Source organism: Caretta caretta, chromosome 1 (genome assembly GCF_965140235.1).
Source record: "Caretta caretta isolate rCarCar2 chromosome 1, rCarCar1.hap1, whole genome shotgun sequence".
Lineage (NCBI taxonomy): Eukaryota > Metazoa > Chordata > Testudines > Cheloniidae > Caretta > Caretta caretta.
This window is the reverse complement of record NC_134206.1, coordinates 276027270-277180702: the sequence shown is the minus strand read 5'-3', so window position 1 is coordinate 277180702 and position 1153433 is coordinate 276027270. Positions and strand designations below refer to the sequence as shown.

General features: G+C 41.0%; 4 protein-coding genes and 1 long non-coding RNA gene across 16 annotated transcripts; 2 read left to right on the top strand and 3 right to left on the bottom strand.

Annotated features, from left to right (window-relative positions):
- Window positions 1-163927: 163927 nt before the first annotated feature.
- LOC142070576 (uncharacterized) lies at window positions 163928-169746 on the top strand. The gene is made up of 2 exons (XR_012666449.1): window positions 163928-164942; window positions 165361-169746. It is a non-coding gene; the product is annotated as an uncharacterized LOC142070576 (long non-coding RNA).
- Window positions 169747-297012: 127266 nt separating this feature from the next.
- RASSF9 (Ras association domain family member 9) lies at window positions 297013-344097 on the bottom strand. Of its 3 annotated transcripts, none has more exons than XM_075124307.1 (2): window positions 344012-344097; window positions 297013-302318 (listed from the first exon to the last, which is right to left on the bottom strand). In XM_075124307.1, exons 1-2 carry the CDS (start codon window positions 344041-344043, stop codon window positions 301043-301045), a joined length of 1308 nt encoding a protein of 435 aa, XP_074980408.1. In that variant the 5' UTR covers window positions 344044-344097; the 3' UTR covers window positions 297013-301042. The 3 variants fall into 3 exon arrangements, with proteins under 3 accessions (XP_074980408.1, XP_048691624.2, XP_048691625.2); XM_048835667.2 differs by lacking the exon at window positions 344012-344097 and adding an exon at window positions 330405-330810; XM_048835668.2 differs by lacking the exon at window positions 344012-344097 and adding an exon at window positions 329684-329862.
- Window positions 344098-346660: 2563 nt separating this feature from the next.
- Window positions 346661-363480, top strand: NTS (neurotensin). Its single transcript, XM_048835672.2, has 4 exons — window positions 346661-346903; window positions 351069-351130; window positions 360599-360823; window positions 363119-363480. Exons 1-4 carry the CDS (start codon window positions 346843-346845, stop codon window positions 363257-363259), a joined length of 489 nt encoding a protein of 162 aa, XP_048691629.1. The 5' UTR covers window positions 346661-346842; the 3' UTR covers window positions 363260-363480.
- A 46114-nt stretch (window positions 363481-409594) lies between these two features.
- Window positions 409595-1096703, bottom strand: MGAT4C (MGAT4 family member C). 10 transcript variants are annotated; one of them, XM_075124304.1, is made up of 9 exons: window positions 1096335-1096703; window positions 1086698-1086799; window positions 1074360-1074439; window positions 903115-903214; window positions 748076-748158; window positions 425085-425250; window positions 421536-421688; window positions 416377-416524; window positions 409595-414427 (listed from the first exon to the last, which is right to left on the bottom strand). In XM_075124304.1, exons 7-9 carry the CDS (start codon window positions 421662-421664, stop codon window positions 413271-413273), a joined length of 1434 nt encoding a protein of 477 aa, XP_074980405.1. In that variant the 5' UTR covers window positions 421665-421688; window positions 425085-425250; window positions 748076-748158; window positions 903115-903214; window positions 1074360-1074439; window positions 1086698-1086799; window positions 1096335-1096703; the 3' UTR covers window positions 409595-413270. The 10 variants fall into 10 exon arrangements, with proteins under 10 accessions (XP_074980405.1, XP_048691618.1, XP_074980406.1 ...); XM_048835661.2 differs by lacking the exons at window positions 1074360-1074439; window positions 1086698-1086799 and adding exons at window positions 578468-578512; window positions 587116-587163 and having other exon boundaries at window positions 1096377-1096703; XM_075124305.1 differs by lacking the exons at window positions 1074360-1074439; window positions 1086698-1086799 and adding an exon at window positions 763115-763208 and having other exon boundaries at window positions 1096377-1096703.
- LOC125630133 (uncharacterized) lies at window positions 885744-887468 on the bottom strand. The gene is made up of 2 exons (XM_048835670.2): window positions 886718-887468; window positions 885744-886233 (listed from the first exon to the last, which is right to left on the bottom strand). The coding sequence occupies exons 1-2, from the start codon at window positions 887298-887300 to the stop codon at window positions 885995-885997; spliced, it is 822 nt and encodes a 273-aa protein (XP_048691627.2). The 5' UTR covers window positions 887301-887468; the 3' UTR covers window positions 885744-885994.
- Window positions 1096704-1153433: the final 56730 nt, after the last annotated feature.

Sequence of the window (1153433 nt, the reverse complement as noted above, 5' to 3'; positions counted from 1 at the left end):
ACTCTCTATTCCCCCGTAACAATTAAAAGTCACAATAACATACGTTTTTGCTTTCTGAAAATTATGCCTTTTTTAAATGTCCTTGGCAGGCAAGAAGGTGCCGAGTAACATTACATGTGTCACATCCTTGCTGTAACCTAACATAGAAGGTAATCATATGTGACAAATGGTGGCATGGCAGGTGTTGCTAGGACTGGATAAGCTCTGTATGAATATGTCTATGAAGCTTTTCACTATAAGCATTCACTGACACAATGATTTGCCATAAACTCAAACTCTGCACTGAATTTACTTGGAAAGAGAAAAGGGGCAGCTTGTATGGAAATTTTGGATTCCCCGCTTCTTAACTCTCCTCTGGTAAAATCATATGGAGTATTACACTGAGGGGAGTCAGAATGTAGGTTTCTCTCTTAAGGTTTTTTGTTGTCACCCCTTCCATGCACAATCAATAGGAATAGTGAAATCCCTAGTAGGTTTCATACTTTCTGATATTTTCCTTCTTTCGGGAGGAAGACTCTGTTTCGGGTAGATTTTTTGTTCTAGTTTATTGGTTTTGGTGGATTATTAAATTTCCTTTGCTCTGGGTATGGATTGGGGGGGGTGAGTGTTGGTCCAAGATAGAGTGTCATTCTTATAGTGGAGAAGATTTTTCAAAGAGGAAGGTTTTGCAGCATTTCTTAAAGATATAAAAGAGAGAAGCATTTAAATTAACTCTGTACTTTCCTCTGCTCATTTTCAATATGTCATTCAGCATGACCCTTATGTCTCTCATCCTATTGTTGCTTCCCAGGTGTCCTGCTCATTCCACTGAGCATGTATAAATTAATTTCCATTTTTCCAAATCATTCTGTTATTTGCTGCTTCAGGACAGATTGCCAAGTTATTGACCCAGATACTGCACCACTTGTGCAAGCAACAGAGAGGGGAACTGAAGATTTTTTTTTTAAATTGCACTTTAAAAACAAAGAAATCTTTGTTCCCCCTTTAGAGTGGTAAATTTCAGATTGTCAGCTTTCCTGTCATTGCTCTGTAATTTTCCTGAAGTTGGAGAAGCTTTCAAAAGTTAGAGTGGAAAGAAAAAAATAGGTTTTCAAGAAACCAACCAAACAAATTCAAAGTACAACTAAACTTTTAAATTTAATTTTATAATTAATTTTCCCATTAAAGAAAGAAAAATGTTTATCTGAAAGTGACATTTTCCTATGAGTTATTTTTATTTCACTGAAACTCCATTTTCAAGCATGAAACTTTTCAGCACAATAATTTCTTATAGATAGCTACTGTAGTTAGTCAAATAGACTGACATTCTACTTCAGACAATAGAAGTACTCCATGGAGTAACCACCTGAGTATCTGGCTAGTAATGAACATCCATGCTTCTATCTCAGTCTCTCTTACCTCTGGATAGTAACTCCATCTTTCTCCTTAGGACAGTCTTATCTTCCCAGCTTCTGGTGTCTTACCACCTCTAAAAGATCCTTCCCATGAATTAGGAGGCCTTCTACCCAAGATAGAAGGTAAGATAAACCAGTTTCTTCTTAATAGTTACAGAGACTAAGGGGGAAGGCCACCAAACTCCATTAAACAAGGATTCCAGGTAGGAGTCAGTAAAGTCAATGGAACCATGCTGATTTATGTCTGCTGAGGATCTGGACCTGTATTCTTAAACTCTGTCAGGCAATGTTGAGATTCTAATTGAACAAAAGTCAGAAAATTCATAATTCAGGTACCATGATGCTAAAACAGCATAGGAGGCAATGGCCTGCATTGCTTCATCCATACATTGTATTATGTCTTTTGCTTAGTTAAACTCTTACTGTGTTCTTCAACAGTACTTGAATGTATAGGCCTAGATGGTTACCAGTGAAGATCAGAGACAAAACTTGGCACAGGAGGATACGATTCCTATACTTTCCTTTGGATCTTCTCTGTGCTTTACATACATAGGGTCTGAGCCAGTGCTCAATATCATCAACAGAAAGACTCCCATTGGTTTTAACAGGCTTTGATTCAGGCTCATACATTGCAGGATAACCATAGAATTCAGCCACAAGCCTATGGAACTCCCTATGGCTCTAAGCCTTGGCTCTTCTTGGCACCCCTTGGGTCCCTGGCAGAATGGATCCAATAGGGCTATATTTCCATAACATTCTTCATTGCCTTCTGTCCTGGACCCCTTTCTGAAGAATCTTCACATCAGAGACAGAATGTGTCAGTTAAAAGATGTAATACTGACTGTCAGTATTAATGCAGACAGGGATCCTTGGAGATTCAATGAAGGGGTGTGAGGATAGTTTCCCAGCTGTGCCCCTTCTCATGCCTTCTCCACAATATCTAGCGCCAGCCTCACAGAGGTATTCCACAGGGTGCAATTTGATCCATAGACTCATTTAAAATTGTGAAGAATTGGGTTTTGTTTGTTTATATTCCTCTGCAAGCCTTAGGCATTAGTCTTCTGAGTCTCGTATACAGACAGACAGACACACATAAAAGCGTTCCTTACATAGACCTCAGCACTTAACTTTTTACTCGCCCGTCTCTTCTTTCCTATTCAACGTCTTTTCTTTCTCAGGTGTCTGAAATCTAAGCCATTTTCTTACTGACTGCCATAACTCTAAGACCACTCTCATGGACCTCAGAGTCCAGGGCTCAGTTCTATACCTGCTCTAGACTTCCTCTATGATCTTGAGCAAGTCACATGGGCCAGACTGTGCAGATGTGAGTCTTGTGAGCATATCCTTGCAGAAAGGTAAAGCTGGTGCAGAAGGTGAGGTACCTGGGGTCTCCTAGAGGCATTGTACCTGTCTGAGGAGGAGCATGGTGTCTCCAGGAGCTCTAGATGGAGTAGTACACATCCACATGGCTTCCCATTGTCGGGGCTGTTACAATGCAACAATTGGGCACTCAGCTGCTCTGTTCCCTAATCTATAAAATGGGGATAATACTTTGCTCTCTTGTGATGCTAAATTCATTAACCTTTGGAAAGTTCTGTGAGACCTTTGGATGGAAAATGCTATATTAATACAAAGTAGTATTGTTCTTGGGTTGGAATTAATTTAGTTAATGGATCAAGTCATTTATTGAAACAAGAGGGATATAGGATGTAGTAGAGTCTACTTTTTGCTACCCTCAAATTCTTTTGGATTTAGAGAGGGATATTTTCTGACATTAATTCATCAACAGGTATTATTTTATAGAGCCAGAAAACCACAGTTGGTGATAACAGGAAATTTGCTTGCAAGCCTTTTGCCAAGAAACTCAGCACATTTGTTGCCATGTTGTGTTTTGTTTTACATTCCAAAAGATGTGATTAAAATCATAATTCATTTCATTGTGCTGTGCTGAATTTAGCTTCATGAGATACAGTTTCAAATATCTCAGCTAGCACCATTTACCAACCTGTCCATGCTACCTATTAATCTTTGTAATACATATATATATTAAAAGTTACTAGAAGCAAAGAGTCAAACAAAGGTATAAGAAAACAGTCATTTCTGATCACCAGACACGGCTGCTGCTATTTCAAGAGAAAAATTATATAAAAATGTTTTATTTATCACATTCAAAAGTGTTTTCCTAAGAATTATTTCCACTCTAAGCACCCATATGGAAGCAGAAAATCATTATAAAAATGAAAATAAGATGGTTTGTATCACCTGCATAACTTGTTTTGGTCTCTGCCTTCAGGCTTCAAAATCCACTTCCCATATTTTTCCTTTCTTTAAAAATAATGTACATCAGTTTAATTTAACCCAGGTCCTGACAGAAGGATCAGATTATAAGTATTTAATACTGTGGTTTCAAATCCAATTTCACAGTGTTCATTGTTTCAGAAGTGGCAGAGTCCAGTTTTTTTTTTTTTTTTTAAAGGTCGAATTGCTTAAAGAATTGTTCTAAAGACATATCTTTAGTTAAAAGCTGAAACCCTATGAACTTTTCTATGAACAGTGCCACAAAATCCTAACCCCAGGGCTCCATCTAGCAAGATTCCCCCATATTTACTGTTGATAGGGCCCTACCAAATTCATGGTCAATTTTGGTCAATTTCACAGTCATAGCATTTTAAAAATCATTCATTTCACAGTTTTGTATATTTAAATCTGAAATTTCATGGTGTAGAACACATGGGGGTCCTGACCCAAAAGGGTATCATGGTGGGCACGGATGCAGGCTATTGTACGGAGGTCATGATATTACCACCTTTACTTCTGGCTCTGAAGGCAGCGCTGCCATCCGCAGCAGCACAGAGGTGAGAGTTGCATGGTATGGGGGAAGGGGTCATCACTTTTGGGGACAGCAGGGCTGGCTCTATGGGTGGGCGACATGGGCAACCACTCAGGGCTGCATGGTCAAGGGGGTGCTGTGGTCTCCCCCCCAGTCAGCCCAAGGCCTTTTTAACCCTTTTTAACCCAAGTGCTGTGCCTGGAGCCGGGGGTGGGGGGAGCAGAGCTCGAGCACCCCAGCCACGGGTTCCTACTGTGTGCTAGGCTCCAGCTGCTAGTCCTGGCTGGGCTGCTGCTGGCAGTGGTGCTGCCTTCAGAGCTGGGCTCTGCAACCACAGAGCTTTCTGCAGGCAGGAATGGCCCCTGCAGGTAAAATTGCCAACTTTCCAATCACACACACCTGAACAGCCTTGCCCTGTTCCCTGCCCGCCCCTTTTCCGAGGCCCCTCCTCCACTCACTCCATCCCCCCTCCCTCCATCATTCATGCTCCCTCACCCTCCCTCACTTTCACTAGGCTGGAGCAGGAGGTTGGAGTGCGGGAGGGGATGAGGGCTCCAGTTGGGGGTGAAGGCTTTGGGGTGGGGCCAGAAATTAGGGGTTCAGGGTGTGGGAGGGGCCTCTGGATGGGGATATGGGCTCTGGGGTATGGCCAGGGATGAGCGGCTTGGGGTGCAGGAGGGGGCTCCGGGCTGGGGCCGAGGGGTTTTGAATACAGGAGGGGGCTCAGGGCTGGGGCAGGGGGCTGTGGTGCGGGAGGGGGTGAGGGATGTGGGCTCCGTCCAGGCAGCGCTTACCTCAGGTGGCTCCAGAAAGCGGCCAGCATGTCCGGCTCTTAGGCTTAGGGGTGGCCAGGTGGCTCCGTGCGCTGCCCCTGTCTGCAGGCACAACCCCGGCAGCTCCCATTGGCCATGGTTCACGGAGAATGGGAGCTGCAGAGTTGGCGCTTGGAGTGGCGCCTGGGGGCAGCTCACGGAGACCCCCTGGCCATCTCTGCGCCTAGGACCCGGACATGCCGGCTGCTTCTTGGAGCTGTGCGAAGCCAGGGCAGATAAGGAGCCTGCCTTAGCCCCTCTGTGCTGCTGACCATAATTTTGGCTTATTAAAATCTCCCAGATTGCTTTTAATAGTCCCTGGGAGATTGAGGCCGATCCTGGTAGACTGCAGGCCAATGTGGGAGGATAAGCAACCCTACCTGCAGATGAAGAGAAAGTCCCAGTCATAGAATCATAGAATATCAGGGTTGGAAGGGACCTCAGGAGGTCATCTAGTCCAACCCCCTGCTCAAAAGCAGGACCAATCCCCAATTAAATCATCCCAGCCAGGGCTTTGTCAAGCCTGACCTTAAAAACTTCTAAGGAAGGAGATTCCACCACCTCCCTAGGCCACGCATTCCAGTGTTTCACCACCCTCCTAGTGAAAAAGTTTTTCCTAATATCCAACCTAAACCTCCCCCACTGCAACTTGAGACCATTACTGCTTGTCCTGTCCTCTTTCACCACTTAGAATAGTCTAGAACCATCCTCTCTGGAACCACCTCTCAGGTAGTTGAAAGCAGCTATCAAATCCCCCCTCATTCTTCTCTTCTGCAGACTAAACAATCCCAGTTCCCTCAGCCTCTCCTCATAAGTCATGTGTTCCAGACCCCTAATCATTTTTGTTGCCCTTCGCTGGACTCTTTCCAATTTATCCACATCCTTCTTGTAGTGTGGGGCCCAAAACTGGACACAGTACTCCAGATGAGGCCTCACCAATGTTGAATAGAGGGGGACGATCACGTCCCTCGATCTGCTCGTTATGCCCCTACTTATACATCCCAAAATGCCATTGGCCTTCTTGGCAACAAGGGCACACTGCTGACTCATATCCAGCTTCTCGTCCACTGTCACCCCTAGGTCCTTTTCCGCAGAACTGCTGCCTAGCCATTCGGTCCCTAGTCTGTAGCGGTGCATTGGGTTCTTCTGTCCTAAGTGCAGGACCCTGCACTTATCCTTATTGAACCTCATCAGATTTCTTTTGGCCCAATCCTCCAATTTGTCTAGGTCCCTCTGTATCCTATCTCTGCCCTCCAGCATATCTACCACTCCTCCCAGTTTAGTATCATCCGCAAATTTGCTGAGAGTGCAATCCACACCATCCTCCAGATCATTTATGAAGATATTGAACAAAACCGGGCCCAGGACCGACCCTGGGGCACTCCACTTGACACCGGCTGCCAACTAGACATGGAGCCATTGATCACTACCCGTTGAGCCCGACAATCTAGCCAACTTTCTACCCACCTTATAGTGCATTCATGCAGCCCATACTTCTTTAACTTCCTGACAAGAATATTGTGGGAGACCGTGTCAAAAGCTTTGCTAAAGTCAAGAAACAATACATCCACTGCTTTCCCTTCCAGTCCTTTCCAACTTGGCCAGGATTAGCAGCGGGAGCCCGGCACAGGGTTGGAGCCCCTGGATGTGGTGCCCCCAGCCCTGCCCCTTCCCAGCTCCAGGCCCAGAATTTGGGAGCTATAGGGGCCTTGGGCTGGATGTGTGTGTGGTAGCGGGGCTGACCAGAGTGCCCCACCAACCACAGGGTTCTGGGCAGTTGCCCACCAGTAAGGCCAGCCCTACCCTCCCCAAAAAGTGATGACACTCCCCTTATCATGCCATCCTCACTTCTGTGCTGCTGCTTGTGGCCGTGCGGCCTTCAGAGCTGGGCTCCCAGCCAGCAGCCACAGAGCTTCCTGCAGCAGTGGGGGAGGATCCCGGAGGTGGGTCTGACCCGGCCCCTCCCATCTGCAGCCCAGTCAGGACTAACATCTGGAGTCCAACACATGGTAGGAGCCCCCAGCCAGGGTACCCCCAGCCCTGCCTCTCCCCTACAATGGCCAGATTTTACAGAGGAGACCAGATTTCACAGGGGAGATTAGATTTCACAGTCTATGGCACATTTTTCATGGTCGTGAATTTGGTAGGGCCCTAATTATTTATAATGTATGAGGTTTTAGAGGTAAACCCTTGTCCCTTCACTGAGTCCAAGAAAACAAGCTGTGCAGAGAGGTTCTCTGTTCAGGTTAGCAGAGACTAAATAATTTTCCCTGAACTTTAGAGTGGTGTACAGCCACTCTAAGTCTTAGGCTATGGTAGTGCTCAGAATGTGTCCTGCTGATCCTCCATGTGGAGGCAGTGTCGCCATGGATATTTCCAGGGCTTGATTACAACTGGTACATGGTGGTACAGTGTATATGTACCTCTTTCCTGCTGCCTTCTTATTTTTCAGCATCAAAGTTTAGAGTCTCTGGCTGTTTGCTGAGAAAGCCTCCGAAACGTGAACTGAGTCATCACTGATGCAGCAATATCTGCTTGTATTTGCAGAATCTAAAACACTAGCTCTGAGAGGTGTGAAATGCTCCTGTTAGGTCATGTACTCATCATCTGTTGCACCCCCTTGTGTCAGAGTGTGATGCTGGAAGGAGCCTTTGTCTCCAGCACCTCCTGCAGCTTTCTGATTCTCATATGACATTCTATGGCTTGACCCTCCAGCCAAGACACAAAGTTCAGTCCCCCTCTGGAGTAACAAAATATTCAACTGAAAGGCCAAGATAAACAGCCAAATAGTAACTCTTCTGCCCTCTTGGGCTGAAGTGTTTTTATTTGGTCCTCCCTCAGGGCCTCTGCCATAGGAGCTTAATCTGCTCATGCATTTGGACTTACATACTTTTCCCTAAAGGGCTGGTAGGGGAACCCAGGCCCACCCTCTACTCTGGGTTACAGTCCAGGAACCCTGTGTTAGACAGCTAGGTCTGTTTCTCTGGGCCACTTCTTACCGGTAAGCCACCTGATATTGCTTCCCCACAACCTGTGCTTCTCCCTTTGAGTTTCAGGCCCCAGGCTTCTCCCTGGTCTGCTGAACTTATAAGTATTCTGCCCCTGTCAGGCTTCATTGAAATGCTTTTGCTAACCCTACCTCAGAGTATCCCCCAGAGGACCCCTCCAACTCCTCTAGTTTTTTGTATCTGCAGGAGAACTCTACCTTTTCTGGGGTCTCTGCCCAACTTTGGGGCTAAATTCTCAGCTCTATTTAAGTAGTCTTTCCTGGTTCCCTGCAGCTGGGGTTATTAATTATCATTAAGTTGCCATATCACCATCAGCTGAGGGCTAGCTAAGCCCCGCTTGCCTTAAAGGGATAGCTGGCCTTCATCTCAGGGGGTTTTAATGGAAACACTCAATGACAACAATATTGACATTTAAAATATTAACTATTTCACAGTTCAAAGCACAGAAGAAAGGAGAACATATGTCATATTATGAAGAAGATCTGCACACTCTATTATGAGTGACAGCTCATTTTGGCACACTGATTGAGCATACTTGGGAGACACTGCCACCTGTCCCCACAATCAGTTATTAAAGAGCCAAATCTAGGCAGAGCCCAACAGAACATCTGATGACATCCTATGATGGGGTGTACCTGGCCCTTTGAGGCCCCCTTTGGATGCCCAAAGTCCTATCAAACACTGCCCCAGGAAGGAGCAGCAAAGGTGGATGCTCCAGGCCTGCCTAGAGACACTGCATAGATGCAGCCAATCAGAGCCCAGCAGGCTAAAATAAAATGAGCGGCAAGGCCTCAGCATGTCAGTTCCTGGCTGCAACCTGAGGAACAAGGAAGGGTGCTTCTTGCTGGTCACAGGAGCCTGAGTGAAAACCAGACAATGGGTTCTGGTGACACTGACATTCAGTGAGGAGGTAGAAGATCTGAAATTTTCAGCCCTGAGCTAATAGGTGAAGAGAAAGAGGCTCTGTGGGAAACAGCCCAGGGAATACCAGCAGTGAATTGGAAGCAGCAGTAAGTGGCTGCTATTTATAGAGTCCCTGTTTTGGGATCCGGAGTACTGGGCTGAACCTGGGTTCCCCCACCAGCCACTGGCAAAGTGGCCTAAGCCCTGAGAACAGGGCAAGGCTCCTTTAGAAGCCTGAGCAAAGGTCTAGATTGAAAAGGGTCCAGAGATGAGGCCAAAGATCCTGGTGAAGGCAGATAGTTCTGTTGGAGTTTTGCGGCCCCTGAAGGGGTTCATCCATTTGATTGTGTGACTTGGCCAGAGGGGTGAGCCACCGAAGACCTGCCTAGCAAGGTTGAAAACCTACAGGGCTTGGCAGGAGCAGGAAAAGTTTCCAGTACTAAACCCAGCATCTGGGAGGCCCTCAAGAGTTGAGTATTCTCTTTACATACCCTAAAGCAGGACCCAAGACCAAGAAGCCCAGCAAGTGTCACTGCAGGAAAATCAAGCACAAGAAGGCCATCAGAGCCCATGGGTGTGTTTGGACCCCAGTGAGAGGAATTCACAACCAGTAAGCCCAGACAGTGTGCAAGATCATATTTTGAATACCTGCACAAACTGCTGTAAGTTGTCTTGTGGGTGGAGCTTATTTTCTGGGCAGTGCTTGGAAGAGTTCCACACTGATCTGGTCCCTGACTATTTTTTTCTCCTGTTCTTTACCTGTTCCCCAGAGATCCCATAATGCCCTGCTGCAGAGGCATGGAAGCAGTGCCCATGGAGTGCAGCTCTATGGCATGCTGTGATGCAGATCTTCTGCAGACTTCTATCTCCCCTTACACAGCAAGACTGTATCTGCTCCACTGTGCTTAAAGCCCTTTGATCCCAGAGAGAGTAGATGAGAGGATTTGCCCTTATTTAATTCATAAGCATGAGGAAAGAGAAAGAAGCAATATAAAAGGCTTTATAAAATAAGAATTGGCCATCAAGGTTTTCAATAGAATGTGGGCATCTGTATTCTTAACTGTATGTAGATCCATTTCCCTCTCATGTCTTCATTAGCAATAAGTGACTCTTGGAAGATTCACACAGGTTCAATTCTGGGTATATATCTGAAACTCAGAAGGAATCTCTTTGGTCTGAAAATTAAGCTGAAAATCTCACAAGGAGAATGTGTGAACTGAAAAAAAAAAAAAAAAAAACCCTGAATGCTATGCTTGATGGAGACCAGGATGAAACTCTTAGCTGTCAAGGGGAAAATTCCTCTTGATTAAAGGGCTCCCAGATGTGTAATCCTGAGTGTCAAAGATTAGGATGAATTTATGTCTCATTTTGAAGAGAGTAATACACGACATACCTCTTAATATAGGCTTTCTTCCAGTTTCAGTGTGGCCAGAAAGAACTTCTTTCCACAAGGATACCTTCCCCTAGTGGAAGCATGCAGCTGATGACAAATCAAATATCCATTTGGTGAATGGAATGGTTCAGAGGATTGGGAATCTGACAGAGATTTTCATTCCAAGGAGCTGTCTTGAATCCCAGCTCAAGTTGGTAGAGAAATAGAGGCCTTATCTTGAACTGGGGTAAATCAGGTTGGTGCTGTTGAGGTCAATAGATCTATGACCATTAGCATGGGCTGAAGACCTAGTCCTAAAAGTCATTACTTCCTGATTTGGTGTGGCCTCAGTCCACTTTTCAATGTTTGTGTCATAAAAGACTGCCACACTTGGTTCCAAGTAGCAGTGTTTGGAAAGAAGCCAAGGATTTAATGGACATGGAAAGTGAATTACACTCTTCACCTTGGCAATGGCCCCTCCAGGTCAGGGGTCAGACAGATTACCTCACTAATGTGGGGAAACTACACTTGTACACTACTTGTTCTAGGGATGCTGTCAATCAGGCATCATAGTCATCTACCACTCTAACTTCAAAATAAATTAAGTGCATCTCATCCATTTATAACAGGCTGATCTATCTCAAAACACTAGGTAATAACAGAAGACATAGGATTAACAGTTATAGTGTATTACATTGTATGCAGCATCTCCATTATATTGTCTTCCTGTCGGAAGGTATGTGCAATGTTAAAATCCAACCTCCTTTTACAGAGGGTAGCCAAAAATAGCCTGGACATATGATACTGAAGCTGCTCTTGTGCTACCCATTTAAGTTATGTATCAACTCTAAATTTAATCAAGGCCACATTTTATTTATACATTTCATGCATTAAACTCATTTAAACTTTTAGTCAGATTTCATTAGGGGAAATACTACCGTGCACATGATGCAGTAGTAAAGCTAATGTGCTTCAGGAATTTGAAAGGATTTAGAGATCGGCGGGTCTGATTTCTAAATTTCTTTTTCTTTTTTGGTTTAGTGCTTGGAGCAGGTCTGTTGCTGCACACGGTTTGTTTCCTAGGACACTAATACAGTCAGCATGCTCTGTACAAATGTGTAAACACAGACATTCCCTGTAATCAGTGAGTTTGGTGTCTTAAGGCAAGATTATGTGTTTTTTTTAGGAAATGCAATTTATGTTCAGGATTAAATTTCTTCTGCAGACTGATACTGTCTGAGCTTGAGTGGGATGATAAATATTGTGTCCTAACTCCTTGTCTTCTATCTTAAGACTTGATCCAATCTTTGGGGCATGTGTGTGTGTGATGATTTCCCCTTTTCCCATGTAAACATTTTAGTGTCTGCAATGTGCAAAAATAATGCATACATGGGTGGAAACTCAGCAGTAAAATAAAACAATGTGAAAACTTTAACCAACTGGCAACATTCAGAGCATTCAGAATTAAAGCTGGCATTATGTTCTTTACTTCTGCTATTGTGAAAAAAAGAGGGAGAAAGGTACAACAGTGTTGCCTTCTCTTGGGATTTCATGGCTTCAGTCAAGCTGGGTCTGATTTTGTGACGTGCCTACTTAAACAATTGTGGCAAATTTGGCCAAGGGGTGCACTTCCCACACCGGCTGAGACCCAAACTCAATTGGATACATGCTTTATATGTGGAAATGATGTTTTGATTCTCTAAATAATTTTATTTGAAACTGGGAAAAAATATGGTGGATTCAAGATGTGAAAAAAATGGCTTTTGTTGAGTTATTTGGAAAACAAATGGAAGTTTGCTGTTCACGCAGAGAAATGTGATTTGACGGCAAATGTCAGGATTTTTTTTTTTTGCCTATGGCAAAAGTCAATTTTTTTCCCCAAGAATGGAATCTTGTCATTTTCACCTGCAGTGATATCATTTTCTCATATGGGCGTTGAAGAGCCAGCAGATGGCAAAAACTGTATTGATCCAGGACACAATTGAATGTGTGATCTAGAAATGAAAGGCTTCATATTCAGTCTAAGGCTCATGAGCCATCAAGTCCCCAAGCACAGTTTTGATTTGGGAAAAGTGTGTATAAAGCCTTCTGATACAGGGTATAGTTTTAAAACAGAATGGCCTGGCTTATGGGCATGCTGAACACCCACAGCTCTCATTGAAGAATGGATGCTACATAATTCTGAAATGTATGTCAGTAAGACTTAGCACTTTTCTTCAAAGTTTTGTATAAGAGGTAACAGCTGTATCATCCTGTCCACTTCCATGGGTAGCGAGGATGGGAACCCAACAGATTCTGGTCAGGGGAAGGACATAGAAAGAAAGCTTCTATAAAACCATCCCGCAGACTCTGTGGAAGTCACTGTGAGGGAGCTCCCTAAAGTTCCAGATGTGTGGTGTGTACCTGAGAAGAAAAGGGGCTTGGGGAAAACAGCTTCTGATTTCATACACCACAGAAACCTGCAAGACTTTGAGGGTAAGTTATTTCTCACTCTATTAACATAAGCTTTATCTCCATGATGTGGACTTCCATTCTTCCAGACATAGTTCCAGACACAGAGGGCTTTTCCTGGCAATGTGGATCCTGTAGAAGCTGTGCTGTCAGGGAACCAGAGAGGCAGAAGGGCAACCCAGAACCACGGCAGAGGGACAGAGACTCTGGATCCTGGAGAATCTACTAGGACTGAACTCTCCTGAGGGTTCTGCAGGCAAACTAACCCCTCCCAACTAGCCCAAGAATTCCTTGGAAACTCTGAATGAAAATGTCGTGAGTTTATTAAAATTAAATGAGAACCATAGGAAGAAAGAGAGATTTTTATGAGGGGAAAGATGGAGGCAGAGTGGTAAAGTGACTTGTGCAAGGCCCCTCAGTAACTCTGTTGCAGTGTCAGGGCTGACACAAAACTTGTGAGCTCCCACCTCCAAGTCCCAAGCACAATTCACAGTGCCTTTCAAACTGCTCCAAAAAGTTTTCATACTTGATTAAAAGACAAATTTCTGCTGTCCAGAGACATGTTAAGTTGTACACTTCATCATGTAATTCTCAGTGTGGCTAAGCACTATAATCCTATAAATGGCAGGTTATGATGCAAGCCAGGACAGAACCTTAACTACAGTATAGCTGCATAAACAGCCACAGTTACTAAGTCTAGTCTATCCTACGCATAAGGCATACAGTGAGCCATGTAGAAAAGATAAATAGGAAATACAGAAGTGCTTGTTACTAGTCTGCCCTTATAAGATGGCACAAGGTGATCATGTTAGACACAGTCTATCCTTTTGTTACAGAAGCAAAGGGCGGCACTGCACTGAGGAAAGGGCTGGGAATTTCTAATGATATGGATTATCCTTAGTGGAAGTGGATGTGCAAATTTCAAACAGATATAAGCTAAAGCAGTGTGACAGTAGATGGTTTCTACATACAAAACATTTGATCAACTGGTGTGGGAATTCACCCCGGGCCAAATTGCCTACTGTTGTAAGTAGGCACAACTCCATTGAGTTGCTTTGGGGCTGTAGAGTTGCCCTACGGAGAATTAGGCCCACTGAATTTGAGTCCTAAAACTCAAAGCAAAACTTGGGCAAAGCAACTAAGTTTTGCCTGGTTTCAGGTCAAAAGCAAATAATATTGATGTTTAGCTTGGTTTCAAACAAAACCATCATTCCTTCCTTGTGCCCTTAGGTGAGGGAAATAGCTTATTTGAAATTCAACCCAGATTAAACCTAAAAGATTGCCAGCTTTAGCAAAACCTTTTGGTGAACCTGGGTTGAGTTTTGGGTTTGTAATGAAACCCAAAACCAGCTGAGCCTTTTATGGTTTCATATTTAATACTAAAGGGTTTACATAGTTGTAACTCACTTTAGATTTCAGAAGCAAGAAATGGCAATAAGGAAACTAACATGTTTGTGTCTTTTCCCCCACTAGGTGTCACCATAAGGCAATGACATTGAATATGAAAACCTTAGGAAAAGGATTGCTACAAGGAAATAAATTCAGTTAAGATGGCCACAGACTACATGCCTGCCAATCAGGGCTCCATCTAGTTCCCACTGAAGTCAGTTGAAAAACTATTGACCTCAGTGGGAGTTAGATCGGGCACCAGGTTCCTTGCCAGCCGTAATACACATTGCTACGGTGAAAGAATATAAGGGTATGTCTACACAGCCACTGGACGTGTGCCTCCCAGCCTGGCTAGATAGAGTTACACTAGTTCACTAAAAATAGAACTGTGGACATTACAGTGTAGGCGGTGGGTCGGGCTAGCTACCCAAGCTCAGATCCAGGGAGCTGGGTGGGTTTGGATGGATAGCCTGATCTGCCACCTATGCCACCATGTCTACACTGCTAGCCTGAGCAGAGCTAGCATGAGTAGTCTGTCTGCCCAGGCTGTGAGGCTTACGCTTATATTCTTTCTACCCTAGGTGAATTTAGGATACTCGTAATGGAGGGTCAGGAAGGCTAGGATGTTTCATTTAAATGCTTGGTTTGGAAGTAGGAAGTGTGACCCAGCCATTCATAGAACAAATCCTGCTAGCTGATATAGGGAAGGGCATTGTGCCTGGCTTCAGAGAATTATCTCATTTTCCCCTATCTGCATCATCTCAGCCCTCACTACAGCAATCTGCCTCCAGGCTGTCAATCATGTGTCATGAAGTTAAAACCCTAGAGGAGTCCCAGCTGACTCATACAGAAATCATGGTGTAATTCTAGTCACCTGTGACAGTCACAGCTGGATCTGATTCCCTCCTAAATGGGCTGTGGCTGTAGCTGTACTCCTGAGATAGAAAATATTTGAATGGAAAAGCAGCTGATATGCAGGAATTTACTTGTTTAAATAAAATATTTTGGCACAAATCACACTTGGTAAGAGACTTTTCTGCTGTGCTCAGTTAATCCGGCTTTCCTTGTATTCTTCTTGCCTCTATGTATAGCAAGACTTAATGCCACGATCAACAGCATAGATAATAAAGTGATGGGTGAGCCTTATAGAGCTTAATGATTTGATTTCCTTTGGTTAAGTACCTGTAATTTGGGTGGCTTATCCGAACCTCTTGGGTCTTCAAAATCAGGCGGGAGATCTAGTGAGAACTTGGATTTGTTGTGAGACTTTTTATACATCCTGTTTCTGGTCAGGTTGGAATGACCATGAACACAGCTCACCTTCAATGGCTTGGCATGTCCCTGTTGAGTCCCTGCCAGAAGTGGGAAGTTCAGAAGTGCACATATTTGTTTTAAAAAGTTAGATGAACATATTAAAATACAATGTTGATGTTTAATTTGGAGGGTAGTGGAAAGGTTTGGGTAAGTTTAGCCAGTCCATCCAGCACATATTCTAACTACACAATAGACACCACAGTTCACCATTCATAATGGAGGTGAATGAACTCTTCAGGGCTCAGGTCATGTAAGTAACATGAATTGCACCCCAAGGGTCTGTTCACATGGGCTGGGCATGAACCAGCCCAGGGTTGCTTTGCCATTTGCAATTTACAGAGCCCCCTTAAGGAGAAATCTATGACCCTCTTGCCCAGAGTCCTCTTCCCCGAGGCCTGAGGACTCCCTTAGACTTACCATTGCAACCTTCCTGGGGGCGAGTACCTTGGCTACCCAAGGTGGCCCAATATCTGGGGTTTTGAAGGCCCTCTGTGGCTAGTCCACAGCTTATCTCAGAGGATGTGGCCAGGTTGGATCAAAGGCGTCAAACTCCACCAGGGTGTTTAAAGGGTTTAAAGGAAATATCCTGCCCCTCTCCCCTGTATGTTTCCTAGCTACTATGGTAAGGCTTATGTGGCACATCTGGTTTAATAGTACTGTGAGCTGCAGGAGTAAGAGTTCCCCTCCCCCATTTCTACTGCTTTGATGGGGGTATCAAAAACTGGTAGATTGGAGTACTATTCACTTGTCTTCTTTGGCAGCTGGACCCCTACAGGGGACTAGTAGAGACCTTGAAATTCCTTGAAGGGGTTTCACCCATTCCCACAAAATAGTGGGGGATGGGCATCAGACTACTGCCACTTCCCTGAAAGCAGTTTTTTATAATTTTGGGGAGTGAGGGCCCTGGGGATCATCTTGTATTTGTGGGAACCCTGAGTGCCGTACAAACTACATGAGAACAGTTTGCCTGGAGCCCTGAGCACAGCTTGATTTTGGGTGGGTTCTGGGTGAACTGTTCACACAGCCCTAGAAATAAATTCAGCATCAGGAATGTAATACAAAAGACTTTTAGCTCAGAAGCCATGCCACTACTATTGATGTGTACAGGCTCTGACATTTAGATCCAGATGGCTGATGGTTTTAGTTATTCATATTTGGATATGCAATGACCTTAAAAGTAGTATAACATCTATGAAAATGCCGGTGAATAGGATGGCAATGCAGCATGACATTCCCATTCATATTGAACGGTCATAAATTTAAAGGAAAGGGTAAACACCTTTAAATCCCTCCTGGCCAGAGGAAAAACCCTTTCACCTGTAACGGGTTAAGAAGCTAGGATAACCTCGCTGGCACCTGACCAAAATGACCAATGAGGAGACAAGATACTTTCAAAGCTGGAGCGGCGGGGGGGGAGAAACAAAGGTTCCCTGTGTCTGTGTGTTGCTTTTGCTGGGAACAGAAAAGGAATGAAGTCTTAGAACTTAGTAAGTAATCTAGCTAGATATGCGTTAGATTCTGTTTTGTTTAAATGGCTGATAAAATAAGCTGTGCTGAATGGAATGTATATTCCTGTTTTTGTGTCTTTTTGTAACTTAAGGTTTTGCCTAGAGGATTCTCTGTGTTTTGAATCTGATTACCCTGTAAGGTATTTACCATCCTGATTATACAGAGGTGATTCTTTTACTTTTTCTTCAATTAAAATTCTTCTTTTAAGAACCTGATTGCTTTTTCATTGTTCTTAAGATCCAAGAGTTTGGGTCTGTGTTCACCTGTACCAATTGGTGAGGATATTATTATCAAGCCTTCCCCAGGAAAGGGGGTGTAGGGTTTGGGAGGATTTTGGGGGGAAAAGACGTTTCCAAGCAGGCTCTTTCCCTGTTATACATCTGTTAGATGCTTGGTGGTGGCAGCAATAAAGTCCCAGGGCAAAAGGCAAAATAGTTTGTACCTTGGGGAAGTTTTAACCTAAGCTGGTAAGAATAAGCTTAAGGGGTTTTTCATGCAGGTCCCCACATCTGTACCCTAGAGTTCAGAGTGGGGAAGGAACCTTGACATGAACTAAATCCTGGGATTGTGGAAACAGCAATTTCCATTAGCTACATCAAGTTTGAGGCTGAAATGTTAGACTACAACTGTGAGCAGACTGTTCAGGAAAAAACAGGGAGAGGAGACAGAGGCTGAAAGGAAGGTATCAGGAGTACTGGCATAGGGACACCCACCTACAGAGTTAGATTACCAAACTCAATTTTTTATGACTGGCTGGTGGCACAATTTTCCCTTCTAGGACGTTTTCTTTGTACATTAAGTGACATGATTGATGACCAGTAGAGATATATACAGGGTGAGAGATAGTTCAAGTTATATGGGTGTAACATCTATATTCAGTTTTCTTTGGCTTCAACTAGTTTTTGCTGGGAGAGAAAACCTCTGTTTTTCTTCTTAAATAAGCCTTTCTTTCTTAAACAAATCTGCCTACCTTAAACGCGTGTCTCCCCTGGAGTCTTCATGTCCAATGCCCAGCCCCCACCTCAAAATTCCCTTTTATTTGGCCTTTTACATAAAGTTTGTCAGGGGTTTCAGTATTTCTATAGCTAAGCCATTAAACTAATTCATAAACATTTTGGGATAAGTATATTATGGACACTGTCATCACAACAGCTTGCAGAGGCAAACAAAGTAAGTACTTACTTTCAAAATGCACAACGGTAAGATTTCCCACACCTCTCATTTAGTATACTTTGAAATCTGGTCAGAAGTGCATAGATAGGAATTTGCATAAGATTATTCTGTGGCTTGCCTTGAAAACGTTTGCCACATGACAGTTCAGAAGTGCAGGAACACAGCAACTAAGAGCAATAAAAATGAAACCCTGGCTCCATTGAAGTCAATGGCAAAAGCCCAATCAGCTTCAGCAGATCTAGGATTTCCCCCAGATCTCCTGGTGGCGATCCGTCAGCCAGTAAGCTAATGTTTCCTTACATTTGGTGTTGAGTGGGAGTGGCTTTTCCTGGCTATGCCCCTGCTCACTAGCAGCAATCTTTTATGCTCAGAGGTAAGAATTAGTCTCTTTATCACTGTGTAAACTGAAAGTAGCCTCTACTTTGAATTCCTGTGGTATCTGAAGTTTGGTGTAACTCCCCTTGTTCTTCTCCAAATACACTATCTATTCACAAACCCTTCCTTAAAACCCACCTCTTCAACGAAACACTTCTGCTAATCAAGTATCCACATCATCCCCTACTCAAACTATTGTAATGTTGAACTTGTCTAGCTTACATTAAGCTTTTTTGGGTAAGGATTATTTCTTAAAGTGTGTGACAAGCACCACGTAAGTTTTGAGAAATAATTAAAAATAAAATATGAATTCACACAACGCACAGTCAACCCGTAGAACTCTTTGCCGGAGGATGTTGTGAAGGCCAAAACTATAAAAGGGCTCAAAAAATAACTAGATAAGTTCGTGGAGGGTAGGTCCATCAATAGCTATTAGCCAGGCTGGGCAGGGATGGTGTCCCTAGCCTCTGTTTGCCAGAAGCTGGCAATGGGCAACAGGGGATGGATCAGTTGATGATTACCTGTTCTGTTCATTCTCTCTGGGGCACCTAGCATTGGCCAATGTAGGAGGACAGAATACTGGGGGATTTTTAGTCTGACCCAGTGTAGGTGTTCTTAAGTTATGGAATTGTGATTGTGTAAAAACTTAAAATGCAGGCACCTGAAGATCAGCACTGCAGCAAATGAGCCCATTCCTCACTCCAAGCTGAAGGTAAAACAAAGAGGGAAAAGCTGAACACAAGCTCTACAACCTCTAACTTTCATTGTTGAATAGTCAGGCTTGGTGCATCCTTTTACAGGATGCAACCACTCAAATACAGCATGACACTGCTGAGTAGGTCAAGTATTCCTTTCAGTAGAAGACAGTTGTACCTATGAAAGGACAGTGATGCCAAGAGTTCAGTAGGACTCATAAAAGGATAAGATATTTACTATTATAAAGTCAATGGGAGGCTTTCCATTGGCATTGGATCAAGCCCTTTGTGAGTGGTTTCTGGGCTTTCACAAGCAGACAGCTGTTCTGAAATGAGCAGAGGCTTTGAACACTACAGTACCCACCCAAAGATGGCCAAGGGAATGAGGGAGTGAGCGAGACTGCTCTCTTGCTTTTCAGAAAGCAGTTAGGACTGGTAGTCTTGATAAAGTGATTAAATCAAATAGGAGACAGCTTAACAAAGAGCAAAATATGAGCCCAAACCTGCAACTTTTGTCACTGTGTTTTCTTTATTCAAGTGAGCAATCCCTTATCCAAGCTCTAGGTGTTACATTAACGGTAAACAATAAGACTGAAGAATAAATATCCTGTACACAGAGACTAGCCCTTACTCTCAAAGGGAACTCCATCTCAGAATGGAAATAGCCCCTTTAGCCAACTTTCAGTAAATAATAGTCTCTATAGTAACAGTCCCATGCCCTTATAGCCACCCATTCTGGAAAAAAAAACACTGGGGGGTAGAACAGCTTTTCAGGGTGTTCTGAAGATCAACAAATCTGGGCCCAGATGAAGGCTGGGAAGTGTTGGGGGGAGAAACTTAACTATTTCAGGCTTTATACATTAAAAACATCTTCAATTAAACTCAAACTAATTAGAAGCCAGTGCAAACTATGGGTAAGGGGACTGTTGCCCCCTTACTAACATTCAGTAGGGCTGTTTTAGTTGCTAGCTCCCAGTACTAAAGAGGGGGAAGGGTCGATGGGGAATCAGGACCTGAGACTGACAGTCCCCAGGAAAAATGGGGAGAGGCCAGTGCTCCAGGTCACCCTGAATGACAGGGTGGGCAGGCTAATCAGGGAGTCAGGAGGCCATGGAGGTCCCGTCCTCCATATGAGCTGGAATTGCCTGGGTCAGACAGAGTGGGGCGGAGCTAAGGAGAAAGCAGGGGCCAGATCCAGAGAGAGCAGACCTTGTCCTGGGAGCAGAGCTGCAGCCCCAAAGCCAGAGGCACAGCCCAGAGAGAGCAGACTTGCCCTGGGAGCAGAGCTGCAGCAACCAGAGCCAGAGGGGCCAGAAAAGCAGCCCAGGGAGCTGGAGGCAGAGCAGCAGCCGTGCTGAGGTAGAGTGGAGCTGGAGCTGAGACAGAGTGGAGCTGGAGCTGGAGCAGTCTGGAGCCTGGTGTCGTGAGCAGCTGGGGAGACCGAGGGGGGACCCTGGGCAGTGGGCCCAGCACAGGGAGATGCCTCAGCCAGGAGGCTCTGCAGGCCAGAATCGAAAGGGTATTGGTAACCCCGACAGGGCAGGGGCAATGCTGGGAAGAAGGGCCCTGCTACCTAGAGCCTGAGAGCGTGTGGCCACCACCGGAGCGATGTCCAACCCACAGCATCCCTGCAGCACAGCCAGGGCCTGAGAAGAAGGCCTGGGACTTACAAGGAACAGGCTGTGAACTTCCCTGACATTCCAGAGGCACTGTTTGTGATGTTCCCTGCCCCAGAGCGGGGTGATGTGTTTCCTTTAACCTTTCCCATTTCCCCTTATTCTCTTTAAAATTAATTGTTGATTAAATAACTTGCATTTACTTCAAATTGTATCAGTGGGTCAGAGAAGTGCCCAGTGCAGAGAGAGTATCCCACAGAGTGGGAACACCCTAGCCCCTGTCCTAGGTGAGCGCAGCAGGGTTGGGGGTCGAGCCCCCCAGGAATCCTGGGTCCAGCCTTGTTGGGACTACGAGGACTCTGCCAGACAGGAGAGTGGAAGGGGAATCCTCAAGGGCAGGGAGGCCACTGGGTAAAGGAAGTGGGAGCGCGGACTCAGATCCTTTCGCTAGCCCACTTCACTGGGGTAGTGCAGAAGCCAGGAAAGTTCCCCACAATAGCGGGACTATTCCCCTGCTTACATATGGAGTGCTGGTATGAGCTACTCTCTCTTTAGGTTAGGTTTAATAAGAGGTTAGCCACATTCTGCACTACATTATACTTCTGAATGGCCTGATGGCATAGCTCCAAGAACATCATGTTTTGGTGCTTAATCCTGAGATGCCAAAGACAGTCTGCATCTGAAAGAATTTCACCATTTCACCAAGCACAGAGAAAATGGCCAAACTATCAGTACATGGGTATTTGGCAGTAACCAAGGATCTAACACAACCGGAAGACTGAGATCCTGAATAAATGGCAGGCACATTGCAAACTTCATCACTCCTGCCAACCTGCAAGAGCTTCCCACAGTATTGCTTCAGATGAGCCTTGGCCAGTTAGACTTATTCTAGTCCCTCGATCAGACAGACATTGGAAAAAGGTCACACAACTACATAAACTAGGTTAAAGAAGACAGAGGTGGTATTATCAGCATAATCCTGGCCCCAAAGCCTACACTTCCTCATGGCTTCATATACACATTAAGCAGGAGAGGTTGACAAAGAAGAATCCTTATGGAGCCTTACATGAGACAGCCCTCAGGACAGATAAACAATGATTTAGTGCTACCCTCCTGGACCTTCCAGAAAGAATGGAATCACTCAGAGTGACTACACATACCCTTGCTAGGTAGGAATCACAGACATGCCAGCAATACTTCATTAATAACATGGAATGAAAGCAGTTGACAGAGTTAAAAAATAACCTCCAGGAAGTCAAAGACCACATTTTTGTAGTACAAATAGGCCTCAAACCACCCAGGCTGGAATCAAGGGAGTTTGAGGACTCCAAATATAGTTAGGGTTGTCACAACCCTGTCAACAATCATTCCCCAAAAACTGGAAGTTTGAACATCTCAAACATCAACCTGTTTCCATGTTAGGAGATGGTTTCTTGTCCAGAGGTCTAGTAATTGTCTTAAGGAGAGATTGTATATTCAGTCCCTTCGTAGTGACATGTCACTAACATCAATCAATAGTGGGCTCAGTGCTTCTCCTCTGGCCTTCACAAACTAAGGAGGACATGAGTTCAGATCACAGTTTATAGCTGGAATCTGCATAATACCTCTTCAACATTAATGAGATACATTGGTTGAAACTTAAGTAGAGAAAACTGCATTTGTCCCCTGCAAATCTGTTGTACCATCATAGGCAGACAACTGGGTCTACATGCAGGGTGTCTTCTCAGCAAGATTCATAACAGCAAAACAAAACCAAACCAGCTCCATGATTGAGTGGAGTCAGCCCTGATTAAGCAAGCAGTCTGCCATCCAGAATAGCTTTGCTATTAGCAACTTTGCTATTAGCTTTGCTATTAGGGGAAACCTATAGGAACATCTATATACACATGCTTTTGTGAAGAGGCACTCGTGGCTTGTTCCTTAAATGGATTTACCTGTCAGTTTTCCCTATTTCCAGGCAGATAGATAGTTATAAAGATCACAGAAGACTGTCACCTCAAGGTTGGAAATAAGTAAAAGCACATGCAATAAGTAATCCATAGAAAAACTTGGTTTTGATTCCCATTAACCTAGCTTTTCTTCTTTTCTATGGTCTTGATTCTTGAAGCAAGGTACTTGGGCACATGGGTCGGGGATTTCCTGAATCCAATCTGATGATATAAACACTACCAACAAACACCCCATGCAGAAGGAAATAATTTCTCTAACTCCATTCAGGCTAGCACTTGGAGAAGCTTAGATTTTTCAGCAGGATTATTTTTGGCCAATGCAGTTTCCATCATTATCAACTTAAGTCTAGTGGGAAATTGACAGTTTTGTGTGCTCATGGTGAAAAGTGAGCTCTGTGAGCAAGCAACCCTGAGCAGCTTATGTGCTAAAACTTAAAAGAGCTTTTACATCTTAATGATAAACCTGAAATGCAACAGTCAAAAAAAGACCTAAACATTTCCATTCAAAAAGCTTTTGAAACTAGCACGATTTCTTTCCCCTGAGTTACTGTTTGTTGCAGGCATGTTCTAAATTGAGGCCCGTATTTTAAAAACTTGGATGCCTAAATTTAGGCACCTAAATCTACATTTGGGTACCCAATAAAAACTGTACTTGTTGAATATGAATATCAAGCTTCTTGGCACCTATTTTAACATACTGGCCTCACATAATTCTTGCTAGTGTGAAAACAGCACCACCTAGTGGGCAGCAACAAACTGAACACCTATATCAACTAAGGTCCAAAAATCTCACGGGCTCACCATAGAACTCCCTTTGGAACAAAAGTCATTTAACCCCACTGATTTTGGCATGCCTGCACTTTATTTTTTTCTGCTTCGGTTTGAGGTCTGCAGTTAAGTGTTTTAAACACTGTTATTAACAATATATCATGTTTTATCAGTTTAAAATAAAACATAATTGGCAGACTGTCTCATCAGTAGTTTAGTCGTGCATTGTCAAAAGCATCTAGTGCCTATTAGAGCAGTAATAAAATCTTAGTTGAGTCTTTAAAATACTTTTCCTTGATGGAGAAAATAAGCTGATTTGGCAGTCATGAAAATAAAAGGGTAATTAATCTGGCCTGAGCTAGGTACTATTCACTGATGCTATTTCTAATTCAAATCAGTGTAAGAAAGATAAGAATCAGGCCCCAAATTCCATGCATTATTTTTCTCTAATGCTTAGCTAGCATTCACCATATTTCCCTGTGCAATGTACTCTTCTTTAAAGCTTGTCACCTGAAAGGCCCTGCCCATCTCCAGTCCAACTCTCATTTCTGCCTCCTGCTATCTTTGCTGCTCCTAAGAGATCTGGCTAAATAATCCTGTTGTATTTTTCCTACTTACTCTTTTTTTTGTGCCTTCTTCCCTGTTACTTTTTCCCTCTGCATGAAAAATTGAACAGCCTATACTTCTCTTCCTTCAAACAGCTCTTTAAAGCACACTCCTCTTGGGACGCCTTTTAACAATAAAACAATACTAGAAACAACACAATGTCATTCAGCTTTGAGACTGGCCATCAAAATTAGTGATGCATTCTGCATGGTCTATTCTGAAGACAAGTAACTTTTGTTTAAAAGTGATAGGCAATATTTTTTAATGGGAAACAAAGCAATGGAAAAGTGGAAACCCTTGTTCAGGCTGTTTACTCATGGGTAGCTGATACTGTTCAGAATTAACAATACTCCTTTTAGCAAACTTATCCTGCTATATACCTTAGAATCATAGAATATCAGGATTAGAAGGGAGCTCAGGAGGTCATCTAGTTCAACCCCCTGCTCAAAGCAGGACCAATCCCCAATTTTTGTCCTAGATCCCTAAATGGCCCCCTCAAGGATTGAACTCACAGCCCTGGGTTTAGCAGGCCAATGCTCAAACTACTGACCTATTCTTCCCCTCCCCAACAATGGAGGTGAGATGCGTGTTTCTGCCTTCCTCTGTCAGTTTTGCCTTTACATCACTGACTGAGCTAACTTGTGCATGAGAAGAATTTAGAGACTGCATTTCATGATGGGAAAACTGTAGTTCAAATATGAAGCTAGACTGCGATAGGTGCAGTCTGTTTAAATAATAACAGGACATGAAACGTGACTGAGAACCTCTCCTGTCAGGACAATTAATTTTGCAAGGCTATCTAGTAGCAGAGGTAGTAGAGCATCACAGAATTGATTAGAGGGAGGTTCTAATTTCAATAAAACCACCACCGCCACCCAGCGCTTATTTTGTAGTGAAAGAGGTGCCGGGGCTCAAGCAATTAGATGCTTGGGCTCAAGACATTTTTTTTATTTTCATAACTCATGTGGCAAGCCCAGAGGTGCAGGGGCTATGAACTGCCGAGCCTAGAGGTGCCAGGGCTCAGCCCCGGCACAAATTAAGCACTGATACCACCACATCCTTATTGAACTTTGCATTCTCAGCTGCTGTGGCATTCAGAGTTTCCTTCCATCTCCTTGTAAAAGAAATGCTGCCTATGTCAGGGATCCAAATGACACTTGTGCTGTTCATACTGCCTCTCTTGTCCATTAGAATAGATGCAGTTAATCCAGGTCTAGTGATACAGGAGGGAGTGCAGCATTTAGAGAGCACCCTGCAGTTCAGCCTTCAAGCAGAGCAAAGAAACTTCTGCCCCTTGATAAAAAGTGGACCTGCTACAGGAGAAATGGAAGTTAAAAGTAGCACCTTTTTACAGGAAAGGGGATTATAGCTTTATTCAAAGCCAAATATCTTAGATTTTTACATAAATGTCTTTTGTATTAACAGGAACAAAAGATGTGAAAATTCACCAAAAAGCATAAGCCAAATATAGCAGAATCTAATTACAAAAGTGACAACAAGACCAACTTTGTGAGTTACTAAACAAACAAGTACAATAAATAAAAAAGGCTTCTACATTTTGACAAGTGTAGTTTAATTTTATTTGTGTTTCATAATACTTTAAAGTACACTAGTAACTGTAATGTAAAAGTAATGGTCTGAAAATTTACATGCTTGCTAAATAATAAGCAGAGAAGGACACTTATTTTATGAGAATGATTGGACATGTGGATTAGCAAAACAAGGTTTTGCCATACAGTGAAACTATCTGGCAGATGTGCTGTTCACAGAATCAGAACATAGAGCAGAAAAAAAAACCCCAAACAAAACCCCCAACAAACCCCAACTGCTATTAGGCATCTGCTGCACGCTCTGCAAATGCAGAGTTATCCTCTAAAGTATTTCTTTATGGCTAGGCAGGAGGCCTGTTAATGATTTATTAATATCTCCTGTTCATTTACCATAGCGTTTCCTATCACTGTGACCCTTGCCTCTTCCAGTGTACACCTATTTGTCACATCTTGTCCTTATTTAGGTTGAACATCTTTGTGGCAGGGACTGTCCTATTTTATTCGGTACTCAGCACAATGGGCATTCCACTCTTCTAACTGCTATTATAATAATAAAATAATTTTGCAGTGCCTTGCCCATATCTTGGGGGTTTTGAGTGACTAGATAGCCGTGAGTACTAGCTAAAGGACTTTCTCAAAATTGTTTTCCTATACAGTACATATAGACATAGTAATTTTGTTGTGGATACTTAGTCATGTCTGAGGTGGTGAATGCAATAACTAAAACCAAAATTATATCACATGGATATTTGCACAGTCGTTCTAGCCATGTTAGTCCCAGGATATCAGAGAGACAAGGTGGGTGAGGTAATATCTTTTATTGGACCAAATTCTGTTGGTGAAAGAGACAAGCTTTGATTTTTGTGGTCCTATTCACTACTATAAATGTCTTTTCTATTGTCTGATTACTTGATACCATTTGTTGCAGGGATATTTTGTTATCCTAAATTCACTTACCTTTTTAATTGGACATTTTGCTTTTTCCAGTATATCTTACAGTATTACAGTATATCTCTGGAGTCCAGACCATGTGGACAGTGTTGACCATTGCAAAACCAACATTTAGCCACCACAGTTACTTCACATTGACATACTGCAGTTATTCCTCACTTTAAGCATATGGAGAATGTGCAATAACTCAGATACACATGTGGTAACTGTTGGCAAATGACCTTTCAAATGGCAGCTGCTGAATCCTGTAGCACACTCGGCCTAAGTTTTCTGTCTGTGCCACCCCTTTCAATTCTAGACTCCATCGAGAGTAATATTACTTGATTATTCATTCCAGAATGTGTTTTAATTTGAGAGGGTCTTGAGTTACTGAATTCGTCTCTGGAGTCAGGAAAGACAGTCTCCTGCAGCTGATGAGTGATTTTTGCAGGAACTGGGTTAAGGAGTAATTAGTCAATCATTTTGCAACTGAAGAATCGGAATAAGTACAGGGTAGGCTTTCAAGTACAGTGCGTACATTGCTATATGGTGTAACACTTAACAGAACCCCAAAGTTTGCTAGTCACAGCGGTCTAAAACTAAGGATCATATTTATTGGAATTCATTCTGCTTCCCCTATTCCATTTGCAATCAGAAAGAAAAGTTAAGGTTATTGAGTTCACTTAAACATTCATACCATTCACAGGGTTAGCTATACCTCTAAGTTATTTCTGCCCATTGTTTTAAGGACCTAGATTTCAAGAAGATGTTAATGAGAGTGTCATTTTTCCATTTTAAGGGAGTTTACTTTAGATCATTTTCTTTGCAATTGACATATCTCACCATCATCTAACCACTGAATGCTACCACACATGCAGAGAGGATTACTACTAAACAGGGGTTATGTTCAGAAGAGCGTCTCAATTTTTACATTCCATATTTAGTCCATATGGAATCTGCTTTGTGTACAGGTCAAAAGGAAGCTGTAATTGCCAGCACTGCAAACTCAACCTGCTGATTGGAAAACAGCTTGATTTTATTTGGTACATCACCCTTGCCTATTGGCCATACTCAATATGCTGGGGGTGTTGATGTCACAGACAGAAGAAAATGGAGCTTATTCTTCCACAGAGAGACTGCTTGTAAACAGTAGAGTGAGCAGGTACAATCTAATGATGCATTTCTGTACTTGACTGAACAAAGTGCCATTTTTATGGTCCCTTTTTGTGTCTTATGCACACAGTGCAACTAAGTGATTTAGTGAGCAAAATTAGGATTAGGCACAGCTTTCCTGGATTCTAGCACAAAGCCATTTCCACTGGTTTTAACTATTTTCTACTGACGGAGAAACACCCATAATGGTAGTTGGTGAAATACGATGGTTCATCACCAAAATCCTACGAAGATAGTCTTTTTTGAAACTGGCTTTGGACAAATAAATTTACCAACAATAGCTTCTCTGTTTACATGCACCATTAGGACTGTATGACACAGTAACTCGGTGTTAGGAACTGCACTAGCTACTGGCCAGCCAAGGAGCACATACTATTGTACATAGGTGGCCCTCTTCCTCCCCACCACACTTTGGGCCAATCTTGCTTGCCTTATTCACTGACGTCAAGAGAGTGCCTCATGTCAGTAAAGCAATCAAAATTCAGCCCTTACTTATTATTTTGTTAGTTTCTCAGGAACATAGTGGCAATTTGTTTTTTTAAAAGGAGACATTTTCATTGGGGGAGGAGGTTTCCTATCTGATAATGATAATTTTTAAATAAAATAACTTGGACTAAGTCATTGACACTATACCTTTTAGGATATTTGACAGAATGTGTTACTAGCTAGTTCATGGAAGCATTTCTATACCCTTTCTCTGTCTACAGTAGGCAAAAAGTCACATTTGATCAGGGAAAGAAATTCTGAGAGCTTTCACCTTGTTTTTGTTGCTAAGGAAACCACTTCCTTGGCATCAGTGCATTCATCAGGTCTGTCTTACTTTCCACCCAGCTTTAACAGAGGCAGCATTGTGGAATGGCATTGGGAAAAAAAGCAGAGATAAACAAGGGGGAAAAGATCAACAAAAGTAACTGAAAGTTAATACAAGGATATCTGCTTGTTAAATTGAATTAACTCTTGTTTCTGTGAGAGCAGACTAGAGAGCTGTGTGTATGGGTGAGGATTTAAGGCTCCAACCAGACTAAGGCTAAGTGCCAAAGAAGAGCATCAGAAAGGTCAGCTCTGCCCCCAGCACACACAACACACAAAATCCTGGAGGAGGAAGGTAGAGCTATGTGATCAGTAGACAAAATCTGAAGACAAATGTTGGATTTCCACTCCTCTACTATACTTAAATAACATTACCACTTTAAGACGAGTCCTTTATGCCACCCCCCGCCACCACAGGATTTGTACAGTGCCATATCAGATGGGGTGTTCCATGAGAATTGGTAATTATGTGTACTTAGCACTGTAAATGCACTTTTTTGTTGGGGTTTTAGCAAGGGTAACTCAGTTCTTATTCCATGTTTGCACTGTATCAGAAATCTAAATGGTGACACCAAGGAGATAAGTGGTACCGGTAACTGCTGTTGCTGGCTGCCCATACAATGCCTCAGCTGTTTCCTTTGCCAAATTTATCCCTCACAAATAACTTAGATTTCTCTAAAAATGAAGTGAGCAACAAACAGGATACACCAAACATCACATTTGGCAGAAATCTGGGTGATAGATGCAAACTTGTCAAGCAAGCTATACTAGTAAAACTAATGGAAAACATGAAAGGTAGCCTGGCTGGATCGGGGGGCAGAGAGAAGTGATGGGATACAACCCCTTTTACTTCTAAGTTGCTTGCATGAATCCAGCCCGGGGCAATAGTGACCAAAAACCATTATCATCCTATAGTTTCCCAATGGACACAAGAACAATTTCACATTAAAAAAATAGAAAATATTGATTAACTTGTATGTTCTGCCAGCACAGGGAGAAGAGAATAGATTCTGAGCATCAGTTTCTATTAATACTTAGTATGAAATACCTTTTACTTAGTTTCCCATATTTTCATGGTTCATCACAGTGTCATTTATCCAGCATGATTCCTGAGCAAGTCTACTTCAAGAGTGTCTCTTTCTGTCCCCGCCTGTACAGGGTAGACAGGCAAGCGTAACAAGCGTGTCAAGAGTAACAAGAAGGGTTTCTTCAGGTATGTTGGCAACAAGAAGAAAGCCAAGGAAAGTGTGGGCCCCTTACTGAATGAGGGAGGCAACCTAGTGACAGAGGATGTGGAAAAAGCTAATGTACTCAATGCTTTTTTTGCCTCTGTTTTCACTAACAAGGTCAGCTCCCAGACTGCTGTGCTGGGCATCGCAAAATGGGGAAGAGATGGCCAGCCCTCTGTGGAGATAGAGGTGGTTAGGGACTATTTAGAAAAGCTGGACGTGCACAAGTCCATGGGGCCGGACGAGTTGCATCCGAGAGTGCTGAAGGAATTGGCGGCTGTGATTGCAGAGCCATTGGCCATTATCTTTGAAAACTCGTGGCGAACGGGGGAAGTCCCGGATGACTGGAAAAAGGCTAATGTAGTGCCAATCTTTAAAAAAGGGAAGAAGGAGGATCCTGGGAACTACAGGCCAGTCAGCCTCACCTCAGTCCCTGGAAAAATCATGGAGCAGGTCCTCAAAGAATCAATCCTGAAGCACTTGCATGAGAGGAAAGTGATCAGGAACAGCCAGCATGGATTCACCAAGGGAAGGTCATGCCTGACTAATCTAATCGCCTTTTATGATGAGATTACTGGTTCTGTGGATGAAGGGAAAGCAGTGGATGTATTGTTTCTTGACTTTAGCAAAGCTTTTGACACGGTCTCCCACAGTATTCTTCTCAGCAAGTTAAGGAAGTATGGGCTGGATGAATGCACTATAAGGTGGGTAGAAAGCTGGCTAGATTGTCGGGCTCAACGGGTAGTGATCAATGGCTCCATGTCTAGTTGGCAGCCGGTATCAAGTGGAGTGCCCCAAGGGTCAGTCCTGGGGCCGGTTTTGTTCAATATCTTCATAAATGATCTGGAGGATGGTGTGGATTGCACTCTCAGCAAATTTGCGGATGATACTAAACTGGGAGGAGTGGTAGATACGCTGGAGGGGAGGGATAGGATACAGAAGGACCTAGACAAATTGGAGGATTGGGCCAAAAGAAATCTGATGAGGTTCAATAAGGATAAGTACAGGGTCCTGCACTTAGGACGGAAGAACCCAATGCACAGCTACAGACTAGGGACCGAATGGCTAGGCAGCAGTTCTGCGGAAAAGGACCTAGGGGTGACAGTGGACGAGAAGCTGGATATGAGTCAGCAGTGTGCCCTTGTTGCCAAGAAGGCCAATGGCATTTTGGGATGTATAAGTAGGGGCATAGCAAGCAGATCGAGGGACGTGATCGTTCCCCTCTATTCGACATTGGTGAGGCCTCATCTGGAGTACTGTGTCCAGTTTTGGGCCCCACACTTCAAGAAGGATGTGGATAAATTGGAGAGAGTCCAGCGAAGGGCAACAAAAATGATTAGGGGTCTGGAACACATGAGTTATGAGGAGAGGCTGAGGGAGCTGGGATTGTTTAGCCTGCAGAAGAGAAGAATGAGGGGGGATTTGATAGCTGCTTTCAACTACTGAAAGGCGGTTCCAAAGAGGATGGCTCTAGACTGTTCTCAATGGTAGCAGATAACAGAACGAGGAGTAATGGTCTCAAGTTGCAGTGGGGGAGGTTTAGATTGGATATTAGGAAAAACTTTTTCACTAAGAGGGTGGTGAAACACTGGAATGCGTTACCTAGGGAGGTGGTAGAATCTCCTTCCTTAGAGGTTTTTAAGGTCAGGCTTGACAAAGCCCTGGCTGGGATGATTTAACTGGGAATTGGTCCTGCTTCGAGCAGGGGTTTGGACTAGATGACCTTCTGGGGTCCCTTCCAACCCTGATATTCTATGATTCTATGCCTCATACGGGGACAGCAATCGATTTGCAGAGTCTTCACTTTGCTGTTTTTATATCTTTTAATCTGTAATCAGTTGTACTGATGATCTCCAATTTCTACAGCTTTGTCCTCTTCATTTTCAAGGTCAAGCACTTAGCAACCTGATCCCTAAAGCTTTTTACTTGATAAAACTATTGTATCATGACATGTACCCAAATATTTCGGAACAACTTCAACATTCCATGAAAACATAGAATCATAGAATATCAGGTTGGAAGGGACCTAGTCCAAGCCCCTGCTCAAAGCAGGACCAATACCCAACTAAATCATCCCAGCCAGGGCTTTGTCAAGCCTGACCTTAAAAACCTCTCAGGAAGGAAATTCCACCACCTCCCTAGGTAACCCATTCCAGTGCTTCACCACCCTCTACATGTTGAAAGTCTTCTTAAGTAGGTCTTCAGAACGGAGGACTGAATAATTTAAGCATCTTTGTTTTTATGCAGAGTGTTGTGCCTTCTTGTCAAAGACTCTCAAAGCATGTTGAAAATTCAATATATTAAATATTAATAGTTCATAAAATTGGGCTAACAAGTGACTGGCTCAAGATCTTACACAGATCCTTGATTCCTGATTTCTCTACTCAGTTATACCACTATACCTGGGTGTGTACATACAGTATATTCAAAATATTTTAATTATTTTATAGATATATAAGCAAATATTTTATATGCACAAGAGATGCATAAGGCTCTAAGGGATTAATGTATTATACTACCATTATTGGACACCCAAGCCATCACTTTATTAGCTGACTTTGACATGTGGCTTATCGGCTATAGGCCAATTTCATGTCTAGTGTAACTCCACTGAACTCAGTGTTTTAATTTGTCCTCACTGAAGGAGAGCACATTGAGCCTCTGGAGACAACCATAATTCTCCTTTCCAGATGTAACCTGAAAGGAGGACAGCAACAGAAACATCACCTAAATTCTAGAGCACCAATCACTCTTACTGACACAAAGAGGTATAATTTGCACCCTTTCGCAAGCCAGGAAGAATCTGTCCTGAATTTCTAAATTCTGTGGGATCCTACTGAAGTTAATCCCACTGAGAAATGTTTAGTAAGGCTGGGTACATAGATTGGATAAAATATGAACAGACCTTCAAAACCCACACACAAAGTGAACCCTTTTCAATAGCTCAGAGTGCCCCTACTTCTTTATTATCTTCAACGTCCATGACTACCAAAACTGGTAGTGCCAATATATCATGAGAAGTGCTGTTACAATATTCCCTGCGCAACAATAAATTGAAAAACTGAAATTGCGTGAAGAATTTGTGTTGTGAGACTGAGTCCGGTTTTTTGTAGCCCAGATATTCAAAGAGGGATTCCAAAGACAAGGTTAGGATGCTTATCCGAACGCATCAGAACAAATATCCAAATAACAGGTTTGCCCATCATTAGTTTGTAGCCACTGCAGTCTGCTGGCTGAGAATAATCTTTCAGCCTTAGTTCAACTCCAAATTTAACTCACTGTTTGTTACAAATACTGTTAATTTTTAGTCATGGGTCTTATTTTTGACAGGTGGTGCTTTTTCTTAGATAAGTAAGGAGACCCATTGATCTATGCAGTGGGGGAGTATCATATGAGTTGATTTAACAAGCAGAAGATGGATACAGACTAAGTGATTTCATCTAGATACTCTTAGTTTTAAAGAAAGAGAAAATTGAAAGAAACAACCAAGACAGCATGAAATAAGCTTGATTGTTATTTAAAATCCTCATAATGTCAGAATACAAAGTGTACAAAACACATGCAGTGAAGGGGAAAAAATCCCTTCTTTTTGATGGAAATTACACTCTGTGGGTGACTAATGTTTACTGTGTAATTAGGCAGCACGGAGCCCTTATTGACTAGTGGAGAGATGATCAATTTTGCCTTCTTTTGGAGAAGCATTAGAGCTTATATAAAATACCACCTGAAATGATACATATTAAGGAAACTTAATCTCATTGTTGCTTGAATTTGTAGCGCTTTATTGTCTTTGTGATAACCAGTGGGCTCTGATTCAGTAGAAAAAAAAAATCTTGACTTTTTGTTTTGAGGATTTTTTATTTAAATGCAAATTAAAAGCAAAATATAAAGTTAACTTACTAGAGTCTGAGGTCTGTGTCTTGCAAATGAATTATGTTTTATACTTTGGGGGTATGTTTTCAATAACTAGAACCCTTTTTCATCTCATATTTCATCACATTTTAAAGAAAAATATTTTTGACTTAAAACCAAATATCTAAGAGAAACTTAAGACATAATTCAGCAAAAGAAGCACCCAGCTTCTATGCAAACAGGACATCCATGAAAGATCATATAAGCTGATCTTCTAAGAGCTTCTTCAGTCATACATCCTGATTCTAATCTCACTTAAATATATTTAATTCTCATTGATTTATGTAGGCACTACACGCAGTTAACTCAATAAAAGAGAGCCAGTCCAATGTTCTAGGCAACTGAGAATTTTGGAAGTATGAACATTTACAAATGGAACCATCAATGACTCCAGGATCAAATCGAAGAATGCCCTCAAAAACATAAGAATGACAAAAATCCCCAGTCCCACACCACTACTACCTGTCACCCACCTCCTCACAGGCAAAGGAGGAAAGATGAGCCTTGAAGTGAGCCCTGAAGGCTAACGAACAGGCTGCTTTGAACCAAAGGGAAGTTTAATATGCTCTTCCTGATAAAGGACAACATGTTGTATTTTAGTTAGTCAGGCCCAATGTTTTTCTGAGGAAAAGATGTTCTCCAAGGGATTCATCACATTTAAGGGCTACCCTAAAAAAAAAAAAAAAAAAAAGCAGGAGGGTGTAAGATAAAACAAAGAGGGCCTATTTTATCTCACATTTTCCCAATAGTTGCTTTTCCTGCTACGTCTCTTTTCACTCTCTTGATCTGCATGTTATGCTCAGTTTGCTCATCAGCTGAATGGTGCAAGACTTATCCCCAGGTTTTGACCAACTTCTTCCTGATGTGTCTCTTTCAATCTCTTACTTTTGGCCCTTCATTTACAACAGCCTCCTTGCTCAGGCACCTGCTATGAAGCAACCAGGGGCTAAATTCTGCACCTGTGCAACCCCATTGAGCCAAATTTACATCACTATTTTTGTTTTGCATATGAAGATTTGTAACAAAAGAGAAGGAAGACAGCCCTTTCCTTGCTCCATAAAATCATCCCATTAGCCAGCTTTTTCATAGAAATGTACAGAGCTAAACACTGGAGCTTTGAGCCTGACATGTGGTACTATTACTGGAAGAGGTGGGAAAATAGGCTTTTCTAAATGAAAACTAAAACTAATCTGATAGATTAAGAATGATTTGAATGAGAGATAAACATCTTTATTAGTACCATTCATTGGTTACAATAACTCAGAATATGAATTTAGAAATAAGAGGCATTGAGTGTAAAGAAAATCCAATGTCTTCCACATCTCTGCAACACTGAACATTAAGGAAACTGTTTTTCATCAAATCTGCTGTTTACTAGCAATTAGCCTACATTCCTGCTCTCTGGTGTAGTTATTAATGCCAGAGCATGGTGCATTCATCACATAACAGACAATGGAACAATTATCTTCATAATACAATTTTTGTGTGAAAATTAAAATGTGAGAGGCAGTCACATATTCATCCTTACCTGTCACATGAGAATGGGACTTGATTTATCAGGAAGAAGCAAAAGTCTTTCTACAGAATCCATTCTGTGCTGTCACACAAAAACAGTATCCCGAAATGGTTCTAGTAATCTCTTTCATGGCACCAACCTTCAAGAAGCAGAGGGAGTTTTAAGAGGCATAAATTAAAGATCTCCTTGGCCATAGATGGATTTGCTGAGAGGATTTTTTGCTTCAGTTCCAGCACCTATTCTATATTCTAAAGCACTTCAATAAGCTCTGAAAGTCTGCATTAGATGTAGGCAGTGACAGTATCTCATTTTGTGGGAGCAGACTTTAACTTTAAAAAAAAACAAAACAGGATTCAGGAAAGCCTGAGATAAATAAAAGTTTAAATTCTTACTGTTGAAGCTCTTTTACTAAAACTTTATCTGCAGTCTTCATGAGGAGAATTGTAAAGCATTCCAGAGTCTCTTGTGAAAATATCACCCTCTCCAATACATAGCACTTCCACAGTTCTTTCAAACCGAATGTATGGATGTTTGTTCTGGTAAATATATGATACTAAAAAAAAATGTTGCTATGTGCTGTGTGTGAATATATTAAGAAATTAAGATGCCTAGGTTACAGAGACTGGTTAGGAAAATTGCTGCATTTGTAGAGCAGATCATGGATAGAGCCACCTTGATATATCGGGAAAAAGAATACAGTAGGAAAAAAGTAAGTTTGACTAAGTGGTGTTCCCATTTTATAATTTCATTCATTGAATCAGAAAGAAGAAAAAATATATAGTATGGCTTTAGTGACCAAACACACACCATGATTATTAGATTTGAATAAATTGTTAACTATCAATTTACCTGCATATGCTATTTATACCTGCATATGCTAGCATATTTGTACCTGCCTCTGGAAATTTCCACTACATGCATCTGACAAAGTGGGTATTCACCCACGAAAGCTTATGCTCCAGTACATCTGTTAGTCTATAAGGTGCCACAGGACTCTTTGCCGCTTTTATCAATTTACAAATAACCCATAGGCTGCACAGTGTTCATAAGCTGGTCACACAATTATGAATAATGACTAAATTTGTGAAAATCGGAGTCTATTTGGAAATAGTTTGTGAACAAGAAAAAGAACAAAGAAACGTTTTCCCAGAAGTAGTTATAGGGTGAAGCCAGTGCGAGCTTTGCCATTTTCTGTGGATTCAGAATTTCCACCCATGGCTATTCCATTCCCCCATTCTCGGCTTATTTCCCGGATAAGCAGAAGGAAGGAATTAATCTCTACAGAGGTGACATATATTACCTGTGATGTTAAAGCAGAATCTTTAGTACATCTTAGAGAGACTTTACCACTGTAACACAAGGAAACAAACTTCATTCCAGGACACGTTATTCCAAAACTACTAATAGGAACTTGCATGTAGTTAGCACAATTAACTCAATTGTTCACAAATCGGTACCTAGGTCCATAAATGCCCAATTGTCCTACCTAAAAGCCAATGTGAGAATCTATATGGTGGATTTGGCCATCCTGCTGAAGATCTATATACTTGACAATTAGGTCCACTATATTGGACAAGGGATTTCCAAGGAATTACAGCAGTGTGATTCAGAACCATATGAACTTGAAATATTTGTTACATGTTTCTACCTGTTTTTTAAGTCTGCTTTAATAGGTGCAGCATGAGCCCACTTTTTTCAATCTGCACATTTTGTATTATGCTTTGCATGAGTTAACAACAATATTTACTGAGGTAAATATCAACTTCAAACAAAGTAAGAAAACACAGCACAGAACCCTTTCTATACACCTTGCTTACAGGATTACCTTTGATACAATCACTGCATCCAAGTCTCCCACTCCATGTTTTTTACTGTAAGTGCAAAACTGCTCTTCCACCATACTATCCACCATCTTCTATATTAGCTTATCTTCTTTAATAATGGCCTTAAAGTGGTGCACTTTATTTTAGGTTATCAATTCTGATTCATTTTGAGCTCTGGAAGCATATTACCAAATGGTGCCACCGTGCCAAGATATCAAAGGAGGAAAAAAACATGGTGTACTTTATGCAAAAACTATTCTCATCTAAGAAAAGCTTAGGATAGCTTCTGATACTTCTAAGGGGAGACTTCCCTTTAACTTACACATTACAGGTTGTGATTCCTGACTATGAGAGCCCCAATTAGATATTGCAAACATGTCAAGCATACAGCAAGTATGGCCACTAGCAGGGGGACTCTGCTGAACTGAGTGTGTGGCTGCCAGTTGGCAAAAATGGCTAATGAAGAAGTGGAGATTAGCACCATCATGTTACCACAGAAAGGGGAAGAAAATCCAAATGAAGTTGGCTTCAAAATGAAGTGTTCAATGTGGCTCCTAGTGATTTGATTATGAGAAGCTACACTGTAGATCACCTGGCTGCCTATGTGCAGCAAAGATCCCCCAGTACCAGTTTGTATCTTAGCTGCCACATGATCTGAAGCCACACAACTGAAACTAGCAATAGGAGTGGAGGGGAGGTTGTTAGACAAACTCAGGAGTCAGAATCTCACTCCCACTCTGGCCACTTTATATCAGGTAAGAGGGTCAGGGCAGTGTAAAAGGGCTGTAAAAATCTTTGATCTTTCTGGGAGACAATTTGTCCTCAGTACAGGAAGTGGGGGAGACAGCTGCAAGCTGTTCTCCAAGGACCTCCTCACAAGTCCCAACATAAGGGACATGCGAGGTATGGGGCCACAGCAGATAGAATCTCTTCAATGTTGGCTGCCCATAGAAATCCAGGCACAAGCTGCCATAATGTAGCCCTAGGGACCCCTCTAAGCTACACTACAAGCCATTCTAGCCCTCCCCCTGCCCAAAAAAGCTCAGAATCAGGAGGTGCAAAGATGGTTGAAAGCCACCTCAGGCCCTTCACCTTGCCCTGGTCTCAGAGTTCTTTGCTGTGCCTGTTAGACAACACAAAATCTCATGCCACAGAGGTAAAGACATATATGTGACTGGAATTTGGTATGGTATAAAAACCGAATCAACAGGAGTGTACTGAAACTAGACTAAACGTAACTTCTAGGGATACTTTATCTATGTATAACAAACAACCACAGAGATACCACAAAGATACGATAAGCCTGCCTGAAACAGAAGAATGTGTTTGGCAACTTCTTTGTTTGTTTGTTTTTAATATTGCATTGAAGTGGGTATGTACCCATAAAACAACAATTATATAGACAGGAAGTTATTATGTCCTTGCTTCATTGAGCTAATGCACAGGTTGGTAAATTCTGCTGGAGGGAACATAGTAGGGCAGGGATTGGCAACCTTTGGCCCACGGCCTGCCAGGGTAAGCCCCCTGGTGGGCAGGGCTGGTTTGTTTACCTGCTACATCCACAGGTTCAGCCGATCACAGCTCCCACTAGCTGCGGTTATCCGCTCCAGGCCAACAGGGGCTGCAGGAATCAGGGGCCAGTAAGTCCTTTGGCCCGCGCCGCTTCCCAAAGCCCCCATTGCCCTGGAGCGGTGAACCACGGCCAGTGGGAGCAACGATCGGCCGAACCTGCGGATGCGGCAGGTAAACACACCGTCCCAGCCCGCCAGGGGGCTTACCCTGGCGGGCTGCGTGCCAAAAATTGCCAATCCCCGCACTAGGGTGACCAGACGTCCCAATTTTAATAGGGACAGTTCCGATTTTGGGGGCTTTTTCTTAGATAGGCATGTATTACCCCCTCACCCCATGTCCCGATTTTTTACACTTGCTATCTGGTCACCCTAGAACACACTGACGTCACAGCCTCACCACAACTACAGGGAGCCCAATAATCAAAAGAAAGAGGATGAAGAAAATGAGGAGGAGAAGAGCAGCTGCTGTTGAAAATGTTGTGCGGTAAGCACATGACTGAGCCATAAAACACACTACACGAAGGGAGAACAGGTCTCAGCGTACGGAAGTCTTAGAGTGAATGGCCCTTTCACAACTGGGTGGTCCCTCTGGGATAAGCCGTTAGTAATCTAAACTATACCTTACTATTAAAATGGCTCATAAGTTGTTGTCTTAGTCATTAATTAAATCATAAGACCACTAAATAAACTAACTGACAGCTTTGTCAAATAGGGATTTAATTATAAAGCTTTAATCTTGGCAATGCCACTTGAAAAGAAACTTTAAACTGTGCCCGTAAGTGTATAGACTCAATAAAACTCAGCCTTTCCACTTATTAATAACACTTCCCTTACTTAAGGGGTTTCCTTTTCTTAAGCTGTTTGCACATTTGAGCCATTATCCATTTTTTATGTACTTAGGAGAAATATGCACTCCCCAGGGCCAGATCCAAAGCCCCATTGGAGTCAATCTGAGTTTTTCCATTAACTTCAGTGAGCTTTGGATCAGGCTCTAAATAAAGTTGTGCAATATCACTTGTTTTCTAATGGGGGGAAATAAAGAACAGTAGTGTGAATGCTTTTCAGGGAACAACACTGTATGTATGATTGACCACAAAGTCTTCATATCCATCTAAAAAGTATGCTTGTTTTGTGGAACGGATGAAACAGCAAGTTAGTAAAATGCCTCCAACTCTTCCCCCTTTACCTTTGCTTCCTGACTCTTTTCTTTTAATTTGTTCTTCTCTTAGATTTATATTTCCAACCTTATTTTGTATGTGAGACAGAGTGAGACAGAATCTTTAATAGAAGCTGATAGCTTGATCTTTTAAATATTGTTTTGATCTTTTTAATGCCATTCTAATTTATTATTTTCAGCTTCAAAGAAGAAGAGTTGTTCGAAAGGCAATTAAACACGAGTCTGATCATGTTTTGCTCTACAGATGTTCCATTGGATGTAAAAAGATTTGACGATGCTGAACTTTTTTATTCTATGTATTTATTGTTGAGTGTAATTAGCCTACAGGCTAGAAATTATACGACTACCTAGGTTTTTATCCAAGTTCTCTGAAAGGCTCTATAGCTATATCTTGGCTGAGTGTTTATTGATTTAGTTAACAGGACAACTGTCAAAACAGAGTGGAGATTCTTTTTCAGCTCAATTGGTGGGGATATTCTATTTTAGAGGTCCCTATTCAATCCTTAGATATGGCCTCAGAACGCAAATTCAAACCAGGTATGCTATGGAAATATGATCCTGAAAAGAGCAGTTGGGCAGCAGGTCATGAGACTTAGAATGAGATAAGGACTGGGCACTGGGGCTTTTGCCCTCTCTGGTACATTTGGATAAAAAGAGCCTGCCACAGAAGCAGTCAAGGTGTGGGGTAGGGCACGGCTGCACACCTTGTTATTTCCTTTTTTCTTCTCACTGATGTAGTAACTTGAAATGTGGTCATTCATATAGCTAATAAGAATATCCTGAGCTATTATTGCTATTTCTATTTTTTTTAAACCTCATGTTTCAGGGCTTAAGCCAGTAGGTGCTAGAGCTCAGGATGAGCTCTACTATGAATAGCTGATGAACCCACATTTGCCTACTGCAGGGTTCTTACATCTTGCTCTGAAGCATCTGGTGTTGGTCACTGACAGAGACATGCTACTGGACTAGATGGACCTCTGAGTTGGACCTGATCCAGTCTGGCAATTTGTATAATACTGGGATACTGAAGCCTCGTTCATTCTTATGGGGGGGAAGTGTGAGAAACTGGCTATTGGTATCTGCAAAGACAGATGCTGCTTCAGAAGATAGGCCATAAAGCCCTGCAGACAAACATACTGGAGGGCTGGAGGAAAAGAAAAGGCCAAGAAACCTGAATGGAAAGAGGGCCCCCCAATGGAACCTCTCTGCCTTACAGAGGCAGAAGGCTAGGTTCTAAATGAGGATAAATATATGCATGTGTGCCAGCAGGAGGAGCTAGCCAGTGACCCAAGGTGAAGCAAACCCAAGAGGCTTCTCCACTTACAAGTCATGGAATCAAGCTCAGGGCTCCATTGTGTTAGGTGTTATTGAGACACAGAGCTGCTTAAGAAATTAACCTTTCCAACCTAAAATTCAATATCTGAAAGAAAATTAAATTTTGGAAAAATGATTTAAGGATCTTCAGACAACTGTAGACAGTTCCACACATCCGCATATTTGTATGATATATGAAACAAAAGTGATATATTAACAAAATTCTGCAATACCTTTCCCCACACTGACAGACTGGTTTACACAAACAGGAAAAAAAAAACCACAGACTCTTTGAAACTCTAAAAGGATGGAGATCTGAAAAGTACTTTGATTTTTCCCCTCCTTTCTTTGAAGTTTTTGGCAATGACTGGGTGGCCAACTCAGATTGATGCATGACGACCTTGACCTGACTCTGAGGCTCTAGATAGACATCATTTTTTCTGCAGCCCTTTGGCATAGATTTATGAAAAGTTATGCTCTTCAGTCGTTAATTTATCATCCACAGTTGGATATCTAGGAAACCCCTTGCAGAACCTTTCTACTTGAGATCTACAGATTTCCTCTGCAGTGAGTCACTTCCTAAGCAAGTCTGAATTTTGCTGACATTGAAGCTGGCTTTAGCATGTTAAAACAGTTGAAGTGCCTTGCCTGGAGTATCATAGTTGTAAAAGTAATCACATCATGTTTGTTGAAATATTTATTAACTGCCTACTGATAATGGCTGGGCTGGAGGCATGATAGAGATCAACATCTAAATATCTTGCTTGTTTAACCCCTGATCTTGCAACTGGTGGAGCATGGGAACCCCTCTTCTTGTTCACAGATCTTCATTGACAACAGTGGGTCTCTGCAATGGTTCAGGAACCCCTGGCAGTCATTTGCGGGACTGGAATGGTAATTTGTTCGTTGTCTGTTTAGTCTACTTCGAGTAGTTGCAAACCAGAGCTGGCTGGAAAATGGAAATCCCTGTCTGCAAAAAATTTTACTTTTTAAAATAAATAATAATAATAAATAATAATAATAATAATAGCAGCAACGACAACAACAACAATCCCAAATCATGACAAGAAGTCAGAACATGAAATTGTTCTCAGGAAGGGATTTCTAGAAAAATTCAATTTTCAGAAAACCAAAGCCATATTTTTTTCAGCTTTCCAGCTGCCTGTCTGGAAGGCTCTTCTCAGTTTCAGTCTGTCCTGCAAGAAAATTTCAATTTAGCAAAAGTGGCATTTTTGTCAGAAAATCATTCTTATGGAAAATTCCCAACCAGCTCTAGCTTCTTTTGGAAGACTGTGCTACAATCTACTAGTTACTATAAGAAAAGAGGGTTTTTTCCCTGATGTTCAGCCTTTTTCCTCCTTTTAGATTATTCTAGTTGCAACTTCCTAAACAATTCCACTTTCTTCTTGGTATTTACACTCTTCAAATACCTGTACCTAATTATAGCCTTGATATGTCTTAGTTATAGCTTCTGTGAATCATATATATTTTGTTTCATCTCACAGGTCCCCGGAATCCTTTCTTTTTTCCTCCGGAACTCTAGTATGCCTTTTTTTCCTCTCTATTTTTTTAAAGGATAAACAGAATTGTTTCCTCCCATAGATATTAAAAAAGAGAACAGTAGATATAAAGACTAAGGGGGTGTAGAAGCAATGAGGCAGTATAGGTTATGAATTTCAGTAAGTAAACATACTGGTTGAGATTTTCAAAGAGGAATTACTTAACTGGGAGACACGTAGCTAAATCCCATGCACCACTTTGGAAATCTAAACCATTGTTATTACTAAAGTTATATCAGTTATTTCTAAAATCTATTCACCCCTCTTTGTCCAGCATTTCTCCAGTAGTTCAGTTCTTAACTATACGCTGTAAGTTGGTCCATTATTTTAATGGAACATTATTTCTTTAGATAGTATTTTTGTGATCATAGTAAAGACATACCTTTCTACATGGCAGTCACAACAATTTAAAACAGGTATCAATATTTGTTTAATTTCAGCTAATGAGGATATTTTTCTAACAACAACATGAATTTGGGGATGTGAAAGGGAACACTCACTACCAGTGCTGCCCCATGGTCAGGCAGGAATGTGGCAGTTTGGGGAATGCCTGGGAGAAAGTCATTCTTACACACTTGGCCCTGTCGTGTTCTGTCCTTTCAGGGACTCAGCCCAATATAAAGAAACCAATAAAAAGGAGGTCTTCAGGGTAAGCAATAGATTCAGGGCTCCCCATCTTGTATTTTAAGACTCTTCCTCAGGTAGGTTCCCCACAATGGGATAGACTTCTGGTTGATATGGGAGCTCAGGCCCACCCTCTCCACCTGGCTCCAATTCAGGGCCCAATGATAGGCAGCTAAGTCCTGCACCCTCAGGTGCTATGCAGCTGCCTCCCTGGATCACTTCCTACCAGATCCCTTTCTTCTCACAGAGCAAAGTAAATAACTGAACACAAAGATAAAGTGTCTAACCTTCAGAGAGTTGCAGGTCCCTTCTTTACAGGCTTGGTCAGATGACTATAGACAGGCCACTAGCAGCAAGAGCTCCTGTGGTGTTCCTTTCCAGGAGTACAGATCAGCTCACCTCCATCTTCTGCCAGCCAGTGAGCTACTCAGCTCCCCTTTTAGAGCTCCTCCTTCAGCCTGTGCAGGCTTTGCAGGTGCAGTGGGATGGGGTGGCCTGACCCCAGATCATCGCCTTAACCCCTTCCTCTCAAGCATGCTTTTGTACATCCCATCACAGGAAAATAGGGTGCTTGTAGTAGTTCTTGCATTTATTTATTTGTTTTAAATATTTACTCAGGGGCCTTTCAATTTAGGACAGTGTAAGAAAACGAGAAGTATTCCCCATACCACGGCAATTTAAACACTTATCCTACTTCTCCACTTGTTTTTTTCCATGAGAAGGAGCTTGTGGTCTAGTGCCTGATTTTACACCACTGGAGTCAATGGAAGTTTTGCCATTCAATAAGAGTAGGGCTGTGATCTAGGGGCAGATTTTGAAATATATTTAAGTGTCTAAAAATACAGATAGGCACCCAGTAGGATTTCAAAAGTGCCTAAGCACCACACCTAGATGCTTTTGTAAAGTAAAGTTGGTTGGGAACTTTCTGATGAAACCTTTTTGTCAAAATGGAAACTTGTTGGAGAATGCACCTGGTTTGACTAAGTTTCAGTCAGAAAAGATTTCTCAGTCAAATTTCTGGTCAGAGAGAGGGAAAGACTCCAGAGTAGCCAATAGCCAGGGCTGTTTGGGAGACTTAGGTTATAATCCACACCAGAGCCTCAAACCCACGTTTCCTGCTAGCTAGCTGTGTGCCCTGACCACCAGGCTATTGGTTGTTCTGGAGTGAGGGCTCACTTTCATCCCTTTGAAAAATATTTCTGAAATGACTAACATTTTCATGGGATGGTGTGATGGCTCCGTGGGGACTGGGAGTCACTTTGTTACCCCCTGCCTCCAGATTGAGGGAGACTTACTTGTACTTAACTAGGTATCAGCTCCCTCTGCCCATGTCTGTGCTATACCAGTCCTTATTTGATTTGCAGGTTAATAATAGGTATACCCTAGTCCCCAAGTTCTTTTGAAGCATTCCCCTCTTGTGTCTAGCTCCTTATCCACTGAACACTCACAGAATTAATAAGTCCACTATCCACCAGGGAACAATGTACATACCAGCTTGCATTATTCAAATCAGGATCAACCCCTTGCTTAATATCACAGCACTTAGATAGATGCATAGTGAAAACAAGGATAAGCTTTCTACCGAAGATTCAAGATTCAAGTGACAGTGAGTAATAATGGAAACAAGTAATAATGGAAACATAAACAAAACAAAACAATAACACACTTTCTAGATACTAAATTTAACTTAACAGACTAATGTCCTGTCTAACGAAGTTTATCTCACCCAAAGCCTTTTGCAGCATCCTCCACCAAGATAAGCAGAGATCCCGTTTTCTTGAATGTAAATGCACTGCCCATTTACTTCCTAGGTGCAGGATGAGGGGGTGTCTTTTTTGCATTCTACTTATATTCCCAAAGTTCATTGTCTATGCTCAGAGACGGTGTAACTCCCACTGCTTGTTTTTCCTATATCTTTTTCCCTGTTGACTTTACATCTCCTTGATACTTCATATGTAAATGGGCATCCATTGTGTTAGCTTACAATGCTTAATTAACATCTGGCAGAGAAATAGGTGAATTAATATATTTTGTCTGACAGAAAACCTGTGTCTCCACCTCTACTGTGATACAGAATTTAAGAACATATTTTCACTATATATATATATATATATATATATATATATATATATATATACACATAACTTCTTACATAATATTTGTGTGTGTATATGTCACAATGATATCAATGACCATTGTGACCCTAGCTTTCATTTAAAACCTCACGTGACATTCTTTGGTGAATCAGAATGTATATATCAGAATCAGGATGTTCTTGCAACCTCCTTGCCAGTTGGTATTAAGGGGTTTTCTGGTCACAGGTGGGAAAACTGTTTCCCACCCAGCTCTAATGTAAAACCCACTAGGCATCTATCTACATCTTTAGTTGCCTGGATATCTTTAAAAATCTGGCCCATAGTGACGAGCATTATATCCTACCAATTCTCTGGAGAGATTTCCTGGATATTTCCCTTTCACAACCTCATATCACATTGCCAATATTTCCCCAAAATGCTGTGGACAAAAGTACAAATGCCTTTTAGAACAAGGAAGGTGCTATTATCTTGTAATTGCCTTATACACACCTCTTTTGGGGATTTAAGCCATCTCTAGATCACATGATTTTGCAAATAACAATAAGAAGATACCAAAGTCTTGGCTTTATACCTTATAATGCTCTTACCATTGTGTGAAAGGTTTTAGTTCTATTTTGTCAAATACATTTTCCATATTTTAACCAGTTCTGCCCTGTTCCCCTTGTATCTTTTATGAAATCAGACGTAGACATCTGGAACATTATAAATAGGAGACAGCTTTGAAAACTCCCCTGAAATTCTGGTGCTTGAGCGTATGCTCTTTAAAGTCAATGACAAAACTGCTATTGACTTTACTGGTGCAGGATCAGGACCTACGTTCCCAGAACTGAATGCTGTATTATAAATTCAGCCTCAGCAGAGCTTTGTTAAGAGAAACTATCACCTTTCTGCTCCCTGGTTGAATACGCTTTTTTACATACCTGAGAGTGGCACTGGCTATTTTTTCTGCTATACAAGTTTGCAGACTTTTATCTAATTTGCTGTTGTTATCATGTGGGTCTGCCAATTTTGTTTCCCATTAAATTTATTTCCCCTTTCCCCCATATTTAATTAACTGATATTTCAAATCTCATTTTGTTACTTTCTGTCCTATTTCTGAGCTCTCTGTGTCCCTTTGTGTTAATTTCACTGCCCTCACTAATGTGTCAAACACCTCCCAGTTTCGTATAATCTGGGAATCTAATTAGTGTGCTGTTTATTCCTTCTTCGAGATAATTAATGAAGATGTTAAATAATTTGGGTTCTAACACAGATTTCTGTGATACCCCACAAGAGACCTCCCTTGCAACTCAATACACTGTTGAGTATTATTAGTCTTTCTTTGTGGCCCTTCTGGTGGTTTTCATTTCATGTGACAGTGTTTATATTCAAGCTCAGATGAATTAATTGGGCAGGTAAGAGTTTATGAGCCAATGCATCAAATGTTTTATTAAAATCCAGGATGGAGGAAACTGATTATCCCAACATTAACTAATCTATAAAAAAGTGATTCAAAACAATGAAGTGATAATTGGTTGGAGAACAGTAACCTTTAGAATGACATTGTTTAATTATGTAAGAACACAAAAGTAAAGTTTTGCTAAGTCTATGTTCTTTTGAAAACTCTGTTGCCACTCAGCAGAACCAAATTCAAACATACTGGATCACTTCTTTAATCTTGGCAATACATAGCACCCCAAAATATTCTTAATTTAACTGCATATGAATCTTTAGAGAATTACATGATGTCTTCTTCTGTTCTCTTGCTGTTCATAGTGCTAGCTTCTGATTATGTTTTTGGAGGAATGGACTACACAAGAGGAAATAGAGTCTTAAAGTTAACAGCAGATACAGTCTATATGGCTCTCACCATCACATGACTTCAGCAGCTTTTAAAAGAATGTATAGATGAAAAAGCCTTTTATATAGTTTTTGGTACACACTATTTCAAGTAACATATGATTCACCAAGTAATCATGTTTTCTACCTGTTGTGACCACAATTAAGACAAATGCTTTTAGCCAAAATAATTTCTTGCTAGGAGTGTCTTGTGCAACAAGACAATGGTGTAAATTCAAAATGATGTCTGATTATACCACTAGATGGAGCTATCTGTTTGATATTAATCCGCCCTGTTGGAAACTCAAATAATTTTTCACTTAAGCCAGGCCCTTACTTGTTACATTTGAGATATCAAAAAACAAAAAGGAAAAATAGGGGTGGGAGAGAAAACTAATGTAAAGATTTAAACTGCAATGCAGCAATGTTCACATTGAACTGGAGTGAATAGGCTATAGTGTGCATTAATATAAAATGAGAACTTTTTCCAGTGATAATTCATTAGGCCTATTTGAACTTTAAAGCCTGCGGAGACTTTCCTAGCCTACAAATAAAACACAACAAATTAATGCCCTGCTGATTCACTAGGATAGTGGATGGATAGTGCTTCTTTTCCATCCTTCCTCCACAGCTTGCAGATACCTCCGCAAGGATTTTGAGGGTTAGTAAAGTGCTCTCGTGACTTTTTGATATAGCTGATCCCTTGATCTTCACAGCAAGTGTAGTTCTTTACTGCAGCTATCACTTCTGGGAATATATATTATCACCTCCATCATGCAGGTACTTGGCTTTCAAAGGAAAAAGTTATATGGAAACACATCATCTGAAGGTCTCTGCAGCAAGGGCTAGGAAATAAGCATTAGTGGTTTGAATTTGTAATGAAAGAGGTTCCAAACAGCTGCTAATTCAAAAATAATTAAGTAGTCATTTTTTGTGTTGAGATTTGAACCCAATCTTTGGGACTAAGGAGCTCTTGGCAGGAGTGGATTTTAGGCAGTCTTATGAGGTTATGAAGGATTTTCTGTCGGATGCTTGGGCTTTTTGCAGGTTTAAGGATACAAACAGACTGACTGATTCAAGAACAATAAGAACCATATGAAGTCGGATTAGCTTTCTCACAAACTGAACCCAAGTCATTTTTCAGACTTGGATCAATTCACAAAAGAATTCCTCAACCTTCTTTCTGGGACAGATTGTGCCTGGGCCTGCATGGGTGTGCAAGAAGTCTCCCTCTTCCCCGAACTACATGCCTCTACACATGGCCAGGCATTATAGCAGTCCTTGAGCCCAAGTAGTAGAAAGACTGCTCCTGGCTATCACAGACGTGGTGCTAGCCTTCCTGCTGTAAGCTGGGGAGATGGGGATATCTTCGGCTCTTTCCTCTACATTCTGGCTAGACCAGCAGTTCTGGGAGATATTGTTTGCGTGGCACCCCTTCACATGTGACACAATCCATATCACAGGGCTATGCTATTAACAGACACTCCACTGTTCTGTCTCCCAGCAAGGTCATAGTCTCTGCCTGCAACTTTCAAATAAGGCTCTTGCCATTCTCCCACAACTCCTCAATAGGCCCTAACTCACGATCACCAATTCTATCCCACAATGGCCCCTCTACCTTTGAGAACCCTGTTAGGCTAACAGGAGACCTTTTTTTTTTTTTGATGGGCACAGAAGTAACACTGAATTCCAATTTCATAAGTCTCAAGGATAAACGTCACAGAATGTGCAAGATTTGAAATCAGCTGCAATTGGAACCCATCACAGAGGTATGTTTCATAGCTACCGGGGTCTGGTGATGGGATTTTTAAATGTGTGGGAAAGAGGTCTGAGGAAGAGAATGCTGGAAGAAAGACAACAGCTGAGGCCCATTCAGCTGCAGGGAATAAGAGGACTTGGTTTTTGCAATCCATCTTAGTCCATCCGCACAGTACAATACCTAGCTGAAGAACACTTAGGAATAGGCTAAGGATAGATTTGAACAGTTGGCTTCCTTTTTACTGGACATACACAGAAAACAAGCATTATATCTGAGCCTGGGTCAATGCATCTGAAGATGATTTTCATGCACAATCTGAAAAGAAGAAACCAAATAATAACAATAAAAAAAGATTCCATCGCCTGTTTAATGCACAACACCTTATTTATGTGCACTCTTTTTAAGTTCCCAGAAATGTATGGAGGCAGCATGTAGCACAACATACCTAGATATCATTTTTACTACTGTAGTCCAAGAGTGTTCCTACTAGTACTGCAAGCGCCTGAGAAGTTTCATTTCCTGTGTTTCTGTATAAACAAAAAGATGATAAAAATATTTATGAACAAAACCCTCCACAGCGTTCTATGGCTATAGCTCTGAACACTCCAAGGCTTGGTTGCTATGGAAGTTAACAAGTCACAACTGGAATAGACTACTGGCTCTAACTACACCCATTGACACACTACTGTGGAACATCAAGATATGCGTCCCTTCAGGCGTACACATGGACGATAACCAACGTAGCTCTCAGAAGGCCTCAACAGGACAAGTTCCAAGAAAACTTTACTGTTTCTGAGTATGATTCAGGGGGGTCAGGGAGGTTTGAAAGACAGGAAAGTGAGATTTAAAGTTTCACAAACAATCTGAATCCTAACCTTGTATCCCCTCTGCCCGGTTCACCTAACCGGACATTCATGATGAAAATTACTAAGTATTAAAACAATTTTAAAAGCTTTTCACATAAGTGAAATTAATGACATATTGAAATTATAATATAGTCTATGCACAACTCAGCATGTGTAGAATGATTAGATTAATGTCCCATAGTTTGGGCAGGGTAGATGAAGTAAAGATACATATAAGACTGGTTTCTGGAGAGCTGGGTTTCAGAATTATATGAGATGCACACAATAAGGTTTCTAGATTATATGGTGGTTGAAGCAGAACAGATTACACAGAATTGCACCAAGGAGGTTGTTTTTACAGGGTATATGGAGAAGAGAAGAGAATGGTGTGGTTTGCCATTAGCTAGAGTTGTGTCTGTGGGTGGTATGAGGTAGGTGTATGAAATTGTTCTTATTTCTATAGGGGAAATGAAGATGAAGTATGATAATTGGCATTAAGATGTAGAAAGGCAGAGTTTGGGTGTTAATATAAGATTAGAGTTTATGAAATCATTATTGAGTTGTCTGGCTTTCAAATGTTTATTATTGTTATAAATAAAATGATCTAATAATGTATTAAATTAAGAATTTAAGGCCTTAACTCTAAATTTACCTACATTTTTTGTCTAGAATTGCCTTTGTTTTTGTTTGTTTTTCTAGAGAAAACTATCAATAGATGAAAACTAAGAGGCTGCAAATGCTTTTAAAGCAACCAGTTCTGCTAGTGTAACTTATAGATTTTTCATAGTCTTCATGGATGGGATGCAGGAGAATATAGTTCTTGTGCTCTGGTACTGACAGAGTTACAGTAGGTGCAGAGTGAATTGGGAGGTAGTGCCTGGGATCTGGGACTAAGGGGGTTACAGGCTTGGGGGATGGAGAAGGAAAATGTGAAGAGGGATAGTGGTACTTCCACTATGACAATGACAGAGTTACATCCGACTGGGGAGGAAGTACAGGTGCCGCCTTCATTTCTGTGTTGAAAGGCTTGTGCCACATGGAAATGAATTGAATGGTGGTGTGATGGTCTGGCAATGAAATCTATTAAAGGTATTAAAGGTAGAGGTGGATCATGGGATCTGCCATTCCTTAGCTTGTCCCAAGGCTATAATTAGTGGAGTACAGGATCACCTCCCTCTTCCCAATGCAAGCCTTGCAATTCTCTGCTTACCTTCCCTCCACATTTCTCTGCCTCTTTTCTCCACAAACAACCTCATTCCCTTCCTTCAGGTAAGTAGAAGCCCAGGTGCCCATGGTAGATTTCAGTGATGGCAGAGACGGCACCATGCCACACAAGTAAACATACATGTGGTAGTGGATTCTAAATCCTGAATTACTTTAGTACTCAAATGGGACAGAGGTAAGTTTATTATGGTGCACACAGAAGTCACAGCTATATCTTCAGTGAACACTGTGACTTTTATTTCCCTTTTAAAAACACTTTCAGATATGCTCCTGGCTCACAGAATTTTTGCTAAGGAGAAAGATGTATCCCACATGCAATATGTGAACATTTTGTCGCAGCCTGACCACAGTTTCAGGGGTAGGAAGAGTGAACTGCTGAAAGAGTACAGTGATATCCAAGCTCTCTCTCCTGAGAGAAGTGGCAGTTGTTCAGTGATGGTTGTGAGCACTGAATTTCTCCTAGGCCTTGTCAGCATGAGAAAATCACACCAGCTTGACTTAATTTGGTTCAGACCTTTGTGGGGACATTCTTATTTCAGTTTAGTTTAAACTGGTTCCTAATTGACTTAAACTAAAGCAAAATACGCCTGGTTTAAACTGAAATGAGAGCGTACACACAACCTTGTGTATTAGTTTACCTAAATCCATTTAAATCACACCTTGAGTTAAATTGGTGTAAATTTCTCCTATAGACAAGGCCCTAATGATATCACTAGCTAGAAGAGCAGGAATTCCCTAATGTAAGTTCATGGAAACATTGATGATTCAGCGAGCACCTGTTTTTTTCTGGCAGGCAGTCATGTATCTGAGAACATTCCTCCAGCCTGGAATACCTAGATCGTAGCATGGTGTATGCTTTGGCAATAATCAATTAGAACTACTCACAATGGTGTCTATAAAATAAGATCCCAAATTTGCTGTTCTGCTCAGAGAATGGACTCCTGTAACCAGGCACACTGTTAGCTTCCATATTGATTTGCTTTGTATTTTTTCAGTCTAATTTGCTCAATATACCAGTTTTGATTTTATGAACAAACTACATACTCATCTGGAACTGGACAGCAAGTTGCATTCTTTCTACCCTGTATATCACCATCAACAAATATTCTGCAGGCCATATTTATTTATTTCCAGACACTTTGGTAAGCGGTAATATATTCTCTCAAGATGTCACAGTCCACACTCAAGAGACTGCAATCATTTGTACCGCCGCAATCCAATTATTTTAATGTAGAGTTTTGCCTTGCTTCTGGACCTTAGTACAAAATTAAATAGGTGATGCATCACTAGGAACAGAATCCACTTCACTCTTTGAGATGTGTTTGCTCTACCGTGTTAACAGCAGAAGGAGAAGAGTGAACGCTCACAGTGTCTAAATTTATCATATCTCATTTGGAACACACATGAGAACAAAGGCTGCGGATTGATTTGTTTTCTGTTTGTTTGGGTTTTTTTACATAATCAATTCTCAGAGTAGAATTGCACTTAACTCTGGAGTCAGTCCTTCTCAAATAAGTAAATAAAAATCTTGATTAAGGGCAGAAATATTTCTCAGTAGGATCATTCTGTTAAGACTTCAAGCTGGCAAGGATTCAAGAGATTCCCCTCTTTGCTCCAGAGCTTGCTAGCAGTTTCCAGGAGGGTAGCCCATTATAGGTTACAAGAAGAAAAGAGAGAGAGAGAGGTTTTTATTACTGAGCTTAAATAGATACAGATGAAAATAACTTTCAATTTTGCAAATACATTGAACCCTCCAGCGACAAGAGAATAGCCTTCTGTGGAATGAAATATTTATGAAAGTGGAGGGAGAGGGGCTTTTTTATTGCTATTACATTAATGTAACATAACAAGCTTCAAACACTGGAAGTAGGTTAATAGGATTAATGTTTAGTTTTAGGTGATTAACACATACTTGCAGTGCAGACTTCTCTCTGTTGAGTGAGAAAAATGAAATTATGAAGGTTCGTCTCAAACTGAGTTTCTTGTCAAGGAAATGACGTTTCATAAACCATGTAAGTAGTAAATGGCTATTGAAATATTGAGCAATTCAGTGGAGCTTTCCTTTACATTTCAGCGACCAAATTCACCCTGGTGTAACTCCCATTGACTTCATTACATTAGGTTAACACTAGAGATTAAATTGGCCCCAGATGTTACCACTTAGGTCCCAATCTGCAAAGGTATTTAGGTGCCTGGGGTATCTTTGTATATATCTCTGGGCCTTAGATATTAGATATTATAGTGATTGGCACCATATAAAGACATAAGATACATGAAAGCCTGAAATCTAAAGTATTAGCAAGAGTTTCCTAAGAGTTACTTAACAGGGAAAAATTCAGACACGCTGTGAGTGGGCACAGCTCCCAAGGAAATGTGAGCCAAGTCCTGTTTCAGTTCCATAAATTGGCATGTGTTACATGCTCAGGATAAAATCTGCTTTCTGTGATCCTAGTGCAAATGTGAGGTACCACCACTGATTTAATGAAATCACTTGAGAGTTACACACAGGTAACCAAGAGGAGATTTTGGCCATTTGTGCAAGTAGATGAGAAAATAGGTGTAAGGGGTAAAATAGTGACACTTTCACCAGTCTGGAATTCAGCTGACACACAAATGGTTGTGTCTTAAATATAAAGGGAAGGGTAACCACCTTTGTGTATACAGTGCTATAAAATCCCTCCTAGCCAGAGGCAAAATCCTTTAATCTGTAAAGGGTTAAGAAGCTAAGGTAACCACGCTGGCATCTGACTCAAAATGACCAATGAGGGGACAAGATACTTTCAAATCTGGAGGGAGGGGAAAAGGCTTTTGTCTGTCTGGGTGATATCTTTGCCAGGAACAGATCAAGGATGCAAGCCCTCCAACTCCTGTAAAAAATTAGTAAATAATCCAGCTAGCAAATGCGTTACCATTCTCCTGCTGGTAATAGCTCACCTTATCTGATCACTCTTGTTACAGTGTGTATGTAACACCCTTTGATTCATGTTCTCTGTGTATAAAAATCTCCCCACTGTATTTTCCACTGAATGCATCCGATGAAGTGAGCTGTAGCTCACGAAAGCTTATGCTCAAATAAATGTGTTAGTCTCTAAGGTGCCACAAGTCCTCCTTTTCTTTTCATTTTATCTTACACTTCTCTATTAGTTACATTTCCTTCAATGTTGTATCCCCCATTTCTGCACCTATAGCATGTCAGTTACACTCATTTTGCTTCATTTTAAAATAGCCATTATTGCAGTTACTTCCAAAAGGGGCTTAGCCCTCTGGATCATACCAATTATTTGCTCCTCTGTGTCTCCACACTGTGTGTTGAAAACCTCCTCGGTGTGACAGAATCCACAATAATGTTTTGAAGACTGACTTTCAGCTCTGTTTTCTTTTTTTCCATGAGTTCAGTCTATGGGTTTAAATAAAGAAGGATTCCCTTTTTCCTTATCCCATCAATTTTGTAAAATTCAATCCATATCCCCTCTTCATATTGTACTATTTGTTTCTAGATAGTCTGCACCAGCCCCTGCTGCTTCGTTTGGGGAATGTAGTGCTTCAATCTGTCCTCCAAGCCCTTTTCCCTTACAGTGTTGGATAACTTTCAGTTTGTGCAAACAAATAGTACTCAATACACTCCAAATTATTCTCTCCTTACCTCTTCAAACAGTGCTTTGTAATTTTATCCTTAGAGTCATCTTTCTGCCTGTTTGTGGTTCTCTAGATCTACTGAAAGAACCAAAGCCGCATAGAATCCTCAGACGTCCTAAAGTCTGGCACTCTTCAAACTTGGGCTAAATGAAGTCTTTATTCTGTGCTTCAAATTCTTCCACACAAGGAGGATTTTCAAAAAGCTGTACAAACATCAAATGAGCAGCACTGTCTTGTTCTAGTCCTTCCACATTTCAGGATGTTGTATAGAACTCATTGACAGAACCAACTTTACAAATGAAAACTGTTTTGTTCATTAATGCACACTTTCTTCTCATTCATCTTTTATCGTGCCCCATAAGCCAGATGTCCTGACCTAGATTTACAGTGCCTCACTGTTTTTTTTATTCCAATTTGACATGTGTTAGACTGAAATATTTATGAAAGCTATAAATATAAGATGTATTACAAATATTCACAAATCCAGTTTTAATTACCATCTGTTTAATAATGCATAACCCTAACAAAATATAAAACATTTGATTTTGACAAACCTTATAATTTTTAAGATTAGGTATAAAAACCAAATCAAGGTTAACTATTAGAGAGCAGTATAAATAAACCAAACCAAACAAGAGAAAAATCTAAGTAAACTTCAGTCCTGCAAAGACTGATACACATGTTTAACCTGATGGAATGAAAGTAATACCATTGCAGCCAAAGGAACTACTCACAATGTTATTTCATTCCTTTCTTTCACTATGATTTCTCTCAACTTTCTCTCTCTACTGCAAAAGATGTCTCCCCGGAAAATAATATAACTATTTTCCTATTTTTACTTTTTAATATATATTTAGTAGAGAGCTTACTATGAATTTAAGATAAATACAAATATTTGATTTATAACTTCTATTACAGTTAGTAGCTACATCAATACAAAAAAAATTACTCTTAGTATTCAGTGAGTTTTCTCAGGAAATCTGTAGGTCACAATTGAGCTAAACTATGCATTTAATTCAGAAATTAGACTTTCTAGAGCAAGAATCTTTGTATGAGCATGGAAGATGTTATTCTTGCATATGCTGCATGCATAAATTGAGCATGAGAATGGCAGACAAGTATGGATCTTTATGGAAGCTGATTGTAGTGTATCTGTAGCAATCTGGTTTTTGTGGGCCTTGTGATGTAAGCCATCCATTTAGAAAAATGTTATCACTCCCCTTTTAAGTAAATGACATGAGTTTCAGGTCTAACAATTTATTTACTGGAATGTCAGCTTCACAGTAGATTTTTTTTTCTCTTGGGGATAGTCAAAAGACAACAGATGCACCAACAAACAACTCTATTTTGATAGTTCATCCACCCAAATGTTGATTTAGCAATGGCACCCTCCCTTGACTACAATGAAAAATATTTGCACTTCTCCACTGAGAGTCTTGTTATCAAATATACCAGTGTCCATCTGTCAGGGTGATAATGTACCCACTCTCAAGCTACTCAGACAATCTTACTATGGCACAGATGACTACTGCTGGTATGTACTTGTGAAGAAAGATTAAATGGTGGAGGAAAGGAAGAGGCCGTTCATATTATAGCTGCCAGTGAAGCAGGTTGTATTACAGCTTAAGAAACACATGAAGACAATCCGTTCAACTGCACGTAACAGAAGAACACGACCTGTAGCTAGGTTTGTATAGAGACAGACAAATGCATTGAGGAATGAGCGGAACAATAAAGAAGCATTGCCCCAAATACAAATTCTGTGCTCATACCAAGTCTACAACAGCAGCCACTGGTATAATATAATTAGTGACATGTGAATTCACACATTTATGTTGGCTCTTGATAAAGTCGATACGTATGTTTTGGAGAAAATATAAAACCAAAAGCCTGATCTCCTGTTGTCTGTGAAGTTTTCAGGTCAGTTTTCCTAAAAGTAGGGTTGTGTTTGTCATTTATCCAGTTACCCCAGTAAAATTACAAGTGTGTAATTAGATTCTGCCCACTTGTTGGGGAGTGGTGAAATGATCCTTACATAGGGTGTATTCGTATAATTAACGTCCTTATTTATTTTCTGGCTTTGGAATGGCCCCTCTAATCACCATCTCAATCAATTATCTACCCTTTTTCATCTTTGAAAACAATACCCCTACTCTCTTTTCTTTCTCATCTCTCTCTCATGTCTCTCTCTGGTTTCCTACTATTATTATGATTTAAGAGTTGTCTTACAGTAATTCCCGGAGGCCTCAACCAAGTCAGGCCCCATTTTGGTAGGCACTGTGCAAATGTATAGTACATGTCACTTTAATGTTTCTCATTTCCCACCTCCATCCTAACACTGACTTCAGTCCTGAGGCCAGAATCTCTGCTCTGGCTAAGTCATGGTGGCACATGATTGGTTGGCGGGTGCAGGAGGAGGAGAAGGGTAAAGATAACAAACAACTTTTATGCTCCGGCAATCTAAGGACCTAGTTTCTTCCCTTTAGATATGTATAGGGCCTGATTCTACTCACTTACACAACTTTCTAGTTATTTAACTTAATTGGGGTTTCTCCTAATTTACACTGCTGCAAAATCAGGTCCATTTGTCGAACACTTTTCATATATATAGGTATAGATATAGATAGATATAATGATGTGAAGCTGTATGGCAGATTAATCGTAGAGTGACAGCTTCTTAAATTACTCCTTGCGGTGCAGTTAATTATCTATGAATACTGCCATCCCAAGCTGGGATATGATATTATGCATCTTTATAATCATCTATATATATTATTTTCTTAGTATCACTATTTCACCTAAGAAAATTGATTATAGATTGCTGCTGTTGCATTTTAATTGAAAACTGCCAATGTGAGCTGTTAAAACACAGACTTGTCCGTGTTTATGCATCCTCAGACTATCATGGCACTCATTTGTTATTCTGCACTAATGTAGCAGGTTCATATAAGGCTGCTGAAAACATGTCATTATTTGTGAACTTGTTGGTTTAAACAGATGTTTGACAACAAAGGTTTTTATTAGCAGTGACCTTACCTGGCTGAGATATGAAATTTACTGGCTATGGAATCATTCTTCAAGTTTAATTAAAAAAAGAGAGTTTAATTAAAAAAAAATAAAGGAAAAGGTTCTCTTTTCTGGGTAATGCTATTTTGAGAACCAAAACAGTTAGAGGGAGAAATGACACCAAGATTAAAATATTACACACATAAAAAGCTACTGAGCAGAAACATAACTTTATCATAGAAGGGAGAAGGCCAGAGGCTGTATGACAGGGGCCAAACATAAAATAAATGTTATTTAAGTTAGTCTGAGTTGATTCAGTGATATGGATTTGGAAAATTGGAATAACGGAGCGGCTATTGTTTTTCAAGACATCAAGATGGGAAACTTCACTATGACAGCAGAGAGTAGGGTCCTGATTCATAAAAGGACTTGTGCTGAAAGTCCACTGAAGTCAGATACATAGATGAAGATGAAAAATATGACAGAACTCACCTATGTAACTTCCTCTGTGCCATTAGTATGAAGAGTTAATTCTCTTGACAGATTCTCAGTTGGTGTAAAGTAGACTTCAGTGAAGCTACCTGAGTGTACACCAGCTGAAGGTCTGGTCCTGGATTTTTTTGTCATTCACTTCCACAGAATTCTACTAAACAAACATAGTCGTAGTCTAAGCATAGGCCCCTGGGTCAAGAGGTCTGATTACTTAATACCAACAGAACTTTCCACTTGAAGAATGAGTAGAGTCATGTATAAATAAGTAAAATTTTGGAATTTTTTTTATTTATAAAATCTAAGCAAATCCAAACAAAACGTTTGCCTGTTAACTATACGAACATCATAACTACTTTGTCATAGCAAGGTCTTAGGTCAAACCCAACAGCCCAACGTTGCCCTCAGTTGCACTGGGATTGCATGAATGTAGTCATATGAGTTTGTGGGCTTTATTTCGCATCTCTGGAAATCTACCTGAAATGGCATGACCTTCAACCCATTAAGTATCTAGAAGAATTTGTGTTTGAGCACATATTCTGACTATACATGTTATATTTCTATTGTTTCCATTAGGCAGTGTTTTCCAAACTTTTAAAAGATGGATGCTTCCCTCCCGCCCCAGAAAATGAAACCAACTGTGTCCTTCTTCAAATTTCATGTGTTGATAAAGGTCTGCCCAAAATGAGAGGTCACTCAGAGTAGCATAGATTCTTCCTCATCTTTCTTGCATGTTTTGATGCACTGAGAAACAGTTAAAGTATTCAGAGTAGCAGCCATGTTAGTCTGTATCCACAAAAAGAAAAGGCGGACTTGTGGCACCTTAGAGACTAACAAATTTATTTGAGCATAAGCTTTTGTGAGCTACATCTCACTTCATCGGATGCATTCGATGAACTGAGCTGTAGCTCACAAAAGCTTATGCTCAAATAAATTTGTTAGTCTCTAAGGTGCCACAAGTCCGCCTTTTCTTTTTGTAGTTAAAGTATTGTAATTGGCATCTAAATTAGCACCTACTGAAATGAGTGTGGCAGTTCACACCTCAGAGCTTTTGCTTCAGGGTCTTTGCAAATTTAGGCTAATGTCTCTGCCTGGGTTACAAAGGCCTCCTGTTTTGAAGGCTCTCTCTGTGGCCATAACAGGTAGAGACTTACTATTTTTAAAAAGTTGAGATTCTGGAAAACATCTGAGATATCTGTTCTTGCTCCCTTCCCGCTGTAGGGGGCTCATGCCACATTTTGAGAAATATTCAAAACCACCACTCTCAGCAGCAACCAAACAGGTGAGAGGGAATCATTTTAAGACTCAGCCCTAGTCTACACTACAAATTTATGTCAGTATAACTATGTTGCCCCTGAGTGACATAGTTAAACTGACCTAACACCTTGTATAGACAGCGCTATGTTGATGGAAGGGCTTCTCCCATCGACATAGCTACCACATTTCAAGGAGGTAGAGTACATGTGCCGACAGGAGAAGCTCTCCCGTTGACGTAGGTAGCATCTTCACTACGTGCTACGGTGGCACAGCTGCACCAGTGCAGCTGTGTGACTGCAGCATTGTAAGTGTAGACAAGCTCTTAGTTCAGGTGCTTCAAAGCAAGAAAACACAGTTGGCTGCACTATGTGCTTGTCCCATCCCTTGTGGAGATGCCAAATGGTTTATTTTCTCCTATGAGAGATTAAATTCACTACAATAATTGTTGCTTTTTGATTGAAGTTGTACAAGCACATAAAACGTTAATGTCTTGTATGGATTGGAGACGGGAGGAGACGCGCATTCCCCAGAAGCTGCTAAACCTACATACAATATTTTTGAATGTAACCCTTCTGCCCGTCAGAGTTGGCAGCAACAAGGGCCGGGTTCAATATCTAGGGGATCCATTCCAATAACACAATGCAAACCGGCTCGAGCCCCCACCCAGTGACCTGGGACAAATATATACCACCCCCGCTGGGCGCCTCCAAGAGGCAATACTTCCCCTCTCGCAAGCACATAGTCTGAGTGTAGCAAAAGCCTTTTAATAACAGAGAGAAACAATGTGGCATTATGTTTGGGAAACACCACCAACAGGATTCATAACAAAACCCATGAGCAAAAACCCACCCCAAGCAAATTGGGGCATGCCCTTTTCCCTTTGGTTCTTGAGTCCAGCAACCCCAAATCACCCAAAGTCCCAAAAGTCCAATGCCCCAAAAGTCTCTGTCCCTGGTCAGGGCAGCCCCAGAGTTCGAAAGTTTATCTGCGGAGCTTTACCTCCCAACCTGGGTGGAAATGGGACGGGGGTAAGAGGCACCTTACATGATCTGAAGCTGACCGCCCCACGAACTCCTTCGCTCAGCTGCGCTCCGCTCCGCCAGACGCCCCACGAACTCCTTCGCTCAGCTGCGCTCCGCTCCGCCAGCCGCCCCACGAACTCCTTCGCTCAGCTCCACGGCCCACAAGCAGCTCCTGCCATCCGCCAACTGCTCCACAATATATCTTCCGGCTCCCCCACTACTTAACACAACACTCAGTGATTTCAGCTCTTAGGTGAATTCAGCTTGTAGTAGGGGAGCCCCAGTGCTGGTGCACTGTCAGCCCAAAATGAGCTCAGCAGCCTATAACTAGACTTCTAATGAAATCAAAATTAGCTCTGATATTCCACAGTGGAGAGAGGAGGAAGTGCAATTAGCATGTAAGGCCCTCACCAAGGGGCCCATACCACCAAGTATTAATACTTGTCCCCAGCCTCTCTCCATTCACAGTTTTGGAACCCATGACCCTTGCCTAGCGAGTGCTACTTAGTTGATGGTGAATCCCTCCATCATAACAAAAGGCCACGTACAGTTCCAAGCACAGTTCCCATAATCAGGGTAATAACAATTTATTCTTCCTGCCCCAATAACAGAGACACTGGGGATCCCACAGCAGCCAAAGTGACCATTTGGGCAGCTATGGTCTCATTCTAGGCGTGGTGGGTGTGCCTATGCAAATGAGATCGGCCCCTGAAGTTCTTTTCCACAACTTGCCACCTCTCACCACCAGATGTCAGGGTGGAGCTCATCCTGACACTGCTTACATGAAATAAAAGTGAAAAATTCTCTTTTGTCTTCTTGCCGTAGTGAGGCAGTCACATAATGCTGTCTCCGGGGAAATAACAATACAAAATTAAACCTGAAAGTTCTTCCTCTCACTCCTCCCTGTTTCTGGAAGGCACTGACCGATGAATAGCTCAAACTTCCACTACACAAGCAGTTGTTTTAATAATAAATTATTTTTCTTTACTGTAAGGAGGGAGGGGACGCAATCACTAAGATCCTGTATAGGAATGCAGTGTTCATTCATTGAGTCCCTCAGGGCTCAGGGACTGAAAAACGGAGTCAGTGTAATTATTGTTGAATCATACTGGCAGGTGGGGCTAATTAGCTCTGATTAGGATATAAAGGGGGTGGGGAGTGTCTCATTGGCCTGATAGAGCTTTAAGGCAGGAGGAGGTTGTGGTGAAATACCCCAGAAACAACAATTTAACTGACATGTTGTCGTTATTTCTGAACTCTCTGAATAAAGCTGATTTCGAGGAAAGGCTTTGGACATTAACTGCGGAGGTACATCTGCACTGCAGCTGGAAGCGTGCTTCCCCTCTGTACCTCAGAGTAGCACCCTGGAAACCCCATATTCACCATGGTGGCATGATTGTGATATGTTTTGTACAAAGTATGCCTTGCGAGGTATCACTTTAAAAGTTGTGATCTGTTGAATGTTAATATCCTCTTGGAATGTATGTACTGTAATTGTATGTGAAGTTATGAAGTATTGCTATGTGTGTTACTGAAATATGTTATGAGGTTGGGAACACCCACAACCAGCCTTTCAGTTACAACAAAGGAGTAGCCATTGATAGCCAGACAGTGTTAATGGCTTATCAACACACAATCAACTATTTTAGAGACTTCTCAGAGGAGGCACACATGCCATGGGGGCAGAATTAGGGCTTGTCTACACTGGCACTTTACAGTGCTGCAACTGAGTGTTCTCAGTTGAGTGTGCTGAGTGTTCTCACTCAGGGGTATGAAAAAACTGAGCGCTGCATGTTTCAGCACTGTAAAGCACCAGTGTAGACAGTGCCCCAGCACTGGGAGCCGCGGAGCTCGTGGAGGTGTTTTTTTATGTGCTCTCTCCCAGCGCTATGACGCAACTACACAAGCCACGTTAAAGCGCTGCCAGGGTAGTGCTTTGATGTTGCTAGTGAAGACATGCCCTAAGTCACAGCAAATATCTTTCCAGAAAGCTGGAAGAAAATATAAAAAAGAGAGACAGTGACATCATAACTTGGCCTCTCCACCCCACTCCACCGCCCATCTCAACACCTGGAATAACATCTGGAAAATAAAGACTGAACTGGGGAGGGGTGGTCGCAGGATGGAAGGTAGTACCAGCCTGTGTATTGAGAAACTGTAACTTTTTGTACCATCTGTCAGAGTGAGACATTGTTTGATTCAGCTCTTGCTTAGACTAAAAGTTTAGGATTTAGAATGTGTGTTTACTTTTCATTTTCTTAAGGTAACTATCTCTGACCTTTATACCTTTCACTTATAATCACTTAAAATCTATCTTTCCATAGCTAATGAATGTGTTTTATATTTTATCTAAAACAGCATTTTTTGGCTGAAGGACTTGGGAAATCTCAGATCAGGTTAATAAGGACTGTTGCATGCAACTGCCCAGGCTTCTGACCAGTCCAAGATAGTACAGTTCTGGGGTGCAAGGCTGGGGAGCTGGTGGGAATTGGCTGGAGTCTCTCTGTTGATGGTTCATGAGTGACTGGGAAATCATTCATGTCACTCAGTTGGGTATGTCCCTGCCTGTGGATGTCCGTGTGAGTGCAGTGCCCATTTGTAGCTTGATGTCAGCATTACAGTGTGAGAGGCAACCCAGATTGGTAGCTTCAGAGGGCTCAGTGGTCCCATAGTCCAGGTTGCCCCCTGGGGCCCCCATCACACTGCAGGGGTATGTCTACACTGCAGCTGGGAGCATGTTTCCCAGCTTGGGTAGATTGACATGCACCAGCTCTGCTCAGGCTAGTGCATTAAAAACAGTGGTGTAGCTGGGGATGACAGTTTCAGCTAGCCACCTGAGTAAAACCTGCCCAGAGCCCTGAGTACATACTCGAGCAGCTAGCTTCAAACTTCTACCCATGCTACCCTCACTTACACTGCTATTTTAGTGCACTAGCTTGAGCAGACCTAGCATGTGTCTATCTGTCCAAGCTCGGAAGCACGCTCCCAGCTGCAGTGTAGACATACCCAGGGTCTGTGTGCTCAGTTGAGGACCAGGTTGGAACCCTGACCATTTGCACTCACTTGCATCTCTCAGACAGTAAACATCTAAAAGCCCCTACAGTTTTGCTATACTAAGTGTAAGGGGCCCACACCTGCACCCAGACTCTGCTCTTTGCCCTCAGCTGACTCAATTAATGAACATAGCATCCTGGTTGGCTGAAGACTCAATCAGGCACATTCTTAAACTCTGCAGCATGTCTTTGTCCCTGGCTGCTCAATAGTGTTCCACACCTGCATCTGTGATTCTGGTCCTGCTTCCTGTTCCCCACTCCCTTCTTGACAATAGGTTAAAAGGCTAATGGTGATAGAGCAAAAAAAAAAATCTTTCCACTAATTTTAGTTTTTAAACAACTATGGTGGATTTCTGGGTGTGTACATTTGGAATGTATACTCCTTAGAATCAATATGTAATTGTCAAATGTGAAATGTCAGTAATTTCCATTGAAATACCAATATGTCAGAATTGCAGGGCAGCTGGCTGAGGCAGGAGCAGATGCAGGCATGATGGGGGTGCAATCCAGACCAGTGAGAGACTGAATCATCACTTGCCCTGCAACCCTGAGTGCCTCAGAATGCTATGTGAGCATCCCAGGTTGGGAGCTACATCAGCAGCCATCCTACCAGCATGCAGGTCACACCTTGATTCTCTGTGTGCTAGACAGCCCTAGTTCAGCAGCTCGGAACCCAGAAGTCTGTCTGCAGCCCCACTCTGGCTACCACCAGCCTGGGTTACTACTTGCAGGGTGACCACAACACACTCCCAGTCCTGGATACGGCATCTGAAACCATATTGTCTTTCCTCTTTACATAGAAGAAATCTGTCTTGTCACCTCTGTCTGTGTACAGTCCTCAGGACATAATATCAGAGTATACATAATTTCACCTACAGAGTTGTTACTAACATTCCACAGTGGCATTAGTGACCAGTGTGTTCTTATATTTCAAACAACATATTACATGCTACCCTTTAAATAAATATCATAGCACCAGTGTGTGAGGTGTAATGAGTACATCGGATCTGACAAGAGTTGCTGACATAGAGCAGTGAACCAAAAATGGGTCTCTGTGTTACAACAGACTGGAGCAGGGGCTCCCTTAAATGGAAAAAGGCACAGGGTAGAGCAGAAGCAAAAGCAAGCTGGAGCAGGGAGAGACACAATCTTGTCAGAACTGCTAGGTAACAGGAGTGCCCCCAACCAGATGGTGACATTGAGCAGAGTGGAGAGACTGCTTCCATTAGGAACCTAATATATGCATTGGGATCAATTGGCTGAACCATGGTTAAATGCTGTGGGGCCTATCACCAGACCTTAGACAATTGCTGCTGATGACTCATCACACTCTCTAGGTCAGGGATGACTCACCAGGCTTAAAAAGGCTCCAGGCTCAGAGGTAACTCAGGGATGACTACTTACAAGATGACAGATCTTCCCCTTATGGAAAGGTCTTGTAGAGGCCAGATCCTCAATTTATATACATTGATGTAGTTCCTGCATTGAAGTCACCAGCAGAGAATCTGACCCAGAGAAAGAAACCAAAAGGTGTCTGTAGAAATTTAGCAGAGTCCTACAGACTTACTGTCAAGGTTCCTCCCCCACTCTGAACTCTAGGGTACAGATGTGGGGACCTGCATGAAAAACCTCCTAAGCTTATCTTTACCAGCTTAGGTCAAAACTTCCCCAAGGTACAAAATATTCCACCCTTTGTCCTTCAATTGGCCCCTACCACCACCAAACTAATACTGGTTACTGGGGAAGAGCTGTTTGGACACGTCTTTCCCCCCAAAATACTTCCCAAAACCTTGCACCCCACTTCCTGGACAAGGTTTGGTAAAAAGCCTCACCAATTTGCCTAGGTGACTACAGACCCAGACCCTTGGATCTTAAGAACAATGAACAATCCTCCCAACACTTGCACCCCCCCTTTTCTGGGAAATGTTGAATAAAAAAGCCTCACCAATTTGCATAGGTGACCACAGACCCAAACCCTTGGATCTGAGAACAATGAAAAAGCATTCAGTTTTCTTACAAGAAGACTTTTAATAAAAAATAGAAGTAAATAGAAATAAAGAAACCCCCCTGTAAAATCAGGATGGTAGATACCTTCCAGGGTAATTAGATTCAAAACAGAGAACCCCTCTAGGCAAAACCTTAAGTTACAAAAAAGATACACAGACAGAAATAGTTATTCTATTCAGCACAGTTCTTTTCTCAGCCATTTAAAGAAATCATAATCTAACACGTACCTAGCTAGATTACTTACTAAAAGTTCTAAGACTCCATTCCTGGGCTATCCCCGGCAGAAACCAGCATATAGACAGACACACAGACCCTTTGTTTCTCTCCCTCCTCCCAGCTTTTGAAAGTATCTTGTCTCCTCATTGGTCATTTTGGTCAGGTGCCAGCGAGGTTACCTTTAGCTTCTTAACCCTTTACAGGTGAGAGGAGCTTTCCCCTGGCCAGGAGGGATTTCAAAGGGGTTTACCCTTCCCTTTATATTTATGACACGCCCCCCGAATCTCAGCTAGGGTGAAACACTGGCTGGGATTTCTTCCTGGAGCTCTAGGAAAAACAGAGTTAATAAGACACATGCATCTCTAATTATACTACCAAGTACATAAAGACTAACAATATTTTCTACATCTCAAGGACGATTTTAACCAGTTGATTCTGGGAAACTTTCACGGGAGAGTGCATCAGCCACTTTGTTAGAAGCTCCTGAGATGTGTTGGATGTCGAAATCAAAATCTTGGAGAGCTAAACTCCACCGAAGAAGTTTTTTGTTAGTTTCTTTGATGGTGTGAAGCCACTTCAGTGCAGCATGGTCGGTTTGCAGGTGGAAACGCCGTCCCCAAAAATATGGGTGTAGCTTTTCCAGAGCGTAGACAATGGCGTAACATTCTTTTTCAGTGACTGACCAGTTGCTTTCCCTCTCAGACAGTTTTTTGCTGAGAAACACTACAGGGTGGAATTCTTGATCAGGTCCTTTCTGTATTAAAACTGCTCCCACACCACACTCAGATGCATCTGTGGTTACTAGGAATGGTTTGTCAAAGTCTGGGGCCCTTAGTACAGGGTCAGACATGAGTGTCGCTTTAAGTTTGTTAAAGGCCTTCTGATACTTTTCGGTCCACTGAACAGCATCTGGCTGTTTCTTTTTGGTTAGGTCTGTCAGTGGGGCGGCGATTTGGCTGTAGTGTGGTACAAATCGTCTGTAATAACCGGCCAAGCCGATTGAACCTGTTTCTTTGACTTTGGGACAGGCCACTTTTGGATGGCATCCACTTTGGCCTGTAAGGGGCTGATAGTTCCTTGACCGACCTGGTGTCCAAGGTAAGTCACTCTGTTTAGGCCTATTTGACACTTCTTAGCCTTAACAGTTAGTCCTGCCTCCCTTATGCGCTCAAGGACTTTTTGTAGATGTTCCAGGTGGTCTGCCCAGGAATCCAAAAATATGGCCACATCGTCAAGGTAGGCAACTGCATATTCTCCTAATCCCGCTAGGAGACCATCTACAAGTCTTTGGAAAGTGGCGGGTGCATTTCGCAGCCCGAAAGGGAGTACATTAAATTCATACAGCCCGAGATGTGTGGTGAAGGCTAACCTTTCCTTGGCAGATTCATCTAGCGGTACCTGCCAGTACCCCTTGGTTAAGTCTAAGGTAGAGATGAACTGGGCCCGTCCCAGTTTCTCTAATAGTTCATCTGTGCGTGGCATTGGATAGTTGTCTGGGCGAGTTACAGCATTTAGCTTATGGTAGTCCACGCAAAAACGTATTTCCCCATCTGGTTTGGGAACTAGAACCACTGGAGATGCCCACGCACTTTCAGAGGGGCGGATTACACCCATCTGTAACATATCCTGGATCTCCCGTTCTATAGCAGTTTTAGCTTGAGGAGACACCCGGTAAGGTTGGACCCTAATTGGGTGAGCATTACCTGTGTCAATGAAGTGGTATGCCCATTCAGTCAGTCCTGGGGGTGGCTGAGAACGTTGGCGCGTAGCTAGTGCACAGCTCCTGGATCTACTGTCGCTGCATACGCCCAAGGGTCATGGAGAGGTTCACCTCTTCCACACCACCAGCACATTTCCCTTCGTAGTAGACACCTTCAGGCCACTCAGCGTCATCTCCTCCCTGGGCTGTAAACTGACAAACCTTTAATTCTCTGAAATAAAAGGGCTTTAGAGAATTAATATGGTACACCTTAGGCTTTCGGTTGGAGGTGGGGAATGCTATGAGATAATTAACAGCTCCCAGGCGCTCCTGGACCATGAATGGCCCTTCCCATGATGCTTCCATTTTATGGGCCTGGAGCGCCTTTAAGACCATGACCTGGTCCCCTACTTTGAAGGAACGCTCTCTGGCATGTTTATCATACCAGGCTTTTTGCTCTTTTTGAGCATCCTGTAAGTTTTCTCTAGCAAGGGCTAAAGAGGTTTGGAGGGTGTTTTGTAGGTTGGTTACAAAGTCCAGAATGTTAGTTCCTGGAGCAGGTGTAAATCCCTCCCATTGCTGCTTCACCAACTGCAATGGCCCCTTAACCTCACGGCCATATACAAGTTCAAATGGGGAAAACCCTAAACTGGGGTGTGGTACAGCTCTGTAGGCAAAGAGCAACTGCTGCAACACTAGGTCCCAATCATTGGAGTGCTCATTTACAAATTTACGTATCATGGCCCCCAAAGTTCCATTAAACTTCTCCACCATGCCATTTGTTTGATGGTGGTAAGGAGTGGCAACCAAGTGATTGACCCCATGAGCTTCCCAAAGGTTTTTCATAGTTCCTGCCAGGAAATTAGTCCCTGCATCTGTGAGGATGTCGGCGGGCCAACCTACCCTGGCAAAATGTCTGCTAGTGCCTGGCACACACTTTTAGCCCTGGTGTTGCTTAGAGCTACTGCTTCCAGCCATCGGGTGGCAAAATTCATGAAAGTCAGTATGTACTGCTTTCCTCTGGGTGTCTTTTTTGGAAAAGGACCCAGAATATCCACAGCTACTCGCTGAAATGGAACTTCAATGATGGGGAGTGGCTGGAGAGGGGCTTTGACCTGGTCTTGGGGTTTTCCCACTCTTTGGCACACCTCACAAGACTGGACATAGGTAGAAACATCCTTGCCCATTCCCTCCCAGTGGAATGACCCCCCCAAACGGTCTTTGGTCCTGTTCACCCCAGCATGGCCACTAGGTTGATCATGGGCTAAGCTCAAGAGCTTGGCCCGGTATTTAGTTGGAACTACCAACTGTCTCTGAGGATGCCAGTCTTCCTGGTGTCCCCCAGAAAGAGTTTCCTTGTATAAAATTCCTCTTTCTACAACAAACCTGGATCGATTAGAAGAGCTGAGAGGCGGTGGGTTGCTCCGTGCCGCCGTCCAAGCTCTCTGGAGGCTTTCATCTGCTTCCTGTTTGGTCTGTAACTGTTCCCTTGATGTTGGAGACATCAGTCCTCATGGGATTGTGGACCTAGGCTTGGTCCCTCTGGAAGCGATATAGGGGATGGAGCTGTTTCTGTTGACTGTGAACCGCTCTCCACTAGTGCACTATGTTGGGATTCAGGCTCCGGCTGAGCCTCTTGTGTAGGGTTATCGGCTGCTGCCAGTTCAGGTTCGGTGGGGCCCTCTGGTGTTGAGGTTGCAAGTACTGGATTCAGTGCTGACACTGGGTCTGGTGTTGGTTGTTCGGCTGGTTCCGGTTCTGGGACTGGTTCCGTCTGGGTCTCTGGGACTGGATCCACTCCTGCTGTTGCAGACATTGGCCTGGGGTCCGGGTCCATCACCTCTGACTGGGTCCTGATAGAAGTTTCCGGAACAGAGCTAGGCCTCACGGCTTGTTTAACCTGGCTGCGGGTGACCGTTCCCACCCTCTTGGCCTGCTTCACATGACTGGCCAAGTCTTCCCCCAACAGCATGGGGATGGGATAATCATCATAGACTGCAAAAGTCCACGTTCCTAACCAGCCCTGGTACTGACAGGCAACTTGGCTGTAGGCAAATTGAAAGAGTTGGACTTGAAGGGTTGAATCGTCACTTGGATCTCTGGGTTGATTAAATTGGGGTCCACTAAGGAAGCATGGATAGCTGACACTTGTGCTCCGGTGTCCCTCCACGCGGTGTCCTTCTTCCCACCCACACTCACAGTTTCCCTCCACTCCAAGGGTATCTGGGAGGTATCTGGGCCTGCGGACCTCTGGTGTGATTCCGGTGCAATGAACTGTAATCTGTTGGGGTTCTTGGGGCAATTGGCCTTTACCTGCCCCAGCTCGTTATGTTTAAAACATCGTCCAGCTGACGGGTCACTGGGGCGAGGTGGATTGCTGGAGAATGGGGTGGTGGGACGATAAGGGGTCTGGAGGGTTCTTTGGGAGGTAGGTGGGGCCTTGGGCAGCCCCCAGTAATAGGGTGTGGTCTGGGGTTGTCCCTTCTGGTCTCCGCTCCAACTGCGACCAGTTTTCTTCTTCTCTGCCACCTCCACCCATCTGGCTCCAATCTCTCCTGCCTCGATTACAGTTTTGGGCTTCCCATCTAGGATGTATCTTTCTATTTCCTCAGGAAAACCCTCTAAGAATTGTTCCATTTGCATTAGGAAGGGCAAATTTTCTGGAGATTCAACACTTGCTCCTGATATCCAGGCATCCCAATGTTTCACAATGTGGTAGGCATGTCGGGTAAATGACACGTCTGGTTTCCACCTTAGGGCTCTGAACCTCTGACGAGACTGCTCGGGTGTTATCCCCATTCTGACTCTCGCCTTGGATTTAAACAGTTCATACTTGTTCATGTGTTCTTTAGGCATTTCAGCTGCCACCTCAGCTAAGGGTCCACTGAGCTGCGGCCTCAGCTCTACCATGTATTGGTCAGTAGAGATGTTGTACCCAAGGCAGGCCCTTTCGAAGTTTTCTAGGAAGGCCTCAGTGTCATCGCCTGCCTTGTAGGTGGGGAACTTTCTGGGATGGGAAGTGGTACTTGGAGAAGGATTGCTAGGGTTTGTTGGGATATTCTGCTGAGCCTTTATCTTCTCTATCTCTTCCACATACTTCCTCTCTTTTTCCTTCTCCTCCAGTTCTTTGTCCCTTGCTTCCATAGCTCTCCTGTGAGCAGCCGCTTGGTGTTGTTCTGCCTCTCTCGCTGCCTCCCTTTCTTGTTCCTTCTCCTCCTTCTTCAGCCGCATGAGTTCTATCTGTCTTTTATGTTCCCTTTGTCTTTCCTCAGCCTGAAATCTGGCTAATTCCAGCTTTTGTCGAGCCGTGGATTTTGTCATTCTAACCTCTCTGTTTTTAACTAACTTTACACCCAAGGTTTAGAAATAAACAAAACTTGGCTCTAAAATTTTGCTGTGCTCGAATAGAATACCTATTCTCTGATAGTGATTGTCAGCCTACAGAAAAAGACAATTCCCTTGTCTCTGCTCTGGGCCTAAATCAAAGCAAAAAACCTCCAACTACTTGGAAACCTGCTTACCAGCAGCCCAAAGGAAAAAAAAAGTTTCCTTTTTAAACTTGTGCTCCTTGTAAAAAATCAAAATCCAAAAAAAAAAAAAAAAAAACCCTGCCACTTTTGTCTCCAGGCAAATGGGTAGAACACTCCCCCCCCCCCCCATTTACTTTTAGGGAAAAAAAAAACTCTGGGTTGGAAGACTGAATTTCCCTGCAGGAGTTAAGTACCCTGCCTCCAGGCAAAGAAAACCTGCAATTCACAAAGATAATCCCCCTTTGTCTCTGCTTGGCCACAAAGCAGAGAAAAAACAAGCTGCTTTCAGTTTCAGCTGACTTCCTTTCCAAAGGAAAAAAAATTCCTTTTTAAAATTTGTATTTCTAGTTCAAAAAGTCTCAACTAGATCTCAAAATGATTTCAGGTTAATCCCACCATTATGCCACCATGTCAAGGTTCCTCCCCACTCTGAACTCTAGGGTACAGATGTGGGGACCTGCATGAAAAACCTCCTAAGCTTATCTTTACCAGCTTAGGTCAAAACTTCCCCAAGGTACAAAATATTCCACCCTTTGTCCTTCGATTGGCCCCTACCACCACCAAACTAATACTGGTTACTGGGGAAGAGCTGTTTGGACACGTCTTTCCCCCCAAAATACTTCCCAAAACCTTGCACCCCACTTCCTGGACAAGGTTTGGTAAAAAGCCTCACCAATTTGCCTAGGTGACTACAGACCCAGACCCTTGGATCTTAAGAACAATGAACAATCCTCCCAACACTTGCACCCCCCCTTTTCTGGGAAATGTTGAATAAAAAAGCCTCACCAATTTGCATAGGTGACCACAGACCCAAACCCTTGGATCTGAGAACAATGAAAAAGCATTCAGTTTTCTTACAAGAAGACTTTTAATAAAAATAGAAGTAAATAGAAATAAAGAAATCCCCCCTGTAAAATCAGGATGGTAGATACCTTCCAGGGTAATTAGATTCAAAACATAGAGAACCCCTCTAGGCAAAACCTTAAGTTACAAAAAAGATACACAGACAGAAATAGTTATTCTATTCAGCACAGTTCTTTTCTCAGCCATTTAAAGAAATCATAATCTAACACATACCTAGCTAGATTACTTACTAAATTCTAAGACTCCATTCCTGGTCTATCCCCGGGAAAGACAGAATATAGACAGACCCACAGACCCTTTGTTTCTCTCTCTCCTCCCAGCTTTTGAAAGTATCTTGTCTCCTCATTGGTCATTTTGGTCAGGTGCCAGCGAGGTTACCTTTAGCTTCTTAACCCTTTACAGGTGAGAGGAGCTTTCCCCTGGCCAGGAGGGATTTCAAAGGGGTTTACCCTTCCCTTTATATTTATGACACTTACTCTAAAAATGTATAAAAAGTAATGGGTAATAAGACCATTTTTATAGGTTTACTATAGTTTTTAAAAGGGTCTTGCAGCAGAATGGTTATGGTTGCACTGTGCAAGGGGCAGAATCTGAGGACGAGGCATGAGGCCTGCCTCTAATGGATTTCCTGTATAATCAAGCTTGGGAGTAGACACCGAAAGATCTGCTACTACAAGGATCCTTGCAGTCCTTCAAATCCCTTACAGCCATGGCTGTGTGACTAGAGCTGCTTAACAAAGTGAGATTTACGTTTTCAAACGATATCAAAAAGGGTGTGTGTGGGGGAAATCACAGGACCTTTTTACTAATTTTCTGATCACCTCTAGGTGTGAAAGTTGTACTCTCTCCAGATAGTCAGAAGCAGAAGAAGTACTGTCCCTCTTTAGTCAGTATGTAATGATGACTGAATATCTGTTCATAGATTATGATCTTCAATAAAACTTTTAAATAGTTGCCTCTTTGCTTTAATTTTACTTTAGTTTAAATCCAATTTGGAGTTTATATAAAGTCAATTAAACTAGAAAGAATAGAATGTACCAGATGATGTTTGAAGTTTGTAATTAGGAATATTCTTGAAGCTGTTATTTATCATTACCTATAATTTAGAGACTGTTTATTATAAAATGATCGTTCAAAAATTAAGCGCTTTGCTGCTTTGGCGCATTTCTAGACAATATTTACAAATGTGATTGGGCTGCTATAGAAAACTGAACAGAAGGTGCATCTCTGATTCTGAGGCCACAGAATTTGGTCACAGAACTCACTCTTGCCATGTTACCTGTAAAAGATATTACAAAAACATAAACAATCAAGATGTGTACAGGCCTAAGTCCATGATTCTGCAATGAGCTCCAGGCATGATCCAAAGCCCACTGAAGTGAATGTAAAGACTCCCACTGACTTCAATGGGCTCTGGATCAGACACTATGAAGGCAGCCCCCTGTGCCCATGCTAAGCTGCATTCAAAGTGATAGGGAGCTGCATGGGCATAGAGGTCTGCCTGTGTGGAGCTAATGCCAAGATTATGGCCCTTCTTTGTAACCAAGATATTTTATTATTCTAACTCTGGCCCTTCCTTTCCCCTTTGTTGGTTGTTTTTGTTCCTCACCAGACCAGAACTGGATTTTAAGTAGGTTGGGGCAGGGACTCTTTCATTTTGGGCATGTGCCTAACACACTTTTGTACACTTGAAATTTAATAGTAATAACAATACAGTCCCTATTCATGCATCTGATGAAGTGAGCTGAAGCTCACGAAAGCTTATGCTCAAATAAATTTGTTAATCTCTAAGGTGCCACAAGTACTCCTGTTCTTTTTGCGGATACAGACTAACACGGCTGCTACTCTGAAAACTATTCATGGGCAGTAATCTGCATCAGCAATGACCACGGAGCAGTTGGTAGGCACTGCAGACTACCCCCTCCCACAGAGGATAACTGCCTCTACTCAGCCATATTCCCATATTGGGCAATCAGCTTCATGGAAATCACAATACCAGAGGGACTCACTAATTACTATAATATTTCTACTCTGTTTGTGAGCCTTGACCTTCTCCCTCTGCAGAGCCAGGGGAGCTCATGAAAACACAGATCCACTTGCAACATTGATTCAGGACAAAAACTGCCCTCAAAGCATTCTGATTGGAGCACCAGTTTTGATTCCAATTGCCATAACAAGATCTCACCTTCTCAGAAAGGAGCCAACGGAGTCTGGGAAAGATGCCTGGAAAACTTTTAAATGATTAAAAGTTTATGTCACCTCCCCTTCATCCCAAATGGACAGTAAAAAGCTGAGAGACTTAAGTTTTGTTTCAATGTACATATAGTGCTAATATGAAGTGCCAGATTAACACTGGAAATTGTGTGTCCTTTATTTATGTACACATTGCTGGCAGCAGCATAAGCTCCCCCACTATTAACATGGGTGACTATGCTTTTCTATCTGAGGCTTTATACCACTTCTGTCTGCACTGTATCTGAGGGGACGTGTACACTGGCGCTGGAAGTGTAACTTCCAGCTCAGACAGACACACGGACACTAGGTCTGACTGAATGAGCATGCTAAACATGGAAGCATAGATGCAGTGGCACAAGTGGCAGGACGGGCTAGCAGCCCCTAGAACATATCTAGGGTTTCAGGCGGAATTGTACTCAGGCTGCTTGTGCTGCCATAGCTACACTGCTATTTTTAGTGCTCTAGCTTCATCTGAGCTAGTGAGGATAGGTCTACTTGAGCTGGAAATTACACCCCCAGCTTCAATTTAGACATACAAAAGGGCTAATAAAGTTGGAAGAGTAACTGCAGACAGATCATCATGTGATGAATCCTCTTTGGTTTCCCACATTTATAATCTTGCCACCCCATCTTTGATATGGAAGAACTGTTGCCGGTCGTATATCTAGCTACCTATTCATGGTTTTACTATGGCACCTATCTACATTGTATCTAAGCACTGCAAAGTAAGAGTAGTTCTGTTTCCTTGCCCATTTGTCCTGGGTGTCTGCTCTGAGTGCCAACTGAGATACCAGATGGTGTGTGTGAGGATAGTAGCTTTTATTTTTTATGTAGATATCCATTTACTCTAAAGTATATTGATTTTAGTTATTGGCCAGACAGACAACCAAACAGCAGCCCGAAGATAGCAGGACTTGCTGAACTGGAGTCTGAACTGTATTAAAAGAGTGACCTAAAAGCTCCCTCTACCCCAAGATTTCAATGAGATGGTCTGCATCATTTCTCTTTATTTATATTGAATCTACTTAATCAATTTTTGAATTAAAAAACACAGGAGATACGAGATCTGCATTCAAGAAGCATATGTAAGGGAAACTGCACTCAGTCTTATGTCTCACAATGCACCCAGAGAGAGTGTATATTGTATTTGTTATTGCCTACATACGGCGTAAGAGCACATCATCTTCGTATTCTCCTGGGAATGCCATTGAATCTGGAGTATCTGGAGGTTTTTTTAGTTTTCCTATTAGAGATTATACTACTCTTATTATTAAAATCATTATATCAAATCATTTTTCAGAAGAGATTATCTTTCAAAGAATGTACCATAATTCCTCCCATGAAATATACATCACATAGTTTAAACAGAAGCACCCCCAAGCAGTCACCTATAATACTTTCATTTATTTAGCACTCTATTAAGATTTTTTTAAAGAGCCAATGGGAGTTTTGGCTGAATAAGAGCCAAAGGTCCACAAGTCATTAATCATGTTAAAAACAAAATGTCTCCTGATTGTGTTATAATGACACTTTCTCACTGCATCCAACTGTTAATTACGACACGACCAAGAGACACTTTGATCTAGAAAATATCATATATTTTAATCAGTGCTAAGTAGCAACTGCCCTTAATGATTTTTAAAATAAAAATTGAGCATTAACTATTTTATTGTCATATGATGACATGTCTGTAGCTGTAGTGCATAGCCCACTATTATCCACTAACACTGACATATCATGAAATAAGACTAAAAGGCCCCTTAAAATTTCCCCAAGTTTCCCAAAACAAATACTTCTTGAATTAAAAATTTCCCAAGATTTCCATTTTGCAGGAAACTTCAGAAATTTGTGTTTTAATTTGGAATAAAAACAAATATTTTTTTCAATGTCAAAATTTCTCATGAAATGGAAATTCTGACTTTCAACCAGCTCTAGTAATGGGCACTTACTGAGAATAGTCCTTTCTCAAGAAGATGACCAAATGCTTCAGTGAGGCTACTTAGAATCAAACACATTGAGATGCAAGTACATAGCCAGTATTCATAACTTCAAATACAAAAATGAAACACACATACAGACAGCAAAATCATAACCAGCAAATCATAACCTTGTCTTAGACACCTCACATGGCAATCTTTGTACAACATTTTATACAAATATATGAGTGGTTGCAACAATGATCTATATGGTCACAGTTTATTTCAATAACGTCACAGGCTATCATTCCTATTGTTGCTAAAAAGTGTTCAAGATTTCAGCAGTCAAACCCATGTGATCACATAGGAAGCATCTTATTTCCTTCATAATTATTATGGATCTTTAATGACTACTAATGGTCAGGACTTTGCATTCTATCTCCTGCTCCTTAAAACAATGCTGGGATGTTCAGAGCTCATGAAGAAAAGTGCCATCTGTTGAATCACTAACAACACTTCCTCTTTGCAGCCCGCCAGTCTTGATTTTCTACTTCCTTGAATGCTGTTTAGAGACACAAGGTGGGTGAAGTAATGTATTTTATTGGACCAACTTCTGCTGGTGAGAGAGAGAGAGACAAGCTTTTGAGACACACAGAGCTCGTCTTTAGGTCTGGGAAAAGTACTACTCTCTGTGTCACAGCAAAAGTGGGGGTTAGCTGGTTACCATTATCTAATCCCCTCTTGTTTGTTCTATCATTGCTGAGGTGTTAACAGACCACTCTCCCGATGAAGTGAGCTGTAGCTCACAAAAGCTTATGCTCAAATAAATTTGTTAGTCTCTAAGGTGCCACAAGTACTCCTTTTCTTTTTTCTCCCTTACAGTATGTGCTATCTACTTATGCTAAACAATCTGTTCCACTTTGCCTTTTGCTGTGAGGGTGGGAGTACTTTTCCCAGAGTCTGTGTTGCTTGAAAGCTTGTCTCTCTCTCATCAACAGAAGTTGGACCAATAAAACATATTACCTCACCCAGCTTGTCTCTCTAATATCATGGGACCAACATAGTTACAACAACACTAAATTGCAAACTTTTTAGTCATTTACACCTGTGCAAAGCCTAGGAAAACACTACCACCAGTATGAGAAATGAATTTTGATTAGGTAGCATTTTGCCCATGTATAACTGACTGCAACAGGTACAGGACAATGGAGACCAGCTATGTTTTCTTTGCAACTCTCCCATCCAGATATTAATCATTCCAGCCATACTTAACTTGGAGTTTTGGCAAGATCACACAGTCTGAATGTCTCTTTAGCCTTGATTACAGTAAACTAATGAATTGGTAAAAGTAGCATTTGAGACTAGGCTTGTCAGGGAGTACAGTGCAAAACTCCTATGAAAGTCTTAGAGCAGTTAGGTTACAGGCAGAGGCGTGGAGTAGTACCTTCCATTTTAATGTAATGCTGATTCTTGATGTATATTTTCGTATAGCCAGGATTAAAGCTTCTGCTGAAAAGACCTGCCATCTAGAATCTAATAATTACCATTTTGAAATATATGAAAGCATCACAATTAGGATTGACATCATCTGACACCATTTCATTCTTTAACTGTTATTGGAAAAGTAATCATGCCCACCTTATGTAACTTGCACACATCTGAATGATTGCAAGACAAGCAATCATTTGTATACTTAGCAATTCTGATACATTTCTAAGATTTTTTTCCCTTTTTCTCTTGGTTAGTTATAAATAGTTCTTTTAGAGCAATCTGTAATAGCTATTCAAAAATCTGAAATGGAGAATTAATTTGCTAACAAACAGAAATCCTCTCTTGCTTCTTTTATATCACACTCCAGCCAAATTGGAATAATGTAGATTAAAATCCCCCCTTATCTTTTAATCTTCTCTATAAAATTTGAGTCAGTAATTGCAAAGAAAGAATAAGACAATATTAAGAAACTTTAAATAACCAAAGGACATGAAGAAAAGAAAATCTTTAAATGCTTATACACAAGTGTTCGGAGCTTGGGTAATGAACAAGAGGAATAATGGGGTGATTCATGTGATTTAAATGTTAAAATCAAAGGTGATTTCCTATTTAGGAAGGATTGAGTGGGAAAGGGGGGCAGTGGAGTGACAAGATATAATGCACAAGATGGAGTAGTAGTTAATGTCTGCTATAGACCTTCAAATTACACTACAGAACAGGATGACCAGCTACTTACACACCTATCTCTAATATGTAGGGGGGAAAGCTGCATGGTCATGGGGGACATCAATTTGAATCACATATATTGAAGATCTCATTCTGTCAGTACTGAAATATCCTTGGAATTTCTAAACATTACAGGATAACAATTTCCTAACTTAAAAAGTGTTGCATCCAACATGAGGGAATTCTATGTTAGATCTCATCTTGACAGGAAAAGAGGAATTGGTTACAGAACTAAAAAAAAAATAATGGTAGCTTAGGTACAACTGATCATGACTTGATCATATCTATAATGTGCAAATACAATAAAGTCCACACCAGTGATAAATATGCACACCCACACACTGATTTAAAAGTTCTAATTTCACTAAGCTGAAAACAACTTATGAGCCAGATCAGCTGGGAGGAAAAAAATAATCAGGAAAATGTGAAAGATAAGTGGGAATTGTTTAATAACACTTTGCTAGGACTCCAAAATTTCACAATTAAAGAAGAAGGCTATATTGGTTTAAAAACCCCATCAACTTGGTTTGAGTGGGAGTGAAGGCAGCTATAAAATATAAACAAATGGAAGAAAGAGAAATTTGACAAATGGAAGAAAGAGAAAATGACTATAACTCAGAAGATAGGAAATGTGGAAAATTGATAAGGGAAGCAAAGAGACAAAAGGAGAAATCTCTGTCCAGCAGAGTGAAGGAAAATAAGGAGGGTTTTTATTAAGTATAGTGGGAGCAAAAAGAATTCTAACAATGGTACTGGTCCATTACTAGGTAGAAAATGCTCTAGTCCTCATCTCTGTCTAGCAGTGAAATTGAAAGAAAACTAGGTCCACAATAAAAACTTTGCCTTTCTTCTACCCTTTCTGAACTTCCACTTTGTGTTTATATCACTTCCATCTAAACATGGCACACACACTATTCCCGTTTCTGAAAAGAATGTGGACCCTTCTGGGGGCGTCACTGCTTTCCTGAAGACAAGAAATATGACATCTACAATGCTCCTATGGTAGTATCCAATAGCTCGTGAGGTTAGTTTCTTAAAATTCACCTAGTACATTACACAGTATCGTCAAGTGAACCGTCAAGAAACCTTCAACCAAATATACAGTTGACAGCTTATAGTTATACTATCAATAGCAGGAATATAAAGTTACCTTGGTTGCACAGCATCAATAGATTCTGGGTCAGTTGCTGGCCCCCCAATAATGCTGCCTTGTAGTAAGTATGGCTCAGTGGTCTTATCTAAACAGGTAGATTAACTCTCAATTACCATCTGCTTGCCATTACTTGATAATTGAGCAATTGTTGTGTATGTGATGCTAAAAAGGCATGAATATTTTGTTTGAGGAAAAGTAAACATTAAGGATAATATGGTTGCTAAGGAAATTCAGGGTAGGCTCGGAGACTATTGTTGATATTATTGCCCTTTCTGGAGTACTATATTTTTTTCATATACATATTTTTGTCTTAGATTCAGCAGATTATCTCAGCAAAGCATTATTTATTTTGTTTTTTACATTTAAACCATTCATGACCTTACCTGCTATGACACATAATTAGTCCTGCCTTATATGTTGGCAACATGAATGTATGTGTGTGTGAGAAGACACAAAGGATAGCCAAGATCCTTATTCACTAATCAGGATTTTCATCTGGTCAGCTTTCTCTTATTATGTGTCCGTACAGCACCTAGCACATGGGACTCTGATCTTGATTTGAGCCTATAGGCAGCACCACAATATAAACAATTATTACCAATACAAGTAATAATAAAGCCTGATCTTATAAGATAACCAGATCAATTTTGAGACTGATCTGGAGGAGAGTGGATTTTATTTGAAAAGAAATTCTCAAACTTTTGAGGTCTGTCAATAATCAGTTGGCATGGCAGCATATTGGGAAGAGTTTTAGTGCTGAATATAGAAAGCAACAAAGAAATCATTTTCAGTTTTTCATAAATCAATGAAGAACTAAAGCTCCTTAACACTAACTGGATACTGCATTCTTCTTCACAATTTGTGTTTAAGCTGTTATGTAGTGGTATGGTGACTGATAGTCCTGTTCCATTAGGGCTCAGCCCTGAACACAAGTAAGCATATAAATTGTACTTTTAGCAATAGAAGTGTAATGGAATGAGTGAAGTTATTCATGTTCATGTTTGCAGGATTGGGACCGTACGCCCTAAGCCTGTAAAGTACATAGAAACTCACAAAAAGGGCATGCTTACACTATGAAATTAGGTCGAATTTATTTAAGTCAACATTTAGCTTCTGATTTTACAAAATTGATGCTGCATGTCCGCACTATGCACATTGTGTTGGCGGAGCACAACTCCCCTGCCATGGCTAGTATTGACTCACAGAGCGATACACTTTGGGCAGTAATCCCACAGAATCCCGGAATTCTGGGTTGGGCTCCTGATGGGCCAAAATATTTTTGCGAGTTGTTCTGGGTACATATCGTCAGGCTCCAATGATGCACTTGCCTCCTCGCTCCTTCTACCCCTGAAAGCAGTGGCAAACAGTCATGTTAGCGCCTAAGCCTGGGTTACTTGTGCAGATGCCATCACATAGCAAACATGGACTCTGCTCAACTGTACAAGTTTGTGAGTGTCGCAAACACCTCACACATCGTCCTGTGGTATTTACAGAGCCTAGCCAGGAGCTGCCACGCGGAAGAATGTGATCCCATGCTGATAGCCATGCTGGAAACCATGGAATGGAGCAATTTGCACATGCTGGCGGCAGCAGCCGGGCTTGTTGACATGGTGGAATGCCGTTTCTGGTGGGACCGCATAGTTATGCAGGTATGGGATGAGGAGCAGTGGATGCATAACTTTCAAATGCGTAAGGCCACTTTCATGGAACTTTGGAAATTGCTTTCCCCAGCCCTGAAGTGTATAAATACCAAAATGAGACCTGCTCTGAGAGTTGAGAAGTGAATGGCAATAGCCTTGTGGAAACTTGCAACACCAGATTGCTACCGGACAATTGGGAATCAGTTTGGAGAGGGTAAATTTACCATGGGGGCTGTTCTGATCCAAGTAGCCAGGGCAATCAATTCACTTCTGCTAAGAAGGGTAGTGACTCTAGGCAACCTGCAGGACATAGTGGATGGCTTTGCCGCGATGGAATTCCCTAACTAAGGTGGGCTGATAGACGGAATGCACATCCCTATCTTTGCACCAGACCACCTTGCGAAAGACTACGTAAACCACAAGGGGTATTTCTCAATGGTGTTGCAAGCGCGAGTGGATCACAAGGGCCATTTCATCAACATCAACGTGGGATGGCCGGGAAAGGTACATGACGCGCACCTTTAGGAACTCCGGTCTGTTCAGAAAGCTGCAAGAAGGAACTTTCTTTCCAGACCTGAAAATTACCATTGGTGATGTTGAAATGCCAATAGTTACCCCTTGCTCCCATGGCTCATGAAGTTGTACACAGGCAGCCTGGACAGCAGTAAGGAGCAGTTCAACCATAGGCTGAGCAAGTTCAGAATGGTGGTAGAATGTGCCTTTGGATGTTTAAAGAGGCACTGGCGCAGTTTACTCACTAGTTTAGACCTCAGTGAAAGCAATATTCCCATTTTTGTTGCTGCTTGCTGTGTGCTCCATAATATCTGTGAAAGTAAGGGGGAAATGTTTCTGGCAGGGTGGGAGGTTGAGGTAGATTGCCTGGCAGTCCATTTTGAGCAGCCAGATAGCAGAGCAATAAGAAGAGCACATCGAGGCGCACTGCATCTCCAAGAGGCTTTGAAAACCAGTTTCATGAATGATCTAACACTGATGTGACAGATCTGTGTGTTGTTCCTTACCAGGCTGCCCCGTTTTTTGCATGTACTGCCCTGTAAACTAACCCCCCACCAACTACAGTGTGCACAGTGAATAAAGAGCCTCTTGTCCTCAGTTCATGCATTTTTATTATGCTAACAAACACTGACCAGAGACAGCAATGAATAGCAACTCAGGTCTAAGGGCCTGATAACACAGGGCAGGAGGGGCAGGGACATATACCTTACTACAATTGCACTGTGTGGCAGTCAAAGCTTTGGGAATGAGAGCCTTCTGCTGCATGAACCATCCCCTGGAGTTTAGTTCAAGGGATAATGGAGCTTCTCCCTTCCCCCCACATTCTAGGACATCTGGGAGAGGAGGATATGGGACTTGGTGAGGAGGGCAGCTGGTCCATCTTTGGGTGTAGCGGGACTCTAAGGTCTAGCTGCCTGTCCTGCATCTCAACCTGACGCCTCAACATGTCTATTTGCTCCCCGATAAGCCACAACATCTCCTCTTGCATGTTACACTCTTGTTCCCTGTATGCTTTTCTGCCCTCTAGGTCGGTGTGCATGCTCTCTGATGGTGTAAGCCTCCATGCTTTCAGCTCGGCCCTGTCAGTCTTGGAGGAATGCATCAAATCACAGAACATGTCTTCCCTTGTTCCGCTTTTTTTGCCTTTTAATCTGGGACAGCCTTTGTGCTAGTGTGGAGGAAGCACCCACAGACAAGGTTGCAGCTGCAGGGAAAAACATATATTGTTGAAAACAGAAGGTTAACTCTTGCAATGAATGAAATACTTCGCAGCAGTAAATACATTCCCTGCGGTACACGGCCACATTATGTCATTCAAAAGACGCTCCTACCATAAGGTACAACACATGGCAGAGTGCTGGGCAGCAGGCACTTTGGTTTGCTGGCAGGCACAGTGAGCACACAAGAAAAGGTAGACGGTGTCAGGGCACACCCAGGGACATTTTTTGGTGGGGAAACTATTGGCACATAAACAGGCTTTTCCAGGGAGCACCCTTTGCGAAGCTAGGCTGGCCGCCAACTGTATCCCAATTGTTTACCTCAGATTAAACATTAACCACAATTGCATTTAACCCCTGTAGTGTGATTATAACTGTGCACTCACCAGAGGTGCCTTCCCCGCCATCACAGTCCTGCACCAGTGGGTCGTAGGAGGGGACTGGCTCCAGAGTTAGGAAAAGGTCCTGGCTGTTGGGGAGAATGGATCCTCTACTTTCCTGCTGTGCATTCTACTCCTCCTCCTCTTCCTCATCAACAATGTCCTCCTCGTTGTTGTCTGTGGCTGCCTGAGGCCCCTGGGAGGTATCCCTGGAGAGTGTTGGGGTACTGGTGGGGTCCCCGCCTGGAATGGCATGCAGCTGCTCATAGAAGCGGCATGTCTGCAGCTCAGAATCAGAGCGACCGTTCGCTTCCCTTGTCTTCTGGTACGGTTGCCTGAGCTCTTTTATTTTCACACAGCACTGCTATGTGTCCCTGGTGTAGCCTCTGTCCCCCATGTCCTGTGCAATTTTTGCATAGATGTCAGCATTTCTTCTGCCTGCACAGACTCTTCTCCCCACACAGCAATCATATCCAGGGTCTCCTGTATGCGCCATGCTGGAGTGCTTTTGCAGCCCTGGGCAGGCATGGTCAGCTGTGCTGGTGAGCTCTCCATGCTGATCAAACAGTAAATGAAATTCAAAAGTTCCTGGGGCTTTTCCTGTGTACCTGGCTGAAATGCAGTGGAGTTGAAACTGCTGTCTAGAGCGGCTATATTGGAGCACTCTGGGACACCTCCCAGAGGCCAAACCCATCAAATCACACAGTATTGTGTCTACACTACCCCTAATTCAACCCAGGAAGGTTGATTCTAGCGTTACTCCTCTCGCCAAGGTGGAGTACAGGCATCGATTTTACAAGGCCTTTAGGTCAGAGGAAAGGGCTCGGTAGTGTAGACACAAACATTTTAAATTTGACCTAACGTGGCATATGTTGATCTAACGCGGTAGTGTAGACCAGGCCAAAGTGTTCTAAGATTTAAAATAGCTTCCCACTTTTATAATACCAGACTTTAACATTTTTTGGATGCTGAATGAGTTAAATGCTAATAGATACTGCTATAAAGTATACCTTTATTGTTTCAAAGCTGACATAGAACAGGGCTGAGTTGAAATATCTTTAGGGAGCGTTCGTTGATGTTCATAGGTTGTTAACTTTCTTTGTCATTCAAAATTTTTCCAAGACATTAATAGCCTCTGGAAATTAAAATATTTAATATAACTTGTAAATCACATTTTCCAGTTTTTGCACATAATACATCTTTTCAGTTGGACTTTGTTTCTAAATCATTTGCTTATTGTGGAGTTTTAGCTAACTGAGTCTGGGCTAAAGCCAGTATCTGATGATGTATTTTTAGCTATGAGAAAAGGCAAATAATAAATGTCATTGTCACTAACATAATCGGAAATATGATGTCACTAATGGTCATAAATTAGACCCTTACTATTGACTAGTGAACCCCCCTTGTCAAAGGAACAAGAAGTGGGCAGTCCTGTTCTAACAAGCTTTTAGAAAACTCTTCCCAGTAGCTAACAGGAAAAATATAGTCTCACAATTTGTCTTGCAAGCTTGTCATCTCTTGGTATAGAACATAATGATAATTTGAAAATTTTGCAACATTTCATTTTTGTGATGCCTTTTAATAGGACTATTTAAAATAATTACAAAATCTAAAATTTGTTTGCTTTCAAAACAAGGGGTAGGTGTTGCTTTCAGATCACATCTGGAAATGAGATGAGGTATTTCAAAAAGACAGAAAATGGTCTCTTATTTTCAGGCAAAAGACAGCTTAGTTTATGAAAATTTTTCAGCTGATCCTGTAGAAAAACATCACAAAAAATAAAAAAAAAATCAAAAAAATCATATTTTAAAATGTGCATATTGATCAGAACAGCTCAGATCTCTGTGAATCTTAACCGAGCAAGAAGTGTCTCATTAAAGTGTCCAAACCTATTTATCTTCTATGAAGCTTCCAATGGAGGATTCTAGAGGTAGACCCAAACAAAACCCTGGCTCCAAACAACACAGAACATTAGCAAAGTTTGTATTCAGATCTGAATTTTGTGGTTCAGACACACTTTAAATATTTTCCAATGCGGTAGCCAGTTTAGTTATTTTCAAATGTCTGAAGTGATTGGACATCTCTTGGAGATCACCACATCTATTTCATCTTATTAAATAGATTCATTTATGCTAATATTATTCAGAGGAACAGCCGTGTTAGTCTGTATTCGCAAAAAGAAAAGGAGTACTTGTGGCACCTTAGAGACTAACCAATTTATTTGAGCATGAGCTTTCGTGAGCCACAGCTCACTTCATCAGATGTGTACCGTGGAAAGTGCAGCAGACTTTATATACACACAGAGAATATGAAACAATACCTCCTCCCACCCCACTGTCCTGCTGGTAATAGCTTATCTAAAGTGATCAACAGGTGGGCCATTTCCAGCACAAATCCAGGTTTTCTCACCCTCCACCCCCCCACACAAATTCACTCTCCTGCTGGTGCTAGCCCATCCAAAGTGACAACTCTTTACATAATCAAGTCGGGCTATTTCCTGCATAGATCCAGGTTTTCTCACTTCCCCCCCACCCCCATACACACACAAACTCACTCTCCTGCTGGTAATAGCTCATCTAAACTGACCACTCTCCAAGTTTAAATCCAAGTTAAACCAGAATATCTGGGGGGAGGGGGGGGTAGGAAAAAACAAGAGGAAACAGGCTACCTTGCATAATGACTTAGCCACTCCCAGTCTCTATTTAAGCCTAAATTAATAGTATCCAATTTGCAAATGAATTCCAATTCAGCAGTTTCTCGCTGGAGTCTGGATTTGAAGTTTTTTTGTTTTAAGATAGCGACCTTCATGTCTGTGATTGCGTGACCAGAGAGATTGAAGTGTTCTCCGACTGGTTTATGAATGTTAGAATTCTTGACATCTGATTTGTGTCCATTTATTCTTTTACGTAGAGACTGTCCAGTTTGACCAATGTACATGGCAGAGGGGCATTGCTGGCACATGATGGCATATATCACATTGGTGGATGTGCAGGTGAAGGAGCCTCTGATAGTGTGGCTGATGTTATTAGGCCCTGTGATGGTGTCCCCTGAATAGATATGTGGGCACAATTGGCAACGGGCTTTGTTGCAAGGATAAGTTCCTGGGTTAGTGGTTCTGTTGTGTGGTATGTGGTTGTTGGTGAGTATTTGCTTCAGGGCCTCACCAATTTGCCTAGGTGACTACAGACCCAGACCCTTGGATCTTAAGAACAATGAACAATCCTCCCAACACTTGCACCCCCCCCTCTCCTGGGAAATGTTGGATAAAAAGCCTCACCAATTTGCATAGGTGACCACAGACCCAAACCCTTGGATCTGAGACAATGAAAAAGCATTCAGTTTTTTAAAAGACGACTTTTAATAAAAAATAGCAGTAAATAGAAATAAAGAAATCCCCCCTGTAAAATCAGGATGGTAGATATCTTACAGGGTAATTAGATTCAAAACATAGAGAACCCCTCTAGGCAAAACCTTAAGTTACAAAAAAAGTACACAGACAGAAATAGTTATTCTATTCAGCACAATTCTTTTCTCAGCCATTTAAAGAAATCATAATCTAACACATACCTAGCTAGATTACTTACTAAAAGTTCTAAGACTCCATTCCTGTTCTGTCCCTGGCAAGAGCAGCCTAACAAAGACAATAACAGAACGCCACTAGCGGTCACCTTCAGCCCCCAACTAAAACCCCTCCAACGCATTATTAAGGATCTACAACCTATCCTAAAGGATGATCCAACACTCTCACAAGTCTTGGGAGACAGGCCAGTCCTTGCCTACAGACAGTCCCGCAACCTGAAGCAAATACTCACCAACAACCACATACCACACAACAGAACCACTAACCCAGGAACTTATCCTTGCAACAAAGCCCGTTGCCAATTGTGCCCACATATCTATTCAGGGGACACCATCACAGGGCCTAATAACATCAGCCACACTATCAGAGGCTCCTTCACCTGCACATCCACCAATGTGATATATGCCATCATGTGCCAGCAATGCCCCTCTGCCATGTACATTGGTCAAACTGGACAGTCTCTACGTAAAAGAATAAATGGACACAAATCAGATGTCAAGAATTCTAACATTCATAAACCAGTCGGAGAACACTTCAATCTCTCTGGTCACGCAATCACAGACATGAAGGTCGCTATCTTAAAACAAAAAAACTTCAAATCCAGACTCCAGCGAGAAACTGCTGAATTGGAATTCATTTGCAAATTGGATACTATTAATTTAGGCTTAAATAGAGACTGGGAGTGGCTAAGTCATTATGCAAGGTAGCCTGTTTCCTCTTGTTTTTTCCTACCCCCCCCTCCCCCCAGATATTCTGGTTTAACTTGGATTTAAACTTGGAGAGTGGTCAGTTTAGATGAGCTATTACCAGCAGGAGAGTGAGTTTGTGTGTGTATGGGGGTGGGGGGGAAGTGAGAAAACCTGGATCTATGCAGGAAATAGCCCGACTTGATTATGTAAAGAGTTGTCACTTTGGATGGGCTAGCACCAGCAGGAGAGTGAATTTGTGTGGGGGGGTGGAGGGTGAGAAAACCTGGATTTGTGCTGGAAATGGCCCACCTGTTGATCACTTTAGATAAGCTATTACCAGCAGGACAGTGGGGTGGGAGGAGGTATTGTTTCATATTCTCTGTGTGTATATAAAGTCTGCTGCACTTTCCACGGTACACATCTGATGAAGTGAGCTGTGGCTCACGAAAGCTCATGCTCAAATAAATTGGTTAGTCTCTAAGGTGCCACAAGTACTCCTTTTCTTTTTGCTAATATTATTGTATTTGGGCAAAAATAATTTGATGTATTCTGAATATTGCTAGGTGGATCAAATGTAGCCCTTCTGTAAGCAGACAAGTCTATTGAAGCCAGTTGATTTACACCAGTGATTTAAAATACTTTTCAAGAATACAATGAGACTTCATTCTTATAAGAAAATGTTTACTATTAGGGATAAAATAGACATGATATAAGTTGCATCACATTCCCTCAACCATGACTTGTTATTTCCATTGGGAATAGTAACTGGAACTGTGACAATATCGTCATCATCATCAGTGATGGACTACTAATATATATATATATAGTAACTGGAAAAGTCCATGAAATTTTGCGATGGGCATCAAAAATGGTAATTTATTTCTGTTGATAAAACTCAATGTATTCACACATCTAACTCAAACGTGTGTTCCCACCACTGGATTAAATGACAGAGAGCTCCTGCATCAGTGAAGCCAATGAGAATTTGCACAACATCTTAGGATCAGGCCCGGAAATCGAGACTGACCTCCAAATTAAAAGTGCAGTGGTCACACACTATTTCATCCATTTGGAAAGATTTTACCAGTTGGATAGAGATTTCCTATACCTGCTGAGGGAGATGGTGGAACTAATACTTTGTCAAAATGGAAGAAAATTTCAGTGCAACTATTGTATTTGATAGTAAATCCTGTATTCATGCAATAACTCTTTGGGAATTTTCCATTGGCAAATGGGGGCTGTTTCTTAGCTATCTGTTACTTTCACTCTTAGTCAGCAAACTACATCAGTAAAATATTTAGGAAACGAACAGCCTACAGATATGATAGCAAATATTACCAACACATTCATTCGATTGCTGTAGGGCATGATGCATCACACACTATTGTGTACTTCACTCTTATTTATAGCTCATTTCATCCTCATATGTCAACATGATCACTTTACCCATGGAAAAGAAGTTATGTTAGATTTTTAAAAGCCTGATATTAGAACTACTTCAAGAAAAAATAAGGAACCAAAACCTGGAGCACTTGCACATGTCAATGATACTAGCATTTGTGCTTAGCACAGTTAAGCTCTAATCAGGATTGTGGCCTTTGAGCACTACTGTAATACAAATAAGTATTAATAATAATAGTACAAGTCAGGCCTATTCAGGTAAAAGAGTCAGGGCTAGGCCCAAGGAAAGTCATCACTTGGTTGTATTGGAATTGGTTTAAATCAGGGATATACCTTGCCTGTTCTCTTTGAAAGTCATTTGGCCAAATACATATTAAGGGATAATGAAGCAAGCTTCTCATTAACTATGATGTGACTACTGCTGCTCCATAATAAGAGCTATGCTGACTATTTTCTACTTTTGTAAAGGCTCACGTGAGTTTTTAGGGCAATACCAAGAAACAAGAACTGCACGGAAGTGAATCTTGGCTTTTCAACAAAAAAAACAGGAGCATTCTATAATTTTAGAAAGAGACTGGACTGGATTTTGAGGCGCTATCCGTGAAGGAAGACATGGATCCTTAGGAATGTATCCATAAACTACATGGCACATCTGAGGATGGGAGCATATGACAGCTATGCAGATCAGGGAGATTTAGCAGTAGGGGCATCTGGGAAAGTTTTAGCAAATGCAGGATGGTTATTTAGTCGTCCCCCACATTTCCCTCACTTCTATAGCTGGGAAATGATAATAGTTTAATTGACTAGAAAGGGGACAGATAAAATTGTGGCAGTTGAGAGCGTGGTTTTGGTACCCCATAATTTATCCTTCTAGGTGGTGATGAAGAGGCAAAATAGCTACCAAATAGTTGATATCTACTTGAAAGTCCTGTCGACAACTAGAGGTTCCCAAAAGTACAGACTCCACTCCTCTGTAACTATCCACAACTAGAGCAGACACTTGGCTAGGGATACCTTGTAAATATGCATTAAAGTATTGGTTGGTTTTAAAACCTTGCCAGTGTTCAAGGGGAGTATGATGCCTGCTGTTAGAAGAAGCTGGACCTGATTCTGTTGGCCACAGCACAGTGAAAGATGAGCAAACAGCAACAGAATACAAGCACCACAATGGAAAATTCCACCGGATGTACCATAGTATGAGCAACCAGCTCTTCTGGAATCAAAACAAATAGACACATTCAGCCAATCTGGAGAGAAGGATGATCTTCAAGGTTAAGGTACTGGACCCGGGACTCAAAAAACCTGATTTCTAGTTTTGGCTCTGTGTAGAAGATGCACAAGCACCAATAGTGCTGCCTAGTGGTCAAGCAGTTGTTGGCAAGATGTCTTACCGTTGAAGGACAGTCTTGTCCCTCAGCATCCTCCTACCCAGGGGTTTCCAGTCCTCCCCTTTAGCACAGGGACTTTGAGGGCAGGGCCCTTGAACAGTCATAATCTTTTCCAGAAGGCCTCTCCGAAGAGGAGAGGGCTCTTGTTGTTGTACTGTTCTCTAAGAGTGGGTAGGGTAACCCTTTCCCCCCCCCATCAGGATCCGCTCCAGGGCCCAATGGTGGGTAGCTACACCCAATGCCTTGAGTTCCTGGGCAGAACTTCCTCTCAGAGAAGCTGTCTGCTCTCTTCTACTGCCTGCCTCTGAACTGCTTGCTCCCCTTTCTAAAGCCCTGCCTCCCACTTGTGCAAGCTCTGCAGGTGTGTCTGCAGTGAGGCAGCCTGGTGCCAGAACTGTTCCTTAACTCCTTGCTGTCCAGTGTGGGATCTGTATACCTCATCACACTCTGCCACGGACTTCTTTGAGCAAGCCACTTCATACCTCTGTGGGTCAGTTCCCCGCCTTGTGGTTGCAGACTGCATTCTGTTCTCCTGCATTTTGTCTGGCTTAAATAATTAGAATGTAAGCTCTTCATGTAGGGCTGTCTCTTAATGCATTTGCACAGCAGCTAATACAACAAGAGCCAAATATTGGTTGGGGCCTTTAGGAGCTACAATAATAAAAATTATAATCTGATTGGTTGAACATTTGCAGGGGCAGAATTTTAAATTTCATTTCTAGTTTGCCAATGTCACCATCAAGTTCTTTGGCAGGTAGTGTAATCACTTTGACCTTTAGTACAGTGCATGACCTAAGGCAATTAAATGTTAACAGCATCACAGACCCAATGTCTTAATGTGTTTGAATATTATCTACCTTAAACAACCGGCTACCTTGAATTTGTATCAAGCTGGCATTGATTTATTTAGACATTTAAACTCCTGACATTAATAGCATTGCTCCCTTCATTCCTGCCAGCTTAATCATTGTATCAAGTGTTGTCATAGCCAGGTTGGTCCCAGGATTTTAGAGAGACAAGGTGGGCGAGGTAATATCTTTTATTGGACCAACTTCTGTTGGTGAGAGAGAGACAAGCTTTTGAGCTGATAGAGCTCTTTAGCATGTGAGAGAAAGTTGGTCCAATAAAAAAATACCTCATGGCCACCTTGCCAGCTTAATCATTGTTGAGCAAATGGATGAGCTGTCTTGATTGGTCAGTTTGATTTGTCTCTTGTTGTCATTGGTTACATTTCCTGTAAAACTACTAATTGTAATCCCACATATATTAACATAAATATGAATTTTGCCTATGACTTCAGTGGGAGCAGGAAAATATAGATATGAATGTTATATGATGTTATGTACATTTCTCTAAAAAAACGTTTTAATCTATTTAATATTAGACATTGATTGTGGCAAGCCAACCTCTTCCTCCACACTGGAGAAAGAAACCTGCAGAGTTCCTCCAGATCATTTTGTCAAGGGTAAGGGCAAGGTATGCTCGTCCAATGGAAGAAGGAGGCAGCCACATAAACTTTGAACCTGCCTCCTTATATAAGTTCCACAGGGATCTGCTGGTGAAAACAGAGAAGGGAGCTCCGTGCTTTTGCACCAGATCCACTGTCCTCCTGCCTATATCGGCCCCCAGACACCTCCTGGGAGGGGTTCACTCTGCAGAGGGGACAAGCTAACACAGACTTAGGCTGTATTAACTTTCCTGCTTATTCCTCCATTGGTTGCTGAGGTAAAAAGAGAATTAAGTGACTAGTGGCCCCATTCCTAGTCCAGGAATGGTGTCAGTGAGCTTGGATCATGGACCTATGGAGCTCCAAAAAGGGAAGTCATCTCTTTGTACAGAGCTACAAATGTAGTAAAGAATAAAATTGCCAGACATAGTAAAGAATAAAATTGTCAGACACATAGAAGAACATAAATTGTTGTGCATTAGTCAACATGGTTTCTGTAAAGGGAGATCATGTTTTACTAATCTATTAGAGTTCTTTGAGGGGGATCAACAAACATGTGGACAAGAGGGATCCAGTGGACATAGTGTACCTAGATTTCCAGAAAGCCGTTGACAAGGTCCCTCACCAAAGGCTCTTATGAAAATTAAGTTGTCATGGGATAAGAGGGAAGATGCTTTCATGGACTGAGAACTGGTTAAAAGACAGGGAACAAAGGGTAGGAATAAATGGTAAATTTTCAGAATTGAGAGGGGTAACTAGTGGTGTTCCCCAAGGGACAATCCTAGAACAAATCCTATTCAACTTATTCATAAATGATCTGGAGAAAGGGGTAAACAGTGAGGTGGCAACGTTTGCAGATGATACTAAACTGCTCAAGATAGTTAAGACCAAAGCAGACTGTGAAGAACTTCAAAACCCCAGCTATACATACAATATGATGGGGGCTAATTTAGCTACAACTAATCAGGAGAAAGATCTTGGAGTCATCGTGGATAGTTCTCTGAAGACATCCACGCGGTGTGCAGCGGCAGTCAAAAAAGCAAACGGGATGTTAGGAATAATTAAAAAAGGGATAGAGAATATAAGACAGAGAATATCTTATTGCCCTTATATAAATCCATGGTATGCTCACATCTTGAATACTGTGTACAGATGTGGTCCCCTCATTTCAAAAAAGATATACTGGCATTGGAAAAGGTTCAGAAAAGGGCAACTATAATGATTAGGGGGTTGGAACGGATCCCATATGAGGAGAGATTAAAGAGGCTAGGACTTTTCAGCTTGGAAAAGAGGAGACTAAGGGGGATATAAAGGGGGATAGAGGTATATAAAATCATGAGTGGTGTGGAGAAAGTGAATAAGGAAAAGTTATTTACTTGTTCCCATAATATAAGAACTAGGGGCCACCAAATGAAATTAATGGGCAGCAGATTTAACACAAATAAAAGGAAGTTCTTCTTCACACACCACATATTCAACTTGTGGAACTCCTTGCCTGAGGAGGTTGTGAAGGCTAGGACTATAACAAGGTTTAAAAGAGAACTGGATAAATTCATGGAGGTTAAGTCCATTAATGGCTATTAGCCAGGATGGGTAAGAAATGGCATCCCTAGCCTCTGTTTGTCAGAGGGTGGAGATGGATGGCAGGAGAGAGATCACTTGATCATTATCTGTTAGGTTCACTCCCTCTGGGGCACCTGGCATTGGCCACTGTTGGAAGACAGGATACTGGGCTGGATGGACTTTTGGTCTGACCCAGTATGGCCGCTCTTATGTTCTTACTTGGATAATTATGAGTAAATTGCTGCTGATGGGGTCACACACTTGTTATGCTCAATTTCATGCTCATAGAAGATAGTTCTTCATCCATGCAGAACCTACATTTCATTTATTACACTAAATCTGTACACAGGCATCATAAAACAAACGACACTGAATGCTTTCTGGCCACTGCATCATACAGCAAGATATATGCTCAGACGAATCTTGTGGATTTTCAGAAAAATTGGAAAGCATTTAAAGAATGACTGCTCCAGATCCCTACACCACCTCAGATTTATATTGGTACCTATCAAACTGCATGTAACTGAAGTGAGGCATTTTTTTTTAAAAGGGTTAAAGCCCAATGCCATTCATTCCATGTGCAATTTGCATTCAAAATTTGTTTCTTTAAGATGAACTATAGGTAGAAATCAGAGTAATTTCAAGACTTGATTTCCCTCTATGGTCAGGTAATTAGAGACACAGGTTTACAGGTTTGTTCCTGCAAGGCACAAAAATTACAGGTGTATATTTTTCAGATGCAAACAGTGCTAACAAACGGAACCTCACCTTGGCAAACATGTCCCATTATGGTAATGTACCTTTATAAAACCTCTTTTTCATTACATCTCAAGTCTTAGCATTTCTGATAGGGACTAAGAGGTTAAGAGATCCTTCAGAGCTAGCACTGATTAGCGGGAGGGGAGCCTTTAGAAAGTACCAGTGCTTTTGTTAAGAAAGTGACAATATTTGAACTTTTCTCTCTTTTCCCCCCCTTGATGGTTGCTAACAAAAAAAAAAAAAAAAAGATTTCAGGCCTATAAGCTATGCCATACAAAGATACTAAATTGTTCATCCTACTTTGTGTCAGCATCTGCCTATGAAAATTGTCTCAGAAGTGTTTTTATTGGCATCAAGATATGTTAGAGAGACGTTAAGTATTGACCCTGTCTGTCTCTTTGCACTTGGTCATTGACTGACCTCCCAGACCAGCCAGACCGTTTCTACACTTGTTTATACTGGAATCGCTTTCCATAACAAGGTACAGCTTGACATCCGGGATCACCTCCACACTTGCAAGATACAGAGGACATTTGGATAACTGAGAATAGCTAAACATTAATAAATGGAAAATAGGGTGCTGTACTACAGTCCACAGGAGTGAAAATCACATGTATCTAATGGCTTATCATTTCAGAATGCTTCCCTGGAATATAAAGCAAAAGTTGTACAGAAAACAAGAATTGTACAAGAGGTATGTAGTTTCAGTTTCAGATTTTGGTTAATCAAGGAGTTTACCCATCCAAAAAATTAAAACTATTTAGTAGCATCACAAAACTGCTCATATATCTTTAAGCGAAATTATATTTTGTTTCTAAAGCACAATCTGTGTAAATAGTGCTGGGCATCAAGGAAGCTGTACCTCTTTAACTATAGATAAAGCAGTACAACTCCCATAATATGGGCACAGTTTTAATGGCTTAAAGGTATTTTACACAGGTATTGCTTGCTCCTCTTTCCATACAGCAATTTTCTACACAGCAGAAGTGTAGAAGGTTGCCTTGCAGTTGTGTGCTTAATTAGTGAGGCCTGCACAACTCCTGTCAGTGCTAGCCAGAGCTCAGCTCTGTCAAGGAGGCAAGGTCAAAGCAGGAGCCAGCCAAGGAAGAATGGACATGGTAGATAGATCCACATAGCAATCACTATCCACCTTCCACCTCCACACAGCTGGTGAACTCACGCTCCTTTCCATGCATTCTGAGAACCCAAGTGACTTGGATTATGTCCTAGAATCCAGGATTTGGATGTTAGTTTATATGTTACCCGTAACAGTCCTGTCTGTTCTGTATATAAAAACAAAGATACTATTTTTTATTTAGATAACATTTTTCAACTCAAGGTACATACAACATCACTGAAACACAGCAATCTCTGGAGCAGGGCTGGTAGCTAGCACTACAGAGTAGTTTGGGGAAGAGAAATAGCGCTCAGAAATACCAGGGACAATACTTACTTTACAAAGAAAAAAATATATCCAATGTCTATGCAAATCATAGCAACTTTGAAGAGAAAGGATGGCTTAGTGGTTTCTGTGCTACCTGGGACTCAGGATACAGGGGGGGTCAATTCTCTGCTCTGTTACAAATGTCCTGTGTGACCTTGCACAAGTCACTTATGGTAGGTCTACACTGCAGCTGAGAGCAAACCTCCCATTCTGGGTAGACAGACTCATGCTAGCAGGACTTGAGCTTTCACCCATGAGGTGCTAAAAGCTCGCAAGCCCATCTGACCCCCTAGGCTTGAAAGCCTCAGCCCTGGCCTGAGCCACAATGTCTGCACTGGTATTTTTTGCATGCTAGCTCTAGCCCTGCTAGGACAAGTCTGTCTACTGGTAGATACGAGGCATGCTCCCAGCTGCAGTATAGATATAACTTTAGGACCAGATTTTCAAAGGTATTTAGGCTCCTAAAGATGCAGACAAACAGCTAATGGGGTTTTCAAAAGCACCTAGGAGCCTAACTCTCATTGAAAATCCCACTGATGCCTGTCTGTATCTTTAGGCCCCTTTAAAAATCTGGTCCTTTATCTCTGTGTCTCATTTTTCTGTGCTGGGGTTTACAAATCCCACAGTGGACAACAAGGGGTTAAGAAGCTGCTCTGGGCACAGCCAGCACCACCCTAGGACACCTGAAAGACATGCACAGGTTGGAGGAGAAGTTTAAAAGGGAAACAGAACCGCTCAGGTACTATGGAAGCAGGGACCATATGAGTACCATAGGTATTCCATCTTTCATCCAAAAGACATCTCCATGCAAGAAAATGCACGATACTCAATAATCTATATGGAAAACAATGAAGAGCTGAGTCAACCTGGCTAGGCTATGAATTTGTAGTCATAGGGAGTCTACAAAGATCAGACTTGATATTTATGGAATAGAATGCTGAACCATCCCGTCTCGGATGGGATCAGGGAAACATTGCATATATGCTTCCAGGATGGATTAAAAATACAAAGACAAACAGAAATGGCTGCAATAAAAGCACTTCATTATGCTGATAAGAAAAGGGATGCTGTTTTCCTCTGCTTGTTGTTGCCGAGACTACATTTTTGTCTTCTTATCAGCAGAGCATAATAGATAGGAGGTTTTTCTCCTGTTCCCCAATTAGTGACATATATGTTCTTCCGGTGGACAACTCTAAGAAGAGCACCCTTCCCCTTGACATCACTGCAGTAGTACAACATAAGTGCAGTCTAAGTGAATGTCTGCACCCTGGAGACTATACTGGCATAGCTATGCCAGATGCAGTCTAGATGTAGGTGTAGACATAGGCACAGGAAGTAGGGGTGCGGTGGGGTGCTGCAGCACCCTCAGGTTTTATGCCTGGCATCCCGGCCACCAATCCCACACCCCTGCTGTCCAGGTCCTGGCTGCCGGCGCTGCGTCCCTGCCACCTGGGGTCCCGGCTGCCAGCCAGCTGCTGCCCGGGGGCTCCGTTGCCGGCTGCAGGGTCCTGGCAGCTGGCTCCGCTGCTACTGGCATTCTGAAGCAGCCTGGGCCCTTGTGTTGCTGTTTATTGCAACGCTGCCCACAGAACTCCTAGCAGAGTTGTGTTGGAAAAACCTCCCATTGCAGGGAAAGAAACAAGGCCACCTGCCATCCCTAGAAATGTTTGGGAGAGGATTGCAAAGTTTCTCCATGAAAGTTTTGAGATTGCTCAAGCAGATAAAAGGGACATCCTCGTCAGATGAGCAAAGCATTCTGCATTGGGAGAATTGTGGTTCCTCCCCTGTTTAGCCCCACAAGCCAAAGAATGGAAAAGCAGATGTTGCTTCTTCCTCTTTCTTCTACCTCTCTCTGAGTGCAGGACTCTATTCTGGTGTGAACTGTAATTCAGACTGCCAAACTATTTTTTTAAATTGCATAAGCAATCAAAAATTACTGCCATTGTTATCTAAACACAGAGACGGGATGGGAATTGTTTTTAAATGGGGAAGAAGGGTGGGGAGGAGGGGAAGGTTTGGGGCAACAAAAAGGTAAAACATTCGTACAAGGATAATGCATGTACACACATGAACTCCCTTCACCTTCATTAGCAGACTCATCTGGGCTCACCTGGCAGGACTGGTTTGACTCTGCTGGAGTTTCAAAAAGCTCCTGGCTTGCTGAATGGTTTGCATCTCCCTCCATTCCCCTTACCCACAGTGTACTGCAGGGGTCTCCACATCAGGCTTGTAGAAATGCCCACAGTCATATACAAGATGTTGGTGGAGTCCACACCAAGTATGGCAGGTAGTTCATTGTAGAAGTGGCCAGTCTGTGGGGTGGGCCAGATTTGTTTTTGGCTTCCCTTTGCCTTCTGTCAAAGTTCCTTTGCTTTCATGCGGCACTGCTGCTCCTCCCTGTCATACCCCCTTTCAACATCCCCTGTGCCCTCTGCACGTAGATGCAGGCTTCTTTCCTGCTCCAGGCAGGTGTAGCTCTCTGTGTGTGGAGCTAGCACAATCAATTCCTCACAAAGGTGGGTTGGTCGGTGTGCACTCCAAGGTGGGCAATCATGAAGAGGCATTTCAAAAACACACTGCTGATTTTAAGGGAGGTGGGCTTTCAGTTTCTGTGACCTCCGGGAAGTGGAATTTGAAAGTGTGGCTGGAGCAGCCAGTGTTGCAGGGACAAGGGCATTGTGGGACAGCTGCAAGAGGACTTTTAGGGATGACACAGGTAATTCCATGTTTATACTTGCACTGCATAGACTGATGTAGGTTGCCCGTGGCTCTGAGGAGGTGGTGTTATTGCATCACTGTAACAAGGTGCTTATCTTGGTGAGAGACAAAATGAGGAGTAGATACATGCACAATGGTTGAAACAAGTCAACTTAGATCAACTGAACTTTGTAGTGTTGACCAGGCCTAGGTTATGTTATGTTATGTTATGATTCCTGATGTCAGATTTGTGTCCATTTATTCTTTTCCATAGAGACTGTCCAGTTTGGCCAATGTACATGGCAAAGGGGCATTGCAGGCACATGATGGCATATATCACATTGGTAGATGTGCAGGTGAATGAGCCCCGGATGGCGTGGCTAATGTGATTAGGCTCTATGATGGTGTCACTTGAATAAACATGTGGACAGAGTTGGCATCGGGCTTTGTTGCAAGCATAGGGTTAGTGGTTTTGTTGTGTGGTGTTGTGTTGCTGGAGAGCATTTGCTTCAGGTTGGGGGGCTGTCTGTAAGCAAGGACTGGTCTGTCTCCCAAGATCTGTGAGAGTGAGGGATCATTTTTCAGGATAGGTTGTAGATCTTTGATGATGCGCTGGAGAGGTTTTAGTTGGGGGCTGAAGGTGATGGCTGGTGGCGTTCTGTTATTTTCTTTGTTGGGCCTGTCCTGTAGTAGGTGACTTCTGGGTACTCTTCTGGCTCTGTCAATCTGTTTCTTCACTTCACCAGGTGGGTATTGTAGTTTTAAGAATGCTTGATAGAGATCTTGTAGGTGTTTGTCTCTGTCTGAGGGATTGAACAAATTATGATTGTATCGTAGAGCTTGGCTGTAGACAATGGATTGTGTGGTATGTCCTGGATGGAAGCTGGAGACATGTAGGTAAGTATAGCAGTGAGTAGGTTTCCAGTATAGGGTGGTGCTTATGTGACCATCGCTTATTAGCACAGTAGTGTCCAGGAAATAGATCTCTTGTGTGGATTGGTGTAGGCTGAGGTTGATGGTGGGATGGAAATTGTTGAAATCGTGGTAGAATTCCTCAAGGGCTTCTTTTCCATGGGTCCAGATGATGAAGATGTCATCAATGTAGTGTAAGTTGAATAGGGGTGTTAGGAGGCGAGAGCTAAGGAAGTGTTGTTCTAAGTCAGCCATAAAAATGTTGGCATACTGTGGGGCCATGCGGGTACCCATAGCAGTGCCGCTGATTTGAAGGTATATATCCTCACACCTTTTTGTCAACTGTCTAAATGGGCCATCTTGATTATCACTACAAAAGTTTTTTTTTCTCCTGCTGATAATAGTTCATCTTAATTAATTAGCCTCTTGCTCCACTTTTTCATGTTCTCGGTATGTGTATATATATATCTTCTTACTATATGTTCCATTCTATGCATCCGATGAAGTGGGCTGTAGCCCATGAAAGCTTATGCTCAAATAAATCTGTTAGTCTTTAAGGTGCCACAAGTACTCTTGTTCTTTTTGTGGATATAGACTAACACAGCTGCTACTCTGAATACTATATACAGTGTTGCAATACAATGTAAATAAAAAAAAAGTTACACCAAGAAAATACCCAGACTCTATCACTGATTTCTTCTCTGCCAGGAGAAGAGACCGACCTTCAGGGCCCTGATATCTGCTCACCATTCAGAGGGTCAATATTATATTAGTAACTGTTGACTTGTAGAAGTATTAAAGTTATAGTAGGAATGTATAGCTGATGCTGCATGTAAAAACACACAATCAGAGCAATTTTGGCACCAGAGGGACTTAGGCAAGTGCCTGCTGAGACCAAATTAAACAAACAAAGAAACAAAAAACACAGGAAGATGACAAATGCATGATCTGAAGTTTGAAAGAATTACATGATATCTGATGGCACCAGACAGAACGATACTTCTTCCAGTTATTCTTCCCAGCTAGTGTCAGCTTTTCCATGGTTCTTCCTTGGAGAGTTTATATAAATTAATCAGGAAAAGTGGGCGTGGTTTCCAACCTGTAAATGCATGGAACTCCTTTGCTGTACTCATTCACAAGCCCACACCCCTTTCCTCCTTCAAATCTCTCCACAAGACCCATCTCCATTAAAAAAAAAAATAAGCCTATTAATGGTGGCTCAGTTGAGGAACAGTTGGGGACTCTTGGTGCTTGATCCATTTATAATAAACAATTGGCAAATGTATATAAAATTGTATATATTTTGGTGTATTTTTCTCTCCACCTTGTCACATGTTTTCTTAATTCCTGCTCCAGTAAGAAACAATGCAATAGTAGACTGTATAGAGTTCCTGGCAGCATCAGGACCTTTGACTGCAGTCTCTTAGAGGGAAGCATCATATCTTTATATGTTTGCACAGTACCTATAGTAGCAAAATGTGCCCTCTGTACATTGCTATGTTTATAATAAATAATAATAAATAACAACAACAATAATAATAATGCTTTGACACTAGCACAGCTATCGAGAACTATTTTCCTATTCAGATGAATCAGTACTTCCAAGTATCTATTAAAGCACACATTAAAAATAAAATAAGCTTCCTTAGGCATGAGTACATTGTAATGGTTATTTGGCAGATGTTCATGCCACCTTCCTGAAATATAACCCTAAAAACGCCATAGTAAATTATACTCTTACAGCAGAAGGTTAATTCAGGAGTTAGCTATTAATACCCAGGCCCTGCAGAAAACTCCTAATCCACATCAGTGAAACAAGAACAAAAAAATTAGACACAGTTAGATACCTCGTTAGGACCCCTGTGTGCAGCATCAATCTATCGAGCGTTCTTACAACTACAATACTCACTAAAGTGAAGAAACAGATTGACAGAGCCAGAAGAGTACCCAGAAGTCACCTACTACAGGACAGGCCCAACAAAGAAAATAACAGAACGCCACCAGCCATCACCTTCAGCCCCCAACTAAAACCTCTCCAGCGCATCATCAAAGATCTACAACCTATCCTGAAGGATGACCCATCACTCTCACAGATCTTGGGAGACAGGCCAGTCCTTACTTACAGACAACCCCCCAACCTGAAGCAAATACTCACCAGCAACCACACACCACACAACAAAACCACTAGCCCAGGAACCTATCCTTGCAACAAAGCCTGCTGCCAACTGTGTCCACATATCTATTCAGGGGACACCATCATAGGGCCTAATCACATCAGCCACACTATCAGAGGCTCGTTCACCTGCACATCTACCAATATGATATATGCCATCATGTGCCAGCAATGCCCCTCTGCCATGTACATTGGCCAAACCGGACAGTCTCTATGGAAAAGAATAAATGGACACAAATCAGATGTCAAGAATTATAACATTCAAAAACCAGTCAGAGAACACTTCAATCTCTTTGGTCACTTGATTACAGACCTAAAAGTTGCAATTCTTCAACAAAAAAACTTCAAAAACAGACTCCAACAAGACACTGCTGAATTGGAATTAATTTGCAAACTGGATACAATTAACTTAGGCTTGAATAAAGACTGGGAATGGATGTGTCATTACACAAAGTAAAACTATTTCCCCATGTTTATTTTCCGCACTACTGTTCCTCACACGTTCTTGTCAACTGCTGGAAATGGCCCACCTTGATTATCACTACAAAAGGTTTTTTCACCCACTCTCCTGCTGGTAATAGCTCACCTTACCTGATCACTCTCGTTACAGTGTGTATGGTAACACCCATTGTTTCATGTTTTCTGTGTATATAAATCTCCCCAGTGCATTTTCCACTGCATGCATCCAATGATGTGAGCTGTAGCTCACGAAAGCTTATGCTCAAATAAATTTGTTAGTCTCTAAGGTGCCACAAGTCCTCCTTTTCTTTTTGTGGATACAGACGAACACAGCTGCTACTCTGAAACTCATCAATAACTGTATTTTATTACTATTGTTGCTAAAGCAAATACTCTCTAAAGTTTATTTAGGTGTTATGGTCAATGTTGAACTCAGATTTGTGTAAGAGTTCATCAAGTATTCACTTATCGCTATGTGGCATTAACACTTCAGGAGCTGAATCAACAGCAAGAAAGTTTACTTCCATTTACTCCCCCTCGACTCCCCACCTTAAAGACAAGTTCTTGTTTAACTGGTACCAGGGTTCATCTTTTGCCTTTTTAATGGGGTTGAATAGCTCTTCTCACCTTCACATTATGGTTCAGTTCTTTGGTTACATTCAGTTTCCTCTTTGTCCCTCAGTCTCCATCAAGGCCCTAATGCAGCAAAACACTTCAGCTTATGCCCTCTGTTAAATAGGGGTCCAAATGAGGAACAGAAGTTTTGCAAAGTGGATGCTCTGTGAAAGGAATGACACAGTGCTTAATTTGTGCTGGGGCTTGCCAGGGCTGAGCCCCGGCACCTTTAAGCTTGGCAGTTCATAGCCACAGCACCTCTGGGCTTGCTGCATCAGTTATGAAAGTAAAAAAAAAAATGTCTTGAGCCATAGCACCTAATTGCTTGAGCCCCGGCACCTCTTTCATTACAAATTAGGCACTGGATGACTCCCTGTCAAAGGAATACTCTTCTTCAGCCCAGGCCCAAAAGCTATATTTTTCTAGCTATATCTTCTACTCGAGACACTAAAGTTCAAGTTTTGCCCTTAATTACATATTAACCAGAGGATTACAAAATGTAGCTGAGAGCAGAATATAGCTCACTGATCTGACCCGTTACCATAGTATCTGAGCACCACACAATCTTTAATATATTTATCCTGGCACATCCACTGTTAGTTAGGAAAGTATTTATGGAAGTATTGTAATCCCCATTTTACAGTTGGGGAACTGAGGCACAGGGAGGTTAAGTGATTTGCCCGAGGTCACACAGTCAAAGAAGCTCCCTAACTTCTGAACCATTCTTCTTAGTATCAGGGGTGGCTCTACCAATTTTGCAGCCCCAAGCAGCTGCCGCCGAATTGCCGCCGTGCCCGGAAGAGCGGCCGCCCAAAAGCCACCGCGGGGGAAGAGCGGCGGAGCTGCTGCCGAATTGTCGCCGTGGGACACAGACTGCCGCCCCATTCTGAATGCCGCCCTAAGCACCTACTTAGTATAGTTATAAATAATTCTATCCTGTCATCCCAGAACAGGTGATGCTGGGGTAGCAGGGGATTCTTTACACCCAACTGGAAGGAAGAGCCATTGTTAATATTTTGCTGAAATACCTCTAAGACGTTATGCCCTACTCCTGCTGTTTTACAGAGGAGAAACTCCCACTGGACAGCCACAGAGTCCTTATTCCCACAAGCAATTTAGAGAATGGCTCCCTCCCAGAGAAGTTAACATAGCGCCCCAGCTGTCACATCTCCAAGGAACAATAGTTGAATAATCATGCTGCTAGTAGGTTTTACAAATGCGCACCAATGATTTAACTGAAAACAAACATGTCTGACATTTAATGATTACTTTCCATGAACATGACCAGTATTTTGGCTGCACAGGCCAATTTTGTTAAATATTTTCAGATAGCAGCATATTTGTCTACAAAAATGTTAGTAACTCCCAAAAATGTGATAAATATTATACATGCTTATTCGCTCAATAACTCATTCTAGAAAAAGTGTTCTTTCGTTGTTATTTCCCTGTGTAAAAATCACTGATCCTGTCAGGGAGCAGATATAATACCACACAACATAAGTGACCAACCATTCCATCCATAGTTTATGAAAACAAATGTTAACCTATTTCCAAATAACAATCACATTCACAAATCAGGAACAGTCATTAACCATTCGTGAAAAGAAAAAAAAGGGGGGGGGTAATTATTTTGTATAGCTTATTCGAAATGAATAGTTAACCTAGCTTTTGATATTATTTGATTTTTAGGTTGCTACTTAATTTCTGTTGTAAAGAATAGAGGAGAAAATTTGTCTAACAATTTGTTCACAAAATTCTGATCTATTCTCTTTTAAGCAGCATACGTACACTAATTAAGGCTTTTTACAGATATGGAGCACCAGCACTTCTAACTGAAGTCATGGGAGCTGTCAGTGCTCCGCACTCCTGCAAGGACCAAACCCTGCCCCTCATTCCTTGGAAGATCCTGAATTCACTTTAACTGAAGTCTGTGCGTAGGGCTCTGTGTCTGTGGCACATCACAGTTCTGTAAGTACTCTTTTCATCCCAGTAGAGAGGAGGCTTCCCATGAGTGAGCGGCAAGGCTGGTGAAGCTGTAACTATGCAGATCCACCAGCGAGGTGCTACTTTGTGACCTCAGGAAAGGATTCAATTTCCCCACACCTGTGAACCTTCCCAACACATAGGCCATATACCCGAGCAGTTTTTGGGGTCCAGCATTTGGCTGTAATAGTCTTGAACAAGCATGGTGATTTTGTTTACTAATAAAGAATTTTTTTTTAATAAAAGAAATGTTAAATTTAAGAGATGGATACTAAGATGGTGAAAAACACAGAAATATAACTGAAAGAAACAGTGCATATGTAATACTAACTTCAATCGGTTAAGCAGCTGGACATACCATGATAGATGTTTATCATGCTGATCACAGTATCTTCATTACTTTGTGCTTCCTCCAGTCTTTGTCATATCCACCTTTTGTGTCTCTCATTTTCTATGTGAGTTAAAACAGATGAGAGACAGTGCCTAGCACAAGGGTCCTGGGGCCTCTAGGTGCTACACAACACAAATAATAATAATAGCTTATACATATCATGCTTCAATTTTCATTGTCCGGTTGGTCCACAGTTACCTTTGGACAACAAAAGTGGATTCCAGTATAAGGAGTGGTCCACAGTACCATAGTGATGAGCCTATATATAATACATAAAGTAGTAACTAAGAGTGATACAGAGAGAGAAGAAATGCCACCATTTAATGGTTATTTCTGCACAAGAAGTTCCACTGGGTGGGCAAAAAATATGGGTTTACTAATTCACCCCATGTACTATCATGACAGATGGCTTTGTCCAAATAGTTGGCTATGTAATAATCTGATTGTTGGGTTTTCTGGATAGCTCCTCATAGGATGTCTCCTATGTACCTCAAAAGAATAGATAGGTAGGAAAAACTGCAGTTGATGGCCTGAATCTCAGCTGAGGCTCTCACTACTCTTTGTCTTGTCAGCTCGTGAGTGACTTTTTACAGTTCCTGAAATCTCTGCCCTGTGGAAAAGAAATGTACTTAAATGGTATTGCTGCTATATCCATGACCTGTTTAGTACAAAACCCATAATAATGAACCTTGCCGTGCACCAAGTTATATATACCAATATTGTATAGCCAGCCTTTAATCCCCCAACTTTATTTCCCCATCACTTGATGGGCAGTCAGCTCAAAGAAGGACCATCAGTGACTTTCCATGAATTGTTAGGTGTCATTCTCCTCCTAGAGTAAATCCCTTCTGAAATTCAGTCTTAATGAGCTCTCTCTCTGAGAGAGTCTTTCATATCAAATGAGCACTGAAGGAAATACTTTAAAAACTCAATAAAAGCAAATGACCTTTTTATTTCCCTATAAATAGAGCCATTTCTCTCTTCATTTGTAAGTGCACGCCATTGACTACTTTCCGTATTGTATGACATTTGATACCGAGGGACACTTAACATGTTTACTTCCTGCCATTCTCATTGTTCAGCTGGTGAAAAAAGTAAAGTTCACTTCTCCCCTGCAGTCACTTTACTGTTTATGTAGTTTAACAATTCAATTTTATATTGTAGTGCCTTTCCTTAAATCTTTTTCATACTTATAGCTAGCCCATCTGGAAGGCATATGTGTCCTGTGACTGTGTCTGTAAGGTATATGTGTAGTGGACCTGGAGGCACGTATCAAACTGCTGCATGCTGTGCCAAATCCTGAAGTACTTTATTCAGTCAAAACTCCCTTTGAAGTCAACAGGAGTCTTGGCTAAGGACTTCAAAACTGGGCCCTTTTACATGAGTCAGGTACTTCATTGGATGGTGAAGACTTTTTGCTCTATGAAATTTTCTGCTTTTAAATTATTCTGGGGCAGGAACACGCATGTCTCTATACAAAAGTACTGCAAACCTGGAAGTTAAATGGAACAGCTCACTAGATGTCTTTCCTAAACTGTTTCTGAAGATAAACACCTTTCAGTTTTGCTGTATTTTAGAAAGAATGGAATAAACTTCCTGTCAAGCTTACACGGGGAGTTGAGTCAAAAAGGGAAATAGAGATGGGAGTGACTAAAGGGTGCTTCTCTCACCCAAGAAAAGAACATTTATGGAAGTATTGTATGGAAGTATTTATGGAAGTATTTAGCTGAAGCTAAACAAGAAAAACAGAATAAAAATGGACCTTTTCCCTCTTCACCATCCAGCTTTCTCCCTAATTGGAATACACTGACATTCTTAGATAGACTTTTCTCACTGATGCCCTTTTTTAGTACCTTTGGAAATTAAAGTGAAATATCACATAAGTTCCAGCTTCCTGTTTATCAGTTTTGGTGTGATTTCTGCAATGGCAGTCAGAGTGCCCTTGTGGCATTGCAACTGGAAGTCCCCACTGGCTACCAAGTGAGGCAGACATATTTTCTACGAGGTAATGAAATGCCCAAAGTTTAAAAAAAGTCAGCACCCATTTATTTCCAGCACTTCTGGATTACCAGACTCCCTGGGACTTCATAGCCGCAAAAATTCATATGGGAAGCAAAACACTGATGTGTCTGCAAAATAGCTAAAACCCCAGGTAATGTTCAGACCCATAACTCAGACAATTTCCCCAGTGAGAGGGGAATTATCCTCCAGATGTTAAAGGGGAAAATTGACAGTCCTCTCACCTACATTGCTCCACCACCGTAGCTAACTGAACTTCCCCTAACAGATTTCACAAGTGTGGAAGAATCGCCTGACTCTGCAGTAAAGCGGGGTGAAATGTTTCATTTGAACAGTGTATTTGCAGAAAAATGCCATTTCAGTCAACCTGCAAGTATTCATGAATTGGACACAAATTCGCAAAGTAATTACAGCCAGAAACAGATATTCAGGCTAGATTCACAGAGTGGCCGGAAGAGAAGAAGATGGTGGTTAGTTGTCACAGTTCATGGGTTAACTGCACCTCTTACTCATCCATGGTCACCCTGGTACCCCTTTATGTCTCAGGCCCCCTTAGGTCTCCTCTGTATCAGTGGGGACCCTAGTCTTTTCTCCCTTTAGTCTCGGGATTTAGGCTTGCAGTCCCACTGAAATTCACAGTTCTTAACCCAGCCGTCTAACCCTACTCCTTAGTCCAGAGACTGCAGTTCTGCTTCCTCCTAGGGGCTATGACAATGGTTACCAGTTTGTTTCATTCAACCTGAAATGGTATTTTTCACTTCACTGAAATTTTTCGAGTTCAGTTTGACCAGTTTTTTCCCCATTATTTTTCATAACTGCTAGCGAACCGAAAAAATCAGTTCTTCACCCAGCTCTACTCTGCACCCAGCTTCCTTCTCCAGTCTTTTCTCCGATTCCTTTCGTACCCTGCTTTTCTCAGATTCCTTTTGCACCTGGGGAAGGCTACCAAGTCTTCCACAAAGTGCCTTATATTAATCAGATGCACAAATAAACTTCAAGGAAATAAAACTTTAATAACCCCATAGATTGCAACCAGAGGAAAAAAAAGGATAGCCAGAGTATATACCTGCTAAGTGGCTTTTACCTTTTTTTGTGAAAGATTGTGAAAAATGCCTGCTCACAGCTTGGTTCTAAGAGAATGTTCCGTTCCATTAAAGGCATTTTTGAAAACCAAAAACTGAAATAGGTGCAACTAAGCTACAACCTAAAAGCCACCAAATGGTTGCTCTAGAAGCTTCTAATTAGCTCTTAGACTGTAAATCACTAGGTAGTACAATACTTTTACTTGCAATATGGCTTTGCCATCATGAGACACCTTACTTAAATGTTCTTCCAAATTCTGAATGGCTTATCAATGTATCACTGTCCTCTTTGTCCCAGCTCCTTCCCATTTCATTTAAAGGCATAATTAGAGCATGCTACTCCCTAAAGGTGTTTTGTTTTCCTCACAGATAGCTAACTGAAAAACATGTAAAGATTTCAGTTAGTAAAGAATTCATGGACTACAGGTTTCTGCATGAGCTAGTTCAAAGCTTTCAAGTCTGGTATACAACAGCACAGAAATTGAAAAACACAGGATACAGAAAATGTTTAGAAGATATTATTGGATTCCTTTTCATAACCAACACAAAACAAGCAGAAAACTAGTAGTTCAAATTGCAAAGTAAATATTTGGTGGAAATAATAGTGCTGAAAGGTGTTCAGATCAGAGTACTTTGAAGTGGTAATCAATGTAAATGATTAGTTTTAAATCATCAGGAGGATTAAAAGAATATCAAGATTTTTTTCAGGAAAGATTGAATGCACCATTAGAAATCAATCTGCAATTGAAAAATATTGGAAAGAAAAATACAGACCATATTCATTATTTCTTAGTACCTTGAACATCATAAGATATTTACATTAACTGATTATGCACATTGTCCCACTAAATCAACAATCAGGCAATCCCTACACTATTCTAAAATAATTCTTTAGTAATGAAAAGTAAAAAGGACTAAATTAATCCTAATGTAATTTTACTGACCACAGTGGAGTTGTGCCCACCTACACCAGGGCTGAACTTAGCCCCAAGTGTTCCCTTCTTTCAGTGTAACTTTGTGGCTTCTCTGAGCCAACTGTAGAATTTTTAACACTTTGGGGTTTATTACCCAATTAGGCTCCAGTCCAGCGAAGAATTGAAGAATTGAAGCCTAACTTTAAAAATATGATTGGCCCCACATTTGAGTGTGTCTATTTGCAAAGGTTTACTAGTCCTGCCTCAGTGCAGCAGGCTGGACTCAATGACTTTGAGGTCTCGTCCAGCCTTACATTTCTATCTATGACTCTATAACCTTTATGCACACAATGCCAGTTAAAATCACATTATATAGAGGAGCACTGTTAACTATTTTGCTGGTTTACGCTTAGGTGCACCAGGAGGTTTGTGGTTTGGGATTATTTTTGAGCAATGAGGTCTGTTTGAAAGTGGCCGAGTGTTCGTCCTCTAAGCAAATGCAGCTCTTGAAATGCAGTAAGATTTTATAGCATGTACCCCACCAGAGAGCACTACTATAAACCTGTGTCTTTTGGGGAGCATTATTTGGTTACACCAACATTATTATCTTTATTATGTACTGATATGTGAATGTTTTTCCTCCCATTCTGTTCATGTCTCATTCTGAATCCTCAGTTATTTCACTGAGGTATGCATAGAGAACTCTTAAATAAAGAGTTTTTATTAAATACAGAATTATATTAAAAATACACTAAAAGGAAGTTAAGGTCATGAAGTCAAGCATTCAAAAGTTAAATGCCAGAACTAAGATAGCTCATGCAGCCTTTTCCCCTTGTGTATATACCTCATGTTACAGTCTTTAATAACATGATTACATACTGGTTTTTTTCCCCCACAGGATAAAGTCTTCAGAGATCTTAAGTTGCCAAATTCTAACAAATGTCTACTGAGCATGTATGAAGTGAGATTTTTCAGAAGTTCATAACTTGGTCAAATTTGGGCAGATTTTTTAGGGATAGTACATCCCTCGTACCAGGGCAACCAACTTCCCAAATTTTAAATCCTTACTCCAAAGCATGGAGGGGAGACAGCTTCTCAACTAAAAATGTTAGCACAAATTAACATGGTCAAAAGAAGGTATTTTTGACCAACCTTATTCTGAGAAACAGCTAAACTGTTTTTGCTGAAATTTTTTTCAGAAAACCTCAGCCAAAGGCAGATCTCTGGCATGGAAAATTTCAGCCCAAACAAAAAATTAAGAGTTTGATAAAGTTATAAACAACTAAAAAGTAATATGGGGAAAGTATCAGGCTACCTTAACTAGAGGATCATCTATCTGCCCCACCTATAGTACAGTAAAATGAAAGAAATAGATCCAGCAGAGAGTAACAAATTTTGCACCTCATCTATTGTGTTTGACCCTTTCCTAATAATTATATTTAGACAGAAAACAAAGCATCAAGGAGAAATATAGCTCTAATTTATTACACTTGGAAATATCTTTTAAAACTGAAAATCAGGCATATTCATATAACTTTTCAATAACCACCCAGATTTTCCAGGCTTGATGGAGCTTAAATCTGTGTGCCAATCAAACCAAAAGTGTTTTCTCAACTACTTGCATTGTGGACATAACATAAACCTGAAAAAAACAAATAGGGTACACGTTGTGAAGGTTCTCTTTTTATTGATCTGATTTTCTAAGTAACAGAGCCCTGGAACATAGATTTTAAAGGGCTCTGAGTTTTGTTTGATTTTCTGTCAAGACTCAGTGATCAGACAGCTGTTGTGCTGCATGTCTTATTCACATGATCACATCCTTAAATTCTGGGAATATAATAGTTGAATGAAAATATTAAGGGTGTAGTCCAGTGGGCTAGCTTGCCTTTATTATATTCACTGCTTTGCATTATATTCTGCTTTGCATTATATTCAGCAGCAATGCAAAAAACCTACAGGCCTGTGTCCTGTAAGACATTAGCTTCAGCAAGTTAGCATAAGGCTTGAGGCCTATGAACTCTGAACAGATAAACGTTGCACAGATAAATGGCCCAATGGAAACCCCCAAGTATTTGGTAAGCTGAAAATAGAGTTTAAGGGGAAGTTCTGACCATAGGTACATGATTCAACCACAGAAGTGTTCTGGCAATGAACTGATGTACATAACAGGTACATGAGATACATTTAAGGGTAGCCTGCTTGCTTGCCTATATATATCTTTTCTTGTAAGTTTCCTATTTTCTTATGGGTTTGATTATTTGTTTTATTATAATAGGTTTATATTAGAGTATATTTTGGCTGTAATGCAAAAGAACTACAGACCACATCCTATACGTTGAGCTAAGTCAAAGTTAGCATACAAATGTTTGGGACCTTTCACCTAGACAGAGGGTGATGAGCTAAAGCATAAGGTCCATATATGGCTGCGGCATTTAACATGGAGGATGCATTGAAGTCGGTTGGCATAGGGGGCTTCCTAAGTTCATACCCTTTTAAACTTAAGAGGTACACCAAAACTTGGAACTTGGAAAGAAACAAAATAACTGGTTAGGACCGAAATAACAAATGTGATACCTAACCACAAAAGGGCCATGGTAACAAATTGACGTATATGAGAATAAGTTGAGATAATTAATATACTAACCTATAGAAATAAAAAAGACACTCCAACATTAGTAAGGTGAAGAAATACAAATAAAGAAAAGGGGGAAAATCCCCTATTGAATATGCATCGAACATAATGGTGGCAGCATAACATATTATAAAAGTTGCATCCCAGCCTAGGGGTGGTAGGAGAGAGAGATGTAGTCCTCGGGAGATGCCAGAATGATGGCCACTGGTGATGATGGGGAAGGTGATGGTGATGAGGAAGAGGGTGGCTGACACTTCAGGTTGCTCTATAAGGAATGGTCTGAGTATATGGATATGCAGATATAAATTCCGTAGTATCTCTATCTACCTTACTAAGTTGGGGTGTTTGTGACTGTGCTAAATGTATTAATAAACTATATTTGTAAATATAAAAGTTCCTATAGTGTGAGTTGCAACTGTGCACATCAGGGTTCCCATCTATATAACAATTTCAATACTGGGCCTGATCTTGGGACAAGAACCTATCAACCCTCAAAATAATAACTGGGATTCTTAAGTATTCAGTATAATTAATATGTAATCTAAACATTGGCAACAAGGCTGAAATCCTGACTCCACTGAAATCAGTGACAAAACTCCCACTGAGTTCAATAAAGTGAGGGTTTTACCTTAAATGTTTTATTATTCTTAGAGGTTACTGATAAGTTAATAACACATACTTCTGACTATTTTAAAGTAAAAGTTTTAGGGTCTGATTCAAAGCCCACTGAAGTCAATGGAACAGTTCCCATTCATTTCAGTGGGCTTTGGATCAGGTTCTCAAGGGGACACAGAGAAGGGAGGAGCACAGAGTGAAGAACAGGGACACAGGTCCATAAATACACAGAAAGTAGAGAGAATTCAAGAAATAGAATTCAGAGCTTGGCTTCTGATGTTTCTTCCTATGCTAATGGTACTATTTCCCATCGAGAAATGGTTTCTCATAAACACGAGACACAAAAGGAAGGAGAAACGTCAGTTTGGACATTGAAGACCAGCAAGGATATTAAAAAAAAAAAAGCCCAAAGAGCTCAGCACATGGGTCAGCCTTATGATGATGACAATCACCATTCTCAGTGGCTCCCAAGCTGAAAAATAATGTGACTGGCCAGTTGTGCCATGCTATGCACTGGGGAGCACTTTTCTTTTCCTGGCAGCAATCATCTGAAGCACATGACTGGATTTCAAAACTCAAACAGATAGAATGGTAGCAAATGCATAGCAGGGAATATACTTACTTTGGCAGGAAGATGGGTCAAATGACTTAACCGGCCTTTTTCAATCTCGAGGGCATATGACATTCCATTTTCTGCAGTCCTAAATGAAATGTTGGGCTTAATTCTTAGTTGAAGTATGGTCCCTCTGTGCCTCTCCAGCAGTGCCAAGAACTATAAAATCCAATCAGATATTTTCCCATTATAGGGGGAATGTTCAAGTTCCAATAAAAAAAGCCAGTATAGCCAGTTCTACATCATGTTCTTTCTTGGCCCCAGTGTAATTGCCACGGTTATAAGGGCCAAACTAATTCCTGATCTAACTCCAGTGACTTCAGTGAAGCTACATACCAACGAGGAATCTGCCCCTGTGAATCTGAGGGTTTAGTAACAAAATGTTCTATATACCTAAACTTATAATATAAGCTTCTGCTGCTATCATTATTGGATGGAACAATTCACTATTTAATTGACTGGACTAATTAAATCCCTACTCTAATCTAGAGAACAAAACACCACAGTGCCAGTAATGAAAGAGAGGGGGAATGCCAGCTAAAATAATATATACAGCATTACTGCTACATTTATTTCTCTAGATTAGCACTATTGCTGTAATGAAGTCAATAGGTCATGTTCTGCCATTAGTTGTGCCCAGGACCCTTGCAACCCCAGGTGACAGCCAAAGTTATCCCTGATTTTGAATAGAGAAAATGTTTCTAAAATGAAGAAAGGTACAGCAGCCACAGACCACTAAAGGGATCATTTGCTGACATGGCGCTCATAGTGACTGTCTCACCCCAAATTAACTTGGCGGCTAGCCATTCCTTTCCGTAATAACAATGGAATGTAATAGTGCAAGTGTCAAGAGAGCGTGCTTGCACTTTAAATCGAGGTGTGACTGCACCATGGGCAGACATACCTGTGTTAGCTTTACCCAGGCCAGAATGACTAAAAGCAGCAGCGTCCATGAGATAGCATGTGCTTCAACGTGGGCCAGTTTACTGCCATGCCACAGGTTTAATTCAGAAACTTTTCATTTACATTGAAACACCTTGGTGCTAGACTGTGTTGATGCTCTTCTACTTACAGTAATACAATCAGGCACTTAATCAGATGTTTATGCAACATATGGTGATTAGTAATTGACCCGCTTTCATTAGTTAACTTGCTTATGTGCTGCACAGTACTTTTCCGAGCCAATCTTTTCAGGCAATAATAATGGGTCGTTGTCCTTTCATTTCCCAGGAGTTTAACTCCTAATTTTAATTTCATAGTTTTAACAGAATTAATATGAATAACATTGCACAAGATTTATATAATTATTTGTTTTCAAGATTTTGTTGGACTATATTCAACCACCATCCTTAACCTTTTATTTGGAGATAAATAAATAAAAGTTGGCATAGCACTTTGGTCCCAGACAGTGCCCTTTGGTCGGCCAAGATTTGGACATTACCTTATCTGGCTCACCAGCAAATGTAATTGAATACCACGGCTATAGATAGCTAGATAATTAAATCTATAGCCTCACTACGTGTATTACTACCAGTTATGTGCCAACATTAAAATGGCTTTGTTCGTTTTAACTTTCATTCCATTTTAAAGTGGTAGATCACATTTTAAAAACTAGAACTGAAATAACCAAGGTCATTTAACAATAGAAGGTTTGGTGTCAGGCCTGGGTGGTGGTAAAACATTAAAGGGAAGGAACTGACTATGCAAAGGGGGGTCCCCAAAACTATAACAGACCTAGGTCCCCATCAAACTTAATCTGGCCCTGTATACAAGCCCATCTGGAGCCAGGGTTACCCACTCATGTTACTGAAGCGTGTGTTCCTGCTGCTATTTTTATCCGTACTACTTAGATTAAAGGTAGTATGGATGTATCTGCTGAAATTGCAATTACATCTTATATTGTCCCCTGAGATTACCTGAATGGGGTGCTGCTCTGCCTAACATCCCTGAATATGCAAGGCAATACAAAAACATTTGCAGTTTCATGAAGACATTTGTAAAGTAGCCATTCAATTTTATGGGAAACACCATGGCCCAGCGACCAGCAATACCACCCATATTTAGTTACTTAGTGGGAGATTAACATTCCATGGGATTTGGGTGCTTTTGAAAAATCTCACCCCTAAATGAAAACAGCCTTTCAGCTGTGCAGAGCACCTACAGCTCCCAATGACTTCAGCACCTCTGCTAACAGCACTTCTATTCTGGTGCCTATATGTGCATTTAGGGGTTTATCTATAGACACTCTAGTTTGAAAATGCTGGCGTAAGCTTACTAATGGGACAACTAGTGGAGTTGCTTGCTGTCATTCATTACAGTGAATCCCCATGACTACTTTTCAGGGACTGTTTTCATTTGAGACTCAGTCATACTGTTGCACCCTGAAGATGAAGCTTTCTAAAGCACAAAAGCACTAGCAAGGACTCAATCCTTAGAATGAATCCAAAATTGTGATCTCAAGCAGATGGAGCACGATTTTACAGCTGTCATGATGTAGGTTCCCACTTGTGTCCTAGATCTACCACATTTTCATTAAATTAATGCTTTCCAGTGAGCTAAGGACTTCTGATATGATTCCTTCTTTTTGCTACACCTGGAAAGCTCAGTTCTAATAACAATGCCCTTTATAGTCTGTGATTTAATATTTTTAATTCCAGTGCTAGCTCCTTTTCACCTGCCAATAATTAACAAGATGACAAAACAGTCGACCTCGGAATAGTTGAAGTTTATTTTTTCATCCTGATTTGAATGAAACAAGATCACTGGACAAATGAAGCGTCGAGAGATCAAAAGGAGATGAATGTGGAATACAGAACCTTTTCTGTTTAAGAGATATATTTCTCTTTCCCCTCTTTGTTAAAATCTTTACTTGACCACAGATGGACGTTCCCAATCCACATACTATTGAACTGTCTAGCACAAAGACCCGTATGGTACCGTACAATCATATGTAACGTGTGTTTGATCTCCTCAAACAGCTACAAAGGTAGCAATCTGAATAGGAAACTTTTACATAAAACCTTGATGTTCATTTCATTCATTGCTCTCCTTTTTTGTAAAAAAAAAAAAAAAAAAGAAAGAAAAAAGTGTGCGCCTTGGATTTTAAAGTGACAGTTAAAAATAACTGACAAGAAAAGATGCTTAACTATAATTCAGATGTTGAGGACTTTAAATATAAGCCACTATTTAGAACATCCAATAGCATAAAAGGTGAAGATATATTCAAATTGTGGCACTAATTTGAAATTCTGAAAAGTCACTATAATTTAACAACATTTTTAAAAAAGGCAGATTGCAATCAAATATCCAGAATTTGCTACTGCCCCCCACCCCCGGCCCCATAAGACTCAATAGGGCTGTATTTGACTTCTACTCTGATTATTATGCAAATCAAGAATGTAACACAAAGAAAATACCTTAAGTAAGATATGTGGCACCAGACAGGGCATTTATACAGTCGTTTCCAAATTATTTCTTAAATGAGAGTAGTTTTTTCAGTCATTTAGTGGGTGATTATCAGACTAGAGTGAGGAGAGGAAAATAATGTCCTAGTTCAGTGAGTTTATCCCACTGAATAAAGCACACTTTACTATCTGAAGTACTGAAGGAGGTTGGGAGAATAATTCCCTCACTTGAAATGATCTGCCACTCACAAGAATACCTCTTTTTTAACTGACACATCAGACTATGTCTCAACAAATCTTCATGGGATTTAATAGTCTAAAGGTTAATTAGGCTGGGGGGAAATAAATTGCTTTCATATTGCTTTCAGGAACTTGGATTCAATCCTCTCATGGACATGACTGTACAGTTGTATCAAGGAACATTTGAATTCAAAACATTTTTTCTTATTCCACTTACTTTCTGTAAGGGTAATTAGCAATATAAATATTCTAATGTTTACATGATTAATGGTGACAACACGTATATCAAAGATTCTGTGGGGGCAGATGAAAAGGCTGAAGTAGAGGAGGCAATTTGCTATAATTTTCTAAGTCTCTCACTTATTGTACATTGCTGTTTAATAACTAGAATGCATGGCAGATTGTGGGGGTTTACAGTCTGTAGATTTGAAGCTGTAATCACAATGCAAGATTCAGATCTAAGTGAGGGGGAATTGGGTTCTGATTACAGGGAAAAGTAACATTTATAAAATAAGGAAAGGTTCATCACAAAAGTCTCTTCTCTGCTTTTTAAAATATTCTTCTGACTTTCTTTAAGAATAGAAGAATGCCATAGTGGATCAGATGAATGGTCCATCTACCCAAGTATCCTGTCTTCCAATAGTGGCTGGTGCCAGGTGTTTCAGAGGGAATGTACAGAACAGGACAATTTATCATGCGATTCATCCTGTCATTCAGTCCCAGCTTCCTGCAGTCAGAGATTTAGGGACACTCAGAGGATGGCATTGCATCCCTATCTTGGCTAATAGCCATTGATGGACCTTCCTCCATGAACTTATCAAATGCTTTTTTTGAACCCAGTTATATTTTTGGCCTTCACAACATTTCTGGAAACCATTCAAAAGATGGCACCCTCATGTTACAGAGATCTGGTTCACTGATGATATCAACACAAGCAAGACGAATATATGCTTTTGACATTACCACTCACCAAAGCTATGCCTGCAAGAGAAAATTCCAAACAAAAACCAAAAGGGAGTAAAAGTTGAGTCTGTTGAGATCTCCAAACAAAGAACCCAAATAGCCAACAAAACTGATAACTGGCACCTTTAAAGTGCCACAGAACAAAATTAGTTCTTTAATTGTAAACTAAGGAAAATGTGCAACATCAATTAAATCTTCCAGCAACGGACATTTCCCATCAGCTTCCACAAAAAAATTGGAGGCCAAATTTTAAGGTGGAATATTCTAACCTCTGTTAGTTGCTTTTGTATTAATGAATAGCATTAATAAGTATAAATACTACTCCTCAGACCTCTGGTCAGTTGGCTGCTCACTGACTGGTCATCTCCCTCCATCTTCCCTCCCTGCTTCTTGTGTTTTCTGAGCCATTAATGGAATGTCTCCCATGCAATTTAAAGTCTGGACATTCTTAGTCTTTCATAACAGCAGCAAAGGAAACAAAGGGCTAGACTGGGAAGGTGGTGCCTAGGCCCTCTTATACCTAATAACCCAGTGGGAGACCCAGGATTGAATTCCCCACTCTGCCGGATGTGCAATAGGGGCTTGAACGTGGTTCTCCCACAGGGGTGCCCTAACCACCACACTATTGTTATTTTCCCTCTCACACTTGCTCAATGAATAGTTAAGTATATATAAATAGAACGGCTTCAACAGGAGAGACTAGGGAGACCCACCTCAGAATACCCCATAGCTTAGTGGTTATGGCCCTCACCTCGGAGTGGGGAGACCTGACTAAGTTCCTGCCCCAGCGCTGGGATTTGAACCTAGGTCTCCCCTCTCCCAAGTGAGTGCCCAAATACAGCCTATAAAAGGGGGGACTGGGCATTACAAAACCATCTAAGGAGTGGGTGAATACCGCCTAAGCCCCAATCCCCTTGTGAATCTAACCCAAATAATTTTGGGGCAGAAACTATTTGGTAAATTTGTGTCCAATTTGTGTCCAAGTCACTAATAATTTTGGTTGACCTGAAACTGCATAATCAACAATTTGTCCAAAATAGGTTGCCCAGCTCTACTCAACAATCAAGCACTCTTTTAACATGTTTGGTTTTTAATGAGAAAGCTGGTGGGATGGAAATGGTAAATTTATCAGCGTCTTTTCTTTTAGTACAAGCTTTGTTGTTATAAATATCAATAACAAAAGACTTAGTGTTGATGGCAATTTGGTTAATTAGGAAACAACTGTGGAAAGTCATCATTCTCTTTTAAATTAATTGGTGCCATGTGTGAAATGGAAGGTTGCAGTCTCAAATATAATCAAAACTTTATTATTAGCAAAGGTTTATGGATGTATTATTATGACTTATAAGATCATCAACTAAATGAATATGAAGATAGATAAGAATGAGCACCTGTATTTCCCCAGGTTTCAGAGGAACAGCCGTGTTAGTCTGTATTCGCAAAAAGAAAAGGAGGACTTGTGGCACCTTAGAGACTAACCAATTTATTTGAGCATGAGCTTTCGTGAGCTACAGCTCACTTCATCAGATGTATACCGTGGAAACTGCAGCAGACTTTATATACACACAGAGAATATGAAACAATACCTCCTCCCACCCCACTGTCCTGCTGGTAATAGCTTATCTAAAGTGATCAACAGGTGGGCCATTTCCAGCACAAATCCAGGTTTTCTCACCCTCCACCCAGCAGGAGAGTGAATTTGTGTGGGAGGGTGGAGGGTGAGAAAACCTGGATTTGTGCTGGAAATGGCCCACCTGTTGATCACTTTAGATAAGCTATTACCAGCAGGACAGTGGGGTGGGAGGAGGTATTGTTTCATATTCTCTGTGTGTATATAAAGTCTGCTGCAGTTTCCACGGTATACATCTGATGAAGTGAGCTGTAGCTCACGAAAGCTCATGCTCAAATAAATTGGTTAGTCTCTAAGGTGCCACAAGTCCTCCTTTTCTTTTTGTATTTCCCCAGTTGTTCCGAGGGCCTTTTTTCATGTAACATGGTTTGGACAGTGTAGAAGAGGGAACAGAAGCATCCTGATATACATTAGAGACTCAGAGTATGGTTAATGCTGTTGTAACCTGTAAACACATTGGCAGTAGGGATTGAACATGGGACCTCTGGATCTTAGAGCACTAGCATCTACCTGAGTTAAGAGGTGTGTTACCCAAGGCTGTAGCAGGCTCATCAACTTCTAAACATGGCCCAGTCACTAGGAGAGAGCAACAGAGTGCCACATTGAAAGGGTGTCAGTTACACTTATATCATTCCCAAGAGTCAGATGAAAAAGTATTCAATGACTATTTCTGGGGCCTAGTAGAAGCCAATAACACCATGAACTTGAAAAGCAAAGCTGACATTTTAACTAGGGGATTGGGAGAGATCAATGACTTTATATATATCCCTGTGATTCATTTAACTATATTTTATCTGTAAGCACTTCTTTTCAAAATTTGTAGATATGACATGACCCAAGGGTTAACATGTCTGGAGAGGCATCCACTACAAACAGAAAGTAATAAAAGAAAAAAATGTAAAAGGTGCATTTCGAAAAGAAAAGGAAGTGAAAAGGGGAATTATGTGATACTCCCATACAAAATGTAACTAAACAATAAAGAACACTAAACACTAAAGAAATGAATACACATGTCTTCTCTTCTATGGACATTGGCCCATAGCCTCCCCTGTATTAGGACAGGGTGCACAGCCACCATGAAGCTGCCTTACCCAGTCACAGGATGGTACCCTAGTGCAGGGAGAATCTCCTACACCTTCTTCGCCTTTCCCTGCAGCCACGTGGCATGATCACGAGGAAGGGGGCAAGACTAGGTTCCCTTGCACCTTGGCAATCCCCAGTTGTCATAAGAGCTCCAGGAGGATGTTGACAGATGGAACAATAAACAGCCTGAAATGGCTCTGATTTGTACTCTGGGATCAGTTCCTGGATGGGAAAAAGAGGACTTTAAAGATGCCTTAAAATACCCCTTGACTGCAAGTCAGGATCGAGGATATTTTTCTTCTAAAGCTTTGTTCTGTTTTGATCCCCTTCACTTTCATTCTGTGTTTTGTTTCTTCTTCCTAACCCTCTCCTCCTTCCTCATTTTGAGCTTCCTACCTACCTATTGTTTACCTAAAATCCTTCTTTTTCCCTCCAGCTCTCCTTCCTTATCAGTATGAACAACAACTATTTGTTGAGAGTAGGATCTCAAGGCTCTAACTGAGATGGGGCCTCCAAAGTGCTGGAAACTGTACTGTTTCATATTTTAAGAGAGAGCCCTTGCCCTGACTACAATCTAAATAGATAAGACAGACAAAGAGTGAGGAGAAAAGTATAATGCTGCCCTTTTTACAGAAGAGAAACGGAGACACAGACAGATAAAGGCTCTGATTCAGCAAAGATTTAAAACACATTATTAATCCTAAACTCTGTTGAATCCAGTGCTCAGCAATTTCTCAGGCCTCACAGGAAGTCTGTAAACCTGGGAATCATCCTTCCTCTCTCCCTACAGAGAAATAGTTTTCATGCAGTTGATCAAAACAGCTGCAGTCTGTGTGTGCACAAAAGGAAGGCAGGTGAGCTAGCACTCGATTATATCTGTTCACAATAACTGGTAAAAGCAAACATGATATCTGGTTTACAATAAAGATTAAGCTTGCCCAAGGAATTGGATTTTCTTGTTTTGCACTTATCCTCCTGTAATTTTATGCATAGCCATATTTATAACACCACTAGTGATAAACCCAGATTACCAAAACCATTTTTTCTTACTGTCTTAAGTGTTGAGTTAATCCCTTTTCACAAAAAGTGGCAGGGAAGATAAAAACTGTCTCATATCTGTTCTTGTCCTCTGCATTACATCAGGAAAGAATTAAGTAGAAAAAGGTTGCTCAAGTTTTCTAAGCAGCAAAGTTTGTAGAGCAGTCTGCCAGAGAGCTGCAGCAAAAGGTTATTGAACAGTCGTAAAGAGATTTCAGTGCTAAAAAGGAGGCAAAAGGTTTGCTTTTAAGTACTTATATTGTCAATATGCTAACGGTGAGCTCAAAGAAAGCCTGATCTTTCTGCTTTCAAGTACATGATTCAAACTGGCTCAAGCTGGCATGCACTTCTGGCAATGCCATCCTTAAATATTAATATGCTAGGTATTATATCTGCTACACAAGTGGAGAGCAGAAAAAGTTGTACAGGAGCACAAAGGTTAGCATTGTTACACAGAGTGATGTGGGATCTTTTGCTCACGTTGATAGCCTGCGGGGGCCCTTAGGAGAGCCTGGAGTGGTGCAGACACTCTCTGTTTGGAGAGAGGCTGTCAAAATATTCCTTGCTTCCCCATGTCCCCTGTGCATTTTGTATCTACAGAAAATGAGCATGTTATGCTTCTGAGTTAATTGGATCCAATCTCTCTGATAGATAATTATTTAAACATTATGGTTTGGCTCTGTGTAAATTAAGAGAGGTGAAGAACAACTTCCAGATGAGACATGCTTAGTTCAATCCCTAATGGTTTAGCTAGGGCAGGGGTTCCCAAACTTGGTTTGTGGCTTGTTCAGGGTAAGCCCCTGGCAGGCAGCGAGACTCTTTGTTTACCTAAGCGTCCGCAGGTACGGCAGCTCGCAGCTCCTAGTGGTTGCGGTTCGCCGTTCCCGGCCAATGGGACCTGCAGGAAGCGGCATGGGCCAGGCCACCACTTCCCGCTACTCCCATTGGCCAGGAACGGGGAACCGTGGCCACTGGGAGCTACGAGCGGCCATACCTGCGGATGCTCAGGTAAACGAAGTGTCTTGCTGCCTGCCAGGGGTTTACCCTGAACAAGCCACAAACCAAGTTTCAGAACCCCTGAGCTAGGGGAAGATCTCAGTAGTTCACAGTGCTACCTAGAAGTAATGCTGCAAGTTATATTGGTGGTAGCATGCAGGATTCTCATGCATCAGTTCTATCCAACAAATAAGGGACTCTACAAATTGCTTGAGTGCACTCTTGTTTATGGCTCATTGGTTATTGCAACACAACGTTAGTCTGTGTACAGTATCACCGCTTAATCGTTTTGATGAGTGAGTAATATATTCAATTGCTTTCATCACATCACATTACTGCCCCCTCACTTTGCCCATAAAAACATACTGAAAGGGCATTTTTTTAAAAAATGAGATGAGATAATAAGCAGCCCCACCTCCCTTCTTTGTCCTGTAGCACTTAAGTACTTTACACAGCACAAATATAAATATTATAAAAACAACCGTTTCCAGGCTTGAGAACAGATAATGTAAATATCATTAGTTATAGTCCATGCTATTATCCTGGCTGTAAAGAACTTAGCCACACAGACTGCCCATAAAGAAAGCCTCATTACCAGACAACATTACTGAGCTATAATCTTTAAACAAACCTGACATGACTGAATAAACACATAATTTTTCTAAGGAGAAGCAAGTATGTATACACAACACTGCTTAAAAACACATTTTCCTTATTTCTTTTTTGTTGTTGTTGGTCAGTTATAAGAAAAGCACCAATATGTATATGCTTTAAGGGCCTTTCTGTTGATAAAATCACATCATCAAGAGTCACTTAGAAAAACAAAGCTATAACTAGTTTGTATACAAATTCCATTCTCTTAAAATACAGTTCTATCCTGAGATCTATCCTCTAAAATGACACTGTGTCGTCCCATATTGAGTTTCCACACAAAAAAACATTCTCTTTATCAACCCTGTACTCTCCAACTTTGAGATCTAAAAGCTAAAGTGTTTTCCCGCCCCTATCTCACACACATTATGCCCAATAACAAGAGTTCTGCAGGACAAATGGTACCCTCAGCACTCCCTGAGTGGGCTTGCACAGATGTAGCTGACTGAAAGGTAATAAATAATTCTTAGGTAGTTCCACTGATTATGTATAGGAAGACGCAAAATCCATCCCTCTCCTATTGCAAAAGGAGTTGAGTGAGCTCAGGGCAGTTTGGATTGTGATGGGAGTTTGATGATGAGAGGGATAGGCTGCTTAATTACTCTTTAGTAAGCTAAAGCAAAGAAAATCCATTGAATACATAGATAAAAGCCCTTAGCTTCTAACAACAATAAAAGCTGTCACACAGGTCAACATAAAATCCAGTCACAGAGCAGAAATCACAGTATAACCAATGGATTTAGCAGTTCAGCAACAGATTAGTGCACAGATTATAGAACCACTTCCCTTGTAGCCATGGGCACATAGGTGTACGTGGTGCAAGCAGCTCTTAGCACTCACAGGCCAAGTACAGAAAGGCCAGAGTAGCTATAGAGGACAAAGTTTAGAAAAAGCAGGTTTCTCACTTTAAATATTGCATCTTGGACTTGGCACAGCTAGTTTTATAATACAAGGAGAGGTAGCTCTAGTCTTGACCTCATCCTAAATAATATGCAGTAGTTAGTTCAAGTAATAAGTATAGTTGAGCCATTAAGTAATCCTTACCATTGCATTAGTTTGTAGTGTAGAGATCCTACCAAATGCTTTCATTTCAGAAGGAGAGAGAGAGGAGTAGGGGGTTGAAAGCAAATTAGGAAGTTAGGCAAAAAGACCTTAAACTCAAAATGTAAATCCTTAGATTCAGTATGGAGTCTACTTGAGCATACCATGATTTGCCCACAAAAGACATCTAGGGTACCAGAGAGGAAGAAAAAGCAGCATGGTCAAATGACAAGGTACATGAGTACATGTAGGAAATGGAAATCCATCCTTAGCAGGGCTAGACTATTCTCAAACAGATCTGAATATGGTCCAAAAACTGAACAAACAATTTCTACCCCACTGAAGCAACTGGAGAAGAACGCAAAAGCTTCTAAAATGAAGGCGACATTACCACAGATTAGACTGAATCCCCTTCCTTTACCATGATTAATAATTTTAAAAAATGTTTTCCATTTACACAACAGAGTAATTTAAAGCCACATCAAGGTCTGCTCCAAAGTACACACAGATTTCTTAATTGCTATCCTTTTGCTTTCATCCATTTTGTCTGTTATAGTTTTGTCAAGTATAAAACAGCTATAAGGAATGACCGGAAACCTGAGAAAGGTTCAAAGTTGGAATTTGGTTCAGATAAACATCCAAGAGTTTTGGATTCTTCTTGAAGCTTATTGGAACTCTCTGGGCATTTTAAGTCTACAAAACTGGGGCTGGAAATCTCACAAGAACCATTTTTTCTTGCAAAAGTTCTGGCACAAACATAGCTGGAAATATCCTAGCCAAGATTTTCATTTTCAAAAGTGAATTTTTGGATGCAAGACACTCTTAAGGGACCTAATTTTCACAGGGAAAATAATCAGCACTTTCTGAAAAACAGGCTCCTTTAAAATGGCTCATGGGACCCCCGAAACTGAGACACCTAAAAGTTATTTTGAAAATCTTGATCCACGAGAGAAACCTCTTCTCCTGGTACAACAGCACTTTTGGCCCCATGTTTGGAATCTGGAAGGGGACAGGCCTGCATACATTTCACAACCACAGAAAAACTTTGGTTTTAATTATTTTTTTTAAAATGGACTAGAGTTTATTTGAATCAATTCACCCATCTCTAAACTGCAGGGAAATTTCTGTCCAAACTAATGTACCTACTGTGACCTCCTTTCTTACTATTTTTTTTTTAATCTCAACAGCACCGAAACCATTAACTTTTTAAAATGCTGCATCCAGAAGGACCAGCAGTGGTGGAGACACAGAAAAGCAGATAATGTAAGGTTTATTTATTAGAGATGGATCCAAGGTGGAATGTTTGGACCTGAATCTGAATTTCAAAATTATGGGTTTGTTGGTTCAGTTCAGGTAGAGAAATACTTGAAAATTAGAATCCAGAAATGGAGCCACACTTATCAGTACACGTATCTTCAGTGTATATAAAAACTATAAAATAAATCTCATCTAGAATTTCACTTCAGTTTTATATCTAATACTACAATTATAGACAAGAACACACATTAAAAATATAAAATCCAAAGGGCTGACCATTCCTCTATGTCTTTTTAGGGCTAATATCCAGCTGCTTTGTGCTGCTTCAGCCATGCAAACCAGTCAGAACAAGGGTGGAGGATCTTCCCCAAAAAGGAAAAGGAAAGGCTGACATCTTCAAAGTGCTTTAGAAACATCAATCTTTTCAACACTAGTGTGAAGAATGTAAGTATCACTACTTCACATTTTATGGATGGGGAAATGGAGGTGGTGGGTTAAGGGACTGCTCTTCTTAGTGGGAGATATGTTATGAAATTCAAATGGGAATAGGGGGTTGGGCCCCAGGTGACTTTCCTAACACTTTGCAGAGCAATCAAGTCAGAATCTAGGAGTTTCTGTCTTTGGGTTTTATACTGTCAACCTATCACCATAATTTCTCAGCAGGAGTAATGACGATTGTTTTTTTTTTCTCCATTATGTACTCCATGTATTCGTTCATCTATGGTCATCTCATTTTTCCAATAAAATCTTCCTATTTTCTTTAAGTAGCCATTGCATATTCTCAAAAAGAGAATCAACCCCTTGTGTTTTTGTTGCTTCATTTTCCTTCCTGTTAATAACTGAACCTGTATTGAAACCACGTGATGAGAAATAATCCATGGGGGAACAATTAATCAGTGACAAATAATTAAATTAATTATATTAGAATTGCTCATAAGGAAGTAACTGAGCCATCTCACTAAAGGATGAGAGCAATACATTAAGTGGAGCTGTCAAAGTTTCATGTAGCATTCTTCTTATGCAGCTGATATCCAGCCATACTTTCAAATCATAGCAACATTATACTTCATATAGATTTTTTTTTCAGTGCAACAGACCTGTTTACCTAGTTGGCAGGTTAAATTCCCTTTTAACTATCCTGAAGAATTCCATGGAATTAGCCCTCCGTGTGTCTCATCACTTTTATCTCATCCACACAGCTACCGCAACAATTCATGCCAGAAACAGTGAACTAAACTCCACCTCTACATTACATACATTGATGCCAATAAGTACTCCAGATTGCCCAGTAGCGTGTGATAACATAATAGTGTTTCTAAACAGGAGCACACCCTTAAGGACTTCATTCATTCTCCTAGTGCCAGCTGCTTTAAGAACAGATCTTGAGTAGGCATTTTGAAGTTCATCTGTTTTTCTAAATAAAGATTTTTAACCTCAATTTGGCAAGTGTTAGGAGGTGAATTGAATTCATTTATTACAGGTAGAATATATAGAACCCACTGTATAAGTATTCAACCACTTTAATACTAGTTGATCTTATGAATTTTTTTTAATATGACTTTCAGTATTTAGTACAGTCCCTCTTAGAAGCCCATCTTTGTTCTTTCGTTAACAGGTATATACATTGAATTTTTGGTTTCCCCTCTCTGACCACTTTCTACCTGTCTGTAGTCTGTACATCTGCCTTAGCCTGTAAGGTCCTCAAGACAGGAATTTTCCTCTTGTATGTCTTGAAAGCAGTTAGCACATCATGGAAACTACTGAATACAAATAATATATGATCATCGATTCTCAGTGAGCACCTTGTGGTTACATGTGGAGGTGTTATTTAAAAGTTGTGCATGGTTTTCAGAACCTAGTTTCAAGCTTTTCATTTCTGATGTTCTTTCTTCTTTATTCCTAGTTTATACTAGGGAATACAAAAAAGACAACACAGGATGAGAATCAATACAGAATCACTATGACTTCCATATACCATAAGCATTACCTAACAAACCCAGCATATATTATAGCTCAGTATCCCTTATGTTAGACTACAGCATTGTGCAGGTATAAAGATTCAGGAATCCTATTAAAGATCTTTTAAGGAGTGGTAGATTTCACAAAATTGCTTTGGAGAATTTATAATACAGCATTACATTTTTCCATAATTATTTCAGTCTCTTTGCTATAAAATATAAAGCTGTTGCTAGGGTACAATCCAGCTCTATAATGTGTTTAGAAATTCAACCTGAATCCTTCTATAATTTTGAGCATTATTTTAATTTACTGTATGCACATTGTTTCCCTGAAAGGACTATCATAAGCATTAATAAGTGAAACATTCTCTATCAGCATCACTGAAATCTGGAAAGTCCCAACCTGTGCCCTACACCAGGAGCTCAGACGTCACTTTCCGTGGAACTTACAGCAAGTTGGTGGAAAACTTTAGCCATATTATTGCTGTTAAATCAAGGGAAAAATTATCACTGCCAAAAACAATTCCCTTTGCAATTTGTTACCTCAGTTATCTGCAGCATTCTGGCCGTAATCTGTTTTCTCTGTTCATTGTTATGACTGGTAAAGGAAGTACAGGTCACTCAGCAATGACACCAGAACACAGCTGCACAGACTGTTCCTTGTAATGAAGACATTATTACACAATAGTGAGAAGTAAAAAATGCACATTTCCTGCCCTAAGCAAACGGCATCCCTCTGAAAAGGATACCTGCTGTAAAGGGGGAAAAGAGAACCCTTCACATTCATATCTCTTTTCATAAGTCTTGTACAAAGCACGGTGTTTTTTATAAGACAACTGACAGTGAGTGGAGAAATCTCTGTTGGATAAAAAAAGTGTTCTGATCAAATGAAACACAAGCCCCATTAATAATAGTTTGAAAGGGGCTTTCTGCGTCTTCCACACCCGTAATGTGCTATATGATATTGACTATGGAAAGAAAAGAAAAGCTACATCCCTCAGACACATCATGCTACAGTCTTCAGTGTCTGACACATTATAATGTAGATTGTATAACCAAGTACGCAACATACTGTGGTGAGGGTTATTCATTACCCGGATATGATTAGCTGCATATGAATTTTAAGTCATTCACAGCAAGGAATCACAGACCAGAGCAGCCAAAAAGCTCTCTTTTCATATTTTAAATGATCAAGTGTCACTTGTCTTTTACTAAATTATGTCAAATTCAAATCACTGCTGATTAATGCTGTAGTTAAATAATTGAGGTATATTGTTTACTCATTGGTTTTGCATATCTCACCTGGAAGCCCACATTTTTTGGCTAATTCACTTACACTGTGTATACAGATTGCTGATTGAATGGCTGGATTTGACTTCATTCTGCATAGGTCAACAGCTGACTGGCAGAGAGGAATATACTGGAAAAGAAAGCCTACAAAAATGCCCAAGGTCAGGCTTAGAAGCCTAGACTGAATGAATCCATTTCAAATTAACAATGAAAACAGTTAAGTACTGAGGTACCATTTTGTGTGGTCAGCTTGGAGAATTTAGTTCTTAAATAGGTTCAGAATAAAAATATTTAATTAGTTGTGATTATGAGGATTATGTATTAATTATTACATTATTTGGGGACCCCCAGTCCCACTTTAATTCCTCCCCTCAAAGGATTCATTGTGTTCCTCCCTTAGGATAAGAATCCAGAATCCTTTGAGGCTCATCTGCATTGCTTCATGCTTTCAGTAGACAGTGTCATTCACAGGGATGAGCAAACTGGGGAAGATGAAGAGGAACTCAAGCCCTCCCAGGGTTTCACCCATTTTTTTTTTCCAGAAATGAATTCCAAGTGAGCCTTCTTTGAGCTCCTGAAATCCCTGGATGTATTTTTGTTTCTTTGTTAAACATCTTTCCACCTCTCAACATCACAGTTTTGCATAGCAGGCATTGGGCAAAAGTGTTCAAATACCGTGAGAAAGGGTATTTGCACCCAAGATCAAGAACGGGAAGCGTTGAAAACTCTTAAGATTTTGCAGACTTAGTGGTTCACACAAACAACAGAAACTTATCTGAGCCAAACCAAACCCAAACTCCAAACCTTTAGAGATTCATCTCTGTCCTCCCCTCAAGTTAATTTACTTAAATAGTGTGAGAGGGAAATCTGGCATGAAGGACTAGATTCAGTTCAGTGAAGTCAGTGGAAAGGCTCCCATTTACTTGGTGAATATCCCCACCTCAGCCAGTCCATTTCCTCCTATTGGCTTGTGTGGAGGGAAGAATGTTAGGATGCTTGTATGGCAGCACACTGCACTGCTTCTGTAAGGAAGTTATTTTATGGGCATCTTATCACTTAATCCCGGCTTTCTTCCCTCCTTCTCTTACTCTCTTTCTACTCAGCCTGACAATTTTTGAGAAAAAAAGCAGAATGCTTCAGTGTTATTTCTTCTTACATGTGCTTTATTTGTCTCTCTTCACTTCCTCTCAGTGTCTTTCATCCTTAGTGGGTAGAGGGAAAAAAGTACACTTAAAAGTGTTATATATAGCTTATGCTAAATACATTTTCCTCCATTTCTCCACTCTCTTTCTTGTCACTTCTCTCACAGATATGCATAAGGCTTGTTTCATGCACACTGTTATGTTTGCAAGGAAATTTTAACAGCCTGATGAGAAGGGATTTGAATAGTCTCCCATCTCTCAGGTGAGTGCCCTAATCACTGGCCTGTAGTGTCATCCTGAGTCTCTTTGGCCCAATGCAGATTTGTGTATTTATACATAGAGGAACAACTTCAACAGGAGACACAAAGATACCCACATCAGAATATCCCTGTGCACCTGTGTTTAGAAAATTCACTTGAGAGGTGGAAAACCCATGTATAAATCCCTTCTCAGCAGGCAGATAGGGGAATTAAACTGAGACCTCCCATGTCCTAACTGAGTACTTTAATCACTGGGCTAAAGGTTATAAGGGAGGGCTCCTCCTCCTTCATTTTGTGTGGAGTTAGACACGTGTTGCCGCAATTATGCAGCAGAACAACTTATTCCCCTGATTCCAGGAGAGAGTTCTTAGCTGTGGATCCCAAGCAGAGGTAGGTTCCTTCCTCCAGCTTGGAGTTAAGTGTTTAACTCCCTGAGAGGGGCAGGGCTTAGGTCCCATCTCTCTCCTCAGTATCTGCTATTGACTAACTTAAGTGGCTCCCTTCCTAGCTTGCTGGCTTTTGTGGAGCCTATTGTTAGGAACTTATTCCTCTCCACAAATTGTATAGAGAGCCTGGGAACCTACCTCAAGAGTTGTGGATTCCATTGGTTAGCTAGGCACCTAAAAGTTCCACGCTGAAACTTTCAGAATTGCAATCCCTTGTGGATCTGGCCCCAAATGCAAAACCCTGCATATAATCTTAAAAGCATTCTGACTTCTACTAAGGATTTTTCTCATTCATAGTATTAAAAATTAAGTTGGTCAACATTTAAAAAATGTTAACATTTCAACCAAATTTTCCCACACAATTTTTAAGAGTTTAGAGTGCTGATGTAAATTTTTAAAAAATTAAAATGTCAGTGATTTTCCCCAAAAATGTTTAATATTTTCCAAAAAGTTTTTACCATTTTTGCTAGTTCAAATAAAATAAATAAATAAATATGAATAAGAATTAGTGTGTGTAATATGATTAAAGTTATTTTTCCCACTGTGACGAATGACCAGAAAGGATTAAGCATCCTGCAGGATAAATGACTCAAATTCAACCCTTAAAAACATATGGGGAGATCCTGTTTGTGTTTTTGTGTATTTACATATATATTGGTAGAGGTCAACAATGTAATCAAACAGTCCCTGTGTATGCCGTATTCTGTTAATTCAGAGATCAAAGAAACATCTTAACATTGAAATGAACGGTAAACGTAGGACATCCCTGTACTCATCTCTCTTTGAAATGTACAGCATATCATCTGTGAATGGTGGAAAAACAGGCAATTGCTATATGTTAATTCATGTAGCTAATTACTAGTGATGCTTAGGAAATAGACCTACTTCAAAGTCCACATGTTCAGCTAAGGACTCTGACCTGTCAAAGAAGGCCTGGAATAGCATAAAATACATTTGGGTCCCAATCTTTTTTCATCTCAGATCTGCTTGAGGTTTCATGCAGGGGAAGCCTAAGCCACAAGGACTAAGACTCCAGTTCTGACTGGACCGCCTTGAAATATAAACATTGGACTATAACCTTTGAACTATTTCTGAAAGAACTCATTGCGTCTACAAAGCTTACCATCTCTGCTATGAATCTGAATCTCAAGATTGACTCATGTCTGTATGTATACTGTTCTTTTAACCAATTCTCTCTCCCTTTTCTTTTTTACTAAATTTTAGTTTAATTAATAAGAATTGGCTGTAAGCCAATTTGGGAAAGGTATTTGGGAAAGGTCTGGACTATTCATTAACCTGGGAGGTAATATGTCCAATCCTTTAGGATTGGAAGAACCTTTTTTATATGTTAAAATAAAATTTTCACAAATCTTCATCATACCTGACCCGGTTGTCTAGGTGAAGGCCTGAAGCTGGGTTACCCAAAGGGAACTGTGTTGTTGACTTCTGAGAAACCAGTGAGGTATAATAGAAGCTGTTTTGTGCTGGCTTGGTAAATTTAAGTATTGGAATATCCACCAGTTTGGGGAATTGCCTGCCCCATTCTTTGCAGTTCACCCTAGTTCGGTGACCTCAGCTGGCTCACCTGGGATTCCAATCACGCCCAAACACTAAATTGATCAATTTAATCCTCAAAAATACAGTGTGCTTACTGAGGTGTACATAACTGCATTTATCAAGGTTGAAGCTTGATTAGGTGAGCATTCAAATCAGAAAAATATTCAGGCTGACTCTCTAAAATCTACAGTGCATACAATATCTTGTTTCAGAGCATCTCCCAGCATCTACACTAACAGAAGTGTAGTGGATTGAGAGCCAAGCAAGAGGAATTTAACTTTACCAAGTTTCTGAAATGCTTTCCACCAAGTTCAACCTAGAGATAAAGCAGACTCAGAAGCTAGCATGAGCATAAGATAGTTTCAGATGGTCTGACTGGACATTGAGTTAATTGGGAGTGATGAAGCAACCTAGATTTATTATCCCCAAGTTACAATCCAGTTTGAGAAAGGGTCTGGAGAGGGAAGATAATTTGATCTGATCATTTCATTGACAATAAGACTATAACTCAAAATGAATATTCTGCCCAGAGTCTCATTTGTATTTCACATTAGGCTTATATCAGTTGTGCAGAAGGTCTGTATTGTGTTAAACCCCATTCCTACATCTGCTCAATGTAATTCTCTAATAAGTAATAATTCTCTAATAAATCCAAATCTAATATTAGCAAACACCACTGCTCAGGCTGATTGGACTAGTCAGAGTTAGCAAACTTCTCATCTTCTCATGATTGTTAATGGTATATACTTTCCCAGTTGCTTAAGCACACAATTACTGACTGAACAAATTTAAACATCCCTCGAGGGGTACTCTTGAAGTATAAAGAGAGATGTGACTCACTTTGTCATGAGGCCTCTCTGATTTTAAATGCCACTAATCCATTGGTTCCTGTTCCTCTGGCTTCATCAGAATGGATATTTCTTCTTTGTCTGTCATATAATCTGCGGCACTTGCTATATCCTTCCTCATCACATAGTACCATAGTGTTCTCAACATACACTTCTCCCCCAATTTCCTCATTCTCTTCAACACCATATAGTCTCTTCAGGTGACTTACTTCCATGATTACTTGGGACTTCTAACTGGTTTTAGCATCTAGCTAACATACTGACATAATGCTCCCAAAGTTTCTTGCTAGTTGACTAATATTCCCCCAGTTTCTACCAGCTAGCATCCTTGTAAACACCCCACTACCTGCCTCTCATCCAGAAATGCATAACCTCAGGCTTATGAAGAATTTTTCAAACCCTCAGGATTTCCTCTAAAAATCTCAGGAATTTTGGCAGTTCTGTAGCCATTGGACCTGTGGACATAAACAAGGCCGCTATGAAAGTAAATTAATAGACTGAAGGAGGAATATGAAAATGGGGCCTAAACATACAAGCCATTCAGATGATAGTTCTTGAGTGCTAGTGTGGTTCAAATTCACTTAGGGTAGTGATATATTATGACTTTCAAATAACAAATCTACTTTGTATCAGTTATTTTCAAATAGAAAATATCAGATGAATTTAGCAAAGGGGAAAATCTAACACTTTTCAGTTTTTCCTTACCTGAGCTACCCTGGCTGTTGCTCACACAAATCATGCAGTCATGACCCTACCTATCTGCCTCTTGTACTAATTGCAGAGCTACAATTGGCTGAGCTACTGTTTATGAATATTAGTTAAGAAATTAACTCTTGTTTTAGCATCCACAATGCACCAGGTGATTTTAAGACAGAGAAGCATGCCCAGGCCCTGGCCTGAGAAGCTCACAGTCTAAATGCAGACAAATAGAGAGTGGACAGGGAGATTGGGAACAACATACACATGGAGTGCTCCACAGCTGCCACTGATTTCATAGGAGTTGGTTGCTGTCCTTTTTTGCAGTAGCAGATTAATACATACTGTACAAGTACCACTACAAGGCTCTTACACTAACATTCTTGGCAGCTCCTAAAATAGAGGAAATACTTGTTTATCCTCTTTGGGACAGCTTGCACAGGCCTTGCATTACAGAGCAATTTTTATTTTTTGTATAGCACCCTGAAGTTCTTTTGGAAACAGTTTATGTAGATGTAACTGTATCCAAAACCACATTATGAAGTTAACTTATAATATGATGGAGTGAAAAATAAAGAGTTATAGCCAAGGACTTGGCAATTTGGAGAGAGATGAAAAATGGGAGCCCAGACCAACTCTCAGTGGGAGTTTTTACATTGACATAAATGAGAGCTGGACTGGACTCTTAAGGTGGGGAGTGACAGGAATGATAGTCTTCAGCAGATGCTGCAGTACAGATGGGTACCATACCAACAGAGAGAAGATAGGTGTGAAGCACCAGTGCTAAAAAAAGGGAGGGAGCAGAAAAAAGGGAAGGTAAGAAAAATAAGTTCTATGAGTCAGAGGGGGAGCAAGTCTATCAATGACACAATAAGTAAGGAGTTAAATTTCTGAACCTTGATCGTTAAATGAAGTGTGGAATCTGGAGATCTAGGACCTAAGGAGGCCACAAGAAAGGATAAAAGTAACAGTCAATGTAGTATCAAGGTAATCATCAATCTCAACTACTTGGGATATAGCTTCTCAAATAGTAAGTAGCAACCACAAATAACCAACTGGTGCAACACTAACTAACTAAATAAATGTCATAGAAGTACATTCAAGAGTTTCTCAAACTTATGGTATCAAAGTGAGGTGTGCATACAATAGCTGGTTTCAGAGTAACAGCCGTGTTAGTCTGTATTCGCAAAAAGAAAAGGAGTACTTGTGGCACCTTAGAGACTAACCAATTTATTTGAGCATGAGCTTTCGTGAGCTACAGCTCACTTAGCTCACGAAAGCTCATGCTCAAATAAATTGGTTAGTCTCTAAGGTGCCACAAGTACTCCTTTTCTTTTTTCATACAATAGCTGGTGACTTTGCAGATAAGACTCAGGATAGCTCTAAACTGATGAGGTGAGTATAGGAGAGGGCGATCACCATAAAAAGCACAGTCAGTGAGTTAAATAGGTGAGAATTCAAAACAGCAAGTATAGTGCAGCAAGAAATAAAAAGGTATAGAACCCATGAGCTGACACACTTCAGGACAGCAAAAACAAGGGTAGGGTAGGTAGACAATGAGAGAAGAGATGTAAACGGTCATGAGACCACTATTAGAATTTTAAATATGTGATTGCATCAACTCTGAGAAAGAAGAAAATTGTATTATCATGAGGAGTACTGTAATTGGCCTCTGACTATATCAATCTCACACTCTTCTCAAGTACAAAAGTAATGAAAAACTCCATTAAAAAGTAGAGGATCAAAAAAAAAAAAACTGAGGAGCTTCTGCAAGGCCTAATAATTTATGACTCTTAATACATTACACTTAGGGCCAAATCCCGTCTTCATGTTACCTCAATGCAGGCCAATACATTTCACCCTTAATGTGCCACATTCTGTGGCTCAAGTAATGCATTATATGGCTTGTTTTATTCAGGAGATCAGATTAGATAATCACAATGGTCCCTTCTGGCCTTAGAAGCTATGACTATGAAACTTTTCCTCTATAGATTCACGCAACTAGTATTCAGTTAAAAATACTGCACTATAACAACACCTAATTAGAAACAGACTCATAAATCATTCATATGAAAGTGAGATGAAAGCTAAATTAACTCTTTGTTAAGTGAGGTCATGAGCAATTGTTTACATAAATTAAATTTCTTTGCAATTTCAGAAGATGTATTTACTGCTTCAAAAATTACAGGTTTTCTTTCTAATGCCTCATTTATGAAGATCTTTGATATATAACCACATTTCATAAGGACCATTTTAATGGCATTCGAATCTTGGAGCACAAGGATTTAGCACAGCCATTTAAATGTGAGGGGCAACAAATTTATTGTGGAAACATATTGTGGAAATGCAAAAGTGGATAATTTATTATAATAAACTAAGATGACCAATTGATATGTCTTTGGTGACTAGAGTCATAAATGAACCCAGATAATAATCTCAACCACTTTGGTGTGGCACTGTTTAAGAACAGGGACTCTTGTGATGTTATCCATTGCTTCTCCATTTCATTCGAGTCCATTGATTTTATAGTTTCCAAATACACAGTGATGCCCCTCTGCCCCCATAGTTCAAATCTCTGAGAGGCCTTAGATGTGTCTTTGTTTTGGGAGTGACAAGACCTTGTGTTTCAGTTTGTAGACTGCTGTTATTTCATAAATGAATGTAACTGTTTCTACTGTTTTAAATGACAGGTGACAGTTATATCCAGCAGTTTCAATTAGGTTTAATCAGGCCTATAACAATACACAGGGCTTGTCTTCACTGCAGCATTTGCTTGAGCTGTAACTGGACTGCCTTGCACACACAAATCTCTAAGTAGCTGGGGTATGTGTTGAAGCTCGAGTAGTAAGTGGAGTGAGGATGCAGGTACAGTCCACCCGAATGCTGGGAGTCTTCTACTGCCTTCCCAAAATTCCTGCAGGGGTATTTTTTGCATCTGTCTTCCTCCTGCCTCCACACCAGAAGTTATCCCCAGCCAGTTATAAATACACCATTTTGACTTCTGGACCTATCTTCAGCATGTGGCGCTCCGCATTTCCACTATCTGCCCTAACTCTAATATTACACCTGTTCAGTAAGATGCATCCAGGGCAGGTCGTGCGGGAGATGATGCTCCCAGAATGCCACAAACTGCCCTGAAAGTGACACTCAACAGCTCGTGCAATTGTGATGCCAGCAGGACTTAGGAATTTGGGTCCTGGACCCAAAATCAACAAACTTATGACATCTCTGGTAAATGTTTTGAGAAAGGGATCCACTGGACTGGCCAGCAGTACTGGAGATGATAATATCCCTGAAAATTCTCCTGCCAGGCAGAGAGACTGGTGAAATCCCTAAGGGCGCTCTGCATTATGAGCATTTTGATCTGGTGCTCTGCAGCATCCTAAGTTGGGAGCCCATCTACATTCTGGATAGCTTAAGAGCCCCTGGGAACTGAGCATGGAAGACCACGAGGGCACCCCAGAACTGGGGCTAGTGCTGGCTGCAGTGATCTTGGCTGAAGCAGAGCCAGCACTCACCACTTGGGCCCACAGCCCCTTTGAGCTCAACCAGGACCTTTTCGGGTAGCAGATGAAGAAATAGGACAGGGAGGAAGCAGCAGCTAAATCAGCATCTCTTCAGCCAGGCACTATTGTTGTATGATTAGGGGGAGGGATAGCTCAGTGGTTTGAGCATTGGCCTGCTAATAGTTGTGAGGGTTGTGAGTTCAATCCTTGAGAGGGCCATTTAGGGATCTGGGGCAAAAATTGGGGATTGGCCCTGCTTTGACAAGGGGGTTGGACTAGATGACCTCCTGAGGTCCCTTCCAACTCTGATATTCTGTGATATATGACTAAGGGGGATATGACAACATAAGAGGACTGTCATTTACTCTGTGGGACCAATCTATTATTGTAGTGGGGTATATTCATGGTGGAGGGTGATTTTCTTACACTATTACTGGCATTTCAGCATTTTCAGAGGCAGTCTGAACTTTTAAAAATAATCCTGGCTCAGGAAATAAGCCCTGAATAGCCTGTGGTGGCATAAAATCCAGAGCAGTTGAGAAGTCTCTCAGAAATACAGAACCAAGTTCCAAGTGCCACGTTATACTGTTAAAAGCATTGCTAGCACTGTTCTGCTGTGCCAGGCATGCCCCCTGACACCCCAAACCATGTTTTAGGGGTCTTTTTTTAAAGTAACCAATGTAAAACACCTGACATTCTTTGGATGGGCAGGAACCCTGGAATCCAGCAGGTACAGAGCACAGAGTTTCAGAGATGGAGGAGAGTTTGTGCCACCGAGATAAAAGTTGCAATCAGCAAATGCACATTCCATCGTCATTCTGCATTGGTCAGGGTGCAAAGGAACCTTCTTCTGTCAGGGTTTCTAGTGTCAGGGCACGGCTTCATGAGCCACGACAGTAGAGGGTAGTCTAGGCTTCCCAAAATAACAGTAACACAGAAACCCCCTTGACATCCTTCTCATTAGAAGGGAATACAGTTCCAGCTGAAAAGAAGCTTCAGCATGGTGTAGTTTCCCCAAAGGTGTGGCTCAGACTCCTGCAGTAATAAGACCAAGGGATATGCCCCGAGCAGGCAAGCACCTCACTCAAGTCAATGTTGTGACAAATGTTCATGCAGTAACTTGCATATGGTTCAAGTTACCATTTGCAGGGCAGATGATCTCATTTGCGCTCCACTACCTGAAGTGGAGGATCTTAAGTTAAACAGTGTGGTTAAAACAAGCCCACGGTGCTTTACATTTGCAAAACAGGGGATGGCTACATAAACAGCCAAATGCATTGACTTTTAAAATACAGCAGTTCTCACATGCAGGCCAGTGCCCTAGGAATTATAACAACAAGAAACAACCCAATGAGTCAATAGGACACCTTTCACAAACACTCCACACACTTTAAAAAATAAGTGATGAGAGTCTTATTTTTCAACTTCATGAATATTTCCCTCTACATAGTTTTCCTAAATAGGCAAACTAAAGCATTGGCTAAAAGAGGAAAGGAAATAAACTGAGCCCTGGTCTACACTAGGACTTTAGATCGAATTTAGCAGCGTTAAATCGATTTAAACCTGCACCCGTCCACACAATGAAGCCCTTTATTTCGACTTAAAGGGCTCTTAAAATCGATTTCCTTACTCCACCCCTGACAAGTGGATTAGCGCTTAAATCGACGTTGCCGGCTCGAATTTGGGGTACTGTGGACACAATTCGATGGTATTGGCCTCCGGGAGCTATCCCAGAGTGCTCCATTCTGACCGCTCTGGACAGCGCTCTCAACTCAGATGCACTGGCCAGGTAGACAGGAAAAGAACCGCGAACTTTTGAATCTCATTTCCTGTTTGGCCAGCGTGGCAAGCTGCAGGTGACCATGCAGAGCTCATCAGCAGAGGTGACCATGATGGAGTCCCAGAATCGCAAAAGAGCTCCAGCATGGACTGAACGGGAGGTACGGGATCTGATCGCTGTTTGGGGAGAGGAATCCGTGCTATCAGAACTCCGTTCCAGTTTTCGAAATGCCAAAACCTTTCTGAAAATCTCCCAGGGCATGAAGGACAGAGGCCATAACAGGGACCCGAAGCAGTGCCGCGTGAAACTGAAGGAGCTGAGGCAAGCCTACCAGAAAACCAGAGAGGCGAACGGCCGCTCTGGGTCAGAGCCCCAAACATGCCGCTTCTATGATGAGCTGCATGCCATTTTAGGGGGTTCAGCCACCACTACCCCAGCCGTGTTGTTTGACTCCTTCAATGGAGATGGAGGCAATACAGAAGTAGGTTTTGGGGACGAAGAAGATGATGATGAGGAGGTTGTAGATAGCTCACAGCAAGCAAGCGGAGAAACCGGTTTTCCCGACAGCCAGGAACTGTTTCTCACCCTAGACCTGGAGCCAGTACCCCCCGAACCCACCCAAGGCTGCCTCCTGGACTCAGCAGGCGGAGAAGGGACCTCTGGTGAGTGTACCTTTTAAAATGCTATACATGGTTTAAAAGCAAGCATGTGAAAGGATTACTTTGCCCTGGCATTTGCGGTTCTGCCTTTGCAAAAGGTTTCTGGGGAGGGCAGCCTTATTTCGTCCTTCATGGTAGGACACTTTACCACTCCAGGCCAGCAACACGTACTGGGGAATCACTGTAGAACAAAGCATTGCAGTGTATGTTTGCTGGCATTCAACCAAAATCCGTTCACGCGGTGGGAGGAGGCAAAATGCGACCTTGTAACGAAAGCACATGTGCTATGTATGTAATGTTAACTTTCAAGGTTTACCCTGAAAGAGTGTAGCCACTGTTTTATAAAATGTGTCTTTTTAAATACCGCTGTCCCTTTTTTTTTCTCCACCAGCTGCATGTGTTTCAATGATCACAGGATCTTCTCCTTCCCAGAGGCTAGTGAAGCTTAGAAAGAAAAAAAAACGCACTCGCGATGAAATGTTCTCCGAGCTCATGCTGTCCTCCCACACTGACAGAGCACAGACGAATGCGTGGAGGCAAATAATGTCAGAGTGCAGGAAAGCACAAAATGACCGGGAGGAGAGGTGGAGGGCTGAAGAGAGTAAGTGGCGGGCTGAAGAGAGTAAGTGGCGGGCTGAAGACAGGGCTGAAGCTCAAATGTGGCGGCAGCGTGATGAGAGGAGGCAGGATTCAATGCTGAGGCTGCTGCAGGACCAAACCAGTATGCTCCAGTGTATGGTTGAGCTGCAGCAAAGGCAGCTGGAGCACAGACTGCCACTGCAGCCCCTCTGTAACCAACCGCCCTCCTCCCCAAGTTCCATAGCCTCCACACCCAGACGCCCAAGAACACGGTGGGGAGGCCTCCGGCCAACCAGCCATTCCCCCACAGAGGATTGCCCAAAAAAAAGAAGGCTGTCATTCAATAAATTTTAAAGTTGTAAACTTTTAAAGTGCTGTGCTTAAAGTGCTGTGTGGCATTTTCCTTCCCTCCTCCACCACCCCTCCTGGGATACCTTGGTAGTCATCCCCCTATTTGTGTGATGAATGAATAACGAATGCATGACTGTGAAGCAGCAATGACTTTATTGGCTCTGCAAGCAATGATTAAAGGGAGGAGGGGAGGGTGGTTAGCTTACAGGGAAGTAGAGTGAACCAAGGGGCGGGGGGGTTCATCAAGGAGAAACAAACAGAACTTTCACACTGTAGCCTGGCCAGTCATGAAACTGTTTTTCAAAGCTTCTCTGATGCGTACCGCGCCCTCCTGTGCTCTTCTAACCGCCCTGGTGTCTGGCTGCGCGTAACCAGCAGCCAGGCGATTTGCCTCAACCTCCCACCCCGCCATAAACGTCTCCCCCTTACTCTCACAGATATTGTGGAGCACACAGCAAGCAGTAATAACAGTGGGAATATTGGTTTCGCTGAGGTCTAAGCGAGTCAATAAACTGCGCCAGCGCGCCTTTAAACGTCCAAATGCACATTCTACCACCATTCTGCACTTGCTCAGCCTGTAGTTGAACAGCTCCTGACCACTGTCCAGGCTGCCTGTGTACGGCTTCATGAGCCATGGCATTAAGGGGTAGGCTGGGTCCCCAAGGATACATATAGGCATTTCAACATCCCCAACAGTTATTTTCTGGTCTGGGAATAAAGTCCCTTCCTGCAGCTTTTGAAACAGACCAGAGTTCCTGAAGATGCGAGCATCATGCACCTTTCCCGGCCATCCCACGTTGATGTTGGTGAAACGTCCCTTGTGATCCACCAGAGCTTGCAGCACTATCGAAAAGTACCCCTTGCGGTTTATGTACTCGGCGGCTTGGTGCTCCGGTGCCAAGATAGGGATATGGGTTCCATCTATAGCCCCACCACAGTTAGGGAATCCCATTGCAGCAAAGCCATCCACTATGACCTGCACATTTCCCAGGGTCACTACCCTTGATATCAGCAGATCTTTGATTGCGTGGGCTACTTGCATCACAGCAGCCCCCACAGTAGATTTGCCCACTCCAAATTGATTCCCAACTGACCGGTAGCTGTCTGGCGTTGCAAGCTTCCACAGGGCTATCGCCACTCGCTTCTCAACTGTGAGGGCTGCTCTCATCTTGGTATTCATGCGCTTCAGGACAGGGGAAAGCAAGTCACAAAGTTCCATGAAAGTGCCCTTACGCATGCGAAAGTTTCGTAGCCACTGGGAATCGTCCCAGACCTGCAACACTATGCGGTCCCACCAGTCTGTGCTTGTTTCCCGAGCCCAGAATCGGCGTTCCACAGCATGAACCTGCCCCATTAGCACCATGATGCATGCATTGTCAGGGCCCATGCTTTCAGAGAAATCTGTGTCCATGTCCTGATCACTCACGGGACCGCGCTGACGTCGCCTCCTCGCCCGGTATCGCGTTGCCATGTTCTGGTGCTGCATATACTGCTGAATAATGCGTGTGGTGGTTAATGTGCTCCTAATTGCCAAAGTGAGCTGAGCGGGCTCCATGCTTGCCGTGGTATGGCGTCCGCACAGAAAAAAGGCGCGGAACGATTGTCTGCCGTTGCTCTGACGGAGGGAGGGGCGACTGACGACACGGCTTACAGGGTTGGCTTCAGGGAGCTAAAATCAACAAAGGGGGTGCCTGTACATCAAGGAGTATTTCAGGCAGGACTGCACGGAGGGTTCCAATAAGAAATGGTGCACCTAAGTTATCGTTGTTATTGGAACAAGGAGGTTAGCCTGGCCTCTGATTGATACATGGCTAGATTTACCTCGCTGCACCTTCTCTGTGAGTGACTGCAGTGTGACCTAGAGGAATGAGTCCCCTAGACAGGGGAGGAGGCAAATGAGTACAAAACAAATCTGGTCTATTTCTTGTTTTGACCCACTCCATCTATCTTTTACATCTTTGGCTGGCAGCAGACGGTGCAGAAGGACTGCATGCCATCCACATCTCATGGCTGCTCGGCAGAAGATGGTACAGTACGCCTGCTAGCCATCCCCATCTCTTGCCTGCCTGGCAGAAGATGGTGCAATACGACTGCTAGCAATCCTCATCTCTTGCCTGCCTGGCAGAAGATGGTACAGTACGACTGCTAGCAGTCCGTATCGCCTGCCTGCTCACCATAAGACGGTTCAATAGGACTGACTGCAGGACTAAAGAGAATGACCTGGTCAAGTCACTCCAAATGTAGTCCCTGCGCCCATGTCTGCCCAGGCGCTCCCAGCCGACGCGGCCAGGAGCACCTCGGACACGATGAGGACGACTACCAGTCGTATTGCACCGTCTGCTGCCAGAAGGCAAGGGGTTACTGCTACTGTGCAGCAAAGCCGTACCGCGTCTGCCAGCACCCAGGAGACATAGGGTGACGGTTACCTGAGCGGGCTCCATGCTTGCTGTGGTATGGCGTCTGCACAGGTAACTCAGGAAAAAAGGCGCGAAATGATTGTCTGCCCTTGCTTTCACGGGGGGAGGGAGGGAACGGGAGGCTGACGATATGTACCCAGAACCACCCGCGACAATGTTTTAGCCCCATCAGGCATTGGGATCTCAACCCAGAATTCCAATGGGCAGCGGAGACTGCGGGAACTGTGGGATAGCTACCCACAGTGCAACGCTCCGGAAGTCGACGCTTGCCTCGGTACTGTGGAAGCGCTCCGCCGAGTTAATGCACTTAATGCACTTAGAGCATTTTCTGTGGGGACACACACACTCGAATTTATAAAACCGATTTCTAAAAAACCGACTTCTATAAATTCGACCTTATTCCGTAGTGTAGACATACCCTGAGAACAAAGGAAAGGAAAAGCAGAGAGAAAACTGCCTGCTTCATATTAAAATGATCTCATTGCCACATAGCATATGAATACCAACATAATCCCCTGCCCAGTCGGCTCAATGTTTCTTTTGACAAGAATGAAGGATTTCTCAGAAGTTAGCAAACCTAATGCCATCAGAATGAATAGGCAGGCCCCTTTCAAGCATACAGCCATATTAGAGATTAGTATAATGAAGAAAAGTTGCCAGCCACATCATTTACAAATACAAATGTGGCAAAAAGATGGAATGTGACCTGTGACATGCTGAAAGTTCATTAGCATGGGTAATGCATGTTTTGTGTATGGAAGCACCTGATAGGAAACTTCTGCCTCTCTCTCGGTCCCATTGAGAACTGCAGAATATCTTCACACAGACCTCTTGGAGAAAGGTCATTTTTCGCATTAGCTTTACCAAGTTCAGCTCAGAGTGATCTTTAAATAAATGTGATATGGTGTCACTTGCTGTCATAAATATAAACGGAAGGGTAAACCCCTTTGAAATCCCTCCTGGCCAGGGGAAAGCTCCTCTCACCTGTAAAGGGTTAAGAAGCTAAAGGTAACCTCGCTGGCACCTGACCAAAATGACCAATGAGGAGACAAGATACTTTCAAAAGCTGGGAGGAGGGAGAGAAACAAAGGGTCTGTGTCTGTCTGTAGTCGTCTTGGCCGGGGATAGACCAGGAATGGAGTCTTAGAACTTTTAGTAAGTAATCTAGCTAGGTATGTGTTAGATTATGATTTCTTTAAATGGCTGAGAAAAGCATTGTGCTGAATAGAATAACTATTTCTGTCTGTGTATCTTTTTTGTAACTTAAGGTTTTGCCTAGAGGGGTTCTCTATGTTTTGGAATCTAATTACCCTGTAAGATATCTACCATCCTGATTTTACAGGGGGGAAATTTCTTTATTTCTATTTACTTCTATTTTTTATTAGAAGTCTTCTTGTAAAAAACTGAATGCTTTTTCATTGTTCTCAGATCCAAGGGTTTGGGTCTGTGGTCACCTATGCAAATTGGTGAGGCTTTTTATCCAACATTTCCCAGGAAAGGGGGGGTGCAAGTGTTGGGAGGATTGTTCATTGTTCTTAAGATCCAAGGGTCTGGGTCTGTAGTCACCTAGGCAAATTGGTGAGGCTTTTTACCAAACCTTGTCCAGGAAGTGGGGTGCAGGGTTTTGGGAAGTATTTTGGGGGGAAAGACGCGTCCAAACAGCTCTTCCCCAGTAACCAGTATTAGTTTGGTGGTGGTAGCGGCCAGTCCAAGGACAACGGGGGGAATATTTTGTACCTTGGGGAAGTTTTGACCTACGCTGGTAAAGATAAGCTTAGGAGGTTTTTTTCATGCAGGTCCCCACATCTGTACCCTAGAGTTCAGAGTGGGGGAGGAACCTTGACATGGTGGCATAGTGGTGGGATTAACCTGAAATCATTTTGAGATCCAGTTGAGATTTTTTTGAACTAGAAATACAGATTTTAAAAAGGAAATTTTTTTTTCCTTTGGAAAGGAAGTCCAGAAAGCTTTGAAACTGAAAGCAGCTTGGTTTTTCTCTGCTTTGTGGCCAAGCAGAGACAAAAGGGGATTATCTTTGTGAATTGCAGGTTTTCTTTGCCTGGAGGCAGGATACTTAACTCCTGCAGGGAAATTCACAGTCTTCCAACCCAGAGGTTTTTTTTCTTTTCTTCCTAAAAGTAAATAGGGGGGGGTGTGCTCTACCCATTTGCCTGGAGACAAAAGTGGCAGGGTTTTTTTTTTTTAGGATTTTGATTTTTTTGTTTTATAAGGAGCACAGGTTTGAAAAGGAATTTTTTTTCTTTGGGCTGGGTAAGCAGGTTTCCAAGTAGTTGGAGGTTTTTTGCTTTAATTTGGGCCCAGAGCAGAGACAAGGGAATTGTCTTTTTCTGTAGGCTGACAGTCACTATCAGAGAATAGGTATTCTATTCCAGCACAGCAAAATTTTACAGCCACGTTTTGTTTGTTTATTTCTAAACCTCGGGTGTAAAGTTAGTTAAAAACAGAGAGGTTAGAATGACCAAATCCTCAGCTCGACTACAGCTGGAATTAGCCAAATTTCAGGCTGAGGAAAAACAAAGGGAACATGAAAGACAGATAGAACTCATGCGGCTGAAAATGGAAGCAAGGGCCAAAGAACTGGAGGAGAAGGAAAAAGAGAGGAAGCATGTGGAGGAGGAGAAGGAAAAAGAAAGGAAGCATGTGGAGGAGGTGGAGAGGATAAAGGCCCAGCAGAATATACCAACAAACCCTAGCAATCCTTCTCCAGGTACCACTTCCCATCCCAGAAAGTTCCCCACCTACAAGGCAGGTGATGATACTGAGGCCTTCTTAGAAAACTTCGAAAGGGCCTGCCTTGTGTACAACATCTATACTGACCAATACATGGTAGAGCTGAGGCCGCAGCTCAGTGGACCCTTAGCTGAGGTGGCAGCTGAAATGCCTAAAGAACACATGAACAAGTATGAACTGTTTAAATCCAAGGCGAGAGTCAGAATGGGGATAACACCCAAGCAGTCTCGTCGGAGGTTCAGAGCCCTAAGGTGGAAACCAGACATGTCATTTACCCGACATGCCTACCACATTGTGAAACATTGGGATGCCTGGATATCAGGAACAAGTGTTGAATCTCCAGAAAATTTGCCCTTCCTAATGCAAATGGAACAATTCTTAGAGGGTGTTCCTGAGGAAATAGAAAGATACATCCTAGATGGGAAACCCAAAACTGTAATCGAGGCAGGAGAGATTGGAGCCAGATGGGTGGAGGTGGCAGAGAAGAAGAAAACTGGTCGCAGTTGGAGCGGAGACCAGAAGGGACCACCCCAGACCACACCCTATTACCGGGGGCCGCCCAAAGCCCCACCTACCTCCCAAAGAACCCTCCAGACCCCTTATCGTCCCACCACCCCGTTCTCCAGCAACCCTCCTTGCCCCAGTGACCCGTCAGCTGGACGATGTTTTAAGTGTAACGAGCTGGGGCATGTAAAGGCCAACTGCCCCAAGAACCCCAACAGATTACAGTTCATTGCACCGGAATCACACCAGAGGTCCACAGGCCCAGATACCTCCCAGATACCCTTGGAGCGGAGGGAAACTGTGAGTGTGGGCGGGAAGAAGGTCACCGCGTGGAGGGACACCGGAGCACAAGTGTCAGCTATCCATGCTTCCTTAGTGGACCCCAATTTAATCAACCCAGAGATCCAAGTGACGATTCAACCCTTCAAGTCCAACTCTTTCAATTTGCCTACAGCCAAGTTGCCGGTCCAGTACAAGGGCTGGTCAGGAATGTGGACTTTTGCAGTCTATGATGATTATCCCATCCCCATGCTGTTGGGGGAAGACTTGGCCAAGCATGTGAAGCAGGCCAAGAGGGTGGGAACGGTCACCCGCAGCCAGGCTAAACAAGCCGTGAGGCCTAGCTCTGTTCCGGAAACTTCTATCAGGACCCGGTCAGAGGTGATGGACCTGGACCCCAGGCCAATGTCTGCAACAGCAGTAGTGGATCCAGTCCCAGAGACCCAGACGGAACCAGTCCCAGAACCAGAACCAGCCGAACAACCAACACCAGACCCCGTGTCAGCACTGAATCCAGTACTTGCAACCTCAACACCAGAGGGCCCCACCAAACCTGAACTGGCAGCAGCCGATAACCCTACACAAGAGGCTCAGCCGGAGCCTGAATCCCAACATAGTGCACCAGCGGAGAGCGGTTCACAGTCAACAGAAACAGCTCCATCCCCTATATCGCTTCCAGAGGGACCAAGCCTAGGTCCACAATCCAATGAGGAACTGATGTCCCCAGCATCAAGGGAACAGTTCCAGACCGAACAGGAAGCAGATGAAAGCCTCCAGAGAGCTTGGACGGCGGCACGGAGCAACCCACCGCCTCTCAGCTCTTCTAATCGATCCAGGTTTGTTGTAGAAAGAGGAATTTTATACAAGGAAACTCTTTCTGGTGGACACCAGGAAGACTGGCATCCTCAGAGACAGTTGGTAGTTCCAACTAAATACCGGGCCAAGCTCTTGAGCTTAGCCCACGATCACCCTAGTGGCCATGCTGGGGTGAACAGGACCAAAGACCGTTTGGGGGAGTCATTCCACTGGGAGGGAATGGGCAAGGATGTTTCTACCTATGTCCAGTCTTGTGAGGTGTGCCAAAGAGTGGGAAAACCCCAAGACCAGGTCAAAGCCCCTCTCCAGCCACTCCCCATCATTGAAGTTCCATTTCAGCGAGTAGCTGTGGATATTCTGGGTCCTTTTCCGAAAAAGACACCCAGAGGAAAGCAGTACATACTGACTTTCATGGATTTTGCCACCCGATGGCCGGAAGCAGTAGCTCTAAGCAACACCAGGGCTAAAAGTGTGTGCCAGGCACTAGCAGACATTTTTGCCAGGGTAGGTTGGCCCTCCGACAGCCTCACAGATGCAGGGACTAATTTCCTGGCAGGAACTATGAAAAACCTTTGGGAAGCTCATGGGGTAAATCACTTGGTTGCCACTCCTTACCACCATCAAACAAATGGCATGGTGGAGAAGTTTAATGGAACTTTGGGGGCCATGATACGTAAATTTGTAAATGAGCACTCCAATGATTGGGACCTAGTGTTGCAGCAGTTGCTCTTTGCCTACAGAGCTGTACCACATCCCAGTTTAGGGTTTTCCCCATTTGAACTTGTATATGGCCGTGAGGTTAAGGGGCCATTGCAGTTGGTGAAGCAGCAATGGGAGGGATTTACACCTTCTCCAGGAACTAACATTCTGGACTTTGTAACCAACCTACAAAACACCCTCCGAACCTCTTTAGCCCTTGCTAGAGAAAACTTACAGGATGCTCAAAAAGAGCAAAAAGCCTGGTATGATAAACATGCCAGAGAGCGTTCCTTCAAAGTAGGAGACCAGGTCATGGTCTTAAGGGCGCTCCAGGCCCATAAAATGGAAGCATCGTGGGAAGGGCCATTCACGGTCCAGGAGCGCCTGGGAGCTGTTAATTATCTCATAGCATTCCCCACCTCCAACCGGAAGCCTAAGGTGTACCATATTAATTCTCTAAAGCCCTTTTATTCCAGAGAATTAAAGGTTTGTCAGTTTACAGCCCAGGGAGGAGACGACGCTGAGTGGCCTGAAGGTGTCTACTACGAAGGGAAAAGTGCTGGTGGTGTGGAAGAGGTGAACCTCTCCATGACCCTTGGGCGTATGCAGCGACAGCAGATCCAGGAGCTGTGCACTAGCTACGCGCCAACGTTCTCAGCCACCCCAGGACTGACTGAACAGGCATACCACTCCATTGACACAGGTAATGCTCACCCAATTAGGGTCCAACCTTACCGGGTGTCTCCTCAAGCTAAAACTGCTATAGAACGGGAGATCCAGGATATGTTACAGATGGGTGTAATCCGCCCCTCTGAAAGTGCATGGGAATCTCCAGTGGTTCTAGTTCCCAAACCAGATGGGGAAATACGTTTTTGCGTGGACTACCGTAAGATAAATGCTGTAACTCGCCCAGACAACTATCCAATGCCACGCACAGATGAACTATTAGAGAAACTGGGACGGGCCCAGTTCATCTCTACCTTGGACTTAACCAAGGGGTACTGGCAGGTACCGCTAGATGAATCTGCCAAGGAAAGGTCAGCCTTCATCACACATCTCGGGCTGTATGAATTTAATGTACTCCCTTTCGGGCTGCGAAATGCACCCGCCACTTTCCAAAGACTTGTAGATGGTCTCCTAGCGGGATTAGGAGAATATGCAGTCGCCTACCTTGACGATGTGGCCATATTTTCGGATTCCTGGGCAGACCACCTGGAACATCTACAAAAAGTCCTTGAGCGCATAAGGGAGGCAGGACTAACTGTTAAGGCTAAGAAGTGTCAAATAGGCCTAAACAGAGTGACTTACCTTGGACACCAGGTGGGTCAAGGAACTATCAGCCCCCTACAGGCCAAAGTGGATGCTATCCAAAAGTGGCCTGTCCCAAAGTCAAAGAAACAGGTTCAATCCTTCTTAGGCTTGGCTGGTTATTACAGACTATTTGTACCGCACTACAGCCAAATCGCTGCCCCACTGACAGACCTAACCAAAAAGAAACAGCCAAATGCTGTTCAGTGGACCGGAAAGTGTCAGAAGGCCTTTAACAAGCTTAAAGCGACACTCATGTCTGACCCTGTACTAAGGGCCCCAGACTTTGACAAACCGTTCCTAGTAACCACAGATGCGTCCGAGCGTGGTGTGGGAGCAGTTTTAATGCAGAAAGGACCTGATCAAGAATTCCACCCTGTAGTGTTTCTCAGCAAAAAACTGTCTGAGAGGGAAAGCAACTGGTCAGTCACTGAAAAAGAATGTTACGCCATTGTCTACGCTCTGGAAAAGCTACGCCCATATGTTTGGGGACGGCGTTTCCACCCGCAAACCGACCATGCTGCACTGAAGTGGCTTCACACCGTCAAGGAAACTAACAAAAAACTTCGGTGGAGTTTAGCTCTCCAAGATTTTGATTTCGACGTCCAACACATCTCAGGAGCTTCTAACAAAGTGGCTGATGCACTCTCCTGTGAAAGTTTCCCAGAATCAACTGGTTAAAATCGTCCTTGAGATGTGGAAAATATTGTTAGTCTTTATGTACTTGGTAGTATATTTAGAGATGCATGTGTCTTATTAACTCTGTTTTTCCTAGAGCTCCAGGAAGAAATCCCAGCCAGTGTTTCACCCTAACTGAGATTTGGGGGGCGTGTCATAAATATAAAGGGAAGGGTAAACCCCTTTGAAATCCCTCCTGGCCAGGGGAAAGCTCCTCTCACCTGTAAAGGGTTAAGAAGCTAAAGGTAACCTCGCTGGCACCTGACCAAAATGACCAATGAGGAGACAAGATACTTTCAAAAGCTGGGAGGAAGGAGAGAAACAAAGGGTCTGTGTCTGTCTGTATGCTGGTTTCTGCCAGGGATAGACCAGGAATGGAGTCTTAGAACTTTTAGTAAGTAATCTAGCTAGGTATGTGTTAGATTATGATTTCTTTAAATGGCTGAGAAAAGCATTGTGCTGAATAGAATAACTATTTCTGTCTGTGTATCTTTTTTGTAACTTAAGGTTTTGCCTAGAGGGGTTCTCTATGTTTTGGAATCTAATTACCCTGTAAGATATCTACCATCCTGATTTTACAGGGGGGAAATTTCTTTATTTCTATTTACTTCTATTTTTTATTAGAAGTCTTCTTGTAAAAAACTGAATGCTTTTTCATTGTTCTCAGATCCAAGGGTTTGGGTCTGTGGTCACCTATGCAAATTGGTGAGGCTTTTTATCCAACATTTCCCAGGAAAGGGAGGGTGCAAGTGTTGGGAGGATTGTTCATTGTTCTTAAGATCCAAGGGTCTGGGTCTGTAGTCACCTAGGCAAATTGGTGAGGCTTTTTACCAAACCTTGTCCAGGAAGTGGGGTGCAGGGTTTTGGGAAGTATTTTGGGGGGAAAGACGCGTCCAAACAGCTCTTCCCCAGTAACCAGTATTAGTTTGGTGGTGGTAGCGGCCAGTCCAAGGACAACGGGGGGAATATTTTGTACCTTGGGGAAGTTTTGACCTACGCTGGTAAAGATAAGCTTAGGAGGTTTTTTTCATGCAGGTCCCCACATCTGTACCCTAGAGTTCAGAGTGGGGGAGGAACCTTGACACTTGCTTAAAATAGAAAAAAAAATAAAAAACAGGATTTTAGTGAATGGTTCAGTATAGGGAGGACATCAACCTCTTTAAACCTTAACTTTAAAGCTTTGGAAATGTCATCACATCTAATTAAAATCAATGGATATGTATTCCTGTTAGAGAAATATAGTTGGAAAGCTTCTCAATTTCACTTTCTGTCAGAATGTGAAATTGACAAGAGCCTTCCAAGCCGCCACCAGGGGTCCTTCATTTTGATTTAGCCAATAGAAAAAAAAAATGAAGTTTTTCAGCAAACCTGAAATTTTCCTGTGGAAAATTAAAGTTGTTCAAAAAAGACCTTCTTTAAGTGGAAAAATCATTCTGACAAAACGTTTCTGACTAGCCCTATATGGGACATTCATTCAGTGCTGACTAAAGCTATTCAAATAGACCAGCCTAATCAGGGCAGGTTCAAGTTCTAGTCAAACCCATGAAAAATTTTCCCAGGCATATGAGCTGTAGCAGACGTGGCCAATGCAGTTTTGTGTCACCCTCCCTTTCTCCACTATTAATTCCCCCTCACTTCTGGGGACACTGTTCGAATTTACCATTGCTCTCTTCCTGAGCCACAGGCCCAACTCACCACCCTTTTATGAAGCTGGATGTAGAATGTAGAATCAAATGAAATAAAAATCTTAAATGAATCTACATGTTCCATAGAATCTCTATGGATAGTAATTCCATGCTCTAATAAGAATATAACAGTAGGGATCTATTATCGACCACCTGATCAGGACAGCGATAGTGATGATGAAATGCTGAGGGAGATTAGAGAGGCTATCAAAGTAAAAAAACTCAGTAGTAGTGGGGGATTTCAATTATCCCCATACTGACTGGGTACATGTCACCTCAGGATGAAATGCAGAGACAAAATTTCTCGATACTTTAAATGACTGCTTCTTGGAGCAGCTGGTACAGGAACCCACAAAGGGAGAGGCAACTCTCAATCTAGTCCTGAGTTGAGTGCAGGATCTGTTCCAAGAAGTAACTATAACAGGACCACTTGGAAATAGTGACCATAATATAATAACATTTAACATTCCTGTGGTGGGAAGAACACCTCAACAAGTCAACACTGTGGCATTTAATTTCAGAAAGGGGAACTAAGCAAAAATGAGGAGGTTAGTTAAACAGAAATTAAAAGGTACAGTGACTAGAGCGAAATCCCTACAAGCTGCATAGACACTTTTCAAAAACACCATAATAGAGGCTCAACTTAAATGTATACCCCAAATTAAAAAAAACACAGTAAAAGAACTAAAAAAGAGCCACTGTGACTTAACAACCATATAAAAGAAGCAGTGAGAGATAAAAAGGCATCTTTTAAAAAGTGGAAGTCAAATCCTAGTGAGGTAAATAGAAAAGAGCATAAACACAGCCAAATTAAATGTAAAAATGTAATAAGAAAAGCCAAAAAGGAGTTTGAAGAACAGGTAGCCAAAAACTCCAAAGGTAATAACAAAATGTTTTTTAAGTTTTTTAAGAAGCAGGAAGCCTGCTAAACAACCAGTGGGGCCCCTGGACGATCGAGATACAAAAGGAGCATTTAAAGATGATAAAGTCATTGCGGAGAAACTAAATGAAACCTTTGCTTCAGTCTTCACGGATGAGGATATTAGAGTAATTCCAAAACCTGAGCTGTCTTTTGTAGGTGACAAATCTGAGGAATTGTCACAGATTGAAGTGACACTAGAGGAGGTTTTGGAATTAATTGAGAAACTGAGCAGTAACAAGTCACCGGGACCAGATGGCATTCACTCAAGAGTTCTGAAAGAATTCAAATGTGAAATTGCAGAACTATTAACTATGGTTTGTAACCTGTCCTTTAAATCAGCTTCTGTACCCAACGACTGGAAGATAGCTAATGTAACACCAAGATTTAAGAAGGGCTCTAGAAGTGATCCTGGCAATTACAGACCGGTAAGTCTAACGTCAGTACTGGGCAAATTAGTTGAAACAATAGTAAAGAATAAAATTGTCAGACACATAGAAGAACATAAATCGTTGCACAAAGGTCAACATGGTTTTCTAAAGGGAGATCATGTTTTCCTAATCTATTAGAGTTCTTTGAGGGGGTCAACAAACACGTGGACAAGGGGGATCCAGTGGACATAGTATACTTAGATTTCCAGAAAGCCTTTGACAAGGTCCCTCACCAAAGGCTCTTACATAAATTAAGTTGTCATGGGATAAGAGGGAAGATCCTTTCATGGACTGAGAACTGGTTAAAAGACAGGGAACAAAGGATAGGAATAAATGGTAAATTTTCAGAATTGAGAGGGGTAACTAGTGGTGTTCCAAGGGTCAGTCCTAGGACCAATCCTATTCAATCTATTCATAAATGATCTGGAGAAAGCAAGGTGGCAAAGTTTGCAGATGACACTAAACTGCTCAAGATAGTTAAGACCAAAGCAGACTGTGAAGAGCTTCAAAAAGATCTCACAAAACTAAGTGATTGGGCAACAAAATGGCAAATGAAATTTAATGTGGATAAATGTAAAGTAATGCACAGTGGAAAAAATAACCCCAATTATACATACAATATGATGGGGGCTAATTTAATGACAACTATTCAGGAGAAAGATCTTGGAGTCATTGTGGACAGTTCTCTGAACACATCCACGGAGTGTGCAGCGGCAGTCAAAAATGAAAATGGGATGTTAGGAATCATTAACAAAGGTGTTAGGATATAGATATTCAGGCCTGTACTTTAAGAATTTAGGTGTATTCTTATCACTTGGCTAGTTAGAGGTATAAAAGAAAGAATCAAAATCACTGTCTGCCAGTGTAAGGTCCTTCTCTTACTGTGACTGTCTGAGGCCCTGTTCTTAGATTAAGGCCTTTGGCTAAGCAACAGAGGCAGCCATAAACTGGGAAGCGACTGGTCACATCCTCCCATTCCAAACTAGTCACATTGAAATCAGGTGCTATTGGGCTGTTAGGAATACAATCTTGTCCTGATAGTGCCTATCACCTCCCGAGAAAGGGAAGTGCCTAGAAGATGTAAAAGGAAACTTAGTTTGATAGCATCCTGTCTGGCAAGAACTCACTTATCAATACTGGGATGTGAAATCCTCACTTCTGTATTGTTTTGTCATTACAGTTCCCACTTTGCTATTGTTTGTCTGTATAATCTCTGTCTGATTCTATAATTGTTCCTGTCTGCTGTATAATTAATTTTGCTGGGTGTAAACTAATTAAGGTGGTGGGATATGATTGGTTACATAATCATGTTACAATATGTTAGGATTGGTTAGTTAAATTTCAGGAAAACGATTGGTTAAGGTATAGCTAAGCCGAACTCAAGTTTTACTATATAGTCTGCAGTCAATCAGGAAGTGAAGGGGTGGGTGTGTGGGTGAGGGAGATGAGAACAGGGAATGGGGGTGGGGAAATTGGAATCATGTTTTGCTAAAGAGAGGAAATGGGAACAGGGAATGGGGGTAAGGAAATTTGAATAATGTTTTGCTAAGGGCAGGAATAGGAACAGGGACACAGGTGTAAGGCTCTGTGGTGTCAGAGCTGGGAAGGAGGATACTAAGGAAGGAAACTGGAATCATGCTTGCTGGAAGTTCACCCCAATAAACATCGAATTGTTTGCACCTTTGGACTTCGGGTATTGCTGCTTTCTGTTCATGCGAGAAGGACCAGGGAAGTAAGTGGGTAAAGGAATAAGCCCCCTAACAAAAGGGATAGGGAATAAGACGGAGAATATCTTATTGCCCTTCTATAAATCCATGGGACACCCACATCTTGAATACTGCATACAGATGTGGTCTCCGCATCTCAAAAATGATATACTGGCATTAGAAAAGGTTCAGAAAAGGACAACTAAAATGATTAGGGGTTTGGAACGGGTCCAATATGAGGAGAAATTAAAGAGGCTAGGACTTTTCAGCTTGGAAAAGAGGAGACTAAGGGGGGATATGATAGAGGTATATAAAATCATGAGTGGTGTGGAGAAAGTGAAAGAGGAAAAGTTATTTACTTGTTCCCATAATACACGAACTAGGGGCCACCAAATGAAATTAATGGGTAGCAGGTTTAAAACAAATAAAAAGAAGTTCTTCTTCACTCAGCACACAGTCAATCTGTGGGACTCCTTGTCTGAGGAGGTTGTGAAGGCTAGGACTATAACAGGGTTTAAAAGAGAACTGGATAAATTCATGAAGTTTAAGTCCATTAATTGCTATTAGACAGGATGGGTAAAGAATGGTGTCCCTAGCCTCTGTTTGTCAGAGGGTGGAGATGGATGGCAGGAGAGAGATCACTAGATCATTACCTGTTGGGTTCACTTCCTCTGGGGCACCTGGTAATGGCCACTGTCGGCAGACAGGATACTGGGCTGGATGGACCTTTGGTCTGACCCAGTATGGCCATTCTTATCTTCTTATGGATGCTGCCTCTTCACTATTGTCAAGGATTGTTGGGTGACAATACTCCAACCCCCTGGGTGTGTATGGGTGGGGGATACTACTTCTAGTCTTCAAGGGCAGCAAGAGCGGAGACACTCACTTGTGTATCCAGTGTTTGTAAATGAGATGGCAGAAGTAGACATCATACCATAAAGCTTGACAGGGGAGTTAGAGAACCAGTTGGGATCTCTAGCACTTAGCTCACCTACATACTCTTTGGTGACCACACTGTGGCCAGAAGCTTTAGACAACAAGCAACTGCTTCCTGAAAAATAGGTATCTGAAGCATGAGAATTATGTCTATGACCCAAGCCTTTTCATAACAATTGCTTACATGGATTTTTTTTCCCTGTACACTGTCTCTCATACTTCAAATTAAACTTTCCCCAGGCCGCCAACAATGAGTTACTTATTAAATAGGTATCAAAAGGGCCACCAATGAGGAAAACAGAAGAAAGCAATTATAAAAGTACAATAATTTAGACTGGTGTTTAAATGCAATTATATCAACTCATTGGTGAGCACCACAGAGAAAGGAAATATATACGTATACTGCAAGAAACCATGATGAAGCCATTCTAAAAAGGGTATAACTAATGTAAGGCAAAAATGTCTTATCTTCTTAAATCTTACATAGGCAGAGAAATATTTTCTACTTAGATGTTCTTCCATAATTACTAGAGCTGCCATTGGTACTCCTGTGAAGATTTATGTATGGTACCTACAAAGATGTATATCAAAGATTTGAGTACCCATGAGCCTACTGGTAGGCAGCCATATTTCTGGGAGAGATGTCACAGTCTGAAGGAGCTCTGATTAACTGACACTATGTTCTTAGTCCCAGAAGAACTGTACAGGGAGAAAAGTCATATTCCAAAACAAACATCTTCATTAAGGTAAAGTTAAGGTTGCAAGCACAGATCTGTGATTTGAGCTCTTGTTACCTTTCAAGAATGTTAGAATTCAAATTTTAAAACCAGCCAACCAAGAACTGCAGCACTAAGGTTGCACATCTTAAACAAGTCACTGACATAGCTTGACTCTGAACCCATAGAGATGCCAATCCACCAACTTCCTTTGCTAAAGCGTAGAAAATATTGGGTTTATGGTTGATTCCACACATCTATTTCTCCAGTGTTAAGTTGGATGCTTTGTCAGCACACTGACTTTCTTTTTTCTTGTATGTGCTCAAATTGTATGATCCAAGCAGCATACAAAGGAGCTATCCCAGCTCTATGTCTAATGACACTTGAAGAATTGTCTGTTACATGGAATGATAGGCCTCACCCTCCAAAGTGCTGAGCATTAGGTGTATGATATGGAGAATCCTTAATGGGGAGTGGGGACTGATTGCCTTCAACATGTTATTTCTCTAATCAGAAATTTGTAAAGTTATTTGTCTGTATATTGGTTATGACAGTACATAAAGTAGTAAAGCAGTACAAACACCAGCAGGTAGGATTGAGGCATTCTAGTTTTGCGATCATTGATAAAAATGAAATTCTTCATTACAGATGGATAGGTAGTCAGATTATAGTTAATTTATGTTTTGTTTGATAAGTTACATTTCAGTCTTAAAAAGTGTAGAATAGAGTTAAGTTAATTCAAAATAGCCTACTTCTTACCTTAGAACAGCTGTTATATTAGTTTTTCTGGGAGGGAGTTTGGGTGTAGGAGGGGGCTCCAGGCTGAGGCAGAGTGTTGGAGTGCAGGAGAGGGTGAGGGGTGCGGGTTCTGGAAGGGAGTTTGGTGCAGGAGGGGATTCTGACCTGGGGCAGAGGGTTGGGTTGCAGGAGGGAGTTTGGGTGCAGAAGGGGATTCTGACCTGGGGTAGGGGGTTGTGGTGCAGAAAGAGGTGCGAGGGGCAGGCTCCGAATTGGAGGTGCTTACCACAGGTGGCTCCTGGCCGGTGCACAGCAGGGTTCAGGAAGGCTGCCTGCATGCTGTGGCCTTATGCCACTCCCGGAAGCGGATGGCTGCTGGCATGCCCCTGGAGGGAGGGGGACAGCGTGTCTCCATGCGCTGCCTGCGCCTGCAAGCGCAGCCCACACAGCTCCCATTGGCCAGTTTCTGGCCAATGGGAGCTGTAGGGACATGCTGGGACAGTGCATGGAGCATCCTTCCCTCCCTGCCTCAGGCCCGCTGTGTTAATGCAGCCCTGCCCCTAACCCTCAACATCTGAGGGTTTTTTTAACTTACGAAGTTGATATGTACAACTGTACAGGTCTAGGCATATTGGTGTCTCTTCCTGGCTACAGTCCATATTGCTTACATATTGTGCAAGCACACAGACACCTTCACTTGTCGAGTACCAGAATCAAAATGAAAAAAAAAGCTACAGTGTAACTTCCTTTGTGGAGAAGGAAACAAAAATTATGCCATGTGTACAAGAGGATACATTGCCAAGGTTAATAAGCCAAAAGAGTGAGTGCACTGCCTTTTTACTGAATTATTTACTGGTGATTAAGGTTGTAAATTATAGAAACAAAAGGGAGTGCACTGCTGAAGTAATTGCAGAAGCCGTGGGATTTAACCCTGTTGCATCTTGCTATCTTCATGGCACAATTCTTATATTTCAGAACTAACAAAAAACTTAGTCGTAAAATAAAAAGCAAAACTTTCCACTGAGAACTCATCACTCATTTCACAAAAGACTTGGTGGACTACGTAATAAGAAACTTCAAGCACATTTATTTGTCCAGATTTTGCAACCTGTTTACTCACTACATACCAGAATTGTACAACTGTACTGGCACATTATACAGGTCAGTTGAAAGGGCAAATGCTTCTATTTATACAAGAGTGACTATTAAAATAACTTGTGCAGTCTTCCATAGAGAGGGCCTTTCATTGGCAATTATTACAAAATCAGGGTATCTTCATAGTGAAGCAAAACCCTTTGATGTTCTAACCATTGGACTGATTAATAGCCTCCTATTACATAAAAACTGCAGGCTCTCAGAAGTTCTACCCCTTCAGTTTTAAATCATGAACTAACAACAATATATCCCTTCGGCATTTTGAAATGCCAGCAAATTATTACTGCAGTTTGATTTGAGTAAGTGAGGTCTCTGAGGCACCCAGAGCAAATCTGTGCATGTAAGTGTAACACTAGCTACCTTTCTCTGTCATTGCTTGTCCAATTGAAATGTCTTCTGGACAGTACAGATCTGCACTTGAAGTGCAGTTTAATAATTATATTTTCTTCTGTTTGTGAACAAATATCCAAGATTTTTTTGTAGTACTGTGTCAGGTGTCGGTCGGTCCTCCGAGCCCCTAGGGGCGATGGAGAGCTATGGTCTCCGTGGCCGGCCTCGGTCACACCTTCTGGGCGTTGGGGAATTAGCAGGAAGGTGCGCCGGCCGGAGTCCGTAGCGCGCCCCTCAGGCGGGGGAGCGCCGGCCGGAGTCCGTAGCGCGCCCCTCAGGCGGGGGAGCGCCGGCCGGAGTCCGTAGCGCGCCCCTCAGGCGGGGGAGCGCCGGCCGGAGTCCGTAGCGCGCCCCTCAGGCGGGGGAGCGCCGGCCGGAGTCCGTAGCGCGCCCCTCAGGCGGGGGAGCGCCGGCCGGAGTCCGTAGCGCGCCCCTCAGGCGGGGGAGCGCCGGCCGGAGTCCGTAGCGCGCCCCTCAGGCGGGGGAGCGCCGGCCGGAGTCCGTAGCGCGCCCCTCAGGCGGGGGAGCGCCGGCCGGAGTCCGTAGCGCGCCCCTCAGGCGGGGGAGCGCCGGCCAGAGTCCGTAGCGCGCCCCTCAGGCGGGGGAGCGCCGGCCGGAGTCCGTAGCGCGCCCCTCAGGCGGGGGAGCGCCGGCCGGAGTCCGTAGCGCGCCCCTCAGGCGGGGGAGCGCCGGCCGGAGTCCGTAGCGCGCCCCTCAGGCGGGGGAGCGCCGGCCGGAGTCCGTAGCGCGCCCCTCAGGCGGGGGAGCGCCGGCCGGAGTCCGTAGCGCGCCCCTCAGGCGGGGGAGCCCCGGCCGGAGTCCGTAGCGCGCCCCTCAGGCGGGGGAGCGCCGGGGTAGGGGAACGCAGGCCCACCCAACTCCACTGCATTCCAGCCCAGGGCCCTGACAGTGGCGGGAGGTGAAAGTCCCGCCGCTGGGTCAGTGGGGCCGTCCGCACGCGCTGACCAAACACACCCCCACCCCACGGTGTAGTTGGGCCCCTGGGCTACTTCCTACCCGGTCTCTCTCAGGCGGGTCACTCCGGTCCCTCCATCTCCTCTGGGTGTTCCACTGCGGACAGCTCCGGTCCCTCCATCTCATCCGAGTATTCCGCTGCGGCCCACTCCCGCTCCCCCTCAGTATTGGACTCACTCTGGCCCGGGCTGCAGTCAGGCCCCTCCAGATCCTCTGGGTATTCAGCGGCCGGCAGCCCTGGTTGCCACAGGCCTTCCTCCCGGTCAGGCTCCTCCTTGCCCAGGGCTTCACCTGGGTCAGCAGCAGGATCATGAGGGAGCAGCCTGTGTCTGTCTCCCTCCCTGGTGCTCCCTTCACTGGGCAGAGGGCCCCGCCCTTTGTACTTCCTGTCCCACCCTTCCCCTTCCAGGGATTGGCGGAAGCTTGGCCTGGCCCCGCCCACTCAGGCCCAGAGGGTGGCTCTTTACCCTCTGGTTCAGAGGGGAGCCACCCTGGCTCCCTACAAGTACAAAAAATGGCCAAATCACCTTGGATGGTGATCTTCTCATATCTCAAACTAGTTGGGATTGATACTTGATAATATATAGATAGAACATCTTCAAGGAAAATGATGATACTGTTACCCTTTCAATAGGTAGCACTCTCATTATTACTTTTAAGCACTAGAAGTGTGCCTAGGCCTACACAGGAGATAAATATGAAGACTTCACAGACTCTGCAGGCCTGGGCCCCTCCCCACCATCCTTCTTTAAAAGAAAATGCCTGTGGTAATCCTGCATCCCCCTTCCTACCTCATGTTCAAGGAACTTGAAATTTCCTGGCATCTTATGTACCCAGTGCTGTGAACCAAAGTGTTAATCTGGCTCAGGAAGAGACAATTCTCTCATTAGCCTCTGGAGGACATTTTAGTTTCACCCAGTTTCAATTAAACAAAAATTCTTTTGACAGCTGATTCCACTTAGTAAGCAGAACTTCCCAGCATTCTTATGCTAATATCAGTACTGTATCAAAGTCCATGGCTGACTCTGAAAATATAATTATAATTATTGTAATTCTTTAATAGGATTTAGAATTGACAGGATGTTATATATTAAAAATTCAGAGAGGGTAGTAGCAAAGCATTCATGTTGAAATTTAATAGAGTGTGGAACAAATAATTAACTCATCAAATAGTTGTTAAACCTCAATAAATATGGATTTACAAATCAATGGCCATTTGAAATGTACTCATTGTCTTCTTAAATGCCATTATTCCTCATTAGGGACACCTATTTAATTAAATAACTGATTTAAAATAATACTCCCAATACTAACATAAAAGTAATATATTACAAGTTTAAAAGAATCTGATATAATGATAGATCTATATTATTTTGTTCTCTCTGACTGTCATTTATGAAAAGGCAAAGAAATCTCAGAATGAATTATTTCACAAAGTCCCTCACAATGTTCTTTGGTTTCCGAAGTGATATTCTCTGTTTTAGTTCTGCTTGCCAGTAGGACAGTGTGCTGAGAGAGAGAAAAAGATGAAGAACATTATTTTTAGAACCAATTTCTTTGCCCAGGAAAATGCAACACCAGGCACAGAGGTACCATTGTTAGTTTTGTCTGTGTTGACTTTTTAGATAAATAGTTTAAAACAGAAAGGCCTTGAGAAAATAAACCTTTTTAATTTGATTTGAAACATTAAGTTGTTCCCTTTTTGAAGAAAAGCAGCTGGTCTAGATCAATTTACAATATTGAAAGCCAAATTTTACCTGAAGTAATTAAAATGATGATCGGCCTTAATTCTTTCATGAATTTATTCCTAAATAAAATTTGGTAATACAGAGTTATAAATCTCCAACTTTCTTGACCATTTAAGTGCCTGCAAGGTTCACCTTATGAAGTAGAGGTGCACTATTAAGAGCACCAAAAAGTAACTGAATCTGAGCACTTAATGTAGGTGCAAGTGTTATGGTGAACAAGACAGTGTACCAATAGCAGCAGTGAACACTGCCAGTAAATTTAGAATTTACAACAATTCTACAATAACATTAACAAAACACTTTAAATTACTCTAGACAATACAATTTGACTGAAACATACTTTCAACAACAACAACAGAAAACAAACTTAATTTGTAGGACTAGATTAGAATGAAGAGACAAAAGGAAAATGTAAGATTCATCACTATAATAGCCATATACTGGCTCCAGCTCTGTCCCCTTTGCTCCACTCTGACAGCACATCCTGTTACAGAATGTGTCATTGTTTGGCTTGAAATTCCATCTTCAGACAAGAGCAGTGTCTCATGCCTACATATATTGACTTTTAAACTGCCAATTATAAAACATCATTCTTATCTGGTTAATAATTCCCAAAGAAGATGAAATAGGACTTAATTTACATAAGTAAGTTATATATGATTGTAGTTAAACCTTCTAAAACCCACTTATCTTGCCTTAGGTCAAATAGCAACTTTGCTTAATCCGCACAAGTTCAAAAACCCATTTAAACCAGACAGCTTGGTTGACAGAGCAATCCATTAACTTGTAAGAAACCCATTTCTAATCCAACCTTTTGAAGAAAAGGTCTGAAAATATGACAGTTATATTCTCTGTCTCTAGTATATGATGCAGACATTTGGCTGTCTGTGTGACAGCTCCCTTTTGACACTATTTTCTGCTATAATATCTACACCGAGTAACATTACTTTCCCAATAACACGAACATCCAGTTTATTCTTCTGACATTGTCTGAAATTTTTTGCCCAGATCTAACGGTGAGTGAAACTATGTAGAGTGAATAACAAAAAAAGGCCGATTTGGGTCAGGTATTTTGTAAATTCATCAAATTTATCAAATTGTTTTGGTCAAACAAAGGGAAAAAATCCAAAAAAGTCACAACATTCCATTTAGAAATCTTCAAAAATTAAACATTTTTACTTGGACTGGAAATGACTTTTTGTCTCAAATTTCACTTCAATTTAATTAAAATAATTTTCCAATGGTAAATATTTCAAAAGTGAAATGAAATATGTTGTTTTGGGTCAAATAACATGTTTTGTTCAACCCTTTTTTTTTTTTACTCAGCAACTCAACCAAAAAAATCAGTTCTTTGCACAACTCCACTCACCTTACCATAATCATATACATCCCTATGTTTTTGCTGGAGATTATAAATTCCCTGGGGCAGCAATTATGTTTTATTCTGTTTCTGTATTTATACATTGTAGCAAATTGTACAGAGACCCCACGCTGCTTTCCGCAGCTCCCATTGGCTGGGAACGGCAAACTGTGGCCACTGGAAACTGCGGGCAGCCATGCCTCCGGATGGTCAATGTAATCTATTGCTGTAAATCAGTGGTTCCCAAACTAGAGGCACTAGTTGCTCAGGGAAAGCCCCTGGAGGGCCAGGCTGGTTTGTTACCTGCCACGTCAGCAAGTTTGGCCGATTGCAGCTCCCAATGGCCAATGTGGGCTGCAGAAAGCGGCCCGGGCTGAGTGCTGGTCGCCCTTCCTGCAGCCCCCATTGGCCTGGAGTGGCAAACCACTGCCAGTGGGAGCCGTGATCGGCCGAACCTGTGGACGCAGCAGGTAAACAAACCGGCCCGGCACACCAGGGGCTTTCCCTGAACAAGCAGCACCCCTAGTTTGGGAACCATTGCTGTAAATGTTGCAGAGTAAGGGCCTGATGCATGTAATTAGCACATCAGATCTCCCCTGGTGTTAGAGACGACCTTTGCGCCCTGATGCAGATTCACAATAAAAGAGGGTGATGATACTGTAGCCATCACTTTCTGTTAGGATTTTCTTCTGGGGGCAATTTTAAATTGCTTTAAGGAGTCTTGCCAGGAGAAACTGCTGAGCAAGTGCACTGAATTGGTAAACAGAGCTACCCAGTTAATTGTCTCAGAACCTGGCCCATTGTATTTAGACCATCATCATGAAATCTGACAATGCAATGTCCAAAAAAAGATATGGCCCTTCTTTTGACCTCACCTGCACTTCTCGGAGAACAGAGAGAGAGAGAGACCTTCTCTTTAAAACACATTAGATTTCAAAATCAAGACCTAATTCACTCCACTATAGGTCATAAATTTTGAAAGATTTCTGGCAGACCAGAGGCCTGATCCAGACCCCACTGAACTAATTGGCAAGCCCTTTAATGAGCTGTGGATCAGGCTCCACATGAATGATGAGAAATTCTACAGGTGTCCATGGAGGGAGAGACATCACTGCTATAACTGATAATTGTTTTCTTAGCATTTTGTTTCTTTTGTGTATGTAAGAGGACACAGTTGAAGGGTTAAAATCCATTGCTGATGTAATAACCTGGTACATGGATTTGTGTACAGGCCCAAAGTCCAGAGTTTGGTCAGGAGGTCAGAGGCCTAGCAATAGCTAAGAGAAAGCAGAATAACCAAAGATAACCTTGCTTTTGCTAAGATATGCCTAGTCAGCAAAATGCCAGATGTTGGGGGCAATAATTGTGTCTTATTCAAAGTTGCAAATAGAACAAAGAAGCCCTGTTTCTGTTGTGTTAGTTTCTTCTGTAGGGAGATGTTCTTCCCACACATCCAACCTTGAGTTTATGAAAGGTTCAAGCATGTCAGTATAAGATATGGCCTCCTCCCACCTCCCTTTCCCAGGGACCAATGCCTGCCTTAAAACACAAATGAACAACTTGAAAGACAATCTTTATTGCCATATACTTTCACTGTTTCTTTGCTTTTACCCCTAGATATGTATCTGTTGGACAATCAAAGGATCTACTTCATTCCTATGGACCCCAAATCAGAATTCAACATATATATCTTATACTAATACATTAATTAAAGTACTAATTAAATGTTAAATGTTAATTTGTCAACTTGAGAACATGGGCGGAGACATTATGTAATCTTTGACCATTGGCTACTGTGCTATCATGTCTTGCAGCTAAACCTATCCGGGGGTGTGGGACTGCCTACCCTGTCACTTTCCCCCACCCTTGGAAAATCCATATATTCCATTGTAATCAATTGATTGACAGTGTCTCTGAGCCTAACAAGCGAGGTGACACTCCGTCAGTGCTGTACGTAATAAACTTCTGTGCTTGACCTCTACACAGTGTGGATTTATGTTCTTCACAGTACAACATCTGTAATTCATAATGTGCCTGCTGCGTCTTTGATTACTTCTACAAGGAATGCAATTTTTGTAAATGTGAACAAAGGACGGAAAAAAAGGGGATAACTAGCCCCTTTCAGCTGAGCTTTGACTAGAAGGCTATGTGCTTTTAAATTACTTTTAAATACTTTATACTCTGGATTCACAAAGTCAACTATGGATGATACCATGACTTTGAACATCTTCTTTCTGAACAGTCACTGGAATCTGTCACTGATGTCATACAATGAAGGTGATCTTTCATTTTAAAAACTTTGAGAGGGGAAGGAAGGGGACAGCAATGAAAAAGAAAGAGAAATCATTGCCTAATTCTTAAAAACTAACACCCAGAATAAGATGTGACTTTGAACAAAAGTTAAAGGTGTTCATTCACTACACAGTAGTAACCTGATTTTTGCATTTGAATTTAACAGGAAGAGTGTTGTCTAAAGAGGAATGAACATGGGAACAGGATCGCCTAAATTCAAATCCTGGCTCTTTGAATGAATCATTGGGCTGCCTTGGGATATGCCACGTGACCTCCCTATCTGTGTCTACACTAGAACATGGAACTTATATTTGAAATGGCAGGATAGAAATGATTGAAGCATAGACAGTTCAGTGCAGTAATACTAGCCATATGGAATCCATTAAGGAACACTCGCATGTTTGCCTCATGTCCATGATAGCAGTGTTCTAAACTGTTTCAGTTGCAAAGCTCTCTGGATATCCAATGCACAGTTACTGGCACAGCTTCCAGGAGCAGTGGATTCTGGGGTACTTTAAAAGGCCACAGTACAGGAGCAGTACAGGTAAACACTAGTTGAACCATGTCTACTTTTCTTTGTCTACACTGGAAGTAAATCAGTTCAAACTGAACCATTCTAGAACTGTTGAAAGCACACTATGCTTTCCAAACAATTCTTAGAACACAGGTAAAATGGGTGGGGCACTTGTGTGTTTATCTAGGTGGCTTATAACTATTCTTGGGGTTCAAATGATACATTTCTATAGACATGGTTTTTCTGAGTTTCAGTTTTCCCCTCTATAAAAAAAGAGGTAAAACTTACCTCAAAGGTAATTGTGGGGATGAATTTCAATGCCAACTAACAGGTAACATTCCAGACCATAAAACTTATGAACATGAGTTCAAGATATTTTGCTTTTTGTTTTTAAATTTTTAATTAAGTTATCTCTACTACATCAGTGTTTTCTTTATTTTCTTGCCAGAAGCTTCACTCCTCTATTGTGCATACCCTGCAAACATTCCCAAATGATGCTTTCCCATCTTGGCTGGCAGTATTCCAAACTTCAGGACATCTTATTAACAGCTTTCTGTTCAAAGTGAAACAAAATACCACCATAAAATCTAGCACAAATTTGTTATTTGTCAGTGGGTGTTATTGTAATTTGGAGAATATTGATGTGACAGTGGCTGAGAATATTTACTTTGGGGACCTAGACATTGAATATATAACAGCTTTGGAAATAAATAAAATAAAGCAATTGTGAAAGGTCAACCTGATTAGAGTGGAGATATCCTGGAGTGCATCAAGCTTGGTGTTTGTTGTAATTAATGAAGATTCATTCATAATGCTGGAGTGTTTCACTGTTAATCCATTATACACAATGATAGATGATCAGGAATATGCATAGTGGTTGTTGTGATGTCTTTTGTAACATGATGTAAGGCAGAAGGAGTCATCAGTTCAGCATTGAACTCTGGGAGCCAATACACTGAAGACCTTGGAAAAGGCCCACAGCAGAAGGCCGGGGAGAGGGGGGGAGGAAATGGGGAAGCAGAAGGCACCTGCCACCTCTTCTCTACCAGGAGCTCCAGAAAGCCAGCATATCTCCAGAAGTGGGTAGAGCTGTCCAGGTAGGGAAATAAGGTGACTAGAGACTGCACTGATTCAATACAACCCTTCACTTGTGGTGGAGATTAAAGTTCCATTTAAGGTAGTTGTGCAGTCACCTTCCTCAGGTGAATGACCCTGGGAACAGCAAACCAGATGGGCACAATGTGCATTTCTCTGCACCATCAGGCATGAACACAGCCAGGGCTTCGGTGAGCAGCCAGGAGAGAGGGGACTTAGAAGTAGAGCTGAACTTTCATACACAAAAAATCCTCAAAACTTTTACATTTCATTATAAATCAAACCAAAGCTTGGGACAGATTTGTAAAAAGGTTCACAAAACTCCTCCAGCAAGCTTTGGCCCAGTTTTGAGCACCCCTTAATTAGTTATGGTAATGCTTCAAAAACCAAATTAATCTTTCATATAGTCAAGACACAAGACTAGCAAGACCCAGCTGGCTGTTGACTTTCACTCTGAATTCCTGAGTTCATTTTAACCCTCAAACTCAAAGCCCAGGCCAGGGACTGAAACTGAATAAGGATTTGCATGAACTTGCAAATTGCACTTGCTCTAGTTATAGCAGGATAGTATTCCAAGGCAGTCTGTAAATTAAAAAAAAATAATTGGTTTCTCTGAGCATACCTCACTTAAACAATTCTAAATTTGAATTGTCTACTTCAAAAACGGAACCTTCTTTTTTATGTTACTAAACAAAAATTCTGCAGTATATATTATGATGAGCTATAGTGTTTTAGGCCCTTATTGTAGAATATTTTGGTACTTAATTTTTTTTTTTTAAAAAAAAGAAAAGAATGAGCATAGAATTCCCAGTACAGAGCAGACTTGGGGTGCAATCCAGCTCCCATTGAACTCAACTGGAATTTTTCCACTGAACTTAATTGAAGCTGAGTCTTTCTCTACACGTAAGTGGTCTTGAGTTCAGGACTGAAAATGCAGATGGAGAGAGTGTTGACTGACTCCCTAAACTGGCTCACTTATAGCAGGTTTCTGAGGAAGCCATTCATAGTTTGGAGAAACATCCCAGGCTGAAACTGAAGCTTTTTGACGGTATAAATTAGTTTACATAAGTAACCTCAGATCTATGTACCCCAAACACACTTTTCTCCATCCTTTGCTTGCACTTAATCCATTGCCTGAACAATATCATCTGGGCTAGCTGCTACCGCTACACACTGTCACTTGTATGTTTGGAGAAGTTCATGGAACTAATTCTGGATTCTGCATGTATAAGATCAGGGGAAACTTCAGACGACACAACAGATCATGATATCATGTAAAATAGTCAATTTTCTCCAAAGAATTCATATTGTGAACTGCCTAAGGGCTGACAGTATCTGATAAGCAACGATCAGAGGAGCTTGCTTTCTAGAGTGTTTTTGAACCTGGTTCTGATGGTCTTGGATAGATCTAGGTCTTTCTCTCTCATTGTACTTTTAATAGAGGCCCAAGACTCCTTATCATGAATATAAACTTCACGGTACAAAGTTACAACTGAAAGAATGTTGCTCCTTTGCCATTTAAAATGTATTTAGTGTCACCATGAAAAACTCCAATAGAAATCAATTGAACAATCCAAGGTAAAATGGCCCCTAATTAAAATTGAGCTCTGTGAAATTATTATAGTACCTTTAAAAGAATAGGAACTTGCAAATTTGATCAAGGGCAAAATGTTATCACCACCACAATTCAAAAAAGATTATCCTGTACCAAGATAATGATATTTCATCATGCAAATTTGTGATTTGACTAAGAAACATCAATAGTCAGATAAAAATGGTGATGCTTGTCAATCTTTTGTTTTCATGGAAGGCAGCAAGAGTGCAAAATGATTCATGAAACAATAGTTGACAGCAGGCTCTGCAACTAAGTGAAAACATAGAGGCATATAAATAGGCTTGCTGACTTCATATGGTTCCAAGCCTTTTTATTTATTTATTTATTTTAAAAGGGATAGCTTGTCTGCTGTAGTCACTGCCATTAAATCCCTCACATTTGTTGTTAGTGTGTAATTAATGTTATCATGGTAATAACTATACTACTGGGCAAATTTTAACTCTAAAAAAAATCAGAAGTTAAAATGTGAAAGTAGAACATAGTTCCAGATAGTGAGTTTTATAGGGGTTATTTTGTCTGCCAGATGGTGCTCAGACACTACAGCAGACTGGCAATTAACTACAGCTAGTGGGGATTTTTTTTTCTATTATTGTTTTTATTCGAAAATGATGATTTCATTTCACAACCAAAACTTTCTCTGGAAACTTATCAGTTTCAACACGAACATTTCTCAGGTCAATGGTGGAATTTCCAGCCAAAACCAGGGAGAGAACATGCACATTCCCCCCTAAAAGTAGCCAACAGCCAAGGGGTTAGGATGTTCATCTAAAATATAGGAGACCCAGGTTCAAGTCCTGTCAGATTTCTAGTGGGATCTCCCAAGCAAGTGCACTAAGCGCTGAACTCTTGGCTATTCTGAGGCAGGCCTCTCTCACATTTTTTGTGAACAATTTTGAAATGTCTCTGTTTAATGCTGATGAGGAATAAAACCCAATACCAAAGCTTCAAAAGTTTTCATGAACTTGGAATTCTTGTTTTTTGGCCCACGCTACAGTTAACCAAGACTGCTTCCCTTTAGTCAAGTGTATCAGATCTGAACTGTGCTGAGGTTATCTGAGGTGGAAATAGCTTTTTACATCACAGCAGTTGTATACTCCTGATGAAATAAGATGGCTGAAATTACAATGCAAAAAAAGTAATGGACAAAAACCTCAGACAATTTTAAAAGGCACTATGTAATTTGCTTGAAAAGTACATCTTGTTATTCAGAATGCACTTTTATTTTATAATGTATCAGAGCAGAATTGTCACCTTCAAACTGATAACTAGTTGAAATGTATAAATGCTTTTCCTTCCTTACAGTTTTCCCTTTGGATATATTTAAAACACATTTTTTAAAAAGCCCCCTTGATATTACATTTGATTTAAAAAAAGTGTTCTTATAAGATAGCACATAGCCAATGACATAAGGTCCATATCCTGCACCCACGAGAGTCAACTGGACTTTTGTATTGACTTTAATTAAATACAACTGGGGCCCAGTTGAATAGGAATGTGCTAGCAGCACGTAGAAGATATTATTTTGAATTGATATTTTCAGAGGATTTTAAAACTTAAAAAAAATATTACAAGCCATGCTGCTAGTTTGAGAATATCTTTCTGGAATACCAGATCAATCATCAACATTTTATTTTGCTTGAAACAATTTATTTCAATGTCTCTTTTGCTCAGGGATTACTGATCCCGTGTGTGGTTAGCATTTTAGATGAAAATGTGTTCCAGGCTATTGTACATTGTTACATTATAGCAATATAATGGTTTAGTAAAACACAATTTAATTCTTTGTGAAGTGTTAATAGATTAACTTGAAAATTCTTGGCTGAATCAGCTCTATACTATGTGGCAAATCTGTAACCATAGAAACAAAATTGATATTTTAATCCTTACACTATGGAAATCATTAAGGTACACACCAAACAGTCATTTCACAACACTGGGGTAATGGGTGTGTGTATATAGTCAAGCCATAAAATCGACCATAAAATGCACAAGAGTCTCCCAGATATTAGTGAGCCATAAGGAATATTTTAAGTAAGTAGAAATGCTAAGCATGTCTGGTAATTGTACTAAAGCTGATCCTTACAACCTGTTGTATGTTTAATAATAATCCTTTCAGTATGATAAGACTTACACTGTTTGCCTTTGTTATCGTTCAATAGCTTTATATTGCTTTATATTGCTTCTTGTAAGTTGAAATGGACTCCTTGGTTTCTTTGACAAATAAAGAGACGTTCTGTCTGTTTGTGATTTATGCTAGTTTTCAGGTCAATGAATCAGAAAAGATTTGTTCTACTAAAATGAACAATTAACAATAGAATTTCAAAAGAAGGAACATGTTCCCCTTGCTTGGGTGCACTTTGAAAGGGCTCTGGTCTAAAATTTGCATTACTTGTAATCTGCTTATCAGAGGTTTGAGCACAGTTTGATAGAGAATAGGTGCTATGTCCTTCTCATGTTCAAATTACTATTTTGCATTTTGGTATCTTTCCAGGGACACAAGGGAGAGATGTCTCTTATTGACCATGGGGGGCAAGAGAAGGCAGAGAAGGAAAGACTCAGATGGTAAATTGCAGATATTACCTTTAAATTGCTTGGAAATTTTGAATAGAAATGAGTTGATACATGAAAGTTCCCTCTCGCCCCACAAAACCCAGAAGCATTAGCTTGTTCACTAGCAGTTGTACAAGGAAGCACCTTGCTTCTCTCTGATTTTGGCAGAGTAAGAGGGATCACATTTTCACACAGATAATCTGATTTTGGACAATTTCTCCAGTATTTTATAGAGCAACAAGCTTTTCTTCATAATTTAAATACTCTTGTCTTCTATTTCTACCTTCCCTAACAAAAAAGGGTTTTGGCCAATGCCCTTCAGTCTTTGTATTTCCTGAGGATCTCTGTAAAATATGCAGGGGTTATAATGCAGCAAGACTACACATTGTTCCATATTCAAGCCCCTTTTGGTGTGTAAACCAGTGCTCCAGCTCAACTGGTAGCAACATTGTTGGGGCAACTGTAAGTAATGTGAACTGATATTAATTGTGCTCATAATGGCTTGTGAAGATGAATACATCTCCCCCCACTTGCCCCCATCTGTGAAGAATTTATAAGGCTACCACCAACCAAGTCAACAGATTTCTGTGCAGCAGAATTAGCAGCAGCAGAATGGTTATACTGTACTGATGGGGTGTTTTTACTGACCAAGAATTGAAGCAATTCTTGTACAAATGATAGAATCTACCATAGTAGTAGATTACTGTGAGAAGGGTATTGCATGTCAAGGGCTTATTTATTTACAGAAGAGGTTCCTAATTTGGACACCTTGCTTCCAATTCTTGATCATGAAGGCCACTTTCTATTCACAAATACATGCAATACCTGAGGTAATTACAGCAATTGCTCATTTGGAAAAAAGTAAATTTTAGCTGATGTGTAATGCAATTAGTCAACTGGAAAAAGCAGGAGGCAGACGCATGTAACCAGCCTGGCAATCTCTGTGGGGAGGGTAAAGTTGAGGTTGAGAGATGTGTACAGCCATGCACAGCCCCAGAAGCAGACATAAACAAATTAGGTTGAATAAAGCAAAAGCTAGAGAGGCAGTATACAGCTGCCATGTAAATGGGGCACTGGGGCAAAAAATTGCAATAAAATAAAAAATTCAGATCAGTTGGACCATTAGCTAGAAATACCAGCAAGTATCTTTACAGTTGCCAAGGCAACAAGAGGCCTCAGCCTGAGCCTTAGAAAGGGTCATTTATAACTGCATAGTCAGGCAGATGAAAGATTAACCTCTTGATAGATTCAGCCCCAGGGTTGCTATCATGGTGCTGAAAATCTTCTAAATAATAAACAGAAGCTACAGCTAGTTATGGAACATAGTCTCAAACAAAGCTCTAACCAAATCCATACATCCCATTAGAGGTTCTAACAAGGTGAAACTCATTACAAGGGTTGAAGTGCTCAGATATTGTGATAAGCACGGCATAACAATCCTGACAGACAGCAAAACAAGCTCACAGACACTCAGCTCTCAGGATTCAAGCAAAGCAAAGAGACTAGTCCCTCCAAGTCACTGGATGGATGCAGGTTGCATAACAAGATGGCAAAGTGTTGTGCTGCAACAATGACTGATAGATACAGCAACACAGTAGCTATGAAACGAAGACAAGGACAGCAGTGCCACATCAGAAATCTTTCCAGTTTTCCCTGGCTAGTGAAAACAGCCCATCCAGAGAATTTTATTTCTGCTGAGATTTTTTGAGGCACTGATAATGTCCTTACTACTACATGTAGACCCTTCAAAGTCTTCTTAAAGTAGAGCAGAGATACAATATGGTATCCCTGTTTAAACTGACTTTTTGAGATTTACTCATGTTTCAAGCACGTGGCAGAATCATTCTCATACTAATATTCCCTCTAGTCCTTAAAATCAAAAGCCTTACTCTCAAAGATTGGGCTCTTGTCTGCTTTTAATACACTTATAGATGAGAACTAATTTAAGCAAAGTGTCCCTTGATTATGCTGCAAATAACCATATAGCAGAAGAATGCATCAGCATACAATCTTGTCTCTATATTCTGTACGGTAACACAACGTGAAATACACTTCATCAGGAGGTTAAATATGGGCTATTAATGTACAAAACCTGCCATAATGAAAATAATCTTTCCAGGGTCAAGTCAACATCTCTGGTATTAAACCACAACATACCTATACCCACCCTCCACACAGTAGGTTTAGAAAGATGACAATATACTGCAAGGGTTCCAAGTTAGATTCTTTTTTCAGGTTGCAGTAGATAGCACTGTGTATATTGGCACTTTTGGTCATTTCAAAGTGGCCCTAGCCCCTGCATGTGTAGCACAACCCTTTACCCAACAGCCCATGAGAAGTGTTTCTGGACAGGTGCCACTATCTGCACAGTGACATTGCCCAGGATCAGTGAAAAGTGCAAATCCAAATGAAGCAAACCCCAAGAAGTACGAGAAAACCCTGGTGCATGCTCAATGAACAAGGAGAAGCCACTTCCTTTTATTAAGGCCTTAATGATGGGACTCACCACTCCAAAGTGAAGCATATAGGAACCATAAAAGAGGCCTTCTATACTGACTGGGCAACTATACATCTATATTTGCTAAGAATACAATTTGCAGGAAAGGCATGGTAAATGGACTTTGTAACCAAGGGAAGTGCTTATGTATTACACCACATATCCTGGATAACATAGCTGATATCCTGCCACTCATCTGTTTAGGCCACAGGTGGGCAAACTATGGCCCGTGGCACCGTCCTGCCCAACCCCTGAGCTCCCAGCCAGGGAGGCTAGCCCCCGGACCCTCCCCTGCTGTCCCCCATCCCCCGCAGCCTCAGCTCGCCTTACGGGCAGTGCTCTGAGCAGCATGGTGGCACGGCTGGCTGCGGCTGGGTGGCGTGGCTGCCATCCTGCCACTATGAGTGGCATGGTAAAGGTGCGGGGAGGTTGGATAAGGGGAAGGGACTCCCGGGGGGCAGTGAGGGGACAGGGGCAGTTGGATAGGGGGTGGGGCCCAGGGGGCAGTTAGGGATAGGGGGTCCTGGGAGGGGGCGGTCAGGGTACAGGAGCAGTGGGGGGTTGGATGGGTCAGGAGTCCTGAGGGGAGCAGTCAGTGGGCGGAAAGTGGGAGGGGGCAGGGGCCAGGCTGTTTGGGGATGCACAGCCTTCCCTTACCTGGCCCTCCATACAGTTTCGCAACCCCAATGTGGTCCTTGGGCCAAAAAGTTTGCCCACCCCTGGTTTAGGCTGATATTTTGGTTAGTATGGCACTCAAACTCAAAATAGCACCCTAACCCGCATATTCACTACTGTGATATGATTATGATATGTTTTGTACAAAATATGCATTATGAAATATCATTTAAAAAGTCTTGACCTGCTAAACATTATTATCCTGTTGGATTGTAGATACTATAATTGTATGTGAAGTTATGAAGTATTGCTCTATGTTTGTTACTGAAATATGTGATAAGTGGGAAATGCCAACAGCTAGCCTTTCAGTGATAAGAAAGGAACAACGAACACTGACAAGACAGATTTACATCAGGATGAGCCAGACATGTATTGATGGTCATCAAGAAGAATCCACTCTCCCAGAGACTCCTCGGAGATGGCATGTACACAGTGCGAGCTACCTAACCCCCTTCATCACAGCAGGGATCTTTCTAGCACCTGGAGAGAAAGTATAAATGAAGGTTGATGACATCATCATTTGACCTCTCTCCTCCCCCATCTCAACACCTGGAAGATTGTCTGGAAGGCAAAGACTTTGAACTGGGGAGATAGGTCCCAGGGTGACAAGAGAATTCAGCCTGTGTATTAAAATCTGTAAACTGCCTGTAAGATTCAATGGGGTGAGAAAAACTGGTTGATTCAAATCTTGCATAGTCTATTAAAGTTAGAATTTGGACTGTGATTCTGTTTTTATTTTTTATGTAACTAACTTTGACTTCTGTGCCTAACACTTATAATTACTTAAAATCTATCTTCCTGTAGTTAATAAAAACTTATTTTCATGTTTTATCCTTACCAGTGAGTTTGTCTAAAGTGTTTGGGGAATCTGCTCAGATTACAAAGGCTGATGCATGTCCACTTTCTTTAGATGAAGTGGCAAATTAATTAATAAGCTTGCACTGTTCAAGAGAGGGTCTTGAGCAGTGTAAAATGGGACAACACTGGGGTGCAAGACTTGAAGGCTGAGGAAATTGGCTGGAGTCTCCGTATATAATTCATGAGTGCCTTAAAGAACATTCATGCCACTCAGCTGGGTGTGTGCCTCCACATGTTGATGGCTGAGTGGTCAGAGCATCTGGAGGGGGTTGCTGCTTGTCACTGGCATAGTATTGTGAAAGACAGATGAGGCTGAAGCGAGGGACTCAGTGGTCCCATAGTTCCAGGTTATACCCCAGGGGTATGTCACAGTCAGAACAATGTGCCCAAGGGTAAACAACCTAATTGCCCACATAGCCTAAACAATATAAGTCTCTAAGGAATTATGAATGCTTTCAATCACCAATGTTCAACTCCAAGGGCTCTCCCAGGACCAAGGCAGACAGATGGTATTGTGCAAGTCAGCCAACAGGCAGCCATCTTGCAGCTGAAAACAAATCTATAGCTGTGAACATGGCCACCCAAACCCTTCATGATTCTGTAATTGAGAGGCCATAGAGCAACTCAGATTCACATAGGGGATTGTACTATGGAGCAGACTTCATCAAGGCTGAGTACTTTAGCCAATAGCCCTTTTCCTTGGCCAGTTAACATACTGCATGAAGCTGTATTTATAGCTGGTAATTATGATAGTGTCATATTTATGCTCTCATCATTCACAGGTAATGCAAGTGTTTAATGTGAGTGACATGTAGATGTCATAGTCCATATGAGAACTCCATACTCCCTCATTATGGGACAGAAATCTGATCCACCCAGAAGAGGGTATAGGACCACCAAAACCTTTAACTGCACCTCTGCAGTTGGGCAATAGTGGCAGATATGGTGGAGCTAGATTTTATACCATCTCCTCTGTTCCATGAAGAAGGAGATGAGCTGCTGTGACCAAACCACACCCACACCAGAGACTGTGCAGGAGCCCTGTGATTTCAAAGTTCCCTGGAATTCTAAGTGCCATAGGACACATGGCTGCTGAGCTCATGAAGAAAAGTATGGCAGATACTATAGCTGGGACTGGTGAAAAATATGATAGGTTTATGAGGTGTAAATCCTGTCTTCACTTGTGTGTATTAGGGAGAAATGTGTGTAATGGAGAGAGGTGTGGAAAGGAAGAGGAGATTAAACGGAAGTACCTATTTGTCCTAGAGATGCCACAAATTATGTGTGGCTATATAATCAAGTTAAGAAAGTGAAGATAAAAGAAAAAACAAATAGAACCCAAACTTAAGAATTTGATTTTAAAGTGGCAAATGAAAACAAGTAGGCCAAGTAGGTTCTTGGGAACGCTACAGTAACTAATGCTCTGTCATGATACAGAGCATTGCATTTTCCTGGAAAATTCAATTAAAATAAATATTGCTTAGTTTTAACTTTAAGTTCTTCAGTTAATTTAATTTTAGAAGTGTTTGCCTTACAAATTAATAAAAATAATGCCTAGCTCTTATATAGGGCTTTTCATCAGTAGATCTCAAAGGATACATCTGCACCGCAGTGAGTCTCAAAGCCCAGGCTTACAGACTTGGACTCACGCTATGGAGCTCAAAACACGCATGGGTTGGGCTCTAAAGCCTATTCCTCTCCCTTCGCTTCAGAACTTGAACCCAACCCTGAATGTCTACACAGCTATTTTTAGTGCCATAGCATGGGCTGAACCCATAGACCTGAGCTCTGATACTCACTGTCCCAAGCTGATGCTTGTTGTGTAGACATATCCAAAGTGTTTTACCAAGGACATTGGTATCATTATGCCAGTATTACAGATGGGGAAACTGAGGAACAGAAGTGCTGCATTCATGGAATGTATAAATTGCATATATTATTGTGAACATTTTAACAGGGCATCAACTGTGTTTCATTCTATTCCTTTATCATGATAATTGACACATTCATATTGGAAAGCACAATGAGAACAAACAATTGAGGAAGTGTATAATTTAATCCAAACCATACTAATCCTGAAGGCCAAATTCTGGGACCTTCATTAACAGAATTTATTGTCGAAAAAAAGGCTATTCAAAATGCAACACTCCCCCTCCCCACAATTATACAGTTAAAAGTTATATACAATTCCTTATTTTTCATGCAACAGGAAATATTTAGTCTACCCCACTGGGGACAGCGGGGGCAGGGGGAAGTACACATAAATGGAGATTATATAGCCAGTGCTGTACATGTAATTAGAAAAGGTTAATTACTTTTACTACTCCATAATTTACAGCTTCAAGAAGTGCTGCCTGTTCAAAGCACTTACTTAAAAGATTTCAGTTCCATAAAACTAACCTTTTCTTTAAAACATCCCTATAGTACCAGGCAAAGTGAATTATTGCCCAAATCATTATGTATTTTCTCTATTATTCTTTTGTTTCAATTTCCTTTTTCTTCTTCCCCCTCCCTCACTTTGCCTGATAGAAAGACCCTGTGTCTCTTCAATCACCATACAAATTGAATGTGTTGCGTGGGAAATAAAGAAATAAATCAGTAACATTATGTAATACAGGTTTTAAAATTTCCCCAATTGTGTTCAGCTCAGAAAAGAAATATCTTTCAAAATCAAAGTGTTAAAGGAAAATTACATTTACTGGGGGTTGGGGTTGGGAATATATTTTTATATGAAATCCACATTCATATAATTGCTTTAATTTCTAATTTTTGTATCATGAAAGTAAATCTAGATTGCATTGCAGCTTTCTCCTAGAACTGGTCTGTGCATACATAATGTAAAGAGAATAGATTAAACACACACACTAGCTAGCTAGCTAGCTGGCTAGACAGACAGCTATAGCTAAATCTATCTCCTGGACCCCAATCAGTTTGTATTCTATCCAAGAATCTCTTTATGCTTCCTCATAGAGATTAAGTTTCTCTTTGGCTAATGAAGGATATAATCTCATTTAACAGCAACAGAAACTGCATTTAGGGATAAGTGAGCATTGAGTTGGTATGATGGGCAAGACTCAGATGTCAGTGTCATTAATTGAGCAGCTCCCTAAATAAAATACAGTTTTGTCCCCTTTCTTTTATTGAGAAAACAGGTGCAAAGTTTAGAGCCCGGAGTCTATGTATGTAAAGGCTAGGATCTGCTCTGAATTATGTCATGGAACCTCAGCATTGGTTCAACAAAGTAGAATTTGGCTTAGGGGTTGTCAGTGAACATACATATGTTTTCGGTGTGATTACATGGCTTTCTATACCCTGGACCCCACTGCTACTGCAGCATGGGTGTCAAGGCTGATTCCCCACTCTGGCACTTCGAGTGCAGAAGGTGGGGGTCTGCAAGGATTCTAAAAATTAATACTGGCCACTCCAGGCTGGTATTAAACTCCCAAGGTTACAGCTTCTCTCTGACCTTGGATGAGTAGATGCTGCCACCACCCAAGTGCAAAAAACCCCTTTTGACCCAGGAAGGCGCACTTGGGAATTCCTCCCTGTGGGGTATCCTCAAGCCCTTTCACCCACCACCACTCTGGGAAAGAGCTGAGAAAGAAAACAAAGGAAATCAGCTGTTGCCACCAGCTAATTAAACAACATATGCACAAACCTCTTAGGACACAAACAACAAGAAAATACATCTGGAACTTAGGCTATTGCTAGATTTAAAAAGAGTAAATATAATAATTAAGCATCAAGAATAGTTTTCTCGAGGTCCAGCTTAATGGTTACAAGCGAAACAAAAGCATCTGGTGGGTGAGCACACAGGAGTCCACAAGACTTACAGAAATAAAAGTGATTAAACCTAATCACATCTTCCTAGACATTCGCTGATCTACTTACATATCTGGGGTTTCAGATAAGTAGTTTCTAGATATGATTTGATGATTTTTCATACCTGGGTTAAAGCTTCTTATTAGGGCATCCACTATGGGCTTAGTTCCCTGAGATAGTTAAAACAAAAGGGTAAAATTAGAACTTTTCAAACATTCAGCTCTATTTTTTATTATAAAATTGCTTGAATTTTAAAAAGCTGCTTCAAATAAAAAATAAGTATACAAAAATCTAACAGTTAGCCAATCCTCTTGATAAAAGTTTATAATTATTCAACAGTAATAGTATAATGCTTTTTATGTTTTGCATCTAGTTAGTTATTAGAAATAGACTTTGTAGTATCTGGAGAACTGGCACAATTATCTCTTATTGTTAATATGATTTGTTTAGCAAAAAGCACAGAAGTTCCAACATATTTATTGAGTTCCAGAATAATCTATTTCAGCTATGATTGTGGCAAATTCTTCCTAAAGGAAAACTTCTGAAAATTAACAATGTTGCTCAGAAAGCAAATTTCATCATGATTTGTTGTTACTACTAGTGTTTGTGGGTGGAAATGGTAAGATTTAATTGTTGATCAATTTTGCAAATGCTTATGACTTTTTCTTAAGCTACTAACAATTTACAGAGACAGCATTCTGGAAAGACTGGTTCTTTCCTGTTGGAACATTACTATTATGAAATTTCTTCTCTGTAATTTTCCCCTTCTATTCCTTGTACATTTTCTTGGTTGAAACAGAAAGCCTGACAGAGTATCATTCACCAGCCCAAATGCCTGGAAGTATTTTTCTCAATTTAAAGCAGCCTCTTACATAACGTGTGCCTGCATGAGAGTGGACGATCCCCTGAGACAAAGAATGAAACTGTGATGCTTTTTATCTTTTTTGGGTGGGTAAAGAATTTACCAGAAAACAAAACAAAAACAATCACAAGTTATATAAATCTGAACTAATTACCTAAGAGTATATCATCTCTCCACTTTTTTCCCCACAGAGAAGCTGTAAGGATTGGAAAACCTATTTCTTGATGCTGAAATCTGTTGGAAATGAGGGAGGAGGGATTGATGTAATCTATAATCATCCCTCACTCTCTGTCATGGAAACTGCCTTATGTGAATAGCTTCCTTTCCATGGGTTTGAGGAAGGTTGTCTGTGTGATAAGGGGTTAGACTTGGGGGAAGGGATGCCCTATCCTCTCAGTAACTCTCTGCAAACCAAAAGGCCTATTTTTCTTGCATCAGCAAGAATTTAAATTAGAGCTGTCAAAAAATTTTAAAAAATAATTGTGATTAATCAGTTTTAATTGCACTTTTAAACAATAGAATACCAATTTAAATTTACTATAAATATTTTGGATGTTTTTCTACATTTTCAAAATATATTGATTTTAGTTACAATGCTGACTGCAAAGAGTACAGTGCTCACTTTATATTATTTTTTTTATTACAAATCTTTGCAATCCGCAAGTCAAAACATGAATGGGCATATGAATGTTTAGCATATCTGGCATGTAGCTGGCATTGCAAGGTATTTACAACAGTGTCATGTGAATGTCTGTTCTCACTTTCAGGTGACATTGTAAATAAGAAGCGGGCAGCATTATCTCCTGTAAATGTAAACAAATGTGTTTGTCTTAGCAATTGGCTGAACAAGAACCTCCAACAGATTTCACTAATTTTTGAGAAAACAGTGGAATTTGCACTTGGGTACTGATGGTTTCTGCTTACCTACACACTTTCATGGCCATCCTCACTACTCCACACTGGGAGCTCATGTTCAGTTGGTTATTCACCAATACCCTAAACCTCTTTCAGAGTTACTGCTTTCCAGGACACAGCCCACCATCCCATAAGCAAAACCTAGCTTATTTTTTCATAGCATATGTCTATATTAAAATGCGTCTTTAAATGAGACCAGCTTACTATTCAATCCAAAACACTGCATAGAACTGACCTATCATTATTAACCGTTTCACCAATTTGTCTCATCTGTACACTTTAGTAGCAATGATTTTATAATTTCCTTTCAGATCACTGCTGAAAGTGTTGAGTAGCATTGGGCCAAGAACAGATACCTGCAGGACACCACTGGAAACACCCCCAATGGTTAAAGAGTCCTTATTTACAATGACTAAGGTTACCATATTTCAAGTTCCCAAATAGAGGACTCTGCTGCAGCAGGGGGAGTGGCAGGGGAAGGGGTAGGGGGTGGGCATAGCTCTCTGGCTGCACAGTTCTGAAGGCAGGGCTGCCACCAGCAGCAGCACAGAAGTAAGGGTGGCGATACCTTACCATTTCTTCTTTGCTGCTGCTGACGGCAGCACGGCCTTCCGAGCTGGGTGGTTGGCCAGCACCCACCGCTCTCTGCCTGTCAAGCTGAAAATCACAGACACTTGTGCATATTTCAAAAATCCACCCAGATGGAGATTTCAGGACCAAAAGAGAGGCCATGTCTGGGAAAAGTCAGACGTATGGTATTCTTAACAATACTTTTTGAGATATTACTAATTAGGACTATATTCTGATTACACATAAATGTAATTAGGCCATGAGCACCATGCAACCACTAATTTTTAGTTCAATGATCAGTTCCTGTTCATCCATCAAAATGAGGTCCAATATAGAATTTCCCCAAATTGAGAGCAATACTTAAGAAAACTGAAATGGTAGAAAATTTTCTAAACACAGCTGAAAAATTGTACGGATTTTACCTCTGTTTATTAGAAAAAACAAAGTAAAAAAGCTGCTTAAATTAAGACTTCTGTTTGGTTTTGGTTTTTACAGAGAAGTAAAAAAGCAGCTGTTGGTATTCTAATATTTGGACAGATGCGTTTCCACATGATTTTAAGTTCAGAGAGCCCAGATGCTCCCCATTGTTGCTTTAACCCACATTTTCTCTATCTTCTGAGCTTTGCTTTGAAATATGGCTTTACTTTTTTCATGAATTCTCTCTCTTTTCTATTGCACAACAGAGACATGTCAGGCAAGGATTATTGCTGAGGTCAGAATCAGAGTAACCTTGACAATGCACAGCTTTTTGGAAGTATGTGACTTTTGAAGTACATTACTTTTGAACTCATGGGCTAAATACTACAAATAGTTTGAGAGTGTTGCCTTTAGAACTGCTTTTTCCCCTACATGTGCACGCCAATTAAAGGGGTTAAAAACAGGAAAAAAATAATTAAAAAGAAGCATTTGTTCAAATTAGTAATGAATTTGCTTTGGTCATCATTGGGTTCCTATTGTTTTCATTTTGAGTGAACATTTGAGTGGTCATATTCTACTCACACGAGTACCTGGCGGCTTGAGTATTCACACCAGAGTTGGTATGTTTTATTATGATGGGATACTCCTTTATAAACAAGGAAACAGGGTTCCCAAATCTCCTGGGCTGTGTCTTGACCCAGAGGCAATTAAAATTAAACCTGCTGAGCACTCTGGCCCTGATCCAACAAAGCACTTACATCCTGATTCCGTAAAACCATTAAGCACATTCTTAACTTCCAAGCACAAAAGTGGTTCAATTGAATTAAATTGGACTACTCAGATGCTTAAATTTAAGTCCACACTTAATTGCTCTGTGGGCTCAGGGCCAGAGTGCTCAGCACCTTACATAATGGAGTCTAAATAAGCCAAATAACCACCTGACTGCATAGTCCTAGCTGAGAGGGATGCAAGCAATTAGTTATAATGGACTGTCATGATGACAATTACACACAGGTAACTGCAATGCACTTGGTATATTTCATATGAGATGGGACAGAAGAGGGAGCAGGGTTCCCAAAGCCTCTTTCCAGAGCCTTTGCACAGCCGCAGTTAAGCAAGGATCTGACCGCACCCTTCAAAATGAGTACCATCCATGTCCACACAATCACTTTGTGTGACTGTGCTGAGAAAAGATTAAATGTGCATTCAGCACCCAGCCAATAAATCTTTCACTAGCCCATTTTTTCTAGGAATGACACCTCATGAAGGGCCTGTGTGGCAAGGAAAATACAAGCTTTAACATTTTAGAAAATTCCCCAAGACTGTTTTTATATTTCCCTGAACTGCTCCCTTTCCCCAAGAGATCAGTGTCTTCTAATCTGCCCCTCCCTGGATGAATGAACATTATGTTCATTCATCCAGGGAACAGAAAACATACCAGTTATAACAGCTCAAATTTCAAGTATCAATCAGTGAAACTTATAAACTGGACTGATTGAGGACAGTTCATTACAACAGATTTTGCAAAAGAAATGCATCAGTGACATTTGAATAGCAGACACATTTGATGAATTATGCCTTTAAGAGGAAAAATTTTACAAGGGAATTATTTGCTCAGCTCTAGTAACTACACACACACACGTATTCCTCAATTATTGAAACAGGGTCATGTTATTTAGAACTATAGCATATGCAACTATATGTCTGCTAGCTCTGTTTCCTACATACTGAACCTGGAAATTTATAGTAGTCTGCTCTCTGTTAGAGGTGGCTGACATTCTGTGTTCAGTTCAAAAGAAGCTTGTAGCAGTGGAGAAACACACTGTGCTCTTTCATGGAGGCTTAATTTTGTTCTTTGTTTTGTGGACTTTGTGATTGTGAAGACATAATATTGCATTTTCCTTCCTAAGTGGTCAATAAAGTGTTCACCTACCAGCTATTAACTAAAATATTGCTAAAGAAATGTGTGTTTAAAATATAGAGTTTCTGCATATTAATATCTGATTTTTCTAGCATTTAGTGATAAAATCCAGTGCACTGTAACCCAGGTTAGCCAACTGCAATGAGGTCAGCCACCTCTTGGGCACCCCCTCATGGTCAGAGGTCACTCTGCTGCGCCCTGGACCATTTCTTCCCTTTCCAGGGCCCCTTAACTTTACAGTCCACAGTCCACATTCTGTGCCAGGGGTCCAATTTAACCACTCCTTACATACTGGCCCTCTAGGCTCTAACCCTAGTTCAGTCATTCTGTCACTTTATAGCAGGAGTTCCCATCCCTTCTTTCCAGAGCTAGGTTCCCATTTCAAAGTCTCTCAGCCTTTTCCTTTCTTCAGCCCTCTGGCTTCCAGGCTCCTTCTCCGATTTAGTGTCTATGGTAGGAGCTCGGCATGGTACTCTGACTTTACCTTACCTGGAAGCTTAGCCTTCCTCAGCCCTCTGACCTGGCTTCCTGGCCCAAAATCCTTCTCTCAATCAGGGTTTCTTGCAGGGGCCTCCTGCTCACTGCAGCTCCTCTGTTACAACTCCCTGGCTCTCAGGGTCTTCCCTGAACTCTGTCTTCACTTGCACACCCTCTGCAGTCTCTCTACCATTTCTTGAGCGTTCCCATTTTATTTTATTTTTTCTTTGCATTTTTTATGGCTAAGCAGACTGGACTGAATAGTCTATAGCTGCCTCTAACAATAATTCCTCAACACTTAGTGGTTTATATTCTCTTGCTCTGCCCTGTGTCTTTCAGGTAATGTAAGAATGCCTTTTGAATAATACACTATTTCTTCAGTGTTTTAGTTAAAACATGTCATTTCTGTTACCTTAGTGTTTGAATTCCTCAGAAAGTTTTCTCCTTCCTTTAATAATAGCCTTACCTATCCAAAAAGGTGATCAGTTGTTTCTTCTACCCTACACATTAGACACAAAGATAGATTATGTGCTATTTATTCAAAAAAGATTTTTCTTTAAGCCAAATGGCCAGTCAGTACTCTAAATAAACATACTTATTAGTCCTATCCAGACCCTGAAGAATGTTGCTACCCCCAACTCTAGGGAGCAATTCAAAAAAGTTTTCCTCTTTTTTCATTAATTGACATTTTTTGTCATTCCTCTGAAAATTTTCTGTACTAGACTTTTGAATTCCTATTTATTCAAAGGTATTTCTTTGTCAATCCTTCAATTTCTTACAGCATTTTTAGCTGCTTTGTCCACCATTTAATTCCCTGTTATCCCAATATACACCGAGATCCAAGCTAATGCTACACGTATCCCCATCTATACTAACCTGCTATTAGAAATATAATTGCATTGATTAAATCATTTACATACCGAGAATCCCTTAGCCATCATCATAAGGTCTGAGACTGAATCTGAAAAAGCAACCAGTGCTGTTGGCTCACTAGATTGCTTAGAGCTCAATGATGAACAGTGTCATGTGTATCATTTGTTTTACTTCCCCACAATGTATTATGACTATTTAGGTCACCACATATAATATGTGGTCTTTTAGCATTCTTCACTGTTTTTGTAGGTCTGAGCTTTCTAATTTCCCACGTGGGTTATAGATATCAGAAATCCTTAAAGAAATATTTCTCTTCTGCACTGGAATCTCAACAGCATTAAACTCTAGGCTTACTTTTTCATTCTCAGATACTATGCAGTTTAATCTTTCCCTTATGAAAGTGCATATGACTCCTCCTCTTTCTAGTTTTTGGTCTTGCCTAAAGGCAACATACTCTGGAATTTTAAAAGCAAGCTTTTCAACCAGTCATGTTTCCTGGATGCATATGATATCTGGCTTAGTTTTCATTTCCAGGATGTTTTCTTTTAGTTTTTGACCATATGCTATCAAACCATATGCTATGGGTGCATTCCAGCAAAAAGACTGATCTCTATACTACTCATATTTCACTATTAATATAATTCAAAATTGCATGACTACAGTTCATTGACAAACTGCCACCATACAAGTATTTTCCCTTCGCCCTTGCTATAATTTTCATTTTTTTCTGAGTTTCCCTGTTTATCACTTCTATCCTAAATGCAATAAACCCTTCTTTTCTCACTATTGGTATATCATTGACAATTCTTCCACAGTGTTTATCACACTTTTTATAGAATGAGGCTGTGTCTGTAGTTCCTTTCTTCCTGTGCCAATTGTCTCTTCCTTCTCTGCCCGATGCTTTGAGAGTCTCCTTATAAAATTGTTAATAAAATCTCTCAGGCAGAAGCTGTCTTTTATATCTCTTTAGCTCATCTTGCCACAGTACACCCTCTATATGCTGGACTGTGATTACCACTGCAGTTACTATATTTGACCTCCCTTCTATTCAATTTTCATATGAATGTTCTTCCCCACATTTATTTCATCTCATTTTCCCTTTACAAACAGTTGCTATATGCCCATACCATCAGCACTTATATTCCCCACTCTCCTGAAGTGGTATATGACTTGGTTCTGAATATCTGAGACCTTAGTGTTACTTTCTCAGGTAGAGTCCATCCCTTAAATGTAATCAGCAATGTTGTTGCTGGCTGGCTAGGTTGCTCCTCCTCTTTTATTAATTATCTACTAACCCTTTATCTTATCTTATGCTTTAGGTTCTCATCATTGTCCCCTTCATTGCAACTTCCTGCTGCTCTTTATAGGGAACTTGCCCTGATCTCTCCCAGGTGTAGTTCATTTTAGTCATCAGGTTGCTAGCCCCAGCCCTCCAACCTGTAAAGGGTGAGCTACCCTTTTATACCAGCCTTGGGTTAACCAAACTCCCAGTTAAATAAAGATGTCACAGTGCCTTGACCCAGAGGAGACCTCCCCTGCTTAGTGAAGCCTCCCCTTGTTCCAAAGGAGACTATAAATCATTTCCAGTTTGGGAGACAGGAGTGTCCCCTGAATCTTGCTAAATGCTTGGCCTCTGTGATCGTGTATCAACAAGTTCCATGGTCTATGTATGCATTGTGTGGACAAAATATTTTATTAGCTTTGAATTTGCCACCTTTGGTTTCATTTAATGTCCTTTTGTTTCTGTTTCAGGGAGAACAGAAGTTCCCAATTATCGTCTCTAAACCATTCATTATATTTAGATATTTTTCTCATATCCCAGTCTTTTCAATCTCTCTTTATATGAATGTATCCATACTTTTGGTCATCCTCATCCCCATTCTATGAACTCCCTCTAGTTTTGCAAGATCCTTTTTGAGATGGAGTGACTAGTACTGCACACAGGATTCCAGAGAATGATGGACTATTGAGAGCAAGGCAGCCAAGCTCCCATATTTGAGATATCCAGGGAAAGTGGTAAAAAGTGTTTTATTTCCTTACATGGAAAAAATTACTTAGAAGCAAAATATTGAAAACTGAAAAATTTCAGCAGAAAACTCATCTGAAACAAAAATATTTATTAAAAAATGCCATTATGTTGCCTAATGGGAGTTGTAATTCAGGTGCCCCATATCCCCATTCTCTCCATATGCTGGACTCCCTGGCCCCACATATTTCCCATGATATGTCATGGCCTTCCTTCCCGAAGAGCCTTCACCATGTGCCATGGAAAATGTAGTCTGGCAGTGAACCTAACTCAAGGAGGAGAACTGGGGCATGGATCATCCAAACTACAACTCACACAAAGCACCATGGTGCCATTTCCAAATCAGAGTTTCAGTTTTGTGTTTTGGGGTGTTTTTTTTTTAAAATATGAAAAGATGAAGTTTTTCATGGGAAGTTGACACTTTTGGTGGGGAAAAAAAATCATTTAGCCAAAAACCTAGTTTTGATGTATAATCTTCAACCATCTCTAATATCCAGCACCAAAAGCTAAGTTTCATCTTACAGCATTTAGCTAAGCTACTAAGAATAATATTCTACAATATGGGCATAACTGGATTCCAGGAATTTTGAGGGAGTAATTTTGAGGGATAAATACTCTACTCATTTATCCAGTAGAGTAAAACTGGAATTGTTTTTCCGACCCTAGTAACATAGAAACTGGAAAGAGACTTCTACTCAAAAAATGTATGGTACCTAGGAAATATATTTACACTGTCATTTTCTCTCTCTGCCAGTGAGCCCTACACCATCTTGGGAAATTATTCAACCAGGAGTTGCAACCACTGTGTATTGTTAATATTTATTTTATAGTAGAGCTAGGGATAACTGAAAACTAGTATCTCAGAAGGTGACATGTTTCATTCTCCAATGAATTTTACCTTAAAAATGCATTCTGATTTCACCAAGTATTTTGTCATCTGTACTAAGTGCCATTGCCAAGTCAAGAAGGGGAGAAATAGATAACTTCAAATGAGTTTTGTGTTTTTTCTTCATTTCATTTATATTTCTTCTCTTACCTCTCAGGTAGATATTTAACATTTCAGTATTCTTTTTTGAAGAGGAAGTGTGGTGACTGAAGAGCTCCATTATTTCACAGACTCACAATAGTGTAATTCTAATATATTTACTTACAAATAATGAGGCTAGTTCTCACCATAAACCTAAGAGAATTTCCCAGGAACACTGAATATCCTTTAACTGATGTAGAACCATCAAATAAAAAAAAATCTCCAGTTTTGCATGCTCAGACAGCTGTGCGTGCAGAAATTGGGCAAAATTGCTAGAGCTGTACAAAGTGTTCGACTCAAACTGCAAAAGTAATCAAAATCTGCTAATTTGTTCTGCATGTGACAAGCAGCCTGATTCATTAGTGAGTTGTTAGTTCCTAGACACAATCTGTAGAAGCTTTTTGCAAAGTTGTTTGTTCTGTCTACATATCTGTAAACTTTATCCAGGGTCCAGGATGCATCTCTAGTTTGAATCAGTTTTATTAGGATAGATCACATGGAGGAACTCTTCTATAACTGGGCCTATCCCATGTGATCAAAAGAGAATATATGCAGGGATTTTTTTCTTCAATTATTAAATTCTCTCTGGAAATCATCCTTCTCTTCAGCTAAAATATAGCTAAAAATCTGAAAGACGGCCACTAACTGCACTTTAAGCTGGAAAGAGCTCTTATGAATTCACAGGCATGGAGTAGACATTTGTAATAAATCACAAACACAGGAGTTTGCCCATTCATGTGAACATGAGATTTTTATATTTGTTTTGATAAGAAATATTTGGACATGTACAACTTTCTGTTCAAATGCAATCTGGACAAAGTGAAAAAAAGTTTGCAGGATGCTGTACAAAACCTGAATCTGGTGAGGTTACACAGTTCTAGTAGTTAGGCGCGATAAGTGCACTCAAATTCCACCAATTTGCAAACAGTTGTGACTATAAAATGTTAGTGTACAAAAGCAGGTGCAAGACTAAAGCTGGATTAAGTTTTAATCGATTAATTTTCATGGATATTCTACCTAACTTTGGCTAATAGGATTACATGACATTGAAATGCTCTGAAGCACTCAGTTAACCCTGCTGCTGGCACATGAATGGAAGAAAATCAATTATTTACTATTTGTCTTCTGTTACAGCTAGAGGATTCTGAAAGTCCATTTATACAGTCCATTTTCACTATGATGCATATGAAACTCCCAAAGGCATTAAATGCTAGTCCTTGAGCATTCCTTCCCTCTCCTAAACTAGGTATTTCTGTGGAAACCTGATCATATTTACATTGCAACCAAAGGAAAAAAATTAATTGCATGATACTGATTATATTAGCACAAAATTAAAAATGTATACATATGGATTGATGCTATGTAGTTGGCCTGGAAATGGGTGAAAGAGTAGCTGGAGGAAGAAAAGTGCAAAAGCGTTCAAACAAGACGGCCTGTCCAAACATACAGAATCTTTATCCCTAAAGAGACACTCCAAGCCTGGTCAGTAATATTTAAAATACAGTTAGACTCTCTTGCCTCCCAGATTTTCACCATGATCTCCCTACAATCAGTCCAGAAAGCTGAAGATAAATCCATCCTCTCTTGCTTGCCATTCAGAGAGCATCATTGTAACCAGGGTCCCAGTGGGGGCAATCTATGGTCACTCAATTAGGGTGAACTGCAAAGAATGGGGCAGACAATCCGCAAAAAGCTAGTGGATATTCCAAAACTTAGATTTGCCAAGCCATCATAAAACAGCTTCTTTCATACCTTACTGGTTATTTAGAAGTCCAAACAACAGAATTCCCTTGAAGTAACCCAGCCTCAGGCTTCCATCCAGGTACCCAAGTCAAATATGATGCAGATTTCTGAAAATCTTATTTCATCATATAAAAGAAAAGGTTCTACAAATCCCAAAGGATTGGACACATTACCTCCCAGGTTATTGAATATTCCAGATCTTACCCAAATACACAGTACAGTCAATTCTTATTAACTAAACTAAAATTTATTAAAAAACGACACACAGAGAGGATGGTTAAAACACCAATATACATACAGACATGAGTTCAATTCACTGAGGTTCAGATTCATAGCAGAGATGGTGAGCTTTGTAGTTCCAAAGTGTTCTTTCAGAAATAGTTCATAGGTTATAGTCCAATGTCTAAATATCATATTCAGGGCATACCAGCATAACTGAGACGTCAGTCTTATGACTCAAACTTCCCCCAATGAAGCTTAAGCAGATCTGAGATGACAGAATCAGAATCCAAGGATCTTTTATACAATTTCATGTCTTTTGACAGGTTGGAATTCCTCAGGGGACAAAAGGTAACTTAGGATGACTTTGAAGGAGGTCCATCACTGGTACTTAGCTATAGAATTAACATAAGGCAATTTGCTTGTTCCTCCACTATTTATAGTACATTTAAAAGAGAGATAAATACAGAGATACCCCATGTTTACAATTCGTTTAAATGCTAGGATGTTCTTTTGATCTCTGAATGATCAGAACAACAGTCCCTGTCTATGCTGTAATTACATTGTCCACCCTACTCATACATATGTAAATACACAGAAACACAACAGTTACCTACCTACATGTCATTTGCGGGTTATTTATTTTGCAGGATGTTTAACCCTTTCCGGCCATGCATCACAATCACTTCCTTCACTGGCTTCCATTTGCCTTTTATATCAAATTCAAAATTCTCATTGGATGCCTTAGGGCTCAGCATGACTTTGCTGCTCACTTACAATCCCTTAATGAGGAGCTACTGAGACCTTGGTGAGACTGTTAATAAGACAGCTGACCTTTGGGTCCCAGGAAGGAAAATCTAAATTCACATTTAAAACCATAATTTTCCAGCCCTTTTCCTTGCAAAATTAGCCTTAAAGTGTAAGCACATTTAAAGCAGCAAGAACAGATGGTCAGAATGGAAAGAAAAAGACTAAATCACTCCACTTTTTCTGCAGGAGCTGATGAGATATAATACATGTTTTATGTATAATGAGTCCTTCCTGTTGTATCCATCTGTCTCATCTTACACTTAGAGTATGTCTATGGAACCTTTGGGTGGGCTACAGTTTACTTCACTGCTCCTCCCCCTAGTGCTTAAGAACAACTCCTACAGAAAAGCACATGGAGACCCAGCCCAGAATTCAGTCATTAAGGATTTTCAGCAAGGATTTCACAGGATCAGCCGCCCCACAATCATGTTCAAACATAACAATAGAATTAAGTTCATTCCTTGTGTACCAACTTTATAAAAATCTTATGATAAACATAAATAAATAATAATAACTTAATTTCTACTGCATACCAAGGCTACTTAATAATCAACATATTATCTTCAGTTAGACATAAACACAAGACAAGTTAAATCTAAGAGGTCACTCCCCACAGAAATATTGAATATTAACTCAAAGTTCCCCAAAGCTTAGGCTGAGTTCACCTGAGTCTCAGATAGAGTTTTTGATCACCAAATCTGTCATCTGCAGAGTCAAAAGAATTGCAATAATATCTACCCTCCTCTTGCTTGCAAAAATCTTCAGTGGGACCCAACACACACACGCACACACACACAGTAGTACCTAAGGGAGCATTTGGGGGAAGTGCCATACCCTGCCAGCACAGCTCTCCATCTAGGGCTTGGTCTACACCAGGGGGTGCGGGGAGATCGATCTAAGATACTCAACTTCAGCTACGAAAATAGCGTAGCTGAAGTCGACGTATCTTAGATCAACTTAGAATCACTTACTTCGCATCCTCACGGCGCGGGATCAACGGCCGCCGCTCCCCCGTCGACTCCACTTCCGCCTCTTGCCATGGTGGAGTTCCGGAGTCGACAGCAGAGCAATCGGGGATCGATTTATCACATCTACACTAGAAGCGATAAATCGATCCCCGATAGATCAGTCACTACCCGCTGATCCGGTGGGCAGTGTAGACATGGCCATACCTAGCAGTGTATGAGGATGAGGAGGCTGAGTGAAGATACTGCTACACTGACCGATAGTCATTCAACCACTGCAGCCCACCAATATCAGCTTGTCCAGCCCCAGAATAAGATGTTGAAGAGTCAAAGCTGGGAGGTGTCAAGGTTCCTCCCCCACTCTGAACTCTAGGGTACAGATGTGGGGACCTGCATGAAAAACCTCCTAAGCTTATCTTTACCAGCTTAGGTCAAAACTTCCCCAAGGTACAAAATATTACACCCGTTATCCTTGGAATGGCCGCTACCACCACCAAACTAATACTGGTTACTGGGGAAGAGCTGTTTGGACGCGTCCTTCCCCCCAAAATACTTCCCAAAACCTTGCACCCCACTTCCTGGACAAGGTTTGGTAAAAAGCCTCACCAATTTGCCTAGGTGACTACAGACCCAGACCCTTGGATCTTAAGGGCAATGAACAATCCTCCCAACACTTGCACCCCCCCTTTCCTGGGAAATGTTGGATAAAAAGCCTCACCAATTTGCATAGGTGACCACAGACCCAAACCCTTGGATCTGAGAACAATGAAAAAGCATTCAGTTTTTACAAGAAGACTTTTAATAAAAAATAGAAGTAAATAGAAATAAAGAAATCCCCCCTGTAAAATCAGGATGGTAGATATCTTACAGGGTAATTAGATTCAAAAAACATAGAGAACCCCTCTAGGCAAAACCTTAAGTTACAACAAAGATACACAGACAGAAATAGTTATTCTATTCAGCACAATGCTTTTCTCAGCCATTTAAAGAAATCATAATCTAACACATACCTAGCTAGATTACTTACTAAAAGTTCTAAGACTCCATTCCTGTTCTGTCCCTGGCAAGAAGCAGCATACAGACAGACACAGACCCTTTGTTCCTCTCCCTCCTCCCAGCTTTTGAAAGTATCTTGTCTCCTCATTGGTCATTTTGGTCAGGTGCCAGCGAGGTTACCTTTAGCTTCTTAACCCTTTACAGGTGAGAGGAGCTTTCCCCTGGCCAGGAGGGATTTCAAAGGGGTTTACCCTTCCCTTTATATTTATGACAGGAGGGAACCCTCATTCCTAAACCCCCACATCCAGCCAGGGAAACTGTGCCCTTTACCTGGCCTCACCAACACCACTGGGGAAGATCTACCTCAAGCACCAAATGACTTTACCATAGGAATAATAATATTTATGACTGTGACTCACCTTAACTATGCACATTAATTTTAAAAGTGGAAATGATTACAGGGGAAAAATGCAAGAATATGTTTCTGATGAACAGTGTGTTTTAGAGTCCTTGTTGGAGTTATGTAATTTGCTGTGTAAAATCAGTAAAGATGTAATATGATAATGCAGTGTGATGTGCATAATACACATACTTAAATGGACATCTTCCAGTTACTTTCATGCTCAAATTGCATCTTTACTGATTTTTTACAGAAGATTAAACAACTCAGACAAAGACTGCATTCTATTTTACATTATAAAATAGAATGCAGTCTGGTAATGTTTGTTTTTCAGTCTCTGTTCTCTAATATTATTAGACCTATTGAGAGTTATTTACTGGCAGGACCACTGAGACATTGTTGGTACTCTAAGCAGAGGGATTTTATGAAAGCCATTATTGACAATCTAACAACAAACACTGACCCCTGTTTATCTTGCAAGATTTGCAGACAAGTAGAAAGCTTTCAGTTGAAGGTCAAACAAAATATGTCAGCTTCCCCAGTGCTAAAATGATGAATCTAATATGGCATGCAATTTGGAGGAAATTTGCAGAATTGTATTTTCCAGGAAAGACTTTTTTCCATCAAATCATGTGTTATCTAAATAATTGCAATGTAAAATACAGGTCCATTGCATAGAAATTCTAAATACATAAGCATAGCCTACAATGTTCTTGCTGCTCAATTTTATTTTTTTATATGTTCTAGTTAATAATGTACAGCTGTTTCTAACAGGAGAACATTGCCTCATAAGGCAAGTTCTGTCATACTTGTTTGGTACCATATTAGGAGCAGCTTTACAGAACTGGTGAACTAGGATTTTATTGAATCCCTCCAGCCTGTTGTAAAGTACATTATATGGGGGTGGGGGGGGGTGATCTGTTGCAACATGTTCTGGTTCCCACATGAAACCCGGGATGGATTCTTTGTAGGTTCTCTCTACTTTCATTATTTCAAACTTAAGTCAGGAATACGGATACAATCTTCATTAAGAAATACAATACCAAAACCTCTGACAGTGTCAGTTGTGGATCCAGGCAAGCGAATCATAGAAGTGAGAATCAGTGAATTTGTTTGTTCAGTCTCTCCCCCAACCAGGCATGATTGTTCTCTGTTGTATTTATGTCTGTTCTAGAGTTAGGTATGACAAACTATTGAGCTTCCATTATTGTCTGAGACTGCTTCAGACCTAATACATATAAATGCCAGGAGATTTTCCTTGATAGTTTGGTTAAGTTTTCCCTTTCTCAGCTTCAGATCAATACTCATTTATGCATATAAGACATCCTATTTATGCTCATAAGCACAGGCAACTGGGGATTTAGCCTCTCACCACCACCATCCTCCACCCCCAATTGTAGGGTTTGCATTATAAGCAAACGAAATATGGCATTTGGAACAGAAGTTTATCTTCATTAAGGGGACAAATTTAGTTAGGGTTCAAAAGTACTAACTGAAGTGATATTTGGCAGCTATTTTAACTCTACATCCCCACCCCCTTCTAAAATAATTTGTCCACACACCTGACCCTGATTGTCCTAAATAATTCTTCTGCCTACAAGATGTTTACAACCATAAAAATATCCAGAGATTTATCACATATGCCTCTTAGCTAAACAAGTGGCTCTGTATGTATGTGGCAGGACTCTCCTGGGAAAAGAAATAGCATAGGATCATATATTTCACGACTGTATCATAATGTGTAAGGATGCAAAATTAAGGTTGCACAGGAAACCTTAATTCAGGCATTTCCTAACTTTTGTATGCTTGACTTTACAACTTTAGTAGTGTTCTTTTAACATACAGGATTATGGGTTTGTTGTTTTTTAAAATTTATTTTATTTTTGTAACCTGTCTGCAGATTATGTGGGTATGTATAAACACCCCCCTCCCCCAGGAGTATTATGAGGATAAAGATTTTGAGGTGCTCAGATATTATGATAATGGGGGGCATGAAAGATTAAAAGTGCTATGATACAGTACAAACAAAAATGGAAGGACTGTATTTAAGTCTGCTTGTTCAATATGGTCTTAATTTCAGACTGTCTTGGATTCACATGGAGTTCAACAGTTATTACCATAGCAACTTGTTTAAATAAACTTCCCATCCACAAAATTCATCAGAATTAGGGTAATTCTGTGTTTTTGCATTGTACATATCATGCAACTGCCTTACTCCCCAGGGAGACTTTGAAGGTCACACATTCTTTCTAACAGGAACTAAATCAGCAGTCCAAAGGCACCATGCCTGCTCACAGAAGGGAAATACTTTTGCAAAATGCCATTATTATCTACTGTACTTATTTTGAATTAAATATTATTTAATTCAATACAATATTGCACACACTATTGTTTATACAAAGTCTACAAACTGAGCACAATGTCCTGTATATTAATTTTGCCTCAGTGCAGAAAAGGATTGGGATTTACTACTGCATTACATCACTGCTTTCCAGGATGCAGTCCCTATTTTGTAGGCATGGACTGCATTACTCATTCCTAGATTACTATTTTTGCATTTGTCTGCATTAAAATGCATTTTGTTTGAGTGGGCCCATCTTACCAAGAGATCCAGATCCCTCTGTATGACTGCCTGTCCCTCATCATTTCTCATTCCACCAATCTTCGTCTCATCTGCAAATTTGATCAACAGTGATTTTATGTTTGCTTCCAGATCATTCATGAACGTGTTGAATAGTGTTGGACCTAATACCCATCGCTGTAGAATTCCACAGAAACACACCCATCCGATGACAATTCCCATTAACCACTTGTTAAGCTCTGTCAGTGAGCCAGTTCTTAATCTATTTAAAATTAGCATTATTGACTGTGCTAATTTTTAAATCAGAAAGTTGTGTGATAGTAAGTCAAATGCCTTACAATAATCGAAATTAACCTATGCAGTCTTCTTTATCAACCAAATTTGTAATCTCCTCAAAGAATGAGATCAAGTTTGACAAGATTAGTTGTGCAAAAACACAAAACACACACACCATACAAGAACATTAATGCCAGTCAAAGTTATATTCTTATCCTTTAATTTTTTATCAGTTTAATCCCAAACAAAATAATGGAAAACTGATACAGGATTCATGTCAGGCTAACCAGCCTAGAGTTACCCTTTTTGAATATTGGTACAACATTAGCCCTGTTCCACTCTACTGGAGTTTCCTTGGTATTCAAAGATTTATGAAAATTATCAGCAGTCCAGAGATCTCTTCAGCCAGCTCTTTTAGGACTCTTGAAACAAGTGATCTGGGCCTGCTGATTTAAAAATGTGTATCCCATCCCTAGTGTATGTTGTTTAACATCCTTGTTGGTTATTAATGGACTGTAAAATACTTCATCATCCTCCTTCTTTGCAAATACAGAACACCAATATTTATTGAATATTTTATCTTTTCTGCATTGTTGAAGTGAATCACTATTGAATAATGCTGAAGGCCTCACATTTCTGTGTATGTTATTTTATATCTGAGGTGGTGTTGTAGCCATGTTGGTCCCAGGATACTAGAAAGACAAGGTGGGTGAGGTAATCTCTTTTATTGGACTAACTTCTGATGGTGAAAGAGATGACCTGTCAAGCTATACAGAGCTCTTCTTCAGGTCCATCCCCATTCATTAAACTTGGGCTGTGTTAGCAATTTCCAGATATAAGTATAGCCATGATTTTTCCCTTATAGCATTTTAATGGCGATGAACCTGAACAAGGTTTTCATGAATACATAAGCCAAAATAATAAGTATTTTCCTGAGCCAGTGCACCACCTACTGTGACTATTGCTGTGCATCTGAATCAGTCATGAGATAGTATCTAGCTGAATTGTTTAGAGGGGGATAACACTGCATAACAAAGTAAAGCTTATTGTTTTCAGTAACTGTAGAATGAAAATCCAATATTTAAGATCCTGCTTCATTGACTTTTCTCTCTGTTTTGTCTCCAGAGTCTTGAGGAGGATCAGATGTCCATGAAGATTATTTTTTATTCCTATCTTCAGCCTTTCATTCCATTGACCCTGGAGTTTTGTTGACTCAACTGCAGGCCCAGGCAGGTGTGGACTGGAATATTCAAGTACTTCTATTCTTACCTTTCAAAAAGATCCCAGCAGGTGGCATTGGGCAGCTGCTCAGACTTTATTTGAAGGGTTCTACAAGAGCTCTATTTCACCATCCTCACCTGTTCAAAGTGGATGTGAGGCATCTAGGAGAGACAATGAGATGTTCTAGGTTGTAATTTACTCAATATGTAGATGACATACTGCTTTGTTTCACTATTCCTGTCTATGCTTTGACCAGTGTCTAGCTAAGAAAGGAGCTTGGTGAAAGCAAGCTGATTGAGAGTCATCCAGAAGAGATGCCAGTGGGGGAAACAAACAAAACAAACAAACACCAACCAGAGAATGGGGCAGGGTTAGTGTCAACCCTTAGCTAAAGAGCTCTGTCCACTCTAGAAGAATTTGAAAACCTGAGAGCAGCATGCTATCCTCCCTCTTCTTCTATAGGGACAGAAAGCTTGGCTTCATTTTGAACCAGAACCAAGAAGTCCAGCAAGATTTTGCTCAGTATTTCCCTTTAAATGAAATTGAATCACCGCCATTACATTACAAGGCCACTACTATCATTGTCATTCACATGTTGAGTCAATACCTATTAAGTTAAAGATAAAAATCAAATACTTTTCTGCAATTTCTCTTAAAGTAGCAATAACTACCACAGAGCTGGACATCTGAGATATTATGAGTTTGTTTGATTTAATGCCTTGTCATTGTCCTTAATTGTTGTGGTCTAAATCTGAGACACCACCATTTTGACTATATTATTATGTTGCCCATCACTTAGTATGCTAACCATTAAACAGTTTGTATATTTGTCCATACCTTTTAAGCTTGGAAATTAGATGCACAGTTTTACAAAAGCAGGCTCAGTTTGACCCAGTCCCTTTTACGAGGTTGCACTAAATCGCACCAGTGCCAAACCAGACTCCAGGGCCATTTCCACACCCATTCTTTGGGTGCGGCACTGTTTAGTTCAGCTGCATCCTAGTATTAGGCCATTAGGTTTCCAGTATATCCTGTTCAGATGGGTCATAAAGAAAGGCCTCTCTTGATATTTTGGAACTATGTCTCCAGGAAAAGACTAGAAGGCACAAGGGTATTTGAAGATAAAACAAAAACGTTAATTGAACTATTTGAGTCTTAATAAAAAGCTTTGCTGTATTCCATGGTAGAAGGTAAACATCCAGATTGGTTATTGCATTGGAACTTGTTTGCCAGTCACTCTTCTCAATACCAGCCACTACTGCCAAAGTTTTCAGATGAGGCCTCTGATTTTGGGTGCCTCCGTGTGTATGTCCAACTTGAGAGCCCTTGGATCTAACATTCAGAGGAGGAGCGCATCCACAACTCCAGCAGAAGTCAGTGGGAGACTCAAGCTCTAGGTGTCTCCAGGTTTGCCTACTCAAATAGCAGCACCCAGCATCAAAGCTGATTTTTGAATAATGGGCCTAATACTTCATGCTTTGCAACAAATATGGACACTGTTCCTACAAGGCACTGGACACTTTCTATCCAAAAATGGGGAATGAGAGAAACACAAAATGTAGAGAATATGCTGTGCAGAGAAAGTTTCATCTACATTGATACACCATCAGTGCCTTGATAAAGGGGCAATATAGTATTCTACAAGAATAGTCCTAAACATTACAGGTCAGATTCTCCTCTACTTAGTTCAGTAGAGAAAGGTGGCTGTCAGAAAGCTAGTTACAGCTCCCTAATTCTTCTGCTAGCTCCAGGCTGGTTAGAGAAGCTCAGGGGCCACACTAGCCATTCTTCTTCCTATCATCACTATCAGACTTTTGCACTAGCAGGTTATAGGGATGGAGGCAAAGTAATCAGTTCCATTGACCCTGTACCTGCTGGAGATTCCACTACACAGGAGAATTCTCACAAAAGGTCTGAGGATAGTTTTTGTTCCCTAACCATTAGCAACACACAGAGATATTTGGGAAAGAATGTGATACAATAGAGACACTGCATTAGTATGACATTGCTGTAGTATTTTTATAAGGGCAATGGGATCATAGCTGACAAGTTTAGTGAGGCTTCGCGTGAGTTATGCAAGTTATTTTATGAGCTATTTGCATGTTTATAAGTAGCAATAACTTCCTTTTATGGTCAATGTATTCTGTCTGTTCTGGAATAGTCAAGGCAACACAGAAGATATCAGTTGGTGTGCGTGGGGCTGCTGAAGTGTCATGGGTGGCTGACTACTGGAGCATGTCTAAGGCTTGATGGAGGTGAGAAACTAAGAGAGCCTGGGGTCATTACTAGGCCTCTTTCATCTTCCATCCCAGATACTGTTCCAGCCTCCTCAGCAGCAGGTCTTTCTATACTGGAATATAGCTGAGGGACCAGTGAAGGGGGAGGCTGAGTGGTTGCATTCAATAGGAAAAAGGGGCTAAAACTGAGGGCAAAATTAGAACTGGAAAACTTGGGAAAGTTTTCATTTTTGAAAAAGGCCATTTTTAAACAAACAGCCTCAAATGAAAAACGATGAGCAGCTCTATATTTGCTCAATCTTATTTTTTTAAAAAAAAGAGATCTGAAAGGATCCCCCTTAATTGTGGAATCCTTTTGCTCTTAATATATTGTTATTTTACCCAGATCTCTCAAAGCACTTTCTAAACCGGTGTTCAGCCCCAACATCCCAGTGAGGCAAGACAGTATATGTTGATTACATCAGTTACTAAGGACTAAGCTGGAGCAGAGAGGTTATGTAACTTTGCCAGTGTTGGACAATTAGTCAGTGTTGTAGTCAGGAATAGAAACCAACAGCCCTGATTCTATGTTTGCTGCTCCAACCACAGAAAATTGCCCTTGTAATGAGTAATGTACCATTCTGAATAAATGCTAGGAGAAATAAGGAGGAAGGAAGGAAGACACGGTGGAATTTAAGTAATGGATCATTCAAGAGTGACAAGACTTAATACAACAGGATACAAGTTATATATTGTTATCTACATAACCTGACAAGACTCCCACCGTCTGGAGATTTAACAGGAATTCTATGAGTACAGATTAAAAGAGTTTACCAGTAGACAAGGAGGAGTACAACAGAAATGTTATAGCTGAACTCCATTATAATCCATCCTCTTTTAGAAGTCCTTGGAAAATGTAGGGGTAATAAAAATACCAAGAGAGAATCTTGTAGGATTATCAGCCAGTGCCTTTATCTAATACAGACTAGGCCTTCCCCCAATTCTTTGCAGATACAATTAAGGATGGAAAATGCATTATATCAGACGCTACAGGCATCTAACCAGTTCATCAGCTACACTCCCTCATTAGTCTGCTCCCATCTTCTACTGCCATCATGCATGCACATTAGCAAAACCCATTACCATTCATTAAAGAACCAGACTGTACAGCAAAAGCAGCATGTTCAGTCCCCTGAGGTAGGGAGCACCTCATATTTTTCTGGAGATGTTGGCCAGCATTCAGAGCAGTGTTGATTGGCTTAAGGAAGATGCATGGTTTCCGCAACTTGAGAGGTTGTTACTATTTGGTGCAAATGGGCCACATGACAGGGGTTTCTGAAGACTCTCCCCCAACTCAAAGAAAAAAAAGCAATTTTTAACTGGTGAAAAATAGAGCATGCTAATTCTAACAGATGAACAAATAATGCATAAATTGTCAGGATCCCAACAAGGGCAGTCAGGACCAATGGTTAAAGCAGGGGCAAAGCTGAGGTTAGGAGTAGCCAAGGAGTTTGTAGACAGTTCCAGGCCAGGGTTGATAGCCAGGGTCCAAATCAGAAGGCAAAGGCCAAAACAAGCCAATGTCAAAGAACAAGAACAATCACAGCAGTAACAGAAAATCCACACTCTTACCTAAACACTTTCTGGAATGCCCCTTGGGTTTATATAGGGCAGGGAGCCAATTAGGAGCCATAGGGCTGCTGCCAAACCCTTGAGATGGAACATCCCCTAGCCTCAGAGTGGTAGCCATGTTAGTCTGTATCAGCAAAAACAACGAGGAGTCCCTGTGGCACCTTAGAGACTAACAAATTTATTTGGGTATAAGCTTTCGTGGGCTACAACCCACTTCATCAAATACATGGAGTGGAAAATACAGGAGCAGGTATAAATACATGAAAAGATGGGAGTTGCCTTACCAAGTGTGCGGTCAATCTAATGAGACAATTCAATTAACAGTAGGATACCAAGGGAGGAAAAATAACTTTTGTAGTGGTAATGAGAGTGGCCTATTTCAAACAGTTGACAAGAAGGTGTGAGTAACAGTAGGGGGAAATTAGTATGGGAGAAATTAGGTTTAGGTTTTGTAATGACCCAACCACTCCCAGTCTTTATTCTGGCCTAATGTGATGGTGTCCAGTTTGCAAATTAATTCCAGTTCTGCAGTTTCAGATTGGAGTCTGTTTGTGAAGTATTTTTGTTGAAGAATTGCTACTTTTAGGTCTGTTATTGAGTGACCAGGGAGACTGAAGTTTTCTCGTACTGGTTTTTGAATGTTATAATTCCTGATGTCAGATTTGTGTCCATTTATTCTTTTGCGTAGAGACTGTCCGGTTTAGCCAATGTACATAGCAGAGGGGCACATTGTACATAGCATTGCTGGCACATGATGGCATATATCACATTGGAAGATGTGCAGGTGAACGAGCCTCTGATAGTGTGGCTGATGTGGTTAGGTCCTATGATGGTGTCCCTTGAATCGATATGTGGACAGAGTTGGTATCACGGTTTGGTTCCTGGGTTGGTGTTTTTGTTGTGTAGTTGCTGGTGAGTATTTGCTTTAGGTTGGGGGGCTGTCTGTAGGCGAGGACTGGCCTATCTCCCAAGGTCTGTGAGAGTGAGGGATCATCCTTGAGGAAAGGTTGTAGATCCCTGATGATGTGCTGGAGAGGTTTTCATTGGGGGCTGTAGGTGATGGCTAGTGGTGTTTCCCTAGTCTGTGTCCATAGTGGGTCATGGGAAGTGGAGTGCAAGCTGATGACAGTTGATGCTAGGTGGCAGTCTGGAGCTGTTAACTATCTAATAATACTACAAGCCTAGGATCTAGACCAATGAGACCTCACATGAGTAACATATCGGAACAATGCCTACAAAATAGCACCTTGAGAAATATTATGTCAGTGAACCTCTGGGGACAAATAGCATGAGCAGTAGTACACTCAATTTGCTACTACTAGTTTCTTTTTCAAAGCCCATGACAGGAGTGAGATATTGTAGTTATTCATAAACTGATAATCACTTAGTAATACATGTCCCCTGAAATATATGTCATGGTTGGAAATTCCTTCTAAAGATAAGTAACTTTTTATGCATACCTACCAACCTGAACTACAAAGGATTCAAAACTCTATTTTTCCATTGAATGGAGTGGAAATGGGGAAGATAAGCACACAGCCCATGAACTAATTGCCCCTATTGTTACCCAGGGTTTTCAGACCCCAAAGCAGTGGTAACTTAACTGTTTGTCTCCAGGAGGTTTCAGGAATAAATCAATGGGAACACAGATTTCCATCTGATAAATGATTGATACAAGCAAGTGTGCTCTTATCTAAAACTACTATTTGTTAGATATTAAACACATATGCACACACACACATGAGTTTAGGAGATCCCAGATATAGTTATCCACAGTCTGAGATGGTTTCAAGTGATCACCAGCCAGGCTTCCGGGGACCCTCTTTCCATTTGGCTGATGGGGAGTTTAGATGTCTGCTCCTTGCCCGAAGAAAAGCTTCCTGGGACTGCTCTGAAGTATTTACTTTTACCTGATCTTTTATAGCTAACTCTAACAAAGCACATAACCTATAGTGACTCATAGCAGGTCGGAATAGTAACCTCTACTGGATCACCAATTCTCCTAATGTCAACAAACTACTCATTATCTCAAAACATTTCTAGTATTTCTAGCCACAACAACAATATATCAGGGGCACCTGAAACCAAGGTCCCTATTCACTCACTCTCTTCCATAACTTTCTGTCCCATTCTGATCAACAAACTGCAAGTATGTAGCTGTCTGACCTTGTCTCACAAAGGCCTAAGATAATATCTAGTTATGTGATGTTTGGTTTTCAGCTGGCAGTGGCTGAACATACAAAATGGCTGACTGCAGTACTGTCAAGTTCTGGGATACAGTCAGGAATGTCAAATTCCGGGGTAACACTATTTGCCATGGAGCTAAGCTCTGCTGGAACATTCTTTGGTAGCGAAAGTGAGGTTCCTTCTTCACAAAACCCTGTGTATTTCTTTCAGGCAAAGCCTTTTGACTGAGGCAGTACATGTGACCAAGATATCAGAATTTTTGAGGGTGGGGATTTTGAAAAGCATTCAGGATTAGCCTAACTCTGCTCCTGATGAAATCATCCCATTGACTTTAGGCCAACTTTGGATACTTTTGAAAATCCTACCCTGAGATTCTGTATACAGTGGCAGGCTTTCATTCTAAGCAAAATATTCATGGCTGTATAGCCTGTAATGGAAGGGCTAAGAGAAATGCCAGGCACTAGAATCCTTCTGTAAAGGAAGTATACCTTCTGCAATCAAGTGCCTCACAAACTCTAGACAAGTAGATCACAAGCCCTTGGATTTACTTGATTATTTAGTTTAAATAAGGTTAAGTGTTGTTTTCTGGGGTTTCTGAGCAACATGCTGTATAATCTACCTATTTAGGTTTTCATTGTGCTACAATATAGCTTCTAAGCAATGCACAAATGGCTACCTGTGCCTCATTGCCTATGTATCAGTTTTCACTGGTACAGAAGGTTTCTTTCAGATCTATTTTTATGATATTTGCTGATTGATTAATATCTCACTTCTCAGCAGCAACTGAAGGCAAGCATGGGATGTTTAAACAATTTACAGTGAATCTGTAGCACACTTGGATACATGCCAAAGGCTTATATAAGCACAACAAATGATCAACATTTCTGACATGGACTTCAGCAACACAATTTTGCTAGGTAGCTCTACCGCTGACAGAATGGAATTTCAAAACGTTGTAGGATTTTATTTAATAAGCACACAAAATCCAGCAATTTTCTCCAGTTTTGAAAAATGTTAAATATCTATATTAATGATCAAGCATATAATATTTAGTTCACTAAGATGAAACTCTTTTTTAAAATATAGTGGTTCTCTATATTTTCTGTTGCACCATAATTAAGGGCCACAGTGAACTTCACAAGTATCAGCCATTCAGAACTTCATAATGCCAGAAGGGACCAAATTCAGAGCCCTCTGCTCCAAAATCTTAGAGCCCTACCACCTGAGTCAAAGATTTTCCTTTTAGTGAATGAAGTATAGGGCATATCAGACACTGAGTAGTTCCAATTCCATCCATTAGAGGGCAGTGGTCCAGTTCAATACAATATGGTGGAATGGTGCCAAACCCTTTTTGATAATTGGAGGCATTAAACCACAATAAAAATTAACTTTAAGGTTGAATAATAGAATAGATATTAAAAGGATCAAAATGTAAATACTTTCTAACAGTAACCTTTTGGAGTTATATTTTCCCTCTCACATCAACAAAAGACTATGTTCACAGGAAGAACAAAAGAGATATTGGAGTATATGTAGAGCATATTGTGTTGTGCCATGTGTTTTTTATCTCATCACAATTGGCCTATTTTGTAAGATTGTAAATGCAATGTATATCTGTATTTTCACAACTATTTTACATAGACAGTAGGCCACATTCCACACTGGCATACCTGTTTCTCAGTGTGTTAGAAGCAAGATATTCTGAACTGGTGTAAATTCTAAGAGAACTAAGTTAGATGCCATTAGACTCACATCCACTAACCAATAAGCAACTTTCTCCCCCTACACATCATCTGTGACTTTGGCCCACTGAATCTAAAATTAGTGTAAATGACATGGTGAGACCTGGTAGAAGGTATAAATTACACCTTTAGGTTTGCTTAAAGAAGGATGTGTCAGGTAAAACACCTAATACAAGATCATAAGAAGGTGTAAAGTAAAGTAGACGGTGGTATTTAAATAATGGAAGAGACCTGTTAGACCATCTCTGCCATCCTGCCAATGTGAGACTGAACCCGGCAGTATCCAACCAAACGATTTCACCACTTCTCTTGGGAGACAATTTCATAGTCTAATATATCTCACCAGCCAGATATTTTTCCTTTATTTAACCTTTTGTTCCTTAAATGGACCTTGAACCCATAACATTCTGACTCTGAAGAGGAATAGTGCTACTCATTGAGCAATATGATATTCTGTATTGTGCTAAAATGGATGGCTAATAAATTATAGACTAGAAAATCCTGTCTAGTTTGATTTATTAGGAAGTTGGTGTATTCTGACTAGACAGGTTTTGGGAACAGTTATGGGAAGATTACATGACCCCATGCTGGACAGCATTGCTTATGATAACTTTAAATATGGTCCTTATAAGGCAGTGCAACTGCTGAAGTGTGAGAAGTCAATTCTTGACTCTGTTGGACAGACTGAAACTGGGATTTGTAATGATCCAGATTTTGGGGTGTTATTCTGTGCCTCAGGGTCCTTCAGCAGAATTACATGCCTTTAGTGAGCACAAAATAAATGAGGAGTGATATTCTTAGTGACTGAGCACTTCTGAGGCAGCACACTAATTAATGATAATGAGAGGCACCAACAGGGCTCAGCTCTAGGGAACACCCACCACTAGCTAGAAGCATCCAGAAGAGAGAATTGATTGAAAATATAGGAGGATTAAATTGACAAAAACCTACTTTGTTAAAATCCTGTTTAATAAAAATATAATTTTATGTAACTGATTGGTAAATTCTACACCACATTTTTGAAAAAAGAAATAATTTATTTGCAGCTATCGAACACCTTTATCAGAAGCTTTATTTTATATATATATATATATATATATATATATATATATATATTAGGTTAACTTTGTTGCAAGATGAAGTGGGTCCCTTGGGAAGTCAATGGGAATTTTACCTGAGTGAACACTAAAGGAACAGGCTAGAAATAAGCTTGGACTAGAACCTCAGCTGGTGCCAACTGGCCTACTTTATAGATTTCAATACATCAGCTTAGGTTTATGTGTACAGAATTTTACTAATGAGTTTTTTTTATAGCCTGGCATTTTCAGCGTTAAATCCACCCCATCTATCGAATCAAACCTCAGTGAGAAAAAAGGTGGAAAAGGAGGAAGTCTTCCTATTATGTCGCTTCTACATCAGTATTAAGATTGCTGCTGCTGTCCCCATGTTCTAGGGGGAGGTAATGACCTATAATTTCATAGATTTTGAGGCAGAAAGGCCCATTATGATAATCTAGTCTGACCTACCATATAACACAGCCCATACAACTATACAAAGTGAAATGTAATGACGGAGCCCTTGGCCTGCCCTGTTCACGTAAAGCTTGCTACATTTAATGCACCAGAGCCCTCCCTCCACGTGCTGACCCTAAGGGCAGAGATGGGGTGTGGATGCTTTGTGTTGTTTATCTGAATCTTGTCCTTCTATCACTGCTGCGCAGCAGAATTACAGTGGTTCCACTGCAGGCAGGGCTCTCCATGGGCCCAGAGAGGGCATGCTTTCCCAAGAGTCTTTATTAAGAACAGTATTTGTAAAAGGTTGCGTTATGAAAGGATCCATAATGGTGGAAGAGTTTCAAACATTATTTTTTATTATCCCAATATCATGGATGGCCTTATATTATCTTAGTCACTCTTTATGGTCTCGTTTTGTCATTTTACATACTTATATGGCAGTGACAGTGTTTCTCGTTGGAGAGATTTTGACAATTTATTGAAAAACATTTGTCAATATGGAGCTACTGTGTGGGGATGCAGCAAAGTGATGATGTGTTTTTGAAGCTTGAATCTCACCAAGATTCCCTTTCCCCTCAAGAGACTAAGCCTGCATATGTTGTACAGTGGCAAAGCTAATAGACGGACAGTGTGGTGAAGGCCCCCCCAGCAGCCTTTAGGGGTATGTGTGGTGTCTTTTCAAGCACCCACCACTTGCAGCAGCACCCTCCACCCCGCACTGAAACTACCCCAGTGTTGTGGCATGGCAAAAAGGATCGCATAGTCAGAATACATAGGCATGATAATGTATGAAATTAGCAAACCAATAGATATAATTGAAATGGCACCATACATGACCCATTGTCCCCACCCCCATATGCAAAATCTGGCTTTGCCACTGATGCTGAAGGCTTATATATAATTCTAATTTTCTACTTTGGGTCATGCTGCCAGTGGAATTGGGCCATAAAATTGGTATAGCCTCTGGAGATCACTCCAAAGTAGGGTGTGGAGAAGGGAAAGGGTGCATGGTCAGGTCTATGCTTTACTGAGCTGATTAATAACTGCAGTTCCTTGAGCCCATTGCCAGCTAGGGTAATTTACAGCATCTTTTGGAGCAGTCTTGCATAAATCAGGCCCAGGATTTAGGGATGGAGGGTTGGCTGCAAAGGTAAGCATTACAATACTTTTACATTGCTGACCTTTGCTGCATGCTCCTCTCTTTATTTATAAATGTGGGGCCTGATATAATGAAAGTGCTTTGAATAAAATCAGAACAGAAAACAAGAGTTCTGCTTCAAAATGATTTATTTACAAAAGAGGCAATACATAAAAGAACATTTTCAAACATACTGTACCACATCAGAACATCCCAGGCAGTGCAAACTCAACCTTAGGTGTTCTGTCTCTGCAAAAAACCTTCTAATCTTCAGTCCTTATCTTCCTGCAGGTGGGCTTACCTCTTCTCGCTTTAATGAGCTACTTCCTAATTGATCCCTATGGGAATAGTGTTTGCCTCTGTTGTACAACTTCTCGCCCAATAATTCCATACATCATACTCTTAGTTTCTTGGGTAAAAGACATCTCATTACATAATGGCCATTGGATTTCAATAAGATTTTGCATATTGTTATTATGATGGTTCTGTAGTAAAGTTGTACATGAATAGCATGAAAGGAATTATGGTGTATGCCATCAATGAGTAGAGTAGCACGGAAAACCCATCTGACATTTAACATTTTCATTAATTCTTTGGAAAAACTCTTTTGAGCTAGTACATCTGGTCTTAAGATGCCTAATGCTGCTTATACATCTCGGTAAAAGGAAAAATTGTGGTGGAACCTATCAACACTAGTGCAAATTAAAATCCAAAATCCATGACCAGAGCTGGCTGAGGAGCTTGCTGTCCCAATAATGTTGATTTTCAATAAGTCTTGGCATACTGGGGAAGTTCTAGAAATAAGAACGAAAGCTATTGTTGTGCCAATATTTAATAAGGATAAACAGGATGACCTGGATAACATCGATTCTGGGCAAGATAATGGACCAACTGATACAGGACATAATTCATAAAGAATTAAAGGAGGGTAATATAATTAATGCCAATAAACATGGGTTTATGGAAAATAGATCCTGTCAAAGTAACTTGATATTTTTTTTGTTGAGATTATAAATTTGGTTGATATTGATGTAATATACTTCGATGTCTGAAATGCATTTGACTCAGTACTGCATGAAACATAGAAAAATATAAAATTAACATGGCACAGTTTAAATAGATTAAAAGCTGGCTGACTGATCGGTCTCAAAATGTAATTGTCAATAGGGAATCACCATCGAACAGGTGGGCTTCTAGTGGGGTCCCACAGGGACTGGTTCTTGGCCCTATGCTATTTAACATTTTTATCGATGACCTAGAAGAAAACATAAAATCATCATGTTTGTAGATGACCCAAAATTGGGAGAGAGGTAAATAATGAAGAGAACAGGTCACTGATACCGAGCAGTACGGATTGCTTAGTAAGTGGGTGCAAGTAAACAATATGCACTTTATTATGGCTAAATATAAATGTATACATCTAGGAACAAAGAATTTAGGCCATACTTACAAGATTGTGGGACTTTTTCCTGTGAAGCAGTGACTCCTTGAATTAATATGGTTAAGTGATAAATCAATATTTTGTTTTATAATAATAGGCCCTCAGATAATGGGCTAATGATTTATTTATTTATTTTTGCTGAATGATCACAGGAAAAACATTCTGATTATGTCTGTCCTTCCATACAAACACACAGGATTATCAATTATTTTTTCATAGAAATCACTGTGATGTTATTGACATGAACTGTGACTGAAAGATTATTGTTGCAACCAGGGTCCTATGGTTGCACCAGGTCAGGAGCTATCTGAAAGAAACTGGAACAGAGGACAGTAACTACGGGGATGTGAGTGATTGCTGGACCCAGAGTAAGTAATTAGTACCTGGGGGAGTAAACAGCTGTGCATATCTCTCCATCAGTGTTATAGAGGGAGGACAATTTTTGAGTTTACCCTGTATAAGCTTTATACAGAGTAAAATGGATTGGTTTGGATCCCATTGGGAGCTGGGTGTCTGGGTGCTAGAGACAGGAGCACTTCTTAAGCTGTTTTCAATTAAGTCTGCAGCTTTGGGGCACGTGGTTCAGACCCTGGGTCTGTGTTGGAGCAGACTGGCATGTCTGGCTTGACAAGGCAGGGTTCTGGACGCCCAAATTAGCAGAGAAAATGGGCTCAGAAGTAGTCTCTGTACATCAGGTGGCAGTCCCAAGAGGGTCTCTGTGACCTAACCCATCACAATCACAATAGCACACTTTATCAAGAGTTGTGGGGAAATGCCAGTTACTTTAAAATAGTCAGAGAGTAGATATAATCTATTTGGGCTTCTGAAGAGTATTGATAACAGGTTTCTTTTCTTATAAGAGCCCTTTAAAAAAGTCTACATATTTTCAATGTGAAAGAACTGGAAATGGACATAAAACCAAGTTAAAGAGAGATGGAACAATAGTTTAATGCATTTAAAAGCTATCATATAGATGAGATTAACATTTATATCCCCTGATATTTATTTTTAAATTATAATAAAAACTGTCAGTCTGAGGCCCAAGATGTTACTCATTTTAAATGGATATCAATAGAGCCCAGTCTGATCATGGATCTGCACACACTGGCTATGGAGAATAATGGAGATAATACCATTTTGTATGTACAGAATATGATATGTTTCTCAGTTTACTTTCTTGATATTAGTCTGACTAACTACACAGAGTTAAATCAAAGGGGCTGTTAGGAATAGCAAAGAGGAAACAAAACTCTAGTAGAGCTCAGACACCTGGAATCAACAGCTTTGAAGAGGTTAAGATAAAATGGCTAGGCTACTAACTTGGAAGAGACTGTTTTCCAGGCACCCACAAAATTATACATATGTTTTGACAAGGCCTTTTGGCACGGCCAGAGCCTAGAGATCAAAAAGGACCATAAACAGTTAAGAACCTTGTCCTAGAGAGGAGGGTTGGGGTGAGTAGGCACCAGCTACTGGGAGGAATTCTGACAGGGAGACACAGGCGCTGACTTCATGGGTGCTCCAGGGCTCAAGCACGCCCCTGGGGGAAGGGGAGGGGGAGGGGAATAGTGGGTGCTTAGCACCCAGGAGTCGGAACTTGAGTGTGGAATGTGATGAGTTCTGTGCTGCTAACAACTTCTGCCCTTTGGGCAGGGAGTTTGTTTATAAACGGAGGCAGGGTGATTAAGATAACAAAAGTCATGTCATTAAATTAAATTAAGGATGGTTAGATGATCCTGAAAGCATTCCCAGGAACTCCAGTTAAAATATATAGAAGTAAATAGTGGTGTCCTCTGATGGGCTTATACTGGTCTGGAACCAGTGCTGTTCAACATATTCATAAATGATCTGCAAAAAGGGGTAAACAGCGAGGTGGCAAATGTGATGTTGCACACATAATGCTTTATAGAAATATGCTTATGAATGTAAATATGACATAACTGGAATATGTTTTATGCTAGATATGCCATGTAACATATCTGTGCAAAAGTTATGTACTTCTGCATGTATTCATCCTATTTGTATAAATGTATCACTCTTGTATCTGAAACTAGAAATATGAAATATAACTAAGAGGTCCTATTGTAATTATGCAAAGTGTGGGCCATTAATGGTGGCTTGGAATCTTGATAGCTCCCATTAACCAGGACAACTGGTTGTAGATGGCTTTGTTTACTTGTAAGTCTTCCTGTATACCTGTGTGCTGGCAAGTGGGTAATGAAGTCTTACAGTGACATGTGATCATGTCACCTGAACTGCAATCCATCTTTAACCTGGTGCTTTTCCATTTAGAAGGAGGGGTGGGAACCCAGAAATGGACAAAGGATTCCCGCCTTGTGCAAAAGCTATATAAGGGAGTGGAACAAAACAAAGGGGGCTGCCGTCATGAGAAATCCCCTAGCTACCACCTGAGCTGGAACAACGACTGTACCAGGGGAAGGGATTGGGCCCAGACTAGGAAGGCATCCAGTCTGTGAAAAATAGCCTATTGAAACATCTCTGAGGGTGAAATTTACCTGTATTCAGTTTTCTTACTGTATTAGGCTTAGACTTGCGTGTTTTATTTTATTTTGCTTGGTAATTCACTTTGTTCTGTCTGTTATTACTTGGAGCCACTTAAATCCTACTTTTTATTTACTAAAATCACTTTTTACTTATTTATTAATCCAGAGTATGTATTAATACCTGGTGGGGGAAAACAGCTGTGCATTTCTCTCCATCAGTGTTTTAGAGGGTGAACAATTTATGAGTTTATCTTGTATAAGCCTTATACAGGGTAAAACAGATTTATTTGGGGTTTGGACCCCATTAGAAGTTGGGTATCTGACTGCTGGAGACAGGAGCACTTCTTAAGCTGTTTTCAGTTAAGCCTGCAGCTTGTGGGGGACGTGGTTCAGACTTGGCTCTGTGTTTGCAGCAGACAAGCATGTCTGGCTCAAACCAGGCAAGGGACTGAAGTCCGAAACTGGCAGGGAAAACAGGCTCAGAGGTAGTCTAGGCACATCAGGTGGCAGTCCCAAAGGGGATTCTGTGATCCAACCCATCACAACAAAGTTTGCAGATAATACAAAATTACTCAAGCTACTTAAGTCCGAAGTAGACTGCAAAGAGTTACAACGGGATATCACAAAACTGGGTGACTTGGCAACAAAATGGCAGATGAAATTCAATGTTAAATGCAAAGTAATGCACATGGCAAAATATAATCCCAACTATACATACAAAATGATGGTGCCTAAATTAGCTGTTACCCATCAAGAATGAGATCTTGGAGTCATTTGCAGTATTCTGGAAGCACTATGTTTCCAGAGTACTACAAATTCATAAGACTCCTTCTCACCGTGCCTGTATCATCCTGAATTCATTCTCCAGCTTCAGAAGACTTAAAAATTATCTCTAGTCATCAACAGTGCAGAGATAAAGGAAGAAGGAGGCAAGCGTCGGTGCCCTATTTCACCCCGGGGTATTCGCTACTTCCAACTACCCAACACAGATGTAATGAGGTTAAGTGGTGTCATATAAAATAAGTAAGAACTACTAATACTGTAGCTGTCCTTAACGTGAATCAAAACAATACCAGGGAACTGAGATGTAAATAAGATTGCTGATAGTTTCATCCAGAAAGCTACAGTGAGACATAATGTCTTTAAACTGGGACATTAGTGAAGACAGCTTGTAGGTGATTGCAATGATTTTAATACACTATAGTTCATGATCATGTAATTACGTAGTTCATAACAATTTGGAGTAGTGACAACAGTACTGTCCATTCATGTTATAGATTACCCTTACTGCTGGTTGTTACCCTTTGGTAAGCTTCACTGTGCAGGAAATAGGAACTGCTGGCTTCTTTGTTCCATTGATTGCATTGCCCGTGATACACCAGTAGTTGCCATAGATCCAGTGGTTTTTAAGAAAACCCACTGAATGGACAGTAACCAATTTTTCAAATATTGTTGTGTCAGGATTAGTATTGGTACCCAGACACTGAACAAAATTGATAGGGCAGACACTGAACATGTTGTTTTGAATAACATGTGCCTTCGTTAGGATGCAGTGTTAGTAACCCAAATTATGAATGGTATTAACAAGGAATTTGTTTACCCAATTTGTAGTTGCTGCGTAACTTAATTTCTTTACTAATTTGTTTTTTCCTTGCCTTTATGTTGTTTGCTGCCATTTATTTGTTGTTTTTTACTTGTGTGTTGGTTGAACAGTTTAACAAGGCTATGCACATTGTAAATGTTGTACAGCAATAACACAGTTGTTTTTACAGAGTAACCAAAGTTGAAATTAAATGACCATTTATCCTGGTTCAGCTAGTGGTTTTTAGCTGATTGTTAACTTAATTGTCCATATATGGTAGACAGAGGTGTATTTGACCAGTCTTTTATTTATAAAGCATTTCATTTTTCTTTTCTTGATGTTTGGGGGTTTCTTTACTGTATATTGATATCATCCAGTATTTTTGTGGTGTGATATCTTCAGGTGTCTTTAGTCTGTGGGATGCAACTTAAATAGCTATTTAGTTAACATAATCAAGTTTGGGATTTTTTGTTTTTTTGCATTTCATTTGTTTTTAGTGACCCAAATTTAATACACAGATTAATTTAATGTGTTTACAATGTAATAGGAACCAAGTCTTTTATAACACAAGATATACTTTTTGCAATTGTTGTATAGCCATTCATTTTTATTTGAGGTGCATTACTAATATTTTATACTAAATGTAATGCTTAACGGCTAAAATAAATGCTCACAATCTTCCATGAGAAGGTGTATTGCTTTCCCTTGCTGAACATTTTGTTTCAGCAAAAGAGTCAGTAACATAATTTTAACAAGCCTTTTAGAGTTAATTTTCTGGTGATACTAACTTCACTTTTATTAACTGTTTAGAAGCACAAGCTTTAACAACCATTGCTTCCCATTAACATAACAAAATAAAAGCATATAAAATTAAACCAAAATAAATTTTAAATATAGGTGCATGCAAATACTTTGAGGGTATTAAACTTTCATGATGCTTTGTTATGTTTGGGAGCCAAAGGTGGAAACCTGTTGAAATTGTTTGGTTAGCTTTATACATAAATTGTTATTTTAAAACATTTTTGCTATTACATTCTTATAACTATATTCAAAAGTGCAAATAAGTTTATAAAAAGCCCACACAGGAAATTGACATTTTGTTAATATTATCTTTACCTTAATGTTGAGGTTTTCCCTTGTATTTTTTCTTTGAATAACAATTTTTTAAAAAATTAAAAAACAAAACAAACTGTGGTTGATAAAAGAGAATTCTTTTCTTTGCAATTGCATTATTTGTTGAGGCAGAAATATATGTACATATATTTGTAACTGAAAACTTTTTGAACTTTGCACAAAAAATTGGTGCTAATAATACTATGATTATACCCCAACCATGATCTTAAAATAGTATGGTACCGCATATACATATATTTTTAAAAGGGTATAAAATTGACTTTTGTTGCAACAAAATAAAAATAATAAAAAATAGTCAAGTGACACACAACATACAACACACATGAGATAGAGGACAAACGTACAATTAAAAAACAAATGGTGCCAGAATTCTATTTATAGCTATACAAAATAAGGCAAACAAAAATACAAAATAAACAAAAGGGTTAAACATCTAAATAAGGAAGTTATTACCTTGTTATTTAAAACTTTTAATAAAAATTGATAAAATTAATAGAATTACTTGCAAAATTTGCTGTATTAATTTAGTAACTTAAGGCATTTTTATTACTTCATATTTAACATTATTTTAAAACTTTGCTATTTTAAATAAGAAAAGAGTGTGCATTTTTGCTGCTTGGCAACCATATCTTTAAGAAAATTAGAAATAATTCCAGCTGTTGCATTCCTGAAGGGTTAAAATAATTAATTTAGTGGATGTATGTCAAGTTTTTACCCTGTTTTCTCTTTGTTTGTTGTTTTGTTCTGTTTTTAATTGCTTTATCCTTTGGAGGTTTCTGTAAAAACTATAACTTTTAACTTTTAAAACAAAGAGAGAGAGAGCCAAAGGTGAGGAGAGGCGGGGGAAATGGGGGTGAAGAGCAACCTAGGAAGGTAGTGAGATGAAAGTACAGGCAGCAGCAGCAAGTTTAGCAAACTGAGAAAGCATATAAAGGACAAAACTTAACCAGTATGTAAAAATATTTGAGAAAGAAGGTTATATTTTTAGATATGAGCGCGGAGTGTGGTTCCGTGGGTCAAAATAGTTGGGAACCTGCACAGTTGGGAACTGCACCCCTGGTTTTTATCCTGTCTTTGCGAGGAGAGTGGGGATAGTTACATACTCTTGTAAAACCTGAATTTGTTCCCCCAGTGACTGTTGCTTTTGTGTGCATGCCAAATGGATGGCAGGAGTGGTTTTTTTGGCTGTAGTTAACTGTTTTGGGGCAACTCATTGTCTTAATTGACCAATTTTAGGTGTTAACCCACTTAATTTTGGTTTTTTGCTTTGAAATTCTTTTCTATTCACTTCCCTGCGATTGAGTCATAACTCCTGTCTCCTAATGTGCTCTGTGAACTGTTTCATTTTTTGCTTCATTTGATTTACCAATTCAGTGAAAGTATTGTGTGCTACTTTTTCCATTTGTGCACTTACTTGTCCCGTTTTGACAGCCACCAATCTAGGTCTCAGTTTAAGTGTAACCAGAACCTGGCTTTTATTATAAGGTGGTGGTTGCAATGCAGTGGACCCAGTTTCATCTTTTAATTTTGCTAGGGCCACCTTTTTCCATTTCTGTCCCCATTTTTCAGGCACAGGGTAGCTACCTGAAGCTTGCTGTTTACCAAAAATATTTATAATAGGGGACGACATATGTATTTTTTGTAGGTTCCTTGCAGCTGTTTTCAATGTTTTATTCTTTTTCTGTGATGGCTGTCTTTGGGCTGCTTGCCACCCTGCAAGGCGGGTGGGAGAATTCCTGGGCTGTGTAGCTTCTTTTGATTTTTTTTTAACTCCTTCCTTGTTACTGTTACTTGCCCCGCCAATTTTGTGGCATGTTGTCTTAACCATTTAGCAGCCATGGTTATAGTTTGCAATACTTTACATTTTAAGGAAGATAACAAATCACTCCAACAGCAAACAAAAAACAACAGCCAGAAAAAATCCAGGCAGAAATTAATTCTGGATCAGACCATAAACTCATTTAGCTAATCTTCAGATACCATGGGAGGAAATAAAACCATACAGTCGTGGACCTGCCAAAGAACTTAATACCTGGGGATAATTGTAAATTTACAGTGACAAGATAAACCCCAGCACAAGACAATTTTTATAACTTATGCTGACGCTGACATTATCACTGTGGATCAAAGGAATGGCACAAAAGGTAAACTATGTCGCAGAGTCTTTAGAGGCTTATGGGTTTCAAGGCAGATGGGTTAAGTGTCTGACTGCATCCCCTTATCCCAGATTTTATCATCCCACTTCTCACACCATGTGGAGATAAAGGAAGAAGGAGGTATGCCGCAGGGTCCTATTTCACCTCAGGGTGTTCGCTACTTCCCACTACCCAACACAGATGTAATGCGGTTAAGTGATGTCTGTATAAAATAAGTAAGAACTACTAATTATTCCTCAAGAAAGGCTTTTAATGATTTTCGACTATAATAACAGCATAAACAAAATAAAAGAAGGAAAAGCAAAGACCAGCACCGAATAAGAATTTATACAAAAGGCAGATTATATTGAAGACAAGCACAAGTACATGTAATATTGTGGACCATTTGCGAGTTCCTGAACAGTGACTCTACATATGCTGGTCCTGGCAGGCATAGTGAAAGCCCCGAAGACAAGCATAAATAAAGCTCTTATTCACCAGTTTTATATTTCTGGTGACAAAATATTTCAAAGGCAACACAACTATACGTATAAGGAGCTAATGAATGACAGCACTACATGCATCCGCTCAGGCTACTTGAAAGACAAGCACAATACATGCTAAGCTATTCTGCATCAGCCACCTACTATTGATTTTATGCTACAGTATCGATACAACTATGATCAATTCGGCTCAAGTGACTAGACTTCTTTACTCCATAGACTTACCCTACATTCGTCCGAAAATATGTTACCCTTCAGTCGGCCGCTTTCCGCACTGGCCAGGTACAGACAGTCGGGAAGTGCATGTCCCTTCGGTTCAAGGGGTGTGGATACCAAAAACACACACACACAGTCCCGTGCCTTCGTTCTTTTTATCTGGTCTGACGGCCGTGTTTTAGAACAGACCAACCAATCAGGGTGGGTCACACTGTTTATGTGGTTGCCCTAGTTGTATAATTGATGCTGTCAAGGTTCCTTCCCCACTCTGAACTCTAGGGTACAGAAGTGGGGACCTGCATGAAAACCTCCTAAGCTTACTTTTACCAGCTTAGGTTAAAACTTCCCCAAGTATTTTACCCTTGGACTTCCACTGCCACCACCAAACTTTATCTGGGTTCCTGAAAAAACGTAGTTTGGAAACTTCTTTCCCCCCAAAATCCTCCCAACCTTTGCACCCTACTTCCTGGGGAAGGTTTGGTAAAAATCCTCACCAATTTTCATAGGTGACCACAGACCCAAACCCTTGGATCTTAGAACAATGAAAAAGCAATCAGTTTTCTTACAAGAAGACTTTTAATAGAAGTAAAAAAGAATCATCTCTGTAAAATCAGGATGGTAGATACCTTACAGGGTAATTAGATTCAAAACATAGAGAATCCCTCTAGGCAAAACCTTAAGTTACAAAAAAGACACACAGACAGGAATATTCATTCTATTCAGCACAGCTATTTTCTCAGCCATTTAAAGAAATCATAATCTAACACATACCTAGCTAGATTACTTACTAAATTCTAAGACTCCATTCCTATTCTGTCTCCGGCAAAAGCATCACACAGACAGACACAGACCCTTTGTTTTTCTCCCTCCTCCCAGCGTTTGAAAGTATCTTGTCTCCTCACTGGTCATTTTGGTCAGGTGCCAGCGAGGTTACCTTTAGCTTCTTAACCCTTTACAGGTGAGAGGATTTTTCCTCTGGCCAGGAGGGATTTTAAAGGGGTTTACCCTTCCCTTTATATTTATACAGATGCATATTTAATTTTTATGTCCAATTGTTAGTTGTTCGTATAATTGAGGCCTATTTATTTTCAGTAGCCAATTAGATCTTGAATGTGGGTAATTTGGGGTTGATAAGTACATAAGAGTCAGCATAAATTGTTATCTGGTTGCAGGGCATTCTGACCACAAGCCACAAGCTTAAGCTTTGTTTTTGCAAGGCTTACATTTTGAAGTATACAGAAGTTTGAGGCCTAACAGTTGCAATACTTCTATTTCATTCAAGCTTGACAAGACAGTTGTTCAATTTATTCACAAATAGGAGAGACGCAACTGAATACTGTAGTTGTCCTTAACATGCATCAAAACAATACCAGGGAACTGAGATGTAAATAAGATTGCTGATAGTTTCATCCAAAAAGCTACAGTGAGACATAATGTCTTTAAACTGGGACATTAGTGAAGACAGCTTGTAGGTGACTGCAATGATTTTAATATACTGTAATTCATGATGATGTAATTATGTAGTTCATAACAACTGAATCATTATTAAAATAGTAAAGATACCAATAATAGACACATTCAATAACTAGAATATGAAAGAAGTATATAAATATATGAAAATAGCCTCCCCCCAAAACTGGCAGAGTGCCCCCCTCCCAAACACACACACACACACACACACACCTCTTCAGAAGCACCCACCAGCAACAACAAAAGTCAGTACTGTGCAGGGAGACACAGAGGAGGCAACAGCACAGTCGGTTACTCCCAGCCCAGAAGTTTCTCCCAACCTGGGCTGATTGGAACTTACCGAAACCGGAAAAAAAAAAAAAAGCGGGGTGGGCAGGAGAAATAAGTAAGACCTAGATGTGCAGGTCTTTTGTTGATTTATTCCTTGTATCTGTTTGTTTTGCTACAATTGGTTTGAATACAGCTAGTCAGGAATTTTTTGACAACATGTTTTTATGTCAGAAAATGCTGATTTGTCAACTGAAACTTTTTGTGGAAATGTAATGTTTGGGCAACTTTTTTGTTGGGAAGGTTTCTCCAGCCCAGGATGGAATTTCTGGTCTAAACAAAAGAGAGAGACTACCTCAGTAGCCCAGGAGTCAGGGCACTCATTTGGGTGTGGAAGAGGCAGGTTCCAGTCCTTACACTGAATCAGACAGAGCAGGGACTTGAGCCTGGGTTTCCTCAAATCCCAGATGAATGCTCTAACCACAGGGCTATGGGCTATTCTGGGCCGGATAAGTAGATACCACTCCAGTTTATCCTGAAAAGTTTCAAAAAGGTCTCTGTTTTGTCCCAATGAAGAACGAAAACAAATGAAAAAACTTTGAATTTTGTCCTAAAACAGAATTCCTGTTTTCTGGCCAGCCCTAGTTTTGAGTTCCTTTAATTGGCCATTGATCACGGGCTCCCAACAGAGAAGTTTTTTTTCAGGTGATATGTTCAGGTGGATCTGTTGTATTTATACAACTGGGAAATAAGGGGGGGCTGCAACCCACAGATCCAGTAAAAGTAATTGAACTGTGGAGTTCCACTCTTGAGAGAGCTGAAAGAAGCCAGGCCTGTCACCTGAAGGGTGCATTCAAGAGAGCTCAAAGGGGTCCAAAATGCAGCTCTAACCATGACACTTGTGCAACATTCAGATATAAAACAATGCAAACTATTCCTGAGTGCAAAACTTTGTGAATCTGGGACAATCCCTGATTCTCTTTCTCTCTCAGAAATGATGGTGAAGGGTGTAAATCCTGCTTTTGTGTGATTTAGGTTATCGAAGGGGAAAATGAACACATTTTCTTCCAAGTAACACTATGAAGTTTCAAAAGATAAAAAGTTCCCAGCATGAGCTAACAAAAAAGTGTATTTTCCCACTAATAGTCTATCACGCCTTTTAAGCAACCCTTGATTTTTTTTTTCTAAAGTTCTCTTTTGTAACCACTTCCAGTGTAACTGAGAATAATGGCCTGACACTAAGCAAAGGAAAATGTAGGCTGAGAATCAGGACAAGTGAATGGACAGGTAGTATCTATTCGTTTTTGGAACAGACTCCCAAGAGAAGTGGTAAAAGCACTTTTATTTGAGTAATTTAAAACTGGAAGACACAAATGCAGGAGTTCTCTATAATCTACATTCTCTGGTCGATTCCATTGTTTATATGTAAGAATATCCCTTGATCTGCTTAGTTTTTATTATTATTTTGTGATATCTTAATATTAATAGCTGCAGAAGAGGAAAGTCTGTTACTACTATGCTGCTGCATAGGGAGGCAGCCAGGGACTGCCTGGCTCTTATAAAAAGTTATACAAGATGAACAGAGATCCACTGGAAGACCTGAAGAGGGGCACAGGGACGGCAAGAGTGACATCTCCTCATGGACGCCTAGCCACCTGCTGAAGCTCACTACGGACTTGATCACCATCCTGCCTGATGATTGATCACTACGGACATCATCACTATCCTGCCTGTCACTCAGCCTGTAACCTGAGTGTCATCTTTGACTGTCCTCTCTATAGGGCCTCACATCCAGGCTTTGTCTAAACCTTGCTAATTCTTTCTGCATAATGTCTCTATGAATGGTGTTTCCTATCCATCCACACAGCTAAAACTCTCATGCAGGGTGTCACCTAACATCCCAATTATTGCCACATCCTTCTCTTTGGCAGTCTGGCCCAGCTCATAGCCCTTCAGAAAACTGCTGCAAAGATCATTGTCCTAGCCCATCATTTTCATAATGTCACCCTTCTCTTTGCAGTCCTCCACTGGTTCCTCTTTCTCTATGGTAGTGGCTCTCAACCTTTCCAGACTACTGTACCCCTTTCAGGAGTGCAGTTTGTCTTGTGTACCCACAGGTTTCATCTCACTTAAAAACTACTTGCTGCTGCACACACTACTGAAAAATTGCTCACTTTCTCATTTTACCATATAGTTATAAAATAAATCTATTGAAATATAAATATTGTACTTACATTTCAGTGTATAGTATATAAAGCTGTATAAACAATTCGTTGTCTGTATGAAATTTTAGATTGTACTGACTTTGCTAGTGCTTTTTATGTAGCCTGTTGTACAACTATGCAAATATCTAGATGAGCTGATGTACCCACTGGAAAACCTCTGTGTACTCCGAGGGCTATACCCCTGATTGAGAATCACTGCTCTATGGCATGAAACATAAGCGACTTGTCTTCACTTTTAAGGCCTTTCATGGTCTATCTCCACCCTAACTATCATTACTTTTTCAGTATCAAAAGTTTCACTCCGGCCTTCAGTCAGTTCATGTCACCAGCCTCCATCATCCACTTGCTAAATTTTCAAACAAGCACCATAAGAACAGCCATAATGGGTCAGACCAATTGTCCATCTAGCCCAGTATCCTGTCTTCTGACACTGGCCAACGCCAGGTACTTCAGAAGGTATGAACAGAACAGGGCAGTTATTGTGTGGAATAACTGAAATTAGAGGGGGTGTTCGAATTTACAGAGGGTATTGGAAAATGACTAAACTGGCAACACAGCTAACTTGTCATCTTTTATTTATTTAAAATGAAATTAGTAATGTTATATTACACCACTATGGGTTCAGCTCTGCGGGCTACAGTTTCAAGCTTAACGGAGTGAAAGTCACCTCTGCTATCTGCTTCAGATTTAGAGCGTCTAGGAACACAAAAAGACCAAGGATGGTGACCAAACATACATTCACAAGTATAAGGTCTAGTCTATTTTACAAGTTTTATTAAAGTTATAATTAAGGTTATGATTATCCATGCATATAGAAATCCTATAAAGGCCTATGCACAAGTTACAAATATAGTCATACTCACATCCTTTATGATATTCTTAAGGTTTGATGGATGCCTTGCCAACTGATGATCAGTAGAGGGTTGGTTCCTATTGGAGTTTTCCCATGGGCAACTCATTTTACCCAATCTGGGAGCCCTCTTTTATGTTGTGATTCTGACTACACCTAACACTCTGCCTATGTGCATGAAGATGTCCAGCCTCTTTTTCCTTATTTGTATTGTTTCCCCTAAGAATATTGGGGAACTCCATTCTCCATTTATAGTTTCTAGTGCCTTTTTATTCTCATTAGTATTGACACATAACCTGTACCTCTAGGGCATTTTGTGATCCAAAATTAATCTTGTGGTAAATTTTCACAATAGCACCCATTGGCACATCTTTTCCCCTAATCTTGTGGCATCGGGTTATTCTTTGGTCACTTACTTATGTCAAGCATTTCTTAAGCCTAAGGCCTAGTATGGCTAAAATCTTAGAGGCCTCAGCCTGTAGGCCTTGCGTTTCAGCCCTACTTACTTAGATACCTAACGTATATTTATCACTTCTAAATACTTACCAATCTTATACTTCTAGCATTCTCCAACTTAAATCTGTTTAGCATACAATGATTATATATGACATAGCATATAAGTTCATTATAACATCACACAATAAATGAATGATAAAATGAAGTAATTGGCTACGAACTAGTTTCCCACTAGAAGGGGAATGGGGGAATTTGTGGGGAGGCAGGGAGTTCCCATCCCCTGCTATCCAGTCCCAGCATCTGGGTGTCAGAGGCTTTATACTTTCTCCCATGCTGCCCATCGAGCTTGGGAGAAGCTCCTCATGGACATCTGAAGAACTACTTCATTATCCCCCTCCAAAATCATCCTTTAAATTCTCCTTTGCTGTAATGCCTGTGAAAAACTTGACAATGGTCAGGCTGCTGCTGTGCTGAGACTACTGCCTATCATGCTGACCAATGTTGTGTGATTGTTTCCTTGTACCCCCCAGTCAATCTCTCTACTTCCATCTGTTAACTCCTGTCTTAGACTTAGATTGTAAACTCTGTAGGCAGGGACCACCTTTTCGTTCTGTGTTTGCAATGCCTAGCACAGTGGTCTTTGACTAGGGGTCCAAGGTGCTATAGTCATAGAAATTATAAACATTATTACTAAAATTACCAGATTTATATAGATCTCAAGATTCCTCCATTTGGGGGGGAAGGACCACTCTATCATTGCATAACGGGCAAACTCATGTGGGCACAACAGAATGAAGGAGGAGGAAATTCCTTAAGAGATGCAGAATTTTCTGTCCCTTTCCTGGGGAAACCCCACATAAAGAAGAACACTTAATTTTCTCCTTTTGTTAGATATTTTTTATGATTTAAAACACTTCCTAGGCTTCTTTCCTGATTTTTTTTTTTTAAAGTTTTGGAATATTTCAGTTTGCATCTTTTCTGCCACTCTCTCATTTGTTATAGTTGCTCAGATGGCAGCACTTGTGCAGATAGCTGGCCTTGAAGAGGGCAATTCACTCTTTAAAAAAATCAAGCCAGACCATAATACAGTTACTGTTATAGTTCTGGCTGCAACAGGCTACCAAATCATCGTGAATGACTACAACAGCTGACTGACTGACACTAATGATACTGTCCAGTTACAAATTAAATACGTGTTACAATTAAAATTAAAGGAACTAAACATAAGTTATTTCCATGGAACCTGCACTAGATTGAGTTTTAAAACTGAATTCCCCTCATGGATTAGTTTATTTCTGGAGCAGTTAACTATTCCCTGGTATGTCATGTTGTGACGGGTTCGGTCACAGAGACCCCCTTGGGAATGTCACATGACGTGCTGAAACTACCTCTGAGCGCATTTTCCCTGTCAGTTTGGGACTTCCAACCCTGTCTTGTTAAGCCAGACATGCTATCCTGCTGCAACACAGACTCAGTGTCTGGGCCACGCCCCCTAAACTGCAGACTTAATTGAAAACAGCTCAACAGGTTACCTGTCTCCAGCACCCAGACCCCAATGGGATCCAAACCCCAAATAAATCCATTTTACTCTGTATAAAGCGTATACAGGGTAAATTCATAAATGTCTGCCCTCTATAACACTGATAGAGAGAGATGCACAGCTGTTTGCTCCCCCAGGTATTATTCACTTACTCTGGGTTTATTTATAAACAAAAGCAAATTTTTAAGTATAAAAAGTAGGATTTAAGTGGTTTCAAGTAATAACAGACAGAACAAAGTAAGTCACCAAGCAAAATAAAGTAAAAACACACAAGTCTAAGCCTAATACATTAATAAACTGATTACAGGTAATATCTCACCCTCAGAGATGTTCCAATAAGCTTCTTTCACAGACTAGACTCCTTCCTAGTTTGGGCCCAATCCTTTCCCGGTACAGTCCTTTCCCGGTACTGGTCTCCAGCTATAAGTTTGTCACTTCTTACCTAATGCCTGTAGCCTAGGCAAGAGCTGGCACCTGGTTTGCCAGGGTCAGAGATCCTACATGGCAATAATATCAGGACTCAGGATTAGCTAGAGTAGTTTTTTTATTTTAAAAAAACCTGTCTTGTTCCCCTCTTGTGTCATTTATTGCTGATTGCCATTGTGAAGGAGTGATAGGGTATAGCATTTCTCACTCAGCAGTGTGTTATAATGGTCTGAGCACATGACAAGATGCTAGGAATTTCTGAGCTATAATCCCAGGTGTGACACTGACTCTGTAGATTGGGGAAGTCACTTAATTTTCTTGTCACATTTTCCCCATTTGTAAATAGGGATAATCATGCTTGACCATTGCACGGGTTGGTGTGATAATTAATTAGAAATATTTTGAAGATTAAAATCCTTCTCTGATTAAAATAGTATTCTTTAGTACTATAATTAGAGATCTTCATTTTAACCCAATGATGATACAACTGCTTGATTTTTCTTAAGGTAGTCTTCAATGAAACAGAGGATTCTTCCAGGCCAGAGGTCTGCATGCACATGAGGTAAGTATTCAGTTATTACAAACATCTCAGTGGCTACCTAGCAATGTAGTGAAGCTTATCATGAGCAGTGAGGTTTCTTTCCACTTCTAATATAGATCCCAAGGCCAAGATTTGAAGCATGGGTGCTTTCGATGGTCTCAGGAATCTTTATTATCTTAATCTTTAGTCATCTAGATAAATTATCTGCTTTTCAAAAGTGCCAATCACCTCCCATTCACATCAACCATGTGCTGAGTTCTTTTCAAACAAAATCAATCATTTAGGTGCTTAAGTAGGGACTTAGAAGACTAATATTAGGCATCTATTTTTGAGAAAAAACAAACCCCTGGCTCAAGTATTTAATCAATAGCCCTCCGAGTTTTAACAGAACAAATAGGTCACACATGAGTGGAAAAGTGCTCAAGGAACTAGAACATTTTCAAGAGCAGCTGGATGTGTATTTCATTCTATAACAAGCCCAAACACAGCAGAGAGAATTTTGACACAGCTGCTTAAAATTGCAGGATCATTTTCCATCTCAAGAATTCCATTTCATCCAGCCTTATACCAAGTATTTATCAAATCCATTCCAAATTCTGACAAAATAGCTTTTTTCAAATGTATCTGAGCTTTCAAGAAGCTCACCAGCCTAATGCAGTTGCCAAGCTAACATGTAACAGAGAAATGAGCCAGACTGTAATATGCCAGCCATTTCAATCTTCAGAACAGGAACATTTGAAAAGAAAAGATGGAAAGAATATTATCTGGTTTGTAATTATATTGTAATTCAAGATACTGCATTTTGTTTCTAAGAACAGTTGTTCGACCAGCAATTGCAGCCTTAATGTCTAATGATGAATTTTCAGTTTTTAAAAAGTTTGTCCCCTGAATGGATAAATGAACGAAGAATCTGAAACATTGCAAAAGTATTCTCCAGTAGTGGAGGAAAAGGAAGAGAACCCAGAAACTCAACAGTAAAAGTGAACCCATATGATGAAGCTTGTTGTGTTAAGACTGACTTCCATTGGCTAGAACATTATAGGAATGGAAATTTAATAGAAATAAACTCTTTTGAAAATTTATTATATTCACAAACAAACAAGAGTATGACAATGTGATCTGTAGCTTTAGATTCTCCTACAATCCACATGAAGACAAGGGCAGTACATGTTCTCAGTTATACCAGACTTGGTAAGATGGTTGTCAGGTCAAATGCCAATTATCTATACTTTGTGTGTATTGGTAAAGAACTCCATGAGAAAGAATGTCATATTCTGATCTCAGTTACATGCCTCAGTGAAGTCACCCAGTTACATTTGTGCTAGAGTCATTAGGTTCCTCTCTCTCTCTTTCTTCTCTCCCTACATTGCTAAGTTTTCTTCACACCCTTTCATGCTATGGCTTGACAACGGTGCTTAATACCAATGAGAAAATACTCTTAGATCAAGTAAGTTTCACTCATCTTAATTTTGATTACTGAACGGCTGACTCATACTTCCCAACATATCTACTGCATTAGGGGATTACTAATGAGAATTTGTGGTTTAGCAGCAGTTTTTCATCTCTTGCCCATCATTCATACCAATTTAATCTCCCAGACATTATTTTCCAATTAACTCAGCATTACTGTTTAATCCTCATAACAGGGGTATTAATATATTTACACTGATTTTCCAGTGGTGTATTATAGTTGATTCATTGCAGGGTGGGTTTTTTTTTGCCACTATCATACTTTGATAAAAATCTATAGTTAGAGGGACACATTTATCCCCAGTGTAAATTCAGTTGAGTTAGACTACTGCTGAACTTAATCTGACATGACAAATTAGTCTCCTCATCACAGCACACCAGTAAAATATGGAGAAAAGAAGGTGTACAAAGAGGGAGGGAGAAGCTAGCAAAAGGGTGGTGATGATGATGATAAAGTGTCATAACAACATCAAGAGGATTCAGCAGAAAGTATAGGTGAACAGGTATATGTGAGGTCAGACAAATGCGAGAACTGCTAACATGGTTACATGTAGGACAAATAAGATTGTCCATGACCATTGCAGGCTGTTGTATCCTTGCTTTGTTCTGTTAATGCTTTTTGCTTCAAAGGGGTTAATGGTAACATGACAAATCTGCTACCACCTTGCTCTGTCGTGAGTTGTTGCTTTCCACTTGCTGGAGTCAACGTGACATGCTTTCAGTTTTGACTTCTGTGAGTCTTTATATTGTTTGTACTGGCCACCATGAGAACAGGTGAACTGCTTTAGCTGACCATAAATATGGCCTTAGGTACACTCAAGTCAGCCATATAGATGAGATGCCCAGACCAAATGCAGCTGAGCTTCTATGAACATGCTTTAAATGGCAGGCATCTGACAATGGTTAAGGATTTCAATACTGTTCACCATTTGACCCTGCAAACAGACCAAAGACAGCACATAGGAAACTAATCAATTTTCCTTATATGGTAGGGATATGTTTCCATGTCTAACACCCTACAAAAGCAGTCTAAGCATGACTGCCCAATAGACATTTATCTTACTGCTTATTTTGACACCCCTTATTTATTTTGGTCTTGATCAGTTTTAGGCATCAATGGAGAGTTAAAAGTACCGACTGATAGCTGAATCTTTGGAGAAGACCACCATGGAGGATCTGGTTAGACACAACGCTTGGTGGCACCTTACATGCTATAAGAAGTGTGTCTAAAAACTGAATTTGGAAAGGTAGGAGAGGCAGTACACCGAGCAACAGGAAAAAGTTGAAGATGCTGGGACAAGTGCCAGCTGTACACAAGACTCACCTTTTGCTGTCTCATAGCATGTGTTTTGAGAAGACCACCTACTTCTTCTGCTGTGAGCCAGAAGCTCAAATGCATCCATTAAGCACAGTTTCAACATAAGACAGTTGAAAAACTGTATGAAACAGTCACTCATTGAAAACATTACATGGAAAGTAAAGGGAAGTGAGAGCATTGACACAAAAGATATCCCCACATGCAACATTGTGTATCACATCTGTGGCTACACCAAGAATGCATGTAATGTGTTGCATCAAAAGTAAAAACAAAGAAAAAAATACTGATTTTACTACTTGCAAGTGGTTGTGACCAGGGTCCCAGTGGAGGCCAGCTATGGTCACTCAATTAGGGTGAACTGCAAAGAATGGGGCAGCCAAACCCCAAAAACCTGGTGGATATTCCAATACATAGATTTAACAAGTCAGCATAAAATAGCTTATTTATTACCTTACTGGTTACTCAGAAGTCCAAACAACACAATTCCCTTAAAGTAATCCAGCCTCAGGCCTCCATCCAGGTACCCAAGTCAAATATGCAGATTTCTGAAAATCTTATTTCATCATATAAAAGAAAAAGTTCTACCAATCCCAAAGGATCGGACACATTACCTCCCAGGTTAATGAATGTTTCAGCTCTTACCCAAATACACACTACAGCCAATTTTTATTAACTAAACTAAAATTTATTAAAAAAAGAAAAGAGAGAGAGAGTATGGTTGAAAGATCAATATACATACAGACATGAGTTCAATTCATTGAGGTTCAGATACATAGCAGAGATAGTGAGCTTTGTAGTTGCAAAGAATTCCTTTAGAATTCAGTTCATTGGTCATAGTCCAATGTCCAAATATCATATTCAGGGCAAACCAGCATAACTGGGACCTCAGTCTTGGGACTCAAACTTCCCCTGATGAAGCTTAAGCAGATCTGAGATGACAGAATCAGGACCCAAGGGTTTTTTTTAATACAGTGTTCTAGTATCCACTTGACCACACAGTTCTGGTTAAACAATAGGCTTTTGATGTAACCTTTTGCTTTCTAAACACCACCAGTAATTAGTTACAAAAATTAATATAGGGCAATTTATCCATTAGGTAGTCTATTACAAACTTCAAAGAGACATACAGACAGTGACATTATTTTTCCCAAGATTCATCGAAATGTTAATATTCCCTTTTGATCTCTGAATCAATAGTTATAGTGACAGACTAGAACTGCTGTTTACCAGTAGCATCTAAGATACACACAATTAGTATTATTTCTAACAATACAGGTTTGCATTTCAAAGTTCTAGCCTATTTAGCATGAATGACCCTAATTATCATTCACATACCTTTCTAACATGACTTTAAAGGTGGGCTCTGGGTCATTCAGCCTGCAAGCTGTTTAACCTTTTCTAGCCATGTATCACACTGGGTGACTCACTGGAGTTGGGAAATTTCCTCACAGAGGTTGTAATGGATGAGAAAGCGATGGTGATGGCCAGCACAGAGGCTAAGTACAAAGAAATGGGGTTGAAGAGTGCTTTGAATGGGGTTGAAGAGCACTTATTGAAGATGACTCTTAGGATATGGATGTAGTTTTTAGCACAGCAATGAATCACAGTGCATATCCCTAAAAGTTACAAAAGACATGGCACTTCCAAAGCAAGCTGAAGGAAGTGCTGATGTCAACAGTAATATGAAGACAACTTTTGGAGCTGCTAAATTTTTATGAAAAAGCTTTTGTCCTGCAGTATGTAGAAGATCAGTGATCCATAGCTGATGCCAGACCTGAAAAAAAAAAAAAAGTACAGATCACACAGTATTAAGTGGCACATCACTGGTTCAGGGACATCAGTACCAGCAAGTATGACAGCAAGCAAGTGGAGCACAAGGCTGTCATTTTATTGCAAAGCCTCATGTACAAATGCTTGAGTGAAAGGCAGTTTTCCAACACATACATGACAACTATGTGGCATATGCATGATCTACTAGTACAAATGTGTGTTAGTTTAACAATTCATTCCGTCCAAAACCCATAGCAAATTCCTTGTGCACTTTATGTATAGTATAGGCTTCTTCACTGACTACAACAAAGCACTTTGCTTGGAGACTGCAATTGCAAATGAGGGTCTTTACTACATGGAACTCAATAAAAGGATGTACACTTCCCCAGACCTCATCGAAGATAGGTTTATATTTTGTGCTGCTGATAATTTAGATTTCTTTGAAGATGCAGCATAGAGCAAAGGAAATCTTCATACTAGTTCTGTGGTTGCCTATCAGGAGCATATTAAGGGGGAACCAGTCCCAGCCTCAAGTGCTGTCTGGATCAACAAAGAAACATTCCTTGAAGCAACATCCTGACTCATTTACTTTCCTACCAAGGACCACAGATTCTGAAACCAGGAAGTCCAGTTTTCAATGAAGCAGCAGTTACATTGACTATAGTAGAGCTTTCTACAATCAGTAGCCTTGACCTCACTTTGTTATTGTGCAAAAGTGGGATGCACTCCAGAGGCTAAAAATGATGGCGTACAGCTTCAGCTAAAGAGCTAGAAGACACATCCTCCAAGCACCCAGACACACTATTTCAGTGGAAAGGTGCATTCCACTATGGTCAGCCTTTAACTTGGCACTACATGAAGTGCCAGAGTAAATGGCCTGTGTATGCATCCTGCCAATCATACCTGCTGCTAGCCCCACTGATCACTCAGTTCACTCAGAAATATTTCCACCAATAAGGAGTGCCTTTGTACCTGCTATCAAGATGGCAAATTATCATACACTGGAATAGCTCGGAGAAATGGATATAAATTGGTCATCGGGAAGTTTAGACTTAAAATTAGAGAAGGTTTCTAACCATTAGAGGAGTGAAGTAAGTATAGTGCTCTTAGAACTACAATACTTCCAAACACAGGAAGCACCTGCCTGCCCCTGATTAAGGCAGATTTTTGGCAACTTCTCTTACTAGTTTTGCGCCAACTATTGTTCTCTTTTCCACTGTGGAATTGATATTTCAATGTGAAAATCATGTCACCTAAGAAACACAAAAAGTTGTTTACCTGCAGGAAAACAGTGATAGCAGATAGTTCTAATTAGAGCTTGTTAGAACATTTTTGCTAACATTTAATTTTGGAGAAATTTGCTGTTTCAAAGCCAAAATGTTTCACAAAAACCTAGCAGTTCTCAATTTTTTTTTGTGAAGAACGGTTTTGTATCTGGGGTATATACCGTGTGTGTATATGTATGTATGAAAGTGAGAGAGAGAGAGACTCTATATAAATTGGGACCTGGCAGATCCAAGTTCAAGTTTCTCCTCTGTCTGAATTGAAATGATCTGGGATAAAGTACTCTGAATGAGGCAGAACACGGATTTACAGCCGAGCCTCCAAAATACCAGGCCAGAACCCTCACCTAACCATCAGGCTATTCACATGTGCCACACAACTCTGTTTTTCACACACAAAAAAAAACATTCAAAAGGCTTTGTTTTCATTCCAATGAAGAACGAAAACAAATTTTGAAACTTTAGAAGTTGCTGTGGAATGGAATTATCCTCTGGTCACCCATTTCTAAAACACATTTCTGAGCATTTCAGAGGACTCTAGCACAAAAGACACAGTCTTATACAAACAAAAGTTATTTTGTAGTACACTAAAAACTTAGGGATCTGGTCTTCCTTCACTGCACATCTAGAATGAGAGCTGTGCTGAGATAGGTAATTCTGTTTCATGGAGGATTTCAACATTTGATTTCCTTCACAACCCAAAAATTTGAAAATACTCTGTGAAAAGGAAAGAAGCCCTGTCTGAAGGGCAGTCCATCTGGTGAGCTGCCCCAGAGCTGTAGATCCAGCTCTCTAGAAGCCCTCCAGGCATGCTGCTGACGATCCAGACAGGCAAACTGCCAGGAAACCAGGCAGGGTTCAGATGGAAATCCTGCCTGGCAACCAGGGTTCCGTCACAACTTCATCAAAATAACAAACAGTCACCACAAAAAGTTTGGATTTTGATGAATCAGCATTCTTCAATGGCAAAACATTATGTTGGACAACTTCTGACCAGCTCCATCTATAAACCACAATTGCTCTCAATTTCAGGAAGGTAGGTTTTGTCATTAAGTTACTTGGTGGAGGGCTTGTATATGTGGGAAAGTGATACTGGTGTAAGCTAAGGTGTGAATTTAAACTGCTATAGTTATACTGGTGTAACCCTTTGTTTGGGAACTCCTTTGCCATTATAAAAGTGCTTATGTCATTCTGGAAGAAATTTTAGCAAACTTAAGGGAAAAAAAAGACACACTAATTCCAGGATAAGAATGGTTGCATCAGAAGTTACACTGGTAGCACAATAGCAGTTTATAGTACAATAGCTGTGGAAACGTTCCGATGTAGACAAGCCCTGAGACGCTCGAGATTGGTGTTCAATTCGCAGCTCTGCCATGTTCTCCAAGTGTGACCTTGGGCAAATAACTTTACTCAGTCTATTCATTCCCCATCTGTAAAATGAGAATGATATATCTTTTCTGTCTTGCCTATTTCTCTCTTAGAAGCAGGGACTCTCTCTCAGTGTGCGTAACTCTAATGCCTAACATAATGCCCTAGCCTTGACGTCAGTTGGATTTTTAGATGATATTATAATATAAATACAGTACAATGTGCCTATTGAGGGGCGAACAAACAGATTATCATTGAAGGTTACTTGGTAACCATTGGTCAATGAGACAACCACCCCCTGTAATATGAAAATATCAAGACCTTCCTATCATAAGGGGAGCAATGGAGGAGTAGAAGAGAGAGAGTCCAAAAGCCTGACAATAAAGGGGAACATATTTGATGAATATTTCTCTTCCCACATCCTAGTGTGAGCTAACTAACATGCTTCTGTGTCGCCCTAGACAGACATCTAATCTCCTGCATTCTTCAGTGTTTCTGCAAGCATTGCAATGCAGTGTTTCTGCATTCTTCAGTGTTTCTGCAAGCCAGCTTTAGGGAAAATGGTGCACTGGGCGAACTTTCTTTGGTGCCCTTTAATACAGCTCCCTGTGCAGCAGGTGGGTGCTTGGCAGGCAGAGCAGCAACAGGTGGAGCAGTGCCAGCTCTGCAGGTGTCATGCTGCTGGGAGGACAGAGAAGGGACATGTGTGAGCACCTGGCTCCTGCCCCACAGCCCCCTTCATGCTTCCTGGGTGGGCAGGGCCCTTCTGCAGGATCTTGACCACAGCACGCCCCTCTCTGACCCTGGTGCCATGGGCACTTGCCCACGTCAGTCACCCTTAAGGCCGGCTCTGTCTACCTGCTACTACAGACTGGGAACAATCTGAGTGATCTCATGCTGTGCTACTCTTATGCCAGTATTCACTGATAGGTAATAACTTTCCACCTACCCAGCAGACACTCCCTCCTCAAAGTGGACTCTCTACATTCACGGATCACAATCATGGTATAAACTTAAAAAAGAAAGAAAGAGACTAGACAACAACACTATACATTAAATAAAATTCTCAGCACTTACAAAACGAAATAAAAAAAATATAATTTATGCTTCAACCAACAAGGTTTCATTTACAAGTAATGTTCATGGAAACTTGCTTAGGAAAGAAGGTCCAATTTTCACTATTTTAATTATGAAAAGCTACGTTTCCAAGGTGAGTTTGTACAAGAAATAAAATAGAATATCCTTCAACTCCTGTTGTATTTTCAGTGTTGAATGGTAATGTGCTCTTGAGGAGTTATGTTTCCATTTTCATATTTATGTTGCTGCCTGCTATTTTAGTAACTACTGGGAAGTCAATAGTTCAGGGGTTTTGGCTCAGATTGAATACTCAAAGACTGAGATTTTCAAGGTCAACTAGGGGATTTAGCCACACAACTCCCCTTAAAAAGAATGGTTTGGAAAGTCCCAGACAAAGGCTGTTGCTTCTGTTTAGCAATAATTTTAAGTTTATTCAGATGGTCTGCATGCAGATTTTTAAATCCTTCCTTAAATGAAAATTGAAATGTTATCAAAACTCCAGAGATTTTGGTGAAGTATTTTTGATATGTCCAGGATAGCTGGTGTGGTGGCACAGAGTGTAAGTCAGTTCATAATTTGGCACTTTGATATCTGTTCTCAAGCATACATCTACCCCCAATAAGTTTAGTACTGCAGAAAAATAAAAAAAATAAAAAGAAACAGACTGTGGTAGACGTTTGCCTCTCTTTTTGTTATGTTGGATGCCAGAGTTAAAGGTGAACTATCCTTAATGTTACAAAACAAGGTGTTTGCCAGAAAAGATTATAAATAGATTCATCATCATAGTGGTTCAATGTTAAACAGTGGCTTAATGAGGAGAGGAGGTGTTAAAAGTTCTACAGCAAGAGTAGGTACGTTTTGGGCAAAGAGAATGGTACCAAGTGTGTCAGTTACTCTAGCCATTGCCCACATTCTCTTTGACCTTGCAAGGTGTCAATCACTCACAATTTCTACACAATTCAATGGGAGTTGGGGGAGACTACGCATCTTGCATGATCTAGCCCAGATACAGTCATCCAAATCCTGCTCTCAGCTACCTGGGTACAAATCAAAGCAGAATTTGGCCTAATATAACCAAACTAGTAGTAACTCTTGAGTATTGGGTAATGTTTATAGACTTTAAGACCAGAAGGGACAATTATGAGTTTGGAAATGGACTTTCTACATAGCACAGGGCATAGAATTTCACCGAGTAATTCCCGTATCAAATCCCTCAGCTTGTAGTTGGGCTGGAACCTATCTTTTAGAAAGGCCTCTAATCAGTTCCTATGTGTTCCTATTCTAGATAATGATTAAGAAAAAAGGGAATATTTCAAAGATAACATTTTATTTCTGATTCAAAAATTCTGAAGTAGGGATACTGTATTGAGCACACTGAACCCTCCCATCCAGAACTGATAATAAAATAATTTTGGTCAAATACATGTGGAGAATGTTTCAAACATTAATCCCCTGGGGATTATCTAAAAATAACACAAACCTCCCAAATTAAAGAGAAAACTTCTTTGGCTCATTCTGCTCTCATTAGTTTTGTGCCAGAGTAAGTCATCTGATTTCACTGGAGTTTCTGTCAAACTACACCAATATAGAAAAATCTGGCACGATGGTTGAGATTTTCAAAACCAGGTAGGGAATTTAGAGACATCTTCCATAAATCCCAAAGATACCTGCATAATGTCAAGGCCCAAACAAGTCTGTAGTGCCATGCAAAATACTAGATCAGAACACCACAAAACTTTGCATGAATATACAGGCATTCCTGTAGACCAAACCCCTTTCTAGCATGGGAATATACACTGATGTCTAATCTTCATGGAAAAGCCACCTCTTTGTATTTCAGCCATTATAGAATTGGGAAACCCAAACGTACCTCCTAGTCAATTATATCACAACTGTGAGGCTAACCGAAGCCTTGACGACAAGAAGTCCAATAGCATACACTGAATACCAAATTAGGGAAAACATTTTTTTTTACTTCATGATTTGCTTACGTACAGTCCTTTTGGGGGGAATATATTCAGTTTTACAGCATTTTCAACACATATTGTGAGTGCCCAATTGAGCATTTATGGACTGCATGTGAGGTATTTTATGTTAATAATCTGTACTACAGCTTTGAAATTGGATACCCAAATCACATGGTGTAATTCCATTCCCTGATCAAATGCTCTCAGCCTTCTAAATAGGTGACAGGTCTGAACAAAACTCGTGGGAATCTGCAGATACAAGGGGAAATAGATGAGGGGTCCCTAAGACTAAGGGCAAGCTGGGACTCAATGGGGGCGGGTGAATATTTAAGGGGGTAAAGGAAGGGTTTCCGGGGCTAAGGGGGTGAAGCTCAATGGGAAGGAGAGGGATGGGGCACCTAGAGAGGGGTCCCTGGGTATAGAGAGGGGGACTAGGGTGAAGGCTGGAGAAAGAAGCAGTAGGGGTTGGAAAGATCCATGGTGTCCCATGGTTTTGTGTCACTGAGATGGGATGGAGAAGTGGGGGTTATTTGGAGGCTGCAGTACTGGGTACATTTCAAAGTATGGGGGAGCCTAAGGAGCTGGCCAGGATATTTTGGAATGGGTAACTGTAGTGGGGGGAATTTCACAGGGCTTTAGTAATTACACACACACTTATTATTATAGCTCAAGACCACATTCTAAGTGAGTGGTCTTACAGGGCCACATTTTCTAATATATGCCTGCACTGCAAACACATGAATGCTAAATATGTAGCTTTCAAACTCTTTTCTTCATTGTTTTTGAGATTTGCTTGATTTTGATATTTGACCCTGGTTATTGTGATTTCCCCTCTATAGTGTCTGAGATGGTCAAGAGACACTATTCTAGCTTGTGGGCTTTCCTCAAGTCAAATAAATCATAATTTCCATACAGCCAAAAGACTAATACAATATTCACATGCATTTTGGAAACATGAAAGAACTCTGGTTCTTTAGTTTTTAATAAAGTGGAAATATTTTAGTATAGTAGAAAAAGATACCTGGAAAGGACACATGCTGTAGCCAGAATCTGGTTCAGATAGGCACACAGAATAGGTCCAGATTTATATGAGAGTTCCACAAGTACCCGAAATTTCAGTTAACTATGTCTCATATATTTCAGGATTCGGGTTTTGTTTGGATAGGTTTCTTATTCTTCCAAAATGATTCACCCATCTATCCATGATGTTCAGTACACAACATGTGAGGCTTGATATGTATGAACATCACTCTAGTCCACACTTTCATGTCTACACTTAAAGCAGTCTTCTTCCTTCAGATTCCATTTTGAACAACCTTTGATCAATAGTAGTGCCATCTGCAGCAGTATGTATTAGAGGAGTTCAAAGTATAAATTCAATGATGGAGAAATGAAATATAGTTATTCTGAAAAAGGTAACAGAGAATGGACAAAAATATTGCTGTATTTTAGTGCTTGTGTACATTGTTATTTCCATATTAATTACTTCTAATAAGTATCAGGTATTATGGGGCATCAACCTAACTTAATTAGTGATTTGGTTTGAATTGTCAAGAAGTCATTGAATTGTGCATTTGACTTTAGTCATCTGGAAAGATTTAGAGTCACATGCAGAATAGGGAAAGAGTCATAGAGATTTCTTTGCATTCTAGTCTGTGCTTTGAGTGTCTTCTCTTGGCATTTATCACACATTGTCCATATAATTTTGGCAAATGAGAGTCACTTCTTTCACGTGTTAAAAATTATCTTCCTCTGTCATTCTTAGTTCTTTTATGTTCTCTTGATTATTGTTTCTTCAGTTCACTCTATACCCCCTTTTCCTGTGTTTACACCTGGCAACCAATGGCCAATTTGGCACCAAATCCTACATTCTCTTCAATGGGGGTTGCTTGCATGAAACAGCTACAGAACCCAGACTTAAATCTTATATCCTCAACAATGTTTTTAAATGTATTTTGATTTCTACCGTAGGTATTTATAGGGCCCCCATTACTAGAATAGGTGCTTACAGTAGTTATTGTATGTATCTTTGTAACACCCCTAAGACAAGAAAGCATAATTCTCTCTGTTTTACAGATGGGGAAGTGAGGCACAGAGAGACCAAGAGAATTGCCAAAAGTCACCTATGAAGTCTATGATGGAGAAAGGAACTGAACATTGGTATCTCAAATTCCAGACTAGTATCCTTACCCCGGACCAGCTTTCCCTGTGCTCTTCAGCTTCATCCTGTAGAAAAAAAAATACATCTTTTATGAGATTCCCATAAGCATTATGGTGCTTAGTTCTGTTAGCTTTCTGGAGTCTGTCAGTCTTCAAACACTGACACACCCTGCTAGGTGAAGCCCAGCATAGGACTTTGAAGTTTAAAAGGGATCATTTTCTGACCCAATTAAAAAATATAAAATAAAAAGCAACCAAGTGCCTTTCTTCACTTCTAACTGCTGCTTCCTGTAGTTCAAATTTGGGAATTTTTGGTGGTAATTCAATTGTAATCAAGTGTGCCTGGAACATCAAAATTGGAGAGGTAGCAAACACACAGGAGGACAGACCCAAACTGCAAAGTCAACTGAACAATGAGGACTGCAGGCCATGATGGGAGATACAGTGCAAGAAACAAAGTCCTACACCCAAGAAGAGGAAATAAATAACACAGACACAAAAGAAGGGCATAAGCGAGCAGCTGCAGCTGTCACATTAAAACAGCTTTGCTTCATCTCACTCTCCTTAATATTGACCACAATTAGGGCTGGGCAAAAAAATTTGGCCAAAACTCCCCCCCCCACCCCGCCCCAATGAAAAATGCTGATTTTGTTGGGCAGAACTTTGTGCCAATACATGTCAATTTCAGCAAATTGTTTTCGAAGAAATGTTGAAAGAGATCACGCCTAAATTTCCAAACCAAAAATTTTTGATTGGGGTTGCGGGGAGGGCTGGATTCACAAGGGGACTTAAGCGCCTTTCACAAAAATCAAGAAAGAGGAGGTGGTGCCCTCAGGCTATTGGCTATTCTGGGGCGAGTCTCTCTCAGTCTCTCTTGTTGAAACTGCTAGACTTTGTATAAATAAATATTCATTGGATCAATGAACAAGAACAACAAGAACACTATAGTCTGGTGAATAGGACAGTCACCTGGGAGCGGGGACAGACAAGTTCCAGTCTCTTCAAATCCTCACTCTTTAGTACTTTGGTCTCCCACATCCCAGGCGAGTGCCCTAACCACTAGGCTACAAGGCACAAGTTGGGGGGAGCGAAGGGGAAATCACTTCCTCTTCTTTTTTTAAAAAACGGTGCCAAAGCCCTTAACCCTTGATTTCCCTCCCGCCCCCTTTTCTTTTTGAAACAAAAGCAAAGAGTTCAAGATGCCTAAAATTGAAACAAAATGTTTCCTTTTTGGCTGAATCAAAATCTGACTTGATTAGCTCAAAATAAAATAAAATAAATGGTGTTTCTAGTTGACCCAAAAACAATTTTTTCTCTCTCTCAATTTTTTGGAACAGCCAGCATACAAAAAAAAATCCGTTATTTGCCCAGCTCGATGACTACTATTACTGAGATAGATTTCAACTTTATTTTGCTGGTAAAGTTACAGATCACTTTTAAAAAAATTCATTAAGACCCAGTGTCCGATATTTCAACCTTTCCCCTAAAATGGTCAGTGCTACAGATACTCGGCAATTAAGTGTATGTTAATCCCACTGAATTGAAAACCTTGTCAAAGAAACTTTTCAATACTTCTGTGAACTTATGGAAATAATAGATTTCAGTTATAATGTTTCTTTACAATACTACCTGAATTGTTGTTCAATGGATTGTGGTGCCCTTTCTTAATATCCAGCATGTTAGTGCAAAAAAGGAGAAAGAACTACATAGTGCATAGCACAACAAATGCCACAGTGATTTTTCATTTTTATCCCCTTCTAAGTATTTTTGGGAAGCATTGGGTATAAAACAATACTATCAGTAGTGACATAGCTGTCCTGAGCAGTTTTTTGAAAAACTGGGGAACTGGATAAATTCAGAACCTGGGGTATTTTAACAATTTATTAAAATAAATAGTGACAAGAGAAAATTAACATGGCACCATATTTGAAGTGTTAAGCATGCAAGAATTTGATTAATAAATTAATGCAAACACTACCCAGATCCAACTGGTTTACAAAAAATGTTTTTTCCAGAATAGAATATAACTTCCCCTTCCTGTTTTAAATATGAATCAAGCAATGTTAACATATGGTCTCCTTTCTCCCTTATGTTCCACCATTGGCAGAAATACTTAAGGACTATTATGCTGGAGACAGTTCTCGTTTTCTTTTCATACTGGATTCAAATCTATTCCACAGCATCTATTCAACAGCTTAGCTTACTCTGATTTCAGTAGTCTGCTTACATACATAGCAATCATACAGAACTGCATCAATTTCTCATTGTGACCAACTCAAAAGGGCAGAAAGAGGCAGCCACACCAACAATACACCTGCTGCCTTTTTTGCATAATAGGTATTTTTATACATGCCAGTCTGTTCACATACTTTTTTTTTTGCTAGCAATAGTAGGCATTTTAAAGAGCTGCAGTATGGATGAACTAGCTTGGCTAAAGGAAAAACTGACCAAAATCTTCATCCAACAAAGCAAATGCAAATTAAATCTTTTTGGAGGTTCTGAACAGTTAAACTTACAGGTTGACATACACTGCTCTGCACTTTTCAATTTCACCCAGTGTAAGAAATTCCAACATACCTGCCCACAATGCAATATAAGCCTGCTGCACTTCTCACCAATCTAGAAGTAGAATGTACCAGAAATCTCATATGCTGTATCAGCATATTTCCCACTGAATTTACTAGCTCAAATTAGATGTTTAACTAGACTATCCAAACAGTCTTTGGAAAGCTTCTCAGAACATAGGTGTAACGCCGACAGACCCCGGTTGTCGGTGTACTGCATGAGCTAAAAGCCAGCTGGTTGTTAACGAAGGCTGTAGAGAAAACTCATTAATCTCTCTCTCTCTAAATGGTCTCGGTGCCAATAGATGGGACAGAACACCATACTTAGAAGGTGTGTGGCTTACATACTTCCCCTAGATGAGGAAGCGCATCCCAAGCTTCAGAGACCTCCCAGTTGAAATCCTGGATGAGCCCCCACTTGTAACACCGACAGACCCCGGTCATTGTTGGGCAGGATAGAACTTGGGGCCTCTGGAGCTTACTGCATGAGTCTCTACAGCATGAGCTAAAAGCCAACTGGCTCTTTAGCTAAGACTGTAGAGCTGATTCATTAATCTCTCTCTCTAAGTGGTCTCGGTGCCACTAGATGGGACAGAACACCACACCCAGGAGGTGTGTGGGTTACAAAGGAACAGATTATTTGCTCTGTTCTTGTAACTCCTCAGTGGGCATAAAGCAGAGGAGATGACTCCTACATCTTCCCCACTAAAGCAGAGGGTGGAGAGGGACATGTCAGGAGCATTGCCAGCACACATCATGTTCCTGTTATACCCAACATACCTAGCATCCCTAAAGGGACCATGCCAAACTGGTATAAGTTAAAGAACCCAGCTCTCACCTGCACCTGGTCTGAGAAGAAAGTCAGGGAGTGTCACTGGCTCACCGACAACCCAACCCTCACAGAGTTAGATGAAACTGAAACGTTGCTCGTGAACCTCCAATGCTTTTGATTCACGATTAAAAAATGACCATGAAATGGAGCTCACTGCTTTAGAAAAACATTCAGAATGTTTAATGGTATTATAACCTCAGGAAAGATGTTTCACCAAACTATCCAAACAGACTCCAAATTAAGGGCCCACCAATTTTATATACTCACCAAAATATTTGTAATGCTGAAGTTATTAACACGGTATATACATAAGATATCAGTGAAGACACAGCAAGTCCAGCATTAGCGGAATTTCAAGTTTACTCTTCATTTGCAGCCTATTGGCTTGGTGAACCTCACCAGCAGGTAGAGGGGAACAACTTATATTCGCTACACTATTGTGGGAGGCTTTATCACAAGGCAAATTCACCCATGGAGGAAGGCAGGAAGAATTTGCACCCCTGCCATATCTCTGTGCTTGGTGAGGGCAGCTTTCATTTATGGTCAGGTCTGCACAGAAGTCATGTCCGTTGAGGATACACGGACTTTCTAAGCAACTTGAAAATGAGAATAGGTATATTTGAAAGCAACAGCAGGCAACTTACTGCAAAGGGTGATTGAGGTCTCTCAATTTAAGTACTTATTCCCTTCTGAGCCTTTGTATTGTACAGAGATTACCATCTGTGCCCAATTGCTTGTTATGATTTTGTAACATCAGCATCTGCTGATGAGCAAAATAAGGGAATGTATGCCCAAAATAGCGAATACTTCATTTACCACACCAGAACTCACTTTCTAATTGTTCTTTTTTATCTATTTTGATCAGAGTATAGGTGAACTGCATTCCCTTTCCCATCTGAAATTAGCTAGGGATCAGATTCACCTGTGACCGTCTCTATGTAGTTTTTTTGATATTTTCTCTGGATTTATGCAAAAGTAAAAAGGAGTGCCTAGTTTTAGCTCCATGTGCTCCAGTACAAGAACAAAAATATATTTATACATTTGATTTTTATGGTTCCATATAAGAAGGCAGCCACAGGCCCCCATTCTGAAAGGGATTATTTTAGACAAAAGGAAAAACTAGGGAACTTGAAAGATCATACAGCATGTGCCTCTTTCATTGCCAGCTGTAAAAATTCAGCACAAAATGGCTGCCTGTCTCTGTAATTAGAGATTTAAAGGCTGCGGTACATGGAACATGACAGCATAGCTATTACATAGCTAAATCTCCGTTTGCTTGAGCTCGGCATATAGCCATGTTGGGGGGCAGTGTGGGGACATGCCACCCTGGACGGAACTAAGGGGAGTGGTATGTTGTGCTTCAGGCAGTCATAATGCCTCACTTTGGTTTGTACACAATGTAGTTGTGTGGTTCAAATGTTTCTCTCTCTCACCAACAGAAGTTGGTCCACCTCACCACGTTGTCTCAAGTTGGGATAGAAGAGGGCAAATGTGGCTCCTGCAGCACCCTTTGAGAGGCTACAGCCTTTGCTCCTTTCCTTGCCCTTTAGGAGAAGTTTGCATTGACAGTGCATTGCATTGTATGTGTGTGAAAAATTCTTTGCTTCCTCTCCCTCCTGTTCAGATCCTCAGCAGAGGCCAACCACAACTCCACACAGATGTTATAATGCAGATATATTGCCACTTTTGAGGTGATACCTATTTGATAAATTGAGCCATGTGCTACATTTATTGTATCTTTGACTTTTCACCCTCTTTCTTTCTCTTCCCACTAATTCATCTCCCCTTGGACTTATCTGAACATCCCAAGAGCCCTCAGCAGCTTCAAACAGAGGAGTCAACACACCATAGAAACGTTCCTTTCTTCTCCCTGTAAATGTAGGGTTCCCCAAGCCCCAAAAAGTTATCCTTTGCCTCAGGCCCAGCACATACAAGATTCAGAAATGGGCCATTGATATGTATTCACTATCTAAAAATGTCCTTTAACTCACAACATTTCAGGGAAAAAAACTGAGAACTCAACCATCAGGAAGAAGGATTCTCAGATTCCCACTGGGACCCAGCAATCACTTCCAGCTCTGGGAGGGCAAAAAGTATCAAATTTTAAATTTCTGACATTTCAGTGTCTAGCAAAGCTACTCTAGGTTATTTTGTAGGATACTGTCTTTTCCATCTCATTTTGCCTAGAATAAGAGCTATAGTCCAATTTGAAGGGGAGAGAAATAAATATGACTAATGGATCTGACAAGTTAGTTCCATTAGAATTTTTAAAGAAATTTCCTTTGGGCTTGCTTTCCACCTTCAACTCAAACTGTTTACTAGCAGGCATACCCTGGGAAACGGAGTTTAAGCATAAAATTGAGAATATTCACAGAAAGCAAGCATTCACACCTGAAATTATAATCTAAGAGTTGCATTCATTCATGCAGGGAGAAGAGAACATAGGTATCTTTGTCAGAAAAAACACCAGTTTTAACTGGTGAAAGCTTAACTGTTCCAGAATGGGCTACAAACAGAACAATTCATATTGGCAAATAATTCTGAAGAATAAATATGATTCAGAAGGAAAAACCATAAAGTAAAAACCACTTCATTGTTCTTGGAGCAGACAATTTCAATTTAAAATAAGGATTATATTATTCCCTTGGTACGTTTCACCAGGAATTTACCAGTAAACAGCTAAATGTTATGCAACATCTAAGCATTTTGAAATAGGTAAATTGAGGATAACCATGCTATAAACACAAGTTTTATACATTAAAAAAATAGAAGATCCTGGTTACAGTGATTGGACCAATGTTACATTTCCTCATAAATGGCTGGTTATTAATAGAATATAGATTATAGTGTTTGTTGACCAATCATTCTAATCAGTATCTCCTTTTTTAATGCATAGAATTTGTGTTTATAGCATGGTATTTCTGAGTTTACATATGTACAACATCTAACCATTGACAAAATTTGATGTTTTAAAATATAATATGCATTAAATATCTAAGTTCAACCTTTCAACCCAAGAGGGAGGCTTTTAAGAACAAGGTAAGCAAACAGAAGTTGAAAATAAGAGTGCATCCTTATGTACACATTTAACTTGAGGCACAGTGACAGTCTCAGCTGGTGTAAATTTCCAGGGCTCCATTGATGTCTACCCCACAGTTTAGTCCCATTAAAGTAAAGTGCAACATGTAAAGTGCATAAAGTGAAATATGCACTTACGTCTCTGCAGGATCAGGCCTATGGGATTGATCCTGTGCCCACTAAGTCAATGGTAAAATTTCCATTGATTTCAGCAGAGCAGAATCAGGCACTAAGGCCCAGATCCTCATCGGTAATTAAATTTCAGTGGGAGTTAGGTGTCTTAAACCCTTTGAGGATCTGAGCCTAAATGATAATACAATATTCTTAATTAATAGGAACTCAAGACTATTAGACAAACTCCAAATTTCTTTACTTGGCCTCCCAAAATACAAAATCTACCTGCTTTTGCAGTATTTATATACACTTATATTGTTCTGGAAGCAACTACACATCTGCCTGGGCGGAAAATTCATGCTAGGAGTATGAATAATCCAAATGCGGCATGCTGAGTTGGGACACTAGTAAAACGTTTGGCCCACAAACCTGACCCTGATCACCCCCATTGGGTCATTACATGGGGGAGACTTACAAAACTTGACTTTGAAGTTTTGGAAAACCAGGACGGGGGTAGCAGAAGTGCAACTTGCAGTTCTGCTATGGCTTTTTAGATCCTCCAGGTAAGCCAGCTTTTGATCTATTACATATAATGCAATTTTATGCTTAAAACAGAAATGTGACCCCCCCTCCCACACCCAAGTAAAGCTCGACCGTTCTCTATTTTGCATTCTTTGTCTATATTTGTGGAAGCCTGTTCCTAAGATATAAAATCAAAATCCACAATTGACAAACCTTCATGGTATTTTTGTAATTGCACATGCACAGTTTACGATATTTTTCATAAGAACAATTATAGCGATACATTAACCACAAGGAAACAGAAATGGAGACAAATCTGAATGGAAACTACAGAAATTAATCTCCTGAAATTTCTATATGTTGACAGAGCTATTAAAAGACATCAGATCAGATCTGGCTCTTAAGTTAGATAAAAAAATAAGGACAACACAAATATTTTCATGGTTTTTGAATTTTTAAAAATCCCAGTGGAAACATTTCTCAGCACAAACATTCCCCTGCAGCAAGTACAATCCCCCCCCCCCCAAAAAAAAGTCGGACGGTTATTGCATAAAAGTCTGAAAATACAAAGGTTTAGAAAGTGATAGTAAAGAAAAACTGATACTGAATGTATTCGTTTAAACTTAGGAAAATGTAGCAAACAGCATAATATCACTTCTATAAAAATAGTGAAACACAAAATAGCTCAAGGGAAGAGAGATAATCAGAAACCTATAAGGGCTATAATAATAGTACTCGGCTTTTACACAACACTTTTCTTCAGTGGATCTCAAAGCATTTTACAAAGGATGTCAGCATCCCTATCCCCATTTTTCAGATGGAGAAACTGAGGCAGAGAGAGGGAATGTGACTTAGCCCAAAGATCACTCAGAAGGCCAGTGGCAGATCCAGAAAGAGAAGCCAGCTTTCGTGAGTCTAAATTGGTTCAGGGCAACAAGAGTTTAAACTACATATTTTTAGTGAGATCTACTGGGATAGAGCCACAAGTTGCCCATTAATATTAGTGTAGAACATGCAGATATATTATTTCTAACCAGGTGTAAACATTTAACTCTGCAAGTACAAGAGAGTACTCTGTCCAGAGACAGAGAGGAGGAGATTAGAGGATCAGACAGTTGGTAATGGGATATGGAGCTTTCCATTTCTAGGTCACTGGTTCAAAACCAGACTGAAAGATGTTACTATCTGAAGGCTGTATAATGACATATGTGAAAAGAGTTTGAGGGTTGCTGTTCCCTTGTTCTTAATGAACAATTGTCTACATCACAGTTAATATTAATTATTCTTCTCATTAGTAGTCTCAGCACATAAAAATAAAGGATTAAATTGACTTAGTCCCTGGCTGGCCTTCTACTACTAAAGATGGTTCTTCTAGGACAGGGTTGAAGCACCATGACAGCACCACATAGGAAGGCTTGCGCTTCCTCTGCTTGCACTTTCATCTGACCTGTGAACAGAACACTTCAGTCTCAAGGGTTATCACTCCAGTGCATTTCCCTACCACCAAATTTATCAAAGAACAAAATCAGAGAGGAGATTGGAGAGGAACAAGAAAAGTTCAAAAGAATGAGATTCATTGCAAGATCAAGAGCCCTCAAGAGTAGAAGATTGAGAAGACCTATGACCAGTGATCCTGAAGATGTTAAATCTATAGTTAAGGGTGTGCTCTTAAGGTTAACGTTTCCATAACAAAACTTGCCATTCCGAATTAAATGCTCCAGGGTCGATGATCATGCACAAGTACAAGAGAAATGCCAGTGCTAAGTTAGAAATAGAAAAGAGACCAACACCTGAAACTGAAGTAGCCATCAAAGGTCCCGAACAGGGGACAGGCACTAGTGTTGACCGAATTCAAGCAGGAGGCAGGAATTGAAATTCTTATTGAGCAGTTAACAAAACTCTAATGAAACAGAGGTGTGGGAGTGGGGACTTGGAAAGACTAAGAAAACACAAACAAAAAATGACCATAGAGGTCCTTCTGGTGCAGGCATGTGCTTTGGTGAAAGTCTATCAGGCAAAGGGAAGAAAGGGAGCCCTGCAGTGCTATACAGAACTGCACAACTTGTAAGGTGGTGCTTCTGAAGCATAAGGTTTAGACTTTTGCTGGAGTGTAGAAACAGTCTTATTTAACTTGCTGCAACTCTTTTGCCCCCAAGAGGTCAAAACACTACACCAAGAGACTAACTGAGAAAAAGTGCGGTATTGCTATCTGAGTATCCATACAACAAGCTACTGTACCATAGCATTTCATTCATAAAACAATAGTTAAGAGCATGTTCAAGCTATAGTTAAGGGTGTGTTCTTAAGGTTAATTTTCCATAACAAAAATTCCCATTGCAAAAGTTTCAAGCTGAAACTTGATGCACCAGTTCAGTGCCCAAGAGATGTTTGATGTTCTCAAAATATGAGTGACATGAAGATATAGAGGCTGTGTCTCCACTGTGATGTAAGCTAGCATAGGTGTAATGGAACAAGTTATACCATTTAAGTAGTTCAGAACTCAGTGAAGAGTCGAAATTTGCAACACAGCTGATGGCCTGCCCCACAAACAAGAGTTTGAATCGTAATCTCAGGCGACATCTACACTTACGATGGTGTGTAGAGTACATAACCTGAATGTGCCCCCAGCACAGGTATAAATAGCATTTAGGCAGTGAGGCACTGCTTAGGTGAGTAGAGTAAAGAAACTCCAGAACCACCACAGGGAAAGGCTCTGGCAGCTCCTATTGCCTGAGTCTGCTCCAGTGTGGACACAGCCTGCTTTTCACTGAGGTATGTAGCTACATGTACTTTACACACTGCTGCCAGGATGGCATAGACAGTAAGATATATCCTAGTGGTGCCAACACAAGGCCATGTGCCACTAGCAAATCTAACATGATTACTGTATGCCAAGGATAACTCTGCCACTGTTAGCAACAGTGCTGGTCCAATGCCTGGATAAACAAGGAGGGTTCTGCAGTTGGGTTTTCAACCCACTCAAGTAAAACCTTACTGCAACAGAAACAGTTCAATTAAACAAAAACTGGAGAACTGGAGGAGCAGATGGAGCTCAAATCCCAAATATGACAGATCTCAGTGAAAGCTGAAAGGAAGCGGATATCTCAAAACATCAGATCCTGACAACTAAATCTGTAACAAGAGAAAGCACGTGGAATGTACTATTTGCACAGTATGGGAAAGCTGGCACAGATTACATGAGAAATGAAAAAAATACTGTCTGCACATACTTGGCATTAGTGAGATGAGAGGGTCAGGGAGTAGCAAGATTGTGTCTAATGGTGCTACTTAGACTCAGCACGAGAAATGCACAAAAGAGGTGTTGCAATTATGCTCAATAATGCCACAGCAAAGGGCACATCTCAGGAAGAACCAGACCATCACAGGTGATGCTCCTCAGGACTCTTAGGGACAGATGTTAAAAAATGCAGACAAGACATGATAGAAAGAATATTGTCATTCCATATTAAACTCTCCAGAGTCGATGATCATGCACAAGTACAAGAGAAATGCCAGTGCTACGTTAGAAATAGAAAAGAGACCAACACCTGGAACTGAAGTCGCCATCCACGGTTCCAAACAGATCACAGGCACTGGTGTTGCCAGAATTCAAGCAGGGGGCAGGAATTGAAATTCTTATTGAGCAGTTAACAAAAAACTCTACTGAAGTACAGGTGAAAGAACAAGTGTCACAAGAGTGGCATTGCCAAAAAAGGCTTATCTTCCTCAGTACATGCACTGTAGATATATTGTACCGCTATCAATCCTGGGCAAAGTATTGGCTACCATATGCTGAAAAGAATGAAGGTGGCAGTGGATGGAATAATACAAGAAGAACAGGATGGGTTCCATCCAGGGAGATCATGTTGTGAACTGATATTCACTCCGACATATCATTGAAAAAGCCATTGCATGGCAAAATGCATCTCAATCAATTTTACCAACTTAAGGTATTCAATAGCGTCCACAGAGAGACCCTGTGGAATAGGGCTAGGAGCTATGGGATACCAGACAAGCTGAGCAACATAATAAGGAATTTATATTATGTTACGATAGAAGTGGCATTGCAGTAAGATTGGATAAAGCATGGGTGGCTGGAGTTAGACAAAGGTATGTGTTTCACCAATCCTCTGCATTAGTAACAGACTGGGTGATGAAGGGGACAACAAGAGACATTGTGGATGGTGTAAGATGGGTTAGTGGAGATGTTACACATCTTTACTTTGCCATCAGCATTAGTTTACTAAGTGTGGTGTGGAAAGGAATGGTTTGTACTTCCGATGTAAAAGAACAGGAAGCAACAAAAACTGTATTGACAACAAATACAGAGAAAACCAAGATTATAAGGATGGGAAACTGGAAGACAGATGTAAAAGAGGTACATGTATGGAAAAGAAATTGAACAAGTAAAAGCATTCTACTACCTGGAGAGTGTGAGGACATTTGAAGGTGGCTGTGATAACGATATTCATGTGAGATTAAGAAAAGCAAACAACATTTTGGAGGGTGGAACAACATCTGGTCAGACAGAGGTCTCCACCTCAAACTAAACATCAGATTATCCTAATTGATTGTACTGACCCAGCTATTGTATGGAGCAGGGACTTGGCCAATGACAGTGGATAACAAAGAAGAGATTGGAGGCTGCCCATCACAGATGGCTGAGATTGATGCTACACATTTCACGGAAACACAAAACAAATAATGCAAAAGTAAAGGAGCTGACAGAGCAGGATATGATAGAAAATATCAAAGAAAGAAGGCTTGGGTGGTTGGAACTTGTACGCCATATGGAAAATGGGAGACATGCTAAAAACAAACACTGAATTGGGTGCCTGAGAAAGGAAAGGAAAGAGAAAGATTTGCATCAGTGCATGTCAATGGATTTTTACTCACCCTATAAGGAAGATTTAGTGTACTGCAAACATTTTAGGACCTAGATTAAGATTTAAAGGTGGTGATGTTAGCACATGATAACTAACAATCTTTAAAAGTCTAATGGAGACAAGGCAGCATATAAATCCAAGGGAGAACAGGCAAAAGACAATGACAGAGGATACTGAATGTGCCAGCATCACCTGGGAAGTAGTACCACAATTAGAGAGTGACTGCAATCATTGGGGGAACTGGACTGTGTGATGTGTCATCAGCACCAGAGGAACTAAGTTCTAAGGTAAATATGCCAAGTGTATTACATGAACTTTGTTGCTATAACAAAGACTGACATGGATACTGTGTTCTACATAGATAACACCTCTTTTACTTTAATGAGCAATACTATGTCAAAGAAGCAGCTCTTGCTGCTAATTTGACATAGTACTATCTTTGGAAAATGCCTTTATAGTTTTTGTAATATAGCAGCTGAGTGGGCCATACCAAATATGCTTCCTACATGCTGGGATGAAAAAGGTTTTTTTGCAGTGCGTTCAAGTCCCTTAGCAGCAGTTACAAATTTAAGGCACACTACCCTTTGCGCTTCTTAACATGTTCTTCCTGAACCAGCAAGAATTTCCCCTAGCTCTTTGTCCCGCCTGCCCACCCCATCTGCCTCTGCTACATTTCACAGCTCTTCAGCAACAGTTTCTCTTTTAACATCTTCTACCTCAAGCAGAAATTTTGGTGCTTCGTACACTAGAAGAGCTGAATTTAATCTAGGAGGAAAGAGTATACCTTAGACCACCCGAAGGTAGGACTTTCAGAATTAAGGTCAAAATGCTGTTATGGCAATTGTAAAGCAGAGACAGCTGAGAAGTCTGATTAGTTTATGCTGCTATGAGTATATTTAAGAAGTCATAAAGGACAGAACTTCCAGTTTCACTCAGAGAATGATCCTCGGCTGCAGCCTAGCTGTAGGGATTTAAGTTACTAACAAGACCATAATATCTCCTCAGGAACCAAAGAAAGGGAAAACATAACAAGAATTAAGAACACTTACCCAGCTAAAGAAGAATGTAGCAACAGCAAACACCAGCCAGTCAGTTGATGACCACTCCAGGGCTGAGGCTAGTTCATTCACTCTGTCCCCATTTAAAGAGCCAGCCCCCCCAAAGGACATTCTGGGGAAAATATAAGAGGGCAACCCTGCCTGAGTAGGGACTAATAATAAGAAAGATGTGGGGCTCTTTCTGTATTTTATTATTGTGCTATCACTTTGGTGCAAGCTCCTTCCCACAGGCTTGCTTTCTTTTAGTCTTATCCCTTAGTGTAGGCCTTTGGTAAAAGAACCAAGATCCTACATTCTCGAAAGAATATGTCCTGTTACTGTACTAGAGTGACGATTTGAGCTGCTTTTTTCAGTAAAGAACGGGGAACCATGCCCAGCCCTTTCCTCTTATGAGGACAGGGCAAAAAAAGGGACCTTAGGATCTGCAAATGTAGCTTATACTGAAGTTGAAGGAGATCAATAGAACATTGAGACTTATAGTTGCTACGTTTTTATTTTTGCACTAGGTAACAGGGTGCAGGGCTGTCAGCTGATCATGAGGGGGTAACTTTAGTTTCTCTTGGATGGATCTTGAGGGCAAGAGCAAGCTTCTGCTTTCTTCAGTTCTTCTTTCCTCTGATTGTTGGTTTTACTTGGATCTACTCCCTTACAGACCCTCCGCTATCAGCCTCAGTCTCCCTGCACTCCTTACTCCTCTCTAGCATTCTCTCTTCTCCCATCCCTTCCTCCTATTAAATTCATTCACTCCTGCTTTCCCCTCATCTCTCTTCTGCGCCAATAATAGTTTTTCCTTAGAAAATCAAACCATAGATCTAACGTGACTTTTGACAAACATCATCCTGTTCACTCGGCTTCTGTGACACATCCCTTTCGGTCACCCTTTGCCTTGTCTGTGTAGATTGTACACTTTTCTGGGACAAAGTCTGACTCGTTCTATGCATTTGTACGGTACCTTGAATCATGGGACTGTGACCTTGATTGTGCCTTTGGGTGCTAATGCAATGCAAATTAATGTAGCATATGCCATGAGAAAGCAATGGGCTACTTATCAAGGTGTTGTTGAGACTGGGATAAACATAACACGAGGATTCCTCAGCATGGACTTTATTTCGATTTTTGGCTTATCGTAAAGTTCCACTTAAAGCAAAATGGGGTGAAAGACGTGATTTGCTTCAGTGCATGTCAATGGATTTTTACTCACCCTATAAGGAAGATTTAGTGTACTGCAAACATTTTAGGGCCTAGACTAAGATTTAAAGGGGGTGATGTTAGCACATGATAACTAACAACCTTTAAAAGTCTAATGGAGACAAGGTAGCATATAAAATGGTTGAGTTACAGCCTAAAAGGGAGCTTCTGCTTTAACTTGACCAGTTTAATATGTCTTGTAAAATACACTGCCTTGTCTCCATTAGACTTTTGAAAGGTGTTAGATGGATCTCCTCGGATGTTAAGAGAAAAACTTAGTATGTTAGGCTAACTAAGAGACTTCTAAGGCCCCTATTACTGGAATATCTAAGCATCTCTCATTCTTCACTGTAAACAGCTTCACAAGACCCCTATGCTGTAGGGAAGTACTATTATCCACATTTTACTGAGGGAGAACGGAGAGGTTAAGTGACTTGACCAAGATCATGCTGGAAGTCTGTAGCAAGCAAGGAATTGAACCCATGTCTGCTGAATTCCAGTTTAGCATCATAATTACTGTCCAATCCTTTGTCTCCCTAGGCTAAAACTCCATAATTCAGCAATCACCTAGCAGGAGGTTAGTTCCAAATCGGAATGAAAACTAAAAAAAAGTTTCAAAATTTTCTGCAAAGGAAAATTCCAGAGAAATTTTGTGGCAAAATATATGTCAATTTTGCCTTTTAAAAGTAATTTAACATAGAATACAAAATAAATAAAAAAGTAATTTCTAAACAAAAATCCCTGATTTTGTAGGGCATTTTGTTCTATGTAACCACATATTCTGATCAAATATGATTCTGTCAAAGGTTTTCTGATTGACTCTATAAGAACTAGATATGCATATTGGTGGCATATTGGTCCCTTTGGATTTTAAATTTCTTCAAAGGAATTCCACTTGTTTTAATGTTTGTTTCTTGTTTGCTTGGTGACTAACTGTGTTATACATATATAACTTTATTTGTATATGTATATACAGATTTGGGTGTGTTCCTGGGGGGGGGAGGGGGGGGGAGGAAGAGCCTTGACCAAAAAAATACAAAAGAGTGAATCAACTACTGCTTCTGAATCATACCCTAAGAAAGGCCAAAATGTATAAGAAACTATCTTACAGTTTGAAAACCTATTTTTGTTAATTGATTAGCATTTTTTCAGTAGTTTTGGTGAACAATTTTCAGCCCTAACTGTTCACAAACTGATCAGTTCAAATATTTGGCATTTGTTTCACCTGGTGCACCGAAATCATAAGTTATTATTCCTGTTCCTCAATTAGATGTCTAGAAAGTTTTATGTGGAAGAATAATGAATCATAATCATTTATACTATAAATCACCCAAACTTCCATGCTGCTTTTTATCCCAAAACATTTCAATGAAATGTTTTCAACAAGTTCTAGCTGTAGCTAACAATGGATAGGAGTACCCTATAATTTCACCAGTTTAAAATAGATTTAATTTGGATGGAAACTACATTTATTGGACTGATTATCTGAATGTCAAATAGCTTCCTTCATTTTAAGCACATGCTTAAATTCCTGTGACTCCAATGAGACTTAGTTAAATGTGTGTTTATGAGCTTGCTGAATTGAGGCTCTGGTTCATTATTTGTGCTTGAACTGTTGTTACCTGTCTGATTTTTATATTTCCTCTGAGCTGCACTAGGTCATTATGAACAGAACTAATATTTTATTATGGTGTAATTGCAAATAAGAAATGATGGAAATAAAAGAATATACTTGCTTGTAGATATATAATTCACCCATGTGAAGAGCTTGAAAGTTTTAAGTTAAGATTTTAACCACAAAAACTTTTTACTGCAGTTGAACAGACAAAATTTCCATAAGTGCCCTAACTAACTTAGGCAGTAACATCCATGGACTTTCACCACCAAGTCAGTTAGGTATTGCAATGCTGAGCTCAGCAACACCTATAAACCTTTACAGATATGGACTTCAGGAACTTTTGAAAATTTTACACTATTTAACAGTGGAAGCCAGGGTCATCATTTTCATTTTATTCCGTAACTAGAAATGATCTAGTAATTAGTAATTAAAAGTAGTAAAAGTAATTAGTAATGTTTTGACAGCTAGAGTTCCAACTAGTGAAATACTATATTCTCATGCTAAGGATGTACCCGACATTAAAAAAAAAAAAAAAAAACACATTAAGTAGATTAAAGCTCTTTGTATTGTAATTCACTCTAATGTAGTGATGACAGCTGATTACTTAATTATGGAAGGAGCTCTTTAGTTCAGTTTGAAGTTCATCTTTTAAGTCACCAGGAAGAAAAGGCAAATGCTGCCTTTATGATTAAAATACCGTCACGCTGCTTGCAAATGAATCCAAAGCTCATAGAGTCTTCCCAGTTCTGCCAACCAAACATCACGTACCTGGAGACCACAAATTGATTATAAATCATAAATATGATATACTGAGTCTGGTAGCTCTTTAACACTTCTAAAGAGACTAATTAAATCAATTTTGTGTCTTTATGTAATTTAAGAGTATATAGGACAGATTCTCAGCCCTGCTCCTGCTTAGCAGCTGTAAAGGTAATGGAACTGACCTCTGTTTGTATAAGGGTCATCCCTGGGTGGCACAGGGCTGGAGTAGCACCTGTGCACCCAAATTCAAAATCCCTACCCAGAACAACATTTAATGCACACATGCAAGGGAAACTCACAGGCAGGAAAGGCAGCTCTATCAACATTTCATCCTATGGGTGTTTTGCACCATATATGCAGTGGAAGAAGAATCTTGGTTTTGCAATATTTCCAACAACCTTAGGAAAGAGTATAGGTAGGCTTGGATTCCCTATTTGCAGGGAAGTCCCCAAATGAAAGATCTGATTTCTTCTGCCATTTCAACACTCAGTTTCTCCATGGAGCTGAAAGAAGAAATAATTGTTTATTTTCTGACACTTAGTGGGTGATGGAAACCCTGCCTCTTTGAGCATCTGCGTTCCTTACAATAGTATTACTGTGTATAGAGGCACAGCTTTCCCATATGTGAAAAGAAATGGATTGGTTCTCCATTTGGACCTGTATGCCTAAGAGCTCATTTAGGGCTTAATCCTATGAACATGTGCATAACTTAAAGCACATGAATAATCCCATTTAAGTTAACATGATTGAGAGCAATTAAACAAATTAAGTGTGTGTTTAAGTGCTTTACTGGATCATGGCCAGAGTACTCAGAACCTCACAGGATCAAGCCTTAAGGTTAGATCCAAAGTTTATACAAGTCAATGAGTCTTCCTATAGCCTTCATTGAACTTTGGATCTGGCCCTTAGACACTTAATAAACTTGCAATTCTGGAGATGGACTTCAGTTTCCATATCTGTAAAATGGGCATAATGACACTGATCTCCTTGGTAAAGCAGTTTGAGATTTACTGATGAAAAGCACTAGATTAAGACCTAGCTATTAATTATTATTAACCCCAGACCACACCACAACAGAGAATGTATCAGTGTCTTCAGAGGATTGCTTTAACTTTATATGACAATTCTGCAAAATATAATTCATGACTATTGTGTTTCCTTACCTTTTCATGCTGTACAAGGAGTTTGTCTCTTTGGTCTAGGAACTCTTTCAATCTTATGAAAAATTTCCTTGTGTATGACAAAATATAGGTATTTACCATCATTTCTGGTTGTTTAAATCCAAAGGTTATACTCAGTGTTCAGAAGTGCTTGCTGGACCAGGGCCTTAATTTGAACCTAGTTTACAAAAAGTAAAATAGGAAAAATCACATGAGATTATTAGATACAATTATTAAAATCCAATTAGCTGAACTGTCACATGTGTGCTGTAGGGATAGAAACAAACTGCACCAGGCAACAGAATGTGCAAAAGACCCATCTAGTAAAGGTATCATGGAGGTATCAGATTTCCAGAAAACGTCCAGCAATGGTGGCAGAGTGTGAGAGTTAATTATTTTTAAGTAGTCAGCATGTCTATATGCTGAACAAATGACTAATCTTATGTGCCTGAGGTTTCAGTTTATTAGTTTTCAATAACAGACTCAACCTAAATTAATTTCATTTTGTTAGATGAAATGCTGCAGGCTTTCACTTAATACAAGACACCATTTAATCCAAAACATCACAAGATAATATCAGGGTGGAAGAAGCTTGGCAGAATAGCATGGCATGAACTGAATCCATTAATGAGTCAATGGCAAACTGACTACCTGTAATAAAACATTCAAGATTGATAGGCAGACAAATGAAAAAAAAAAATAAGTGCTGTATCTTCTATTGTCTTCAGTGAACTATTATTGCTAATTATTTGCATAGCACAGAAAATGTATGCAAAGCTTTATAGAACAGTAATACATTGTCTACCCTGAAGATCTTACAATCTAAGAGATAAGACACATGACAGCTGTTCAGGTAAATGAAGGATGTGCTGAAATTATTGGTCAGTGAAAGCATGTAGGAAAAGATTTAGAAGAATTGTTTAAAGAGATGTGAAGGAGCACAGAAGGCAACAATTGGGAGACTGTTCAAAGCACAGGTACCAGCATGAAAGAAAGTATGTGTAAGCGAATGTGTGAGAGAAAGACAAGGGGAGGAAATTAAAAAGACTGGGAAGAGCATATGCAACATGCTAATACAAATAAAATAGCTTGGCATATTGTATTCAATTACACACACACACAAGTTATTAAGTTTGCAAAATCAAGCACTCAAAAGTTGGGAAACCTAGAATACAGAGTACCTGTGCAACTTTAATTCACGCCTCTTGTGAATATGCATTATAATACAATTAGTATTTACACAATCATTTTTTTCACAGGACCTTTGCCTCATTCAGTGCATAGGATGGACCTGCTCTCTGATTCCAATCTCAGGCTTCTTATGCTAACCTATTCCACCACCCCCGCATCGCCCAAGACCAATCTGGCTTTTCTCTCCTCTGGGGCCTAATTAGATAGCTTCCTCCTCCATACTCTCTGGGTTCCCAGAGGGGGAGGGGGTGTGGGGGAAATCACAGAACATAGGAGAGACGGGCTCTCTGCTCTCAGTTCTAGTGCCCAGAGCCACCCTAGCCTGGAGCAGCCTTTACAGGAACAATCCAGCTTCACCCCTGTAGCGCTAGGCTAGAGGCAGCATGTTCAGTTGTTTTGTGGGGGTGGCACATGCAGTCTGGTCAGCACTAGGAGCCACAGAGGCTCAAGCATGCTCAGTTAGGGTGGAATATTGGAAGATTTTAGCTGTTAAGATCCAGCAACTCTCTAGTGAGTGTGTGAAAATTGAGATTTTTCAAAGACGCAACTTGGCTAAATTGGGGTGGGATTTGCAAAGGAACAGCAAAAGGCACCTCCCTGACACAAAGGCCCCCTTGACAAATCTTAGGTCCCTGCTCCAAATACTAAAGCACTTCAAAAGAAAAAGGTCTTAATATTAACAAACAAAAAACCACACACACACACAGAGGAGCAAAGCTATGTATTTCCCCCAGCTTTATTCTCAGAAACAACAAGTGTTTTGGCAGAAATTTTCCATGTAATATCAGCCTGAGGCACATGATGTACAATTTTATCCCAAATGGTTAAAGTCTGGAAAGATTTTAAGCAATTGAAAATAGGGTCTTAAAATAGGAAGTTTCAGACAATTTTAATTAATAACAGGCAATGTTGCTAAGCTTGTTTACAACATACTGCTTCATAAAGGTGGGTAGGATTATTATGCCTTTTACAGATGAGGGGGATCTGAGGCTCAGAATGGCCAAGTGATTTGTCTAAGGTCATAGCAAGTCAGTAGCAGAGCCTGGAATAAGACCAGGGGAATCTCTCCATTGATGTCAAAGGGTTTGGAGCAGGCCCAAGGAGTGTGAACGGTAGTACAATTTGGACAGCAGGTTTCTCAGGGGGAAAAAAGAGTATCTCCAAAGCTCAAGGAAACAGTGCAATGACAGTGCTAGCAACTACTGTATTTAAACATGGTAAAATATGGTGGTTATTGGCACATCCTTAACCATACTGAGGACGTGACCTATATGACAGGTCACAAGTTCAACATATGACTTTAGAATTCTCACTAATCTTGCTCCTGCCTCCACCTCATCTTTTATCTCTACCTACAGTGCCTGTGTGGAAGCATCAGACTGTATTCAAGTAAATCTGGCCATTTGAAGTCCATGACAAAACTCTCATTGACTTCTCAGAAGACAGGATTTCACTGTATTACAACTGGGTTCTCACAGAAGAAATCCCTGTCCACAATAGTCAAGCATGGGTTGCAAGAATGAATCATGATTGAACTATGGTTGAATCTGTGGATAGGGTTTTAGGATCCTGAGGAAAGAGTTAAAGAGATTTGTTGCTTTTATGGCTGCTTCTAAGGAAGAATGTTAAAGAAATTTCTGGATTAACCAGTATGTCTTAAAACAAGGACGGAATTCCAGTAGCAACAAATCTTCAAGAGAACAATTAGCTCCTTCAACCACAACTTTTAGTTAAAGCCTGCTTGATAATGGTTTCTATTTGTCTATATCTATAAGTCATATGCAAACAAGTGTCTTACCAGCACTTGTGATAAACAAATTTGATCATCAGTGAAACAAAAGAGCAACCTGAGAAAACATTCTGAAAGGTTATCATCATCATCAATTGGGGTGGGGGATATTTGCAAAGGCAAATAGGGTAATTAGGCTTCTAACTTTCAAGTTGAGTTCTTTACTGCCCTTTATTACCTGAAAATCTCCCCCTGTGCATATTATGGTGGCATCTAGAGCGCACAGTGAGCACTCAAAGCACCATTATGCTAGGTAATATAGAAAGGAGAATAGAGACAGTCCTTGCCCAGAGAGCTCAATCTAGGATTATGACCACATGCAACAGGTGTATAAACAGACAAAATGGTGTGCCATGGGTAATAACAGAGATGGGTACAAAAGCATACATTAGTAGTGTCAATGGCCCACTAGTATAATCAATGCCAAGTGGTAGAGATTTGTTACTACTATGGTGGAGTAAATTTTTAGGACAAATTTAAAAGAGAATGAGGTGATAGTTTTAGGTGTTTTGCTGGGGGAGTTCTCTTTATGCTTAGAAAGCAAGATAAGAAGAAAAAAGCAGAAAAAAGGAAAAAGGATGCCAGCAGGTGATCAGACCAGCATGAAATATTTGGGCAAAATTGTGTTATTACCTTAATAAGAAAACTAGATAGAATCAATTACACAGTGTAAGTCATCAAAAGGCTGGGGAGGAGAGTAATCTTTATGGTGTTAAATGCTGTGTTTATCAACAAAGTTACGTCAGAAAGGAAAAAAAGATCAGTCCTTTTAACTCTTGCCTCAGGGCCCTAACACACTACGCACAAGGGCAAAATGAGGTCGTAAAAAACAAACTTCTTAGAGAAATTTGAAACAATCAAGGTTTATAGGAAATGAGAGTATTAATGCAGAATTAATCTTGTCCAAAACCTTAAAAGATCAGCACATAATGGTATCTTCCAAGGCATTCTTTGTAATTGTTTCAGTCAGTCAATCTTGTTATATAAAATCCAGTTCAGTTTACCTTTTGAGTAACTCAAAATGAAAACAGAGGTTTCAAGACAATCTTCAGTTATTGGTTCTCGTTTTTCAAGAATGTTAAATCTTAGTTTGGCTGCAATTCTTCAAACTGGTCTGTGCAGGCAGCCCTATGTGAAGAAAAGCTACCACGTAAGTCAGTTGGGCTCTGTGTGAATGGCCCCTTACGCACATGTGGAGGGGAGGCACTTTAATTTGTTTTTTTGTAGTGCTAATTTGAAGGACAAATATCTTGTCACATAAAATACTCCTCAGAGTTAGTTTATGTGCATTTAAAATCTTTTATGTCTATATATTTCTAATTTATATTGGATTCTGTATATTGATTGAGGGACACTGAATATGGTCTGTTAGCTGGATTATATTCGAGAACAGTGAGGTGGCTAACAGTGGAAAGCGAGAAACGGATTTTATTTTTGAAGAATGACACTGTCACACACATGGGCTACTGCTGAACAGCAGACAGGTTCCCCTCAGAGTTCTCAACACTTTCTCCTGTATGGGGTTTGCACATGTACAGTTACCTACGCAGAAAAAATAGGGGCTTCTGTCCCAAAGATCAGTAGAGACTGCAATGAGACAAGACACACCTGTCATGTCTCCTAGCCCTTTCTGTCCCCATCAGCACAGCTGTGATCCATGCTCATGGGTCTTGAAGGGTACCAAGCATGGAGGGAGGAAGAAGGGCAAGATAAAGTTACATAACTCAACCAGGGAAGTACAACGGGTTGGTGAATGGAAAAGATACCACTTCCTTGGCTGTCACCCCAATTTCCTCCACCCCCGAATCCTTTCCCCATACTTGAACCACAGATCCCATGAAGGGGCTTTTGTAGGGGAAGTTAAGAGAATGCTGTCTCAAGGACAGCACTTCCCCATATCCTCCAAGTTGTTCAGTCTCCCTATACCATCTTTTCATGGGAGCAGAGGGCATGATATGCTGCTAAATTATTTGCACCCATTTTGCAAAAACCGTATAATTCCAAATGTAAGGAAGGGAATTAACAGGTAAACTATTTGTGTTCCAAATGGGCCTCCTAAAGAATTCACTCCATAATTTCTGCTAACATGTTAAAGCAAGCTGTGGATCCCAGATATACATAATGTACTTAGCAATACACTCCTACATTCCATCAGAATCAGGCAGTCATGCAAAAACAAAACTAAACTAAAAAAAATCAGCATTTTTAGCAAAGCAATAAAGTTATGGTAATAATAAGAAATCAAATAGAACAGATTTTGTAAAGGGAATTTACAGTTCTTTGCATTTATGTTGAGATGGCATACAAATCATGGTAGAAAGACATCCAATTCTTACTGGTTAAAGCTAACTTGGCCAGAATACAGAGCGGATTAAGTTACGGATTAAGTTAAACCACTTATTTTACTGTGCAGCACCCCAGTGAAGTTTCTGCAAAACAAGTACACCAGCCATAGATGCTCACTTTCACTCCACTACAGCAAAAGCATCCATTTTGTTCCCCCATGCCCTGTCACAGAATCTCTTGCCAGGCTAGTCACATTTACATAACAGCAATTTATAAAAGAGGCTTCTTGGTATTTCAGTGATAAGAAAATGATTGGGTAGTATCACATTACTAGGTTACAGATCTCCTCCCTCTTTTTGACGACATTTTAAAATGGGATTAATTTCTAGTAATAATTGTCTCATTGTTTATTTGCATTACAGTGAAGGCATTTGTACTTTTTCCCTTTATAGTATAAATTGCCTTCTAATTTGGAAGGCAGTTAAAACAACTTCACTCACCTCTATTGCATCCCCTATGACAGTGGTTCTCAACAAGGGTCCGGTTCCGCCTGGGGGGGGCCGCGAGCAGGTTTCAAGGGGGCCACCAAGGAGGCCTGGCATTAGACTTGCTAGGGCCCAGAGCAGAAAGCCAAAGTCCCACCACTCGGGGCTGAAGCCAAAGCCTGAGCAATGTAGCTTTGCACGGGGCCCTTTGGTGTGGGACCCGAGGCAATTGCCCTGCTTACTATCTCCTAACCCCAGCCCTGACTTTTATATGCAGAAAACCAGTTGTTGTGGCACAGGTGGGCTCTGGAGTTTATAGAGCATGTCTGGGGGGGAGGCTCAGAAAGAAAAAGGGGGAGAAACCCTGCCCCATGACAAATATGCTGTCTGAAATGCTTGGCTGATTTAAGCGATTCTTCCATTATATCACATCCCAGGTAGGCAAAAGCACATTTTAAAGAAAGATGTCTAATTCCTAACATTTTTCATGTTTGATGATCCTGTCAAGCAGATAACAGAGTTCTTTCATGAGATTATAATTACCACTGTGACCAATTTAGCAAAAAACATTTTAATTAAAGGTAAGGAATTAGACATACTTGTATGTGCTCCAGGAACCCATTGAGAGCATTAAAAAAAAAAAAAAAAAAGTAACTGAAGAAGCACGGTGTCCATTCCATTTCACCAACCAGTTTTCCTCTAGTAAAATTGTACCAGCATTCTGTAAGGTGATTTAATTAAATTAGAGGTTTCAGAGTAGCAGCTGTGTTAGTCTGTATCTGCAAAAAGAAAAGGAGGATTTGTGGCACCTTGGAGACTAACCAATTTATTTGAGCATGAGCTTTCGTGAGCTACAGCTCACTTCATCGCATGTATTCAGTGAAAAATAGAGTGGGGAGATTTATGAATTAAATAAATTTGTTAGTTTCTAAGGTGCCACAAGTACTCCTTTTCTTTTAAATTAAATTAGAGAAACTCTCAAACTTCCACTGGGAGGTTCAAGGTAAGTGAGGGTACAGGGTAGCTGGGGCATTATTTGGGAACTGAGTGTACTTCTCTCCAAGTTCAGCAGAAGAAATCCTAGTACCTCTTAATGGCTGAGGTTGTTTGAGTCATGGGATACCGTAGTTTATTTTCCTCAGAAGTGACCAAGAGAAACCTTTGTATTGTCATTAGGACTAGTCATATATTACTGAGAGAGGAGTCTTATTGCCTTTTTTTATTATAAGTCAGAGTCCATCACCCTGCTGTGACTCCACTGAAATTGCACAGGAATCATTTAAAACTTTTACTTTGTTTTTTCCATTTAGAAGCTGAGGAACAGATACTGAAATACAGGCGCCTGTTTATAAAATGGCATGGCTATTCGTGATGGGTGAACCAATAAAGGTTAAAGGGTTTTTTTCATAGAAGTATCCAAAAGTTCAGAAGTTTGTGTATGTTAGTATCTGTAGTCTGGAATTGGGTTAGAAATCCCACCAGATCAAGTTCTTCCACATACACAAAACTACAACCACACAACCACACATACCCCCTGCTTTTTTGTTGCCCAGGAAAAGCTACCTCTAAAGCAGGGGTTCTCAAACTGTGGGTCAGGACCCCTCAAGGGGGTCATGAGGTTATTATGGGGGGGGGGAGCAAGCTGTCAGCCTCCACCCCAAACCCCACTTTGCCTCCAGCATTTATAATGGTGTTAAATATGTAAAAAAGTGTTTTTAATTTAAAAGGTCGGTAGCACACAGAGGCTTGCTATGTGAAAAGGGTCACCAGTACCAAAGTTTGAGAACCACTGCTCTCAAACCTCTCAGGTGCTAATGTGATAGTTTTACTTCTGGCTTCACCTGGAATCAGGAGAGACAAGATGACGATAAAAGAAAAAAACTAAAATAAAACACCTTTTTCAGACATCAGTAAAGGTTCAGGGAAAGTAACTCTTGGGCACCATTTCCAGATGTTTATTAGCCCATCCAAACTATTTCACTCATCCTTGAAAACAAAGATTCTGCAAGGAAACCTTCACAGCCTTGTGTAGTCCATTAACAGTTTGCAAAATGGGTGCACCATACTACCTGATTAGAATTCTCCACTCACACCATTGGTAGCATTTTATAGCCAATTTTCACCTATATAAAAAGAACTAACATGGTGCAAATCATTGGAGAATAAGGTTCTTTATTTCTATTGCCAACCCGAGGTGTCAATAAGGGTATGTCTAGATAAGTGCTTGCGGTCCTGCTTAAATTCAAGTTCATTATTTGGTAATTAACTTAACCAACACCATTTTAAATGCTGATTTAGACACTTCACTAAAATTTGTTGTTCACCCTGTGATGGGGCAGGTGAGAGGATATATGATGCTATAGTGGAATTCTCATTCAAGAACCATCAGAGTCGATTTTAGAGTGAGGTTGTGGCATTTACTCTAAACTATTGCAGATTACCTAGATCCACCACAAGTTTCCATCCTTCTGCCTGAAGCAGGAACAGATCTGCCTCTCAGAAGGCAAGATGAGGTAGTCCCACTATCCTGATATGGGTCACCCCTCTTGGTCTCTGGTCTGGCATTTACCCTTAAATTCTCTCAAATACAGAATCTCAGGTCTGAGAGGTCAGAAACAGGGATTGGAGCTTGAACAAGATATTCTGAGAGCTGTGGATGAACCCTCTGTTCTTCACAAGGCTCCCAGTGTAACTCTCTCAAACTTTCAGGCATTCTCCTCACATGGGAAGGGGAGGTGGAGGAGTTCCTGTTTTTTAATTTGTTCTAAGGGGCTCTGATGACCTTTCTAACCTTTCACTGGTTATTTTGTGAAGAGGTAGGTTCTCATTGCTATGGCAAGTGGAGCCAAACCGGAGCAATATTGAGTTAGAAGTCAAGTTTAGAGTCATTGTTGCAAATGAAGCAGAATTTACATGAGGGGATGGTCAACAGGGTTTGCAAACAAATGGCAAATCCCATGGGATTAAAAAAATATTTATAAAAAAAGAAACAGATGCTAATCAAGATATGACCTGGATAGTTTAGAGAGAATGATTCACAAGGGAATTTCATTAGCCCAAATGCTGAGCAGTGTTACCACGCTTGGGAGAGCCAACAAAATACATACTTTTTTAAAATCTGTTCTCTCCTAATTAATTCCTATCAGCTACTAGAATTTTTCTGCTTCATTCTTTTCCCTAGCTACTCTACTACCACACACAGGAGCAGATCATCATCTGGAAACACAGCAGCACTCTCCAGTCTGACGAGAACAGATCAATTGATCATTAACACTATGTAAAACAGTGGACTCAATATGTCATGTAACCTCCAGAGCAACATATAGGACTGAGATAGTCTAGGCACACAGTGGTAAAAAGCAGTTACTGTACTGTACATAACAAGATTTACCAATAGTCTCACTGGAGTAAAATGAGTTTCATATGTCGATCATTAGGAACATCTTGCATTAAGATTGACATGCAAAATTTTGTCACTTGAGTATAAGGCAACACTGATCCAATAGCTAGGTGGACCCATCATACAATTAAGTATATTACTAGTCAATTTATTTTTAAAGATGCAAGATTGAAAGTAGGTTCACTGGGTATTCCTGCTTAACCACTGTGACATTCAACTAATGGTTACTAAAAAAATATAGACTTTTTTATTCATTAAGAGGGTATTTTCAGAAGATGGATTGTCAAACTACAGCAATGGCATTCTGGGAAATTTTAGCCTCCTGCAAATATGCTGATTTGGACTCAACCTGAGAAATTCATGGGGGAAAGCTGATAACTTGAGGGATCCCATTAAATTGTAAAATCAGTCTGTGACATGGACACAGCCCGACATAGTGAGCTAAATTCAGCCCTGGCATAGTGACTGAAGTCTACTGGAATAACCCAAGGGCACTGTTGCTGATTCACTAGCACAAGGGCTAGTGACAGAAGACAGGCTATTCAGGGACTGAAGCAGCCCATTGTCCCATGGGGCTTGCAGCAACAGGGAGTTACCAGGGTACAGGACCAGTCTAGCCATGCATTGATACCATAGTTAATCTGGCCCATTGTCTTTTCCACAGATGGAAGAGTCACCCTATTCTTAAACTGCAGCATAGCTTTTCTGCATGTTGACAGGGGACTAGTCATGCCACTCCCTTTAAAATTAACATTAAAGTATAAATCCCAACCTAAAGGCATCTTAAAATATTTCCATGTAAGTGCCTTCATTAAGCTGATGTAATGGATTTTCCCCGTGAAAACGGTTATACAACTGGAATCAAAATAGGGAACAGTTTACTAATTTGAGGCACTACTTAATTATGGTTCTGCTACAGTTGGTTTGTGCTTTGTACCTTTTAATCTAAAATCCCATTTAGATTCTACATTGTAATCATTTCAGAGCAGCACAGCACCAAATAATTTGATTTTTTCAGCAATTGAATCCAGCAGGTTCATTGTAGAGGGTGCATAAAAGCCAGTGGGTGAGTTAAGTGTTGAAAATGCTGATCATAGAATCATAGAATATCAGGGTTGGAAGGGACCTCAGGAGGTCATCTAGTCCAACCCCCTGCTCAAACCAGGACCAATCCCCCACTAAATCATCCCAGCCAGGGCTTTGTCAAGCCTGACCTTAAAAATATCTAAGGAAGGAGATTCCACCACCTCCCTAGGTAACGCATTCCAGTGCTTCACCACCCTCCTAGTGAAAAAGTTTTTCCTAATATCCAACCTAAACCTCCCCCACTGCAACTTGAGACCATTACTCCTTGTTCTGTCATCAGCTACCACTGAGAACAGTCTAGATCCATCCTCTTTGGAATCCCCTTTCAGGTAGTTGAAAGCAGCTATCAAATCCCCCCTCATTCTTCTCTTCCGCAGACTAAACAATCCCAGTTCCCTTAGCCTCTCCTCATAAGTCATGTGTTCCAGTCCCCTAATCATTTTTGTTGCCCTCCGCTGGACTCTCTCCAATTTTTCCACATCCTTCTTGTAGCGTGGGGCCCAAAACTGGACACAGTACTCCAGATTTCAGAGTAACAGCCGTGTTAGTCTGTATCCGCAAAAAGAAAAGGAGTACTTGTGGCACCTTAGAGACTAACCAATTTATTTGAGCATAAGCTTTCGTGAGCTACAGCTCACTTCATTGGATGCATACTGTGGAAACTGCAGAAGACATCATATACACAGAGACCATGAAACAACTGCATTTGCTCCAACCCCTCAGACAGAGACAAACACCTACAAGATCTCTATCAAGCATTCTTACAACTACAATACCCACCTGTGGAAGTGAAGAAACAGATTGATAGAGCCAGAAGAGTTCCCAGAAGTCACCTACTACAGGACAGGCCTAACAAAGAAAATAACAGAACGCCACTAGCCGTCACCTTCAGCCCCCAACTAAAACCCCTCCAACGCATTATTGAGGATCTACAACCTATCCTGAAGGATGACCCAACACTCTCACAAATCTTGGGAGACAGGCCAGTCCTTGCCTACAGACAGCCCCCCAACCTGAAGCAAATACTCACCAACAACCACATACCACACAACAGAACCACTAACCCAGGAACCTATCCTTGCAACAAAGCCCGTTGCCAACTGTGCCCACATATCTATTCAGGGGACACCATCACAGGGCCTAATAACATCAGCCACACTATCAGAGGCTCGTTCACCTGCACATCCACCAATGTGATATATGCCATCATCTGCCAGCAATGCCCCTCTGCCATGTACGTTGGTCAAACTGGACAGTCTCTACGTAAAAGAATAAATGGACACAAATCAGATGTCAAGAATTATAACATTCATAAACCAGTCGGAGAACACTTCAATCTCTCTGGTCACGCAATCACAGACATGAAGGTCGCTATCTTACAACAAAAAAACTTCAAATCCAGACTCCAGCGAGAAACTGCTGAATTGGAATTCATTTGCAAATTGGATACTATTAATTTAGGCTTAAATAGAGACTGGGAGTGGCTAAGTCATTATGCAAGGTAGCCTATTTCCCCTTGTTTTGTCCTCCCGCCCCCCCCCCCCCCAGACATTCTGGTTAAACTTGGATTTATGCTGGAAATGGCCCACCTTGATTATCATACACATTGTAAGGAGAGTGGTCACTTTGGATGAGCTATTACCAGCAGGAGAGTGAGTTTGTGTGTGTGTTTTTTGGAAAAAAGGGGGGAGGGGGAAGTGAGAAAACCTGGATTTGTGCTGGAAATGGCACAACTTAATTATCATACACATTGTAAGGAGAGTGATCACTTTAGATAAGCTATTGCCAGCAGGAGAGTGGGGTGGGAGGAGGTATTGTTTCATGGTCTCTGTGTATATAATGTCTTCTGCAGTTTCCACAGTATGTATCCGATGAAGTGAGCTGTAGCTCACGAAAGCTTATGCTCAAATAAATTGGTTAGTCTCTAAGGTGCCACAAGTACTCCTTTTCTTTTTGCGAGTACTCCAGATGAGGACTCACCAATGTCGAATAGAGGGGAACGATCATGTTCCTCGATCTGCTGGCAATGCCCCTACCTTTACATCCCAAAATGCCATTGGCCTTCTTGGCAACAAGGGCACACTGTTGACTCATATCCAGCTTCTCATCCACTGTCACCCCTAGGTCCTTCTCTGCAGAACTCCTGCCGAGCCATTCGGTCCCTAGTCTGTAGCTATGCATTGGATTCTTCTGTCCTAAGTGCAGGACTCTGCACTTGTCCTTGTTGAACCTCATCAGATTTCTTTTGGCCCAATCCTCCAATTTGTCTAGGTCCCTCTGTATCCTATCCCTACCCTCCAGCATATCTACCTCTCCTCCTAGTTCAGTGTCATCTGCAAACTTGCGGAGAGTTCAATCCATACCATCCTCCAGATCATTAATGAAGATATTGAACAAAACCGGCCCCAGGACCAACCCCTGGGGCACTCCACTTGATACTGGCTGCCAACTAGATATGGAGACATTGATCACTACCCATTGGGCCTGACAATCTAGCCAGCTTTCTATCCACCTTATAGTCCATTCATCCAGCCCATACTTCTTTAACTTGCTGGCAAGAATACTGTGGGAGACCGTGTCAAAACCTTTGCTAAAGTCAAGGAACAACACGTCCACCGCTGTGCTTTCAAATGCTAGTCACTTGAGAACAACATAAAAAACATGGCACACGTGCTCTTCTGTTTAATCTCTCTAGACATTTTCTTCCTAACCCTTCAAATAACAAAGTTATTATAATTTGTTTAAATGGCTGGCTTCCTATTTTGTCAGGCTTTGGACTTATTTCTGGACCCTTTTATTAATCGCTCTGGGATATTACTTAATGGTCTTGTCTGCAAAATGAGTGTTTGAGAGTAATCCAGTAAGGCTACATACTACAATCTTAAATCCAGTTTTACACAGATATTACATCACTGTAATTCCACAGACTTCAGTGTAATTACTCCTGATTTACACCACCGTAGATAAGATCAGAATCAGGCTATAAGTTTTAACTACCTCTCGTCCTGTTTTTTTCTATTATACATTACTAATAAAATCTCTTGAAAGTAAATTTTGATTAACTTCAATCCCTTCTCCCCTCAAAAAAAAAAAAAACAATAAAAACCAACCAATACACTTCCATGATTGCTTTTGCAGTTCTGATTAATTCCCATCAGAGACACTTGACTCATATTTGCTGGCAATGTGAGAATGAGAAGGGAGGTCTTTTGCACTTAATATTGCACTGAACTTTGATAATTTTGAAGTAAAAACGCAGCCAGGAGGAACAATGCAACCAGCATCCAAAAAGTTCAGCAAAGTCTGAAAAGCTGTCTTAAGGATTTCTGTGTACAGAAGATATGCACTTTGTAACAAAAATAAGTTCATCTCAAACAAAAATTGGCTCTCTAATGAAAATTAACTAAATCACTGTTTCGAGTTTAATCCAGAATCATCCAGGTTTTGTACTGGCAAAAATAATTTTAAAAGAAGGCAGAAGTCAAACCAAAGCTTTGCTCACTGCCTTCAGTTGCACAGATACATTTCTAGCAGTAATATTTTCCCTTTTATTGCTAAGTATGTATGATCAAGAGGTTTCAGATACTAACACTTGAAAACAAACAAATTGTGATGTTTAGGTAGCAGCAACAAGAGCTTCTACCTGCCTTTATTGACATGAAGGGCTAGTATCATGTTGTGGACCACAGACTCAACCCATTGCTGTAGTCAAGATTACCTAAGATCCATGGGGAAATTAATTTAATGGAGTTCACTATCTTTAATAGGAGTTTTTTTCCTGAGGAAAGACAGGTGCATTCAGCCCCTCAAGATGAACACCACCATGAAGTTATTTTTTCCTCTAATAAGGTAGTTTACCGACAGAAGAGCCAGTCCACATCATTTGCTCTGCCACAATCCATTTTAAGTCAATAGGAGATTTGATATTGTGTTCAATGGGCTAGATTGAACCCTTAGGCAGATCCCTTAGCAAGATGGGCCAATCAGGAGTAACATGTCTGAGATAGGATTTCTTCCCTACTTCCCAAAGCAAATTAAAACATACCCCCTTGCCTTTTTCCTCTTATCAGTTGCAGATGATGAGTAGCAGGCCTGCAGTGAGGGGCTCTCTCCCCTGATTCCCTCATATAAGGCCTCCACAAAAAGCAATGGGAAGTAATTAGTGTTTTCAAACCAAGTGTTTTCAAATGAAAACTCAGATGGCTAGATCCTCAGGTGTTGTAAATCTGTTTAATTTCATTGAGTTCAGGGAAGCTATGCCAATTAACACCAGCTGAGGATCTGACCCAGCAAATTCTTTTCCACTTCTCTTTCAGCTATAGCTATCATATGTAGAACCTGTGACAAAAGTAGTCACAAAATTATCAAGCAGATGTGTGATTTTTAAGTTGATGGTGCATCCTTTTAGGGAAATACAATTGCTCTGGGAATATCAGAAGAGAAACAATCAGAAATTAATTACTCACACTAAACATTAGAGTAACGAGCTAAAGAGGAAAAAATAACTTCTATATTAGGAAAAGTAAGTGTCAGACTGTGGATCATTTTGCCTAATGAAGTATTATTGCATGATTTAAGTGCATTCTCCCAGTCTTGGGGTGGGGGGAGGAGGGAGACTTGAACATTTTGTCCATCAATCGTTTCTTTTTGACCTTCATTTGCTCCGTTACAGATTTCTTTCTAGTTAAGCTGTTCTCTCCTTTTGTGCAACCTCGTATTTGCTGTTATTTTCTCTTTAATTCATTGTCCTTTTGCTCTGATATGTTCTTTCCCTCCATCCTCCTTTTACATGTTCCAGTGGCCTCACCATTGACCCTCAGAACAAGTGACTATTATATAATAAATGACCTTCTGCAACTTACTGTATTAGCAACCAAGATTCCTTTTTTAGTTGAATAGAGCAGCAGGATCAGATTTCCCCCACCACACACAGACAAACACACACACCCCTTTCTCCAGCTTTTTTATGTTATACCAAATTGGCTTCCAGAATCAGAAAAGAAAAAATCCTGAGCATGAAAGTGGTAAGAGAGCTGAACAAAGACTAAAGGGATAGAAAGCAGTACAAAAGATCAGCAGGAAGGAGAGAGATAAGTCTCTGAGGCCAGAAGTTAGAAGCAAACTGTTCATCCTTCCCTAGTGTAGCAATTTCAGCTTGCTTATTTTCCTGTCCATAATACTTCTTCAGGCCTCTCTCTGTTGGTTTTCACTCTACTTTTTCTTTTTCAATATCTTTCTCTTTTATTCCTGTCAAACAGAGATGAGCCATACTGCTTAGCAGAACTTTGCATAATTCTGTATGTGGGAATCTGGCATATTGGGAAGAAGTCTATCTGTGGCCCACTTGAGGAATGTTAGATGCTTCTCAAGTATATTGGGGACACCATCATAGAACCTAACCACATCAGCCACACCATCAGGGGCTTGTTCACCTGCAAATCTACCAATGTGATATATGCCATCATGTGCCAGGAATGCCCCTCTGCCATGTACATTGGCCAAACTGGACAGTCTCTACGCAAAGGAATAAATGGACACAAATCTGACATCAGGAATTAGAACATTCGAAAACCAGTAGGAGAACACTTCAATGTCCCTGGTCACCCAATAACAGACCTAAAAGTGGCAATTCTTCAACAAAAAAACTTCAAAAACAGACTCCAATGTGAAACTGCAGAACTGGAATTAATTTGCAAACTGGACACCATCACATTAGACCCGAATAAAGACTGGGAGTGGTTGGGTCATTACAAAACCTAAACCTAATTTCCCCCATACTAATTTCCTGCTACTGTTACTCATACCTTCTTGTCAACTGTTTGAAATGGGCCACTGTCATTACCACTACAAAAGTTATTTTTCCTCCCTTGTTATCCTACTGTTAATTGAATTGTCTTGTTAGACTGACCTCACACTTGGTAAGGCAACTCCCATCTTTTCATGTATTTATACCTGCTCCTGTATTTTCCACTCCATGCATCTGATTAAGTGGGTTTTAGCCCACAAAAGCTTATGCCCAAATAAATTTGTTAGTGTCTCATGTGCCACAAGGACTCCTTTTTGTTTTTGCTGATACAAACTGACATGGCTACCACTCTGAAACCTGTCTTAGAAGAGCAACCATTACATGAATGAACCCCAAAGAACCACTTGTCTCCAAAAGGACCAGCATCGACTGTACCATCCTGTGCCTGGACAGCAGCCAACAAGAATCGGTCACCGACTGCCTGCTTTTCAAGGCCAAAGAGTGCATCATAATGGAATTCTACATGGACATATTGCTATGTGGTTTTCACCACCAGATGAGCCTAAATATCTAGCACTATGGAAAATTTTGTTGATTGAACATAGGTTTCCCCCCTCCCCCTCTTTTTTTCACTACTGCCTTACAAGTTTCACTGTCATGCCTTTAGGGCAAGGGACATAATCCCTTCAAGTTTTCTATTCGGACAGGACAATAAATAGTGTAGTATGAATAGAGTTTACAATGCATAGTAATTTATTTGAACATCTGTATATCATTAGTTTCCATCTTTTAAAAATTCTATTATTAACTGCATTAGTTGGCCTGGATAATCATATCGGTTCTGATCTTGCTAATCCTGAAGTCCATTTCAGAACTCTCCTTGAGGCAGGAGCAAGCGTAGAGCTGTAGTGCTGACCATCCTTTCTATTCAGTCCATCCAGAAGATGTCTCTTTCCAACAGTATCCGGGGGTAGCCGCGTTAGTCTGTACCCACAAAAACAACGAGGAGTCTGGTGGCACCTTAAAGACTTAAGAGATTTATTTGGGCATAAGCTTTTCAAAAACCCCACTTCTTCAGATGCATGGAGGGAAAATTACAGATCATGTGCTAATATGTATTTATGCCTGTAAGAGAAGGGAGTTGCCTTACAAGTGGAGAACCAGTGTTGAAGGCCAATTTAGTCAGGGTGGATGTGGTCCACTCCCAATAATTGATAAGGAGGTGTCAATACCAAGAGAAGGGAAAAGTGCTTTTGCAGTGAGCCAGCCACTCCCAGTCCCTGTTCAAGCCGAAATTAACGGTGTTAAGTTTGCAAATTAATTGTAGCTCTGCAGTTTCTCTTTGAAGTCTGTTTTTGAAGTTTTTTGGTTGACGAATGGCTACTTTTAAATCTGTCATTGAGTGTCCAGGGAGATTGAAGTGTTCTCCTACTGGCTTTTGTATGTTACCGTTCCTGATGCCTGATTTGTATCCATTTATCCTTTTACATAGAGACTGTCCGGTTTGGCCAATATACATGGCAAAGGGGCATTGCTGGCACATGATGGCATTATCACATTAGTAGATGTGCAGGTGAATGAGCCTCTGATGGTGTGGCTGGGTCCTATGATGGTGTCGCTAGAGTAGATATAGGGACAGAAAAGGCAATGGGGTTTGACGGGGATTGGTTCCTGTGATAGTGTTTCTCTGGTGTGGTGTGTAGTTGCTGGTGAGTATTTGCTTCAGGTTGGGGGGCTGTCTGTAAGCGAGGATTGGCCTGCCTCCCAAGGCCTGTGAGAATGAGGGACTGTTTTCCAGGATAGGTTATAGATTGTTGATGATGCACTGGAGAGGTTTTAGCTGGGGGCTGTATGTGATGGCCAGTGGTGTTCCTTGTTGGGCCTGTCCTGTAGTAGGAGACTTCTGGGTACCCTTCTCGCTCCGTCAATCTGTTTCCTCACTTCCCCAGGCGGGTATTATAGCTTTAAGAATGCTTGATAGAGATCTTGTAGGTGTTTGTCTCTGTCTGAGGGATTGGAGCAAATGCAGTTGTATCTTAGGGCTTGGCTGTAGACAATGGATCATGTTATGTGTCCTGGATGGAAGCTGGAGGCAGGTAAGTAAGTACGTACAGTGGTCAGTAGGTTTCCGGTATAGGGTGGTGTTTATGTGACCATCACTTATTTGCACTGTAGTGTCCAGGAAATGGATCTCCTGTGTAGACTGGTCCAGGCTGAGGTTGATAGTAGAGTCGAAATTGTTGAAATCCAGGTGGAATTCTTCAAGGGCCTCCTTCCCTTGGGTCCATATGACGAAGATGTCATCAATGTAGCATAAATAGAAGAGGGGCATTAGGGGACGAGAACTGAGGAAGCGTTGTTCTAAATCAGCCATAAAAATGTTGGCATACTGTGGGGCCATGCGGGTACCCATAGCAGTGCCACTGACTTGAAGGTATAAGTTGTCCCCACATCTGAAATGGTTGTGGGTGAGGACAAAGTCACAAAGCTGAATCACCAGATGTGCCATGGCATCATCAGGGATACTGTTCCTGACAGCTTGTAGTCCATCCTCATGTGGAATATTGGTGTAAAGAGCTTCTACAACTAGGATGTGGCCAGGATGGTGTTCTCAGGAAGATCACCAATGCATTGTAGTTTCCTCAGGAAGTTGGTGGTGTCTCGAAGATAGCTAGGAGTGCTGGTAGCATAAGGTCTGAGGAGAGAGTCCAAATAGCCAGATAATCCTGTTGTAAGAGTGCCAATGCCTGAGATGATGGGGCATCCAGGATTTCAGGTTTATGGATCTTGGGTAGCAGATAGAATAACCCTGGTCGGGGCTGTAGGGGTGTGTCTGTGCAGATTTTTTCCAGTGCTGTAGCAGGGAGTTTCTTGAGCGGATGGTGTGGTTTCTTTTGGTACTCCTCAATGGGATCGGAGGATAGTGACCCTGTAGAATGTGGTGTTGGAGAGTTGTCTGGCAGCCTGCTGTTCATAATCCGACCTGTTCATGATGACTAAAGCACCTCCTTTGATTATAATGTCAGAGTTGTTTCTGAGGCTGTGGATGGCGTTGCGTTCTGTACAGCTGAGGTTCCGGGGCAAGTGATGCTGTTTGTTCACAATTTCAGCCTGTGCATGTCGGTGAAAACACTCTGTATAGAAGTTCAGTCTGTCATTTCGACTGTCAAGAGGAGTCCACTCAGAATTCTTCTTCTTCTTGTAGTGTTGGTAGGAGGGTTCCTGTAGGTCAGTGCACTGTTCAATGGTGTGTTGAAAACATTTCTTTATTCAAAGATGGCAAAAATAGGCTTCCAGATCACCACAGAACTGTATCATGTGTGGGGGGGGTTGTGGGGCAGAAAGAGAGTCCCTGAGATAGGACAGACTCTTCTGCCAGGCTAAGTGTGTGATCAGATAGATTAACAATATTGTTAGGTGTGTTGAGGGTACCACTGTTGTAGCCCCCTGTGGCATGTAGGAGTTTAGATAGGTTACTGTTCTTTTTCCCCTGTAGAGAAGTATCCAACAGCTGTTATAGCCATGTATTTCCTACCTCATGGCACTGCAGTAAAATTTTATGCAGACTGGGATGAGCAGCACTGTAGATACATTCTTAAATATGAATGTATTTGTTACCATAGAATCATAGAATATCAGGGTTGGAAGGGACCTCAGGAGGTCATCTAGTCCAACCATGTTTCTGATGCTTCTTCCTAGCTGACATGATACCTCTGTGATGTAATTAAGTATGACCCAATGTTCATGTCCATAAGAATGCACTCTTCACTTTAACTTATTATTTTTGATAGGCTTTCCATAAAGTGTGTAATAAGCTTTCAAGGTTATTTTATACCCTGTACTGTAGAGAATGATGATATCTCCATCCCTTATTAATCATAATCACAAGACAATGCAAGCCCTCCAACAGGAAGGCACAAGAAAGGTGGCCCTACTGCTATGCATGAAGACACATGTGACCTGGGGAACAGCTTCAGGGCATGAGCATCATGAGTGGAGGTAATATGGAGGGAAATAATTATGAAAAAGTTCCACAGAATTTGACAGACATGTCTATATGTTTTTGAACCCTATAGCTATCTATAACTGGGATGAAATTCTGGCTCCTTGCTGGAATCTTTATTGCCCTGTGACTACTGCTAGTTTAAGACTAGTTCAAGTTGTGACTGGCCTAATCATACTAGACTAGTGGTAAATTAATCTCTTTTCCCCTATTTTTCAGATGCCAGCAAATTAAACAAAGTTGCTCCACTGAACACAAGAATTCACTAGGCGTCTTTTCCTTTAAACATACCAGTTGTTCCCTGCTGGCTTTTCATTTATTTAAACCCACATGAGGGGTTGCGAGAACCTGGAGGAATTCTATGTGACAAGTGAAGCAACCAAGACCTGAAAGCTTAGGGCCTGATTCTGATCTCATTTACACTAGTGCTAATAAAGAGTCATTGTCTTGCAGTTAGAGGAGTTCCTAGCTTTAGGTGAGATCAGAAGCAGGTTCTTTCAACTGCAAGAGCTACTTGGAAGACACCACCTCTAAGCAACAGAAGAGACAAGGTGGGTGAAGTAATATTTTTTTTTTGGACCAACTTCGAATATCCGATATCTTTTATTGGACCAAGCTCAAAAGTTGGTCTCTTTCACCAACATAAGTTGATCCAATAAAAGATATTACCTTTTTATTAGTCATTACCACTAATATCCTGAGACTGACAGAGCTACAACAATACTGCATACAGCAACAGAAGAGACAGTTTATTCCCATTTATAAAGGGACAAAGCAGAGCAGAGACCACTTCGGGGAGTTGATGAACATCTTGGAAGGCTTGGAAAGGAAAGCAAAGAGGAAAAGATGTGCCGGCCTATTTCCTATTTTAAAAAGATTTGTTGTTTTGGCACTGATTCTACCTCCATGAAATTTTCCTGGCACATCAAGTTACAAACATTAAGTAAAGATAACATGATCAAGTATGACAGATGCTAAATGACTACATTTGCTACTGATTTTGCTGTTTGAAAGTTCTGTAATAATCCTAAAGCATAATGCTTATCAATTTTGTAAGCAAACACAGTACAAACTCCACGAATAGCTGTCAGATCTGATCACTACATTGTGTGCAAGACATTTTAACTATTTTTCCTTTTGGCCTGTGAGTTGCAGTTTGAACATTGTGGTATATAAAGAGAATTCTGGGGCTGGCGGTTCCTCTGTGGACATGTGGTCATGTTCCCTTTACCTAACCATCAATGGCAACCCAATCCTACCTTCCTGTTTGAACTACTGAGCAGTACTTTGATGTCATGACCTTCCAACAAGCTGCCACAACAATCTATGTTATCCCAGCTTCACAGACTTTGTTTCTGCTTGTTATTTCAGTGAAGTGTTTTCTCTCAAGCACAGTGCCAAAGGCTAGTAGGTTGTAACCAACCAAGCTCTGTGCGACACTCTGAGAAGCATCGCATGTCACAGAAAAAGAGGAAAAGCATGAAAGAGAAAAAACAGACCTAGACACTATACTCTGTATTTTGGAGTCACAGATGAAAGCCAAGTTGGAGAAGCGCATTTCCTGTCTCTGAAGCTGCTTTGGGAGATGTTATCTGGTGTACTGCTGTTGTCCTGGGGGGAAAAAACAAACCCTCCTGCTCTGTTGTTGATTAAGTACAGTGGCCAGCCATTTAGAGCATTTTGTGCAGAAATGAGCAATTGAACAATTTGCTTCATTTTCCATGCCTGTAGTAGCCATGCAATGGGTGCCAATTGTATGTGGTAATTTTCAAAGAAAATATCCATGGATTTCATTCTCTGTGCTCCTGAGATGGAACTCAGTAGCAAGTGCCCACATTCCATTTTTATAGCAATTTCAGCACTGTGCTCATTTTTAATCAGGTCCATGAGTCTGGAAAGCACTTTAAAAAGCACATGCTTTAGTCCCCTTGAATTCACTATTCCATTGTTATGTATTAAAAGATGTTAACTTCATGGGGCCCCATTGGGATTTTTACTATTGATTTCAAAGGGAGTATGATTAGGATTTATTATAGGCAGAACTATTGGAAGCAACAGATTATTAAGGTTGCCTGACACTTATTATAGGACTGTGTTGTCAGTTGCTTGTAACTGCCAAACGTTAACCATATGGGCTTACATTTTAAATGGAGGTTGTCTGCCTCAGACTGAATTATTTTGGGAAAATTTCTGCCAAAATTGTTACTCTGTTTCTGAGAAAAAGGCTAGGAAATACACATTGTTTTACCCATTGGAAAAAAAAAAACAAAAAACTTCTGACAACCTTTTTTTAAAGATAGCTTTAGTGCCCCCATTCTTTGGAGCAGGGACTTGAAATTTGGCAGGATGGTGGGTAGAAGAGACTAGGGCCAGTGACTAGTGGATGAGGATGGAGAAGAACACTGAGACTGGGAATTGGATTGGGCTAGACTGGGGCAGGGAACCAGATCTGATGAGGAACAGTTTCAAGGGAGAACTGGGAATGGCTGGGCAAAGAGACTGGGACAAGGAGCAGGGACAGGGTGGACACTGATATTGGATAAGGAGCCAAGGGAGGGAGAGTGGAAGTGGGAGCCAGTGGGGACCCCAGAAAGAAACTGGGACTGACTGAGCAAGGAGACTAGGACTGAGAGTGGTGAGAGGAAATTCTAAAGGGAAAATTGGGACAGGGACTCCAGAGTGGGAGACTAGGACTGGCTGGGCAAGGGGAATGGAACAGGGACTAGAAGCCAGAGGACTGAAAACTGGGAGAGTATATGCAAGGAGAAATGGATTGGGATGTGGAGCCTGGGGTAGGGAAGGGTCAGGACAGGGATAGGTTGGAGGAAATGGGAAAGAAGGATCATATGTGGAGGGGAACAGACAGAAAAGTGAACATATTCTCCTCCAGAACCAATAATGAAACCCAAAATTCCTGAGTCTCACCATTCCTTTGCTGTCAGCAAGTATCCGATAAACCAACTGGCAAAATGTTTCATCCCCCTCTAACACTGGTCCATGTAGAGAATGACAATCAGTTACTCCATTATCCCAAGTGGCAGAGATCAGGGTGGTGGAGCTAAAGGTTCCAACCCTTGTGATGTATCATGTTGGTGTCAATATGAGGCCGCATGATGGCATTTCCATTTTTTCAGTTTGCTTTTTTCAAAACCTAGGAAGTTACACCTTGAAAAAATACAGAGAAAGATTATTAAGGTTTCCACATCAATCACTCAAAAGTTAGGAAAGACCAGAATTCAGATTCCCTGTGCAATCTTAATCCATTCCCTCTTGTGCATATGTATTATGATACAATCTTTAATTACATGATCACATATCTTTTTTTGCACAGGATCTCTTGGTCATTAAGTTCAATGGATGGATCTGCTCTTGAGATGAATCAGGGTTAAGTAGTAAATGCCCTCTGCTTCATTTGTTGCTGAAGATGGAAGGTACGTAGTGAATGAGGTGGGAATTGCAGGAATTAAAAAAGGCTCATGGTTAAGGCAGTTGATTGCTGCCCTGGGGAACTAGATTTTCTCTCTGTCTCTGCCAAAGAGTTCCGGTGATGCTGGGCAAGTCACTTAAACCAATTTAGTCGCAGGTAGTCACTGTGTGTTAGCCTCATTTTCTGTGCTCTGATCTGCACAAGTGCTAAGCACTCAGGTGTGACTGAAGTCAATCGGGCTGTGCCTAATTCTGGTATTTTCTAACTTTCAAGTGCTTGACCTTAATAAAAAGAAAAGGAGTACTTGTGGCACCTTAGAGACTAACCAATTTATTTGAGCATAAGCTTTCGTGAGCTACAGCTCACTTCATCAGATGCATTCAGTGGAAAATACAGTGAGAAGATTTATATACACAGAGAACATGAAAAAAAGGGTGTTACCATACACACTGTAACAAGAGTGATCACTTAAGGTGAGCTATTACCAGCAGGAGGGGGGGGGGGAACTTTTGTAGTGATAATCAAGGTGGGCCCTTTCCAGCAGTTAACAAGAACGTCTGAGGAACAGTGTGTGTGGCCAGGGGAGGGGGGGGGGGAGAATAAACATGGGGAAATAGTTTTACTTTGTGTAATGACTCAACCACTCCCACTCTCTATTCAAGCCTAAGTTAATTGTATCCAGTTTGCAAATTAATTCCAATTCAGCAGTCTCTCGTTGGAGTCTGTTTTTGAAGTCTTTTTGTTGTAATATTTTGACTTTTAGGTCTGTAATCGAGTGACCAGAGAGATTGAAATGTTCTCCAACTGGTTTACACGGCTGCTACTCTGAAACCTGACCTTAATAATGTTCTTTTAATGTAGTTTTTTGTGAGTAATGTATTACATACATATGGAGCCTGATTCTGCAGACCCCATGCAGGCAAACACTTGCACCAAAGCAAAGCACTTTAGCATTCATTTAGCTTTAAGCATGTGAGTGGTCCCAAGGGTATATGGTGAATGCATCTTGGAGTGAGCCTCCTAGCCCAGGTCCACAGGTTTGTTTTAGCAGGGCTTGTGTTAGCACACTAAGAATAGCTGTGTAAATGTTGCATCTTGGGCTGGAGTTTGGGCTTTAAAATCTGTGGGCTGGGGATAGGCTTGCAACTCTGAGACACAACATCTACCCAGCTATTTTAAGTCTGTGTATCCAGGCTTGGAGGCTTGCTCCCAGATGCAGTGAAGTCATACCCTCTGACTTCACTTATCACTTCATAGTCCATGGGACTGCTCACATGCTACCCTTTCTGTGGGAATTCTTATGTACTTAAAGTTAATCCCCTGTTTTGCTAGATTCTGTTTCATAATCCCAATGGAGTCAACAGCCCATTGTATGACTAACATAAGTATGGAAAATTTAGCAAACCATTCATATGCACAGACTTGTACGGACAGAGTCCATAATTTGGATACATAAAATATGACATTTTCCCCTTTGTACTGAAAATTAATGTTTTTACTAAGAGTACTTTTAAGTGATTTTAAATAAATTCTTGGAATTTAGTTATACTTCTAAAATAAGAGCTTTTGCATCATATTTTAATTACATTTCTGTGCTTAAGCTTTTTTCTTTTATTACTTTAAAGTGATTTCCACTTTTAAGATGCCTCCAAATATCCAGTTCCCTGAGCTGATGTATTGAAAGGGACAAATCTTGTTTGCTTTACTAACATGAGTATCCCATTGTAATCAATAGGACTCCTTGTTCAAGGACACTAATATTTGGCTCAAAAATTTAATAAATGTCATGTAACTGCAAAAGACCACTTCATATTTAAAGGGGAAAGCCATGCTAATTGTGTTTACTGTTTTTTCTTAAAATGGGATCCAAAAGTTACCATTTAAAATATGCCTGTTTCAAAAGAAATTACATATGATACAATTTTACCTTTATAGGAAAAGCATAATTCATCTGTATTTGATATTTTAAGTCTCTTTACACATGTATCCATCTCTCATTTTTGTATAAACCTGAAAAACCCAGAAGGGAATTATTGTTATGATGCTCTCTATATACTTGCCCCTGTGGGAGACTGCACTACAGGGGGGGAAAAGACTTAGAAAGATAAACATTCATTTATCTAAAATGGGAGACAATTCAGTCTACGGGATAGGGCACTGGACTGGGACTCAGGAAATCTGGGCTAAGTTTCTGGCTTTACCACTAGCATTCTGGTGACCCTGAGCATGTAACTTCCCTCCCTGTACCTCAGTTTTCCCCAGCTGTAAAATGGGATATGTGGACCTCCTTTGTAAAGTGCATTGAAATCTAAAGAGGAAAAGTGCTATAAGAGCTGTATATTATTAAATCAGACATAACACAAGTTTAGTTTATCATTTTAATTAAAATGACATTTCTTCTTTCCATTCCCCCTCCCTTTTTTGGGGGTGGGGCACACTGTAAAAAAAAAAATGCATGTAAATATGTGTATCCCCCCACCCTTCCAACAGGGCCAGGATTTCACTCAAATGCACACAGACAGCTCTCTTCACCACCATTTGTACAACATGAATCTTCAATTCAGATTATGCAATATGGGGACCAATATTCTGAAAATATATCCTCTACTTGAGCCTCTGCTTAATAGAACCAAGTCATAGTAATGAACAACAACAGTGGTAACACAGGCAGGTTTGTCTCTTGCTTTCTCTATGAAACTGTTTAAAGATGTGATCCTGCCCAGTGATAACAAGAGCTGCAAGCTCTTATTATGTTTGGTAGCAATAGCAATCTCCATTTCATTCACTTCCTTGGCATGACTCCCCAGAAACTGCCCCAGATCATGCACCACAAGTCAAAAAAATTCAAAGTTAACACTGACACAGCATGCCCAACTCACACATGGCATGTCCTGTTCAGTATAATAAAGGGTGCAATAGTTAAAGGCAAGAAAACCACACATTAAAAAGAGGAACCATGTATAACTTTCACAAATTAGGAAGCACACAGACATTGTTCCTGATAACTGTCAGTGGGGGGCATGGATCAGCATTCATGTTGCACTCTCCATCAATACCCGGTCTGGGCCAGGGAACTGAATGACCCAATGACCTGACCAAATTCTGTGATGAATCCTGGTCAAGTGCCACCTGAGGCACATTGTGCATACACTAAGAAGATGACTGTCAGTAGGTAATAAAAAGGATCAGATAATACATCCGTCTGCCACAAAGAATTAATGATCTACTGCCGAACTGTGTCACAGGAGGTCCTTCCCATGGCAGGCCATGCCATGACACATGTGCCCTGCTCTCAAGGACGCCACAACATTCTCTCTTGATTCAATACCCACTGTGAGACCAGTTCCTTATAAAAAATATAATCCAAACAGTCCATATCTCACACCCAGTGTAAGCAGTCCTTAAAAATCTCAAGATGTCTAGGCCCTCAACACCCCACATACCACACTCCGGTGTCTTCCATCACTCCAAGCTCTTTAGTCCTCTCCTGTCCTTTTACCAAGCCAGTCACCCCAGCCCTTCCAGCTGGAGTGCAACACTTCTCTTCCCAGCGGGAACCCCCACATTCCTCTGTGCTGGAGTTCATCCTCACCAAGGGACTACCCCTCACTCCCCCGGCCCTTTCACTCTTCCCCTGAGTTCAGCTTTCCAGCACGAAGAGGTCAGCATATAAGCCCCTCTGCTGTTCCCCTGCCTTCAGCCTCTTCTGGCTCTTGACTGCATCTCTCTGGCTTTAAAATCAGTTCAGTTGGCAACTCCCTTGGCTGCTCCCTGACCTTCAGCCTGGCAGGGAGCACTCACCTGCCCTTTTCCTGACTGACGCGGGCACCTTTGACTCATCAGATGTCTCCATCCTAGGGCCCAGGTGCCCACTTTTAAGCCCACTTGGGATCAGCTGACAAATCACAGTTGCACTACCTCTTAAAGGGCCAGTACCACACTGTGACACTGCTTCCCTCTTAAGTTCTTTCCTACCCCTAGGGCAAGCCTTCCACTATACAGCCTTACTCTGGGTCTCCCACCCAAAGGAGTTCCCCCATAAATATCAACCCAGACTTTTCCTAGACCAAAACCAAGATGTTCCCTTGCAGAAATATTTAACACAGCGCATCATAGAGGGTTCCCCAAGTTCTCCCCCACAGTCCTTGAAACTAATTCTGAAGGGGACAAGTCTTTAAGTCCACCCTTGCCAGGGTAACAAAGTTCCACAAACAACTCAAATGTCCTTACAAAAAGGTCTTTGGCCATAACTTTGGGCCCTGTATTCCCCACACCTTTCTCTCAGGGTCCTCATCATCTTTTACCCCTTCTCTGGCTTCATGCCATCTCACAAGTGACTGGTAGGGGAATCCAGGCCCTCCCACTACACCAGGTTCCAGCCCGAGGACCCTATAACTAGCAGCCAAGGTCTGTTCCACAAGACTCCTTGCTGCTGCCTCCCTGGACTTATTTCTACCCAGCATGGGTCAGGCTTTCACCCCTCTCTCAGGGCTGGGACTCTCAGATTTCACCCCTGGAATCCCCCAACAAAATTCCAAACCAACAAAGTTAAACAAACTCACTTCTACCCTCCTTAGGCTTGGTCTTTTGTCCCTCTCTAGTTTCCCTTGCTCTATTCCCTGTTCAAATGCCTCCCAGAGCTCTCTCCTGAAGGTCTAGTTCCTACCCTTTTTTTCAGGGCACAGCACCAGAACCTGCTCCACCCTAGCAGCTGCTCTGTATCTCTCCTGGTTACTTGACAGACTACTCAGGCAAGGATCCCACAGCTTATTCTTCCCCTGGGCTTTTTCCTTGATCCTCCTGGTCTCCCTAATCCCAGAGAACGACTGCAGAGTTCCTCACTCTCAGTGTATACTTTCTTTCTTTCCCTACCATTTTATGGTGCAATAACCTCAGTGTGTGAGGTTATGATGGCCACCTACTGCAGTTTACACATAAGCAAAAATCTCTCTCCTCTCACCAAGTTCTGTATTTTTAAAAAGCAAAGTAATGCTTTTTAAATGCTATCTTCCTTTGCCAGTACGCTCACCCATCCTTTTAGACCTATAGTCTCTTTCTACTCCAAACATCCTGCCTAAACTAGCCACCTAGTTCCTTTCCCAGATGGGACTCATCTTTAATTAAGGCTGGCCCAGGCTCTAGGTGGAGCCAGGTAGCATAATTAGCCTCTCAGGCCCACCTTAACTCTTTCAGAGCCTGTGTAGGGTACATACCCCATCACAAATTGATTGCTTTTTCATTTCATGTTTAATTTTTATTACATTCAGACAGACTCATTAACAGTACAAGCTGTTGCCTTACATACTGTAAGCCAGCGTTCGACAAAGCTGAGGGCTCCATCGGCTATCAAGAAAGTGAAATCAACAAATGGGCAGCATGGAGGGAACATTCATTACCACAGTTACAATCCCTCCCCTCCAACTAGGTCTTCATGTATCCCCACTGGAATGCATCCATGTAAGCTATAAAAGAGGGTTTCAATGTACGAGAAGTTAAAGCATAGCTGAGGTAGTATTGTAGATATACTATTCTAGGAATTAGATGAATGATTTTATTGTGTCATAATACACTGACTACAAGGAGCCTGGTTTGACAAAGCTGAAATCCTTTAATCATTTGACATTTAAACCATCTTCCTAGCAACATTTTATCATGATCTGAAGTTGGTAGATATTGTAGATAATCTGCCCACAGTTCCCAAATCTTAAGACATCCATTTACTAGACAAATCAAGATTTCTGCTAATATTAAACTATGAAAATATCATGAGTCTGTCTCTTGTGTAGCTCAACTGGTGTTTGCTAAGAAAGAATAACAATGGCTGCCTGGGTGAGACTGCTTCTGTCTTGATGCTGTGGTTAGGCATGTGTGTGCAGTAGTTATAAAAGAACAATTTGCATTTTAAAAGATCAGATAAATATGCTGTTAGTGTATATCAAAAATTGACTGGAAATGTGTGGGAATAAGACAGACTTTAAACACTTCTGAGTAAACACTTAACAGCAGTCAAGGGTTAGTCCTCAAAACTAACTTTTTTAAAACAATTCCCTAGGATGTGTATCATTCAGACTGGCTGATTTGTTCCTGCTCTGATATTCTTAGTATCCGTTGATAGTTATTGTTAACTAGATCTTGCTTACCTTCATGATTGCCCAAACAACCATTCCTTATTGTTCTTGTGAAATACATATTTTTTTAAAAGTATATACAGTATCTTAGCTTTAAATAATGTAATTTCTTCTTTTATTAATGGATCTGTTTTTTTTGCTGGTGCTTTCTCCCCTTGATATACTTATAAAATCTGTTATGCCTCCTAATTCCTGTGGGCACCATTAATTTATTCAGCTACTGAATGCCTTAGCTATAGTTACAAGAAGTCCACGTCACTGAATGGTTTTAGACTTAATTCAAAATGAAAATTTTGAAATATGAAAAATTGCAATTCATTTATATAACACACTTATCTAATGATTTGAAAAAAAAAATCCCAGTATTTCCCATTTGTGGTATTAGACACCAAGGCAAAGGCCTGCCTGGCAGCCTGGCTTTATTATGTCACCCAAGCATGCATCACTTTTATTAATTATTTGTATCGGAATAGTGCCATGGGGCTATGATCCTGATCAGCACATTTTTGTGCTGGGCACTATACATACATATAGTATACTGCCTTGATGAGTTTACAATCCAAGAATTGCACCTCTATGCTTTTTGTGGTCTTGGGTTTTGTTTCCTCACTGCAGCATTTACTGAAGATGTTTTGGGAGGGAGGAGGATCTTTGTTTGAGATTCAGCCCTGTCTGTTTGAGAGGGAAGTATGCAAGTCTTGTACTAGGTACATGAAACCTAAACGCTCAGATCTCACTTTTCTCCAGCCCCAACCCCTCAAACAATTCTTCTATGACATTATCAGTGATTGGCTCCAGTTTGAAATTCTGCCTGAACTCCTCCTGTTTGAAATGCCATCTCAGTATCTCTCTTGAGTTACCACCTGAAGGGGGGATAAACTGCTTGTTACTGGTTGATTTTTATATTTCATGGCTTCTACAGGTTGCATAGTGTGATACAGTATATAGGTACATCTAGGTTTAGAATGATTAGTAAATAGAAATCCAAGTTCTAACATGATAATTACCTGTTTCTTCTCAACAACACTGTATAATTTGTCAAGTTAAATAAGACATATTTAGCTTACTAGGGACGAAGGCGTGAAAATCAACATGGCAGAGCCATTCCTCTAAGCAGCTCCAGAAGTTAATTGAGCCTAAAATTGCAGATGTTCTTATGCCTTCACATGCAAAAGCAATTTCTTGTTCAGGAGTGGTGTTTGTGTTTAGCGATCAACACGCTTCTCCAGGGAAAAGGACTCTTTCCAAGTAACTTTATTTAATAACAGGACATTTGAAAAAATTACTTTCCACAGGCTGCTTTCAAAACATGACATTTGCACCAATAGGCTATCATCTCAGCTATGTAGCCAATTACCCAGTTCCCACCACAACAGATGGAGTGTGACAATCAGATGATGTGTCATGTGGGTCCATCTGAATTTCATTAGATGAATCTTTTGCTGAGAGTGAAGCAAAGAATACACTGGATCATTTCTATTTAGTGTGGTCACACCCTAAATGAGATCTTTCTCCTTGTTTTTGTCACTTCTCGCTGAATGTAACGACAGTGAAAATCTCTTATACTGAACTCTGTTTGTTCTTAATTCTTTTTGTTCTGGAACGTGAGCATAGGCATGGGAACTAGCGGTGCAGGGGTTGCTGAGGCACCCCTAGATTTTGCATGGGGTCCCAGATGCCAGCCCTGTGCCCAGGGGCTCTGCTCCTGGCCCCGGCCTGGGTCTCCACACCTACCCCTAGCTGTGGCACCTGCCCCGCCTGCTTAACCCCTGTCCACGTCTCCCCTGCCTTCCGGGAGCCACAGCCCTGCTCCTGGCCCCAGCGCTAGGGGCTAGTAAGTAGAGCTGACAGGTAAGGGGGGCACAGCTCAGCATCCCCACTCTAAAACTGATCCAGCACCACTGAACGTGAGTGATTGAGAGTGTCCCCATGACAGCTGGGAATGAGTCTCCCAGCCCGGGTACTCAGACTTGTGCTAGTGGGACTCACACTAGTACGCTAAAAACATGTGTGTGGACTTGCGGCACCAGCAGAGGCACAAGCTGGCCAGCCAAGCTTGGATGCAGTGGTTAAGGTGGGTTTGAACTCAGGTGGCTCCACTGGGGCCACAGCATCCACACAGATATTTTTAGTGCACTATTGACGAGTGCCAGCCCCGGCAGCATGAGTCTGTTTACCTAGGCTGTGAGGCCAACTCCCAGCTACACTGTAGACATTAGGATTTGATCCACAGGCCTACCACAAGGCATGCATAAGAGACAGTGTATTTAGACACTGTTGTCCCACTGCAATTCTTATGATTTAAGGATGGGTGAATGTGTGCCTATGCCTGTTACTTCAATTGAAGGAAATGATACTGGGATGGGGACCTGTTTGTTTTTGTTTTGTTTCTGATAGACTCCAAATGTAAGTCTAGATCTCTGAAGTAACAGTGGAGTAGCTTGAGGCAGGCAGATAAGTGAAAGAGACCATTTTATTTTGAATTGATTTCAGTTAAGTACAAATAATGGCACTGAGGCCTAATTAACAAATATTTGTACAGCATCAAACAATTGCTGCTCACCTTCGATCAGTCCGGGACGCCAGCTTTCATTGAAAGAAGCATCTTTCTACTTCCTCCCAAGTAGGTGGGGCAGCAAAGGAAATGCTCCCCATAAACATCCACAAAGCTACCTTATTATCCACCTTCAAATCCTTCTTTAAAATCTCCTTTGCTGTGATGCCTGTGGAAAAAAATCTTGACGACGGTCATTCAGCTGTTGTGCTGAGACCACTGTCTATCATGCTGACCAGTATTGTCTCATTGTTTCCAGTCTGTGTGTAGCCATCTGTTGTCTCTTGTCTTATCCTTAGCTTGCAAGAACCTTGGGGGAGGGACTGTCTTTTCGTTTTGTGTGTACAGCGCCTAGGTCCTAGGCACTACAGTAATACTACTAATAAATAAATATATAAATAACAAAGTGGCTTAGTGACCCACAGACGAAAGACACCATCTAAGGGCATAGATGTCTTTATTAAAAACATTAAAAGGAGCTGGGAACCTTCCAGAGTCTCTCATCAAGGCCTGATCTATACCATCGGTAAAGCTGATCCAATTTTTTCAAAATTTGATTATTTTTTTCAACATTCAAATTTCAGTGAAAACACATCACATTCCCTCAATCCTCTGCCCCTCTCCCCGTTCACAATTTTTGACCAGCTGTAACTATCACACCTGGGATTTGCTGTATAAAGTGTCCTGCTCTGCACCTCAGCCCCTTTTGTGGGGGATTATTTTAGACATTCATCTCATTTAGATTCTTTCCAACCACTGTTGTATTGATTTCATGGGCTAAACGACTTAAAGGTGTTATTAACGTTTTCACTTTTCAACACTGAAGCAGTATTACAAAGCTTTTTTAAAAAAAAACAAACCACCAGAGGTGTGGTTTTATTTAGTTTTTTGGCAAACATTTAAAAGCACTCATTCACTCATTCTATAGGTGAAAGTTTATTCATGAAACACAAGAAAGAACAAGAAACTAAAACCAAGCATTTATACTGAAACTGAAATTGAGTAATTATGCAAAACAAACTATTAAAACCCATGAAATTCTCTTTTCTTTTAAAGGCAAAAAGTCAGAGTCTCTTATTTTCACTAACAATTTTTTTTGGTTAAAAAGGAAAGAGTTAATTTTACTCTCTCAGTCCTCATGTGTGAAAGGTATTCTCTTCTCCTGTTTTTTACAGCCAGATAGATACAGACAGGTGGAGGAGAGAGAGGATAGAAATGGATGGGGAAGGTGGGGGTAAAGGCTTTTGTTGATATTTTTGGAATCCTGGATGGCTGGTCAGTTACAAATGGATGCTTTGGTTGGCACCTGTTGCTTGGTCCCTTGTTCACATTCCAATCAGAGACATTATCTGGTTAGGTCCTTCCTCCTTAGGCATAGCAGAGTTCTGGCTATCTCATCGTGGTGTGCTGATGCAGTGCAGTTGATTTCAGGATTCAAAGAAAAACGGAGAAAGTGAGAGATAGGGTAGAATAGGGCAGGGACAGATAGTAACACAAAAGGAAAGGAGGTGGAACTGTATCTTATGTGTCTCTGTGGTCCAGGGAATTAGCTATGATGAGATGAGGCATGGATGTCATGATGGCTTTCAGGACCCATAGAGGAAAAACAGTTCCATAACCAAGAACAAGGCCTGCTGACTTGCTGCTCAGGAAGAACATTCTTTGGTTTGGGCTTCTCCCTTTGTCTTTGGAGTCAGGGACATGGAGATGAGATGGGATGACGCAAGAGCTGCCAAGATTTTTCAAAATCTCTTTTTAAGAATCCCAAAAAGGGCAACAACAAATGGGTGGCATAGTTTATCCCCTCATTATTTTTGTCCACAAATTAGGCCTGTTTTGGGTCATTACTCTTTGGGCTTACATCTTCTGCTTTTACCAAGCATGTTTGCAACATTGTCCTTGAACCAGATCAGTAGGCCCTTGTTTCCTGAACTAATTTAGTCTCTCTGGTTTCTTTGCACCTGTTTATAACATTCATTATTAAAAACAACCTATTTTCTACCAACTTTTGTTATGATAGGTCATTATAACATCTTAGGAACTTTCACAGATTGTTTACAGATAAGTTTGCAATTAAAGTAAATTTTTAAGGCCAATTTTACACTACCACACAAGGCCTTGACACAGAGAGGCAGCCACAAGCATGTAAGTTAAAATCAAAAGAGAAAAGAATTGAACGGGAGAGGGGAAGACGTGAACTTATATTGCTTGCAGCTTTGTGTGGTGGGGGACCTTTCAGACCCCCTTCATGTGTGGCCTTGTGGAACATTAACTAAAAAGGATGAAATGACTGCTTCCCTGATGTGTGCACCAGACAGCAAATCAATAGCCAGCAATTTAAAAGGGCATGTGTCAATATCAAGCCCCACACCATTGTTTTCTGATGCTTTTGACATTTGTTCTAAGTACATTTAATGGACTTCTTGCACTGGTATCATATAAACAACTTTTCTGACCCTCCACTAATCTATATAACATGAAGCTTCCTCCTAACATCATTGTGGGGCTTGTGCGTGCGTTTAAGGATATAAGATAAAGACATTCTTAGGAAATGTTTTTTAGAAGCCCCCATTGTTGCTGTAGTCTTATGGCACTAACCATTAAAGACAGCTGAGTGCTGGTTACATGGGCAGAAAGATCAAAAGGCCTAAACAGACCGTGACCTTGACCCATGTGCCTTATGACCCAGAGAGAGTATTTAAAATAAAAAAGGTAAAAGGTTCCTTAATTTATATACATAGTAGACCTGTCCCATGTCAGAGTAAACTAGATCAAAGAGAAGAGGAAATTAGATATTAAGGACCGAAAGCCAGGTTCTGCCACCCTTACTCACTTTGGGTGAAATCCTGGCCCAATGAGAGTTTTGTCACTGACTTCAACGGGGCTAAGATTATACCCTTTGAGCTGGATTTTAATTTTACAGTTAGCCCTAGGTAAGGGGTGGCATGTAGCTGTCCTACCCCAAGAGTACCCCAGAGAATGAATTATATCTCAGAGAGCCACAATTTCTCCCCTGTTCCCCCTTTGCTCTGGTGAGCAGGAACTTACTTCACCTATCTAGGCCAGGGAGTTGGAGGATTTTCCCTCTACTTATTCTTCTCTACCTCTGTCCCACCCACTTCGGAAAAGTTTCAAACATATAAGCCCTGCTTGTTCCAGCCTTGTGACTGATTGTGCCTGTTTCAGCCCTGTGTTGCAATCTCAGAAGGAATGAATACGGGAATAAATGGGCTCTTATTGTGAGTAAGGCAATGGTCCCCAACCTTTCTTGTGGGAATTGCAAATTGCTATTCCCAGAAGACTGTGAGGGGAACATTTCTCGGTGGCATTTCTGCTGTGGGGTGTCCTGCGGGCACACAAAAATGCCCTGGCTGGTGCCAAGGCACCCAGAGGCACTGCATTGGGGACCCCTGGAGTAAGGTCTGTGTCAATTTAGTCAATTAGTACCTTATTCAATGAGTACATACACTGTTTCTATTCAAGGAATAAGGTGCATCTTGGAGTGAGTATAGTTGTCAGAATCCATCCCAGAGAAAAGAAGGTTGCTCTAGAGAATAAGGATGCCTTTGTAGCTAAGATGGTAGCACACACTGTAGAAGATCTGATTCTGGTAGACATGTCTGAATGCCTCTGTTTATTCATAGATTTCAAGGTCAGAAGAGACAATTTTGATCATCTAGTCTGACCTCCTGTATAACACAGGCCATAGAACTTCCACAAAATACCTCCTAGAGCAGAGGTTCTCAAACTGTGGTCTGTGGACCACCAGTGGTCCGTGAGCTCCATTCAGGTGGTCCGCGGATAGTTCCCTCTAAGATGCGCACCTTGGCGGCCGCAAACAACAGAATGAAGGGCCATCCACCTAATTAGTGGTGCTGCACAGGTGTGACTCCACTAATTAGGTGCCTGGACCCTGGAGAACACATACATGTAAGGTGAGGTGGTGGTCTTGGGGGGAATAGAGGGTACGTGGGAGGGGGCAGTGGGGTGAGAAGAGGGTGTGGAGAGAATTGGGATGTGCAGGGCTGTGGCGTCCAGAGAAAGAGGCAACTTTCACCAGCTCCAGGGCTGTGGCTGCTGGGGAGAGACGGCCCTCCTTCCCAGCCCAGCTAGGGGGCTGCCGCAGCAGGGGAGACCCTCCTCTTTCCCAGCCCCAGCTATTGGGGGCTGCCATGGCGGGGGAGAGAGGGCACATCCATCGCATTAGAAAGGTAAGACTACTGTTATTAAAATATGAGTTGTGTGCTTTTATTTGTAGACCAAAAAAACATTAATTATTAAGGTTTTTTTATATAACACTTTTATCCAAAGTGCTTTACAATAGTTAGCTAATGCTACAAGCAACATTTGGAAAAATCATTAAGTGGTCCACCGAGACCCTCAGTAATTTTCAAGTGGTCCGTGAAAAAAAAAAGTTTTGGAACTGCTGTGCTGGAGGATATCTTTTAGAAAAACATCCATTCTTGATTTTAAAAAATTGTCATTAACGAAGAATCCTCCACGAACCTTGGTAAATTATTCCAGTTGTTAATTACTCTCACTGTTAAAAATGTATACCCTATTTCCAATCTGAATTTGTTGAGCTTCAATTTCCAGCCACTGAATCATGTTATACCTTTCTCTGCTTGATTGAAGAGCCCATTATTAAATATTTGTTCCTCAAACAAATATTTACAGATGGTGATCAAGTCACCCCATAATCTTCTCTTTGTTAAGCTAAATAAATTGAGCTCTTTGAGTCTACCACTATAAAGCATGTTTTTTCATCTTTTAATCATTCTCAAAGATCTTCTCTGAACCATCACTAATTTATCAACATCCTTCTTGAGTTGTGGGTACCTGAACTGGCGACAGTATTCTGGCAGTGGGCGCTTCAGTGCCAAATGGAGAGTTAAAATAATCTCTGTACTCCTACTCGAGATTCCCCTGTTTATGCATCCCAGGATCTCATTAGTTCTTTTGGCCACACCGTCAGATGGGGAGTTCATGTTCAGCTGATTATCTACCCTGACCCCAAAATCTTTCTCAGAGTCACAGCTTCCCAGGCTAGAGTCCAACATTAGCTTTCTTCCCACCTGTAAAATAGGGATGATAATACTTCCTTTGGCTATTTAGATGGTAAATTCCTTAGGGCAGGGAATGTATTTATTTTCACAGCACCTAGTGCAACAGAGCTTTGATCTTCCACGGCACCCAAATGAAACCACTCTTGGCTGAGCACTCTGAAACAAAGCTGTCATCCCAGCAAAGGTGGGATTGGTTGACCTACATGATGGTTGAAGTCGGGGTAGGGAAATGCCCTCCCACAGCAAACTTTAAGGTATTTTCCCATTCAGACAATTTTAGTCTGGCCCATCTTTCTCCCAAACATCCTTCAGAAGCTCACTAGGGGTTACTGTGGCCTACAGCTGCAATAACCCTGTACTTGATGATGAAACGGGGAGGGTTTTTGGCATAAGCTCTTTCCCATTCCCCCTCATCCGCTTCATTCAATCCACAACATGAGTTAGTATACATTAGGCCTGACCATCCTCAAAATCATTCCTAGTTGGCCAGAAGGCAACTTAATATCATTTGGTTTGACCTTCTGTGTAACATAGCCATAGAATTTCACTAATAATTCCTGCAGTGGAGCACATCGTTCTTCCCTACTACATAAGTGAACGCTGTCAAGCACACTAACTTGTGGTTGAATTGAATCATAAAGACAACCAGTGTCAATTTAAGGACTCCAAGCAAAGATGATATCACTTTCCCTTGCCAACCTGATCCACGAGAAGATTAACTTCAATGTTAAATGGTTGTATCTGACTCCCAATTTGACTCAAAAGAAATCTGGAAATACAGTGATGTTGGATGTGATCCAAAAACCTGAATTCACTTGTGCCCAGGAAATGGGTCAAATTTTCAAGAATTCTCCATTCCATTTGTGTGTATTCCTTTGTTTTGCTTTCCTTTTCTAACCATGTTTTAGGAATATGAATGTTATGATTTGGTTTGGTTTTGCTTCCTTTTATCCTTCCTCCTTTTAATTCATTCCATTTTTTTACTCATCCCACAGTTAGGCTCCTACTCTCTCTCTTTCTTTCCCAGAATGAAGTCTAGGGATAGGGGTGGGCTGCAAAGCCTGAGCTTTAGCCCAAGCAGCAACTTCAAAGCACTATCCACACAACTATTTTTGGAGCCTTGGTGTGAGCTCTGCTAGCCTGAGTCTGCCAGCTGGGCCTGAAAGACTCATTTCCAGGAACTGTGACACACACTTAAGGACCAGAAGGTCTGTGACCAGCTAGCCCTGTTTGAAACCCAGCTGGGAGGGGTCAGGTAGTCCTTATAAAAGATTGAGAGTTCATCTGAAGGCTGGCTCCTGTGACTGGACCTGTAGAAGAGAAAGACAGACACACAGAATCAAAGTCTTCTGGGCCCTGTGGCCTGTGTTGGTCAGTAGAACAGCTTTGGTTTGTGTAACTTTGGAATTTTTTTTTGTTTTAATTAATAAACTATTCCCTGAAGGAAGGGACTGAAAGAGGTTTGGGTGTGGTCAGGTGTTAGTCCTTTCAGGGCTGGGAAGACATTGAAATCAGTGGAAGTTGCATGGAGCCCCAGACACATGACTGATAACTATCTGAAGTAAAGAAAGGAGAATTGGAATCAAACTAGAGGTGGGTGAACAGCTCAGATAAAATTCATGTTCACATGATCTAGACCAGCTGAAAGGACTGAACATTGTAGATTCTATTTAGAAGAATTTGTCTGTCACCACAATCTAATACCAGTTCAGAAGAGTCCATGCTTCTCCAGGGCTTGTATGATAAGATAATGCTGGCTTCATGAGAAAAAATTGGCTAAGATGTCTATCTAGAGCTCTGAATACAGTAGAACCTCAGAGTTATGAACACCTCAGGAATGGAAGTTGTTCGTAAGTCTGAAATGTTCATAACTCTGAACAAAAAGTTATGGTTGATCTTTCAAAAGTTTACAACTGAACATTGACTTACTACAGCTTTGAAACTTTGCTATGCAGAAGAAAAATGATGCTTTCCTTTTATTTTTTTTTAGTAGTTTAACAATTCTGTACTATATTTGCCTTTTTTTCCCCTTGCTGCCACCTGATTGTGTACTTCCGGTTCTAAATGAGGTGTGTGGTTGACTGGTCAGTTCGTAACTCTGGTGTTCGTAACTCCGAAGTCCTATTGTATATGGAGGAAGGGCCAGCCATTTCCTCAGGCAGGTAGCTGTCTTCTGACATCTACGGTCTAGAATTGAGCTGCAGACATTATGTGGGCTCAGATGTACACCTTAATATAATGTCTTCATGTAATATTCTGCATTGTGGGGCATTTCAATTTTATTTTCACAAAATTTTGCAGTTAGAAAACAAAAAGTGAACTTCTGATCCAAGATGTCTTTGCATCTGATCCTTCTGAATGAAAACAATCACAGTCAAAATGACTCTGGATTTTTACCTAGGTAGTGATGCAAGGCTATTTTGTCCTAGAGGACTTAATTATTTTACTGGAGATAAGCAAGTGAGTATCAGGATAATAATTATTATTTTTTACTAAGGGATTGCTTAATTTCCAAAAGAAAAATTCTCCAGAAATGGAAGTCAGTGAAGGGGATAAACATTATAAGCCAAATTTTCAAATGCTCAAGGAACAGGTGAGTCAGGCCAAATGTATATGTACGGGTTACACAAGCAGAAGCTTGCATTTACATGCACAAATGACTAGATTTTCACACCCATACATGGGATTCAGCAGATCTAGCACATACATTTTGCATTTTGTGAAGCTCATCAACTGCATAAGCCTTTGGAAAATGGACTTGCACTCAGTTTTAAGTGTTAATTTAATTTTAATTAATTTTAAGTGTTTTTGTTAATATAAAAAATCCAACTAAATTGGAAGGTATAAAAATCTGAATTCTAGTCAGGTTTTCTAGAGTTTATTTTTATTCTGATACATTAGCTTTCCGTTCTGTAAAATTGTGACTTTCATACATATTTGCTAAACAGATGTAGTGTGAGATTTAAGTACATAACTCTCAACTCATCAAAATACTTAAGCACCTGCTTAAACTTAAACATGTGCTTTTTATTTCCTTAATTGGAATAGTTTCCTGGATCAGACCTTAAAGTCTGTAGAGCTGATCTAGCTCCCATTGAAGTTAATAGCCAATCTCCCACAGACTTCAATGGGGCAGGACTGAATCATATGAGGCTGATTTTTCAGAGATATTGTGCCCCCAACAACTCAAGTTGAAGACAGTCAGCATGTGGGGGGCTTAGCATCTCTGAAAACTCATGTCTGGTGTGAAAGCCAAGGCATTAGTTAGAACAATAGTTCTTCCTCTTCACTGGAGCTGGTCAATTTTTTTTTTTAATGGAACAATTTTCTGACAAACAATGCCCTTTTCACAAAACTGAAATTTTCAGTGAGAAGATCTCAGTTTTGACAAAACAAACACCCAGAGCCCCACTTCCCATCAGGGTCTCTGGCTGCCTGCCTTGAAGGCTCTTGTCAATTTTACTTTCTGTCAGTGAAATTGACAAAAGCTTTCCTAGTGGGCTGTTCCTGACTTCCCCACAAGTTCTGAGAACACAGAGGCAGCGAGTTGGCAAAGTTGGAAGGAAGGCTGAGAGTCTGAGAATTGCCTGTCTATGCTTCTTTGCCCTGGAGCTTAGGTGGGGAGGCTGGGAGTCAGAGCAGCCAGGCTGCAGGCTCTTGTCAATGTCACTTGTGAATTTGACAAGACCTTCCCTGCAGGAAACTAGGAAGCCAAAAAAATCACTTTTGGATTGCCTGTAACTGACATTTATCTTGAAGACCCTTCCTGCAAAATATGTCACATTTTTGACATTTTGTCCTGGTTTGGGATGAAATTATTTTCAAAAACATGAATTTTTAGGGGGGTCAGGGGGATCAGGGATTTCCATTTTCCAGCTCTCTACTTTCTATGTTAAGATGATGATCCAATGTGGACAACATGACATACATTGGAGATAGATAATTTATGCTGAATAAAGTTAATGAAATATTACTGAGTAAAGAATATCACTCTGCTGTGACATTGCACTCCATATGTTTTATGAAAATATGCTTGTGAATATGATGTAACTGGAATATGCTTTATGCAAAAGATCTCTTGTAAGGTATTGTTACAAATCTCATAATCTACTGAGTGTGTTCATCCTATTTGTTTGCATGCATTATTTCTATGTCTGGATTTAGGAGAATAAGATATAATCTTGTATTACTGATGTAGACATATTTAGTGGAAGCCATTAAGGGTGCTTCAGAGTCAATGAACTGTAAATGGCTCTGTTTACTTGCAAACCTTCCTGTGTACCTGTGGGCTAGCCCAGGGAGAATGGAGGCTGGGGTCTCACAGGACATGTGACCATGTCACATGATACTGGAATCCATCTAAATCCTTGTACTTTTCCACTGATGAGACGGGGGTGGGGACAAGCACAGACAAAAGATTCCAGCCTTGTGCCAAACCTATAAAGGGGTGGAGCAGGACAAAAGTGGCTGCCAGTCATGAGAAAACCCCTGATTACCACCTGGAACAAGGATTGTACCAGGGGAAAGGATTGGGCCCACACTAGGAAGTCTAGTCTGTGAAAGAAGCTTATAGGAACATCTTTGAGGGAGAGATATTACCTGTAATAAGTTTCTTCATGTATTAGGCTTAGACTTGAGTGTTTTTGCTTTATTTTGCTTGGTGACTTACTTTGCTCTATCTGTTATTATTTGAAACCACTTAAATCCTACTTTTTATACTTAATAAAATCACTTTTGTTTATTAATAAACACAGAGTGATTAATTTCCAATTAAGGAAATACCTGTGCATCTCTCTCTATCAGTGTTATAGAGGGCGGACAATTTATGAATTTACCCTGTATAAGCTTTATACAAAGTGAAACAGATTTATTTGGGGTTTGGATCCCATTGGGAACTGGGTGTCTGGGTGCTGGAGAACGGTAACCTGCTGAGCTGTTTTCAGTTAAGTCTGCAGCTGGATCTGTGTTAACCTGGGTCTGTGTTGCAGCGGGCTAGCATGTCTGACTCGAGAAGGCAGGATTCTGGAGTCCCAAGGTGGCAGAGGGGATTATTTTTTGGAATTGGAAATCAGATCAGGTGACAGTCCTAAGGGGATCTCAGTGACCAAACCCATCACATATGCTTTTTGCCATACAATATACCATTTGAATTTCAATCATCAATAATGCCACCATGGATGCTCCAGTAGTCTGTTTCATTAAAGAGTGGAAATGTAAAAAAATCAACAATGATGCCTTTGGGAAAAGTGGTAGCTTATATGTGTTGTCAGCCTCAAGCCTTAGAATGAAGGTTCAACTCTGAACTTTAACCTATTTGCTAGACTCAGATGCACTGCATTAGGGCCCATAAATACATGCACATATTTCACACAAGACATTTCCCCCGTCCCTCCACTTTATGCACTCAGACTGGAGGATCAAATTTGGCCCTTAGTTTTGAAGTGAAAATTTGTTGGGTATTGCAGAATATAGACAAGCATGTAATAATTCTGAAATTACACTGTAATTATTGACCATGTAAATGAATGGCAAATACTGTACACTTCTACATAATCAAGTGATAATTATGTTCTTTTATTTGTCTTCTAAATGAAAGAGTCGTCAAGAGCCTGAAACAGGTAATTAAATTTTTACTTATCTGGTTCTATCAAAATTTGTAAAATTACACATTAATCATGCAGAAACATGAAATTATATCCAGGATACACTGGGAAAATAACAGAGGTTATATAGGTTATTTTATATATGCAAGAGTGAATTCTTCAGTGAAGCCCTTGCGAGTTTGCAGACCAAATTCTCATCTGGTGTAAATCAGTGCCTCTTCACTGACTTCAGCTACACCATTTTATAACAGCTGAGGTTCTTGTCCTGGATACATATCTGAATCCAAATTATCCCAACTCAAAATAGCAGTGGTGCAGGCCCACTCATCTGGCTATTCTTCCCCATCCTCAACAGATAACTATCTGGCATCAAAACAACACTTCTCCCTTCCTCCTCCTGAATCCAGTGTCCTGACTTTCCCTATATTGTACTCTAATTCATACCCTTTTATTCTTTGGTGCAGAGATTTTTTTCCCCCTCACTCTGAGCTGTTGCACCACCATGCAGCACTTCTTTGTGCTTCCCTTATTCAAGCATTGCTCACCCAATGGAATTGCATGAGTCATAAAATCAGAGTTCAAGGCCCAGAGAAACATGACTTGAGAGACAGGAAATGAACATAAGGGTTTAATATTTTGCAGTTCCCAAGGGAAGGCAAAAATCGTCGCCAATCTAGGAGAAAGACAATTTTCTGTGGAACTCATGGCCAGGGGATGTTGTGAAGGCCAAAACTATAACTGGATTCAAAAAAGAATTAGATAAGTTCATGGAGGATAGGTCCATCAATAGCGCTTAGCCAAGATGGTCAGGGATGTAACCCCATGCTCTGAGTGTCCCTAGGCCTCTGGCAGCCAGAAACTGGGACTGGATGACTGGGGCTGGTTCACTTGATAATTGCCCTGTTCTGATCATTCCCTCTGAAGCATCTGGCATTAGCCACTGTTGGAAGACAGGATACTGAGCTAGATGGACCATTCATCTGACCCAATATGGCAGTTCTTATGTTCTATTAATTGAGTAGGGAAAGAAGACAAAAGGATAAAATTGGGAAAGTGTTTTTTTCCCCCAAAATACCTTGATGGTGTGCGAAGTTTGAATTAATAAGGGATTTAGCAACAGGCGGGAGCTAAAACAGCACTGAGCATGTACTGTATTGCATTTCTTATTTAAGCCTATCTAAGGAATTCAGGTTTGATTCAGACAGTGAGGCTGAGCTTCAAACCATTGTGGATTATTTTTTAAATAAAATTGTATCCAGCCTTGGTTTTCTTGGGTTTTTTTTCTCAATAGAAAGCAATATCCTTCAAATCTGCACATTACAAGGGATGGGTGCACAATCAAGCATGCTGTGTGGGTGAAATTCACCTCTTTGTGAAGGGCCAGCACAAGGTCTGTGGATCACATAAAGAGAGCTAGGCAAAATTGTTTTCATACTAATTGTCTGTTCAATGGAAAATGTAGTTTTGGTCAATCCGCAGATTTGACATATATGGTTTGAGCAAGTCGCAAAGCAATCAGCAGTAGCTGGTGTTGGTGGCAGCAAATGCAGTGAAGCTGCTGGTGTCTCTTTCCCTCATTTTAACCTTCTAGGAGGGCACTCACCTGGGATGTGGGAAACCCAAGTTTGAATCCCTACTCCAGAGCAGAGCTGAAATGGACTCTTCTGATTCACTGAAAATTTCCAGAATTTTCAGATTTAGTTCAATCCAAACCTAATTCTTCATATTATTATTTTTGGAATTGCCACCTAATTTAAAAATCAATTACTCACCCAGCTCTGCAAAAAAAAACCCTATTTTGATGAAGGGCATATGTGGGAATTAAGTGGCCCAAAGACATTGTGCTGGCCTTCTGCACAGGAAAGAATTTCAATAGGAAAAGACAGGCTAGAAACTGTATTTATAAAAACTGCTGACACAGACAAAATCTCTAACTGCACAAGAACTCATGAAATACATTAGCCTGCCCTCAACATTCAAAGTTCTGAACTGAGAAGTGCATGCAACGTCTAATATCAGTACATGACACACAGAGTACAAAAGATGCTGAGTTGTGTTAATAAATTATTAAAAAGTTAAGATATCTTGTTTGCTGTAAATCTGAGTTTCCATCAGAACGCATGTATCTGAGCTCCACACGTTACACTTGAAGCATCCCAAGCATTCTATATAATGTTGAGTGATAAAATATATTAAGTCAGCCAAGACAGATACCTGCAAACACAAACCCTCTTCATAAAGTCCAGAGTTCACAAGTCTTTAAAAAACAAACAATTTGTGGTGTTCAGGAAATGTTGCTCTCCAAAGTCATATTTACAATCTTATCACCATAGTTTTCTAGTCATTTTGAAAACCAGATGACTGGCAGACACTTGAGGGTGATGGGAGGACCCTAATGAACACCAAAGTATAGGAAAGGAAAAGAACGTCGTTGAAATTCTTTTAGATTTATGCCATCTAAATGTCATCTTTTCATTCATCATTTAAGACTTAAGTCCAGGATCTGAGTGAACTTTGTGTTGCTTAGCTAGCACTGTACATAGTTCCCCTTAAATACATTTAGTCAGGTTTCAGGGTAAATTTTCAAACATTCCTAAGTGACTTAGGGGCCAGATCCTCAAAAGTATTAGGCATCTAACTCCCACCAATTTCAATGGTAGTTAGGTCCTAAATATCTGTGAAGATCTAGTCTCCAGAAGCCTAAGAGCTTATCTACCACAGGGAGTTATTCCAATAAACCTATTCCTAATTAATTATTCCTTATTAACTCCATGTATGGAAGCTCTCATTCTGGAATGAGAAATTCCAAACATGGTATTAAATCAGGAACAATTCTCTTTAAATTCTCATTTACCCTATTCCAGATTAGCTTTTGACTCTAAATCTTGCTGAAAGTCAATGTGACAGATTGCTAGAGTATGTCTACACTGCAATTAAACACCCACAGCTGGCCCATGTCAGCTGATTTGTGTTCAAGGGGCTTAGGCTAAGGGGCTGTTTAATTGCGGGGTATATGTTTGGGCTCCAGCCCGAGCCCAAACCTGAATGTCTAAATTACAATTAAACAGCCCCTTAGCTGACATGGGCCAGCCATTGGGTTTTAATTGCAGTGTAGACATAGATTTATGTACCTCAGTCACTTCTGAAAACGGTACTTAAGTGCTTTTGAAAATTTTACCCTTTGTGATCTGTGGTAATGAAATTTAAATATACAACGTAAAAAGTATTTGCTTTTTATATCTGCTCTACAGTATCATAAAACTACATTTTAACCAATTATGTGCCTTATCCTACACCCTGTTACTCCAGTTGAATAAAGCTAGTGTAATGGAGCAGAGAATCAAGTTGTCTGTCTAAGTTGGTCTATCCCTTATGTCCACATTCCTAAAAGATTAGTCAGATGTAGAGATGGACCCAGAGAGATTAGGGGGTTTCAGATCAGGAATTTTGGTTCAGGCCACTCTCAATGAAGCTCAGTCTTACAAAACACTAAGCACTCAGGCCCCAATCCAGCAAAATTCTTTAGCATGTGTGTAACTGGAAGCACATGGGATTATTTACATGCTAAAGTATGTGTGTCAGTTTGAGCACGTGTAGTCCCTTGTGTTCACAGTTACACACATGCTAAAGTGCTTTGTTGGATTGGGGCCAGAGTGGTCAACACCTTCAGGTCCGAGATGATACGGACATGTCTATACCACAGCCTCGCAGCCTGAATAGAAAGATTGCTGTAGTGGGGCTCAAGCTAACGCACTAAAAACAGTGGATATCGATGTTTGGGCTGCAGCTGGGGCTCTCAAGCCTAGGGGGTCAGGCAGGCTTTAGAGCCTGGGCTGCAACCCGAGCTGCAACATCCACACTACTGTTTTTGGAGAGCTAGCTCAAGCCTTACTAGTACAAGTCTGTCTACCCAGGCTGGGAGGCTCACTTCCAGCTGCAGTGTAGACATACCCTATGATAACAAGAGTATTAAAAGGATAAATATCCCCCAAAGACGGTTATTTTTATATTGCTCTTTGTCATGTTCACGATGGTCTCCAGCTATGTTGACAACAGTATCATGTCTCCTAAAGCCGTTTCAGAGTCCTGACTATGAGTCGAGCTGATTCCAGTGTCAGAGTCCGTATCATTTATGTCTAAATTAGTCACTTTACGAACAAAGTCTGGCATTGCGACACACTTGCTGGTAACCTCGCTGCCTTTGGCTTGCTCTTTGCTAGCTGGACATCTGGATTCAGTTTTGTCTTTGATATGCAGTGAATTAAATTCTTCTGCAAGGAGTTCATATTCTTTTTCCTTCTTTTGCAGCAGCAAGTCCCTGTAGGTAAGCTCTTTCTGAATGCAGCTCAAGTGAGAGTGGATTCTCAAGCCATCTTTCGTACTTTTTTCCAACTCATATGTGACACTTTCTAAATTTGAGGATTCTAGTTGGCCATTTAAAGCCTCTGCCATGCATTTACCATCTCCATTTGTTTCAGTGCATACACATTTTACCTCTTTTTCAATTTCAGCACAGAGCTTTTCAATTAATAGTTTGTGATGTTTCAGTCCTTCTTCCATCTGCAAAATTCCATCACTTTTGCTCAAGTATTCATGCATCTGATGTTGACCATGTGGCACATTTGTTTGTTGCTCAGCATCATTTGGAATGACCGTTAAATAAGAATCCTGCACATAATTTTCTCCATCATTTTCTACCTGAACTAGGTGGAATTTGGCTTCACATTTTTCAATTTCCATATCCAATTCCTTCATTCGGTTTACTTGCTGATGAATGGTATGATCTTGGGAAATGATCAGATGAATCAATGTCTCCATATTGTCTCGGTCTTGCAGAGTATTGTCCTGTTTAAGTTTGGCCAGTTTCCGGAAAGTCTTTCTAACAATCCTCTTTTGCTTATCCACTGGCAACATCTTCATGTAATTCACTGGGCTGAGCTCCCATTGTCTTCCTATGTTTTGTACTATCTTTGCTTCCGCTGTCCTCCACAATGGAAATGAGAGGAAAGCATCTGACTTCACCAGAACAAAGTGCAAATTGGGTTGCTCTTCTCCCCAGGCCTTCCAAAGTCTCAGCATTTTTGTCAGCGGGGGAAGGACCCGCTCAGAGCCTCTCCATTTTTCTATGATACAATAATCACGAGGTTGTCCAAAAAGAAACCTTTTTTCTCCAAATGTAGCTTCATGTTCCTCTAGTAGAGCTTGGATCACTTCAGCACAGGTTGTGCGCTTTGTCAGTCCGCACACAATCTTCTCCTCCTGGCATACCCAAACCACTATCTCCCTTTCATCAGAAGCCATGTTCTTGTCTGGAGATCTAGAATAAGGAAACATCAAATATGAGTTATGTCAGTGGCATGCAGTGTGTAAATCAAAATGACAATCCATTTATTCTTGATATAAACTGCCAAATGGTGGGTAAAATTCCCATACCTTTAACAAAACTATATAAAACCACTAAAATGTAAATTAAGAGAACACCGGCCTTGCCTGCTTCTCTCTCACTGGACCAAAAGGAAAAAAAAATACCAACCTACCTGAATTTTAGCCAAACTACAAAGCCAAATCTCTTTTTTCAGATACTTATATATTAATTTTAAAACCCTGGCCCACCCTTTCTCTGAACTCCTGGGTGAAATTCACTTAAAGAGCAGAAGTATAGATTCATATAAAGTGCTATTCTAATTGTATTATGCTCCTAGATGAATCAAGGAATACTGGGAATCTCAGAAGAAAGTCTTTTCTCACAAGATAGCAGTATAATTTATAAATAATACACGTTCAGAAGCTTGGGATAAATGTCCAGATTTTTTTGAATGAATCACTGAATCACCAAGAATCATCTGAACCCTACAGGAGATAAAATAATAAGAAATATTGTGATGCTGAGACAAATCTGGTATGGTGCAGTTCCTTTACCCCACATCATCATAGCGTTGCCAACTCTCATTAATTTTATTGAAAGTCTTGGTGATATACAGTGTTTTTTCTTAAAGCCCCAGATCCTGTATTCAAATGATTATGGGAGAATCTCAGCTTTCATTAAAAAAATAAAATAATAAATCTAGCTCTTGTGGTTGAGGAGAAAAGCATCAAAATGTGACCTGAGTGAATGTTAAGGGGTCCAAAACCAATAAGCAAATAAAAAGAACCCCACGCTTATTTAAAACAGAAAAACCCAACTCCGCCCCCCCCAATGTTTTAATAAGCAGGATATAACACTAATGAATCCAGATTAGGCTCTAATCCTGCCCCCCAAAAAAGAAAACCCCACCAAAAACCCCACTCATAATTTTTACACCCATTTTGTGACTTTTGAGGGAGTGACTTATGATTTCCAACTGCTTGAGGTCGGTAATACTCTACATCACCAGCAAAGATGTGGCATCTCGGAAGGATTATAGCCATTGATGCAGAGCTGTCATAGAGGCATCTACAGCTCCACTCCTTCCTGCTGCCAGCGCAGGCGATGCAGTGAAGAGGAATGCCCAGAACACGGCTCCATTGAGCAGATGTCCAGGATTAATTTCCTTAAACTGTTTCAGTTTATATCTGAGGTGTGGCCCCAGAGAATGGGAAGAGAGCCCCCATGCAGCCTGGCCATACCCCAGGACCTGGCCCATTGTTTAGCTCTAGACACATCCTCTGAGCACAATACATTATGGTGAATCATTATGGTGTAGATTCAAATGAACGAGCTTTAATCCACTTCCATGTAGAAAGCTTGAAAAATGCAGGGATAATGGAAATGTGGTCGACGTAGAAAGTATTTGATGCTACAATAGTTAGCATCTAAGACTGAGTCACAGTGTTTTTCTAGGCTCATGTGCCATAGCAGGATTAGCGCCTAATCTGGATTCATTAGTGTTACATCCTGCTTATTAAAACATTCCTGCTGGTTTCATTTTTTAAATTATTACCCTGTTTGGGAGATTAAATGTAATCCAAAAACTTGAATTGTGATTGACTCAGCTCTGTATGGAGGCAAGATTCCTCAAGAGACTGGGGTTAGTAACGGACTACTTATATAACATATAGTAAATATTTTATTACTGTTATGTAGTACACGAGAACTCGGTTCAAATGCAGTGTTACTCTTCTCGTAGGACATTCCTGTGTAAAATTCATACTTCGCTAAATAAGTCACAGGTTCTTATTCCAACAGGCCCCGTTTAAAAGGTCAGTGATTTACTGTAATTAATTTAAGCAAATCAGAGTTTCCAACAGATTACTGAAGCACATAGTGGGCAGTAAAAATCCCAGATAGCAAAGATCAAAAAACACAACACAACAGGAAAACATTAGATCAATTGACATTACTGCTGAATGTGTCACAAGCCACAAAGTCAATATCTGTCATATTTTAGTAAATTTACACAGCACAGGATATCATAAAAATGTTTTTACTTGTTGACAGATTAGTAGTTAAATGACACTAACAGGAATAGACTATTGCAATAGAGTTCAGCTACAATGGTCAACAAACAATGTTTGCTTTAAGCTACGGTATGCACAAAGTAAAATGCAGAATGGAATATCGAGTTACTGTAGAAGCTAAGAGTCAAGTAAAGGTTATACAAATGAATATAATCGTTATCAAATGTACCTGATAGTTGCTCAAATAACTATACCAGCTGCTAATAAAGAAATAAGTGAAAGAGAAATCAAATGTAATTTATCAGTCTATGATATTCAAAGTGGAAAAAAGCTGATAGACAAACAAAAATGAAATAAGTGCAAACACATATAGGTGTAAAACAATATACTGGTATCTGGCTGAGGTAATTACTTTACAGGATCTGCCTCTCTGTTTCTTATAACACCACATCAGGTATCAGTATTGCACAGTAGATCATCACCTTCCTCATTTAGTTGCACTTATAGAATCATAGAAACATAGGGCTGGAAGGGACCTCAAGAGGTGATGTAGTTCATCCAACTGCTCTGAGGCAGGACTAAATAAACCTAAACCATGTCTTACAGATGTTTATCTAATCTGTTCTTAAACACCTCCAGTGATAGCGATTCACAATCTCCCTCGGAAGCCTATTACAGAGCTTAACTATCCTTAGAGCTAGAAAATTTTTCCTAATATCTAACCTGCATGTCCTTCTTCTCCATGTCCATTGGAGGTAGGACAACATGTGATCACAGTCGTCTCTGTAACATCCAATAACATATTTGGAGACTTACCAGGTTCCCCCTCAGTCTTCTTTTCTCAACACAAAACATGCCCACTTCTTTCAACCTTTTCTCAGAAGTCAGGTTTTCTAAACCTTTTATCCTTTTGCTTGCTCTCCTCTGGACTCTCTCCAGCTGTCCCCCCTCCCCTTTTTTTTTTTTTAAATTAAGTGTAACACCCAAAACTGGACATAGTACTCTGGCTGACACCTCGCCAGTGCTGAGTAGAGACACGCAATGGTCCTATGAATACATCCCAGCAGAATATTAGCCTTTTTGCAACTGTGTCATATTGTTGGCTCATATTCAGTTTGTGATCCACTGTAACTCCCAGTACTTCTGGGAATACTTTCTGCAGTACTACTGCCTCATCTGTTATTCCCCAGTTTGTTATAATAGTTCTTGCTTCTTTCGCCATTCTCCTTAGACTTTTATGTAAACTCTTTGGGACAGGTATTCTTTTCATTCTTAATTTTGTTACAGTAAAATGTTATCTTTGTCCTCTCCGGTACACTGGCAGTATATACCAGATTATATAAACTAAGCAAATGCTCCTCTTCTTCTCCTCCTTCTCCCTACTTCCAATTACTTTAAAGACTACCTAGAAAGTCTTGGCAGGTGTGAACCTATGAGGTTAGCAAAACTTCAAGTAACCTTAAAATGTCTGTAAATACAATGTACCAATAGACACTTAAAACTATACCCTGCCATAAGTTTTTACACAGAACTCCTACTGGCTTCAGCAGAAGATCAACAAGCGGACTGATGGAAAGACACTGCTGACTTTAGAAAATCCCAATAGAACCCCAAAAGGCAACATAGAAAACTGTGACTAGCTATTCTGCCTGAAAAAATAAAACATTGAGAATGTAAAATAAGGTCTCCTTGGATTATATATAATTTCCATTCGGTTTTTCAAGTATCCCATCCAATCATGTTTAACTGTAAGCTCTCTGGGCCTGTGACTGTCTGCTTGTTCTGCTTATACAGTGCCTAGCATAGTGGGGTCCTAGTCCATGACTGGGGTGCCTATGTGCTACTGCAATACAAATACATACATCAAACAGCCACAGTAATAATAATAGTATCACCTTTTAAATAAAAGTGGGGGAGGGGGAAGAGAAAGAAGAAAAATTCATAGGCTTGGATACAATTCTTGCATCAGAACTATACTGTAGATTGCTGAATGGTTTAATATGATGGGTTTAGTTACAATGTGCATTTGTATCATTTGTTTTTCATTAGATTCACTGTATTATTTCTGCTTTCAAGTTTTAATCAAAGATGAATTCATGAGTCACATCTCACCTTGTAGTATCATACAAATATTTTATTTATATATGCAGATATTTATACACACACACAAATCGCTTTTTTGTGGCTATTTTTGTTTTCAGTAGAGTGTGCTGATACAGTCTAGCACATCATATTGGTCTTTCAGGAAAAAAATTATAACACTCTTTAATTGTAATTAATCCAATTAATACCAGACAAGACTGCTATGAACCTGGCTTCTTCTTGTCAGTCCCAGCATAACGTAATTATTAAAGAGGCCCAGTCATTTTAATATCAAAAAAGTATTTAATATTAGGAATGGCCTCTCATTACATCATGCTTTGCTTCACAAGTAGGTTTCTTTCCACTGAACATTTAGGGAGAGATTCTGTTTTATATATTTCCAGACTCTTTGGGCCACTCGGGAAGCTCAAGGGGGCCAGAATCTGGCAATAGCTGGTCATCAGAAAATTCCCCTAATGGAGGGGAACTACCAACTGCAGACAGCCCTACCACCAGTGTCAGCTACCATGAAATTGCCCTTGCAGAGGGGAAAATTTTCCAATTTGGGATGAAAAATGTCAAAATCTTAATTATTTTTGTAGAATGGAAATTCCATTTGTTGGCCAGCACTAGAAAATAGGTATGGAGCTACAAGACCACATCAGAGACCATCAGGAAAAGCAGATCAACAAACATTTTAGCATTGATTCTGCTTTAATTTGATCTTCAGGGGTTTGCAAAGAGACAATCTTATGGTGCCCTATGCTGAAGTCCTCATTCGAGTGAAATTCCCACTGAACTCAATTCAATAGGATTTTTGCCAGCATAAGAATTAAATGATACGACTATAATGGATGATGTCATATGGGAACCCAGGTCCAACTCTCCCTTACATTGGAGACCAATTGGATTTCTGGTTCTTTGGGGAAGTTCAGATCTGAAGTTCACAGCTCTGAATCAGATCCCTGAACATGAATATTTCTAAAGCTCTGGAAGGGTTTGATCTGTATCTGAATTTTGCAGCTTAGTATTACCGCAAAAAGAAAGAGAAAAAGTTTCTGGTTTTGCCTTAGTAACTTCTTTCACTGTACACGGCACCGGGGTGATGGAAGGTCCCCAAAAGTGTGTGTGTAGGGGGGGAATGGTGGGCAGCTGAACTGTGGCCCCACACCGTTGTGCCAACCCTTCCCCCGCACCCGGGGCCCTGCCCTTGCACTACCCATTGCCCACAAGGCCCCGCCTTCATACTGCCCATTCCCCCCGGGCCCTACACTCATGCTGCCCCTTTTCCCCAAGTCGCCACCCCCATGCCACCTCTTCCCCCCAAAACCCCGCCTCCCGCTCGCTCCTCTCCACTCCCTCCCTCATTGCTCACATTTACGGCTGGTAAAAAGTGGAGGGGCCATAGCCCCCCCGTTCCAGCGTCCCCGATGCTGCAATGTACGGTTACTATTATTGTTAGACTTGTTTTTCTACAACTGTATTATTGAATAATTTCTTTGTATGTGTGTTGTCCTGAGGTTGGTTTGTTTGAACTTCTGTATCTTCCTGGTTAAGTCTTATTTGAATCTTAAAGAGCAAACACTAGAAATTCCTGCAGCGACTGTCCAGATAGTAAACCTAACACAGAATGAATCTCTTAAAGGTCAAATTTGCTTTTTTCAAACCATCCTCATTCAATCTGGCTATATATTCAAGTTTAAATCCAGCTCTTGGACATTTGCTCTAAAGCACTTTGAGCCAAATCTTGTGCCAGGGTGCAGCCTGCCTGGATTATGTGCTGGGGGATGTCCTATGGCACAAGGGAGAAACGTTTTGTCCCCCACATCCAGGCTGTGAAACAGTAACTGGAATTACTCTGTTACCCCTCAGGCTCCAGGAGGCTGTACTCACCCCACTGCCCAACTCCATAGAAAAAAGTTGCTGAATCTACATAACCCCAGAAACACTGGCCTCACCCCCACTCCTCTCCAGCCAATTTTATGTCCACCAGGGCACACTTCACCTCTGTGAGGTACAAGGGGTGTAGACTCTGCACATGGAGTGCCAGAATCCTGCCCCTTCTTCCCTCCTGCATCACATTGCAGTCAGGGCGCTTAATGGCCACACAGATGGAGTGGGGCAGGATTTTACCATTATCATTTATGAACACCACAGCGGACCTCAAAGGATTGTCAGGCTCATCCTGATCAGAGTAATCCTTATAATGCAATAAGTCTCTGGAAGAAAAAGGAAGACTACCCAGGTACTTTTCAACAGTAGCTCTCGGAGCGCTTTACAAAGGAGGTCAGCATCATTATCCTAATTTCACAGATGGGAAACTGATGCACAGAGAAGCTAAGTGACTTGGCAAAGGCCACCCAGGAAGTCTGTGGCAGAGCAGCAAACCCAAGACTAGTGCTCTAACCGCGGGACCATCCTTCCTCTCCTGGACACAACAGACCTCAAGCCAGTTTGAAAGCAAATGAGAAACAGTCATAAATTAGTTCAAAAATACATAACAGAGACTTACCCTGACCAATTGCTTTTATCTTCAATTGATATGGTTATATAAGTAGAGTGCCACCATTGCATAAGTTTAAGATATGTTATTGAAAACAAAAGAAAGCATTCAGTACATGGCAAGCGCTGTAATATTTTGTTAAGAGAAGGCTTTTAAAATTTAAATATTTCAGGAACATTATGATAAAGAGTTAAAAGAGAGCCTATTTTAGCTAGCTGTATGTAACATACAATAATGATCTGAAATGATAGCAAACAGCTTTAATGCAAGAATGAAACTTAAAAGTCTTGTCTGTTAATATTCTTCCGAAATATCTGGTCACCCTATCACCAATGTAACTGTAAAATACAATGGCCTGAGTATGGGAATGTAAGTAAACTATATTGTTAATGAACAGATAAAACATTACGACCACAAAAGTCTTGTCTTTGGCTGATGGACAAATGTGTTCTAGAGAGGGGGAAATGCATATGGTAAACATGTCCACCACAGATTTGTACCTGACTGGATGTCCAACATTAATAAAGATAACAGTGGCAAACCATGAACCTGATCCTTCTATCCTCCTTTTCTCGCCTACCCCGGCACAGTATGGATAAGGGTGGCTGAATCAGGTCCCATATTTTCAGTGAAACAAACAAAAGGAAACAGAAGTCGCTTACGAAAACAAACTATGAGCCAAAAAAAAAAGAAAAAAGAAAAGAAAAGAAATCCACAGTCAAATGGAACTAAAAATGGGATTCTTTATAAGTGCAGGGCATGCTTTGCTAGATAGATGGGTGGCAGAGGTTACACTAGGGAAAATGCAAACCACAGAAATTGTAAGGCTAAAAGGCTAAAATATTTGGAGGCATCAGACTGATAAGAACAAACAGGTAATAGTTATTGTAAAAGGCAGTGGCAGATTTAGAGTGAGTGGGGCCTTGTGTACAGGTTCATTTTTGCCCCCCCCCCAGGCTCTGGGAGGGAGTTTGGGTGCTCGGTGTGGGCTCTGGGCTGGGGATTGAGGTGTGGGAGGGGGTGAGGGGTGCAGGCTCTGGGAGGAAGTTTGGGTGTGGGCTTTGGGCTGGGGCAGCGGTTGGGGTGTGGTAGGCATCTGGGGGGCAGTGCTTACCTTGTGTGGCACAGATCCCAAAGCGACCAGCACACCCCTCTCACAGTGGCTCCTACGCGGGGGGGGGTCAGGGGGGTCCTCTGCGTGCTGCTTCCGCAGCTCCCATTGGCCGCAGTTCCCAGCCAATGGGAACTGCTGAGTCAGCGCTCGGGGCGGGGGCAATGCGCCGAGACATACATCCCCAGGGGCCACAGAGATATGTCGGCTGCTTCCAGGAGTGGTGCGGCATGGAGGGAGGGAGGCTATGTGAGCGGGGAGCTGCCTTTGCCCTGCTGCTGGCACGTCTCTGCGCACCCCTTGGGGAGAGGGGGGAAGCGGGTCTCCATGTGCTGCCTGGGGTGGGGGTGGAGCCGCCTCCCCCCTGCCGGGGCACACAGAGACATGCCAGCAGCCAGCCGCTTCCAGGAGCAGCGTGGGGCCACTGGCCATGGAATGCAGGCAGCCTGCCTGCCTGAGCCCTGCTGCGCCACCGGACGGGACTCAGAAGCAGATTGTCAGATGAGTTTTGTCCTGCATTTTGGGGTCCCCGCTGTCATTGGGGGCCCCGTGCCACCGCACTCTTTGTTTCATGGTAAATCCGCCTCTGGCAAGAGGAACTCTCCACTCTAGAAATACTTTTGGAAGACTCTCACTGAAAGACTCACTGAAAAGTGAGAGTGAGAGTGTAATGATGACACAGCAATTGCATGGTTGTCAGCACTTCAATGGTGGCTATTAGTTTACAAATCTCCATTGCTAATTCTTCACCTCTTTATCTGCCTTGACTGTGAAATGATTTACAGTATGCTTTCCACCACCCTCAGGGTACACACTCTCTATAACTTGTATCCACACCTTAAATCTGCCTGTCTGTCAGACAAAACAACAAGGTGGGTGAGATTATATCTTTTATTGCACCAACTTCTGTTGGTGAGAGAACCAAGTATTCAAACTGCACAGACCTACACTGCATCAACTATCCTGTCAGACAAGGCATCATTGTCCATTATATATTTAAAGGCTTCTGGCTATCAGTCCAAAAATGTCTGGAAGGAAACTTCTGTGAGTAACCATGAGCAACTTTGCTGAGAAGGCACAATGCCAATGCAGATAAGCTGCATCAGTACTTTACTGTGGTAGGCTGGCACAGGGGAGGTTTTGAGAACAAAGAGGGAGCCAAGATCATGGTTTGTAGAAGTGCTTTCCAACAGGAGCAAAAGTAACATTAGCAACTTGATCCACCGGAAAAAAAATTCTTTGATGTGGATAATGACTGCTCTTGGAGAACCAGTACTGGCAGCAGCCGAGGCAGGAGCTCCCTAGTTGAAACCGACACTAATGCATCTAGTTACAGTCATTTGCAGCGGTATGATAGGTGTGGGAACATTTTCTAATTGTTCAGTGTTAGTGTACTGTTGTAGCAACCAGGCAAGGTACTAACAAACTTCAACAGGACTTTATTTGTAAAGTGGAAACCTCTTTACCAAGCTGCTGCTGCTGCACCCTCGGTAGCTCTCACTCCGCCTCCTCAAACCCCTCCCGCCCCCCGCCTTCCTGTTTCCTGTCCTTTCAGACTCCCAACAGCCAGGGCTCCCAGTTCTAATAATTACAAGCAACATCTAACCACCACATGCACAACACACAAAGTTTAGCCATCACAGCTTGGCAGACTGTCCCTTTCAGCATGGCAGCAGGTATGTTTGGTAGCCTGTTTCCACTCATCAGCAAATTAAACTTTGCTGCCCAAAGTACCATTGCATAAATTTACCCATGTAAAGGACCAGCACAAGATCTAAGCAAAACTTAAGTCTTGTGCTGGTATGCCTTGTTTACAAAATGAGGCTGAAATTATTTTTCCCCAGACATCTTCCTTATAAATAGCGGAAGGAGACGAGTTTATAACTCATGTCCAATACGGGGCCTAAACACCACAATGAGGTGATCAATATTATAAGGGGAGCTGGTAATTCCCCATACTTAGGTTGCCTAGCATTTTCCATTATAAAAGATTCTTGTGACAGCAGGCCTTTGAAATTAAGCAGCAGGGAAGCCCTCAGACTACACAAGTGCCTTTTCTTTGTCCCATGACATTCTGTTCTGCTTCTGCTGGGATTTAACCTAGTAAAACCTACCACTTCCTTTCTCTGGCGTGTGTCCCTCTGGAAAATCTTGGTAGCCTGCCAAAAGAGTAACCAAACACAGAACATGTTAAGGTTCAGCTCATTCCACTGCCAAAGCAGCAGCACAAACTGTATGGGGAACTGATAGAACTGTGGTAGTGGTGGAGGAAGAGAGATAACTGAGCACCCCCCTATCTGGACATGGCCCTACTGGCCCATGGCCCCCTCTGCGGATAACACATGGGGCAGTAGCTGAGCTGGGCTCTTCCCACCCCAGTGAACACTCCTTACTCCAAGCACATGACCCCAGCAACTGATTACCTACTCACTACATTAACAGAACATTATTTAGTTTGCAAAGTCAAGCACTTAAAAGTTAGGAAACTTTTTCCTGACAGTTGCCTTCAGAGTCCTAAATCTGCCCCAATGAATACATGTTATATGTCTTTAGTTACATGCTATTTTTTTCCAGAGGGACCCTACCACAAGGCAACTATGGAAAATGATTGTATTAGTAACCATAAAGCTCGTGTTTCCTAACCTTCAAATGATTGATTTTGCGTCTTTAAATGTTCTTTTGACCCAGTTCTGTTGTACGTAATAGATAGTTCATGCGGTACTTAGGAGCACTGGTGGAGTAAGAACAGCAGAGCAAGTCTTCTATGAGTTTCACTTTGTCTATATATTACATTATTTTAACAGCCAGTGAACCATCCGGTTTTGAAATTACACCATATAATCTCCTCTGTCTCTCTTGCTTTCATTCAAGTACATTGAAATTGTGATCCCCAAAAGGAATTTTTATCAAGGCCTCATTTGCAATCAAATTCTTTTTCCTTTTCTAATCCATTTCGTTCCTCTTTAGAACTTTCTGAATGAAATGGGTTGCATTGCTTACAACTAGTATTTGATGAGCCAGAAGGGGAAAAAAGAAACCCAAGATGGAGTGCATGCTCATGAATATCTTTCGACTTAATACCTACGCTGAGTATTAGATAGACAAAAGAAACCTGAACCAATTTATATCAGAAACTTTGAATAGCATGCACAAGTATGTATACACAAAACTACCAAAATGGAGCCATTGTAATGCTAGCATGTCTACTCCAGCTGTGTAATAGTAGTGGGTCTGTAGCAACTTGTGGTTAACCACTTTGACCTTCAGAGAGGCTGAGTATTGAGACGAAGAGCCATGGTAATAAAATAATTAGGTCACAAATTTTGACTATTTGACATTAATTTTGAGTAGAAAAATCTTCCTATCTATCTTAGGGCTTGTCTACACTGGCACTTTACAGCGCTGCAACTTTCTTGCTCAGGGGTGTGAAAAAACACCCCCCTGAGCACAGCAACTTTCAGCGCTATAAAAGGCCAGTATAGACAGTGCACCTGCCCTCCCAGTGCTGGGAGCTGCGCCCCTCGTGGAGGTGGGCTTTTTAGAGTGCTGGGAGAGCTCTCTCCCAGCGCTCTGCCACGACCACACAAGCCACGTTAATGTGCTGCCGTGGCAGCACTTTAACATTGCCAGTGAAGACGAGCCCTTAGGTATGGAGATGGCACCCATTAGGATAGTGTCTGAGTGCCTCACAATCATTAATGCTTTCTCCTCACAACACCCTTATGATCTAAGGAAGTGCTATTATCTGGATTTTACAGATGGGGAATTGAGACGCAGGGAGGCTAAGTGAATTGCCCCGGGTCATAAAAAAAGTCTGTGGCATAGCAGGTATTTGAACTCATATCTCCCAAGTTCTAACTACCCCCCTAATTCCTTCTATTTCTCCTATTAATCCTAGGAGAGAATGGCTAGTGAAAAAAAAGGACACATTTTGGTTAACTTTGATAGTACATGAACAGTGCATATCACTTCATTATAATGAGAAATTAAGTGTTTAGTAGTTAATTAAGAGATACATATCACTGACAGTTACAAGAAACACTACCAATCTGTCAGCTTTGAAAGGCACTTGCTAGGTATGTATTTTGTAAATTACAGCCAATTCTTTAAAACACCTTAAGCAAACTGAAAACTAATTATTGTGATATATTTAGTTCACAGTAAGTCTGGCTGACTTAACATTTAACACACATATTTGATGTCTCAACATTTTGGAATATACAAATGTCTTTGCACCAGAGCAGTTAAGGATCCTTTTAACCCAGGCAGTTAGGTTCCTATACAATTCAAATGCACAAAGGGAGAATAAAAAGACAGTTTACTTTAACAAGACACTTTGTCAGCTGAATGAGTATGGTAGCGGCAGCTAATTCGGCCCCTTACTTAATATGCATTATGATACAGACTTTAATTACATGATCACATGGTATTTATGCCCCAAAGTAACCCAACCTCATTCAGGGCACTTGACAGACAGCGCTCACTTAATAAGCAACTGTGACGTTGCACTCCATATGTTTATGAAAATATGCTTATGAGTGAAATAGAATGTAACTTGAATATGCTTTATGCAAAAGGTGTCTTGTAAGGTATCATTACAAAGCTTATAATCTACTGAGTGTTCATCCTATTTGTATGAATGCATCATTCTTGTATCTGAAGCTAGAAATACGAAGTATTACTCTGAAGTCCTATTGTAACTATGCAAAGTGTGGGCCATTAATGGTGGCTTGGAATCTTCATAGCTCCCATTCACTAGGACAATTGGTTGTGAATGACTGTTTACTTGCAAACCTTCCTGGGTATGTGCAGGCCAGCCCTGAAAGAATGGAGAATGAGGTCTTACAGTGACATGTGATCGTGTCACCTGATACTGGAATCCATCTTAAACCCGGTGCTTTTCCATTTAGAAGAAGGGGTGGGAACCCAGAGACACAAAAGATTCCCACCTTGTGCCAAAGCTATAAAAGGGGGCGGAACAAAACAAAGGGGGCTGCCAGTCATGAGAAATCCCCTAGTTACCACCTGAGCTGGAACAAGGACTGTACCAGGGGAAAGGATTGGGCCCAGATTAGGAAGGAGTCTAGTCTGTGAAAGAAGCTTATTGGAACATCTCTGAGGGTGAGATTTACCTGTATTCAGTTTCTTAAATGTATTAGGATTAGACTTGCATGTTTTGTTTTATTTTGCTTGGTAACTTACTTTGTTCTGTCTGTTATTATTTGAAACCACGTAAATCCCACTTTTTATACTTAATAAAATCACTTTTGTTTATTAATTAACTCAGAGTAAGTGATTAATACCAGGGGGAGCAAACAGCTGTGCATATCTCTCTATCAGCGTTATAGAGGGCAGACAATTTATGAGTTTACCCTGTATAAGCTTTATACAGAGTAAAACGGATTTATTTGGGGTTTGGATCCCATTGGGAGCTGGGTGTCTGGGTGCTGGAGATAGGTGACTGGCTGACCAGTTTTTGGTTAAAGTTCGCAGCTTTGGGGGCATGGAAAAGACCTGGGTCTGTGTTCCAGCAGACTAGCATGTCTGGCTCAACAAGGCAGGGTTCTGGAGTCCCAAGCTGCCAGTGGAAAACGGGCTCAGAGCTAATTCCAGCATGTCAGGTGGCAGTCCCAAGGGGCTTTCTGTGACCAAACCCGTCACCGCAACTATTCAATAATTACTGATTTATGTATGGCCTGACACCTTATATACCAGACGTTATTAAAACCCTGCTCTGAAGACAGAATAATTACTTTCCTCATGGGCTTTTCTGTGGCGCTCATCACCATAGAATCTGAGTGCTTCACACAATGAATTTAGCTTTATCACACTGCTGTGAGGTGAAGGAGTGGCATTATATTCCTTTTACAGATCGGGAGCTGAGGCACAGACAGGTTAAGGTAAAAAGCATCCACTAATTTTTGGGGCCAAAGTTGAGACATCTAGGACTTGATTTTTCAGAGTACTTAGCATTATATAGCATTTAATATGTTTGAAGCAACCACTGATGTCAATTGTAGCTGTGAGTGCTCAGCGTTTCTGCAAATCATACCCTAGGGTCACAAGTCAGGCACACACAAAATGAGAAACACACCGTTAGTGATGCCTCTGAAAATTCTGGTTTAAGTGACTTGCCCAGAATCATATAGGTGGTAGAGGCAGAGATAGAATCCAATCCCCAATGGCACCATCCAACTGCCTTAACCATAGGACCATCCTCTCTCTTCCGCCTCATCTAGCAATAAATGAGGCAAGAAGCCTGCAGACAACAACCTCCTTGGCTATACAATACTGAAGAGGAATGCAGAAGGCGCCAGAGGTCCATTCTCTGCATTGAATGAAGCAAGGGTCCTGGGGAAAAAGTATAATGTGATCATGTAATTAAAGCCTAAATTATACTGCATATGCATTGGGGGGAATTAAGTCTGCACAGTTTGCTTGACTTTGCTTTTTAAAAAAAACCTAGGAAATGACACACAGCCTTCATTAAAAGAATGTGATTAAGGTTGCAAACTGAAAAAAAAAAAAACCCAGAAATTGACATATATGTGAATCATCAGCAGGTTGGAACCTTTCAGATCCACCACGCAGACCTCTGCCTCTTGAGCTACCAGAGTAACAGAAAGCAGGTTGTCATCCTCTCTGTGGACCAGCACTAGAAGGGAATGAGTCACATACTTTTCCAATACATCTTTATTAAGAGCAGAGGAATCGTGAGACTCAAGAATCTTGGGTTTCATTCCAGGTTCTGGATGGGAGTGTGCACTAGGGGGTACAGACTCTTCTAGTCCATCCCCTCCCACAGATTTCTGTCTCAGACTTATCTATTCTTCACACCTGGATCTTTATCCCAGTCCCACTCAACTCCTCAGGTTTCTTCTCCTCCCAGTCTCAGTCTCCTTGCCCATCCAGTCTGAGGCTATGTCTACACATGGACGTGGGGATGTGACATATTTGTGCTAGCTCTCTTTGAGATAGTGTAACACCGACAGACCCCAGTCATCGGCGGGCAGAATCGAACCTGGAACCTCTGGAGCTAAATGCATGAGCTTCTACTGTATGAGCTAAAAGCCATATGGCTGTTAGCCAAGGCTGTAGAGCAGACTCATTAATTCTCTCTCTCTAAGTGGTCTCAGTGCCACTAGATGGGACAGAGCACCACACCCCAGTGGTGTGGGGGTTACATTAGCATGCTCAATATAACAGTATAGCCACAGTAGCAGGGGTAGTGGTGACCTATGGAATAGACTAGCCTCCATAAGTACAAACCAACTGGATCTCAAGAGTATGTACTCCGGGCAGCTAACTCATGCCACTGTGGCTACACCACTATTTTTAGCACACTGGTTTGACGAGAGCTTATACAAACGGCACATCTCGAGCTCCAAATGTAGACATAGCCTAAGTTTCCTGGTCCAGGCTTGCAGTTCAAATCCCAAACCCCACACTCCCAGTGCCTCTCCATCCCCACACCATCCTAGCCTGCTTGCCCACCCAACCAATCTCAATTTCTCCCTCCCAGCTACTCATCTGTCTCTTCCCCACACTGGACCCCAATATTAGTCTTCCTTTATGAGATCCTTATCAAATCTCAGTTTCCTCTCCACCTTCTCCTCCCCCCGTTTCCCTCCTCTGTGGTTCCTTGTCCAAGTCTTTTTGCCCAGTCCCAGTTCTCAACAGCACCTCCCACCCACTCCCTGCAAACCTGTTCTCCCCCACACTGGTTCCTAGTCCCACTATATCCAGTCAATTTCAGTCTCCAATCTGCCCACTGGAGCTGCTCATCTGATTTGAGTGTTCCTGGCTTTCAGTCCCACACCATTTCTCTCACTGACTCAGTTTATTTGCCCAACTAGTCCCAACCTTCCCTTCCCCCGGCTTCCAGTCCCAGACTCTCCATACAAAACAATCCAAGTCCCCCTCGCATCCTCCTTGCTCCCAGTCTCAATCTTCTTGCCCAGCCAGTCCCAGATTCAATCCATTCCCAGTGACTCCTCGGCCCAATCTCTTCCTTTCCCAGCTTTTATCCCTTCTACATTAGAATTGAACAGCTTCCTTCTCTACCGTGCCTGGAGGACAGGAGAGAGGGTCCCAGTTCCAGTGCCTGGCCTCACACTGGCCCAAAGAAGCTGGAAGCATACTGGGAAAGTCTGGCCTTGCTCCTGTAATAATGGGCTGGAGGGAGCATGGTCAGTTGCTCTGTGAGGAGGACACGTGTCGTCCAGTCACATGTAGGAGCTGTGATGGGATGGAGCATGCGCTGTCATTCTGTGAGGATGGAACATGCACAATCTTGTCAGCACTAGGAGCTTTAAGGTCATGGACTGTGCTCAATGAGGACAGAATCTTCAGAGATTTTAGTTGCTAAAAATCAATGACGTCTCTACTGAGCATGTGTAAACTACAATTTTTCAGAAGTCTTATAACTTGGCCAGATTTGGGTAGACTGTCAAGAGGATGGCAAAAGGCCCATCCCTGACACAAACACCATCCTGGGCCAAATTTAAGTCCCTACTCCAAGCATGGGGGAGCTAGAGTTATACAGAGAAGAGGTAATCAGAAAATTTTAACGTGGGCAAAACAATGTATTTTTTTATAGCCTTGTTCTCAGAAATGGCTGAACTATTTTGGGTTGTCATTTAAAAGTTTTATCCTGAGGCAGGTACTCAACATGGAAAATTTAAATGGTTACATTAGCAGGCTTGGCAAAGTTATAAACAACTGAAATGCACCTGGAAGCACTGAGCAACTTTAACAAACAGTGTTACCAGCCCCATCTACAATGAATACACGAACACACATATGTACGTCCGGTTCTCATATTTAGAGATACCCTCCACAAGTGTAAATCATAGCTTCATTGCTGAAGACATGGCTCGTGTGGGTAGCTCAGGGATCTGGCCCAAGATACATACACAAGCACCTGTGTTGGCAATTTGTATTACACACCCACACCAATATATGAAATACCCTTTTAAAAACTCCCTCCAACACCAAACAATGTTGATATTTTCCATTTTCCCAGTGGTTCTGAGAAGAGTTGAAGTTAACATGGCTGTTTTGATGTACTGATAATGACTTATTTAGATAGCATCATATCATGATGCTTTATGCAACTATTATTATGAAGATATCAGTCCAGCTCTAGTAATGTTATGATGCTGCTATTGACACACCAGATTAGTGGTCCCCAAACTTTTTACCTTGTGTCCCTCCTTGCCCCTGTCTGTGCTCCTCTCATCCCGAGATCTGCAGTCAGGAGATGGGAGTGAGGCCATAGTCAGGGCTGAGACTGGAGCTGTGGCTGGAACCATGGCTGGGAGCAGGGCCGTGGTCAGGGCTGGGAAGCCAGCCTGGGACTGCAGCCAGGCCAGGAACCAGGGGCCAAGGCCGGGACTGCGGCTGGGGCCTGGAGTGGAACTGGGCCTGGGACGTGGGCCGAGGCTGGGGGCAAGGCTGAAGCTGGGGCTGGGAGTGGATCGGTAGCTTGGCTGGGGCTGGGAGCAGAGCTGGGGGCAGAGCAAGACTGGGTGGTGCTCTCTCCCTGCCCCCATTGGAGGCTAGCCCAGATTCCACCATGCCCCTCTGAACATTACTTCTAGAGGGGGGCACCCAACAGTTTAGGGACCACTGTACTAGAGGGAGCCCCTGATTTCTTGCCATTAGTTCGGTGATTAAAAAATTATTTAGGCTGTGATTATTATTAAGTTACACTTTTGGCCTCCAAATATTGATGGTAGCCCTTTATAGAAGTATCAGCTCCAAGTATAACAGCAGAATCCGTAATAAAAGATTTAGATACAAGATCACGTAACTATTGCATTAAAGATAACAACATAGATCAAACATTTCAATACCCGATCATTGAACATTTCATCTTCTATTTGCTTACCAAATTCAGGTGTTTAATTTTTCGTATTGAACACATTAACAAGGCACCTATTGAGCAATAATGAAAGTAAAGATCAGCCAGCTTAATAAAGCACATTCCAGAACTAAATGTTATAGTACAGGTGTGACTCTGAATTGTACACTTTGGGGTACTAGTAAGTAGTGCAGGTGTTATAACAAATTCCTTCTCTCCTATAATAAGTCCTGATTCAAAGTCCATTGAAGTCTCTCAGAATTTTACATTGACTTCTAGAGGCTTTGAATAAGGCCCTTAAAATCAACCCCTTAAGAAACATACAAGTAGCTGTGCTCCAAGTAGTTCAATTTCAAAGAAAGTCTATTTACAAGGGCATGGCAGTGGTCTACTCTAGATGAGCCTGAGACATGAATTACTGTAGTGAAATAAGTGTCTGATAAAATTAGGCACAATTTTTGCATTATTTGGAATTAAGCCTCTATTCTGAGATGACAACCAAATTCCACAATAGTCTCAAGTAGCAGCCATATTTCCTGCATAGTGGGCATGCACAAACTGCCAAAAAGCTTCTCAAAACACTTCTCTAGCAACATGAGTATCACTTCAATCTTGCAGAATATTAACCAACTGTCATCCAAAGAGAAGTGCTGTCTAAACACTCAAATAGCCAAGAAATAGTCCATGATGGATTGATGGGAAAGGAAGCAGCACTGAATATCTTCAGTATATTGAGGAAAACCCACATTATGGCTCTTCAGCAGTTTCATAGGGAATGGCCTGTTTCAGTGCCACAAGAATGCCTAATGCCTGACTAAAAGTTGTACAATAAATCCAATCCGCATTCAAGAGCTCCCTCTAAAAGTGAGATTGGTGAGGAACTAGCCAGTATGTCCACATCATGAGACGTTATAGAGGCTCTGTATATATAAAAGTTGGGAGTGTCCTGCCCTCCCAAAGTAAGGCATTAGCTATCTCCATTAAGACTTGACTTGGGACCTCCCCACAGGCCTCCACCAATCAGGAATTAAATGGGTGAAACCCAAATGTAGCTGAGCTCAGCTAGGATCTCCTAGAACTTGGAAAGAGTAACAACCTGAAATTTATCTAAGAGTAGCTGAGAGTTTGCCTAATTCTTTGACATTTTATAACAGTATTGTCAACCATCTGCTCATCTATGAAGAATTCACACTAAGATTGCTAAAATTTGTTAGAGTGCAACCATTCTTATCAATATTAACTGGATCGTGGACAGCTTCAGACAATTTCCTTTGGTTAGTTCTTTCCCCTCAGAATAAAGGGGGCCAGAGAAGACACTGGGTATAAAAAGATTCTGAACAGTAGGGCTAGAAGCTAGTTTTCCTTCACTAATGGCAGTCTCCTGCCTAAATGCTTCATGTAAGCATACCAGTTAACCAATAAGTTCTATAAGAATGTCACTGATATACCAGCTCATCAATAGTAGTGGAACAAAAATAAATATATATAGTAAGGCTATCTCTCTCTCTCTCTAGATAGAGATATAAAAATCATAAGACTGACAACATATCAAGTATGACAGGTATGACAATTTCCTACAATATCTTTGGGAGAACTTATTGCATTAAGTTAGTGTCATTTTGGGCCAAGGAATGTATGCAATTCCCTGGGGAAGGTATCCACAACCCCTTCAGGAACTAAGAAGAGTGGAAGATGATTTGGCAAATTCACTGGTAATACCTACAGAGAGGTACCACCTCATGGAGACGCTTGTGTTCAATCTGGATTCTCTAGAGACCAGTAGACATAGAAAGGACATTTGGATAAATAGCCTGAGTTTAAACTGACCAGGGGCCTTCATTCTGATCCAGCATGGAGGGTCCCAAACCTTAAGGAAGAGTTAGGAGGACTGACACCAACAAGAGCAATTGTGGAGGTAAACTTATTAGCATGCATGTTCTTTTATTGTTTTTAGTATGTTCTCTCTGTATGCTTTCGTTTTAAGAATGTATGTTTGCTTAGAAAGAGCTGTGTGGTAAATTAACTGTGGCAATTGTGCTGTTTACAGCCTCTGAGGAAGGAAGGCAAAGCAGGCCCACTGAGGAATCTGCCTTCCTTGGAAATTCACAGTGTAGGCGGCAGGGAACCTGGAAATACCATGCAAACCTGGAAATATGCCAGTCAGAGGGAGAGACACGTGTCTCTGTCCAAGAGAGGTGATGGCTGGGAACCGGAAAGCGTGAGCCTTTGGCTGGATTGTAGAGGGGAAATACACGGGCAGTTGCCCTGGACTGTGACAGTGAGTACAAAAACTTTGCCAATCTTCTTCTGTGACTGGTAAGCACTGATGCTGGACCATCAAAGTTTCCCCTTTGAAAAGCATTTTACTGCTTCAATATTCAACTGCGTAAGATGATGGTCTGACTGTGGAAAAAAAATAAAGGTCCAGAATTCTAGTTCAGTCCCAAAGCAAGGTCAAACATACAACTACTCTTTGCCTGCTCCTCGTAATAACTTAAGAAACATGCGTGGTAACTTTAACATCTGTGAACTCACAAGTAAATGAAGACGACCTCTGCCGTATAAGGAAATTGAAGTCTCCCAGTACCAAAGCCTGGAAGACTACACCAAAGTCAGCAGGTCTCAAATTTCTGTTAAGAATTTGGGGTTGACCATTGTAGTGAGGTGTTTGGTATGACAAGACTTTAATAGTGAAACTGCCCTGACTGCTGCAGAAAATGACCTTATGCTGCAAGTAGCTTAGTTGTCAGCATGCAGAAAGCCTGTTGACACATATTGTCCAATAGTGGATTCTACTTCTTCAAAACAACATTTCAGCACATCAGCCTACAAATAATAAAGCCCACAGAAACAAGAACAACCAAAACCCAATATGCCATGACCCCATACTTACAAATTATTACTAAGCCACACTTTAATCAATCTGATCACTTCCTTTGGTAAATGAGGCATGAAATTAACTGTCAAATCAGTGTCTCACACATAGTTGTGAATATTTTTGAACTTTAAAGTGCTTACATATGTGGAAACTACCACTAAACCAAAATATTTGTATGTTGGACTTGGAGGAGGCTGGCAAAAAGCAAAATAAGGCCTCAGTCCTACAACTTGTTCCACATGGATGAAGGGATCTTTCTACACAGATTCAGGGCCTAAGAGCAGATCCTGCAAAACTTTACTCACATGAGTAAGCCTGACTCATATGCACAATTCCACTGAGGTCATTGAACCTGTAAAGATTAAAAGAAAGTAGACATATTGATAGACCAAGTTTTCACATAATTATCTCACAGCAAACTGATTATTCCATTTTTCAAACCTTGATTTTATGCCTGACCAAGAGGTATGTTACATTTTTCCTTATTTAATGCAACCCTTACATCAATTTTATTTTCTTAAAAAGAAGCAAAATAAATATATTGTACCTGTCAAGGAAGGCAATGACATTTTCTCTCTGATTGGGACATCCATAACGCAATTATTTTAAACATGAGTGAGTGAGAGTATATAGGTGTAGAGAATAGGGACCTCAAGCAAAAAGCAGGTTCCAGACTCTGAACCCCAAAACAGATCTGTAGTAAATTAATATATTACAATAGCTACCCACTCATGGCAATGTCCCATCTCTATAAAAATTAATCTTGTTTCTAACATTATTCTATTTTTTAATAATGTAGCTGACTACTTCAAGTGTGACACAGACAATGATGGTATGGATGTCAATCCTACCTAAGGTTACAAGTTGGTAGTCTCAACTTCCTACCCAGGATAAGTAAACTCCAAAGATAATGCCTCTCATCAATCCAAAGCCCACATGTGTGACAAAGGGTAGGTCTACACTACAACTGGAGGTGCAGTTTCCAGCTCAGGTAGACATAGCTTTGATTGAACTAGCCTGCTAACAGCAGCAACGTAGCCGTGGAGGCACCTTGGTCTAGCCCCCGAGTACAGTAGAGTCTGAGACCGTCTGTAAGGAGCTCTGGTAGCTAGCCCACACCACCACCTGCACTGCTATTTTTAGCATGCTAACCCAGTCACAGCTAGCACATGTATGTCACTTTGAGCTGGGAATTACATTTACAGCTGCCACGTAGACTTACCCAAAGACTCCACACGAGGGGGCATAAAAAAATTTATTCATGCAGCCACATTAAAATGCAGTAGGGTTCATCCCCTGACTGTAAGTAATGCTGTCTGTAATCCCAGTTAAATTATTCTTGACTTCTGACTTTCAACAATAAAATGAGTTGACCCTGAATTTGTGTAGTGCATAAGTAACAAATGAAAGTCATCTCTGGAAATGAGGGGCATTTGAGAAGTATATCAAAGAGCACAGTGGAAAAAGAACCTTTCAGTCCGACAGCTGGGGTGCTTTCCCTGTGCCCCCAGAGTATAAGGGGTTTAGTTTTATTATGTCAGGAAGTCATTAATGCAGAGATTTGTGATTGAAAATTAAGGCCTTACATGTTTATTTGAACACAGCTGGCCCTGAGCTCATCTTTCCTCTGTACATTCACCTCATACAACTGCCATCCAATCTATTCGAGCCATGTGGCAATTTTAATTATTTCCTTTTGAGTGATTTCACAGCCCTTCCCCCACCCCCAGTTTTAATGTCTTGTGGAACTTCAGAAGACTGAAAGCTTCTCAGTGAAGAAGATGAAAAATCAAAACAGCCAGCTGCGAATTCTCACGTGTGTGTTATGGGATGTCCTGTAGGCAGCATGGTGCAGGGGACTGAGCACAAGGCTCAGCACAAGGAATGCTGAGATTCTAGATTCCCCCTCTCCTCCTGGGTGGCTTTCATTCTTTGCAATTCTATAGATGACACATGGTTTAGTTATGCCCCTCTGAGGCAGGCACATGGCACAACCCTCAATTTACAGAGAGGGACTGTGAAGCTCAGGGAGATTATCAACTGCTGAAGGTCACAAAGCAAGTCAGTGACATTACCAGGAGTAAAACTCAAGTCTGCTACCTAGATAATGGGATGTGGAGTAAGGAATGTCCTGTAGGCAAGTCAGGCCAAGATATTCAAAGGTGACTGACTGGTGACTGTGGGCACCCAACCAGAGACACTCTTATGGGGCCTAGTTTTCAGAAGTTGTGCGGCATTTTCTGAAAATCAGTCCCCTTTAAACAGTCTCAGATTGGGCACCCAAAAAGTTGAGCAGCCAAAATCACTAGTCATTTCTGAATATGTCTTGGCCTTAACTTCTATATCTCACATACACAAAAGTAGAAAGTATTGGGTGAAAATTCTCCAATGCTTTACAAGTGCAGGAATTCTGCAGTTTTCCAGAAGATGAAAGGCAAATGTCATCAGCAACATTTTTGTGACAAGTATTTTGCCCAACCTGTGACAGTCTTTTCTCATCAGAGACATAGGACTGGAATAGCAGGGACCAACAAGGTCAGGAAGGAGGTGGGCTGACAGGGATTCACGAGAATGCTGTACAGCATTTGTCTGTATTGCAGCTGCTTACCTACTTGAGACTTACATGTTATTGTTTTTTTTAAACTATACGTACTCCAATACAAGACTTGTCTGTTTTGTCCACCTGTTGCATTCTGTCCAATACTGATAGACTTCAACAAAGGCCCCTAGATTGTAAAATTTCTGTGGCAAGGATGGTCTTCTTTATTATGTGCCTATTCAGGATCTAGCACTATGGGGCCCTGATCATTCATTCATTCATTGATTCCTAAGAACTACCTTAATAACAACAACAATAGTGACAACAGTCCAGCCATTTGAACATGTGACTGGGAACCAGAAAGTCCTACACTCCAGTACCGATACTAACTTGCTGTGTGGTCTATGGCAAATCACTTTACCTTTTGCCTCATCAGTGAAGTATCAATATGTATTAGTACTCACCTCCTTCCCATACAAGGATGTTGTAAGAATTAATAAATGTTTGTACAGCATTTATTATTTAATGTTTGCAGGTTATTTTAAAATAATGTTTGTAAAGAACTTCCATCTGTTTTGCATATTTTATTATTATTCAACATATAAATTCAAAGAAAACAAACTAAGAATGTTGGAGCTCGGGCAAAAGGGTCTGAGGAATCGTTTTCAGACCATTCTATGAGATTTAGCCCTGTCACTAATGTGACTTTTATGGAGGATACAGAGTTAAAATCCATCCCGCCACTGAAAATCTACTTCTCTATACTGAAGTCATTCCATGTTCAGCAGCACAGTTGATCCCCTTTTTCCATTCATACACATGAAATCCTAATTTCTCACCAGTGCAATAAAAATAATTTATCAACAAGATTGGTCTTTTGTTCCATTGAAAACATTTTTCTTCATCTGCAGTGTTTTCTCACCCCCACGGAACATTATACTGGTGTTTCAGATTCGTTTCAACTTTGCTTAAGTATTGTTCTTCCTCCAGAAGGTGTAGTATTACACACAAGTCTATTAGTCATTCCATTTACTCCACTACAATTTCAGTCTACTCTCCCAGAACAGTAGATAATTAACGCTTTAGAAATAAAGCTAGTGTTTTGCCAGACATATAGCTCTTCCTGAAAGTGAAGCAGGCAGCCATGTACAGGGATCACTACAAAATATTTGCAACCAGATTGGTTCTTGCGACAAAGCAGACAAGTTGGACCAGAAAATAAATTATAATATGTGAGCTTGGGGCCAAAAAGACGATCCTTTCTCTGATGGCAGAGCAACATCATTAATATTAATTTGTATTACCATAATGCCTAGGAGCCTGGTCCTGGATCAGAACCTCATTATACTAGACACTGTACAAACACAAAACAAAAAGACAGCCCCTGCCTCAAAGAACTTGTAGTCATGGACAACACTAATTTGGAAAATATACTATGTCACCACCCTGAATATCTTCCCATTTCTAAAACTGAACCTGAATTCAATTTTAGGCTCTGAATAAGCCCCCAAACACACACTCCAGAGTCCAGGTGGGATTGGAACAAGAAGTGCCAAAATGGCACAAGATAGTCTGCTCTCATGGTAACCCCATCCAAGAAGGGAAGTGTCAGACATTGTGTATATGTTCTCATGAGACTTCCAGCCCGGTTTATATGAGGTTGCGATAATTCAGATCAGCATTGGAACTGAGTTCTTAGCCAATCCAAACCCAAATGCTGAGCATATCGAGTGTCCCTTCACCAAGGCTTAGTATGTACTGCATCACACTGACTTATAGACCTGGGGAAAATATAAGCAGTTGGTATCAGGATCTGAACAGGTTCAGTGTGAAGCCAGTAGAGGAGAGGCAGTGGGGATCTAGAGTCAGTGCCAAATGGGTATTGCTCAAACCAAGTCTTTGACCTAACTGGCTATCCTGCCCCGCAGTGAGTCCTCAGGGACTAGTTGGGTATTAATTGGGAAGGGCCATTCAGTAAGGACTGCATGCTTGGCTTGCCTCCATTCCCACATCAGAGCCCAATGCTGAACAGCCGATCATCGCTCAGGGCAGAGAACAGGCTAAATCTGATCAGCAGAGTGGCTTTGCCTGTATGAACTCAGTGGCTACCGGTGCAGGGCTCAGAAATGAGCAATAGACATGGAAATGTTCATGAAGCAAGAGCAAAAGCAATAAATTTAAATAACGGATTTGTAATAGTAATGCCCAATCAGCAAGCAACAGTGTGTGTATGTAAATAAAACACACAAATGGTTGTAGCAAACTTAAGGCCATTATGGCCGAGTTATGCAGACAGCTCCAAAGATATTGCTCTGGCTGTTTGCGCCTAGCAATATAGATTGGCACTTGCAGGAGATCTGCATGAGGGCGAGGGACCCTCACCTCCATGCCTGGTCTAAAAATAAACAATTTGTGAAATTAGATGGCATGCTAGATCTATGAGGTAGTTGAGTTTGCTCTGAAAAATCAAGGGGACCGGCCTCGATGAATGAGAAAATATGATTGAATCTTTCTTGGTATGAAGTGGGCAAGGAATTCTGGAGTGATGGATATGGTAGCGACAGAGCCAGCAATTTTCAAAAGTACCTATGTGACTTACGAGCCTAAGACTCAGTTTCAAAAGTAATTTAAGGCCAGATGTTAAAGGCATTTAGGCGCCTAATTCATTCAAGGTGATTTAAACATCTAGATGCTATTGAAAATTCTCCTAGGTACCTATCTTCATCTTTTAAAATATGGCCCATAGGCACTTAGGAGCCTTAGTCTCATTGAAAGTCAATTGGGCTAAGATTCCTAAGTTATGTAGATGCTTTTGGAAATTGTAGCCTATGCTAGCTCTGCCCAGATGCACTGTTTATCCTGCTCTAACCACCGGATAACACTGCCTCCCAATGTCAAGCTTGAATGGCACTTTCAGTTCAGTGTAAGGTTTGAAATAAGCTGGCAAAGATGGCAGAACCCATTTACCATCTCTACGAGCTAACCTTGAATTCTCAAGTACAAATCTGTTCTAAGAGAGAAGTTTAAACATATACACTTAGGTTCCACTGTTTGAAAATGCAGTTAGGGAAGTTTTTAAAAGAACCACTTCTCTCCCCTACCCCAACCCTTATTATACATGGGCAGGACTTCTACATCCCCTCCTCCTCCCCCTCATCTTCCATTAAAACACCTGTACCAGTCAGAATTGATATGCCCTTTTCAGAGAGAAACTGGAAGTAAAAAAAAAAGCTTGTCTCAAGTTTTTGGAGATTCCCCTCAGCTTTTCATTGTAATTCACACTAAAACGCTTTCTATATTGACCTTCATTCTGTAAAAAATGGACATAATTAGCATAAGGGGTGTATTTTAAATCAGAAAGAGATTCACAGCTGAATGAAAGGGAGGGGTATTTCTGGGTATATGTATTTATTCAGCTAATTGATTTCAATATAATACAATTCTTTTTTTTTTTAAGTATAAGAAAAATACAGTAATTTTATATACATTTAGTTTGGTCTAAAATAATATATCAACCTTTCCAGAAGGTCGAAATTCCCTTATGAAAAATACTAATTATAGTCCTGTTCCCATACACTTTTGTGGGCAGTATCCCATGCTATTAGTGATTCTAAAATAATATACTATTGTTAATGAAGGCCCTAGCTGAAGGAGTGATTTGCTTTCATTAATTTGTTGAATTAATAATTCACTAAAATGTATGCACAATCTCAGTATAAATCTTTGGCATAACCCTGCATGGAAACAATGAACAAAAAAGAAAAAAAAAATCCATAAACTTACTTCAGATAAAGTTAGGAAACCACAAATACAGTCACATTTTGGGCCCAATCCTGCCCACTAGGAAGGGATCAGGATCACTATGAACGAAATTCCAAATGCAGGAGAACATGAAGTAAAGATAACCACAGAGATTTTCACAGCCGGCGTTTTAGTGACCGAGTTATGCATGGCATTAGCTAGACCTGTAGAGTCATTAGCAACTCGAGACTGAAATAGCATGTGCTCTCCATGAAAACTTGCATTTAAAACTTTAGTGCCATATTAGCACTTAAAATAATTACATAATTCCATACCGTGCAAGCTTAGTTCCCCTTCCAGTCTATGCAGATGGCATGTAGAAGCAAGTCTGATTCGGGGGGCGCGCCAAAATCAACCTGTATGCTTAGAACTCGCAGCAGCGAACCTGAGCTGATCAGAAACAGTTTTCTTAGCAAAAAGAGGGTCCCAAATTCAGGGCGCGGGAGAGGGACACTAAAAGCCGCTCAATTCTCCACGTACCAGATTCGAGTCACCATGCTACCCCCCGTCCCCACCCCAAACTTACAGTTAAAGGGACGTGCTAAGAAACGGGAGGGATCCTTGGAAGTTTTCAGGACCCAGTTCCTACATCCAGGCAAACTTCGGAAAAAGCTGGTGTGGGGGGAGGACCCCACAGCAGAGCCTGAAAGTCGATGCAGCAACACACCGCTTTCAAATAACCCACTCAACTCCCACTGGTTCTGAACTTCCAGCAGCAAGAAGCAAGCCCTGGTGCGGGAGAGGGGCCGGATACTTTTTTTTTTTCCAGCCTTGATTAGAGGCGCTCTAACCCTGGCTGCAATGAGCTACCACCACGCATGGCAGCGTTAACATCCGGATTTCAATCATTCCTTTGCACTCCTATTAATCTGCAGCCTGCTACAAACGAGGTGCCCGAGATTTTAAACCACCTGGCTGGCCTGGGAGCACTGAGGGCCCCCAAGGCTAGGGAATCTGTTAAATTAGAGCTTGCCCTTCCTATTGAAAGTGTTGGCCGGGATTTAAACTAGGCATCGGGTGTGAAATATGCACAGATCGGAGTAAGGAGACGCAGCCCTTCTGCCACACGCGGATCAATAGCCCTCCAACACGTTAAACTGACTCACGAGCCTTTAGGAAAGTTTCTAAGTCACAGTTTCGGGGGGAGGGTGTCAACTTTTCCCAGCAACGTGCACTCCCCCGAGAAGTTACCTGACTGCAAAACGACACATCCAGTGCCCCAGCGCGCCCACACACTCACTCTTTACCTGCTTTTGTGCCTGGTCTTTAATAGATTCCTTCCAAAGGGAGCCATAGCCACTCCAGCGGCCGAAGCACGACATCAACGCGTCCAAAACCAAGGCTGGGGTGTTCTTCCCCCCCGCTCACCTCCTCCAGCTTGTTAGTAGTCACCGAGCGTAGCGATGAGCTGGAAGTTGTGCAATTTGCTAACTCTGAACTACTGGTTTGTTGTTGTTGCTGCACCTTTGGAGTCCTGCCCAGCTGCAATCTTCAAGGAGGCGTTTATGAGCAGGAAAAGGGAAAAAAAAAACCAGCAACCCACTTTCTATTGTGATGTGAAGTTATTTGCAGAACCTGCTAAACTTTCAGCCTTGCCAGCCGCTAAGGCACCAATCAGCAAAGGGAAACGGCGATTTGACTCCAGGAGGGAGCGAGGCAAGGACGCCCAACAGAAGGATCCAAACTTTCTCCACCAAGTTCCAGCCACTTAAGGGCAAGTCGAGCAGCTAAACAGGAGCCTTAATGAAGGGCAGACAGTAGTTATTCCATCAGTTCTAGTGCATAATAATAACCTGCCTTACAAATCAACCTGTAGCTGCTTCTCATGTCAGGGTGACAAAGTAGGTCACAGCTACCTCTCTGGCCCCTCTGTACTTTCAGGTAAACATTGGACACTTTGCTAGGTGCATATAAACCTTTAGAGACTTTGATCTGCAAACCTCACTCAACAGCCACCTGTGGCTTCATAACACTTCCCAAGAGGGCCTGAATTTCAGAAGTGCTGAGAACCCCCAATTTTAGCTGAAACCAGGGAGAACTGTAGGTGCTCAGCACCTTTGAAAATCGGGCCATAAAAGGGGGCTGTTAGGAAGGGAGAGTGGCCAGAAGAATAGAAAGGGACAATGCAATACCGCACTGACCTCCAACATAGTGTAGCTTTTTGGCTGAAAGAAAAGGAGGACTTGTGGCACCTTAGAGACGAACCAATTTATTTGAGCATGAGCTTTCGTGAGCTACAGCTCACTTCATCGGATGCATCTCACGAAAGCTCATGCTCAAATAAATTGGTTCGTCTCTAAGGTGCCACAAGTCCTCCTTTTCTTTCTGCAGATACAGACTAATACGGCTGTTACTCTGAAACCTGTCTTTTTGGCTGACTTTGTTAAAGGGGAAATAAGCATGTGTTAAAGTTGTTGTTTGTTCCAAAAACCTGGGCACTAATGCGTAAAGAGGATTAGTAATAAAGCTGTGAAAGAGGAAACATGGGTCCTATTGACTTCAATGGGCTTTGGCTGGGGATTACAGTGCAGAAAGGCAAATCCATTAAAGCAGAAAGCAGTATAAATAGGGAACTGATGGTGGAGGGTACTGGAGGCAGGGGAGAATGAACCTTTGCCCTGTAGCTTGTACAGTTATTTGCACCATTACTGAGTAGGTGTAAAATGTTTCCATTCTGAGTTCATTGCATTTTACACTCACTTTATAGTACTGCAAAGGACTATACCAAGCTGTAGGTGTAGTGGTTAATCAGGCATCCTGAATTTAGCCCTGTCCCACCTCTGCTGGTGTCTGTATTAAACAAGAGGAGTAATCAGGTAGGGTGATGGGTTTATCTAGAAGGGGCTTTGTCATTTTTGACATTGGAATAAAATATTCCCTTTCCCTACTAAGAGATAGTCACATCAGCCTGCAATAAACAAAGCTAGAGCCCATTCCATGGTTTACCTATTACTGGCAGCCCTGGGAATGCCTCACATACTTTCAGTTCAATCCCAGGTCTGTAAACTCCCTGAGCTGTGACTACAAAGAGAGGAACTGGAGTCACAGCTTGTTTGGGTGGGTAAAATTAACACACACACACACACAGGAAAAAAATCCCTCAGATTCCTGAGGCTGCTGCCAAGAGAAGTTTCATGAAGCAGGATCTACTCTGGGTATTAGGTGCCTGATCCAAAACCCACTGAAATCAATGGGAGTCTTTACACTGACTTTGGGTCCGGACTGATATGCCGTAGGTGGGGATTTCCTCACCTTTAAATGGTGACAAATATTTTCCAAATCCCCTGAGATGTTTACAAGAGAGTCTTGGCACAGAACTACTATTCCACTGCTGAGAATTTCTCAGAGTAAAATAGGTATTAAAATAAAGGGTTTTTCCCTCCCTCTTTCCCTTGTTGGCAAAGGTAACATTAAATAACTTTATCTGCTGTATATTGCAATGTGAAGCATTCTAATATTGCTCACTTACTTTTCTCCTCATTACAAAGATAAATGGGAATTGGGAAACATCTACAGCTGTTCTTACACTTCCAAATTAATCAGCAGTCACCTCACAGTATCAATTGATTGTAACTATTAAAGTATGATGTGATGTAGTGGCCTACTTGTTCCTTTTTTACCTGCAATTGCCAGATAAACTTAATCAAATGGATGGGCCTCAGGAAACTTAATGCTGTTATGCAAATAAATCACAAAGCAGATTTTAAAATAAATTTTCAGGGTAAATTTTATATACCTACACTTCATTGTGAAAACCTCTAAAGTTTCCATTTTCATTTTAATGGCATGAATTTGAGGAAAGACTCCTGCAATAACAACTGTACATTTCCATCCAAGTTTGAAATAACAGACCTTACCCTTTGCACACTTTCTGAAATGAGATTGAAAATATTTGTCTTGTTTACTTTAGAGAGGAGGCAAGTAAGAGGGGTCATGATAGGTATACAAAGTACCAGATGAGATGGGAGTTTCAATTGCCTATTTCTAAAATGCAAGAAGAGGAAACATACAATGAAACTGAAAGGAAACAAATTTCAAACTGATAAAAAGAAATAGTTTTCTCACACAATGTACAATTAACCCATGGAACTCATTGTCACAAGATATCACTGAAGACAAAATGCTTAGCAAGATTTTTTTTTTAATAGAAATTTATATCAACAAAAATAATACCTATCGGGGATTCTCACAAGAAAATTTTTGGTGGCCTCAGAGTATAGCCACCAACTCTTGCTGGCGGCCTATCTGACAGTTTTTCTTAAAATACTTAATTATCTTTAGGAAAAAACAAATAAATATGCACATATACATGTCCAAATCATTGTAATTTATTTATGTAGAGTTTTTTGCAGACTCAATAATAAAAATAATGGACAGTTGTCTCTATTCTTTACTGCACCTAAACAGACTAGAAACACAAATAAGGTGCTTTGTATGTTTTGCTTTTTTTGTTAATTTTTTTTTTAGACTTGCTAGCTAGTAAGTCTGCTACTGTGAAAAGTGATATTTGTATATTTGTTAATATCACTTTTCACAGCAGACTTACTCATCCACAGCAAGCTGGGGGACAAACAAAATGCTGGATGGGGAGGTGGGTTAGGAGGCAGGAGAGCCAGGGGTGATGGGGGACTGGAGGAGGCAGTGGTGGTCGAGTGATGGGGGAAGGTGGGAGTGAGATGCTGGAGCCTGGGGTCCGGCTGTACAGCTGGGCATTGGAGGAGGCAGCAGGGGCCAGGGGCAGCGTAGGGAGGGGTGATCCTGTGGCCGGAGTCTGAAGTCCTGCTTCGGGTGGTCCAGGGACACGCAGCTCCCTTTGGCCGGGAACGATGTACTGGGAGCCACGAACTGGGAGCCACGGGCGGCCATGCTTACGGATGGTCAATGTAAACAAACTGTCTCATGGCCCACCAGCGGATTATCCTGACAGGCAGCGTGCGGCCCACGGGCCGCAGGTTGCCCACCACTGGCTTAGGATATTAAAGGTAAAAAATTCAAAAGCACCCAAATCATTTAGGAGCCTCTCGTGGAACATTAATGGGACTTAGGCCTGGTCTACACTACAATAAAAAACTTTTCAGCTGCTCCTGTACTTCATAACCTTTCTGTCATCGAATGCATGAGATAGAATCATAGAATATCAGGGTTGGAAGGGACCTCAGGAGGTCATCTAGTCCAACCTCCTGCTCAAAGCAGGACCAATCCCCAATTTTTGCCCCATCCCTAAATGGCCTCCTCAAGGATTCAACTCACAACCCTGGGTTTAGCAGACCAATCCTCAAACCACTGAGCTATCCCTCAAAACTGATGCTAGTGTTAATTACTTTTCAGAGTAGTAGCTCATTCTAAAGCCCAATTACTGATGAATAAACTGCTTTTTATGAATAACGCAGCAATAAGTAATTTGAACAGACCATCTCATCATCTGTTTTCATTAGTGCAGCCACTTATTGTCATTTCAATATCGGTATAACTATGTTGCTCAGAGTGTGAAAAATCCACACCCCTGAGCAACGGAGTTATACCAACCTAACCCGCAGTGTAGACAGTGCTATGCCGATGGAAGAGCTTCTCCCTTTGTATCAACTCTAGCAGAGGTTGATTAAATTACACCTAAGGAAGAAGAGTATTTGTGGCACCTTAGAGACTAACACATTTATTTGAGCATAAGCTTTCGTGGACTAAAACCCACTTCATTGGATGCATGCAGTGGAAAATACAATAGGAAGATATATATATACACAGAGAACCAAACACCTACAAGATCTCTATCAAGCGTTCTTACAACTACAATACCCACCTGGTGATGTGAAGAAACAGATTGACAGAGCCAGAAGAGTACCCAGAAGTTACCCACTACAGGACAGGCCCAACAAAGAAAATAACAGAACGCCACTAGCCATCACCTTCAACTAAAACCTCTCCAGCGCATCAAGGATCTACAAGCTATTCTGAAGGATGATCCCTCACTCTCACCGAACTTGGGAGACAGGCCCGTCCTTGCTTAGGAACAGCCCCCCAACTTGAAGCAAATACTCACCAGCGACCACACACCCACAACAAAAACACTAACCCAGGAACTTATCCTTGCAACAAAGCGCGTTGCCAACTCTGTCCACATTCAGGGGACACCATCATAGGACCTAATCACATCAGCCACACTATCAGAGGCTCATTCACCTGCACATCTAACAATGTGATATGTGCCAGCAATGCCCCTCTGCCATGTACATTGGCTACGTAAAAGAATAAATGGATACAAATCAGACATCAAGAATTATAACATGTAAAAACCAGTTGGAGAACACTTCAATCTCCCTGGTCGCTCGATTACACACCTAAAAGTCACAATACTACCACATAAAAACTTCAAAAACAGACTCCAAGGAGAAACTGCTGAATTGGAATTAATTTTCAAACTGGACACCATTAAATTAGGCTTGAATAAAGACTGGGAGTGGATGGGTCATTACACAAAGTAAAACTATTTCCCCATGCTTATTTTCCCTCCTACTGTTACTCACAGCTTCTTGTTGGAAATGGGCCATCCTGATTATCAATACAAAAGGGTTTTTTTTTTCCTCCTGCTGATAATAGCTCACCTTAACTGATCGCTCTCATTATAGTGGGTATGGCAACACCCATTTTTTCATTTTCTCTGTGTATATATGTATCTTCCTACTCTATTTTCCACTGCATGCATCTGATGAAGTGGGTTTTAGTCCATGAAAGCTGAAGCTCAAATACATTTGTTAGTCTCTAAGGTGCCACAAGTACGCCTCGTTCTTTTTGCTGATACAGACTAACACGGCTACCACTCTGAAACCTAAGGAAGAAGCTCCCCTATTGGTTTAGTGGTGTCTTCATTGAAGCACTCTAGCAGCACAGCTGCATCACTACAGTGTTTTAAGTGTAGCCATGCCCTTAGTTTTTGGGTATATTTTCAAAAGTGTCTAAGGGCATGGCTACATTTGCAGATGTAGAGCGCTTTGAGTTAAACCCACCTTCGGAGAGCTCAGTAGGGAAAGCGCTGCAGTCTGTCCACAATGACAGCTGCAAGCGCACTGGCGTGGCCACATTTGCGGCACTTGCAGCGGCATTGGGAGCGGTGCATAATGGGCAGCTATCCCACAGAGCACCTCTTCCCATTCTGGTGCTGTGGCTTGTGGGAAGGGGGAGGGGAACGCGGGGCAGTTTGGGTCCTGTCCCAATGCCCCGTGATGCATCGGTTTGAATCCCAGCAATCCCTCTGCTTCCGTCCACATTTGGCACCATCTTTCAACGTTTTTTGTACTGCGCGCTCCGTCTTCCCTTTCAGTCTGCAGGAATGGAGACCAAACTGCTGAGGAGTATGCTGATGAGTCTTTCCAGTACGTCACGTTTGGCAGTCGAGTTATTCCTTATGATCCAAAGTGACAGTGAGGGCTCCGATGACGATATTGACTCGAGTAACACATATATCACGAGTTTGCTTGTGGCATTCACGGACATGCTCACCACTGTGGAACGCTGCTTTTGGGCTTGGGAAACAAGCACTGAGTGGTGGGATCACATCGTCTTGCAAGTCTGGGATGACAAGCAGTGGCTGCAGAACTTTCGGATGAGAAAAGCCACTTTCATGGGACTGTGTGAGGCGCTCGCCCCCACCCTGTGGAGCAAGGACACGAAATTGAGAGCGGCCCTGATGGTGGAGAGCTGCCCTAGTGCTCCTCATGCTGCTGGCAGATCCTCCTTTCACTGTCCCGCCACTCCTGCACTTTATGATTTTCATTACTGCATTACTTCATGCAACATGTCTTCCTTGCTTCTACATGGCCTCTTTCTGATTCTTTGGAGTCTTTCGGCCGGTGATAACACGGACAGCTGAGATCTCAAGGTTACATCTGTAAAGGCAAAATGCAACACTTAACAGAGGCAGCATTGTTCACACCAGACAGAGCAATGATTCCCCCGTACTTAAGGGGAAGCACAGTCTACACAATAGCATAATTTGCCCAGCCCAAAGCGAGTGCATATAACCCACGGGAGCAAAAAAATGATGAGTAAGCACAGGGTCAGGCATGACTGATTGTTTCATGGCTGTCCTGTCCTCTGGATTTCTATGCCTTGGGGAGAGCCAACAGCAGCAGGGGGCCCCTATACTGAACACTGTCCCCACATTTTCCACAGGAGTTCGTCCTGGAAGATATCTCGCTGCTAAGGGTGACCTGGGAAGCAAGGGAGTGTCTTCTACTACAATGCGGCTTCCACCCTGGCCCATATGCAGCTTGCTTGTGTGCAGCAATGGTCCCCCCACCCCTCATGGCACAGTGGCGCGGAGAAGTTAGCCTTACTGGGACAAGGACCACAGTAGCTCTCCTGAGAAACCTGCGCAAGCTCATTGGCCAAGTTCTGGATGAGACCTTTGAAGTGATCACTGAGGCCGATTACCACAATGTGAGAGAGCACCGCAATGCCCTATTCTGCATCTAGGCATGCATGCAGCCCTAACCCTCCCCACCCCAATAGCCTGCACCCCAACTTCCTTCCCAAAATAAAAGCCACTTACCGGGAACCTCCTCTGGTGTTTGTCCTTCCCCAAGCACCGGCTGCCATGACTGGCTACCTTCCTCCTGGTCTGAGAACAGCTCCTGGCTGCATGCATCTGGGGATTCCAGGCTGTCTTCCTCTGCCTCAGCACTCTCGCTCCCACTTTGCTGCTCCTCCTCCTCCTCCTGTCTTGTTGAATCGGGCTCTGAGGTGTCCATGGTGGTACTCGGAGTGGAGGTGGGGTCGCCCCCAAATATTGCGTCCAGCTCTTTGTAGAAACAGCAGGTCGCAGGGGCAGCACTGGAGCGGCTGTTTGCATCATGGACTTTGTGGTAGGCATTCCGCAGCTCCTTCACTTTAATCCTGCACTGCAGAGCATCCCGGTCATGGCCCCTTTCCATCATGTCCCTTGATATCTGCCTGAAGGTATCGTAATTCCTATGGCTGGAGAGCAGCTGGGTCTGGACAGCTTCCTCCCCCCAAACATTGATGAGGTCCAGCACCTCAACACTGCGCCATACTGGGGCTTGCCTGGTGCGTGGAGGCATGGTCACCTGGACAGATGCGCTGAGAGCACTCCACGCCTGGCTGAGCAAACAGGAAGAGGATTTTCAAAATTCCCAGAGAATTTAAAGGGCAGGTCTGACAGTTGGTCACCTGAGGGCAGGGCAGTAGAGTTCAAAGTGATGACCAGAGTGGCTAGAACAGGCATTGTGGGACACTTCTGGAGGCTGATCAGAGCGCATTAACAGACCAGGTGCACACTGGCGCCGTGGCGCTCCAGCCAGGGTGCACAAAACGTTATTTCACTCGCCGAGGTGGAGTACCAGGAGCGCTCTAGCCGCAGAGTCAGAGCGCTCTATGTGCCTTGCCAGTGTGGATGGGTAGTGAGCTAGTGCACCCGGGGCTCTTTTAATTAGCTGTAACTCTCAAGTATAGCCAAGCCCTAAGTCACCAGAGCCTAACTAGACTAGACAAATCACTAGCAAATATGCTGCAGGGATCAATCCTTCACTGTCAAGAAGATGGACTAGATATGACCTATTGAGTCTTGTCAATCTCTAATTTATGTGTCTGAGTTGTATGTGGTGCTACATAATTTGCTTTATCCTCTTCCTAAGGCCAGATGTTCCATCTGAGAAATCCACTTGCCAGGTATTATGAGAGACAGAAATGCCCTTGGCTGTGCTGTTATCAACTGACCTTGAAACTTTTAGAACGGTAGAGTCAAAACACTACTGTCGGTTTCACTGCACTGGAGGTCAGATTTTCTAATTTATTTACAGTCATTCACTTGTATATTAAGGCCCTGATCCTTCACTCCTTGCTCAGGCAACACCCCCATTAGCTTCAATTAAAAGGATGCAGGAATACACTCTGCACGTGAATTTATTTCTGTCCAGGTATTATATCATATGGAGATTCCTGTTGAGGAATCTCTTTTAATTTTATGTAAAGTGAAGTGAGAGATGGATATAGTAACTGTTTCAATGCAGCATTGTCTTGCTTTGTGCCTATAAAGAGGCTTAGGATTTAATGTATTTTATGATGCATTAGTTTCCTGTTTATAAGGAAATTCTGTTTGTGAGATGGTACTGATCAAGTGGAAGGCAACTCACCACTCTGAAATCAGTTGAGCCCTATGCAATTTAAATTGAACAGTTACAATATAACTCAATGAAAATATGAGCCTCTGCCTGACATACTTTTAGGTGCATTCAGTACACTGAATTTTAATGCATTGTCAGTTCAGACCTCATCTTACTCCAGAAGTTTCTTAGTGCAATCAACAGCCACAACTCAGCCCTAATTGTTTCATTCAGCAGTTCACTTTATAAAGCTTTTCTAGTTTGTGGACAGAATTGTCCATTTCCTCAAGATGCATTGAAAATCTTATGCAATTTTCATCTTATCTATAGCTGATCTAATAGGACAAAACCATGTAAATATTTTCACAAGTAAGTAAGACAAATGTTAATCATGCCACTTAGTGCAAGACTGGAAGGAGCTCAGATATTGCAATGATTAGGACTATATAGGACTGGATATAATCCAATTTGCTGTTATTCATTGGGTCGTATTATTCATTCAAATAGAACTGGTTGCAAAGATTTGAAAACGTTATTTTCTCTTTCAGCTAAAAAAAAAAATAGTGGCAGCACAGATTATTGATCAAATCATTAGACAGCATGTGGACAGCCGCCAGTTTATTTAGGAAAATGTTTGCAAATCACACCATCTTCACAGATTTGGCAAGAATAATGTATTGCCTGAAAATTTTTACCAGAGGTGCACTATTCATTATTGACTAATAGTTATTGGTTATTCTTTTGTGTTAAAATACAACAACAACAAAAAGAAACTTTTATCCTAGTCATGAGTAGAAAATGCTATATAAATTAGATGAGTAATCACCTACCATAAATACTGAAAGTTAATAGTGTGTGAACACTTGTTCATAGAAGCTATTTAGTGAATACTTATAAATAACAAAAAGACAAGGTGAGTGATGTAATCTTTTATTGGACCAGTTTCTGTTGGTGAGAAAGACAAGCTTTCAAGCTTACACAGAGCTCTTCTTCTTCTCTCTCACCAACAGAAGTTGGTCCAATAAAAGCTATTGCCTCACCTACCTTGTTGCTCTAATACCTTGGGACCAATGTGACTACACCACTGCATATATGAATAACACACTCAGAGAAATCCAGCTCAATTTGCAAATGGTTCACAAACAGAAGAAAGGCCAGAATTCTTCATATAGAGTGTTCATAATAAATAATTCAGCCAATGCTTATCTGGACAACATCATCACACTCACAAATGTTATTTATTTGAATATTGCCATTTCCTATTTTAAAGTGTGCTCCAGTTCTGCAAACACATATATCTACTCTTCATTTTAAGCATTTGAGTAGTCCTAATTAAATGCATGGGACTACTCCTGTGTTTAGAATTAAGAATGTGTGCAAGTGTTTTCAGGACTGGGCCTATATTGTGATTAGAACACGGGAATGTGGGAGTCAGGAGCCTTCCTTCACTCTATTCTTCTATACTTCACCACCGACATGCCACATTACTTTTGACAATTCACTTGCAGTCTGATACTGCACCCACCATGGTCAATCAATTTCTTTTACCAGTGTAGCTTGTTTCACTCAAGTGGATGGGGGTGGAATAAACTATCCAGGTAAAAGATTTGCTGATATAAACTCTGTCCACACTAGGAGTGCTTTGCCAGTATAGTATACTGGTATTCCTATGCTGGTAAAGTGTTCCTCATGTAGACATGGCCTTGATTAATTGATGTTTGTAAAACATTGAAATCTTTCATTGAAAGGTTGTATGTAAATACAAAGTATGATTATTATTATTATGAAAAACAATATGCTTTCATTTCTGTGTCCATTGGGTTTCTACTTAAGTTATCTATGTTGCAAATTATTGTTTTCTCATATTTGCTGTTGTGACATGTCTTCTTATTACCATATTGTCTGTACTGTAATGGTTGCTTTTTAATCCCTAAGGATTTTCTTGAATGCTGTACATTCATTCATGGATAGACACTGAATCCGTGGGTGAGCCAGGGCTGGGGAAAAAATGGTGGTGCTGAGCACCCACCGGCAGCTCTCCATGATCAGCACCTCCCGCTTCCGCCAGTGCCTCCTGCCCACTGGCTGCCCCACCAATGAGTGCCTCCCCCACCCTCCCAGCGCCTCCTGCCTGCCATGATCAGCTGTTCCACGGCGTGCAGGAGGTGCTGGTAGCAGAAGGGGAGGAGCGAGGGTGGGAAGAGGCGGGGCCTTGGGGGAAGGGGTGGAGTGGGGCCAGGGCCTGGGCCGGAGCCAGGGGCATGCACCCCTGGCACATTAGAAAATTGGTGCCTCTGCATGCACGTCTCACCATACAGATGTGCAGTGCACATCATTTCTTAGGTAAAAAGGTTTTAGGTAAAAGGCTTGGAAGTTTCTGGGTGGGCATAGAACCTATTTGGAGTGTCATGATATGTTCGCATAATGATGGTGACACAACTCTGTTAATTCTTACTTTGCATACTCAAAGAACTCCTGAGCATACGGTAGGATGCATATCTAGCTATTAGTCTTAACAGTGATTTTCAAATGCAGTAGTGCCAACCCCAAATGTTCAAAAATATTGAGTCCGTTTCACCAAAAATCATGAGATTGGCTTTAGAATCATGAGATTATGTAAAAGAATAGATTTGGGGTTCTTTTTATTTGCCTTCTATTTTTGAGCCTGTAGGGTGCACTGGGGTCACATTTTGGAGCTTTCTCCACAGCCATGGGGGCTAGAAACTTACTTTTTCTTTAAGGATGAAGCCTGAAATCATGACCTAGCCACTTGACACCAGGAGCTGAGGCTTTAAGGAAACCAGTAATTATCGTGACAAAATCATGAGCATTGTCAACGCTGCAAATGATAGAACCATACATGTCCAAATCAAGCTCATTCCTTATGCAACCGGAATTTAAATAAAACTTGTATTTCTGCCTGATGTTGGAAAAGGAATAGAAAGAAGAATGGGCATGAAAAAGAGCTATTAAATTAAGTAAAGGAAAATGTGTAAATAAATTAAATTAGTGGTTCCCAAGTTTATCCATCCTGTGGCCCCATGTTACAATAAAAAGTTTTGGGAGCCCCCTCTCATAAATTTTGGGACTCTCCATATAGATAACCATAAAGAAAGGGGCATGACTGAAGCCCCTGAAACAGGAAGACCATCCCTAGTTGAGAACATATTGGTCTGTCAAAGCTGAAGATCTCAGCATAATCTTACTGATCTGAAAACATTTATTTCCAGCAATAAAGACATGCTGCACTTCTATTGTGCACAGATGAAATATTCCTTAGTATTTTTAGCTCAAAAATCTTTCCACAGCTCTCTGATGTTTAAATAACTAGCAGAAGTGAAATTGTCTCTCAAATACAAAGAAAATAACAGCACAATTATCTGAGAGACTTAGGACGGTAGAAGGAGAGACAAAGTATAATGTATTCAAAACTTTCACAGTGTGCCCTCCAGTTCCTCCTGAAGTGATACAATTTAACCAATGCCATATGAGACAGCTCATGTTACCTACAATTATCATATGTGAGGGGAAACTGAGGCATATCTACATGCATGTCTGAATATCATGAGAAAGAGTGGAATTCACTCGACTGAATTCAGGCAGATTTCATTTCTCCTTCTCAAGAACTGTAGACAATCATTCTCATCAGTTCAGTCGAACAACAATTTAAGCGTTCTGTTAAAGCAACAGTTTCTCACTCTGGAACTGTTTCAGTTTACCAAACAATATCAAAGCATGACCTGTCACGGTTGGGGAGGAGTGGGGAATGTATGTATATACTATAGTATATGGCAAAGAGATTATCCACTCCTCCTCCCCCCCCTCACATATATACATATATTCGGTACTGATATCATCTAATTACATTTCAATAAAAAACAGTGCATGTTTTAGTGGCTGTATCATGGATACTGGAGGCAACTGAAAGGTAAAATCACTGAGGTTATTTTGGAAAATATGTAATTACTGGTGTGGAAGAAATGCAGTCCTGAATGGGCACTTCTCTAGGAAACTCTGAGATGGAAGCAAAACAAAATAGGTGAATTTTTCCAACCAGTGAATCAAGGGTGCCAACCTTCCCCTCCCTCTCTACCCCCCCCCAAAAAAAACCCCAAACAACCCTGAAAACACTTAATTGTCCTTTACCGACACTCTGAACTCACATTTTACAACATTTGTTTGATGTCTGAGTGAAGGACACCTCCATGTGGAGATCTCACCCCTTCTATCCAGAAAGGGGCTCTGCTGCCTCAGTGGGACCATTCTCTCTTCCTCCAGACCCAGGAGAGCTTTCTCAGTGCAGACCAGGGTCCACAATGGGGGAGGGGCAGGAGGCTGAGCAGAACAGTGGCATGGAAGGGGCTGGTGGGAAGGGAACAGCCATCATCTTCTGTTCAGACCCATGGACCATAACCAGAGAAGGGTTACACAGATGTGATTCAATTGAAGTCACAATGCCCCCAAGTTTGAGGGGAGGCCTTGCTCCCACTTCTGTGGGGGGAAGGGTAACTCCTCTATGAAATTCAGGATTCCACACTTTCCTTATAGCACCTGCAGAGCATGGTTCCAAAACAATGTCATAGGACACTGTCAAACAGATAATATAAAAGTAAACCTGCTTTAATGGGATGAATGCAGCTGGGTGCATTTCTCCCCTTATTTTGCATCTGTCTAATTATTTCTGCTCCCTGGGTAGAAGTCTTTACCAATTATTTGATACTTATTCTCCTCTCATTTACCTGTAGCTTCTGCTATTCTCACTCCAGGGCATTTAGCAGTTTGCTTCTCTTCTCTGTAGCTACTAACCCCATCATCTTTGGTGTCATCCACAGAATTGATTGCAGCTGTATTTACAGATACAAAAGACAAAGCAGATACACAGTGTGAATAGAGGTTAGTTTGTTCTTTTATTGGACTACATCTAATAGGAAGAACCACTGTTTGATTACCTGCAGCTGCTTTTTGCCACTGTGAAAGAAGGTGGTGTGTGGGCCTGAGAGTGCTGTGCAGACGACAGTCTGAATGCTACTAAGATATGATAGGATCCCCACCCTGGCTGACATGTTTGAGGGGCTGTACATATTTTTCCTAGGTCATGAGGGTCAGAGATTTTTTTTTTAAAGGGACCTCCACAAACAAAGTGAACCTTACAGAAAAAGAAACAATTACCTCCTAGAAAGCCTTCCCAGGGCAGATTCTTCTGCAAACGAAAGAAACACTTCCAAATAGGAAATGAAATAGGAATGAAAATAACTGATTTTGAGATTCAGCTATTAGAATGCTTACTATTCCCACTATGCAACATTTTAATGTAACAGTAGGGGAAAGCTGCAGACATAGCAAGAATCTGGAGGAAAGGAAACAAAGGACCAATGGGAAAAGAACAGGTGGCTCAATCTCACTTCGAACAAAATAAAACTACTCCAGGGTTCTGGATCAATGGTTCCTGACCCCAGTACATTTGAAAACGAGATGTCTAGAAGATACAGATGAATATGGAAGGGGGAACATGGAAGCAAAAGAGATTTTGAACTACTTTAGTGTTCATGCCTGATTAGTTGCTAGTAGTGGGATAGAACCAGAGGCAGAACTGAGAAAGGTTACAGCATAACAGAACCCTAAATTATTCCCTGGGGATTTACAATCAAGAGAGAACCAGGATAAAAACTAGATCACATCCTTTAGTGGCAGTAAAACTGACAATCACTGACTCACTGGGGGACCCCCCCCCATCACTGTACATTACAGTTGTGCAAGAATATGGGAATTATATTGTTGGAGAAACCCATGTCAGAGAGGAGACACTATATACGATGCCCATTCACAGAACTTTCTGAAAAGAAATAGCACATCCAGGGAGTAAACTTAGCTAATGATTGGTCTTTATACAGTGTGTATTTGTGATCCTCTGTAACCATAATATGAATGAATAGCACTGACTGTAAAATAGGAAAACTTTATTTAAAAAAAAAAACATTCTTACTTAGTAAGCCAGAATTATAGGAAAGAAAAAGCTTTCAATAATAGGCAAAAGTTTGCGTTAAAGTACCAACAATAATCCAAGAACTAACTCGGGGTGTGTTTCTTCATATTTATACATTTGTGACAACAGTGCTAAAACTTTACAGTGGTGCAAAATGGGAATTCATACAGAAGAAATCTGACCTAAGGCTGATGCTAAAATAATATTAGCCTCTCTCACCCTTCCACTGCTTCAATTATTCTTTACATTTATAGTGATGGTGCTGAGGATAAAAATTATAGGGAAAGCCTGCAAACACAAATGAGAAATACTTCACCAATCCAGTTTGCATACAATATGAATTTCTATTAACTCAGATCAATATACTTCTGAGTTTTCTACAAGGCTCTTAAAGCTTGACTACCAACCGGGAGAGAGTGATTTTTCTCATACTTCCATTGCGCCCCCTAATGGAAGCAACTACACCAGCCAAAAAGAAACACTTCAGCTCCAGTTTAAAGAAAGCAGCTACACAATATATATCACTTGAACCTTGACCCGCCTACATTTGTACTTTCTGTGCGTCGGGGTTTTTTAAAATGTATTTACCGGCAGTTTTTACCCACCTACAATCTGTTCTCATGTGCTCGAGGGTGGGATTGGGGGGAAATCCCTATCAATATTGTACAACACTGGTGCAAATGTAATTTCGATATCATGAGGCTAGTTTTCATTGCCCCCTATAGCACACTTAAACTTTCCTACATTCTATATGTATACTATATAATTTAGGACAGACGAAGTAGCCTAAAGTCTAGCTATTAGTGTATCCTAAATTAAAAAAAAATCTATGGAAAATATACTTAAAAAAACAACAACCACCTTCGATGGCACAAAACATCGGTTCCATATAAATCAATATACATTTTATTCCCTCGCATTGTTTGTTGGGCAGTTAGTAGAATTCGGCAACACATCTACAGAGGGGAAGTATGTACAATGATGATGGGGTGACCTCAGTGGGATACTGGGGTAAGATGTTCGCCCTTTTAATATAGCTCCCTTTCCCAGAGCATCTTTCTTGCATCTTGTACAGTGCATCTCATTGCCAGGTGATCACTCCTTTTTAATGCACCCCCCCACCCTTTATTCCCCATAAAGAACTAAGAACTGCCCTATCTCTCGGGTTGCTGTGTGTATGACAGAGAACAGGTGAGCCGAGCACCGGGTTGCTCTGTATGTAGGAACGTTTCTGAACCGATCTCTGTGTGCGTCAAGGAGTGTGGAGCCGCGCAGCGCAATTAGTGAATCGCGTCAAGTTTCACCCAGAACTGAGTAGCTGGGGGCGGGGGCTGAGGCGGAGGAGGAGAAGGGAGGGTAATTCATTAAGAGACAATCACTCTACTTTTGTGACATCACCCCACTGCTTATATACTTAGGGAATGGTCCAGGGCTCCCCTTATGGTTCAGACACTCACAAGTCCGCTCAAGGCAGTGAGGGAAAGAAGCAGCCGTACTTTCTCTCTCTTTCTGTCTGTGTCTGTCTCTCTCATCTCTTCTTCTTAGTATTTATGGACTTTACTTTCTAGAGGGCTGAGGATAGCAAGCATGAGAATTCAACTGGTGTGCATGATCCTGCTGGCTTTCACCTCCTGGAGTCTGTGTTCAGGTAAGCTCCGCTTTGCAATTTCTCTGGGATTCCTTCCTAAACTGTGAATTGGTGTGTGTGTGTGGGGGGGGGGGGGGGCTCTCTGCTCCTGTCCCCAAACTTGTCTCTGTGGTTAGTAATCAGATTGTTCCTCTTCTGATGGGCATTTAAGCCCAGGAGGAGTGGAAGTTTTTTTTTTTAAAAAGGTTTTACATCTGTCTAGTCATTTTCAGATGATGAGAGCTAAGATGTATACTAGCCCCTCCCATGAGATCAAAAGAAACAAAGTGAGTTAACTCTAGACTAAGGTTTATATGTGTGTACTCACACACACACTCACACACCAGCCATCCCTGATAATAAGTGCTGAGTGACAGTTTTTCTGTCATTCCCATGAGTTCCTCCCTTCACATTCACCTGCTCTTTCAGGCAGCATCAAAATTATATATATATATTTTTAAAAAAACTTATAGACTAGCCCTTGAGAAACATAACGGGATGTGATCATTCACTTTGTAACAAATAGAAAAGGAGTACTTGTGGCACCTTAGAGACTAACCAATTTATTTGAGCATAAGCTTTCGTGAGCTACAGTTCACTTCATCGGTGAACAAATGTTGCAAGTATTTGTGATGGATGGAATGCTGTGTTATTCTCTCAAATATCCTAGGCAAGGTCTTTCCTACAGCTCATATGAAGTCTTGACAAATCTTAACCAAAATGTCTCTATGTGTACTTAAAATACATATATCATATTCATCAGTGATGCAGATACAAAAACTGAAGCTGCAGTGTTAAAAGAATAATTACCAAATTATCTGAAGGGGAAAGAAAACTGCAGATTCACAGCAAAGCAAAACCAAATCACACCATAGGAGGATAAACTCAAGTGACTTTCTACTCCAAGTGTAATTGCTTTAAATAGCCAGAGGATAACATGATCTGTAACACTTGCTTAGTTTATAGTTTCCTTTGGAAAAACGACATAGCTAAGTTTATACACAAAAATGTAATGGCTTTTATAGCCACACAGTCACACACACATGCACATACAGCACAGTAGATTTCAAAATACAGACTTGCTAAATTACAAAATAGCTTAATACTTTATTAACATGATTTATGATACTATATTCACGGTGTCAGGGTGGGTCTAGGTGTACTCACCTGCCTGCTTCAGCATGGAGGGGGGAAATAGATTAGATGACCTTGAGGCCCTACATTCCTATGATTCTATGAAATGCTAGTAAAGTAAAAAAAAAAAAAATACACAGAGAAATTATAACCCTCACATTTCAACTTTCAGAATTCTATTGCACAGTGTATTCAGGAGCACCGGCCTATATCCGTTAGATTATAATTTTTCACCTCTAAACTTTTATATCGGTAGCACATTAGCATTGTTCTAGATGATAAACTGTTATTCCCAAACAAGCTCTGAAAGGAATACTAACAAAAATGTTTTGAAGAGAATAACTAGTAAACTAGGTATTAGCATTTGACAGTGTGAGAAGTGTAAGCAAAACCTGACACACAATAGATCTTTGAATCTGATCCTGCTCGTGTTTAAAGAGAAAGGAATTTTGCTGTGAACTTGTTTGCAGCAGGATCAGTTCCTCTGTTTCACAGAATAGCAAAGCAGTGAGAATAATGACAATTCTTGGGTTTTATGTAGCACTTTTCAGCCATAGATCTTAAAAAGCATAACCAAAAAAAAAAAAAGGTGACTGTTAGCATCAGTGATGCAGGATGAGATCCTAGAAGCTGCAGCAGCACCTGACCCAATGCCCAGTGAAGTCAATGGAAAGTCTCCCATTTATTTCAATAGACATTGGATTGGGTCGCTAATGAAGAAAGCAGGACATACCAAAATTCAAATGCTATATTTTGCTTAAAAATATGAAAATGTGGACCTGGGACAGATAGATTAGCTCAATGTGGAAAGCATTGCACTGGTTTCAGCTAAGACACAGAACATATATTTTATTTCTCTTTTGAAAATATGGTTTGTCCTGAGGGGAAAATGTAGCTTGTAAAATTTAAATATATGAACAAAGTGCAGAATTTCAATCCAGTTAAGGTATGAACCAGCCAGAGGAGAATAAGGTGTGTACATTTCCCCTTAAACAATATTGTGTGATACAAACAAACTTTGTATTCAGAGCTCTCCATAACTCTGTTATTATTGCATCCTTGCCCTGAACTCCTCCTGCACCGCTTCCCACTCCCTGTGCTGTCTGCCCATCCCTCTTTTGCCTCCTCCCATTGTCTTTTTTCACTGGCTCTTGAATCCATGCTTCTCTCCTTGCCACCCTTTTCACCTGGAATAGGCTCCCAAATAATGTACACCAAGCTCCCTTGATCTCTTCATTCAAAACATTTCTTATCACCTGCGTATTCTATGCAGCATTCCACCTATCTTGGCCATTCTCTATGCTCTATTTTAAGTCTGTATTTTGTAGAGTAAACTAGGACAGAGTCCTAGTAACAGGACTTTTGGTAGGTACTAAAATATTGTGTTGATGACTGGTGCAGAGAAGGGTTACTACTGTTATCAGGGAGAATGAAGAACCTATCTTTCAAGAGGAGGCTAAAAAAGTTTATCTTGTTTAGCGTAGCAAAACAAAGGCTGGGATATGATTACTCTCTATAAATACATTGGGGTGAAAACACCAGGAAGGGAGAAGAGCTATTTAAGCTAAAGGACAATGGTGTCACAAGAATAATGGGTAAAAGAAGGTTTCTAACGAGAGGAGTAAGGTTCTGGAACAGTCTCCTAATGAGAGTAGTGCGGACAAACAGCCTAACTAGTTTTAAAATGAAGTTTGATTATTTTAGGTACGGGAATATATCCTGGGGTTGCCTGCGGTAGCCCGGGACAGGATTGGATTGGATTATCCATGAGGCCCCCTCCTAGTCTTATCTCCTATATTCCTGTGACTGCCAAGGTAGCAGTAGCAATTAAATAAATAAATAAATGAATGAATTTTTTTAAAAAATTCTTCTATATCACTTTTCATCAGTAGATCTCAAGCCTGGATGGAAATGGCCAACAGACTCCACACTATAGAACACACAAATAACAACAAAAACACTGTTCATGTTAATGCAGCTGATATTTACAATATATTGTTATGTTTGTTAGGGCGCCTCGAGCCTCAGATAAGTATGTTTTTAATTATTTTTTTTATGTCTAAGTAAATAAATTTATGGATTGGCTTTGAATTACTGTTGCTTTTAGGAAGCTACAAAACAATTAAATTAAGATTTTTTTCAACAGAGGTATTTAATGATCTCCAAACATTTACCATAATCTTGGAGTTACAATTGCTATGTTTGCAAAGTAGTAGATCTCTGTCACACAATTCAGTGCACAGCAGAATAGAATTCTTTCTGATTGTGCTTCATCCTTCTAAAATAACGTTCCCCCCTCAGATAAGTCATAAGACTTGCTCATATATTGCCCTATGTAGGGTCAACTAAATTAGTAGAAAGAAATGATTCCACTACACTAAATCTCACAGGCAGACAGACAGACAGACACACACACATACACAGAGTTAAAAGTCGATAGGCTAAATTCTGATCTGTCTGAAATCACTAGTGTCAGCAGAATTTATATTGGTTTGACTAAAATGAGAGTCTTGCCTAGTAAATATAACTACTATTAATGCATATTCTTTAAAAACTTTACTTAAAACTTTGTCTTTATTGTGAAGAAGTGTCCCTTTTAAGATAAAGACCTACTAAATCAGCGTCTAAAAGTTTGCAAAGATGACTGACAAGGTTGTTCAGATGATAAAAAACATCATATTGACATTGGATGAGGAGATTGGGCAGCATTTTTGTTGTACTAAAATGGCTATAGATTATGAGCCTGATTCAGAGCCCACTGAAGTCAATGTGCATCTTTCCATTGAATTCAGTGACTTTGGATCAGGCCCTAGAATGATGGTGAGTGACTGTTTATAAGATGCATCATTAACCTAGCTGTACTTATACTAAAAGACCCTTGTAGTCAGTCTTTCTGGATCATATTTTAAGAGATGAAGATTCTCCATTAGCCAATTATCCATTATTTAAGTTTAAGAGCTCTTTATGGGATATACCTAAATCCTATATTCTGAAATAAAATGACTCTGATTTGTGATGAAATAGTACACATGTGGTTCTGATTTATTCCCAGATTCAGAAGAGGAAATGAAAGCGTTAGAAGCAGATTTATTGACCAATATGTATACATCAAAGGTAATTCTTTTTTTCTTTTTACCCTTTAGCTGACTTGTAGGGAGCACATGAATTCTCATTACAAGCATGGAAGTCTTTGCACAAAGTAATAACTGACAGTCTAGACATAAAAGTTCAGTGTAAGGCATTACTTTGGTGCAAAATTTTCTTCTAGTTCAAAGGAATTTTAAAGGTGTTGATGTGACACAGAAAAATTAAAGTGTCTCTCACGTGTAATGCTGGTACTTTCATTAAATTATTCAGGTTGTGTTTCATGTAAATTTACCAGAGGAAAATGTGTTTCCAATAGGATTATGTCTAAATTGATCTTGAATTAATGCCTAAATGAGGTGCTATTGTACTTTTTCTACATATGTGTAAAACTGATATTTTCAGAAGACAAAAACTGTTACCCACAGATGTTGATTTTCGTTTAGGAATAATATAGTAGTTTTAGTGATTGCATCGGAACATCAGAAAAATAGTCACAAAAATATCCAGTAAATAGTTTCCTTCCTGAGTGGCCAAAGAATTATCCGTAGATTTATTTTCCAAATACGCCGGGTTCAATGATATCAGCTTCACGTAGGTGAAGTATCAAAAACAGAACATACACATTTGACAGGCAGCAGCCAAAAACTTTAATGAAGTGGGAAATATATGCATGTTTCATTCTTCCCTGATAAATGATGTATTTATTTAAAATAGTATGGATTTAAAATGGGATGTTTTAGCCCTTCTCACAAGAGTGGTCAAAACATTTTGCATTTTAATGGAAAATTCCCCTGTGCGCTGGTTATTCCATATTTGCTCACCTCAGGGTTTCTCACCCCCTCCCTTTCTGATACCAGCTGACATCAGGTGCCAGTGGAAACAGGACACTGAGCTAGATGGATATCCAGTTTGATCCAGTATGGTAATTCCTATGTTTCTGTATTCCCAATTAGCAAGGTAACAAGGCCCAGATGTCATACAAACTGCTTCTTGACTCCAGCTCGTCAAGTGGGGAAAAATATTAGTGGGGATTCTTTTCCTGGGACCAGTTTGGGAGTGGGATTCTGTCAGAAGGATTCTTCCTCTGAATCCCAAAGGACTAATACACCCTTGGTGAAGTCCTAGCTCCAATGAAGTCAGTGGGGGTTTTGGTATTGATGTCAACAGAGCCAAGATTGCACCACTTGTCGCTCTTCCCCAGCTCTGACACACAACAAACACTAAAACAGTTGTGTAATGGCTGATTAAGAATATGCCAAATTGAATCATATCTGATTTTTGTTATGTGTAGAGTTGGGTGAGGCTACTTGCTTTTTAGGCCTCTCTCTGTCCAGAAGGCTGCATAACTCATAAACACAGTTCAAGTGACCTAATAATAACTATACCCATCTTAACAAGTGGACTTGTGATAGGAACATCCCTGACTTAACTTGTGGTGGCGTAATTGTGAATCTCAGGCTCCTTGGCATACTGTGCATGTACTCTTGACATCCAAGTACAGTATAGTGAAGCCCCACAAATGTTACTTGTAGTTTGCATGAGATAACACCACTCCAGCAAGGGAGTCTTCACGACTCCACCAATTAGAGGGATAGTAAATTCCTTTATTATGCACTTTGTGTGAGTTTGCAGCCTTCATCAGATCAAAACCTCATTTCTAGTGACTATTTTAAGTGTGTAAAAGAATGTGAGGCACATTTTGGGATGGAAGATGTAGTAGTTGACCAGACTTTCCTGAACTGAAGCTGTTGTCTGCCATCTCATATCTAATTTCAACAGAGAATAAGTACTGTTATTTCTCACTAATCATCTGTGATGTGGAGTTGCCAGTCTAACCAAGCAATCTTGAATCATCTTGTTAGCCGTCACATCTAGGAGAAAAAACCTAACCTGTTTTGGAAAGTCTGGATGTACAAGTGTAGCAAAGTAGTTTATCAACCACATTAACAGTGCCTGGCATTCCTGGTACATCCATAACATATTTTCAACAAGGGCATTCTGACAGTGTAGTATGTCATAGTGCTCAAATTATTTAAACTGATTCACCTCTAAATAAACTGAATATACCTCTAATTATCTGTGATTCTAAGCCCTAGCCTTCCTGGATAGTAAGAGAATAAAGGACTTTTCTTTGATTAGGGGAATCTACAGCCCATCATAGAACATGCAATAGTCTGCACTATATACTACTGACTTCACAAACTACTGCCCAGGGTCTATTCCTCCCTTTTCTAAGCAAGCAAAAGCCAGTCTTCAATACCATCTGGGGGTTGGATCTCTCTTAGTCAAGCTTCAAGCCAGAGTATGGCAACTGGTAGATGGCCTCTTCCTGGTCATAAAAAAGGGAACCACATCCATACTCATAACTCCTCCTGCTGGACCTGTCTGCAACATTTGATTCTGTTGATCACCAAATATGTGTGTCACATTCATGAGGGGATACAGAAGTTCCTGGGGCAAATGGAAGTTCCCTGAAATGGTTTAGGTCTTTTCTCTACAACAGTTTCTCCATTTCCAGAGTTCTCACCTATGGAATCCCACAAGACCCATGTTTCTCTCCAGTTTTACTCAACATTTACTCAGCCTGCTGGAGATCTAGGAAGACAACACAGCCTGAAGTGTCATCAGTATGCAGATGTAATCTTGGTCTTCATCTGCTTTACATAGAATAAACAGCACTGACTCACAGCTTTCTCAGTGCCTTGCTAAAACTGGCACCTGGATGAAGAATAATCTGGTAAAGTAGAACCCAAACAAGACTGAGGTGAAGTGGAGTCTCTTTGAAGAACATGCCTCCTCTATAATAATCCCCACTATTGAGGCACCTGCTCTCAGACTATTAAACTTGTCAGCAACCTTGGTCCTTTTCAACACCTCATTGCTATAGTATGATACATAAGCAATACCCAGCATTTGTAGTTGTAAAATCTGCTCACTACCATCTATCCCATCTGTGTCTGGCCAGAAGACATAGCTCCCTCCTACCAGACACAGCCCTGGCCACAGTTATCCATGGATTCATGACCTCCAACCCAGGTAACTGCAACTCATATTTGCAAGGACAGCAATGCACCTTGGAAAAGCTCCAGTTGATTCAAAATTCAGCCTGTCTGCTTAGCCAAAGAGAAAGGAAGATTGTTATTTCTATTTTTAAATATCTGGGAGGCACTCAAATACTACACTGAAGCTGGCAAATGAGAACCTGAATTGATAAATATTTCCTACAGACCTGACATGTCTTGCACTGCTGATATAACAGGCATGCTCTGATATTCCATTGAATTCACAAGAATATCCATTTGCAGAATATGCTTAACTATTTCATCCTCCACTATGGAAAAAAGGAGGAAAATCTAAGTGGTAAAATCATACTACCTGGAGGAAGAAAGTACTCTGTCATGAAACAAAGCTCATTGCAGAGCAGCAATCACCAAATATTAGTTGACTTGCAAGCATTGTAGTATACCTCCAGAATTCTGTAACCAGTTTCCTCACTGTTTTAGCTATCTCTGGCACAAAATCATCTGAACTTAAATTTATTCATTATTTTGATGTTCTATTTTAAAAAAAAATCTGTTTAGCTGTGGATGAGTTAGAAGATATAGGAATCAAGAGCTGAAATGAATTTTTATAAAATTTGTAACATTCAAGATTTATCCATGTTCCATCAGCTAATACTATGCACACAGTGCAATATAACAGGTTTCAGAGGAACAGCCGTGTTAGTCTGTATTCGCAAAAAGAAAAGGAGTACTTGTGGCACCTTAGAGACTAACCAATTTATTTGAGCATGAGCTTTCGTGAGCCGCTGTGGCTCACGAAAGCTCATGCTCAAATAAATTGGTTAGTCTCTAAGGTGCCACAAGTACTCCTTTTCTTAGTGCAATATGAGTTATTACTACATCCATAGGGCCTCCAGAGGTGGTATTTAACCAAAATCAGAGATAAACCAGTTGATGTGTAACAAATCCATTCAGTGGAACTCAGAGTCCTCTTTAGACCTCCATACTCAAAGTGGTTCCAGACACAAGAAAGGCTACCCTAGTTTCCTTTTAGGTAAACAATTCAAACGGGTTGGAAATTTTGTGATGTAACAGAGTTTTGTTGGAAAAATGCTGATTTGTTGAACCTGAAAGGTGCTGCAAAAGAAGTTTGGGTTTGACAAATTTGTAGCATCCCAGGCAGGGTTCCGATGAAACCCTCTCTGTCAGGCAAGTTTCTGTCAAAAGACAGCCACACCATGCCCAGGCTGTCAGGCTCCCTGATGTGGAGCTAGGAGTCTGAATGCCCTGGGAACACTGGTTCTAACCCAGGCTAGGCTCTAATCCAGGCTAGGCTCCCTACTCCACCGCAGGGAACCTGGCAGCCCTAAGATAGCCATCTCTAGGCTCCTGGTTCCACTGGAGGGAACCTGGCAGCCTTAGGAGATCCATCTCTAGGCTCCTGGCTTTTCTGGAGGGAACCTGGAAAAGCTGAGGGCTCTCAAGACTTTCAGGTTCCCTGCTGCAGTGCCCAGAAGTCCTGGGACAGGCTTCCAGGGTCCACAGAAGCCCTACTATGCAGACTTTCCTGGGTCCAGGACCTCAGGGCTTCCACACTCCCAAACCAGCAGGATCCTGTGCTATCCAACTTGTGAGTGGGCAGGCCCAGGAGTTTGGAAGCTCTGAGTTCCCTGTGGTGGGGCAGTCTGTATTGTGGGTCAGCCTTAGAACTGCAGACCCTGGGAGCCCTGGCAGTTGCTAACTAAAACAGACATTCTTGACAGTTTCATGGCTTCCACCTGAATAGCAGCTGTGAAACTAACAAGAATGTCCATTTCAATTAGCCGCTGCCAAGGCCTGGGGGAGCAAACTTCATCTCGGAAACACCATGCAAATTAAATATTAATATGATTTTTTTTTTAATTTTCTGGTTTGTGGGAAGTTTCTAAAAATCTGTTTTCATTTTGGATCCGATCTTTTTTAAAAAAAATTATCATAAACCAGAAACTGCCAGTGTTGGCCAGCTCTATTAACAACTGGAACATAAACTTTCAGAAATACATAAAAGGAAAGAGAAAAGGCCAATTATATTTCTGAGCCCAACAACTTTCAATATTCCATTTCATAAGAAGCTTCATCAATGCAAAAATATATATCAAATTCCCTGCATGAATTCTTCAGCATCAATAAATCTCAAAGTCAGATTCATACTACAAACAACCTCCATTGTTTTATCAAATTACTCCCAGACTCTTTTTTGAACTAACCTTCAGTATATTAGCTCTATCCTTTGAGACTCTGGTGCTTTGATCTCCTTCATGGCTGGTTTCCAAACCATAGCTTGAGCATTTGTAGTCACCTGTGTGACTAACAGTCTAGAACTGTGCGGAAAATATGCCACTCATATGCCGCTGACCCTAGCCATTTGGGTGCCCTACGCAATCCGCCCATGGGAGGGCTGGGTGGGGCCTCAGGCCTCCCCCTCCCTTTTCTCCTTCCCCCCCACCAGGGGAAGAGATTGACCACAGAGACTGAAGTGTTCTCCGACTGGTTTTTGAATGTTATAATTCTTGACGTCTGATTTGTGTCCATTTATTCATTTATTATACTAAACTTGACTCAGTTGGGAGGTGCTATTTGAATATGCCACCCATGTCTTCAAAAAATGTTCTCTAAACTGTCTAAAGCTGGGATAGAGTAACAACTTTAGACCCAAGGGATACTGCAGCTTTACACAGGAAGCCACAGAATTTTCATCCACATACTGAAAACATCATTCTTAGTGCAAAAGCATTGAACATGCGGGAAAGCATACATGGAAAGCTTCATCTTTTGTGTGAAAAAAATCAGTACTACTTTTATGCCACAACAAATTTAAAGTAAACCAAAGAGAGTTTTGAAATTGAAATGGGCACTTTATTTACTTTTTAAATCCACCTCCTGCTAATTAAGTCAGACATTCCATGAAGAGGTTAATTTTGTTATGAACCTGTCGCATCCTTCCAAATAATTCAGAACTCTAATTATATCACCTGGGTGGAAGACCAGATAAGCCCTAAGTAAACAAAATAAAACACAAAATTTCAAGCTGCTGAGCAGGATTTAGGATGTGTTTCCATTTCACCTACAAAACAAAATACACATTTCTGAACAGTGAACCCAACACTGCTGAGAAAGCAAGGCTTGTCTAACCAATGTCTAAATTATGCCCACTTAATAACACACCTGTATCTGAGGGAAGACTATGGTCCAAAGGGAATTTCTTAAAAAAATGCTGACTTTGAGTGAAATTTCTATTGCTCCCTTGGCCTGTCTTTGTGCCATTTCTCTCCCTCTCGCCCCATAACAAACACACACAAACAGAAATATGGCTAACAATGAATATCACACAAATTCAACATAGCATAGTCATCTCTATTAGAAAGATGACTCAAAGAACCACAAGGTTATGGGATTCTCTAGTGGACTGAAAATTACATGGAGTACATACCCTTCCCCCACCCCAGCCATGCTATCACTAAATAAAATGAATGTCTGTATTGTTGAAACAGCTATATTATTTTGCTACATTGTATATGTTCCTGGAAACATACATTTTATCAGTGAATTAAAGTGTATTTGTTTGTAAGCCTGACATTAATTTGCAACAAGGAAGATTTAGGTTCGCGATTAGGGAAAAAAAACTAACTAAGGATAGTTAAGTACTGGAATAATTTATCAAGTAAGGTTGTGGAATCCCCATCGTTGGAGGTTTTAAAGAACAGATTAGGTAGTTATCCACCTAGAATGGTTGAGGTGTACTTAAATCTTCCTCAGAACAGGAGGGTTGGACTAGATTACCTCCTGAGGTCCCTTCCAGCCCTATTTTTCTATGATTTGATGCACTACATGGATCATTTGGGAACGATGAGTTCAGTGAGCAAGAAAGTACTGCTCAGCCTATGCTTTCCCTGTGCCTGGAATTTTCATGTCCCTAGTTTCTGTTTAAAGGAAACAACTTTCTGTGCTGGAGGAAAATCAAAATTTTAAAGAAGGGGAAAATAGATGGGGAAGGCAAAGAGTGGAAAATATGATGGAGGAGGGAAGTAGTGAGTGAAGCCAAGGTGAGGTGGTACCCTCACTTGAGTTTTTCCAAACCAAAATTAAAAGCTGGTAGAAAAATTCCAAAATACACGGTGTTTTGTTGAAATTGAAACATTGCATAGGGACAGACAGCTGTTGGTAAAGTTCCAACAGAAGCCTCAGCTGGCAGGCTTGCAAGGAGCTGAGAGCCTGGAAGCCATGGAAACCCTGGCTCTAGGGCTTGAGGCTCCTCCTCAGACTGGCATTCCAAGCTCATGATCCTTGGCAGCCCACCTGGTAGGCAGATGGAGAGCTGTGAGCCTAGAAACCTCAGAGGTCCTGGCTCCCAAGCTCACCACTCCTCAGCAGCCAAGGGATCTGAGGGCTTCAGGGGCACAGCTCTGCCCCTCAGAGAGACTGCCCCCAAAAGTCAAAGCTCCATTCCTTTTCACAGAGAATTTTGAAATGTTGGGGGTTTGTTCTGAATTAGAATTAAATCAAATATCAAAATCCTTCATGAAAACAGACTTACCTTTCTCCACCCAGTTCTAGCTAATAGGAAAATAAAGGGAAGGTGTTGAATGGAAAAAAATAGTTTAAGTGAATGGAGCACCCAGGGCAGTTAAGTGCAACAGATTCTCTACTGACTGGAGATTCAGCTTGACCAGGAGGAAATCTTCCCATATCAGTACATTCTTTTAGGGCCTGATGGCTCTTACATCACTGAACTCTTGATGCAGTTCACCCACTCTTACAGCAAAATGCTGCAATATCTATTAGTGACTCTTATTCAACAAATTGCACTGAGAAACTAAAGATAAGCATATAACACCATAGATATCTTCAGATCCACATCTCTCCCTCTCCCATGACAAGCCTCCATTCTTTCCCCCCCCCAGTGTGGATTCTTCTTTCTACCCACTACAACAGACTCTACTTCCTTCTAAATTTCCTGATCTCCAACACTCTCCATAAATCCAATCATCTTGAACTCTCCTCCTTTCTGCTGGATCCCTCCATTCTGCACCACGTACCTGCCTCCCTACTGCTACCCACCTTTGTTTGCCTGCCAATACCTTCTCCTACCACCAGCCCCTGTTGGATATCTGCTCCCACATGACTTGTCTCTCTGCTGACTTTGGATATTTATCTCTGAATATATGTACCACAGAATTTAGCATTTTCCCTCTTCATAAGGGGTCTACATTGTTTAATAATGGTAATAAGAGGCACGGATATGTATAGATGGCCCGATAGCATTAATCTTTTACGTCTCAGTTTTGTAATGTAATGGAGTTGTATGGGAATAGGTTCAGATTGCAGAATAAAGCGGGCAGTCATCTTTTCCAACTTTCCCTACAAATAAATTCCATACACTATAAAAATTTCAAAGTGGCCTCCCACCTGTAGTTTGTATTTATCAACAAGAAGATATAAAAGTCAGCTCAAATCTCCTCCTTAGGCCTGGCAGGGTTTAAGATTCTGTCTAGGATTGTTCAACCCACACTCTAGTTCCTCGCTCACATGATAGCCACTCTCACCTTCCTGTATATAAAGGTCAGTTAAGTCATCTGCCTCAGTGAGTCAGCAGAACTCACTCAACCCTTTCTGAATAGGATCAACACCTGTTAGCTGCATGAGTGTCAGGCGTTTAGGCAAATAACATGTAACCTATTGCAAGAATACTTTGGATCCTCCATTTCTTCATTATTTCCCTTCATTTTTTTCATAAACTCACCCCACTACCCATAAAGAACCAGATATTGAGTAGCTCATCTTTATTTGTTTAATAATATTTTTTGTATTTTTACATCAGCTTAATCTGTAATTTCATTTTGGTACTCTGCGATCCACTATGCTTTGCAGATTGCTACTCCATGACAGCTCCCTACACAACATTGTTAAAGGGGCCACAGCAGGCAAGGCCTGAGGGTTCATGAACTGCAGGTGTCCGCTGCATCACACACCTGTGTCTGAGAGAGCACAGTCCCTGCAAGACTAGCCATGGAGCAGAGAGGTACCCCTTACTGGTCTACAGTTTGGAGAGGAGGATCCTCTTGTCGACAAGGATGGATTCTGATTCACATGCTTATTAGTGAGGCTGAGCTCCCTGCACCAGGACTTCAACCAACAAGCCTGATTCTCCACTTCCTGGAACAATGTAAAATCATTTATACCTGTGCAGAGTGGTGTGAAATACTACCATTCTGAGCTAATGGCAGTTTCCTTTCACATTCATAGGGAAGATCAGACCCTGTATGTTTAATAAATGAGTTGTCCTAATTACCACACACTATAATTGTTGCCTTAATTTTGGCTAGACAAAAACAAACAAAACCCCAAAACACACTAAACAAAATATATTGTCCCCATTGAAATGCTTTACAGTATCACACAACTCTTGCTAAAGAGAAGACAGTATTTCACGTAGCATATGTTTTGTATCTTTCAGCTTAACAGAGAAAAACTTCCATACTGGAAGATGACCCTGCTAAATGTGTGCAGTCTTATAAACAACATAAACAACCAACCAGAGGAAACAGCGGAGTCTGAGGAAGATGACCTCCTTCCGAGAGGACAGTTTCCTGCTGCTCTAGATGGCTCCAGCTTGGAAGCGATGTTGACAATATACCAGCTCCAAAAAGTCTGCCACAGCAGAGCCTTTCAGCACTGGGAGGTAAGCAACACATCACTAATGCATGTCACTGGAAAGACTCTGATGCTGTATTTATATTTCAAGAGAGACTTAAAAACCTAGGTCTTACCTGCTCTGTATGGACTCTTCAGAGCCTCAGTATATTTGGCCAAAATATCCCCTTCCTGCATTGTTGGGCACTGGTTATCCATCTCTCTGGTGCTCTCCATCTCCAAGTGGTTTCCTTTAAACAGTCTTGTACATATATCATTTCTGAAGAGCTACAGGGTGCTTTGGGCTATAACAATGTAAAACATTAACTATATCATTTCTCCACACTTTGTAGCCATTCCCCAAAAAGCTAAGTAGAGATATGAAGATGAGCTTCTTGGTAGAACAGAAAATTAAGCTCTGTTCAACAGCAGTAGAGTTAGTTTGGATTTACATTGGTGTGAAAAGCAGGAGATGGCCTTATGTGTGTGCGTAGGATCATTGGGCCCACTTTGTAGTTGCCCATTTGCACTACTTATGTCAGTACAGAGCGTATACAAAGCCACCATGGTTGCCCTGGGGAATATCATGAAGCAGAGTGTTTCCCCCAAGCATTGCTCTATGCTACTTTAGGGGATCTTTTGGTGCTTAGGGGCAGCGTGCAGAAAAGGTGGTTTCGAGCCATTTTGCTCTCTTGCTGTCTCTCCAGTATGCACACTCTCCTCAGCTGCACCAAGTTCATACTCAGCACGGCTAAGAATTCAGCCCATTGGAACTGGTGGACCACAGCAGTGTGTTTTCAAGCCTGTGCACCAGAATCCTCTGCATGGCACTTACACAACTGTAACAGCAAGAATCTTTGGGGCTAAGAACTACCTCAGAGTCCTTTTCGTCAGTACGTTTAGCACTGCACAGTAGATGCGGTAGAACTGGCACGCTTCACCATGATACTGAGGTGTCTCTTACCCTGGAGATGCAGGTACATGTAGCAGAAATTGAGGCTCACCAGCCTCATAGAAACCATAGATAGAGAAATTATGGTCCTATGCAGCTTAGATGTGAGGTAAATCAGTTCTAAGATATATCAGACAAGTTTAAGAGAGAAGGGGAGGAAAATGAGGGAAGAAGGGATTGAGGAAACTTGAGAAAGGTTCCACTGCTGACCATGGGTAATACAGTACACACCTTCTGGTGATCCTATTCATCCAAGCTCTGTTCCAAAGCCCATTGAAATCACTTGGAGTCTTTCCATTGATTCCAATGGATTTTAGATCAGGACCCATTGTACTAAGTGATCAGTAGATTTTAGTGCCCCAAACCAGGGCTTAAATTCAGCCGTAGCCATCCAGAGTGGAGCTCCAGTAGATATTTTCAATCCCAAGAGAGCCCCAGCGTGTGAAGTCCCAACCCCAACGCCTCCCACAGGAATGAAGTCCCAAGCCCCAGAGCTCTGGGAAATACTCTGTGAGAATTTAAGCCATGCCCCAAACAATTAAGTTTGGAGTGCTACAAAGGTTTTAATTTAATAACCGTCTGTCAGCCAGTTGGATTGTGTTTGATCATTAAAAGGTGCAGTAATAAGAATGGATTAAATCATTTCAGATAACTAAGAAGTGACCTGACCCTTCATGAAAAACTCAAAGCACAATTGTTTTTGAACATTCTAACATTTACAACATCCATTTTGTTGATATTTGTACATTTCTGGTTTTTAAAAATTTCTCATTTTGCCTACTAATAGAATGAAGATACTGTAATATTGCTAGGAAGGCTAAAACTAGCAAGTAGTGGAAATCTCATGAGATTTCCAGCCTAAATTTTAGACCAAAGAAGTTAATATAAGAAACTTAACTTCTGAAAGCTTCATCGACATTAAATGAAAGCTCCCCGGGTGAAATCTTAGCCCTATTCAACTCAATGTCAACAGTCCCATTTACTTCAACGGAACCAGGATTTCACCCCCAAAATTTTGAAATTTACTCATTTTCTCTGATTAGAGCTTATATAGGTTGTAGCTCAGTGGTTTGAGAATTGGCCTGCTAAACCCAGGGTTGTAAATTCAATCCTTGAGGGGGCCAATTAGGGATCTAGGGCAAAAATTGGGGATTGGTCCTGCTTTGAGCAGGGGGTTGGACTAGATGACCTCCTGAGGTCCCTTCCAACCTTGATATTCTATGATTCTATGATAATTCCTTGAAATGACTAAAGTCTAGTATCTTTTTTTTCTTTTTCTATTGGGTACATTAAGAGAATATAGAGTTACAAAAATAAGAGATTAATATTTTTCTTTATCTTTAAACCAAAGAAATACAGAGATTCCACAGTGTCTCTTCTCATGTCTTACAGATACTTCAGCAGGATGTTTTCAATCAAGAGGATTCAAAGCAAGATATAATGAAAAGAAAAACTCCTTATATCCTGAAACGGCAACTGCATGTTAACAAAGCCAGAAGACCATACATACTCAAGAGAAGTTCATATTACTGATGCAGCAAAGACAGCAGTGTATATTTAGTTTGAGTAACTGTGCTTTATGGTTCTTATTTAAATCTAAAATCTTATTTGTGTGAAAAATATACTATGAAAAATCATCAAGATTATAACATAACTGTGTCTTTTTTGCAATTGTTGTTTCTTGAATGTGATTTTTCCTACTTGATATTAATTGGACCAATATATTTACAAATAAATCTAGTTTCTAAGCATGATGTATTGTACACAACTGAGATTTCAACATATTTGCTACAATAAGTTTTTTTTCTGTGTTATAAAACACACCTTCCTACACCAAAAAGTAAATCAATAGTCTGTAAACACAGTAGGGATCATAAAATGTCTCAAACACCTCAAAACCAATCTATGCTGGCAAACTGTTGTGTAATATGGTGATCAGAATTGCCAGAATGTTTTCTAAATTGACCAGTGGCAATTATCAGGGTTTAAGTCTAAATAAGCAAGGAAATATTGTGCATTAGCTATTAAGTTGCAAATTCAAATATCTTTTAAGTGACATTCCTTATTTTGAGGACTTTAACTTGTTGATTCTTCATGAACCAGTGAAGGACCATGATTTAATAAATTTATTATTATTATTATTATTAGAGAAAAATATTTTCATCTATGTCTGCTAGCTGAACAAAGTCAGAAGGTAGTATCTACTTCAGAGAAATTCATTGACTGAGGCAAGAAAGCAACATATATTTAGTTTATCTAATCAATTAAACAATTTATGTTCTCTCCGTACTTTATGCATGCTCAACTAAGAGCTGATCTAAAGTCCAGTGAAGTCAATGAAAATGTCCTAAACCATGGTCATGATTCCGATTGTAGGTGAACCATGACGCAACATATCCATCAGAGCTGTGGATTATGCAGGATTAGCTTTGGTAGTAGTGAATCAGGACTAAGATTAAGATTTTGTCCCAGGTATTTTTAATAAAAGTCAAGGACAGGTTGCGGGCAACAAACAAAATTCACAGAAGCCCATGACCTGTGAGTTTTACTAAAATGTACATGGGGGTGAGCCTAACAGTGGGAGCCCCACTGGGGGATGACTGCCAGCCATTGCTCCAGCCCCGCCACTGCTCTGGCCCCGCAGCCTGCTCTTACAGTGGAGACTGACCCAGCTCCAGGCACTGCTGTGACCCCGGCTACTGCTCCAGCCCCAGGGCTGAGTGCCGGCCACTGCTCCAGTCCTCCTGCTGCTCCTGGACAGGGGCTGATAACTGCTCCAGCCCTGCCACTGCAGTGGGCTGAAGCCAAAAAGTCACAGAAGTCTGTTAGTCATGGAATCCGTGACATCCACAACAGAATCAATCATATCCTTAATCATGACCAGAATAACATTTTTTACAGTGAGGACATCATACTGTACATTTTACTTTGATTACATTGAGGATAATCACACTTCCCATTGTCACCCACAGACTGTATTTATCTTTGTTTTTAAATAGTTGTATAAACTTTGTAGCATGGCATGCCATTTGTGAACTCACAAAGATATACGCACTAACTTCAAAAACAATCATAATTCCAATACAGCAAAGCAATAAAGCACATGCTTAATATTAAGTCCCAGTGACTTAAAGTTAAGCATGTGCTTTGCTGAGCTAGGGCCTGACACTGAGTCACATCCATGAGAGGGCACTGGAGAGGCTAGGTGACTGCAGCAGTCCTGCCTCAATTTCCCTCTCTGAAGGACACCTTGAGTACTCCACACCACAGTCCAACAGTATTTAAAACAAGGCTTCTCCTCAAGAGTCCGATTTATTTAGTCCTGCCAGCAAGATGGCATAAATCAAACAGAACTCAAAACAAAGAAAAGAAAAAAACAAGTCTTCACCTCAGTCTCAGGCCGGGGCACCCGACTCCTCTCTGTGGGTCTGTCTTTCACAGTATGACATTACCCAAGGTACAGTCTGGACTGTTGAACAGCTGTGTGTCCCCCCGTCCCCCCCTCCCAGTTCTCCAACCTAGGGTGCCTCTTACACTGCTTTGCTATGAGAACACCCAATCCTAGCCAGTTAACACACAGTTTCCAGCAATGTAACTTGGTCCCAGTCACATGGTATTAAGAGCTAGACACTCAGGAATTAAAGTGCAGAGCAGTATCAGCAATCTCTCTAGTCCCAGACTTTCCCCCAGAAATGTGTGTCTTGTACTGCCCAACATACGGCTGAACAATGCAAGCTCACATAAGTTACATCATTTCATCATTGGTAAATGTCATGCACCAGCCTTGTTATCCAAATGGAGTTTACTCACCCACTTTAATAATAAACTTTGTTTTACTGTTTTATATTAACCACTGTTTAATCCTAACTAGGATTAATTACAGAAAGAAAAGAAAGATTTTAAGTGATTACAAGTAATGAAGCATAAAAGAGAATTCAAATCAAAGGCATTTCTCTGCACCACACCGTACATTTCACAGGCTGGGTCTCTTTCCAGCTTGGGTCCCCTCCACCTGAGTTCAGTGTCCTTCAGGTATTCATTGATATCATGAGCTGAGAGATGGGAGGAAGAGGAGTAAAGTCAAGTGTTTTCCTCCCCTCATTACAATTCTATTTCTTCTACTAGAAACATCCTTCCTGAGTCATGGTGACAAAAACAGTCTCTTGTGGACATGAGTTTTGAACTGTCCCTGGGATGGAATGCAAATTTCTTGTTTACCCCTTCCCACCTGTTGGAGAATGGTTGCTTAAACTGGTGATAGCCCTTTAGCACCTGGCTGGAGTTCCAGTGTGTCTTTGCCTCTGAAAAACTGGTTTGGGCCTGCTTTTCTTAACCTTGGAGCATGGTTCTTAACCTTGGAGCAACAGTAGAGTCTTGCAACTATAAATACAATGTTACCACACATTTTACCAGGACAATAATGTTGAACAGATGATGACTTTTCAAATGATTCCTCGCAAGGTACATTTTGTACAAAATATATTACAACTTTATAAAAGGGTGAACATGGGGTACAGGTTGTCATACACAGTTCATGCACTTTTCTGCACAACTCCCAAGGTGATCTGTCTGCCTGCTCTCCCAGCAGTGACACCTAGGACTTCTTGCCTGGAGTCTTCCACAGGCTCAGTGTCCAAGTGGTTCTCCATGCACAAACCTTTCTCCTGGTTAATGGCCTCCTGCTCGCTGCAGCCTCTGCCACAGCTTCCTTTCCCTTCATTTATCCCCAGGCCTCTTCCTTATTTCTCAAGGTTTGGCCTGAGTTAGTCAAATGACCCAATGATTTTCCTATCTGGGGAGATGAGCTGATCCTATCACCAGTGAAATTGAGCCCAAATCCCCTTAAGAAGCCAGCCTCTTTGTGAAAGGTCCTGATAATAAACTACAGAATATCCATATAGAATTTGAAACAGTTTTAGTATCTGGTTTTTTTTTTCAGGCCACTGCTGATAAATACTTGGGACAAAATCTATATAATTTTAAAAAAATTGTACATATTATTGTAAGTTTGTGAGTATATATGAAAGGAGAGTCAGGATGCTCTTTTTTTATTAAGATGTGGAAAGGTGGGAGGGAAACAGACTTTCATCCAAATGTGCAAGTTCTGTAGATCTAAAATATAGCATTAGTAATTCCAAATGGTTTCCCCATTGACCTGAAATAAAGCAGAATAGATTCTCTTGAAAGTTCATGACCAGAGAATTCAACTCTCTATCACTAGAGAACAAGGAGAAAAACATCTGAGACCTAGACAGTCATTTTCCTCACGTAACTTCAATTGAAGAGAAGAAAACATGACAATTCTTACAGATCTGGCAGGGATTTGAAAAATCCTGTCCTAGCCACAGAAACAATATGCATAATTTTGGAAAATTAGACTTATTTTCTTGCTCTCAGTAAAGACATGGAGGCAAATGTTGTTGGCATTTTAAAACTCAGTGCCAAACATGAATGGAAAGGAAACTAAATTCAGGAAATATATTACAATCATGTTATTCACCCATATGAAAGTTCAATTGATATTATATGCCAAGCTTTCTAGAGTTCAGAATTTCACTACGAAAATTCAGCCGGAAATGAAAATTGGTTTGTAAAACCAGCAACATATTTTCAGTCAATATGATTTAAATCAATGGATATATTTGTAAGTTGTAAGAATAATAATCAAGTCATTTTAAAGTTTTGTTAATTGAGAAGATTTTTTTCTCTTTCATAATCATAAAATAGGCTGAACTCTTAAGTATTATTTTGAAGGCCATTAGTATAGATTGTTGACTTGGCTCTTTAGAAATGTTTCTTGTTAGTTGACAAGCTATTTGTGTTTAATAAAGCAATTACTGAGAGATTTGGCTGTCTATCACTGTAGACTTAGAGCTGTATAAATAATACATTTTTCAGTTTGATGGTTATTCCAAAAATTAAAAAATAAAAAAACAACCACGATGTTTCAGGTTGAGCTGAAAATGAATTTTTTTAAATTGTTTTGCCACTCAATTTTTTTTTTAAAGTTGTTTCAGGTTGTATGCTCATTGTGATTTTGAGCACTATTTATCTTGTAAAAAGTTTTAAAAATAAAATTGAAGGAATTTTCAAAACAAAAGTAGTTTTGAAGTGAAAAATCAAAATGTTTAATTTCAGAATGTCAAAATAAAAGGTTTGCAATGATGTTGTAGCCAGGGTGGAGAGGAGAAAGACAAGGTGGGTGAGGTAATATTTTTAAGTGGACCAATTTATGTCAGTGAAAGAGACAAGCTTCCAAGATGCACCAAGCTTTCATTTTTCAGGTCCTGAAGAACAGCTCCATGGAGCTTTAAATCATGTCCGTTTCACAAACAGAAGTTGGCCCACTAAAAGATTATCTCACCCACCTTGTCTCTCTCAAAAAGAAACATTTTTTGAATGTTTTTAGGTTTATCAGGTGATGTTTTAGTCATCGTATACTCCTCAAACTTTTGAGGTGGCCCTTTGGGCAGATGTCTGTGCTTCTCAGATCCTTTTGGTACAGAATTCAGTTAAACAGAATATTAGCTATTTTGCACAAGTTACACTCCAGGGCCTCCCAAACCTCCTGGCTTCTATATATGAAAAGTGCTATACGCAAACCATGGTGAAATTAGCAATTTCCCCATCATTGACACAAAATATCAGCTATTATTTTTAAAAAATGTACAAAAGAAATATTTTTATATTGCGGGTTAACACATGGGAATGGAACAAGAGGCTGGCTTGCCACTGGGTAATCAATGGTACAGCAAGAATAAGGACAATGAAAGATGAAATTTTTGGCAGGATGACACAGGTTCATGAAACATCATAGGTATTTTGATAAAGGACTTTTCATGAAGGTGCTTAAGAGAAGGATTTCTGGATAAATCTGATGTATCTGAATAGTTTGCCTATGGGGTGGAGGAACTTTGGTGGATATCACTTTGTGTTTCTATGCCTCTCCCCTGTACATTATTCTTTTTAAAATCAAACACTTAAAAGAAACATTCTGAAGTATGGTAGTTACATGTATATCTTATATGTCACAGTGACAACACTTGTGTGTGATCACCAATATATTGCTGCTGTTGTGCCACCCTTTGAAGACAATCCTTGTTTGTTCTTTTTTGGGAAAGAGAACTCATTGGGACATGCCTTCTTTTCTGTTCAGAGACACAAGGGGAGATACATCCGATGAAGTGAGCTGTCGCTCACGAAAGCTTATGCTCAAATAAATTGGTTAGTCTCTAAGGTGCCACAAGTCCTCCTTTTCTTTTTGTGGATACAGAGTATCATGGCTGCTACTCTAAAAGGGGAGAGAGCAACATAATAGATGGTAGAGGGGAGTTTAAATACATGCATGTGTACAACACAAACAAAGCGGAGGACGTATTCAGATTCTTCAGAATTCCGCAGCCAACAATTATTTATAGAAGTGTGCAATCTAAAATATACAGAATAGTATGATGAACAAAACACCATTATTTTCTCTTCCCTTGTGGCAGAAATCATCACTGATGTCAGGGTTCTAGGGTTTCTGCCTTTAATATTCAAGAAAGCATTTACTTAACAATCTCAGAGAGGTTTTTCCACCAAATTCAACTCCCTGTGAATTGCCATTCTTCTCAAAAGTCTCCACATCACTGCAGGAAATACCTCAAAATGACGGAATACAATTTCCCAAATAGTTAAAGGCTGTGGAGAATGAGGGAGTTATATGTATTATTTTTATAAATATCACATGCCCTCAGTTTACCTGTTTCTTATTATCCTGCCTGACAGCATAGAATTTAATCAAAGGAGGCTGTAATGGGGTGAAGCAAACAGGAAATGAAACAATGACAGATATAAGTCTCCTTAAGGGAACAATGGGGAAGCTTTTAATTGGGAAATGCCCTTGCTTGGCTCCAACCAGGTTTACTTTTCCCAGGGCTGAGCCTAGGATCAAAGGAGATACTAAACCATTAAAGGACCCTGGGCCTAGAAAGGAAGGGTAATGAACGGGTTGTGAGGAGCAGCTCACAGAGTGTCAGTGAAATCTTGCAAGAAAAGATTAAGTGAGCCCCTATAGGCCTCTGTTTTAAGCCTTGTCTCTGATTGCTATGTACCTTTGGGGGAGTTAATAAATAATGCTTAATGTGGATGGAGCTGTTTATGAGTCTCTTTAATGTGCTATCACAGCTCCTGGAGGAAAAGGGCTTGCAGACGCTGAACACAGTTGGGGCGGTTGGGTTAACATGGTTGGTGCATAGAGGGGCTGTAGCCCAGATATCCAGTCTAAAAGTGGTTGGACCAGGCTGTTCCACCAAAAGAAAGGTCTGAAACAAAGCTTGTCCATCACCATGACATTCCAAATAATCACAGCCCTGGAAACTGTTAAAAACATTTCAAATCTACACAGCTCTTACTCACAAATTCATAAAATGATTCTATTTTGCTGTGATCTGTTAATTTATTTATTTCAGTGGTTCTTAATCTTTATCATCCTGTAGGCCACATCAAAAAATTTCACAGATCCACACTCGGCCACCCAGTTTTACAACTTCTGCCTTTGAAAATGGTGATTCTTCAGACCACTAAGAAAAGATCCACAGCTGTAGAATCTTCTGTATAATTGATTTGTGTATGGCCAGGCAGCTCACAAAACATTACGTTTTATGATTCACACAGCAAGAATATTTAAATTGTCACTGACCAATATTAAACAAACTGACGGATTAGCGCTGATCTTTCTTCCCTCTAAAAAAGAGAGAGAGAACCAAGAGACCCTACACTTTATTATAAGCACCTTATACCTCATCTAAAAGTAGAATCACCAAAAACCACTTTTGTCCTTCAAAAATCTCTGAAGAGAGATTAAGAACAGCTTCAAATGCTTTTTAAATAACTTATTTGAAAAAATAATAACATATGTCTTTCTCTCACCTTATCACCTACTGGGAACTGTAATATGTGCATTATCTGTTTTTTCCTATGTTACAGACTGTTGGGCAACAAACCACAGTGATAGGCAGAATGTGAAATCAGCGTAATTTGTTCAGCACTGTTAATAGCTATAGAGGTTCAATGATAGAATTCATATTTTATTCTTTGTGTATATTATATGCAAAGAACATTATGAAGGTTGCAACATCAAGAGCTCAAAAGTTAGGAAATGCCAAAATTAAGGTTTAATAGATTCAAAAATTCGCAGATTGGAAAGCCAGAAGAGATCAGTGTGACCTCCTGGCCTAGTCAGGCCATAGCTGTAGTCTCACCATAGACCTTCCACCCCCAATTATTTTTTTGAACTAGAACATATCTTTAAATAAACAAAACCAAAACAAACTCAAGAGTTGTATCCTGTAACTGAAGAATTGCTAACAGAGTACCTATTTAAGAAATGAGAAAAAAGTGACCCAGGAAACTTCAGGCCCATTAATTAAACCTCAGTTTGTATGCAAGGTTTTGAACAGATTTTGAAAGAGAAAGTAGTTAAGGACATAAAGGTAAACAGTAATTGGAATAAACTGCAACCTGGTTTTATAAAAGGTAGATCATGCCAGACTCACATGATCTCTTTCTTTGAGAAGATAACGGATTGTTTGGACAAGATAAATGCAGTAGATCTAATATACCTGGATTTTGATAAGGCATTTGATACAATTCCACATGGGAAATTAGTTAGACTGGAGAAATGGGGATTAATAGGAGAATTGAAAGTTGGATAAGGAACTGGTTAAAGAGTTAACATGTCATACTGAAAGGTGAACTGTCAGGCTGAAGGGAGGTTACTAGTGAAATTTCTCAGGAATAGGTCTTGGGAGCAATCTTATTTTTCATTCATGACCTTGGTACAAAAAGTCAGAGTGTGCTAATAAAATTTGTGGATGACACAAATTTGGGAGGTATTGCCAATATGGAAAAGGAATGGAATATTATACAAGAAGATCTGGATGACCTTGAAAATGAGTAATAGAAATGTTATGAAATTTAATAGTGCAAAGTCATGAATTTAGGAATTAACAACAAAAAATTTTGCTATAATCTGGTGATTTATTAGTTGGAAGCGACAGAAGAGGAGAAAAACCTGGGTATATTTATTGATCTCAGGATGACTATTAGTGGCCAATGTGATGTGGCTGTGAATAAGGCTAATGCAGTCCTAGGATGCATCAGGCAAGGTATTTTGAGTAGAGAGAGGGGAATGGTGGTATCATTATAGAAGGCACTGGTGACACCTCATCTAGAATACCATGTGTAGTTCTGGTCTCCTGTGTTTAATAAAGATGAATTCAAACCGGAACAGGCGCAGGGAAGGGCTACTAGGATAGTTCAAGGAATGGAAAACCAACCTTATGAAAGGCGACTCGAAGAGCTCAGTTTGTTTAGCCTAAACAAAAGAAGGCTGAGGTGAGACGATTGCTCTTTATAAATACATCAGAGGGATAAATACCAGGGAGGGAGAAAAGTTATTTAAGTTAAGTGCCAATATCGAAACAAGAATAAATAGATACAAAGTGGTCATCAATAAGTTTAGGCTTGAAATTAGATGAATGTTTCTAACCATCAGAGGAGTGAAATTCTGCAATGGCCTTCCAAAGGGAGCAGTGGGGGGCAAAAAACCTAACTGGCTTCAAGACTGAGCTTGATAAGTTTATGCAGGGGGTGGTATGATGATACTGCTTACAAAGGCATGTAGCAAATATCTCCAATAGCCAGTGATGGGACATTAGATGGGGATGGCTCTGAGTTACTAGAGAGCATTCTTTCCCAGGTGTCTGGCAGCTGGGTCTTGCCTATATGATCAGGGTCTAACTGACCTCCATATTTGGGGGCCACGAAAGAATTTTCCTCAGGGAAAGATTGGCAGAGGCTCTGGGGAGACTTGCAGGTTTAAACTAGTTTAAACGGTAGGTTTTCTGTAACTTGAACTCTTTAAATGATTATTTGAGGGCTTCATTAACTCAGTCAGAGGTTAGGAGTCTATTACAGCAGTGGGTGGGAGAGGGTCTGTGGCCTGCAGTGTGCAGGAGGTCTGACTATATGATCATGACCATCCATTCTGGCCTTAAAGTCTATGAGTCTATACTGCAGTCACAGGGATTGAGCTATCTAGCTCATCTATGTCTACACGAGTTACAATCACATTCCATGATTGCCATGCAGACATATGCCTCCATTTCTCTCTCTTCAGGACTGTATTATGAGCTCATAGTACCTAGCACAATGAGGCCTTTGCCTCTAGGCATTGCCAAAATACATAATAAATAATAAAAAAGTAGGCCCACATGGTTCATAGACCTTGTATTAGCTCTCTGCATTGGAGTAAACTTCATCTATAAACATTCATGATGTTACATTTTCATCTTGGGAAAATGCAGCACGCTTACTAGAAAATCCTAGTTTGAATCCCAGCTAATTCAATACTGTCCTGTCCAAGCAGGGGTGTCACTGGCTAACGGGCAAGGGGGCAGTTGCCATTCCCATCACAGCACACAAAACTTTGGTTTGAAGAATTTCCCTGAGTCTATATGTTCCAATTTTTCTTCCACTTTTTGTGCATTCCTCCAGACTTTACAGGATATACTACAGTGACCGCAGTAAGATGTTCTATAAGATGACAACGTTGCCCTCCCTCACCTGCCCCAAACGTTTCTGAAATGATACCATGTGCCGCTAATAGGCCTCCAGCTTGCTTCTCGGCTCCCAGCAGGAGCACAGTTTCTCTGAGGGAACAGAGTGGCTTGCATTTTTGCCTGGTTGGAAAAAAGTACCTGCAGCCTGGCATAAAAACAAGCCAATGACAATACAAACCTGGATAATTTCAACATCCCAGGCATGCTGCACCATGTTGCCCTTGATAATGATAATTATTATTACGACAGAGAAATAACTGAACATGTATGTTGAAACACCATTAATTTTTACACCCAAATTAAAATAGCCTCAGAGTTGCTGGTATTAGCTTGAGTATAAAAAGCTGTATGTAGCTCTACTTCCCAAGCCCATACATCTGTTTTAAAAATTCCTTGAGTAGAAGGTCTGAATCTCTGGAAAATTCTAATTCAGCATAAGTATAAACTACTTTAAAACCTCACAGGTCACAGAACACCTGTTTGTGTGACCTCTAGGGAGGTAAATTATAAACAAGATTTCTTATGAGCACTCAAGATGGTAAAGGCAAACCCCCAAAACATTTCTGATGCCTCTTGTTATTAACAGCTTTCAATAGTGTGCAAAGAAACATAATGCACCACTTACAAAGGCATACCTTAATGTAAGAGAGGGATCTGACATTTACTTTGGAAGGAAAGAGCTTTATTTAGATATATCAAGTATTAAAATATCCACAGCGCAGTTCTTGTAAAACGGATTCCTGTTCACTTAAGCGGTTCAGTGCTTCTCTGGTAGATACACATCTGCCACTTACTGGATACAAAAAGCTGCTCTGATTCATCTACTTTAGTTAAACTTTTATCAAGGAAAAGCAGTTTCCAACTGCAGTGGTTGCAAACTCTGTTTGAGCAAAGCATTACAGGTTACTCACTGGAATAGCTAATGTGCAGAACTAAAACCTGATGAAGCAGTACAGTTTTGTACTGGAAAAGGTTCTGGGAAATAGAAAAAGAAAAGCATACAAATAGGGTGTGCGACTCTGGTTACTATTAAAAAAATAAAAAATGATACAAGTAAAGTACTCTGTTGTATCTATTATCAGAGGGGTAGCCGTGTTAGTCTGTATCCACAAAAACAACGAGGACTCTGGTGGCACCTTAAAGACTAACAGATTTATTTGGGCATAAGCTTTTGTGGGTAAAAAACCCGTTTCTTCAGATGCATGTATCTGAAGATGTATCCATGCATCTGAAGAAGTGGGTTTTTTACCCACAAAAGCTTATACCCAAATAAATCTGTTAGTCTTTATGGTGCCACCGGACTCCTCGTTGTTTTTGTTGTATCTGTGTTAATCCTACCACAAGATCACCTCAGAGGAAGATCTCAATTTACTGGTAAAAAGGTCAGTGCCTATGACTGATTACTATCCAAGTATACTGATCAATTCACTAGTGATGAGCCTCTGCCCTTTGTACACTGACGTATTGGCAGAAGTGACCAAACAGGCCTCGCCCTCATGTAATTTTGACTTGATGGAACCTTGGCTGCAAATTTGACTTGGTTTGGATAGTACTCAGGCTTAATTGTCATGTTCCGAAAATTCAGGGTAGAAGAGCTCCATTTTAAAATGTATTGACACTTGGATCTGAACTGAATTCAAAGCACTGGGTAGCAAAGTATTTGACAGCTTTCATTTTAGCCTTGCAAGTCATGTCCTGCCTGCAAAGTCGGAGTGATGGGCATAAGAGCAGAGCTAGCTTTTGCAAAGAGAGGCTGAGGAGGAGAGGACAGGCAACAAGGGAGGGATGGCATGGGGAGTTGGAAGTGAAGGACAGAGGGCAGCAATAGGGTGAGGGGGAGAATGGGTGGGAGACAGTGAGAGGAAGATATAATTAAGCTAACTAGCAAATGGATTGGGTTACAAATAGTTGATAAAAACAGAAAGGACCAGAAGGTAGAGTATGGGGTTGTATGCTGAATGTATGTGTCCCCCCAGCGGGTTCAGATTTGGCAGAAAGCAAGCTTTCTATCTTCCTTACAATGAGTTTGTTGGCCTAATGGTGGAAAAGCCACTCTGACAGTGAGGATGACAAGCGGTCATCTGCCCCCTCCCTTACATATACATACCCCAGCACAGTAAAAGCTAGGCTTTTACCTGTCCCTCCTGCCTTCCTGGTGGTACATATGTCAGGTTGACACCTGTACCTCCACCAATAATAATGAATGTTTTCCCATCCACTGCTCAGGGTTCATATCCTAGGCTTCCAACTGAAGAAGCCCCCAGTCACACAATAGAAAGGGCAAGTGAGCCTGTCAGGGCCTAATCTCAACCTTCTGAGAGTGGACTGGAAGCATTCTATGGGCTGCTGAGAGCATGGGCAGGGGTGCTGAGAGTCATTGTACCAAACTGTAAACCCTGTATATGATGAATACCTCTTCAATACAGGGGGTGCAGCAGGACCCCCAGCGCCCTTAGTTCCAGTGACTATGAGCATGGGTTTCCTGTGCATCCTCTTCTTCCTGCTGCCGCTGCACCCTAGAAACCTGGCACACCTTAGATTACAGGTCTTTACAAGCTGCTGAACAGAGGAGAATCTCTGTATTGAGCTAAGGCTGGTGAAAAAGCCAGGTTAACCAGAGGCACATACAGAGAATCTAACAGAGCCAGCATTGCTAGCTGTCAGCAACTTGGCAGAGTGCATCAGCAGGGAACATCTGCTCTGTTAAGCCAAACTACCAAAGAATGGAGGAAGTTTAAAGTTCCACTTGCCTTTCTTACATGTCCAGGGCTGGTCCTGTACAGGACATTTCCTAGTTGCCACAGGGGGAATTCTTTCCTAACACTTGGTTGGGGAAATTACTGAAGGCATAGAAAACATTTCTGAAAATCAAAAAGGAAGTTCTGATGCATGCAGTAAACTCAGCAGTAATATTCAGGGTCCATTCAAAGTTATTTGAGTTCAGAAGTAAAGAATCCTAAATCCCAGACACTATAGGCCTGTCGTGACCTTGTAACTAGAGAAAGCTGCAATGATTATTCACATAAAGAACAATGGAAAAATATTTTGGAGGGAGTGGAGAAAAGATTAGAGATGGTGCTTATGCTAAAGGAACTGTGTTCTGTGAAAATAGCATTGCCACAGAGAGATTAAAGACAAGCGTATTTACACGTGTCGCACTGGAACCTTGTGTTCCTGAGAAAATAAGAGAAAAGATTGAAAGTATACTCTAGCAGTGAAACTAAAAACTATGAATTAGAATATTCCTCAGAATTCAATATACAGTCCCCAATCCTACAAAGATTTATGCACATGAGTAACTTTACACACTTTAACTTGTCCCAAAGTGTTGTCCAGTGGATTTGGGGGAGAGGGATCCCACAATTTCGAAACAAAAAAAATATCTTTTCAAATTTTGAAATTTTGTTGAACAAAAAAAAAAAAAAAGAGTATGAAAATGAATCCCCTGCCCCAAATTATGTTGTCATCTTAATAATATTTTTCTACTGAAACACATTTTCTTCAAAAACAATTAAACAAGCCTATGCAGAGCATCATTTTTATTTGTAATACAAGGGAAATATATCACTGTATCATTTATTTCATCCAATAATCTGAAAATGTTTTACTGGCATTATTTAATCCACCCTCCAGGAGAGAGATCTATATCCCCTATTGGACAAGAGAGGAAACTGAGGCATGGAGAAGTTAAATAAGTTGCCCAACATCATGCACCCAGTTTTGGCAGACTCAAGCCTCAAGCAAAACTAAGAATCCTGATTTAGTCTCATGCTCTAACCACTAGACTACATTCCCACAAATCTGAAATAGACAGTTTGCAGGTGACCTGATGTGGACACATTCCATTATTTATGCTCGATTAATTTCAGCTTCGTGGATTTTTTTCCAAAGTAATTACGCAGCACCTGTCTTTTTTATTGACCTGAAGAGGAAAATAGTCATAAGAGGAATTACGCCTTTGAAGCATCTACAGGAAATTATCTTTGCACAGCATCTGACCTACATTTTAAATTTTTTTCTCTTGCGTTGTTTAGCGTTTCTGCCAGATGTGAATTTAATACTGCAGGCTCCTGTCTAGAAAGATACTAAGTGGCTTGGACAAATTCAAATCCAGCACATGTAAGTTTTACTAATATATTCTGAAAGGGGGAAAAACTGGCACATGTGATGCTCTGAAACATCAATCTTTCCAGTTAGGTGCTCATTTGCAGCATAAATGCCTGGAGCATACTACTGTCTGGAAGGAAAGGGCAGGAGAGGATATATGTGTGGGTATGCTAGTAAGCTGATCCAAAGACTCACCTGGAGGAGCTTGCCTCGAGTTTTCCTGCTCAAACAAAAATAAGACACACATAGCATATAGATATAGTGACAATAGCTCTGCTACAACGTATTCTAAATCACTAATAACAGAATACATTTCAAGGTTTTCTAGCCTTGCCTTTTATGCTACTGACTAAATCTACTAACAAAGGTGTTCTTCTCGATTTCTTGGTTTTATTTAGATTGCACATACCATGGCAGACTGTGTACTTGTTGCAAGATGACATATTTAAGGAGAGGATGAGGTTCATGCGGTCTGGGTTGAGGTATCTGCCAGACAATAAGAATGCAGTCACATCAGCATTCTCCCACATTCTGTACTCCCTCAACCCACTCCTGTAACCTGATGAAACACTGCTTTATCTGCAGCTCGAGAGGGGCCAGATCAAAATTCCAGAGCTAATGAACAATGCTCCCCCACCCTGAGATTCTGAATCCAGAGCCAAACCCAAGTCTTGCAAATGGCTCTTGGCCTCAGTGTTAAAAAATGATTAGTTACTTTGGGTGTGCCTCAGTGTAATGGAGCACATAAGCATTTATGCACATGCTTACATTTCAGCCCAAGTAGTCCTACTGAAATCAGTTGGACTCTGCATTTGTTCAAAGTTAAGCACATGACTAAACATATGAATGTAAGTGCCTAACTTTAGGTGTCCAGGATTGAAAATGGTGGTCAATATACATTAATTATTTTGGAATGTTTCAATGTGTTAGTTCAAAAGGATGTGTATATTTTTTTATATGCAGTATGTTGTAACTAACAGCTGTATCACACTTAAAAGTGCAGTCACCATATTCAGCAATCTTCCCTTGCTTTCTAAGAAGATCAGGCAAAAAGGAAAGACTGTAATCAGTCTGCTTCTGTATGATTTTTTGAGTTATAGCATCGCCTTGTGGAAATAAAGAGAACAACAAATGAAGTTCCTGAAAAAACAGTTTGCTACCTCTCAAAATCAAGAGAAATGTACTGCTGATGGAAGAAGGTACAACTCTACTTGCATTGACCATGTTGTATAGGCTTTAAGTCTCCATTTCAGCAAAGCACTTAAGCACATCAGTAAGTTTCACAATGTATTTATGCCAGCACTATTCAGCCAGTCACTTCAAACAATCAAATTCAATGGCGCTTAAAGAGGTATTTAAAGTTAAGTAGGAGTTTAGGAAGTAGGAATAACTGGTGCTGATGATGTTAGAGAATTTGTCACCTGGTGATGAGTGGTTTTTTTTTAAGAGTTTGCTTGTAAACCAAACACACACATGCCTATACAGGATACTAGTCTTTTGTGTGTGATAGAAATCAAATCATGCATTCTTTCTCAAAGGATTAGGCCTCGTTTATACCTAAAACTTAGGTTGACCTTACTACATCACTCTGGGATGTGAAAAATGTCATACCCTGACCTAGTTAGGTTAACCTCACCCACCACTGTATATGTAGCAAGGTCAAGAGAAGAATTTTTATGTCAACCTAGCTTCTGCCTTTAGCCAAGGGGGTGGCTGTAATATAACAATAAAAAAACCTTGTGTTTCTGTTGTGTCTATACTATAGTTCTCCAGTGGCATGGCTTCAGGACTGCATCTGTGTCGCTCTAGTGTTGATGTACCCTTATTACGCATGCCAGATCGATATTCCCATAATCATGGTAAACTGGTAAAAAGCATTACATATGATTCTGCCATAACTGTCCAAGAGATTGAGGAGACAAGTCCCCTCAGGTACCACACTGAAAACATACCCATTTATAGTGCCCCAATATTCAGATATACACTATTAATCCATGAAAACACCATATAATCTGTATATATTTTCTATCTTTTGGTCAAAAATGTTTGTTCTAGATACTATAAGGAGAGCTGACTGAGAAACAGAGTTTCTACTAGCTAACAAAACTGAGATTTCATAAACCTTTTCCCCCCTCAGAAATCGGGGCAAAAAGTTAGAAACAAAAATTTTCATGGAATGGAAATTCCACAATGTTTCATTTTGGAAACACGAAAACATTCCCTTTCCAAAACAAAATATACTTCCCAGCAGCCCTGGATCCCCAGCTGCTTGCCTGCCCAGCTCCCAGGCTCCTGGGGTTGCCTTGGCTCCCTGGCTGGACAGGCCACCTAACAGCCCACTCACCAATTTGGCAACTGGGAGATGACTACCCAGGAAGCCTGATAGAACAGGGAGTGGGCTGCCTGGGGATACCAGGGAGCTGGGGAAAACTCCTGATGGGCTGCTGGGGAGCCAGACAGTCCACCAGGTGGGATGTAGAGACACCAGGCAGCATGTCTGCCTGCCTGCCTCGTTTCTGCTGTAAGTTACAATGGAGTGGTCCTGCTTCTGTAGAATGTTTCAATTCAATTGAACCAAAAAACCCCAACAACAACTGTTGTGTTGGAAAATGTTTCACCAGCTCTAATTATAAATACAGAGTGGTACAGTTGTTCTATAAGAAGAATTCAACAGAGAATTAGATTCTCTATTGTACTCTGTTCCTTTTGTACTGCTGAGGCAATTCAAAGGGCATAGCTCTAGCCTTAGCTGGTCCCTGGAGAATTTCTCTGACAGAGGGAAACTCCCCACTGACATAAATCCAGCAGAGCAAATTTCGGTATCAGGATCCTCCTTCACAGAATCATAGATTCAAAGAATATCAGGGTTGGAAGGGACCTCAGGAGGTCATCTAATCCAACCCCCTGCTCAAAGCAGGACCAACTCCAACTAAATCATCCCAGCCAGGGCTTTGTCAAGCCTGACCTTAAAAACCTCAAAGGAAGAAGATTCCACCACCTCCCTAGGTAACGCATTCCAGTGCTTCACCCCCACCTAGTGAAAAAGTTTTTCCTAATATCCAACCTAAACCTCCCCCACTGCAACTTGAGACCATTACTCCTTGTTCTGTCATCTGCTACCACTGAGAACAGTCTAGATCCATCCTCTTTGAAACCCCCTTTCAGGTAGTTGAAAGCAGCTATCAAATCCCCCCTCAGTCTTCTCTTCCGCAGACTAAACAATCCCAGTTCCCTCAGCCTCTCCTCATAAGTCATGTCTTCCAGTCCCCTAACCATTTTTGTTGCCCTCCACTGGACGCTTTCCAATTTTTCCACATCTTTCTTATAGTGTGGGGCCCAAAACCGGACGCAGTACTCCAGATGAGGCCTCACCAATGTCGAATTGAGGGGAACGATCACGTCCCTCAATCTGCTGGCAATGACCCTACTTATACAGCCCCAAATGCCATTGCCCTTCTCCGCAACAAGGGCACACTGCTGACTCATATCCAGCTTCTCGTCCACTGTCACCCTTGAGTCCTTTTCTGCAGAACTGCTGCCTAGCCATTCAGTCCCTAGTCTGTAGAGGTGCATGGGATTCTTCCATCCTAAGTGCAGGACTCTGCACTTGTCCTTTTTGAACTTCATTAGATTTCTTTTGGCCCAATCCTCTAATTTGTCTAGGTCCCTCTGTATCCTATCCCTACCCTCCAGCGTATCTACCTCTCCTCCCAGTTTAGTGTCATCTGCAAACTTGCTGAGGGTGCAATCCACACCATCCTCCAGATCATTAATAAAGATATTGAACAAAACCGGCCTGAGGACCGACCCTTGGGGCACTCCACTTGATACCGGCTGCCAACTAGACATGGAGCCATTGATCACTACCTGTTGAGCCCAACAATCTAGCCAGCTTTCTATCCACCTTATCGTCCATTCATCCAGCCCCTACTTCTTTAACTTACTGGCAAGAATACTGTGGGAGACCATGTCAAAAGCTTTGCTAAAGTCAAGGAACAACATGTCCACTGCTTTCCCCTCATCCACAGAGCCAGTTATCTCATCATAGAAGGCAATTAGATTAGTCAGGCACGACTTACCCTTGGTGAATCCATGCTGACTGTTCCTGATCACTTTCCTCTCCTCGAAGTGCTTCAGAATTGATTCCTTGAGGACCTGCTCCATGATTTTTCCAGGGACTGAGGTGTAGGTCCCAGGATCCTCCTTCTTCCCTTTTTTAAAGATGGGCACTACATTAGCCTTTTTCCAGTCGTCCGGGACCTCCCCCGATCACTATGAGTTTTCAAAGATAATGGCCAATAGCTCTACAATCACATCCACAAACTCCTTTAGCACTCTCGGATGCAGTGCATCCGGCCCCATGGACTTGTGCACGTCCAGCTTTTCTAAATAGTCCCGAACCACTTCTTTCTTCACAGAGGGCTGGTCACCTCCTCCCCATGCTGTGCTGCCGACTGCAGCAGTCTGGAAGCTGACCTTGTTCGTGAAGACAGAGGCCAAAAAAACATTGAGTACATTAGCTTTTTCCACATCCTCTGTCACTAGGTTGCCTACCTCATTCAGTAAGGGGCCCACACCTTCCTTGGCTTTCTTCTTGTTGCTAACATACGTGAAGAAACCCTTCTTGTTACTCTTAACCTCTGTTGCTAGCTGTAACTCCAGGTGTGATTTGGCCTTCCTGATTTCACTCCTGCATGGCCAAGCAATATTTTTATACTCTTCCCTGGTCATTTGTCCAGTCTTCCACTTGTAAGTTTCTTTTTTGTGTTTAAGGTCAGCAAGGATTTCACTGTTAAGCCAAGCTGGTCTCCTGCCATATTTACTATTCTTTCTACACATCGGGATGGTTTGTCCCTGTAACCTCAATAAAGATTCTTTAAAATACAGCCAGCTCTCCTGGACTCCTTTCCCCCTCATATTATTCTCCCAGGAGATCCTGCCCATCAGTTCCCTGAGGTTATCAAAGTCTGCTTTTCTGAAGTCCAGGGTCTCTGCTGCTCTCCTTTCTTCCCTGTGTCAGGATCCTGAACTCGACCATCTCATAGTCACTGCCTCCCAGGTTCCCATCCACTTTTGCTTCCCCTACTAATTCTTCCCGGTTTGTGAGCCGCAGGTCAAGAAGAGCTCTGCCCCTAGTTGGTTCCTCCAGCACTTGCACCAGGAAATTATCCCCTACACTTTCCAAAAACTTCCTGGATTGTCTATGCATCGCTGTATTGCTCTCCCAGCAGATATCAGGGTGATTGAAGTCTCCCATGAGAATCAGGGCCTATGATCTAGTAACTTCCATTAGTTGCCGGAAGAAAGCCTCGTCCAGCTCATCCCCCTGGTCCGGTGGTCTATAGCAGACTTCCACCATGACATTACCCTTGTTGCTCACGCTTCTAAACTTAATCCAGAGACACTCAGGTTTTTCTGCAGTTTCATACCGGAGCTCTGAGCAGTCATACTGCTCTCTTACATACAGTGCAACTCCCCACATTTTCTGCCCTGCCTGTCCTTCCTGAACAGTTTATATCCATCCATGACAGTACTCCAGTTATGTGAGTTATCCCACCAAGTCTCTGTTATTCCAATCACATCATAGTTCCTTGACTGTGCCAGGACTTCCAGTTCTCCCTGCTTGTTTCCCAGGCTTCTTGCATTTATGTATAGGCAAATTCCCCACCTGGCTCTTCCCCACCTGTGTAGATAGCATACCAGGGGAAGGAAGGCTCACGAACGTGGGTGTCAACCTCAAGGCAGACTGTCAGGAAATACGGCGTAAATCCCAAATTGCTTGTATGTTCTATAATTAGATTTCACCAACCCAGTAGCAAGTATGAACACCACAAACACTATAACAGCCTTCCCATGGAATCAGGGACAGTCCCCTTGGGAACTCTGGTCTATCTTGCCATACAGGCAAGCCTCCTTCTGTGACAGACAGTCCCTTATACCAACAATATTCAGGTTACTCCCAGTCCCAAAGGAACAGCCACTTACCCCAGGTTGCTTATGCCCTAGATCTCTCAAACAATGCTTGTAGACAATACTGTAATAAACTAACTGAAGATTTATTAACTAGGAAAAGAAAATGAGGGTTATTTACAAGGTTAAAGCAGCTAAACAAACACACACAACTGAGTTACAGTTTTAGATTAAAAAAAATAATAGAAACTTCTATAATAAGCTAAGTCCATTATAATAAGCAAATAAGTCTATAATAAGCAAAATCCTTTAGGGCTAACTCAGGCAAAACAGGTAGGGGAGCCTTTTGCTTATGCTTGGTGATCCTTATCCTTTAGAGTCCAAGCAGTAAAAAAAAACAAAAAAATAAAATAAAAACCAAACACCCCTAGCTTCTCCTTGTCAAGGATTTTTATCCTCTTCTCCCCAAAGTCCAAGCTGATGGGATGAGTTCATGCACAGGTTGTCACTTCCTGGAGGGGATAAGGAGTACAATTAACAAAGTCTTTGTTCTTTTGATGTTTCACAATGGTTCATATGGTTTCAAAGGCCTTCTGTTGGGCAGGACCTAACATCTGTAGGAAACCGTCATTTGCATTAGAGAAGGCTTCTCTTCTGTTTGATGAATTACACAGTTAGAGGTTTACATCACAAACATATGCTATTGCTTTACAACATGGGTACAGATAAGACAGACTAATACATGCAGTATCCTACTGGCAATTTAATAAGATCTAAACAACAAACACATTCTTACAACTGTAAAATACTAACATACAGGCAAGCCAGAATGGTTTCTAGTTATGCATTTATAAGTATTTAGTGAGCCCTGGGGCCTTGGCATCAGCTGGCACCTGGTCTGCTAGCATCACAGAAGGGCCTTGGTAGTGATGGAAGTAGTATGGTGAGAGCATGGCAGGGCTACATTATGCTATGTTGCTGCCTTAGAGACTTTACCAGAGTTGAGCAAGTTAGAGCAGCCCCTAGGCTGTCCTGATACAGAAACAGGGACCTATGGCCCATGCTTGAATTCAGGGAGAAATTGCCCACTCATATACATAGTGAATACTAGTCACACACTCTTTTTCTCCTCCTGTTTTTAACTAGGAATGTGTTCAAGATATACAATTCAGACGTGAAGCCAGAATGTATGCATGCTTGGATCTGGATTCTGCTCATTATAGAAATACAAAGTTGGGAAATTTGTATCTGGATCCTGGTTCAGATCCTGAACTACCCCTTCTAGGCCCCCAAAGTCGAGCAGTACCAAGCTAGGTTTTTAAGTCAGACCCATCTCTGTGTTAGATTCTCCGTCTCTAAATCTGGAAAGCCCAAAGAAATAATTTAATTTGTTACTTACATTTAATGTTTACTGTAGAGAGCTGGAATATTGCAAGTGTATATAAAACAGGCTATGTTCTCATACTGATCCAAATCCTTCATGCTCTGTTAACTCAAACTTTCATTTGTGTGCATACAAGGAACATAGGATTGGAATGGTGAGGCCCTGTCACAGGGTACACTCACTGCTGGGGCTTCTCCTTGTGGCCGGATCTGGTGATTAGCTCCACTCAGATCTAATATCCCCTTCCTCACACTGGGGCCCCTGTATCTCTCTCTGAAACTCAGGGTGCTCCTTCTGCATGGCTCAGCCCTCTGGCACCTACCTGTATAGTCCTCCCCTGCAGGTGTAGCACAGTCCCACTGAATCAGCTGTCTCAGGCAGTCTTTGTTCCGTTGCTCAGTCTGTGCCACTTCCCAGTGGCTGGTAGGGGAACCAGGGCCCTCCCACTGTTCCAGGTTTCACTAAAGGGACCCTATGTCCAGCAACTACGATCTGTTTGCATTCAGACCCTGTTGCTGTTTTCCTTGGACTCCTTCCTTCTTCTCTGCTCTTATCCTCTGGCCTTCCCCCCTCACTGGGTTTACCAGCTCAAACTCCCTCTTCCCAAGGCATGATGGCAGACTACCTCATGCTGTATCCCCAAACCCACCTCCATTCTCTCAGGGAGCAACTTCAGATACTTCCCTTGCAGAACCTTTCAGCTGCTAATTTCCTGGCTTTATACAAGCCCAGACTATTTCTTCTCAGCTGGGTTCTGTCTTCAATCAACCTTTCGATCCCTGATTCATCCCCAGGTGCAGCTCACTTTACATCACATCACAGGCTACACCATGTGGAAAGTTCAGCAGAAATTACTAAGCACATTGTACCATTTGAACACGGACTACTGATAGGTGGATTCCTTGCCATTAACCATCATGCTTATAACTGTCAGGATAAATATGCACAATGGCTCAGTACTATTTTTAATCCCAGAGTTAACTTTGTGGACAGCTCTTTGTCTCAGTTCTATCATGTGGCAATGAGTTCCACAGGTTAATTATGTGCTATGTAATAAATGTTAACTTTTCTCAGTTTGAAATTTGTTGTTTTTCAGTATCGTCACCCCTTTTTTCTCTTATAAGAGATAAATAGCAACACTTTTACCAGTTATATCAAAAATAATTTGTTCTCTAATAAGTCCCTCTGTTAACTCTTCAAATTAACATGACTTCGCAATATTACGGAGCTCTGTAAACTAATGCTCAACTGTCCCCAACTGGCAGCTGGCTTCTTGTAAAGAAAAAGCATATTTCCCAAGTGACATTGTTCTATGATTCACAATATTCTTGAAACTTTTGAATGGTCTTGGTCCATCCCCTACATGCTGCCACTGGAATATATTGTAGATCTCCAAAGCATCTGGGCCACATGGAGTACTGGGAACAATTTTACGCACTCTGATTCTATTGCAATGCAAATTTGCAAGTGCTGCAATCAATTGCTCCTGTTCTCTGCCAGATTTCTCTACAGTTGGTGAAACTCAGAATTTCTGATTTGTGAGAAAGTGGGATATTTTGAATTATGGTTTCATTCCAATGAATGGGCATCCCAGAGGATCCTGCTGGCTCAGAAGTATGGAAGCTCTGGGGTCCCCAGCACAGGCAGTCCATATGGAAAGACTGGCCTGCAACCACAGACCTGGGAGCCTGTCCTAGCCTGGCTGCAGCTGCGCTTCTCAGCACTTCCTACCTGCTAAAGAGCCAGGATCTGAGTCCCAGCTAGAGCCAGGGCTTCCAGAACTGCAAGCTCCCAGGTCTGTGGCAGGAAGCCTGGAAACCCTAGAAGCCTAGCCTGGCAGGGCTGCCCCAGAGTCATAGCACGTGGAGCCTGGACTCCCCATCAACCTGCCAGATGAACTGGTTTTTGATGGAACCTTGCCTGTGATTCAATGCAAGGTCACTGAACACAACTCACTTTCACAAGAAATTTCAGGTTTGACAAACCAGCAGTTTCTAATGAAGCTGTTTGGTTGGAAAAATTGTAACCAGATTGTGAAGAAGGTGGTTTTGTTTCACCTGTTTTTAACCACAGATCCAATTTTCTTCTGGCACCATATAATAAAAGTGGGATACACCTTGCCACCCTCTATCCTACCAGGAAGGCTAGTAAGGGACTGCTCTTTATTTTCTGCTCCCATTCACATAACTTGGGTCAGAGTTCCAAAATGTCAGAGTTCCAAAATGTCCAAAATGTCAGTAGCTACTGTGACACCATGTTCATTTCCTCTCTGAACTAAACAGCCAGTTGCTTCAATCTCTTTTTGTATTAACATATTTATAAGCCCCATATTATTTTCATTGCCCTTCTCTAAGTATGGTGACCAGAACAGCCCACAGTATTTCAGCTGAGTGAGTCCTATGGATTTATTTAAGTGGTTACAGTTCAGAGATTCAGAGATTTTAAGGGCAGAAGGACTTTAGCTCATCTGTTCTGACTTCCTGAATATCACAGTCCATAGAATTTTAGCATGACTAAAGTATACCTCTGAGAAAGGCACCCAGTCTTGATCTGAAGACTTCAAGAGATGGAGAATCCACCACTCCCTTGGTAGTTTGTTCCAATGGTTAATCACCCTCACTGTTAAAAAATAACGTATTTCACTTGTAATCTGAATTTGACTGGCTTTAACTTCCAGCCACTGGTTCTCGCTAAGCCTTTCTCTTCTAGATTAAAGAACCTTTGAGTATCTGGTATTTTCTCCTCTAGAAAGTTCTTCTAAACCATGATCAAGATGCCTCTGGGTCTTTTTTGATAAGCTAAATAGATCGAGCTCCTGAAGTCTCTCCCTGTAAGCCATTTTTCCAGCTCTCAAGTCATTTTTGTGGCTCTTTTCTGCATCCTCTCCAATTTTTCAACAACTTTTTAAAAAGCTGGACTCCAGAAATTGATGCAGTCATTCACTCTCAATAATGCCAGATACAAAGGTAAAGTCATCTCCCAGTTACCTGAGAACACAGCAGTGGGTATTCTTTCCAATGTGCATTACCTTACACTTGTCAACACTGAATTTCAGCTGTCATCATCCTGCTGCCTATTCATTTAGCTTTGTTACATCCTTCTGGAGTTCCCCCAATCTTCTCTTGTCTTGAATAACCGAAATATGTTTGTGTTATGTGCATATTTTGCCTCCTCCCTTTTCATCTCAGTCCCCATCCTATACTTAAATGCAGTCACACTTAAATGCATCCTGTATTGTTAGCCTTATAATAATTCATTACCCTGCAGAAGGGTGATTATCAGTGTTTGTATCTGGTTTGCAATTATTTGATACATTGTTTAAAAAAAGAAATGCAATATGTGTAAATTTTTTGTTATATAGATCCATTCCAAAGCCCATTTGTATTCTATTGATTTTAATAAGCTTTAGATCAGGCTGTATACCTCTTTCCCCTTCCCTCTATAGATGAACACATATACCTCCAATCATGCATTGCATCTCATTCAGGCAGAGTGCTGGGCCTATGCAGAGCTTCATTGACTTCAAGAGGGCTTTGTGGGCTTACCACAGCCCATCTGTGCAGGATTAGTCCCTATATTTGTGTCCCCGAGGGTAAATCCAGCAATCATTTGCAAACATATTTCCATTGCTTTAAATAAGACTATTTGCTTCAATAAGTATACTAAGATTTGTTCCCATGTGTGTAGAAATTTGAAACTCTTTGGCCTTTACAGATATGTATATGTAAAATTTCATAAACATTCCAATACACAAACATCAAAACTGTTGGCTGAAGAAAGGTATGAATGTAGGTAGTTTCCATAAATAGAGGAGGGAGAAAAAGGGTTAAAAAAGAAAGATAACACTAAACTGGGAGGAGTGGTAGATACGCTGGAGGGTAGGGATAGGATACAGAGGGACCTAGACAAACTAGAAGACTGGGCGAAAAGAAATCTGATGAGGTTCAAAAAGGACAAGTGCAGAGTCCTACACTTAGGATGGAAGAATCCCATGCACCGCTACAGACTAGGGACCGAATGGCTAGGCAGCAGTTCTGCAGAAAAGGACTCAGGGGTGACAGTGGACGAGAAGCTGGATATGAGTCAACAGTGTGCCCTTGTTGCGGAGAAGGCCAATGGCATTTGGGGCTGTATAAGTAGGGTCATTGCCAGCAGATCGAGGGAAGTGATCGTTCCCCTCAATTCGACATTGGTGAGGCCTCATCTGGAGTACTGCGTCCGGTTTTGGGCCCCACACTACAAGAAAGATGTGGAAAAATTGGAAAGTGTCCAGTAGAGGGCAATAAAAATGATTAGGGGACTGGAAGACAGGACTTATGAGGAGAGGCTGAGGGAACTGGGATTGTTTAGTCTGCAGAAGAGAAGACTGAGGGGGGATTTGATAGCTGCTTTCAACTACCTGAAAGGGGGTTCCAAAGAGGATGGATCTAGACTGTTCCCAGTGGTAGCAGATGACAGAACAAGGAGTAATGGTCTCAAGTTGCAGTGGGGGAGGTTTAGGTTGGATATTAGGAAAAACTGTTTCACTACGAGGGTGGTGAAGCACTCGAATGCGTTACCTAGGGAGGTGGTGGAATCTTCTTCCTTTGAGGTTTTTAAGGTCAGGCTTGACAAAGCCCTGGCTGGGATGATTTAGTTGGGGTTGGTCCTGCTTTGAGCAGGGGGTTGGACTAGATGACCTCCTGAGTTCCCTTCCAACCCTGATATTCTATGATTCTATGAAAAGAAGAATTGTCTAGGTCAGTGCTCCTCAAGCTATCTGATGTGCGGGACAGGCAATTTTTTTTCCAATGTGTGCGCAGACCGACAGCCGATGGCTCGCGGACCGGCACCGGTCCGCGGACCATCACTTTGAGTAGCACTGGTCTAGGTTACTCAAGTTACAAACAAATCCATTAGTAGCCACTAGGTGGTGCTCTGATTCCAAATATCAAGTGTGGGAATAAAAATACAAGATTGCAAATAAAATTAAAACCCTATTAATTTTCCTATTAATTTTTATTTTTTTCTGTCTAGTATTATTTACTCCATAAATTTGTAGGCTCCAGCAGTAAGCTAACTACAAGAGCGTGAGGGTGGCAAGGGTTATGCACAAATTGAATTTTACTTGAATTCTGAAATGTTGGATGGTCAGTTGTCAATACTCTAATCAATATTGAAAGCACTTGTCTCAGTGTTTTCAGTGGGACTTCATCTCCATGGCTGTATTCTCATTGACTTCAGTGGCATCAGGATTTCACCTAGGGGGAGTATTATAAGATTCAAGATAAGTAAGGATGTAGAATATGGACCAGAAGTTACATTACTGTTAGATGTGTTGAACTTAATTGAGGTTTTTTCATTATTATTTAAAATGGCAAAGACAATAGATTTGAGAGATACTGTCACACCTTTCTCCTCTAGGGCACTCCCTAAGGGCCAGGACAGGGACTTTGCATTCACCCATCTGTTAGTTTGTGCCTCCAGGTGTTCTGCCACACCAATCCTATGGTAAGAGGCTGAATCCCGGAAAGCCTAACTTTTCCAGAGCTGGCGACAAACAGACAAAGAAATGAACACAAATGAACTTTCCCATAAACATGGCAGGTCTCTCCTTTTTCAGGAAGGCTTCTGATAAGCTGTGGCCCAAACTTTGAGTCTTAACAACATTGCACAGTACCAAATGAATGTACTGGTTCTTGCAGATAAACAATTTATGAATGCTCATCAGAAATCATCAGAGAGATTGCCTTACATTTCACAAGACTTTTAAACAAAATACAAGACCACAATGTTACTACAGAACAGAACAACCTTCTGAAGGGGTCACCAGGCTTCACATCATGTAAAAGAAACTGAGATCAGTAGAATGACAAACTTCACGCTACAGCAAGTAGTGCTTTCTTACTTGAAAAAATATAGACATGAGTATCTAAAATTAACAGTCATGAGGATATAGAATCATAGAATATAAGGGTTGGAAGGGACCCCAGAAGGTCATCTAGTCCAACCCCCTGCTCAAAGCAGGACCAATTCCCAGTTAAATCATCCCAGCCAGGGCTTTGTCAAACCTGACCTTAAAAACCTCTAAGGAAGGAGATTCTACCACCTCCCTAGGTAACGCATTCCAGTGTTTCACTACCCTCTTAGTGAAAAAGTTTTTCCTAATATCCAATCTAAACCTCCCCCACTGTAACTTGAGACCATTACTCCTCGTTCTGTCATCTGATACCATTGAGAACAGTCTAGAGCCATCCTCTTTGGAACCCCCTTTCAGGTAGTTGAAAACAGCTATCAAATCCCCCCTCATTCTTCTCTTCTGCAGGCTAAACAATCCCAGCTCCCTCAGCCTCTCCTCATAACTCATATGTTCCAGACCCCTAATCATTTTTGTTGCCCTTCGCTGGACTCTCTCCAATTTATCCTCATCCTTCTTGAAGTGTGGGGCCCAAAACTGGACACAGTACTCCAGATGAGGCCTCACCAATGTCGAATAGAGGGGAACGATCACGTCCCTCGATCTGCTCGCTATGCCCCTACTTATACATCCCAAAATGCCATTGGCCTTCTTGGCAACAAGGGCACACTGCTGACTCATATCCAGCTTCTCGTCCACTGTCACCCCTAGGTCCTTTTCCGCAGAACTGCTGCCTAGACATTCGGTCCCTAGTCTGTAGCTGTGCATTGGGTTCTTCCGTCCTAAGTGCAGGACCCTGCACTTATCCTTATTGAACCTCATCAGATTTCTTTTGGCCCAATCCTCCAATTTGTCTAGGTCCTTCTGTATCCTATCCCTCCCCTCCAGCAATATGTAGTTGTACAGGGATAGGTGAAGTGACTGAGAAAAATTAAATGCCCATCCTACTCAGAATCTTTTCCCATTTGTAGAACAGATGGATTACAAACCAAATTTCTTTGAAGGTTCTTTCCCTCACCCCCCCATGTTTCAATTTCTGTTACCTTTTGCACTCTTTTTTTTTTTTAAGCAGGACTAGAAGTGTCAAAATACCATGAGGGCAGCCCTTCTGTATTTCCAGGCTCATCTGAAGCAGGAAGAACAGAAAATTTAAGCAAGACTGGTCTCCAAGCAAATTTAGTAGATTCATGACATTTATATAGGCTGGTTATTTTTAAGATTAGCATTTGAACCAAACCTAACGTCTACCCTTTACAGGTTCATTTATCATGAAGGCCCCAACCCTACTATGAAATTCATGGGGCTGGATTCCCTGATCTTCCCCCCCCGACCCAGTTCCTCATATAACACTTCCTATTCTTCCACAGTCTCCAAAATCAGTGCTCTATCTCCCTTTTTCCCTCAGCATCTTTCTCTTAGCACCAAAAACCCCACATATCTTTTACAATAATAGCCAGGTATATTTTACAATATTTTTTGTGATAAATGAAGTGGGGGAGGTGGGTTAGTTCCCTTTTATGGACACCCAGCCAGCCAGTTACAATTCCTCTTAGCAGCTGTTCTCTATTTGCTTTACCTGTAAAGGGTTAAAAAGTCCCCAGGTAAAGGAAATTGGAGGATTGGGCCAAAAGAAATCTGATGAGGTTCAATAAGGATAAGTGCAGGGTCCTGCACTTAGGACGGAAGAACCCAATGCACAGCTACAGACTAGGGACCGAATGGCTAGGCAGCAGTTCTGCGGAAAAGGACCTAGGGGTGACAGTGGACGAGAAGCTGGATATGAGTCAGCAGTGTGCCCTTGTTGCCAAGAAGGCCAATGGCATTTTGGGATGTATAAGTAGGGGCATAGCGAGCAGATCGAGGGACGTGATCATTCCCCTCTATTCGACATTGGTGAGGCCTCATCTGGAGTACTGTGTCCAGTTTTGGGCCCCACACTTCAAGAAGGATGTGGATAAATTGGAGAGAGTCCAGCGAAGGGCAACAAAAATGATTAGGGGTCTGGAACACATGACTTATGAGGAGAGGCTGAGGGAGCTGGGATTGTTTAGCCTGCAGAAGAGAAGAATGAGGGGGGATTTGATAGCTGCTTTCAACTACCTGAAAGGGGGTTCCAAAGAGGATGGCTCTAGACTGTTCTCAATGGTAGCAGATGACAGAACGAGGAGTAATGGTCTCAAGTTGCAGTGGGGGAGGTTTAGATTGGATATTAGGAAAAACTTTTTCACTAAGAGGGTGGTGAAACACTGGAATGCGTTACCTAGGGAGGTGGTAGAATCTCCTTCCTTAGAGGTTTTTAAGGTCAGGCTTGACAAAGCCCTGGCTGGGATGATTTAACTGGGATTTGGTCCTGCTTCGAGCAGGGGGTTGGACTAGATGACCTTCTGGGGTCCCTTCCAACCCTTATATTCTATGATTCTATGATTCTATGAGTGGGCACCTGACCAAAAGAGCCAATGGGAAGGCTAGAACTTTTTAAAATTGGGGAAAAAATGTCCCTTTGTCTGTGTTGTGGTTCTCCGGGAAAGAGGGGAACAGGGAGAAGTTATGCTGTGAGAAGTTTAAGTCAGATATGAAAAACCATCAGCTCATAACAAGAGATTGCTTATTTGGAAACCCAGATATGTAAGTAGATCAGAAATGTCAAGAAAGACACAATGAGGTTTATTTCTTTTATTTTGTAAGGCTTGTGGACTCCTCTGTGCTAACCCCAAATGCTTTTTGCTTTGCTTGTAACCATTAAGCTGGACCTCAAGAAGGTTATTCTTGATGTTTAAATTTTGTAAGTGGGTTTTTTTAAATCTAGCAAAAGCCTAAGTTCCAGATATATTTTCTTTCTTTTTGTTTTAAATAAAATATACCTTTTTTAAGAACAGGATTGGATTGTTGGTGTCCTAAGAGGTTTGTGCACATGTTGTTAAATTAGCTGGTAGCAACAGCTGATTTCCTTTGTTATTCTTTCTCAGCTCTTCCCCGGAGGGGAGAGAGTGTGTGAAAGGGCTTGAGGATACCTCACAGGAAGGAATTTCCAAGTGTGCCTTTCTGGTTTCAAAGGTTTTTTTGCATTTGGGTGGTGGCAGCATCTATCCATCCACGGTCAGAGAGAAACTGTAATCTTGGGAGTTTAATACAAGCCTGGAGTGGCCTGTGTTAATTTTTAGAATCCTTGCGGGCTCCCACCTTCTCCACTTGAAGTGCCAGAGTGGGGAATCAGCCTTGACAACTTTTTTGTCTGAAGTATTGCCTTGGCCGAGTTACAATTAAGCCCTTATCTCAGAAAATAGTGTAGGTGTGCATGTAACTGGGAACAATTCTATTAGTCTTCATTCTTATTCCCAATTTTCTCTGTTCTCTGCGGTGTCTTCATGAGTCTAGCTGACACTAATCTACGTCATGGCTCTCTGACATCTCTCAATCTCTCTCTGCCTCCCAGTGGGCCAGGCTACACTTGAAGTATCCCTCCCACACCTTTTTAATTTTTTTAAAATTGTTTTACTAAAGGTTGTAAGTTTTGCGTTGTCATAAATATAAAGGGAAGGGTAACCACCTTTCTGTATACAGTGCTATAAAATCCCTCCTGGCCAGAGGCAAAACCCTTTTATCTGTAAAGGGTTAAGAAGCTAAGGTAACCTAGCTGGCACCTGACCCAAATGACCAATGAGAGGACAAGATACTTTCAAATCTGGAGTGGGGGGGGGAACGGGAAGGGTTTTTCTGTCTGTGTTAAGTTAGTAAGTAATCTAGCTAGAAATGCATTAGATTTCCTTTTGTATAATGGCTGGTAAAATAAGATGTGCTGGATGCAATGTATATTCCTGTTTTTGTGTCTTTTTGTAACTTAAGGTTTTGCCTAGAGGGATTCTCTATGTTTTGAATCTGATTACCCTGTAAGGTATTTACCATGCTGATTTTACAGAGGTGATTCTTTTACCTTTTCTTTAATTCAAATTCTTCTTTTAAAAACCTGATTGATTTTTCATTGTTCTTAAGATCCAAGGGTTTGGGTCTGTGTTCACCTGCACAAATTGGTGAGGATTCTTATCAAGCCTTCCCCAGGAAAGGGGGAGTAGGGATTGGGGGGGATATTTTGGGGGGAAGACGTCTCCAAGTGGGCTCTTTCCCTGTTCTTTGATTCAAACACTTGGGTTCAAGGACAAGGCAAAGTTTGTACCTTGGGGAAGTTTTAACCTAAGCTGGTAAGAATAAGCTTAGGGGGTCTTTCATGCAGGTCCCCACATCTGTACCCTAGAGTTCAGAGTGGGGAAGGAACCTTGACATGTGTCTAGGTCTTTCTGAAGCTGAAATGATTGCTGCAACTTTATCCTCTCCAACCTTCCTGCTTCTCTCCAGTCTTGGAAAGAGGCCTCCAGCCACGTATTTTTAAAGCCTGAAAGAACTTATGTATCCTATACATCAAACAGTCAAGTGAAGCTCCTTTACAAAATTGACCACTGTACACAGTTCAGATTTCCCCTTCCGTCTTGACTGTATAAAATGGATGGGTAAATCAGTCCTGAAAAAAATAGGAAATAACCCAAGAATCCACCCAATTGGATCTGAAAAAAATTGGAAATGGCCCAAGTCTCTACCCAAGTAGACCTCAATATTTTATCTTTACATTCAGATGAGTGCAAGTTAGGATACTCTGTCCCTGTTTCTTTTATATACTTTAAAACAAACTCTATTCTTGTGGCTCATTTTAGGTGATCCCTCTATAACCATCCATGCCACGAAACACCCCTTCCAATCTGCTCTGGTATCAAACACACACTCTATGACATTTAATGGCTCAGCTCTGAGTGGGATTAGGTTTACTCTAATATAATACCTTGCTTAAAATTAATCTTAATTTCTTATGTTCATGTTAAGGACCACGTCCTGGTTCCAGCAACTCAGAGGGCAAAGGAATTGCAAAAGAGGATTGAAAAGACAAGGCAGATTGCTGTAGACATAGCAGCCATGTTCTTAACTCTCCTCAGCTTGTCCCTGAAATATCCCTCTGGATTACCATTGACAAAGACCTGCCGGAGCTCCATGATGGCAAGGCTTTGCGGTCCCCGTGCGTAGTGTGTATCCTGCACCATCCATGCAGTGACATCATACCTGTGATATTGAATCTCTGTAGGCTTTGCATGCCTGCAGGGGCAGCCATTTACTCCTTAAGTAAGTTTTGTGTACTTAAATATGAACCTATATAAGGCTTTTGAAAACCTGTTAATACACTAATAACAAACCTCATAGGAAGCTATTTTTAGCCCTAATTATTTTTTCTCATAGGCCTGTAGGCTTGATCACTATAGCATTTTCTTTTGCACTTGTTGAAGGTTTTGACTCATTCCATTAAAGAAAAACACTCTCTTTTTTGATGTGTGGAACAACTCCATATAATTTCTTGTTTGGTTCAAGCAAATCTTAATTTATGCCTTTCTAAGAGAGGCTACAGAGTAGCAGCCGATGAAGTGAGCTGTAGCTCATGAAAACTTATGCTCTAATAAATTTGTTAGGAGCCACAAGTACTCCTTTTCTTTCTAAGAGAGACACTCTAATGCATCTGATGAATTTTCAGCTGCGAAAGCTGTTTTCCAAATTATTGCAATAGTTGGTAAGAATACAGGAAGTTCTCTTAATGGAATCAAAGAGAAGTTTTCTGCAGGATTACTTTGGAATATGTGTTGCTAAAATAAGGAGGTAGAGCCTCATCTGGTGCAAATTGTCGTAGCTAATTGTGACTAATTACACCAGTTGAGCATCTACCCCAAAATACACACAGAAAGTAAGTAAATTTCACCTCATGGCAATGTTAAGGTACTTGGAGATATCACTGTAAGTTAAAATTAGGGCTGTCAAGCGATTAAAAAAATTAATAGTGATTCATCGCACTGTTAAAGAATAATAGAATACCATTTATTTAAATATTTGTAGATGTTTGCTACATTTCCAAATATACTGATTTCAATTACAACACAGAATACAAAGTGTATAGTGCTCACTTTATATTTATTTTTATTACAAATATTTGCACTATAAAAAACAAAAGAAATAGTATTTTTCAATTCACCTCATACACATACTGTAGTACAATCTCTTTATCATGAAAGTTGAATTTACAAATGTAGAATTATGTACAAAAAATAACTGCATTCAAAAATAAAACAATTTAAAACTTTAGAGCCTACCAGTCCCCACTCAGTCTTACTTCTTGTTCAGCCAGTCATTCAGACAAACATGTTTGTTTACATTTTCAGGAGATAATGCTGCCTGCTTCTTGTTCACAATGTCACCTGAAAGTGAGAACAGGCATTCACATGGCACTGTTGTAGCAGATGCGCTAAAGATTCATATGTCCCTTCATGCTTCATCCACCATTCCAGAGGACATGCATTTACGCTGACTACCTGTCCTGCTTGATAATAATCCAAAGTAATGCAGACAGACACATGCTCATTTTCATAATCGGAGTCAGATGCCACCAGCAGGAGGTTGATTTTTTTTTGTATGTGGTTTGGGTTCTATAGTTTCTGCATTGGAGTTTTGCTCCTTCTGAAAGCATGCTCCACACCTCATTCCTCTCAGATTTTGGAAGGCACTTCAGATTCTTAAACCTTGGGTCAAGTGCTGTAGCTATCTTTAGAAATCTCATACTGGTACCTTCTTTAGGTTTTATCAAATCTTCAATGGAAGTGTTCTTAAAATGAACATATGCTGAGTCATCATCCGAGACTACTATAACATGAAATATATGGCAAAATGTGGGTAAAACAGAGTCAGAGACATACAATTCTCCCCCAGGTAGTTCAGTCACAAATTGAATTAACACATTAATTTTTTTTAACAAGGATGGAAGCAGGTCCTCTGGAATCGTGGCCAAAGCATGAAGGGGCATGCAAATGTTTAGCATATCTGGCACATAAATACCTTGCAATGCTGGCTACAAAAGTCCCATGCGAATGCCTATTCTCACTTTCTGGTGACATTGTAAATAAGAAGTGGGCAGCATTATCTCCCATAAATGCAAACAAACTTGTTTATCTTAGCAATTGGCTGAACAAGAAGTAGGACTGAGAGGACTTGTAGATGCTAAAGTTTTGCATTGTTTTGTTTTTGAGTGCAGTTATGTAACAAAAAAAATCTACATTTGTAAATTGCATTTTCACGATAAAGAAATTGCTCTAGAGTACTTGTATGAGGTGAACTGAAAAATACTATTTATTTTGTCTATCATTTTTACAGTGCAAATATTTGTAATAAAGAATAATAAAATAAAGTGAGCAGTGTATACTTTGTATTCTGTGTTGTAATTGAACTCAATATATTTGAAAATGTAGAAAAACATCCAGAAATATTTAATAAATTTAAATTGGTATTCTATTGTTTCACAATGTGATCAAAACTGTGATTTGTCACAATTATTTTTTAATCACAATTAATTTTGAGTTAATCATGTGAATTAACTGTGATTAATCAACAGCCCTACTTAAAATGTAAGACATCTAATCCCTATTTGTGGCCATGAGATTAGACCCATCTGTAAAATTATCAAATGTCAGAAAAGTCAGCAAAAACAAAACACAATACCCAAACTGGGAAGCACTGGACTGGGGACCCAAGAGTCCTGGGCTAAATACCTGGCTCTGCCATAGACTTACTGTGTTACCTTGGGTAAGTATCTTAATCTTTGTGCCTCAGTTCCTTCACAATGAGGTTCAAACTCTTCTTTCTCCCATCCTTTTCTTGTCTTCCTCATTTCACTATATATTTGTACAGCAGCGAGCACAATGTGTCCCAGATCTCTGTTGGGGCTTCTAGAAATTAGTGTAATACAAATAATAATAGGTTAGCATTATATTTAAATTTTCATAAAAGTTAAGGGCACACTTTTTTAGGCTTAAACTGGAATTTCACATTTTTAAAAACTATGTCAAATTCAGGACATTTCCTTAGCACTTGAAATATCATGCTTGCAAAGTGCATGTGATAGGGTGGACTAGGCCCAGAGGCCCCTTGCTGGATGCCTCAGGGTTCTACCACACTAATCTCAGGTAAAGAGCAGTGGAGAGGTCCTCCAAGCAGGCTAGAGTGGCTGCAGGGGAATCATAGAATCATAGAAGATTCGGGTTGGAAGAGACCTCAGGAGGTCATCTAGTCCAACCCCTTGCTCAAAGCAGGACTAACCCCAACTAAATCATCCCAGCCAGGGCTTTGTCAAGCCTGACCTTAAAAACCTCTAAGGATGGAGATTCCACCACCTCCCTAGGTAACGCATTCCAGCACTTCACCACCCTCGTAGTGAAACAGTTTTTCCTAATATCCAACCTACACCTCCCATACTGCAACTTGAGACCATTACTCCTTGTTCTGTCATCTGCCACCACTGAGAACAGCTGAGCTCCATCCTCTTGGATCCCCCCCATCAGGCAATTGAAGGCTGCTATCAAATGCCCCCTCACTCTTCTCTTCTGCACACTAAATAAGTCCAGTTCCCTTAGCCTTTCCTCATAAGTCATGTGCCACAGCCCCCTGATCATTTCCGTTGCCCTACGCTGGACTCTCTCCAATTTCTCCACATCCTTTCTGTAGCAGGGTCTCCAAAACTGGACACAGTACTCCAGATGTGGCCTCACCAGTGCCGAATAGAGGGGAATAATCACTTTCCTCAATCTGCTGGCAATACTCCTATTAATGCAGCCCAATATGCCGTTAGCTTTCTTGGCAACAAGACTGTTGACTCATATCCAGCTTCTTGTTGACTGTAATCCCCAGGTCCTTTTCTGCAGAACTGCTCCTTAGCCAGTCAGTCCCCAGTCTGTAGCAGTGCATGGGATTCTTCCGTCCTACGTGCAGGACTCTGAACTTGTCCTTGTTGAACCTCATCAGATTTCTTTTGGCCCACTCCTCCAATTTGTCTAGGTCACTCTGAACCCTATCCCTACCCTCCAGCGTATCTGCCTCTCCCCCCAGCTTACTGTCATCCATGAAATTGCTGAGGCTGCAATCCATCCCATCATTCAGATTATTAATGAAGATGTTAAACAAAACCGGCCCGAGGACTGACCCCTAGGGCACTCCGCTTGATACCGGCTGCCGACTAGACATCGAGCCATTGATCACTACCCATTGAGCCTGACAATCTAGCCAGCTTTCTATCCACCTTATAGTCCATTCATCCAATCCATACTTTTTGAACTTGCTGGCCAGAATACTATGGGAGACCGTGTCAAAAGCTTTACTAAAGTCAAGGTATATCATGTCCACAGCTTTCCCCATATCCACAGAGCCAGTTATCTCATCATTGAAGGCAATCAGGTTGGTCAGGCATTACTTGCCCTTGGTAAATCCATGTTGACTGTTCCTGATCACCTTCCTCTCCTTCAGGTGCTTCAAAATGGATTCCTTGAGGACTTGCTCCATGATTTTTCCAGGGTCTGAGTTGAGGCTGACCAGTCTGTAGTTCCCCTCATTCTTCCTCTTCCCTTTTTAAAAGATGGACACTATATTTGCCTTTTTCCAATCAGGGACCTCCCTCAATCACCATGAGTTTTCAAAGATAATGGTCAATGTGATATTTACCTAAGCAGCCATTATAACAGTATAATGCTTACGAGTAAGAGTTCCCTAGACCCATTTTTGAATAGATATAACTCACATGAGATTCCAGAGAAGAAAACCGTCTTTTCTAAACAGGGGTCAAATAGTGGGTTAGTTTTTCATGGAGATTTCAATAATTTTGAATAGAATTGCACTGGACCACGTTCATAGTCTAATTTATATTATTTGCTTTTTCAAGAATATTTAAGTGAGCAATGTTTTGTTCACATACCTGCTCTCAGAAAGCTCACCGGTAGCTGATGTCAGGTTTATGATTAAACAAAACTGGTAAATTAGGGCCTGATCCAAAGCCTGCTGAAGTGAATGACTAGACTCCATTGACTTCAATGGTCTTTGGATCAGCCCCATAGTATGTGATAGTACAGAACTCCCTGGGAGCAGCAGTGTCATCCTCTTCTGTGGGTATGTCTACATTGAACACTAAACCTGGGCTCTGACTCAGGTATGAGCCCAAGCCCCTTTTCCATGCAATTCCATGTACGAAACAGCTTGTCTCAGGTCAGCAAGCATTCAGGACCCAGGTCTTAGCACCCTGTTAGGGGGCTGGGTCAGACCCCAAATCGTGCTGGGACTCTGGCCCAAGCCCTGTCATTTTGCATTGTGGAAGCAGCTCATGCTGTAGACCTGAGTCAGAAGGTCTGAGTAGTGCAGAATGGACACGTTAGCACTGCTGTGAGCCCCAGGTCCAGCAATTGTAAACCTAGGTTTACAATGCATTGTGGATACTTAAACATGGGCTTGGAAACACTAGGTATGTCTACATTGCACTTAAACCCCCACGGCTGGCCTGTGCCAACTGACTCGGACTTGCAGAGCTCTGGCTTAAGGGCTGTTTAAATGTGGTGTCAACATTCAGCCCAGAAGGTCCAGCCTGAGCCCAAGCATCTACATCACAATTAAATAGCCCCTTCGCCCACGAGCCTGAATTAGGGACACCGGACAGCCATGGGTGTGTAATTGCAGTGTGGACATACCACTGAGTCCACAAGCCCAGGTCCCACAGACCCAGGCTTAGTGTACAGTGTAGACATACCCTTTGTTTCACTGCCCCTGCTCCTCTGAAAGCTGATTTCTCTTAGCTGTGTTGCTGTGCTCTCTTGAGCACAAGTGCCGCTGTCTACCAGCATCCCCTTGACACAAGGCACCAGGGAAGATACAGGGAATAGGTGGAACAATCATAATTCCTCTCTCTACCCTGGCTAGATGTGGAGGGGGATGCATATTGCATCAGACTAAATGGTGACCAACGAGGTGTAGCGGGAGCTCACTGAAAGAACAATGCCAAAGAACTGAAAAGAACAATGCCACCTGATAGCCTTATTGGGACAATTCAGCATCACCCTCTGTTCTACATGGGGCTGTTATTAACTGCCACAGTCTGGCCCAAAGTGGTTTTGAACAATTCAGATAGTAAATGGATAGAAAAATGAGTTAAATTCATCATATGAACTGGTTGTTACAAATAGGTCAAGCTCTGCTAAGAAGACTGATGAGAAGTACCAGGTGTTCCCCTTATTGGCCCCAGCAAAACTAAATAAGAAATGGAACTGTAAAAGACAGTGATTGCTTGTGACATAATAAAGTACTAAAAAAAGGATTGGGAAAACAAACAAACAAACAAAACTAAAACAAAACATGGTCTATTAGCACTTAGGAAGATGTTGCAAATAACAATCTATGCCAGAGCTCTGTTCTGAAATGCCATGTGAGAGAACAGAGATGTTTTCCAGCAAAAGAGAGAAAATGTGTACAGTTCTCCTGAAGGCTATATACACTTTTATTAATTGATTATTTGCGTGTCTGTGAGAATTCTTTTGGCCCAGTTCACTAGAACATTAGACATACACGCAGTAGAGAATAATTGCTTTGTCCCGCATTTTATACACAGCCTGCATTACATCACTAAAGGTATGTCTACACTGCAATAAAAAACCCACAGCACCAAGTTTCAGAGCCCAGATCAGCTGATTTGGACTCATGGGACTTGGGATATAAAACTGCAGTGTAGACATTTAGGTTTGGGCTGGAGACTGGGATCTGAGACCCACCCCTCCTTGCAGAGTCTCAGAGCCCAGGCTGAAGCCAGAACTGAGAATCTACACTGCAATTTTATAGCCTTGCAGACTGTGCCCAGCAGGCCCTTGTCAGCTGACCCCAGCCAGCCACGGCTGTACAGTAGGTCTTTTACTGCAATGAAGATGTACCCTAAGGGCCAAAATCACAGGAGTAAAGGGAACAAGAATTAGCCATATGTATTCTGTATTCTCCAGCTTCTGTATTCTTACTGTAAAAGAGCAATTCTCAAAGCATGGGGCATGATGACCATGGTAAAGGTATGAACTCGGGGTAAAATCCTGGCTCAATTTTTTTTGCTAGTATTGAATTAAGCATGTGTTGCTATTTCCATTATAAGATCTAATCAGACCAATTTATTTCCTTATAAAATACTTCTTTATATCAAATATTGCATGTCATAAAAGATCCAGGCTCAGGGCTTGCTCTTAAATGTTATTGGAGTTGCAGATTTGTATCAGTGTAACAGAGAGTAGAATCTGGCCCATAAACTAGCAACAAAGAGGGTTTTTGTTCTTTGTTTAATAAGAGCTAGGAACTTTTCCAAAACACAAGGGGCAGGTTGGGTTGGGAGACCAACCAAAGTATGCTCACCAGATGGGAAAGGTTTCCATGTGGATAAATTCTGAAAAAGTTCTAAATCTATATAAACCAGAAAATTAAAAGTAGAATTTTTCATTTCCTTGTACTTTATATGTAAAATAATAATAATAATAATAATAATAAAGAGAGAGAGAGAGAACTTGAACTCATAACAATCGGAAAATGGCTCAGTTGTAGGCCATGATTCACAACGGGAACTTAGTTATTAGCAATTCTACTTTCAGGTGTTTTAAACCAAGAAATATTTTTTTTACAGGTAACCCCCAAAGCATATTCCTGTCATGGTCCTCTGTCATTCCAGAAAGCACTGCCTTGAAAGGGGTGATTCCAGAAATAAGGGCAAGAGGGGTGATTATGCAGAGGAAAACCAAGAGAAAAAAAGGAAGTCAAAAAAAGTGTGGAAGAGTTTAAACTGATGTAACATGCACAGCAATGAGGCTGGGAGAAGATGTAAGTTACACCAACTTCAGTCCCAATCCCTGATTTCAATGGGGCTGTTTAACATTAAACATGCACTAAGTGTGTGCCAGGTCATGGATTTAGGACCAGATTTTTTATGCATCTGAAATCAATTGAAATCAATGGGAGTTAGGTACCTAGATGCTTTTGAAAAAAACCACACCAGGTGCCCATCCACATCTTTAGACACCTAAGTATCTTTAAACTCTGGCCCCTACCTAGACTCTCTAAGATTCTCCTTGACCCAGGACTTATCTTCTCCAAAATGGTGTTTTCCTTCGGGGTTAATGTTCTGTGACATTATACAGTACTGCAAGTAAAACACCTCAGACAGAAACTGTCATCCAAATAAAGATGAGCTGGATCCAAAGCACACAGCAGTTAATAGGAAGAGTCCCATTGACTCCAACAGGCTTTGGATTGAACTCAGAGTGAGGAGCAGGAAACGGAAGAAATATTCCATTGATGGGACCCATCACTGGCAACGTGGCTTAGTTGTCTTTTTGTATTGCAACAATCAATAGGGTGAACTTTTCATTGCTATGGTTACAAGGGAAATAACTAAGGGCCAGATTCGGATAACTTTATTCATACTGAGTAGCACCTTATTCCACCAGTAGCTCCATTATGGTGGGACTTCTCATGGTGTAAGGTACTGTTTGTAGGAATTATGTGTATCAGAGTCCTAAAATAAAGTAGAAGAAAGATAGGGAAGGGAGAGCTACATCCGAACTGTCTTTTTTGAGAATTCTGACTATATTATGACATCTGTGGGATTTTAATACAACTTTAGCTTTACGATCCTGGTAAGGAATCTTTCAAAATTTTGAAAAATATTATACAATTCTGTGAACATTCAAAAAAGCATTGCCAGAACGATTTGACTGGAAGCCAATTAGTTGTAAACAAACACAACCCTTTAGTTCATTGAGGAAGATAATGGATTAGGTCTTCAGGAGGTGTAAACTGGGGTATCTCTAGTGAGTTAAACAGAATTGTGCTGATTTATACTTGCTCAGGATTTGGTCCAATATAGCTGAGTAGAAGGAAGCATGTGATGCAAGGAAATTTAGTTTTTCTAAGCAAAGTTGGAGGGATGTGCAGTTATACTGTAGGCAAAAACTAAGGAAAATATCGGGGGAAAGACATTTTTTTCATCAATTTAGCTTTACTTGCAAAATATTTCACATAGCCCTGGAGCAAGGATGATAACATTTTTAGCAGAGTGGAAAGTTTAAATATAGTTGTTATGGATTAAAATCTGTCCTCTTAATATAATTTTTAGCAGAGTCTACCTTAAAATTAGAACAGCGTTGTCTTCTAAACCATGTGCTTGTCCTAAAGCTATAATATGGCATTAATTTAATCCCCCAATAAAAATATTTAGAAAGTTTTGCAAGTATAGCCAGTCAGGAAGAAGTTAACTCTTATTTACAGTTTAGCTAAATATACTAATTATAATGCAACTGATATTCAGAAGAAGGGATCTTTGTTTACAAAAGACATGCCACATTTTGGCAAGAGATATTACCCAGGAGGCTATGTTCTTTGGAATGTGACTAAATGTCAAAAGAAAGAGCTATTCACTGTGGAAAAACCAATGCACAAATTATTTTTGACGCATTGGTTTGATTAAAAAAGGGTCTCTCTCTTTAACCAGAGGGTCTGGAACTCAGAGTCTTTAGAAGAGGAGGAATATGTAGGTTTGGGGGTTTTGTTGCATTTTTAATGTATATAATTCTATTTCCCTCTTCTACTGCTTTCCCCCCAGCTCAGACCCAGGAATTTCAGATTTTTGGGATGTTCAAGCAAGCATTTTATCTCCTTTGGGGAATATATTTTGAATTCTACTTCAAATCCTCCTAAAAAAAAATCTTTAAAGGAAGATATATGCTGGAGTGAACTTTGTCAGCTGCTCACAAAGGTGAAGACTCCATGGGTAAACAAAAACGTCCTGATTCCAGAAGAAAATAACAGTGCGGGGGGGGGTGGTGGGGGCCAGGCTGAGGCAAGACCACATGCTGGCTCTTAGACACAGTTTTTTTAATGAAAAAAAACAAGAAACTCCCTCTTTGAAAGCCAACCAGACATTCACTAGAGAGATGAACTGATTTTTTTTTTTAAGAGGCTATTCAGTTCCATGGAGGACAGAAAACTGGCTCAGCTCTCAAAAGCCAAAGCAAATTGACACCAAGAATCTTTGCAGGACTGGTAAACAAAGCAATTTGCCTTGCTGGATGTGCATGGGTATAGAGTAGCACATATTTTGACAATTGAAAACTGTATCATCATTAGTAATGCGGGAGGGGGTTTGTGCACATTGTTCTCCTGGGGCTCTTCAAATTGAATTATTGGCATGTTTATTGTCTTCCCAGTGGATATGGTATTTCAAAATAATGACCAATGGCCAAATGAAGAGATTAATGCTGAGAAATCAATAGTAACAGTAGACTTGATTTATTAAAAGGAGGTAAGGGGAAATTTGCACCTTACCTCACCTTTTCCATGATTCTGATTTGCTCAGTACTGAAATAAATGATAGAGATAGAGAGAAGGGAGGTCACACATATATAATGTTGGGAAGTGTACTATGGGAAATATACATTTAAATGTTACACAGGATCTGATATCCTGGTTTTGTTAGCCGGTTTTGTTCAATATCTTCATAAATGATCTGGAGGATGGTGTGGATTGCACTCTCAGCAAATTTGCGGATGATACTAAACTGGGAGGAGTGGTAGATACGCTGGAGGGGAGGGATAGGATACAGAAGGACCTAGACAAATTGGAGGATTGGGCCAAAAGAAATCTGATGAGGTTCAATAAGGATAAGTGCAGGGTCCTGCACTTAGGATGGAAGAATTCAATGCACCGCTACAGACTAGGGACCAAATGGCTAGGCAGCAGTTCTGCGGAAAAGGACCTAGGGGTGACAGTGGACGAGAAGCTGGATATGAGTCAGCAGTGTGCCCTTGTTGCCAAGAAGGCCAATGGCATTTTGGGATGTATAAGTAGGGGCATAGCGAGCAGATCGAGGGACGTGATCATTCCCCTCTATTCGACATTGGTGAGGCCTCATCTGGAGTACTGTGTCCAGTTTTGGGCCCCACACTACAAGAAGGATGTGGATAAATTGGAGAGAGTCCAGCGAAGGGCAACAAAAATGATTAGGGGTCTGGAACACATGACTTATGAGGAGAGGCTGAGGGAGCTGGGATTGTTTAGCCTGCAGAAGAGAAGAATGAGGGGGGATTTGATAGCTGCTTTCAGCTACCTGAAAGGGGGTTCCAAAGAGGATGGCTCTAGACTGTTCTCAATGGTAGCAGATGACAGAACGAGGAGTAATGGTCTCAAGTTGCAGTGGGGGAGGTTTAGATTGGATATTAGGAAAAACTTTTTCACTAAGAGGGTGGTGAAACACTGGAATGCGTTACCTAGGGAGGTGGTAGAATCTCCTTCCTTAGAGGTTTTTAAGGTCAGGCTTGACAAAGCCCTGGCTGGGATGATTTAACTGGGAATTGGTCCTGCTTCGAGCAGGGGGTTGGACTAGATGACCTTCAGGGGTCCCTTCCAACCCTGATATTCTATGATTCTATGATCTCATAAGTGGCAATATATGTTACCTGAATCATAAAGCAATTGAATATAGCCTTCATGTAAAAAGACTCTCAGTAGCTACTAAGTAGCAGCAACAGGAGATGTGAGGCCCTGAAATAAGCCCTAGCAACCTCAGTTGTCATCAGTGCAGGTTGCATTGAGGAAAGTAGCCTCAAGGTTTTACAATTGTTCACCTTCTTCAACTTCTGTGGTAATTCATCTAACATTGGGCTATCAGAACAATGCAGATACAAATTTTGAACTACAAGTGAACATACTCCATTTGTCCAATTTTCTACAAAATCATGCCTTTTCATTGCTGGAAAGATGCATTTTTGGCAGTAGCTATATAAACCAAAATGTGGTATGTACAGTTAAAAGAACACTGTATAACCACTACCTGAAAGATGTTAGCAGAAAAACTCTTTTCATGTCATTTCTTTTATTTTAAAATAAATTACAGGTACTAGAGCATGGATAAATAACTATTTCCCCATGTCTGCCACAATTCTATTCATGTAGGTAGACAAGATTATTCCATTGTCGAACCACACTGACCTGAGTAGATTGCTAATACAATCGTTTCTGGGCCACATCTCTGAGCATGCCTAGGTCAATCGTTTTTAAAGGTGAACAAATTATTTTCATTGAAGCAGCAAGAGCAGGATAAAGCTAGGGCCATGTGGATGTCTCTTATAAAAGGGTTAATACAATATGCGGACAGGAAGGAGTATTCTATTCCTCTGCCCTTAAACAAGAAGGTTAACTGCTTAAGTGCAATTCTACAAAAGAAATATACCTGTTTGATCCAGTTGCCCAGCAACACATGGTTTCTTCCTTCTACTAAATATATTTAGTTCTTTCATTTATTTTTTTTTCATGTTACCATGTCATTGTGTGTAAATGTCATCTTTTTCAAACTGCTCACAAAATATACAGTATATCCACAAAGAAAGTTTGGATCCTTGTTTTAAAAATTAAACACCAACACTTTTTATAAGGTATGTGTTTACCTTTGGAAAATAAACTTAATTTTTAAAAAAAATCACAAAAAAACAAACAAAAACAAAATCAAAAACTTTGCTTGATATAGTTATCCAGACAACCTTGTCCTAATAACAGTCTGTGTGATGGGGAACAGCCAACAAAATTGAACTTCATGCTTGTGAGGCTTATTTGCCAAGAATAGTAAGAAACTGGATCATTTCATACAGAGATGGGGAAATACAGCAATTCAAAGTCAACCAGAATTCAGACTTTTAACCTGCTGTTCCAGGAGTCCTGATTTTCTAAAGTGCTAGGAAGAAAAAAGAAAATATGACTGAATAAAGAGCAATTGGAAGGTCAGAAGTAAGACACAGCTGTACCTAACGAGGTGAACAGAGGAGATAAAAGTCTGCTTCTTATGTTCAGACTCATTAGTTGAAGGCAAAACTCATACACACACCCTTGTGCATAGGGCCAGCTCTAGGCTTGATTAACTATTTAAATGTCACTTAATTATTTTCAAGGCTTAACTGGGATATAAATGACTTATAGGCCATTTGTTGGCTCTCTGTACAGGGGTGAATTTCACCCTGGGCCCTTAGTAGGCAGTTTGACAACTAGCAAATAACCAATAACGAATAAAAGCTGGCCCACTCTGTTTTGGATTTCTCTAAGTTTTATAGTTGTGACACACTAATATGGCAGATACTTTCTCTTCTCAATCATCATTTATGGCAGTATTGATCCTGTCTCTATACAACATTGTTTTCAGAAGTACTACCCCCAACTGGCACTTGAGAAATAATACTGTAGATTAGGTAACACTGGAACGGATTCACTGTTTCAAAACTCCTAGAAGAATCAGCCTCTCGAGGCAAGCTGGGAATGATGTTGCACTGCAGTAGAGCTATGATACAAAGAGGAACCAGCAAGGAGTCTACTTCCATTTCAGGCCATCTTTAGTGCTGAGAAGAAAAATGGAAACATAAGGACCATAGATTTTTGGTTTTAGTTCTGCATAAATAGTTACGTCGTGAACCTTTAAATCCACACCTTCAAGTATGAATATTACATAGGCCTAATCCTGCTCCCATTGAAGCCAATTGAAATTTTGGAATTGACTTCAGTGAGAGCATATGGGAAAGTTCACACAGTGGTTGTGATTCAAGCTATTTACCTTGTTTAGAATCTGACAGAGAAAGGAATCATATTAGCTGTTTTCATTGGAATCCACTCGTATATCCCCCCTGGTTGTTGCAAAGCACTGCACTGTGCCATATGAGAATGTGTTATTTTACATCATCTCATTATACATCATGTATCACTGCTGTTAACTTCTAACTCATTCAGACATGCAGGGATCACAAATGAAGACATCAGATGTGATTATTCAGTGGTGTCAATTCCGCCAAGACTGGTAATACATTTCAAAATGCAGGCCGGTTGTATTTGCAGATAAGGTGTCTAACCATGTTCCCTTTTACAGTTTTCCAAGGTGAAGCACTTTAATTTTGATTTTATTTTTAATCCAGTAAAGAAAAGGATCTTCATTTGCTTTCTTAAAAAAACAAAACATTAACTGTGCCTAACACAACAGAATACTGGGTGAATGCTAAAACAGATCAGATCAGATCAGACTGATATAAAAACAATACATTTATATAGCACCTTAGTGAAGTCTCTTCATTCGAGAATATACAGTACAAGGAATAAACGATGATATGGTGTAGCCAGCCAACTACTTTCACTTGGGTTTGTAGAGTAAACTGCAGCAAATTAAGGCTAGATTATTCCTCCTTACTCATATTAAGTAGTAGTTTGCTCCTCAACTGGTCCCAGTCAAAGGGATTACCCACTATGAATAAGGATGGAAAAAACTGACTCTTAGTAAAGAAAAAAAAAAGCCCATGGGCATTACATTTTAAGAAGTCTATTTTGCCTTTGATGGACATATGCAACGCCAAGTAATGCCAGTGGAATGATGCATATATACCCAGTGAAGAATAGATCCATTAGTATGCAGGCTAAGTATCATATTTAAAAAATGGTTCTACATTTCCATTTCACTACAAGGGAACTGGATATTTGATCCACGAATGAACACAAGAAATACACAATAACAAAAACATAGAAACACCTGTACTCACCAGTGAATAGAACTGTGTGAAACTACCAATTATTTGCTTCATCAGCAGTCACTAGTAAAAAAAGAAAATCCAGTACTTTGGGGCATGTTCGTGAAAATCCACAAATATGATTAAAAGTGTCCTTTTTGCTAAGAAATAGCTTTTCTTGCATCATGCATAGAAAAACGCTAACTTTTGAAAAACTCTTATACTTGTAAATTTGTTCCAGGGGGAAAAAAATCAACATTTTCACATTAAAAAAAAAAACCAGGTATAAAATTTGCCAGTCACGTTCATGAGGGTGAAATTTATCTGGATGCATAGGGACAGCATTAGTCTCACATAAGGCATGAAAATAGGCTATAAATGGGATTTAAGTGATGGGAGGGACCTTGTGCCATTCCTCTGCACTGGGGTGAATTTCACGCCCTGAAATTGTTGTCACAACTATAAATTGTTGTCACAACTATTTACTTTTTCAGTAAATACAGCGACATGTGCTTTTTTTCCAGCTGCATTAATGGTAAGATTTTTCTGGGGGCATGGGGGTGGGGGGAGGCACAGCTCAATAAATGATTTTTAAAATATTTACCATTTGTAGTTTAAAAATAGCAATTAAATTATTTCAGGTTTGTGCAGAGAACATTTAATTTATTCTAAAACTTTCAAATTGAATATCATTTTGGATGCATGGGCATTTTAAGCCTTGGGATTGTGTTTACTATCTGTGCTAATTCAAAATGTATTTGTTTTGGAAACAGCACATTTATATATAACCAGGCAGTTAGTTTCTACATCAGTTTTCAGATGTTCAGTGCTCCTTATTGAAATTTCTTTGTCACTAATGGTAAATGAAGCAAAAAAGAATTTATTGTGTGTTTAAAGGAGTTTTAGGGTTGACCATAAAATTAGCTGGTTACCATAGAAAATAATTTAACATATAAATAGCAAGTCTCTCATGTATATTTAGGTAAGAATTGGTTTAAGCTTAGTGGGTATTTTTAATTTAGCTAAACTGCAGTGGGGTCTAAAGTTGAACTGCCAAACTGTATTTAAAATATCCTGTTTTCACAGAGATTAGAGTTCTGGGTAAGTATTAAGAAACAAGAGAAACAAAGACTCTTCTCTTTGGGAAGGGGACACTTTTGTGTACTTTGTAAAGGTATTTACTAGACCATCTATTTTAAAGTACATTGCTGCTGTAAGTAGGGATTTGCCAAACCTGCATCTGAATTTAGTAGGATTTATGAATCAGGAAAAGCAATTAGATTGCTGCTTCTTGTAGACCTGTGAATAATCTGCCCTTATGAAATAACCACGTCAGGCTTGCTAGTATGCAGAGTACAATATTTAGTTCACTTCGACTTGGAGTTTTTGGTCAGTACAGGCATTCTTGCAATTTAATCCTTACCTCCTAGATTCAGCTGAAACCAGGACATGCAATTTGATGATTACCACAATATTCATGAGACTAGTAATATAGTGTTCATCTGTGCTGCTATTGATATACTTGTATAGTTCCCAGTATCATTAAAGAAAGTTTTTGGAATGCCTTAAAGAATAATAAGATCTCCTATATATTTTGGTAATCCAGATGTGTTTATATATAATATGTATTGTATACATATGGGGGTCTGATTCTGTGGAGTATTAAAGCTCACAACTCCCACTGAAATCAATAGGAATGGAGGACAATCAGCCCCTGTCAGTAAGTGCTCAGCACCTCAAAGGAACAGGTCCAGATAGTATATAAACCAAAACATCATCTGGGGAAAGACGGCTCCTAAGACAATTTATTCAGCATTGAAAAATCTGAAAAAAATTCAAAACTAACTTGGCAAAGTATTTACTTCTTAAACATCCAGCAAAACCAGTATTCTTGTTTTTGCAAAAGGTGGGAAATGTTTCACACAGCACTATTGCAGAGACATCAACCAGGGAAGATCAGTGATCACCTTCAGCCTCTATTGTTGAACCTTATAGATCTTTCATCTGCATCGGATGGGAGATGGATGTCTAAACCAGTGGTGGGCAACCTGCGGCCTGCGGGTCACATGTGGCCCATTAGGGTAATCTGATTGCTTCCCACAGCTCCCATTGGCCAGGAATGGTGAACTGTGGCCACTGGGACTTGCGGAGAGCCATGCCATAGGACGTTCAATGTCAGCAAAATGTCTCATGGCTGACAATCAGATTACCCTGATGGGCTGCAGGTTGTCCACCACTGATCTAAACATTGAGTACAAAACTCTTCTCTCAGACCATACGGTAGTGCTCAGCTTTGTGCAGTTCTCCAACTGACATCACTGGGAGCTCTGAATGTGCTGGAAGAGCATAATATTAAAGATGAAAACTACTTCCAAGCAAATCTGAAAGGATAATTTTGTCCTTAAAGCTCAGGGGCTGATCCTACAGTCCTTATTCAAACAAAACTCCCATTGACTGTGTGACTGCTTGAATAAGGATTGCAGGGTTGGGCCCTAAGTGACATAAAATACAACTGGTGAACCATTTCAATGACAGGACCCTGGAAGAAGGACAAAGCATATTTGTTGAGACTGGATAGATGATGCAATTAAATATTTTTACAGTATTGTCATGTCAGATTTATAACTGTACATGTATTTTCATTTAAAATTAATCACAATGTTTAACCATACTGTTTTCTTACAGTGCTCAAATAAAATTGCAAGCTCCATTAACAGACTTTCATTTTCACAACTGTCTTTCAAACAAATACACCACCAACTATTGTACAAACGTACTACCATCTGATTATTAATTTATATGTGGATATGATGGAGTCAAATTTCATCTGACAACATACTGGTCAAAACCTACAAAACTTCTGAATAATGGAAAAACATTGGCTTTGTTTTTAGTACAGCAGTTCTTCCCAAAGGAGAAATTAAAATAAAAGAGAAAGGTTTCTGAATCTTAAGTGATGGATGAGAACATGTTTACATTTCCTATAAAATTCAAACATTCCAACAAACTAGTGTTTGTATATTGCCTGGCGGACTAGTACAAAATAAATTGCTTTTGCTTGTTTTATGACTTCCCCAGATTTCCAGTGTCAGTAGTAAATAATAGGAATTAAGTCAGTCTCCTTGGGGAATGACACCAGTTGGGACCCAACCGATGGCATTCACTCCACCACGAAAGAAGGAGGACCAGCTTCAGTAATTTTGCCTTATTGATTTGGTGGCTGAGAAGTCCAAATGCTAATGCTCCTAATGATCAGCCATTCCTTTTGACTTTTGGTAACAAGTATTCTCATGCAGTTAATATCAAACAGAACTTTGTGTTCCACATCTGTCATTTCAAAATTTCCATTTTTGAACTCCCCTAGTCTCAAGTAAGTAGTGCATTGCCTCCCTTTTTTGCTCCCTACAATCTTTTCCCCAACTTCCAGGGCTCCGTGATGCAAGATGTCATTTTGACGGTCTTCTGTTCCAGTGATAACTTTAATTTTATTGATTTTAATAGGCTTTTCAAATACAATCACATAGAGATCTCCAGTAGAAGGAGCTTTCCCCCAGAAGTACTCATCAATGCTACTGTAAGCCTTGCTTGCCTCGTAGTTTTCAAATACATTTATGTTGGTGTGAAGATTTGCGGGTGGGTTGTCAGGGATGTCAAATGAATCCTCTTCAAAGTCGTCATCCTTTAGCTTGTTCTCAGCTCCTTTGTAGGATGAATAATATCCCATGTGCTGGAACAGAGATGGCTTAAAGCGGATGACGTCCTTTTGAGCTAACAATCCACGGAAATGGATTAGCAGCCAATCACAAGGCATTTCCTGGTAAAACATCAGCAAAAAATGAGCCAGGCGTGGGAGGTCATGGGAGTGGTATAGCTTTCCAATATAGCCCAGTTTGGAAAACTCCAGAGTCACCCAATAGGAACCTTCTCGCGAGGTAATTACTTTCTTAACAGCAGTTAAGAAGTTTTTAGAGCATCGAACATCATCTTCTAGCATGACATAATACTCAGAAAGATTAGCACAAAAGTTAAGCAGGAAAGCATAATCTACATTTTGTTTGGATCGGAACTTCACACGGTCTTCTGGGTCATTGTAATTTCTCTTAAGGCCATCCAGTACTGGATAGTATTCCTCAGGGGCATGGATAACCATTAACCTGCCAGCAATGATGTGATGAGCAAATTTCTGTGAAATATCCTGGACCATCCCTTCACACCAGGATGAGTCGAAATCTGCTAGGTGAACCACCACCGTAATTTCTTTCAGTTCCTCATAACTTGACTGCTCAAATATGGACTTGATCGTCTCAAGCAAATAATTCCCCTTTTTCCGTTTGACTGAGGATAGTCCAATAGTAAGATACTCTGTGCAGAAGAAAATTCAGACAGAAAGATTAACTGAACATGAATCAGACTTTGAAAATCATATAGCAACAAAGCTAACCTCCAGGCCTGTAGTGTATTAAATAAACCTTCTGAATGATGAAGTCTGGGATGTTTGATATGTAAACGTATTAAGCTGTACGCCACAAAGACTGTTCTATGCTTTTCAATGAAAGAAGAATTGTATTGTAAGCAATTTGACATATGGAGACTATTGAATTAAACATTAGTTTCCTAACTGCAAGAAGTGTTGTGAAATGGACTAAAGCCAAAGCGATGTGTGCATATGTGCCTATTAGAAAAAAAGAAATACATATAGACAATATTAAAGCTATAAAGAAATGGGATTGAAAAGTTACGGCTCACAAATTGTTCTTAAGTCAAGCCATTATGAAAAATAGCACAAAAGTAAGAGTTAAAGAATAATTGCCTTGCTTTTACCATTTTATGGTACTGTAACAAGCTTAATTACATTTATACATAGTTTTGAGGATTTCTAAGCTTTTCATGGATGATTTCTTCTAGCATTTTCAGTTTTTAAATATTTTCCAATACTCTCGTTTTTCCTTGTTAGAATTCCTATCACAAACTTCCTTTATTTTTTCAGTTAGAAATAGACTGAAGATTGAATTTGAGACAAGTAATAGATTGAATTTGAGACAAGTAAATCAGATTTCACTTAAAAGTACAATACAGTTGACTACTGAATATTTGTATTTCTATAAGTCGTTTTTAGTGCATTTAAAACCTTTTGGGTATGATTTGAATCTCAGGTATGTGGCATGAATTGCCGCCTGTGGTATTTGGAAATAGCTTTTCTTGCATATGTGCCTACAGCATTAGCTGAGTTCTTTAAGATATTTGTTAACATGCACTCCAAATCTATTATTAGAATCTAGCTGTTTGGATGAAATGCAATCTCTGTTGGAATTGTGAGCAACTACACTTTTAAGAAAATCAGTTCATCCCCATATTTTCTGTACAAATAGATTCATGTTAAAACTAGTATGCTTCATTTCCATTGGAGCTGACCAAAACTCTACATAAATATTTTGATTTGCAAAATTTTGCAGATCACGTTCCAATGAGGTGTCCTGTGGCCTTCCTCTAAACTGTCCACTCAAAATGTAGTTGTAGTGCAGTATAGTACAAACGCCATCAGTCATCAGCACTGCCTACACAACCCCAAACATCTCAAACCTCATTTCAACTAACATTTACATTGTAACCCTGTCCTAGGAAGACCAACAACTCACAGATGTCTTATTTTCCTCTCGATGCTTGATCTTATGCATTGGATGTATGCTTGGACTTCTCCATTCTGACCCTCACTTTCTTTGTTTGTGTGTGTGAAATGATTGATTTGGTGCTCCGAGGTGACCTGTCCAAAGCCAAATATTGGCATGTTTCTGTGTGAAGGTGAAAGTCTTGACTCCTGCCTAAAGTCAGAATATTAGAGAGATGAGGTGGGTGAGGCAATATCTTTTATTGAACCAACTGCATAAAGTCAGAATAACCAGACAGTTTGGAACTGTCCTACCTGGGGCCTGAGTGTGGGAAAATCTGAGTGTGGGAAAATCCCCTCATTGCAGGCTATAGTGCTGTGGCTCAGTCCCTCTATGGTCCCAGCTTATGGAATGACCTTCATGCCCTATATATGGGTGTTCCCAGCTATAGGATCCACATAAGTGAGGATTCAGTGGTTCAACCCATCTCAGTCCATGGAGATCCAGAAGTGCACCTGCATTGTTCCCTTATATCATCCCTGTGCAGAAGTACCATGGGAGATCTATGGAACAGGCAGCATTGTGAATTTCACTGTAGGTGAAAGAGTTTTCACACAATTCTAAAATGAAATAATTAATTTCTGTAAAAAACATCTGAGGTAACATCTTACTTCATTTAATGAAAGTCAGATTCTGGTTACTTACTTTTCCTTGGCAAAGGTGTGCCAGCTAGATAGCGATAGGAAACATTTATAGATCCTGAGAAATTTGACAAGTCTTTAAAAGTGTGAACATAGCGCTCTGAATTAAGCTGGTGTGTGGCTGTTTCTCTGATTAATTGCTTGTCCCCTTCCTAGTAAGATGAAAAGAGACAGAATGAGAGAGAGAGAGAGAGCACATGGGAGGGGAAATACAGAGAGAAATATATTTGTGAATGCTGGCCAAACAGACAAGGGGGACAGACAAATTTCAAAGAACTAACTTTTTCAAAGTTAGTTTTCTAGAAAACATTTAAATCTCACCTCATTTTAAAAATCTGTTATCTGAATATTATATATTTTTGATTACAAGAAATCTACCATATAGTTTCAGATTAAGAGTAATTGGGAAAGAGGAAAAAGCCCTTTGGCATAGAAACACTGAAGATCTAGTTCTCTAAAAGAATTGAGAGCATTACAGTATTGCCAGAAAAGTGCTGCTATATTCAAGGTAGGACATAATCCCCCTTGACGGTACAGTGGGGAAGTGTTTAACTTTTATTTTTTGTGATATTAGAAACTGTTGCAGGTGAAACATGAAATAATATTCTGAGACCTAAGGCAAGACTGTACCACTCTGGCACTTCCCTGAGAACGGACCATTCCTTCCCTAGATCCTTGATGCGCAGGGGAAGTGCATAGACTGTACTATGCTAAAGGATGTTGGTGCCTGCACCCACTGCATGCCCTGCCACCAAAGTAGACTGGTGCAGAGAAAGGATAGGGTTATGGCCCTGCCTCTTTCCCATCTCTCCCCTTTCTCTTTGAGTTGAGGGTCTCCATACCACTATGGCATACACAGTGCCCCACCCACACCATCTGTCTCTTAATGCTTAAGCAAAGAAGAAAATTTTCCATTGGAGCTGTGGTGCCATGGAGTTGAGGTTAGAGTTAGGAATGCTTTTGTAGTTCACATTGGGTGATGTTGCCCCTGAGAAGAGTAAGAAAATTATATGGCAGTTTCACATGTGTGCTACAATACATTAATGCAAGACAAGTGACTTGAGCTTTGATTAAAAGAGAGCACTATGCAATAAACAATAATATTGCTAACAAGAGCAGAAAGGAGAAAAAAATAAACAACATTTATTTCAATGTTATTCAGGTTCACAATCAGGGATGTAAGAAACCTATCTCACATACAGAAACCTATCTTATGTTCACATTAAGTTCACTATTTTTCTTTTATTGAAGAAATAAATAATCCATTTATGAGTTGAGTCAGGTTCTCTTGGCTAACATCCAGACGCAGCTACCTGACCTGTTATGCTCTCTCATTCTGCAAGATCTCCCTGGGTAATTTCTTTCTAGTGCTGCTAGGCTACCTTGCATTTACTGATAAGTTATGAAACAAAGCTTTATGTGTATCACTTTCCAGATTAGAATGTAGCTCAATGGACTAGCTAGAGTCCATGCCCTGACCCCACGGGGTTACCAAACAGATGTTCATACAGCTGATCCACTAGGCCTGCTGGTTACTCTGTCTCCTGATTTTTCTGTAGTGATCCTAGTTTTCAGGCATTAATCAGGAAAACAGTGTGCACCCAGAGAGGGAAGTAAGTGCAGGGGGAAGAAGCAGTCAGTCAGTAATATATACACTTTGTACTACATTTGCCCGACTTTGTGAGATTCCCTTAATTTTCCTGGGAGCTGAAGGAGTTAATTGGCTCTCAAGAGACACTTTGCTCTTCAGAGGATCCCCATATGTAATATTGTTATTACTTTTACAATGCCCCCAAAGGGTACTTATATTTACAATAGAAATAAAAAGACACGGTCCCTTCTCCCTATCACTTACAACCTACAATATATGCTTAAGGTCAGCATTGAACCAGGCACATTCCGAGTTTAAGTGAATTTAGTGTTCATGAAAGTTTCTGGATCCATTGATCAGGATCAGCACACACAGCTGCAATTTCAGCATTCCCACATTGCCCTGCCAATGTGTGTCAATGCTGCACATCACGTACATGAACTGTAGTTGTATCACTAAGGCTGCTTAAGCAAAGTTGTCTTTGCTGCACTATCCCCCAGTGGGCTCATGCCTTGAAATGGAGATTTCTGTTCCCACTTCAATACCCACAAGAAAGTCAACACTTTTACGCAGCAATAGTGAGTGGATTCTACTGGAGACATGCGAGAGACTCTGAATGAAATTTGAAAGCCCCCAAAATCAACATTTTTCACTTTTGGGGGGCGGAGGGAGAAGGGAAATGGTCTCTGTAAGGTGCTGGCTTGTCTCCAGCCCACAAAGACTCACTGCCACTCCAAGCCTCTCTTCCCAGGCATGGTTTTGTTTTCCAAACACAAAAACAGGCACGGCTCTTCAGCTCACCCTAGGCTACAGATCCAAGGTTATTTACCCCCTTGCCTCTTTCGGTCCTTCTTGCAAGGACTAAAAAAGTCCTTCCTTGCTTTTTTAGCTGAGTACCCCCCAGGTTTTCTCCCCAGCAGGTTCCCACTGGCTCCCCACCCAGGGGTCTCCCTACTGCTCCTGTTCCCCCTTCCTTACTGACAACCTAGCACTACATAGCCCCAGGTGGTGCCTTGCCCTCTCAATTAGCCAAATTCTCTCTGTCTTCTTTGCAATTAAACACCCCTGGCTGACCCAGATGACTGGCCTCAGGCTGTAGAACTCTAAAACTGCAGTGTAGATGTTCAGGCTCAGGCTGGAGCCCCAGTTCTGGGGTCCTTGCCCCTTGTGGATCTCCTGAGCATCTATACTGCGAATTTACAGCCCCGCAGCATGAGCCATGTGAGCCCGAGTCCAATGGCACAGGCCAGGCCTGGATGTTTAATTGCAATGTAGACATACCCATTGGGAGCAACTGTTCTGGCATAGGGGAGCGGGACCTGCTTCACTTAAAGGGGCCAGCCACACTTTCACAGTCCATGTTAATGAAAAATGCAAAGAATTTCACACTCAATGTGGGGGAGGGGGAATCATAGCCTTGTTCTCCATTGGGCTGGGTATCTGAGAAAGGTAGCTGGGGAAGGACTGGGGATGGGCATCATTCCCTCATCAGCTAACTTAAGGGCACTTTCCAGAGGCAGTGATTAGCAGGAGAGCCTCAGGCAGTGCTACTCCACACATATAGGGAGTCAGGGAGAGCCTTGCAGAGAGTTCCCAGTTCCCTACATGTGTTTTTTTCCTGCAAGGGAACTATTTGGCATATTATTTCTAAACTCCCACATTTAAACTGCTGATCTACTCCCTTAGCAAAGAAAACATGAGATGGACCAGGGGAGCTGTCAAATGTGGTCAGGGATGTAGAAAATAAAATAAAATAAAATAAAATAAAAAAGCCAACAGCCTAACACATTTGAAAAATGGTTGATGGACCATAAAGGTATCAGGAAATCTGGGAAAACTGTCAGGAGAAAGTAAAAGACTTGGCTGGGAGCTACATGAGCTCAAACATGTCAGATTTGTGATGAGAAAAATAATAAAAGGAAGTGAATGTAAAAAAAAAAATTAAGAATAAGACATTGCTGGAGTCGGCAAACAGGACAGAAAAGGATTTAAAAAATGAACCAAAAAGATGCACTTTCAGAAGCATCTGGGGGGAATTTGAAGCAATTAGCAGAAGCAAGAGAAGCATCAGGGTGGATGACACGGGAAGAAAATATGGCATGAGCCAGGTCAAATATTACCACAACTAAGAGACAATGAATAAATAAGATACTGTACAAAATCTCAATGCAAACAATGTCACTAGGGGAAGCAATATATCAAAAAGTGGAGTGGCATACCAAAAAACAGGGATTCTCTTTTGGATTACTTGAAAATGAATTGGCTAGCAGTGATAATATAGTAATATCACTTTTTTAAAATCACAATTTCAATTTAGCATAAGTTTGATATTATTGAACATTGCCTATTAATGTCTTTGGCCCTGATATTGAAAATCCTTATATATTTATTATAACTTACTTGTATTACAGTACTGACTACAGGCTGAGTGGGACTCCATTGTGCTAGTTTCATAGTAACAGACAAAAATGTACCCCCCTCCCCCACTAATGTATGTTCTTAATATACAAGACAAAGAATGGGAGGGGAAACAGAGGTACGGAGGAGTAAAGTGACTTGTGATTTGTTCAAGCAGGTCAGTGGCAGACCTAGTAAGAGAAACCAGGTCTTCTGACTCCAAATCCAATACCCTGTCCCACAGATCATGCTGTTTCATGCTTATCTTTACTCATGTGACTGCAAGAGCTAGGCCTTAAACAGTTGTCTCCTTTCAAATGTTGTCCAACTCTCAATGTCTATACTACCATTAGTATCTCAGAAGTCATTTGACCTTAAATTGTGGCATATGTCCAGCGCAAACTGTAGAGTTACATCACATTATCACTAGTTTAGTGATTGAAGCTACTGATTCAGGTGCTTTAGGAAATCCTACCTTTAAATCATAAGTTTACAACAGGTACCATGAAAACTTTGAGGTTCCCATCAATACCTTTCCACCTGCCAAAGGCCCAAATTTGGGACACATGGCACGACAGAGACTCAAAATGAGACACTGAAAAACAAATATTCATGCAAGAAAATGAAAATGATGAGGGATTAATTCCTGTTGTGTAATTGAGTCTTCTGTCACATTAGTTGTATGTGTAATGCCACGCCCCTGGGTGGGTCATTATCAGCAGGGACTGAACCTGGGTCTTTTAGTTCACACGATTACCTCAGACGTAAATAATTTTCAAGAATTAAAATGAGGGAAATCCAAATGTGTGCAGAATGGAGATAATTTTGTGACTAAAATGGAGAAATTCAAGAGGTATGGCTCCACACTGTGCTAGATACCTTACTTGTCATGTCTGCAGTGCTTCTTACACGGACAGTGGGAAATACTGTGATATATGTTACTTCTATAAGAAGAAAACATCAAGATTTTAATGGCACCCTCTCATATATTTATATATATATATATATATATGTAATATGAGTCATTTTGAGGAGACTCATGAACAGCCCACTAAACCAGGAGAGTTGCAACTGTCATTTTGACTTCCAGCCATTTTCTAATTTGGCTGAGTACTTGTGGTACCTTGTACTCTGTGCTTGTTCCATGACCCATTTCTTCCACCTAAGAAACTTACCAAGACATAACCATCTTCAATGTACAAGTTCATGAAGAGCAGGCAAATGACAAGGACTCCTAAGAATGATACTGCTGATCGTTTCCGTAAGCATCTCATTTTATCCAAATATTTCAAAGTGAGCTTCATGTGAAGAAAAACATATAGGGTCTCCTAGGAGAGAAAAATACAACATTACTAAATTCTTTGAATACGTATAGAACACAACCACTTAGAGACCAAATCACAGCCGTTAGCATGTGCATTACTTCATGTGTTTGAATTAGAGATGGCCATGAACTAAAAAACAAACCCCTAATTCAAACAGTCCCACATTTTCAGGGATTCTGAACCTGAAACCAGATTCCATGTTTGTGGCTCATATCCATGTCTAGTTTAAATCAGAAAGACCATTTCTCTTTAAGATACTGTCCATTACATTTTGTTAATTATTCAACCAAGTTTCACTCACTGAGCTTATATATCGGGATGGCCAACTTGAGCCTGAGAAGGAGCCAGAATTTACCAATGTACATTGCCAAAGAGCCACAGTAATATGTCAGCAGCCCCACATCAGCTCCCCCCGCCCGTTTCCCACCCACCGGAAACCCCGCTGATCAGCACCTCCTCCTCCCACCCCCCGCACCTCCCCATTAGCTGTTTCGTGGCATGCAGGAGGCTCTTGCTGGGGGGAGGAGCAAAGACACGGCAGGCTCAGGGAAGGGGGCAGGAAAGGATGGAGAGGGGGCAGAGCAGGGGGTTGAGCAGTGAACACCCCCCGGCATACTGGAAAGTTTGCGTCTGTAGCTCCAGCCCCAGAGTTGGTGCCTATACAACGATCCACATATTAACTTCTGAAGAGCCACATGTGACTCCGGATCCACAGGTTGGCCACCCCTACTATATATGAACGTACTGTATGGGGCTGTGTTTTCTTAAATGGAGGCAAAAAATGGTCTATGCGTTGTTAAATTGCACATACAAAAATAAATATTGACATGCCAATAGATATCCAAGCTGATAGAAAATAGATCTAAGCATGTGTGGAAATTTGTCAAAGATTTTGCACATTCATTTTGAGAACTTTCAGGATGAATAACATAAAAAAACCCCTGGAAATGAAAATTACAATCCATATTTTCTCTGCTAAACTGATTAAACATATCAAACATTTTGAAGAATGACTCCACTAGATCCTAAATAACGTGAGACATACACACAAGGTATTAATAATAGCAAACAGTTCACCATCAACATTAGCCCATACCGACAAAAAGATGAGCTTTGGAATAAGGAAGTTATGTGTGTACGACAGACTTTTTAAACTCTTATAAGAATAAGAACAACACGATAAGATAAAACAAATAAGGAAATAAAAATGAGTGAATGTCAATATTCAATGAATGAGACACATCCACTACTCAAATCCAAAGTATCTAGGAAACGAGGTTAACCAGCTATGGGAGAATTACATCACCACCATTCCGGGTATAGGGGATATGGTGGAGGAACAGAGAGAACATCTAGGCTGTTTCTATAACTTGGTGATCTTGAGCTGCTCAAATGGCCCAATGAGACTATATTTAGAGCATCACATTGTTTTCTCCCATCCTAATTATTTATGAAAACAAGTACCAGGACTCTACCAAATTTTGTCCCCAGAAAGTAACACAAAAAGGGCAATGTTTGTAATACCAGTAATTTGTTTTCCAGTGAAATATGCTGGAAAACAAATGGACTAGTAGATGAGTCTTTGGTAGAGATCATGGAGTATAGCTTATTTTTCCCTCTAGCAGGAAAACGTTGCATTCTAAGCTGGCTTTCCTATGCCTTTAATTATTCATTTTGTATTAACAGCTGATAGTATTTTGCAGGCTTGTTTGTTTGTTTTGGAGCAGGCCAATATTTTGAAGATGAAAAAAATGCACAAAGTATTTTTTTTAAACTTGAAATTTAGGTAAGAAAATGACATTGCAATTCCATCTTTATAGTTCATTGCATGTTAATATCCTACCACATGCTGAGAAATATATCTATCTGTATCATACATAGTTTCATTTCCATGCCTGGATAGCTTGCTTACTTTCATTACATATGAAATTACAAAGAAATGAGTCACAAAAGTAATAATTCTCATGCCGCTGACCCAGGCCTGAAAATATAGCAAAAAATTTTTGTGCAGTACGTGGGTTAGAGAATTCAAGAGGGGTTGGGGATAGTCCTAGGAACCTGGTGCAAAGTGATGAAGCAGTAAAGAAAATGGGTTTTTGTTTCTGCTTTTTTCTTTTTTAAGAAATGCTACATCAGTAGACTGAGTACAGGAGGTAAGAAAATCCTACCTGAATATGAAGTGATACATTGTTGATTAAATGATTTTATTGCCCTGCTTACAATTGGCAACTAGAATGTGTACAGTGACATGGTCTGTGGGTTCCCTCAAATTGTTATATGAGGATCCCTTAGCAATTTGGAGGGAAGTGACAGAAGCTCCACCAAAATTTTGCCCTTTTTACTAATAGTAGGTAATGTCATAATAATATTCAAAAGGACTTTTTTAAAGTAGACATCACTTATAGATATTGAAGGGGATACATTGTCCCTTTCCTCAAAATTATTGTTTTTAAAGGGTGGGATGGGAATGAGAAATTCACAAATTCACATATGAATAGATTTAAACACAGTCTCTGTTCAGAATCTGGCAAGGGCTAGCCTGATTCTCAAAAGTTCAAGTATGTTTGAACACATGGATGTTAGAGATATCAGCAACTCTGGGGTCAAAATTTTAGATGGGGCAATGCACCTTCAAGCATTAAAGTGAAGTTTGCCTCTGAAAAATTATTGTACCAATGGCACCTTCTTACTCACTAGGTTACTCTGTGTGTGCGCTCAGAGTCGTATTTGCTGACCTGAGGTACAGCACTAAACATTTCCTGCTTTACTTCACATAGCCCTGCGCAGCCAACACTGCTATGAGCTGCAGATTCTGATCCATATTGTGCATCATGGACATAATTATTTCCAGGCAGTCATCAGTCGATTATTTGTATCATTGGACTATCATAAATTGCAGACAATGGGGTTGCAGAAGTATAAGTGAAGGACTACAGAAATTTTATTAGTGGTGGTGATGTGTAAGATGAAAAGCATGCAGCTTGTGTCAGAGCACAGGCTCAATTTGCAGGACAGGCTTTTAGAAGAAAACCTCCATATTTTTACTGGGCACATTTAATATGGAAATCAGTATAACAATGAACATAACGGTTCATTGGCAAATAGTGTTCACAGTAATTTGAAGGATACAACAAAGTACATTTTCAAGAATTTTGTTTGTACATAAGAGCCAGTTATAGATTCATACCAATTAAACAGACTGAAGAGAAGGATGCCACAGTTATGACTTAACAAATTTATCATATACAATATGTTCTCCAGACAATGTGCTGACACTTGCTCTTACAAACACTAGATGGCAGGATGCACACACATTTGCTGTCAGATCAACATGCTTCGTTATCTGTATTTCTCCCAATCAGTTTATTATTAATGTATTGCTTTGTTTAGCATACTTACAGTATATGCTTTTAGAAAACATTCCCTGCATTTTCCCAGAACTGTTTCTTTGTTACAGTTCAATTTCCAGCTTCTAACACTGTATAGCTGAACACGGTGGAAGTGACATTTGTCAGAAGAAAACTTAGTATTTGTTCCCGGCGTATGTGAATTCAGTCAGCCTCTTCTGAAAAAACAAAACAAAACAAAAACAGCCTTGGCTCTTTCCATAGTAACATGACAACAGGCTTTAAGATATTTAAACATAATAAATAGTCACCATTACTAAAGCCAAAAAAGGCTGAAGCCCTGATTTTTAAGAGAGCCTGAACTCAGCATCCAATGCCACAACCACTAGTTTGTATGTGTATTTTTTAGTACCTATGTGTTTACTTCTCCCCTTTTCATATGTAATTAGATAGACATCTAAGCTATATAAATGCAACTGCTTTTGAAATCAATCCTGAAGGATTTCATGTTCATTAATAAATGCATTTGTGACTTTTAATTTTCTTTTCTATTCTAAAGATGACTTGTGCTTGCCTGATTCTTTTTCTCTAGTCCCCATATCCCTGCTAAAGTTTACATCTGAATTTCTTCTTGATTTGTCAAAGTTTAGGCATCATGAACAGGTGTCTTTTGACAATCTTAGTTCATTCTCTTTTCAGCTGTTTTGAGATACACAATCTCATGAAGTTACAATGATGAAAAACTGCTCTTTATTGGATCTGTAACTCTGGGAAATTGTGCAATAATACCGAGGTCAAGATTGATTTTCACATTCCAATTCTTCACTTTCTCTTACACAATCAATACAGCGAAGCACAAATTTAAGTATTACATGATTTTAAAAAAAACACCATCTTTTAAAAAGAGTCTCTTCTTTATGAGTCAAATCTTACTCCCAATGAAATCAATGAAAATCTCAGACCTTTTTGGACACCTCTCAGCAACTTGTGCTCCATGATTTCTAAGGCCTAATCTCAACCCCCGTCATCCCTCTGTGTGGCCACATTACAGCCAGCTATGATCTAGCCTCAGCTAATCAATACAGCAAACAAGCTATCGACAGATGGTAAGTACAATTAAATGATGTAGCAGGGATGTGTGTTTTGGTACCTGTGTTCCACTTCTTGTGTATTTGAGTGCTACATCTCACAAACTCAAGAAAAGTTGCTTATTTGCAGAGGAACTGATGACTGTCAGAAATGACAACTGAATTATTAATGTATAGTAATAACATTTCCAAATCAGCCATACAGCTTTGCCTGTCACTACAAAGTTCCTGTTTTTGGAAGTACAGTACAACCTACCCATTGCCACATTTACAATATCTGCAAAACCCAGAGAACACACACAAATACGCATGGTTGGATTTTCAAACCCCTGATGAACTTTATTACAATCCCTCATTTGACTAAGGCTCTCTGAAGCAGAATCCCTACACACCAGCCTTCTGATGTACTGTTCTGCCATTGTGTAGCTGAGTTGCTGTGCTTGCATTTCTTAATGCTTGTCCAATTTGTTTTTCTGCTTTTCTTTTTGGAAGGCTACACTTGAAGCCCCAAAGGCTGTGTTCAAGTCTCTTTATGAAGTATGTGATCCACACAGAACAAAAGATTCCAGAAAGAAAAATCTAGCCAAAATGTAAAGGATTTTTTTACATGGTTAATATTAAATTCTACATGAGGGTCTGCAACACTTGTGTTAGCATGTGTCATGGTTTTTCCATACAAGACAAAAAATAAGAACACCAATGTAATTGTATATATTTGCAGATATGGTTGGCAGTGAACTGGAAAATTGTAATGTATAGACTATTCCATGGGGTTTAGATAGACTTCCAACAAGATTCACTGTCTGTCTTACTGAAAGCTTGGAAGTACATATATGTAAAATGTTTGAAGCTGACACGCATGAGGTTTGCTGGCACTGGCAGCAAGAAGTAAAATTGATGTTGGGGAACGGAAGGTAGAGTGCCTTAGTTCAGATGAGACTTAAAAATCTAACTAGGGGTAGGTTACATGTGATTAAGCAATCCCCTCTTTGTACTGGGTGTTACTTCTATAGCAGCACATGGTACAAAACATGTAGTTTAAAAAATTTCATGTCCAGGGAATTTACAATCTAGATACTGCACTGTACTGACAATTAAAGAAAGATGCATGTGGGCAGGCAAAGACTTTATCATAGTTAGTAGTGAAGGAAGGCTAGGCAAAATAAGTGGGCTTGAAGAAGAGATTTGAATATTGAGATGACTGCTTGGGAAAAAAAACAGACTAGGCAGAGTAAAGTATTCAAGGGGGAGTGTAGGAAGAAACAAGCCGAAGTGTAAGGAGGTGCAGAACTGTATAGATATGCAAAGGTGAGGCTGAAGAGCTTGAATCATATAGGACAAAGTCCATGAAGAGATTCAAGGAGGGAGAGACAAAGTAGTGGGGAAAGGGTTATTTTCGCTCTAGAGTTTTAGACAGAATAGAGATTAAAAAATTAGGGATGCTGCAGAGAAGGTTACATTAATCAATTCAATAGATGACTAATGACTGAGAAAATGTATTGACTTGGAGGACAGAGTGCCACCTAATGAATCAGCAATACCACTGGATATGTTTTATCAGCTGTGACAGAGGAAGGAATGGGTTTTGGAAATATAATATAGAGGAGGAGCTGACAGGACTTGGCAAAAGCCTGGATGGTCGGGTAAATGACAAAGGAACTTGACAGATTGTGAGCCTCAGAGATGAGGAGGACAGTTCAGCTATCAATTAGGGAGAAAGAAGGGAAAGAAAGAGAGGTGAGACATGCAGGGTGAGACATCTCAGGGCTTGTCTACACTTGATAGGCTACAGTGGCATAGCTGCAGCACTGCAGCTGTAGTGTTACAGTGTGGACACCACCTACGCTGATGGGAAGGGTGTTCCCGTCAGCACAGATAATCCACCTTCCTGAGAGGCAGTAGCTAGGAGACTTAGGTCATTTTAACTACATCACTTCGCACTCCAACCAACATAATGAAGCCAACCTGATTTTCTAGGGTAGATCAGGTTTTACTCCTGGGGGGATTCCGAATGATTGCATGCCTGTAGAAACCCTCCTCCCCACCCTGCAGAATTCCTGTGCTTCCCTGAAGAAAATGGCAGGGAAGCAAAGTGAAGTTGTGTGTGTAGGGGTGGGGGAATGACCATGGGCACAGTTTTTGGGAGGGACTGCCCCCCCCCAAACAAAGGCAAGGCATGGGGGGAACATGGGGTTATGTGCCACTGCCCCCCCACCCATTTCTGCAAGTGCAGAGATGCCCAGCTGCAGGAGGCTGCATCTGGGCTCCATTGACTCTGCAGCGGAACACCTCCTCGTGGGTCCTACTGCCAGTCGTGCTCCCCTTCTGTGTGCTGAGAGCCTTCCTGTGCAACAGTGAGTGCCCGTGCTGGGTCTGGCTAAATGGGAGTGGGGGAAGAGGCAGTGGGGAAGGAAGGGGGTGGAACAGGGCAGGGGGAAAGGAAAGTGAGAATGAGGGGAGGGGAATGCAGAAGAAAATGGGATAGGGGAATTGCAGGGGGAAGCAGGAGCCCGGCATGCAGCATCCCCTTGGCACAGCTGAGACTCCCCAGTTAAGTAGGCCCATTGAACCCTCACCCTGACAAGTCCTACCCTGCTACATCTGGACCCCCACCCCAGCCAAGCCCTCTCACTCAGACCCCCACCCCACTGATCCCCAAGCAGCTGCATCTGGACCCCCACCCCATCAAGCCCCACTTCCCCAGAACCCAGACCCCCCCCAATCCCCAATCTCTCCCCACTGAGCCCCATCTCCCCAAACCCAGACCCTCCCCCGTTGAGCCCCAGCCACCTTCACCTGGATCCCCTGCAGAATCCCACTGCCCCTGCATCCGGAACCCTCCAATGAGCCCCTGTGCATCCAGATCTCCCACTGAGCTGCCCGCAACCAGATTGGCTCACACAGAAACCTCTCACCCCACACTTGCATCCCCCCCCACACTTGGATCCTGCTGGGCTGAGCCTGCCCACCCACACCTGGTGCACCTAGTGCAGAGGGGCAGGGCCCTGGGGTGTTTCTGGGGTAGGCCCTTGCACTGTGTCAGGGTGAGATGCAGCCTCACTGTTGAGTCCCTGTACCAGGGGAGGTGGGGGATTCAGGGTGATCTCCCACCTCAGTGGAGTCAGTGGTCTGTGCTTCCCACTACCATGCTGGAGCCACATTTATTTGACAAAATTTGCAGCATTTTGCAGCATTTTAAAATATTGTACGCATGATTTTTTAATTTTTGGGCACAGAATTTTAAACTTTTTGGCACAGAATTCCCAGGAGCAAGGTCTTACAGGCAGGCAGAGATTCAAGACTGGGGAGATAAGGAGAGGTCAAGGACAGAGATATTTGTGAGTCATCACCATAATAGTGGAAACAGAGAGAGAACTAGGAGGAATGAGTTCAGAGGAAGGAGAGGAGGGGGTGGCAAATTGAACCCTGAGGTGAATGGCGGGTGGAAGAAAGGATGATTTACAACGACCAAAGAGAAGCTGAAGGAATAGTTGAGAGAATGAGGATAGCACAGACGATGGATCCATAGGACTGTACTGAGAGCAGGAGAGACTGAGTAGTAAAAGAGTCACTAGGACCTGATCTCCTCCCCTAACAAACTTTTAGAATTCTCATGCTTTTACCTTAACTGGAGCAAAAGAAGGGGAACAATCTCCCAGTCACCTGTGAATTACATAGTTAAAAACTGAAAATCTTTAATGGCCATACTTTTAGGCACAGTCCATACTGGGGTGGGAGGGGGGAGGGAGGGAAGCTGAGGAGTTACACTGATGTCAGAGGATCCCAAGAAGCATTCTTTATGGGGAACAACATAATCCCCCTCTGTATTTCCTACTCTTCTGGTTACATAAGGTTACTGGGACAAGGAAAGTGTAGCCTTGTGGTCAGAGCAACCAAGGGCTGGACTCAGAGCTGGAGTCAGTAGTCCACAGCTGGAGCGAAGGGTCAAGCCAGAGGTCAGGAACTGGAGCAAGCAGAGTAGCAGGCCAGGAGGGTCTCAAAGCAGGGGCAGCATCCTGCTACAGGCCAGCTATACTGGTGAGACTGCCTGGAGACAAACTGGGCTACATGCCCTGATTCCTGACCTCTGGCCAGTGCATGGGGGTCAGTGGTGCCATGACCCTACTTCTTCTCTTCCCCGTTTGACTCCCCCCACCCTCCGACCATCAGAGTAGGGAGGGAGCAGTCCATCTGATGCACAGAGCTGCAGTGCTGCCTAGGCCTTAACCAAAGTAGGGAACTCTCCATATACCCTCTCTGTTACTGCACAGCTCATTAGGGCAAGGCAGAATGTCGTCCCTTAGTTTGTGAACCCATTACACACTGCCTAAACTGATGAACTCACTTTTTACGGAAATACTGTTTTTGTGAAAAGAATTTTAGACCAAAATCAAGGTGTTAGTTTTTCAACAAGTAGAGTTTTGTGAGTTTAATGCCACGTCCAGGTAATGCTGTACGCACACATGATGCCTCTACACTGTACCTGATTCCTGCATTATCAGCTGTTAGCATGAAATTAATCAGAAAGCATTGTTAGTTGTCAGACAGGGCCAAAGAAATTGAGAATAATGTGGCAAATATTCCAGATGTTTTAACATTAAAGTAATATCTCATTTCTGCAATGCTTTCACTGTTAAACCTGGATCTAAAAATGTGCATGGTACCCAATTTATAAAAAGCAAGCCAATTAAACTGGTGTGTCTGTAGCATCATAACTATTTTTGAAGCTAAACCCACAGAGGAGACTGGGGACATCAAGCACTTCAGCAACATTTCTAAAGAAAAATATTACAGGTTTTGGCCAAAATATTTTACTTGCATATGTTTGGGTTTAACAAAAAAGTCAAACATTTCCACGGAAGGAAGCTACTTAAAAATATTTAATTGGAAACCCATGTGGAAAATGTTCAGCTAGTCCTAGTGGACAATTTCAATTAGATAAAGTACAACACAGTACCCTGTAATATATCACCACTGAATATGTTCTCCAAGAGAAACACCCAAAGAAAGCATGCCATGTATTGACTATAATGACTTTGAGAAGCACAATAGATTATAGATGGATATTCTTATTGATTTTTGAAAAAAAATGCTTCTTGTTTTAAGAGAAATAATAATTTAAGAAGTTTTTCAAGAATTTAGCCTGTGCCATTCCCCTAGTGTTATCTGGACCAGTGATCTGCTAGGTCACTCAAATCCTTGACTCTGGGAGCCAGCCTTACCCTGCTCTGCTGTAAGAACCCCCACTCCTGGGCTGTTCACACACAGTCTCTAGCAAGTAAGCAGCTCCCAGCTACATGAGTGAGCACTTTGGGACACCTGCTGCTTGGATTGTGCAACCAAATGGCACTAGCCAATGTCTCCAGTCCCAGACACAACTGTAGGAACCTCTGTCTTGCAGTGTCCAGTTGTGCCTGCTGGATGCTGCAAGCTTATATGAGTTCGTCAATTTAACAAAGAAATGGATATCTACCAGATTTGTTATCCCAAGGGGAGTCTTTGACACGCTTCAAACCAAACACACTGTTTCAGGCAGAATAAACAAACACATTTATTAACTACAAAAATAGATTTTAAGTGATTATAAGTCAAAGCACAACAAGTCAGATTTGGTCAAATGAAATAAAAGCAAAACACATTCTAAGCTGATCTTAACACTTTCAGTGCCCTTACAAACTTAGATGCTTCTCACCCCAGGTGGGCTTGTTGTCCTTCAGCCAGGCTCTCGCCTTCGATCAGCGTTTCAGTCGCTTGGTGGTGGTGTCTATAGATGGAGATGGAAGAGAGCGAGAGCATGGCAAATGTCTCTCCCTTTTATCATGTCCTTTCTTCCCTCTTGGATTCCCCAGCCCCTTCAGAGTCAGGTGAGCATTACCTCATCATAGTTCCAAACTGACCAAGGGAACGGGGGTGACTCACTCGAGAGTCCGACAGATTCTTTGTTGCAACCTTTGTTCCTGTGAGGCTGTGCTGGGTTTACCCCATACATGTCCTGATGAGGTGTGAACTGCCCCTCTACTCCTGGAGAGTTTTGCCTGGGCTTGTTTTAAGCCATGAGGACACATTCTCAGCCTCATAACTATATACATGAAATTACAACCTATAACATTAGTATAACAACAATGCCCAGTGCATCATGAGCCTTCCAAAGACACCCGAGATGACAAACTTTGCATTGGATACCACACAATCATATTATAAGGATGAACATGGGGGTGCCGGGTGTTCCCCTGAGTTTCAGAGCATCGCACAGCCCTACAACGCATATTATACTTTTCAGTCTGCATTACACAAAAGGATTTCTACATGAAACAGGTGGCTCTCCTCTTATGTGCTGGAAGGCCTGCAGCTAGCCAACACAGATTGCTAAGGAGCGCGCCTGGGAGAGATCAGGTGATTTCTCTAAAAGGCCAACAGGAAGCTGTAGTGAGGTGGCAGGGGTCTGGCAGTTCACAAAACTGAAGGAAGTGAGAAAAGCTCCTGAGGACGCTGACTCCGCTAGGAGAGTCAGCATCAGTGCACTAGCATGTACTACATGTACTTCTTTCTCCCACTAGCTATGGCATAAGGGCAAAAACGTCTTACCATTTTCCAACCTGAATTTTGCTAAGGGCTTGTTCCAAAGCCCCCTGAAATCAATAGACACCATTGACTTCACTGGGATTTGTATCAGGACCTGAATATGAGGAAATGTCATTTTCCTAGTCTTTTAAGGAATCACCCCCACCCCACATGAAAGGCTGGATGTTTGCAGGGGATCCTGTTTTAATGGAAAGCTATTGTAGTGCCAGCTATGCTATGGTACGGGGGGACGTTGGTGAGCATGTTGCCTTTTACAGGCAGGCACCCTATAATAGTTGATGTAAGGGGCCCTGGGTACCAAAATGCCCACTGCGATGGTGCATAGGGGAAGTGGGTAGAACCCGAGGATTGCTCTGGCCAGGGGTAACAAGAGCATTTATGAATTGTGGACTGAGACTCCTCATCTGGAAACATCTCCAGAGAGGGTTGGAAAAGCAGAGATAGAATCCTGGTCAGAGATATCCAAGTCCGATGACATATTTTCTGCAGTGTTAAAGGGGGAGCCCTCAATGTCAGTACAAGGGCTTGTGTTGGTACTGCAGTCCAAGGAGGGGCAGGCAGTCAAGCCTGTACTGGTGGATGGGAGACTGTGCTAGGGTGTAGTAGCACAAATGGGGGCTTCAGCTCTGATGGGCGGGACATAACTACAGAAAGTCCCTCTCCGTGCCCCCTTAGGAGGGGAGAGTCTGGTTCTTCTGAGACCCAGAGGTCATGTGAGAGGAATGTGGCTGGTACTGGGGAGCCCAGGGACTGCTCCATCATAGCCTGGGGCAGCACTGGAAATAGTACGGAGGTGTGGTTCATTCACCGTGTAGGAATGTGAGCAGAGGACAGTGCCAGGGACTGAGCTGAGGTACTACTGGAGTGGTTCTTGTGGCTGTGACCCAAAGAAGAAGGTACCACAGTGGATGCAGACTTCTGAGAGGAGTCCTTGCTTTTAGAGTCCTTCTTGCATCCTCTTCTGGTATCAACTTCTGAGTCAATTGTTTGCCAGACCACTCCTCATGAGTAAACTGAGGGGTTCCAAGATAGGTACTAGTGCATAGGTACCAGGGCCCATAGAAGGCTCAATGGTACTTGAACCAGGGCACAAGGTCTCCTTAAGTTCCAGCATCCGGGGATCTCATCTTCCTGGAATCTCTCTCCAAGGAAGAAGATTTCTTGCTCTTAGAATGCTTTGATTCAGAAGCAACCCCACGGCCTTTACTTGCTGAAATCAAAGGAACCGGGGCAGTCTGAGGAGCTGAAGCCAATGTACAGGGGTGGGGAGGTGGGGAAGGGAACGGGGAATTTGGACCTCACAGGTCTCAGCAAGTGCTCTATAAGAAGGAACTTGTGAGATCTGCTACTAAAGCCCCTGTTGACTTTGCACATAGTCAGGATGTGAAACTCTCCTAGGCAGCGGAGGCAGCTGGAATGCCCATCGCTGATGGGGAAAGACCCAAGGCTTGAAGCCTGGAGTCTTTGGCATAACCTGAGCAGGAAAGCTGTGGATAGAACAGCTGAGGACAAAAGGCCCTGGCCAGGGAAAACATGCTTGAAGGGTAAATCTCCTGGAAGCACAAGTGTGTTTTGGAAATCAAATAAAACAAAACAAAGGGGGATAAAATGAAATTGAAACTATAATAAGTAAAACTAAAACAAAACAAAACCCCAGAACAATCACTGCAAACACTGTGGACACCACTCTGAACCCTCTCGAGCCCAGGGCAGCTGAAAAGGAACTGGAACTGTGGAGGTTTCGTGCCTGCACAGGAGATGCCCTCGCACAGGAGCATGAGGAGATGGCGTGCACAGGCATGGACCCACAGACAATGCTAGTTAAAATCTTCAGCTGAGAGAACATGGGTGCACACACATCCTAAGGTGGTGCACCCATCGGGACATACACTCAAAGAGCTAGCCCTTCAATAGCAAAGCCTCTTGAATAGCAAAGCTGCTTCCAGTTCTTTCTTGTTAAGAACTAAATACATGCTTTGATCCCACAATCAGTGGGTCCCTGAACCCATATTAATGTGGGTTCCTGCACCCAAGTGGAGCCTGAGAGACTTCAGTGGAGCTCTGCATGAACCTGTGCTAGCAAATCTGACTGCAGCAGCAGAGCTCAAGATGGTAATTGTTTGATGTGCCTAATACATATTGTATTAATTCTGGTAAATATATCTCATTTTAAAAAGCCCATAGCAATATATTTTGTGTATATGGCAGTAGACTGAGTTCAATACATGAAGTATTGAGAAACTAAGCAACAGATTCAGCACTTTCTAAAGATTTTTTTTCTTTTCATATTATAGTTGTGTATTCATCAAAACTCACTGCCAACTGGTTTTCTTACAGGAATAAACTAATTTGTAAAACTGTGCATAGTAATTTAGCGACAACTGCCAGTTCCCTGTACATCACTTTCTAAAGCTTTTTTTGGAATGAATTCCTTTATTGATCAGGAAGGTAGTGTCAGAGGGCTCAATGGGAAGTCTTCATGAAAAACTCATTTTAGAAAAAGATTAATAATAGGGCCAGGGAAAACCAATTTTCTCACGTTTAATCTCCTAATCTATTTTACATTATTTCCCAGGGGGACCCTGGACTTCACAGATACATGGCCCTTTGCAAATAATCAATTTGAAAGAATCCCATGAATTTAATAGTTGTTTTATGTCAATCTGCCAGGTTTCTAAATAGATTTTTCCCCCTCCTCTAAAACACTTATACAAACTATAACCAGTAATTAGAAACTCAGCAATGCTGTTTGTAAAAGTAAACAGAATGTTTTTTGGAATTTACCACATAGAAATTCACAAGTCATTATCCCAACAGCCTGCTATACATAAACTGTATGGATTATTAAACTAACAAATTATGTTAAACTAAAGTTTAGGACTTGACAAATTAAGAAAGGAGTATCTAAATTACAGCCCACAGTATCCACTCAAGTCCTTTCCCCATTCCTAGGCATTAGAAATAAGACTCAAGATTCCGAACCTCTAACAATAGACATAATCTACGTCAGTGGTTTATACTAGCAAGACTAAACCTTAAAAGAGAATTATACTGATTTTGTTTACAAGTCTTTTTTTTAACTTAAGATGATATAAATTATTGATTTGAAATCAGCTTTTCATTCTTTGCACTTCAGTCTCTTTGCCATAATAATTCAGCTCACAACAGGATCACTATGACATTGTTACCAAGTCAGTTGAATGTAAGTGAAACTGCTATTCCAGTTTTAGTGAATGTGCCATTGACAGCAAAGCAGAGTGCCATCTATAAATGTAACACACAGAAAGAAAGGAAGCTTAGTCATGGTCATATGATTCATAAAGCAGGAAGTCTGAATAGATGATAACTTTTATCACCTATTGTGGTAGCATTTACAATAACAATGGTATGCTATTTTGAGGAAAAACAAATCCTAGAGCAAGGTAAAGGTCCCAGACCAGTGGTAGGCAACCTGCGGCCCGTGGGCCAAATGAGGTCCATCAGGGTAATCTGATTGTGGGCCACGAGACATTTAGCTGACACTGACCGTCAGCAGGCATGGCCGCCCGCAGCTCCCAGCATCCACGGTTTGACGTTCCCAGCCAATAGGAGCTGCAGAAAGCTATGGCCAGCACGTCCCTGGCCACCGCTTCCTGCAGTTCCCGCAGCTCCTATTGGCCATGAACGGCGAACTGTGGCCACTGGGAGCTGCGGAGGGCCATGGCTGCTGACGGTCAATGTCAGCAAAATGTCTGTGGCCTGCAATCATATTACGCTGATGAGCCGCAAGCGGCCCGAGGGCTGCAGGTTGCCCACCACTGCTCTAGGCTGAGGATTTAGGCTGCAATTTCTCTGCAATTCACTGTGTTTATCCCAGCATGTGTGTGTCTGCTAAGCATACCAGGTGTCACCACATGGAAACCTGGTAGGTCTGTACATAAACTTGTCAGTTCTTTGTTCCCATCACTCTCACAGATCTTGGGAGACAGGCCAGTCCTTGTTTACAGACAGCCCCCCAACCTGAAGCAAATACTCACCAGCAACCACACACCACACAACAAAAACACTAACCCAGGAACCTATCCTTGCAACAAAGCCCGTTGCCAACTGTGTCCACATATCAATTCAGGGGACACCATCATAGGGCCTAATCACATCAGCCACACTATCAGAGGCTCGTTCACCTGTACATCTACCAGTGTGATATATGCCATCTTGTGCCAGCAATGCCCCTCTGCCATGTACATTGGCCAAACTGGACAGTCTCTATGGAAAAGAATAAATGGACACAAATCAGACGTCAAGAATTATAACATTCAAAAACCAGTCGGAGAACACTTCAATCTCTTTGGTCACTCGATTACAGACCTAAAAGTGGCAATTCTTCAACAAAAAAACTTCAAAAACAGACTCCAACGAGAGACTGCTGAATTGGAATTAATTTGCAAACTGGATACAATTAACTTAGGCTTGAATAGAGACTGGATGTGGATGGGTCATTACACAAAGTAAAACTATTTCCCCACGTTTATTCCCCCCCTCCAAACCCCACTGTCCCTCACACGTTCTTGTCAAGTTCTTGTCAACTGCTGGAAATGGCCCACCTTGATTATCACTACAAAAGGTTTCGGCCCTCCCTCCCCCTGCTCTCCTGCTGGTAATAGCTCACCTTAAGTGATCACTCTCGTTACAATGTGTATGGTAACACCCATTGTTTCATGTTCTCTATCTATATAAATCTCCCCACTGTATTTTCCATTGAATGCTTCCGATGAAGTAAGCTGTAGCTCACGAAAGCTTATGCTTAAATAAATTTGTTAGTCTCTAAGGTGCCACAAGTACTTCTTTGCTTTTTTGTTCCAGAGTGTGTTTCTACAGAGCCAGCTCAGGCTGAGTCTTCATACAGTTCCCTGTTCTTTGTCCACTAGCCCTCCTGAACCTGACCAAAACCAGTACATGCCATTTAGGAGTGCTACTCCTACAGAATTGCAGTACATGCAGCTTGGGAGAGCTACTTCTACAGACTTGTTTAGGTGCATTAATCCCTCCTCCCACTCGTGATTCCAGGTTCCACAGGAAACCCACCCAGTGAAACAGATACATACACTACTTATTGATATCATAGTCCATGAATAGCCTGTGCGCCCACATCTCAATATTATAGTCTGTTGAGGTTTTCACAGTTCCAAGCTCTCAGATCTAACAATATAAAAAAAAAACCCATGAGGTTAGTGACTCCAATGGCTACTGTGACACTTTCAGTAACAATACCAATTCTCACACTAAAGCTATGTCTACACTGCCCCAAAGTTTGGACTATGCAGTGTGAATGGATGGTGAGGGTACAAACTAAAAGCTTCCTAGTGCATGTTAATGTAATCCTGTTTGAAGAGGTTTCCATTAATGCTTACTAGGAACCTTTTAGTTTGTGCCTAAAGCATCCACATGGGGGAGTTACAGTGCAACACTTTGGTGAGCATTGCTGTTCACACCCATGTAGTCTGAACTGGGCCAGAAGAGACAAGTAAGAATATAGATACATTAGCACTGAATTCCTCTTGAAGCCTGCAACATCTCTAATCTTTCAAGGTCATGTTGCAGCTTTGTTTTGGATCACAGCTGAATTAACACCAAAGAAACATCCAACAAAGAAATGAAGCGATCACGTATCATGCAGAGTGTTTTCTTTGTTCATTTTGAATTTTAGTTGTTCAAAAGGCTTCTGAAAATTTTTAGAGAGGCCTGGACTGGTCTGCAACTAGCAGGAAGTCACTTGTTTTAACTTGATAGATGCTTCACCAGTGTGTCAGAAGCAGATGTGCTCCACAGTCTACCAGTGTGCACAGTAAATCACAATTTGACAACCACTGTGATGAGTACAAGTAACTAATGGTTGTACAGGATGCAGTGAAAAAGGAGATATTAAAATTATGCCATGTCCTTCAGGGGTCTTAGGAGATGTCTACACTTAACACACTACAGTAGTGCTAGTGTGGCGCTTCAGTGAAGACGGTACCTCTGCCTACCGGAAGGCTTCTCCTGTCTGCGTAGGTACTCCACCTCTCTAAGATGCAGCAGCCAGGTTGACCTAGCACTGTCTACACCGAGGTTTAGGTTACTTTCACTGTGTTGCTCAGGGGTGTGGATTTTTCATACACCTGATCAATACAGTGAAAGTGACCTAAGGCCTGGTGTATATCAGGAGATTAGGCAACCTGAGGGAGATTTTTACTTGGTAAAATGCAGACAGCCTTTCCAATTCTCCACTGCCTTTCACCTTGTGTAATCATTTACAAGTGTTCCAAATGGGTATAAATGAAAATAATGGTAGTATTTTACACTCACTTTGCACAGGAGTGCACAGGGTGGTAGGCAGTGGAGAACCAGACCCAAAATGTAGAAAATAGGTGCAGAAAAGTTGATGTGTTTTGCAAAGATGAATCCTTCTCAGACAGGAAGAGTTTCAATAGAGCATTATCTTGTGTAAGCATCAGTTGTGTAAGTATGCTTGGGCCTTTGTGCAAAATAGAGTCTTCTCTTGCTTGGTCTCATGGTTTTACAACATAGTCTGGCGTCTGCCCAATCAGTCAATTGAGAAACCTTAGAGATAGCTGAGATTCCAACAATAAACTCATTATTTATCAGATTTTGGTGTGCTATGTTGAACATATAGATCAAAGGAGAAACTTGGAATCCAGAGTGTTCTAGGGGTGCATGAAATCCTAGGAATCAGACTTGAGTTATTCCCCATAACTCACAAATGATGGAATAGTAATATTGCTTAACTGGACCTTAAAATTCTGTTGGATGCTTTTGCAGAATACTATCAAAGAGAGTATGATCAACCTATGTCATTCTTTCTGGATGCCACACACACTAGTGAATAAAGATACAAAAGGTACCCAAATATTCCTTAGATTTGAGATGAGGACCCCATGGAATTCCAAAAGAAGATGAAAAGAGTTGGAATAGTTATGGTCTATGCAGAAAGTCAACAGTTCAAAATAGAAAGAGCTATTAGGTTTGTTAGGGAAAGTGTGATATTAACATTTGATAAAGACCCTGATTCAGCAATGTACTTAAGTATGTGTCTCACTTTAAGCAAGTAAGTACCCCAATTGACTTCAGTGAAACTACTCAAGTGATTAAAGATAGACCTGTGCTTAGCTATCATAATGTACTGCGGTTAATATGAAACAAATTAAGATCTGAGGGCAGCTGAGACGGTATCCATATATCTAGTGTCAAAAAGATGCTAGAAACATATCACCTGATGGACTTCTACATAATTTAGCCTCAAAGCTTTTGGAAATTAAAAGAAGGAAGAGTGTCTACACGTAGCAGGTGATTTCATTTCAGGAAACTACTGTGCCTGATCTAAAAGGTATTTTCTCCTTACAGTGTCTTAGAATTTTCATTTTTCAAAAGAAACTTGCAAACAAGGAAGATGAGAATTCTTCTCCAAGAATACTTCTACCATCCCCAGACTCAAAATACAAGGAAAACAAATATCTATGTTTCATTCACATCACTGTAATACACATTTGGAAGAACAGCCAAGGGTGGGAGCATGTGAGCTGGTGTACTAACGAGACAGCACCCTCTCTGGTCAGACAGTGTTGGGAAGAGTCCTCTCAGTCTGGTGGGGCAGCCAGTCAGCTCCGCTTGCCTGAGTCCCTATTGTAGTTCTGTTCTGGGCTATGCAGGGTGCAAGTCTGAGTTCCACTTAGGTGTATGGGTTTCCCCTTAAACTTGGCAGGGTTAGTTGGTCTTGATTCTTAGGGGGTCTAGAAATCCTTTTGGTTCTTAAGTCTGAGGGATCAATAGGGGAACCCAGGCCACCTACTCCACTGGGTTCCAGTTTATGGCCCTTTAAGCAGGCAGGTGGAATCAGGCCTCAACAACTCCTCCTGCTATGCACTGAGGTACTTCAGACCTCCCTTGATTCTGTAGGCTTTTCCAGCCTGAAGATCTGGTCATTCCTTCTCTGGGTGCTGTCTCTGGGCAGCTTCTCACCAGTTTGCTGGCAGAACTATCCTTCTCCAGTCTGCTTGCTCCTCTGGCAGCCACCCTGCCCCTGTGGTTCTCAGCTCTTTTATTTTTCCAGCTACTATGAGGCTGCCAGTCAGCAATGGCTGGTAGATGCTGGGCCAGCATGGGGTTTATACACACCATGACAGAGCATAATGTAACATGTGTACAACAAGGGCTCTTCAAGACTGAAACAGGTAACACCACATCCACAATTGTTACATCAATTTACAAAGCATCACCTTCTGTTTTTTGTAATATAAGGTTTGGTGGTGGAGAAAGGGAATGAATTGGCACCAGGAAATGCAATGTTCTTCTGAACACTGCGGAACAATTTGAATAGAATATCTTCAAAGAGACTACCAAAACAAAGGAAGTTTTGGTGGTACTAAAAGAGAAACTGCTTTCATACTACCATTCTGTTTAAGAGCCACAAGTCTTTGCTGCTTTTTCATTTCTCATCTACTAAGTCGCATCTGACTTCACAACACACACACAAGTGAACAGCAGGAAAAAATAGATCCACCATTGGTAAGGATGGGCTACAGAAACCAAGTCAGATTCACTATTGAGATCCAGCTCCTTCGAGCCACTCAGGAAGTACAAAGGGATTGGAAAATGGTTGCAAATAGCCAGCAGAGAATTCCTGGTCAGAGACGAACTCCCTAATCATGCAAATATGTCCAGGCCATGAGCCAGCTGCTCTTCCTTTGAGGCATGGGAGGAGGTGGCATGTTGTATGTAGTGAGCGATGGGGAGTGGGTGTGGCATGTTGATGGGAGTGGAAAGGGGGATTTGAACTGGAGATTGTGCATGGCGCTTCCACTGTCATAGGGTCTATGACACAATTTACAGCTGTCCAGCAGCAGCTCTAAGTCATGCTGGTGGCAGCTGGGACCCTCAGAACCAGGGGTCTGGAACCAAATCCTTGATTCCCCACATCCCCATTTTCCAGGCTGTGCCAAGCCCATCGTGTTCATTTAACAACATGAATATATTCCAAGTACTGATATTTAGTGTTTAATACGGTCCTTAAATATATCAGCACAGATGCTGCTTGGTCTATATCATTACAGTTCATGCTCGGTACTTATGCAAAATCAGCTGCTGTGATGTGCGTGTGTGTCTGATGGGAGGACTGAGTCCTCAAAGAATTCTGAATATATTAGAAAGAACAAGACTTTTTGTGCATAATCAACTCAAGCTCTAAAAGGATTAATTGCACATAAGGATACATTTCCTCACATGTAAATGAGAAATTCCACTTTCACCTAACAGTATTTTACAATCCAAAATGCTAGATATTCTTCATGCCTGGCAATCCTTATACAGACTCAGCTTATTTGCAGATTTTTCAGAGATGAATTGAAACTATGAAAATAAAATTAATTTACATAAAATAGGGCAGATTGTGATTGTGATCTGAGTAGAGTAATTGAGATCATAATCTAGCCCAATATGATTTGTGGATGAAGAGAAGTCTTTTATATGTATACTATCTGATTTGGAGGTCAGTTTAAGAACCTTTTGATGGTAAACATTTTCTAACAAACTGTGGAGTAAGGGTAAATTAACCATTGATGGGTCTTACAAGGATTGCAAGGATTTGGAAGGATTTTAGCTACTGTAGTAGCTACCCAATTTTGAAAACAAATTTAACTTGCATATGTGTCTTTTCATCTGCCATGATCCTGATGAATTACAGTGGCTTGTCTTAAAAGAAAATGGTACAGTACCTCACAGTTTAAAAACTGTTTGCATGGAGGAATATATGTAATGGAAGAGATTTTTGTTCCATTTTTGCTCTAGTTTAAATCTTACATCTTAGACTTCATATAAAAAATTGTAGTCAGATCATTTATTGGGCATTAGTCAGATGATTACACCTGTTTCAAACAGATAACATTTGTGATCTAAACAGACTCCAACACCAAATGACAGATTGTCATCTTACCAAAGCAATAGTTTCCACAATAAAACATTTCCCATATATACTGTACTATTATTTTTCAGGCTTGCCTATGTATTCTGGGCCTGATGAAATCCCACTGAGTCTTTCTATTGATGTCAGTATGTGCTAGACCAGGCCCTCTGTTTATTAGCAATTGTCATTTATTTCCTATGTAGTGGTGAAACAGATTTATTTCTACTTTACCAGGGTCTTTTAACTCAGTTAGAAATTATTGTACAATAGGATGATCAGTTTCTATTGTAACTAATCCCACGTATTAGGACTGTATAGAATTTGTAAGGGCTTATTTCTTAATCAAATAAAGCTTTGATGATGTTGTGTTTGGGGGTTCATTTATTTATTTATTTATTTTGCAAAAACATCTCATTTTGAAATTTTTACACAAATTTATGAAAATCAAGCCTTATGACCATCAAAATAACTCCACACCATGTTTTGATTGCTGCTGACTGCCTACGTAGTAAAATGCTGAAACTGTTTCCTGCCCTGTCACCTGCAGAAGATGAGCATATTGAGGAGCTGATAGTGTGTGAAGTGGCGAGAGCAAGTTTGGAAGGTTATCACCATACAAGCTTTTCCGGAGTTGCTAAACACAGCACCCACCACCACCACAAGTGGAGCTCCAAAGCTGGCCTTGTCCATTGCTAAAATCTCAGATAACTGACCAACAGCCAAGACCAACTCACTGGTACATGTCTTCGACTCCCTCCATGTAGCAAAGATCCAATGGCTACTAAATGCTACAAGCTGTCTCTCCAACATGGAGGTAGGCTGTGTTCTGGTGAGAACTCACTGTGGGAGAATGATTCCATGGCAGTACATCTGCAGCAAGCACAGGCAGATACTGTAAAATCTGCTGCAAACAATAGGGAGGTGATGCAGCTAGGCCCACTCTCCCTCCACAAGCAGCTTCTGCTCCTGCTGTGGTAGAGTGACAGATGGATAAAACTATTGTTACCCGTCTGTACCCTTCATCTCCCTGTGATTTGTGACAAACTACCTATTACATCTATCTGGAGGTGACTCAGAAATGCTCCCAAAGAGCAATGCTTCCCTAAAGAGTTAATTATGTTTCTAATAATCTACAATAATTCTACAATCTATAACTGAAATCTAATTGTAGAAGTTTCAAGAACTCTTAAAAAGAACAATACAAACAAACTGTATTGTGTGTGTGAATGGATTTAAAGAAAAAGCATGAATCTTTTTACTCTTGTCTAGTTCCAAAAACACATCTCTTTTTCCTCCTGACCGCAATGAGCCACAAAAAGGTGGCTGCCAGTTCCACTGCCATCTTCAAGTAAACTGATCAAAACCTGAAAACCCACAGGCAAATCCAGGAGGTTAATGAAACATTACAGTTTTACTTTGAGTTTTGCTTGCAAAACTTTGAGGTTGAACAAGCACAAAACTCAAGGGAATGCAAAAACCGTACATGTCCATTCATTGGAATTTGAGTGAACCAAACCCAGCTGTCAAGGTTCCTTCCCCTTCTAGGGTATAGATGTGGGGACCTGCATGAAACCTCCCTAAGCTTATTTTTACCAGCTTAGGTTAAAACTTCCCCAAGGTACAAACTATTTCACCTTTTGCCCTGGGACTTTATTGCTGCCACCACCAAGCGTCTAACAAATATATAACCGGGAAAGAGCCTGCTTGGAAACGTCTTTCCCCCCAAAAAAATCCTCCTAAACCCTACACCCCCTTTCCTGGGGAAGGCTTGATAAAAATCCTCACCAATTTGCATAGGTGAACACGGACCCAAACCCTTTGATCTTAAGAACAATGAAAAAGCAATCAGGTTCTTAAAAGAAGAATTTTAATAGAAGAAAAAGTAAAAGAATCACCTCTGTAAAATCAGGATGGTAAACCACCTTACAGGGTAATCAGATTCAAAACATAGAGAATCCCTCTAGACAAAACCTTAAGTTACAAAAAGACACAAAAACAGGAATATACTTTCCATTCAACACAGCTCATTTTATCAGCCGTTTAAACAAAACAGAATCTAATGCATATCCAGCTAGATTACTTACTAAGTTCTAAGACTCCATTCCTTTTCTGTTCCCGGCAAAAGAATCACACAGACAGAGAGAACCTTTGTTTCTCCCCCACTCCAGCTTTGAAAGTATCTTGTCTCCTCATTGGTCAATTTGGTCAGGTGCCAGCGAGGTTATCCTAGCTTCTTAACCCTTTACCGGTGAAAGGGTTTTTCCTTTGGCCAGGAGGGATTTAAAGGTGTTTACCCTTCCCTTTATATTTATGACACCAGCAAACCTGAAATGTGATCAATATTCCATTCCACAAAATAAACAAACAGGCATTTGAAAATGGAATATCCATGGTTGATTGTACAGACTTTTCTATTTTCATAGGGTGAGTGTCATATTTTTAGATGTTTTCTCCAAACAACTCTCTGTGAATGAATTACCATACTCCAACCATCCCAGAGGAATCTACGTTGGTGTTGTAGAGGTGGAAGTGGTGGTGTCTTCTATAGCCAATATGCCTATAGAAGTGAAGAAGAAGCATGATACCTTCAGGGCACAGCAGAAAGCACATTTAGCATCATCCACACTATACTGATATAGGACATGTGTAGCATTTGTTACTCCCATCATAGGCCAGAAGGCGACAGCCATGACTCCACCAACACCAACATGTCTCCTTGGTGCAGTATTGACTGACAGTAGTTCTGGTGGTCACTATTTGCATGCAGGAAGTGCTAGGATTCAATTTTTGGCTGATTAATGTACTATAATGCTGGTGTTGAGGAGATGGAGATAAGGAGCACAAGGAGTCTCACTACTGCAGCACAATGAGGCAACCACAATTTGGCTCACACAGTCTATATAAAATACATACTGGTCACACTGGAGTTTGGGCATATAAATGAAAAAAAGATATATAGGATGAAAAAACAAATGAACAATAAAGGGCTATATTGCCTGAAACTGGAATTTGAAACGGGTCTTGGGGGTTGTTCTGTCTTTTCCTTCATGCTTCCTGATTTTATGAGTTTTCTTGTTGTAGACAGTGACTAGTGTGACAGAGATATAACACCCTCTCCCCCAACCCCGTTCTATTTCCAGTTCTCAATGTTTGCTTGAAGCAGATGCAATCACTGTTTGTGTGTTCATTTTGTAAGTAGTAAGCATTCTGCTTTCAATTTTTGCCTGTGTTTTTTATTTGTTTTTGTGCAGTGAGAGTTTGGAGACAGTAAATCTTTAAGTGCCTAAGGGTACATCTACAGTATGAAATTATTTTGAAATTATTCTATTTGAATTTTCTGAAGCGATTTTATACATTCGGTCTTCTGTGTCCCCACAAAAGCATGTGAATTCGGCAGAGTGTGTCCACAGTACCAAGGCTAGCATCAGATGTCAGAGCGGTGCACTATGGGTAGCTATCCCACAATTCCTGCAGTCCCCACCACCCATTGGAATTCTGGGTTAAGCTCCCAGTGCATGATGGGGCAAAAACATTCTCGCAGGTGTTTCTGGGTGTGTGTCGTCAGTCACTCCTCCCTTTGTGAAAGCTATGGCAGACAATCGTTTCAAGCCTTTTGGGCGTGCAGACGCCATACTGCTTTCAGCAGATGGTGCACCGCTGCTCTCCTGCTACGATGAATCACCTCGCATTTCCTGTCATCTTCCTTTGTGATCTCTAGTATCTACTTTTTCTCTTCCTCATCGAACACTTATGCTGCCAACTTGCTTGGCCATTGTGAACCGAGCAGCACAGCTTCCGCTGCCAACTCTCCTCTCCCGCTCTTGCAGCGCTACCGAGCTTCTCCATGTTGTCTGTCCTGGGCTCCCACCTCCATGAAAGCTACAGAAGACAACCATTTCCTGCCTTTTTTCAGCTCTTGTGAACTGAACAGCACCTCTTCCACTGCCACTCTGCTCTCCTACGTTTCGCACCCTTTTTCCAGGATTACCCATGCAGGTGCCATAGCCATGGAGCCCACTCAGATCTCCGCTGCAGTTTTGACCATTGTAAATACCTTGCGCATTAGCCAGCAGTATGTGCAGTACCTGCAAAACTGGGCGAGGAAGCAACGACAGCGCGATTACGATAGTGATGAGGACATGGACACAGACATTCTTAGAAGCACGGCATGTGGCGATTGGGAGATCATTGTGGTGTTGGGCCAGGTTCATGCCGTGGAACACCGATTCTGGGCCTGAGAAACAAGCACAGACTGGTGGGACCGCACAGTCTTGCAGGTATGGGATGATTCCCAGTGGCTGCAAAAGTTTCGTACGCATAGGGCCACTGTCATGGAACTTTGTGACTTGCTGTCCCCTGCCCTGAAGTGCAAAGACACCAAAATGAGAGCAGCCCTCACAGTTGAGAAGCGAGAGGCCATAGCCCTGTGGAAGCTTGCAATGCCTGACAGCTACTGGTCAGTCAGGAATCAGTTTCGAGTGGGCAAATCTACTGTGGGGGTTGCTGTGTTCCAAGTAGCCAATGCAATCATTGACCAGCTGTTATCAAGGGTAGTGACTTTGGGAAATGTGCAGACCATTGTGGATGGCTTTAATGTGCTGGGGTTCCCTAACTGTGGTGGGGTGATAGACGGAACGCATATCCCTATCTTGGCCCCGGAACACCGGGGCAGCCAGTATATAGACTGCAAGGGGTACTTTTCCATGGTGCTGCAAGCACCGGTGGATCACAAAGGACATTTCACCGCAATCAGTGTGGGATGGCTGGGAAAGGTGCATGACACTCACATCTTCAGGAACTCTGGTCTGTTTGAACAGCTGCAGGAAGGGACTTACTTCCCAAACCAGAAAATTACTGTTGGGGATGTTGAAATGCCTATAGTTATCCTTGGGGACCCAGCCTATCCCTTAATGCCATGGCCCATGAAGCCGTACACAGGCACCCTGGACAGTAGTAAGAAGCAGTTCAACTATAGGCTGAGCAAGTGCAGAACGGTGGTAGAATGTGCTTTTGGATGTTTGAAAGCACGCTGGTGCAGTTTACTGATTCGGTTAGATCTCAGCACAACCAATATTCCAGTTGTAATTGCTGCTTGTTGTGTGCTTCACAATATCTTTGAGACTAAAGGGGAGATATATATGGCAGGGTAGGAGGTTGAGGCAACTCACCTGGCAGCCAATTTCAGGGCAATTAGAAGAGTGCAGCAAGGAACACTATACATCAGAGAAGCTTTGAAAGCCAGTTTCATGACTGGCCAGGGTACGGTTTGACAGTTGTGTTTGTTTCTCTTAAAGTTACCCGCCCCCTATATATATGAAAGGAAATAAAGTCACAAGTGTTTAAAAAACATTCTTTATTATTTATTGCACAAAACATTGAGAGAAATGAGAAGCCAGATGGGGGGTGGTTTTGGGTTAGGGCGGTGGAGGAGGAGGGAAGGACAAGTCCAGAAACCAAATCAAAATTTCAGATATGCCAGCTTTCTGCTGCTTGTTCAATCCTCTGGGATTGTGTGGGGGGGTCCCCGTAGCCTCCGCCTTCCCCCGTGTTCTTGGGCATTTGAGTGAGGAAGCTATGGAACTTGGGGAGGAGGGACAGTGGTTATACAGGGGCTGCAGTGGCAGTCTGTGGTCTTGCTGCCTTTCCCGCATTAGATCCACCATACAGTGGAGCATGTCAGTTTGCTCCTCCATGAGCTTGACCATAGCATCCTGCCTGCTCTCATCGAGTGCGTCCCTCCTCTCTTTGTATTCATGTAATGCTTTACACGACTCCGCAATTGTTTGCCTCCATGCATTCAGCTGGGCCCTATCAGTGCAGGAGGACTGCATGAGCTTGGCGAACATGTCATCCTGAGTTCGTTTTTTACGCCTTCTATCTGGACCAGCCTCTGGGATGGAGTAGATAGGGGCCGTGTTGAAACATTTGCACCTGTGGGAGGAGAAAAAGGGAGGGTAGTATTTTAAAAGATACATTTTAGAGAACAAAGGGGGAACAGGCAATTCATAGTACACAGCACATGTTTTTTCTGTACAAGGTCACATTTTGCCTCTTATACTGAAGTGCCTGCCACTTTGGTGTGAGTAAGCCATCACATGCAGCCAGGCAACAGAATTCAGCTTGCAGGCAGCCATGGTAAGCCCTAGGGGCATGCGGGGTTTTGCTTCTTCCGCATTCATTTCAATGCTTTCAAACTGCCGGGCCCCCTTTCCCATAGCAAGCAATGCCTGGTGGGTTTGCCATATAAAAGGAGGGCCTGTGGCCTCTCTGGGATGATCGCTTCACACAACACCCTCCCCCACAACACCGCGTGGCTCCAATGAGGCTTTGAGCAGGGATGAGCCCTTTAAACTAAATGTGAACAGCCCTGCATGGCTGCGTTTCCCACAACCCCCCACTGCTTGGCTCCGATCAAGCTCTCACTCACCAGAAGTACCTTCTTCAAGGTGGTCCAGGAGCATGCTTTGGGAGGCTATTGGCTCCAGCGTTAAGATAGTTCCTGGCTAGGAGGGAAAATGGATTCCCCACTTACTGCCTGTGCACTGTCATCCTCCTCCTCCTGCTCTTCATCTTCCAAAAACTCATCTTCCTCACTCCATGCTACTACCCCCTTGCAGGTGTCCACATTGGTTGGGTAGTGGTGGCGTCACCCCCCATAATTGCATACAGCTCATGGTAGAAGCAGCATGTATGGGGCTGTGTCCCAGAGAGCCCATTCGCCTCCTTGGCTTTTTGGTATGCTTGCCTGAGCTCCTTCATTTTTGTACAGCACTGCTCTGTGTCCCTGGAGTAGCCGCTTTCCATCATGACCCTGGAGACTTTAGCGTACGTTTTTGCATTTCTTTTTTTGGAACGTAGTTCTGCCATAACAGATTCATCTCCCCAACATACGATGAGATCCAGTACCTCCTGTTCGGACCAGGCTGGAGCTCATCTGCGAATCCGGGACTGCGTGGTCTCTTGAGATGGTGGACTCTGCATAGTTGCCTGTGATGGTGGACTGTGCTGATGGTCACCTGTGCTGATGGTGACCAAACAGGAAATTCAAAGGTTCCCGGGTCTTTTACTGCCTACCTGACTAGTGCATCGGAGTTGAGAGTGTTGTTGTCAAGGTTCCTCCCCCACTCTGAACTCTAGGGTACAGATGTGGGGACCTGCATGAAAAACCTCCTAAGCTTATCTTTACCAGCTTAGGTCAAAACTTCCCCAAGGTACAAAATATTACACCCGTTATCCTTGGAATGGCCGCTACCACCACCAAACTAATACTGGTTACTGGGGAAGAGCTGTTTGGACGTGTCTTTCCCCCCAAAATACTTCCCAAAACCTTGCACCCCACTTCCTGGACAAGGTTTGGTAAAAAGCCTCACCAATTTGCCTAGGTGACTACAGACCCAGACCCTTGGATCTTAAGAACAATGAACAATCCTCCCAACACTTGCACCCCGCTCTCCTGGGAAATGTTGGATAAAAAGCCTCACCAATTTGCATAGGTGACCACAGACCCAAACCCTTGGATCTGAGAACAATGAAAAAGCATTCAGTTTTTTACAAGAAGACTTTTAATAAAAAATAGAAGTAAATAGAAATAAAGAAATCCCCCCTGTAAAATCAGGATGGTAGATATCTTACAGGGTAATTAGATTCCAAAACATAGAGAACCCCTCTAGGCAAAACCTTAAGTTACAAAAAAGATACACAGACAGAAATAGTTATTCTATTCAGCACAATGCTTTTCTCAGCCATTTAAAGAAATCATAATCTAACACATACCTAGCTAGATTACTTACTAAAAGTTCTAAGACTCCATTCCTGTTCTGTCCCTGGCAAGAAGCAGTATACAGACAGACCCTTTGTTTCTCTCCCTCCTCCCAGCTTTTGAAAGTATCTTGTCTCCTCATTGGTCATTTTGGTCAGGTGCCAGCGAGGTTACCTTTAGCTTCTTAACCCTTTACAGGTGAGAGGAGCTTTCCCCTGGCCAGGAGGGATTTCAAAGGGGTTTACCCTTCCCTTTATATTTATGACAGTTGTCCAGAGTGGTCACAAGGGAGCATTCTGGGATAGCTCCCGGAGGCCAATAACATTGAATTGCGTCCACAGTATTTGTAACCTGGAACTGCGATCTTGATTTTAGCGCTACTCCACTTGCCAAGGCGGAGTACAGAAATCGGATTAAAGAGCCCTTTAAATTGAAAAAACTGGTTTGGTTGTGTGGACAGAATCAGATTTATTTAGAAGTAACTCAGCTAATTCCGAAATAACCATGTACTGTAGACCAGGCCTAAAAAATATGTCTACACTACGGAATAAGGTCGAATTTATAGAAGTCGTTTTTTTAGAAATCGTTTTTATATATTCGAGTGTGTGTGTCCCCACAGAAAATGCTCTAAGTACATTAAGTGCATTAACTCGGCGGAGCGCTTTCACAGTACCGAGGCTAGAGTCGACTTCCGGAGCGTTGCACTGTGGGTAGCTATCCCACAGTTCCCGCAGTCTCCGCTGCCCATTGGAATTCTGGGGTTGAGATCCCAATGCCTGATGGGGCTAAAACATTGTCGCGGGTGGTTCTGGGTACATATCGTCAGGCCCCCGTTCCCTCCCTCCCTCTGTGAAAGCAAGGGCAGACAATCATTTCGTGCCTTTTTTCCTGAGTTACCTGTGCAGATGCCATGCCACTGCAAGCATGGAGCCCGCTCAGGTAACCGTCACCCTATGTCTCCTGGGTGCTGGCAGACATGGTACGGCTTTGCTACACAGTAGCAGCAACCCCTTGCCTTGTGGCAGCAGACGGTACAGTACAACTGGTAGCCGTCATCGTCATGTCCGAGGTGCTCCTGGCCACGTCGGCTGGGAGCGCCTGGGCAGACATGGGTGCAGGGACTAAATTTGGAGTGACTTGACCAGGTCATTCTCTTTAGTCCTGCCTGCAGTCAGTCCTATTGAACCGTCTTATGGTGAGCGGGCAGGCGATACGGACTGCTAGCAGTCGTACTGTACCATCTTCTGCCAAGCAGCCATGAGATGTGGATGGCATGCAGTCCTTCTGCACCGTCTGCTGCCAGCCAAAGATGTAAAAGATAGATGGAGTGGATCAAAACAAGAAATAGACCAGATTTGTTTTGTACTCATTTGCTTCCCCCACTCCCCTGTCTAGGGGACTCATTCTTCTAAATCACACTGCAGTCACTCACAGAGAAGGTGCAGCGAGGTAAATCTAGCCATGTATCAATCAGAGGCCAGGCTAACCTTCTTGTTCCAATAAGGACAATAACTTAGGTGCACCATTTCTTATTGGAACCCTCCGTGAAGTCCTGCCTGAAATACTCCTAGATGTAAAGCCACCCCCTTTGTTGATTTTAGCTCCCTGAAGCCAACCCTGTAAGCGCCCCTCCCGGCGTCAGAGCAATGGCAAACAATCGGGCATCTGAGAGTGCTGTCCAGAGCAGTCACAATGGAGCACTCTGATGGGGCTAAAACATTGTCGCGGGTGGTTCTGGGTACGTATCGTCAGGCCCCCGTTCCCTCCCTCCCTCCGTGAAAGCAAGGGCAGACAATCATTTCGCGACTTATTTCCTGAGTTACCTGTGCAGACGCCATACCACGGCAAGCATGGAGCCCGCTCAGGTAACCGTCACCCTATGTCTCCTGGGTGCTGGCAGACGCGGTACGGCTTTGCTGCACAGTAGCAGCAACCCATTGCCTTCTGGCAGCAGACGGTGCAATATGACTGGTAGTCGTCCTCGTCGTGTCCGAGGTGCTCCTGGCCACGTCGGCTGGGAGCGCCTGGGCAGACATGGGCGCAGGGACTAAATTTGGAGTGACTTGACCAGGTCATTCTCTTTAGTCCTGCAGTCAGTCCTATTGAACTGTCTTATGGTGAGCGGGCAGGCAATACGGACTGCTAGCAGTCGTACTGTACCATCTTCTGCCAGGCAGGCAAGAGATGAGGATTGCTAGCAGTCGTATTGTACCATCTTCTGCCAGGCAGGCAAGAGATGAAGATGGCTAGCAGTCGTACTGTACCATCTTCTGCCGAGCAGCCATGAGATGTGGATGGCATGCAGTCCTTCTGCACCATCTGCTGCCAGCCAAAGATGTAAAAGATAGATGGAGTGGGTCAAAACAAGAAATAGACCAGATTTGTTTTGTACTCATTTGCCTCCTCCCCTGTCTAGGGGACTCATTCCTCTAGATCACACTGCAGTCACTCACAGAGAAGGTGCAGCGAGGTAAATCTAGCCATGTATCAATCAGAGGCCAGGCTAACCTCCTTGTTCCAATAAGAACGATAACTTAGGTGCACCATTTCTTATTGGAACCCTCCGTGCAGTCCTGCCTGAAATACTCCTTGATGTACAGGCAGCCCCTTTGTTGATTTTAGCTCCCTGAAGCCAACCCTGTAAGCCGTGTCGTCAGTCGCCCCTCCCTCCATCAGAGCAACGGCAGACAATCGTTCCGCGCCTTTTTTCTGTGCCGACGCCATACCAAGGCAAGCATGGAGGCCGCTCAGCTCACTTTGGCAATTAGGAGCACATTAAACACCACACGCATTATCCAGCAGTATATGCAGCACCAGAACCTGGCAAAGCGATACCGGGCGAGGAGGCGACGTCAGCGCGGTCACGTGAGTGATCAGGACATGGACACAGATTTCTCTGAAAGCATGGGCCCTGCCAATGCATGCATCATGGTGCTAATGGGGCAGGTTCATGCTGTGGAATGCCGATTCTGGGCTCGGGAAACAAGCACAGACTGGTGGGACCGCATAGTGTTGAAGGTCTGGGATGATTCCCAGTGGCTGAGAAACTTTCGCATGCGTAAGGGCACTTTCATGGAACTTTGTGACTTGCTTTCCCCTGCCCTGAGGCGCATGAATACCAAGATGAGAGCAGCCCTCACAGTTGAGAAGCGAGTGGCGATAGCCCTGTGGAAGCTTGCAACGCCAGACAGCTACCGGTCAGTTGGGAATCAATTTGGAGTGGGCAAATCTACTGTGGGGGCTGCTGTGATGCAAGTAGCCCACGCAATCAAAGATCTGCTGATATCAAGGGTAGTGACCCTGGGAAATGTGCAGGTCATAGTGGATGGCTTTGCTGCAATGGGATTCCCTAACTGTGGTGGGGCCATAGACGGAACCCATATCCCTATCTTGGCACCGGAGCACCAAGCCACCGAGTACATAAACTGCAAGGGGTACTTTTCGATAGTGCTGCAAGCTCTGGTGGATCACAAGGGACGTTTCACCAACATCAACGTGGGATGGCCGGGAAAGGTGCATGATGCTCGCATCTTCAGGAACTCTGGTCTGTTTCAAAAGCTGCAGGAAGGGACTTTATTCCCAGACCAGAAAATAACTGTTGGGGATGTTGAAATGCCTATAGTTATCCTTGGGGACCCAGCCTACCCCTTAATGCCATGGCTCATGAAGCCGTACACAGGCAGCCTGGACAGTAGTCAGGAGCTGTTCAACTACAGGCTGAGCAAGTGCAGAATGGTGGTAGAATGTGCATTTGGACGTTTAAAGGCGCGCTGGCGCAGTTTACTGACTCGCTTAGACCTCAGCGAAACCAATATTCCCACTGTTATTACTGCTTGCTGTGTGCTCCACAATATCTGTGAGAGTAAGGGGGAGACGTTTATGGCGGGGTGGGAGGTTGAGGCAAATTGCCTGGCTGCTGGTTACGCGCAGCCAGACACCAGGGCGGTTAGAAGAGCACAGGAGGGTGCGGTACGCATCAGAGAAGCTTTGAAAACCAGTTTCATGACTGGCCAGGCTACGGTGTGAAAGTTCTGTTTGTTTCTCCTTGATGAAACCCCCCGCTCCTTGGTTCACTCTACTTCCCTGTAAGCTAACCACCCGCCCCTCCTCCCTTCAAACACCGCTTGCAGAGGCAATAAAGTCATTGTTGCTTCACATTCATGCATTCTTTATTCATTCATCACACAAATAGGGGGATGACTACCAAGGTAGCCCAGGACGGGTGGTGGAGGAGGGAAGGAAAATGCCACACAGCACTTTAAGCACAGCACTTTAAAAGTTTACAACTTTAAAATTTATTGAATGACAGCCTTCTTTTTTTTGGGCAATCCTCTGTGGTGGAGTGGCTGGTTGGCCGGAGGCCCCCCCACCGCGTTCTTGGGCGTCTGGGTGTGGAGGCTATGGAACTTGGGGAGGAGGGCGGTTGGTTACAGAGGGGCAGCAGTGGCAGTCTGTGCTCCAGCTGCCTTTGCTGCAGCTCAACCATACACTGGAGCATACTGGTTTGGTCCTGCAGCAGCCTCAGCATTGAATCCTGCCTCCTCTCATCACGCTGCCGCCACATTTGAGCTTCAGCCCTGTCTTCAGCCCGCCACTTACTCTCTTCAGCCCGCCACTTACTCTCTTCAGCCCGCCACCTCTCCTCCCGGTCATTTTGTGCTTTCCTGCACTCTGACATTATTTGCCTCCATGCATTCGTCTGTGCTCTGTCAGTGTGGGAGGACAGCATGAGCTCGGAGAACATTTCATCGCAAGTGCGTTTTTTTTCTTTCTAAGCTTCACTAGCCTCTGGGAAGGAGAAGATCCTGTGATCATTGAAACACATGCAGCTGGTGGAGAAAAAAAAAGGGACAGCAGTATTTAAAAAGACACATTTTATACAACAGTGGCTACACTCTTTCAGGGTAAACCTTGCTGTTAACATTACATACATAGCACATGTGCTTTCGTTACAAGGTCGCATTTTGCCTCCTCCCACCGTGTGACTATCCCCTCAACCTTCCCACCTCCCTGTGGTTAACAGCGGGGAACATTTCTGTTTAGCCACAGGCAAACAGCCCAGCAGGAATGGGCTCCTCTGAGTGTCCCCTGAAGAAAAGCACTCTATTTCAACCAGGTGACCATGAATTATATCTCACTCTCCTGAGGATAACACAGAGAGATAAAGAACGGATGTTGTTTGAATGCCAGCAAACATACACTGCAATGCTGTGTTCTACAATGTTTCCCGAGTACGTGTTACTGGCCTGGAGTGGTAAAGTGTCCTACCATGAAGGACGCAATAAGGCTTCCCTCCCCAGAAACCTTTTGCAAAGGCTTTAGGACTACATCTAGGAGAACCGCAAATGCCAGGGCAAAGTAATCCTTTCACATGCTTGCTTTTAAACCATGTATAGTATTTTGAAAGGTACACTCACCAGAGGTCCCTTCTCCACCTGCTGGGTCCAGGAGGCAGCCTTGGGTGGGTTTGGGGGGTACTGGCTCCAGGTCTAGGGTGAGAAACAGTTCCTGGCTGTCGGGAAAACCGGTTTCTCTGCTTGCTTGCTGTGAGCTATCTACAACCTCCTCCTCCTCATCATCTTCTTCGTCCCCAAAACCTGCTTCCGTATTGCCTCCATCTCCATTGAAGGAGTCAAACAACACGGCTGGGGTAGTGGTGGCTGAACCCCCTAAAATGGCATGCAGCTCATCATAGAAGCGGCATATTTGGGGTTCTGACCCAGAGCGGCTGTTCGCCTCTCTAGTTTTCTGGTAGGCTTGCCTCAGCTCCTTCAGTTTCACGCGGCACTGCTTCGGGTCCCTGTTATGGCCTCTGTCCTTCATGCCCTGGGAGATTTTCACAAAGGTTTTGGCATTTTGAAAACTGGAACGGAGTTCTGATAGCACGGATTCCTCTCCCCAAACAGCGATCAGATCCCGTACCTCCCGTTCGGTCCATGCTGGAGCTCTTTTGCGATTCTGGGACTCCATCATGGTCACCTGTGCTGATGAGCTCTGCATGGTCACCTGCAGCTTGCCACGTTGGCCAAACAGGAAATGAGATTCAAAAGTTCGCGGTTCTTTTCCTGTCTACCTGGCCAGTGCATCTGAGTTGAGAGTGCGGTCCAGAGCGGTCATAATGGAGCACTCTGGGATAGCTCCCGGAGGCCAATACCATCGAATTGTGTCCACAGTACCCCAAATTCGAGCCAGCAACGTCGATTTAAGCGCTAATCCACTTGTCAGGGGTGGAGTAAGGAAATAGATTTTAAGAGCCCTTTAAGTCGAAATAAAGGGCTTCATTGTGTGGACGGGTGCAGGTTTACATTGATTTAACGCTGCTAAATTCGACCTAAAGTCCTAGTGTAGACCAGGGCTGAGGAAAAGAAGTGTGCTCTGCAGGTACATAGAGTACATTCAATGTCTTTGCCCTAGTTTCTCCTGAAGAATTAAACTAAAGCAAAAGTCATGATTGTGTTTTTTGTGGGTACAATGCCTTCCAAACTTACAGAGTGTCATTATTGATTGCTGGGGGTAGATTTAAGGCTTTGTTTCTTGAAATGTACGTCTGTATGGGGGGTTACCATTCTTTTTAATACCACTGACTGGATAGGTACTTACTGTCCATTCATGAGACTATGACATACAAATATGTACTATTTCATGGGACACTTTCTAAAACATTTGGACTGCAATTAGTTATCAGCCTGGTGGTCTTCTGTACTATCACTTCTAAGTGTGTGATTTTCATTAACACTAATGTGAGCTATCCACGTACATCAATGGGAGAAGCGATCGTCTTGTGATTAATTTTACATATGTTAATACAGTATTTTGAAGTGTTACATGAGAAAGAATGTAGTTTGTTCCCTAAAGGCATTAGAGTACATTCTGGAAAGTTTAGGTAGCAATAAGCAGAATAAGCAGGGTATTTTTCATTGGCATGTCGAAAGAAAGACAGCTGACTAAAAATATGTGACAAGATTGTGCATGATCTGTACTTTTGTGTTCACCATGACTATTTCAAATGATTTGATCTTGTTTCCTGTGTTAGATTATATGAGGCATATCATGTGCTGTAACACTGTCCCATAATGTGCAGAGATATAATGTGATTGTGACTGTTAGCCTCTTGGCTGACACACTGGCATTGAAACCAGGGACCTCCAGAGCTAAAAGCATAAACAGCCGCAGTTTGAACTAAAGAGCCACACCTCCGTAGCCAGAGGCTGTAGCAAATCACATCCTCTGTAGATTGACATAGATGAGAATCCATAATACACACACGCGCATGGATTACACAATGATTTGTGATGAAATCCTAAGAAATACCAAATATTTTAAAAGCTATTGTGGTAAACCCAGGACAAACAGCTACAAAAAAGGGAGGGGTAGTAATTAGTCCCAGAGGATTAAAAGGCCTCTCCTGTCCACTGAGGATATAACCACCAGGAAATAAGGTTCAGCTGGAAAAGGGGTTGCTAGGGAGCTAATTAGGTTCAGCTGGCTGCAACTGGTAGAGACCTTTTTAAACCCTCCCTGGCATGGAAGGAGGGGGAGGAAAGAGGGAGAGAAGCTGCCAGTAGGCTAAGGGCAACACTGAATCCTTCAAGGAAGGGAGGCTACACTTCCCCACCCCAGAAGGGAAGGAAAACAAACACAAGGGACTGATCAGGGAAAGGAATAACCAGACCCTGTGCTAATTGTAAGGATTTGCCTTGCCCAAGCTGGTATCTCCAAGGCTAAAGAGGACTGAGTCTGCTGAGGAGAACAAGGTGCTTTGCCACGCTATATTCTTCTACTTCACAGTGATCTGTAACTTTGTACATCCATGACTTTTTTGGGGGGCAGGGGGAGAATGTGGAAAGGTGAAAGATTAAGGTTGGTGGAAAAGGCAATTAAATGAGATATAGTAATGTTACCAGCAATATTATTGACTTCAATATTGTAAACTATTCTGATGGATGCTGCTATTGTGAATTTTGATTGCCTGATTAAGATGACAGACAAAATAACCCATTGGTTATAGATATAATTATACCTGAGGCAGGTAGTAGGGCAAGAAGAAAAGTGTAATTCATCAGATTCTGAGCTGTGTCAAAATGCTGACATTTAGAACACCATATATTCCAGATTATATTACTGTGACTATAAAAATGGAGCCATCAATATTTCTATTTTGATGAACTATCCAAAGGGAAAAAAAAGTTTCAAAGGTAATGCACATGGAGTGAAGTGATTGTGTCATTATAACTTATCTGTATACGAAAGTAATAGTACTTTAATCAAGTCTCTCATATTTAAAGTAGAGGCATAACATGGGCCTTACAGTACCTATAAGGACCAGGGATCAGAAATATATTCAAAATGCTTCTGCCCACAAATTGTGAAAAAGAATCTCTCCAATGACTCTTTATAAATGCATATAATAAAAAAAGGTATTTTAGTCTCTTCAAAAAGGAATCACTTTCACTGAAACAGAGAACTGGTCTTGGAATATAACTGGGTTGCTAGTAACACAAGACTAAACGACAAACTGAGATGTAAAGATTTAAGACAAATGACAAGGAATTAGCACAGTAAATATATTATATTGATAGCATGTTTTATAATGTCTCTAAAGGTGTCATTATATAAATAAAACTTTTTTCCTGCAAAATAGGAAGTTAAATGCAAGATCTATGGGTCACATCCTCTCTTGGTGTCAGAATAGCCCCATTGACTTCAACAGACTACCACTTTACTCCAGTGGAAGATCTTGATCTATGTTTGTATAATTTATCACTTTAAAGGAAAAATGTGGAAGTTACAGTTGAACACAATCTCCGCCCTTTGTGTGCATCCATTGTGGTAAGTGATAATTATATGATCACATTTAACAAACATAGTAGTAGTTTGTTTTAGATACATGTACATACATATATATGCATGTGTTAATAAAGACTGCATGATAATACATTTGAGCAGACAGCCTAAATTAAGATATTATTATGTCTAGTTTTAAGAACTTTCACAGATACAGAGCTGGCCTTAGCACTGATGTTCAGCTCTGCTAAACATTTCCCCCCCTCCGTCCCCACCCAATTCTTGTGCAGTATGATTACTCCTGTGTGAACAGGGCTGGCTTAAGTAATTTCAGGGGTTGTCAGCAACATTATTCTTTGGGATATAACCTATGTCGCTCCAATTAGCCAATTAGCAGATTTAGATTTGTGTACAACTGAAACAACAGTTGTGAAACAGGCCCATAATAGTTAAGTCCCACCAGTTTCCTGTGGAAGCAGAACCCAACAGTTTGTTCCTTGCCTTGGTTTACACCAGTTTGTTTTTTCAAGACTATGGTGCGGATGCAGCATAGGAATTGAGCACATGCTTAACTTAAGCATGTGAGTAGTTGCACTGGTTTCAAAGAAGTTACTTCCAACTTTAAGCATGTGTTAAAGTGCTATGGTGGGTTAGAGCCTCTATTCACAAAAGGTCTAGGACATTTTTATTTTTTTAGGGAATGATGGTCCTCCTGTGCATTTCTAGTCACTCTAAAATGGGGGCCGATTGCTGATGGTTTCACTGGACCCAAAGATCAGCTCTGATACATGTACATTGCACACTCAGTTTGCTGTTTTCAGACCAAAACCCTCTTTTTCCAAACCTGGCAAAGGTCCTGTTCTTCAATAAGGACTACTGTCCATGCCAATTTGAGCTTTCCAACCTCATCTGCTTTTGCTATAATACTGTCAAAAACAAATAGAATTTTTCACCCTTGCTGAACTGAAATATAGCCTTGTGTGGCCCCACCAATGAAATACCATTTGGAGGAAAAGCAGCTTCCTATCAGGGAAGAAATGGATCAGAACGCTCAGGGGAAGTAAGATCAAACATTAAGGAGCTCTGTTTATCTTGTTGTACCAATAAAATAAAAACCAGCAGGATCTTATTAAAGGAAAAAGGCAAAATACCACATTTATTGTGAATACAGAAAGAATCATAGTAAGCAGTTAGTTATAGCTATAACATTCCATTCAATCTCATATTTATTCACACATTCATTCATACACACACACCCACACACACAGGTTCTGCAAGGTTGTTATCATAGTTACCAGCCTTAGAGTTGCTCATGCCAAGCCACTGGCCAGGTGGCCTGGACATGAGGAGGGAGCAGGGCCTTGTCAGATGCTCATCTGATGCTCCTGGAAGTTGGTTTGCAGAATCAGACCCCAAAATTCTCACTTTTTAGAGTCTATTTTTATAGGAATTTCTTCCTTTGCCAGTCTATGGGAATTGCTTCATCATGCTGTTGCTGAATCAATCAGCAGATAGCACATTCCTGACGGCTCCAAGATGTTATCTTGTTCTTTGGTTCTCCCATTCTTGAGGCTGTTGGGTGGATTCCAGTCTGCCCTCCAGGGGGTCCTCTGGTTATTTCCACTTGACGCCTTCTTCAGCCGATGGACACTGGATTCTTAGGCTGGCACCTCCCTGATCATTCAGTTATTATCCACACCAAGCATACATCCTCTATCTCTATTTTAATCACAATTGTTAATACAACAAAAGGGTGGGGAGTCTCTGGGTGCTGTTTCTGTTGTTAGAGTATTGCTTTGAGTCTCTCTCTCTGTGAATTGCTTTGAGAATAGACTCTGTCTTAGAATGTACTAACACAATTAGCAGCTTGCAAGTTTCACACATAGAGGGAGAGAAACAGTACCAAAAACCAAGAGACCTCTTAATTAGTAATACCCTGGAATTTAAACTCTGGGGAATCAAACTCTTTTGTGATTTTAATACAGAACTTCTTTAATATGATCCAACAATCTGCTAGGTTCTGTGGATTCGTCAACATTGCCACATCATTGCAGACTGCTGCGTGGTCTTTCATTAGCAGTATTTTCATTAATGAGAGAACTCAGAATACAGAACATACTCAGTTTGTAAAAGTTATTTTCACTCTGCATTAGGTAAATCAGATCACTTTCTGCTACACAACACTAATCCAGATAATGTAACAAGCTAATAAATATTTAACCAATAATGTTAATATTTAAAACATTAGGAGAAAAATGCCATTCCCCCCAAGTGAGCTAGAAATATATATTTTACAGGCTAGATTACAACTTTGGTGGCCAAAGTCAAGAATATTTCATTATTTGCAGTCAATATCTTTTCATTAGAGCTGTAGCAGGCTACTCAGTTAGATTTGGCTCAGATGACACAAGTTTCATTCACACTAATGTAAAAAAAACCACCCCTGCATATAAAGGTACAGACGAGGTGTAAAACTGTATTCCTTCAGTTTTAAGCAGGTATAACTTCACTAATATTGCTGCATCACAACTAGAACTGTGTGAATATTTATCCAGTAAATTTAGCCTATTTTTCTTCTTGGAGAATATTGGTGAATAAGTTAGAAAAATGCAGCTAAATTATTTGTAATTATTCAGGAAAAAAATTAAACGACTTTTCCCCCACTCTGAATTGATATCAAATATGTATAGTGATGTATTTGCAATTGAAGCTGTGTGATAGTTCTGATTGGTCAGATAAGCCCATTAATTAGATGGATGAGTAGGCAAGCTCTTCTTGCATGAATGGCCATTTAAAAATTCACAAGAGTGTTCACAGAAAGCAAATACAAAGGATAATCAGAGTGCAGATGAAGCAAATTCATTAAAAAAAAAACAAATGGATATTTATGGATTTTTTTTTTTCAGCATTTACATAGTTCTATCACAATCATAAGAAGACGTCATCAAGGATGGTAAACAATCAACCCACCTTGACAACTGTTAGAATTACCTTCAGGATTTCATGCTGGCATTTTTTTCTCCAAGCTCCTATCCTCCTCTACTATCCTGACAAATTCTTTTAGTGTGGTGCTTTTACCTTTATGATGCCAGCCACAGGTTGCTCTAAACAATATCACAATTATTTATGTAAAATTGTTAGGGCAAGTGCATGAATACAGCTGTTTGGGTGCTCCCAGCACTGCAGCAGGATAGTTGTGTCTCAGCTTTTAGCTGTTTCTTATTCACACCAAACTGAAACCACATTTTCTGTTGCTGAAAAACAAGCCAGCAAACAGATGTCTCACCATGACACTTACAGTGCGCTATGCCAGGGACAGTACGCTGCACCAGTTTACTGTTTACTGTGAGTCTCTCATTAAGTTTGACATCTGCTTTTCAACCAAAATTTCTAAATAACACAAGCAATTGGTTTGACTGGGAAAAGTACACATGGACAATAATGAAGGTAAACACATTTGTCAGAAGGAGGATTTCTGACATTGACGCTGTCCCTTTAACTGTGTGAATGAGTGGGGAGGGTGGAGGAGGGTACTTATGAGAGAGGGGGAGAAAGAAAGAATCCATGAACTGTAATGACAAAGGGAAACTTATTTCCCTGGAAAATTATGGGATTGAAGTTGGTTGCATATTGAATTAAGGAGTGATAATAGTGGTAGGTAGTATTCAGGACAGTTACCTGAACAATCAGTCCAGTCCTGCTGGCTTCCCTTGCACTTTTTCCTAGTTCTACAATGCTGGATTAAGTATCTGGCTGTCGGTGTTTACCATTTGTTCCAGGCAAGTTATTTATTTTATCTTCTAGGAGTGGAGGGGAGAGAAAACAGTCTCTTGTGTGTCTGTAATGCTGATGTTCCTCACTCCTGAAAAAATCATGGGTACCAAAATGTCTACCTGGCCTATGACTAATCAGACATTCAAATCATGTTGTTCAGACATAACTCTGTACACAGAATATCTGCTGCATGTGGGAGATTTTATCAAGTCACCAAAAAGAGGAAACAAACTCTGTTCTGTTCAATTTTTACTAGACCTTTTCTTTTCTACATGTTAGGAAAGCATTACAAAACTACAGCTCCTTCCATACGTGTTGGCCTGTGCGTTCTCCTTGCAGCTGAAAAATGACTATACATTTTGCCCTGTACAATGACAATGATTGCCTAAGACATACACTGCAAGAAGTGGCAGTTTAAAATCATCACACATTTTCTCATGGGAGACGCGTGCCAAGACAGGATAATGTTTGCAGATACAATGTGAACTCTATTTTCACTCAGATAAAGTTGTCTTGTATATTTATGGAGTAATTGTTCCCCATTTTATGAAGAAATAATCTAACAGATAACCTTTGAGGCTGAATGACAAACAGTATCCTTACGAGCCTGCAGGATTTTCGCCGGGAAAAATGGGTCACCTGACTTATTTTCCTCATCATACTAAAAGTGATGTTCCAATTTAGAAAAATGGGAAATAAAATAAGCTTCCACCTGCTGTGCCTGCTAGACTATAGTGCAGAATGGAGCATTGTCTAGCCAAGGACTAGCCACATGATTACAAGGGAAAGCTCTGATTTTGTCATTTCAAAAGCAAGGCCAAGTGCACAAACCAGAATAGAAGAAATAAGGGGCGGCTGGGGAAGGGGACAGGCGGACAAAAGAGGCTGCTGAGACAGAGTATATTTGTATTAATTTGAAGGTAATTTGGATTTATTGGGGGGAATGCAAGAAGAGTTACTGAGAAGAGCACAATGGGAATAGGCATATAGGAAAGATTTGAGGGAGATGTGACCAGATCTCAAGCTGTGTCAAAAGCATACACAAGGTGGTGTACCCAGCAGTCCTGTTTAGATTTTGGGAAACAGGTAATTTGGTGTTTAAATTAAAGAAAACTTTGTTTCTACCCTGTCAAGAATGTAGTTGAGGTTTTGTAGGCTCCAGAGTCCCCTGTCCTATGCCACCCCTCACACCCTGGTATAAAGGGACATCCATAGTGATCTGTCCCTGTCTGCTAAAATAGCAGGTCAAATCTAATTTAGAGGATCAATGAGGCTGCTGTAAGGAGAGCTGGTTAAAACTCAGAATTTCCATTCTGTAGGAAAGTTTGTGACATTTTAATTAAAGGTTTTGTTCTGATTTGCAACAAAAAATAGAAAATTTAGAAATTTCCTACACACATGAGGACTTCTGAAAAAAAACAAACAGATTGGAACAATTGAATGTTTCCTTTTGATCTTTTTTCCAAACAAAACAGAGCAGCCAACTGCCTTGGCTTCCAGTGACTGCCCAGGTTGCTCCCAAGTCAGACAGACTACTTCAGGGGAGTGGGGAGCAGCTCAGGGAGTCCCTCACTAGCAGAGAGGGGAGCCTAGAAACTCAGAGCCTAACACTTACGCCAAACTTTTCACAGGTGGTCACAAGTTGTGTTCCTCATTTTTTGTGTGCCTGACTTCAGAATCCAGGGTCAGATCTGAACACTCCCAGCAATGGGAACTGTGCTTTGAACGTATATATAATGTTACATGTGCTGAAAAATCAGGTGCTAGGTATCTCGAATTGGACATCCAAACTTAGTGGAAGCTTTAGATTATAATATCTGTGATTCAGTTCCCCATATGTAAAATGGGGATGATGCCCCTCTCTCCCCCCTCCTCACAGGGGCGTTATGAAGATAAATTCATTGTTTGGGAAGCACTCAGATGCTATATTTTCCACTGAATGCAGCCGATGAAGTGAGCTGTAGCTTCACTTCATCACTTCAGATGAGCTCACGAAAGCTTATGCTCAAATAAATTGGTTAGTCTCTAAGGTGCCACAAGTCCTCCTTTTCTTTTTAAGTTGTGTTCGTGTCACTGTGTAGTTCATGAAAGTTCTGAAAATGTAATAAAACTTTCCTCAGCAAACCTTGTAAACAAGTTGATATGAATTATTTCATAGAATTGCATAAAAGAACATGAAATTCCAAAGTTGAAATCAATGAGCATATCCACTAAAACGATACTAATAATCATTTATTAAACATTTACAAAGAACATGAAAATATTGTTTATAAATTTCAGAATATCTGAAAAATATGAAAGAATCCAAGATGTATATCATGCATGGAATCTGATAATGTAACCTGAAAAATGTAGCCAGAATGTAAAAACAAAAGAAAAAATTTCTGAAGAGTATAAAGCTTAAATATTGAATGACTGAGTTCTTATTATATACTAGGACTATTCCTCCCCTTCCCCCCCCCCCGCGTAGCAACTAAGTACAACTTTTGGGGGCTAATATTTAAACCATATTTACATATTTCTACATACATGCACACACCATTCAGTCATCTTGTAATTATTTTCATGATTTCAGTATTAGGAAATTACTGTGCAGTTCAGAATTAAGGGAAGCCAAATATAGTATTGTGTTGGTTCCACACTGCTATGGTTTTGATTTAATATAAACATAACATTGTTGAGTGCCGCCCTCATGTCTCAGAAATAAACACATTGACACTGCATCTTTATGGCTTCTTGCCATAACTTTACTGTAGAACTTGTGAATTCAAACGGATTAACTGATTCCCCAGCCACCCAGTCCCTCTGTTTCACCACTGCAAAGTCATGACACAAAGTCCTGCAAGCGTGACTATCTGGCCAACTACACCAACCCATCACAGATACCTTGCCAACAAAGCTGCAACAGCCATTTGTATATTGTGATTGTCTACTCATACAGCTGTCATGGTCTCTCCACCAGCCCACAAGACCCTGCCTAGGAGGGACAAACCAGTAACCATGAGCTATGAAAAGGATCCAGCAGATGCAACAAAGGTCAAAAATCCATGCTTGGCTGAAAGAGGGACAATACCTTGTTAATTCCAAATAGGGGATAAGTCCAACCTAGCACAAGTAATGAAAGCCCTAACCCTGGGGAGTCAGGGGTAAGGATTGGAAGGGATGGCACATGACATACTCCAATCCCCAAACAATAATTTAGCATGGTCAGAAATCAAGAAAATCTCTACAGCCTATGGGGCACACAAGCTCTCCAACAAGGCTACTGCCCCTTATGTATCCTCCCTCTATCACGGCATCCCACACAGTTAGAGGACAAAGGAGTACAAACATACCCATCTCTTTGGCTGACCCTCCACCAGTCTCCCTAGCTTCACAATGGGGATAAAGGTCTGCAGAGTGGCACCATGTTAAGGGAGGTGAAAGAAGAGAGTCAGTCTGGCAAACATATCTCCCCTCTTAAACAAGTAACACTGTGCTAAAAAATGTAAAAACCTAAAGAAAGCCAAAACATGAAACGTAAAAAAAAATCACCCTTTACCTGGCTTGAAAAAAAATCAGCAACCATTTTAAGATGAATGGATGTGTTATTTTGCCTCTATATCATCCCTGATGGAGATCACACAAAAGAAATAGGTTAGACTGAAGACGCTGCTACTGATGAGACAAGCCTATAGTCTGAGATACATCTAATTCCCTGAGCTTTCATTATTAATATTTTATAGCCCTCACTGATATCTGCCTAATCTTGAAGAAAAAGTTATCTCATTGAAGCAAGCAGGGCAGACTAGTAGATTTTATCTATATAAGGAGAGAGGTGAAATACCGAGTACAATAGAGATGTATTCATTTTGCACTACGTTATTTGAATCCACGATCTCTGCAAGGTATGCCTATCTGAACAGTAATGAGAGCATTAGCATACTCAAGTAGTGCTTAAATTCCCATTAAGATGAAAACATGATGAATGCAATTTATGGTGTTTTTAAAATCTCTATTTAAACACTTCATACCTCACTGTCCTTCAATAAAATAATGTCCATTTCATTTGCTTCAAACTGCTGCAAGAGTCAGCTATTATTTCAAGTTTAACCTATCAACAACCTTGATTTATCTGCCTTAAAAAGAACATCAAAAGAAAATAATTCTTCTCCTACATTTGCTGATCCATCTCAATAACACATGAAGAAACATTTATGTAGGCAAAGTTATTTAAAGAGATTTGTACATGCTAAAGTGTTTTAAAATAGTATTTGTGATCTGGGAAAATGCAGAACAGAAGCAGTTCAGTGCTGGGCTGTAACTATATCTATTCTTCTGACTGTACCTCAACACAGCATGTTATTGCCTATGGCAAGGAGGATACAATGCAATTCGGAAAAAAAAAATACTGGCATATCAGCCACAACTTCATTAACATATGAAAGACATACAAGGTGGAATGTAAGCTACCCTTTTATCCCAATTATATGATACCAGAGACTCATAGGCCCTCTGAAGAGTCTAGATTAGTGGTGGGCAACTTACAGCCCCTGGGCCACATGCAGCCCAACAGGGTAATCTAATTATGGGCCACGAGACATTTTTCTGACGTTGACCGTCCGCAGGCACGGCCCCCCGCAGCTCCCAGTGGCTGCGGTTTGCCATTCCTGGCCAATGGGAGCTGTGGGAAGTAGCAGGCCATAGGGACGTTGCTGGAAGCTGCGTGGGGCCATGCCTGCAGATGGTCAACATCAGCAAAATGGCTCGTGGTCAGCACTGGTCAGCAAAATGTCTCACAGCCCGTATTATCTCAATGCTCTGTCCTGCCTAGCCCAGGCCTACTCAGATTGCTAAGGATTTAGATGTGTCATGTCATGCGCAATCCACAGTAAGTGATGGTGCAGGCGCTTATGACCTAAGGGGGATCAGTAGTGTAACCTTTTATTTTATTTAAAGTGAATTTTGTAATGTGATATTATACCACCATGGGTTCATCTCTGGCGGCTACTGTTTCAAGATTAACAGAGTGAAAGTCACCTCTGCTACTTGCTTCAGAGTTAAAGTCTCTAGGAACACATACAATATATCTATATATTTATAGATAGTAGTGACCACACAGACAATCACAAGTACAAGGTCTAGACTGTTTTGCAATTTTTATTAGAGTTACAATTAAAGTTATGGTTACCCAAGCATATAGAAATTCTATACAGACCTATGCACAAGTTACAAATTTAGTTATACTCACATCCTTAACAATAGTGTTAGGGTCTGATGGGTCTCTCATGGCTTGATCATTGGTAGAGGGATGGTTCTTCCTGTAGTCTCCTATTGGGAGCTCAATTTCCTGTTCTGGGCATCCCCTTTTTATAATGTGACTCTGTCTATACCTACATTCTGCACATGTCCATAAAAGTGTCAACCCTCTTTTCTCTTATTGGTCTGTGTCCCCTGGAAACTTACAGGGACAATTTTCTGTAGGCTGTGTAAGTTCCCTTTGTTCTCATTAGCTCTGATGCACACCCTGTATCCCATGATTAAGCCACATATCAAAGATATTTACAGTATTTTTATGTTCTAATATTAATCTTCTCTGTAATTTTGCGCAATATTACCACTTGATACCTCTTTTCCCATAATCTTAGGGCATCAGGTTATTTTCCAGTCTCTTATGTCATCATTTCATGTCACAAAGGCCTAAAATAGCTAAGCTAAAGTCTTATAGGCCTCAGCCTACAAGTTCTTGTGTTTCAGCTTGTCTTACTTATGTCTAATAATACTTGGTTCCTCTAAATACTGATCAATCTCATAACTCTAATTAACATATAATGAATATATGTAATATAACATATTGATTAATCATAACATGACACAATAAATGGATAATAAACAAAAATCATTGGCTACCAGAGACATACAGTGAAGTGCAACTTTGTGAAGTATAGCTCACTACTTTCCTACCTCCACATGGCTTGTCAGCCTCCTTATCAGCCCCTTTGTGGCACCATACAGTAGGGCTGGAGAAGGAATTGTACATCATAGAGTATAAGGATTGCAATTCTGCATGGCCCTTACCCAGGCCAGAAAGGGTAGAGGTGGATGGCTCCATAAACCCTTATCTACTCACTGTGCAGCTGCAAAAGTGCTGGACAGAGTCTGTCCCTAAATCAGCTGGGATTGGGATATGAGAAGCAAGAAGGGTGGATAAATACAACAATAAAAAAGAAACTTAACAAGTACCAGAATGAGAACTGGAGAACTGCAAGTAATGAAAGATCCCTTCACTCCATCTCACAGGTGGGCAGGTAGGAAAAACAAATTTCAAGTGGAAATGCCAAGACGGAGAAGAATGGTCCACAATGCCTGCTCTGACCACATGAAGGTTCAAGACACTGTCAACCATATGTTGCTGATGTTACTCCCATGGAACTTTACAAGGGTGGATGGAGTTGATCTGTTAATTTCTATGACCTATCCCAGAGGATGCTGATGCACAACTACATGTGCTCGTTAAGGCTCAATCCATTGGGGGAGATGCTAGGGGCTACAAAGGAATATTTCAATAAGCTCTACATATCTTTGGCATCCAGGGTCCGTCAACCAAGTCTCAGTGTTTGAAAGAAAATTGGAACCTGGATAAAAGAAAACTAGCTCAAAATTTAATCCCAACGAAGAAAACATGTCAAGAGGAAGAAGAAGGAACTTCTATGAAGTCCATAGAAGCTATGATCAGACCCACTACCCAAGACATGTATTAAAACAATATGCTTGGGTGTAACTTGAGTTTTCACTGCTCTTGGATAACCAAACAGTGCCCAGGAATGTGAGATTTCAAAAAAAAAAAAAATCTCTTCAGCTAGCCAAGAAATTTGCTTCCTTTTCTTCACATATGAGAACCTAAGATAGTCAGTGCCTTTGGCCTCTCCAACCTATAGCAACAGGCTTGTTTATATGGGGAAATTTTACCAAGCATACTGGTATGATTATATCAGTATAGTTCAACCTCTATAGTTATAACAGTATAACTGCCCATGTGAACACCTTTATTCCAGAATAAGATAAACCTCAAAAAGCCTATCTTAAACCCTTCCAAAGCAACATAAGTGAAACCAAAAAAGGCACTCTTATACCAGAATAAAAGTGTCCCACATGGGGAATTATAGCAGCATAATTATATCAGTTTAGATATATCTTAATTTATACTGGTATAATTTTCCCACATAGACAAGCCTCGACCTAGAAAACAGAATACTAGTAATAAAGAATCAGTCTGATCCTGTCTCTAATACACTGATTAATGTATACCAGGATTTATTTTGAGGTTTGGGTGGTTTATCTAGTGCGCATAAAATTAAGGTAAACATGCTGATTGCTTCTGGGATTCATCCACCTAGAAAAGTATTATGTGTTCTTCTGGACAAAATGAAGGCTGACTTGGATATAATTGAAACCCTTGCAAACCATAAGGAAAACACCTGAAAGGGTAAATTCTTTTGTTATTATGGACAAAAAGTATGGTTGCTAGCATATTTGCTTATACTCCAAGGACCTTAACAGGGCTATAAAAACAGAGCACTTAAATAATAAAAATAAACCAACAAGAGGAAAAAGTCATAGCATAAATTAAAAATGCAAAACTGTTTACTAAATTAGATGCATCCTTGGGCTCTGCAAATGAAACTAAGAGAAGCAGCATAAAGTTAAGCATTTTTTGGAAGTAAGTATTCTTACAATGACTTCTGGGAATAGCCTTGGCCCAAGTAGTTTAGCACAACCCTATACACGTGATCTAAGCCTATTGATTTCTTTAAGCACCAGTCTTTGGCTCCAATAATACAGAATAATTAAAATATACAATGCAGAAATAAAATTGACAAAATACATATTGAACTGCTCATGCAGTGTGACAATTATACTTGCCCACCATAAAAAAAAGAACAATCCCAACATACTACTGTGTGTCCCCAAACCTGCCACTGAGCTTTGATCTAGGCTCAGGAGAGAAAAATTAGAGATGGGAGCTTTTCAAATATAAAGGAGTTGTCAACTTCTTGGAGGGAGGGGTTGTGGCAAGGGATGTGGAGGACAAAAAGCCTGGAGAGGGAGCCTATTGTGAGGATATGAAGAGAGGACATTTCCTGAAATAATCCAAATTTTAAAAAAAAATGCTTGCTTTAGAGAAGATAAAAGAGTATTGTGCAGATCCTCAGCTGATATAAACTGCCATAGTTACATTATATTCAGAAATATGATAATTTAAACCAACTGGGGAACTGCCTCTGTGTTTCAAAATACTAATTGACCAGTTTGCTTATCTCTAATGTTCATTAGCATACAAAAGGAGATAAATAGTGACCTCCATTTCCTAGTATTCTGATGGCAAAAGAATTGCTGATTATCCCTTTGATGTATTTGACATACGGTAGTAAATGCCCTTAGTCCAGAAGTATCTTGTTTATACTTCTGGACTGAGTATTTATTACTGTATTCCAAATTCATCAAAGGGATAATCAGCAATTCTTTTGCCACCAGCGTGTGTGTGTATATAGCTGAATGGATATTTAACTAAGAGAAAATAATACATTTCTCTTATTTGCATGTACTTTCTTCTGTTAACTCAAAATCCATTTTGGTTAATATTAAACAGTCAGATCACTGCAAGATTAACCTGTCTCTTCTAGACCAAGGCTTATGATTTCTCTTGCCTGTTCTTATAACACTCAATTGAAACTAACTTCAAACAAACAAACAAAATGTCCTTTTCTCCTTAGAAGAGATTTGTCCCCAATGATCATCACAAGGGTGGGGAGGGGTTTGTCCTTTGTGCCACATGCTACAAGTCCATGCCACAAATTCCATGGAAGCCAGTTCAGTACCTCCATGTGGCATTCCTCTCCTGAACCTATCTGCCAGAAGACCAACACTGGGAGGTGCTCTAACATCCACTCCCTGACCTCATACTACAGTGTAGGGATTGTCTTTTTCCACAAGGAGCACCGCTGAACATGGGGGAGATTGTGCCAAGCCTGCCTACTCCTTACACTGGCTACTCACTCCCTACCCTGTTCCTGCTACGGCCCTCCAGCCCTCTATAGGTCCATGGAAGAAATAGAGAGTGAGGGTGGGATCCCTACTGAGAAAGATGTTCACCCACCCATCCTTCCACCAGAGGGGGCTGTGATCCATGTGTATAGAGACCCACTCTGTGTATGGATAGAGGCCATGAGTAACTATATTAGTATTGTTTTAAATCTGATTTTTAAAAGGTTCCATCTGCATAGCTATTTTTAGCCAGAATCGTAACAATTTTAACTAGAGCCAGAAAACTCAGAGCTGAAACAAAAGCCTGAGTTATTCTGCTTATCTTTGGCAGCCAATAGCAGTTTCTGCAGTGGGGTCTCATAGTAGTGGGAGATGTTTCCTATTGTACAGTATATGCAATAAAGGTTATAAGCACAATCTGGTGATGTCAGGAGGTATTTTTAACCCAAACACTAATTTTCCTAGCCTTTGCAGCCACTTTCAAACTGTCCCATAACATTATTTTTAATTACATTTTATTATCTGTGAATAAAAGGATGCTAACTAATGCAGGATTTCAACAACTAAATTCACATTTTACAGTTAGATTTTAATGGACCAATAAAAGATAAACTTGGACTTTTTAATGGTGCTAAATGTACTCTCCATTTGAAGTCCAAGACAATTTCCTACTACTAAGATCCATTTGCTGGATTCTTTTAATTGCTGTATAGTATCATCAACATTGTTGAGTTGAGAGATTTCCCCTCTGTCTTTACATTTCAGATGAAGATGCAGCATTGTTTCAGAATGGCCAGTGTCTTCCAAAGCCATGTCATTTTAAAATCATCTTTACTCTTCAGTTGGACAGGGTAGTTTATAGTTACTGGGCATGTGTACTTTATTATAACAGTGATGTAAGTTAACATGTAGCTACTGGAATCACACCATTCATACTTTGCCCATTTTTATAGAAATGACAAACAATCTAAAACTTCACCATCCTATTTAATTAATCTGACTAGGATTCAATTTCTGGAATAAAATGTGCCTGTTCCTTTTCTCACACTGGTGCAATGAAGGACTAACCACTGAAATTAATTGGGTTACTCTGTCAAACCTGTCTGAGTGAAAGGAAAATCAGTAACATTTAGAGGAGTAATGAGCTGAACTAGTTGAACAAAAAGTGGATGGCTTCAGAGCACAAGATGTCCAGAAGCTTCCCCCCCCTCCCAAAAAAAAAAAAAATCATGGGCCCAAATTCAGTGGTTATCTATAGGTGATCCGAATCCAAAGTTAATTCTGCTATGGACCTAAGAACTTGCCTCAAGAGAATTAATGTGAATTAACTAAAGGTCTGACTTTAAAGTGGATTAGTTGAACCATATTAAACCCCTTGTGTGGATGCTCTTATTCAGAATTAAAGCGGCCTTAATTCAATTTTGCTTAATTAACTTCCAGAGTGAAAGGTTTTAATGCATTTACCTGTGTGGCATTTTGATACACCTAGGATAGGTGCTATAGAAAACCATTAGATGAGATATGGTTATCTGGCAATTCCAGATGCATGTTGGGTATAGCTGTGTTATACTTGGTAATTATGAGAGCAACATCAGCTAATACTTTTGTTATACCAGGAGTTTCTGACCAACTAGAAGGGGCTATTGTAGAAAGTTCAGTATAACAGCACTATAATATGCCACAGTGTCATACAGCTATGCCCCAAAGTAGCTCATATCTCCACAAGCAGTGTTTGGGAACTTTTTTCCCGTTGGTTTTACTAATAATAAAACAGATTTGTCTCTTAATTCCCAATAGAAAAGTTTGTCATGCGCACCTCAAACATTTAATGTTTTCCAGTATTCAAAAAACAGCATTTTTCAATATTCATCCAAAATTCAGTAGACGAAAGTAAGTCAATTCTTTAAATAAATGCCCATTCTAGCCTCTTACCTGCCACAGTTATCCCCTATAATAAATAGGGACAAAATTGTAGTAATATCAAAAATCACAGTGGTTAGTAAATTGTCAAATATACTGATTACTGGCTTTAACACAGATATGAGAGAGAGGAGAATCAAACCCTTTCCCTCTACCATGCATCTATGGCCATGGTTACTAAGCCCTAGAGTAGTGCGAGGGTGGGGGTGTTTGAATAATTAGAAGCACCTTATCTTGACCCTCCAATTCTTGCACATAGAAAGAACAGATTGGAATTTCTAGCTATTGTTGAAATCCCACGGCTTGCAGCAGAAGGAAGAGCTAAAGGTAACTTTCACTAATATTGTGCGGTTTATAGGCTAATAATGCACTCTGAACTGGAGTAGGACGCTGCTAGATATTTGGGTTGTAATGTTCCAATCCCTAGAGCTATGGATGATTATTTAAGCAGTCAAATAAAGTTGTGGCTTGGTTTAAGCTATACAAATGGGTGTTGTATATGATTTCCTTGCAATATCCACATCCAACTAGGGATGCACTTTGTAGGGAGTAAAAAACAAACAAAACAGGCATGTAGCAAATACTGCAAACTTTGCCTGGGACTTAGCAAAATGCATGCCATGAAAATAGATACATGAAAATTGTTTTAAACATGCAGGAGATGGATAATGAGAATATCCGATTGAGGATATTTGCACAATTTAACAGCAAAGCAGATTAGTTGCTCCTACTTTAAATTTATACCTGTTCAAAAGTGTTACAGAAATCTACTCAGATCCGATATTCATTATTAGAAGTTCAAAATAAGGCATACTTGAAAAATTATAAATGAAGTGATAAAGTACAGAAATTTTCAGGTACCTCTAAACACTGGTGATATTCAGAGGCCTATAGGTAGGATAACAATCCTAATGCATAATTAACTTTCTTTACTAAACTGTAATTTGAAGAGGGTTTTTTACATTTTTAGTCTCCTCAAGGAAAGACTCTGGACTAGATTAATGAAAGGGATAATGGATAATTAATATTTACATCTATATAATTGCATCACTTCGTGCTCCCCTCTCAATCAGACAGTATGGGTAATTTTCAAATTTCCATATTTATAGGTATTTGGTGTGGCATTACAAATAAGAGTAGAGATAATTAAGTTTGCAAGAAAAATGAAGAAAACCTGTAATTTTCACTCAAGTAATTCACTGATATTTTAAAACAAGCAAATAATGACGAAGAATGCTTATGAATAATATTTACCAATTGCCCGTTTTGTGTCCAGCTTACTGTCCCTTCTTTTTCATAAGCTTGTTTTTTGTCATATGATTTTAAATTCTTTGATGATCTGCCAATGACACATGCAAATCAGAATGGACAGAGCTGTCGTGGTTGCCAAAGCATAAGTCAAAATACGATATTTTGAAGCACTATGATAGTTGTGTCAATTTCAATAAAGTTTTCCCCCCCAGGAAGTCATTCATCATATGTGGACATTTTTGCTATGCTATCTATCTTGTAAGAATGTCACAGGTGACTTGAGATTATTTTTATAATCTAGACAAGTTTCAGGGTTTTTTTCCCCATTTTTTAAACTATTATTAGTTTAAACAGACCTTACAATATTTATATTTAGTTTCACAGCATTCAAGATCTTTTTCCAGCTCATTGTCATATGATGATTATATTTGGTGATTGACACTATTTAATTGTAAGTAAAATATCAACTGTGTAAGATTTTCTCATCAGTTTGGGTTAAAATAATAAACATTAAATAAATAGAATTCCAATTTCCCTTTGTCTTATCCTGTAGTAACCTTACACATTAGGTATCAGTGGTTTAAAAGTTTACATATACCATAAAACGTTATCTATTGTTTATACAAATGCTCTAAAAATTTAGTGACAAAATAGATACATTCCTGATTTTTTTGGTAAGTCTTGATCATGTGAGTAAAAAGTTACCCAAAAGTTAAGAAATGCCAGAATTAAGATTGCCTGTGCAAGTTTGATTTTGCTTCCTTGTGTGTAATGCGTTAGGACACAGATCAATATGGTAATATCTTTGGACCTGATCCTTCCAGCATTATGGACCCCTTCCAATATGAATAGCCCATAACATCATGTGTCTTTGAAATCGAGATGATGAATGAGTAAGGACTACTCATATGAGCAGGACTTTACAGGACTAGGCCTGTATTTAATAATTTGATGAATTCAGTACATTAATGTGCAGTTCACACAACTTCTTCAACACTGAACAACCACAGAGCAAAATGTAGATTTCTAGATTATAAAATAAGAATGGATCAATGTAATCATCTAGTTTTACCTCCTGTATAATAGTGGCCATAGAATTTTCCTGAATCCCTGTTCAAACTGGAGCATATGTTCTAAAATGGTCAGTGACTGAGAATCCAGCACAACCCTTGGTAAATTGTTCCAATAGTTAATTACCCCGATGGTTAAAAAAAATTGTGCCATATTTCCAGTCTGAATTTGGCTAACTTCAACGGCCAACCATTGGATCTTGTTATACCTTTGTCTACTACAGTGAAGAGCCTATTATAAAATTTCATTCCCCCATGTAATTTTAGTTCCCTTATAAACTGATTGTCACCCCATAAACCTCTTTCTTTGTTAAACTAAGTAGATTGAGCTTCTTGAGTCTCTCACTAAAAGACATTTTCCAATCTTTTAATCATTCTCATGACTCTTGTCTGAACTCTCTCCAATGTATCAACATTCATGAATTGTTGACAGAGGTATTGGACACACTATTCCCATAGTGGCTGCACTGGTGACAAATACAGAGGTAATATACCCTTCCTACTCCTACTCAATATTGCCCTCTTTATGCCTCCAAGGATTCCATTAACTTGTTTATCCACAGCATCACACTTGGGAGCTCATTATCCACCAAACCCCCAAGTCTTTTTCAGAGTCACTGCTTCTCATGATAGAGTCCCTCATCCTGTAAGTATGGTCTACATTCTTTGTTCCTAGATATATAATGTTACAGTTGGACATATTAAACTTGATTTGGGTAAGGAAAGTGTGGTTAGTTTATCATTTTGAGGGAATAACAACAAAACACATTGTGACATTTCAAATGAACTAATAAGTATTTAATAGATCAGAAAGCTACTGCTATTTAAGAAAACTGAAGTTGCTTTTAGTAATTTGGGGGGGGTATTAAAAATAAGCAGAACTATTGACAGAAAATACTATTTTCTTATAAACAGTAAGAGACTGTCAGACATCTAGATAAGGGAATATCATAGAGTCAAGGGGACTATAAATTAAACTGTTATTATAACATTTATCTCAGTTGGCCCATCTTTTCGCAAATATTTCAGTTGTTAATCTAAAACATGCATAGCAATATCAAAACCAATAGTAAAAATAAATTAGGAATGATGCTGGTGATTAGGTTATGGTTGACAGAACTGTGAGCATTTTAATACAACCAACTGAAATGCTATACATCTCAGAATAAAGAATGTAGATTATACTTACAAGGTGGGAACGAGTATCCAGGAATGCCGTGAAATTGGAAAGGTCATGGTAGGTAACCAACGGAACATGAGTTCTAATATAACATTGGAGGGAGAACATAATCCTTGGATGTATATGCAGGAGAATATCAAGTCAGAGTAGGGAGGTGGTCTGTATTGAGGGCTAATGAGAATATTACTGGAATGGTAAATCTAGTTCTGGTGTATACACTTCAAAAAGGATATTGAAAAAATTGGAAAGGGCTCAGAAAAGAGCTACAAGAATGAGCTGAGGTCTGGAAAATAGTCCTTAAATTTGTAGAGTTAATCTGTTTAGTTTATGAAGTGGCCTAATTATAATCTACCTATGTGGGGAAGAGATTTCTGATAATATGCAGCCTTTTGATCTGGTAGATGAAGGCATAATGAGATCCAGTTCTTGAAAGCTGTATTGTAGGGAGCCAGGGTGGCTCCCCTCCGAACCAGAGGGTAAAGAGCCACCCTTTCAGCCTGAGTGGGCGGGGCCAGGCCAAGCTTCCGCCAATCCCTGGAAGGGGAAGGGTGGGACAGGAAGTACAAAGGGCGGGGCCCTCTGCCCAGTGAAGAGAGCACCAGGGAGGGAGACAGACACAGGCTGTTGGCTGCTCCCTTGCGATCCTGCTGCTGACACAGGCGAAGCCCTGGGCAAGGAGGAGCCTGACCGGGAGGAAGGCCTGTGGCAACCAGGGCTGCCAGCCGCTGAATACCCAGAGGACCTGGAGGGGCCTGACTGCAGCCCGGGCCAGCGCGAGTCCAATACCGAGGGGGAGCGGGAGTGGGCCGCAGCGGAATACTCGGACGAGATGGAGGGACCGGAGCGACCCGCCTGAGAGACCGGGTAGGAAGTAGCCCAGGGGCCGAACTACACCGTGGGGTGGGTGTGTTTGGTCAGCGGGCGCAGACGGCCCCGCTGACCCAGCGGCGGGACCTTCACCTCCCGCCACTGTCAGGGCCCTGGGCTGGAATGCAGTGGAGTTGGGTGGGCCTGCGTTCCCCTACTCCGGCGCTCCCCTGCCTGAGGGGCATGCTACTGACTCGTGCCGGCGCTCCCCTGCCTGAGGGGCGCGCTACTGACTCCGGCCGGCATACCTTCCCCGCTAATTCCCCAATGCCCGGAAGGTGTGGCTGAGGCCTGCCACGGAGATCATAGCTCTCCATCACCCCTAGGGGCTCGGAGGACCGACACCTTATCACATGTATCTATAGACAAATTCAGACTGGCCACACATTTTTTAATAGTGAGGGCAATTAACTATTGGAATAACTAAATATGTGGTGGATTCTCTATCACTTGAAGTCTTTAAATCAAGATTGAAGATACTATAGCTCAAACAGAAGTTATGGGCTTGGTGCGGAAATTGCTGTGTGAAGTCTATGGCCTTTGTTATGCATTGTTCTAACTGTTCCTTCTGGTTTTAAAATTTATGCATATATGAATGGATGAATTTGGGTGACATCGCATGAGAAATTTTGGATTCACCTCTCATTGCAACAGGAACTGCACATGTTACTGTGGAGGTGACATCTCTAAGATTGGTGGGGAAAGCAGTGGTTTATGGGATTCAGCAGTTTGCCCCTATGGAGACAGTCACTGAAATTAAGCCATACTTCACACCATATTTTCCCTCAAGCATATTTAATATTTATTTTCAGCTGAAACAATAACTAAGCAAGTTGATTAAACTTGCTCTACAATGTTTGCTCATAGTAGATAATATTGTGTGTGTATACATACGTGCTCTTATATTGAAGTACACTAATTTATAAAGTGTTCTACACAGTAATGCAAATACTGTGTCACCAAATGTTTCACTTCTTTGTGTCCTTGAATTGGGGGACAGTCAACTCTCGAGTGCACCCTAACAGCTGAGTATGGTTCTGCAATCTTTTCCTGCCCCAGGACTCCCTGTAGGTTGTCAACCTTGCTTGGTGGATCTTCAATGACTCAACCCTCTGGCCAAATCACACAGTCAACAATGGACCCCTTTTGGGGTAGCAAAGAGTTCAACAAGCTGTCTGCCCTCACCAGGGTTTTTAGCCTCATCTCTGAGCCCTTTTTAAATCCAGCCTTTCATTCAGGCCTCTAAAGGAATCTTGTCCCCTCCTCAGGTCTTTGGCCACTTTGTCAGTGGCTGGTGAGGGAACCCAGGCTGGCCCCCTACTCTGGGTTTCAACCCAGGGATTCACTAAACAGCAACCATGTACCACTTCCTCTAATTCCTTCAATTAGTTCATGCAGCCTTCTATGGTTACCACCTGGCCAGTATTTGACAAGCCTGGCTGTTTTTTTTTAATGGATTTCCAGTTGCCTGAAAATTAATTTAATCTGCTGGGGTGGAGGGGGGTTGGTTTGTTTTTTTACATAGGTCTAAAGATTTGCATTATTATCACAACACACTGGGATATCAAATGTTAAAAGTTTGTGTCCTGCTAAAGATGCAGCAGTGTTCTCACTTCTGTTTAAGCAATAACAGATCAAAATAGTTGAAAATACAGCAGCTGTCTGCCCACCAGCACGCAAGTGCACCATGTACATGTGTGAGAGAGGGTTTGAGTCATGTGAGAGTGTGGAGATGTGCAAGGCATATTAAATAATGGAAGATCAGGGCAATGATGCGAGTGATCCTACTATACCCCTCCACCCCAAAGCTGGCATGAGAAACTGCACATCCAATGACAACTGACTAAACAAAACAGACTACAAAGACTGGCTGGCAAAATGTGTTGATACAACAAACACCTGTTTGTTATCAATCTTATTTATATGTATTATTTTTCTAGATACTATAAGTGGCTGTTGAAGAGAAGGGGGGGTTGCAGAATTGCCTTGTGGTTAGGAGGGTTGGGGTTACAGCAGGCTTGCCTTTGGGGGGGAGGGGAAGTTGCCGTTTTTTTTGCATTTCAAAGGTGGTAATTCTACTGCCTTTACAGGGCCTCTTCTCACCTGGCCTCTTTATCTCCATTCAATACCTTGGGGTTAGAACTCTCAACTCCTCTCACTCCCAGGTTTAGCAAATGCATCCCATTGAGCTCTCCTTGGCCAGAGCAGAGCATACTTCCTTTCACCCAGCCAGGCACTGACCTGCTAAAGCCCTGCTTTTATCAGAGCCTCTTGGGCTCTGACTGGCAACTTCTGTGAGACCTCTCTAGGCAGGCCTGGAGGATTCACCTTCACTGCTCCTTCCTGGGGCAGAGTGTAGTAGGACCATTAGGCCTCCAGCAATGGGGCATAATGAGGCAGGTACACCCTGTTACAATCCTGTAATAGCCCACAAATGAGACTCAGAGAACACCATAACCACCAAACAATGGAATTTGCCACTAACTTCAAGCAAATATATTGTTTTATAAAAATCAAGAATCTAGATGCTTATCAAGTGGAATTCAGTAATGTGGTACATCAATATAATGGATAATTCTATAAATGCTGTGGTAATGCAATTCAGGAGATTAACACAAGTGGAGTTGATGGAAAACTCAGGTCAGAAATGCTATTTCATTATCAGTGAAGGACCTATAAAATGTCTTTCCTTGTACAATTGTTGTTATGTGCACCATTGAAACACCATTTCTAAAAATGAGTTTCAGTTTAGAAATGCTCAGTGGTCTACCTTTCCATTACAATTTATGTCTTAACTCCAAGAAGCAAACCCTCAAGGGAAGATAAATTAATATGCCCTCAGATTCTATATTCCTAAATAAGCAAAAGTCAATCTGACTACATTACATTATTCCTCATTGCTCTCTGTAAAGCAAGTGAAGAAGTATATCACTTTCAAATAGCTTTTGAAAACTGATCTCTCACTTCACTGTGACAATACGACTGATAGAGGGGAAATATATTTTACTTCTAAAAACTAGTCACCTTTCTTGGGTACATTCTCTTTAGGGAGTGAAACAGTAGGATACAGGGCTGATATTGGACTGGCCGTCAGGAGAACTGAGTTCTATTCCTATCTCTGACACTGATGTGCTGTGGGAACTCAGGCAAATCACTTCACCTCTCTGGTCCCCAGTTTCCACATCTATAAAGTAGAGATAGTGATACTTGCTTCCCTTTGTAAAAGCACTTCAAGATCTAAGGATAAAAAGTTTTATAGAAGATTGGCACAAAGCTGCAGCTCCATGATCAAATTTGGGCGCATCCCTTGAGAACTGGATGCATTGCAGCATGCAAAGTAAGGACTTGAATTGTACGATTTCTATTCTTCCTAATTGCCTACATTATTAATGACCAAAGAGTGGGAACCTTTCTCCACATGCTTTCTGAGGTAGGCCACATAGACCTGTGGACAGGATGGCCTACCACAAAACCAGAATGTTGGCCTCCCAAGGTTCATGCATTTCAAAAGACTGTGGGAGTATTATAAACCTGATTGAACACTCACCAATCACAGGGAAATTTTATAATTTTTAAGGGCAACTATCAGGAGGAGACCATTGCTTTGTGGCAAATTCTATTATGTTTGAAAAGTAGACTGGAGAAACAAACCTATGTATTATCTTTTAGTGTATAAGAGAAAGAGTATGAGTTAGATCATGCTTTCCTTCATAAAGGACAATGAAAGGGCCAAAGATGGGTAGAAAACTCTGCAGCTGTGAAACTGGCTGCTTTCCTCGGTGTCATTTTCTCTGGAGGAGGGTATTGCTATCAGTGGACGAACAGGGTTCATAGACCTTCAATCTTGCAGAAGTCCTAAGATCCACAGGGAAATCCCATGGAATTTGTGGCATCTTTTATGAGTCAGGCATTTACATTGAGGGTCAGACCCTTGGCAATAACCCCCAGCCCTTCACCATAATTGCCTATGGTAAAATGGACCCTCAGAAGTAATCTGGTGGCAATATTTTAACAAGGTACTCCCAGCAGCCCTTACTGACCCATTATAACACAAGTAGAATAATGTGACACTGAGTTTTCAAGTTGTTTGTTTATTGAAGTACATAGAAAGGGGCTCTACATTTTGAAGTTATTGTTGGAATGAAAGGATTAATATTCAAACTTGTGCAACTTGGTCTTTTAAAAATTATATCTTGTTTTCCATGAAAAGAATACATGAAGCACACACAAAGAAAGAAAGAGACTAGAGGCAGATTAAAAAACCCATGGTCTTGGAACCATTCTAATTCTCAGTGCTTTCAGTGTTAACATTTTATGAGGAAAATGCTGTCTCGGATGCTCCTCAAAGAGAGTTTTAGTGAAAAGAAGGGAATGGGGGGAGGGATCAAGCCTACAGTAGCTAGCTACATCAGAGGAGTTGGGTAAATGATCCAGAACACAAAGCCTCAATACATAATTGTCCAGACTTCTTATCAAGAACATTGTGATGGATTGTTAACCATTTTCTTCTCCGTACGTTTAGATATTTACATTACCAAAAGAATCCTCAGGACATTTTGTCTCCCTTATGAAGTTTTAATTTAATTCAAATAAAAGTACCACATACATTTTTTTGTTAAAAAAAAGAAAAAAAAATGCAGTGAGACACTGCCAATTGAGCAGAAAACTCTACATTATTCAGACATCAGCATCTACAGTTAATATACCGGACTATGTTCCAAATAGTTTGGTTTGTAAAAGTGGCAAAGACTGCTCACCAAAGCATACTGTATAGTATGTCAAGAGAATACTCAACAGGGGTCTTCTTAGAGAGGATTTTAGATTGTGCATAATAATCCACTCACATTGAGATTGTTTCCTGGGAATTATCCTGATTAGACTACTGAATTAAGCCATAAAAATCACAAACGTATGCCTATCTGTCTCAATGGAAATAAGGTTACTTTTTGTTTCTCCCTCATGCAAGCTCTGTTGTGGTGTCCCTACCAAAGTACCCCGCTTAGATTTTTTTTTCCTCAGGTGCATGAAGGAGGAACCATCACTTGGAGTCTGCATCATTTTCAAATCAGCACAAATTCACTTTTCAAAATCTGGGTCAGGCATAGAGAAGTTCCCAGATACATGTAAGTCAAAGAAAACCTCAGACTCACTCAACAGCTCCCTGCCTTTCCAAATCAAACACCTGAACATAATAGAGGGGATACAACAGCATGTACTTGCAGGTACCCTGGATTTCCCCTTCTCCACTAGAGCAGACTAGTATATTATCAGAAAGCCTGAGGTCTTGCTGACCCAGAATTCCACATGGACTCAGGTATTTTCCCCTCTAAAACTTATGGGCTGTCTCTCCTACAGAGAAGTCAGATATGTCTGCCATTTCTGTTCCGCAGGCCCAACCAGGAATCTATAAAACCTATGCAGTCTGCAATGAATGGACCGTGGAAACTGAATACACACCTAAACTTTCTGATATTAGGGAAAAGCTCTAATGGGAAGTATTTAGAATGGATTGGCTGTGACTTTGCATCAGAACTTCCCTCCCACGCATCTGATTGGCCTAAAGGGGAATTGCTAGCTTTGTGATTAATCTCTTCTCCATCTTTCATAATCTGATGCTGGTATCTCATGAAAGGATGGGGTTCCCATCCAATCTGGATGAGGGAGGCATAGGAAAATTATTTTCCAAGAGGAAGAAAACAGATTCTAAGTTTGGTGAGTATAATAGAACACTGATAGTAATATTTTGGGACAAAGCAGACACTTCTGATGATGAACTGCTCAGAGATTAAGATGAAAATGGGGAAATGAGGCTCCATACCCTAAATCCGATGGAGGAAGAGAATCTCTCCATTGCCAAGTGTGCAGAGATGTTCTGTTCTGACGGTTGGTCAAACTTGTTGTATTAATGAGGGAGGATCATGTGTTTCAATTGGTTGGGGGTAATTAAAGACCTATACCCAACTCCCTTGATTTTCATAAATTAGCAGATTTTCACCTTGGACAGTCACATATCAAAAAGGAAAAGAATATAGAGAACATGAGCAAACCAATCAGTGGTCTAATAGTTTATTAAATGGATGACTCATGCCTGCTTCACTTGAAACTGGCATTGGCAATGCATATGACACCTTTTGGCTGTGAGTTCATTTTATGGCTACTACTGACAGCTTAGTTGCAAGTTTGCCTATCACTCTTTTGAATTTTGGTAAATGCTGTTGAGACCTGATGTTTTCCCTGTTCTGGCTTCCCAAGCATAATTGGCATGATAGGCTATAGGATAACAACCATCCGCATACTCTGACAGCAGACCATGTTTTGTTTTGCTCAGGATACAGCAGAAATGCAATTATGCAATTATGACCATTGTCACATAATCTCCTTATTCTATAGTCTTTTTTTTTTTGTATTTTACATACTATTTCAATATCACATTAAAACTACATTAAATATGTTATTTAGGTTGCAAAGACATGCCTTCAGAAACGTCAGATTTATGACTGCCCACCCAACCTTAATTCAGTCCCTTTGTGCATGTGAATTATGATACATTTTTAATTACATGATTGCATACTAATTTATAGTAGGACTCCTGCCTCATTTAGTGCACAGGGTGGACACACATATATTGTTCTTTTAATGTAGATTTTTTAATGTAATTACCTAGTGGGTTTTTTTAAGGGCAGAGGTAAAACCAGTTTTGTTATGTGCAGATGTAACAACCTCCTCCTCATACATCATCAGCAGGAGTTGAAGCTGGAGCCTTTAGCGCTGTAGCACAGATTTGTACCGCTTGAGCTGCAGGAACAACTATGTTAACAGGAAGCAACAGAATGTTGTTATCCAGGGGGTGGGGAGTCTGGTCTGTTAGTGGTGCCAGAACCGAGAATGTTGGAAGGAGCCTGCCTCAGCTCTTTCTCTTCCTTATCCCCCAGAGGTGGGGGTCCTCTCCCATGTGGAACCTCTGGGGATGAGACATAGGAGCCGTACTTCTGGGTCCAGGGGGTTTAGTGGTGGAGCTTGTCTCATCTCTTTCTCCCCATTTCCAGGAGTTAGGGGAGCTCCTGCCTTATGTGGTGCCTTCCAGAGGGCACTGAGGGCGGGTATTGGGAATCTGGGTCCAGTGGAGTTATAGGGGGAACCCAGCTTAGTTTTCTATCCCCCTGGCTCTTGGTGATGCTCCTGGCCCATGTTATGCCCCCAGGGGGTGATGGGATGAAACCCTGTTATCTCCCACTCCCCACTACAGCTCTAGCTCCCAGGTGTTCTCAGTCCAATGTGTACTGCTGCTGCTTTTGGTGTTATCCTATCCTTGGAATGGTCGGTGACTCTGGCAGTCTGCCAGTATTTCCCTGCGGAACGCAAATGAGAGAAAGAAGATGGTGAATTTTAATATTACACAACTCATGTAAATCTGAATGGAATTTCCTGGGACAAAGAAAAGGCCCTGTAGCCCCAGGGGATTCTTCCCGCCAAATACCAAAGGCCTACTGCAGACAATGGAGGTGTGAGAGTTGCTCAAAAAGAGATTGCAAGAATCTTTTATAATTAAAAGTGTTAGGCCACCCAAATATAGGGTTAATATATTCATGCATATAACTTATATAAATAAATGCAAAATAAATCAGTTTTCTTTTAAACATTGACATGATTTGGGTTTAATTCAATTTACACAACAGCAGCAGTTAAAAAAAAAAAGCTTGAAGGTTAACACAAGAGAACTACTCCTCAGGATAATTTCATAAACAGATTTCAGTAATCAAACACTCAATGAAATTAAGGGGATATGTGAAGCAGCAAGCAGAAAATAGCCTCCACTACTTGCAACTCTTTCTCTGGTGAAAGTGCAATTAATGTCCTCAAGTCCACATCCCAATGACAGACATGAAGTCTATAACAACACATTTCATATTAACAGCCCATGCTCAGAAAGTAAAACAAACAGTGGAAGAGCCATAATAAGAGAACCCTTAAACCTGAGCAAACAGATTAAAAGTGAAACAAACAAGCTGAAGAACTCTCAAGATAATGACTGATAGGAGAAAGAAATCTAAACATGGAAGCTATACTTTGCAAATTAGACACTCCCCTACTATCATACAGCAGATAAGCAGGCAAATAAATATAAAATCTATACTACACTATTGTATAGTGATACAACCCACACAAAAATACATGAAAAGAATGCCAAAGTTGCAAAGTCAAGCATTCAAGAGTTAGGAAATGACAAGATGAAGGTTCCCTGTGCAATTTTAATTTGGCCACCATGTGTGTATGTATTACCAGAGAGTCTTGAATTACATGGTCACACACTATTTTGTCTCAGCATTGTCTTCAGAGAAGTTGGACTGTTCTTGAGTTTCATAACTGGTGACCAAGAAAGCTGAGGTGTTCTGCTGCCCACGAGAGTGCCAGTTCATGTTATGCCTCCATCTGTGTAAAATACTAACGAGACCATAAGGAAATGGAATTGTCTACACGGTCACTTTCAAAATGTACTAATGTAAGGGCAGGTCTACACTAGAAATGTTACATTGGCGCAGGTGGAAACTATGTTGGTGGGATGGCGTCTCCTGCCGACATAGTGCCAGTGTGGACAGCGCTTAGGTCCCTGTAACTTGTATCGCTCAGGGGGACATCTTTTTCACACCCGAGCGATGCATATTAGATCGACTTTAGCAGCAATGTAGACTTACCCTAAGAGTTTACTTCATTGTGGAGAAGTACATTTAATTTAAGTATTCGGTGGTTTTTAAGCTTCAGCTGCAGTTCACAAAACATGTGGATATTAGTAAAAAAGAGCTTAAAGAACTTCAATAAAGTGTTCTCAGATCTGAACAAAACAGAATATCACAAAAAGAACAAAGAGCTGACAAAGAACTTGGTAAGCGCATAGAAAATGATCCAATTCCTCATGAAGAAATCCTAAATGAGATCTTTCTCATACACAGGTGAAAGCAAGGAGTCAGGCGGCTAATGGGTCAGATGGAACACTAGCGTGTTAGCTGAATGTGCTCATGAGGAAGGTGTGGGGCAGTGAGCCAGGAGTCAGTCAGACAGGAAGGCGGCTGAGGGGGTCTGTGTGGCTGCAGAAGATAGCTACTTCAAGTGGGAAACGACACAACATTTGAATTGAGTATTATTTGATGAAGAACAAGTGGGAAAGTGGTGGAGGTAAGAAAAGGAGAAAAGAAGTCCAATACTCCCACTTTATTTCTTCATGACTTGGTTTGAGAGCTGTGAGAGAAGGAGAAGCTGTCATCATAAAAGTAGCTCCAAAGGCAGTGCCAGAGGGGGACCCAAGAATCTGCAAGGGCCTGGAAATATAATATGAGGTGAAAAGTTTGTGGTTTATTTGCTTTATTCTCTTCTGTTTTTATAGGAAGCAAGTGTTCCATGTGGAGTAGAAGGGGTGAAGGCAAGGGGGGGGGGAGGGATTAGGTTTAAAAGGGAGGTTCCAGATAGATGGAGGTGTTGACAGGAGAAGGATCATGGGAAGGATGGGGATGAATGGAAGGCTAGGGTTGAGAAATCTAGCCTTTAACATATTTGTCAGTATAGTTCTTTAGAAAATGCATGCATGTAATGTGACTAATTACAATGCATTAGCATCTGTTTTTTGTTTGCAGTTGCAGAGGAATTTTGACCTAATGAAAATGTTAGATAGTCTTTTAGTCTTTTATAGTCTGTTATGCATAAAGCAATAAATCCTACTGCTCTTATTTCTATAATAAATCCCACCAGTTTCACTGCAACAGGTGGGGAAATTGTGCAGGAAAAGTAGAGCAAAGGCAGCAGAGATGAATACATTTTCCTAAATCACCCCGGAGCCAGAGTCTACCCAGACAGTGACACAGCAGTTTGGTTTCCCTGTCTATTCAATCCTTGCTCTCTCTCCTTTGAGATTGCCAGTAATGTAGCCAATTGTGACGGGAAGACCTATCCACCAGGAACTGAACTGAGACCACCAACTCTTTTAATATTGGACAACACAGAGCTGTCATTGTATTGATGCTCTGTCATTACTAATCCAGGCTGAATTAGAACCAGCAATGTCAAGGTGGAAGGCTCCATATTGTATTACCAACCCCCTCTCCAGTTCCAGAAACATTACATATAATATAGTTTCAATAAACACATTCAAAACTAAATGTATTAAGATAATAAACAGCCATGTTTTAGTCTGTCTTTATCTTGAAGATCCACAATTGCCAATGAAGCCAATAGGTGTAGCTGGTAATTTCTTAGGCTCTTACCCTTAATTGTCATATCTCTCAACATAAAGTGAGCATTGAATTAAAAACAATATTAAGCAGGGTCCACTTAAAGTAATTTTTATATAAATATCAGTGGGAAGAGTAATAATAAACACACATTTATACAGTGTCTTTTATCCCAAAGGAACCTAAACCACTTTACAAATTCAGACTGAAATAATAACTGCATTTTGGGTCTTTAAAAGATTACTTAAACAGTTACCAGCATGCAGTCACCTCTGGAATTAAATGTAGATGGGTGCTTTAGAAATACTTTATGCAGATTTACCTAGCAAGTAACATACAGCATCAGTGCACAGCAATGGGGAAGAGGAATTAAAATATATTTCATTATTGCACATGTTAAAATGTAAGTAAGGAAATGGTGAAAATGGCAGCCTACCTAAAATAAAATTTTTCATGGAAGGCAGGGAAATTGGAAATGCGATGTCTCTGCCCCCACAATATCCACAAAATAAAATGATAAGAATAAAAAATATTACAGAACCAAATACAACTAACGGTTAATATGAATTTAATTCCAGTGTTTTACTATTTGTAGGCTGAAGAGGTAGAATTCTATTGGGGGAAAAAAAAGAACACTCCAAGTGAAAAGATGTATGCATAATAAAATATGCAGCAGCATCTTTCCTCACAAGCCAAAATATTATTTATAAAAACAGTGCTATTAGATGCTGGTACAGTCACATTTCAGCACCAAAGGACACAGTACTGGTACTGAAAAGTATTAGTGCTGTGTCTGAGCAGATTGGACTTATAGAAATACCAGTCAAAACACTGTCATGGATGTTTCAGGGAGATGGGAAACAAAATGCATGCCTTAACAGTATAACCCCCCCTGTTTTGGTATGCCTAAATATTATCAGGAAACCAAGATTGTTCTAAAAGCTGTAATATTGTAATACTTTCTTTGCAATAACAGCTTGAAAAATTACCATCCACTGGATATTTACATGACCGCTAATCCATGATCATATCTTTTCTGATTAATTACATGGTGAATGTTTCAGCATACTGTGTGTACAGTACATCTCAAGAAAGAAAGGGAAAAAAAAACTTTAGTATTGCATTTATTTGGAAAAACCTGTTCAGAAAGCAACCCAAGGTTCCTTCTTCCATCCCCAGGTGGCAGTGGATGTGTAAGCAGTTAATAGAAATCAAGAACACATTCAGTGTATGCATATCATTCAGGTAGATAAAATATAATTTTTATAAAACTTTTCTTAAACATCAATATTGTCTTGCAATCTTATAACTGATGCTAAATGCATTTCTGGCAGGTACTTCATTAGGTGAATGGTAAATGGCAGGTCACTGCCTTCCATTTTTCTGAGATTTTAATTAGAATTAGCTTAGAAATTAAACAATAATTACTTGAATAGCATATATAGGCTTTTTCAATTTCTGGGGAAGATTCAGTAATGACCCAGTGCACAGAACAGCTTTCAGAGTGCTGCTGTTTTAATGAATGCCTTAGGTTTTTTTTAACTTTTTTCATTTGTCATAGGAACTACTCTAACTTCCCAAGACAAATATTCATAATAATATAAACTAAGTGTCGGGGTCGGGGGGGGGCAGGGAGGTCAGGGTTCGGTGTTCATGACCAGTGGTATTGCCCAGCATTGAGAGTCTGCGGCCGGTGGTAGGAAAACCTGTGCTCACCCTGCTCCACTGGGTTCCAACCCAGGGACCTGTGACTGGCTGGTCGGTTATGCAGCCTGGGGGGCAGGCACCACCAAGCCTACTCTCTGGGTCACTTCCTATTCATAGCACCCTCCAAAGTAAAAAGAAGGGTTGACTTATGGATACATGGCAGGGTTCTCACTGACAGGGATCTGGTGGCTTTTCTCCTTCACTCACCGCCATGGTTCCTAGTCCCTCTGGGGGCCTCTGGAGGCTCTCCAACGGGGTCTGGTCAAGGCAATGTGGTATTCCTGTGGCCTCTCTGCAGGAGCTAACAGTATAGGATTGCTCCCTTGCTCTCCCCCCACCCCTCTGACTGAACTGGGTTGCTCCCTTTTGACCTCTGACTCCATTGTGAGCATGCCCAGCATGTGGCTGGGAGTGGCCTTCTGCACCCAGAGCTGCTCGATAACCCTTGGTGTCCTGATGCAGATCTTATACAACCCATCACACCCAGGAGACTAGAAAAGATTTGTGGAACTACAATATTCATTACCACAATTTCCATTTCTCTGTTTTTATCTAATAGTAAATACCTCTGTTCTGAGTTCTATTTACTGTTATACAAAAATTTTACTGCATGCATTGATTGTAGTTATTGTGACAGGGTCGGGCTAGATGGCTATAGGAGAGTCATTTTTTTTGAAGCAAAAGATTTTTTTTTTATTTGCATAACACACTTACAAAGTAAAAACAGCAGTTTATGCAATGTGTAACACAGCAACCAATCACAATTGTTTTCTCATTAGCTTCAGGGGAGGGAAGTGTTCAAGCTTGCCTGGGCCCAGAGTGGGGGGCTTCCTCGACTCTCGTGGTCTTCCGAGTTACCTGGTGGCCCAGGGCGAGGGGGCTTCATCGACTCTTGTGGTCTTCCACCCCCTCGAGTTACCTGGCGCCACGCCCGAGTGTCACCAACAATTCCCTCCTCTGAAAGCACCCAACAAGAGGGGCAGGCTGTGGGGTGGACAATCCGGGGGGTGGGGCATGTGCGCCCATGTGTGAAAGGACCCCTCTAAGGTGGTGGTGTCCGCAGCAGCAATGGCTGGGGCTGGGGTCCCTTACTCTCTCCCCCAATCAAAGGGTCAAACTGAGGGAACCGGAAGGGATCACCGAGCAGAGAACCCCGGACAGCGCCCATTGCTCCTCAAAGGCGTCAAGGGAGTCGGTGGACGCCGCCTAGAGGAACTCCGCCCAGATATGTGAACAGACCGAGGATCGGAAAATGGTCCCACAGTCACAGGAAACTCCATCGGCCAACCTCCTCTCTCTGGTTTTATAGATGGCCATTTTAGCCAGGGCCAGGAGGAGGTTAACTAGGAGATCCCGTGACTTTGTGAGGCCATGGATGGGGAGTGCATAAATAAAAAGGTGAGGGGAAAAATGCAACCAAAAACATAATAGGAGATTTGTGAGGAGCTGGAACAGGGGCTGCAGCCTGGCGCACTCCAAATATACGTGCGCCAGGGTTTCCCTCACACCACAAAAGGGACAAGTATCTGGGATGGGGGTGAACTGCACCAAGTACGTGCCCATGCTCAGAGCTTCATGAAGGAGCCGCCAACTAATGTCCCTGATGGGCCTCGGAACCAAGGTGGAATATAGGCTGGCCCACTGAGGCTGCTCACCCTCCAAAGGTGGCAGAAGGTCTTGCCACTTTGTGTTGGGGCTGGACACTAGGGTGAGGGCATGAAGGGTGTGGAGCACAAGTGTGTATAGATGTTTCCTTGGCGAGGTTTGGAAGCATACTGGCTGCAGTTCATGCAGCCGGCTTGCAGTGAAGCGGTGAGGGGGTCGATTGGGTCTGCGGGGCAGAGGTCCAATTAAAAGGTCCTGCAGGCCTGGGGTAGAGGGTGGGCAGGGCATGCCCTCGAGCAGGACCCGGTCGAGGTAAGCTCGAGCAGCGGGCAGCAAAGCAGCCTTCGCCTCCTGAAGTACGCGCCGGGGGGTGCGAGGTCTGGAGAGCCCCATACACCGGGCAAGCATCAGGGGATCCAGCCAGTCTCCCCGGTCGTAGTCCAGGAGGTCTCCGACTCTCGTGACTTCTGCCAGGATCAAGCTCTGGTGCACCGAGCGGGACTCCGCCACCTGCACATGGAGTTGCGGGTTGTGTAGCAGGGGCTCCACGAGAAGATCTATTCCCTCGGTGGCCACCACGGACCTGGTTGTTAAAAACAGTTTCCAAGTCCAGAGGAGGTCCTGGTAGAAGACAGGAAGCCCAGAGAGGTCTCACGGAAGACCCCCCAGATGGAGATAAAAGAGCTGCCAGTCATATCAGAGCCCTCGGATGTGGCGCAGGATGGCGTGCGCCAGTGTGCTCCACACTGAACTGCCTGCACCATAGAGGAGCCTCTGTAGGGCCTGGAGGCGGAAGACATGGACCTGAGTGTGTAGACACTTCAGGCCCTGTCCTCCCTCCTTCAGGGGTAGATGAAGAACCTAACGTGGCCCTGTGCGTTCCTGACCAAAAGAACCCCAGAATCGATGTCCGGAGGTTGGTCAGGAAACCCGGGGCCAGGACCAGAGTGTTGAGCCGGTACAAGAGCATGGACAGGACTAGTTGATTAAGCACCAGCGCTCTCTCTCGGAGGAAGAGACATCAGAGTAGTCCCGTCCATTTCCGGAGCCGCTCTGTCACCCCGCCCTCTAAATTTTCCCAGTTTTCCGGTGGAGAGGGATGCCTGACAGAAAGGAAAACACCAATGTAGAGCAGCAGACCTGCGCTCCACCAGATGGTTTGAAGCGCGGGTGGGAGGTAGCTCGCCTGCCGCTAGTGTCCTGCTGCCAAGCCAGAGCTCTTGACCCAGTTAACTCGGGCGGAGGAGGCTGCCGAATAGATGGCCTGGCAAGCCTCCACCCACGCCAAGTCGCTGGGGTCCTGGATCATGAGGAGCATGTCATCAGCGTACGCCGACAGGACCAGCTGCAGCTCCAGCTCCTGCAGCACCAACCCTGTCAACCTCCTTCAGAGGAGGGTCCAGTTGAGCTTAACCAGACACTATGCAGAAGTATACAGCACCTGGAGAAAACCCACAAACTGGGAGCCAAACACCTCCAGAGTGCTCAGGAGGTACCCGTGGTCCACCCTATCAAACACCTTCTCCTGATCTAGGGACAGGAGGGCGAATGACAGACCATCTCTACGCCCAAGTTCCAAAAGGTCCCAAACCATAAATAGGTTATCAAAGATACTGCGGTCCGGGACGGTGTAGGTCTGGTCTGGGTGGATCACGTCTGCCAGCACAGACCCTAGCCGCAGCGACATTGCTTTTGTTATGATTTTGTAGTCCGTGCTGAGAAGCGAGACGGGACGCCAATTTTGTAAATCACGGAGGTCCCCCTTCTTCGGCAATCAGGCGAGCACAGCTCGCCTGCACGAAAGAGGGAGGACCCCGCTCTGCAGAGACTCAGCCCAGAGAGTGACTAGGTCTGGGCCAAGGACGTCCCAAAACATGCAGTAGAACTCCACGGTCAGCCCATCCATGCCTGGAGATATATTAGTGGGCATACGACAGAGGGCTTCCGAGAACTTGGCCAGGGTGAGAGGCAACTCTAGGCGGTCTCGGTCGCTTGTGCTGACCGTAGGGAGCTCCTCCCAAAGCACTCTGCAAGTGCTAGGGTCGGTCGGATCTGAGGAGAAAAGACTTGCGTAGAAGGCTCGGGCCCTCCCACACATCTCCGCCAGTTCCGTGAGGGGCGTGCCGTCTTCCACAAGAAGGCAGGTAATGTGTTTCTTGGCCCCCCTCATTTTCACCAGGGCATAGAAGAAGCGGGAGCCGCGGTCCATCTCCCGAAGGAGGCGGATGCGGGACTGAACGAAGGCACCTCGGGCCCAGTGGTCCCCGAGGGCCCGGAGCTCCTCCTGCTTCTCCCGGCATGCTCCGCAGAGGGACGGGTCCTCGGGGTTGGCGGCCAGGAGCCTCTCCATCTCTAAGACCTCCCGTTCCAACTACTCTATCACCGCATTTCTCCGTTGGCTGGTGCCCCGAGTGTAGTCACGGCAGAAGAGCTTGGCACGCACCTTCCCGAGATCCCACCATTGCCGCACTGAGGGAAAGGCACGCCACTGCTCTCGCCAGGCCAGCCAAAACTCCCGGAAGGACGTCAGGAAGCTCTCGTCCTCCAACAGGCTGTTGTTAAAGTGCCAATAGGCTGGCCCCGGTCTCTCTGCATGGAGGGAGACCGCTATGGTGACTAAATGATGGTCGGAGAATGGGGCCGGCCGAATGGCGAAGGAGTGGGCCTGTGAAAGATGGAAACGGGATAAGTAAATATGGTCCAACCGAGAGTGGTGTGACCGAAGGGCCTCCACCCGGACAAAGGTGAACGTGGAAGTGTCATCTGGGTGATGGTCATGCCAGACGTCCACTAGGGAATGATGTTCAACTATTCCTCGAAGAATGTTCGCGGTGGCTGGGCTCGGCCCCTGAGCGGTCCCGTTCCTCGAGGGTGGTGTTAAAGTCCCCTCCCAGGACCAGGCACTCGTGCGAATCCAGGGTGCCGAGAAAGTCGGACACCCGCTGATAGAATTGTGGCTGCTTTGGGCTCGTTTGCGGGGCGTAGATGTTAACAAGGTTGACCAGGAGCCCCTCCATACAGACTCGAAGGTGCAGCAGGTGGCCCGGCACGGCCTCAGTGACCCCTTGCACCTCTGGCCGTAGGGTCGGGGAGAACAGGGTCGCCATTCCAGCTTGCCAAGTCGTGAAGTGGCTAAAGTATACCCCATCCCCCTACTCCAGCCACCACCTGGCCTCAACGGTCGGGTCCGTATGGGTCTCCTGCAGGAAAGCTACAGAGTACCCCCCTTCCCGAAGGTAAGAGAGCACCTGGGACCTGCGGAGAGCCATCCTACAGCCCCTGGTGTTGAAGGTTGCAATAATGAGAGGCGTCATGCAGAGGGCTGGGGTGGGGTGGGGGGTTCTTATTGGTGGGGGTGTTTGTGGCCCCCGGCGGGTTGCGCAGCAACCTGTGACCCATCCCGTGGATGAGTAGATCTTTTCGGAAGCCATGGGCCTGCTTGTAGGCCGCAGCACCGCGCTTTCCTTGCCCTCTGCCCTCCTGTATAAGGGCCCTTGTGGCCTGGAGAATTTGATCAAAGTCCCCCCATAGCTGAAGAGCCAGCTGTACCCTATTGCGGGCGCCACGGGTGTGTTCTAGGAACTTCCATAGTGCATGCCACAGCTCATGGAGGGGTGGGGTTGCGATTTCCGGGGTATTCCCTAGTGGGGCTCTTAATGCAGCCTCATTGTCCACTAAGGCGGGTAGACAGGGTGCGGACCACCGACGTGGCGTCTGACAGGCTGGGGTTATTAAATCCATTTCATGCCTTGGGGTGGAAGGGGATGGCAGGGAAAAAATTGCAACTCCTAATGGGTCGCGACTAGAAAGTGCAAAGACTGCTCCCTAGGGGGAATCTGCAAAAGGCGGGAAAGAAATAACCCCAGGGGCGGCATTAGCATTGCAGGAGGAGGGAATTGGGCAGGGACAGGGGTGGCGGCAGGGGCAGAGGTAAGGCTCTGGAATTCATAAGGCGAGCAGCTAAAAAAAGGTGCCTCCTGAGCAGAGTCGAGGGTTAAGGGGTAAGGGAGGGGGCTCCCAGTGACGCTAGGTGCTGGCTCCGTGGTGGTCTTGGCAGCCATGGCATCAGGTGGTGGACCACCTTTTGCGGGGCGCTCACCCAGGAAGGCAATTAGGGGGAGGGAGCATGGGGATAGGGGGGCTGGGGCGAGGTTACCCAGATCGAGGCCAGCCGGCAGTAGATTATCCTCTCCCTGGGTGACTGGGATCAAATCTAGGGCCTCAATCTCCGCATACACAGAGGAGAGGCCAACTCCTGCTACCCCGGGGGCCTCTCCTCTGGGGCCCGCCTCAACGGTCGCCTCGGGGTTCGCGGGGGGTTCGGGTGGTATCCAGGCAGAAGGACCTTCCTCAGGGGTCTCGGAGAGGAGGGTCTCTCGTGGAGGGGGGATTCTGCCCTCCAATGCCAGTCTGTCTTCCCCTCCCGACACCAGCGGATGGATCTCACTCATGGCCGTAGCGGAAGGCTCAATATCAGTGCCTCCCTTCCAGGGGGCTTCCGCATTGGATGGGTGTAGTGGAGCTCCAGCCTTCCGCTTGCCTCGCTTCCCCTGGACTAGGGTCCAGCCCTCCATAGCGTCGTCTGGGGGTTGGTTAGCAGGGGTCGTGTCGGGGGGCAGGGGCGATGGTTCAGGGGTTCGGGGGGGTAACGGTGAGGCAGCATGAGGGACGGGGGGTTCTCCTTGGGGTGGGCCCTCTCCTATACCCAGTAATATCTTGGCCACACCCTCCTCCATAGGCTCTACCAGATTGGTAATAGCAAGGGTGAGATTCCCTTGCTCGCCTGGGCATTGTAGGGAAGGTGTTTCTTGGGCCCGGACGGAAGCAGCGGTGGATCGAGTAGGAGGAGGGTTGGTTTCAGGGGCCGGACGGCCAGGTGCCAACGACGGGGCCGATGTCCTGCCGGGTTTCGGGGGTCTCGGGTGCCCCTCCCCCCTGGGCCAAAGGGCAGTCTCTGCGGACTAAAAAAAGTGGTAAGCGGCAGAGGTAGCACCGGGCCTCTCCGGTGGAGTAAAAGACCCAACAGCGGGCTCCTTGGTAGGGGACTAGGAAGGACCCCTCGAGCACCTCTTCGTCACACACCGCCGCTGGTGGTAGAAGCTGCACTTGCCGGCGGAACGAAAGGACGTGACGGAGGATGGGGTCCTTGCAGCCCAACGGGAGAGGGCTGATGACAGAGACAAGTTTCCCCAGGGTGCAGAGAGCGGGTAACAGAGCAGCATTGGGTAAAAAGGGAGGAACGGAGGTGAGGATGAGGTGAACGCCCAGGTCTTCTAGCGGCTCTAGGCGGACAAACACCCCCCCCCCCCCACCGCCAGGCCCTTCTCCACCACCTCCTGGGCGGCAGCCTCCAAAGCTAAGAAAAAAACGACCTTCCCATACATTTTGGAGGCCGCCACAATAGCCGTGGGTCCTACCACCTTCGCCAACACCTGCACGTATATCTCCACATGGGGCGAGGCGGGCACCAGGAGGCAACAGACACCGTGCCTCCTGGTCAAGGTGGGGAAGGGGCCCCGGCCGCTGGTGATGGTAGCGGAGGTAGTGGGGGGACGAGATCACGAGGCGTCAGGCAGGGGGGAGCCTGCCACCGCCCGGGCATACATTCTGGGGGCTGGGGGAGGGACGTTCGCAGAGCTGGTGGAGGGAACAGCAGGGGGGGGCGCCACGGTCGATGACAAGGCCACAGTGGTGGGGGCAGCCCCTGCCATGGAGGGTTTAGTGGTTTTAGCAGGGCCCTTTCCTTTCTTCCCGCCCTGGCCTTTTGGGCCAGCGGGGGGGGGGTGTTCCTAGAATCTGGGGGGGCGGTGGACGAAGCAGTGGCAGTAATCGCCCCGGTGCCTCCTGCTGCTGGTGCCCCAGCGGGGGCGGTGGCAGGTATTTTGACAGTGGTGGTGGGGGGGGGTGGGGGAGGAAAAACTAATATTGGTAAAGGGGCCTTGCCCCTCTTATTCCCCGCCATTGTGAGAAGGGAGAGACGGGGAGACACCGGAAGGAGGAGGGGGGAAAGGGAAGCAGATTAACCACTCCTCCCTGCTGGGCTGCAGGTGGGGGGGGGCGGTACCAAATGGGTTGGACTGGAAGGGGGGAAAAACAGGAATCAGGGTCCGGTGATAGGGGCAAGCTGTGGAATAAACAGTCCGGGGGGGAGGGTGTGTGGACCCATGCACGTTTGTCCAAAGAGTCTCGTTTGGTCGGCTGTTATGTCCGGTCCGAAAGGCAAAGTTCAAAGCAAACAGCTGGATCCGAGGCAGATGGCAGGTTGCCAGCAGGGACGGATGGCGGGGGGCCATGACAGTCGTAATAATGTTGGAGGGGGGGCACCGATGGATCGGGGGGCAGCTCCGTGCCACATCCCCTGTGCCGCCACAAACGCAATTAAGCCACAGTCAAACTCCCCCCCACGAGAGTATAATTCAAAAAATTACTCAGTCTTACGGCCCCCTCCACGATGATTTGTAGCTTCCCTGGGTGATTTCTTCTGTCTGCTATCTTCTTCTTCTCCAGCTCTTCTGGCTTTGTACCAAGGCTTCTGGCATGCTGAGAATGTTGCAGAGATAAGAAGTAAATTCCGAGCTGCCAGCAAAACGGCTGGGTCTGGGGGCTTCCACTCCCCCCTCCGGATAGCGGGTCGGCAATCTTCCCCCCCTACTCCGGGGATTTCAGCTGAGGCAAATAGCTGCGCCTGGGAGCAGGTGTGGGGGGAGGTGCTGGCGGCAAGTTGGCAGCTGACCAGCACTCAACGGCAGCAGAAAACGGCAGAAAGGTGAAACAAAAACAAAAAAGCGTCTGGCCTGGTCGGGGGGGAGAACTAAGGCAGGCTCAAAAAGTAAGAAAAATCCAGGCCAGGGGACTTTAGGAAAGAATAGGAAGCAGATAGCTAAGGAGCAAGCGAGGGATGTTCCGTTTCCCAACAGGGAAGGTTGCAGAACAATCAGGAACCTTCTGGAGACAATTAAGACAGGCTGATTAGAACACCTGCAGCCAATCAAGAAGCTGCTAGAATCAATTAAGGCAGGCTAATCAGGGCATCTGGGTTTTAAAAAGGAGCTCACTTCAGTTTGTGGTGAGTGTGTAAGGAGTTGGGAGCAAGAGGCATTAGGAGCTGAGAGCGCAGACTGTTGGAGGACTGAGGTGTACAAGCATTATAAGACACCAGGAAGAAGATCCTATGGTGAGGATAAAGAAGGTGTTGGGAGGAGGCCATGGGAAAGTAGCCCAGGGAGTTGTAGCTGTCACACAGCTGTTCCAGGAGGCACTCTAGACAGCTGCATTCCACAGGGCCGTGGGCTGGAACCCAGAGTAGAGGGCGGGCCCGAGTTCCCCTCAAATCCTCCCAACTCCTGGTCAGACACAGGAGGAGTCGACCTAGACTGTGAATTCAGAAAAAACGGCCAAGCTGAGGGCTGCCGTGAAGCTCCAAGGTGAGCAAATCCACCAATAAGCACAAGACCCACCAAGGTAGAGCAGGAACTTTGTCACATTATATACACTAAACTGGCATAATGTGCCAGCAATGCCATTGTGTCAGCAATGCCCCTCTGCTATGTACATCGGCCAAGCTGGACAGTCCCTACGTAAAAGGATAAATGGACACAAATCAGATGTTAGGAATGGAAATATATAAAAACCTGTAGGAGAACACTTCAATCTCCCTGGACTCACAATAGTAGATTTAAAGGTAGCCATCCTGCAGCAAAAAAACCTTCAGGACTAGACTTCAAAGAGAAACTGCTGAGCTTCAGTTCATTTGCAAATTTGACACCATCAGCTCAGGATTAAACAAAGACTGTGAATGGCTAGCCAGCTACAAAAGCAATTTCTCCTCCCTTGGTGTTCACACCTCAACTGCTAGAAAAGGGCCTCATCCTCCGTGATTGAACTAACCTTGTTATCCCTACCCTGATTTTTGCTTGCATATTTATACCTGCCTCCGGAAATTTCCACTACATGCATCAGACGAAGTGGGTATTCACCCATGAAAGCTTATGCTCCAATACGTCTGTTAGTCTATAAGGTGCCACAGGACTCTTTGCCGCTTTTACAGATCCAGGCTAACACGGCTACCCCTCTGATACTAAACTGGCAAAGTTAACACTATGCCAACTCCAGCCTCATACATTGCATACCTTTTATTTTAAACCGAAAATAAGGTTGAGTTTTGTATAATAGAAGACTCTATATATAAGATATACATAAATACTATATATAATATATAAATTAATTTGTATAATGTTCAAATAGAGGCCATTTACACCTAGCAATGGGAGGAAGCCAAATCCCAGGTCTAGTCCTAGATTTGGATCTGTTTGCAGCTCAGTCCAAACATGGATTCTAAACTCCCCAGAGTGTGGGAATCTGGATTTTGAACCTCTAAATTTAGGAGTGCTTGGATCTGATGTTTTTGTGAGGGCCAGTTTCTGCTCTCAGTAATTCAGATGTTTTCTAGCTCCATCAGACAAACACACAGAAAAATATTTCAAAACACTGTTTTAACAACAGGGAAAGAGGAATATCATGGCTGTTTAAATATATTTCACTGGTGCAAATGTCTTTTAGTCTTTCTGTAATTTTTGCTACAGTATTGAAATATTTAGCCATTGTCAATTTTGTTATTTTTAGAAAAGATTATGATATCTTGCTACACAGATATAGCTCTCAGAAGGTGAATACATATGTTGATGCCCTTGTAATCCAGTTTTGTAGAAAACTGTCTTCTGATAAACAAAAGCAGTAGCAAAAGTTGGACACCCACCTCCCATAACCTAGGTTTCAGAGGAACAGCCGTGTTAGTCTGTATTCGCAAAAAGAAAAGGAGTACTTGTGGCACCTTAGAGACTAACCAATTTATTTGAGCATGAGCTTTCGTAGCTCACGAAAGCTCATGCTCAAATAAATTGGTTAGTCTCTAAGGTGCCACAAGTACTCCTTTTCTTTCTCCCATAACCTAGTTCACCTTGTTAAAGTGTGAATTTCAAAGTTTAATTGAGACCATTTAACTACTAAACATTGTTAAGCCCAAGCATTTGTTTTTGTTTTTATTTTATTTATAAACATGGAAATTATTCACAAAAATATGTATATTAAAGCAACAATACGGTCTCTCTTCACATCAAAAAAACATCAAAGGAAAACAATTTTTTTAAGACCTGGAATCCAGCTCTTATATTACTGAGGTTGCAGTGTAAACAGCTAAGCAATTAAACAGTATCTCCAAAGGTTATATAAGCTACCTTCATCAAATCTTTCTGAGATTTATCCAGTATACATGATATATTGTCTTTAATCTCTTTAAATAATGTTTATGCATTTGGCTTGCTTGCTTAATCAGTTGTTTCTACAGTCAGAAAATAGATAGTTATATAAATAAAATTATACGGCTAGCATTAGTGACATAAGGTACAATATTAACCAATCTCTCATCCTATATCACAGATTAGTATTTTCAGTGTAAATAAATATTTGCTGTTCTGGCATATGGATGTATTTTGCATTTGGCTAAAAATGCCCATCATCTAAGTAAATCAAAATAGTCCATTTCAGCTATACAGTAACTATTCCATATTAAAACAAACAAAACACCATTAAAAGAATGTTAAAACTGCATTGCTAATCAAGTCAAAAGTCAAGAAATATCAGTTTAAGGTTGCATTCACCACTTTAAAAATGTCCCCTTATACAGATGCATTATGATCCACATTTTAATTATCTGATTACACACAGCAGTCATACTTTAAAAGGTCCTTCTAAATTTTATATATTTCCAATTAAAAATAATGTAACAACTGGTACATAACGAACCGTTTTAGGTCAACTACTTAAAGTACAACACATCAAAGAGGAACAGCAACTCCATAATAGACAATACTATTAAATAACTGGGCAGTAACACTAAACAAATAAAACACAACTTTCCATCTCCTCATATCTCCTTCTATCATATTTCCTTCTTTAGCAGCCCTCCCTAACAGACTTTGCAGCATGCCTTGAAGATCAATAGCTTCAATCTATATTTTTGGGTGTGGATGGGAGCGGACGAGAATTCCAGAGGAAGAGGCCCTTCAAAAGGAAATGCCTTCTAGCAGTTATCTGCTTTTTGTACCAAGACGGGTCCAAGCTGAATGCCTCTACCCATGGCAAAATGGGGAGAGAAACAGTCTTTCAAAAAGGAAGGTGCTAAGCCACACCGGGCTTTTTAGGTAAATTCTATTGCCTGAAGCCTGCTCTGGTAGAGAAATATTCCTTATACTCACAACTGGAAAGCCCTTCATCGATTGAGTGCCAGGACCTGCTGCCCACCTTACTTACATGGGTAGTCTCACTGACTTTATTGGTACTGCTGGGATAAACAGCTTTTGTCCCATAACAGATATTCCAAAAGAATGTGCTGTATATGCTATCCCATCGTACAATGCATCTGTATCTCAATCAGGCACAGGGATGCTACTTCAAGGGCCTGACAGTAACTCAGTTTCTCTTGCTATTCAAACATTGTCCTCTCTTCTGTGGCTGTCAATAGAATTGCCAATTGTGGTGGGTACACCTGTCCACTAGGAACTGAACTGAGACCACCAACTGATTTAATATTGGACAACACAGAGCTGTCAGGTGGTATTGATGTTCTGTTACTAATAATCTACACTGAATTAGAACTAGTAATGTAGATGTGGAAGGTTCCATATTCCATTGCCAATCTCCTGAGCCATCCAGTCCCATTACTCTTAAGTATAACATGGCTTTTAATTCAATAGAACTATTCAAAAATTACTCTGTTGAGATGATAAACAGCCTCTTTCTTAGGATCTCATCATGAGATATTCTGAATGCCCACCACTCATTTCTCAAGATCATGCTGTCAGTTTTAATAACTCACATATTAAAATGAACACTGAATTTAGAATGGTAACACACAGTGTCCTTTTATATATTATTCACATGTATATTTTTTAAAATACCATACATTACATTTATTATATTTAGTATATTTCATTCCAAGGGATCCTATAATGCTTCAACAATTTAAATTGAAATACTAATTTTATGGGTATCATTAAAGAATCATTTAAACTGCCTCTAAGACACAGCCACCTCTGAGGTGAAATGGTGAAAGGTACATTAGAAATACTATAAAGAGAGAAAAAGAGAGAGCAGGAGAGGAGAGATTAGGTTAGATTAGAGTTTATGTTAGCCCAGCGGTAAGAATGCCTCATGGTCAAGGATGGATGTGGGTTTGAGAGTCTTTAGCTGAGGACAGCAGCATTCAGGAGGTCTTGATGGTGGACAGCGAGGTGTGCAGCCCTAAATTAAGGATGTCTGGGTTTGGGAGGCTTTGCATATTTATTATGTGTTTAAATATTCTCTCACACACAATGTAATATACTCTAGATGTCTGGAGATTAGATACTGTATACATGTGTAGCAATCTGTATCTCTGTGTGTAACACACACAGACACAAATATGAAAATCACTCATAGCAAAACTGAAGCAGACTTAGAATCATACTACAGATAAAGAATAAGGAGATAGTGAACAACGTTAAGTACCTGTTTTTGCTCCCATAAACCAATGGAAACTCTTCCATGTATTTCCATAGAACAAGGTCTGGGCTTTATGATTTTGCATATAAAGGGTTAACAGTTAACCAACAACAAACATCCCTAGTAGTTTTACTTAATTAAAATATCTCATTGACCCATATTCTTCATTCAGTTTGCATTTCTTATCTGGCAAAATCCACAGTGACTTAATTGGGATTTTTGCCTAAGTATGGTTAGCAGGATTTAGTCTAGGTGTACTATTTTGATCAGACTGTTTCTGTAAGTACTGTGACAAAGTTCCTCCTCTACCTTGGTGGGTCTTGCACTTACTGGTGGATTTGCTCACCTTGGAGCTTCACGGCAGCCCCCAGCTTGGCCGTTTTTCTGAATTCACAGTCCAGGTCGACTCCTCCTGTGTCTGACCAGGAGTTGGGAGGATTTGGGGGGAACCCGGGCCCGCCCACTATTCCAGGTTCCAGCCCAGGGCCCTGTGGAATGCAGCTGTCTAGAGTGCCTCCTGGAACAGCTGTGCGACAGTACAACTCCCTGGGCTACTTCCCCATGGCCTCCTCCCAACACCTTCTTTATCCTCACCATAGGAGCTTCCTCCTGGTGTCTGATAATGCTTGTACACCTCAGTCCTCCAACAGTCCGCATTCTCACTCTCAGCTCCTAGTGCCTCTTGCTCCCAGCTCCTCACACTCACCACAAACTGAAGTGAGCCTCTTTTTAAACCCAGGTGCCCTGATAAGTCTGCCTTAATTGATTCTAGAAGGTTCCTGATTGTTCGGGAACCTTCCCTGTTGGGAAACGGAACGTCCTTTGCTTGCTCCTCAGCTATCTGCTTTCTATTCTTTCCTAAAGCCCCCTGGCCCGGATTTTTCTTACTTTTTGCACCTGCCTTAGTCCCCCCCCCGACCGGGCCAGACGCTTTTTTTGTTTTTTTTCCATCTTTTGTGGTTTTTTTCCCGTCTACGTGCTTTGGCCCTTAGTTTGCCAGCACTCGCCCCCCCCCACGCCTGCTTTCGGGTGCATCTATTTGCCTCAGCTGAGCCCCCGGAGGAGGGGGGGGAAGATTGCCGATTTGCTGTCCGGAGGGGGGAGTGGAAACCCCCAGACCCAGCCGTTTTGCCAGCAGCTCGGACTTTACAACATTCTTAACATGCTGGAAGCCTTGGATCACAGCCAACACAGCCGGAGAAGAAGATTTCAGCAGACAGAAGAAATAATTCAAGAGAGCTATAAATCATCGTGAAGGAGCCGTAAGACTGAATAATTTTCTGAATTATACTCTCGTGGGGGGGAGTTTGACTGTGATTACTTGCGTTTGTGGCGGCACAGGGGGTGTGGCGTGGAGACCCCCACCCCCGATCCATCGGTGCCCCTACCCCCCCATTGTTATTACAACTGTCACGGCCCCCCTGCCGTCTGTCCCTGCTGGCAACCTGCCATCTCCCTTCGGATCCAGCTGTTCGCTTTGAACTTTGCCTTCCGGACCGGACATAACAGCCGACCAACCGAGACTCTTTGGACAAACGTGTGTGGGTCTGCACCCCCCACCCGGATTGCTTATCCCACAACTTGCCCCTATTAGTGGACCCCGATTTTGTTCCCCCCCCTCCTCCCAGTCCCCCCCTCGGCATTCCTCCCCTTCCTGCCCGCAGCCTAGCGGAAGGAGGGGCTACTCCGCTTTCTCCCCTCCCCCCTCCTCCTTCTGGTGTCTCCCTGTCTCTCCCTGCTCACAATGGCGAGGAACGAGAGGGGCGAGACTGCTTCAATAAAATTAGTTGTCCCTCCCCCACCACCACCCCTGCCCGACCCCCAAGGTCCCCCCCTACCACTATTGTCAAGATACTTGCCACCCCTCCTGCTGGGGCACCGGTAGCAGGAGGCACCAGGGTGATTGCTGCTGCTGCTGCACCCACCGCCCACCCAGATTCTAGGAAACCCCCCCAGTTCCCCGGAAGGGCCAGGGCGGGTGGAAAGGAAAGGGCCCCGCTAAAACCACTGAGCCCTCCATGGCAGGGGCTGCCCCCACCGCTGTGGCCTCATCATCAACCGTGGCGCCCCTCCCTGCGTTTCCCTCCACCAGCTCTGCGATTGTCCCTCCCCCAGCCCCCAGGACGTATGCCCGGGCGGCAGCGGGCTCCCCCCTGCCTGCCGCCTTGTCCTCTCGCCCCCCCCGCCTCCGCCACCATCACCAGCGGCCGAGGCCCTTTCCCCGCCTTGACCAGGAAGTACGGCGTCCGTTGCCTCCTGGTGCCCGCCTCGCCCCACGTGGAGACATACGTGCAGGCGTTGGCGAAGGTGGTAGGACCCACGGCTATTGTGGTGGCCTCCAAGATGTATGGGAAGGTCGTTTTCTTCTTAGCCTCGGAGGATGCTGTCCAGGAGGCGGTAGAGAGGGGCCTGACAGTGGGGGGGGTGTTTGTCCCCCTAGAGCCGCTAGAAGACCTGGGCGTTCGCCTCGTCCTTACCTCCGTTCCTCCCTTCTTACCCAATGCTGCCCTGTTACCCGCTCTTTCCACCCTGGGGAAACTTATCTCTGTCATCAGCCCTCTCCCGTTGGGCTGCAAGGACCCCACTCTCCGTCACATTTTTTTGTTCCGCCGGCAAGTGCAGCTTCTACCACCGGCAGGGGCGCGTGACGAAGAGGCGCTTGAGGGGTCCTTTCTAGTGCCCTACCAGGGAGCCCGCTATCGGGTCTTTTATTCTACCGGAGAGGCCCGGTGCTACCTTTTCCGTTCAGCGGGGCATGTCCGCAGAGACTGCCCTTTGGCCCGGGGGGGAGGGGCACCCAAAACCCCCGAGACCCGGCAGGACATCGGCCCCGTCGCTGCCGATGCCCCTGGCTGCCCAGCACCTGAAACCAACCCTCCTCCTACTCGACCCATCGCTGCTCCCATCCGGGCCCAAGAGATACCTTCCCTACAACGCCCGGGCGAGCAAGGGAGTTCCACCCTTGCTAGTACCAACCCAACAGAGCCCATGGAGGAGAGTGTGGCAAGGATATTATCGGGTATAGGAGAGGGCCCTCCCCAAGGAGAAGCCCCTGCCCCTCATGTTGCCTCACCGCTACGTCCCCGAACCCCTAAACCATCGCCTCCGCCCCCCGACACAACCCCTGCTAACCAGCCCCCAGATGACGCTATGGAGGGCTGGACCCTAGTCCAGGGGAAGCGAGGCAAGCGGAAGGCTCGAGCTCCGCTGCATCCACCCGACGCGGAAGCGCCCCGGAAGACCAGGAAAGGAGGCACTGCTATCGAGCCTCCCGCCACGGCCACGAGCAAGATCCATCCGCTGGTGTCGGGAGGGGAAGACGGACTGGCATTGGAGGGCAGAATCCCCCCTCCACGGGAGACCCTCCCCTCCGAGACTTCTGAGGACGCCCCTTCTGCCTGGACGCTACCCGAACCCCCCGTGGACCCCGAGGCGACCGTTGAGGCGGGCCCTAGAGGAGAGGCCCCCGGGGTGGCAGGAGTTGGCCTCTCCCCCGTGTATGCGGAGATTGAGGCCCTAGATTTGACCCCGGTCACCCAGGGAGGGGATGATTTGCTGCCGGCTGGCCTCGAGCTGGGCAGCCTTACCCCAGCCTCCCTTTCCCCATGCTCCCTCCCCCTAATTGCCTTCCCGGGTGAGCACCCTGCAGAAGGTGGTCCACCACCTGATGCCATGGCCGCTAAGACCACCATGGAGCCAGCACCTAGCATTATTGGGAGCCCCCTCCCTTACCCCTTAACCCTTGACTCTGCTCAGGAGGCACTTTCCTTTAGCTGCTTGCCTCCTGCACCCCAGAGCCGTACCCCTGCCCCTGCCCCCACCCCTGCCCCTGCCCAAGGTCCCTCCTCCTGCAATGTTAATGCCGCCCCTGGGGTTATTTCCTTTCTGCCTTTTGCAGATTCCCCCCAGGGAGCAGTCTTTGCACTTTCTAGCCGCGACCCATTAGGAGTGACAATTTTTCCCCTGCCATCCCCCTCCACCCCAAGGCGTGAAATGAACTTAATAACCCCAGCCTGTCAGATGCCCCGTCGGTGGTCCGCACCCTGTCTACCTGCCTTAGCGGACCACGAGGCTGTATTAAGAGGCCCTTCAGGGAATACCTCAGGAATTGTAACCCCACCCCCCCATGAGCTGCGGTATGGGCTACGGAAGTTCCTAGAGCACAGCCGTGGCGCTCGCGATAGGGCACAGCTGGCTCTTCAGCTATGGGGGGACTTTGATCAAATCCTCCAGGCCACAAGGGCCCTTATAAAGGAGGGCAGGGGGCAAGGAAGGCGCGGTGCTGCGGCCTACGAGTGAGCCCGCAGCTTCCGACGCGATCTACTCACCCACGGGGTGGGTCACGGGTTGCTGTGCAACCCGCCGGGGGCCCTGAACACCCCTGCCAATACGAGGCCCCCACCCCCGCAGCCCTCCGCATGACGCCTCTTATTATTGCGACCCTGAATACCAGGGGCTGTAGGATGGCTCTCCGCAGGTCCCAGGTGCTCTCTTACCTTTGGGAAGGGAGGTACTCTGTAGTTTTCCTGCAGGAGACTCATACGGACCCGACCGTCGAGGCCAGGTGGCGGCTGGAGTGGGGGGACGGGGTATACTTTAGCCACTTCGCGACCTGGCAAGCTGGAGTGGCGACCCTGTTCTCCCCCAACCTACGGCCTGAGGTGCTAGGGGTCAACGAGGCCGTTCCGGGCCACCTGCTGCACCTTCGAGTCCGTATGGAAGGGCTCGTGGTTAATCTTGTTAACATCTATGCCCCGCAAATGAGCTCCAGGCGGCCACAATTTTATCAGCAGGTGTCCAACTTTCTCGGCACCCTGGATTCGCACGAGTGCCTGGTCCTGGGAGGGGACTTTAATACCACCCTCGAGGAACGGGACCGCTCAGGGGCCGAACCGAGTCCGGCCGCTGCGAATATTCTCCAAGGGATAGTTGACCATCACCAGTGGACGTCTGGCGCGACCATCACCCAGATGACACCTCCACGTTCACCTTTGTCTGGGTGGAGGCCCATCGGTCACACCACTCTCGGTTGGACCGTATTTACTTATCCCATTTCCATCTTTCACAGGCCCACTCCTCCGCCATTCGGCCGGCCCCATTCTCCGATCATCATTTAGTCACCGTAACGGTCTCCCTCCGTGCAGAGAGACCGGGGCCGGCCTATTGGCACTTTAATAACAGCCTGTTGGAGGACGAGAGCTTTGTGATGTCCTTCCGGGAGTTTTGGCTGGCCTGGCGAGAGCAGTGGCGTGCCTTTCCCTCGGTGCGGCGATGGTGGGATCTCGGGAAGGTGCGCGCCAAGCTCTTCTGCCATGACTACACTCGGGGCACCAGCCGACGGCGAAATGCGGCGATAGAGCAGTTGGAACGGGAGGTCTTAGAGATGGAGAGGCGCCTGGCCGCCGATCCCGAGGACCCGTCCCTCTGCGGAGCGTGCCGGGAGAAGCGGGAGGAGCTCCGGGCCCTTGAGGACCACCGGGCCCGAGGTGCCTTCGTTCGGTCCCGCATCCGCCTCCTTCGGGAGATGGACCGCGGCTCCCGCTTCTTCTATGCCCTGGAGAAAACGAGGGGGGCCAAGAAACACGTCACCTGCCTTCTTGCGGAAGATGGCACCCCCCTCACGGATCCGGAGGAGATGTGTGGGAGGGCCCGTGACTTCTACACAAGCCTTTTCTCCCCGGACCCGACCGATCCTGACGCTTGCGAGGTGCTCTGGGAGGAACTCCCCACGGTCAGCGTGGGCGACCGAGACCGACTAGAGCTGCCTCTCACCCTGGCCGAGTTCTCGGAAGCCCTCCATCGCATGCCCACCAATAAATCTCCGGGCATGGACGGGCTGACTGTGGAGTTTTACCGCGCGTTCTGGGACATTCTCGGCCCAGACCTAGTCACCGTCTGGGCTGAGCCCTTGCAGAGCGGGGTCCTCCCTCTGTCATGCCGGCGAGCGGTGCTCGCTTTGCTGCCGAAGAAGGGGGACCTCCGCGATCTACGAAACTGGCGTCCCGTCTCACTCCTTAGCACGGATTACAAAATCGTAGTGAAAGCAATCTCGCTGCGGCTAGGGTCTGTGATGGCGGACGTGGTCCACCCAGACCAGACCTATACTGTCCCGGGTCGCAGCATTTTCGACAACCTCTTTCTAGTCCGAGACCTTTTGGAACTCGGGCGGAGAGATGGTCTATCGTTCGCCCTCCTGTCTCTTGATCAGGAGAAGGCGTTCGATAGAGTAGACCATGGGTACCTCCTGAGCACTCTGCAGGCGTTTGGATTTAGACCTCAGTTTGTGAGTTTTCTCCGGGTGCTGTATGCCTCCGCGGAGTGTTTGGTTAGGCTCAACTGGACCCTGACTGAACCGGTCAGCTTCGGGCGAGGAGTGCGGCAGGGGTGCTCCCTCTCGGGCCAGTTGTACGCTCTGGCGATCGAGCCTTTCCTCTGTCTCCTCCGCAGGAGGATGACAGGGTTGGTGCTGTGGGAGCCGGAGCTGCGACTGGTCCTGTCGGCGTACGCCGATGACGTACTCCTCGTGGTCCAGGACCCGGGCGACTTGGCGCGAGTGGAGGCATGCCAAGCCATCTATTCGGCAGCCTCCTCCGCCCGAGTCAACTGGGTCAAGAGCTCTGGCTTGGCGGTGGGGGACTGGCGGCAGGTAAGCTCCCTCCCACCCGCACTTCAGATCATCCGGTGGAGTGCGGGTCCACTGCTCTATCTCAGCGTTTACCTTTCCGCCACGCATCCTTCCCCGCCGGAGAACTGGCAAAATTTAGAGGGCGGGGTGATAGAGAGGATCCAGAGATGGACGAGGCTACTCCGATGTCTCTCCCTCCGAGGGAGAGCACTGGTGCTTAACCAACTAGTCCTGTCCATGCTCTGGTACCGGCTCAACACCCTGGCCCCGGCCCCGGGTTTCCTGACCCACCTCCGGAGATTGATTCTAGAGTTCTTCTGGTCAGGAATGCACTGGGCCCCTGTTGGAGTTCTTCATCTACCCCTGAAGGAAGGAGGGCAGGGCCTGAAGTGTCTGTACACTCAAGTCCGCGTTTTCCGCCTCCAGGCCCTGCAGAGGCTCTTTTATAGTGCACGTAGTTCGGCGTGGAGCATACTGGTGCACGCCTTCCTGCGCCGTTTCCAAGGGTTTCGATATGACCGGCAGCTTTTTTATCTTTCTCCGAGGGGTTTTCTGCGAGACCTCTCCGGGCTGCCGGTCTTCTACCAGGACCTCCTCCGGACCTGGAAACTGTTTCTAACAACCAGGTCCGTGGCGGCCACCGTGGGAGCAGATCTCCTCACGGAGCCCCTGCTACACAACCCCCAGCTCCGTGTGCAGGTGGTGGTGTCCCGCTCGGTGCGCCAGAGGTTGGTCCTGGTGGAAGTCACGAGGGTCGGAGACCTCCTGGACTACGACCGGAGAGACTGGCTGGATCCCCTGACGCTCGCTCAGCGCATGGGGCTCTCCAGCCTCCGTACCCCCGGGGCGTACTTCAGGAGGTGAAGGCCGCCTTGACCCCCGCTGCTCGGGCTTATGATAGCCGAGCCTTGTGTGAGGGCGCACCCCGCCCATCCCTTACCCCAGGCCCGCCGGATCTTTCCATCGGGCCCCCACCCCGTAGATCCCAACAAACCCCTCACCCTTTCACTGCAAGCCGGCTGCACGAACTGCAGCTGGTTAGCTTTCAAATTGCACCACGGAAATACTTATATACACTTACACTTCACACCCTTCACGCCCACACCCTGGTGTCCCGCCCCGATACAAAGTGGCGGGACCTCCTGCCACCTTTGGAGGGTGAGCAACCTCGGAGGGCCAGCCTGTATTCCACCTTGGTCCCAAGGCCCATCGGGGACATCAGTTGGCGGCTCCTTCACGGAGCTGTGAGCACGGGCGTGTTTCTGACACGGTTTACTCCCATCCCGGACACTTGTCCTTTTTGTAATGTGAGGGAAACCCTGGCGCACGTATATTTAGAGCGTGCCAGATTGCAGCCCCTTTTCCGGCTCCTCACAAATATTCTATTACGCTTCAGGCTTCATTTCTCCCCCCACCTTTTTATCTATACACTTCCCATCCGTGGCCCCACAAAGTCGCGGGATCTTCTGGTCAACCTCCTCCTAGCCTTGGCTAAAACAGCCATTTATAAAACCAGAGAGAGGAGGTTGGCCCATGAAACGTCCTGCGATTGTGGGGCCGTTTTCCGATCCTCAGTACTTTCACGTATCCGGGCGGAGTTCCTCTGGGCGGCGTCCACCGACTCCCTTGACGCCTTCGAGGAGCGGTGGGCGCTGTCTGGGCTTCTCTGCTCGGTGACCCCGTCCGGTTCCCTCTGTCTGACCCTTTGATTGAGGGGAAGAGCGAGAGACGCCAGCCCCAGCCGTTGCCGCTGTGGATACCATCATTCCTGTCATCTAGGAGGGGTCCTATAATACATGGGTGTCTACCCCCCCCACCCCTAAACCGCCCACCCCGCAGCCGTGCCCATCTTACCGGGCACTCTCAGGAGAGGGAGGATCGGTGACACTGGGCGCGGCACTAGGTAACTCGAGGGGGTGGAAGACCACGAGTGTCGAGGAAGCCCCCCCGCTCTAGGCCACCGGGTAACTCAGGAGGGTGGAAGACCACGAGTGTCGAGGAAGCCCCCCCACTCTGGGCCCAGGCTAGCCTGAACACTTCTCCCTCCTGAAAGCTGCTGTGTTATACCTTCTGTTTGCGTTGTTTTGTTGCATAGTTGTTTTGTTTCCTTTGGTAATTCTGTAAGCGTTACCAATAAACTTTCTTTCTGTTTCAAAAAAACCTTCCCTGTTGGGAAACGGAACGTCCTTTGCTTGCTCCTCAGCTATCTGCTTTCTATTCTTTCCTAAAGCCCCCTGGCCCAGATTTTTCTTTCTTTTTGCACCTGCCTTAGTCTCCCCCCGCCCCCCCCCCCCGACTGGGCCAGACGCTTTTTTTGTTTTCTTTTGATTTTTTGTTTTTTTTTCTGTCTACGTGCTTCGGCCCTCAGCTTGCCGCCAGTACCCGCCCCTCCCACGCCTGCTCCCGGGCGCAGCTATTTGCCTTAGCTGAAACCCCCGGAGGAGGGGGGGAAGATTGCCGACCCGCAATCCAGAGGGGGGAGTGGAAGCCCCCAGACCCAGCCGTTTTGCTGTCAGCTCGGAATTCCTTATTATCTCTGCAACATTCTCGGCATGCCAGAAGCCTTGGTACAAGGCCAACACAGCTGGAGAAGAAGAAGATAGACGACAGAAGAAATCACCCAGGGAAGCTACAAATCATCGTAGAGGGGGGCCGTAAGACTGAGTAATTTTTTGAACTATACTCTCGTGGTGGGGAGTTTGACTGTGGCTTAATTGTGTTTGTGACGGCACGGGGGTGTGGCACGGAGCTGCCCCCCGATTCATCGGTGCCCCCCCAACATTATTACAACTGTCACAGCCCCCCCGCCAGCCGTCCCTGCTGGCAACCTGCCATCTGCCTCGGATCCAGCTGTTTGCCTTGAACTTTGCCTGTTGGACCAGACATAACAGCTGACCAAACGAGACTCTTTGGACAAACGTGCATAGGTCCACACACCCCCCACCCCGGATTGTTTATTCCACAGCTTTCCCCTATTACCGGACCCCGATTCCTGTTTTTCCCCCCATTCCAGCCCATTTGGTACCCCACCCCCCACCTGCAGCCCAGCAGGGAGGAGCGGTTACTCTGCTTCCCCCCGCTCCTTCTGGTGTCTCCCCGTCTCTCCCTGCTCACAATGGCGGGGAATGAGAGGGGTGAGGCCCTTCTACCAATATCAGTTGTTCCTCCCCCACCTCCCCCACTACCCAACCTCCGAGCCCCCCCACCACCACCACTGTCATAACATCTGCCACCGCCCCCGCTGGGGCATCGGCAGCAGGAGGCACCTGGGCGATTACTGCCGCTGCAATGTCCACCGCCCCCCCAGATTCTAGGAACCCTCCCCCAGCTGGCCGAAAAGGCCAGCGTGGGAAGAAAGGAAAGGGCCCCGCTAAAACCACTAGGCCCTCCATGGCAGGGGCTGCACCCACCGCTGTGGCCTCGTCATCGACCATGGTGTCCCCCCCTGCTGGTCCCCTCCACCAGCTTTGCGAACGTCCCTCCCCCAGCCCCCAGGATGTATGCCCGGGCGGTGGCAGGCTCCCCCCTGCCTTCCGCCTTGTCATCTCGTCCACCCACTACCTCCGCTACCATCACCAGCGGCCGGGGCCCCACGTGGAGACATACGTGCAGGTGTTGGCGAAGGTGGTAGGACCCACAGCTATTGTGGCGGCCTCCAAAATGTATGGGAAGGTTGTTTTTTTCTTAGTTTCGGAGGCTGCCGCCCAGGAGGCAGTGGAGCAGGGCCTGGCGGTGGGGGGGGTGTTTGTCCCCCTAGAGCCGCTAGAAGACCTGGGCATTCGCCTCGTCCTCACCTCCGTTCCTCCCTTTTTACCCAATGCTGCCCTGTTACCCGCTCTCTGCACCCTGGGGAAACTTGTCTCTGTCATCAGCCCTCTCCCATTGGGCTGCAAGGACCCCACCCTCCGTCACGTCCTTTCGTTCCTCCGGCAAGTGCAGCTTCTACCGCCAGTGGCGGCACGTAACGGAGAGGTGCTCGAGGGGTCCTTCCTAGTCCCCTACCAAGGAGCCCGCTATCGGGTCTTTTACTCCACCGGAGAGGCCCGGTGCTACCTCTGCCGCTCAGCAGGGCATGTCCGCAGAGACTGCCCTTTGGCCCAGGGGGGAGGGGCACCCAAGACCCCCGAGATCCGGCGGGACATCGGCCCTGTCGTTGCCGACGCCCCTGGCGGCCCGGCACCTGAAACCAACCCTCCTCCTACTCGACCCGCCGCTGCTCCCGTCCGGACCCAAGAAACACCTCCCCTACAATGCCCAGGTGAGCAAGGGAGTCCCACCCTTGCTATTACCAATCCGGCAGAGCCTATGAAGGAGGGCGTGGCCAAGATATTACCGGGTATAGGAGAGGGCCCGCCCCAAGGAGAACCCCCCGGCCCTCATGCTGCCTCACCGTTACCCCCCCGAACCCCTGAACCATCGCCCCCGCCCCCCCCGACACGACCCCTGCTAACCAACCCCCAGACGATGCTATGGAGGGCTGGACCCTAGTCCAGGGGAAGCGAGGCAAGCGGAAGGCTCGAGCTCCGCTGCACCCATCCGATGCGGAAGCCCCCCAAGAAGACCAGGAAGGGAGGCACTGATATCGAGCCTCCCACTACGGCCACGAGTGAGATCCATCCACTGGTGTCAGGAGGGGAAGACAGACTGGCACTGGAGGGCAGAATCCCCCCTCCACGAGAGACCCTCCCCTCTGAGACCTCTGAGGAAGCTCCTTCTGTCCGGATACCACCCGAGCCCCCCACGAACCCCGAGGTGACCGTTGAGGCGGGCCCTAGAGGAGAGGCCCCCGGGGTAGCAGGAGTTGCTCTTTGGAGGGTGAGCAACCTCGGAGGGCCAGCCTGTATTCCACCTTGGTCCCGAGGCCCGTCGGGGACATTAGTTGGTGGCTCCTTCACGGAGCTGTGAGCACGGATGTGTTTTTGACGCGGTTCACACCCATCCCAGATACTTGCCCTTTTTGCAACGTGAGGGAAACCCTGGAACATGTATATTTACTGTGTGCCAGGCTGCAGCCCCTTTTCCGGCTCCTCACGAATATTTTATTACGCTTTTGGCTACACTTTTCCCCTCACCTTTTTATCTACACACTCCCCATCCGTGGCCCCACAAAGTTACGGGATCTCCTGGTTAACCTCCTCCTAGCCCTAACTAAAACAGCCATTTATAAAACCAGAGAGGGGAGGCTGGCCAATGAAGAGTCCTGCGACTGTAGGGCCGTTTTCCGATCCTCAGTATATTCACGTATCCGGGCGGAGTTCCTCTGGGCGGCATCCACCAACTCCCTTGACGCCTTCGAGGAGCGGTGGGCGCTGTCCAAGGTTCTCTGCTCGGTGACCCCGTCCGATTCCCTCCATCTGACCCTTCGAATGAGGGGAAGAGCGAGAGACGCTGGCCCCAGCCGTTGCCGCTGTGGATACCATCATCACTGTCATCTAGAAGGGGTCCTATCACACGTGGGTGTATGTCCCCCCTCTACCCCCAAACCACCGACTCCGCAGCCGTGCCCATCTTGTCGGGCATTCTCAGAAGAGGAATAATCGGTGACACTGGGCGTGGTACTAGGTAACTCAGGATGGTGGAAGACCACGAGTGTCGAGGAAGCCCCCCCCCGCTCTAGGCCCAGGCTAGCCTGAACACTTCTCCCTGCTGAAGGCTGCTGTGTTATACCTTGCGTCTGCTTTTGTTTTGTTGCATAGTTTTGCTTTATTCTCTTTGGTGATTCTTTGTAAGTGTTACACAAATAAAATTCTTTTCTGCTTCAAAAAAAAAAATTACTCTCGCATAGCCATCTAGCCCAACCCTGTCACAGAACACAAGAATGATATAAATATAAGATCATCCACTTGGGTACCTCAGGATGCAGGATAAAACATTGTGTGGCATTATACTATATTATTTGTGAAACAGTATATTATATAATTAATAACAGCATCCTAATGCATATGGACGAGGGAGGAAAATTAAAGTTGCATGTTCAAACTTTGGCTCTTCCTGACTTTTAATGCTTAGTCACATGATCTTAACTTAGCATTAACATTTTTTTTGCATTTAATTAACTTGAATAGAAACCATGTGGCTAAATCCCCGTGCTGAAAAGGTACCTTATTGCACATTGTAAAACCAATCAGGAAATTTGAAAATGTTTTCCTGCAGAATAGGTACCACCACCACTGGAAACACTGTACTATTCTTTTGTTTGGTGGGAGAGAGGGGGAGGGTGGGAATCTGTTGGCAGCCCTGCGTAATTAGTTGTAAAGTGGTTACAAAGATGAGAACATATTACAGAAAACTTAAATGATTTCTACCTCTCCTTTGAAAGATTAACAGTGGCATCTCAATGTGAGAAAAATAATCCAATAGGAGACAAGCCCTGAAGAGCTCTTGAATACCTAAAAAGACAGGAAATCAATAAGGGCCATAATTATTGGCACAGAGATGTAATGAAGTGTAAAACTTTGGTGTAACAACAAATTAAAACTCCATTAGTGTCCTGGGGTAACGGAGGAACAAAAAAATGATTCAGAAAGATTACAATAATCTGTCCCTTTCCCCCTCCCCATGCACATCCTGCTGTTAATTCAACTAGCTCTCTTTATGTAAGAAATAGATGAGAAAGTCTTTTAACAGTAATTTTAAAGTGGAGTTAAGACTTATTACACAGCAAACCTAAGTACTTTTTTAATACTGCCCATCTTGATACAATATTTTAAATTAGTATCAAATGTCATTTAAAGAATTTGGGAGTTGCTATGAGAAAATGCTACTGGCCGGTTAATTGGGTTCATATCTTGAAAGGTTTGTTCTAAATTGGCTAGTCTCTTTTTTTTTTCCCTGCAAGGACCAGTCTTTGAAGCTACTGACATTGGGCCTGATCCTAGGAGGTGGAAGTATCTTCAACTCTGAATGACCACAATGAGAGTTGTAGGTTTTCTCAAAACCAGGGTCAGCAATTCACATGGGCCTGGCAAAGACTGCTTACTCTGACAGTGAAATTATTGTGCCTCTTGTCTTACTCAACATGCATATTTGTAGAGGTAGCTTTGCAATTTACTATTGTCTTTTTTGTTCTCATGTAAATTGAGCTTCTGACTGTGTCAGTATTGTTTGTGATAACATTGTTACATATATATTTTATTTGTCCTCCTCAGGCATAGAAAACACATTTTTTTAATCATTAATTTATTCTGAAGGCTGTTACCATAACTATACTACAGAAGCTAATGACCCTGAAGTGGAAGATTAGTGACAACATGCTCACACTATATGCCTTGACTACAGGAACAATCTGTCTAGTCATATAATGAGACCTAAACACTGAAGCATTTTATTAGATGTACACAGAAATAGTTATACATGTTGGCTTACCAAAACACTTTCATTTGAGACAATAATATGGCACCAACAACAAGGTAAAAATACAATCATTACATTAGGTAAATTACCACCCTCGGAATGTAGACACCACATTGCTTTCCCAAGGTATAGCTCCTTGGTAATAATATGCTGTTAGAATAAAATAACAAAAAACAAAGTAGAAGAACAAGATTACAGTGTTTAAACCAGCATCTTTAGAGAGAATGGATAGGGACATTGCAGAGGAGAGTTACCTCTAAGTAATCAGTTTAACCAGCCCAGGTCAGTAGTGGCCAAAATGTATCATCATCTGATGTCTGTTTGGGGGAGAATGTGAAACGAGTTGGGGTTCTTAGTTCAGTTACTGATGGATGTGTCCACAGCACAGAAAAACAGCATTATAATTAGTAACCTAATCCTAGGAATAAACATTCAATTCTATATAGAGGAATGGCCAAATTTACTGGGCAGAAGCCCCTACCCCACTATCCCACTGAAAGGCAGAGGTCCCAGAGCTCCCGAGCAGACCCTCAGTCTGGGAGGCTGGGCGGGGGGGCTCTGCAAGCCACACTTTAACAGTAAAACAGCCACATGTGGCTCACAAGCCGCAGTTTGGCCACCCCTGCTATATAGGTTCACATATCGCCCTTATTGTAGTGACTGAACACTTTTCAGTTGTGCCATGACTAAAATTTGTTACATGTGGTTCATTTTGTATCTCCTCCTTGTTTCTGGGGGAGAATTGTGTCTGCAGTGGAATATTTTATCTTGGTAACCTTTTGTTTGGATAAGATTTGTGGGGTTGTCATTGTTGCTGTCAACTATTTGTCTTATGATTTAAAGACAGGATTTTATTAATATACAACATATTGCACATTTTCTTCTATTTTCTGTAATACCTCTATATTTTGGACTACTGCATTCATGAAACACACCAGAAATAAAATCAAAGAGAACATAAACATTCTCATAATTTGCAAATACATTATCTAGTTTGTGAGATAAACAGCAAGACATCTCATCAGGGAAAAGCATTCAGAGTGATGGGATTTTTAAAAAATAGTTTTTACCATGGGTTCAATTCCCTATCATGAATACTTGCTAAGGGCTAGTCCAGGGATTGGCGAACTGCGGCCAGTGGGCGACGTGATCAGCCGAATCTGTGGACACGGCAGGTAAACAAACTGGCCTGGCCTGCCATGGGGTTACTCTGGTGGGCCGCGGGCCAAAGGTTGCAAATCCCTGGGCTAGTCTGTGGCTATAGGCATAGCCTTTAAAAGGATTGATACGTAAATTTCACAACTGAGGAGTAAACCTGGAAGCACTGGGCCTCAGAGACACACCTCAGAAGCACAATCTTTCCCTTACTATCTCCTCAGTCAATAGGTGTAGAATTTTGCTGTTGGCCTCTGCCAGAAATAAATTACTAAACACTTCTCTGGTGCTGCAACAACTTCTTTGACTAGTGAGTAATGGGGGTAGAGCCAGGTGTCAGCCATTCATGACACCCCTCTCCCCAACTCCTAGGCAGGAGTAAGCAAATACTAAGCCCAGTTTACTCCTGCACTCCCAGACCTAAGGTCCAGGAATCCCACATAGGAATACAATGGGAGTTCTTACCCCCATCTTGTGCACTTGCATGAGCACATAACATAGGTTCATAATAGATTTCAGTCCATCATAACCTCTTCCTGACAACTATGAGACAATTAGTTGAAGCTAGTAATTTTCATTTAATGCAAGTTTCTGTGGTGCTTTTAGAAAAAAAGGTGATATGTCTGTGACATTTCACTGTTTCAACAGACTTCACAGACATGGCATTATTTTGCATATTTGGTCGTCACTTTGTGACTTGTGTTGCATTTTAAAAACTTTTTTCTATATTCTTAAAAAGAGTGAAAATTCTTCCTACCGATATAAAGGGATATTTTAACCTTATTTGAAATCCACAAAGAGACAAAATACTTCTCTTATCCTTACATGTGAAATATTTTTCAGAGATATTCACTTTAGGAACATTTATAATGAGTAATTTCTTGTCATCATCCTTATATACGAACACTTTAGAAAATCCATGACAATGAGCAACTTACTGGATTCATGCTCACATGCAAACAGATAGATCTTAAAAAAATAAAGTGATGGTTCAAAGTGTATTTCAGACTTCCTTCCAATAAACAAACCAACAACTACATAAATAAATTCAAAACTCATTTCGAGTTTCATCTACTTACTATTATTATTTTATGGAACTAATTTACTGTTGGTTCAATTTTAGGACTAAGCTTTTCCAAAGAGCTGAAAAAAACATTATTAAAAATAATCTACTTGAATTTCCTTGGTCAGAAACAGCATATGAAACAAAGAAAATATTTTTTCCCTTCTATGCACGGCAAGAGGAGAATATTCCCTGAAGTCTCATTCTCGAATCTTTGTATGAAGCCTGATAAAAAGGCTTAACTCTGATGGCTATAGTTTTTTCACCCACGCCTCTTGCAAAGGTACTGCACATACATTAAAAATCTAAAATCATAGAACCATAATAATAGCCAGAGACAAATGGAATGCAAAATATCTATTAAATACGCCTCTAATCACTACTGAATGGTAACGTTGTCAACTGGGGCTAAATGTATATTACCATTCAACCATGTTTATAAATATTTGTTTTTTTCCCCTTAAATGTGAGATCCTTCAACGTTTGGTTATTACAAATATATTTCAACACCATCAAACAAATTTCAATAGTGTTATTTAGTCATGAATCAGAATCAGACACAAATATTACTCCAAACATAAAGGAAAATAAGTTATAGCCAAGACATTATTTTACAGCCTTTTTTGTATTTTTCTTTTAATTCTCATGTGGTGTTAAACCTATTTCATTTTCAATCTGGAGTACATGCCTCCAGATCAGTGGTACCAAACTTGTCTCGCCGCTTGTGCAGGGAAAGCCCCTGCCTGGCCGGGCTGGTTTGTTTACCTGCCGTGTCTGCAGGTTCGGCAGATCGTGGCTCCCAGTGGCCACGGTTCACTGCTCCAGGCCAATGGGAGCTGCTGGAAGTGGCGCGGACCAAGGGATGTAATGAAAGTCCTCTTTCTTGCCCAGCCATCAGAATGCTTCACATCCCTCTGTAAGGCAGATGCTTCTCTCCCCTTTTCTTTCACTCCTCAAAACTTGCATCATACACACACAATCTGCCAAATCACCTTTTTACAAAGTTTTACCTAACTCAAGCAGAAGCTGGCTATGGAGTCAATTTGCCTTTCCACTAGAGCAGTGGTTCCCAAATTTGTTCCACTGCTTGTTCAGGGAAAGCCCCTGGCGGGCCAGGCCGGTTTGTTTACCTGCTGCATCCACAGGTTCGGCCAATCGTGGCTCCAAGTGGCCGCAGTTCGCTGCTCCAGGCCAAGGGAAGCTTCTGGTAGCGGCACGGGCCGAGGGACATACTGGCTGCCACTTCCCGCAGCTCCCATTGGCCTGGAGCAGTGAACCGTGGCCACTGGGAGCTGAGATCGGCCGAACCTGCAGACGCGGCAGGTAAACAAACCGGTCAGGCCTGCCAGGGGCTTTCCCTGAACAAGCGGCAGAAGAAGTTTGGGAACCATGGCTCTAGATGGAATGAAAGTTAGACAGACATCTGAAATTATGAATATATTTAAACCCTGTAAGAGACGTTTGATCAGGAAAAACACGTATTTAAAAATAACTGCATATTTAAGTGATCACTTCCAGTTACAGATGCTTGGAGCCCAGTCCTCCACTGTCTTACATCTATACAAAATGAGTGCAAATGGTGTGTAAAATGCTACCACATCTAAACAGAGCATACTCCTTTCTGATATAATATTTTGGGCTAAAAGTCCTGTTTACATCACTCACAAAGGCTCCCAGTGTAGTCAGTGTGCCGAACTGCATGAACAAGAGTGAGCAGGATTTAGCCCTCTTTTTGGGTAAACTCTGCAGACAATAGTTTGGATAGGATGCATTATCCCTTTATGATGATTTTACAACTACTTATGATGTTTTATTTATTCATACAGATGTTGAGTATGTATCTTTGCCAGTGGACTTTAGAATGCCTAACTCTTTCAGGCTTCTTCAGTGTAGAAAATATAGTACACATGTTTAGAATACAAAATGAAATTGAATCCGTACCCTCTTAAAAAGAAATATTAATAAGTTGGACCAGGGATCAGCAACCTTTGGCACGCAGCCCGCCAGGGTAAGCCCCCTGGCCGGCCAGGCCAGTTTATTTACCTACCGCATCCACAGGTTTGACTGATCGTGGCTCCCACTGGCTGCCCCCATTGGCCTGGAGTGGCAAACCTTGGCCAGTGGGAGCCGTGATCGGCCGAACCTGCGGACATGGCAGGTAAACAAATTGGCCTGGCCCACCAGGGGGCTTACCCTAGTAGGCCGCGTGCCAAAGGTTGCCGATTCCTGAGATAAACCATCTCATGGGCCATCTTTTGTTGTGATATCTATCCTTCTTATGTCAAATATAGGGATAATAAAATTAAGATATACAACATAGAAAACACAATGACCTCTGTCTATGTCCAGAGATGTTCTGTGGAGAGTTGCAGTGAGGCTGCACCCAACTTTGACACAAAGCAAGGACCAGGACTACCTCAGAAACACCCATGGGCCCTGCCCCTCTGTGCCAGGTGCACCAGGTGTGGGCAGGCAGGCTCAGCAAGGCAGGATCGAAGTGTGGAAGGGCTTAGTGTGGGTGGATCCAGGTGTGGGTTGAGAGGGTTATGTGTGGGGCAATCTGGGTGCAGGCGGCTCAGTGGGGAATCAGGGTGCAAGGGGGATCTGGATGCACAGGGACTTGTTGGGGGGTTCTGAGTACGATGGTAATGGGACTCTGCAGGGGGGTCCAGGTGAATGTGGTTGGGGCTCAGTGGGGGGGGGGCTCTGGGTGTGGGGGGGAATAGAGCTCAGCAGGGGATATGGATGTGGTGGGCTCAATGGGGGCTCAGATGCTGGGGCAGTAGGGCTCAGTGGGGTGAGGATCCAGGTGCAGCTGGTTGGGTCTTGGTGGGGTAGGGATCCATTTGTGGGTGGCTCATCAAGGTGGTCCAGGTACAGGGGGAGTGGGAGTGGGGCTCACTGGGGAGATTCTGAATGCGGGGCAGAGGGGATTAGGCTTGGTGGGAGGATCTGGGTATGAGGAGGTCTGGATGCATGGGGATTGGGTGGATGGGGGGGCAGCTCTCTGAGGAGCAATGGGTGCAGGAAGCACAGGGCGGAGGGAAAATTTCAGAGCTTTCTGCAGCTGGGGGAGAAATCAGGGGGTGGGTCTGACCCGGCTCCAGATGCCATGCAGGGGAAGAGGAAGTCCCATCCTCCCCAGCCTGGACTAGCAGCTGAGCCAAGAGTAGGGTAGGAGCCACCAGCTGGGTCTTCCCCAGTCCCGCCTGCTGCCCCACAGTGATTTACCTCTCTCCTGGATGCCCTGGGCCCCCAAAACGTACTGCAGGGGAGGGTCACATGACCATTCTTGTGGCTTCCCTTTGCTTCCCCATCAGAAGCTTCCCCCATTTTTCTGCTGGGAAGCAAAGAAATCTGTGAGGGACATAAATTCTGCACGTGCACAGTGGTGCAGAATTCCCCCGGGAGTAATTAACTGTAACCTAGTGAATTAATTTTAACATTGTTTGAGTTCATAGTATTAAAAATAATTGTGTATGTGCTATTGTGTAATTACATGTATTTTCCATGGGAAGGGTAACTAGGGAAACTAGCAATAGGTGATTAGGCAAATTCACTCAGGTTGTAACATCACCAGAGAAGCCACCTCTCTGGAAAGGTGTGCATATGCTAGTTCAAACTGGATTCTCTAGGGACCAATTGACAAAGAAATGGGTTTTGGATAAATAGCCTGGTTTTAAATTGGCTCATGGATTTCTTCCTGATCCAGCAAACAGACAGGACCCCTTGTTCATGGAGGGCCCCAGTCCTTAGGATAGGCTTGGAAGGAGTTAGCCTAGTGAGGCCTCATAAATCTGGGGGCTTGCTCAGAGCTGAAGCTGTGATGAACTTGTAACCACAAGGAATCCCTTTGGGAGGGGGTTTGAAGGCCTGCTCCTGCCAGAATCCATCTTAGCATTGGGGTTAATGCTGTTAAGCTTAGTAGCATGCATGTAGGCTATTTTATTGTTTTCAATATGTTTTCTCTGTAATGCTTTTTACTTTAAGAATAAAGTAGACTTTAATAGGAAGTCATAAACAGTTATTTTATTACTAAAACATGATCTTTGTGGATATTGTCATATAATCCCTTTTTCCAATAAAAATTCTGCTAAGTAGTTCATGTACAATAATAACAAAAAACCCACAACTCTCTACTTAGCTTTTCAGAGTCCTTTGGGAATAATGTCATAGGGCATTACCATTTGATTAATGTCACCAGAACAATATTGCTCTTTTCTGACAGCGTTTTATGATTCAGGTCACTTGTCTGAACCATACAGAATGGCTTTGTCAAGTGCACAGAACATTTTTAGGAGTATAGAAATGTGGGCTTTCTTGTTTTTTTTTTAAAAAGTGAATGCTCCTCAAATGTTTCTATTCACTCTTTCTTCAAGTGCATGTGGAAACAGAGTAAACCTATAGGAATCAATTCAAAATTGAATGATGTAGTTGTATTCATAAATATTCCATAAAGGAAACATGTAAATAATGCATTTGGGGGCATATTAAGATGTCATCAGAAAAAGCAAATGGATTTAGTTGAGATCCTTTATGCAATTTTTTTTTTATTGAAGCTGCTTGTTAAATAATTGAAAGTGGAGCAAAAACAATCATAAACCAAAATCTACAAAGGCTATTATAATTGTAGTCAGCAAAGTACAAAATCATTGTTTATAGCTAGTAGAAAGTCACTGGCACCTACTTATAAAATTAAACAATTTTCTTTCCTTAAAAATTGAAAAAAATATTAAATATGCTATTTCCGAAATAAATTGTAATAAACCTGAAATGTAATATTGCTGATTCTAAAATTCTTATGCTTTAAAGATGTAGTTAGATACCTTATTTTCTAAAACAACACTGTATTAGAAACACACTTTATTTTGGCATTCAAGCAAGAACAAGTTATTGTTAGATGTTTTTGTCTTATGTGTCCTTGGATTAATTAATGTATCCTTTAATAAGGGCAGTTTTTTTCAACTTCATAGAACACAGACACAATAAACAAGAATTCTTGTAGTATCTCTAGGCCAGATCTTTGCTGACATAAATCAATGTAGTTCTACTGAAGTCAATGGAGCTATGTGTATTTACATCAGCTAACAATCTGGCCCTTTATACCCTCCAAGCTGCCCTTCTTTTCTTTCAGATCTCTATGCAAAACTTACTTCTTCCTCTTCAATTACAAGGAATAAGATAAACTTCCCCCACAATCCAAAAAGTAAAATTATATCCCAGCAGAACCCCAAAGTTGTGCACGTAGGAAAACTGAGTGGCCCTATAAGTATGTTATGATTATAGCCCTTATCCTTCCTCACCCCATGCCACGACATTATTTGTTAAACTCTTACTATATTACATTTTAATTCATAATGAAAGCTCTTTGGGGCAGGAATCCTGTTTTTATATTTGCATTGTAAAATGCCTAGCATACTTTTGGCAGCTGTGAAATAACAGCAACAAGATATGCAACTACTACCAGAAATCATTATTTAAATTAATATATGCATGTACATGAATACACGAGGGCTAGATTGTGCCTTTACGTTTAGTCCTGAACAACAATTATGCCTAATCTACATGACCCTAGAAGTAGTGAGGGGATAAACACTTGTAAGGCACAATTCCTTCTGTTTCCCCCAGCGCCATGACAGTACTACAGGATCCACCTCAACTCAGCTGTGTTAGCCACTGCACCGGGGGAGGGACAAAGCCAGGAATCTTTCTATTCCATGTTCCTTCACATCCACCTGTTCTTGGAGCAGGGGATTGGAGGGAGGGGGAAGGAAGGAGCGAGTCTACAGCTTACAGTGGCCAGATAGCCAGAGCAGCAGAGTAAACCCTGGTCTACACTAGGACTTTAGGTCGAATTTAGCAGAGTTAAATCGATGTAAACTTGCACCCGTCCACACGATGAAGCCCTTTATTTAGACTTAAAGGGCTCTTAAAATCGATTTCCTTACTCCACCCCTGACAAGTGGATTAGCGCTTAAATCGGCCTTGCCGGGTCGAATTTGGGGTACTGTGGACACAATTCAATGGTATTGGCCTCCGGGAGCTATCCCAGAGTGCTCCATTGTGACTGCTCTGGACAGCACTCTCAACTCAGATGCACTGGCCAGGTAGACAGGAAAAGAACTGCGAACTTTTGAATCTCATTTCCTGTTTGGCCAGTGTGGCAAGCTGCAGGTGACCATGCAGAGCTCATCAGCACAGGTGACCATGATGGGGTCCCAGAATCGCAAAAGAGCTCCAGCATGGACTGAACGGGTGGTACGGGATCTGATTGCTGTATGGGGAGAGGAATCCATGCTATCAGAACTCCGTTCCAGTTTTCGAAATGCCAAAACCTTTGTCAAAATCTCCCTGGGCATGAAGGACAGAGGCCATAACAGGGACCCAAAGCAGTGCCGTGTGAAACTTAAGGAGCTGAGGCAAGCCTACCAGAAAACCAGAGAGGCGAACGGCCGCTCCGGGTGTGAGCCCAAAATACGCCGCTTCTATGATGAGCTGCATGCCATTTTAGGGGGTTCAGCCACCACTACCCCAGCCATGTTGTTTGACTCCTTCAATGGAGATGGAGGCAACACGGAAGCAGGTTTTGGGGATGAAGAAGAAGATGATGATGATGATGAGATTGTAGATAGCTCACAGCAAGCAAGCAGCGAAACCGGTTTTCCCGACAGCCAGGAACTGTTTCTCACCCTGGACCTGGAGCCAGTATCCCCCGAACCCACCCAAGGCTGCCTCCTGGACCCGGCAGGCAGAGAAGGGACCTCTGGTGAGTGTACCTTTTAAAATACTATACATGATTTAAAAGCAAGCATGTGAAAGGATTAATTTGCCCTGGCATTCGCAGCTCTCCTGGATGTACTCCCAAAGCCTTTGCAAAAGGTTTCTGGGGAGGGCAGCCTCCCACACTAACAGAGCACAGACGAATGCGTGGAGGCAAATAATGTCAGAGTGCAGGAAAGCACAAAATGACTGGGAGGAGAGGTGGCGGACTGAAGAGAGTAAGTGGCGGGCTGAAGAGAGTAAGTGGTGGGCTGAAGACAGGGCTGAAGCTCAAATGTGGCAGTAGCGTGATGAGAGGAGGCAGGATTCAATGCTGAGGCTGCTGGAGGATCAAACCAGTATGCTCCAATGTATGGTTGAGCTGCAGCAAAGGCAGCTGGAGCACAGACTGCCACTACAGCCCCTGTGTAACCAACCGCCCTCCTCCCCAAGTTCCATAGCCTCCACACCCAGACGCCCAAGAACGCGGTGCGGGGGCCACCGGCCAACCAGCCACTCCGCCACAGAGGATTGCCCAAAAAAAGAAGGCTGGCATTCAATAAATTTTAAAGTTGTAAACTTTTAAAGTGCTGTTTGGCATTTTCCTTCCCTCCTCCACCACCCCTCCTGGGCTACCTTGGTAGTCATCCCCCTATTTGTGTGATGAATGAATAAAGAATGCATGAATGTGAAGCAACAATGACTTTATTGGCTCTGCAAGCAATGATTGAAGGGAGGAGGGGAGGGTGGTTAGCTTACAGGGAAGTAGAGTGAACCAAGGGGCGGGGAGTTTCATCAAGGAGAAACAAACAGAACTTTCACACCGTAGCCTGGCCAGTCATGAAACTGGTTTTCAAAGCTTCTCTGATGCATACCGTGCCCTCCTGTGCTCTTCTAACCGCCCTGGTGGCGCAGCCAGGCGATTTGCCTCAACCTCCCACCCCGCCATAAACGTCTCCCCCTTACTCTCACAGATATTGTGGAGCACACAGCAAGCAGTAATAACAGTGGGAATATTGGTTTCGCTGAGGTCTAAGCGAGTCAGTAAACTGTGCCAGCGACCCTTTAAACGTCCAAATGCACATTCTAATGTCCAAATGCACATCCACCATTCTGCACTTGCTCAGCCTGTAGTTGAACAGCTCCTGACTACTGTCCAAGCTGCCTGCGTACGGCTTCATGAGCCATGGCATTAAGGGGTAGGCTGGGTCCCCAAGGATAACTATAGGCATTTCAACATCCCCAACAGTTATTTTCTGGTCTGGGAATAAAGTTCCTTCCTGCAGCTTTTGAAACAGACCAGAGTTCCTGAAGATGCGAGAGTCATGTACCTTTCCCGGCCTTCCCACTTTGATGTTGGTGAAACCTCCCTTGTGATCCACCAGAGCTTGCAGCACAATTGAAAAGTACCCCTTGCGGTTTATGTACTCGCAGGCTTGGTGCTCTGGTGCCAAGATAGGGATATGGGTTCCGTCTATGGCCCCACCACAGTTAGGGAATCCCATTGCAGCAAAGCCATCAACTATGACCTGCACATTTCCCAGGGTCACTACCCTTGATATCAGCAGATCTTTGATTGTGTGGGCTACTTGCATCACAGCAGCCCCCACAGTAGATTTACTCCAAATTGATTCCCAACTGACCAGTAGCCGTCTGGCATTGCAAGCTTCCACAGGGCTATCGCCACTCGCTTCTCAACTGTGAGGGCTGCTCTCATCTTGGTATTCATGTGCTTCAGGGCAGGGGAAAGCAAGTCACAAAGTTCCATGAAAGTGCCCTTACGCATGCGAAAGTTTCGCAGCCACTGGGAATCGTCCCAGACCTAAAACACTATGCGGTCCCACCAGTCTGTGCTTGTTTCCTGAGCCCAGAATCGGCGTTCCACAGCATGAACCTGCCCCATTAGCACCATGATGCATGCATTGCCAGGGCCCATGCTTTCAGAGAAATCTGTGTCCATGTCCTGATCACTCACGCAACCGCGCTGACATCGCCTCCTCACCCGGTATTGCTCTGCCAGGTTCTGGTGCTGCATAGACTGCTGGATAATGCGTGTGGTGTTTAATGTGCTCCTAACTGCCAAAGTGAGCTGAGCGGCCTCCATGCTTGCCTTGGTATGGCGTCTGCACAGAAAAAAGGCGCAAAATGATTGTCTGCCATTGCTCTGACGGAGGGAGGGGCGACTGACGACACGGCTTACAGGGTTGGCTTCAGGGAGCTAAAATCAACAAAGGGGGTGGCTTTACATCAAGGAGTATTTAAGGCAGGACTTCACAGAGGGTTCCAATAAGAAATGGTGCACATAAGTTATTGTTCTTATTGGAACAAGGAGGTTAGTCTGGCCTCTGATTGATACATGGCTAGATTTACCTCGCTGCACCTTCTCTGTGAGCGACTGCAGTGTGACCTAGAGGAATGAGTCCCCTAGACGGGGCGGGGGGGGGGGAGGGAAGCAAATGAGTACAAAACAAATCTGGTCTATTTCTTGCTTTGATACACTCCTTCTATCTTTTACATCTTTGGCTGGCAGCAGACGGTGCAGAAGGACTGCAAGCCATCCACATCTCTTGCCTGCCTGGCAGAAGATGGTACAATATGACTGCTAGCAATCCATATTGCCTGCCTGCTCACCATAAGATGGTTCAATAGGACTGACTGCAGGACTAAAGAGAATGACTTGATCAAGTCACTCCAAATTTAGTCCCTGCGCCCATGTCTGCCCAGGCGCTCCTGGCCGACATGGCCAGGAGCACCTCGGACATGACAATGATGGCTACCAGTCCTATTGCACCGTCTGCTGCCACAAGGCAATGGGTTGCTGCTACTGTGTAGCAATGCAGTACCATGTCTGCCAGCACCCAGGAGACATACGGTGACAGTGAGCTGAGCAGGCTCCATGCTTGCTGTGGTATGGCGTCTGCACAGGTAACTCAGGAAAAAAGGCGCGAAACGATTGTCTGCCCTTGCTTTCACGGAGGGAGGGAGGGAATGGGGGGCCTGATGATATGTACCCAGAACCACCCGCGACAATGTTTTAGCCCCATCAGGCATTGGGATCTCAACCCAGAATTTCAATGGGCAGCGGAGACTGTGGGAACTGTGGGATAGCTACCCACAGTGCAACGCTCTGGAAGTCGACTCTAGCCTCGGTACTGTGGAAGCACTCCGCCGAGTTAATGCACTTAATGCACTTAGAGCATTTTCTGTGGGGACACACACACTCGAATATATAAAACCGATTTCTAAAAAACCAACGTCTATAAATTCAACCTAATTTCGTAGTGTAGACATACGCTAAGAAGAGAAGAAGAGAGCATCTTACTGTCACTTACCCTTCTGCTTGGAGACTACATTTCCATATCAGAATCTAGCCCTTATGACTCTATCCTGCAATGTATAGCACATGAAGCAGTCTGCCCACGCACTGTACATTGTAGAATCAGGACTTTAGACTCTAAATTCCTTAGGCAGGATTCTTGTTTTTACATTTATAAAGTAAAGTGTCTAGCATGCTTTCGGGAGTTTTAGAAGAATCGCAAATACAGCTACTACTAATCATTATACAAATGCATACATTATTACTTATAGTAACATATAAATGTGTGCAACTGAAGCAACAGTTTGTAGTTTAAAAAAATATATGGAAGGCTAAACAAAATCCCACTCAGATTCAGAAAAAAAGTGTTGTTTTCTTAATTCCTTAATTTTAAATTATTTTGCGGCCAGCTTCCATAAAATTGTTTTACAACATCACACACGAAGATCAGTATAACTCATTTGCATTGCTGATGCATTTATTTCACAGAAACTTGTCATTGCCTATAGCTAATTTCACTAGAATTCTCACTTATTTTTTCTTCATTTAAAATGTGCCCATCACAATGCCTTTTGGAGGATAACATGCAAACAGAAAATTAATAAAGCAGATAATAAATATAATACTCACTGGTAAAATATGAGAGTGGAAATACATGCTTCTGGATAAGACATAATTCTAACAGCAAAATATATTGATAATTATTTTAATCACTAAAACTTGGTTTAAACTATAAAAGGTAAAATTAAAGCTCTGACCAACAAGACCACAAAATGGAATTTCACATTGTATGACTAGTTCTAGTCTGCACTTATTGACGTCAGTGGCAGGACTGCCACTGGCATCAATAGAAGCATGACATGTCACTAAAAGCTGAATTTGCTCTTTAATTCACTTCAGCACATGTGATATGCAGTAGCTCCTTCCTGATCAGATCCTTGGCGTTCATAAGTCTGCTTTCTGCCACTTGAGCGAATAGTTAAAGAGCCCCCTTCACTAGGAGAATCCTCCAGAAGCCACCTCTATACCCTCCTTCCCAGAAAAAAAAACACACACATTGGATTCTGTGGCACAGGAGCATGGCCAGAGTACTCTGCTGCATTCTGGTGCACCTGAGTTGCTGAAATGGCCCCTTTGGGGCCATCACAGCTGGGTACAACTTAGAATACCCCTGAGGCAGGTCAAGAAGTGTTGGAGGCTGAATCAGCTCCTAGTCAGCTTCAGACCCTGTGGAGAGCAGAACTTGTTTAGCCAGTGGCATGAGAACATGGGTATGTGATAAGGATGAAGTTTCAGTTTAAATGCTGAATTGTCTTACACTGCAGAGTTAGGAGTTTTGTGAAAGAAGTGGGAAAGGACCTCCACAGGCAGTAAATTGACTCTTAGCTCTTCACCGAGCCCTTCTTCCCTCAGTGGACTGATTACCCAGCAAACCCATAAGCCATGGGGTGAACCCCATAGATCCCATCCCCAAGGCTGGAGAAGTATACGTTTGTGCTGGGTCAGGAATAGTATTTCAGTCCCAGCAGCTGAGGTCTTCCACCAATACTTTATTCGATTGCCAATTGGTCCCTGTTGGTATATTTAAGGTCAATAAGGTTGTTCTGGGCCTCCAGGGATACTTTGAGCCAATGGTCCCCAACCTTTCTGTGGGAATAGTACATTCCTATTCCCAACAGACTGTGACGGGCGCCAAACACCCCATCGGCAACGCTTCTCGGCTGCATTTCGATGGGCGGTTCTCAGGTGGTTGTGCTCGGCGGCGGCATTTCGGCAGCACAGTGTCCTGTGGGCACACACAACTGCCCCGGCGGGTGCCATTGCACCCGCAGGCACCGTATTGGGGACCCCTGCTTTGAGCTATGCCTGACTGCCAATTTGAGCCAGGAAAGAATATTTTACCCCTGCCTCAGGTTCATAGGGGCAGCTGGATTTTTTTTTTTTTTTAGCCTTCTTCTGACTATCCAGCCAATCAGACTTTAGGGCCTATATGTATGTGGCAGGCCTAATTTCTGCCCGTACCAAGTATAATCCACTGGTCAGTGCATTTTATGCTTTCATTTCTGTTCTTAAATGACAAAGGATATGAGTCTGTTACATCCCCAAGCTTCTGAGTCTGTCTCTCAAGCTGTAGACACTCTTGCTGCTAGCTCTAAAGATCCCTAATTCAACCCCAGTGTGATGGCCAAGATGGCGGCTGTCACCACACAAGGACTGTGTGAGAGCCAGGATTTGCTATCACTATTGGGATGGGAGTGTTCAGCTTCATACTGAGCACAGATTAAGGCACCTTTCATTAGTGCCCAAATTCTTCATGTGAGGAAAGAGAAGAATGTGAATTTTCCATCTGTGGCTAAATTCCAGCATTTGAATACATGTGGTCAGATAATTGGATTTCCCCCATCATTATGGACATAGACCACTTATGGCCTCTAAGTAATTAAGAAGTACCACACTGGACAAATCAGCTGTCAAGTAATTAATGGCATTATTAGTAGAAAATGTTTCCATTCAAAATGTTTAGAGACATAAGTAAAGTTCAGTTCTAATTGATCTAATGCAGGTGTGGCTATCTGTTTGAATCATAAGCACCACTTTTCATTTGATATAATTTCAGCTGATAAGAATAAAAAGAAAAGTTCCACTGTCACATTACACAAAGTCTTCATTTTCCTTTCACCAATATTATATAACTGGGCCAATAAAATGTAGACATTCATGACCAATTTTTTTTGAAGCCCACTAAGTTTTGGGCCCGCAGTTTTCTGGATACAAATAATGGTAGATGCAAATAATAGTATTCAGATTCCTAACCATCTGACTGAACCTGTAAATTAAGTAGCTATCTTCTACATGCACGTACTTGGGCTGGAATTATTTGTAGCCACAGCACTGTGCTATATTGACTACAACAGCAATATTGACTGCAAGTGCAAAATTGGAGCATAGGTAGTGCCCCCTTTAAAAATGTGGTCCTCAGTGTAATCTGATTTTTAATATATATTTGCAGCATATATAGTAACGGGTTTTCTAGAGCTCCTATGTATGATGTGAATACATAACATCAGGAGCACAGATTGCATAGTATTGCTCCAGAATATCAACCGTGGTTTAAAATTCCTATTGACTGGAAAGTAGTTATTTGCAGGTAATATGCAGTAGCTACTTTTTTAAACGTTTCAGCATTTTGTTTTCGTATTACAAAACTTAGTAGTCCAATTCATGAATTAAACCTACAAGAGTTAACTTTAAGGAAATCAGTTACATTTAAAATGGAAAACCATATCACTGCACCCTAAACAGTAAAGTTTTTGTTTGACTTTAAGACAACCTCACTGGCAACATGATTTATTTTTAAATTCACTACTTTTCCAGAACACTCAGTGTTCAGATACACCACTTCTTAAACAGTATGTCCCAATTTTTTAAAATGCCTTTATACCCATTGTTGTAAGGTGTTTTTGCTCACCTCACAATTTTAAAAGGGTTTTTGTAAAGCCCAGAGAGCATCACCACCAAAAATATTCATGCCCAGCTCTCCTCCTGTTTTCTTCTGTTGGCAAACATCTGCCTGCCGAGTCTTCAGGTCCAGTTTTGCAGGTAAACATACTCTTGTAGACTCTGCCATCAAAATGTTTTGTTTCAGTTTATTTACCAAATCTGAAATGCTTCATTTCAATTCCTTTCAATATTTTCCAATATGGGCACACTGCCTTTGTGGAGTTCTAGTTCTAAAGTCTGATACCTCTTTTCTCCCCTATCGGCCAGGCCCCCTAGATGTACTATGTCTCCCATAATACACCTCAATGCTTCTTGAGGCACCCAGGACTGACAGTCACCTTGTTACCAATTACCTCCAGCAAAAGGGAGTCTTGCCTGTACTATCTGGGTGTTAAGTCCCTAACACAGCCAACCTGTCAGCCACACAAGCACTGTCCTCTGGGCTATACCAGCTCTGCCTTTGTCTTGCAGATTGACAACAGATACAGCTCAGCACCTGAGTCCCTTCAAAATGTCACCCTGAGGTATCCAGTCCTTGATCCCTGGACACCCACAGAAATCCCAGATCCCAAAGAAACAGTGTACAACAGTTTACCAGTTTTTCCTTAGCCCACCACTTCTATTATTATGCACAGCAGTTGAGTTCAATTATCAAACAAAAGAAATTTTTATTTTTTAAAATCAAAATAAATAAATAAATAAAATAATTAAAAAAATATTATAAAAAAGAATATTGAAATAAAAACCACATGCAAGATGAGAACAAATGATTAGACATAAAACAACATAACACGCTTTCTAGAGACACCAGGGATCTGCAGCCCCCGCAGCCCCAATTGACCTTGAGCAGCGAACCGCGGACAGTGGGAGCCACGATCGGCCGAACCTGTGGATGCAGCAGGTAAACAAACCGGCCCGGCCTGCCAGGGGGCTTATCTTGGCATGCCGCAGGCCAAAGGTTGCCAATCCCTGGACTAAACAAACAAGGCATTCCCATACCTCCTACAAAATAGCTTACTTCAAGTTCTTTCCCCAGCATTTTCAACCAATTTGTCTCAAACCCACTGTCAGCCTGTCCTCACAGAGTGAACGAATGTCAGGGTTTCTTTCTGCTTCCCCACATGTACCTGAATTGACCTATGATGTTCACCAAAAGATAGCGTCCTCCATCCCTGCTGTTTACTTCTTCCTGTTAGTTTCCTTCTGAAGTCGCCACCAGCTTTTCATTAGCATCTGACTTATAAGGCTAATAGAATCCTATTGTGTGACACACAATACCCATTAGTCTACCATGAAGATTAAGTGTCTCCCACCATCATGTCTGGAGAAGTTTGTCTCAAAACACACTACTTTTGAGTTACTTGCTTTTAACTACAGACCTAGAGAACATTTTAAATATATACAAATAATTCCTCATATATTTTCCCCATAATCAATTATTATGATGACCAGTGTAACACAGGCTTTAATTAGAAACTTTACATAACACTATTTTGGTGAACCTATGGGATCTTTATTCCTATATATGCCCCAAGGCCTCTGTTAGTTGGAATCAAGAGGGTCTAGGGTCACATCACGTGACATCAATGATGCACTACAGAAAGGAACATCCACATTTTATTATGAGAGAGGTAGTCCTCAAGCCCATAAGAGAGAATAGGAACCCTAACCCTAACTTTCCTAAGATGATGCACAACAAGGGAAATACAGTTCAATGTTTTATAAAACCAATTAAAAAACATTTCAAGTCAGTTAAAAAATGAAATAGTCTGACAAGTCAAAATACTGTGACATGAAATTTCATTTTGATTTTCCCAAAGGAAAATTGAAATTTTTTTGGCAAAATTTTGAGGAAAACTGCATTTTCCATTGGAAAATCTGCTAATTAGGGGCATGAACATTGAAAGATCTAACAGTTGCTCAGGATTCAAATGTGCGTTCACGAATGCTCCTTTGCAATATTCAATCACTTCCGTTTTTAATGTAAAGTGACCTAGGTGCCATTATAATAATTGCAATCTTTTATTAGGAGAAAAAAAACAATACTACTGTTATAGACCATAGTACTACTTACCAGACTTTATTCCAGACTTTCTATTCCAACCATAGATGTACAAAAAAAACATCATCTGCTCGTTTAAAATAATTTTAGCAATTTTAGTTTTTTCTTTCTTTATTTTATTCAACCACAACTCATTTACAAGTTGTGCTTCTACCTTATGCTTTTAACACATTTGATGAATAATAGTGGCATTCATATGAGATTTCCAATTCACAAAAGAATAAATGCCATAAAGGTTACTTTTTAAGTGATAAAATATCTGCCTACAGTCCACTAACCTTGATGATAAAAGCTAAACTTCCCCAATGCTCCTTTTTTCCTGACATATTTTGCAACTATAATAACCAGTGAACTACTGAGAAATAATTGGTGAGGGGGGAGAACAATGCTTGTTTTTAGGCTTACATGGAAGACACCCTTTTATTGTATAGCAAAGAGAACAGTTGCTTTCGGAGCTTATAAACTGCCTCATCAACAACCGTCTTCCCACTATCAAGTTTGCTTACAATTCATGTACCCAGAGATTAATTTCCTTGACATAAAGTTGAGCTCCAGTGGGCAGGTATTGAAGTCTTGATCTACTGAATAAAAAAGAAGACAAACTGTGGTTGCAGAGAAAAATCAATGAATAATGTTTTAGAAAAACACTATAATGAACCAACTGGATACCTTGTCCTTCAGTCAGATGCAAAGTAAGTTTTTCATTTTATTTTAACAGCTGCATTGATATAACAATCTTTAGCCCAACATAATGCACACTCAGCTTGATTCACCCAACCTGCAGAAGGGATGTGAATTTATATTTCCCTGCACCACGTGGTGCCTTTTACTGTAGGGCAATGCGAAGGGAAGCATCTGTGATGATGGCATCTGCCTTCAGTTCTTCTGCTAGATGGGAACAATTTTATAATCTGCCAGTGGCTTTTTAGGAGTTTTCTGAGATGATACCATTGAGCTAGATCATTGGCTAAGATTTTGAAAAGTGCCTCGGCGCCAGTTTTAAGGAAGTATTTAGGCTCCTAATGATGCAGATAAGCACTTAATGTGATTTTGAAAAGTGTCTGAGTAGGATAGGCAACTTTTGAAAATCCCAATGGGTGCCTATCTGCATCTTTAGGTGCCTATTTAGCATTGAAAATCTGGACCTAAATGATTTATGAGTTTATGTGCTATTTTCAAAAGTAACAGGCACTTAGGCTCCTAAATTCCATGGACTTTCAATGAGAGTTAGGCTCTGTCAAGGTTCCTTCCCCACTCTACGGTACAGATGTGGGGACCTTCATGAAAAAAAACCCTAAGCTTATTTTTACCAGCTTAGGTTAAAACTTCCCCAAGGTACAAACTATTTTACCTTTTGTCCCTGGACCTTATTGCCACCACCAAGCGTCTAACAAAAATAATAGGGAAAGAGCCCACTTGGAAACATCTTTCCCCCCAAAATCCCCCCAAGCCCTACACCCCCTTTCCTGGGGAAGGCTTGATAAAAATCCTCACCAATTTGCATAGGTGGACACAGACCCAAACCCTTGGATCTTAAGAACAATGAAAAAGAAATCAGGTTCTTAAAAGAAGAATTTTAATTGAAGAAAAAGTAAAAGAATCACCTCCATAGAATCAGGATGGTAAATACCTTACAGGGTAATCAGATTCAAAACATAAAGAATCCCTCTAGGCTAAACCTTAAGTTACAAAAAGACACAAAAACAGGAATATACATTCTATTCAGCACAACTTATTTTATCAGCCATTTAAACAAAACAGAATCTAACGCATATCTAGCTAGATTGCTTATTAACTCTTTACATAGGAGTTCTGACCTGCATTCCTGCTCTTGTTCCGGCAAAAGCAACACACAGACAGAGAAATCCCTTTGTTTCCCCCCCTCCAGCTTTGAAAGTGTCTTGTTTCCTCATTGGTCATTTTGGTCAGGTGCCAGCGAGGTTATCTTAGCTTTTTAGCCCTTTACAGGTGAAAGGGTTTTTCCTCTGGAGGGAAATTTAAAGGTGTTTACCCCTCCCTTTATATTTATGACAGGTTCTTAGGAATCTTAAATTCCTTTTGAAAATGGGACTTAGGAAGGATATTTTATCAATTGCCACCCAAGTTCTTGACACAACTAGTCACGTATGGCCCCCTCTTGCAAAAGGGCCACTTAAGTCTACTTTCTGTGAATGTCAGAGTGAATTTAATCAAACCATCTGGGTATAATTGTTCATTTAATATGCACTTAAGTAATTTTAGTGTCATCTGAATAGTATTACCAGATACCATAGTATAAAATCTTAGATGGACTAGCTAGATAAGTATGAGTGATATGTGCACAGTTGTTGCCATTTAGAAATCAACATGTAGAAATACAAACCACAGACTGATGTTTTTGTTTTATTTTTAGTGTATGGAAAATGGTCAGAACTCAGATACTACTGTTTGGTAATTATTAGTAAATGCTGAGTTTACGAATGTTGACCACAGTAAGGACCCGGAAAAAAGAAAGGTAGGGTAGGTGTTGACATCAGCAACAATCATCATGATTGCTAGCCTCTGGGCCTCTGAATATTCATGTATCCAGTTTATCTGGATCAGGTTGCATCCCTCTGTAAACTTTACATGCAAATTTATTATATAAAGACAAGGTGAACACTTTTCAAATAAAGCAAGAGCTGTCTTGAGCCTTTAAAAAAACTTGAACTAACCTTGTCGTATTGGGGTTTGAAAGAGTTTGGCTCACTTGTTCTCCCTATTTCTGGGCTGGGCTTAGGGCTTCTTCCTTTGGACCAGCAAACCCCAACTTTAGTCATGTGAATTTCTGAGGACAGAGATACAACCATGGAATTCAGAATTTTCAAAATGGAAGGCAATTTTCTGCTTGGACTGGGACTGAATTCTTGATCTTTCAGTTACAATTTTAGGCATATTTCCTGAAAGTAAATTATTCTGTGGTAAATTATACACACCTAGTCAAATTGAAATAGAACATTTGAACATGTACAGTTACATTCTATATTCTCTCCTGAAGTATGGGCCTGAATCACGACTGGAACACCATTGCAATGGAGGTACACAAACATAACAATGGAGTAATGCAGTAATATCAGGCCCTTTCATAGTTTTTGGCTTTTACACACTTACACAAACTTAAGCTGTTACACTGAAGTATAAATTCTACATATTTATCTCCCATTGGGAGCTGCTGGGTGCACAACACTTTTGAAATTCAGCCATTTGTGAACCTAAATATGATTTTAGGATCTTAACTTTTAGGCACCAACTTTAGAGAATCATGGCCCATATGTTTAAACCACTATAGCGCAAAATTAAGGAAACAGCACTGTTTATCTACTCTCTCTGTGGCTTGTTCTCAATCTGAAGCCCAATTATCTGTTAATAGACATAATCATGTACACAACCACTAAGTGTGATTCAAGGAGAGTTATAATCTCAAATAAACTACAAACAGCAGGAGAAAATGAGTGCTTATAAAATCTCCCCTGCCTCCAATAAAATAAAATAAAACCCAAATATCTTGTTGTTGTGAATGTCTCCTTAATAATTAACAGGTGAAGATAAGCAGAATTGTCTATTAATAGAATGTTTTCCCTACGTTTTCTATACAAATAATACATATCACTTCTATATGGCCTTACACATTCAAAGTGCTGCACAAACATGAACTAGTTAGTTCATGAATCAGCAGGCTTTTGAGTCAGTGCTGTGATGCTGCAAAGCTGACCACCGAGCACCTTTTTTTTTACAGCAGTTTCTGACCTCCTTCCTCCTCACCACAAAGCAGAGCTGCCCTTCCTGGGTAAGCCCAGACAAACTCTGAATCACCCTAGTTGTGATGCAGTCATCTTCTGCAAGGTGCAGTGTAGAGAGGAGCAAATGACCATCACTAAGGGCTAGAGTGTGCTTTAATATTCAGCTTTGCGTAATAGACAGTGTACAGTTGACTGCCCCAGGAAGGAATTGTGGCTCAGAGAGTTAAAATTTCTCCTGTTTCCCTCTTGCACCAGGATGGAAGTAAACTACTGCAAAGCGCAGATTACTTCCACAATCATGTCAGGCAAGCTATTCTGTCCACAGAGTGGTGGGGAGGTGGGAAGATGATAAGGCTCTTGCTCACTCTTTCTCCCTCAGGGAAAGCAGAGCCACACTGTGCACCAGACCTAGGACCCAAAATCTGGGTAGGGTAAGCAAGGGAGATTGGGGCTGGGTACCTTATTTCCTCTCCTGGCTGGGTAATACAAAAAGCACAATATATCCCAAAGCTGGAACCAAATTTCCAGTTCTCCCTAAAAATACTTAGGTTCCCTCATTGAGAAGATAGCAAAGATCCTTGCAAGTTCCCACTTATGTAGATTTTAAGATTACTTCCCCTCACACTACTCCCAGTGAGCTTTTGGGAGAGGACAATCTTGCTCCATACACACCCACAACTCTTCTCTTCAACTGTATTTTTAGCCTGTAGCTACTATTTTCAGTAGCAAGTATGAACAACTGCACATTAACCAAACAATGTGAAGAGGTGAAAGGATGTCAGTGCTCTGTGGCCTGTTGTAGCTTTTCTCAAGAGAGTTCCAACTATTTCAATACTTCTTGCTGCCAAGAAGTCGTCTCCTTCTTTGTTTCAAAAAGTGATGTTCATGATTAGATTAGTTTAAGATCATATTGGCTTTGCAGCAGAAGCCTCTACAGTGAAATGCACCTTCTAAGATCATCTCTTGGATTTATACTTACTTTTGTTACTGAAGAAATATGAAAACAAGACATTTTGTTTATGAAACCAAATTGTGTGTCTCACTCTTGTTGCTGGACTCTATTTGGAACCAAGTTTCAAGCATGTTCTTATAACTTTTTTTTTTTAATTACCCTCTTTTTGGAACCAAATTCCAGGTACAAATGAATATAGGTTTCCTAAAATGGGTCAAATAAATCATGTTGCTATGTCAAAATGAGAGATGCTGCAAAACAACTGCACTCTCACTTTTTGAGGAGAATATGTGTATTTGGCATTTTGTACCTCCCATAAGGCTTATTCTGAACCAACTCTCTTTAAATCACATTACATTTTTCAGTGTAAAGTGTCTGGCAGGGCATATAGATGTATATCACTCATCATATTGAAAAATGATATATAAAATAACATATCAAACACAAATATCTACTCTAAAATATTTTATAGTAGATTTTTTTATAAAAATGCTAGCCTAAGATACTTTGTACCTATAAATCTAGAGCTCACTGGAAATTATCCACAACATTAAAAATGCTTTGGCTTACTTCTAGCATTGAGGTTGTCATAAATATAAAGGGAAGGGTAACCACCTTTCTGTATACAGAACTATAAAATCCCTCCCGGCCAGAGGTGAAACCCCTTCACCTGTAAAGGGTTAAGAAGCTAAGATAACCTCGCTGGCACCTGACCAAAATGACCAATTAGGAGACAAGACACTTTCACAGCTGTCTGTCTGTGTGATGCTTTTGCCGGGAACAGAACAGGAATGGAGTATTAGAACTTGTTAGTAAGTAATCTAGCTAGAAAAGCGTTAGATTTCCTTTTGTTTAAATGGCTGGTAAATAAGCTGTGCTGAATGGAATGTATATTCCTGTTTTTGTGTCTTTTTATAACTTAAGGTTTTGCCTAGAGATTTTCTCTATGTTTTGAATCTGATTACCCTGTAAGGTATTTACCATCCTGATTTTACAGAGGTGATTCTTTTACTTTTTCTTTAATTAAAATTCTTCTTTTAAGATCCTGATTGCTTTTTCATTGTTCTTAAGATCCAAGGGTTTGGGTCTGTGTTCACCTATGCAAATTGGTGAGGTTTTTTATCAAGCCTTCCCCAGGAAACCGGGTGTAGGGCTTGGGGGGATATTTTTGGGGGAAGACATCTCCAAGTGGGCTCTTTCCCTGTTCTTTGTTTAACACGCTTGGTGGTGGCAGCATAGGGTTCAAGGACAAGGCAAAGTTTGTGCCTTGAAGAAGTTTTTAACCTAAGCTGGTAAGAATAAGCTTAGAGGGTCTTTCATGCAGGTCCCCACATCTGTACCCTCGAGTTCAGAGTGGGGAAGGAACCTTGACAGAGGTGTAAGGGGATACAAAGCACCTCATGCCCCTATGCCAGCTAGCAGCATTATGAGTAGCAGTGCAGGAGTTGAAGCAGGCTCTGAGAGCTGCTATGTCCCCACCACACACGCATGTGGAAAAAGGTGAGCACGGGTTGAGACCTTTGTTCCATCTCCTCACTGCACCGGCCAGAATAGCTGTGCCAATATGCAAGGGAATGTATGCTGTGTCAGACACAGACCATCCCTCCCCAGAGCAGTGGAAGAACCAGGAGGGATGACTGTTCTTGGGGATCACACAACATGCTGCTCCTTACTCTGGACTCATGACAAAACCACAATTGAGACCTCATACAATTATTTTCTTTTTCAGGTTTTACAAAAGTGATATGGTTCCTTTTACAGAATAATAAAGACAAAATAAAAAGTGGGAACAATCGTGCTAATCTAATTCACTAGTTTATCTTCTTTTTTCATGTCACATTTCACAGAGCTTATATCAAATGATCAAACACTGCATGAAATGTTAATCTTACTTTGATAGTCATCCAGTGTCCTAATCATTTTGTTGCCATTTTTGTATCTGAAAAGAAAAGAAAACTAAAGTACTGTTCTACAATACTGATAATATTACAGACAGACCTTGATGGCATTATCCCTAGCAGCTTCAGAGACTGGTCCATTGGTCTCCTAAAATACTGAACAGCTGTTTTCTAAGACAAATTCTTTGGGCATGTTCTCTCTCTCTAGATACAATAGAGGGGTTCTAACCAGATTCATGCTGGGACACAGCTACTTTGGATTTCAGCCCATGTGTCTGCTGAGGTATCTGCATATTCTGACCTGCCATCAGCAGGGCAATGTCTTGGGCAATGTCAGATCAGGTCAGGGCAATGTCTTCCCTGAGTGGCAGTCATGAGGACTACTGATTACCTGGGAGGTAAAATATGAAATTTTACATGACTGTAACGGACATCCTTATTGATGACCTGCCTCCAGGGCTGGTTTATATATTTATCTATCTGGAAGGTAGCCACATACTGACCTGCCTCCTGGGGAGAAATGAATATAGTGAAACCCATCTGAAGTGATCATCAAAGGAAGAATTAAAATCAATTCTGAGTAGACATGGCTTTTAACTAAAGGTCAGACATAAATATATTTTCAAATTGTTAACTAAGACCAGAGATTGCCTCTGAGAGGGTGTCCTTGGAAAAGTTTTGACTACAGTTTACCTAGGTACCAAGATACAAGGCTAGCCTTTGGTTTTAGGATCACATGTTTAAGCAGCAGGACCAGGATTTCACCCCTTCTCTACAATGTCCTCTACAAACAACTGTTTCCAAAGCTTCCCACACTTTGAAACTAATGCTTAGGCTTGCTGAGCATCCCTAACTGCCACAGAAGCCAATGAGCAGCAGCAACTCTCAGGACCAGGCCCTTTAAGCCCCCATCTCCTTTCTGGAGGGAGAAAGCATGTCTTCTTTAAATATAAATAGCAAGAAAATCCTGCTTTATATTTAAATGAATCTGGTCCGAATGTCCTAAGGGAAATAAAACCCTGTATGTCCGTTTACTGGGACTGGGGCAATGACAGCTTCAGAACACCTAAACTTGAACCAATTGGATAATAAATTCAACAGAAACTCAGAAAGCATTTTTATTTCTAACAAAAGACATGCATGAGATATTATCTTAACAAAATAATGCCAGTACTATTAATATGGTAGGCCTGTGATGCCAGATTTATGGTTCTACCAAACATAACCCTAGAGTTCAGTACTAACGTGAACTGGTTAGGGAGTACGACTGTCATAAATATAAAGGGAAGGGTAAAACCCTTTAAAATCCCTCCTGGCCAGAGGAAAAAATCTTCTCACCTCTAAAGGGTTAAGAAGCTAAAGGTAACCTCGCTGGCACCTGACCAAAATGACCAGTGAGGAGACAAGATACTTTCAGAAGCTGGGAAGAGGGAGAAAAACAAAGGGTCTGTGTCTGTCTGTGTGATGCTTTTGCCAGGGACAGAATAGGAATGGAGTCTTAGAATTTAGTAAGTAATCTAGCTAGGTATGTGTTAGATTATGATTTCTTTAAATGGCTGAGAAAATAGCTGTGCTGAATAGAATGAATATTCCTGTCTGTGTGTCTTTTTTGTAACTTAAGGTTTTGCCTAGAGGGATTCTCTATGTTTTGAATCTAATTACCCTGTAAGGTATTTACCATCCTGATTTTACAGAGATGATTCTTTTTTACTTCTATTAAAAGTCTTCTTGTAAGGAAACTGAATGCTTTTTCATTGTTCTAAGATCCAAGGGTTTGGGTCTGTGGTCACCTATGCAAATTGGTGAGGATTTTTACCAAACCTTCCCCAGGAAGTGGGGTGCAAGGCTTGGGAGGATTTTGGGGGGAAAGACATTTCCAAACTATGTTTTTTCAGGAACCCAGATAAAGTTTGGTGGTGGCAGTGGAAGTCCAAGAGTAAAACAGTTTGTACCTTGGGGAAGTTTTAACCTAAGCTGGTAAAAGTAAGCTTAGGAGGGTTTCATGCAGGTCCCCACATCTGTACCCTAGAGTTCAGAGTGGGGAAGGAACCTTGACAACGACCCTGTGGCTTCTTCAGGTGCACATGCACTTGCTTTGGCCCCATTTCTGCTCTTCTAACACAGATGGAAAGAGCCCTCAGATTATCCTATTCTCCCAGTGGAGGAAGAAAGGCTGGTATAGACCCAACCCCCTTCTCTCCAACAGTCTTCCACTCAGGAAAGTGACTGTACATGAAAGCGCCCCATGCTCCCATCCTCAAACAGGAAAATAATTATATATACCTATAAACTTGATTAAAAAGGTTTTACCACGGTTGGAGATCAAACTCCACTTTGTGATAAGAGCACCTATCTGCTAGCGAAGCTTGGCACTGTTGCTAATTCTGCCTCTCCAGCAGAGCTGGTATAGAGAAGCAGGAGAAAGATTTCAATAAGGAGGGGAGATGGGAGTGAAGTGCATAACATCAGTAGCTTTAAACAGCTTTCAGAATCACTGCATTGTAGGCACTTCCATGGCAGACAAGTGAAGATAGCACTGAGAACTGACATCATCATCCTACCATAAATAAGGCTTTTTCTTCAAATTATACACTACAGTGCAAATATTGCATAGGTCAATGGTAGGTCATATCTCAGGCTTTCATATCCATGTGGGCTTTCAATTTAACTGCTTTTGTCCATTGAGAAGATGTGTCCTCTCCTCAGTGATAAGTGAGAGAAAAAAAAAACATAATAGTAATACTTACTAGCTGGAAGTCAACTGCCAAATGGGCACTTTAAGACTACAGCTGCGTGCTCCAGCCAAATTTAAAGGCCCAGCTATAAGAAAAGCATGCTGGCAAAAGTTCCTATAAAAGGGTGATTTGTGGGAGTTTCAGTTGTGAACAGGCAGTCATAAAGGAGTGATGGATACCATGTTCCTATAATAAAACCTGAGATCATTTTGATATCATTCAACACTGCATTTAATGTACCAGCACTTCATCACAGATGTTTTGCAAATATTTTGTTTCTCTATTAATTTTCTCCATTAAAAAGAAATATATCAAAGTGCTGCCTGTTTGTATGGTACCTGTAGGCTGCATCTAGTAGAAGAGGATTATTTTACTCTTTCATATCTTGGAAAAAAGAAAAAGCCCAGGAAATGATGGTATGTATGTTTTTGTAGAGTTTATAAATGGACTTTTTGGAGCAATTCGAATCAGAGATCCTTTCACAGATTTTTTAGGAAAAAAAGTCCAGTGTGAAGATAGTGACCTCGGCACTTTCATCTAGAAAGTTAAGAATTCTTAGCAATGCTGAGATCTATATTACAATTCCTAATACGTAACTTCACGGCTCTGCTCAGCAAGACCTAAGATGACCCAGCACAATGGAAATATTTACTGTCTCTTGCAAGAAAAATATCACTTTAAGTAAGGATATCTATAGCATTTAATCAGAAAGTCATATATTGACTATTAAATTCTTATTTAATAAATATTTGCAGAAAATTAATTATGGTATAGTCGAAGTGTGTTCTGTGGTACTATACTGAGAACTCTGAATTACCTGCTTAATTCTTTTGTCTGTCTCTGCCACTGATCTGCAGTACGACATTGAGCAAGTCACTTAAACTCTATGTGAGCAGACTCCTTGATGCTGCTCATTCCATATTTGGTACATGTGCACATTTTGGACCAGCCATGAAGTTGCCACAGAATGCTATCTATGCTCTGTGGGCCAATATGGAGGGTGACATGACCAGCCCACGTCAGTAGCACACTTTCAGTATCCTGCTTACTGGGGGGATCAAGAGCAACTAGTGCCTGTGGGGTTCCATGTGACACTGGGAGTGCCTCCTATATAACCACACAATAGTGGGGAAGCTTCTTGCATGACCAGTACCCAGACAGACAAAATGTTCATAGCAAATATAAAGTTTGCAATTCTACCAATTTTACCATGGAAACAGTACGTTTCTATGGAATTTTTACAGGACATAATCAATTTAGCATGTAGACTGAAACCTTTCATAGTTTGGCCTGGTTTCTTTAAGGGACTTGAATGAAAAAAAAAAGATGTGTCTGTCATAATGGACTTTTACACCAATTAGTGTTTATAAATTCAGCTGAAGGCTGATAAGAAGTTTTCGAAAACCTAGAAATTTCCGATATCTGACATGAATTAAACCTATTGTTCTGTTTCTTCCTATTTCACCTACATTAATGAAACTGGTAATAGTTTTGGACCCCATGCCATTTTGTCATATAGTTACAGCTTGTCCTTTCACAAAAGAAAATTAGAAAACTGCTGAGTGTTCTAGATATTAATGGTTGTTACAAAAGTGTAATAAAAGGCTCCTTTTCTAAAGCCCTGCCAAGCTTGTATGTCATTATTCATGAATGACTAATGTATTCAAAGGAGAAGAATGCTGATCTCCAAGGAAGCAGTGATGAGCAGCAAGAAGGAAGGGCAGAAAGAGAAAGCAGTTTGTCATGTGGGGTCCTAATAGCCGGGCTGTGTCTAATGAGTCATTTTAGCTGAAGTGAAAATTAAATTTTTTCTTGCATGTGACGGGCAGCTTATCCCTCAGGAAGGGAGATACCTCAAATCCACAAGGCTGCAGGGATAGCTCGGCAGTCCTGAACAAAATAAACAAAATCCAGTAAAATCTTACATACTAAAATTTGCTAATTGGCATATTTCATAATTTTTACAATAAATAGGAGGGCTCTCCCATCTTCTCGGCAAAGACTTAAAAGCAGTGTCTTTAAGAGTGAGGCCTCATAGTAGCAAAACTACATTACTTTTATAAAGTGTTCTCCGACTAGTTTTTGAATGTTATAATTCTTGACGTCTGATTTGTGTCCATTTATTCTTTTCCGTAGAGACTTTCTGGTTTGGCCAATGTACATGGCAGAGGGGCATTGCTGGCACATGATGGCATATATCATATTGGTAGATGTGCAGGTGAACGAGCCTCTGATAGTGTGGCTGATGTGATTAGGCCCTATGATGGTGTCCCCTGAATAGATTTGTGGACACAGTTGGCTCATTCACCTGCACATCTACCAATGTGATATATGCCATCATGTGCCAGCAATGCCCTTCTGCCATGTACATTGGCCAAACTGGACAACCTCTATGGAAAAGAATAAATGGACACAAATCAGACGTCAAGAATTATAACATTCAAAAACCAGTCAGAGAACACTTCAATCTCTCTGGTCACTTGATTACAAACCTAAAAGTGGCAATATTACAACAAAAAAACTTCAAAAAACAGACTCCAACGAGAGACTGCTGAATTGGAATTAATTTGCAAACTGGACACCATTAAATTAGGCTTGAATAAAGACTGGGAGTGGATGTGTCATTACATAAAGTAAAACTATGTCCCCATGTTTATTTTTCCCCCCTACTGTTCCTCACATGTTCTTGACAACTGGTGGAAATGGCCCATCTTGATTATCACTACAAAAGGGTTTTTTCTCTCCTGCTGGTAATAGCTCACCTTAACTGATCACTCTAGTTATAGTGTGCATGGTAACACCCATTTTTTCATGTTCTGGGTGTGTGTATGTGTGTGTATATATATATATATATCTATATATATCTTCCTACTGCATTTTCCACTGCATGCATCCAATGAAGTGGGCTGTAACCCATGAAAGGTTATGCTCAAGTAAATTTGTTAGTCTTTAAGGTAACAGAAGTACTCCTGTTTTTTTAAAGTATATTTTGTGATGTATTAGCTGTGCTGTGCTTTATTGTTTTTGTTTAGTTAATCTGTAACTCATCAAACACATTAATTTGAAAATTGAAAACTCAGTCATTAGTATGAAAAAGCGAGGGTCTGCTGTTGAAATAAAACGCTAATTATGTAACAGTGATTTTTGTACTCAGGTTGCTCTAATGACTTCTTGTTTGTTTGTGGTCTTCCAACTTCTATACTTGTGTGTTTAACATAACAGTATTAGGGGCTTGATCCAGAGCCCAGCATGGTCAATGGGAGACTTTCCACTGACTTCAAAGCAATTCGGATTAGATTCTTTATAACTAAAGGATGCCACTCCAGGTAAGCTTTCAATCCATCCTTCAGTGGTGCAAATGTTAATAGTACTAGATATTTGTAAGAGATATGTCCCACTTGAATCATATTTTAAGGGACTAGATGTAATTTAAGTAGATCATAGGCCATGTGCTGGCCTTCTCACAGGAATTTCACCTGGAGAAAATAAACAGAGAACATCTTTTGTGTATCCTAAAAAGGGGTACTGAAGCTATATGAAGTTGAATGTATATATTTGATATAACATCAGATGAGTGGGAGTACACACATTTTTGAATTTGATGAACTAAACATGGCTTAATATAACAACTCAAAAAACAACAGGTACTTAGGAAAATATACTATTCACTCATCTATTAAACTGTAATGGCCTCTTTTAGATGATCCTGTCCTCTTTTTGGCTTCCACTTTCCCTTAATGGAAAGCTGTCCATTACAGGCAAGGAGAAAGGAAAGGGTTTATACAGCTGAAATTGAGTTGCCAAGAGCTAGATATATGATTCTTTCATTTAGTCTGACTGTTTCTTGTGCTACCAGGACTCAACTTTGGCATAACTGGTTATTACATACAGGTATAGTAATGATTAAATACTAACAAGAATTGAATGTCCCTTTTGAGATTAAATTAGATGTTGTTTTTTCTGCCTCTGTTTGTGGTGTAAAAATTCAACAGTAATTAAAAGTCAAAAGAAAAATGTTCAATTGAAAATGGTCTGTCTGCTGTCATGCTATCCAGATTGTTTATTTCTTTTCCCAACACTCTTTACACACACATATATATTTACAGAAATGTGACAAATAGAAAACACCAGGAGTGCTTTATTCAAAGAGTGTCTGAGTTAATGGATCCCAAGGGGCAGATTTTCAAAAAGGTGCATTAGAGTTATAAGCACAAATTATAAAATGTGCCATTTTGAAAAGTTTATGGATTAAAACTACAGATGAATACAATAACTGGAAAAAAGTTCCATAGAGAAAATTCACACTAAAACACACATATATAGGTGTCTATATTTAGTGGGTAAACAATCATGCATTAAACATGATGTACAGTATATTAGTATCATTGTCTGGAAAAATGTGGTAGCTAAAGTGGAATAGGAATAGAATCACACAGTGACTATAGTCTTAAAATACATGAAAGCAAAAATTAGCCACTGGAGAAATAGCTGGTTTCAGACTCTTCCATCTTTAGCTCAGCCAGTCAATATTTCCACATGAACCATAGGACTAGGTATCCAGTATCTATCTCTACATCACTATGGCTATTATCAGCTCAAACTGACAATCAGAATTAACACTTAAAGGAATCTGTTTTAAACTGAACTTCTTTCACTAATTGGGCAGAAAAAATGTGGTTATTCCTTTCCTGAAAAAGGAAAGGAAAAAAAAATGTCATTAATGCAGCCACAAAAGGCAAACAAGCCTGTTACAAATATACATAAGAGACAGTTAAACAAACACCTGTCAGGGATGGACTAGATAATATTTAGTCCTGCCATGAGTGCAGGGGACTGGACTAGATGACATCTCGAGGTCCCTTCCAGTACTATGATTCTATGATAATACTGAAGTTGGCATATTTTGCCAAATTCATATTCATACATGGAAAAGGTGTTTAAAGAAGTCTTTCAAATATGATACATAATAAAGCAGGATTAGCCAAAGGTTAATAAAGTTGAATAAGAAGATCCAAAAAATTCCACTAATATTATGTAAAAAATGTCATTAATATTAGTTTGAGCTTTTAAATTTATTTGCTTTCCTCCACTCTGTGTGGCTGCTTCTTTCCACCCCTTTGTATGTCTGCTTTCCACAAACATTGGAATCACCAACTTTGATTGACAATTTCTTTTTCCAGAAACCAAATTTTAAAGCTGAACATGCAAACTGTTAATAAAAAGATCCATGGATAGCCTTTGGAACAGAAAACAGAGACTGATAACGGCGTTTATACCACAAATCTGCACCACTGCTATAAAACAACAGATAAGCAATGAGGTGCGAGTTATATGATAAAGTTACCCTTCTTACTTGGTAGGTAAGGCATTATTTAGTATGACATTCAGCAGTGAGTTCCCAAATACAGTAAAAAAAAAAAAAGTCTTTCTGAGATCTCCATGAATGTGCAAATATGAGGGAGAACTGGTTGATGACTCTAATCAAGAGCAGGGAAACTGGCATGTGATGTTCCTTTGGGAAGTTGTAAATTACATGCTACTCTGAATATAAAAGTTTTATACTCCAATAGTGGAATACACAAAATAATGATAAAATGTAGAGATTTAAGTCTGACATAAAGCCCACTGACAGTATTTCCATTCATATCAGTGGGGTTTAGGTAAATCTGTTAGGGCCAAATTCTTCCCTCAGTTACATCTCTGAACTTAAGGGCAAAAGTCTCCCATTGCATCCGTGGGGATAGCTCAGCTGGAGTAGGCATTCCTCCATGAGGGAGGGCAAATGGTGGTAGGAGCGCCACAAAGAGAAGACAAATTTAGTTTATGGCCAGCCCCATTGGCCAGAGGCTTCTCAGGAAATTCTCTGAATCAGTGCATCTCCCAGTTGGTTTTGCACTGCCTGGTTTGTTGCTGACCTACCTCCTCTGTGGATTTTATCAGCTGACTCCTGACTCCTGATGGAGTGGAAGTTGTGAGAGGCTTCAGCACCTGCACCCCTGCTCCCTTCCATTGCTGAGATTCACAACTCTGGGTACAAACTGGGTCCACCTCCAGCAGACATTTTGATCAGGTCTAGTTATACCCTTTGTTGCTGAGTTCAGTGGTCATCTTCAGGGTGGGAGCAAGCCTCACACAAAGCTAAGCCATTTGGTACATGCACTGAAGAATAATGGGCAGAACAAGATAACGAATTAAAAGAAAGTCTAGATGTATTAATTAAATATAATGAGGATGACAGCCAAGATTAGGGCTGGAGGTCCTGAGCTGTGAGCAACTGGAGGATTCTGTTCATTTTGATTAATTTAAAAGATGACTGAAGTTTAAAATGAGTTTGAAGTAGCAAACAAGAAGTGAACCAAGGGGAAATACTTTGTATTAAATGAGATAATAGAGATTTAGAATAGCAACAGAGAAGCAGAAACACTGACACAGAACAGAAGGCACTTTGGGGATGTCATTAATGGTTGGGTTTTTTTTGTCTGTTTGCTTAAAGGTGATTTTACTAGTAGATATATGTATTTGGACTAATGGAACATTTGTACTTACATAATTTACAATCCTGCTGATAGTGTAATTGACTAGTTTATGTTAAGGTTTTATTTGTCACCTAACCTCTGTCACACCTAGAGTAGATTATGATAATCAGTATATTTAGACTCCATCCAGTATGTGAATTATTTCCTTTACCAGACAAGTCTCTGCATGACAGAAGCCCTGGTGGTACTATTTAGAGAAGCCACACTGCTGGTTAGAGCCAGAAGCGCAGGTATTATGCCTATTTACTATACAAAACTAACAATCATTACATTATTATTAATCAGTGAATACTACATACGTTTGGTCAGAATGGGATTAGGATAGTGATTTATTATGCATCACCACAAGGCTGTCACGTGAATGATGCACTGTATAACACTAAAAGCTGCTGCTCTGATGAAGTATAATACCAAATGCCATCACTCCAGGGATGTATTTCATCATGGCAATAGAACCTACACTAAAATACATCAGAGCAGTTGCAAGTATAATATATCCTCAAAGCAGGAGTCCTTCATGATATGCTACATGATAGTTCACTCTGTGTGTTCCTATAATTAGGATTGAATTTCCCTACTTTCCTGATATGAACATTAGCTCTCATCTGCAAACAGGCCTAAAAACAAACTCTTAGGCTGAAATTTTTAACAAATTCCTCTGTTTATCGTGAGCTCACCTATCTGAGCAGGACATTGCCATTTCTTTTGAAAAAACAATTTCTCAATATCTGGTAGTAGTATTTTTCCTTTCCCTCTCCTATCTAGCTCTGATCCCTCTCTGTTTACCCTAGTTTTCAAATGGTGGGGTCTATGTCTCTAAGATGATACATAGATACATAGATAATAAGGTCAGAAGGGACCATTATGATCATCTAGTCTGACCTCCTGCACAACGCAGGCCACAGAATTTCACCCACCCACTCCTGCAAAAAACCTCTCACCTATGTCTGAGCTATTGAAGTCCTCAAATTGTGGTTTAAAGACTTCAAGTAGCAGAGAATCCTCCAGCAAGTGACCCATGCCCCATGCTACAGAGGAAGGCGAAAAACCTCCAGGGCCTCTTCCAATCTGCCCTGGAGGAAAATTCCTTCCCGATCCCAAATATGGCGATCAGCTAAACCCTGAGCATATGGGCAAGATTCACCAGCCAGATACTACAGAAAATTCTTTCCTGGGTAACTCAGATCCCACCCCATCTAATATCCCATCACAGGCCGTTATGCCTATTTACCATGAATATTTAATGACCAAAATCATGTTATCCCATCATACCATCTCCTCCATAAACTTATTGAGGATAATCTTAAAGCCAGATAGATCTTTGCCCCCACTGCTTCCCTTGGAAGGCTATTCCAAAACTTCACTCCTCTGATGGTTAGAAACCTTCGTCTAATTTCAAGTCTAAACTTCCTGGTGGCCAGTTTATATCCATTTGTTCTTGTGTACATTGGTACTGAGCTTAAATAATTCCTTTCCCTCGCTGGTATTTATCCCTCTGATATATTTATAGAGAGCAATCATCTCTCCCGTCAACCTTCTTTTAGTTAGGCTAAACAAGCCAAGCTCCTTGAGTCTCCTTTCATAAGACAAGTTTTCCATTACTACCCCTTAATCCACATCTCTTCTATCTCTTGTCCTCCCTGAACTATTTATTTCATGTTTCCTCTTGCCCCTTCAGCTATCCGCTCTCCTTTGGCTCATTTCAACAAAGCCATGAGCCAAATTTTAATTTCGCTTCTCAGGCCCATAGTACTTACCTGTTGATGGCAATTCAATGACCTGTGTTAAATACATTGTAGTTTCAGTCCAGATTCCAGTGGACAGGTGTCAGCCTCACAACAATGAAATGGAATGAAAATTGAAATGCTTGGTCACCACAAGACATGGTTCTCTAGGCCAGCACTGGTGGAATGTTGTGGGGGGCTCCTACTGCCTCTGATTTCAAATAAAAACATATGATTAACTCAAGTGCTGAGCTAACAATGTCTATTTTGGGCCCAACTATATTCTTTTTTCTAGCTCCTTCATCACTTGTACAGGAGGGAACAGGAAATGGCAAAAGAGAAACAGATCAAAGGTTAAGCATAATGGCTGTTGTCAGTTCCTCAATTATTTACACCCCAGTCCCAGAAAACAGATCTACTCCCTTCCCAGGTCACATATGGCCATGCCTGTGGGCTTCTAAGAGGCTAACTAGTATGGTAAATAGGAGCCAGTGGTGTAAGACTAAAATAAACTTAAAACCTTTGCTCAGTTGTGGAGATGAGGTGAGAAAAAAAGTTATACAAATGAGTTCTCTAGCTTTTGAGCTTTACAGTTCCTGATTGTAGATTCATCCATGCACTACGTCCTGCTGTGGCTGCCCAGGCCATGCAAGCTGTTTCAGCTTAGGAGTCTGTGTGACCCTTAAGTTCAGCCTCTAGTGCAGTGGTTCCCAAACTTGTTCCGCTGCTTGTGCAGGGAAAGCCCCTGGCAGGCTGGGCTGGTTTGTTTACCTGCCGCGTCCACAGGTTCGGCCAATCGCGGCTCCCCGTGGCCACGGTTCGCTGCTCCAGGCCAATGGGAGCTGCAGGAAGAGTCGGCCAGTACGTCCCTCGGCCCGCACTGCTTCCAACAGCTCCCATTGGCCTGGATCAGCGAACCGCAGCCACTGGGAGCCGCGATTACCGAACCTGCAGACGCGGCAGGTAAACAAACCGGCCCAGCCCGCCAGGGGCTTTCCCTGCACAAGTGGTGCAACAAGTTTGGGAACCACTGCTTTAGTGGAAAGGCAGATTGACTCCATAGCCAGCGTCTGCTTGAGTTAGGTAAAACTTTGTAAAAAGGCGATTTGGCAGACTGTGAGTGTATGATGCAAGATTTGAGGAGTGAAAGAAAAGGGGAGAGAAGCATCTGCCTTACAGAGGGATGTGAAGCATTCTGATGGCTGGGCAAGAAAGAGGACTTTCATTCATGACCATTCTGCTGCTTGGGCTACTCTTCTCCCACTCAACCCAATTCACTGCTGGATTCCTATTTGTGGGTTCTCCTTCCTGAAACTAGGCAGAAGGAGTGGGAGATGCTTGGCCCCTCTTCTTCATCTTCTTGCCTGTCCTCAGAATGAAGCAGCTTCTCAGAGGGAGACCCCTCTAGGCAAATAATACTTTAAGAGGTTTTACTGACAAACTGGCCTCAAGGGAAGAACCCTCTCCTGTTGTGTGACTCATTTACTATATTCTTAATTCCCAACCTCTTCCCAAAAGCTCTGGAAAAAAGCCCCAGAGTCCACTCCTGTGAAAGAGGCAGCCATGGAATATCTAACATAGCATTTTGCAACTCTTAAAGAGGATACTTCCTTCTCCGCATACAAAGCAGTATCCACAGCTTCTGAACCCATGGTGAGCTTCTTCTGCCAGCCAGCAATTGTAGACTGTTCTCTGCTGGACTGGACTATTCATTTAACTCACATTCAATAGGATTCAGATTTGAAGAAATGATTGGTTAGAGACTGGGGCATTGGCAGTCATGCCTAGAGGTTAAAGCAGGACCCACTAGCCAGGAATCAAAGCCAAGGGTCAGAACCAGGTTACATGGAATGAGGCAAGGCAGGGGCAAAACTGGCTGCAAGGCTGGGAATAGGCACAAAGCTGTAGGAGCCAAGAGCAAATATTTTGAATAGCCACTGAATTGGTGCTGCCGCTGGGCTTAAGAGCTGATCTGCTGATTCTTTCAACCAATCAAGTGGTGTAACCAATTAGGCAGACTACGACAGGCCAGCTGCGCTCAATAGGTTGCCAGAGACTGGCTCTGCGGCAGGCTGTTTCCTGACAGGATTTGGGGTACTGGTCTGTCTCCCAAGATTTGTGAGAGTGTTGGGTCATCCTTCAGGATAGGTTGTAGATCCTTGATAATGCTTTGGAGGGGTTTTAGTTGGGGGCTGAAGATGATGGGTAAAACCCCTCCAACGCATTATCAAGGATCTACAACCTATACTGAAGGATGACCCAACACTCTCACAAATCTTGGGAGACAGACCAGTCCTTGCCTACAGACAGCCCCCCAACCTGAAGTGAATACTCACCAGCAACCACATACCACACAACAGAATCACTAACCCAGGAACCTATCCTTGCAACAAAGCCCGTTGCCAACTGTGCCCACATATCTATTCAGGGGACACCATCACAGGGCCTAATAACATCAGCCACACTATCAGAGGCTCGTTCACCTGCACATCTACCAATGTGATATATGCCATCATGTGCCAGTAATGCCCCTCTGCCATGTACATTGGTCAAACTGGACAGTCTCTACATAAAAGAATAAATGGACACAAATCAGATGTCAAGAATTATAACATTCAAAAACCAGTCGGAGAACACTTCAATCTCTCTGGTCACACAATTGCAGACATGAAAGTTGCGATATTACAACAGAAAAAACTTCAAAACCAGACTCCAGCGAGAGACTGTTTAATTGGAATTCATTTGCAAATTGGATACAATTAACTTAGGCTTGAATAGAGACTGGGAGTGGCTAAGTCATTATGCTAGGTAACCTATTTCCCCTCAGACGTTCTTGTTAAACCCTGGATTTGTGCTGGAAATGGCCCACCTTGATTATCATACACATTGTAAGGAGAGTGATCACTTTAGATAAGCTATTACCAGCAGGAGAGTGGGGTGGGGAGAGAGAAGACCTTTTGTAGTGATAAACACCCATTTTTTCATGGTTTGTGTGTATAAAAACATCTTCTGTATTTTCCACAGTATGCATCCGATGAAGTGAGCTGTAGCTCACGAAAGCTAAAGCTCAAATAAATTGGTTAGTCTCTAAGGTGCCACAAGTACTCCTTTTCTTTTTGCGAATACAGACTAACACGGCTATTACTCTGAAACCTGTCTTATAACTAAGAAACTGATTTGGGTCCACACCCAGAAACCTGAAAATAAGCAAAACTTCTTCTCTCACAAGCACTGAGTCTGTATGAAAAAATGAATACTTTAGTAAGGAAAAAGGGAACACAGCATTAACTTGGGAAAGTACAGCAAAAATATATCTAAATGACTGATAAGAAAAACACACCCACACAGCAACTTTGGCAGTAGACCGTTGACTCATTTCTTCACCTGCCAGAGTGAGTATCCAAAAGGCAAATGTCCCTTTCCCACATCACTTCACTTTTCTCCATCCTCTAAACCCCACTCATAGTTTGCTGTTGGTGGGTAGTCCTAGAGTCCTGAACTGCACTCAGGCAAGCCTGTCTCTAGTCCTTTGGGAAATGCTACCTGGTTCTGCTCTGAGGCTCTACCACCTAACCCAGCTATAGCGATTTCAGATTTATTTAACTACTTTCTGACCAGATCTAGCTGCAAGACTGGACCCTAGATCAGGAGAGTACAAAACCATATTCGAAGGCTTTAATTAGTATTAATGAGGTAGTGTGTTTCAGTGTATTAACAGGGCACCTGTTCAAGTGGAGTCTATTACCAGTTCTGCCACTGACCTTTCAAGTGAGCTTAAACAAATTACTTAATCTCTCTGTGCTTCTGTTCCCTCCTCTCCCCTTGGTATTTGTCTATGCAGATGGTAAATTCTTCAAGTCAGGGATAGTCTTTTGTGGAGTTTGTCCTAGAGCTGGTCAGAATTTCTCAGGTGGAGTGTTTGTCTGTTGGAGAATTCCATGAAACATTTCATGGAGTCACTTTGATTTTGACAAAGTTGTAATGGAAACTAGGCAAGGTTTATGATGAAACCCTTCCTGCCAGGCAGGTTTTAAAACATGTCTGGTTTCCTGCCAGCTTACCTGCCCAGCTCCACAGTAGCCTGATCAGTGGGCTGACAGATCGTTGAAAGACTTGAAACCCTGGGAGCTATGGCTCCCAAGCTCAGAAGCTCCCTGTTCAGCTGTGACTTGTAGGCTCCTGACTCATCTTCAGCTCATCAAGAGGGGGAATCGGGTCCTGGGAGCCCTGGGAACAATGGCCCCCAAACTCCCAGGCCTGTGCGCCTCACTAGCCTGGGCTACCAGTGTCCATGGCTCTGAAGCATCTTGCCAGGTGGATGGGCCCAGACCTGGGGCTTCATTCCCTTTCATGAAGAATTTTTTTGAAATTTGGGGATTTTGTTCCAAATCAGAGCAAAACCAAATGTCAAAATATCAAAATCTTCTGTTAAATGGAATTACCTTTCTCCACACAGTTCTAGCTTGTATGGTGGCTGTCACAGGAGTGCTATATAAAAGAGTATCTGTATAAATGTAATTAGTTAGTTCAGTGGTTCCCAAACTTGCTCCGCCGCTTGTGCAGGGAAAGCCCCTGGTGGGCTGGGCCGGTTTGTTTACCTGCCACGTCCGCAGGTTTGGCCGATCATGGTTCCCAGTGGCCGCGGTTTGCTGCTCCAGGCCAATGGGAGCTGCAGGAAGCAGCAGACAGTACGTCCCTCAGCCCGCGCCCCAGCCTTGAGCCCCCTCCTGGAGCCTGAACCTCCTTCTGTACCCCACCCTCCATCCCAGTTTTGAGCCTCATCCCACAGCCAAACTCCCTCCTGGAGACCACACCCTGAACTGCCTCCCATGCCCCAATCCCCTACCCCAGCTTGGAAACCCCTGCTGCACTCCAAACCCCTCATCTCCGGCCCCACTACAGAGCCCACACACGCAGCCAGAGCCCTCAACCCCACCCCCACACCAACACCCTGCCCCAGCCTGAAGCCCCCTCCTGCACCCTAAATCCCTCATTCCCAGCCCTATCACAGAGCCAGTATCCCCTCCCACACTCCCACCCCCTGCCCCGGCCCAGTGAAAATGAGTGAGTGAGAGTCAGGGAGAGTGAGTGACAGAGGGAGGGGGGGATGGAGTGAGAAGGGGCGGGGCAGGGATGCTGCAGGGGGCAGGGCAAGGGTGTTCGGTTTTGTGTGATTTGAAAGTTGGCAACCCTACATGCAGCTCTTAACACTGCCTAACACAATGGGACCTCTATACTGGTTGGGGCCTCAAAAGGTATGTCTACACAGCCCATGGAAGTGAGCCTCCCAGCCTGTGTTGACGTATTCGGGCTAGCAGGGCTCTCACTAGCGTTCTAAAGAGCCTACCCCCATCCCTTGGCTTTAGAGCCTGAGCTCCAGCCTGAACTGTAATTTCAAGATGCTGTCTATACAGCTGTTTTCAGAGCAGTCACCCAAACCAAGCTGGGAGACTGGCTTCTGCTGTTTGTGTTGCCATACTGTAAGTGCTACTGTACTATAGTTAACTATCATCACCATACATACATACTTGGGCTTACATAACACTTTTAATTAATGTAGTTATTAGACAATATATTTATGTTTAAAATTTTGTTAGGTATTAGAGTAACTGGGAAACCCATAGGGATGGGGGATTTCTGTGGGGGACGGGGGTGGAGGCAACATGGACGAGGGCTGTGGGAGCCTGGTGGGGCCAGTGTAGTATAGGAAACTGCTCCCTGTACGAATGTGCTACCTGTAGCAGTTACTCATATTTCATAGATTGTAAAAACTGCTAGCTGATCTAGCTAATTCCTACAGATAGCAGTTTTTTTTCATAAAGTGTGTGAAACTGCTATCTGTAGGACTTTGAGACCTGGAGCAGCGAAAGGTAGCAAATTGTTCCCTGTAGCACTTACTGATACATATAGTTCTTATTTGATGACTTGTCCTAATTTGCTAAAACTTGACAATGGTGTGGGGAGGAAGCATAAAGTCTTCAGCTTCCAAACGACCCTTCTTGGATTCATTGTAGTGGTATGAATGAATGGGACATGTGGAGGATAATTTAAACTCTTAATTTCCTTACGGTTTGCCTTCAATATACTTCTACGCTGGTGCAATCTCTGATCATTACAGTTCATCAACTCATCAGGCAGGTACAAGCAGCAATGCACTTGTCCTGTTGCCTTGACTGAGAAGGGTTTCGGATCAAAGGGAGTGTAGATTCCAGCATGCTCCTGGGTTAATATCTCATTGGAGATGAAAGGGCTTGTTCAGAAATAGATTTTGAAGTCTGCAGGGTAAAGATAAGCCACGTGGATTTGTCTCCATGCAGGTATATTTTATTCTCTGGGGGCTAGGTAGAAAAGAGAGAGAAGACTTTTGCGTTTCCTATTTCTGTTTACTGAGGACCATCTATGCTCACCTGAACTTTTTCCTGGCAGAAGCAGTTCCTATCTATTTATTACAGGGTCAAAATATGGCTGCCATCACACAGAGGCATTAGTGGTGGTCTTTTTCCTCCCCCAAACACTCCCATGCATATGGCAGCCATAATGTTGCTGCTGCCTAAATAGCCTGATGGCAAACAGGTCGGGGCAGAAGGAACTGCCAGCTATACTGAGTACCCCAGGGGAGCCATGTGTTGTGTGGAGTGTATGCTGCTACACCTATTCTGTACTGGTGAGGGCAACCCCGACCTTCACTCCTCAGTGCTCCTAGTGGCCCCAGAGCTTTTCCTGGCTTCCACCAGCACAAATACCCCTCCTACCACCATTCTTGAAGATGTACCACCTTCTTCTCCTACACACTATTGTTTTAGAGCCACTACTGAGCCTGCAGTTGGCAAAGTGCTCATGATCACTATAAAACACGATATAGGGTGATTATAACTGTTGCTACTGAGGATTTCAAACTCAGATAAACTTTAGTAGGGATGCAAAGAGTTCTATTGAAAAAAACAACATGGTGTTTTTGGTGAGGTGAATAGCTCTTTAAAGGTTCAGGCTTTGTCTGGGAACAAACAAAGGAGCCAGGGAAGCAGCCTAGCAAAATAAACAAACCATTTACATTAGGGAAGATAATTGATGCTGAATACTGCAACTGACAGGAGGTGACATAAACCAGTATCACACAGATCTCTCTCCTTCCCAGAGCTTTTGGCTCAGCTCTGCACATGCCCAGTCCAGTCACACTCCCTACTTTCATCTGGCTTCTCTCACTCAGCACAAAACCAAATGCACACAAGATAACATTTGGAAGGATGAGCGTTTCAGTCAATGAACCTGCCAGTTAATAGCTGCTGCTTCTGGATATTCAGCAGGGGAGTATACTAGACAGATTAAACTCATCAGGCCTTTGGAGAATTTAAAAGGGGAATCCAGAAAGTTTATAAATTGGGATTCTGCAGTAAAGTACAGAGAACTGAGGGCTAGGATTTCCACTGAATTGCTGTCTAACCTTAGGCAAGTCACATCACCTTGTGTGCCTCCAGTTTCTCCTCTCAACTTCCCCCTCTTCTGGTCTGGGGTAGCAAAGTGTGACTGGGGGTACCTTTGTCAGAATTTGCTACAAACGTGACAGGGCATCAACCCCAGAGCACAGCATGAGAAAGTTCAGAGATAGCAAGCCTTTATGGATGACTGATGCCCTGTCTCAATTTGTTACCACTGTGAAATCACCATTGTAAATGTGGACACAACTATAGAGTGGCACTTTTTCAAAATATAAAACCTTTACTATTTAACAAGATATATAAACAAGAACAATTTAGTTTTCATTTCAACAGTTTGTTTTAAAAAAGAAAACAACCAAACAAGCATCTGGACATATTTATAGATACAGTTATTAACACATTTTCTCTCGAGTACCTGCCCTGAACCCTGCTGTATACCACCATAACCTTTAAATTGTGCCTCCTTACCATCAGCAGTTACCAGTCGCCTATGCCATTAACAATTCTTGCAACGTGGCGAACAGGGGAAGTCCCGGATGACTGGAAAAAGGCTAATGTAGTGCCAATCTTTAAAAATGGGAAGAAGGAGGATCCTGGGAACTACAGGCCAGTCAGCCTCACCTCAGGCCCCGGAAAAATCATGGAGCAGGTCCTCAAAGAATCAATCCTGAAGCACTTACATGAGAGGAAAGTGATCAGGAACAGTCAGCATGGATTCATCAAGGGAAGGTCATGTCTGACTAATCTAATCGCCTTTTATGATGAGATTACTGGTTCTGTGGATGAAGGGAAAGCAGTGGATGTATTGTTTCTTGACTTTAGCAAAGCGTTTGACACGGTCTCCCACAATATTCTTGTCAGCAAGTTAAAGAAGTATGGGCTGGATGAATGCACTATAAGGTGGGTAGAAAGTTGGCTAGATTGTCGGGCTCAACGGGTAGTGATCAATGGCTCCATGTCTAGTTGGCAGCCGGTGTCAAGAGGAGTGCCCCAGGGGTCGGTCCTGGGCCCGGTTTTGTTCAATATCTTCATAAATGATCTGGAGGATGGTGTGGATTGCAGTCTCAGCAAATTTGCGGATGATACTAAACTGGGAGGAGTGGTAGATACGCTGGAGGGCAGGGATAGGATACAGAGGGACCTAGACAAATTGGAGGATTGGGCCAAAAGAAATCTGATGAGGTTCAATAAGGATAAGTGCAGGGTCCTGCACTTAGGACGGAAGAACCCGATGCACCGCTACAGACTAGGGACCGAATGGCTAGGCAGCAGTTCTGTGGAAAAGGACCTAGGGGTGACAGTGGACGAGAAGCTGGATATGAGTCAGCAGTGTGCCCTTGTTGCCAAGAAGGCCAATGGCATTTTGGGATGTATAAGTAGGGGCATAGCGAGCAGATCGAGGGACATGATCGTTCCCCTCTATTTGACATTGGTGAGGCCTCATCTGGAGTACTGTGTCCAGTTTTGGGCCCCACACTTCAAGAAGGATGTGGATAAATTGGAGAGAGTCCAGCGAAGGGCAACAAAAATGATTAGGGGTCTGGAACACATGACTTTTGAGGAGAGGCTGAGGGAACTGGGATAGTTTAGTCTGCAGAAGAGAAGAATGAGGGGGGATTTGATAGCTGCTTTCAACTACCTGAGAGGTGGTTCCAGAGAGGATGGGTCTAGACTATTCTCAGTGGTAGAAGAGGACAGGACAAGGAGTAATGGTCTCAAGTTGCAGTGGGGGAGGTTTAGGTTGGATATTAGGAAAAACTTTTTTCACTAGGAGGGTGGTGAAACACTGGAATGCGTTACCTAGGGAGATGGTAGAATCTCCTTCCTTAGAAGTTTTTAAGGTCAGGCTTGAGAAAGCCCTGGCTGGGATGATTTAATTGGGGATTGGTCCGGCTTTGAGCAGGGGGTTGGACTAGATGACCTCCTGAGGTCCCTTCCAACCCTGATATTCTATGATTCTATGAACACCTGGCAGACTCAGGAAAGTGGTGTGGTCAAAAAAAAACAAAAAAACAAAAACACCAAGGCTAAACACATACTCTTTTAAAATATTTTAAAGCTATATAATTAACCATGAAAAGGATATGCTATAGATAGGTGAGAGAATATTTTCTGCTTTAAAATATTTGAAATCAATTAAATATTGCTGACAAACAGGAATAAAGCTAATAGGTAATTAAATGTACAATGTAAAAAAATTACTAACAAGGAGCGCAGAATATATTCTGTAAAATTGGAAAAAAACGGATATGGCAGGGTGGTAAATCTGTTATTTTAACCAGAGCAATTTAAGAAGAATGCACTAGAGAATAAAATGATAAATAGTCACTAATGTTTTACTATCATACAGAGTCATATAACAGTCTAACATTTTTAATATAGAATGCAGGCAGTTAAATTGTTAACTGCAATGGCTTCTGTAAAAGGAAGACAAGCTCACAGGCTTGAGACAGAATGAGATGAACCTGCAGTCTAATCCAGTTGCATGCAAATGATCTCATCTGAATAAAATTGTTTACATTTTCATAACACTCTGAAAACATTGCAATTTCCACTGTCTTTTTTGGAGTTTCTTAAATGTTCTTGAAAAACAGACAACACACACATTATATATATGTGTGTGTTTTCTGTTTTTCAGAAAACAGTGATCTCTAACCTTCTGGCTAGAAGGTTAGAGATCACTGCAAATTCCTGAGGTACCTTGGATTTTAAATTCTCAATTCAGTTTCATAATTCAGGTTTATATTACATTACAGCAAAAATAATTTGTTTGAGATGATTTACATCATATTGGTAATTTTAATAAAGTGTAAAAAGTTGATTACAAATGTGTTTTTATTTAAAATGTACTCATGCATTTCAAAAGAATAATGTGATGCCAAGGTCTCACATTAAGATGGATAATATATTAATGACTTTAATTAAATTTTTCATCTACAAAGGAAACGTTTTTTAATTTTAAGTGTAAATTTGTGTTGTTTTTCTGCCTTTCACGATTAAAGGAATAAAGTAGCTTTGATTATATGTATTTTGTGGTTTTCGTTTGGATTTATTTCCAAAAGCTGATGGTTTTGATTTATTTAGTGAATAAGCACTTCACAGAGTTAAGTATTGTATTTTTCTAAAGCTTCTCTTCAGCTATAAAGTAAAAAAATAAATAAATCAAGAAACATCTATTCTTAAGATGGTCTGATGACCAGACAAACTATTCTTCACAGTATGTTAAATAATGCAATGCACAGAGCAATCTGGCTCCAATCTAGCAAAGCATTTAAGCACAGGAGTAGCTTGATTTGAAATCAGTGGAACTACTCACATGCTTAAAATTAAACAGAGGAAGTTTTTTTTTATGGATTGGGGCCATATTCCTCAGCATCTTGCAGAACTGAGTCTAATATGAACTCAAAATAAATGTAATTTAAAACATAAATTGCTTTAAAATAAAATTAGGACAACCTGGTTTGTATTGCATGAAGCTTGGTGAGAGGGTGCATACAGCTTCCCTTGCCCCTCATATGCCTGCATAAGAGTAGAACAGGAGAGGGAACTAATATTCCCTTAAATGCCAGGTGTTCCACAGCCTTAAGGAATCTGGGGGTGTGGCCGTGGCCTCAGGCCTATGTGCATATGGTGCTTTGGCAGTAGGCTCTGGGCATGTGGGTGGGAAATGCCTGCAGTTTCTTTTCGAAGCAACAATAAGGAGCTCTGTGAAGCATGGTGCCTGGAGCCCCTCTCACCATCCTGCCCTGCACTGCCAACAAGGCTCAGAGACCCTCTGTTCAGGCTCTAGTTCTTCACTAGCTCCGCTCCTCCGCCACCCCTGAATCTCAAAGTCTTAAAGTTCGAATGTACATATACTTGGTCAACCGTATTTTAGTAGACAGTAAACTGCATTGGAGAAAGTAAAATTAAGTTAATTTTGTTTTTAAATATAACAATTATAAAATTAAATGAAATAAAAAGCCTACACAGAAACAAACAAGAGAAGTAATTAGGAGAAAGGAAATTATGAAATTAATAAATAATTCAGCAGCTGTGTGAAAGTTACCTTTCAACATATGAAAAAGGAAATACAGCCCTGTATATTAACTACACAACCCAAAAGATAGATAATGTACCAGGCAAATGTGAGAAGAAGGGCCTTGTTGATTTAGTTGTCTATATGTGCTCGGATCACTTACTCTCCTCTGTGAGCAGTGAAAGAGAACAAGAAAGAAAATGAAAGAAATATACACACACAGAGAGATATAAAATAAATATCACTACATAAATATTGAGGAAATGAAGAACTGAATAATTAAATATTAAATAATAAGGAATGGTAGAACAAACCCCACACTTCCCTCATAAATAAGTGTTAACCAACCCACAGTTCCTATTCTTTAGTGTAATTTAAAGTTCTATGGAAATTTGGGGGGTTGAGACTCAAGAGAACCCACATGTTAATTCCTGCTGTAACAGTGACTCATTGTGTCACTTCACTATTCTGCCTCAGTTTCTTCATCTATAAAACAGGGATAATAATGTTTACTCACCTATCTCACAGCAAAGGTCTTGTAAGGATTAGGTAAGTCTGTGCAGTACTTTGAACATGTAAAATATGATGATAAATACAAAGCTGACCTAAGAAGAAAGTTGATCCATTGTGCCATTCACATCTTAAGGATTCCACATAAGGATTTTAATGATCTAATTATCACTGAAGCATAAATTCTATATAATACATAAACACACTTAAGCTATTGTGCAACCCATTGTAAAAAAACAAACAAAAAAAAGTACAGATAAAGTGCACTGTGGCCATTGTAAGATCAGAGCCCTCAGCATCTTTTATGGTCATGCCTAATGGGAGGAAATACAGCACTTGCTCATATCCATTTAAAATCAGAGTGAAAATACAGTTATTTATTTATCTAGTTATATTTTAACTGTTGAACTGGTGTGATGATTAAACACTTAAGATGTGTTCAGTGTGAAGAATAAAAATGGTCATGACTGAGTAACAAAACTCTGAAAGGATGTTGTCCATTTCATTTAATAACCAATTGAGTTAATTATGTTCTTTCCATTGATTCTGAATCATTCACTTCTGGCTTTTGTTCAGTTTGGAATTCTATGAGGGGATGGAAAGAGATAGATATGGGAACTGTGCAACGACAGATGGAGTTGGGCAGAAGGCAGTGGTACAAAGCTATTTTAGGTTTCTTCAAGTCATGTGGTGATGAAAGACATCAGACAACTGGAACAAATTATTCTTGATGGGACAATATAAGACACAAAGTGTCGATGATAATGAAAGGCACTTCTAAAAACTAGTGCCACACTGGGCAGCTGGTGAAATTTAAAGCCAAAGTTTTCAAAAGTGACCACAGATTGAGGCCAAATACAGATAACCAGAGCCTGCTTTTTCAAAAGTGCTGAGAACCAGAAGTCCATTTAAAAATCAATGGGAACTGTGGATGCTCAGCACCTCTGAAAAATCATGCTCCAGTTGGGCACTCAAAAACAGAGACTTCCAAGATTAGTAGGTATTTTTAAGTATATATTGACTACATATACTGTTTCATTTCAAGTCAGTTCAACATTAAACTGCAATTCCCTAATGTGCTGTGGTGACTTATTGAAATTGTAGTTCTGGTGCCTGATGACCCTCTTCTCTCTTATGGGCCAAGTTTCCTGGTGGAACTAAAGCTCCTGTGATATACCCATAGTCATATGACTCCCATGATGCACCACATAGCTTGGTTAAAGGGGAGACCATGTTGCATCTCAGAGTCAGACATAGTCCAGTCAGGGAGTCTGACCCCTAGAGAGAATGGGGAATGGGATGCCCAAACTACAACTCCCATGAGGCAGTATGTCACTATAGGGAAATGCAGTTTAATATTGAATTGATTCTAAATGAAATATTTTGGGTCATTTCAACAAACTGGAATATGTTGATTCAGCTCTAGCAAAACTGAAACAACATTAAAATATTTTGGCAAAATTGACATGGAAAATTTTGAGTTTGCAGAAACTGTATTCTCCACAGTAAAAAATTCATTAGAAATTTCCTGACCAGCTCTAGGTAGAACATGATGAACTATATCTTCAGACAATATAAATACTAATTTACATCATCAGAGGATCTGACTGACCAAGGATACCAAAATGTGACCCTAGAATGCTAACTTTCCTAACTCCATCACCTTTTCACCTTTTTTTAATTAGATGGAATCATAAATGCTGTTATGATGAGTGAAAGACATTGAACTCTATGTATGCAGTCTGTAGTGATACTCTCACAACAACTCCTATAACTTATGAAAGTGTTTTAGCTTCAAATATCATATACCTGTGTATATGGTTTGGGAAACATTAGTACATTTTCACTTTTATAAGAACACCTAACTGGAGAAAGGATTGTATCAGTGTTGTCAACTCTTGTAATTTTATCATGAGTGTTATGATATTTTTAAAAGCCCCAGCGCCTAGACTCTCTTGATTATATGAAAATCCCAGCTTTCATTTAAAATTAAATTCCTAGCTCTTGTGGCTGCAGAGAAAAGCTTGAAAATGGTAAACTTCAAGACTCCCAAACCCAAAGGCAAATAAAAAGACCCCAACATTTATTATTTTTTAAATTATGCTTTTAATCCAGTCTCATGATTTTCAGAGGACTGACTGTTAATTTTTGAATACTTGAGGGTGGCAATTCTGTGGTAATTAAACTACCCATACACAAGAGAGTGCTTCTATCACAGAGTGTGTAGACAGAGAATCTGGAACCCCTCAGCTGAACTGGAATGTTACTCTGGCATATCAATGACAGACATTTAATAATAAATGCTTGTGTTTATTCATAGCTCATTTGAAGTAGGCTATTAGGATCTCTGCTATTACTTTTTTAGGCATTTATTTGTTGTAACATTCTAAAATTGCTGCTTGGTTATTTATCTAACTTTGTGTGGTATAAAATCCTCAGCCTTTACCTTTCAATAAAGGTAGGAAATTGAATCCATACCAACTAGGATGGGTAGGCTGAAGTATCCAATGTTAATGCCATCATAATAGAAAACTTTAATAATTGTGTCATTTAGGGTGCAGTAAAAGATTCACAGTATTGTTCCAAGGATATGTTTGACTTTATAATAGCAATGATAAAGACAGCTTTGCAGAAAACTAATAACTTTATCTGACAATTCTAGGATAAAAGTCAACAATAATACCAAGGAAGTGAGGACATAAGTGTGGTTGACCAGGCAAGCTAATGCTTTTTCAGTAAGCATAAAAAACTTTTTATGAAAATGGTACTGATAGTATGACAAGTCAATTTATTATATAGACACATGCAAAGAATTGTGCCTATAAACCAAACCATAAAATGGAAATATATGTTTCGCAGAATGGGGTGGGGAGACCACAATGGCTAGCAGTCCTTAGTCTGGAAAAATAAATGTTTCAAAATGTGTGCTAAACTTTGACCCAACTTATGTCAGTGCCACATCACAGTACCTGCCTTATCCTGGTTTAGTGCCCTGATCAGATACCACAGCTGACATTTAAATGGTCAATATTTAGCAACCGATACAATACTCTATGTTGTGACTTAATGTGTAGCAAGCCAGTGTATGAAAGAAAGCACACTAGCCTGCAAGTCAATAAGTCACGTTGTGGACCCCACTACTGTGCACTAAATATTCTGTAGGGTGCTTTAACCTATTGCTGTCTAAGTACACTATGGAATGTTTAGTGCATGGTAGGAGGGTCCACATGGTAACTTAGTGTGTAGCGGGCTAATGTGCTGTGGATTTACACCCTAGTTTGCCATGCACTAAGTCACTGTTCAGCCAAGCCCTAAGAAAGAAGGATCATGATATCTCACATACCACTTTATGGTGGACTTTGACAGATATTAACTTTTTTAGGAGGATGGCGATACCTTGTTTTTACGCATGGCATGTTGTACTGGAATTTCACTTGTTATACTCATTAGATTGCACAAAATATCCACTGTATCACATCTTGATCTTTGCTACAGCTGCTCTTTTTTCACACCCTCTGCTTTCTTATAAGCACAACATAAACTTTATAGACAGTCAACAAGAGAGAACCCCAGTGAAATGAGAAGAGGAGCACAAAATTAGTATTTACAAATCAAACTTCCAGGAATATTGTTCTGATAATACCAGCCAATGGAACTTGAAACTTTTTGTGCTTTTGCACACATCCAGTCGCGAAATTAACAGAAAACAATTGCTGTAGTAGGATCCCTGCTTATATAGAGATCTATAGCTAAAATGTAGGAACATTTTTGTTCTCACATTTTGTTTAAATTAATGAAACAAAACACATAACTTAAAACTAATAATTTCCAGCACGATAGGGTAGATTTTGGTACCAACTAAGAAACAAGCTTTATTTGAAGACTGCAACAGTGGTGAACTTCAACCAATGAGTATGTGTGTTTTGGATTGTTTTTCCAAAAATATGAGTTTGCAATTTCTCAAGTAGAATTGTATTTTATTATTTTATGCCTACCCTTTTAACCACTTGAGAATGCTTTATATTATTTCTTTGTTCTCACTGGTGTGCCCAGCCCTTACACTTAAATGACCTGACTGTGAGAGAGTTAGATCTTTGAAGTGCTGTGCATCCTCACCTCCAACTGATTAGAGTGCTGTGCACCCTGGCAGTTGCAGGTGTGTAACACCTCACTGAATCAGCTCCTATATTGGGTTAGGTTACGAACAACTGGGCATAAGTAGGATTTAAGTGGTACAGAAAATCGTGTGTAGACTTTCTGATGGGATGAAATTCAACCTTAAAGAATATTTACAATTTTTATAAATAAGAAAAATACCTAGTCCAGAATATCTCACATGTAAAATCAGCCAAGTTTGCGGGAAGGAGAATCAGAAGTTCAGCCAGATGTAAAATCAGGAAAAATTCACCTTGAAGTAATAATTTAACCGTTCAATAGTTAACAAGGCACAGTTATGACTAACTTAGGTCCCTTTTTCTCAGTTCATATCTTCCATGTATGAGTCTAGGAACCCTGTAGGTAGGCCAAATTAGCTTTAATTATAATTTCTTTAATTAGCTCATTCAATTACTAACATTTTTTTTCAACACGGCAATTGCTACCCAGGGTTCAAATGTGGCTAACAATCCACTTCCTTCCAATATCATGTCCCTCATTCCTGGGACAACACTGATGCCTGACCAAATACCCATTGCTTGAAAATGTCCAAATACAAAAAGGTTTCAATCTTCAGTGGTGACAAAAGGCTGAAAATGCAGTGCAGCATTGTTAATCTGATATAATTTTATCTTGAATAAACAAATGTTCATAGTACACAAACCTCATGAGTGTGAGAGATCATAAACTAGGTGAAATGCACAGCCCAGAGAGACATTTTATTCCTCTCATGTCTGTAGTTTATGCAATGACAACATCGATGAAGAAAAGGTGAAAAACCGCAATCTCAGCATTGACAGAATGCATTGCTCTGGTCAGGATTACCCACTGTTGCATGACAATCTTCCAACAGTATGTAAAGTGAATGCAAATACCACAATAGCAACAGAGGTAGGTACAAAGCTAATCTTGTGCAATGTACTGAAAGACTGCAGATAGCACAAAACCAGTGACCCACTACAGTAGCCATCACCATACAGACAATGGTTGCATTGTATTTTTCATGGTTTGACAAGTCCTTAAAGTCCTGGAGGTCATCTTGTTTTTAATGTTACAGCTTTCTAAGTTTAGAACAATTAGTCACTCTCATGTATTTGAATGCTGAAGTTTCTTACAGAGTATGACTTTCCAAGGCTAGTCTTCACAAGGCTGCTGAAAATTGGGTGTTCATTTCCCCTAGCATTTGGTTATGGAACAGCACCAAAGCATTGGCAGAGAATGAACAAGTCACTGGTGTTCTATTCATAGCCCCATTGTGCTATAACCTAATATGACACAATGGAACCCATCTCCCAGGGGAAAAAATATTACACATTATTTTCAGGTTGTCCATTTATTTCTTAAAAAGAGAAACTAACAGATTGCACTTTGGGGAAGGGTGAACTGTTAAAGATACAAATATTATCACCAATGTTGCAGAAGATTAAATTAACAGTGGGTTAAGCATAAAAGGTTAAAGCTCAGTTCAAAAAAGCATCTTAACAGTTCTGATGCTTATTCAAATCTGTAAAACAGGGCTGGAAAGCTCATGAAAAAGGCATTCTTCACAGCATTTCAAGCAATTGTACTTCCATTCAACCCTACCAGAACAGCTCTTATTGCATTGTTTTGTCACTTCTCTTTCCAGTTGCAGCTAAAAATCAGAAATGGAAAAGATATTTAGCGTTTGTCCAAGTCCTGTAGCAGTCCTATTTCACTTTCTCAAACAAAGTATGTTTGTTTTTAAAAAAGGGGGATGTTTCAGTCTTGTTGGGTTCCTATTTTATTGGATTTAGTTCACTCATCCCTATATAAAACCTTAATTCATATGCTATTGTCAAGAAGTATTGCTTAGGAGAAGATGACAATTGAAGGAGGGGATGCAGCCTAGTTTATACAGCTTTTGTGTAGCTGGCCTGATGGGGCTGTCATATGGCTTTAGTTATCTTCAGAATGCAATAGCTCACATTATATCTATCGATAGCTACATCTATAAATCAGTTATATAATATGAAAGTTGCCCAAACAATGCTTTAAGTGAGTATTACTGGAAATAAAGATCACTTTTAAAGTTCAATTGTTCCACAAATTCTTTTCAAAGAGGAGCAGTATTCCTGATCAACTATTCTTTCCTTTAGTTCAAGCAATTTAGCTTGATGACATTTTTTACCTGTCTAAACTATAGGACTCCCTCAGCAAGTTAATGATGACATGAGTGAAGACTTTGTTAGCTAATGTTTTTTTCTCGTGATAGTTACAGGTAGGACAAAATCTATATTTTGTTATGCTGCTTCTAATAAGGTGATGGCTGAAGCTGGCTGAAGCTGAATCCCTTCATAATGAGAACTTGAAATAGCATGCTTAATTTCACTGTTTTTTCTCTAGAATAGTGCCATCTTGCTATCCCTTTCCCAAAAGAGTTGGAAACTAGAGATATTACAATGTGAACAGATAATAAATTAATAATAAATACCACCTTGCACTTACAAAAATATCAATGGAAGTTGGGTGCCTAAACCCCTTAGGCCCTTTTCACAATCTTACCCAGAGGGACTTGACTTTTCAGACCCATGGATGGCAAATCTAACTCCCACATTAGAGGAAGAAGTACATAGGAGGTGAACACTTTTTGCATGGTATAGAGCCCAGTTCAGAAGGTTATCCATGGCCTTCAGAATGCCAAGAGAGGGAGGTAGCCTACAGGTAGAGGTGGGTGGTGGTGGTGCAGAAGACACTTTTACATGGATCCTCCAGGACTTTGCTTTACCTCCATGGCACAGTGCTAATGAACTGAAAGAGGGCTACTGGACTTAAGTGACCTCAGCATAGTAGATGCAGAAATACTCCATGATCTGATGGGAAGGATTCCTTCCCCACACTATGTAGAGGCAATCAGGACACAACCCCATCTCACCTCTTCACGTCTATCTCTGACTGCAAATGACATTAGATTCGAGGTCTATATAATAACATCAACAATTAACATAAAATACCATGCCTACTGAACTCTTACATTGACTAGGTAGTAGTCTTTTTTGTATGGTGTAGCAAATAATGCCTATCTAGAGATATGGCATGAGATGAAGCGTTCCACACAATACAGCTGCACTGAAACATTTCCAGCTATCATTTTTAAGTAAGCCAGCAGACGAGTGTATGGAAAGAAAACCTGACTTTCTATTAACAAAAAGTTATCTAGACTACCATAGGCTTTCTTTAGCTGTGTATCTCTCTCATGATACATCCTCTCAGAGTACAAATGCTAACCCTCAAGCTAGAAATAGATTTTGAAGTCATAAAAAGGTCAGCATCTTGGATCTACAGCCTAGTTTCAAAAGTAGAGAAAATAAAAAACCAAAACAAATACAAAACTTTTGGACTAGTAATACATCAATAAAAGTTTACTTAAGCGTGATTCTTGCATACTCTGAGCTACTGGCAAGATAAAAGATTCATGTCATTAAATTTCCTGTGTATGAAAAAGCAGATGCTACCCCCTGTGGAACACTGAACTCTAGATAAAATATTCATGAAAGGTAAGGTATTGTTATTAATAATTCTACTGTTTACCATAGAAATGAGCCATAAGGTTAGTTATACTATTCTGTAGGTTCTAACCCCCCCTTTCCCCCTCTCTTCCAACCTTGTTTTTGAAAATGACATTTTAATGAATATTATGCTGCACTGGAGCTGTATCTCTATGTGGCAAATTCATATTATTTTATAATCTGATCCTATGTATTTTAAAGGCAAAAATAGCTGATTTAGCAAAAGAAGAGCAAAACCATCTAAAATGACACTGAAAAGGGTCAGCTCTGGCAAGGTGCAAGTTAACTCAACGAGACTGCTCACATATCTAACATTAAGGCTATGGTTAGGTGCTTCACTTGATCATGGTCACAGTTCTCAGTTTGAAGGATTGATCCCCAGGTGATTAAGTTATATAAAACAAAATACTGCTGCTGCTGAGACTGATAGAGCCCTACAGACTCCTCGATGTAAAGGGCCTGATTCAAAGCCCATTGAAGTCAATGGGTTTGGGTTCAGGCCTTCAAACAAAACAGTAATGCAATCTTAAGCATTGTAGACCATAACAGGATTCAGAAAAAGAACTAGATACATTCATGGAGGATAGGTCCATCAGTGGCTATTAGCCAGGATGGGCAGGAATGGTGTCCCTAGCCTCTGTTTGCCAGAAGCTGGGAATGAGCGACAGGGGATGGATCACTTGATGATTACCTGTTCTGTTTATTCCCTCTGGGGCACCTGGCACTGGCCACTCTCGGAAGACAGGATACTGGGCTAGATGGACCTTTGTCTGACCCAGAAGGGCCATTCTTATGTTCTTATGTAAATACAGATATTGAAATGATTATAAAAGATATAGATTTGGACACAGATACTACAGCTTGATTTTGCCAAGGCAATACCTATCCAGGAAACTGTAGAGATTTTCTTCTATCGGGGCTTCAAGTAATTATTGTGCTTTCAATTATTAACTTAAAATTGCAACAGTAGGGTCCTGCTTATATTTCACGTGTCATGATGTTGGAAACAATGTTCTGCGACTGTAGTAAAAAGTAGCCTTGTGTTATTTCCTGATCATGCTATTAACATACCTCACAAGTGTACACTAAGTACATAGGGTGAAATCCTGGCCTCAACTTCCCAGTGACAAACTTCCCCTTGACTTCACGGGGCCAGTATTTCACTCAAGAAGTTTTAAACTAGAAAAGAGAATTGTGTATTTCAGAATTAAAGTGTTTGAATCTGTAGAGTTATTTTTCCCAAACATAACCACAGACCTCATACAGAAGGACTCTAATGCTAAAATCACTGAGATATACTGGTTTCCATGACTTGAACATGGAATAAGCATGGAACATCTTAATAAGCAATCAGCAGAAAGATCATATAAACTAAAATCTCAATGATTTGAGTACTCAGATTGCTCCATACTTTGGGTATCTTGATTACTTTATACATTCTCACTTTAATCCATTATTCAAAGTCTCTACAAGATTTCAAAAACACTGCTTTGTTTTTATCTTTTATTTCTAAGCAGACTGGTTGCTGAATGTGAGATACTGTCTGTCTAGATGTCACTTAGCATTTAAAAAAATTACCATTTTAAGAGAGCAGTAAAATGCTGGTTCCCTGAGGCCAAATCATCCTCTCCTACCTTAAAACCTGCAGTGGTGGGCTCTGGAGGAAGGGATCTCCCTCAGAATTCCCTCCTGAGATCCCTTAACATCAGGGAGGCAGTTTTTTTGTCACTGAAGAAAAGGCAACAAGGCCCATTTACAAATCTGAAGGATCCATAGGAATTTGCATAAGCCCTATGCTGTTGCACAAGCATCTCCCCCTTCTTCCTAGCAGCTCAGCTTTATTGGAGCCTTGCTATTAGAGATTGCCCCATCTGGGACTATATTATCTTTTCCAGGGAATCTGTATGGGACTGAAGGGAGGAGATGTGCTCCCAACCCCATCCATGGCCTACTCACTTCTCCCAGATCCTTCTAATCTCTACTTTCTCCCCCAACATGGACTCTAGACCCACAAAGAATGCACCACAGGCATGTGTGGAGGTGAGGGGGAAGTGGTACCATAGATAAGCATGGCCTTTCCACAGCACATGAGATCCACACATGGATAGGGCCCCTTCTGTGTACACTTGTCAGGCGGATGAGCCAAGCCTTCATTTGTATCAGTATTTCCAAGGTTCACAGTAACTTAGTTAAGGATTGCTCTCAATCTTTAAATCATAAACTAAATTCAAATGATTAGGAAATAGTTCAAATTCAGTTCAAACATATAGCAACGAGAACACTTGCCCAAAAGAAACAAGGATTAGACTTGTAAACTCAACTAAGTCCTCTAAGTGTATATATATAAAAAAAAAAAAACTTTCACAGCATTGAAGTATCAAATGATTTAATGGCTACAATTAACAGCACTTTTGAAAAGTGGTTTTTATTATAATTATTCATTAAAAATTAAGCTGAAAAAAGTGGGTTATAAAAATATTTGTACCCAGAACTATCATACAATAAACTGTTTCTTCTCTGATAACTTCAACACTATGTCATTTAATATAACAACAGACCAGACACATAACAAACAGAATTATTATGATCACCAGGGAAGTATGCTTCACAAAGCAATTAATCCTCTGTAAAAAGGATTTCTTTTAAAACCCTGTGATTATAGCCTCTTTAAACATATAGGGTTTTTTTAGTTCTGTTTCTTTTATTTTCTTCATTCTGTTAATCGTATGTATCTGAATCTCACTCTGCAATTTTCCTGCTTATCAAAAAAGATGCTTAATACACTGTGATTAGCCCATTGGATGGAGATTTATAATTTATATTCTATGAAAGAGTTTCATGCTGCTCTAAACAGTTATCTCCTTTATTGTATTTCCAGTGTATGCTAGTAATATAGGAGTGAGAGTATTTATTCTTCTCACTGAATAAAAGCGCCATATTGGTTCATGAAAGGGAAAAGTGCATTTCAAATGTGATATAGAGGGAAACTGTGAGCAGAGGTATACAAACCAGTCATGGGTATGGGTAGCACATTAATAGACCTATGACAGCTTGACAAAAACTTCACAATGAACAAGCTTGCTTGGTTTCCAAAAGCATACCAAGATTCTGCACTTAGCCTAATTAAAATCATACTGTTAATTTCTTTTCATTCTCTTATTTGTAATAGCCATTCTTTCTCTTTCAATTCTTTATTTTTTCCATTTATGGAAACTGATGATTTCCTTCTTTCTTTACACTGGAGTAGAATATGTAACATGGTTTTGTTGCTTTGTCTTGTTGACTTCCTCCATACAATCATCCTTTATATCTGTTATACAAAAAGATCTTTATTTTTATTTACTTAACCAACCAAGTGAATCTTTCAGGATGCACCTGTCATGTTAGTGAATGATACCAGCAACAGTTGTCAAACCTTTAATGGTGCATTCAAAGCCAGATCCAAAGCCTATGGAAGTCAATGGCAGTCTTTACACTGACTTCCATGGACTTTGGGTCAGGTTTTCAGTACACGGAAAGGGGGTACTTCTTGTCTGAGCGCACTGGCAGCTAACATTAATATCATGGTGTGCTCTGGAAAATGTTCACTCAATGGACCACTCTTATGTGACACTAGACAAAACAAGATCTTCACAATTTTATGCTGCTATCACTACATTTTTATTGACTTTCCAGAACTTGAACAGCTTAAGAGAAGTAAGATTTATTGTGAGTTCAGGAAACCATGACTTCTCAATCATTTTTATTTTTCATTATATTTGAATCTTGAATGAGTATTTGCCCAGAACAGGCTAGTAGTCTTAGCTGGCCATCTAACTTAATAAGATTTTACAAAAAGACGTTGTTTTATTTAACCATAGCCCAGAAATTTCAAATGTTATCCCTTCAAAACCTACCAAAACCCTTGCTGACAACATATATGTCAATTTAGATAATCTCTTTCTCACTCAAATTACTCGTACAGCCAATTATTGATGCTGAGAACTTGTTTGAATCAGTAAATTTCCCAGACATTCTTTTGATCCATTTATCAGTATTATACCCCACCCATTCACTGGCTGATCCTTTACAGGATTTCACAATGATTAAGTGGGAGAGTAGAAGAACTGTACCACAGAGCAGTACAGGCTGACATAGCAGGTGTGTAAAGAAAACTCCACATCCTACACTAGTTTGATGACCATGTTCTTACTCCTCCTTATTCTTCCCATCATTGCAATTAAGAGAGTAGAATGGAAAGGGGATGTGTTTGGGAAAAGGAATGCATTTGGCACAGAGGAAATGGTCTTCTCCAGATTGGCACAAACAGAACAGCAATAATAGTCTACGAAAATTCCTGTAATGAATTTGAGTAGGAATATGACCACTGCAGGTTTATAGATTCATATGAATGGTATTCTTCCTGCAGTAACTGACAATGGGATAGCTACTGGCAACAGGCCCAATGCTTAAAAACAAGGTAACACTATCATCTCAAGCTGATTTGTGGACTTGGTGAGGTTTATTAGGCCAATATTTTTTGTATACCTTGGTAATGCTGGAAAGTGACTAACTGAATAATCCAGTGTGAATTTTGGCAGTACAAATTGCTGGAATACTTATATTTTCCAATGCTGAGGGCAGGATTTTGTGTGCTTCTATGTGCATATGGGCAATGTTGAAGGTGGAATTTGCATACTTTTATTACTCAGAATGATTATTTTATATTGTTATTGGACTATACTCAGAGTTGGAATATTTGAGTTTTTCTTTAATAATTAAAGATTATTAATTTAGAATGATTCTGGCACAAACCATCAGGGGAAACTTGGAAAGTATGAAATACTCCATATTCCTATAGTCCATGATTCCAAAACAAAGCCAAGTTTTGACAGGATTAAAAAATGTATACATTATATATTTTCTGTGTTTGCGGTTCTGCATAGGTTGACATATGGTAATAGGGAAATGTGATTTTACAAAGAAAGAAGGATAAAAATAGTCCCAAAATATTTTTTTAACTCCCTGATTTTTTTTTCCCCATAGAGGCTTTGTGACATAGTCAAATTATATGAAAGAGTGACCTGATATGAATGCTTCATGGCACTTGCTTGGATAACTTCTGTAATTTTTGCTGTCTTTGCCAAGAACGAGTTGTGTTCTCATTCTATACTCACCATGATTAAAGCTTTATACCACACTATCATGTATTCTCCCTCACACTGTATATACATGCACATGCTTAATCACACAGCTTCCAATCCTTCAGTCTGGGGTAGGAGCCAGGATTTTGCTTCTGTCTTATTTACCTGTGGTTGAATCTTTCAAACAATTAGCTGCAAATCCACTCAATATTCACTGGCATAAAGGTGGGGTTATTTTCCTGTGATCTCTATTAAATGTGCAACATGCCAAGATTTTTAAATAATGCATACAAACGCAGGTAGGTGTTTGCAAGAAGTGGCTAATTTCATTCTTCATCTGAAGCATTTGGATTTGCAGACATTTAATATTCTTATTGCACGTTTCTAGACAGCCCATTTTTTCATAGAAGAAAGTCTTGATTAATTAAGAAAAAAATCATGGAATGCTCATCTTTAGATTCCATTTTTTATTTTATTTGGTTATAAATATAAGTAAGGTTGAGAAACATTCAGGAAGAAAATGGGATATATTTATTTTGATTGTCCCCTTGCAAACACCAGGTCTCTTCTCTGCAAAACTGAGCTGGAGAAACAACTTCTGGGCAAAGGGCAACCCTCATTTAGCAGATCTGATATGAGGTAAGAATCCAAATGCTAACTGTGAAACAGACAGAAATTAGGTTGGACAGATGAATTAGTAAAGATTTCAAACTGTAAATTATTAAGAAGGACTCTGGTTTAGTGGATGAGACATCAGAAACAATGTAAAGCTAGGTCTGAATTAATATAGAACAGGGAAAATAACACCACTTATCTTTTAAGATTATTTATGAGGAGAAAATGAAAGCAAAGGGATGTTCTCTTAAATAATATTTGGCAATCTCAATTTAGAATGTATTGCACTGATAAAATGCTTCTGTACTCACTTTTTTATAATATGGCAGCTTGTTGTCTTTATAATGTTCTATATCCTTTAATAGAAGAGGAGAAGCCAACATTAGTATCCGCAAAAGCCCAAATAACTTATTATATTAGGTCCATTCAAAATCTGCAGGAAACTTGGTCAAATGATAGAGAAATTTTAGGAAATTCTGAAATGTGTTTTAAAATCAAATGGTCTCAGAACTGAAAACACTCTTATGTTGTCTATTTTTTTTGTACTTTTACTAGTATCTGTAAATAAAACTACTTTTTTATTTCAGTCTGTTTTCCCAAAATTTATCCCCAATCCTAAGAGATATTTAATTCCCCCTAAAAGTCTTCAAAAATGTATAGGCCTTCTTTCTTCCCTTCCTTCCCTTAAGTCTATGATGAGGACACAAAGAAAGAAATAAAATAAGCCACTAAATAATTTCCAACTTGGAACCTTATTCCTATAGACTGTCTTTCTACATTAATCTAGCTCAGTGGTTCTCAACTCTGGTCCACTGCTTGTTCAGGGAAAGTCCCTGGCTCGCCAGGCTGATTTGTTTACTTACCGCATCTGCAGGATCTGCCAATCGTGGCTCCCACTGGCCGCGGTTCGCTGCTCCAGGCTAATGGGGGCTGCAGGAAGGGCGGCCAGCACATCCCTCGACCCGTGCCGTTTCCTGCAGCCCCTATTAGCCTCGAGAAAGTGAATAAAGGTAGTGCATATCTTTGTTAAGGGCAGCCCATGGCCTCAGTCTCATTGAGAACACTGGGAGATATTCACCATTTGGAAAGAGGGTAATGCTTCTTGAATTTTTCCAAAGGAGATTATTATTCTTCCACCTTTACCGAAGGAGAAACTTTCAATATTGAAGTATGATGGGGAAAATGACTACTAACCTTCAACATTTCTTACCAAAAAATTACTCCCTGTACCATATATACTCAAGTCAATGCCTGAGCTGAGATCATTCGGACCAAAAATATGTCTGGGCACAGAGTGCTACATTTCTTAACATTAATTTTAAAATGGGTCCTATAAATCAATTTCATTAACAAATTTACCTGTAAGTTTTCAGAAAACTCATTCTGTACTCAAAGAGTAAGTGCTTTAATTTTTGGGTGGATAGGCTGCATTCTTCATACATAAAGTGATTAAATTCCTGCTTTCAGTGCAAAACTCAACTCAGTCTCCACTATGTCGCTCTTACCGACACCTTCATAATATGCCAATATATGCTGATAACACCCATTTACTAGTTATCTATCTTCTACAAGAAACAATCAGACAATTATAAGAACATAATAATGGCCATACTGGGTCAGACCAAAGGTCCATCCAGCCCAGTATACTGTCTACCAACAGTGGCCAATGCCAGGTGCCCCAGAGGGAGTGAACCTAACAAGTAATGATCTAGTGATCTCTCTCCTGCCATCCATCTCCACCCTCTGACAAACAGAGGCTAGGGACACCATTCCTTACGCATCCTGGCTAATAGCCATTAATGGACTTAACCTCCATGAATTTATCCAGTTCTCTTTTAAACACTGGTTTCAGAGTAACAGCTGTGTTAGTCTGTATTCGCAAAAAGAAAAGGAGTACTTGTGGCACCTTAGAGACTAACCAATTTATTTGAGCATGAGCTTTCGTGAGCTACAGCTCACTTCATCGGATGCATACCGTGGAAACTGCAGCAGACTTTATATACACACAGAGAATATGAAACAATACCTCCTCCCACCCCACTGTCCTGCTGGTAATAGCTTATCTAAAGTGATCATCAGGTTGGGCCATTTCCAGCACAAATCCAGGTTTTCTCACCCTCCACCCCCCCACACAAATTCACTCTCCTGCTGGTGATAGCCCATCCAAAGTGACAACTCTTTACACAATGTGCATGATAATCAAGTTGGGCCATTTCCTGCACAAATCCAGGTTCTCTCACCCCCTCAGCCCCCTCCCCAAAACCACACACACAAACTCACTATCCTGCTGGTAATAGCTCATCCAAAGTGACCATTCTCCCTACAATGTGCATGATAATCAAGGTGGGCCATTTCCAGCACAAATCCAGGTTTTCTCACACACCCCCCACCCCCATACACACACAAACTCACTCTCCTGCTGGTAATGGCTCATCCAAACTGACCACTCTCCAAGTTTAAATCCAAGTTAAACCAGAACATCTGGGGGGGGGGGGGGGTAGGAAAAAACAAGAGGAAATAGGCTACCTTGCATAATGACTTAGCCACTCCCAGTCTCTATTTAAGCCTAAATTAATAGTATCCAATTTGCAAATGAATTCCAATTCAGCAGTTTCTTGCTGGAGTGTGGATTTGAAGTTTTTTTGTTTTAAGATAGCGACCTTCATGTCTGTGATTGCGTGACCAGAGAGATTGAAGTGTTCTCCGACTGGTTTATGAATGTTATAATTCTTGACATCTGATTTGTGTCCATTTATTCTTTTACGTAGAGACTGTCCAGTTTGACCAATGTACATGGCAGAGGGGCATTGCTGGCACATGATGGCATATATCACATTGGTGGATGTGCAGGTGAACGAGCCTCTGATAGTGTGGCTGATGTTATTAGGCCCTGTGATGGTGTCCCCTGAATAGATATGTGGGCACAAGTGGCAACGGGCTTTGTTGCAAGGATAAGTTCCTGGGTTAGTGGTTCTGTTGTGTGGTATGTGGTTGTTGGTGAGTATTTGCTTCAGGTTGCGGGGCTGTCTGTAGGCAAGGACTGGCCTGTCTCCCAAGATTTGTGAGAGTGTTGGGTCATCCTTTAGGATAGGTTGTAGATCCTTAATAATGTGTTGGAGGGGTTTTAGTTGGGGGCTGAAGGTGACAGCTAGTGGCGTTCTGTTATTTTCTTTGTTAGGCCTGTCCTGTAGTAGGTAACTTCTGGGAACTCTTCTGGCTCTATCAATCTGTTTCTTTACTTCTGCAGGTGGGTATTGTAGTTGTAAGAAAGCTTGACAGAGATCTTGTAGGTGTTTGTCTCTGTCTGAGGGGTTGGAGCAAATGCGGTTGTATCGCAGAGCTTGGCTGTAGACGATGGATCGTGTGGTGTGGTCAGGGTGAAAGCTGGAGGCATGCAGGTAGGAATAGCGGTCAGTAGGTTTCCGGTATAGGGTGGTGTTTATGTGACCATTGTTTATTAGCACTGTAGTGTCCAGGAAGTGGATCTCTTGTGTGGACTGGACCAGGCTGAGGTTGGTGGTGAGATGGAAATTGTTGAAATCATGGTGGAATTCCTCAAGGGCTTCTTTTCCATGGGTCCAGATGATGAAGATGTCATCAATATAGCGCAAGTAGAGTAGGGGCTTTAGGGGACGAGAGCTGAGGAAGCGTTTTTCTAAATCAGCCATAAAAATGTTGGCATACTGTGGGGCCATGCGGGTAACCATAGCAGTGCCGCTGATCTGAAGGTATACATTGTCCCCAAATGTGAAATAGTTATGGGTAAGGACAAAGTCACAAAGTTCAGCCACCAGGTTAGCCGTGACATTATCGGGGATAGTGTTCCTCTCGGCTTGTAGTCCATCTTTGTGTGGAATGTTGGTGTAGAGGGCTTCTACATCCATAGTGGCCAGGATGGTGTTATCAGGAAGATCACCGATGGATTGAAGTTTCCTCAGGAAGTCAGTGGTGTCTCGAAGGTAGCTGGGAGTGCTGGTAGCGTAGGAGAATAAATGGACACAAATCAGATGTCAAGAATTATAACATTCATAAACCAGTCGGAGAACACTTCAATCTCTCTGGTCACGCAATCACAGACATGAAGGTCTCTATCTTAAAACAAAAAAACTTCAAATCCACACTCCAGCGAGAAACTGCTGAATTGGAATTCATTTAGAATTCATTTGCAAATCCAGAGTGAGTTGTGTGTGTATGGGGGTGGGGGGTGTGTGTGAGAAAACCTGGATTTGTGCTGGAAATGGCCCACCTTGATTATCATGCACATTGTAGGGAGAATGGTCACTTTGGATGAGCTATTACCAGCAGGATAGTGAGTTTGTGTGTGTGGTTTTGGGGAGGGGGCTGAGGGGGTGAGAGAACCTGGATTTGTGCAGGAAATGGCCCAACTTGATTATCATGCACATTGTGTAAAGAGTTGTTACTTTGGATGGGCTATCACCAGCAGGAGAGTGAATTTGTGGGGGGGGGTGGAGGGTGAGAAAACCTGGATTTGTGCTGGAAATGGCCCAACCTGATGATCACTTTAGATAAGCTATTACCAGCAGGACAGTGGGGTGGGAGGAGGTATTGTTTCATATTCTCTGTGTGTATATAAAGTCTGCTGCAGTTTCCACGGTATGCATCCGATGAAGTGAGCTGTAGCTCACGAAAGCTCATGCTCAAATAAATTGGTTAGTCTCTAAGGTGCCACAAGTACTCCTTTTCTTTTAAACACTGTTATAGTCCTAGCCTTCACAACCTCTTCAGACAAGGAGTTCCACAGGTTGACTCTATGCTGAGTGAAGAACGTCCTTTTATTTGTTTTAAACCTGCTGCCCATTAATTTCATTTGGTGGCCCCTAGTTCTTATATTATGGGAACAAGTAAATAACTTTTCCTTATTCAGTTTCTCCACACCACTCATGATTTTATATACCTCTATCATATCCCCCCTTAGTCTCCTCTTTTCCAAGCTGAAAAGTCCTAGCCTCTTTAATCTCTCCTCATATGGGACCTGTTCCAAATCCCTAATCATTTTAGTTGACCTTTTCTGAACATTTTCTAATGCCAGTATATCTTTTTTGAGATGCAGGGACCACATCTATACGCAGTATTCAAAATGTGGGTGTACCATGGATTTATATAAGGGCAATAAGATATTCTCCATCTTATTCTCTATCCCTTTTTTAATGATTCCTAACATCCTGTTTGCTTTTTTTGACTGCTGCTGCACACTGTGTGGACTTCTTCAGAGAACTATCCACAATGACTCCAAGATCTTTCTCCTGATTAGTTGTAGCTAAATTAGCCCCCATCATATTGTATTTATAATTGGGGTTATTTTTTCCAATGTGCATTACTTTACATTATCCACATTAAATTTCATTTGCCATTTTGTTGCCCAATCACTTAGTTTTGTGAGATCTTTTTGAAGTTCTTCACAGTCTGTTTTGGTCTTAACTATCTTGAACAGTTTAGTATCATCTGCAAACTTTGCCACTTCACTGTTTATCCCTTTCTCCAGATCATTTATGAATAGGTTGAATAGGATTGGTCCTAGGATTGACCCTTGGGGAACACCACTAGTTACCCCTCTCCATTCTGAAAATTTACCATTTATTCCTTCCCTTTGTTCCCTGTCTTTTAACTAGTTCTCAATCCATGAAAGGATCTTCCCTCTTATCCTATGACAACTTAATTTATGTAAGAGCCTTTGGTGAGGGACCTCAAAGGCTTTCTGGATAATGGTAATCATCCTGCTCAGTAAGCCACTGCTGACTCAATACCAATCTAGTTAAATTAATATTACTAAAGTTAAAGGAACATTTTGTTTATAGCACAAGATAAGAATCTCTTACAATCATGTGTAATTTTTTTTCATTACATTTTGAATTCTCTAACCATTGCTGGAGGCAGCCATTGGCAATTTCTGAGATAGATAGAAAAATAGATTGGAGTTAGTATGGTCAGCTCGATGAAGATGTCTGCTCAGTGTGTATTCATGGTCAAAAAGTTACTCAACTCTTAAAATTCTAACAAATGCTTCAGAATACAAATAATTCTGCAGCCAAGATTAAGAGATAAAGTTAACCCATGGAATAGTGGTGTAGAATTATGTGTATTGTTTGGAGTTCAGAATGCCCACTAAAGCAAATAGCATTGGCCACTGTGTGTCCATTGGTCTGTTTCCACTCTGTCTTGCTATGAAAATTTGAAGGTACCTATCCTACAAAAATGGACAGGGTAGCTTATCATCAAAGGCTGTTCTTATTGGATTACAGGAAGTTTAGAAGACAGGAGTACAGTGGATGTTACTGGCTATTGGTGCTGCAAATTATCTATCACCTAATAACAAATCCTATTGCTTTTGATTGCCTGCCTCAGGAATGATTTAAACATGTTGCATTTACTTCTGCCTTGGTTGCTGCTTGTGCCTTGATCTTCATACATGCGAAACCCGCAAAAAAACACAGAAATTGGGCTTGTTTTTGGCTTAATTGGCTTGTGAGTTGCTTGTTGGCTAGTTTTTGGCTTGTAGCTTGTTGCTTGTTTGGCTTGTAGCTTGTTGCAGCTCGTTGCTTCTTTTTTCTGATGGGCTCCCAGCAAGCAGGGACAAGGGTGGGGAGAGAGTCAGGGATGCACAGCAGGTCCACCACAGTCACAGACTGCATGCCGGGGGGATTTAGTCAAATAGATTGTTGGGGTTCTGAGAGATTGACTTGTTTTGGCCTTGTTTTGAAATGGGATTAGCTTGATTTTTGGCTTATTGTGAAAGTCGGGGTGCTTATTTACTGTGTGAAAGTTGGCAACTGTGTTGATCTTCCTTGAAACTTTCTCCCCTACTCTGGAGCACTAATAAAAGTGTTGGGGAAATGAGTATTCTTTTCATGCCTCATTCTTCTTTCTACTAGTTCTTTTGTTCTTACCCTTCATTTTGTATATTTTATTATCTGTCTCATATTCACAATCCCAAAGCCTGTGCTTATCATCATCATCCTGAGAATTCTCCTTCCAAAAAGAAAAAGATGAAAAAAATGCTTATATACCGTATTTTATTTCCAAATCCAGGAACAAGTAAAATGCCAGCAGCTAAATTGTACATGGTAATTTCTGCCTCCTAATTGTGAAATTGTTTTCCAATTTATTTCTCAAAGGTTTTCTCTAGAGAGATTCACCTAAACTTCCTTTTTTCTCATTAGCTAGGAGAAGGCTTCTAATGGTAGCAAATCTATTTCCCTAATGGTAATCCCAATAGATATCCTCATTGTGATGTTTGGTTTCAGTCGCATTACTGAAAAATGCATGTCTTGAATGCATAGAAAAATTCAGAAACTAAAGCTGAAGAATTATTGTAAGGCTGTACTTCTGGCTGTTATGATTCACCTGCAGAAAGCACATTCTTCTCAATGTGGAGCATAGTATTATCTCTATGGTATCAGATAAAACTGCCCATTTTAACAAATAGGGGCAGTTTGATTTTTCCCCCCAGGGGACACACCACACTCCCCTTGAGCCATAGTTATTGGAGTCTTCTGCGTGCAGATGACCCTACTTGAAAACTTTCCTGGATCCAGTAGAGCCCTCTGCATGCAGCCATGTGGACTTAGGTGCTCAACTGTAGGCCACCATTTTTAAAAATCTTGGCCTAATCATATCTGGCTAAGTCCCAGCTATTTAGCTACAAAACTTAGAGGAAATGTTTAGCATAGAAAAAGAGAGTATTAACTACAGCAGTTAGATGAAATTAAGAAAAAAAATGTAGCAGAATATCAGGAAAAGTTCCCAACAGCAGCAGAAGGCACAGGGAAGCAATGGAAGCTAAAGCATTGGGCATTAAACTACAATAGGGCAAATGTACAATATGCGAGCAATCCAGTTCTGGCAGGATTTTGGCCTAGAAGGATTTTGTCATCTTTAGGCTCCATGACTCAAAAATCATGAGTCTCCCAGGCACACTGTGAGAATTGAGAAATAGGCATCTGTCACACCTGACTTTTGCAATTTCTATACTTTTATGTTCTGAAGCATTTGATATAGACTCCTTTAAAATACTTAAAGTATATATTTCCTAGAGCACAATATATATGGTTTTACTCTGCTGTTGCAACAAGAGGTGAGGAAGGAGGATTTCTCCAAAAGAAACAGTCATGAAGACTGAATTCATTTAACAGAATGATGATGTGATGTGAAGTGATTGCAAATTCCAGCAGCTTCTGGAATGGAGTCTATGCTATTCACTCAGGCATAGTGATAGCTTTCCCGGGGGGAGGGCGGGAAGAAGTGAAAATTGGATATGTTGTGATGGTTTGGTGGTAGAATACAAAAGAAGTTGTTAGTCACAGTGTTTAAAACCCCCTTCAGGACTGAAAACATTACCTCTTCACTGTCTTTGTACCACAGGGCAAAGCATATGGGAAAGCTTGGCAATGTAAGCAATTAGCAGCACTTTGCGTGCATTCACTTCACTCTGAGTGCTAGATGAGCATCTCAGAAGGAGAGTATATCCACAAACTTTAAAAAGCCACAAATTCAAAACACGTGATCATTCATTTAATTAAACAAAATTATCTAAAGCTACATCAGCTGGCATTTTGTTCATTTCACCATGCTTACATACCGGGACTGACTCCTCTGTGGTTATTACTTTCTGATGGCACTGCAGCTTGCCATTTCATTGATACGAAGAATACATGCATACACATTGTATTGCTCTGCATACATAGATAATACATGCATATTACGGGCATTGTATTTTGCCTAAAGCTCTTCAAAAACAAGATCTTACTTGAGTCTCCATGGCACAACTTTAGAAATGATCATTCATTTTTCAAAAAAGCTGGGCTTCTAGAAGAACTGTTTAAAAAAGCAAAAGTGGGAGGACTTCCTTTCAGGTGTTGAAGTCTCCCAAATTATTACAAAGACAGAATGGATTAGCAAGGTAGCTAAAAATTCCAAGAATCTTCATATATTCATTTCATACCTGAGAGACACCACTCCATGACTCTGGTAATAAGTTTCCCGGAGCTACCTACATGTAAAGAAGTGTCAGAGTGTGAGGAGCAAAGTACCATATGAGGAATGTGGTTTTACGTTAAAAGAAAATTTGCAATGGAAAACAGAAAAAAAAATAATTAAAGTAATCACTGAGACAAAATACTTAATGCTCCATTGTTTTCCTTTTAGACTTTTCCCATTCCACCTAATATACCATACTGAATAATGGAAATCTCTGATTTCAGATTGACTTTAAAAGTACAAACTGTAGTCAAAAGATTCCTTCAAAATGCTGATATTGTAATAAGAAAATGCTTTGTTCAGTGAGATTTCTTTCTTTGTGAACAGACACTGTAGCTACTGAAATGCATAGTTAAGCTACCAGAGGTTTCTAAACGAAGAAAAACATATAATTATCTTTCCACATAGGGAGTGTTTAATTGGCCCTCACTTTGTGGTAAAAAACAAAACAAAACAATACAACACACCAACAGCCACAAAAATGAGCATATTTATTCCTTCAGAATAAAGAGCCAGATCCTCAGCTAGTATAAATCAGCATAGTTCCACTGAAGTGAATAGTGCGACACTGATTTCCAGCTGAGGATCTGGCCCCATATGCCACAGTAATGTAGGAACAGAAGATCTTCCATACCTGATCACACCATTCATCCATCAAATCTAATATCTTAGCTCCAGCAATGCCCATCAATTAATAATTGAGAGGAAGATGAACCTCCATCCCCATGCAAATTGTTGGGAAAGAAATTCCTTCCTTACCCCGGCAAGTAATCAATTTATGCCCTGAAACATGAGATTTGAATATCCTCATTTTAGATTACAGCATTTTACAGTTATCCAGAACTTTTGCCCAAAATACAGTAATAGAAACTTTTTTTTAAATGAAGGGGGGAAATGAGGGCAATTGGTGTATAGCAGGGATCAGCAACCTTTGGCACGTGGCCTGTTTGGGAAATCTGCAGGCAGGCTGGGATGGTTTGTTTACCTGCAGCGTCTGCAGGTTTGGCTGATCGCAGCTCCCACTGGCTGTGGTTTGCCGTTCCAGACCAATGGGGTCTGCGAGAAGTGGTGGCCAGCATATCCCTCAGCCCACACTGCTTCCTGCAGCCCCCCATTGGCCTGGACCAGCGAGCCGCGGCCAGTGGGAGCTGCGATCGGTCGAACCTGCGGACGTTGCAAATAAATAAACCATCCTGCCCCGCCAGCAGATTTCCCTGACTGGCCGCATGCCAAAGGTTGCCAATCCCTGGTCTACAGCAAAATTTAGGTGTGCATAATCCATGCCAGAAAAGCTGATGACACTCATGCCTGCCATTTTCTCTCATCAGTTGTACAGAAAGAAAAGGAGGACCTGTGGCACCTTAGAGACTAACCAATTTATTTGAGCATAAGCTTTTGTGAGCTACAGCTCACTTCATCGGATGCATTCAGTGGAATGATGAAGTGAGCTGATGGAGGTTCATCTTCCTCTCAATTATTAATTGATGGGCATTGCTGGAGCTAAGATATTAGATTTGATGGATGAATGGTGTGATCAGGTATGGAAGATCTTCTGTTCCTACATTACTGTGGCATATGGGGCCAGATCCTCAGCTGGAAATCAGTGTCGCACTATTCACTTCAGTGGAACTATGCTGATTTATACTAGCTGAGGATCTGGCTCTTTATTCTGAAGGAATAAATATGCTCATTTTTGTGGCTGTTGGTGTGTTGTATTGTTTTGTTTTGTTTTTTACCACAAAGTGAGGGCCAATTAAACACTCCCTATGTGGAAAGATAATTATATGTTTTTCTTCATTTAGAAACCTCTGGTAGCTTAACTATGCATTTCAGTAGCTACAGTGTCTGTTCACAAAGAAAGAAATCTCACTGAACAAAGCATTTTCTTATTACAATATCAGCATTTTGAAGGAATCTTTTGACTACAGTTTGTACTTTTAAAGTCAATCTGAAATCAGAGATTTCCATTATTCAGTATGGTGTAGTATGGTGAGCTGTAGCTCACGAAAGCTTATGCTCAAATAAATTGGTTAGTCTTTAAGGTGCCACAAGTCCTCCTTTTCTTTTTGCGAATACAGACTAACACGGCTGCTACTCTGAAACCAGTTGTAGAAACTTTTTCTGCTTTAGGACAGAATGGATTACAATAATGCCATGCATATTTTACTGCAGTTATGTACTTTAACTCAAATTTTGTAAGTCACCAAAAATGAATATTTAATATTTGAAGCACTAAAATAAATCTTGCTTTGTCAAGAGATTACTTTTAAATAAATTTGGAAGCATGGTCCTACAATTGATTCAGATGGGCTTTTTCTCTTGTAGCCAGACCAGTATGCATTCATTTCTGGCCTGGCTCAAACGAGCTCCACAGAATTCTAAATGTAGCTGCTGATTTGGATTTGATTACTTTGAGTGAAATGGGGGGAGGGAAGGCGAGAGTGGATTTTTAATAGAATCTCAGTTAGACACATCGGGGGAGCTTGACTCTGTCAGTTTAAATGTACAAATCTACCCTCAACAAAAGAACGTGTGCCAAGAGGATGAATGAAACCTGGTAAACATTATAGTTAATTTATTGCCTGAAACAACAGCCCTTTTAATTGATTGACAAATCATCAGAAGCAAAGAATAAGAAAAGTAAATGAAAACACTGTAGGAATGGACAGCTTTGTAATTGGAAATTGAAAAGGTCACTAAATGTGGCTCAGTGTAATTTATTTGAATTGAATCATTATTTTATTGAAATCTTTATTTGGAGCCTGAATATGGACAACACTAACTTTAATGCAAGCCATTTTATTTTGATGACTTTAAACAGCAAATGTGGAGCTGTACTGTTCCTGAAACCAAACAGTGACCAGGCTACTACATAGTGGTCGTGATAATGTGAAGCCAGTGTGAGATCTTTCAACAAATGATCTTTCTTTGGAGCACTGTGTCCTTCAGCAATAAATAATACTGTGTGTAAGATACTGTCAAGGTTCCTCCACACTCTGAACTCTAGGGTACAGATGCGGGGACCTGCATGAAAAAACCTCCTAAGCTTATCTTTACCAGCTTAGGTCAAAACTTCCCCAAGGTACAAAATATTCCCCCCCGTTGTCCTTGGACTGGCCGCTACCACCACCAAACTAATACTGGTTACTGGGGAAGAGCTGTTTGGACGCGTCTTCCCCCCCAAAATACTTCCCAAAACCCTGCACCCCACTTCCTGGACAAGGTTTGGTAAAAAGCCTCACCAATTTGCCTAGGTGACTACAGACCCAGACCCTTGGATCTTAGAACAATGAACAATCCTCCCAACACTTGCACCCCCCCTTTCTTGGGAAATGTTGGATAAAAAGCCTCACCAATTTGCATAGGTGACCACAGACCCAAACCCTTGGATCTGAGACCAATGAAAAAGCATTCAGTATTTTACAAGAAGACTTTTAATAAAAAATAGAAGTAAATAGAAATAAAGAAATCCCCCCTCTAAAATCAGGATGGTAGATATCTTACAGGGTAATTAGATTCAAAAACATAGAGAACCCCTCTAGGCAAAACCTTAAGTTACAAAAAAGATACACAGACAGAAATAGTTATTCTATTCAGCACAATGCTTTTCTCAGCCATTTAAAGGAATCATAATCTAACACATACCTAGCTAGATTACTTACTAAAAGTTCTAAAACTCCATTCCTGGTCTATCCCCGGCCAAGACGACTACAGACAGACACAGACCCTTTGTTTCTCTCCCTCCTCCCAGCTTTTGAAAGTATCTTGTCTCCTCATTGGTCATTTTGGTCAGGTGCCAGCGAGGTTACCTTTAGCTTCTTAACCCTTTACAGGTGAGAGGAGCTTTCCCCTGGCCAGGAGGGATTTCAAAGGGGTTTACCCTTCCCTTTATATTTATGACAGATACTATTTTCAAAATTGCCTAAGTGACTTAAGAGCCTGAGTCCCATTTTCAAAAGTCACTTAGGATTTTTCTACATGAACATCATTTAATTTGCGGCAAGCTGAGGTGTGCATCTACCCCACACTAGACTAGCACAGTCTAACTGTCCATGTGAATCCGGCTTATGCAGCACCAATAGTTAGTTAAAGCACTTTAGCCCATTCCTGTTTCAAAGCAGAGTAGATCAAAGCACACTAACAAACTGTGAGAGTATATCAAAGTATATCATATATGGCAGGCAAGCACAGGGTAGATTCACAGCCCTGCTTGCCACAGACTAAATGTTTGTGTAGACAAGCCCTGAGACAGTTAGTAGCCCGAATCCCATTGACTTTGAAAATGGGACTTTGATGCTTTAAATTTTTCTACCCATTGTTTTTATAAATTTTCAGATGAAATAGTCACTTTTCAAAAGAGGGTAATATTCATGATTTAAAGATAAAGAAACTTAGGTACGATGCAGAGACGTGAAGATCACAAATTTACACTGGAATAGAACCTAGATCTTCTGACTTCTAGTCCCTGCTTTACCCACCAACTAACAAAACCTCAGTATCTCTTGAGCAGAACACCATTTCACCACACTCACCATTACTATATACAATTATATAAATTAGAGATGGGAAAGACCTATCACATCTCCCTGTCAATCTCCCCCGCAACTGAAGATTGTTCTCTACTGTACTTTTTCTAATGTTGTGGCCAATCAAACTCTACCACATTCCCTCTCATGAATTTTCCTCCTTATATTCAGCCTATGTATAACCCAAATTGGAATCTTTTAGCCAACTACTCGATAGATAGGATAAGAGCTGGGCAGAGAATGGAAATTTTGTTTCACAGAGAATTTTGAGATTTCAAAATTTATTTTCATTCTGATTTGGAATGAAACATGCACATTTTGACATGCTCCATTAAAGAATTTTTTAAAAAAAAAGAGTATAAAATCAGTAAAAATATTTAATTTTAATTTTGACTTTTTATTATAATATATATGATAACAGAAAATTAAAAATATCAAAACAAAAAGTCATTTTAAAAGGAAAAATTGAAATATTTCATTCCAAAAATATTGAAACAGAATGTTTTGACCCTCTCCGAACTTTTTTTTTTTACTTTGCTTTCCTGCAAAACATAATTCCAGGAAAATCAACATCATTTCTAAAGTGTTTTGGTTTTGATAGAACACCAATTTTCCTGGAAAACTGTTCTGTCAAAGCTCTTCTGACCAATTCTATTTAGGATAAGGAACTGAAATCAAACCAAGTAACAGACTTCCTGGGACACAAAACCAAATACTTAATTACAAATGCAGATTACTTGAAAGATTACTTGGTACGATTTGTGAAAGATCCATTCAGACATTTATGAAAAGCAAACACAGATATTCTTTAAAATCATAATCAGTTCTTGGGTAGTTCACACACAGGAAAAATGTCAAATTCATAGGATATATTGTACAGAATATATAGTTAGTCCAGTTGCACCTGGAATGCACCAGAGGGTAAACGTGTAGAGTGGAGGCAGCCTCTATGCCAGCTTCTCTGATACCTGCTCTTTAGTAGCAAGAAACAGATCAGAATATAGAAACAGCCACACCTAGTGGCAGGAGTCACCAAAAGAGTAGGATTTTATAGAGACTGGGAGTGGCTAAGTCATTATGCAAGGTAACCTATTTCCCCTTGTTTTTTCCTACTCCCCCCCCCCCCCCGACGTTCTTGTTAAACCCTGGATTTGTGCTGGAAATAACCCACCTTGATTATCATACACATTGTAAGGAGAGTGGTCACTTTAGATAAGCTATTACCAGCAGGAGAGTGGGGTGGGAGGAGGTATTTTTTCATACTTTGTGTGTATATAAAAAGATCTTCTACACTTTCCACAGTATGTATCCGATGAAGTGAGCTGTAGCTCACAAAAGCTCATGCTCAAATAAGTTGGTTAGTCTCTACGGTGCCACAAGTACTCCTTTTCTTTTTGCGAATACAGACTAACACGGCTGTTACTCTGAAACCTATGCAAATACAATGTCCTTGCCAAGAGTAAGGAAGATATGCAGCTTTCTTCTAGGAACAGTGCTGCTCTTCATCAATTTTGTTGCTTTCCTCTAGTTAGTCAATATCTTCCTAATAATAAAATGTACACATACCTGAAAGCAACACTCTATTTGTGATCACACCACAGCAGCAGCCAGGGACTTACCTTTCTACTCCATGATGTGATATTTCTGTGTAACAGATCAAAACTGCAAGGATCTTTTAAATTTATTTTTGCTGCTGTATTGCATCAGAAACTGTTTCCTAACTTGCCATCTCTTATTAGCGCTAGGACTTCTTTTGACATTTCTCCTTCCCCGGTTCCTCCCCTTCTGAATTTTGGATTATTTTCTCCAGGTGCATTCACTTTGTATTTTTCCAAGATGTTTACAAGTTATAATCATTCATGCTCTCACTGCTTTGCAGAGCTCCAGCAATGCTGTAAACTTCTCTCAAGTGGCCAACTGCGGTGAGTTTATGGCTATTGTGTGCCAACAGAGCAGTGCAAAGCTGCTGGAGCCAATCGGAGGATTTGGCCCTTGGAGTCCCTCTGTATTAGTTCTCTGTATTCAACTATATTTGCAACTCCTCATAGTTGACTAATATCTGCAGATGTCTTTAGCAAGTCACTTATTCCCTTTTTAGATCATAATGAAGATGTAAAATAAGACCAGTCCTAACTTCATTCCTTCATTATGCTGTCAAATATGTTGGAACAGCATGATACATTGCTGTCTTGATACATTGTTTATGGTCCTAAGGTCAATTTTCAGTCCCTTTGGTAGTGCTCCTAACCAAGCTGATATGACAATTGGAAACAGGATTTCCTATGACATGGAATCATGTGCCTTATGAACACTATAATGTATAACATATATCACCATCTTTGTAGTCACTAAAGCCCAGATCCTGCAAAGATTTACACATACGGTTAACTTTATGCACAGCAAGTAGTTCCATGGACTTTCTCAGAATTGCTCAGTGTGGAAAGCTAAGCATGCATAACTCCATGCAGGATTGGGACCTAGGAACAGATTTTTAATGGTATCTACATGCCTAAAGATATAGATCAGTGCCTATTGGGATTTTCAAAAGTGCTTCGGCATCTAAACCTCATTCAAATCAAAGGGAGTTGAGCACCTAAATCTCCTTTAAATCAATCGGAGATAGGAGCCTGGGTACTTCTGAAAATTACATTACGCGCCTATCTGCATCTTTAGGCAGGTACATACCATTAAAAATCTGACTCTGTGTTTCTAACTCTCTTTAAAAGGTGTTCAGTTTTGTCATCATGTTAATTATAGGTTTCAGAGTAACAGCCGTGTTAGTCTGTATTCGCAAAAAGAAAAGGAGTACCCGATGAAGTGAGCTGTAGCTCACGAAAGCTTATGCTCAAATACATTGGTTAGTCTCTAAGGTGCCACAAGTACTCCTTTTCTTCATGTTAATTATGGTTCCCATGTCCTCTTCACTTTCCCACCCCTTATCATATTTGTTCCTTTATTTTAGAGTGATAGTAGCTAGACTTATGGAAGGGTAATTGACAATAATTCCCTTAATACCCTAGGATACATTGTATCTGGACTGCCTTTTGTATGCGTGTTCAACCATTCCCTAACCTCCTCTTTACCAACAAATATTGTACACGGCCTTCCTTGTCTCCTAATTGCCCAAACTTCTTTTCTTTATTTGTCCAGATTTTCAGAAGTTCTTTAACTCAGCTGGTTTTGAGTCATTAATACACTCCGCCTCATTTATAAATTGACTTATTTTCCTCTAATCTTCTTTTACCTCTGACATATACATACAAACCCTTTAAATTGACATTAACTCCTACTTTCTTTATGACTTTACATTTCCCTTACAAACATTAATTGACTGTATATTCTTCTTAAGTTAATGCCCTGATTTTCAATTTCTGTTATATGTCTTTTTCCTCTTTTATGCAGACCTTTCAGCAATCCCTTGTGAAGTCATATTTTTTCCTTCCATTCTCCACCATTGTGACCACAGAAAAACTTAGAATACAGTTGTTGTACATGTTTACTACTGCCCACAAGTGGATGGAATCAGAAACCTAAATTGTTTTAGGCCCTTCATTGGTAACAGATTATGGAGTCTCTTTGAGTTCAAGTGTTACAGTTTTTGAAGTAAGAATTAGAGCTGGGTGAATAGCTGAATTTTTTATTTACTGGCAATTTAAAAAAAATGGGGAAGGGTCAAGCCAAAACTGAACATTCTGATTTTTTTTCTGGAGAATCAAAAAGAACTGATTGAAATTTTGCTACAGCAAATTAAATATTTCTTTCAGTGCTAGCTAGAGCCACAAAAATGAGCTGGTGGGGGCCGCACCAGTTAGGGCACTCATCTGTGATGTAGGAGGCCAGGGTTCCATTTTTCTCTCTGCCTGATGTAGAAAAGGGATTTAAACTGGCTCTCCCACCTTTCAGAAGAATACTCTAACCACTGGACTATGGGATATTCTGGGGCTGGTTGCTCCTGTTGAAGCTGTTCTATAACATTTAAATAATCTTTGGAGCAGGAGAGTTGGAACTTGGTTCTCTGAGATGACCACCCTAACCACTGGGCTAATGGTTATACAGCAGTCTTCCCCTCCTCATTGGCAAATGGCATTGGGTTCCAAAAAAATGTTTAAACTATTCAGCAAATTCATACCAAATTATTAATAGTTTTGCGTTAACTGAAACAGCATTTTTTATCAAATATAATATTCATCAAAAAAGAAAAAATTGCCCAGCTCCAGTAGGAGTGTCTGAAATCTATCCTCATCCTTGCTTTGAAGTCCCATGTATCCATTCTATGTAGCATCATCATGGCCATGACATTTCCAGACGGTCACTAACTTGTCAAAACAATTATTTTATTTTTTTTTATTTGTGACAACATAACACTGGTCTCTCTTGCATATTTTTATTACTGTTGTATAGTTTAGTGCTCTACAATCCTTAGGTGTCTAGGATACCATCTTTTAAATATTTTCCTGCTTTAACAAATTTAACAAAAACACATAACTAATACCATAAATGTTTTCCCCAGCCTCATTTTAAATTAATTATTATTATTATTAAATATTTACTTTGTAACAGCACTCAAACATTCCTGTAAGGATTAGTTCCCCATTGTGTTAGGTGCTGTACAAACTCAAAAGTGGAGTATGTTCCTTACTCAGAAAACTTGTGGGTTTTTCTTAATAGAGAAATTCTTCTATGAAACATTCTTCTGTCTTTTAAATAGAGAATATATTAATTCAATATAAAATTTCTTTTAATTTAAAAAGTCTCATTTTTTCATGAATAACAAAAACTGTGTAATATTTGTTAAAAGGAGCAGTATGGCTCTATGGTCAAGATAACACTATACCTGATATGCCATATAAATGCTAACTACTGTTATTATTTTGTGCCTTGAACATGGACAGCAGTATGTAACATTGCACAGTTGGCAAAATGAGAACTGAACTACAAACAGCTTTATAAAAAATGGTTATTCCTATGCATTGTTAATGGGAAAACAGACCATGAAGCAGAAGTTTGCAATCACAGGAAGAATGAATGAATGTATTTCTAAAGGACTTCATACATTATGTATCCTACATTATAGATCTTAGATGCAAAACAATGGAATAAAATAAGTTATCTAAAAACATATGCACAAGAGAAAATTCTAATCCTTATGCATATTCCATTATGCTTACTAAGCTTGCTCTATCTCCCAGTAACTTACTGAGATAGGAATCAAAATGTGAAAGTCCATAATGGAGACTGGCAAGGAAGTATAAAAATTCTAGGCACTGTAAAATTAATAGAATCAATAGCCAACTTGATGTAATCCAAACATAAAGTCCCCCTGTTTTGCCTTCAGAGTTAGAAGGAATGAAAAATAACAGTAACAATTTATCAGTTATTAGCTCTGTCAGAGTTCCTCCTTTTCTCCAGAAGTGCTGCAGAAATTAGCATGACTAGAACAATAACAGCATCTATCAAGAAGCAGAGAGAGCAAAGAATGTTGAAAGAGGATAATAGGTGGATGACTCCCCCCCAAAACTACTCAGGCTGGTCCAAGGAAAAAAAATCACAAAAATATTCAATTTAAGACATATACTGTGGGGAGGAAGGGAAAGATTCAGAATAGAAGAGGGGGACTGAAAAATTCAGTGAGTAATTTTCTGGCAAGTGCCTTCTTCTTCTCCTACATGTCTGCAGAACCATTATAGCAAGGGGACATGCAAGCAGTACCCCAGGTTTGAGCTAGGACCGTTCCTGAGAAGCAGCCTGGAACAGTTTAACTGTAATTGGCTTTTGCAGAGGACTTGAGGCCCATTGGAGAGCTGTTGATGTATATGTGAGATGAACACCAAGTAGCAGTAGGACGAAAACAAGTCCCAAGAGAAGGCACCTTAACCCACATCCAAAGGCCCAAAAAAGATTTTGGGGAGCTTGGCATGAATCTGGAGGTCCACCAGTCTTCCAAGTCTCACCCAAGGCAGAGAGAGACTTTTTGAAAGCCACATGTCCCAAGACTAAGAGAAACATTAGTAAATAAAAACATCAATGAAGACTAGGACATGGAGGTTGCTTTCATTGCTTCCAGGTGTTTGTATTTAGAGCCCGAAATGATTTCCAGAGCTAAAAACCATTCTATGTGCCCCCTATGAGCCATTGGGGCTTTGTCAGACAGGACAAATCTGCCCCAGTCAGACAATGCACAAACAGTAGTCTCTCTGAACTACTAAGGGGACATCAGAAGCCCCAGAGCCACTTTCGTGCACTAGATGCCATGATTTTTTAACATGAGGAGAAACAAACGAGTTTTTAATTGATGAGTTTGTTTATTTATTTTGAAGGGACAAAGAAAAAGTATAAGAACACATAAATTATGCTGTCCTATATTAAGGATCACCCATTTCCAGAAACACTGCCATCATCTCCTGGGAAGTGAAGAATAACAATTCCTCGGAGCAGGTCTCCAGTGCTGCTGTGCAGTCTTTCCACTACTAGTTTTACTAGATCTTAGACAGTAGACATTTTTGCATCTGCTGCTTCAGCTTTTGGCAGAACAGTTTTCAACAAATAATTCTGCTCTACTGTCATTGAGAGAATGCTAAACAGATGCCATCAAGTTAAAGAATAACCTTGTCCATTTCATTAGACTTTTTTCCATCTAAAATATTTTGTTAAAGGCCAGTGTCTGGATTTTTTTTTTCACTTCAGGTAAGGCCTGTGGATTCTGTGACTGCACTCAGATGTAGACAGATATTTTATATTTATTCATGCCAAACAAACTTAGTTATGCTACATTTTCAGCAAACAAAGAGGAGGGGTTCCTCCCTGGTATTTACCTGGAGTCCTGTAGTAGAAGTACAAGTATGTCCAATTACATTCTCTCAAAATATCAATAAATATCCAACAAAATCACTGAGTCCTAAATCTACTGTCATCTTTCTCACCAGATAATCACACAAACATATAACAAAATGTGCCAAATAGCCAGCACCAACTTGTTAGAAACCCCTAACCAGCACCCCCCAAAAAAGAACAACCACCCAGAACAGTTATCTCAAACGCAGAGGCTAAAAATGTGACTACTAAAGTCAATAGGAGTTTTGCCACTCACTTCAATTAGCAGGAATTTCATCCAGAAACACAAGTCTTCCCTGGCTGTCTCCTACTCACAATCACATCTCCAAACGTCTTCATTCTTCAGTTTCAGTGATTTATACACATATATACACATGTGTGTAGGCACATGTGCATCTGTATTTCTTCTAACATTTCTAGACTGAAAACAGCACTCTGTTTCTGAGGCTTAAGTTCAGTGAACATTTTGGGAAAGTAAGGACTACTCACCTACGTAAAGGTTTGAGCTTCAAACCCTACCACCATAGGGATTTTTTTTTTTTACCTCCTCTGAAGTATCAGGTTGGCAACAGCTGAATAAGGGATACCAGATAGTGTGGACCAACACTCTGTTGCTAGATGCCTGGCTGATGTGTTTTGCTCACATGCTCAGAGTTTATACTGATTGCCAAATCTAGGGTTGGGAAGAGAGCTGGTTGGAAATTTTCCAACAAAACTCTGATCTGACTTTGTTTTTTCAGAAAATCCCAGTTTGGTGAGCCCAAAATGTCTAGTAAACTTTCAACAAATCACAGGCAGGGCTTTCTTGGACCCCTTTTTGCAGAGAACAGACAGACCCTGTCTGTCGGGCTGTTGGGGATTCTGGATTTCCAGGGTCTACAGTTCTGGGCCAGAACTGGCATGCTCAAGCCAGGGCTCTCTGAACTTCCAGGCTCCCTGGAAAAAACCCTGGCTCAAGCTAGGGCTCTTAGGGCTTCCAAGCTCTCTGCTGTAGAGCCAGGATCCTGGAGGACCAAGAATGGGCTTCCAGAATCTGCGACTCTGGGCAACACCACATTGGACTACCCCTGTAATCCTGAGTTTTGGCCAGCTCTAATTGGGAAGAAATTTTCCCCCAGGTCAGACTGGCAGGAAACTTGGAGGCGGAAGTGGTGTTTGCCTTCCGCTGTAGCATAGGCATGGGTCGTCTGCTGGGATCATCTGGGCTAATCTCTTCTAATCAGTTCCCTGCCACTGCAGGGGTCTCAGGCAACGTTGACTCTAATTTTTGACAAGCTGTGTGCACAAAAAAATTCTTCTGTGCAAAATGTTGTGCTTCTGTGCAATTTTTTGTGTGAGCAGTGTTTCGCCGTGTGCACGGGGTTTAGGATCATTGTGCGTGCGCACACACACACAGCTTAGAGGGAACCGTGGTCTCAGGCATTGGAGGCACCTTGGCCTTCCTGTTCTTTTGCCTGTGACTCACAGTTCAGTTTCCTGAGGACTGAAATGCTTAGTCTAACTAAAGTCTTTGGACTTAATATAGAGATATCTGAATGAAATTCAACTGTTTGTGATATTCAGGGGGTCAGACTAAATGATCCCTTGAGAAACTATGAAACATATCATCCTCCCATTTTCTCCTTAGCCTTCTTCAGTGCATTTCTCTTCTCCTCCAACTTTTCTCCTCTCCCACTTCTTCCCACATCACCACACTGGGACTGTGTTCCCCTGAGAGCATGAGACTCCTTCCATGGTCTGTCTCCACAATTCAATAGAGACTTAAGTCTGTTTTGAAGTAGGAAGTCTTGTTGCTGTTAGTGTCATTAGGTGAGCAGCCCACGTGGTCACCTCTGCTCTGAAATGAGATTCCCAAAGAAGAGACAAGAGGCAGACAGCAAGGCAGCTACTAGCAGTGGAAATGGCTGTACTGGCCAGAGATGCATTGGGTTACAACACTGCTTAATGCAGATAGCCTGGCTGTGCCACCTTGAGCCCCAAATAAAGTCAATGGGACTATTTACATGCCTAGATGTGTTTAAGAACCTTTCTGAACTGGGGACTTGGGGAGAGGGAGTGTATAGTGCCTTTTCTAGCCACAAGCTTGAACTTAATACATTTCACATGTAGAAAGTGGAATCATTTTTTCCCTTGAAAGCAAAGACCCAATATACAGTTAAGACCTTACTTGTCTTTTCTCCACTATGACAGTATATCCAGTTACAGGAAATATTACAAAACTTAATGGTATGCAATGCATAACATAGTTGGTATGGCTCATATTTTACATTACCATTATTGTACATTATCAATGGCTTTGACTCTAATTCTTCTTAATATGGGCAGTTAGCTTTTAATTGACGTTATGTTAGTATAATGTCAAGGTAATTTAAACATGAAAAGTGAGTAAAATAAAATAAAATAACTTGAGACTTCTCACACTAAAAAGTTCTGAAAAGGATAATAAAGATAATTGAACATTGTGATTTTCCATTACTAATGCCTTCAAAGCCATCAACTTATTAATATTTATGAAAGCCACTAAAAGTTTCCTTTTGTCACAGAGAAATGCAGATGGGTAGGTGACATCTAAACAGCTGACATGCTTTACTGGAATACAGTATTGTTTCAGAATAACAATTGATGTGTCCAGTCCTATGTGACAGCAGACAAGTCACTGACCCTTCCTGTGACCCAGAGATTCTCCATCTGTAAAACTCTTATTCACCTTTAAAAAGATATTAAATTGAAAGGACAAAGTATAGATGAAGACTGGGATATCAGTATAATGGATTATGAGTATCAGGATATTGGCCTCTCAAGTCCTTCTTTCAATGTCACTACCAACATAAAATCCAAGAGTAGAAGAGCAATACAATCTGAAATGCTGGACACCTTTAAGGTGACAACAGAATCCACTTCCCAGAAGATAACAGGCTAAATTCAAAGATGGGGAGAAATCCTGGCCTAACTGAAATTATTGGGAGATCTGCCATTGACTTAAATGCAGCAAGAATTTCACCCATCATGTGTAAATTAAACATTTTTACCACATGTACTCATCAGTCTCTGAGAGACTCGAAGCTAGGGTATTAACCAAAGAGATGGAAGAATGTGTGAAATTATGTAAATGTAGGTAAGGTAGGCATCTACATCCTTATAGACTCACTAGCCCAAATTTAGCAGTGATATGTAAGAAACCATTGTAAACTACAACACTAGGTGAGAGTCTAAATGAGTCTGGATGAGTGTTACTCTAGGGAAATTCTGCACCAAAAATTTAAACATTTTGCACCAAAAAAATTAAAAATTCTGTGCACAATATGTTAAAATTATGCAAATTTTATTTGATAAAATAATGCAATATAATCACTCTGGTTTCAATTATTTGGAGTAATTATTCAACTACTTTATTTAAAGTACAATACAATGGATGGAAAATGCAAGTGGGGAGCATTGGAGGAAATCCCCAAACCCCCTTGCCTAATAGTAACGTAGCTAGGTTTGACCCTTTATTTCTAGTTATTAATCAACAAATATATGCAGCCATATGCTCAGTGTTATACCATAACAACTGAAGAGCAAGTGAGGGCTGGGGAATCAAACTCACAATCTATATTGGCTACTGACCATCTCCAGAAAAGTCAGTAGCAAACAGTTCATGGAGCATATTTTGATAGGAATTTTTTTCAGTCCAAAAATTTAGACGAGTTCTAATCATGAAAGCACCATAAGCATTTATAAGGCCATACCATCCTTTACACCCCTCTGGCAATGTAAAGGAGTCTTAAAACAATTACACCTGTTTTATACTCCTGCAGGAATTTACAAAGACAATGGGAACAATTCACTAAGTGGGCAGGCTGCTGCGTTCTGCTCTGCCTGAGGGGACAGAGCCTCCTCCATGTCTACCTTCTCAGAAACACCCTGAAGCCCTGCCCCTCCACACCAAGCTTTCTCCAATAGCGAGCGAGAGGGACAGATTGTCTCTCTCTCTCTCCCTCTCACTTGCATGACTGCCCAGCCCCCCACCTCCCGGCAGTGATTTACATCTCTACTGGTTGCTCTAGGCACACGAGCCAACCTGCCTGTGCTGCCGGGGAGGGGCTCATGAACACTCTTGCAGCTTCCCTTTGCTTTCCCGTCAAAAGTCATTTTTCTTCAGGGAAGCAAAGAAATCTCCGGGGGACATGAATTCTGCACACATGCAGTGACGCAAAATTCCCCAGGAGTAGAGTGTGTAGAGAAGGTCTAAACTGACACTAGAAGAAGGTTTACATTAAAACAACTTAGACTCCCTCTGGACTCATTTAGATCCATCTCTGAAATAAGCCAAAAGATAGTCCCTACCCCTTTCCTAAAAAGTCCACTAAGGGTGGTTATGTTAATTCTCTCTCTCTGACCCCCAAATAAAAATAAGGAGAGAAGTTATTATATGAATAATTCATATGTGAGTCTGTCATATCTATATTTAACACTATCAGTAAGCTCTGAGCATGCAAATCCATGCAGCTTCTAGTTTTCAGCCTAGCACAACAACTAATATTTAGAATTTATATTCGACTAAGTCTTCCAAGTGCTGCATAAACACCAACTAACTTATCTTTACAACACCTCTGTGAGGTAAGTAAATAAGTACTATATCACTGGAAAAGTGGAATGTGAGGACTAGAGCCCTTCAAATGATTTCAAGTAATGATACATCTATAAACACGTATCTATAGTGTATTGTCATGATTAAATAAATGCATCTTTGCTTAGCTGTACAGAGATCTGGAGGAAATCATTATCCTTATTTAAGGTGGCAAACAAATAAAAGTATTTTTGAAACTGACTGCCTTTGATGAACTCCCTGTTTAAGTAAGATAAGGCAAAAAGCTGTTAATCACCATTTTCAACTTTCAAGCATTGAACTTCTAAATCAAAAGTTATTTATGCTTAGGAAAGTAAGCACACTGAGATACAAATTCCTGAAATTTAAATGTGTGAATGCACAGGACATTTTTGCTGACAAAAAACTCTACATCATATTAATTGCAGATAAAAGGAAAATTAGTCATGATGGGTAAAATTTTCAAAAGTGCCTAAGTGACACAGGAGCCTGACACCCATTGACTTTTAGTCAGACAGAGGTTTCCAAGTCACTTTTGAAATAGAGAGAGGACAAATCTACACTACACTATTAACTAAACCTAAGTAAAGTCGATGTACAGCCACCACAGTAATTGAATCAGTTTTATACGTCCACACTATGTTGTTTGTGTCGGCAGTGTGCGTACTCACCAGGAGAACTTGCCCTGATTTAACTGCCAGTGGGGGCATTGTGGAACAGATTCTGAAAAGCAGTATGACAGGGTGGGGGTTCCCATCCAGTGTGGGGTGAATTCACTTTGTCCCTCAAACTGTCCTTTACCTCGAGGCAATGAGACCTAAGGATGAGAATCAATAGGGTTACCCTTGGCCACAGGGCAGCAAGAACTAGTGGCCAGAGTCAATGGGTTACCCTGATTCCCCGAGTGGCAAGGCCTAGTGGCTGGAGTCAATGGGGTGGTCCAGATTCCCAGGGCAGGAGGGCCTAGTAGCCGGAATCAATAAGGTGGACCTGATTCGCAGAGCAGTAGGATCTAATGGCCAGAGTCAATAGGATGGTGGGCTGCAACCAAGAGGCAGGTGGCAACTGGGATAGGGGGACCTGGACCCTTGGTGCTCCACTGGGTCCCAGCCCAGGGCCCTGATAACTGCAAGTGCATTTGCCATTGTGTCAGCTGGGATCCAGTCACAACACGCAACTACGCTCAGGACTATGCCTAGTCTCTCCCCTGGGCTACTTCCTTCCATGACTTCTGCATCCATGGTCTGGGTGGCTTCAGGGTTCCCAGGTTTCTCTACCTGGGCTGTTCCCGGTGGCTCCAAAGTCCATGGGGTGTCGATAGGTACTGGGACATCTGCCAGGGTCTCGGCACCTCTGGCTAACACAGTCGGGGTCTCCAGCAACTCCGAGGCTGGAGCCTGTGACAAACATCCTTTCACTCTGGCAATCAGCCCCGACTGAGCTGATCTGCTTGCTCTTATACTGGTACTGCACTTGGAGCATGCCTAGTAGAGCCGCGGGGTCAGGGCTTCCACAGCCCACAAGGAGGGGTTAACCCTTTGCTGTCCAGTGCAGGGTGAGTTCACACCATCACAGGTAGCAACAGTCAATGTAAGCAAGGCAGTGTCTACACTAACACTGCCTTGACTAACTGTATCGTCTTAAGCGCTACATCTCTCGCAGAGGTGGAGTTATTAAGTCAGTGTAGTGGGTGAGTTATTTTGGTGGGAGCCACATTTTAGTGTAGATGCTTACAGAGTTAGGTTGACTTAGGTAGAATAGATCAGGTCGTAGGCTCTTAAGTCACTTAGGTGCTTCTGAAAAAAAAAATCAATTAGCACTGCTGAAGTGTGTCAGGTGGGAGAATTCTCATCTAGCCCATTCAGAATAGGTCTATAATCTTTACCATTAACCAAAAAGAAAAAAAAGTGTGTTTAATTTAAGAATGAATTAGAAATGCCTCTCCATGGATAGTTGTGTCTGTCAGGTCCACGTGCCATGTCCTTACTTCTCCATAGCTGAATTACCACGTCATTAGCCATATGTGCTAGGCAGTAAGATAAATTTGTGGCCCGAGGATATCTTCGTAATTTACTTGATAGTCTTGCCCTTCTGGTATCACTGATCTAAATTGACAGATCAGTCAGGTTACAGAAACATGCACTTGTATGGATCCATCCAGCAATGAAACTGAGCCCTTCATTGTCTCCGCAGAACTGCTATGCTCTCTTTAGCTAAGGTCAGTCCCACTGGGAATCTGAAGAACAGACTGATCAATTCTTGCATTTGGGGCACAACGAACGGCTGCTGCCGTTGAATCCATTAAGGAAGAAATTCAGACTGGGAGGCAGAGGCAAGATAATAAATATGTGTCTTTATGTCAAATCGAATTATACTAAAAGTGACTTGGTAAATAGAAGTAGCTGGTGCTATCATGCTGTGCTGTAATGGAGTTTTATGTAATAGATTTTACCTTGTTCTCTAAACTAAAAATAAATCAAAACTTAACTTTAAAAATTATGGCTATCATTTATTTCCTCTGTGTTTCTGAAGAACCACTCAAATTAACACGTAGACTAAAGCACAAGGTATCAGACTTTAAATAACTGTGCAATCCACACTTATCTTTCAATATGGTTACATGATCTGAAGTGCTTCTCCCCCATTATATTTATTTATCCTTGGCTTCTAATGTTATTTTACTTAATACTTAAAATATATGATACACATTAACAATCTACTTTTGTACTAAGCCTGTCTTGAGTCTCTTTCTGCCAAACTGAAACTTGTTAATTTCAAATGTGATTTTCCATGTGCAGAGAGATTCCCTCTGGAACTATAGCAGGAGGTAGAATAAATAATATCACGTCAAGAAGATCAAACTTTTCTATCCAAAGTACAAAACTCATGTGAGTGTTACTAGAGCAGGTAAGAGAGTTAGGACTGAAATAATGTTTAAACACCACAGGTTTACTCATACAAAATGAACAGTTTTAAGGGAATTATGTGATCAACTGCCACTGCAGCAAAAATATCCCTCTGCTATACATGGCTGTGTTTGCAGCTGCTGGTGCTGCTTCATTTAATACACTCTGTAACATTTATTTATGATACAACCTGCTACTGTCTGTTGGAGATATGACACTGGGGTCTCCTGCTCTGATCTATTATGATTATTGCTGTCTACCGCCTTATTTAATGGTGGTGGGGGGAAATCAACAAGCTGTATTGTCTCTTTGAACAGTTAGCAATGTGCTACTTGTAACAATGGCTATTCTTCTCCACTTACCAATGTCCAGCCTGTTGTAGTAGCTAGGCAAGGTACTAACAAACTTCAACAGGCCTTTATTTTTTAAAGTGGAAACCCTAAACACTACACAGACTTAAACCACAGAAAAATCAAAATAAAAATCTATAAATGAACTATACTCTGAAAGTCTTCCACATGCAGGACCCCCGCCGACCCAGGGATTTTAGACAGATGACCATTCCTAACCAACCCAGCTTGAAATTTGAAATACAAAGCAAAGAGCTGTCTTGATATTTTCACAGGTGTCCAGGTACTGAGAAATTATCTTGTGCAATTATGATGTTTTTGTTAATGCAAAAAATAAAATAAAAAAATAAAAATAGAAAGAATGCAACACATTTGCAAATGTAATCCAAACTTACCTAAAGGCTGATTAATAGTACTCTGTAATGTTGAGCCAAAATTTGTGAAATTCTAATCAGAATGCATTACTGAAACAGCATGAACTGAAGTTTAGCATAAGCCCCTTAGGGTATGTCTATGCCATGATAAAAGGCCCATGGCATGGCTGTAGCTGGCCTGGGGCAGCTGTTCTGTGCTGCAGGGCTATAACAGATCTTGCGGGATCTCAAAAACCAGGCTCTAGCCTGAGCCCCAAATGTCTACACTGCAATTTTATAGCCCCACAGCCCAAGCCTGGCAAGCCGAGTCAGGTGATGCAGGCTCAGACTCGGTGCCACAGGCTTGTTATTACACTGTAGACTTACCCTTACATTCTTTTACAATTCAGCTGCAGATTTTATCAGGCACAATTGAGTTACAAGCACTAATTATTGCATAAATACTCCACTGTTTAGACTACTGTGATGCAAGAAAATAAGAACTGTACTCATGAGACATCACTGTCAGACCTATACAATGGATTATTATTTCTTTTTAATATACATAATTGTTCTGTATAAAAATTATCTTGGTTCACTTTGACATACGGGTCTAAGTTAGACAGGTATCACTATTTAAACGTTTACCAGTGCTAAGAGCTTGAATTCTTATTAGTATCAGCAAAGTCAAACTTGACAAACAGAAAGTCTGTGAATTGACTGAGTCCTCGGGGAACTGTCCTCAGCTAGCTTGTGAATGTTTATCAGTGGTTACTAACTCCACCAAGAAAATGTGAACTTGTGGTGTCTGAAGGGATCAGGAGATGCATGTAGATTTGATGAGAGAAATAATTAGCCCGAAGCCTTTCTTAGCATGCTGCTCTCCAAATAACTAGCGTTATCTACAAATTAATATGCAAGTATAAACATTCATGTGGATAGGATTTCAGCAATTATAAAGCAAAAAAAAGACCAAGAATTCAGTCATGTCAGGGAAATGCAACAGAACTAAGGAACAATGTATATAATATATCCTATCCATTATTACTGTCACCCCTTAAAAAATCCATTTAACAATACAGTGACCCAAAATATCTAAAATGAGAGATGTAATTTTAATGTTTACAAAAAATATAAGGAATGGCATTTATAACATCCTATAAATTTATTTCACCAAATTAAAATCTTATATTCTGCTTTATAATGTACCTTAAGGTCCATTTTTTGCTGCTAGCTGAAAATGAAAGTGGTGTGTGTGCGGGTGTGTGTGTGCGCATGCAATATCCAAGGTTAATGGGACAAATATTTTTTCTTTGACCTCCTAGTAAAAAATAGAGGTGGATACAGTAATCCATATTAAAACATGGACCCAGAGGAATAAACATGGCATTATTCGGTCTGCAGACCATAACTTCACTGCTTTTTAGAAGGTTGTTCTCTGGTTATCATTCAAAGTTTCCTGTTCAGCTGTAGAGTAGTAGTGAGCCACTGCAGTAAGCTAATATATTGTAATACAGATTGGTGCCATTTACAACAAGGTGAACTGAAATGCTTTGGATTCAGTGTCATTTAGTGTATAATGCAACCAGAATTTGGGGTCCCTGGGACTTATATGCGAGGTTTCGTGGAGAGTGGGACATGATAAGTCTTCCCCTTACATACCTTCTCTCTCAACATCCTCCCACCACCATGGGACATCCACAGCCCCTACCCTCTTTTGTATTTTGTATCTGGTTATATCTGGAGGCTGTGGGTGGAAAGGATAGAAAGGGGAAAACCTATGTACAAAATTGAGGAAAACTTAACTGAATATTTTTGGAATTCAAAAAAGGTTTACATTTTGGGCACAGAGTTGAGGAGCTTTTCTAGGTGGAGGGGTTTTTAGGGGGGAGGGGCACATGTTGACACTATAAAGTTCTTATTTGATGTCATCTAATTCACTCACCAACAAGCAAAATATGGAGACTTTTCCTTGCTAGTGATTACAACATAACGAAAGGAACTCATTCTTGGTATACAGCCAAGCCTCTAGTCTTGGACCAAACAAGATGCTTTAGAGAGCATAGAGAAGTTGCTAGTCCCATAAAACAGTGTTAACTATTAAGAGCTAGATTGTGATTTAAAGGCTGCTATGGAGAATCACAGTGGTGCATCTGCCTTGCTCCCCATACTGGTGAAGTGGGGGGTGGGGATGGGACTACTGAGGGGGCTGATATTGTCATTTGCCCTGATGTAGGCCATGCAAAAGGGAAGAAGACTGCTTGCACAAAGTTCCTTTATGAACCTGCTTAGAGGAAGATCATAATCTGGCTTTATGTATTTTTGCACTTAGAGGGAGAAGCTGGGATTTATCAATACCTCTCCCCAGAATACCACTAGAACCTACAGTAAGAAATGGCATATGAACAGTACAACAGAGAAATGGGCATTCTTCCTGGATGTCACAATCATGCCGTTGCCTTTTCCCATTGTCACAAGAGTTAACATTTTCATTTGTCATTGTTTCAAATGAAATCAAGAGCTCTTGGATATAACTGGCTGGCAGGCACCATTATACAGTAACCTTTACAGCACCTTGTAGAATAAAGACCTTGTTCTGTCCCCACTCTATAGTCACATATTAGTAGAGATGGTAAAAAAAGAAAACGTCTGACAGAACATTTTTCCATCAGAAAATGTTGATTCTGCAGGGAATTATTGCACAGTTTATTTAGATAAGATTGAAATGTTTCATTTTTGACATTATGTGTAACATGGTTATACCTGTGTCTATCCCAGGATGTTAGAGAGACAAGGTAGGTGAGGGAATATCTTGGACCAACTTCTCTCACCAACAGAAGTTGGTCCAATAAAAGATATTACTTCACCCAACTTGTTTCTCATTTTGACATTATTGTTTTGGTTATATATTATAAGATATTTTGATCATATCGAATCAAGATTGAAACTAGGACTGGCCAGAAAAAGAACTTCATTTCAAAAACATGTTTGGGGTTTCAGAATTGGTTTTCATTCTCTACTGGAACAAAACTGAGACCTTTTAGAAATTTTCATAAAAAATCTCTCTTGAAAGAGAGAAAGCCCACAATATTGAATAGCCCAGTGGACAGGGCACTCAGCTGGCAAGTAGGAAACGGAGCTTCAAGTAACTGCAGGGACTTGATGAGTGCCCTAAGCACCAGGCTATTGAGTCAATCTCTCTGCGTCACTGAACATTTAATTATTTAAGCTCCAACAGGAGAGATTGAGAGTGTGACTCAGGTAGAGCAAGGACTTGAGCCTTGGTCTCTCATATCCTAGTTGAGAGCCCTAATCACAAGGCAATATGCTTTTCTTTATCTCTCTTCCCCTTTCCCCTGAAAAGAGTTTCATTGAAACTTGTTCATTTCCAGGAAAATGTCCACTTTCAACTCAGCATTTAAAAAAAAAAAACAGTTTTTTTAGTCAAAATTTTCCCATTCTGCTCTAGTTTGCAAATAAATAAATAAATCAGAGATATCTAATTTTTGTCCTGATTTGGGACAAAACAAAATTTTGAAATCTAAGAATGTCCCATGGGATATTTGTTTTTCAACCAGCTCTGCATATTAATAAAACTTTATAGGAAACCCTTTTTGGTGGAGAATTTCTATCAAACAGTTCCTGTCAGAGATTTAGAAGGAACAGTGTGTTTGTAGGGGAAGCAGGTCAGAAAAAATAACTACTACATTTTAAGTGATAGATGTGTCCATATGTCCCAGTCTGTTTGGAAAAAAATACTGATTTAAAACATTTTGCAGACAATTAGTAAATGCTACCCTGTGTAAAGAAAAAGCCTCCCTGGATATCTTTATTTTTTTGACCAAATTTAATGCTGGAATGTGTAAACTTTTTATCCAAAATACAAATATGAACAGTTTGCTATTCTGCTCCATTATTCATCTCTCTTTTGACATTTTACAATAACACTCCCTTACACAAGAAGCTTGGTCACAGAGGAAGCCTGGGCATCTGTCATTGAGTAGACGATATTAAAAAAAATACATGGTAATTGCTTTCGCCAGATTTGTAGTAAAAAAAATCTCTGAAAGTTTGACCTTTATCAGATGTCTGCCTGCCTCAGCCACCTTTATTTTGACTTTTTTCTTAATTTATGTGTGAAGTGGGGAAAAGACATTTCCATTAGATTATGAACAGGTCATCTCCTCCTTTGGATGTCAGCAGCTGTCTTTCCTAAGGGTCAACACAATCACTGGCAGTAATGGATAACTGTACTATAGTTGAGGTGGTAGACTGACCTGCTGAAAATGAAACAAAACCATGTCTAACAACATAGCCTAAAGTTTTCAGTGCTATAGATAGCCCTATTAATCAGGTGTAATGCATCAGACATCCGGGCAGCTTATAGAGCAGATTTTCCCCCCCAGCAATGTTTTAATTCATTCCCTTCAGTGAATAATTTGTTCAAAAGCCAGGAAGGGATTATACTTCCGACATAATGCATTAATAATACAGTTTTCAAGCAACAAGGGACATTAACTGTAAAGGTTTGTAACTAAAGATGAGATTCATTAAAAACTTTATGACCCATTTCTTTGGAGTACATGTGTACTACATGAGGAAAATGTATGAGATTTTTCACTTCACTATCTCTCTGTGTTGAACTGGGAATCTGCCAGTAATACAATACATTCTAAAATGGGTAGAAAAGGTGAATGATATTTCCCTACTCACTGACATAAAATTTCCATTTAAACAAAAACAAAGTGCTGTGACAATGAAACACTAATTATGGAAGTATCAGAGCTGCTACACTGATTACTATCATGTGTGCATGTGTTTATTATTTAAAGTATATGGTTTCAACTATACAAGGAATATAGGAAAGAGCTTTTCACATTGTCTGGGTCCTTGTGCCATCTGGATGAACCCAAAGAATACAGAAATGCACAACAATTAAAAAATAAGGCCCAAAGGGATCATTGTGATCATCAGATTTCCTGCATAACACAGGCCATAAGATTTCCCTGAATTAATTCCTGTTTGAGTATATATATTTTTTTTAAACAATCCAATCTTGATATAAACATTTACAATGATGGAGAATCCACCACAACCCTTGGTAAGTAATTCCAATGGTTAATAACCTTGACTGTTAAAAATGTGTACCTATTTCCAGTCTGAATTTGTCTAGATTCAACAGCCATTGGATCGAGTTATATCTTTGTCTGCTAGAGTGAATAACCCCTTATCATATTTTCCCCCCAATGTTTGTTTTGTTAAGCTAAATATATGGATTTTCTTGAATCTTTCATCATAAAGTATGTTTTCTAACCCTTTCCAGCCTTCAACATCCTTCTCGAATTGTGGACACCAGAACTGGACACAATATTCCAATAATGGTCACACAGGGGCCAAATACAGAGGTGATATAACCTCCCTACTCCTATTCTATATTCCATTGTTTATACCTCAAAGGATCACATTAGCTCTTTTGGTCACAGTGTTACACTGGGAGCTTACGTTCAGTCGAACATCCACTTTGACCTGCAAGCCTTATTTTTAGAGTCACTGCTTCCCAGGATAGCATACCCATCCCATTCTTTGTTCCTAGATCTATTGAAACATATACCATATTCTTGCACCTAGCTTATCATGTGATCCAGATCACTCTGTAACGGTGAACTGCCCTCTTAATTATTTTCTGCTCACCAGATCTTTGTGTCATCTGCAAACTTTATCAATAATGATTTTATGTTTTCTTCCAGGTCACTGAATACAAAAAATATCTTAAGTCCAAGAACCAATCCCCTTGGGACTCCTCTAGAAGCACACCCACTCAATGATGACCCCCCAGTTACAATTAAATTTTGAGACCTATATGATGATTCTCAGGATAGTGAGTCACATTGTTACACAACCCTGCCTCCAGTATAAGGAAACTTGCTTGTGCTAATCTGGGTGTCAGCTCCCTGACTAGCATTCATTTTATTATTCTCCTTTCATTCTTTATTAACTGAGTCACATATCAGTCATTCCACTATTTTGCCCCAGACTGGTGTCAGGCTGACAGGTCTATAATTACCTGGATCACTCTGTTTACCTTTTTAAAATATTGACACATTAGCTTTCTTCTAGTCCTCTGGAACTTCTCCAGTGTTCAAAGAGTTATTGAAAATCAACACTAACAAGTTAGAGAAATATTTTCAGACCCCCAAAATATTCAAGTTCACTTAATTTGGAATTTGAAGTGCTTCAGTTTTCAAAGCTAGAGACCCACCTTCTCGGGAATCCACTTTCCCAATGTGAAAAGTAATTGTGACCCTTCTATATACATGAGAAAAAAGTCTCCCCTGCTCTTCCCCCCACACAAAGCCTGAATAATTGCACTTTGTGTAGGGAACTTCAAGGTGTTGAGGAGACAGAATTCACCACCCACATATCAGCGAGCAGAACATAGTGTTGCCATGCAGCCCCTCTGCAGTTGTTGTTCCAGCATACCATTTGTTGTTGTCCATCTGTGGGGTTTGGACCATTTTCCCAATTCAATGAGCATACTCTACTTTTCATCAGGCTATTTAGGACCAGCACAGAATCCATGTCTGTATGCATTAGCAGTATGGAGATCTTCCTTTGTGTTTGGTATGCCTACGACCACCTTCCGCCCTACCCTCCAAGAGCATCACCATGGGGCCTAGGTGGCACACAGGGCCTTGCACACACTTTCCACATACAGTGTATATGTTACTGTAACACAGTGCAAGCAGACAATAAAATTACGTCTACAGTTTATATGAACGTGTCTAATTGCAGTAACATTTTGTAGTAGGCCTGCTTTGACTGGGGACATTTTTTCATAACCTGTTTGTTTTCTTTTTCCCTTTTACTTACTGATAATAAACCTTCACTTTTAATATCAGCAAAATAAGTGTTTATCACAGTCCAACTCCAAGTTATGTTGGGAATTACATGCAAGTCTCTGTGTATCTGACAAAGAAAATCTGATTTTTCAGTTTTAGCAGGTGTACATATAAAATTATCTATCACCATTGTTTGTTCCCCACATTAATTAGATATGGGTTCCATATCTTAATCATGAACAATGTGAATGAGATTATTTCACCAAAAAATAAAAAGACTTCTAGATGCTATGTTCAGATATAATTATTTCTATGCATTGCACACAGTGATGACAAAATGTTATCTTGTATTAAAACACAATAGTGCTATTGTTATCTTGGGCCAGTGCTGAAAGTAACTTCTGTTATAACTATAAAAACAGCTATTTTATGGTCAAAAACAGTATTTTCATGGATCAGATAAGATGAAACTGGCTATATTTAATAATGGGCTTTTAAACCATGTCTGTAATCCACTAGAGATGGGAGAACCTGTTTCAAGGAATGTCAGCCCGCTCAAAATTCACAGATATGACATTTCCCAAAAGGAATGAACTTTTAGAGGTTTGTATCCCATTATAAATACTGTGGAGGAGAGGTGGGGAGAAACTGCACTCATTCGCACCAATGAAGTACTGTTAAAATTAATGAAGTTGAAACTTTGTAAGTGACAGCAGAATTTGGCCAACCACCCCAACGAAAGTGAAAAGCAACCTTTAATTTTCTTTTTAAAGAATTAAGGCACCCAGAGAGGAACAGAATATGAAATTATTTACATTTCAATATACAACATTTTAAAAATCAGCTCATCATTTATTTGCCTGTTAAATTTTAAGCTCGTGATAGCATATTTCTCCCAAAATTATTTATCATGTCACAAAAAACCCTGAAGCAGAACATGGAATTTTGGAATCAATAATTGGGACCAAATTTTAGTCTAATTGGATTTGGATTTGGACTTCAGCGAGCATTAGCTGATTTTCAGTACTGGGTCTTCAGAAGGCACTTCTTTGTATATGTGAGAAATTCCAGTGCATCTCTCTTTCATCTTTCTTACAGATTAAATGCAGAGAAGTAAATTGTTATAGTGTGTTGACAGCACCTTGCAATTCTTGCATCAATGCCTTTTTCATTTAGCAACTGAAGCTAGTTTCTTATTGAAGTTGTCATTTTAAAGGGTTTTTTTTTTCAATATTCTTGACTTCTGGACTCTGCAAAAACTTCTTAGATCAGGTTTGGATTCACTGAAGAGCCTGTGGGAGGTGAGATGTCATGCTGCATATATTACAGAACTACATGGAGAGAAAGGACATGGGGATAAGAGTTGATTGTGTGAAATACATTTCTCTTTTCAGGAGATATTGACAGAGGATTATTTTGCAGGAAACTTAAAAAGACAGGTGATTTAACTGATGTTATTCTCAGAAAAGAATTATAGGAAATATAAGATTCACTGCACATTCTGGGATAAATCTTATTTGCTTTATTCATCAACACAGTCTCATTGACTTAAATGGGACTAGTTGCATGAGTCAAATGAGCAGGATTTGTCTGTTGTCACTGATGTCACTAATGTAGGATGGATATAATTTTAATACTTTGGAATCTTCAGTAGACCTGGAATTTGTATCTAGGAACCTTTTCCTGAACTTCAGTTTCTTCTATTTGTTCTGGTTATCACATGTTCTATTATTTGATACAACAGTCTAAAAGAAGAAAGATGAAAGGCAAAAGATGCCACAAAAATATTGAATGAAATTATATTTTCCAACTCCATGTAAAATTATATTTTAGAGAGGAACAAAATAGTATTTGTTCCTAGCTTCTTAGGTCACCAACATGACTACATTGGGGGCACACTTAGTAGGTAGTACTAGGCAACAAAAGTAAGAAATAAACATTTCAGAAACATAATAGTATTAATCTAATTTCTTACAACTAAGACAGCAGTATGAATTTCCAGTTTTGAGGCCTGATCCTGGGGGAGTTGACTCCTAGATAATGATAGTATTCCCAATGTGAATGACAAACTGACTTTTTTCTTCTAGGAAGCAATCTTATACTTGGAGAAGAAATGCCATATAGGCACAGAATTCCTCTAAATGAATTTAACTACTTGTTTGTAAAGATTTTGCCTCATGCAAAATGTAAAAAAAAGCATTACAGACTGTGTTGTTGACATTGTGATTGTTAGCAATACCCAAAGCGAACATTTAGACAGTTTTATGTGAGTGCTCGTGTATTTAAAAATTTCAGGAGCAAAATTGCCACCAGACAAGAGTGAATAACACAAAGTACTATATGGGATTACCCTAAGTACACAGTGTGTAATTCTGTTGACCAAAAGTGGCACTGTACGCTTACATGGCATCAGGTCATGAATGAATTAAATCTGAAATATTGAGCCAGCACCCTTGTTTTGTCTGTCTTCAAAGATTTAAAAGAAAATCCCTGAAATTACCAAAGCAGAGCACAACGTGAGTGAACACACTATTTTGTACCAAAAGAGGACCAAGTTCCTAGTTATTGTATAAGCAAGTGAGCCCTTGCCTTAAAATTCTGAGGGTGTCATGTCTCAGTACTAGATATGGACTGGCTACAGAGCTTGTTTATAGACACCACATGTGTTCAACATAAGATCTTTTCATGATCTGCCAGGTATGGCTAAGGTTAATTTAAATAGGGTATGTGGATGAACAGTATAGTGGATAATACAGTTTACCATTCCATACAGAGGGATCCTGACCATTTTTTTGTGTGTGCATGAATGTGTGTGCATGCTGAAATGAAACCAAATCTTGTCCCATCAAAATCACTATACTATGCACAGGACAGGCCTCTGGATTTGGAAGGTTACCGAGATGATGTTTTGGGAGAGACCACAAAACTAACTGGCTCAATTTTATATAAAAAGTGTGTAGCTAGAAGGCTTCTACAAATGTCCTAAGGCAAAAAATGTGCACAGTTGCTTGACCTTTTCGACTCCAGCAATTGGCTTACACAGTTTTATACTGTCAGTGCTATTTTTGCAAAGAAAGGGGCTAGATATATACAGTTTATTTAAAGGAACACCACAACTTTCCTCCATAGAGCTAAAAGTTAATAAGGGAACATCTATGCTGTGATAAAAGACCCACAGAACAGCTGCTATAAAATTGCAGTGTAGATGTTCTAGGTTGGGGTGGAGCCCAGACTCTGAGACCCTCCCACTTCACAGGGTTTAGAGTCCGTGCTCCAGCCTGAGTCAGAAGGTCTACGTTGCCATGTTTGAGCCCTGCAAGCAAAAGTCAGCTGACCCAGGGCAGCCAGAGGTCTTTTACTTCAGTCTAGACACACCTTCAGTGCCAGAAAGCCCCTTCCAGTGGTTCTAAGCTTAATTCTGCCTCTCACTCACTGCGTGTAAATGGGGTATCATTTAACCTCTCTGGGACTGAGTTTCTTTATGCATAAAATGCATACTTATCTGCCTCACATGTGTGTTGTGAGGATTAAGTTAAATGTTTGAACAGTGCTTTGAAAGAAATATGAAAAGGTCTCCCTATAGTAAATATTACTACTACTTTATGACAATGTTATAGTCTAAATTAAACCCACAAAAAAACCTAAGAATCACTGAAACTCCATCCTAAACAAAATGTCCCCTACTCCCTCAGTTCTTACCGTTACTTCTGATGAATAACCAGAGATGTCAGCAATGTGTTTTCTATCATGTGCATTCAGCCTAGACTTTCAGCCTCAACCTTGAACTTTAATGACTTTGTGAATTTAAGTTTGACACTTAACACTATAATAATACACTTTTCATTTTTACCTTCCTTTTTTATGGCAGTCTTTCTTTGTTTTTCTTTATGGCTATTCTACAGAAATTGGATTATTAAAATTAGATTAGGTCAAAAAGAACAGTGGAAGTATGAGACAAACATTGGTACATCATTAGTGGAACAACTGGTTATATATTGCATCACTTTTTAAATGGTCACTTTTTAGATATCTGAACACCAGAGGAATTTCTCAAGACTTGTCGGGCTTTTCTGAAGAGCCTGTGGGAGGAAGGGTACACTAATGTATATTCTGTGAGAGTGCCCAGTGATAAATGAGTTCTGGATGAAAGGCTAGTGGAGTTAATGTAGAAGGTGATGTAGTGTGAACTGCCTCTGTCTTCTGAATAGATAATCCTGAGACGTTTTGGGGAACCATAATTCTCAGGTATCAAACAGAAATCCACATATTTTATTTCCTGATTTCACCAGCTTTTCTTTGCCTTTTGTCATGTTGAAGGTCACCTCTTCTAGATCCTCACGGACCATATTGCAAAGGAAGCAGTGGGAGCTGCGATCGGCTGAACCTGCGGACGTGGCAGATAAACAAACCGTCCCAGCTTGCCAAGGGGCTTACCTTGGCGGGCTGCATGCCAAAGGTTGCCGATCCCTGGTGTAGAGTGACTAACAGGATTTATAAATGTTTTTAGTCTAAAATTAATTTTCAGTTATTTATGGTAGAGAGAGTGCTTCATGCTCGTAAGTACATATGGTTGAGTACTTTGGAAAATTAAATGAGCACAAACGATCACTCCAATATGAAATCTTAACTGGGAAGTAGGAAGAGGCAACCATTTTGGGGCACAAAGTATAAATGAATCTTCACATCAGACCAATAAGAAAGAAATATAATAATATAGTGATTGTTGTAAACTGTTTAGAAAGGTATAGTAATGAGTAGTTAGTGTTTGCTTATTTACATGCATAATACCAAGCTGCAGCAGCAGTTTAAAAAACTAATTCAAAAGCTACAGACACTGCAACACATTTCAGCACCGACAATGAACTTATACCTGCCCTTCTCTGTCATCGAAGTCGGAGCAGTGGGGTTCCTTCCCTGAAGCAGTGACAGAACAAATGACTACAATTTCCCCTAGGTCTCTACAAAGTAGTTCTCCAGGCCTGGACTCCTAGGTCATTCACAGCAGCCTCCTCTTGTACACTGTTTCCCATTTTCTTTCCCTCTCCTTTTCAATGTCTTCCCTGTTACACCCAGGAAAAGATTTCTCTTCCTCAGCAGCTCATTCCCACTTCAGAAACAGTAGCACCCTAGCTCTGCAGTTGCTGCCTCCTGAGGATTTATTTGGTTTAACCTGCAGGAAACATTCTGAACTGCTTCTGTGGGCCTCCAGTGTCCCACTTCATCCATAAAAGCAGTAAAGATGGAGTTAAAAGGGCAGCTTTGGACTTCATTTCCCTCTCACATATCAACTGTCCTTTCCAAAAGCCACAGACACTTAAAGAGTCCAACATTCCATCTGGTGCTGTTAAAGGGACTCACACCAGATAGTGCATGTATTGTTTCTAGATTATTGTGTGACTAATTTCTTTTCGTACAATAAAATTTATATTAATACAGCTGAAAACCTTGGAAGCATTTTAACCCCCTTTTATATCTATATATACAACACAGATAGATAGATTAGTTAGATTAGATAGGAAGAAATTCCAGGAAAATTTATATTAAGATAAGAGTTGTGCAACTAAAGGTATGTCTGCATACAACAGGAAGTATGACAGAAGTATGTGTAGGCATACCAAGCTCAGTTGCTAAAAACAGCAGTGAAGTTACAGTAACATGGGTGGCATCATGGGGTGGCCACTCAAGTAAGTATACAGGTTCCTTGTACAGCCCATGCTGCCACAGCTCCATTGCTATTTTTAGTGAGCTAGATTGATCAACACTAGTTTAGGTATGTCTACAATGTGCTGTTGTCACACCTCTGATTGCACTGACATACCTCTCACATACCCCAAGTAATAATCAGCGTTGCCAACTCTCACAATTTCAGCATGAGTTTCATGATATTGAAATTATCCTTAAAGCCCTAACTACTGGGAACACTTGATTACGTTAGAATCTCTGCTTTCATTAAAAAATAAAAATAAATGTCTAACCTTCATGGTTCAGGACAAAAACTTGAAAGTCTGACCCATGTGCACCCCAAAGAGTCAAAAAACAAAAGACAAATAAAAGAGAATCTAAATTTTATTATTTTCTTAAAATATGATTTTAACCCAATTTTACCATTTTTGAATGCTTTGGGGTTGTTGCTACTAAAGTGTTTAAAAGTCAGGTGGATGGCAAGAGACTCAATTGTTCCTAAGAGGCACTGCTCTGTGTAGGGGGATACTGTACTGAAGAGACAGCACCCGGAGGCAGAATGCACAGCCCGCTGCCATTATACCCCTTCTCAGGGTGCAGATTGATCTCTCAGCCAGAAGTTACATGGGACAAGCCCTTGTGTGCTCCCCTGAGTGCAGATACTATCAATATGCTCAGCACGTTGGCAACCCACATGAGCTGGAGGACAAGGCTCCTTGTACTCTCCCCCTTTCCTATACACGCTTATAATGGCGAGGCACAGTCTGGTCCAAAGTTATGTTTGTTTTTGCATCCTCAACTCTGCCCTCTCAGGTATATGCGTTATGGTGCTCTATTTGAATTACCGCACATTATATCTCAAGCAATATGTTACACCATTTTTAGTACAACTTTGGGTACATATCTATAGTATTGTGCAGCATTGACTATGGCTCCGATCACTGAGGTTGCTGCAGCACAGAGAAGGCTGCAGGCACAGTTGGAATTAAACAACCTGTTACTGGTGAGGATTACTGACACTTGGTGGCAATCGTTGGCCTAATTGGCTTTGTGATGGGGAGAATCTATAAGTGCAAGGAACAGGAACTAAAGGGAGGAGATCAGAGGGTGAGCTGAAGAGGAGAGGAAGCTGTGGAAGGCTTCACCTGCTGTATACCTGTCCTGTGGCCTAACATGTTTGAATACTGAGGATTAAAGAAAAAACAACGAGGAGTCCTTGTGGCACCTTAGAGACTAACAAATTAATTTGGACATAAGCTTTTGTGGGCTATAACCCATTTCATCAGATGCATGGAGTGGAAAATACAGTAAGCAGGTATAAATATACAGCACATGAAAAGATGGGGGTTGCCTTACCAAGTCGGGGGTCAGTGCTAATGAGACCAATTCAATTAGGATGGATGCGGCCCATTCCCAACAGTTGACGAGAAAGGGTGAATATCAACAGAAGGAAAATTACTTTTGTAGTGCTAACAAGGCCAATTCAATCAAGGTGGATGTGGCCCATTCCCAGCAGTTGACAAGAAGGTGTGAGTATCAACAGAGGGAAAATTATTTTTTGTAGTCACCCAGCCATTCCCAGTCTTTATTCAGACCTAATTTGATGGTGTCAAGTTTGCAAATTAATTCCAGTTCTACAGTTTCTCATTGAAGTCTCTTTTTGAAGGTTTTTTCTCTTGAAGAATGGTGACTTTTGAGTCTTTTAAGGCCAGGGAGATTGAAGTGCTCTCCTACTGTTTTTTGAATGTTACAATTCTTGATGTCTGATTTGTGTCCATTTATTCTTTTGCGTAGAGACTGATTTATCCGATGTACATGGCAGAGGGACTTTGCTGACATATGCTATCTGGATTGACAACTTGAAAGCCTAGAAATTCTCCTTTGTTATAATTTGTTGGGGGATTTTTAGTAAAGTTTATTCTACAAATTATAGGAATGGTTCCCAAATTTATCATCTAAACTTTCCTCCACTCCAAAGAGTGTTTCATTCAAAGCTGTATTTATCATTGTCTGTAATAAATTATGTCAGAGAGGTCATCTCTGTCTTCCCACTACCTAACAATAACTATTTTAGATATTGACAGAGCCATTCCAGTTGTTTTTATAGTATTCCATTTATTCTAAATATCTTATTAAATACATTTAAATGTCAATTACATTTTTGTTCCATTATGCTTTCAAGCATACTTCCAAAAGCTGGAGTATACAATTTCCCATCTAGTACTTCTGATTTAACATTAATAATAATTAGGAGGTCAGACTAGATGATCATGATGGTCCCTTTTGACCTCAAAGTGTATGAGTCCATGAGTCTAATTGGACTTGTTGATTGCAAGTCTATGGAGGATTTCAAAAGAGAATTCCCTTGATTGCTAGGATGCATCATGATCTAAGTTAGTAACTTTCCATCTTCATTTTATAATGACTGACATCATGAGTCATCACTGCATACCAAATCTAGAACCTCCAGCATTAAAAGCATGAGCCTTTACTATCTGAAATAAAGGAAAACCAGCTCTTGGTGGCATTACAGTAGACCTATCTTCTAGGAACTAGCCAAAGGGGGCCATAATACGCATACCGAACCCTGGATTAATTTTCACATTAGGAAGATCTTTGCCACACTGAAAGTGACATAATACAACCTCAGAATGGCAAACATTTTAGTTTTCTAACTATTTTTTTCCACTGTGGCATATGTTTTAGTTAATTTTAGCATTCTAAAAATCCTCCCTCCATTATATATTCATAAAACCAATCTAGTGATTAAAAATAAAAACTTGCAAAGTTAACAAATTAAAAATTTTGTCTTCAGAAATAACTCTTCCATTATTGCATTTGTATTCATAATAATTGAACTGTCCACAGACAGAACAGATTATATCTATGTATCAATGGAGCAAGAGCTTCCACATAAAGCTTATCATAAACAGATATAATGAAGTTTTGAAGTTTTCAACATGTTACTTGGGAGGAGTTTCTGGGTCTTACACCTACATATAAATGAGAAGCTACAAAAAGATTTCAAAGATTGTTGCTTTTGGACATAATAATCTTTCTATATATGCACTGAACTGATATAACCCATTGTGGCATTACGCCCCATATTCTTCATAGTAATATTATTATGATGAGTATGGCATAATTATGATGTATTTTGTGCAATATAAGACATGCGAGATATCATTGGAAAGGTTATGATTTACTGAATATGATTATCATATTTGTATGCATGTATTATTTTTGTATCTGAAATTAGGAATATTGTCTATGCACCTATTAATTTGTTAGTCTCTAAGGTGCCACAAGTACTCCTTTTCTATTAAAATGTGTTTACACTGGTAGAATGCCCACTAGACAGAATAAAATCAGTCTAGATTGCTGGCTGGAAACGCCAATTAGGAAGAACAATAGGTCTTAGAAGATGCTAATCTTTCACCGGGAAAGCCTTCCTGGAGATGCTGCAAACAGCCTTTGAGTTATGGCTGCAAGATCACGTGATCAAGTCACCTGATACTGGACTCCATGAATAATACTAGTACTTTTCCACTGACCGGGGGTGGGAACCACAATGGAAGACAAAGGGTTCCTGCCATACGTAAATCTTATTTAAGGCAGGGGAGTGACATAATCATGGCTCGTTCTTCACTGAATCTCTGCCCGAGATGACTGCTGTAAATATCTAAGAAACAAAGACTGAATGAGAGTAGAAGGATTGAACCCAGACTGAAAGGGTGTCTAGTCTGTGAATGAAATAGCTGAAGGTTTAAGCTGCAGGCAAGAGCAGCTGGGCTTCAGAAATCTCTGCAATCTGCCTAAAACATCATTTAGGGTGAGAAATTACTACTTGTAACTTAGATTGTATTTTTGTTTTATTTGCTGGGTAATCTGCTTTGATTTGTTTGCTATCCCTTAAAATCACTTAAAATCTAACTTTTGTAGTTAATAAACTTGGTTTTGTTTTCCCTAAAATCAGTTTGTGGAATTCATAACAGGGGCGGGGGGGGGGGGGAAGGAGGGAAAAGCTGTGCATATCTTCCTCCACGTTGAGGGAGGGGGCAGATTTCAATGAGCTTATGCTGTATAGTTCTCTATGCAGTGTAAGATGGTACAATTTTGGGTTTATCCTCTAGAGGGGGGTGTACACTTGAGTATTGGGAAATTTCTTAGCTGAGCCTTGCCATACAGAGCTGATCTCAGCATCTGTGTGTATATAGCTGCAGCTGGATATGTCCCTACCTGTGTGTGTGTGCGAGGGGGCTCGAGAGCCTGTCATAGCAGCACAGTGTAAAGGAAACCCAGGCTGGTGGGTCAGGCAGGCTCAGTGGTACCTCAGTTTCAAGTGGCACTCTGGGGGGAACCCGTCACACCCATCCCATAATGATCACTAATGCAGTATCGGAAGGATATAATACTTATGAGATAGTTAGGCTCCATCCTCCAAATTTTTACATGTGTTTGACTTTACACACTGTCCCATTAATTTAAATACATGTCTTCACAGGATCAGGTACTTTGGACTCTAAGCTCTTTATGGCAAAAAACATCTTTTCATTTTCTTGGGCTCCAATTCCAAACTGGGGCCCTTAAGTGTTACTGCAATAAACTGTATAACAAGAATATGCTCTGATAGCCAGTTTTAAAGATAAGCATATGCTACAGGTGGAACAGTCTTTATTTGCCTTTGAATTTGATTTGAATTTGACTTTGAATTTGATTCCCAAACTCTCGGGCATTCCAGACACCTCATTTTATCTATATAAAGTCTGTCTCAAATGCATTTAATAAAACAAGTATTCACCTAGTAAATCCTAAATAGGTGTGTGGTTTTCTTGAAGCAATATTTGTATAATCACTTCCCTAAGAAGTTAGAAAGGTAGGCAGTGTACTTACAAGGTAAACAGTTTTCACATAATAAAACACCTCCTGGAATTGCCTTATCACAATTATGAAACTTATTAAAACTCACAGAGAATTTAATTTATCTTCTGGAAACTCCCAGGTAATATTATAATTTAGCAGCTGGGAACTCAAACAATAAATTCCTTCAGAGCATTAAACAGTAAATCCAAACTTTATGGGGTAAATTCACACCTGCTGGCTCACGGAAGAACAGACTGCTCCCTCTACAAACACAAGGGCACAGGCATCAGGGGAGAATATACAGTGTTTGCACTGCCATCTTCCTACCAGGGTTCCACTGATTGGGACAGATAGTTTCTCCACTGAAGACTTCATAGGAGCTCCAAGGGTGGAGGTTACACAGAGGACATGGAAAATCAAAAATTAGTCTAAAATCTTGGGAAGATAATTGAGCTTACTCTGATTTCACATCTTTTGTGAGGTATTCCACATTTTCCCTTCATATTGTACTGAGTAGTATCATAATACTAGACCTTGATCACATATCAAAGAGATAAACCTGTCTGTCTCTTCCATTCCCTCTCCCACCTCCCCCAAATACCATATATAATATATAGTAGCTATGATAGTATTGTTTATTGTGATTCTCTCCATCTGTTTGCTGCATCCAGCTGTTCTCTCTCATCGTATATGTAGAGTGTACGCTCTTCAGGGCAAGACCTTATTATACGTTTGCATTGTACCTAACACAAAGGGGCCTTGATATATGACTGGGATGCCTAAGTGCTATCATAATGCAAATAAAACAATAACATATTGCTAACTCCATGAGTAGAAATTCTGAGTTTTCCCAGTATCTTTAGCCCTCCTGTGTGTGGTATTCCTTCCTTCATCCCCCATAGAAGAGTCATGATTTGGTCCCGAGTAAGCAGACTGCAATGGGAGGAAGTATTGCACTCCATGAATATGAAAGCATGCACTCTAATAAAGGTACAAGAAAAATCCATTAGGAAAAAGCGGTGAGGGGGGGAGGAGGACAAAAACAAATAAAATCAACTAAAACAGAAAACCTATGGAAGTTGTGTCATGCCCTTCAATATGAACAAGTTGTTTGTTATAAGTGCAGTAGAACCAACTAATTCAACATCCAGGTATCTCTAACATTTGCTTCTTGAACTACTATTATTCCTCTGCAGTCCAAACCTTATTTGGAAGTAATAGGCCTCCAGAGCTTACTTGCACCGCTTACTCTCTGCACAGGGATGCACATTGCATCTGTATTTTGAAGCAGTGCTAATGGCTTTGCAAAGCTGTTTACTATACATATATGGTCCCACTTCTTAAAAGTTTATAATTTTGTTCTTTTAAGCTTTTTTTTTTTTTCTTCAAACTTAGTAATGTTTGAACACCTCCAAGAGGACTATGGCTTCAATGAGAGTTTTTCCTGAGTCCGAATTCTGCAATTTTTCCCTTACTGTGTACTTGCTAATTATTTCCTCAAAAAGCATAGTTGTGTCTGGCTTAACAGAGTTTTCCTGGATCCATCTCGAACCTAATTTATCAACAAGCATGAATTATATAAGTAGATGCAAAATGCCTGCTTATATCTCAATATAGTCTTCAGAACTCGTAATATCTTGAAAAATGTGAGATAATAGATTAAATTACTAAACTTGGGTTCCAAATATCTAGGAACAACATTCAGTAGCCCATTTACAGATGATCAATTATAATACATTACAGAGACACATCGTGTTGTGCTCAAAGTGTAAGTAGATAGTTGCAGGCTAGCTCTGATTGAGCCAGTGCTCTAAAAATAGCAGTATGGCCAGGGCAGCACAGGAGGCAGCTCAGCTGGCCACCAGAGTACAAACCTGCCTGACCCCTGGCTATATACTTGGCTAGCTGACCTGAGCCACCACCAGTGACACTGTAACCACACTGCTATTGTTTAGCATGCTAGCTCAAGCAGAGCGAGCACACGTTTGTCTAACCGTGCTGGGAAGCACACCCCCAGCTACTTTGGACATACTCAGTGTAATTTTTACGAAGCGTATTGGTGCACAAAACAGCAATATTTATAAATGTATAAATCCCAGGAAGAAAAAAAAAATGTAAACGTGTATGTGAATTGCATCTCTTTCAACCTGTCGCCGTCCAGTTGTGAGATGCAAAGTGGCACAAAGGAGAACACTAGGAACCAGACAAATAATGTATTAGTGGATGTCGGATAAATGTTATCTCGGCTGACATCAGGGATTGAATTAGTGAGCTCCTGAACTAAAAGTGTGAGTCTTCACAGAATGAGCCAAAGTGCCAGCCTGTATTATACATTCAGAATTTCTGTAGATCAGGCATAGAAGAGGACACATAACACCTAGTGTTCAGCTGGTAATATATTTCATCTGGACAGTGGAAAGTCATCCTGAGATTAGAGATCCGCAGTTTAAATCCTAGACAAGACCTCACTTACGTGGTGGGTGTCATACTGTCTAATGCACTAGGGATTTAATCAGAGGCCTCCAGAGCTAAAAGAATGAGTGTCTACTGCTTGAGATAAAAAAACAGGCTCTGTAACTGGGGCTGTAACAGACTGTGGATCAAACAGATGGGACACGTAATGCACACTGACAAATGGGTTACACCAACACCTCTAATGTGCTGTAAAGTTCATTTTTATATTTCTATCATGCCAGTTTCATGACTCTTTACTTTTAAGTAAATTATTTATAGGAGAAGAGAGGTTTAGAAGGTATTCATAATTTTGTAGAGAAAATTTCATTCACATGATCTGAAATTTGTAATAGTTCATATTCAAACAAATCTGATTTACCTATGTGCAAATCATGTTGCAAAAACATAGGATAGGCAAGGATCAGATTATTATTATTGTTCTGGTTATTATTAAAAAAAATAAAGTATATGGCACTGTAAATTTACAAGTACAAAGAAAAGGACCATGAGGAACACCAACAAATAGGGACTAAGGAGAAACGTGAAGAGATGTTAAATTAGATGCTCAAGAATAAATCATTGACATCACACTATTACCACTATTATTTCCTAGTCTGAGCACAAAGAAAAAGTTAGTCTCTCATATATACCACTCTGTGTTAAATGTTGGCAAATCCTGACTTCTTACAGATGGCTACAATAAAGTTCTTTAGAAAGAAACCAGACTGAATTCAGAGATGAACGACTGAATTTAAAGTGGAGAAAATCAGCAGAGTTGTATGACTGTATCTGGAATGTGGGAAGAGTAGAGAAAAGAAAAAAGGTGAGGCTAAATTTGAAAATAGGGATGATGGTGTCAACAGAAAGGAGCAGAAATGAAGGGAAAGAAAGTGTGAGAGAAGTCAGGCGGATTAACAGACGGGAGACAATAAACATGGGATCAATACAACTCGGGTAGAGAAAGAATGAAGGACATGAATGAAAAGGAGATTTGTAATCTTTCTGACATCTAAGTAGTGTTTATAGGGTCAACTCAGAAATAAAAATTAGAAAGAGAACTGTTTGTTTAAAATAAAATGAAGAGAAAATAAAATGTGAGCTGGGGAATTAGACTATAGCAGAATGAGAAAAAATGTGAGTGGGAGGAATTTAGAAGCAGTGAAATCGAAGGGATCATTTGTAGAGCAGAGCTAATAATTGATTTTTTTGTTTCAGGCCAAAAAAAAAAAGCTATTTTCAAACCCAAACTGATATTTTTCCACAACAAAAACAAACAACAATTCTTCATGTTGAATCAATGTTAAATTTCAAAGTCAGGCCAGAAGATGTCAGTTCCCTACTTACAATCAGAGTCATGCTAACCAACCTATAGTCACACGGATTATTCCATTTACCATTTTTAAATATTGACAAAACGTTAGCTTTTTCCTCGGTCTCTGGAACTTCCCCCAGTGTTAATTAAAAACAAAAATAATTGTTCAGAAAGTTCCTTGGCCAATACTTTCAATATTCTTGGGTGCTGGTTATCCAGTCCTGTTGATAAAACATATTCAACTTCAATAGCTGCTGTTTGACATCCTCTCTAGTTACTGAGAGAATATAAAGTATTTCCTTGTCACAATATGATATGAATGCGTCCTCATGCTTCTTTCCAAATACATTATAGAAATATGTTTGTATACTTCTGCCTTTTCTGCACCATGATTGACAGCTTTACCATCCTTTTTGAGTACTGGATCTGCACCATTCCAAGATTTTATTTGTTCCTGATATATTTAAATAATTCATTCTTATTTTCTGTAAGTCTATTGGACATAGATTTTATACTGATACCTTTAGTTTCCCTTATAAAATGTCTCAATTTTCTAGCTGTTGATTTGTACTATTGCTACCATCTTTCATATTTGTTTTGTTTTATATATATACTCAAACCAAGAAAATAAACAAGGGAGTTAGGTTGGGAAGCTGAGCCCAGTCCTTTGAAGAAACCTCATAAGGGACAGAAAATAACAGTAGCCAAACAAGATGATGCAGAAGGTCAGAAATAAACAAGGGTGACATCAGAGGTTGGGGAGGCACTTGTTTTAAAACGGAAACACTATTACTGCAGCTCCCTTACTGCTGCTACTCCAGTTCACATGGTCAATGCTTCGTAATTGTCGTACTAGCTTATCATGATCAAAGCAAGATCAGGCCTCATCTCTGATACAACAGAACATTACTGATGTACAGGAAACAAATTATAATTTGTTTGTATATTAGATGTGCTAAAATATAAAGTAACACCCCAAACTCCTTGTAGGGGAGTTATAAATACAATTGTCTTCTTTCAGGCAAACATTGAGACTAAGCCTAACTTGTGATCTGGAAATAGAACTCTAATGTCAGGGAAGGGAGCCCATCAAAAACTCTTCCAAATAACTGAAGGAATTACATAAATTAAAATTCACTAGGCTATTGCCTGCTTCAGTCAGAAAGATAAGAGCTAGAAAAAATATTTTTTCTTGGTTTCCAACTGGATTGGAGAGCTAAATGAAAATGAAATGGCTTTATTAGAAAAAACAACAACTTAAAACTGCTTATTATATTGGATAGGCTCAACAAGTTAGTGAAAAAGAATAAATGCCATGCAGGTTCTACCAACTGACCTACCATAATGAATTCACACACTGAGTTGACCATCTGTTTTATATTTTAAGATGCATCACTTATTTGCTAATGTCTCATAACCTTTAACTAATAAGGAGATAATAAGTATTTAATCAGATAAAATGTATGTTTTCAAAATATAATCACGTAAAGAATTCTACACTGTGATATCAATGTATGGTTTTGTAGCATGAGTAAAACACTATAGGGTGATGTTCCCATAAAATCAGCTTTGACCTGTATTTTTCAGACAGTTGCCCTTTCCCCCCTTGGAACATAGGAGATCATAGTAAGGCCTTGTGAACAACACATGTTACAAACCACAGTATGGTAAAGTTTGTAGAGAGCACAGACATTCAGAAAAACAGGGTCTGCTCTCAGTTCAAATAGAGAAAACATAGGCTAGCTACCGCTGGTAACAGAAAAAGAGTTCACACTCAAACTAAAGCTGATTCTGAGCACTGCCAAGATTTAAGATAAACATTTCTCACAGATTATAACAAAGTGTTGATTTTTTGGAAGGATAGGACAGTATAAAGCAGAACATGAAGAAGAAAACATGACTGAAGGAAAATGAGATTCATGAATGAATAAATGATTAATTTCAGAAAAGAAGTGTGTGTAAAGTCGGTGCCTCTGGGCATATTAAATTGAATTTATCTACACTTTTGCTTTATGCAGCTGGTAATCAATGCTAACACCAACATTGGCATTATATGGAAAATATTTGCCAAAGCATAAAGAGCTTTTTGTAAAAGCTGAGGTTATATTGCAATGATACACATTAAATTGGCAGCCTATCATGAAATCTCACCTGATTTCTCATAAATCCTATTGTGCCTTGCTACCACAATAGGAGACCCTGAAGTGTAAAAAAGAGAGAGAATGAGGTGGATACATTTAGTGCTTATTAATTATCAGTCATTAACATCACCGCTAGCATTTGTCATCTGTCATGGTGCAAGTCAAATGCTGCATTGAAGGGCACAGCCCTGGATTATCAGGATGAGATCAAAAGAAAGCCAATCACACTCTGCAAAACCTACCTGTACTGCATTCCTAATCTACACTTTATTAAAGCATGCAACTAAACCACATTAAGAATAAAGGTCTTGTAGTGGGGCATCTGCCCCACCCTGGTGTGGAAGGGGTTAAAGCAAGCCAGAGAGGCTGCGGAGAGCCCCAGCCAATCCTGAAAGGGCTTACTGGCAGCCAATCAAGTAGAGGCTTGAAAGCAGTCGGTCAGGGCCAGGCTGGGCCCCATAAGAAGGCTGCAGGGCACAGAGGAGCTGAGTCTCTCCCTGGAGGGCAAAGGGAGAAGAACTGGCTCTTAGAGAATCAGGCTAGGCTAGGCTAGGCTAGGCTAGGCTAGGCTAGGCTAGCAGAGGCTGGGAGAGCTCTAGGCTGATGACTCCCAGACTGGGGCCCTGACAGATAGGGGCAGAGAAGGAGGTGCTGGGGTTACAGGGAAGTAGGCAGTAGAAGCAAGCTGGAGGAGGGCAGTATGTCCTGCTGCTAGAGGGTCCCTGGGTAGTGGGTGGGCCTGGGACATCCCCTTTCCCCCCACTTGCCAGTGATGAGAGTCGCTAAGCCAGACTGAAGTTCGCCCTTGGAGGAAGGGGCTAGACTGAGGACTGTAGTGAGTCACTGAGGTGAGTGATAGAACCAGAAGTTGCTGGACCCCTGGAAGGGGGGGAGAGCCAGCGGAGCGGGCACAGCCGGAGGTCAGTGTCCAGAAGCGGACGCCATGGTCTGGGAGTGATATGGGTCTGACTGTGAGGACAGTGGAGACCAAGAGAGTAATGGAGGGCGAGACACTACTAGTGAAGGTGTGCCTCTGAAAGAGCTAATTCCGAAACCAACCAAAAGGAGGCACCACTGTGGTGAGTCTGTGCCCAGTTACAGGTCTCTTTTTCTCTTAGCAAAGATTAAATAACAGCAGTTGTATTGAGGTCTCCAACTAATAAGATTTCATTATTTCTACAAAATATACTGTACTTATGTACTAAAACATATACTCATAAATAGTTAAAACTAAGGTACAGTTGACATGAACAAACTATATTCTGCCATGCATTATCCTTGCCCTTTTATTGTGTGTTCACCTCCTCCTAATTCACAGCACTTAATAATTCACAAAGGGTCTTCTCAATCATTAGCGAACTAAGTAATTCTATTACACAGCTGCTAGTTTTTTGCAGGTTAGAAAAAGTTAAAATAAAATCAACTGGGCACATATACACAGGCCTCATTTGGAGCCATAGGGGCAAATCTCTGTGCCCATATGAAGCCCATATAAACCAATGGGCTCTGTGCAGTTGCAGGAGTCTATGTGATTCCATTAACAGGATTAGGGTCACAGTTTCACAATTCTAAAGTGTCTGAAGTATTTTTGTTAATATAATTATAATTTATTCTTTAGCTAAATAAATAACAATGGGTAATTTTCAAGTGGATCTAGGATTTCTTTGCATTATTTCTTAATAATAATAAAAGGGATGAAGAAGTGATTTTATATTGTTTCTAATTACATAACAGCAAGCTCTATGGTTGTTTCTTTGTAATAAAACTCAAAATATCCTCAAAAATGAAAATCCCGACTATTTTAAATACTTCAATACTTTTTGAAAAAAGCAGAATTAGATTCCTCACACTAGGATAAGTTTTGTATCTTCCAAAACAGACATAAATCATTTACTAATAGTCTAGAATTAGTAGAAGCATCAATTAATTATTTTTAAATGTATACAGTGGCTCTGATAGAGTTTGGCTGAATAATTAAAAGATACCATCTTAATGGTGTTAATCTCAAACTGTTGCTGCTTTTACTCAATGTAAAATCTGTACCAGGGCCCAGTAAAGAGTTTTAAAAAAAATCAATTTCAAGTCAATAGTTCCTAAGAATCTAGGCCCTGGTCTACACTAGGATTTTAGGTCGAATTTAGCAGCGTTAAATCGATATAAACCTGCACCCGTCCACACAATGAAGCCCTTTATTTCGACTTAAAGGGCTCTTAAAATCGATTTCCTTACTCCACCCCTGACAAGTGGATTAGCGCTTAAATCGGCCTTGCCGGGTCGAATGTGGGGTACTGTGGACACAATTCGACGGTATTGGCCGCCGGGAGCTATCCCAGAGTGCTCCGTTGTGACTGCTCTGAACAACATTCTCAACTCAGATGCACGATTGTTTGCCGTTGCTCTGACGCGGGGGGGGCGACTGACGACATGGCTTACAGGGTTGGCTTACAGGGAGTTAAAATCAACAAAGGGGGTGGCTTTACATCAAGGAGTATTTCAGGCAGGACTTCACAGAGGGTTCCAATAAGAAATGGTGCACCTAAGTTATTGTTCTTATTGGAACAAGGAGGTTAGTCTGGTCTCTGATTGATACATGGCTAGATTTACCTTGCTGCACCTTCTCTGTGAGTGACTGCAGTGTGACCTAGAGGAATGAGTCCCCTAGACGGGGGGTGGGTTGCAAATGAGTACAAAACAAATCTGGTCTATTTCTTGTTTTGATACACGCCATCTATCTTTAACACCTTTGGCTGGCAGCAGACGGTGCAAAAGGACTGCATGCCATCCACATCTCATGGCTGCTCGGCAGAAGATGGTACAATAGGACTGCTAGCCATCCTCATCTCTTGCCTGCCTGGCAGAAGATGGTACAGTACGACTGCTAGCAATCCGTATCACCTGCCTGCTCACGATAAGATGGTTCAATAGGACTGACTGCAGGACTAAAGAGAATGACCTGATCACGTCACTCCAAATTTAGTCCCTGTGCCCATGTCTGCCCAGGCGATCCTGATCGACCTCACAGAGGCGACCAGGAGCACCTCGGACATGATGATGACGGCTACCAGTCCTATTGCACTGTCTGCTGCCACAAGGCAATGGATTGCTGCTGCTGTGTAGCAATGTAGTACCGCGTCTGCCAGCACCCAGGAGACATACGGTGACAGTGAGCTGAGCGGGCTCCATGCTTGCTGTGGTATGGTGTCTGCACAGGTAACTCAGGAAAAAAAGGCGCGAAACAATTGTCTGCCCTTGCTTTCACGGAGGGAGGGAGGGAACAGGGGCCTGACGATAAGTACCCAGAACCACCCGTGACAATGTTTTTACCCCATCAGGCATTGGGATCTCAACCCAGAATTCCAATGGGCAGCGGAGACTGCGGGAACTGTGGGATAGCTACCCACAGTGCAACACTCCGGAAGTCGATGCTTGCCCTGGTACTGTGGAAGCACTCTGCCGAGTTAATGCACTTAATGCACTTAGAGCATTTTCTGTGGGGACACACACACTTGAATATATAAAACTGATTTCTAAAAAAACGACTTCTATAAATTCGACCTAATTTCGTAGTGTAGACATACCCTAGGACTTTACCACCAGAAATTTGGCAGCATAAGTGCTGGGCCAGATTCTCTCTGGAGTTCTGTGCATGGGCACTGGCAAGACCAGCCTGATTCAGAAGACAAAACAGAATTGTTAGGATATAGATATTCAGGCCTGTCTGTAACAGCCTATACTCTAAGAATTTACGTGTATTCTTATCACTTAGCTAGTTATAGAGGTACAAAAGAGAGAATCAAAATCACTGTCTGACTGTATAAGGCCTTTTCTCACTGTGATAGTCTGAGGCCCTGATCTTAGGCTAAGGCCTTTGGCTAAGCAGTAGAGGCAGCCATAAGCTGGGAAGCGAACAGTCACATCCTTACATCCCAAACTAGTCACATTGAAAGAAGGTGCTATTGGGCTGTTAGGAATACAATCCTGTCCTGATAATGCCTATCACCTCCAGAGAAAGGGAAGTGCCTAGAAGATGTACAAGGAAACTGTTTGATAGCATCCTGTCTGGCAAGAACTCACTTATCAATAGACACAGCTGGGAAACCCTTATGTCTTTGTAGATGTAGTTGTGAAATCCTCACTTCTGTATTGTTTTGTCATTATAGTTCCCACTTTGGTATTGTTTGTTTGCATGGTCTCTGTCTGGTTCTGTGATTGTTTCTGTCTGCTGTATAATTAATTTTGCTGGGTGCAAACTAATTAAGGTGGTGGGGATATAATTGGTTAAACAATAATGTTACAATATGTTAGGACTGGTTAGTTAAATTTCAGGAAAATGATGGTTAAGGTATAGCTAATCAGAACTCAAGTTTTACTATATAGTCTGCAGTCAATCAGGAAGTAAGGGGGGGAAATGGGAACAGGGACACAGGTAAGGCTTTGTGGTGTCAGAGCTGGGAAGGGGGACACATGCTTGCTGGAAGTTCACCCCAATAAACATCGAATTGTTTGCACCTTTGGACTTCGGGTATTGTTGCTCTCTGTTCATGCGAGAAAGACCAGGGAAGTAAGTGGGTGAAGGAATAAGCCTCCTAACAAGAATGTGTACAGCTGTCACAGAATGCCAGCCAACATTACCTTTCATAAATGAGTTAAAGAGGCGATGTCAGGTGAGGAGGGCAAGATCTTTCATTCCAAGAGTTTGAATTCTTCATGTATACGAACTAGTGATTTGTTTTAACTAGCACCTTTGAAAACAAGGCTGCATGAAGGTGTGTTCCCTTCAAAATGCCGCCTCACTAGTGGTGTCATCATTCAACTTCAGCTGCCTGAGGACACAGCCCCTCTTTGGGGTTTCATTATTACATTTAACTTGGACTCAATGTCTCCCCCCTGTTCTAATGACAAGTCAGCTGTAAACGAGCTTGGAAACTCAGTGGCCCCTCCTCTGTGACAATGGACTTGTCCCTGCCCAAGAAACAAACGACACCGAATATCTACACCTCATATATCACCAAACAAAGATATTTCTTTTGCTTTAGAGAAGAAAGGCCTTAACGTGGTACTAAAAGAAAACATGTAAGGGAATGAGGTGGTTGAATGAGCTCTTTAGGTAAATTTTCAGATCTGCCTAAGTAACTTTTGTGCACCTTTGAAATTTTTTTCTTTTACTCAGTGCTGTCCAACTCCACTGAGTTACCTCTTTTCTAAGTTTTCAAAACTGAAGGCTCAACCTTGGTCTGGAGAATGTGAAAGATTTAAGGTAATTTCCTAGCTAAAACAAAGCTAAATAGAGCTTTCCTCAGTATTCCAATGTGTCCAAATTACAGAAAATTGATAAGGCTGTCCTAGAAAGAAGTGTTATAATATTCAAAAGGCATGATTTTAAGTCTTTAGATTACTCCAAAGACATCTGTCAGGCAAGAACCAGTCAATTATTTCCTAATGTCTTAGTGGTTAAAACAATTATTTATATGGACAGTATTTTAATTGTAGAAGTCACAAGACTGCATATTCTTGTCACAGTACTTTGGAGTCTGTGTTATATTTAGCAAAGTCTATTCCAACCCCTTTCTCTTAGTTTAACATTCCTGGAGTTCACAGTGCATATTGCAGTGCTGATACTAAACATTTCCAGGTCCAAGAGGGAATTCATTACAAGTATGCCAGAAGCTGATACCTCATTCTGTCACCATGAGGAAGTTAATAAGCCCACTAGGAACTCTAGTAGTTCTACTCCCTGCTTTTCTTGTTGGTTGCCTCTAAATTAGAAGCAACCTAAAGGTCTCCATTGGATGCAAGGAAAAAGTTACCCAGCTGCACTTCCCTCAGCTCCCATTGGCTGGGAATGGCGAACCGTGGCCACTGGGAGCTGCGGGGGCCATGCCTGCAGACAGTCAACATCATCAAAATGTCTTGCGGCCTGCAATCGGCTTACCCTGATGGGCCACATGCAGCCCACGGGCTGCAGGTTGCCCACCACTCTTCTAGGCAATGGTGGGGCCAGGCACTAGAACTGAGAGCTGGAGCCTGTCTTTCTTGTGCTCTGTTACCTCAGTGCTGGCAGTGGTGAGAAGGAAGTGGCAAGAAGGATGTCCTCTGATTCTAATGAAGAGGGGACAAAAGGAAGACTGAGGAGGGGAAAGGAGTAGATTGGGACAAGAGACTGGGACTGGAGGAAAGGATAGAAATTGTGACTAGGAGCTGGAGGCGTAATCTGGAACTGACTGGGCAAGGAGACCATGACTGGGAGCCAGAAAGTGGAAGGGAAGTTGAAACTGGGAGTTGGAGGGAATGGAAGCTAAGGCTATTTGGGCAAGGAGACTGTTGTTAGGATTAGCTGTGAATGTTTACAGCCACTATTCAGGGTGGCAACTAGGGGGGATATAGCGAGCACGTGAGTGTCCGTGTAGACAAGAAATAAAGACAATTGTGCAATCACCCTGACCACAGCATCCTGGATCTCTGTAATCTCTACCTAGTGTCCAAGTGGAATTGTATATGACCCGACAGATCACAGAACATCCTGTCAAGGGAAGAGGGGAAAGGAAAACAGAAAAGTAAGTCCTACACCCCAGCCAGAACAACCTACAACCTGCACAGAGCTAGCAGCAAAACAGGCAAGGAAGTAGCCTACAAACACAGAGGACCAAGAAAGATCTGTTATGCTGAGTGTCAGGAGTGACTACAGGAAAGTAAGTGACACTGAAGGTGAGACTAACACCAGTTTGCTTCTAAGGGGCTACACCACCTTACTCCACAGAAAGGCAATAACAAAAAAAGAGAGGCGGGGGGAATCTAGTTTGATAGAATTGCAGTGATGGCTACATTTGTCCCAGCTTTTGTCCCAAACACCACCTCCAGGAGAATTTGATTTCCAGGATGCTGAGGAACAGCCTCTCTGGGTAAGCAGATTGAAGAGTTTCTGTCATGTTTCTGGTTTAGATCAGCAATTATAGGAGAAACAAGTGAATAACCTGCTCTATACAATGGGACCTGCAGCAGATGACACTATCCTTTCCAGAAGCCCACATAGCTGCTCATATGAAACAATTCAATACAGTTAATGAAGAACTGGGTAAGTATTTCATGCCATGCTGCAATGTGAAATTTGAGTGGGAATGATTTTACTGACACAAGTAAGGGAATGGTGAGTCAGTGAATGATTTCGTAAAAGCCCTGTACAACCAAATCCAACACTGTGGCTACAGAGCAAAGAACTTATCAGAGATAGCCAGCTATCAGAAAGATCCCCAAATTATCCTAACCTCTAACTAGAGACAGCCAAAACATAGTACTCCACAGTTACTACATAAAGAAGGAATTTTTCTGAGGAATCACTTTGAGGTGGAACCCACTGTAGAAGCTATAGACATGGGGAGGAAAATATCTCAGAATGCCCAGAAACAATACCCACTCAGACAAGTACAGGTATGAATGAATCCAGGGAGGGCTATGCTAACATGGAATAAAGGTGCACAATAAGAATGTGAAAGAATGGAAACTGACCACTAGTCACTCTTCTAGGTTAAAAACATGTAAGATGTGTTACCTCCTTGAATATGTTTTTGAACGAGACTCATGAAGTTTCTGTTCTTGATAGCCCACGCATCTTGGAAGAACCTCACTACAGGCAATAGACTCCCTAAGGCCCTGATCCCAGAAGCACTACACTGGGAGCCGGGGCAGAGAGGAGAAGCTCCTTGGTTGGACATGAAGACTGGGACATGGAGTCAGGGGAGCATGTTGTTTGCGGAGAGGCAACTGGTATCACATTGGCCAGTCCTGGGGGAAAAATTATATGTGATCATGTACTTAAAACTGTATGATGTTTATGCACAAGGGGGATGAATTACACGGAGTAGAATCATATGATTCTAGTCATAGAATCATAGAAGATTCGGGTTGGAAGAGACCTCAGGAGGTCATCTAGTCCAATCCCCTGCTCAAAGCAGGACCAACCCCAACTAAATCGTCCCAGCCAGGACTTTGTCAAGCCGGGCCTTAAACCTCTAAGGATGGAGATTCCACAACCTACCAAGGTATCCCATTCCAGTGCTTCACCACCCTCCCAGTGAAAGTTTTTCCGAATATCCAACCTACACCACCCCCCACAACTTGACATGATCGCTCCTTCTTCTGTCATCTGCCATCACTGTGAACAGCCTAGCTCCATCCTCTTTGGAACCCTCCTTCAGGTAGTTGAAGGCTGCTATGAAATCCCCCCTCACTCTTCTTTTTTGCCAACTAAAGCCCAGTTTCCCTCAGCCTCTCCTCATAAGTCATATGCCCAGCCCCATAATCATTTTCGCTGCTCTTCGCTGGACTCTCTCCAATTTGTCCACATCCTTTCTGTAGTAGGGGGACCAAAACTGGACGCAGTACTCTAGATGTGGCCTCACCAGTGCTGAATAGAGGGGAATAATCACTTCCCTCGATCTGATGGCAATGCACCTACTAATGCAGCCCAATATGCCGTTGCCATTCTTGGCAACAAGGGCACACTCTTGACTCGTATCCAGCTTCTCATTCACTGTAATCCCCAGGTCTTTTTCTGCAGAACTGCCATTTAGCCAGTCAGTCCCCAACCTGTAGCGGTGCATGGGATTCTTCCTTCTTAAGTGCAGGACTCTGCACTTGGCCTTGTTGAACCTCTTCAGATTTCTTTTGGCTGAATCCTCCAATTTGTCTAGGTCACTCTGGACCCTATACCTACCCTCCAGCGTATCTACCTCTCCCCCCAGCTTAGTATCATCCGTGAACTTCCGAGGGTGCAATCCATCCCATCATCCAGATCATTAATGAAGATTTTGAACTAGACCAGCCCCAGGACCAACCCCGGGGCTGGTTTAGTTCAACATCTTCATTAATGATCTGGGGCACTCCATTTAGTACAGGATGCCAACTAGACATCGAGCCGTTGATCACTACCCATTAAGCCCAACCATCTAGCCAGCTTTCTATCCACCTTATAGTCCATTCATCAAATCCATACGTCTTTAACTTGCTGGCAAGAATACCGTGGGAGACTGTTGTGACGTTGCACTCCATATGTTTTATGGAAATATGCTTATAAGTGTGAATATAATGTAACTGGGATATGCTGTATGCAAAAAGTCTCTTGTAAGGTAACATTACAAATTTATAATCTACTGAGTGTGTTCATCCTATTTGTATGCATGTATCATTCTTGTATCTGAAGCTAGAAATATAAAGTATAACTCTAAGGTCCTATTGTAACTATGCAAAGTGTGGGCCATTAATGGTGGTTTAGAATCTTGATGGCTCCCATTGACTAGGACAATTGGTTGTAGATGGTTTATTTACCTGCAAGCCTTCCTGTGGACGCGTGGGCCTGCCCGTGGGTAATGACAAATTAGGTCTTACAGTGACATATGACCATATTACATGATACTGGAATCCATCTTAAATCTGATACTTTTCCATTTAGGAGGAGGATTGGGAACCCATAGAGACAAAAGATTCCCACCTTGAGCCAAAGATATAAAAGGGGGTGGATCAGAACAAAGGGGGAGGCCAGTCATAAGAAAACCCCCTAGTTATCACCTGAGCTGGAACTAACAAGGAATGTACCAGGGGAAAGGATTTGGCCCAAACTAGGAAGGAGTCTAGTCTGTGAAAGAAGCTTATTGGAACATCTCTGAGAGTGAGATTTTACCTGTAAACAGTTTCTTAATGTATTAGGCTTAGACTTGTGTGTTTTTGCTTTATTTTGCTTGGTGACTCACTTTGTTCTGTCATTACTTGAAACTATTTAAATGCTACTTTTTATACTTAAGAAAATCACTTTTTACTTATTAATTAACCCAGAGTATGCATTAATACCTGGGGGAGCAAACAGCTGTGCATTGCCCTCTGTCAGTGTTATAGAGGGTGAACAATTTTATGAATTTACCCTGTATAAGCTTTATACAGAGTAAAACTGATTTATTTGTGGTTTGGATCCCACTGGGAGCTGGGTGTCTGGGTGCTGAAGATAGGAAACCTGCTGAGCAGTTTTTAGTTAAAGTCTGCAGCTTTGGGGTTGTGGACCAGACCTGGGTCTGTGTTGCAGCAGGCTAGCATGTCTGGCTCAACAAGGCAGGGTTCTGGGAGTCCCAAGCTGTCAGGGAAAATGGGCTCAGAGGTAATTTCAGCACATCAGGTGACAATCCCAAGGGGGTCTCTGTGACCAAACCCGTCACAACTCTATCAAAACTTTGCTAAAATCAAGGTATACCATGTCCACCACTTTCCCCATATCCACAGAGCCAGTTATTTCATCATAGAAGGCAATCAGATTGGTCAGGCATGACTTGCCCTTGGTGAATCCTTGTTGACTGTTCCTGATAACCTTCCTCTCCTCTAAGTGCTTCAAAATGCTGGAGGACCTGCTTCATGATTTTTCCGGGCACAGAGGTGAGGCTGGCTGGTTTGTAGTTACCCAGATTCTTCTTCTTCCCTTTTTTAAAGATGGACACTAAATTTGCCTTTACCAATTGTCCAGGACCTCCCACGATCATCACGAGTTTTGTCCAATGGCTCTGCAATCACATCAGCCAACTGCCTCAGCACCCTTGGATGCATTGCATCCAGCCCCATGGACTTGTGCATGTCCAGCTTTCCTAAATAGTACTTTACCTGTTCTTTTACCACTGAGGGCTGTTCACCACCTCTCCATACTGTGCTGCCCAGAGCAGTAGTCTGGGAGCTGTGAAGATCGAGCCAAAAAAAGCATTGAGTACTTCAGCTTTTTCCACATCCTCTGTCACTAGGTTGCCTCCCCCATTCGGTAAGGGTCCCACACTTTCCCTGACAACCTTCTTTTTGTTAACATGCCTGTAGAAACCCTTCTTGTTACCCTTCACATCCCTTGCTAGCTGCAACTCCAATTGTGCTTCGGCCTTCCTGATTACACCCCTGCATGTTCGAGCAATATTGTTAATACCCTAATTCTACCTTAATTCTAGCATTCCCTGATTTTTTAAGGAAATTATTTACATGTTATGGAGGGAAGAAGAGTCTTTGTTCATGGTTTAATTACTGATAATATCTATGCTTTTTTATAATAAGACATTTATTTTTCATGTTTCTGCCCAGTTGATTGACCTATCTTTTCCATCCAGGATGTTAAACCTATTTTTTGGCAAGCACCTTTCACTATTTTTCAGATTGGCTTCTAGTTCAGTCAGCAATGGGTTGAAGTAAGCACCCTGTGTAGGAAGGCTGATTAAAATTTTTGTTGTGTCAGATCTCTGTCTGTTACCTGATATCATTGTGAAGACGTGTGTTGATTGATTCATGAGAAATCATGCAATACTGCTTCTAGACAAACAGAACTGCCTATTCTTAAACTCAAAAGTAATCTTTTTATTCCTCCTCCACTATAATGACTTTAGAAGGAATATGGAAACTGCTAAACACGCTCAGTGGTAAGTGCAAATTGTAGCGTATTAGAAGTTGTGTCCTAGACTGATGGTGAACCAACAGTCAAGCAGCCATGGAGCCCTCCCTTCATCCTCTCCACCTGCCCCCGCCCCCCGCACCCAAATGAAAAAAAAAAACAAAAACAATGTGACATGATGTTTCTGAAGGGAAGATGCATCTCTGTGGTTTGGCAGGCAGAATTTAACTTCCTGTTAAAACCAAAACTTAAAATTCATTTTCTCTGTAGTATGAGTGACCATAAACTGATTCTCCACTGATGTGAAGAACAGAAAAATACTTTGCTCCCTGACTGTTTGATTGTACTAGATAGTTGGTTATCAGGACTGTAAGATCAACGGTTTTCCTGGGCTTTCAAAGGGCTGTGTGAAATAATAGTGCATGGTAACAGGTTTCCTAATAACCAGTAGGGCTTCTTGTGTATAGGTCTGGGAAAGTAGCTCTCTTGGCATCAGGTACCCCCTTCTGCTTTCAGTTCACTCTGTGATAGTCTCTCTTTGGATAACTTGGTTATTTGGCTGGGTACCCAACTAGTCCACCTCTTCTAGGGTTACAAAGTCCAGCAGGAGCACTGTCCAAATGCCTTCTCTGGATGCTGTTCCGCCCATGCTCAGGGCTCTGTCGCACACTAAGCAGTGACCAACAGGGGAAGCTGGGTCCACCTGCTATACTATACTACTGTTCATGACCCCATAACCATCAGGCCAGGTCTTCTCAGTCTCCTTCTCCATTACTGTTTCCCTGGGCTTCTTCCTACCCAATGTCTCTCTCTCTCTCTCTTCCCTTGACTGTTTCTGGGTTACAGCAGGCACCTACTCTACTCCCAATGGCTACTTCACCGCCTTCTAGCCTCTTGTTAGATTTGTTGCTCCCAAGCAGGATCTCGGAGCTTATTCTCTCTCTATGGAATTCCTCCTTGTCCATGACAACCTTCCTCATCCCAAAAAGAGACTGCACCTTCCTTCCGCTGCAGCCCCTTTTCTGCTTTCAGCCTCCTGGCTTTATAGTGCTACCTCAGCCCTCCACCAGCTAGGCTTCACTAGGTTAACACTGACCCTCCCTCTCCCAGGTAATCCATTTGGCTTCTCAGGTCCTCATTAACCCTATCACATGTCACTTTAAAATTCCTCTAATAAATTATAAGCAATAGGTCTGAGACAAACTCCCTGAATGTGAACCCTCTGGACTTATGGGGGTTGGGCTTGGGGATGCAAACGGAGTAGAATCTCTAATTCCCTCAGCATTTTGGCAGTGCTAGGAGCTTCATATCACACAACTTTTGGCTAGCTGGGCGAGTGGTTTACTGTATGCTCTTATATTAATTCTAGTAATGATAGGCAAACTGCATGGACCTGTACAGTCTGTAAATTTGTAATGCTGAGGACTGTGTACTTTTATTTTATTTCTCTGAGTCTCGGGGACTAAGCCAAGTTACTTAAGGAGAGGGAAAGAAGATTAGTTCAACTTGTTAATGATACAAGCAAGCAGGGGAAACTCAAAGTGTAAAATATTCAATTTGCCTATAGGCCACGATTTCCGAACCTTAACCAGGGTGCTTTGGGTTTTGCCATTGAAAAGACAGCACACAGTAATGGAGATTTTGCCGTAACTAAAATACATCATACCAAGCCCATCTATAATGTATATATCTGACATTTGATTCAAGCTTGGGATTGTTTGGACACATATTGACTGAGAGAGCTAAAATAAATGTGGCAAATATTAAGAACTGGCAAGACAGGACTTGATTAGTAAAAATGAAAAAATACAACCTATCTGAGAGATTCTGCTGTATTTAAGTGATGCTTGAGCTGAAAATGGCTATTTTTTTACAAATACTGATTAGCACAGACTTAGACAACTATTCATAACTAGACTGAACGACAACAAATCTGAGAATTGCAAACATTCATAATGCTTGCAAATATGCAATTATTTAAACTGCTTTATTGTACAATCCTAGATTAAAATAAGTGCAGCAAACTATTAAATTATAGGTATTTAGTAAATTCCAGTCTTTCCCAAATAAATAATTGTCTCACCAGCTTTTAAATTAACTATAGCTTGTTATTCATCCCTATTATGTACACTACTTGACTAGTTAAACTGGTTATTGGATTCTTCAGACAGTAGCCCCTGAACTCCTCCAGTCAATTAAATCCTTTATCGTATCTGATTTGTCACTGCCAGTGTCACTGCTAATCTTCTAAATCCACATCAGTTCACAAGCATTAAATGTACTTATTCTGTGGCAAAATTGGGAGGCTATATAAGCAGAACCCCCTGATATGAGTCACAGTGCTGCTAACTCTTTGAAATAGATAATCACTTCTCACACCTTAGATTTTGTGCACTATAATGGGGGTGGAGGGGGGGAATATTCACTGAAAAGCACAGCTACTTGTGCATTAAATGCTGTAAATCTATTACCCAGTTCCTTGTCCTTTTAAATGATAACCAGGAACAAAGTAACCACAACTTATTTCAGAATCTGTAACTTGAACAACTTAGTATCAGTCTCCATGACTTTGGAATACACCTCCACAAAAGTATTCCAAAACATTTTTTTAAAAGTTTGATCTGATATTAAACTCTCTATCCCTAACCTTCCCCATCTCCTGCTGTTTGCCACTAAATACTTGATTTCTATAGAAAGAGAAGGAAAATGACATGCAGTAAATTATTTAGAGTAACAATCTTGTCAATCTAAAAATTTCAGTTATCGTAAAGTTACAAAGATATCAATACTATTTATTTTATATTGCAAAGTAGAGTTGATTAGATAGGCATACACTTGATTTTCCTTTAAAATACATCCTTTCCTTAAGCATCTTTCTTTCAATAAAAACCACTCTTTGCATATTATAGCTTTTATAAGCCTCTGGACTAAGAAAGCAATTTCCTATACAGGTTGGACGTATCACCTTTATTCTGAAAGAGAAGGTAAAATAAGACTCTTACCAGAGACAGAGAAAACAATTCGTTCAGCTAGATCCGACAGTGCTCTGTGCAAGCAGGCAGCATGAGTGATATTTGGGCCTCACACAAAAGCAAGATAATTGGCTCTCAATGAAGAGATGTAAACATCCATCATAATGACACTGGTGCTGAGGCTGAAAGCTACCTCAGCTGTTCTATGTACTCTGACTGTAAGATGATGTCACAAACATCAACTGGGTGTACTCTCATTGGCTTCTGTTACCTGGAATCATATCTTAACCCTAAACTGTCAGTTGCAAATGGAAATGTGGATCTGTTTTATATATATTTGGGGTGGAGGGAATGGAATGTACTGAAAGCTCCCACTTTGGATGGCAGGTGCATGCTGTTTAAACAGTTAAAATAAAAAATCCAAAAACTAATTTGCCTAAATTATTAAGCAAGAGCCCTGGGGAATTGCATTTTCATAATGTTTACTAAATGACAGTAATCATCAAAATATTGTACAGAAAGGAGTATTAAATGAAAGGTTAATGCATACAGCATCTGGAGAATTCACTTTTTTAATGATTTTACATTGCCTCTCATTAAGTCATGAGATTTCTCAAGGATACACATAAAAGGGGGGTTAAATTTGAGAACATTGCAAATAAAGCTCTAATTAGGTTAGCTACAGAAAGGCACTGGTATATTAAGAATTTAAAACAAAACAAAAATAAAAGTAAAGATATGCACAAATGTAAATGTGCACTTATTCCTTGAATGTAAAGTAGGATCTCAGACATTGTGTGGTAAATGAGGCATGAAACACACTGTCAAAAATCTGATCTTCTAAATATAGTGGCACTAAATATTTTGTTATGTTACCAGAAATATTCCATAAATCATGTGAACTTTAATAGCTGGTTGGGGCGCATTTTAAAGATAGAAATAATAATTTGATCTTTCAGTTTTAACTGATAGAACATCCCATTGCTCTATGCAAAGAAAAAAAATCACAAGTCGTATGTTACATGTTGCATATAGAGCTTTTTTACTATATCTACTTTAACATTTTCCCATCCTTTTGAATTGTACCCTTTTGCTTATTTGACTGGATAGGAGCTTGATTTGATGTTTGTTTGGAGTAAAATATATAGCACATTTAGTTATTTTGCAATTCAGTATTCCTAATGCTAAAAGTAAGGGTTGTGTTTAAAATTCCTTCTGTTCAGTGTATTCCCCAGGAAAAAAATATATACTCAGAAATGTTTTTGCTTAATATAGAATATGTGAAACATATCACAGGATTTCTCGAATAAACTTGATAAACAGCTCTGCCATTGCCTTGTGGTCCTTTCACCAAGTTGTAGAGACTCAGGAGATTAAATTCTGGGGACTTAATAAACAGCAGCTCTGTGTAGGGATCTGGAAGCTAGCCTATTAGTCAAAATGTACTTTAGGCCAAAGTGAAAGCCCCATGTAATTTATTTCTGCCTAGAAAACATGGGAGTTTAGATGGAAATGTGTGTATATATATAAAAAAAAGATTCATTGCCATGCAAAGTGACACAAAACTGAATTACAGATCAGAAAGATTAATTTGGACAATAGGAAAGGCAACTTTGCTTTTGTATGATTAACGATAAAGGTAAGACATAGTAATTGCTAAGATGTGTCATGAGTAAAGGAATTATTTATGAAGTAAAATATGCTTAGACATATCACATATTAAGTTATATTTCTCTGAAACTTTAATGCTATAAATAACCAAGATCAAACGAAGACACTGTTGATCAAATCAACCTACATAATCAGATTTTGTCTGTAAAATGTAGAGTTCCCATGTCTAACTAATCTTAACATGATAAATTTATGTCCCATACATTTGTTGTTTTTATATACACAATACTTCATTTCCTTAACAGGGTGATTTATTCTTATGTGAACTACTAGATACTCTGTGTGGACAAAGTACAGTATGCTGGAAAAAAGCCTCCATTGACACTAACATATTAGAGTCCATATTTTATATTTTGCCCACTGAATAGTCATATATGTTTTGCTCATGAAACTAGCACACAATAAGCAGAGGCCCATTGTGAATTTAAGAGAAGAATACTGCCCCAAACCTATCTGTTAAATGGAAGTTGCACTTAAACTCCAGCACATTTTCATTAGAATGCCTTCTTTTATACTGTAAACTTGTGGTAAGTTAGTATCTTTAAGTAAAAGTGGTTTATTATGTACTTAATGGTAGCGAATCATCAATTTACACATACATTTGATGTTAAAATTAATATTGCTGTATAGTCAATGTGATGAAAATGTGGATGATTATAGAGATGGTCAGACCCAACAGGTAATAGCTGTGAAGCTGTCAGTGAAATAGCAGCCCCATCATAATAATAAATGTACTTATCGACACCAAAACAAGATTTCCAGTGTGTTAAACATAACCTTTCCCATTGGCTGTACAAATAGCAAATCAAAAAATAAATTAGATAATGGATCACAGAAGCTGTATCTCTTGCACAGATAGAAATTGCAAGCTAATATTGCAGAAATAGCTGTCAGGTACTTCCTTGAAATGACCATTTGAGTGAAAAGCATGTAAAAGACACAAAGTAGCTCAAATGTTTTACTCATATTATCCCTGCATTTAGTTAAAAAAAATATACAACCAAAGCAAATAACCTATCCTTAGCTATAAAAATGCATATACTGCTTTCTCAGAGTGTTACTGTGATAAGAGTGGTCTGTTAGCCTCCCTTGTTATATGGTACATACAGAATGGCATCCATGGCACAGGCAATGAGCTACTGTTAAAGTGTCTTTAGCAAAATACAAATCACATTTAGTAGAAGAAAAAAGATGATGCTTTCTCCCAGAGTACAGTATTAATCAACATAGAAATAATTTTAACGGATCCAACAGAAAGAGATTTTAGACCTCAAGCAAAGCAAAACTCAGTTTCATGAATACATATTTCCCACAAGTTGAAATCATTACTGCATTTAATTGCCTGACAATTATTTCTGTCAGATCAATTTAATGGTTAAACCAATTATTTATATTAAAACACAGCAGAGACTAATTGGAAAAACACAAGTCTTTCGATGTAGCTTAACCTACTCATTATTAACATGGTTGAGGTGAGGTATAAAGATTTGGGGGAAAATTAGAACTCAGATGATGAGGTACAGATTAAACATACAGACTCAAAATTACTGTTCTCAGAATTCTGTTTCAGAAGAGTGCCAGTTCAGGAAGAGCTAATAATTATTACAAGCATTTGTCTATTTTATTCTCGCAGCATTAGCAATTGGCTCACTACCTTGTTATCCACAAGATGGCAGCTCTGTTTACATGGTCACTTACTCTTGCAATATCCATTTGAAGAACTTTCAAATTAATTTTTCATTTTACAGTAGATATTTTCATATATCATGAAGAAAACAAAGGTCCTGACAATTCATTGATCAACCCTAGTACTGAAGTACAGTTGGTTATGCAGTTCTTGCAGAACTGTTGAGAGATAGCAGAACAAGAGATTGTACTCTTAAATAGAATAGAAGCTTTATTTTAGGAGTTTTAAAATTTCCCCATTCACAAGCATATGCTCTTCAATCTCTAGCAGGGCAAGCCAGCAAAGCCCTCAAACACATGCTTACCTTAAAGCAAGCAAACAGTCTCATTAACTGTAATGGGACAGTCTCATTAACTGTAATGGGACTACTCACATGCTTAAAGTTAAGCATATGCTTAAGGACTTGAGCTGGATAGTTGCCTAAATCCTTCACTCATTTTAGAATCTCATCTCTAAAAGAACGGAAAACACCTCCTATCCTCAGTTGTGCTACTAAAAATAATGTAACATATATTTGTTTCCAAGGTAAAATTCTTTGTCAAGGTTAAATGTCTGATTAAATGAATTTAATGACTGATGTTAATTTATGCCTCACAAATTTACTGAAGTCCAAAGGAAGACACACAAATGAGGTCAATTTGAGTTTAGGTGATTATGAAGGGTTTCCGTTTCATAATGGGAGTGAAGGACTAAAAACCTCTAAAATGACTTCTTGGAGAATAAAGCCTAGTCAAATATTCAGTCTTATCATACTTGACTAGCTTTCCTACAAATGTGCATAGTCTTGCTATCCTACATTTGACTACACTGAAACAAGAAAGTAAGGTTTCATTATTTTTAAAGTCTTTTAAAAAATGTGTTTTCACTGGGATTACAGGCATTCTTCAAAGGAGACTATAAGTATGGGATTCTAATTGCAAAGTAAAAGAAAATATCACATAAAATAACGTTGGACTAGGTAATTTGCAATATTGGCACAAAGACCATGGTACATTTAAGGGTTTAAGTTTTAGCAGCATTGAAACTAGATTTTGAGTACAATTTTCAAAAGCACATAAGTGACTTATGACCCCAAGTCTCATTGTCAAAAGGAACTTAAGTATTTTATTGACCTTCTAGGATTTAGGGTCCCAAGTGTCCTAGGTAGAACTGGCAAATTTTTTTTGGCCAAAACTCATTTTGGCCATGAAATGCATATTTGGGTCCACTGAAACATTTTGTGAACTCGTATTGAATTCACTGAATTGTTTACACTGAAAAATAAAAAATGGTGAAACAGTTAAAATATTTAGTTTCTAATTTTTTAGAAAGGAAAACTTTCATTTTCCCCATTTTTAAACAACTTTGCATTTAGAATTTTACTTCTATTATGCTTTTAAAAAGTAAAAAAAAAAAGAGAGAATTTTATTTCATGTCAAACAGTATGTTTAGCACAACTTGAAACTTTTGTCCTGTTTCATTTTACTGAAAAGTTAAAAAAAAAATTTTGATCGACTCAATTTTTTGTCCTGTTTGGTCACTGAACCAAAAAAATTAGTTATGTACACAGGTCTAATCCTAAATCACTAAAGTGTTTGTGAAAATGTTATCCTTTATTTATTGGCTGATTTTGTGTTTGCTTGTTTTCTGGCTCTTACTTAATAGATTTAGGGTAAAAAAATCATATCAAAAGCACCCAAGTGACTACAAGCATAAATCATATTTCCATTGTCTTTTACTAGCAACTAACAAAAAAAGGTTACTTTAAAAGAAATCATTGTTTGTTTTTTTTTAAATTACAGAGAAAAAAATATTCTGTAGACATTCTAGTTTGTGTGCATGCTAGATGTTAATCTCCATTTCACCACTTTTGTGTAGCAAAACCCATGCACCGGTACCTCTGGGCTTGGCAGTGCATAGCCCTGGCATCTCTGCGCTTGCTGCATGACGAGCAGTTTCAATTAAGGGGAGGAACACAAACTGGGTGGGACATACTGCATCACACGCTGTGGTTAGAGTGGATGACTCCACAGGGAGCAGGAGTTCACACAGATAGTGGCCTGTTACTTCCACTGCAAGCTCAGGAGGGGCACGAGTCACATAATAATAATTGCTGGGCATTTAATAACAATGGTTATTTTCACAGCCCCTGTAGATTCAAGCACGCATGCAAATGGACCCATTTGGCCTGTTCTTGCCAGAGTGGTAGGGGATGATTGCAAGGGGAAAAAAGGGGGTGGGTGAAGTGCCAACTGCAGGTTTGGCTCAGCTGAAGCAGATCATGGGGTGCAGAACACAAATGCATCATAAAGCCACCTTCTCCTTCACACCCTACCCTCAAGTACCTCAGCTTCAGCAAAGGATACTACTCTACATTTTCAATAGAACATTTCAATGACCAACTTTCGTTAAACTAACTTACTCTCATTAAAGTCACGAAACGTAGGGCTTATGTTGAAATTCGGTCTTAACTCTAACTCTGTCCTCATGTGTTTAAGCTTTAAACCACAGACTCTTTTTATAGGATTATAAATCTTGTCAGAAGTACAGCATGTAACTGGAGATATAGTAGAGTCTTCAGATTTGGCTTGCCCAAGGAGATCTATAAAAAAAGCTGTTTGAAGTAAATCAGTTCATTAATAGAGCAAGTTGGAAATTTTCACTAGTAAATCTAACATTAATGTGTACATTGGAGCTCTTTCAACAGCCAAGGTAAATCATCCAGCTTCATGACCAGCACTATCTATGTCTAGGTTGAAGCCTGTGTGGAAGACTAACATACTAGTTACCAACAACTTTTCAATCATTTTGGCCAAGACTGGGTGATTGGAGATCAGGCAATGTTAAGTGGGCCTGTCAGAAGATGGCCTTTTGAATAGTAGCCAGACTATTGTGCGTTTAAGAGTTACTTACCCTCCCTATAAGACACAAACAGTGTCAGTCAGCAGTGGACCAAGGTGCTCTTCATTCATTTCCATCAAGCATGGTAGCCACAGGTGAATCTTGCAAGATTGTGTCTCAGCTCTTACTCATTACTTTCAGAACCTCTGCTGCATGGCCAAATTCCATAAGGAAAGGAGGGATGACTCATTTCCCTCAAAACTAGAATTGCTATCCTGAATTCAATTTAATTACAAATTAAAATAAAAGCTCCTCACAAAGAGAGATATTCAGCAAAAAGGTGTCACTATTATATCAGGAGAAATTGAGATAACGTAAGAGGAGGAGATTGTTTCTGCAGTTAGCATGACAGGGTACAAAATCACGTTATTCCACAAAAAGAAGGGAGGACTGGTGATTAATGTATAGCTCTGTGCTGAAATGACCAACCAGCCTTTCAGGCATGTAAAAGGCTCATATTTAATTGAATTTACACATAGGTGGATTTATTTTCCTTATACTTTCAAAGAATTCCATGGTGTTTTACTGAGTTATTAAAAGAGGTGATTTTACAATCATCTGCATGAGGATCTTTAATATTGTTATTGTTCTTAAGAAAATAATCAACAGGTTCTGATAACATAAAAATCCTTCTGTGTGAAGTGGCGATCTTTCACCGTTTGCTGCAAGCTTAATGATAATAAAACCAACTGCGAGAAAGACCTTGGAAGTATAAGCCACTCATTGATTTAGTCTGACTGCTTATATGCTATGTCCACTTGCTGATCTTTTTAAAACCCAGATGTACAAAGGGCAGCTTCTTTTAAAAAGTCACTACTGGTGGCTGGGACACATGATTTTTAGAATGACATTCAGTGAACTATTATCATAATCTTGTAGTTAGTTATTTTTCAATATACAGAGTTCTAATGTTCTGGAACTTTAAACTGATCTGCAATAACACAATATCTTCCTTCTTTTCATTATTATTAATAATCAATTGTATTCAATGGAATTCACCACAGAGACCAAGAAATCCCCTTATAGAAGAGGTAGCATTTTAGGTCTTCAGAATGTATCTGACAAATGAAGTTAGTTTATACTCTCCCTAAATGTTTCCTTTAATTACTATTCAATACAGTACACATACAACATTGCATGGACTGCAAAATACACTCAAAATGGTGTGTTAACCATGAGTTGATTAGCCATGATCTACATTACACTATTAGAATAACATTTTACGTTTTTGAATGGCTGCAATAATTAAGGTTGGGTGAGCCATTCTACAGAAGATAAAAATCCAACTGAAGTGGATTTTATGGGCTTTTAATTAGCCAAACTAGACTGAGATGTTATAGGTTTAATTCTGGCAGGATGACTCAAACCTATGCTGCTGTTGCAATAGGAAAACTGAAGGGAGATATCATCAGTTCTACCCAGGAGTAATCTCCCCACCAGGAGCAAAACTCAAAAGTCACATAGGGAAACTGCTGGCAAAGAAAAACTCTGCCCTTCTGTAGTCCATCCCTGAATTATAAAGAGGAAGCTCACTATTGTATGTGTCCTCTTCTTCCACTCATGATCCATCCCCAGACAATGAGTGGAAGTTAAACTGTGCATTATAAAACTCATCCAGTCAACCTGAATACATTTGATTCTCAAAAATATTTCTTTGTAGACCAGATTTTAGATGTATTATTATTCAAATGGAAAATTTAGACATGATCTGTCCTCAGTGTCTAAATCCTTAATTTGCATAACAATATAAACCACAATCTGCTGTACATGCAAATGCTTTTGAGAGTCAAATGCATTCACGTTAATTGGCTGAAATTTAATACTAGAGGGGAACAACATTTATAATTTCTGTCCCAGGGGAATTTCTGACATTTCAACATTTGTTTTCATCACCGAACAGGCCAAAAGGGTGAATTTTCAGAATTTTCAAAGAATGGAAATTAAAAAAAAAAAAATCTGTTCAGGAATGTGAAAATATTTCACTTTGACATTTTTGATCAAAATGAAATGTTCTGAAAATGAAATGAAATCAAGATGTTCTACTTTGTTTTGGTAAACTGACTCATAAGGCTTCAATTGGGATCCCATTAAACTGCATTCCCTTACTTTCATTGCTTTACAGAGGTTATCGTTTGGGTGTTCATTGTCTCCTTTGAGCTAGGCTCCCTGGAGGACTGCATCTCTCACAATGCAATGTGGATTCTGGGTGGAAGATGAAGTCCTCAAGGGACGCTGGCTAGAGGAGACAATGGACACCCAAGCTACAACTCCTATAAAACAATGTGTTACAGAAATGCAGTTTAATGGAGGATTTGGGGTGGGACTGGTTAGTTTTGTTTCGCTTTTAAAGTGATTTGAAATGAAACATTTCAAGTCAATTCAATAACATGAAATATTCTGATATGAGTCAAGACAAATTGAAATAAGCGACTATCATTTCCACTTTCCTGATGAAAGATAAAAAATAGCAAAATTGAAATTCCCACAAGGAAAATTTCAATTTTGAAGAAAATGCATTTTCTCTTGGGAAAATTCCTGATCTATTTAACACACAGTTCTAGTGGTCTCTTGCATATGGATTTGTATTTAAATTCTCCTTTTCTTTCTTTTAAAATGTATAGTCCAGATACCAAACAAAGAAATAAAGCACTAGGATGTTTTAAGTTATATGTGCACAACTGTATACATGTATTTGCTTGTGCCTAATTTATGCAAAACAAATATTATAGAGTTAAAAAAGACTGATAAGCCTGAAAACTTAATTACTCACATAGACCCCCTTTGACTTTATATGGGCTTCATGCAGGCATAAGGGTTTTCTCATGCAGAGATCTTTGCCGGATCAGGCCCATAAATCACTCTCTTTTCCTGCATTCAAAAATATGAACCATTTACTTCTTCCCTCCTCACCTAGATTTAAATTAATATACTCTGTATTGCATACAAACCTTGCTTTGGTTTCAGTGACTGCTAATTATATTATTTTCATCTTTGTCTTGATTTAAATTGATAAATTAAATATATTAGTACTTTCCCTTCTGTGCTTCCTTGTTAAAAATTAATGAACCATATATTCAATGTTATCATTTCTTTAGTCCTTTTTATGAAAATAACAACCTGTCTGACCCCTTTGACCTTCCCTGAAATTAAAGCAGTAATCTTCAGATATCTTTTAAACTTTTTGTGTCCTAAATTCATACACAGAGTGGACCTTCCTCCTAGAATAAAATTAGCAGTTTCCTTAAACCAATCTATCATCATTGTTATTTTACTGAAGGAACTATGTACTGAAATTCAGGCCCATCATTTCTTGGTATGAATCAAGGTTTACAACAATGAATTGCATAGGAACAAATCACTTAAAACAATTCGTGTTTATATCGAATCCCCATTATATTGTATGTAGTTCATTTAATTACACTCCTTGTCCCTTTCCTGTGTCATTTTACTTTCTTAATCTTTTAAAAATATTTTAATATTCTTTTCCTCTATAGTTATGTCACTTCTCCTGTGAGCTCTGAATAAGGCTCACCCACACCTTCAACTCCATTAACTTTCCTCCTCCAACATCTGAGCTCCTGATGCTCCAAAACAACACTGCACAAAAGCTTGAAAGCTGCCCCTGTGAAAAGGCTGCACAAGGCCTATGAATCATATAAGTCCCACTTAAATTGTTAAGTAGGATTTGTGCTGGCCCTCCTCAAAAAGGGAATTTCATCCTAGGAAAGTATCCCCCTAATCTTTGTAGGGAACTGTCAGATGCTCACTTTCCAAGAGTGGCCCTCCAAAAATTGATGGCATCTGGCTTGTCTGTACTTTCCAAATTTATTTAGATGTTTTAATCTAAAAAGGAAAATATATCAGCTTCTTCAAGTTAATTAAGCATGAGTCATGCAGACATTGCTTATTGAATACTCAAGTGGTTTTCTTCATATTACATGATAGTTTTTCTGAGTGTAATCCTTGTAGTTATACAAAATTTCACACTCAGAGAAAATAATTTGGTGCACTTGTCAATGTACTATTTAAGGAGTTGTGGTAAATTCTGAGCAATCATTTACTTTTCTGAGCTGCTGGAATTATCTGTTTAGCTCAAGTGTAACAGCATTCATCTGGGATACCATAGGGTCCCTGGGTTGTCTTCCTTTCCTCAGCTCACCCACATCATTTTTTCAGTAAAGCTGGGCAGGAAATGATTTTCCCATCTCATGAAAATGTCCATTCTGCATTGGACAATGATTTTATTAAAAAAACAAACAAACAGAGAGACCCACCCCAGAATAGCTAATATACCAGTGGTTAGGGCACTTACCTGATATATGGAAAACCCAGACCCCAGTTCCTGCACTGTCTGATTCAGAGGAAGGACTTGAAACTAGGTCTCCCACATCCCCATTGAGTGCCCTAACTACTGGGTTAGAGAGTCAGTCTCTCCCCCAGACCAATGAAAGTTTAATATTTTTTACAAAATGGAACAACCCCAACAGGAGAGATTGAGAAACATACACACAGGAGAGTAGCCTGGTGGTTGAGGCACTCACTACAGATGGGGGAGAATCAGGCAGAATGAGGACTAGCACTTGCATTTCCTACATCACACATGAGCGCTCTAACAACTGGGCTATTGGCTATTCCAGGCTGGGGGGTGAGATGGGTCCTTCACCAGAAATTCCATGCTGGACCCAAAAAAAACTTTCCAGCGAAAGTTTAGTTGAAACGGATACATTTCCACAACAAGTTTTGGTTTCAGAGAATCGTCATTTTCTGACAACAACAACAAAAGTTTAGTTGAAAAATTCCTGACCTGTTCTATTTGTCAGCTTCCATGTAATTTAACCTTTTTGCAAGGCATCTTGTTTGTCATGCATAGGTACACAGCAAATATTATTCATGTGCCAAAAAATTATCATAGTTAATTTTATAAAAGTGTTTGCCATTTTTAGTATCAAATTATGGAAGTGCTATCAGATTTTTTTTAATTTTGATTGTTCATAGCTGTTGGGATAAAGTTACTAAATAGAAGAGAAATTCTTCCATGTTGGTTGGATGTGTTGGGGAAGGGAGAAAGGAAAGGAAGTGTGGAAGATTAAGGGCCTGATTCAAAGCTCATTCAAGTACATGGAAAGACTCCCATTGACTTCAATGGCCTGTGGATTGAGATCACAAAGAATGTGTAATTAATAAGACAATTACAAAACACTACTTCAAAGTTATCTTGGGCCAGATACTCATCTGGTGTAAACTGGTGTAGATTCATTGACTTAAAGTAAGTATTCCAATTTACACCAACTGAGGATCTGTCCCATTATATTTAGAAGCTATGATTGCATATCACAACATATTCTATAGGAATATTTTTATTGCAGGGTGGTTCAAGGGATTTTATAACAAAAAATGAACTTTATTGATGTAAGATTTATACATTTGTACTGGTGAAATATATTTTGGTAATGCTTGCTTGTTCATTATGAAGATACCTTCTTTAGGAGGTACTTCAATAATGGACTAATAATCAGTGCATATAATTACAACACCTATCTAATCTGAATAATTTAGCTACAAAATATTTTGCATGCTGGGCCTGCTATAATGGGTCACATACACTGCTTTTGCATGCTTTCTCAAAATCCAGCTGTTCCTTTTCTGCATGCATTACTCAACACCTTGTGGCAATAGTTATAGCCACTCATTATGCAGAAATGATTATGCATCTAAAACATTAAAAGGAAAGAGTCCGACTTGGTGTTTTTTTTCCTCTTGTGTTAAGATTATTTATTTTGGTTTCTGAAATGACCCTTTCCCCGTGTTATACATGCATACACAAAAAGTATACACCAAGATTATACTTGATCAATAGTATGAGCAGTATAATCTCTGCGCACCAATCCATATAGACTAATGCCTTCATCATGAATCCTCAAAAAATATGTTCTGTCCTCAACGCACATCCTCCTCAGCAGTCTGGGAAAAGAGCAAGGTACTATGATGGTTTCTATTGAAGCAAATATGGGAAGCAGATTCCAGATTCAAGGGTATTTCAGTGAAAAGCACCTTGTGACCAGTGCCTTACAGACTTAATATGGGCACTGTTAGCTTGAGGGTTCCATCTGATCATAGACACATGTTATCACATGAGGAGAGGATCAGTTGCTAAGGCAGTCAGGACCCGAATATTTTAGGGTTCTCTCAGAGTCGTTAAAATTGGCTTTCCCGTCAAAAAAATTGAAACATTTTAGGTTTTTGTTCCCTCTTTATCTCCCCCGTCTCTTCTTTCCCTCACCTACAGATAGACAGATGAAGAAAAACTGTCTGCACTGTTCATTTAATTCAAAAACTGGAAAATGACATGATTTTTTTCTATGTAAGTATTTCATTTCATTCAAAAAAATTCATGGAAAATATATAGCATTTTTTCCACCAGCTCTATTTCTCAGCTGCATACTTGATGTATAGAGCACCAGGTAACATCTGGTGATATCAGACTATAGCTTTATTTTGTGAAGGAAAACATGAAGTTAGATTTGGAGAAGATCCAGTTTATTTTTATTTGTGTCTAGGCTTTTTGATCTTGTTTAATCTCTGTGTAGCTATAAGGAATTTGATATCTGATAAATTAAATTTGATATTTGATAAATTAAACAGCAGTAAGTCACCAGGACCAGATGATATTCACCCTAGAGTTCTGAAGGAACTCAAATGTGAAATTGCAGAAATACTAACTCTAGTCTTTAACCTGTCATTTAAATCAGCTTCTGTACTAGATGACTGGAGGATAGCTAACGTGGCAACAATTTTTAAAAAGGGCTCCAGAGGTGATCCTGGCAATTACAGGCCTGTAAGCCTGACCTCAGTACCAGGCAAACTGCTTGAAACTATAATAAAGAATAATATTGTCAGACATATAGATGGACATAATTTGTTGAGGAAAAGTCAACATGGTTTTAGTAAAGGGAAATCATGCCTCACCAATCTACTAGAATTCTGTGAGGGGGTCAACAAGCAAGTGGACCAAGGGGACCCAATGGATATTGTGTACTTAGATTTTCAGAATGCTTTTGCAAGGTCCCTCACCAAAGGCTCTTTTGCAAAGTAAGCTCCCACAGGATAAGAGGGAAGGTGCTCTCATGGATTGGTAACTGGTTACAAGATAGGAAACAAAGGGTAAGGTATAAATGGTCAGTTTTCAGAATGGAGGGAGGTAAATAGTGGTGTCCCCCAGGGGTCTGTTCTGGGACCAGTCCTATTCAACATATCCATAAATGATCTGGAAAAAGGGGTAAACAGTGAGGTGGCAAAATTTGCAGATGATACAAAATTACTAAAGATAGTTAAGACCCAGGCAGACTGCAAAGAGCTACAAAAGGATCTCTCAAAACTGGGTGACTGGGCAACAAAATGGCAGATGAAATTTAATGTTGATAAATGCAAAGTAATGCACATTGGAAAGCATAATCCCAACTATACATATACAGTGATGGGGTCTAAATTAGCTGTTACCACTCAAGAAAGAGATCTTGGAGTCATTGGGGATAGTTCTCTGAAAACATCCACTCAGTGTGCAGCTGCAGTCAAAAAAGCGAACAGAATGCTGGGAATAATTAAGGAAGAGATAGATAATAGGACAGAAAATATTATGTTGCCTCTATTTAAATCCATGATACGCCCACATCTTGAATACTATGTGCAGATGTGGTCACCCCATCTCAACAAAGATGTATTGGAATTGGAAAAGGTTCAGAAAAGGGCAACAAACATTATTAAGGGAATGGAACGGCTTCCGTATGAGGAGAGATTAATAAAACTAGGTCTTTTCAGCTTGGAAAAGAGACGTCTAAGGGGAGTTATGATTGAGGTCTATAAATCATGACTGGTGTGGATAAAGTCAATCAAGAAGTGTTATTTACTCCTTCTCATAACACAAGAACCAGGGGAGTCACCAAATGAAATTAATAGGCAGCAGGTTTAAAACAAATAAAAGGAAGTATTTCTTCACACAACACACAGTCAACCTGTGGAACTCCTTGCCAGAAGATGTTGTGAAGGCAAAGACTATAATAGGGTTCAAAAAAGAGCTAGATAAATTCATGGAGGATAGGTCCATCAATGGCTATTATCCAGGATGAGCAGGAATGGTGTCCCTAGCCTCTGTTTGCCAGAAGCTGGGATTGAGCAACAGGGGATGGATCACTTGATGATTACCTCTTCTGTTCATTCCCTCTGGGGCACCTGGTACTGGCCACTGTCGGAAGACAGGATACTGGGAAGGATGAACCTTTGGTCTGACCCAGTACGGCCATTCTTATGTTCTTATAAAAGCAAATAGTCAGAATTCTTAGTGAAATCTCTTTTGGAACAAGAAAAAAAAGGAGACATTTTCCACTGAAAAGAGGTCATTATAGCTACCCCACACACACCATTCAGAAAACATTGATTTCTATCAATGCTTTTTATGTTCCCAGCTGAAAGAGAGCAGAATAATAGATGAGGTATTGGAGATGTGATTATAAGAGACTGCCTAGAAATAATTAATAATAAGGTCTACAGAAGCTGTCATATGTACATATGATGCCCTTAAATTAATAGCAGTTTACATTGCCTACATTGTTTTCCACAAAGACTGCTGTTCCACTCTATTTGACCTTAATTAGTATAATTGATAATAGTTTTGGAGCTGCATGCCATTTTAATCATGTAGTTACAGTTTTCCTGACAGAAGAAAAATGAAACAGCAGCTGGGAGTTATCTATTAATAGTGAGGGAACAGAAAGGTAAAAGTAAAGAATCTTCTTTTCTAGGACTTCAGGGCTTTTATGGCATTAGTAATGAATGACTAGTGCATGCTAACGAGAAGCATACTGATCTCCAAGGATGTAATGAAGGACAGCAGGAGCTAGGATCAATGTAAGATGGGAATTTTATGTTGTTAGGAAGATGCAAGACTAGAAGTTTGAACGAGCCAGAAAGAGAGAGACAAACTTTTTTTTTTGGTCAGGGATTCAAATTCTAGCAAATATGATGACTATTTATAGTTTCCCTTGGAAAAAAAAAACTTTAAAAACAGCTGCTATTCACCTGTTATGTTCAAGATGACATAGAAATCCAGCAAGCTACCATATGTCTATACATTTATTGGAGCTTCAACTGTTCGGTCTGAGTTTCAGACAAGTTTAGGGGTCGGGGAAAAAGAAAGAAAGTGACGGACTTTGTGAACCAAGATCAGAAATGCATTTAAGACACTGGAGATTTTTTAAAATTATTATTAATTATAATTATTGTTTTCTTGAAAATTTCTCTGCTGATTTTAATAAAGCACTCCCTGGATTTGTGAGGTCAGGGAGATTTTACAAGGAAAAGAAAGCTTGCTCACATTGCAGGCTTTACAGATCTCACACAGATTTAGTGAACAAAAAACAGAAAACAAAAACAAAAAAAAAAACCCTGCCCATGTGCACTTTCGTCACACCATACTTGGAGAAAAAAAGATGTCAAACTACCTGTCAATTATCAGTAAATCTTTATATTCCATTGCTTTTCTTTCTAGCAGTATAGCTTGGCACACGTCTCTTCCACGTTTATTATAAAAATACAATGGAATGAATGCTTACTGAATACTAAACTATAAATAATACATTTTATTTCTCACCTACTCTAACTACTTAATAGAGCCGAATTGCTTCCATTTTCCTCTTTGTAAGACAAAAAATGTGAACATATAATACAAGTCATTTAAAAAATTGTAGAACTGAATACCTACATATTTGTCAATAAAATATGGGATTCAGAGATTCTTAATTGTATACATATCCAGATATGAGCAATGTTTACTTAGGTATAAGAAACCTGAGTTTTTAAATAGAGTAAACAAGTATAATTCTCTATGAGAGGAATGCAATTAGGTATGCATATTTGTGCATAGGTCTTTGGAGATTAAGAACAAAAATAACATTTTTAGGATATAGTATTAATTTAGTTATGTTATTTCTGGGATTTCCAGGATTAGATATGTTATTAATTTAGATATGTTATTTCTGGGATTTCTTTATTTATCTTTGTAGATGTTGTGCCTAGAGACCTTTATGAACATTCAAAATAAAACAATTTGTCATTACGCTTATGGGAAGAGCAAGGTGGCAAGATGAAGTTGTATCTTCTAAAGGCCTGTGAAATACATTTTCACTCAGTTTTTTCTTCTACTTTGTAGAATGGTCATTGACTATTTTTATCTTTCTCTTCTTCTTTCCCACATACTAGCACAAAGAAATGATCTTCAACATCAGGGATTCTAGAACTTTTGCTGCCTTGGAAAAAGTGTAAAAAACATGCAGCCTGCAATACTCACACAATGAATAGTCGCTAAACCTTTGGTTTTTCCAGTTAACAGTGTGCTCTGGCTATATGACAGAATCAGTTCTATTATTTAAACTAATCAGTGTGGAAAAGACATTTGTGTTATGTGTGTGATGTTATGTCATATTTTAATATATTTTATAGAAAAAAATGTTAATAGCATAGTAAGCTTGCATGACCAGCCAGTCAAAAGTTAGGAAACAGCAACTTATGGTTGCTCATGGAATACTAACTCTGACCCTGTGAATATATGCATTTCAATAGTATTTATTAGATGGACACATACCATTTATCAAATAGTAAGATAAACGTCTGTAAATCTTAAGTACTGGTACATATATTGGTAATCTTATACTACTTGTTATATTTTTATATACACAACAGTTGCACTGTCATAATAGTCCATTTGTATTTTTAAACACTTAGAGTTAAATTTTCAAAAGCCCCTATGTAACACAGGAAAGGAGTTCAGTGAAATTTTTCAGCTGAAACTTTTTTCAGTGAAAATTCAACAGCACCAAAACACTTCACAAATTTGTGTTGATTTTGCCAATAGAAAAAAAGCAAAATCTAAAAAAAAAAAAGAGTCAAAATTTGTTTTGTGATTTCAATATATATTTTTTTCTTCATTAGGATGAAACCCAAAAAGAAAGATACTTGAACCTAGGTCTCCCACATCCCAGATTTTAAGGCTTAAAACCTGGGATGTGGGAGACCTAGGTTCAAGTAATTGGCTATTTTGAGGTTACATTATGTAACATTTTTATCCTGGACCCAAAAAACTTCCCAAAGTAATTTTTTGGCAAAACTAATACATTTCTGCCAGAAGTTTCAGTTTTTGACAAATCAACATTTTCCAGCGAAAAATATTGTGCCAAAAAACCCCCCATCAGTTTTAGTCTTATTTAGTGATTTTACAGTGTCAGCTAAAATGAGGCCTACATGGTGATTGGAGCCTTTAGTGCTTCTGTAATACAAACAAATGGAGCTGATTGAGGTGGGCTTTTTTTTTGTTTGTTTGTTTTTAAATGTAGGTTCTACGTAATCAAAACATTCCACAAAATAAAATTAAATATTTTAACGATGATAATAAAAAACTGCAATGGAAAAGACATACACACACAAACTTTCTGGAAAATAAACACTCTTAAACATTTCTTTAATATGCTTTGTTTAAACCTATATACTGGCAATTCACATGTTAAAACGCACAGATGCCAAAAATAAAACCCATGTAATTCTTACCTTTCTTATTGTGTCTTTCAACTTACATAAACTAGTCTGTTCTATTAGAATGATTTACAGAAATGTGATCTGTGATGAAATATTACACAAAAGGGTATTTAATCTGGGAATTCTTCACCATGAGAGCTTGTTCTATTTGCAAATTCATTTTCCAAGTCCATGATTACAGTGCACTTTGGCATGTATTTCTACAGAAAGAGAATACTGATCAACCTTGAAACATCAATGAATACCAAAGTTCTAAACTGTATGTTGCTATGTGCTATTGGAATACCTAAAATGCTGAGGATATTGTAGCGGTATTACTCCACAGGAAGACTGATAAACCAGGAAGGAAGAGAGGAGGTATATAAGACAAGATATAGATATGAGAGAACTGAAGTAGTATTTTTACATAGGAATGATATTTTTAGAGGGTTCTTGCTTTTGAAGATGAAATTAATGATAAATGGAAACATCTATGTTAAAATTATAATTATAATTAAAATTACAATAAAAACAAAACTTCAGTTGCCATTTTCCTTGGTCTCAACTGTGTGCTCAGAACACAATTAGTATTTCCCTGTAATCTGGCTTCAATAATATATCTGTAAAATTAAGGACACCACAATAGCATGCACCAGAAAAGGGTTGACACTACAATAATTATTTTGGGGGAGCAAAGCTTTTATCACACATATGTTACAGAATGGGGATAAATAATGGTGACGACAATTTATTTTCCTTATTGAAGCTGGATACGTCTGTTGTGACCAGTGTGACCAGAAGCAAATCTCTCAACAGCTCTGTTCAGAACGAGGGACTTTAACTTTTTTTTCCCCAACAGACATGACAGCCAAGTCCCTTAACTAGTCACTCGTCACACGGTTCCTCAGGTAATCTTTCACATCTTGAAGGCATGAGAATGTTCTTTCACTTGCAGCACTAGATGGAGGAATACTCACATCAATTACACAATTTATGGAAGGCAAGTTTGTATTTATCACCCCTCCTCCAAAAAAAAAAAAAAAAAAGCAGCTCCAGCAAAATATCAATTTTGGACAATCCTCGCTTCTTCATAACATTCAATTAGTTTTGGCAAGAGTTTTACCTCAGTCTCTATACTGTCTATATTGCATCCATAGTGTGCTGTGACCGGTTTTAATTTTAGAAAGTCAAGGAAGTTCTCAGACTTCAGGTTAAGGCAATTGATACCAACAAGAACAGCTCTATTTTTAGAAAATCTTCTTTGAAGTTCTCCAGTTTTTGATCAAGCACTGGCCAAAAGGCATGTTTTCTGAAGTCTCCTTTACCTAAAAGGGTCTGTTCTTCACTTGACTTCACTTCTTCAATCAAAAAGTATTTCTGAAATTTTTTAGGCAACTTTTGTACACTATTGGGTACCCCCAAAGTTCAGGTGGCTTCAAATCATTTTTGAAGCTATGATAACAACTTCACTCCATATTTCATCAAATGCCTCTTCTGAATCACTCAGGTTGAGAAATTCACTGATTAGAGTGTTCACACCTAAGCATGCCTGCGACAAGTCACACTCAACTGTTTGCAAACAGTTAGATCTAACTAAGAAATTGAAGAATTTTTGTGAACATGCAAAAGATAATACATCAAAAACTAACACTGAACAAAGACCTTGTGCATCCACTGCCCTGTCTCCTCTTAACATTTCTCAAGATAGTACAGTGAGTCACAGGAATCAATGAAATTGTCTTTCGCACAGCATTACAAGCAGAAATATGGCACACCCGCCGAGTGTCACAGTGTTTCTTCAATTTAAGGACTTTATTTTTGGGTTGTACTTTCTTTTGAACATCTATGACTTTAGTTAGAGAGAAAAGTGTACAATTTCTCCAGAATAATGAAAAAAATCAGTGCATGTTTGTTTCCTTTGCATAAATTAACAATAACTAAATTGAGCCAGTGGCTGAAACAGTGAAAGTACAATGCTTGAGGTAGTTCTTCCCATAAGAGAGCTTGCTCATCATTAACTTTTCCACTCATAACACTGACACCATCAGAAGTCTGAGCAATACAGTTCTGTATATCAGTACCACACCATGACAATGGGTTCCTCACATACTGAAAGAGAGACTTTGCATGAAGTGTCTCAGCAGGATGGAAACCAAGAAGCTCTTCATATACGATGCCTTGCAAATAATCTCAACCCAAATTACACTTGTTCTACTTTGCTAATGTCTTTAGTTTCATCAACCATTATAGAGAAAACATTAGCCCCTTTCACTTCCGGGTTTAAACCCTTTCTGACATAATATGAATGATTTCATATTGTATTGATGAATGGGCGTATTTTGCATGGTGTGGTCCATTTTCAATTTTCTTTCACATCATTGTTTTTGACTATTAGAGTCAGAAGCTCCAGGAAGGTGCACTTGTCATTACTGCTTTAGCTCTCTTCTTTCCCTCTTTGAGCAATCCCCTAGGCTCGGTGATTCACAGGACATCTGCCACAGCTTCAATATACATGCCGTTCTCTTGCACTAAAGCAAAATATGCATCAGTAATTTGAGATTGAGCTGAAAGACTATCACCTTTTGACTAAATATCTTTGAATGAAGCCCAAGTCACTTGAGAGCTTTTGTGATTCTGACTATTTTCATGCTGTTGGAATACTGTATCCTTTCCCGTACTTTTTTTCCCAGTTGCTGAAGCCATTACTAATGAACACAGATATTTCTACAGCGATGCATGTTGAAAAACATTAACATAGGAAGCAGCAAACTGCATTTATTATTTTTCGATATTTGACCCATGGATATAAACTGAACCACTCTGTTTTGAAAGTTGTTCACTCACTCATATTTTGTTTGAGGATAAGATCTTAGCTGTGTTTTTTCTGGGGCCATCGGATACAATTTGTATAATACCACTTGGTCCTGGTAGAGTCTTACTCACTGGACTTACCTTATTACCACGTGGGTTCTCTTCCAGTTTTTCATGGTACCATATTGCCCATCTCTTTTTCATTTGATGAAGAGCCTGATGCAGAATGCTCCACTTCTGATTCTTCTACAATACAATCTTCTTTATCATTATCTAAGGTTTGGCGGGAATACTGGTATAGCACTCTCCTACTGATATTTCCAAAATTAGACCTATTTCTGAAGTTGAGGGTAAGTCTTGGTGAATTTCAGAGTACTTGCTTTTCTTTGATGCATGTAGCTTGCTGAAAAGTTCTAGAATTGTCAACCATCATTTGCTTGCCATTTTTAAAAAGATATTTTTTGCTACTTGTATTCAGAAGCAGGAGGGCCTCATGAGCGGGGCTACTGTTTTAGACTAGTCTAGGCCAGACTTCACATGCTACCTTCTTCTTCCTGACTGAGTCCATGCAACAGGAAGGAGGGTGTTTTTTTTTTTTTTGGCGGGGGTGAGGGTATAGGGATCGCTGCCAGCACATTACCCCTGCAAGCTTGGGCAGATTGCCTAAAAAAGGAAAAGATTGATGCACAGCTCCTCCATGCACATGAACTTGCCTGGCCAGGTAGCTAGGGGGTCTGGCTTGGTGGGGAGCAGTCTTCCTCTAAGCTACCTTCTCTGGCTTCTGCTTGCTGGGGTGGGGAAAAGTGACCAAAGGGGAAAAGGAGACAGAGAGAGTGTGGGTACAGGTATATCTGAATTGCAGCCTTCTGGGATATATATATATATATATATATATATATATATATATATATATATAACCTTCTGGGATATTTACTATATAACCTTCTGGGATATTTCCTTAGTAAGCAGGAACACTGGATGAGCATCAGTTTGAATTTCACTTCTGCTGGTGTGTGTCCTACAGGCTGCACATTTCTGCAGCAATCTCCCTGCTTTATGAGGTAAGGAATTACCGACTTGTATTTTACTAATCCTGTCCTCTGGTGTCCATGCCTTGTCGTAGCGGGACAGCTTGCATGCTTTAACAATCTCCAGAGTCTCTGTCAGTGGGGGATTTTTGGTCCTGGTAGGTTCAACCACGCAGGATTGGTCTTTGGGGGGAGGGGCCAGACAAAACAGACACCCTGATCCTCCAGGTTGCGGGGCTAACACAGGGCTAACAACCCTGTCCCATAAAAAAACAAAATATGTTACAGAAACAGCAATGGAGAAATCGACTATTAATGTGTGTGATGGCCTTCAGGAGTCAATGACCCGTATGACTGCCAGTGGAGAAAGCTGAAAGAAAGCCACTGGCATGAAGACTGAACACCAAGACAAAAAACAAACTTGTTTTTTGGAACGTACAGACAATGTACGAAACAGGGAAGCTAGCTCAGGTCACAGCAGAGATGAGATGCTACAGCTTACACATCCTGGGTGTCAGCGAGAGCAGATGGACGGGATCAGGAAGATTAACAACAGCCTTGGGAGAAACTTTGCTGTTTTCTGGAAGGGATGATGGACAACACCATGGGGGTGTTGCCGTCCTTTTGTAGAAGGGAGTGGAGCATTCCCTGCTTGAATGGAAATCCATTAGCAGCAGACTTATGAGAGCCAGACTGAAAGGGAAACATAGTAATATCACCCTGATTCAATGCTATGCTCTGACAAATGACAGTGACGAAGAAGTAAAGGACAAATTCTACCTTACACTGCAGGTGGAGTTAGAGAGAGTACCACGCCATGACCTAACTATTGTCATGGGAGACCTGAATGCCAAGGTCAGTAAGGACAATACAAACAATGACAGAGCAATGGGAAGACATGGGTGTGGCACTATGAATGAAAATGGAGAAAGGATTGTTGATTTCTGTAATATGAATGACCTAATCAGTGGAACCCTATTTGAACATCGTGAAATTCACAAGCTGACATGATGTTCTCCAGATGGCAGAGATAAAAACCAGATTGACCATATCATGAACAATGGCAAATGGTGACGCTCACTGACAGATGTGAAAGTGAGAAAGGGTGCAAATGTTGGCATGACCACCACCTTGTGACAGCCTCCATCGAGCTAAAACTGAGAAGTGTGGGTCCACCAAACAAAGGACATCTACGTTATGATATTGCAAGCTAAACTCCCTTGAAATACAGAGAGCCTTCATTCTGCTGTTAAAGAACAGGCTTCAAGCACTTCCAGACCTTGACGAAGAGGAGGGGAATGCAGATGAGGAGTTTAACAAGAAGTGGGACAAAGTAACAGCAATTTATAAACAGAACAGTGAAGCCTATCTAGGCTACAGGCAGAAGAGAAGGAAGGAGTGGATAACTCCCAGCACATGGAACACCATAGAAACAAGACGAGCCCTGAAGAAAAAGGTTTTAGACACAAAATCCCAGAAGCTAAAGAAAAAATACCACAAGCAGTATAGCAAGGCACACTCGGAGGTCAAACACCTTGTGAGAGTGGACAAACGGCATTATACTGATCATCTGTCAACACAAGCAGAGGATGCAGCTGCTCATGGTGAACAAGGAACCATCTACAAAATGATTCAGCTTATCAGTGGTAAACGGAAGACACAAACAAACACTCTCATCAGGAACAAACAAGGACACCTACTAACAACTGAAAAAGAACAAGAAAGGTGCTGGACACAGCATTTCAAAGAATTGCTGAACAGGGAGCCACCTAAAGAGGAAGCAAACTTCCAGGAAGCAGAAGATCTTGATATCAAAACAGACACCCCAACTAAGGAAAAGATCATTCAAGCCATCAAAACCTTAAAAAATGGGAAATCTCCTGGCAAGGATAACTTGAATGCAGAATTGTTCAAGGTAAATTCTAAATTAGCAGCACCTATCCTGGCCCTTCTATTTACCTCAGTCTGGGAGAGGGAAAAAGTGCCAGATGAGTGGACCAATGGGGTTATAGTGAAGATACCAAAGAAAGGAACTCTCAGTGACTGTAATAACTGGTGTGGTATCACACTTTTATCTGTGCCAAGCAAAGTATTGTGTAAAATCATAGTCCAGCATATATCAGAGGCAGTTGACAGTGTTCTCAGAAAAGAGCAAGCTGGTTTTCAGAAAGGGTGTGGATGCACAGACCAGATCTTCACTCTACGAAACATAATAGAACAGCGTTTAGAATGGCAATGGCAATTCTACATAAATGTCATAGACTTTGAGAAGGTTTTTGATAGCATTTACAGGACCAGCCTGTGGCGCATTCTGCAGGCATATGGAATTCCTTTCTGTATAATCAACGGCATCAAAAGCTTCTATTTCAACTTTGCATGCAGTGTTGATCACAGTGAGCTCAGTTTTGAAATCAAAACAGGAGTATGTCAGGGGTGTGCAACATATGCAGTCCTCTTCAACATTGCCATCAACTGGGTAATGCGGCATACAAAAGAAGACATGCCAAGAGGCATTAAATGGACACTCCTCTTATCCCTTGAAGACCTGGACTTTGCAGATGATGTCGCTCTTCTATGACATACCCAACACCATATACAAGAAAAAACAACTCGACTCAATGCATTCAGCCAGCAAATTGGACTGAAAATCAATTGCAATTAGACAGATATCATGACCTTTAATATTGCCTCACCATCACCGGTATGGATAGAGGATTATGTTCTCACCAATTTAGAAACATTCACATACTTGGGCACACTATCAGCCACGATGGCGGAACAAGCCAGGACATCCGGAACAAAATCAGTAAAGCCACAAACACCTTCAGGTGCTTAGATACAGTCTGGAAATCATCAAAATACAAAACCAAACTCAAGATTTATCAGAGCTGCATACTTGCAACACTACTTTATAGTGCAGAATGCTGTGGAATGAGAAAGTATCTCAGGTCCAAACTGTCTTCATTCCATACAATCTGCCTCAGAATAATCCTCCATATCTTTTGGCCCAGAACAATCTCAAAGCAAGATCTATTGACACAGTGCAGCCAAGAGGATCTGAGCACCATCACTGACAGGAGGTGTTGGAGATAGATTGGTCATGTGCTTCAGATGGAAACTGATTCCATCACCAGAGTAGCAATAAGATGGACACCTGAAGGCAAGCAAAAATGAGGCCGCCTGAAAACAACATGGTGAAGAGCTGTGGAATCCGAGCTGAAAAACCTGGGGCACAGCTGGGGAACCATTGAAAGATTTGCCAGAAACAGACAGTAGTGAAGGAGCTTTGTCACTGCCCTAAATGCCAGAAGCGTAATAGGAACATGATGATGATGACGACGATGATTTTACTAATCACTTCCACAGTCACAGCTCACACATTATAGTAAGGGAACAAAATGCCTCTGCCTCTATTCTAATTCTCTGGACAGTTAGGATAGCAGAAGGGCTAGTGGGAAATATTTTGGGGGGCTTCCTGATGCCCCTTACTTCCCCTTGGCATCATCCTTGATTGGAATAACTCAGTCTTTAATATAAAAAAGTAGAATATCCCCAAAAATCAGCCACTAAAAATTAATGTAACCTCTGGGATTTCTTTATCCTCATGTATAGCAATTAACTCAATATTTTAAACAAACCTACAAGGCAATGATGTATCTGAAAAATCAAAGTGAATATATATTTTTCTTTTCGTTACTTGATGTGCAAAGATAGAAAGAATAGAAAGGCAGAAGAGCCTGATTAAAAACTTTAAATTTCAAAATTACTTTGATAAATAAAAGAATTGTGACCTATATGCCAAAAGTCAGTTAATTATTAACAGCAAAAACCCAACCAGATTACTAACATTATGATAATATATAGATACCATCAAGGAGTCTGATTCATCAACTACTCTGTACATATGTGACAATGTTTTATGCATGAGTTCAGACATAGTCCTAAATAAAATTATTCCATTTTTATTGAATTCATAGATGGAAATTGAGTTTTGTTCATATCAGATATCATGTATGACTTAGTGCAACTGCAAAGTGGATTTTGTTTATGCACATTGCGATGAATAGGTTCTTCCTGAATATTAACCTAAGTTAGATAAAAGTACCAGCAGTATCATTAATGTTATACTTAGATTTGCATATACAGACTACAAGTGCAGACTGTGTTACGTTACCTCTAAGAGCAGACTCTAAACATGTGAAGCAGGGATTTTCTCTCTTCTGAAAGTCAGGTTTTGCTTGTCCAAAAGATCATTATATTACATTCATGGTTAGTTAGGTAAAGGAGTGGGAATCATTAATGGTTTTCTTTACATTTACATACACATACACACACACAAACACGCACATATTAGACAACCAAGCTTTTAATGCAAAATTGTGTCTGGCCTTTTATAGTGCCTGAGGGATATTTGAGAGGGGAGAAAAGAGACTGAGAGGATACTCTTCCCACTTCAACCTCACATATGGAAAAAGTCCAATAGCACTCCTTGTACACAGCACAGACACCAAAAGGCAACTCTCTCGAAAAGGCCAAGAAGGGTTGAGGTCATGATCCCAACCTTCTACGCACATGCCAGCAAAGCTAACTGGAAACAAATAGAAGCATTTGCTGTACCCTCTCCAAGGTAACACATCAATTGCTCCCTTCCTTAAAATCCTGGGGACAGATCCACACCTGGTGTAAACTGTCATACCACCAGTGAGAATCTGCCAATCTGAACACCAGGGGGCATTGTGCCTCCAACTGAAAGCCACCAAAGGCTTCGGAAGTCATGGTTCATTTCTGTATTGCATGTGGACAGATGGTTATATACCACCATCCAGCTTTTAATGTACAACAGATGAGTTTTACTACCACATAGTCTACAATGGCTATGAAAAATATTTTCTTTGAGAAGTCACATTATGCAGAAGTTAAACACACAATGTTAAGTTGCTATTGCATACAAGACTATATTTTGTCATTTCTTGTGAGCAATTATTTCAGATGAGTTCACTCAAATATTTAGCATTTCATTTTACTCCAGTCTACTTCAGCACTAATTACAATGTCAGGAGATTAAGAGGAACAAAAGACAGATAATATGCAAATAATGTGTTTCTAAGATAAACATTTAATAAACCATGCCCATTAGGAAAGAAGTAGAAAGGCCTTTCGTGAGATATCAAACTCAAACTTTTCACTTTCAAGCTCGAATTTCAGTTTGCTGTATAAACTTTCTGCATTTGGGTACTTTATCCCTCGTGGGCTCAGCAGTCAGGAAGCAGGGCCTGCAGCAGAGTCCATCTCCAGGCAACTTGATGGGTGTGGTGAGCCTGTAATAGGCTGTCTGATTGGCTATACTGCCTGATTGGTTGGAAGAGTCAGAAGACTGGCTCTTAAGGCCAGCAGCCACAACAGTTCACCGATTGCTCAAAACATTTGCCCATGGGTGTATTAGTTCCTGTGCCTGCCTATTCCCAGCCTTGGTGCTGCCTTGCCACATGCCAGGGAACCTGGTTTTTACCCTCAACTCTGATCCCTGACCTCTGACTTCATCTCTGACATCTGCCTCCTGACCACAGACTCCAACTCTGACCACTAGGCAGGACCACTGATGTTCCAGTTATGTGACAAGCCCCATCTTTACTGATTTGTAAATAATTTGTAGGAGTTGGCTCGCATTTACACAAAACCCAGTATGGAAACGGCATTTTTCCTCCTTGTGTGTTCAATGTTATCTCCCCAGCTACCATGACCTGGTCATGCAATATTTCATATAATGTTGTGTCAGCCTTTGTTAAATGGAAGCCAGGGAACTCCAAGTGAAAACCTAATGCCAGGTGGTTAAAATATGGTCATGCTTTCTTCCTCTAATGGCTGTGCACATAAGGTCAGCCTTATGACAACTATATAATCTCAGTCATAAACTGGTGTTCATTCTAAAATTTTATGTTTTTAAAGATCCTCTCTTTCCTATTGTTTGGCTTCTCTTAACTGAACACCCCAGCAGAGGAGAAATACAGAAGCACTATTGTTGAAAGCTTCTTATAGCTTGTTTATTAGGGGAAGAAAGAGGCAACATTAGAGAGGTCCAGGGGACAAAGATGAAATAAATTGGAATCCTGATTGAGAGATGAAATTCAATTTAGTAAAATTATTTTAATGCAAATTCCATGTAGAGAGCCTGGATTAGAGTGTCTGGAATCTCAGGCCTTGCAAACTATAAGAATATAGGAAAAATCATGTGAGAATCATGTTATGCTCTACAGACTGTATACCACATTAATTTAACTCCTGAACTTTGAAATGTCTTCCTGAATGAAGACGTCTTCCTATTAACTTTTACATGTTGATGTATTATAATTTTGTAATACCTAGAAACATAGAAATTGCCAGAATGAATCAGATGTCTATCTAGTCCAGTACCCTGTCTCCCAACAGTAGCCAGTACCAGCTGCTTCAGTGAAAGGTTTCAGTGAAAGCTGTAACTCTTTGCAGTAGGCAGCTGTAGGGGAAGCTCTAACAACTAAAGATTAGCTTAATCCCTGAATCATGAGGTTTAATATCTCTTCCACACTTTTTTTATATAATTTACAAATCTGGTTATTCTTGATATTCATATAGATGTCCAGTCCCTTTCTGAATCTTTTTAAGATCCTGGCCTCAATAACTTCCTGTGATAACGAGTTCCACAGTTTAAACAAACATTGCATGAAAAAGTACATTCTGAGATGCTTTGAATGTCCCACATTTTGTTCTGTTGTGTTATGAGACACAGAGAAAAGTTCACAATCACTTTCTGTTCCATTCAATATTTTTCATACTTATATTATGTCATCTCTTATTCATCTCTTTTCTGAGGTAAACAATCCTAATCTTTTCAATCTCTTTACTAAACAGTTTTCATATCAGATGCTTGCATAAAATTCTTTGAATAAGATGGCAAGACAAAGTGACAAATGTTGATATATGTTAAATCATGCTGGTATGTCATTCATGGGAACATTGATTAGTCAGAAAAAACTCAGATGGCTTGGACATGTCAAGCGAATGCAGGATTACAGGATCCTGAAAAGCGTACTGTACTTTGAAGCTTGCAAAATGTCTAGAAAGAGGCAGACAGCTGCACAGATTTCAGGATGCTTTCAAATATGATTTAGTATCCTTTGGAATTTCTGTGGATCGGGAAAGAAGTGTAGAATGCTGCTCTGGTTGGGGGAATCAGCTTGTAGATGGAGCGAGGCATTGCGAGGCATACTGGATCAAGCTTTGTGACGACTGGCGTCAGAGTAGGAAAGAATCTGCTGTTCAGATTCAGAGCATCGCTAGTGAATGGGTGTGCCCTACCTGTAGACAGGAACTGTCACTCACGCATCAGACTAAGCAGCCCAAAAAAACCTCATCAGCATATACACCATGCTCTATAAAGAGCAACACTACCATTGTATAGGACTTTTTTCCTATGGCCTTGGTCATTCTGGTCATCCGTTTCTAAACCCCTTCTAGTTCTGTAATCTTCTTTTTCAGATAAGGTAACCAGTCCTGCACACGATATTCCAAGGTGAGGCTGTACCATTGATTTCTATAAATTGATATAATATTTTCAGTATTATTCTCCATCTCATTCCTTATGCATCTTAACTTATTTACTTTTCTGATCATAGCTGCACATTGAGCAAAGGTTGTCACTGAGCTGTCTACAGTGATGTTCCCATGCTCCCTCCCCCCCCTTTTTTGAGTTGATACAGTTAATTTAGAACACCATGGGACCTAGTACAGAACATTAAGGCACCAACTGGTAATCTTTTGCTATGGTGCAAATTGATAATTTAATCCTACCCTTTGCTTTCTGCTTTTAGCGCATTTTTGATGCCTGTTATACTATAGCTGAGCTATTGTGCTGGCTGGATCCAATGTCCCAAAGCGTATGGGAAGTGGAAGAAGCCTGCTGTCTGGAATTTAAGGGGCTCCTTCCTATTTGTGGGGAAAGGCAAAAGTGGTTTGGATTCAGCAGTACCAGCAGCTGGAGGGAAGCTGCCTCTGTACACTTTAGCCGTAATAAATACATGTTTTGGTTTTTACTGGACTCCCCCTGCTTGTGCTAACCCACCCAAGAAGGAGACTGTGGTCATGCAACATTACTTTGCCTCTCACCTCATAACTGCTTTAGTAGCATCTTGTCAGACTCCTACATGTCTAAATACATTTGTCAGTCAGTTCTCCTTTATTCACAAAATTAACACCTTCAAAGAATTCTAAGAAACCACAGAGACTATTTTCCTTTGTAGTAACCATGTTGGTTAGACCCTATTATATCACGATGTTCCAGCTGTTTTGGAGTTCTGTTTTTAATTATCACATATCAACCAATTTGCCAGGTATAGTGGTAAAGCTTACTGATCTGTAATTTCCCAAATCATCCCTAGAACCTTGTTTCGGTTATTACAATTTCTACCCTCCAGTCAGTAGCTGTTTATAATGAGACATGTATTTTTGTTAGCAGTTAACCCACTTCATTCTTGTGCTCTTCCAGACTCTTGAAGATATACCATCTGAGGTGGTGTGTCATGGGGTGGGGCTCACCCCTGCAGCACCTCCTGCTGGTCTCTCAGGGAATTAGCTCTTCCAGCCTCCAGAGCACCCTCTGCAGGCCAGTGTCCCACTTGCTGCTGGCCCCCATGTCCCTCCTAGACCCTGGTGTGCCTTTTACCCAGGGTGCTGCCCCCTGGCAGTATCCCTACAGTCTCTGGGTCTCCCCTCCCCAGGGAGCCCCCACCCACTATCCCCACCTCACCTCAGTCTTTGGTTACTGCCAGTCACCACTGAGCCCCCGCATACTGGGGCAGACTGAAGTGTATAAGCCAATCATCACAGGCAAGGGGGGCTTGGACCTGCTGCCTCAGCCTACCCATGGGCTGCCCTGTTGCAACCCCAGTACCCTGTTTTAGGCTGTCTGCCAGGCTGCAGAATCTGGAGCTTCCCAGCTCCTCTGGCCTTCCCCAGCCCTGCTCCACTCCAGATACCTTCTCAAGCTCCCCAGCAGCCAGGCCCATCTCCCTCCACAGCTAGAGGAGACTCTCTGCTCCTGGCCTACTACCCTCTTATAACGGCCAGCTGAGGCCTGAGTGGGGCGTGGCCACAGCTGAGCCTGTTTCCACCAATCAGCCTGGGAACTGCTTGCTCCCAGCCACAGCCTTCTCCCAGGGCTGATTTCAAGCCCTTCAATACAAGAGCAGGTGACCACCCTGCTACAGGAAGGAAAGGTTGGTCTGTTCAGGCTGCCCTGCTGGCTGGAGTGCTCTCCCTTTCTGGGCTGCTGCTGCTGGCTGGAGCTCTCTGCCTCCTGGAGGGCTGCTGCTGGCTGGGACCACTTCTGGGAGCTACTGCCCGGAAAACAAAACCTCCCGTTGGTGGGGCTGCCCTCTCTGCCACGGCCCCGACATCTGCTGTGGCCCCTTCCTCCCCAGCCGTTCCCTCTACCAGCTCTGGGGGCGCTCCATCCCTAGCCCCCAGAGCGTACGCTCAGGTGCACGCCGTCCCCCCCCACAAGCCGCCGTGCCATCTGCCCCGACTGCCGCCTCCGGTACCATTCCTGGTGGCTGGGGCCCCTTCCCCTCGCTGACCAGGAGGCACGGCGTCCGCTACCTCCTGGTGTCTGCCTCGCCCCACGTTGAAACGTATGTGCGGGCGCTGGCGAGGGTGATAGGGCCCACGGCCATTGTGGCGGCCTCCAGGATGTATGGTAAGGTTGTGTCATTTGTACCGTCAGAGGCCGCCGCTCAGGAGGCGGTAGAGAAGGGCATGGCGGTGGGGGGGCGTGTTTGTTCCCCTAGAACCTCTGGAGGACTTGGACGTATGGGTGGTATTGACCTCCGTTCCGCCCTTCCTGCCCAACGTTGCCCTGTTGCCTGCCCTCTCCACCCTGGGGAAACCCATTTCAATCATTAGCCCTCTCCCACTGGGCTGCAAGGACCCCACCCTCCACCACGTTCCGTCCTTCCACTGGCAGGTGCAGATTCAAGCACCGCCGGCGACGCATGGTGGGGTGGTGCTCGAGGGGTCGTTGTTGGCTCCCTATCAGGCGGCCCATTACCGGGTCCATTATTCAACAGGGGAGACCCGGTGCTTTCTCTGCCGTGTGACGGGACATGTCCGGAGGGACTGCCCCCTGGCCCAGCCCGGAGAAGTGTCCGGGACCCCCAAGACCTGGGAGTGCGCCAGCCCTGTCACCGCCGGCGACCCTGGCAGCCCGGCTGCCATTGCTGCTGCCCCTCCTCCCATGGAGGAGAGGGCGGCAAGACCTCTGCCGGCTGAGGGAGAGGGCCCACCCCAGGGGGAGGTTTCCCTTCCTCTCAATGTCCCTCCCTTGCCGCCCCGAACCCCAAAACAATCGCCCTTGCCCCCTGGCCCTGCACCTGCTGACCAACCCTCCACCTCCACTTCGGAGGGCTGGGTGCTGGGGAAGCACGGCTCCCGTAAATCGCGGGCTCGATCCCTCCCCTCTGATGAGGAGGGAGAGGAGGCCCCCCGAAAAATGCTGTGGGGAGCTGATGCTGTTATGTCTTCTGCCGCGCCCCCGGATGGAGCTCAGCAGGAGACGCCGGCTATGGCAGGGGACAGAGAAGCCACCGCCCCTCTTGTTGAGTCCCCTCCCAAGGAGGCCTCTGTAGGAGTTCCGCCCGCCCCTTTGCCATCTGTGCCCCCCGCAGCCGTCGATAGCAGGACTATTACTTCCCCAGTTCCTGGCGGGGAGGACTCTGGGGCTGCAGGGACTGGATTCACTTCCATATTTGAGGAGATCGTGGCCCTGGGTATGACCCCGGTCACCCAGGGGGAGGACGACCCCCTCCCGCCAGTGGGCCTCGATCTGGGTGGTGGCTCAGTTCCACCACCCCCTCCTCCTTCTCCCTGCCCCTCATTCCCAACTGTAGCCCCTGCTCTGGTCCTGGGGGCGCCCCTGGCTCTCCCTATTTGTCTGGCCATGGATGGCACCTCACCTGAGGCTGCCGAGCCCCTAGAGGTGACGGCCGATGCTGAGCGGTCGGGCCCTGAGCCTGTGGGCATGCCCTCTAGCACCCGGACAGAGCGATTGACTTCCCCTCTGGAGGGGGACCCCACTGAAGTTTCCATAGTGCCTGATGCCGTGGCTGCGGGTGACGTATTTCTCACAGCTCCCGTGCCCGGCGTCAGTGCAGGCCCCTCTATAACCCCTGTCCCGTTGTCCCCCACTCCCGGCCGAGAGGAGCCGGGTGGTGATAGGGCAGTTGGAGCGGGAGGTTTTAGAGCTAGAGAGGCGTCTTGCCTCCGGCCCTGAGGATCCACCCCTCCGCGCAGCATACTGGGAGAAGTGGGAGGAGCTCCGGGCCCTGGAGGACCATTGAGCCCAGGGTACTTTTGTTCGATCCTGCATCCGCCTCCTTCGGGAGATGGATCATGGCTCCCGCATCTTCTACGCCCTGCAGAAAAGGAGGGGGGCCAAAAAGCACGTCACCTGCCTCCTGGCAGAGGATGGGACCCCCCTAACGGATCCGGAGAAGATGCGTAGAAGGGCCAGGGCCTTCTACGCTAACCTCTTCTCCCCGGATCTGACCGACGCCGATGCCCACAGGGTGCTCTGGACCAAACTCCCGACGGTCAGTGCGGGCGACCGGGACAGGCTGGAGCTGCCTCTATCTCTGGCCGAGCTCTCGGAAGCCCTCCATCGTGTGCCCACTAAATAAATCTCCGGGCATGGATGGGCTGACAGTGGAGCTCTACCATGTGTTCAGGGACACCCTCAGCCCGGACCTTGTCATTGTCTGGGCCGAGTCCTTGCAAAGTGGGGTCCTCCATCTCTCGTGCAGGTGAGCTGTGCTCGCCTTATCGCCGAAGAAGGGGGACCTCCATGACTTACGGAATTGGCGTCCCGTCTCGCTCCTCAGCACGGACTACAAGGTCGTAGCAAAGGCCATCTCGCTGTGGCTGGGGTTCATGCTGGTGGACGTGGTCCACCCTGACCAGACCTACACCATCCCGGGCCGGACCATCTTTGACAACCTGTATTTGGTCCGGGACCTCTTGGAGCTGGGGCGTAGGGATGGTCTGCCGTTCGCCCTCCTGTCCCTGGAGAAGGCATTCGACAGGGTGGACCACGGGTATCTCCTGGGCACCCTGCGGGCATTCGGCTTCGGGCCCCAGTTTGTGGGCTTTCTCCAGGTGCTGTACGCCGACGCGGAGTGTCTGGTCATGCTCAACTGGACCCTGACTGAGCCGGTCAGCTTCAGGCAAGGAGTACGGCAGGGGTGTCCCCTCTTGGGCCAGCTGTATGCTTTGGTGATCGAGCCCTTCCTCAGTCTCCTCCGCCGGAGGTTGACAGGGTTGGCTCTTCGGGAGCCGGAGATGCGGCTGGTCCCGTCGGCATACGCCGACGACGTGCTCCTCGTGGTCCAGGACCCGAACGACCTGGTGTGGGTGGAGGCCTGCCAGGCCATTTATTCGGTGGCCTCCTCCGCCCGGGTCAACTCGTTCAAGAGCTCTGGCCTGGTGGTCAGGGACGGGTGGCAGGCAAGCTCCCTCCCACCCACGCTTCAAGCCATCCGGTGGAGCGTGGGTCCGCTGCTCTATCTTGGCATTTATCTATCCACCACGCATCCTCTGCCTGAGAACTGGCAGGATTTAGAGGCCAGGGTGGGTGAGCAGCTGTGGAGATGGACAGGACTGTTCCGGTGTCTCTCCCTGAAAGGGAGGGTGCTGGTGCTGAACCAACTGGTCCTGTCCATGCTCTGGCACCGACTCAACACCCTGAGCCCGGCCCTGAGGATCCTGGCCAGGCTCCAGAGGATGTCTCTAGAGTTCTTCTGGCTGGAGCTGCACTGGATCTCTGCAGGGGTTCTGAGTCTTCCCCTGGAGGAGGGAGGACAGGGCCTGGTTTGCTTGCACAGCCAGGTCCATGTCTTCTGCCTCCAGGCCCTGCAGAGGCTCCTTTTATGGTGCAGGTAGTCCGGCGTGGACCACGGTGGCGCACGCCTTCCTCTGCCACCTCCGAGGGCTCCGGTATGACTGGCAGCTCTTTTTTTTCCATCTGAGAGGACTTCCGCGAGACCTCTCTGAGCTGCCGGTCTTCTACCAGGACTTCCTCCGGACCTGGAAGATTTTTCAGCGACCAGGTCATTTGTGGCCACCGAGGAAGCAGACCTCCTCGCGGAGCCCCTGCTACACAACCTCGACCTCCATGTGTAGGTGGTGGAGTCTACCTCGGTGTGTCGGAGGTTGGTCCTAGCAGAAACCACCAGAGTCGGAGACCTCCTAGACTATGACGGGGGGATTGGGTGGAGCCCCGCGCGCTCGGATGATGCAAGGGGCTTTCCACCCTTCCGACCCCTAGGCGCGTACTCCGGGAGGTGAAGGCCGCCTTGTCACCCAATTCTCTCGCTTTCCTGCGGCGAACCCTGCGAGAGGGCGTTCCCCGCCCACCCCTCACCCCTGGCCCTCCGGACACTTTTCTTGGGCCCCTGTTCTGCGAGCTCCCCCAGCCTCCCCGCTCCCACACTCCGAGCTGGCTGCATTCCTTGCAGCTGGTCCGGTTTCGAACCGTGCCCAGAAACCATCTGTACACGCTCATGCTCCATACGTTACATTTCCTCATCCTCGTGTCCCGCCCCGACACCAAATGGTGGGACTATCTTCCACCTAAAGAGGGTGAGGAGCCCCGGTGGGCCAGCCTTTATTCCACTTTGGTCCCAGGGCCCGCCGGGGACATTAGTTGGCGGTGAGCATGGGCGTGCGCCTGGCGCGGTTCACCCCTATACCTGAGGCCTGCCCCTTTTGCGGCGTGAGAGAGAACCTTGCACATGCCTATCTCAAATGCGCCAGGTTGCAGCCCCCATTCCGGCTCCTCCAGAACCTCTTGTTGAGGTTCTGGCTGCACTTTTCCCCACTCTTTGCACACCCTATCCGTGGCCTGACAAAGTCGCGAGACCTCCTCGTCAACCTCCTCCTGGCTCTGACCAAAGTCTCCATCTACAATACCAGGAGGAGGATGTTGGATGAGGGGGTGCTCTGTGACTGCGGGGCCTATTTCCGTTCCTCCCTAGTTTCACGCATCTGGGCAGAATTCCACTGGGCAGCGTCCGCTGGCTCCCTTGACAGCTTTGAGGAGCAGTGGGCGCTGTCTGGGGTTCTCTGCTCGGTATCCTCATCCGGTATCCTCATTTTGAACCTCTGACCCTCACTCTGGTCCCTGTTTTTCATTAGTTGCCCCCCGTAATCAGTTGGTCCCTGGGTCCAGTGGTCTCTCCCGCTAGGCTGGGGGAGGGGCCTTTAGCAGCTCAAGCCCACCTGCTTCCTGGGTTTTCCAATAAGACCCCGCTACATGGTGACATAACTTTTTTTTAAATTATCCTTCTAACATACCTCAGACTTTGAAATGACTTCATCTTTATTACCAAACAGAGAAAGTATCTCCCAAAATTCCTCTCTGGTAAAACCAGATGCAAAAAAATCATATAGCTGCTCAATAATGTGTTTATCTTATTTACTCTCTTTAAACCTGATGATCCACCAAACCCAACTGATTTTTTTCACAGGCTTCATACTTCTCTTATAGTTAAAGAATGTATTATTTATGATTATAGCTTTTGATATTTATGCTTCAAAACACATTTTGTACCTTCTAAATGCCCTTTTACCTATTGCCTGCTGTAATTTCTGCTCCTTGCCTTCACTTGGGTCAGATTGCCAAATTTTGAAGGATTTTTGTTTGGCTCAAATAGCCCCTCAAAACTTGCTATTTAGATATGTTTCCTTCCCCCCCCCCCCCCCCCACACACACTTTTATTGATTGAATGCATTTATTTACCTGAAGCAAAGTAGCAATTAGTAGCTATGATTTCTTTACTATATTCAGGATTAAACATTCAGACTGTTGTAATTAATCCATCTCTTTCTTTATTTGAACAAGTATTATGCATCAAGCTTTTAAAACCTTTTAAAATGCATTACAATTACTTGGATTGGAACACTCTCTGGCTGTTTGTTGTTAGTACTTTCTAAAAGTCCATTAAATACAACTCTTTGGGTTCAATACAGTGTTACAGAGCAGCATCATGCTTCCTACAGTTCTCTTATTTAATCAATTTAAAAGAGAAAGTAAACCATAGCTCCTGAACTGTGTATAATAAAGAGACACTAAACTCATCAGAATAAAAAAAAACATATTTACAATAAGTTTCATTCTGAGGAGAGGGGATGCTTTTGGAATAAAAAAAGGTTATTTTTTCTGTGAAAGCTTTAGAAATAAATGTAAACTGTCAGTGTGGGAACAACTAAGTTTAGGGATTTTAGTAAACCATAGTATGAAGCAACAATAATAAAATATTATATTCTTGGGCGTTCACCAAGACCAGACCTCGAACAGGACTTGCTCTTGGTGAGGAGGGAACATTGCCATATGCAGCAGGAATAACCATTTATACCACCAAATAATTCCTCAAACAACTTCACATTTATTTAACCTGATAGCAAGTCTAGCTTCCAGTCTGGAAAAAAAAATAATCATTACGATGTCTGTCTTTTGTGTTGCTGCTAAGAAGAATTAACACTTTAATGAAAGATTGGACTCACTGTTCTTTGTAATAGCCCAGTGTCTCCCAGGCAATGGGATTAGACAAAACAACTTCTTGATTTCTAAGACTTTTCAAAACCATTTTTAAGAATTATTTTAGGATGCAGTATACCATCTAGTTGATATCCTAAGCAAAGTTCTTTAAGGTAATGAAACTTGTCTTTGCTTCTTCTATACATGGGCTTACCCCAAGGTTGGTCTCTATAAGGTTTTATTCTATCCACAGTAGGTTCTCCTGGGAAAGGGAATCTATTCAATTCCTAGCATATTATCAGAGCTTGAACTAAATTGCCACATAAATCTTCTGATGCAATTTCTTCCTTCTTTTCAAAATGCTTTCATGGCAGCTACTCATCACTCTGAGAAACCTACAGAATTCTTCAAGCTCTAGATCTCTCTGTCTAAATATAGTAGGGATGGCTGAATGTTTTTGCACTTTCTTCAATTGGAACCCACCTGGGCCTTGTGGGGTTGAAAACAGGCAGTCATTTGTCAGCTTTTCTGTTCTTGCATTCCACCGAGCATTGGTAGAAAGCAAATTATGTCAAAGCGCATTGTTGAATTTGCAAATTAAATTTTACTTTTGGGTTCCAGAAAGGCAGCTTATAACAACAGCTTAGGTTCTGCGAAAAGAAGAGGAAAGTGATGGGATGGCAGGAACAAATGAATTTTCAAAGAAAATAGCTGCACAAGTTCTAGAACTGCAATTTAAGAGCCAAAGGGGAGAAAAGCCATTTACAGACCAGAAAATAAAATCTTTTCAGGTTACTGCTGTGAAGCAAGGTGGTTGCAGAATAAAGAAAATACTTATAAATAGAACAAGTATTTCAGACTTCTGTCTAGGAGCAAAAGGAGGATTCCCCATCCCTGCTAAAAACAGAAAGCAAAGCTAGCATTTGAGAAAACCATGGTAAGAAAGACTGTGGGATGTATCCATTCCTTCAGCATTGCATTGCTACTATCAGTGCTAAATATTGTTATTATTGTAACTTTTGTTGCTTCCATTTGATACTTCTGCTATTTTGACAAGGAATGCCTAGCATTGAGTCTGCCTTGGAAGAGGTTGGGTGAGCTGGCACTTCTTTGCCTTCTCCCCTTTCTGCAGAGAAGTGGCACATATGGTTCAACACCTGTTGTCCTGTCCTGAAAGTCGCTGCTCTTCTGAATCAATCATGTCCCCTGACACAAATGATACTAATCATACAGCTGTACCATCTCCTTTCTGTAATATTTCATATTTGTTGCATTAATAAGGGCATGTGTCCATTACGGCCACCACTACATTTAGTCTACTTGTGGCACCTTAGAGACTAACCAATTTATTTGAGCATGAGCTTTCGTGAGCTACAGCTCACTTCATCAGATGCTCATGCTCAAATAAATTGGTTAGTCTCTAAGGTGCCACAAGTACTCCTTTTCTTTTTGCGAATACAGACTAACACGGCTGTTCCTCTGAAACCTACATTTAGTCTGACCATCTCTTTCTGTCCCACACTTAGACAAACAGGATACATAACAGAAAAGGACTCAAAATATGTCTTGTCCTGCTTTGAAGGTGGTGTGAGTTTGTTTTTACACAGTATTTTTTATTCATTTATTTTGCATCTCTCTCTCTCTCTCTCTCTGACTGATGTCCTGTAGGTTTGGGAAGAAAGACGTGAGATGTCTATTTTGAACATTTATATTACTTTAAAAAATGAAACAGAACTCTGAATCCAAACATTCTTGAATTATAGGGTTGTTTAGATCCAGAAAACCAGATTCAGCTTTTGGAGCCAAAAGCTGGGAAAAGGCCATTTCTGCTTCTGCCACTAAGCATTATCACATATCCCACCCCCAAAGCATTCTACTCTCCTGGGGCTTTTATTCACTATTACTGTTTTCTGTGAGGAGTGCATACGTGCTTCTCCCCATCCCAAGCTCTTCGGCTAGAGCTGGTAGGATTATCCGCTCCATGCAGCTCTTTAAGCCCCTTTATATATAGTGAGGTCAGGCGTGGTGGTGCATGCCTGTAATCCCAGCTACTTGGGAGGCTGAGGCTGGCGGATTGCTTAGAGATTTTGGGCTGCTGTGCGCTATGCTGATCGGGTGTCCGGTGCTACCCACAGCCTGGCCAGCAGGTAGCTGGAGGACTGGCTAGAACAACACGAATGGCGTGTTGTAATCGGCACTCTCTGTGTGAAGGCTGATGGACTGATCGATCAAGGTGATATATAGTGAGCTACTTAAATGTCAATGAACCTCGAAGAAATGTCTTGCTGAACATCACCAATATTCTAAGGCGAATACAGTGGTGTGGTCAGGACTGACAGCAGTCAGAGAAGGTAGCTGAAAGAGAGGCAAGAAATGCCATTTCCTAGTGTGGCAGATGTTGCAAACACATGCACCATCTGTAGGGACTATTGTTTCAATTTTATAAATGTTATCTGTATGTGTGAAGCAATCCTTGAAAGCATGAAGACTTCAAAAACTATTATACTGAGATGGGGCAGACAAGAAGGCTGTAGAAAAGTCACAGGCCTTTGTATGAATATCTGCTACATGTATTTCTGTGTTCCTGGCTCCCTGGATAGGTTCCCTGGAGAATCTGGAATCAGTAGGGGGTGATTAATGCAAACTCCCAAGGCTGGTTATGCAGATACCCCACCTCTGAGGCTTTGCCCCCTAGGGAAAAGGACATTGGTTGGTTTTAACTTTTTTCAGGATGCCTAAGAATAAAGGTTTTTGGGGTATAAAGGCTGATCTTGAACTGACAGAGGGGGTTTCTTTTTCATTTAAGAAACGGACATGAACTTTTGTCCAAGGGGGAGACAAACACTGCTGAAAGGTCTCTGACCTGTCAGGTAGACAAGCACATGTGTGCATGCACACAGATTCTATGTGGAAGATGGGCAACTTCTGGTTGTTTCATGTGTGTTTAGAGCTTTTTATTGTGTTATATGTTTTCTCTATATTCTTTTATCCTTAAATAAATGTACTCTGTTTTCTTACTTGTAACCACTGGCATATTGTTCATAGTTCTTGCAGAGAAAAAGAAGCACGTGTGCTGGCCTCAGTCAGACCTGCTTGGATAAAGACAGTGAAATTCAAGGGGGCTGCAAACCCTAACATCATGGTTAGGAGGGATAGGGATGTTGGTCTCTGTCCAGACAGGGGCAACAGCTAGAGACCTGAGAGAGCAGTTCTTAAACAGACTATGGAAGAGGTCAAAGGTGTAGTTATCTTGAATCTCTGACATCTAAGCCTAATCCAGAATGCTGAGACTGACTCTGCTATCAATTGAGAAGTTTGTTTTATTGATAACAATAGTCCCTACTATTTGCTTTGCCATTGTTTATGGGTGTGTCTTCAGGTCTTCCTTACTTGCATCACTCCTACCATTACTTCAAAAAATAGGGTCATGGACATTAAGACGGGTCGTAGCTGCTGGCAATAGTTATAGCAGCACAAGTAAATGTAAGAATCCATGGATTATAACCCAAGTCTGCAGAGCCTGGGATGTCTGATGTTCCCACAGTGCCACAGGGATACCATGCAGAGCTATGTCCAGGGAACACGGTGGAGATTAAGCACTCCAGGAAGTACCACCAAAAGGACCCAGAGTGACAGTACCTTGTGGCCCTATTTAACCCTGGAGCATGCCCTAGGAAGTTCTCTGGGCAACGATAGACTACTATCCTGCTGCAATACCAGACCTCATCTTGTCTTCTGATCTCCAGTCTCCGACCCTCACCTGACTCTGACCCTGACTCTTGCCTCCTGATTGCAGCTTAGTACTACCCCTGATCTTTGGTCTCTGTTTCTTGAATATTGAACCTGGCTCTAAAGATTCCTCAAACCTCTGTTCACCTACTACTCCACCCCAGGTGTGATCAGTAGGCTAGACCAACTATGCTCCAGTCCCTTATAGTAAGAATTAACTCCTCCAATTAAAAAAAAAAAAAAGAAATGCCTATTGCCTGTGGGGAATAGCCAAAGTCTAGATTTTGTGATCAGTGTCACAAGAAAGGGAGACCAAGTACTCAAGCGTTGGAAAGGCCCAAATACCATTCCTGATCCCTGATACTTCGTCTTCAGAGATCGGTAGCATTCATGTTGTAAAAGTAAATCAGAAGATTTGCTGATCTTCCTGGGAAGGGAAAAATAGTCCTCTAGGTTCTTGTGTTGAATAGGAGCCTGAGTGTACTGGTGGTAATAATCTGCACTCAAAATTTGAGGTCTTCCTCACCTAAAGACCAATTTCCACCACCACCATCTTCCTATAGAGCACCTGATACACTTAATAGATTCAGATCAAAGTGAAATCATCCCAAAATATCCTCGCTAGACCATTATATTTCCCGTTTCATCGATGAGGTCTGAACTTGTGACTAACCCAAACCGGATTATCAACCTGTCCCTTATGCTGGTGCACAGTGGTGGAGAAAAGGCACAAGGAGCCTTCAGCCCACTAGATGCTGTCTGAAAGCTGTAGACCTTTGCCACTTTAGTGGCAAAATATTTAAAATATTTTTAAAATATGTTTATCTTTTTCTGCACAAATCTGCAAAATATATTGGGCTCAAAAAATTCAGGCTTTGCAGGTACTGGGAGAAGATGAAGGGAAGGTTGTTGGTTTTTTTTTTGGTTTTCTTTGGTCATGCGGACAATTTCATATGTTCGTCACTAACTATTCGGTTTCTTGGTTATCGTTAGGGCCCTACCAAATTCATGTCCATGAAATCTGGTCTTCCCCCATGAAATCTTGGCTTGTGTGTGCTTTTACACTATACAATAGAGATTTCATTGGGGATAGCAATGTTTCTCAAATTGAAGGTCCAGATCCAAAAAGGGAGTTGCAGGGAGATCGCAAGATTATTTTAGGGAGGCCATGGTATTGCCACCCTTACTTCTGCACTGCCTTCAGAGCTGGGCAGTGAGAGTGGGCAGATGTTGACCGGTACTCAACACTGAAAGCAGCGCCCCGCCAGCAGCAGCACAGAATTAAGGGTGGCAACACCATACCATACCATGCCATCCTTACTTCTGCAGTGCTGCCTTCAGAGCTGGGTGGCTGGAGAGTGGCACCTGCTGATTGAGAGCCCAGGTCTGCAGGCAGCAGCTCAGAACTAAGGGACAATACCGTACCAGGCCATCCTTAGTTCTGCGCTGCTGCTGGTGGCGGCTCTGCCTTCAGAGCTGGGCTCCTGGCCAGCAGCCAGCCCTCTCCAGCTGCCCAGCTCTGAAGGCAGCGCCACTGCCAGCAGCGCAGAGGTAAGGGTGGCTGTCAAGGTTCCTCCCCCACTCTGAACTCTAGGGTACAGATGTGGGGACCTGCATGAAAACCTCCGGAGCTTACTTTCACCAGCTTAGGTTAAAACTTCCCCAAGGTACAAATTAATTTTATCCTTTGTCCCTGGATCTCCACTGCCACCACCAAACTCTAACTGGGTTTACTGGGAAACGCAGTTTGGACACGTCTTTCCCCCCCCCAAATCCTCCCAACCCTTGCACCCCACTTCCTGGGAAAGGTTTGGTAAAAAGCCTCACCAATTTGCATAGGTGACCACAGACCCAAACCCTTGGATCTGAGAACAATGAAAAAGCATTCAGTTTTCTTACAAGACGACTTTTAATAGAAGTAAAGAAATCCCCTCTGTAAAATCAGGATGGTAGATACCTTACAGGGTAATTAGATTCAAAAGACAGAGAATCCCTCTAGGCAAAACCTTAAGTTACAAAAAAGACACACAGACAGGAATAGTCATTCTATTCAGCACAGTTCTTTTCTCAGCCATTTAAAGAAATAATCTAACACATACATAGCTAGATTACTTACTAAAAGTTCTAAGACTCCATTCCTGGTCTATCCCCGGCAAAAGCAGCATACAGACAGACCCAGACTCTTTGTTTCTCTCCCTCCTCCCAGCTTTTGAAAGTATCTTGTCTCCTCATTGGTCATTTTGGTCAGGTGCCAGCGAGGTTACCTTTAGCTTCTTAACCCTTTACAGGTGAGAGGATTTTTCCTCTGGCCAGGAGGGATTTTAAAGGGGTTTACCCTTCCCTTTATATTTATGACAGTAGCAGTACCACAACCCCACCCTACAATAACCTTGTGACCCCCCAACAACTACTTTTTGGGTCAGGACTCCTACTATTACAGCACAGTGAAATTTCAGATTTAAATAGCTGAAATCATGAGCTTTGCGATTTTTAAAATCCTATAGCCATGAAATTGACCAAAATGAACCATGAACCATTCATGCCTTTATTTGAAACAAGACCAGCTGCATATGTGCTATTGCTGCCTTTGAAAACCTTTATCAAGTCTCACACAGCTAAAAATCTACAATATGAATTTGAGGCAAAACTAGAGTGGCTTTCCTCACAAGTACAGGGCTCACTGTCTTTGGCAATGAACTTAACATTGTTAAACCACTACTTGCACTTCATGCTCAAGCCATTAAAATTTTATATAGCAGTTATACATGATCCTTGCCCATTGATTTCCAATCAGACTGGCTGGCTTTGCAATACAACAGCCACCCAGTCTCAAAGATCTCAGGTCATTAACGTGTGACTACTTGTACACCTCTCTGGATAGAAAAACAGCTGCATACCATTATAATAATCCAGGTCTGCTGGGGGACCACATGGTGGAAGTTGGCCAAACTACAGGGGTCCATCCCCTGACTCCCTTTATCTCTCAGGAACCAAACCACAAACTTTGTGCCCCTGCGGAAGGTTAATTTTATTAACTTAAATTACTCAAATCCCCACCTCAGGTCCAAACACATATATCTCTGGCCCAGTATGCTTCACCTTTCCTTAGGCTTCATTACATCTTCCCTCTCTGACTTCCTCCTGGCCCCAGCCTCAATGCACCTGGCCCCTAAGGCTTTGCTGCCCCCAGCTTTCCAGGAAAGATTCACTGTCTCTTCAGCTTCACCACTTCTGACCATTAGGCTTTGCTACCTCAGGTTGCTCCAGCTTCCACATTCAGCCTCCAGCCCTTGGAGCTCCTTCCTGGCTCAGGGCAGCCACTGCTTCTGTCTCCCAACATTCTTCCAGTTTCCACAGCCACCCACAAAGTCCCAACTCCTATCTCCCCTTAAATATGTACTAGCTGCGAGTGTGACTCTACTCCTCCAATCAGGCTAACTACGTGTTCAGGCACAGGAAGAGAAAGCCTACTTTTCTTGAAGGACTCAGTCATCCTGTGACAGACATCTTTAATTGTTATCTTTGTTAGTATGGTACAGACTGTCTTTGATTGTAGAACCTGTTTTAGAACTCATTGTCTCTGGAAAACAGTACTGATTTGATTTATAGTTGAAAAAAGTTTCATAAAAGCCTTCAACATGATTTGCAAATTCACAAAACATTAAAAAAATCATGAAGCTCATAAACCTTGAACCAACTGGATCACCCATCTCTAATCTATTTAACTGAAAAGGAGTTCTTGAATTCTTGCTTATAGTAGTATGCAGTACTTGTTGAAACATTCAAAATCACCTTTAGCTTTTTGAGTGGATTGGAATCTGCACTCTCAGACTTAAGGGCCCTCTAACTATCTCACATAATGTGTTTTCATTCAAGAAGACTGACCTTATTTCACATTTGGACTTGAGTTACACTGTTTTTTCTTCTTCTTTGTAATGTATACAGTAATCACACACACACAAACTATGTTAAAAGAAAATTATTAAAGTTGCAAAGTCAAGCACTCAAAAGTTAGGAAATGTCAGAATTAAGGTTACCCGTGTAACTTAATTTGGAACTCTAGTGCGGATGAATGATGCTAAAGTTTTTATTTACCTGATCATCTACTATTTTTTCCACAGGAGTCCTGCATCCCAGGCTCTTTGTGTGATCTGTTTCTCTTCTCTTCCACTGTACCCCGCTCTAGCCTCTCTCCTTGGATTCCTCATCCATTCTGTATCCCCCTAACACAGGGGTTCCCAAACTAGGTTTGCGGCTTGTTCAGGGTCAGCCCCTGGTGGGCCGCGAGACGCTTTGTTTACCCAAGTGTCCGCAGGTATGGCCGCTTGTAGCTCCCAGTGGCTGCAGTTCACTGTTTCCAGCCAATGGGAGCTGTGGAAAGCAGTGGCCCAGCCCGCGCCGCTTCCCGCAGCTCCCATTAGCCGGGAACGGCGAACCACGGCCACTGGGAGCTGTACCTGAGGGCGCTCAGGTAAACAAAGTGTCTGGCAGCCTGCCAGGAGCTTACCTTGAACAAGCTGTGAACCAAGTTTGGGAACCCCTGCCCTAACACATCCTACCCAGCTCCCTTGTTCCAATCATCCCCCTCCCTAGCTCCTTAACCAAGTCTACTTGTGCATCCAGTCCCAGTTCTTCATCAGATGTGGCTTCCCTCCCTCCTCACACTCATTCTTAGTCCCCATCTCCATCACTTCTCCCAGCTCTTCGTCTCATCTCAGTGTCCCTATCACCACCACCAACTGTCTCACAGTCCTTCATGCCCATTTCTTTCACTGCCCCAGTCACAGTCTCCTTGCCCAACCAGTCCCAGAATCTCTTACCCGCCTCCCCTACCCAGTCTCCTTGCCCAGCCAGACCCAGTCTTTCTCTCCTCCCACTTTCCTCTCCAGTCCCTGTCCTTACCAGACTTCATGTCCCAACCTATTCTTTCTCTCCCACCTAGTCTGGCTTTCGTACCCTTTGCATTCAAATCGGACAGTTTTCCTCCTCCACACTGCCTGAGTGCCAGCACGGGGGTTCAATGAAAGCACTGGAAAGACAGGATCACAGCTTTCAGTTCTAGTGCCTGGTCCCACCATGGCCCAGAACAACCGATAGCAGCAATTAAAGGGAAAGTCAGGTCTTGCCCCGGTAGCCCTGGGCTGGAAGCATGCTCATATTTCCTGTGAGAACACCACACACACACACACACACACACACACACACACACACGGTGTACGCACAATCCTCTCATACGTAGGTCTGTTGTAGTCCTGTCACACATCCTGAATTCATTAAGGGATATGATTTACAATATAAATTAACTTACAGATTGAGTAGAAAATGGAATAATAAATAAAACATACAGAATGAGTGAAAAATAGTGAACATATGGGAATATCAGACAAAGAAATAAGGTGAAAAGTAAAGTTATTACATGACATAATCCTACCTTCGTAGAAACAATAATTAAAACTGAAAAAATTAAGAAGCATGGAAATTACTAGTTAAGGTAATTTTAATAAATATTAATAATATTAATAATAATACCCTCATTGTTCATGCATTCACTTACCAGGCAAGAGGAATGTGTAAAAAATCCTTGAACTCAATCCCCTAAACACTAACACACAAGTAATCTTTATGAACTCTTCAGAATATTAATATCGGTATTACTATATGCATGTTTTCTACAGATAAAGTATATAAATAAAAGCAATCACCATAATTAGTCAATGTAGTTCTCAAAGCTTGTTTTTGTGAAGGGATGAGATAATATAATGTAGCAACTTTTATGTGATGTTTTGTGTCTTGGAATTCCCTCATTTTTCAAGTAGAGAGTTTATATATTATAATAAGAGCATTAATATACCTCATCCATAAATACGTATGCACAACAGTTTTTATGCACTGAAAACGGACTTCAGCGCATAAGCCCTACTCAGAACAGTGCTTAAGTGCATGCTTAACTTTAACAATCAGTAGTGCCTTTCAACACAATAATACTACCCAAATACTTCAAGTTATGCTTGAGCTTAATGACAGGTTTCAGAGTAGCAGCCGTGTTAGTCTGTATCCGCAAAAAGAAAAAGAGGACTTGGGGCACCTTAGAGACTAACCAATTTATTTGAGCATGAGCTTTCGTGAGCTACAGCTCACTTCATCGGATGCATTCAGTGGAAAATACAGAGAGGAGATTTATATACACACAGAACATGAAAAAATGGGTGTTTATCATGCACACTGTAAGGAGAGTGACTGGGAGTGGTTGAGTCATTACACAAAGTAAAACTATATCCCCTTGTTTACTCCCCTCCGCCCCCACACACACACGTTCTTGTTAACTGCTGGAAATGGCCCACCTTGATTATCACTACAAAGGGTTTTCTCCCCCCACCCAGCTCTCCTGCTGGTAATAGCTCACCATAAGTGATCACTCTCCTTACAGTGTACATAAATAACTTCTGAGTCTCTAAGGCGCCACAAGTACTCCTTTTCTTTTTGCTTGAGCTCAAATACCTTGTTGAGTTGAGGACATAAATTGTTGGCATAGGAAGGAAATGGGAAATAATGACTTATTTGTTGGATGTTAATTTGAATGACACTCCTAACACATTACTGACCAAGCCTTATCTTGTTCACTTGGAAAGGCTGACAGAATCACAGCCCAGTACAGCATGTGATATACAGCTCAAGCATAACAGTTAAATTTAGTTATTTTCTTTAAAGTTAAAAAAGGAATATTGTTGCACGCTAAATTGAAAAGCAATCAGTTTATGTTGGATGCTTTCAAATGACTATTGTAGATGATCATTAGACAGTGGGACAGAAATTCTGGTTTTTGCTCAGCCCTACCTAGGCGTCATCGTAGCTACCCCTGATTTACATCACTAAAGTAGGTAACTGTCCATAAGTATACTGTTAAATAGCTAAAACAAATTAAATCAGAAGTTATTTATGTACACCACTGAACTGAGTTCAGTAACATTTTGCTTATAGGGTAATAATATAAAGAGTACAATCAATTTTTTGATCCTGGAGCATTTATCAGGGTTCAGACTATTCTTCAACATCCAGTTATTTTTTTTTTCTTCACTATAGTAATCAAAAAGAGCCAGAACTCAAAATATTGCTCTCATGGCCAAAATCTAACTTTTGAGACACTTTTTACTACCTCATTACAAAAGACTCTACTATTATATTTTTGCTTTTATTCTTTAAAATGAGCACAAATACATGGACAGCCAAGAATTTTACAGTTTTTAGCTTGTCAGCTCTTTTGGGAGGGTGTCACATTTTCTTTTAGGTTTGGAAAAATGTCTAGCATGGTGTGGGTGCTACCAACAACAAATAATAATTAATGCTCATCAAAGAGAAGGGGATTAAAAATTGCACATGTATAAATGGTGGCCATGTGTTGGGGAAGGGATTGTCTCTGATTCTGTTTGTGCAGTGCCTAGAACAATGGGGCCCCTAGACACAATCATAATAAACGTACTACGTAATACTAGTATTTGTTTCTTCCACAGTCAAAAGTTCAAGTCTCAGCTGGAAGGTTACAGCGGGTGGGCAGACAGATGTTGGGGTGGGGGAGCAGTTTCAAAGGTAGGTTTCACCACCCCCAAACACCATCAAGAATTTCTTACAACAGCAGCAGGGATTTAGAAGCTCTCACTCCCTGCTCACCCTTCTGGTGCATCTTCCCCACCCTCTTCTTTCCCTACAGACCAATCTGAGGGTTCAAAAAGTAGTTTTTGGAAACTGAGTATTTTCTTTGTAACTGCAGCTGCTCCTACAAGACCCTTGACGCTGCAAGGACTGTGATGGTCAAAGCTAGACATAAACATAATATTTGTTTTTCAAGTGAACAATATATCTGGACAGCTAATTCCAAACTGGCTGCCAGATCAATTATACCCTAGAATTATGATAAAATCTGCAGAGAAAAAATGTAACTGGCATTGTAAACAACAGTAATTAAAAACAGTGGGCAACTGAGGATTCTTGGATGTTTCAAAAGAACTCCATGTCTGTTACAAAAACATAAATCAAGTCTTATCTTGTAAATGAGAGATTCCTGAAGGAAGATCACAACAGGCATTACTCTAATATGAATATGGATGACTATGCAAACAATATGAAGTTGGGAGGCTGTTCCTAAAGGTATGGCAGGATGGCTTTTTTTACCAGTTTGTTGAACATCCTCCATAGTCAGGAGCTATTTTCGGTCCAGTCCTAAGAAATGTGATAATTAAGGTTAAAACTGTGGAGAATTAGAATGCAACTAATAAAATCTATTCTAGAGTTCAAATAATTATGTTCTGCCAAGGTATTAACAAACAATTGACTTTTTTTTTAACTTTACATTACATTTTTTACTTTAGATTTAAGGCAATGTCAAATATCCCAGATTTTTGTTGACTCTGAAAATGCATTGTAGAGGTGTTAGAAATACATGAATAATGGGAGTCACTGTGACTGAAATTAATCTCAATTAAATCTGAAAAGGGCTACATATGCCAGTGTGGTTCCTGTGTATGCATCTGAAGGGCACAATGAACAAATGAACAAGGCTTATCATGTAATATAAACTATCTGGAAAGAAAGATATTGGTGTCTTTTGAAAAATAATCAGAATTAAGTTAAAAGGATAAATGTGGAATTGCTACTAACAAGATTTTCTTTTCAGATATTCACATAATTTCTAGTAATAATACAAATGTGTTTTTTTTTCAAAATATACACAGAGAGAAATTAAAATGAAATATATCGGGAACTAAAGAATGGATTGGGGTGAATACTAAAGATGTGGGTACATTACTGGCACATTTTTAGCACAGCCAGAATTATGTTTCACCTTAAAACATGAGATGCAAATGCCAAGCACCCTTTAATAATTATTTGCACTTCCATAATTACAGAGCAAGAAGAGGTGCTAGGATTGCCCAATACAGGTATTTGGCAAGGTTCCACATCAAAGATTTGTGGTCATACTAGGAAGTTACTATACTAAAGGGCAACATAGAAGTTCACTACTCTTACAATCACCAGTGCAGGTACTATGCTCTATTTTAGAGACTGATGCTTCAAAATAAATAAATAAATACATAAATAGAAAAACAAACTGCAAAGCTAGGAGATGGATTCCTACATCAACCTTCACACTGAAGACCTAAGAACATAAGAACAGCCATACTGGGTCAGACCAAAGGTATCCTGTGTTCCAGTATCCTGTGTTCCAACAGGGCCAATGCCAGGTGCCCCAGAGGGAATGAAGAGAACAGGTAATCATCAAGTGATCCATCCACTGTCACCCATTCTCAGACTTTTCTAATGTCACTATGCTTTTATTCTTCATAATCTTTTTTTACATCTAGAATAAGGGTTAAATCTTGAATTTAACTCATGACAGAGAAAATAATTAGGAGTCCATTGTGCGCTATGTAGAACTGAACTTGTCTTGGATGGCACACATGGCCAAGTGAAGAAGCAAAATTGATGGATGTATCTGCCAGCACTCTTCCAACTGAATCAGAAAACCACATCTAAACACAAATATAACACAGAAATAGAGCAATAGTGCAGGAGAAAAAGAGACAATAAATATTTTCAGCAAATGAGGCATCTTCCAACCATACATTTCCATTCCACAGTTCATTAAGGGATTTTTCTCCCATCCATCTTTATGTTTTCTTTAGTACCAGAATACATTTTTTTCTGATATTCTTGCTTCTACCAACACAAAACTATGAAGTATGGAAAGAAAACTTTTTTCTCCTTCTTCTCTAAATTACCCTGGTGACAAAAATAGATCAACTTTGATTTTAAGAACAGATAATTCAGTTTATGTGAGGGGGATCATTTTTGTTACCAACAAGTAATCACCTTGGCCTTTGAGAGGATGATAGGTAAAGACTAAGAGTTTTTCGTGCCAAAAGTGCAAATAACTTGTCCCTTCATCTTAAGAAGGCACACCTTTTCTGGTACAGCCAAATTTTAATAGGATGCATGTACAAAAATAATGCTATGGAGACTATTAAATGCAATAGTCCAGATCACAAGTAACTGTAAATTAGAGTCTCCACTGAAGTCAATATGGCTATGCAGATTTACATCATCTGAGGATTTCTCTAATATCATAGAATCATAGGGATAGAAGGGACTGCAAGGATCATCCAGTATAATCCCCTGCCAAGATGCAGGATTTATTGTGTCTAATCCATCAAAGAGAGATAATTATCCAACCTCCTTTTTAAAACCTCCAGCGAAGGAACTTCCACAACCTCCCCTTATGTTCTCTAACACAGTGGTTCTCTAGCCTTGTGGTGGGCTGTGAGCAGGTTTCAGGGGGTCCACCAAGCAGGGCCGACATTAGACTGGCTGGGGCCCAAGGCACAAAGCCAAAGCCTGAGGCCCACCACTTCCAGTGATGCCAGCCTAGATACTCCATTCTCTCACAAATGTCTTTGATACTTTTTTTATGTCTGTCCCCTTCTTACCTATAAAGCCACATTTTCACTTATTTAAGTCTCTCCTTAAGCTTGACTTCTGCTGCAATATATATCTATATCTATATATCTATCTATATATCTCTCTCTATATATAGATATATGAAATTGGCTGAGTAAGACATAAATTTACTTTGAATATACTATTGCCCCTTCTTCTAAAATTAGTGACTCATTCTGAGACCAATGTCACCCCAGTGTCATCCCTATGAGTGGTAGCAGATGTATGGGGCCTTCTAGGTCAGCTTCCCAATGGAAATCAGTGGTGTGGAGTCCAGATATATTCTATATGTTGTATTGGTCCTGAATTGAAATGGTCAAACAATATGCAAGGAAATACTTTCTTCCAGGAATCTCAGACCAATACCAATGTCCATCTCCCACAGAGCAACTCTGCCTCAGTTATTAACTCTAACCAAACCCAAAGCAGAAGCAAACTCTCCTGTTGCTCACACAGCACCCTTTCTCCCAAATCTGCCTCTCCCAGCAACCTTGCAAAATCCCAAACTCACAACAGAACACGTCTTCCTAAGAGTCAAAACTTGTTTGCACACTAAGAAAAACAATTTGAAAGACTACATATAACAAGGTCACCTAAGGACATCTGCCATAACAATATATTTTTAAAATCCATACACAAAATCTCTTGTTTATTTCATCATGACATACAATAGCCCTTACTAAATATGTGCATAGCCTTATTGATTTTATCGCATAATTTCTTTATAATTCCCTTCCTTACATTTTCTTACTTCACCTCCTGACATATCATTTCTAATTTAGGGCCACATTGTAAACCCCTGATGAGGAGCTACTCAAAAACAATGTGAGTCATTTTGGTAATGGCCCTGTAACTTGAGAAAGGGGTTAATCTTTAACCCTTAATCTTTAACTTAATCTTAACAGATCTTGTTTTTGTTCTGTTTCAGAAGGTACCTAGTTCAAAATGTAGTTCAAATCCCTGCAAGAATCACCTAGAGGTTGAGTTCCTCACAAAAGATCACTTACCCTTTATTCCCTTTCCCTCTCATACCACTGTCTTTAAGCACCCACCTAAAGAGGGAGTTCTTCCTCCCAACAGAATTGCTTTCACTCCTGATTAACTATATTTAGCCCAATATTCCTAAAACTATCTCCCCATACCGTGTAGCCTGCAGCAGACACGCTTTGGAATCATTTGCTCCTTTCTACCACAACAGGAGAGGTTCTCTGAGTCAGTGTCACTTCTGCTGAGTTCAGTGGGATCAAAGCATTATGGGGTACATCAGTCGCAGGCTAGCCTGCAACAGGAATCACAATAGACTGGCTTAAAGTCAGAAACAAACAGGTAGATGATCCAAAAGAAGGGGGCAAAAATGTAGAGGGGAAAGTAGCAAGGAAGGAAGAGTGGAAAAGAAAGGCTAGTGAGACCAGGAGAATGGGAAATACAACAATGAGAAGTGACAGCATAGAATGACAATGATGTAGCGAAGTCTGATCTGCCTACATGGAATGCACCACTTAAAAGACTCCATTTTTAGATGAATTGCAAACTCACTGAATGTGAAAGTCATCCCATCCCTAGTACATTCAGTATTCACTGTTAAGTAGTAATTGTGTCTCACTTTTGTGAATAAGGATCAAAATGATCAATCTCCCTAATCTCTTCCTTAAAACTCTCAACAAAACTTTGTTTTAACTATGCAAACTGAAGCAGATTTTACTGAATCATGCTCAGAGCATTCAAAGGGAAAAACAAGCTAGCACATAAATGAGACAAAGGAGAAATCTGTTAGCTAAAGCTCTATATATTTGGCATGAGTTTTTCAAGTACTGTGAAATATTTCAAATACGAGAAAATATGTCAAAGTTTAACAAGTCAAATGCTTCTCTCTTTTCCAGTTATATGGAAGTAAATAAAATGTATTGCATGTCAGGGTTAAAATACTCCTTTGTACATATGAAATTTAATCTGTAGCAGATTGTTTTTAAATGAATTCTATGTAATTGCAAAAATTAAACTGAACAACAAACTCAGAATGTAAATATAAAACAAGCTGGGGTGGAGTGGGGATAGGAAAGCATGTGACAATTTGGGAAATTAGTGTGTACAATTTATCAACTCTGGTTGGTATATAAATTTATGAAGTTATTGTGAAAATTGCTGTATTACAAATGCCCCTCTGGAGGTGTATCCAGCATGGGCAGCAGAGTTGTCTTATGTCTCTGCTAGACCAGGGACAGTGATGAATGGTTAGAACTCGGTGACCATCTACTGAAGTGGAAACAGATTAGAACAAACACAGAACAAAGTAGCCAAGGTATAGGTGGGAGGATATACAAACAGACTCACATAGCCACATAGTGTGACTTGGGGTGAGACAAATGGGAATTTCAGGCAGGAGGATGGAAGGGATCAGACCAGACGTCAGAGGAAGCAAGTTGACCTAGGGAGAAAAAGCTCCATGTTTCACAACATTAGAATCATAGAATCATAGAATATCAGGGTTGGAAGGGACCCCAGAAGGTCATCTAGTCCAACCCCCTGCTCAAAGCCGGACCAATCCCCAATTAAATCATCCCAGCCAGGGCTTTCTCAAGCCTGACCTTAAAAACTTCTAAGGAAGGAGATTCTACCACCTCCCTAGGTAATGCATTCCAGTGTTTCACCACCCTCCTAGTGAAAAAGTTTTTCCTAATATCCAACCTAAACCTCCCCCACTGCAACTTGAGACCATTACTACTTGTCCTGTCCTCTTCTACCACTGAAAATAGTCTAGAACCATCCTCTCTGGAACCACCTCTCAGGTAGTTGAAAGCAGCTATCAAATCCCCCCTCATTCTTCTCTTCTTCAGACTAAACAATCCCAGTTCCCTCAGGCTCTCCTCATAAGTCATGTGTTCCAGACCCCTAATCATTTTTGTTGTCCTTTGCTGGACTCTCTCCAATTTATCCACATCCTTCTTGTAGTGTGGGGCCCAAAACTGGACACAGTACTCCAGATGAGGCCTCACCAATGTCGAATAGAGGGGGACAATTACGTCCCTCGATCTGCTCGCTATGCCCCTGCTTATACATCCCAAAATGCCATTGGCCTTCTTGGCAACAAGGGCACACTGCTGACTCATATCCAGCTTCTCGTCCACTGTCACCCCTAGGTCCTTTTCCGCAGAACTGCCGCCTAGCTATTCGGTCCCTAGTCTGTAGCGGTGCATTGAGTTCTTCCGTCCTAAGTGCAGGACCCTGCACTTATCCTTATTGAACCTCATCAGATTTCTTTTGGCCCAATCCTCCAATTTTGTCTAGGTCCCTCTGTATCCTATCCCTGCCCTCCAGCGTATCTACCACTCCTCCTAGTTTAGTATCATCCGCAAATTTGCTGAGAGTGCAATCCACACCATCCTCCAGATCATTTATGAAGATATTGAACAAAACCTGCCCCAGGACCGACCCCTGGTGCACTCCACTTGACACCGGCTGCCAACTAGACATGGAGCCATTGATCACTACCCGTTGAGCCCGACAATCTAGCCAACTTTCCACCCACCTTATAGGCCATTCATCCAGCCCATACTTCTTTAACTTGCTGACAAGAATACTGTGGGAGACTGTGTCAAACGCTTTGCTAAAGTCAAGAAACAATACATCCACTGCTTTCCCTTCATCCACAGAACCAGTAATCTCATCATAGAAGGCGATTAGATTAGTCAGGCATGACCTTCCCTTGGTGAATCCATGCTGACTGTTCCTGATCACTTTCCTCTCATGTAAGTGCTTCAGGACTGATTCTTTGAGGACCTGCTCCATGATTTTTCCGGGGACTGAGGTGAGGCTGACTGGCCTGTAGTTCCCAGAATCCTCCTTCTTCCCTTTTTTAAAGATGGGCACTACATTAGCCTTTTTCCAGTCATCTGAGACTTCCCCCGTTCGCCACGAGTTTTCAAAGATAATGGCCAATGGCTCTGCAATCACAGCCACCAATTCCTTCAGCACTCTCGGATGCAACGCATTCGACCCCATGGACTTGTGCACATCCAGCTTTTCTAAATAGTCCCGAACCACCTCTTTCTCCACAGAGGGCTGGCCATCTACTCCCCATGTTGTGATGCCCAGCGCCGCAGTCTGGGAGCTGTCCTTGTTAGTGAAGACAGAGGCAAAAAAAGCATTGAGCACATTAGCTTTTTCCACATCCTCTGTCACTAGGTTGCCACCCTCATTCAGTAAGGGGCCCACACTTTCCTTGGCTTTCTTCTTGTTGCCAACATACCTGAAGAAACCCTTCTTGTTACTCTTGACATCTCTCGCTAGCTGCAGCTCCAGGTGTGATTAGTGCACCATTAGTGGTGCACAGAAGCAGGACAACTCTAGACAGGCTCAGAGGACTGTGACCCCAGCCCAAAGTATGCTTTAGAGTGGTAAGGAAGTGGAGGCAAGGAAATGCTTGTAAGGTTTATTATTTTTGTTTGAATATGTCTGTTTTTTGTGTGATTAAGTAAAAAGCAACGTGTTAGAAGTCTATGAAAAGTGTCTGTGTTACATGTTTCAGAGTGGTTGGTCCCTTGAAGAGATAAACCAAAAGGCTCACACCTTTCTGTAGAGTTCTGGGACAGGATCTGTTTAACATATTGGGGATTCTGAGGAGCCAGTACTGGTTCTGGGGGCTGGGCAGGGAATCACGTGATCACTGCTCTCATGAAGGAGTACTAGATAGAGGAGCTGCACCCTGAGAATGTGGGTAGGGCCCCCAGACAGGGTCAGTGATCGGCACTCTGTTCAGACTCTGGGGGCTTAACACACCCAGGGATTTAACAGCTAAGTCCCCTGATAGCAATATGGTGAGCTACCAGTACGGGGAGCCCAACCAGATCTGCGAAAAGGCACTCAATAGAAGAAAATTATAACTTATGTTAGCCAATATTATAGCGGTGTGGGAGCTCCTGTATATGTTTAGGTTGTGTCATTACATCTGTTTAAAGGTTGACCTTTCTAAGTCCTCTAATATTGACATGCTCAATCAGATTTCTTTGAACTCTGTGGTGTCTCAGGAGTGTGCTAGACAGGAATAGTAAACCAAATTTTGAGTCTCTTGGCAGTGGTGTTCTGGAAATATAAACACCACACCAAAAATGGCTATTTTTTTAAAAAAAAAAGCTTCTAGGTTGGTTTTATTTGTGCAGAGCTACAGATCACCCTACTGCTGTGATGAGAGTCAAAATGATCTCCATTGTTGAGTTTTACTAAAGTTAGCGTCTGGCATTGACCAAATCTTTGGGAGACCCAAACTGAGAATGTTATTTAAGAAAATGCAAATGTTTACACAATGCATGTGCCAATACAGAAAAATGGCTGGAGTGGTTCCATTGTCACCACTTTTTATGCTTTAAAATTTGATTCTTGTAAGTGCTCTTAAATCTGGTTAATTGGATCGGTTTGAAATTTGGTGTGACTCACTGGGATGCAAGGTAGCATTAGTGCTCCAAATTTAGGGTTATTTGACCAAGGGGGTCCTCAATTACAGATCTCCAACAAAAGAGTTTCCTTCTGCTGCTGTGCACTATTAAACTGAGAGTTACTAGTGACAAGATGAATCACAGCCTTCTTGTTAGCTATGAACTCACTCCCCCATTAACATAATCCCCCCGCCTAAGGCAGAAGGATCTTTGAAGTGAATGGCTGAAGAGTGCTACAAATTGTGAGTCATGGGTGGCAATTTTAGTTTGGGGGGAATGCAATCAAAATATTTGGGGGGGGGGATAGACATGAGAATACTTCCTGGAAGGGGAGAATTATTAGGGGTCTGAGGAATATGGGCTGAGGGGTATGGGGCTGCAGTAAAGGGCGAGGGATCAATGGCGTTGGGAGATAGGGGAGGGGAAATGTTGGGGATTCAAGGGAGGGAGTCTTTAAGCCAAACCACTAATACTTGTCTTTAAACAATAAGAGCTATCTACAAAATCCCGCCTCACTCTCTGGTTTGAAACAGACAAAAGAATGCATCTTTCTGTGACACCACTTCATACAAATTCACTGTATAAAGCCAAGGAGCATTCAGTACCTAATTCTGTCCTAAATTCCATTTTACATTTTGAGATGTGCAATTCACTGTAAATGATGCAGACCTTGAAAAAATTGATAGAAAGACCAGCAACAGCAGAAGTGGTTCAAGCAAACTTTGTATGTGTCCACCATTTGTAGCGAATCTGAGTGTTCATGGATAGGTACCATTTCTTTAAGGAAACATTCTTCAATAATTTGATTTTGTTGAAATATTCACCTAGAGAGGAAACATTCTTTAGAATAACCCTTTGTGCCTGTGCAGAAGTTTATATTTGTGCTTCAGACCATCAACTGCATGCAAATCTCAAGCTACCATGACTCAGTTCAGGGAAAGTACCTGTTTAGAGAAAAAGCAACTAAATCCAGCTTTTCATTTGCCTCCCCTTGCACTCACAAGAAGTGATCTATAAGAGTGACTGCTAAGGGATAGGTTGGCAGCACAGAACAGTGCTTACCAGCTCAGTCGAACCCCAGAAATTGGAGTTTACTGTTCATGATGTGGTTATAATCAACTTTCATTTGCTGGTTGTAAACACTGCCTAGAAACCTACAAGAATGCATGTTGATGAAGAAACTTTCCTGACTATGGTCAAAATTTTCAGAAGCAACTAGTGATTCTGATTCCCTCTGTTTTTGGGTAACTAATTTGAGAAATCTTAACAGGGCTTGACTATTTGAGGATGGATACTCAGAAATTTCTGAAAATCAGGTCCTTTTAAAACATCTCAGGTTGGACAGCCAAAAATTGAGACATCCAATATCAGTATTTATGTTTGAAAATCTTGGCCTGTGACTTTTTGTTTGGGATTTTTGGGGACATATTACCACCTAACTACTACTCAGAAAAAAAACCAGACATATAAATGTTGGAAAAGTGTTTCTTGAAATTATCACAATGAAGACAGAATCCTCATCACATCCCTCATAACCATATTTCAATATGTTCATGTAAATCTCCATGGCTTTCGCTCAGTACTTTTTGCTTGCAGTGTGGATCATGGCTACATACCCTTAACATTGAAAATTAAAACATTATGCTCTGGCACTATAGATCACTTCCATACATTATTCACAATTTGTATGTAATCAGATAATTAACTGAAAATTGAGCAATTTGTATAAACTACATTACAAGTTCAAGAAAAGTTTCCTTCTACTAAAGCTTGAATGACATATGTACCAAGAACTATGGTAGTGAGGTCCCTGTGTTTTTTATCTTGTCAATTTAACTTTTCCTTTATTAGAGATATTTAAAACACAGAAGGTATTTTAAACTTTAAAATTATATTTATATAATGGAGCCATTGAATACTCTAAAAATAGGCCATTTTTGTTAAAAAGCAAGCAAACAAAAAGAAAGCAACTTGCATAATTTTGTCCCCAATGTCACACTTAAACAGGTTGATATTTTAAAATAGTATGTCAAACATTGAGAGGTTTACTATCGTTCTGTTCTCTAACCAAATGGACAGATTTTAAATGTAAGAGGAAGAGAGAGGGAGACTGAGACTATAAAGGCAGCCAGGTTTTCTCTGGATCCTTCAGCGTGAACACAGAGAAGTTGTGGTAAATCATGCATTTCCACCCTTCTTAAATGTGCACAGTGATGAAGCTAAATAAATAACTGCACTTTTCCGCTGGAGCTCATGGTTTGTAAAGCAGTCACTGCTGACACTTTGGTTGATAGCACCGGGGAAATGACTGTGCACAACACAACAAGAATGCAGATTGAATCGCTCTGACTATGGGTGTCTTGGGAGCTTGCTAAACATTTTATTCAGGAACCATATCCTGTCACTTCTCTCAGCAACCAGAAAAGGTGCTTTATCATATAGATCATATACTACACATCTTTTAGACTGCTAATCTCAGTTGTATTGAGTGAAGACAACTCTGATTGAATTGTCAGCTGTACCTATTCTTGTTAATAGTAATGTCATCCATAAACTCCACTGGCACTTTTCAAAGTTTGCTGCTGGAAAAGACATGGAGTAATTCCAGAATTATTTCACTTAGTGTGCAGGAAATCATAGTGAAGTCAAAAAAAGCATACAACATCAATTTGTGTTTATTTGGAGAGTCTATATATTTGTATTTAGAGGTTGGTCCTACAGCTCAAAGATGAATGAGGAGGAAGATAGATATGTGGTGTCTTATTTTAGAAGATTTAAGAAAATAGTGACCAACAGAGGATTTCATGGGCAAATTAATTTCCTGAAATATTCTTATACTATGTCATGATCACTTACAATGCAAGTTTCTTGGAAGACTTAGAACGGAATGAAAAGCACCAATGTTTCCCATTGTTCTCTCACATGCAAGCCATTTATTGTTTTGGTTTACAACTACTTCCTCACACCCAGCAGAATTGGATGAATGCTTAGGGAAAATATCAACATTTCATGAAAATTCAGCTCTGCTTTGCCATGTTTAACACTTAATTCTCACTGCCAACAGTTCATGGCCCATATTCTATAGCCATTCTAAGTGTTGAATTTTTATCAATAACTGCAGAATTGGACCCTAATTTTTCAAATGTTTCCTAATGGTGTGGCTAGGAAACAGCCTACCTGCCACATCTCACCAGTTCCAAAAGACCCTTTCATTAATAAAAAGTGGGGAGGTACTCAAAGTTATTATAGAAGAAGGAGAAACCAGAGCTAGCTAACCAGAGAAAGCAGATCAGCATGCTCCAAGACAAGAGAAAAACAGATATGGATTCTACTGGTCTTCTCACACTCACTATTATTTTGACTTTGCTGCTGAATCAGAAGCCTCTGAGGCTGCAATGAATTTAAAGAAAGTAATGCTGAAGGGGAAGACGCAGGGTGATCCAGAGCTAGCTAACCGGAGAAAGCAGATCAGCATGCTCCAAGACAAGAGAAAAACAGATATGGATTCTACTGGTCTTCTCACACTCACTATTATTTTGACTTTGCTGCTGAATCAGAAGCCTCTGAGGCTGCAATGAATTTAAAGAAAGTAATACTGAAGGGGAAGACGCAGGGTGATCCTGAGGTCAATCTGTAATTCCATGTTGCCTGGTGCCATCTTGTGATGCACAATCTTCCTTACCCCTCCACCCACCCTCAGAAATCTGAACACTACGTGATTTAGATGAGACATGGAACTTCAATCTGGCAAAAAACTGAAATTATTTCCATAATACATACTGCTCTTGAGAAGTTCCTTTTTATGTGGCATTTAGCACTGCAATAAAGTTTAAAACACTTTATACCAGTTTACTCCAATGGCTTACTGCAAATTATACCAGTTTACTCCAATGGCTAGCCTTAAGATTAGTGCCACGGCTGTCACCAGATATATCTAAGCATCTCGATCAAACAGATGAACAAAAATAAACAGAAAAGACATGCACTGTCCATCATATAAAGAAGGCCACAAAGACCGGGACTGTGGCAAGTTGTCATTGGGCGTGCTTTCCAAAAGTGTATTGCTATTGCAGCAGAATCTAGAATTGATCAAATAAAATTTCTAAAGTTCTGACTATATGGGATTTGCCAGATGATCATACCATAAACTTTGCAAGATCATACCATAAACTTAAGATTTGCAAGATCATACCATAAACATAAGATTTGCAAGATCATACCATAAACTTTCATATAATCCAAAAGAATGATCGGGGAAAACTAATTTAGTTTACCAACTGATTGAAGGTCTAGTTCAGGTAGAGGAAAAGCAGAATGTTCTCTCTCAACACAGGTGTATTCTAATCAATATCTATCTAATCTAATCTATCTATCTATCTATATCAGTTACTGTGCTAGTCATCTTACCTATTATACAGTAAAAGAAAAGTATTTTAAAAGATGATACACAAGAGAGAGGCCTAAGAAAAAGAGAGCAAACAAGGGATAATCATTTAGTTTCATCCAAGTCCCGCCACTTATGTCCGGAGGTGAGAATGTATTGTGTTTTAAAGACGGAAGAAGCAGAGAGAGGATAGGGATGTGCAAATGATTCACATTGAACCCAGAAACCTCTTTAAATCACGTTAGTTTGGGCTTTGTAGAAATTAGCATGCCTGACTAATTCCTGCAAATGGACCCTGCAACATATGCATAACTTGAGTGAAGTTCTTTTATTCATCCACTTGACAGTGCAGGCAGACAAATTATACATTTGGGGGGATCTTGTTATAGTTAGATAACATTTGTATGTTTTTTAAAGTGGATAACTGGATAGTGATAAAGAGCTTTGAAAAAGGTATGGTCACCATGAAGGTTGGAAAACACTTAAATTGAAATTGTAAGCTTTACAGCAGGTTTGAGTTTGCATTAAGGAGCTCAGATCCATTCTTTTGTTATCCCCAGTCTAATTCTGAAATCAATGAAGAAATTTAGATTTGAAATGTTGAGCTATAAGGAAACATTAATAAATGTGAAGGTTAGATCTAAAAAATGTTAGGTCTACTTGGCTTTTTTGAACTATAGAGACAAAAAGGCTTGTACATTGTCGACGTGTTTATTTGTGATTCTAAAGTCCTTGGAAACTGCCAGGCTAAATTATTGTGTTATATTTGTTTATCAGCAGTAAAAAACTGCAGCATTGCAGATCATTTTTTCCTTGATCTACCAGTTCCTCCTTGTGATGGGTATTGGAACTAATTGAAAAAAAATGTATAAAAGAAATTTAATAAAAAAGATTCATGTTATGAATGAAGATAATAAAGGTTTTGAAATTATGGGGACTTTGTGAGTGATATTTTTCTTTTGACTGGTAGAGAAATCAGCAGCAAAATCACAATGCACTTCTCAAATGCCCTACCTTCTACCCCTCAGAAGTCTCATGTTTATGTAACCCACACTTAAAACGGTATGGCTTTCAAGCCCTCTCAAGGGGCTAGACCATAAAAAGAAGTCTAAGAGTCTACCACTGGCTTTGAGTGAACAGAACTGGGTCAACATGATGTAGGGTAATGCATTCCTTCCCAGACCTGCAGTTCTGGACTCAGTTCTGGATTTCTGCCGTTCTGGACTCAGACAACTGTAGGGCAATCAAAAAGAAATTCAAGAGAAAAATAAATCTTATTCTCTGCAGGATCCTTGTAATCCCAACCATAACACATTAATTCCACTGTCACTCCCCTCAAAGCCCCTGCATCATGACTACCCTTTCTTTTCTAACAGAAAAGGCTGACATGGTCCATAATGGAACTTATCAACATAATTTCCTGAAATAAATGGAAGGATCACTGGGAAATGTCACAGTGAGCTCTCTTTTAAGCCCCCCCCCCCCCCATGTCTAGTCCATGCTGCCTCTACAGGGCTCTGTGCCCCAAAATTATATTAAAAAGATTATTTGGGCATCCCAGTACACTTGATCCCCCCATTGGAGATACCATTAGACCATAAGACTGGCCACAGCATATTTTATTTCACAAAAGATTGTGCTATTACATCACTTCCCATAATAGTGACCCAATCTTAGCCAAGTTCCAATAAATAAATAAGTATAGAACTGTAGTGAGGCCGAGTGGCCTCCCTCCAAGTGGGAGGGTGAGGAACCATTACACTCCCCTTGGAGGGCGAAGCCTAGATCACCCCACCACCCTCGCCAGAAGTACCAGGGCGTGGCCGGAAGTATAAAAGGCTGGCCCTGCAGCACAGTTGGAGGGCAGCCTGCAGAGGAAAAGGATGCTCTGCCGGTTTAGCCGCATCCCCGAGAGGAACCCTTGCCAGGTGGTGCCAGATCCACCAACGAGGACTGGCCTGGAGTGCCGCCACCATGCGCCCCGAGGAGCCGGAAGAGGCCTGGAGACTAGAGGTACCGAACCCCAGAGTGGCAAGAAGTGGCCCAGGGGCAACCGGCTGCAGACCCAGGTGTGGCTCAGTCGGTGTGTTGCGGCTGGATCCCCGCCAATGGAGGGGCATCCAATCCTGCCCCTACCAGCGCCCTGGGATGGGATGCAGTGGAGTAGGGTGGGACCATGGCCTTCTGCCACCCCACCCCAGGGCTGCTGACCCCCTACCCTATGCAAGGAGGCTCTAGCTCTGAAGCGGAGCTTCCCTTACCAGTCACCCTTAGAGACTGTTTGCTGGCTGCCTGAGCTCCGCCCAGGCCAAAGCCAGCCCTGAGAGACTCTGTTTAAGGGCTGACAGCTTGAGCCACCGAAACCCAGGCTAAAGCCTGATAGAGATTATTGATTGCCCAGCCCTATTGTGGGCTCTTAGCTGTCCTGAAGACTCCAGTCCTGCCCAGACATCACCAGCCTGAGTGGCCTCCCTCTGAATGGGAGAGCGAGGGACCATTACACAAACCTGTATTTTTTTTTTTTTTACTATTATCACAGAACCAGAGAAATGTAGGGCTGGAAGAGTCCAGCCCTTTGTGCTGGGCAGGAGTAGGTATACCCAGACCATCCCTGACAGGTGCTTGTCTAAGCTGTTCTTATAGACCTCCAATGACAAGGACTCTACAACTTACTTGGAAACCTATTACAAGTCTTAACTACCCTTATAGTAAGACAGTTTTTCCTAATATCTAACCTAAATCTTCCTTGCTGCAGATCAAGCCCCTTACATCAAGCCCCTTACCCTGTACCTTCAGTAGACATGGAGAACAATTGCTCACCACCCTCTTTATAAAAAGATCTTAACATATTTGAAGACTGTTGTGCGGTTCCCCCAACTTCAATCTTCTTTTCTTCAGACTAAACATGTCCAGTTTTTTTAACCTTTCCTCATAAGTCAAGTTTTCAGAACCTTTTATAATTTTTGTTGCTGTCCTCTGCACTGTCTTCAGTTTGTCCACATCTTTCTTAATGTTTGCCTCCCAGAATTGGACACAGTCATCCACCTGAGGCCTCACCAGTGCAAGAAGGACAATTACTTCCTGAGTCTTACGTATGACACTCCTGTTAGATGATCTCAGAATGATATTATCCTACATTATCCTTAAGGAACATTTTTTCCTTTACTTTAAAAACCATAATGCAATTACTCAATCTGGTCAAAACAGGACAAGGAATGTTGTTAAATAATAATTCTCTTACATGTATTTTTTATGAATGATAGGTATGTCTTTTGAGCAAACTCTCTGATACCCCAATTATGGGACATCAGACACTGATTTAAAGTAATATTAAAAAAAATTAAATTAATATTAAAAAGTAAGTTCCTTTTATTATGAAGTTCAAGAAACTTTGGCCAAAATTTGCAACCCTGAATGCCCAAAGTTAGAGGTGACCTTTATTTCAAAAATGCTTTGCACCTCAGCTCCCATTGACTTCAGTGACCACCTCCTTTAAATACCAAACCACTTGCATTTGGGTGCTTGAATATGGGTGCAAGAAGCTAACTTTATATGCCTAAATTTAAACATTTAAGCCCTTATTTCTAAGTTTCCACAGTATATAGTAAGGTTTTAGAAATACAAATTTCACAACGGAAATAGAAGCCAACATGACTGAGATCCTGCTCACCACTTTCAATGTATAACATCAAAGGTACTTATCAGCTGATTGACAAATTGCTAGCATCTGAAGTCCTCCCTTTGGGCACCAATTAACATTTATAGAGGATGATCTTCCATCCTGAGATCTTAAAGATTACTTTTGTTTTTTATTACTCTGGAAGAAATGCATTTTGTGCAAAAAGGGGACCCAAAAGGTATACTCCACACTTATGAAATGTAATGTGATCTCAGAAGTATGCTTTAATCAGATAGCTCTGCTGAAGTCATGGCTAAAAAAATCAAAGGTCACATTTCTCATTTTTACCTAGATGATGATTAACAAGCCATCACACAATGACTAGCAGGAAGGAAGAAATAATATTTAATGGGGGAAACAGTATGCAAAATTAAAGACAGAATCACAGAATATAGAGATGGAAAATTCTAGCAGGAAATCTAATCTATTTTCCTGCCATTGAAGGATTGTTCCCTATTCAGTCTTTACTAGTGTTCTCTCTAATCTAGTTTCAAAGGTGCCAAGCAACAGGATTTCCACTATTGTAAGGCTATTCTGAAAGAAGGCCAGGAGACGCTTGATATGGATTTAATCAGGCCACAAATTATTATTAGATGTCTGGAACTACCTGGCAGATAAAAGCATACAGTGCAAACAATTCCAGATTCATTCAATAACTAATGGGAGCTTCTGCCAGCCCCCCTAATTTTCCATCTAGGTCACCTAGCCAACCCATGGCTGGGACCTTACCATCCATCCCCCAACCCTCGTAAGAGGGTTATGGTAGGCTATAAGAAAGAGGGATTGACTCCTTGCTGTATCAATCATAGGAGTGCCAAATTGCACCCTGCCCCGTTCCATTCCTTTGACCAACATCTCCTTTTTAAGACCTTCACCAAGCCATTTATCCTGTCACTGGATGCCTTCCCTATGGAGTATCTGCACAGGACCTTTGCCCCACACTTACAAAATGAGCAGTGACATATAGCCTAACCCTTTTTTCTCCTCACTGTAACAAGCTACCTGAAACCTGCTGTGGGAAATGGTGAAAAAAACACCACTCCACCAAAGCCAATATGGTGGTGAGGAAAAAATTCCTCCCCAGCCCCCCTAAAAAGGAAAGACTACCACAAATGCCTGTACCAGGTCCTAATCAAACCTGGCATTTGCCACCTGGGGTGGAGGGAGAAGGGAGGGTGCTACTTTGCCTGCTGCGTGGAGAAAGGGCTTCCAACGCCTGGGTGTGCCCCTTTTAACCCTTCTGCACTTACATTCCCAGGTGATGAGTCAGCATCACCATGCTGACCCCTATCTCCCCTTTTACAGCAGCTTCTGATCTCCATCTTCCTCCTCAACCCATAAAGCACTGCTACCCTTTCTCTGGCAAGCCCAGACAATGCCCCCCAAGCTAAGGTGCAGTCATTTCCCTTGGGAGATGTTGCATAATTCAACTGTACTCAGTAAAAGAATTTGTTTTCTAGACATTCAGCCTAAACTTTCCATTTGTCGAAATGGATGTCATCACCTGAAAGCTAGTTGTAACAAGTACCTCTTTTTATTATACTAAAAATCCCCTCTCTTTTTGGTATAGTCCACAAAACTCTTTCCTAATTTGGTGCTTAGTCAACGTATAGGAAATAAATCATAAAATACAGAGATGAAAAACTTTCAGTGGGTTCAGTTCCTGACATCCAAAAACTTCATATGTGGTTTTGGAAGAGTCACCTAGTCTACCAGTTTCCCTCAATTCTCTACCAGTAAAATAGAAATAGGACTACCCTACTCAAGGGGATTCCATGAAGACAAAATCCATTAATAATTGGAAGACATTCATAGTATGGCAATGAAGCTATGTAAAGACTTAGAAATCTTCCCTGTAATTTAGGAATCTCTTTAATTATGTATGTTTGGCTATATTTTAAAATGTGTTCCATGAGTACAGTACTGATGGGTCAAATACTCTAGATCTCTGTTGCCAGTACTCATTTTCATTAGAATAGATTTTTCCTTTTTCATCAGAGTTACTAGTGATTGCATATCTACTTTAGAATTTCTTGCCACATCTAAACTCCCCCTAGGAAAGAGCGATTGTATGTGCATGAGTGAATGATAAGAGTCAGACTAATATCTAAACTAAAACTGAAAATGGTGACAGAATTAAATAGACTATTTTTGATGAGTTTTTTTTTCCTGTTTGAGAATCAGGCCACGGCTAACTCTCCATCTGATGTTAATGCATGGCAGTAAGAGCACAAGGGGCCAATTCTAATTTCAGATATATAAAAGCCCATATCACTTTGTATATTATGAAAAATCTTATTAAATATAGTACCATAAGTGGATATTTCAAAGTACATGTTGATGAATTACCATGAATCTGAAATTAGAAACCAGTCTAATCCATTGTGTTGTACTCTTTGAAAATGTCTGTGAAGTTGAAACTCAATCCCCCATGCTGGGAAATCTACCCCATTAGCACACATATCAATAGAATAGAACTTTGTGCAAGATACCATCCAAATACCAAAATTTAAATGATGTAATACATTATCTCTGTATAAAGCCATTTCAATAGACTACAATAGCTCTTTTTCCAAACACAGTCTAAGGTCGACATTGACATAGGTTTAAAATAGTGATGCCTTTCAAATCTCGCTGTACATTCACTGTGATGAACAGATAATGTTCAATGTGCATGCTCACTTGAAATGCCTTATGATCAACAGAAAGATAGAGGAAAATATTTGAATTATAACTAGACATAATTTCCCCCTTTTTCATTTTTCAGGTATTTTTCTAAATCTCCTTGGGAATAGTTTTCTTCCGTGAAAATTAAGATGTGCAGGAGTTCTTCCTTCACACAATGGATGCCAATGAAAGTTTCAATGCATTTTTTTCAAGTTACATATTCTGATCTTTGAACTGGTTGGGTTTTGTCTCAAGGGTGCAGATGCATAACATTCCTCCTATTTTTCTTATTAGTTGACCCTTCCTTTGAGGCTCAGGAAATTCAGCAGAAGCCATTTTGACTCCTTTTGCACGAGAAAGTGTGAAGCCTCTAAGCAAGGCAGAAAAATAAACTAGTATTATTTTTATACAGTTCATGAAATTCAAAATGCTTACAACAGTAAGGAAACTATTTTTAAGTTAAACTTATATTTATTTCTAATATATATTTTCTAAGGGAAACACAACCACACAAGAAAGACAGGACTACTCTTTGGTTCTCTAATGGAATCAGAGGCATTGCTTTCAAATGCTCTATCCTTCAGCGGAGATTAATGGCAGAATTCCTGTTCACTTCAGTGGGAGGAGGATTTGGCCTAAATGAAGAGGGTGAAAAACAGCAGCAGTATTTTCAGAGTTCTTCAGTGGTTCTATATAAACTCCACTGAAGGAAATCAAAGGCTTGCATATTTAGAGGTGATGGTTGGGGTGAGAATCTGCTATATTAAGCAAAACATTACATACATGTATTAGAAAACATTACTATGATAGCTAAATAAGAAATAAACAAATATGACTCAGACTCTGCAACTGACAGAACGTGAGCAGACTGCTGCACCTGCATGGAGCTCCATCAGGGCACAGCTGTTCACTCATGCACAGAGTATCAATTGAGGATCAGTCTATACTAGCAAACTAGTGACCAAATCATATCTCTAGGTCGTGTCTTTGAATGATAGTGATTGTGAGCATGTAGACCAAAAATATATTTATAACCCGTTTATTAAATATAGGAATGTCAGTGAAGTGGTAATCTGTTGGCCCTTTAAAAATAAAAATATAAGATGTTTTAAATATAAACACACTTAGCACCAGTTTAGCTGGACCGAGAAGGAGGCTTGAGGGCTTTATAGGAAATCATAACATGGAAATAAGTTCCACTGTCTGTATTGCTGTTTGAAACCAGTCCATAGGAAGACTCAAAAATCAACTGTAAACGACCCATGAGTTAATGCCAGTTTTTCTCCTCTACTAAAAATCACAAACTGTAAATTGAAACTAAATAAGTGGCAGTAGTCTCTCTCCTTAATATCACAGTTTGTCACTAGTTTTCCATTATTGATGGCTAAAGTTAGTCAAGTGTTAAATGTTGTTAAATCATCTTTCTTGATTAGTAGAAATCATAATTAGAAGTGACTGGATAAAGTAGACAATAATTGGATATTTTAGACTAAATATAGTAGTTTATCAAAGCACTATAGTGTAGTCACAGAGCATATATAAAATCCAACTGGACTAATTTGGTACCACCGTTTTTCAGTACATGAAACCAAAATACATATAGCTAGATTGTTATTTGGAATGTATGCCCTTGCAGGTGAATAAGAACTCCCCTTAATCTCTGTTTACAGGCAGACTGGACAGAACCATGTTTCTCTCTCCCTCAGAGCAGATGGCTGCAAAGTAGAAAGGAAGGACAGAACAGAAGGGGAATGGGTGAAGGTTTGACTCCAACTTTGCAAATGCACTAGCCAAAAAGATTGATGTTGCAATTTGCTGCTGTAGGCTGTATCTTACTATTCCACCTACACCCCTAAGAAAACAATGCCTGCCCCTCCTCCTTGGGTACTGCAGCTGATGCAAAATCCCTTACTCAAGGCTCTACTTAAAGAGATAATCTAGCCATTAATGCACAGAAAATTCTGGATTGCAGCAGTGGTGGCCTGTCCCCTTAAGAATTCCTGACCTTAGGGGTCATTCCACCCCTGTCCTGTGGTGCAGCCCTTTTAAGGTTTGGTACCCAAGACTCTAGGAAAGTTACAAAGGAAGAGATGGGGATAGAGGAAGTGGCCCCTGGGGAATAATCCATGTGTGGGAAAACCTATTCCTTTAATAGTCTGGGACAAGGAGCCTTGTACAGACAGAGAGGCAAGTCCCCCCTCTCTCCCAGGCAACCAGCTCAGGGAAGGAGGGCTGCATATACAGGGCTGATTTAAAACATACGCAAACTAGCACATGCTTAGGACCCAAGTTCATGGGAGGGACAGGAAAAAAGGCAAAATGTTAGGGTGGTTGTTTTTGGTTGTTGTTTGTTTTTAAACAGATATGGATTTGCATGCAAACTTAAAGATCTTCACTCACCTGAGTGGCATTGGGACCTGGTGCACAGGGTTGCAACACCATGCAAATTTGACCAGGTTGCCCTCCGTCATGGTGAGCAGTGCCCTGAGCAGCAGCAGGATGAGCAGCCAGACCTGGTGGATCCAAAGCATGGCCAGCCCAGCCACAGGGAGTGTACTGTATGGCTGTTTGTTGTTACTCATATTAGAAGGTTAGGTAGGGGCCCAGAAGTGAATATTTGCCTAGGGCCCAGACATGGGTTCATCCAGCCTTCTGTACCTGTTTGGCCTCTTTCCTCAGAACAGAGACACACCAGCCGTGGAATGTTGCTGCCTGCTGAGCTCTCCCAATCCAGGGAGATAAAGGACTAATGTGAAAAGGGGCCAGCTGAAGGAAAAGCTGGTTGGAAGCCATAGGTGGTTTGAGGTAATGAGCACAGCCACACAAGGTGAGCTGTGGGCCTCCTCTGCCAAGGGAGAAACGTGAAATCTCCTCAGCCCAGAGAAGGAGGGCTGGGAAGACTCCTGAATCTGAGAGGGGAATCTATGGACGAGGAAGTCCAGGACTGAAATCCCCACAGCCCCGGGGACAAGGGCTGTTAAAACTATTGAACCTAATGGAGAGCTCTTTTGGGGGGAAACTGTATAAACTAAATACATCAGACTGCAGTAGAAGAGGAATATTGTTTAAAGAGCCTGGTGGTGAGTGATTTATATTTGAACCATAGTAGAGGGAACTGGGAAAAATGTGCCTGCGGGGTCTCACAGTACCACAAGCAGGTACTCTGGTGCAGTACCTTGCTACATGGATATATTCACATATTTTACTGTAAATAGGTAACGTTCCCACGCAGATCACAGCAGAACACACACAAACACACACACAAACATGAACTGTATGTAGTCTGGACTTACCTTTTTCCTAGACTTGATTCATATTGATGGAATAATAGACTAGCAATGGGTGAAAGTAGAAGTTTATCTTAAGCTCCTGGCTCTGGAAAGCAATACTAGAAATCTTGAGATAACACATTCCTTCGTGAGATTTCTAGTACTCCCTGACCATGAAGGAAATATCATAAGAACAGATTAGTTTATGGTGGGTTTTTTCCCCCAGTTCCACTTCCTACTCCAGCTAGAAACAAGAAAATGCATGCAAAAATTAAATATTTTGTATTATATATATTTAGTTAACCACACTTTTTTTCATTTAACCTATGACACACAGGTAGGTTGAGGTTAAGTTTTGAGTGAATGTTTAAGTCTGTTCTTATATCTCTATATCTAGTTACATATATGGCCTTTTCCACCATAGCATCTGAGTGGCTTTCATACATGGTTGATTGCTCATCCTTCAAAAAGGGCATCTTTCAATTAGAGGTTGGGAGCAAGTGGAGGATTTGATATCTGGAAGAGCAGCTATTCAGCAGTAGCCAGATGCGTTAGTAGCTGAGGCCAAATTTTTTAAAGGTGTTTAGGTGTTGCTGCACTCAGTATCACAAAACCCAGCTGATTTTGGGGCTAAAACTCATTTTTGAAAGGGATTTAATTCCATTAACAGCTGATGAAATTTAGACTCCTAAGTGCTGAGTGCAGCAATGCCTAAATAACTTTAAAAAACATTGTGTGCATAAGCGCAACTGAGTGGGGCGTGTTTCTAGGCAGATTAGCAACTGCCTTTGGCCTTCTCCCTAAACTTGCAGAATTGGCCATAGGGAGCATTATGAAGATTGCATTCCTATTACAGATTATACCAGGATGGCTGCTTTCCTATAACCAGCCCTTTCTGCTACCTTCCATCTGCCTGAAGCATAGAATCATACTTCCAAATCACATTCCAAGTTCAGGCTCAATTTCTTTCATTCATGCAAACAGCCAGTTCAGAGGTGTTCACATTCCCACCCGAATTGTTGGCTCACCTCTACTTTGATATCAGAATAAGGGAAAACTTCACATTTGGTAGAAAATACCAGTTTCAAATTAGCTGAAGAGAGAGCAGAGTCGATTTTATGGTAAATCATCTGCAACCTTCTGTCTGTTTCACAGAAAAATAATCAATGATTCTTTTCTAGTAACACTCACCCCATGCCTCAGATTCCTGTTTCAACATTTATTTGTGCAGCATCATTCTTAAGAGCCTTGACTTATTAGTGCCACTTTGATGAGAGCAATGACTGCTACAGGTTTCTCCCAAAGAGCCACTGCCTAATGAATGTTATTCAACACTACAGTGTGCTCTATGACTATACATATTACACTAGTTCTTAGATTACCTCAATAGTCGCACTGTTCTAAAATCACTTCTGACTAAAATTTCATTGTAACATACTATAACTGTTCAGAATATTTTAAATATAAGCTCTATTTCCAATGTTAATATAAGTCTGTGTAACAAGTTGAAACTGTTATGCATTGTAACTTGCAGGATAGTGGTTGCCAGCAATTCTAATTTGTATTCATTTTCAATTCTTAAATTTCCAGTTTGTATTATATTATTATGAACTAGGCAAAACCTTGTTATAGCTTGAGTTAAAACCTCGTTCAGTTGATGAGTGTGAACTTCCAATTAAAATATCTAAGTATAATTAAGAGAAAACGGTTATGTGAATTCACGCAGCAGTTTTGGAGTGTGTGGATGGAGGAGTTTGTGCTGAGAATTGTTTTGGGTAAGAGTATGTGTGTGTGTGTGAGAGAGAGAGAGGTAAGACAGAACACAAAACCTGAGAAGGACAGAGGCATCTAAAAAAGCCAAACAGCAACCTGTAAGTAGAATGTGTCCAGGTGTCAGGATTGAGAACTTGCAACTATGCCTGCTCAGTCACTGGGCTGCCTATGAGCACAGCTGAGCCACAGCGGGGCCACTTAATTGATCTCTCTGCCTGATCAGCTGAGCAAGTCAGCAAACCTGCTCTTATACGCAACAGCAAAAACTGATGTCTGGCTACTCAACACTCATGCCTGCAGCTACAATTGCTTCTTTCCCAGCATTGCTCCAGCCCTGCTCTCCTATTGGCTTCCTGACTCTGACCCCCAACTTCAGTTCTTAACCCCAACTTCATAGGTTCACTGATCAAGAGACCACTGTGATCATCTTGTGTGACCTCCTGTACAACACAGGTCATAGAACTCCCCCAAAATAATTCCTAGAGGAATTACTAGATCTTTTAGAAAAACATCCAAACTTGATTTAAAAATAGTCAGTAATGGAGAATCCACCACAATTCTTGGTAAATTATTCCAGTGGTTAATTATTCTCATTGTTAAACATGTACACCTTATTCCCAATCTGAATTTGTCTAGTTTCAACTTCCAGTCACTGGATCATACTATACCTTTTCATACTAGATTGAAGAGTCTATTATTAACTATTTTCTCCCTATGTATGGAGACTAATCAAGTCACTCCTTAACCTTCTCTTTCTTAAGCTAAATAGATTGAACTCCTTGAGTCTATCACTATCAGGCATGTTTTCTAATCTTTTAATCATTCTCATGTCTCTTCTCTGAACCCTCTCAAATTTATCAACATCCTTGAATTGTGAACACCAGAACTGGACACAGTATTCCAGGAATGATCACATCAGTGGCAAATACAGAGGGAAAATTACCTCTCTGCTCCTACTTGAGATTCCCATTTATGTGTCCCAAGATCACATTAACTCTTTTGGCCATAATGTGAAAATGGGGCCTCATGTTCAGCTGATTATCCACTCCAGCCCCAAAATCTTTCTCAGAGTCACTGCTTCCCAAGAGAGAGTCCTCGATCCTGCAAGTATGGCCTATATTCTTTGTTCCCAGATGTATACATTTACACTCAGCCACATTAAAACACATATTGTTTCCTTGCACTTACCCATCGGGAGTTATAAAAGCTGGCTAACAGTCTTGTTCTTGATGGCAAAACCAACCCCATGAATACACCTCTCTTCAGATAGCTTTCCTTTCCAAAAGGCCCCTCCATCTTCTTCAGATGGCCTTCATCTGCCTGATGGGTCTCATTTAGGGAATCACTATCAGTGTCTTCTCTTGTAAGTTCTCTAGCTATTATGGCAGTTCTTATTTCAGGAAGAACATCTCATGACTCTTCATCTTAAGCTTAGTAGCAACCAGTATGCCGCGGTCATCAGTACGTACACTTTCACACCTGATGATGACGAAGAAAACAAGGAGCAGTTCTATTGTGCTCTTGATGCAGTCCTGACTGCCACAGCAAGGAAGACAAGCTTATCCTCATGAATGATTTTAATGCAAGTGTTGGGCGACACCCCAAAATCTGGACAGGCACTATTGGGAAAGAAGGGGTGGGGAAAGTCAACTCGAATGATGTTCTGCTCCTCAGTAAGTGTGTGGAGCATGATTTGCTTATTACAAATACCATCTTTAGACAGTGGGACAAATATAAGACCACTTGAAAACACTCATGTTCCAAACACTGGTGTCTTTTTGACTATGTCATTGTCAGACCCTGTAATCATATTGATGTCCGTATTATGTAAGCCATGAGAGGTATGGATGACTGTTGGACAGAGCAACCTTTAGGCAGATCAATTATGAATATGCAGCTTGCATCACAACACCACAAACAACTGAAAGGTATGCAGAAGAGATTTAACATCAGAGGACTTCAAAATCACATTTGTCGTGAACCTGTTCAGCGATGCCTCAATGAGAGGCTCTCTGACCTACTTGACATCATCAATGACATCCAAATATATTGGGAGCAGTTCAAGACCATTATTCACAAGGCATGTGCTGAATCAATTGGATACTTCACTCACTGCCATCAGGATTGGTTTGATGAGAACAATGAGGAAATCCTAGCATTTATTCATCAGAAAAGAAGCACATTTTGCACTTGGTGAAATGAACCCTCTAACCAGAAAAAATGAGAGACTTATCAACTTAAAGCTGTAGTTCAAAGGAGGCTGCATGATATCAAGAATCAGTAGTGGCAAGCAAAGACCATGGACATCCAGAGCTTCACTGATCAACATGACAAGAGAAGTTTTTTTCAAGCAACAAAAGCCACCTATGAGCCAAGTTCAAATAGCATAACCCCTCCATAATCCCAGGACAGCTCCACCCTTTTTAAGCCCTCCAGAAATGTTGGAAGGAGGATTTTGAGACTCTATTGAACCATGAATCTGACGTTTCAGCTGCCATCATCAAGTTCATTCCTCAGCATTCAGTAATAGAACTCCTTATAGACACCCCATTTTTGGAGAAAGTTTAGCATGCCATCCCTCAGATTAGAAACAACCAGGCTCTAGGCCCAGATGGCATCTCTGTGGAAGTCTTCAAAGCTCGTGGAATAGCACTCATGCAAAAACTTCATCAATTTATAAGAATTTGGGTTAAGGAGGAAATTCATCCTGATATAAGGAAAGCCACAATTGTGACCATTTTTAGAAACTGGGACAAGTCAATGTGCAGGAATTATCAAGACATTGCCCTCCTCTCCACTGCCAGGAAGATCCTTGCTCACATCCTTTTGAACTGTCTCCTCCCTCTTGCTGAAGATGTCCTTCCAGAATCCCAGTGTGATTTCAGATGGTTTTGGGGCACCACCACCATGATTTTTATTGCACAACAGATCCAAAAGAAGTGTAGAGAACAATACCAGCCATTGTTTACAGCATGTATTAACCTAACTAAGACCTTTGATTGCAGAGTGTGAAGCATTATGGAAAGTGATGTATAGTTTCAGTTGTCCAATGCAGTTCATTAGCGTTCTCTGATTACTTCATGATGGGATGCCTGCCATTGTCCTTTGTAATGGGTTGGAGATGGATCTGTTCACCATCTGTACTGGTGTCAAGGAGGCTGTGTTATTGCCCCAATCCTTTTATTCCATCTATCTTGCCATGACCTTGATTCTTATCCATGACTGTGTTCCTTCTGAAATTGGGATTGAGTATCGTATAAACAGCCAGCCCTCCAACCTGTGGCATCTTCATTCTAAAACTAAGGTCACCAGGACTCTTATTACTGACCTTCATTATGCTGATGACTGTCTATCCTCACACATACCAAGACTGGCTTGCAATCTACCCTAGATCTTTTCTCAGTCCTATCATAGCCTAGGACTTTCCCTCAACATTGAGAAAACTAAAGTGCTCCATCAGCCTGCCCCAGCACAAGTTGCCCTTCTTCTCCCACAAGTTGTCATTGGTGGTGAACCCCTGGCAAATGCTGAGTATTTCCCTTACCTTGGTAGCCACCTCTCCCAGATAACAAATCTTGATATGGAGATTGAACATAGGATCTGTTGTGCCAGTGCATCCTTCGGAAAGTTGCTCCATTGTGTCTTTATTGACAGAGATTTGCGAATGGAAACTAAGATCCTGGTCTACAATGTAATAGTCACCCCCACTCTGCTTTAGGGTGCGAGACATGGGTGACATACTGAAGCCATCGTAAGTGTCTGGAGTAGAACAGCATTTCCTTAGGAAGATTCTCCGTATCAGATGGGAAGACCATCACACCAATGCCAGTGTTCTCTCTGTAGCTAACATCATCAGTTTTCAGAGTAACAGCCGTGTTAGTCTGTATTCGCAAGTATTAGTCTGTGTTCTTTTTGTGAACATCATCAGTGTTGAGGCAAAAGTTATGAAACATTAACTTCACTGGGTTGGTCATTGTGTGTGGATGACTGATACTTGTCTTCAGAAGCAAGTACTCTTTTGTCAACTTAGTCATGTTAAGAGGACCCATGGGCCACAGAGGAAATGCTACAAGGACACCCTGAAAGTATATCTTAAGAAGGGAGGCACTGACCCTGTGAATTGGGAAGAGCTGGCTGGCAACAGACCATACATCTAACCTCAGTCCATTTTGAAGAGAATTGCCTGGCTCAAGAGGCTGAGAAATGGCAGAAGAGGAAAGAAAGTGTACAGCATCCTGGACAGCAGATGTGCTCTCTCCATGCAACCAACTGTCACATAAGCCCTGCTGATTCATATTAGTCCCATTACCCTCTTTTAGTTCTTTATTTATTGATTCCCATATCAGCCATTCTATTATTTTAACATCATCGATCATTATGGGGATCAATGTCAGACTGACAGGCCTACAGTTACCCAGGTCATCCCGTTTACCCTTTTAAAAAACTGGAAACATTAGCATTCTTCCAGTCTTCTGAAACTTCCTCAGTGCTGCACAACTTATTAAACATCAACATTAATGGTCAGAGGGGTTCCTCATCAGATCTTTTAAAAGTCTTACATCCAAGTTATCTAGACTTGCTGATTTAAAAATATCTAACTTTAGCATCTTCTGTTTAATATCCTCCAGATATATTAATGGAATGGAAAGAAAGTTATGAGACAGCATCATCTGTTTTTCCCAAAATATATAACAGAAATATTTAATGAACACTTCTGCCTTCTCTGCATTATTATAGACAATTCCACCATTTCCATCTAGTAGTACACCAATATCATTGTCAGGTTTCTTTTTGTTTCTAACATATTTTTAAAACTCCTTCTTATCGTCCTTAACTCTGCTGGCCATAGATTTCTTCCTGTGTCCCTTGGCTTCCCTTACCAATTTTCTACAATTCCTAACTCCTGATTTATATTGATTACTGCCAACTTCCCCTTTCTTCCATTTGTTATATTTATTTTATTTTTTGATAGCTGCCTTCACTTCGGCTCTAATCCAAGTTGGCTTTTTCACCAGCACAGCCTTCTTCCTCAGTTGTGAAATTGAGGCTTTTGGGGTATCTAATAAGGTTTTCTTAAATGATTCCAAATTATCATTCATATTTTTCTGATTAAGTTCTTCCTCCCAACTGATTTGGCTCATAGTTGTTTTCAGCTTTGTGAATTGGCCCTATTAAAGCACCAATGGTTTGGATTTTATTCTGCTTGCACATTAGAAATGTGATGAGGTCATGATCACTTGTATCTAAGCAACAATCTACTTTTAGTTCTGTGATCAGTTCCTCTTTATCTGTTAGTATTAGGTCTAATATAGAACCCCCGACATGTTGGCTGCAACACTGTTTGAGTTAGGAAATTATCATCTATTATGTTTAGAAATTCCAAGGATGTTTTAATATTGGCAGCATGAGACTTCCAGCACATCACTCAAACTGAAGTATCCTGTGATTGCAGTCCCCCCCCCCACACACACACACCACACACACATTATAGATAGATGCACAAGGAAGTAGTCATCCTGTTCCCTTGTGTGATATGGTGGTCTGTGACAGACACAAATTAGTATCCCATTTTGTGCTTTATCTGTTTGGACATTGATCCATAAGAATTCAAGATCACTTTCTTTTGAGTTATCAGTGACTCAGAATCAGGTAGTGCCATTTTTGGCAGAGTGCTGCTCCCCCTCCCCTTTTGCCCTCTCAATCCTTCCTAAATAGCTAATCATCACTGAGTTTAACATTCCAGTTATGCAAATAATCCCACTAGGTGTCAATATCAACTAGATAAATGTATGCTCATAAATGAGAAATTTTAATTCCTCATTTGTTAGCCAGGGTCCTAGCATTAGTATATGAGAAATTCAAGAATTTCTTCTCTTCATGTCTTTTGGTTCCTTGATTAATTTTGTTAACAAATCAATTTTGTGCTGAGTGGTCATATCTTCCCCTTTTTAACCCTCCTTTTACTGTTAGTTTTACCTCCTGCCAACTACACTAGCCAGCGTCTTCGCAAGGACATTGGTCCCCCTTCTAGAGAGGTGGAGGCCATTGAAACTATACAGCCCCTTTCCCCACAGAAGATGAACTAATGTTCCACAAAGCAAAACCCTCTACAACTTAGCTATCCAGGGATTCACTTACAGAATCTTCTGCCTTCTTTGTTCAAGGGACAGGAAGGATCTCAGAGAAGATGGCTTGGACATTATTCTTCTTCAGCAAGCTTCCAAATTCCCTGAAGTCATCTACTATCTGCTAGATTTCCTGAGATGCAGCACCCCTTGGCTGTGGTTACTGGCTTCCTGTCTCTAGCTCTGACCCCTAGCTCTGGCTCCTGACTCCTGCTTTGACAAATAGGCATGGCTCCTGCTTCAACCATCAGACCTGAGTGCCCATACCCTGGTTTGTAGACTGGAGGAAGGTTCTGGTGTGGGATTATAGGTTGAAAGAAGTCTGGGTAGCCAGCAAAAAAGTGAAAACCTTGCTTTTTTTGTCTGTTCCTCCTGCATTTGTAGAGGCAGGACTTTGTATATTCTTTGTAAATAAATAAGATTTCATCAGAAAATACCAGACCCAATCATCAGTTTCTTCCCCCAGCTGGAAGATCATCAGGACCCTGAATTTTGACTAGCTACTTGGGAATAACAATAGTATGTTCTCAATTGTTTGATAAATAATTCATAATGACATAGTGATCAAATAATAAGATACAAGCATAAAGAGGCAGAGCTTTCTAAAATTTTAATTTCTCAAACTTCAAGTATCATTAACATTATTTTTGCATGAGCTCTCCTTTATTAAAAATAAACATTAAAGGGATTGTCAGTTGGATTGTATTGCAACAGTGGCTGAATAGGCACTCAAATGTTTTCAGATAGCAAGCGTAAGAGCCATGGATACAACCAAAGCAAATATACCAAAATTCCACAGGATATTCATACAGTATACAGCACTATTCACCCAGATGCAGTTGTATGCAACCTAAATAGTGAGTTAGAAATAGCATTTAAACCTGAACTACTGCAGCCACTATAATATCATAAAAGCACATGCACATATTAAATATTACAAACATTGACTAGCTCAGATTGTTCAAGCACTCCTGAAGGACATTGTCAAATGCAGAAAGCCCAGCATGGAAGACAGTTATGTATACTTAGAAACAAACCCAGAAGAGGGAGCTTGAAGGAATTAACTTCTTTGAAATGGTGGAAACCACCAATAAGTCTAATAATTCTGCAGCAACAACTTATTACATCAGTGTGAACACTTTGATGTGAGAAATTTTATCAGAACTTAAATATGACCTGACTCAACTAGGGAGTGAAGTTCTGTATAAAATATATTATGAATGTTATACTTCATGTGTGAAAAATACTTCAGCTAATATGTATCCACACAACTTAATCTCACATTTTAAAATGTACTAACTCTTTACTTTTCAGTTCTGTGAAGTCACACTGTTACGAGGTTTGTCCCGTTGGACAGTATTCATAGCTCCCATCTGGACTGCCCATTTAAAAACAGTAGTATTGCCAAATGGAACTCTAATTCATCTCTTGTGGACCTATTCCAAGACACATTAATTTTGGTTGGAAGTGATCACCAGACGAAAAAGTTGATCTCCAACTTTCCATTAAGAAATTGGTATTCAGGCCATGATAGATCTTCTTAATTTCACTAATGGACATAAACTTTGGCTCTTCAGAGCCTTCTTAGCCGCCAAGGAACTTATCCTAAGTGAAAAGGGAGACCTTAGTATCTCAGCTGTAGAAAATTATAATTTGACTGCAAATAGGCAATAAATAACAGGAAAGACATATAAAAGATGTCTGAGATGCAGAATCTCAGCATTTCCAAGATATGGGATGGTCAGAGGCTTACTAAGATTTTGTAAGAGTGTAACTATTTCTTCATTATTATTCACTCATTTAAAAAATCTTAGGGAATTAATTAGTATGAGCAGATAGCCCATTTTGGGGAATAGTGTTTTCACTATTGATGACAAAGTGTGTGAACTGCCTTGATGAGCAAAGAAAGTATTTAGTATTTGTGAGTATAATAATGAGTACATTTAACGTCCTATGTGTGACAGGCTGCTCTACTCACAGCAGGTTTGGCACCTCCTCCTGGCTATTTTGGGGAATAGCTCACCAGGTAAACACCCCTTCCTGTGGTTGCATGCCATCCCCTCCATCTCCCTTTAACAGGCAGCAGATTTAGAACACATAAAAGGAAGTATTTTTTCACACAATGCATAGTCAACTTGTAGAACTCGTTGCCAGAGGATGTTGTGAAGACCAAGACAATAACAGGGTTCAAAAGAGAACTAGATACGCTCATGTATGAAAGGTTCATTAATGGCTATTAGCCAGGATGGGCTGGGATGGTGTCCCTCGCCTCTGTTTGCCAGAGGCTGGGAATGGGTGACAGGGGATTGATCACTTGATGATTACCTGTTCTGTTCATTCCCTCCGGGGCACCTGGCATTGGCCACTGTCTGAAGACAGGATACTGGACTAGATGGACCTTTGGTGTGACCCAGTATGGCTGTTCTTATGTTCTCGCTTTGTCTTCAGCCCCTCTCTCACGCCAGGGGCTGCTGCAGCCTCCTCGTGACTCAGCCCTCTATCTAGGTCACTATTGTGGTTGCCCCTTCTGAGGGTAAGAAAGTCTCTCTCACAAACAAGCTCAGGCAGTTTTCTTACTCACTGTCCCACTGATGCCACTCCCCCAGTGGCTGGTTGGGGAACCTGAGCCCACCCTCTACTCTGGGTTCTGTCTCAGGGACCCTCTACTCAGCAGTCAACGTCTGTTGAACCCTATACCTTGTTGCATTTCCCTGAGCCTTTTCCTAACCTTCTGGTTCTCCCTCCCTTCTAGGATCCGCCAGCTTCACCCCTCTCAAAGAGCAACTGCACGCTACAAACACTCCACCCTCTTCCCAAGGAGTGACAGCAGCCTTTCCATCTTCTTGGCTTGTCTCTGGTGTCAGCTTCCTAGCTTACATAGGCCTTGCCTGTTCTTACACAGATGAGCTTCTTCTCATTAAGACTTTTCTCTCTATCTTAATTCCCTCCAATTTGCCACCTAATAGGCTAATTGGCTGTTCTGGCCTACCTTAGCTTCTTCAGGGCAAGTGTGGAGAGGACACCCCATCACACTCTGACAAAATGGGAAAAATCTGGTACACCCAGAGAGATTCAAAACCAACTGGGAATGGGCCCTTGTGGTAGGAGCCTGAAACTGTGCAGAAATCTGAGAGAGAGAGACTTCAAGGGAACGAAAGCAGTTGGATTTTTTTAAAACAACAAAGTAAAGGAGAATATATAGATGTTACTAACCCATAGCAGTTATTGCCTTTTTTTTTTTGCCAAAGAAAACTGATGTAGGCACTCTTTATTAGTGTAGCCTCTGAACTTAATGGGGAGTGTTCCAGTTGGGAAGATCCTGTGTGCTGCAATCCAGCCTTACAGACCACAACTCCCAGGATGTCTTGCGGAAAGAGTGAGAAACTTCCTCGTCCAGGGAGTACAGGAAAAGCAGGAGTGGGCTCCATTTTGGGAAGACTGAGATTGGTGCTGTGAAGCTCTATACCAGGAGCTGCTGCTAGGAAGCTAGAAGCCACTGCTGAGAGCCTGCTGGGGCCTTCATCGAGCAGAGAGCCTCAGAGGCTGTTGCTGGTTTCACTGGAGCCAGGGCAGAGACTATTGCTGTGTCTAGAGCTGACTGAGGTGGGCCTGTAGTGAAGGAACTGTGAGTAGCCCCCACTCTTGTTTGGGAAAATACTTGCAAGGGAAGGGGCACAGCAGAGAGACTGAGTCTGAGAAGGGGCAGAGTGATCTTCCCATCGAACCAGGACCCAGAGCTGCTGACATTTGGTGGAGCCAGCTCCAATTTCAGAGGGGTTGTGCAGCTTGTTGTCTTGGCTGGACTGATACACGGGACCCAACAGAGTGCTGTCTCCATCTTCAGATCCTTAAGCGCACCCACACAAGCATCTAGGACTCTGAAATCCAGAGGAGTGTATACACCGGGGTGGGGTAAATAGTGGCAGTGTAGCCCAGTTAGATAAGTTTCATGTATTACTATATATTACATTTGTTAATTGATTTAAATTATGTGGATTTAAATTAGTAGTGACATTTGAGTTTAGTCTGGTATACTTCTGTTTCTTTAAGTTGTTAAGAAAAGGTGTGTTAACTGTAATTTTAGTATATTTGATGTATATTATTAATTGGTATTTTTGAGTTAGACCCATGCCACTGATTATTAATTATTAATTATTATTATTACTATTTGAAGGGGTTTATTCCTGGAGGTTCCCAAGGCACACCATTGAGTGCGTACAGGGGCCAGCCAGGTGGAGGCACCACCAATTTTAAACTCCTTTAGCAGTAAAGGGACTGTAGCAGAGGAGTGGATAGAGTATTCCCACTTATCCAACATCACTACTGGGATACTCAGGATCTCCTTTAATATCAACGTCAGGCACCCAGACATACAGGTGAGTGTTGCCTGCTCCCGAGTAATCTAGGGAGGATATGGGGAGGGGTTACACTGATATACATTGGTAGTGTGACATTGAGGTGGACGCACTAAAACATGTTATAAAGAAATGCAACAGTACACAATTTTGAGCCTAGCATTTAAAAATCTATCTAGTTTGTTGTACTGAGAGCTCAGAACAGACACAGGGGTAGCGTTACAGGACTGGACTGCAAAATAATAAGGGAAAAATCTGAGAATGAAAAAATAAATATTGCTCTGGGCATCATATCCAGTAGATATTTGTCAATTAGGAATTTGAAAATACCTATACAGTCTGTAGTTTAAAGGTCAATGCTCCTGGCAAAAGCTTTGGAGAAAGAGATAGTTTAGCAGCACCTTGCTAAATGGCAAAAAAAGATAACTTATGGTGAAATTTACATGAAAAACAGAGAGTTCTCACTGAGGAATGGTCATAGTGATATTTGTTCTGATAATGAACTTGCTTGCAATCTAGGTTGTATCTCAGTACGCATGTGTCCCAGCTGCACAAATTAAGACCGTGAGATTCAGGAAGGCATCCCTATGTTGAAATCGCTTAAACGTATTCTTAAAGTTTAGTATCTGTTTAGCCCCATTTCTTGTGCACTTTCTTGTACTGAGGCCTAATTTAATACTTATGTTTCTTTTTCATGTTGTCAACATCAAGAATTAATCAATAAACAAACACTGCTATAAGTTGGTTGTTTTTAAAATATTATGCTGAGGTCTGACCTCTCTCACACACAAACACAGATATCATTTGTGGAATCCTTCTTGATTGATATAAACAAATTTGTGCTTAGTTGAGCAAGTGTGGAACTGTATTGTAGAACTCCAGGTGAGCAATAATAAATCCTTGTTATACCTACTAAATGGATCCTCTATTAACCCTCAGCATCAATAATTAATATTCTGCAGCTATACTTCACTTTTCTTAGCATTTCAGTACAGTTAAAATTTAAAATGCAAAGAAGATGAATGTAGTTTTTAAAACAAAAATACAGATTCAGAGACACAAACATTCCATGAATTTGGTCAAAAATGCCATATTGTTCATGTAACAATAACTAAATAAGACAAAACATTTCATTTCAACATTTTCAAAATAAAACATTCAGGTTTTTTTTTTATTCAAAACAAGCTTACCTTTAAAAATCTCTTTCAGTTTTATTAGGAAACCTAAAAAAACCAAAAACTAAAAAACCTTAAACTCAAAATTGAAATGACTTTTTTTCAACTTTTTGGTTTGGCAAAATTTTCAAACAATTTTCATTTGGGGAAATGCACTTCACTATTAAATCTTTACTAAGAATTTGGGTGAGGAGGACGGAACTTGAGTGAAAATTATTGATTATGAAATTAATTGAGAAGTATTGACATTCTGCTGTAGTTTTTATCTGTAACTTCAAAAACTTACATTGATGGAATATTGTGTGGCTTTTTTATTGTTTTGTCTGGTATCTTTGCTGAACCTTTTCAGAAATTAATAATGTTCTTTATGAATGTTGCTAGAGATGAAAATTACTAGAAAAAAGTCACTTCCAGTTAGATTCTAAAAAATAGTGTACACTTGCATACTTTATATAACAAAAGTGTCATCTTTTCCACCTAGTTTAAACTGCATAGTTATGTTCCATAATTCTGCGAAATGATATTTTTTTTCATTTTCAACCAACGCTGTAATGCAATCCGGATATCATCACCAGTTAATGTTATCACATAAAATTAACAGTATCTATTTCTTGACCTCAATAATGGGAAGAGGTCTGCCAATTAACTGGTTTTCCTTTTAAGCAGTTACCAATAAACTCATACAGAGAACACATAGGGAATAAAAAAGGAAACCTATAATAGATTAGAAACTGTTAAATGCAATGTTTGTATTCCATATTTTGCAGTTTGCCACCATATCATTCTCTAACTTTGAAATTATTTGTTTATTAATTTAATATATATTCACTATGTAATCCCTGTTTGTATAAATCTGGCATTAAAATCTTTTTAAAAAAACCTGAACAACAAAATAGAAGGAGTGACACATTTTTCTACTGTTAAGCTGGCACTCACTTTTTTATACTATTCACTGTAAGCCAATTGATAATATAAAAACATTTTAGAGTGAGAGCTTGAGTGGATGGAATATCAAATTTAAACAGATACAGTATGTTTGCTTACATTTTAAATTGTTAAAAACGATCCATGCTCCTGCTAACTCGCTAGAAATATTAACAGACTATGCAGGCAATACCCATTGATTTTATTTTCATTATTGTTTACAATTCAATCCATTTTTATATAAAACAAATACTCACTCCCAATACACCAGCAGGATATGGCCAGGGAAGACCCACCCTGGTTATCACAGCCAACTTCAGACCCTTCTTCTATTGCTGTAATATTTCGCTACTCTTCCTAGGCTAGTTGGGGTGACTTTTCCCAGTGACTATCTGACAATATGAGGGGAGTGTCCAAGCCAATCACTGGTGCCCCTGTAGCCAACAATGCAACATGTAAGCAGTGCATTAACAGGGGCTCTCAACTGATCTCTGTTCTGAGCTCAGGGCTGAAAATGCTTTGGCTGAGATCTGCAGTCAGGACTGAGACCTGGGAACACAGTTTCAGGCATTCCTCATCAGAGCTCAAATTTGTCACACAAAGAAAGAGAGGAATGGAAGACGTTAGTTATTGGTGGAATATTGTTACTTGTGGGTGGGAAGAAGGCATATTCCCAGGTGGCTTCTGTCTGACAGTTAGGGCTTTGATGGCCAATTGGACACATTAGGTTTTGAGAAATACCCAGGGAATGAATGCAGGTGAATCAGTTAAAATGACCAGTTTTAATAAGATTTTGTTAATAATTAATGAAGTCTCAACCATTTGTTCAAGCCACAGGCAGTTATGCAATGCATAATTTCTTCAACTGCTGTATCCACACTTAAAGCAAAATATGGAGTTCTAGTTTATGGTATCATCCAAACTACTGCTGACACCTTGTCCAAAATATTTGCTTATTATTCCATTTCAATAGGCAATTGACATGCCAAATGGAAGGACAAAAGGACATGATTATCCTGTATTGTTATATTGACAGAGAGAGAAAGTGTTTCTTTACAATATTACAAAATGTTCTTCATTCCCAAAATAATTAATGCAGGGATTAAAAGGTATTAGTAGTTCACGTTATCCACGCATTAGTGTAATGCAGGCACTTGTATTGTTTGGATTATTCCTGGTGGCATTTTGCATTGTTAAATAGTATGTTTCATGTCAGAAACACTGTTGCTAATTTTAGTAATCCAGATAGATATTTGCAATGCCTGTACTGTAAATTACTCCCTGGAGGAATGAACAATGATATCAGTGATGATGACAGATACGGTAAAACTATATATTTGAGTGTGCTGAAACCCAGTACATAGTATAGTGTTTGCATACAAATGAAGAGAATGATTCTTAATAATACTGTTTATTTTTTTATGCAGAACTCATAAGAGCAAACTGATTTTTAAATGTTATATCTTAAAGGAGGTTTCATTCATGCTTTGCAGTTAATTCTTTGACCTTTTTCTTCCAGGTTTGTATTTAATCATCTCTGTAAACTGTACAGTGTATGTAAGTGACTAAATACTAATGGTCAATAGAGAGGAGGGACATACATTTGGTATGCAAGGCTTCTACCAATGCATGCACAACCTAGATAGCCAAGAATGATATGACTTGCAATTTCAAAATATAAATATTGGAGGTTTTGTATACATCATGAGGCATTACTCCCTGAATATGTTCTTATCTGTATAAAAAGAATCTGCTACCTCAGTCTGATAATTACTTGCAGTGGTCACAAGTGAAAAAGTGTTTACTAAATGCACATTTCTGTCAGGTAGATAGAAAATAAACTCCATCAGTTTGGTAATTTGCAGAGACCCAGGGAAACTGCAATAATTGGATTTGTTTCCATTTGAAATTGATTTCCAGTCACTTGAGAAGCTCTGCTCTGAAAAGAACAGATAAGGTATTTTGAGATGACAGTATTATGAAACTGGGTACATTTCAAAACATTTTCTTGCCTTCATAACAGGCCCATCTTGAATGCCCATATAATCTGAAGCAGACAGCATCTTCCTCATCACAGGCTTTTTTCTGCCACCTAAGTGAGCTGAAATTCGTATCCTGCCATACATAAAAATTACAAGCATACATGTGATATATTCAGTTATGCAAGTGAAGGCTGTGCATATCCTTCAATTGGGCAGGTAAAGTAAAGAACTTTTCTAAAACACATTTCAGACTCTGTCTTTAAAAAGAAAATGGGATGGGGAATGGGCACATAACTTAAAGCTGAAGATTGAAAACTTTTTTTTAAAAAGTATATTAAGGGTCAAATTTTCAAGAGTGTTCAGCATTCACAATGGAGGCCAGACTTTCAAACCAACTCATTTCCCATTTAGCCACTTTGGCTGTTTCATTTAGGTGAAAACAATGGGAAATGTTCCATGATGAGCACTTGAAAATCTGGCCAATTCATTAAGTGCCTAAAGGGACCTGGTGGTTGCTGTGTTCTTTTGAAAAGCTGACCCTTACAATGAATAAAAGGACCCAGATGAGATCCAACCAATTTTAATTCCTCTGTGAATCCATTGCTCAGGCACAATACGGACCCCAGCCATGTACAAAGTACATTACTCTTGTTATCAATTATTATTATTTGCATTGTGCTGGTCACCTAGGATTGGGGCCCTATTGTGCTGGGTGCTATACAAAGTACAGAGGGACAGACAGGCCTAACCTGTACAAAAAGCAAGACCAAACCCTTGACCTGAACATATATCAATAAGTAGTCTGGTTACGAAGTAAGTGTGCAAAATAGATAAAACTGTCTTTTACTTTCATTAATATCTACAATGTAATTACTTACCTATGACACTATAACAGAAATAGTCAATGAATGCCAGCTACCAAAATCTGTACATAGATGAGTTGGGAAAAAAAGTTTGTACAAAAATGGCAGATTGTTCATGACCCTTGCACAAAAGTAAAATCCTACAGTTTCACACAGTCCTAAAGTTTTGTTTCAGAGTAGCAGCCATGTTAGTCTGTATTCGCAAAAAGAAAAGGAGTACTCGTGGCACCTTAGAGACTGTCAAGGTTCCTCCCCCACTCTGAACTCTAGGGTACAGATGTGGGGACCTGCATGAAAACCTCCTAAGCTTACTTTTACCAGCTTAGGTTAAAACTTCCCCAAGGTACAAATTAATTTTATCCTTTGTCCTTGGAATATCCACTGCCACCACCAAACTCTAACTGGGTTTACTGGGAAACGTAGTTTGGACATGTCTTATCCCCCAAAATCCTCCCAACCCTTGCACCCCACTTCCTGGGAAAGGTTTGGTAAAAAGCCTCACCAGCTTGCATAGGTGACCACAGACCCAAACCCTTGGATCTGAGAACAATGAAAAAGCATTCAGTTTTCTTACAAGAAGACTTTTAATAGAAATAGAAGTAGATAGAAGTAAAGGAATCCCCCCTGTAAAATCAGGATGGTAGATACCTTACAGGGTAATTAGATTCAAAACACAGAGAATCCCTCTAGGCAAAACCTTAACCTTACAAAAAAACCTTACAAAAAAGACACACAGACAGAAATAGTTATTCTATTCAGCACAATTCTTTTCTCAGCCATTTAAAGAAATCATAATCTAACACATACCTAGCTAGATTACTTACTAAAGTTCTAAGACTCCATTCCTGGTCTATCCCCAGCAAAAAGCAGCATATAGACAGACACACAGACCCTTTGTTTCTCTCCCTCCTCCCAGCTTTCGAAAGTATCTTGTCTCCTCATTGGTCATTTTCATCAGGTGCCAGCGAGGTTACCTTTAGCTTCTTAACCCTTTACAGGTGAGAGGATTTTTCCTCTGGCCAGGAGGGATTTTAAAGGGGTTTACCCTTCCCTTTATATTTATGACAGAGACTAACACATTTATTTGAGCATAAGCTTATGCTTAAGGTGCCACAAGTACTCCTTTTCTTTTTGCTAAAGTTTTGTACCACTCACTTCAAAGTGCACTCACATGCCTGACATTTCTTTGTCCTATGAGTAAATAAGGGAAATAATCTAACCATTACTCATGTGGTCTCACAGAAATTAGAGTCGGAGAGGACCTAACAGGTCACCAGGTCAATTCAATACAGGATTGTTCCCTCCAGTGTATTCTCAGGTGTTTTGACCAATCTAGTTTTACATAGGTTAAGTGATAGGGCTCATGAACTTTGTATCATGGGAATCTATTGCACACTTTACCCAACTTCACTGTTAATGCTTTTGCACAATATTCAGTGTACATTCGTCTCTTTTCCCACCTTAGAGATCATACATCAAGCACACAGAGGTGGTTATTATGGGAGGAACTGGTAGTGAAACCAGTACTTAAGGTAGCCTGACCCATTATAAGCCCTGACTCCATTTGCCAAACTTTAACAATTTAGGCTGAATATGAACATGCCATCTACCTCATGCTTCCTCGGGCATACGCTTTCTGATACAGTCTTTAATTACATAAATGAAAACTGTTTGTTCCACAGGATCAGTGCCTCATTCAGTACATTGGTTGAACAGTTAATGAGTCAGAGGGTTGTAAATTTGAGAAAGGATGTTCTCTGGGGTTTTTAAGGAGAGAAATTGTGAGCTGTTTAATCAAGATGGAGCAAATGATGGCAATGCTTGCAGAAATCAAAGATGATCAAAAGGAATTGTAAAAAGACTTAAAACTGGAGCTGGAGCTGTTTCACAAAATAATTTAAAACAAGACCTGGAGGCTTCACAAAAGGAACTAAAGAAGCATCTGGAGGATTCACAGAAAGGGATGAGGGTTGAGATGAAGGAAGAAGTCAAATCTCTGCTGGAGCAACTACAAAGTGTCCAAACAGGTTGGGAGGCCCAGCCGCAAAACTCCCAGGCTGGAACAGCAAGATAGATCAAAGAGGTGACCAACAACTTGACTGCTATAGACCAGAAGTTTTCCCATGCAATCGTGGAGACTATTAGTGGAGACATGACAAAATAGTCTGCCCCAGCTCAAGTGATGCAAAAGCTCACTATCTTTGAGGGGGAAAAATCCTTCCCAGGAGGCTTATTTGACTCAGCTAAACATTATAACTCAAACATATGACTGAGAAGAGTGACAGAAAGGGGGAATTCTAGCAGTCAACTTGGGTGGCCTAGTTCTGGCCTGGTGCTGAAGAAAGTACCTCCAGAAAAGAGATCGTTTCCAGACCTGGTACAAGCTCTTGATATGTGGTTTGGTTCTAGCTGTCAATCTGAGCTGGCCAGGACAGCTAAGAGAAAGAAGGAGTGGGAAAGGAGAAACTCCACTTGAACTGACAGAAGACCTGTGGAGACTTGTGTTTCTGGCATACCCAGATACTACCAGTGATGAGCTGCCAAAATCTTAACAATGGGTTCCCTCCTCACCCCACGAGGGGGTCGTTGTCCACCCCCGTCCCCTGGGACTCCTGCCCCATCCAACCCCCCAGCGTTCCTTGACGCCCCCCCCCATCCACCCCCCTCCCCGGTCCCCTGACTGCCCCCAGAACCAGGCAGGAGGGTCTCGTGGGCCACTGTAGTGGGTGCCCACCCCACCCCTAAGAGCCAGAGGCACCTGCCGGGGGGTGAGGTGGGGAGTCCCAGAGGTGCTTACCTGCGGCAGCTCCCAGAAAGCATCTGGCAGGTCCCTCTGGCTCCTAGGTGCGGTGGAGTGTAGCTGGGGGGGGAATAGGGGGAGTGGCTGCTCCCTCCACTGATCACATCAAAAGTGGTGCCTTAGGCGCCGACTCCCTGGGTGCACGGGCAAAATTTGGTGGGTGCAGAGCACCCACCAGCAGCTCCCCGCCCCGCGCCTGGCCCCAGCTCAGCTCACCTCCGCTCCTCCTCCTCCCCTGAATGCACCGCCCCGCTCTGCTTCTCTGCCCCCCCGGCTTCCCATGAATCAGCTGTTCGGCAGAAAGCCGGGGAGGGCTGAGAAGCAGGCCGCGGCTTCACACTCAGGTCGATGGTGGTGGAGGTGAGCTGGGGGGGGGAGCGGTTCCCCTGTGCCCCCCCCCCCCCCGGTTACCTGCTGTGACGCGGGCAGCCCTCCTCACGCCCCAGCTCACCTCCACCTCCCTGGGCCTGAGCCGTAAGCTGCGGCCTGCTTCTCAGCCCACCCCTGCTTCCTGTGTGAACAGCTGATTCGCGGGAAGCCTGGGATGGGGGGCGGAGAAGCAGAGTGGGGCGGCGCATTCAGGGGAGGAGGCGGAGGTGAGCTGGAGCTGGGGCCGGGGCCAGGGCCAGGGCGGGGAGGGGAGCTGCCGGTGGGTGCTCTGCACCCACCAAATATTCCCCTTGGATGCTCCAGGGCTGGAGCACTCATGGAGTCGGCGCCTAAGGTACCACTTTTGGCCGGTTAAATTTAGAATCCCTTTTAGAACCGGTTGTTCCGTGCAGAACAACCGGTTCTAAAAGGGCTTCTAAATTTAACAACTGGTTCTAGCGAACCGGTGGGAACTGGCTCCAGCTCACCACTGGATACTACCAAAGCCTTCCAGAATAGACTGGCAATAGATCAATTTATAGATGCATAGCTGGACTTGAACTTTCAGATCAAGATCATTGAAAAAAAGGCCAAAGACACACTGAGAAGCTATGGAATTTGCCACATTTTCTTGCAGCAGTTCACCAGAAGAGGAAGCAGATGCTAGTGAGGAAGATGGAAGTAGATTACAATGAGTCCTCTAAACACAGCTCTATGTCTAGTATGTATGATGAAAGATGAAATTCTAATCTGGTTCATGACTGTACTGAATAATTAAAACAAATGACAAATTTGGTTTGTAAACCAAGGGATATTGGCAGTAAATGTAAAAATTAAAGAAAACAGTTAAATGGTACTGTGACAAATGATGGTCACAAAAAGCATTGTTAATAACTTAAGACAGGCCAAACCAGACTGTCACAAGTGTCTAGTGACAGCCTCTCCCCCAGTTCAGGAAATGAGGGAACACCAAGCAGATGGGGCAAAGCCTGGTGGAGGTGCAAGGATCAGTTCCATCATTTTTGTTTCGATCTTAACAATTGCATAACAATAATGGGAGTCTGGCTACTGAGTGCATAATAGGCTCTGTAAGGTGGATAGGGATAGTTGACACAAGGTCAAACATATTAGACCAGAGAGACTAAAAACCCTAGGGAACAGGGGATCTAAAACTGAACCACCTAAATGGTCTCAAATGGAGACAGTGATTGGGGAAAGGTGACCTATCTGAAAACTGGACCACTGAAATTCAAGCAATAAGGTGTCTTACAAATTCAGTCTGTTGAAATTTCTTTGAAATTTCTTTTAAGTGGTTTTAGGCAATTGGTTTTCAGTGAATTAATTGTCCTGCCCTCGGGGCAGAAACCATTATAACAGTTACATGCAGTGGTAACTTTCCAGCACGCGAAAGATGGGGAGTGGTTGAAATCTGTTTTGACACCCAAGGTTTTGAGGGAATCTTAGCTGCTAAAGCTCTTTTGATCAGACAAACAGCAAATAGTAAAAAAAAATTGCGAACTGTGATGCTTGTGTCAAAGAAGGGCACCCCCTAACACTGGGAGAGCCCCTTTGCAGAAGCATCTTGTGGGGCCATCAATGGAACACTTTGCCGTTACGTTCTTGAGAGACAGGCTGGCAGGGTAGTCAATACCTGCTAGTAGCCGTGAACTACTTCATGTAATAGCCTGAGCTGACCCAGTAAGAAATCAAGAAGCAGTGACAGTAGCAGGGGTCTTAGTAAACATTTTTTTCACCAGATTTGGTGTCCCAGGTGAGTTACAAACAGATCAAGGGAGAAACTTTGAATTCAAAATGTTTCAACACGCTTGTGAGATTCTAGGCATCCACAAAACTAGCACCACCCAGAAAACCCAGGCGGGATGGTGGAAAGGTTCAGTAGGATTTGGGGCTTTTGCTGGCTATCATTGTACAAACAACAAAGAGACTGGAATCAGCATATTCCATTCCTTTTGATGATTTATAGAACAGCAGTCAATGGCAGTACAAAGTGTACCCCAGCACTCTTCAGGTCTGGGCATGAGCTACAGACCGCAAGCAAACCTATTGTTTGGAGTTCCTGAACAGGAACAAAGGATTTGAACCATTTGGACTATGTATAAAGCCTATAATCCAAAACTGAAAGTTCACACTATTGCTAGAGAAAATTTAAGGATAGCTTCTGATAAAATGAAAAAGCTATTTCATAGAAGGTCATATATGGAAACTTTTAAAAGACGGAACCTGGTCTGGTTACACCATCCAAAAAGAAAGAAGGATAAGAGCCCTAAATTAGATAAATCTTGGGAGGGAACCCACACAGTACTGACCCAAATAAATTAAATGGTGTACAGCATACAGTTGGTCCCAGGACTAAACCCACAGTTATTTACAAGGACCATTTGGGAAGATATTAGAGAGACAGAATTTCAGCTTGACTACTCCCTGAAACTGAGAAGGTAGCTCTGGAATTTGAGGCTGAAAAAGTAGTTACAAAGGTGAATTCCCCATTAGAATAAAATGGGCAGAGTCTGCCTCCACTAGCAAATTCCACAGAAACGATAGGTGTTCCTCAAGAGCTGAGTGAAATGAAAATCAGGAAGACGATAGCCCCAATGACACTTTGGTAGGAATAAAATTCTTTTGGGTGGTGATGTGAAACAGAGTTTGACAGAAAGGCACTGTACATATGTGAACAGTTAAACTTGTATAATTTTTAATTTGTTTGGGATGAGTTATTGCGTCTCATTGGGTTAATGAGCAAAGCTGAGTTAGAGGATGTTAAGAGCTGGTGAAACCTAGTTATGGGTTGAGTTAAAACTCCATTGAAGTTCATAGTTATGAATTTACCCTTCAGTTAACATAAGTGTAAGCATAAACCCCCACCGAAGACAAAAGGAGATATGAACCTGCACAGGAGCTTTTGCTGAGTATTTTTTTGGGTAGGTGTGTGTGTGGGGAGGGAGGTAGAACAGACACACAAAAAAAATAAAAATAAAAGGAAGAGAGAGAGAGAGAGAGAGCAATTGAAAGTATGGTGGCTGACCCTGGATGAAACCTGGGAAGAGTTCTGGGGCTGTTTTTGGATAAGGTGCAGACTGAAAAGAATGTTCTTGATACTGAGAGCAAAAGAAGCTGTTTTCTGCTACTGGATTCCTTCTGCATTCAAACAAGACTTTGTACATTCTTTGTAAATAAACAAAACTGCATCAAAGAAACACCTATAGCCAATTTCTCCCCCTCTCTGGAACAGCCACTAGACATCAATTTTTTGGCTTCATGCTCAGATCAAAAGGGGTAAGAATAATAACAGCAGTTACCAGTATATAATTGCCATTCTAATATTTTTTTCTTTCCAATCCTAATGTTACTTTATCTATAATAGCTGTGCTGAAAGTTGGACAAACATGTTCCCCTGTTCCCTGTACCTCTGGTATGATCATGATAATAGCTTGCTTTTGCTTTCAGAACTTCTAATGATGGACTTAACTTTAGGATTTTTTCTCCTATGTGGCAATATATTGTAACTTCTAGGATTCATACAAGGTTCATGCGCTTGGCAACATTCAGGGCACACCCAGAGTGTTGTATAGGAGCTGTGCACGCACAGCTCTTCTCAAGGGCATGAACCTTGGAATCTCGCCCAGATGACATGAACTGTGGGAAGCCTCCCAGGACTGGGCTCAAGGCCCGAGAGCAAGGAATGCGGTAGATAGAAACTGGAAAATAAGAATGTTAAACAAAGCCAGTGTATTCCTTTTATCTGTTGGAGAATGTAATGCGCGAGGGGAGAGAAAGAATAAAGGGGAAGGTGAAAAGCTGACAGGCAGAAGTCAGTTGGCAGACCAGCTCGCTTGCTTGCTAAAAGCTCTGTGCTGTCTTGTATTTGAACCGCCACAGTAACTGACGATAGATATCCTGTGAATATCTACATTCTCTAAGCCATTCAACTATTCCAACCTTGGTATAAAACTGAGTAGAACAGGATACCTAATTTTCTTTTAGCTTAAGGGTTGAATCATGGTTTGATCATTGTGAATTACATGGTGAAGTCTTCCAATGTGAACATGTCACAAAATGCAAAAATCCTTCAAAATATTTTTGCTTGAAAATTTTTTACCTATAAAAAAGTAATTATTCAAAATTCAATATCTTAATTTTTGATGACTACAGTGCATAGTAATAAGTGGATGAATCAGGCTTGGACAGTTTCAAATTGATGTCAATCTATTCTGAATTGTGAATTATGCCACAAAAATAAACAGTAATCCAGAATTTGTCCATATTTAGAATATATTATACATGCCTATTTTATCTTTTTTATTTACTAGTGCTTGGATGATATGAAATTCAAACTGTTTCAAAGATTTATAATGTCAGTGTAGAATATTGGTATGACAAAACAGTTGGAATTTCTTTTGAACTTGGGAAGAAGAATCTGTTTTTCCTCTTCAGTAGCTCAGCTCTCAACTGTTCTGAGCTGTGTGACTGTCATTGCCTGGAGTGTACACAGAAGTTCAGCTTTGCTAATATTCCCACTTACTCTGCTAGAAAGAAATAATTTAGCATATCATGGAGCTATCTGGGAAGAAAGATAGTGGAGCAAATCCTGGCTCCAATGAAATCAATAGCAAAATGCTCAGTGACTTCAACACAGGAAAGATTTCATCCACAGGCTTAAGGGTGACAGTGGTCAAGCAGATGCTAATGTGGCTAAAATGGCAAAAACTTTATGAAGGAAACCCCTCCATAGCCAAAAATGCAAGATGCTTCCCCATGAATAAATCCTGTTTCAGTCCCTAGCTCTCTCCACCTTCAAACTTGCCCAATTTTACCTGAATGTTCAATAGCCCTCCCCGTAATTGCACGTAATCAAATGACCTGGAAGTCCATACGCCACATGACATTTCAGGGTAAAATATTTCTGCAGTGGTAACTGTATATTTTCATGTAGCTTTCCCTTTATGGGACAATCCAATTTTAGGGGGGGAAAACCTTACTTTTTTTTAGATCAGTAGTTCCTGCATTTTCATACGGTTACCCTGCATTCAGTTATGTGTCCCCCTCAGATGAGGCCCAGAATCACATGTTCCAGTCCCTGTGGTGCTTTAAAGAGGCATTGTACAATCATGTGCAATGGTTTATGGGGAGTAGATGGCATCTGAGAGCCAGCTGAAGGCACTTCCGTAGGAGACATAACAATATTTGCAGCCACTAATGGTAGTGCTTTAAAACTGAGCAATGAACTACAAAAACATAACACGCTCTTACAGAAAACTTAATTAATATGCACAAAATGATGAAAGCTCTACAAAAAAGCCTTTTCACTCATCTAAATGAATAGATAGAAGATGAAAATTATTTAGCATATACGGTATTTTAATCAATTGCTTTTCACAGAACCTCTGCGTCAAATTTCTTTATCTATAGAATTTATAGAGCAAATAGCCTTTTAGTGACTGAGATCTGATTAAAAATGTTATTTTCTTCTGAGCTCTTTGATATAGTGAGGCATTGGGTTAGTTGAAAGATAATGTGCAATAGATTACATCTTTCTGAATTTGAAAAATGAGAGGGACAACTGTGGCTTTTCCAAAGCACTGCTCTAAACTGTTACATGAGTCAAAACATCTTCCATTTTCCATCCTCCTTCCAGTATTTTTTTTCTGGTTGCAAATAGAGATAACAAAAGCAAATCTGTACTCCTACTTAACACTGCACTCTCTCAGCAATGTTCCATTGAATTTTGTTTTAATCTGTATTTTGGAAAAGACAGCAGCTTCAAAATCTTTCTGTGCAGCTCCTGTTTGCCCTAGTTGTGCTTCATACAATATGTGATCAGCTCCTGGTCCAAAGTATGCATTTCTGGAAGTTAATGGTCTCAGGACTCTAAATGAGGATCCCCTTTTTTGGACTGTACATAAAAGACGAGGAAGCGTTTACTCTCATTTATAATGACTCTGTAGCACTGAGCAGTCACCATGTTTCATCTATCACTTCGATATGGTATTATTATGGTATGCCATAATTCTGGAATTTTTTTTTGCTTGAAAATCTCTAATATAGTGAACAGATATAATATCAGAATTACTATAACCCCTATTAAAATTTAATATTTACCAAAACCTAACCTAACCTTAATTTTAGAATAGAGCATAATTATGTTAGTTCAGATGCAGCTACATGGTAACTCTCACTAAATTCTTCATTTTAAAGGTAATTGCTGGACCACTATTGTCTAAAAGAAGGACTGAGTTGTGACATTTGCATGTTGTTTGCTTGTACCTCCAGCATACGCTGTAGCCCTCTTAGCTTAGGTCTTATTTCTTAGCATTAAAGGTTGCTGATTAATAATCAAACTCTATTTGCTGTATCATATTTTCAGTGACTGTTTCCAATATGTATACTCAGACAGCTTGTTGTGAGTGTTGCACTGTGGTATTTGCATTAAGAATATCTAGTAGTTAATAATCAATGAGCTCCTGGAAAGGCATTTCCCCCCATTTTAACCCTGGGCTGGACTCACATGTTCACTAACAGCTTCAGGCAGCTCATGAACAAAATGATGAAACGAGTTGCTGTTCGAGACTGAATACTCCACTTTCAGTCAAGCATAAGGGCAATTTTTCAAAGATGGTCTTAAAAAAATGCACCTGAAAAGCCTGTTTTCACATTTATCAGTTGGCCTTTACACACTCAATTTGATCACTGTGTTTGTAATGACTTGGTAGGAATGCACAAATGCCATGAGGTACATGCACAATTATGCAGGGCCATTTTTTTGAGGCTACATTAGAAAACGTATCATAACGTGTGAGATGACGGCCTGTGTTTAAATCGTTTTTTGACATTTAATTTAACACAGACAGAACTCTGAGCACACACAGATCTTGATCATGGGCTCAAGGGGCGGGAAAAACGGCTTCAGGCCACATTTCTCCCATGCCTCACATGCCAGGAACTAGTTCCATCTTCAGCATCAGTTAGAGAAGTCTTGGGCAGGCTACTCTAAGCAAGTTACTCTAAGCTAGTTACAGCCAAGGGAGCCATTCCAGTAACTGGGTACTCCAGCCCACACCCTATTTTTCCATTCCCTCTATGCCCCAGTTACTCCTGGCTACAAGTGGTGCTCACAGCATTATAGCAGCTCTATGCTTGTGTTTTCTCCATGCTGGAATCATTCTTCACCAGCCAGTTAGCTAGCATCATGGCTGCACTGTATCACAAAAGGAAAGCAGGGCTTAGAATGTGGCCCTGAATTTCGTATATTTATATTGGTCTGGAGATTAATGTGACAATAGCTTTTAAGTTTTAAAGCCTCGATCCTGCGAAGTGCTGAAAAGCAAGACTCTGATCCAGCAAAACACTTTACCTTTTATTTCATGAACATGGAACTGACACAATGTACCTTCTGATTCCATAAATAAAGCAGCTAATTGGAGAATCACCAGTATTTCAGCACTAGAGTTAGCTTTTTCTGGAATTGTAATGAATTACTGTGTTGAACGAATATGGTGATATTCCTTCCAGTGGTAAATACATAACATTATCAAAGAACCCAACTCTTTCTGGAGATAACAACATCACCTCCAACCTTTGACTATGTCAACGTTTTTTTTTTAAAATAAAAGCTGAGTCACTTATAGCTGAAGTCTTCAGTTTTACAATAACAATAAACATATATAATCACCCAGAAGTGTTTGGAAACTCAGCTACTACACCCAAACCTCTAAAAACAATGAAAAATTTCAAACCAGAAAGTACATTCTTAAAATTTTGAACAAATAAACAGACCCTGCCGTTTCCACATCTCAAGGAATATCAGAATTTTAATGCAAAAAATAGCAAGTAGGAAAAGGAGATATTTTGGAAAATTTAGAATGGTGGTAAACTACTCAATCCCAAACACTGGCCACAGTTCCAGAATACCCATGTGCTTCTTCTACAAATATTAGCTAGAACTATTATAATAATACATATTGACGATTGTTGCTTCTAGCCTTCAGAGTTTACATATCCCCTGAGATGAATGGGGTGTGGAATTTCACACCTGAAACTACTGTTTCTGTCTGCTGAATCAGGAAAACAGCATTGTATTATTCACTTGAAGGAGGCTGTTTTCACTACCATGAATGCTAAAATGAGGTTTGGTTTTGTTCAGCACAAGCTGATTTGGCCACATACGGGTAGGAGGAGGGTGGCAGAGTGGGGATGGTAAGAGGTTGTTCTGAATGATGTGAGGAGGGAATGGATTTAACATTCTGCAGTCCACCACAACAAAGGCCTGATTACTTGCCTACCTCTGGCACAATAATGAGATTCCTCCTAAAGAGTCCATGGTAACTGAGCAGATACACTTGTTAGGGCAGGGCTTCATGAGTAGAACTAGGTTGTGGCTAGAGTCTTTACAACATGTAAGGCTTTACAGACTGTCATTGGAAAGGATACAGGACAGACATAGTACAATCATGGCTGCTTAAATCAGTGGGCAAATATGCTTCTGAATTCTGAACAAGCCATAAATTGTTTCAGAGTAGCAGCCGTGTTAGTCTGTATTCACAAAAAGAAAAGGAGTACTTGTGGCACTTTGTGCATCCGATGAAGTGAGCTGTAGCTCACGAAAGCTTATGCTCAAATAAATTTGTTAGTCTCTAAAGTGCCACAAGTCCTCCTTTTCTTTTTCCATAAATAGTTGTAACCCCGGTTCTATAAATCCTGATAAAAGGAAATTATAATACATTACCTACAAAATTGTATGTTCACCAGAACATGTTGCTTTTGCAAGACCATTATGGGTGAAGAAAGGATAAAGCTTGTCCAAATTGCAAAACATTCTTATACCCAATGCCTGACATGTGGCTTTCCATGGAAAGGCTTGGTCAAAAGTGATACCAAGGTTCTTAAACGTGATGCTGCTGAATGAGTTCCCTCAATAGGTAGCAATATGAAGGGGGAAAGGATGCTCACAACTATGACCTCTACCAGCTACATCTCTATCTACCCAGAGCTGAGGAGAACTTAGCTCTGACTTTGCAAATTGTTTAGTTTGGGAATTCCATTTGCTCATTCCTTTCTTGCTATGGCAGTAGATTTATAGTCTATCTTTTCCACATCTTATTAAATTATTTGCCAAAAGACTAAAATATCAAACTGATAATGAATAATTATATTCTGTTATAAGTACAGCACTGAACTTCTTTGACCTTTTAAATATTCTATATTTATAGTATTTTAATTGGCTGGCCATTCCATCTCTTCACATTTAACTGAAGTTGTAAATGTAAGAGAATGGCAGTGAGTAACCAGTAACATTATGAAATACTGAAAAGGCTTTTCAGCATGCAAGATATGTACTCATTCCCATTTTCAGGCACTGAAATCCAGTAAGACAAAAACATTCCACAAAGAAGAAAACTGAAAGTGTTTTTTAAACATTTAATTACAGGAGAGAGTATCAGAGATTTGTGCTACATTCAGTAGGAGTTTTAAATTTAAACCATCAGTTCCCTTTTCTTTAAAAAAAATCAAACAAAAACTTGCAAATGAAACAAAAATAGAACAATGACAAAACAGGATGTTGCCAGTTTTGTTGATTTTTACTTTGGTTTAAATTGCTCTTCATTTTGTTTTGTTTTGATTTTTTTTTTTTTAAAAAGGGGACTGGAGGTTTAAAATGCCTACTGAATGAAGCATTTTCCTTCACTATGAATCCATTTGAAATGGATTTGCTTTCATAGAATCATACGACTGGAAGGGACCTTGAGAAGTCTCCTAATCCAGTCCCCTGCACTCAAGGCAGGACTTTGATTGTGTTTGTACCCATTTCTGTCTTGCTTTCCACAAATTTTCAAATGAACAAGTTTTCTTGGATGGGGATGTTCACAAAAATGAATTTAAATTAAGTACTCAAGAATATGTATGGCTTTTAATTCACTTTACATAAGCATGACCACCAGAAACTTGATTCTAATGTATGTTTCTTCAATAAGGGAACAGAAAAATACCATATGACTTAGGTAACTCATTTTATGAGTTGACTTTCAAATTCTGAATATTAATTTCTTCAGTACAAAGTACAGATTTATTGTTGGTTACCAACTGAATCCAAATGCATGAAATACAGTAAATTACACTGCAAATTTGAGTGGATTTCCCACTGGATATTTTACTTTCTTCAAAGGAAAGGTCTATTGGATTTTCTTTTGTGTTATTTTCTGTTCAGTAGTTAAACCTCTTAGGTTCTAACTAAAGAGAATGTAATTTGGAGGAATATACATATTTCAGGAAGTGTTACCTTTCCAATTAAATGTTGTGAAATGTACAAACTGTATTTGGCAACACAGTTTATGAGACAGTCTAACAAGGTTAGAGGTCACTGTCTAATTTACAGATTAGAATATGTGATGATTCATTTAAATACTGTGAGTTCTGCAAGACTGATCCAATAGGTTGTTTTGTGATACACTTATATACATTAATATCATAAAAAAGACAATTGCTTTATACTGAATGTCAAAAATATTCCTGCCAAAGAAAAAAAGAACCAAAGGAATGATTTTCAGTAAGTGGAGTGTTAAATCCCCCTTTTAGTTTATATTTAACTTTTTCTGTGCTAGTGTAAGAAATTAACAAATTTGCTTTGCCCTGCATCTCAGTAAATAATGCTCACTTCTCAATAAAAAAACAAGCATTGTACTACAAATTTCTTTTTCAACAAAGATTCGTGTCATTGCAAACTACCAACATGAAAGAAACGTCACTCTTATTGCTTTCATTTACCAACCACTTTGCCATTTTTTGGTTAATTTTGCATAGTTTACAAACTGAGAAGCAACAGCAAAGACAAATAGCTTGAAGTTTCACATTTCTACCCCTTCTTAGCAATACCAAACACTGAAAAAAATTATGTTACACAAATAGTAGGAGTACTCGAACAGTAAATACATTCTTTACCCACTCCAAACACAGGAATGTTATGAGTTTCAACTGTCTTCTTGCAAACTGTGTAGAATACTCAAAACAGACTTTCTGAAATGAACATCTCTTAAAATGCAGAAGGAAACACTTTCAGCAAGAGGGATTCAGGGAGATTTTAGGCTGGCCTCCAGTTTGATATTTTAAAAAGAGCCTAAGTCTCATTTCTTTCGTTTGACTTAGCTAAAAAGATGCATGAAAGAATATTTATCAAAATTGAACAAAGAAAATAAAATGGGAAGCTTGCTTCCATTTGACGGGAAGTGTAATCTATCTTTACTGCACAATTACCACAACAATGGGTATCACTAAAGGTGATTAATTTTCTTTGTCAATCCAAACATACCAATATTCAGCAGCCGCTCATTTTGCTCTGTAAAACATACATAAATGCAGTGCAGCTGAAAAGGTTCTTAATGGCTATCTACGTTATATTAAAATGTTATCAGCTTTTCCAGTAAAAAGCCTGTGTAAAATCTCTAATTAGATAGAAAATTCAGCTGCCAAGATCTCAACAGACACAGCCTGTATGAATCAAGTATTCTTCATCCAGGAGCATGGTTCTGTCGACCCCTGAATGTGACCTGCTCCCAGTGGAAAGCAATTTAATGCTCCACTGCACATAGAACAGTATATATGAATACAAAAAAACCCCAGATAAATTAGTGACAGGTACATCTGAATAGGACTGCTTCTAAGCCGCTTATCTGCAGCCAGGCAAGCTTGTTTCACCTCAGTTTAAAAGATAAAGGCACATGGCAGGCTGCCTCTGCAAGTTCTCATCAAGCGAACAGCCTCCATTGCCCATTAGTGGAAAAGTCTTCCTATTATTTAAGGAAATGTGACAGCAATGAAGGCGAAGTGAAAACTATCTGCTGGAAGGAAATTCATCAGCACATTACTAAGCTTTTCGCCTTCTACAACTCTCATAGCCTCTTTCTCTCTACCCACTTTTATATCTGACAGTTCAGATGCCCTAGGATTGTAGCCATGACAAAGTTCAAGAACATAACAGCAGGGCTATAAAATGAGGCTGGTACATGGGGAAAAGCTGCCAAATATTAGCAAGTATAGTGAAAGCTAGACAATGAAATGAAAGTCAGCATTTCTACAATTTTATCTCAGCAGTTGCTGCAGATTTAGAGATAATATTTGAATTTTAAGGAATAAGTAGAACTTTTTTAGACAGAACTTAACATAACTAACAGATGCTTTAACAGAAAGAGTGAAAATAGTAGAAAATTTCATTTTTTTCATATGAGGAAACATTGAAAATACACATATCACATATGCATCACGTGATCCACAAACGCAGAATGTGAAATATTTCAATCAGGCACACTGTATGCTCCAGATCCAAGTGTGTATTTTGCTAAGAGTTGAATCAGTTTGATATGAGGGATGATTAAAGATGAGTCAAACATAACAGACAATGCACTGCCTCCTTGCTTAGGTGATACACACTCTAGCAACCAGACTGGTATAATTTTGCTCAATAAACACTGACAAGAAAAAGCAAAATTGAATTACCTTTCACTCCTCCCAATGGCAATCCTGCCACATCAAAGTTAGGGTTGGTCATCTGATTAGAAAGTTCAATGTGTGGTGGTCTGCTAAACCAAAACAGACAAAGGAAGGATTTTATCTTCCAATACTGTCAGACTCTTAATTTTCATGCATATAAGTATACAGTCAAAAACAACTAAAAGAATAAAATAGCAATAATGAGCCCTTGCAAGGATATTTCAAATTTAGATCATCTGCTTTTCTTTGCATATCTATTTATCAGCATATAGACATACAGTCCAAAAAAAATATTGTAAAACAAAAACTCCCATTAACATTTCTAGGGGTAAACATCAATGTTTTATATAGATATAGTTTGGGTGTGGGTTTTTATCAACACACAACAATAAAGTACCTCCATATTTTATGATAGACCAAGGGGTAAAAAGTCAGCTTTCTGTTTCTTAAAGCGTTTGCACATAATTAATTTGTGCATCTAATCCCTACCCTTTTGTCTGTAATCTAGATTCTACATGATATGTTGTCTGTTTTAAGTATAATTCTTTGGGGACAGGTATCTATCTTATTATACGTCTGACAAACATCTAGCACATTTTTAGGTATTATAAAAATAAAATAACAACCCAAATTCATATGGTTTAAACATAAGATAGACTTTTAAAGTGGGAAATTAAAGGAAAAAGAACACTAATCTGAGTATATACAATATTACTATAACGATTTAAATTATACTTAGACTTGGCAGAATTCTTTTTTTTTATCATTTCAACAGATAATGTTTATTTTTAAATATTTTTCTATTTGTATCTATTTAAATTTTTGAAGTCGCGCAAAATTATGGGGTTTATGCTTTTTTATCAATTTCAGTTTTCACAGTTGTGGGCAATTATTGGGGGGTTAGACAACAGAGCAGGTCAGAAAATTATTCAATGACAATAGACATTGATTTCAAAAAGTTAAAGTTTTGTGACCTTTAATACACAAATTGTCATTATCATATATCAAAATATACAAAGTAAATGTCTTTAAATCAAACTTTAATAAATTCTCAAGCAGCATCTTCTTACTTTGCCTGTCATAAATTTCTGTTATTCATCAATGGAATTTTTTTTCTACAATCAAGTTGTGAGTGTTCAGTGAAATCGACTTTACTGACATTTACCAATAAAAATCTAATCCTTCAAAGCCTAATTACATTTATTTCCAAAAACTACTATTTGATTGGTTGGAGAGAGAAATTGACAATAATGGGGTAAAGTTTTTGTCTCAAAAATGATCAGCAAATATTTATGTACATTATATATACATTGCCTTTATGCAATCATAGCTATTTTATACACATACATACATCCTTATTTTACCTCTTTTCCTGAACATAGCACTAAAAGGGTAGTATATAAAATCCATATTACTGACAAAATACTTTAAAATTATTGAAGTTTGATTAGGGTATGAATAGCCCTTATTACCAGCAATAATTAAGATAATGCTAAACACCCAACAGAGGAACACAACTTATACAGGCATTTGTTAGTTCTGTAAAAGTAATGATGATCTTTCAATTGCCACTATTTTGTAGTTTAGATTGGTTCTAAACTCTACCATCCTACATTAATGACATTGTTAGTATCTAAACAGAACCTGCAGATTTCTGATTTCCTTTTGTCATGGGAAATCTAAAGGGTTGTTTATGAAAAGAAACTTGAATAAAACAATACTGGAATGTACATTGAGATGCTACTTAGAAGTGTGCTCCAAACACTATAAGAACCATTATTTTTAACTACTTCGTGCATTTTTATACTCCAGAACTACAAATTCTACCACCACCAAACTGAAGGTTGAGGTGATTTACCCATCCTCTGATGGAGTTTATCCCTTCTGTAGGTACTGCTAAATCATCCCTACCAGAGAAGCTTTATCCCTGACACTCAGAAAAGTGTTCCTGAAGCACGAACAGTCTATTTTGGGAACACACTAGATTGTATTTGGTGACAGATGTAAAAAAAAACAACAACACAGAAGAAAATGTACTCCCAAAAGTCTTTACACACTGCACTCTGTACTAAACTGTAGGCACTGGATACAGTGCTATAAAATACTCAGAATATTTAGCAGGGACAGAAGTAGGAACATTTCCTGCGAAGAGAACTTAAGAATTTGTTTGTTTAGTTCCTTCGTTATAGTTATGATTAAACTGATTTTGTCTGAATGAGCAACAGATTGTCCAGACTCTCATTCTTCTTCTCTTCAAGCATAAACATTCCATAGGGGTTTTCACAGCATAAAGGGAACTCTAATTTATTTCTGTTTATAAAGTGCCCATCTGATGTTCTTGAGCACTATATAAAAAGAATTGAGAACAGTATAATATGAGTAGTCCAAAACCTACAAACACCACCACATGAAATATAGATATTGCTAAAAAAAAAAAAAAAACCCTGCAAAATTCAGTGTAAAATCACTGTAAAAACAGCATGGTAGTAGCTGCTTCAAGTAGAAGATAGATGTAGCAGACTTAAAACGTTAAGTCAAGGTGGCAAATAGTTTGAGAATCATTAAGAACACTTTTATTAGTTAAAGATAAATTAGGACATAGATTCATACTTTAAATTATTTAAAAATACTCAGATGATGAAATGACAAATTAATACACTACTACCAAACCACAATGCGTAACATCATACAGTATATCAAGTACTGGTCTCAACAGTACTTCCTGATAAGTCAATTGTTATTAATTATTAAATATTTGTAATAAGTTAAAATGTTTTAACAAAGATAAAGCTATCCTTTTCCCCCTGTGCTAATGAGCTGGCACTATGCAGTATTCAGAGTAATATCTATCAATTTGGTATCTTGAGATACAGCAATTAGCAGCTGTGAAAAAGTGATACACATCTATTGCCGTTGCACCATGACAATCCTTTTGCTGAGAAGCAGCACACACACCAAAAGAGAGATGTAACTGTGACTGTGGGCTGAAAAGTCAACTTCTCAATTTACTGGTTCAACAATCATGCAGCTGATTTATGGCAACAAGACTCCTAGTTTCACTGTAGACCATAATAAGGAGGCATGAGGTGAATGCAGAAAAAAGTCAACTAGTCCTTTTTCAGTTTAGTCCAATGTGCTGATGAGACTAACTCAGGTTAGAATGCTATAAACTAGTCTCAAAATGAATTTATCAGTCATGATATCATTGCCACCTGGATCCTGAAAGGCTCTGAGTGGTATCCCTTCAAGTTTCTGGGAGAAGAAGTTTCTCAAAGTCTCTTTTATTTGGGCCCACTATGAGTAAACATGGTTTTGTCAAATATGTTATAAAAAATAGCTAAAGATTTAGATATCTAAATCTCTTTTGGTAAATGACACACACGGTAACATTTAAAAGCTAAGCCTGGCAGTTAGATAAGAGGTTCTGTAGGAAGAGAGTGGCTAAGAAATATATACTTTCTGGATTATTCTGTGCACACGGACAGGTATGTAAAAGGCTCCCAGACAGTAAAGGCTGGCATTCAGAAGAGGATGCTATGATAAGTATTGAGTACCCATAATATTCTAATACTGAATTACTTATTAAGGGCCTGATCCAGGAAACATTTGTAATTTTGCTTGTATTGAATCAGTTGGTTGCATTGTGTAAACTGGCCCTTATGGTCTTGCCCTTTTACTTCAACAGATCCGTTCACAGAGTGAAGTTGCTATGTGCACAAGTATTTGCAAGATGAGGCCCGACATAAGCACTATCACACCAATATACACAGACCTGGGATATGCTGAGGTATTGTGGCAACAGGGTTGGGATCTGATGTGACAATTTCAGACATGTTTTCTACCAACTCTGGGAAAACCCATCACACAGACAGCACCTGGAGAAACAATTGAGCTCAGGCATGTACTAACAGCAACTGTCACAACAGAGATAAAGAACATGCTGCACCATTGGCCCTGCAGCATTCTAAAGATTTACAGACCATGTTCTATGGCCACATGTACAATATATAGTGGGCATATTTGGATAAGGGGTTATAGTTAGTTCTGATTCAGAATTCAACATCCAGCATTATTATTAATAATAATTATTTGTACTACCATAGCACCTAAGAGCCCTACTCATGGACCAGGACCCCATTGTCCTGGGTCCTGGGGGAGGGAAAAACAAGAATTCCTGCCCCAAGGAGCTTACAATATAAGGGATATTGTAACTTCAGAGTAATGTCACTTTTTTGCACTACCACAACATACTAATAATTTGAGTTTGGTTGCCAGGTAACTTCACTTCATTTTTTGTTTAATGAAGAATTTGCTTGGTGTACAACAAATATTACGAAAATTTAAAACTCGAATCTTTGTTTAAACATTTTAATTTTAGAGAGTTTTCAGGGGGGAAAGTCCCTTGTTTGATAGTCTTAAGTGGTATCAAATATTCTTGCAAAGGGAAAAAAGGTAATTTTAGGTGGGAGCTCTCAGGTTTGTAAGTGAAAATCGTAACTTGTTTCTTCTTAACAGAAATACACAAAGAGAAGAAGAAAAGCAGCTTTTCTCCCTGTTTGCAGTTCAGGAGCTAGAATATCACAGTTCCCAGTGAAACTCAATGGAAGTTAGGCACCCATACGCCTCACTTGGAATTTTTTGAAAATCTCACCAGTGAAGACTGGTCTTTCAGCATAGTTACATATGTGATTAGCTTTCCATTATAAACTGACATTTTCTTCTCACATCCTAAGCCCTGAATTAAATAAGCCTACACAGAATTTATCATTATCTTCTGTCAGAGAACTCTTTAAGTAATTAAATGTGCTCCTCAGAAAAATGCTTGAAAAGTTGGAGGTTTTCAATGTTAAAAAAGGTTTTGGAGTTTGCTTTTCAGAGAGTGGGAGAGGAAAGGAGAATGTCATCGCAAAGAGTTTTGGTATTGAAACTCCAACCTAGTCGATTCAGCTGTCAATGAGTTTGATGCCCTTTGTATGAACTTTACCAAAATTGTCACGATATCCTATGTATAAAAACTTTATTATTTATACAATAAAAATCCCTGCAACAAGTGTTGTTGTTTTTTTTTAATAATCTAATGGTGGTCCTCACCTCCTTATATAGAGCTGGACACGTAATACTACAGGGGTATTTGGAAAAGCAGGAACTAAATTATGTCATTGGGAATAGTCAGATTATATTCCTAGTGTCTAGAGCATAGGATTTGCTGGAGTTTCTGGTCTTAATCACCAAAAAACAGGTGTGTGAGAGGCTTGAAGAAAGTAACAAGTACTTTGTTGCAAATTTCTCCACCACAACCACCACCTACTAATCTCAAGTGGAAGAACGAACCAATCCTGGTCCTGGTCATATGTGTAGCTGAGCGTTTACCCAATTTAAGGATATTCTTTGTTACCTGATGTTATTGAGATCTGCAGCTATTTTTCTTCCAGGTACATAGAGTGGGCATAGGCCACACTGATGCAGATTTTATATTTTGGGGTAGGGAGTGCCATGACCAGGATGAAGGTGGTCAGACATAGTGGTCAGAGCAGGAGTCAGCCCAAATCAGGTACTTGGAGGTGGGAATCCAAGATAGGCCAGAGGACAGACTGAGGGTCAGGCATCAGGAAGCAGGCAGTTTCCGGTTACCAGGAGATCAGGAGCCTGGTTACAGACAGCAGTCAAAGAGCACAGACAAGGACAAACCAGAGTTGAAAGCCAGAATCTAAGGTCTATTGCAAGCAGGGTTAGGAGCAGAGACAGGCAGGCAGTCCATGTTTTTGCTCAGAGAGCTTGTCATCATGGCTTCTTGGTTCAAGCCAATCAGTGGGCTGTGAGGGGCTGCCACTCGGGTCCTGCTGAGTGGTACTTCCTACCAAACCCAGACCCCAGGGTCCACCCACAAGAGCACATCCTAACCCTCCAGTGCTGAGGTGGCGGCAGCAGCTGTAGAACAGATCCCCCATGGTCCCAGGTCCCAATCCTTCAAGTTCTTACAGGGAGGCTTCCGCTGAGTGTATATTTGTCATAGAAAAGAGGTGTGTGTGGAACTGTATACACCCAATTACTTTGGAAGTCAGAAAAGGGTTAACTTGTTTATCTACAAAAAGTGATATCTGAGTGGAAATAGAGGCTGTTCACAGACTAGGAATCATAACATGGCATAAGCCCTTGCTTTGGCTGGCTGGGGAAAGCTTAACTCCTGTAGATTTAGAAATTTCTAACTATCTGAAATGAGTTGGGATGCTGTACTTAGTGGTAACATTTTCTGAAGAGTTTCTGAAGTCACTTAGGCAAAGTCCTATTTTCAAAAGCATCTAAATCACTAAGAAGCGTAAGTCTCATTGAGTTTAAGTGATTTAGCCACTTTTGAAAATATTACTTTTGTTTATTACTGAACCATTGTCCACATCACAAATCCATCACCAACTGTCACCCTGGTTCGCCATTGTAGTAGGAAGGCCTGAATGTGCAGGCAGACTGTACTACTCATTCATATGTATAGAATGGATCCCTCTTCAGACGGTGGTAAGACACATTGTCAGGGAAACAGATAAAAGCTTGCCCTGCTGCACAGAGTTTTCTGAGACTAACTACAGACCTTTGGCCTGATTCTCCTCTTCACTTCAGTGAAGTTACTCACAACTTATGCTGGTGTGAGAGAAAAATCAGACACCTTGTGTCTCCCATGCTATCAACTCAGTACCTCACATTAATTAGTACTAAATTCACTTGTACTTAGAGTACATTCAGCAAAAGAAAACACTTTGCGTGCTCATAATAGTATCCCACAAAGCATGAGAGGGAAATAATCATTTGAGTCCTATCACTAATAACTAATTTGGAACCAGTACAGCTTACCTGATACTTCAGAAACATTCTTACATGTTTCAGAGTAGCAGCCGTGTTAGTCTGTATCCGCAAAAAGAAAAGGAGTACTTGTGGCACCTTAGAGACTAACAAATTTATTTAATCATAAGCTTTCGTGAGCTACAGCTCACTTCATTGAATGCATACAGTGGAAAATACAGTGGGGAGATTTTATATACACAGAGAACATGAAACAATGGGTGTTACCATACACACTGTAAGGAGAGTGATCAAGTAAGGTGAGCTATTACCAGCAGGAGAGCGGGTGTGGACGGGACCTTTTGTAGTGATAATCAAGGTGGGCCATTTCCAGCAGTTGACAAGAACGTGTGAGGAACAGTGGACACAGTTGGCAACGGTGTCCCCTGAACATATCTATTCAGGGGACACCATCATAGGGTCGAATCACATCAGTCACACTATCAGAGGCTCCTTCACCTGCACATCTACCAATGTGATATATGCCATCATGTGCCAGCAATGCCCCTCTGCCACGTACACTGGCCAAACTGGACAGTCTCTATGTAAAAGAATAAATGGACACAAATTAGACGTCAAGAATTATAACATCCAAAAACCAGTCGGAGAACACTTCAATCTCTTTGGTCACTCTATTACAGACCTAAAAGTGGCAATTCTTCAACCAAAAAACTTCAAAAACAGACTCCAACGAGAGACTGCTGAATTGGAATTAATTTGCAAACTGGACACAATTAACTTAGGCTTGAATAAAGACTGGGAGTAGATGTGTCATTACACAAAGTAAAACTATTTCCCCATGTTTATTTCCCCCCTCCCCCGCCCCATTCCTCACACGTTCTTGTCAACTGCTGGAAATGGCCCACCTTAATTATCGCTACAAAAGGTTCACCTCCCCCCAGCCCCCCGCTCTCCTGCTGGTAATAGCTCACCTTACCTGATCACTCTTGTTACAGTGTGTATGGTAACACTCATTGTTTCATGTTTTCTGTGTATATAAAATCTCCCCACTGTATTTTCCACTGTATGAATCCGATGAAGTGAGCTGTAGCTCGCACAAGGTTTTGCTCAAATAAATTTGTTAGTCTCTAAGGTGCCACAAGTACTCCTATTCTTACATGTGTTGATCAGAGGGCTTGTGTGGAAATGTTTTGTGGCACTGAGTAAATTAAAATAGGTGTTTTAGTCTCCGTTATATACAAGTCATTTGTGACATTTCATAACTAAATGCTATAAAAATGACATAGGCCATGTTTCCCTTTTAAAACATTGTGCAGCCACGAAGAATTTCCTATATATACAGTAGTATGATTTCCAGAAAGCCAAATGAAATATATAATGAAAAAAGATAACTGATAGCACTTATAATATGCTTTTCTGCTGATAGCACTTTCAACATTACACTTCAATACTGATAACATAACTATTAGTAAAATAATAAATGGAAAATGATTAATGCTAACTTAAAATTCACTTCTTACAGAATTACTGGTTACATCCAAATGAATACTTGAAGAATAAATCATGATTTAAATTACAATGAACAACAAATGAAGTAAAAATAATTTGTGTTATAGTGAAAGTGGTTGTAAAACTTTTCACGGAACAGGATCAGAAAAATATCTTAATGTGTAACCCATGGGATTATTCACAATCTCATTGTTCACAGTTAAATTTTCACAAGGAAAACTATACTACAGAATAGTCTGTGGGACAGATTAATGGTGACAGGGGCATAAATACATATGTTCTAGTAATTTGTTTTAGGATCAGTAGTGTTTTAGAATCCTTGACAAACCTTTATTAGCCGATTAAGTATTCAGTGTGATAATATTAAATCATTATGATTAATCTTATATTAATGCAAGTGAATCATTACATTCCATGACTGTTATTTTCAATTTATCATTAACTATTAAAGATTAATTTCAGAGTAGGGCTGCATAAAACACTCATCATATATAAACCCAGATTAAATCTGGCACTGATGAGCTGGAGGGTATTGTGGGAGGTAATATGTGTCCTTTGTTAAGGGAATTGGACTTTGGGCCTAAGTAGAATCTCTGCTTTCAGTTAAAATAATCTTTTTTTGGGGAGGGTAAAGATAATAATTAAAAATTACTAGAAAGAAACAAGCTGCTAGATTTCCCTTAACTAGAACAGAATCAGAATAATCTCCTTTCAATCTCCTTTCTAGTGGTTATTCCAAGGAGGAACGAGTGAATTTACCTTAGCCCTGGTCTACACTATGGGCTTAGGTTGAATTTAGCCGCGTTAGGTTGATTTAAAAATGACTGCGTGCACACAACCAACCCTGTTCCAACGACCTAAAGGGCTCTTAAAATTGACTTCTGTTCTCCTCCCCGATGAGGGGAGTAACGCTAAAATGAACCTTTCAGGGTCAAATTTGGGGTAGTGCGGACACAAACCGATGATATTGGCCTCTGGGAGCTATCCCAGAGTGCTCCATTGTGACCGCTCTGGACAGCACTTTGAACTCCAATGCACTAGCCAGGTACACAGGAAAAGCCCGGGAACTTTTGAATTTCATTTCCTGTTTGGCCAGCATGGTGAACTCAGCAGCACAGGTGACCATGGAGTCCCTCCAGAATCATAGAGCATAGAATATTTCTACGCTCCCCTATCATCTCCGTCCTTGAGGTTATCACAGATTAGAAGGTGAAAAAACTGCATTTGCGATGACATGTTTTCCAAGCTCATGCAGTCCTCCCGCACTGATAGGGCACAGCTTAATGAATGGAGGCATTCAGTGGCAGAGGCCAGGAAAGAATTAAGTGAGCATGAAGAGCGGAGGCAGGACGTGATGCTGAGGCTAATGAGGGGGCAAACGGACCTGATGATGCATCTGTTGGGGGAGCAAATAGACATAATGAAGCATCTGTCGGAGCTGCAGGAAAGCCAACAAGAGCACAGACCCCCGCTGCATCCACTATATAACCACTTACCCTCCTCCCCATGTTCCATAGCCTCCTCACCCAGATGCCCATGAACACGGGAGGGGAGGCTCCGGGCACCCAGCCACTCCACTCCAGAGGATGGCCCAAGCAACAGAAGGCTGTCATTCAAACAGTGTGATTTTTAGTGTGGCTACAATAAGCCATGTGGCCTTGTCCTTTCCTCCTCCCCCACCCCACCTGGGCTACCTTGTCCGTTATCTCATTTTTTTTTAATTAATAAAGAAAGAATGCATGGTTTCAAAACAATAGTTACTTTATTTTGAAGGGAGAGGGTAGTTGGCTTGCAGGGAATTAAAATCAACAAAGGGGGCGGGTTTGCATCAAGGAGAAACACACACAACTGTCACACCGAAGCCTGGCCAGTCGTGAAACTGGTTTTCAAAGCCTCTCTGATGCTCAGCACGCCTTGCTGTGCTCTTCTAATCACCCTGGGGTCTGGCTGCTCAAAATCGGACGCCAGGCAATTTGCCTCCCACCCTGCCATAAACATCTCCCTCTTACTCTCACAGATATTATGGAGTACACAGCAAGGAATGGGAATGTTGGTTGCACTGAGGTCTGACCAGCAGCACCAGTGAGCTTTTAAATGTCCAAAGGCACATTAAACCACCATTCTGCACTTGCTCAGTCTATAGTTGAACTTGCTCCTTATGACTGTCCAGGCTTCATGAACCATGGGAGAAAGGGGTAGGCTGGGATAGGTGCGACCGGGCAGTGCTGCTGGCTGGGCAAGCAGCCTGAGGCAGAAACGTCCAGCTCGCAGGAGAGCAGAGTTCCAGCGTGCCCTAGAGGTTGCTAGGATCCAGGCAGGGAAGACGTTCCCGGAACCCCCGGCCAAGCTACATGTCTAATGAGGACGACTACAGGTCCTACTGCACCATCTGCTGCAAAGTTGCAGGAGAGCAGGAGAGCAGAGTTGCAGCGGAAGCGGTGGAGACATACACCATGAACGAGGATGGCTAGCAGTCCTACTGCACCATCTGCTGTGAAGGCACCCAGGAGGACCAGAATGGATCACCTGAGCACGTCGCTGGGGAGCAAGAGAGAAAAGTTGCAGGACAGCAGAGTTGCAGCGGAAGTGGTGGAGCTGTACACGATGGATGAGGACAGCTAGCAGTCCTACTGCACCATCTGCTGCAAAGGAACCCAGGAGCTGCTGCTGTGTAGCAATGCCAGCTGCTGCAGGTGCTTCTGTGTCAAATGCTTGAAGGCCCTGGTAGGGCAAGGTACCTCAGCCAAGGCAAAACAGCAAAAGCCCTGGGGCTGTTACATGTGTCAACCACAGAAGTGCTATGGGGTGTTACAGCGCCGACCAGACTGTACGGCTGCAAGACTTCTTCACCAGCAACAAAGGACAGGAATATGATGCTCCTAAAATCTAAGAAGGCCTGCACATTTCCGAGTCACTACCCTTGATAACAGAATGTAAATGATTGCACTGGCTACTTGGATCACAGCAGCCCCCACAGTAGACTTGCCCACAACAGCAGTGGTGATGGTGAGCTGAGTGGGCTCCATGCTTGCCGTGGTATGGGTAACCCAGGAATAAAAGGCGCAAAACGATTGTCTGCCCTTGCTTTCACGGAGGGGGAGCGGGGGGACTGATGACATGTATCCAAAACCACCTGCGACAAATGTTTTCCCCATCAGGCACTGGGAGCTTAACCCAGAATTCCAGTGGGCAGTGGAGACCGTGGGAACTGTGGGATAGCTACCCACAGTGCACCGCTCCATAAATCGATGCTAGCCACGGTAGTGAGGATGCACTCCGCTGACTTAATGTGCTTAGTGTGGACATACGCAATCAACTGTATAAAATCGAATTCTAAAAATCGCCTGCTATAAAATTGATTTAATTTCATAGTGTAGACATATAGACATAAGGACTGAAATAGTTTGCATGTCATGTCAAGTGACTCTTCCGAAGTTTGCTGAGAATGAGCCTCAATTAGCCAACCATCCAGCTGTGAGAAGATATGTGTACACTGATGTCTGCAATGAATGCCAGTCATGCCAGCCATTTGGTAAATACACCTGGTGTGGCAAAAAGGCCAAAGGACACAGACAACTGCTTTTTTGCGTGGAGATGCAATTATCATCATCTGGAAACTAGCTAAATGTCAATACAGATGTAGTAGGCATATTTCAATTTAAGAGGCAAGGCAAGTGAGGTCATATCTTTTTTGGCTCAATTTCAGTTGGTGGGAGAAACCAGCTTTCGAGCTACAGAGAGTTCTTCCTCAGGTCTGGGAAATGTACTCAGAGTGTCACAGCTAAGTACAAGGTTGGACAGATAGCTTAGCTTAAGTAGTTAGCACATGTGCTAAGGAGCCATTCAAGGTGAGGTGGTCCCTTCTGTAGTATGTGAGGTGCTGTAAGTGGTTCCACAGATTCTCTGAAGTCTGTCTGAAAACACGTACAGTACCTCATATTCTTCAGAAAGAACCACCTCACTTTCCATAGCCCCTTAGCACATGTGCTAGCTGTTCTAAATTGAATTTAGCTGTGACACTGTGAGTTTGTGTGTGTGGTTTTTGGAGGGGGGTGAGGGGGTGAGAGAACCTGGATTTGTGCTGGAAATGGCCCACCTTGATTATCATACACATTGTGAAGAGAGTTGTCACTTTGGATGGGCTATTACCAGCAGGAGAGTGAGTTTGTGTGTGGGGGGGTGGAGGGTGAGAAAACCTGGATTTGTGCTGGAAATGGCCCAACTTGATGATCACTTTAGATAAGCTATTACCAGCAGGACAGTGGGGTGGGAGGAGGTATTGTTTCATGATCTCTGTGTGTATATAAAGTCTGCTGCAGTTTCTACGGTATGCATCCGATGAAGTTAGCTGTAGCTCACGAAAGCTCATGCTCAAATAAATTGGTTAGTCTCTAAGGTGCCACAAGTACTCCTTTTCTTTTTTTCCCAGAACTGAAGAAGAGCTCTGTGTAGCTTGAAGGCTTGTCTCCCTCACCAACAGAAGTTGGTCCAAAGAGTATATTACCTCACCCATCTTGCCTCTCAAATATCCTGGGACTGACACTGCTACAACACTGAGGCCTCTTAAATTGTATGCAATCAGTCTCAAGAGAAAGGATAGAAATTATGGAAGCCAGTGTCAATGTGCTGAACTTGAACTTTCTGATGACTCTGTCCAGTGTTCAGAGATCCACTATGGAAAAAAGCCTTCCCTTTTGGTATGAGGAAATAGCTAAATAAAAGCTTTTTCTTCTGTGCTACTATGGGAAGCTAGGGGCTTAATTCAGGCAGGGCCGGCTCTAGGATTTTTGCCGCCCCAAGCAAAAAAAATGTTGGCTGCCCCCACTTTTTTTTGTGCCCCCCCCCCGCCCGCGGCACTGCCCCAACTCCGCCCCTTCCCAACCTCTTCCCCAAATCCCCGGCCCCGCCTCCTCCCCCAGGCGTGCCGCATTTCCCTCCCCCCATTGCTTCCTACGGCCCCCCTGCCCCGCAACCCCCAGCCCTAGCTCACCTCTGCTCTGCCTGCTCCCCTGAACACGCTGCCACTCCGCTTCTCCCCCCTCCCTCTCAGGCAAGGGAGAGGCAGCGTGTTCAGGGGAGCAGGCAGAGCGGAGGTGAGCGAGGGTTGGGGGGGAGCGCAGGAAGTAAGGGAGGGGTAGGGGAACTGCTCCCCACCCCAGCTCACCTCTGCTCCACCACCGCCAGTGCGTCACCGCTCGGCTTCTCCTCCCTCCCTCCCTCCCAGGCTTGCCGCGCGGGGGAGAAGCAGAGCGGCAGCGGCACGCCCACGGGAGCAGGCGGAGCAGAGGCGAGCTGGGGTGGTGGGGGCACATTTCTAGGGGCGGCATGGCTGGCGCCGGAATGCCGCCCCTAGGAATGTGCCGCCCCAAGCACCTGCTTGTTTTGCTGGTGCCTAGAGCTGGCCTGAATTCAGGTGAAATTCTATGGCCCATGTATGCAAGAGGAAAGACTAAATGATCATAATGATCCCTTTTGGCCTTATAACCTTGCACGTCTCAAATTACTGACCCTACTACCTGATCTGAAGTTTGTCTGAGGCATCACAAGAGGCCCATAATGTATACCTGCATTCTATATATCCTTCAGTCACCAGATTTTTTTGCTATCTTTTCCAGCTTTTCAGGCATGTGATTAATAAAAAAAACAAACTTTTGTCCCCCAAAAGTCATATCCTTTTGCAGTCTTCATCTGATGGGAAGATATGGCCTGCCTTGTACCACTTTATCCTTTCATTTTCTGCTCAATGCTGATGCTAATAAGGAGCCAGGAATAGAGTTAGCAAAATAAATAAAACACAGGAACTTTGGCTGTGGCAGTTGGTAGACGGTAGAAGTTACTTATCTTCTTAGAAATGCTTGAGAATGAAGTACATGTCCTTAGCCAGTCCAGAATTTTTTAATAAGCTTAGTGCAGATGATCTGTAGTCACTAAACATAATAATCCCTTTGTTCAGCAGCTACAATAAGTTTAATATAGGTTTCAGAGTAGCAGCCGTGTTAGTCTGTATCCGCAAAAAGAAAATTAGTACTTGTGGCGCCTTAGAGACTAACAAATTTATTTGAGCATAAGCTTTCATGAGCCGATGAAGTGAGCTGTAGCTCACAAAAGCTTATGCTCAAATAAATTGGTTAGTCTCTAAGGTGCCACAAGTACTCCTTTTCTTTTTAATAAGTAATATAGTGATCACCAATATAAAGTCAATTTACCAAGAGCTAGTACATCTTGATATCACTGTCTAAATACCGGGCAATACATCAGTAATCTCACATCATGCTGTAACAACGTTTGGCAATAATGACTTTTATGCCAACCACTACAAACTGCTTTAATAAAAGTAGTTGTGCAATCTCTCTATCAGTACTGCTGCGACTATAGTAAAACATGATCTTGCATCACTGACAATGCAATTTTTGTCCCACACAGCTCTAGTGGCTACCTGATGCTGTTAGAACTAACAGGAACGGATGCATAAAAATAGCATGTGCTCAACTATTTTTTTTCCCAATCTTATTACACACAATTACCCTTTTAGCCAGCCCTATTCAAGGAAAGTAGGAGTCTTCCTAAATGTTCAGTAAATTGCTTTTTCTAAGCACATTTTTATCAGGTGACATTTTATATAGACATCTGGAAAAAATAAAAGCAGACTGCCAGAAAACTATTAAAATCAGGATGATCTTTGTCTTTCAGTTTTTCAGTAGCTCATCGATCCCTGCAGAGGTAATCAAGTGAAGTCCAGCTCACCTTCTAACAGGATGCCAGCTCCCAACAATCGTTCCAATGTTGGCAACACATCCTGGCTGCAAACTGATGAAATCTTGAAAATGCAGACAAAAATCTATTCGAAAAGAAAAGTTCACTAACATTCATGTACCAGATATTGCTCTATCAGCCAGTTTACAAATCAGATGACTAAACTTCAAAATGAACTGAATACAGACATAGCACAGTTTACCTCAGCTGTACTGGAGAAGAAACAATTCATCATACAGATCACAGAAAAATAATACGGAAAGTGAAAACTACAAGAGACTCTGTCATCATCCCCAGTTTGTGTTTTAGAAGATAAAACTGACGAGCAACTGAAGCAGTGAGAGCAATCTTTTCCAAGTGAAAAGACTATTTCTGCCTGAGGTATTACTGACATCTATCATAAAAACTGAATTTGTTATGGTTAATCTGCTAGTATTTTGATGTTTCAAAATCACCACAACGTAGGGTGGAGCAACTGGCAAATTTCAGAAATGAATTATTTTACTGACAAGCAAAGACAAAATAAAAAGTGTTTCGTTCTTTGGTTAGCAAAAGTTACCGAGTCGCCAAGTGATTGAAATTCGTAATGCAAGCACATTATTTTCCTGTTTCTGTGGTTGCTTCTGCAATAGAGATCCAGATAAAAATGTCAATAACTGTCTGTCCCATTGTAGCTCACTGACTTTAGTTCCTCATTTTAAAGGAACTAAAAAGTTCATCACCAACTCACACTGAAATCAGCTCAGCTATTCATACACCAAAACACATGGGCTAGCCAGAAAACAAAACTCCATTTCACAAGAGTTTGAGGTTTCAGCTGTTAGTTTAGTGCCCAATTCAAAGCAGGGACTTGAGGTTGGGTCTCCCATATCTTATGGGAATGCCCTGACCACCAGGCTATCTAGTCAGTCTTTCTTTTTCACAGTCTCTCCTTTTGGAGCTGTTGTAAGTTATCTGAATAATTAAATACTACCTGGGTCAGAGAGAATGACTTTACAGCCTGTTAGCGAGGGCATTCACATGAAATGTAGGAAATGCAGATTTAAGTCCCTGCTCCAAATCAGATAGTGCAAGGAACTTGAAAGTGGGTCTTCCTCATCCCACATGAGTGCCATTACTAGTGACTACTTGGGGATGGGTCTCTCTTGCCCATCCTTTTGAGCAGAAATTCCATACTAGACATAATAAACCTTCTCACTGAAAGATTTGTCAAAACCAATACATTTTTTGCAAAAAGTGTTAGTTTCAACTAATCAATATTTTTCAAAGAAAAAACATTCTGGCAAAAAATTCCCAGTTAAAAAACAAAACCACAACTATTTTAGCAGTTTAAAGAGATGTGCTCCTTACCACGTTTCTGCTAGTTACCATTTCACATATCAGTTAAGTACTTAACATTCTGTTTTCATTTTTTAAAACCAGTAAGAGATCTAGAGTAAATGTCAACATTTCAAGCAACAGTAAATGTTCAGAAGTTAAGTTCTCCAAATAAAAATTAACCATTCATCTAGATGAGGAAACTTAACATTTCCCAACATTTGAAAACTGAGCCCCCATTCATCTCACCCCCTGCAACCATTGGTTGTTAAAGGCCTAAAATGAACAGCCACTAAAGATTGTGTAGATCTTCATAAATGATACTTTCTTTTCTCACATGCCTTGAGCAATAAAATAGTTAATATTGATATTTAAAGTATCACCATTGTCATCTGAGCCATCCTTGATGTGGCCCCATAGCAAAATGAGGACAGATACATGCATGGAATTAAGCAGCAGGCTAACTTCTATTAAATTTTAACACAGGGGATGGGTGCTACCACCCATCACCCATACACTCCTATACCAGGCATTTACTTGGTTCCAAAACAGGGGTTACAGGGCTCCTTACCATATAAACTATAATGTAGGGTAGGCTCTCCTCAGCCTATCTCCCAGGACTCAGCTCTTCTCCCTGTGAGAGGGACAGAGGGTGTCTTACAAGAGAACTGGACTTCACATAACCTGCAGGCTTCTTGTGCACTTTGCACTTAGCCACCATAAGCTAGAAGTGAGGACAGCACATAGTGAGAAAGAAGCCTCCGCCCATAGTCCCCATAATAAACACCATGGTGAGGAAGACTGGACACCTGAGGTGAGGGGGTGGGGGTTGCCAGGAAAACAGAAGATAGGGTACAGAATAGGCCCTTCTCTCCTGATCAGGTTGACCCACTAAACTGGAGCACAGCCTACAGGTGGCTGACAAGGATAGCTGGAATCCCCAGTCTTATCACTGCAGATGTAGCAGTTTTGATCAGGGAATGTATGATCCCCGAGGATTTTGCAAGAGTCCTCTATAATATCCAAGTAGGGACCCCTCCTGAAGATGATGATGCGCAAAGGCATATTAGCTTTCAGGGGGAGGTGATAAAGGCCCTTTTCCCAGGAAAAAGCCTTGTAGTGATATATCACCAAGAGAAGCAACAGGACAGGGAGAGACCAGAAAGCTATGTGGCTGGAAAGAAGCTAGCATTTAAACACTCTTTGTTGACTATGGCAGGTAACCTGAGTTAAGACAGCTGCATTTAAATAGGCCTTCATCCAAGGGTTTCTCCCCATGATTCGCATGGCATTGGTGAGTACTGACTCAGGAGTAGCTAGGTTAGAAGATTTAGGGGATAGGGCCTGAAAAGGGGGTGCAGACGGATATTTATCTCCTCAAGAAAAAAGTTGATAAGGTAGATCCAATAACCCTCACAGGCAAAACTCTGGGGAAAGGCCAAAGAAAAGGGGGGAAAGGGAAGGACAAGGGAGACAGGCCCTACAAAATAACTCCCAATCCCTGGCAGGTGGAAATTTGGAGACTGCTCCTGGGGTACAAACCAAGGGAAAAGACAGATGAATTGCCCCTGCTAGAGCTTTTATTAAAGCTGGCTGAGCATGAATGGAAGACCTCAGCTGCATCCCCTGATGTCTCCCTGTAGGGGGCTGGGCGCCTCTCCCTCCCCCAGATAGTGGCACATTTGAACACTGCTGGGTGGGGGAGGTTCACAGTTTATGTGAAACTTGGAGGAAGGATGTTTGAATAAAATTTATTGGTAGAGTCAGGTCCCACTTATCCCCCACCCTAAGCAATTCAGAACTGATAAATTTGCTGAATCCCAGGTGAGTGCTTGAAGCACAGTTAAAAGCATGAGTCTCCAGCTTGGTGGGAAATGACTTGAATTCTGACAAATCTAAGTGCAATTGTTTATATAGGAAGGGAAAAGCGTTGTTATGCTTTTCCAGATTACTAACAGCATTGATGTTGGAAGATACTGGAGATGATGCACTCCTGCGCGCTGCTTGTGCTGGTAGTTGTATCGTGCACCTATTCCTCTGGTGGTATGAATATAGGTTCAGATAACCCCGGGTAACATGTGCAGCAGGGTGAGGACCTAGGCCCACAAAGGCCACAAGGTATCACCCTATCACATGAGCCCAAGGCCCAACACCAAAATCTTAACCCAGTACTTATCCCACTGTGGCTTGAAGGTGCTGTGAAGAAGGAAAAAACTCCCTGGTCCTCTACCAATTGGTCCATGGGAGAAAAAAAATCCCTTTCTGTCTCCCTCCCTTGCTGCTGGGACTGTCCCCCTTTCACCACTTGTCCCATCAAGTTCCCCCACCTATTGATGCAGGTGTGTGGCATTTTGAAATAAATGGGACAGTTAATACCTGAGATCTAATGTTTCAGAGTCTCTGCAGACATTGCTGTTTCAGTTACAATTAGGTCATATTTTCAAGATTTTTTTTCGCAATCATAAACTCTAGAACTTACTTTTATTTATTTAATGAAACCTGAGTCTCCAGCAAACAGTTGAGAGGTCTGTCCTAGTTAGTCTTTCACATTTCCTTAGAGAGAACATCCAACACTTGGGGAAATCCTGGATTAATTAAGACGTAAATTTTAGATAAAAATTACAGTGCATACAAACGTACCTCGAAAGGTATAAAGGTTTAACTGGTCTAAAACATAATGGATGTTAATCCCAGGAAACTAATGCCGACAAGAAGAATATTGAAGCCTCTGAGATGATGTGGTGGTGAAGATTAAGAAGATGAGGGAAAGGAAGATGAACACTTATATTGGAAATATTATGGGAGTGAAGTGGACTCTGCTCTCAGAAATCAACAGGCGCAAACTTATGTACTTTGGTGACATCAGACAAAGAAATTGAAATAACCTTGATAAAGCTTCCATGGAAGGAATGGTGGCAGGTCATAGTAGTAGGGGACAAACAGCAAAAGATGTTACTAGTATTCAGATATGAATAAATGGACTTAACTTACTTAAATTCTAGATGGCCAGATTTCCTCTAACTTTTTTAAAAACTCAACTGGGATCTGACTCTGAACTTGCATACATCAGTTCTAAATCCATGTGTTATGCAATGCCCCATCTCACAGTGCTCCTGGTGACAAGACCCAGTGTTTCAGTCCTGTACCTCAGTTTCCCTCTTCAGGCTCTTGAACAAGGACTTCACAAATTCCTCATTTCAATAACACTCTTGTTTAGGTTCATTTACTGAGACAAATATAAGCCATTCAAGCCCAAAGATAAAGTCCTCAGAGTCCAAACCTGAAAACGTTAAAGGAACTAGAAATCATAAACAGAGGATTTTCTGCCACTTCTGAGGCTCACTTCCACACTCACCTTCAACAACATCCCTACTAAACATAAATTAGGCCCCCTTCTTGGGCACCCTTTCTGCAAGCTCCATGCCTCTATTCCTGGGCTCTGCACAGTGCTTTTACATGAGCACTGTCTCCCAAGGCTTGCTCCCTGGAGGCCCCTTTCTCTGCAGCAGATTCTTACTGCCTGCCCTCCCAAGTGACTCCTTGCTGCTCCTGCTCCCCCTACCTTACTGAGAACCTTACTCTTTATAGGGATCATGTCTTTTCCTCAGCTGCCTCTGATTAAAATACAGAACTGGCTGGCCCCAAGCCAGTGACCCTTAAGGGGATAAGACCATCCTGTTACACCAAGTAACTCCACTGACTTCAGAAGGGTTTACGCATCGTCTTTGGGCTGTTACCACACACAAGCTTCCTCTAAAGAATGGAAGGACTGATGTTCTCTCAGTTATAATGTTAAAGAACAGCCCTTTAAGAGGACTGCAGGCTGAGCAACCTAGAAACTTCTCCCACTTTATTAGTTAATTGTCCATATATTACATGCATTGAGGATGTCATAGTTTTATGACTGTTTGATGTTTGAAGAGCAAATCGCCACTTGCTTCCCCAGTGATTTTTCTTGACAAAGATATTTTTGTTGTTTTTAATCAGAATTATACAGAAGGAAATCTTACAAATATAAATATTTCAAATGTAACCAAAAAGAACATGACGAATACGGAACAGTTTAAAATAAACAATTCTCTTGTGCATGGTGTTTCTAGAACAAGGTAATGAACTGTTCTGATTTTTTTAAAGCATAACAATGTTTAGAGGAATAAATATCATGAGAATTGAATACACTTGCTCACTTTGACAAACCTGAATAATATGGGGTATTTTGCCCCCTTTGCTGTTGCTCAGTTCAATGTCACTAGGGTAGCATCCATCAAAGAAATGTCACAAAGCACAACATACATAGTGCTGTTGCTGAATGCTAAAATGTCAGGCTGCTAAGCCCTCCCCTCCCTTTTTTCTTCTCAACTCTCTGTTAACTCACCATGCTCATTTATAGGGATAGGAAGTTAAGCACTTACTAGTTGGTAAAATAGAGACATTCAGAGACTCACTTTGATTCATGTGAAATAGTGACAGCAAAGACCTTCAAGTACCATAGTCTTTAGGCTTGACATTGATTCAGAAAAGGTTCAGTTGGTAGGTTGTCTGCACCATCGGCTCCACATCTCCCATTCCTAGTAGCTTATGCATACTGTAGTCTTTGAAACCTGAGACTCCTTAGTGTCTAATACTAAACTAAAGGCCCTGACTAGGCCAAACATGTCCACTCAATCACACACTTATACCCACATTCTTTTAACCAATACAGCTATTGTATAAGATCCAGGGACATATTTTCCACTTTTTCAGCAGTGAGGGATATTGTTTCCCTTTGTGTCCTGGAGAAATTACAGTTTGGCTAATCACACTCTGCCGATCTAATTTCCTCCTACATCACTGGATGTGTTGTTATTCAATTCCTGTCTTGGAATGGCCCACTGCACTGTGTTTCTTCCCAGAGATGGCTGCACTTCAGAGGTGGATTAAATTACCTCCAAACCATATAGAATTTACCGTTATAAAATGGTTTCCAATGAAAGATGCTTTATAAATGCAAAAATCCCATATAGGTGACTGCTGAAAATATTGTTTGGAAGGAACTAGAAAAATAAATTAAAGCAAATGAGCTCCAGTAAGGTTGCCAGGACTTTCATAGCCAAAGTTCAGGAAATGTTTCATATAATTTGCCTCCGCTGGCCCCCTTTACCATTCTCCTTTATCATTCTGGTCCCTTTATTATTATAATTAGTTCTCTGGCATGGCAAAAATCTGTTACCATTTAAAGTAAACCCCATAATAGCTTTTAGCTACACCACCACCAATACCCTTAAAAATCTACTGTCAACAGAAACATGGACATTGCCATATACCTTAGTAGTCTGTAGAAGCAGAGCCATGGAGTTAAAGCAGGTAGCTCAGGTCTTCCCCATCTAGATAAGTAATTTTGTAGCCTATCACTGTAGTACCTGAGGACCTCACAAGCAGTAATGAATTTGTCCTTACCACACTTGCATGGAATATTAATATTCCTAGTGTATAGATGGGACTCAAGGATGGAGAAATCAAATGAATTGTCCAAGGTCACACAGGAAATAATGGTAATATTTGAAATTGAATTTGGATTGTCTGAGACCCAGTGCCATTGCCTCTATTTCTTACTAATTATATCAACAATCCTGTTTATGGCAAACATAAGTCCCCCAGCTCTACCTACCAAACATCTACTTATAGAAGGCCTGATCTTCAGAGTGGCCGAGCAGCCTCAGCTGTCCAGTACAGCAGAAGGATTTTTGGCTGCTCAGAAATTATAAAAAAAAAACAAAAAACACAGGCCTATGACAATAAAGATGCTTTTTGGAGCATGAACAACAACATATTTAATATCACTAAGGAGATTGTGTGTGCACCAGAAGCTAAGGAATGGATTATGTGCTAATTACAGCATGCTGGACAATGTTTCTGTCTGCCAGTTCTCAACTAATACTATAAAAAAATAGGAATTAGAAGCTTGGAAACACAGTAGCACAGCCATAGCCTGAACAGATTCCAGTTTTTTTTAAAAATAATAAAAGTGTTGGCAGAAATGCTTGATGGGCAGGGCAGAATCGGTGCTATACTTTACTTCCATCTCTTTGCCAGCTAAGGCCCAATACGAAGGGGTACAAGAAAAACAGAGGGGGGAAGCTTCAACTATTTTGAAATGCATTTCCTAAGGATTAAAAAGCATTTCCTATAGCCTGCTTCACTTTTCTGCTAATACTTTTTATTTAGTAACAAGGAATTAATTAAAAAGAAGCCAACTGTGGCCAAAGCATATGAGCATCAGAAACTGAAGGGATTATACAATGTTGAAAAATATAAGGAGCCAATTCTGCTAGACTTACGCACACAGAGTATTTCTACTGATATCACTGAGATACTCTGAACGGGTGGCAGAATCAGGTCTTAAATAAATGATATACTGGAACTTCTAACATTTAATACAACAAGTCCTATCAAACAGCAGAAGAGATCCCCCAACAAAGAAAACCTTGCACTCAGTTACAAATGTTAATAAACAAGCTAAATCATCTCATAAGCACATTGATTGTTAAAATATCATTGTGTTTGAGAGGGAATGTTGCCGAACACATGAACACTAAATGGATTTCCTTTTGTGTAGCAAGGCACCTATAGACAGAGAGAAAGGATAAAGCAGTGATTAAGCCGCTCACTTAGGTGACACAGATAAGGGTTTGATTCTCACCTCTGTGTGACCTTGGGCAAGTCAGTTAGCCTCTCTCTCTCTCTCTCTGAGTTTCCCATGTGTAAAATTGGGATAATAGCACTTCTCTACCTCACAGGGATATGGTGAGGATAAAAACATTAAATATTATGAAGTACTCAGATACTGCGGTAATGGAGCCATGTAAGTACCTAAGACAAGCCAGCAGGCATACAGGAGGAAAAATGGCTGAGCTTAGAAAATAGAGTCAAGAGAGTTCTTAGTGGGGGGAGTGTAAATAAGTAAGATTTTTTGTGGGGGGACTAAAAGTGGCACTTACAGGATTTCAGTTGAACCACTGAAAAAAAAACAGTGGCTGAGGTGGTTTAGAAAGTTGATGCTGCAGTGTAAGGATCAAATAAGCGCTACCTGTGCTGCTTTTGCTATTCAATGTCTTTGTTCAAAACATAATTCTGTAGGACACATGCATATTGCAAATTAAAGACGTAAAGACAATTATTAATCCTGTATTTGTATCTTTTCATGTCTCTTCCCACATCAGAAAAAAAAAAGGCGGGGGGGTAGGGAGACAATCTTGAATCCAAAGCGTCCTGGATATTCAGACCTTTTATAGGGACAGTCCCAATATTCGGGGCTTCGTCTTATTTAGGCACCTATTAACCCCCCACCCCATCCCAATTTTTCACAGTTGCTATCTGGTCATGCTATTCAGAAACAGAGAGTACATTTAGATTGAAATATAAATGGATAGATTCAACTGTGTGCACAGGCACCATCTGATACTTCTATCTTGCTTTTGGCCTCATCCTACATAAGTTCAACATTTCTAATATGGCACTGAGCCACACCAGGGTGTGTTTTATTGTTCCATTAATACACGCCTTGAGTACACTGTGAAGCACAAGTCTAGAGGTTGAGTGCTTTAAACCTCCTGAGGTGTTTATTAATGCACCAGTAAAAACACCCTGGAGTGTGTCCTAATGCTACAATGTGGCATCACGTTGTTTAAAAAATTAATATCATTTGAAATAAAACAACTTTTAGGGAAAATCTTCCCATTATTAAAAACAATACGCCGTGGAAGGAGAATGAAGTCGTAGAAAAAAGTAAAAACAAAACAAAAAAATGACGAGCACTTCCCTCCCTCACAGGGGTGCTGTGAGGTAAAATAAATTAAAAATCGTGTGGTGCGCAGACACCATAGTAATCAAGGTCACATAAGTGCCAGATATAGAAAAGACTGTCTATTTTTTTAAAAAGCGAAAAACTACCTTCACTTCTACCTATCAACAGGTGCAATTCAGAGCAAACTTTCGCTCTTATATACATGTGCCATTGAGCAAAGAGATAGTTTGGATAACAAGATAACCACCCCAGAGTGAAATAAAATCATACAAATATGACCTAGTGATATAACGCTTCAAGAGTATCCCCAATGATAGGACAGTGCACCGGTATTAGGTAAGCTTGTTTTCTGAACTAAGCTCAGAGAGATTGTCTGTGTCCAGATCTGGTAGAAATTGCTATTATTTACATGCATTTCCCACTCTTCAGCATTGTCTTAAAGTATATTTTTGTAGCGTTGTGTACATTGTTACAGACAGAAAGCCCTTTTGTACTGCATCCCAGATTACACATCTGCCCTTTTGACTTTCACCTCAGAGAATGAAGGTCAACAAGAAGGTATCAAAGGTAAACACATTTATTTGGAGCTCATGGGCTAATCCCATCTGTCTCTTTCAGCATAAGTAGTTAGCATTTTTCTCTTTATTGTTCTCTTTTTATGTCCTCTCAATAATTCATGTGTTCTTTTTCTGATTTCTCATATTTTCTAGCATTGATTTATCACGTTGCAATATGTATGCAACTCCTGGCATACCACATTAGGTAACCTCTTTGGTAACCTATCAGCTTACACATTTTTCTCTAGTACTAGTATATGCTACTAACCAGGTAATGTCTATAGGATGCCAAGGGGTCAGATTTATTCCACTGTATAGTCAATCTTTTTGTTCTCACATGTAAGGCTCTACACAAACCTGTTCCTGCCTACAACTCTATCTTTTCTGTCTCTCCCCTCCTCTTTCACCTCACAAGCTTTCAGCTAACCCTCTTTGCTACCTTATCTCATCTAACCTTTGCACCTTCTTCCATTCTTCCATGGCCCCTCCTACCATCCCTAGCTGTTTCTGCTGTTCCCACAAATTCAATAGTCTTTATTTGTTAATTGAAAAGAAATGAAGAAAAAGTAATAGACAAAAGAATTGTAGAGAATACCACAAGCAGCCCACAAACTAATGAAACAAAACACATTCCAAAGTACTAAGTCTTTTGGCTATCTTCCATCATGCATTTTCCTTTCATGCCTTCATGATCCCTTTTTGCCTTCTACTTCCAACTTTGCTTTATAAGAAAGCGTTTTCTTCATCTTCTTGATACTTTAGTCATGCATTAATGCTTTTTAACAATTAGTTTCTTGGTTTGTTTTTTAAAGAAGAAAAATAAAAGGGAAATAAACTCATAGCATTGTAGAGACAACACAGTACACTGGAGTAATAAGCAGTGAAATCCTATGTGACACTAAGGCCCAGTCTACAACTAGAAAAAAAGGCTTCTTAATGTTGAGACAAGCTGGGTGGTAGTTTTACCTTGAAGGATGCTCATTGAAGTGCAGGAGGCATTACTTACCTTGTACAGTAACTGAAGTTCTTCAAGGTATGTGTCCCTGTGGGTGCTCCACATCAGGATGTGAGCAGGTCTGTGCACTCTTCATTGGATATTTTTGTCAGCAGTGCCGTACCCCAGACACTCTGGTGCTCTGGTACAAGGGCATATAGGGAGGGTCAAACCCACTGCCACTTTAGCCCCTTCCCAACCACCAAAGTCCAAAGTGTTTGTTTCTATTCTCTCAGGACCTTGAGCAGTAAGGGAGTTGGGGGATAAGCATATAGCAATATGCGAGGCCAAGGAATGACTAGGGCATCTCCCTTTGAATAGTGACTGTGCCCTCCTCTTGAGCAGCTCTGTCTGCACTTCATAAGATGGTGTCACAAAGAGATCTATCTGTGGATGACCCTAGGTAAGACATACCCCTTTTAATACACCTTCTTCATCTCCCACTTGTGATTAATGCTAAAATGTCTGATGAGGGTGTCCACCCCTGTATTCTGTAGTCCTGGAAGATAAACCACTGAGATCTCTATAAGAAAAGGAGTACTTGTGGCACCTTAGAGAACTAACAAATTTACTTGAGCATAAGCTTTTGTGAGCTACAGCTCACTTCATCAGATGAATTCAGTGGAAAATACAGTGGGGAGATTTATATACATAGAGAACATGAAACAATGGGTGTTACCATACACACTGTAACAAGAGTGATCACTTAAGGTGAGATATTACCAGCAGGAGAGCGCGGGGCGGAGAGGGGGGAACCTTTTGTAGTGATAATCAAGGTGGGCAATTTCCAGCAGTTGACAAGAATGTCTGAGGAACAGTGGGGGGTGGAATAAACATGGGGAAATAGTTTTACTTTGTGTAATGACCCATCCACTCTGTCATAAATATAAAGGGAAGGGTAAACACCTTTAAAATCCCTCCTGGCCAGAGGAAAAACCCTTTCACCTGTAAAGGATTAAGAAGCTAGGATAACCTCGCTGGCACCTGACCAAAATGACCAATGAGGAGACAAGATACTTTCAAAGCTGGAGGGGGGAGAAACAAAGGGGCATTGCTGGCACATGATGGCATATATGATGCCATATATACACATGATGCCATCATGTGCCAGCAATGCCCCTCTGCAATGTACATTGGTCAAACTGGACAGTCTCTACGTAAAAGAATAAATGGACACAAATCAGACGTCAAGAATTATAACATTCAAAAACCAGTTGGAGAACACTTCAATCTCTTTGGTCACTCGATTACAGACCTAAAAGTTGCAATTCTTCAACCAAAAAACTTTAAAAACAGACTCCAACAAGAGACTGCTGAATTGGAATTAATTTGCAAACTGGACACAATTAACTTAGGCTTGAATAAAGACTGGGAGTGGATGTGTCATTACACAAAGTAAAACTATTTCCCCATTTCCCCATCCCACCCCCCACTGTTCCTCAGATGTTCTTGTCAACTGCTGGAAATAGCCCACCTTGATTATCACTGCAAAAGGTGCCCCCCTCCCCGCTGGTAATATCTCACCTTAAGTGATCACTCTCATTACAGTGTGTATGGTAACACCCATTGTTTCATGTTCTCTATGTATATAAATCTCCCCACTGTATTTCCCACTGAATGCATCCCATGAAGTGAGCTGTAGCTCACGAAAGCTTATGCTCAAATAAATTTGTTAGTCTCTAAGGTGCCACAAGTACTCCTTTTCCTTTTGCAAATACAGACTAACACGGCTGCTACTCTGAAACCTGAGATCTCTATGCAGTATAACATGCACCCGTTCCACAGTTTTATGGATTCTGCCCCTAAGCACTGGGATCTTGATCCTCCTTGAGAACTGATATAATAAATTGCTTCTCTGTTGTCCAGCATTATTCTTATTGGGTGGTCCCTGATATGGGGCAGGCATCACTGGCAAGCATAACAAACTGCTCCAAGATCTAATACATTGATATGGAGGATCCACTCCTGAGGGGTCCATTTGCCTTGAGCTGTAGGATTTTGAAGTGTGCTCTCTAGCCTATCAAGGAGGTCTCTGTAGTAATGATACTTGTGGGAGGAGAAGGCAAGAATGAAACTCACACACACACCTTTTGTGGATTCTTCCACCACTTTAGAGAACCAAGGGACCAAGATACCCACTTGGATAGACTGTGCCTTTTTGGGGCATAGATGGTTCTTAGCAAGGTCAGAAGATACCAAAACTGTAATCTTGCTAAGGTTGTCACAAACGTACAGGCTGCCATATGGCCCATGAGTTGCCGGCAAGCCTTTGCTGTGGTTTGTGGGCTCTGTTGAAACAAGGCTAGACAGAGTAGCAAATCTATCCTAGGGGCAAGTATGCACTGGTGGTAGTGAAGCCCAGTGTGGTCACAACAAAGTCTATTCATTGAGTGGGTGTGTGATGAAGTAGATAAACCACCCGCCAGCACAGCAAGAGTTAAAGAAAGCCTTTGGGTCCAGCTAGCCCCTTCCCTGTTATACCTTAAGCCAATGCCAGGCCTGGAGGGGGAAGAAAAGGAGAGAGCCTGGCTCAGTTCAGGGCTGATTGGTGATGAGGCTGCCGCCCTATCTGATGGGAAGAGTCACTAGTCAGCCAGCCAAGGCAGCCACTGGGAAGTAAGTATAGTATCCCTGGATAAAGGAGACTGTGGAAGAGACTTAGGAGCACGTAGCCTAAGATATAGCTTGGTGACTGAAGCACAGAGACCTTCTGAGGTTTTGGCCCCACTACACTTACAGCTGCCCTGCTTGGAGGAACCTGGGACCTCAGCAGGATGTCACCCAAGGTTCCTGAGGGGGTGCTACTAGAGACAAGCCACCATAGCAACTTGGATTATAGGAGCCATACCTCAAATGGAAAGGACAGTGGTAGGAAGTAGCCCAGGCCGACAAACTCCCTGCTGGAAGATCTCCTGTTCAGGGGTTGACTCACATAGGGCCCTGAGCTGGGACCAGGTGGAGGGTCAGGAGCTGGGTCCTCCTACTCAATTGCCTTAAAGACTTAGGCACCTTGACCAGGGAAACAAGGTGCCAGAAGTCATGTGTTCCAACCACTAAACTGCCCAGCCCTCCTGTTCCAGGGTGTGAGAGAAAAATCTTCCGCATTGAGATGGAGGCCCAATAAGTGGAACAGTGATAGGGCTGTGCTGGTTGCTGTTTGTACCTCGAGAAATGAGCAACCTTTCAGAAGCTAATCATCCAGGTAGGGAAAACCACTAATTCCATCTCACAAAGATGAGCTTTAGTGGCTGAAAGGACTTTGGTAAATATCCATGGGGCAGTGAAGAGGACAAAGGGCAGGATGCAATACTGTTAGTGGTCTCTGCCCACCGCAGAACATAGGAAATGTCTCTGCAAACCAGTTTCCTAGGCCCAGAGCGGGAAATATCACTGCTAGGGTTATCATTCTGACCCACTGAGAGTGGACAAAGATGTTCAGTGTCCCAAGGAATAAAACTGGTCTCTACTTTCATTTTTACAAAGTTGGTGGAACAGGTTTGATGGCCTCCAATGTTAGAAGGAATTGTACCGCCTGCCTCAAAATACTCTTGTGAGAGGAGTCCCTGAGGAGGGAGGAGGACAGGTGGGGGGAAGAAAGAGAAGGTGAAGTGGATGGAATAACTTATGTAAATCACTTCCAGGATCCACCTTTCCAAGGTGATGAGCTCCAAGGAAGGCAGGAAATGAGAGAGACAATCCCCATAAGGATAGAGGAGGATAGGTGCAGCATTGGATCCAGAGCAGGAGAGAGTTCATGACCCTCAACCAATGAGGATGCCGCCAATTGGAAGGTCTCTGTAGAAGATGGTCCTTTCTTAGTGGTCCGATTCCTGGGGGCTTGGCTGTTCTTGTAGGCTGGTAGTGGACTGGGCGATACCACTGAGCCATCTGGAATCTACTATGCTTTCTCTTTGCCACAGGTGTATAGATGCCCAAAGATCATAGTGTCAATGGGGAGTCTTTATGACAATGAAAAGACCCATCCATGGCATCACTAAACAAGTTGGTCCCCTCAAAGGGAAGTCCTACACATTGTTTTGTACCTACTGGGGCAGACTGGAGGACTGCAGCCAAGAAGATCAGTAAATGATTTCTGCTGTAACTATGGAGCATGCAGCTGTACTGGCAGCATCAAGTGAGGCCTGGAGAGATGCCTTAGTGATTGTCTGGAATTCTCTTATGAGGGCTTGAAATTGTTTCTCTGATCCTGTAGCAGGTGTTCAATAAAACATGAAAATTTTGTATACTCGTATTTTGCTATCAGGGCTTAGTAATTGGCTACTCTGAACTGCAGCAAGTCCAAGGAGTAACTCTTGCAGCCCAGAAGGTTCAGTCTTTTTAGTGCTTTGGCAGATGGTATTGAGCTGAACAAGTGTTTGTTTGTTAACTGCCTCTACAACCAGGAAATTGGGTTTAGGGTGGGAGAAAAAAGTGTTCTGAGACTTTGGGTGGGATGTAGTATTTTTTGTCAGGCCATTTATACCCAGATGGTATAGCAGGTGGAGTTTGCCTCACAGAACACGTTGGGGACAGCAGATCATCATTCACAGGCAAGTGATCAGCAATGGGGATTCAGGCTCTTCTGGGATTCAAAGATCCTCACGGGATAGAAGAGTGGAAGGCATCAGGGACTCCAGTAGAAACCTTGGGATTCTGTATGTCAAGTGGCGTTGTAGATGGTATCAAAGTGTGATCACGTTTGGCTACTGAAAGCGGTGCCGACAACAATTTCAGCTTGGCTCTGGAGTCCTTGTGTTTTGGAGGCAAAATGTCCAGTGCCACTCTAGGTGGTCTACCAGATGACAGTATGTGGCACGGTCTTCTTATCCAGTGCCATTGTCTTGTTACTAGAGGGGATTGGAGCATCAGTGGTACTCATAATGGGACACAAGGTCTCCTGAGACCCAAGCTGAGAGCGTGACTTTCTCCTTCTCTTCTCCCATTCTGGAGAAGGCAGTCTTTTCTTCTTTGAGGGTCTTCATGGCTTTGAAGGGCTCCCAGGGTCTTTGCTTACCATCACAGTATAACGGTCACCAGGGCTCTCTGAAGATCCAAGGTACATGGGGGGGGACTTGGATCCCATGGGTCTCAAAGCGCACTCCATCAACAGGAGTTTTAGCATGTCCTCCCTCAGTTTGTTAGATCTGCTTTTAAAATGTGAACAGATCTTACATTTGGAGGGGACACAAGACTCTCCCAGGCAGCAAAGGCAGCTTGAATGTCCATTACAGTGTAGGAAAGAATTGTGGCAGGCCTGGCAGGGTTTTATGCTTGGGGTCTTGGGCATAACCTGTACTCAAGTCAGCAGATCAAGGCCTGAGAAAAACAAAGTCCCAAGCTGGGCAAAAGAAGAAGTGACGGGGAATTCCTCCTACCCTCAAAAAGAAAAAAAAAACATTTCTAAAAAACAAAAATAAAGACAATAACAAGAAAGAAAATAAAATATTAAGTCAGAGATATAGCAAGCTTCATAGCTAGCTAATGGACAGTGCAGCACTGTGTTGCAAGCTTCAGGCTGTAGAAAAAGAAATGGAGTGGCGGCGGGTCCAACCGCTCCATATACCCTCATATTGGAGCACCTGGGTGTCTGGGGTGCAGGCATGGACAAGTGAACATTTCTGAAAAAAATCTGAGATCAAGAGTGTACAGTCACATGCACATCTTGATGTGGAGCACCCACAGGGACACTACTCAAAGAAGAACCCTAGGGTCTACCTCAACCACATTTATTGATAGCTGATATTTTTATAGAACACTCTGTGATTTTCCTTTGAGGTATTTTAAAAGATCCTTGGGACACAACCTGGCCTCTTTTATGGGAGTGCACAACAGGAGGAGGACAAAATTGGCTCACAGGGCAGCATGAATCCACCTACATTTTGAGCTTCCTTATCATGGGAGGAAGGGAAAAGAGCAGTCACAGAACTGACAGCAAAAATGAATACCCCAAAAGATGAGTGATTGGGTCAGAATGCAGCATGGCTTTGCTTCCTCTTCTGCATTGATATTCTAGGGATAGCATACACTTGACCCTTTTACAGAGTGTATCAGTTGCCAGCCTCTCCTGCATGTACAATGATGGGATCCATTGCCACTGGTGTGTCCCTCCTCATCCAATTCTAAAAAATGCAGTCAGTTGTAAAGCCACATCAGACTGCAAGATAAGGGGACAATTGCTGTCTTGAAATTTCATATTTATTATTCTTAGCAAAGCCAACTCTTGCTGATAAAAAACTTCACACTGCTGTGAGTTTCCAGCAAATCTTATTTCCTTAATAAAAGCACTTCATTTATTTTTCATTTGAATACCCTTCAAAAAAGCAATGATGGTAATTAGACGTTTTGTTAAATATGAAAGCAGCAACCATCACTTGCATTAGTGTGCAACATATTTTGTCAAATGTAAGTGGGTAGGAATTTGGGTAGGTGGACATATTTTCCTTGCTGAATGTTAAGTGGATAGTAGGCTATCTACACCTCAGGATTAAGGCCAGGCAAAACAGCAAAATGGTCTTGGGGTGGGATGGGATTTATGAAATGCAGGTTCAATTTCCTCCTCCACCATAGATCTCTGACATGCCCTTGAACAAGTCATGCAGGCCTAGAAGCACAAAAGGAGTTAGGTGCCTGCATCCATGTTTTAGTCACCTAAGTCCCAGTCTCAGGACTCCTGTGATGCACAAAACTCCTGCTCTAGATGCCTAAACTCACTTGCCATCTAAACTTTTGCACTAGAAGTTCCCTTTCCCTAGGTGTCTATGTTTCTGCCTCTGAGCATATGAACTGCTGCCTCCCTCTTGGCATTTGGACATCTATCTCCCACCTAAGCCGCAGAGCAATTCACAAGCCAGGGGAAAATGGGCAACTGACTGCTTAATTTGCATGCAAGGTCCCAAACAGCCTCTGAGCACACCTTCTGGACCAGGTCCCTCAGGCAAGTTAACACAAAACAATGTGTGGGGTGGTGACAGGGGTGCCAATTTTGGGGGATTGGGAAGAATGCCCTCCCCCAGGTTTTTTCACTTAATACAGGGGCATAGCCATAGCTCACACAATTAGCATCCAAGCCGACCTGTCAGGGTTCCCTCCCCACTCTGAACTCTAGGGTACAGATGTGGGGACCCACTTGAGAGACCCCCTAAGCTTATTTCTACCCGCTTAGGTTAAAAACTCCCCCAGGCACAAATTCTCCCTTGTACCTTGGATTAGGTAATGCTGTCACCACCAAGTGATTTAGACAAACTCAGGGAAAGGACCATTTGGAGTTCCTACTCCCCCCTAGTATCCCCCCAAGCCCCCAAACTCCCTTTCCTGGGGAGGCTTGAGAATAAACAAGATGAGCACAGACCAACCTTGGGTTTTTTTAGGACACTAACGAAAACCCCAATCAGATTCTAAAAGAAACAGAACTTTATTAGAAAGAAAAAAAGGTAAAAGAAGCACCTCTGTAAAATTAGAATGGAAGATAATCTTACAGGGCAATCAGATCCAAAAATACAGAGGATTTCCCTCTGGATCAAACTTTAAAGTTACAAAAAGAAAACCAGGAATATACCTTCCTCTCAGCACAGAGAAAATCAAAAGCCAAAACAAAAATAAGCTAACGCATTCCTTTGGTAGTACTTACTAATTCTGATGGAGTTGGATTGCTTGCTTCCTTGATCTGTGTCCGGCAAGCACACAGAACAGACAGATCAAAACCTCCCCCTCCCCCGAGATTTGAAAGTATCTTCTCCCCTTATTGGTCCTTTTGGTCAGGTGCCAGCCAGGTTACCTGAGCTTCTTAACCCTTTACAGGTAAAAGGATTTTGTGCCTCTGTCCAGGAGGGATTTTATAGTACTGTATACAGGAAGGTTGTTACCCTTCCCTTTATATTTATGACACCACCCATATCTGAGTCTGTGCAAATGCTCTTGAATGGGAGGGACCTAGTGTCTCTGTCACCATGTTGTTTCTCCTGCCTTCGTCCCACCCAGGCAGCAGTAAGGGGACTGTGTAGTCATACCTCGCAGCACCTCTGTCCAGGTAGATAACAGCATAGGGAGCCCTCTCCCCATACCATCGGGTTCATGCTGACAGGGCTGAGAAGTGACATTGAAGTGACCTCAGAACACTCCAGAGCCCATCTGGGCTTGGCAGTGCATTAACAGCACCTTCCCTGCAGTTTACGTCTACCTCCACCCCCAGATACTCACAGCAGGGATGTCTGTACCAGGTGCTGCCTCCCTGCTCTGCTGGGGATCTCTGGGCGTCTCCCCATGTCCTGAGGTCCGGGGGAACAGCCTAAGTTGTTTTTAATTATGTATTTAAATTCTGATCTGAAAAATTTGCTCCCTCACTCCTCAAGAAATATCTAAAATGGCACCACTGGGGTGGGGAAAAGGAGAACTTCCCTTGTAACTTCTAGCCCAGCAGTTAGGGCACTCCCCTGAGATGTTGGAGACACCAGTTCAAGTCACCACCACCTGCCTATGGGGGAGAAAGTATTAGAACAGGGATCTGTTACCTCTCAGCTGAGTGCTCTAACCATTAGAATACAGGAGAGCCTGTTGTGGGGCTCCCTCAGCCTCTCCTGTTGAAGCTGTTGATTTGTGGATAAATAATGAAAAATTCATGGCCTGGACCATGGATGTCCTATAGCTGGGTGAGTGCTCTAACCAGCAGGGTATAGCATTCTCAAGCTTGTACCCTCTCTCTCTTTCTCACTCTCTCTGGCACAGTTGACATGTCAAGAGTTTATCCAGTGTGCAACAGTTTCAATAGGAGAGACTGAGGGAGCCCCACATCAGAATATCTGTGTCAACCTGTGGAACTCCTTGCCAGAGGATGTTGTGAAGGCCAAGACTATAACAGGGTTCAAAAAAAGAACTAGTTAAATTCATGGAGGATAGGTCCATCAGTGGCTATTAGCCAGGATGGGCAGTAATGGTGTCCCTAGCCTCTGTTTGCCAGAAGCTGGGAATGGGTGACAAGGAATGGATTACTTGATGATTACCTGTTCTGTTCATTCCTTCTGGGGCGAATCTGGCATTGGCCACTGTCAGAAGACAGGATACTGGGCTAGATGGACCTTTGGTCTGACCCAGTATGGCCGTTCTTATGTTGTTATGTTCTTGTCTCCTAGCCCAGGGGTTAAAGCATTCCCCTGAAGGGTGGCAGATTCCTGATTAAATTCCTTCTCCCCCTCAGGTCTCCCACATTTCAAATGAGCACCTAACTCTGGGATGAAAATTATGAGGGAGAGTCTCCTCCTCCTCACCCCAATTTCTTGCTAAAAAAACATAGGTACCTAACTCCAGGAGAGGGCTGCATCTGAGAATGAGAAGCAGAGATAGGTGCCTCCCTAAAGCCTAGACTTCAGTGCCTAACTCCATGAGAAGGGTGGGGTTTAGCATACCTCTCTCTGGTCGGCATCTCCCAGTGGCTAGTCTAAGTGGCTTCCCACCTAGTGTACTGGTTTTTGTGACTCCCATTCTTAGCCTTGTATAGAAAGCCTGAGTACCTAACTCAGGCTTTGTGAAGCAGTGATTTTCTAGGTGCCTAAAAGGTAGGTGCTGCAATGCTCAGCATCACAATGCCTAACTTCTTTCTCCATCCAGGCCTTTGTCTCTCTGTGCCTCAGTTCTCAATCTGTAACATGGGGATAACAGGACTACCCTACCTCACAGGGATGTTGTCAGATAACTACAATAAACATTGTAAGCATTCAGATATTATGGTCAAGGGGGCCATATCAGCATCAGAGAGAAAAATACAGATTTTCAAACAGTGCCTTTATTTTTTTCTAAATTGAACTTATTGAGGAACTGATCCTGCTTCCTTTTGAAGTCGGCGGTAAAAACCCAAATTCTTTAATTGGAAGTAGATTCAGGTCATTTATGTTACTTTTATTCCATCTAATTAAATGAATAAATCTTATTTTAAAATGTTAACATCTCACTCAACTGAAACACATTACCCATGGCAATGAATATATGTGTAGTATTTATTTATCCACTAATCACAGACAACCTCAATATCTGTCAAATATATTTGGCAGTACATATATTACAAGGTATTGTAAAAATATTGAATGTTAGGTATAATACTATAGAAATATGCTGCATTAGTCAGTCTTCTGCTCTGTCTAAGTCAAGTTTGGATAATGTGAACATAATTCCCTCAAATCCCATGCTTCCAAATGAAAACTGTAAATAGTTTTGGGTTTTTTTAATCCTCTTATATTGTGACATGTTTCCAAATGATCCAAAAGCCACAGTAGTGAAAACTTTACTGCCATGCTCTGGCTTTTCTTACAACAAAGGCTTTGGATTTGTTAAACCCATTCAGAGCTAATGTGTGTCAATATGAAGGAGCTGCTTCTTGTTATGTACCAGCAAGCTTCAATGCCAAGCAATGTCCTCCTTTTATTCATGATAATACTGGTCTGATAGAACCTGAACTCCCTGTATTATTCATATATCCCATCTGGAATTTGAATCCAAGTTCACAGGGACAATAGCTACTTTGTAATCCTATTAAATTGGCTTCTTTCAATTTATAAGAATGTGGAAGAAGATTCTTTGATCTCTATTTATAAATAATCCATGAATAATATTAGGAGAATATCACAGTGATGAAACATGCAGTAAAAACCCATTAGGCTAACCCTTCAACAGTTCTGTTATTGTTAATAAAAGCCATAAAATGGTTATCTGTTATACAAAATAAAATGGAGAAAATAAGAGTTCAGGGACTTGGTAACAAAGCTCCATTGCCAAACTAGCTCTGGAATGTCTTTTACAAAGAAGGAGACAGATGAATGGCTTGGAAAGGAGAAATCATCTATTTTACACAGATGAACAGAACTTAATAGTATTATATTATTTCATCAACTACTATAGATATTGGGCCCCAAACTGTAACTGCTAAACTCCACTGGAGTCCCCTTGAGTTCACCAGCACTCTACTTGGGTGCAGCTGTCCATCCACATGCAATCTGCAAGTTTGAACTTGGTCAATCATCATTATATTAATTTAATCAAATGTCCATTGTTTTATGACTCTTCAGGATGAGATAAAATAATGTTGTTCTAGAAGAAATGACATCAATAAATATAAATCTATAACAGGCATTAAAAAATAGTTTAACTGAAGGCTTCCTCCTGCTAAGAAAACAAGAAGTATTCATCCCAAACTATTTCATTAATAAATTATAAAGATATGCAGACTTAGAATAAAGATATTATTTTATTTATTTAACACCAGTAATGTGCTAAGTGGAGCTGGACAGAAAACTGTTGTCCCGTCCTATGAGAGTTTTCAAGGTTTCAAAAGTTTTTCTATCCCAAAACAGGACAGAATCATACTCTTGAAAATTTTCACAAACCAATAATCCAAAAGAAATAAATAAATATTTATGGACCCTGTTAGTGTCATAATTTCCTGCTTGTTTACTTATGAGGCAAGTACATATCTTTATCATTTGCAAAAGATTCTTGAGGAGATGACTATAAGTGGGAAAAGGCCTTTTGGAAAAATGTTTTAAGAAGGAACTTTAACAAGGAGAGAGAGATGACCTAGCGGATTGGGTCATGGTTCTACGTGGCAGGGCTGCACAGAAAAGAGTCCACAGCCAAGTTCCTGATTAGCAAAGCACATGCTCAATTTCTTTACTGAATCAGGGACAAAGAGTATGAAAAGAGTGGTTAGTTTTGTAGCATCTTGCTTAGAGTAAAATTGCATTTTATAGAAAAATTAATTCATTTGAAGGGATTCTTTGCAATAATATAGAATATTACAAACATATGAAATAAATCAGAAAACATTTTCAGGCTCTATTTAAGAATTTGTGATGTCATGGAAATGTGCAAATTAATTTATGATTTGTTGATAAGTAAAGGAAGTATCTATTTCCAGTTATTTGGATATAAATGGAAAATGTATAAATTTGATTTATATTTGCAAAATTGGACAGAGGATTTAACCACATACATCCCATTAATTTTAAACACCAGTCAGCTAAGATTCCAGCCTCTTAAAACTGTTTTTGCAATACTAATAGATCTGAAAAACCCACTACTCAGTATAAAGGTTATCTACTATGTCCCCATTAGTCCAAATGTTGTCCAAGAACCCAGCACAGTAACTCATTTGGGAACTGGGAAATTCCATAGGAACAAGACGGAAGGAACCCTTCATCAGATACTAGGTAAAATTTGTGGCCAGCCTTAGGAATGAAACAGTCTCAGGGTATGTTTACATTGCAATGTAAGCACAGGATCAAACTCAGTCTCAAGCCTAACCCCACTTCCATGTACACAGAAATCGCCATAATCCAGGGCTTGGACACAGGGTTCCTGGACCCTGCGAGGCTGCAGAGTCTGAGCCCAAGTCAAGCCAGGAACCAGGATTCAAGCACTATTGCTTTGCAATGTACATGCGGTCCTGCTTGGTTTGTATCTTGGGAGTCCATCGGAAGTATCCCACAATCCCATGGGCCAACTTCCTTTGTCCTTTCTATCCCAATAACCTCCAGTTGACTCAAGTGGAAATGGAAGCTATCCCCCTTCAGCAGACAGCAGCAGCTCAGTGAGCCAGTGTTAACCCATTATCTGCTGATCACCGAGCTGCAAACAGGCCATCGGAGAGCCTCCTGGGTTTGCAATGGAGATTGAATAGAGCAAGCCTTTTGCAAAGCATGCTGCTTCATGGCCGTGGGAGCACAGCCAAATTTTGGTGAATCTCTGGTCCAAGGCCAGTAAAACTGTAGACTTTAGCAAAAATACCAGGAATTACCATGCATATGAGCACATAGCTGAAAACCTGGCAGCTTTGCAAATTTTTCAGACCTGGGATCAGTACAGGGAGCATATTAAGAGACTGAAGAATGAGTACCGGAAGACCTGGGACCAGAACCACATGTTGGGCAACTTGCCAACCTCATGACCATTTTATGAGGAGCTTGACCAGGTGCAGGGTGCTGTGCCCAGCACAGAGCCAATCATGGTGCATGATGATGATCAACCAGGATGATGCCTTGCTGGCCCCTGAATCCAGCATGGGGAGTGATGGGAGCCAGCAGCAGGCTCCAAATGAGGACCATGAAGTGACTCTATTTCTGAAATCAGTCCCACAGCAGGCTGTGGTACAGAATCAAGAGCAAATTCTGGATCCGTACTCCCCACCATGAGGAACTGCAGCAAACCCAGTGGAGACAAAAGCCCACCCTGATCCTGGTAAATTTCTGACTCCAATTGAAAGTTTATTATTACAGTAATGGGAGGGATTTCGCTCTAAGAACCAATGGAAAAGTTATGAGAAGCTCCAGCTACCAGCATGTATCTGCTAATGGCGGATTGTATCCAAGTGCCTTGGCCTCCCCCACCCCGCCATGTAGAGTTCAAATTGGTCACCAGGAATTGCAAACAATTAAAAAAAAACAGCTTTAAAAAGAGTATTTTCACTGGAAAACCACAAATGTTTGCTTGGGTCATTCATGTTTTCTATTTAAGTAATAATGGCTTGAAGTTTGCTGCTCTGTAGTTATTCAATTTTGATAAAACAGAAAATACTTGTAATTTTAAACTTACCATTGTCTTTACATTTCCATAAATGTGAGTAACCAGGCTGTGTCCAGAGAGAGTATGTGGACTGAAGCATCGCCTTCAGAATATATATTGGTTCAGTTTTGAAATGTAATGTTTTGTGTCCTTGAACACAGGAATTCCACAGGAATTAATTCTGTGCTTCTCCACTGAGCTGCTTTAGACAATAACCCTCTGTTTCTTGTCCTGTTTCAACTCTACTGCCTGCTGAACATCAAGAACTTGATCCAGGGCTCAATGTACCTTCATGGACCATTAAAAAAAACGCATTTCCATGATGAAGTTATGGTTGATGTTCTTGAGAGGGCAGACCAGCAGGTCCAGTAGCAGAATCAGAGGGATGCAAGACTGGAACAATGGCACGCTGAGAGGCAGGAGGAAAGGCTGAGGCTTGCCACACAGCTGGAAGACAGCGTTTCAGTGAGGGAGTAGGCACTTGCAAAGCTGTTCCTGAGACAGGAAGGGTGGCTAAAGGAGGAGGATAGAGCTCAAAAGAAAGAACTATCTGAGCATCTCATCTCCATCTTGGCTGGAAGATCACTGTCTCCTCTTGCCTCTCCCACAGCACAGCGTGATCCCTCTGCAACATACCCTCACTCCAGAAGTAGCTTGGACAACCCATGTTGGGGCGGCCCAGGCATTCATATCCCATGAGCAGCTGGGCAGGGATACTAAACCCCACGTAGCCTTCCTTCTTGAGCCCTTCACCTGTGGATACCTCCATCCCTCCCACCCACCATCACCAAGCGCATGCCATCCAGAAAGTTTGTTGCTATCACTGCATCATATTATACAAGTAATATAATACTACATTATGATTTGAGATAACAATGCTAAAATATGATCAAGAGTACATATGAATTACAGAGCAAGTACTATTCCTCTATTTAATTAGGTACAGCAATTCACATGTCAATAAATTCCGTATACAAACCCATTCTGTGATTCTGTGATTACACCACCACCCTAGTCATTATTTATCATGTCATTCATAGGTACATTGCATGGCAGTCAAGCCCACACCCCTCCCAAGCACTGAATATCTCACAATTAATTAACCCCTCCCTCCCCCCACAAGCACATTCTTACAGATGTTATCCTCCTCTTCCGTTGGGCCATGCAAGTCCATAATGTGAGAACACAAAGCATCCCTGACTTCTGTTGCCTGGGTCAGCCAGCTCCAGCAGCGTCAGGTGCACCTTCTGGCGAAGAGTACTGATTCGGTGGCTTCTCTCTGTCAAAGGTCCATTCAGGGGCAAATGGCTCACCTCTGGCTTCACAAAGATTTTGAAGAGCACAGTAAGCCTCAGAAATGCAGACAGCATTAATGACATTGGCATCCAAATGGGTCTGTAGACATCTGCAGTAGGATTTTACTCAGCCAATAGCACATTCAACAGCCATTGTACACCTGTTGAGAATGTAATGTAACCATCTTTTGCCAAGGCCTCTGAAATCAGGGGATGGTTTCATAAGCCAAGGCAAAGGGGGGCATATGGGGTCTCCTAGAACAGCAATGGGGAGAGTAACTGTTTATGACAATGTTATTTGGTGAGAATAGTGTCCCAGCCTGTCCATGAAGGCAGACTCCCAAGCAGCAAAAAACACTGGCATCTTGAACTTTTCCAGTGCAGCCCACATTGACATTCATAAATCAGTCTCCGTGGTCCACAAGGGCCTGCATAACGATGAAGTAGTACTCTTTACAGTTCATGTACTCCTATGTTTCTTGAGGAGGGCAACTATGGGCACATGACATAGGCAGCAGTTCTGCAGAAAAGGACCTAGGGACAAGTTTACAGTGGACAAGAAGCTGGATATGAGTCAAGAGTGTGCCCTTGTTGCCAAGAAGGCTAACAGCATTTTGCACTGTATAAGTAGGAGCATTGCCAGCATGGCCAGCATTGCCAGCAGATCGAGGGACGTGATCATTCCCCTCTATTTGGCATTGGTGAGGCCTCATCTGGAGTACTGTGTTCTGTTTTGGGGCCCACATTACAATGAGGATGTGGAAAAATTGGATAGAGTCTAGCGGAGGGCAACAAAAATTATTAGGGGGCTGGAGCACATGACTTATGAGGAGAGGATGAGGGAACTGGCATTATTTAGTCTACAGAAGAGAAGAATGAGGAGGGATTTGATAGCTGCTTTCAACTACCTGAAAGGGGGTTCCAAAGAGGATGGATCTAGACTGTTCTCAGTGGTAGCAGATGACAGAACAAGGAGTAATGGTCTCAAGTTGCAGAGCGGGAGGTTTAGGTTGGATATTAGGAAAAACTTTTTAACTAGGAAGGTGGTGAAGCACTGGAATGGGTTACCTAGGGAGGTGGGGGAATCCCCTTCCTTAGAGATTTTTAAGGTCAGGCTTGACAAAGCCCTGGCTGGGATGATTTAGTTGGGGATTGGTCCTGCTTTGAGCATGGGGTTGGACTAGATGACCTCCTGAGGTCACTTCCAACCCTGATATTCTATGATTCTATGAATATCTGTAATGCCTGCCACCTGCTGGTAAACTACGCAGCTGATTGCTTCAGAAACCTCCACCACACCTTTGTACCCAGGTGATTTTCCAACACCAAACTGGCTGACCCATAGCAGTCTGGGGTAGCCAGCTTCCAGATGGTTATGGCAACCGCTTCTGGACGGGCAAAGGAGACCTTATATGTGTGTCTTTACACTGGAGGTTTGGGACAAGCTGCTCACAATGCTCCAGAAATGTAGCTTTCTTCATGCAAAAGTTCTGGACCCACTGGTGGTCATCCCAGGTAAGCATAATGATGTGATCCCACCAGTCTGTGCATTTGGCCCTGTGTCAGAAGCGCAGTCTACGTAGGGGGCATCAGCACTTATGCCAATTGTACTGAGCAGCATTTGCAGTGTGAATCTGCCATGCCAGGGTACTCCTCCTCCTCTGACTCCGACTCCTCCATCATAAAATCCATCAGGTGGATCAGAAACCACTCCTGAAACGTCCACCAGCACTTCAGATGCTCTGCCTGACACAGGTGTGAAAGTGCAAGTTCTTCAAAAGATGCCTCCTCCATGTTGTTGGCTCTGGTAGCTGGGAGCGCACAGCCCAAAATGACTCCCAGCAGCCTGTGTTGGTGGGTTCTTCAAACTTCCTGTAATGTGCAGGGTGAGCAGTAGAGCTTTCCTACAGTGCATCATGGTCAAAGGGCTAGAGCCACCACATTTCAGGAGGGACTCTGGGATATGGTTGGTTTGACTTAGATCTGCATGGTGCAGTGTGGATGCCAGAGCCCCAGGTTTGAGGCCAGATTAGAAAAGCCTTAATGCAGGGTTAAGAAACAGTGTAGACACTCAAGCCCATGGTTCTCTAACTTAGGTCAGCTGATGCGAGTCCCACTAACCCTGGGCTTACATTGTAGCGTAGACATACCCTTAGAGAACCTTGCCTCTCCCTTGTGTAAAGGGGAGAAAACCCCCCACAAATATTGGCATAAGTTCTGTACCCAACCTTGCTCTGCACTACTCTTCACCGTGCTACTCCAGAGGCCACTTCAGGATTCCTTGAACTACACTCTCTGGATTGTGGACCCCCTGCCCAAGCTTCTACCATCCTTCTCTGCATGCACGTACAGCAGCTCTACAGTGGTTCTGCTCTGTCAGGAGCCCTTTGCACTCATTGGGAAGTTGAGAGAATGCATGCCATTATGCAGAATTTATGTGTGAGCTTTGAACTTGTTGCATTTGGAAATTGCAGTATCCTTGTTCCTTAATTTAGTGCACAGTATCTCTAACATCACTATAAAAGCATTGGATTTTCCCCCCTTGAAATAAACTACAGTTTTAAATAGGATTCCTCCATAGCTAAATAGAGGATAGTGAGATGTGCAGAGATCCTGCATTTATGCTTTTGCAGTGCACTGTAGTGACCCAAGTTATCTGCAGGGATTTACAACGATAATGCAAAATCAGTAAAGGAGTTAAGACTTCAGGAGATTATATTTTTGATGGAAACAATTAATTCCTGTTAATGCATGTCTGAGCAACATTATATATAATCATGCTCTTATGCTTCCTGCTACGTAGTTGTACCTGCCCTTTTTATTAAAAGCAAAAAAAAAATCATTGCAATTTGCTCTATATATTTAGTATAGTATTAAAGAAAAGGAGCTACCGATAAAGCATGAAAAACACAAGGAAAACTCATAGGGCAGAAAAAGATTCAGGGCAATATTAGATATTAAACACAAAGTTTCACGCTGGCATATACAAGGCTCCATTAAGTCACAGTTATACAGCACATATCCATGCATCAGGTGAAACAGTGACAGGAATATAGCTGCACATAGGATCTGGAATGTGCACATTGCGTCTTCGAAAGTTAGATCTTTGCCCAGAAAATGCCATTCACCTGTCTCAAGGGTGGGAAACTTGATGGGACCAGCAGTGATAAGGACAGTCCCAATAGAAAGAGTTGGGGGAGAACAACAGGGGGAATGCAGAAGTAGTCCCATCTCCTCAGGAGGCTCTATCCCCGCATTGGCCAGCTAGAGAAGGAGGAGAGTTAATTGGACCTTCTCTTTCCCCTTTTGTTAGTTTAAACCTTTTTCCAGGTCCGTGGGAACCTCTTCTTTCTCTGTTTCAGCAGCCCCACTCTCCTCTCCTGTAACTGTAGTATCAGAGCAGTGTTTTGCAGCGGCTGTGGGTCTGACCAATTGCTTGTTTTGATGATCTGGAAGGATTGCTTTCTTGCCAGTGGGATGGAGGGTTTTTATTTCCACCTTCCTCACAGCATCCTGGAGGTATTCAGTTAACTAAATAGAAGTTGGACTTGTTAATTAGTGGTGGTATTTTGTAGGAATATTGGTTCATCGCAACCTGCAATTGGTTTCCAATGAGGCTAAAAGGACCAGCTCTTAGAAATAAAAGACCTGTGATTTTTCTGATGTATCTTGTACCTTTGGGATAGAGGGCAGACCTTGTGTTCTTCGTGGGCTTTTAGTACCTCAGTTCCCCTCACAGGGGTAGGAGAGGTGAAAAGATTCAGAAGAGTGAGATGAGTACTAGGGTTAGGCTGACAAAGTCTACCATAAGTTATGAGTTTTAGAGTAGGAGCCCTGTAACCCTGACACTGGAACCACTTAAAATTCCTGGTATGTAAGGGTATGGATGATGGGTGGGTAGCACCCTTCTTCTGCATCAAGTTTAATAAAGTTGAGGCCTGCTGCTTAAAATCCATCCTTGTGTCTGTCCTCACTTGCTAACATGTACAGTTCAATTGCTAGTGTTATTCTTTCCCCCAAATTTTGCTAACCTGTCACAGTGCTGGGTTTTAATTGCAATTGTATTACTGCTAAATAAATCCATAAAGTGGAAGAAGAAACTTAATTTGTCCCCAGTTTACTGCAGATTTGTTGTGACTGGCTCTGAATGTTTTACATATGGGTTCTCAAAAGTGCATCTTAAAAGAAGGGAAGGCACTGTTGCTTGCCACCTAAGGGTAAGATTCACTTCACCCACAGAAAGCTCAAATAATTGGGCTTTCTGACAGAGAAGTGCATTTAGGGTTTGAGGAAGTAAAATCTATCCCAAGGTGCAGGACTGCCTCCATTTCCCCCACAGCCATAATTTCAGTATGTGGTCTGAAACACAAACGCCTCTTGCATTAGGCGTTAAGACCACTAGGTCTCATGCCCTTCCTGTACCCCCAGTCCCAATGCTGTGCTCCATGCTATGTAGTTAAGCTTAGAGATCTTTCCCTCTCATGGCAGGCACAGGATGCAGAGGCTTCCTGTCGCACAGCTGATCTGCAAGCACTCATTCCGCTTGCAGCCCCAACACAGGACCCGAAAGCCATCTATAATTGGATAAACTTTACCCTAAATGAAAACAAAATGTATTTTAGGTGAATGAACCACAAAACCGAGGGAGGTAAAACACATGCCCATCCACCTGAAATCAGCAGGATTACAAAATATTGCTCTACAACCGATAGAGTAAACAGATGAACACTGACATATGACCAAATTGAAAACAACATGGCCTTGCCTCAGGAGAAATGAATCAGAGGAAAATCCAGACAGGACTCTAACAGCACCAGCTTTTCTTTTTTTTTAAAGTAACAGAAAAGGGTTGGGCCCCAAACTGACAGCTCACACTGGCTCAGGTACTAGCTGTGCAGCCCGAACGAAACACATTTATTATGTTGGGGGATTAAAGACAAGACATGATCACTGTTGTTTGTTTCTACCAAACTGTGAATGTGCTGTAATGTTATATGAACAAAACAGAATGGGAGTGGATACTCAAAGTACTAGAGGGACTACATATAGTTATTAATAATTGTTTAAAGGCACCAATCCTGCAATAAATTACACACCGTGTATATGTAACTTTAATCCAGGGAGTATGCCATTTTTCAGGACTCTGATAGCGTGTACGTACAGGATTTGCACACCAGCTTGTAAACAGAACGTTAAGATGAGTGACCAACTCATAGTTACAGAAATAAATTGAAACTGTATCCCCCTAAATAATCAATAGCTACTGCTTACAAAGATCTCCACATTGGCTCTCTTTGCAGTGCTGCTGCAAACTAGCGCAGGATGAGAATCAGAAAATTGATAATAAACTACTGCTGGTGGGCTTTGTTTAATGGGAGGAGAGATAAAATGCATGATCAACTATAGTTAACAAAATTGCTTGGATTTGATTACATCTCATTTGTTGCTTCTACTCCAGCATGTGCTGCTGCATTTGATTCTGCCTCTTAATTACAAACGATTTTGTGGTGTTTGAGCAATAGGAAGATTGTTGCTGCCAATAAAATATATATATCTTTTTCCATCCCTCGTTCCTTCCTGCTTTCCCTCATTCATTTCGTATTGTGGCCATTACAACACATAAAGGTAGGAATCCCTTCTCTCCCAACAGACAAGATTTAAAAAATAAAACAAAGAAACCCCAACTTACCCCCTCCAATTTCTGTCATGTTACAAAAAACACACAGCAGCATCATAAAACACACATACACACACACACACACACACACACACATGCTCACTCTAAGGAAGAAAATCACTTTTTAAATAGAACACTATTTCATATTCCAAGTCTGCCCAAGTACCATCTCTGTCCCAGCTCTTCTGTGACTGTGAACACTGCTGGCTACGGCAGTGAAGCATGCATGGAAACATGTATAGTTTACCTAGAGAGCTTTATGAATGATTCATATTGAGCCTCTCTCTACTCAAACTCAAACTAGTTTTGACAATCAGAAGTTTCCATGAAACCAGGGTGAGCTTTAAACTCCAACACCTGCCCCACACACTGCTGAACATTATGGGAACTGTGGTGGCTCCTCAATAGAGAAGGGTGTTATGGCTGCTTTTTGCTGGTATAACCTCTTCCCTTACAGCCTTTCTGCTGCCAGGAGCCCACACCATGAGACTGTGAATCAAAAACACCATTAAACATTTCCCCTCATTCAGATTTCTTCTCTCCCTCCTGCAACAAGCCACTGGGACTCATATTACCATCACTGGCAGAGGCAAGCCAGTGTATTCTTTCCCCCTTCTACTGCATCTGGCTCTTTAAGTGTATGAGGTACTGAGTGGCAATTTCTCAGTCTGTCTGAACACATCCCACTAGGCTGACCAGACAGCAAGTGTGAAAAATCTGGACGGGGGGTAATAGGAGCCTATATAAGAAAAAGCCCCAAATATCGGGACTGTCCCTATAAAATCGGGACATCTGGTCACCCTACATCCCACACGCTGCCCTTCCCATGTCCCCAGACTCCACAGAAAGACCAAAGAGTAGTCTGACACTCACTCACAAGGCAGGAAAGAGAAATTTATTCTTTACTCTGCAGTTGCATCTCCAGCTGCTAACTTAAACCCAGGGCAGATCGTACCAGCACCCTGGTCTATGCTCTAGCCATTCGACTACACTTTCTATATTTTGCTTTATGTGATGGCAGGTGTATACGTTTAAATACATGGTTCCAAAACAGCATTGTCCATCTGATTTATATTCTGATTTTTTTCCTAATGGTTTAAAACAAATCCTTATCCTGATGATCTTTTATATCTGCAACAGGCCTTATGAGAGAAAGCCAAATAGAGAAGAGTTGTGTAAAAGAGGTGAGCAAAAGAGCTATGCATATGGACTCAAATTACTTTAGAAATTATCACAGCTCTTCCTCAGGAGCCTTTAAATGTTCTGTTATTCTGCAAGAGGAGGAGTCAAGAAGCGAGGATTCATCCATTGTTTCAGGTAATGCTCTTGTGGTAGTTCCCATGCATTCTTTGGCAGCAAGCTTCTGCAAATATCAATCCATCTATGCACTAGGGTACCAGAATTGCATCTCCAAATAGATAGTTATTTTGAAAGCAAAGTTCTGAAAAGTTCAGCCACAGAAACATGTACAGGCTAACTAAAAACACAGGCAACAAATCAATGTCAGTTAAATGTCCTTATTGTTTGCTTCAAAGCACTGAGCTGAAAACATTTTAGGAATACTGTAATATTTGTCATATTCCAAACAACTTAATATAAAATTCAAGTAACAGTGCCAACTCTCGAATATCCAGATAAAATATTTCCATGGCTAAAAATATACAATGTTAAAAAGAAATTACCAGGTTCAAATAGTTTTATTTGGAAAAAATCTAAAATTAGTTTGTTGAAAAAATGAATTATTCCTACTATGCAAAATCTGTCTTTTTCAAGACTTTATTCAACAAGGCTTAAGTGGCTTTGGTGATACAAGACCAATATGACCCTTATAAAATTGCTCTAAGCACACCTTGTATTCATCCAGTAGTTGCAATCAGAAATACCACCACCCTAATTACACAAGTTGGTTATTTGTCCATTATCACAGTAGATGATCAGATAGTGTTAGCTGTTTAAAGCTAATTAATTAGGTAACATAGCAATATGATCAAATATCAACATTGCCTTTTCACACCATTGGCATTTGGAGATTCTTGTCTGGAATAGGCCTGGTCTGTAGCTGTTTTGGGCACTTCAGAAAATCTGGTGATCAATTCCATATCACTTTTTACGTGAAGAAGGCAGTACTGATTGAAGAATGAGTGTGACACAGGTGGCACTTGCTACACTTCTGGGTAAAAGCATTTGGGACACCTCTGAGATTGGAACTTCATTTTTAGCTGGATTTTTTTTTTTAAAAGAGTGGAATGCTATTCCCAAGCTAAACCGTCCAAGCTCCAGTGATTTGTGCTGCATCAGTTTGTGCATTCCAATAAATGATTTTTCACTAACTTCTTGAGGTTGTTAATTTAAATGTGGTTTGGTGAATAACTTTTGGCCTTCACCTTCCAGTCCTTCTTATTAAATGTATAAAAAAGGGAGATGATGGGGGGGGCTTCAATATTAATGATGCTGTAAGTTCTGAACATAACATGGAAGTTTATAGCAGATACTAATGTTCACAAGAGAATTGAGAACATAAATTACGTTGTTATATTGAAGATAAATAGGATTTTAGACATGGACAGGTATTGTATCCTGAAGAGAAATTGACACTGATGTTGCCAGGCAACCCTCACTTGGCATATAAACACACTTCCTCTTATTTGATTATATCAGTACTTGTGACAGGGCAATGTCCTGCTCCTGTCTTTTCCTGTCGGTCTAAACAGATTCAGAGACCTTCAGTTGTTAAACACCCCAGTGCAGTTTATTTACATTTGCTATTCCCACCACCTTACTGACCCCTACACCATAATCATTTACAGTTTCAGTTTCTCCTCATTTCTCTGCTGATGACATTGAAGAGCTCACTCTACCTAAAGATTCTTCCTGGCTCTGTTAACCTGTCTCTCATCCCCCCTGCACTGCGTTCCTCTGCCTTCTGATACCTCCTGTGTTAATGGGGGAATTGCTGAGTTAGTCCTGCCCCAGTCCATCTTAATCCACCAATTAGGTCCCATCATATCCACCCTGGTGAGAATTAATTGGTGTTTAAGTGACCAGAGCGCTGGCTCAGCTGTTGGTCCTCAGCACTCTGCCACAATACTCAAAAAAAAAAAAAAAAAAAAGGGGAGGGGGGCAGTCCCCCTAACTCCAAGTTGTCTTGTGTTAAAATAGCTGAAAATCTATCTATGTTTTCACCAAGGTAATATAACAATATTTTTTGTTCTCATCGTTGGGGCCTTAAATATAAAATATGATCATAGGTTCATAGATTTTCAATCACGGTGCATTTAAAAAAGTGAAACTGTTCATTTTCATAGAGAAATTGTGCTTTCTTTGGGGATTTATACTACTATTGGGGTAATTTTCTTGATGCACTGCCAATCATTATCTGTCACTAGATGAAATAGCACTATCTCCTCCAGTTCAAATAATAGGTATAGAAGATGAAATATTGTCTCCATTTACTTTGTATAAAGCCAATCCATGTTGAATTTTGTTTCTCATTTTTGTTCTCTCTTATTGTACAGATCTTATTTGATCCTCTAATATATAAGCTTTTCCTGTGCACTGAACAAGACTAATAATTAAGATATATTTATAAAAAAGCAAATTTGAATTACCATTAATAGATATGTACAGAACTTTACAAAAATCTAGCAAAGTTCAAAAATCCAAACTTGTTGAAATTACTTCTCTAAGACACTGGTTTCCTATATTTTCTTAGTTATGTTGCAACATCCATGATTAATACCACACTTCAAGAAGCATGAAAAGAACATTTACTGTAGAAGCAAAAATCATTTCCTGATTTTATTACACAGTTTGTTTTTGTTTTCTAAATCACCCCACTGTATTTTGTCCCTGTATTCTAGTATAGGCATTTAGTGATAACAGTAAAATCAAAGAAATACATCTATTATTCTGTAGTAAATACAGCTTATACAAAATTAATTTATCAGTATGTGCTATTCAATAAAGCAAGCTCATTGCAATTCTGTCCTTATGTGTTTTTTCTGCCTTGAAGGCAACCACACTAATAAATATTCATCATATCTAAGATGCCAAGGGCCTATTTCACTATCCCACCCAACCCACATAGACACAGTTTTACTCACTGCTATGTTGTAGGGATAAATTCTAATTTAACAGTCTACTGACTGTGCAATGCTATCACTTAGCAGATTTCCAGAGGTGTTTCAATCCAAAACTGAGATCAAACATCCAAAGATAAATTTTTTGGGGTTCATGTTCAGTTTCAGTGTTTAGCTTAATTCAATCTATTGCACTTTCCTGTTCCACTCTGCTGTTCTTTCGAGGAGTGGGGGGAATGTTTTATAAATATTTTTCTTTGGTACATCTTATCTGGAATTGCACTTAGTGACATTACCTGTAACAACCCTTTTTAATTTAGAATTTTCTTTATTTCATGTAAATCTTTGCTTCAATTTGATGCTCGGTTCCTGCTGTCTCATGTGAAAACCTATGTATGTGCTGTCTGGTGAAAGCTTAAGCACTGGTTAAAGTTTTATCTGCTAAGGCTACAGAGTTTTTCTCAGCAACTATGATGATAAAGACACAGAAATAATGGGGCACAGTGAGACACTTTCTTGGGGTGCCCAAGACTAAGTCACCTTGTTAGCCCCTTGCCTCAGTGAGAGAGAGAGAGAGAGAGAGAGAAACTTGCTTGTGTCTAATGGGTTATTAGCTCCCTGGCAACACCAGTCTGCTAGCTACCCAGATAATCTCCCTCAGGGCTTTCCCAGCCCTTAGTTTGCCTTGCAGGTAACAAAAGATGCACCTCATCCCCTGAGCCCCTCCAAAAGCATCTCTTGCTAGATTCAGCCCCATCCTGGATACTCACAGACATTTCCAGGTTCGCTATCCCAAAAGGGAATAGTATACACATCAGCTTGTTAGATTCAACTGAGGATTCACACTTTACTCAATACCACAGCACTGATATGTATTTATAATAAAAATGAGAATAAGTCTATTAACCAAGTACAGAGATTCAAAGCCCTGGTCTACACTAGTGGGGGATCTATCTAAGTTACACAACTTCAGCTACGTTTTTCGACATACTTAGATTGAATTACCGTGGTGTCTGCACCCGGTGAGTCGACTGCTGCTGCTTCCCTGTTGATTCTGCCTGTGCATCTCGTGGCGCTGGAGTACAGGAGTCGATAGGAGAAAGCTCAGAGAAGGCATCTAGACTAGACTTGATAAATTGATCCCTGCTGGATTGATCGCTGCCCACCGATCCAGCAGGTAGTGAAGACATACCCAAGATTCAAATGAGTAGTGAGTAATAATATGGGAAACAGAATGGTTACACATCAAAGAAAATATAAAACACAATTCTATGTCTACACTGATTAAAAGGTTACCTTTCCTATTTAATAAAGTAGGTGTTCTCCTTAGGTTTCAGTCGTTGACACAGCTGCTGGTTTTCAGACAAAACCAGGAGCCAAGTTTTCACTAATATACCCCACACCCTTCAAGGGGTTTCCTCAGTAAATGGATAACAAAATGGTTTTTTTCTTCTCCTTCTATTTCCCAAAATTCATTGTTTTGATCTCAGAGTCAGGATGCCTTCTTTACCCCTCCTTGGTTCCCTTCCTGGCATGCTGGCTCCAACTTGCCTTTACATCCTCATGTTGACTTGAAAAGCAAATGTAGTTCCCATTGTGTTTGGATTACTTAATCTACATAAGAACCTAAGCAGAGATATGCATATATATCCCTTTGTCTGCCAAATCAGTTTTTCACTACTGCTGGGGAATAACACCTTGATACAAAGTATAAGGATATATTTTCAGTATATAGATGTAACTTTTCATATATAATCAGTATATAGATTTCACAATTATATTAATGATCAGCATGATGCTGGATTTCATATAAGATCTCATATGATATTCTTTATAGATAAATACCGTGACAGCAATGTGTTAGGGGTAGTGAGTTTGTCAGGCTTGACAGGAGTTGCTATTAGAACAGTGAACCCTTTGCCAGGTGGCATCAAGGAGTTTTTCGGGTCACACACAGACACCATAACATAGTTAATTGCAGAATCCACAACTTTACTGAACAACTGTAATCACTCTGAACTAGCCAGCAGCATTGTTCTAATGTGGATCTGAACTGGCACCAATTGGCCTACTGTACAATAAAACCTGAGGGTGAGTATGAAGGGAATGTCCCCTCTTCACCCTCAGGTCTGCCAAAGATTCTTGACTGGAACCCAGAGTCCTGAATGGCTCCCCTCCTCACTGCCAGAGGGAGGAGAGATGAGATGAGAGGAATCACAAGCTGTCTGAGACATAGAGACATACCCTGTCACCTGCAACATGAGTGCACATTTTGCTACATGGTAAAAATGCCCATCAGATGCCCAAACTAACAGTCATCCTTGTCCCTAGGGTCAGGTGAGGTCCAGCAACTAGATTAAGGATAGGAAGGGTGGAGTGGAAACAAGGAAGCCACAATGGCTACTCTGCACAGGCAGCAAGCTGTATCACACCCCTGTCCTGCTCCCCCACATCTAAATGGGAGCCAGCAACCCAGCCCATTACAAACCTCGCTGCCTAGTGTCAGCAGTGGTAGGCAGGCCAGCCCCCAAGGCCCAGATGCATCATGTGATCTCCCCTACCTAGCCCCTCTGTGCGATGCAGCAATAGGAGGGGCTGGGGGAAAAGGAAGAAGAGAGAAAATGCAGCCCCCACATGATGAAGGTAATGGAGGGAAGTAAGGAAAGGAGAGGAGCATATGGAATATTACTTCAGCTACTCCCCACATATCCTCACTAACCCAGAGGGTATCTCCACTGTTCCTAGCTCCGCTCTGGCTAACACAAGGAGTATTGGTTAATCAGCACATCTATTCCCTGGCCCCTCAGATAGTGTTCAACCCTAGTTATTCAGCCAACCTTCTACTTCAGCAAACTGCCCAGCTCTAGCCTCCTGTCAGTTCTGTCATTGTTCCTTGGCTGCAGCCTTGCTTTTTCTTTCCAGACCCAATCCATGGCATAACACCAGCTTTGGCTTCCCAGGCAGACCTGCTCACTGGCTCTAGACTAAGTTAAGCCACTTCAGCCCTGCTTTGCATCCCAAACCCTCAGCCAGCCTGTCTCCTAGGCTCCCTCTGGGTATGTCTACACTGCAACTGGGAGGTGTGAGACTGCAGGGGTCGAAAGACTCATTAGCTCAGAGCTCTAAAAAGAGCAGCGTGGACATTTTGACATGAGGTGCAGCTAAGGCTAGTCACCAAATCCAAGCCCACCCAACTCCTAGGGTCCGAGCTTGGGCAGCTAGCCTCAGATACCACACATGCTGCAGTGTTGACATTACTATTTTTAGCCTGCTAGCTCGAGCTCAGCTAATGCATGTCTGTCTACCTGTGCTGGGAATCACAGCTTCCAGCTGCAGAATAGACATAACCTTTGTCACCCAGTGAATATTCCTGCATCTGCTAAGGTGGCTAAGGTATGCAGAAAGAACCCCCCTCTCTTTTGGACCATATAAAATAAGTGGGAGTAGGGTTCCTTTCCAATAGATCTTAACTTTGAAAGATGGCAGATTTATCACCTGAACATCAGAGGTTGGAATGTCCTCCTCTTCCTGTCCTCCCTTCTCTTCCATCCCTCCCTGTTTCAATGTCTTTCTCCCATTTTCAAGTCCCCTCTGCCCTCTAATTCTAGAACACAACTAAGCATTTAGCTCTTAAAACTTGAAATGCCAATTGCTTACTAATGAAAAATTCAATCATTAGATGATTAAAACTTTAGACACTAAGCTGTTGGTGGAGATCCAATCTATTCTAGCAAAGAATGTTAGTAACTTCCACTTCCAAACTAAAATTCTTATAACATATTATATGCATGAGGTATGCCAAGATCTACCTGTATCTGAATTTTGGCATTTATAAAGTATCTATTTTAAAGTCAGAGGTATCCAAAAACTCATGAAATGCTTTTAAAAAAATCAAAATGGACTCATATTTAAGTACTTGTCAAACCTGAAAAATATGTATTCCAAACATACATACATATATTACTTTTCAAATTAATCACAAAAAAGTCTTACTAATATCTACTTACTTGGAAAGGTATGCTCTTAAAACTGTGTACAAATTTGGGAAAAAAGGGAGGGGGGAGAAAGAACTCTTAAGTGCCACCCACTTTGGATGAGATGCTTCTTGTGACAGATATTGCAAACCCATGCAATATCTTCAGGGACCATACTGTATTAAGTATATGTATCCTTGTGGCCCAGAAATTGTATGCAATACTACAGCTCCTCCAGGAACTAAAAACAATCAGGGATGATTAAGGTGAATCACTTAGGTTGCAACCCCCCACCCCCCTCCTAGTATATGGAGGTTTGCATATACTAGTTCAAACTGGGTTTTCCAGAGACAAACAGAGAAAACACTTTTGAGATAAAGAGGCCATATTTCAAAAGACTCTCAGCCTTTTCTCTGATCCAACAACAGGACCTTGTGTCCCAGGGCCCCAAATACTTGTAGAAGGATTGGAAAGACTTTGGCTTAGTAGGGCCCCATAAGACTGGGGGGTAACCATTGATAAGCTTTTAGCATGTACACAGGAACTTTTGTAGGTTTTTATATGTTTGCTCAGTAATGTTTTTATCCTAAGAATAAATGTATTTTGCTTTGTGACGGCTGGCTGGTAACTGGTATACACTGTTGTAGCTCCTGGAGAAAGCATTAACCACATTTGCTGAACCCCGATATGAACTGCTAGGAAATTACAGTAATGTGCAGAAGGACTGCAAACCTACTAAGCCTCTGGTCTCAAGGGAGAGAGACATGGGTCTCTGCCCCAAGGGAGTGATAGATACAAAGCCTAAAACCTTAATTGGGTGCCCTAAAGGAACACCAAAGGGTGTGTGTGTCAAAAGTGCAGTTTTTACTCTGAGATTGTGACACCACTCACCATAGATTGTGCAGATATTCAAAATGCAATCTATTTTAGGAGTCTTATATGACCCCCATTACCATAGTATGTGAGTACTTCACAATTTTTAAAGTATTTATCTACACAATAATCCTGTAAAGTAGGGAAGTCCTATTATCCTCATGTTAGAGATGGGGAACAAGGCACAGAAGAATATTTGACTTGTTCTAATTCACACAGGAAGTCTATGATGGAATATGAAATTGAACCCAGGCTTCAACTCCTAGGCTAACCTCTTGAGCTCTGCTGTACTCTCCTGCAGTGAGTTTCAAATGTATCCATGAGCACAGCTTTATTAATTTTAGTCACAGTGGAATGTGCCAAGAGCTCTGGTTCCCAGAGTCACGTGATGACATCAGAATCTAAACTAAAAAAACAAACAACTTATTAGCCCTCATGGTTGTGAAGAACATTTGACAAAGGTACTTGAGTAATAGAGTCGAGAATGTCTGTCTTACTCTGAAGACAACCTCCATAGAAAGGATCAGCTGCATCTTGAGCCAGGAAGGAAACTGCCTGGCCCACAACCACCACCCAAACAAACGAAGCCCCTGCTGTTCTAAAAGGGAGGGAACAGGTGGATGCTCCCCCAGGCTCCCCTTCAGTAGCACTTTGTCTAGGTAGGACAAATCAGAGGGGAAAAGTGCTTGTAATTTCCCAAGGGTCAAATGCCTTACATAGCAGATCTTCATATCATGACTATCCCCCTGCTTACTATATCAGTGCTGAGATAGTTATCAATGTTGATATTTACACCATCATATTCAGCACCTACGATGACACCCATTGAGATGAAGAAGCAGTTCACTTTGTCATCGTTACCAAAATCATTTCAGGTTCTCTGCAGACTCAGTTAAACCTCTCTGTATTGGTTACACTCTGTTCAGGTTCTGAAGTGTTTCTTCACAGTCAAAAACTAGAGCCATTGTTTCATATTTAATGAAAGCTGTTATTCTAGAATACAAGAAGACAACCTAAAAGAAGTGTGTGTGTGTATGTGTGTGCATGCCAGGTCACTTACCCATCCCAAATTGAGTCCTTCCTCAGAACATGGAACATAAAGGGACTCTCAATGCAACCCCAACTTCTATCCCCATTTTACAGTTTCCTCAAAATGCCTCTCTGTACATCTTACTTAATGTAACTCTCCAGAGGTCTGGGGGTGGGAAGTGTACACATTGTGGGAGATGCACAGAAGGTATCTTAGGGTTTTGTACTTTGCACATTTATTAATATAGGAGTGCTCACTGAGGGGGCCTCACTGTCAGCCTATCCGCAGGACCTATTTAGGCTAGTCAGGACATAATAATATATTTTTGTTCATTGGTGTAACACCCACCTCCTCAAGGAAAATCCAGAGTCTATGGTGAGTTTGAATAGGGATTGCCAGGGTATTACAGAAAAGTCATGGGGAAGATACTTGAGTGGAGTGTGGGGCTGCTTGTGATGGAACTGAAGAGGGGAGGAGAAGGGTAGATGGAGTACCCTGGAGAATGCAAAATTGTTGAGCTGGAGCTCTGGGAAAATGGAGAGTTCATAGGATGTAGTGGGGCTAGGGCAGTTGGAGCTCCTCTTCCACTCACCACAAGCTTCCATAAGCTCATCTGTCCTTGCTGGGATTCTTGGGGGAAGGGGCACCCAGAGATCCTGTGAAGGTTGGAGTATGGCAGGCATTCTGAAACTTGAATGGATTGAATCGAAAATATCACTATTGAGACTTTCAATATAATTTCAAGTGAGAGACTCCTTGCTCTTTGAGTCAGGTTCTAATTTGAAGTTATTGCTTTAGTTTGCAGCCTGCTTTCTTTTGTCAGTTAATATATTGACCAAATATGCATTAGAAAGAGCTACTTCAAGAGTGAATTGGTTAGAGATTCACTTAAAGAAGATTTTATGCCTGTTTAAATATTTGAGTAGGAATGCTATGATGAGGGATGTGACTAAAAATACACTCTTTAGTGACAGGTTTTAGAGTAGCAGCCATGTTAGTCTGTATCCGCAAAAAGAAAAGGAGTACTTGTGGCACCTTGGAGACTAACAAATTTATTTCAGCATAAGCTTTCATGAGCTACAGCTCACTTCATCGGATGCAGGCAGTAGAAAATACAGTGGGGAGATTTTATATACACAGAGAACATGAAACAATGGGTGTTACCATACACACTGTAACGAGAGTGATCAGGATAGGTTGTAGATCCTTGATGATGCATTGGAGAGGTTTTAGTTGGGGGGTGAAGGATCTACAACCTATCCTGAAGGACGACCCATCACTCTCACAGATCTTGGGAGACAGGCCAGTCCTTGTTTGCAGACAGCCCCCCAACCTGAAGCAAATACTCTCCAGCCACACAACAAAACCACTAACCCAGGAACCTATCCTTGCAACAAAGCCCATTGCCAACGGTGTCCACATATCTATTCAGGGGACACTATCACAGGGTTTAATCACATCAGCCACACTATCAGAGGCTCCTTCACATGCACATCTACCAATGTGATATATGCCCTCATGTGCCAGCAATGCCCCTCTGCCATGTACACTGGCCAAACTGGACAGTCTCTAAGGAAAAGAATAAATGGACACAAATCAGACGTCAAGAATTATAACATTCAAAAACCAGTTGGAGAACACTTCAATCTGTTTGGTCACTCAATTGCAGACCTAAAAGTGGCAATTCTTCAACAAAAAAACTTCAGAAACAGTCTCCAACGAGAGACCGATGAATTGGAATTAATTTGCAAACTGGACACAATTAACTTAGGCTTGAATAAAGACTGGGAGTGGATATGTCATTACACAAAGTAAAAGTATTTCCCCATGTTTATTTCCCTCCTCCCCCCACAACTCTTCCTCACACGTTCTTGTCAACTGCTGGAAATGGCCCACCTTGATTAACACTACAAAAGGTCCCCCCCCACTCCTCTCCTGCTGGCAATACCTCACCTTACCTGATCATTCTTGTTACAGTGTGTATGGTGACACCCATTGTTTCATGTTCTCTATGTATATAAATCTCCCCACTGTAATTTCCACTGAATGCATCCGATGAAGTGAGCTGTAGCTCACGAAAGCTTATGCTCAAATAAATTGGTTAGTCTCCAAGGTGCCACAAGTCCTCCTCTTCTTTTTACTCTTTAGTGCGGAACTTTTCAGGGTTGTTGTTTTTTTTAAACATTAATGTGTGTTGTAGCACCCTCTATACCAGCTTCTCCACTGCCACTTGGACATGGAAATAAAGCTTTGGGGAATGTTTTGTTGTTTTGCATGCTCATAGTACAGGGTTAAGGTTGGGTGTTTACTGCAGGGGGACCCCAGGGCTCCACGCACTGCCCCCGCCCCAAGCACTGGCTCCGCACTCCCGTTGGCCGGAAATGGGGAAGCGTAGCCAATGGGATCGGCGGGGGCAGTGCCTGCAGGCAAGACCAGCACGAGGCGTCTCTTCCCCCCCATGGCCTAGGCTCTGGACCTGCTGGCCACTTCCAGGGAGCAGTGCAGAGCCAGGACAGGCAGGGCTGCTGCCTTAGCCACGCTGCACTGCTGCACTGAGGTAAGCCCATGCCCCAACCCCAAACTCCAAGCCCATGCCCCAGCCCTGTTCCCCCAAACCCGGACCCCGTCTTGCATTCAAACCGCTCATACCTACTCCCACCCCAGAACCTGCACCCCCAGCTCAGAGCCTGTACCCCCTCCTGCACCCCAACCTCCTGCCCCAGCCCAGAGCCCCCTCCCACAGCCTGAACCCCTCATCCCTGGCCCCACCCCAGAGCCTGCACCCCAAGCCAGAGCTCTCACCCACTCCTGCACCCCAGCCCCCTGCCCTAGCCCAGTGAAAGTGAGTGAGGGTAGGGGAGAGTGAACCCTGAGGGTTGGAGAATGTAGTAAGCGGGGGTGGGGCCTCGAGGAAGGGTGTAGCAGGGGTGGGACCTCAGGGAAGGGGCAGGGCTAGAGTGTTTGGTTTTGTGCAATTAGAAAGTTTGCAACTCTACTCTTCTATCTTACTCTGAAGGCTGAGCAGAGAATCTGCTTCTGCTTCCTCCTGAGCTGCACTGAACCCAATTTGGACACAGTTCAAAATCAGGACCCTTTTTTTCCCCAAAGTTTAGGTAGCAGGAAACTGTGACCTCCTGTAACATAATGAAGAAAAAATAAAAAATGCCCAGCACATTTTAAAGGCTAAATTTACACCTAAATTTGACAATCTGGCCTTTAAAGTTTCAGAGTACCATTTAAAGCGTCATCATTAAAATGAAAAGTCAACAACCATTAGGATTAATGGGGACCATTTGGGATAATTTACATATCTTAACTCCAATCCTGATCCCACAGAAGCGAATGGCAAAAAACTGTTGCGGAAGTGGGCCCATTAAACCATTTCAGGCTGAGACAAGATGAAATGTAATGCACATTTGGAAGTCTTTTTTTTCACAACTATACTAGAAAGTCACTTGGCTTAAAAAACAACAAAAGCCTAAAAAAAATTAAAATTGCACAGGAACCAGATAAATACAATTTGCCAATTGAAAAGAATCCATTATATATAGAATTTTCATAGTGGCTTACTCCAAATGCCAGTATACACTGTACAAATGCAGGACAGGCACAGGTAAACACACACATTTTTTTGCTCTTTGGCCTATAATTTGTTATTTTTCCTTACTTTGTGTAATCTCAGGTGGCCACAAACAGATATGAAAAATCTAACTTCATATCAGGAAAAGACTGACAGGAAATTAGCCATTACCCTCTGATCCCACTGAGGGTTACCAAAAGAAACTACAACATTTGCTCAAGAAACTCCCTGAAAAAGCACAAGAACAAATCCGCACAGACATACCCCTGGAACTCCGACCTGGGGTTTTCTATCTGCTACCCAAGATCCATAAAACTGGAAATCCTGGATGCCCCATCATCTCAGGCACTGGCACCCTGACAGCAGGATTGTCTGGCTATGTAGACTCCCTCCTCAGGCCTTACGCTACCAGCACTCCCAGCTATCTTCGAGACACCACTGACTTCCTGAAGAAACTACAATGCATTGGTGATATTCCTGAAAACACCATCCTGGCCACTATGGATGTAGAAGCCCTCTACACCAACATTCCACACAAAGATGGACTACAAGCTGTCAGGAACACTATCCCCGATAATGTCACGGCAAACCTAGTGGCTGAACGTTGTGACTTTGTCCTTACCCATAACTATTTCACATTTGGGGACAATGTATACTTTCAAATCAGTGGCTCTGCTATGGGTACCCGCATGGCCCCACAGTATGCCAACATTTTTATGGCTGACTTAGAACAATGCTTCCTCATCTCTCGTCCCCTAATGCCCCTACTCTACTTGCACTACATTGATGACATCTTCATCATCTGGACCCATGAAAAAGAAGCCCTTGAGGAATTCCACCATGATTTCAACAATTTCCATCCTACCATCAACCTCAACCCGGACCAGTCCACACAACAGATTCACTTCCTGGACACTACGGTGCTAATAAGCGATGGTCACATAAACACCACATTATACCGGAAACCTACTGACCACTATTCCTACCTACATGCCTCCAGCTTTCATCCAGACCACACCACAAGATCCATTGTCTACAGCCAAGCTCTACGATACAACCGCATTTGCTCCAACCCTTCAGACAGAGACAAACACATACAAGATCTCTATCAAGCATTCTTACAACTACAATACCCATCTGCTGAAGTGAAGAAACAGATTGACAGAAGATTACCCAGAAGTCACCTACTACAGGACAGGCCCAACAAAGAAAATAACAGAACGCTACTAGCCATCACCTTCAGCCCCCAACTAAAACCTCTCCAAAGCATCATCAAGGATCTACAGCCTATCCTGAAGGACGACCCAACACTCTGACAGATCTTGGGAGACAGCCCCCGAACCTGAAGCAAATACTCACCAGCAACCACACACCACACAACAGAACCACTAACCCAGGAACCTATCCTTTCAACAAAGCCTGTTGCCAACTGTGCCCACATATCTATTCAGGGGACACCACCATAGGGCCTAATCACATCAGCCACAATATCAGAGGCTCCTTCACCTGCACAGCTACCAATGTAATATATGCCATCATGTGCCAGCAATGCCCCTCTGCCATGTACATTGGTCAAACTGGACAGTCTCTACATAAAAGAATAAATGGACACAAATCAGACGTCAAGAATTATAACATTCTAAAAACAGTTGGAGAACACTTCAATCTCTCTGGTCACTCGATTACAGACCTAAAAGTGGCAATACTTCAACAAAAAAGCTTCAGAAACAGACTCCAACGAGAGACTGCTGAATTGGAATTAATTTGCAAACTGGATACAATTAACTTAGGCTGTAATAGAGACTGGGAGTGGATGTGTCATTAGACGAAGTAAAACTATTTCCCCATGTTTATCCCGCCTATCCCCCACTGTTCCTCAGACGTTCTTGTCAACTGCTGGAAATGGCCCACCTTGATTATCACTACAAAATGTTACCCCCTCCCCTCCTGCCCCGCTCTCCTGCTGGTAATAGCTCACCTTAAGTGATCACTCTGGTTACAGTATGTATGGTAACACCCATTGTTTCATGTTCTTTCTGTTTATAAATCTCCCCACTGTATTTTCCACTGAATGCATCCAATGAAGTGAGCTGTAGCTCACGAAAGCTTATGCTCAAATAAATTTGTTAGTCTCTCAGGTGCCACAAGTACTCCTTTTCTTTTTATTAGATTTTAATATGTAAAACAGCCTCTGAATGACTGGGTTTGCTTTATTGCATAGGTATTGGAGCAATGCAATCCATGTAAACTTTGCAGCTTTTTCATGTAACTCTAATATTCATGATTATGTGTCAGAATGGTGGAATATAAATTTTAATGTGCTTAGTGTCACACGAAGTTTCCATTTCCTATTTAGCACATTCTAGAGATTTTTCTGTGTTCAGCTTTAGCTATTATTTATCAAGTTATTATTTGTAGCACTGCAGCATCTAAACTGTATTCCACAACACAACATCCTACAACATAGAATCATAGAATCATAGAATCATAGAATATAAGGGTTGGAAGGGACCCCAGAAGGTCATCTAGTCCAACCCCCTGCTCGAAGCAGGACCAATTCCCAGTTAAATCATCCCAGCCAGGGCTTTGTCAAGCCTGACCTTAAAAACCTCTAAGGAAGGAGATTCTACCACCTCCCGAGGTAACGCATTCCAGTGTTTCACCACCCTCTTAGTGAAAAAGTTTTTCCTAATATCCAATCTAAACCTCCCCCACTGCAACTTGAGACCATTACTCCTCGTTCTGTCATCTGCTACCATTGAGAACAGTCTAGAGCCATCCTCTTTGGAACCCCCTTTCAGGTAGTTGAAAGCAGCTATCAAATCCCCCCTCATTCTTATCTTCTGCAGACTAAACAATCCCAGCTCCCTCAGCCTCTCCTCATAACTCATGTGTTCCAGACCCCTAATCATTTTTGTTGCCCTTCGCTGGACTCTCTCCAATTTATCCACATCCTTCTTGAAGTGTGGGGCCCAAAACTGGACACAGTACTCCAGATGAGGCCTCACCAATGTCGAATAGAGGGGAACGATCACGTCCCTCGATCTGCTCGCTATGCCCCTACTTATACATCCCAAAATGCCATTGGCCTTCTTGGCAACAAGGGCACACTGCTGACTCATATCCAGCTTCTCGTCCACTGTCACCCCTAGGTCCTTTTCTGCAGAACTGCTGCCTAGCCATTCGGTCCCTAGTCTGTAGCTGTGCATTGGGTTCTTCCGTCCTAAGTGCAGGACCCTGCACTTATCCTTATTGAACCTCATCAGATTTCTTTTGGCCCAATCCTCCAATTTGTCTAGGTCCTTCTGTATCCTATCCCTCCCCTCCAGCGTATCTACCACTCCTCCCAGTTTAGTATCATCCGCAAATTTGCTGAGAGTGCAATCCACACCATCCTCCAGATCATTTATGAAGATATTGAACAAAACCGGCCCCAGGACCGACCCTTGGGGCACTCCACTTGATACCGGCTGCCAACTAGACATGGAGCCATTGATAACTACCCGTTGAGCCCGACAATCTAGCCAGCTTTCTACCCACCTTATAGTGCATTCTTCCAGCCCATACTTCCTTAACTTGCTGACAAGAATACTGTGGGAGACCGTGTCAAAAGCTTTGCTAAAGTCAAGAAACAATACATCCACTGCTTTCCCTTCATCCACAGAACCAGTAATCTCATCATAAAAGGCGATTAGATTAGTCAGGCATGACCTTCCCTTGGTGAATCATGCTGGCTGTTCCTGATCACTTTCCTCTCATGCAAGTGCTTCAGGATTGATTCTTTGAGGACCTGCTCCATGATTTTTCCAGGGACTGAGGTGAGGCTGACTGGCCTGTCATCCCCACATGATCTTCATGATCATCACATCAGCATCCCCACATGATCATCATGACTGCAGTGTTAATTTACTTGTTTTTTTAATGATTATTCTTAAGACGCTGAATGGATTAATATATTTCACAGTTATTTATCATCTGCCACCTTAAATTCTCTCCTGATTATATTTTTATTTACTGTCCTATTTCTTTTATATGGTACTATGTTGAAAAGTAGGCCCAGATTAAAGAATTTGGGATCTCTGTGCACCATGGAAATTGGGGGCCTCACCTTCCTAAACCTAGATTGACCATGTGATTTACAAGATAATTGCTGCCCTAGGCACAACTTCAGTGTGCTGCCCCTCTCCTACTCCCTAGAACAGAGGTTCTCAACAAGGGGCCTCAGCAACTTTCTGGAGATGGGGTGGTTCAGCAAGACTTCTGATGACTCGGTGGTTATGGTACAAGAGGGAGTGGGGGACAAGCACCAGGTCACAGCATCACTCATATAGGGTTGGTCCAGATACCCCCTCATCATGACCGGCAGAAGGCCAGGCCGCATTTGAGGGAATGCAAGGGTTGCCAGGTTTGTCAGCAACAACAAACCCTGTTGGCTCTCAAAACAAGCCCCCAACGAGGCACTCCTTAATCATAGGGCTCTGAAAATAATCCACTTCTTAACCACACAGCATTAAGCACTGCAATTCTGTTTACAAAATGTAATAACACAAACAGCAATCTCCCTTGCTGCAGATTAATTCTTGTCCTACTTGAGTGGATATGGAGATTCACCACCATCCTCTTTATAACAGCCCTTAACATTTTTGTTGTCAGGTCCCCCCTCAATCTTCATTTCTCAAAACTAAACATGCCCAATTTTTTACCTTTCCTTATTAGTCAGGTTTTCTCCGTTAGATGCTATCCAATTTTTTCACATCTTTCCTAAAGTGAGGTGCCCAGAACTGAAAACTATACTCCAGATGAGGCCTCACCAGTGCCAAATAGAGTGGGACCATTACCTCCGAGGTCTTATATTTGACACTCCTGTTAATACACTTAAGAATGGTATTAGACTTTTTCACAACTGCATCAAATGGTTGACTCATTCAGTTTGTGATCCACTATAACCCTGAGATCTTTTTTTCAGTAGTACCTCTGTCTAGCCAGATATTTCCCATTTTGTAGCTGTGAATTTGATTTTTTTCCTTCCCATGTGTAGTACTTTGCATTTTCTGTATTGGATTTCACTTTGTTGATTTTAGAGCAATTTTCCAATTTGTCAAGGTCATTTTTAATTCTAATCCTGTCCAAAGTGCTTGCAACCCTTACCAGTTTGGTGTAATCTGAAAATTTTAAAATTTAAAATGTACTCTCCATTCCATTATCCAAACTATTAATGAAAATATTGACTAGTACCAGACCCATGACAGAGCTCTGCGGGTTTCCACTAGATACATCCACCCCACAGTTTGACAGTGAACCATTGATAACGGCACTCTGAATATTGTCTTTTGACCAGTTTTGCATTCACCTTATAGTTATTTCATCTAGACCACATTTCCCTAGTTTGCTTATGAGAATGTCATGTAGGACTGTGTCAAAAGCCTTACTAAAATCAAGATACATCACATCCTGCTTGCCCATCCACTAGACCAGTAACGATGTCAAAAAAGGATATTAGGTTAGTTTGGCATGATTTGTTCTTGACAAATCCATGTGGTATTAATTATAACTATTATCCTCGAGGTGCTTACAAATTGATTAATAATTTAATACCTGGAAAGATACTAGAACAAAGTTAGGCTTACTGGTCTATAATTCCCCAAGTCCTCTGTTCCCCCTTTTTAAAGATAGGTTCTATGTTTGCCCTTCTGTGGGACTTCACCTGTCCTCCAAATATTCTTGAAGATAATTGCTGATGATTCTGAGGTTGCTTCAGGTAGTTCCTTAAGTATCCTAGGGTGAATTTCTTCAGGCCCTCCTGACTTGAATACATCTCAGTTATCAAAATATTCTTTAACCTGTTCCTTCCCTATTTTGGTTTGTGTTCCTTCCTCCTTGTTGTTAATATTAATTGTGTTAAGTATTTGGTCACCATTAAACTTTTTAGTGAAGACTGAAGCAAAACAGACATTAAACACCTCAGCCTTCTCGATGTCATCCATTATTGGCTCTCTTTCCTTGCTAAGCAGAGGACCTATACTTTCCTTCATCATTTTCTTGCTCCTAATATATTTAATGAACCTCTTCTTATTGCCTTTTATATCCCTTGTTAGGTGTAACTCATCTGTGCCTTAGACTTTCTGATTTCATCCCTACATTCTTGTGCTGCCTATTCTTTTGTTCTCATCCTTAGCAATTTGTCCATGTTTCTGCTTTTTTGTAGGGTTCCCTTTAGAGTTTCAGGTAATTGGAGAGCTCCTGATGGAGCCATATTGGCCTCTTACAATTCTTTGTATCTTTCCTTTGCATTGCAATAATTTGTTGTTGTGCCTTTGAGTCTTTTGAGTTAGGGATAACAAAGACATATTCCCTGAAAAAAATAGCCACTTTTCAAAAAGTTTCTAGCTAAATGTTTGGTTTTATTTCTGGACACTTTTTATAATAAAAGCAAGGGAAATGAAATGCTAGATACACAAAACGGTCGGTGGTGGTAACTACCTACAATGTGAGACCCCGGTGGAAAGCCCCCTCTGCCTGATGTGCAGAAGGGACTGGAATTTAAGTATCCCCTATTAAAGGAAAATAATCTTTGGATATAGCTTCAGTTTTACGGAATTTATATAACAGTCTCAGTATAAATATGTATATGGACTTCCTTTATAAATATTTACATATAGCAAACCTAACTCTTTTTAGGTATAGCAATTAAATCTGATGTCTTGCTTTGTCAGGATGATCTAGCTAAATCATTCTTATTTAATCTTTCATTAATATGGATAAATTGGGAAAACTGAAGGTTCCAACTTCAAAGTTAAACCTCAAATAATAGTAAGGGAGGAGAGTTGGAATACAGCATATATGAATTCAGTTATGGGAGAAACATCCATTATAGGTGTCACACATCTGATTTCACAAATATTTATTGACAATATGGGGACAGTAGAATAGAGGTGGTTGATTTTTTTCCTCAATAGGTAATTCACCAAAAAATGCAGCTTTGGTCAACCTGAAACTATTGCAAATTTGACAGAAACTGGCTAGTGGAGGAAATGCTATCACTTCCTTTGTAACCTTTAACCCAGTGGTTAGGGTAGTGATCTGCTGTGCAGGAGTCCTGCGTTCAATTCCCTGCTCTGCTTTATGTGGATTTGAACACTGAAGGAGAGTGCCCTAGCCACTGAGAAGTAGGATAATGTTGATTTGTCTTTCTCAGTCTTCTGTGTTGAACCTGTTCCACTGTGTATAAAATACTTGAATAGTCATTGGGTGAGAGGGAAAATAACTGTATAGGTTGATGGGGATGGTACTGAGATGGGAGACCCATGTTCATATCTCTGCTCCAAAGACTATTTAATTTTTTAAACAGTGAGGTACAGCTTCAACAGAAGAGACTGAGAATCCATTCACACACACCTACACATCAACATATCTCTTAGCCCCTATCCTTAGACATAGGATTTAATTGCTATACCTAAAAAGTGTTAGGTTGCTATATATAAATACTTATTAAGGAAGTCCATATACATATTTATACTGAGACTGTTGTTATATAAATTCCATAAAGCTGAAGCTATATCCAAAGATACTGCAAAACTATAGACACAGATTAAACTAAAGGGGTGAAAAGAAGTTGAAAGGTTTGCCTCCCAGAAACCTTGGAAAATTTTGGATTATTTTTTCCTTACCTCTTTCCTTCCACCTGTTCCTATAGACATGCCCACAAAACAATAATAATCTGATGTTTTGCCAATTACTTTTATCACTGTACATCTTCTTGCCTACCCTGTACTGCAGAAAAAATAAATGATAGTTTTAAGGGTTTGACATTTTGCAAAAAATTAGCAGCAGTGTTGACTTTGACAAATCAGATATTTTAAGCCTTTGCAAGAGGATCCACTGTAAAATGTCTGTTTACAGTTTTAGGAAAAATACTAAGGCTTTATAGATTACTCTGAAGGAGAATTTAGTCATTTATTCACCTAAAATTCCAATTATTTTCCAATCTGTCCCCTTGGATTTGATGGGTATCTCCTACGAACCAGAAGTAATGTAAAAGGGAGATAGTAGGCACAGAATCTTCATTCAATTTAGAAATTGGTGGACCGATAGCAGAACAGGCTGATTTAAAAATATCAGCTCTTTTGTCAGAAATCGTCAAGCGAGTTGTAGTTTCTTATTGATAAAGAAAAGAGATTCAGTTTCAAATACATCTTTAATGCATTCTTTTATACATTTTATTTGTTATGGCATTCTGTGGAGCAGCTGCAAAAACTTATTAACAGCATATTTCTCCCTCTGCTCCCCCGTGCCACTGTCAACCCTTCTCCCCCAACACGCACACTTTTCCATTTACAAGCATTAATTTTCAAGCCCAAAATGTCTCCCAAATCTTCCAATTAGATCTGATGGAAAGGAAGGATGGCAGGCTGTTCCCCTACAAGAATCCCATATGGGGACGACAAGGAATTGACCATTCTAACTCCACAAATCCTCTAACCAGTTATGGTCCATAACTTTTCCAAATTGCTGGTATTAGGGGAGATGGTCCATCTCCAAGGTACAAACAAACAAACAACAACAAAACCCTAAGAAAAAAAGAAAGATCCAGAAAAATCCAGAATCTCCATTGGGGAAAATAGATGAAACACTTTCTCTCTCCCTGATACTCTAACCTCTTTCCCTGCTGCTTCATATGTTACAATTCAGTAGAAGTATGCTAAGAATGAAGTTTGCTCATCACTGAAATCCTTACATACCTGAGCAAGAGACTGTTTGAAAATTAATAATGAATCTGGCCACTCTTTCGAGACATTGTAGCAAACTGAAGACTAACAAACAGTATATACATTTTCAATTTTATATGCAGTACTTGTAATATTTGAGAATCTGATATTGAATGTATATCAGACTTATTGTACATTAGACTTATCACCCTCAGTATCCTTTTTATGCTGAAATTTTAAAGTACTGTTTGACGGCTGCACATTAGACAAATATTGTTGTGCTATATACATTACAAACGTGTGTCTGCCCTAAGATGACATTGCCATACCTTTCAAAGTCAATCCATCACACTGACTTCTATTACACCATTAACAATTTAGAAACGATTGTATTGTTAGCCGGTATAACTCACATTTATTTCCTACTATACATGTTTTGGCAAGACATGCAGGATTTATCTGGAAGGAGGAAAAAAAATGTTGGCATAGTTAATCAATTGAATCAGTTCCTCAAATAGTTCCCATAAATGAATTTCTTATATGTATTGGTCCAATAATGATACTTTAAAGGCAGTTGTAAATTTCAATCTGCTTTTCTAATCTTAACTTTATTACCGATATTTTGTTTTATACCTGATATTTTTAGCCATGTAAAACATTCGAATTTTACAAGTTGATTTCTTCTCTTTTTCTTTTTCCCTTTTTTGTTCATTTTTTCACCTAAATATCTTAATTGATATTGCACTAGACTTTACCTGTCCATTATAACAAGACTTTCATAGCTGGACTAGGCATAAAAATATTAGTATAATTTGTACAGTTGCTTAATCTACATGGCGGTCACCTGTAGAAACCTCAGAGGATCTAACCTTGGCTTTGGTCACAAGTAGAGCTATGCGAAAGTTCTCATTATATGACAAAGTGTCTGTAAAACATTTTATGGATGTACATTCAATTAGGTAAATATATGTTAAAAATACAAAGCAATATGCAAGTGAGTAGCTTTATGCACAGTGTGCTATTCAACTAGAGATTTTACAGGTGTGACTAGGGTGGTCATCCAGTAGACTACATTGTTTCTTCCTGAGAAGTCCCACATCCCAGAAGGCAGTGCTGAGCAATTGTTCTTGCCACCCATCCTGTTCAATGTTTACATAAAGCCACTAGGTGTGAGTAAAAACATTTTGTGTTGCATTGTCATTGATAACACTACTGATGGCATCTAACTGAATATAATTAATCAAATATATTGTTCAGGAAGGTTTGCTGTTATTCATCACATATATTATTCCATTATTTTTGTTTAGTATTCAACTAAATCCACAGATTATACTAAATCCTAGTAGTGTCTGCAGATTCTACTGTTCTGCCAGAGCCAAGAAAGTGGATCAAAACAAAAACTGTCTATAATTTTGGATGAGATGAGAAAAAAGATGCTTTTTTGTTGTTGTTTTTTGTTGGGACAACACTTAGAAGAATGGACAGAGGCATTATCTGCACAATGGCAATAGGTGATATAAAATCAATACATAATCTATTATAAATTTGGTTACCGTACTAGTTTATGGTGTGCAATGCCTTAAATAGCTAAGCATTGTACATATTACCTTCCACTGTAACACAGCCATCTTCTAGTGGCAGAAGAAAGAGTCAGACTAAGAGGAAAAACATATAGGCACAAGAAGGGGTTTCCTTATCTAAATAAAGCAAAAAAGAAAATCTGAGAAAGGGTGAATGCAATTGCCAGTATTTAAATATGTTAAGGATGCTGATATGCCAACTTTGTAGAATATTGTCAGGAAAGCATCATTATTCAAGAAAGGACTTCAGCATGTCTTAACTTAAAGCACACACTGTTGAAGTCAAATGCCTTCTGAAACTGGGACCTTAGTATTTAAGCCCTTTTTGGAATAATAAAACAAAAATAACCCCATTCAGAGTCAGCATTCAGTCCTACTGGCTGAACACTGACACAGAGGGAAGAGTACTGCATCACCAACATCACTTCTTCCAGTAATAGTTTTCTTTAGGACTTGGTATTCTAGTCCATGTTTATTCCTTCCATTAATTTGAATTGGAAACTCTTTTCTGCTCTGTTTTCTTTTTTAAAAAGTTGAAGAGTAGTGTATAGAAACAGGCAGATTATAAAGGATATTTAAAACTAAGAGACAAAATCTGAAACATAATTAAAAACTTTGTTTTCCCCATCTTTGTGTCAGAGAGCAGTATACCAGTCTCTGCATAATAGTACTATGCCAAAAGTGAGTCTTCTGGCTGATTAATAATCACAATAATGTATATATTTTATTTGTTTACACTTGTAAAATGTTTTTATTGCAAGATCTCTAGATAAGTTATATATTATTTATTATTTATTTATTATTATTATTATTATTATTATTACAGCTGGTTGGAAACACATCAGGAAGATTTTTTGACAGAAAGTGCAGTTTTTGCACAACTGAAATTTTCCACAAGAAAAACTTAGTTTTCCAGATTTAAAAAAAAAAATCATTCTGAGTGTGGGTTTGGCTAGTCCAAATCTAAAATCCACAAATGGGTATCCATTAGCAACACTAGTCTGTTTTGGTCTTGGGATGACTTAGAATTTTTCCAGCCATTTGTAAGTGAATTGGATAAAGAGTTTCTGAATTAAGATACCCAGAAACATATATTCAGAGTCCAAAAATTCTTCTATTCTCTCCTCCCCACATACCTTTCTGTAGCTAACCCCAGAAATATCACAGGAGAAAACAATTTATTGGATTCATAAAGTTGAACTTTAGTGTAGAAGACTAAAGAGTCATTGATTAAACCTAATTTTAAATCCCTTTTCCCTGGCGGAGGCAATCTTTAATATTCAATCCAATAAGTAGATAGGTTCTGCAAATTTCCCCGTCAAAATGGAAGTTAATCAGACAAAGCATTCATAAGTTTCAATTTATTTGTTCACTATCAGAACATTATACTCTCTCTTTTAATTTCCAAATACACACCATGCAGAAATGCTAATTCCTCTATCCTCAGTAGTCATTATATACCTACCAAGCTCCAAACACCAGATATGTTGCTTCATTCCCTAAGAAGCAACAGCCTTTAGTTCCTCAACCACCACCGCTCTATTCGAAACTTCCTCATCCACTGCTCTGAAACAATCCTAATAGTACAAGCACGTGACTCAAATGTGAAGCCTTCCATGGCAATGACCCAAAGTGCCTTAGAGACTGACACACACTCCACCATCCTGACCCTCTTCTCCCAAGATATATGGAACAGTTTACAAGAATGGTATAGTGAGTGCTGGATACAAAGCTTCCTCAGTAGTTGTTGCAGAACTGTGGAATTCACACCCCAAACACATTAAAACTCTTTATCTTCAGGACAAAATGTGAAACACACTTACATGATCCGGCTTTACAGCATTAAATACACAAACAAACAAACAAACAAACAAACAAACAAACAAACAAACAAACAAACAATCTCTCTGCCTGAAGAAGGAAGAAAATAAGGTGATCCTTTTTATTAAAGTGTAAGACACTCTCTTTTATACTGTGAGGATAAGTGCAGTATAAAAACAGACAGCCAGGCAAAAGGATGATAGCTGCTGACATATTCCTGGTCCCCACCAAGCATGAGTGCTCAGCCAACCTTCCACTACATATCTGGCAATCAGATTTCTTGTTCCAATTCCAGTCCTATTATCAGTTCCTCTTCTCAAGTGAAAATGTAAATATATCTACAATATGCACTAGAGATAATCACACAACATTTGTTGCGGTCAATTGATGGCTACAAGAAGCAATCCAATATACTTCCTACTTCCAGACAGGCTAGAAATATTCCTACATGATCTTTCTGCAGTATTATATTGGACTTCTGCTTATGGGTCCAGCCACAATCAGGAAGCATGAAGATCTATTTACGAACAGAAATAAATGGAACAAAACATAAAAGGGGGGGAAATAATGGAGGAAAATACGAACAAAAAAATGTTGAAAGCCAAAATATTTTGAGCCTCAAATGCATTTGACTCTTGGCAAAGATTTATGTTGATTCTTGTTTTATCCAAATCTGTTCACTCATCTCTAGTTCAGATTGCAGTACTATATTACTTTACTCTGGTCTTCAGCTCACTAGCATTTGCTGTACAGCTTTGCAGTTTTCTTGTATGGTAATTAAAACTTGCAACAGAATTATAGTGAAAAAGTTGAAAGAGTATGCAGGGAGTGTGGGGAGAAGGATATGCTACTGTACCTTTGTGTAAAACTAATTAGAAACACAGTCTCTAAATACATTTGTTTCACTCTTCTATTCTGTGTTAGTTCTCTGAGCTTAACCTCTCTAGCCAAAGATGGCACAAAACTCAAAAACTGATCTCATACAGAGAAAGTAGGACATACAGGGGATGACTGCAGGCAACCTGGGAGGGTTTGTGTAATTCTGCAAAATGCTGTGGTTACTTCAAGTGCAAATGTAGAACTGTTACTAATGTTCATTTCAGTAGGCCTGCTCCTGTGAGTTACTGCTCACCAACACACAAATTAGGGTTCTACCCAAGCGGACCGTTTGTGGTTTACAACCATTGTAATTCTAATACAGTCTAATGTATTGGAGAATTCAACAGCATGTACTCACTGCCAGTTTCAGGTGGCTTCCAGGAATAATTTTTGAAATGCTTTCTTCAATGTGTTTACAAAAGAATGAAAACTTAGAATTAAATAATAATAATAATAAAAATAATAATAAAGCGATTAAAAGATTTTCATAATTTAATCTTCAACATTCAATTTACAAAAGGTCTTTTATATAGATAACACTAGCACTCAAATCATTAAATGTGTTCCCAGAGGACTCATTCAATTTTGTGATTTTTCTGCTATCTGCAAAACTCAAGTGTAGTTCACCTGTAATTGCTTTGAGAATAGGGCCCTCAAATAGATGAAGAGTTATCTTTTTTTGTTAAAAAACACAACATCACTTTGCCTTAAAACTTTTTTAATTTAAGAGGAGGTGGTTCTGAATACCATTTGGTTAGCAGGGGTAAAAAAACAGTGCTACTTTTAATATAAAGATTCACATTCCCCGAATAAGTGCACCAAAATATGTAAAAATAGATTTTTTAAAAAGCTACAGAGTTTGGATGGAGGAGGTTACTTACCTATAACCGCAGGTTTTTTGATATGATATGAGGCCCCTATGTGTATTCCAAACATGGGTGAGAATGGGTGCCATACACTGGAGGTGCAAGATTTCTGTAGCAGTGTCCATTGACCCACATGTGCATTGTATATAGACTCGTGTTCCAGGCGAGGTTATATGAGGCTGTATGGGATGATGCCCCCTCAGTCACTCTCTTACTGCTGAGCAGCACAGTCCACAGCAGAGGGGACGATGGGCGGGTATTGGAATGCAAATAGGGACCACACATCTTGAAGAACCTCCACTTACAGGAAAAGTAACCTCTTCTTCTTCTTCTTCTTCTTCTTCTTCTTCTTCTGCTTCTTCTTCGAGTGATGGTCCCTATATGTATTCCAAATGCAGATGAGTAGAAAGCAGTGATCAGTGTGGAGGACAGGAGTGCAAGTCCACCCATGTCTAAAGGTCCTCCCCCAGCCTAAGGGAGGGAGCATCTGAGGAAAAAAACAGAGCTAGAAGAGAGGTCATAGGGCCATAATCAAGAAACCAAGAGGACACAAAGCAGAGAACTCTGGATATCACCCGCTGTTCCTCAAAGGTGTCTAGGAAAAGAGTAGACGCTGCCCAGAGGAACTCTGCTTGGACACAGTTGGATGGAGGAACGGAAGTAGGCCCCCTCCGTCGCAGAGCACCTCCCCATCCAGCATCCTCCTCCTGTTTTATAAATGGTCGCTTTTGCCAATGCCAGGAGGAGGATGACGAAGTGATACCGCGACTTCATAGGGCCCTGGTCATGGTGTGCATAAATCAAGAGATGCAGGGAAAAGTGCAACCAGAACCTTAGGAGAAGATTCTTGAGGAGCTGGAAAAGGGGCTGCAATCTGGCACACTCAAGATAAATGTGTGCCAGACTCTCCCTCATGCCACAAAAAGGGCAAGTGTTGGGGATAGGGGTGAATTACACCAAGTAAATGCTCGTGTTCACAGCTCCATGAAAGAGCTGCCAGCTGTTATCCCTGGTGGGCTGTGGAACCAAGGTGGAATACAGACTGGCCCCACTGGAGTTCCTCACCTTCCACAGATGGCAAAAGGTCCTGCCACTTATATCGGGGCGGGACACAAAGGTGAGGAAATGAAGTGTGTGAAGCACGAGTGTGTACCGATGTTTCCTCAGTGCAATTCAGAAATGAAACGGTTGCTGATCAGGCAGCCAGCTCAGAACATGGTGTGGGGGGGGAGATGGAGGGGACTCACAACGTAGGGGACAGATAACAAGTGTGACACTATACCTCGGGTGATCGTCCTGTAACCCCATATCCATAATTTATATATAATTATGATATTTCATATAAAGCATGCCATGTGAGGTACCAGCAGAAAGGTTATGATCCCCTGAAAGCCATGGTTCTATCTAAATATGAATATCATTAGTGCATAATAAATTATAAGATTGTGTTGTATGGCTGTCACTAAAACATGCTGTGAGTTGGGAAACTGCCCAGATATTAGACCCCCAGAGACAAGGACAAGGGAGCTAAACAATGCCCAAATGGGTGTTGAACAACCATCAACAGCCATTGTCCAGCAAGGGAGCTACAATGCTGTGACTCACTTACACAAGGTCACACCAGGAGAATTGCTCAACCTTGCCTGACGGTGACTCAGCAGCGCCAACCAGACATGCCTGGACTTGTGTTCTCCAAGCACATGGAACTAAGGGTATAAAACAGAACACAGTGGCCCCATGTGGTCCACAGTGGCCTTTAGTCCTCCTTCCACCTATGCTGCAAGAAACAAGGACACTCAGGAGAGTGAAGACTCCGACAGAGGAGACTGACCTAGGTTTCAAGGGTGATACCTGTGTACTGTGAACTACAATATCCCGTGGGGTGTGAAAAACTGTTTAATCTAGATGTTGCCCACTCTAATAGGGTTGAGAGTTGAGACTGTGTGTTTATATTTTATTTTATTTTGTAACCACTCTGAATTTTTGCCAATCACTTATAATCACTTAAAATCTCTCTCTTGCAATCAATAAACTTGTTTTGCTATTTATCTTTAGTGAGTTTGCCTGAAGTGCTTGGTAAATCTCCTCAGATTTATAAAGGTTGGTGTATGTCCACTTCCCATTGACGAAGTGGTGAACCAATTAATAAACTTGCATTGATGAAGAAAGGGTCTTGAGCAGTGCAAGATGGTATATTCCTGAGGTACAAGGCTGGGAGAAGGTGAGATTTGGCTGGTGCCTTTCTCTATGTGATTCATGAGTGGCTCTGGGAGCATTCATGTAATCTGGCTGGGTGTGGGGCTCCACATGCTGTTGTGCTGAGTGATAAAAGCACCTGGAGGGGTTCGCTGCTTGCAATTAGCAAAGCATTGTGATAGACTGCACAGGCTGGAGAGTTAAGGGGGCACAGTGGTCCCACACTCCTAGGTTGAACTCTGGGGATCCCATCACAATGAGATCCAGAGGGCCAGGGGTAAAAGGAGGGTGAGGAGAATGCTCCCACAGGAACTGGTCAAGGAAAGTCAGAGAGGCTGTCAGTAAGTCTGCCCTCACCTTCTGGAGTACATACCAGGAAGTATGAGGGGTGGAGAGCCTCATGCACTGACCTAACACCAGGGGATCCACCCAGTCCCCCTGGTCATAATCCAGGAGATCTCCAATCCTGGTGGATCCTGCCAGGACCAACCTCTGGTGCACCGAGGGGGACTCCACCAGCTGCACACTGAGCTGGGGATTGTGTATCAAGGTCTCCGCCAGGAGATCAGCCCCCTCGTTGACCACCATGGACCAAGTCTCCAAGACCAGTTTCTAGGTTCAGAGGAGGTCCTGGTAGAAGACCAGCAGTTAGGAGAGGGCTTACGTAAAACCTCTTGGATGGAGAAAAAATAGCTGCCAGCAGCATTGGAGCCCTCAGAGGCAGCAGAGGAAGGTGTGTGCCAACACGCTTCACACCAGACTACCTGAACCGTAAAAGAATCTCTGCAGGGCGTGAAGGTGGAAGACATAGACCTGGCTGTGAAGGTAGACCAGGCATTGACTTCCTTTCTCCAAGGGAAGACTAAAAACCTCCCCAGAGTCCCAGTACATTCCTGGCCAAAAGAACTCAAGTTAACCTCTGGAGCAGGGCCAGGATACCTGGGGTGGGCCTCAGGGTGTTGAGCTGGTGCCAGAGCATGGACAGGACCAAATGGTTGAGCACCAGAACCCTCACCTGCAGGCACTGGAGTAGTTCTGTCCATCTCTGCAGCTGCTCAGCCACCCTGCCCTCCAAATTCAGGTGAGCACCCCACACCATGAGGGAGGCATCCGTGGTCAGGGTGGCGGTTGGGACAGAGGCAAAGAAAGTGGTGCCGATCGGCATCTTGGAAGTGTTGGACCACTAGGCAAGGGAGGCCAGAACTGACCATGGGTCAAACAATGTGGTGGTGTGGGGTCTGAAAACCGACAGGAGCCACAACTGGAGACAGTGCATGTACAGGTAGACATGAGGAGTCACATAGTTCATAAACAAAATACATATTGTAGTGCACCTTCATACCATTCTGATCCATCAGTTTCTAAGACTTTAGCCTGAATGGTTACAACTCGAAAACATGTTGCATAATAGGCCCTGTCAGCGCATTTACAGGAGCACAGCTCTGTAAATTATTTTTTTTAACTTGTGCAGCCCAGTGCACAGCAGCTATACCACCGAATAGAATCCAACTCTGCAATTACCTGCTTCCATTTATTTTTATTGTTGCCAAGAGACAACAACAACAGAGGTAGGACAGACTGGCCCTGACCGGAACAGAAATAATGAAGTATTTGTGCCAAGATAAAAGCTACAGTACATTGCACATGCAAGCAAAGAATCAGGGAACATGGTGCATCCACAAGAGAGCAGCATGCTTAAGGGAGTGGTGACTCAACACAGCTTCACTCTTGAAGTCATAGTGTGTGGTCCCATGTACAAACATCATCCACTTTAGATCTACGTTTTTCTGTTTTATGTGCCAGCAGTAACTCCTAAATCAGCTTCGGGAACTGGGCTTAATTTCTGCATAAAAAAATTCTAGAAGAGCTGTTGACTGAATCTACCTCTAATCTGTCTGTAATCTTGGGCAGTTATCATGTACTCCTCTTTTTTAGAGAAGATGATGGTTTATAGTTAAGGACGGCACTGGCATTCAAGTCAAATCCTGCCTATGCCACAGGCTTCCTCTATTACCTTGGAAAGGGCACTCAGTGTCTTTGTGTCTCAGTTTCCCGTTTGCAAGAGAGGGATAATGATCATTCCTTTCTCCCAGTTTTGTGCATCTTGTTTATTTAGACTAAGCTCTTCAGGGCAAGGACTGTCTCTTACAGTACACATATGTACAGCACTTAGAATCACAGAATCTCAGGGTTGGAAGGGACCTCAGGAGGTCATCTAGTCCAACCCGCTGCTCAAAGCAGGACCAATCCCCTGATCCCTAAACGGCCCCCTCAAGGATTGAACTCACAACCCTGGGTTTAGCAGGCCAATGCTCAAACCACTGAGCTATCCCTCGCACTAGAAATGCACAATAGGGTTCCATTTTGGCTCCAGGCACTAACACAGCACAAATAAATAGCAGCAATTCATCAAGGTACAAACCTTGGTCCAAGAAAAAAATAAAATATTTACTTCAAATTCCATCCACATTAAATAATATCTTCAATATATATTTCTCCCTTTCGTTACAAAAAAAAAATCAATAATTATGGTGTGTGTTTCCAACTAAGCTGCTTCCTTATTAGTTCATCTGTTTCTGACTTTTCAGCACAAAATAAATGAATTGAAAATGTATTTTAGACCAGATCTGTGTGAATCCTGAAGGGTTTGATTCTTTAGTGAGTTTTGTGAATTGAACCATTATTGTAGTTTATTTTGCAAATGTTGGAAAAAATCCATCCCCAGTGGTTTGCTTGGAGGTTCAAGGTCAGAAAGAAACTGCATTCTCCAAGAGAAAATTCTGTTCTACCAATAAAATAAAAACCAGCAGGATCTTATTAAAGGGGATAAGACAAAATGTCACATTTACTGTGAATACAAAAAGAATCGTAGTAGGCAGTCAGTTATAGCTGTTATATTTCATTCAGTTTCACATTCATTCACACCTTCGTTCATACACACACACAGGTTCTGCAGATGCTGTATAGTTACCAGGCCTGAACGTAGCTTGAGATTGTGGCTTGGGTTCATAGCTTGTGGCGGCTAACTGGCCAGGAAAGCCGGGCACAAGGAAGAGCTGGGTCTCTGTTGGGCATGCACCGATGCCCTTCCATGTTGGCAGCAGAATGTTACCCTTCAAAGTCTTCCATCTCACCCATCCTTTTGTAGGCTTTAGTTTGAATCCAGAGTCTATAGGTCTTGCTGTGTCACGCTGCCTCTGGGTTCGGTGTGATTGATCACCCGTCAATTGCAGGCATGACTTTCAGCCTAGGACCTGGCTTTGAGGTTTCTTCAATTGTACTTTTATTCTTTTCTTTTGAGGGTGGACTCCTCTTACTTTGTCAGGGCTGTTGTCTGCATCCTCTGCTGTTGGGTGTTTACACTTTATTTCATCAGGACAGGCTGGGGCTGGAGGTTGAGTCCATCATCCATACATACCTCATTCACACATCTAAACTAAACTAATAAGTTTACAGCAGGGTTTTGCAAAAATGAAGGTTGCAGCAAGCTTTTACAAAATGGAGTGAGCATTTTAAAATGGAGTTTGGGACAAGTTAAAATGGAGTTTGAGTTACAATATGGACAAGTGTAAGGAATGGCAAACAGTGAACAGAAGTTACAATACAGAAAAGTATCATGAATGACAAAAATTTGAGCAGAAGTTACAATGTTGAAACAGTGTAAATTTCAGCAATTTAAGCAGCAATTGGATTGAAAGTGAAACTCAATTAGTCAGTTATTGGGGTAACCAGTTTTATCAATGAATGTTGTTTCATTCATAAAACTTTGCTTATGAAGTTATATTAATAAAGTGAACAATTAAAAACAATTTTAATGATGAGTTCTACAATTCCACTTCCTCAAGATATCCCCCATGTATTCACCCTGTCAACACTTCCTGTTAAACCCTGGGGACTGCCAACTTATTACAGAAATCTTTTCATGCTTACCCTTTCTGTAGCAGGTATCTCTCCCGAGGTTCAGAAAATTGAATGTTTCATCCAGCTCTACTTTTAATATTTTACCAATTTACACTCCAGCCAGTCACAGTCATATGGAAACAAAAAAAGCATAAAACAGCATGTAACAATGTGCACGGTGTTTGTGTTTTAGGGATGTTTGATACTAATTGAATAATATATACACATAATACAGATTTAAAAAACAAACAAACCATGCCTTATTAAATATACTGAAAGCATTTACCGTGGTTTAGTTATAGACAACACTGAGTGCCAGTCTCTATTCGTTTTAATCAATAAATAATAACTACAAATATATTTACTAAGTATTTTACACAGGACAACCATCTTCTTTGCTTAAAGAGTTCAATTTAAAATTATGTGTATTGACATGCATTATAGTTTGAATAAATCATTTCCAATTGATTTGCTATCAGAGTGGTTAATCCAATCTGTTTATTAATTATTGAAAAATATTCCTGACACTTATTCAATATGAAATTATTGTTGATCAAACCTTAATTCAGTGGTTCTTTTCCACACTTAAAGTGCTAGCAAGGGACTCTGAGGAGCTGCCACCTATATACGAGTTTCCTTCGGACAGATGGTTATGATTAACAAGAAAGAATCTGCCCCTGTACTTGAAAAGCAACACAGGGTCAGTGGGAAATCAGCGTCATTCTTCCAGTACCGTCACTCTTTGAAATTACTTTGAACTTACACTTATCTTTAACATTTTAAAATCAGATTACCAATGGTCTAATTTGGAAGGCTACAAATCAGTCATGTTTGAGTATTAAACAATTACACTCTGGCAATAGTATCCACTACCACACATTACATTTATTTAGGTTTAACAAGAAACTCTGTCACACATGATGCACAGATGAAACCCAAAAGGGATTTGCTATAAAGAGCTAAGCTTGAGCATAAAGTCTAAAGTTCCCACACATCCTATAGGACACTTTGTATTTGAAATTAGTGTGCCCTAAGTAACGTTCCCAAGGAACTTTTTACATTAAATGTGTGAAAAGAGGCCCCAAAAGTTTGGGTAGGTGGACATGAGAAGAAATGGCCATTATGATATTCCTACTACAATGGGAACAAATCACCATACTGGGAAGAGATTTTGGAAGATTCCTTAATACCTTCTTATCCTAGAAAAATCATCATAAGTCCAAAAAAGGTACTAAAACCAAAATCACACTCATTCAATGAGCCAAATTCACTCCTAGAAGTGGATATGACCCTCCATGAAAGAAAACCTTAAGCTCACCAATACCCTGGAAAGGTTTCATTACTTTTCTCAGGACTCCAGGAAGATCCCATCCCATAGGTGGCTTAATGAGAGCTTGAAAAATATGAAGTTCCATATAAGCTTAGCTTCACAATAAGGGGCCATGCGGAGATACTGACCTAAAGACGGATTTTAAGTGGGCTTTGATATGCCAAAATTGTTGCCAAATGGACCTAGGAGGAGCTAGACTTAGAGTCAGATTAAGCCAGTAATGAAGGGAGAAAAGCAATCCACGTGTGGTGAAAATTAAAGGAGTGCACATGGATCCAACTGTGTAATACCACAAATCTTTTCAATCTGCTACCTAAACACACCCAGCTGAGAGCTTTAAGAAGGCAGGCAGGTCAGGCCACCTGCTTAGAAACAAAATCCTGTAGAACTCGTCACTATCAGAAGCCATGCTCTCAGGCTAAGGGATACTGGGTTCAGATGCACAAATTGCCTTGTTGCCAAGTGATAATCTAAGCCTAGAGTATGTCCTTGGACATTTGCAACAGAGATGAGATACGTACTTGACAAGATCATTATTAGTCTAGACTTATTTTTCCAGACTCCTGAGCTTTTCCAGGGCTGGTGTTATCAGAATGGGCAAAAAGGCTTCTACAGTGACCACCACGAGTTTTACTTCAACCTGACACAGGCTGAGACTTGACTTCCTACTACCAAGCAGTAACTGAAAACCTGAGTCTGTAACATAGAAAACATAGATCAGGGTTGATGTATCCAAGCTGACCAGGGTTCTAAATTAAAAATCTCCCCGGCTTCATCTGACAGGGAAATCCTCATAGACTACAAAGTGGTCACACTCCCTAGGGATCTGGAAAAACCATTTAGTATCCTGAAAACTACTGAAAGGTTAAAACTTTTCAGCAACTATGGATAAGGAGCACAGAGAATGCCATAGGTGGTGCGGGCACATTGAGTATTCCTAATGTCAGTCATTGATGTGAATATCTATTATGAATAGAAATATTTTCCTTCCCAAGGAAATGAACTGAACAAGGAAAATGCAAAGTAATTGTGGACTCCTTCACCTTCTGCAAATGAGCCTTCTCTTTTTATACTAAGAGGCTCTCTTAGTAGAATAGATTCTTGAGTTTTTATGGCTCTCCTGGAAGACTTGTTGATCATCCTGTGGAAAAGCATCCTTCCATAGCCTAACTAGCCTTCTTGTCATAAAGACCGGTTAGTCCACCTGTTGGTAAGAGTAACGATAATAGACAGGGGCTGGAAAAAACTCACATGGAAAACTAGCAAGAAGTCTCATGACTCTAGAATATAACAGTGTGCAACACACCAGCCTTCTCTCCTGGCACTGGTTTCAGTCCATTATGTTCATGCTGTTAATGTGATTGATCAGTCATTATTTGATCTTCTAAACATAGAGGACAGTGAGAATAAAACACAAGAGTTATATGACAAATCCATTTGTTTAAATGTATATTGCCAAAGTTTTCCTTACATGTTCTGTAGAAAAAAGTTGGGTCTTATTTATCTACTACTTTATTTAAATTGAATTTCAAAATTCTTTTGACAGGAGGATAAAATTATTCTAGCTAATTGCTGTCCACACACCTTTTGGTCATGCTCAGGAGAATCTAGATGTAACACTTATGTTCTTTTCAATCATTTTTGCTAAACTGCTGCTTGGCTTCAAAGGAAAAGAAAATAGTATGTTAATTTATTCTATACAGAGACTTCTGGACAGAGTTTTCAGACTCTAGAGGCTATGGCTGGTGATGAAGCTGTCAGAAATTGCTACAATTTCTCCATCTCCTAAAGGAATGATGATGTCTCTAGTAAAATTAAAGCATATTGCTGCTGCAGAAACCTTGTTAAGAAAACAAAGGAGTTACAGGTTTTTCTTTCCCACCCTGTTACTTTTTGTGACCAAGCGTGCAGTTACTTATCTGAATATTTATTAAGCCCCCAAAATATAACTGAAAGAAAGAGTAAATTGAGCATTAAAAAAAAAAAAGAAAATCAAGTTTTTCAAAGGTTGGAAAACGCAATGAAAGGTTGCCAATCATTTTCTCTAGGTAAGTACTTAAAAAAAAAAGTAGAAAAAAGGGGGTCATGACCTTCATTTATGCTCGCTAAGAATATTGTGTACTTCATCTTTTTCATTGCCATCACACTACAAGAAAGCACAGTTCTATGACCACATATACCTGCATCTCAGAATAAATAAGTAAATGAAGAAACAAGCCCTTATTTAATTAACCTTAAGTATCCCTGGTAGATACAGTATGTGCCATAAACGGCACATATCTATGTATCTATATTTTTAAAAAGTGATTATTTTCTGGTTTTAATTGAGTGGCACTCCCCTGGGGACATGTATTGCATAGATTCATCATACTGTTTGTCTAGATTACACTTCTTGAGCACAGCAGTTGATTTGGTCCAGCAATGATCCAGCACTGGTTTTGAGTTAAACACAGTGAGCTAGAAACTTGGCATTTTGTTTTAAACTGTCATCCAGCCAAGTGATTGTATTGGTCTGAATTATGCTATTGCATTTTCTGATCATTATCTCCAGGTTCTGAATGTTGCACAAGAATAGTGTTGTCAACATAATGTGAGATTAAAATTATAAAGACTGTACTACCTGCAAAATGACACTTGTATGGCTCTAAAATATGTATTCTATTAAATCTACTGCTGCCAATGATTCATTGGAAACAATCAGGATGACATAAAATGGTCTTATCTGAGGACACTCAACTGCATAAATTAGTCAATATGTAGAAGGACTAATATAGTTGAGCATTAAAGAAAGTTTATACAGTACATAATATTAATTATAGACAAAAGTTTATACTTTTAGAGTAAACTTTTGACTTCTGGTTGCCATTAAAAAAAGTTACTACACTGAGAATTTCATATCAGGTCAGATCCAAAGCCACTGAAGTCAATTAGGGTCCTTCCATTGACTTCACTGGGTTTCAGATCAGACCCTTTATCAGGAATGAGCAAATTTTCCCTTGATTTGTACATTCAACATAAAAGAAGAGTGTCAGTTGCACGCGGCATCATACCATAAACATACAACTGTATTTAAATAATGTATATCTAACTTTTTACAGATGTAGTAGAGAGATATGTTCTTCTGCCTTCATAACTAGGAGTTGGAAGAGATGGTGATAGGCTTAGTTTACTTTAATATAGGCATTAAAATAACCTGTATTGCCTGCATTCTTCCATATAACAGTAGTTGAGTTCACTAAAGGAGGAATTTGTGCTGCACTAGCATTAATTAGCAGAAATGTATACTTGAGCAATAATTTGCTGTATTAGTCAATTTACTAATATTATTCTCTCTTGCTGTCACACACACACACACACACACACACACACAGTGTCCAATATAAACCAATAAAATTTGAAAGAATTTCCTCAAAGTATCATTTTTAAAAGGAATGGTGGAGCGGGCTCGAGGTTAAATCAGGAGGATGTAGGCCTGGAAGTTGGGCATCATAATTGAAAAAGAGCCATTTAAGCCAAGAAAGAGAGAGAGTGAACAAGAGAGCACAAGCATGAAAATGACTCTGTAGTCTGGTGGTTAGAGCACTTACCCAGGATGTGGGAGATCCAGGGTCCAGCACCCCTGCTCCAATAGCTCTCCTTTATCCACAGTGGAACAACTTCAACAGGAGAGACAAAGCCCCTGTACCCCATATTGGGATAACCCAATTGTTAAAAGCACTCACCTGAGAGGTGGCAGAGCCCTGTTCAAATCCTCTCTCCTTCTCAGCCGAAGGGAGGACTTGAACTGGGGGACTCGCACATCCCAGGTGAGTACCATAGCTACTGGGATAAAAGTAATGAGAGATGTCTTTCTCTGCATGCTTTTCCCGGCTCCCAGCTGTTTTGTGTGAACTTGTCTGAATCCATTAGGCATGCTCAAAGGGGACTTACCAGACCAGACTTAGGCAGCCCACCATCTATATTCCCCTGATTTGTGAATTGCTCTGAGGTTTAGGTGGAGATAGACATCTACATGCCTAGAGGGAGCCAGCACTGAACGTGCCCAGAGACAGAAACATAGGCACCTAAGGAAATGTTACTACAAAAATGTAGGTGCAGAGTAACTTTAGGTGCCTACAGGGTTTAGCAGGAATTTGGGGCATTGCAGTAGAACTTCAAACTGGGAATTAGGTGCCTAAAACCAGACTTAGGCACCTAAGTACTTTTGTGAATCTAGGTAAAAATATTTATTCTGAAATCTACAAAATTATTACAAATGGCAGCGGGGGACAGGGGGACGGGATGGACGGAATTGATCAGCAGCCTGGTAGAATGATGGTGAGGAAATTATCAGAAGAAGTGAATTTGTATTACTCCCAAACCACTTAAGGCACTTGAAAAGAAATCCCTACCCATTAACACTACAAATGCTAAAAACTATGCAGAATACATGGTAGTATTCAATAAAAATATGTTCATTGCCTTGTAGGTTAAGAATGTATTCCAACACATGGAGCTGGAGAAAATATGTGATGTTTTATACATCTTTCAGCCTGTTCTACTGACTACCATTAATGCATATGTGAATCAGCCTGAATCTGTAAGTGTTCCAGAATGTGCTCAGCACCACATTAGAGACAGATTTCCAAGCACCAAGTTCTTAGCAGATGACATCCTGTTTGTGATGGAAGGTGGAGAATAAGAACATGAAGCTACAACATCTTTGAGATGTGTACCAAGATTCAAACATTCAGCTAAGAACTATGACCAAGATTCTCAAACGTGACTAGTGGTTTTGGGTGCCCAACTTGAAACACCTTTAAGGGGAACTGGTTTTCGGAGAGTGCTGAGCATCCACTCTCTGAAAATCAAGATTCATTAAAGATGTCTCAAGTTGGGCATCTCAAATCTGAGCCACGAAAAATCACTTGTCACTTTGGATACTTGCTGAGCAGCTCCAGCCAAACTCAAACAAACAAACAAATTCCAACAGATGTGAAAGGAGTCTAGCAATTTATGGGAACAGACAACTACTATGCAAATGGGAGAAATAGAGCAGCAGTAATGCAAAGCCAAATATCTTATTTTAATAACTAAGAAGGCACTGGCAGAGATGGGAAAGTGAAATGCCCAGTGAGAAGAGTACTATTAGGACTGATTGGAATGACATGAGTTAACCAGCTGATCATACCTTTAAGAATAGGATGAAAGTGCAACCACACTACAAGCCATTCAAAACAAATTATGAAGAAGTTTATTTTGAGAGTAACTCAGTAACTGCAATGAATGTGTGATAGGGTGTATAACACAAATACACTCTGAAAGAGTTAATGCAGGCCTGAGTCACAAATTGTGCTACCTAAGGGAGAGCCCAGCCTTTAGTAGAGATAAAGCCATGAAATTTAGAGCAGAGGGGGTTTGCAAGAAGTGAGTTTCTAGTCACTCTGTGCGATTAGTGTAGGGCAACCAGGGGGAGAGCAAGCCCTGAGATCCACACCTGGGTAGAGGAGGTTGGCTAGCAGCCAAGAGTGACATAGGACACCCACCGGTGGACTGGAGCAGGCTCTTTTGGGACGCTCTGATAAAGGGCAGGAACTGAACTTGCAGAGAGGGAGCTGAGAGACATTTAATTGAAAGACACAAGGTCAAGTCCAAGGAAGGAAGTGGGCTTTGGCTATATCTTTATGCTGGGATTTTGTTAGGGGATTCCTAGAGAGGGCTTTGAGAGTCCCATCCCTGAAACAAGGAAGAATCTAGAGAGGTTGCAGGGGAAAATGTCAGAGAAAGTCTGAGTAAGAAGTAGTTTGGGGAAACAGTAGCAAGGAGTAAGACTGAGTAGATTTTGTCTGATGGTTATAGGGTCCCTGGGCTGCAACCCAGTGTAGGTGGTAGGCCCAGGGTCTTCTACCAGCCACTGGAGAAGACAGTGTGAAACACCTGATAATTGGATACAGATCAACAGAGAACCCTGATAGAGGGATGTGAGGACCACAGGGCTCAGAGCTGGGACTGAAGACCTTTTGGTGAAGACATTTAGGTTGTTAATTTGTTGGATTCTATTACCCCAGAGGGGTGGACTAAATCATGACCTAGCCAGAGGGCCAAGTTATGAGAAGAGAGACCACTGCAGTGACAGAAACACCATCGGCAGGGGACACCAGATGGAGGAAGAGCCTTTACATGATGCCCAGCCACAAGGAGGTGCTCTACTAGTGAGTGAACTCTTTCACAGCATACTATTAAGATCTATCAGTAGGATGTGAGAATCACAAGAAAATCATTATGGGAAACTGATACTCTGAGTTTACCCTGTGAATTTCACTTTGACATGATAGAAAAGTTTGTGTATTCCAGTGACCTTGAGAATACACCAGTGGGAGATATATGTCCTGGTAGGGACACCTACATTGGAGAGGTCAAAGAGTAGGGAGCAGATGAAAAGCAGCTTACTGGCCTCCAGGGTTAGGGGTTGAGCATTAGGGCCAATAACCTATCCTCATAAAAAGAAAAGTTATAGAAACACAACAAGGCAGCCATTCCTCCAACAGCATGATAGACAGATGATAACCATGTCCATGCCCTTGAGTGATGTCTAATGGCAAGGGAAAGATTCAGATTTGGATACTCTGAGCAGGACAAACACATGTAAAGGAAGCCAACTCAGAATATTCAAAGAAAGAAGACACAGATTCATCAACAGATTCAGTATCTTCTTCCTCTCTGTAATGGCAGCCTTCAGGCAATCCAGCAAAGCACTGACTAGGGCGTAGGTGAAGTGAAACATCCTCTTGAGTATAAGGAACTGAATATCAATGGAGATCACTGAATTTACACTGGTGATACTGAAATCAAATTTGGCCATTAATACATACAGAGTTAGAGCCAAAATTCAACAAGTGCCTGAAAGTTTTATTATGTGAAAAATACTTTTTCTTCCCTCTCTGGTACTGATCTCAGCAAACTTTTCAAAACAATTCATTTCTGGGCTGAAACAAGATCTGAAATATCCACGCAAAGTGTAGATTTTTGGGAAAAACATTATTTGAACATATGGGTTTAGAATGCAAAGATAACTATTAGAATACATCATTGTACCAACATTACATTTCCCACTCTAAGAGGTGAGATGAATGAACAAGTGAAATTTAAATAGCTTTCATTTCACTTCCAGTGCCAATGCTAAAATACTGTTTTCTCTATCCTGTGTTTGATGTTCAGCAGGTTAAGTGTTACATGCAGAGAAGGCCAGTGTTACCATTTAGCACAGAAAGAGGAAAATAAAAGAGGAGCAACTTATACTTAAGAAAAAGGGGGAAAAACGGTGTCTGAAGTCTCACATCTTAGATCCATTTTGCAAAACCCATGACATGTGGTGCAACAGAATTTAAATTCAGAAACAGCATCTCCCCTGTAAAAAGAGCATTAGTTTCCAAGCATGAGGATGAATATAAATCTAAAATAGCAAGATAGTTCTGAAACATTACTGTCCTGTTTGAAAGGCTTCATAGCTATCCTCTACCTCTTTCCAGGCTCCATGACCTTCAAGCTTCTACCTTACTTCCTCCAGACTTCCAGCAACCTCTTTCCACTCTGAAACCACCTCTCAGACTTCCAGTGCCTTTCCCCCATTATTCTCCCTATTACTACAACTGCTAGTCATATTTAATATAAAAGGTGATTGTGTGACTCTTAGCCACCTTTGTAGAAATCTTTGAGGTTCTCAGAAGATATGTGCTATACAAAGGCAAGAGAATCACAGAAACACCATGCAAAGAAGGCTAAGAATCATATAAAATATATATTTTTTCAGACAGATGAAGAAACTCAGACAAAGAAGCTAACTGTGAATTTAGGTCACAGCAAACCAGTGGTAGAGTAGGAAGAGAAGCCAGGTCTTCTCACCTTTAGTTGTCTGCTCTAACCACAACAATGTTTCCAAAAGCTTCTAGATCTCCTCCTTATACCACTCAAGATTCCTGGCACTCCTATCCTCCAGATGACCATTAAATCCTTGAAGTGGTTGGTATTATTTCTGAACATGTGCCGGTAGTACAATTCCATTCACAATTAGCTCATTCTTTGGACTCTGCTATGCTAAGCAACTCAAAAAGCATAATAGGTGAAAACTGACTGACACTGTCTTATAAACGCTGCCCAACATGGGACCATGCCTCCCTTCCCAGGATCATCAAATGTTGGGACACCCCAATAGAATCACTGTAGAGACCTAAGGTATCAAGGGGCAGGAAAGAAGGAGCCAGGGTGGTGAATGAGGGGACTGGAAAGTGAATGAGGCTATGTCTTTACAGAAAAAAAATGTATTTTACATTGAGAAAACTAACACAATGTACCTTCACTGAGAAGTTAAAATGAGATGGGTGACTTCAAATAGATATCTCAATTTAACACCCTATTGAAGAGAAGATACTGTAGTTTTGACCTCTATCTAGCCAGTTGAGGTCATACAGGGTGTAGGGTTGACATCAGCCAGCTCCATCAAGGTAAAAACTTACAGTGCCTTCTTGTCAATAGGATTTTATATCAAGATAGCAACCTTGATGTAAACCCCACCCCCTCAAAAAAAAACCCATACCATTTTGTTATGAAGACATAGCCTAGGAAGGTGGGACCCAAGAATAAAACATAAACTGCCTCTTGCCCACCGATCTGGACTATAGAAATCTGTATATGATGGGTCTATGTACTGCCATGGTCAGTCAGACACAATTTAAACACCACATATAAATGCCACAATGTGAGGTTAAGTTCTAAAATGCCACCCACTTTGTAGCAGTAACCAGCGCTTAATTTGTGCCAGGGCTAAGCCCTGAAACCTCTAGGCTGGCTACGTCAGTCATGAATTTTTTTTAAAAAATCACTTCAGCCCCAGCACCTAATTGCTTGAGTCCCGGCCCCTCTTTCATTACAAATTAGATAGTGGCAATAACTATAGAAATAGAAACAGCCTGCAATCATTACTGTGCTATCACCTGGCAGCATGAATGACTGTGTATGTCCTGAATTCCAAACCTTCCAACTCTGTGTCTGTTCCATACCATGAATAGAAAGTGAATGAACAGTAAATACAAATCATATACTAAAGGAAATATTTAGATTATTGCAGAGAGGCAATATGCAGACATTTTAGATTAGAACTGATAGGCACTTTTGAGATTAGAGTCCTATGGAATGTATAAACTAAGAATTTGTGGAAAGGTTAGGAAATAACTGAAGGAGACAGTATTCTTTTTTAAACCCATTTAAACTGGTTAAATAAGACTGGCATGCTCCCATTTTTCTTTTGTACTTTTGGACAAGGATCTTATAACCCCCTGCTAGCCCCCTCACATTTCCCAATTCACTGCAGGGTAGACTGCAATAATTGGATCTGTTTCTTTGCTAAATAGAAAACAGAACAAAGAAACAGAGGCATTCCCCTCTTGGTTAGAAGTAATTAAGTACCTAAGTTAGAGATACCCACACATTTATCTAGGGAGATTAAATTGATTTCCAAGTGGCATAAAAGACAAAAGTTCTCCATCTTGGCACAGAAGATGAATACACTGATTACTCAGATTAGCTCATGTCTGAAGGCTTATTGTTAAATATTAAATAGAATGTTTAGATCAGAGCTGCTAAGAGGAGGGCAGACAGGGACAACTCCCAACAGGAACAGGGAGGTGTTTTAAAGGACCTTATACTCCATGTAATGAGATTTTTTTCCCTCCCTCCCCAATAAACTTTCAGGGGTGTCTTCACCCATAGTGTGGACCATCACATCTTCCCTAATGTTTACTGTGGTGCTGAGAGTTCCAGGAATGAGCCCTCTCTGCAGCGCTGACAGTGATCAAGGCAAGTCTCCCTGCCCTGCACCATTACACTTGCACATTTGCATCAGTATGGAATTAAGGAAGCACTGATAAATAAACTAGGAAGCACCAGAGAATCCAGTGATTTCAAAATGTGGTTAATTATCAGGAGGAGAATTAAAGGTTGAAAATGTTTGCTGTTCTGTGTAAGAAAAAGATAGAGAAAGGCAAAGAGAGGTCAGAGCAGAGAATAATGGAATGTAAACTTTGTGCTGTCTCTTGGGCCTAGACACCAATTATTTTTTTGCAATACAGCAGTGCCAGGAGGTTCCACTCAGAGACCAGCACCACACTGTAAACAAAAAAGATCATCCCTGACAACAAGTTAACAATCTAACTATAAGACAAGAGACAGCAGCTGGATACAGCAAATGGATAGTAGGAAAACAATATACGGCATTGTACGCATTAAAATGTATATGAAATTTGGAGTATTTGGTATGGATCTCATTTTACTCTTTGCTGAATTTCATAACAGGTTTGTCCATTTTGAAATGCACCACTGAAAAGGAACTAAAGTAAGTTCGCCTGTTGTGCCTGGCTAATACAAATATAAGTTAAATTGTGCAAGTGGGCAGGTTACTAACCAATACCATTGATCACTGGTTCTTACCATCAAAAGTAAAGTCAAAGTTAACAATGAAAAGAAGAAGCAAAATAGAAAAAAGAGAAAGGGCAGAGGTAGGGAAAAGGTGATAGAAGGAAACATCTTAGAAATATCTGAGCAAGTACTAAATACTGTGTTAGAATCAGGGAGCTGAGAATGGGTCATAAGAGGAGATATAGGGATGGTTATTCTGGATCAGATCCATATTCCATCAAGGCTAGAATCCAGTCTGAGAGTGGCCAAAATTAATCAAAGAAGGGAGAGTTACTGACAAGAAACCCTGAATAAAAAAAATAAGCTACTAATTATTAGCAATAGGCCTAGCTTATTGATGCTAGATAAATGTTTAATATTTTTATTTTTGAATGCTGGAATGAGATGAAGTTAGAGAGTTATTTTACATTTCTACTTCAAAACAAAAATTAAAAATAACAGTTTGTGACAAGGCTGCCGCAAACTGCTAAGTGCAATACCCTTATTTTTAAAGCAGTTGAATTACTGCTGTAACATGACACATTTCAAGTTCTTTTCTAGGGCCTAATATAATTACTATATCCCCCCTGAAGAACAGTGCAGCACATAAGGCAAGTGACAGTACAGGCTCAAATAGAGCCTATTGAAAGTATCTTCTAACGGGGTCACAGAGCAGATCAACCTTAACCATTCTTTCCGCATTTAGCATCCTTTGGGCAATCACCAATCTACCCAGGAGGTCTGATTTGAAAGCTGAAAGAAAAGATTAGTGAATGAGAACACGGATCTGGGATGCATGTACCACCTATCTCATGCAATCATACAGCAATTTATGGTGCTCATAGTTAGTGAAATGACTTTCATAAAATGGCCATATTAGTATCTTGCCACTTTAAAAAAGTCAGCATCTATTTTCATCTCATGGTATGATTAAACCTCATCAGCCTTTAACTGCCACTCAGTCAAACTCTCCCCATATTAAGTTTCTGCAAGGATAACCTGGCAAACAAGGATATAAAAGTGAGAAGCTGAAGTCTAGTGAAATACTTTACTCTGAATAAAAGCTATCATTATGTTTGGATAATCTAAGAGGTTTGCTGTAATAGACTTGTTTCTAACTTACCCATCGTATGTACTTATGTGTCCCTCATTACCATAGTATCTGAGCACCTCAAAATCGTTAATGTATTTATCCTCGTAACTCCCCGGTGGGATAGGAAAATACCATCCTCATTTTACAGATGGGCGACTGAGGCTCTAAGTGACTTGCTGAAGATGATACAGGAAGTCGGTGGCAAAACAGGAACTTGAACCCTTGTCTTCCAAATCCCTGTGCAATACCCCAACCACTACACCACATTTAAATGATATCTTACTTTTTTTAAAAAATACACACAATGCAATCGCTAATACAAAAAAAAGACCAGATACATTATTTAGAATCTCTTCAGGTGAAAATGGTTAATTAAATCCTTGACACCACTTATTCTGAAAACAAATAATTTTCAGATGATGTCTTATTTCAGCAAACTAGAATACGAACATTGATGGTATCAGTAACTGTAATCCAGATATGCCCTGTAAAACAATAGCTTCTACTCTTCCAGTCTCACTGAAAGATTGTAGTCAGTATAAATATAGGCAGGCAAATGGAACATAACATCAAATAGTGCTTCTGAACAACCATTCCTCAGAGAAATACAGAAAGGAAGTACTGAATTAAAATGGTAACAAAGATAAAAAGTTCATGCTCAGTAGATGTTGAAGACATGCATACAGTAAAGTATTGCTATAATAATAATAAAAACCAGTTTCTAAGGGTTTTAAGCCTTTCAAACTATGAAACCAATTATTTGCTGAAAATACACATTAGCATCATAAGACTTTTGGCAGGTAAAGAGTGGAATTCAGTTGAACTGAATTTGGGATTGAAAAAAGTGTAATAGTGCAGAAAGAAAGACAGTACTGACTATCATCATATGAAAAGGTACTGTAAGTTTCGCTCAATTCTTAAAGAATCAGTGCTACTGCATTAACACTGCACAGCATTTGCCATGTTTACTTTGCTTCACACTTTAAAATGAAAACAGAAATTAGATAGCTGAGACATGAAATAAATACATATTTGGATTTTTATGTAGTTAAAGTATAATCAAGTTTGGCTTTGAAAATTTAAAACTCTCTGAGACTAGTTGAAATAGGGCTGACTGATATATTTCATGAAGGAAGAGGAATTTACTCTTTTGAGTGCAATGTATGCAACATATGCATGCACGTTCCATAAGAACCAGGGGATTCTAACAAACTTACAGGTTCAATTTCAATGGAACCCATTCAAAGTCTGTGGTGGGTACAGTTTTGTCCGTGAGAAAAAAACAACACATAAATATCAATCATACTCATTCACCACCTATGCCTAAGAATACAGTAAGATCTCTATCTTATTAGTTACATTGTGCCAATAAACAGATATCAAAGGCTTTTCTTTCCTCTGACTGCCTATATTTTTTTATGCTACATAATCTTCTTCCTGCTCCTGGATTCAGGAAGGTATTTAAGCACAGGCATTCCAATGAAGTCAATGGGACTACTCGTGGGCTTAAAGTTAGACACAAACTTAAGTATCTTGCTGAACCAATGCTGAATCAAGGTCTTTGTTCTCGTTCTTCCAGTCTTGGCTTTATGCCTTCCTCCATTCTGCCATAACTTTGAAAATTCCTTATTTCTTCTACTTCAACTTCAACTCCCTCCTTAACCAAATGTTTTCTGAGTCCACCATTGACGTTTCCACACCTTCCTGTGTTTAGTCTATATTACATTTTTTATAATATAATGTTTATATAATGCTCTCTGAAGGATAGCATTGTAAAACCCACTTTACATTCATTTTTGTACAGGTGTTAGTTACAACACAGTTGAAAGCAGTGGAGAATTGGCCCCCTATCTTTTCCATGTGCAATAAATTGTTGAGTATATTTACTGACAATATAATAAAGAACAGTAGACCAAATTTTGAGGTCATTACTCAGTTTTTACTTTGTTTTGTTAGTAGTAGTAGCAGGGACTAGAATCTGACCCAGTGCAAGAAGTAAATGCCCATTTTGTGGAGGAGTACTAAAGGTCTTGATTTTGCAAACTGTCATCATGTTGAGCAGTACCTTACTCCACAGGTAGTTTAATTGAACTCACTGGGATTATTGTGGATTAACAAACCACACAACAAAAGTAAGAGTGGCAGAATCTGACCCTCAGACTGTGACTAAAATGTCCTGTTGCTACAAAATTTTCGCACTGTGAAGATTTAGAAAGCTTTCTAAGTTTTTGCACAATGCCTCTGATTGCTAGAGTGTTCACAAAATCCCTTTGTCACAAAGGCAGAAAATCTTAATTCCGGTTATTTTAAAACTCATTAATTTGCAATGGTCTGATGGGTCAAATTCAGAGAATGCAAATGGGGATCATTAAGTCAATATAAATCAGATGGAGCAGTTTGCAAACCGAAGATGCAGATGTGCGGGGTTGTGGCAGAGAAAGCAGTGAACAGGAGGGGGAAGGAAGGAAGTGTATAGATTCTTCTGCAAAAAGGCTCTGCCAGGCTTCAGAAAAAAAAAGGGGCAGGATTTGCTCCTTGGGAGTTAAATCACAAATGTCCAGTGCTATAAACAAAATGATAGAGAATATTTTAACTTGCAATTTCTGAATTCCTCAGTAACTTTAGACTAAAAGCTCCGTATCACACTACTTGAGCCATCCAGTGCCCAGCCTATCCAAAAGAGAAATTATAGAATTTTCTAGCAATTCTGCACTCTGAATAGTTACTTGTAATGAATGAAATGATATACATTTTTCCAAACCAGACCCTTTGGAGATGATTTGGTTTTAGACATGTATAATAATTTTATATTATTAGTGCTCTTTAAATGTTTATAAAAACCCTTTGAATTTGGAAATGATTATTAGTAGCCTGAGAACATGCAATTTAAAATGATGTAATCTTTAAATTATTAGGAGTAAAACTATTTGGAGGCAATTAGGTGTTCTGGGCTTCAAAGGATAAACTATTAAGCAAACGTGAAATTTGGCATGCCTCAAAATGATTATATATCTTTACATTCACTCTGTGAATATTCAATTTTAAAAGTCTCTGTTAATGCATAGGGAATAAAAAAATTGACTCTTCTGATGGAGAGTCAACCAAAACAGCAAAAGGAACAAAATTAATACTATCCCCAAAACTCAAATCCAGTGCCCTGCAGGACCAAATACACCTAGACCATCCCTGACAAGGGTGTTTGTCCAAACTGATCTTAAAATCCCCAACATTGGAGGTTTCCACAACCTCCTTGGGAAGTGTATTCCAGATCTTAACTACCATTATAGTTAGAAAGTTTTCTCCTCATATCTAACCTAAATCACCCTTGCTGCAGATTAAGCCCTTTACTTCTTGTCCTATCTTCAGTGGATCTGGAGAACAATTGATCATCATCCTCTTTATGACAGCCCTTAACATATTTAAAGATTATTTTCAGGTTCTCTCTCAATCTTCTTTTCTCAAGATTAAACATATCCAGTTTTTTTAAACCTTTCCTGGTAGGTGAGATTTCATAAATCTTTTATCATTTTTGTTGCTCTCTTCTTTACTCCAATTTGTCCACCTCTTTCCTCAAGTGTGGTGCCCACAATTGGACACAGTATTCCAACTGAGGTCAGACCAGTGTCAAGTAGAGTGTGACAATTACTTCCCATGTCTTATATATGATATTCCATTTAGTACACTCCAGAATGACATTAGACTTTTTCACAACTTCATCACACTGTAGCTTCGTATTCAATTTGTGATCCATTATAACCCCAAATCCTTTTCAGCAGTGCTACCACCTAGCCAGCTATTCCCCATTCTGAAGTTTTGTTTTGAATTTGATATTTGCCAAAAGTAAAATACTAAGCCAGATCGGAAAAATGTAACTTTAAATTTTTTAAAGACTATCACAAAGAAGTTTGATTTAAAAAAACAACAACATTAAAATGCAGAGGAAGAACATCTGAGTCCCCCTCAATGAAGCAGAGATAAATGACATGAGATGAACATTACATTTTTAGAGGAACATAAACCACAAAATTCAGACTGAGGTTTTTATAAAATTCAAGCTTGCTAATATATTAAGTCACTCTACACTTTACAAGCCCAGACACTCAAATTCATAGTCTGTAATGTTAAAATCTATTTGAAGTTCTAGATCTATTAAAAAGGGGGTCAGATTTGTCCCTCCATACATTGATCTACTCTGTCCTACACCAGGGTCAGCTGACTCATTGGCAATCCCATGGAGGGTTCTCTGTGCTTTCAGGGTCCAGGTGGAGAAGAAGGATCCAGAGAGTGAGCAGGAAGGGCTGGGGACAGCAGTATTTTCCCCTTATCAACCTTACAGATAAAGAGGAGGTTATAAACTTCAGGCTGCAGTAATAAATAACATTAACATAAAGAGTTTTAACCGTTAATGTTAAGGTTAACTATTGAAGTTGATTTTCAATAACTCTTGGAATATTAGGGAAGTTCCAGAAGACTTGAAAAAATCTAATACAGAACTACTATTTTAAAAGGGTAAATGGGACAACATGGGTAATTATAGGTGTGTCAGTCTAACATTGATCCCTAGCAAAATAACAGAATAGCAAATGTGGAACACAATAACAAATTAAAGGAAGATAATATAATTAATGTCAATCAATGTGGGTTTATGGTAAATAGAGCCTGTCAAACTAACTTGTTATCTTTTGTTGCTGAGATTACAAGTTTGGTTGATAAAGGTAATTTTGTTGATGCAACAGACTTTTCCAAGGCATTTTGAATTGGATACCACACAATATTTTGTTTAAGAAACTAGAAAGTTAAATAATATGGCACACATGAAATGGATTAAAAGCTGGTACCTTATGGGTCTCAAAATGTAAGTGTAAACAGGGAGTGATTATCCAGTGGTATGTGTCGATTGGGGTCCCACAGGCATCAGTTCTCAGCCCTATATTAACATTTTTATCAATGACCTATGATAAAACATAAAACCATCCCTGAGAAAGTTTGCAGATGACACAAAGATTTGGGGGAGGGGTGTGTTAACTAGTGAACAGCACACGTTACTGATGCAGCATGACCCGGGTTGCTTGGTAAGGTGGGCACAAGCAAGTAATATCCATTTTAATAGGGCCAAATATAAAATTATACATCTATGAACAAAGAATACAGTCCATTCTTGCAGGATGGGGGCTCTAACCTGGGAAAGAGTGACTGAAAAAGATTTGGGGTCATGATGGATAATCAGCTGAACATGAGCTTCCAGTGCAATGCTGAGGCAAAAAAAGAATAATGAAATCCTTGGGTACATAAACATAGGAATATTGAGTAGGAAGGTTATTTTACCTCTGTATTTGGCAAAGGTGTAACTGCTACTAGAATATTCTGTCAGTTCTGTGTCCACAATTCAGGAAGGATGTTGAAAAAATTGGAAAGGGTTCAAAGAAGAGCCACAAGAACAATTAAAGAATTGGAAAATAAGCTATACAGTCACAGACTGAAAGATCTCAATCTATTTAGCTCCGCAAAGAGAATGTTAATGGGTGACTCTATAACAGTTTATAAATACCTACATGGGGAACAAATATTTGATAATAGGCTCTTCAGTCTATCAGACAACGATATAACAAGATTCAATGACTGGAAGTTGAAGCTAGACAAATTCAGACTGGAAACAAAGCTCAAATTTTTAATAGTGAGGGTAATTAATCATTGGAACAATTTACCGAGCATTGTGGTGAATTCTCCATCACTGCCTGTATGATCACAGTGGTCCCTTCTGCCCTCACGACCTATGAATCTATTAACTCTGTCAGGCTGTATTAACTCTTCAACAGATCAATTCATACTGGGGAACCATCATTTAAGGGGACCCTGGAACAGACACCTACACAGATACAAGAACTATTGCAGAGTTGACAGACCACTTGGCTCACACAGATCTAGGAAGCCTTGTCTCTTCACAACCACTCCCTCTCTTGCCTGCTAAACTATCCTGTTAAGCCAATGCAGATGGTCAGCACCTTGGGGCAGTTTTTTTTTTTAAGTGTTTGTGCTGCACTCATTACAAACAGGGTTCTATTCCTGATTGTTAATAATTACCCATTCTCTAGGGGCTGAACCTCTACTCATTTAACAGACAAACCCTGCCTTTCTTCCCCAAAATGATTTGAAGCAAAACTGTTCTAGGAGATCCTGACAAACATTTCCTCCCCAGGTCCACATCTCACATTTATTTTCATGGAAAGAACTGCTCTTTGACCTGAATTTGCAATGGAAAAGCAGGTTCATTCTACAGTTGTCTTCAAATTATTCTGAGACAAAGCAAGATTTAATTCCTTTAAAATATCATTTTATATGTAACTTATGTGATTTACTGGAGCACTGAAGTAAAAGGTAACATTGCTATTGAATTACATTTTAAATAACTATAAAACCAATCAAGTAAATTTGTCTGTTGCATGATTTTACTTTTAAGAGGGATAAAAATCTACAAAAGGGAAATAAAAGTTACAGACAAGTAGCATAGATTCAATTTTTTATCCAGAACTCTGTAATTCAAAATGTAACACAAACAAGAACACCATTCATGAGCAAAAACAGCCAATGTATCTAGGATCTTTAGTCAATTAGCACAAGCAGTGCAAAAAAATTAATCAATCCTATTCCCAGAGTTATGGTGATATCATTACATAAAGTTGATACAAAGAGATGTAAATGATGCAGAGGTACAGGAACACAGAAAGGAAAAGTGCTGAAGTCATTGAGCCATCTCCTAAGTTGGCAACTTGGGACAGCTCCACTGAAATCAATGCACTTATGCTGATTTAACACCAGCTAAGAATCTGGTCCCCTGGATGGAAGCAGCATTCATCTAACAAAAGGTAGCAAGGTGAACATGCAAATGATGTTGTTCTACTCTTCTCTTCCCCCACCTTAAGAAAGATAGTGTTGTGAGATCTAGTTAAACTGTTTGACAACTGCCTTTGAACAAGGCAAATTTTCTGTCCAGGAGATAAAAAAACTAAATTATCCAAAGGATGTAATACAGATGCCAGTATATATTCTGTACTAGTAAGGAGAACACAGATATAGTATGTGGAAATAAATATTTCCAGAGGATATAGTTTACTCAAAGACATTTTATGAAAGGAGCGTATAGCTGTATTTTATTGAAAAGGTGACTTCATCAAACAGTAGTATGCACTTTATCACTTACTATAAGCCAGTTAATGGAGAATATCAAAACACTTCCATTGACTGTAACTAAAGAGGCTTTTTTGTAACATAGAAATATCTTAAAATCATATTATGCTGCTGCCTCTCTCTCTCCATCATGTGGAGACCTGCTATAAATTTTACAATGCTATAGATATGCTAGTTTTTTCCAATAGTCTGTACCTTGACTTCATCTAAACTTTAAAAGATCCCTATTCAGACATGGACCTATATAAATATTCTACCACCTGATTTCTACTTTTTTTCTTCACTTTTGTAATTTGCCAATAATGCCTCCCTTGTACAAGGCACACTTAACTTGACTCTTGCATTCTAGTTTTAGAGCTATTGTTTTCAAAGAGAACAGTGTTCTGACTTCAGAGAAGACAAAAAGGTGAAGGTAACTGCCTGTGTACTGGGCCAAAGGCTGGTACCCTTTTCTAGAACTGTTCCACAGAACGAATTATATGGTTAGGCAAGGCTGGCAGTAAAGAAAGTAATGGTCAAAGTCTAGTTGCAACAGTAGGTAAAAGGCTGGAAAGGGTAGACTGATGCTTGTCCTAAGCAGTAGCCTCCTTGGCCTCTTCCAAAAGCCAATACTTCTGGTAGAATGAGCTGAGATTTCCTGAATGTGGTAGGAATCGTCACATATTCAGAGATTTCATCTAAAAATCTGAATTTTTCAACTCTTATCTAAACAGAAGCCAAATTCTGATCTTTTTGAAACACACTCATCAATAAACCCACCATGAATTGACTTTTTCGTCCAGAGTATTGCCTGTGAATGACCAATGATTGAGACTGATATGATACCCAGAATGTATCCAGGAATAGGATTTCTGTGATTAAACAAACAAGATGATAGGACCCAAAGGTTCAGTACGAAGTAACAAGAAACACTGTTCCACTAGGAATAGTGGGGACAAATAACCTAACTAATTTTAGATGGAGCCTGATATATTTATGAATAGGATTATGTGATAGATTTGCTTGTGATAATAGAGGACTAGATTCAAAGATCCAGGAGGTTCCTTCCAGTCCTTCATTTCTGATTCAAAACAGTTTCCACAAAGTGGGATATTACATTTTATGCAGTCCCATTAAGAACTTGCATCCATTTTAGTGAGAGAGATAGGGTAAAAGTTTTAAAAGCACCTAGTGCCCGGGAGAGCAGAGCAGGATTCCACGTTAATGGTTCTGTGATTCCCTCCGAGTTCTCCCACATCCTCCTCAGACCAATGATCCACCCCTCCCCTGTAGTCCAGACAAGAGTGTGTTGCTGTTTTCCTGCTGGGAGCCATGTGATCTGCATATGAGCTCTCCATGCTGAGGAATGTCAAAGCTTCCTGGAGTTTTGAAAAGGGAGGGGTGCATTCATGCAGGGCAGCAGAGTTCAAAACAGTGAGCAGAGAGGTCACAGTGGGTATTATGGGACACTGGGAGAGACCAGTTACAGCAACATAACAAACAGCAGTATCTACACTGATGGTTTCTCACTTTAACTTTTCCTCAAAAATCTCTCGTTGAGGTGGTTGTGTTTTGTCAGCAAAACAGGAGAGTTTTGCCACAAAAAGTAATGTAGTAGTGTGTACAAAAAGCTGCTTTTTTTCCAACAAAACAGTAGTGTAGAAAAGGCCTTAGTCACTTTTGAAAATTTTACCCAGGGTTTGCTAATTTAAGCATAGGACTGAAAGACAAACACTCCTACATACTAGTTCTTACTCTTACACTAGCTTCCTGAGTCTCCTTGGAAAAATTCCTTAAGCTCCCTGGACTTGATTTGCATTTACAGTAAAGTCTCTTTACAGCACTTGGACAGTAAAGGCACCTGAAAAAGAACAAATTAAATTGACACTCACTTAAGTTTACATTGTGCTGTCAGTAAGGGAGTGGCATAGAGGGATCTTGGTGTTAATGAGACCCAGACCCTGTCTCCATTTCCCAATTAAATAATGATGACATTTATCAATCTACCTTATTGGTGTGTTGTGAGAATAAATACCTTAAAATCATATTATTGATATTTCTCTGCTTAGCATAGGCCTCTGAAATGTCACATGGTGAGAAGCATCCCTGATCTGTGTAAACTGTGACTTTTAATTATAACTTGTTGTTAGTTAAAATTGTCATTTCTGACTTTTCTGTCAGCAGCCACCAGTGTAAAGTGTCATCATTTTGACATAGAGCATATTCAGTTAATAAGACTAATGCTCAAAAAAGAGTACACATCATATTTAGGTACTGGTTTAACATCAGAAGCCAACAGTTTTAATTTTGTTCTATAAAATGTAGGGTTTTTTGCCTTTTATTATTAATTATTTTTTAAATTATTATTATTATTAAACTTATATTAGTAGGATGGAAATTCGTTAACAATATGGAGCTCTCATGCTATAGGGATCACAAATGTTTGCCTCATGAACATAATGGTGGTTAGTAGCAAAAGATACAGAGGGGAAAAAACATTTTGAATTTAACATGTATTGGATGTAAAACTCTCAGTGGATACACAACATGACAAGAAATTCTTCCCACCATGTGTGCTTTCAAAATATTGTACAAGAGAAAAGGGTTACAACTTTATTTTAATCTACATAAGTAAACTGTAAAGATTAACATAACATTATTTAATTCCAATATTTGTTGTCATAGCTCATTAAAAATTGAATGGAAAAGGCGTAGATTCTCGCTACATTGTCCCCATATATCTAACCTGATAGTTTTGCAAGGCTCTACTTTAAAGAATACACCTGATTCCAGAAAAAGCCATGACTTACAGTCTTCAAATGATGGAAGTAATCTTCACACCCTTGGTAATACTATTTTCATCACTGACCAGTTTCAATTATATCATGAATCCTAATTGCTATTAATATTTGTAAAGTTTATGGGCATTATATCTAGGCCACCATGAAAGCCCCAAACAGTTTAATGAAGTCCTTCTGCAGAAGACTCCTGTGTTCAGGAGTCCCACTGAGGCTATTTTGGGGAGCACATTTTAAAATAGACCTATTTGAAACGACTCTTAGTGGAAAAATCTGTACTTCTAAAATTTCACGTACCTCCAGAATTGTCTTAATTTTATCTTCCAGTCCCCAAGTTTACCAGTGAAAAATTCCTATTGTGCAAGGAGAGGGAGACACAGAAAACAAAAACCTACAATACCTATTGGAGAGAAAACCTCACTAACCAATACCATGTTGTTCTTAAATACTAGAAGCCATTAATTACTACCATTCAGGATTCTAAATACATACTTCCTTATAATTGCTTTTAAATTACTTAATTCATTTCATACATTATTTATGTGTCATTAAAACAACCAGGGCTCTAACTAAGAAGTATATTCCAGCCTACAGAATCTATTAACTTCTTTTTTATAAATGCACGTTATCCATCCAAACACAAGCAGATGGACACACACATACATTTTATGTACTTTAAGCCACAAAATAAAAGCAAAACTGAATTCTGTGTCTGTTTATAATACTTTGCAGGAGTATTTCAAGGAGTAAAAAGACTGGAATATTCATTGGTCATCTGCACATTTGATAAGAAGGAGTATGCATGTATGGTAAAAAAAATTCTTCTGTATAAGGGCTGTATTGCATGAGAGAACAGGACACTCATCTGTGTGATAGGTCTCGGGGAATCTACGGACAGAATGACACAGAGTTCTGATGGGAGCACAGTGGGGCACATTCTTCTGATGTTCTAACAAGGAGCACCATTCACCCCTTTCTGTATGTTCCATTGACAACAGCCCACAGAGCGGGGAAGGGACAAAATGATAATTTGGGGAATCTGCTTGATGAATTCTAGTTTGATTTTATGAATTGTCTGTATCCTTATGTCTTACGACTGTCTTTTACTCTGTGCTGCCCCATGCTCCTTGTGCTAAGGAGACAGGGGAATGGCACCAACGTGTCCATCCACCAGTAGGCCGATCGTTAAAGACTGTCAACGCCTAAATAGGTCTTGCCTGAGGAGAACAAAATAACAGTCGCATCCAAGGTGAAACCGGTTATCTCCATCTTCTCTCCAGGAGGCTCGGGTTTGGAGAGTGGAAAAGTCCTCAACATAGGAGAAAATTTTTGAATGGGAGAACGAGGAGATCAGGTGTTAATCTGAGGTCTTAAAAAACAGACAGCTTGAGAAACTTTGTGGGGAGAAGGGTGATGTAGAGGGACTCACGGTGACAAAGGAAGCTTGGACAGAAGGACAGGCTATCTTAATGGAAGAGTTTATTTTAAATGTGGTATCAGCTAAGAACAAGGTAACTGGCTGCAGAGACAAAGACTCCACAATTCATAGAATCATAGAACCATAGAATATCAGGGTTGGAAGGGACCCCTGAAGGTCATCTAGTCCAACCCCCTGCTCGAAGCAGGACCAATTCCCAGTTAAATCATCCCAGCCAGGGCTTTGTCAAGCCTGACCTTAAAAACCTCTAAGGTAGGAGATTCTACCACCTCCCTAGGTAACGCATTCCAGTGTTTCACCACCCTCTTAGTGAAAAAGTTTTTCCTAATATCCAATCTAAACCTCCCCCACTGCAACTTGAGACCATTACTTCTCGTTCTGTCATCTGCTACCATTGAGAACAGTCTAGAGCCATCCTCTTTGGAACCCCCTTTCAGGTAGTTGAAAGCAGCTATCAAATCCCCCCTCATTCTTCTCTTCTGCAGGCTAAACAATCCCAGCTCCCTCAGCCTCTCCTCATAAGTCATGTGTTCTAGACCCCTAATCATTTTTGTTGCCCTTCGCTGGACTCTCTCCAATTTCTCCACATCCTTCTTGTAGTGTGGGGCCCAAAACTGGACACAGTACTCCAGATGAGGCCTCACCAATGTCGAATAGAGGGGAACGATCACGTCCCTCGATCTGCTCGCTATGCCCCTACTTATACATCCCAAAATGCCATTGGCCTTCTTGGCAACAAGGGCACACTGCTGACTCATATCCAGCTTCTCGTCCACTGTCACCCCTAGGTCCTTTTCCGCAGAACTGCTGCCTAGCCATTCGGTCCCTAGTCTGTAGCGGTGCATTGGATTCTTCCATCCTAAGTGCAGGACCCTGCACTTATCCTTATTGAACCTCATCAGATTTCTTTTGGCCCAATCCTCCAATTTGTCTTGGTCCTTCTGTATCCTATCCCTCCCCTCCAGTGTATCTACCACTCCTCCCAGTTTAGTATCATCCGCAAATTTGCTGAGAGTGCAATCCACACTATCCTCCAGATCATTTATGAAGATATTGAACAAAACCGGCCCCAGGACCGACCCTTGGGGCACTCCACTTGATACCGGCTGCCAACTAGACATGGAGCCATTGATCACTACCCATTGAGCCCGACAATCTAGCCAGCTTTCTACCCACTTTATAGTGCATTCATCCAGCCCATACTTCCTTAACTTGCTGACAAGAATACTGTGGGAGACTGTGTCAAAAGCTTTGCTAAAGTCAAGAAACAATACATCCACTGCTTTCTCTTCATCCACAGAACCAGTAATCTCATCATAAAAGGCAATTAGATTAGTCAGGCATGACCTTCCCTTGGTGAATCCATGCTGGCTGTTCCTGATCACTTTCCTCTCATGCAAGTGCTTCAGGATTGATTCTTTGAGGACCTGCTCCATGATTTTTCCAGGGACTAAAGTGAGGCTGACTGGCCTGTAGTTCCCTGGATCCTCCTTCTTCCCTTTTTTAAAGATTGGCACTACATTAGCCTTTTTCCAGTCATCCGGGACTTCCCCTGTTCGCCACGAGTTTTCAAAGATAATGGCCAATGGCTCTGCAATCACAGCCGCCAATTCCTTCAGCACTCTCGGATGCAACTCGTCCGGCCCCATGGACTTGTGCACGTCCAGCTTTTCTAAATAGTCCCTAACCACCTCTATCTCCACAGAGGGCTGGCCATCTCTTCCCCATTTTGTGATGCCCAGCGCAGCAGTCTGGGAGCTGACCTTGTTAGTGAAAACAGAGGCAAAAAAAGCATTGAGTACATTAGCTTTTTCCACATCCTCTGTCACTAGGTTGCCTCCCTTATTCAGTAAGGGGCCCACACTTTCCTTGGCTTTCTTCTTGTTGCCAACATACCTGAAGAAACCCTTCTCGTTACTCTTGACATCTCTTGCTAGCTGCAGCTCCAGGTGCGATTTGGCCCTCCTGATATCATTCCTACATGCCCGAGCAATATTTTTATACTCTTCCCTGGTCATATGTCCAACCTTCCACTTCTTGTAAGCTTCTTTTTTATGTTTAAGATCCGCTAGGATTTCACCATTAAGCCAAGCTGGTCGCCTGCCATATTGACTATTCTTTCGACTCATCGGGATGGTTTGTCCCTGTAACCTCAACAGGGATTCCTTGAAATACAGCCAGCTCTCCTGGACTCCTTTCCCCTTCAAGTTAGTCCCCCAGGGGATCCTGGCCATCCGTTCCCTGAGGGAGTTGAAGTCTGCTTTCCTGAAGTCCAGGGTCCGTATCTTGCTGCTTACCTTTCTTCCCTGCGTCAGGATCCTGAACTCAACCAACTCATGGTCACTGCCTCCCAGATTCCCATCCACTTTTGCTTCCCCCACTAATTCTACCTGGTTTGTGAGCAGCAGGTCAAGAAAAGCGCCCCCCCTAGTTGGCTCCTCTAGCACTTGCACCAGGAAATTGTCAGAGAAGTCATGTGCGGGAAGGGGGATCCTGGATTCTACAGAGGACTGTGACCTAAGCCAAAAGAATGTTCCTGGGCGGTGTGGAAACAAACAGGGAAATGAATGCAGGTATTTTATTGTTTTGTCTAAATCTATATATTACTTGTGCTATTCAGTATAGAGGGATTGGTTGGTGCTTGAATGCTTGAGAAGGCTGTGTGTCTGTTTGTGTCAAATCTCACATGAGCCAGAAGAGGAGACCTATCTATCCAGAGTGTCCATGCAATTGGAGCTCTGGAGAAGGGTGTGCTTAAGCTAGTGGGGATTCTCAGGGGTGGAGGTCAACACTGATCCCAGGGCCTAGAGCAGCTGGGCCACAGGATCCTATTTCCATGAAGGTGTAATAGACCGAGCATCTGTGCCCACAAGTATGTCAGAGAGGCCAAAGAAAGAGACAGTGCTGGAGCTTACTCCTACTCAGAAAACTTAATGGGTCCAGCATGGTGCGACCCAAACACAGCAGCCTAATGAGTGTCAGCTGGGGGATCTCTACTAGGGCTGTGAAACCAAGTAACCAATTCAGTTATGTCTCCTGCCAATGTACTAAATACATTTTCAAAAATAATCATTCTACCATTCATGCTACCATCACAATGCAAGCAGTATTGCACTGGTTTTATCTTGTAACATTAACAAAATATTACATTTTTGTTATCACTAAGATGATGTGAAATATCACCCTCCTTCTCAACCAAGATTAACACAACCTGGCCAGAATGGTGGCAGGTGGAAGAATAGGAAAAGGGGAAAGTAAAGAAATAAAAAAGGGAAGAGAAATCATGAGAAGACCAGGCTTTCAGGGTAGCAAAGAAGTCACTTTACTTAAAGAAGACTTAGTTATTCTAAGTGTGGAATACATGCAATGTAGGGAGGAAGCCAAACAGATACAAATTTCAAGTAATTTTATGTAAATAGGTATGTGAATTGCAGTCCTCTTGCTCCTGAAAAGTTGCCAGTATCACCTGTGTGTTGCAGAGGTTGTGCACCATTGCACGAGGCACAGAGGGTTGAGCATGTTGAAAATGAGAGGCAGAAAGAGCAATTAAATGGCTTGTTGGGGCAAATGTAAGCAACACAAAGTCAGAAGTCTTGGCTGTGATTCAGACTTTCTAAATACGGGCTATTTTTTCTCCCTTTTTAGGGGACAGGATCTTTTCCCTTTGTGTTATCTACTCTTTTTTTTAATAAAAAAAGATGTATATTACTAGTGACTTTGTTACTATCTGATATTTGGGAACAGTACCATAGGTGTAGTTTGCACTTTGTATGGGCGGTAAAGACACACTCCTGCCCTGTAGGGCTTGCACTCTAAATTGGTCATGTGTCATGATCTCTCATCTCTTATGCTACCAGCCAGTGCCACCAGTCTGAATTACTTGCTTGTCTGTTTCTCTCACAAATGTCTTCATGCTTTCTTCAATCCCCAGGCCTTATAATGGACTGCCTGAGCTGAGCTGATCTGTGTGGCAAAAAACCTCTCTTCACTCAGATCCATTTTCAAGGATCACTTCTGCTAAGCCACCTAAAATTGCTTTATTATTTTTCTCCTGTGCCCCCTTTCTTCGTCCTTCACCACCGCCTGCCCCTAGTGGAACCCAACACTAAAAGGCTGTCCGCTGCCAGTACTTTTTTCTTTCCACAAGGCTCAGCTGGGTGGCAGGAAGCACAGCCTGGCAGCAGAAAGCAGATCAGGGTAGAATGGCTGGAAAGCAGGCAGCAGGGCTGGAATGTTGTCAAGGAAGAAGGGTGAAGTTTAGCTGGTGGTTGGAATTGAGAAGCAGATAAAACCATGCAGGCAGATAAGTATAGAGCAATTACTCGACTGATCAGTGACGCTGGGCAAAAGTGGCAAGAAATATCTAAATAGATTGCAGGCAGGTAGGCTGTGGCTTGAACACCCTCACTTTGTTGGATAGGAGACCAAGTGCTTTTGGGCTCATTCAGCACTAACGAGGCATTCCTGTAACAAAACACACCTGCTCTGCCTGGAGGGAAGTGGGTGTGGGGGAGGTTAAAAAAGGAAAATCTTCCACAGGAAGGAGTGGTGGCACTGGAGAAGATTGCTACAGCTCTGATAGCCAGCAGGAAGACAGTTGTAGGCCTTATGCGCCTGAAACTGCATGAACCAGCTGTAAAGCAGGGTTCCTCAAGAGGAGGGGCTGGAGGTAGACCCTAATTAAAGACAGTAGGCCAGCTGATAAGCCAATCCCCAAAGAGCTAGCCCCAGAAAGACTGCTCAAGAGACAGGCCACCTAATCTGTTCTTTCTTACTCTGATCACCCTCTTTCATAAGGGAGAGACAGGGAAAAGGACATTTTTTGTTTGGAGAACACCTCACGTGCTACTAACAGGGGGAGGATATTAAAAACTTGAATGGGGACTCAGGGGAGCCCAACACTAATGACTTGAAGGCTCTGGGTATATATATTTGATGGTTTGGCAGCGAGAGGATTATAGCAGTGGCAAGGGAACCAAATAGTTTGAAAACAGAAGAGACAAAACAATGAATAGAGTCCAAGACTGGAAGGGACCATTTGATCACTGAGTCTGACCTCCTGTGTTACACAAGCCATAGAACTTGCCCAAAATAAATAGAATCATAGATTAGGGTTGGAAGAGACCTCAGGAGGTCATCTAGTCCAATCCCCTGCTCAAAGCAGGACCAACACCAACTAAATCATCCCAGCCAAGGTTTTGTCAAGCCAGTCCTTAAAAACCTCTAAGGAAGGAGATTCCACCACCTCCCTAGGTAACCCATTCCACTGCTTCTCCACCCTCCTATTGAAATAGTGTTTCCTAATATCCAACCTAGACCTACCCCTCTGCAATTTGAAACCATTGTTTCTTGTTCTGTCATCTGCCACCACTGAGAACAGCCTAGCTCCATCATCCCCCTTTCAGGTAGTTGAAGGCTGCTATCAAATCCCCCCCTCACTCTTCTCTTCTGCAGACTAAATAACCCCAGTTCCCCCAGCCTCTCCTCGTAAGTCATGTGCCCCAACCCCCTAATCATTTCCTTTGCCCTCCGCTGAACTCTCTCCAATTTGTCCATATCCCTTCTGTAGTGGGGGGACCAAAATTGAACGCAATACTCCAGGTGTGGTCTCACCAGTGCCGAATAGATGGGAATAATCACTTCCCTCGATCTGATGGCAATGCTCCTACTAATACAGTCCAATATACCGTTGGCATTCTTGGCAATGAGGGCACACTGCTGAATCATATCCAGCTTCTCATCCACTGTAATCCCAAATCCTTTTCTGCACAACTGCTGATAAGCGAGTCAGTTCCCAGCCTGTAGCGGTACATGGGATTCTTCCTTCCTAAGTGTAGGACTCTGCACTTGTCCTTGTTGAACCTCATCAGATTTCTTTTGGCCCAATCCTCCAATTTTTCTAGGTCACTCTGGACCTTACCCTCCAGCATATCTATCTCTCCCCCCAGCTTAGTGTTATCTGTGAACTTGCTGAGGATGCAATTAATCCCATCATTCAGATCATTGATAAAGATATTGAACAAAACCAGCCCCAGGACCAACCCTTGGGGCACTCCGCTTGATACCGGCTGCCAACTAAACATCCTTTGAACTGGAGCATGTCTTTAAAAATATTCAAACTATTTAAAAATTGCCAGTGATGGAGAATCCTCCATGGCCCTTCGTAAATTGCTCCAATGATTTGGTACCGGAACCAGGACAGACGCCTGCAGGGCTCCACTAGATAGTCCTCCCAGTCTGACAGTGAACCATTGATAACTACTCTGAGTATGAATTTTCAACCAGCAATTTCATCTAGATCATATTACCCTACTTTGCTTATGAGACTGTCCTGTGGGAATATATCAGAAGTCTTACAAAATATCAAGGCATATTCTCCTTTGGGCCAGGAGGTTTCAGTGGATACTGCCCTGCAGCTGCTACTGGAACTCACAGTGTGGGCTGTAAACTCTTCATACTTGCTAATCAAGGATTCGTGTTAGCACATCTCTTTCAGACCTCTCTGTCCCACCCCTTCCCCAAGATCGTGCCCCTCGGCAGTGCTGTGCTGCATTGAAGTACTGCTGCAATACACCGTGGGAGTTGCCCTTCTTGCCTCAGTCACATTGGTCTGCCTCTTATGTGCATAATGAAGATGTGGTGGTATAGGTGGGTGCCTATAGCCTTCACAAAAGCTGGGGGAAACCACAGTTTAATATGGTAATATTTTTCTGTCAGTTCCTCAATGATCTCCAACCCTATCTCATGGAGCATACTAGTTTCTGTAGCCATCCCTTTGTCTAACGTACACTATCTACTACAATCCACCTCAGTTTTTGTTTATTTACCATAGCAGTTGAAAGACTGTTTCCTACTTTTGCTCATTGACCCAGTATTTGCTCTTCAAACTGCAATAGGGATATTATGAAGTGTTTCAAATCACAGATTCACAGACCTCAAGGCCAGAAGGGATCACTGTGATTGTCTATTATTAACAATAATAAACAAAGAAGCCACAGCCACAAAAATCTGGATAGATCAGAATGCTTATAAACTGCTAAAAAAATTTCACCAGTGTAGAAATATTTGTGCATAAATATGGGGGAAAATTCTTTGGCAGGATAAAAAAGTCAAGCAGCCCTTTCAATATATGTGAAGTTAGTATATGTTGCTAATAAGACATTAAAATGTCCTGGATGGATACAATGACTTACCAACAGGCTAAACAAGCAAATGTGTGTGTGCGGGGGGGTACCTGACACACACCATTAAAATATAGAGAAACCCATCTGACCTTTACTGCTCTGTTAATCACTGCAGGCTTGTTTGTCTTTTTTTAAATTATAACCAGTCAAGAAAGACTTGTTTTTAGTGAACTTTGATCTGCTTTCAGATCAAAATACGACATGAGATTCTGGAACTGAGGTGCCCCCACACACAAGACATGCAGACAATTCATGAGGCTCATTAATGTTGGAGTCTGAGTCACATGTTATACATGATTATTAAGGGTATGTCTATACTGCAGTTAAAACACCCATGGCTGGCCCATGTCAGCTGATTTAGGCTTGTGGGGGGTCAGGCTGCAAGGCTGTAAAACTGTTCTGTAGATGTCTGGGCTCACGCTGGAGCCCAGGCTCTGGGACCCCCACCCCTTCCGGTGATGTGCCAGAGCCTGGGCTCCAGCCTGAGAACTGAAAGTCTACAGAGCAGTTTTACAGTCCTGCATTCCTGAGTCAGCTGACAGCAACAGGTATTTAATTGCAATGTGGACATACCCTGACTGTCCTTTACTCTGTCCTACATTTTGTTTATTGTGAATGCTGCATAGACTTTAAAAATGCTTTTGATTGAAGACCATGTTTAACGGAACCACTTTTCAAACCCTGATACCTACTTTACATGATTCTAAAGAGGAGAATTTTAGCTTTCAAATGATACAAGAATTATACTTACAGTATAAGCAGTTCTAGTAAAACAGGTTTCAAGTTGCACTGGGAATTCTGAACATGGTTAAAGAGTAGGAGTTCTATATTTTTTATGAGGAGGAAAGGTAAAGTACCCCGTAGATATGCAACACAATAGAAATTAATGGATTTTTTGTGTCGGGTGCCAGCCTTTTTCTGCTGGGACCAATGGATTATTTGTAGCGCAGAAACAAAAAATCTATACATGATTTGAATGGAATAAATTGTCAATTCCTTCTCCATACAACATAAATCATTGTTGATTTCTGTACAATCAGTACCTGGATTTCTTTCCAGAAACACTTGATCTGCTATCACTACATATCTGAAAGTTATTTTTTTTCATAGGAACCCAATGTAATGCAAACAGTTGTCAGGCCATGAAAATGCACACTGACAATGGAAGGCAGCCCAAAGAAATAGTTAAAAAAGGATAGGGCATAAAACTGAATATGTATTTAGGCAAAATCAAAGATTTAGAAGGCTTTTTCTTGGCTTTAAATGCCATAGTTTTTTCATGGCCTTGTTCCAACTAAATGTGTCCAGTTAACTACAAAAAACCCCTCCTACTTCACAAATTATTATTTTCCATTTTGCAGTTCATTTGCAGTCCAATAGGACATATTAATGAAGCTAGTACTGACACTTTTTGCATCTTCAAACTACGAATGTTTCCCCCTTGTAACCATTTTCCTTACAGGCAACATGTAGGGTAAAATTCACTTCATGTGCATAAAGCCAAGAATAATTAAGCTTTATCCTGGGAACATGAAATTCACCCACCCACCCCAGCCTGGGGCCAGGGTACAAGGTCACAGTGCAAGCTGGAGGCTTGGAGTAGCATCTTCAGTCACTTCACTTGGAAAGTGTTGGGTCCAGAGGAGTTGCAGAAAGGCAGACTCCTTTACCTCGTTGCTAACCCTCCTTATCTGGATCCCCCATACTGCTGCAATGCTGCACTCAGCTGGCAGAGAGGACCTTATGGCAGCCCTTGACCCGTGGAGAACAATGTTCCATCCTCAAAATATGGGTATGTTAACCCAATAATGAACAGCTTATTGTCAAATGGCAGGTTTAGATAAGCCGACTCTAACTGTTTTTTTGGTTCTTCCTTCTCTCCCTCTTAAAAACCAAAATGTTGGGAAGAATAAATGAAACGAACAACAAGCCATCAATAAATGAAACTGCAATTATGAGAAGTTCACAGGTTTTGAAGAAACAGATGCTAACCTTTAGTGGGGGGAAACAACTAAGCAATAAGTTATCATACATCTATGCAAGCTTTAGATATACATACTCCATACAGAGGTTTAGGATTGGATCAGAAGAGGCATTTGGAAAATGAGAAACTATTAAAAACATATAAGGTATTTCAATAGTTTAAAACTTCTGTAACTTGAAGCTCCTAATTTGTTTTGTTCAGTTGGCCACAGTTTTTAAGTAGAGCAGCATTTTAGTAATAATACTCCTCTCTAATCTTTAACTATATAGCACCATTCATGCAAGTATCTCAAAGTGCTTTACACACATTGATTCAGATGGGGTGCAAATTACATCTTGTGTCTCCAGAGGCCATTGTACCTGAGATGAATTCACCCCTACAGAAGTTGGCCATTGTATGACTGCAACACTCTAACTGGGGAACATCAAAGCTCTGAATCAGCTCCTCTCACCCCAGTTTACCTGGTCCTCTCACAAGATACCCCAGCCCATTTTCTGGACCATGCCAGCTGGCTTCTGGAAGAGCAGGAGTTGGTAGGTCACAGGTGATTTGTGCTTCTGCACCACACTCCCACAGCAATTACGTCACAGAAGGCCAAAGGCTGGCTTTTGCCACGGCAAGTTAATCTAGATAATTAGTTATGCTCATAGCATCCCTGTGAGTTAAGCAAGTATTGATCAAACTATGCCCTTCCTGCACTAGACTGCACTACAGACTCCTTGTTTCATAGTAAATCTCCTGCCTAGAACACTTCTCAGCCCCATCCTGTCTGGGTTCCTGCTACAGATTTAAAGAAATAGTGCACATCTGCTCTGTTTTAAGGCTCCAATGACTAGACTGTTCTGGGAATAAAAAGGACATCTGGTCATTTAAACAGGACTATGCTTTTGATTTTCACAGACCTGTTTTCACTCATATGTCTATGGAAAGGATGTTCAGATAATCACTTTAGAAACATACTCATATTTTACTCCATATTTTTACTAAATGTCTGTGTGATGCTCGCCAGGGTTGTGAACTACCTCACCACCACCTGCCCTTTAGCATGAGGCAGCCTTGTCTGTGCCTACTGTGAATCAACCCCCTGAATCCTTCAGTCTCTGGCCACACAAGCACTGCCTTCCATGCCCCTGCAGGCCTTGCTCCCACTCTGCAGGTTAATGAATGGCACATACCAACCCTCGAGTCCTCTCTGAGCATTTTCTGTAGCATCCAGCCTCTTCTTCACTGAGCACTCTACCAAACCTGCTGTTCCCAAAAGAACAGTATATACACTAGCTTGTAAGATTCAGCTGAGGACCACCTCTTTGCTTAATACCAGCAGTTACATCTATTTACAGTGAAAACAAGAATGTTTGTCAAAGAAAAGAGGTTCTAGTGATAGTGAGTAAGAATATTGGAAACCAATAGTTACACGTAAAATAAAATCATAACACACTTTCTAGAGACTCAACTCACCTAACAAGTTACTCTCTTGCCTAACAAGTTTTATCCCACCCAAAGTTCTCATCAGAGTTTTCAACCAAGCAAGACTGAGACCCCTTTGTCATGAAGAAAAAATTGCTGTCCCTTTGCTTCCTCAGTGAAGGGATACCAGAATGTCTTCTTTGCCTTCTACTTATACCGTCCCCCCCCACCCCCCACCCCCCAAAAAAAGTTTATTGTCTTTACTCCTGAACAGGATAAACCCTATGGCTTGTTTTTTTCCCCCGTGTGCTCCTTTCCTGTTGATTTCACATCTCCTCATTAGCATTCAAATTGATATGTAATTGGACAACCATTCTGTTAGCTTACAATGTTTCATTTACATCCTGACAGAGAGATGTATTTCTTATCTCCTGTCTGGAGGAACCGGTCTAAGGAATGTCACCTTTTGGTGATATGTTTTTATCTTACTTGCTTAAGAACATATTTTTCAGGTATACAGATACATAACTCACAGCATAGTACATGCACATACATTTCATAATGATATAGATGACCAGCATAACATCTGCTTTCATACAAGACCTCACATGATATTCTTCAGCAAACTAGAATGTACATAACATTAAGAGGTTCTTAGGTCACAGATTTGTTTTCAAAAGTTATTTGTCTGGTTTCAAAACAGGCATGACCTTTCTTGTGCTTCTCTTACCTGAAAGTACAAACATTATCTAACTGAAATGTTCCAGTACTGTCTGAAATGCATTTATGTTTGTGTTAAAAGTCGATTCCACTCGATAATGTCAAGAATTACTTTAACATTCCTGTACTTGTACCCTGTGATGGATTATTATATACAGCCCCATCAAACCTACAGACTTATCAAAAGTGTCAGAGATAGGTCAAAAGCAAATACCTGGAAGGCTGCCTACAGAATACCAGTGTAATGTTAAGGGAGACAGTTCAGTATAGTTGGGCTTTGAGAGTAGTTGGTTCCAATATTACAGTTTTAGAGATTCACTAAAATGTATTTAAATTTGTAAATCTCTGCACAAATAATTAATCTGCAGACATTTTATATCCCAGCATACTTTTCTGTGATCAAAAATATAGTTACCCAAAGTAACAATAGTGTGACTGACATTCATATAATTTCTCATTTATAATTATTTATATTCCATTCCATTGTCTTTATAAATGTCACAAAAGTTTGAGTCCAGTAATATATTTAGCATATTGATTTCTGTAATATCTTCTAATTCTTCAGCTTGACTAGGCTTTCCCTGCAAAAACTTTAGTCTGAAGATTGAAAACATGTTTTAAAATTTATCATCTGAAGAAGATAAGTGTTTGTATGTGCTGATATTTTGAGTATATTACAAATTACAATGGTCACTTTCAATATGTGCTAACTATTTATGCTAAACAACCTGTTCCACTTTGCATTTTGCTGTGATGCTGGGAGTTACTTTCCCAGTCCTGAAGAAGAGCTCTGTGTGACTCAAAAGCTTGTCTCTCTCAGCAGCAGAGGCTGGTCCAATAAAATATATTATCTCATGCACCTTGTTTTTCTAACCATTGGGGATGGCAGAGAATTTCTCTCTCCTGTGAAATGGCAAATAGAGACAGACCAAACATTCACAGTATCAATAGGGTTTAATTTATAGGGTTTTCAATATATTTGGCAAAAAGTACCTCTGTCAAGATGTTCCATGAATAGCTTTTCAGTGAGTTTTTAATATTAATTATGGATAGTATTATTAATTACTGGTATTTGATAGTAAATTCACTGATGTATCCATTAAATGCACTGAATCTGATGTTAATAAATTAATAAAATATCAATTATCTTAAATAACTAAAACAATGTTTTGAACAGTCAAGTTTTCTTTAGGCATAACTTCTTTTTAAAAAATATATTACAATTGATGACATCGTGGTGCTATTCACAATTAACATTCTTTGGGAAGTTTGTTTTCTGTAACAAAAGCTTTTCTCAAACACGAGCTATAAAACCCTTCTCATGGATAACTTAATTATTTCAACAGACATGTCTAGTGAACGCTATAAAGTAAGATCTTCCAGACATTTTATCCTATCTTAGATCAGTATGATGGGAAGAGCTTTAAGACTTGCGCTACACTATTCTTCTTTTCTGTCCTCCTGCATTGAGACCAACAAATTGGAAATGATTGCTAGAATCAAGCCATGTAATAAGACAGCATAACATCTAATATACTACTTTTGTCAGCTTGCCAGAAAGAGAATTTCAGTAAATGATACATTACACCATAAAAAAAAAACACCTCTTTCAAACAGGCCTGTTAATGATGATAAATAAAGAACTTGTGCAAAAGCAAGCCATTAATCCTTTGGAAGCTTTCCTCTGAAGTCACTAATAAGACATCAGAAAATGCAAATACATGCATAAACAAACCCTTTGTGAATATGCTGCTTTAGATTAGTACATTTTTCTGCAATGAGCACAGCTAATCTCACCAGTAGTTAACTTCTTTTGTGCCACTTATTTTTCATTAAAACATTTTTTTTATTCTAGAAAATGTACAAAGCAGAGTCATTCATATTGGTAAGCATCAGCAAAATATAACTACATCTTTTTATTTGAAAATTCAATAAATATTCACACCAGATTTTATTTTATTTTGGGGATAGGGAAGAGAAATATTTTTAATGGAAAATTCAATTATGAAGCTACAGTATCTTTATGTTTATACCACAGGGACAGAGTGCATTATAATACTTTGCTATTAATAATGCATCCAAAAAGGAAGGAGACTTGTAAGGAAAAATGTGTGCTGCAGTATGTACAAAATGTGTAGTGCCAAAGGGTTGCAGAAAAATCATCTTGAACAAAGAGTATTTTGAGATATAATCCCGGAAAACAATTCCTAAACGTGTAGGCAGCCAAGCAGAACAAGAATTTCAATATTTTATAACCAGTGATATTTGTTGCAATTTCCAGTACTCCCTTGTTTTACCCAAGCCACAAGGTAAGTCATTTTCATGGCATTTTGACTTCTGGAGAAAAAATAGAAATGTAGGTTGACATCCCTCACACTTTTAAAACATTTCTACAAAAGTTTGTGAAAAGTAACTCCTCCCCCAACAAAACAAACAAACAAAAAGCAGTTAATCCAGAATGTCTCTTGTTACTTGACTTAAAATGACGTGGAATATTAAGGGACAACTGGTAACCCATAGGAAAGACTAGGTAGCCTATGACACAGTCTGGGAATGTATGTGATTCTATGGGCTAGTTAATGATAGAAAGGTATGAGATGCCATTTGATTTGTAAGAATCTACAGAAACATAATTTCATTGGTGTCACCCTCTGTGGCGTGGCGGGGGGACTCTCTGCCCCTCCCCACCGGTTCCCAGCTACAGTCTTCCAGTTGGTGGAAATTTTTGATAATACAGTGTCATCAGAAATGAGTTGAGTTGCATGTCATTCAAAAACTCTTTCTCCAACAAATACAATGGTACCAAACATGACAAACCTGGAAAAATTATATAGACAGCTATTCAAAAATATTTTTTAAAAAAACCAACATTTTTAAATGATACTTTAAGACAGGCATGTCAAACATGCACCCCTCACAACATTAAATTGTGGCCTTTGACTGATTGTGTTATCACGTAATGTTTTGAACATGAAACCTGATTATTTGTATTAATGTTACAGATAAATGGAAGGGGTACATCAAGTTGATTTGACATCACCAGCAAAAAACAAAACAAAAAAAAAAACAGTTCAGATTGTCAGATTTGTTTATTATGCCAAAGGAGTTGTAATGGGTCATGGGTTAAGATGACAGCATCCAGCCAGAAATTACTGGAATCCATTTGCAATCAGTAAGCACATCGTTACATAACATATGTTACAAAAATAATTGAGAACTCCAAAGTAATTTACTACAAAATCCTTGTTTTTAACTTAGGTCTTGATCATTTTTAGACATCGATGGGGAGACAAAAAGTACTAACTAGTAACTAAAATCTTTTGAGAATATCACCATGGGGGACCTGGCAAAACACAATGCTCAGTGGCACCTTACATGCCATAAGTACACCCATAAACTGACTTTGGTGAGATTGGAGAGGGAGTACATCGAGCATCAGGAAAAAGTTGAAGCTGCTGGAACACATGCCAGCGCTGGGTGAGACTCACCTTATATTTGGTCTCATAGCATGTGTTTCAAGAAGAGCACCTGCTTCTTCTGTGGTAAGCTGTAAGCCCAAACGCATCCATTAAGCAGTTTCAACATGAGACAGGTGATAAACTGTATGAAGCAGTCACTTTTAGTGAGAATATTGTATAGAAAGTAAAGTGGGTGCATTGACCCAAAAGACATGAACACATGATATTGTGTGTCACAACTAGCACTCCACCAACAATGTATGTAATGTGTTGCATCAAAAAGCTAAAAGCAACAGAAACAAATACTGATTTTACTACTGCAAACAGTGACTCAGCTGAGTTCACAAATTGCCTCGCAGACACTCTAATAGATGGAAGAAGAAAAGGAGTTCTTGTGGCACCTTAGAGACTCACAAATTTATTTGAGCATAAGCTTTTGTGAGCTACAGCTCACTTCATCGGATGCATCTAATGGAGGGAAAAGTGGTGGTGATAGCTGATGCAGAGGCTAAGTACAGAGAAATGTGCTTTCAATGAGATTGAAGAGGAAAAAATGCTTAGAAGAAAGGCAGTTAAAGCACTTATTGAAGATGAACTGGGGAACATGGACATTTATTTAGCAATCTTATCTGAAGAAATGAATTACAGCACACATCCCTAAAACCTGCGAAAAAGAGTGTGGTGCTACCAAAAATGGAAGAAAGTGCTGATGTCAACAGTAATATGAAGACTATTTGCAGGTGCTAAATTTTTACAGAAAAACATTTTGTCCTGCAGTTTGTGGGAGCATAGCTGATGCTAAACATGAAAAAATAATACCATGAGACCTGCACTTCTTTAAGTGGTGTATCAGTGGCCAGAGTGATTTCAGCACCAGCAGACAGGATAGTACAGAGGAGGAGCACAAGGAGGCCATTTTATCACAAATCCTTATGTATGAATGCTTGAGTGAAAGACAGGTTTCCAACACGTACATTACAACTATGCCACATGTGAGTAATCTACCACTACAGATGGCTGTTGGTTAACAATTCATTCCAAAACCTGAAACAAAATCCTCAAGCAGCTTATGCAGAGTTTCAGGTTCTCCAGTGACTATAAAATAGTCCACATGGAGACTGCAATAGCAAATGTGGTTCTTTGCCACATGGAACTGAATGAAGGGTATTCATTCCCTGAGACCACAGGAAGGACAGGTTTATATTTTGTGCAGCTGATAACTTAGACTTCTTTGAAGATACAGCAAATGTCAAAGGTACCCTTCCTGCTACAATTACGGTCTACTCTTCTGAGTTTATTAATGAGGACCAGTCCCATCATCAAGTGCTCTCTGGAAAAGCAAAGAACCATTCCTTGAAGGAGCTTCCTGTCTTCCTGACTCACTTACTTTCCTACCAAGGTCCAAAAATTCTGAAGCCAAGAAATCTAGTTTTCAATGAAGTTGAAGCAGTTAAACTGACTATAGTAAGAGTCTTCTACATTCACTATCCTTGACCTCACTTGGTTATTGTGCAAAAGTGAGATGCACCTTAAAGGTGAAAAAAAAAAATCACTGAGCACAGCTTCAGCTGAAGAGATAGATGTACCCTCAAATGATCTAGACACCCATACCATTTAATACATATCAAACCATTTCATGAAAAGAGACATACAAAGGGGTCAGCCTTTAACTTGGCACTACACAAGATGCCAGACTGAAAGACTCATGTATGCATCCTGCAATCATATCTGCAAGCCTCACTGATGACTCAGTTCGACTTATGCAGCTGGAATGTATGAACAAGTATATTTATGGAACTGAATCAAAATGTGTTGTGACACTAAACATAGACCTTTATAGGCCTATTCAACAGCTGATAATGTCCTGTGATGATCTTTATGATGGCATCTGTATCCTAGAGAACTGCAGCAATTCTTTGCAGCAATACACGCAATCAGCTCCTTTGATGATGGCACTGGTATTCCTGAGATCTCAGGGATTTTTATAGGGACAGTAGTGTGAACCAAATTCTTGCAAGGAAAAAGTTATGATATTCTATAGAAGTACTCACTAGAACACTCATTGCCCTTCAAAAATGCTACCTGGATGTCTTCTTTGAAAAGCATATTGATTTGCTTGCAGCCATTTCCCAAAGGGTACAGGACTTGAAAGACTAGTTCCACACATCCAGTGTATATTCCACTCTCAATGATCTGTTGCATACTATGAAGAGCTGCAATATCGCAGAATGGGTTAAGGAATCTGATGAGGCTAAATCAGCGACAAAGCCAACTTTTGTGGTGTGACAGTACATGAAGATGGTTGAGTCTTTTGCTGCTCTTTATTTGAACTGTCATGACTGATAATTTGAATTTGCATGCCAAAGCGCTAGATGACTTTGTGAGACACTTTTTTTGCTATAGATTTAGCAAACTATTCTGCGATGACTGCCTGGTATCTCACTGAAATGAGGTGTAGAAAAATCTGACCTGACATATGGGAGGATTTTTGAAAAGATATTGGGTTGTTAAAAGGTCACCAGTTCCTTTCTGTGCACTTGGTTCAGATGAAGTCCTAAACACGAAAACAGAGCAATCAAAGTCATAGAGCAGGGGAGGGAAAGTTTGTGGGCATAACACAGTCTCCAAAATGCTCTGACACCCTGAGCATGTCCAATACAAAAATCATTGACTCTACAAACATTCCCAATGTCACAATGAAGAAACTACTGTCTTATACTGACATGAAGGATGAACTAGCCATATCCCTCACAGGAAAAAAATGCTCCTGCAGGCAAAGAATTATTTGAAGAATTTTGTCATCATGTGACATAATGAAGCCGCTATCTTGCACTGTTCAGTAGAGTGTCTTCATAGCTCCCATCAATGCCACAAAGAGAGGTGCTACCATACTTTGTGTCTTTGCACGGGAGAGAGAAGTTCTAGTGCTCTCTCTGAGATGCTACCCAAGACTTCCACAAGATTCGTTTTTGTGCCTGTGCTGGGGAACAGAATCGCTTTATATCCCTTAGAGATATGTTCCTACCTCGCATACCATTAAAAGCCACTGGACTGCCAGATATCCATGCCCTTTCAGGAAGATTGACTGGAAAGACCAACTTATCCTATTAGAAAGCATTTGATTCAGCTTCTGCATATTCTCTCCTCACTCTGAATGGCTGAGACAGTCACTAATGAGGTCAGAAATGCACTGGAGGTGTTCATATGCCCAGTTTACCATCTGAACATCAACATTATGACACTTGCAGAGCTGTTTTCATTGATGTTTTCCAAGAAGCAGACAAATGAAGAAAAATTGCCACCCACAAGGGGTGCATTTATATCTGCTATCAAAAGGGCAAATTATCAAGCAATAGAATGGCTCTGGAATGATTTATGATCAACTGTATCCAAAAATACCCTTCCCTACTGGGCATGCATAGGTCTTGGAGGATGGACTGACCCACTAGTTGTGAATGAAATACCATGTGCACTCCAAACTTAATCCTTCATTTAATCAAATGTCCGTGTGCAAAAACCAGGTGCTCACAACTCTGCAAATGTTTGGCCAGCATCTTGCCTTGTATTGAGCTGTGCAAGTGCAGTTCAATGAGGATCAGTGTGATACTGTGTCTAGCAGTGACACCCTAGATGGAGAAGACACTGATGATGATTTTCATGAATAAATGTTTGTCAAAGCTAACTTCCCTAGGATTACCAAAGAGCCAATTTTTTAATGTAAGCAATGCATCCCTGGTGTTAAAGTATAATTTTTAAAAGTTGTTTTTCAAATATTTGCTCAAAATTTTTATTCACACACACATACACACATGCAATTGTTCTAGGCTTGTCATGTTTGGTAACACTGTGTTTGTTGGAGAAAGGTCTTTGGAATGATACACAACTCATCTCATTTCTGACAGCATTATCAAAATTTGCATGGAGCTATACATATAAAATGACATATAAATTAGCTGTTACCACTCAAAAAAGAGATCTCTGAGTCCTTGTGGATAGTTCTTTAAAAACATCCACTCCTTGTGCAGTGTCATCAAAAAAACCTAACAGAATGTTGGGAATCATTAAGAAAGGGATAGATAGTAAGACAGAAAATAACATATTGTCTCTCTATATATACCCATATAAATCCATGGCACACCCACTTCTTAAATATTGCATGTACATGTGGTTGCCACATCTCAAAAAAAGATATATTGGAACTGGAAAAAGTTCAGAAACTAAAATGATTAGGGGTATGGAACAGTTTCCATATGAGGAGATAAGGAGATTGTGACTTTTCAGCTTGGAAAGGAGAAGACTAAGGGGGGATATGATAGAGGTCTATAAAATCAAGATTGGTGTGGAGAAAGTAAATAAGGAAGTATTATTTACTCCTTCTCATAACACAAGAACTAGGGGGTCACCAAACAAAATTAATATGAAGCAGGTTAAAAAGAAGCAAAAGGAAGTATTTCTTCACACAACACATAGTCAACCTGTGGAACTCTTTGCCAAAGGATGTTGTGAAGGGCAAGAATATAACAGGGTTAAAAAAAACTAGATAAATTCATGCAGGATAGGTCCATCAATGGCTATTAGCCAAGATGGGCAGGGATGGTGTCTGAATATGTGACAGGGGATGGATCAGGTAATGATTACTTGTTATGTTCATTCCCTCTGAAGCACCTGATATTGGCCACTGTTGGATGAAACCATACTGGGCTAGATGCACTTTTGGTCTAACCAGTATGGCCATTCTCATGGAGCTGTGAGCCAGGGTGAAGTGAGTCCCTCCTGACACAGTGCAGATGGTGACACCAATGAAATTATGATTCTGAAGATTTTTAACAATCAGATGACACCTTCCTTACTTTTCTAATGCTTTCTTGCCCACAAAATGAGATTTTAATAAATTATGCTCCCAGACTAATATTCCTTGATCCTAAACAATCTGGTGCCAGCTGTTGATATTAGATCACCCCAAAGTCAATTTCGTATTAGGGCACTCAGATTCAGAGAAGGTATTTTTGTGGGGCAAAGCCCAGAAGCAGAAGTGCTCTACAGGTATTAATTTTTAAGACAAATGGGTTTGGTCAGGTGTCACTGCAGAAGAAGAGAGAGTAGGAAAAGCTGAAAGGTCTATTTGGCAGTGTGACAGGGTGGACTAGGCCCTTAGGCCTCCTGCTGGATGACTGGCCTCATGACTGTGCTAACTCCCCTCCCCCAGAAAAGGGCAATGGAAAGGATCTTCCAAGCTGCGTAAAGTGGATGTGTGGCACACAGCCAATCAGAAAGGGCCTGAAGGGAGCAGCCAATCAGAAATGGGCTGCAAGCTAGTATAAGAAGGGCGTATGGCCAGCCTGAGATCAGTTCCCTGCTGGAGCTGGAGGAGTGTGGGTGGTGTGCCTGGCTGGCTAAGGGAGCTACAGGACCTTTAACAGAGCAGTGCTAGCAGAGATCAGGAGGAGTGAGAAGGACCTCCAGGCTGGCTGCTGGGCCTCAACCAGGACCTTGCCCTAATATAAGCGTGAAGAATGTGCTGGGACTCTGGGAAGTGCCACAGATAATCGTAGCAGTGATGCAGTTTAATTAAAGGGGTGTGGCATTTGACTGCTCTGTAGGGTCCCTGGGCTGGGACCAGCCACTGATGAGGCACCCCTGAAGGAGAACTGAACTCTTTTAGTGGCCCAGCAGGAGAGCTGGGGTCAGAAAGATCCCAAAGAGGTGAAGAGTGTCCAGGGAGGGAACCTGAGGGCACAGCCGCACATCAGGGCCTGGACTGTTTGAAAACTAAGGGGTACTAAGATAGACCCCAGTTGGACTATATGCCCACTAGAAGGGGAACAGAACTGTTTAGTGGCCCAGATGAACAACTCGGGCCAGAAAGATCCAGAGAGGTGAAAAGTCTCCAGTGAGGGAGCCCTGCAGGCTGGGACTGCTTGAAGAGCAGGAACAACTTGAGAGAGCCCAGAAGGGCCTGAGGGAAAGGTCAACCGATGGGTACTAGGAGAGGACCCCTAGATTGTTTCACTGGAAGGGATTTTTATTTCACATAAAGAATGTGAGATTCTGCTGGAGGGCTAAGGTACTGAAGCTCCAATACAAATAGAGAGGTGCATACACTCGGACAGGGGGCGCTCGCAAGATGTGAATGCGACCCCATTTCAGGTAGGCTAAAGCTCTATTGAGTACCAACCAGTGAAAAATTAGATGTCCAAAGTAACTAAATGGCACCACTTTTTTTGGGGGGGGGGGGGTGGGGGGTGGGCAGGACAGTAAACAAAACAAAAAATCCACAATTATTTAATGGAAGTAAGTACAAAAATGATATGCCATGTTGTGAGTAACATCAGCTTAGATGGCCAAATGAATTGTAGGGAGATTCTAAGTAATGCATCTTGAGGCTAGGTTAAATAGGACTGGCCTATGAAATGAACAGGGATCCATGAGAACAACAATATCTTTTTAGGATTTATTTGTCATGCTTCCTTTTTATCATTTTCATTAAAAAACAAATATATTAGAAACTTCCCAAATGCAATAGATAAAACAAAGAAACCATAAAAGAAAAAAACAACTTTTTACTCTCAACCGGTTTTATTCATGTTAAGTTTTAAGTAAATTGCAAGATATGAAAAAGAAGGTCTTAGGCAGACCAACATGAGGATTTGGGTGGAAGGAGGCAATTCAGGAGCAGAGATGTAAATTTGTCTTCCAAGTAAAGATGCCATATGAGCAAATAAGGTTATCCTAAAGAAAAAAAATGTCTGTAACAGGATACCCCCTATGAAAGAGGGTGGTGGTAGGAATAGGACCCACCAAAGGAAAGGCTGGAGATATAGGAAGAGAATCAGGAAAATATTAAGCCACAAAAGCCAAAGGGAGTACAAGATTTTAAGTAGGGTCTGATCAACATTGTCAAAAGCTGCACAGGTCAAGAAGGAAGAGGTTAAAGTAGAAGTCTTGAGATTTAACTATGGTGGTGGAGTAAACTGGGTAAAAGCCAAAATGAAATCTACCCAGGAAGATATGAGAATAACTCAAAATAAAGGTTGCAAATGGTGCATTCAGCCAATTTGAAGGTAGAGGCATAAAAGAGAGCAAAAGACACAATTTGTTAGGATGGGAGAGATTAGAGCAAAGGGTATTAGATGAGACAGAGAGAAGAAAAAAAGGAGAAAGGGAGGTCATGGAAGATTTTGGGACTGTTTGCTTGAATGATAAATATCGTGCTGCTTGGCAAGGAATATGGCAGAAAAAATGAGATCGGAAGTACAAATGTGTAGCAGAGGAAGTCAGTGTGGACACTGGGCTAGAACCACAGGAGCAGAGGGAAAAGGATTTTGATAATGAGATGATCCAGGGATGGGGTTGACACAACAGACTGTGATGAAGGAAGGGACAAAAAGCTTTAGGATGGAGGAGAAAAAGGAGTGAAAATATTTGACAGAGTCAGGAGAAGAGAGAGAGTGAGCAGATAAGGGGCAGAGAAATAACAGATGTAGATGGATTGAAAGACAGTAAAGTACTGGGAGGGAGACAGATGAGAAATGTCAAAGGAGATGAGGTTGTAGTCTGAAAGGAGTACAAATAGGGATATTTGAGAAACAATAGGGTTTGGTGAATTTAAGGAAGAGCGAGTGACCATTCTGGAGAGTGAGAGTGCTGGTTCAGGTGCCCTGCCCAAACAAGGCCTGGTCTACACTACAAGTTTATGTTGGATTCAGCAGCGTTAAATCGAATTCACCCTGCACCTGTCCACACAACGAAGCCATTTTTTTTTTACATAAAGGGCTCTTAAAACTGATTTCTGTACTCTTCCCCAACGAGGGGATTAGCGCTGAAATTGACGTCACCGTTTTGAATTAGGGTTAGTGTGGACGCAATTCAAAGGTATTGGCCTTTGGGAGCTATGCTACAGTGCACCATTGTGACTGCTCTGGACAGCACTCTGAACTCGGATGCACTGGCCAGGTGTACAGGAAAAGCCCCGGGAACTTCTGAATCTCATTTCCTCTTTGGTCAGGTGAGCTCTTCAGCACAGGTGACCATGCAGAGCTCATCAGCCCAGGTAACCATGTAGTCTCAGAATCGAAAAAGAGCTCCAGCATGGACCAAACGGGAGGTACTGGATCTGATCGCTGTATGGGGAGAGGAACCCATGCTATCAGAACTATGTTCCAAAAGACGAAATGCCAAAACATTTCAAAAAATCTCCGAGGCCTTGAGGGACAGAGGCTACAGCAGGGATGAAACACAGTGCCACATGAAACTTAAGGAGCTCAAATAAGTGTACCAGAAAACCAAAGAATCAAATGGATGCTCTGGGACAGAGCCCCAGACATGCCGCTTCTACGCTGAGCTGCATGCAATTCTGGGGGGGGGGGGCGCCACCACTACCCCACCCCTCTCCGTGGACTCCGATGATGGGGTACTCTCCACCATGCCTGAGGATTTTGTGGACAGGGAAGATAAGGAGGAGGAGGAAGGTCTTGAGGAGAGCACACAGCACACCATTCTTCCCTACAGCCAAGATCTTTTTATCTCTCTGACTGAAATACCCTCCAAACCCAACCAAGCCGGAGAAGGGGCCTCTGGTGAGTGTACTTTTTAAAATATAATACATATTATAAAAGCAAGTGTTTTTTAATAATTAAGTAGCCCTGAGGACTTGGGATGCATTCGTGGCCAGTACAGCTACTGGAAAAATCTGTTAACGTGTCTGGGGATGGAGCAGAAATCCTCCAGGGACATCTCCATGAAGCTCTCCTGGAGGTACTCTAAAAGCCTTTGTAGACGGTTTCTGGGGAGAGCAGCCTTATTCCGTCCTCTATGGTAGGACATTTTACCATGCCATGGTAATAGCAAGTAATCTGGTATCATTGCATGACAAAGCCTGGCAGCGTATGGTCCTGGTGTTTGCTGGTATTTAAGCAACATCCATTCTTTATCTCTGTGTTATCCTCAGGAGAGTGATATCATTCATGGTAACCTGGTTGAAACAGGGAAATTTAATTAAGGGGACATTCAGAGGTGGCCGTTCCTACCAGGCTGTTTCCTGTGGCTGAAAAGAAATCCTCCCCGCAGGGGGGGCATTGGTGCTGAGCTGTTCGCGTTTGGCTAGCAGGGATCTTCCCTGATATCAGCCATGCGGTGTGGTGAGGGGTAAAGCGATCATCCCAGAGAATTGGATGGGTGGGGGAGGGTTAGTTTGGTTCCTGCTGCAGCACGTTAACAGGAAAACCACAGCACTAAATGGCCAGTCAACATGCTTTGCTTGGTATGGAAGAGGAGGGCACTGCTGTTATGAAGGTTTCAGAAGAGGAAAGACTGTGGCTTACCATGGCTGCCTACAAGCTGAATTCTGTTGCCCGGCACTGCGTGTGTGATCTCTAACACCAAAGCCGCAGGCACTCAATATAAGATGCAAAATGTGACCTTGTACCAAAATCACACGTGCTGTATAATGTGAATAGTGTTGTTCACCGTGAAAGAGTATAGCCATTGTTCTGTAAAATGTATCTTTTAAAATACTTCACTCCCTTTTTTTCCTCCAGAAGCTGCAAATGTTTCAAGCCTCCCTCCTCCATCCCAAAGGCTATCTCAGATGAAAAATGCACGCACGATGAAATATTCTCTGAGGTCATGCAGTCGTCCGGCACTGACAGAGCTCCACAGAATGTGTGGCGGGACACAGTAGCAGAGTACAGGAAAGCGGCCGATGAACGTGAGGAGAGATGGCGGCAGGAAGATCAGAGGAGGCATCATGCAATGCTGGGGCTTTGTCAAACGGACATGCTCCGGCGTCTGGTGGAGGTTCATGAACGGCAGCGGGATCATAGACTGCTGCTGCAGCCCCTGTTTAACCACCCTCCCTCCTCCCCAAGTTCCATAGCCTCCTCACCCAGACGCCCAAGAACGTGGCGGGGGTGGGGAGCAGAGGTGAAAGTAAGGCAGTACACCCCAGTATGGCGTACCGGCAAGAGCCGGTGCGCCATACTGGGGTGAATCGGCTTCCCCAGGCGCAATTTAAAGGGCCTGCGGCTCCCAGCAGCGGCTGGAGCCCGTGGCCCTTTAAATTACTGCCAGAGCCCCACTGCCGGAGCCCTGGGGTAGCGGCGGCGGGGCTGGGGCGGAAATTTAAAGGGCCCAGGGCGGTAGCGGTGGCTGAGCTCTGGGCCCTTTAAATCATCCCCGGAGCCCCACCACCACTTCCCCAGGGCTCCGGCAGGCTCTGGGGATGATTTAAAGGGCCCAGGGCAGTAGTGGCAGCTGGAGCTCCGTCCCCGGAGCCCTGCTGCCGGAGCCCTGGGGAAGCGGCAGTGGGTCTCTGGGGACGATTTAAAGGGCTCAGGACTCCAGCTGCCGCTACTGACCAGGGCCCGTTAAACCACTGCCAGAGCCTCCAGCTGCCGCTGTTACCCCGGGGAAGGGGAAGGAGGCACTTGCCGGTACAGGGTGCGCCGGGGCTGGCTCTGACCCCCCAGCCCCGCCCCTTCTGCCTGAGGCCCCACCCCTTCCGGGGACCAGAGCCGGCCCCAGCCCAGCCCCGTACCAGTAAGTCCCTAGACTTACTTTCACCCCTGGGAGGGAGGCTCCGGGCACCCAACCACTCCATCCCAGTGGACAGCCCAAGCAACAGAAGGCTGTCATTCAAGAAGTTTTAAAGTGGTCTTTTCCTTCCCTGCTACCCTCCTCCCACACAGACTACCTTGGGAGTTATCTCCCTATTTTTATAATCAATTAATAAAGAAGACGTTTTTTAAACGATAGTGATTTTATTTCCTTTGCAAGCAAGTTGAGATCGAAAGGGGAAGGTGAGTGGCTTACAGGGAATTTAGAGGCAACCAAGGGGGCGGGTTTTCATCAAGGAGAAACAAACAGAAGTGTCACACAGTACCCTGGCCAGTCATGAAACTGATTTTCAAAGCTTCTCTGATGTGCAGCGCTTCCTGCTATGCTCTTTTAACCGCCCTGGTGTCTGGCTGAGCGTATTCAGTGGCCAGGTGATTTGCCTCAACCTCCCACCCTGCCATAAACATCTCCCCCTTACTCTCACAGAGACTGTGGAGTGCACAGCAAGCAGCAATAACAATGGGAATATTGGTTTTGCTGAGGTCTGAGTGAGTCAGTAAACTGTGCCAGCGACCCTTTAAACGTCCATATGCACATTCTACCCCCATTCTGCACTTGCTCAGCCTATAGTTGAACAGCTCCTGACTACTGTCCAGGCTGCCTGTGTACGGCTTCATGAGCCAGGGCATTAAGGGGTAGGCTGGGTCCCCAGGGATAACTATTGGCATTTCAACATACCCAACAGTTATGTTCTGGTCTGGGAAATAAATCCCTTCCTGGAGCCATTTAAACAGACCAGAGTTCCTGAAGACGCGAGTGTCATGAACCTTTCCCGGCCATCCCACATTGATGTTAGTGAAACGTCCCTTGTGATCCACCAGTGCTTGCAGCACCATTGAAAAGTACCCCTTGTGGTTTATGTACTGGCTGCCCTGGTGGTCTGGTCCCAAGACAGGGATATGCATTCTATCTATCGCCCCACCACAGTTAGGGAATCCCATTGCAGCAAAGCCACCTACTATGACCTGCACATTTCCCAGAGTCACTACCTTTGATAGCAACAGCTCAATGATTGTGTTGGCTACCTGCATCACATCAACCCCCACAGTAGATTTGCCCACTCCAAATTGATTACTGACTGACCAGTAGCTCTCTGGCGTTGCAAGCTTCCACAGGGCTATTGCCACTTGCTTCTAAACTGTGAGGGCTGCTCTCATCTCGGTATTCTTGTGCTTCAGGGCAGGGGAAAGCAAGTCACAAAGTTCCATGAAAGTGCCCTTATGCATGCAAAAGTTTCGGAGCCACTGGGAATCATCCCAAACCTGCAACACTGTGCGGTCCCACCACTCTATGCTTGTTTCCTGGGCCCAGAATCGGCATTCCACAGCATTAGCCTGCCCCAGTAACACCATGATCTCCAAATTGCTAGGGACCGTGGTTTTAGAGAAATCTGTGTTCATGCCCTCATCACCACACTGCCATCGCCTCCTCGCCTGGTTTTTCAGGTGCTGGTTCTGCATAAACTGCACGATAATGCGCGAGGTGTTTACAATGGTCATAACTGTTGCGGTGAGCTGAATGGGCTCCATGCTTGCCGTGCTATGGCGGCTGCTTGGACAATCCAGGGAAAAGGGCGTGAAATGATTGTCTGCCATTGCTTTCACGGAGGGAGGGAGGGAGGGTTGACTGACGACATTTACCCATAACCACCCGTGACAAATTTTTGGCCCCATCAGGCATTGGGAGCTCAGCCCAGAATTCCAATGGTCAGCGGGGAGCAGGAACTGTGGGATAGCTACCCACAGTGCACCGCTCAGAATGTCAACGCTTGCCACGGTACTGTGGATGCACACCGCCAAATTAATATGCTTAGTGTGGACGCGTGCACTCGACTTTATACAATCTGTTCCCAAAAATCGACTTCTGTAAAATCGGAGTACTTTTGAAGTGTAGACATGGCCTAAGACTGTAGTTGAGGGGGGCAGATTACACAACATTAAAATTGAAGTCAAGAATGGTGATGTTGGGGGACAGAGACTAGGAAGAGAAAAAAGCCAGATGTCAGAGAGGAAGGTGGTCCCCAGAGGAGTCGGGAGATGTATTATTTGAAGAAGAAGGTCAAACACAATGCTGTTCCAAAGCGGAGAATGGAGAGGAAGAAAGATGGAGAAACTCAAACACCCCACTGTGTCCCTTGGCAGAGGGCTCATTTAGAGGTATAAGCAAAGGAAGGGCCACCATAAGAGACAGCTGAAGCAGAGGCAGTGTTGGATGGGGCTACACACATTTCTTAGAGTACAAGGAAATGGATGAGTTGGAAAATCTCACATTAAATCCTTATGTGTCCAGGACAAGTCATTGCTTTATGGTACACTTATTATTAAACATATTTGAAAACATTAAATTGAGCATAAATATTTTAAAATGAATCACAGCATCAACAATATTCCGTGGAAAACTACAATCAAAGATAACTAAGTTTAAACATTACTTCAGTTGCCTGCATTATTAAACATACCAATGAGCTCTAAACAGGACATTAATGTAACTGTTCCAAAATAGTGATAAAACATTAAAAATGTTTTCCTAAAAATATTAATTGATCATATGACTATTGATTTAACCGAGAGCAATTCATCTGCAAACACTGCGATCTTTGCAACTTGCATGGGAAATAAGCTACTGGAAATTTAAAATTAAACTGCACAGGTCAATTGGAAAAAGAGATCCATCATTTAAAGAAAATTAACAGCAGTAGCAAAATTTACCAAAACACCTAAATTCTGCTAAGTGAAACTTTTCATTTATACGGATTTCCACCTTCCTTGCCTTTTCTTAAAGTTCAGCCTGAACCTCTGTTAATGATGGTCTTTGCTGAGCCTTGCCATAATTAGATAGCCGCTGGAAAACCATGAGTTTGTCCACAGCCAGGAAACTGATGCAACTCTTGAGAATAAGTGAAATATTCATTATGGCAACTAAGCACAGATGTGTCAAAGTATTGAATTCAGGAGCAGGGAATGGTCAAGAAAAAATGTTCAATTTGTACTCATTAAGCTTGGATAGCCTTTGAAGAATATCAGTCACAAATAATTAAGACAATAAGGAACTCATCTAACAGAAGGTAAAGCTGATCGGGAAATCAATACATTTGGTTTTTATGCACATAGTTTACAGCCTCTAGATCTCAAAATATCAGTACTACAAAACCAGTGATTTACAAACACATCAAAAATTTCTTTAAAAGTCCAGTTCCACCATCTAAAAAACACACTTTTCGAGCCTGGCTTCAGTGTACTCATTTTGTTACTGATTATGTTCCTAGGGTTCTTTACTTCTCAAAGTTTTGGATCCCATCAAAAGCATCATTTATTTATTAAGCCTATATCATAAACTGGCTCTCTTTCCAGTGTACGTACATAACTTGTTTACTTTTTAAACAAGTGTATGTCAGTAAGTTACTACCATATTTTTATATCTGGTCAGGCAAGTTTCCAGTAAGAGATATTCTATCAAATGGTAACATGCTTTTCATTGTAAATTATATTAGACAAAGTATTAACACTTTCATAATTAGCATAGAATGGATGATCTTATGTGGATGACAGTAGGTGTCAAACATATTGAGTGCGGCACACCAACTTTACATTTGCTTTTGTTTAGATCAAGCACCTCAGATATTCCAGTCACAACATAATACATTTATTATTTACAAAATCATGTTCTTCTAGAAAGTAAATCTTATCAAATGAACTGAGATTTCAGGTCCTGCATCTGAATATAATAGAACTATTATTATAGCACCTAGCTGCCTCGAATGGAGTTCAGGGCCCCTTTGTACAAACACCCGATCCAAAAATGTAACTGGTTCCTGCACAGTAAGTTTACAGTCAGTGTAAATACAAAAAAGAATCAAGTTTGAGCACCACATAACAGCCAGATTAGATAACTATCATTCAAATCACAACAGCGTACATAGATAGCATAACCGATTATTGTAGTGACAGATGTGTTTTTTTCCCCTGAGTACAAGATGTGCAGAGTGTTTGCTTTAGAATTAAAAATACAATATGAAGTCTCTTCTTTAGGTATTGAAGTTGGATACATCTTTATTTTATAGCAGTTTAAAGTAAAAATACAAGCTTATACATATCAGAAAAAAATCAAAGTGGTAGATACAAGCTTAATGGAAAAGTATTGTAGCATTTTAATGAATAAATTGACCTGGAAATTACAACTGATAGATAAATCAGCCATGGACCTAGTGGTAAAAAAAAAAAAAGTTTTGAAAGGTATTACTAAAGAATAAAACAAGATGGTTATTTTTTCTATAGAGATGTCAAGGTTCCCAGAGATAGTATGTACAGTTGTAAAATGCAGAAAACTTTGAATATTTACCCAAACATTCTTGACCTAGTATTTGTGGAACAATAGGTGCTACATGGCTTTTCAATATGCATCTCAGGGAGCTACAAAGGCTGGGGCCCAATCCAGAGCTCACCGAAGTCAATGTAAAGAGTCACATTGGCCTAAACAGGCTTTGGATCAGGCTCTTAGTGAGAAAAGAATGATTTCAAGTACACCAAGTTATCCATAAATTGAGAGAAGGGGAATTGAACTTTGTTTATATTCATAGGGTATGTCTACACTACGAAATTAGGTCGAATTTATAGAAGTCGTTTTTTTAGAAATCGGTTTTATATATTCGAGTGTGTGTGTCCCCACAGAAAATGCTCTAAGTGCATTAAGTGCATTAACTCGGCGGAGAGCTTCCACAGTACCGAGGCAAGCGTCGACTTCCGGAGCGTTGCACTGTGGGTAGCTATCCCACAGTTCCCGCAGTCTCCGCTGCCCATTGGAATTCTGGGTTGAGATCCCAATGCCTGATGGGGCTAAAACATTGTCGCGGGTGGTTCTGGGTACATATCGTCAGCCCCCCGTTCCCTCCCTCCCCCCGTGAAAGCAAGGGCAGACAATCATTTCGCGCCTTTTTTCCTGAGTTACCTGTGCAGACGCCATACCACGGCAAGCATGGAGCCCGCTCAGGTAACCGTCACCCTATGTCTCCTGGGTGATGGCAGACGCGGTACGGCATTGCTACACAGTAGCAGCAACCCCTTGCCTTGTGGCAGCAGATGGTACAGTACGACTGGTAGCCGTCATCGTCATGTCTGAGGTGCTCCTGGTCGCCTCTGTGAGGTCGATCAGGAGCGCCTGGGCAGACATGGGCGCAGGGACTAAATTTGGAGTGACTTCAGCAGGTCATTCTCTTTAGTCCTGCAGTCAGTCCTATTGAACCGTCTTATGGTGAGCGGGCAGGCGATACGGACTGCTAGCAGTCTTACTGTACCATCTTCTGCCGAGCAGCCATGAGATGTGGATGGCATGCAGTCCTTCTGCACCGTCTGCTGCCAGCCAAAGATGTAAAAGATAGATGGAGTGGATCAAAACAAGAAATAGACCAGATTTGTTTTGTACGCATTTGCTTCCCCCTCTCCCCTGTCTAGGGGTCTCATTCTTCTAGATCACACTGCAGTCACTTACAGAGAAGGTGCAGCGAGGTAAATCTAGCCATGTATCAATCAGAGGCCAGGCTAACCTTCTTGTTCCAATAAGGACAATAACTTAGGTGCACTATTTCTTATTGGAACCCTCCGTGAAGTCCTGCCTGAAATACTCCTTGATGTAAAGCCACCCCCTTTGTTGATTTTAGCTCCCTGAAGCCAACCCTGTAAGCGCCCCTCCCAGCGTCAGAGCAATGGCAAACAATCGGGCATCTGAGAGTGCTGTCCAGAGCAGTCACAATGGAGCACTCTGATGGGGCTAAAACATTGTCACGGGTGGTTCTGGGTACGTGTCGTCAGGCCCCCGTTCCCTCCCTCCCTCCGTGAAAGCAAAGGCAGACAATCATTTCGCGCCTTTTTTCCTGAGTTACCTGTGCAGACGCCATACCACGGCAAGCATGGAGCCAGCTCAGGTAACCGTCACCCTATGTCTCCTGGGTGCTGGCAGACACCGTGTGGCTTTGCTGCACAGTAGCAGCAACCCATTGCCTTCTGGCAGCAGACGGTGCAATACGATTGGTAGTCGTCCTCGTCGTGTCCGAGGTGCTCCTGGCCACGTCGGCTGGGAGCGCCTGGGCAGACATGGGCGCAGGGACTAAATTTGGAGTGACTTGACCAGGTCATTCTCTTTAGTCCTGCAGTCAGTCCTATTGAACCATCTTATGGTGAGCGGGCAGGCGATACGGACTGCTAGCAGTCGTACTGTACCATCTTCTGCCAGGCAGGCAAGAGATGAGGATTGCTAGCAGTCGTATTGTACCATCTTATGCCAGGCAGGCAAGAGATGAAGATGGCTAGCAGTCGTACTGTACCATCTTCTGTCGAGCAGCCATGAGATGTGGATGGCATGCAGTCCTTCTGCACCGTCTGCTGCCAGCCAAAGATGTAAAAGATAGATGTAGTGGGTCAGAACAAGAAATAGACCAGATTTGTTTTGTACTCATTTGCCTCCTCCCCTGTCTAGATCACACTGCAGTCACTCACAGAGAAGGTGCAGCAAGGTAAATCTAGCCATGTATCAATCAGAGGCCAGGCTAACCTCCTTGTTCCAATAACCACGATAACTTAGGTGCACCATTTCTTATTGGAACCCTCCGTGCAGTCCTGCCTGAAATACTCCTTGATGTACAGGCACACCCTTTGTTGATTTTAGCTCCCTGAAGCCAACCCTGTAAGCCGTGTCGTCAGTCGCCCCTCCCTCCGTCAGAGCAACGGCAGAAAATCGTTCCGCGCCTTTTTTCTGTGCGGACGCCATACCAAGGCAAGCATGGAGGCCGCTCAGCTCACTTTGGCAATTAGGAGCACATTAAACACCACACGCATTATCCAGCAGTATATGCAGCACCAGAACATGGCAACGCGATACCGGGCGAGGAGGCGACGTCAGCGCGGTCCCGTGAGTGATCAGGACATGGACACAGATTTCTCTGAAAGCATGGGCCCTGACAATGCATGCATCATGGTGCTAATGGGGCAGGTTCATGCTGTGGAACGCCGATTCTGGGCTCGGGAAACAAGCACAGACTGGTGGGACCGCATAGTGTTGCAGGTCTGGGACGATTCCCAGTGGCTGCGAAACTTTCGCATGCGTAGGGGCACTTTCATGGAACTTTGTGACTTGCTTTCCCCTGCCCTGAAGCGCATGAATACCAAGATGAGAGCAGCCCTCACAGTTGAGAAGCGAGTGGCGATAGCCCTGTGGAAGCTTGCAACACCAGACAGCTACCGGTCAGTTGGGAATCAATTTGGAGTGGGCAAATCTACTGTGGGGGCTGCTGTGATGCAAGTAGCCCACGCAATCAAAGATCTGCTGATATCAAGGGTAGTGACCCTGGGAAATGTGCAGGTCATAGTGGATGGCTTTGCTGCAATGGGATTCCCTAACTGTGGTGGGGCTACAGACGGAACCCATATCCCTATCTTGGCACCGGAGCACCAAGCCGCCGAGTACATAAACCGCAAGGGGTACTTTTCGATAGTGCTGCAAGCTCTGGTGGATCACAAGGGACGTTTCACCAACATCAACGTGGGATGGCCGGGAAAGGTGCATGATGCTCGCATCTTCAGGAACTCTGGTCTGTTTCAAAAGCTGCAGGAAGGGACTTTATTCCCAGACCAGAAAATAACTGTTGGGGATGTTGAAATGCCTATATGTATCCTTGGGGACCCAGCCTACCCCTTAATGCCATGGCTCATGAAGCCGTACACAGGCAGCCTGGACAGTAGTCAGGAGCTGTTCAACTACAGGCTGAGCAAGTGCAGAATGGTGGTAGAATGTGCATTTGGACGTTTAAAGGTGCGCTGGCGCAGTTTACTGACTCGCTTAGACCTCAGCGAAACCAATATTCCCACTGTTATTACTGCTTGCTGTGTGCTCCACAATATCTGTGAGAGTAAGGGGGAGACGTTTATGGTGGGGTGGGAGGTTGAGGCAAATCGCCTAGCTGCTGGTTACGCGCAGCCAGACACCAGGGCAGTTAGAAGAGCACAGGAGAGCGCGGTACGCATCAGAGAAGCTTTGAAAACCAGTTTCATGACTGGCCAGGCTACGGTGTGAAAGTTCTGTTTGTTTCTCCTTGATGAAACCCCCCGCCCCTTGGTTCACTCTACTTCCCTGTAAGCTAACCACCCTCCCCTCCTCCCTTTAATCATTGCTTGCAGAGGCAATAAAGTCATTGCTGCTTCACAGTCATGCATTCGTTATTCATTCATCACACAAACAGGGAGATGACTACCAAGGTAGCCCAGGAGGGGTGGTGGAGGAGGGAAGGAAAATGCCACACAGCACTTTAAGCACAGCACTTTAAAAGTTTACAACTTTAAAATTTATTGAATGACAGCCTTCTTTTTTTTGGGCAATCCTCTGTGGTGGAGTGGCTGGTTGGCCGGAGGCCCCCCCACCGCGTTCTTGGGCGTCTGGGTGTGGAGACTATGGAACTTGGGGAGGAGGGTGGTTGGTTACAGAGGGGCAGCAGTGGCAGTCTGTGCTCCAGCTGCCTTTGCTGCAGCTCAACCATACACTGGAGCATACTGGTTTGGTCCTGCAGCAGCCTCAGCATTGAATCCTGCCTCCTCTCATCACGCTGCCGCCACATTTGAGCTTACGCCCTGTCTTCAGCCCGCCACTTACTCTCTTCAGCCCTCCACCTCTCCTCCCGGTCATTTTGTGCTTTCCTGCACTCTGACATTATTTGCCTCCACGCATTCGTCTGTGCTCTGTCAGTGTGGGAGGACAGCATGAGCTCGGAGAACATTTCATCACGAGTGCGTTTTTTTTTCTTTCTAAGCTTCACTAGCCTCTGGGAAGGAGAAGATCCTGTGATCATTGAAACACATGCAGCTGGTGGAGAAAAAAAAAGGGACAGCGGTATTTAAAAAGACACATTTTATAAAACAGTCGCTACACTCTTTCAGGGTAAACCTTGCTGTTAACATTACATACATAGCACATGTGCTTTCGTTACAAGGTCGCATTTTGCCTCCTCCCACCGCGTGACTACCCCCTCAACCTTCTCCCCTCCCTGTGACCATGAATTATATCTCACTCTCCTGAGGATAACACAGAGAGATAAAGAACGGATTTTGGTTGAATGCCAGCAAACATACACTGCAATGCTTTGTTCTACAGTGATTCCCGAGTACGTGTTACTGGCCTGGAGTGGTAAAGTGTCCTACCATGAAGGACGAAATAAGGCTGCCCTCCCCAGAAACCTTTTGCAAAGGCTTTAGGACTACATCTAGGAGAACCGCAAATGCCAGGGCAAAGTAATCCTTTCACATGCTTGCTTTTAAACCATGTATAGCATTTTAAAAGGTACACTCACCAGAGGTCCCTTCTCCGCCTGCTGGGTCCAGGAGGCAGCCTTGGGTGGGTTCAGGGGGTGCTGGCTCCAGGTCTAGGGTGAGAAACAGTTCCTGGCTGTCGGGAAAACCGGTTTCTCCGCTTGCTTGCTGTGAGCTATCTACAACCTCCTCCTCATCATCATCTTCTTCGTCCCCAAAACCTACTTCCGTATTGCCTCCATCTCCATTGAAGGAGTCAAACAACACGGCTGGGGTAGTGGTGGCTGAACGCCCTAAAATGGCATGCAGCTCATCATAGAAGCGGCATGTTTCGGGCTCTGACCCAGAGCGGCTGTTCGCCTCTCTGGTTTTCTGGTAGGCTTGCCTCAGCTCCTTCAGTTTCACGCGGCACTGCTTCGGGTCCCTGTTATGGCCTCTGTCCTTCATGCCCTGGGAGATTTTCAGAAAGGTTTTGGCATTTCGAAAACTGGAACGGAGTTCTGATAGCACGGATTCCTCTCCCCAAACAGCGATCAGATCCCGTACCTCCCGTTCGGTCCATGCTGGAGCTCTTTTGCGATTCTCGGACTCCATCATGGTCACCTGTGCTGATGAGCTCTGCATGGTCACCTGCAGCTTGCCACGCTGGCCAAACAGGAAATGAGATTCAAAAGTTCGCGGTTCTTTTCCTGTCTACCTGGCCAGTGCATCTGAGTTGAGAGTGCTGTCCAGAGCGGTCAGAATGGAGCACTCTGGGATAGCTCCCGGAGGCCAATACCATCGAATTGTGTCCACAGTACCCCAAATTTGAGCCAGCAACGTCGATTTAAGCGCTAATCCACTTGTCAGGGGTGGAGTAAGGAAATCGATTTTAAGAGCCCTTTAAGTCGAAATAAAGGGCTTCATTGTGTGGACGGGTGCAGGTTTAAATCGATTTAACGCTGCTAAATTCGACCTAAAGTCCTAGTGTAGACCAGGGCATAGATATGCCTGTCTTAGATCTATAACTTGGTGAGTTTTTTCTTGAATTCATACCACATGCCCACATTTTTTTTAAAAAAGAAGTTACAACTGAAAGTGAGTTTGAATGGAGTCCAACTAACACGCTAAAGTATTTTTACAATACTACACTTTTTTAAAATAAAATCCAAGTACAAAAAAGTTTTGAAAGGAACAGATAAGGGATTACGTCAGATTCCCACCGTCACTCTATCTCAACAGAAACACATCAAGCTTTTTTTTTTTCCTCCCCCAAAAACTTGTCAGAAAAATTCTACCCTTTCTCCATATTAAGAGAATTCCTGGCTAAGGATAAGCATATAAAGTAGTCTGCTCTCAGAAGCTCATTTTTTGGCACAACTAAATTGATGGGGAATCTTTCCTCCAAAATAAGTATCTCTTAATCTTCACTTGTGTGTAAGTGAAGTTGAAAATGGGATCATGGATATCAGTAAGCAGAAAAACTGAAAAATAATGAATCATCAATAGGATAGGTTTGCTAGAACAGCATGGTGTAATAAGTTAAATGAAGCCTTGAGGATTTATATTAGAATGAAAAGGAAATGAATTCTGATTAACTTGAAGCTCCTAACCTTATTATGGGAATACTGCCATGTATTCAGATAAATGCTAACAGACAACACAGAAAACAGAAGCACATATAGGAGATGTTAGAATACTCTGGCACAAATAGAAAATGGAAGCAAGTACTGCATGCACAGAAAGAACGATTGAGAAAATACAGTATACATACACACAGCCCATTTAAGAAAACATGACATATTTACAAAAGCTAAATAGTTCGTAGGTCATATATAGATACTAGTAATTTCACAGAGTCAACATAAGGCCCCTGCATCAACTAAGACTACCCAGATGTGCTCACCGTAACTATAAGCAGTGGGTCCTTTTTCCATCAGGATGGAAGAAAAGGGGTTGTTGCCCCCCATAAGGGCTCCCTCTGCAATTGGTGGCAAAGGGTGAGGAAGGGGAAAGTGTACCTGGATGGAACAGGAAGCAGGTGCACCAAGTGCGGCAAAGGAGGGACATTCCAGGTGACTGGAGGAGGGTGGTATTTTTACCCCGGGCTGTTCCAAAGATGCCCTATCTAACTAGGATCAAGCTGTCAGCAGCAGCAGCTCAGGGCTCACAGAGGAGGCTCCAGATGCCTGCACATGCTCACCATAGCAGTGTTCCAAGATCGGGATGGGGCAAGGGGAATTCCCTCCCCCCTCCTGGAAAGCTGGGAAACATAGTTAGCATGGCAGGGGGTGGGGAAGAAATCCCCATACACATGGGAAAGTGTGCAGGACTATGGTGCCTAGTACACAGGACAAAGAGGAGTGGAGGAAATCCCCCAGGCATTAAAGCCGGGAGTGCAGAGCCAGGGTCTCAAAAGGCAAAGGAGAAACTACCCATCCATCCCCGACCAGTAAAGTGGCGATGCCAGACTTACATCAATCACCCCACAGCAGCAGCTGCTATAACAAGATGGGAGAGGAACGTGCTGTGGTTACATGCAGCCTTGGAGCTCCACTATGAGGCAGTAGGGTCAGAGCAATACACTGTCTGGGACCAGATTGGGAAGGGGGAGGGCTGATGGCAGTCCCCCAAATAGGTGGAAACAATTAAGGAAATAACGATGACTTGCACTGTACATTTTATTACCAGATATTCCCACCATTTTAAGTGAATAAAGTTGTGGCCTAATTAAACCACATCCTTTGCCTCCTGTATTTCTTCTGACATGGCCAGACAATTGCTGCTTGACCAAGAAGAGTGTCTGTTCATCTTTAATACACCTTTAATGTTCTGCACAACTGGGCCACATAGGTGACTATGGTTGATGTTCAAGCCTCTGGTACTTTCTGTTGAGATAACATCCACAGGTGAGACTGGGCTATGGTGGTCGCAAGGTAGCTTTCTCCTTTCTGCAAATGTAATTACTGTACTGCATTAACCTACAATGGCACTTTATTTCTCTCCCCTGACACAGCCTTCTATATCCATGGAGTGCACATACCCCAAGCAAGTCCTGATAGTCCTGTCCTCCCTGGTGCAAGGAAAGTACACCAGTTCCAATGTCTAGGAAGTCTCCATATCTGCCAATGAAAGGGTTGATACTTGGGCCTTATCTGGATTCCATCCCTTTTTCTCTTAGCAGTGAGGATGTACAAAGTGAACAGCTTGATTTATGAACACTATGCTAACCATACAGCATTATGAATTAAGGGGAAAAACTATTTAGATTTTCATAATCAATGGGTTTTAGATGAAAATCACAAATGAAGAGAAAACTGAATGATCAGATGCTATTTTAAAATATTGTTTTAACCATACCAAGTTTATATAACTGACAGGCTAGTAACTAGGATAATTTTTTCTCATCTAATAATGACCAACCGCCTTCTTGCGTTGAGTAACTGAGTGTGGGCTGGTGATGATAAGGACAAACATCATTGGTACTTGAGCAGAGAGCTAGTCAAATGGGAGGAAAAGGTAAGCCTATTTTATTTACTATTGGATATTTTTCCAAAATTACCATTCAACACTAAGTATAACACTTATCTATTCCTCCCACAGGCAATTCCCTGCTCCACTGCCATTGATGTTTGCTACTAAAGCTATTTACAACTCTCCTTTTGTCAGATCAGTACATGCTGGGATGTCCAGAGTGAATGCAGACTTGGAGATTGCACACAGAAGCTTCAAGGGCTGCAACAACAACCAACAAGTTTATTTTGAAGAAAAAGTGTGTTTTCTGAAATGTTCTTTAATGTTTGGATACTTGGCAGCTTATTGGAAAGTTATACAATGTTTGGTTGCAAACAAATATTCCTATTTACCTTTAAGATTCGGTCCCCTAACATGCAATGTACTACCCTCATTTAAGGTACACATGGCTTGAATATACTGGACTGACTGACAACACTGGACTTTTCAGTGATATTCCACATGAAAGGCAGTGGTTCTCATTTCACTTCGACAATATCATTTCAAAATAGGAGCAAGGAAAATCTATGAATTCCAACAAGGCATACCATTAAAAACACAGGAAGCACAGAGATACGAAGACCATATTTCACTTTAATTCTCACTCCAGCTTAATGCAGTTTTCAGAGTAACAGCCGTGTTAGTCTGTATTCACAAAAAGAAAAGGAGTACTTGTGGCACCTTAGAGACTAACCAATTTATTTGAGCATAAGCTTTCGTGAGCTACAGCTCACTTCATCGGATGCATACTGTGGAAACTGCAGAAGACATTATATACACAGAGACCATGAAACAATACCTCCTCCCACTCCACTCTCCTGCTGGTAATAGCCCCCCCCCTTTTTTTTTCAAAAACCACACACACAGACTCACTCTCCTGCTGGTAATAGTTTATCCAAAGTGACCACTCTCCTTACAATGTGTATGAAAATCAAGGTGGGCCATTGCCAGCACAAATCCAGGTTTTCTCACCCCTCCCCCCCACACACAAACTCACTCTCCTGCTGATAATAGCTCATCCAAACTGACCACTCTCCTTACAATGTGTATGATAATGAAGGTGGGCCATTTCCAGCATAAATCCAAGTTTAACCAGAACGTCTGGGGGGGGGGGGTAGGAAAAAACAAGGGGAAATAGGCTACCTTAATGCAGGTTACCTTAATGCAGTTGTGATCCTGTGCTCCCTCATTCTTAATAAAAATGTGTTTAACTTCCACTTAAATGTATGTGAGACTAACAAAGACTACAAGACTAACATAGCCATTATATTTCACATCCCTAAATAGCTAATATGCTGGTCATGTCCTCAATCTTTGTCCATGACTTTGTTTTCAAATTACTCTAGCACTTCCTCGGCCTCTGTTTCTCACTCCTCTGAGTTTCTACACAGTACACATTATTAACAATTTTAAAATAACTGTTTACAAGTATTAGTGTTATCAGCATACTTTTGTGTTCCCAATGCTGTGATAACATTAAGCGAGAGAGCATTAAAGATCTTGACAACAACCACTATTTGATATTTATTTTTAGTCTCTTGTTTTATCTGTTGTAGTTCAAGTGTTGTAAATATAAATCTTTCTAAACAAGATACAGGCTGGTTTTTAAATTCTGGTAAAATTCAGTTAAATACTGCCTGTTTCTCTCTACACTATTGCTTTATTATTTTTTAAAAAGTTATATTGCGCCATGTTCTCTATCAGTCTTTCAGTTAACTACAATGCTTGCGAAGTCAGCATGAAGTGACAAAAATCCTAGTTAGGCAATACAGTGCACGACTAAATTAAGTACACATTTGAAACATATTGAGCAGTGGTTAGCACAAAACTTTGCTCAATCACAAAAACAGAAGTGAAGAAAGTTCCTTCTGAAACAGCATAAAGACATACAATATTTAAAACCATTCAAAAAGTTCAAGACATGGATGAAGCCACATGTAAAATAATGAGTTGTAAATGCTCTTTCTCTTTGCATAGTGCAAGCTTATATCACAAAGAAAAAAAGTTCCTTCAGAACGTGGTATATTTTCTTTATAAAAAATAGTAATTCTAAAAACAACTACTTGTGCTTGCTTGTTGGGTCAATGACACCTTTCACTTCTTAGAATGACCTTTAAGAGCTAATCCTCCCTCGTTTTCTCTGTCCTCTTTCTTAGTATTAATAGCTCAAAAATAACTTAAGGATGAATGAAAAATCTTTCATATTACCCTTTTAAAGGAAAACACGCACACTGGAGATCATAAGGCTAATTAAAGGCCAATATTTCCCCAAATGTAAATGATAGCTTTATTTATTTAGCTGACCACAAGTACAATTTTGAGAACCACAAAAGTCAGAATTAAACTTTAAACTTTAAATATTGAGTGAGCTCAAATGTGGTTTAGGGGAGAAGTGACATTTTAAGCAGCTGTTCTTTGGTCTACCATATGTGAAGTAAGTTTGTGATTTTTGTTCCTGTAAAATTCCTAGAGGAGACGTGTCTACATCGCAGTTGACATTAGCTGTCAGATTCAACAGAAGCACCAAGGACTGAACAGATATAAAGAATAAAACTACCTTGATACTTCTATAGGCAATCCTTCCATTTCAGGCTTGAAATATATTGACAGGGTAGTGCGGAGAAATTTGTCCATGGTGTACTTGTTCTGTGAATGAGTGTAGGATTTCATTTCCAGCTCTTTGAATCTGGCACTACTTACAAGAAGTAAATTCAATTTGTTATTTTAAATCATGCAACACAAAGTCAAAGGAGGAAAATACATCATTAAAGTTTTCTTACTGTGCACTGTTATGGCAAATTTTGCAGGCATCACAAGTTAGCATGTGATGTTACACTGCATACTGAAAGGGATATCCTTGCAAGACCTAGGCTTTAGCTTATTTTTTCTTGCTTTTATAAAGTATAAATCTGACTTTCAGAAAAGTTAAAGAACTTTTAAACAAAGTTTTATCAGAAGATCCTCTCTGTGTCAAGTTATCCTCAGACAGCAAAAACCCAATGCACTAGATACAGTTGGCATGGCTGGGGTATCCGTGGTCTCTTGGAGATCTCTGGGTATTATAACAGACCCTGGAGACAATAGAGAGACAAGGTGGGTGAGGTAATATCTTGTATTGGACCAACATCTGTTGGTGAAAGAGACAAACTTGCTGAAGAATAACTCCGTGTAGCTTGAAAGTTGTATTAGACCAACTTCTGTGGGCAAAAAAGACAAGATAGCACTTCACCCACCCTGTTTCTCTAGTATCCTGAAACCAACATGGCTACAATTCTGGAGACAATAGGCAAACTTTCCTTGAGGGAATCAGACTGGTACACAACAGCCACAAGATCACTAAAACTGCACCTCTTTCCTCAGATGCACCAAGCATGTCTCTGCCATAGTTCAGGATCTAGTCCTATGTTTTTTTAATGGAGTTAGTAATAGAAGAGTAATAGGGTAGTTTGCCCATGGGTTGGGGAGCCTGGGGCTAAGCCAACCCCTGATTAAAATATGAGTCCCACCTTAGGGGAATCAGATGATTCCAATATAAAAGGCAGCAGGAAGCTGCAGCGGGAGAGACTCAGGAAGAAAGCCTAAACTAGAAGGCTATGTTTCTCTTGATCAGAATAAGGTCTCTGTGGATAACAAGACCACTGAAGATGGATATGAGTTACAGGGCTGGTATGATGGACATTGTATTTGGAACACAGAAGAATATTTTGAATTACTTTTGGCTACTGACCCAGTTTCAGGAAAGGCCGTGGATATCCCTGAGATTGACTATACGCCACTCCCACCAGCCCCTGAACAGTGGGAGGGCCTGGTGGAAACACATCTGGCCACAAAGGGGAACCTCCCAAATGGTGTCCCCAGTACAGAAGTTCTAGAACTATATCAAGTTATGGGTTGCAGGATGGGGTGGGGATTTCTGTCTGTATTTTACGGTTTATATTTGAAGCCAAACTAAAACTGAAAACTGAACCAGCTCTATTTCTCAAGCTGACTTCTTACTTCTTTGCTGCCATTGATATACGTGCTCCCCACTTCAGCTGCAGCCCTGCAGTTTGTCTTTGTTAGCTTTTGGGCTCATAGAGCCTTTCTTTGTTTCATAAAATAGAGTCTACATTTAAAGGGGTACTGTATATAAATAATATATTACAAAATAATTATTAAAATAATATTCTGCTTGCAAGCTGACTCCATTTTGAGACTTAATATATGGCTCATTTTCAGATGGAAAAAAGTGAGATCCGAACTGTAACCTAATGGAGTGTAATATTATTATTAGCTAAATCTATTTGAGAAAAACCTAATCAAGATCTGAAAAACTCTTTTTTGGTGTTCCGACAATGCAAATTTAAATTTATTTTTAAAACTGACTTAAGAATGAGCCTTTAGTTAGCAGTATTTCAATTAATATTACTGTTCTCTGAAAACATGCTCATTTAAATATAACTTATCAACAGTTTTCTAAAATATACACAACACAAGCAATCACATACAATTAAGTTTATTTCATTTTAAAACACTTCTGTCTTCAAAGATTTCAGTGGGACAGTAATATAATAATTTCATAGGAAATTATTTTTACTGTGCTTTGGGTAACACTGCACTCTAATCCTCAAAAACAAACCTTGAAGAAGAAACATTTTTATTAAAAACTTAACGCCAACAAAGATTTCGTACCAGGAGTAGCAACTATTAATGGTGCTTAATTAATTAATTCAGTAACTAGCTTCAAATGGGGTATTTAGTGCTGCAAGTATTCATAGTAAAGGACAATAAAACTTTTTTTCCTGCTGAAACTTTTTATCATACAGCTCACAGAAGGTCTCTGGTAAATGCCTGGTCTATGTTAAAACTAAGTTGATTAAATACATTATAAATGTACAGCAATGTTAAATTAAACTGACCAGTTTATACTATGACTAGACTAAATTGTTACGAGACTTAATATAGCCATGCATGAAAATAGGGGAGTATACGGATTTTCCCATCTTGAGCAGCCACACCAGGGCTACCCACATCAAAGCTCCTGGTGTTCTTGAGTTGTACACCAGATGCTTTGCTTGGGGAGCAAAAAGGTGAGAAGGGGATGGTAAAGAGCAGGGATTAAGCCAAGCACCCAACCTCACCCCATGCATCAGCCAAAAGAACTGACTGTTTGTGGGATGGTGATGGTATTCTGCACCTCATAAAAGGAGCGCCATAAATATCTGGCCACCCCACCACTACAGCAGAGACTGGCAATCACAATGCTTTCTGGTGCTTCACTTGGGGCAGTGTGCCTATGCATCACCTTTTAATATGGGCAGTGTACAAACAGCACAATCTAACCATAAGTGAGTAAGCAGTAGCTCCGACCTAAATACATGAAAGGGGGGAATTCTGAACTGCTACAAATCTTGTACATAATAGAGAGAGTGCAACAATCTTCTCAAGGTAATTGGAAAACGTGAAAGAAGGTGCCTATCCTTATACTTGTTTTTAAGACAGCTCATCAATTTGTCTGTCGTCACTAGTTCCTAGGCTCCTAATTTTACAGCATTTGAGTAGAGAAATATAAATTCAAGTTCATAGTACATATTTTGTATTCTTTGTTCAACTTGTTTACAAGGCTGTATCCATGCTCCAATCAAAATGAAATGTTTTCTATCTGAAATATCAGGTCACTTGGGAACCGCATGTTCATGTTACAATATGTAGTTTTATTGTTTTAAGTGTGAGGTGACATTTCTAGGCTAAAGACTTCCTACAAAAAAATGCAACATACCATTTGTGGATTTTTTTCTGGCTAGGAAGTAACTGAAAAGACAGTAAGAAATTATATACATAAATACCCAAATGTGCAGATAATAGACTCAATTTAGGCAAGTCTAATACTACATTTTAACTTACTAGAGAACAGTGTGATTTTTAAAAAACCACTGACATATTGCACTGCTAGAGTACATTTCCAAGCTAGGCTACAAATTGTAATAAGTGAGTTAATTGGAGACCAGTTTTATCAAGCAAGAAAAGGTCAAATGGCTTTTGGTGATTTGTTTCTTACACAGAATCTTCCTGCCCTGGAAGCTAAGAATAACAGAGTTGGGGAATTAGATCTTGTGACAAATTGAAGAATAAATTAGACAATAAATATAAAACTAGGTTTAAAATCAAACAAGCTATCAATTAGGACTCTCAATCTCTAATGTTTAAGTGGCTATTACTATGTAAAGAGAAGAGAGAGGATCTTTCTTGGACCCCCAATTTACTATGTGGGCAGACTCCTGAGCCTTCCTGGAATGCTATTAAAATCAAGAGGGCCACATGGAGCTAATTACAGGATTGTGACCTTGTTTTTAATGAATCAGATGAAAATAATATGACTGTATTGTGTACATTTTAATTTTCAATTTGATTATATAGTTTATTTCCTGAAGAAGACCATCATCTCCCCTTATTTTTCATGATTACCATATTATCTAGATCATCATTGTAAAGTCAATTGAACAGCTACAGATTAGCAAGTAATTATCAAGGAAGTGACTTAAGGTCAATTTTATACTTAGCTCATAGCCATAAAGATGCAGATCAGTCAGGAAAACGCTGGCTCAAGCTTATACAATTCAGAAAATTCGATCAAACCCAATTGTCTGTAGATCTAATGAACATGTGATTCAAAATTCTGTACCTTTATCTTGACAATTTCTTACTGGGGATTTCCATGCCACTTGAAAAAATGACTATTCAGCTTTTAAAGACAAACTCAAATAACCCTATTCACTTAAAAAAATAAAAGGTCGATGTTTAAATATGAAGTTTTCTAGAGAAATCTTTACATAAAACATTTTATTTAACGTCAAAGCTACAGAATTTTAATTTAGTTGAAAGTGTCCTCATTTATTTTTCAAATTTCATCAGAATTTTTAAATTCGAAAACATTCTGACCAGCTCTAAGTAGCACCAACTGGTGACTGCCAACACCATAGTATTTCACTATACATGCCATCAGAAATAACTTCGGTATTTCAGATATTTTTTAGTTGCCGTTACTAAATGTTGACATTCTAAAGGCAACCACTGAAATTTCCATTCGCACTAAGTGATTTTGACATTGCTGTTCTATGAAGAGGAATATTTTTGCTTTGTCTTTTGGTTATGTTTTATTCATAATCTTTATGGCCTATGACAACCAGATTCTTGTGCTATGCTCCAAGAAGTTACAGTTTTTCATGATGCTGATCGACAATGGTTGGAGAAAATATCACAGACTTAAAATATCACTATTGCTATGCAAGGGAATAAAGACAATGAAGATTATTATTGGCAATTGTACCGAAGTAGAGTGAAATAAATTGACAAACACAAACATGCTTAGACTAGTGCTATAGCAGCACTTTACTGCCATTAACATTTCTTATTAAGGGTCTGAATGATCGAATATGGCAGACAAAAGTCTTTTCCTTACAGACATTGTGACCTGTCACTTACACATGCTCAGTCAGATGTCCTACAAAGAATTTCTGTGTGTGGAGAAATACAACACTATTCATACATACATCACTATTCATTATATACCTTGTTTTTAATGTACAGATATTCTGCCTTTATACGAAGTGTTTCCTTTGAGTGATATCCTTTCTTTAACAAAGGGACAAGACATTAATATTCAAATAACAGTTTCAGCTGGTTAAGGTGTCTTTCTAGGCTAAACATGTAGCATCTTGATACTCGAAGTATCAAGTTTCCCTGATCATTATCAATTCCCCATTTCCTTCTCCACTGCAAACTTTTGCATTAACATCCACCCCCATTTTTAATTCCTCAATGCTAATTACATCTTTAGTACAAATGTTTGGTAACTGAAATCTTCCTACAGGGATAGTATCATTTATCAGCCCTTCAGTGTTTCACTGTCTATATTTCAGTTCAAGGCATAACCCATAAGCAAAACATTGAGAAACTCTAGGGAACACAGAAAAAAGAGCCCTGTAGAATTGGAGCCTCTCAGACATTCTTTAAAAATACATTTTCAGGAAATGAGTTCACTATACAGAGGCATTCAGTCTATCAAACATCAAGTGAAAAGGAGAGTGAATGGAATATTCAATGACTTTTCTCAATAACAAAAGTAATAAAAAAGCTATTGTTGACAGTCACCCATTTTAAAAGGTAATACTACTGTTTGTTAGCTGAGCATCACATTTCTTTCCTCTCTTCATTGAGTGTCGTTCCCTCCCATTGAGTAACTGAACTTAATTTCTCAATGTCAACACCTCTGCTAATCCCTACATCCCATGCCAGTTTTCAAAGCAGACTATTTGTTTTGCAGGGAATGAGTTTAATATTTTACTAAGAAGTCAACAGATGAAAGGGAGTATTTTTCCTTCTCCTCCCTGCCTACATAATTTCAATATAAAAGAGAATTACAGTAAAAGTAACTATTTCTCTATTTATTCAACATCATTTAACTGGGAAATTGCCTTTTTATTCTCCCTGCTCTGTCTCACTCACACACTTTACAGGTCAGCATTGCAAAGGTGGTCTATTAAGCTCACCTCTCAATTTCTCTTTTTTTTTTTTCAAACTAGCAACTACTACTGCAAGAAATGACCATGCTGCTCCTGCTATCCCTCTATGTAAGGCATCAATATTCAAAAACTCACATCTAATAACTGCCCTTGGAGTGAGGCATAGCAGCTGCCAATCATCCCTATTGGATGCATCCCAGCCAAGCAATAACCTTCCAAGATGCAGTATTTTCTTTCAAGACAGTCCCATAAACCAAACGATGGATACATTGATTTATTAATCATAGTTGCGATCATTAAAATAATGAGGGTTAATTGCGAGTAGGTAGGGTCAAGATGTGATTTAGAGCCTTCCACTGACCTTATTCTGAAATATATAGGAAGAGTTATATGAACCACCCATCAAAGGAAAACCTTAGGGACCGAATTAGCCTTTTCAGAACATTTGTGGCATGATGTGAGATGTTACCCTTTCGGTCATTCTTATCATTTCCCAGTATTGTTTCTGGAGTCTTCACAGACAGAAGCTATAATTTGCTATAATTGTCAGTGATCTTATCATAAAGATGCACCAATTATGCTTTTTGGACATCTCCAGAATATAATAAGTTAACAGCAAAAAATGTTTGATTCACATTGGGAGGTTCAGCTTGAATGTTCAGCTGGGAGAGGGAGGGAGAGTGGCTGGATCTGACCCCAAATTGAATTCCGTTGTATTGTAGCCATCTCCTTCCAGCTTTACACCTGAAGCAGATGGAAGCAGATTGTATCAAGAGATCAGCCCTTTCAAATTACAATAGTTTACGATACTCATCTGCATTTTAATCAGATGTAAAGGATTTATTCCTGAAATACATCAAGGAAGCCTATTTTCACCACCTGGCAATTCATCTGAGAGTTTATAGCCAATCAAGTAAAATATGTTGCACATTTTCACTTTGTATGTCTTGCTCTCTAGAGTATGCAACATTACACGGATATAGGTGTCAGTGATTGTATTAGCAGTTATATATAATCCCATCAAAATAAGGACCAGAAGGTGATTTCACACCCAAAATCCATTTTATTAGGGATTTATCTGGTGCTTGACAAAAGAGCTGATCGTGTGGGTTTCATCAAATAAAGCCATTTTATTCAAAATGCAATACCAACTCTTATAGTCAGAGAACAGGCCAACTGCATGACTGATAGATAACAGAACTGGTTTACTGTCTGTGGCATGCTTCATCCTGTAACCAGTGATGGTGTGAATTGGAATTTAGTCTTGCTGGGTCTAGAAGATGCAATAGCACAAGTGCAAAAATACAATTTTTACAACCTGCAGAGGCATGCAGTATTGTCCCAAGAGACAAATATCAAAATATTGCCCTGTTGAAGTTTACTGTTTGGATTAATTCTGCTTCACCAACAAAGTTATACATACCAACCTTATTATCCATAAACTAACGGACAACCCAATATTGTGACAGAAGCAATTAAGTGCATTATGACATTTGGTTAACATGACTGGTTTGATTCTTTAAATCAAATACTATAAGAATTAGATTTTTGGTATATCTTTTTGCATACTGTATTAAAAGGGAAATAGAGCCGTTGCTAATGGGGAAGTATGAATAAAATAGTGAAGCAAAGTACAGAGTTTATGAAAGGAATATAGTTAGGAACATGACTGACTCGGCTAGATTGAAAGACACCATCATTTCCTAGCAAAAAAACAGAACTACCTTAACATTGGTTTCTAAATACACTATATAATAATGTGAGCTATTTTTATAGTTATTTTTTAAATACCAATACTATACATACTCCGGACTTATCTAACATGTTAGCACTTCACATTTGCAATACACTATGCACGCAAGAAATTAATTTTTAAGTTCCACGTTGATCTATTTACATTTTTGAACAGGAACAGCCATCATGGAACAATGGTCCAGTTAGACGAGAATCCCAGCTTTGACAATGTCCGTTACCACAGAGAGAGGCATAACACCACTACAATGCACCTAATGGTTGCTGAGTTTAAAAGGAAAAGGTAGTATTGCTAATACAAGTTCTAAATCTGTTTCCCATCTTTGTTGTTTCCATTTTTTTTTTCGTTGTTCTTTGCATTTCTTTAATGGTCATGAAAGCAAGGGACTGATGGTGCAGGTAGAGGTTGAACAATTCCCCACACAGGTTGTCAATTTTAAGTTGTTTGAAGAAGGGACCTTGTGTCTCATTTCTTGATTTGTATACTTGTACTAAGTCTAGAATGTTGTGAACATCCACAGCACTATAATAAATCAGCAGCAGCAGCTCAGACTGCCAATACCTCTGCTATTCCAATCTCTCCACACAAGAGACTCTGTTCATTAGTAATTTTGCTGTGATTATGTGATGCAGACAGATATCCTATCAGTCTCATTAACCTTGCAACCCAAGTCAAGTTTGAACCTCATTTCGCATAGAGTTCTCTGTGTTTTGACAAACAAAAAGTCAAATACTGCTCGATACCTATACCCCAAGAGGGTCTTTGCAAGGATTGAAAGTAAGGTGTGAGTGTGACTGAGACTGTTAGAACTGCATTGGCTTTCTTTCATTTTTGTCCTCGTTCATACATAAGATCACTACCATTGTTCTACTCTGCTACATCACCACATTGTTGGGTACCACATTCAGAGAAACCATTAAAATGCTTTTTTAGTTAACAGTTTTCCAACCAGTACTAGTAGGATATTAGTTAACTACATTGTAGATGGTCAGAATAAATCCACTATACGTCAAGCTATGTATTTATTCTACAGCTTCACACAGTTTCATAAAAGCCAACAGTCCCTTCTTATATGTTAACCTGATTATGTCAGTAGTACCAGTATAGTCATGAGGACACTGGTGAGTGGTTTAGTGAAAGATGGACACATGGGTGCCAATTTACAGCTATGTTGTCTAAACGATACAGCTATTTCTTCCTCTGACAAGAGTAAAGCTTTCATCAACTGATTTTACCAGAATTGTGAAATGTAATTGGATTTTTCTACGTCAATTTTGAAATGAATTGGCAGGAGAGATTTAGTCAGATATAAAATAAGAATAATACTGAGAAGAGAAGCTGACAGTAAAGTAAAAAGGTACCTCGCTAATATCTGAGTATGTCAGTGGGGAAAAAAAAGTCATTCAAGCAAGCCTTCATATTAATGGCACACCCAAATCAATCTATAATAGAATAATTCGCAGGTGGAGTATGTGTGTTATGTTGATATAGAATTTCAGAAAAAAATATATGTCTCAAACAATGTGATAAAATCTTCTAACAACAACAGATGACAACCTAGAGTTTAGAGAACATTTAAAAAAATCCTACTTTATCAGTTACTTCAATATTCTCAACACAATCAAAGAAATGGGGTCTATCCAGCACTAGATTTTTAAACATTAGGATTATATATGTACACACATACATGCTCCCTCCACAATCATACCATATAGAGAAATAGCATCCATAAACCTAATGTGACTGCAATATATTTCATATAAATTAGTTATAGTCCTGAATGACAACCTTCTGGAACTCATTAGAAATATACAATGAATTTATAATTATTCATTTTTTCCTTTGAGAAGAAGGACTGGCAAATCTGTAGGGACTGAAAGAATTACGTCCTCAAAGAGTTAAAATATATATTGAATTAATTTCTGGGTGGAGCTAGTTTTCTTGCTGGCTGATCTTACCTAAGCTGTAAAACCTCACATGAATCGCCAAATTCTGACAGGATGACTTTACCAGCCCTGTGCCTGTTTAGCTCATACAACTCCACCAGACTCTTTGAGAGACCTCAAAATGAGCAAGAGCCCATGCTCTTTGCATCTGATGCAAATGCAAGAAACTCCCACCATCAAAAGACTCCTTCTTCAAGTGCACTCACTTTGTTCACCAATCCAAAGCCAAAGTGGGAACAAGGAGCTATACAGACTACCCAATCTTCCCCCTTACTGTCTGTCAGACCTCCGGGATTGTGTGACTTAATTCACACACAGGATGTTTCAAACTTACCCTGTCCCCACTTCCTGGAGTTTGCTTTTTTTCTAACTTAAAATCAACACAAGTATAAACCTCAGCAAAATCTTCTTCTTGAATTTGGTTGTTTCCGGGCTCTCTCCATGCAGGAGCCCTCTATCTCTGCACATACCTCAGAGGAAAGTAACCTTTTTAAACTCCTGGATTGGAGCTATAATGTGCTGTGTAGGTACACATACATAAATATTAAACTTAGCTGTATTTTAAAAGGTGAGTGGGTTAAAATGAACTTAAAATAGATTCTTCTGATACTGTGTATACACACACACACACAGTATTTGATAAAGGCATAAAACAGGTTTTGTTGCCAAACCTCTCCACCTCTCCCTACCCCCCTTCTACAAGTTCTTCTCTACTTTAATACTAGAAACTGAATGATCTCAAGTACCTTTTTATCTTGCAGATCCCAACAGTCTTTGGCAGGCCTGGAATGTCATGTTGAGGTTGCAGGCTGAAACCCAAGATGCAGCTGCTGTGCTAGCCAAAGTCTGGAGAGAAAAAATGAAAAACCATATGAAGCTTTCAACAAACCCCAGTAACTGCAGAGTAAGTGCAGTACTGTAAGGTCCCCTTATGTGCTACTATATTAAGCTCTATGACATTGCAGAAGAAAATAGAGCCATTTGGCTGACCCATACATAATAGAAAGATGGTGATCAGTATGTGTCATAAAAATAAAGGGAAGGGTAACCACATGTCTGTATAGAGTACTATAAAATCCCTCCTGGCCAGAGATACAAAAACCTCTTACCTGTAAAGGGTTAAGAAGCTAAAGTAAGCTGGCTGGCACCTGACCAAAAGGACCAATCAGGGGATAAGATACTTTCAAATTGGGGTGGAGTGGGGGAAGGCCTTGTCTGTTCCGTGTCACTTTTGCCGGAGGCAGAACAAGAAAGCAAGCACTCCAACTCCTTAGTAAGTATTTAGCAAGGAAATGCATTATATTATCTTTTGTTTTGGCTTGTGATTTTCTCTGTGTTGAGAGGAAGGTGTATTCCTGGTTTTTCTTTTTGTAATTTTAAGGTTTTTCCTAGATGGAAATTCTCTGTGTTTTGAATCTAATTGCCCTGTGAGATTATCTCCCATTCTAATTTCACAGAAGTGCTTCTTTTACCTTTTTTCTTTCTAATAAAGTTCTGTTTTTTTTAAGAATCTGATTGGTATTTTTTTAGTGTCCTAAAAACACCAGCACTGGTCTGTGCTCATCTTGTTTATTCTCAAGCCTCCCCAGGAAAGGGGGGTGTAGGGCTTGGGGAGATATTTGGAGGGAATAGGACTCCAAGTGGTCCTTTCCCTGATTCTTTGTTAAATCACTTGGTGGTGGCAGCATTTTTCTAATCCAAGGTACAAGGGAGAATTTTTGCCTTGGGGAAGTTTTAACCTAAACTGGTAGAAATAAGCTTAGGGGGTCTTTCATGTGGCTCCCCACATCTGTACCCTAAAGTTCAGAGTGGGGAGGGAACCCTGACCGTATGTGTTGGCAAAACCTAGTCAAGTAAACTGTCTTCTTTGGCTCTATCAGAAAATTGCTTGCTTATTACGTTATAAGGTAATAATTTCTAAGTAAAATCTTTCAAGAAGTTAAAATGGAAAGCATATGCTTTTGGGACGAAATTGCAGAATTGAAAATCAGAATTTACAATCTGTAACTATGGAGCGATTACCGCCACTCCATAATTAAAAAATGGGATTTGTATGCATGTGGATTATTATGCCATAGAATAGGAGAAGCAGTAAAATGGTAGACAAAAGTAATTAGAGTCTTCAGGCCCACCTCAAAGAAGGAAGAACACATCATACTTGCACATGTTACCTCCCTCTGTCCTCCGCAGTTCTATGGTGAAGCATTTTAGGGCTCTATCCTAACTTTATGCATGATAACAGTCGATTGAGCATTAGTTAGAGGTGGTCAGAACAATTCTGATTTCTCCACCCGAAAAATGACAGTTTGTTGAAAAACATTTCATGGAAACATGTCAATTTAAAAGAAATTGGAAAAAAAACCCCCAGATTTGAATGTTTGATAGGTTTGAAATATTCTGTTTAAACTTTTGCAATATGTTTCAATTTGCCATTTCAAAACAACTTTTTTTCACATTTTAAAAATTTTATAATAATGTCAAAGGTAAAAATGTAACAAAATGTTTCAAACAGCAACAAAAAACCAAGTATTTTTTCTGAATTTCATTTTGTGGGAAATTCCATTATTTTTTGTTTTCATTTCACACTGATATTGCAGAATTTCTCAGGAAATCAGTTCTCACTCAGTTCTACAAGTAATGTAGTAATGTAACTATTAAAGCAAAGCAGGACATTTTTAATGCAAAAGCATAATGTGAAATATTTTATGTCTCTTTTGGCATAAAATATAAAATATATATTGTAATAGGCATTGTTGAGGTTGCAATGAGTCACCATTATAAGCCCTGTTTTCTCTCTCTCTCCCTCTCTCTCACACACACACTTTTTAATATGGAGATATAAATGTTCTTCCTTTGCTGACAAAACACCATTTGTGTTTCCCAGAAGTAAATGAGAGTCTGGAATAAGGAGCTGCTAATTAACTTCTGAAGACTCATTGGACAATTTTGGCTCAAATGCTACTCTGATTATCCCTCTGAAAAAGTAAGCTAGGTTCAGCAAAAGATAGATACTACGAGAAGAATTCATTTGTATACCAGAGCTCAGACTAGGCTAATTTTTGACTCTACAAGATGTGGGCTGGGTAGGGACACTACTGGCCTACTGGTGTGAGAGAATGCTAAAACAAAATACATGTTTCCCCAATATTATATTTAGTATATTGATAGTACAGCACAGTGTTCAATTTGTACAATTTAAGATGTGGGTGATTATGGGTATGGTTGGTTGAAAGTTTTCTCTTAAATTTTTTTTTCCAGTGGAAAATGGCCATTTTGTCAAAATGTTCTTATTTTGAGACGATTTACACTTTAGAATTAGAGCTAGTAGGAAAAAAAACAAACAAACAAACAGTATTTTTATCCCATGGGAAATTCCATATTTTGACATTTGTTTTTATCCCAATTTATAATTAAAAGCCCCAAAATCAAAATTTCTCAGAGTTCTGACTTGAAATTTTTCTGAAATGTCAAAACATTTTGTTGTGGCTCAGTTCTATATTGAACTGGTTCTATCAGAGCTGCCACAGGGCCTCGTGCCCCTATTCTCCACCATGGGCCAGATTCAGTGGATGGTCTACATCTCTCATGGATTTTCCTTCTGGTCAAACCATGAGGGTGCATTATTGGAAATACAGTCCAACTGGGAGCCCTATCCATACAAGAGAATGAGGACATGAGGGTCCTGAACTGCAACTGCCATGAGGTCCTACAGCAGCTCAGGCAGACACAGATTAATATACTGGCCAAAACCAAAACATTTTGATTTAGTTCTACAAACAGAAATGTGTTAATTCAGGTTGACTCCACCTGAAATGAAATACCACATTTTATTTTCTCACTGGAAAAAAAATCAAAATATTTTGGTAAAACTGAAATTTCCCAAATTTTCAATTTTGCAGAAACTGTTTTTTCACTGAAATAAAAAAAAAACATTTTGATGGAAAATTCCCAGCCAGATGTATTCAGAAATAATGTTATGAGCCTCAGAACTATTGGACAGGGGTAACAGAGAAGCATTCAGAGAAGGGGTAAACTAAATCAGAAGTGTAACTCACTAAATCTTTCAGGAGCCTCTTCCAGTATATCTGTATATCCAGTGGAGAGAAAAGTCTCCAGAGTTGCAAATGAAATAAAATAAAAAGGGACTAATATACCTTTCAAACAACAAAAGTACTAAATTACATCCACAGAAGAATGAAATTCCAGAAGTTGGGCAAAATATAAAAGAGAGATCTAAAGCAAAATACAACTGTAGGGGGCTGGCAGATTTCTAAGTGGGGAACAGGACTGTAATATAAAACCTGAATTCAGATTGGCCCCCAAATGCAGAATGTAAACAAATAATGCCTTGTAAATTTATATAGAGAAGAGAGAAAAATCAGGAAGAAGCTTGACCCCCTCCTACTCCCGCTGATCTCTATCAGGACTGCAAACTACTGATCGACTACATATAAGGGGCAGTAGCATCCCCCAAAAGCTTACTGTACAGTTGCTAGGAAAATACAACTGTGTTTATTTTTAATTAAATGTGTTTAATGAGGTTCTACTCCACCTGCTGCTCTATATACACCTCTCTTCTAGTTGGGTGTGAGAGGGAAATGTTAGGTCCTCGTCCTGTCTCAAAAACTATAATGGGTTAATGAGGTGGCAGTGGCTTCATTTGGCATCTTCCAAAATATAATAGAGACATGCCTACTTAGGAGTCCCAGAAGACCATGGGGAGAGAACTATCCAGTAGGTAGATAAGTCCTGTAAACCCCTCCACCATCCCCACCCCCACACCTTTTAAATGATTATAACAATGGGGTTCTTGAACTTTAATTACTGTTTGAGAGCCTAATTCTGAGTTAGTCTGTTCAAGGTACTAGTAACATCTTTTCACACAGTTTTAGATTCCCAGTAGAAAGAACACTTCTTCTACTGCTACCATCACTGAATTCAGTAGTATCAGCCCTCTTCCTCTTATCCTGGGAAGTTCCAGCATTTGGTACTGAATAATCATATTAGAATGGCATATTAGTTACCTATTAACTGGTATTCAGAACTGAAAACCAGAGTCAAATAAGAACAGGGATTGCTCACAATAATGTTTACATTACTGCAGAAATACATCTTTTTTCATTGAACCTGCACCCATTTGGAGACCACTATACATGATTGCCAACCACCTGGTTCAGAAATGTGCTGTCCTATGGCACAGCTATTCATTCTGAACCAAAGGTACTGTAGTAAACATTTTCTGAGTTTGAAAAGCCAGTTCATAAATATTCACTTAACAAATGTAAATAGCTATATTCTATTATAAATCATACTCTATAATCACATATTCTTTCAATGGGAAGGGGGAAAAAGGTGCAGTTCCAAGAATTCAGGATAGTTTTAAAGATTAAGCATCCCTAATAGTTATTATCCCCAATAATTTTATTACTACTACTTGCAGAAAGTAACTGAAGAAAGTAGTAAGGGGAAAGAAGAGAGGACATGGAAAAATATAGCTATTTTATAAGTAAATGTATAGAATTCACATAAGCAATTTGCAAACAGAGTAGGAGAAGGGTTTTTTGATTTAGTGTTAAGCAGTACCCAGTTCAAAAAAATAATTATGTTGAGCCACAAAGTACTAGTGACCACAATAAAATTAGTGTTCAAGATCCTTGTTGGAGAAATAAGAATCTGTCACTATGACACTACACTGCAGAAATGGCAACAAGATATATAACAAAGCTAAGTAAAAAAAAAACAAACAAACAAACAAACATCAAGAAGTAAGGAAATTAAATTCATCAGTCTCAGAAATGATTCTACATAAGAACAGTGGACAAAATCCTATCTCTACTGAATGGCAAAACTTTCATTTGCTTAAGTGGGGCTAGAATTTCACCCAGTAAGTCACACAGGGCTCACAGTGGAAGACAATTTTGATATGTTCACACTTAAATAGATATCATGATCAAATATTTGTAGACTATTTTTGTGGGGCGGGGGTTGGTCATAAGAAGGGAACTTTTCTTCTTTTAAGTGACTAAACACACTGCCCAAGTGTGTCTCATTAGAGGGGGACAAAGACACAGAACGCACACTTGGGCAGGTTACATGACTATCAATTTAACAGCTATTAGCAACCCAGCCATAACAATATACATTTTGGCTCCAATAGCAAGTGCTTGGTGATACATTTATTAAAATCCACAGTATTGTGTTCTACCCTCTTAAATCTCCTCTTACTTATTTTGATGTCCCAAGGGTTTGCATGAGGACTCAAGATTTTTGTTACTTTGCTTTTTTCTTCTTTTCTTTTTGAATATTCTGACACTCCCTGGGGTATCTGGGTTGTGAGGCACCTCACCATCACCCCACCATTAATATGAGGAAGTCTTGTCTGTGCCTGCTGTGGATCAGCTCCCTAAACTCTGCACTGTCTGGTAACACAAGCACTGCCTTCCAGGTCTCTGCAGACCTCATTCTCTCTGTGCAGGCCAGAAATAGTCACACATCAACCCACCATGTCCTCTGACCATTCCTCAAAGTGTCCAGCCCTTTATCCACTGAACAGTCACAGAATTACCAGGACTGCTGTTCCCAAAGGAACAGTACACCACAGCATATTAGTTATACCCTAGAACATAGCTCTGCTAAACACACAGCTCTAAGATACATTTCTAGTGAAAACAAGAACAAGTTTATCATCCAGGAACAGAGATTTAAGTGATAATGAGTAAAAATGTCGGAAACTCAAAGTTACATATAAAATAAAGTCATAATGTGCTTTACAGAGACTAAACTTAACCAACAAGTTATCCTCCCGTTTAAAGAAGATCATCTCACCCAAAGTTCTCTCAAGCATTTTCAACCAAGCCTGCTGGATAAACCTTTTTCATGAAGAAAACTCACTGTCCGTTTATTTCCCAGCTGAAGGATGCTAGGTGCCCTCTTGCCCCCCATATATACCAAAAACAAACCGTTGATGTGCACCTCAAGATAGGGATCCCACCCCACTGTTTACCTCTTCCTGTTATTTTTATCTCTTTGAAGTTTGCACAATCCTTCATTAGCATTTGGTTCAGACTGGTGAGCGGAGGGCCATTGTGAATGCTCATTTTACATATAAACAGACAAATAGATAAACATTTCCTGCATGACAGAAAACCCTTTTTTTCCCCCACCTTTCCTGGTGACAAATCCCTAGACACAGACGTTAAGAACACAATTTTCAATGTATATATATATATATATATATATATATATAGAATTTCCTTATACAACATCCATACATGTGTTTTGCAATGATATTGATGAGCAATGAGCATATGCTTGTATTAGAAAGAGGTCACGTGACACTCTTTTGATGAACTAGAATGTAAATACCAGACCAAGGAGATTTCTGTAACCCTCGTGCACTCCTTATGCCCTCTGCCAGTTGGCATCAAAAGGTCCGTGGGTCACAAATACTAATGTAACAAAATTATTTCAGGCATTACAAGGAAAAATTGTAATAAGTAAAAGGGAAGAGGCCATGGAAGTTAGTTGTGGTCCAAGTCCTCTGACAAATATCTTTCAAATAGAGATACCAGAATGTGCTATTATTTGTATTTCATAAAATGCATTTTACATTCAGTATTCTATCCACATTTTATTGCCATTTCATGGGAGTGGAGAGGATGCAGATTCCTCTTACAAGTCTCTAAGCACTGGAAGGTATCTCTTGTACCTATAAAGTTCTGCAGAAATGTGAATCCCTTCCAAACAGAATGTGAATCCATTCCAACAGAATGTGTTCCCTTCCAAAACCTGGCTGAATGGAGTTCTCCACACCAGCAGGAAAAGAGGCAACAGGCTAATCCCACACCAGTTTTCCAGTCTGAGCCTGCAGAGACTGAGCAGCCAGAGGAGCAGCAGTCTTCGATGAGGGCAGCCACAACATGGCAAGCTGCTTGGATAGAGGAGTTGGTGAGGACAGCCTCCTTTGATGACTTTGACCTCCTTATAGACAGACTCTCTAAAGAGCTGTCTGCATAAATCGTATCTGGGAGGAAGGAAACTCAGGAGAATACACCGACTGCTCACAGAACTCCTATGTTGAGCCATAACAAGAACAACATGAGGGAAGCAAGGAGAAGAACGTCACTGCTATGATCCAGCAGCAGCCTCCAGAATCTAGCAGCTCTACAAGTCAAACCGCCCTAAGAGCTATGAGAGAGATCCTCAACAGGCCCTCATCTTATTGTGAACACCAGTCCAAGAGACTGTTCTTGTACTTCAATGGTGTGTTTGACTATGTAGCTCAGAATGACATGCAGCGTCCAGGGTGCCTTCATCCTTTACCTGGGTTGACTATGCAGGGGACCTGGAACAAGACTTTACAACATGGGAAGTAATGACCAGACTTACAAAGACCAAAAACACAGCCCCAGGAAAAGATGGCATTCACTATAACTTCCTGAAAAAACAACACCTTGGTTGCCTGGTATTAACTGCCATTTTCAAAGAAATGCAAAAAGTTCTGCTGTACTACCAGCTCCTGGAAGAAGTCTATAAGGGTGCTTGTCTACGTGAAAGGCGATTGAGACAACACCAGCAACTGGAGACCCATCCCTCTCTGTTCCACCATACACAAATTGTATGCCACTTGCGTCTCAGCTAGGATCACAGACTGGTCGATGAACGGAGGAGCCATCAGCTCCGCCCAGAAAGGCTTCATATCATGTGAAGGCTGCTATGAACACAACTTTGTCCTTCAAACTGCCATCCACACTGCCTCCATGCCCTCCTGGTCATGTGCCATAGCGTGGCTTGACCTACTAATGCTTTTGGATCAATGCCTCACCAACACATTTTTGCCACACTGCAAGAGTTTGGGATGTCTGAAAACTTTCTCCAACTGGTCCGGGAACTTTATGAAGGTTGCACCACTACTATCCGCTCCATGGAAAGAGAGATGCCTGAAATTCCTATCTGTAGCAGTGTGAAGCAAGGCTGTCCCCTCAGCCCCATCGTTTTCAACTTAGCCATGGAGCCGCTTTTTCGAGCAATCTCCAACAATCTAGGAGGTTTTGACCTGTATGGGAACAGAGTGAATATCCTAGCCTATACAGATGGTCTGGTCCTTATTGGAGACAACCCTGAGAGTCTCCAACAAATGCTTGATGTCCCAAGCCAGGTTGCCAACTGGGTGGGACTCTGCTTCAATGCCAGGAAGTGTGCATCCCTGCATATCGATGGCAGTAGAAGGGACTTGGTCCAGGCAATGCCATTTTAGATCAGCGTGAACCCATGATCTTCCTCGAAGATGGGAAAGCATACCAACATCTTGGCATGCCCTCGGATTTCTGCATCCAGAAGACATCTGAGGATACCATCGTGGAGATCCTAGGATCGACTCCTCCTTACTGTCACCATGGCAGAAGATCAACACCTTGAACACCTTCCTCATCCACTGTATTTCATTTGTCCTGAGGGGATCTGCTGTGGCAAAGGTACCTCTTAACAAGGCAGACAACACCATCAGGCAGATAGTGAAGAAGTGGATGTTTCTTCCTCAGAGAGCCAGCAATCAACTGGTGTACATCTCACACAGGAAGGTCGGCACCAACGTTCCTCAAATGGGTAATCTGTGCGATGTTGAGGTGATCACTCACACCTTCCGACATGCCTGGATGTCATAGTAAGGAACATCGTGGAGAGTGCTGTAACAGCGCAGGTTCTGGTGGGACCCAACTGAGAGTGACAATTCAGGACAAATTGCTTAAAGCAAGGCAGTTACAGCCCAAGGCTGGGGTTTCTATGCACACTAAGGCAAACCAAACAAGCCAAACAGAGAAGACTTTGGTTTACCCCACTGGCTAACTACAAGTCATACAAGCAATTCCCTTAGACACTCCAGTTTTCCAGTATCACCACCAGTGCCACTCATTATGGGGACAAATGGTTATGAAAACCAATACCCCAGTAAAAGAAAAAAGGTTCTCTCAATCCCAAAGGACCAAGCCTTAGACCCAGGTCAATATACAAATCAGATCTTACCAACAAATCACGCAGTTGCCAATCCTTTAGAATCTAAAATCTAAAGGTTTATTCATAAAAGGAAAAAAAGATATAGATGAGAGCAAAAATTGGTTAAATGGAATCAATTACATACAGTAATAGCAAAGTTCTTGATTCAGGCTTTTAGCAGTGATAGAATAAGCTGCAGGTTTTAATCAAGTCTCTGGAGTACATCCACAGCTGGGATGGGTCATCAGTTTGTAGCTTTCATTTGTAGCAAAGTCCCTCCAGAGGTATGAAGCAGGATTGAAGACAAAATGGAGGAGCTGCAGCAGCTTTTTATATTCTCTTGCCATGTGGCCTTTCTTTCTTTGTCCCAAAGACAAGCTGTCCATCACATGGCCTGGAAAAAACCTCACAGTTCTGTCCATAGGCATGTCCCTGCATATCTTGCTGAGTCGCAAGGTGTGTCTGCCTTGTCTCAATGGGTCAATTGTATAGCTGATGGTCCTTAATGGGCCATCAAGCAGGCTAGGCAGAATTGACACCAACTTGTCTGGGGTGTCACCCAGAAGCATAGCATAAGTTTGAAATACAGACAGTATAGAGCCATATTCATAACTTCAACTACAAAAATGATACACATATACAGATAGCATAACCATAACCAGCAAACCATAACATTGTCTTAGACACTTAATTTGACACCCTTTATACAAGATTTGGTGCCACTACAGGTCCTTGGTTGCAACAATGATCTATATGGTCCCAGTTCGTGTCAATAACATCACAAGATGCAGGATGCCATCAGAAAGTGAATTGCCAAGACCCCCTCCAACCAAGATGTTGCTGAGAGGCTCACTGGAAGGCGAATTTTGAAGAGAGGGGGAGACTTTTCTTTATTCTGGACTCGTGCCCACAATGCTATGTGACGACTGGAGAAGCACATTGGCTGCGACTGGATGTGGTATGAGAAATGTCAGGAACACTGGGAATCCTGGTGCCATGGGTGAAGAATACAGAGCACACAATCATCACTCCAAGAGCTAGAACCATGCTGGAAAGGACTCTGAAGGATGCCATCCGCTGCCAGTAAGTGGAAAACCTGAAACAGAAGCTGGACCAGGGCAGCTTTGAGGTGAAATGCAAGTGAGATACCAGCAACCACTTCCTCCCCAGGGGCTGCTTCACTTGATTTGCTGACTGGAGGTTCATCCACAGGGTCCAGCTCAACTGCATCCAGCTTAATGGAGCCATCCACCATGGGAATCGGGACAAGCGATGCAGGAAGTACAGCTATGCCAACGAGATGCTACCCCACATTTTGTGTAGCTGCAAGTCCCATTCCAGAGCCTGGCAGCTGCATCACAATGCCATCCAAGATCACCTGGTGAGAGCCACCCCGCCACCCATGGGGAAGTTTTCTGTGAACTCCTCCATCCCTGGAATGGACAGCCAACTCAACCGGATGAGTGAGTATTGTAAGAATGCAGAATTGGTCAACACTACACCTGTCTGCTACGGCAACTCACGGTGTTGTCCCTTGACCACCCAATGGTGTCCATCTACCTAGAACACATCACTGGATATCGGCAATACCAGGAGAGATGAGCTGGAGTGCCAGTGAGAAGCAAAATTAGAAAGTAACTGAAATACTGCTCTGATGGATTATATCTACTAAGGGACAACCTATCCTAAATGCTCAATTACTGAGGGACAATCTACACTTATTCCTATATTTGCTTTCTACAACCAACTATCTATATAACTTTTGATGAGTAATGTACCCAAATACTCGGATGCTAATATCTAAATTGTATCATTACATTTATTAATCTTATTTGGGTTATAGCTGATTATGTACTATATATATTGTATTAATTTTAAACCAACCTTTGTACTTTGGATAATTTAAGCACTATATCCAGATGTACAGTCTTTCCTTAACCTGTGTATTATATATTTTAACATTAGCTTTAATAAAAAAAAGTCATTCTATGTGTGTGTATATGTTTATGTAATCGGTTACCAACAGTTGAATTCCAGATACCAGAAAGGTAAAATTCCAATTTTTAAAACAGTTTTAACCAGAACCACAGTTCAGATGAAAATCATTTTATCATGATTTGCCTGGCCAGCATGGATGAGGCCAAACAGTGTTACAACCTCTTTCAGCATGCACCTTTCTAAAATATGTTTTAAAATTAGTTAACCCCTGTTCATTTGAAAGCTGCTTCAACAAAGTTTGGCCCCGCCCACCCTGACCTGGTAAACCAAAAATACTTTATGTTAACCTGAACTGTAGCCAAAGTGTTGGAGAATGATTTGGTTATCACGGTTAAAGTACAAGTGAAAATGGAGCCCCAAAATTGCATATAATGGCTGCCTATGGTCTCATAGTCATCAATTGTTTTATATAATTTTCTAAGTAAGGGGAAAAGACAGACACAGACAGCTGCAGCGGCACAGGAGCTAGCAAACAGAGCTGTAAACAGGGGAGTTTGAGTGGGAGTTCTGTTGGAGGAGAAGGTATTTGTGTTTGTGTGGTTTTGTATTGGTAGTATCTGTATGTGTAGAGGCTTGTAGGGGCTTTGTGCTGGGAGAGAAGCTGAGCCCTGATTAGGGGGCGGGGCTTCACTGACTAGGGGTCCTATAAAGGCAGCAGCCAGTCAGGCAGCGGCACAGACAGCTGCAGCGGCACAGGAGCTAGCAAACAGAGCTGTAAACAGGGGAGTTTGAGTGGGAGTTCTGTTGGAGGAGAAGGTATTTGTGTTTGTGTGGTTTTGTATTGGTAGTATCTGTATGTGTAGAGGCTTGTAGGGGCTTTGTGCTGGGAGAGAAGCTGAGCCCTGATTAGGGGGCGGGGCTTCACTGACTAGGGGTCCTATAAAGGCAGCAGCCAGTCAGGCAGCGGCACAGACAGCTGCAGCGGCACAGGAGCTAGCAAACAGAGCTGTAAACAGGGGAGTTTGAGTGGGAGTTCTGTTGGAGGAGAAGGTATTTGTGTTTGTGTGGTTTTGTATTGGTAGTATCTGTATGTGTAGAGGCTTGTAGGGGCTTTGTGCTGGGAGAGAAGCTGAGCCCTGATTAGGGGGCGGGGCTTCACTGACTAGGGGTCCTATAAAGGCAGCAGCCAGTCAGGCAGCGGCACAGACAGCTGCAGCGGCACAGGAGCTAGCAAACAGAGCTGTAAACAGGGGAGTTTGAGTGGGAGTTCTGTTGGAGGAGAAGGTATTTGTGTTTGTGTGGTTTTGTATTGGTAGTATCTGTATGTGTAGAGGCTTGTAGGGGCTTTGTGCTGGGAGAGAAGCTGAGCCCTGATTAGGGGGCGGGGCTTCACTGACTAGGGGTCCTATAAAGGCAGCAGCCAGTCAGGCAGCGGCACAGACAGCTGCAGCGGCACAGGAGCTAGCAAACAGAGCTGTAAACAGGGGAGTTTGAGTGGGAGTTCTGTTGGAGGAGAAGGTATTTGTGTTTGTGTGGTTTTGTATTGGTAGTATCTGTATGTGTAGAGGCTTGTAGGGGCTTTGTGCTGGGAGAGAAGCTGAGCCCTGATTAGGGGGCGGGGCTTCACTGACTAGGGGTCCTATAAAGGCAGCAGCCAGTCAGGCAGCGGCACAGACAGCTGCAGCGGCACAGGAGCTAGCAAACAGAGCTGTAAACAGGGGAGTTTGAGTGGGAGTTCTGTTGGAGGAGAAGGTATTTGTGTTTGTGTGGTTTTGTATTGGTAGTATCTGTATGTGTAGAGGCTTGTAGGGGCTTTGTGCTGGGAGAGAAGCTGAGCCCTGATTAGGGGGCGGGGCTTCACTGACTAGGGGTCCTATAAAGGCAGCAGCCAGTCAGGCAGCGGCACAGACAGCTGCAGCGGCACAGGAGCTAGCAAACAGAGCTGTAAACAGGGGAGTTTGAGTGGGAGTTCTGTTGGAGGAGAAGGTATTTGTGTTTGTGTGGTTTTGTATTGGTAGTATCTGTATGTGTAGAGGCTTGTAGGGGCTTTGTGCTGGGAGAGAAGCTGAGCCCTGATTAGGGGGCGGGGCTTCACTGACTAGGGGTCCTATAAAGGCAGCAGCCAGTCAGGCAGCGGCACAGACAGCTGCAGCGGCACAGGAGCTAGCAAACAGAGCTGTAAACAGGGGAGTTTGAGTGGGAGTTCTGTTGGAGGAGAAGGTATTTGTGTTTGTGTGGTTTTGTATTGGTAGTATCTGTATGTGTAGAGGCTTGTAGGGGCTTTGTGCTGGGAGAGAAGCTGAGCCCTGATTAGGGGGCGGGGCTTCACTGACTAGGGGTCCTATAAAGGCAGCAGCCAGTCAGGCAGCGGCACAGACAGCTGCAGCGGCACAGGAGCTAGCAAACAGAGCTGTAAACAGGGGAGTTTGAGTGGGAGTTCTGTTGGAGGAGAAGGTATTTGTGTTTGTGTGGTTTTGTATTGGTAGTATCTGTATGTGTAGAGGCTTGTAGGGGCTTTGTGCTGGGAGAGAAGCTGAGCCCTGATTAGGGGGCGGGGCTTCACTGACTAGGGGTCCTATAAAGGCAGCAGCCAGTCAGGCAGCGGCACAGACAGCTGCAGCGGCACAGGAGCTAGCAAACAGAGCTGTAAACAGGGGAGTTTGAGTGGGAGTTCTGTTGGAGGAGAAGGTATTTGTGTTTGTGTGGTTTTGTATTGGTAGTATCTGTATGTGTAGAGGCTTGTAGGGGCTTTGTGCTGGGAGAGAAGCTGAGCCCTGATTAGGGGGCGGGGCTTCACTGACTAGGGGTCCTATAAAGGCAGCAGCCAGTCAGGCAGCGGCACAGACAGCTGCAGCGGCACAGGAGCTAGCAAACAGAGCTGTAAACAGGGGAGTTTGAGTGGGAGTTCTGTTGGAGGAGAAGGTATTTGTGTTTGTGTGGTTTTGTATTGGTAGTATCTGTATGTGTAGAGGCTTGTAGGGGCTTTGTGCTGGGAGAGAAGCTGAGCCCTGATTAGGGGGCGGGGCTTCACTGACTAGGGGTCCTATAAAGGCAGCAGCCAGTCAGGCAGCGGCACAGACAGCTGCAGCGGCACAGGAGCTAGCAAACAGAGCTGTAAACAGGGGAGTTTGAGTGGGAGTTTGAAAGGGGAGTTTGTTTTGAGGTGCTTGTGTGGGGTTTGTTTTTGCTGTGGGTGGTGGTGTTTGGGTGTGGTTTGTGTTTCCCTGATTAACAGGATTTAGGTGGAAAGGCTATGACAGATTCAGAGGTGGCAGTGGGAGTGACCCATGTAGCAGATGACACAATGAAGATGACTGGATGTGGAAGCTGTGGTATGTACATGATCCTGGAGGGGGCACCTGGTAAGAGTTTTGTCTGCATGAAATGCCGTCTGATAGAGCTGATGGAGGAAAAGATCAGAGGTTTAGAGATGCAGGTGGAAAGTCTGGTAGAGTTTAGGAAGGGGTTTGAGCAGATTATGGAGCAAAGACATGAGGTATCTGAAGGGAAAAGCTCAGACTTGCAGATGGAAGCAGGACTAGGGAATTCTGAGGGGAGACTGGGTGAGGAAAGTGGTCAGTGGAAGCATGTGACTAAAAGAACTAGGCAGAGGAAAAGACGGGCTAGTGAAGGAGAAATAGAGCTTCAGAATAGGTTTGCAGAGTTGGAAAATGACGAAGGGGCTCAGCAGGTAGTTACTGAAGGTGACAGGGCAAGGAAGAAGAGAAGAGCGGTTAGTCCTATAGGAAAAGGGGAAGAGTTAATGGAGATTACACCAAATATGAGCCCCAGGAGGATACAGGATGGGTTAAAAAGGATTACAAGGGAGAATGGGAATGGAAAGAACTTGCAGCCAGAGGGAACAGGGGATAGACTGGAGAATAGCACTGTCACTAGGAAAAGGCAGGTCTATGTGATTGGGGACTCTTTACTGAGAAGAATAGATAGGCCTGTAACCAGAGCTGATCCAGAAAATAGGAGGGTGTGCTGTCTTCCAGGTGCTAAGATACGGGATGTAGACCTGAGGTTGAAAAGGATTCTAAAGGGAGCGGGAAAGAATCCCCTAATTATCCTTCATGTGGGAACAAATGATACGGCTAGATTCTCGCTGGAAAGTATTAAGGGAGACTATGCTAGGTTGGGGAGGACGCTTAAGGAAATTGAGGCTCAGGTGATCTTTAGTGGGATTCTGCCTGTTCCTAGAGAAGGGCAACAAAGGTGGGATAAGATTATGACTATCAATAGATGGCTTAGGCAGTGGTGCTATAAGGAGGGCTTTGGGATGTATGGTCATTGGGAGGCATTCATGGATAGAGGACAGTTCTCTCGGGATGGACTTCATCTGAGTAGGGAAGGAAATAGACTTCTAGGATGGAGGTTGGCACAACTGATTAAGAGAGCTTTAAACTAGGAATTTGGGGGAGATGGTTGGGAGATGTCCAGGTAATCTCCACGCCAGAATTTAGCATAGAGTGGAAAGAAAATGAAGTAAGAGTGGATACAGCTGTAGGTAGGAGGAAGGGCAGTGTAGATACAAGTCTAATAGGTTATACTGGTAGTAAAATAACCGTGCCTAATAGGGTACAGAATGTGAGTGAGGCCAAACAGCAAAAATTAAGATGTTTGTACACTAATGCAAGGAGCCTAGGTAATAAAATGGAGGAACTAGAGTTACTGGTGCAGGAAGTGAAACCAGATATTATAGGTATAACAGAGACCTGGTGGAATAGTAGTCATGACTGGGCTACAGGTATTGAAGGGTATGTGCTGTTTAGGAAAGATCGAAATAAAGGTAAAGGTGGTGGAGTAGCACTCTATATCAATGATGAGATAGAATGTAAAGAAATAAGAAGCGATGAAATGGATATGACCGAGTCTGTCTGGGCAACAATTAAATTGGGGAAGAAAACTATTAGAGCCTCCCCTGGGATAGTGCTTGGGGTGTGCTATAGACCGCCAGGATCTAATTTGGATATGGATAGAGCCCTTTTTAATGTTTTTAATAAAGTAAATACTAATGGAAACTGTGTGATCATGGGAGACTTTAACTTCCCAGATATAGACTGGAGGACGAGTGCTAGTAATAATAATAGGGCTCAGATTTTCCTAGATGCGATAGCTGATGGATTCCTTCAGCAAGTAGTTGCTGAACCGACTAGAGGGGATGCCATTTTAGATTTGGTCTTGGTGAGTAATGAGGACCTCATAGAGGAAATGGTTGTAGGGGATAATCTTGGCTCAAGTGATCATGAGCTAATTCAGTTCAAACTGAATGGAAGGATTAACAAAAATAAATCTGCAACTAGGGTTTTTGATTTCAAAAGGGCTGACTTTCAAAAATTAAGGAAATTAGTTAGGGAAGTGGATTGGACTGAAGAATTTATGGGTTTAAAGGTAGAGGAGGCCTGGGATTATTTTAAATTAAAGCTGCAGAAGCTATCGGAAGCCTGCATCCCAAGAAAGGGGAAAAAATTCATAGGCAGGAGTTGTAGACCAAGCTGGATGAGCAAGCATCTTAGAGAGGTAATTAAGAAAAAGCAGAAAGCATATAGGGAGTGGAAGAAGGGAGGGATCAGTAAGGAAAGCTACCTTATTGAGGTCAGAATATGTAGGGATAAAGTGAGACAGGCTAAAAGTCAAGTAGAGTTGGACCTTGCAAAGGGAATTAAAACCAATAGTAAAAGGTTCTATAGTCATATAAATAGGAAGAAAACAAAGAAAGAAGAAGTGGGACCGCTAAAAACTGAGGATGGAGTGGAGGTCAAGGATAATCTAGGCATGGCCCAATATCTAAACAAATACTTTGCCTCAGTCTTTAATAAGACTAAAGAGGATCTTAGGGATAATGGTAGCATGATAAATGGGAATGAGGATATGGAGGTAGACATCACCATATCTGAGGTAGAAGCGAAACTCAAACAGCTTAATGGGACTAAATCGGGGGGCCCAGATAATCTTCATCCAAGAATATTAAAAGAATTGGCACAAGAAATTGCAAGCCCATTAGCAAGAATTTTTAATGAATCTGTAAACTCAGGGGTTGTACCGTATGATTGGAGAATTGCTAACATAGTTCCTATTTTTAAGAAAGGGAAAAAAAGTGATCCAAGTAATTATAGGCCTGTTAGTTTGACATCTGTAGTATGCAAGGTCTTGGAAAAAATTTTGAAGGAGAAGGTAGTTAAGGACATTGAAGTCAATGGTAAATGGGACAAAATACAACATGGTTTTACAAAAGGTAGATCGTGCCAAACCAACCTGATCTCCTTCTTTGAGAGAGTAACAGATTTTTTAGATAAAGGAAACGCAGTGGATCTAATTTACTTAGATTTTAGTAAGGCATTTGATACTGTGCCACATGGGGAATTATTAGTTAAATTGGATAAGATGGGCATCAATAGGAAAATTGAAAGGTGGATAGGGAATTGGTTAAAGGGGAGACTACAACGGGTCCTACTGAAAGGTGAACTGTCAAGTTGGAGGGAGGTTACCAGTGGAGTTCCTCAAGGATCAGTTTTGGGACCAATCTTATTTAATCTTTTTATTACTGACCTGGGCACAAAAAGTGGGAATGTGCTAATAAAGTTTGCAGATGATACAAAGCTGGGAGGTATTGCTAATTTAGAGAAGGACAGGGATACCCTACAGGAGGATCTGGATGACCTTGTAAACTGGAGTAATAGGAATAGGATGAAATTTAATAGTGAGAAGTGTAAGGTCATGCATTTAGGGATTAATAACAAGAATTTTAGTTATAAGCTAGGGACGCATCAACTAGAAGTAACGGAGGAGGAAAAGGACCTTGGAGTATTGGTTGATCATAGGATGACTATGAGCTGCCAATGTGATATGGCTGTGAAAAAAGCTAATGTCATCTTGGGATGCATCAGGAGAGGTATTTCCAGTAGGGATAAGGAGGTTTTAGTACCATTATATAAGGCACTGGTGAGACCTCACCTGGAATACTGTGTGCAGTTCTGGTCTCCCATGTTTAAGAAGGATGAATTCAAACTGGAACAGGTACAGAGAAGGGCTACTAGGATGATCCGAGGAATGGAAAACTTGTCTTATGAAAGGAGACTCAGGGAGCTTGGCTTGTTTAGCCTAACTAAAAGAAGGTTGAGGGGAGATATGATTGCTCTCTATAAATATATCAGAGGGATAAATACCAGAGAAGGAGAGGAATTATTTAAACTCAGTACCAATGTGGACACAAGAACAAATGGATATAAACTGGCCACTAGGAAATTTAGATTAGAAATTAGACGAAGGTTTCTAACCATCAGAGGAGTGAAGTTTTGGAATAGCCTTCCGAGGGAAGTAGTGGGGGCAAAAGATCTATCTTGCTTTAAGATTAAACTCGATAAGTTTATGGAGGAGATGGTATGATGGGATAACATGGTTTTGGTAATTAAATATTCATGGTAAATAGGCCCAATGGCCTGTGATGGGTTTTTAGATGGGGTAAGATCCAAGTTACCCGGGAAAGAATTTTCTGTAGTATCTGGCTGATGAATCTTGCCCATATGCTCAGGGTTTAGCTGATCGCCATATTTGGGGTCGGGAAGGAATTTTCCTCCAGGGCAGATTGGAAGGCCCTGGAGGTTTTTCGCCTTCCTCTGTAGCATGGGGCACGGGTCACTTGCTGGAGGATTCTCTGCTCCTTGAGGTCTTCAAACTACAATTTGAGGACTTCAATAGCACAGATATAGATGTGAGGTCTTTTTTAGGAGTGGTGGGTGAAATTCTGTGGCCTGCATTGTGCAGGAGGTCAGACTAGATGATCATAATGGTCCCTTCTGGCCTAAATATCTATGAATCTATGAATCTATGAAAAAACATTTCCCCCACAAGTTATTCAGTAAGGGACATTCCTGTGTGCATATGTCCCAGAATATACTGGTCACATTATTTTTATTGCTTATGAAACCTCACAACCTCAAATGCAAAAAATAATTTACGACAGTGTCTCTCACTCTTGAGATTGTAACCCCTTACTTAACGTAAAAAAATGTTCATGTCTGCCTTTGCATTTACTATAAGAGTAAGAATATATCAATGACAAACCTATACACTTTATTTCTGTGTTTCAAGAGATTGACAGAGAATACCTGACCTTTAAGGGTGAGGGGAAAGGGAAGGACAAGGGGAAATGAACATTTTCAGGACCTCGAGACCCCCCCTGATTGCCATTTCGGATCCCTCTGGGGGTCCCCAACCCTGGCACAGAAACACTGATCTAAGATGTTTCTGTTATATTCCAGCAACAGAAGTGTCCCTCCATCAGAAATCCATGTTTCTGACCTGTGATTTAACTACAGGGGGAAATGTGCAGTCCTGGGTTGAACCAGCCATCTATTGTTATCAGAGATTTTGTAAAAGGGAATGTATATTCCTTTACACGCCAGAGAAACATGCAGCAGCAAACCAGAGCAACCTCTAACTCCTTTTAGACTCCTATATGTACTAAATGTTTAAATAACTGAAAAAAAAAATCTTAAAGTGCTAGCTACTAATTATAATGCTGGATAACAACGGTAGAAAGAAAACTAAAAGGATGTCCTGCGTTAATCATTTGTCTGAATCACCTGAGAAAATGCTAACAGGTTTTACACTAAGACAATTACTATTGCAGGGAGCAAACAAATATTGCTGCAAAAATAGTATTAATAAAGTTTAATTCATTCGTAAATTCAGTTATACAAACTTGCCAGCACCTTTACTGATTATTAATAAACAAATTTCATATGCATGTTGCTTAGAAAATATAATAGGGAAATGCATATGTTTTAGTTGCTTATTTAATTATATATCTTTATTTTAATATCTTCAAACTAATTGAAGAATTTCCTAGGAGATCTCTGTTTTCTGTCAGTCAGGGACAAGCCAAAATGCATCAAAGAAGATGGAGATTTTAGACAAAGGAGGTATCAAGTGTGTTTACATTGGAATGAAGCTTCTATTTTGCTTTAACATTCTATATTTGCTTTTCTACTATGTTTGGAAAGATGCATATAAATATTAGTTATTGTGATCCCTTTTTTGTATATCATTCAATAGGAGTCTTTAACTGCAAATTATAAATGTACTGCAAATAGTACTGTATAAATCTAGGAACCATTTGGTCAAAAAGGCTAACAACCACATAATTGTACATTTTTCCTTCTCCAAGGCACCAGTTGGGTCTAGATATAATCTCTATCTTAAGAAATCAAATTTTCTATCATATTTAGGTTTGAGGAAAAAGACCTCATTGTGTAAAAAATGTAAAGATGTTCTCTAATCAGGCTCAAAGAGGTGTGATGCTTCAGGATGTGTTATCGGAACTATAAACTAAGCCATTAAAGTACCTCTTCTTTGGAAAGAAAATCCTCAATTTAAACCCACACAAAAAGAACTATCCTTATTGAAAATGATTTCTTTCATAAACTCTCAAAGTCTTCATTCTTCAAATGTTAAGGAGAACATTTATGGTTGGGAAATGCTTTGTACAATACCTTTATTACTTGTAATTCATGTTTCCATGTAAAAGTGGACAGCTGTTGTTGTTCCTCAAACGAGGTCATAATCTTCTTTTGAGATGTATATTTGCAAAGCTGCCCAGAAACTGGAAATCCCATCTGTTGTGATAATTGGGCCTATAGATTTACTTTAGTTTGTGAGCTCAACTATAAAAAATATGTGAAAATTCATAAGATGTCACAATAACCTATAATAATCAATGGTGTTGGGGAAAGGTAGGAAAAGGAGACAAAAACTAAATAAATCTGAACAAAAGAGCCTACTCACATGGTTCAAGGACTTTTTTAAAATCATGCTTGGTAAAAACTGAAGATGTACAACCAGAAATTAATGAACCAAAAATGGTGTGTCCCATAATTCCCCCATCACTCCCTTTTTGGGCCCTTAAAGAAAGACTTTGTGGAGGGGAAACAGAAAGAACAGATGGAGGCTACTGAAGAGAACTTCAGCATCATGGCTTCCACTGCCACCATCTTCTTCATTCTCATCCTGAAGGATGCCCTGACCACACTTGGCCAAAGAGAGGGATCCAGATGATATTGTCACCTCTACCAGCATGCGCAGAATCCCAACCACCACCTGAGATGAAATGGGATCGGACTTTAACAGCAGCCACAACAGCTCTAGCCCATCTCAACAAACACCTTCTCTTTTCCCCCAAAAGAACAGTTATTGACATCTTTGATACCATCTAAGATTGTCAAACAACGTGGATTTTTCCTTCTAAAATGCTCCCCAACTAAAGAGAGAGGGAACAAAAAATGTTTAAATGAAAGTCTTACTTAATACTTTACATTTCAAATGTTTTAGCTGTTTCTCCTTTTTTTATGTATCTTTAATAAAAGGTTTAAAAGACTTTTAATGATATGTTTGCCATGGTACTAAGCAGGCTAAGTTTCTGTATACCAAGTCCTTAACCTCGTTTAACACTGTTTAATGTTGGACAATGATGAGTTTATGTTAACACTTTGGCCTGTATATTCCATTTTAATTAATTCAGCATGCCCCATGAAAACAATTTAATCCACAATCAGGATGAAAAGTGAGAAACACTGAATTTTTCACAGGAAAGGATTCCCAAAAAAATACATTCTGGTTTTCCCAAAACCGAATTTTTCAGTTCCTTGCCCAGAAGGATCTTGTCAATTTCACTTTCTGCCTGCAGGGAAAAAGACAAATTGAGAAGAGCTTTTGAGGTAGGTAACTAGGGAGCAGTCTTTTTAATTTTCCGAGTGGATTTTTTTTTTTTCAAAATTGAGATATTTGCACATTATTTAAGTTTTTCAAAAACCAGCATTTTCCAAAGGAAAGTCATTCTGACAGAAAATTCCTGAGCAGCTCTACTCTAGTCTATATATTTTGGGAGATAAAATTATTTGGAACTCAACAATGTAAAACACCTATGTCTACCCCACACTATGCAGAGAAAGTGAAACATTTAGTTCATTTCTGCAGTCTTGATTACAGACTTCCATATTGAAGATGTTATCTGGCAAACAGAGGCACAAACAGAAGGTAAACACAAGAATTAATGAATATAAAAACAAATTAACAAACAAAGAAAACAACCATCTACCCCAGAAGCTCTTTAATTTTACAATCAAGCTGTAAAGGTGGGCATAAAAACACCAGTGCATTTGACTGAAAATGTAGAAATCAAAGATTTAAGAAGTAAAAGGATGTGTTGTTATCAATAATACATTTTGAAATAAATATTGCAACATGTCTCCTGAATAACTATACCACAGATCTGTACCATTATAATTTAGCTCTTCACTATCATATTTGTGTTGCAAACAGAAATACAAACACTGGACAATCATATAAGTTTATTGATTTCCTACATCATCTTACATGTAATCAGTATAATCTGCTAATCATTGTCTGACTTCAGTAATGTTATCAGGACATTTTTATGCTGTCTAGTATATTGCATTTGCTGGTATGTAAATTTAGGTAACACCAGGTATCTAACTATCAAAGCATTACAGCCTGGATTTTCAGACATTCCATTTAAAATCTTCTTGAATATTTTTCAAGATCAAATTCTCTAAATTGGACTGTTACCCCTGTAATTCATGTGCCCTTGAAATGTTTTCACATGGTGGCACAACTGGAGGGTAAGAGACCGGTGCCTGCCAAAATTTGCATCTGGCAAAAGAGGAGTGTGGTTTTTGGCATATCCTGGAAAGTCTGCCTTCCATAGACTTATTGAAGGAGAGCTCCTAACTGTAAAAATACTTTGGAACACAAATATTTTGTACTAGAGATTGCACTTAAAACTGCCTACAGCAGAGAAACCACCAACACCCGCGACTGTCATTGACTCAATAGAACAGTCATTTCACGCACAGGAGCCAGTGAGTCAGTCATTTGTCTGCAGTGCATAGCTGCTTGACCCAACACCATCATGGCTGGGGTAGGAGGAAGACCCCCAGAGTCCTCATGGACAGCAGAAAGGCTGACTATATCCTCACTGCTGGAGCTACTATACATCCATTTTCTTCCTCAATATGCCACAGGAGCATCACCTGCCAACATGAAGGTGAGACACAAACTATTCGGAATTCCTTCTAAGAAGTTGCACTTGGACAGAACAGAGCTGCATGGTGGCTGGAGAGGAAGAATAGTCTTTCCTAATGGGAATTGCTCAGAGAGTGGCTAAGGAAGAATATCTTTCCTAACAGAAACCTAATTTCTGAATGAGAAAACAAGATAAACCTCACACTCCTTCTAAGTAAGGCACCACACAAAAACGTCAGAATGGATTTCTCCTCTAAAGAGAAAGTGCCCTTTATCCTGTCCTAAAAGCCTCTACGCACCTAAGAACGTGGAGCAAATACACCCCCTGAGCACAATTTCTGGAGTATATCAGGCTAAACATGTTAATGAGGAAATTACATATGCACCTACTGTATAAGTAAAAGCAAAAAATGGATGCAAGCACAAAACTTAACAGTAAAGAACATCACCGTCCTAGGCCAAGCACAATTTCATTAGCACCACACGATATGAGTGAGATTTTTTAAAAGCTCTTAGCATTCGCCTATCTCTGTTCCTATTTCAAGAGATGGGGAGATGACAAAGGCCATTTCCGCAGGTGAAAAATAGAGGACTGTGAGGCTGGTTATGGGCAGAGCTTTTATAATAATAGTTGGAGTATCAGGCCTACAAACTGATGCAGAAGAATCCCTCCAACAGTTAAGTTGTTATAGAATTGGGACAGGAACAAAAGTCACGTAAAGTGACTCCTGCACTTTGGAGTCTGCAGAGTCAGTTTCAGTGAAGGAGATGTTTCATTTCAGACTATTTGAATTTTGAGCAAAAACTTTGAGCTAATTTTGTTCCAAGCTGGATGAGCCATTCTTAATAATTATGTTCACTCACTACCAATGTGGGCCACATTAGCATGGACAACCCATAAAAGGAAAAGCTCATCCTTTGAGATATGAGTAGGCATTTTGAAATAAATAGAAATAATCAATAATTTAAAACCTTTTAGTAGCTGTATTAAAATTAACCTCAAACAAAAACACGAGCTTCATCTAGGAAAAAGGAAGTATTAACTTTAGAAATCTGTCTTAACTGGGAAAAATCATAGTAATGCAGTTTCTAAATTCTAATTCTATTCTTAACTTACTCTGTTTATCAGCTGTACTTATTGGAGTTGATTTGCTCTATTTGAGTAATGAAGGAAGTAATTTTACATACTAGATGAGCTATGGTACTTAAGCATAATGGAATGAGATAACAATGGCATTTCAGATGTAACTGAGTATTGTGACTTTAATTGGTTTGAAATCACAAAGTAACTTTGCATTTTGAGAAAACAAAAGTTTCCCTTTGTTCTTTAACAATATTATAATCTGTTTTTAATTCAATAACAAAATGAATTGTGTTATTGCATTTGTGTCAAGATACTGTAGTTTAAATAATTTCTGTTGATATTCCTATAGTTATGCTTATACATGAGGAAGGATGGTCCAGTGGTTAGGGTACTAAACTAGGACTTGAGAAATCCAGATTCAATTCCCACCCTGTGCCTCTGTCCTCCATCTCATTTACATACATTAAAGATTGTGAGTGGCAGTGGCCAAAAGATGGAAATCCTTTCTCATGAAAGATTTTGCATTTCCCCCTCTAAAAATTTGGGTAGACTGTCAGAAAGTTATTTTCTTTTACCCGCTCTAACAGTACAGCAATGGGGACCATATACGTTCCTTAGATAAATATGCTTCCACTGTAGGAAAAGTATCCTTTGGCATTCTGTTAAGTAATTCTTGAGCATATATGCTAACTGAATATAATTGAGCTGCCTATGGTTAACCTATTTTGTTTAGTGTACTGTTTAAACATTATTGTATGTTCATGATGTGGAATTGCTTCTATAATAGTTTTATTCCCCCCACATAGTAGAGCTCCTTTCTGATATAGCCAGGACTTCCATTCTATTTAGTAGTTTGGGAAGTACAGGGCGTTCACAACCACTTTATCCCAAGGATGAAAATCCATTTTTGTCACTTTCCAGGGGAATCCAGATCTACGGTTTGGAGCAGCAAGCTACCAGGGCTACTGATCGGAGCTGAGTCGAAGGCTGGGACTCAGAGCCCAAGGCCAGAGTCTGGATCCAGATGTCAGGAACCAAGCAGGGGAGCAGGGTTGGAGTGAACTGGAGCAAGGCAGGAAGAGGGCAGCACAGGAGTGACACAGCTGCAGGAGTAAGTATTGAGCAGCCGCTGGCCTGGTGTTGCTGCTGAGAGCTAGCTGAGAGGCACCACTAGGCCTGTCAGGGCATCTGGTCAATCAGGGTGTTCAACTGTAGGTCAATTTGCTGGTCCCAGGGTCAGCTGAAGGCCCTGATTCCTAACCAGTGTATTCATTTGCTTTGAGTTCTTTTGTCCAAATGATGGTTCGACTACTCCTAATTTAACTGGAGAGCATCATCCTGAAAACATTAATCCATTAACCAAATACATGGACACAAGGCAAGTTTTCAATCCAGGTTTAAAAATACAAACCACACAAACACAAACCTTATGCCCTCTGTGAATTGAGCCAATCAATGCTACCAGACCAGCAAACCTGTCTGGTGATATCGAATGAAGAACTGCCATGTTGCTTCAGGCAAAACTGTTCCAGTTAATGGGAGGCAATGAAATAATATATCCAAGGCAAGACTGGATTACGGTAGTGGTGCCTAAGGCCTTGGGGTAAATTCGGGGTCATACTTCTTAAATACCCTAAATTATACACTCTGGAAGTGTCTCAAAACTGGCGAATAGAGATCAAAAGAACAGTCATGCTATCTTTCCAAATCAAAATAAAAAGAACAGGAGTACTTGTGGCACCTTAGAGACTAACAAATTTATTAGAGCATAAGCTTTCGTGAGCTACAGCTCACTTCATTCATCCGATGAAGTGAGCTGTGCTCACGAAAGCTTATGCTCTATTAAATTTGTTAGTCTCTAAGGTGCTACAAGTACTCCTTTTCTTTTTACGGATATAGACTAACCCGGTTGCTACTCTGAAAAAAAATAAACAAACACTAAAGAAGGCAGTCCCCCCATCTTTCAGTAAGAAATACTGATCTTTAGAAAAAATGCCTTTGGTAAAAGGCACATTTTAAGTAAAATATAGATTTTACAATTAATCTGTATGAGCTGGAGAATAGAGCCAAAATTAACAGCAGCATTAAACAGCTGAGTCTGTGGATGTGTTTATGCTTTGAATTTCGGATTTTCACTTTTGATTCTTACACAGACCTTTGCTGACTGAGTTTAAACACAAGAGAGCCCATTTTCAAAACTCAATTTGAGCTTATACTGATTTATATGTAGATTGAGAATGTGTGGGTTTTTTTTAATTCTTGCAGTTATCTTTTGCAAATTAAAACCAGGTTTGTATAGTATAGACTAAAGCTGAGGTGTCTATTCTGCTTTTACTCAGTTCTTATCCATGTACACTCCCAATAAAAGCAGGATTTGGCTCTCTCTATCTCTGACAACTTAAGTTATTGCAGCATGTTGATATAATTGTTGAAATACTAGGATTCTGGACTCAACTAGTTGGCTAGTGACATTGCAATGCTTTGTCACATGTTATTGCAGTTCAAATATAGACCCACTCAAACCATCCAGAGTTGTGGCAGGTCTCTACATGGCAAGTTAGTGGGCAGCAAGGCAAGGAGTGAATCAACGGCATGCCAGCTTGCTGCAAAGTAGCTTCTTGTATCAGCTCTGCTGCGGTGCAGTGAAAGTCCTGAAGTGCACCTTGGCTTACTACAAACTCTCACACTCCAGAGCTTTCAGTGTCCCGTAGCAGTGTCCACAGAGGACATTACTGCATGGCAAGTTGGTGTGCAGTAGAGTCACACCCGTCTTGCCACACAGACACTTGCTGTTTAGATAAGCCCACAGAATGCTTTGAAGACAGCCCATCCTAGGTGAGTAAATAGTAGAGCTGGCAAATATCACAAAAAAGTATGTGTATTTGCTCAAATTTAGAAATAAATTTGCTTCAGTCAGCCATGTTTATGCCCCTGTGTGTGTGTTCTTTCCACAAATGTTGAGTAAATGAGTTTTGAGTGCTTGTAGGAAGTAAATTTTAGGCTTGCACATTCAGTACTCACAGATAGCAAACTTAACATACATCCAGGATTATTCACAGTGTAACTGGTATATGTTTATAGGGGATGAGACTATTCAATACAGCAGGGACTACAGCAGTCCCCAGAACCTAAGTCAAACTGTTTTCTCAAATCTAGGATCATGCATGCATCAGAGCTTTGTGTGTATGTTACATTTAAATCCTGTAGCAGTGCAACACATTTTACAACAGAATAATTTTTCCCACAAATGAAGCCTTAGGCAAGGTGTGTGGGGCCAAGAAGAAGATTTAAGTTTTCCTAATTCTATTTATCTTCCTGAGATATTCAAACCTAAAGAGGATTCTTCAAGTCCTTCTCTTGATTACAGGATTTACACTCAGCCAATCAGAGAACAGAAACAATGCCACAAGATTTATGAGACCAAACTCAATTAAAAAGCAGCCTGAATATGCACAGGAAAAAATACATCAAAATTAAAGTAAATCATTTTGATGCCAGGACTTTCAACGCATTGCAAAATAGGTTTTCCATACATGGGTTCTTTGAAGGTATCATTTCATACCAGGGTTCTCAATTTGTTTCAATGGAATTTCAAATGTTATTCAGAAGAAATTCAGAATATTTTATAACCACACTAGATATGCAGCTTATCACCCAGCAACAAATAGGCTAGCACAATATTTCATGCATACATTTTAGCATATACGAAGGCAGACCCCTTCAACGGTGGGCTCAAAATAGTCTGTTATCATATAGGTCTACACCCGAGTCAAACAAACCAAGAAATCCTAAGCAGTTATTTTTGTAAACATAAATTATGGATTAGATATGATTTACTTAGATCAGATTTAGCAAAAACCAGGTGAAAAGGGTAAAAAATAAGGAACCTATAACTGAAGATTTCACCAAGACTTTGAGATACAAAATTACAGGGAAAGAAGGATCTGGAAAAAAACTGTTTGCCAGGAACTTGGACCAGTCACATGCTTGTGAGAAGTAAAAGGGGAAATTATGAAGAAACATACTACAAGTTGTTGCAAGATAGAGGTTTAGAAAAGGAAAAAATAATTGAAGTTTGGTAACCATGCCATTACTAAGAAAAATGGTTGTGCTTTATATTAGTCTGAGAGATTATGCAATTTAAAACATTGCTGTGTTAGGGAAAAAGGGTTCCCCTCCCGTCTAGGGTTAGGAGGGTAGCCTTCCCTGGACTTCTGTATTAGCCAAACAAAACACAGAGTCTTGGCTCTTTGATAAAGTGAGGCACAAAGTAGAAAGGACAGATAAGCATAGAAAAAAGACAGCAGCGTAGCTTTACATGATTATAGGGTCGTTTTCTGGGTTTTTTTCCCTATCAGCTGTAGAAAGTGAATCTCAAAGTACAGATGAGGAACTAAAGAAGGAGCAAATATCCATCCTGCCATGCATGTTCAACCACAATCTAAACTCAGCTATCCAAGAAAACTGTCGTTTTAGCATTTATGTGCAGGGTTTTGTAGCAATATTGATCAGTACAGATTGTCAAAAGACACCCAGTATGGGCTCTCTCATTGGGACTTCATTTTTGTTCTTTCTCGCTTTGTTCTCATTCTGCAGACAACAGCCTGACTGAAAGGACTAGTTTGCTCTTTGCATATGTTTCTTTCTCAGTGCCTTCAATCTTGCGGGCTACCAAGTCTGGGATGGAAAAGAAATATGAATATATCCCAGAGAGTCCTGAAACATCAGGCAGGGATCTATGTAGACTCTTTCTCCTAGGACATACAACTACATATATATTTGACTGGTTTATTTCTTTAGGATTCATGATCTCTTTCATTCAGATCACTGGAGAAATTTTAACATGAGTATTCTGATTAATAGGTACTTGAAATGATACAGCTAAATATTTGAGAAAAAATAATACTGAAAAGATTCTCATTAAAGAAAATTATTCACCTGTTTCTCGTAACTTCTGTCATGAATGGCAGAGAGCTCAGATATAGTGAATGGGCACTTTTTCATTGAGTATAATTCAAAGGCAAATAAATGCAGGAATCTCTTCAAAGAAACAAATGTAATCTAGGAAATCATAGTGATTCATGAGTTGGAAACCTTCTATTTTCCTGAAGGCATTAATGCATTCCAGACAATAATGTTACATGGAAGGAACTCTCATACAATTGTTTTTGTTATGATCCTTTGCAAAATCATAACCCATTCACTTTGTGCAGTTCATATATTTGCTCACAAGAGTAACTTATGACAAAGTGCATTTGATAGTGTTTGAAACTGACCCAAGTGTAGATGAGAGGAAAAGGCATAAGCTTTTCTTAGAACGCTGACACCATCTTCGGTTAATAGTTTGACGCCACTGTCAAACTTCACAAATTAGACAATCTTTCATATTATATATAAAACATAATTGACTAGTAAAAACAAGGGGGAAAAATAAGTTTTCAACAGAATTTTTCACTGTGGTAAAAAGCAGTTTTTTCAAACTGAAAACAGCTTTTGTTTCCAATTAACTTCTCCTTATCTTTGTCAGAAGGACTATATAATGGTGAGTCAGGACTTGTAAGCTTCATAGACCCAAGCCCAAAGCATTACTTTTTAAAATGAAACATCATTGCTGGTATGTCTTTTAGCTCCTACAGAGACTCATTCTGTTTCCTTTCTTGACCTGTCAGATGTTCCATATCCTTGCAGTGTTAATTTGAACTAGCTCTGAATCACATGGCTCAAATCTCAACCTAATGCTTGAACTCAACTGACCCCAAATGTGTTCCCGTCCTCCCTGAAATGCATCTCAGCTGGTGTGGCGTTTCTGCTGTCCTGACTTTTTCCCTCACTCAAAATTTTATAAGTTTCCAAAAGTCTAAGGTGATCTATTATGGGTGATAGGTGACAGTCCAGAACAATGCAACATTTGAACAGAACAGGCAGTCCCCTGCAGCAAGTGAACTGAATATGAAAGACCCTGCCTCTCCATCTCAACTGAGGTGCTTAAGGAACTGAGGCTCATTAATTTGTTTCAAGTCGGGGAGAGAGGTGTGTCTGTTGTACGGAGTTAACAAAAGGGATCAAATCAACAGGGAGAATGTGGTTCGGTTAGGAAGGGTGGACCTTTGAAGTTTCAGATAACCATTCATAAAACTTTCCATGTCTAAACCTGGCTGAAGAATTTCTGGTAAGAATTAATCTTTGAGCTAAATACACACTGCTTGATGGATATAAATTTTCACAACACAAAATTCACAAAAGAAGTTTTCACAAACTCAGGTTGATCTATTTGTGTCAACACTGAGATAGTTTGGGGAATATATCAGTGTCTAATTATGAATTCCATTGGTTTTATGAACATTATTTGTAAATGTAACCATCATTTATGAATTAGATCATCCATTGTGTAGCAGGAACCACAGGTTCTGACTCCATGGGTGCTCCAACCCTGGAGCACCCATGGAAAAAAATTAGTGGGTCTTAGCACCCACGAGCAGCCAGCTCTTCCCTCCTACCCTCAGCACCTCCCGCCCATCAGTGGCCCTGCCTATCAAGTCCTCCACCTCCCTCCTGGCACCTCTAGCCCACTGTGATCAGCTGTTCTGAAGCATGCAGAAGTGCTGGTAGGGACAGGGAGGGGGAGGAGTGGAGATGGGGTGCACTCAGGGTAGGGTTGCCAATTTTGGTTGAACATATTTGTGGAGGTTTCCTTACATTACTTTAATTAAAGGTTCATCTTTAATTCCTGGAGACTCCAGGGAAATCCTGGAAGGTTGACAATCCTAGCTTAGGGGTTGGGGTGGAACCGGGCAGGAAGAGGCAGGGCTGGGGTGGGCCTGGGCCTGGGGCTGAGCAGAAAATTGAACACCTCTGGGGAAAAGGAAAAATCCAGTGCCTGTGGCAGGAACTATATATGTAGTAGGCATCTATGTGAGAAAAGATGGGACAAAGCAATCAAAGGGCCATAAGATGCTTTAAAAGTAAGGTGTCTGACAGTAGGGGCTATTGCCTCTGAATGGAGTAGTTCCTGACAGACATCTGTTGGGGTAAGAGAAGGGGGGCTGGAATTCTCCTCAGTCAGAGCACATAAGTGGAGGGAGGTGGGGTTTTCTTCAGCTGACCACCTGACCAAAAAAAGACAATTTTAAAAGGGCTTTATAAAGGGTTAAGGCCTCCTGATGTCCCCTTGCAGCACAAATGTGCTCCTGCCGATCCCAACAATCATTCCACAAACATATTTTCCATGAAAAACTACCTTTGTCAAGGGATTTTTTATAGAAAGGCTTCTGACTCACCCAATTATAGCCCTAAAGTCGAAATGTGACTTGTTTGCTGTCCACCCAAACGCTTTGTACTGCTCATGCAGCTCACCCTTCCAGGTGGTTGAGGACTACTGGATTTCCCTGGTGTCCCCTAATAAATGAAGAAACTTAACCAGTCTTCACAATCCCAGAGATAAACAATAGTCCCACATACTCAGATGCACCTCTCCTGGGCTCCTCTCTTTAAATCTAACCTTTCCTTGGTATCCTGACCTTTATATAGGGCAGCAGGCTCCAGGTGTGACCCAAGGACGCCTTAATGCCAACTGGTGAGGGGGGTTACAGGAATGTCCTGATTCTGGTGTCTACATTTTTGTTCCCCAGAGAATGTCATACAAGATCTTAAATGAAAGCTGGGATCATACTGGTCATTAATATTATTGTGAAATGTACATGCAGATATTCTGTAAGGTACTCTGCATGTATTCTGAAAATATGTTCTTAGAGTATTTATGAAGGTATGAGTCATCAACAGAGGTGAGAAAAACAGATTTTCTGCAACACACTGGATGTTTATTCACCTCTCTCTGTATTGGATGTATATTAAGCATTATAAACTAACAGAATGGGTGCCTATGTATATATAAAGTCAAGAGGAAAGAAGTACACAAGAAAAATAAGCTATGAGTAGTTAACCTGTCTCTGAGTAGAGACAATGAATTTTGGGGGCTATAAGTAGAAAGCAATGAAGACACTACCTCATCCTGCATGTAGGAAGTAAATGGACAGTGCATTTATATTCATGAAAATAGGATCTCAGCCAAATTTGGTTGGAAACGCTGTAGAGGACTATGAAGGTAGGATATATTTCTTTAGACAGGAGAATAACATGTTAGTTAAATTTAGTCTCCGGAAAGCGCGTTATGATTTTTTTATGTGTAACGAATATCCTTATTCACTACTATTTGAATCTTTGCTAATACACTTATTCTTGTTTTCACTACAAATACATCTAATTAGCTCATTATATTTTTCCCCCTCTCTTATATCCATCTGATCCAAAAGGTTCTGGGTTCAATCCTGCAAGGTGCCGAACACTTAACTCACACGGGCTTCAATGGGTAGTGAGGGTAGTCAGCACCTTGCAGAGCCAAGCCCTATGTTGGTACATAAAGACATTACAAACTGTAATCATACAGATCCCTCAGACATTAAAAACAATTTAAAATATATTTTAAATACTTCCATGGTATCACAAAGATTTGCCAACTCCATGTGCTGCATCATCAGCCTGGAAAATTGAAAAAGGCAAGATTTGATTAAAAGACTGTAGCTGAAAAGACCACAATTCTTAATTAAACTAGGTTTTATGAGTTTAAAACTTTAAAATATGCTTTTGGTTTTCTGCCTTTCAGAAAAGATCTTTCTGTGAGTAGATGTGCACTTCAATCCTATGGATCAAGTCCTGCAAGCTAATTACTATCTTCTTCAGTGAGGGTTGTTAGCTCTTTACAGGACTGGGCATTAAAGCAGTCAGTGGGTAACTTAAAAACCCATGCTTTTTCTGTTTGGAAAAGGATGTGTGATTATAACTGGCTACTACAAAACTAATCATGGGATATACTCGTTCATAACAATGGGAGATTTACTGGAATTAAAGATGAACTGCAAAAGGTATTTTTGGAACTTAACATGAGTCTCCTTTGAATATATTTTTAAGTATTCTATAGCTAGTAAAATCCTACATTGTCAAGTCAGGAACTGCTGCTGGCAATAAACAGTTCCAAATACAGCATTGAAACTGGACCCAAAAAATCTAGGGCTCAAAATTGCACCGCTCAGATTTAAATTGATACCTTCCAGGGAATTATGGTTTTGCACTCTCGGGGCTGGAGGCCTTGTAATAGAATAGATTGCTAATCATGCTAGTCACTGCAATCTGAGATTTTTCCTTTTAGTTCAAGCAAACTCTCCCGCACCCACCACACACACACAACTTCATTCTAAGTGGAGTTCAAATGCCAGCAAAACCTTCACACTTTAATGACACTTAGAGTAAAGAGACTGATTTAATACCGCTGTAGGGAGTACACAAGTTCACAAGGGAACTCTCAAAAGTCTTTCATGTGTATATATAAGGGACTTACAGGCAACAACAGTCCTTCTGGGGATGTTGAGAGGTGCAGTTCCTATACTATTTTATTAACAAATTTAATCAGTATATGTTGTTTCCATAAGGGGTTGGTTATATTGGCTTCTAGAGGATCACTATTTCAGTATCCATAAAGCTATGGGATTACACAGAAGGATTTGAAATAGGGCTGAAACTGTTCTGAGTGATGGTGTGTGTGATATACTAAAATACTTATCTTTTAAACAAATTAGAATCTTTTAAAAATTATACTAAATTGACATTGATATTAGATATGTAACGGTGTTTACTACCTATGATCATTTTTGCACTTCAGACATTGGTCATTTTTATAACTGTTGTCAAATATGAATAAGAAAAATGTTATGTGGGTAACTTAGCTATATATAAAGCTATGCATGTATAATGGTTTCTTCTGGTAACATGAGAAAAACAAAAAGCAAAACTCAAGTGGTTTGAGTGTCAACAGATGTCTTAGAAGCAGTATTGTGTAAAACCTGGCTGTCACTTTCCTTGCATTTATTTTGATAGTGCTTACAATGACTTGAAAGAATAGATTCATAGATTCCAAGGCCAGAAGGGACTATTGTGATCATCCAATCTGACGTCCTGTGTAATACAGGGCCCTAGAACTTTCCCAAAATAATTCCTAGATCATATCTTTTAGAAAAACATCCAATCTTGATTTAAAATGGTCTGTAATGGAGAATCCACCATGATCCTTGGCAAACTGTTCCACTGGCTAATTACACTCACTCTTCAAAATTTATACCATATTTCCAGTCTGAATGTGTCCAGCTTCAGCTTTCAGCCCTTGGGTCGTGTTATACCTTTCTCTGATAGACTGAAGAGGCCATTAGTAAATTTGTTCCCTTACTTATAGGCTAATGAACCCACCCCTTAACTTTCTCTTTAAGCTAAATATATGGAGCTCCCTTCGTGTACCATCATAAGGCATATATTCTAATCCTTGAATCATTCTTGTGGCTCTTCTCTGAACCCTCTCCAATTTATCAACGTCCTTCTTAAATTGTGGATTTATTTACATAAATCAACATCCTATAAACGATACTGCTGCCATTTAATAGTCAGTGTCTCATAAAACATCATTATTGTATTACATAGTTTTATAGCATATATGTATTTCTTGTACCACCACCCCCAAAAAAATTCACAAACAAACCTTTATTGAACATTAGCTTAGGCTGCTCTTATCAATAAACTAACCCATAAAAATTAGAAAATACAAAGGAAGGATTAAAAGCATGCAAGACCAAGTACTCACAAATTAGGATATGCCAGAATTCAGGTTACACGTGAAATCTTAATTTGGTTCCCCTTTCTGTGTAGGCATTAGGATAGTCTAATTACTGCTACACTGGAGACTTGGATTCTATCCTGGCCTTTGCCACTGAGCTCCTGTGTGATGCTGTGCAAGTCCCACTCCACCTTCTTACTATGTGATGTTGGGCAAGTCACTAACACCAAACTTTTCACAGGTAGCCACTTCTGCATGTAATTAAAGACTGTATAATACTACATATGCAAAAGGAGGATGAATTAAGGTTGCATGGACAATGTTCATCCTGCTGATATTCTTCGATCCCTAATCACTTGACAAAGGGGTGGAGTTAACTCAAGGAGAACAGGGGTTTAAAAAGCATGCCCCTAGGCAATCAGAGAAGCTAGTAAATGGAAGCTTTGCTAGGGAATTAGAAAGGAAGCATGAGAGCCACATACACCTAACAAACATACTCTAAAATTAGGCCAATAACCCCATTATATTTCTGGAACAAGCAGAGAAGGAGATTGGCACACAGAAGGAGCTGACAGACACACAGTTGTGTACTGTGCTGGCTTTATTGTTCTGGCTGCAAAACACTAGGGAGGGGTGAGTGGTCAAACATTTAAAGGTTCAGGACATCACCCCCACCAAACAAACCCAATCCCCTGCAAGAGTCAAAATAATGCAGGTAGAAGTCCAGCAGAAGAGTGGGGGCTAGCCAGCTTATTGCACTGCATGGTGCAAGTTTGATTACTTGCCCTGTGGGTAGGTGGCCTACGTGTGCATTTGGTGCAAGTGCTCAGATCAAGTAAAGGCTCTTGAGACCAGTGTGGCTGGAGGAGCTAAGAGACAGAGGTAGACAGATAAGGATTTCAGGGACACTAAGCAATCCCACTCCACCCTCCTACTGACAGCCTTGGTGTTGTTGAGGATGATGCAAGTCTCCAAGAAGGATAATATCAGGCTAGGCAGAAGGAAACAATCCCATAGCTGAGACCTTCCTTCCAGATATCATGCTGTTGTCTCACACTGATGACATTGCTCCTGGAGATTGGATCCTAGTTATCAGGAAGAGACGGGAAATAGTAACGTCGGCTTTGATTATTAGGAACATAGATAGTTGAATTTGTGATGACCAGAAGAGCCACATGATGAATTGCCTATGGGTGTAAAGGCTTCAGAGGAACCAGTGATTGTGGTACATGCAGGCACCAATGACAGAGAAAGGCAGGGGACAGGGTCTGGAAGCTAAATTTAGGCTGCTAGGTAAAAGATTAAAGTCACAGACCTCCACAGTAGTATTCTCCTCAAATAATTCCAGTTCCCTGTGAATGGCCAGTTAGACAGGTAGGACTTTAGGTTGTCAATGTTTGGATGAGATGATTGTGTTTGGAGGGAAGTTTTAGTGACTGGAGAACCTTTTAGGAAAGGAGGAGACTATACAGGAAGGATCTACTACTTCACACAACTCACAGTCAATGTGTGGAACTCGTTGCCATGGGATGTTGGGAACACCAGCATTATAACTGGGTTAAAAAAAGAATTAGATACGTTCATGGAGGATAGGTGCATCCATGGCTATTAGCCAAGACTGTCAGAGATGCAACCTCATACTGTGGGTGTCCTTAAACCTCTGACTGCCAGAAGCTGGGACTGGAAGGCAGGGAGTGGATCACATGATAATTGTTCTGTTCTGTTCATTTTCTGAAGCATCTGGAACTGTTACTGTCAAAAGACAGGATTCTGGGGTAGATGGAGCATTGGTCTGATCCAATACAGCCAGCTATTCTTATTATTGGCTACATTAATTACAGTGGTGTTTCACTCTCTGAATTTAAGACTGAACCACATTAAGAGGAGACCAGCACTTCCAGCACAATAACAAATAGCTTTTTTCAGGAGTGAACACAAGTAATCACATGAACACTCATTTACAAAAATGTTCTTGAAAAACCAAAGAATGTAAATCATGGTCAAATACAGAATTTTCATGTTTGCTAATAATTTTCCCCAATTCCCATGCCCATGCACTTAGTTTGGACATTAAGTTCTCTAAAGATTGTCTGCCCTGAGCATGCTCCATCCTGAGAATGCAGAAGCACAGCAGGACTTACCCTGCAATTGCAACTCTCACTGTGGTGCCATGCACTGGAAGGGAGAGCAAAAAGACTCTCTCCTGTGTTCTTGGTGCTCCCCCTTGGTGCTCCCCTTGGCAGCCAGCAATGTAGAGAGGGAAGCAGCAATCTGAAATAAAGAGCTATGGAATTGGGGTGGGTGGTTTACAGAAACTGATGGGGGCGGGCAGGATCCAGGACATGGGGGTTAGATAGATATGGGTGGTAGTGGAAAGGAGAAAAAAGGGAGCTGAGGAAAGAGAGGGGGGCATAGGACAAGTGATGGAGAAACAGGTTGGGGGCGCAGTGGCAAAATATCCCCCCCTAGAAGCTGGAATTGAACCAAGGAGTGGTGCTGGATGAATAACTGTCTTTTCAGTTTGCTGTAAGTTGTGAATGAGGGAGTGGGGGAGAGAATTGCTTCAGGTCAAAGTGAATCTGATTCTTTTTCACAATTTTGAGCAAATAAGTTTGAATAAATTGTCATTGTAGCAGGGACTTGAAGTGGGGCCTCCCACCTCTCAGGTGAGTGCTTTAGTCAATGGCCTGTAGAACTGTTCTCTCTGTCTAGCCCAATGACTATTCAAGTATTTTATACAAAGTGGAGCACCTTCAACAGGAGAGATTGAGAGACTCATACCAGAATAACCTGTAGTCTGGAATAAGGGCACTCACCGAGACAGGAGAAGCCTGGTTTCAATCCATGTTCAAGAGCGGGGATTCATACCTGGGACTCCTCCATCCCAAGTGAGTGCCCAAACTCATCTGCTGAAGGAGGGCACTATCTCTTCCCATTTTGTGTATGGTGCAGAAGTCCTCTTGTGAATGTCACCACCAAAAATTTTTGGGGCCAAACCAATTCGGGAAATTTGTTACATTTTCTGATAATTTTAGGTTGATCAAAACTGTTTATCAAAAACTGTAATCTCACCCAGCTCTACCCAGCAGTCCTAAATTTCTAAATTCCTCTGCTGTCAGCAAATAGCTATGAAAGGCACTGTGCAAATTCCAAGTATGTGCCTGAGCCAGGGTAGTTCTAAATCAGAGATCGGCAACCTTTGTCATGCGGCCCACCGGACTAAGCCCATGGCGGGCCGGGCTGGTTTGTTTACCTGCTGCATCTGCCGGTTTGGCTGATCGTGGCTCCCACTGGCCGCGGTTTGCCGTTCCAGGTCAATGGGGGCTGCAGGAAGCGGCGGCCAGCACATCCCTTGGCCCGCGCTGCTTCCTGCAGTCCTCATTGGCCTGGAGCGGAAAACCACAGCTAGTGTGAGCTGAGATCGGCCGAACATGTGGACACGTCAGGTAAACAAACCGGCCCGGCCCGCCAGCTGCTTATACACTCAGAGGACTTAAATCTCAGTGACATATGCTGGAGGTCTTATGCTGCCAGTACTATGTCATCTATAATTTTAGAAATTTGGAGGATGTTTATTTCCTAACTCAAAAAAATGTTGCATCCAACACAGGGGAATTTCATATTAGACCTCATCTTGACAAAATAAGAGGAACTTATCACAGAACTAAATATTAGTGATTGCCTAGGTTCCAGTGATCATGACTGGATTACATTTATTATGTGCAAACAGAATAAAGTCCAAACCATATAATACATTAATATCATATATAGTTGTTGCTTTAAAGGGCCAGCTGAAAAATGTTATGAGCCAAATCGGCAGCAAGAAAAAACTTAAACAGTGAAGGATGAACAACAGTTGGGAACTCTTAATGATATTTTACTACATGTTCCATGAGTTACAGTCAAGAAAGAAGGCAACACTGGTTAAATAAGCCAGCCTGGCTTAAATGGAAGGTGAAAACAGCAATTTAAAAGCACATAAATGGATGGTGGGGAAGGGAGGAAGCTGATATCAGTGAATATAAATTAGAAGCTGAAATTTATTTTAAAAAGTGTACAAGGGAAGCAAAAGGACAGAAGACGTCATCTCTGGAAATCAGAGTTAAGAATAATACGAATGAATTTCTAAAGTATATTAGAAACAAACAAACAAAAATCCTAAAAGTAGTGCTGGGATATTACAAGATAGAAATAATAGGGTCGCAGAAAGAAGCCCGAAGAGCTCAGTGGTGTGGTAAAAAAGGCCAGTAGAATCCTTAGATGTGCAGGGAACTATTGAATAGGAGTGGAGAGGTTATTTTACCTATTTGGCTTAGTGCTAATTGAATAACATGTCCAGTTCTGATGTCCACAATTCAAGAAGGATGCTGAAAAATTGGAGAGGATTCAGAGAAGAGCCACAAGAATGATTAAAGTATTGGAAAACATGCTTCATTGTGAAAGACTTAAGGAGGTCAATTTAATTACCTTATCAAAGATAACTTTTGATCATAGTCTATAATTATCTATAACAGTCTATGACAAAGGTTTGAGCCCCTTTGTAGCAGGGCAGTCACCCCGCTCTGGTCCTGAAAGGGTTGAAAGCCAGCCCTGGGAGAAGGTTGAGGCTGAGAGCCAATAAGAATAGGCTGATTGGGAAGGCAGTCACAGCTGTGGCCAGCTCAATTAGGGCCCAGCTGGCCCTATAAAGGTCTATGAGCCAGAAGCTGGGTCAGTCTCTCTCTAGCTCTTGAGAAAGAAGGACCTGGCTGCCTGGGAGAAAAGGGTACTTGGGACCAAGCAGTGCTGGGGAAAGGGAGGAGGAGCTCTAGCCTGGCAACTCCTCAGGTTGCAGGCCCTTGGTAAAGGCCTAAAGCAGGCACTAGGGTTGCAGAGGTGCAGCCTGGGGTTAGGCAGAGGCAGCAGGTCCAACCGTCCCACCCTCTTGCCAAAGATGAGTGGTTTACAGACTGCAGTCTGCCCCAGTGAGCAGGGGCTGGATGATGACTGGATGATGAGGTTATGGGGCAAGGGATGCTGTTTGTTCACAATTTCAGCCTGTGAAACATCTGCAGAAGCATTCTATGTAAAAGTCCAGTCTGTCATTTTGACCATCAGAAGGAGTGCACGCAGAATTCTTCTTCTTGTAGTATTGGTAGGAGGGTTCCTGTAGGTCAGTGCTCTGTTCAGTGATGTGTTGAAAATATTCTGAGTCGAAGACAGCAAAAGTAGGCTTCCAGATCACTGCAGAACTGTATTATGTACGTGGGGGTGGTGGGGCAGAAAGAGAGTCCCCAAGATAGGACAGACTCTTCTGCCGGGCTAACAAAGCCCGATGCCAATTCTGTCCACATATTTATTCAAGCAACACCATCATAGCCCCCCTAATCATCAGGGGCTCATTCACCTGCACATCTATCAATGTAATATATGCCGTCATGTGCCAGCAATGCCCCTCTGCCATGTACATTGGCCACACTGGACAGTCTCTACGCAAAAGAATAAATGGAACTAAATCTGACATCAGGAATCATAACATTCAAAAACTGTTAGGAGAACACTTCAACCTCTCTGGCCACTCAGTAACAGATTTAAAGGTGGGAATTTTGCAACACAAAAGCTTCAAAAACAGACTCCAACGAGAAACTGCTGAGCTTGAATTAATATGCAAACTAGATACCATTAACTTGGGTTTGAATAGAGACTGGAAGTGGCTGGGTCATTACACATATTGAATCTGTTTCCCTAAAGTTAAGTATCCTCACACCTTCTTGTCAACTGTCTAAATGAGCCATCTTGATTAATACTACAAAAGTTTTTTTTTCTCCTGCTGATAATAGCGCATCTTAATTAATTAGCCTCTTACTCCAACTTTTCATATTCTCTGTAGGTAAATATATATCTTCTTACTATATGTTCCATTCTATGCATCTGACAAAGTGGGCTGTAGCCAGGGGTGGCTCTACCAATTTTGCCGCCCCAAGCAGTCGCCGCCGAATTGCTGCTTCCGCAACAGCAGCAGAGCTGCTGCCGAATTGCCGCCGCCCCCAGAAGAGCGCCCAAAAGCCACCGCTGAACACAGACTGCTGCCCCGTTCTCAATGCCGCCCCAAGCACCTGCTTGGAAAGCTGGTGCCTGGAGCCGGCCTTGGCTGTAGCCCATGAAACCTTACGCTCAAATAAATTTGTTAGTCTCTAAGGTGCCACAAGTATTCCTGTTCTTTTTGCGGATACAGAACAACGTGGCTGCTACTCTGAAATTTACCAAGGGTTGTGGTGGATTTTCCATCACTGGCATTTTTTTAAATGAAATTGGCTATATTTCTAAAAGATATTGGACTTGAAACAGTAATTAATTCAGACAATTCTTATGGTCTGTGTTATGCAAGAGGAGAGACTAGATAATCACAAAGGTCCTTTCTGGCTTTAAAATCTATGACAACATCTAGCTTCTGAACAAAATACCATCCAACTACAGATGTTCAATGTTGGTAAATGCAAAGTAATGCACATTGGAAAACATAATCCCAACTATACATACACAGTGACAGGGTCTAAATTAGTTGTTATCATTCAAGAAAGAGATCTTGGAGTCATTGTGGATAGTTCTCTCAAAACATCCACTCAGTGTGCAGTGGCAGTCAAAAAAGTAAACAGAATGTTGGGAATCATTAAGAAAGGGATAAATAATAAGACAGAAAATATCATATTGCCTCTCTATAAATCCATGGTACACCCACATCTTGAATACTGTCTGCAGGTGTGCTAGCTCTATCTCAAAAAAAGATATATTGGAATTGGAAAAGGTTCAGAAAAGAGCAACAAAAATGATTAGGGGTATGGAATGGCTTCTGTATGAGGAGAGATTAATAAGATTGGGACTTTTCAGTTTGGAAAAGACACGACTAAGAGGGGATATGGTAGAGGTTTATAAAATAATGACTGGTATGGAGAAAGTAAATAAGGAAGTATTTACTTCTTCTTACAACACAAGAACTAGGGGTCACCAAAGGAAATTAATAGGCAGCAGGTTTAAAAGAAGCAAAAGGAAGTATGTCTTCACACAACGCACAGTCAACCTGTGGAACTCTTTGCCAGAGGATGTTGTGAAGCCCAAGACCATAACAGGGTTCAAAAAAGAACTAGATAACTTCATGGAGGATAGGTCCATTAATGGCTTAGGCAGGATGGGCAGGGATGGTGTCCCTAGCCTCTTTTTTTCCAGAAGCTGGGAATGGGCGACAGAGCATGGATCACTTGATGATTACCTGTTCTGTTTATTCCCTCTGGGACACCTGGCATTGGCCACTGTTAGAAGACAGGATACTGGGATAGATGGATCTTTGGTTTGACCCAGTATGGCTCTTACATTCTTAGATAAAATGCATACATTTAAAAATTCACCAATTACAAATGTATTCACTAAATTATTCATCACAACATTTTCTATTAGTGTGAATTCCAATCTAGTTTCCAGTTATTTAACACTAAATATTGCTAATGATATTGGATTTGAATATATATCACCTATATAAAATATTGAAATATCATCCACTCTTGAGAAGATGCCTATCAGGTCTCAAACACCCAACAAGGGCATCATCCAAACTTGCCTCCAACTTTATTTTGTGGGCTACTATATAATATTTAATTCAAGAAGATGCTTCATCCAAAGACAGCACTCAGTTTCATCACACATCAGGAGTGGGTGGGTCAAATTGCAGGAGTGGGTGGGTGAAATTCTGTGGCCTGTGTTGTGCAGGAGGTCAGACTAGATGATCATAATGGTCCCTTCTGACCTAAATATCTATGAATCTATGAATTGCTATATTTAGATAAAAAACATAGCATTTTAAAAACACAGAACTTTTAAAGTGGACGACGATTATTTTTGGAGTGACAGAAAACATGACAACTACCAAAGCATACAAAACATCTTAGCCAGCCTTTATACTTCAGCCCTCCACACCCTCTTACTGATAAATCAGTTCACGTTATCCTCTCCAGCAACAGCTGTGCGTGATTTATTAAACTGTTTTCAAAGAGCTTATTGTTTTGAAGTATTATTTCTGTACAGCAGCTAGATGGTTTTCAATAGGTGCTTTATCTATTGAATTGCACACTTGCATGGATTGAATGTTATAACAAAAGAGATCACACAATAGGTATGCTGAATAGGGTGCACTCAGCATGCTCCAGGAGCACCACCAGCATCTATTTTTGGAATACTAGTCAGTTTCAAGGACAGGCTCCTGATAAAAATGACCTGAATAGTAACAATGCATGAAATTACCAGGTTACTAGCAGGGTTATACTCCCAATTCCAATCACGTGACTGATAACTGAGACGACTCTCTAAGGAATGTACACAACTAAAATAATGTGTTGGAAAGTTGAAACATTTGTTTCTCTAGTTATCAAGATATAATATGGTATAATCTAAGTGGCCTATCACTGTGATATCTATGAGCCTCATATGGCAGATCCATTTCTTCCTTCTGCAGAAAACTGAAGTGATAGTAAAGTCAGCAAGCACCAGGAATTTTATATAGAATTGTTAAAGGCTAATTCAGATCAACTGTGCCCTCCCGCCCGCCCCAACATTTTTAGCTAATTTTGTCTTACAGTGCTGTTCTACCCTGACAAAAAAAACTATGGAAAAATGGTACCATCTTGTCCTATAAGAGTGAGAATGAGAACCATGCCCAGGTTCCCTGAAATGGGAAATATAGAAATCCACTTAAGACTTAGAGAAGGAATATGAGTACTCTGCAGGCCAGGGTGGATTGCTACCAAGTGGTGGCACAGCTGACCGGGACTCTGATCTACAATAGCCCGGCAGCACCAGAGGCAACACTGGAGGCTTCTGCCTTGAGCTGCTGCAGAGCAGTAACCATTGGTCTCAGAGCTGGCTTCCAGACTTCTGGAACTGGTATCAGACGTGAACTTGTTGGTGCCAAAGCAGATCCCAACATGGAAACAACATGGACTCCATGTGCAATGGGCCCAGCAAGAAACTGTCAACCTGAATAGTCAGTGAGGGTGTTACTGAGAGACTCAGAGGATCCTTTGTAGCTGTGTATGCCCTATCAGTATAGATTGGGTCTTTGTCCCACAGGAAGCAGAGGTGACATCTCCAACATCTGCCCTGAGGAAGTAGTTGGCCTCAACTGTCCCAGCACAGGAAACAGAGTCATTGACTCTGGCCTGGTCAAGCCACTAGAATGCAGCACCAGGGATCAGTGGGTGAAAGTGAACCCTCTGCCTTCTGGACCAGAGTGGCTAGCCTCTGTGGTTCAGGATTCGTGCACTGAGGATTCTTGTGCTGTGGAAATCATCCCTTTCTTTGGCTCTGGGTGCTCTGAGATCTTGTGCCTTTTTGAGAGCTGTCCTGCTGACAGGGCTCTCCAGCGGTCTCTGTCCCCAGATAAGGCTAGGGGAGCACTCCTGGACAGGAAGGAACTTCAGCTAGTCAACTGAGGTGATACAAATGTAGGGTAAATATCGGCTCCTATGAGGATGCACCTAAAACATTCTATTTTCTGCTTCTTAGTTCTTGTCTTGAAGCCTCAGCAAACTGGACACCTCTCTCTGATGTGATCTTCACACTTCAACCAGTGTGAGAGTCACTAACTGGCATGGGCTTGTGACAGTAAGAGCAGGGCTTGAAGCCAGGGGACCTTGGCATAGGCTCCCCTGGTAGTGGATGGTGCCTAGGGTTCTCTAACTACTAACATTCAGATCAAAATATACAGGAAAGAAAGAGAAGTAGGTTCAAGGGACTCAAAAGGAGGACCACAAACTATTAACAATGAAATATAAGTTGCAAGTTCACAGAAGGAATGAGTAAACTACACATTCTAACCACAACCCACGAATGGTAAGAAGAAACTGAAGGATGGGCAGGGCAGTTCTGTCCTTTATATCCTCAGCAGACTGCATGAGGACACAGGCATGGCCACACCTATGGGTGCTGCTAGAGAAAAATTTCTGGCGCTAGTGAACAAGATGATCATACATGTAATGGACACATGCAATCATTCGAAGAATGAGGGGCTTCCTCTTCATTTTTGGTCATGTGTCTGGGCCTCAGTTTCCCCACTGACATTGGTCTCTCATGGGCTTGTTGGCCACTGTGGTGCTTTTCACCTTTCCATTAAAAGCCAAAGTCCACCCACTCCAAGATTAAAGCAAAAGTCCAAAATAAATGCAAACATGTATTTCATCCCCCCAGCACTCACTAGTTTTTCAGTTCTATTGATGAAGGGTCCTCCTTCCCAGTACTGCTCTGTATAATCTCCCTGCCCGCACTACCATTACTCTTTAAACCCTCTCCCAAGCTCAGCAATTCATTTGCCTTGTTGTCAGAGGGTCAGAGAACGAGGCCTGCAACCCACCCTCATCACAACTCCAAATCTTAGCCCATAAACGAGTGCAGGTCTCAACACACACCTTAGCACCACACTGTGCTTTACTGCCCAGGCCTCCTACTCACATCACCCATCTATGGGATCTTTCTACAAACTACGTCTAGGTCCCTCCCAGGCTTCATTCCTCAGCCTTCCTGGCTGTTTCCCAGGTCTCTTATCCAGCCCCAATGGGGACACCAAACTCTCGATCTTTCACCCATCCATAATTTACACTCCAAGCACAGGCACATGATTTCCCACTGAGACTGCACCTCCCACTTTTAAAGAGACAGGACCCATAAAAGAAGCATTAGAACTTACACATGCATCAAAGGAGCAGTGCTCTGATACAAATAGTAGGATAAAATTTTAACTGCTGCTGCTCGAGATGAACCTGTATTCTGTGCATGCCCTCAGTCCAGGACTGGATTTAGGGGCAGGTGACCCAGGTGACCACCTGGGGTGCTGGGCTTGGCGGGTGCTGGGCTCTCAGATTTACAGATCCTAGCATGCACATTCATCATCTTATATGATGGATAAATCATGCATGCAAATTGTGCATCAAAGTCATGAAATGGGCTACAAATGCAATAAATAGTAAGGTAATTAAAAGTTAAACAAATGGAGGGGGGCAGGGGCACCGAAGACACTTCTTGCCTGGGGCACCATTTGGTCTAGGGCCAGCCCTTCCTCAGTCTCATGTCAGACCCCTTTCCAAGCACCAGAACACCACCACCGGGAAGTGTTTTTTAAAGCTTACAATTTATTTTATGTCCTCCCAAGGTAAGTCATGTTTCTAACCATGAATTAGAAGTAAAAAATGCAACAGAACACATTTTAAAATAGATGCTTTAGCATTAATTTATGTTTCAGACAGTACACTACCATAATTTGGTTATATGTCAGAAAACTACCAATCAAAACCAAATCCTACTAGTAAGTCTTTTCATGAAAGGCAAGGGAAACACTAACACTATTTAAAAATACACCATATGAACATAGCATACGATGATGTGATTATGTTCACAGTTGGGCCATAATTAATTAGCAACTGATTCCAAAATTAAGATGAGACATGTTTTCTCTCAAATGCTGTTAGAAATGCTACATACTTGTCTAACAGTATAAGAAAACAGTTTCCCATATTTTCACTTGATGGGGATAAACCCGTATGCTCTCCCTATTGCCTACTGTATTTCAAAGCTAAACTTTTCTTATTGTGCAAGATTAATTATATATCAACATTAATGCCAAATAATTGTCATACCTCTGAATTTTATCAGTTATCTGGCAGGTAGCATCCTCCTCAAGGCATTCATTTCACATTTAGCCTCAAGGCATTCAATTTATTAGCAGGCATATGCTAGTTACTAAAATAATTTGGAATTAAACCTTCAAACATTTCTAATGCCTGATGAATAATTTTAAAAAGGAATATTCAGTCGGTTTGTTTTTAGATTTGATTTAGCATTAAGAAAAAATGAGTTATTTTTCTAGTGGATATGAAGTTGGAAACCTATGAAATATAGTCTGTGTACAGTCTGTATGAATATTTACAGTAAGAATTCACAACTGATGTGGAAGTAACTGATTTTTTTTTAGGGATTTTAATAGAGTTATATTTTAAAACCATGCTAGTTCCTGAGCATTTTTCACACAAAGGTCTGTAATTTAAATTCCTATAACAGAATGGTTCGGGGTTTGTTGGTTGTTAACACACAGATGCAAAATTTAAAGTAAATCACATTGACATTTAACATGCCTAAAAATAGTTTTTGGAAAATCTGTTCTGGATAAACGTAAGCATATGCTTACGTGCTCTGCTGGAGTGGGACCTACATTATGATAATGTCTGATCAGATGCCTTCACATAAGTAATTATGTAACAAGTATTATCTCGCAAGGTGTATCATTCCAATAAAGAATGGTTAAGGGTCACATCGCACTTGTAGCGCACAGGCACAGCAAGCGTTTGTTCTTCAGCTTTGATACAAATTGACTAAGCTGTGATTACTTACAATTAGGCTAGAACAACACACCAGTCTAATTCTAGCAACTTCTAAATAAGCAAATAGTCAGCCCTCCTAGTCACCTCTTTGTATATTAATATGGCGATAGGGATATCACCCAAAGAGGCTATCAACCAAAAAAAGAAAAAAGTAATAGTCATCAACTCCCTAATCTAATTCCACTGAACATCAAAAGTATTGTTTTTTTCTTACAAAAATATTAACCCAAACTACTTCCAACAACTTCTTAAACAGATAAGTGTTAAGCATTTCCCCCTCATTGTGTCCCTTTGAATCATTACTCAAAACCATCATTCCCATGGGGTGACATGCCCTGGTTCCATCAGTTTCCTCGTTTACTAACCAAACATGGCATGATGACATGACACACATCACAGAAATTACTGTCAGAGAAACACTGATTACTGTCAGAGTAATCACTCTGCTTTTCTGCAGTGACTATATATTTATTTATTAGTTTTAAAAAGAACTAGAAAACACAATATTACAAATGCAATGATGAGCTCAGATAATCTATATGTAACCTATAACCTATCTAGATGCTGAGAGGTCAAATCATTTCTGAATGGAAACTCTATGAAGCACTCAAGCTAACAGACTGATCACTGAGAAACAGAGGTTTTCTCTGAAGCTACAGTTTCCCTACATGTAGAAATGGAAAATAACCACCTACATCTTAATCTCTGTGTGATTTTTAGATTTCACCTGTAGTACATATTATTATCCCCATTTTACAGATGGGAAAATTTAAATACAACTGAAATTGAAGCTCATTCTTACCTTTAAGCACGAGTAGTCCAATTAACTTAGAAAGTTATAAAGGTGCTTAAGTGCTTTGCTGAATAGGGATGGTACTACGTATATCATGCAATAATGTTCCCCATGCCCAGACTCCTCTTTCTCAGCTTTAAAAGACTCTACTAAATTGTGACTTCTTCCTACAGTACCATTCAGTTGGACAGAAGAAGGTCACTGAAGAGACAGAGTGAAACTCAGAGATTAGTCTAAATAATTTCAAAATTGGAATAGACAACACATTATTCCGCCTCCCCTCCCCCACTCCATATGCAAGTTATACCAAGACTCACTTTATGCATCACCTCAGATCCACTGAGCTGATTATGCTACCATCTCCTTCTTTTAGCCCCTTGCAGCTTGCGCAGGGATGGAATACCCCCCAACCGAAGGCCTGGTCAGACTGCATTGGTTATTTTTTAACCAGTCAAAGCTTCTACCTTAGAAGAAACACACACGGCATTTGCTTCTTTGTAAATGGTTTCTTTTGGATTAGAAAATTTTTTGCATTGCATTTTGCACTATCAATGTCATTCTCCTGGTTAATGCTCCCATGCTTCTGTGCAGTTAGTAGTGAGTTTCTGGCAAACAAATGTTAAGTCTGAATGGTTTATTAATTTATTTTCTAAGCTTTAGTTTGTGCAAATGTCATTAATCAGTGGTGTCTTGTCACCTGTTTGACTTGGCATTTGAGCACTGGTAAATGTATTTGTTCAACTTGCTTAAAACACTACAGAAACTCTAGGGTACGTTGTTTATCTTCTAGGTGTGCACACAACAGATTTAAATTATGAGCTTCAAATAAACACCCTCCTACATTTCCCAAGAAGCTTCATATAAAATTATTCTCTCTCGCCTTCTTTTTCTTTGCTATGTCAATTATATTAAGATTAGGCTCAAAAGCTCAGAAGGAAAGGTTGGACTTGAAAGCTCAATATTTCTACTTAAGGGACTTGTCAAAAATAGAGTTCATTATTTTCTTTGTAACAATTTAAGCAGTTTAAAGTGAAACTGAGAAAAGGCAATTCAGCTAACATGCCAATCAATAAAAAGGCTTAGTTTCACAATATGAGATTTAATTTGTTTCATAAAAACAATAATTTCTGGACCAAATCATCTTATGCATTTGAGGATATTTAAAAAAAAACGTTTATAATTTGTCTGTTTATAACTGAAACATGGATATAGCAGTTGTGCATCCATTAGCAGAATGTGGTTTGTCAACATGTTGATTGCTGCTTGAGAAGTTAACAAATGGGGTTTGGGAGCAGGGAAAGACAACAAGCAACTGGGAAATTATTGACCAAATGTTGCAACAAAAATGTGACAAAAGCTTTGTTTACTAGGGATACAAATATAAGAGCTTGTAATAGTTGTGTTACATACATGAAACTTAAGTTTGTCCTACCATTTCCCTTATGAATTATTTTTTAAGTATATGACTTAAAAGTTAAAAATCAGTTTTGATACAAAGTTTGACCAAACAAGCACCTTTCCTTGGCTGGATGGGCACCTTGTCATCCTCTATAAAGAGGCCAAAGGTGAGAATGCCCTTGCTCCAACAATGCAAGTACTGCCACAATATATTTTAGGAGAAGGGAATATTATAACAGAAGTATGGGTTATAGGACTCCTTAACCAAACCTGCCCAGCCTTCAAGAGAGCTTGTATTTTTTTTTTGTTTGTTTGTTTCAAAGATGGTAGAGGGCTCAAGAGCATGCCTAATTTTAACAAAAGCACTTCACACATCCCTATTCACAAGCTGATTCAGTAACAAAGCTTTACCTAGAAACACAAGCCACTGTAAACATGAAGCAGATCACCAGCAGGTAGAGTGAGAGTCATAGGACTCTACATCATAGTACTGATGTAGAAACAGAAAAAAATAAACCCTGTAATTAACGAAAAACTACAGTGTTTATATAGTATTTCTCAGGAATCCTCAGACAAAAAAATACCATGGTGAAAACGAGAGAGTGGAAGCTCAGAACTGCTACTTTGTAAAGAGAGCCACACTATCTCCTTTACTGCAGATTCTTCCTTAGCCAGTGGGATTGGGGAACAGTCCAGCAAAAGTATGACAGGTTTCAGAGGAACAGCCGTGTTAGTCTGTATTCGCAAAAAGAAAAGGAGTACTTGTGGCACCTTAGAGACTAACCAAATAAACAGCAAAAGTATGTTTCTGAAAAAATAGTGGTGACTGGTGGGGAAGTTAGTCTCTGAGTAAATTGTTCAAAGATTAATCAGAGCTGTCATGGGTATCACAAACTGCAGCATAGGGACCTAGCCACCAGAGACACATGATTTTACAATTCATTTTTGAAGAAAATTTTGGAAAGTGCAGACACAGACATCCGAAAGTAATTCTGCTTATCTCTTCACTACATTTCATTTATCTCTTTCCTTCCTCCCCCTAATACTAGGAGTATTTGCATGAAAACAAGATTCTTTTCCAAAAAGTCAAATGTGCCATTGCTGAAGTCATTATCTTCTCTGACACCACAGTTATTTCCACAGCAACCAGCTGCAAAGTCCAAGCAAAGGATTATGACATGATGAAAAAGCAGCAGAAGCATAGGGATTCAAGAGAGAACTACAGAATTTGTTTTCATTTAAATGCAGCCGTGAATTAACCAAAAAAAAAACCAAACAAAAAAACCAACCCAATACATATAAAGTTGGATTGTCCCTATGAAATATATGCATACATTTTCATCTTTAATGAGCAGAAGGGGCAGTGCTGTATTTTTTGTGTGTGAGAGAGATTTTGTAATTAATTTTAATAAGAAACACACTAAAACACAAAAAGGGTAAATGACTTACAGCAAGTATATGTCACCAGATACCCAATGAAATTATGCAACTTCAGAACTTCTCAAAGCTGCAAGACCAGACAATATAAAAATCAGACAATATTATACAGACACAAATGTCAGGGTGGGTCTAACAACAACAACAAAAGACACAAAATGAGGCAAAAAGGGGGCGGGGCAGAGGACTGGGGTGGAAGTGGGAAGAAGGAGAGAAAAAGCAGAGATTTCAAGCGGAATGGAAGTCTGGCATTATTCAAATAAATCAAGAAATGGGTCCAAATTTTTTCAGAATCCTATAACTACTTTGTGCATTGATAAGCTGTTCATTCTTTCATTGCTAACTCAGACAGGTCTGAATACTACTGCTCTATTCTCGGCATCCACCTACTCTTCAATTTTTGTAAAATCATGTGCTTGGTAATCATTGTGGCTCTCAAGACCCAAAATCCTTATGGTGGAATAAAACCCAAAGTAGTAGATACACAGCCTAGGGTACCATTTTCAGCTGAGGCTTGGCTTCAGCAACCAAAGACTATTTTTATTCTTGTGTCCACCTCTTTCCACAGCTGCCTGACTGCTGGACAGTCCGATAGCATATGCATCAAAGTTCCCTTTTTCTTTATTATAGTTCCAACAAATACCAGAAGACAAGGTCCCCATCTTGCACGACCTCTGTGGCATCCAGTAGTTTAAATAGACTATTTTCTTGTATCAGGAGTAACCTGAGATTCAGAAACACATGTTTTAACATTCCAAAATATGCTGCATCACTGGGATTCTTTTAAGGTCTGTGATGACTCCCTTTCTCACACTTTCACAAAAAACTGTAGACCAATAGAGTTCCTCTTCATTACTAAAGCACGCATAGTGGACATGGGCCCAGCAAGTTTATGAAGCATTTCCAAGTTTCTCAGTAGCTCTGGGGCCTCTGGCAGTTGCAGGGCATCTGGACCAAACAGATATGTCAGCAAGTGTGTCTGGCCTCACATAGAGAATCAGATTCTTAGTATAACCAGTTGAGGATCTGTCCTTAGATCTTTTATGGAATTGGACATCAGCATACAGAGAAAGGAATGGCCAAAGATGTGTCGGGACAGACTGCTGGACTACATTCATTGTTCACATACCAAGCCAAGTCCATGTGGAAAAAAAATCTCCTTTTAAGATAATGCAGACCTTGGGGAGCAGTTTCAATGGCAATGATGGATTAGGGAGCCAGTAAAGATGGCCCTTATCTCCCATGGATCTCAGGCCCCAAACAATGAGGGACTGAATGACCTTTAGAAAACTCTGTGAAGGGAACCTTGTGGAATTTCCATACAAACACACACCTTTTCTGAGCCCCTGCAGGAAGGTATCATATCCCCCCCACCTTCCCCCCGCCGCATAGCATTTATGCAGAGTAGTATGTATACAGAATGGATTCCAACACTCTGTAAGGCTACAACAACACATTCAAGCATGAAATCAGCCTCCCCTTATTACTGTAACAGCAGCTAGATGCTGGTACTAATAAACCATAAGAAGCATTCACAAGTTTAATATTAATGACATGTTTGCGGCATGTATGTGTTCATCATATTTCCAGGGTATTAATTTCAGAAGCTCATTTTACACAGTAGAGTCTGAATCATTTTTCCTACTAGAGACAAGTGCATCTCTGGCTCCTTCCTCATTTCCACATAAATAATGGGAAGTGGATAGATGTTTGAAAACATTTAATATATTCACTTTCTTTGATATCATGCTTTTCATTTGGCACATAAATGAGCAACTAGGTTCAGAATAAATTTAATTTACAGGCCAATTCTTAGTGACCCAGATAAATTGAATATAAACGAGCTATAATTTTCTGTTTTCTTTTTAAAATGTCTAAGGAAGTTTAGTGCTTGAGAAAACTGCTGCGCTGTAAAAATGAGTGAATAGGCAGATATTCCAAATTGGGTTAGGACATTCTGAATATAATGTTCAGATAATTGTCAGACCTCTGAATCTGAAAACAATCCAGTTTGAATGTCAGCCATATGTCCCTTGCATCTCCTTTCCCATAAGCACTGCTTCCTCCACTGCCTCCCCCGATCCACATTTTGAAGCATCAGCTCAGACAGAAAGCTTCTATTTACTGTCAGTGTTGGCCAGAACCTGAAGTCACTACAGAAAGCATCATGTAGAAACCACCTTTTAATATTCTGGCACTGCTGTTGCAGGATAGGCCTCAGGTTAAATTAAGTACACAGCTAGATGCCCTAAAGAAATTCCCATTGATTGTTAATGGCAAGCACTGGATCCCTCTGTAAACTAGAGATTATCCAGGCAGCTACCACCAATCTTGTGCTGATAAATGACAGGGATTGGTTGGGATGGGAATGTGGAAAAGGAAATGAATATTTATCAGCTAATATTTAACTGATTTACACTCATATGATGTTTAACTAATCAAATATCTCAACTGTTCGGGCTGTTCTGCAAATTAATTACCCAGAGGCTTCAAACTGTGGCCAGTAGGTCAGCAAACAGCTGGCTGACCGCATAGTGTGGATTCCTCTTCATTTCCAGGTGTTAACTTGCATAAAAATACAGATAAAAATTAAAATAATTTCCTTTCTCTACTTTTCATAGATATCAAGTGCAAAAGGGACCATTATGATAATCTATTCTGACCTCTTCCATAATGTATGATGTAGGGCTTCCCTGAATTATTTCCTGTTTAAACTAGAAAAAACATCTAGTCTTGGTTAAAAATTTTCCAGTGATGGACAATCCACCATAGCCTTAGATAAATTGTTCCAACGACTAATTAACCCGACTTAAAATATTACATTTTATTTCTAGTCTAAATTTGCCTAGTTTCAACTTCCAGCCTTTAGATCTTGTTATACCTTTGTCTGCTAGATTGAAGAATCCTGTATTATCAATTTTCTGCTCCCTATATATGTACTTGTATCAAGTACACTCCTTAACCTTGTCTTTGTTAAGCTCCTGGAGTCTTTCACTGTAATGCTTGTTTTTTAGGTTTCTTTAATCAGTCATGGTGCTCTTCTCTGAACCCTCTTCAGTATATCAACATCCCTTTTGAATTCTGGACACTAGAACTGGACACAGAATTCTAGTAGAGGTCAAAGTTGTGCAAAACACAGAGGTAATATAACCTCTATTCCTATTCGATATTCCCATTTACATGTCCAAAAATAGCATAACCCTTTTGATGACAGTGTCGCGCTAGAAACACACATTCAGCTGATAATTCACCACAACTCCCAAGTCTCTTTCAGAGTCCCTGCTTCCCAGGATAGAGTTCCCATCTGTTAAGCATGGGCTACATTCTTTGTTCCAAGATGTAGGACTTACATTTGGCCATACTGAAACACATATTGCTTGCTTGTGTATAGTTTACAAGTCAGATTGTTCTATAACAGGGACCTGTTATATTAATTATTTACCACTCCCACTGGACATCTGCAAACTTTATCAGCAGTAAGTTTATTTTATCTTCAAAGTCATTGATAATGTTAAATAGTGTAGGGCCAAGAACTAATGCCTATGGGATCAGAAACACCAGAAACACACCCACTTGATGTCAATTCCCTGTTTACAATTACATTAGTATTGGTTTGCTGGTTTTAAATCCACTGATGTTGTGCGGTGCCCAAATCAAATGCCTTACAGAAGTCTAAGTATATTACATCAATGCAGTTACCTTTATAGACCAATCCTGTAATCTCATCAAAGAAAGATATCAAATTATTTTGACAAGACATATTTTCCATAAACCCATGTCGACTGGCATTACTTATGTCACCTTCTTTTAATTCTGTATTAGTTGAGCCACGTATCAGCCATTTCACTACTTTGCTTGGGTTCAATATCAGGCTGACAGGCTAACAATTAGCTGGGACATGCCATTTACACTTTTTAAATTGTGGCTCTATATTAGCTTTCGTTCAGTCTTCTGGAACTTCCCCTGTGCTCCAAAAAAACATTAAAAATCAACATTAACAGTCCAGAGAACTCTTTCACTAGCTACTTTAACACTCTTGAATGCAAGTTCTCTAGACTTGCTGATTTTAAAATGTCTAATTTTAGTAGCTGCTGTTTAACAGCCCCTTCAGTTTCTGTTGAAAAGTATATCATTATATGATATGAATATATCATCTGGCTTCCTCCCCCACCCCCCCAGTACTGAACAGAAACATTTTATTGATTATATCTGCTTTATCTGCATTGTCATCAACAATTCTACCACTTTCATATAGTAATGAACTAATACCTCTATTGGCCAGAGATTTTTCCTTGTGTACATTTGCTGCCCTTATCAATTTTCTACAATGCATAGCTTCTAATATATATTAATTGCTATCATCTTCCCCCTTTATTTCCAGCTGGGGATTGAGAGAGAGAGCAAGCTTTTTTTCACTTCCCCTTTAAGCCAGGTTGTTTTTATTTAAACCAGCAAACCCTCTCTCAGTTGCTGACTTTTGGGCACCTAGAAAATGTTCTAAAACAGTTCCCTATTACCAGTCTTTTTTTTTTTTTCTGTTTCTCTCCCAGCTGATTTGGGTCATAATTGATTTCAGCATTGTGAAATTAGCCTTTTAAAAGCACCATATATATTTTTAATATTATATATATTTGTGGTTTGGACTTTATTTTTGCTATAATAAATGTAATCAAGTCATAGTTTAGCTGAGCAACATGATTTCCCTCTCATGAATCTGTTTATTTTCTCCTCCCTCTGCATTTTGACTGAAGTAGGATTATTATTATGTACTATCAAGCAACTGATTACATTATTCTCGTTCAAGAGCTGAAGAATCCATCTGGGGCGTCTCACAGCCAAACTTCTAATCTACCTCTACCCCATGATATTGGAAAAATTAACTGGGACCTATCTGTGATGGACCCATGATTTTTAGTCAAACTCTCAAGAATACATATAGATTATATTATAAACTGGAATTTGCAATTGAGGCATTAATTTCTCAGGTAATTTTAGCTAGCTAGCTTCCAATATGATGCCCATCACTGGGGTATCTGAACACCTAAACTAAGAACATAAAAACAGCCATACTGGGTCAGACCATTGGTTCATCTAGCCCAGTATATTATCCTCCGACAGTGGCCAGTACCAGACCTTTAGGGTTGTGTACAGAACAAGGCAATTTCAGAAAGATCCACCTCATCTTTCCATCCCAGCTTCTGGCAGTCAAAGGATTAGGATTATCCCAATCATGGGGTCACATCCCTGACCATCTTGGCTAATAGCCATGGATAGACCTATCCTCCATGAACTACCTAATTATTTTCTGAACCCAGTTATACTTTTGGCCATCACAATAACCCATCACAATGAGTTCCACAAGGTATCTGCCTTGTGGGAAACAATATTTCCTTTTGTGTGTATTAAACCAGCTGCCTATTGATGTCATTGGGTGATCCCTGATTTTTGTGTTGTGAGAATGGGTGAATAATACTTCTCTATTCAATTTTTCCACACCATTCATAATTGCACATACCTCTATCATATCCCTCCTTAATGTCTCTTTTCTAAGATGAAGATCCCTAATCTTTTAAAAAGAAAAGGAGGACTTGTGGTACCTTAGAGACTAAGATGCCACAAGTCCTCCTTTTCTTTTTCCAGATACAGACTAACATGGCTGCTACTCTGAAACCTAATCTTTTAGTGTCTTCTTGTGTGGAAGCCATTCCGTAACCTGGATCATCTTTGTTGCCCTTCTCAGAACTTTTTCCAGTTCAGCTACATCCCTTTTTCAGGCAGGGTGATCAGAAATAGACCCAGTTTTTTCAAAGTGTGGGAACCCCATGGACTTGTATAGTGGCATTATGATATTTTCTATTTTATTTTCTATCCCTTTCCTAATAATTATTAACATTGTTAGTCTTTTTGACTATTGCTACACATCAGATACCAAATGCAAACACACCATATTTTGAAATTTTACAGGGGAAATATGTTTTTGCACTGATATTTAATGGTATTAAGGTAGGCTGGCTATTGGCATCCTGACAAAGTATTTATCAAACTTTACGTCAAATCAGCTTTCATATTTCATCTGGAGCTCTCAAGTTGTAAGGACATTTAGTGATTGAAAGAAAACAAGATTTTATGGTGTTTGGAAGAAAGTTTAGCTGCAGACAATTTGAATTCAAATGTACTTACATGAGGCAAATCTAAATCTATGAATTCCCCAGAAAAATTTGCAACATTTCATGACACCTATACCTTGCAACTTCCCAAGTATTCAACTTACTATCAGCCTACAAACTTCATATACATCAAACTAGTAAAATCAAACTACGTTTGATTTTTTCAAAATAAACTAATATAGGTTTTGTCAGCATTTATGGTCATATTTTCAAATTACACTTGTCTCTGAAGATTTAGTTTTATGAATATGGAAAGCTTCTTCTTTGCACAAAATCTCAGGTTGAGACAAATAGCTTGTAGACACAAAAGTAATATCAGAAAATGTAAATTTTAGACAATGGACAAGAAACCATTTTCTGTTCCCTTTGTAAATCTGAATAGACACTGAAGGAGACTGAAATATATACAGACTTACATGGATGAACTTATGGTGTTTTACCTTTAACCTTTACCTTTAAACTATGATTTATTTCTAATGACAGATGCCCAAGTTCAACTGGTGCTCATTTCATGACATTTATATTATGTTGACATAGTTCTCAAACGATAGCTGAACACTAAGTACTTCTGTTCAAAACTCTTAGAAGTCCTCATTTTAAAGCGCAACAAATCAGAGCACGTTTGAGATCATGTTAATTTGTTTATCTTTATACACAATCCTCAACAGGTGTGGTTTTCAGACCTACTACAGGAGATCCCAAGACATCCTCTACTTTCAATTAAAGTTATTTACTAGTAGAACAATGGATGTTTAAAATAAATCTATGCCTAACTTAAATATGCATATGTTCTAAGTATGTATTTTAATGCACTTGTTCATTTCTCAAGTTATCACCATGTATTGCTATACTTATAAGAACAAAAAGGTCTATTCACAAATATTTTATATGCTAGTGGATTTGCACAGGGAAAACTTTGTGAACCAATGACTTGAAATGTGTTCTCTGAACACTCTGTTTAACCCTCTCAGCCAAAATCAAGTCTCTCATCCACATTCCATCCCAGAATACTCAATGTTAGAATTTCCAATTCTCAAGGACAATAACAAAATTAGAAGCTTAGTGTCTTGGGTCTAGGCATTGTTCTAAGATACTTGATGGTACATGGTGAACTTTGAAGCCCAACATTTATTACAGTATGTGCCCTGGACCTCAGATTTACATTGCAATTAAACATGTTATGAGCACCTAGGAATAATTGTCAATTTGTCATACATACATCTTAATTTCCATTTTCCCCTAATATGCTGTGGGGCTCATAAAAACAACAAAACACAAAAACAAAAACCCTCAGCTTTGAAGAGTAATATTTCATTCCCAAATACATATATATATATATATATATATATATATATATATATATATATATATATATATATTTTTTAAATTGTACAGCTCATTCCTCAGACTCTTGAGGAGCTAATGATTTATCAAAGACTGTTCAAATACAGTTCTGACTACATTTTAAAATAACTACACACTTCTCCATCCCATCACATTTTTGATATCTTATTTTTAAAAACGTATTTTCAGAATAATCTGTACAAGACATCTTTAAAGGAATAGTCTATCCAAAAGAAGAGATCTTCCAGTGAACCAAAATATAAATACAGGAATGAGATGTGTTAAAGGATAGGAAAAGAATCCTTTCATATGCAATTGGGCAAACACTTATAAAAATACTTCTCCTAAATTAATACATTTTTAAAGAAATTTTTTGCAATAGGCCCTTCTCCACCATATTTAGACCAGACTTTTCCACAAGTTCAGGAGGTCTTTACTTTTGGCTCATCTGCTTTCAAATATTACATTGTCTGAACTGAAGCTACATACTTACCAGTTTTCTCTTACACTTACTTAGTGTATGTATTAGTAGTCCATTTGCGCTATTAAACGAATAAATGTATTCAGCAGTTAAAGGTCAGCACATCTAATTCACCAGGGGCACCACCATTTACAGTGACCTCACTTTTTCCAAGTAACATTGTCGGTCATAGAATCATAAAAAATTAAGGTGGAAGGGACCTTGAGAGATCATCTAGTCCAGCGCCCTGAACTGAGGTAGGACCAAATTTGCCTAGACCATCCCTGAGAGGTGTTTGTCTAACCTGTTTTGAAAAACCTCCAATGACAAGGACTCTACAACCTCCCTCAGAAACCCTATTCCAGTGGTTAATCATCATTATAGTTGATTTTCCTATTGTCAAAACTAAATTTTCCTTGCTGCAGATTAAGTCAATTACTTCTCACCATACCTCCAGTAGGCATGGAGAACAATCAGTCATTATCCTTTTTGTAACAGCCCTTAACATATTTGAAGACTTATCAGGTTCCACCCCCTCCAACAACACCAGTATTCTTTTCTCATGACTAAATGTGCCAGTGTTTTTAACCTTTCCTCATAGTTCAGGTATTCTAAACCTTTATCATTTTTGTTGCTCTCTCCTAGACTCTCTCCAATTTGTCCACATCTTTCTTAAAATGTAGCACCCAGAACTGGACACAGTACTCCAGCTGAGGTCCCATCAATGCCAAGTACAGTGGGATAATTACCTCCCTTGCCTTACATACAACACACTCCTGTTAGAGACTCATAGACTTTAAGGCCAGAATGGACCATCACGATCATCTAGTCTGACCACCTACACATTGCAGGCCACAGAGCCTCAGCCACCCACTCCTGTAATAGACCCCTAACCTCTAGCTGAATTACTGAACTCCAGAAATCATGATTTAAAGACTTCACATTACAGAGATTCCACCATTTACACTAGTTTAAACCTACAAGTGACTCTTGAATCATGCTGCAGAAAAAGGCAAAATATCCCCAACGTTTCTGCCAATCTGACACAGGGGAAAATTCCTTCCTGACCCCAAATATGGCAATCAGAACCCTGAGCATGTGGGCAAGACCCAGCAGTCAGACACCTGGGAAGAAATTCTCTCTAGTAAATCAGAGCCCTCCCCAACTCGTGTCCGATCAGTGACAGTTGGAGATACTTGTTATGAGCAATCACAGATGGGCAACCTGCCATGATAGAAAGTTTCATCATATCATATTGTCCATATACATATCAAGAAGTCTTGAAGCCAGTTAGGTTTTTTTGCCCCCACTTCTCCCCTTGGAAGGCTGTTCCAGAATTTCATTCCTCTGATGGTTAGAAACCTTCACCTAATTTCAAGCATAAACTTATTGATGGCCAGTTTATATCCATTTGTTCTTGTGTCCACATTGGCGCTTAACTTAAATAACTCCTCTTCCTCCCTGGTATTTATCCCTCTGATGTATGTATAGAGAGAAATCATATTCCCCCCGAGCCTTCTTTTGGTTAGGCTAAACAAGACAACCCCTTTGAATCTATTCTCAGAAGGTAGGTTTTCCATTCCTCGGATCATCCTAGTAGCCCATCTCTGCACCTGTTCCAGTTTGAATTCATCTTTCTTAAACATGGGAAACCAGAACTACACACGGTATTCCTGATGAGGTCTCACCAGTGCCTTTTATAATGGTATGACCACTTCCCTGTCTCGACTGCAAATACCTGGCCTGATGCATCCTAGGACTGCATTAGCCTTTTTCACGGGTGCATCACATTGGCAATTCAGTCATCCTGTGATCAACCAATACACCCAGGTTTTTCTCCTCGTCTGTTGCTTCCAACAGATAAATCCCCAGCTTAAAGCAAAAATTCTTGTTGTTAGTCTCTAAGTGCCTGACCTTGCATTTTGCACTATAAAAATCAGGATATACCACGTTTACAGCTTCCCCCTATCCACTAGGTCAGTAACCCTGTCAGAGAAGGAAATTAGGTTGGTTTGACATGATTTGTTATTAACAAATCCATGTTGGTTATTACTTATAACCCTATTATCCTCCAAGTGCTTACAAATTGATTGCTGAATAATTTGTTCCAATATCATTCCAGGTATCAAAGTTAGGTTCACTGGCCTATAATTCCCTGGGTCCTCATTCCCACCCTTTAAAAAAAACATAGGTACAATGTCAATCCTTTTCCAGTCCTCTGAGACCTCACCCATCCTCCATGAATTCTTGAAAATAATTGCTAATGTTTCCAATATTGCTACAGCTAGTTCCTTAAGTACTCTAGGATGAATCTAATCAGTCTTTGCCAATTTGAATACATCAAACTAATCTAAGTATTCTTAAACCTGTGCTTTCCCTATCTGACTTGCATTTTTTCCACTTTGTTGTTAATATTAATTAGATTTAGTATCTGTCACTATTAATCTTTTTTAGTGAAGACTGAAGCAAAATAGGAATTAAAAACTAAGCCTTTTTGCTGTTGCTCTAATTCCCCACCAACTAGAGGACCTACACTTTCCCACTTCTTCCTTTTGCTCCTAATGTATTTATAGAACTTCTTGCCTTTTAATGTCCCTTGTTAGGTGTAACATTTTGTGCCTCACCCTTCTGATTTTGTCCCTATATGCTTGTATACTTTTCTACTCAACCTTAGCAATTTGTCCATGTTTCCGCTTCGTGTAGGGTTCCTTTTTGATTCTCAGATCATTCAAGAGCTACTGATAGGAAAATTAGGAAGAGGCCACTATAGTTCTGTTTTTCCTTCTCCTTGGGATAGTTTGATGTTGTGCCTTTAATATTGTCTTTGAGAAACTGTCAGTTCTCCCACACTTCTTTTCCCTTTAGATTTTCTTCCCACAGGACTTTACCTACCAGTTATTTCAGTTTGTTAAAATCTTCTTCTTTGAATTGTGGGATATGCTGGGGACTCACTATTCTAAAGACAGAGAAATCCTGATTTGCTTGATGCACAAAGTGCATCAAACAACACTCAGGAAGTTCAGTGAATACTTTCCCTATGCAGCAATATAATGGAACAATGGAGCAATTTTAAGTGATACCTCTTCAAATAGTCAACCAGAAAAGAATACATCTATTGTGCAGTGAAGGAACTCTCTTCAAAGGTTTCTTCTGTACTTAGGTCTCATTCATTTGGGGTTATTAGCTATGCGTTGTCATGAGGAAAAATTGCTCAATGGAATTTATGAAGTATTAGTACAGTTGATTAACACAACCACTTTAAAAGTCAGCCAGTCTTTTTTTATATGCATATGAAAGAGAATGATTAGCACTTGTTTAACTAAAATATGTAGTTTATGGGAGATTCTACCTTTTGGATGTCACAAAATCAGAATCAAGACCAACCTGTTTAAACCAGAAAATAATTGATGTTTTGTAGTGTCTGATGCAAACTGATAGACACACATATAATTTAGGATTTAACATTCTTTATATTGTGTATATTTTTCTCTCTCTCTCAATATCTATATGATATGAATATGAATTAAATGCTGTGCAAGCCTCTGACTTTCTGCAGTAACTTCAGGCCCTGGGGATTTGGGGAAGATGGGGAAACTCATTCTGTAATTCATCACTGTGACTGGGTGGTCCACTAACTGTTAGGATGGCTCCTCCTCCTGGTCACTCTGGGGAATAGCTCATGATGTCAACAACCCTTCCCACAGTTACATGCCATCTTCCACCTTTCTCTCTGGGTCTGTGGCCCCTCCATGAGCTCCTGCTGCCTCTTTGTTACTTAGCCCTCTGACCCGGTTGCCAAATGGTTTCCCCTTCCAGGGTTGGATATTCTCTGGACACAAACAGGCTCAGCAGTCTTCCTATTCACTGGCACACTGGTGCCACTTCCCCAATAGTGGTTTGAGGAAGTTGGGCCCACCCTCTGCTTCAGGTTCTGGCTCAGGTTCTGTTCCAGACCGTGCTGCATTTCCCTGAGCCCTTTCCTAACCAGCTGGTTCTCTCTCTTCCCTTCCTCCCTTCTCTGGGTCTGCCAGCTTCACCCCATCCTCATCCTCCCAGGGAGAAACTGCAGGCTATGCATCTCTGCACTCTCCAAACACTCCTCCCAGGGAGTAACTGCAGCCTTTCCTAGCAGCCCCCACTTTCTGCTGCCAATTTCCTGTTTTTATAAGTCCAGCCTGACTTGCTCCTCCCCAGCGGGGCTCCCTCACTCAGTCCTGGGATTACTTAGCCATGATTCCTCTCAGCTGTGACCTGTTGGTTAATTAGCCCCCTTCTTAGTCTTCATTAACCCTTTCAGGGCAAGTGTGGGGTGAACCCCCATCACAATCACATATTGCAATTAATCTACAGAGCCACCTAAAGAGGCTTAAAAATGGGGTACATATGATAGAACATGACAAAACATGTTTAAAATGCATCAAAACATTTGTTGTCAGGAAAAAGGTCCGGGGGGAGTGGGGAGGGAGTACCTGCTGCTAGGTTCAGAGTTTAACAACTATCTAAACAATTATTTGTATGTATGTTAGATGTGATATGTGTGTGTGAGCAAGCACACATTCTTCCTATAGCTGTCAGGTAGCAGATGCTGTTCTCAGATATATACAATGACATCATGTGTCTATATCACTTTGCAATAGCTCATAACCATGCAGAGATCTTGAATTTTGCATCAGTCAACTGACAGACTGAAGAGAACCAAAGGCTACTTCAGAGTTTGGGGGCAGGGAGACTTGGCCAACTACCGGACCCTACTCAGTAGTAGAGGAGACAGTGGCTCTAACTGGTGGCCTGCTGAAAATTTGAAGGAGAGGTGAAGGGAAGAAGACCTTACATTTGACTGAAATATTAGAAAAATATTGTAGTTTGTAGTGCTGGCTATCGAGTATTTTAGAAGCTAATGAAATAATCTTTTACTCTATCCAAAACTTAGCAGACTCATTTTAAAGGAAGAGGGTGAAACAACTTTTACAGGAAAAGTGAAGGCTAGCTCCTTGCTCACAGTTGGAGTCAGTACACAGCTACCAGTATCATATTTATTATATTCCCCCTATCCTTCCTGGACAACTGTTCAAAAGTGTCTGGGCCCAAAACATCCCCTTCATCAATTATCAAGTTGTATGCACATTCTGGTGAATTTAGGTAATTTTGCCTGTTTTATTTTCGCCACAATTACTTGAGTATAGAATCCACAGTATGCACAATCATGAGATGTTAACAAAATGTTTCAAAATAATTAACCCTTCTCTCCAGAGTTAGATGCATAGTAGGTCTGCCAGCATATAAATCACTTAAAATTCACTAACCTAAAATTGTGCCGCGATATCTAGTCATTAGGGCTTAGTGAGGATAAGCCCCAGAAATAACATCATAGTTGTCAGATATACTGTATAACCCACATAGCATGCTCCATTTACTGCAGGGTGCAGTATTACTGCCACCTGGGCAGAGGTAATGGTGATGCTGCGCTTGCTCCAGTTGCAGCATCTGGCAGTTATTGGAAATCTCCTGGAACCTGCAGCACTGATTCCAGACAGCAGAGGGAGAGGGCAGAGAACAGGGAATACTGGTTTCTGTTGGAGTAAATTCTCTTCAACTTTACAGAAGCAAAGTATAAATATTTTTGCACATACTCCTTGCAGCACATGGGCTGAAAGCAGCAGCGGGAGGTGGCCCAAAGGAAACAGTACAGTCTGTGTGGTTGATTCCCTTCAGCCCCAGAGGCAGAGAGCACACAGGGTTCCATGCTTTCTGCAGCCACAATTCTTCTCTGCAACCCCTGTTCATGCTTTTGTGGGACCAGCCCCAAGAATGGAGGGAGAGGGATGCTTCTGAGTTCAGGGAGCAGGAAAGGCGGTTTCTGAGCATGATGGGGATGGGTGTCAGGCACAAGGGAGATGAGCTGAAAGTAAAGTTATGTTGGCTGACTAGAGCTGGCTGAAGTTTTTCAGCCAAATAGTTTATTAATTGAAAAATGCTGTTTGACTGAAAATTGATGCAAATTTGGGTCAAGTTTGCCAAATAGTTTTCACCAAACTGGAAAAGTCAAAACAAAGTAGTTCAGAGTGCCCTAACGCTTGGGCTATAGGATACTCTGGTCTGGGGCTTTCTAAGTCTCTGCTGCTGAACCTGTCCCATTCTTTATAAATAACTAAAGAATTATTGGACCATGTACTGGAGCTCATCATTCATAGACTATTCAGTGTTATAATGAATGACAATGAATAGTTATTGGACTAGGGATAATTACTTTTCAGGCTGGTAATTAGGACAGTCACCTAGGCTGTGGGAGACCCAAGTTCAAGGCCCTGCTCCAATAACTCTTTAGTTATTTATAAAGAATGAAAAAGCTTCAACACCAGAAACTGAGAAAGCCACATACCAGGATATCCCAATGACTAAGGGGGAGACCGACAGAGGTGGAGACCCAATTTCAAATCCCTTATCTCCTCCTGCTGCTCTTTACATGCTTTTCTCAAAATGTCAAAGGCAAAACAAAAATTTGGGGGTTAAAAATGAAATGCTTCATTTCAATATTATCATGTTTCAACGCATTTTTTTCAAATGTTCAGATCACCAAAACCTTTTAAAGAATGCATTTTTGATTATGATTATTTTTAAGTTATTTATCAAAATAGCCAACAACCACTCCCCCCAATCTATTCTTTGCCCCCACTCTATTTCTGACCTGTAGGGATTTGTGTGTTGTACGGAAAGGACGTTTCTGAGTCTGAGGGTTTTGTGTGGCAGAAAGATGAGTTAGTAAGTGGAGCAGTGTTCATCCTAGGTGCACGTGGGGAGGAAGCATTTCTGATTTGGTGGCAATATGAGGGTATCTGGGGAGTTTGAGTCAGGAGGGAAATGGATTGAGCTGGCAGGGAGGAGAGCAGAAGGGAATGGAGTCCACTGGTGAAGAAGGGTTGAGTAAATGTATGGTGAGGTGACAGAGAAAAAACTATATCAGAGACAATGAGGCTGGGACAAATGAAAGAACAGCAAAGAAGTCACAGAAAAATGATTTCCTTCTACCCTGGCCTTTACAGAAAAATGCCCCAGTTTTTTCCATTTTGAAAGGGGGTGGAAGAGACAAGATGGCACCCATTTTTCTTAACCCTTTCCCCTCCCCTCTTATCCTCTATGAAAATGATATATGATACTCCCCAATGCCCAAACTAGTGTCTCCTAGCTTTTCATATCTCAGTATATGAGGATGATGCGGGGAGGAGACAGACATTTTTACCTGTAGCGCTGACAGTTATTTTGGGTATCAGCTGCCACTGAAATTGTGTATGGCTTCTGTAATCCTAACCATTTCTGAATGCAATAGGTTAAACTTAAGTAAGACAATTTTGTTGATCATATCACTCCTATGTCATATTCACAGTACTGCCTCCCATTAGACTTGATTTTTCAAGGCAAATAAAGCCTTGAGCGAGTTTCAGATATGCATAAAGTGGAAGGAATTTTTATTGAAACGCTTAGAACTTTGCAGATTATTGTCACTTTTAAAAAAATGTGTTTTATAGCTTAACTTCTTTTGTCTGTAACTGATTTTAATTTGAGGTGCTGTGGAAGATTAGTATCATGTGCCACTACACAAATGTCTGAAACCTAAGCCATATGCATTATGTAGATTAGTAAAGGTTTAATTTAAAATGCTATCCCCTGCTAATGCAACTAAAATTAAACCTTTACCGTTGATAAAAACATAGACTTAGAATTTCCTGTGCCTAGTGAAACAAGAGGCAACCCATTTTCTCCACGGCTGTAAAAAGGCACCTGTTGGTTAAAGGCCAATCCGAGGAGGAAAAAGAACGCTCTGTTAGTGGATATTTGAAACTTCACCATTTGCAGTTGTACATGGCAGTGTACATGTGTGTACGTGTGTGTGCACGCACACATGCATGTGCACAAAAGAAGTCTGATTCATGTGAGTGCCACGAAAGTTCATTTCAATCACGTTTAGTTTATTCACTCAGAAGCAACTAATTCACTCTGATCATTTCGTCAGTGACTGAGAAAATTGAACTAACAGATTGCCGTCCCAGAAGAAATGGTCTGATGTTAGAACTGCAAGTAATTGTTAAACTCTCACATGACTCAGAGGAGAAAGTATGTCCTTGATTAGAAAAACAAGCAGTATGCTTGTAGTTACAGGGTCTGATAGTATCCCTGTTAAATGTTATGCCCAACAAGACATTATTTGCCATTTTATTGACCAGTATGTGACTCTATATTCAAACTAAATGTAATTATTAATCATCATTAGTTGGGGACTATGGATCTTTTTCTTTGGTACAGAAATGTATGTAGTTTTCATTCAAATTGAACTACTAGTGGGTGGATAAACAAGTCTGGGATGCTTACTCCTATTCACTCCTCATACCTCACTAAATTATATACTTCTGACAGCTCAACATAAAATTAAACAGGATGGTTTACTATTAATTTCTGACAGATCCTACAGCTAGAAATTCAATTTGCTGCAACAACAATGGTCTCTAATGCATCGAAGAGATTTATTGTAGAATCTTGTGAGAAGGAATACACTTTTCACATTTGTCATTACATCTTGCATAAGCATTATGTACACATTAACTTTAAGGGAAATGACAGAAGCAGAGTTGCAAAGGACCAAGCTATATATATGAGTCAGGATTCACACTAAATCTCCCTTAAAGTTTGACTGTTTGGATTTCAAAATAGAGTAAAAATTCTTCCATGCTTTTTTATAAAGTCTTAAAATATTGGACTAGTTAAAGCTAGTTAAAGCTATATATTAACAATCATTTAAAAAACCTTTGGTTTTTTTGTTTTAAAAAAAGTTATTAGCTATTCACAGTCTGTGCAGAGTAGAGTAACAAAAATTTAAAAGGTTTCAGAGTGGTAGCTTTGTTAGTCTGTATCAGCAAAAAGAATGAGGAGTACTTGTGGCACCTTAGAGACTAAAATTTATTTGGGCACAAGCTTTCGTGGGCTAAACCCACTTCATTAGATGCATGAGTGGAAAATACAGTAGGAAGATTATATATATATACACACACAGAGAACATGAAAAAATGGGGGTTGCCATACCAACTCTAAAGAGAGTAATCAATTAAGGTGGGCTAAATTTTCCCCTACTGTTACTCACACCTTCTTGTCAACTCTTTGAAATGGGCCATCCTGATTATTACTACAAAAATTTTATTTTCTCCTGCTGATAATAACCCACCTTAATTGATTACTCTCGTTAGAGTTGGTATGGCAACCCCCATTTTTTCATGTTCATATATCTTCCTACTGATTTTCCACTGAATGCATCTGATGAAGTGGGTTTAGACCATGAAAGCTTATGCCCAAATACATTTGTTAGTCTCTAGGGTGCCACAAGTACTCCTCAGAATTTTAAAATGCACTTGAAGCCATATTTAACATGGTGCAAAGAAAACAACACACAAATTCTAATTATGGTTATTACAAGTTATGCACTTAATAATACCCTGTTCATTGACAAGTTACCCCAGGGCATTCAACTGATCTGTAGAAATAATGATATTATGAACATCATAAGGCCTCTCTTCCTATAATTTTCTTTTACGTTAGGTCATCTCTACGGAGACCACTTGCAGGGGAAAGAATAAAAAAGGATTTACTTTTCATGTTTATTTCAGTCATTTTATCTTCTGATCAAAGCCTGCCATCCATGCCAAATCATTCCCAAACTGATGAGAACATATAAAATAATCCATTAGCAAATGAGGTAAAACTACCTGTCTCTGTACAATATATGCTTCTAGCAGTCTACGATCAAAATAATCTTCAATAACAAGTAAATAATTTAGATACAGTAAGATAAAATATTAAGTCAGGCCATGAATGGATTTATTCACAGTTAAACCTTTGTATCAGAGAGTCCCAGTTAAATTGCCATCGTGAACCCAATAAAACCCCACATGATGAAGGGTTACTGACAGTAGAGAATGGCTTCACACCTGTAACTCACTCTTTTCATATACAAGCACAAACTAACATTTGAAAGGTTATGATCTTGAAAATGGTTCTGTTCTGCCATTTAAGCTATTACATATTATATAGTGTTAAGCATAGCCTTTGAGATGTCAATTAAACTAGCCATATAGCTTTTGGCATTCTGCTTTTAGCTCCATCCACACAGTGAGTTAAATTTATCCACCCTTAGAGGTCTAGGCAGGTTATTTAACTTGATAAGACAGTGATATTGTAAATGTCTAGAGAAAAAAACTGAAGATAAAAGTAACCATCAAAGCTTGTGGTTTTACAATAAAAATGCCAAATGCATTGAATGTTAACACTTGCAAGAAACAAAATCAGTATAATTTTTTTGGATTGGCTTGTTTCTCCCATGCTTACTCAAATAGTTTTTGTTTAATTTTCTTAACACAGTTGAAGTCACATATTTGGATTTCTAAAACATTTACAGAGTTAGGATATTTAGTGCTGTCTCATAACTGATCCGTTTTTAAAAAATTAAGACTATTCACTGAAAGTCTATTTTTGAAAATATGATAAAAATTTTAGGTCCAATTCCTGATCCAATAAAAATAAACAATTGCTGTAATGTGATTGAGGAGGATTAGGATTTGCCCTATAATTAAAGTGATCGTTTTTACTTTTTAATACACATACACATATGACTAGTACATAATAGCACAATTCAGTATTAATGTGGCATTTTCTATTAGCATGGGCCCTTAAAATGAAAATGTCACTAAACACAATATATGAAAATTAAAAAGCAGAAAAATACCTATTTACTTACAAACATCTTGTAGAAAATTAAGTACTTGATGTGAAGAAAAGTTATCCAACAATTTTTGCAAGTCTTACTAATATGAGCAGGTTAAATACTGTATGTATGTATGTAATCTATGTAACACTTTTATAATATAGCATTTATCTTCAGAATAACTCCCAAAGCTTGGAAGATTCACCTGTTTCAATCTATTTCCTTCTACACAAATGTCAGTTGTGTAGGGATAATGCTTTTTTCACTGAAACCAAGAGCAGATTTATTCACAAGATACTACACAAAATTAATTAGCACAGCTGTTGCTGCATGCACAAAGAATTCCAAATGAACATATTATAAATTTGAATTAAAAATTATTAGTAATGCAAATCTGAATGTCTGTGGAAACAGGACTACGTGAAGTCATGACATTGTCTATGGTATTTCTCTCTTTTGTGTTCACTTTTAGAAGTTATTTATATGGGGTAATAACAAACTTTATTCATGAATAATGAGTAGAGATGAGCCAAATCTCACATTCTGCTCATTACCATCAGTGCTCAGAGCAATCACGAAGAGAACCAATGTACTGTTGGGCACTCTGAGCCAGTAGGAACCACCATGTTTTGAGATTTCCAGAAGTACAGTACTCCTGACTTAATCTTACAAATGAACTGGCTAACATTGATGTACGCAGTGCTGTTCCTCTAACTTCATTTCCATGACCAGTTGAACTATTTCTATAACATTTCTTGTACATTGATGTGTACTATTTAACGGTTTATAACAAATATTTTATATCAGTTTCCAAAAAGGATGGCAAACATGCTTGTTGTCTCTCAAGTTATCTATTATGCTGCTGAACTGGGGGGAAAATTGATTTCTATACAGATTTCTCTTTTACTTCTTCCAATTTAGGTAACAGAGTATAAGCTTTTGGGGGCAGGAAATCTTTTCGTTCTGTGTACAGAGCCTAGCACAATGGGGTTACTGGTCTATGGCGAGGGCTCTTGGCTGATGTGGTAATATAATGCTAGTACTGTAATAATAGGATCATGTAGGTGAGTTAGCTCAATGGAAATATAATCAATGTTGACATTATTCTGGAAACCCATCCCTTCCACTCAAAATCACACCACCATACACCAATCAAAGTCTCCTATAACCCAGCAAAGGACAAGAAAGCCAAGAATTCCAAGTACTCCACAATTGTTAATCCATTATATGTTGAAGGTGCTTAGATACTACAGTGATGGGCAGCAGTACAAAACCTTTAAAAATAAAATGATGTCCTGACAGACAGACAGACTCTGTGCTTCTCTGTTTACCACTTCTCTATTTTATGTATACTTTTGATTGTTCAGTTTGCATGTGAGTTTTAAGCTCAGGATAGTAAAATTCAGATCCGTATTTGTGTCCACATTTGGAAACTCTACCTAGTGTTCAAAAATAGAGTAGTTGTCAGGATCCATGTTTACCATATACCAAATTCACTGCTGGAACAGTGACATACCACTATGAATAAATCAATGAAAAAGAATTTCTATTGGAAAATTATTTAGAAAAACAGTTTGAGTTCCATTTGTAGAACCCCACCATGGAAAGGGAGCATCTTGTGGATCTTATCTGTCAGCACACAGAAAATATTTAAGTACAGTGCTAGTGTAAAGCTGCTCTAGACTTCAGGGCATTTCTAAAACAAACTGTCAGTTGCATCAAAAAAGATATCTGTTGCTGTGGTTTATTTCAAAAGGAAAGTTACCCAACTTCCTTTTCTCCAAAAAAGAAGTTTCAGATCTTAGTCCAAATGACTTAAATCACCTATATTCCATGGGACAATTCATGTGAGTAAGGGTTTGAAGGATTGGACCTAATCAGAAAAAATACACAGCTACTACCAGTTCAAATGTATAAAGCACCATGTGACCAGATGGTGCCATAAGATTATTTCCCTTCTGTGTGTGCATTCAAATGAAAGATAATACTTATTTAGATAGCAAGTTAACACTGCTAAATGTCATAGAAAATATACATTTGGAGAAAAGATTTGAAATAGAAGGTGGATGCTTGCAGAACAGAGATAAAAAATTCCCAGAATAAGGGAAAGCCTGGAAGAAGGCACAAAGTGAGATACAAAGGGTGCTGTGAGAAGGGGGCAAAAGGAAAAGTGGGAGAGGACTGAGATGAAAGATGGAGCAGAGCTGTGCAGGATCTTAATGGTGATGTCCAGCTACTTACATTTGTCACTGAAAAGAAGAGGAAGCCAGCAGAGGATTTGAACACAGGAGTGACGTGGTAAGAACAGCAGGTGAAGAAAATGAAAATTGAAATTGAATCACTTAGTATCCTGATAACAATGAAAGTTTGAAAACTTAGTTTGGAAATAAAATATTTTGGAACCAGACTGTATTATATCTTGAGAGACATATTTATGATGGCAGTGTGTGATATAAAAGGTTTTATTGGTATGAGTTCAGTCTGAGTGCCAATAAAACCTTTACATCCTACCATCACATAACTCTGTATATGCCTGGGATATACAGGGATGATGGAGCTGCATTCTGATGTTATCAGGATGATTCAGAAATATATATGTACATTGTTTGCTTCTGTTCAGCTAATGGCAAGGTGGCTATCTGTGTACCATCTGTTTATCTTGTAGGATGCAACTTTGATATAACCAGTTTCACCTAGTATATAGTAAGTTGTTTAAATACTGTGTCTTCTACCAGATGACATCTTACATGTAAGTAGCAACTGTATAAGAATATGCAACAGCCTTGATCAACCAAGATGCCTTTGATCAACACTCACCTAATTTTTGTTTTTCACCTGACAATATGTTCAGCCAGCTGTCTGTCATTTCTACTTAAAAGAGCTCAGCTGACCCCATTAAGATAGAGAAGCCTCAAAACTTACACGCACACACAGAAAAACTAACAAACCTCTCTCTTAACATGACACTTTGTACGATACTGGTTTTAACTTGTGTCAAACCTTTGTAAAGTGTAGTGTCTCTTGCCCTAAGGGGCTGGCCTTCCCTTCAGTTCTTAAACATTCTCTGATAGCCGAGTACTAGTCACCAGTGCATGATCCTGAAAGAGCCCATGTATTTCTTCACAAGTAAACTTTGTGAATGATGTTACTTTGAAGACTTAAGTTCAAAGGGAATATTATACAACCAGGAATGACAGACCATACAGCTGTGCTAATTAACACTTGCAAAGCCAGGTAAAATAGTTTCTAGGGGCCATTTGTTAACCAGACATTCAAAGTGTTAGTTTAAAATATGTCCATTAACTTATTGTCTTACAAAAAAATAAAAGCTACCCTTTAAACTTGCTTCCCCTTGTCTATACACTTCCACCCCAGACATCACCATTTTTCAACTCCCACGTCAATTTAACTTTATACAGAAATCTGCAGACTAGGAGCTCTCTAATGGCTCCTACTTTAATACTGAACACAAATTGACATATTTGTGCTAAGTGAAAGAAACGTCTGCCTGGGAATACCCACATCTGTGTTTCTAATACATTAAACTGACATTTTCCCACATTCATAAGTATAGCCATGGTTTCTCCAATACGCAGTGCTCTATTCCACTTCCCTAGTCACCTGGTTTACTTCCATTTTATACTAAAATATTTAAACCAAGAGCTTATGCTTGAATCTTTCAGCATCACATTAACAAACAAAACAAAAATGGAAGAGGAGGGGGGCAGGGGAACAGACCAGTGGAGAAATTAACATTCTTTCCTGAGACATATCCTAAGAAGTCAAGGAAAAGGAAGACCTTACCACAGGTTATCAACCATACGTCAAAGTAATGGGGATGGGATGAGGAGAAAGACTTGCATAGCTGGCACAGACAGTCTTGGACATTCTGGCCTGTGATTTTGGGGGGTCTCCTATTACTTTTTGTCTCACAATTGCTTTTCCTTTGCAGTAATTACTAGCAAAGAAGACCGGGAAAAGATAGGTTACTTGTGCAGTAACTGAGGATTTTTTGAGAGATGTGTCTCTATCAGTGCACTACTTTAGGTGCACATGTGCCTCATGCACCTTTGATTAGAGATTTAGGTGGCAGCCCGTTTGGCCCATGTGTGTGCTCTACACAGCCTCATGCCCCACACTGAGGATACATAAGGCTACAGGGATGAATCACCTTCAGTTTCTTCTCCACCACAAACTCCCACAAAGCAAACTCCAAAGCAGCAAAGAATGAGGATGAGTAGTGAAACACCCATAGGGACACAGATCTTTAAAAAAACAAACAAACAAACAAAAAACCCTACTTACTGAACAAGGTCAGTCACCCCTTCTTCTTTGAGTAGTGTCCCTATGGGTGCTTTACTTCAGGTGAATAATGAGAAGTACCCTCAACTGGAGGGGAAAGTTTCAGAGCCAAGTCTAAAACTGAAGACAGGACTGCATTCCCAAGAGCAGGATCAAATCTAAAATAATGTACCCCCTATACTATTTGAAAAAGATCTCTATCAAAGTCCAAGGTGCAGTCTTGCAAATCTCCACAATAGGAGCATGCTTAAGTAACACCACAGAAGTAGAACAAGATCTTGTGGAATGGGCTAATACCCTAGGAGGAGGTAATATATTGGCAGATTCATAGCTAGAAACAATACATCCAGAAATCCACTTGGAGAGTTTCTGGGTGGAGATCATTGACCCTTTGCACCTGTCAGCAATTGAAATTAACAGTATGGGAGACTTTCTAAATAGCTTGGTTCAGTCCACCTCCTGACATCAAAAGAGTGTAAGGCAGCATCCTCCCAGGTTGGATGTTGTTTTGGGGGGAAAAACCTGGGAGATGGATGACTTGTTTGATGTGAAATTCAGATGATACCTGAGGTAACATTTTAGAAAGGGGAAGTAAAGAAACCTTTGTCCTTGAAAAACTATGTGAAGGGAGGATCCACCATTGAAGCTTTCATTTTCCTGACTCTTTGAACAGAAGCAATGGCCACCAAGTAGGCCGTTTTGATGGATAGGTTAAGAAGAGAATAAGTATCCATCAGTTCAAAGGGAGGTCTCATAGGCCATTTCCGTACTAAGTTCAGATCTCATAGAGTGGTGGGTTCCCTAACCTGAGGAAAAACGTTCCCAAACCCTTGATAAATCTTACCATTGTGGGATGAACAAATGCTGAAAATCCGTCAATCAAAGGACAGAAGGCCATTATAGGCATCATGTGAACTCTGACAGAACTCATAAAAAATCCTGATTTTTTTTTTTTAAATTCCAACAGATATTCAAGTATAGCAGCGAGGTAGGAATGAGTGGAAGAAAGATGCCTCTGGTCATGCCAATGATGGAATCTCTTCCGTTTTGAAGGTAAGTGTTGTGCACAGAGCTTTCCCTACTATTTAACAACACCTGCTGTACAACTGGAGAGCAGGAGGTCTCTATTCCCATGAGCCATTGAAGAAGCAATCCCTAAGGAGGAGAATTTCGAGGCTGGGATGGAGAGTCTGATCGGCATCTTGGGAGAGGAAATGAGGAATGAATGGAAGACTGATTACCAGACAAAACAGCAAAGCAAGCAGGAAAGGGTACCAGTCTGTCTGGGCCATGTTGGAGCCACTGATATGACCTTGGCTTTATCTTGTTTACCACTTTCAATATCAGAGGCACTGAAGGAAATGTATACAGAAGGCCACTCATCCACAAAACAAGGAAAACATCTCCCAGTGAGTGAAGCCCCAACCCCCTCTTGAGCAAAACTCTCTGCACTTCCTGTTGGTGACTGTGGAAAAAAAGGTCCACTTCTGGAAACCCCCAAGTCAGAAAAATATGATTGAGAGTCCAGAAGTCTAACTCCTACTTGTAATCTTGGGGAAAAGTGCCCCCTGAGAGTGTCAGCTGTGGTGTTTTCCATGCCTGGAAGGTAAGCTGCTGAAATAAGGATATGGTTGACTATACACAAGTTCCCATAGCTTCATTGCTTCAGCACAAAGAGAGAGGGATTTCACCCCTCCTCGTCCTGGCTTTTTAACAAGCCAAACAGGAAAGTTTAGTTTATTTTGAGTTTATTGTGGTTTAATTAGGCTACAAGGTTGATATGTAAATGAACTTTTGGGTAGACAATTTGCCCTGAATGGTGTATGCTCCTCCTGCAACGCAGCAAAGATGTCTGTCATTATGGTGATGAATGGATCAAAGGAACACCCACACAGATGTTGTGAGGGGTTCCTCCACCAAATTGAGGGAGTCTTGTATTTAACAAAGGATTGATACCAGACTGTGTGTGTTCAGCATGTAAACGGTCCTGAGCCAACTCTGGAAGCAGCAAAGCCATAAATGTGACACTCTGTACCCCAAAACAACACCCTGGTACCCCAATATTTACCATGGTGATACCATTATATGTTTTGTACAAAGTATGCCTTGTGAGGTATCATTCTAAAAGTCTTGATCTGTTGAACATTAATATCCTTTTGGATTGTATGTGTTATCATTGTATGGGAAGTTATGATGTTTTGCTATATGTGTGTTACTGAAACATGTTGTGAAGTTAGAAGCACCCACAACCAGCCTTTCAGGTACAACCATGGAGAAGCCAGACATTGCTGATGACCCATTAAGGGGAATCCACACTACCAAGGACTATCACAATCTGTATACATGAAGATTTCTCAGAGGCAGCACATGGACAATGGACTCTGCTTGACTCACGTCATAGAAAAGATCTTTCCAGCAAGCTGGAAGAACATATGAAACAGGGGAAGTGACATCATCTGGCCTCTCTTCCCACACAACTCAACACCTGCAAACATGTCTGGAGAACAAAGACTGAACTGGGGAGAGGGATCCAGGCTGGAAAGAAGAATCCCAGCTTGTGTATTTAGGAACTATACTGTCAGGATGAGACACTGCTTGATTCAAATCCTGTCCAGTTTATAGAACTCAGATTGTGATTTTACTTTTATTTCTTAGGTAACCAACTCTGATCCATATGCTTATTATATATAATAATTACAGAAAGACAGATTTTAAGTGAATAAATCTATTTCATATTTTACATTAAACAGTGTGTTTTGGTTGAAGTCCTTGGGAAATATGCTCAAGTTGCAAGGGCTAGTGCACGTCCACTTTCCTTTGTAGAATGGCATACTGGGTAATAAACTTACAGTGGTCGGGCTTCTGACCAGGGCAAGATGGTACAGTTGTAGGGTACAAGGCTGGGGAGCTGGGGAGAATTGGCTGGAGCCTCTCTATTGTTGGTTCATGAGTGGCTGGCAAAAGCATTCATATAACTTAGCTAGGTGTGTTCCTGCCTGTGGATGGCTGTGAAACTGCAATGCCTGGAGAGGTTTGCAGCTTGTCACAGCATCCCAGTGTGAGAGGGAGCCCAGGTTGGTAAGCTATAGGGCTCGGCGGTACCCCAGTTCCAGATTGCATCCCAAGAGACCCGTCACGATAAGCTTGCATGACACATTACAAAGGTACATGCTGCCATATGTCCATAACTTGAAGACTATTTATTTTCAAACTTTTCAGAATTATTTGAATTTTTGCAATGAAGTTTGATAGAATCTTGAACCTCTCTATGGGGAGCTAAGTTCTGGTTATTATTGTGTCTAAGGAGGCCCCTATGAATTCTATTCTTTGTACAGGAGTCAAAGTGAACTTTTTCAATGTTGAACTGAAGATCTAGCTTGAGGAACAGGGAAAAAGCTATCTTTATGGTAGAAAGAATCTTGTTGTAAGCCCTTGACCAGCCAGCAATCAAGGTATGGAAAAAGTATTATCACCCTTCAACAAAGATAGGTGGTAACCACTGCCAAAACCTTTGACAATATTTTCTGAGCAGATGAAACGTTGAATGGAAGTACCTGATACTTGAAGTGGTCTTGGCCAACCAGAAACCAAAGGAATATCTGGTGAGATGGGTTAATCGCAACATGAAAATATAAGTCCTGAAGGTCAAGGGTCAAAAATCAATCCCCTGGTTCCAATGATTGAATTTTAGGGGCAAGAGTCAACATTCAGAGTTTTTGGGCTTTCACAAAATTGTTTAGGAGTCTCCACCTTCTGTTCTTCTTTGGGACCAAATAATACTTTGAGAAAAATCCCTTCTCCCTTTGCTGAGCAGGAACTGGTTCTAAAGCTCCTAAGTGAGGTGATTTCCTGTCTCAAGAAGTGTTCATTAAAGGAGTCCCTGAAGAGGGACAGGGAAGGATGTGAAGTAGAGGCAAGTAGGTAAAATACAAGGCGTAACCTGATCTCATAACTTTCAATGCCCATTTTTCAGATGTAATCGGCTCCCCAGCAGGTAGAAAGTGGAAGAGAGAGTCCCCAAAGAGAAGAAGGCAGGTAAACAAGTGCAGTTGGAGATATGAGAAGTGGCATTGTTCTAGGCCCCTGACCAGTCCTACAAAACTGACATTTTGAATGGCTGAACCAACTATAGTGGGTGATCTCTTTTCTGAAACCTTGGTTTCTTCCTAAGCAGCTCAGTAGGACTTTGGAAACCAGATAACTGGATGGGATGGAATTTCTGGGCCATCTGGGATCTACAAAATCTCCATTTATTTGCAAGTGTATAGATTCTGAGAGACCACAAGGTGGCCCTGGAGTTTTTCAAGGTGTGCAGCAATTTGTTAGTGGTCTCAGCAAAGAATTCAAAGCCATCAAATGGGAGGTCATCAACAGTATTTGGGAATCCAAAGAGCTGGAGGCAAGATGTCTGACACATGACAACTGCCATGGAGATGGAGCAAGCTACATTGTCAGCAGCATCTAGGGAGCCTTGTAATGGTATTCTATCCACTAGCTGATCTGTGGCTCTGATGGCTTACAATTGTTTACAATGTTCTGCTAGAAGGTGTTCAATATGTGCTGTGTCGATTGTTCTTCAATACAGACTGCAGGACATTATTTATAGACAGAGTAATCACCAAAAACAGTATTCGATATTGCACACTGGAAGGAAAAAAAACTGAGGTCTGAAAAAGCTTTGATGAGTAGTTACCTGCAGGGGGAGAGTCTGGCTGTCAAATATGGTAAATATTCTGCAAAACTGCAGCATGTACTGATAAACAAAAAAATTCCAACACCCACAGAACTTGACCAGATTCTATCTATTATGGTAGTGTTTCCCAAACTTGGGATACCTGTTGCTCAGGGAAAGCCCCTGGAGGGCCGGGCCATTTGTTTACCTGCCGCATCCACAGGTTCAGCCTATCGCGGCTCCCACTGGCTGCGTTTCACCAGTGCAGCCCAATGGGGGCTGCGGGAAGCGGTGTGGGCCAAGGGACGTACCAGCCGTCGCTTCCCGCAGCCCCCATTGGCCTGGAGCGGCGAACCACGGCCAGTGGGAGCCACGATCGGCCGAACCCGCGGACGCAGCAGGTAAACAAACCGGCCCGGCCCGCCAGGAGCTTCCCCTTAACAAGCAGTGTCCCAAGTTTGGGAAACACTGTATTATGGGAATAAGAAAAAATATCACCTTGCATATATCTGAAAACCAGGTGTCAACGAGAAATAAAAGTCTCCCCCCCCACTTTTTCCAAGACACAGATCTTTGCCTCACAGATTATCCAGGCATCATCCTTGAACACCAAGCATGCACCTTCGATCCTTCTTTACAGCAATAAGTCACTGAAACATTAGAAAAAGCTACTTGCCTGCAATGACAAACTTCAGGATTTGATGACCACTCTAAAAGGGAAATGTGAAGAAAACTGAACAGAACTCAGCAGGCTAACTAAATGTTAAAAAAGTAGGCCATTATTTTTAAAGACAGATCAAACAATACTCCATGCATTTTAGCTATAAAAACACAAATATTTCTGAACAACATGAGCAAAACCTTTGGAAAATTAAAACTCAATGAGAAAATGAGAATGAGAATCTTCAATTAATAATTCTTAGTCCAAATCTGCAGGTACTCTAACCACAAGACACTTTGCTCATGTGGGATTTTAAACATCTATAAATCCGTCCATAAGAAATACACAGTGAAGCAGAAACATGACACATTTTATGTTCATAAGTGATATAGACAATATCTTTATAATCAAGGAACTATAAACTCCCAACCTCTAATGAAGCCATCTTCCCCTGCCTCCTACTTGATAAGGACGAATTATGATTATGAAAAGGAGAACAAAAAAACCTTGAAATTATAAGGTATTTGAACTTATCATAGCAAAGAACTGGATCAGAGAATTACAAAACTTTAAGGCTAAGTTTAAAGAAAACAAATTTTGGAAAAAAAATAGAGAAGTCTAGCCCTAAATTTAATAACACAATTAAACAAGAAAGTAGGTATATGAGTAGACCCAGTGGCTTCAAGAGGACTACTTCCTGCAGAATGGAAAAAGGCAGGGGAGAAAAAAAAATCAGTCAAATGTAATTTTGCTAAAACTCTGCAAGAAATAAGAATCTGTCTATGTGGCTTTATGAAGGGCTGCTCAAGGATTTCATGATAAATGACAAATTTTATTGAAAATGAAGAAGGAAGGCAAACAAACAAAAACATGGACTCATTTAAGGCTTGCAACAAAAGCTAAAATGCAGGAAAACAAGAAAAATGAGTTAACATGGCAACAAAAGGTCAAGGGGAACATGAAAGTCTTTTACAAATATGCCACAGGAAAAATATTGTGATGGGGAAGATTTATTCAAGAGTAACAGGTACTCAACATCTTTTAAAAATCCATGTTCAACAAGAAAAAGATAAGTCTGAAAAATTAGTATGGAAAAAAAAATTAAAAGAACTATTGGCAAGAGAAGGTAAGGGAATGTTTGAATTATCTGATATTTATATCAGGTGGTCAAGACTACAGGCATCATTCAGTATTAAGGAAATTGGCTAATGACTTTATAAAGGAATAATTATTTTTTTAAATATGGACAATTAAGGAAATGAATTGAAAACTCGAGGAAAGCAAATGTAGCACCAAATTACCATAAGAAGGACAAGAGAGATCCTGGCTGATACTGTGCACCAAGTCTAACATGTCTCCTTAGTAAAGTGATGGAATAAATATATAGAGAGAACTAAAATAATGCAATATCTGGAGATTAAGGGAACCGTGAACAATAGGCAGCACAAAAGTTAGAGAGAATGATCATGTCAAACAAACTTGATTCCTTTAAAAAAATGTTATAAATTTAGCAAACTAAAGAAATACAGTAATTTTACTATATTTGGATTTGGATTTTAGTAAGCCATTTCAGATAGAGTATTACCATTCACACTGAGTGCAGCAATTGAATGCAGTAATTAGCTGTGCACATTCATCTAAATATCTGGGCCAGCCAAGATTCTTAGCTGCTCTGACCACACTTCCCCCTTCTTAAAAACCTGCACTGGTTCACCTTTCTTCTGAATACAAGTTTCTCACTTCACCATTTATTATCCCTTCACCCTTCTTCTCTTCCCTATCCCTTCCTGCTCCCTATGTTCTGCCCAACCTTCTCTCTCAATGTGCCTCCCTTATGCATTGACTACTTTGTGTCTTCATTCATGCCTCTAAACAGACCTGGAACTGGCTCCCAGTATCAGTGCCATTTCCTCTCCTCCACAACACGTCTGAAAATCTGCCTGTTCTGTGATGCATTCCAGTTATAAAGACCTTGTGCCTCTTTATAGTTTATTTTATTGCATTAATAATTGTACCATACAGTTTCCAACTTATTCTTTGTAAGGAACCCACCAGAACAGCAATTAACATAAAAAGGGGAACGACACAAAAATGAAGAGGCTATTAAATAAATTAAAAGGAATAGACACAAGAGTGAAATGCCTGCAAGCTGCATGGAAACTTTTTGAAAACACCATAATAGATGTGCAGACTAAATGTATACTCCAAATAAACAAAAAAAGGACCAAAAAAAATGCCACTGTGGCTAAACAATGAAGTAAAGGAGATGGCTAGAGGAAAGGAATTTTTTTTAAAAAATGAAGTGAAATCATGCTGAGGAAAATACAAACAAGCATAAATTCTGGCAAGTCAAGTATAATTAGGCAGCCCAGAAAAAGCATTTGAAGAGCAACTAGCAAAAGACACAAGAACTAACAGCATTTTTTTAAGTACATCAGAAGCAGGAACAGTGCTAAAGAACCTGTGGGGCTACAAGACAATCAAAGTGCTGAAGGAGCACTCGATGAAGACAAGGCTGTTGCAGTGAAGCTAAATGATTTTTTTTGCATCGGTCTCCATTGCAGAGGATGTGAAGAAGATTCCCACACCTGAGCCATTCCTTGTAGGTAACAAATCCGAGGAACTGTCCCAGAGTGAGGTGTTAATAAAGGAGGATTTGGAACTAATTGATAAATTAAAATCGTAATAAGTCAGATGGCATTCACCCAAGAGTTCTAAAGGAACTCAGATATGAAATTGCAGAACTACTAATTGTGATATGTAACCTATCACTTATATCAGCTTCCATACCAGATGACTGGTGCATACCTAAGGTGATGCCGATTTTGAAAAAAAGGCTCCAGAGGCAATCGTGGTAATTATAGGCTGGTAAGCCTACCTTCAGTACCAGACAAATGGTTGAAACTATAGTAAAGGACAGAATTATCACACACATATAGATGCACACCATTTGTTGGGGGAAGAGTCAACACAACATCTGTAAAGGAAATCATGCCTCAAAATCAATTAGAAATCTTTGCAGAGGTCAACAAACATGGAAAAAAGGTGATCCAGTTCATATAGTGGACTTGGACTTTCAGAAAGCTTTTGACAAGGTCCCACACCAAAGGTTCTTAAGCAAAGTAAGCAGTCATGGAATAAGAGAGAAGGTCCTCTCCTGGAGCAGTAAATGGTCAAAAGACAAGAAGAAACAAAGGGTAGGAATAAAGGGTCAATTTTCACGGTGGAGAGAGGTAAATAGTGGGGTCTCCTAGGGATCTGTACTGAGACCAGTACTGCTCAACATATTCATAAATGATCTGGGAAAAGGGGTAAACAGCAACGTTGCAAAGTTTGCAGATGACGCAAAATTGCTCAAGGTAGAGTTACAAAGAGATCTCACAAAACTGGGTGACTGGGCAACAAAATAGCATATGACATTCAATGTTGATAAATGTAAAGTAATGCACATTGGAAAACATAAGCCTAACTGCACATAAAAAAGGATGGGGTCTAAATTAGCTGTTAGAATTCAAGAAAGAGACCGTGGAGTCATTGTGGACAATTCTCTGAAAACATCTGCTCAATGTGCAGCAGCAGTCAAAATGCTAACAGAATGTTAGGAGCCATTAGGAAAGGGATAGATAGTAAGATAGAAAACATCATAATGTCACTATTTAAATCCATTGTATGCCCATACCTTAAATACTGCATGCAGTTCTGGTTGCTCATCTCAAAAAAGATATATTAGAACTGATATAAAGTAAGAGAAGGGCAACAAAAATGATTAGGGGTATGGAACAGCTTCCATGTGAGGACAGATTAAAGACTGGGACTGTTCATCTTAGAAAAGAGATCCCTGAGGGGAGATGTGATAGGGGTCTATACAATCATTAATGTTGTAGAGAATGAATAAGGAAATGTTATTTACCCCTTTCCCATAACGCATGAACCAAGGTAACCCAATGAAATTAAGAGGCAGCAGGTTTAAAGCAAACACAAGGATGTACTTCTTCACACAACACACAGACAACCTGCAGAACTAATTGCCAGGGGATTCTGTGAAGGCCAAAAGTATAACTGGGTTAAAAAAAGAATTGCATAATTTCATGGAGAATCGGTCCATCAATAGCTATTTGCCAAGATGGTCAGGGATGTAACCTCATGCTCTTGCTGTCCCTAGACCCTGAATGCCAGAAGCTAGGACTGGATGATAAGGGATGAATCAGTCGATAAATTGCTCTGTTCTATTCATTTCCTCTGAAGCATTTGGCACTGGCCACCATCAGAAGACAGGATACTGGGCTAGGTGGATCACTGGTCTGACCCAGTATGGCCATACTTATGTTCTTATGGCCATATTTATGATCACTAACTGCCAAGTACACTTACATCACAAACACCATATTTACCCTATGACTTGGAATAATAATAAAAAAGGTTTCAGAGTAGCAGCCGTGTTAGTCTAACTGTCTGTGTTCACCTGCACATCTACCAGTGTGATATATGCCATCATGTGCCAGCAATGCCCCTCTGGCATTACATTGGTCAAACTGGACAGTCTCTACGGAAAAGAATAAATGGACACAAATCAGATGTCAAGAATTATAACATTCATAAACCAGTCGGAGAACACTTCAGTCTCTCGGGTCACTTGATTTCTGATCTAAAAGTGACTATTCTTCAACAAAAAAAACATTGAAAACAGATTCCAACGAGAGACTGCTGAATTGGAATTAATTTTCAAATTGGATACAATTAACTTAGGCTTGAATAGAGACTGGGAGTGGTTGAGTCATTATACTAAGTAAAACTATTTCCCCTTGTTTATTCCGCCTCCCCCCCCCCCCCCCCCCGTTCCTCAGACGTTCTTATTAACTCCTGGAAATGTGCTGGAAATGACCCACCTTGATTATCACTTCAAAAGGTTTTCTCTCCCCCCACCCCACTCTCCTGCTGGTAATAGCTCATCTTAAGTGATCACTCTCCTTACAATGTGTATTTTTTCATGGTCTGTGTGTATATAAATCTCTTCACTGTATTTTCCACTTTATGCATCTGATGAAGTGAGCTGTAGCTCACGAAAGCTTATGCTCAAATAAATTGGTTAGTCTCTAAGGTGCCACAAGTACCCCTTTTCTTTTTTTAATGAAACAGGTATGGACTAGAAGAATCTGAACCTTGAGAATCACAGACACCTTATACGAGGTAGCTCCCCATCATCTCTATGTTGAAGCTTGCAGACAGAGCATAGCACAAGATGCTGGTAGTGCAGAATAGAGTCTACTTTGTTAATATTGATTCTCCACCAAGAAATTAACTAGTCTGTTTAGACACTGTATGCTTAAGTAACTTTTAATGTGCCAAAAAGCTGCAGCCTTTTAGACTCTATGATGAAATATACTTTTCACCTTCTGAAAGAACAAAGAAAGCTGCCAGAGGATTACCCATTAAATTTAAAAACAAATCAACAATATACTAAAGGAATTACACACAGGCATTTAATAGGACAATTTGTGCAAAACTAAATCAGTAACATGCAATGTAAGTAAAACAGTATTGACAGAAAGTATTTTATTCGAGATTGCATTGCTGATAACCAGCCACATTGTTTCCTCCTTGGATGGTTCTTCAGGGCATTTTATAAATTGCTTTTCTGTTCATATCAGTAAATTACTATAAATGATCAAGACCCAATATAAATTAATTAATTCATTTTAGTAACATACCCTTGCAACAAAACAATAATGGAAAGCAGCTGCAGTGGTAAAAGAATGGTACAGGAGCATAGTGGATCAGTTGGTTCAGCAACAGGGAAAGACAGTATTTCATACTATGTCTGCACTCCCCTGAGCGCAATAAGTTACACCAGCATAAGTGCTCGTGTGCTCAGCACTAAGTCGGCAGGAACGCTTCTCCTGCTGACATAGCTTATGCTACTTGAGGAGGTGTTTCTTTATGGAGAGAGTTCTCTCCTGTTGTCATAGAGCGTCTCCACCACACGTGCCACACTGGCACAGCACTGTACTTATAGACGTGGCCTCAGTCAGCAAGTTATCCACTTCACGAGTTTATTCGTGAGGTTTGGGAATTCACAAATTACAACACAGAATGAAAAAAGCTCTTGTATATTAGAAACCCTGCCCCCAATCTAAAATTCCTGCCAGCTCTGTCCTTTAACAACTAGGTGGTGAGTTCTACCGTCTCATAGGCCAGCTATCTAAGGCAATTTCTATACAGACTTGTCAGTGCACCCTTTTAAGAGCACTATTAGTATTTTAGTCTCCAGTCATGTCTAGTTACTCTGCCCTGTACACCCACGTAAACTCTAAACTGGGATTAAATTCCTTGCTTGATCCCTGGCTGCTGTTTCAATGCCATCTACCTCATTTATCCACACAACTATCCTTTCTCTGGATATGTGAGTAAAATCATTACTATTGTACTATGTAAAGTTTATGAAAAAGTAGGTATGGAAACAAGTAAATCCATAAGGCACAGCCGTTTAATATGGACATTATACTCCAAATTACTGGTAGGAGGGGACCCATCAGCTGAAGATGGGGAAAGCCTGCTGTACCCAGGACAGTTATTAAGGAGAAAGAAATGTCTGTACTTTTTTTAAACTAAAAGCCTGTGCAATGAAATATGATTAGTTTCTGGCTCATCTGCCCTCTCTGTGGAAACAAACTGGATAGTTAATGACGACAGCTGCTAAGGAAGAGACACAGAAGCTGTTGGATTTGTAGACAAATCTGGTACTTCAGCTGGAGCTCATTCTGAGAAACCAGATGCCTTGACTAAGAAGATTGCCTGCATGGCAAATGAGCCAATTTGGATAATATACAACTATTTTACACTGTTTTCTGCTAGAGCCTGCAACAGTAGGACATGTTCAATGTTAATGTGTTTCCATTGCTCTGACTGGCAATTTTAAAATTTTGCCCTGTGTCTCCTGCATCTAACCTCTCCATCGGATGATCTCATCAAAAGCAGATTAGGCCTGCTGTCAAATATCATTGATCATCTCATGTGATAATATTAAGTGGTGGTTGTCTGATAAAGGTTTTAAAATGTTCATCAAAAATACCCTGAACATGTGCCAGTATTCACTATCATAGATAGCTTTGTTGTTTTAATGTTCTTAAAGGGTTGAAAGAGTTTTGGTTTTGTTAAGTGTATGAGACCAGGATGGTCTAAATGAAGGTTTGTTTTCCAGAAACAAGATAAAAAAAAATTATGTGAAAGACAAATAAGTAACGGCACACCTTTCAGTATTTACAGATAGATTAAATCCTCCTTTTCCATGGCATTAGAGACAGTCAACTGGGACAAGGAGGACATGAGATTGTAATAAAATATCATAGCACTACGTAAAAATTAGAGAAGCTGAACTGCTTTAAAATTTGTGAAGTTACTTCTGAATACCGAGGCTACCCCCTTCACCAATATACAGATCATATTGAGTTATGAGGAAGGACAAGGGTGACAATTAAAAAAAACATCATTACTTATTTCTGTACAGTATGAAACATCTTGATTATTACGTTACTTCCCTATGCTCATTCACAATTTTCTTCCCTTCCCTGTTTACTTCTCAAAGGCAAAACTTCAGAAGTGATGTTTTTAGAAGGATTTGAATGAGGCAAACGAATGTTTTATTTCTTTTTCATGAAATATTGCTCAAATATATGAAGCCTAATCATCATGTAGTCTGACCTTCTGCATAATCCAGTAACCAAGACACAGAAATAGACACATGTTCTACCACCTTCTCCCAAAACCTGAGGCAATGTAGGATGGATGGTTTACGGTTGGTATATGCTGGGCAGTCAGGAGAACAGGGACCGGAACTCCACCTCAGCCAACTGAACTCCCCCTTCTCTCTGGCTTGGCTCCCACACCCAGCTGGTGGTCAAGAGGGAGTATCCAGTATCAATAGGAAAGCCAGATTCAGCTTCCTGCCTGCCCAGCAAATAACAGAGCAGCCTCTGGAGGCAGGAAACTGTACTGCATCTGTCTCTGGAGCCTTAGCGGCTGAATGGCATCCAGAACACAGAAGGGGGAAGCCCAGTTCCGAATGCAGCCTCAAACTCTCTTCTTCTCCCTCAATCTCAGCCTCCTTTCTCATCAGCCAAAAGCTCTTGGGTGAGGAGGGGAAACATGGTCCCATCCAGGGTAAAAGTTGAGGGGAAGGGAAGGTCATTCCCCCACCCTGAAAAAATAAGCCTCTATGAGAGGCAAGATACTGGACTGACTACATGCACCACTGGTCCAATTCAATATCACATTTCCCTTCCTCCACTCTTTAAATTCTCGAGCAAATAGGTAAATTCCCTGCAAAATAAGAAATGGGGAGGCAGAGAAAATGAGTTTTTAAATGCAAAAATCAGATTTTAAACTATTATTTTGTATGAGTGGATGACATGTCAGAAGAGTCATCCCCAAAGTGGAAATGGTAACAAGCATACATTTCCCCATGTTACCAAGAGTGAAAAAAATGTTGGTAGAGCTCTAGCCACTATTTGTGCACAGATAGATGGGTGCATTAGAAATATACTTGTATTTGAGATGTGATAGATGTGATCTCTAGGCTAGAACTGTGCTAGAACAAGTTCTAAGAAAGCAGGGTTCCCTGTTTCTCCATCAGCCTCTCCCCTAAAAATCACTTTTAGCTGTAGGACTTTCATATGTTTTTAGTAAGACAAACACATTTTACTGGTCACAATTCCTTTTTGTCTCAAGTGAAAGGTGTGAATCAATATTACACAAATGCAGAACGGGTCAGAAGATAACAATTCCATTTTGGCCCAACTTTTTAGAGGTTTTGAAGTTTGGTTTTGTTCCAGATTGGATCAAAAATAAAACCTTTCACATGTTTTTTGTGAAAACTGAATTATGTTGAAATTTCTAGTTTTGGATAGAAACCTGAGCTATTCTCTTCAACCAGAGAGTGAGTGGCTGGCCTAGGATGTGGGAGGATCCCAATTCAAGTCCCTCTGCCTCATTCAGAGCAGCATTTTCATCCCAGAATCTGAATGCCAGGGTCTTGAACCTGGGTCTCTTACATCTCAGGCCAGTGGCCTAACCAACAGGCTTACATAGAGGAGAGAAAATCTCGCTTTCTTTCTGCTTTGACAAAACAGCCTATTTCAACAAAATGAAATTTCATCAGAAATGAACTGATCAGCTATACATCAGAGAGAGAGGAAGAAAAAAAGTCATTTGTCCTATATACTGTGCATGTTGAGAACTTGGGAACGGAGAGAAGATGAGTTAGGAAATCTGAAGAAAAAAACCAAAACAAAATCATTTTAAAGTTTTAGGAATAATCAGTTTTGCCTCTCATGATTTTGATTTTTTCTAATCTTATTAACATGAGCAGGGGCTTTTTTAATTGTTAATTGGAGAAAAGAGTGTCAGAATAAAATTCTGAATGAATAGTAGCCGCCAGGAACTAAGTGCAAGGAAATATTACAAAACTGAAAGTGTCAAGGGAAAAATAGGGATGAGAAGTTAAAGGTGAAGAGAATTAAATTACTGCATAGTTTGTTCTGAAGTTCTTTCTTACTGATTTCCACTGAGGCACTGATGTGGAAAGGGCAGTAGTTTCACTATGCACTTGCAGTCTGGTACCCCAAACAAATCTCTCTTTTCTAGAGGAGAGAATTGTTGAGATAAGGCCAAGATGGAGACTCCCCAGATTTTTCTGTTCCAGGATGTCTCTCTGTCTTTCAATCCGGTACAAAAATCATCGTTATGAATGCTGCTATTACCATTCCTCTTGCTTTTCTCTGTTCCCTAGTGGACTATAATGAAAACTAGAATAAAATGTATTTCTAATAATGGGTGGTTACCTCTTTGCTTGTCAAGATGGCCGTTCATTCCACTTCTGCAATTCTGGAATCATTTTCTGTGATAACAATGAGAGCAAAAGGGTCAAGAAATCTGACTGCCTCTCGCTAAGATGGATTTAGGGTAAAAACAACAATTAAAAAGGACACCACAGAATACAATAAAATCAAGTTAGTGGCTTGCCAGGTCACTTTCCTATTTCCTTTTGAAATCAAATACTCAGTGTCTTTGATACTATCTGGTTTAAAAATCAGCATCAGTGACGATTGTAACAGTGGCCCTTGCTCCGACCATTTTGAACTAGTCTCCTCTGTCTTTTACCTTCTAAATTGGTATATACTTTGCCCCTGCAGGTTCTCCTTTCCACCTCCTTTTCTTTGTGTTGTTGATATGAACTGCAGAGACAAACCACTACTTTACTTGAGGTTTATGCACTGTTCTCTCTTGTCTGGAAATATCAACACAGAAGAAGAATTTAGATCAATACATGGTGATTATTTAGTATTGGAGCAATGACATGAAATTAAGCCAAGTAAAATTTAGGCTGGTCATCAGGGGAAAGTTGTTAGTGGCAAGGTTTGTTAGACGATTTAATAGCTTCTGAAGGGAAAAGGTGGAAGTCCTATTGTTAGAATAATTTCAAATGGTACTGAAAAAAAAATACCAGAAGAGACATTATGGGAAACAATCCTAAAATGACCTGGGCTGGATGAAAGTCAAGAGGGACAGTGGATGACAGAGAAGAGAATTGTGGAATAGATAGGATGATGAAATAGACTGCATCTAATAAGCATTTTTCTCTCTAGTTTCTAATTTTATTTCTCCTTGGACTTTTGCAAGACTGTTTGGTATGAAGATGGTAACTGTTTTTCTGGACTTTATGGCTCTCATTCCCTTCAGCTCTGTGTAATTCATGTTACATGTTAATTTAATGTAATTAAGAGTGTTCAGAGAATATTTCAAACTCACAAGCTGCTAGTTTTTACTCAGGGTCCATTCATGGATGATGATAAGTGTTGTAGTCTCAACTCCCATTGTATTCAGTGTGGGAAAAGAGGGTGCTTATCACTTAGTATAAGGTGCACAACGACTGTCAGGATTTGGCTCTCAGTCCTTATTTGGGCCAACTCCAAAGAACTGGGTAAAAGCTGGGTAAAGATTTCAGGATTTTGCCCATAGTGAATAAATAAGGGACTGAAATTTTCAGAAAGCCTTTGACAAGGTCCCTCACCAAAGGCTCTTAAAGTCAGCTGTCATGGGATAAGAGGGAAGGTCCTCTCATGAATCAGTAACTGGTTAAAATATAGGAAACAAAGGTTAGGAATAAATGGTCAGTTTTCAGAATGGAGAGAGGTAAATAGTGGTGTCCACCGGGGTGTGTACTGGGACCACTACAGTTCAACATATTCATAAATGATCTGGAAAAAGGGGTAAACAGTGAGATGGCAAAAGTTGCAGATGATACAAAACTACTCAAGAAAGTTAAGTCCAAAGCAGACTGCAAAGAGCTACAAAGGGAACTCACAAAAATGGATGACTGGGCAACTAAATTCAGTGTTGATAAATTCAAAGTAATGCACATTGGAAAACATAATCCCAACTATACATATAAAATGATGGGGTCTAAATTAGCTGTTACCACTCAAGAGAGATCTTGGAGTCATTGTGGATAGTTCTCTGAAAACAGCATTCCATGTTCAGTGGCAGTCAAAAAAGCTAACGGAATGTTGGGAATCAAAATAGAGGGATACATAATAAGACAGAAAGTATCATATTGCCTTTATAGAAATCCATGATATGCCCACATCTTGAACACTGCATGCAGATGGGGTCATCCGATCTCAAAAAAGATATATTGGAATTGGAAAAGGTTCAGAAAAGGGCAACAAAAATGATTAGGGGTAGGTAACGGCTTCTGTATGAGAAGAAATCAATAGGACTGGGATTTTTCATCTTGGAAAAGAAACAACTAAGGGGGGAATATAATAGAGGTCTATAAAATCATGACTGGTGTGAGGAAAGTAAATAAGGAAGTGCTATTTACTCCTTCTCACAACACAAGAACTAGGGGTCACCAAATGAAATTCGTAGGCAACAGGTTTAAAACAAACAAAAGGAGGTAATTTCTTCAAACAAGGCAAAGTCAATCTGTGGAACTCTTTGCCAGAGGATGTTTTGAAGGGCAAGACTATAGCAGGGTTCACAGAAGAACTAGATAAATTCATGGAGGATAGGTCCATCAATCGCTATTAGCCCGGATGGGCAGGAATGCTGTCCCACCCTCTGTTTGCCAGAAGCTGGGAATGGGCGACAGGGGATGGATCACTTGATAATTACTGTTCTGTTCATTCCTTCTGAGGCACCTGCTATTGGCCATTGTTGGAAGACAGGATACTGGGCTAGATGGACCTTTGGTCTGACCCAGTATGGTTGTTCTTATGACTGATCTTGGTCCAGTGAACTCAATATCAGCTTGCTCTATCTCACTGACATTTTTCCCAGAAACAATACATAACAAGAGAGCAAATAATTATCTTGTGAATTGGCAAAACATATTACCTTTGAGTTATGGTTCCCATTTTACACTGAAGTTAAATTGTATTGTTGTTAACAGTTAATTTCCACATTGTCAAATGCTGTTTTAACAGTCAAAGGCAGAATATTCAAATACCCTCATTCATATGATCTCAAATAAATGTACACGTGTAAAGTATCTCACTGCCCATTAAAACAATGTTAATTCAGCCCAACTTCAATCTATAGAAGACATAGAAACCACTTTACACCAATCCACAGTCAACATGGACTATAAATCCTTACGAACCACAACCAACCCACAATGTACCATATTGCCCACAGACCTTCACCTGTGATACAACTAGAGAAACCAACACAGTGTATCTCTTAGCCTCATTGTTCCAACAAGAGTCAACTCTTCCCCTTCCCAATACAATTAGTGACAACACCACATTATATCTCATTCTCCACTGGCCTGATAATGCGGAGTAACCATACCTGCCAGTGAAATAAACAGGAGCTATGGGTTCTCTGCATGTAATACAATCAGACCTTATATTCAGTTTAAATTTTTTTATTCCTATACACCATCCACCTTTGATGCAGAAAGTCCAATCCACCTACCCCATATATGAAGTACAGGATCAATATATTTACTATAAATACTCTTCTCCCTCCTCTCTATCCCTGATGTAAATCCTAAACCTCATCTTCCATATATAGGCTCTATATCCCTCTTTACACAGTTATTTAGCATGAAGTTTGTGTAGAAGTAGAGATGCCAGCTGAACATAGTAGGTTTTCATTTCTGGTCAATGATTTCAGAAATTTCTCTGTTTTAGTTATGATGAAGGAATATTCTTGTTAGGGGTATGTTGGATGGGTTTATTGAGGAGTAGGGTTTTTAGAATGGGCAATGTAATATTTTATTCTTTTACTTTTAGTCAGTGGTTCAAGTAGATTTTAACTCTTACCAGTACAGTACCAAGCCCCCGACCCTGCCCCCCCTTCATGAAAAATGTTCCATGACTAGAGTCCTGTGCAGATACTTATTTATACCCATGGATGTGGATCTCCATGGATAGAAATAGGTATCTACAGGGACTCCCGGGCACTGCAGCAGCGAAAGGAGTAGAACGTGGGGCTGCCGCTCCCAGAAACCAGCGCCCCACACTGGCAGCTCCTTCAGTGCGGCTATACCGCCCCCAGCCTTGCTCCCAGCCCTTCCACACAGCTGCATCTCCTGTCTGGGGTTTGTACAGCCCCGCCAGAGGACAGAAGAACACCCCACGTTCTACTCCCTTTGCTGCTGCAGTTCCCCAGAGGGCCCTACGGTTCTGAAAATGTGTCTTTCCAGTACGGGTACCGACAGTAAATGTCTTAATGGCATGGCATACTCAACTGTACCAGCTGACTTGCACCACTGCTTTTAGTAAAAAGATTAAGAGATTTACAAAAGTAGATCCATATTTAGTTATCTTTAGTTACCATACATTTAAATGCACTAGATTTGAAACTATAATATTTCTTGTTATACCTATTTTAACCTCCACTTTAAAGTAGCAACCTTAGCTGAAAGTTAAATTAACAATGACTATTTGCATGTCTGTGTGGTGATGATGGTGATTTAAAACCATCTCACACACATTTGACTTGCATTTGCAAGTTCTGAAAGAAATTAGAATGATTCATTGTGTGTGCACTGCTCCTGTGTGAATGGTATTAATTATCTGACTTAAAATTATGACAATTTTTGGGTCAGTTCCTGTAGTTCAAAACATGTGGGTGTTAAAATGAACATTACAAGGAAACAAAGGAAAAGTCTTTGCAGAGTATGTACGTCAGCTGCAATTTACAATGATAGATGTTAGCATTAAGAAAATAAATTGTGTGAGTAAGGAAGCATAACCCTTACTTAGTGCAAGACAGTTTAAAATGTTTGGTCTACAGAACATACAGCAGCTGAAAAAAGAATGTCAGGTGATTAATTTTTAAACAGATTTTTTTTAGGACCATAGTATATGAGACTCAATTGCATATGAAGCTGTCCAGAAAATTTGGTGTCATTGCATTGTAAATTTAGGGTCAAAAATTTCTAACTCTCCTGAGATTTAAGTTGTTGTTAAAACACCTGGGTTTTTATACTTCTCAGGTTGACAGCAGAGGTATACAATTATAATGCATTTTTGCATCAATGCCAAAGTATTACTGACTAAAACCTAGTCATATTCTTGGAGGATGTATTTTAACTGTGCCAAAGCCACAGGGACTACTTTAACAGCCTTTATTAAAGATGTTCATGAAATCACTGAAATCCACTGTAGAACCAACAGTAGGTATAGTTTCCAAGTCAGATTTTCAGCTGCTGTAAATCACTGTAGCTCCATTGATTTCAAGCGGGTTCTCCTGATTTACACCAATGGAGGATCTGGCCATCTCCCTGCTCTCACCTCCTTTAGTAGTATTCAGTTGCCGTTTAAACCTGTATGTTTTTTATGAAGCCCTCTGAACTCCTATGTTAATATTGAATAATTCAACTCCTAAAAGAAGTACTCACAATTTGTTTTGCTGTTGTCTATAATAAAACACTATCTGTATTAAATCAATGGCAGTTCATCAATAAATTATAGCATGTAAATACCTTTTGAACTACTAGCACTACAAGTGGCGTTACACTATTGATTTTTCATTCTGACACGTTAGTAGAACCCGGTTCAACTGAGCTTCTGTTGAAGCTAAGATCAGGATGGATCTATTCAATAAAGAGTAAAACAAAACACTGATTTACTGGTGCATCAACTTAACTACCTAAGGGACCTGTTCGCAGATCAAATTTCATAGGAGATCAATTCCTGGTGTTACAGAATAGATTGAGAAATGCAACCACAATAATTAGTAGCAATTTCGCTCTCTACTAACAGGGGAAGTTACTTTATGAAATGATTACTCACACGGGAATATGTGAGAAGAAAGTCATAGGAAAGGAAAAAAAATATAAGGAAGTCTTTCACAGTGCAGATACTAGGTTTTATGCCACCTGATGAGCAGTCAACATGGAAAGGTTTCTACCGCTAGCAAACATGTCGCAACACTACATAATATTACACACAAACAGGTGCTGCTCCAGATGATTCAACAGAAGACAGGAGCAGAAACAAATACATAGTTTTTCTAGATTCCTAATTCCTTTACTGTGTTATATGATCAGCCAAAACAACACCACGGCCTTATGCATAATGTTACCTACTCAAAAAGAACTAAAGTTTCCCAACCCATTTGAGAGAGAAAATTGGGTTGGAGATCTCTTAAGATAGGGATCCTTCACAAGAATTGTATGGGCATGGTCAGAAATACTGGATGAAATCCTGACCTCTTTTAAGTCAATGGGACTGAGTATTTTGGCTTCCAGTTTCAGCTGAGGCCAGGAAGTGGAAAGACCCGCAAAAATGAAATACATGTTTTGCTGTAGTCTCCCAGCATTTAATGGCTATAAGTGTTCAGAGCCTCAGTTTTATGTCATCCCAAAGACCGAATACACTGGTATGTGCTTGTCAGTGGCACAAATTTAAAGAATTATTGATTCATTCATAGTATGCATATTTATATTACTATGTTTTAATGAGCTTGTACAGCTATTTTATGATTGCTTTCAATAGGTATCATTCCTTGATTAGCAGGGAAATAGGATTGTTTCGGGTTTGGGGGTTAATCTAAAAAAATTCTGCTATTGCAGGGAAATTATCCTAATGCGTTTCCATGGCTGTACGCTGCTAACGATGCCTCAAATATGGCTTCACTCTCTCATGTTTTTCCCCTTCTTCTCTCTTACTAGTTAGGCACTTGTGAGGATAATGCTGTTTGAAACATACATCGGAATAATATTTCTATGCAGAGATAAGATAAATAAATCAGAGCTTTGTATTACCATTATGGGTACATATAGTAGATAGTGTAAACCTGCAAAGAAAACATGTGCCTTTATTCATCTGTATTTAAGGTTTAAAATTCCTCTGTGGATGAATGATTTAGTGAAATATTTATTAAACATGACGTTGAGATAGTATTTGTAGACAAGTGTGGCACTGTATGTGCTTTCAGCTTCAGTTTCCCCTAATGTCATCAATAAGACCATCAAAGCTTCACAGAGGAAACAATACCTTCTTCTGAGGTGTCCAGCTTATCAACCACAGACCTAATGAAAACACAAGCAAACCCTCATCCCAGCCTCTTAGCTGCAAGACAGAGTCAGTCTTAGTTTATTCATTCCCACCTGGATCCATCACTTCCCTCCAGCAGGGTTCTGTCCGCTGAAGTCCCTTATCTGAAGTCAGGCCTCTTGCCAGTACCTGGGAGGATCCTGTCCCAGAGTCAGGAGTCTGCAGAGATCTGACAGCTACAGTTCTTCACTGGGGCAGTATGTAGTTCCTGACAGGCTAGGCTTCCTGGCACCATGTGAAAGTTCCTTGTCCTTCAGAGCACACCTTCCAGGGCCCTTCCTCTGATGAGCTCTTGTCCTCAGTTCTCCTGGGAGCTACTTTCCTTAAGAGCTTCCTGTCTCTAGGAATCAACTAAGCTGAGCCCTGGTAACCCTTTATCAGGCTCATTAGCTGCAAACCAGCCATTTAGTGATTTAATTACTTCCTTCTGGGTCTGAGTTGGCTGGATGCACCCTTATAGGAGCCTGTCACAGGTAGGCTGGTTCCTGTCTCCTCTAAAAGGCCAGCTCCCATGATATACAAGCTCCAATTTCTGTTTTTTTTTTTTTAAATCTCTTTGTTGCACTTTTTTTTGGGGTCAACTAGTAATGGAGTACTCATTTAATATTTGATTTTTGAGGATTTTTTATTTTTGAGGAACATTTAATATTTGAGGATTGTCATAAATATAAAGGGAAGGGTAAACCCCTTTGAAATCCCTCCTGGCCAGGGGAAAGCTCCTCTCACCTGTAAAGGGTTAAGAAGCTAAAGGTAACCTCGCTGGCACCTGACCAAAATGACCAATGAGGAGACAAGATACTTTCAAAAGCTGGAAGGAGGGAGAGAAACAAAGGGTCTGTGTCTGTCTGTAGTCGTCTTGGCCGGGGATAGACCAGGAATGGAGTCTTAGAACTTTTAGTAAGTAATCTAGCTAGGTATGTGTTAGATTATGATTTCTTTAAATGGCTGAGAAAAGCATTGTGCTGAATAGAATAACTATTTCTGTCTGTGTATCTTTTTTGTAACTTAAGGTTTTGCCTAGAGGGGTTCTCTATGTTTTTGAATCTAATTACCCTGTAAGATATCTACCATCCTGATTTTACAGGGGGGATTTCTTTATTTCTATTTACTTCTATTTTTTATTAAAAGTCTTCTTGTAAAAAACTGAATGCTTTTTCATTGTTCTCAGATCCAAGGGTTTGGGTCTGTGGTCACCTATGCAAATTGGTGAGGCTTTTTATCCAACATTTCCCAGGAAAGGGGGGGTGCAAGTGTTGGGAGGATTGTTCATTGTTCTTAAGATCCCAGGGTCTGGGTCTGTAGTCACCTAGGCAAATTGGTGAGGCTTTTTACCAAACCTTGTCCAGGAAGTGGGGTGCAGGGTTTTGGGAAGTATTTTGGGGGGAAAGACGCGTCCAAACAGCTCTTCCCCAGTAACCAGTATTAGTTTGGTGGTGGTAGCGGCCAGTCCAAGGACAACGGGGGGAATATTTTGTACCTTGGGGAAGTTTTGACCTAAGCTGGTAAAGATAAGCTTAGGAGGTTTTTTCATGCAGGTCCCCACATCTGTACCCTAGAGTTCAGAGTGGGGGAGGAACCTTGACAAGGATAAAACGCTACTTATTTAAACCAACAGAAAAGCAATGAGATATAAACAGTCCCTACAATTCAGCTTTTGACCGACTCATCTATGTTTCAAAATATCCAATTTTCCATTAATAGGATCAGTTATTTCAATTTAATTCAGCGTTCCATTAAGCATTTCCCCTGTATGTCACTAGAATACTGTCTCCTTGGTTTTTTAAGGTCTATGATGCCGAGATATGATGCAATAACACTGTGATATTAAAAACAATCAGTTCCAGACTCCCCCTCCCCAAAATGGCAAACTCCTCCGAAAACTGAAACCAAAATGAATCCAACACCCCTGCTTTCATGTTCACTAAAATGCAGTTAGTTTCCAAGTTAATCTATATTTGAATTCTCTGTGTAAACTCTAGATGTAAATTTAAAGCAGAGCTCTGTAGCCCTCTTTAGTTGCCTAAGAGTTCAATTCAGAATACTTTTGAAAGTTTGCTTCAACCATTTCCTTTAGCTGTTGGGCTCTGCTGCTTTGAAACCTCTATGATATGCAACCTACACGTACAGAGGAAACTAAGCCTTTTTTCTAGCACATAGAAAAGCAGTATTATTGAAATTCATTTAATATTTTCATTGGCTTCTTTATGGTGCTCATTACTGTAGTATATATGCCCCTTACATTAATTAATTTATCCTCATAATGCTCCTTTCCTTCCTCGAAGTATCACTATCCTCACTTTTAAATGAGGCACACAAGTCAGTGATTTCCCCAAGGTCACAGGAAATCTGGGGAAGAGATGAGAAGAGAAACCAGACAGAGTCCGAATCAACAAATGTTTCTGAAGATCACCTTCTTTTGAGAAATAAGCCTTGTTAAGTGTTTTAAGAGAGAAAACACATCAGAAAGTCAAATTTCCATCAGGTCTTCAGACTTCTACTTGAAAAGAGGGTTTGCAAAATAAGAGCAACCAATAAAAGTACAATATTTAGAATACTCCTTCAAGGAGTGCAGAGCAGCAGTATCTGCAGCTTAGGGTTACCATATTTCAGGTTCCAAGAGGATGCTGCCTGGGAGGAGGGTAGCTGGAGGAGGGAATAGGGGGGTACAGTTAAGGGTTCTGGAGGAGGTACAGGTAGCTGGGGTATTCACTGGAGGCGGGGGGGCAGTGTCACTCCCTATCACATGGAGGCAGGGTGGATGGCGCAAGCCCAGGACGCACCATCCGTCAGCACTTCTCTGCAGGACCTCCTTCACAGGTTTGGGAACCACGGGCTGGGGAGGATCTGGCAGCGCTGGGAGCAGGGAAATGGACCAATCAGCTGTGGGTGCAGGAGAGAGACCAATTGGGAAGCAGACCAATCAGGGCTCTTTCTGAGCTGCAACATCTGCTGTGCACAAATCCTGGACAATGCCAGTTATTTGAAAAATCTGCACAGACAGAGAACAGAGCCTCCAAAAAAGAGGCAATGTCCAGGAAAACCAGGATGTATGGTAAGTCTACCCTTTCCCACTATGCTGAGTTCTTTTCTGTACTATATGAAGCTGCCCTGTCTTCTTACACTGACCTTATAAAGAAATGTCTCTGGGTCCTAGCTTCCCATCTCCCAGAGAGAGATGTTGCCTCCATTTGTTAGTGGACTTGGGATATGTTGGAGCCATGACCACAAAGACCCCTGAAGAATCTGCAGTCTGTCACATGCAGCCCTGAACCTTAGCCAGAATGTGATCCTTTGGCTCTATGAGCTATGAAGCGCCTATAGGATTTAAGTGACCATTTTCCTGTCTGAGGCAGTTCCCTAATATCAGAACTAGCCATAGGTGCCAACTCTGTGAGTGCTCCGTTCCTGGAGCACCCATGGGAAAAAATAGCGTGTGCTCAGCACCCACCAGCAGCCCCGCCGATCAGCTTTTCCCCCTCCCCTCCAGCGCCTCCTGCCCATCAAGGACCAGCTGTTCAGCAGCATGCTGGAGGCACGGGGGGGGGGGGGGAGGGGAAGAGTGGGGGCAGGAAAAGCAGGGGTGGAGGTGAGAACAGGCAGGGTGGGGGTGGGGCCTTGGGGAAGGGGTGGAGCAGGAGTGAGACCTGGGGCGGAGCAGGTGGGTCGAGCACCCCCAGGGAAATTAGAAAGACAGCACCTCTGGAACAAGCATTGATAGTGCTAGGTGAGACATTCTCGCCGTATTTCTGGACCAAAAGATGACAAGTACTATTTAAAATTTTACAAAGATTAGAAAGCATGTCTTACAGAAATAAGACTCAAAGAGCTTAGTCTATTTAGCTTAACAAAGAGAAGGTTAAATGGCTGACTTGATCTCAGTCTATAAATACCTACGTGCAAACAAATATTTGACAATGGGCTCTTCAATCTGGCACACAAAGGTATCCAATGATCCACTGGCTTGGAGTTGAAGCTAAACAATTCAGACTGGAAAAGGGTACATTTTTAACAGTGATGGTAATTAACTATTGGAACAATTTATCATGGGTTGCAGTGTATTCTCCATCACTGGCAATTTTTAAATCATGATTGGATTTTTAAGATGCTCTAGTTCAAAAAGGAATTATTTTGGAGAAGTTCAATAGCCAGTATAAGGAAGAAGGTCAGACTAGATGATCACAATGTTCCATTAAGCATTTCACTAATCAGTTTCATTAAGCATTCCACTGGTCCTTTCTGGCCATGGAATATATGAAAATATTGAAAAATAATTAGGGCTTGTCCCATTTCCTGTCCAAATAATTATGACAGGCATCCATTTTTTGCAGTATGCTCATCATACATATATTAACACACACTAAGACCAATATGCTCAGTTCTTGTGAAAGCCACAGATCATAAACAGTAACTGGACTCCTCTTTATCCATAGTACCTGTATGACAGAAAATGGCAATAAGTTTTCCATCCCACATAAATGCTTCAACTGTGAGACAGAAAACCACCATTAGGAGTAAGAAGGGAGTTCATTCTCTGTAACCAATTTAGTACTTAATCCTACTCACATTGAAAATCACCAATAAAACTCCTATTGACTTCAGTTATGTTGGACCAGGCTCCTAGTCTCCGATAAGGTTTCCAGCAATCATGACAAACTCCACTGAATTCATTTCACATGGGCTACTGATGGTAATGGATTTTCATCACTCCTAAGCTGGGTCATGTTTGGTAATGGGACATAGATCCTTTCACTCCCAGATAGTTAGTTCAATCAGTCAACCATCTAAACCAACTCTCCCACTACTAGTTAAAAGCATGAAAGTAAGAAAAGCTTATGAAGCCCAAGGTGCATTTCAGAGTGCTATTATTTCTGTAATTTCTTTAAGCACTTTTTACCATCTTAGCTAGTTCAAATCTCTAACAAATGTGCCATTTTTTCAGGACAGGGGGATAAATAATTCTTACACAAGTCAATTCTCAGATTCTCACAACAGAGTTAACTTTATTCCATTTCATTTTAAGATTGGACTAATTTCATGCTACTTTATAGGATTAAAAAATTGTGATCATGAAAGTGGGATATGTCATACAATTGTCACTTTTTCTGTCTATTTGTCTCCTAATAAATATAGTAGTCATATGCATTTTCCTTCTGTATGAAGGAATGAGAGAAACAGATAATGCAAAAATATGAATATATTATCATAACAAAGACCAAACCAAGAGCTGAAAATCAACAGTTAAATCAAAGACATTGAGTATAATAGAAGAAAATAGTACATCATCACAAATCAAAACTGTAATATCAAACTGATATATATTATAACACGTCTTTTGACAGTTTAAGATAGCTGTAATAGCAAGGTTCTTAACTCAGATGTTCCATTAATACAGACGATGGCAGACATCAGCAAAATTCTCAGACATCTGTTGTCTTCCATACTTACCCTGAATTTTTATCTCTAACACAGAATGCAGTGAAAACATAAGTTTCACAATTCATTGAGTTTACTGACCCAGCTTTAGTTTATAGGTTTTTGAACTTTTAGAAGCTTTTCGGAGCACTCTCAAAAGCTTTAGTGGGCTCTTGAAATGTTCACTCACCCCTGCTGAAAAGATACATTTTAGCCAGTAGAGTTGCTTAATGGAATAATGTTTGGCTGTGCCCCTGTGAACTCTGGTTAGTGTTCCTTGTGTCACAAATGAGGATAGATTTTGATCTTTAGATTCTAGCAGTCTGTTTCCAGAACAAAATTATGGTGTCAAAGTCAAGATCACCTGCACCAGGGAATATATAACTGGCTACTTACATTCCACTGGCCCACATTAAACACAAGGCAACAGAATTTATAACAGTTTGCTAGTGGAAATGTACAAGTTATAAACTCTGCCCTTACCAAAGTGCCCCAGTTTTGTTTTGTTTTTCCCAGGGGGAAAAACACACAAAGGGCTTATCTATTTGTCAAAGTTTTTTAAGACAAAAGGAGAAAAAGTTCTCCATGAACTCAGTAAAGTTCCTGTTCTCTACCTGTTCCACTTGTACACTCCATGATGAATAGCTTTTCTACCAAACTAGGATTGCCCTTTTTCTTCATTTAGAAATCTCTTCAGGTTACAAACTCTAATTTTATCCACATAATTCCACAGTATGTATACAAGACAACCTAACTTCAGTTCTCTCCCTCGAATAACCAAAATGCTTGCTTTATTTTTGTTTCTTTTAAAGTAAAAAATAATGTATTTCTACCAGAAAAGGACAGCATAGTTGCAGCAGAGAGTAGGCCTTTCTAGGGTTAGTACAGTTCAGTACTGAAGTCAAGTGTTTTGAATCCTGAAAAAGAGTCTTTACTGAAACCTATTATTTTGTAATTCCTGTTCCAGTGTCTAGAAATAGATAGGTTGGTAATCAAATATTATATCTTTTATGATACTTTTTTTTAATATTACGTTTCATTTATGTGACTTAGCTGTTTTGTTGCAATTTCGTCAATTAACCTCAGGTTTAACATATTTCTGATATAATGACTGTGGATTCTTCTCCCAGCCATGGCTCCACAGGCAAGTACCTCCTGACTTGGAGGGGGGAGGGAGGGGGAAGAGGGAAAAGGGAAAAGCAGCGAGTGATGGGAGACAGGAAAGAGGAGTGAATGGGGGTGGGGTCTGGGGGAAGAGACAGGGCAGGAGAGGCTCTGGAAGTCCTGTTTAAGTATCCCGTTTTTAAATATTACAAAGTTCGCAACCCTGTGCACAGCTATGATTGCCAGCAGTTATAAAGTTACAACACAGCCCTTTATAAGCAAGCATATTTATTCTTAAGGTAAAAGCATTGCAGAAAAAAAAACATATTAAAACAACAAAAGAACCTACATGCATGCTAACAAGCTTATCAGACATCACCCCTCAACTCCTTCAAACTTAAAAGAGGGATTTTTTTTCTAGTTACAAGTTCACAATAGCCTTAGCTTAGAACTGGCACAACCATTAATAGTTCAGTCTTTCCTTTGCACAGGTTGGGCCTTTGGCCTTCAGATTCCAGGAATGGACAATCAGCAAACAATGGTCCTCTCTTCAGGGTGTAGCTTTAAAAGGTTGGGTTTTTGCATACTCAATCAGAGATGGAAAACTTGCATTCACCTCTCTCTACAGAGGTTACATACAACCCCAAACCACAATAATGTATAACTTTTGTATTTAATACAATGAATTCCAAAGATACTTAAAAACTTAATTCATTAAGGTTTTTCAAGGCTATGGCAAGTTCCTGCAATATCAGTCACACCCACTTCAGATACTGCATCACAAGAAAACTTTACATGGGGTATAAAAGATAATGGGGAGATTTTCCAAAAGTGCTCATAAGTCACTTAGATTTAAGTCCCATTGAAAGTCAATATTTGTGCTCCTAAGTCACTTTGGGTTATATTCACAAAAGTACTTAGACTCCTAAAGTTCAATATGTAGGCATAATTGACTATCTAAAAATCCCCTTAGCTGCCACCTACACCTGCAGTAGAATTCACAGCCAAACAGCCTCTCCAAACCTTGAGACAGCTTTTCCAGGCAGTCCAGAAGCCATGAGGACAAGCCACGGTTAGTCACCCTGTGACGGGGTGGGTTGAGTGCACCCCATCATTCAGACTGCCCTCTGTCTCCAGGCAGTGAGGCCTAGGGGCTAAAGTCAACAGAGTTATCCTTTTCTGCAGGGCTGTAAGGCCTAGAGACCAGAGTCAATAGAGATATCCTGACTCACAGGGCAATGAGGCCTAGCAACCTGGGACAATAGAGTTGCCCTCCTGAGTGGGGCTGTATGGCCTAGCAGCCAGAGTCAATAGAGTTGCCCTCCGGGGTGGAGCTGTATGGCCTAGTGGCCAGTTGGGGGTGCTTTAACCCCTGGACTATTGGCTATAATTGGGGGGGCGGGCGGGCACTGTATATTTTTTGGTGAGATAGGGCTAACCTGGCTTAGGCACCTAACTATAGGAGAGGATTCACGGCTGAGAATCCTGAGCAGAGATAGGCCAAAGGGAAATACCTGTCAGTCAGGTGCCTAAAGCCCAGTTAATAGGAGCTAGGCATTTAAGTACCTTTGATGATATGGGTTCTAAACCCCACCCCAACCTTTCCTCTGCTTTTCACTCCTAGCTAGCTTCAGAGACTCTCTTCTCAGCTTGCTGGCTTCTGTGAATTCCTTTCCTTAGCAGCCTAGTTCTCCTCATGCATTTTACAGGGAGCCTGGAGACCTAACCCAGAGCTGAGGATTCTACGAGGCAGCAAGACACTGCAACACTGAGCATTGCTATATCTAAGTCCTCTTTGTGAATCTAGCCATTAAGCATTTTAAAAATAGTGCACCTAAACCTTTGTCCTTTGTGCTGACCACAGTGACTCTCAGTGGTCAAGTAATTAGTAGAATCCTTCTTGATCTGATACAGTGCCCACTGTGTGGAAGGAGTCCCATTATGAATCTTAGTTATTAAAGATGCAATTGAATACTCGATGATCAGTTTCTTTATTTGCTTTCATTTTCAAGGGGCAAAAAATAGCTTAAAGAAACTATGTTGAAGAGTTCCTTCTACTAATGACAGTTACCTTAGTTAAGTGTCCCAATATGGCTGACTTGTGAATATAAAAGAAACTATACTAATTATTTTGGTTGATAGTTGTCTCCTAGTGATGAACAGAAATCAGATGTTTTTTGTTTTTGTCACCTACAACATACAATGTTTTATTAACCTGGATACAATGGCTCTATTCTTTTCTTTTACATGTCCCAGAGGTGGCACTGGATAATTTATGGTACCCCTGAGGACTCAATGTATTCTGGCCCTTCATGCTCATATAGTTTGTTTTTCCCTGCTTGCCTCAGAAGAAAACTGCCAGCAGAGATTTAACGCACAGAATAGTATAAATAATTTTAACTTTATGAAGTTGTCAAAGACCAAACTCCACCACTTTTCCTTGACACAAATACTTACAGAACTGATACCGTATTTTTTTTAAAAAATCATTTTGGATGAAATCTAGGCCCCACAGAAGTCAATGACAGCTGGCCATTGACTTAAATGAGGCCAAGATTTACCCAAAATGCTTAAGGAGAAAGACTGGTTGTTCAGGTCTGGTCAAATTTCTGCTGATTTGCCACAGAATATGTAAAATACACTGCTGTGAAAGTAGACTAAATCCAAGATTAAACATAATGTACATTTTATTACATATTATTCCACTAGTTACTATATAATCACCTATAATTAATAGCAATTACTTTTTCTTCTTTCAAATAACTCAGCAATTGTTCATTTGAATTGTCATTTTTTGGTCCCTTGCAGCATGTTAAGTTACAAATGATCCAAAAATTAGCTGGTAGGGTACTGCACAAGATAAACCATTATTTACTGCAAAATGTTGTACTCCAATTAGACAGAACAATTATTTTAAGGTTGAATTCACTTATTTTCTGCTCTAGCTACTTAGATTTGCTAATTCTTTTATGTAACTGTTCTTTGAACTTTTCTGTTAAAAGCTTATTACATGTCCCTGGTGTTAGAAAGAGTCCCAGAAGATAAGCCTTCAGCATTTGTGCATCTTTGTAGAATGTATTGCCACTGCATATTAGAGATGCTGATTATAATAGTCATATCAAGATTGTTTAACTGACATTAACAAAAGGAGTCAGAGTAACTAAGTATTGTGGTTTCTACAAAACAAGGCACATTATCTAACTGCTACTTTCATATTTACAATAAATTATCCTACAAAAAGGTACATTAAGTTAAAAATGAAAGCTAAGATTTCCAAAAAAACCCTATTCCTTTAAGTACATATTTAGCATCTAACTAAATGGCCTGAGTTTCAAAAGTGATGATCACTCACCAATTCTCACTAAGAGGTGAAAAATTGTTCGTTTTTCAGGAGAAGTCTTACTCCTGAGAAATCAGAGAAGAAAATTCAGCAGTCCCATTATCATGGATTTCAATATCAGGCAATCAGCAACTTCTTAGACATGCAAGGCTAATTTGAGACTACAGTGGTCTTCATCAAGACGTCATTATTTGCAAGATACCAGAGTTATTTCTTATTCTGTGTGTAACATTAAATTACTGTGTAGTCATGGTTGGCAAAAGCTGACTTTATTGCTGCATCTTTTAAAACAAATTGATTTAGCACAAACACATCCTTACCATATTTTAATATAGTTACATTCTGCCTATCAAAACCCCACATTCTTTCAATTGGATAAAAGGAACCCTGAGATTTACAAAAGCCATTATATAGGTCAATTAAAATATAAGAACTGAGAAATGTTAACGACTTCTTCATTTTAAATATCAGCACACTTATATACAAGCCATAATGTACATCCATAGCTTCTTAATGCAATAACAGATCCACACACAAACACACCCCTCAAAGTTGACATCTTTTCTAAAAGTAGCCTTTACTAGAATATTGTTTGTAAGTGATGGATAATTCTGAAAATTAAGGCTACAACACTTTAAAGAGAATGATTATCAAGAATAGCTCAGAAAACAAGAGGCATGCAATTTCATCTACAAAAAGTGAAGTACCTAAGGGAAAACTAGTAATTTTAACACGAAAAAACCATCAAAAGAACTTACTTTAATTTCAGAACTTCCATTAACTGTCAGTTAATGTAAACTCTGGACAACTATAATTCCCATTATTTTGCTATGTAATTACTGGTAAAAATGAGCATATGTACATTCAAGAATACTTTAATGGTGTATAAATTTTCAATTTTCAAGAATAACAGAAAAACACCAACTAATCATTTCTACTTTGTCTTAAAAACAAATAGTGTCTCAGCCAGGGACTTGCCCAACTCTACCTTCAAAGCTGTTTGTTCCACTACATCATTAAAAGGGGTATGGTTTACAGATGGCATGTCAGCCTGCAGTCTACACTCTCTTGTTATTTGGGCCTAATTTAGACCTTTAACAAGAGAATGTATTATAAAATCACAACAACCAAAGTCATTCTTTTAATTACAAAAAAAAAGTTAATCACTGCTTGAGCAAACACTATACAAAGGGCAAAATAACCAGTTTGGGGGAAAAAGGTGTCCGATGTTACTTTTACACTCAAATAATTTCCATGGAATAGCATATTCTCAGACTGAATTACTTTGCAATTAAACAATTAAATCAATAGCTAGCACCTTCCAAGGGATCCATGAAATCTGAATGTTTCTGGGGTTACTGAAACCCATTGTCCTTAATGTTCATTGAGATATTAGTCACTGGACTCTTAAAATAGGCTAACTACATTGTAAAGGTTCCAAATGCCAGATTACGTTTTTAAAAGCAAATTTAATTGAGACATATTACAGAAAAACATTAACCTGCACATGACTGACTTATATAGTGACCAATCAAAAGATAAATTCCCTGAGCCTTAAGTACTCCAAAGTCAAAGCCTAATAGATATTTACTACATTTAGAGATTTAACAATCAAACATAGAAATATAAGATTGGAAGGGACCTTGAAGGGTCATCTAGTCTAGTACCCTGCACTGAGGCAGGACAAAGTATTATCTAGACCATCCCCGAGAGGTGTTTGTCTAACCTGCTCTTAAAAATCTCCAACAAAGGAGAGGTTTCAGAGTAACAGCCGTGTTAGTCTGTATTCGCAAAAAGAAAAGGAGTACTTGTGGCACCTTAGAGACTAACCAATTTATTTGAGCATGAGCTTTCGTGAGCTACAGCTCACTTCGAAGTGAGCTGTAGCTCACGAAAGCTCATGCTCAAATAAATTGGTTAGTCTCTAAGGTGCCACAAGTACTCCTTTTCTTTCAACAAAGGAGATTCCACAACCTCCCTAGACAATCTATTCCAGTACTTAACAGGAAGTTTTCCGTAAAGTCTAAGTGAAATCTCCCTTGCTGCAATTTAAGCCCATTACTTCTTGTCCTGTTCTCCATGCTTAAAGGAGAACAATATATCACCCTTATTTTCTATACTTGAAGACTGTTATGTCCCCCTCTCACCGGGTCTTCTTTTCTCCACACTAAACAAACCAATCTTTTTTCCAATCTTTCCTCATAGGTCATGTTTTCTGGACTTTCAATCATTCATGTTGCTCTCCTCTGGACTTTCTCCAATATGTCCACATCTTTCCCAAAGTGTCATGCCCAGAATTGACATTACTCCAGCTGAGAACTTATCAGTGCTGGATAGAGTGGAATAATTACTTCTCGTGTCTTGTTTACAAGACCCCTGATAATGCATCCCTCAATGATGTTCACTTTTTTGGAAACTGTACAACAATTGTTGACTCATATTGAGTTTGTGATTCATTGTCCGGACCCAGGACTGGTTGCTGTGAGACCCCACACTGATACCTGTAGGACCCCACTCAATATGCCCTTACAGCTTGACTGTGAACCTTTGATAACTGTTACCTGAGTATGGTTTTCCGATCAGTTACATACCCACCTTATAATAGGTTAGTCTGGGCTATATTTTCCTATTTTGTTTATGATGTCATGTGAGACAGTACCAAAATTGAGATATATCACATCTACTGCTTTCCCCTTATCAACAAGGCTTGTTACCCTGTTAAAGAAGGATATTAGGCTGTTTGACATGATTTGTTCTTGATAAATCTATGTTGACTGTTACCTATCACTTTATTATCTTCTTGGTGCTTACAAACAGATTGCTTGATTTGCTTCTTGATCTTTCTGTGTACTGAAGTTAAGCTGACCATCCTATAATTCCCTGCATTGTCTATAGATAGACCCTATATTTGCCTTTTCCCAGTCTTCTGGGATCTTTTCCATCCTCCATGAGTTCTCAAAGATAATAGCTAATGGATCAGAGATCTCTTCAGTTCCTTAAGTAATTTAGGATGTATTTCATTGGGTCCTGCCGACTTGAAGACATCTAACTTAATTCTTTACTTGTTTTTCCCCTATTTTAACCTCAGATCGGACCCCACTTACACTGATGTTCACTATGTTAATTATCTGATCATTGCTAAAATTTTAGGTGAAAAAAAGGGGGGGGCATTTAATGCTTTGGCCATTGCTCTGTTTTCTATTATAGTCGTTCCCTCCTCATCAAGTAACAGGCCTTCCCTGTCCTTGGTCTTTCTCTTGCATCTAATATATTTGTAAAATTTCCTCTTGTTATTCTTTATGTCTCCAGCCTTTCTAATTTTGTCCCTACATGCTTGTGGTTCATACATATATTCATTCAATGTGATACTCTGCTAACCATAGGGTTCAAAACTATTGCCATACCTTCCAAGCACCATTTCACCTAAGGGTCTGTCAGATTTCCATGACAAAACCTCTTTTTTGAAAGGGACACTTCTAGCTTGCCTTAAAAATTCAGGGAAATATCATGCCCCTGAGGCCAGCCACTCCGATCGCATTGCCCTCCATTCGCAAGACCCCATGGAGAGCCTCCTCCAGATTAAGATTCATGAGGTAGACAGATATTGCAGACTGAGTGATCCTGTGCTGAGCAGAGGTTAGCTAAGATGATGCACTTTGGGTTCCCACCAGCTCCATAAACATTCCACAGGAAAGTATTACCTTTACTAATGAGATTCTTTTTTTTTTTTTTTTTTTTGGATGCAAAGGATCCCAGGGGCTAAGGGAGCCCAAGGTAGAAAAGTCATATTTGAGTGGCTATACCAACGAGAAAGGGATAGAGCCTACTGGGGATCACAGTGTATCTTCATGGATGGCCCTAGTCTTTCACTGTTCTCAGGGATTCTTTGGGTTTGAGGCAGAGCCAACTATCATTGTGTGGAAAGCAAAGGAAGAAAAGAATCCTTTCTCATCTCACATACGAGTGTGCGGAAAACTGATGGGATCCTGACTAGATTTCCCTTCTTCTTAGTCCCCTCTCTCTGAGTTTTTATATCAGAGAGGGTGATTCTATCCTTCAGTCTGGATAGAATCATTGCATACAAAGTCTGAAATTAGAAAAGGTCTTGTAAAACATTTAAGATTTTTTGTTTCAGTTTTTAATGTCTCTCTCACCCTCTGGATGCCAAGCAACAAAAGAAAAAAAAAGCCTACCACTTTAGTTTTAAACCCCTTATGCAAGGCTCTATTTTTTATTTCTAATTTTTAAAAGTCAATACATTAAAATTGTCCTTATGTGTCCTTTCCAGAAAACTGACAATTAAAAAAAAATCAAGCTAAAAAAATGAAACTAGGCAACTTTAGGAGTAACAAAATAAACAGTGGGTTATAATAAAATAAAAATGGAAGTTAGGGAAGTGTTTTACATAAACCAATGACATAGGCATAGGGTGAAGATAAATAATTGCCAAGCTATGAAAATAAAAAGGCGGCAGGGTTTATTAAATAGACAAATATTTAAAAATTGGAAGGGTCAGGGGTCAGGATTCCTTTTTGTTGTTGTTGTTTTGCCTGTTGGAGCTCACATGCAGCTGAGTGGAACACAGAGAATAGATGGGAAGGGCAATAGGGCCATAATGAGGAGGTACAAGAAAGGTTGCAAAAGCACTGGCAGGTCCAAGGACTCACAGAAAGGCCTAGAAAAGACAGAAAAAATGGATGAAAAACTAGCTGGGCTTCGGGGTAGGAAGGAGGTAATATAAGATTGGACCAGGAAGACTGGAGGAGAGCCAGAGAGCAGGGAAAGTATGGGAAGATGATTCAGAATTTCAATCCAAAGCATATTTGAAACACCCTAAGCCTTTACCCTCCACTGGAGCCTGCCAATGTAGATCCTTGCATCTTTCACTGCTCTTTCAGTTTCTCCTATTAATGTGTTCTCTTTTGGAATATTATGACTCTTCTTATTTTTATGTGAGCTGAGCGGTCTATAGTTTAATTTAAAAGAAAATATGTGATAGTCAAGAGTATGTTTGGCATTCAGATAACTCAATCACTTAATAAGCACAATTTGTTTTATGAAAAAAAAATATTCCTTTTTACTTCTCAGGCAGAAAGATGCAAAGCCAATGGGCCTATACTTCATGTTGAGGCATATTGTAACTACACAGCACACTTGTTAGAGAAGCACATATTAATTATGCATAAACTGATGGGTGAAAAATAATTGGGATGTGGGAGAAACAGTAGTTTATAGAGAGCTATGCATTAACAAAGATTTAGAATAATACATTTTTCTGTGCAAATTCAACTGCTATTTCTATTAATTAATGTAATTGATAACAGTTACAAAGATATCTGGCATTTTAATCATGCAGATATGTCTTCCTGTCAGAAGGGGAAAATTTAAAACAGCTAGAAGTCTTTTATTTGCAGTGTAAGCTGGAGAGGAAATTAAAATAGAGCTGGTAATAAATGACAGATACATTCAATTTAAAAGATCACAGATAAGGAGGACACCAGGAAGCATTGCCATTAACATAAAAGGTAACCCTGTGTCCCCTCCCACCCACCAGACATACTTTGGGGGTGGGGCAGTTCAGATTATTTTGACGAGTTTGGCAGCTCATAAACTGCACATGTCATCATTATTAATACTAAAATGTGCAATATAATAAATGGCAGGGATCATGTTGAATTAAGAAAAAAAATCCAGTAACCGAGCTCCAATTTACACAGTTCATTTCATCAACTGCAAATGTGCGAATGACATTTTAAAGGAATATTCCTTTGTGTATGTCTGATGTTAAGCTGGTCATTGATGGGACTTCTATTTGATTCTAAACACTACATGGGAAATTTCTTCAAGGAAAAAATAATCGTATGTCCCCCCCAAACGTACTGTTCTTGAATCAGACTTGGGCTAAACCATATGGAAAATTTCAAGTCTCTAATCACTAAGAGCCTGAAGCTACATAATAGGTATGGTACACTAATCTGAATAGGCGCATTTGGACTCCCTGATGGTCAGTCCAACCTAATCACTGTTATCCTGAATGCTAGTGAGATAAGGTGGGTGAGGTAATATCTTTTATTGGACCAACTTTTGTTGGTGAGAGAGAAAAGTGTCCGAGCTGCACAGAGCTCTTCCTCAGGTCACAGAATTATAGAATATCAGGGTTGGGAGGGACCTCAGGAGGTCATCTAGTCCAACCCCCTGCTCAAAGCAGGACCAATCCCCAACTAAATCTAGGTCTGGGAAAGGTACTAAAGCTCTGTCTACACTAGCACTTTTGTAGGTAAAACTTTTTTTCCTCAAGGGTATGAAAAAACCCACACCCTGACTGACAAAAGTTTCACTGTCAACCGTCGGTTCACAATGGTATGTCGGCAGGAGACACACTCCTGCAGACATAGCTACTGATGATTGTTAGGGGTGATTTCATTATGCTGGTGGAAGAGCTCTCCCCTGCCAGCATAGAGCAGCTACATGGAAGACCTTACAGTGGCGCAGCTGGAGTGGTAAAGGTGTGCCACTGTAAGGTCTGTAGTGTAGACAAAGCCATAGAGTCTCACAGCTAAATACTTGATCAAACAGATAACTTAGCATAAACAGTTAGCACATATTCTAAGGGACTTTTCAAGGTGAAGTGGCCTGTTAACACCCCTGTAGTCCTAGGACAAAAACAGGGGTTAGTGGGTTATAGATAAGGCTGCGAGTCTGTAAGGGAGGTCACGGATTCCGTGACTTTCCGGGACCTCCGGGACTGCTGTGGCAACCAGTGCAGCTGGCCCAGGGGCCACCTGAGCTGATCAGGCAGTCCCTGGGTCAGCCGCACTGGCCGCTGCTGGGGCAGTCTTGGGCTACCGCACCGCTATTCCCCAGCAGCAGCAGGAGTTCGGGTGTGGGAGGAGGCTCAGGGCTGGGGTTTGGGGCACAGAAGAGGGTGAGGGCTCTGGGCGGCACTTACCTCACTCTGTAGAAGCGGCGACATCCCTCAGATCCTAGGTGGAGGCATGGCTAGGCAAGGCAAGCTGCCTCTGCCCTCAGGCACTGCCCCGCAGCTCCCTCTGGCCTCAGTTCTTGTCCATGACTTTTCCTAAAAATACTCTATACTAAAATGTAGCCTTAGTTATAGATTGTTGTAATAAGTCATAAATTCAGTGCCTCCGTTCAGTCCATGATTTTTACTATCTAGCAAAGTTATGAATTTAAGCTCTCTGAATAGTTACTCTCAAATGAATTGCCTTCAAAAATTAAACATTAGTGTCTGATGTGGCAATTGCAGTGTTTAATTTAGAAAAGAGGGGTTATTGACTAGTAACTGTTGTTCTTTATGAGTTGCCTCTATGCATTCCCTTTTATGGAATTAACAGCTGAAAATGGGATCATCAATGACCATCATCATTTATGGGATCATCAAGCTGAAGAATTGTATAATAAAGCCATGTCTGCTGGGGGATGCAGTAGTATTCTTGTGCTAGGTTGACATAATTGGATGTATCTATATCGGGGGAGTGCATATCTTAGGGTGACCAGACAGCAAATGTGAAAAATCGGGATGGGGGTGGAGGGTAATAGGAGCCTATACCAGAAAAAGACCCAAAAATCAGGACTGTCCCTATAAAATCGGGACATCTGGTCACCCTAGCATCCCTCCACCTAACTCACTCAGTTCCTTCTCCCTCACTATAGAATCCTGAAACACAAAGAACTCTGAGGCAGGTGGGTAGAGTGTAAATGCACAAAGGCAACTCTCAAAGAAAAACAGTGACTAGTACATAATCCCTCCTTCTTCAAGTATGTCTGTGCATTCCAGTGTATAGGAAATTAACAATTAGAGGAGCTTGTATGTCAGTTCTGAGGGGATCCCATGCTTTTCAAGGATTTTGCAAGTTTTTATGATTAACAAATACTGCTGTGTAGATCAAGCAGGGGAGGCACAGTGCAAATCTTTGGAGGGCCCCCAGTCATGAGAAGGGAAATCAGCTGTGTTGGAGCTGTGTAGACTAGTGAGGTGTCCAAGTCATTCAGTGCCTCAGCTTCAAGCTGAGAGGTGTGCATGGCAAGAATGGCATTGAAATATGTAAGGGGTCTCCACAGGTGATATGCATCAATGGAGCTGAAGGAAAATTATGCCTCTTTTTCTTTTCCTCTTTTGGCTCCTTTCATGGATCAGAATGCTTCCTCTTTTTCCTTTGTCTTCCCTGGAACAGAGCCATGAGAAGATGTGGAAGCATGACTCTTATTGGTGATGTCAACCAGTAAGGGCACCAAGGAAGACTATGGTACTGACAAAGACCTCTGTGGCAGAGCAGTCTGATTTGTTGGAGTCTGCTGTGCTGGACTGTGCCAAGCAGGAAGCTCAGCCCCCATAAATGTTTGCCTCAGGGATGTCAACATCAAGGGCAGCATTGAAGCTGGGGTGGCAAGATCTATCTCAGGTCCCTTTACAGAAGGCCTCATAACTTCTGAAGTGTTAGAACGGTCTGGCTGAAAGCTCAAAGAAGCCACATTTGCCTGCAGTCTTAACTGTCTGTCTTATCCTTTAAGGAGAGAAGGCATGGTGAATTACACACTGAGACATAACAGGAGCCTCTCTCAGACATGCTAGGTGCCAAAGATGTGCATCTATCTCTGGAACGATGGCTTATCAGGTCACACACCTTCTGAATTTCTATGGAGTTCAGGACCCAACATAGCTTTGGGAATAATACAAAGCAAGCCCCAACTACTCTAAGTAACTAAATAATAATACCAGAGGCTAACTAACTCACAGCTCCTGGGAGGTAGTTCCATTCAGCGTTCTGTGGTGGCAGTAAAGTAACTGAAGTAGTTGAGGAGGATGTCACCCAGCGGACCGGTCACAGAGTTGGAGTCAGGACTGGATTACCAGGGGTCAGGGAAGGCAGGAGCAGGGCTGGTTCTGAGGCAGGAGCAGGACTGGGTGCAGGGCAGTGTCTGGGCTGCAGCCATGGAGGAGCAAAGCAGGAACAGAGCTTAGAGAGATGACCAAGGGAGATGGAGAGTCCACACGTGTTGAACACCCAGTGATCTACTGCTGCTGCTGGGCTTAAGAACCAACCTGCTAGCTTTCCAGCCAGTTAGGCAGGGAAGTCCATCAGGCAGCCAAGCTGACTTGTTAGGACATCAGCTGAGCAGGCACAGTTGCAGGACCTTACTTCTGACAGGGTGGAGTTGTGCTCCTTTATACAGTCAGAAACAATCATATCCTAGCATAAGAGCACTGCTGCACCCCGGAGCTTATTGCTTTCTTATTCAGTTCCAAAGCTTGATCTTGAAGTGTTAGACCTTATGTGGGAATGCACGGAGGCCCCCTGAAAAATAAGAATAGGAATTCCCCATCTGGTGTATATAATCTTCACTGGTAAAGAAGCTGCTTTAGAGAGTATCTGCATGTAACTACAGTAATCAAGTAGCTGGACTGCACGCCATCTCTGGGCTTCATATTTTCAAGTGGTAAACTTACAAAGAAAGATTGGAAAGGAGTAGAAATTTTGCTGTGCTTACACATCAGCCATAATAGGAAGCTGTCATGTAAGCTGCTTTAACCTTGACGTACTGCAAAAGGACTTCTCTCTAATAGTAACAAGTAATTCAGTCTTGATCCAGCCAAAGCCTGATCTTCACCTCAACAGTGATAGCTGAAATTCTTATCTCCTCATTAGAGGTCATATATGATCACTTTAAAGCCACTATTTTGTACAGTAGAACCAATGGATAACATATATCATACTCTCAAGATGAACTGGAATGCTGAACAATTGAATCTCTTCCATATCAAATTATATTTCACACCATCACTGGCAGATTTCATAGTATATTCTATTTTGTGAAGAATTTATGGTGGAGATGGATTTTTGGTTTTTACGTTTTCTTTCACTTTACTATGAAAGTTTGACTAGCCATTCATCAAGACTGTATGCTAAGTCTCGGCTGCAGTCAACAGACTGAAGTTTGATGCCCAGGGAGAATTTAAATGCAGGAATCACAAATATACTGTCAGCAAGTTTTCACCTCTCCCCATGTGCCAGACCATGAGTTGCTACTCAGAATGGTTACAAAAACAGCAGAATATGTGGCAACTACCCATGCAACACAGATGCTGGCCTATACTGAATGGAGACCTATAATGTCTTTAGAGCATACTACAACCACTACTACAAGCAACATTTTTTATTGCTTAGGGGTTCTAATCTCTGAATTAATTCTACTAGCATTTTGCTCTTTTTCTTAGAATCATAGAATCATAGAATATCAGGGTTGGAAGGGACCTCAGGAGGTCATCTAGTCCAACCCCCTGCTCAAAGCAGGACCAATCCCCAATTAAATCATCCCAAGCAGGGCTTTGTCAAGCCTGACCTTAAAAACTTCTAAGGAAGGAGAGTCTACCACCTCCCTAGGTAACGCATTCCAGTGTTTCACCACCCTCTTAGTGAAAAAGTTTTTCCTAATATCCAACCTAAACCTCCCCCACTGCAATTTGAGACCATTACTCCTTGTCCTGTCCTCTTCTACCACTGAGAATAGTCTAGAACCATCCTCTCTGGAACACCTCTCAGGTAGTTGAAAGCAGCTATCAAATCCCCCCTCATTCTTCTCTTCTGCAGACTAAACAATCCCAGTTCCCTCAGCCTCTCCTCATAAGTCATGTGTTCCAGACCCCTAATAATTTTTGTTGCCCTTCGCTGGACTCTTTCCAATTTATCCACATCCTTCTTGTAGTGTGGGGCCCAAAACTGGACACTGTACTCCAGATGAGGCCTCACCAATGTCGAATAGAGGGGGACGATCACGTCCCTCGATCTGCTCGCTATGCCCCTACTTATACATCCCAAAATGCCATTGGCCTTCTTGGCAACAAGGGCACACTGCTGACTCATATCCAGCTTCTCGTCCACTGTCACCCCTAGGTCCTTTTCCGCAAAACTGCTGCCTAGCCATTCGGTCCCTAGTCTGTAGCTGTGCATTGGGTTCTTCCGTACTAAGTGCAGAACCCTGCACTTATCCTTATTGAACCTCATCAGATTTCTTTTGGCCCAATCCTCCAATTTGTCTAGGTCCCTCTGTATCCCATCCCTGCCCTCCAGCATATCTACCACTCCTCCCAGTTTAGTATCATCCGCAAATTTGCTGAGAGTGCAATCCACACCATCCTCCAGATCATTTATGAAGATATTGAACAAAACCGGCCCCAGGACTGACCCCTGGGGCACTCCACTTGACACCGGCTGCCAACTAGACATGGAGCCATTGATCACTACCCATTGAGCCCGACAATCTAGCCAACTTTCTACCCACCTTATAGGCCATTCATCCAGCCCATACTTCTTTAACTTGCTGACAAGAATACTGTGGGAGACCATGTCAAAAGCTTTGCTGAAGTCAAGAAACAATACATCCACTGCTTTCCCTTCATCCACAGAAGCAGTAATCTCATCATAGAAGGCGATTAGATTAGTCAGGCATGACCTTCCCTTGGTGAATCCATGCTGACTGTTCCTGATCACTTTCCTCTCATGTAAGTGCTTCAGGATTGATTCTTTGAGGACCTGCTCCATGATTTTTCCGGGGACTGAGGTGAGGCTGACTGGCCTGTAGTTCCCAGGATCCTCCTTCTTCCCTTTTTTAAAGATGGGCACTACATTAGCCTTTTTCCAGTCATCCGGGACTTCCCTCGTTCGCCACGAGTTTTCAAACATGTTTTTACATGAGTCTTCATGTAAAACAGGCCAATGCAGACATTTACTGTTTCCTGAAACTCAGTATTACTCTGTCAAAGTACTTAAACCTTTTCTTGAAGCATTTTGAGGTTTAAAGCCCAAAAGCAGAGATGGAACGAGCAAAGAAGGCCTTGTGCACTTTACACTGCAGAATTTCAACATAAATCTTCTAGAAATAAGACACATTTTTCTGGTTCCCAAAGAGTTATAGTAGCTCCTTCAATAGTTCTGGGGCATAATACAATTTGAGTCTTCATCAACACTTTATGATAAAATAATAGAATGCACCCAAAACAAGCACATTCAAGAGATTTACCACTGCTTATCTATATGGAGCATAATGCAGTGCAAAGTAACATTCATGCATTTTGAATAAGTTACTATGTATAAATTGTTTTTCATGGAAGTTACATCTCAGGAGCAAAAAAAAAAAAAAATGTAATCGAGCACATACACACAATTTAAATATAGATGCTCAGATAGATACATCACCATCCTGTACTTGATGTAATCATTTACACATTACAAAAGGTGAACAAATTGCATGTAAAATATTACAAATCCAAAATGCAACATTGTACGCTCCCTTTACACAAATATCAATAACTAGACAAGTAACCATGCCATGGAGAATCTGGTCCACTGTTCCTGCTCCACACATTTATTGTAGTATTCAATCAGATTATCTAAGAAAACTGGTATATGAGGTCCTTTTCCCGTTACTGCTCCCTCTTACCAGATCATATGGAGTAGACAACTAACTTCCAAATATGCCCTTCTTTTATTTGTAATTTACCTATATGAAAAAAAATGAAAATATTGTGTGAATACAACATTGTGCGTGTTAGACTAATTTACATCACTGTTCCTTTTATTATTTTAGGAAATTTCGGGTCCTTAGTAGTTTTAAAATCTGAGCCAAATGAAGGAGATACAGAAAACAGATTTTTTCCCTTTCACACTAGAAAATACCTCAATTATTGTCTTCCTTTAGCAGTAACTGATGGGTAGAAAAGTACTTTGAACAAAATGTGAGACCATTGTGTAGTACATTTTCAGTTTTATAAACAGTAGCCAAATCATATGTACAAAGGTATCTATTGAGAGATAAAGGTCACATTTTTGAAGTAGGTAAGTGACTTAAGCACTTTTGATTTTTTTTCCCAAAGTCATTAAATTCCAGAATACAGCTTCCCTTTTATGTTTGCTATACTTTTCCTGAGCACCCTTATGCATATTAAGACAAACACATAAAAGTACATTTCACAGAAGCAATGGAGCTGTTAAATTTCAACCATGTGGCACCAACCTGACAATGTCAACAGCACTTGAGATCATAAAACTGAACCTAAACAAATGGAAATAAATAGTTCAAGTATTCCAAGTAACTAAAATATAGAATCTACTTGAAGTTTAATACAGTAAATCAAAGCTGAATCATGCTATAGGATTGCTTACAAGTGCAGAGAAGAGCACAGGAATGGAAACAGGAGTAATGATTCTTGCAACACTCCTGTCATCTAATAGAAATATTTATGAGAAGAATTACTTCCTGATTATATTTTCCACTGTAAACAATGGGGGGGAAATGTTGCATTTCCAACTAAAAAGCAGATACTAGAAGTGGCTGAAGAAGTTTAGGTTTTCTAGTTGACCACAGAGTTACACAAAAATCTACACTCTCTCTCGCGCCTACATGCTTGGCCATTTACATTCTGATTTACATCTGTAAAGACCTAACTGTTTCCCTGTCTTTCAGTGTTTCTTCAGCACATTAAAAACTCTTCTCTCAGCTAGGAAATGAAGAGATGAAAACTATTAACAGGAAATAAAAGATGACATGAGGTATATATACACACCACAGTCCAAGGATACTGCCGCTACTGAGACAGTTATAAATAATGGGTGATGCCCAGGCCCTGAAAATGCCTAGAAATGTATTTAAAAAGTTTCAAAATCTACTGTCAATTTGAGTGTTCAAGAAGTCAACTCTGAGGGACAGGGCGTTCACCGGATTGATTCATCAGTCCTTTGTGTTTGGACACCTGAGTTTAATCATTTATAATAAAACACAGATCAGAGACCTCTGTGGGGTCATCATGAACCCAACGGTTAATCATCATTCCATCACACTGCACAATTTGGAACAAGCGGCAGTCTCTGTTCTAAGAGGCCTCGGTGTTGGAATAGTAGAGGTGCTGCACACGAATGGACTGAAGCACATTGGCAAAGTTGTATATGGCTGTAGCCAGGGCTCCTAATCTGTCAATGTTCATGATCACTCCAATAAATCAATCAATCAATACTAATTCAAACCGAAAGTATGACCATTCTAATAAAGGCTTGTGTAACAAACAGTTTTAGGTTTCAGAGTAACAGCCGTGTTAGTCTGTATTCACAAAAAGAAAAGGAGTACTTGTAGCACCTTAGAGACTAACCAATTTATTTGAGCATGAGCTTTCGTGAGCTACAGCTCACTTCATCAGATGTCTAAACAGTTTTAGGTATCATTACCATCCTCTGCGAAGCAGGAACCATGGATTTAGCTGCCCACTGGCAGGTAAGTAAAGTAGCTTTGTCCCTTTGTCTCTGGTGCAATACTATCAGCCTTATCTTTCTTAGTATGATCTATAAAGATCATAAAAGTGGTTCCTGCAACCATGAAGGTAAACATAAGCCAGGAATAATGGTGTAGGATGCTGGATAATTTTTGTACTACCTACTTGCTGTTTGAGTATAGGAGGGACCTTAAGCTGATGTTGTTTGTAGGGCTTTGGGAAGCCTCTAGAGAGATTTCCTTGTCATCCTGTTGGTCAGTCCAATGAACATTCATACTTTTAAAACATTTCATGTTTTTCATTACCACACATCACTGAAGTATTTACGTCTTGCTCCTTACTGCAAAGTCTTGAAATGCTTTCATGGTTAGACTTTATTAGATATTTATCATATACTAGCCACATTCTGCATATCACCAGTAGCCAGTACAAATATAAAAACTTGCTACATTAAACAAAGTCAGATTTCATTTTCTGATTCATTTTGTGATACAAACAGTCAGGAAAAAACGAACAAATTGCCACAGCACCAATTGAAGCTTCCCTCAGGCAGCCTTAAATTATGCATCAGCCTTTTGGAGAAATTTGTTGGACATTGTTTATTCAGTTTAGAAAGTATTTTATGTATTTTTAGTTATTTAGAAAATGTATATTAGATTAAGGTTGTACTAGTGTCATCAAGTCTCCTTTGAGTTTTATTGTATCTCTTCCAGATAGCAGAGAAGGGGCCATGGGTGCAAAAAGAAATTTTGAGTGTTGTAAGCCATGTGGTTTATTTAAGGAAAGAAAAATATTTTCCATAACCTCTCCCAAGTCAATTGTTAGGACAACATATCCATTCATTCATGTGTCTTTTAACCTCTAAACCAGATGCTGGTACCAGCTAACTCCATGTAAGGGACAGAAGGAGAGCAAGAAAACTGCATCAAAAGGAAAAGCAAAGGTAAAATAATCAGTGAAGCCCTGAACAGAAATATATTACTCAATGGGCAACAGAGTAGGATGTCAAGCTGCAAAGAGAGGATCTCTGTGAAGACACATTGTGCAAGGAGGATCTATTGTTCAATGAGAGGAGACCATCAGATGCAATGAAAGGAGAGCAACCAAAAACAATTGAATTTCAGGGCTAACTAGTGCATATATTGAGTATAGGGTTGACTTGTTGTAGATTGAGATAGGATGAGCTATTATATTGCAATGACATGGCAAACATATGGCTTTAAAAAAAGGGAAAATCAATTTATATTCCATAATGTGAAGACTGAACATTGAACTCAGTGGATGGACAGCTTGGGGAGACCATAATGCAAGTTAAGTGGTTATTTAACACAACTGTAATTTAGTTGTTTAAAATTACAAGAGTATATTGTTACTCTAGTCAAGTTTTGGGACAATTCTGCACTCAAACACCCTCTAGATTTAAGAGTATCATATGTCTGCAAATTTATACTAAAAACAAAGCTAAACAATAATAGTGATAGTTTGGCATTTATATAGTACCTTTCAAACGTTTTTAAAATGTATTGTGATACACCAGAAATTGAGCCTGAACAAGCCTGTTTAAAGCATAGAACCAGAGACTATAACTTGAAAGGAGTATCAAGAACAGCTAACATCTAAAAATGGTATTAATCCTAAAAATGATATTTTTGCTCTTTTAAGACCAAGTCTTACAGTTAAACACATGCTTAAGTGCTTTGATATTTAGACCCCTGGCAGATGCCTGGCTAAAAGCAGTAACCCCATAGTGACTGGCGAATCAGGGCCTTTCTCAAGTGAGTATTAGAAATCAGTCACTCTTCCTGCCCGTTTTTTCTCTTTTAACCCTGTACTTATTTAGCTTTAACTTATTTATTTTAATACAGGAGCCACATGGGGGAAAGCTTTGGTGCTTATACATTACTGCTTATACATTCCCTCCCTTTTCATGCCAGGTTATTCACAAACGGTATGTCTATTTTGCAGCACACATTGGCATACCCAAGCAAGCTTGCTAAAAATAGTGCTGCAGCCATGGCACTGGCTAGCTGCCTGAATATAGTCCCTCCGAGAACCCTAGATATGTACTCTGGAAGCTAAGCCATGCCACCACACTTGCTGTAGTGGCTATATTGCTATTTTTAGCAGGATAGCTCACTCAAAGCTAGATCAGATATGCCTACACCTGCAGCAATCCCATCTCCTGATTGCAGTGTAGATATACCTTAAATCCCTTCTCGCATGCATTGCTTTCATCCACCCATCCATGACCTCAAAAGTTCATAGCACGGAATAAAACTAGTTCTAGCCCAGTTCTAGTCCATCCTAGAGAAAGTCCCAAACTATAATGCTACGTGAGTCGTCTCAACCAAGTCAAGGGGACTACTTATGTGATTAATTGGGCACATGCTTAAACACATTGCTGAATCAGAGCCTATGTTATTTTTATAGGTAACTCTTTCAGTCCCTTAAGGAAAGGCCTGTGTGGTTGTCAAACATTAGCAAATGTTAATAAAGATTTAAATTAGGGTAATATAATTAATGCAAATTAACATGGGTTTATAGACAATGTCTCCTGTTTAACTTGACTTTTTTTTGCATGAGATTACAGGTTTGGATGCTATAGGTAACAGTGTTGATGATGTAATAGATTTCTATATGGTGTTTATTTGGTACTGTACATTTTGATTAAACAATTAGAACAATATAAAATTAACATGGCACATATTAAATAAAGCATTGGCTAATGGATAGATCTCAAAGTGCAATTGCAAATGGGGAATCACATCAAGCGGGTGTGTTTCCAGTGGGGTGCCAGAGGGATTTGTTTTGGGCCCTATGCTATTTAACATTTTTATCAATGACCTGGAAAGAAAACACAAAATCATCACTGATAAGTTTGCAGATGACACAAACATTGGAGGTGTCAGGGTTACTTCCCCACTCTGAACTCTGGGGTACCGATGTGGGGACCTGCATGAAAGACCCCCTCAGCTTATTTCTGCCAGTTTAGGTTAAAACTTTTCCAAGACACAAAATTCCCTGTATCTGGGATTCAGTATGCTGCCACCACCAAGCTATTTAACAAAGAATCAGGGAAGAGACCACTTGAAAACGTCTTTTTCCAAAATATCCCCCCAAGCCTTACACCCCCTTTCCTGGGGAGGCTTGAGAATAAAGAAAATGAGCACAGACCAGCCTTGAGTTTTTAGAACCCTAAAAACCCAATCAGATTCTTAAAAAACAGAACTTTATTAAAAGAAAAAAAAAAGATTAAAAAAAAAAACCTCTGTAAGATTAGAATAAAAGATAATCTTACAGGCAGTTAAATTCAAACATAAAAAATCCCTCTAGGCAAAACCTTAAGTTACAAAAAGACACAAAAACAGAAATACACATTCCCTCCAGCACAGCGAATTTCACAAGCCAAAAACAAAAGAAAATCTAACGCATTTTCTAGCTAGATTACTTACTAACTCTATAGGAGTTGGATTACTTGCTTTCTTGATCTGTCCCCAGCAAAGGCATCACACAGACAGACAGACAAAGCCTTTCCCTCCCCCCACAAATTTGAAAGTATCTTGTCCCCTTATTGGTCATTTTGGTCAGATGCCATCCAGGTTACTTAAGCTTCTTAACCCTTTACAGGATTTTATAGTAATGTATCAAAGCTTCTTAACCCCTTCCATTTATATTTATAACAGGAGGAGTGGTCAATAATGAAGAGAACAGGTCACTGATTCAGTGTGATCTAGGTCACTTTGTAAACTGTATGGAAGCAAACAATATGCATTTTAATATGGCTAAATGTCAATCTATTCATCTAGGAACAAAGAACGTAGACCAAACTTTCAGGATGAGGGACTACGTTAGGAAGCAATGATTCTGAAAAAGATTTTGGGTCACGGTGGACGATCAGCTGAACATGAGCTGCCAGTGTGATGCTATGGCCAAAAGAGCTAACACAATCCTGAGATGTATAAACAGGGGAATCTCCAGTAGGAATAGAAAGGTTATTTTACCACTGCAACCACTGCTGGAACACTGTGTCCAGTTCTGGTGCAAGAAATCAAGAAAGGTGTTGATGAATTGGAGAGGTTTCAGAGAAGAGGCATGAAAATGATTAAAGGATTATAAGATATGCCTTATGGTGACAGACTCAAAGAGCTCAATCTATGTAGTTTAACCAATAGAAGGTGAAGGGGTGATGTGATTACAGTATATAAGTACTAAATGGGGAACAAATATATAATGATGGGCTCTTCAATCCAGCAGAGAAAGGTATAACATGACCCAATGGCTGGAAGTTGATGCTAGACAAATTCAGACTGGAAATAAGGCATACATGTTTAGCAGTCAGGGTAATGAACCAGTGGAACAACTTACCAAGGATCATGGTGGATTCTCCAACAGTTTTTAAATCAAGACTGGCTGTTTTTCTAAAAAGATATGTTCTAGGAATTATCTTGGCCTATTCTACAATGGAGGTCAAACTACATGATCACAATGGTACCCTCTGGCCTTGGAATCTATGAAAGTGGGAACAGTTATAGTTGTCTGCAACCTGAACTTTGCCACTGTCCAACTTGCATAATTAACTGTGCAACCTTAACATAGGTTTATTTTTATTAAATATTAGCAATTTACAGAATAAGATGAAAACAAAAAACAAAGTTGATTAAAGATTTACAGACTAAACATGGCATCTGCAATAAGATCCTTAACCTGGGACTGTCTTTTGAAGTTACAGAATATTTTCAGACTGTACATGGTACCACACATACCAGGAACTCTTAGCAACAGTCTGATCTGTGCATCTTTTGGTCTCCCTGTGAGAGGTCTAAGTGAGACATTTTTCCCAGTGAGAACATGTAGTGTGCATAGAAACAAGCTCAACTATAATTCACATAAAGATTGATGTAAACATGTCATAGGTTTACAATACACATCTTCAAGTCTATTCAGTATATTAGAATCATAGCCATCAGACCATCCAGTCCATCTTCTTGCCAATGAAGGGAATGTTTCCTATAATATCTACATACAAAAAAACCCTCAATTTACTTGTTTTCTGTTATAGCATATACTAAAGTACATACAATTGTTCCATTTTCCATCATTTATTTCCCATGCTATTATACATTATCTATGTATATTTCAAACAGACTTCCCCACTGACTCTTCCTACCTTAGAAAATAATCTTCTTACATAGAGTTGAATTTACTTTCCTTTTATAATTTCAGGCAAACCTTACTTTCTAATTAAATGTAAGTTTTATGCCCATACTGCAGTTCAGATACACCACATAGTTGTCAGGATTGGGAGAAAAAGAATCAGCTTCAAAAAAGCATTAGTGCAAATATTAAAAAGATTAGTAGTGGCCAATTTTGTTATAATGCATCATAGAAACATTGTCTGGCTAGAGAAGTTGATAGAACTAACAAAGGCCACAATCCTGAAATCTGGCTTCATGCAACGACTTGTTGAAGGGGCTCAGGCCAGGCACATATGTCTGCCTCTGGAAGCCAGAGCTAAAATTCTGAAACTCTTACCTCAATATTCACTGGGTCTTCCATATGTAACACCGATGCCTCTAAGTGGGCTGTTAGCAGCAGAGATAGAACCTGGGACCTCTAGATCTTAATGCATGATTCTTTACTGCTTGAGCTAACACCACAGCTGCCAATGGTGCTATCTGTTTATTACCACTAATATTACTGATTACTGTATTAATACAGCTCTTTAAATCTATAATACAGCACTCACAACCCCTATCTTCTAAACTGTGTTTGGATAAAACATTTCTGCTTACCATGGCTGAGATAGTTTTTAAATTACTTTTGTCAGTCTGCTAGGAACAGATTTTTACTTAAATGATATACTTTACTACTGTACACACATTACATAGAGCAAGCTAATGAGGATGAATTTGATATTTTTCTTCAAAAAGTGATTTATCTCACAGCAGGGCTGGGTCTGGATTCTCAAAGGATTATAATTATGCTCCTCTCATAATTTTATTCCTTTTAAAAGAAATATTGATAATGTTGCAGTTTATGCATAAAAGTACTGACTACACTTATCAGTTTAAATTGGATTAGCTTCTCTATTGCCCCTCAAGAAAGATTCTTTATCATTAGAGACCATTTTCATTTCGTATTCCAGAGCAGTCTAAATATTTCAAGACTATTTTCCCAGAAGAGACAGTTCTTTCCATTTTTAACACTGCAGTTTAAAAGGAACAATAATTTGTTGTGGGCTGGTGATGGGCTGCCTTATATAGGGCATATACAGATGAATACATTGGGCAAAGGTTTTAATGGAAAAGTGCAAAGAGGATCCCTTTAGGTTGCTCTTAGGGAAGGCTAATTTGTATATTTGCTGGTGGAAACTGGCATAGTCATGCTGGCTTCAGTAGAGATTAGCTGGTGCGCATTTGTTCATCTCCATTTAGGCCTATAGAGCTACCCTATTTTATACCAGGTAAGGATCTGGTTCAATGCGTGTCTCTCTTTTATTCCTCCTCTTTCCCTTTTCTGTTCCTTTGCTACAATTTTCCTTTGCTTCTGGTACAAATGGCATCTCAACTTTTCTGTTTCCATGTGCATTTTAATAAGTCCAATTTTCTTCTCTTCCTCCCCCACAATCCCATATTCTTCTCTCCTCTTGTCCCCTATAATTTTCATTTTTCCTTCCGCCTAGTTTCCATCATGAATCACTCCCTATCATCCCTTTCCTGTTACTTCCTTTCTCTCCACCCATTTACTTTCTTTTTAATTCTCTCACATCACTCTTTGATGTTATTTGTATTGCATTAGTGCCTAGGACCCCTTGTCATGGATCAGGATCCCAATGTGTGAGGCACTGTATAAACACAGAACTAAAAGATGTCTCTGTCCTAACAGGCTTGCATCCTAAGTCTTATGTTCCTCCCTTCTGACTCATACTTTGCCTTCTTAACTCCATTTCCCTCAGTCTCCTCCTATGCATGCATCATTCACCCATTTACTCCTCCGATGGCTAACCCACACTCCCACTCCCACTCCTCCCTCTTCCTCTTCACATACAGTGCCCCAGACACTGTCACATAGAAGCCCATCGCCCAACCCTTCCCCTCACTCAGACAGCCACATGCACCCCTTCAGAGAGACCACTTTACTGCAAGTGCTGACACACGTTGCCTCCCTGACATTTGGTCTCTCCGGGTTTAAAGTTAGTGTGTTGCCATGCTATGTATTATGGGAAATCACTGACTCCCTACCACCTATGCTTAACTCTATTTCAGCAGTGGTGACTCCACAGATAGATCAAAAGTGTCAGATGTTGGTGGTTTCAGGCTTAGATTCCTGGATCAACATATCTATCCTTGATTTGCGACAGCCTGCAGTGGGGGGCCTCCAGGTCCTGGGCCCTGCTGGGAAATCTGCCTGGAGCCTCATGATACAGCCAGAACCTGGGAAATATTTACATACTGAAAGCACATTGATTTTGTGTTTTCAGTGCAACACAGGCTGAGCAAGTTTAGAAATAAGGTACTTTAACTACAGTGGCTCTGTATGGTATTACTAATCAACAGTGGAGGAGAGCAGCATAAGACAAGTAGTTATATCCTTCTAGCCTTAAAAATTGAACACTCTTCCTTCCATGTGTCAAGGTTCCTCCCCCACTCTGAACTCTAGGGTACAGATGTGGGGACCTGCATGAAAAACCTCCTAAGCTTATCTTTACCAGCTTAGGTCAAAACTTCCCCAAGGTACAAAATATTCGACCCGTTGTCCTTGGACTGGCCGCTACCACCACCAAACTAATACTGGTTACTGGGGAAGAGCTGTTTGGACGCGTCCTTCCCCCCAAAATACTTCCCAAAACCTTGCACCCCACTTCCTGGAGAAGGTTTGGTAAAAAGCCTCACCAATTTGCCTAGGTGACTACAGACCCAGACCCTTGGATCTTAAGAACAATGAACAATCCTCCCAACACTTGCACCCCCCCTTTCCTGGGAAATGTTGGATAAAAAGCCTCACCAATTTGCATAGGTGACCACAGACCCAAACCCTTGGATCTGAGAACAATGAAAAAGCATTCAGTTTTCTTACAAGAAGACTTTTAATAAAAATAGAAGTAAATAGAAATAAAGAAATTCCCCCTTTAAAATCAGGATGGTAGATATCTTACAGGGTAATTAGATTCAAAAACATAGAGAACCCCTCTAGGCAAAACCTTAAGTTACAAAAAAGATACACAGACAGAAATAGTTATTCTATTCAGCACAATTCTTTTCTCAGCCATTTAAAGAAATCATAATTTAACACATACCTAGCTAAATTACTTACTAAAAGTTCTAAGACTCCATTCCTGGTCTATCCCCGACAAAGACCAGCATATAGACAGACTCACAGACCCTTTGTTTCTCTCCCTCCTCCCAGCTTTTGAAAGTATCTTGTCTCCTCATTGGTCATTTTGGTCAGGTGCCAGCGAGGTTACCTTTAGCTTCTTAACCCTTTACAGGTGAGAGGAGCTTTCCCCTGGCCAGGAGGGATTTCAAAGGGGTTTACCCTTCCCTTTATATTGATGACACCATGAAAAAACTGACAATTCACCATCTTATCCTGCATAACCACTTAATTTTAATGCACTTTTGTAATAATCTGAAAGACTACAAACCTTAGCATAAACATTGGAGCTAATCACTTAATCTCTAATAGCCACTGGTTGTTTACTAGGGACAAGGAAGGGGGAAAAAGGTGGATAAATGGCAACAACAATTATTGTCTTTCATTTTTAAGAACATTTTAAAACAGCTGGATTTTTTCTTTGATAATTGATAAAAGTCAAAACTATCAATATAAATTTCTTGATTTAAAAATTTCATAATGAAAGACCAAAGGACAAGATTTTCATAAATGACTAGAGATTTGGGGTACCCAACTTGAGACAACAAAAAGGGGCCTGATTTGCTGAGGGCAGCGCTCAGCCCTTTCTGGAATTTATGACTCTACAAAGTCTCTAGTTGGGTACCCAACAAAATCATTAATCACTATTGAAAATCCCAAGAAAAATTCAAAAGAAATGAACTCAAAAAGTAATAGCTATTTGTCAAATCCTCAAATCAATTTGGACGCTAAAGTAGGATAACTTCTAAAAATAAGGATTTTTTTAAGCCTTATTTACAATACCTTCATTCATTATGAACCAGGATACCAAAAGAACACCTCTTCCTCTAGGACTTCAACCTCAGGAACAGTGGAACTGTGTACCACTGTTCTACTGTATTGCTCCAAAGAGTAGTTTATAACAGTTACAATATGAGGAGGTCATCCAATGAATTGTTAATATACAGTGAAACAAATCAGTATGTCAAAAATACATATTGAAAACTCCACAAGGACAGACTCTGCCATGGCAATGTTTTCTGAACTACTTAGACACTCATTCACTCTGCCATCCCCTCACAATATTCAGACAAAACCTGGGGAAAAGCTTTTGTCTCAGAGTCAAGACAAGAAAAGTTCCTCTTCCCCTATTTATTGTCAGCCTAAAAAGAGGAATGTTTATGGCTGTAGAGATCTGGGAGTTTGGAATCTTTTGTTAAGATTCCCTCAGTTTTTCCTTCTAATTCCTCAAGTGACTTTTGAATGATCATTATTGCTAGCTTGCAAACTGGGATGACAAGACAGAAGCCACAGCACACCTAAATATTTGTTCTTTCCTTGAGCTCAAAAATCTGCAGCCTCATTATGAAATACTGCAGCTGTGAGATGGGGAAGACTCCCTAAGCTAGTCCTGTCAGCATGTCAAATACCAACAAATATAATAGCTATTGTCAGATATATTTCTCTTTGAAATATCCATATCACACCCAAAGCAGTAATTTACAGTAAATGAGGCATAATAGACAGTTGAGATCAGAAATCATTGTAGAAAATAATTACTCAGAAAAAATATATACTTAGAATTGTTGTGGATTTGCCACAATGATTTCAGATTAAGAACTAACCTTTTTGCTGTGCTGCAATAATTTAAGACTAAATTACTAACAAAGGGTATTCCAAAAACTAAACAGTTGTAAAGAACAGAGTGGGACCAAGGGAAAGGAAAATACTTCCAAGGTTCAGGTGCATGGAAGAGGTCTGGAAATGATTGCAAGGAGATGCATCCAAGCAATATTTTAAAAACAAAGTGAGTAGTTTACAAAATACTTTCACCCAATCTGAGGTTTTACGCCTCAGCAAATTGTGTGTCACAAGATGACAGTTATGGGCTGCTTTTCTCTGTGCCTTTCAGTGATGTATTGTTATAATAATGATAGTAATGGCAAAGAAAATGTAGTTCTTATCCTGCTCCCTTGGAAATCAATGGCAAAAATCCCATCATTCCACTGGTGGCCTATATAGCTGTTTTCACCCAGAGATCTTCAAGTGCCTTTCTAAGTAAGGTATTATTATCCCATTTTATAGATGGTCACCACTCTTTTCCTCTAACCTGACAGACACAGCTGGGAATAGAAATCCTGGCCCTACTGAAGTCCGTGGGAGCTTTGCCATTTACTTCAATGAGGATAGGATTTCACACTAGGTTTCCTGAGCCTCAGCCCAGTTATCTATCTACTGTAACACATTACCATCCTTCAACACACAGATAGTATATTTGGTGAGAATACTATATAACCACTCATCAGATAGGAATGAGGACAGTAAGTGTTAGGTTTCACACATCTCAATTTTTTAGTGTCTCATTTTCATTATTTTAATACCATAAAAAGTCTCAGAAAAATATGACAAAAGCAAATCATCACTTTCAATTTATGTAGTGGACCTCCTTCTTTGATAGCTTAGTTTCCAGTACTGTATATAACTTCAAATTATTCCTTATGAAAAATGAACACCCAGGCCTATTCCTCAGTTAAGGAGTTTGATGCGTTTTACTCAACCTACATATAACCTACATATAAAGGAGGTAGGTTGATTTACTTACCAATTTTATGCTACAGAACTCCTCTATAGGACTTCAGGTATTTGCACAGACCGTAAATTAATTCTGGTGAAAGACTACAGCTGGATTTTCTATAGGAACCCTCTAAATACTAAAAGTGGAAATTATAATAGGATTCACTTTCTTTTTCTTCTTAGGGATCCAGTGTCAGTCTCTGCCATAAGACAATTACTTACACACACACACACACAGAGCAATTTCAAAATTCCATTTTAATGAATAACACTCCAAAGATAAACTGTTGTTACAGCACCCTAGCTCGACTAATATCAACTAACCAGAGATGTATTATATTCCTTTAAAATGAAAAATATAATGCTGGGCATAAACCCTAATTTTAATTTATATATTTCTGAAAACTCACAAAATAAGTATAGAGATTGGGACTTCATACAATCGTTGATCTTCTGCTTTCAAGTATGCTCATTCTGGTTTTATATAGTTTTTAAAATAATACCATTTAGTTGTACCATCTAGCCAATTATTTCAGCATCCATGATACTGAACACATACATAGCTTCCAATAAGAAAAACCTCACAATTACTGTCGGTGTTAGGTTCATACAGTGACTTTGATTGATTGATATAGTACAAGTCACACACAAAACTGCCCTTAAGTCTACAATTCCTCCTTTATGGTGTTTTCCCTGTCTCAATCCCACTGAAGTCTGTAAACTATAGGAAACTGTATTGAGATCCAACCCACAGACTCAGTCAGGGTTACCCCTGATAGCTTATCATCTCTCTGCAGGGCTGGCCTGGATCTGATTGGTGCTCTCAACAATATATATATATTCACACAAATACATCTGCCCTCTTTACTTAATTCTAAGCTTGCTTATCAGAATGAAAAGAGTAAGGTAGCAGCCTTTTAGGCAAGTAGAAAATTTCCTTATTCCCTTAACTATAAGCCATTGCTATAAAATAATTATTTTCCTTTTTGGGACTAAGGATTGTACAGAAACCTTAGCATAAAACTGCTGCAGAACGAGAAGGTCCAACTAACCTGTAAAATTACAGGAAACTGTAATGAAATCCAACCCACAGATTCAGTCTGTGTTATCTCTGGCAGCTCTAACTGCTCCTTTCAGTGGTAGGGTAGGCTGGATCTGACTGGTGCTCAAAATCGCTGCCAGGTTTGTACCCCAAAAGAATCCACTACTAATAGTTAGAAGCCTGAAGCTCTTGAAAAGGGGTATGTGTGTACATACAGGAATGCCTGCCCTTAATAAAAACTTCCACGGTGCTTCAAAACAGCTACTGAGAATGATTAATAATTTCCTGTACTCCCTGTAGTGTGCTGAAACAGTAACCATTTGTCTCCAGTCACACAAGCCTCTATACTACCACCTTATCTGAGAATGTGTCCATATCAACTCAGACCAAGTAGAAATAGCAGCTGTAATTACAGGAATAAGTTTTTTGGGGTGAACATCAGAGAAGAAGAGAGAAAAAAAGTTACATCAGGACTTATGTATTAGGCCCTTTATTACATTCTTCCATCTACATTGTAGTGATATTATTTTAATATGTATTGTATTAATTAGATGCATAGAGTTTTAATTACACTTGCATAATCTACTCCGTGATATGACACCACCACCCAATGCTTCTCAGAAATGTTTGTTTATGCCCCACCTGCATTCATCCATCCTCTCAGAAGTGATTATATATCCCCAGTGAACTGGAGGTGTGCAATTTCATCATAGGAGAAACAGCTCTTAACATGAAAAGAAAACATGTCAGAAATGTGGGTTTGAAATCCAACCCTACCCTCACCTCTGATTGTTAATGAAGAGTTGGGAACCTTACATCTCCAATGTCTGCAGCACTTCTAGTCATTACATCAATCACTGTAGGCTTATTTTGTATTAGTGAGGCTATGATAAATTATTCCATAACATTTTAATCATAATTTCTGAAGATTCAGACAAACATGTTTCCAAAGCCTCAGTTACTTTCAGCTGCTGCTGTTAGAGCAATCTTTTTTCCTTCCATTTTCTTAGTCCATGAAGCATGAACTACTGCGATGGACAACTTTATAAGTAGAGAATCTGAATTATTCAAACCATTCACTATTTGTTTACAGCTTTCTCATATCTGAATGACTATGGTGTAAATAGCTAAGATTCTTAGACAAAAGAGTTGTATTGACTTTAGAAAAATGAACAGTAATATTAGGCTGCCACCAAATAAGGAAAGATTAGTTTTCTTCTGCATGCATTTTCTCTTAAGTACCAACATAAAAGAGCTGATTAATAAATGTTACTATGTAAACTATACAAGACCTGGCAAATTACTGTAATATCAAAATATAGTGAATTAAACATACATTTTTACTATGACTATATTTACCACAATATCTTCTTTGAAGTGCCACCTTTTTATATTCTAGTATCTACTTAAAAGAAACTAATAAAAAAAAAGTCTGATAAAAGAAGAAAAATCCAGCCAGCAAAAGCAAAACTGAATATAAAAAGAATATTTACATACCAATTTTGGCCATAGTACTGGAAACTTTGTTTACATACATGCATGTGAACCATTGATATCAATGGGAGTACTCACATGAATTAAGATAATTGTATATATAAATGGTTTCAGAGTAACAGCCGTGTTAGTCTGAATTCGCAAAAAGAAAAGGAGTACTTGTGGCACCTTAGAGACTAACCAATTTATTTGAGCATGAGCTTTCGTGAGCTACAGCTCACTTCATAAATTTTTGCATGATTAGGATATAAAGTAAGTTTTAAACACTATGGTGAGATCCTGTCCACAATGAAGTCAATGGAGGTGTTGCCATTGATTTCAGTGGGGCCAGGACTTCATCACAGAATTTTTATTTTTTCATTTGAAAAGTGCACCCAATGGGTACATCAAACATAGAAGCTGAAAATAAGACAAGTTCAAACATTTGCTACCATCTTATTGGAGTGAAAATAAGCAGATTTGAGGGGGAAAAGTTAGATAACAGGAAGAGAAAAAACAATCAAAAACAATCACATACCAGAAGGGCTATTATAATTGCAATTGTTTAGTTATAGATAACAGTCAATTGAGTATTTCACTTTGTGTTTTTGGAAACACCCACAGCCTATTCATTTCAGATTACTTCAGAACTATGCATGCTAGATTAAATTTACCCACGGGCAGGCAGTCCGCTCAAGGACTGTGTACCACTTCTGTCAAGACCATGATGTTAAGCCAGTCACAAACAATAAGCCATGTTTATGCTTCTGTGTTCAGTTCTTACATAGCATGGCAATGGATACCTTTGATAAATAGCAAAAATGTTAAGATATATGTGAGAAACTGATTTCCCATTCCACAAGAATTAGAGTGTTGTTGTTATTTTTTAATTTCCCATACTGAATTAGGACAAAAGTCAAAATCATGAAAATTTTCACAAACAATCCAAAAATATTTAGAGCTGGTCAATCTAAACATTTAATTTTGATAATTTCAAAATGTTTCATTTTAGTTTTTTTTTTAGTACAAATTAACTACACTTTCTAAATGAAAAATCAAGACTTTGTTTTAAAAGCATCAGAACAGGATGTTTCAAGAATTTTGAAAACCCTTTTTTCCCCAGTATGTTTTTTTTAATTAGGAGATTCCTTGAAACTGACCCTGACACAGAGTTTCAGGTTTTTGTTTTTTTTTTTTCTCCTCTCTCTCTCTCTCGTTCTCTCTCTCTCTCGTTGGAACATTTTTGACCACCTCTAGCAATGTTGACATCCAAACTACTAGCCATCAAAGGGAAACTCATTTTAGCCAAACAGGACAAAATACATTGTTGGTAATTTCTTGAGGACACACTTCATCTCAGGCTAGCAGCTGCTGGCACTTTGAATGCTTGTTCACATATATGAAGGCAGTGGCTGCCAGTGGCACACAGAAATAATGTGAGCAAAAGGTTAAACTAGTCAGGAAACTGGTTTGAACAACAACAAATGTTTATAAGCCATTTCAGTTAAAGATGCCTGGTGCAGGAGAAAGGAAGGTGGAGAAGAATGATGATGATTTGGTTCACAAAAGTTACCCAAAACATACACAACAAAAAGAAATGCAACAATTGAGAGGATGCAGAAAGGTGGCTTAGGCTTCCACAGCTGTACCAACTAAGGAACTTGCTATCTAACTGTAAACCCTAAAGGACTAGGAATTTTTCCTATAACTTTAATACAGTGTTCTGTTTAGACAGATTTAATTAATTCCATAATACAGCGTATTTGGCTTGAGGCTGAGGTTACTAGAAGCTAAGAGGTATGGGCATGGACCTTTTGCCTTTTTTTAAAGAAGTCATTTAAAATGAAAGACTAAATGTTCTTGACCTGTACTAAAGCTCATTTGAAGAGATAAGCACTATTATTATTCTTGCTGGTACTGTATGTGATAGTAGTATGATTTTAATTGTTTAAGCCTGATGTACCAGTTGAATTGCTTGTGTCCTACACAATAAAAAAAACACCTTATTGCATTCTTTGGTTTTTAAACTTCCCTCTCGCTTTTTGGTGAAAACTATTCCATCTATAGAGTAGGGCATGGTTAACAATAGTTTAGAGTTAACATTGGCTTCATACTGCAAAGGGAAACCTAAAATGACTAGATCAATCCAGACATTGTGCGCTCCTAAACTGGAAACACGCTGAAAGGAGAGAAATAGGAACAAAGAAACAGAAATGGAGAAAGAAATTAAGATGATGACCCAACTTGATTCCACACTGTTGGAGGATTTGGAACATTTTAATCATAATTAGCTACCAAGACCGGCTCTCCAGTCCAGTTATACCTGATACTCAGACATCAGGAACCTTTGCTAGCAAATCAAGTTTCTCTTTTCCTAGTGCCTATCTTCTGAACTATTTTTAACTGGGATATGTCAAGCCATAAGCTGGTATGATACATAACCTGCTAGTCGGAATTCTAATAATTTTATAAGCAAAATCCAGTGGGATTGGTTTGCTTTTCCATTTTTCTTTGTCTGTCCAACTGATTCAACAATTACATAGTGTGCTAAGAGAAGGCTCTCTATAATGAAACACCAAACTATCTATAGGTTAACAGGCTTAACATGTCCTCCTGCCTTTAGATTTTTCTTGCTCTAATTATTCTCCCCCTCCACCCCAAAAATAGTATTTTTCAAAAGTGCAGGATAGGTAAGACAGACAAGTTGGGTCATCTTTTATTTTTCTTCCCATCTTTTATTCTTTTTGTTCTCCTTGCTTCTCTTCTTTAACAAAGTTTAGGGGTGCACAATGCCTACATTTATCAAGTCATTTTAATGTTTCTCTTTTTAGTTAATGTTTTTTCCCTTTACGCTGATTTTATGCACACTGCCAAAGCACCATTTCCCCCTCCTTCATCTCTTATAAGTCACAGTGTTTCCAACACTATCTTTGCGGACAAACTAATTTAAAAGAGCCATTTTGATCAACCTGCCAAGGAAGCCACAAAATCCTTCGATTTGACATTTGTTTGTCACTTTTCAGCTGCAGAGATCACTTTTAATGTACTATAGGCAGTTCAAAGCTTGAAGTTTAATTTTAATTCTCTTCAAATATTGTATGGCACTGTATATTAGATTAGGATAGCATCACACAGTAACAGTGCAAACATCTACCATTTAATGTTGGAGCAGGTGCGTTGCAAAGTATGACAGCTTGTCTAATTCTGTTGTGAATGACAATGTGATGCGGAATGACATTGAAATGAAACACCTGAAATAGGACAGTTACATATAAATCAGGAAGAAAGAGGTAAGAGAATAAAGTTAGCATTAAGGCCAATAATCAACTAATTTAGCAGCTATGAAATGAGATCCTTCTTAGAAAACATTCTAGTAGCATTAGAGTAGATCACACACTAAGCATTTTACCATATCGGGTTGGATGCAAGAGGAACTGAGTGGAAAAAGACATACATATTTCATACGGAATTAATTGTGGGAGTCTGGGTTAGACACGGTTAAGTTATCCAACACTGCATGTTTGGAATGGAGATAGTCTACTCTTCTGCAGCTTTTTTCATGACTACAGCTCCCAGGCTCTTAGAAAACATGCTACTCTACCTGAAAGTTATTATTTACCTATTATGATGCAATTTTCAAAGATGCTGAGCACTGTAGGGTTTTGATTACTTCAGTGGGAGTTACAGCTCAACACCTCTGGAAAACATATCAAGTTGTATGTTTATAGGAGCCATTAATGGATGACAACAAAGATCACTACTATAATCCATTATATTTAAAGGAGAGAAAAAAACCCTAAAGAAAAAGCTGAGTGGTTAGTGAGAGATTCTGAGCAGTGAATCCCTAAAATAGGCCAATAGTCTGCAGTAGGATATGATTTGTCACTAATATATCATTTAAAAATTTGTAATTTTATTTTCATATTATTATACCAGCTTTATTTTTATTTTCATATTATATTATTGGAAACTTCATGCAGGAGTGCAATGAGTTCTCTTTGCAAGGACTTGTTTGAACTAAGAGTTGAGAGAAGCTACTCAAAATGTAAGTGGGTGATAAAAGGGTTAGTGCTTCCAATCTACAATGTGTTGCTTTACTCATATCAGAGAGGGCAAAACGGTTTTTGAAGCTATTTAAAATATCACGAAAAGTGTAGACCCCAAATATTAAAATTAAATCAACAGGAAAGGCCTGACTGAGGCTGCCTGATTTGACTGGGGCTTCCTAGAACCTGCATGAAAGGGAACAAATAGACAAGCCATGTGACTAGTTACATCATTTCCCAGTTGTCAGGCTTAACAGAAGGGCAGGTGTAGAAGAGGTTTGCAGGAGAAGAAGATGAAAATAAAATCTGAGTTTTCTTCTGCATAACCAAATGCTTTTATCTAATTTTCAGAACAGCAGGTTAAAAAAAGTGGCAAAAATGTTTTGCGAAAACTTGTCAAAAATATTTGTTGTTTTTAGTGAATGTTTCAACCAGCTCCAGTCTTCATAAGCTCCAGTCTTTCCTCCAGCGTAAATAAACCCTACTGTTCGATAGGATTTTTCAAAAGTGCTCAGTGTTGACTTTAGTGGGAGCTCCCTTTGACTTCATTGGGATAGGCCAATTCTGACTGCATGAGAAAAGTGACACCCTAGAATAACAATCCTCTGAGTTCACTGTTTAATGGACTTGAAGACAAATCAATGCATCTATAACAGAAGCGAAATCTTGGAAACATGGAATCTTCAAAATGCTACTATATTCAGATGCACCAAGTACCATGAGCCCAGGGAACAGACAAACGTTTGTATCTACAAACATAGGGATTGTATTCTAGGCCCATTGGGGGAAGGATACAGAGCATTCCCCAAGAACTAGAATATTGGGAGGTAATGACTTGAGATGCTGGAACAGTTACAAAGAGATGTTCCTCTGGGGTGAACTGCATATACTTGTTCAAAGCAAGGTTCAAGAGCGAGTCAGGAGACAAAAGCCTGTGAAAGCTGGCTGGTCACAGGTAGATACTATCATAGCTCTTGAGAAAAAAGCAAACCACACATGAATTGTAGGGGAACTGCAAGCCTAAATCCCCAGTCAGGGAGGAGAGGGACATGGGGATACCCATAGAGAGGTGATTGCTGGAGGTCTGAAATCTAAAAGGGGCAAACTTAATGAGTTCACAGAGGAAGCTGAGATGCAATTTACCCCAGAATGGTGAGATCCATGTAGGTGGATCTGTTAGCACTTAATTAGCAGGTCAAAAAAGTTTTAATTTCTTAGCCAGTACATAAGAGCCCATTTCTTTAAGCAAACCAAGAGTTCGGAGTACCTGGATATATATTAATGATCTGAGGCTGCACCATAAGGGGAAATATTAAATGTATTCTATATTGAGGTGATTATTGCAGGCTCCTTTGTCAGTCTTGTAAAACTCAAGCTTTGGGGCAGGTCCACCAATGTGCAAAATAGGAAAATGTTTGAGCACATTAATCTGAGACACATTCACCATGGCTAACTCCAGGCTCTGATATGGGAAACCTAGCAGCTTTATGAAATGCTGTTTTCTAATGGACAAGAAATACATACTATTTCCAGGACTTTTCTCCTCAATTTATTTAGGGCTTGATCCAACTCCCATTGAAGTTAATAAGTGGCATTTTACTGACTTCAACAGGAGTTAGATCAGGACCTTGGTGACTTCCACTTCATTACCATACTAGCTAGATATTCATGTTCAACATTTGTATTCTTTATTGTGTCTGATACAGTACTTTATATCCCTTTTATATTGCTGTTATTAGTGGAGACATGCTTCTTTTACTGCAGTCTTAATGCTTGTTAATGGGAGTAAATATTTCCCCAACTGAGCTCTGTTTAAACTTATGGCCCACTGAGTCTCTGGAAAAAGGCAGATCAGCTTTTTGTTTAAGTTAAGAAAATGTGTGCAACATTTCACAGGATTATTTATGCCTGGAATGTTCTGAGATTATATCTTGTAGTTATCCGTTAAAAAAGCATATCAATCTTTGCTGTATTGGGGTCAGCCACTCTTGTGTGTGTTCTTGTTCTCCCAGGAGTTTACTGCAAATATTTGGGTAATGGCAAGCCAGATACAGACATCAAACTATGAAGAATAAGCAAAAACAGCAGCTAACAGTAGAGACAGAGTCTTCAAGGACAGTTGCCTCTGCATGTATGGCCTAGAGCTAGTATGCCATAATTTGCTCACCACAGAAAAAATGAAAACTGCAATAAGCGCACCTTAAAGCATAAGCATTCATAGACTTGGTTTCTAGGTGGACATGTATACCACATATTGTCATTAAATACTGTAAATGGTAGCAGACATAAAATCATGAGCAGACACAATGGTATGGTACAGATAAAAGAGGAGGAGGCTTTTCCCTCCTTAGACCGAAGAATTACTGCAGACTGTAGCTCCTGACAGCTCTGGCCCACTCTCTGGAGAGCTATGGGATGCTGACTACAGCTCACTGGGAAATTTCCAGCAAAATGGGGCTTTGTCAGAATATGGCAATTTGTCAGACCTGAAGTGTTTTGTGAAAACTTATCACACGCAGGGTTCTGATAGTCAACTAGGGTGTTAAGAACCTCTGAGCCATAACTGAGTTAGGAGCTTTAGAGGTTGGACTCCCAGAGTCAATTTCATTCCAAGTTTTCAAAACAAAATGTTTCTAATTTTTTTTTTCTGATTTCCATTCCATAGGAAAATTTGAAATTCTACTTTTGATTCCACTTTTTTCCCAGAATTTCCAATGGAATGGAAATTCCAGCTTTAAATGATCTTTAATGATGACCCCATCCTAGGCAAATTCATTCAGGTAAAGTCACCTAGTTGTGTACCACGGGGACATAAGGAGGGTTGTTACTTTTCTTCTTTTAGGGACAAGGCTGGCATAGAAACATACTGAAGAAGCATGCAAACAGATAGACAATGTAAAAGTGTTGCACCCATGAGGATTTAATGGCATCAAGATTGATAAAAGCTTGTTGATCTACATACTCCAAGAACTGCACAGTTCAGACTGCCTTCAAAATCTTGCCAAGTGAAGTATAGGGCTGGGTTAAATTTCAGACAAATTATTTTCAAAAAATGCATTTTCAGGACCACAGAAAGTATTCATAAATTCAGGTTAAATATAGTAAATAGTTTTGGCAAAAAAATAGAAAAAAAAATCTATTTTGGCTTCAAAATGACATTTTGCAATTTAGCTGGGTTTGTTTAAAAGGGGTTTCACCCTTTCAAAAATGACATAATAAAAACCTGAAACACACTCATTTTGTTTGACTTTTTTGTTTCTTTTTATTTTGTTTTAGTGATATCAACCCAAAAACTAATTTCTCCTCCACCCCCCAGGATTTTTCATTATTCCCTCAGCTCTTGTGAAGAATAAGAAAGTTAACAATACAGTGCTGAGTCTGATTTGGGCCTGAAATCTACCTAAGAGCTCTGTACACTCTCCAAATATTAACATTAGGAAGTTGCAAATGAAGGTCACCATGTAACAATGCTCTTATTCAGAAGGACCAATTAACCAGAGGTTGGAATATCAGCCCCAGTCCTCCAAATAGTGCATTTAAAATCTCTTAAAAAACCAATGGCCAGCTTTACTAGATATACAGTCCAATCCACTCTCTATTACTAACGTTTGTCCCTTCACCCACTCAACACAATTCTGAAAGACGGATAGATTTGCTGTTATTAAAATCAAAGTCCTCCAGAGCATTCATTTAGGTAAGCAAGCATACTAGAAGGATTCACTAGCACTAAATACACCAGTAAAAGGAGTTATTTTATACCCTAATGAACACACAGCAGTCCTTTATGTCCATCTACACCTTACAATGAGCTGTGTGTCTGTCTGTCTCTCAATACAGCCTTTAAGACATCACCAAGGAAGGAACCTTATATGGATTTTCTAGTTTGTGATGGAATCACCTTCCGTTAACAATATTTATTCCCTTTTTTAGGAGTGGAATTGTTTATTTGTAAAGAACAACCACCACCACAAAGGCAAGACTCAGTGTTTGTAAATTGCTTTGGCAGCCTTGGATGAAAGGTGTTCTGTAGGTTCAAATATTATATTTTGGCTCAAATTATTTGTGTAAAAGAGTTTGAAGCTGAAATGAAAGGAAAGGGCTTTCAATCACATGCTGTTATCTGCCTCTCACCTTTCATTTTTGTTTAAACAAGATCTTTGGGATAAAATTCTGACCCCCTTAGGGAGTTTGGCCATTGACATCAATTTAATTACAATCAAATTGCTAAAAGGGTATGCTACATCAATAATCAAACCTTTTATAAATCAGTCAAGTTTGGGCAACAATAATAAAAGAGAGATAAGAAGTTGAAATACTAAAAAAAATATAAAAATTCTTGGCACTAAAGTAAATTCACCATTTTAGTTAAGCCTTGAAAATGTTAGTATTGTGGCATGAAACCTGACACTTGCTGAGTTTCAAGAGAGAACTAGTTAGTCTCAGCAACTTTTATGTCATCTCCCCTGTTCACACACACTATTCTCACAATGCTCGCTAACAACCATTATTTTCACCTTTGTTGGAGTGATGAGGTACATTCTTTTCTGTACCAGCATCAAGTGTGGTTTTACCCACTGTCACCTCCACGTGAAAGAAGTGCCAAGAAATTTTGATGCAGAGCTATTGATATTTTCTTCCAACAACACAGTTTAAAAAAAGCAGCTAATGGCCTTGTCATTATTTTAGTACCCCTTTATAGTGTGTTTTACCTGCTTTAATTTCTCTAACTACAAAAACACACTCATTTTTGGGGCATGATCAAATGCCATCTAAAGTCAGTGGGATTGTTTTCATCTACTTTTGGACCAGGACCTGACTTTATAAACAACAGTGAGACTTTTTAAAGCCCTTTACTGTTGACCATAGTCTACTCACCTTCAATTCAAGCTTAAAACTCCCACTGACTTCACAAGGAGGGGAGTAAGGCAAATCCTGATTGCTTTTGAAAATTTCACCCCAGATGCACAAGGTGGAAATGGATGCAAAATCACCTTTGATATTCTCTGGTAGACATCAGTACAGAATCTGGTCTTTTAAACATTCTAGCCAAAGGATTCATCCTCAGGTGGAATTTGGGTCCATCAACCTCTCTTTATCTCTAACAGAGGAGTGAAGGTCTGACAGTCCTTGAAGAGTTTTTCAGATACATCAAGATGAGATCAGGTGAACTAACTTTAAAATGTGCCTGCACTGATGTTATTTAATAGAGTCTCCCCAAGGTGTCGTGGACTCTGTCATGCTTAAATGAACAAAGAAACCAAAATATGTTGTAAGCCCTGAAATGAGGGTACATTCCAACTTGAATTTTTAAGTTTTAATTCCTAGTCCACACATTAGTAACACATTAAACTCTTTCCCCTCAAAGTGCTGGTATTAAATTAAGCAGTTAGGCTATCACTTCCAAAAGGATTATACAGCCCTGCCTGAGTAGCCTGGTATTGGGATGTGGAGGAATCCTTTCAGTTTGCAATGTAATGTTGTTACATTTTATACATTGTGATTATGGTAGGTACTATCATTACATTTAAAACAACTCCTAAGAAAAAAAGGGATTCTAGAAACCTCAAAAACAAAAAAACATGAATAGTTAAGCTTGCATCAGAATACAAGTTAGATATTTCTTCCCTGAGTTAAAATGTTGTTAAAATGTTAAATGCTTTGCTGTGCACTCTACCCACTCTTCTAGCTTCCTTATCGCCTTTGTCTTCTCCTTTCTCCTTTGTGACTTGGACCCTGGCCCTTAATGCTTGGAATATCATCTCTGTTCCCAGCAATATCATGTATCCTCATTCTGCTTCTCTATATCCCTGTGTCTGACTCTCCTCTTGTTCTCTATTTCTTCTTCAATGTAACAGAACTTTTGTTCACATTATTTTGTTTTATTTCTTATCCTTCTGTGGTTTCTCTCCATGTTCTTGAGTTGGCTAATTTAAGAGCCAAATTTTGGCACCTTTTTGCATATTGAGTACTGCCTTACACCCAGAGTAATCCCACTGGAATTGCTGTGACTACTCACAGTAGGAACTACTCAACATGAGTAAGGGGGACAGAATATGATCCTTAGATTGTAAACTCTGCCTGGCAAGACAGGGAAAAAAAAAGTGTCTTTAAAAATGCAAGAATGGTGATGGTACTATATAATTTTTTCTGAATAAATCATCACCAAAGCCATACATAAAAAGATGCAAAGCTAACTAGGGTTTAGGACCAGTCTGTGAAGCTGTGCATCCAAGTAATAGTCTGATACCTATTGAAGATAATACTCTGTGTAAGTTAGACACATTCAACATGAGAAAAGAATCCACATCATGGCTTTTAGTTATTGAATAGTCACAGAATGATTCTTCTGGCAGTATTTGTTTTGTATTTATTCTAAAACAGTTGTTAACGCTAACAAAAGGAATGTGATGTGGTTGCATTTTGAAGTATTTATAATAAGCAGGAGTAATTGGGTTGCATTTTGAAGTTCTGTAATCAAATCATGTGACTCAATGCCGCATAGGCACATCAACCTTAGATATAATTGAACACTTGATTATTAACCTATAAAGTTAATTGAACTATTATAATGTAACAAATCAGTTTAGTATTGGTAGATTTATTCCAGGGTGCAACATCGTTAAAACTTTGCTTTCCCTAGCAAGACTTGATTTATTGTCACAGAGCAAGATTTTAGGTAAAATACCATGGATTTAACTTAGAAAAACTGATACCATAACCCCATGTTAACGTTTAATGAGGCACAGGATTGGGCTTAATAAATTGACCAGCACCACAAATAATAGCCCTACTGATTTGCTGTCTCTTAAAGAGGCAAAAAGTATTGCTTGAAGTAATGAACTTCTCATTACATTTTTGTTTCTTTCATAATAGAACTGTGCTACTAATGACTGAATTTATATTGGGCTAAAATTGGATTACTGTTCTCTCATAAACTACATAATAAAAAAATAGATCTGGGAATATTCTGGAAAATTCAGTGAGTAAACCTGAAATTCAGCAGGCTTTTGAGCTGCAGCAGACTGTTACTGGAAGAAAAGAGTTTCAAATGTATTAAGGATACCTCTACTAGCAACAGTAGTGTAAAATAAAATTGTATGCATCTGAAGTTTTGACTAAGTTTTATAATAAAATAGCTGCCACATCAGAAGACTGGATAATGGCCAGCACTCTTTTTTTTTTCTTAAGAACAGTCCCCTCCGTAAGAAACGGATTAACTCAAAGAGTCAGTAAAATAGTTGAAAAATCTCAATGATACAATGATTTTTCCTCTAAATTTCTTTAAAATAATTACAGTCATAGATTAAGTATCAGAGGGGTAGCCTTTAAGGTGCCACCAGACTCCCAGTCATAGATTAAGGGGGATAGACATGGCAACCATGGTAGAAAGTAACTTGGTAGCACTGGGGTGAAGTAAAGTCCTGTCATGGATTGAAAACTGACTGGAAGAAGGAAGTGAGAAGTAGGAATAAATGAAATTCAATTCTCAGCATCAAGACAAGGTAAAAGTCTAGGGTGCATTTTTGATACAGTATTGGAGGTCCCTACTTGGCAGCACTGAGAGTTGGTGTACAGCTATGTCAGAGGCTCAACTGCAACTCTGAATGCAGGTTTGGATAATCAGTGTCCCCAGCCAACCTTTGTTGAAAGCTGGTGGGGCACTGCCAGGTTAGGACATTCAGAGATGCAGTGACTGAATGATAATTGATGGAAACATTTGGTCTGTGTATAAGAGTGATGGGAAGAGCTCTTCTAGGACATGAAGGGAATGCAGAAAACACTAATCTTCACAGCTGTTAGCTGGTGCACGTGTGAACATGGCCATGGCCACACCACTTACCAACTTGACCCTTGGGATGGGAAGCACTTCTCTCTGTACAGTCGCTCCCCTTTCACTTATTCATCAATAGTACAGAGGTCAGAGTTCTGTCTGCCTTCTGCACAAGAGTACAAAAGAGAGCAAGGAGGGCGGTCTGTGCATTCACGAGTTAGGGTACTTCTTAGGAAAGAGAATGCAATCCACGCACCCTCAAAGGCTGGGGGCATTTGTCTTCACTGGAGGAGAAAGGGGTAGTGTCTCTTTTAAGGGTCCACAATTACTTGGGGAGGTTGAAATGGTGACAACTAGGAGTGGGAAGAAGGCATCTACTGAGATGGTGTATGGGCCAGTGGGGCTCAGGTATGCCATTAACCCTTGCACATGGGGAGGAGGGAATATAAAACCTATAAAAACCTGAGCTCCCTCTCACACACATACTACTTGGGTCTATCACCAACATCTCTATGCTGAGCCTCTGCAAGAGAGCTAAATGAACAGTTTGACTAAGCAATAAATAATGGGGAACATGACAGCTCCCCCCATATATTCATGTACATAAACAGCAAGATGGGAGAGGAATTATTCAGGGTTGCCCAATGAAATACAATTATGATAGAAGTGGAGAGGATTGTGGTTTCTTGTTGTTTTTTAAATGGAACACTGAGAATGAACATCAGGAAGTACTTCATGACAAGGAGATCTATAAAGTTCTGATAAAGTCGGACAATGCCCAGTGAATGCAGGAACTGTTTTATATTGATAGGGGATAGACTCTATGACCGAATAGGTCTTTTCCCCATTTCTGATTTTTATTTTACCACCAGGGGTTTCTGGTCTTCACCTGAATCCTTCCTAGGCTTGTCTACCCTTGGTATCAACACCATGCCTCAAACACAACTTTGGACTTATCTGTTTTTAAAATTATGTCACCTGACCATGATTAATTGTAGATTCCACCGTGACTACTTGACCCAATTTTAAATAGGATAGTCATTTTCTACACTTAGTGCTACATTGAGTTTAACACTGAACATGTTATAAACACAATATAATTGCCCACTGGAGGCAATCCCCTTCTGAAGGAGGCAAGAGGGTGGGGAAAACTGTGGCTTTCAGTTTACAGACTGGAATACAGTAAAACACCACATAGCAGGACCTGACTAATTTCAAGCGCCATTTCATGCACTTTTTCAGCCTTTTCCTCACATGGGAAGTGATTTCTCTCTTTATACCAAACTCCTACTTTCCATGAGGACTTTGGAAGAAAAATGTCACCTGTGCCACAAAGCATTGCAGAAAAAGAGACCCAACTGCACACCATGTCTGTTCTTTACTGTATTGTACCCACTCATGCTATTAGATTGCAAGAGCTCCATGTGAGGGACCATTCATTTGTTTTCTACCCATTAGCCTTCATTATTTTACCATGTCATACATTTACTGAGTTTTACAAATTGTGTTTCAGAATACTACTCTACTTAGCAAGCAAAGGTAATTTTTGCCTGAATTGTGGTTCAGAAGAAGTGTACACAAGAAACTGGGGGACTGAGAGGGAAAGAAAAGCAGAATCCATCTCTATTTCCTATATGTCTCCTCCACCTCAAGGCAGCTGTGGACAACTACATAATGAACGAAAGATAGGTATGAATCAAAATACATGTAAATGTTTATTGGAAATAAATGTTTCTAAACTGTCATGGTCTCGCCAGAAATTGTTTCCCATAAAGGTATCAAAAGCAGTAGATCTGAAATATTTTAGTATCTTCCAACACTTTATTATTGCTACCATTCTCTTTTATAAAAATATTAGTTGACACTATGAGTGTATATTTTGAATTTTTTAGATTAGAAATAACTTTTTATAATACTAAACACTGCTTTAAAAAAATACAACCTTCTGCTGCATTGTCAGTGTTTGTTATTCTTTCCTATGATCTTGTTTGATTGTCCATTTTGTAGATGTGTGTGTCATTTTGGGGCTACAAAGATTACTGTATTTGAGAGCTCAGCATGAGCTTCAGCTTTCGCTTATTCATATACCTACAGCTCAGCAAAGTAATTTCAAAGATTGCTTGAAATAACATAACACGATTTTCTGCTGCTTTACTTAGAGCACAATCTTTCCTCCTATTAGACACCACAAAAATGAAACAATGCTATATGGTATATGAAATATGGCTGTCATAAATATAAAGGGAAGGGTAAACCCCTTTGAAATCCCTCCTGGCCAGGGGAAAGCTCCTCTCACCTGTAAAGGGTTAAGAAGCTAAAGGTAACCTCGCTGGCACCTGACCAAAATGACCAATGAGGAGACAAGATACTTTCAAAAGCTGGGAGGAGGGAGAGAAACAAAGGGTCTGTGGGTCTGTCTATATGCTGGTTTCTGCCGGGGATAGACCAGGAATGGAGTCTTAGAACTTTTAGTAAGTAATCTAGCTAGGTATGTGTTAGATTATGATTTCTTTAAATGGCTGAGAAAAGAATTGTGCTGAATAGAATAACTATTTCTGTCTGTGTATCTTTTTTGTAACTTAAGGTTTTGCCTAGAGGGGTTCTCTATGTTTTTGAATCTAATTACCCTGTAAGATATCTACCATCCTGATTTTAAAGGGGGAATTTCTTTATTTCTATTTACTTCTATTTTTATTAAGTCTTCTTGTAAGAAAACTGAATGCTTTTTCATTGTTCTCAGATCCAAGGGTTTGGGTCTGTGGTCACCTATGCAAATTGGTGAGGCTTTTTATCCAACATTTCCCAGGGAAGGGGGGGGGGGTGCAAGTGTTGGGAGGATTGTTCATTGTTCTTAAGATCCAAGGGTCTGGGTCTGTAGTCACCTAGGCAAATTGGTGAGGCTTTTTACCAAACCTTCTCCAGGAAGTGGGGTGCAAGGTTTTGGGAAGTATTTTGGGGGGAAAGATGCGTCCAAACAGCTCTTCCCCAGTAACCAGTATTAGTTTGGTGGTGGTAGCGGCCAATCCAAGGACAACGGGTCGAATATTTTGTACCTTGGGGAAGTTTTGACCTAAGCTGGTAAAGATAAGCTTAGGAGGTTTTTCATGCAGGTCCCCACATCTGTACCCTAGAGTTCAGAGTGGAGGAGGAACCTTGACAATGGCATATTGTCTTCACTGTATTGACTCTTTTCTCTAATCCGCAATGCAAAATGTTGTCCTCCACCTTAAAGGGATTTACACAACAGTAAATGCCTAGAATGGAGGCAGTGGAGGGTCTTTCTGCTGAACTAATCAATTAAACTCCAAACTCAGCCATTAGATTTTCTGAGGGGTGACCCTGGGTGTTGAGTGTGTTACTTTTAACAGTGTTAGCTCCCGTTGACATAGAAATAGAAGCTGGGCCTCCAAATCAAACCTAGGTTTATTGAACAGAACATAACTACAAGGTGGACCCACATGAGTTTTACATTTGAAAGTAATCCTGCTGGCTGGGGTCTGTCACCAACATCTCTGTACTGATTTTCTGCAAGCTGGTCCAATGCTCTACAGGAATTCTTCTGTGCCAAATTTCAGAGTAACAGTTGTGTTAGTCTGTATTCGCAAAAAGAAAAGGAGTACTTGTGGCACCTTAGAGACTAACCAATTTATTTGAGCATGAGCTTTCGTGAGCTACAGCTCACTTCATCGGTTGCATACCGTGGAAACTGCAGAAGACATTATATACACACAGAGACCATGAAACAGTACCTCCTCCCACCCCACTGTCCTGCTGGTAATAGCTTATCCAAAGTGACCACTCTCCCTACAATGTGCATGGTAATCAAGGTGGGTCATTTCCAGCACAAATCCAGGCTTTCTCAACCCCCCCCTCCCCCCCCCCCTTCCCGGGGACACATACACACAAACTCACTCTCCTGCTGGCAATAGCTCATCCAAACTGACCACTCTCCAAGTTTAAATCCGAGTTTAACCAGAACGTCTGTTGGGGGGAGGAGGGGGCGTGTAGGAAAAAACAAGGGGAAATAGGCTACCTTGCATAATGACTTAGTCACTCCCAGTCTCTATTTAAGCCTAAATTAATAGTATCCAATTTGCAAATGAATTCCAATTCAGCAGTTTCTCGCTGGAGTCTGGATTTGAAGTTTTTTTGTTTTAAGATAGCGACCTTCATGTCTGTGATTGTGTGACCAGAGAGATCGAAATGTTCTCCGACTGGTTTATGAATGTTATAATTCTTGACATCTGATTTGTATCCATTTATTCTTTTACGTAGAGACTGTCCAGTTTGACCAATGTAAATGGCAGAGGGGCATTGCTGGCATATGATGGCATATATCACATTGGTGGATGTGCAGGTGAACGAGCCTCTGATAGTGTGGCTGATGTTATTAGGCCCTGTGATGGTGTCCCCTGAATAGATATGTGGGCACAGTTGGCAACGGGCTTTGTTGCAAGGATAAGTTCCTGGGTTAGTGGTTCTGTTGTGTGGTATGTGGTTGTTGGTGAGTATTTGCTTCAGGTTGTGGGGCTGTCTGTAGGCAAGGACTGGCCTGTCTCCCAAGATCTGTGAGAGTGTTGGGTCATCCTTCAGGATAGGTTGTAGATCTTTAATAATGCATTGGAGGGGTTTTAGTTGGGGGCTGAAGGTGACGGCTAGTGGCGTTCTGTTATTTTCTTTGTTAGGCCTGTCCTGTAGTAGGTGACTTCTGGGAACACTTCTGGCTCTATCAATCTGTTTCTTCACTTCCGCAGGTGGGTATTGTAGTTGTAAGAAAGCTTAGACTCCCTCCTCAGTCCCTACGCTACCAGCACTCCCAGCTACCTTCGAGACACCACTGACTTCCTGAGGAAACTTCAATCCATCAGTGATCTTCCTGAAAACACCATCCTGGCCACTATGGATGTAGAAGCCCTCTACACCAACATTCTACACAAAGATGGACTACAAGCCGTCAAGAACACTATCCCCAAAAATGTCACGGCTAACCTGGTGGCTGAACTTTGTGACTTTGTCCCTACCCATAACTATTTTACATTTGGGGACAATGTATACCTTCAGATCAGCGGCACTGCTATGGGTACCCGCATGGCCCCACAGTATGCCAACATTTTTATGGCTGATTTAGAACAACGCTTCCTCAGCTCTCGTCCCCTAAAGCCCCTACTCTACTTGCGCTATATTGATGACATCTTCATCATCTGGACCCATGGAAAAGAAGCCCTTGAGGAATTCCACCATGATTTCAACAATTTCCATCCCACCATCAACCTCAGCCTGGTCCAGTCCACACAAGAGATCCACTTCCTGGACACTACAGTGCTAATAAACAATGGTCACATAAACACCACCCTATACCGGAAACCTACTGACCGCTATTCCTACCTGCATGCCTCCAGCTTTCACCCTGACCACACCACACGATCCATCGTCTACAGCCAAGCTCTGCGATACAACCGCATTTGCTCCAACCTTCAGACAGAGACAAACACCTAGAAGATCTCTGTCAAGCTGTCTTACAACTACAATACCCACCTGCGGAAGTGAAGAAACAGATTGATAGAGCCAGAAGAGTTCCCAGAAGTCACCTACTACAGGACAGGCCTAACAAAGAAAATAACAGAACGCCACTAGCCGTCACCTTCAGCCCCCAACTAAAACCCCTCCAACGCATTATTAAGGATCTACAACCTATCCTGAAGGATGACCCAACACTCTCCACAAATCTTGGGAGACAGGCCAGTCCTTGCCTACAGACAGCCCCGCAACCTGAAGCAAATACTCACCAACAACTACATACCACACAACAGAACCACTAACCCAGGAACTTATCCTTGCAACAAAGCTCGTTGCCAACTGTGCCCACATATCTATTCAGGGGACACCATCACAGGGCCTAATAACATCAGCCACACTATCAGAGGCTCGTTCACCTGCACTTCCACCAATGTGATATATGCCATCATATGCCAGCAATGCCCCTCTGCCATTTACATTAGTCAAACTGGACAGTCTCTACGTAAAAGAATAAATGGACACAAATCAGATGTCAAGAATTATAACATTCATAAACCAGTGGGAGAACACTTCAATCTCTCTGGTCACGCAATCACAGACATGAAGGTCGCTATCTTAAAACAAAAAAACTTCGAATCCAGACTCCAGCGAGAAACTGCTGAATTGGAATTAATTTGCAAATTGGATACTATTAATTTAGGCTTAAATAGAGACTGGGAGTGACTAAGTCATTATGCAAGGTAGCCTATTTCCCCTTGTTTTTTTCCTACACGCCTCCCCTCCCCCCAACAGACGTTCTGCTTAAACTTGGATTTAAACTTGGAGAGTGGTCACTTTGGATGAGCTATTGCCAGCAGGAGAGTGAGGTTGTGTGTGTATGGGGGTGGGGGAGGTGAGAAAACCTGGATTTGTGCTGGAAATGGCCCACCTTGATTACCATGCACATTGTAGGGAGAGTGGTCACTTTGGATAAGCTATTACCAGCAGGAGAGTGAGCTTGTGTGTGTGGTTTTTGGAGGGGGGTGAGGAAGTGAGAGAACCTGGATTTGTGCAGGAAACGGCCCACCTTGATTATCATACACATTGTGAAGAGAGTTGTCACCTATTACCAGCAGGAGAGTGAATTGGTGTGTGTGGGGGGGGCGGAGGGTAGGAAAACCTGGATTTGTGCTGGAAATGGCCCAACCTGATGATCACTTTAGATAAGCTATTACCAGCAGGACAGTGGGGTGGGAGGAGGTATTGTTTCATGGTCTCTGTGTGTATATAATGTCTTCTGCAGTTTCCACGGTATGCATCCGATGAAGTGAGCTGTAGCTCACGAAAGCTCATGCTCACATAAATTGGTTAGTCTCTAAGGTGCCATAAGTACTTCTTTTATTTCTGTGCCAAAGCATCCCAGATTTGAACATCAAGTCCTGCATTCGTACAGACAATTCCAAAGTTTTAAACTAACTTGTGTAATGAGAAATAAATAAATTAGCCACAAAACGTGTCTCATAATTCATCATTTTTAGATAATACTTTGTAGTTAAATATTTTTAGTAGAGTGATACTGATATACATTGTGTTTAAATACTACAGTGAAGTCCAGGTCCTTTGGATCACTGTAGCTATTGTGCTCCTCTCTAGTGGTGCAAAGCAGCTGTAATCTCACCTTAACTATTTAGGAGTTCCCCTGCGAACACCAAAATGTTATATTTTTGGAGCCAGCAGAGAAGGAGATAGACGCACACAGAGGGAGCTGATGGAAACAAAGCTCTCAGCTGTGCTAGTCTTTATTCTTCTGACTGCAAGACTGAAACTAACATGAAAGTGAGGCTCTGCACTGGGGAAGGGAGAGAGCACACAGGACAACACAACCAAGGTGCTACAGGCCAGTGTGGTAGGAATGTTTCCTCCCCGCCTAGACTTCAGATGGTATGCTAAGAAAAGGAGTGGGATCAGAGTACTTCTCTGGCACAACCTGGATTCTATGTAGGATATTTCCCATAGCCCAGAAACATGCCTAGACCAGTACTCGCAGCTGGAATATCAATTGCTATGCTCCTTGGTGATAGCACAACTTTCTAGCTGCTAAGGCTTCAGAAATGGCCTAACAGACCAGGAGGGGAGAAGGAAAGTGATTATCACAAGGAGTTAACATGACCCTCTGCCCTCCTGATTTGAGATTTTTGCTGAAGCACGCAGTTGTGCAAGATGGAAAGTCTGGCAATAGTTAACTATTGCTATGAGAAATACAGCTGGTTAACTGATGGAAGACTTATTGACAGGCTGGAAAACTCCACACTTAGCTTGTTCATCAAAAAACTGCTGAACAGAAGGCAAGTCATGTAATACTAACAAACCGGGTATAAAGACAGGCAAAAAATCTGAGCTTGGTGAACACTTGAGCACCTCTGAAGTTCCCTTGTGGACAGAAAGCTGGCCACTGGATGTCTACAGAAATCCACCTGAGACCTCCTCAAGACCTTGCATAAATATGAATCTGGGGTTAATTTGGGGTTTTCTACTAACCTGTTGTGGATATGTGTAATTTCTGGAGACTAAGTAAAGTAGAAGTTTTAACTGAAAGCATGTAGTTAATGCAAGGCAAACAAATTGACTGGACATGCTGTGTCCCTACTGATTTATTTCCCGCCACTGCCTCGCAAAGAGTAAAGTTACCAAGAGCTTTGAGTTCAGCAAAAACCTGGGTAACAGCTACTTCAAATTATATAGGAGACCCAGCAGTCTCAGGCTTGGACTTATACTAAGCAGTTTGGTCATCCCAGGGGATCTACTCCCAATTCCTTATGGGCAGAATATACATATTTCATATTTGATAGAGAGTCTTTAAAAACCATCTACTTCAACCCACTAAAAAAACTGCTTTAAATTGTGTGTACAGTTAGATCTGCTGTTTAGATTGTGTACAGTATTATTTGGATATACCAAGTCAACTGAAGACTTTAGGGTGAGGAAAACTGAGAAACTACAGTATTGCTAGTGAAATACCCATAATTTGAAATTCAGTCCAATTCTGTGCTTCATCAAAAATCTGCCATATTTTGCCGTAATTGACAACATGAATTTCGTCAAACACAAGTTTATTTTGATTTTGTTTTACATTTCTGACCTGCTATGTTGAATTATGTCAATTTATGGTAAATTATGTAGCGTCACATCATGTTACATAGTTCAGATTATAAATCAATGCAAGTTGACACAACATGACAAAGTAATGCAATACATCAAATCTATAAACACATGTTTTAAATATTGATGCAACATTTTAGCATACAACTAGAGTGTATATATTTGGGGTTGAATATCCACTGTCTATTCCAAACAAACAAAACAAACATGCATTTGATGTAGTCTACATTTAGCTCAAGTATGTGCAGGAAGGGAATAATTTTTGCCATCTGCCAATAGATTCTACAGTACCAACCCAGCACACTTTCCACATTTTACAAAGTCATTACATTGCACGCACACACATTATATATGCGCACCAGTATTCTAGAAAAGGTAATATTAGTATTGCCATTTTACAATTGAAATATTTGGTAATTAACCAATGCAGGTATTAGCTAAATCTATAAGGGAGTTCTTCACTTCAGTATCCAAGCACCAATATGTAATAAGAGGTCTTCATTCAAGATTTTTCTATATGAATGAGTTTTTCGTGGTATTAAACTTAAAAAAATATTAATTACAATTTAAGTAAATATAGTGCTTGTACGAATTACCAGAACACTACCGCTCTAGTTATCCATGGAACAGGTACAGCACTAGGAATATTGCAGATTATATTCTAGTTGCCCCGTCAATCCCGTTCTGCAGTGAGCACCTAGATATGAATGGGTCTTTAGTGTTCATGGCCATCTACTTTTAGCATCTTTGCCAAAACTTCTTACTATTATCGATACCAATTGTCTCCATTGCTGGGGTGTTTATTTTATTATATATATGGCATCTGTTGACAAAGAACTGGACTGAGATCAATAACTCATTTCATGCAGACTATGAATTACTATTACAATGAACTTGATCTGGATGCAAACCATTAATTTAGGGATAATTTTACAAAGCAATACCATACATAGGCCTTTAGCTGTATGAATCCCAGGGGGGATGAAGGAGAAATCTCTCTAAGGGGAGATAACCTGTTCTCATGGGGAATGGGAATAAAATCCCTCTACTCCCTCAAAGCCAGTTCTACCTTCACAACCCTCCATTCCCACACACGCTTCTTGTGTATTCAACAGATGCAACTGCTTACCCCCCTCCTGCCTCATGAACTCAGATTTCTTAGGAAGACAGTCTGCCAGTTACATTTTGCATCAACAAGACTGAGATACAAGTTCCATTACTTCTTCAATCTGCCTCTGAATCCTGAACTACCCACACAGGGCAGTGGAGCCCGTGGGCCAGAGGATGATGAAGTAGCAGCAGGAGGTTGCATTTCTCAGTTCCAGAATTGCTGCTGCTGCTGCAGCATGCACCTAGGCTGTCATAATTATAAAGGGAAGGGTAAACACCTTGAAAGTCCCTCCTGGCCAGAGGAAAAACCCTTTCACCTGTAAAGGGTTAAGAAGCTAGGATAACCTTGCTGGCACCGGACCACAATGACCAATGAGGAGACAAGATACTTTCAAAGCTGGAGGGGGGGGGGGGAACAAAGGGTCTGTGTCTGTCTGTGTGATGCTTTTGCTGGGGACAGAACAGGAATGGAGTCTTAGAATTTAGTAAGTAATCTAGCTAGATATGCGTTAGATTATGATTTATTTAAATGGCTGAGAAATTAAGCTGTGTTGAAAGGAATGGATATTCCTGTCTTTGTGTCTTTTTGTAGCTTAAATTTTGCCTAGAGGGATTCTCTATGTTTTGAATCTAATTACCCTGTAAGGTATTTACGATCCTGATTTTACAGAGGTGATTCTTTTTACTTCTATTAAAATTTTTCTTTTCAGAAACTGAATGCTTTTTCATTGTTCTTAAGATCCCAGGGTTTGGGTCTGTGGTCACCTATGCAAATTGGTGAGGATTTTTACCAAATCTTCCCCAGGAAGTGGGGTGCAAGGGTTGGGAGGATTTTGGGGGGAAAGACGTTTCCAAACAACTCTTTCCCAGAAACCCGGTTAGACTTTTGGTAGTGGCAGCAAAAGTCCAAGGGCAAAGGGTAAAATAGTTTGTACCTTGGGAAAGTTTTAACTTAAGCTGGTAAAAGTAAGCTTAGGAGGTTTTCATGCGGGTCCCCACATCTGCGCCCTAGAGTTCAGAGTGGGGAAGGAACCTTGACATAGGCTGTATTGTCTCTCACCTCCATCAGAATAAACTCCTATAGAGGTGACTGGTTTTTCTGCCAGCTGGCCTCGCATGCTCCAAGAAGGGTATGTGCAAAGGGTGTGTGGGGAAATACAGGACAGTTAAGACACCTTCAAACCAAAAAAGGTAATGATCAAGCAAGCATCTCCAATGAGTTGACTTGAGATAAGTGGAAGACGCATGCACTCCCAAAATATGCTGTCTTCCCAGTTGTGGGGTCTCCTCATCAGTGGTGGTAATTTCTCCATAATACCGATGATAGTGGGAGGAGAAAGAGACACCTTCATCTCATCCACCTAGTAGACAGTGGTATGGAGGAGCCAATTGCAGGATCAGGGCCCGTGTGTCCTGTTTAGTTGCGGGTGGGGGTGGTTCAAAATAGCTTTAAACAAGTTTTATTGTAAAGAAGGATTTTTGTCTTCTCAATTTCCCATGACAAACAACTTGATTAAATCATACATTGTGTTATGATTTGGGACTTAAGCTAAAATTGTTTCAGCATTTTTTGCTATGAGAAACAAACTTTTCTGATAATCAATGGTAATGAAAAACCTAATGCAATGGTACTAAAAAATAAACGCTACTCCTGTTGGCCAAGTTGAATTCTAAAGCCCAGTGTAGCAGGTGGATTTCTTTATATGCCATTTACAAATTCTCGCACCCTTTACTTTTCCAAAAAAACTAATTTATAACAGACATGCAGTTCTGTTGCTTCTCCCTGCCTCTGATGCATCACTGGGGCTGGTTCCTGACTGCTTGAAAATGTATGGCTAGACATATCACTGATTATGTGAAAATTATTACACAGTATTATTTCTGCTCCCAAATTCTCCAAAAACAGAATAGACTAATGGGGTTTTTATATACACCTGAGGCAGAGATATTTGAGAAAAAGGTTTTTTTCCCCCTCTCAGTCCATGTGATGGAAAGCAATTACCTCTAAATGTGAGCATGCCTTTAGTCAGGGTTTCACTTATCAACATTTTAGTAAATAAGTCCAAATCACCTAAGAAGAGCCCACTTTCAAATAGGTTCCTTGATGATCTGATTGTATATTACTAGGATTACAGAACACAGTGTCCTTTCCCCTCACTCCTCAGGATACCATGGATCTTTGAACTAGTTTCAAAGTTAAGATTTATGGAAGTTTTCTTATTTTACACCATAATGGTATCCAACAGTTTTGGGTTTTTTTAATATAGGCTACATTGGTTATTGTTGAATAAGACACATATGCCAAGGGGCAATACATTGGTCATGGTGCTGCAAATCTGGTCTACTCTGCTTATCAGCCAATTTTAGTGGAATTTTTAACTAAAGTACAATACTAGAACAGATGGACTAGATGTTTAGAAGGGGAGAGGTTATTTCCATTTCACAGCTAGGCTTGGCAGAATTACATTTGAATATTTTGTATAATTTTGATGGATAACATTTATTTAAGCATTTTTTTAACTTTTTATCAATTTAAATTTTTACAGTTGTGGGAAATTATGGGGGGTCCAACAATCATTTAATGAGAGTAGATATTGAGATTCAAAAAGTTAAACAGATAAAACACAAATTGTCAACATCACATGCCTAAATAAAGTAAATATTCTTAAGTCAAACTCTAAAGTTCCCAAGCAACAACTTATTTTCCTATCTGTACATTTTTGATGATTGATGGAAATATTTTCATGCATGTGTAATAGATACACACACTGAAATCCACATTCACCAGTAAAGATCTAATCCTTCCAAGCCTATATGTAGGGTATTAAAAATAGTGTTGTAAGTATAAACCTGTTAAACTGCTGTAAAAAAAAATCACCTAATTCTACATGCCACACTTATCAACCAGGTGTGTTGGTAAGAGGGCACATATGTGCACATCCCAATGTGTTTGTTAGAGCCCTTAAATCCTTTGAAACTTGTAGTTGTAGTGACAGGGCACGTGGTTGGAGCAAATATGTGACCTACAGGAAACCAGCTATAAAGCTTCTTGCCTGTGGGACAGAGGTTACCATAAAGGACCCCAAGGTAGCACCTCATGTGGTTCTCTCCACAGTATCCAGGAGGGTTACTAAAGGCAAAAGTATGTTCTCTTTTCTTTAAGCTGGCAGAAGCTGGGAAAGTCTCAGGTGGTCAGTGCCCACTACTTTAAGTGTTCTTGCTCTTGCTTTGGAACTCATGTTTGAAAATGAAGCCAGCCTTGCAGAAAGGGTCATGCACTCAAGAGTTGTTGGAAGCTTTGCAAACTTTCCCAGACAGTGAGTTTGCCATCAGCTTAAATATGTAAACAAAGGAATTTCTGTTATAAAAACCTTTCTAGGCAAGAGTCAGTGGATCACGTGCAGAAGCAGTTGTATATACAGAGGGTGCATGCACTTTCCCCTATGTGCATCATATTTTGAATCTCATGCTAATTCACAGAATATAGAGTTTACAGCCTTTCATCTTGGTAAATGATACTGTGTTTTTGTTTTAAAAAGAGATGGCAATTAAGTTCCCTCAGCATGAAACTACGTGCTATTTACTGTCCTGCACACATCCAAGCAATGAACTCTGCCAAGGTTACCATGACAACCACCTATTACCATGAGTGTTGCCATGTTTTCCATATGTTCTTCACAGTTTCTGCTCATGTTTTTATCTTATACTTTCCCCTCTTCTTTCCTCAATACTTCCTTTCTTCCAATTCAAATTTGTGCAATGAGGTTACAAAATGGCTAGGCAGACTATCTTCACAAACACTGTTGTTAACCAAAATTCACTCACAAATGCTTCTAAGCCCTGATCTACACGAGGAGTTGAGGTCAAATTTAGCAGTGTTAAATCGATTTAACCTGCACTCGTCCACATGATGAAGCCCTTTTTTTCGACTTAAAGGGCTCTTAAAATCGATTTCCTTAGTCCACCCCCGACAAGTGGATTAGTGCTGAAATCGGCCTTGCTGGGTCGAATTTGGGGTACTGTGGACGCAATTAGATGGTATTGGCTATCCCAGAGTGCTCCATTGTGTCCGCTCTGGACAGCACTCTCAACTCAGATGCACTGGCCAGGGACAGGAAAAGGCCCACGAACTTTTCAATTTCAATTTCCTGTTGGCCAGCGTGGCAAGCTGCAGGTGAGTGCAGAGCTCATCAGCAGAGGTGACCATGATGGAGTCCTGGAATCACAAAAGAGCTCCAGCATGGACCGAATGGGAGGTACGGGATCTGATCGCTGTATGGGGAGAGAATCCGTGTTATCAGAACTCCGTTCCAGTTTTCAAAATGCCAAAACATTTGTCAGAATCTCCCAGGGCATGAAGGACAGAGGCCATAACAGGGACCCGAAGCAGTGCCGCGTGAAACTGAAGGAGCTGAGGCAAGCCTACCAGAAAAGGCTACCAGAGAGGCAAACAGCCGCTCCAGGTCAGGGCTCCAAACATGCCGCTTCTATGATGAGCTGCATGCCATTTTAGGTTTCAGAATAGCAGCCGTGTGTCTATATTCGCAAACAGAAAAGGAGTACTTGTGGCACCTTAGAGACTAACAAATTTATTTGAGCATAAGCTTTCGTGAGCTGTGACGAAGCAGGACTGTTCTTAATGTTTCCTCTGCATATTGTGGGTGTGCCTCAGTTTCCCCTATGCCGTTCTTAAGTATCTAGGTGGTGGGATAAAGGTGTATGATCATTGCAGAGCCCTAGAGGGCAGGTGTGTGCAGAGGTCTGGATGCAGGTTGCATCCTGGATGCAGAGAATGGCCAACACCCTGTTTCCTGGCATCTGATGGCCTGGCCCTTCCCCCCCTGCAAGGTGAGAGATAAAGGGTTGAAGAACAAAGGAATCTGGTGACCTCCTGGCTCGGGAAAGGGACTAAGCCTAGAGGAGGAGGGGCTGGAGGGAGTTGTAGTTTGGGGCTGGCTGGGGACATGGAGTGAAGTGCAGATGTGGTTGTCTGGCTCACTGCCCCCCAAAATGGACCCAACTGAGGGGTCCTATTCTCTGCACCTACAAGCTCTGTGTTAGACCATGTTCCTGTCATCTAATAAACCTTCTGTTTCACTGGCTGTCTGAGAGTCACATCTGTCTGCAAAGTTGGGGTGCAGGATCCTCTGGCTTCCCCAGGACCCCGCCTGGGCAGACTCGCTGTGGAAAGCACACAGAGGGGCAGAGGATGCTGAATGCTCCAAGGTCAGACCCAGGAACGTAGAAGCTGTGTGAGCTGTCTGTCCTGCAGACAGTCTGCTCACAGAAAGGAGACTTCCCCAGAGTCCTGACTGGCTTCGTAGGGAGCAGTTAGAGCATCACCCTGGGACTCCATGACAACTGCTGGCAGCGGTGGGATATACTGCACCCCGCGGACGGCGCTTCCTGCAGTAAGTGACTGGGGAGCAGAAAAATGAAGGGGGATTGACGAGAACCAGGCATGCTGAAGGCTCAGAGAGGAGTGGTTTCAGGGGGCGGTAAACCCCTGGGAGTGTGTGACCAGCGAGAAGAACTGTGCAATAATGGGGTCCCCCTGGGGACTGTGGTGAGCAGTCTCAGGGGCGGAGGAGTCTGCTCACGAAAGCTTATGCTCAAATAAATTTGTTAGTCTCTAAGGTGCCACAAGTACTCCTTTTCTTTATGCCATTTTAGGGGGTTCAGCCACCACTACCCCAGCCATGTTGTTTGACTCCTTCAATGGAGATGGAGGCAACACGGAAGCAGGTTTTCGGGACGAGGAAGATGATGATGATGATGAAGTTGTAGATAGCTCACAGCAAGCAAGCGGAGAAACCGGTTTTCCCGACAGCCAGGAACTGTTTCTCACCCTGGACCTGGAGCCAGTACCCCCCGAACCCACCCAAGGATGCCTCCCAGACCCACCAGGTGGAGAAGGGACCTCTGGTGAGTGTACATTTTAAAATAGTATACATGGTTTAAAAACAAGCATGTTTAATGATTAATTTTCCCTGGCATTCGCGGCTCTCCTGGATGTACTCCCAAAGCCTTTGCAAAAGGTTTCTGGGGCGGGCAGCCTTATTCCGTCCACCATGGTAGGACACTTTACCACTCCAGGCCAGTAGCACGTACTTGGGAATCATTGTAGAACAAAGCATTGCAGTGTATGTTTGCTGGCGTTCAAACAACATCCGTTCTTTATCTCTCTGTGTTATCCTCAGAAGAGTGATATCATTCATGGTCACCTGGTTGAAATAGGGTGCTTTTCTTAAGGGGACATTCAGAGGTGCCTGCTCCTGCTGGGCTGTTTGCCTGTGGCTGAACAGAAATGTTCCTGGCTGTCAGCCATGGGGAGTGGGGAGGAGTGAGAGGTTAGCCACGTGGTGGGGGGGAGGCAAAATGCGACCTTGGAACAAAAGCACATATGCTATGTATGTAATTTTAACAGCAAGGTTTACTGTGAAAGAGTGTACCCATTGTTCTATAAAATGTGTCTTTTTAAATACCACTGTCCCTTTTTTTTCCCCTCCACCAGCTGCATGTGTTTCAAGGATCACAGGATCTTCTCCTTCCCAGAGGCTAGTGAAGATTAGAAGGTGAAAAAACCGCACTCGTGCTGAAATGTTCTCTGAGCTCATGCTGTCCTCCCACACTGACAGAGCACAGACGAATGCGTGGAGGCAGACAATGTCAGAGTACAGGAAAGCACAAAATGACCGGGAGGAGAGGTGGCAGGCTGAAGAGAGGGCTGAAGCTGAAAGGTGGTGGCAGCGTGATGAGAGGAGGCAGGATTCAATGCTGAGGCTGCTGGAGGATCAAACTAATATGCTCCAGCATATGGTTGAGCTGCAGGAAAGGCAGCTGGAGCACAGACCGCCACTGTAGCCCCTGTGTAACCAACCACCCTCCTCCCCAAGTTCCATAGCCTCCTCACCCAGACGCCCAAGAACACGGTGCAGGGGGCTCCGGCCACACAGCCACTCCACCCCAGAGGATTGCCCAAGCAACAGAAGGCTGGCATTCAATAAGTTTTAAACTTTTAAAGTGCTGTGTGGCCTTGTCCTTCTCTCCTCCACCACCCATCCCAGGATACCTTGGCAGTTATCCCCCTATTTGTGTGATGAATTAATAAAGAATGCATGAATGTGAAGCAACAATGACTTTATTGCCTCTGCAAGTGGTGATTGAAGGGAGGAGGGGAGGGTGGTTAGCTTACAGGGAAGTAGAGTGAACCAAGGGGTGGGGGGTTTCATCAAGGAGAAACAAAACAGAACTTTCACACCATAGCCTGGCCAGTCATGAAACTGGTTTTCAAAGCTTCTCTGATGCGCATCGCGCCCTCCTGTGCTCTTCTAACCTCCCTGGTGTCTGGCTGTGCATAACCAGCAGCCAGATGATTTGCCTCAACCTCCCACCCCGCCATAAACATCTCCCCCTTACTCTCACAGATATTGTGGAGCGCACAGCAAGCAGTAATAACAGTGGGAATATTGGTTTTGCTGTGGTCTAACCGAGTCAGTAAACTGCGCCAGCGTGCTTTTAAACGTCCAAATGCACATTCTACCACCATTCTGCACTTGCTCAGCCTGTAGTTGAACAGCTCCTGACTACTGTCCAGGCTGCCTGTGTATGGCTTCATGAGCCATGGCATTAAGGGGTAGGCTGGATCCCTAAGGATAACTATAGGCATTTCAACATCCCCAACAGTTATTTTCTGGTTTGGGAATAAAGTCCCTTCCTGCAGCTGTTGAAACAGACCAGAGTTCCTGAAGATGCGAGGGTCATGTACCTTTCCCGGCCATCCCACGCTGATGTTGGTGAAACGTCCCTTGTGATTCACCAGTGCTTGCAGAACTATTGAAAAGTACCCCTTGCGGTTTATGTACTCGCCGGCTTGGTGCTCCAGTGCCAAGATAGGGATATGGGTTCCTTCTATGACCCCACCACAGTTAGGGAATCCCATTGCAGCAAAGCCATACACTATGACCTGCACATTTCCCAGGGTCACTACCCTTGATATCAGCAGATCTTTGATTGCTTTGGCTACTTGCATCACAGCAGCCCCCACGGTAGATTTGCCCACTCCAAATTAATTCCTGACTGACTGGTAGCTGTCTGGCTTTGCAAGCTTCCACAGGGCTATTGCCACTCACTTCTCAACTGTGAGGGCTGCTCTCATCTTGGTGTTCTGGCGCTTCAGGGCAGGGGAAAGCAAGTCACAAAGTTCCATGAAAGTGCCCTTATGCACGCGAAAGTTTCGCAGCCACTGGGAATCGTCCCAGACCTGCAACACTATGCAGTCCCACCAGTCTGTGCTTGTTTCCCGGGCCCAGAATCAGCATTCCACTGCATGAACCTGTCCCATTAGCACCAGGATGCCCGCATTGCCAGGGCCCGTGCTTTGAGAGAAGTCTGAGTCCATGTCCTCATCACTCTCGTCACCGCACTGATGACGCCTACTCGCCTGATTTCGCTTTGCCAGGTTCTGGTGCTGCATATACTGCTGGATAATGCGTGCGGTGTTTAATGTGCTCCTTATTGCCAAAGTGATCTGAGCGGGCTCCATGCTTGCCATGGCATGGCATCTGCACAGAAAAAAAGGTGCGGAATGATTGTCTGCTGTTGCTCTGACGGAGGGAGGGGCGACTGACAACACGGCTTACAGGGAATTAAAATCAACAAAGGGCGTGGCTTTACATCAAGGAGAAACAAAAACAATTTGTCACACAGAATGGCCCCCTCAAGGATTGAACTCAAATCCCTGGGTTTAGCAGGCCAATGCTCAACCCACTAAGCTATCCCTCCCTCTGGTATTTCAGGCAGGACTGAATCTCCATTAAAGTTTTCAAGATGCCCCGACAGACCTCACCAAAATGATTGTCAGCCATTGATTTCACAGAGGGAGGGAGGGGGGAGCAAATGAATAAAAAACAAATCTGGTCTATTTCTTGTTTTGACAGGTTTCAGAGGAACAGCCGTGTTAGTCTGTATACGCAAAAAGAAAAGGAGTACTTGTGGCACCTTAGAGACTAACCAATTTATTTGAGCATGAGCTTTCGTGAGCTACAGCTCACTTCATCAGATGTATACCGTGGAAACTGCAGCAGACTTTATATACACACAGAGAATATGAAACAATACCTCCTCCCACCCCACTGTCCTGCTGGTAATAGCTTATCTAAAGTGATCAACAGGTGGGCCATTTCCAGCACAAATCCAGGTTTTCTCACCCTCCACCCCCCCTACACAAATTCACTCTCCTGCTGGTGCTAGCCCATCCAAAGTGACAACTCTTTACATAATCAAGTCGGGCTATTTCCTGCATAGATCCAGGTTTTCTCACATCCCCCCCACCCCCATCCGTATGGGGGGGATGTGAGAAAACCTGGATCTATGCAGGAAAACCTGGATCTATGCAGGAAATAGCCCGACTTGATTATGTAAAGAGTTGTCACTTTGGATGGGCTAGCACCAGCAGGAGAGTGAATTTGTGTGGGGGGGTGGAGGGTGAGAAAACCTGGATTTGTGCTGGAAATGGCCCACCTGTTGATCACTTTAGATAAGCTATTACCAGCAGGACAGTGGGGTGGGAGGAGGTATTGTTTCATATTCTCTGTGTGTATATAAAGTCTGCTGCAGTTTCCACGGTATACATCTGATGAAGTGAGCTGTAGCTCACGAAAGCTCATGCTCAAATAAATTGGTTAGTCTCTAAGGTGCCACAAGTACTCCTTTTCTTCTTGTTTTGATACACTCCATCTATCTTTTACATCTTTGGCTGGCAACAGACGGTGCAGTAGGACTGCAACCCATCCACATCTCCTGGCTGCTCAGCAGAAGATGGTGCAACAGGACTGCCTGCAGGACTAAAGAGAATGACCTGGTGGAGTCACTCCTAATTTAGTCCCTGCACCCATGTCTGCCCAGGCGCTCCTGACCGACCTTACCGAGGCAGTCAGGAGCACCTTGGACACGATGACGATTGCACCGTCTGCTGCCAAAAGGCAATGGGTTGCTGCTGCTGTGTAGCAATGTAGTACCGCATCTGCCAGAACCCAGGAGCCATACAGTGACAGTGAGGTGAGCGGGCTCCATGCTTGCTGTGGTATGGTGTCTGCACAGGTAACTCAGGAAAAAGGCACAAAACGATTGTCTGCCGTTGCTTTCAGAGAGGGAGGGAGTGAGGGCCTGATGACATGTACCCAGAACCACCCGCGACAATGTTTTTTGCCCCATCAGGGATTGGGATCTCAACCCAGAATTCCAATGGGCAATGGAGACTGCGGGAACTGTGGGATAGCTACCCACAGTGCAACACTCCAGAAGTCGACTCTAGCCTCGGTACTGTGGAAGCACTCTGCCGAGTTAATGCACTTAGAGCATTTTGTGTGGGGACACACAATCAACTACATAAAAACAATTTCTAAAAAAACAACTTCTATAAATTTGACCTAATTTTGTAGTGTAGACATACCCTAAAACAAAAAAGTGAATATAAATGTGGCCAAAATTATTTCAGTTGTTTTTTTTTTTTATTAAAGTATCCAGGTTTGTTTTTTAACCCAGTAAACCCCTCTGTTCTAATGGTGGTAAATGAGTTGGAGGTGGTGTCTAGTGGAATGACAAATTAGAGTTAGGTTTGGTTTTATTTAGCATCTTCATTAAAATATGAAGTTCAGGGTAAATAGCATGTAAATTGCATTCCCAGATAATAAAGAAAGTACAGTTGTGAATGCCAATGAGGGCATAAAAAGATAAACAAGTACAGAGAGATTAGAAAAAAGGAGATGGAAACAAAATGGGATTCAGATTAGGTAAGTACAATGTAACTGGAGGAAATAATTCAACAGATATTGGGGAGATGGAATCCCTCTGAAAGCATTATGTCAAAAGATTGCTACAAATATTAGTGGATAGGAAATATAAAACAGTATGAATTTGCAATAGAATATGGCATCAGAAATCTAACAAAGGCTGAATATTCAGATTCCACATAGAACAAAGGCAGGAGAGGATGTTCTCTATACATCTCTAGTGAGATAACAGATATAATTTCTGGAAGTGCCTAACTTGCTTAGGAATCCAAGTCCCATTTTCCAAAGTGACTTAGGAGAGAGTGCTAAAGGAATTGGCGGCTGTGATTGCAGAGCCATTGGCCATTATCTTTGAAAACTCGTGGCGAATGGGGGAAGTCGCAGATGACTGGAAAAAGGCTAATGTAGTGCCAATCTTTAAAAAAGGGAAGAAGGAGGATACTGGGAACTACAGGCCAGTCAGCCTCACCTCAGTCCCCGGGAAAATCATGGAGCAGGTCCTCAAAGAATCAATCCTGAAGCACTTACATGAGAGGAAAGTGATCAGGAACAGTCAGCATGGATTCACCAAGGGAAGGTCATGCCTGATTAATCTAATCACCTTCTATGATGAGATTACTGGTTCTGTGGATGAAGGGAAAGCAGTGGATGTATTGTTTCTTGACTTTAGCAAAGCTTTTGACACGGTCTCCCACAGTATTCTTGTCAGCAAGTTAAAGAAGTATGGGCTGGATGAATGCACTATAAGGTAGGTAGAAAGTTGGCTAGATTGTCGGGCTCAACGGGTAGTGATCAATGGCTCCATGTCTAGTTGGCAGCCAGTGTCAAGTGGAGTGCCCCAGGGGTCGGTCCTGGGGCCGGTTTTGTTCAATATCTTCATAAATGATCTGGAGGATGGTGTGGATTGCACTCAGCAAATTTGCGGATGATACTAAACTAGGAGGAGTGGTAGATACGCTGGAGGGCAGGGATAGGATACAGAGGGACCTAGACAAATTGGAGGATTGGGCCAAAAAAAATCTGATGAGGTTCAATAAGGATAAGTGCAGGGTTCTGCACTTAGGACGGAAGAACCCAATGCACAGATACAGACTAGGGACCGAATGGCTAGGCAGCAGTTCTGCAGAAAATGACCTAGGGTGACAGTGGAGGAGAAGCTGGGTATGAGTCAGCAGTGTGCCCTTGTTGCCAAGAAGGCCAATGACATTTTGGGATGTATAAGTAGGGGCATAGCGAGCAGATCGAGGGACGTGATTGTTCCCCTCAATTCGACATTGGTGAGGCCTCATCTGGAGTACTGTGTCCAGTTTTGGGCCCCACACTACAAGAAGGATGTGGATAAATTGGAAAGAGTCCAGCAAAGGGCAACAAAAATGATTAGGGGTCTGGAACACATGACTTATGAGGAGAGGCTGAGGGAACTGGGATTGTTTAGTCTGCAGAAGAGAAGAATGAGGGGGGATTTGATAGCTGCTTTCAACTACCTGAGAGGTGGTTCCAGAGAGGGTGGTTCTAGACTATTCTCAGTGGTAGAAGAGGACAGGACAAGGAGTAATGGTCTCAAGTTGCAGTGGGGGAGGTGTAGGTTGGATATTAGGAAAAACTTTTTCACTAAGAGGGTGGTTAAACACTGGAATGCGTTACCTAGGGAGGTGGTAGAATCTCCTTCCTTAGAAGTTTTTAAGGTCAGGCTTGAGAAAGCCCTGGCTGGGATGATTTAATTGGGGATTGGTCCTGCTTTGAGCAGGGGGTTGGACTAGATGACCTCCTGAGGTCCCTTCCAACCCTGATATTCTATGATTCTACTCAGGAGCCTGAGGTTTGCTCATTAAAATGGGACTTTGTCACTTTTAAAAGTTTGACCTCACATCTGAAAAAACTAAATTCTGGAAACCAAAGTAAGGGAGATAAACAATATAGGTCAAATCACGGGCTATTCAAAGAGCAACTAATTTTATTTTTAAAAGGGTAAAGGATCATTTATGAGGAAAAACCATAACAAATACATACAGTATTACTGTCATGTTATAGGGCAAACCGCATCTTAGACCACTTTTGGTCCTTCTCAAGTGCACCGCTTAGGCAAGAGCAGGCCTGGCTTCTTGTACCTCATCCTGAGCAAAGACATGCAGACTGGACCTCTGGGCTGCATATTAATGCAGCAGGTGCAGCAGACTTTAGCACCTGAAAGCCCCTTTCCCCCCACTCTCGGAGTCCATAACAGCAGATGATTAAAGTTACTCTAAAACAACTTCTTTAAATAATTGATTTTTTTTTCACCTAACAAGTACAAGGCCCACAGGGCCTGGGGATAAAACAAAAAACTCTTACATGCATCTTTCCTTACCTAAGGTCTTTATACATAGCTCAGATAAGGCCAGCTCATTCCCATCTCTGGGTTGGGAGAGCCAGCCTGCTTGCTAGGGGTCCTAATGTCTGTCTCTCTCTGTCTGACTGCGTCAGTCCATTTGGGGGTCATCCTTAGTCTGCTGACAATCCACTTCTCTCTCCTTCCTGATGTAAGCGGGGGAATAGTCCCACTATTGTGGGGAACTTTCCTGGCTTCTGCACTACCCCAGTGAAGTGGGCTAGTGAAAGGATCTGAGTCCTCGCTCCCACTTCCTTTACCCATTGATCTCCCTGCCCTTGAGGGCTCCCCTTCCACTCTCCTGTCTGGCGGAGTCCTCATAACCCCAACAAGGCTGGGCCCAGGATTCCTGCGGGGCTCAACCCCCAAGCCTAGTGTAGTCACCTAGGACAGGGATTAGGGTGTCCCCACTTCGGGGTACTCTCTCTGCTCTGGGCACTTCTCTGACCCACTGACCATTACATACAAGATAAAGCAAATGCAAGTTATTTAATCAACAATTAATTTTAAAAAGAATAAGGAAAAATGGGAAAGGTTAAAGGAAACACATCAACCCGCTCTGTGGCAGGGAACATCACAAACAGTGCCTCTGGAATGTCAGGTAAGTTTACAGTCTGGTCCTTGTAAGTCCCAGGCCTTCTTCTCAGGCCCTAGCTGTGCTGCAGGGATGCTGTGGGTTGGACACTTGCTCTGGTGGTCGCCACACGCTCTCAGGCTCTAAGCGGTAGGACCCTTCTTCCCAGTGTTGCTCCCACCCTGTTGGGATTACGATCCAAGCCTGGCCTGCAGAGCCTCTTGGCTGAGGTGTCTCCCTGTGCTGGGCCCGCTGCCCAGAGTCCCCCATCGCTCTCCCCAGCTGCACACGACACCCGGCTCCGGACTGCTCCAGCCCCAGCCCCGGCTCCACTCTGTCTCAGCACTGCTGCTGCTGCTCCGCCTCCAGCTCCCTGGGCTGCTTCTTTGGCCCCTCTGGCTCTGGTTGCTGCAGCTCTGCTCCCAGGACAGGTCTGTTCTGCAGGCTGCTTCTGTGACTCTGCTCCCAGCACTGACCTGCTTCCTGGGCTGCTTTTCTGACCCCTCTGGCTCTGGTTGCTGCAGCTCTCTTCCCAGGGCAAGTCTGCTCTCTCTGGGCTGTGCCTCTGGCTTTGGGGCTGCAGCTCTGCTCCCAGGACAAGGTCTGCTCTCTCTGGATCTGGCCCAGCGCTACTCCCCTGCTCAGCTTGGGCCCCTGCTTTCTCCTTAGCTCAGCCCCACTCTGTCTGACCCAGGCAATTCCAGCTCACATGGAGGACGGGACCTCCCTGGCCTCCTGACTCCCTGACTAGCCTGCCCACCCTGTCATTCAGGCTGACCTGGAGCACTGGCCTCTCCCCATTTTTCCTGGGAACTGTCAGTCTCAGGATCCTGATTCCCCATCGACCCTTCCCCCTTTTTAGTACTGGGAGCTAGCAACTAAAACACCCCCACTGAATGTTAGTAAGGGGGCAACAATATAAGGGCTCCCTTACACAGAGGTCAGCACTTTTTAGGTTTAGGCATCAGCCTTAGGAAGATTAAACTATGCCTGTCTTGATAGAACCAGATAGTACCTACTTCTCAGTAGATGGCCTAGTCATTATTAACTCAATGCCCTTGAAGCTGTTCATCTCAGGTGTCTTACATTTGCCATTGTTGTTTCCTGCTGCTCTCTCTTGACAACCCTCCTTTGATTTAACTCCTGAAAGGAAGGCATATTAATATCAAACCAATAATCTGAGGGGCATAGGGCATTCATAAAAAATACTGCACAACTCTCTCATTCTCCACATTCTAAATAATTCAAAGAGTATAAAGATCCAATACAGAGAAGAATGGTATACCATAAAGTGAGTGAGCAGGATCAGGCATGCTTTAGCATAGTAATAAGTGTAATTCAGTTTTAATTAAGACTAATCAGGGATAGTCTTTTACTAGCTGAAATAACCTTCTAAGAGGAGTGGTGGAAATTCCATCAGGGAAGACATTTGAAATGAGAATGAATAAAGTACTACAAACTATATTGTATTTTAAATGTCCTGCATTGATAGGGCAGCTGGACAAGTCTATATAAGGCTTATTCTGTCAGCTGAGGATGAATTAATCACTGAACTAAATATTTAATGATTGTCTAAGCATAAGTGATCATGATCCAATTTCACTTTGGATGTACCTAATTTAACCCAATTTCACAGTAATACATATGCACATCATGCTTTGAAAGGGTTAATTTCCCAAAGCTGAAAGTAAACATGAGAAAAAAGTGTGTAGGAGGAAAAAATCAAACAAAAATGTGAATGACAGTTGGGAGTTTAAGAATGTTTTATTAGATGCTCCCAAAAACTAAAACAAATCCACAGAAGACATAAGACATAAAAAAACTTACTAAATTTTTTAAAAAATATTCTGGTTAAGAATATTCTGGGAAGTGAAAAGTTGCAGTTAAAAATTAAAACAATTCAACAAATGGAGAAATGGTGGCATTGATAGCAATGAGTACAAATTGGTAACTAGAAGATAAAGACAATTGATATAGAGGGCTAAAAAGGTATGAATGAAAAGAAATCTATGGCCAGTAGAGTTAAGAACAATAAGAAGCATTTCCTTAACTATACCAGAACGCTGGGAAACTTGGAACACTGGGCTACTGGAAGGGTAAATGGAATTTCCAGATTCAGGGTAAATGCACCTCTAACGCTTGCTGTGGTTTGCCCATGGGATTTCCTCTTAAGTTTCAGGCCTCTAACCATTGCCTTGCTCTGGCAAGGACCCACCTCCCTCTTCCTCAAGACAAAGGATTTAGGCCCCAGCCTCCTGCAAATCACTGTGATTATCCCAGCAGGTCTGACCTAGCTCAGCACACACAGTTTGTTTTCTTTCAGAAGTCTATGAACAGTGTATTTCAGCAGTTACAAGTAACCAAACCACTCTTCCAAAGCGGCGTGCATTTATTTCAGGACAAACGCAGAGACAATAAAAGGCCTAAATGCATACCAAACTTACCAGAAGTTTCCCATCTTCCACGTCCGGCTCTGGTAGGTCACAGCCTTTCCACACCTCAGCAGGGTTTGTACCTTTCCCACCTGAGAAAAGGTTCATGTCCATTGATTGCCTCAAACTGGGGCTCAGTCAGTTCAAGTTAGTCCTTTATACCTCAAGCTTGCTCTTTGTCTCCTGGGCCACTTGAACCCTGTCTGAACCAGCACATGTAATTCATTTCAGTGAGTGCTTCTCTTGAGTTATTTACAAGTTCCAGGGTTTGCAGTAATTATCCACCCCTGATTTTAGTTCCTGGATAGACCTTAATGCCAGACACACGTACATGTAACTAGCCAGCATACAATAACTAGCTCACAAACATGCAGTGAATCTTTTACAAAGTTGAAACAATAGCCTCAAAAAGATATGTCTGTTAGTCATATCTGTCACGGGGATGACCCTGGTACTTATAAGCCAATTAACCCAACATCCATTGCATTCAATATAAAAGAAAGAGCGATATGGGACACAATCAGTAAAGAATGAAATCATGGTAGCATAATTCATGGCAATCAACATGGTTTTATGGATAATAGCTCTTTTTAAGAAATTTGATTTAGAAATTTGATTGCCTCATATATGTTTGATCCAAAAAAGTAATTATGTTGCCATAACATATTTAGACATCTGTTAAGCATCCTGAAAAGCTGTCCTGCATGGCCTTCTGATAAAATTGGCACTATATAAAGTTAATGTGGGCTATGTTAAGTGGATTAAAATTAAATGGCTAGATTATCTGATCTCAAAAAAGTAACTGTAAATGGAAAACTGAGTTTCCAGTCAGGTTCCAAAGGGATCTATTCTTGCCCCAAAACTATTCAATATCTTTCCGTAATCCAGAAGAAAATATAAGAGAATTGCTGATAAAATTTGCAGAAGGCATAACTGGTGGCATGCTAAATAATGATTGGCCAGGTCAATTATACAAACCAATCTAGATCACTTGGTAATTTGAGCAACACTAGTTAATACAGCCAAACCATAGGTCACACATTTAGGAACAAACAACATAGAGTATTCATTATGGAGACAGTATCCTGGAAGCCATCAAAGCCAAAGGCTTTGGGGTAAATAACAAATAGAACATGAATTCCCAGTGTGATGCTGTAAGTTAATAAGGCTAATGCGATCTATGGATGTATAAGCAAGGGAAATATCAAGTAGTAGTACAGAGGAGCATACCTCTGTGACACTCTATAACTCAGGGGAACACCCAGCACCCCCATGTTCATCCTTATAAAATGATTGTGTGGTATCCAATGCAAAGTCTGTCTGTCGGGTGTCTTTGAAAGGCTCATGATACACTGAGCATTGTTGTTATAGTAATGTTCTAGGTAGTAATTTCATGTATATAGTTATGAGTCTGAAAACGTGTCTTCATGGCTTAAAACAAGCCCAGGCAAAACTCTCCAGGAACAGAGGGGCAGTTCACACCTCATCAGGGCATGTATGGGACAAATCCAACCCAGCCTCTCAGGGACAAAGGACCCTGAGCTAGGCATCAACAAAGGATCTGTTGGACTCTCCAGTGAGTCACCCCCTTCCCTTGGTAAGTCTGGGACTACAATGAGGTAATGTTAACCTGACTATGAAGGGGCAGGGGGAAAAGCCAAGAGGTCAGAAAGAACGTGATAAAAGGGAGAGACACTTGCCATGCTCTCTCTTTTCCACCTCCATGTGACTGAAGCGCTGATCAAGGGGGAGCCTGGCTGATGGGCAACCAGCCAGCCTGCGGTGAGAAGCATCTAAGTTTGTAAGGGCACTGAAAGCGTTAAGATCAGCTTAGAATGAGTTTTGCTTTTATTTAATTTGACCAAATCTGACTTGTTGTGCTTTGACTTATAATCACTTAAAAAAATCTATCTTTTGTAGTTAATAAATGTGTTTGTTTATTCTACCTGAAACAGTCCGTTTGGTTTGGAGTGTGTCAGACTCCCCTTGGGATAACAAGCCTGGTACATATCACTTTCTTTGTTAAATTGATGAACTCATATAAGCTTGCAGTGGCCAGCAGGCATAACTGAACACAGCAAGACTGAGGTTCCTATGGTTGTGCCTGAGGTTCCTATTGGCTAGGGTCATTTGGTTGCACAGTCCAAGCAGCGGCTGGCCAAAAGTGCTCACTCACGTAGCTGGGAGCAGCTTACATGCTAGAGGCTGTGCGTGAACAGTCTGGGAGTGGGGGTTCTCACAGCGGAGCAGGGTAAGGCTGGCTCCTAGAATTGAGGATTGGAGTGACCAAGGAGATCACTGGTCCAGATAACACCAGGGGAACTTCACAACCTCCATATATAACATTAGACAGACCATTATTGGAAAACTGTGTCTAGTTCTGGTGTCCATACTTCAAAAAGGATACTGAAAAATTGAATAGGATTCAGAAAAGAACCACAAGAATGATTCAAGGTCTGGAAACCATGCCCTTTTAGAGAGAGACTTAAGAAGTTTAATCTATTTAATTTATCTAAAGGAAGTTTAAGAGATGATTTGATCACAGTCTACAAGTACCTATGGTCAAGAGATTTCTGATGTTAGATGGCTCTTTAATCTAGAAGAAAAGGTCATGGCAAGATCCAATGACTGGACACTGAAGCTCGATAAATTCAGGCTACAAATAAAGGCGCACATTTTTAAGTGAAGATAAGTAATTATTCGAATACCTTACTATGGATATCGTGAATTAGTTTCCTGTAGTCTTTCAGAAATATGATATACCTCAAACAGAAGTTATGGGCTTGATGCAGAGACTACTGGATGCAGCCTGTTATGCAGGAGGTTTGACTAGATGATCATAAAGTCCTTTCTGGCCATACAAAAATTAAAAAAAAAATGGTCTAACAGGTCTTGTTACCTTGACTAGCATGGTTTTAGGTTAGAGCTGTTTGACCTTTGAAGCACCACTGCTAGTGCTCCCAAGAGACACCAACATTCAGTACCAGACTTGATGAAACAAGCGCCAGCCTGTAACAGCACAATGACACGCAGGTTTCTTCCTCCACGACTGTGTGTTCTGCTTTTTCAGGGTAGAATATTATGCAAATTGAAGTTCTATTCTCACCAAGTACCACTGTCTATATGTGTGCTATGGTGATTATACATGCTGATAGGAGCCCAGAGTGAAGAGGACTATGCTCACTAGCTGTTATCCTGGGCTTTAGAAAAGGGACTTATTGAAGTAAATGGAAGTTTTGTCATAGACATTAAGGGAAGCAGGATCTGGTGTGTCTTATCACTTTGGGAAAGAGAAGGAATTCTAACATTAGAGAAGGAAGGTTTGGCAGCCTGCAGAGAAGAAAATTAAATGATCATTCAAACATCAAGTCAACTTGCCACCCTTTGATGAAGAATAATTTTACAGTAATGTTTTCTCTTTTTGCCTTGCAGGATTGTTGCCACCCAATTTAGTGGCCATGATTTAAAAAAAAGCATAGCTACATCAGCACTGCTCTTCCTATATGCCATTCTGCACATCCCAGGCAAAAGGGATTTTGCTTGTGTCATTCGCAGACAAGTGTTATTCCTTTCCTGTGTGTGTTATATTATATATAAAGTCGATAAATAGTGTGAGCAAATGCAACAAGCTTGCTCTTTAAGAAATTAGATAATTGTATTTTGTCATTTGTTAGAATGGTTTGCTTTAATTTAGTAAGCTTATTCCGCTATCAAGATATTTATATAACACAGGATTCTTTGACATATAGTTGTATGTAATCTTATCTCTCCTGGGAGAGTTCAGCATCTTTATCACAATTTGTCTAGCAGGAGCCTAACACACACATCCTTCAGCTTATCTGTTGTCTAATGTCATCACTCATAATTGGATGGGAGGAAGATTTTATGGAATCTTTCTGTCTCTAATAAAGTGGTGGCTAGAGCAGCCTACAGAGGTGACATGGAAAACTCCACTATCCAATAAAAAGTTGAATTATCTCATTGTCAACAATAGTGAAATACGCTGCATTGTGTTGCAGTGGTACGTTGGCTGCCTGTAGTGAGCACGACATTTGTTGCCAAGAGTGATGTCAAAGTGGACAAAGGATCACTACCACTACTGGCTGCTGATGGTGGTGTGAAAGGAGTTTGAAGGTTCCATTTTTAAACACTTAAGCTCTAAAATGAACCTGATCAGACACATCGTTCCAATTTTCTGACACCCTAAACTGACAAAATCTCTTGTCCTCCTTGGGCAGACACCTCCGTCTTTTTGGCTCTGGAGGCAAGATGGAGAAAAAATAATACCCATAACTGAGCTGTCAGTCCCATGTCAGACTGCCCTTTTTATATACAAGTCTCAGGTATACAAACTATTACAAAAGAACATAAGAATGGCCATACTGGGTTAGGTCCAGGACCAAAGGTCCATCCAGCCCAGTATCCTGTCTACCGACAGTGGCCAATGCCAGGTGCCCCAGAGGGATTGAACCTAACAGGTAATGATCAAGTGATCTCTCTCCTGCTATCCATCTCCACCCTCTGGCAAACAGAGGCTAGAGACACTATTCTTTACCCATCCTGGCTAATAGCCATTAATGGACTTAACCTCCATTAATTTACCCAGTTCTCTTTTAAACCCTGTTATAGTCCTAGCCTTCACAACCTCCTCAGGCAAGGAGTTCCACAGGTTGACTGCACTGTGTGAAGAACTTCCTTCTGTTTGTTTTAAACCTGTTGCCCATTAACTTCATTTGGTGGCCCCTAGTTCTTATATTATGAGAACAAGTAAATAACTTTTCCTTCTTCACTTTCTCCACACCACTCATGATTTTATATACCTCTATTATATCCCCCCTTAGTCTCCTCTTTTCCAAGCTGAAAAGTCCTAGCCTCTTTAATTTCTCCTCATATGGGACCTGTTCCAAATCCCCAAGCATTTTAGTTGCCCTTTTCTGAACCTTTTTTAATGCCAGTATATATATATTTTTTTTTGAGATGAGGGAACCACATCTGTACATCTGTATTCAAGATGTGGGCATACCATGGATTTATATAACGGCAATAAAATATTCTTCATCTTATTCTCTATCCCTTTTTTAATGATTCCTAATATCTGGTTTGCTTTTTTGACTGCCGCTGCACACTGCATGGACGTCTTCAGAGACCTATCCATGATGACTGCAAGATCTTTTTCCTGATTAGTTCAAGCTAAATTAGCCCCCATCATATTGTATGTATAGTTGGGGTTATTTTCTCCAATGTGCATGACTTTACATTTATCCACATTAAATTTAATTTGCCATTTTATTTCCCAATCACTTAGTTTTGTGAGATCTTTTTGAAGTTCTTCAGAGTCTGCTTTGGTCTTAACTGTCTTGAGCAGTTTAGTATCATCTGCAAACTTTGCCACCTCACTGTTTACCCCTTTTTCCAGATCATTGATGAATAAGTTGAATAGGATTGATTCTAGGACTGACCCTTGGGGAACAGCACTAGTTAGCCCTCTCCCTTCTGAACATTTACCATTTATTACTACTCTTTGTTCCCTCTCTTTTAACCAGTTCTCAGTCCATGAAAGGATCTTCCCTCTTATCCCATGACAACTTAATTGGCATAAGAGCCTTTGGTGAGGGACCTTGTCAAAGGCTTTCTGGAAATCTAAGTACACTATGTCCACTGGATCCCCCTTGTCCATATGTTTGTTGACCCCTTCAAAGAACTCGAATAGATTAGTAAGACATGATTTGCCTTTACAGAAACCATGTTGACTTTTGCCCAACAATTTATGTTCTTCTCTGTGTCTGACAATTTTATTCTTTACTATTAAAAAGAAAAGGAGTACTTGTGGCACCTTACAGACTAACAAATTTATTTAAGTATAAGCTTTCGTGAGGTACAGCTCACTTCATCGGATGCATGCAGTAGAAAATACAGTGGGGAGATTTTATATACACAGAGAACATGAAACAATGGGTGTTCCCATACACACTGTAACAAGAGTGATCGGGTAAGGTAAGCTGTTACCAGCAGCAGAGGGAAAAAAAACTTTTGTAGTGATAATCAAGGTGGGCCATTTCCAGCAGTTGATAAGAACGTGTGAGGAACAGTAGGGGGGTGGGATAAACATGGGGGAAAAGTTTTACTTTGTGTAATGACATATCCACTCCCAGTCTTTATTCAAGCCTAATTTAATGGTGTCAAGTTTGCAAATTAATTCCAATTCAGCAGTTTCTCGTTGGAGTCTGTTTTTGAAGGTTTTTTTTGTTGAAGAATTGCGACTTTTAGGTCTAATCGAGTAACAAGAGAGATTGAAGTGTTCTCCGACTGGTTTCTTAATGTTATAATTCTTGACGTCTGACTTGTGTCCATTTATTCTTTTACGTAGAGACTGTGGAACCACCTGATCAACATCCTCTACCGCAAACAGGGAAAGATTAAGAATGAGCTCTCAAAACTGGATACTCTCATAAAAAGACAACCTTCCACACAAACTTCCTCGTGGCTGGACTTTACAAACACTAGACAAGCCATTTACAACACACTTTGCTTCTCTACAAAAGAAAAAGGACACTAAACTATCTAAACTACTACATGCTACAAGGGACCACAAGAGTGGTTCCCTTAACCCACCCAGCAATATTGTCAATCTATCCAGCTATACGCTTAGCCCAGCAGAAGAATCTGTCCTATCTCAGGGCCTCTCCTTCTGCCCTTCCCTCTCCCCTCCCCGAACATGATACAGTTCTGTGGTGACCTAGAATCCTATTTTGACGTCTCCGACTCAAGGAATATTTCCAACACACCTCTGAACAGCATAACCCAGAGACCTTCCTACCAAGACTACAAAAAAAAAAAAAGGATTCAGGGTGGACTCCTCCTGAAGGTCAAAACAACAGACTGGACTTCTACATAGAGCGTTTCCGCCGATGTGCACAGGCTGAAATTGTGGAAAAGCAGCATCTCTTGCCCCATAAGCTCAGCCGAGCAGAACACAATGCCATCCACAGTCTCAGAAACAACTCTGACATCATAATCAAAAAGGCTGACAAAGGAGGTGCTGTCGTCATCATAAATAGGTCGGAATATGAACAAGAGGCTGCTAGGTAGCTCTCCAACACCACATTCTACAAGTCATTACCCTCTGACCCCAGTGAGGGGTACCAAAAGAAACTACACCATCTGCTCAAGAAACTCCCTGAAAATGCACAAGAACAAATCCCTAGATCCACCCCTAGAACTCTGAGCAGGAGTATTCTATCTGCTACCCAAGATCCATAAACCTGGAAATCCTGGATGCCCCATCATATCAGGCATTGGCATCTTGATAGCAGGATTGTCTGGCTATGTAAACTCCCTCCTCAGGCCCTATGCTACCAGCACTCCCAGCTATCTTTGAGATACCACTTTTGACTTTCTGAGGAAACTACAATCCATCGGTGATCTTCCTGAAAATATCATCCTAGCCACTATGGATGTAAAAGCCCTGTACACCAACATTCCACACAAAGATGGACTACAAGCCATCAGGAACAGTATCCCCAATAATGTCACAGCAAACCTGGTGGCTGAACTTTGTGACTTTGTCCTCACCCATAACTATTTCACATTTCGGGACAATGTATACCTTCAAATCAGCGGCACTGCTATGGGTACCCACATGGCCCCACAGCCTGCCAACATTTTTATGGCTGACTTAGAACAACACTTCCTCAGCTCTCATCCCCTAATGCCCCTACTCTACTTGCGCTACACTGATGACATCTTCATCATCTGGATCCATGGAAAAGAAGCCCTTGAGGAATTCCACCATGATTTCAACAATTTCCATCCCACCATCAACCTCAGCCTGGACCAGTCCACACAAGAGATCCACATCCTGGACACTACAGTGCTAATAAGTTAATGTCACATAAACATCACCCTATACCGGAAACCTACTAACCGCTATACTTACCTACATGCCTCCAGCTTTCATCCAGACCACATGACACAATCCATTGTCTACAGCCAAGCTCTCCAATACAACCGCATTTGCTCCAACCCCTCAGATAGAGACAAACACCTGCAAGATCTCTATCAAGCATTCTTACAACTACAGTACCCACCTGCGGAAGTGAAGAAACAGATTGACAGAGCCAGAAGTGTACCCAGAAGTTACGTACTACAGGACAGGCCCAACAAAGAAAATAACAGAACGCCACTAGCCATCACCTTCAGCCCCCAACTAAAACCTCTCCAGTACATCATCAAGGATCTACAACCTATCCTGAAGGACGACCCATCACCCTCACAGATCTTGGGAGACAGGCCAGTCCTTGCTTACAGACAGCCCCCCAACCTGAAGCAAATACTCATTAGCAACCACACACCACACAACAAAAACACTAACCCAGGAACCTGTCCTTGCAACAAAGCCCAACTGTGTCCACATATCTATTCATGGGACACCATCATAGGGCCTAATCACATCAGTCACACTATCAGAGACTCATTCACCTGCACATCTACCAATGTGATATATGCCATCATGTGCAAGCAATGCCCCTCTGCCATGTACATTGGCCAAACCCGACAGTCTCTACATAAAAGAATAAATGGACACAAATCAGATGTCAAGAATTATAACATTCAAAAACCAGTCGGAGAACACTTCAATCTCTCTGGTCACTCGATTACACACCTAAAAGTTGCACTTCTTCAACAACAAAAACAGACTCCAGTGAGAGACTGCTGAATTGGAATTAATTTGCAAACTTAGGGTTTAGGACACTAATAAATTAGGCTTGAATAAAGACTGGGAGTGGATGTGTCATTACACAGAGTAAAACTATTTCCCCATGTTTATTCCCCCCTGCCCAACTGTTCCTCACACGTTCTTGTCAACTGCTGGAAATGGCCCACCTTGATCATCACTACAAAAGGGTATTTTTTCTCTCCTGCTGGTAATAGCTCACCTTACCTGATCACTCTCATTACAGTGTGTATGGTAACACCCATTGTTTCATGTTCTCTGCGTGTATAAAATCTCCCCACTGTATTTTCCACTGCATGCATCCAATGAAATGAGCTGTAGCTCACGAATGCTTATGCTCAAATAAATTTGTTAGTCTGTAAGGTGCCACAAGTACTCCTTTTCTTTTTGCGGATACTGACTAATACGGCTGCTTACTCTGAAACCATTCTTTACTATTGTTTCAACTAATTTGCCTGGTACTGATGTCAGACTTACCAATTTGTAATTGCTGGGATCACCTCTAGAGCCCTTTTTAAATATTGGTGTTACATTAGCTAGCTTCCAGTCATTGGGTACAGAAGCTGATTTAAAGGACAGGTTACAAACCATAGTTAATAGTTCCACAATTTCACATTTGAGTTCTTTCAGAACTCTTGGGTGAATGCCATCTGGTCCCTGTGACTTGTTACTGTTAATTTTATCAATTAATTCCAAAATCTCCTCTAGTGACACTTCAATCTGTGACAATTCCTCAGATTTCTCACCTACAAAAGATGGCTCAGGTTTGGGAATCTCCCTAACATCCTCAGCCGTGAAGACTGAAGCAAAGAATTCATTTAGTTTCTCTGCAATGATTTTATCGTCTAGGGGCCCCACTGGTTGTTTAGCAGGCTTCCTGCTTGTGATGTATTTAAAAAACATTGTTATTACCTTTTGAGTTTTTGGCTAGCTGTTCTTCAAAGTCCTTTTTGGGTTTTTTCATTACATTTTTACACTTCATTTGGCAGTGTTTATGTTCCTTTCTATTTACCTCACTAGGATTTGACTTCCACTTTTTAAAAAGATACCTTTTTTATACACAAACTGTGTCCTCTTTCCCACTAGTCCCAAATTATGGCACTGAAATAATTCTGCTATGGTAATTTGTGATTGCACAGTAGCTTGATATATATATATATATATATATATATATATATATATATATAGACACACACACACACACCCTAAAGTGGTGACACAAATGTCATGGCCACATGTTCCATTTAATGAAAAACACACTCACTTTGTCAGTGATACAGTACAAGTACTCCACTTGATGCATCTTTTATGAGCACTTGAAGTGTTTTCAGATTAGCTCTTGGTCATGTTCAGATTCAATTTCTGCTAGAATCAGAATATTTTAGGCTAATAAAACTGCTAGAAGACTTATGGGAAGTCCCACTTCATTTTTGTTTTAATTTGATAAAATCTGAAGCAATTCATCTCAGTGACCTGAGGTCAAATACACAGTAAAATGATTTCCTATGTATGTGATTTTTGCACTAAAAAATGAATTTTAAAATAAATTCCGTATTTTCAATCTTTGTTTTCTCATAGAAAGTGCCCACTGTTGCGTGCCAGCTAATAGATCATCCATTAAAGTGAAGTTAGATTTAAAAAAAAAATTTACAACAGTCTTGCTTAATTTTGTCCCTATTCCATACTTTGTAGGTTGACAAAAACATCGAGGAGTCAGGTGGCAACTTAAAGACTGAGATATATTTGGACATAAGTTTTTGTGGGTAAAAAAACCCACTTCTTCAGATGCATGGAGTGAAAATTACAGATGCAGGCATAAAATATACTGACACATGAAGAGAAAGGAGTTACCTTACAAGTAGAGAACCAGTGTTGACAAGACCAATTCAGTCAGAGTGGATGTGGTCCACTCCCAATAACTGATGAGGAGGTGTCAATACCAAGAAATGGAAAATTGCTTTTGTAGTGAGCCAGCCACTCCCAGTCCCTATTCAAGCCCAAATTGATGGTGTTAAGTTTGCAAATAAATTATAGCTCAGCAGTTTCTCTTTGAAGTCTGTTTTTGAAGTTTTTTTTTTTTTTTTGGTTGAATAGCTATTTTTAAATGTTATTGAGTGTCCAGAGAAACTGAAGTTTCAGAGTAGCAGCCGTGTTAGTTTGTATCCGCAAAAAGAAAAGGAGGACTCAGAATCTTAGAATATCAGGGTTGTAAGGGACCTCAGGAGGTCATCTAGTCCAACCCCCTTCTCAAAGCAGGACCAATCCCCAACTAAATCATTCCAGCCAGGGCACCTTAGAGACTAACACATTTATTTGAGCATAAGGTTTTGTGAGCTACAGCTCACTTCATCGGATGCATGCAGTGGAAAGTATACTGCATGCATCCGATGAAGTGAGCTGTAGCTCACAAAAGCTTATGCTCAAATAAATGTGTTAGTCTCTAAGGTGCCACAAGTCCTCCTTTTCTTTTGCAGAAACGGAAGTGTTTTCCTACTGGCTTTTGTATGTTACCATTCCTGATATCTGATTTATGTCCATTTATTCTTTTATGTAGAAACTGTCTCGTTTGGCCAATGTACATGGCAGAGGGGCTCTGCTGGCATATATCACATTAGTAGATGTGCCCCGGATGGTGTGGTTCATGTGGTTGGGTCTTCTAGAGTAGATATGGGGACAGAGTTGGCAATGAGGTTTCTTACAGGGATTGGTTCCTGGGTTAGTGTATTAGTATATTTATGCCTGTATCTGTAATTTTCACTCCAAGCACCTAAAGAAGTGTTTTTTTACCCACGGAAGCTAGTGTTGGGGCTGACCGCAAGTTACCTTGGGCTGTTGTTACAACATGGTTCGGGGGGAGCTAGTAGTGAACTGGCTTTGACTGGCCGAGCTGGCTTGCAGCCATTCAACTGGGCAAACAAGTGAAGAAATAAGTGAGGACCACGACTGTAAAGTGTGAGAATAGGACGCAATAGTGTTTCCTGCCAGAGCCTGCTTGTGGGTGAATACCCCCCCTTAAAAGGGGATAATGATAAAAGCAGCTATGCAAATTGCCTTAGACGAACAGTCTCACCTGCAGACCCTGGCCTTGTGGGTGCCCAGGAATTCCCCACTCTGGAGCAGCGCCTGCTACGAGCCCTCAAGGACAAGGCAGGAGGGTCCAGGACTGTCCTTAGCAGAAAGGGTGTAAGCATTGATTTTTGCTTGCTTGGTTGGCTGCTGGGAAGCATGTATTTAGTAATGCATAAAGGCTGGGAGGCTTATTATACTTTGGCAATAAAACCGGTTATACTCATGCACCTGGCGTGGCTTCACTAACTGTATCTGAGCCCCCCCCCCCCCGCCTTGGGACCAACACATTATGCCCAAATAAATCTGTTAGTCTTCAGGGTGCCACTGGACACCTCATCGTTTTTGTGGATACAGACTAATATGGCTACCACTCTGGTACTTTGTAGGTTGAACTCCTCCAGATGGAACATAAGTAATTTTGTTTCCTCTGGTCACTTATCAAATTATCTTTGGAGTTATTTATTAGGAAACAGGTGAAGAATGCTCTAAGTGAGATATAACTATTTACATGTATATAGACAGATAAAGTGCCAGTAAGAATATTTACCATAGATTGTGGATTTTGTAGGACCAATAAAACCTGTACACTGCAAATGGCTTCTTGCATGTAGCTCTTTAATTGAAGCTCTTAACGGACAAGGCAGAAGTCCTAGACCAAGCAAGACAACACAAATCTTAGCCCCAAAGCAGATTTAGAGGTAGCCACACAAAAGTAAGCCCTACGGTCTTTAGCAGAGAAACTACAGGTATTATTATTTCTATTACTGTAGCATCTAGGAACCCTAGTCATGGACCAGGACCCCATTGTGACTGGCACTGTATAAACAGAAAAAAAAAAGTCTTAAGGACAGACGAAGGTCCAAGGGCTCCTTGACGACACAAATAAAAGCCTAAGGGCATCAATCCTACAAAGACTTATTATGTACTTGCTTAACTTTAAGCATATGAGTAGTCCCTTTGAATTCAAAGGGACTCCAAATTGTGGCAGCAGAAGAGCAATGCTAAATTTATTTTAAGGAAGCTGTGTAAAACAGAGTGGATGGAAATAAACACAAGCATTTAATTAGTTTTGCCAATTAGCAATAGAAAAAAATGTTTTATACAGGTATACAGTTCCCCTCTCTGCAAAGGGCCCTTCAGTGTCAAATAGGCTTATATGGCAGTTATTCAATCATTTTTCTAGCCACAGCAGTACAATTTCCTTGAAATGTATTCCAAGCAGCAGCTGAAATCCTGTGCTGTCACATAGGTGTAATTCATAAAATCAACTGTAAAAAAAGTTGAAAGTGGCTTAGAACTTAATAATTGGACGCTAACACCACAAAACCCAGTGATGATTCAACCTGATGATATTCTGAACAAAAAGAGCTCTCAACCCTGCTTGTAGCTGTTTTCATCACTCCACACTGATTCAGACATTGTAGGTCTCCGAGTGAAACAGAGCAACATTCCTGGAATCTTTGTATATAAATTAAAAAAATTCTTAAGAACATGAAGGTGGCAAAGTCAAGCACTCCGAAGTTAAGAAATGTTAGAATGAAGATTACTTTGCAACCTTAATTCAACTCCATTTTGCCTATGTATTACAATACAGCATTTACATAAGCATATACCATTTTCCCTCAGGACTCAATGGGACAGATGTTAAATTAGAAAGTAGTTATTCAATATCTTGCTTTATTCTCATCATTCAATGTATGGCACCGGCCTGATTTTCTGCACAAACCCAGATCAGAATAGAAGTGATTAATTTCCTCCTAGGTGTTTCTGTGGTGCTCTCAATATTGTATCTGAATGCTTCACAAACATTAATAAATTTCGCGTCTCATTCCTGTGAGATTAGGTATATTATCCCCATTTTACAGCTGGAAAATGGAGGCACAGAAATTCAAGACAATATTTCAAACATGACCAACTTGAAACACCTTAGCCCTGATTTTCCAGAGTCCTTTGCTTTCAAAATATAAAAAAAAAAAAAAAAATCTATAAAATGCTCAGCTCCAATTGACTTCAGTTGTAGTCATCAGTGCTCAGCACTACTGCAAATGCATTCCTAGGTGTTCCAAGCTAGGCACTCAGAAAATTGTAGCCTCATGATGGAGCATGCACAATCTCCCTGTGGTAGAGCTGGTCGGGAGTTTGAGTTTTTTTCTCGTTCAAGTCTCTGCTTCTAGAGTAGCACACCTAGAATTCTTTTTGGGGCGGGGAGAAATTCAAACGGTCTCAATTTTGTCCTGATGCAGAAATGGAAAGGCTTTGAAATCTCATTTTCCTTCACTTTGAACTGGAAAATAGCAGAACAATTTTAAGTGGAACTTTAAAAAAAATTTCAGCTCAACAGAGAGACACAACAAGTTTAAAAGTTATAACAGGGTCTGACAACATGGTCTTATAGTGTGAAGTAGTGGGCAATCACAACGACAGGCAGTGCTACCAGCTCCATCTATAGTAAGAGAAAACTAACTATATGTATTTTACATAGATCTCTTCCAACATCTAAACCTCACTGATAGGAGAGTCAATATGCATCTGAATAACTATTATAAACACTCCCTGATTCATGCGCAAATTTATGTATTGCCCGAGGACATTTACGAACTGGGATACTATTTTGTTGTCCCTTCTGATTAGAGATGAAAAAATGACATTACATGGAATACATTTACAGCACAAACTGTAGCTCACTATGGATTTGATTTAGAACCACCTCATATTTACTATGAGCCACAAGGTGGAAGAGCTCTGAAGTAGCTCAAAAGCTTGTCTCTTTCACCAACAGAAGTTGGTCCAACAAAAGATATTACTTCACCCACCTTGTCTCTCTGGGGCCAAGATGGATACAACACATTTACTATGTAGGTTAAATAGAGACGGGGGAAATAGCAGCATTCTTTGAGAACTCATCCCTAATTATGTTACCTTAAATTACAGTTTGTGTATCCTGGAAATAAATATTTTGTATTTTGGGACTTCCCAGCAACATGAAGAGTCTTTAAAAATCTTAGCAAACTATTTGCTGGATTTTAAAGCTCTGATATAAAAAAAAACCTCTTCAAAGCTTAAGAACACATTAATATTTACAAAGTGTGTTTACTCTTTAGCAGGAACTTGGAAAAATAATTTAAGTCCAAATAAATGATCTACATTTCTATGCCTTTAAAGAAATATTCACAATTTTACTGGCAGTAATTTCAAGCTGATCCAAGACTAGCAGCCAACAGAGCTTCTAAAATATACCAAGCCTGCTTCCCCTCTCCTTTACACCATTGTAAGGTCACTAGTGTCAACAGAATTATTTTTGGCCTCCACTGGTGTAATCAAGAAGTGAATTGGGCCCTTTTGACATTCAGAACAAGATATAAATAATATTCCAAAAAAAATTGTGGTTCTATATTAGTATGTGAAAGACTTTGGTGATCGCACCAAGAAATAGAAAGGAGAGGCAGGTTGAGAGCTCCCAGAACAGAAAGACCTCTAATTCTACAGACAATATATCTGTACATAAAAAAAAATACATACATACCACAGGGAACTGTATTGACAAGAAGAGACATTGGATGACCTAGTAGGACTTTTCTATCTAACTTATGTAACTGTAAGAGACTGAGAAAGGAACAATAGAAACAAGCACTGATCTCTCAAAAGAGCCCCTTACATTTTCCCACCCTAACAATTCAGAAGGGCAGGAGGGAGAAGCAGCAGCAGAGAATGGACTTATTTGTTCTCACTTTGGAGAACAGCTCTGTAAGAGTAGCAGGAAGAATAGAACAAACAATAAAAGGTTCATAAGTCAGCCGGACACCACACACTCACAGATTCCTATTCTTATCTTATCGAGTTTAATTAATTTAATATGAGAACAGGGTGAAAAAAAAAAACACAATTTCCATCCCAAGGGAAATTTTGAGATTTCAAAAATCTAGTTTCATTCCGCTCAGAACTAAGAGTCAAAATCCCAGTATTTGTCATGGAGCTAAAACTTACCAAAACCAGTATAGCCAGGTACCAGGGTACAGGATAATTCAGTTTCACAATTTAAACATAAAATACAGTGATCATGCCTAGATGTTTCGGAGATGCATATTTTGAGCCCACTGTTCCATATTTTGATCTAGATAATATTAATGAGACGTGTTCAAAACTACATATTCCAATCATATACACCCAAAGGAGGCACATTACCAAATGCATATAAATATGTAATGCCAGTCCCATAGCCAAGCATGTCTGTCTGCATTGTATTGCCACTTCAAAGAATTTGTTTTGCATGGCTCGGATGGGTGTATTTGTTTTGCCTGTTTTCGAACCAATTGGAACATTGAGGGATATAAAGTGTGATAATTGAAATTGGATTTGCATTGTTAAGAGAGAGCACATAGTGCAGGAAGGAGGAAAGGAATCCAAAAGCAGAAAAACAAACAAACAATCTAGCTCTTGTATAGCACTCATCAGTAGATCTCAAAGGACTTCACAAAAGGAGGTCACAGTATCAGGTCACAGTACCCCCCATTTTTAATGAAAGGTTAACTGAAGTACAGAGAGACAAAGTGATGTGCCTAAGGTCACCCAACTGACCAATGACAGAGCTGGGAATAAAACCCAGGTCTCCTGAGTTCCAACCCAGTGGTCTACCTAGTAGGCAACACTGAAGGGTGAAAGAGTGGTGAAATGAGAAGTAATGGGAAGGAGAATCTAGGGTCTCATTTCAATGGGCCTTGGAAGAGTGAATGTATCTATCAACTTCAGCAAACTTTGGATCAGGATCCTTATGAAACAGATACAATACTGACCCACTGTATAGTTTCATTTACAGGAAAATATTTGTAAATTTGAATTAGTTATTTCTACCAAGAACCCATACACTTTGCCAAGTTTACCCATCACTGCTTATTGTCATCATTTTTACAACAGCCACATAAGTAACTAGATGAGAGCCACAAGCTGAACAAACAAACAAAAACAAAACCCCTCTCCCCCCCGCAAAAAACCTCTAATCAAATCCCCTTACAAAAAAATCTGACTCCTACCAAATATCCATTTCATTGAACTATGAGACTCAGGCACCGAGTTAGTATTTGCCCAATAACAATTCAGATTGCACCTATAATATATACCATCAGTCTGTAAGTCCTGCTCAACATTTTAATACAATTCCTGCCTAACAGCTGGTTTTGTTGTCTAGTTAGAGGCTGCATAAAGCTAATAAAGTGGCACTCCATATTTTCTGAAATAGCAATGAGGTCAATAATCAAACCAAGAAAGAAAGAAAAAAAAAGTTTAGACTGGCAATCTTTGTTTTTCTTCACATTCTGTTGTGACCCAAAGCTTTTTTTCTAAACACTTCTTCCAGCAGCAGCTTGTCAAAGTCTCAGAAGACATGTTCTGTCCTTCAATGCCACCTGAATAGTCAAGCAATAAAACAACAACCTGTTCTCTGTCCTACACAGAATCCCACTTCATGGGGATAGAGTCTCTTCTCTGCATTAGAGTACGTAAGGGGGAAAAAAGCATTACTGTCTTTATTGTAAGCAATGTACTGTAATTTCCATCTGCTGTAGCACCTTCTCCCCATTCCTTTGGTCACTATAGGTTTCTATTTCTTTCTTCAGTTTAGCTTTTCCACAGGAATTATGTAAATTAATAGAAACTGCATACTCGTCCAATGTCCACTTTAGCAGTTGTGATATCACATCCTTCCTTACTGTGTGTGGGAGGGTTAGCTCTTGCTTTATCTTTTGGGATTGTTTTTAGTTTTTTCCTGAGTCAAAGATTTTGAAGGATTTTTCTTCATTTTTGAAGTGTCCTCCCCCCATATCTAGTGCATCTCAATACTGCTGAATTGACAGCCCTGAAAACTAATTTCCTCCAAGCACAGAAAAGACACAGCCCAAACCATGCCAGTGCGCTCAATCTTAAACAGCAAAGGTACCATACTGTTACAATGGAGGCACACATGGGACATTTCAAGATAGAGGGGAATATTCTCTGCTGTGGTCAACTCCCACTAGGCACTGCGGATCAGGATGCTATGTTAGGAAACCACTTACTCTAGTCAGTTTTCCTTCAAGATTAGGTAACTGAGGCTCAAAATATATTTGTAGCAGAGACTTTCCCAGTCTGGCTTTGGGCCCATCTGTGGCTTCAGTTTCTCCCTCTTGGACTTCTCAGTATCATCATCGTAACTGGCATGAGTCAGGTAGATCCAGCTCCCAAGAGGTAGTGATTTGTCGTCAACTTTAATACAGGAACTCATACCCAGCTTTTCTAGCTGGCTCACAACTCTTGCTGCAAGGGGCTTAGTCCGGTCTCTGATGAGTCTTTCCTCTAGCAGAGTCGCGCTCTGTACTCCAGTCTTCCTAGTTGACTACTGATCCCTGGAGTCAAGGGATCTGGCTGGGTGCCAAGGAGAGTCTCTGTTTAGACCAGCTCATGTATCCATCCTGCACCTTTATCTCCCTAATCCCTGGCTGCTCATTATATCTCCCAGCAGGCCTGGTTCCAAATCATATGCTTGAATCACATAACACTTGGACTTATTCCCTTCACCTGGGGTGGCAGGCACATCTTAAAGCGCCAGCTCACACTTGGACGGTATCCATTATTTTATTATTATTTAAAAAAAAAAAAAAGAGGCTAATCTCGGTCTCCAAATATATTAAATGAAAAGGCAGACTTTTGGCTGCCATGTTATCTAAAGTTCCACCTAGCAGTAATCAGGATGCTCAAGTCTCTCTTAACTGCAATAGAATTTAAAAAAACAAAATCAAACTATGACTTTATAAGATTTCCATTTAATGTAGGGCATTGTCAGGAAGAAAAATTCTATGGTATTATTCAATACTTTAAGTGAAGCAGTCTGATTTGTTCCTCTGGCTCTAATTGCTTGGCATCTTTACTCCCTCTTTTCTGCATGTTACGTGAGAAAATAGATGTAAAGGTTTTTTTGCTTATTTTTTAAATATGAAATACAAGGCTGCTCACATATTTAAATACTATTATTTTATTGCATCTTAAGTCAGATGGTAATTTTGAAGGAAGCACACCATTAAAAATACCAGTCAATCAGATATGACCTGTGTGGCTAATATTGTAAAACATGACTAGTGATTAAGGAATCCAACTTGGGGCACGTTAAAAGGTAACTTACCCTGCTTTTCAGTGGGTAAGTGCTTAGCTCTTTTAGAAAATCAGGCTTTGTAAAAGAACCTCATGTTAAGCAGCTAAGAATTTGGGCACCTAAAAAAAAAAAATCACTTAATTACTTTTGAAAAAAAAATTCTTCTCCATCTCTTTAAAGACATAGCCACATGGTGTAGAGCCTGAGAAACTAGCAAGGCCACATATAAGCAATTTCTTACTGGTGCACTTACCTGAAATAGTTTCCTCCCACTGGAAGAAAGGGAAGGATGGAGAATGAGCTAAGAAAGAGGCTCAGCATGAGTGAGCAAGTTCCAAGACAATGGAAGAACAGCTAGACTGTCCAAAACAAGTCTGGCAGTTACCATGGACTTCTGATACAAGTCAGCACCAGAGAAGAGAAGAGCTGCTGGAACAATCATGTTGGAACTGGAACCTCATAGGGGCTGGGACAGGTAGAAAACTGTGATAAATAGCAACTGGAGGAAGACAGAGCCAGCAGTCAAAAGAGGATAGTGCTTGAGTATATTCATGTCCTGATCCCTCCCAAATCCCAGTTAAGTCCCCATCGGTGCCAATAGCTGCTAGCTCAATTAATAGTCCAGATGGATAATTTTGATCCACATACAACACAACACTAAAGTAACACAGTGTCACTCACACAAGACAGCACAAAACTGTTTCATAAGGTGACAGAAAGTTCCAGATGCCTACACCATAACTGAATGCACAATTTCTCTGAAAGGTGAGGAGAGGAATGGCCATTGCTGAATAGCAGGTTAGGCAGAAGAGAGAACAATTATAGGAAAGTTAGGACAGAGTGCTAATGTAATAGCCTTCATTGAATTCTGACCATTTAAAATTCCTTTGCCACTTTAATCTCTTCTTGATCTTACTTTAAAGAATGTAAATTTATAGACATTGTTAAGTGGTTACATCTTTGCCAAGGCCAAATGTTGGAGGTGATTAAATGTAATCAGCTGGTATGTTAAAGTAGCAGTTGAAAGCAAACACAAAAACTTACCCCAAGGGGGAAAAAAAATAAGACCCTACTGTGAACATGTCCTCAGATTTTCTTGAGAGGGTTATAATATTAAAATGCTTATTCTATCTCCTGATCCTCTGACATTCGTAAGCCATTGGATTTTAAAACTCTGAAACACCCAAGGGTGACAGCACTTTAAGAATACTCTGTAAATGTAAACAATAAGTTTGAGAGATTGGGAAAAACCAGCCTGGCACACAAACTCCCTTTAAAACAGAAAAATAGCTACCTGAAGGTAGGAACCTATAGGCAGAGTTTTATCATTGCTTTAATTCTCAGACCTCAGTGATTCAGGAGCCAAATTAGTGATCAACATTACCCCAAAGAGCCACAGTCATGTGAATTCATGGTTTCATTTACTATTATGTATAAACAATATTGTTCTAATAGCAAAATGATTGACTAAGTTATGTTATCAACTATAGTTCGTTAACATAGTAAAAGCATCCTAATTTGTTTATAACTTAGGTTGCTTAATCGCTAAAATCAGTGTTTTAATATCATTTAATATCAGTGTTTTAATATAATAGCCACAGGAGACACATTAAAGAGCCACTTGTGGCTTGCAAGCCTCCGTCTGAATATCACTGAACTAAAGCCTCTCTGCCCTTGTCCCTCCAATGGCCATAGGAAAGTAAATAGGTTTTTAGAATTCATTTTGGCAGGGCTCAAGCCATACTCCTCTTTCTTCTTTTTCTTTCAATCTGAGACTCAAGAGAAAAAGTACATGCTCTCCCCTGCTCTCTAATACTATTTCAAGAGCTTAAGAAGAATATTAAAAACAAAGTGAAAAATGTTTGAGTTAATGCTTCCATCTCTCATTTGTCTCATTTGTTTTTAACCCCTTGAGTGCTGAACAACCCTTGCTATGTCTGTTCTATTCACCCATTATTGGGGTGTCCCAGTGCTTTCCAGTACTGTTGTAAGCAACGGACTAGGCTCTGTCACTTGTGAGCATGCATTCAGTTGAAGCCACCCACTGTGCTGCCAAACACTCAAAGTGTGGCCTAACATGACGTTTGAGTGGAATGATGGCAGCACAGCAAGTGAAGAGAATCAGCAGTGAACAAGTTAACTGTAAGGCTCTCTTGAGGGTTTAGTTCATGTATTTCTCCTATTTCTGCAGCCACAGAAGTCTCACGGCTGATACACATGCTGGAGCAGAGAATGTCACATCAGGAACGATATCGTGAAGTTAGTTGTGAAATCACAATGCCACATTCAAGCTCCAGTGACTCCCGTGCTTGGAACAGTTTGAAAAATTTTGACTGCTCTGCAATTTAGTGAGATCCTTTTATTTTGGCTCACACTTCACGACAAAGCACATTAGCATATAGGCAGTAAGGTTTTGAGCTTAGGGAGGGCTTGCTGCAACCCATTTAGAAAACACAACATTTTAAAGACAACGTACTCCTCTCCATAGATTTGTTTTATTTTTAATATTTCTGTTTGTGTTCTGTAATCCTGATGTTTTATCAAGATGCTCCTCAAGTCAGAAATACAAATGCAACAACATGCTTCTATCACACATCTCACATTGGAGCTTTTCAGAATTAAATACCTTCATCCCTCATAAGATCATGTACTGTCACAGCAAAAAAGAAATGTCAAACTCCAAAATTAATTCATGCTACTTCAAGGAAAGTTCTCCTCTCTACCCTCATGAAAACATTCTCTTTTGCAAAATAAAATATTGTCAACTCCCAGGAATGTAAATGGTTGACTGTTTCTGAAGTATGATTTTGCCCTTCACTATTCATTTTTTCACAAAAGCAAAACCCTCAGGGCAATCAATACTAACTTATGATAATGTGGTCTGCAGCACAGTGAGGGCTCCCACCCCACAGCTGACAGAGCACTTAGCAGTAGGTGCTACAGTAAGTGGATCAGAGTATTTTACCTGTAAATATGCTGCGATAAAGTGATATCATTCCATTGCTACAGATTACTTAGTTAACATTTTTCCTAATATATTTGGTTCACTAGTTCATTAGATCATTACCTTATAAACAGCCTGGGTAATGAATTGAGAGCAACTGCATACCTTCAGGAAGAACCTGCCCGATAACAATAATCCATTAGAAAACTGGCAGTATCCTCTGATCTATTGCCCGCAAAGCTATGACTTGATGGAGAGTTTCATTCCCTCTGCTCAGTACTCCAGAAGAAAATCAGCACAATTTAAATATTTCTTGTGATGTGACAGCTCTCTAGATCCCTGGTTGCATTCTGTTCCCAAGGGATGACAATCTGGTGTTCCAGTGAGCATAGAGCAGTGAAGATGAATTGAAAAAGCTTGAGATAAATTAGGGCTGGCTAAGTTAAAATTGTCTCTGCTCCTGAGTCTCTCATCTGCAGTCTGCAAGCCTGTTTTGCTGTGAGAAAGCTAGATGGCAGGCTGCCTCAGTGAGTTCTTCTTAAGCGACAGGGAGCATTTTCAATGAAGAAAAATTCTCCCATTATCTAAGCTAATGTGACTGCAGCTAAGTCTAGTTTTAAGAGTGTCTACTAGCATGAAATTCATTTTTACTATTGCTCTCCTTCATGCTACAGGTCAAAACACATACTATCTGAAAGAAAAACTTTTTAGTTAACAAATGATATCCTGGCTCTTGTTATAGCTTTGCCCAATAGAAAAATTGCCTACATTTAGACTATGTTAACCAATGATATACTTCCTAATGTTACCGCTTGTTAAGTTATTTTTCTATTCCTGTTCCTGCTCTTTTGGTCTTAATAACCATTATTCCAACAACAATTACCTTCATTTCAAAATGCTTTAGTATAGAGGTTGGCAGGGTTTTCTTTTAGCTGACAACAATTGAAGTGACAGCTGGAAATCAGGACATTTTGCACTTTGTAACCTTAAGAGATGCTAGTCCAAGAAAACATCTGATGGCCATTTTGCTGTACCATCAGAAAGTCTGTTTTTTTAAAAAAAACCTTTGTGGCAGATGGTCACAGACTCTGATTACACAGTCTGCAATTGGAATAAGATTGCAATTGAAATTCTTCATAATTCAGGTTACTGCCAAAGTACTACAGGGTAACAAGCCTTGTGCATAGTGAGGAAGCTGTAGATATGGTATATCTTGACTTTAATAAGGCTTTTGATACAGTCTTGCATGACCTTCTCAGAAACAAATTAGGTAAACACAACCTAGATAGAGCTATTATAAGGTGAGTGCAAAACTAGTAGGAAAACTGTTCCCAAAAGAGCAGTTATCAGTGGTTCATAGTCAAGCTGGAAGGGCGTATCAAGTGGGGTTCCACAGGGATCAGTTCTGGGTCTAGTTTTGTTCAATATCTTGGTCAATGATTTAGATAACATAGACAGTACATTCATCATATTTGAGGACCATACTGGGCCAGGAGGGATTTCAGGTGCTTTGGAGGAGAAGATTAAAATTCAAAATGATCTGGACAAACTGGAGAAATGGTCTGAAGAAAATAGGATGGAATTCAACAAGGACAAATGCAAAATACTCCACTTAGGAAGGAACAATCAGTTGCACATTTACAAAATGGGAAATGACTGCCTAGGAAGGAGTACTGTAGAAATGGATCTGAGGGTCATAGTGGATCACAAGCTAAATATGAGTCAACATTGTTGCACATAAAAAAAAAAAGAAAAAAGAAAACATCATTCTGGGATGGTAAGCAAGACGTGAGAAGTAATTCTTCAACTATTCCACACTCATTAGGCCTCAACTGAAATATCTTGTCCAGTTTTAGGTGCCACATTTCAGGAAAGATGTGGACAAATTGGAGAAAGTCCAGAGAAGAGCAACGAAAATGATTAAAGGTCTAGAAAACATGACCTATGAGGGAAGATTGAAAAAAAAGGGGGGGGGCATTTAGTCTGGAGAAGAGAAGACCTAGAGGAGACAAACTTTTATGTACTTGAAAACTGTTACAAGGAGCAGGGAGAATAAAAAATGGTTCACCTTAATCTCAGAGTATAGAACAAGAAGCAACGTGTTTAAATTGCAGCTGGGGTGGTTTGGTTGCACATTCGGAAAAACTTCCTAACTGTCAGGGTGGTTAAACACTGGAATAAATTGCCTAGGGGAGGTTGTGGAATCTCCATCAGAGGAGATTTAAGAGCAGATTAGACAAACACCTGTCAGGAACGGTCTAGATCAGAGTTTCTCAAACTGTGGTCCATGGACCATCAGTGGTCCACGGGCTCCATTCAGGTGGTCCGTGGATAGTTCCCTCTAAAGGTGTTGCCTGGTTGGCTATACACAAGAGAATGAAGGGCCGCCCACCTAATTAGTGGAGCTGCGCAGACATGGCTCCACTAATCAGGTGCCTGGACCCTGGAGAAGACACATATAAGGTGAGGTGGTGGCCTTGGGGGTATAGGAGGTAGGTGGGAGGGGCAGTGGGGTGAGAAGAGGGGGTGGGGGAATTTGGGACATGCAGGGCTGCAGCGGCCAGAAAAAAGAGGCAACTTTCCCCAGCTCCAGGGCTGTGGCTGCTAAGGAGAGACAGTCGTCCTTCCCAGGCTCAGCTTGGGGGCTGCCGGGGGTCGGGGGGGGGGGGGGAAGAAGAGGACACATCCATTGCATTAGAGAGGTAAGACTACTGATATTAAAATATGAGTCATGTGCTTTTATTTTTAGAATAAAAAAGTTAATTACGTTTCTTTTTTAATATAGCATTTTTATCCAAAGCGCTTTACAGTAGTTAGCTAATAGTACAAACACCATTTGGAAAGATCATTAAATGGTTGGCTGAGACCCTCAGCAATTTTCAAGTGGTCCATGAAAATAGAAAGTTTGAGAATCACTGGTCTAGATAATACTTAGTCCTGACATGAGTGTAGGGGACTGGACTAGATGACCTTTCAAGGTCCCTTCCAGTCCTATGATATCTGGTTCAGCTTCTGCTCCTTGTCATGGGACAAAAGTGAAGCAGAAAATGTGATTGGAAAGTTGGTGGATGGAATTTGGGCAGAACTTTCTCATACAAAGATGGGTGTCCTGGAGCGTTAATGACAATTCATTTGGTTCCCATGGTACATATTTCCACAGCATGCCCCTAAGCTGGACCATAATTTCTGGTGCAGGAGAACCAGCACAGTGTTGTTGGATCACATCATTTTGGAAACTTGGGATGACCAGCAACGACTTCAGAACTTTTGAAGGAGGAAACAGACCTTCACGGAGCTGTGAGAAAAGCTTGCACCAAACCTCCAGCATCAGAACAGTCAATCCAGACAAGCTATACTGGTGCAGAATCAGGGGCTATTGTCCTGTGGAAGCTGGCAACAGACACCTATTCTCTGTGGCAAGCCACTTCAGGGTTGCAAAATCCACTATCAGTGTCATGCATGTTTGCAAGGCAATTAACACTGATCTACGAACAAGTGGCTGCCATAAGAAAAGTTCCAGAAATAGCTGGATTTCAGAGGATGGGGTTTCTAAACATCGTTGGCCCACACATCCCAAAACTTTGCCCACCAAAAGTGAATGTGTGAACCCAAAAGGTTACTATTCACTCAGTCTGCAAGGTTTAGTGGACCACAGAAGCAGATTCATGAATACCAACATAGGAAACACTGGAAAGGTTCAGGATAAAAGTGTGCTGAGGAGATTGGTATTGTAACTGGAGGAGGAAGAAGAGACTTGATTCCTCAGAAAGGTATTTTTCTATAATGTGTCTCTATGCTCATTGTTGTTTTGGGAGAAGATGAATACTTGCTCCTAACTTGGCTCATGAAAACACACTAACATCAATGTCCCTGGAAAAAGGGAAATCAATTACAAACTTAACAACTGTAGAATGGTCATGAAGTGCATGTTTGGTATGCTGAAATCTCATTGGCACTGCCTACACACCTGTCAATGTGGCAAACACCATTCATCTAATCATCATCTGCTGCACACTCCATAATATTTGTGAGGGTAAGAGGGAGTGATTCCAGCCTTCCAGTCAGTGGGATCCGAACAAGTCTGGTTTACAAACTGCATACAAGCAACCAGATCCCACCGTACAGCACCCCTGTATTCATACCCTATCGTAATAAGCTTTGTACAAAATATGCTTTGTGAGGTTTCATTTGAATATTACTAATGATCAGTGAGTTATATTCTTGTGTGGTGTATGTACATAGTGTGTATTAAGAGTTATGAATATATGCTGGAATTATGACTTAAGCGTGTTCACACCATGCTTCTCAGGGAGAGTTGGTAGACAGGTCTGCCTTAGATAAAGGAATGCACATTTGATCCTCTGACAAGCCTGGTCTTCAGACAAAGATAATGAAGGTCCATTTTTACATATTATGTAAACAAAGCTATTAAACAAGTGGGGGAGGAGACAGCATGGTGTCTACACCCAGTAGGAGAGAAATTTGGTCTGGGTTTTACTTTTCAAAGGATACACTGCAAAGGTTTAATTGGTCTATAAAGTTGGGGGCTGAACTTCAAGTGATAAGCAATTTTATAAGTAATGTTGTATAAAATCAGTTGAGTCAATACTTTATACATGAATTATGATTAATATTATGCTTAACAGCCTGTGTCTCAAACAAAGGGAGAAACAGACCTCTCTCACACAGAAGGGAATGTCACAACTATCTACCTGTCTCCAAATAAATTAAGTGAGGTGTGACAAAAAAAAGAGCAGAAGCCCTATTTACATAGAATATGCGGAGCAATAGGAAGATCACAGGAAGAAAGTAATGGCATGAGGTCATCTTCCTCTTGAAGAAAAGCATATTTATCAAAGTTAATTGACCTTTCAAAGGTTTACTAACTAATAAAGGGCAGGGCAGAGAAACCACTAAGTTATCCATCACCACACAGACACAAGGGAACAGAGAACTTGTAAACTGAGAAACAGGGGGGCTTAAGTCTTTGGGAATTGAATGTACGCGAGAAACCTGCATAGACCAAAATCTTTCACCTAGAAAAACAAGGGAAACCAACATCTTGTACTTCTGTGGAAGGTCCTGACTGAGGGAAAGTCAGCCATGGCCGGGAAGAAGAGTGACTGGTGAGAGAAACCATCTTGATCAAAGCCTGTATCTTGCTAGATTAAGTTTTAGATGCATGTTTTCCACTTTTACTTGCTTGTAACCCTTTCTAACTTTATTCTTTTCACTTGGCATCACTTAACCTATGTCCTATTACTAATAAATGTAATATTTTACTATAAACCAACTCAGTGCTGTGTTTAAATGGAAGGTGTATTTACCCAGTTAAGTTAATAGGCGGTGACATGCTTTTGGGTGTTTAGAGGAATAAAGAAATCTTATTATTTCTCTGAACTGTCCAGGAGAGGGCTGGACACTGCAGATCACACAGTTTTAGAGAAATTCAGGACTGGCACTGTGTTGTGGTCACCTTGCTGCTTGTAGCCAAGGCTGGTGAAAGCCAGAGTGGAGCTGTGGGCAGGCTGCTGGGATCAGAGCTGCTGAACCAGGGTTGTCTAGCACAGAGATTCTACAGGGTGTGGCCTGTGTGCTTGTAGCCTGGCTCTGAGCATCCCAAGCTGTGAGTTACAGCAGCAGAGTGTTTTAAGGCACCCAGAGTTTCAGGTCAAGTGGTGACACAACCTCTTACTGGTCTGGAGTGTTCCAAAAACCCTGAGACACCCATCCCTGTACACACTAGTCCTGGTTCCTAGCAGGCAGGGAAAAATCAGGGATACCAAATATGCACACAACTGGTCATCCTTTGTGTTTGCTGTACCATCTGCCTGTACCAAGGGACAGCCTCACACCCTGTGCCTTTCCAACAGCTGTACGTGCCAGAACACTGTCACCTACTTGAGGGGCAACATGGCTTCATGGGGGTTTGTTTTCCGTCTAGCTGAAGGTCATGAGCTGTTTGTTCCCATGAAAATTCACACATTACAGACAATTATAACAGGACACCTCCATTGAGTTGCATTTATGCTGTGGAGGATGGTGGCTGAGTTATAATGCCATCAGCATGCAATGTGTATGTGTCTTACCTGGTCACACTTGTTTACAAACTTCCTTCCTCCACTAACTGTACTGCAGGGAGGTACATGCTCTCAGAAAGTCTCAGCAATCAACGATGAAAGGGCCTTCAACCTTCCGGCTGTCAGTCTTTTAACTACATATTTGTTTCCCTTAGTTGTTATATACTGATTCAAAGGCTCTGGATTAGAAGGATAATAGAAAAAAAGGCAAATAAGTTGTGACAATTCCATGAATTTGTTATGACTAATTGGGACATCTAGGTACTACTGCCATACAAATAAATAGTTAAGAAAGAGCATATTGAGAAGGGGGAAATAATAAACTATATTACCAAGCATCATATAGCAACACTGTTGAATTCAGAGCACGAGAAAGCATGTCCAAACCTTTTAGTTTTTCAGAAAGCACAATCGTCAGCAGAGCTATGACTGTAAATCACAGTAAAACACACATATGTTGTTATTTGTTCAAGTCACATTTCATATAAGTTCAAGATTATCCTGAGAATAAGAGGTTATCAGGAGGAAATCTCCTGCTAAGATGTTAAGTAGTGACAGGACAAAGCATACAGAAAAAAGATAATCCTGCTTCCCCTCCCCCCTCCTCCTCCAAGCAGAGGGATGAGAACAAAGGAGGGTGAATTATAAAACATACAGATACATCACACATCAAAACTTTTGTACTTCCATCCAACTTTTCAAATAGTATTTTTTGTTTTATTTTACATATAGCACACATATTGTAAAAAAGCATCCCTGCAGAATTGGCTACTCAGAAAGGATATATTGGTAATAATTTCTCCTACCTTTGTTTTATATGATGTTTTTTCAAGCGGTATAGTGGTAGGTAGCAAAAGAGAATACAAGCACAAAAGACATTAGGCTGATGATGCTGAAAAAAACACCACACCCAACTTTTAGATGCCTAGAAAAAAAAAATCACTGGCATTCACAAAGCATGAGTTTGGCACCTATGTTCCCTAAACAATGAATGGGAAGAGATAGGAGCCTCAGAATGGGATTCAGAAATGCCAGCACACCAGGCAGTGCCTCACCTAAACTAGCTGATGGAAGATGCCAAAACAAGAAGTGTGTGATAAACCCTACCCTTTCAGAGACAGGCAACCAAGCCCAGGCTGCAGGGAGGTACCTTCCTCTACTTGGGATTTTCAGCTGCAAACTCTTATCATTAGGTACCTATGTTTAGTGCCCTACCAAATTCACAGTCCACATTGGTCAATTTCACAGTCATAGGATTTTAAAAATCGAGAATTTAATGACAGGTTTCAGATTAATGATTTCAGCTATTTAAATCTGAACTTTAACAGTAATTATAGGGGTCCTGACCAAAAAGGAGTTGTGGGGTGTGCGTGGGGGGCGGTTTGCAAGGTTATGGTAAGTAAGGCTACACTTACTTCTGCACTTCAGACTGAACAGCTGGAGAACGGTGGCTGCTGGCCAGGAGCCCAGCTCTGAAGGCAGAGCTACTGTCAGCAGCATTGCAGAAGTAAGGGGGGGGGGGTTGCAGTATTGCCATCCTTACAATAACCTTGCGACTCCCCTGCAACTCAGTTTTGGATCAAGACCCTCAATTTGAGAAATACTGGTCCCCTCCACCGAAATCTGTATAGTATAGGGTAAGAGCCTATATTTTATGGTGGGAGATCAGATTTCATGGTCCATGACATGTTTTTCATGCTGTGAATTTGGTAGGGCCCTATCTGTTGTTTGCAAGAAGCCAGGGCAACAGCAAGGTAAACTTCCTCATAACATTTAGCCCAGGCTAGGTTACTTACTTGGGTTGTGCAAGACCTCAGGTCCAAATCACCTCTGCACCTGATGGGGAGAAGGAATTTAAACTGGGATCTGGGATCTTTACCTCTTAGGTGAGTGCCCTGACCACTGGGCTATGGGACAGTTGAGGTCCCTCAATTTCTCCTGTTGAAGCTGTTCATAAATAATGTAAAGGTGGTGCTGGAAGAGGTGGACTGGATCCTGGGTTTCCAATCTCTTAGGTGAATGCTCTAGCCACCAGGCCTCTGAGTTATTGTCATGCTTGTGTATATGCTCTCTTTCACCCAATGACTTTTAATCATGTATCCAAAGTAGAACAGCTTCCATGGGAAAGACTGAGGGAGTCACCCACCAGAATAGATGAAAGATGGCAGATCTTTGTTCAGACTACGAGAAATGTATAACATGATCCAATGGATAAAAGTTGAAGCCAGACAAATCAGATTGGGACAGATGTGTTTTTAATGGTGAGGGTAATTAACCAATGGAACAAGTTACCAAGGGCTGTGGTGGATTCTCCATCACGGACCATTTTTAAACCAAGATTGGATGTTCTGTGGCGTGTGTTATACAGAAGTGCAGACTAGGTGATCACAGTGGACCCTTCTAGTCTTTGAACCTATGAATCCTTTGCTTTTATTTTTTAAAAAGTATGTCTGGAAACTAAATTAATTGTTTCATTTCAGGTTGAACAAAACACTGCATTTGCTGCTATCCCCCTCACTCCCCCCCCCCCCAAGACTGCTTTGATTTGCCAAAATTTTGGTTCTGGTTTAGATGAAACCACGTTTTTCCTTTAATTTTATTTTTCATAACCATCTGTGAACTGAAAAAAATCTGTTGTTTGCCCATCTCTAGATCATACTTCAAGAAGAATGTTGAAAAATTGGAAAGGGTTCAGACATGAGCCACAAGAATGATTTAAGGATTGGAAAATATGCATTAGAGACTTAAGGAAGTTACTTGATTTTGCTTATCAAAAATGTGAAGGCTGACTTGGTCACAGTCCAAAAGATCTCCAATAGAGAACTCTGTCTAGTAAATGGAAGTATTAAATGATCCAATGGCTTGACATTGTAGCTAGCCTAATCCAGACCCAAAATAAAGTGGAATTAAAATTAAAAAAACTCAGCAGTGAGGTTAATTAACCATTGGAATAATTTACCAAGGGAAGAGATGGAGTCTCTATTGATAGAAAATTTAAAAATCAAGACTGGATGCTTTTCTAGCAAGGTATGCTCTAGTTCAATTAGAACGTTGGGCTAGAAGCAGTAATTAATTTAAGCAGGTCCTGTAGTCTGTGCTATGAAGCAAGTCAGACTAGATCACTGTTGTCCCTTGCAGCTTTTAAAAACAAAAATAAATCAATAGATTCACTAATAAAGGGACTGAAATTGATTCTCTTTGGGTGAAAAATGCCAAGAGCCCCTTTGCATGTAATGGCTGCTGAGGACATGACTGAAGTTGCTTCTTGTAGAGCTCCACTGCGGGCATTAACCTCTAATAAAGATCTAGGCATTCATACTTCTGGAACTGCCAGAGTGCATTCCATAAAATCAAGGGCATGACCAGAATTTTCTAATGAGAGGGCCCAGCTTATGTGCCTGACTGCCCCAAATTTGAGTGGCATTGTGACCCTGTGCACCAGGTCATAATGGCCCTCAAATTTGGCTCAGTTACCCCTTTGTCATGATGAAAGGCTGCCAGGTTATGCCACCAAGCTCTGGTCAGGAGCCAAGGGGTGGGGTGGGGGCTGTGCTGCCTTCCCTCCTTCCTTGCTCCCCCCCACCATATATGTAAATCATCTATGCTTTAATTTAGTATGTCATGACATGAATTCATACTCCATCTTAAAAAGGAGTCACCACAAGAAATCTACAAACTATTGACAAGAAAACAAGGTTTCACAGAACTTGAATTCCAGCATTGTCTGTATTATTTTATCATCAACTGCACCCTGTCTGGAAATCTGTGAAAATTACAAATACATCTACAGGCTGAAAGTAAACATAATTATGGTACACAAACCACATACTAGCAATGAGGAAGTTTCTTGGTGGGAAATTAAGTCCTCACCATTTGGGAGAGGAGGGGAAAGGGAGTAAGAAAATAATTCCTTTCTACTCTTTTAATATATATACTTTCACTTTACATGACAGCAAACTGACTAGTGCAAAATTCTCCAGCAAGCAGATCTCCTACAATATAAAGTTTAACCAGGAAACTGTCCTTAACCAAAAAAAAAATCTGAGGGGGAACAAAAATCATGCCATGTACCCCAATTTTAAATACAGCAAACAGCAAGGCTTATTTTAAACAGTTCTTTGTGCTGTTTCTATTATGAAAATTAATATGACAGTTTCCTTCCTGGTGATGAAAACAAAACTGGCTCTTCCCCCAGTAAATTGCCTGTATATTTAAAAATGGAAAGCATTCCTCATCCATAGATTCTTTATGCATTTAGCTAGATCTTTTGAAGTCTCCCTCCCCACAAAACCATTTTGGTTTATTGATGAGCTATTTTCACTTTTTGCCCAACATTTAAGAATTAATGTTTAAAGAAAAGTTAAGAAAAACAAAGAATTTTAAACACAGGCACAGCTAAAGCCGGGCTGCTGTTACAAGCATTTTTATTGGCTTCTTGCTCCAGGTAAGCTTCAGCTGCTGGGTCACTGGTGTAGCCACTTGAGGAAATGAATAGAGTGACCAGTTTCTAGCAGCAGGAGAAGGAAAGTAATCAGTCTCAATTGGCCGAGCAGGCAGGCCAGTACCCACATGCCTCTCAGTCTCATGTATGGCAGTGAAATCCAGTCAACTGTGGGGCAGTTCCTCCTCCTGCTCAGCCAGGGATAACTTGATCCTTCTCTGAAGTCCATCAACCCCTCCCTACAGGCAGCTGTATACCCAATGACAGCTACCTAAGTGCTTTTACCTGGAGCACACTCCCATTAGAGTCAACAGGAGGGGCCTCCAGATCTTCCTACTGCTGCTCCTGCTTGCCCCCTGTTCAACTCATCCTCCTCTCCTGGCAACACAGTCACCTCTAGGACGATGCCCCTTCTCCCTGAATGGCTAAGGGATTTCCAGCCTACAATTCACGTACAAGTCATTGTGGCACAGTTGGAAAGGGACCCAGAGCAGCAGCACTGCTCCCTCTACTTCACCAATGTATGTTCTTCCATACCTGGCATGCAGTTGGCCCCTGTGGCACTGCTACAAGACATTACTGGTGGCAGCTCCAGAACCAGTCTCAACAGGTTCCTCCTCCCCCCGAAGCTCTCTCTCTGTAAGCTGATTTTCTCCCCTACACCCACCAACCTTTTCCTACAACCCATGTGAGATTAAAGTGTGCTCTCTGCAGATGATTCATTACACAAGTCACTTTCCCGAGTGAGCAGCCAAAGGGAATTAGTTTTTAAGTATGAACCAATGTTCATAATAGCATATTTACCCAACACCCAGAGTTAACCGGATATTTTCAAAAAAGCAGAAGGTAGGATGGTCAAACTTCAGGTTGGATTTGGTACAAAACAGGCAAATTAAAATGAACAGGGAATTGTCCCCTCCTCCCCACCCCCCACTCCCCCGAATATGGCTCCTGTTACACAAAATTTTTATGAAAACTAAAAAAAAATAATCCCTTTTAATAGATTTAAGGCAAGTAGGTCATACTTGCAATACACAAAGTTGTTATATTCATTTTGTTTAATGTGCTAGCTTTCATTGTTCTGAAACATTACACCACACACTGTAACATACCACTGTGCATGTATATTCATTTTTATTTCCAACATATTGAATGGTTTAGGTAACTTTTTCAAACAATTTTTCCTTTACTGTATGCTAGCTTGGTATGTTTTGTGTGGAAGGCCCACACTCTGATGGAAGAAGTTGGTGTATCTGATTTATCAGTTCTTTCAAAGCTACTAATCTTTCCAACCCACATCAGCCTTCTTGCCTGAAATGGATTCATTTTATAACACATTTTCAGCTATTATCCTGTGACTATTTCTCTAGCAAAACAGTGAAGGGATTTAGACTAAGTGCTTTCTTATAGATGGTGTCAGGGTTCCTTCCCCACTCTGAACTCTAGGGTACATATGTGGGGACCTGCATGAAAAAAACCCTAAGCTTATTTCTACCAGCTTAGGTTAAAATTTCCCCAAGGCACAAAGTTTTTGCCCTTAGATTAGGTAAACACTGCCACCACCGAGTGATTTAACAAACAATCAGGGAAAGGACCACTTGGAGTTCCTATTTCCCCAAAATATCCCCCCAAGCCCTTACATCCCCTCTCCTGGGGAAGTCTGAGAACAAACAAGATGAGCACAGACCAGCCTTGGATTTTTAAGACCTCAAAAAAACCAATCAGATTCTTAAAAGACAGAACTTTATTAGAAGAACAAAAAAAAGATGACTCGAAGATCAGAATGGAAGATAATCTTACAGGCAGTCAGATTCAAAACAGAGAATCCCTCTAGGCAAAACCTTAAGTTACAAAAAGACAAAAACAGGAATACACATTTCCTCCAGCACAGCTAATTTCACAAGCCAAAACAAAGAAAGCCTAATGCATTTTCTAGCTAGATTACTTACTAATTTTACAGGAGTTGGAGGGCTTGCATCCTTGATCTGTTCCCAGCAAAGGTATCACACAGACAGACAAAAGCCCTTTCCTCACCTCCAGATTTGAAAGTATCTTCTCCCCTCATTGGGGATTTTGAGTCAGGTGCCAGCCAGGTTACCTGAGCTTCTTAACCCTTTACAGGTAAAAGGACTTTGCCTCTGGCCAGGAGGGATTGTATTGCACTGTATACAGAAAGCTGGTTACCCTTCCCTTTATATTTATGACAGATGGACACAACACACATTCACATATCCAAATGACATGCAAAAGAGATGCACAGTAACTAATCACTTAAAGGGTTAAATAATCTAATATTGGTCCACAGGTTCAAATGCATTGAATTATATCTGTTTGCAGTCACAAAAATAAGTGACCTTGCCATGGCTGCTCCCCCATCTCCACTACTCCACGCCCCACAAAAAAAAAACCCACTATACACACCGTCTTTCTGTCCCACCCCCCCCCCTTCAGATCCTGGCAAACAAGTAGGGCTGTCTTTAAATATATAGAATTTTATACTATATATATAAATTTAATTATGTGCATGCACATTTAGATGGCAGGACACTTGCAATATGGTGGTATATGGGACCATAGTTTCTATCTAGACAGATGTTTTGGGAACTTAAGAAACTTGCAATAACTTGTGTCAATAAAAAAAAAAACAGGCACCAAAAACTACTTGAAGTATCAGCAGAATCCTCTTAACACAAAAATGTGGCAACTAGATTTACATTGACAATGTTTTGTTAAGTTAAGCATTTTCGCAGTCTTATTGCCCTCTGCTCCATTACATCCTTCTGGCACTCTTCACTGAGAAGACTTAAGATGTGTTTTGGTTAAATATGATTTTTATACCTGTTTAGAATATGATTATGTGGGCAGTGTAAGATGTACAGTAAAATGTACATAACTCATTTCCTTGCTTTTAAGTACTTGGCATTTGTATCTACAGATCATTACATTGTTATTTTCAGCCTCATCAGCTTTTAAAGCAAATGAGTTGTTTTGGTTAGGAATGGGGATTTACCCAGGCCTACAATTCCCTTGAGTCCAGAGACTCACAAAGCATGCAACATGAGCTTGCTGTTGTGAAGTGAATGGATGGAACAATTTAAGAATGTGGTATGTGAACCAACAAAGTTTGGGAGCTATTGCAGGCTTCCCATTCCCTAATCAAGAACTATGGATGCTTAAAGCACACTGCAGGTCTACTTCAATTGGCCAGCACATAATTTAAACTTGCCATTTGTAATACTTGAACATATGTACCAGATTTTACAAAAGAGAAAAAGTGAAACTGAACTTCAATGTATAATATTGGACAAAGGGTAGATACCAGATTAACACCCCCTGCCCCTTATAATCTGTAGCACTACTGTATTTTAGAGCAAGTTATAGAATCACTTTATGAAAAGCAGTGATTTTAACTACCTCCAAATCTAATCTACCAGAGCCACACAAAGAGCAATGACAGGTTTCAGAGTAACAGCCGTGTTAGTCTGTCTTTGCAAAAAGAAAAGGAGGACTTGTGGCACCTTAGAGACTAACCAATTTATTTGAGCATGAGCTTTCGTGAGCTACAGCTCACTTCATCGATGTAGCTCACGAAAGTTCATGCTCAAATAAATTGATTAGTCTCTAAGGTGCCACAAGTCCTCCTTTTCTTTTTACAAAGAGCAATAAAATCCTAGATTAGCAGATGTTGTGTCCTCTTGCATGTGACAACTCCAGCTATCACAGAGCTGAGTTACCAGACTCACGGCCATCCCCCTTCAGCCCACCCAGTACATTGGGTGTATTGCGGTGGTAGGAGTATGGCCAATCCACACTGCACTATGGTGATCCCAGCTAGCATAGCAACCCTGTGGAAACATTACCAGTTTACAGAATTAAAGCAGACCAGATATTAAACCAGTCCTAAATTACATACCATCCAATCCAGTGCCCACATTCTCCCCCTGGAATTGAGGGCTGGGAAGGAAAAGGTGGGAGAAGCAAAGTGTCTGAAAGTCTTTGGCTCTACATCTTCCTCAGCTGCACTGAGCAAAGTATGTGGCACTGCCGAGTACGTGGTTCATTAAAAAAGCTTAGCCAAGTATTTTAGCTAGCGTTCCCCAAAAGAGCCAAATTCATTAAACTGTTTAGCCTCTCTTACTTTCTGGGGCTACCATGATGTTCACTGCTAGCTTATTAGATGCTCAGTTATGATGGGTCCAAGAAACTGCCTCCTCTAGGGAAAAAAGAACTTTCACTTTGTGCATAAACTATTTAGCATAGAGAAGACATATGTGTTACTGGGAAGACTAGAATCCAAGAACAATTTATTTTCAAGTTGCAGACCAAGAAGCCACATACAATTGGGCATTCCCACAGCATGTGTCATAAGTGTTCATTTAACTTTGAACATTTCCAGCATTTATCAAAATTACTAAGGCCTATAGAGGCCATTCTGGTAAGGGTCCAACACACACTGCCTTGAAGAATCTTTTTGCTGTATTCAGAAATAGCGTAAATATCCTATGGTTTCTGCAATTTTGGCAGCAATATGGCTCCAGAGAATAGGAAGATCATCCAACATGGTGGCAGACACTATTTCAGAACTCAAGCAAGTCTTGGCAATTAGACTTCAATCAGAGCTATTAGGTAAGCAGAAGTAATTAAGCTTGATTTATTAAGGAAAGTTAAGAGAAGTAGGAAAGCAAGTGACAGAAAGGATTCTAGGGATATTTTGTTTAAACAAACCACATTTTATCCTAATTACCTTGCTAATTTCTAAATAATATGATGATGATTTTGGCAGTGATCTCTTGGTTAAATGTGTCAGAATGAAATAAAAGTGCTAATCATTAACTAGTTGGAAAGAGTTTCAAAGAAAGGACTCCTCATCCAATTTTTTTCATTTAGAGTATTTTGGTTGCCATTGAAGTAAGAGGGCGAGAATTTATCTTCTAATGCATGCCTAGACAAAAAGCAAACATACTCACAATATATGCCAGCACTGGCTTGATTGTGTGCAAAACCTTGGTTTTACACAGTCAAGTAGTTGAGCCTGGACACTTCTATGATATCTTGGGGCCACTCATCCCACAGAGTACCAGCCACCAAAAATCCGGCCAAACTCAATAGCCTCCAAATTAGTTAAGAGCACAAAGGATCACTTGATAAACAAAAGGAGAAGTGTGTCAACAACTCTATCAAACACTTGCATCAATCCCCCAAGGAGAAGCTTCCACTGTCAGCATTAAATAAAAGAGGGACTTGCTGCAGTGAAAAAAGGGAAGGCTGCAGGCCTTGATGATATCCTTCCAGAATTCCTCCACCATGTCGACGCCAAAGGACTCCAATAGCTAGCAACATTGTACTCTGCTACCTTAAGGACAGTACGGATCCCTGAAATATGGCTTGAGGCAATGGTAATTGCCATTCCAAAGCCTGGAAAGCCCCCTCATGAAGCGGGAAGCTATAGGCCAATTTCTCTACTATGTACAAAGTATAAATTTCTTGAACATATCATCCCCAAAAGAGGACACCCTTTTACTGAATCATTATCCCTGTCGAAGAGGCAGTCTTCCAGCTAAAACGTAGTTGTGACCAAGTTCTGGCACTCACAACCCACACTGAGGCTGGCTATAAAAAAAAATTAAAGACTGGCAGATTATTGGTTGACCTGTCATCTGCATATGATGCTGTATGGATTAAGGGCCTGATGCTGAAACTTGCTAAAATTATATCTTACTACCAAACACTGCCTGCTGTGGACCATGCTGAGTAATAGAAACTTACAGGTGTACCTGGGTAATAAGACCAACTCACCCCATATCATAAACAATGGACTACCACAAGGCTCTATACTTGCATCAACCCTTTTTAATATTTACATAAAGGACATGCCTCTAACTAAACCACAAAAGAGGGGATATGCAGATGATCTTGCAATGACAATCCAAGCATCACACCTCCATGACCTTGGGAAAGCATTAACTAAGGACCTACAAAATATGGAAGAATATTTCTGGAAATGGAGACTCAAACCAAACCCTGGAAAAATAGTAAGTGCATTTCATCTTGATAATAAGAGTGCCAAACACACTGAAAGCTACTTTCTGTGGTAAAAATGTGCAACACAATTACACTCCAAGATATGTTGGAGTGAAACTCAACCACACCCTCTCCTTCCATGATCTTGAGAAGGTAGCTGCAAAGATAGAAACCAAGAGCCAACATAATCCACAAACTAGCAGGTACAACCTGTGGTGTATCTGTGTTGCGAACATCTGCAATAGCACTTGTATATTCAGTAGCTGAATATTGTGCACTAGTATGGAGCAGATGTGGTCACATACGACTTGTGGATACCAGCTGAATACAGTGATCATGGGAACCCTCAAGCTGACTCCACCAACATGGCTACCTGTCCTGTCTAACATCATTCTCCTGCCAACATGTCGAACTGCTACAACATTCTGCAAAGCTCAAGAAATCCAGGAAAACAGATACCTTCCTATTCACCAGGGCCTTGACAATGGCCCCCTGCAATGTCTTAAGTCCCACAAGCCATTCCTTTAGCCTCATGAAAGCAGGCTAGGATCAGAAGGAGAATTGGAAGGCAGACTGGGCCAAACAAGAATTAAAAAATAAGCACCTTGTGCCAGATCCCATGAGAAGGTTCCTGGGTTTGACCCTCCAGTCATCTTGGTCAACTCTGAACCAAATTTGAGCCCACCATGGTAAATGAGGATAGCTAATTAACTGGACATTCAAGGACTCCCCAGTGTAGTTCCCCATGACAGATCATTGAACATACTGATCCCACTGCCAAATTTATAAATATGAAGGCAGCATCACTGCAATCAATTCTGCTACTCCTGATGTAGCCATTTGGCTTGATCCATTTCAGGTCAAACTGTAGTTGCTGCTCTACACCAGCCATACAAAAGACGACGACGATGATGACGACGACGACCTGGCTCTTTGCTGTGCTATCCCTACACAAGCTTTTCACCCCCTGAAGTTAGTCAGCGTTTTGTTACAATTAGGTCAGCTCCACCTCTCGTAGCAAGGGTGGGAGACTGTTGTTGATAAGGTACTCTTGCTTTGTTTCCATGTGCTTTACACCTGCTCTGAGCAGGATTAGAGGACAAGGTTGCTTTAACCACTGGTGTCACCTGGAACCCTGTCTACACTCTCACCATTGCTGCCAACAATTTTATTTTCAGACAAAATCCTTTAGTATAGAAACTTTCCCCTTAGCTGTATGTTTCCTGGTGTCACTCCTCAAAGACTAGGAAAAGCTAATCAGAAGGAATTAGTACTGCAACGGGTAGCACTGACTTAGTCAACAATCACACACGTTATGGGCGATTGCTATGGGAGCATGCCGCATACAGCCGCAGCTCTTTAACTCAGCCCCGATTCTAGTCAGTCACTCTGCTGTCTGGCTGCAATTTATGTACATATTTAAAAGAAAACAATTAACTGCTAGCAGTTGATACCATGATGTGTAGTTACCATTTCATCATCTTGTGCACTTCCCAACCATATTCACCTGGTAAAAGCACATACTACCACACATTAGTGGGGAAATGCCAGAAACTGGGACTGGATGACAGGGGATGTATCACTTGATAATTGCCCTGTTCTGCTAATTCCCTCTGAAGCATCAGGCACTGACCAATGTCAGAAGATAGGATTGGTGTGGCCATTCTTATGTTAATAGATAGCCCTATGTTTGTCAATGCACTGAAACCATTCAGCAATATCTTACCAGATACAGATGTTCATCTTTTCATTGTCAGATTAACAGCTGTGTTAGTCTGTATTCGCAAAAAGAAAAGGGAGTACTTGTGGCACCTTAGAGACTAACAAATTTATTTGAGCATGAGCTTTCGTGAGCTACAGCTCACTTCATCGGGTGCATCTGATGAAGTGAGCTGCAGCTCACGAAAGCTTATGCTCAAATAAATTGGTTAGTCTCTAAGGTGCCACAAGTACTCCCTTTTCTTTTCAGTTGTGTATTCAGCTATCAAAGCTCTCAATATTATTTTAGAATTAAATTTAGAAATCATCCTGTAACGGGGTGGGACTCACCACTATGGCACCTCCTGCTGGCTGTCCTGGGAATTAGCTCTTATTTCACCAGAGCACCCTCATCTAGTGGTGTCTCACCCACCATTAGGACCCACATCACTCCCCAGACTGTGGTGTCCTCTTCTGGACACAATCCTTCAGCTGTGCCCCACTCAGTTCTCTAGCCTCCCTTCTGGGGAGACCTGACAGTCCTGAGTCCAGCCACTTGCCTCAGTGGCAAACTGCAGTCTCTGGCCTAGCCACTCCCCTCAGTGACAAGTGGGGGGAGAGAGGGGGTTGGCCCACATGCTACTCCAGATCCCAGCCCAGGGACCCTATAGCTAGCAGACACATACTGCCCCTCCTCCTACACTGAGGTCTATTTCCCTAGGCCACTTCCTTACACCCCTATCACCTTCTCTGCCCTTATAGCAAAGCCTCAGTCCAGCAACCTTCAGGCTTAAGTTCCCTCTTACTCCCCTAACTCTACCCAGTACCACTCTGTCCGTGGGCCTGTCTTACTCTCAGCCCTCCTACAGGGCATCCAGTTCTCCCTCCTTAGCCTCCATGAAAGACTACCTCTATTCTGATCAGCAGCCCTTCTTATATGGGCCAGCCTGGCCCTGATTGGCTGCTTCACTAAGACTTCTCCCTATTGGCTGGCTCAATAAACCCTCTTCTAATTGGCTGTGTTCTGTACAGCATCCCCAAGGCTGCTTTAACCCTTCTTCTCACTGCGTGGGGCAGTTGCCTCACTACATGTCCCAACCTTACACAAACTAAAGCCCCGAGCCCGTATACACTTATGTGTAGCCTCGTGGAATCCAGTGAGACTCTTCATGTGAGTTAATCTAAGCATATGCATATATACTTGAAAAATTGGCCCCCATTTTCCTGAAAATGAACTGCATTGGAGTTTGGTTTTTTCCCAACTTACTACTAAGTAGCTGAGATGAACCAATATACCAACTGACAAGGTAGAAATGTTGTATGCAGTGTTGTTGTAGCCATGTTGGTCCCAGGATATTACAGAGACAAGGTTGGTGAGGTAAGCTTGTCTCTCTCATTAACAGAAGTTGGTCCAATAAATGATTACCTCACCCACCTTGTCTCCCTCAGGTAAAAATGTGGCAGAGACCTCTCACTTGATACATGCATAACCATATGGCGCTCCTGCAATATCCCCTGTAACTCTCAGCAAACCGTAACACAATGGGTACCATCCCTTCCCTTGGTTTTTTTAATGTTAGAAATCAATATTGGCAGGAAAAGATCAATATGCTCTCAGAAAGAACATGTACTCTGAACTTCATCTGAGCCTCCATCCATTGAGTAGTATTTGCCATTGTCTAAGGTCTATAGAGATAAGAGCAGGCACTTCATTTGCCTTTTCTTTTCAGCTAATGTGTTTCTCTCTCTCCACTTCCAATAGTGGTTATAAACCTAATATAACAAAAATGACTACCATAATATAAAAATGTTAAGCAGGGCATAAGCAACTTTATACTTAATTTTTTGCCTAGTAAAGAAAAAAAAGTCCTTTCTTTCTCTTTGTCATTGCTATTTCATCAGGTTCCTTGCTACAAGCCCTAGGACAATAGACTACTTTACCAAAGGAAACTACTTCAGTGTTTTAACACCTGCAGACTGGTGCCCTGACTTTACCATTTTGCTAAGGGTGCAAACTTCCCAAAGCACTAGGGACTTTCGGTGAGTGGGGAGGAGCTATTTTGCAAGCTTGTCGGGATCATTTTAAATTGTTTTCTCATGTAAAAGGGATTCAGGGAGGCAGTCTTAAGTTAGGCTTTTAAGACCTTTAAAATAATTATACTATAATGTACAAATACAAATATTGATTTGTTTGCGCTACTAAAGCTCATGGGAAATCTGGCTCCGCTATAAAGCCCAGCTGTTGTGATTCACTATATTTTGTTCTGGAATTCTTGCAGTTTAGGGAGTGCTAAATGGATGCGGCTGTAATACTGCTCTGACTGGCAGTAGTTTGCACCTGGGGTGAAATAAAAATGAGCTGGGTTGTATATATATGTGTAAGTATTACAGATCTTATTTCCTTTGTGTGAATTTTGAACAATAAACTGCTAGGATTAATAAAATGGATACTAATATTACTAAACTGGAAGTCTGGGGTAGGGAGTATTTGGTCTGAATGCTCACTCATCCAGTTGCTACAATTGGATTATAGGAAAGAGTTAGATGCAAAGTGGGATTTAATCAAAAGAGAGGTATCCAAATCTGAACCTCCATAACTATCAGGCATATTCAGAGACGGCACTTTATTTTACATGGTTATAAAAACTGGGACCAAGTAGAAAGCCCCATCTCCTGCAATTGGATCCATGCAGCCAAACCCTTTTTTGATTGTGGGGTTTGTCTCACTTCTCCTAACAGGAACTTGTCCAGTGAGGAATCTCAGTATTGACACTTAACAATGCCAGAATCTCATGAGCAATCATTAAAACTGGGGGGAGGCTATCCAGCCACTCTGTAAACATAATAAGGAATGAGACCCAGAAGTCTAATTTCTCTATAACTCCTTCCTCATGTGAGGGTTAGAGACACAAATGAGAGGAATCAGTCTATGCTAGATCATTGAGATTCATATCCCAGACCTAGTCACAAATCTGAGTTTAATTAACTATCAACTATAAATGGGGTCTACAGAACCAAACACTACAGTGCCTCCTGAAAAAAGTTATGACAAACGTCAAACATGTATTAAACTTGGACTCATGACTGGCAAGAGGACATGGGAGAAAATACTCTAAATTACACAATTTTGTTTTAAATGGGACTTAAGTGGTGCTGGACCTCTGCGTAGGGGGAAAATGTATGAGATAATTCTGATCTCTCTGAGCAGGGTATCAGACTTTATTTCCTTGGTCCATGACTCATATAGGGAGCTTCCTCTACCCCTATATTGAAGGTAGGTGATCCAGTCACTTTCTAGGTGTGTTACTGTAAATCAAGGGTGTCAGTATTGGTTCATACTTAAAGCATAATTAAAGCAGGCTGGAATTTCGCATTTGAAAAAAAGTTTAAACAAGAAAATGGCATTTCTTAGAAATGAACATTTGGAAATTTTTCTTTTTTTTCTTTTTGAGAAAGAACCCAATTCTTTAAAGAAGTTTTCACAGCAGTATTTATCATTTTCCAGCCAGCTCTAGTTTAAATTTCCAGGCACATGTTTCCTTTTCTCTCTGACAAAATTATTGTTTCTGTTAGCAAACAAAGGTTATTCAAATGGGCCTCAATCCTGTGAGGTGACAAGAACCCTCAGTTTCTACTGACATCAATGGGAATTGAAGGAGGTCAGCACCTAATAGCATTTCAGCTTCATACAGCACAATGTGAAAGTATTTAAAGGTAATCAAAGCAACTCCTTATTTAGCTTTGTGGAAGTCTTCCCACCCAAATTCATCCTCAGACCCTGTTCCTGCCTCAGTTTCCCAACTCTTGTACAAGCTGGCAGGCTAACTCACCAGCTAGCATATCAATAAGGCTCTCATTAGCATCAATATTTCAGTCCTTTTCCCTAAAGACATGTTTATTGTTCCAACACTGTTCAACATCAATGAAAACAAATAAGCCAGTACCGTATCTGAACCTGTTCCTCAGTGGATTTCTGCTGCTATTTACACAGCAGGTATCCCCAGTCAGTTCTTCCATCTAGCTAGTGTGACAAACCCGCTTTCCAGGTCTTGCTCTGAACAAGGGTCTCCTGTGAGAGTCCATCTATGACTCACTCCTTTAAGGTAGCTGCTTATGGGCCTTTTGTCCCACCAGCTGGAAGACAGTTGATTAGTCACAGTTGGGGGTAAAGCCCCACACTCTGAAAGTCACACCCTGTGACTCAAGCTCTCTATGAGCGTGCTGGAGGGAACACAAGCTAATATGATAAAGAATGGTGGCACAATGTTCCCAGAATAATGAAAACAGAACTGCAAATGAATATTTGACACCATATTCATTATGCAACTTAACGTGGAAAGGAAGAAAAATAAGCCAAAGATAAATAAATCAAGACGATATTCCAGCTTGATGATAAGAAGAGAATGGTGTGTAAAGAACCTTCTGATTAATAACTAGGTACTTTTCCCCCAACTCTGGATGATGTGGAGGTAGAAGAACCTACCCAAAAGAGAGCACGGTGTTACAAATCAAGGTGTCAGTAGAGGTCTCTGTAATCTTCACAGTATAGGAAAAAGGAGTAATAGTCTGAGGTTTCAGGGATATCAGGCTGACCAGAGAGCTGGAAGATATGTGTAAGCAGGAACAGCAAGCAGTCCGGGCAGCTACTTGGGAGCTGGCAGCGGAAGGAAGACTGGGTAACAGGTAGTCTGAAAGTTGTGCAGGGAATAGCCTGCAAGCAAGGGGCATGGGATGACAACACATGGGGAAGGCAGTAAAAGAACGTGGAGGGATTCCACTGAGAAGCAGTTAGCCTAGCATCCCTCTTCTGGACTGTCTCTGTGATTGTAAGTTAGGATCTGCCAGGCTGATTGATTGTTGTAAATACTGAAGTCCTTGTACCTAGAGTATCTGTCCCTTTTATTTTTTGGCCAGTCCTAGTAAAGGAATCACAATACTTATTTGAGATGTGTATTTAAAGGAACCCATTGAGGGTTAGAGCCTGTGGAGCCTAGTGCTTGGAGAACCTGCAAAGCTTGTCTCCAAACCTGTGGTATGCCAAACACTAACATATCTAAAGTGCGGTCAGTCAGAAGTTCTGTAAGTATAGAAACATAACCAGACCACTAATGTTATTGGGATTCTGGGTTGATGATACACAAAATTATGTTTGTTGCCCTAAACATAATCAGATTCTTCAGTGGTGTGGTGGAGAATATATTCTGGCTGTTTTTAACAGACGGCCAATTTGCAGAAATTGACAATTGCAAGGTCAAATCAAATATCCAGGTTACAGAAGGAAGTAGTAAATATGATTCTCTGAGCCAAAATCTGACTTGATTTACCAGGGGGTTAATACAGAATATCACCTCCCAAATCAATGGAATTACTAAGTGTAACCCCCACTTGCAGTTTGGAACTCCAGTCTAAGTCTGTAGAGGGCCTTATCCAAAGGACAACTATAATGGTTGCTAAAGCCCTCTGACCCCATTGCCAGCATGCTTGGAGCCCAGCTGTGGACTGAAGGAAGTACAGCAGAATCTCAGAGTTATGAACACCACAGTTACGAACTGACTGGTCACCCATACACCTCTTCTGGAACTGGAAGAACACAATCAGGCAGCCGCAGAGACAAAAAAAAAAAAAAAAAGCACAAATACAGTACTGTGTTAAACGTGAACTACTACAAAAATAAAGTTTGGTTTTTTTTAAATTGACAAGGCCAGGAAACTGTTTCTGTGCTTGTTTCATTTAAAATAAGATGGTTAAAAGCAGCATTTTCCTTCTTTATAGTAAAATTTCAAAGCTGTATTAAGTTAACGTTCAGTTGACTTAATGTTGTAAACTTTGGAAAGAACCACCATAATGTTTTATTCAGAGTTACGAACAGCCTCCATTCCCAAGGTGTTCGCAACTCTGAGGTTCTACTGTAGAACCCCCTGCTGGGACTAATAGGGAGGCTTCAGCCTGGAGTGTTCAGGGCAAACAGTCCACTGGACCAATGACAACCCACGGCTGCACAGCCCCTAGCAAGGGGACAGCCTGACTTGAGAGAGAGAGAGAGTTTAGTTTCAGTTTTGGCTTTGGAGGCTGGGAGAGACAATAATTTCTGTTGAAATCCCCATTCTCTCAAAGTGAGTTTGTACCACTCTCAGTCTATGGCTGCATGAATCTGGCAGCTCCAGCACTGCAGTGCCCATCATCTAGAGAGAGCCAATCTGGCACCAGCTACCACAAGCAAGCTGAGACCCCAGGGAGATTTCAACACAGGAAACAAGTAAGGCCAGTTGGAGTTGGGAGAGCACCCTACCAAAGCCCAGGATGAAGAAAAAGTGAGGTGACTTTTGGTTAAGCCAGCCTCGGCAGTACTCCATCTCAGGACACTCAACCTCAGTGTACTACCTGCCTCGGGGAGGTGCTAGGGAGGGAACTGGAGCTTGGAGGAGTTTAATTGTTAGAAGGTAGGATATTGTCTTATTTACGTTTAATAATGGTTAGTTATCTTAACTCCTTCCTTCCCCAGATCCAATTTTCCTGTTCCCAGTAAAGTCACCCCCTATATCATGCAGATATTTTTGGTGAGTCATTCCTTTGCTGGACTTTGTCTCAGGTACGTTGTCTCCTGTATAGTGTGCTTTACTCTCCTTGCCATCTCGCAGTATCAGCACTAATTGCATATCTGGCACAGTGAGGAATCCCTGAAGTGGAGGCACCAGGCACCAATGAAAACAAAAATCTAAAACCCGACCCACATGAGGAGAGGGGAGAAGCTGCTACAAATGGGATAGTAAGCACCAGGGAGAGAAAAAGGAGGAGGGTTAAGCCACATCTCAGGGGAGGGCCTACATAAGAATTTACCTCAGTGTAGCTGAGGTCACTTTGTCCTCAAGGAGGACATTGAGATGGTAAAGTTGTGCTTTAGGGTACTCCTCTTACCTGTTAGTACTGTAGCTTATTAGTTTTCGATACAGGGAGATGAAAGGAGATATGGAAGACATACGAAGTTCCCTCTACTCAAGTTTCATGCTCACCAAATTAACAGAGGGTGAAACTCATTCCTACAGAGCGGCTAGCATAACTTAAGTCCCACTCCCATAGTATAACAGGCCTTGTGCTGGCCTTCTGCCCAGGAGTGAATTTCATCCAAAATGAATGGATTCATGTTTACACATACTCTTTGCCTAACAGCTAATACCATTGTTGTCAGTGCAAGCTTGAAAACTGTGTCTGCTGGGATGATTTAGCACAGTTTACATTTTGTCTTGTTGACATCTCTGTGGAGAACATGGCTCTGAGCAGGTTACAGTCGGAGAGTAATTAAAATGTACAGTTTCAATTCCTCACCCACTCCCCAACTACAAATTTCCCCAAGTTCAAATACCGAAAAAAACCAACCCCCCTCTGAAGAGTGCACAGAAAGAATATGCTCTAGAATGAAACTAACTGAAAGCAGTAAAATAAAGCCATTGTGAAGAGTGTTTCAGAAGGGAGACAAGCAGCAGAGAAGAGAACTTTAAAATGGAATACTGCAGCACAAGGGAGCACTTTCCAGAGCAGAGTAGATAATCAGCAAGGCAGTGCAGCACCGCCCTTTCTCAGGGAATGCAGACCGCATGGCAGCAAAAGATAGTGCTTCAGTGCCAGACAGAGGCAGCACACTGAGGTTGGCAGCACACGAGAGCATTTTTTGTAACAATACAGACAAGCATTGTGGCAGCCTATTTACTTCCACGGAGAACTGATTAAATAACTCTGTGCTTAAAATAAACAGTGACCTGAGGTTGGTTGGTTTGGGTTTTTTTTTTTTTTTAAGTCAAATATATACACAGGTTCCTTTCTGCTCATTTGCTTTTGAAGAATATGACTAGACTGGACCAATTTTGGGAATTGGAAGCTTCCAAAAGACACTCTTCTTTAAAATATGCCAGGACACCCTGTAGCACATAGACTCTTCGAAAATGTCTACTACTCAGAATTCCTATCCCAAACAAACATACTGGATTTGAGCATAGCTCAAACTTTAGAATTTTATAAATGTTTTACCCTTCCACAACTTTGATCTATATTTTAACTGAGTGTCTTAGAAATTTTTTGAAAGGTTATCTAGAAATATACTGTAATGTTGATTATGACTGACCTTTGGCAGATATGTTAATGTATATGTTGGAGCCCTGAACGATACCCTTACCCATCTTTAGAAAGAAACCCAGGATAAAAATGAAGACTGAACTTCTGTGCTAAGAGGCATAATACAAAAGTTCTTGTCATTGCCAATTATTTGCCTTTCTTTGTTAATTTTATTCAATTGTTAGAATGAAATTGACAAGTAAATCAGACAATCCTATTAATCCTTTCTCATAATACAAGACAAGGGGACATTGAATTAAATTGAAAGGCAGCAAATTTAAAACTGAAAAAGGAAATACATTTTAGGCAATGCATAGTTAACCTGCGAAACTCATTACCACAGGGTATCATTGAGGTGAGCGCTTAGCAGGATTCAGGAATCTGCATATGTCTAATGAGCACATCCCACAGCTTCATGAGGCAAGTGTTTTTTAAGATGTTTGGAAAAAGATACAAACCATCATGGTTTAGGGCATAAATTGGTGCATGAGGGTTCTGCAGGTATTAACTTCCCATATTCCATAATTGCTTATTTAATGGTTTTGTGAATCTTTCTCAGATGCATCTGGTACTGCAGCCCCCATTGGCCTGGAACGGCAAACCGCAGCCAGTGGGAGCTGCAATCGGCTGAACCTGTGGACACTGCAGGTAAACAAACCGTCCCGGCCTGCCAACAGATTTCCCTGATGGGCCACGTGCCAAAGGTTGCCGTTCCCTGCTTTAGATTTCTGAAGGAGCAATGGGTGAAATCCTGGCCCATTGAAGTCAATAGCAAAACCTCATTGACTTCAACGGGGCAAGGATTACACCCAATATGACTCCCTAACTTTACTACCATGTACATGTTATAAAAATGACTCATTAATATCTTGTATGATTTTGTGATCATTTCACTCTCATTTTAATGTCTTATAAAGCATAGCATAGAATAGAATCAATTGCTGATTCTGAAATAAATTAGATCATATTACACTGTCATACATTTTGTTAAACATATCATAGAAACATGGTATGAAATGAAGTGATTAGCTGTTCATACTGCAAACCATTCCAATGTCTTTTCTTTAAAAGAAACCCTGCCATAATAAGCCATAACTGAATCTTAGCACAAGAAATGAGATTTTGGTTTATCATTATAGAAATATTGACTTGAACATTCAGTGCTTTCTTTGTCAGTTTGCGTTTTCCCCATCTATACAGTATATAATGACAGTCTGAAAAGAAACTATTCAGCAATAAGGATTAAATTTATCATCCTTGCAGAATAATACTGAATTCCTATATCATCGCCTTTAAAATAAGAAGATATATCAAAACTGAACGGTAGACATTCAGGTTAACATACTGGCCCTATTGAAGTCAGTGGGAATTTTTCCACTAGCTTCACTGGGACCAGGATTTCATTCTTAAAGAACAAACAGGAAAGTCTATTCAGAAGGGGGGAAAGCTGATGATTAGTAGTGTATTCAAGTCTCAATCAAATGTTTCTGAAGATCCTTAAAATAGGTTATGCTCTAATGGGAAATCAAAATTGGTAAATATTACAGTTTGTGAGATGACTATGATTCTCTGAAGTGAAATGAAAATAGTTTTTATATTGTAATTTCTTCATAGTGACAATGAGTTTGAAGTGCAACTCATCAACTACTGCACTACAGAATTGCAAATATTCACTTTGACTAGAGTGACTGGGATCCCAGTGAGGACCAGCTGAGGTCACTCAGTTATGGTGAACTGAAAAGAATCCCCATAAAGCAAGTGGATTTTTAAATACTTAGATTTACCAAGCCAGCAGAAAACAGCTTCTGTATTACCTCACTGGTTGCCCAGAAACCAGCAACAGATTTCCCTCAAACTAACCCTGCCTCAGGCCTCCATCCAGGTACCCAAGTCAAATATGATGAAGATTTCTGAAAATCTTGTTTCATCATTTAAAAGAAAAGGTTCTACCAATACCAAGGGTCAGACATATTACCTCCCAAATTATTGAATAGTCCAGATCTTACCCAAATACACGCTTACCGCCAATTCTTATTAACTAAACCAAAATTTATTAAAAAAAGAAAAGAGAGAGAGTATGGTTAAAAGATCAATATACATACAGACATGAGTTCAATTCTTGAGGTTCAGATACATAGCAGAGATGGTGAGCTTTGTAGTTGCAAAGAGTTCCTTTAGAATTTATTCCATAGGTTATAGTCCAACATCCAATATTACCTTCAGGGAGTACCAGCATAACTGAGATCTCAGTCTGGTGACTCAAATTTCCCCTGCTGAAGCTTAAGCAGATCTGAGATGACAGAATCAGGACCCAATGGTCTTTTAAACAGTTTTCTAGCAGCCACTTGACCATACAGTCCTGAGTAAACAATAGGCTTTTGATGTAACCTTCTGCTTCCTAAACACTACCAGTAATCAGTTACACAAATTAACATAGGGCAATTTATTCATTAGGCAGTCTATCACAAACCTCAAAGAGAGATATAGAAAATGACATTACTTCACCCAAGATTCATCTAAATGTTAATATTCCCTTTTGATCTCTGAATTAATAGTTACAGTGACAGGAACTATCTGTTTACATGGCTAGCATCAAAGATACACACAATTAACATTACCTCTAACTTCTAACAACATAGGTTTGCATTTCAAAGTTCTAGCCTATTAAGCATTGAATGGCCTTAATCACCATTTCTAACCTGATTTTAAAGGTGAGCTCTGGGTCATTCAGCCTGCAAGCTGTTTAACCCTTTCTGGCCATGAGTTATATTTTGTATAAGATTTCCTGCAATTATATAGCAGTGGTAGCAACAATGGTTTGCATAATTATATTTTAACCAGACAACATTACAACTAGTAAAATAGATTCACAGCTACTAATGCATACTAAGCTTGTATTGTATTTAGCATTTTTAGGCATGATTTCTTAGATTGTTAAACCGATTAACCAGGTGACTAATGAACCAGTTGTGATCTTGATTTGATTAAGTTCCATACCTTTGACAGCAAAGTTTAAAATAGATAAAATTATGCACTGCAGTTCTTCAGCAACATAAAGAAACAGATTTTGTTATACAGGAAAGGTGCATCATGCTGCGTTGGCAGGAAATGGATAAAAATGTCCAGTAGGAAATAGATTAGTCATCTCTAATTTTGTTCAGTTAAATTTTTACTACAGAGATAAGGAGAGAATAGATAGATCTGAGTATGAGAGTTAGAGGCCAAGCAAGAGAATGAGGTCACTTGGAGGAAGATTATCGAAGGTTTAAAAAAAATCAAGAACCACCCCATGGGATAACAGTGTGGGAGGGAAAGAAAGAGGCAGCATCAGAAAACATGAATGGGATTAAGTATTAAGAAAGGGCAGTCCCAGAAGCCTAAGGAAGAGAGTATTTCAAGGAGAAGTAGGTAGTTGACTGTTAAATGCAGCAGAAGAGCCCCCAGCAAGCAAGATGTCTTCAGTGATTTGTGTAGGCAGTTTCAGGGAAGCAGATGCAAAAAAGTAGTCGCCCCAAACAGGATCCAGAGGAGAAAAGGGTATCTCCCCAGTACTTCCCTTCCCAGTTTTCTGGTAGTCTTCCCTCCAAATAAACAAAGAGCTGGTGTGGTTGTTCCTGGAAGTAGGAGGCAAATTAACACATTTTATGTTTCATAGTTGAATTCACTTTTGTGGTAATGCCTTTGTGGCTGGGTACCTCTGAGGAGTGTCTGGAACAAACAACTCCTAAGACTGTGTGGTGTTTTTGTTGCACTTTGCGGAAATTTAAAATAAAAGTCACCCAGCAATGGGGAATTATTCTGTTAATGCATTTCGAGGACTTACTCTTTTGTTGGATGACTGACATCACGACTCAAAAATAACAAAAGTGACACTCTTATTAACAAGTGACACCTCTTTACAGGGCTTCGCTATCTTTTCATTTGTTGAATTCTTTTGTCTCATGAGATAGGGGTGAAAAAAAGTCTTGGTTACTGGTACTTCTGGTTTCAAGTTTCAAGCACATTGGGTGTTGAGCTATTTGAAACCTGAGGGTGAAATCTTGATCCCTTTGAAGTCAGTGGCAAAACTTCTATTCAGTAGGGATAGAATTTCACCATGAATCTTATTTAGGTGCTTGTGTGGGTGCTGAGTGCTTTAAAATCTGGCTTTATATGTTTTGCTTTTCAGATTTCTTCTGATCTACCAGTCAATGAATTGGTATCGACTGTGCCCATCAGTTTATCCTCTGTTAGCACCTTACTTAAGTCTTCATTTGGCACCCCCATATCTAGATCTTCTCTGAGATAACAGCCATCTGGCTTAAGGGGAAAAGTACAATATGTTTCAGCATGATTGGGGGTGGGGGTGGGTGATATAACATAATTTTTATATAACAGGAATGTGACCAGGTGCTGTCTCAAAAGCACACTACCTTCTGGTACAGTGTGACCTTGCAGGCACCCTACCCTCAGTTCCTTCTTGGTTCAGTATAATAATTTACTACCAGACTGGCCCCTATTAATTCAATTCTTTTGTTTCTGGGCCAATAGAGGGATGGAAGCATTGTTCCTGCTGCTAGTATCTTCTTTTTATGAGGGAGGAGGTAGCATATATAGCCTTCCTTCCCAGGGCTCATCACGGTTGGCAGGGAGAGAGGGGAGCTTTGCCCCATCCTGCACTACAAGGGTCCTGGTCCCAGGTCAATGAAGGTATGTCTACCAAGCAATTAACACCTGCAACTGGCCCTGGTCAGCTGACTCAGGCTCACAGGGCTTGGGCTGTAAAATTGCTGTGTGGGCTTGGGTGAAGCCAGGACTCTGGGAAACTTCCTGCTCAGAGGACCCAAGTGGGGAGGGTCCCATAGTCTGGCTCCAGCCCAAGCCCAAATGTCTACACTGAAATTTTAGAGCCATGAAGCCTGAGGCTTGTAAGCCAGAATCAGCTGTCCAGGGACAATTGTAGGTGTTTAATTGCTGGATGGACATACCCTAATAGAATAGTAGGATGAGTTTCCCCACATACACTAATTATTCCCTGGGATCACTTCCTCTCCACCAGGATCTGCCTGTGCTATTTTCTGGGCCCTTGTGTATCTCAAAATTCCCCAAACTTTACAGAGCCATGCCATGAAACAGAGGTAGGCTGACCCTAGTCTCTAATACCTTTAAAGGGGACAGACCACCCTGTTAAAAAGGTATTTCTGTGTACTCCTTCCTCACCCCCATTTTAAATCCCACTTTGTGAATCTCAAACAGTCTTTTCTTTTGTGCACCAGAGCAATTGTTAAAAGAAAAGGAGGACTTGTGGCACCTTAGAGACTAACCAATTTATTTGAGCATAAGCTTTCGTGAGCTACAGCTCAATTGTTGTAACTTTTTCAGAGGTTCCGTTAAAATTTTAATGTAAAACAGTCTGTACTTTTATGCAAGAGAATTTTTCTTCAAAGCTTGAAAAATTAATTGAAATTTGAATGTGCTGCCTTTCATTTCACCCTATGTAATTATTTCACCAACCCAATAATCATTACATTAGCATTCAACTAGTAATTACTTATAACCTATAAGATCATATTGTATGATGGCAGATATGTCCGGGGGCATTAAGTCACATATTAATCCTGTTAATTTATTTACACACTGACTGACTAAATGCTCTCACAACTACAGTCTGAAGCCAAAAACAATAACTACTGTACTGTGAGCAGTTCTGTAGCTGCTAAATTATACTGCCTCTGTTAATAAGGCACATAACCAAAAACTGTCAATAGTGCAAGATTAAGTGACAGTAATTAGATTGTAACTTGTAAGTAAATGCAATTACGTCTGCGTTTTTACAAAGTAACATTTCCTAATACAGTAGTTACTTAAAAAGTTGCCATATTCATGAATATTCAGCCTTTATCTGGAAGTTGTTTTGCCTTCGTTATTACTAGCCATTTAATGACAGACTAAAGCAACTATTGAAGATTGTTGGTCAAGTTTTCAGTCCATTTTTATCCATACTTTGTAGACGGTCAAGGTTCCTCCCCCACTCTGAACTCTAGGGTACAGATGTGGGGACCTGCATGAAAAACCTCCTAAGCTTATCTTTACCAGCTTAGGTCAAAACTTCCCCAAGGTACAAAATATTACACCCGTTATCCTTGGAATGGCCGCTACCACCACCAAACAATTACTGGTTACTGGGGAAGAGCTGTTTGGACGCGTCTGTCCCCCCAAAATACTTCCCAAAACCTTGCACCCCACTTCCTGGACAAGGTTTGGTAAAAAGCCTCACCAATTTGCCTAGGTGACTACAGACCCAGACCCTTGGATCTTAAGAACAATGAACAATCCTCCCAACACTTGCACCCCCCCTTTCCTGGGAAATGTTGGATAAAAAGCCTCACCAATTTGCATAGGTGACCACAGACCCAAACCCTTGGATCTGAGAACAATGAAAAAGCATTCAGTTTTTTACAAGAAGACTTTTAATAAAAATAGCAGTAAATAGAAATAAAGAAATCCCCCCTGTAAAATCAGGATGGTAGATATCTTACAGGGTAATTAGATTCAAAAACATAGAGAACCCCTCTAGGCAAAACCTTAAGTTACAAAAAAGATACACAGACAGAAATAGTTATTCTATTCAGCACAATGCTTTTCTCAGCCATTTAAAGAAATCATAATCTAACACATACCTAGCTAGATTACTTACTAAAAGTTCTAAGACTCCATTCCTGTTCTGTCTCTGGCAAGAGCAGCACACAGACAGACCCAAACCCTTTGTTTGTCTCCCTCCTCCCAGCTTTTGAAAGTATCTTGTCTCCTCATTGGTCATTTTGGTCAGGTGCCAGCGAGGTTACCTTTAGCTTCTTAACCCTTTACAGGTGAGAGGAGCTTTCCCCTGGCCAGGAGGGATTTCAAAGGGGTTTACCCTTCCCTTTATATTTATGACATAGACCATATAATGTTTTGAAAATAACAGTATGGGCTATTTGAGGAATCTTTCCACATGAAGGTGTCCCTTTAAAAGGCAGATATTCTGCTATGCTCTCCATGTTTTAATTTACCTACTGGGATGGAAGGGAGCGGGCAAAGAGAGCAGAGTGTCTGTGAGAAGTGTGGGTTGCTCTTTGGTGATCATGAATATAGCATTTGGGTCTTCTATTACCAGCTGTACTTCAAATGGTGGTGGATATTTCTCTCTGGAGATCAGTCCCACTAGGGAAAGAGGGAGGAGGTCACCTACCAGGGTCGCTTAAGGGTCATTCAGTGACTATGCCAAAGACTATATCCTTAAAGGCTGTAGCTTGTGAGGATCACCAGAATTACAGGGCATCACCACAGCATGGTCAAAGGGAGCCACACTGAGGACAGGTCTACACTAAAAAGTTAGGTCAAGTTAGCTATGTCACTCAAGGGTGTAAAAATCCACACCCCAGAATGATGTAATTAAGCCAAACTAACTCCCGGTATAGACAGGACTAGATCAATGGAAGAATTCTTCTGTCAACCTAGCTACCACCACCCTGAAATGTGGATTAAGTACAGCAGTAGGAGAACCCTTCCATTGCTCTAGCAAGTGTCTACACTGAGGCAGTACAGCAGCATTTTCACTGAAGTAGCCTAAGAGACCCATGGAGCCTGGGAGCCCTAGTCATAGATCAGGACCCCATTGTGCTATACTCTGTACAAAACACAGAACAAAGACAGTCTCTGCCCCCAAAACCTTACAATCTAAGTATAAGACAAGAGACAACAGATGGATACAGGTTGGCAGATGGGGAGTAAAAGGAAACAATGGGCCAATACTAGTCAGCAGGCTAGGCAGTGGTATCAGCACACCAGTGTTAGCCTGGGTGATCAATGCCATGTGTGAGCAGCTGCACTGCAAAACCCTACCCAAGTTATGGGTGCTAATTTCCCTGATATGGCACATCACAGGCTTCTTTGTGCTGCAGTAAGTGGAGTTGCTTTATGGTTCTTTCCCAGTGACTTCTGGGAGAGCTTGTCTGTCCTTCAGGGCACATAAGAGTAATTGTGGGAAGACATTGGAGGCCTGTCAGCACCTGGATAATTTAGCTTGTGTCCTCAGAGTAGGCCAAAATTACTAGAAGTTACTAGATCACAGACCCTGGTTCTCATGGGAGACTTCAATCACCCTGATATCTGCTGGGAGAGGGAACTGGGATTGTTTAGTCTGCAGAAGAGAAGAAAGAGGGGGGATTTGATAGCTGCTTTCAACTACTTGAAAGGAGGCTCCAAAGAGGATGAATCTAGGCTGTTCTCAGTGGTAGCAGATGACAGAATGAGGAGTAATGGTCTCAAGTTGCAGTGGGAGAGGTTTAGGTTGGATATTAGGAAAAACTTTTTTACTAGGAGGGTTGTGAAGCACTGGAATGCCTTACCTAGGGAGGTGGTGGAATCTCCTTCCTTAGAGGTTTTTAAGGTCAGGCTTGACAAAGCCCTGGGTGGGATGATTTAATTGGGGATTGGTCCTGCTTTGAGCAGGAGGTTGGACTAGACGACCTCCTGAGGTCCCTTCCAACCCTGATATTCTATGATTCTTTGAAAATTCCCAGATATGTTGATATTAATGAAACAGATAACATTTCTGTAAAAAGTTTGTAAACATGCAGGGTTGTTTTTTTTTTCATAATTTGAATGTGCTGAATGTGAAAATGGTGTTTACCAAGCTGAATTTTGAACGTTAAGTAAAAAACAAAAAAGAAAATGGCTATCATTTGTAACTTCAAAAAATAAATAAAAATAAAGGAGAGAAACATATGGAATATATCCCAAATTTGGCATACTGGGCTATCAGAAAATGCACGGAGCAATTCTTGTTCAAGATCAAACTCTCTGCTTCCTCTGGTCACATGATGATATGCACTTGAATTTTGTTGGTTTTGCAGTAAGGATGACATTTAAAATTCAGTAAACAAAGTACTTTCCAGGTATTTTTGATATGTGAAGGAGTTAAGTGCACTACTATGCATTACACAAAGTATCATATACAATATAATAGGATATAGTTGATTTCCATAAGTTCTCCTCTTTCAGAAATATAAATTATTAGCTAGTTATGAGCCTTAATCAATAATCTAACCTAAAGCTGACTTTTACTTAGAATGTAAGCATTGAATATTTATTTGGATACCTGTGCCATGGCATAAGCTACATACTAATAAATATTTGTTATGTATTCAATATTCATGTGGTAGTTAATAATATTTATTATTATTGTCAGGTATTCCATAGACGAAACATGGAGGCAGTCTTGCACCTGAAGATTCTCCCAACAGTATGTTATGAACAATGCATTATTTTCCAACAAATGAAAAAGACACCGTTTTTGCTTCTAATGAACAGAAACTGGCTACAACACAAGACAGAAACTCAAGGATTTCCAAAATATGGATGCAATTGATAGAAGAATTCTAACAGCTCTTCAATCTGAATGTAGGCAACCATTACTTTGACATAAAATCTGTTATGCAATGTACACAGATAACGGTAAAATTAGCAGAATTCGTAAATTAATCTGAAGGAACTTTAGTCAACTGGTAAGGGGGAACTCCAAACCCAGTCTTGTGCTACAATCACCAAAATCTTGACAGTGTTTTGGAGCAAGGTCCCATAGTAAACTGGAGTCTTTTAATTTTCTGCCAGGATGGAAGTTTCAAACAAGTACTTTCTTCAGGAACAACACTCACAATGAACAAATACTTGAGACAACAGAATATGAACATGAGCTTAGTGTACATGTGGCTGGTGTAAGTGACCCTATAGCCTCAGAAGGGAAATACCACACTAATCGTTATAAATATTTCTTGAGAAATATAACAAAAACTAAGCATGAAACCACTCATAGTAGTACTGACATGACATGATCTGGCTTAGTAATGAGTTAAATATGGTGCAGAAGAAGTCAGTGTAAAGACATTTACTATTTTTTTAAGTTTTACCTAAATTTTGAACTCCAATTTAGAAGGTGAAATATTCAAAATTCAGATTGGTAACTTTTTTTCCAGATTCAGCACATTCAGGTTATGAAAGATAACTTGTTTACCTACTTTTCCCCAACAATTCCTCCTACATCTTATTTTATAGAAAGTGTGCCCAGCTTAAAGTGGGAGAGTTACCCACCCAAGTGGAGATGGAACCCAGGCTCTAACTCTTTCCCCAGCCACCCCAGCTAGCCCACCTTCAACTTACCACTAAACTCAGGTGAAAGGTTTGTGTGTGTAGACAGAAGGGGGATTAGGGGCAACAAACAAGAGCCCAAGCTAATTCTTCAGTGAAGATATACCAAGGGATACACAGGAGGATCTGGGTTTGCTAGGAGAACGTTATTTGGTTCTGTTGTGTTCCTAATTTATCTTGCAGTGAAGTGTAAGATTAAATAAGACCAAATATGCATGTAGGCCATCTGTTTTAAAATCCACTTTTCACTGATACTTTATTCCAACTACTAAATAAAGATACTTTGCTTTAAGAAGGTTGTTGCCTATCAATGGTGGCAAGTTCCTGAATAGAAGAAACGCAGGTGCCCAAAACCTCTTTGGACCTAAAGGATAATAAGGTCTTTGTCTACATGGGGTAGTGCATCTAAGGCCTACTCTAAGGGTATGGCACAACATCAAAAAATGCTGTTTTCTTAACTTGGATTAGCTAACTTAGATTAAAATAGCAGCTGAAGACACAGCAACTCAGCATTTAACTTGCATTAGCAGCTCAAGTTCAACCCCAGGCTCCCTGATGGGTTAGCAGCTTGAGTTAAAGCCTAAGTTAAAATGGTTAAAAAGTTAAGTATTATTCCCGCCTAAGTTAAAAAGCTGAGTTGCTGTATTTTCAGCTGCTATTTTAACTAATAGCTAATCCACGTTTAAAAAAAAAGCTTTTTTTTTGTAGTGTAGTCATATGCTAAAAGTGGAAGAAGTATGAGATTCCACCCCAAGACAGGTACAGGCAAGCAGCTGAGGGACTGCACTCAGAGAAATCAGAAAGGAGACGGATGGGCAACTGGCCTCATAACTGTGACAAGTATTGGCTGATCATTCTTGTGACAATAAAAACTTTCACTGGATAATGCATACCACTGAACTAAGGCCTATGAATAGGGACAATAGACGAATTAATGTATATTCACCCCAAGAAATACTACTTAGCCTTGTTGGAGATTCATGTTCACGGTCTTTCGGAAGATTGAAGAGTTTTTCCTATCCCAGAGATGAGTGTATTAAGCTATTATATCAGTCATGTGTGGGTACCTAGAGTAGCAGGAAGGATTTTTTTTTCAATTGTAGTTCTACTCTGAAAGTGGGATTATGGAGTTCCATGTTTGTCTGTCAATAACTTCCAGAGCAAACTTGCTCAGTTTGAGCTTAGTGCTGCTCTTCTTGAAATTAATGGCAAAATTCCCCATTGATTTCAACAGACAGAGACCCAGAACAATAAAAACGTGGTATTTGGTGAAATCCTCACCTCATTGAATCCCTAGGAGTTACACCGCTTATTTCACTGTGGACAGGAGGATTTCACCTGTTGTCTTTCCTAGCTGTCAGCCTGGGACCAGAACATCACATAATTCCGACCAAACTGGGTGTACCATAGGTATAATTAAGGTTCATCTGCTTTGCTTCATAGCCAGAGCACATTTGAAACAGAAATTACTGAGACAGTAAATCCCATGTTGCAACTAGTGGCTTTTCAGGAGCAGAAACATGTTTCCATGTTCTAGACCAGTTTGTTGGGGAGAAAGTTGCCTTTATCAGCACATGAGACTGGGAACAATAAACCCTAATCTCAGTACAACATCTTAATTGAATGAAGAGCTCCAGCTAATGACACAAAGCTTAATAGACTGTCTCAACTTCCCATCTGTGTAATGGGCATAAAACAGGTGAGATTTAAAAATTTTAAACCCTTTGCAATCCTTGGATGAAGATTGCTACAGAAGAATAAAGTTTTGTTATTCAGACTTATTTTACAACCTCAATTTACAGAAACAGTCATGATTAAGGCAACTATATTACAGAGGATTAATACACGCATTGCAAAAATACCTTCTACTCCATGCTATCACAGCTATGATAATGCAACTTGTTAGTGTAGACAATATGGTGCAGCATGTCCAGAAGCCAAAGTTTTAATTTGAAGGGGCAGAGGCTTCATCTGTACGATTGTCTGAATTCAAGGGAATAAAAACAGAATGTTTTCTCCAGTCTTGCTGTCTTCCAATTAAAATCCCCGGTACATTTCACTTCTACTGGATTGCCTCGTTCTATTACTGTCCATCAGCACTACAAACAAATTATAATCAAGAAAAGGTTTCATGGGAAGCTTGACAATTCCCCATGTTAACATAAGTTGATCAATATGCTAGACAAGGGGAAAGGGCAATTCCTTTGTTAAACAGTGACCATCTGAAACCCTGAATTAGGGAGGGACCTGAATTTTAAGGAAAACGAAAATCAGACAGATGAGTACATCCCCTTCACTCAAACCTTGTTTTGGTTTAGGATAAATTTCACTTTCCTCCTTACCATGCTCATTCCCTCCCTAAAAGCTTTCTATCTGCCCATTGTCCCTTTCTCCCAGATTTACTTTCATAATCTGTGGCCCTTCAGTAGCTCCATGACTCCCTTCTGTTACGTGATCATCTGTATTCCAGAGGCATGTAAAAGTCCATTTGAAATCAACACCCCATTGTGCGAGGAGCTGTACAAAACACATTGTAAGCTTTTCATGCCAGGAAATGTTTCTTACAATCCAAATAGACAAGACAGGAGAAAGGAAGTATTATTCCCATTTTACAGATGGGGAACCTCAAGCACAAAGAAGAGCAACTCGCCCAAGGTCACACTGGCAGTTCGTGGAAGAGTTGAACATATTAAACCAGATCTGCTTAGTACCAGGCCAGTGTCTTGACTGCAAGACCATCCTTCCTCAGTGCTGGAGCTGGCCCAGAAATGGAAATCCCTTCCTGTGAAAAATTTCATTTTTGAAAAAGTAAATGTTCATCCTGAAGGCCTCATCTGTGTGATTGTTTTTGTTCCTGTGAATTCAGACAAAGGCCTATTCTCAGTACAGTATCTTAATTGACTTGAGAGCTCCACCTGTTAACACAAACTGTGATTAGAGTGTCTCAACATTTAAAATATGTTCTTGTTTTGTTTTCCCACAGGAAGGGTCTCCAAGAGAGATTCTGGTTTGGGAGAGGCAAAACAGAACTTTTTGGCTTCTCAGGAGCCCATCTGTGAAACTGATAAGAGCTGCCAGCCCACCTGCTCAGCATCTCCACTCCCATCTCCAGGAGGCAGAGACCATGGTCACTCAGCCTCCCTGCTCCGGGGCTGAGAGATATAGAGCTTGGGACACTCAGCCTTCCTGCCTCCCCACTCCTCCCAGCTCCAGGAGCTGGAGAGGAAGAGGGCTCAGTTTTCCTTTCATTTTCCTTTGCAAGTAAAGATGAGTTTTCACAGAAATAGGAATTTTAGCACATTCATGCTGATCCCTCTTTGCTGCACTATTTAAATTTCAGTATAAACTGGGGATATCAACCACAAAATACACTATCATCCATTAACAGTACTTTGAGATCCTCAAAAGTAAGGTACTTATATACGTGCAAACCAATTTACAAATATTAGTGAATTAAGTGTCACAACACTTCTGTGTTGTAGGGATATATTAACCTTATTTTCTACATGAAGAAACTGAGATATAAAGAGGTTAAATGCTATACTCAAAGGTCACAAACATTCCTGCATAGAGCCAGGAACAGAATTCAGACTTCCAAGTGTCAGGCTTCAAATATCCTGTGGAACTCACTGCCATAAGGTATCATTGAATCCAAGGGTTTAGCAGCATTCAAAAGGGACTAGACATTTATTTGGGTAACAAGAACATTCACCGTTTTGATGGATAGGATTTGTTTAAAAAGTGGTATACTCACACTTCAGGGTATAAGCCACATTCTAATGTGATGTGTGTGTGGGGTGGGGTAGTAAAATTGTCACACTGGAAATGTTATTTCAAAATTGCTCACTATTGGGTTTCTTGCACTGAAGTGTCTGGTACCCACCATTGTTGGAGACATCATGGTACCAGACTAGATGGACCCTTCGTCAATGCTGACAATGCTATAATTATTTGAATTCATACTTCTCTTGTTATTGTAAGCATTACATTTAGAAACAAATTTTGTCCTACAGTTTAACAAATTCTTGCTGTGTTGTGTTAATTAGGAAGTGAACTTCAGAAATTATTCAAATGTAAATCTGAGGCCTATTTCCTTGTGCACACTAGTGAACCTCAATACCTGCTTTGGCTGTTCACAGGAAGAGGGACAGTCTGTCACACAGCCAGGATCTATACTTTATAGGGCTTTCTAAATCAAATCTTGATTAGCACCCAGAAAGCAATGGGGAGCTGATGCAATTATTGGAGAGTGAAAGTAATATTTTCCCCATGGTTAACCTCTCTAACCAAAATGAGCAGCTGTATTTTGCACCAGCTGTTGTTCCCATGTTGTCTTGAGGTTGCACCACAAACTGTGGACTGGGTTGCAATAATTTAGTCTAGCAGTCAGATGGCAACAGTTGGAAAGAAAAGGTCACCAGCAGCTCGTCAAATGTAGATATCACAAGAAAACCCCAGCACTTTGGGGCACTCATGCCACTTGTAATTCTGTACCGAGTAGGGACCCAGAAGCACACCCATATGGCAAAGCTCTTGGGCAAAGAAAGGATGGATCCCCTCACTAATGGGGCAGAGCAGACACCTCCACAACTACCTTTCCCTATAGATCCTTCTCCTAACCCACTGACTTCACCTCCATCTTGTTGGGGACTAAGCTTCAGCCACCTTGCCCACAGCCAAATCCTATTCTCAGTCAGCCACTAGGAAAAAAGAGACCCAATCTCTTCTGGGTCACATGAAAAATCAGCCTGAGTTGCATGTCATCGGCGTTCTGATGGCACTGCGGACTGGCCAGTAAGACTATCTCCCCCAGCATACAAATTGTCCATGACGGGGCAATAAACCACAGCCTGGCACAATCCCATGTGAAGGATGCTGAGGAAGATGAACAACTGGCCTTCTCTGTTTATTAACAAGGAACAACAATATCAAAGGATCCTGACTGAGCTAACAAGATCATCATGACACCTGATCTTTGTCCACCACGAGCAGTTCAACCAATGAGACTAATGCAGTCTCTGTGCCGTACTGAAATTTCATCTGAAAGAGACTGGAATAGATCCAGATTCTGATCTCATATTGGGTGTAAATCCACTGACTTCTTTGGCACAACTCTGGGTTAAATAACGTAGCTAGGATCAGAATCTAGCTAATGTTACCAAAGCAAGTAATAAGATGGTGATAGTTATTTCACTCATTGGTAACTGGTTTCAAGTTGTTCTTTTGTGCAGTTCCCTATCCAAGAATTGAAATGTATTTGCATAAGAGAGGGAAGCAAAAAGCATCTTTATATAACTTTTGCTAGGGTTATAAGCTCCTAATGGAGATGATACCGGACTCTGTTGAAGGGCTTTCTTTATGCTTCACTTTTCTTCTGCATAATGATAACTTGAAGTTTTGAACTGTGGGGTGAATACTGAATAGTCACATCTTTTTTCCATTTTTTTAAAAGGATGATGTTCATTCAATAGCACAACACCAAAAGGTATATAATTATAAAGGGTGAAAGAAGTTGCATTCAAATTACCCATGCGTCCAAATGCTTGGCTCTGTATAATTACATTCAAATTATTTCTGTCAAACACGTGTTATAGTTGAGTTAGTCATTTATATTTTTAAACGAAAATTAAGGAAATCAAGAAAGAACTTATTCAGAATTTTTAATGAGAATAGTTCATTCTTTAAAAATAAGTCAGGGTTTTCAGACTGGAAATAAGATCAGCAAATTAAATACAATGAATATTCTGGGAGAGAGATTTGCAAGTTAAAGGCTAGAATTCCAGCATACAAATGCATAGCATTACGCCTGATAGTTTTTGAAAATGATGACCTCAATACATAAAATCTGAGATAAAAACTGTTTTCCTGTTAAATCGTTGCATGTTTTCAATTAATTTCCTTTGCTATGAATGTCTAGGCTGTCCTGCTTTTACATCTAGCAGCGACTGAAAACTCAACAAATTATAATATTGTGACATAAATAAAGATGGACTCATTTTCTGAAGAAAGATCCACATGTTCTAGCCTCAGTTAGGTCTACATCTGAGAGACCTGAATTAACAAGAAGTCCAGAAATTGCAATCATTAACATGGATTAATGTAAATCTTGCTTTATTGTGCTAAACACAATTCTTTTTATGAACACAGAAATCTAAATAAATAACCAGAAAGGGCTAGATTTTTGGCATTGTGCAGGGGAAGGGAAAGGGGAGAAGGGTGCAAGAACCCTTCCCACATGTCTTGTGCATCCTGTGCCAGACAGGGTGTCATAAATATAAAGAGAAGGGTAACCACCTTTCTGTATACAGAACTATAAAATCCCTCCTGGCCAGAGGCAAAACCCTTTCACCTGTAAAAGGTTCAGAAGCTCAGATAACCTCGTTGGCACCTGACCAAAATGACCAATGAGGAAACAAGTTACTTTCAAAGCTGGAGGGGGGAACAAAGGGTCTGTCTGTCTGTGTGATGCTTTTGCCGGGGACAGATCAGGAATGCTCTTCAGAACTCCTCTAAAAAGTTAGTAAGCAATCTAGCTAGAAATGCGTTAGATTTCCTTTTGTTAAATGGCTGGTAAAATAGGTTGTGGTGAATGGAATGTATATTCCTGTTTTTGTGTCTTTTTGTAACTTAAGGTTTTGCCTAGAGGGATTCTCTATGTTTTGAATCTGATTATCTTGTAAGGTATTTACCATCCTGATTTTACAGAGGTGATTCTTTTACCTTTTCTTTTAATTAAAATTCTTCTTTTAAGATCCTGATTGCTTTTTCATTGTTCTTATTTGGGTCTGTGTTCACCTGCACAAATTGGTGAGGATTTTTATCAAGCCTTCCCCAGGAAAGGGAGTATAGGGCTTGGGAGGATATTTTGTGGGGAAGATGTCTCCAAGTGGGCTCTTTCCCTGTTCTTTGTTTAACACGCTTGCTGGTGGCAACATAGGGTTCAAGGACAAGGCAAAGTTTGTACCTTGGGGAAGTTTTAACCTAAGCTGGTAAGAATAAGCTTAGGGGTTTTTTCATGCAGGTCCCCACATCTGTACCCTAGAGTTCAGAGTGGTGAAGGAACCTTGACACAGGGAAAATTGTATACCCATGCCCCGGGGAATGCAAGATCTGTTCCCTGTATGTGCTTTCCTGTGCGTAAATCACTCCAAAGAGAATGAGGCAATTGTTGGTGGTACATCCTAATGAGTGGTGTATCCTGTGCACTTCTCAGGTCCATCTGGGAGCACAGAGATGATTACCTCTTTCTGGAGTTCATTCCCTCCTCTAGCTCCCTCTGTACTGCATCCAACACAGGCCTGTGCCTAAGTGGCACATTACTGAACCAGAGAAAGGGAAAACCCCTTAAGCAATATGCTGTGGCAGAAATGTTTTATCGGTACGAATTTGGGTTAGCAGTACTGTAGTGGATGCGAGCAATTCCAAATGTATGTCATACATTTGGAATTGCTCGCATCAGCTACAGTACTGTAAATAGTGGTGGGGGATTGCCGGCTTTTTAATAATATAAAGTCCCCATGAATCATGAGATATTAGACTCTTGGCATGTCATCAGTCCAGGACTGATATTTCAATAATTAGACTAGTCGGAGGCCCGGGACAAGTAAATTATTCCCTACTGCACTGATGTAGGGTGGGGTGGGAGGGAAGATAAAGGAACATTCCTCTGTCAGATTGAGGGATATATTTGTTTTTAGAATTGTGGCTGTCGGAGTTATGTAGAGAGGTTAGATGTTAAAATAGTCTTGGTTTTGTGGATTAGTGGTCAGTGTTAGAAGAGGCAATCAAATGTGCACTCTGTATGCAACTTAGTACATTGCATCTGACCAGATATGTATTTTTGGCTACATAATACACCATCACAATTACTTATAAGTGTGGTGGTGATAGACATATATTCAATAACAGAACCTTGGGGGAAAACAAATGTTAATACACATCTGCTGTTATCAGGAGCTCTGCCCACTATCTATTTTCCCCTTGGAATACCTCACACATTTTGGTATCTGTCAAGGTTCCTTCCCCACTCTGAGCTCTAGGGTACAGATGTGGGGACCTGCATGAAAACCTCCTAAGCTTACTTTTACCAGCTTAGGTTAAAACTTCCCCAAGGTACAAACTATTTTACCTTTTGCCCTTGGACTTTCGCCGCCACCACCAAACGTCTAACCGGTTTTATTTTATTAGGAAAGAGCCCGTTTGGAAACGTCTTTCCCTCCAAAATCCTCACCAAAATCTTCCACCCCCCTTCCTGGGAAAGGTTTGATAAAAATCCTCACCAAATTGCATAGGTGACCACAGACCCAAACCCTCGGATCTTAAGAACAATGAAAAAGCATTCAGTTTCTTAAAAGAAGAATTTTAATAGAAGAAAAAGTAAAAAGAATCACCTCTGTAAAATCAGGATGGTAAATACCTTACAGGGTAATTAGATTCAAAACATAGAGAATCCCTCTAAGCAAAACCTTAAGTTACAAAAAGACACAGAGACAGGAATATCCATTCTATTCGGCACAGCTTATTTTCTCAGCCATTTAAACAAACAGAATCTAACCCATATCGAGCTAGATTACTTACTAAGTTCTAAGACTCCATTCCGCAAAAGCATCACACAGACAGACCCAGACCCTTTGTTTCTCCCCCTCCCGCTCCAGCTTTGAAAGTATCTTGTCTCCTCATTGGTCATTGTGGTCAGGTGCCAGTGAGGTTATCCTAGCTTCTTAACCTTTTACAGGTTAAAGGGTTTTCCTCTGGCCAGGAGGGATTTTAAAGGTGTTTAACCTTCCCTTTATATTTATGACAGTATCAAAAAGCTATTTTTACTGTTTTAAAGGGACCACTCAGTGCAACAAAAATAAGTCTACTTACAGAACTGCCAGCTGGGAACTTACTGCTTTATTTCACTGCATCACAACAGTGTGGGGTCAGGGGAAGGGGAACTCCCACTGATTAAACAGGAATTAAGGGGGAGGGAGTGAAGAATGGTGCTATCCCATAATACACTGAGGGTAATCCAGTGAACATTATCAAGCCCATTTTTCTACATTTAGGTTATGTCCACGCTATGGACCTTACAGCAGCACAGTAGAGCTGCAGCTGTACCACTGTAAGGTCTGTGTAGCCATTCTATGACGGCAAAGGGCGGCGGTAGCTATGTCAGCTCTCCCGCTGACATAGCACTGTCCATATTGCCGCTTTTGTCGGTGATACTTACGATGCTATGGGGGAGTTTTTTCCACACCCTTGACTGGCAAAAAATGTTACTGACAAAAGTGCTAGTGTAGACAAAGCCTTAGTCTTTCCAAAAATTTTGTGATTCCCTCTCATCCCTGCACATCCAAACTCACGGTAACTAGGACATCTGGAATGAGATTCTCAGCCCTGCTGCAGCTCCTGTACGTGGTGTAAAATGGCTGCTGGAGTGTAAAGAGGCTCTAAATCCTCCAGCTCTGGCTATGAGGGACTCCCCAGAGGCAGGAACTGATGAAGACTGTCATAGGCTGTTTTTCTAGGATTGTCATGCAAGCCCTAATGTGGTGATGTGTTGTTGGGTAGCCAGTAGGGTGCATCATGGTGGGAGTGTGCTGGGCCAGAGAGCAAAGTGATGCTTAAAAACACCTTTAACCTTCATCCCCTGGGGTGTGACTTCTATGCTGTCTTTCTAAAACTATGACTACACTGCAGCTGGAGGCATAATTGCCAGCTAGGATAGATATACACATGGTAGTTCTGAAGTATCAGTGTACTTGCAGCAGCACCAGTGGCAGCATGTGCTAGCCAACCAAATACTTACCTAGAGTCTCAGACACGATTATACTTCAGCAACTAACTCATCCAGCCATCCATGCCACTGCAGCTACCTTGCTATTTTTAGCACTGTCAGGGTTCCCTCCCCACTCTGAATGCTAGAGTACAGATGTGGGGACCTGCATGAAAGACCCCCTAAGCTTATTTCTACCCACTTAGGGTAAAATTTCCCCAATGCACAAACTCTTTGCCCTTGGAGGATATGCTGCCACCACCAAGTGATTTAACAAAGAATCAGGAAAAGGACCACTTGGTCCCAAAATTTTCCCAAAATATCTCCCCCAAAGCCCTTATACCCCCTTTCCTGGTGAGGCTTGAGAATAATTTCCTAACCAATTGGTTACAAAGTGATCGCAGACCCAAACCCCTGGGTCTTAGGACAATAGAGAAATCAGTCAGGCTCTTAAAAGAAACAGAACTTTATTAGAAAGAAAAACGGTAAAAGAAGCACCTCTGTAAAATTAGAAGGGAAGCTAATCTCACAGGGCAATCAGATTTAAAACACAGAGAATTTCCCTCTGGACAAAACTTTAAAGTTACAAAAAGAAAACCAGGAATACACCTTCCTCTCAGCACAGAGAAAATCACAAGCCAAAACAAAAGTAAACTAATGCATTTTCTTGCTAGTACTTACTAATTCTAATGGAGTTGGATTGCTTGCTTACTTGATCTCTCTCCGGCAAGCACACAGAACAGACAAACAAAAGTCTTTTCTCCCCCCTAGATTTGAAAGTATCTTGTCCCCTTATTGGTCCTTTTGGTCAGGTGCCAGCCAGGTTACCTGAGCTTCTTAACCCTTTACAGGTAAAAGGATATTGTGCCTCTGGCCAGAAGGGATTTTATAGTACTGTAGACAGGAAGGTTGTTACCCTTCCCTTTATATTTATGACAAGCACGCTAGCTCAAATCAAAGCTAGCACATGTTCATCTACGAGGGTGACCAGATAGCAAGTGTGAAAAATGAGGACACTTTCCTTTTTGGAGGGGTGTAATAGTTGCCTATGTAAGATAAAGACCTGAATGTCATGACATCTCCAATAATATCGGGACATCTGGTCACCCTAACATCTATCCAAGATATAAATTATACCTCCAGTTGTAGTGTAGACATACTCTAAAGGGAGAAGAGGAGAATTTCAACCCTACCCTGGAGTGGTGAGCTATAACTTTTTGAGGGGGATTGGAGGGCATTGTCCCTTCCGGTGTAAATGACCATTACAAACTCATGTTGCTAAAAATCTTAAGCAAGGAGTATATGTGTGTGTGTGTGTGTGTGTCTTTATATATAAGTATGTGGCACAGAGATTTTTTTCAACATGAGTATATATGAGAATGTATATATATGGAAAATACATAAAACAACTTCTCTCTTTCCAATATTCTCTCTTCACTTACAAGTAACAACCTAGGAAATGTAAGTGTTAAAACTTGCCTGGATCCCACCTCTCCTGGAAATCTCAAAAGCATGAAGTTTCACATAAAAGCTGTTTGTCCGGTTATACTGAAAGAAGGACAGGAGACATTTGATATGGGCTTAATCAAGCTACAACTTTATTATTAGATGTCTGGGACTACTCAGCAGATAAAAGTGTACAGTGCAGATAACCCCATGTTCATTCCATAATTACCCTTGGGGGACTTCTGCTAGCTCCCCCTCTTTTTCCATCCAGGTGCTCCCAGCCAATCCATTGTTGGGACCTTACCATCCACCCCCTCCCTCTTGGACTATAAGAAAGGGGGGTTGTCTCCCTTTTGTACCAATCATAGGACTCTCCAACCTCCCACTCCATTCCATTCTTTTAGTAAACACCTCCTTTTAAAGTCCTTTTCCAAGCCATTTATCCAGTCACCATTTCTGATCTGCTAAGGAGATAATTTCCTTTTATCTGATTAGGCTGCTAAGACATGGTGGATACGCATACAGAGAGGCATTTGTGGTACAGCAGTTTTCATAGTAACATTTCACAGTAACTCCATAATGTCAACCAGAATTCATAAATTGTACAGACAGATTCCTAGATTTCATGATAATATCCGACAACCTCCTTATTAAGATGGGGGAAACTGAGCAACATAAGTGAAGTGACTTGTCCAGTGACATTTGTTAAAAGTAGACTGGCCTTTTCTTGTTTTTCATTTTAAGTTTTAAGGGTGAAAGTATATGCTTTGCCTCTAAGAGGCATAGCACAGAACTCTCAGCCCAGAAGAAGGGCTGGGGTTAAGGTAACTTTAGGACATCTTTGCCTCATCCCAATCCTTGACTGTTACAGGCCCCCAGCATTACTTACAGCAGTGGTTCTCAACTAGTGGTATGCGTACCTCTGGGGTATGCAGAGGTGTTCCAAGAGATACATCAACTTATCTAGGTATTTGCTTAGTTTTACAACAGGTTACATAAAAAGTACTAGCAAAGTCAGTACAAACTAAAATTTCATACAAACAATTACTTGTTTATATTGCTCTATATATTAAATAGAAACATAAAGTGCATATGCACACTGTATTACACATGCATTTTATGTCATTTACTGCTGCATGCAAACATGTTAAAGATGTTGAAGTTGTTATGCTGTGTATCTGGTTGCATTGTAAAAATGGATAGAATTTTAAAAGAAGGAGCTGGAAGTGGTGATGGTGGTGACAGTAAAAATTGTAAGAAATTGAAAATGACTTAAAAAGCAGTCAGTTCTGTGAGGAATATATTGCTTTTGGATTCACATCTACAAATAGTGATCCACCTCAAGCTTTGTGTTTCCTTTGCTGAAAAACTCTATCAAATAACAGTATGAAGCCAGCGCCTTTGCAACATTTGAAAACAAAAACAACAAGAAGTCCGGTGGCACCTTAAAGACTGACAGATTTATTTGGGCATAAGCTTTTGTGAGTAAAAAACCCACTTCTTCAGATGCATCAAAACAAAATGCCCTGTGCACCAGTAGAATTTTTTCAAAGAAAGCTTTCTGTGTTCCAGACCCGCCAGGTTAAAATGAAGAAAAGCTTCAACTATTTCTACAAAAGCACTTGAAGTTTAATATGTAGATCATTTGGCCCACTTGACATCTGAGTTCAAGTCATATTTCCCCAACATTCAACACAACTCAGCTCAACTCAACCGGATAAGAAACCCATTCATTTTGTCAGGTATTAGCAGCAGTAACCTCTCTGCCAGTCAGCAAGAAAATCTTCTTGAGCTGTCCTCAGACCGTGGTCTGCAAATTAAGTTTAATGACTCCATGCTAACCCAGTTCTGGTGTTTAGTACAGAAAGAGTACACTGACCTTGGGAACTGTGCTTTGGAAGTTCTGTTACCTTTTGGGTCAGCATATCTTCGTGAAGTCTCATTTCCTGCTCTGACGGCCATCAAGACAAAGAGTAGAAATAGACTCAATGTGGAGAAAAACTGAATTGTTGCTGTCGTTTTACTGCCTCCCAGAATGACAAGGCTCACAAGTGAAAAACAGGCTCAAGTATCACACTGAAATGTAAGTAAAACATTTATATTCCAAATGATTTATTTTATAATTACATGGTAAAAAATGAGAAGGTCAGCATTTTTTTCAGTAGTAGTGTGCTGTGACACTTTTGTATTTTTATGTCTGATTTTGTAAGCATGTAGTTTTTAAGTGAGGTGAAATTTGGGGCACACAAGACAAATCACAGACTCCTGAAAGGGGTACAGTCGTCTGGAAAGGCTGAGAATCACTGACTTAGAGAACACAAGGTCCCTATTTAAGTTACAGTGGGGCTGCTGTACAGGCTGCAGCACTGTTCAGAATATCTGCAGTTCTGGGTGTTGCAGCTCAGCACCTAACATGGCTTCTGCCCTCAGCCCCACTTATGGCATGGTGCCTATGAAAGGCTTGCAAAGTGGCTCTCAGAGAGCAGTCTTGCAACTATCTCTATACTGCCTCCACCAGGGAGCCCTCCCCATGGTTAGATCCAGGGTTTTTAGGACCTCTGTTTGCCACTCCAGCCCTTTTGTCAGCTGCAAACGGCTGTCACAATAGGTGAGGATCTCACCCAAAATGTTTAAACAACCACTATTTTTTCTTTTTGAGTGTGTAATTTCTTGCTTGGTGTAAAACATGTACAACCAAATTGTTGGCAATGGAACCCTGAACCCAAGCAGTAGTTATGATTACAACAGTGAAAAACAAGTTAAAAATTAAAACCTTCTAAAAGTTTTCTCTGATCATCATAGCTCCTACACTGGTTCTTCTCTACCTCCTCTGATTCTCCATGCCCATGGTAGCCTGCATCATTTTTATTTATTTTGGTCTGTTCATGCATTTTATCAAATTCTTACACAAGTAAAAAAAAGCTTTGTAAAGAAAAAAATATATACCAGACATGGCTGGAATGGATGGACCAAAGGCAACAGGAAGTACAGTATATCAGAAACTACATTCATTTTCCAGCTTTTTCTTTAGAAAAGTTTAGAGTGCTGAATAATAACTTAGATAGCCATAGAATACATTTGCTCCACATATGAGTAGTGTGCAACTTAAAGTGTTCTGAAATACAAGACCATTATCAAACCATTTAATGTAGACTTTCTTTCCTGCAGCCATTAAATCTAACTGATGCGCGCATGTCTTTCAGCCAGTTGTTAAAATCCCGTAGTTCAAGGTCTTTCTATTATTCCCTTTTTTGGGAGCAAATGAGGTAAAATTGTCTACAAAACTTTTTTAGAGTGGATTCAAATTTTTGGAGTAGCACTGCAGACATGAAAGCATTCAGACTCCCCGATAGATCACAAGCGCTCTTTAGGAGGACATTCAGATAGTTAACACAAGAGTTCCAGCGTTCTGCTTAGTTTAATAGAACTTTTACAAGATACTTACTACAAGTTAATATAAAGGTTAGATTGTATGCACTCCTTATAATACAAATCTTTAAGGTATAGTACTAGCCATTAAAAGTTAAAAGGTCAGATCTTCAGCTGGTGTAAACTGACATAGCTACTTTCACATCAAGCAACCAACTTTCTAGTCGGTGGTGAAAAAGGCCTCTGTGTATTTTTTTTCTCTCCTAGCTCTATATTGATGGAATCTATGTCATTCTAATCATCACTGTTTCTTTCTGCCTTGTTCATGAAATTCAGTCATGGATGCATCTGACTGCTCATACTGCATAAGGTGGGCACCTAGCTCATGATCCAAGGCCCCCTTAAATCAACATAAAGACCGCCACTGATTTAAGTAGATTTTGAATCAGGATCCTACCTCACTAGAGTAGGTACTGGTATTGCAGTAGGCTTAGTTAAAGCATAATATTTTATAACTGATGATTATGCCTAATTGCTCTGATGCCTGTTTTTGGCAATATTCCTTTAAGTTATTTGTATTATTTTACCGTCTATAGGCCTCAGCTGGAATCAGGGCCCCATTGTGCTAGGCACTGTCTAAATACTGTCCCTGCCCTAAAGAATTTACAATCTAAATTGACAAGACACACAAAGGAAGTACTATTATTAGAACCCTGCGCAGATACCAAAATTTGGATCTGCATACAACCTGCATCTGCACCAATTAACTTGGATCAGACCTGCAATCTGCACTTCACCTTTTATATGTACCTGCATGTGCACCCACACCAGCCCCCTATCTCGCTGTTAGAGCCCTGCGCAGATACAAAAATTTGGATCCACATCTGATCCGCAAAGATGATAAATGATACGACTGCATCCATATCTGCAGAAGCAGATATCCATGGATATAAAGCAGATATCCAGGGATTGGCAGGGCTCCAACTACTATCTCCATTTTATAGATTTGGAACCAAGGCACTGAGAGATTACATGATTCACTGAAGGTTACACAGGAAGTTTTAGGTATAGCCAGAAACTGAACACAGATCTCTCGAGATCTACTTTAACTTCTTAACAAGATCATCCTTCCTCTCATGCCAGGAAATGTCATTTTCCAGCAATTCGCCTAAGAGCCTCATGATCATAGTTAGATTTACAATGAATTTTTTCAAATAGATTTTCATCATTTTAAATCTCTGAGGATCTGGTTTACATTGTGAAGCGGGCATTTCAACTATTGCTTTTATTTTATGTGAATCAGGAATTAAGTCATCTTCTCTTAATTTATGTCCAATATAGATAATTGCTCTTATACCAATCTTATTTAAGTTCAGTGTAAGCTGTCTTTCTCTTGTTCTCGGTAAAATTTTCACAAGTCTTTCATTATACGTCTTTAAGATGGTAGTAGGTTGCTCCATTGTCACAACAAACATCCCTCTTGAAAAATGAAACATTCTCCATTATAACCTCTGCATGCTATAACGTCTTAAATATTTGAGACTGTTCATTTTAATATCTTAGGAAGAGAACTGATTCACTTGTACTTTTAGCATTCACATGGTGTATTAAAAATCCTAATAGAGCTTGACTCCTCTAACCAAAATGCATGTCTTGCATTTAATACTGAGAATATTTTTTGCTTCCTGAAAGCTTAGCTTCTACTTCAACAGTTTTCATGAGATGTTTTCATGCCTTAGGATTTTACTGAAATCACTGGGATCTGTGCATATCCATATTTTATTTGGCTTTTACATTACAGCTACTGAACCAACAGTCGGAGTTTGCACCAACGTTTCAGTAACTCTTAGCTTTTTGAAATCATCAGAGGTAAGATTTTGCTTTATCTGTAGGAGGAAAAGTAGAATTCCTCTTGGGGGATGGATAATTGAAGTGACTGATTTGTCTGTCTTAATGTGCTATTCTCTCCAGAAAGCTCACACCTAGGATAGCATCTGAGATTTCTCCCTGTATGTTCCTCTAAGTTTTATGTATGCAGTTTTATGGCATTTACAGCAACACATCTTTAACTTACTTAATGGCTAAACCAGATTCTGATCTTACCATAGGCAGTATATCTACAGTTACTGTTCGAAAATGTACAAAGCAATACTGGTTTTCAAAATAAGTTACAAGAGCTATCTGCGCTATTTTCATGGCCTGAATACAAAGCAAGCATTGTTTTAGCGGTTTCTTTACAGTTTTATTTTCTACACTATTATTTATTTTCTTTGGAAACTATGAGCCAGATTCTCTTCTGTGGCTGAAATTCACACAGTGCAAGGAAAGGAAGTGCCTTCAAAGAGTTATGGCTCCCTGATCCCATCCCCCAGTATATGTTCGCTAGCCTGAAAACATGTAGGTTGGAGAGACCAGGACGTTTTGTGCAGAAAGTCACGTAGCAGTAGCAGGGTTGGAAAGATGGGAAGGCCACCCAAATGGTTAAAGACTTTTGCCTAAGTCATTTAGTTCATCCCTACCAACCTAGGCTTTCTATAAAAATATATTTTTATTGTGCTTTATTCAGCTGATTTAAAATGTCTCAGGAGATGGGGTTTCCATGACTTTGTATTACAACAGCATCCAGAAGCCCCAACCAAGATCAGGGTGCTATACATACACATAGTAAGAGAGACAGTCCCTGCCCCAAGTAGTTTACCTCCTAAACAGACAAAACAAAGGGTGGGAGGAATGAAGTATTAATAGCCCCATTTTACAGATGAGAAAATGAAGGCATAGACAAATCAAATGATTTGCCAGTATTCACACAGAAGTGCATGGCAGAACTTCAACTGACCCAGAATCCCAGTCCAGTGCCTTAAATGCATGACTGTTCTTCCTCTTTAAGGTTGGTGTAAACTTATCAGATTCCCTGTAGGATTTACATTTCACATTCTAAGGGCTCTACTCAGCACTCCATACTTCTGTTAAACTCTGTCAAATGGGAGCTTTTCCCTGAGCAAAGTATTAGTAGGGAGTGCTGAAAAGGGCCCAATATATATGATTATTAGGAATTCAGTCTACATTTTCAATTGCTTAATTGAATCCAATTATTACTTGTTATACCCATTTGTATCACCTTAACGGTTTCTCTCCCTTCTTGAAGTTTATAACCTTCAAGTAATAGGAGAGAGCTATAAAATGCATCACATTTACAATGGTGCAGAACTGGCAGGACTGCAGTTAAGTAACAGATCCATTCCTTATATAACCTGCTGCAGTGCTGTGGTTGGCATCTAATAATTTATTTATATTGGACTGTCAAAAACTGACTAGTGTCCTGTTTGTATCTGCATATAATATCTTAAAGGATCTTTCAAAATATATTAAAATAACTATTTTTCTCCTAAATGCAAATATCTCCAAACGCTTATTCATACTAACTTTGATACTGTGAGGGATGGGTTATAAGAATCTCAACAACTAGAACATGATGTATTGAATATATAGGATGCGTAGCAAGAATGAATAAAGAGCATATATAGTTATATCTGTGTATAATATTTCCTGACACAGCAAATGTCTTTTTTTTATTTCTAGCTGCAGCTGATGAAAGAATGTAGTGTTTGCTCACCTAATGTCTATTTCATCCCATTCCACAACATAACTTGTAGTTTAGAACCTTAGTCTTTTTTCTTAAGATTACCTATTATTAGTATATCCACCTTTATGGGGATCAAGATGGAAGAAAAAGCAAATATAGGCCAGATTGCACAAAACTAGAAAGCTATGTACATCAAAAATTTCATTAACCGTTTTGTATGAAATATCTCACTTCTTCCTCAGCCTAATTAAGTGAGATGGACTCATTTATCATCATTGATTATATCAACAATGTTTCCAAAGTGATGGAATACCAGTAGTAAAACAACATGGGGATCATGCATCATCATCTCAGAAATTTGATTGAACCTTTAAAAATGAATAGAAGAATAGCAGCAATTAAAGGTTCTATTCCCAAATGTTTTGTACAGGTCACAACATTTTTCTTACTCACAGAATGTATGTTCTTGCAAAACCCTTCTGCGAATCTACATTTTTATGGATTGAAAATAAAGTGCTAGTACCGTACTACATTTAAAACCCTGTGATAATTATTTAGAATGCTTGAAAAAAATCATGATTTAAATCAGTCTAAACAATTAGCCCCACTGATGCACGAGGACACAACTCTAATGACTTCTATGGAGTTGCACCCATATCCATCAGTGAATAATTTGCCCAATTGAGTCTAAATGGAGATATGCAAATGTTTCTAGGTTTGTTTCAAATTGTGTGTGTCAGAAGTAGTTTACGGACATTTTTGCATAGGTTTTGCTAGAATAGGAACTTGGACCAATGAACATATTGGAAAATACCATGTGATTTGTCTCATGGATTTTTTCCAGGAACACATTTCAAACTCAAAATTCACCAATGAACAGCAACTTTAAAATGTTCATGGTTATCCAGGTGGAGCAAAAGCGTTTTTATAAAGTTACACTGGACAAAAAAGTGGAAAATAGCTTTTCCAAACTTAAGCAATTCACAATTTAAGGCCAAATACCTTCCTGAGCTGATTTTGAGCTTGATATTTCCCCTTTCCAATTGTATAAAGAATTAAAGACAATGTAAGTTAGGAGCCCAAATACCCTGGAGGATCTGGGCCTTGGTCTATTCATGTAGTGTGTGTCACAATATAACCCCCACTACAACCAATCACTGGTGAAGTCAGTGGAACTCAGGAGTCCATACAATAGGATCTGATTTTAGCTTCGGGGCCATAATGTTTTTCTATCAAATATGTCATCTAGAGGAATACTGTGAATAATATATACTGATCAGAATTCCTTCATTAACGTAGAAGAACAAATATATCAATATTGTGTTAGAATAATATCTCCCAGCAGTCATGTCAACTTAAGGGCTTCAAAAGGAAGTATGCATTTTACAACATGCACTATTAAAATTAAATTCTTAAAAATTATATTTGTATAAAAAGCAAACTACAAAGTTATAGGAATCATCCAATTCAAACCAAGTGTTTAGATTAAATGGTGGTTGATATCTGAGAATATTCAAGTGCCGTACAAATTTTATTTCTTTATTTCTTGAAAGAAAATGTATTTTTTTTTATTGTCAGGATGATTGTTATTCCTATTTTCAAAACAAGAATTATTGATAGGAGTATCTTACTTTAATGCCATCTGTAAAATTTTGTAGGCAACGTTTGTTTCTACAGTATTTTGCCTGGTTGTATCACATTTCCATATTACTATGTGCCTCTGCAGGAAGCTTCATATAATGGCAGTGCTTGAAAGGTTAATGGCATTCATTGCACTACTAATCTATTCTTTCAGCCACTGATTAGCATTGAAATCGATTCCAAGCTTTTTGTGGCTGAAATGACATTAATCTAGTCTTTGCTGTTAAAAACGTAACACCTATTTCATGTTACCAGGTGATAACAAATTATTAATTTGACGGCTTCCATTGTTCCCTCTTCTGTAGAACACCTAAAAGTGTGAATGTTGGTTAAAAATACACATTCCATTCATAAGGAAAAAAAGCTACAGCACCAGACATCAAAGCACATTTGAAATGTATATCAGGACTAATATTTGTGAATGGCAGGTGCCAATAAGGATGGATGCCAGCATTACATTTTGTCCAAGTGGACACAACACTATAGCTCATCAACAAATAAAACTACTCCTAAAGACAAGCTATTCCAGCCACACTGAAAGACGAAAACAGAACTGCCACTAGCCTGTCTCCATTTTGCTGCTCAGACCCCAAAGTCTCCATCCTAAATCTCACCAACTTGCTTAAACCCAAAGCCCAGATGCACAATTCCAAGGCCTGTAGCACCATACAACACACTGCCCAAGAAAACATCAAACCTCACTGTGGAATCTTAAGCCTCTCTGTGAAAAGAATCACAGAAGGTGGTTTTGATGACTAATTTGCAGGAAAAGAAACCTGAATGAGCTCCCCTCTCTGGTCAGTCACCAGGCTGCTTTATGGGACCCAGTCTTTAGATTCTACATAAATTTAAGCTTACTAAGTCTGACATTTCACACATACATTTGGGGTACAGACTGCGAAGCTGGTAC

Excerpts from the sequence above, each read along its gene's own strand:
- RASSF9 (XM_048835667.2), bottom strand. The coding sequence starts at position 330,451 with ATGGCTCCCTTTGGAAGGAATCTATTAAAGACCAGGCACAAAAGCAG. Across the intron at positions 302,319-330,404 it reads AAGACCAGGCACAAAAGCAG|ATCTCCAGACAAGAACATGG; the intron begins GTAAAGAGTGAG and ends TCCTTATTCTAG.
- NTS (XM_048835672.2), top strand. The coding sequence starts at position 346,843 with ATGAGAATTCAACTGGTGTGCATGATCCTGCTGGCTTTCACCTCCTGG. Across the intron at positions 351,131-360,598 it reads CCAATATGTATACATCAAAG|CTTAACAGAGAAAAACTTCC; the intron begins GTAATTCTTTTT and ends TGTATCTTTCAG. Across the intron at positions 360,824-363,118 it reads GAGCCTTTCAGCACTGGGAG|ATACTTCAGCAGGATGTTTT; the intron begins GTAAGCAACACA and ends CATGTCTTACAG.
- MGAT4C (XM_075124304.1), bottom strand. The coding sequence starts at position 421,664 with ATGAAGCTCACTTTGAAATATTTGGATAAAATGAGATGCTTACGGAAA. Across the intron at positions 416,525-421,535 it reads TTGAAGATGGTTATGTCTTG|GAAGGGGACAAGCAATTAAT; the intron begins GTAAGTTTCTTA and ends TCATCTTACTAG. Across the intron at positions 414,428-416,376 it reads CACACCTTTGCCAAGGAAAA|AGTATCTTACTATTGGACTA; the intron begins GTAAGTAACCAG and ends TCTTCTGCACAG.
- LOC125630133 (XM_048835670.2), bottom strand. The coding sequence starts at position 887,300 with ATGCAGAGCTCATCAGCACAGGTGACCATGATGGAGTCCGAGAATCGC. Across the intron at positions 886,234-886,717 it reads AGGCGGAGAAGGGACCTCTG|CTGCATGTGTTTCAATGATC; the intron begins GTGAGTGTACCT and ends TTTCTCCACCAG.